Genomic DNA, 1153433 nt, shown 5'->3' with positions numbered 1-1153433 from the left:
AAAATTAACAAAAACATCCACCACAGCATTCATCACTGTGGTGGAAGACTCAAAATTTGGTCAGTCCTCCTCCATTTTCCCCCGTGATCGGGCGTCCAGATGTTCAGACAAGGTAAGTCCAGATAAGTCCTGAATCGGTGCCTCCCCACCGAAGACCGCGACTTCAAAATGTTGTAGGCCGCAGGCCGGCGGTCGAAGATTTAAAATCCCCGCCGCAGCCAGAAGCACCGCAGACCGCAGGGCTGGCGGTCGAAGCTCCCCTCCAGGGGTGATGGTAAGTCCACGCCGGGTCCGCGGTAGAAGTAGGCCGCGGGCCGGCAGTGGTAGCTTCTTCTTCTCCCGGGTCCCCCATGAGGGATCCCGGGCTGCAGACGCCGCGCCAGCAGAGCTCTGCAGACTGCGACTTCAGGCTGCCGGCTGCCGCGGGCCAGCGAAATGGAGCGCTCCCCTCCGGCGAGCCCCGGTGAGGGCTCGCCCGCTCCACGCCGAGAGTCCGCGCTGCGCCCACTGCTGAAGTCCCGGGCGCGTCTCCAGGAAAGGCCGCCCGATAAGCCGTTGAAAATGTTCCTGCTGTGTATTAGTATTATCCATACCCTGGAATTTATAGCACAGAATAGCTCAACAGTGACTCTCAACATTTGACAAAAGATCGCAAGCCTCTGGATTTGGAATAGATGACACTAGATTTCCAGAAGATAAAGATCTGAAGAGAAGTCCTCATCTCTCTTTTGCCAAAAGCTCAGAAATGCCATTGCTGCTGTTATGTAGCATTCCAAGTGATTTTTTTACCGAAGATATTGTTGGACAATATACACAAATATTCTCAAATTTGAAAGACTTGGAATGTTTTCTTTTTAAATGTTGACGCTTAAGCACCTTTTACTCTGAAGCATTTATTATTATTGCCTGTACATTGTGTGATATTGATTGACAAACAATTAATTCAGCATAGGAAGTGAGGAATGTGGATCAAGTGCAATTGGAGATTACTGCAGAGGAGATTTGGCATCATGTTCGGCATGGACATTATGGACCGAAGAGACTGTTCCTATGGTGTACTGTTCTAAGTTCTACGTAAGGGTGGCAATTGACACAGCGATTAGAGCCACTGCCTCACAGCGCCAGAGACCCGGGTTCAATCCTGAACTCGGGTGCTGTCTATGTGGAGTTTGCACATTCTCCCTGTAAATGCGTGTGTTTCCTCTGGGTGCCCCAGTTTTCTCCCACATCCTAAAGACGTGCGTGTTTGTAGGTTAATTGCATCTGTAAAAATTCCCACTAGTGTGTACAGAGTAGATAGATAGATAGATAGATATAATTTATTGCCACACAACCAGGGTTGGTGGAAATTTGGGTTGTCAGCAGCAGTACAATAATAAAGAACACACAATAAAACTGTAACACAAACATCCACCACAGCATTCATCACTGTGGTGGAAGGCACAAAAATTTGGCCAGTCCTCCTCCATTTCCCCCCCGTGTACAGGACCAGAGTCCAGTCAGTCCAGGATCGGCTCTTCCTCACCGGAGACCGCGGCTTTAGATTGTTGTAGGCCGCAGGCCGGCGGTCGAGATTTAAAGTCCCCGCCGCAGCCAGAAGCACCACAGACTGCAGGGCCGGCGGTCGAAGCTCCCCTCCAGGGGCGATGTTAAGTCCATGCCAGACCCGCGGTAGAAGTTGGCTGCGGGCCGGCAGTGATGGCTTCTTCTTCCCCCGGGTCCCCAACGTGAGATCCCGGGCTGTAGACGCCGCACCAGCTGGAGCTCTGCAGACTTCAGGCCGCCGGCTGCCCCGGGCCAGCGAAACGGAGCGCTCCCCTCCAGCGAGCCCCAGCGAGGGCTCACCCGCTCCACGCCGAGAGTCCATGCTGCGCCCGCCGCTGAAGCCCCGGGCACGTCTCCGGGAAAGGCCGCGTCGATCCTTGATGTTAGGCCACGGGGGAGGCGACCTGGAAAAACTCGCCTCTCCATGGAGGAGGCGGCCGAAGCGGTTCCCCCTTACCCCCCCACACCACCCCCCACACAAGACACACAAAGAAACACAAAATACACACTTTAAAACATACTAAAAAATAAAAAAAAAGCTGGAAAAACTGATGCGCTGCTGACATGGCTGCACACAGAGGAGCGCCCCCTTGACCTCTATGGAGAATGTGCAAACTCCACATAGACAGCACCCGAGTTCAGGATTGAACCCGGGTCTCTGGCGCTGTGAGAAAGTAGGATAACATAAAACTGGTATGAACGGGTGGTTGATGGTTGGCATGGACTTTGTGGGGCCGAAGGGCCTGTTTTTATCCTGTATCTCTAAAATTATTGTTACCTCAGATTTAATTTTCCCGAGGACAATGAAAATAACAGTGACATCTGACATGTGGGTGCATTGATATTTGGACTCAATGTAAGAAGCAAAGCTAATTCAATATTGCTAATTTTCCTTACCATTGTTTCAGATCCTGCATTTTGTAACCCAGATAACGGCATGGCAAGCAGCAGTCCACTGTTGCCTCCATTTCACACTATTTTCTAACGTGGTCTTGTGCAACTCTTAATGACCACCTATGGCAGCTATGAACAGAAAGTACGTCAAATCAAAAATCCTTAGTCCATTGCAGATTATTAAGTGGAATATTGGCAGTATTAAATTAGTCATGCTCTCTAAACTGAGCACAGGTTGCACCTCAGTTGAAGTTTTCAGTTCAGTTCAAAGTAGATCAGCACAGTGGCACGGATAGTGGAGCTGCTGCATCACAGTACCAGACATCCTAGTTCGATCCTGACCTCGGGTGTTGTTAGTGCGGAGCTTACACATTCTCCCTGTGACTGTGTGGGTATCCTTCAGGTGCTCCAGTTTCCTCAACATCCCAGAGATAAAGGGATTTGTAGGTTAGTTGGCCACTGTAAATTGTTCCTACTGTGTAGGCAGTGGATGGAACAGGGAGATAACATAGAACTTGTGTGAACGGGTGATCGATGGTTAATCTCTGCCGGCTGTGTCGTTTCACAGTAAATTTGGCAAAATGTGTGTTACTGAACAAGCTACTGTTTAACTGTGTGTCCTTGTGTGCAATTGTGTGCAAGAAAGTTTCTTTTTGCTCATCCATAACCATGAAGGTGACAACAAAGTTGAACTTCTTATGGGGTCAAAAAGGGTCATGTGCATATGATTGGCAACAACATGGTGAAGAGTAAGGGCCGTTTATGTAATGACAGGAAGAAATGAAATTGTTGTGGGCTGCTTTGAAAAATACACAACTACAAATTGGAAACCCATCTAACACGTCACTTGATTGACTGAAATGACAAGAAAATTGCTGGGGTATGAAACAGGCAGTCATTGCTCAATCACTCACTCTGTGTTCCTATCCAAAACCAATTTCACTTCAAGTTGTGCTGATTGATTTAAGTGACGCTGATCATAGCTTTGGCTCCATATATTTGAAATAGACCATTTGATGGTTTGTATTTCATCCTGTCCCAGTCGCATTTTGAAATAATTAAAGATACAAATATGTTAAAACTCCCTGAACTTGCTTTTCATTGTGAAAAATTTGACGTGCAGCTAAAGGTCCATTTGCCCACCTGAGCCAATTTTCACGCAAGCTTTTAAGTGAACCCTGTCTCATTAATTAATTACTTAATGCTTGCAAATGCCTGCAGTGCCGAATGATTATGGCAAAATTTCAAGATCACGGCCTAGATTGTTCATTTGTCATTTGCACTGGATATGATATCGTTTATTATATATTGTATACTGGAACAATGATTCTCACATGCTGCAGCTTCACAGGCACATTGTACTCAACGGCACCAACAAATAAATGAACAATAAACTATCAGTTATTCGGGGTAAACCAGAGTGAAAAAAGGTAGTATGTAAGGCGACAATGGTAGTTCAAAGTCCGTGGTGGTTCTGTGCTGATGTAAGGTGTGGTTAGGGCTGTACAGGGTGAGTCAAGAATCTGATGGCTGAGGGTATGAAGCAGTTCTTGAACCTGGACCCAATGATTTTCAGGTTGCTGTACCTTCATCCCAATAGTAGTAAGAAGAGAGCGTGGCCAGGATGGTTGGTTTGGGTCTTTGATGATATTAACTGCCCTCTTGTGACAGCGTTTCCTGTAGTTCCCTTCAATGGTGGTGAGGACAGTATCCATAATAAACTAGACAATTTCCACTAATTTTACCAGTCTCCTTTTTTTGTTGAGTGTTTTGAGTTGCCAAACCAGACCCTCATGCACCTAATCAGTCTTCTCTCCACAGTACACCCCTAGAAGTTTGATAGTATTTGGCAAATCTCTTCAAACTCCAGAGGGAGTTGAGGTGTTGGTGAACTTTCCTTGTGATTGTGTGGATGTGCAGGACCCAGAACAGGACATCAAAGATGCGTATGTCTAGGAACTTGAAACTGTTGGATCTCTCCACTGCTGTACTTTCGATGAAGACAGGTTCTTGGATCCCCAACTTCTCTTCCTGAAGTTTATAATTACCTCCTTGGTCTTGTTGATATTGAGAGTAAAGGGCCTGTCCCACGGGCATGCGTCCTGCATGCGGCAAGCGCGACCTAAAGGGCCGGTCACACCAGCACGCGCCTGCATGTGGCAAGCGTGACCTAACATGGTCGCTTGAGCCGTACGGCCTCGCAGGCCGGTCCCACTTCGATCGCCGGAGCCATATGGAGTTGTGCGGAGGTGGTCCCAACATTGCGCGGGACTCCGAAAAGCTGACCGTGTTTAAAAATTCCACGCGGCAACACAGACGCCTCGACGCCGTACGTCACTCACTCGACCTCCGCACGGCTCCCACTTCTGGTTTGTTCGTGCTTGCCGCATGCAGTACGGCTCAAGCGACCACGTTAGGTCGTGCTTGCCGCAGACAGGCGCATGCTGGTGGGACCCGCCTTTAGGTCGCGCTTGCCGCATGCAGGTCGCATGCCCGTGGGACAGGCCCTTACATTTGTTGTTCTGGCACCAATCAAGTAGATTATCGATTTCTTTCCCGTACTTATTCATCCATTAATGAAGGTTTAACAAAATTGGAGAAACACGCATACCCATGCTAGATGTCTGAACAACAGTCCTTTATAGATGTTTGAACAACAATCTTTAAAAGATCTACCAAAAGAGGTAGGTTTTGGGGATATAGTGCATTTTTTTAATCTCTCATTCACTGCATGTGGATATTGCTGCTTCTTGTCCATCCCTAAATGATGTCTGCTCTGAGATAATGATGAGTCAATCGCATCAAAGATAGACACAAAGAGCTGCAGTAACTCAGGGCATCAGCTGCATCTCTGGAGAAAAGGAATAGGAGACTTTTTGGGTCGAGACCCACTGTTGGATCTGGAGCTGCATTTTTAGACCAGTTAAAGATGGCAGGTTTCCTTCCCTGAAGGACATTAGTGAATCAGATGGATTCTTTATAAAAATCCAATAATTTGGTGCTTAGCATTTTTGGAAGAAATTCTTATTGAATTTAATTTCCCCAGTTGCTACAATAGAATATGAACTCACATCATCCAACTCATTGATCCCAAGTACCAGCACAGCATTGTAATCACTGCACTACTACATGCTGGTAATTAATAAATGTCCTTGGCTCTCTGATAAATACCAGTGACATGCAAGCAAAAAGGTGTTTTGGATTTCCCAAATGTCCCAGCAGCTGGCCCTGTGGGTTTTTTGCAGATGTCATATCTAATTGCCGCCCAAATAAAGATTTTTCCTCATTGTATTATCAATTTCACTTTGCTGCAAAGTTTTTTCTTAAAATATACTTTATTACTACAATGAAAAACTAGTTTAAGCAATATATTGCAATTTGCACAGCACACTACGATCAATTTGGTTAATTCGACTGGGTGAAGATGGCAGATTTCTCGCCCTGAAGGATATGAATGAACCAAATGGAATCTTTATAAAAATCCAGGAGATTCCATTTCATTCCCTAATGTTGATCAGGGCAGGAAATTTGCCAACTGTACCTGGTCTAATTATCCAAGTTCATCAGTTCATTGTGCAGTCTATGATAATCCAGGATGTCGGACTATATATTCAATTTAGATGTCTTTTACACGAGCGTCATATTAAATATCCTGCAGGAAAAACAAACAGTTGAAAAATACTCTGCACGTTCTGCACCTTGTCTTGGAGGAAAAGAATTGTCGACGTTTTGGGTCAGTTCCAATTCCTGCATTTGCAGTTTTGTCTATCTCCATATTAAATATTCTATTGTATGGGAGCCTGAGGGGATTTGAAACTAGTTCCATTCCCTCGGTGTTGAATTAAACTGTAGCTTTCCCGATCGAGTTTTTGTGATAGCGACACCTCGTGCATCCCTCAGCAAGCATTAGTTACTGGACGTTGGAATGTGTAATTCTGCTACACTAGGTTGAAGACAGTTATTTGCACTTTCTGATCAGTAGCGTTTGGGTTGATGAGGGAATATGTCATCAAGCTGTCGCTTTAAGGCATCACTCAGCATACATCACTGGGAAAAAACCTTGAGTTGAGATCTCATAGTCTCCATAGATCAGCATTGCCACGGGGCTGGTGCATAATAGAGGACAGAGTTGTGCCACTTATGGCACCGAGCGTCTCACAACTGATGATTAGATTCCTATTGCTATGGATGGGAAATATAATTTCCTTGTTCCCATCCTCCGCCTCACCTTGTAATGTACTTTACACAGCTCACAATGATACAAAATCAGGTCCTCGTGTGGGAGAAACTGCTAACATTTGAGTTAATGCAGAACATCCCAGAGGTTTTACTTGTGGGAGATTAAGATCAAGCTCTCTTTCTGGAGCTCATGATTTTCCTCATCAAATCAGGTATTCCTGGATATCCATCAAAATTCCAACGTAGATGGAGGCTTGATAACTTAATCCATATTCCATCATTGGTGGTTAGTTTTTTTCTGTTTTATACTTTGTGATCCCTCAAGAGCGAGAGTCAAAAGTGTTTAATTTTCATATGTAAGTAAGTAAGTAAGTAAGTTTATTGGCCAAGTATTCACATACAAGGAATTTGCCTTGGTGCTCCGCCCACATGTAACAACATGACATACAGTGACAGTTACGAATGACTCAGAAAACACTAAACATTAATAATAATAATTAAACATTAATAATAAAGCACCATTGATCAAGCATATGAACCAACAAAATACCAGATCAAAGGGAGGCTACAGATTTTTGGCTGTTGAGTAGAGCAACTACTCGTGGATAAAAACTGTTTTTATGTCTGGCTGTGGCAGCTTTGCCAGTCTGGAGTCACCTTCCAGAGGAAAGTGATTCAAAGAGTTTGTGGCCAGGGTGAGAGGGGTCAGAGATGATCTTGCCCACTCACTTCCTGACCCTTGCAGTGTACAGTTCATCAATGGAGGGAAGGTTGCAGCCAATAACCTTCTCTGCTGACCGGACGATTCGCTGCAGCCTCCGGGTGTCGTGCTTGGTGGCTGAGCCAAACCAGACCATGATGGAGAAGGTGAGAACAGACTCTACGATGGCCGTATTGAATTGGACCATCATTGCCTGTGGCAGATTGTGCTTCCTCAGCTGCTGCAGGAAGTACATCCTCTGTTGTGCCTTTTTGACTGTGGAGTCGATGGTAGCCCCCCACTTAAGGTCCTTGGAGATGATGGTTCCCAGGAACTTAAAAGACTCCACAGATGTGACTGTGGTGTTGTTGATGGTGAGTGGGGTGAGGGGAGGGGGTGCTCTCCTAAAGTCTACAATCAATTTCACTGTCTTAAGAGCATTGAGCTCTAGGTTGTCACGATGGCACCAGGACACCAGCTGTGACACTTCCTGTCTGTCGGCAGATTCCTCCCCATCCTGAATCAGTCCAATCAGGGTTGTGTCGTCCGCAAACTTGAGAAGTTTGACAGAGGTGTCTGTGGAGGTGCAGTCGTTGGTGTAGAGAGAGTAGAGGAGAGGAGAGAGTACGCAGCCTTGCGGTGCTCCTATGCTGAGCATTTGCGGGTCCGAGATGTGCTTTCCCAGCCTCACATGCTGCTTCCTGTCTGTCAGGAAGCTGGTGATCCAGCAACAGAGGGGTTCAAGCACAGTCAACTCAGAAAGTTTGGAGTGTAGTAGCACTGGCACAATGGTGTTGAATGCAGAGCTAAAATCAACAAACAGGATCCTCGCATAGCTCCCCTGGCGGTCTAGGTGTTGTAGGATGAAGTGCAGGCCCAGGTTGACTGCATCATCCACAGATCTATTGGCCCGAGATGCAAACTGCAGAGGGTCCAGCAGGGGGTTTGTGATACTTTTCAGCTTGGCCAGCACAAGCCTTTCGAGCGTCTTCATGACTACAGAGGTCAGTGCGACAGGCCTGTAATCATTAAGACAGGTAATCCTTGCCTTTTTGGGTACAGGGACAATAGTGGATACTTTGAAGCAGGCAGGGACAGTACATGTTTGCAGGGACTGGTTAAAAATGTCTGTATAGACCGGTGCCAGCTGTTTGGCACAGAGCTTAAGATGTACAATTACATTCTTACATGCAGCAGCATAACAGGTCTGTAAATGCAGTATTTAATAGATGACATCAAAAAAAAAATATTAGTGCAAATCAAAACAATGTTGAGAGCAAGGTTGTTGTTCTGGTACCATTCAATCAGATGATCAATCTCTCTCTTATACTCCTCCTCATCATTACTCATAATTTGTCCGTCAATGGTGGTGTTGTTGATGAATTTAAAGATACAGTTGGAACTGTGTCCAGCTACACAGTCATGGGTATAGAGTGAGTAGAGTAAGCAACTGAGAACATGGGGAAGAAGTGTTGTTTCTCATTCGTACCTTTGTGGTCTGTTGATGGAAAAAGTTGAGGATCCAGTTGCAAAGGGATAGGTAGACGCCCTGTTCCCTGAGTTTGGTAGCAATATATATATATGAGTATGTGTATATATACACACTAAACATTTTTTTCTCTCTCGTTTATCATATTATTTACAGTGTGCTATGTTTACATATTGTGTTGTGCTGCAGCAAGTAAGAATTTCATTGTCCTATCTGTGACATATGACAATAAAACATTCTTGACTCTTGAAGTTTGAAGGGAATGATGGTGTTGAAAACTGAGCTGTACTCAATGAACAACAGCCTGATGTACATGTTCTTATTGCCCAAGTTGTCATGTGCGGAGTGGAGAGCCAGCGAGATGCATCCCAAGTTGATCTATTGTGGAGGTAGGAACATTGTGGTGGTTTCAGGTACTTGCTAAGGTAAGAGTTGATATGCGCAATAACCAACCACTCAAAGCACTTCATGGGGTGGGAGATTGCAACCTTCACGTGGTCCGCCCTGTTTCGACAAATGCAATCAACCTGGCGTGCACAATCAAATAAGATCAAATAGAACAAGTTGTCCGACAACTTTAGGCTGTGCACGCCATACGCAAGAAGACGAAGAAAGCACTTCATCACCACTGACGTTAGTGCCGTCAGTCAGTAATTTCGAGGCACATAACTTTACTCTTCTTAGGCACTGGTGTTATTGATGACCTTTTAAAGCAGATGGGAACCTCAGAATTCAGCAATGAAAGGTTGAAAATGTCCGCAAAATCTCTAACCAGTTGGTCCGCAGGTTTTGAGAACCTACAGGTACACCATCAGGTCCAGATGCTGCCTGAGAGTTCACCCTCCTGAAGAATCTTCTGACGTCGGCCTCGGTGACTACAATTACAATAGCATTAGGGGCTATCTGTGTTTTGGTGTTTTCCCTATTAAAGCATGCATAATAATAATAATACATTTTATTTGTATAGCGCTTTTCAAGGACTCAAAGTCGTTTTACATGGTGAGTCAAGAACAAAACAAAATAAAGCAGTAAGACAGAGATGCAAAGGGGAGGGGGACATGGGACTAAGGGTATGCAGAGGTGAAGAGATTGGTCTTGAGGTGGGACTGGAAGATGGTGAGGGACTCAGAAGTTCGGATCAATTGTGGGAGGGAGTTCCAGAGCCTGGGAGCTGCCCTGAAGAAGGCTCTGTCTCCAAAAGTGCAGAGGTTGGATTTCAGAATGGAGAGGAGACCGGCTGAAATGGATCTGAGGGACCGTGAGGGTTGGTAGGGGGAGAGGAGGTCAGTGAGATAAGGGGGGGCCAAGTGGTTGAGGGCTTTGTAGGTGAGGACCAGGATTTTGTAGATGATCCGGTGGGAAATGGGAAGCCAGTGAAGTTCTTTGAGGACTGGGGTGATGTGATGCCAGGATTTGGTGTGGGTAATGAGTCGGGCGGCTGCATTCTGGACCAGTTGGAGTCGGTTGATGTTGCTGGAATTAATGCCAAAGAGAAGAGAGTTACAGTAGTCCAGTCGGGAGGAGATGAAGGCATGGATGAGTCTTTCAGCAGCGGGGGGTGTGAGAGAGGGTCTGATTTTGGCAATGTTGCGGAGGTGAAAAAATAATGTTTTGACAACATGGCGGATGTGAGGCTCAAGGGAGAGGGTTGAGTCAAAGATCACGCCAAGGTTGCGGGCCTGAGGAGATGGGGAGACAGTGGTGCCGTCAATAGTGAGAGTGGGGTTGTTAATTTTGGTAAGTGTTGATTTGGAGCCAATGAGGAGAGATTCTGTTTTGTTACTGTTTAATTTAAGGAAGTTGAGTTGCATCCAAGATTTGATGGCTGACAGGCAGGAGTTGATATGGGAGAGAGGGGGGTGGTGGGGGGACTTGGTGCTGAGATAGATCTGGGTGTCATCAGCATAGCAATGGAAGTCCAGTTTGAAGTGACGGAGTATATGACCAAGGGGGAGGATGTAGATGATGAAGAGGAGGGGACCGAGAACAGAGCCTTGGGGAACGCCTTGAGTGACAGTGGCTGTAGCAGAGGTGTGGTTATGGAGAGAGATGAAGTGGGATCGGTTGGAAAGGTAGGAACGGAGCCAGCTGAGTGCAGAACCTTCGATGCCAAGGTCGAGCACATCTAGTGATGCCTCATTGTTGCCTGAGCTGCCTCTTGGTTTCTATGTGTAGGAGGTGATGGCGTGTTTGACCTGCCACAGCTGCCGAAGGTTCATCTCATCCTCAAGTTTAAAGTGAAAGTCCCTTTTAGCCTTACGTCCTTTGAATTATATATATTTTTTTTAAAATAAGTTCTTGGTTCACAGCACCTTCATGTAAAATGACTTAATGATGATGGAAAAGACTGATCAGGCAATTTGTCTGAAATATGGCTTCACTTTTAGATTCATTCTCAGACAGCACAAAAACGGTCCCTTCAGCCCACTTTGTCCATGCTGGCCATCAAATGGCTGTATGTAGTAATCCCATTTCCCAGCACCCGGCCCAAAGCCTTCTATGTCAAGGCATTTCAGTTGCTCACTTAAGGTATTTCTCAAGTGTTTGGACAATATCTGCCTCTTCCACCTCTACCGCTAGGCCAGAGGTAGGTTTGAACTGTCACAAATATTCATCACTGTGTGAGCGACTGCGAATCACTGAATGAATGGAAAATATCCACTGGCGTGATTGGCCCTGATGTTGCACAGAATATCTCAAACAAACCCTAACTGTACAGTGCATCCTTTGCAAATATACTCTGCGGAGGCAGATGTCTTTGAAAATACTCAAATATCAGAGCCTGGCTTTTCTCTGCATATATCAGCAGAAGGACAGTTTCAGATGGGGCACTTAATATGCAAATGCAATATGTTTGGCATTCCTCCACCAAAAAACAGAGACTTATCGTCAGAGGGATGGATATTCATAGCAGCGCTCGTTCAACTGTGGTCACTAATATGACATAAGACATCGCTTTCTTCCTCCAAAGATGACAATATAGTTTTAATAACAAGGACTCACTTGAAAGGAACAGATGTCTATACCAGGACCATCTATTGTAAGCAATCACCCTATGAATACTGAATTAACCCAGGGTAATTTTATGGAAATTGTCGTTATTGGCATAAAACGCAATCTTAACAAACTCTAGCACATTTCCAGGTCAAATTTCCATATAGTAGAGTCATAGAGTCATAAAATACAGTGTGGATGCAGGCCCTTCAGCCCAACTTGCCCACACTACACTAGTCCCATCTGCCCGCATTTGGTCCACATCCCTCTAAACCTATACTATCCATGTAAAATAATGTAAATGTGATGTATTTTAGATCTTTATTAGTCTCTGGGTGCAAAGTGCTGCAAGGTCCAACTTCATCGAATTACATTTTGAATCTAAAATTACAGCAAAATACTGTTACAGGGATTTGGGGAATGGTAAGAAACCCATGGGTTGAAGGAGGTTTGAAAAAAATTCACTGCCACCCCAAAGCCTGAAGGACTGGCTTGCATAATTGCAATATATCATTTAACTTTGGAAATGAATGTTATCATGAATGAAAGAAATGCTTGTACTTATGGAGTTTGTTTCAAGTACCTTGCAGAACATACCTACTGTGTTGCAGTCAATTAAGCATTTTTGAAGGATAGTCACTTAAATGGCGGAGGAAACATTGCAGTCAATTCATAGTTTAACAGGAAAGGTATGTCCAGAATTACTGAAGCTGAATTAATATACAGAGAAACAGCACTGTGAAGTTATTGGACTTATAGCACAAGTAAGGATCCCACTTTTATATTTGAGGAGTTCAAATTCAGTAAAGGCATTACATTTGAAATTGAAAGAGGAGATATTTTTAATAACAGAGGTCACAAAACTCCCAGAAAGGAAAATCTGCCAGCCACATGTACATGATTCCAAACTTATCACAATGTCAGCTGACCTTGTTTAAAATCTGCACCATTGAATCCAGCAGTAGAGGCTGAAGGTGACAAAGCCAGTGAAATGTGGAGGCCTTGACCTTAAAATCCCATAGCAGGTTCAACAATGTTTAAATGATCAGGGTGACTGGCAGCGATGATTAAAGAATGAACTCAGTAATGAACTGAATGATGTGAGCTGTTGAAAGTTATTGTGGGTAAGGAGCAATACAAATACTGTACACTTAGTCAGAGAGACATAGAGCAAGAAAACAGGCCATTCGGCCCAATTTGTCAAGCTGACCAAGATGCCTAACTGAGCTAATCCCATTTACCTACACCTGGTTCATATCAAGCATCAAGAGAGTCAAGAGTCGTCATAATTATCATATGAACTGGCCTACACAGATCTTCACAGATGTATATGTTCAGTAACTTGAAGCTTTCCACTCTCTTCTCTTCCACCCTGCCGATGAAGACAGATTGGTGGACCCTCAGGTGGACGATCAGCTCCTTGGTCTTGTCAACGTTAAGAACAAGATTGTCACCCTGGAACCATTCAATCAGATTATCAATCTCCTTCCAGTACTCTAACTCATCGGTACATGTTTTTCATCCAGTGAGGGTGGTATCGCCAGAAAATGTAGAGATGGCATTGGAGCTGTGGCTGGATACACAGCCCTAGATGTAGAGAGGGTAGAGAGGGTAAAGCAGGGAATTAAACATGGGGCCTTGAGGTGCACCTGTGTTGATGGTCAACGAGGAGGGAGTGTTGTTGCTGATTTGCAGCAATTGAGATCTGCCGATGGGAATGTCAAATAGGGGTGAGAAGAGTACCAAAGGTTTCAAAGGTCTTTTATTGTCATGTGTACCAATTAAGGTACAGTGATATTCGATTTACCATGCAGCCATACTTAAAAAAAAGCAACAAAACGCAAAACTACATAAAAGTTAACATAAACATTTCTCCACAGTGGATTCCCCCACATTACTCACTGTGATGGAAGGTAATAAAGTCTAATCTTCTCCCCTCTTTATTCTCCCATGGTCAGGGCAGTCGAACTATCCATTGGGGCGATCAATGCTCCCACAGCCGGCGATCGAAGCACCCGCGTTGGGGCGGTTGAAGCTCCTGTGGCTTGGAGCTCCTGAAGTCGGTCCCTAACCAGGGACCACGAGCTCCACAATGTTAAAGTCCGCAGGCTCCCGCGGTTGGAGCTCCAGAAGTCGGTCTCCAGCAGAGGCCACCAACTCCTCGATGTTAGGCCGTAGTGGGGACAGGGATACGATATGGAAAAAAATTGCATCTCCGTCGAGGTAAGAGATTTAAAAAAAAGTTTCCCCCAACCACCCCCAACCCCCCCACCCCCCACATAAAACAAGCTAAAGAGCACTAAAACATACATTTAACACATACTATGAAACAACAAAGAAGGAAGGGACAGGCAGACTGTTGGCGAGGCAGCCATTGCTCGCGCCACCTGGTGGATATAATAATAATAATGGATGGGATTTATATAGCGCCTTTCTAATACTCAAGGCGCTTTACATCGCATTATTCATTCACTCCTCAGTCACACTCGGTGGTGGTAAGCTACTTCTGTAGCCACAGCTGCCCTGGGGCAGACTGACGGAAGCGTGGCTGCCATTCTGCGCCTACGGCCCCTCCGACCGCCACCAATCACTCACACACATTCACACAGAGGCAAATGTGGGTGAAGTGTCTTGCCCAAGGACACAACGACAGTATGCACTCCAAGCGGGATTCGAACCGGCTACCTTCCGGTCGCCAGCCGAACACTTAGCCCATTGTGCCATCTGTCATCCCAAATATATACATAAGTCGTAGCTAGTCGTAGCTAGTCAAAGCTAGTCTTCAACATAGTCGAAGGAGGTCGAAGGAGGTCTTCTACATAGTTGAAGGAGGTCTTCAACATGACAATTTTTCAAACTCTCCTAAACTCTTCTAAACTCGCCAATTAGGTTGCCCAAGTGGGACAGCCCCTTAAAACATCTTTTCAACTATATTTAAATGTTTCATCATCCTCTGAGAGGGCAAAATTTAACAAAGATGTGCAGGGCAAATGTTTTGCACAAGGAGTGGTGGTTGCCTGGAACGTGCTGGTGGAGGCAGATATGATGGAGGCATTGAAGCGCCTTTTAGATTGGTACATGGATATGCAGGGAATGGAGGGAATGGATTGTGTGCAGGCAGAGATTAGTGTTATCATAATTTTCTACATTTTCATTTTCTTTGATCTTTATTGTAGATGGTTTATGCATGCAACCTATAATGTAGTTACCTCATCACCACTAACCACGCCCCATCATATTAGTATAACTGTGATATCCTCCCTTTGTTCCTCCCACTTGGTCCCGGTACGCCTGAAGGCTGGATGCAGTCAGTGCTGGGACGTGTGTGCCATGTGCTATAATAAACTCTTAGTAAAGGTTACAGTGTGTCAGCAATCACTCCTTTACATTTATCTCTTTTGATCACTTATACTTCCTTATCTCTGTAACTCCCTCTCCCCTGCCGCTCAGTGAAGAAGGGTCTCGACCCAATACGTCACCCATTCCTTCTCTCCAGAAATGCTGCCTGTCCCGCTGAGTTACTCCAACATTTCGTGTCTATCTTCGGTGTAAACCAGCATCTGCAGTTCCTTCCTACACAGTTTAATCATCATGTTCTGCACAGACATTGCCGAAGGGTCTGTCCCTGTCTGTGGCGAGTGTCCATGTTTTCCTGTGTCCAGCTCCCACCGTGGATCAAAGGTTTCAAAGGTTTCAAAGGTCTTTTATTGTCACATGTACCAATTAAGGTACAGTGATATGCAAATTACCATACAGCCATACTAAACGTAATCCCGGATTGAAGCTCCCACATTGGGGCGATCAACACCCCCGCGTTGGGGCGATCGAAGGTCCCGCGATCAGGGCGGTCGAAGCTCCTGCGGCTTGGAGTTCCCGAAGTCGGTTTCAGACCAGAGACTGCGAGCTCCATGATGTTAAAGTCCGCAGATACCCGCGGTAGATCTCAGAGTTCGATCCCTGGCAAAGGAATCGCAAGCTCCACGATGTTAAAGGCCGCCAACTCCCCGATGTTAGGCCGCAGGGCGGACGGAGATACGATACGGTAAAAAAAATCGCATCTCCGTTGAGGTAAGAGATGAGAAAAAGTTTCCCCCAGCCCCTCCAAACCCCCACACAAATCAAAGCTAAAGAACACTGAAAACATACATTTAACACATGCTAAAAAAACAACAAAGAAGGAAGGGACAAACAGACTGTTAGCGAGGCAGCCATTGCTGGCGCCACCCGGTGGTTTCATATGGAAGATCATGTAGAAGGGTTGCAGCTGCAAAGCCAGGAGAATGTTCGGAGCCAAAGGAGGCGAACATGAGGCATTGGCCAAGTCCAGCAGGATTCAATCCAGTGGTTCCCCTTGTTTTGTTTGATAAAACCCCTTCAAAGTGCCTTGAAATGTCTCATTCTGTTAAAGATTATATACATAGGCATTTTTGTTTTATTAATCATTGTAATCAGCTAACCTCACACAACCAACCATCTCCAGTAGCACTTTATGACTTCACCTGCCCCACTGTAAAATATCCACAAGCTACAATTATTCTGAAGAAGAGTCCTGACCCAAAACATCCTCCATAGATGCTTCCAGAACTGCTGAGTTACTCCAGCATTTTGTGTCGTTTTTTTGTAAACCGGCATCCGATGTCCCTTGTGTCTTCCATATTCAAGCCTACTGTTGCACTCATCTAACCTTTCCCTCCCTGCTTCTCAAAAACTGCCCCCACCCCCCCTCCCCATTATTGTTGAGCTCAGTGCTTCCGATGTTAGGAAGAATGTCCCACAATTAGTTGTGTTCAGGAAATTGATTTAAAAAAGCAGATACCGTTGGCAGGGTAATGCAGCTTTATTCTATAGCTAAAGCTACGATAAGTAACAGACCAACAGATTCAATGTGACCATAACCTTCAATTAAAGTTCCATCCATCGCCAATGGCAACATGCCTGAAACAATGCTGTCCATTTCCATAAAAGATGTGCATAATTTCAGACAATGTCATCAGAAGAGCTCTGCAGGCTTCATCTCTTGGCTGTTCATGGCCAAACACTACTACTAACTACCTGCCTTGCTGGATGCCTAAGGTCTGACTAACTCTTTTCTCTTCACCCTGACTGGCTTCAAGCCCTGGTGAGCTCATATACCATCTGCAATACCAGTATGGAGATGGGGAAATGCGTCAATTCAATTAAAGTTGCATGACACTTGAAAAGTATCCTCGGGAATATTTTGTATTTGAAGAATCTTTAGACTGATCTCGACTGATCTTTTGCTATGGCTGAGGTGAAAATTCTCTCTATAATTGGTGAATAAAATCTCCCGCGGCATTGCAAGGTTAAAGGACCAGGCCCAAAGTTTTAAAATCAAAGTTTGATTTTGCAGTCATCTGTCCAAGTTGTTGTCCGATTTGACTGATCTGGCACTGGTTCAAGGTTGTAAAGTATCAGAAAGGACCACCTGTCATGTAACGTGCAAGCAGAAATATTGGTCCTTCAGCAAAAGCCAGAATCCTACAATGTTTACCAACTCGATTTTAGAAAGCTGAAAAGCACGTTTTAAGCACACGCTCACACATGAAAGGCCACACAATGCAGAGTACAGTGTTGAAATCTGGACAATTTGCCCGTATAAATTTCCAAACATTAAGGTTTGATGTTTTATCTAAAAGATAAAGATCCAAAATGTTTATCCTACATTATAACAGAGGTTGTAATTCAGAAATACCAAATCAAGGGAAACTACGTGGACAGGTTGAGGAACAGTAACGATGGATAAAAATTGGATCAAATTGCACCATGTTTTTGACCTTTTTGAATTCATGTATTGAGTTTAATTCGGTTTTGTTTAGAGATACAGCGCGGAAACAGGCCCTTGCTAGTGTCACTGACCACTACACCTGTGGGAACTGTGTCCAGATGCAGCTCCTCAGGGACTGAGTTAGGGAACTGGAGAAGCAGCCGGATGACCTGCAGTCCATCCGGGAAGATGAAAGCTTCCTGGACAGGACCCACAGTCAGGTCATCACTGCAAGAGTACAGGAGGTGCGATGGTTAGAGATGGAAAGGAAGTGGATGAAACGAGTGCAAGAGACCTCGGTGGAAGTACCTCTTGCGAACAGGTACACCCTCTTGGGAGCTATCGGGGCAGGCGACGCATGGGTGATCATCCACAATCAGTAACGTGTGCCTGTCTTCTCCCCATACCCCTTAATTCCACAAGCTCTTAGAGCTCTATCTAACTCTCTTTTAAATTGATCTAGTGAATTGGCCTCCGCTGCCCTCTGTGGCACAGAATTCCATAGATGCATAACTTTCTGGGTGAAAACATTTTTTTACTCATCTCAGTTTTGAATGGCCTTCCCTTTATTCTTAGACTGTGGCTCCTGGTTCTGAACTCCCCCAACATTGGGAATATTTTTCCTGCACCTAGCTTGTCTAGTCCTTTTATAATTTTATATGTTTTTATAGAAATTCCCTCTCATCCTTCTAAATTCCAGTGAATACAAGCCCAGTTTTTCCAATCTTTCCTCATATGACAGTCCCACCATCCCGGGGATTAACCTCGTGAACCTACGTTGCACTGCTTCAATTGAAAGGATGTCCTTCCTCAAATTAGGAGACCAAAACTGCACACAATACTCCAGATGTGGTCTCACCAGGGCCATGTACAACTGCAGAAGGACCTCTTTACTCCTATACTCAAATCCTCTCGTTATGAAGGCCAACATGCCATTAGCTTTCTTCATTACCTGCTGTACCTGCATGTTTACTTTCAGCGACTGGTATACAAGGACACCCAGGTCTCGTTGCACTTCCCTTTATCCTAATCTGACACCATTGAGATAATAATCTGCCTCCTTGTTCCTGCTGCCAAAGTGGATAACCTCATATTTATTTACATTATACTGCATGTTCCACGCATCTGCCCACTCACTCAACCTGTCCAAGTCACCCTGCAACCTCCTAGCATCCTCTTCGCAGTTCACACTGCCACCCAGCTTTGTGTCATCTGCAAATTTACTAGTTACTTTTAATTCCACCATCTAAATCGATCATCTAAAGTGCTGGGGAGGAAGATTTCCTGGTATCTATACGGGATGTTTTTTTAAACCAATGTGTAGAAGAACATAGAGGGCAGGCCATCCTAGATTGGGTATTGTGTAATGAGGATGGATTAGTTAGCGATCTTGTTGTGCAGAGCCCCTTGGGCAACAGTGATCATAATATGGTGGAATTCTGCATTAGGATGGAGAGTGGCACAGTGATTCAGAGACTCGGGTCCTGAACTTGAAGAAAGGAGACCAAATGTGATGGGAATTGGCTAGGATAGACTGGCAAGTTATACTTAAAAGGTTGATGGTAAAGGTGCAATGGAAAAGATTCAAAGACCGCATAGATGAATTCAAAATTGTTCATCCCTGTCTGGCGAAAAAATAAAATGTGGAAGGCGGCTCAACTGCGGCTAATGAGAGAAATCAAGGATAGTTTTAAATCTAAGGAAGAGGCATATAAATTGGCCAGAGGAAGCAGCAAACCGGAGGACTGAGGGAAATTTAGAACTCAACAGAGGAGGACAGAGGGGTTAAATAAGAGGGGGGAAAATAGCTTAAAAGAAAGTTTGCGAGGAATATAAAAACTGATTCTAAAAGCTATAATGGGACACAAGGAGATGGCAGAACAGTTAAACGAGTACTTTGGTTCTGTCTTCACTAAGGAAGACACAAACAATCTCCCAGAAATACTAGGGGACCGAGGATCTAATGTGAGGGATGAACTGAAGGGACTCCACATTAGTCAGGAAATGGTGTTAGGTAATCTGTTGCGATTGAAGGCAGATACATCCCCAGGGCCTGATGGTCTGCATCCCAGAGTACTCAAGGAGGTGGCCCTAGAAATTGTGGAAGCATTGGTGATCATTTTCCAATGTTCTCTCGACTGGATCAGTTCCTGTAACTTTTTAAGAAAGGATGGAGAGAGAAAACAGGGATTTATAGACCAGTTAGCTTTACATTGGTAGTGTGGAAGATGCTGGAGTTGATTATTAAAGATGTATAGCAGTGTATTTGGAAAGCAGTGATGGAATCGGTCAAAGTCGGCATGGATTTATGAAGGGGTAATCATGCTTGACTAATTTTCTGGAGTTATTTGAGGATGTAACAAGTAGAATGGATAAAGGAGAGCCAGTGGATGTGGTGTATCGGGACTTTCAAAAAGACTTTGAAAAGATCCCACACAAGAGATTAGTGTGCAAAATTAGAGCACATGGTATTGAGGGTAAGGTATTGACATGGATAGAGAACTGGTTGGCAGACAGGAAGCAAAGGGTAAGAATTAACGGATCCTTTTCAAAATGGGGTGTCGCAAGGCTCGCTGCTGGGACCCCAGTTATTTACAATATATATTAACGATTTAGATGAGGAAATTAAATGTGACATCTCCAAGTTTGCAGATGACACAAAGCTGGGTGGCAGTATGAGCTGCGATGAGGATGCTATGAGGCTGCAGGATGACTTGGATAGGTTGGCTGTGTGGGCAGATGCACAGCAGATGCAGTATAATGCAGTAAATGTGAGGTTATCCACTTTGGTGGCAAGAACAGGAAGGCAGATTATTATCTGAATGGTGTCAGATTAGGAAAAGGGGATGTGCAACGAGATCTGGGTGTGCTTGTACATCAGTCACTGAAAGTAAACATGCAGGTACAGCATCCAGTGAAGAAAGCTAATGGCATGTTGGCCTTCATTGCGAGAGGATTTGAGTTTAGGAGAAAGGAGGTCCTACTGCAGTTGTACAGGGCCCCGGTGAGACCGCACCTGGAATATTGTGTGCAATTTTGGTCTCCTAATTTGAAGAAATACATTATTTCTATTGAGGGAGTGCAGCATAGTTTGACCAGGTTAATTCCTGGTATGACGGGACTGACATATGATGAAAGAATGGGTCGACTGGACTTGTATTCACTGGGATTTAGAAGGATGATAGGAGATCTTATAGAAACATGTAAAATTCTTAAAGGTTTGGACAGGCTAGATGCAGGTAAATGTTTCCAGATGTTGGGGAAGTCCAGAACTAGGGATCACACTTTAAGAATAAAGGGTAGGCCATTTAGGACTGAGGTGGGGAAAAATGTCTTCACCCAGAGAATTGTGAATCTGTGGAATTCTCTGCCACAGAAGTCAGTGGAGGCCAATTCACTGGATGTTTTCAAGAGAGAGTTAGATTTAGCTTTTGGAGCTAAAGGAATCAAGGGATATGGGGAAAAAGCAGGAACTGATTTAAGAAGATCAGCCATGATCATATTGAATGGCGGTACTGACTCAAAGGGCCGAATGCCCTACTACACCTTTTTCCCTATTTATGTATGTTTCTCTCACCCACCTTTTCTGTTCCTTCCGTTTGTCACCATCCCAGTACTAACAGATAGTCTTCAAGTGGAAACATTAATAGATATATCCTAATCTGCTGAGTATTTTCAGCATTTTCTGGTTTTGATTTTGGAGGAAAAACATTTTTATTTTGACTTTCACACCCTGGACTTACTCTTTAATGTATCTAAAACGAGCGTATTCCTTTTCACACTTCATAGATAGTTTGTAACATCTTGGGTCAAGTCCTGTTTTCAATAACATTAGAACATTACTCCTGCTCACATAGTTTTAGTTAGTAAGTGATGGTAATGATTCTGCTGTAGCTGTTTTACTTCTCCGATTCCCTGTTTACTGTACGCCTTTTATCTTTATTTTGTAATTTTTTATAACTTCTGTCCTCTACTCCCTCACGGGCAGCCGTTGCTCAGGGACTTGCTACCACTCCAGAGGGATACTCCGATACCACAGCAGTTTTTGGTGTGTGACAGTGAAAAGTGGAAAGGGACAGAGCTGGGAAATCTGCAGAAATTTGCAATTCCCTTCTGGATTTCTTAATGATTCTGACAAGTGCATTGGTCCCTCGGCTACTCCACTCTGCTGAACATAAGGCTGTGTTGCAACCTCTACTCCAGAATTGCCTCACAAGGGGCGTTTTTTTGCTGTGGGGATCTCGATGGAAGATCTCAATAGCAGCATTGGGGCTGGGGTGTGATGAGGTGTCTGAAGTTGTGAAAGTGCAGTGGTGTTTCAATAACGAGGACTAAGAATACTTACAAAAAGTTTGATAATTAGATTTAATGAGCCATTGGTTTCAATACACCAGACACCGAACAGCTCTCCCCAACTGTGACATTAAATGTAAATCACTTATTCATAGGATTCCAAACTCAACATTAAACAGGGGGCTATTGCCTGAAACAAATGTATACTTTGGGCACACAATTGCAGGCATCATTCAAAATGAAATTGCAAAGAGCCTTTATTAATGAAGGGATATGGTCACTGAGCCCACTTTGAAGCCATTACTGGTCTCTAAGTGCCATGTGGAGGTAATGAAAACTGAATCAAAGAATGCAAACAGTTCCCAGATATTATGAGAGGAAACCTAGTCTGTTCTGAAATGTACTTGAATCCCGAGTTCCTTTCAGAATGTAAATTTCAGTACATTCTGAAATACAACTCAGAATGATAGTTGGGTGCAGATATTAAGTGGCTGATCAAAGGGAACAGCTGGACATTTTCATATTCACTTTTAAAGATAGAATTTTATTGGTGTCTATGATGGGTGAAATAAAGATGATTTAAGAAACAATAATTTAATGTCACATCCACCCAATGCATTAACAATACTGAGCATTTGAAAACGCACACCTTCAAATTCAAGAACAGTTTCTTCACAGATGTTATCAGGCAGCTGAACGGTCCTCTCATCGGCTAATGTATCATCCTGACCTCCCATCTACCTCATTGGAGACCTATGAACTGTCTGTAATTGGACTTCAATGTTATCTTTGCACTAAATGTTGTACCCTTTATCTTTTATCTGTGCATTGTGGATGGCTTGATTGTTATCATCCATAGTCTTTTCTTGACTGGATAGCACTCAAACAAAAGCTTTTCACTGGACCTTGGTACATGTGTCAATAATAAACTAAACTAAACTAAACTAAACATATCTATATCATTTGCATTGGTTTCTGCACCAAATCATTTCAGGATTTCTCTACAGTAGCATTCCTTAGAAACCATTTCACAGAGCGTCACAAGCAGTACATGGTGTGGTCTGTAAATGTGATTGGTCAACACGCCTGCACTACTCACTCAGAAGCAGGCTTTCAGTTTTTTAACAACAGTCCAAGTTCGGAGATTTTGGCAAACTTTGGCAGAACAAGCATTTCCCTTTCAAAATAATAAATGATAATGAGCAATTTTAGACTACTTTACTAAGGCTTTAAGATACAGCGTGGAAACAGGTCCTTCGGCACACCGAGTCCGCATGGACCTGCGATCACCCCGTACACTAGCACTAAGGTTAATTTACAAGTTTTTACTGAAGCCAATTAACCTGCACACCTCTACATCTTTGGAGAATGGGAGAAAACCAGAGCACCCGGGGAAAACCCATGTGGGTTGTACAAACTCCACACAAACAGCCGGCCCCATAGTCAGAATCGAACCGTGGTATTTAGCAGAGTAAAGGGCCTGTCCCACTTGGTCGTCATTTGCACGACATAATTTATGCATCATGATGCACGACACGCGCATCGTGATGTGCGCATGGCGTGCATTACGCACGCATGGCGCGTAGTGAGGCGTGGTGGCATAGACAGTGACGGGCGGTTGCGCGCGGCGTCCCAGGATTTTGGGATTCACATAGTCTTTGCATGCCACCTGCGTGACGCGCAAATGATGCCCAAGTGGGACAGGCCCTTAATACGGTGACACTATCGCCGTGCCGCCGTGTTGCCACGATTTTACTTAAAACGCAACATTTTATAAATGCGATTAACTATGAAACAGTAACGAAACTACATGTGTAGAGAGTGACTTGATCTTTCTCACTTCTAATGTGATGTTCGAGAATGCTGAAGAATGAACTGCAATGAGTTGTTACCAGATTAAACTGGGAACAGGACAGGCATTAGACTTTTAAGTGGCTATCGGACTTGATGAACATGGTTTAGTTTTCAACTGCTGAATTTAATTAAACTGGCCAAACAAACAAAAATTGTAAGAACTTTTAGAATGGCGTGTTCTGTTAACGTAAGTAGAAATTTTCTAAAGTCATAAATTGCGAAGAATAAAGCAATGGAGTGGCAGTGGAGTCTTCAGCAATGAAGTGTTGTGAAATTTCCTGTTCTTTTAAGTGAAAATGTCCTCATCTTTTTTTAAAGATAGCTGATTAAATGTGTTTCTATGCCTTTATATAAATAACTATTTATGTTTCATATTATGTGTGTTACTTGATATGATGGAAAACAAAGCTTTTCACTGTACTTCGCAACATGTGATAAACATATATCTAAATCTATGTTTTGATGATGGTACAGGTATCAGGTAATTTGAAGATATGCTCCCAAATTTGACATTGAAACTTGCGCTGAGTTTGAGTCAATCATTCACAATCATTATTAATATAGGTTTAAAATTTCTGTTGACAATAAATAGCATTTTTTCTGCTCTCCAAGAACATGTTATCATTGCCTGTATAGTTTAGTTCAAAGGTTTCAAAGGTATTTTATTGTCACGTATACCAATTAATGTACAGTGACATGCGAATTACCATAGCCACACAAAAAAAAAGCAACAAGACACACAACTACATAAAAGTTAACATAAACAACCACCACAATGGATTCCCCACATACTTTTTCTACCCTCCCACAAATATGTAATATGTGAATATGTGATTCTGTTCCATTCTGTTTGTAGTCTGTTTGTTGTTTTTTTTTTGCACAATTCGCGAGCATTGCCACTTTTCATTTCACTGCACATCTCGTATGTGTATGTGACGAATAAACGTGACTTGACTTGTCTTGACTTGACTTCTTCACTGCGATGGAAGGCAATAAAGTCCAATATTCTTCCTCTTTATTCTCCCGCGGTCAGGGCAGTCGAACCATCCGTCGGGGTGATCGAAGCTCCCACAGCCGGTGGTTGAAGCTCCCGCTTTGGGGCAATCGAAGCTCCTGCGGCTTGGAGTTCCCGAAGTCGGCCTCTAACCAGAGACTGCGAGCTCCAAGGTGTTAAATTCCGCAGGCCCCCGTGGTTGGAGCCCCAAAGTTGACCCCCAACAGGGATCGTGAGCTCCACGATGGTGTCCCACAGGCACCTGCGGTGAGGTTCCCGAAGTCGGTCTTCAGCAAAGGCCGCCACTTCCTTGATGTTTGGCCGCAGTGCGGACGGAGGTACGATATGGGAAAAAATCGCATCTCCGTCGAGGTAAGAGATTAGAAAATGTTTCCCCCAACTCCCCTCCTCCACCACCCACATAAAACAAACTAAAGAACACTACAAACATACATTTAACACATACTAGACTAAGTGGGACCTGTTGGGTCCCAGCATCACACGGGAGGGCTGGTCACCAACGCAATATTCCACCTCTCCACCAATTTCAATACTGCTCGCCAGTGGGGGGGGGGGCTGTCTGTTGCGCTAGTATGGGTGTTGCGGGCCGAAGGTACTGGTTTCCAGAGGGCTAGTATAGACATTGTGGGCCGTATGGATGCTTGGGCAGGCATCCAACTGTTGCAACGATTTTAAAAGCCAAGCCACGGCAAACAATTGGGCTGCAGCCACCCTACAACCAAAATTCACTTTGTGAACACAAACCTGTTAAAAAAAAAAGGTGAGGCAAACAATTGGGCTGCTGACACCCGACAACCAAAATTCACTTTGTGAACACAAACTTGTTAAAAAAAAAGGCGAGGCAAACAATTGGACTGCAGACACCCGACAACCAAAATTCACTTTGTGAACAGAAACTTGTTAAAAAAGCGAGGCAAACAATTGGGCTGCAGACACCCGACAACCAAAATTCACTTTGTGAACACAAACTTGTTAAAAAAAAAAGGCGAGGCAAACAATTGGGCTGCAGACACCCGACAACCAAAATTCACTTTGTGAACACAAACTTGTTAAAAAAAAAAGGTGAGGCAAACAATTGGGCTGCAGACACCCAACAACCAAAATTCATTTTGTGAACACAAACGTTTTAAAAAGGCTGCAGCCACTTTACAGCCGCATCAAGGGGACTCACCGTGGAGTAGACATGCCTTCAGTGTTATTCGCAGCTCAAAGAGCCGTGAGCCGTGACCCTCTCACTTCCTGGTTCTGGCAGAGACTGAGTGAGGCACGACACTTCCTGGTTTTATAGTCCCTCCCCCTGCCGCCAGCGGGGGCAACAGAGAGAATGGGGAATTTTGTAAAAACGTTAATATCTCTCTCATTTTTAATCGACGGAAAAAATCCTCTGGTCTCATACGGCGGAGGGGGGCTCTGAGCGAGGTGGCCAAAAATGACGGCCGTAGGTGGCGGCGTTCTCTCGGAAATCGCAGCACAGTGGGCCAAAAACGGTCAAGATCAGAGATTTAATAATATAGACTATTACACCAGCAAGGAAGGAAGGGACAGACAGACAGTTGGCGAGGCAGCCATTGTTGGCGCCACCCGGTGGATTCAGAGATCGGTAGTTTAGAGATATAGCGTGGAAACAGGCCCTTCGGCCCACCAAAACCATTCCAACCAGTGAACATCCGTACACTAGTTTCTATCCAACAGTACATACATACTATTTGCAGAAGACAATTAACTTAAAGCATGCACATCTTTGGAATGTGAAATTGGAGCACCCGGAGAAAACCATGCGGTCACATGGAGAAAGTACAAACTCTGTACAGCGAGCACCCATGGTCAGGATGGAACCTGGGTCTCTGGCGCTGTGCGTCACTGTGCCACCCCTTCCTTTGTTAAAATATAAACCCATCAAACTACAGAATACCTTCCTTTCATTGAACAATATGGGAATCATTCCCTTTTCTATTAAAACTTCCAAAACACCAAAAGCTTTGTCCCCGAAGAAAATCAGAAGGGAAATTAAGATCTCCCTTGCACTCCTGCCATGACGTCAATGGTCACATCCTGAAAGGCCTAGAACTTAGACTGTGACACAGATAAGTCAAATCTTGGTTGACTGTTGTGATTTTGATGGAAGCTGCGCCTGTCACTTGTAAAGGTGCAATGGATGAGGCAAAGGTTTCAGCCACTTTAATATTCTCTGGCATCTCCTCTAAAGGTCTTTTTACATGTGTAACCCTTTGAGTTGCTCAGTTCAGCAAGTCGGGTGGTGAGACTTTGCTGGCCAGAAGCATCTAAAAATACTTTAGTGTGTTCACATTGAACAATTTTGCAATAATTGATTTAAAATGAATGGTAATGGTAATAATATAACTGCTGAACCATTGTTCATATGTATTTAATGAAAGATTTCCTGTTCTTACCTGTCATGGCTAATATATGATTGATTCATTGATTTAGTCAGTTCTACTAAACTACCACGAAACAATAATGAAATTGAAACAGACCACAGGTATCACCCCAGACACTGACACAACCAAGGTATAATCAGCTTAGTCAACAATGTTAATTTATAGTTTTGTTTAGTTTAGAGATACAGCGTGGAAACTGACCTTTCGGCCCACGCCAACCATCGATCACCTGTTCAAACTAGTTTCACGTTATCCCGCTTTGTCATCTACTCCTTGCATTCTTGGGGCAATTTACGGAAGCCAATTAAACTAGAAATCCGCACGTCTTTGGAATGTGGGAGGAAACTGAAGCACCCAGAGGAAACGGGGACAACGTTTAAACTCCACACAGACAGCTCCAGATGTCAGAATTGAATTTGGGTCTCTAGCACTGTGAGGCATCAGCTCCACCTTCACACTTATACTGCAGACCTCGAGCAAAGCTGTGTGAGCTGCCTCACGGATTAGTGAATAAATGCTCAGCATCGCCCAACATGATGGTAAATTAAATGGCCATTGTAAATCAGCCATTCTATAAGTGGGTGATAAGAAAATCAAGGGGAATTAACGGGCATATGAAAGGTAATAATAGGCCAAATGGAAACAGGAGAGGGAGCAGAATTGATAGGAGTGCTGAAAACAGGCACAGTGGGCTGAATGGCTTCTTTCATGTAGTATTGAAATATTAAATTTAACCTGTTATGTCTGTGTTGGCTCTTTGATAGTGCTTATTAATTTGACCCATTCCCTTAATCTTTCTTTTATCTAATTTTCATGAAGTTTTTAATATAATGTCTGTTTCTACCACCCTTTCAGGAAGTAAATTCCAGGTCACATAACATTTCTCCATGTTGACACCGGTTCTTTTGTCATTCGCTTTAAACCTGTGCCTCTGATTAATGGTATTCCTGCTACTGAAAATCATTTCTCTATACTATATCAAACCCATTAATCATTTTGGTCACCCCTGTCAAAGCTCCCTTTACTTTTTCTCTGATTTAAGAAGAACAACCTCTGTTTCAACAGTTCGACAAAAATAATTGAAATTTCTCATCCCTGGTATAATTCTAACAAATCTGCTCTGCCTAGAAAACCTGACATTCTTCCTAAAGTGGTGAACCCAAAACTGAACACAGGGCTCTCGCTGTGGGTTAGCCAGCATTAACACAGCTTCCTTTCTTCTGGGCTATTTAAAAAGGTATGGGTCCAATTTGCCATATCAAAGCCTGCTTAAAATGTGCATGTTTCAAAGACTTGCATACCTACTACCTCACCCCTCCCCTCTCTTCTGCAGGTCTCCCTGTTCATGTGGAACATTATTCTTTCGACCAAATAGCCATAATTCCCCCTTTTCCCAATTAAAGTTAACCTCCCACATGTCTGCCAGTTTAGCCTAATTATTAATTAGGATAGTTTTGAAATTATTGCTTGCATACATTATTTCAGGACATAATTATGTATCGAAAGCAGCGGTTGTCCTAAGCACACCTCCCTCCATCCCTCACGGTGGCGCAGCGGTAGAGTTGCTGCCTTACAGCGCTTGCAGCGCCGGAGACCCGGGTTCGATCCCGACTACGGGTGCTGTCTGTACGGAGTTTGTACGTTCTCCCCGTGACCGCGTGGGTCTTCTCCGATGTCTTTGGTTTCCTCCCACACTCCAAGGACGTATGCAGGTTAATTGGCTTGGTGTATGTGTAAATTATCCTGTGTTAGCAAAAATAGTTGGACAGTGTTAGTGTGTGGGGATCGCTGGTCGGTGCGGGCTCTGTGGGCCGAAGGGCCTGTTTCCGCTCAAAACTAAACTAAACTCACTGTACTCTGCATGGGCATTACACATCCATGTACTGCTGTTCCATTGCTTCACTGTTAATTCCCCCCTTACTGGCATGGCTTGTGTGGGTGCTTTGTCAAAACGCTGTTTCAAAATTGATATATGCAGCATAAACTATATTAAATCATGAAGTATCTCTCTGAGTTCATCAAGTAACAGGATGCAAATCAAAGCTAATTCACCTTTATTTATCCCTCGCTCTTTGTAAACATGGACATTTTACATTTCTCCCATATCTCATGAGGATTTAAAAATGATGGCCAGAGACTCTGCAATCTGCACCTCTACTTCCATCATTGATATTTCTATCACAATCAGGTGACTTTCTTGAGGAATGCTTTGTTATTTTTAGCCTATCCAGCATTGTCACTGTCTCTTGCTCTGTTGCTCCATTAGCTCCATCCACTGTTTTTTAGTGAATTCTGATGCAAAATATTCCCCGAGTATATCAGCCATTCCCTCTACTTCCACAAGATCTATTTTTTGGTTTACAAAAATCTCACCCTATCATATAAGGGAGTGGGTCAAATTAATAATAACCTATCACCCAATCAATGATTTTAAAATGTTGGATACGCATTTGACGGAAATAAGGATTATAGGATACAGTTAAAAAAACAAAATGTTAGTTGGAGGTCTTTTATGTAGTGGGTGGGGGAGGGGAAGGGGGAAACTTTATTTTCTAGTCCCCTACCTGGTCGGAGAGGCAGCTTCCCTCCGAGATGTTTCTTCGCCCCTTCCTCGCGGCCTACCATCGAGACTGGAGCAGTGTTTCCTGTCGGGACCTGCCGGAACCCCAGCTTCGGCGATGGCACAGCGCTGGGACACCATCACGGAGCAGGCGATGCCTTACCGGGTCGCCGTGCGGTAAGCTCCGGAGTGCGGTGACCGGCGACTCCAACATCGAGGAGCTGCGGTCTGCGGAGCGTCCAGCCGCGGGCGGCGCTGGATTTAAAACACCGTGGAGCCTGGGATCTCTTGCCGAGATCGCCAGAGTCGGAGCTCCGACCAGCGCGGCCTGTGGACTTTGGGTGCCGCGGTCTCCGGGGAGGGAGCGGCTGCTCCAGACATTTCCAAGCTGCCGAGGAGTGTTCATCCGACGCCGGAGTTCCATCTTTCCGGCAAGAGGGCCTGAAAACATCGGACTGGCTGCGGAGGCCGCAAATAGGAAGAGGACTTAACTTTTTGATGCCTTTCCCCACAGTGGAAAATTTTCATTCTGTTGTGGGGGGACATTCATGTTGAATTCTATAACGTGTTGTGTCATTTTTTCTTATTTTTAATTTTTCTATGGATGTACGGAAACTTAATTATTTATTTTATGTAAAGCACTTCGACGCGAGTTGATTTAAACGTGCTATATAAATAACATTTACTTACTTACTTACTTACTTACAGTTTTGAAATGCGACAGAGTGAATGGTTCTGCGGAGATCTATGGTCAGTGGGTGGAATGGCCTCCTTTGGTGGGTCTTGACCTTCTGATGGTGTGTTCAAGGAACAGGGACAGTGAAGAAAGTGTTTGGTACAGTTGTCTTCATTGATGGGTATTGAGTACAAAGGTTGAGACATCATGATATAGCTGGACAAGTGAGACCGCACTTGGTATGTTGTGTCATTTTAGTCACCCAGCCTTCGGAAGGAAATTGTCAAGTTAGAAGATATTCGCCAGGATTTTGCCTTGACGTGGGCTTGCATTATGAGGCGCATTTCAAAGGGATTAGTCTTTTCCAAGACCTCGTTCCATTCTTCTATTCCCACCTACCGTTCTCCATCTTATGACATTTTTCCATGCAACTGCAGGAAATACAATATCTATCCTTTCACCTCTTCCCTTCTCACCATCCAGGAACCAAAGCAGTCTTTCCAGGTGGACAAGGGAATAATTTGCACTTTTTCCAATCTAAAGTACCACATTACATAATTACAATGTGGTCTCCTTTACACTGGAGAAACCTAAAGAATGTAGGTGATCAGTGTGCGGACCACCTGCATTTCATCAACAGGAGCGATACTGAGCATCTGGAGTTGTCTCCTTCCATTCTGATCTTTCTGTCTGTGGCCTCCTATAATGAAGTCCAACGCAATCTTGAGGGACAACACGTCTGGGTATGTTGCAAGTTACCAGATTCAATGTATAATTCTGCAAGTGTTTCTTTCAGTCTGAGTCAGAAGTGGCCATGTTTGTCCCTGCCATCATTTTGGTTGGCATGGCTCGGCCTGCTGTTCAGCTCTCACCAATAACCTTGCTGTTGATCCTGAACTATCATTGCTAATTTAGTCTCATCCTGTCGACGATATTCTTTTTGTTTTTGTCGATTCCTTTCTCCACCTTCTCTGTTCCTGTAAACTATTTTTTTTTCTTTCCCAGCTCTGATGAAGCTTCTTGGACCAGAAATGTTAACTCCTTCACTTTCTGCAGTAGTGGCCTGATCTGCTGAATGCTTTCAGCATTTGCTTTTTTGTTTCAGTTTTGCAGCATCTGCATTTATTTTTCAGGACGAGACATAGTGCAGACGTCAAATGCATAATGAACAATAGTTACCCTTAGAACTATCACCAGCGCTGCAGCTTGATTTGGTCGACAGCTCTAATATAATACTAAGACTGTCCTGTCCTGGGCCCAGCACATAAAGGTAATCATGAAGAAGGCGTGCTGGCATCTCTACTTTCTTAGAGGTTTATTGAGGTTTGATATGTCTCCGAATACTCTATCATCTTTTAAAGATGTATTGTAGAAAGTAGCTTGACTGGTTGCATCATGGCATGGTTCCTGAGGACATTAAAAAAGACTGGTCTGCCCCAACAGCTGCTGACAACCTTCTACCACAGCACCACAGAGAGCATTTTAACGTATGGCATCTCTGTGTGGTATCTCAGCTGCACGGAGGCGGAGAGGAGAGCTCTTCAGCGCGTCGTCCACAGGAATATTGGGACACAGCTACCAGCCTTGGAGGGCATTTACCACACACGGTGCCTCAGGAAGGCCATCAGCATCCATAAAGACTCCTCACACCCTTGTAATGGACTGTGCGAACTACTTCCCTCCGGCAGACGTTACAAGGCCTTCTACGCCCGAACCTCCAGACACAGGAACAGCTTCATTCCCAGAGCTATAGCGGCTCTGAACCGGCCCTGCTGAGTGCCCCCCAGCCCCCCTGGACTGTCTCCCTCGGATGGTCACGTCGCACAAACACATCTGCACTTTAGTCTGTTTGACTGTTTTGACTATTTTACTGTTGTAATGTTCTTTTCACAAACCATGTTCTTGGGGTGTCTAAATCTAATTTTTATTAGTTATTTAAGTTATGACATCGGATGGAAGCTGCATACCAAATCTCGTTGCACTTATGTGCAATGACAATGAAAGATATTATTTTTATTATTATTATTATTATTATTATTATTATTATTATTATTATTATTATTATTATTATTATTATTATTATTATTATTATTATTATTATTATTATTATTATTATTATTTGTTAATTCCAACAGACATGAACTTGAGTGTAGAAATTAGTGGATTCAGCCTGACTCATCGCAAGCAGAGCCTTCTCCTCCATCAATAGCCTCTACATGAGATGCTGTCACAATAAATCAGCATTTATTATCATGGAACCCCACCATCCTGGCCATGCCTTCTTCTCACTACCACCATTGGGAAGGAGGTATAGAAGTCTTCTGATAAGCTCTCTACACTTGCCATTATTTCCTGTTTCCTTTAGGATTAGTCTGCACATGGATGTGCAGGGGCAAGCCGCCCCTCACTACTCTGGATGATACATATATTATATTTGCATTCCCCTCTGCCTCTCATCAGCTTTAAGGCATGCAAGAACCTTCCAAAAAATGAACAAATATAACATCCCGTCCACATCCACGAATCTCTGGCTCATAACACCAGCAACCCATTAAATATCATGCAGAAACAGGGAACTGCAGATGCTGGAAACTTGAGCAAAATACAAATTGTTAGAGAAACTCAGAATCAGGCACACCTGGGGGAGGGAATGGACACGCGATGTTTTGGGTCAGTACCTTCTTCTAAAGAAGGGTCTTAACTTGAAGCTTCATCCATTCTCTCCGCCCCCAGATGCTTCCTAATGCTGCTCCTCCAACACATGGTGTTTGGCCATTGAATATCATGTTGAGCTTTCAATTCTACATCCTCTGGAGAAACAGTAGGCCATTCAGACTCTTTATCAATACCACCATCAGTGAGATAACAGTTGGCCTGATTCATAGTTCAATTTATCCACCTCAGCTCCATATCCATAAATACATTTGGCTGACAAAAGATAGTTAAATTCAACTTTAAAGTTATACGTTTTGCCACAGCCTCCTGGTTTCATGGAAGACCATTTCACAGTTGTGTGAAGAAGTATATGCTAGTTTTTCTCCTGAATGTCCCACCTCCAATTTTAAGATTATGTCTCCTTGTGATGGACCCTATTTTTCTGTTTATCAAAACCTTTCAATCTCATTTAATTCTGTACATAATTCGACCATGTGGTGATGTTCTGGAGAATCAGTGCAGCATTCCCATCTTTGAAAGGTCTGTCCACAATCTGTGAGATGTGATCTAATTAAGGCTTGGTATTGTTCCTCCCCCACCCTTTTTTTTCAAAACTAACATTCTATCAACCTTTGATGATTCTTAAAAACTGGTAAAATTGCAAATCGTCCCTAGTGTGTGCAGGATAGTGTAAGTGTGTGGGGATTGCAGGTTGGTGCAGACCTGGTGGCCAACGGGCATGTTTCCATGCTGTATCTCTAAACTAAACTAAACTAAACTAAACTAAACTAAACTAAACTAAACTAAACTAAACTAAACTAAACTAAACTAAACTAAACTGAACTAAACTGCAAAATCTTCCCAAACCACTCACAGTGCAAGCAAACTAATGCCAGCATCCACCATCAGGCCCAGTATCATTGCTCCACTGACACCAATCATCTCCATGTCTTTTGCATGTTCAACATCAGCTTCCCAAATAAGGGCATCTATTCCAAGATTCATGTGGGCAAAGGATTTCCGGGAAGCACATGGTTCAAGGATATTCTAAAGGGCCTGTCCCACCAGCATGCGATTGCATGCGTCTAGCGCGACCAAACGTGGTGGCTTGAGCCGTACGGCCTCGCGGGGCCGGTCCCAATTCGAACCGCGGAGGTGTATGGAGTTGTGCGGGACTGGTCCCGACATCATACTCACCAATCATCTGGGCAGGAGGAGGCCCGATGGAATTTGGGTGTCGCATGGCGCCGGGCGGTGACATCATCACGCAACGGCACGCAGTGCGGTGACGTCATCGCGCAACGCCATGCACTAGGCGTACGCCATCAAGCGCTGCGTACGATGTCAAGACGCTGTGTACGACGTCAAGACGCTGCGTACGCCCGTCGAGGCGCTGCGTACGGCCTCAATGCGGCTGTGGGCCCGACAGGCCGTTGTCGGACAGGATTTTCGGACAGTGCAAGATTTTTGGAGCTCCACGCGATGTCGGGACCAGCCCCCCGCACAACACCATACGCCTCCACCGATCAAAGTGGGACCGGCCCCGCGAGGCTGTACGCCTCAAGCGACCACGTTTGGTCGCGCTAGACGCATGCTATCGCATGCTGGTTGGACAGGCCCTTTAAAGCTTTGAAATATTGCAACATCTCCACTGGCCTGTGGAAATCCCTGACCCATGATCGTTCAAGGTGAAGAAGCAGTATTTTAATGAGAAGTGAAACTTTAAACCTCTTTGCTAGTGGCGTGCAGAAATCAAGTGTAATGAATGAAAGGAGCATACCAACTCCAATATTACATACTACCCCTGCCCCATCAATCACCTCTCGTCCTACCTGTGGCTGAGACTGCAAATGCTACACTGGTCTTATCCGCCACCTCTGAGCCCACAACATAGCAGCAGAAGCAGGTCATCCTCCAACATGAGGGAAGACTTAGAAAAAAAACATATAGAATTGAAAACTTTCTTCCTTCGAGCTGTAAAGGTCAGACAACAGTAACTTATCATTACTGTTGACCAGGCAAAATAACAGTCAAGAAGCAGATAAATGTTATTGTGGAACTCTTGCCCCTCATCACAGGCAGACGAGTACTGAATTTTATGTGCACTGTTGAAAATCAATCCCAGAGCTGTCAGTGTAAATTACTTCTCACTTAAAGAGACCCAGATTTGTGTAACTGACCCAGGGAAGGAGTTGAATTTTTGTTTTGTTTGGTTAACTGGGACAGAAATCTTGTCTTATTCACATTCAACATCCTTTTATCTGTCAGTCCCACCTCCTCTCGTGTCATTCGATTTCTCCTGGTCTGTACCCTATCAGAGGTTTACCCTGCTAGTTCTCCCTGACCCTCCGCCCTTTCCCTGTTTCATCATCTTCTTTCTTGCCTTTCTCTACCTCAGCTCCAACATCATCAGATACCATGACCGCTCCACAGAATTTGCATCCACTTCAGATAAACATTGAAGACTTTTCCCCTGCTTTTTCCAAAAGTGCAGATAGACACAAAATTCTGGAGTAGCTCAGTGGGACAGGCAGCGTTTCTGGAGAGAGCAATGGGTGACGTTACGGGTCGAGATCTTTCTTCAATCAGAAACATCACCCATTGCTTCTCTCCAGAGATGATGCCTGTCCCGCTGAGTTACTCCAGCATTTTGTGTCTACCTTCAGTTTAAACCAGCATCTGCAGTTCCTTCCTACACTTTTCCAAAATTGTTCTGTGTTCGTTTCTGCTCATTGTGGTGATCGGCTCATAACTAGCTGGAGATGCACTTGGTGTGACTGCACCATCCAGTGGCCACACTGCTGTTCCCAGGGGTGACTTCTTGGTGGCTTTCAACCGTTGACAAATATTAATATAGATGTAACACGTTGAAAAGAGTGCAACTTTTTTTAACATTCAACTGAACCATGGGAATGGCTGCAGATTGGAATCCAAGCCTCTTTCAGAGAAAAATATGCAACCTCTTGAAATTCCAACTGAATCTGGGGTCACATTTCAAGGTTTGCTCAATGTAAACTGTTATCATAACCTGTGCTTCTCTCCACATTCTGACGAAGGATTTCAAAGAACAGTAAGACGCAGTGATTAAACTGCCACAGTGTTTTAAAACATTTACCTCTCCATTTTATTTCACCATAATCTCAGTTGACCTCTTTCCTATAACCCCACCTGTTTATCCAGGTACTGCCTTTTTGAACTCCTAATCCCCCTCTTTTTTTGTGACCATCATTGATGGAGCTTCAGTCACCGAGGGGCTGAATTCATATTCCTTCTCTAAACTCATTCCTGCTTCAATTCTCTCGCTTCTAAATCCATCCCTGAGAGACATTGCATCATGATGCTCTCGGCCATCTTTCCAAATCTCTATCCCTAGCTTAGTGTCTGCCTCACTTACTGTGAAGTGCCTTTAGATGTTTTTCTATATTAAAGGTGAGGTATAATTCAAAGAACTGTTGTTATCCCCTGAAGGAAGAACCTACATCAATATTTTTCATAATTGCTTTTTTAGTTCTCCTCTCCAGCCTCTTTTAAGATTCACAGAGTGGAAAGGACTTATTACCATCAATTCCATCTTTACAGTTGATTTCTTTCATTTTCTTTGTGCTGTAGTTTTTTTTTTAGCTTTATCCGTCTTCAACAGCTTGGATTAAGATTATCCTGGTTGACAGCCTCTTGAATTTTTCAAATCAGGTACACACTTCAAAATGTATTTTCTTCAAATATTTAGATTAAAGCTAGATGCGGTATTCCATGTTGTCGGGATGTGGGTTGATTTTTGATAGGGGCAAGTGGAATCAAGGGATATGGGGAGAAGGCAGGCATGGGTTACTGATTGTGGAAGATCAGCCATGATCACAATGAATGGCGATGCTGGCCAAATGGCCTCCTCCTGCACCTATTTTCTGTTTCTATGTTTCTATGTTCTAATCATTTCACAGCTCCTAAAGCACAGATTTGTATGTTAAATGGGATCATAATATCTCGTGATCGGAGTAGAAATAGGCCATTTGGCCCCCATCAAGTCTACTCTGCCATTCAATCATGGCTGATCTATCTCTCCCTCCTAACGCCATTCTCCTGTCTTCTCCTATATACCCCCCTGACACCCATACTAATCAAGAATAGGTGCAGCATTTAACTGATAGATAATCAGATGATGAAAGTTTAATGAATGGTAAGTTCATGAATGAGTCATGTTAACACAGTTTTTCTCTCTCCACAAATGTTTCCCCGTCCCCACAATACAGCATTTTCTATTTTTATCGGGTTTGCAGCATCTGCATTGCTTCACTTTTGTGTTAACAGGTGAAATGTATAATATTTCAGACGTATTCTTTAATTGTAAGACTATAGAACATACAGCATAGGAATGGGCTCGTCAGCCACAACGTTTGTGCCAAGCATGATGCCAAGTTAAACTAGTTTCAACTGCCTCTACATGATCTATATTCCTCTATTCCCTGCACTTCCATGTGTCTATCTAAAAGCCTCTTGCACATCACTATCGTATCTGCCTCCATCATTACCTTTAACAATGCGTTCCAGGCCCCCACTATTCTCTGTTTAAAATAACTTATAGCTATGGCCTCTAGTGTTGGACATTCTGGCAAACGGGGAAGAAGAAGGGTCTCGACCCAAAATGTCACCCATTCCTTCTCTCCAGAGATGCTGCCTGTCCCGCTGAGTTACTCCAGCTTTTTATGTCTATCATTCTGGTAAACCTCTCTGCACTCACTCCAAGGACTCCACACCATTGCTGTAATGGGAAAGAGCTCATGAGGAAGAGCCTGTTGATGGCCTCAGTACCACTCCCAATCTCAAACTGCCCTAGCATATCCACTATATAGCTATATAGCTGTAAGACTTGGTAACCTTTTATCAACTTTGTATATTTCTGGATTTCCCTATCTGAACAGTTTGGTAATCTTCTTCAATAAACATACCTGAAGCATTAAAGCATCACGTGCACAATTAATTAAGTTAGTATAATACATCTTCCCATTGTTAGATAATCCCATGGGACCAAGGATGACTTGTTTCCTTTTTGGATTTAGGTATAGGTTTAGAGATACAGCGTGGAAACAGGCCCTTTGGCCCACCGAGTCCATGCTGACCAATGATCACTGTCTATCCTACACATTAATAGCAATTTTACAGAAGCCAATTAACCTACACACCTGCACTTCCTTGGAATGTGCGAAGAAAAGGGAGCACCCGGGAGAAAACTCACACGGTCACAGGGAGAACGTGCAAACTCTGCACAGACAGCACCCTTAGTCAGTATAGAACCTGGGTCTCTGGCGCTATAAGGCAGCAACGCTACAGGGCCTGTCCCACCAGCATGCGACTGCATGCGTCTAGCGCGCCCAAACGTGGTCGCTTGAAGCGTACGGCCGTGCAGGGCCGGTCCCACTTTGATCGCCGGCGGCGTATGGAGTTGTGCGGGGCTGGTCCCGACATCGTGCGGGGCTCCAAAAATTTTGCACTGTCCGAAAATCCCGCGCGCCAACGGCCTGTCGGCCCGCAGGCGCATTGAGGGCGTATGCCTAGCGCGTGGCGTTGTGCAATGACATGACCATCTGGCGTGCCGTTGCGTGATGACGTCACTGCCCGACGCCGTGCCACGTCCAAATTCATTCGGCCCGCCTTCTGCCCAGCTGATTGGTGAGTATGACGTAAATTACGTCACGCGCGAACTTTGCGCGTACTTACCGCGTACTTAGCGTGTACTTACTGGGAATTTAGCGCGAACTCCGCTTCCGTTTGGTCGCGCTAGACGCATGCAATCGCATGCTGGTGGGACAGGCCCTTACCATTCTACCACTGTGTTGCACATTTGTGGTTTCCAAGGTGATGGATAAGGTAAATGTGAAACTTGTGGACTCTTCCACAGATGGGGGCAGGGATTGCTTAACATGGAATTAGAATGATGGGATTGCTATGTGAATTGGCATGGACCAGATGAGCTCCTGTGTTGCAAGAGAAAATTAAGGTGAAACTTCAAACATCCTTAAAATTATTATCTCACTGTGCCTGATAATCTCTTTCCATGACAGAGCTCAGTTTCACAAGTCTGGTGTTAGCCATGTGAACAGCATGGACTGCAGAATAAAATCGATTGTGTGTAACTAGGACTTCAGTACCAAAGATGTTGCCTCATGCCAAACTCATGTTCTTGTCACTGTCTATGTGCTTGTGGAACCTGCGATTCATTTTTTGCAGACCATTGTGATTTCTTCTGCTATTCCTGCTCTAGTGCAGTCATTTTATTCACTCTGCATATATTTCCAATTCACCCTTTTACTAAGAATTTCATCATCTCATCATTTATCACTTAAAAGGATTTCAAATCACCAAATGCTGCATTTCCCAAGCAGCAAACCAACCCATATTGCTTGACGATGAGAAAATTGAATGTGTCACAAATTAGCCCCCAGCTGCACAATGGTCACAATGGTCCACTGGTTATGATTTTCAAATTTATGAACACCTACTTGATTGCATGCTCTTAGCAGATCACCTGTAGTTTGCTTTATATGCAGTTAGTTGAATTTTATCGGGAAGTTGCTATTTTCACCGAGGTGAACTATTTTCACTGCTTTGATGTTATGAGGAATCCTGGGGTATTGCTCTGAGCAAAATGAGGGCAGCACTCAATCATCTGAACTGCACGTCTCCCATTTACAATGCTAATTTTCTAAAGCTTGTAAGATGAGAAACTAATTCCAATATGTCATGTAGAGGTATTAAAGAAGATAGTACATAGATCCGAAGTAAAGCAATCAATCCTGAAAATCCCATAAATTAGCTTATTTGATTACATGTACTTAAGGGCCTGTCCCACTAACGCAACTTTTCAGCGACTGTCTTCGACCTTCAAGCTCGAGGGCACTCGCCTGAAAAACTTCCTAGCTGGATTGACCGTCAGTGATGAAACCACGAGCTGGATCGACCGACCGCACACACACACACACAAACACATCGCAAAGGCGGGGGCCAGGGAAAGCGGGGGAGCGCTGTCTGAAATTCACACCGGCGATGAACAGGATGGTAAAAGACGGCTGGCTCAGTGTACGGTAAGTCCTTTAGAGAGCGTGGAGGGGGGAGGGGGAGAGAGGGGGAGAGAGGGGGAGAGAAGGAGGGAGAAGGGGGGAGAATGGGGGGGGGGGGGGGGAGAGAAGGAGTGGAGACACTTTTAAGAAGCCAGACAACTTTAAACAAAGTTTAGCGAGCATTTAACATTACCGGTCGGTTTTCCTTGGTTCTGAAAACTCCAATGAGCAAATTAAAATGCCCGGTCAGCAAGTTAGGTCCTGCAGTGGGACAGCCCCTTCAATTTTTATCAAGCAGACCCAGGGGAAATCAATGTCTCATGGACGTTATCCTAATATAGGCATGAAGGTATTATCTATGAAGAATTTGCAAGCTGATAATGCCAAACAAAGCAGCAACTCATTATCCATAAGCTTTTTGACTAGTTCAATAATTAAGGAAATAATGACGGGCTTTGTAAGCGGTTCTATGGGTTAGTTTGCCAATCTGATTCCAGGATGAGGGATGTCTCCAACAAGCGTTAAATGGTTTAATGAAGTAGTTCTTGGAAATGTGCATGGGATGATAAATTGAGAATAAATTGCTGATTTGTTAGTCATAGTGGAATCCAGACAGCACGCCCATCTTGAAATGAACAACAGCAACGAATAGTCAATAATAGTCTTGAGCTAAGTTCCAACTGAAAATCAAAGCACTGCAAATGCCGGTGAAAAATCTGGAATCATTCAGTAGCTCATGCAGAATTGTGGAACGAGAATCAGTTTGCATTCCAGGTCAAAGACGCCACCTTAGGATTATTAACTAATAACCCTCTCCCACAGTACGAGTTCATTCCAAGAGCTCTCCTGAGTTTAAAAAAAAATCAAACTCATGGTAAGCACGGAGAATGAACGTAGCGGGTACGTCGGAGCTCGGGGACGTTTCTTAGCGGCTCATAACGCTAACGGCAGGTACTCGGGAAGACTTGCTAATGGCAGGTAAGCACGGGAAGATGCGTGAAGATTTGTCAAATGTTGAAAAATGTCCACGAGAGCCCCGAGTACCGATGAGTGGCCATTACCGTAAATCTCCGAGTTCGAATCAGGGCAAACTCAGGAGAGCTCTTGGAATGAACTCGTACCGTGGGACAGGGCTTTAACCGATTGTGCAAGTTGGTGCAGAGATAAATACATGTGATTTCTGGCAGTCTGAAGCCCTCTAAGGATTTGTGTGTGGCTCTGACGTTGACAGATAGAGTGCTTTTTAGTCATTAACAAAACACAGCACTCGTAATCCATGTGGTGAGACTCACTGGCCGAGGCACAGAGTCACTCGATTTCTCAGGAAGTAAACACTGTGAATGCATCAGACCGAAGCATGTGGAGAATGGAGGGGTGCTGCAGACAACGGATCAGCAGACGGAGTTTGCTCTGCCCTCCTCCAAGCCTGTCTTCATCATGCTCACCATCATGCAAGTTGCATCAATAATTAGTGCAGAAATTGGAAAGCTCATGGTGTGTGATGTAGTACATTGCGATGTAACAAATAATGTGCTGTGGGGATCAGTGCTGGGGTCGCAACACATCACAATTATTGTCAATCTATGACTCGGATGAAGAGACTGGAGGTATGGTGGCGAAGTTTGCTAATGACACAAAGAGAGGTTGGAAAATAAGTTCTGAAAAGGATATAAGAAACCTGCAAAGGGATTTAGGTAAGTTAAGAGAATGGGAAAAGATTTACTAAGGAGCGCAATATGGGGAAAATGCTATGTTTTCCATTTTGGGAGCAAAAATGAAAAAGCAGCATATAATCTAAATGGTGAGAGATTGCAGAACAATGAGATACAGAGAGGTTGGGATTTCCTTGGGCATGATCTACAGTAGGCGAGTGTGCAGATACACAAGTAATTAGGACAAAGAGCAGAAAGTTATTATTGTTTAGGTAATTGAGCACAAAAATGGAGGATATATTTCAATTGTAAAGAGCAGTATTGAGACCATACCTGGCATACTGTTTCCTTATTTAAGGACAAATATTAATACATTGGCAAAATGTTTACCACGCTACCACCTGCAATTGTGTAGCATTGGGTGAATTGCTGGTGAACACTTGCTTGTCATTGTGTGATGATGGGGTGTATTGCTGATTGGCAGAGATGTGGCATGTTTAGTTACAGTGCTGGTGGGCGCTGTCTGTTCACGCGTAACAGAGGTGCAATGTTGGTTGGCACAGGTCCGTCGCTGTGTAACACTGGGGTGTTCCGATGAAGTGCACAGGTCTGCCGCTGTGTAACACAGGGATGCAGTGCTGGAGGGCTTGTGTATGTCCCTGTGCATGTCACAACTGTGTATTGTTGGGTGCTAGCTTTTACTGTGCCAAGCTGCGGTACAGTATTGGTTGGCAGAGTTGTTGTCACTGTTTAATAGAGGGGTATAATCTCGGTGGACACAGGTCTGTCACTGTGTAATCTTGCAGTATAGTATTAGAGTCATAGAGTTTTACAGCGTGGAAACATGCCCTTCGGCCCAACTTGTCCACACCGGCCAACGCCCCATCTATACTAGTTCCACCTGCCAGCATTTGGCCCATATCCCTCTAAACCTGCCCTGTCCATGTAATTACCTGTCTAATTGTAAGGTGCCAGCGCAATAACCTGGCCCTCAACACCAGAAAAACCAAGGAACTGATTGCGGACTTTGGAAGGAGTAGGAGGGGGACCCACAGCCCCATTTATATCAACGGGTCGATGGTTGAAAGGGTCAAGAGCTTCAAATTCCTGGGCGTGCACATCTCTGAAGATCTTTCCTGGTCCGAGAACACTAACGCAATTATCAAGAAAGCTCATCAGCGCCTCTACTTCCTGAGAAGATTACGGAGAGTTGGTTTGTCAAGGAAGACTCTCTCTAATTTCTACAGGTGCACAGTAGGGAGCATGTTGACCGGTTGCATCGTGGCTTGGTTCGGCAATTTGAGCGCCCTGGAGAGGAAAAGACTACAAAAAGTAGTAAACACTGCCCAGTCCATCATCGGCTCTGACCTTCCTTCCATCGAGGGGATTTATCGCAGTCGCTGCCTCAAAAAGGCTGGCAGTGTCATCAAATACCCACACCATCCCTGCTACCTTCAGGTAGAAGATACACGAGCCTGAAGACTGCAACAACCAGGTTCAGGAATAGCTACTTCCCCACAGCCATCAGGCTATTAAACCTGGCTCGGACAAAACTTTGATTATTAATAACCCATTTTCTGTTATTTGCACTTTATCAGTTTATTTATTCATGTGTGTATATATTTATATTATGGTATATGGCCACATTTATCTGTTTTATAGTAAATGCCTACTATGTTCTGTGTGCTGAAGCAAAGCAAGAATTTCATTGTCCTATACAGGGACACATGACAATAAACTCACCTGAACTTGAGGTGTTGCAATAGTACCTGGCTCAAATACTAAAGGGCCTGTCCCACGAGCATGCGACCTGCATGCGGCAAGCGCGACCAAATCAGAAGCGGGGGCCGCACGGGGGCCGCGCGGAGGTCGAGTGATCCCCATACAGGGCTGATCCCACCAGCATGCGCCTGCATGTGGCGAGCGCGACCAAATCAGAAGCGGGGGCCGCACGGGGGCCGCGCGGAGGTCGAGTGATCCCCATACAGGGCTGATCCCACCAGCATGCGCCTGCATGTGGCGAGCGCGACCAAACCGGAAGCGGGGGCCGCGCGGAGGTCGAGTGAGTGACGTGAAGTTTGAGCGAAGTCCGCGGGAAGTTTGCGCTTGACGTACGGCGTAGAGACGCTGCGCACGCCCATCGAGGTGGTGCGTACGGTGTCGAGGCGGCAGGCCGTTGCCGCGCAGAATTTTTGAACATGCTCAATTTTTCAGAGACCCGCGCGATGTCGGGACAATTCCATACGGCTCCGCACAACTCCATACCGCTCCGGCGATCGAAGTGGGACCGGCCCCGTGAGGCCGTACGGCTCAAGCAGCCACGTTAGGTTGCGCTTGCCGCATGGAGTCGCATGCTCGTGGGACAGGCCCTTTACTCCAGCAGCTTATTCTATACACTCACTACCCTTTGTGTGAAAAAGTTACCCCGCAAGGAAATCTTTTTCCCCCCCTCACCTTAAACCTGTGTCCTCTGGTTCTTGATATTCCTACTCTCGGCAAGAGACTCTGTGCGTCTACCCGATCTATTCCTCTCATGATTTGGTACACCTCTATAAGGTTTGCTAGGAATACTGTTAGGAATGTGATAGACTGTAACATTTTAAAATTGACATTCCTGCCTAGATCTCCCTCACTGATTTTATTCTTATTAGAAATAAACAAAAGTTTTTAACTTAAAACATTCCCGGATAAATGCGAAACTGCAAAGGTTGGGATTGAGTCTGATCAATGTGTAGAGCCTCCTGACTTGGGAAGTAGAAAATGTTTGCCCTCGGTAAGAAGTAGGAACAGCTACCATCTATATTACTAAATCTCTGATCTTGACCGCTTTTGGCTGACTGTGCTGCGATTTCCGAGAGAACGCCGCCACCTACGGCCGTTATTTTTGGCCACCTCACTCAGAGCCCCCCTCTGCCTTATGAGTGCAGAGGATTTTTTTCGTCGATGAAAAATGAGAGAGATATTAATGTTTTTACAAAATTCCCCATTCTCTCTGCTGCCCCCGCTGGCGGCAGGGGGAGGGACTATAAAACCAGGAAGTGTCGTGCCTCACTCAGTCTCTGCCAGGACCAGGAAGCGAGAGGGTCACAGCTCACGGCTTTCAGCTGTGAATAACACTGAAGGTACGTCTACTCCACGGTGAGTCCCCTTGATGCGGCTGTAAAGTGGCTGCAGCCCTTTTTAAAAAGTTTGTGTTCACAAAGTGAATTTTGGTTGTCGGGTGTCTGCAGCCCAATTGTTTGCCTCGCCTTTTTTTTAACAAGTTTGTGTTCACAAAGATATTTCTGGTTGTCGGGTGTCTGCAGCCCAATTGTTTGCCTCGCCTTTTTTTAACATGTTTGTGTTCACAAAATGAATTTTGGTTGTCGGTGCCTGCAGCCCAATTGTTTGCCTAGGCTTGGCTTTTAAAATCGTTGCAACAGTTGGATGCCTGCCCAAGCATCCATACGTACCACAATGTCTATACTAGCCCTCTGGAAACCAGTACCTTCGGCCCGCAACACCCGTACTAGCACAACAGACAGCCCCCCCCCCCACTGGCGAGCAGTATTGGAATTGATGGAGAGGTGGAATATTGCGTTGGTGACGAGCCCTCCCGTGTGATGCTGGGACCCAACGGGTCCTACTTAGTCTATTTAATATAAAGTGCTTCACTTTTATATTTTTTTCTGAATGCTTTTTGATTCTATTTATCGTTGGGTCAGATGCTGCTGACCTGGTCTCTTTGCCTGGACCTGGATGTTGAGGTAGAGAGAAGATAGACACAAAATGCTGGAGTAACTCAGTGGGTCAGGCAGCATCTGTGGAGAAAAGGAATGGGCGACGTTTTGGGTTGAGGCCCTTCTGTAGATGGTACCTCCCCAGGTCTGTTCACCCAGTCAAGATGTACACACTTGACTAGGCATTATAATTCCCAGGGGCAAGGTCTCACTAACACCTCACAGGGCTAATGATTCCCACACATACGTTGGGAAGCTGGACATGGCCTCTAAAATAGTGATGAAAGACTGTAAAGGCTCAATGGCCAGCTGTAAAGGTTCAATGGTTCAACATTGTCACGTATGCACTGCACAGTGAAATTATTTTTGCATAGCTCATATATGCAGGAGACGCCATATTTTGGTGCCATTTACAAAAAGTCTGCAGTCCGGTCCACGCGCTTGGTGTACTGGAGCGCCTCCCGATCCAAGTAATCCCCAGGCTGCTGCAGGGTTTCCTCCATCGCTGTCGACTGGCTCGGCCCATGAACCTCCTCGTTCAAACACCTCTGTGTCCCAGGGGCTCTGGAGGCAATACTCTCCCACCGGCCCACTCCTCGCGTCTGTCGTCACCAGCTGCTCCCACCTCCTGCAGTCTTCGTTCTTCGGGGTCGAGCTCCGAGACTTTTAATATTTTCAGAAATGCTGAGACATTTGAAAAGTAAAATTGGAGTAAATACATTTTTTTTACAGATCCTCCTTTATGTCTACAAAGCCCTCAATGGGCTTGCCCCCACCTACATCAAAAGTCTGCTTACCCACCACACCACCTCCAGGTCCCTCAGACCGGCCGACTTGGGGTTGCTCAACATCCCGTGGTCTAGGCATAAGCTCAGGGGCGACCGCGCCTTTGTGGTTGCAACTCCTAGACTGTGGAACAACATCCCTCTTCCCATCAGAACTGCCCCCTCCATCGACTCCTTTAAGTCGAGACTTAAAACTCATCTCCACTCCCAAGCCTTTCTTGACGTCCTCTGAGCGAGGGCTATATGTATGTAGTGATGTTTGAACTATGATCTTTGAACCACTGTTGTTTGTTATACGATTCATATACCAATGTAAAGCACTTTGGCCAACGAGAGTTGTTTTTTAAATGTGCTATATAAATAAAAGTGACTTGACTTGAAAAAGTGACATTTAAAAAGAAGATAGAGTGGATGCACAAAGTCTTTAACCCAGAGACTGGGATGGAGAACCAGAGGACATAGGGTTAAGGTTCGAGGGGAAAGATTGAATAGGAATCTGAGTGACAACTTTTTTTTACACAGAGAGTCAGTGGGTAGATGGAAGGAAGGTACACAAAATTGCTGGGGAAACTCAGCGGGTGCAGCAGCATCTATGGAGCGAAGGAAATAGGCGACGTTTCGGGCCGAAACCTTTCTTCAGTCTGAAGAAGGGTTTCGGCCCGAAACGTCGCCTATTTCCTTCGCTCCATAGATGCTGCTGCACCCGCTGCGTTTCCCCAGCAATTTTGTGTACCTTCGATATTCCAGCATCTGCAGTTCCTTTTTGAACGGTATATGGAAGGAGTTGCCAGAAGAGGTAGTTGAAGTATATACTATAACAGCATTTAAAATACATTGGACAGGTACTTTTGAACATGACAGAACCCGGATGGATTTCCTACCATTTAAACAGAAAATGCTGAATCTTTAAATCAGGTCAACCAACACTTAAGGAAAAGTTGACATCTAATGTAGTGGATTCATCAATCATTCTCACAGGATGCCAGGTTACTTAAAACACTTTGACCTTTGCATACCTTTACACACTTTCTCAGCAGGAAGTTGTACTGCTGCCTTTACCATTGGTCAAATGCCTTAATACTTTAATTACCTGATCCATGTCGATGGTAATGATACAATGCAAAATAAACTAAAGGACAATGCGGCACGGTGGCGCAGCGGTAGAGTTGCTGTCTTACAGCGCTTGCAGCGCCAGAGACCCGGGTTCGATCCCGGCTACAGGAGCTGTCTATTCAGTGTTTGTACGTTATCCCCGTGACCGCTTGGATTTATTTGAGCTATGACACCAATTAGATAAATGCCGAGCTAGATATGGGAAGATTGCGTTATATAGAACTAGATGGTATGTTTGTATGAATGTTGAATTATCTCCAGATAACTAATCAATGTAATGGTTTTCCTTTTTTTTATTTGGTAAGTGAACCACACGGTCTTATTCCAAATTTTTTTTTTTTTTACTTCTTTCCCCCCCCCCCCCATCTACTTATTTTTTTTATTTTGATTGCTGTTTTTCTTACTTTGTTTTATTTATGGTGATGGTGTTGCACTGTTTTGAAAATATCTCTTAAAAATCAATAAAAATTTAAGTGAAAAAAAAAGAAAGTTAAGTCAAGTAATTGAAGTATTTTCTGAATCAGCAAGGAGAGAACTTGAACTTACTCGAGTTGTGAGATCCAGTTGAAGTTACTCGACCAATTGAACAGTTTGTAAAGCACAATGGGCGGCTAATGATGGAGGTTCTCTGCACAACATTCAATGCAATTAGGTGCTGTGCACATTCTTTTGGTCAAGAAGTCATTAGAGACTATCGCATGCTGTTCCCTTTATTCTGCATCGACTAGGTGCACCACCTGAGCCTGTTGCTTTGTTCACATCCTTCAGTGGCCGCACTTATTTATTTGCAGGTTTACATGGAAGGTATGGGAACATTATTTCACTCGCATGCAGCAGAGAAGTGGTTCCTTAAAAAAAATGTTTTAAAGGAGACATATATCCGTGTGAAGCTCTTACCTTTCCTGAGAGAGTTTCCCCTCAGTTAATTTTAGTTTAGTTTAGAGATACAGTACGGAAGCAGGCCCTTCGGCCCACTGAGTCCACATGGACCAGTGAACCCCGCACATTTACACAAGCCTACACACACTTGGAACAATATTATACTTATATCAAGTATACAAACCCAAGCCAATTGACCTACAAACCTGTACGTGTTTGGAGTGTGGGAGGAAACCGAAGATCTCGGAGAAAACCCACGCAGGTCACGGGGAGAACGTACAAACTCCGTACTGACAGCACTCATAGTCGGGATCGACCCCGGGCCTTTGGCGCTGCAATTGCTGCAAGCGCTGTAAGGCAGCAACTCTACCGCTGCGCCACCGTGCCGTACAATTGAAAAGGCAGAGTAGGGTGGGTGCTGTGTAGCATGGTGAGTCTGTCAACTGAAGGACAGTGGTGGAGGGTTTAGTTTAGTTTAGTTTTGTTTCTTCAGCACTTTGTGTTTTGCACAAGATTCAGCACTTGCAGTCTCCATTGGACATCATTGTACTGGGAGCACTCAAACTCAGGCCTGCCCTGGCTCATGAAGAACTGACCCTTGCCTTATGCATCTCCATTCTTAAGAATGCACATTCAGATCGTCTGAACAGCCCTCTAATTTTGCCATCACATTCCCCCTGCCTCCACAATCTCCACTCTATTTGTTGCCTTTCCTAATCACAATGAACCTACTTCAAAGGTTTCAAAGGTCTTTTATGGTCATGCGTACCAACTAAGGCACAGTGACATGCGATGTACCATACAGCCTTACTAAAAAAAGCAACAAGACACACAACTACATAAAATTTAACATAAACATCCACCACAGCTGATTCCCCACATTCCTCACTGTGATGGAAAGCAATAAAGTCTAATCTTCTTCCCTCATTTTTCTCCCGTGGTCGGGGCAGTTGAACCATCCGTTGGGGCGATCGAAGCTCCTGCGTCGGGGCGGTCAAAGTTCCTGATGTCGGTGTCCTACCAGAGACCGCGAGCTCCATGATGTTAAAGTCAGCAGGCACCTGCGGTAGAGCATAGAGGTCAGGCGCTGGCAAAGGGATCGCGAGCTCCGCAATGTTAAAGTCCTGCAGGCTCCCGCGGTGGAGCTCTTGAAATCAGTCTCCAGCAATGGCCGCCAACCCCTCCGTACAGACAGCACCCGTAATTAGGATCGAACCCGGGTCTCTGGCGCTGTAAGGCAGCAACTCTACCGCTGCGCCACTGTGCTGTCCAAATGGATGGTGGATGTTGTTGAGGTTCTAAAGCCTAAGCGAGTCTCCAAATGCTTTTGAATCTACTGGTAGAAATTTCTCCGGAGTGAAGTGTAAGTAAATCAAGTCTGAAAGTACAAAATGAATTCTGATTACTAATTATGTGGTAGCAAAATGCTTCAACGGTTTTGTTTATGCAGGATATTTGGGTATCATTTGCTCACATATTCTTCCCAGTAGACCCAACAATACATTATGGCCCTTGCATGCTAAATGGTCTGTGGAAAAATTGTAAACTTTAAGCAGAAGTGTAATAACCAAACACTGGGGGGAAAAAAGCAAATTAACACTTGCGAATTGCACAATTTTTCAGTAGATAACCCAAGGTTATTTGTCTCAAAATGTTATCTCCACCCCAATTCCAGATTTACAGCACACAGATAAACTATCATTTTCTTCACCCAGGCGAATAACCTTTGATGGATCCTTTGGGCTTTAAAATATTCCTACCTGGCTTAGATGGAGATGTGATATAAAAAGCTGGCATTTCATGAAGATACTGTCTTGGTCAAAAGTTAAAGCTTGCACTAGGATCATTAAAGAGCCGGCTTCCAATTTATCCCAAACATAAATCATGCTCCTGTGTGTAAACAAAAATAATGGTTCAAACCGCTGAATGACAGAATTGCTGATTGTATAATTTAGCTCCTTTCACCTAGCGTCATTGCAAACAAGTGTTCTTTGGCTTTGTGTCTTCATTAAAATTCCTTATTCAACTGACAGGCGTCCTTTGCCCTGTGTAATAATATATTTCATTCACCTGCAGCATATTAGATTAAACAATTAAAAATCATTGAAGTCAACTGCACCCATACATGCAGAAAATGTCATATACTGCAACCCTGAATATAATAGAGTGCCTTCTTTATATTTGACCTGAATACTATGTAATTAGTTTGAACACAGTACAGAGAGGTAGCATGAAATTCACATTCATGGCACTGGACACTTGTTTTAAATCATTTGGCTTTATTTCGGCTAAGTATTCAGAATGTAAATGACTGGTTTTGTGGAAATCAAAACACAGTTCAAATATAACTTTCCTATAAATTTGCAGTGAAACGTAACACCACAAGTGGAATTTTATTATTTGCTGCAATCTGCATCCATTTATTCTGTGTGTACTGTTATCAATGCATTGCAGCCACAGAGGTACTGTTGATGCTTATGAATGTATTCGACAAAATTAACATGCATTGATGTGAGAAGACAGAAATAGCTGATACATGTCAGCAATCTATTAGACAATGAAATGAACACAGAAGGCAAAAATATATAGTTGGTGTTAATTAGTCTGGGCTTTCTAGGGAACACTAACTTTGGAACCAAATGTTGAATTACTGAAGCATTGTTTTCCAATTGTGAACCTTGCTTCTGTAAAATATATTTCGGAAGGCATTAATTGAAAAAAAAAAATCAGACTAATTCAGCCCAGTGTCAGACAGCTACAGAGGCACAAACATGACCTTAAATTTAACAACAAGCAAGTTGATATTATCTTGTCAATTTACGGTGAGGAATCAGGATTCTGACCTCACTGTCAAGGAAATAAGGTCAGAATGAAACTGCCAATCCAATCTAGTTGGCAACAGTTTTAAATTAGGGGTGTGAAGGAAATGCATTGAAATTCATTACGATTCTTGTTTAAAGTAAAGGATCAGGTTGAATGCTACCGTCAGTTCTAACTGCAATTTTGCCAGAGTAGACTGGCAGGAAATGAGATGTTAACTTAAAGTGGAAAGCTTCCTCCTGGGTCTCAGCATTAATGGAAGACGACCCAATGCCTTCATTAACTAGCAAAGGAACACTTTTCTTTAAGTCTACCTTAGACTTGAAAAACCTGAAAGAATGATGAACACTCTACAGATAGCCTTGAATCATTAATTGAAGAATGTGAATAATTTGCCTGATTCTTTTAGGTAATTATCCACCAGAATCAGGTACTTGTAACATAGGATTATTTGATCACTCTTGGGTTTGCAGGTTAGAAAGTGAGTGAAATATCTGAGGAAGGGAGAGGTGAATAAAGAGAGGAAGGAGATGGAAAAGAGGATGAGGTTGGGATGGGATGGGAGGGGAGGGGTGGGGAAGGCCAGGCCAGGGGGAGAGACAGGAGAGAAAGAAAAGTGAGAGTGTGCAAATGAATGAAGTAAAGTAAAAGATGATAAAGAGGGTGGAGGGAAAGTAGCAAAATTATTGTTTCAGTTTGAATTATGAGTTGAGTTTGGAGACAGATTTATCTTTCCTGAAATGCATATTTGTGGGTTTAGTTTAGTTTAGTTTAGAGATACAGCATGCAAACAGGCCCTTCAGCCCACCAGGTCTGCGCCGACCATTAACACTATCCTATACCCACTAGGGACGATTTTTACCTTTCCCAAGCCAATTAACCTACAAACCTGTACGTCTGGAATGTGGGAGGAAACCGAAGATATCGGAGAAAACCCACGCAGGTCACGGGGAGAAAGTACAAACTCTGTACAGATAGCACCCATAATCGGGATCGAACCCGGGTCTCTGGTGCTGCATTCACTGTAAAGCAGCAACTCTATCGCTGCGCCACCGTGACTGCCCTCCAGCACTTTGAGTTTTACTCAAGACTCCAGCATTTGCGGTTCCTTTTGGCTCCACAAATTCAAATTAAGTAGCAAACAAACCAGAGATCTGAACATTGAATTATCAGTCTCGGATAACCCACACTTCTGTTCCTGTTCCACTTTCATCACCCAGGTTCTTTCTCCCTTTGTTCATCTTTTTCCATCCCCTCTCCTTCCCCCACCTGCCCATCATTCCCCTCCTCCTCTGGCCCCTCCTATCACCTGCTGGATCCTGTCCTATTCCTACTCCACACCTCTATATGTTGGCCATCTTTCCTCTCCTCTCACAAAAACTTGACACAAAAAGTCCTGACACAAAAACTTGACTCGAAATGTCAACAATTCCCTTTTGCCTCCACACCTGCTGCTTGATCCACTGAGTTCTTCCAGCAGTTTATTTTTTGCATCGTAAAACGCAAGTTCTCTGTCAATCACACCCGCTGTACCACACTACCCTCTGATAACAGAAGTTCAAGCCAAGAACATGAAAAAGGCCGACATTTCCTTTGGGCAGCTCTCAACAAAGGCAAATGTCAATAGTAATGTATCGCCATCTTCAATGTGCCAGTACAGTCCTTCACTGTTTGAAGGAAAGGAAACACAAAGGTTGAGACCTTAGGCCTTCTTCTTTCTTCAAGATTTTTATCTGAATTAAACGTTTGCTGGGAAATAATGTATGGCATTGGAAAGAAAATCTTCACATTTCCATCGACTTTTTTTCAGACCAGGAAGCCTTCAGTAACAAAACAGAATTCCACTCTTTGACTGAACATTCTGATTTCACGATAATCACGTTTCATTATTGTATTACATCCATCTGACTATCTTTCTGCATATCTCTTTACAGTGACAATATTACTCTGCAGAAATTCAGTTGCAACAGAAGTATGTGAATGTCCTTTCTCCAAAGAGCTGGGAAACCATTTATCTATTAAGTTCAAGGCTGTTTTGCAATAGGTGGGAGATAAAATAAACTGCATGGTTCACTGTATGCATTATTCAGGAGGATGCATTTCATCAGCATTGACTTTTACTTTAGTGAATGACAGTGTAATATACATGTTGTACTCATTTTACAAATCATTTTTCAAGGAATAATCAATGATAATACCTGAGACATATCTTGTAGGGAACTGCAATTTTCATGTATATATTTGCCTAGAAGCTTACACTTTAGCATGGTAGTCCATCTTGTGGTGCAGAAACAGTAGTATGAGTTATACATGAGAAGAAAATGTATGACAGGCTTTTTCTTTTAATGACAGAGGCATAAACAACATTTGAGGTCACAATTTATCAAGCTCTGTTACATTGCATAATTGCTCTGTGAAATGGCAGATTTTATTGGCAAGAACATTTAAAAAAGGCAACGGACATCACCTCTACTGCTGTTAATTCACGTAATATATCATGGGCTAAAATCTGCGACAGCTGAGTAATGAGAGAAAATAAATATTTATTAAGTATTTCTGAGTAATCATGAAAACAAGGTGACAGTTGAGTGTGAAGGTGAACAGTGCTGAATTTTAGCACTGAGCATCATATAACCTTGAACATAAAGCTAACACTATTTTGCTTCAACGTCTGCATTGGCTAAGAAAAGCCCTTCTGCACCACGGTCTGTCAATATTGACTTCAAAACATGTATAGATAGATACTGTATGTTAGCGCTGTAAAGATGTTGCAGCCTATTGCTCCTTGGTAGGTTTCTGTCCACTGTGTGGACATCTTGACGGTGTGGGGGGACCACTGTGGGTATGGAGGGGAGGGGGGGGGGGGTGTGGGTGTGGGTGTGGAAGGGGGAGAACAAAGGAGGAGCCGGCGTTCTTTGTAACTTTGTCAGCGCCCAAGGTCGCCGCTACTTGTATACATGCAAACAAAGAATTTCACTGTGCCTTGTCACATGTGACATTAAAGTATTCCATTCTATTCTATTATTGCTTTGACTGTTCTGTTTCTTGCAACTGCGCTGCACAGCCTTCAGCAGGCAGGCTTGAATCCTTCCTTCAGTCTCGTTTCTCTCCCAGGAAACCAGCAATAAAGATAACATGGGAGGAAGAAAGATACAAGGTTTTGGGGGAATAGTGCAAAATAAAAGAGCCGTGAACACACTGGATGAGACACCAGTGGGACGTGCGTTGAGATTGAAAGGACTAAAGGGAAACAAAGCGGGAAGAATTAATAAATGAACCAAGGTGAACTGGAGCAGTGGATAAAATGCGTCATAAAGTTTCAATTCCTGCATCAGAAAAATATAAAGGCGGAAATTTCGAAGACTAAAATATATAGCTTTAAGGTGAGAAGGGAAAAGTTTAAAGGAGATGATCTTTACACTGGGTACTGGAATGAGCTGTCAGGGGTAGAGATAGGCAGATACATTGGTGGCATTTAAGTGGCGGCATGTATATGCAACGAATGAAGGGATATGGATGATGTGCAAGCAGATGGGATGAGGCAGATAAGATTAGTTTATCTTGCATTGCGTTCGGCACAGACATTTGGGACTGAAGGGGCTGTTCCCATGCTGTATGTTAATACTGAGCATCATATAACCTTGAGAAAGGAGATGAGGAGAAATGTATTTAGTCAGTGGGCGGTGAATCTGTGGCTGTAGAGGCTGTAGAGGCCAAATTAATGGATATTTTTAAGGTGGAGATTGACAGATTCTTGATTAGTAAGGGTATGGGGAGAAGGCAGGAGAATGGGGTTGAGAGGGAAAGGTAGATCAGCCATGCTTGAATGGTGGGGTAGACTTGCTGGCCTGAATGGCCAATTTCTGCTCCTACAACCTACGAACATGAAGTTATGTTGGTACACAAAAATGCTGGAGAAACTCAGCAGGTGCAGCAGCATCTATGGAGCCTATTTCCTTCGCTCCATAGACGCTGCTGCACCCGCTGAGTCCAGCATTTTTGTGTACCTTCGATTTTCCAGCATCTACAGTTCCTTCTTAAACATGAAGTTATGTTGTATGTTCATTTTTTGCAAGTGCAGTATTTAGCTTTTGGTATGATGTAACATGTTCCATTTACCTGGAAGAGCACAGCTCTAAGGTACACAAAATTGCTGGGGAAACTCAGCGGGTGCAGCAGCATCTATGGAGCGAAGGAAATAGGCGACGTTTCGGGCCGAAACCCTTCTTCAGACCCACAGCTCTAGTTAGCTCAACATCATTCATGACAAAGCAGTCTGCTTGATTGTCACTCAATCAACTACACTAAGTGTCTACTCTCTCTACCACTGACATGCAGTATTCGCAGTATCCACCAAGTACAAAGTCACTCACCTACGCTGATCCTAAAGATTTTTCTAAATGCATGACCTCTGTCACCAATAATGCTAAGGAAATAATGCTTAGGGGTGGTACGGTGGAGCAGCGGTAGAGTTGTTGCCTTACAGCGCCAGAGACCTGGGTTCGATCCCGACTAAGGGTGCAGTCTCTACGGAGTTTGAACGCTCTCCCCGAGATCTGTGTGAGTTTTCTTCAAGATCCTCGGTTTGTCCCCACACTCCAAAGACGCACATTATTTGGCTAGGTATAAATGTGAATTGTCCCTAGTGTGTGTAGGATAGTGTTAATGTGTCGCTGGTCGGTGCGGACTCGGTGGGCTGAAGGGCCTGTTTCCGCGCTGAACCTCTGAAATATTAAATGCCATCCTCTGCCTACACTCGTTGCTTCACAGTTGCGGGTCTAAATCGTGGAATGCCCCATTGAACATTTCTGCGGGCAAACCTTCCAACAGAAGAGCCAAAGCAGTTCAAGAAGGTGAATCACTACAACCTTCTCAGGAGAAGTTGAGGGTGGCTAATAAATTCAGCCTATGTCAGCATCACCAAATTCCACGTGGATGTAACAGACTAGTAAAATGATATGATATATGGCAGATAAAAATTTAACAGAGCAAAATCCGAAATCATGCTTTTTGATTGGAAAGCTGAGGAAAGAATATAATCGAACTGAAAAACTTTAAAGAGGATGCAGGAGCAGAGAGAAGGGTCACATATATAAATATTCAATATCAGCAGGGAAAATTGAGAAGGCTGTTAAAAGAAGCATAAGGACTTTTTCTGTGTCATATCTCTGTCTGCACTGCGGCCTAATGTCGTGGAGCTGGCGGCCTCTTGCTGGGACCTCGGGCAGACTTAACATCGTGGAGCTCACGGTCCCAGTTTAGCGACCGACTTCGGGAGCTTCAATTGCCCCGATCCCGGGAGCTTCGATCACCCCGACATTGGAGCTCCGATCACCGACAGCAGAAGCTTCAATTGCTCCGACTGTGGATGGTTCTCCCATGACTGCGGGAGAAAAGGTGGAATGAAGATAAGGTTTTATAGCCTCCCATCACAATGGGGAATGGGAGGTTGCTGTGTTGGATGTTCATGTCAACATTTTATGTAGTTGTGTGTCTTGTTGCTTTTTTGGTATGACTCTATGGCAATCCAAATTCCTCGTATGTTGCAAAATATACTTGGCTAATAAATTACCATAATGATTATGATTATGAATGTTTCATAAATTAATGAATAGACTCCTGCTGGAGCACTGAGTTTTCTTGTTCTTACACTTTAGGAAGGATATGGTGGCTCTTAAGAAGATGCAGAAGAAACGTATCAGAACAGAATTTTCTGAAAGCAAAGTGTTTAAGGAGTTGACTGATTTTAAAATCATCTACCGTTTTAAAGGAATAAATAAGGAGAAATTATTTCCAACCGCATCAAAATTGGTTACCAGAAACTAATTTAAGTTGATGAAAACTGAAGGAAAGGTGAGGAAAGAAATCATGCTGAGAAGTAAAAGATGCCTCCTGAAGGGCTGGTGGAAGAGATTTGCTGGAAATTTTCAAAAGAGATGCAGATAAATACTTGAAGAGGATAGAACGACATGTCTCTCATGAAAGAGCAGAAGAGGACAGCTCTGTCAGGAGCTGGCAGAAAAACATTGAGGCATTGCACCTCATTCTGTGTTGTTCAATTCTCAAATCCTCGGTAGTTTTGCTAGACGGTCCGAACCTACTTTCACATTTGCTTTTACCGGATAAAGGCAGAGACTGCTCAGTAATTACTGCAGCCTTTCGGTCTGTTATTTGAGTGAGTGAGTGATTAGCACATATTGGTTTTAAAACAGGCCTTTTGCGTTCCAGTGGCCTTTTCACAGTACTACACTTTGCTAGTCTCCTTAGTCCTCCTGACATTCCATGCACTGGCCCCTGAGGCGCAGTAGAAAGCATTGCGTTTCCTACTCCAGTGATAGGATGTGCTGTTTCCATGAGCTGCTATAGTTAGTGATCCTGCTGAGAACTGGCAATGTTTGTCACACACAGGGTTAACAGATTCAATCGGAAGGAAGCTGTGGGATTCATCATTGGATGGCTACCGTAGGCAACACATGCTTCTACTTAAATCTTAAGAGACTGTAGTAGCACATGTGAAATAAATCAAAATGAAATTTCAGCAGAATTACAGTAATTCAGAATTAAAGACAATACATTCTCTTGACTTGACTTGAATTTAATGAAATACTAGACTAAGTGGGACACGTTGGGTCCTAGCATCACATGGGAGGGCTGGTCCCCCAACGCAATATTCCAATTCTCCACCAATTCCAATATTGGTTGCCAGTGGGGCGGGGGGGGGGGGGGGGGGTGGGGGGGTTTCTGGAGTACTAGTATGGATGTTGTGGGTTGAAGGGACTGTTTTCCAGAGGGCTAGTATGGACATTGTGGGCCGAATGAATTCTTGGGCTGGCAGCTCAGTCACTCACGGCTGGTGGGCTGGCAGTTGACTTACGGCTATTCCTTGAAATTCCATTTCAAGCAGGGTGCAAGGCCACCAAACTCAAGTGCAGTTTCATGCCACTTCAGGCAGGGTGCAAGGCCACCAAACTCAAGTGCAGTTTCATGCCATTACGGGCAGGGTGCAAAGCCACCAAACTCAAGTGCAATTTCCTACCACTTCAAACAGGGTGCAAAGCCACCAAATTCAAGTTCGCTTTTCAATAAGGCAAACCCGCTTTTCAATAAGGCAACACCCGCTTTTCAATAAGGCTAAAACAGCTTTTGCATTTTCAAACCAAAAAACAGCTTTTGCATTTTCAAACCAAAAAACAGCTTTTGCATTTTCAAACCAAAAACCAGCTTTTGCATTTTCAAACCAAAAAACAGCTTTTGCATTTTCAAACCAAAAAACGCTTTTGCATTTTCAAATTACAAATTTCAAATTCAGGGCACTGACAGGTCAGTAAAACCACTCTGTTTAGTAGACATGTGTTCAGTATTGTTCACAGCTCAGACAGAGAGCTGTGACCTCCCCCTCCCCGATCTTGCAGAGAACTGAGGCAGTCCACATATCTGTGTTTTTTTTTGTCCCTAGCCCCTCTCACCAGAAGGGGCATGGCCTTCATGGTGTGATTGACAGGAGAGATAATCTCAACATGTTTTAAACTTGTTTTCAAATAAGTTGTTTACTTTTCATCGATGGGAAATATCCTCTTGTCCTGCGCAGCTGAGGGGGACTCTGAGTAAGACGGCCAAAAATCACAGCCGTAAGTGGTCGCGTTTTTTCTTCTAAAATCAATATGCAGTGCAAACAGGAAGTGGTCAAGATCAGAGTTTTAATTATATAGATATCCACAGTACATCTCTATTATTATAAATCTTTGATCTTGGATGTGGATGTATTTATTTGTTTGTGTGTGTCTTTGTCTGTGATTCACATCTCCTCGAAAACACGCCTTACTAACAGTGACATTTTTACATATTCCAATAGAGATTTACCTCATGATTTCAAAAATCGCCTCATCTGAAAATTTGATTAATTATTTCTTGAGTTTTTTAATTAAAATTGTTCACAAATCTGAGATCTTTGTTAAAGCTAATGAGCTGATGACATCACAATGGCTCTGCTGCACACAGTTTTCAAAGTGCAGCCAGCTGGCCACTGTTTTTGCACACGCTGCGAGTTACGTTAACCTCACCCCTCCCCCGACTCGCAGTCAACTCGCACTCTGCCGGCCTTCCGCAGTGCCCCGCCCGCAACCCATCCGCCCCACTCCCCTGGGGACGGGACCCAACGGGTCCCCCTTAGTCTAGTTAATTACAACAATTAACAGTTACAGTCCTTTCAGGTTAGGCAGGTTAGTTCACGCACCTCCTCCAACCTCATCTCCTCCGTTGTTCAAGATGTGGACTCTTATACATCAGCGAGACCAAATGTAGACTTGGCAATCGTTTTGCTGAACACCTTCGCTCAGCCCCCCTGGACCTACCTGATCTTCCGGTTGCCAAACACTTTAATCCCCCTCCCCATTCCCACACTGACCTTTCTGTCCTAGGTCTCCTCCATTGTCAGAGTGAGGCCAAACACAAATTCGAGGAACAGCATCTGATATTTCACTTGGGCAGCTTACAACCCAGTGGTATGAACTGATTTCTCTAACTTCAAGTAACCTCTGCATTCCCTCTCTCTCCATCTCTCCCCACTCACGTCACACCAGCTTCTCGTTTTCTCCTAGCAAACAGCTAACAATGGTATGTTTCCTTTATCCTCATTACTTTTCTGCATATCATTCATTACTTTGTTCTATATCTCTCTATATAACCTCTTTACAAGGAACACAGACATGTAATGAATTAATTATTAAAGGCACACATACCCTTCTCTCTCACAAACATGCTCACCACTCTCACACAGCTTCTACATGCACACCCTCTGCCCATCACCCACAAACATATATATATAACTAGACTAAGTGGGACCCATTGGGTCCCATGTTCACACGGGAGGGCTGCTGGTCCCCCAACACAATATTCCACCTCTCCACCAATTGCAATATTGGTGCCCAGTGGGAGGGGGGGGGGGGATGCTTTCTGGATCACTAGTATGGGTGTTGTGGGCTGAAGGGACTGGTTTCCAGAGGGCTAGTATGAACATTGTGGACCGAATTGATTCTTGGGTTGGCAGCTCAGTCACTCAGGCCTGGTGGGCTGGCAGCTCAGTCACTCAGGCCTGGTAGGCTGGCAGCTCAGTCACAGGCCTGGTGGGCTGGCAGTTCAGTCAGGGCTGGCGGGCTGGCAGCTCAGTCACTCAAGGCTGGTGGGCTGGCAGCTCAGTCACTCGGGGCAGGTGGGCTGGCAGTTCAATCACTCAGGGCTGATGGGCTGGCAGATCAGTCACACAAGGCTGGTCGGCTGGCAGTTCACTCACGGCTATTCCTTCAAATTCCATGTCAAGCAGAGTGCAGGCCACATTCAATTTCATAACATTCAGGTGGAGTGCAGGCCACCACATTCAATTTCATAGCTTTTCAGGCGGAGTGCAGGCTACCATATTCAATTCCATAGCATTTCAGGCGGAGTGCAGACCACCACATTCAATTTCATAGCATTTCAGGCGGAGTGCAGGCCACCACATTCAATTTCACAGCACTTTAGGCGGAGTGCAGGCCACCACATTCAATCTCACAGCATATCAAGCAGAGTGCAGGCCATCACATTCAATTTCATAACATTTCAAGCAGAGTGCAGTCCACCAAATTGCCAAACAACTCATTGCATTGTCATTAAGGGCTAACAAATCATTTATTACAAGTACATTGCAGACTCACATTTCAGTTGATTCACAGCTTAGAATGGCATTTGTGGCCTCTCCCTCACGATCTTCCAGAGTGACTGACACGTCCAGGCTTCCGGGGTGTTATAGTGCTGCCCCCCCCCCCCCCAGAAGGGGCGTTACCTTCATCGTGGTGATTGATAGGCAAGAGGACAAATCAGTTGATCTCAACATTTTTTAAACACTCATAACTTTTTTATTTTTCATCAATTGGAAAGATCCTCGGGGCTGCCTCAGTGGAGGAGGACTGTGAGTAAGATGGCCAAAAATCATAACAATATATGGTAGCGTTTTTTCTAAACTCAATATAGAGCGCAGACAGTAAGTGGTCAAAATGTGACTTTTAGTTATATAGATGTGGAAAGCTCCTTTCCCCCCAATATTCCTATCTGCTAGCCCCTTCTCCCATACTCCAACCACCTTTCCCATCAGATTCCATGATCTGCAACCCCTTGTTACTTGCTTGAATCACTTCCTAGCTTATGTCAGCATCTCCACCCCTCCCCCACCTGACATCATTGACCAATGCACCCTTCCTCACCTGAATCCATCTGCTGTTTGCCCCTGCTCTTGCCCCTCCCACCTCACCTCCTTATCCAGGCTATCGCCCCTCAAGGATTTCAGTCCAGATGAAGGGTCTCAACCTGAAATGCGAACTGTTCATTTCAGAAACAAGCTGCTGGATGAATTCAACGGCTCTGCTTGGTGTTGATTTACTTCCGGGACGATGAGCCGCTGGCATTGTGATTTACGAGGATCGCGTGACGGTGATCCCCTTAAATGGGCTCCAGAATATATCAACCAATGTATCTTTGGAGATTCTGAATGTGTCTCTGTGTTGAGTTTGAGTTCTCCGGTAGACATGTTCTTTCTTTAGATTCCAGAACATTTATCATCAATCTTTTCTTGATTGAGGTGGGCAACATGCAATCACAATTGAAACGGTGTCGGCATCTTGCAGCTCTAGCAGAACCAGCAAACGTATTCCCAGTTGGACTACCTTAATATTGTTGTACGTATTAAAATCTTGCTAACTTTTTAGGTTCGAGAGAAATGAAGATGTGTAGAAAAACAACACAGCTATTACTCTTGTTATGTAACTGTAATTTTAACTTTAAGTTTTCAGCTTCAGCAGATGAGAATAAGCGATGTATCAAGGGATTTATCTATTCATCATAGGTGAACACAGCAAGCATTAAATTTGTGAATTCGAAGAACAGTTTTGCACAATTCTGTTTTAGCTTTTCATGAGCTTGCATTTGTAACGGATGAAGTATCTACTGAATTTCCAAATTTTCTTTGCTATAAATTGTGTGGTATTACAGCTCAATGTTTAGGCCTAGAGGTCAGTCTTCCGAACAAATTCCCCTGATCCTAGCACTGTGTTGGGAGCAGAGTTGGAGAAAGCTGAATTGATTGCTCATTTTGTCTAGTGTGAACACGTGTTTCTTTTTTACAGGAATGTTTATCAAACCATAATCATAACCCATATAAGCATAACCCATATCCTAAGACATACAGGTTTGTAGATTAATTTGATTGGTATAATAGTAAAATTATTCCTAGTGTGTGTAGGTTCGTGTTAATATGCGGATTTGTTCGGCCGAAGGGCCTGTTTCCTTGCTGTATCTCCAAGCCAAACTAAACTAAACTAAACATATAGGATTCAGGCTATCTTTCGGCCCAAGTGAGCAATTCATTGACAATAAAACCCACAATCTCACACTTGATCATGTTTTGAGTTGCTATATTCATACTGCAGCAGAGACATTTCTAGCGGAAGCAGTCACGGACTTCATCACAACAGTAACCGACAACATCGTCCCCACAGTAAGGGTAAGCACCTTTCCGAACCAAAAACCCTGGTCTGTTCGTGTGGCCCTGAATGCTCGCACCGCTGCCTACAACTCGGGCCTGGCATCAGGAAACATGGACGTCTACAAGGCAGAGTCCTACCGACTGCGAAGGGCGGTGAAGAATGCAAAGAGGAGGTACAGAGACAAGATGGAGTTACAGATGGAGCAGCAGGACACCAGAAGCCTGTGGCAGGGGCTACGGGTTGTAACCAACTACCGGAGCACCCCTCCCTCATCCGCAAGTGCCGGCACCTCCCTAGCTGCTGACCTGAACTCCTTTTACGCTCGTTTCGAGAGGGGCAACACCACTCCAGGTCTGCCGACTATCGACAATACCGCCAGCGGGCTGGCTACCGAAGCTGAAGGGAGGAATGTGCACACATTCTCGCTGTCCGAGCACGACGTGAGGAGGGCTCTGACACGGGTGAACACGAGAAAAGCTGCAGGCCCCGATGGCATCTCGGGGCGAGTACTCAAGTCCTGTGCTACGCAGCTAGCTCCAGTGCTCACTACATTATTCAACCTCTCCCTGGACAAGTCCGTGGTCCCTGCCTGCTTCAAAAAATCCATCATTGTACCGGTAACAAAAAATGCCTCCCCAGCCTGCCTGAATGACTACCGTCCGGTGGCCCTTACCTCGGTAGTCATGAAATGCTTTGAGAGGCTGGTGAAGAAACACATCTGCGCCTTCCTCCCTCGGAACATGGACCAGTTGCAGTTCGCATACCGTCCGAACAGATCCACGGACGATGCGGTCTCCCAGGTCTTGCACACCGCTCTCTCCCATCTGGACAGCCAGAAGGGGGGCTACGTGAGGATGCTGTTCATAGACTACAGTTCAGCCTTCAACACGATAGTCCCCACCAGACTGGCCGGGAAGCTAATGGAATTGGGGCTCAACACCTCCCTGTGTGCCTGGGTCCTGGACTTTCTCACCGCCAGGCACCAGGTAGTCAAGATGGGAGGGAATACATCGAAGTCCCTCACCCTGAGCACAGGATCGCCCCAGGGTTGTGTCCTCAGCCCCCTATTGACTGTGTGGCTAGGTTCAGCTCCAACTCAATAATTAAGTTTGCTGATGACACTGTGGTGGTGGGCCTGATCTCAGACAACGACGAGAAGGCCTACCGGGAGGAGGTGGCTGGTCTAGCACTCTGGTGCCAGGATAACAGCCTCCTCTTGAACATCAAAAAAACGAAGGAGCTGATCATGGACTTTAGGAGGGCATATCATCCGAGGACGTACACTCCATTGAGGATAAATGGGGATCCTGTGGATAGGGTGAACTGTTTTAAATATCTGGGAGTCCACATCTCCGAGGATATGACATGGGCATCACACGCCTCAGCACTCGTGAGTAAGGCAAGGCAGCGCCTTTACCACCTCAGGCAATTGAGGAAATTCAGAGTGTCTCCGAGGATCCTCCAGTGCTTCTACGCCGCGGCGGTGGAAAGCATCTTGTCCGGGAATATTACTATCTGGTTTGGGAATTGCTCTGCCAAGGACAAGAAGGCTCTGCAGAGAGTAGTGCGTTCGGCCGAACGCACTATGGGAACTTCACTTGCCCCCCTGCAGGAACTATACATCAGGAGGTGCAACTCCAGAGCCAACAATATCATGAGAGACCCCTTCCACCCCTGCAACAGACTGTTCCAGCTGCTACGGTCAGGCAAACGCCTCCGTTGCCATGCGGTGAGAACGGAGAGGTTGAGAAGGAGTTTCTTCCCAGAGGCCATTCGGACTGTAAATGCTTATCTCACCAGGGACTAACTCTACTGAACGTTTTTCCTTCCATTATTTATTATGTAAAAGAATATGTGTGTTATGATTGTGTTTATAGTTTGTTTGGTTGTTTGGTTGTTTGTCTTTTGCACAAACGTCCGCGAGCATTGCCACTTTCATTTCACTGCACATCTCGTATGTGTATGTGACAAATAAACTTGACTTGACTTGACTTGAGCTATCATTGTAACGTAACGGTTAGAACATTCTCTTCAGCTAAAATGTTGTCTGCTAACAATCCCCATGTCAGACAGGCAGGTTTATTTGTGATAATAAGTAGTTCACAAAGCCTTGGGTCATGAGGCTCTATGAACATAGAGTAAAAATATAAGATAAACTTGTTCTACCCAGAGACAAACAATATAATTATTATGTTTTAAACTCAAACTTAGGGGGAATTAATGTCAGTGCACAATGGCCAATGTCAAAATCAAAATGAACAGAAAAGAGATTCATTATTGTCAGATACACCAGGAAACAACAAAATTATTTGCTTAAATGAAGCACATGGACACACCATTAAATACGACAAAGTCAAAACTGCAAAATGGTGCAAAGATAATGGTGCAAACTGACATAGTGGAAAAAAAAGAAAGGAATAACAGAATGAAATAGAGTTAAGAGTAAGAGCAAGAGTGGATAGGGCGGGTTTGGAGAGATATGGAACAAACCCGGGCAGGTGGGACAAGTGTAGCTGGGACATGTTGGCCAGTGTGGGCAAGTTGGGGCAAGTTGGGCCAAGGGGCATGTTTCCACACTATATCAATCTATTACTCCATGACTCTATATGGCAGCAGATCAGAGAAGTGGATGTGAATGAGGAGATTGGGTCCATCTGAAGAGGGGCCCTGACCCAAAATGTCACCTCACATGTTCTTCATAGATGCTCCCTGACTCGCTGAGTTACCCCAGAACTTTGTCTTTTTTTTTCTCGTAAATCAGCACCTGCTGATCCTCATGTCTACGTTTTTAAGATAGCTATCCTCTCTCGCAGGGAATGCAAGGATCATTCATTATATTGATTGTCTCTGGGTAGAACGTTTATCTTATCTTTTTACTCTATGTTCTTAGAGCCTCATGACCCAAGGCTTTGTTATCTGGGAGAAGGAACAACAAAGCAAACAACGATGTCACATTCTTCCAGCTAACAATGATCTATTCTGCATGTCCCTTGATCTTCATTCCCTTGGTCCTATTTGCACACCTCACACTTCCTTATCGAGGTATCTCCCTCTCCCCTGACATCAATCTGAAGAAGGGTCTCAACACGAAACGTCACCCATTCCTTCCCACCAGAGATGTTGCCTGTCCCGCTGAGTTACTCCAGCATTTTGAGTCATGATTTGATTTAAACCAGCATTTGCAGTTCATTCCTACATATATAGGGGATATAATTCTTCTTTCTTCCCATTGGTTACCATCTGCCATAAATTCTGAGAGACCACATGTTTTCAGGAGCCATGATACCATCAATCAGGCTGCGCAGACATTTACTGTATGTTAAATAATTCACAAAGTACATAAAGAAGTAAAAAGCTGAATTTTTCAACTACATTTTTAATTAGTTTACAGTGCAAGATAAAGATCAGAACATGGATCAAAGATAAGCACATAATTTGAAGTATCAAACAATTAAAAAATAAAAATATTTTAAAATGCGTTGGATTTTGAACTTCAAGAATCAAGAATCAAGTCAAGAGTGTTTTATTGTCATATGTCCCAGATAGAACGATGAAATTCTTACTTGCTGCAGCACCAGAATATATAATAATAAATAATATAACAAAAACTCAGAAAAAAAGAACAATAACAGTGCAATAATAATAGTAATAATAATAATAATAATAATAATAATAATAATAATAATAATAATAATAATAATAATAATAATAACAATAATAATAATAATAATAATAATAATAATAGTTGTAGATTGGTTATTTCCTATTAACCAATTGTAGTGCTTGTTAGTAGTTGCTCCGCCCAATATGCATTTTGTATTAGCAAGAGTTTGCCTACGCCATTCAGTATGAGTAGCTGCTAGGAACTGTTATGCCCTGCAGACTGATTCTGTAAGTACATTTAGTAAACATGTGTTGTATCCTGATATGTGTTTGACTCAACTCATTACGTGGTGTCAGAAGTGGGATCCTGTGCTGGGTTTCCCAGCCCAGCGACTGATGTCTAGCCAAACCCATGCTTCCCTGCCTGTGTCCCAGCAGCTTTTGCAGCCACAAGTTCGTTCTCCGCCTGCGGTCCAGAAACAACTACAATTCAAACGCGATACACAGAAAAGTTTTTTTGACAAATCCAGTAAGCCACTTAAACCTCTCACCAGAGGACAGGTGGTTCACCTCTAGACCAACAAGGGCTATGGCCGTCTGGGTCAGAATTGCGGCCCTGCCAAAGAACTACGCTCTTATCTGGTTGAAGCAGACAGAGCCATTTACAGACACAACCGTCAACATATCCTTCCAGTGAAGGAACCACGTCCTGCAGAGATCCTATAGCAAAGCAAGATAGTGCACCCCTGCGATAACCCATGGGCTGAGGTGTAGTACGCAATGTGAGCCTTTACGTCGGCCATTTCAGTAAACCTGACCCGACCCAACTTTGTATATCCCTCTCGCAGTGCAATCAGCGTTGCGGGGGAACAGTTTGTGTGTGTGATATAGTGTTAGATTCATGATTCATAATTCTGTTATTTTTTGTGAATGATTAATGTGTTAATAATGTGTTAATTATTATAATTCTGTTAATTTTCTTTTTTAATGTTTTGGATTCAAAGCCCCGGGATTGGGATCGGACTGTGCAAGGGTGGAGGGGGCACTGAGGGCAAAGAGGCTGTGCCCACACAGCAGTGTAAAAGGGGACACCTTTCCAATCCACGCTTCCCTCTTTCTGTCTCCGCTGTGCTTTTTCAAAATTGGTTGTTTATTTTTTCCTCAAAAAGACAAAGGCGGAGTGAGCGAGAGTGAGGGGCTGAGGCTTGCACTGACGGACCGAGTGAGCGAGTGTAGCCCAAGGAAAACCCGCCTGCTCCCCACCCCTTCTGCCCCGACAAATAACAAATGTAGCTTGCAAGATGCTGAGACCTGTAAACAGGGAGCAGCTGCCCACTGTGAACTATGTGGAGGACTATCTGGATTCAATCGAGTCTCTGCCTTTCGATCTCCAGAGGAACGTTTCTCTGATGAGGGAAATTGATGCTCAATACCAAGGTAAGAACTGGGGTACGAGCCAGACTCCCACCAAACTGCTGCAGCACTGGGGCGGGCCAAACTAAAGAGCCGTTCCAGCACTCAGCCATTTTGGCAGAAAGAGGAATAAATGTCCGACAGTCAGCGACGCAGAGGAGTAGTGAAGAGCAGACCGGTCCGGATTTTGGGAGCCGGGCAGCGAGCGTGATGGGGGAAGAAACCGAAGGGCAGTCTGTTCTCAGCTTCGGATGTCATGCCCGCCCTCTTTCCCCCTGTCAGTGAGTCTCTTTAATGGGGCAGAGGGGCAGAGAGAAAATGAGGAGAAGATTTTCACCAAAGATTTTTGATTTTTACGAGGATGTTTCCCTAACCGGCTTCTGTCTCCGTACTAATACCTTTGCTCAGCTATGGCGGACAAAGATGGCGGAGACGGAAGCCGGTTACGGAAATGGGACCCCAAAGATTACCCATGAATCTGCCCATGATCCTACTACATATTTTTCGTTGAGTGCACTATCTTTCTTGCTATAGGATCTTTGGCGTCCTGTGACTCCATATCCAGATGTCTCGTGTTTTGTATTCCCTCCCACTACCGATCCTGCTGCTCCACTATCAGAGATCGTTTCCATCGCACCATCGTTCGGCACCTGTCCCACTTGGGCGTCATTTGCGCGTCACGCAGATGGCGTGCGAAGATTTTGTACATCCCAAAATCCTGGGGCACCGTGCGCCACCGCGGGTCACTGCCTACGTCACCACGCACCATGGACGCGTAATACGCACCATGCGTGCATCACGTGCGCGTCGTGACGTGCGCGCCATGCGTCATGACACGTAAATGACGCCTGTGGGACCGGCCCCTTATTCACACAGAGGGTGGTGCTTATCTCGAATAATCTGCCAAAGGAGGTAGATGGTGGAAGATACAATAACAGCATTTAAAGGGCAGCCCTCTAGATGGTCCAATTATAACATATAGCAATAACCAGCTGAGGACAGGCTGATGTAGTTCATCAGAAATCAAGATAGATTTTGGTTTCGAGAGAAACAAGAATCCAGATAGTGATAGAACATTGAATAAAGCTACAACATGTTTTCCTTACTCTCATACTCAATGCCTGATCACTGAAAGCAAACAGAAAGAAGCTAAAGATGCAAGCATACGCCTTATTTAGCATTGGGTCGACATGCAATGCCATTTTCAGGGAGCTATGGACTTGCACCACAAGATCCCTCTGTACACCAATGCTTCTTTGAGTCCATCCATTTACTCTGTTGTTTCATTGAGCATTTGACCTTCTAAAATGTATCGCATCTGTCTGGATTAAATGCCAGTTGCCATTTCTCAGCACAAATTTTCGATTGGTCTATATTCCATCGGACAATTGTGCACCTATTGGAAAGGGAAAGGAATTCTTTATTATGCTGCTGACTTGGTCTCTGGAGATCACTACCACTAAATGGAGTTTTATGTATACCGCTGGTGTGTTGGTACCTCATGCAAATGGGCAATTTACCAAAGTCAGTTCAACCACAAGTGTGGACGTTGGAAATAGCTTACTGACAATATCATCCTATGTTGATTCACCTCCCAGGAGAGAATTTTACAACTTTTTTTTGTTTCCATCTCAAAATCTTTGACTTGTTTATTGTAAACAATTGGCGTGAGGTTATAAAATAAATAGCATGAATATCAATAATGCATATGTTTGTCATTATGCGGGCAGTGGTAAAGCATATGGACAGCATTGTCAGATGCAGCATAATGTAGAAAGTGTTTGTGTATCTCAATGTAAAAGCTGCCTGCAGATTTATTATGAATTGGAATATACCACATGCATTATTGCCATGTTGTAAAAGCTCGTTTGCTTTGGGAACAAGCTAGTTTGATTCAGCAACCTTATTCTATTTTTCCTTTGTCTGAGCTGTGTGGCAGTCTTGCTGTACGCACCTCAATATTGACAGCTATATCACATGGGAAGAGCCTTCTGTTTTTTCCTCTAATATCCACATACTTGCACATTCTTTAAGGTAGCAACTGGAATCAATAGCATTGACTGATTCCTGTTCATCGAAAGAACGTTATTGTGAAATTTACACCAATTATGAACTATTTTTTTCTCTTAATGTCACATTAGACCCCTCACCCTGCTTTCGACCCACCTCAAATCTCACAGACATGCATACGCACACACATGCACACGCGCGCATACACACATGCCCACACGCACACACATACGCAACAGATTTCGGATCACTGTTCCTTTTGCAATTTAATGACTCCTGCTTTTTAATTTTATAGAAGCCTGTTTTCTTTATTCCAGCCTTCGCTGGCTCAGGACATCACTAAAAGAAATAATTTAGCTCTGATTCTGTCTCCACAGATGCTGCCTGTCTTCTCTCTTACTCGTGCTTGACTATTTCTGGTATCCACAATAGTTTGCTTTTGTTTATTTGATGGATCCTAACAGCTTTTTCTAATTGAAATTAGGCACATCAAACTGGAGGTCTGTTCTAGATCAGTGCTTTTAAAATGTGTCCAGAATGGCCAATAAGACTGCCAAGGCTTAATTTTTCTTTTGTTGAAAGAACCGAAGACCGAAGCTGATTAATGCAAAAAGATCAGTCAAGTGCTTTAATCATTTCAAGGTTTCCTGTTTCACAAGCCCAAGACCGATAAATTAACGTATGGTGCAGCCATTAAATTAGGACACTTGAATTTGTTCTTGACATGTTAATGGCCATTCAGTCAATCAATAACATCAATCATGTGTGATAAAGTATCCGCTAGTATCGGTTTAAACGGGTTAAAAATGATCGCTGTATTTTTGACTTCTGAAGTTTCACCACATTAACATCAATGAAGAGCTATCCAAAGGATTATAGAGAACAAAACATAACACACAATCTTCTGAAAAGGAGAACAATCCTACACTGGATTTATAGGGCAGTAAGGCTGTTATTTGACTCGGGAATAATGCTAAAGGCTATCACAAGGGAGATACATTGATGCTATGAATTTCCTGTATCTTTACTATAATGTTGTAAGTGCATTAAAAATTGAATGATAGATCTGGCATTACTGTTTTTTTCAGGGCTGGAATAGGCAGAGTAATTGATATCATTAATAATTTTAAGTGAGATGTTGACACCATTCAGTGATATAATTAATGAAGGTCCTCAATTGGTGTACTTTGCTCAACTCCAATCTTGGTGCATCTATGTAATAGTATGTTGACAGAAACATTCCAAGCCCAGCAAAGTTCTCCTAATTTGAGCAACATTTTATTTACGTTATTTTTAAAACCAATTCGAACAGGTTTTTTCTTCCAGAAGCTTAACTTTCTTTTATTACTTGTTGGTGAAGTTTATGATGTGTCTCGCTGCAGTATTTCTTTCCTCAGCCGTGACAAACTATTCCAATTTCATGGTTAGTCGCTTCATCGATTTGGAGTAAAGATTTCAGTCTTTATCTACTGCTGTAGCAGCAGGCATCTCATTATTGCAGGTACATTAGCTGCCCTAATCACCTGCAATTTATACCACACACTGAACTACACATCTTCTAATGGCTGCCAATGGCACTTGCAACTATTGAAGTTTCATGCCATACTGAAGTTTACAAAGTATTTTTGGAGAGGGCAAAAACGTTTTGCCACATGAATTCTCTTTTCACATGTTGATCTTTCTAAATATTAATATTTTAGCGACATCACATTGAATGGCGGTGCTGGCTTGAAGGGCCGAATGGCCTACTCCTGTCTTATTGTCTTATCACTTTCAAAGGAACAAATGCAGGAGTTTTCTTTCCTAATATCCATTTTTTATAAAGTGGAAATGGCCATTTTCTTTTGCGGACGGCACAGAGGCGCAGCAGTAGAGTTGCTGCCTTACAGCGCCAGAACCAGGTTCGATCCTGACCAAGGGTGTTCTCCGGATGGGGATGGTACATTCTACCTGTGATCGTGTTGGTTTTCTCCGGGTGCTCTGGTTTCCTCCCATACTCCAAAGAAGTACAGGTTTGTAGATTAATTGGCTTTGGTAAAAAAATATATAAATTGTCCCTTTTATGTGTACGGGGTGATAGCTGATCAGTGCAGACTCAGTGGGCCGAAGGGCCTGATTCCGTGCTGTATCTCTAAACTAAACTAAAGGATCATACAGATAAGAAAATAACCATCATTTTAATGAAAACAAATTCAGGACACAAGCTTTACTGAGATACTGTTTGAGTATTTATAAGAATAAATCGGCTACCTACAAGCTTTAGTGTTGATTTCATTGTGCAAATCAAGAATGTCCTGTTGGCAAACACTAACCATCAGTATAAGAGCTGGCATCTCACTTTGAGCCTACTTGGGATTCAAAACTGAAAAGGGGAATATTTCTTTCTGGCTAAAGAGCAGGAAGTGTGTATCCCAAGAAGGTTTTGTCTGTCCATATTAATCACTAAAATCTAGTGAGCTGGTAAAATTAATAATGAAGAAGCTCAATGGCGTCACAGAATGTTGTATTTTAATTCACAAGGGCTGCAATACAAAGTGTTGCTTTAGTTGTTCAGAGGCTTAGTCAGTGCTGCCTTTAGCTCATGGCACAGGACCTAGAAGAGGCGTTGCCTTGCACAGTATAATTCCCCACATTCCTACCACGTAATGGGTAAAGCATTAAATTATGATATTTTAAAATTTATGAACTTGAAATGTCAACCCATTCCGTCATTCTCTCCGCTACATGGCTTGTTAAGTGTTTCCGGCATTTCCTCTTCTTATTGAATTATGAGGCGACGTTTGAAAATTGTAATTTTTATTCTCTAGAACAGTGATCTTGATATCCGTACGTCTGAGTACTATGGAGCTGACAAGTAGAAGTACTTTTTGAGGATATGGCTCAGGCAATGGCTCTCAGAATTGCTCATTTGATGTATAACTTGCAACTCTTTAAAACCTGCAATTCTTGTATTACAATACTAATGTTTATTACATTTTACCCTAGAAGAGTAATTATAGCTCTTTTCCTATTGGAAACTGTGAGCACTTGGATACCAGTTTAAAACCAATAGAATACTTTGAACATTTACATATATTCCCAATATCAATGCAGGTACCCTGCTGTGGCACTAAGCCAAAAGGAGCAAAGAGCAAATGAAAGCACAAAAGTAAATTCAGATCCTTTTGAGGAGTGGAAGAACACTTTCTTCTTTGCGCCCGGTAGAAGAGGCAAATGCAACAATTGAATTGTGCAATTCAAAGAATCAAATCTTAAAAGCAACTGGTGGAATTGACTAAGTGTCCAACACATAAAAGAGCCACTTTGAATTATCATCTCGCACAGAACTTAACTTCAAAAGGATTGTGCATCAGAGGGTTAGCGATAGATCAATCTAAGAGCCGGATAATTAAATAAATGCAATGAATAAATTAGCTCAATTTAGTTTTGATGAAATATGTATTTATTTGAAGACCAGTTTACAGGACTTTCCACATCTATAGCAACATATTTAATATGATGGTGAGTGTGCACAGGGCACATTGCTCTTATGTCTCTTTTGCGTAATGGTGGCTGTAAATGTAGCAGAGGTTGCAAATGCAAAGCAAAGTATGATATTCTTGAAATGGGATTCAAGACATTTTTATTTAGCAACACATTTAACAAATGTGGAAGCTATACTGATTGGATTCAGGGAATTAATCCGTGGAAACGGCAAGGCCGGCATTGGAAAACATTTTGGCGGCAGCAGTTGTAACTAAGGTAGATCAAGAGAAGATGTTCTAGAATGTGGTAGAGCCAATTTTATCCCATGGAGGAATGAGTTAATAAAAGTGGACCAGAACCACCTAGGTAATGGTACATCAGTGTCGGAGAAGCCGGAGATGTTCAGGAAGCCAAGAGATCTAGACTAAAACATTCTTACTTTGAGAACATGAGGTGAATCCATTAACCCTTCAAGGAGTTTGCAAATCTAAACACAAATGGATAACAGGGATGGTAATTGTAAATGGCCATCCATCCTATAGCATAGACCATGATCTTTTTTCCGATAAGACCAAAATAATTGTATGGTAAGTCAAAATTAGAAGTTTATTTCGATAAAAAGAGAAGAAAATGGCAGGAAGCTTGAAAGAGTTTTGAAGCTACAGAAGTGAGATTAAAAAGAAAATTAGTAAAGCAGAGTTTGATGAAAACAATATCGGCAAGTAAAATCATGGAAAAATTGTTGGCAAGTATGTGAAAGAGGATAAAAAGGAAGCAGTAGCTCCATTGGAGAACCGTTTAGAAGGATGAGGGGGCACCTCATCCTAAACTATTTCCACTCCCACTGGTGGAAACATCCTCTCCACATTTACTCTATCCAGGCCTTTCACAATTTGGTTGATGCAGGAGCTTGATCGCCCCGATGCAGAGGGCCCGACCGCTGGCTATGGGAGCCAAGATCGTCCCGTTAACGGAGGGCTCGAGGCCTCCGACCGCGGGAGAACAAAGAAGGGAAGAGATTGAACTTTTTTTTGCCTTCCATCACAGTGATGAATGTGGAGTAGTCACTGTGGTGGTTGCTCATGTTAAAATGTATTTTGTGTGTTTTGTTGCTTTTTAACGGTATGACTGTATGGCAAATCAAATTCCCCGTATGCTGCAAAATATACTTGGCTAATAAAGTATGATTATGATTATGATTATTATGTTTATGATTATGAAAATACTTGCACTGTCTTGTCTGCTCTGCAGTACTCAGACGTATGGATATCAAGTCTCTGCTGCAGTAACAGATGGTATGCAATCTGTCCCTTGAGAGGGCAGCATAATTTTGAGTGAGAAACGATGGCAAGAGCATGAAGAGAAGGATAAAGAGCAGAAAGGAGGATACGGAGGAGGAAGCATGGCAAAATACAAGAGGAAGCAGATCTACTGCATAAGCAAAATCTTACTGCAGGGGATCTGTGTGTTCAAATTACTGTGACAGGTATTAATAACCACAGACACAAAAGGGTGGAGTAACTCAACCTCTCTTTGACACTGGACACAAAATGCTGGAGTCATTCAGTGGGTGAGGCAGCATCTATGGAGAGAAGGAATGGGCGGCGTTTCGGGTTGAAACCCTTCTTCAGACTCTGAGTCTGAAGTCTCGAGTCCGAAGAAGGGTCTCGAAAAGCATCTCTCCATTTGTGTCTACCTTTGATTTTACCAGCACCTGCAGTTCTTTCTTATATACTCTCTTTGACATTAGTAACGTCACCTTCCCTTTAATATTGTAAATGGCCATCCATCCTATAGCATAGACCATGATCTTTTTTCCGATAAGACCAAAATAATAAATGTTAACTTTATAAATGTACCAAAAATAAATGTCTGTGCAGAGAATTCCACAGATTCACAACTCTCTGGATGAAAAAGTTTTTCCTCATCTCAGTCCTGAATGGTCTACCCCTTATTCTTAAAGCATCTGCAGTTCTTCCTACAACAGGTCTGGCTCTATGGATACTGTGGAGGGGAATGGCTGGTCAGGGTGGAGCAGCAGCAGCAGCAGTCAGCTCGGTGGCATTGAGCATGGTTCTGAGGCACAATGAGGAAGGGCAAATTCAGACAGAGCTGTAGTGATAGGAGACTGATTAGTTAAGGGGGCGGACAGGAGATTCTGTGGTAGTAAATGAGACTCCAGGATGATGTGTGGCCTCCCTGATGGGAACATTAGGCAGGCAGTTACTGTCTTCATCAAACTTTACAGATCACTGTGGTCCCTTTTCATCAGCCGTACTGTCATAAGAACACTTAACATCAGAGGAGAATTGGTCCATTTAGCCTCTCCAGTTTGTTCTGCAACATACTGCGGTTCGCATTGATCTTTTCCTCTGCCTTGTTGTACAGCGGTTAGTTATCACATTCAATCATATTTTATATTTTTCGCATATTTATATAATGACATGAAAATGCCATTTGGCCCATTGAGTCTATGCTGGTTTGCAGAGCAATCACACTAATCACATTCCTCTGGTTATTTCCTATACCTGCTCTTTCAATGCTGCATTTTGTTTTTTGCTGTTTCCTCTGTGGTTGTACATTGCATCAATGTGATATATGAACATATCGAAAGGGTAAATGCACCTATGAATCATCATGTAATGATTATCAAAAAAGAAACAGATGATACACTGCCCAGTCCATCATGGTTTCTGACCTCCCCACCATCGAAGGGATTTACCAGAGTCGCTGCCTCAAAAAGGCAGCCAGCATCAACAGAGACCCACACCATCCTGGCCACACACTCATTTCACCCCTTCCACTGGGAAGAAGGTACAAGAGCCTGAGAACTGTAACGTCCAGGTTCAGGAACAGCTTCGTCCCAACAGACATTCAGCTATTAAACACCACAACCTCAAATAAACTCTGAACTACATTGACTATTATTGTTATTATTGCACTATTAATGTTTGTTTTTTTGTGTGCACATATGTGTGCATGAGTGTGTGTATATATATATATATACTAGACTAAGACATCACACAGGAGGGCTGGTCACCCAATGCAATATTCCACCTCTCCACCAATTCCAATATTGCTGGTCAGTGGGGGGGGGGGGGGGGGGTTTGTGTCGCACTAGTATGGATGTTGTGGGCCAAAGGGACTGGTTTCCAGAGGGCTAGTATGGACATTGTGGGCCAAATGGATTCTTAGGCTGGCAGCTCAGTCACTGAGGCCAGGCAGCACAGTCACTGAGGCCTGGCAGTACAGTCACTCAGACCTGGTATGCTGGCAGCTGAGAAACTGCCAGAAATTCTGCCCAAAACAGGTGACAGACTGTGAGAGAGAATGGGGAGAGGGTGGACTGAATGGATTATTGGGCTGGCAGTTCAGTCACGGCTGGTGGGCTGGCAGTTCACTTACTCATGGCTGGTGGGCTGGCAGTGCAGTCACTCACGGCTTGTGGGCTGGCAATTCAGTTACTTACAACTGGTGGGCTGGCAGTTCACCTACTCACGGTTGGTGGGCTGGCAGTGCAGTCACTCACGGCTGGCAGTTCAGTCACTTACAGCTGGTGGGCTGGCAGTTCACTTACTCACGGCTCGTGGGCTGGCAGTGCAGTCATTCACGGCTCGTGGGCTGGCAGTTCAGTCACTTACAGCCGGTGGGCTGGCAGTTCACTTACTCACGGCTGGTGGGCTGGCAGTGCAGTCACTCACGCCCGGTATGCTGGCAGTTCACTCAGTCACCCCAACTCCCTTCACTCCCCCCCCACGCCACTCTGCTCCTTGCCATTCCCCTTCCCCTCACGCATTCAATCCATCTCCCGACAACCTCCCCCCATGGCACTCTTAGTGGCTCTCCCACAGAGCATCCATTCCTGCCTATTAGGTTCTCATTGTGATGAAGAACACGCAGGCATGAAAAGTTTAAAATGAGAATGACTCTTAAAATATATCAATTTAAATGTTAAAGACGAGAATTATTAAGTTCTTTCTTGTTGTGTCTCTTGTTGCTGCTCACTGCTTCTTTATGTCTCTTTGCTGTTGATAAAAGAAAGAGACAATTTAAATATAGAGAGATTGAGCAGTCAAATTTTAACAAAGAATATCTGAGAATTTATCTCAGAAGCCATCATTCAACGAAGCACGCTTTTAATGACACATTCTTGGTCGATGTTCCATCCTTCAGGTAAACTTTGACATTTCCCTTCATCTTTCCTCGGCTAAGAGACATATAGTTTTCCATGCTGAAATACCGGTTTGTCGAGGTAGATCAACACCTTCTGCATTGTTTGTCCTTGTGCTTTATGGATCGTCATCGCAAAACTTGATTGAATGGGGAATTGGGTCTGCTGAAGGGGAATGTCTTCACCTTCTGTTAAATTGAGTGCATACACTGCTCTCTGCTCAGCATTCAGCAGAGGCACATTCTCCTCAACAAATTGCTGTGGTTCAGTTCTATCGTATTGCAAGTCCTGCAGCAATTCTGGATTGTCATCATCAAGGTGCATCCTTCCATTTCTTGGTTGTGGCAAATTAAAGAATTCCATTGTTTTGTTGTAATTCTCAAACCTCTGGACTCACTGAGGAATCTGTGCAAAACACTTTTTGAGGCGGGGGCTGTCGAGGTGGGGCGGGGGGTGGCAAACGTCCTGCAGCTGAGGGAGGGGGACGGCTTCAGGTGGGGGCTCTCGTGGGCTGATGAGGGAGGGGGGTGTCCTGCAGCGGGGGATGGGGGCGGCTTCAGGAAGGGGAGCATCCTTTAGCCAGGCGGAGGGCAGCGACTTGAGGTGGGGGATGTCAGTGGGGAGGGGGGGGGGAGCGACCTACTCATGGCCTCTAGACTCACTCACTGCCTTGGGACTAACTCATGGTCTCTGGACTGACTCAAGTGGAGATATAAATTCTCACTGTATTCTACTGAAACCAGGCCTTGCAATCCAGTCGTCTGCACTTGCCTTTCCTGCTGTGATCAACCAACACAAAATGGGCAAGATGGTTTTAAAGATGGACAGGCAAACAATTGCTCACTTCTGCAGAATTTGAAGAAATAGCATTAGCACTAGTTTGTTAGGCACAGTCAGCTGATCCTTTAAAAAAAAAAAGATGCCATGACTTGACAAGCGTTCTAAAATGAATTGCTAAAATTAGACAGAAAATCATCCCAAAAGGTGGAAATGCTTTCCTCATTTTAGGTTAACCTGCACCCACCAGCACCTATCCTCCTGCTCCAATTCCCCTTTTACATTTAAATTTTTTTAAATTTTTATAAAATAAATTTTTATTAGAGGCATTTGCATATCATAATCCAAACCGGTACAGACTTTGTTTAGCAGTTATATATTAAGTATCCAGGTTTCCAGGGACCCAGTTACCAAAGTAGCTGGGATCCTCCTTTATCGGTTATCTATAAACATTGCCTCTAATTATTTATTTATATTTATAGATAGAAAAAAAGAAAGAAAGAAAGAAAGAAATTAGAAAAATAGAATAAACTATCAATAATACAACTTGGGAGATAGGTCCGTAAGTCAGAGAACATAACTATTCATCTAGTCCTGGGTTCAGGCTTCAGTCCGGCCTCCGTGCCGGTCCGATCTACCCCTTCAAGTAATCTATAAATGGAAACCATATTCTAATACCCCTTTACATTTCACCACCAAATCTATGAATCCCATCCCGGGCCAGGTATCTCATCCTATTCCAGCATCTCGTTCAGAATGATCCTGGTAAACTGAACAATCTTGTAGGCACCTAGAACCTGGAACACTGGAAGAGGAACGTATGAAGGAACTGCAGATGCAGGTTTAAACCAAAGACAGACACAAAATGCTGGAGTAACTCAGCGGGACAGGCAGCATCTCTGGAGAGAAGGAAGGGGTGACATTTTGGATTGAGACCCTTCTTTCGACATTGGAAGCGGAAACTGCTCTCTGACACGAGGGTCATAGAGTCATAGAGTGATACAGTGTGGAAACAGGCCCTTCGGCCCCACTCGCCCACACTGGCCAACAATGTCCCAACTACCCTAGTCCCACGTGCCTGCGTTTGGTCCATAACCCTCCAAACCTGTCCTATCCATGTACCTGTCCAACTGTTTCTTAAATGGTGAGATGGTCCCAGCCTCAACTACCTCCTCTGGCAGCTTGTTCCATACACCCACCACCCTCTGTGTGAAAGAGTTACCCCTCAGATTCCTAAATGAGGTTCAGTTGGCCAAGGATCCTCTTTGTCAGTTATAATCTGTCGGAGGGTTAGCAATTTGATGTTCTTCAATGACAGTTGTAAGCGAATCCAAGGTATTGTTACAGCAGGTGAATAGGCTGCTCGATCTCATCTCATGTGATGTCTGATTTTCTTGGTTAGGTAAATTGCACATTTGCACATTTGTCACCTTTTATGAATCAAAGTGGATTCTAATCTCTGCTCGGCTAATATTCAACTGTGGCTTGTGAGTCATTCTTGTAATTCCAGCAGTCGACATGATTCCTTCATTCAATAGCAGTCCTCACCAGCATTTGTCAGCTCTGGCAGGTTAAAGACTGGTTGCTGAGTAACGAGGGTGATCCTCACAAGATGTGTCTCCTGATTCCAGTCCTGAACCAACATGAGTAGTCACAGCAGGATTACAATGAGTCTCGTGCTGCCTCTTGAAGTGTTAGAGAGCACACAATCAACATCCTCAAGCAGTTGCCCTGCTGCCCAGAGGAGTCCTGCAGCACTCAGCTGCCTGGAAGGCAAGGACTGAGGTCCCCTCTTACACACTGAATAACCTGGCCTCCACAAGCGTGCAAAACATTACAGTATCGCACAGTAGCGTACAAAAACTTACAGAATAATGAAAGGCATAGATAGAGTGGATGTGGAAAATATTTTTCCACTGGTTGGAGAGTCTAGGACCAGAGGCCATAGCCTCAGAATTAAAGGGCGCTCTTTTAGAAAGGAGGTGAGGAGGAACTACTTTAGTCAGAGGGTAGTTAATCTGTGGAACTCATTGTCTCAGAGGGCTGTGGAGGCCAAGTCAGTGGATATTTTTAAGGCAGAGATAGACAAATTCTTGATGAGAACGGGTGTCAAGCATTATGTGGAGAAGGCAGGAAAATGGAATTAGGAGGCAGAGATCAACCTTGATTGAATGGCGGAGTGGACTCGATGGGCCAAATGGCCTAATTCTACTTAACTTGTGAACTCATGAAATCTGTTGTCATCTTAAGGTGTAAAGCACAGTACAAAAATGAGTACGACATTGATCGGCAAGTGGAAGCATAGAGTTTGGAAGGGAAGCTCTCAAAGCTCTCTTTGATCTGCTTTCCTTTCTTAAGCAATACATTGGGGTCATGGTGCAAGTGAGAGCATGTTCATTTTGAATAGGATGTATGTATTTACCACTGAAAATTAACGTGTAGTATTTCAAACACATCAACACAATTGCAATGAACATGCCATTAAGTGGACCTGAATTAACCTTTAATGATTGTTGAATCATTCGCCATTCTTGAGACTATTTTAGACAATAGACAAGCTTAACTCAGTATATTATAATAGTAAGATTAAACGAGAACTTACCAGTTTGACGTTTGATCTTTATTTTATGAGGAGTTACGATGAGCGATTACGTGAAGAAGGCCGTCAACCCGCATGCGCGTCAATCTTCAAAGCAGCGGTGTGAAATCACAGATAACAGTTGTTGAACTAAAATAGTAAGATTAGAGCTGACTAGAACTTCCAGAAGATCTTTATTTTACGTTGGTCGGGAGTGGAGGGCACGTAATCGCTCATCGTAACTCCTCATAAAATAAAGATCAAACTTCAAACTGGTAAGTTCTCGTTTAAGTGGTTGGTCCTGATGGTATACCCGGTCGTGTTCTAAAAACCTGTGCGGACCAACTGGCGGGAGTTTTTACGGACATTTTCAACCTCTCACTTCTGAGGTCTGAGGTCCCCACCTGCTTTAAAAGGGCATCAATTATACCGGTGCCCAAGAAGAGTAAGGTGACATGCCTCAATGACTATCGACCAGTGGCACTAACGCCGGTGGTGATGAAGTGCTTTGAGAGGTTGATCATGGAGCAAATCAACTCCTACATCGACAAAAACCTGGACCCACTGCAGTTTGCGTACCGCCACAACAGATCAACGGTGGATGCGATCTCGCTGGCCCTCCACTCCGCACTGGACCACTTGGACAACAAAAACTCATATGTCAGGCTGTTATTCATTGATTACAGCTCGGCATTTAACACAATCATCCCCTCCAAACTGGTTACCAAACTCGCAGAACTGGGTCTCTGCGCATCCCTCTGCAACTGGATCCTTGACTTCCTCGTCCACAGACCACAGTCTGTTCGTATTGGTGGAAATGTGTCAGCCTCAATAACAATCAGCACGGGAGCACCTCAAGGCTGCGTGCTCAGCCCCCTGCTGTACTCACTCTATACCCATGACTGCGTAGCGAACCACAGTGCGAACTCCATCATCAAGTTCGCTGACGACACCACTATTGTGGGGCGTATCACTGATGGGGATGAGTCAGAGTACAGAAGAGAGATCGAGCAACTGTCCATATGGTGCCAGCGCAATAACCTGGCCCTCAACACCAGCAAAACCAAGGAACTGATTGTGGACTTTGGAAGGAGTAGGAGGGGGACCCACAGCCCCATTTATATCAACGGGTCGATGGTTGAAAGGGTCAAGAGCTTCAAATTCCTGGGCGTGCACATCTCTGAAGATCTTTCCTGGTCCGAGAACACTAATGCAATCATCAAAAAAGCACATCAGCGCCTCTACTTTCTGAGAAGATTACGGAGAGTCGGATTGTCAAGGAAGACTCTCTCTAACTTCTACAGGTGCACAGTCGAGAGCATGCTGACCGGTTGCATCGTGGCTTGGTTCGGCAATTTGAGCGCCCTGGAGAGGAAAAGACTACAAAAAGTAGTAAACACTGCCCAGTCCATCATTGGCTCTGACCTTCCTTCCATCGAGGGGATTTATCGCAGTCGCTGCCTCAAAAAGGCTGGCAGTATCATCAAAGACCCACACCATCCTGGCCACACACTCATCTCCCTGCTACCTTCAGGTAGAAGGTAAAGGAGCCTGAAGACTGCAACAACCAGGTTCAGGAATAGTTACTTCCCCTCAGCCATCAGGCTATTAAACCTGGCTCGGACAAAACTCTGATTATTACCAACCACTTTCTGTTATTTGCACTATCAGTTTATTTATTCATGTGTGTATATATTTATATCATGGTATATGGACACATTTATCTGTTTTGTAGTAAATGCCTACTATTTTCTGTGTGCTTAAGCAAAGCAAGAATTTCATTGTCCTATCCAGGGACACATGACAATAAACTCACTTGAACTTGAATCTTACTATTTTACTTCGGAGTCACGTGAGTGAATACATGAAGATTTTGAAGCTCTGTGATTTCATGCCGTGGAAACCGAGTCCATGCATCACACACTGCATCAGTTGACCAGGATGAGTGAGAAAAATTAATGCATTCAGACATGACATAAATAAAAAATGCTGATGTTTTAATAATCAAAGAAATTAACAGTAACCCCTCACACCCAGGGGGAAACTGTAAAACAGAACCTAAAACAGAATTAGTAAAAGTTCCCGGTCTGGCGATAGTTTTGTTATAAAACCTTTGGTACGTCAGTTCATTAGACCATCCTGCAGCCGCTAGAATGTGGTCGAGAGGGACGTTCATATCCCTCGCTGCTGATGTAGATGCAGCCCTGGTGGAATGAGGTTTCAAAGTGCCAGTGTCCACTCCTGCACATGCCAGAACCTGTTTTATCCATCTTGACATGGTCTGCCCAGTAACCTTCCTATGAGGTTTGGTGTAGCTGATGAATAAGGATAATTCCGAGCCTCTGAGGCTCTTAGTGACCTTAATGTATTGTAGTATGTGAGATACCACACACAACCGTTGGTCTAAGGGGTAAGCCATACAACTTAATTTGAGCTACAACATCCCTGGTCTGCTCTGCTTTATGAGATCATCAACAAAAAAGGTGATGTTGTCGAAAGATGTAACCATGCTGTCCAGTCTAAGTTTATTTAACGTCTGGAATCGTTGTGCTGAGACCAGCACCATGAGCTTGACTACCTTAAGTGTGAGATTAGGCAAAGACAGAGATGAAGCTGGTGCCCACTGACGGAGCAGCATGAGGACCACGCTCACATCCCATATTTGTGAATATCTGGGCCTAGGGAGAGTTGAGTTAAAAATGCCCTTCATAAATCTAGTTATTAAGGGGTGAGATTCGACAGAGTGGTTCCCTGACCCCAGCCATAAGTAAGATGACAAAGAGCTCCTAGCACTATTTATGGCACTGTAACTGAGTTTCTGATCATGGAATAGTGATGAAAGGAACTCCAAAACATCGGTAATGGAAGCCGTGTCATAGGAAATATTCGCAAGAGAGCAGTACATCTCCCATTTCCTTATATGAGTGATGTATTGTTTCTGGGTGCTCTTCCTCCAGGCCGCAGTGATCACATCTACCGTACGATCTGAAAGCCCGAGCCCCAGGAATGGTCTCCTCAGAATCTGCAAACCAATAAATTTATCCGGTCATGAAGAGGATGGCTTTCCCCTGTCACAGGATGTACCAGGAGATATCTGCTTTTAGGGACAGCCATAAAAGGCTGTGTAATCATATCTAGGATGAGTGGGAACCAATGCTGACTAGGCCAGTCTGGTACTACCAATATGCCAGAGGCGGAGTGTTGCTTGATCTTGGCCAAGCATCGACTGATGAGGCAAATTGGGGAAACACATACAAGAATGTTCCACCCCAGTGTAACGAGAATGCATCTACTGCTACTGCCCCTGGGTCTGATTCCCATGAAACGTAATTTGGTCACTGATGATTTAGTCTGGATGCAAACACCATATCGAACGACAATGTCGTTAAATACTTCGTGATTCAACATCCATTCTTTGTTGTCATTGAATTCTCGTAACTTGGTGTCCGCCACCATGTTGTATCTACCTGGTAAGTAAATAACTGAAACCCAGATGTTTCTCGTAATACACCAGTGCCAAATGAGGTTAGACAATTTATCACAGGATACAGACTTACTTCCACCCATGTGATTAATGTATGCTACTGCTGTAGTGTTGTCAATCTGAAGTTGAACATACACATGATGCATATTGCTACAATAAGCCTTTAACCCATAGAGTGCTCCCAACAACTCTAAGTAGTTAATACCATATGACTGAAGCATCGATGATTCCTGCAGATTCCATCTGCCACCGCAGCTTGAGGCGGTGTTGGTAGCACCCCAACCTAGCGCACTGGCATCAGTTTGCAGGATAACTGATGGTGTATCAACTAACATAGTACTAGAACAATATCGAATATTGGTAACCCACCATTGTAACTCAGCAATGGCTTCAGCTGGCAACTGCATGGGTCTATCAAAGTGACCTCTATGATGTTTGTGTGCCTGCTCCTTTGCTCATTGTAAGTTTTGGTAGTGCAAAGGCCTGAACTGGGTAGCTGGGAAAGCAGCCACTAATTTGCCAACTATACTAGCCACATGTCTAATATAAGGTTGGTTCTTAACAATGAGATTGCTGCAGGCTTCAATTAATTCTAATTGCTTGCCCCAAGGCAGAGCCACTGACATGTGAATTGAGTTTATGGTGAAACCCAAATAATCAATTACTCTAGATGGTACCAATTTGGACTTAACTGGATGGATTAGAAACCCCAGTCTCTCAAACATAAGTTTGGTAGCTGACACAGATAATTCAGCTAATTCCATAGCCTTCCCAATGATTAAAATGTCATCCAAGTATGCCATGACTATGTGATTCTGTGCCCTGAGTAGCCCCAGGACTGGTTTTAGCAATTTAGTGAATAGTCTGGGGGGCTGAGGTTAATACATTAGGCAATGCTTTATATTGCCATATTGCTCCATCCAGCTAAACTTCAAATATCTCCTGTGGTCTTCATGAATGGCCACTGAATAGTAAGCATCTTTGAGGTCGATGCATGCCATGTAACATCCCTTGAAAACCAGTTGTTTGGCAGTAACAAAGATTTCCATTTTGAAGTGTTTAAACTGCACAAAGGTGTTAAGTTCAGTCAAATCAAGGATGATTCGGCATCCTCCATCCTTCTTTTGCCTAGTAAATATATTGGACAAAAACTGGTGAGACTCATGACTCGACCTCTCAATTACCCCTTTCTTGAGTAAAGATTCGATTTCACCTTGTGCATTCGCACACTCCTGTTGTGAAAGAACAAAAGTGCGGCTCGGTGTATGCTGTGTGGGTGGAGGCGAATTGAAAAATAACTCAATTTGGAAACCTTGTATACTGTGCAGTATAAACGGGTCAGATGTTATCCAATGCCATTTGTGAAAGAAATATTGTAATCTCCCCCCAACTTGTAACTGATCCATCGAAGATGTGTTACGCAAACAACCAGACTCACTTACCTCAGTGGTTATAGGCGGTATGGTGTTTGCTTCTGCCCCCGAGGTCTGGGGGGTAGGGCTGTTGGAGGGCGCCATCCACGCATCTTGAACATGGCCCGGCTTGGGCCCTGCCCTAAAAAAGGCCTATGTGTCTGTTGTTCTTGATGCCCACCATATCCGGCGAACCGTCTGATGTAGAGAGGAGGATAGGAGTACTGCCGCCGGAAGGATGAAGACTTGGAAGGTGTTGGGGCCTTGATAAGGCCAACTGTTTTAGCCTCATCATCCAGCTCCCTGACTTGCTTAGGCAGATCTTCCCCGAACAGAGGGTTTAGTGGTTGGATGTTCCCAGCCTTGTACAAAGCTGCAAACTTTGGGTTCAGAGCAGGACTGATGGCATTCTTTCGGAGGCAATTAATCTTAAAATGTGCATTGCACATTAATGCCATCGCGTCCTGCTGAACATCAGAGAGGGGCACCCCATCCACCGACCTGGCAAAGGCCGCGATGCCTGAGGCAACGAATCTTAAGATTTTTTGCAGTTTTCCCTCTTTGGCTCCGACGCCCCCTCCAATGTGTCCCCAGATGGAGTGATTCACTGCCGGGACATTCAATGAGGCCCAGTTTACTGGGGTATGGTATTTGGTAGTGGTTTCCACCATGGCCTGATCTTGGAGTTGGTGAGAGGCCAGGTAATTTATGCTCATGGCCAACTCCTCGCCCAGTAGTTCCCCTGTTAGGACAGGAATGGCAAATTTGGATGCCATGGGGGGTACTCCCAAGGATTGCCCATCATGCCTTGAAGCATGCTCCCCAGCTGTGCCTCCGTATTCTGAGTCAGTATAAAACTGGCCTTCTACGCTCCCCTCCTCACAGAGGGAGATATTATGCAGCCCTGGCACAGGTGCCGCTACCTTGGGTTCTCCATAATACCCGGGCTCAGGTAGCTCCCTTCTTTGGAGCATATTGCTTTGGAGCAACCTCTCCATTAGGTGCTCCATGTGGGTCAGTCTCCCAAAAACACTGCCCATAGAAGGAGGAGAATCGACCTATTACAAGCATGAGGTGCAATAGTAATTTAAAAAATAAATAAATAAATAAATGGTATCAGGACATGGTAATGGGAGGTAAAACAACAAAAACAGACTTGGTTGGTAGTCTTTCTGCGGAGTTTAATGTTATAATAGAGCGATTGTCCTTACTTTCTTTTTCTTTCTTTTCTAGGGTCTACTTTCTTACTTTACTTCCTTCTCTAACTTCTTTTCTAAGGGGCTTTCTTTTCCCAACACTCTCTTGCACTTCACGACTCTTGCGCACCTTCTTTACTTTCCTTACTTCTATCATTTTCTTAAAGCTTAAAAAAAAATGAAGCGGTACAAAAAATGTATTAAGATATATGTGTTGTGTGTTATTGTAATTTACCGTACTTCTAATAAAAATTTAAAAAAAAAAAAAAAAAAAAAAAAAAGAAGGAGGAGAATCCTCCTGGCCCGACTCATCCGAGTCCAGGGCCCTGACAGACTTCCTAATGGCTTTTCACCTCAGCGGGCAAGCCAAGGTGCTTACTGTCGGCACCAAGTCTGTGGGCGCTGGCTCCTCTGCTAGCGACCCTGAAGGCGAAATCAGCGGCCGCCCGCTACCCGCAGGTCCGCGGTCTTCAGTAGCCGGCTTCGCTGCGGCCCGCCTCTTCACCTTAGACATTTTGCCGCCAAGTTCGAGTACTCTGAGAAAAAACAGTAAACGAACCGGGAGCAACGACCTCAGATAAGTATAATCACTTACCTGAGCGTTTTAAACTTACCGCTGGAAGGAGCGACGCGCCTGCCAGTCAGTCGTTGCGCAATGCGTCAGACGTAATGACGCGCATGTGGGTTGGCGGCCTTCTTCACGTAGTCACTCACGTGACTCCGAAGTAAAATTATCCATATACCTTTAAATTTTTTTCTGCCTGCAATTATGTGGGTGGGATTTATACGTAGTCTGGGGCGTGGTTCGTGGCTAGGATTCTGGCGCAGATTCCCAAGTAGTAAAGGGCCTGTCCCACTTGGATGTCATTTGCGCGTTATGCAGGTGGTGCGGGAAGATTTTATGCATTCCAAAATCCTGGGGCACCGCGTGCGACCACGCATCACTGCCTACATCACCACTCACTATGCGCGCGTAATGCACGCCATGCGCACATCACGCAAGCGTCGCGGGCGTTGTGCGTTGTGACGCGTAAATGATGTCGCATAAATGACGCGCATATGATGCTCAAGTGGGACAGGCCCTTTAGTTTAGTTTGATGATGATGGGGAGGATAGACATAGTTTTCGACCATGCACGACCATGACCACGAGTATGATTGAAACGTACTTATACAAGAAGAAGCTTTGATTAATTATCTTACTGCTTTGTACATCAATAAAGAAACTATTAATCAAGAGACTTTCTGGAAGATTCATCTTTCGACGGCATTGAATGTCACGTGGAGGGCTCGTGGGTGCGTATCGATTACCTTCTGACCCACGGTCATCAATTAAAGTGACTATTGAGGGCTAAACCCTTGAGACGTCATAGAGACTGTTGCTACAGGTGGCCTGGCACCTCCATTAATCCAGACATAATTACAGGAGTCCCCCCAAAAATGTGGCACCTGGCCGGGTGAGGAGGCCGATCTCGACCACATCAAGCCTTCCATTCCAATTGGTGGGCTGATTTTGCCCCCCTGTGGCCGGGGCTCCGGAACTCCGGCCCATCTGGACTGGACAAGCTAGATGCAGGAAAAATGTTCCCAATGTTGGGTGAGTCCAGAACCAGGGGCCACAGTCTTAGAATAAAGGGGAGGCCATTTAAGACTGAGGAGAGAAAAAACATTTTCACCCAGAGAGTTCTGAATTTGTGGAATTCCCTGCCACAGAGGGCAGTGGAGGCCAATTCACTGGATGGATTTAAGTTAGTTAGATAGAGCTCTGGGGGCTAGTGGAATCAAAGGATATGGGGAGAAGGCAGGCACGGGTTATTGATTGGGGACGATCAGCCATGATCACAATGAATGGCGGTGCTGGCTCGAAGGGCTGAATGGCCTACTCCTGCACCTATTTTCTATGTTTCTATGTTTCAGCCAGGGCCAGCAGATACGTTCCCATTGCCGATTTCCGAGGCCACCTTTACGGGCTGGTATCTCAGCTCCTTGACAGCCTTTCCGGTACTGGTACTGGTACTGTTGGACCTCTCTCGGAAGCCGTGACCTCTGTTGGTCTGGCAAAGCAGATAATCCAGAAATGCCCTGGAACCAAGGAGAGTGGAGCAGTAGTATACTGTCGGTACACAAAAATGCTGGAGAAACTCAGCGGGTGCAGCAGCATCTATGGAGCGAAGGAAATAGGCGATGTTTTGGGCCGAAACCCTTCTTCAGACAGTAGTATACTGTCACCTGATTCAGGTGTCTGAAGGCTGGTTCTTTCCTCACACACACTGATCAGGTTTGCTGTCTCATTCCCGGGAGTACTGTATGGAATGCACTCTAACAATGTGTTAGGGAGTCTATATTCTAAGGGTAACCTAATAAAATTATAGCAGAAATAATATTTTTAGGGGTTACCAGTTTTTCCCATCTGCCTATTGGGATGCATGCTTATTAAGATATATCAGTCCATTCAATTTTATATAGTTGACTCTTACACATCATTATGACAAGGGAATCTGCTCTGCTAATCCATCACCGAGCAGGAATAAAGAACTTACTTTAGAATTCACATCTGTATTTCCAGAACAATGCACACTCTTACAAGAAAACAACTGGGGCCATAGATCGTTTCACATATATTCCTGTTCCATCGTGGGATACACACCAATTCTCTGTTCGGTGTTAACCATGGCCAACGAGTTCATAAATGATTTTTATTGATACTGCTCCTTCTACTCTTATCTATTTCATCATTAAAGTTATTGAACCATGAAAAATAGGTAGAAGGCTTCTTCATATCAAAAGAGGGTCAGTCAAGGGAAGTCTGTTCCAGCCATGGTTTCAGTTGTGATAAGTAGATTTTCAGCCAGCACTTTGGATGAGGTATTTTATACAGTAGACAATTTTGCACAAATTTCTGTTGGCTGATCGGATTGTGCTTTCATAACATGTGGAGGCAGCAGTCTTTCATTGTACAAACGCTCCGTTTGATTTCACTTACTGGCCATGGATTTCCTTAGAGATTGGGTGTGTGCAAAAATAAAGCATCTTGATGAAGCTATTTTCACAAGTGAATGAGCAAGGGAGAAGGGTGCAGAACTGCATGAACTAAATTAGGCTCAAATTTGCTGACAAAGTAACAATAAGTCTCAAGTCTTTTGTTCTAACTGATGCATAAATCCTACATGCCTTTAAGCAACATTCTAACAGACTACTAGGTGTTGATTACTTCCACTAAACCATTTTAGTCTCTTAAAAAAATGTCACAATGTGGTCTCACTGTTTAAGTGGTTAATAAGTGTTGGAAATTTAAAAAATGTAAAACAGAAAAGGAAATCATCTTTTGTTCCTTAATTAATGTTTTGCTTCCGTTTAGTTATCTTATCTGTATCTGCATTGACTTTGAATACATTCACACTAATTTGCACTCCTTCCTTACCATTATTTATTTCACAACTTTCAATGAGGTTGGTGAAGGAGACAGAGAATTGCTTGACCTCTTCACCTAGATTCCAAATATTCCACTTCAGCCATATTGAGTTATTTATTCCACTAAATGCAATAATATTAGCTTGAACTTGCAGCAACCTGCTGGAGAACAGAACTTAAAAAAATAATTTTTAAAAATGCAGGCAAAATATGTAGGAAGGAACTGCAGGTGCTGATTTACACTGAAGGTAGACACAAACATCTGGAGTAACTCAGCGGGACAGGCAGCATCACTGGATAGAAGTGACAGGTCTGAAGAGGATCTCGGCCCGAAACATCACCCATTCCTTCTCTTCAGAGATGCTGCCTGTCCTGCTGAGTTACTCCAACTATTTGTGTCTATCAACACCAAAAAGGGCAGGGACAGGTGGAACTAATATCAAATGCTGAATGGGGACATGCTGCAGTAAATGATAGCTTTATATTAGTCAGTACTCTGCCATACCTAATGTACACGTATGCACTTTCTCATTTAAGTGAGAAACCATTTACTTTGCTTGACATTGCTTCTTATTACAGACTTCCCTTACTATAGATGGTTCACTTTTGTTTCTGAACGCAATCTACCTTGCATATTGATGTAAACAGCATAAATATCATCATCATGATGTGAATAATAATAAATGTATTTGATGATAGTTATTTTCCAGTCTTCACCACTGATGACTGCCCAAGCCTTTTAACCTGCTTCATCACACTGTCTCAACATCCAGGAGTGTGATGGAATATTCTCCACTGGCTTGGATGAGTGCAGCTTCAATAACTCTCAAGAAACCTGACAGCACACGGGAAATAGCAGCCTGCTTGAAACGTGTCCCATCCATTACCCCTTCAATCATTCCATTAGCGACACACATTAGTAGCAGTTTGTACCAGCTACAGGATGCACAGCAGCAATCACCAAGACTCTTCAGAAAGCATCTTCTCAACCCATGACCTCCACTGGCAGGAAAGACATGGGCAGTAAAAACCTGTGAATATCACTGGCTGGAAGTTGCCTTCTGAGTTACACATCGTCCCGACGTGGAAATATATTGCTGCTCTTCCACCATTGTTGGATCAAAATCTGGCAACTCCCTCCTTAACAGCATTATGGCTATACCCTCTCCACAAGGTTTTCAGAGGTTCAAGAAGTCGGCTAACCATCAACTTAGAGTTAGAAATCAGGCATACAGCACAGACACAGGCCATTCAGCCCAACTCATCCTTACCAACATGGCCCATCCAAGCTAATCCCTTTTACCTGCATTTGACCCATTTCCTTACAAAGCTTTCCTAACCATGCACCTTCATCTTCACCATAAAAAAAGAGGAACAATATTTATTGAGGATCTTGCCCATCTCCTGCGGCTCCACACATAGATAATAATTTTTATTCTTTCTCCAGTTACCCTTTTGTCCTTAATATAATGTAATCGGTTTTTGAAGACACATCCATAAAGATCGATGAGGGCAGAGCTGTTGTATATATGGACTTCAACAAAGCATTAAACAAGGTTCCGTATGGTAGGCTGCTCTGAAAGGTTATTTTGCAGATAGCGAAGATGGTTGTGAATAATTGCAGCAGGATCTTGATCAATTGGCCGGATGGGCTGAGGAATGGTTGCTGGAAATGTGATGTGTTACATTTTGGAAAGTCTAACATGGGCAGAACCTACAGTGAATGGTAGGGCTCAGGAGAGTGTTGTAGAGCAGAGGTGGTCTAGGGGTGCAGGTGCATGGTTCCTTGAAGGTGGTTGTAGGTAGATAGGGTGGCCAAAAAGGCTTTTGGCACATTGGCCTTCATCAGTCTTGAGTATTGAGTATAGAAGCTGGGAGGTCATGTTGCAGTTGTATAAGACGTTGATGAGACCGCATTTACAGTACTGTGTTCAGTTCTGGGCACCATGTTATAAGAAAGATGTCTTAAAAATAGCGGAGTCAGGGGATATGGGGATAAGGCAGGAATGGGGTACTGATTGGGGATGATCAGCCATGATCACATTGAAAGGCGGTGCTGGCTCCAAGGGCCAAATGGCCTACTCCTGCACCTATTGTCTATTGTCTATTGTCTATTGTTTATTGTCTATTGTCTATTGTCTATTGTCTATTGTTATCAAGCTGAAAGGCTACAGAAAATACTTATGAGGTGAAGTGTGCGCATGTGCGGGGCCTTGGTCTGGCGAGGCCTGCAGAATCAGCGATTATTTCCAGGCACTTTGAAGATGTGTATTACTGAAATGAGTTGCTTAAAGCTTAAATAAAGTTGAAGTAAATTAGAATTTTTCATTTGCTTCACAACAATTTAAGCAACTCAATCTCCGAAGTTAAGCAGTGTGACATTGAGATAGAGAAACTATTGAAACCACAACGCTTGGATCTGGATCGCAACTCACCTACTGCTGCAAAGGAATGGAAGCACTGGCTTCGTACACTAAATAACTTCTTTGATGAGTGTGGCGACAATGCACCAGACAAATTCAGGACATTACTAAGCTCTATCTCTTATGATGTATATGATTACATAGAGGAATGTACAACTTATGATTCTGCTATTGATGTACTAAGCAGACTCTTCTTTAAGATACCCAATGTAATATTTGCTCGACACCTCCTTGCTACTCGTAAACAAAAATCTGGTGAGTCACTTGATGAATTTTTACAAGAACTTCAACGATTTAGTAAAGACTGTGCCTTCAAAGCAGTTACAGCTGATCAATATCAACAGGAACTTATTCAAGACTCTTTTATCAATGGTTTGGCATTGCCTTTAATACGACAGAGACTATTACAAAACAAAACCTTGGATTTACAGTCAGCTTACGATCAAGCTTACTCATTAGACTTAGCTCAGAAAAATTCTGATGATTATGGCTCATCTAATGTGTATTCTGCTGCAACTACTACAAAAGAATCTCACCCAAGTACTAATATGGAGCAAGCTGAAACAATTTCTATTGATAAATGTGCCCTTGCTGCAGCATATACTTATTCAAAATGGAAATATTGCTTTTGCGGGGGTAATATTCATAATAGAGAGATATGTCCTGCTCGAGAGGCAACTTGCAATAGTTGTGGCAAGAAGGGACATTGTTCTATAGTATGCAAGTCCAAAGCAATTACTAAAAGTGTGACTGCTGCCATGTATATGCTTTTTTTATGTGCAATTACAGTTGCATTTCCTCAGAGCTTGTCTCGTGCAGCTACAACAGTATCCATCAATGGCCATACACTTAATGTACTACTTGATTCTGGCAGTTCAGAAAGTTTTATGTGAACAAATTGTGTCTCGACTAAATCTAACTATAATTCCTTCAAATAGAGAAATCTCGATGGCTCTGACCACTCTCAATACTCAAATTATTGGATCTTGTATTGTAGACTTTATTCTGAACAAAACTAGTTATAAATCTGTACGTCTTGGTATTTTGAAAAATTTGTGTAGCGATATAATTCTAGGTCAAGATTTTCAGAAACAGTACAGATCACTTCAAATAATGTATGAAGGAACTATGCCTGATCTTGTATTGTCAAATATTCGAGGTTTCCATTTGCCTTTCCTTGTCCAAATATGTCAGCTGCTACGGTTATTAAATGTTTAGATTAACTGTTTTCATTCTGTGGATTTCCAAGTTGCATACATTCTGATAGGGGCACCTGATTCATGTCAAAATATTTAAAAAACTACCTTTCTAATAGAGGAATTGCAACAAGTAAAACAACACCATATCATCCTATTGGAAATGGTCAGGTTGAGAGGCATCACACAATCATTTGGAAAGCAGTGAAACTGGCTTTAAAGTCAAATGATATACCAGATCAGCATTGGGAATGTGTTCTACCAGATGCATTACACTCCATCAGATCTCTACTGTCAACTGCTACCAATACTACTCCACAAGAGCGGTTCTTGAACTTCAAACGACGTTCTTCTAGTGGTACTTCTCTGCCATCATGGTTGACTAGCCCTGGGCCTGTGTTGCTTTGTCGGTATGTCCAATCAAATAAGAATGAGCCCTTTGTTGATGAAGTTTTGAACTGACTGATGTCAACCCTTCTTATGCAACTATCAAGTATCAGGATGGACATCAGTCAACTGTCTCACTTCGTGACCTTGCACCATGTCCGTCTTGTCCATCAGCTCCATCATTCCTTGATAATATTAATCGAGAACTTCCTTCAACACTCCCATCATCCCCAATGAAAACTTCTATAAGTAATTCTAAAATTGAAAATGTAAATAACAATATGAGTGAAGTTGATGACCAAGCAATATATGTACCACCAGCTATTGAAGCACCATTATCTCCAGATGTTCCAATGCTGCAATAATCATCAAGATATACTAAACCTCCTGACCATCTCAACTTATAAATAGGAGGGGAGAATGAAGTGGGCGCATGTGTGGGGCCTTGGGCCTGCGAGGCCTGCAGAATCAGTGATAATTTCCAGGTGCTTTGAAGATGTGTATTACAGAAATTAGTTGCTTAAAGCTTAAATAATGTTTAAGTAAATTAGAATTTTTCATTTGCCTCACAACATGAGGATTTTGCCAGGATCAGTTGGTCTGAGCTATATGGAGAGGTTCTTGGAGCGTAGGAGGATGAGGGGTGATCTTATAGAGGTGTATAAAATCATGAAAGGAATAGATCGGGTAGATACACAGTCTCTTGCCTAGTGTAGGTAAATCAAGGACCATAGGACATAGGTTTAAGGTGAAGGGGAAAAGATTTAATAGGAATCTGAGGGGTATTCTTTTCACACAAAGGGTGGCGGGTGTATGAAACAAACTGCCAAAGGAGGTAGTTGAGGCTGGGACTATCCCAATATGTCAGAAACAGTTAGACAGGTACATGGATAGGACGGGTTTGGAGGGATACTGGCCAAACGCGGGCAGGTGGGACTAGTGTAGCTGTGACATGTTGGCCGGTGTGGGCAAGTTGGGCTGAAGGGCCTGGTTGCACACTGTATCACTCTATGACTCTATACTTATAAAGTCAGAAGAAGGGTATCGACTCAAAAGCATTTTGTGTCTACCTTCGATTTGAACTAGCATCTGCAGTTCTTTCCTACACCTTATAAAGTCACATTGGATTCTCCTTACCCTTATCTCATGCCCCCTTTTTGCCTCCCTGATTTCCTTAAGTATACTCCTCAATCCCCAGTACTCTTCCAGGGATACACTTGATCCAGTTACTTTAGAGATACAATGCAGAAGCAGACCCTTTGGCCCACTATGTCCACGCCGACCAGTGATCGCCCCGTATACTAACACTACCCTACTCACTAAGGACAATTTATAATTTTACTGAGGCCAATTAACCAAAACCCTGCACGTCTTTGGAGTGTGGGAGGAAACCGGAGCACCTGATGCGGCACGGTTGCACAGTGGTAGAGTTGCTGCCTTACAAGGCTTGCAGCGCTGGAGCTCCATGTTTGTTCCCGACTACAGGTGTTATCTGTACGGAGTTTGTACGTTCTCCCTGTGACCGCTTGGGTTTTCTCCGAGATCCTCGGTTTCCCCCCACACTCCAAGGCCATACAGGCTTGTAGGGTTAATTGGCTTGGTATAAGTGTAAATTGTCCATAGCGTATGAAGGGTAGTAATAATGTGCAGGGATCGCTGATCAGTGCAGACCCGGTGGGCCGAAGGGCCTGTTTCCACGTTGACTCTCTAAACTAAACTAAACTAAACTAATCACCCGGAGAAAACCAATGTGGTCACAGAAAGAACGTACATACTCTGTACTGACAGTACACGTAGTCAGGTTAGAACCTGGGTCTCTGGTGCTGTAAGGCAGCAGCTCCACTCACTCTGCCACCCCCAGTTGCCGATACCTGACCAGGGCCTCCATTTCTTTCATCTTCCAGAGCTCCTTTCTCCTACCTGCCTTGTCCTTCATTCTGACTGGAAGACAGAAGCCTTGAACTCTTACTATCATCACACTTTTAAAGACAAGGCCAATTAAATGCGGTCAGCCTACAAAGATCACATGAACAAAATAAAACAAAAATTATTATTGAAAATTATTAATCATTGAAAAATGTTATGAACTGAAAGGAAATTCTGCCAGCTAATATTTCTCTGTTCTTGTGGCCAAATATGCAGATTAAGCAATGTTTCACGACTTTTGTCCACGATAATAAATGATCTTTCCTACATATCTATGTCTTATTCTTTCATTATCAATAGATTTTATTTCAATATGCAGGGGTTGCAAAGCTCTGGAAAAGTAATAAATAATGAAGATAATAAAAATAATGGATGTACGCTGACTGGCGAAATGGCATATAAAATACAACATAGGAAAGTGTGAAATGATTCATATTGGTGAGAAGAAGGAAATGAAGCAATATAAAAATAAATGATGCAAAAGGGGATAAAGCAATAATACCGGCAGATTTATGCACTCAAACTGGAAGAAGAAAATTAGAAGACTGATGGAAAGGTATTAATGACTTCGATCCATAGAGAACACACCAAAGACTTCATGAATAAAAAGTTATATATTACAGGTTATATAAGTCCTTACAAGAGTGCTGCAGCAATTCCTTTGGAGAGAAATTCAGGGTCTCAAAAGGGTGCAAACTAAATTCATTCACATTAAGAGAAATTTTAGTCACATGAGGGAAAGCAGAGATTTTGAAATGATTTCCTTTGAGCCGAAAAGGCCACGGAACACTAGTCAAGAAGTTAATTTTTTAAAAATGTACCTTGAATGTAAATGAAGGTAAATTATTTCCTGTAGTAACTAGAGGCAACAGATTTAACATAACTACCAAAAATCCACAGAGAATTAATATTGCGATCGGGACTATCTTGCTTGAAATTTTTGATTTCACTCAACACATTGCGGTTGTTAGTAAATGCTAGCCAGTTAGTTTTCAATAAACGTGCAGGCAGCGTCGTGATAGACTCCAGAATATCGATTCCCCATTTTGGATATTAATTAAATTGAGGTCTTACAGGTGAATCTGCTGAAGATGATCATAGAAATAATACGTCAACCAATAAACGTCAAATCCTGCAGATTCTAAAAATCTGAAACAAAAACAAAAAATGTTGGAAATATTCAGCAGAGAGAAAAAAAGGTCAATATTTCAGGTCAAGGTTTGAAGGGTCTAATGAAAATACTTAATGATCTAACAAAGCCTGCAGGGTCCGATGGTGGATCTTTAACCTGCTATGTTGAATCTCTTTCTCTTTCCACAGATGCTGCCTGACCTGCTGAGTATTTTCCACATTTTCCTCTTTTATTTCAATTCACATCAACCAACTGAGTTGAAGACTTCAGAAACCAAATATCAGGTAATCTAAATTACACGTGAATCATTGTATACATGGTATACATCTAGTCAGGTACGCACGCATGAAAATATGAAATAGCAATTGGAAAATGAGGACAAAGATAATTTAATTGAGATTTCCATAAAACTTCTCCAATATTCTGAGGGATTGAGATTTCCTATTGAAAATTTGTTACGAGAGGAGTTGTTCAGCAGTGCTTATGATTTGGTTCCCTGCTAAAAATGCTTGATTGTTCTCATGAATAGATAATTAATTATTATATGATCAGTATTTCCTGTGTTGATTACAAAGACTGCAGTTGAAAAAGAGACCGCAGATGCTGTAATAGAGTCAAAAAATGAAATGCTCAGCGGGAAAGGCAGAATCTTTGGAGGGAAATGGATAGACAACGTGTCTGGCTGGAGCCCTCCTTTAGACTAGGGGGCCGCACACTGACACAGTCGTAGAGTGTTGTCTTACCGTGCCAGAGGCGCGGGTTTGATCCTGACTACGGGTACTGTACTATACGGAGATTGTACATTCTCCCCGTGACAGCGTGGGTTTTCCCTGGGTGCTCCGGTTTCCTCCCACACTCCAAAGATGTACAGATTTGAAGGTTAATTAGCTTTGGTAAATTTCGTAAATTGTCCCTAGTGTAGAGGATGGTGCTAGTGCATGGGGATCACTCGTCAGCATGATCTCGGTGGGACGAAGGGCCTATATCCACACTCTACCTCTAAACTAAACTAAACTAAACTAGAAGATGTACATTACAAGGGAATCTTCAACAAAATCTTCAGGATTTCTGTGTTTAACTGCACTTGAGAAAACACCAATAATAATGGCAAATATTAACAGCCTCTTCTCTTTCATGACTGGAAATTCCTGGTAATATATTTCTCTAGGTTAAATGCTTATAAAGAAAATTGTTCTGGGCTTTGAGACTGGGACTAATGGGATACCTCATTCAAAGAGCAAATGTAAGTATGAGGGGCTTGATGCTTCTGTTTTAATTGTATTAAACATTTTTTCAAAGATACTCTTTCTGCTGTTCCCTGCACTGCTGGGCTTTCAGTTCTAACATATGCCTTGGGGATATCATTAAATAACCTATTATTGCTTGGTAAGGAGAGATATTTTTAATGATGTTGCAAGGCGGTTCTTTAATTGTCATTAAACGCGTTGACCATTTGGTTAATATTTTTTAACAAAACCTTTTTAGTATTGTTTTCTAGAAATTAAAAAATTCTAGTCTCTAATATCCCTGAAGATTGAAGATAATGAGGCACATGACATTTTTGAGAAATCCCCTTGGCTTTTTTAAATCTTCAAAAATGTTTCATTAGAATCCATTCTCATTGCTATAAATCTGCCAACATTTTGATATTGGAATGGGTTTAGTGTTGTCACATACACTAAGATACAATGAAAAACATGTTTGCCTGCTATCCAGTCAACTCACACCATACACGGATACAATCAAGCCATGCACAAGTACAACAAGGAGTAAAATTAAATAACCAGAGTGCAGAGTAGAGTGTTACAACTATGGTGACAGTGAAGATTAAAAAGTGCAAGGGCCGCAATCAGGTAGGTTGGAAGATTTGGACTAAATCCTTAGCTCATTAGTGGACTGCTCACTGGTCTGATAACACTGGGTAAGAAGCTGCCCCTGAATCTGTTGGTATGTGCTTTCAAGCTGTTGTACCTTCTGCCCGACCGGAGAGGGGAGAAGATGAAATGTGTAGAAAGGAACTGCAGATGCTGGTTTAAGCTGATGATAGACACAAGAAGCTGGAGTAACTCAGCGGGTCAGGCAGCATCTCTGGAGAAAAGGAATAGGTGATGTTTCATCAGAAGACCCTTCTTTAAACTGATGTTTCGGGTCGAGTGTCTAACCCGCTGAGTTACTCCAGATTTTTGTGTCTATCTTCAGAGAGGGGAGAAGATGGGAGGACTGGGGTGTAAGTGGTCCTTGATTACATTGATTGCATCGTCAGATGGAGTTGATGTCAAAGTATAGATGGCTTGCTTGATGTTTGACTTATTTTTTTCAATGTCCTCAAACACTGCTCCTTCTAAACAATCATCAATTTAAGTAGTGTTCAAAAGGGAACTGCAGATGCTGGAATATCGAAGGTACACAAAATTGCTGGGGAAACTCAGCGGGTGCAGCAGCATCTAATAGACTGTTTACTTATTCCAAAAACTGTATCTGCATGAGAAAATGATTATTTTTGTGATAATATTTTTGATTAAAATATATTTATTTGCAACAGGAAGCAAAGCAGTACACATACCTCAGTATGCTTTAGAAGTAGAGATGGTTGAAAGTGTAGAAGTAGAGAGGGCTGAAAGCTTTAAGTTCATAGGAGGCAATAGACAATAGACAATAGACAATAGGTGCACGAGTAGGCCATTCGGCCCTTCGAACCAGCACAACCATTCAACGTGATCATGGCTGATCATCCACAATTAGTACCCCGTTCCTGCCTTCTCCCCTTGACTATCCCTTGACTCTGCTATCTTTAAGAGCTCTGTCTTATGCCCCTGTCCCACTTAGGAAACCTGAACGGAAACCTTTGGAGACTTTGCGCCCCACCCAAGGTTTCCGTGCAGTTCCCGGAGGTTTTTGTCAGTCTCCCTACCTGCTTCCACTACCTGCAACCTCCGGCAACCACCTGCAACCTCCGGAAACCACTCGGAAACCTTGGGTGGGGCGCAAAGTCTCTAGAGGTTTCCGTTCAGGTTTCCTAAGTGGGACAGGGGCATTACTCTCTCTTGAAAGCATCCAGAGAACCAGTCCCTATGAGGCAGAGAATTCCACAGACTCACAACTCTCTCTGTGAAAAAGTATTTCCTCATCTCCGTTCTAAATGGCTTACCCCTTATTCTTAAACTGTGGCCCCTGGTTCTGGACTCCCCCAACATCGGGAACATGTTTCCTGCCTCTAGCGTGTCCAAACCCTTAATAATCGTATATGTTTCAATAAGATAACCTCTCATCCTTCTAACTTCCAGAATAAACAAGCCCAGCCGCTCCATTCGATCAACACATGACAGTCCTGCCATCCCAGGAATTAACCTTGTGAATTCCAGGTTATGGCCAGCAACCAGGAATTCCAGGAATCGCCAGCAACCAGCAAGCAGAGGGGGGAGGGGGGTGGCAGGAGAGAATGTGTGGACATGGATTGAAAGATGGTTATGGCCTGGACGACAGTTGGTCACATTACATGGGTCTTTCGGACAGGGGAAGTAAAACAAGTGGGATGCTCCAAGGGTCAGTGCTTGACCAATCAATTATTTATTATCAAAGATAGACACAAAATGCAGGAGTAACTCAATGGGACAGGCAGCATCTCTGGATAGAAGGAATGGGTGCTGTTTCAAGACCCTTCTTCAGACTGTCAGGTGAGATACAGAAATAAGCAAGTGTAAGGTGTAAGAACGAGACAAAGGGGATAGAGATCAAGGAAAATGTAGAATAGATCTTTGTTAGCTATTTATTATCTATTTGTTATTTAGCATAGATCACTTGAAGGATAGAGCAGAATGTAAGAAGGGATCCAGGTTTGCTGATGACATGAAATAAGGAAATAAGGAAATTGTGGAATTCCCTGCCAATTTGTGGAATTCCCTGCCACAGAGGGCAGTGGAGGCCAGGTCACTGGATGGATTTAAGAGGGAGTTAGATAAAGCTCTAGGGGCTAGAGGAATCAAGGCATATGGGGAGAAGGCAGGCACGGGTTATTGATTGGGGATGATCAGCCCATTCATCACAATGAATGGCCTCCTCCTGCACCTATTTTCTATGTTCTATGTTTCTAAGGCACAAAGTCATGCTGTTGTGATGATACTTGGACTCTGCAACAGGATGTGGATAGATTGGGTGAATGGGCAAAAACTTGGCAAATAAAGTTTAATGTGAGAAAATCTGAGGCTATGTACCTTGGTAGGAGGAATCGAAAGGCAAGCTATTATCTAAATGGCAAAGACTGCAAACGAGTAGATTAAGAAGGATCAAGATGTTTTTGTGTATGAAACACAACACATGACCTGATAGATGATGCAGTTAAGAGGCCATAGGCGCATTGGCTTTTATTGCCAGGTATTGGGAGTTTGAAAATAGAGAAGCATTGTTACTAATGGTCACTTAAATGTTACTTTGGAAATTAGCAAACAAAAAAAATAGCTGCCTTGGAAAAATAGTCGATAGTGTTTCCATATAACCAGCACACAGTAATCATAGACCATTGTCATTTTTACCATAGGTGGTCATTGAAATTGACTGGAATCACATCTATTGACAATTGTCAGTCATACTCTATGAAACAATGCTACATGGAGCCTGTAGTATTTTTAGTCTGTACTAACAAAAATAAACGTACCTATTAAAAAATATTTATTTTTAAAAATCATGTGGGGGAAATAACTTTATTAAGGTGAATCTGAAACTCTCTAGCTCTGAACCCTTTTTTCCCCATTGACACAATTATTTACAATTATAAAATATTTTCTCTAAGACGAGGTTTCTCAGTAAAGCATCTATCTCATTATAGTTTTTGTGTATCTATGCCAGCTCAAAAATATGAGTACTAACAAGTCTTTAAACTCCTCATTTATTTCTTGTACCTTTCATAAATCGTAAATCTGTACTGACAATTTTACACTCTCAGTAGGTACTTTCTGAATCATGAATCCACAATCAATAAACCAGTGTCTGCCCATGGAAACACCCTAGACTGTTTATTCCAAGGCGGCATTTTTTTCTGCTTGTCAATTTCTAAAATAACATTTAAGTGGTTTGCTAGTTCCCAACATAAATCACATTATAACTAATTGAGCCCTAGAGATTCCTAATTCATCAATTGCATTATGTCCAATTTGTGTTAGGAAGTCTGCGTCGTGTAAGTCTGAGTATGTGAGTCTGAAAAATGGTTTCTGACCTGAAATGTCACCCATTCCTTTTCTCCAGAGATGCTGCCTGACCCGCTGAGTTACTCCAGCACTTTGGATCTATCTTTTGCTTTATGAAAATATGTGTTATTGCAAAACTATTTTTTATCCTAAATCTACTAAATTTTCTGAGGCAGTAACTTCGTGAAGCATAAAAAAGTGATTGCCAAAGTTGCTTTGTGTACATGCAGATGCATTCTGGAGGTTTCAGTGACATAATATACATTAAGGTGCAAGAGCACAAACATTTGTGAACAACCTATTGAGACAGGTAGGGAACTGGTTAAGAGGTAAGAGACAGAGAGGGAAAAAATGGTATGGGTTAAACTGGTGGAATGTGATCTATGATCCTCCAAGTTAAGTCATTGAACAAAGTCTACACCAAAATTATAATCATTTAAATTTTATTTGGTTCAAAACAACTCTTACAAGTCAGTTTTCTAACAAACCAATCAGTTTGGGTTATTCAATAGGGGTGATATTATCTATTCTTATTGTGAGCAACATTTTTTTGCAGTTCCTTGTCTTCCGCAAGCTCATATCTTAAGATCATAAGTGATAAGAGCAGAATTAGGCCATTCGGCCCTTCAAGTCTATACCATTCAATCATGGCTGATCTATCTCTCCCTCCTAACTCCGAATATAAATCAATATTTTCTAGACCTTTTATGAAATGTACATTTCAAACCAATTTGTTTGTGCAATGATAATTTGTAAATACATTTTGTCATCTTTAAAGCATAACATGTTAATTCAAAAAGTCAAATGATATTGTAAAAGTTATAATTCTTCTCAGTGAATAGGACTATTTGGTCTCTGTCCAATGTCAACTTAGTTTGTATTATATTACCTCATATCTAATATCTTCTTTAATCTCGTATCTTGCATCATCTTCTTTGATATTCTTTTGCACATTCAATCTCTTGCTTATCAGGTTCAATGCCTGGGATATACCTGGAGAGATATTCATCGTCTGACACATCAGTTGAACCAAATTTCATAACTGGGATACAACACACACATTGCTATATTGCACGTTCAGTGTATTCATCCAAGAATACATTTCTACCCCATCAAGATTGTCTTTCCAGATTATTTATTTGCTGTAACACACAATCTGATTTATCCTGAAATTGGGCTATAAGATTACAATATGTAGCTTTAGTATATTCAAATGCCTTAAATATTGAGTTCTGTTTACTGAAATTAATTGATTATTGGATGTATTCTACAATTACAGACACAACAGCTATATTCTATGTTGCCTGCTTCTTCTTCTTCTTGCTTATGGCATGCAGAGCCTAAAGTTGTCGGACAACTTGTTCTATTTGATCTTATTTGATTATGCACGCTGGGTTGATTGCATTCATCGAAACAGGGCGGACCACGTGAAGGTTGCAATCTTCAACCCCAGTTGTCTGCTGCATCCTATTTATCTAACATTTGCTATTTTTTATAGACTCATAGAGTTATACCACATGGAAAGAGGCCTTTCGGCCAAACATCCATGCTAACCAAGTTTACAACATGAACTAGTTCTATTTTTTCTATGTTTATTCCAGATCACTCTAAATCTTCTCTATCTATGTAACTACTCAAACGTCTTTTAAACTTTGCAATTGTACTCACATTTACCTCTTACCTATTCCACATATCCACCATCCTCTGTGTGAAAAAGGTGCTCCTCAGGTCCCCTTTAAAACATTCCTCTCTCGAAAACATGTGCCCTCTAGTTTTATCTGCCAGCTGGAAATAATTGAGGCAGGTACAATAACAAGCATTTAAAATACATTTGGATAGATGCATGGATAGGAAAGGTTTAAAGGGAGTCTGAAGAAACGTCTTGACCCAAACCATCACCCTTTCCTTCTCTCCAAAGATGCTGCCTGTCCCGCTGAGTTACTCCAGCTTTTTGCGTCTGTGCAAGGTTTAGAAGGATATGGGCCAAATGTGGGTAAATGGGACTAGCTAAGATGGCCGGCATGGGTTGGGCCGAAAGGCCTGTTTCTATGCTGCCTGCCCTGTGACTCTAATGTCAACAGTGACAGGTTCTAAGTGGCAGCAGACAACTAATGATTTTAGCTCTCAATTTTCTGCAAGTACATTAGCTAATTTTACAGCAAGCAATGTAATTAATTGTAAATAAATTCAAGTTAAATATAATTAATACCACCGTAACAACTCTCATTTGCTCCAGTTATAAATTGTGGAATATATATTAAACATTTTTATATCGCTAATTCCTTGGAGTGAGCAGCAAGCTGGAAAGTTGAATCATCATCTGATTAACTGGAATCAGATAACTGAGTATCCTATCCGACAGATACTCAGAGAATTGTTTGTTGGGTTCACAGCAAAGATAAATGGAATCAAGTTCCCAAAGTCAGGATCAAAGTAGAAGCTTCAACAATGATCAAAAAGGTGACAACAAATGAGTCTTCTGTAAGGTGTAGGGAAGAACTGCAGATGCTGGTTTAAACCGAAGATAGACACAAAAAGCTGGAGTAACTCAGTGTGACTGACAGCATCTGTGGAGAGAAGAATGGGCGACGTTTCAGGTCGAGACCCTTCTTCAGTGCTTAAGGATAAGAGAAACGAGAGATATAGACGATGATGTAGCGAGATAAAGAACTATGGATCAGCAATTTGATTTTTGTTTTAAAAGAACAAATTTGCCAACATGCATAATTATCACCATATATCAATATTGGTGGCAACTCTGTCAGTGTGTCATCGTTTAGATAGCAGCATCTCGCATAACATTCAGAAATCACTGAAACCTGTTCAGAATGTAACATTCATTGATATTTTAGGAGGATTGAAGCTAGGAGAGGGAAAATGCTGATTTAAAACCTCCACTATCTTGTGGCCATATCCAATCATTGAAAAGGCTTCAGGAGTAAACCTCAAGAAAATCCGGAGTCGGAGCCCCTAAGGCAGTTTGTCGTTGTCTATAACCTCGCTCTGGCAGCTCCTGCGACGGAACTGGTGCCAAACTGTAACGGCCCTGCTGTTCCTTTGGATTGATCAGCGACGTGGAGAGGGGGGGACGTGCTGCATGGGCAACAGCCTGTCCTCCATATGATATCGCCCAGGCTTGCATCCAACCAGGATCCATTACCCATGGTCAGTCATGACCAAGGGGGGCCTACTATAACTAAGAAGCTAGCCATTGAACATGGGACATTTGCACCATTGCAACTATTCGGGAGAAGACAATAAATGTTTACGCTAACTGGTTGTCATTGATACTTTCATATATTTGAAACCTGTTCTCATGGGAAAGTGTCGTATACATTTTTTAATGCATGAGGTATAATTGGATATGTAATGTTGTAATAGTCTATAATTAGTTAATTTCTTATAAACTATTATAGTCTAACTAAATGTCTGAAGAAGGGTCTCAACCCGAAACATCACCCATTCCTTCTATTCAGAGATGCTGCCTGTCCTGCAGTCACTCTATTTCGGTGCAAACCAGCATTTGCAGTTCCCTCCTATACATTACTAGTTAACAGTCTGGGTCTAAACGGTAGCCTCACCCAAGCAGAGACTGGGGTGGGAAAGAGAGTGCAGAGGGGTTGATAAAGAAGGGAAGGAAAGAGGAAGAGAAAGCTAAAAGAGTGAATAGAGAGAGTGCAGAGGTGAGGAGTATGATTAAAGGAGGAGGGAGAAAAGATGTGGGGTACAGGGTGAAGGGGGAAGGGTCAGAGCATGGGGAGGGAGTAGAAGAAAGGGAAACATACAGAATGAGGGAGTAGATAGTGGGTGGGAAGTAGAAGGAGCAGCAATGGAGCAGAGAAGTGAACGGAGACGAAGACAAATGAAGAGGGAGGGTGGAGACACAAGAGGCTACAGATGCAGTGATCTTGTGCAAAGTGCTGGAGGAACTCAGCTGGTCATGCAGAACCTGGAGAGTTTATCGAGAAACTTCTTCAGATCCTGTCAATGCCAAAAATGTTAAAGTTAGGTAGATAATAGTATCAATTGAAACTGGATTGATTATTGTTATATTTGAGTTTAAAATGCATGGAACGTTGCCTGTACTACCGAGTTTCTCCAGTGTCTCCAACAGAGACAGGGTCCTCAGAATATATGCTGAATAAAGTCCTTTTACATTAATATCTTCAGTCTCCTTGTGATTCGTTCAGTCACAAAAGCGGGTACTCAGACTGGATATGTGGGCTACGTCTGTGCAGCAGAGCATCTATTTCAGTAATTCTAAGACTCCTTACTATTAGAGTAAATCCCAATTCTGTCAAAACCTTGTGTTAGCTAAGATATTACATACAAAAAAAACAAGACACTGGTGCACAGTTAAACATTATACCTCAGAAATGAATTGAAACCAACTCTCTCTCTCCCTCCCTCCCTCTCTCTCTCCCCCCCTCCCCCCCTCTCTCCCTCTCTCTCTCTCTCTCTCTCTCTCTCTCTCTCTCTCTGTCCCCCCCTTTATCCCCCTCCCTCTCTCTCTCTCTCTCTCTCTCTCTCCCTCTCCCCTCCTCTCTCTCTGTCTCCCCCCTCTCTCTCTCTCTCTCTCTCTCTCTCCTCTCCATCGCCCTTCCTCTTCGCTCTATCTCTCTCTCTCTCTCGTCTCCGTCTCTCTCGTCATCTCTCTCCTCTCTCTCTTTCGCTATCTCTCTCTTCTCACTATCCTCTCCTCGCTCTTCGGTCTCTCTCTCTCTCTCGGTCTCTCCCCCCCTCTCTCTCTCTCAACCACTGATCGCATTACACATTTTGAGTCATAAGAGTAGATTATTGATCCAATGGAATTCTCTAAGGAACCACATTGTTCATCTAATTTCCAGGTTCATCAATATTTCTCTCTTTGCCACCAATCAAATGTTTACAATCATTCAACCTGAAGCTTGTGCAGAAGCATTCCGTGCAACCTGAAGGTGACAAGACGGCATGAGGAATTACAACCAGATCCTTGTTTCAATCACGTATGAGTGGTAGATTTGGCTGGTGCTTTGTCAGGGATGTATGCAATATAACTTATGGAGGAGAATATTTCTGAGAGGTATAACATCTGTAAATCAGGGATATCAATCCTGCAATGCAACAATTACACATCACAAATGAAAACTGTGTTAACTCGAGGATATAAGTGTGGAGAAATGAAGCATCTATATTACTAAAAGTCTGTTCTTGACCAGTTTTGGCGATCTGTGCTGCGATTTCCGAGAGAACGCCGCCACCTACGGCCGTCATTTTTGGCCACCTCGCTCAGAGCCCCCCTCCGCCGCATGTGTGCCGAGGATTTTTCCAGTCGATGAAAAATGACAGAGATATTAATGATTTTACAAAATTCCCCATTCTCTCTGCTGCCCCCGCTGGCGGCAGGGGGGATGGACTATAAAACCAGGAAGTGGTGTGCCTCAATTAGTCTGCAAGCTGGAGGAAGGCAGAGGGTCACGTTTCTCTGAGCTGTGAATAACACTGAACACATGTTCACACAACTGTGAGTAAGTACCCTTAATGTGGTTTGAAAATGAAAATATTATTATTTTATTATTTTATTTTTATTATTATTTGTTTATTTGTTCCGAACAAGCAAAGACATAAATAGGAATAAATAACAACAACAAAGTCGAAATAGTCAAACCATTGGACATTCCAGGCAATATTTGCAAAGCAATGAAAAACATAAAGCAAAATTTAAATGTCCAACACTTTTTCTTTACAAGCTCGAAAAGGAGTGAGAAGAAGAATAACTTATTTAATCTCACCCCTTCTCCCTAAACCCTTCTTCCATATTTAATAATTAATTAATTAATAATAATAATACCCAGGACAATTTTTAGAGATGCATACAAACATATATATACATACAACTGATATACACATACAAGTAATATGTATGAAGTAACCAAAAAACATAAATAAATAATAAATAAAATAATAAACAAACATTAACCCCTGTTTGTCAACCATCCCCTTCATCCCTGTACCTTGTGAAAAAAAGTTTTTTGTATGTCATTTTGAACTGGTTCATGTTTGGACATTGCTTTAACTCCACATTCAAACTGTTCCACAATCCTACTCCACAGACCGAAATACAAAAAGTTTTTCTGGTCGTGCGGACTCTTTGTACCTTAAAATTAAATATTCTTCTTAAATTATAACCCCCCACTCGCTCATTGAATAATTTTTGTATATTTCCAGGTAAGTTTTTATTTTTGGCCCTAAACATTATCTGTGCTGTTTTAAATGCAACCAAATCTGCTAATTTTAATAATTTTGACTGTAAGAATAATGGATTAGTGTGACCCAGATACCTGACATTGTGAATAATACGTATTGCTCTTTTTTGCAGAATAGTTAATGAATGTAGCGAACTTTTATAGTTATTGTCCCAGACTTCTGCACAGTAATTTAAATAGGGTAAGATAGTGAACAGTAGAGAATGCGGAGTGATTTGTGATCCAGAACCTGCTTAACTTTGTGTAATACAGAAATGCTTTTTGACAGTTTGGATTGTACATGTTTAATGTGTGATTTCCAGCTGATTCTATCATCCATTATAACCCCAAGAAATTTATTTTCATGAACTCGTTCAATTTCAACCCCATTTATCTTTATATTTGCTTGTGTATTTGTTCTGCAATTACCAAATAACATTATTTTGGTTTTGCTCAAGTTTAATGATATTTTGTTCCTGTCAAACCATGTTTTCAGTTTGCCCATTTCTTTTGTTATTTTATCCAGTAGTTGTTTTAAATTCTCCCCAGAACAAAAAATATTTGTGTCGTCTGCAAACAAGACCAGTCTCAAGGCATTGGACACATTACAAATATCGTTTATATACATGATGAATAGTTTTGGACCCAACACTGACCCCTGGGGGACACCACAAGCAATGTCCAAACATGTAGAACTGTAGCTGCCCAGCTTCACAAACTGTTGCCTGTTACTTAAATAGCTTTTTATCCAATCCAGTACTAGACCTCTGATGCCATACCTTTCTAATTTTTTTAATAAAATATCATGATTGATCGTATCAAATGCTTTCTTTATATCAATAAATATCCCAGCTGCATATAGTTTATTGTCAATAGCGTTTGTGATATATTCAATTGATTCTATTATTGCAAGTGATGTTGATCTGTTTGATCTGAATCCATATTGACTTTCAGTGATTAGTTTATGCTTTTCGACAAATATTTCTAGTATTTTGGAGAATTGAGGGAGTAAAGATCTGTAGTTTGTGAAATGATGCTTGTTCCCAGTTTTGTATATTGGTATGACTTTTGCTATTTTCATTTTGATTGGAAAAGTACCGGTTTGGAAAGATAAATTACAGATGAATGTTAGAGGTTTGGAAATCCCCTCAATGACCATCTTAACTAACGACATGTCAATATCGTTGAAATCAGTAGACATTTTGTTTTTATATGTTTTAACAATGTCCAACAGTTCTTTTTCATCTACTGCCATAAGAAACATAGAGCAGGGATTTCTCTCCAATAAATTCTCAGGAGTTTCTCCAGATGTCCCTGGATCAGGGATTTGTTTAGCCAGGTCTGGTCCAACATTTACAAAAAAATTATTAAAGCTATTAGCTACATCCTCCATATTATAATTTTCATTGTCCTTATCAATAAAATACTTCGGGTAGTTTGTTTTCCCCGGGCCATTTCTGATAATACTATTAAGTATACTCCATATTCTTTTTATGTTGTTTTTGTTATCATCTAATATTTTCTTATAATAATCTTTCTTGCTTGTTCTTACAATATAAGTTAACTTATTTTTGTAATTTTTATATTTATTTTCTGCATCTTTAGTTCTCTGTCTTATGAAATCTCTGTATAGTGCATTTTTAAAAATATGGTTAAAGTAAAAAAGCACTGCCTGCAAATGGTTGTTTGGGGGGTTTGGGTTGAAATAAAAAGACACTCCCTCTCCCCCCCCCCCTCTCCTCTCCCCCTCTCCTCTCCCCCCCTCTCCTCTCCTTCCTTCTCCTCTCCCCCCCTCTCCTGTTCCCCCTCTCCTCTCCCCCCCTCTCTTCTCTCCCCCCCTCTCCTCTCTCCCCTCCCTCTCCTCTCCCCCCCTCTCCTCTCCCCCCCCCTCTCCTCTCCCCACCTCTCCTCTCCCACCTCTCCTCTCTCCCCCCCTCTCCTCTCCCCCCCTCTCCTCTCTCCCCTCCCTCTCCTCTCCCCCCCCTCTCCTCTCCCCCCCTCTCCTCTCCCCCCTCTCTTCTCTCCCCCCCTCTCCTCTCTCCCCTCCCTCTCCTCTCCCCCCTTCTCCTTTCCCCCCCCTCTCCTCTCCCCACCTCTCCTCTCCCCACCTCGCCGCTCTCCCCCCCTCTCCTCTCCCCCCCTCTCCGCTCTCCTCCTGCTCTCTCCTCTCCCCCCCCTCTGCCTCCTCTCCCCCCCCTCTCCTCTCTCTCCCCTCCCTCTCCTCTTCCCCCCCCCTCTCCTCTCCCCCCTCACCTCTCCCGCCCCTCTCCTCTTCCCCCCCTACTCCTCTTCCCCCCCTCTCCTCTCCACCCCCCGCTCCTCTCCCCCCGCCTCTCCCCCCCTCTCCTCTCCCCCTCCTCTCCTCTCCCCCCCTCCTCTCCCCCCCTCTCCTCTCCCCCCTCCTCTCTCCCCCCTCTCCGCTCTCCCCCCTCTCCTCTCCCCCCCTCTCCTCTCCCCCCTCCGCTCCCCCTCACCTCTCCCCCCCTCTCCTCTCCCCCTCTCCTCTCCCCCCTCTCCTCTGCCCCCTCTCCTCTCCACTACCCCCTCTCTCTCCCCTCTTTTTCACCCCTCCTCCCCTCCTCCCCTCCATCCCCTCCCCCACCGTCCCTCCCCTAAACCCCCCTCCCCTCCACACACCCCTACCCCCTTCCCTCCACCCCTCCTCCCCCTCCCTGCTCCCCACCTCTCCCCCTCCCCTCACCTTACCCCCTCTCAGCACACCCCCTCACTCCCCCCCTCCTCTCCCCCCCTCTCCTCTCCCCCCTCTCCTCTCCCCCCTCCTCTCCCCCTGTCCTCAACCCCCTCTCCTCTTCCCCCCTCTCCTCTCCCCCCCTCTCCTCTCCCCCTCTCCTCTCCCCCCTGCTCTCCCCCTGTCCTCAACCCCCTCTCCTAAAGGAGCATTTGTTGCATGAATATTAAGTGGGTACTAATTAATTTGAGGGTAGAGAGCAGTTACACAGTAAGTGTTGATGCAGAGGGAACACATCTAGATAAGGAGGTCATTATTTTGCATATCGTTGTACATGATTGAAGTGTGTTTTGAGATAAGTTAGGACATAATTGAAATTCCACTTGTATTTTGATTAAGCTGTGTTGTGGGAGTTCAGCAATGGAATAATCTATAATGAGACATGTGTGGTGTAGACAGGTGGGTTTGGAAACCCATCTGTACATAAACTAATGTGCTCAACCTGGGATCCTGTGCCTGTTCATATTGGTGGAGTTATGACACAATATTAGTTCAAAATCCTCCTACAAAATACTTTGCTTTGCATGTCACTGTGGGGTTAGTGATTTTTAGTACTACAGAAGTGTGCACCTGCTGTCTCATGTTTAATAGCCAAGATCAAGGCTTCAGGGAATCTAACCACAGGCAGTGCTGGAAGAGATTGAGATGCCTTGCAGCTGTACTGCTCAGTCATGACGTGGATAGATCTACATCTCCGAATACAGATTTGAAAAATTCTCTTTTAAGGGGCCTTCTCTTCTATTTCTACTTACCACTTTTTCTTTTTTATTTATTTATTTTTTTAATATACACACTTCACGTTTTTCTACTCTCTACCATCTATTTCTCCACTTTTCCCCCTTTCTATTTTCTTTTTCTTGTCTTGCTTACTTCCTTCTCATAACATAAAACTAGAGGTTGTACATAGAATGGATTATGGTATGACATAGTTGGCACCTAAAATTAGGTTCCACTGTACTGTTTTGTACTGTATTAACTTCTAATAAAATAAACAAATTAAAAAAAAAAAAAAAAGAAGTGTGCACCTGCTGACTCATGTTTAATAGCCAAGATCAAGGCTTTAGGGAATCTAACCACAGGCAGTGCTGGAAGAGATTAAGATGCCTTGCAGCTGTACTGCTCAGTCCTGTACAAAGGGCCCTGTTTCATGTAATGGCTACTAAACACTCTTGGAAACGAGGCAGGGAGAGAAGTACCAGGTCTACACAATGCATTAATAATCTCACCAAGTCAGGACAGTTTGATATCCTTTCCCAAGGGCTTGCCATTGAATTTGCTTTTATGTGTTTTCTTCTTTCAGCTTTCAGTTCAGCTTTCACTCAAGAAAATTCCTATTATCCAGCATATTGGCTCAGAGCTACATAATATTGCAGATAGACACAAAGGGCTGGAGTAACTCAGCGGGTCAGGCAGCATCTCTGGAGTAAATGGATAGGTGACGTTTCGGTTTGGTCTGAAGAAGGGTCCCGGCCCTAAACGTCACCCATCCTTTTTCTCCAGAGATGTTGCCTGATCCACTGAGTTACTCCAGCAATTTGTGTCTATCTTTGGTATAAACCAGCATCCGCAGTTTCTACATAATATTGATTACTTGTTTTGTTTATGCCTTGGCTTGTGTGGTGCAAGACAATTGCCTCATATCAAACAGTCTACTGTGGGATAAAGTATATAGGCAATAAATACAGTGTGTCACATTGAAACATAAAATATTCTACCAGGACTTGAATGGGTTAATGCAGGGTGGATGTTTCCCTTGGTTAGTGTGCCTTAATCAGGGAACACAGTTTCAAAATGAGGAGAAAACCAATGAACTGAGGAAAAATGTCCTTACCCAGCTGCAGTGAATCTGTGGACTTCTCCACCTAAGAGGGCCATGGAGATACAGTCCCTCAAAGAGGACTGATATGAATAGATTTTGGGATGTTAAAGGAATTAAGGGATATGAGGTTAGTACAGGGAAGTCAGGATAAAGTTAAATATAAGCCATGATGTTATTGAATGTTGGAGCATGCCCACAAAGGGCGGGCTGGACTGCTCCTTCTTCAATGTTTCTATTTTCCTATGGAGTCATCAGTTCATGATGAAAATGTTTCATGAATGCCTTGCAGTCCTTCACCACCATAGTTGTAGCAGGACATCCTGTTCCTAGTGTAATTTGTCCTTTGTTTATCACCCTTGAAACGAGCAAAGTCACTTTCCCCAGGGAGCAGGAGTATAGAAGGCTGGCATATCGGTAGGGGGTGCTGCACTGGCAGCAGCCTGTCGGCAGTGTGTCCGTCTTTTTTCAACTTTTTTTATTTTTTTTATTATGTTTAAAAGTCTGTTTTTAATGTTTCTTTGTGTGTTAAGTGTGGGGGGTGGTGTGGGGGGGTAAGGGGGAAACCGTTTCGGCCGCCTCTTCCATGGAGAGGCGACTTTTTCAGGTCGCCTCCCCCGTGGCCTAACAGCATGGATCGGCGCCGACTTTCCCGGAGACGCGCCCGGAGCTTCAGCGGCGGGCACAGCGTGGACTCTCGGCGCGGAGCGGGTGAGACCTCGCTGGAGGGGAGCGCTCCGTTACGCTGGCCCGGGGCAGCCGGCAGCCTGAAGCAGCGGTCTGCAGAACTCCAGCTGGTGCGGCGTCTACAGCCCGGGATCTCACGTTGGGGACCCGGGTGGAAGAAGCTTCCACCGCCGGCCCGCGGCCATCTTCTACCGCGGGCGCGGTATGGACTTAACATCACCCCAGGAGGGGAGCTTCGACCGCCGGCCCTGCAGACTGCGGTGCTTCCGGCTGCGGCACGGCAGGTACTTTAAAACTTTGACCGCCGGCCTGCGGCCTACACCAGCCTGAAGCCGCGGTCTCTGGTTGGGAAGAGCCGATCCTGGACTCACCTTGACTTTGACTTTGTCCCTTACCATCTGGACGCCCGCAGCAACGGCTGTGGAGGGTGGTGGTCCCGACCACGGGGGAAAATGGAGGAGGACTGGCCAAGCTCTGTGCCTTCCACCACAGTGATGAATGCTGTGGTGGATGTTTGTGTAAAATTTTTATTGTGGTTGTGTTCTTTATTATTGTACCGCTGCTGGCAACCCAAATACCACCGACCTTGGTTGTGTGGCAATTAAATTATTTCAATTATTTCAATTTATTTCAATAGACACAAAATGCTGGAGTAACTCAACAGGACAGGCAGCATCTCTGGAGAGAAGGAATGGGTGATGTTTTCAGACTTCAGACTTCAGACTGAAGAAAGATCTTGACCCAAAACATCACCTATTCCTTCTCTCCAGAGATGCTGCCTGTCCTGCTGTTACTCCAGCATTTTGTGTCTATCTTCGATTTAAACCAGCATCTGCGGTTCTTTCCTACACATTAATAATAATAATAATAATATCTTTTATTGTCATTGCACATAGGTGCAAGGAGATTTGGTATGCAGCTTCCATCCGATGTCTTAACTTAAACAACTAAATTTAGATACCCCGAGAAATATGGTTTATAAAAAAAAGAACAGGAAAACAGTAAAACAATCTAATGTGCAAATGTGTCTGTGCCGGGTCGATGTGCGACGTGACCATCCGAGGGAGACAGTTCATGGGGGGGTGGGGGCGCTCAGCAGGGCCGGTTCAGAGCAGCTACAGCTCTGGGGATGAAGCTGTTCCTGAGTCTGGAGGTGCGGGCGATATCCATGTGACGACCTTCAACATGTTAACAACATATAAAGGTATAGCGAGGTGCACCAAATGTAATGGGAATTACTTTAAAAGTGTATTTTCAACTATGATTTATTTTACCATCGGGACAATCAGATGAAGTAGACAGCTGGGGTGTTATTTGTCAGGCTGACTCAGTCAGACATAGCCAAGAGTCAAGAGTGTCATATGTACCGAATCAGAACAACAACATTCTTACTTTCAGCAGCGCAACAGGCTTGCAAACACATCACTCAATGGATAATATAATAAACAAGCATTAAAAAGTTCAATGAATAAAAGACCAATATAGTTCAAAAAACAAAACAAAGCCAGAGGTCCTTAGTGCACCCAAAACAGTTTGTAGTTTAGTTGGAGTTTGTGGTGTTCAATAGCCTGATGATCGATAGGAAGAAGCTTCTCCTGAACCTGGACGTTACAGTTTTCAGACTCCTATAACTTCTTCTTGATAGCAGGATTGAAATACTGTAAGTATGTGACCAGACAGGGGTGGGTCCTCGATGATAATTGTTGCCTTTTTGAACAGTGCCTCTTACAGATTTCATTTAAGGTGGGAAGGTCAGTGCTCGGGTTGGGCCTGGCAGTGTTCACCACTTTTTGTTATCTCCTATGTTCCTGGACGTTCGAATTGTCAAACAAGGTGTGATGTAACCAGTCAAGGTGCTCTCTACCATACCGTAGATGTGAACAAAAATCCCAGGCACTGGACTAAAGCACAACAGCAACACTTCATTTCAGGTGTAGGAAGGAACTGCAGATGCTGGGCTTACAACCCAGTGGTATGAATATTGATTTCTCTAAAGGGTCTGTCCCACTGCGGCGACCTAATTGGCGAGTTTAGAAGAGTTTGCCCTTGACTCATACTCACAGCATGGTCGACACAAAGTTCTAGGATGTCTTTGTAACTCTCCTTCATGCTCGAGAGTAGTCCCCGCATACTCGAGACCTCAGCTCGGTTGCGGCGTTTTTTTCAACATGCTGAAAAATGCCCGCGAGTATTTTTTTTTACTCGTAGGTTTAGTCTAGGCAGGTCGTAGTAGGTCGGCATGTTAGTCGTAGGTAATCGAAGGCAATCGAAGGTAGTCGAAGGTCAAGCTCGTTGAAAAAAAAGGTAACTAAACCGACTGGTAATGTTAAATGCCCGCTAAATTTTATTAAAAGTTGTCTGGCTTCTTAAAATTCTCCACCCCTTCTCCCCCCTTCTCCCCCCCTCTCTCCCCCCTTCTCCGCGCTCTCGAAAGGACTTACCGTAACTGTGCCAGCCGTCTTTTACCTTCCTGTTCATCGTGGGTGTGAATTTCAAACAGCGCTCCACCGCTTTCCCTGGCCCCCGCCTTTGCGATGTGTTTGTGTGTGTGTGTGTGTGTGTGTGTGAGTGTGTGTGTGTGTGTGTGTGTGTGTGTGTGTGCAGACGGTCGATCTGGCTCGCGGTTTCATCGCTGACAATCGATCCAGCTCAAGGTTTTTCAGTCGAGTGCCCTCGAACTTGAAGGTCGAAGACAGTCGCTGAAAAGTTGCGTTAGTGGGACAGGCCCTTAACTTCCAGTAATCCCTGAACTCCATCTCTCTCCATCCCTCCCCCACCCAAGTCGCACCAGGTTCCCATTCTCACCTAGCAAACAGCTAACAATGGCCCGTTTCCTTTATCATCGTAACTTTTTTGCATTTTCTTTCATTCATCTATATTACTAAAAGTAAGATCTTGACCGCTTTTGACTCACTGCGATGTGATTTCCGAGAGAACGACGCCACTTACGGCCGTCATTTTTGGCCACCTCACTCAGAGCCCCCCTCCGCCAGACTGGACTGGAAGATTTTTCCCATCGATGAAATATCAGAGAGATATTAATGTTTAAATTTGTTTTGCCATTCTCTCTGCTGCCCCGCTGGTGGCAGGGGGGATGGACTATAAAACCCAGAAGTGTCGTGGGTCACTCAGGCTCTGCCAGACGGAGGAAGCGAGAGGGTCACGGCTCTCTGAGCTGCGAATAACACTGAACGCACGTCTACTCCATGGTGAGTCCCCGGATGTGGTTTTCAGCAAATGTGTTTGATGTTTGCAAAGTGTTTACCCAATTAGGTTGGCTTTTTAAAGGGCTTTCAGCAAATGTGTTTTGTTGGCTTGCAAAGTGTTTTTGTCCAATTGGCTTGGCTTTTAAAGGGCTTGCTTGCAACAGTTTTTGGATGGATAAAGAGTGAATAAACATTTTATTAGATCAGGACTGTGTTTAATTTCAAAATTGGCGCTCATTCTGTGATTTTCACTTAGTTGCAAGATGGCGCCGATGAGGTCATTTCCGGTTAGCGGCATGCTGGCGCTGAGTGCGTCATTTCCGGTTCGTGGCAAGATGCGAGACGGTGACGTCAAGGTGGCGCCGAGTGCGTTGAATAATTCAAGAGAGCTGACTGCTCTGTCTATGGTGAGTGTGTTTGTTGGATGTTATTTAAAGCACGTTTTTGCTTCAGCAGCAGCAGCCTCTACAGGAGGCTTTAAACATTCGTTTTACACACTGTACATTCAACACGTTCTGAAGTTAATTGTCATTTTAGCATTGGGTGAATGAGTGTGTGAATGAGTCTGTGTGTGTGTGAATGAGTCTGTGTGTGAATGTGTGTGTGTGTGTGTGTGTGTGTGTGTGTGTGTGTGTGTGTGTGTGTGTGTGTGTGTGTGTGTGTGTGTGTGTTTGTGTGTGTGTGTGTGTGAATGAGTGTGTGTGTGTGTGTGAATGAGTCTGTGTGTGTGTGAATGAGTGTGTGTGTGAATGAGTCTGTGTGTGTGAATATGTGTGTGTGTGTGTGTGTGTGTGTGAGAGAGTCTGTGTGTGAGTGTCTGTGTGAGGTGGAGGGTGTGTGTTATCAACAAATAACAAATAGTACGAACTAGCTCAACAGAAACCCCCCCCCCCCCCCACTGGCAAGCAATATTGGAACTGGTGGAGAGGTGGAATATTGCGTTGGGTGACCAGCCCTCCCGTGCGATGCTGGGACCCAACAGGTCTCACTTAGTCTAGTTTGTTCTATATCTCTCTACATCACCATCTAAATCTCCCGTTACCCTTCCCTCTAACTAATCTGAAGAAGGTTCTCGACCCGAAATGTTGCCGGTTCCTTCTCTCCAGAGATACTGCCGGTCCTGCTGAGTCACTTCATTTTAGGTTGTATTTACACAATGAAAATGTTTACATTAACAATAATTTCACCTCAAGATTCTGCATGCTGATCACCAGTATAAATTGTGATTGTGATTAATTACATCGACCTACTCCTGAACACGATGTTAAACAATAATTGTTTTTGTTATTGGCACATTTATTATAGTGGGCATGATTTGTACAGTCACAGTCTTAAAGTTGAAATAAACACTGTTTTCTTTAAAAAGCGATGTTCATAAATAGTTTGAAGAAGGGTCCTGACCCGAAACGGCATATGCCCATTTCCCTCCACAGATGCTGTCTGACCTGCTGAGTTCTTCCAGCAATTTGTTTTCTGTTCAAAATTCCGGCAGCACCAGTCTCCTGTTCATTCATAATGACACAACAGGTGAGCTGGTAATACGTGCTGGGGATCAGCATTTTATTGGAGTTCCTACTGGAGGGGATTCAGTTCAACATCAGTCTCAATGTAATATCACAGGCCAGGAGGGAGAATGATCAACTGACCAAATGGTGCTAGAAAAACAACCTTGCTCTCAACGTCAAAGAGCGATCCTGCCTTATCCAACCTTTCCAACCAGTTTAGGCTCTCCACTCCTAGCAACATCCATGTAAATCTCCTCTGCACCTTCCCCACAGTGTCATCAAGTCTACAAGGCTCTGGTGACATTTATGTCAAATGTTATTAAGGTAAGTAGGGGTAAGTAGATTTCACAATGCAACACATCACATCGAGTGAACGAGTCACTGCAGCACTTCCTACTATCCCTTTCCGGTTAAAAGTTATCAATTTCCATTTGAAGATGCTTTTGCTGTATTGCTTTTCCTAGCACAAGCAAAACTGGCAACAAATTGTTGGAACATCCGATGAAGAAGATGATGACATCAATGGTGTTCAGGCCCTGAGGAATACCAGGTTGTATTGTCTCCGAGCCCAGTGAAACTGTGCAGATACTTGGAGATTCAAACCAAGAGTACTTTCTGTCCACTCAATGGAAGAACTTCTGGGACAGCCTCCCACACCAGTTAAACAATGGTTCTGGTGATTGCCTTGACTGCATATAAGTTCACAAGCTATAAGCATAGAATTAGGCCATTGGGCCCATCGGGTCCACTCTGCCATTCAATCATGACTGATCTCTGCCTCCTAATCCCATTTTCCCGCCCTCCCCATAACCCTTGACACCCGTTCTAATCAAGAATTTGTCTATCTCTGCCTTAAAAATAGCCACTAATCCACATGTATGAGTGGCCGGTGTGATTGATTCAGTTGAATTAGTAACTGTTACTTTTCTAAACTTTGATAATAAACAAAGAAAAGGCAAAGAGATCTTGTGATTATCCAGCAAATAAGTCATTCTTGTGTATTTCTCGGCTGCTCCGTAAGTCTGCCCTTTTAGACTGTATCAGCTCTTATTGTATCAGCGTTGATTAGATTCCTTTATTAGATTCCTTTATTGTCATTCAGACCTTTCGGTCTGAACGAAATTATGTTGCCTGCAGTCATACACAGAACCAATAAAATCAAAACATACAATAAACACAAATTAAACATCCACCACAGTGAGTTCACCAAGCACATCCTCACTGTGATGGAGGCAAAGTCTTAGTCTCCGTCTCTTCCATCCTTGTTCTCGCTATAGCTATTTTTTGTCTTTCTCAACTAATTTGCTTCATGTTAATACCACCTGGGTTAGGGGTTATTAGCTGCAAGGAGACGTTGGACAAACAGATCTTTTTTCTCTGGAACACCAAAGGTTGAGGGGGATTTGACAGAAAAGTATAAAATTATGAGAGTCATCGATAGGTAGACAATCTGAGGATGGAAATGTCAAATACTAGAGGGCATAGCTTAAAGGTAAGAAATGTAAAGGAGGTTTGGTGGGCAAGTTCTTTACACAGATTGTGGTGGGTGCCTCGAGTGCACTGCCAGAGGTGGTGATGGAGGCAAATATGATAATGGCATTTATGATGCTTTTAAATATGCTTGCGGATATGCAGGGAATAAAAGGACATGGGTCATGTTTAGGCAGATGGGATTAGATTGGATTACTTTGGCATTGTGTTTGGCACAGTCATAGTAGACTGAAGGCCTTGTTCCTGCATTGTACGTTTCCATGTTCTACGGTTTATGTGCTATTGCTGCACTTGTTCCCACATAAATGAGATGTTGTTACCATCCATGATTGAAATAGGGTAGTCTCAATCTGCAAGAACTTTTCCAGCTGAACAATATGTTTTTTTTTGTCAGTAAGAAAAGTCATTGTGATTGCTGCAAGGGGATTATGTTTCACTTCGAAATAAAAGTGTGGCCAGTTCTACTCACAGGTTGTAAAAAATGATAAGATTTTTTATGTGAACTTAACGGAGCCTCTTGTCAGGCCTTCAATAGCACATCCATGGCTTTGGGAACTGCTGAGGAAGGGTTTCTACTCGATAAGGTTGCTCAGAGCCTCTGCTCAAGTGGGACTCTGAATAAAGATACTACGTTCATGGACCCACCTGAACAGACATCATCCAAGATTATTGCACATTGATTGGACCAGTGAATTTCAATCCATTGTTACTTATGGAGCTGTCAAGAATGGTGTAATGATTTTTCAAATCTTATGTCAATAGCTACTCTTTTTCACTGACTGCTGAAGGAAGAAAAGGTGGTCATGCTTTCTTTATACAGAATTCTGCCAAATTATAGGCAGTGCAGATTTATCACAATAACACCCTTTTTGTGCAAAATGTGTCAAAAAGACACATTAAAAAAAAAAAAGCTTTAATTTTGAAAAATCGGTAGAATCCTACTGATATTCAACTTGAAAGAATGATAAAAACAAAGCAATCAGCAATTCTGCAGGGATTGGATGCAATTCTTTGCTCCCCACAAAGATTACAATGCTAAAACTGCATCTGCTCTTCCGCTGTTGAATGCAATAAGAAAATAAAAGGACCATGTTTTCAAGTTTTGAATAATGTACATGGCATACTTTTCCAAGTCTTACAGGTTGCTCATATCCTATAGATTTTTTAATGTTTCTAAATTTTATAGGTGCAAGATAGAAATTGTATACAAAGTCCCTCGGGTATGCAGCATATTTCGAGATGATAATAAACCACAACATTTTAGTGACAAGACCTACTTAAGAATTTAAAACCATATGCCATCTTTACCATTCTATCTATTTGTATTTCCAATTGCAGGGAATTAGGGACTTGGACCTAAAGATCCTTCTGGACATCAATGCTGTTAAAGATCTTGCCATTTATTGTATATTATTCCATTTTTTAAATGTTTTACTATTTTCTGGTACCATCTATATTACTAAAAGTCTGTTCTTGACCGGTTTTGGCCATCTGTGCTGCGATTTCCGAGAGAACGCCGCCACCTACGGCCGTCATATTTGGCCACCTTGCTCAGAGCCCCCCTCCGCCACATGTGTGCCGAGGATTTTACCCGTCGATGAAAAATGACACAGATATTAATGTTTTTACAAAATTCCCCATTCTCTCTGCTGTCCCGGCTGGTGGCAGGGGGGAGGGACTATAAAACCAGGAAGTGGTGTGCCTCACTCACTCTTCAAGATGGAGGAAGGCAGAGGGTCACGTTTCTCTGAGCTGTGAATAACACTGAACACATGTCTACTCAAATGTAAGTGCCCTTAATGGTTCTAAAATGCTTGCAGAATGTGTCTATTGGTTCTAAAGCTTACAAAAACAAGTGTCTATTGGTTCTAAAGCTTGCAAAAAAATGTCTATTGGTTCTAAAGCTTGCAAAGAAATGTCTATTGGTTCTAAAGCTTGCAAAAAGTGTCTCTATTGGTTCTAAAGCTTGCAAAAAATGTCTATTGATTCTAAAGCTTGCAAAAAAAAGTGTCTATTGGTTCTAAAGCTTGCAAAAAAGTGTCTATTGGTTCTAAAACTTGCAAAAAAAGTCTATTGGTTCTAAAGCTTGCAGAAAAATGTCTATTGGTTCTAAAGCTTGCAAAAAGTGTCTCTATTGGTTCTAACGCTTGCAAAAAATGTCTATTGGTTCTAAACCTTGCAAAAAAATGTCTATTGGTTCTAAAGCTTGCAAAAAATGTCTATTGGTTCTAAAGCTTGCAAAAAAAGTGTCTATTGGTTCTAAAGCTTGCAAAATATTGTCCATTGGTTCTAAAGCTTGCAAAAAGTGTCTCTATTGGTTCTAAAGCTTGCAAAAAGTGTCTCTATTGGTTCTAAAGCTTGCAAAAAGTGTCTCTATTGGCTCTAAAGCTTGCAAAAAGTGTCTATATTGCTTCTAAAGCTTGCAAAAAAATGTCTCTATTGGTTCTAAAGCTTGCAAAAAAATGTCTCTATTGGTTTTAAAGCTTGCAAAAAAATGTCTCTATTGGTTCTAAAGCTTGCAAAAATATGTCTATTGGTTCTAAAGCTTGCAAAAACATGTCTATTGGTTTTAAAGCTGGCTTGGCTTGGGTGTGTCTTGAAATTGAAAGGCACTACTTACTGCAAATGGTGGCATGAAGTTGAAAGGCACTACTTACTGCAAATGGTGGCTTGGGAGCTTTGGCTTGAAGTTGAAAGGCACTATTACTGCAAATGGTGGCTTGGTTGCTTTGGCTTGAAGTTGAAAGGCACTACTTACTGCAAATGGTGGCTTGGGAGCTTTGACATGAAGTTGAAAGGCACTACTTATTGCAAATGGTGGCTTGGGTGTGGCTAGGGTGTGGCTTGAAGTTGAAAGACACCACTTACTGCAAATGGTGGCATGAAGTTGAAAGGCACTACTTACTGCAAATGGTGGCTTGGATGTGGCTTGAAGTTGAAAGGCACTACTTACTGCAAATGGTGGATTGGTTGCTTTGACTTGAAGTTGAAAGGCACTACTTCCTGCAAATGATGGCTTGGGTGTGGCTTGAAGTTGAAAGGCACTACTTACTGCAAATGGGGGTCGTGGGTGCATTGGCCTGAAGTTGAAAGGCACTACTTACTGCAAATTGTGGCTTGAAGTTGAAAGGCACTACTTACTGCAAATGGTGGCATGACGTTGAAAGACACTACTTACTGCAAATGGTGGCTTGGGTGCATTGGTTTGCAGTTGAAAGGCAGTACTTACTGCAAATGGTGGCTTGGGTGCAATGGCTTGAAGTTGAAAGGCACTACTTACTGCAAATGGTGGCATGAAGTTGAAAGGCACTACTTACTGCAAATGGTGGGCTGGGTGCTTTGGCATGAAGTTGAAAGAACTACTTACTGCAAATGGTGGCTTGGGAGCTTTGGTTTGAAGTTGAAAGGCACTATTACTGTAAATGGTGGCTTGGTTGCTTTGGCTTGAAGTTGAAAGGCACTATTACTGCAAATGGTGGCTTGGTTGCTTTGGCTTGAAGTTGAAAGGCACTACTTACTGCAAATGGTGGCTTGGGTGTGGCTTGGGTGTGGCTTGGGTGTGGCTTGGGTGTGGCTTGAAGTTGAAAGACACCACTTACTGCAAATGGTGGCTTGGGAGCTTTGAAGTTGAAAGGCACTACTTACTGCAAATGATGGCTTGGGTGTGGCTTGAAGTTGAAAGACACCACTTACAGCAAATGATGGCTTGGGTGTGGCTTGAAGTTGAAAGACACCACTTACTGCAAATGGTGGCATGAAGTTGAAAGCCACAACTTACTGCAAATGGTGGCGTGGGTTCATTGGCTTGAAGTTGAAAGGCACCACTTACTGCAAATGGTGGCATGAAGTTGAAATGCATTACTTACTGCAAATGGTGGCTTGGGTGCTTTGGCTTGAAGTTAAAAGGCACTACTGTAAATGCACTTACTTCCTGTTTGCACTGTATATTGATTTTAGATAAAACGCTACCACATACGGCTGTGATTTTTGGCCATCTTACTCCGTCCCCCTCCGCTGAGCAGGTGCAGAGAATTCTTCCCATCAATTAAAAATAAAAGTGTTATTAGTTTTTTAAAAAATGTTGAGAATCTCTCTCCTGTCAATCACTCCATGAAAGCCACACCTTTTCTGGTGGGGGGGGGGAGGGGTTATAAAACCCGGAAATGTGGGTGTGGCTCAGTCTCTGCAAGATGGAGGAGGGAGAGGTCACGACTCGCTGTCTTTAGTGGCTTTGCACCCTACTTCAAATGGTATGAAACTGCATTTGAATTTGGTGGCCTTGCACCCTGCTAGAAGTGGTCAGAAACTGCACTTGAATTTAGTGGCCTTATACCCTGCTTGAAATAGAATTTCAAGGATTAGCCGTGAGCCAACTACCAGCCCACCAGCCGTGAGCGAGTGAGTTGCCAGCACAACAGGCTTGCTTGACTGAGACGCTAGCCCAATAATCCATTTGGCGCACAATTTGCATGCTAGCCCTCTGGAAACCAGTCCCTTCAGCACACAACACCCATACTAGCGCTCCAGAAAGCCCCCCCCCCACACTGGCCACCAATATTAGAATTGGTGGAGAGGTGGAATATTGCGTTTGATGACCAGCCCTCCTGTGTGATGCTGGGACCCAACGGGTCCCACTTAGTCTAGTAATTTTTAACATTTCAAAATTGCTTTTCCATTCATGGTCAATTTTTTTTACTTGCTTGAAAGCTCTTGTATGCATAAAGGATTCAAAATTGGTTGATGGATATGTAGACCCAGTTCTGAAGCAGGGTCTTAAACTGAAACATCGCCTGTCCATGTTCTTCAGAGATGCTGCCTGACCTGCTAAGTCACTCCAGCATTGTGTACTTTTACCAGATATATACTGGGATTAGATTTATAGCCATAATTATCCTTTGTACTGCCCAGGGATGTCTGAAGTACACAATGTAGCCTGGTTAACAGATAAAAAATACGGTGGCTCGATAGTTGTAATCAAGATTGTCTCAGTGGGTTGCAGATGTCAGCAAGTCCTTTTAAAAGTTTAACTAATTGAATTGTAGTGACAAGACCTACTTAAGAATTTAAAACCATTTATTCTATTACTAACACAGTAGTAGACTGAAGCACAGAGACTGCAGATGCTGGAATCAGGAGCAAAACAAACAAACTGCTGGAAGAATTTTGCAGGCTTAGCAACACATATGGAGGTTTGATGTTCAGGTTGAGATCCTGCATCAGGTCCTGTGGTAGCAGAGATGGAGGAATACATAGAAAATATAGAAAATAGGTGCAGGAGGAGGCCATTCGGCCCTTCGAGCCAGCACCGCCATTCATTGTGATCAAGGCTGATCGTCACCAATCAATAACCCGTGCCTGCCTTCTCCCCATATCCCTTGATTCCACTAGAGCTCTATCTAACTATCTCTTAAATCCATCCAGTGATTTGGCCTCCACTGCTCTCTGTGGCAGGGAATTTCAGGAGAGCCGGAAAACTTATATGCTAACTAAAAATATATGATCTTTTGTAGTTTGATAAGATAAACAGGCATTGACATTCACTGGCCATATTTCCACAGGCATTATTTGTTCCAGCCGAGAGTGAATCCTACTGACATTCAACAAAGTTTCTTCCCAGCTGTTATCAAGCAACTGAATCATCCTACCACAACCAGAGAGCAGTGCTGAATTATTATCTACCACTTTAATGACTCTCTGATTATCCTTGATCGGACTTTGCTGGCTTTACCTTGTGCTGAACGTTATTCCCTTATCATGTATCTATACACTGTAAATGGATTGATTGTAATCATGTATTGTCTTTCTGCTGACTGGTTAGCACACAACAAAAGCTTTTCATTGTTGCTCAGTGCACGTGACAATAAACTAAACTGAAACTGAACCAACCATTATTAAACTCCCCACTAACAGCATTAAGGACAACCAATGACCAGACTTGTTGCTAGCTAAATATTTACTGGACGTGTTGCAAGCTATATATTTATTAGAGTGGGAATTAACAATTTATGCCCATGGCATATAAGCCATGTGTGTAATATTTTCCATTTGCCTGGATAAGTGCAGCTCTAAGAATGCTGAAGAAGATAAACAACATCCAGTAGCCAATTGACTGACACCTTATTTACCACATTAAATATTCCTTCCTTTCACCAATCGCTTCACATAGTTGCAGTGTATTCAATCTCCAATTTCCTTCAATGAAACTCTTTCATGGAAATGTTGTCAAGAAGCACACAAAATGTTGCCCTGTGGAGAATTTCTAGCCTCTTGTGAGCTGCTCTACTTCATGGACTCAGTATGTTATACTCACTGCCAAATGTGTGCATCTACAAATTGAAGTGACCAAATGAAATTCGGTGAATGCCTAATCCGTTACCAACACCACCACGTGCACAAACATAATCCTAATCTTCTTGCATCCGCTTAACAAAACTCCCTTGCCTCCACGTATTTCTATCTTTGGCATTGCTACCATGCCCTAACCAAGCTCGACACAAATCTTCAGGAATATCTAATGGGCTTGTCCCACTTAAGCGATTTTTCAGGTGACTGCGGCCTGAAAAATCGGCAAAGTGGGACAGGCCCATTACTCTGGTTTTGTTAAATAGTATGTCTTAGCAATTTCAGAATTTTATACTCTCGTCCATTTTCACGATGGTGTGATCGATTCATATAGTTCTGTCAACATTGTAGCCTGCTTTTTGGATTTTAAAAATCTAATGACTGGAATATTGACCAAATGAAATACATAAAATGTCACTTTCAATCTTAGAATGCTCCTGAACAAATGTGTAGGAAGGAACTATAGATGCTGGTTTAAATCGACGATAGACACACAATGCTGGAGTAACTCAGCAGGGCAGGCAACATCTCTGGAAATAAGGAAAGGGTGATGTTTAGGGTCAAGACACTTCTTTAGACTGATGTCAGGGGAGTGTGAGGTACATAGATAAGGAAGTATATAGATAAGGAAGTGTAAGGTGTGAAAACAGAACTAAGGGAATAGAGTTCTAGGAAAATGTAGAATACATCATTGTTAGTTGGGAGAAGGCAACAACAAAGCAAACAGAGATAAAATGTAGTCAGAGACAGTAAGACTGGTCAGAGTACTTGGAAGGGGGAGGGGATGGAGAGAGTGGACCAGCAAGGGTTACTTGAAGTTAGAGAAGTCAATAATCATACCGCTGGGGTGTAACTCCTGATAAATGTTTTGATATATTCTTTGAGCACATTAAGATCGCATAATAAAGCAATCAGACAGGTCTCAGTTCTGTTTATTTAGATATTCTTCCCAAGGTGGTTTTGAACTATTTTTCAATTATTTCACAAGTAAACATTTCTCTTTAAGATCTGTGAATAAATAATTTTACATTTCAGTCACAATGTGTGGCAAATAAGTAAATAGCATTTCTTAATGGGTGTACTTTTTGGTCAGTCACGGAGGCGCAGCGGTATAGTTGCTGCCTTACGGCAAACGCTGCGCCGGAAATCCGGGTTCAGTCCCGACTACGGGTGCTGTCTGTACGGAGTTTGTACGTTCTCCCCGTGACCTGCGTGGGTTTTCTCCGAGATCTTCGGTTTCTTCCCACACTCCAAAGTCATACAAGTTTGTAGGTTAATTGGCTTGGTAAATGTAAAAATTGTCCCTAGTGGGTGTAGGATAGTGTTAATGTGCGGGGATCGCTGGTCGGCGCGGACCAGGTGGCCGAAGGGCCTGTTTCCATGCTGTATCTCTAAAACAAAAAACTAAAACTGCTTGAAAATGCAATTTATTTCCAAGCATTTGATGCTGATTATTGCTGACACCATCCTGGTGTGAGAATACAATGTTTTTTTAGTCCCCACATGGCAGCTGACTACTACTAACTATAAGATGCTATAAGAATAAGGTTCTTAGCAGCTGGAAAATAATCCGTTGATGCTAATGGTTTCTGGGGAAAATATTTTAAAATTGCAATCTGTAATGAAACTGTGACCACTGTCCTGTTCGATACATTCAGGAATCTTTTTCCCTTTATTTTCCCCAAAGGAAACTGTTATTGGAAGTAGGATGGGACTGTCATCTTTAACTTCTGTCATGGGATCTAACAAAGGAGTGAAAATGCCAAAGAAGAACACTTTCATTAAAAATAACCTGGAACATTTGTAAATATTAGCAAAAGCCAAATTCTACTCTTGCTGGGATCTGAAAATGCTCAGATCGTTTCACCAAAGGGGGGCAGCTTAATCAGGGATTGGTCTCAGCAGGAAAATCTCTGACTAAAATATTTCAGAAACTTTCATTACTTAGCTTTATGTAGCTGTAGTAACAGCAGTTTAAAATTTGCAGTGCAATGAGTAATCCTGGTAATACGGGCTCAGTACAGAGGTTCACTGAATATTTTTGGGCTACCAAATGAGATAAGAGTAACAACAAAATGAAAATATTACTGAAATTAGTTTCAGACTGCATAAATCCCCGCATAAAATTTCCAGTCTCCCAACTTCATTCTGGCTTGTTCTTGGTGCCTGCTACATGTTTTACTCAGTTTAGCTGAACTGGCATACATTCGGAATGCAACTCCAGAAACCTCAGCTGTGCCACACCACTGACTCTCACTTTAAGACAGGCAGCTGGAAGACAACAGTTCATGCAAATGCTCAAAGAGCTGCACAAAAACAGGTCACGCATTTGTAAGGTACGGGTATATAAATAGCAAAATCTATCTCCACCTGAATTTGATTACTGCAATAATTTATAGCATTGGTTTAGAAAAGTTAGGGAATTCACTTGCTTCATCTTGGAACTATAGATAGGCATTTAATCTGACGGTTATAACACAAAACACATTGGGGTGAGGAGATGAAGTAAACCATTCACTTCAAAATGAAGGAATATCGGGGTGTAAGTGCATCCCAGTGTCTTGTTATAAAGGTTTGATTCCACTGTCAGAAAGTCATCCTTAACATACTGACTTTTCAAATACTTTATTTCACCATCGATTTGCCCCGTCACATAACCTGGCATCCTGGTACTAACAAATCTTTCTCTATATCAATTATTTTTCTTGGATTCTTCAGAGCAAACAGATTGCAATAGCATGTGCCAATTGTAACAGCAGATAGGAAGGGCCAAACACATCTGAAAGGTTCATCGGCACAGGCTTAAAAGTGTGTTTTCAGGTCAACTGCACATAGTTTGTAAAATAACGTAAAGGTATGTGATTTTTCTCTCAAATGCACTCACAATCAATATAGTTAGTGTTATATTCGTATATATATATATATCGTAAATGTTATAGTCAATCTGACTGAAGACTCATCAAAACTTCAGTGATTGCCATGAATTAACCTTACCTTTGCTAACCACAGCGTTTGAGTCTGAGGAAGGGTCTCGACCCAAAACATCGCCCATTCCTTCTCTCCAGAGATACTACCTACCCCGGCTGAGTTACTCCAGCTTTTTGTGTCTTTCTTCGGTTTAAACCAGCATCTGCAGTTCCTTCGTACACTATTTCTTTCCTATTAAGCAGAGTGGAACTATACACACCTGTTTCAATTCTTACTTATGGTTACAGTCAGAGAATCAAACACAAAGTCCTCTCTTCCCACCATTACCTCCATTTTTCTCTCAGGGTTCTATTCCTGTTTCTCGTCTCTATGATTCTTTTACGGTATTTTGCCTCAGGGATACAGTGCGGTAACAGGCCCCTCGACTACCGAGTCCACACCGACCAGTGATCACCCCTTACACTAACACTATCCTACATACTAGGGACAATTCACAATTTACAATTTACCATAAAATGTACAATTTTACCAAAGCCAATGAACCTACACACTTGTACGTCTTAGGTACGTGCGAGGAAACCGGAGCACCCAGAGAAAACCCACACGGTCACAGAGAAAACTTACAAATTCCACACAGATAGCACCCGTAGTCAGGATTAAACCCGGGTCTTTGGCACTGTAAAGGGCCTGTCCCACGAGCATGCGACTCCATGCGGCAAGCGCGACCTGAAGGGCCTGTCCCACGAGCATGCGACTCCATGCGGCAAGCATGACCTAACGTGGTTGCTTGAGCCGTACGGCTCGCGGGGCCCGTCCCACCTCGATCGCCGGAACCGTATGCGGAGCTGGTCCCAACATCGCGCGGGCCTCCGAAAAACTGACCGTGTTCAAAAATTCCACGCGGCAACGGCCTGCCGGCCCGCAGCCGCCTCGACGCCGTACGTCACGCGCGAACTTCCCGCGGACTTTGCTCGAACTTCATGTCACTCACTCGACCTCCGCGCGGCCCCCACTTCTGGTTTGGTTGCGCTTGCCGCATGCAGTCGCATGCTCGTGGGACCGGCCCTTTTAGGTCGCGCTTGCCGCATGGAGTCGCATGCTCGTAGGACAGGCCCTTAAGGCTATTGGCAACAATGAGAGAACATGTCATCTATTACTACATTCCTCTTGGCAACCTTCGGAGAACATGTCATAAGTTACTGCATCTACACAGTCACTCAGGTGTACACTCATCCTTCTTAACCCCTCTGCTGTCAGAGTGTTTGTTTTAGATTCAATACTAGATGAACACATATTTCCTTCAGCTAAATGTTGCCGTCATCTAAGATATTTGCTGCAAGCTTTATCACCGTGCCACAAACTTCATTCTTCTCAATGGCATCTGTCTGCAATTGAATCAGTCTGTTGCATTGCATTTGCATATTTGATCTAAGGCGAGCTTTGAACCATGTTTCTGAGACATCACTAAAACCAATTATATTGATTGCCTACCTTCACCCTTGCATTAGCTCATCTGTTGTTGAATTTATCCATACATTGATTACCTATAGAGTTGAAGTTTCAATACATTCCTGGCTATCTTTCTCCACTTTACTATCTTGCAAACTTGGTCAACCAATACTATGTTAATCTTTTTCTTCATCCACACCATTCACCCACCACCTTGTGACATTTGTGTTAAACTTTGTAGTGTGAATAATGGTAACTGCAACTTTAAGAATTGGGTACCAGAATGGTATGATTTGTGTGATGTGATATATCCATTATCTTATCAGTCTCGTGAATATGTGTGTGAGTATGTGCAATGTACTTTTTGAACTTAAAGAAGACACACACTGGCAATAGGCTTGTGTGAAAACCTGTGCCTTATTTCTGTCTGCATGCTACTACCGTAATATCTTCCAAACTCTCAGTCTTGTTCATAATTCCCGTCTTGGACCCCAGCTCTGCCCCACCTCCCCATCTCTGCAACATTCTCCAGCTACCCACCTCCCCATCTCTGAAACCTTCTCCAGCTATATACAGAGCATTCAGAAAGTATTCAGACCCCTTCACTTTTTCCGCATTTTTCTACGCCACAGCCTTATTTTAAAATTTATTAAAACATTTTTTTTATCATCAATCTACACGCAATACCCCAGAATGAAGAAGCAAAAACAGGCGGATAGAAATGTTTGCAAAGTAATTAAAAAGAAACAACTGAAATATCACATTTACATAAGTGTTCAGACCCTTTGCTATGACACTCAAAATTAAGCTCAGGTTCATTCTGTTTCCATTGATTATCCTTGAGATGTTTTTACAACTTGATTGGAGTCCACCTGTGGTAAATTAAATTGACCGGACATGATTTGGAAAGGCACACGCCTGTCTATGTAAGGTCCCACAGTTGACAGTACATGTCAGAGCAAAAACCAAGCCATTAAGACAAAGGAATTGTCCGTAGACATCCGAGTCAAGATGGTGTCGAGACACAGATCTGAGGAAGGGCATAAAACAATTTCTACAGCATTGCAGGTCCCGAAGAACACAGTGCCCTCTGTCATTCTTAAATGGAAGAACTTTGGAACCAAAGGCTGGCCGCCTAACCAAACTGAATTATCGGGGGAGAAGGGCCTTGGTCAGGAAGGTGACTAAGAATCCGATGGTCACTCTAACAGAGCTCCAGAGTTCCTCGGTGGAGGGGGAAGAACATTCCGGAAGGATATCTACAGCACTTCACCAATCAGGCGTTTATGGTAGAGTGGTCGGACAGAAGCCACTCCTCGGTAAAAGCCACACAACAGCCCGCTTGGAGTTTTCCAAAAGGGTTGATTTCTTTGGTGCTCTGGTCTGATGAAACCAAGATTGAACTATTTGGCCTGAATGCCCAACATTACATTTGGATGAAACCAGGCACCACTCATCACCTGGCCAATACCATATCTACGGTGAAGCATGATGGTGGCAGCATCATGCTGTGGGGATGTTTTTCATCAGCAGGAACTGGGAGGTTAGTCAGGATCGAGGGAAAGATGAATGGAGCAAAGTACAGAGAAGTCCTTGATGAAAACCTGCTCCAGAGCGTTCAGGACCACAGACAGGAGTGGAGGTTCACCTTCCAACAGGACAATGACCCCAAGCACACAGCCAAGCCAAAACAGGAGTGGCTTTGTGGCAAGTCTGTGCATGTCCTTGAGTGGCCCAGCCAGAGCCCAGACTTGAACCCGATCGGACATCTCTGGAGGGACCTGAAAATAGCCATGCATCGATGCTCCACATCCAACCTGATAGAGCTTGAGAGGATCTGCAGAGAAGAATGGGAGAAATTACCCAAATACAGGTTGCCAAGCTTGTCGCGTCATACCCAAGAAGACTTGAGGCTGTAATCGCCGCCAAAGGTGCCTCAACAAAGTACTGAGAAAAGGGTCTGAATACTTATTGAAATGTGATATTTCAGTTATTTTTAATTACTTTGCAAACATTTCTAAACACCTGTATTCGCTACTTCATTCTGGGGTATAGTGTGTAGATTGATGATTAAAAAAAATGAATTTCATCCATTTTAGAATAAAGCTGTAATGTAACAAAATGTGGAAAAAGTGAAGGGGTCTGAATACTTTCTGAATGCACTGTAACACTCTATGATATTTATACTTCTCCAATTCTGGTCCCTTTAATCATTCGTCCTTGATTTCAATCAGCAAACTCACAAATTTTAAAATAATAATTTTGCTTACACCCAAAATATTTATGATAGGTTTCACAGCCACAGAACTATCAATAAGGTGCTATCGCTTAAGAAGCGTAACGACAACATTTATTAATCCGATACTGAATACATACCACTATCTTCAAACAAACATCTATACTATTCGTGGAGTTGAGCTTGATTTAAAACAATGATGTGAAACCACACAATCAATTCAAAAATAGCCTCAGAAATTACTGAATCGTGACAGATAAAAACTCCCGTGGTGTAAAAGGAGCGTGGGATTCAATAATCACCTAAATAATGCAGTAAGACCATGAGGCCCCATCTGTCAATCTATAACATTATCTTTTAAACACTAACACTACATAAATATTGCACCACAGTCAGTGTATGCAGGCTGCTAAGTTCCACATTGTGGTGTGAATGGATCAATAAACCTTTATGGACCATGGTGTTATTTATTAAAACAGATAAGAGATTTATTTTGAGACATGGAAGTTAGCAAATCAATAAAGAAATATTTTGACAGGTAAAACTAGCCTGAAACTTTACAAAAAATGTTGGTTACACGGGTGTTACTAAAATCTACTGAAATAGAATTTCTTTATGTTTAAGAAGGAACTGCAGATGCTGGAAAATCGAAGGTACACAAAAATGCTGGAGAATTTCAGCGGGTGCGGCAGCATCTATGGAGCGAAGGAAATAGGCAACGTTTCAGGCCGAAACGTTGCCTATTTCCTTCGCTCCATAGATGCTGCTGCACCCGCTGAGTTTCTCCAGCATTTTTGTGTACCTTAGAATTTCTTTATAACTGATTAAAATCACTTTGACAGGAATGGCCTGGAAAGCTGGCTTTTCTACCATAAAAACATTGTGGTAATTTTGCAAGAACATAATATAGATGATGGTAAATTACCCACCCAATTAGCATTTCTCTCACCTTTATTTCCATTGAATGTAGAACATAGAACAGTACAGCATAAGAACAGGGCCTATGGCCCACAAAGTTGCGCTGAACATGCTGCTAAATTAAACTAATCTTCTCCGCCTGTACATAATTGACATTGGTAATCTCTAGGTCTGTTGAAATCACCATGCAAAACTTGTTGTATCACATACGTATTAAGTGGACTCTTCCTATTTGTCATTTATCATTCATCTCTTAAACCTCATCTCATAAATTCATTGATTTGTACAGGTGTCAGAGGTTATGAGGAGAAGGCAGGAGAATGGGGTTAGGAGGGAGGGATAGATCAGCCATGATTGAATGGCGGAGTAGACTTAATGTGATGAATGGCCTAATTGTGCTCCTATCTCATACGATCTTATGATCTCAATAGGTGTGGAAACTGCTCTTAATGGTTCTGGATTTATTTGAAGTTTCCTCTTCGTAGTTTTTTTATTGAGATCTGGGTGTATTGGTCTGTCATTGGGCATGGATGTTTTGTCCATTCTCAGTGTAGGAACAACACGTCTCTTTCTCTGATTCCAGATTCTCATTATTCCCACCGCTCATTTCTGTCAGTACATTAGAAGCAGGAGTAAATGTTTCTGATCAGATCTTAACATAAGCAAGATATGGTATAGCTAGTATCAATCTGAAGAAGGGTGCCTACCCCAAAACTTCACCTATCCATGTTTTCCAGGGATGCTGTCTGACCTGTTGAGTCACTCCAGCACTTTATATCATGGAGTCATGGAGTTGTACATCAGAGAAAAGGGATCTTTGGCTTAATCATATTCGACAGTGGCATTTAAGAGGTTTTTAGATAGACACGTGGATATGCAGGGAATGGAGGGATATGGACCACGTGCAAGCAGAGACGATTAGTGTAACTTAGCACCATGCCCTGCACAGACATTTCGGACCAATTGCCTAGTCATATTCTGTACTGCTCCATGTTCTACCATGTTCATGCCATCATTTTTTTGCCAAACTTAAACTCATCCTATTTGCCTGTTAGGTCTTATTTTTCTCACCTTAAACATGTGGCCTATTGTTTTTGATCCCTACACCAAGGGAAAAGTAATTCTAACTATCTACCCTGTTTATACATAATTTTATACACCTCTATCAGCACATCTCTTAGTCACCTTTGTTCTAAAGGAAAACCAACCCAATCTAGCCAATATTCTCCCATAACCAAAGTCATTCAATCCAGACAACATTCTAGTGAATTTCCTCATCAGTGTCTGCCCTGCGTAATGTCACTCTTCCTATACTGTGGTGACCAGAATTGCAAATTATACCCCAAATGCATTCTATGCAGTGTTTTGTAAACTTTTAACATAACTTCCTAACTTTTGTATTCCATGCCTCTTTGGTGGGGAAGCATGAACACATGAGTCTGTGGCTCAGCAGTGAATTCCAGAGTAGAAGTCTCTTGATGGCCCTCACTGCAATTCATTTCCATTACATATCTCAAGTGTTGTGCCTCAGAGGCATAGAAGGCTACAGACCTAGTGCAGATAAAGGGGATTAATGTAGATGGATACAATGAGTGGCATGGACAATGTAGGCCAATGGGGCTGTTTCTGTGCTGTACAATTATATGACTAATTCCAGCTCTGCTATGCTATTCGTTCTTCTTAGGTTCTTTTTTGGGATGAAAGATGACATGCTGGTGTGTAATCCCTTTAACGTGGGATTGTCAGTGCACAATAACTACCACATGGTCTGTTAAATGGAAAATCCAAGACAATTGGGGACTAGTCTCTACCGTGTAAATGTTAATATACTCTTCACATGATGTACAGATAGATGCACTCTAACTGTCCATTTACCATGAGTATAAACATATAAACTTGCACTTTACCTAACTGCATCCCTGCTCCATTTGTCTCTGACCCTCTCAACTCCTTGTCCCTGGTCAATTCGTCCCTTCCCACCCGAACCATCCCCTCTCCGGGCACTTTCCCTTGCAACCGCAGGAAATGCCACACTTGTTGCTTCACCTTCCCCCTTGACTCCATTCAAGGACCCAAGCAGTTGTTCCAGGTGCGGCAGAGGTTCACCTGCACCTCCTCCAACCTCATCTATTGCATCCACTGCTCTAGATGTCAGCTGCTCTACATCGGTGAGACCAAGCGTAGGCTTGGCGATCGCTTCGCCGAACACCTCCGCTCGGTTCGCAATAACCAACATGATCTCCCGGTGGCTCAGCACTTCAACTCCCCCTCCCATTCCGAAATCCGACCTTTCTGTCCTGGGCCTCCTCCATGGCCAGAGTGAGGACCACCATAAATTGGAGGAGCAGCACCTCATATTTTGCTTGAGCAGTTTGCACCCCAGAGGTATGAACATTGACTTCTCTAATTTCAGGAAGTCCTTACTTTTTCAATATTCAATAATCAATATTCAATATCAATACAATTCAATAATCAATATTCAATATTTATTACATGTCATTTGAACCTCAGTGAGGCTCAAACAAAACTCCGTTTCCACAGCCATACAAACAAAGGCAATTTCCTACAGACATACACACAATTCAATTTACAAAAACATCCATCACAGTGAACCCACTGTGCTGGAAGGCAAAGTCTTTTCTCTCCCCTGTTCCCCATTTCTCTCCCGATGTCGAAGCCCCAGGCGGGCGATGATAAGTCCCACGGCCATTTTAGGCCGTGCCGGGCGATGTACGGCCCCGCTCCCGGTCTAAATGTCACAAAGTTGGAGCCCCCGGCGGGCGCTGGAATGTCCCATGGCCATGAAGCCGCGCCGGGCGATGTACGGGTCTCTCCACCCGGACCCATGAGCTCCCGATACCCCGACAGTCCACCGGACCTGCGGCTGCAGCTGGAGCCTCCGAGCTACGTGGTGGGCCGCAGCAGCGAGTCACCACCGCTCCCCACGCTCCGATGCCGGCCAGCCCCACGATGGTAAGTCTGCAGCTCCGCAGGCTCCGTGACTGGAGCCTCCAGGTCGTTCAGGCTGGAGGCCGCTCCCCGCTCCACTTCTCAGCTATCCCTCAGCCCACTGGCTCCACCTCTTCCTTTCTTCTCTTCCTTTCCTCTCAAAGCACTTCATCACCACCAGCGTTAGTGCCACTGGTCGATAGTCATTGAGGCACGTCACCTTACTCTTCTTGGGCACTGGTATAATTGATGCCCTTTTAAAGCAGGTGGGGGCCTCAGACCTCAGAAGTGAGAGGTTGAAAATGTCCGTAAAAACTCCAGCCAGTTGGTCCGCACAGGTTTTTAGAACACGACCGGGTATGCCATCAGGTCCAGGTGCTTTTCGGGGGTTCACCCCTCTGAAGGATTTCCTGACGTCGGCCTCTGTGACTGAGACTGAAATGCCATCACAGCGAATGGGGGATCGGGAAGGCACATCAGTATTCTCCCTATCAAAGCATGCGTAAAACGCATTGAACTCGTCAGGGAGTGATGTTTTGCCGACATTCGAGCTGCCTCCTGGTTTTGCCTTGTAGGAGGTGATTGCATTCAGGCCCCGCCACAGCTGCCGAACATCTGTCTCATCCACCAGTTTGGAGCAGAAGTCCCTTTTGGCCTTTTTGATGGCCTTACCAAGGTCGTATCTGGAGTTCATGTAGGCCACTGTATCATCGGAAGTGAATGCCCTGTGTCTGGACTTCAGAAGAGTGCGGATCTCAAAGTTCATCCAAGGTTTCTGATTGGGAAACACTCGGAAGGTTTTTGTAGGGATGCAGTCCTCCACACATTTCTTTATGAAGTCTGTAACGACTGTGGCATATTTGTTCAAGTCCGTTGCCGAGTCCTTGAACATTGCCCAGTCAACAGACTCCAAACAGTCCTGGAGTTGGTCCCCTGCCCCCCCCCCCCCCCCCCCCCCCCCCCCGACCAGCTCAGTACTGTCCTCACTTCTGGGGGTGTGCTCTTCAATTGCTGCCTGTAGGCAGGAAGAAGCAGCACCGCGGTATGGTCGGATTTACCGAAGTGAGGGCGAGGGATAGAACGATAGGCATTCTTGATGGTGGTGTAGCAGTGGTCGAGGGTGTTAGGTCCTCTGGTGCAGCAGGAGACATGTTGGTGGAAGTTGGGGAGCGATTTCTTTAGGTTTGCCTTATTGAAGTCCCCAGCAATAGTGGTAAATGCCTCGGGGTAAGACGTCTGGTGTTTGTTGACCACGCCGTGCAGCTCCTCCAGTGCCAGACGGACATCTGCCTGGGGTGGGATGTAGACCACGGTCAGGATAATGGAGGTGAATTCCCTTGGGAGGTAGAAGGGACGGCACTTCACCGCCAGATGTTCGAGGTGTGGAGAGCAGGAGTTGGACGGGACTGCCACGTCTGAGCACCACGCAGAGATGACCATGAGGCAGACACCCCCTCCTCTCCCTTTCCCAGATGCCAGGGTACGGTCCATACGGTGGATGGAGAACCCTTCAGACTGGACCGCTGAGTCTGGGGAGCTGGGGGTGAGCCATGTCTCTGTGAAACAGAACACAGAGCATTCCCTCAGCTCCTGCTTCTATCTGATGTTGATAGTCTGTTGTTCCCTCGTGGGAACCAAAGGATATTTTTTTCCCCGCAGATAGGGTGGATTCATCATGCAACAGAAGGAACTTCACAATTCATCCAGCAGAAAGAACACAGAAACTAATTTATTGTATTCCCATTAAGCTAGCTCTCCCGAGATGCCATGCGATCTAATCTTGCAGAGCAGCCTACCATGCAGAACCTGATCAATGGCCTTACTGAAGACCATGTAGACGATGCCTATGTCCTTGCCTTCTTTGTTACTTTGTCAAAAAACTCAATCAAATTTGGGCGAAGTCATCACCCACGTAATAAACCATGTTGACTCTTTTATTTCAGACTGTGAGACTGATTTTCAGCTTCCAGTCAACTAGTAATTTAATTCCCCATTCCACTCCCACTCCAAATTCTCTATTTTTTCCCCCTTTGCATACTTCAAATTAAATTAATGTAGGGTTAAGAAACCCTCTTTTTGATGACTTGGAATTTGAAATCCTTCACTTTCATTGAATTTAATTATTTCAGTTAACCAGCCTTTCTAATTTGCATCAGAACTGAGCAGTTCTGGTGAAAAACCATCAACCTATAATGTTAATTCTAATCTTTTCTCTTCACATCCTTTGCCTACCCTGCTGAGTATTTCTAGCATTCTCTGCTTATTTTAAGTTTCCAGCATTTGCAGTATTTTAAATCACATAATTCCAGCTGATTTTCTCTCTCTATTTCTGTTCTTCTGGTTTTGCTCCGCTCCTAGTTACATCTTTTTTAGACAGATCATCAACAGTAAACAAGCCTTCACCACTCTCTCACAGCCCGTATTGAAATTCAGCCTCTCTAATCCTCCATTCTGTCATAGACCTTTCCTTTCCTTTGTTCTTTGCAGCTCTCTCCCTTCTCTGCAGCTTGAATCATCTTTGGTTTCTCACTAATGTCAATTCTGACGAAAGGTCATCAACCTGAAATGTTAAAACCACAAAACTTTACACCTGCTGTGACTCAAATCGTTCAACTATCGACACAGCTTTCAGATCCATACCAACACATGACATCCAAATGCCGCAAGGTAGCTGCACTTGCGACCTGTATGGACCAGATAGATAACATCTCAACAGAACTGGGGCTGATATCTGTGTGTGTAGGAGTGCTGGCACTGTTGAATTGAATCAGCTTGATAAGGTGATGGGAAAGTGAATAAAGGATCAATGTGAAGAAAAGTGGAACTGGAAATAGCAACTAACGTGAGAATTTAAAATAATCAATTAAAAATGTACCATTGCTTCAAAATGGAAGATCGAATACACCAAGTAATTACAGTCAAATTTGTTGAATGTTGATGGTGACTAAATCATTGGAGCCCATTCCAACTATCAGTGTAAACCTTCATTTAGAAAGCTACATTTTAATCAGCGGCACCAGCAGATATTTGCTAAATTGCCTGAATGATTCGACAGAATCTTTTAAGAAAGGAACATGCAGGGTTGATGAGGGCAGGGTTTTTGATTTCATCGACATGAATTTTATCAGGCAGCATTTCTGAATATTTACCTTCCCCCATATATATATATAAAACATATGCTTAACATCCTAATGGTTGTAGGAGGAACAGACGGACCTTGGAGTGCATGTCCACAGAACCTTAAAAGTAGCAGGATAGTCAATGTTTAAAAATATGTATATGATGATTTTCCTTAAGCTTTAGCATCAAATAAATTCCAGAATTACCTTAATGAAGTTTATGCTGGAACCTATATGATGCTCGTTCAACCAGCCGTAATTATATTGGCATAATAACATGCTGCCTGTCCCGCTGAGTTACTCCAGCTTTTTGTGTCTACAATTTAAATCAGCATCTGCAGTTCCTCCTTACACATAATTATATTCCGATATAATGTGACTCGGATGGGATGAGAATAAAATTAAATTATCTGTGCTAGAGAGGCTGTTTGTCAGTAACTAAGATTTGTCATGCCATTAAAAAGTCACTTACACTTGAATGCACCAACATTTTCTCCAAAGTGCTTAATGGGCAACTGATAGGCGAGTGCAGTGCCCTTAAATTATTTCACTATTGAGTCAATCAGTGAGGTACTCATCTTGTGCATTGTGTGAAGGAGCAGGGCTGATTTGATGGCATATGTTGTGTTTCTGATTTTTGTTGTGCAGGTGCATATCCCAGAGGTTCTCTTCTAATTTACTCAATATAACATTGTATACTGACAGCTTCACCTGTTTTCTTTATACAAAATTCAGGTCCAACAATAAGTGAAAGCACAGCACGAATGATGAATAAACCAAGCTAATTCAATTTGGTTTAAAAGCTGAAATGTGTTTGCTAGCATTAGGATCAGGTGACAAGCTTGATATGACCTGGAAATGAATATTCTATATAACAAGTGACCAGCTAATTGGGCAAATGTGAGGAGGTGCAATCTATATACTGTAAAACTCTCATCTTGTCCTCTTCCGGTTTGCCTTGTTTTTATATTTGCGCAAAAACGGTACCTGATTGAGCTACAATGTTTCGCCACCGTATTCGCGTTCTCCTGTGCTGCAAGTGCATCAAGTTTTGTTCCGATCGGTGGAATAGTACAAAAGTTATGAAGGTTTAAAAATTGCAAAAACCGCCCCTTCCGGCACCCGCTGTCAATCACTGGCGAGGAGAATAAAGCTGAAGGAGCTGAGTGAGCAGAGTGTGTTGAGCAGCGTGCAGGGAGTGAGCAGCGTGCAGGGAGAGAGCAGTGTGCGGGGAGAGAGCAGCGTGCGGGGAGAGAGCAGCGTGTGGGCTGCTTCTGCGCGACCAGCACGCAGAAGCTGGGAGCCGCTGAGTGGGACCGAGGCCCTTCTTCAGACTTCATAATGATGCAGGAGATTGAACTTCTGACCATGCTAGTCAGGTATACAGTGTTTGATGCCTCCTTGGATGTGAGCATAATAATGGCCATCTCACGATAAAAGCACTATGCTACGGGAGATAATTTAAAAGAAGAACGACGAGGAACCTGATAGTGGTATAGTCAGCGTGAAGAAATTGTTCACTGCAACTGCACGAATGAGTTCTCAAACTGTTTTTTACTATCTTGTGCCACTGTAGAATCACGTTCCTTTTCGTTTTCCTCTTAAATGATCTACCGTTGTTTTGTGCTCCAGTCAGATTGGGACTAGAAGAACCTAGAGTGGGAGGGGGAGGATCCTTTTGAGATGTTCATGGGTGATTCTTCAGGAAGTGTCTACATTGGTGTCCCGCTACTTTGATCCTGTATATAAGGAAAATCTGTAATTCTATCCCATTTCTTCTTTTTCTATATTGTTAATAAACATAATCCTCATGAATAAAGATTAACCCCTAAATGAATAAAGTTTTTTTTCCCAATGTTCGATGCCCTCCTCCCCCCGAAAAGTTGGCATATTTATTTAATGGGGGATCTATCTGAAATGAAAATACTTATAAACGTTAGGTATTAATAATGAAAATATTCTTGATAAAATTCTAAATCTTACCGCTTTTTTCATAAATTCTGTGTACCGATGATTGGAGTAATTCACCGTCACGCACCTTTGTTCAATCCCACATGGCTATAAATAGAATAGACGCAAACCTTTAACCTCAAAAGACCGCGGAATTCAAAAATCCCCTACTTTGTGAATTTCTCCTGATTCTCAGGACGATAAGCGTGTGAAAATTCAGTTTTCTGCTACATAGTGGGTACGTACCTTTATTCGGTGCCATTCCCGAACAGTGCTGAACTCTTCGAAATTTTTTTTAAATCGTTCTTTTTTGATTTGTTCTGGAGAACAAATCGTGCCAATCATCCAAACAATATGGCCAGGCATGGCCTTCCGGCGAGACCACCATTCCGGCTTGGGCCACCATTCCCGTCACGGCCACATCCGCAACTTAACCCCCGATCTCCATCCAGCTCCAGCTCCAGCTGGACACAAAACCATTGCATCTTCCCGTGACCCGATGTCCCTCTCCACACCAGGCCCTCTTCAGCCCTTGTTCCCCCCCACCAGGGAACATGGGCTGAAAAGGGCGGACGTGGAGAGGGTCAACGGGTCACGGGAAGATGTGAAGGCTGCGACGGCTTTGTGTCCGGCTGGAGCTGGAGATGGAGCTGGAGCTGCTGGAGCTGGCGATTGGGGATAAGTAACCCTAGCCCTAACCCCAACCCTAGCCCCAGCCCCAACCCTAACCCCAGCTCCAGCCCTAACCCCAGCTCCAGCTCCAACCCCAGCCCCAGCCCTAGCCCGAACCCTAGCCCTAAAGATAATTTTAGTCATCTCGATCATGTGATGCTCCCAAACTTGATCATCTCCACCACGCTGAGCCATGTCCGTCACATGAGTATTTTATGCTCATAATGTGTAAAATAATACAACAATTACCATAATTATCAATTGTAATTGATAAATGAACAGTATGCTTCTGCCTATTCATCTGAAGTTAATATTGTGTTTGAGGAAGTTGGTGTAAAGTTATGTGAAGGTTACCATTCTTGCTGAAAATCAACACTTTTTTCGACAGTAAACTGTTACAAAGGTTTAAAATCAATGTGTACTATAATTTGAAAGACTGACAAAAATTTGAATTTATATTCTTAAATCAGTTATTTTGCAGTGTTGCTCATCATAAAAATCTGTCGGATATGACTGAATGCAATGGGCAAGCTGGAAAAAAAAATTAAAAAAATTAAATTCTCTAAAAGATTGCGCCAAACATATTTTTCCCATAATAGAGATGTGCATCTATGAGAAACAACATTCAAAGTTGCAAAAATTTAAGTTTTATTTTTGGGTTTCCAGAAACTTAAAAGTAGACACTTAAAGACCTTTCTCACTGTGCGACCTGAGGCAGGACTTAACAAGATTTAAAATCGTGGGAACCTTCTGCGATAGCAGTACGGCATTCGTGGACCACCGAGGACCTCCGTAGTGCTAACGGCAGGTAGTCGTGTGACTTGGTAAGGTCGGGAGAAAATACAAACATTTTTGAATTTCTCCAAGAGTGCCTTGAGCACTTTTTGGTGAGCGTTGCAACATTGTATGAACGCAGTGGCCCGTGCGATATCCGTAATAACTCTTGCGGGTACCGTGGGAACTCCTGCGAACGGTGAGTAACTGAGCAGTTTGATTGTCAGTGCTGGTTTTACCTCATTGTTAAATAAATATATATTTTACTATCAGATTGATGTCTGCAATTCTTCATTAACACATCACTACAAGATGAATGTCTCTAATGTTATAATCCCTCTCATGCTGAAACACAAAATAGTTGAAGGGAGGTGAAATAATCACATTTTCATTCTTTTTCATTTTTGAGTGTTCAGGTACCTCACTTGCTGAGCTATTTTACTCCAGCAGTTTGCGTCTCTTTTTGTCTAAAGCAGTTTCTAAGACTGGAGGAACTCCGCGGGCCAGGCAGCATCTACGGAGGGAAATGGACATGCGACCCTTTCTTCAGGCTGCCTTATCTCTCCCCCCCCCCCTCCCCCCAACTCCCACCCCCACACACAAATGCTGGAGAAACTCAGCGGGTGCAGCAGCATCTATGGAACGAAAGAAATAGGCAACGTTTCGGCCCGAAAAGTTGCCTATTTCTTGTGCATGTGTCGGAAGGAACAGCAGATGCCGGTTTAAAGAGAATGCTGGAGTAACTCGGCGGCAGGCAGCATCTCTGGGGAGAAGGAATGGGTGACATTTCGGGTCGAGACCCTTCTGATATAATGCTTGTCCCGCTGAGTTTCTCCAGCATTATTGTGTACCTTCGATTTTCCAGCATCTGCAGTTCCTTCTTAAACACAAATGCACCGAGTTCCTCCAGCACTTCGTGTTTTGCTCAGTATTCCAGCATCCGCTGTCTCCCGCGTCTCCAATAAAACAAAACTACTGTCAAAAGGGTGAAGAATAGGGGCAGAGATAGATACATTCCTGATTAGTGCGGCTGTCAGGAGATTATGGGGAGAAGGCAAGAGAATGTGGTTGAGAGGGAGTGCCCATCTGTTACTATTAATTGGACAGTTCGGTCTGTGAAACGCAACACGCCAGCCCCGACATCCAGCCCGGTGGTCAGTCCTTTGAAGATAGACACCAGTTGCTTGGAGCAACTCAGCGGGACAGGCAGCATCTCTGGAGAGAAGGAACGGGTGGCGTTTCGGGTCGAGAGCCTTCTTCAGACTGAAAGTTTCACCTCTCAGTAGATAATAAAATAAGACAATCATCACGGTCAATGTGAGACAAAGTCTTTATTCCTATTTGACAAAATAAAAAGACGACTTCTTGCGCATATTGAGAGAAGGTGCATCACACCAAACAACATTTGTCTAAATAAAAACATATTATTCTTCAGCTCATTAAAGAGCTCGGGTGAAAAAAACCAATATAGTGTGTGAAAAAAAGTAACATCATTTGTGCCACGTGATTAACAACACTACAGTCCACGATGTTCATTCAAGATTAACGGGAAAGATCGGGAGACGGACAAGTCACTCGCACAAATAACAGAAATGCCGAGTACCGTGGGAACTCTTTATCGTGAGAACTCTTTATCGTGCGGAACTCGTGCTGGACCACGACCACTTCACTCGGGTGACATCTTGCTTTAGGTCGCACTGTGAGAACTGGCCATAACAGAAGAATCACCCTCATACAAGAACTGATGGCACTGATTGAACTTTGCTGAGAGAGCGCTAGGAGTTATGATCTGAATAAGCAAGCAGAATCATAAAGGATAAAAGCCTTTGGATTACTGGCTGAACCTTATCAGCATGGGGTCAAACAGACTATAGTGTAGAATTCATGTTCAAAGTGGAGGAATTTAGAAAGTGTCCGAGAAAGGACAAACTAATTGGACTGTGCAACAAACGGGACACGAAAAGTAGAATATGACAAGAGGGATGGGAAAGTAAAATGATAACAGTGCAGTAGCAAACAAGGTCAGGGTGGGAGGAAATAGCAGAAAATCAAAATCAAAACATGTTATCTGAACGTGCAAAATATTAATGTGATGGATGAATTAATGACTATGAAGTATTTGATTTAATGGTCATTACAGAGATGTGGATGAAAGGTGACCAAGGCAGGGAGCTAAATTTTCCAACGGGATTGGCATTTCAGGCAGATGGGCAGAATGGAAAAAGTGGCCATTGGGTTACAAGAGAGCAGGTCAGTTGATGCTGCCCATGATTAGAACACCCATGATCTTACTCAGGTAGATTGAAGGGTTTTACAACTTACACCTCAACTTATTTTTATTTAGAAGATATCAACAAGGTGACCAAGCAGGAGAAGCTCAGGGTGGAATCAAGTTTCAAAGAATTGAGATGCATGATTTTAGAGTACTTTCCATACACTTATGGCAGCAGCGATGTAGTAACTGAAGATGTGAAAACAGAAATCAAAACAAAGCAAATTAAAATCCGATTCTTTAATTTTCATTTACGTATGGAAAAGCAGAATTGCTTGTCCAAAAACTGTATTTGAGACTGATATTTGTACATTGTTCTCTTGAAGTAATATTTACTTTGGTTCGGAGATACAGCGTGGAAACAGGCCCATCGGCTCACTGAATCTATGCCGACCATCGATCGCCTGTACTTATTAGTTCTTACTTATCTATTTCCTACACATTGGAGGCAATTTTACAGATCTCCAATTAACCTGCAAACCTGTACATCTTTGGGATGTGGGAGTGAACTGGAGCAGCTGGAGGAAACCCACGCGGTTACAGGGAGAATGTGCAAACTCCACACAGCAATGCTCAAGGTCAGGATTGAACCTGGGTTCTCTGGCGCTGAGAGGCAGCTGCTCTACCAGCTGAGCAACTGTGCACCCTAAGAGAAGGTTAGCCCACTCTATAACTGAAGACAAATCAAAAGCCAGAATTAATTAACTATACAATGGTCAGGGAGTGCCTATTGATGAGCATAAAGTTACTGGCTTCAATATTTGGACTATCAGAGATATAGATGTGACAAAAATGTAAACATATAAGTACATGGAGTCACATAGTAGTAAGAATTGCAAGAAGAGAAGAGAAATAAAATAAATATGAAAATAAAAATCAACAAATGTGTTCAGAAACTGAGGATTGTTCAGGGTAATGTGGCTTCTTCAAGTCATATGGAGTATGACAGGTGATAATCAGAAAATCAGGATAAATTAACACATTTAATATGAGTTAAATGTGTGGGAGGAACATACAAGAGACAGGTATTCTTAACCTTCAATAAGCCAAAGAACAACTTAAACTGCTGTTGAGAGGTCATATCTTTAAGGTGAGAGGCGGAAAGTTTAAAGGAGATGTGTTGGGGCACGTTTTTGGAGTCTGGAATGCATTGCTACGGGTGGTGCTGGAAGCGGGTGCAAAGGTTTATTTTAAGAGAATTTTAAATAAGAACATGGATGTGCAAGGAATTAAGGAACATGGATTACATGCAAGCAGAGGAGATTAACTTGACAGCATGTTCAGCTTGACAGACTGTGGAATTCTCTGCCTCAGGGCAGAGGATGCCTGTTCTCTGTATACTTTCAAGAGAGAGCTAGATAGGCTCTTAAAGATAGTGGAGTCAGGGGATATGGGGAGAAGGCAGGAACGGGGTACTGATTGGGGATGATCAGCCATGGCCTTCTCCTGCACCTATTGTCTATTGTTCGGCACAGACATTGTGCACCATAGGACATGTTCCTGTGCTATACTCCTCTATGTTCCATGTTCTTTGTCGCACTCTATGGCCTCCTGGGCCATCATCAAGGACAAAGTCAACAATACTATGACACATTTTTTTGCCAAGTCATGCAAAACTATTCGTTTTCTATTAGCTGAGATAAAATCCTATAATTCTAATATTGTAATGTCATTGTGAAAGCATTATTACTCCAAAGGTACAATAGTTCAAGGAAAATGCCCACTACCTCTTTGTCAACACCAAGGGGATTGAAGAATAACTGCAGGCTTGCCAGTGTTGGGAATAAAAAAATAGAGACTTGGAAGTTATGTAAATTGTCACTTAGAAGGCATACTTTAGAGGACACTCTGAAGGCCAGTTCTTTAAATAATATATTACAAAGTGTAAAAAATGACAGCTATATTAAATGGAGATTCTTCATATTAATTCTCACCAGTAAAAATAGGTCACATTCTAACACCAACATTTTAACTCAGAAATTACATAATACGAGACGACATCAGCAAAGTCAAAATAATTCGGGAACATGCACTTCTTTAATGATAATAAAAATGTGTTTATATAACTAAACTGGTGAGCAAAAGTAGACGTACCTTGCATTTGGAGAAGAGGAACCAACAAGAGAGATGCTGATTGACCTGCTGAGTTACTCCAGCACTTTGTGCCCTTTTTAGAAGAAACCAACTGTTCTTTCACAGCTTCCTTATTAACAGTTTTCTAGCTGTGGTTGTGAATTGTAATTAGAAAATTAACATGCTATTTGGAAATGTGAGCAATGAAAGTGCCTCTAAACCAAGAATTACTGATTAGGTAGCTTATTAACTATTTTGGGACAATACTTGCGAGCATATTATTGGACGCTGTCCATGCTGAAATGCACCATTCTCAGAGAGAGGAAATTTGTTCTTGTTGTTCGTCCTTCGTAGTTGAAGAAGACCATGACTTCAGTGTTTTTGTTTGTGGGCTTAAGTTTGTGGTGACTAGTGAGACTGATCCGGGACCAGGAAGGCTCGCCCGCATATGGGACACAGTTGGGTGGGCGCTGCAGTAGAAGTTGAAGTGGCTCGAGCCTTGCGCGCGGCTCATTTCCTCTGAGCTTCTACGGAGCGCTTCTTCTCAGCTGCACGCGCTCCTGTGGTGATCTTACTTCACCCAGTTGGCCAGTCCAGAGCAACTATTGAGATTGATGTTAAGGTCTTTGACGGACACTTTGAGGCAGTCTTTGAAGCATTTCTTCTGCCCCCTAACTGAGTGCTTGCCCTGCCACAGTTCTCCGTACAACAGCTGTTTTGGCAGCCCACAGTCTGGCATTCAGATGACATGGCCAGCCCATCTGGCTTGGTCTTTCTGAAGGAGGCTGAAGGCACTGGGGATGTCGGCCCGTTGCAGGACTTCTGTGTCTGGGATTTTGTCCTGCCACCTAATGTGGAGGAGTCTGCGGAGACAGCTTAAGTGAAAGTGGTTGAGCTGTTTGGCGTATCTGCTATAGACAGTCCAGGTCTCACAGGCATAGAGGAGGGTAGTGAGAGCTACTGCACGGTAGACCTTCATCTTGGTTGGAACGCTGAGTCCTCTCCTCTCCCAAACATTTTCACAAAGTCTGCTGGCCTTGGAGATCCTGTTGTTGAGCTCTGCATCTATGTTCACTGCTCATGAGAGTGTGCTGCCCAGATAGGTGAAATTGTCGACTGCCAGAAGCTTCTGCCCCTTTACTGCGATGTGTGGCTCTTGGTAGGGCTTTCCAGGAACAGGCTGGTACATAACTTCAGTCTTTTTGGTGCTGATGGTGAGACCGAAGTTGTTGCAGGCTCGTGAGAGGCAGTCCATTTTGAGCTGCATCTTCTGCTCTGTGCTGGTGTTGAGGGCGTAATCATCAGTGAATAAGAAGTCTCTGATGAAGGTCTCCTTCACGTTTGAAACAGCATGTAGGCGCCTGATGTTGAATAACCCACTGTCAGTCCTGAGTCCTGTACTTGATGTGTCTACCATCCCGACAGTCACAGACAGCATCAGTCAGCATGGCGGAGAAGACCATGCTACAGAGTGTAGGGGCAAGAACGCAGCCTTGCTTCACGCCGTTTGTCACTAGGAAGGCTTCCGACTCGTCTCCATTATCCAATACTTTCACCATCATGCCATGGTGGAACTGCCGGACAATCGTGATGAACCTGCTGGGACAGCCAAACGTCTCCATTATCTTCCACAAGCCATCTCTGCTGACCGTATCGAAGGCCTTGGTAAGATCAACAAAGGTCACAAAGAGCTCATTGTGCTGCTCTTGGCATTTTTCCTGGATTTGACATGTAGCAAATATCACGTCTACAGATCCACACTGCGCAGAAGCCACACTGGCTTTCTGGGAGGAGACCCTGCTCAAGGTGTTGAAGAAGTCGGTTGAGCAGAACGCGAACCAGGATCTTCCCTCTTACGGACAGGAGGGAGATACCTCCATGATTGTCACAAGATTGGCGGTTGCCTTTTATCTCCTGTAGATGTGGATTATGCTGGCATCTTTCAGCTGTTGTGGGACCTTCCCTTCATTCCACATGGACTGGAATAGCTCAGTCAGCTTCTGCGTCATGACTGGGCCTCCCGCATTGTACACTTCAGCAGGGATTGAATCTGGTCCTGGCACTTTGCCACAGGAACGTTGTTTGATAACCTTTCTGACTTCTTCTTCTGTAGGGAGGTTGTTAAGGTCCTGGTTGATCTCCACCTGAGGCAGGCGGGCAATGGCCTCATCGTTGATCGCAGCAAGACGGTTGAGGACCTGGTTGAAGTGTTCAGCCCTTCTATCCAGAATCTGCTTCTTCCCTGTCAGCAGCTGGGTCCCATCTGCACTGAGGAGGGGAGAGGAGCCGGAGGACTGGGGTCCATACACAGCCTTCAGAGCATCATAGAAATGATTACTGTCATGACTATCTGCGTAGCCAGGCATCCTGCATCTCACTGAGGTTCTTCTGCACTTTTCGTCGTACGCAAGCAGAGGCTTCTATCTTCACTTGTGATGTAGGATTGTTTTGGTGCACTGAAAAGTTGATGTTTCTCTGACAGCAGTGTCTGTATCTCCTTGTCATTCTTATCGTACTAGTCTTGGTTTCTACGGGTTGCTGGTCCAAGGTGTTCGAAGGCAGTAGAGTAGACTGCATCTTTTGAGTGCTGCTCACCGTTCTTCAATGCTGTCCTGGTCATCCCAAGGTGTGTCTGGTAGCCTGCCATCAAGGTCCTCGGAGAATTCTTCTGCAACTTTGCTACTTTTCAGCTTGGAGACGTTGAGCCACTTTGCAGTCTTCTGACCTTGGGGTCGTCTCACGGGTAGAATGCGAAGTTTGAACTTGGACACAATCAGGTGATGATCAGCCCAGCAGTCGCCACCACACATGGCTTTTGTCACTCTCACATTCCGCCTGTGTCCATTAACATGGGTTTGGAAGCATTAGGTTGAACATCATTAATCTATGGAAGTTCCTTATGCAAGAAGGTAAATTAGCAGATGTCAGCTATAAAATTGATATAATTTTTTGGTGACATTAAGAAAGACCTTGTTAACATTTTACACTTTTAAATAACATTTAAGATTATGGAACTTAATTTATGAAATTAATAGAAAATCAGATGGTGAATTGCAAGTAAAATTAGCAATGGAAGGTAAGAACAAGCCCGAGGGGGTTAGAAGCAGAGTAGTGTTATTCCTACTGTTTATGAATATCACAAGGATAGTAAAAGCTTCTTTAGGTATGTGAAGAGGAATTAGTTAAGACCAAATTAGTTAAGACCAAAGTTGGATCCTTGAAGACCAAAAAAGTTTAATTTATTATGGGGAACAAGGAAATGGCAGATGAGTTGAACAGGTACTTTGGATCTGTCTTCACTAAGGAGGACACAAACAATCTTCCTGATATAGTAGTGGCAAGAGGATCTGGGGTGACAGAGGAACTGAAGGAAATCTACATTAGGCAGGAAATGGTGTTGGATTAACTGATGGGACTGAAGGCTGATAAATCCCCAGGGCCTGACGGTCTGCATCCCAGGGTACTTAAGGAAGTGGCTCTAGAAATTGTGGATGCATTGGTGATAATTTTCCAATGTTCTATAGACTCAGGATCAGTTCCTGTGGATTGGAGGGTGGCTAATGTTATCCCACTTTTTAAGAAAGGCGGGAGAGAGAAACCAGGGAATTATAGACCAGTTAGCCTGACATCGGTGGTGGGGAAGTTGGTGGAGCTATTTATATAAGATGAGATAGCCGAACATTTGTACAGCAGTAACAGGATCGATCCGAGTCAGCATGGATTTACGAAGGGGAAATCATGCTTGACTAATCTTATGGAATTTCTTGAAGATGTAATTAGGGAAATGGACAAGGGAGAGCCAGTGGATGTAGTGTACCTGGACTTTCAGAAAGCATTTGATAATGTCCCACATAGGAGATTAATAGGCAAAATTAGGGCACATGGTATTGGGGGTAGAGTGCTGACATGGATAGAGAAGTGGTTGGCAGACAGGAAACAAAGAGTAGGGATTAACGGGTCCCTTTCAGAATGGCAGGCAGTGACAAGTGGGGTACCGCAAGGCTTGGTGCTGGGATCACAGCTATTTACATGGCGGCGCTGGCTTGAAGGGTCGAATGGCCTACTCCGGTACCTATTGTCTATTGTCTATTGTCAAATAATGTACTTCAGTAATATTAGATGATGAGACTGTATGACCACATTATCTTGGATTACCTTTCACAAATTTGTCCATAAATTTTGAATTTGCTTTGTTCCCTTTGTGTTTTGCTTTGTCTTTGCAATAGCAAAGTAAAATATAATTGGTTTTGTTGCTGAACTAATATAATATGTAGAGGTGATATTTAATAAACTAACCTTTCATTTGCAATTAGGAAAATCACTCACTTGGTCATGTGTCAGATAACCTCATTTATACAGGTCATAATAAAGCTGAGGAACTGGTAAACTAAGGAGAGAAAAGTGGAATAAAAATTTGAATCGCTCTGTTCAGGTCTATTATCTTCTGAGAATTAATGTAGCAACGACTTTGTATATTTGAAATTTAATTTTAACCCCACATTGCAATACTTAAGTATGCTGATTAGAAATACTTTCATGTAGAGCAATGAATTTAGTGTGTGCTACAAATATGAACTTAATCTAAAATCTCATCACTCAGCACTATTGAATCCTTGGTATGCAGGCAGCATGTAGTGCGAAACCTGTCCTGCAACCTCATACCTCTGAAGCACACATGCTCAGAGTCTGCCTGCCAGGCATAGTAATATCAAAAGGCATCCAACATATGTATTGATGTGTTGGAAGGAACTGCAGATGCTGGTTTAAACTGACGATAGACACAAAATGCTGGTGTAACAGCGGTATAGGCAGCATCTCTGGAGTGAAGGAATGGGTGACGTTTCAGGTCGAGACCCTTCCTCTGACATTATAGATTGATGTAACCGGTTTAAAATTAATTATCATGTCTGAGATCTGCAAGGACCAATGACTCAGGAACATTCATTACAGGGGTGCAATCTTGCCTGGTCCATAAATATAGAGATCAAATCATCCTGAGGCATGTCCTCTTTAAGAATTGTGTTTGGTGGTTGCACTGGCACTTTCTCTGCCCACCCACTACTGTCACTTAAATCCCCCTTTTGTTTCTCGGACCCTAATTTGGTCACAGCCTGAACAGGTCATGGGACAATAAAATGGTAGGTTAGCAAGGGGCCTCCACAATGGTTTGAGCTACTGCCTCCCAGCTTCAGAAACTCGGGTTCGATCCCAACCTCTGGCGCTGTCTGTGTGTTTAGTTTGCACGTTCTCCCTGTGACCTGGTAGGTTTCCCCCCCCCCCGGTAGCTCTGGTATCCACCCACACCACAAAAACGTATCGGTCTGTGAGTTATTTGCCTTGAGTGTGTCAGTGAAGGGTAGAATCTAGGTGGGGGTTGATGGGAATCTGCGGGAGACCAAAATTGAATGAATATAAATGGGTAGTCGACATGGACTCAGTGGGCTGAAGAGCCTGTTTAAACATAGAAACATAGAAAATATATGCAGGAGTAGGCCATTCGGCCCTTCGAGCCTGCACCGCCATACAATATAATAATGGCTGATCATCCAACTCAGTATCCTGTACCTGCCTTCTCTCCATACCCCCTGATCCCTTTAGCCACAAGGGCTACATCTAACTCCCTCTTAAATATAGCCAATGAACTGGCCTCAACTACATTCTGTGGCAGAGAATTCCAGAGATTCACCACTCACTGTGTAAAAAATGTTTTTCTCATCTCAGTCCTAAAAGACTTCCCCTTTATCCTTAAACTGTGACCCCTTGTTCTGGATTTCCCCAACATCGGGAACAATCTTCCTGCATCTAGCCTGTCCAACCCCTTAAGAATTTTGTAAGTTTCTATAAGATCCCCCCTCAATCTTCTAAATTCTAGCGAGTACAAGCCGAGTCTATCCAGTCTTTCTTCATATGAAATTCCTGACATCCCAGGAATCAGTCTGGTGAACCTTCTCTGTACTCCCTCTATGGCAAGAATGTCCTTCCTCAGATTAGGAAACCAAAACTGTAGGCAATACTCTAGGTGTGGTCTCACCAAGACCCTGTACAACTTTAGTAGAACCTCCCTGCTCCTATACAATGCTATATGCTCTGGGACACTCTGATTCCAGGACAAGTTGCAGATCAACTCTTATATTCATACTGGGTGACTCTCCTTTCCCAATGAATATAAAAATAAACTGCAAGTGGTAAATATATGAAATTAAAAAAGAACATATTGGAAACAGCAGGTCAGGCTGCACCTGTAGAATGAGAAAAAAAGGTCAACATTTCAGGCCAGAGACTCTTGGTCATAATTGGAAAAGAAAGAAAAACGAGTTAGATGTCAGCAACAGAGAATTCCACAACAAATCAGCAACCAATAAAAACATGATCTGCTTCCGAATGGCAAGTTAACCCATGTTCATTTTATTAGAGATGTGCTCCCTGTTTGACTCCAGGATGGGTGAACCAACGGGAACATCTCTGTTAGAGTGAACGGGGTTAATGTGGCAGTCAGAGACACATTATATTTTTAGTGTTTGTGCTGTGTGCTTGGGATTCATTCTGACATAACGATTTGAAGCTGATGGGCACTGATGGTTTGGGAGCAGAGGAGATTTCAATTTTCCACACGTAGACTGGGAAACACATTCTGTAAATGGGCTGGATGGTTTGGAGTTTGTAAAATGTGTGCAGGATAGTTTTTTGCAGCAATACATAGAGGTACCTACTAGAGAATTGGCGGTGCTGGACCTCCTGTTTGAAAATGAGACAGGTCAGGTGGCAGAGGTATGTGTTGGGGAACAGTTCGGGTCCAGTGATCACAATACCATTAGTTTCAATATAATTATGGAGAGGGTCAGAACTGGACCTAGGGTTGAGATTTTTGATTGGAGAAAGGCTAACTTTGAGGAGATGCAAAAGGATTTAAAAGGAGTGAATTGGGACATTTTGTTTTATGGGAAGGATGTGGAAGAGAAATGGAGGACATTTAAAGGTGAAATTTTAAGAGTACAGAATCTTTATGTCCCTGTTCGGTTGAAAGGAAATAGTAAAAATTGGAAAGAGCCATGGTTTTCAAGGGAAATTGGACACTTGGTTCGGAAAAAGAGAGAGATCTACAATAATTATAGGCAGCATGGAGTAAATGAGGTGCTTGAGGAGTATAAAGAATGTAAAAAGAATCTTAAGAAAGAAATTAGAAAAGCTAAAAGAAGATATGAGGTTGCTTTGGCAAGTAAGGTGAATGTAAATCCAAAAAGTTTCTACAGCTATATTAATAGCAAAAGGATAACGAGGGATAAAATTGGTCCATTAGAGAGTCAGAGTGGACAGCTATCTGCAGAGCCAAAAGAGATGGGGGAGATATTGAACAATTTATTTTCTTCGGTATTCACCAAGGAGAAGGATAATGAATTATGTGAGGTAAGGGAAACAAGTAGAGTAGCTATGGAAACTATGAGATTCAAAGAAGAGGAAGTACTGACGCTTTTGAAAAATATAAAAGTGGATAAGTCTCCAGGTCCGGACAGGATATTCCCTAGGACATTGAGGGAAGTTAGTGTAGAAATAGCAGGGGCTATGACAGAAATATTTCAAATGTCATTAGAAACGGGAATAGTGCTGGAGGATTGGCGTACTGCGCATGTTGTTCCATTGTTTAAAAAGGGTTCTAAGAGTAAACCTAGCAATTATAGACCTGTTAGTTTGACTTCAGTAGTGGGAAAATTAATGGAAAGGATACTTAGAGATAATATATATAAGCATCTGGATAAACAGGGTCTGATTAGGAACAGTCAGCATGGATTTGTGCCTGGAAGGTCATGTTTGACTAATCTTCTTGAATTTTTTGAAGAGGTTACTCGGGAAATTGATGAGGGTAAAGCAGTGGATGTTGTATATATGGACTTCAGTAAGGCCTTTGACAAGGTTCCTCATGGAAGGTTGGTTAAGAAGGTTAAATTGTTGGGTATTAATGGTGGAGTAGCAAGATGGATTCAACAGTGGCTGAATGGGAGATTCCAGAGAGTAATGGTGGATGGCTGTTTGTCAGGTTGGAGGCCAGTGACTAGTGGGGTGCCACAGGGATCTGTGTTGGGTCCACTGTTGTTTGTCATGTACATCAATGATCTGGATGATGGTGTGCTAAATTGGATTAGTAAGTATGCAGATGATACTAAGATAGGTGGGGTTGTGGATAATGAAGTAGGTTTTGAAAGTCTACAGAGAGATTTAGGCCATTTGGAAGAGTGGGCTGAAAGATGGCAGATGGAGTTTAATGCTGATAAGTGTGAGGTGCTACATCTTGGCAGGACAAATCAAAATAGGACGTACATGGTAAATGGTAGTGAATTGAGGAATGCAGTTGAGCAGAGGGATCTAGGAATAACTGTGCACAGTTCCCTGAAGGTGGAATCTCATGTAGATAGGGTGGTAAAGAAAGCTTTTGGTGTGCTGGCCTTTATAAATCAGAGCATTGAGTATAGAAGTTGGGATGTAATGTTAAAATTGTACAAGGCATTGGTGAGGCCAATTCTGGAGTATTGTGTACAATTTTGGTCGCCTAATTATAGGAAGGATGTCAACAAAATAGAGAAAGTACAGAGGAGATTTACTAGAATGTTGCCTGGGTTTCAGCAACTAAGTTACAGACAAAGGTTGAACAAGTTAGGTCTTTATTCTTTGGAGCACAGAAGGTTAATGGGGGACTTGATAGAGGTCTTTAAAATGATGAGAGGGATAGACAGAGTTGATGTGAATAAGCTTTTCCCACTGAGAGTAGGGAAGATTCAAACAAGAGGACATGACTTGAGAATTAAGGGATAGATGTTTAGGGGTAACATGAGGGGAAACTTCTTTACTCGGAGAATGGTAGCTGTGTGAAATGAGCTTCCAGCGGAGGTGGTGGAGGCAGGTTCGATTTTATCATTTAAAAATAAATTGGATAGTTATATGGACGGGAAAGGAATGGAGGGTTATGGTCTGAGTACGGGTAGATGGGACTAGGGGAGAATACGTGTTCGGCACGGACTAGAAGGGCCGAGGTGGCCTGTTTCCGTGCTGTAATTGTTATATGGTTATATGGTTATATGGTTATATAACTTCAGAAGAGTTGATAAATACATGACGTGGAACTCGGGGAGAGATGTGGTTTGAGAAAAGTGAAGGGGGTGGAAGGTGAAGAGTCATTTATTCATTAGTACACACTGACCTGCTGGGTGTGTCCTACTGGTCTACTATTAGCAACACATAACACCGACAAAGAGATATAATGTGCTTCTAATTAATATGATACGATACGATATAACTTTATTTATCCCAGGAGGGAAACTGATCTGCCAACATTCATAAAAACACAAATTACATGGAACATGAAATTAAAGTGATGAGTGGAAAGGTTTGGGAATGTGCAAAGATCCGGGAAGCGGGGGGGGGGGGGGGGGGGGGGAGGAGTCAGTCTACCCATGACAGAAGGAGGAGGAGTTGTACAGTTTGATAGCCACAGGGAAGAAGGGTCTCTTCTTCTGTTGCTGAACCAGTTTGTTGCTGAAGGCACTACTCAGGTTGACCGGTGTGTCATGGAGGGGTGAGCTGTATTCTCCAAGAGGCTCTGCAATTTTAGGAGCATTCTTCCTTCCAAGACCATTTCCCATGAATCCAACTCTGCCCCCAGCATGGAGCCAGCCTTCCCGATGAGTTTGTTAATCCTAACAGACACATTAGGTCTTACCCTATCAGGGATATTCCGTTTGTCCTGGCCATCCCTTTTCCACCTTCTCTGTAACTACATTTTTTCCCCAGTTCTGACAAAAGATTCAAGACTGAAAATATTCAATCAATTTCTCTTTCTACTCCTGTTGCCTGGCCTGCTGAGTGTTGCCAGTATTTTATTTTTCCCACTATCCACTATCCTTCCAAATCCCTTTTCTGAAACCCCTTAGTCCAATATCCCTTCACTGAATGTTCTCAACCCTGGTGCCTGACCAGGTCAGAGTGCCTGAGGCTGCTGCCTGGCTCCTGGAACACTTCAAGAGCAACCCACTTACCTGATGGAGAGGCCGACTTCACGCTCTCAGGTTCTTCAAAGGGCCTCGCCCCAAACGCATCTCTGAAATACCTAGACTACAATGACTCCGATGTTGGACTTCTATTTATCGACTGTAGCTCCACCTTCAATATCCCATCCAAATTGTCCTGGGCATGACCAGGAGCTGCCACCCTCTGCAGAAACGTGGAAGGTGAGCTGTACTGCAGGTGAGGCTGAAACAACAAGGTTTCAAGACCCTTCATACTGAAGGCAAATGTACAAGCAATTGAGAACAAATTGTATGAATTTAAAGCTGGATTTATCTATCTCAGACAACTGCTGTGTGTTCCGTTTTACAGAGATATGGCTCACCCCTGCCATTCAACCTGTGGGCATCTCGCCATCTGGATGGACCATTATGGAAAATGTATCATTTGTTGATAGCAATTTGATGAATGTGGAAATCTTATTTGAGCTTGAAGGGTTTGTGAATGTTTTTATATTTTTTCCATGAGCAAAAAGTTTTCAGCTCATGCTTGTAGCTTGCGAATTGTAAAGATTGAGATCTAGCAGCAACATAAAATTATTCCATAGAAATAGAATCTAGTGAAATGTGATCATTCAGTATTGCTAGATCTGTCTTGATTCTATGCCTTCCATTGCAAACAACAAGGCCAGTCATTTAGGTGCAAAAGATATTTGTGATATAAGAGGGCGATGGGGTGCTAAATTGGTGCAGCCTATTTGCTCATGAGCTGTACCATTCTAGTTGCTGAGGCAGAGATAGTCGTGTATAATCAGTGAACAGTCTGGAAAATAGTGCTATTAACTTGCAGAAGAAGTGTGTGAAATATGCAAGAAACTAGTATCCTGATACTTACTACCTCTTAAAAGAAAATTAGATTATAAGCATTGCATCAATTCTCTCATGTTGTTAAAACCCTAAAGTCCACTTGTGGAGGAATCGGGAATTATCTTGGGAAGAGTGGTTAGCCATCAATGAGACTAGATGGCTATACAGAAGAGGCAGCATGTGGCCCACATACCCAGGAATTGACCAAAGATTTAATATTGCAGCATATGAGAACTGTTGGTTCTTTTCAGTGTATAGTGTCGGCTGCCGGCCTCTCTTCCGGGCCTACGTCCGTGCTCGCGTGTACCTGTAGAGGGAACACGCGGTGTCCACAGGGTCGCTAGAGGCCTTCCGCCAACGCTGGCCGTCACAGGGGGGAGGAGAATGCTGCGTGATGCCATCGAGCAAGAGAGGGGGAGGGCGAGAGGGAGATAGAGAGAGAGAGAGAGAGAGAAAGAGTGTATTTGGTAAAATGTTACTATATCTCTAATTCTCTGCCTCAGAGGACGGTGGAGGCAGGTTCTCTGGATGCTTTCAAGAGCTAGATAGAGCTCTTAAAATAGCAGAGTCATGGGGATATGGGGAGAAGGCAGGAACGGGGTACTGATTGGGGATGATCAGCCATGGTCACATTGAATGGCGGTGCTGGCTCGAAGGGCCAAATGGCCTACTTCTGCACCTATTGTCTATTGTCTATTGTCTATCTATTGAATCAGAAAGGCAGTAACTCGAAACCACGTTGTGTGTCTGAAGAATTTGTTTGTTTCGACCTAGCATTTCATGCCAATATGTTATTAGTTGGTTTTGAAACTTTGAAGTTGTATCTCTCCATCTAAAATGAATGTGTAATCCCACTGAAGCTGATTTCATGCCTGAATCTCTATTGAAATGAAATCCAATTGTAAGTGTAACCCTATTGTAACTATTCAAATTATTATTAATTATTTGGAATATAATTCAAACTTGTTTGCTAGAATGGGAGAGGGAAGCGTAAAGCTTGTTAAAAGATCAACGGGGAAGTTGCAATCACAGCTGGTAATGAGTAGCAAGGTTCTACCTTACAAGAAACAGGCTTCTGTCATGAAAGAGTGATCTGGTCAGTCATGGACATGGGCATATAGACCTTAGAGGGAAGATAGACACAAAAAGCTGGAGTAACTCAGCGGGTCAGGCAACATCTCTGGAGAGAAGGAATGGGTGACGTTTCAGGTTGAGACCCTTCTTCAGTTCTTTCCTACACTAGACCTTAAAGAGAGTCTGTTCGTGGAAAAGGGCAACATAATCAGTCACCAGAAGTCATGTCTTATGATATAATTGACAGATTGGACCCTAAGATGGCTAGGTGTGTACAAGGTTCAACAAATACCACAGAAGGGCAGGGGGATGGGAATGGAATAGTAGTGCCAGTTGTTACTTTGAGATTTTTGTGATTGCACATAAAATAAAGAATTTTGCTCCTTTTTGTTATTTTTGAAATCCTTCACCCAGATCTGCCAATCAGAATTCAGTTTGCGTTTTATTGTAAAGATAGATCAGCAGAGAAAGAAGTCAGTGCCTCACAATGTTAGCTGTCAAATCTATCGTCATCTTTGAAGTTTAATATTAAATAATAATTTCTGTACAATTTATAATTATCTATTATTTATAATAATAATTTATGGCAAATAATAATGTATGATAAATAATTAATAATACCTTAATAATAAATAATCTTCCCTTGTGAGATTTCCCAGACAGAGTTGTTAGGTGTGTTAAAGATCTATTGCACGACCTTATGCCTGTTGACCTGGATGCCACCTAATGACACAAACTGAGACACATAACACTCTTCCAACTACCATGTAAAGTTGCTGCTCAAAGAATAGATTGTGTAATGACATGAAGGTGTTGGGTATGTTCTCCCAGCAGGTGAGAGGCACCGAGCCTGATGGTGAAGGACTGTGACTGATGAGGTGTGGCCTCAAGGCAGAGGAACCATGGAAATCTTCAGGGCCACAGCCAGGCACTTCTAGTTGTCTGGGAAGTTTTTCAAAAGGATAACAACTCATGTGCAATTTACGAAAGCCAATGTTTTTGCAAGCTGTAATATAAATAAATGCCCGTACCTTTTCTTTCCGTTCCTGTGAGTTGGACAAGAAGTAGTTTGATTCTCTGTGAGGATGGAGTTGGGGATAGCTCCTAATTGCAGCAGTGAGCAGTGGAAGGTGAGGTGATGCAAAGAGCAGCAGCTGCAACGTATAACACATCCAGTGCCTAAGAAGCTGAGAACAACCATGACGACCCTTACGTCCTTGTACAAAGCGCACATGTGACCCCGTACTTTAGGCTGCAGGAGATTACATGACTCAGTGAGAACAAACAGTGTCCCTTTTGACTATTGATCTGTTGAATGGCAGAGTTTAAGGAGAAACAAGACGAATAAAAACTTGTTTGGTTCGTACATAGAACGGTTGGCTGAGAAATGTGGTGTTCCAAGCATAAAACAGTGCAGGCAATCTCACCAACACCATCTCAAAACATTCCAAAGAAAATCACAAAGTCCCAAAACCAAATACCACCAGGTGCCCCTGTCTAACACCATGTGTTTCAGAAGGAACTGCAGATGCTGGAAAATCGAAGGTAGACAAAAGTGCTGGAGAAACTCAGTGGGTGCAGCAGTATCTATGGAGCGAAGGAAATAGGCAAAGTTTCAGGCCGAAACCCTTCTTCAGACTGATGTAGGGTGGAGGGGGGGAGAAGAATGGAAAAAGGAAAAAGGAAGAGGAGGAGCCCGAAGGCTGAGGGAGAGCTGAGAAAGGAAGGAGACAGCAAGGGCTACCGGAAATTGGTGAATTCAATCTTTATGCCACTAGGGTGCAGACTGCCCAAGCGGAATATGAGGTGCTGTTCCTCCAATTTGCGGTGGTGCACATGTCTAACACCATGTTGTTTCAGGAACATCAAGAAAGAAAAGTTCAAATTCTTGTGTTGGTTGGACTCTTGCAGCTACACAAAGCTGCTGACAAGAAATGAGTGCACATAGCAGTGATGGGGAGGTGTAGCAGAGCCTTCCAAAGGGATAGAATGCTCTGCACAGTTTTCTGGAAGACAATGCACACGGGTTGCAAACTCTTTGTGCGAAAGGAAGTCATGACTGGAAGCTACAAGTGAGACACTCGTAAGGGCACAAGACGTTTTTCTGAATTGCCACACTTCCCACACTCCAACAGACACCACAGCCTAATGACTCCAGATATGAATGCACTATCAAAAATTAAAGATTTTCCAGTCGAAGTTACATTGTCCTTATCAATGTGGGCCATGAGAAACAAAATGTCATAGGTAGAGACAGAGAGAACCTGTAAGATCCTGAGGCAAGGACTCTGAAAGTGAGAATGAAGAAATAGGAAACAGGAGAAGGAGTAGTAGATGGAGTAGTCCATCTGGCCATCAAGCCCATTCCACCGTCAAAATAAGCATGTTTGATTCAATTACCACCGCTTCCTCTTATTCTCCTCACAACTCTTAACTCCACTGCAGTTGGAAAGTTTGTCAATCCCTGCCTTGAGTATATTTATTGATTCTGCCTCCATTGCTCTACGGGGTAGAAATTGCAAATGGTCATGACATTCTGAGAAAAGGAAACGTTCATCTTCATCGGAAACGGGCCACTTCATATACAGAAACGATGTCATCACACCCTCCCAGTGTCCATCTTATTAAAACTTCTCAGGATTCTACATGAAATCACCATTGCCTATTTTGTTTTGCTTCTCCCTCTGCCTTCCTATATGGTCACTCCTCCCAACCCATCTCCCTTTCCTGCCCCTCCATTGTTTCTTCATCTTTCCTATCTCTTTCACAATTCTTCTCCTTCCTAGCTCTTCTCTTCGCCCTCCTCTTTCGTCTTCCTCGTATTTCCTCCTTGCCTCATCCCTTTTTTCTCCTTCATTCTTCCAATGGTCATCCCATTCCTTCAACTCTGCTCCATATACCCCTTTTTTCACCATCTATTCCTTCTACAACCCTTGTTTTTTTCCTTCCCCTTGTCTCCTATTAATTGCTGTCCCTCTCCTCTGTCCTCCCACCCCTACTTCTTCCTCGTCCCCCTAGCAGACTCTTCATTCACTCCTCATTATTTCCCTTTCCCTCGTCTCTTCTTCCTCCTCTCCAACTTCACCCTTCCTCCTCCAAGAGAAATGGATCATCAGAGTCAATCAGCTGGAGACATGTGCCTGGTGAGGAAAATTATACAGGGAAAAGACTGCCCCCTGTTGAATCATTTGGGAACATAACGTTGCCGTTTAAATATAATTAATGGAACAAATATAGGATTGAATATAACACTTCAATCCAGAAACTTGAGCAGATGATCTAAATTTAAACTTCAACACCAATCTGAGGGGACAATGTATTGCTGGAGCTCGGCAATATTTAAGTCCTAGTTAATGTCACTGATTAAAGGATTATGTGAGCATTTACAGATTGCTAATTTGGAGTCATAGAGTGATAAATAGTGAGGAAACAGGCCCTTCAGCCCAACTTGCCCACACTGGCCAACATGTCCCAGCTATACTAGTCCCACCTGTCTGTGCTTGGTCCATATCCTTCCAAACCTGTCCTATCCATGTACCGGTCTAATTGTTTCTTAATCATTGGGATAGCCCCAGCCTCAACTACCTCCTCTGGCAGCTTGTTACATACACCCACCACCCTTTGTGTGAAAAAGTTACCCCAGAGATTCCTATTAAATCTTTTCCCGTTCACCTTAAATTTAGGAGCTTGCTCTGCTTATATTGGCCACTGAATTCCCCACTGACAGCAAATTCAATTTACTTCATTGGTTGTAATGTCCTCTGGGACATCTTGGAAAGGAATGTGAAAAACTGCTATATAAATGCAAATCTTCACACCAGAGAGTGCTTCTTGTTGGAAATGGTCAATATTCATCCTTTAACAAATATCACTAATAAACAGAAAGCCTGGTCATGCTTTTATTACTATATCTAGGGCCTTGCTTTCTTTACAGAAACTGATTGTTATGATTCCTTCAAAGATACTTCATGGGCTGAATTACATTTACTAACATTATTTAATTGTGAAATTTTCTATATAAATGCAAACTCCTGTTGTCTTTTGAATGTCGTTTTGAACAAGTGCAGAGTGAATTTGCACAATCAGTGTTGGAATCCTGCCATCAAATATTGTTGGTCTCTGTAAAGGTATTTCAGTGTCTGTAAAATATATTTTTCTGTATCTGTAAAATAAACTTTTCCAATGTGCATGAGCTGTCACTCGTACAAACAAACTAAAAAACACATCAATCAATCTGTCCACTGTTCATTATGTCCACTTAATCATTTTAAACATTCAAGTTGAACGCTCTGCCAGTCTATATTTCTCCATTGAATCCAAAGCCAAGCACAAAATCAGTCTCCAGAGAACCAGGAGTTTGTTTTCCTTTAACTTTTTCAACCATTTGAGTCACGTATTGTTCTTTGGGATGAGTGAATTAAAGCCAAAGTCAGTTCTCCAGATGAGATTTCACCAGTGCCTCATGTATAATGCAATACCATGGCCTTGGCTTTATACTTCTCTTAGGCAGCAGCCATCTGATATCAAACCTGAATCTTAAGGGCTGGTCAATGACTGCTACACAGTTTCTGCCCATCTTAATTCACAGCACTCGTGTTTTACTCCACATTTGGTCATGTTATAGTAAATTGCTGACGGGGAATGACACTGAACACATTGTGTTCAAATGGTAATATCATTGCAATTCTCAGCTGCTGCATTCACTTTGAACGCGCTGACAAAGATTTTCCTAGCCTGCGAGCTGCCAGAGAGCTTCTCAAGACGATTACCATATAATATCAATAATCGATCCCTACACAAATGAATGCCAACTATGTTGCACTTACCCCCATCATCACCAAGTGCTTCGAGAGGCTGGTCCTGGCACACCTCAAAAGCTGCCTACCCCCCACACTGGATCCCTATCAGTTTGCCTACCGCAAGAACAGGAGTACGGAGGATGCCATCTCAACGGCACTTCACTCCGCCCTCTCCCACCTCGACAACAGAGACACTTACGTAAGAATGCTGTTCATCGATTACAGCTCAGCATTCAACACCATTATACCATCAAAACTGATCACCAAACTCGGTAACCTGGGCATCGACCCCTCCCTCTGCAACTGGATACTGGACTTTCTAACCAACAGACCCCAGTCTGTTAGGTTAGACAAGCACACCTATTCAACCCTCACCCTGAACACCGGCGTTCCACAGGGCTGTGTGCTGAGCCCCCTCCTCTACTCCCTCTTCACCTATGACTGCACACCTGTACATGGTACTAACACCATCATCAAGTATGCAGATGATACAACGGTGATTGGCCTCATCAGCAACAACGATGAGTCAGCCTACAGGGAGGAGGTCCAGCACTTAGCAGCATGGTGCGCTGACAACAACCTGGCCCTTAACTCCAAGAAGACCAAGGAGCTCATTGTAGACTTCAGGAAGTCCAGGGGCGGCACGCACACCCCCATCCACATTAACGGGACGGAGGTGGAACGTGTTTCTAGCTTCAGGTTCCTGGGGGTCAACATCTCCGATGACCTCTCTTGGGCCCACAATACCTCAACTCTGATCAAGAAGGCTCACCAGCGTCTCTTCTTCCTGAGGAGACTGAAGAAGGTCCATCTGTCTCCTCAGATCCTGGTGAACTTCTACCGCTGCACCATCGAGAGCATCCTTACCAACTGCATCACAGTATGGTATGGCAACTGCTCTGTCTCCGACCGGAAGGCATTGCAGAGGGTGGTGAAAATTGCCCAACGCATCACCGGTTCCTCGCTCCCCTCCATTGAGTCTGTCCAAAGCAAGCGTTATCTGCGGAGGGCGCTCAGCATCGCCAAGGACTGCTCTCACCCCAACCATGGACTGTTTACCCTCCTACCATCCGGGAGGCGCTACAGGTCTCTCCGTTGCCGAACCAGCAGGTCCAGGAACAGCTTCTTCCCGGCGGCTGTCACTCTACTCAACAACGTACCTCGGTGACTGCCAATCACCCCCCCACCCCCCGGACACTTATTATCACTTATTATTATTTATTTAAATCATTTGCTATGTCGCTCTTCCAGGGAGATGCTAAATGCATTTCGTTGTCTCTGTATTGTACACTGACAATGACAATTAAAATTGAATCTGAATCTGAATCTGTATGTAGTGAATGGTTGCGAGAAAGCTCAAATTGAGGCTGGGGAAGAGTCCGGCAGAAATCAAAGATGTTCTTTTTTTCAATGCGGCAAATATGTGCAAAGAAGATGAATAGAGCCCAATCCTTGTTTTATTTATAGAGTATTCAGCTCAGAGATCCATGCTGGCTTTATGTCCCATGGAAGCCACCTCCCATTCTGTTGCATCTAATCTCATCAACAAATCCCTCCCATTGTTCCTCATGTGCTTCCCTCTCAGCTAGTTGCTTCAGTTTGGCTGTAAAACCCACTGTTGGATCTATTCATGTTTATCTTACATTATATTGGTCTGAGTTTTCCTGCAAGTAGGAACATCTATATCAGCAAGTCTTTTTGTAAACCAGTCACCTCCTCGGCCTTCTCCTTTCAGGAGTAAATAACCCCATGTTATTAATTTTTGGAAAGATCTTTGTTATTAGTTTAGTTTAAATTTAATGACACAGCAAGGAAACAGGCCCTTTGGCCCATCGAGTCCAGGCTGACCATCGATCATCTATTCACACCAGTTCTAGGTCATCCCACTTTCTTATCCATCCATACACGCTAAGGGCAATTTATCATGGCCAATTAATCTACAAATGTCTTTGGGATGTTGGAGGAAACTAGTGGAGTTCCGCAATGGTCGGTGCTGGGGCCGCTTCTTTTCACATTGTATATTAATGATTTGGATAAGGGGATTGAAGGCTTTGTGGCCACGTTTGCAGATGATGCTAAGATAGGTGGAGGGCAGGCAGTGCAGTCGAAGCAAGGTCTCTGCAGAAAGACTAGGGCAGGTTAAGAGAGTGTGCAGAGAAGTGGCAGGTGAAATTTAGTATAGCAAAGTGCAGAGTCATTCATCAAGAATAAAGGCGTAGATTATGTTCTAAATGGAGAATGAATGCAGAAATTGGAGGTGCAAAGGGACTTGGGAGTGCTTGCTCAGGATTCCCAAAAAGTTAAATTTCAAGTCGAACCAGTCGTAAAAAAGGCAAATTCAATGCTGGCATTTATATCAAGAGGACTGGAATACAAATACAGAGATGTAATGCTGAGGCTCTATAAGGCCTGACCAGGCTCTATAAGGCGCTGGTCAGGCTGCATTTGGAGTACTGTGAGCAAATTTGGGCCCCATATCTGGGGAAGGATGTGCTGGCTCTGGTGAGGGTCCAGGGATGTTTTACAAGAATTATTCCAGGAATGAGTGGGTAAGCATATGTTGAGCGTTTGACAGCACTGGGCCTCTACTCGCTGGAGTTTAGTAGGTTGAGGGGGGACTTCATTGAAACTTACAGAATAATTAAAGGCATAGATAGAGTGGATGTGGATAGGTGGCAGAGTCTAGGACCAGAGGTCATAGCCTCAGAATTAAAGGGTGCTCTTTTCGAAAGGAGGTGAGGAGGAACCTCTTTAATCAGAGGGTGGATAATCTGTGGAACCCATTGCCACAGAGGGCTGTGGAGGCCAAGTCAGTGGATATTTTTAAGGCAGAGATAGACAAATTCTTGATTAGAATGGGTGTCAAAGGTTATGGGGAGAAGACAGGAAGATGGGATTAGTAGGTATGTTACAATACTTACATTCAGCGGCGCTGCAGTTCTGCCACTGGCTGTGTGCGCGATTTTGGCGCCTTTGAGTGGGGGGGGAGGGGGGGGGGTTTAAAACGCATTTTTTTCCTACCTTGTCCTGGAATATATTTGGTTGTAGTGCAAGCTTTTGCTGAAGAATTGTTCCGACGGCCATTCTATGTATTTTTTTTTTTAATCGCCCGACAAGTTCAGCGCTGGAGTCATTTTAAAATCAGCTTCTAAAGCCGTCAACGCCGACAACGGGGATGGATTTCAGGTACGAGGCAGGTAAAAGAAAGCCGTTTATTTTATGTATAAAAATGCTCCTTAAGATGCCTTTAATTCACATTTTACGTTGCGAAACAGTGATTTCTTTCCCGATACGAACCGGCAGTATTTTTCATGCCGATATGGGGATTAAATTCACCACAACCGCAACGTTCCAAATGATCGCGTTCCAGAAAATCCCACTCGCAAGATGATTTAAATGGCCATTAATTAACAGGTATTAAACATTAAATTCCTTCCATTTGGCCTATAAATCCATGACAATGAGATTTAAAAATTATGTTATATTGTGAATTCTTGTGTGAATGTTATTTGGACACAGGCTATTTAAAAATGTTAATCTATTCTTAAGAAATTGATAGATGTTTAGATCTAGTAATTGAATTTTGTAATTAGCTACAATTAGGTAACTAACTAATTATATGCTTTAATTTCAAGTCATCTAAGTAAGATTGTTTCATGTTTGTTTCAAAATGTTTCAATCTAAAATAACTGAACATTTCTTTCAGTTCTCTTAATTTTTAAGAAAGTTATGGGCTTTTGACTGTCCTCGATCACAGCTTTTGTGTTAGGTCAATGGAAAAGCAATAGGGACCAAGATGCTAATTTCTGAGTATGAAAATGGCCATAACCTTTTTAATACTGAAGATATGAAAGTGAATTAGGTGTCAAATTAAACTTATTTTTATGCTTTATCGGATGGGATAAATTACAGTTGATTTTTTAAATCTCAAAATTTTGTAACATTGCTAGGATTAGGATCAGCCATGATTGAATGGCGGAGTGGACTTGATGGGCCAAATGGCCTAATTCTACTCCTGTAACTTGTGAACTTATGAACTTGTGAAACCAAAGGACTTGCAGGAAACCCACACGGTCACAGGGAGAATGTGCAAACTCCCCATAGACAGCACCCAGGCTTCACCAGCTGCGTCATTGAGCCACCCAGTTCAAGAATTTCAAATCATTTATATAAACAATAGGTTAAAAATCAGTCAACCACCAAGGTGTTAATTAAACCAGGGTTTCATATTTACAGTAGCCTAATGTAAAGATCTACATGTTGAGGCAAAGTTCCTTATATTAATTGCATCAGTTTATAGAGGCCAAGCAGACCATCCAAGTTGACCACCTCTTCTACTTCTTCTTCTTCGTGTGGCGTGCACAGCCTAAAGTTGTTAGACAACTTGTTCTATTTGATCTTCCATTTGTGCACGTCGAGTTGATTGCATTAGTCGAAACAGGGCGGACCACGTGAAGGTTGCAATCTTCCACCCCTTGACCATCTCTGAATATAATGTTATCCAATTTGGTTTTATTCCTCTTTGTCCATCTTGCTGATCTTCATCATTATTTCTTTTATTAACCTTCTCCTTTCTGCTTTACCTTAAGTACTCATCAATTGCTTTATAATGTGTATTTTTGAAGTAAATGAGATTTAAATGCCAGTAACAATAAAATGACAGCAATTATAGGCAGGATCACATTATTTCAAATCCCTTATTCAGCCTTATGTAAAGAGCTGCACAGTGCATTTAATGCATACAGTGCATAAAGAAAATGCATAATTCACACTGGATTAGCTAACAATCACAGAGATAAAGTAGAGATGATGACAGCAACATAATTAAATGACGATTCTCATGTAGCCCTCTCTCTACCTTTGCAACAGATCAGCTTTAAGGTTTTAAAGGCAGTCAAATTAAAGAATGTGATGAAACAAGAACTTTCATAATATAATCAGTTGAGCACAAAGCGACACAATTAGCTGTTACATAAGATTCAACGCAGACATAGAAATCTCCAACAATATATACCTCCATTGTTCAAATTAATTACAGGAGTTGTAGCATTCTGTTTCATTACCTACTTCATTCTATTTCTCAGAAGACACGCGTTGAGCATATATTGAGGCAGAAATCTTCTAAGTTGCTTGTTATTAATGGATAAGTACAAAGTATACTTGAAAATTTTTTTTTTTAACATGATTCAAAATGAATTTTCTTTTCAAGCAAATAACATTCACTGTTCCAAGTGAAAAGCAAATCATATGATATTATTATTAAACAGTTATTTTTTTCCAGTCCGTTAAAGATTCAGTGATGTGCGCTGTTTATGTAATCTGGCTGTTTCATCATGCTCAATAAAACTGTAGCAGAGTTTATTTTCCATTATTTATATTAAGATATGTTATTATTCAAATCATCGCTCAAGCGTAACAATTTAATGGGAAAGTTCGCCTAATTATATTGTAGCTCCCTATATGAAAGTTGTCACTAGGCATAGTGTCAATTTAATGAAGATCATACTTAGATAGCATGTTCTTCATATGTGTATGAGTATTGTGACAAAGTAAACAAATACCACTGAATTTATTTTCACATTAGCAGTGTTTCTGGTTGCCTGGAAACCCATATGAAATAAGTGAAAAGCACTAGAGTCCTTATTTCAATGTGATGTTGCATTTGTTTATTACTTTAGGAAAGAACTGCAGATGCTGGTTTAAATCAAAGGTCGACACAAAATGCTGGAGTAACTCAGCGGGATAGGCAGCATCTCTGCAGAGAAGGAATGGGTGACGTTTCGGGTCGAGACCCTTCTTTAGACTAATGTCAGGGGAATGGGCGGGACAGAGATAGAATGTAGTTGGATACAGTAAGACTGATGGGAGAACTGGGAAGGGGATGGGGGGGGGGTGTTGGGGGGGAGAGAGGGAAAGCCCTTGCTTTCCCTCTCTGTATCCCCTCCCACTTCCGAGTTCTCCCACCAGTCTTCCTGTTTCCGACTACATTCTATCTCTGTCCTGCCCATTCCGCTGACATTAGTCTAAAGAAGGGTCTCGACCCGAAACGTCGCCCATTCCTTCTCTCCAGTCTTTATTAGTTCAGTTTAGTATAGAGATACAGCACGGAAATAGGCCCTTCGGCCGCACCGACCAGCGATCCCCGCACACTAACACTATCCTACACACACCAGGGACAACTTACACTTATACCAAGCTAATTAACCTACAGACCTGTACGTCTTCGGAGTGTGGGAGGAAACCGAAGATCTCGGAGAAAACCCACATGGTCACAGGGAGAATATATGAACTCCATAGAGACAGTACTCATCGTCAGGATCAAACCTGGGTCTCAGGCGTTGCAAGTGCTGTAAGGCAGCAACTCCACCGCTGCGCCACCGTGCCGCCCCTAAGTTCTAAGCTGAAATTACTTTGATATGAATGCAATTACTTCAGAGTGCACACCTGGGTGATCCTGGGACTGGAGATGGATTGTTTACTGACCAGTTCTTGCTGAACTGCATAAAGTAATGGAGTTGTGCACACAGACAACTACACCAGGGCCCACCATGTCCATAGCAATGAATCTATAACTAAACCAACCCCCTTTTCCTGCACTTAGTCCGTTGTATTCTCTGCTTTGCCGATTCAAGTATTTGTCTACATACATCTGAGGTGTGAGAGTCTCTGCATCCACCCTCCCCACAGGCACTTTATTCCAATGTCCATAATTGTGAATTTCGTCACATGAAAGGTTTTGAGTATATCATTCTGTGGTCGGAATTAAGGTCGAGTAGGAAGTCAACACAAATGGCACTTTTTGTGTTGTCTTGCAGTAGGGCCTTCCTTTGAATAAATTCATTATTATTATCACATGTGCATGTGTTGTATTTATGCTCTTCTAAACTTTTATGTGGAAGCAGAAAAAAACTGTAAACTCATTCTGTCAAATAATTCAGTTCACTTACGGCTCATTTATTAGTTGTGACTGTTCTACAGAGATTGCCAAGGTGCAAACCACAGACTTCAACTAAATCACAATTCCTTCTTTGCAAATATAGCCACATCGTGTTTGTGGCCAACCTAATGTGTGTTTGTTGCATTTGCTACATTGCAATATAACCTTCATTATGCTGCTCGAGTAATCTTTTTAAAGGTGGCTATATGTATTAAATTGACGTAATTGAATCTTGGGACTTTGGAAAACCATTGACCCATTAAGCATCTGAATTACCTTCTCTTGATCAACAAAAGGGCTTCTCTTTTTCTAGGTGGCATTTCCATTATTCACAGCAAGGTAATTTCATTTGCTGTGTGGGAAGTGCCCAGGAGAGTATTGAATGTCAATTTTGTACCTCTTCCATTTCACTCTTGAGTAATTTCAACACTTAGTGAACAAAAGGAGGGATGTGAAATCATTGCTTTCTCTATCTTGGCAGCTTCCTATCTGATAGATTAGGTTTAAGCAGCATGAAGTAGTCCTGTCGTCTTTTCTTGCCAAAAGGCTTGTATGTTGCTGAAACATTGGTAAGTTACAATTAAGGTTACTTCTGAAGAAGGGTCTCGACCTGAAACATCACCCATTCCTTTTCTCCACAGATGGTGCCTGGCCCGCTGAGTTACTCCAGCTTTTTGTGTCGATCTAAGGTTACCAATATTTAGTTTATAAAAAGCATGACCGTATGTGGGAAGGATTCTTGTGGTTGCATCTTGAATGCTCACCAGAATAGGTTTTCCCAGATATTTCCTGGAACCTTGCTAAGATGATCATTCCAACAAAGATTGTGAGGTCAACCACAGACAGCAGTGCCTACTTCTGTGATAAGTGTGAGGTGTTACATTTGGGAAGTGTTGTGTTCAATAAATCAACCGATTCAGACAACAGAGTTGTATATCCAAGTACTTTATCCAAAAGCAGTGCGTAGACTCACATATCCGCATCCGCACTCGCAAAACCCTGAACACAGCAAAGCCCGCCGGTGGGTAGTGACCCGTTGTAGATCTCCTGGCACCATTCACAACACGGTCTGAGGCCGGGGTTCTCTCCTGCTCTGGGAGGGCACTCAACATGGTCCTTCATGGCGTTTCTCACCCATTCAGACCGTGCATACTGAGCCTGTTGTGCACACCATTTGCGCACTACTTGCGGTGGGTGGGGGGGGGGGGGGGGGGGGGGGGGGGGGGGGGGGGGAGCGTAGGTGGTCCGCCCAGCTATTGCAGTGTTTTCTCAGCAAACCTAGATATCAAGACATCACTAGACATTCCCAGACTCATTTAGGACCGTCTACTTGTTTTCGAAGGGTTTGCAATGCTGTGCTGCTAATTTAACTGACAACTCCATCTTAGCTAACATGGTTTGTTTAACTCTCACAATACAGGAAGTCAAACCAGGGTAGGACCTTTATAATGAATGGTAGGGTCCTGGCTACTGTTGTAGAGCAGAGGGATCTAGGAGCATAAGCATCTTAAAGATGAAGAAGGGTCTGAATCTAAAACATTGTCTTTCTGATCTGCTGAATTACCGCCAAATGCTGCCTGATCCACTGAGTTCCTCAAGCGCTAAAAGTGTTTTGCTCAAGATTTCAGCCTTCTACAATTTCTTGTTCATCCCTAATATCAATTCCCCAACTCCCAAAGTCATGATTCACCATTCAATATCCAATAATCAGAACTCCATCGCATATCCCAGTAACTTGATGCTTTGCTTATTCATAGATCCAATCTCCGTTCTACTTTCTGTGAGGCTTTACAACAATAGTAGGTATGTTGCAAAGCGTACCTGAAGCGTCGTTGAAAATCTGCCGCTGCGGGTGTGCGCGATTTTGGCGCCGTTTAGAGGGGGCGGGTTTAAAACGCGATTTTCTCTAGGCTGTTCAAATCGAAGATGTTCAGCCTAGTTAATTATTAACGAAAAATCGCTGGAAGACCCCGTCGTAAAAGCTATTATTAGTTTTAAAGGCCTCGTATAATAGTTATATTAGTTTAAAAATCAATCTCTAAACCCGCGACCACCAGCAACCGCAGGGTCTCATAGAGCAAATAATTGAAGGTGGGTTGTATATTTTTACATTAAAAAGGGCTTCTAAAGATCCCTTTATACAAAGTTTAATATTGCGAGTAGCTCATTTTGGGCCCATTATATCCCGCAGTATTTTTCTGGGCATTTGGGGCACAAATCTACCGCAATGTGAACGTTCTAAACCAGCGCGTTCCACAGGGACCCACTGGAAAGCTGATTTAAATGGGCATTTATTTACAGCAATTGAACACTAAATTCCTTCCATTTGGTCTATAAATTAATGTAAATGAGATTTAAAAATCATGTTTTATTGTGAATTATTTGTGAATATTATTTGGACATTTAGGCTATTTAAAATGTTAATCACTTATTAAGAAATGGATAGATGTTTAGATCTAGTAATCGAAGTCTGAAATTAGCTACAATTAGGTAACTAACTAATTATATGCTTTAATTTCAGGTCATCCAAGTAAGATTATTTTATATTTGTTTCAGAATGCTTCAATCTATGATAACTGAAAATTTCATTCAGTTCTCTTAATTTTTAAGAAAGTTATGGGCTTTTGACTGTTCACGATCACAGCTTTTTTGTTATGTCCATAGAAAATCAATAGGGAACAAGATGCTCATTTCCGAGTATGAAAATGGCCATAACTATTTAAATACTTGAGATATGAAAGTGAATTAGGTGTCAAATTAAACTTATTTTTATGCTTTATCTGATGGGATAAATTACAGACTTGATTTTTAAAATCTCAAAATTTTGTAACATTGCTAACAATAGCAGGACTAATGCAGGAAAGCCTTCAAAAAGTACGAAAAGCAGGTGTTGGATATCTGAAATAAAAATAAAAATTGTGAAAATATTCAGCAGATCAGGAAGCACCCATGGTTCTGTACTTGAATCTCAGCGCAGATCTTCGAGTCTATTTACAAACACATGGCCTTTCTTTGGATCAAATCAAAAGGAGAGCTGCTGCGAGAACTCAGTGGGTAGGGCAGGATCAGTGGAAGGAAATAAATAGTTGACTTTTTAGGTTGAGACCCTTTAACTAGTCTGAAAGAGGGGAAGTAGACACTGTACCTCCTGGGAATGGTTGCCCTGGTTGAGTAAAAGCAGGCTTCACAAGTTAGAAGTGGCCAATGGAAGTGATGGGCTTCCCATCTTTACTGAGAGTGGCAAATATTGAACTTGGTCTGGTGTACCATGGACCCATGTGACATATGCTTTATACTTTATCCTCTCTGCTTTGCAGAGACAATAGAAGGAAGAATTTTGAACAACTGCATATTCAATGATCCGTACTAACTCCCCAATTTCCGTTCATGTAACATTATGTAGAAATTGTATCCCATAGCATACATAAAATTGGCGATAGGAACTCATTTTAAATACAAATGATCTAAATTATTGCTTTGAACTTAAATTTTATTCTATCTTTCCCATTCTCTACCTGCTTTATGGCATATATAAATGTACCTTATTAGTTTAGTTTAGTTTTAATTTAGCTTAGAGATACAGTGCGGAAACAGGTCCTTTGGCCCACCGAGTTCGCACCGACCAGCGATCCCCGTGCATTAAGACTTATCCAACACCAACTAGGGACACTTTTTACATTATTTTTATACTAACCCAATTAACCTACAAACCAGTACGTCTTTGGAACGTGGGAGGAAACTGAAGATCTCGGAGAAAAACCCACGTGGTCACGGGGAGAACATACAGACTCCGTACAGACAAGCATCCGTAGTCAGGATCGAATCATGGTCTCTGGCACTGTAAGGCAGTAACTCTACCGCTGCGCCACCGTGACACCCTATTAGAATACACCGACCAAGAAACTCCATGGATGTATGCTTTATGATACAATTGCAAAAAAAATGATTGATCAAGGAAATCATGTTGATTGTATAGTCTACAATTTGCCTAGGTCCTCTGTTGCCTGATACACCAGGGTGTCTGACCATAGAAACATAGAAACATAGAAAATAGGTGCAGGAGTAGGCCATTCGGCCCTTCGAGCCTGCACCACCATTCAATATGATCATGGCTGATCATCCAACTCAGTATCCCGTACCTGCCTTCTCTCCATACCCCCTGATCCCTTTAGCCACAAGGGCCACATCTAACTCCCTCTTAAATATAGCCAATGAACTGGCCTCAACTACCTTCTGTGAGTACATCCAGTCTTTCTTCATATGAAAGTCCTGACATCCCAGGAATTAGTCTGATGAACCTTCTCTGTACTCCCTCTATGGCAAGAATATCTTTCCTCAGATTAGGAGACCTGTCCATAATACTCCAGGGGTGGTCTCACCAAGACCCTGTACAACTGCAGTACAACCTCCCTGCTCCTATACTCAAATCATTTTGCTATGAATGCTAACATACCATTTACAATGGCATGCAACAGAATGTGGCAGATACCTGGATATCACTTCATTTGAATGTGGGATGCATGCAGATGTAGGAATATTTTATATAAATCATCTTATTTGAAAGTCTATAGCTGAAAAATATCACGATCCCCCAAGCTGAAAAATATCACGATCCCCCTGCTGGATCCTATGCAGTTTGCATATCGGGCCAATAGATCTGTGGATGATGCAGTCAACCTGGGCCTGCACTTCATCCTACAGCACCTAGACCACCAGGGGACCTATGCGAGGATCCTGTTTGTTGATTTTAGCTCTGCATTCAACACCATTGTGCCAGAGCTACTACACTCCAAACTTTCCGAGTTGACTGTGCCTGAACCCCTCTGTCGGTGGATCACCAGCTTCCTGACAGCAGGAAACAGCATGTGAGCCTGGGAAAGCACATCTTGGACCCACAAACACTCAGCATATAGAGCACCGCAAGGCTGCGTACTCTCTCCTCTCCTCTACTCTCTCTACACCAACGACTGCACCTCCACAGACACCTCTGTCAAGCTTCTCAAGTTTGCGGATGACATGACCCTGATTGGACTGATCCAGGATGGGGAGGAATCTGCCTACAGACAGGAAGTGTCACAGCTGGCGTCCTGGTGCCATCGCAAAAACCTGGAGCTCAATGCTCTTAAGACAGTGGAATTGATTGTAGACTTTAGGAGAGCTCCCCCTCACCCCACTCATCATTAACAGCACCACAGTCACATCTGTGGAGTCTTTTAAGTTCCTGGGAACCATCATCTCCAAGAACCTTAAGTGGGGGACTACCATCGCAACAACAGTCAAAAAGGCACAACAGAGGATGTACTTCCTACGGCAGCTGAGGCAGCACAATCTGTCACAGGCAATGATGGTCCAATTCTACACGGCCATCGTAGAGTCTGTTCTCACCTTCTCCATCATGGTCTGGTTTGGCTCAGCCACCAAGCACGACACCTGGAGGCTGCAGCGAATCGTCCGATCAGCAGAGAAGGTTATTGGCTGCAACCTTCCCTCCATTGATGAACTGTACACTGCAAGGGCCAGGAAGCAAGCGGGCAAGATCATCTCTGACCCCTCTCACCCTGGCCACAAACTCTTTGAATCGCTTCCCTCTGGAAGGCGACTCCGGACTGTCAAAGCTGCCACAGCCAGACATAAAAATAATTTTTATCCACTTGTAGTTGCTCTATTCAACAGCCAAAAATCTGTTGCCTCCCTTTGATCTGGTATTTTGTTGGTTCACATGCTTGATCACTAATGTTTTATTATTATTAATGTTTTCTGAGTCATTCTGTCACTGTATGTCATTTTGTTACTTGTGGGTGGAGCACCAAGGCAAATTCCTTGTATGTGAATACTTGGCCAATAAACTTACTTACTTACTTAGAAACCGCGTTGTGCAGCAGAGCGTTTACAAGAGTCAAGAGTGAAGAATGTTTTATTGCCATATGTCCGGAAACAGAACAATGAAACTGGATGGAGCGCGGGCAATAAGCGTGTGCCTGTTGCTATCTCTCTGTATGTCACCAATGTAATATTTTATGTCTTATGTTTTTATGTAGTTTTTGTTATTTTTTGTTGGGGTATGTGTGTGGGGGGGGGGTGGGGGGGGGGGGTGGGGGTAACTTTTAAATCTCTCCCTGCACGGGAGACCCGACCTTTTCTTGTCGGGTCTCCGTTGTCGTTGGGGCTGCAACGAGGAGCGGCCTCCAACAGGAAGACCGGGAGCTGTGGTGCCGACTACTCACCTCACCGTCGCGGAGCTGGCCGAGTCCAGAGCGGGTGGAGCTGTGGTGGACGCTGCTGCGACCCGACCCCTGGAGATTCGGAGGCTGCAACTGCGGGTTTGGCGGGCGGCACCGGGAGCCCGCGGGTCCCTGGAGGGAGACCGCTTTTCAGGGCTTCCGCAACGGCGACTTCTCCCGCCCGAGTTGCGGGGTTGAAGAGCTCCTGGAGCGGGGCCTTACAGCACCACCCCGCGCGGCTTGGAATGGCTGCGGGACTGCGAGCACGCGCCGGGGGCTCTAACATCAAGACCCGGTGCGCGAACTTGCATCACCCGGCGTGGCTTTAATGGTCGCGGGACAATTCGCCATCGCCCGCCGGGGGCTTTGACTTTGACTTTGACTCTGACATCGGGGGGGAGAGTGCAGTGGAGAGATAAGTTTTTTTGGCCTTCCATCACAGCAATGTGATGGATGTTTATGTAAATTATGTTGTGTCTTGGGTCTATTTGTTTGTAATGTATGGCTGCCGAAACGACATTTCGTTTGGACCTCAAGGGGTCCAAATGACAATAAATTGAATTGTATTGTATTGTGTTGTATTGTTTGTAAACGCCTTCACTACATGTCCTCGCATTCCATGGTCCAGGTAGCGTATTTCACGTATAAATATATTGAATTTAGGCTCGCTGGTCTCGTCATAAAACTGCAATGAGAAAGCACCAGGTGTGGCAGCGATCACATCTGCCTCACTGAGAGGGCGCATCTTGAGACCAGTGGAGGGAGAGCGAGCATCAACTACGTAGGCTCAGCCCACGTAATTGACGCTACCTCACTCTCCCTCCACGTTAGCTAGCTTCAGCAGCGGCGGCGCAGCACTGGATTCCACCGCTGTCGACGATGACTTTCCAGCTGCGGGCGGCGCTGACTGGTAGGTTGATTCGTTGAGTGGTAGTGGCCAATTCGGAGGCTCTGGGCCGCTGAAAGCTCCCAATTGCGCCCCGCGCCTAAGGGGGCCCCGCGCTGGAGTAATGTACTCTTGGCTCAGGTAGATCTACCCCGGGTGGAGGGGGGAGAGAGGGTTTGTGAAAGAGTAGGGGGGTGGAGGGGGAAGCAAGTGGTAGACGGGGAGGAGGGGTGTGAGGAGAAGAGGGAGAGGGGGAGGTGGGTCGTTCCCTCACGGTCCCGGGGCATGCTCCCTCCCCTCCAGTCGCCGTGCTTCACGCACACAGCCCCGGCTCCACCCCTCTTGTTAGGTATGTGATAATTAGCATATGTAATTAGCATATGTAATGAGTGTCTTGTCATATGTTGTGCAAGTACGCATGTGCAGGAGACTCAAGGTGGCGTGCTGTAGTAAAGAAGCTTGTATGATTACTCCCATGTCCGAGCCTTTATTCAAGTGGGCTAAGCATCCCGAATACACAACAATTGGCGACGAGGATAAAAGAACAATGATAAGAACAAGGCCAGCAAGAAGAATCAAAAACAAAGTTAAAAAAAAAAGAAGAAGTGTATTTGGAAACAAAGTGGAACAGCACGAAGCCTAAAGATTTGGCGCCAAATGGGTTTCAATTGGCGTCAAAAGGAAAAAAAAAATAAAATAAAATAGCTCAGGGAAGAGCGAAGGAAAACAAGCAGGGCAGTTAAACGTCCGTAGTTTGAACCTCAAACATCGCGTGAGGGCTGGTGCCGTGAAGCCAACGGCCAGCCCCAGGAGCAGCCACAGACGTCGGGAGGGGGCCTAGTACCATGAAGGCCACGGACACGTCCAGAGAGCCACCGATGGAAGAGGACCGTGTACCCCACGGCCAGCCCCAGATGTCAGGTGAGGGCCTCGTACCGTGAAGGCAACGGACAGGTCCAGAGAGCCACCAATGGAAGAGGACCGTGTAGCCCACGGCCAGCCCCAGTAGCAGCCACAGACGTCGGGTGAGGGCCTCGTACCATGTAGGCCACGGACAGGTCCAGAGAGCCACCGACAGAGGCTGAGTCATCAGCCCAACCGGGAACAGTCAGCCCGGTGGGGGGAGAAAGCAAAGAAGGCCCGGTCGGGATCAGAGTCAGCCCGACCGTGAGCAGAAAAGCAGACAGGCCCGCGAGAGAAGCGGAGAGAAGCCAAGAGCCGTGAAAGCCCGGTCGCAGGGGACTGCCGAGAGCGGGGTAAGCCCGGACGTGAAAGGAAGTCCGGCCCCGAGCGAAGAGTGGGTCCGCATGAGAGAAGTGGGCCACAGCACTCAAACACTGCAGCCCGGTCGGGAGCAGTGTCAGCCTGGTCGGGGGAGTGAAGCAGAGAAAGCCCGGTCGCGGGAGACGGCCGAGAGGGGAGAAAGCCTACCACAAGTGAGGCACAGTCCCGATGCTTGGAGCAGCGGGGACCAGCAGCAGAGAAGCAGTGACTCACCTTCACCTTCCGCAGGGTGACCACGGGAGCCAGCGACGAACCGTGCAGCGGGTCCAGTAGCAGCCGGGAGGGCTGTGGAGACAGGGGCAGGCAAGTCGGCGGAGCAGTGGTGGAGAGGAAGGTCAGCAGCAAAGAAGCACCAGCCAGCCCAGGATGCCAGCAAAAGCCAGATTGAAAGGCCAGCCTGCGGTGACAGCAAGAGCCAGCAGAGGCAACAGCAACGGCTGAGCCAGCAGCAGCATCGGAGGTCCGGAGTGGCTAGTGGTGTAGAAGTGACAGTGAAGCCCTAGGGGGAAGCCAGCAAAAGCAGCAGTGGAAGTTGAGAATGCACCAGAGTCCACAGGCCGCAAGCTGGAGCAGTGAAAGCCTTCATAATAAAAGTCCTCTATGAATGTAATGCATTGTCACAGTCAAAGCATGGCTGTTTGGATTCACTGTTATCAATTATTTAAGTAAATCTGTGTGCATAGAAGGAATAGGAATAGAAAAGGGCCTCACCAAGGGAACTATAAGATTATACTATATTTTATATGAGATTTTATGTGAAATGTATACTATTATTATAAGATTAAGTAACAGTCAGTGAGCTGGATAATCTCTTAGAATGTAAAATAAATAAGTCCAGTGCAGAGAACACTGTGTGAGAGAACAGAACAGAACGTAGTGTACCTGAATAGCAACAGTGTAGCATGGCTACTTCAATTGTAGGAAAGTGGCCCTAGTTAGATTCTGGGTGCAATTTTGAGAAATGAACTGAAGTCTTGGAGGCTTCGTTCATTTCTAATGATATCACTGCAGAGGAGAAGAAGAAAGCATGGTTCATATTAGCCTTAGGAAGAGAGGGTTATCATACCTTACGTACGTTACTGCTGCCAGCAAAGCCCACAGAGAAAAAGTACGAGGAGTGTAAGGAGGTATTAATGGCTCATTTCTCGCCAAAGCATCCAAGGGCATCCAGAGGCAAGGAGCCTGAACTAAAGAGGGCAGGGAGTCCCTCAGTGGACAAAGGTCAAGTGCAAAAGGACAAAGGTCAAGTGCGAAAGGACAAAGGTCAAGTGCGAAAGGACAAAGGTCAAGTGCGAAAGGACAAAGGTCAAGTGCGAAAGGACAAATGTCAAGTGCGAAAGGACAACGGTCAAGTGCAAAAGGACAAAGGTCAAGTGCAAAAGGACAAAGGTCAAGTGCAAAAGGACCAAAGTCAAGTGCAAAGTGACCAAAGTCAAGTGCAGAATGACAACATTCAAGTGCAGAGGTAAAAGGCCAAAGGTAAAAGGCAAAGGAAAAGGAGTCAAAGGCAAAGGGAAATTGCCATTCAAAGGATAACTCTAGTTATTCAAGCTGCATTTAAGGGTATGAAGGTACGGCGAGAGATCTGGAACAAACAGAAGGCAGCAACGGTAATACAAGCAGCATTTAGAATGCATAGAGTATACCGTCAATACAAGGCAATGAGATTAGCAGCTATAATAGTGCAAACCCATTATAGGGCACACCTTCAAATGGTAAGTGATCGCAAAACTTACATGAAACATAGAAACATAGAAACATAGAAAATAGGTGCAGGAGTAGGCCATTCGGCCCTTCGAGCCTGCACCGCCATTCAATATGATCATGGCTGATCATCCAACTCAGTATCCTGTACCTGCCTTCTCTCCATACCCCCTGATCCCTTTAGCCACAAGGGCCACATCTAGCTCCCTCTTAAATATAGCCAACGAACTGGCCTCAACTACCTTCTGTGGCAGAGAATTCCAGAGATTCACCACTCTCTGTGTGAAAAATGTTTTCCTCATCTCGGTCCTAAAAGATTTCCCCCTTATCCTTAAACTGTGACCCCTTGTTCTGGACTTCCCCAACATCGGAAACAATCTTCCTGCATCTAGCCTGTCCAACCCCTTAAGAATTTTGTAAGTTTCTATAAGATCCCCCCTCAATCTTCTAAATTCTAGCGAGTACAAACCGAGTCAAATGAAGGTACGCAGCAGTGTTGTACTGCTTCAGGCAGCCTACCGAGGAATGCTTGTTCGAAAGCAACTGCGGTGCATGCATAAATCTGCCAAGGTCATACAGACATTATCAGATGCATAAACAGCGTCAGTATTTTAAGAAGCTACCCTGGTCTGCCATTGCGGTACAGCAACGATACCGAGCATGCCAGATAAGAGATGTCCAAGTGAGACAGTATGATAGTTTGAGAAAAGCAGTGATTGGTATTCAGGCCTTATACCGCGGGATCAAAGCCAGAGTATTGGTAGAGAAAATCAAGGCAGCACGCCGTATTAAGTCATTCATAAGAATGTGCATTACAAGAAAGCATTTCTTGATGCAAAAGGCGGCTGTAGTCACTCTGCAAGCAGCATGCCGTGGTTACCGATTAAGGGCACGCTACAAAGCTGTGCGTCAAGCAGTCATTTCCAGAGATGGTACAAAGCATGCAAAATAGGCCAGTTTGTGCAATATCAGTCAATGAGGGATGCAACTATTACCATTCAGACTGCCTACTGGTTAGGCAGGGGGTTAAGCAAAAGAGAGCTACTGTAAAAGTGCAGTCAGTACTCCATATGAGTTGGTATCGGAAAGAGTTAAGTGGACAAATAGATAAACAACAGAAAAGGCTTAAACGATACAAAAGGCTTAAACAATATAGGAAAGCCAGTGTTGTATTGCAAAGACAATATAGATCCTACTTCTTGATAAAGAACCAGAAAGGTGACAAGAAGACGAGTAGAAGTGTTGAGTATGTAATAGAAGTGGTGTTATCTGCCTCCAAGTTAAAGGGGGAGGAGTGTTGAGTATGTAATAGAAGTGGTGTTATCTGCCTCCAGGTTAAAGGGGGAGGAGTGTTAGGTATGTGATAATTAGCATATGTAATTAGCATATGTAATGAGTGTCTTGTCATATGTTGTGCAAGTACGCATGTGCAGGAGACTCAAGGTGGCGTGCTGTAGTAAAGAAGCTTGTATGATTACTCCCGTGTCTGAGCCTTCATTCAAGTGTGCTAAGCAACCTGAATACATAACACCTCTCTCTCCCCGGAGAGACGCAGTGATCACTCCAGGGAGGGCCGGGCCACTGCTACTAGCCAGTGCCTCCCCAGCCATTGACCTCACCGCACGCCACTGCTTCAGAACCTTGTGTTTCCAGTTTATTGCAATAATTTTATGAATGTTTTTTTTAATGTTTTTTTCCAAAAATATCATGTGCTTTATCCTTTGTGTCTTCAACTTTTAAATGATCTGATCCCAACAAGCAAAATAGAAATTCTGGACATTCAGCATCAGTGTCATAGAGGCAAGCATTCAAACAGTACTTGGTTCATGCCATTCATCCAGAACCCAATTACAATGAGCCTGCATCAATCCAATTTTACTCTGAAGAGTCTGAAGAAGGGTCCCAACCTAAAACTTCAACTATCCATGTTCTCCAGAGATGCTGCCTGATCCATAGAGTTACTCCAGCACTTTGTGCCAATTTTACACTGCTCACATGTCCAAAGACTCCCCGCTAATTTTACTTTTCATCAACGCACGAGGGATAATTTACATTGGCTGACAAAATTTCCAACCTGTGTATCTTTGGACAGTAGGAGAGAAGCTGAGCACCAGAAAGAATCGACTCAGTCACAGGAAGCACATGCAAAAACCTTCCCACAAACAGCTTTGGAGGTCAGGATTGAACCATGGTGTCTGGAACTGTGAGGCAGCAGCTTTACTACTCACAACATTCAGCACAGACGTTACAGCAGATGGTGTATTTCCAATATTGACAATTATTGAATACATGGCCACATCGACAGATTTAGCTCTTCCAATTGCTTGCATATGGGGATTTTGGAAGGAATACAGAAAGTACTCAGTGCAGTAAAATACCTCTATCATGTCCAAAGGACAAAGGACATTTGTTGTCACATACACCAATTGGTGCAGTGAAATTTGAGTTACCATGCAGCACATAAATAAGATAAACACAACACTATAGAATTTAACATAAAACATAAAAACATCCCCCACACCGGAATCAACGTTTCCCACTGTGAGGGAAGTCAACAAAGTTTAGTCCTCTTCCACTTGTTCACCCGTGGTCGGGGGCTATTGCGGCCTCCGCAGTCGCCGCAACAGCGGCCCGATGTTTCAGGCCCTCTCGCCGGAATGATGGAACTCCGGCGTTGGAACAGAAGAACACTCTCAGTGGCTTAGTGTTTCCGAATCGGCCGCTTCTTACCAGAGTCCACGGCTCCCGAAGTCTACAGGCCGAGCTGGGCGGAGCTCCAACACTGGCAATCCTCGGCGAAAGATCCCAGGCCTCCGTGATGTTTAAAGTCAGCGCCTCCTTTGGCTGGAAGCTCCGCAGATCACAGACCACAGCTCCACAGTGTTCAAGTCGGCAGGCCCAACACTCCGGAGCTCCAACACGGTGATCCCGGTAAGGCATCTTCCCGCTCCGTGATGGAATTCAGCTCTGAAGTCAAAGAAGAGGTATATGAATTGGCCAGAAGAAGTGGCAAACCAGAGGACTGGGAGAAATTCAGAACTCAAACAGAGGAGGACAAGGGTTAAAAAGAGCATGAAAGAAAGCTTGCGGGGAGTATAAAAACTGACTGTAAAGGTTTATTTAGGTATGTAAAAAGGAAAAGATTAGTGAAGAAGAATGGAGGTCCCTTATGCTCCTGTCCCACTTAGGAAACCTGAACGGAAACCTCTGGAGACTTTGCGCCCCACCCAAGGTTTCCGTGCGGTTCCCGGAGGTTGCAGGTGGTTGCCGGAGGTTGCAGGTAGTAGAAGCAGGTAGGGAGACTGACAAAATACCTCCGGGAACCGCATGGAAACATTGGGTGGGGCGCAAAGTCTCCAGAGGTTTCCGTTCAGGTTTCCTAAGTGGGACAGGGGCATTACAGTCAGAGACAGGTGAATTTATAATGGGAAACAGGGAAATGGCATAACAGTTAAATGAGTACTTTGGTTCTGTCTTCACTAAGGAATAACTAAGAAGGAAATAACTCAAGAGCATTTGGCCAGCGATTGAAGGCATGGCCAAGACAAAGGTTAGTACACTGCGCAAGTGGCCAGCAATTAAATCATTGGTGAGTGCTGGAGGAATTGCAATATTGGACAAGTTACCGAAATGGCAGTGAGAGTTTAGATTTAAACAAAAGCATGAGAATTGAAAATGGGCACAGTTTGAGGATAAGGGGCCACAGGACAATGCACTTAGAGTCATAGAGTCATAGAGTGATACTGTGTGGAAACAGGCCCTTTACCCCAACTTGCCCACAACGGCCAAAATGTCCCAGCTACACCAGTCCCACCTGCCTGTGTTTGGTCCATATCCCTCCAAACTTGTCCTATCCACTTATTACCATTGAAGCAGCTCTTGCTCTGTAGCTTGACTCATCTTAAAGGAAGAATATTGTGATTAATAATAGACGAGTCTGTTAATCTGAGCAGTGATATTTGTACTTTTATAATCAGATCATTGCATAAACGAAATGACATTTGTCATTGCTATTACGATTCATACGCTGTGCAATTTTGTAATATTGCATAGCATATGGTGTTGATAGAAATTGAATTTCAAAATATTGTAACTGTGGCCAGAGCAAAGATAGCTGTGGAAGGGGATAACAAATGTTTCCTGTTGTTGTTAGTCTGGCAGAAAATAACATAATTGACTGTCACCTAAAATCCTAGCCAAGGTAACATTAATTTCCACAAGCGTCGTTTCATGACTAGAATTAATCACACGGACTATTCAGTCTTGTAGCTGCTGCGTTAGCTGTCATTCACCATAATTATAAGTATGCAGTACTGATTCTTCAGTTCACCATACTTCCTGGAGTACTGATGTTGCAAACTATTTTTAGATAAATTCATAGTGAAACGAGGCATGAAGCTTGTTTGGTTTATTATAGTGGTACAAAGAAGAATTTTAATTCTTTGAATATCCCACTGTTTAATCAAGTATGATTATCGTAATAGTAGCTTATGTGCAATGGAGCATTTATACCATGGGGTGGATTGTTATACGTATCTCTGTATATCATTAAATGTTTGGGCAAGCAGATTATTTTCATTACATTGGGAGCGCTTTGTGACTGAATTTTAGTTTATCGCAGATTTTTGCTCAAGATCTCCTTAAAGAAGGAGATCTTGAAGGAGATTTCATTAATTATGCACAGTATCGGCAGTTTCCAGTCAAAGGCAGATATGGCCATTTCCTTTTGCCTGGCCTTTACCAGCCTGCAGGGATAAGGAAGATGGATGGGATGAAGCAATGATGTTTCCTCCACATCTGCTTCCATTAACGTAATATAATAAAATATATTATGTTCCTATAGAAAGAAAGGAAGCATAGTTTGTCAGGAACAGATCCATTCCGTGGTCTTTTCTTGCTGTTAGACCCATTTCTGTTCATTCCTCGGGCGTACATATCAGCTTTCCTTTAATAGATACAAAAAGCTGGAGAGAAGGAAAGGGTGACATTTCAGGTCGAGACCCTTCTTCAGGCCCGAAACGTCACCCATTTTTTCTCTCCAGAAATGCTGCCTGTCCCGCTGAGTTACTCCAGCTTTTTGTGTCTATCTTCGGTTTAAACCAGCATCTGCAGTTCCTTCCTACACATTTCAGCTTTCCGTTATTTGCTTTGGGAACCCACAGGGCCGCATTTAAACTGGGATGTGTTTACTTTCATGGATCTGCTGTTTGCAAACCGGCTAGATGAGAAAGACGACAATGCAGAGGAACAGCAGATTAAAACAGGATCAACGTCAGATGTGACAAATGAAATTCTACTTCACCATGAAATGTCCTGGCTGCAAAGGAGCTCAGCCTCATTGCTTGAGCTAGCTGCCTGCAGAGAGCACAGCTAATGTTGGCATCAGTCTCAGTGCAAGAAGGACCCAGGAGGATTAGTCCCCTGCCTGCTGCTTCTTGGAAAGTTTTCACTTAGGCTGTGTGAATTCACCAGCAGGACGTCGTTAACATGAGAAATACCGGCTGCTGTGAACATCCAATTGTTATCCAAACACATTCATAATTTAATTCAGTTTAGCTTCGTTTTCGAAGTACAGCGCGGAAACAGGCCCTTCGGCCCATCGAGTCCGCACAGGCCAGTGATCCCCGCACACCAACACTATCCTACATAGGCGAGGGACAATTTACAATACAATTTTAATATACCAAGCCAATTAACCTACAAACCTGTATATGATTGGAATGTGGGAGGAAACCGAAGATCTCGGAGAAAACCCACGCGGCCACGGGGAGAACATACAAACTCTGTGCAGACAGCACCCATGTTGTGTCCATGTTTGGAGTAAACAAGCACCTACAGTTCCAATGACAAACGTGATTCAGCGGAGAGGGAAGCTGAGTTAGCAGCTTTACAATTAACCTCATATGATGAGTTGGTGAGGTTTGAAGTGCAGAATGAAGGATGGAAATGTGTAAAGGGAGAGTGCAACAATTAACTTTGGTAAGTGCATATAGAAGATCAATCAGCCCTGTGATCAAATATTTACAAGCATATTTGGGGAATACATGATATATCCACCAGCTATGTTAAAAGAAACGATGCGATATGATACAATATGATACAATACAATACGTACAATATAATGTGTAAATGATTTATCTATAGTAGAAGGTTTAAACGACGGATTATTGACTATTGGCATTAAAAGAGATAGATTTCTTAATTTTAGATTCTGTTTTATTTGTTTCCAAGTTCTAATTGTGCTATGTATAATTGGATTTCTATTGTAATTTTTGTTATTCAGATTCATTGGTGAGAGGAGAGTCACTCCTATATTACACAGAGAGCAGTTCTCTCTCTCCATTACAATCCAGTCCACCTGCTGGGCAGAATTGTCCAGCAGGTGAATCATATTTTTAATATTTACTGCCCAATTATAGTACATAAAGTTAGGGAGCGCTAGACCACCCAGCTCTTTGGGTTTACTAAGGTGTGTTCTTTGTTTTCTGTGGGATTTATAGTCCCATATAAAATTTGTAATGTCTGTCCAGTTTTTTGAAAAACTTTTTTGGAAGATATATAGGTATTGATTGAAATAGATATAGGATTTGTGGTAGAAAGATCATTTTTATAGCATTTATTCGACTTATTAAAGACATCGGGAGCGTTTTCCAGAATTTGATTAGACTATTTAGTTTCTTAAGTAAGGGATTAAACATAGCATGATAGTTTCTAGTAATTTCAATTCCCAAATATTTAAATTTTTCTGTGGCTATTTTAAAGGGGAATTTTAAGAGATGTGCTGAGTCTTTCGGTTTTATCGACATAATTTCACTTTTGTTCCAGTTTATTCTGTATCCTGAAAAAGATCCAAAGTCCTCAATTAGATTTAGTATGTTTGGTATACTAATTTGGGGTTTTGTGATGTACAGTAGTACATTGTCTGCATATAAAGATATTATGTTATTTGAATATTTTGTATTATAACCGTAAATATCCGGGTGTGTTCGGATTCTTTCAGCTAAAGGTTCAATTACCAGAGCAAATAACAGCGGTGATAATGAACATCCTTGTCTATTGCCCCTTGATAATTGGAATTTCATAGATAGTATATTATTAGTTAATATTCTAGCCGTAGGTTTGTTATATAATAATTTTATCCATGCGACGAAGTTCTCTCCCATTTGAAATTTTTGCAATACTTTAATCATATAATCCCATGCTACTTGATCAAATGCTTTTTCTGCGTCCAATGAAATGATTGATAACTCTTGTTCTTGAGGTTTGTGTGAATGCATTATGTTAAGCAGACGTCTCAGGTTATTAAATGAGTGTCTCTTGGGTATAAATCCCATTTGATCCTCGTTTATTAATTTACTAACATATTTCCTTAGTCTTCTAGCTAGTGTTTTCGCTAATATTTTTTGATCCGTATTTAACAATGCAATAGCTCTATATGAGCCTGGTTCTTCTATGTCTTTATCTTTTTTTAAGTATTAATGTAATCGTTGATTCTGCTAGTGTTTCAGGTAGGATTTGTTCTTTAAAAGCATATGTATACATATTCTGTAAATGTGGTGTAACTATGTCGTAAAAACATTTATAAAATTCGTTACTGAATCCGTCTGGTCCTGGTGTTTTTCCATTCTTTAGTGTGTTTATTGTGTCTTCTATCTCCTTAGATGTAATTTGTGCTCCCAGTTCCTCTTGTTCCTTCAATTCTAGTTTTGGAAGATTACAATTGTCCAGGAACTTTGAAACTTTATTATTGTCTGTTAGCGTTTTGGATGTGTATAAATTCTGGTAAAATTGAGCGAATCTTTTATTGATATAATTGGGTAGTGTTAATAATTCCCCTCTTTAATCTTTAAAATTGAGTGGTCTTTTTCCCGTTTTTTCTGTTGGCGTGCCAGAAGTTTGTGGGGTTTATCCCCAAATTCAAAGTGTTCCTGTTTTGTAATTTGGAATAGTCTTATAATTGTCTCTGATAATAACTTATTTAGTTTAAATTTCAATATTAATATTTTATTATGTTTATCCATAGTTGGATCTTTAGCATTATCTATATCTAGTTGTCTGATTTGTTCTTCTAATTGTCTTTGTTCGTTCTTATTCTTTTTGTTTTGAAAAGCTTGGTATGAGATAATGACTCCTCTAATAAATGCTTTGAAGGATTCCCATAGTAAAGTGGGCGATATGTCTGGTGTATCGTTTGTCTCAAAAAATAAGTCCATTTGTTTTTTTAGATATATACTCCCTTGTGGGTCTTTTAAAATTTGCGAGTTAAACCTCCAGAACGATTTATTCGTAGACATTCCTTCCAGTTTTAAAAAAGAAAGTTAGTGGGGAGTGATCTGAAATCGTATTGGTGTGATATTTAGGGTTCATAGTATAAGGGATTAGTTTTGTATCCACCAGGAAATAATCTATACGTGAGTATGTTTTGTGTACCGTTGAATAAAACGAGTATTCCCTTCCAGTCGGATTCGCGATCCTCCAAACGTCTGTTATGTTTGTATTTTTTGTGTATGTATTTAAGAGTTCACTAGTTTTAGATTTCATAATACCTCTTTGTTTTTGCATCGATTTATCTAAGTACGTGTCTAAAACACAGTTGAAGTCTCCTCCAATTATAACATTTTGGTAGTTGAACTCTGCGATTGTATTCAAGATTTTATTATTGAAAAATTAAGGATTATCAAAATTGGGTGCATATATATTTACCAAGGTGATTGGCGTAGCATGGATCTCTCCTGTAACTATAAGATATTTCCCTTTCTTATCTGATATAATGCTCTTTGATTTAAATGGTATTGCTTTGCGAATAATAATTGCGGTACCTCTGGATTTCGAGGTGTGTGAAGAGTGATATGTTTGGCCTATCCAATTCGTCCTCAATCTCATCTGATCTTGGTGTTTAAGATGCGTTTCTTGTAAAAAAGTAATGTCCGTGTTGTATGATTTCAACTGAGCTAGTATCTTGCCCCTTTTGATTGGTTCATTAATACCCCTTATGTTCCAGCTACAGAATGTGATTCCTCCCATTTTCTTTTGTTTATCGTCTTGCATTTTCGCTGATTTTAATACTCTTAATTATTATGGTGCATCCATACGTCAGGACTGGATATTTTGGGAACGTTTATGTTACTGACTTCCTTTGGTAGATCCCTTTTGCAATTGTCCTTAAAAAAAAAAACACATAGTTGTGACATATTGTGATTTTTAAAAAATTGAACAAGTGAAATTACAATGTCTAGAGTAGTCGACACTGTAATGAGTGTCCCACACGGCTGTGGGGTTTGACATCAATTCGACTTCCGATGTTGATGTTATGCAATTAGCTCCGCTCCCTTTATTACTCTTAGACTAGGAGGGAGGGACATTTTCAAAATCAGTTGTATTTCACCCAATTACAGTATATATATATTTCATTAAGACTTATCAAATCGTATGTTCAGCTACTGTGAAACTTATATATCTAACACTTTTATCTACTAACTATTTACAGTTATAGTTATACCTTTGATAATAGTCAGCTGTCGGCTGAGAGGGTTAACCAGAATCAGGCTCCTGGAACTATGCCAGGTGCCTGAGTCTCCTCCCTTCCCCACACGAAGTACATAGCACTAAAACTTCTGATATTATCTACGTTAGTTCTAAAATTTGTTATTTGTTATTTCTTTATCCCTGCTTAACTATCTCGCTCTATATACGGGATAGTCTGTCTTTTTAAAACATTATTACATTTTGCCCATTATATAGTTCTGGTTAGTTTCCATTTCTATTTCTATATTAGTGTTGTTAATTATTGTTAATTCTCTATGTTTTGTGAAACTATTTTAAGATCTTAAACCACCATTTGTCCTTGTGATGTTTTCCACATTCGGCTCTCCTGTTCGTCTCTCCGATGTTAATCAGTCTTTCCTTCATTTTGAACAAAGAGTGTCCTTGAGTTAAATTCCAAAGCGTCCGAGGGAGATAAGGTGTCTAGACCAGCGCACGTGGAGATACTCCTCCATTTTAGACTTTTAGAAAATGGTGTTTCTTCCCTTATCTTCGGGCATTCTCTGTGAACTAATAAAGAGAAAGAATTTGTCCATACCGTCCCGCTGCATTCATTAATCCTCTGTTTCTGCCACAATCTCTTGGGCATATTTGAGTCCGGATTAGTGAATTATTTCTCCTTTCCCTTGAAAGTAATTCGCATCCTGGCTGGATAAAAAACGCCACATCTGACATCTTGAACTCCTTGGAGAATCTGTCTTGTCTGTGAGAACTGTTTTCTCTTTTGCACGATCTCATAGGGATAATCCCGGAAAAGTTTGATAGAGTCGTTTCCAAACGTCATCTTCACTCCGTGTTTGTTTTTTTTCATCAGCTCTTCCAGTGCTGAAATGTCCCGAAGTTTGACTATGATCTTTTGTGGGTGGGCTGGATCTACTTGTGATCTTGGCTTAAATCTGGGTACTCGATGTGCCACTTCAATTTTCGGTTCCACGGGTAAATTGAGTACATGTTTGATTAAGTTGGCAGTCAACTCACGGGGGTTGTTTCCCTCTGCTCCCTCTGTTACTCCCAGTATTCTTAAATTTTGGCGTCTTGAGCGAGCTTCGAGATCGAGGCATTTATCCGAGACTTTCGCCAGATGACTCTTGAGGCTGTCTAGTTCTAGCTTCATTCCCTGCATATCTTCAGACATTTGTGCAACAGCTGTTTCCATGTCTTTCATTGCAGTTACATATGAAGAAACAGTTTCATGCACAGCCTCAAACTTCTTTGTGGAATCTTCTTCCACTTTATCAATTCTCCCCATTAGCTCTTCTTGCACATCATCAATTCGGTTTTTTTAAATGCCAATGCAATTTTAAATGCCAATGCAATGCAATTTTTTTTAAATGCCAATGAATTTCCAGCCTCAATATCCTTTCTCAGTTCTCTTACCGAATTCTTTATCTCCTCGAGTTCATTTTTCTCCTTAGTAGCCATCTCAGTCTTGGATCTTGTAGCCATTACATCTTGTAGCCCAATTGTTTGCCTCGCCTTTTTTTTATAACAAGTTTGTGTTCACATAGTGAATTTTGGTTGTCGGGTGTCTGCAGCCTAATTGTTTGCCTCAACTTTTTTTTAACAAGTTGGGGGAGGAGGGGGGGTGGGGGAGGAAGAGGGGGGGACACTCTGTCAGTATGGGAATGGGAAGTGGAATTAAAATAGTTAGCAGCCAGGAGATCCAGTGGGCCTTGGTGGACCGAGAGTAAGTGTTCAGCGAAACGGTCGGCGAGTGTACACTTGGTCTCGCTGATGTACAGGACAGCTTGAGAGAGACTTGCGTCAGGCTGGCTTCTGGCAGGTTTTGGGAGCCAGTTATTGCGTACAGCAGATGGAGCAACTTTCAACAGCTTTTGCAGCTTCTTACACAACCCCAATTAAAGGTTTGTGATATCTCATTGCTAGCTCCCTTGATGTTTTCATTCTGTGTCAATGTCTTCCAACATGCTCGGTCCTGATTCCTAGAGGTAAAAATAGGATCTTGATTACGGGTGCTGCCTGCGCAGAGTTTCTACATTCTTCCTGTGCCTGTATGGGTTTTTTTTTCAGGTTCTCCAGTTTCCTCCCACGTTTGTAGGCTAATTGGCTTCTGTAAATCGTTGCTCATGTGCAGGATAATATGAAAGCCGAGTCTCACATTGCGAGTTGACACAAGAGGTACCCCGAGTGAAATACTCGTGGTTGTGTATGAGATTGCAAGTGTATGATCAAGAGTTTAACCGAATTCCCACGGGTATGACAAGTTTGCCATTTACTTGTCATTTCTGCGATGTTCCAAGTTCGTCTCCCGATTTACTCTTGAGCCAATCCTGATTGAAGGTTTGTTTTAATAAGCAACAGTGTTATGTTTTAATAAGGAACAGTGTTAAAGAAGACCTCTCCATCCTGTGGCTTTGTTTTAAAGATAGAATTCAGCGCGGCCGCATCTATTGATGTGACCTACAAAGGGAAAATGCGCACCATCCAGTGCCAGAGCAGTTATACTTATGATTTGTTTGAAACACACAGGTTTGACATGTTTCAATTGAATTTACTACCATGTCTACACACTGCGGGGAGACGGGTGATTAAATCTTTGAATGTGGACGGATGTGCACATCAGATTGTTGTGAGACGGAGCTCAGGGTTCGCCTCCTGAGCTGCTTTGGTGCCAGGCGTGAGTTGAGGTGGAGAGAGGTTGGGGGGGGGGGGGGAACGGACTTGGATACTTTGGAAGTGTATGATCAAGAGTTTAACCGAGTTCCCACGGGTATGACAAGTTTGCCATTTACTTGTCATTTCTGCGATGTTCCAAGTTCTCCCGTCTCCCCGCAGTGTGTAGGCATGGTAGTAAATTCAATTAAAACATATCAAACCTGTGTGTTTCCGGTGGGCGGCGCGACTCACATCGCAGCGGCCTCTGCAGTCCGTCTGTTTTTTATTATTTTCTGTCTCGTTTTAATGTAGTTTTTTTTTTTTTTTTTGACGGGGTATGTGTGTGGGGGGCGGGGGGTGGGGGGGGGAACTTTAAAATCTTTCCCCTGCACGGGAGACCCGACCTTTTCTTTGTCGGGTCTCCGTTGTCGTTGGGGCTGCACCGTGGAGCGGCCTCCAGCAGGAACGACCTGGGGCTCCAGTCGCGGAGCTGCGGACTTTACTCACCATCGCGGAGCTGGCCGAGTCCGGAGCGGGTGGAGCGGTGGTGGCGCGCTGCTGTGACCCGACCCCCGGAGATTCAGAGGCTCCAACCGCAGGTCTGGCAGACGGGGACACCAGGAGCCCGCGGGTCCCTGCTGGGAGACCGCTTTTTGGGGCTTCTGCAGCGGCGACTTCTCCCGCCCGAGTTGCGGGGTTGAAGATTACCTGGAGCGGGGCCTGACATCGCCCGGCGTGGCTTGGAATGGCCGCAGGCCTTTGCTAGCGCCCGCCGGGGGCTCCAACAATAAGACCCGGAGCGTGGCCTTGCGGGCAACGATCCCAAGGCTTAAGCGTCAGGAACAGCGGGCAGGCGACAATCACCTTCCATAACGCGAGAGAGATCATGCACTGTTGTAGGTCTCCTTTGCACGTCGGTGTTTCTGTCTTTCTCCACTTATTGTTGGCCCTATCTGTCACCATGCCCACCTACACCCCTCTGCTTCCCGGCCATGTGTGTGACCCTTTCCCTCCCCTCTCAAGCTCCCCGCCCATTGCACCGGCGCGGGGGCTTTGCACTGTCTTCACGTCGGCGATGCCAGCAGGTCAGTGCCAGTTGCCCCGGGGCAGTCAGTTTCACAGGGGGTCGGGACCGGACTGGAGTTGGGAGGGAAAGGTGGGGGGGGGGGGGGGGGATGGGTGGGTTAGGTGAGCAGGAGAGTGGGGTTGTTTGCAGTTGCAGAGGGAGGGGGCAAGGGCGGTACAGTTCCCAGCCTCAGCTCCTGTCCAGGGGGGTGGCCGGAGACGTCAGGACCAACGGGACACCGACCCCCAGGCCCACCAAGCCCACTGCAAGCACGGAGAACCCAGAGACCCACAGCCAACAGCAACTCCAGCCCAGCCCCGCTCCAACTCCAGAGGAACCCGCTCCCCGATGGGCCGCTACGGCGACAAGTGGCAGTTCGCCCACATCCCGAGCTGCGCCCCCTCATCACACTGGTCTAATGTAATTACTCAGCACCTTGCTGTTTTCAGCTAAATTAATCCACTAAACATCCATCCACTCTGTCCATATAGACCAGCATGTTTTGTATTTACATTTCAGCAACTAACTAATGAATGTTGTTTGTCACTAAAGAAAGGAGACCATGGGTCAGTGTCCAAAATACATTTAATTTGATCTAAATTTAACACTATTAAAAAGTCTAAGTGGGACTTATACTTATCATCAACAACATCAAGGTGTTTTCCCATGCTGCACCAAACTGCCTTGGAACTATCAAGGTTCATGAGTACAGAGTATCAAGATTTGAGTATAGGAGCAGGGAGGTTCTACTGCAGTTGTACAGGGTCTTGGTGAGACCACACCTGGAGTATTGCGTACAGTTTTGGTCTCCTAATCTGAGGAAATACATTCTTGCCATAGAGGGAGTACAGAGAAGGTTCACCAGACTGATTCCTGGGATGTCAGGACTTTCATATGAAGAAAGACTGGATAGACTCGGCTTGTACTCGCTAGAATTTAGAAGATTGAGGGGGGATCTTATAGAAACTTACAGAATTCTTAAGGGGTTGGACAGGCTAGATGCAGGAAGATTGTTCCCGATGTTGGGGAAGTCCAGAACAAGGGGTCACAGTTTAAGGATAAGGGATATAGAAATACATAGAAATAGAAATCTTTTAGGACTGAGATGAGGAAAACATTTTTCACACAGAGAGTGGTGAATCTCTGGAATTCTCTGCCACAGAAGGTAGTTGAGGCCAGTTCATTGGCTATATTTAAGAGGGAGTTAGATGTGGCCCTTGTGGCTAAAGGGATCAGGGGGTATGGAGAGAAGGCAGGTACAGGATACTGAGTTGGATGATCAGCCATGATCATATTGAATGGCGGTGCAGGCTCGAAGGGCCGAATGGCCTACTCCTGCACCTATTTTCTATGTTTCTATGTTTCTATGTTTCATAGAAAAAGCCTGGATAATGTGGACCACTTCCCAGATCTTGTTGAAAACAAACATTGAGTCACCACTGCCTTCAATGTGTTGGCACAGTCATCAGTCAATTGAAGAGAAAGGTAGTTAAAAATCAAGAGTAGGACGGTGCAAAATACATCAAAGGGTACCAGTGATCTTCATCCTCACATATGCTTCTGAGACATGGACTTTCTACAGCAAACATTCAATCAATGCTGTCTCCAAAACATTCTCAAAATTCATTGGAAAAGCAAAGTACTGCAAACCATTGTCGGTTTCTTTTCCCAGGCCAATATGCCCTGCATTAAGGTCCTGTTTTCTCTTAGTCAACAAAGTGGGACAGGCCATATTGATCGTATGCTTGTCATCAGACTTCTGAAAAGCTCTATTCCAAACTCTCTCTTAGGGAGAAATTACCAGGCAGAGAAAGAAAAAGGTTCAAGAATATGTCCAGGGCATCAATGAAGAAATTCAAATCCTCCACTGACTCCTGGGAACCTGTGGTCCGTGACCATTCAAGGCAGAGAAAGGGCATTTGGCCTGACTTTGAGAATCCTGAGACCATGTATCAGGAGCACATAGGAGCCCGGCATGAATGGCAGGAACACTTCTTCTTACAAATTATTCATTCATTCATTCATTCATTCATTCATTCATTCATTCATTCATTCATTCATTCATCACCACCTCCGGCTCTGATCGTGGAACCAGGATGGCAACAAGTCATTCTTACTTCCCCTTCCTCCCCCTAGATGCAGAAGAGAACCCTTGAGATGGTGTGCAAGTTCACTCTCTAAGAATTGTAATCAGGAGAAGGGGCCCAACTAGAAACTTCATCTATCCATTCCCTTCACATATGTTGCTTGACCCGTTGAGTTCCACAAGAGCTCTGTGTTTTGCTCAAGATTCCATCATCTGCAATTTCTTGTGTCCCCGGTAGTAAAATTTCTTGTAAATCGGTAGGGGGCGCTGCACTGGCAGCGCCTGTCGGCAGCGTGTCCGTCTTTTTTCAACTTTTTTTATTTTTTTAGTATGTTTAAAAGTGTGTTTTTAATGTTTCCTTGTGTGTTATGTGTGGGGGGTGGTGAGGGGGGGTAAGGGGGAAACCGTTTTGGCCGCCTCTTCCATGGAGAGGCGACTTTTTCAGGCCGCCTCCCCCGTGGCCTAACAGCAAGGATCGGCGCCGACTTTCCCGGAGACGCGCCCGGAGCTTCAGCGGCGGGCACAGCGTGGACTCTCGGCGCGGAGCAGGTGAGACCTCGCTGGAGGGGAGCGCACCGTTACGCTGGCCCGCGGCAGCCGGCAGCCGGCAGCCTGTAGCAGCGGTCTGCAGAACTCCAGCTGGTGCGGCGTCTACAGCCCGGGATCTCACGTTGGGGACCCGGGTGGAAGAAGCTTCCACCTCCGGCCCGCGGCCATCTTCTACCGCGGGCGTGGTATGGACTTAACATCACCCCAGGAGGGGAGCTTCGACCGCCGGCCCTGCAGACTGCGGTGCTTCCGGTTGCGGCACGGCAGGTACTTTAAAACTTTGACCGCCGGCCTGCGGCCTACACCAGCCTGAAGCCGCGGTCTCTGGTTGGGAAGAGCCGATCCTGGACTCACCTTGACTTTGACTTTGTCCCTTACCATCTGGACGCCTGCAGCAACGGCTGTGGAGGGTGGAGGTCCCGACCACGGGGGAAAATGGAGGAGGACTGGCCAAGCTCTGTGCCTTCCACCACAGTGATGAATGCTGTGGTGGATGTTTGTGTAAAATTTTAATGTGGTTGTGTTCTTTATTATTGTACCGCTGCTGGCAACCCAAATACCACCGACCTTGGTTGTGTGGCAATAAAATTATTTCTTCTTCTTCCCAATAATCTAAGCCGGCCTCCTGAAAGCTTGGGGGTAATTGTGGAAAGTGTGCAAGATCAAAATGCCAGCAATTTCATAGTTGCTTCTGAGTCTCCAGCATTCTCATTTTCAGGGTGGGTTACAGGAGTATACTGGATGGTATTCATTTGTTTGACAGTGTGAGAGGGGTGAACTACACTATATTTATCAGTTTATGGCCTTGCTCATCTGTTCTGATCTGGTTGGGTCATTGAAAATTGATTGCAAATTGGTCTTAAAGCATATTCCAACTTCATTTTTTGGAAAACCTTCAGCTATGCCTTCAGGCTGTTTTTTATTCAATGTTTCCTTCCTCCCCCCCCCCCCCCCCCCACTTTACAGCACCGGGCAGAGCATCCAGTGATGACTACATAAACCTGGCTTCAACCTTTGTTCCCTTAGCAGGATGTTTGGTTTTATTTCACCTTTGGGTTTTTGGTCAATCCGTAAACGTTCTCCTCAATTTAGACTTTACTTTAGAGAGACAGCGCGGAAACAGGCCCCTTGGCCCACCGAGTCTGCGCCAATCAATGATCGCCCCATACACCAGCACTATCCTACACACTAGGGACAATTTACAATTTTACCGAAGCAAATTAACCTACAAACCTGTACGTCTTTGTAGTGGGGGAGGAAACCGGAACACCTGGAGAAAACCCACGCGGTCACTGGGAGAACATGCAAACTCCATACAGACTGCACCCATAGTCATGGCCAAACCTGGGTCTCTGACGCTTAGTCAACAGATTTACCGCTGCACCACTGTGCTACCTTAATTTTAATTGTGCAATTATCCGATAGATTATCAAGATAAAGCCACATCCTGCTGGTCCATGTTACGGTTGCAAGCACAGTGGGAAAATTAAATCTAAAAATATATTGAAAACAATGGCAAATTGTGAATTCATGTACATCCAAGAATGTGTTGCCTTTGGCATCTGATATCTCCTCTATGCTCTTAGAAAGCATCATAATAGTATATCCTTTATTCTAGCACAAATTTACAGACACTAACCTGCACTTTGTCATTTATAATACGTTGGATAAACAAATTATTGTGCTCACCAGATTACTCAGAATAAAAACCAAACAAGTATATTTTATATTAATAATGAACCACTAGAGAGGCATTGTGTATTCAATGGGTCGATAAGCGCACAAATAAGCAAACCGGTGGATCCTTCATGATGTTGACTATCTTGAGATGTATCTGCTAAAGCTAGCAACAGTTTTGTTTTAATTCATTCATGGGAAGAAGTCATCACTGACAAGGCCAGCTTTAAATGCTCATCTCTTGTTGTCTGTCTTCTTGAACCACTGCCATTCATGTAGTGTAGGTACTTTCATGGTGCAATTAGGCGAGGCGTTTTTGAATTTTGACAGTGACTGAGAAAGAGCAACAATTTTCCTCATGATGAGCGAGAGTGACTTGGAAGGGAACTCGCTGGCAGTGCTGTTCCACATGCAGGCTGCTGCCAGCATGCTTCTAGGTGGTGGAAAATGTAATGGGAGATGCCACTACAGACACTTTGGCAAGGTGATACTATGGAACTGAAGATGGCCTACAATGCGGACATGTTGTGTTGGGTGTGGAGGGGGAGAATGCTGAAAGAGCTGATTGGGAAATCAGTTCCAAAGGCTCCTTTATCCAGAGTTATGTTGGGCTTCAGTATTGCTAGACCCATGCTCACTCTACTAATATTTTGCGCTTTCAGATATAGGAGTGGCTTTGGGAAGTCTGGAAATGAGTCAATCAGCCTCTGACCTCTCTTAACCACAATATTTATAGGTCAGGTCCAGATATGTGCCTTATAGAACCGTTCAAAATTCTTAAGGGGATGGACAGGCTAGATGCAGGAAGATATTTCCCGATGTTGGGGAAGTCCAGAACAAGGGGTTACAGTTTAAGGGTAAAGGGGAAATCTTTTAGGACTGAGATGAGAAAAAGATTTTTCACCCAGAGAGTCGTGAATCTGTGGAATTCTCTGCCACAGAATGTAGTTGAGGCCAGTTCATTGGCTATATTAAAGAGGTAGTTAGATGTGGCCCTTGTGACTAAAGGGATCAGGGGGTATGGAGAGAAAGCAGGTACAGAATACTGAGTTGGATGATCAGCCATGATCATATTGAATGGCGGTGCAGGCTCGAAGGGCCGAATGGCCTACTCCTGCACCTAATTTCTATGTTCTATGTTTCCGGTCAACGTTGAACTTGGTGGAATATTGATCATGAGGAATTCATTAGTGTAATGACGAAGGCTACAGTATATTTAAATCATGATTTTACTGGGAATAATGGATTCTGCAGTCCAAGGCCTTCAATGCCAAGTATAGGCTACTTCATGACCCATTGACTCTATTTGTTCCAGATGCTCAGAAATGAGAGGGAAATGGCGGAGAGAGCTGCAGTGAGGGGGGAGTGTGTGGAAGGATCGGCATGTGTGGGACTGGGACAAGGACCAGTGGCCACTGGAGAGCAAGAACATAGTGGGTACACTAGACTGCCTGCAGAGGTTTAGGGGAATCGGCCAGTCCCAGCTGAGCCGTGGGGCTGTGCAGGAAGGAACTGCAGATGTTGGTTTAAACTGAAGATAAACACAAAAAGCTGGAGTAACTCGGCGGGAGGGGCAGCATCTCTGGAGAGACGGAATTGGTGACGTTTCGGGTTGAGACCTGGTCTGAAGAAAGGTCTCGACCTGAAACATCACCCATTCCTTCTTTCCAGAGATGCTGCCTTTCCCGCTGAGTTACTCCAGCTTTTTGTGTTTATCTTGAGTTGCGAGAACATGGTTTGTACAAAGAACAGTAAAATAGTCAAAACAGACTAAAGTGCAGATGTGTCTGTGCGACGTGACCATCCGAGGGAGACAGTCCATGGGGGTGGGGGCACTCAGCAGGGCCGGTTCAGAGCAGCTATAGCTCTGGGAAAGAAGCTGTTCTTGAGTCTGGAGGTGCGGGCGTAGAAGGCCTTGTAACGTCTGCCGGAAGGAAGTAGTTTGAACAGTCCATTACAAGGGTGCGAGGAGTCTTTGTGAATGCTGACGGCCTTCCTGAGGCACTGTGTGCGGTAGATGCCCTCCAAGGCTGGTAGCGGTCCCAATGATCTTCTGCGCTCTGTGGACAACGCGCTGAAGAGCTCTCCTCTCCGCATCCGTGCAGCTGAGATACCACACAGAGATGCCATACGAAAGCAAGACAACACATTCTCACGCCTCTCCCCCATTCTGGGCAATCAAAGCCAGTTCCCAGATTGGCCACTCCTCAGTCTTCATTGAAGAATGACAGCTGATGGCTGAGGAAGAACAGCAGATGATTCTCAGTATCGGACAAAGATCATGCCATTACGTGTGGTGGTAAAAAGGATTTTTAAATTTACATTTTTAATTTAAAATATTACAAAAAGTACATGTACTTTCAGCTTTTTCCCATCACTCGATGAATATGTTCATTAACTTTCTCAAATTATTGCAGTTAATAAAGAGACAATATTAATTCTGTGAACTTTGTGTAGGTGCCTGCATTTCAGCTGCAATTAATTGAAGTTTATCCTGCAATTTAGGTAAGGACCCTAATGATGCTGTTAAATTTCAAGAAAAAGTGATCGGTCTCTTTGATGGAGTTGATGGAATGCCTGGAACTAGTGAAGCAAATGCCATGTACAGTATGTAATATTTCTTCCAAAAAAACAGAATAGTATCGAGATTCTGTTGCCCATTTTGTTGTCTGCTTTATTCTCTAGTTTGCTGCACCTGGAATTGGATGTAGTGCAATCTTCACCATTCATTCCCCCCACTTTTGACCTAATTATTGGAGCAAGGTCATTGATAAAGAAAATAACTGGACCTTGGACATTTCCTTGAATAATTCCTGCAGCAGTCATTGGACTGAGAATTGTCCTCCAACAGCCACATACATTTTCTATTGACCATTGGGAGTGGAATTTTCAGCCAATATACCTTGACTATATTTTATACACCTCCTTACTGCTATCCTCTGTCAAATAATCCCTTGATGCCAATAACAGCAATCCTTACATCGCTTTTAGAAAGCAGGCCTTTAGTTTGCCTTTGCACCATTTCTGTAATGAGCTCTCAAGCCAATTGGTCTGACCTGAATTCGGATTGGACAAACATGGCTTGATGGCCCTGTCACCGTCACCTTCATCACTTTGCTGATATCTGAGAGTGAACTAATGGGGTTATTATTAACCTACTGGATTTGTTCTGCTGTCTGTAACATGCCCCAATTTAGTAACTGACCCCATTGTTCATATCAGACTAGTCTGAAGAATGGTTTCATCCCGAAAGGTCACCCATTCCTTCTCTCCAGAGATGCTGCCTGTCCCGCTGAGTTACTCCAGCATTTTGTGTCTATCCATTGTTCATATCAGTTTTGTACTGGAGCAGCTTGCGAGGGATGCATTTATTTCTGTGCATGTCTTTAGCTTCAAACTGTGGCTGTGGTCTGATCCCATCACCTTTTCTGTATCCTGTCCTGTCAGTCAATTTTAGACGATAAGAGCAGAATTAGGCCATTCAGCCCATCAAGTCGATTCCGCCATTCAATCATGGCTTATCTATCTTTCCTTCCTAACCCCCTTCTCCTACTTTCTCACAGAGTGATACAGTGTGGAAACAGGCCCTTCAGCCCAACTTGCCCACACTGACCAACCTGTCCCAGGTACACTTGTCCCACCTGCTGCCATTTGGTCCACATCCCTCCAAACCTGTCCTATCCGTGCCTCCATTTTTGATAGCTTATGGAAAAGATTGGGAAGTTGGAGGTATTTGGAGGAAGCCAAGATGGATCACCTGGTACTGCATAGTTTCAGATGCTGGGCATTGTTACATTTGAAGTGGATGTTTTTAAAGATATCCTCCTTTTTTAAACTTTTAATTGTCAAGCACCATTCACACCTGATGTAGCAGAAGTTTTGGAACTTTAATCCGATCTGAATGGACAGATATTATGTGGGTTTCTATCAGTGAGGATACATGTAATACTGTGATGGCCTATTCCACCATCCTTTTTATTTCAAATATCCTGTTACTGCAGTGCTTTGTCCCTCATGGTTTAAATATTTTTCATTCTATCCTTTCCTGATCAAATTTACCTCCTTCTCTTTACATCTGCTCTGGACAGACCACTCTGGTCCATTAGCCTTCACTACACTCTCAGCTGTCTGTGCCTGTGTCACTTGGTGCTCCTTGGTCTCCACTGTATCGCTGGAATACTCAATGTAAACTGTGGCTAATTACTTCTGTATGAATGAAAGGTTTATTGCACTTTAACAATGGCATAGAGATACTATAATACAAGTCATGGTGACAGAGAATGGCTGTCAGTCTATCGATGATCTGGTCCATGCTGGCCATCTGCTCTTCCCACATCTTTATATATCTTTGATCACCAACTTGTCCCAGTTGTAATGAAAGGGTATTAGCTTGAAACAATAACTCTGTTTCTCTCTCAGCAAGACGCTGTCTGATCTGCTGAGCATTTCCACCATTTTCACTTTATTGTTAGAACTGTTTGTGATTTATACATTGGATTTTGGAAAATGCCAGTGAAAAGAAGAGGAAACAATTTAGAAACACCCTGTGAGCCAAGTTTCCTAAAAGCTGTATATTCTCTGTTATAGATTACCTCTGTGACAGAACTTTGTTAAAACTGCAACAATCTGGCAATGGATGTGGAGTGCCAGATAAACCCAGTTATTGTTGCCACACTGTTGATTCATTATTGTCTAACGCTCTCGCCAACATTATGTTGCTGTCATAATAGTTAAACAAGAGCAGACTGGAAAAACAAACTGTTTTCTATGTAATGGGATAATTACCATCATTCATGGTATTAAAAAGACAGAGAAAAATATCAATTTAGATAAAGTTGAAATATTCATTCTTATTTTATCAACCTTTTACCTCATGATAGAGCACTCTAAATGGAAACATATCTCCCATGAGAAATTTTGGATGAAGTCATTACTTATTAACTAACAATACAAATCATTAAGACAATGGTGTTGTGACTCTGAAGTGCAACAGAGCATTTGGATTTCCCACTCTTACTACATTGAATGGTGTGGTGACATTTTTGTAATAGGAAACCATATATTCAACACCTTGCATTATATTTGTATGTTCTTAAATGTATTTTTGCCAATTAAGTATGTTTGAAATGTAGTCATTGCTATCCTCTTCTTTTTCTGTTGCATCTTTGAGGTTGACACTTCCACTACAACTTGGTGGACAAATTAGACCAGTTGGAACCTGCTGGTGCTGCCATAGGTGGGGCAGAAGGTGTTCTATTGGGCAGGGGAGGGCATAATATGGGAAAGGCGCTCAGCTTGGCCAAGGACTGCTCTCACCCCAACCATGGACTGTTTACCCTCCTACCATCCGGGAGGCGCTACAGGTCTCTCCGTTGCCGAACCAGCAGGTCCAGGAACAGCTTCTTCCCGGCGGCTGTCACTCTACTCAACAACGTACCTCGGTGACTGCCAATCACCCCCCCCCCCCCCCCCCCCCCCCCCCCGGACACTTATTATTATTTATTCAAATCATTTGCTATGTCGCTCTTCCAGGGAGATGCTAAATGCATTTCGTTGTCTCTGTATTGTACACTGACAATGACAATTAAAATTGAATCTGAATCTGAATCTGAATCTGAAAGGGTGGGCTTCTGAAAACTCCTGATGAATCTTTTCATTGTCATCCTGTATGTTGCTTCTCCAATTGGAATAGTCAAGGATTCTCAACAGTCTGTGGGGGGGGGTTTACACTTTATTAAGCAAGTTTTTAATATCTTTCCTCTGACCACCCAGCAAGCTTTGGCATGATTGAGCTTGGAGTAGTGTGTCTTTGTCAGTGTGTGATGTCAGTTTCATGAAATATGGTCCATTGCAACTAACTAAGTGTAATTAGGGCTTCAGTGCTGGGGCGTTGGCCTGGGGGAAGGATGGTGGCCTTGCTTTAAAACCGGCACCAGTGGATTTGGAGGATTTCACAAAAACACCAGAGAAGCAGCACACCATGCAAGACTCATGTCCGACTCAAGACTCAAAACACTCGATCGTCTCATCTACCAATCTCAATAAACGTGAATGTCCCACACTCAGAATATCCCTGCCCTTCCACTTTCCCACTCTTATCGTCCTGAACTCTAGCAGAGGGATGACCACTTCCTTGTGGGTTCCCCAAAGTCCTAAACCTCTCAAAACCTTTGCAGTTACCCTTTCTGGAATTTATCCTTGCAGAAGGGGCATATCTAAACATGGGTGCGATTACAATCCAGAAATACCAATTAAAGGAGGTGGTGAAGATCAACCTTAATTAGTCTGTCTTTTCCTTCAGTCAATTGGCTTTTAGAGTTTTCTGTATCTGGAAACCTAAATCTGAAGTCCAGGGCGGACCATATCTCGCACTTGCCTCTTGTCACGGTTTTGGCTACATATCAAATTTATCTATGGATCTTAGCAACTTTCTGTTCCATCCGCCAGTATTTCTTATTAAACCTACTTACTGTAGATTAACTATATTAGCCTACCTTTATTATATCTATCACTGCACATGTTATGCATGCTACACATTCCACATTTAGTCCAGTCCGGATCTTCAGTATAATCAGACCACTGACACTAGTGATCCACACAAGTTTGCTGTTAATTTAGATGCTGACCACGGAGACAATAGCATGCAATGTTACCTCCGCATGCATTTCAATAAACGACTATGTTGTTAACTTCTGTGTATAGGTTTCATTACAAAACATGGTGTCAGAAAGATTGGACCCCTTATTCGCCCAGTTTTCTTCCAGTTTATTTTAGTTTGTTTTTGTTTCTTTTCTGATTTACTATTTCACTATGTCTACCACGTTTCACAAGCCCGACGCATTAATGTTTGATGGCGACCTTGCTGAGCATTGGCGTATCTTCGAAGAGGACTTTAACGTATACACCCGTGCTGCACATCGTGCTGCAGCGTCAGATATTCGAGCATCTCTTCTCCGCAATGTGGCTGGTACACGGGCCATCCGACGTGCAAGCCAGTTCCACTATGCCCCAGCTGTACTCGATGCTGCGGGTGTTCAGATCACCCCTGCGGAATCTATTGACGATCCTGTCTCCCTGATGAACAAATTCCGATAACTTTGTGAGTTACGCACCAATCTCGTTATGAAGCGCCAAAGATTTTTTGCACGCAGCCAAAAGCAAGGTGAGCCAGTTGAAGCCTACATCAGTTCCTGAAAGCACATCGCTAGCCGATGCGAGTTTCAAAACTGATGTGATAGTCTCATTCGTGACAGACTGGGGTATATAGAATTCTCAATGACAAGGTGCAAGATGATCTTTTACGTGATGCAGAGCTCACTCTTGTTACAGCTGAGCAGAGATGTCGTATTGCCGAGCTGACTGACACTCACACTAAATCTTTGGGACCGGGTCCCCATTCTGCTATGATGCCAATGCTGCTGGCATGTTTTACAAAGCCCAGTGCCATCCATCAGAAGTGCCCGGTTGGTCTATTGCTAGATTCATCAATAAATGTAGAAACTGTGGGGGTTCATATATTGACATTCGTGAACAATGCCCTGCTTTTGGGTAAAATCTGCCGTTATTGCAAGTGCAGAAACCATTCCATCCGCTGCTGCCGCTCCCGTGGGAACAGAGTTGAGACAAAACAATCTGTCCACCTGCTACAGCCAGAACCCTCCCACGGTACTCCAGAAGCCATTCCTATGCCTACTGTGGAGGTGCTGCCTGCACTCGATGGACTAAGTCTAAAGATACATTCCTTGTCGGAATTATACTGTAAACAATGAGATCCCATGGTTACCCTCCAGATCAACAGAACAAATGTTATTGCAAAAATCGACACGGGAGCTTGTTGCAATGTAATGTCCTTATCTGAGTTCCGAAGGATTCGGAATATTGGTTATTAGAAGAACTACTGCTATGCTACTCCCTTATGGGGAAGAGAGCTGCACCCTGTTGGAAGGGTCGAGCTCCAGTGCTATCTAATGTCACACGTCCACAATCTGAGCTTCTTCATTGTCCGTGGGAAAGTGGCTTCTCTGCTAGACATTGATGCCTGTAATGACCTAGGCTTGGTCACCTTTGGTAAAGCAGTACATCAACTCACTCCCACCCAAGGCTCCACTCAACAATTTCTCTCACAATACAAGGATCTTTTTGACGACAAGTTCAGTAAACTTCCCCACAAGTACACTATTGTGACTGACCCAGAGGTCATACCAGTTGTCCGTCCTGCTCACCAGGTTCCCCATGCTATGCGTGGTTGTGTACAAAAAGTACTCAACAGGATGGAAATTTCGGGGTGTGATTGCTCCTGTTGCTGATCCATCTGACTGGGTCTCAACCATGGTCGCAACAAGGAAAACAACAAGCATGAAATACAGATTTTTATCAATGCTAAAGATTTAAACACTGCTATTAAATAACCACACTATCGCATGCACACAGTTGCAGCGCACTTGGGCAAGGCAACAATATTCTCAGTTCTAGATGCAAAGAATTCATTCTGGCAGATTCCTTTCGATCCCAACTCTTCCAAGCTAACCACTTTCAACACACCCTTTGGACTTTACAGATTCCCACCCATGCCGTTTGGCATAAACTCGGCAGGTGAAATATTTCAGCTCACCATGGACAGCTATTTGCTGGTTACCCATGTTCTATCATTGTCATCAACATTCTCATTGCTGGACAAGATACCCAAGAACACGACGCAAACTTAAAGAGGGTTCTAGACCACACCAAGGAAATCAATCTCAAGTTTAACCCCCTAAAATGCAAGTTCTGGGTGAGTGAGGTGAACTACGTGGGTCATGTATTCACCAGTGACGGTGTCCAACCCGATCAATCAAAGACTATTGCAATCAACGAACTGCCAGCACCCACAGACGTAAGCAGCCTGCAGAGATTCCTTGGTATGGCAAACTACTTGGGAAAGTTCATTCCAAATTTCAGTGAGCTTTCAGCCCCACTACACCAGCTAACCCACAAAGATACTGTATGGTCCTGGCATGAGCAACAGCAGAGGGCGTTTGACACTCTTAAACGACAGATGTCTTGTGTCCTCACCCTCGCTTACTTTGACGTCAAGCTGCCTGTCACACTGACTTGCGATGTCTCCCAGTGTGGCTTAGGAGCCGCCTGCCTCCAAAACAATGGTAATGGTAACAGGCCTGTTGTTTATGCTTCTCGCACTATGACCGATACACACCAACGCTATGCTCAGATTGAAAAGGAGCTGCTAGCGGCAGTCTTCGCCTGCAAGAAGCGTAACGACTTTATCTTTGGGAAGACAGTCACAATTGAAACAGATCATCAACCACTAATCAGTATTCTGAATAAACCGATACACGGTGCTCCTGCACGCCTTCAATGAATGATGTTACAACTACAGAGGTATGACATTACACTGGTTTACAAACGTGGCTAAGATGCATCTGGCTGACACCCCGTCGCGGGTTCCACGAAAGACCTGCGAGGAACTGTTAATAGATGACAGTTTCATTGTCATGATGGTTTCCTATATTCCTTCTTCATGTTTGGACGATCTAGCAGCCCAGACAGCTGCTGACAACACTTTACGAATACTCTCCTCTGTAATCCAGTGCGGGTGGCCGGACAAGCAATACAGCCTACCATGTCCAATCCATCCCTTTTACTCTGTTCGTGACGAACTAGTACTGCAAGATGCTATTGTTGTAAAGGGCCCCAAAGCTGTGATTCCCGCCTATCTACATGACAATTACTTTGATGCCCTCCAAAGGGAACACCCAGGCACAGAGGCAACCATTCTGAAAGCAAAAAGTATGTTCTTCTGGCCTGGAATGACTGATTTCATGCGTGGGAAATTGGAGTCCTGTGTGGTGTGCAACAGTTTGGCGCCACACCAACTGAAACAGCTGCTTCTCTCACACCCGGTTCCAGACCTACCATGATCCACAGTAGCAACTGACATTTTCGATTGGCATGGCAAACAATACCTGGTCCTAGTCGAATCGTAGGACCATCGAAGACCAAGTCGATGGTTTGAAATCTATTTATTCCACAGTCCCACCTCCGCAGCGGTAGTCCAGAAGCTGGCACGCCACTTCTCTCTCCACGGGGCTCCCTATCAACTACTTTACGACAACGGCAGTCAATTTTCCAGTCAGTACTTCAAAGACTTTGCTAAGAGCTGGGACTTTCTTCATATCACCAGCAGCCCCGAATACCCACAGTTGAACGGGCTGGCTGAACGAGCTGTCAGGAGTGCCAAACAAGTAATGGAACACTCCCACAGAGCAGGGTCCGACGTTTTCCTAGACTTACTCAACCTACAGAATATCTCCCGCGATCCTGTGCTGGGTTCACCTGCTCAGCGTCTGTTGTCAAGACAAACTCGTACCACACTACCCATGACAAAACAGTCGCTAGAACCACAAGTTTGCACACCATCTGAAATTCAGTCCAAACTACAAAAGCGAGACACTCAAAAAAGATGGTATGACAAAACGATCAGACTGCTTCCAACACTAGCCAAGGGACAAGTAGTCTGTCTGCAAAATGAAAAGGGTCACGACCGCCTAGGCGTAATATGTGAGACTGCCCCCGAACCATGTACATATCTGGTCAATACCGACGGCGGTACCTACCGACGTAACAGGCAGCATATCCTGCCTGTGAGTGAACCAGCACCACCTCCATATTATCCCGACCGCACAAGTATACTTACTTCCTCATCCAACAACCCTGGCTCGATCATACCACCGTTGCCTGCTGCTCCTGATCCGATCACTTTGCCTATTACTAGGCCGCCTTGACCTCTGCCAAGGTCTCCAGTTTCACCTACACCGGTCAAGCCTTCGATAATGCTTCATTCTCCTGCTCCTGTTCTACCACCGGCCACATCCCCAGTGAAGGGAGGAAATGCAGGACTGTCCCGTACACGTGCAGGTCGCACCTGCAAGCCTAACCCAAAATACCAGGATTACGCTTGAACGGCCTTTGGCGTTCATCATTGCTTACTTACAGCCTGTTGTATTCAGTGCCATATATAGTCTCCCACACGTACATGTCATGGTGTGTTCTCACACTAGTTATCTATTACAACATTTGACTGTTATATCCACCTTTTAACACAGCTTATTTCCTTAAGAGGAAGGATGTAGATTAATTAGGTTAGCCTACCTTAATTATATCTATCACTGCACATGGTATGCATGTTACACATTCCACATATAATCAAGTTCAGATCTTCCGTATAACCAGACCACTGACACTAGTGATCCACACAAGCTTGCTGTTAGTTTAGATGCTGACCATGGAGACAATAGCATGTAATGTTACTTCTGCATGTATTTCAATAAACAACTATGAGTTGTTAACTTCTGTGTATTGGTCTCATTACAAAACACTTGCTGTCGTCAACAAAGAGTGGCATTAAATATTTTTTTAAGTAGTGGTGTTACTACTCCAGGAGAGGTCTTTGGGACCCCATTAGTCAAATTCTGGTCAATGAGAATACACATCTGTTATCCCCACTCTCCGTCGCCCACTTCAGGTCCTGTATGGTCTTAAATCAACATTTCACGTTGCAGTTAATGTATCAGCTCTTCAAATAATCCTCAAACCAAATCCAAACTATAATTGTGTAAATCATTCTATGCAGGTTTGAGTGTGCAAGCCTCTCAAGTGTGAATTGATTCATCATTTGCAAAGCATGAAAAAGCTGTGATACATTGTAGAGTATCTGAAACAAAATTGGGTTTCCTTGACTTTAAGAATAACATGTGACATGACTTTGTTGCTGTATAATAAAGCGAAGAATGGCATGTGAGGTTTTGGGTGCAGAACAACAGCATCTACCGTTTCTTGTATCTCCATAATCCCTCGGGATTATTGAAACATTGTTAATTTATTCCGCACATTTGGTAGCAATTCCTTTAAGAGAAAGAATATTTGCTTATTGGAGGCACAAGAAATTGCAGAAGTTTTAATCTGGAGCAAAACACAAAGTGCTAGAAGAACTCAGCAGGCCAGGTAGCATTAAGCAGCCAGAGACCCGAGTTCAAATCTGACCACAAATGCTGTCTGTATGAAGTTTGTACATTCTCCCTGGGACCGCGCGGGTTTTCTTCGGGATTTTCAGTTTCCTCCCACGCTCTGAAGATGTGCGGGTTTGCAATTTAATTAGCCTGTGTAAATTGTCCCTACTGTACAAGATAGTACTAGTGTACAGAGGCCCGGGACCGTTGGAGACAGCGGAGGAGGGTCAGGGCGGTGAGTACTTAAATCGGGCACGGGGCTTGTTCTCACAGAGGCCCAGGACCGTTGGAGACAGCGGAGGAGGGTCAGGGCGGTGAGTACTTAAATCGGGCACGGGGCTTGTTCTCACAGAGGCCCAGGACCGTTGGAGACAGCGGTGGAGGGTCAGGGCGGTGAGTACTTAAATCGGGCACGGGGCTTGTTCTCACAGAGGCCCAGGACCGTTGGAGACAGCGGAGGAGGGTCAGGGCGGTGAGTACTTAAATCGGGCACGGGGCTTGTTCTCACAGAGGCCCAGGACCGTTGGAGACAGCGGAGGAGGGTCAGGGCGGTGAGTACTTAAATCGGGCACGGGGCTTGTTCTCACAGAGGCCCAGGACCGTTGGAGACAGCGGAGGAGGGTCAGGGCGGTGAGTACTTGAATCGGGCACGGGGCTTGTTTTCACAGAGGCCCGGGACCGTTGGAGACAGCGGAGGAGGGTCAGGGCGGTGAGTACTTAAATCGGGCACGGGGCTTGTTTTCACAGAGGCCCGGGACCGTTGGAGACAGCGGAGGAGGGTCAGGGCGGTGAGTACTTAAATCGGGCACGGGGCTTGTTCTCACAGAGGCCCAGGACCGTTGGAGACAGCGGAGGAGGGTCAGGGCGGTGAGTACTTGAATCGGGCACGGGGCTTGTTTTCACAGAGGCCCGGGACCGTTGGAGACAGCGGAGGAGGGTCAGGGCGGTGAGTACTTAAATCGGGCACGGGGCTTGTTTTCACAGAGGCCCGGGACCGTTGGAGACAGCGGAGGAGGGTCAGGGCGGTGAGTACTTAAATCGGGCACGGGGCTTGTTTTCACAGAGGCCCAGGACCGTTGGAGACAGCGGAGGAGGGTCAGGGCTTACCAAATCCCGTAACGTTCCACACTCCATAGGGAGGGTTTCTGGGGAAGCCGCTGATTGGTGGAAGCAGACTAGAGGAAGCAGCTGATTGGGTGCGCCCTCAGGTTAGCATTTATGCTTTGTGGTTAAAGGTTCAGTGCTTTAGTAAAGGTAAAGTGGGCTAAGGGTACAGTGGGCTAAGGGTACATTGGGCTAAAGGTACAGTGCTTTTTGTTTATATAATAAAGGTACAGTTTAAAGGGCAACAGGGAGCAGTTGTTGTGAGTCAGATACCTGCTGATTTCTCCCAGCAGTTTCTATCGTATTGTACTGGTATCGGATCCAGGGTAAGGTGAGGGAATGACAGCCAGAGCAGTGTACTGTTCTGGATGTCAGATGTGGGAGGTCATGGTGTCGGATGGCCCTCCAGACGTCCACATCTGCACCAGGTGCAGAGAGATGGGGCTCCTAAGGGACCGTATTAGGTTCCTGGAGCAGCAGCTCGATGACCTCTGTCTTGTCAGGGAGAGTGACGAGGTCATAGAGGGGAGTTATAGGGAGGTGGTCACTCCAAAACCACAGGAGAGAGACATATGGGTCACGCTAAGGAAGGGCAAGGGGCAGAGGCAGGAACGAGGGAGTACTCCAATGTCGCTACACCTTGCAAATAAGTACTCCTGTTTGAGTACGGATGAGGATGACAGCCTGCCCGGGAGTAGCAACAGCGGACGGGCCTCCAGCACAGAGACCGGCCCTGTTGCTCCGAAAGGTAGGGAAAAAAGAAGAGGGCAATAGTAATTGGGGACTCTATTGTTAGGGGGTCGGATAGGCGTTTCTGTGGACGCAGTCGGGAGACCAGGATGGTGGTCTGCCTCCCTGGTGCCAAGGTCTCGGACGTGTCTCAACGCATCCAAGATATCCTGAAATCAGAGGGAGAGGAGCCTGAGGTCGTGGTACATATTGGTACAAATGACATAGGTAAAAAAAGTGAAGAGGTCTTGAAGGGAGGATTTAGGGTGTTGGGAGGAGAGTTAAGGAAAAGGACCAAAAAGGTGGCAATCTCAGGATTACTGCCTGTACCACGCGACAGTGAGAGTAAGAATGGAGCGAGGTGGAGGATAAATGCGTGGCTGAAAGACTGGTGCAGAGGGCAGGGATTCAAGTTTCTGGATCATTGGGACTTCTTTTGGGGAAGGTGGGACCTGTACAGAGAGGATGGGTTGCACTTGAACCCGAGGGGGACCAACATCCTGGCGGGGAAATTTGCAAGGGTCACTGGGGGGACTTTAAACTAGAATGGTTGGGGCGAGGGACTCAAATAGAGAAAGCTAGTAGACCGAATGGGAGACAGGAAGCAGAAAAGGGAAGCACTCGGACACAAGAGGAGAAAGAAAAAAAAGGAAATAAACAGAGAAGAAGAGACGGGGGGTTTCTTAAATGTGCATATTTTAATGCTAGGAGCATTGTAAGAAAGGTGGATGGGCTTAGAGTCTGGATAGACACATGGAAGTATGATGTTGTGGCGATCAGTGAAACATGGTTGCAGGAGGGCTGTGATTGGAAACTAAATATTCCAGGATTTCGTTGCTTCAGGTGTGATAGAATTGGAGGGGCAAGAGGTGGTGGTGTTGCATTGCTAGTCAGGGAAGATATTACAGCAGTGCTTTGGAAGGATAGATTGGAGGGCTCATCTAGGGAGGCTAGGGAAGCGGAAAATCAAAGTGTGACAGGAGGATCCAGAATGTGTGAAGATAAAGCTCTACATGTAAAAGGGGCAAAAACGGAAAGGAAGGGTAGTAAAAATCATCTGAAAGTGCTTTATCTAAATGCACGGAGTATTCGAAATAAGATAGATGAATTAACGGTGCAATTAAGTATATATGGTTATGATATCGTGGCCATTACGGAGACATGGCTGCAAGGGGATCAGGACTGGGAGTTAAATATAGAGGGGTACTCGACAATTAGAAAAGATAGACAGGAAAGAAAGGGAGGAGGGGTGGCCCTTTTAATAAGGGAGGGAATAACGGCAATAGAGAGGAAGGATATTGCGTTGAAGGATCAGGATAGTGAAACAGCTTGGGTACAGATAGAGAATAACAAGGGGAAAAAAACACTAGTGGGTGTAATTTATAGACCTCCAAATAGCTGTGACGCTGTTAGTCGGAACATAAATCTGCAAATAGTTGACGCATGTAAAAAGGGAACTGCTGTAATCATGGGGGACTTCAATTTTCATATTAATTGGGCAAACCAAACTGGGCAGGGTAGACTAGAGGAAGAGTTTATAGAATGTATTAGAGACGGGTTCCTAGAACAGTATGTCACAGAACCGACAAGGGGGGAGGCAATCTTGGATCTGGTCCTGTGTAATGAAGTAGGATTGATTAAAAATGTCATAGTTAGGGACTCGTTGGGAACAAGTGACCACAATATGGTCGAATTCCATATTCAAATAGAAGGGGAGCAGGTTGAAACTCAGGCTAGGGTGCTTAGTCTAAATAAGGGGGATTATGAAGGTATGAGGACTGAGCTGATCAAAGTTGACTGGGATAGCAGACTCAAGAATAAGACGGTACATGAGCAGTGGTGTACGTTTAAGGATCTACTGTATAACCTTCAAGAAAAATTTATTCCTATGAAGAAAAAAAGGGGTAAGGGTAAGAACAGTCAGCCATGGCTCAGTAAAACTATAAAGGATAGTATTCGGCTGAAGGCAAGGGCATATAAGGTAGCCAGAGATAGTGGGAGGGTAGAGGATTGGGAAGCATTTAAAGGTCAGCAAAGAATAACTAAGAGATTAATTAAGACGGGGAAAATAGGCTATGAAAGGAATTTAGCGAACAACATAAAAACTAATAGTAAGAGTTTTTATAGCTATATAAAAAGAAAAAGGGTGGCTAAGGTGAACGTTGGTCCATTGGAGGGTGAGACTGGAGGGTTGTTGGTGGGGAACATGGAAATGGCAAAGGCATTAAACGAGTATTTTGTATCAGTCTTCACCATGGAAGACACAAAAGATATTCCAACGCTGGATAAACAGGGGGCGGTAGGAATGGAGGAGCTAAATACTATTGAGATCACCAAGGAGGTGGTATTAGGGAAATTAATGAGACTGAAGGAGGATAAATCCCCTGGGCCTGATGGATTGCATCCAAGGGTCTTGAGGGAGATAGCGGTGGGGATTGTGGATGCATTGGTGATAATTTTCCAAAACTCCCTGGAGGCAGGAACGGTCCCAGTGGATTGGAAAATGGCCAATGTAACACCTATATTTAAAAAAGGAAGTAGACAGAAGGCGGGTAACTATAGACCGGTTAGTCTAACATCGGTGGTGGGTAAAATGTTAGAGACAATTATTAAAGAAACACTAACGGGGCACTTGGATAAACATGACTTCATCGGACAGAACCAGCATGGTTTTGTGAAGGGGAAATCCTGTTTAACGAATCTGCTCGAATTCTTTGAGGAAGTAACAACCCGGGTGGATAAAGGGGAACCGGTGGATGTGGTATACTTGGACTTCCAAAAGGCTTTTGACAAGGTGCCACATAAGAGACTATTGCTAAAAATAAAAAATTATGGGATTGGGGGTAATATATTAGCATGGGTAGAGGATTGGCTGACAAATAGGAAGCAGAGAGTGGGGATAAATGGTTCATACTTGGGATGGCAACCGGTAACTAGCGGGGTTCCGCAAGGGTCGGTGCTGGGACCCCAGTTGTTCACAATTTATATAAATGATTTGGAGGAGGGAACCAAGTGTAATATATCAAAATTTGCGGACGATACAAAAATGGGAGGAAAAGTTGGGGATGAGGAGGATAGGAAGAGTCTGCAAATGGATATAGATAAGCTAGGTGAGTGGGCAACAACTTGGTAGATGAAATTTAATACTAATAAATGTGAAGTCATTCACTTTGGGAAAAAAAATGATAGGGCAAGTTATTTTCTAAATGAGGAGGAGCTGCGTTGTAATGCAACGCAAAGGGATCTAGGGGTATTAGTACATGAATCACTAAAGGTCAGTATGCAGGTGCAGCAAGCAATCAGGAAGGCCAATGGAGTTTTGGCCTTTATTGCTAGGGGGATTGAGTATAAAAACACGGAGGTCTTGCTGCAGCTGTACACAGTATTAGTGAGGCCACATTTGGAATACTGTGTACAGTTCTGAGGTCCATACTTAAGGAAGGATGTACTAGCCCTGGAGGCAGTGCAGCGAAGGTTTACAAGATTGATTCCTGCAATGAGGGGATTGACATATGAGGAAAGGTTAAGTAAGCTGGGGCTCTACTCTTTGGAGTTTAGGAGAATGAGAGGCGATCTCATTGAGACATATAAGATCGTGAGGGGCCTTGATCGGGTGGATGCACCGAGGATGTTCCCAATGATCGGGGAAACTAGAACTAGGGGACATAGTTGCAGAATAAGGGGGGGCTCTTTTAAAACTGAGATGAGGAAGAACTTCTTCACCAAGAGGGTGGTTAATTTGTGGAATTCACTGCCCCAGGGAGCAGTGGAAGCAGAAACGTTAAATATATTTAAGTCTAGAATAGATGTTTTTTTAGCTGCCGAGGGGATAAGGGGCTACGGGGAGAGGGCAGGGATATGGACCTAGGTATGGTTAGTATAGTGAGACCTGAGTGATCTCCTGGACAAGTGTCGATCGCCTGGATTGGGGTCGGAGAGGAATTTCCCGGATTTTTTTTCCCGAATTGGACCTGGGTTTTTATCCGGTTTTTTGCCTCCCCCAGGAGATCACGCGGTTCTTGGGGTGGAGAGGGGTGATAGCGGTATGAAGGGGAGGGTAGTGTCTTGTGTTCTGTGTCTTGTGTCTACTGTTTGTGGGTAAGTGTGTCTGTTTAGTGTTCAGCCATGAGCGAATGGCGGTGCGGGCTCGACGGACCTGGTGGTCTACTCTCGCACCTACTTTCTATGTTTCTATGTTTCTATGTACTGGTGGTCGGCGTGGGCTCAGTGGGATGTTTCCACACTGTATCTTTAAAGTCTAAAGTAAAGCAAACCAGTGGAGGGAATGGACGGACAATATTTTGGGTCAGGACTCTTCTTCAGAGTCACCTTCTTCTGTTTCAAATTCACAATTCACTCACCCTGCATCATGCAATGTAACCATTATAAATGAATTTGTTTGCAGTCATGTAGCCTTATTTTAACCTTATGGTAAACCTTACAGATTTTAGATAAGTTTACAATGAAATTGGGTTTTATTTACATTTGGAGTAGTTTTATAAGCACTTTAAGGGAAAGAGGAAAACTAGAGAATGAATAGGACCCCTCAGAACCCAAAGTGGTCATCTATGTGAAGAGCCGCAGGAAATTGGCATAGTCTTCAAGGAGTATTCTCCTCAGGACTGCTGCAGGTACCAAAGTAGTCCCGTTTCCAGTTCAGCAAGCCAGTGGCATTTATTTCCCACCACCATCTGGGTCAGTTGAGATTGTTCGACCTGTCTGATCTCAGATGTAGGAGATTGGAGAAGTAGAAGCAGACAGATGTGTAAAGGGCAGGGTTAAGCACCCCATGAATCCAAACTTCCCAGCAAAGCTGCCACTGAATATGCCTGGAATCGTGGACTCGTGGAGTAGGAATCATGTATACATCCTAGAAACATGGCATTTGTCATGAGGAAATTCTTCTCATGATTCACAGCAAGCGAAACTTTAACGGTGTTACTACTGAGATAGCCATTGAGCAGTTATGTCAACAGTTAAACTCTGGAGCAACACTGTGACAGGGTGCTCTGTGGACTTTGGTAGGTGCTCAAAGAGCCTATTGTGAGTTCTGAAGCTGGTCAATCAGAATGCAATTTCAGCCGCGCGTTCCTTTAATAAGAGACAACAAAATAACACAATAGCACCAAGCTTCAGATGTAGCAAAGCTGTCCACGATGGTCACGGGTTGCCCTTGTGATCTTCAATTTATTACAGGCAGGATGAAAAATGAGTGTTATTGGCTGTGTATCTGATGTCTGGGAAAGGCTGGTGTAAATCATATCTGGAAATGTCCAGTCCAATTTCACAACGGGCACCATTTTGTGCAAATTAAGGGCAATCCCAGCTAAATGTGTGAGACCGTTCCTTTATGTGATTAGTGCAAACGAAATCAGTGCCATTCAATCCAATCAAATACATTGCCTCAGTCCAATCTCAGTCTCAGTCTTCTGAATGTCTAACACCAGTGCAAAATGTGTTTATAGCAGAGCTTTGCATTTCATTGCTCTTTCAATGGAATATTGTGTTACCGCTGGTTCTGGTCTTTTCAATAAACAAACTTGCTGGACACATTTTGAAGCTAAACAAACCTCTTCTGGCGGCTATAGTTCATTTTCCTTCTCATTGTTGACATGCTGAAAGTAATCTTCTAGATCTTGGGGTTGAGTTGTCAACTTGTATGGTTACTTACCTTGATGATGTGAGTGGCATGACACACAATGCATGCCGACAGTTCTGAACCTGTGGAATTCTCTGGCACAGAAGGCAGTGGAGGCCAATTAACTGCATGTTTTCAAGAGAGAGTTAGATTTAGCTCTTACGGCTAACGGAATCAAGGGATATGGGGAGAAAGCAGGAACGGGGTACTGATTTTGGATGATTAGCCATGATCATGTTGAATGGCGGTGCTGGCTCGAAGGGCCGAATGGCCTACCCCTGCACCTATTTTCTATGTTTCTATCTTCTACCCTTGGCTCCTAATCTCAGATGATTTGACTTTTCATTCTCTGGCCTTTGTCCAACCAATTGCCAATCAAAAACCTCTTCACGTATATCCACCTATCACTTGCCAAACCTTGTCCTTCCTCCACTTCTCTTCCAGATTTCTTCCCACCACCCTCCCCCCCTCCCTCCCTCCCTCCCTCCACTCCCCCACTGCAATCAGGCTGAAGAGGGGTCCTGACCAAAAACGTCACCTATCTATGTTCCCTAGAGATGCTGCCTGACCTGCTAAGTTACTAAAGCACATTGTGTGATTTTCTGATTGGATCTGGGTTTTTTTGTGATCTAATGATTGTTCAATGGCTGTTGTTAGTGTGTTTTCTATTCAAAGTGGCTTTCATTCATCAATACCTCCAAATCAGAAGGAACTGTTGGTCTGAAGGATTCTTCAACCTGTTCCACTGAATTGATCGCTGATAATATCAACTTGACTGATGAAGTGAGTGGCAAGGACAAGAAGAACTGCGAGTGTTGGAATCTTGAGCAAAACACAAGGTGCTGGAGAAACTTAAGGAGCCTGGCAGCATATGCGGAGGAATGGACAGCGTCGTTTTGGGTCTGGACAGTTCAGTCTGAAAGAGGGACCTGCATAAAAAAAATAAAAAAAATAATAATAATTAAAAAAAAAAAAAGAAAAGAAATCCCTCCCCCGAAAAAAATTTAAAAAAAATCTCCCCCCAAAAAATAAATAAATAAAATGGCCTGTCCATTCCCGCAACAGATGCTGCTTGACCAGCTGAGTTTCTCCAGCACTTTGAAGTATCTAACGTGTGCAACGTAAGTGAAGTTTGTGCCAGTGTCCAGTAGAGATATAAAGACACACAGATCAGCTACCTTCCTTTCCTGCAGATAGCAGTGCTGGTGAGCTCTACCATTATGCAGTTTGGATATTGAATGTCAATAAATTGGTGGTATTGCCACTCAGATCACACCCAGATCTGGAAAGTTAACAATGTCTAAGACTTTGTAGTTGCAGCAGCACAGGGCAGCGACTGACAGAACAAATTGCATTTACATTAATGTTGTTTCATGGTCAACGTTGAGAAGTACAGAGAAGCAGCATGGAGTTTAAACACAACAAAGAACTGCAGATGTTGGTTAATACCAAAGATAGGCACAAAGTGCTGGAGTAACTCGAACCTATCGCAAAATTGGATAAGATTGGACTGACCACAGACAAAGTTAGCAAGACTAACTTTTCCAAGTGTTAGGCATTCTCCTCATGATATCGCTAAACACAAATTGATACTTCCACCTGCACCATCAGAAATAGGAACACAAAACTTGTTGCAAAAAATGTCATGGAACAGTGTAACATGATCTATGTTCCATCCTGGGGCATTCTTGTTTCATTCTTGACAAGACTCAGCTGACTTCAGGAGACATGACGGTCGACCTCAGAGCTGACAGCGGACTGCTCAAACATCTTGCAAAGTTCACCGTGAGTGACAACGATCAGGGAATTTTTCCTATTATTTGGTTACTTCAATGAATGTCAGCAATAAAATGGTTGGCCATGCTCTACGTTAGAGGTGTGAGATGTAGGCATATCTGCATTCTGTATCTTTCTCTTAGCTTTACCTGTTGCACTTGTGTTTGACTTGATTGTATTTACAGTGCATTCAGAAAGTATTCAGATCCCTTCACTTTTTCCACATTTTGTTACGTTACAGCCTTATTCTACAATGGATTTAATTCTTTTTTTTTTTTTAATTTTCAATCTACACACAGTACCCCATAATAAAAAAGCAAAAACAGGCGTTTAGAATTTTTTGCAAATTCATTAAAAATAAAGAACTGAAATATCACATTTACATAAGTATTCAGACCCTTTACTCAGTACTTTGTTGAGTGACCTTTGGCAGCAATTACAGCCTCAAGTTTTCTTGGGTATAACACTACAAGCTTGGCACACCTGTATTTGGGTAATTTCTCCCATTCTTCTCAGCAGATCCTCTCAAGCTCTGACAGGTTGGATGTGGAGCTTTGATGCACAGCTAATTTCAGGCCCCTCCAGAGATGTTTGATTGGGTTCAAGTCCGGGCTCTGGACGGACTCAAGGACATTCATAGAATTTTCGCATAGCCACTCCTGCGTTGTCTTAGCTGTGTGCTTAGGGTCGTTGTCCTGTTGAGTGGCTTCCATCTGGCCACTCTACCATAAAGGCCTGATTGGTGGAGTGCTGCAGATATAGTTGGCCTTCTGGAAGGTTCTCCCATCTCCACAGAGGAACTCTGGAGCTCTGTCAGAGTGACCATTGGGTTCTTGGTCATTTCCCTGACCAATGCCCTTCTCGCCCAATTGCTCAGTTTGGCCGGGCGGCCAGCTCTATGAAGAGTCCTGGCGGCTCCAAAGTTCTTCTATTTAAGAATGACAGAGGGCACTGTGCTCTTCGGGACCTGTAATGCAGCAGAAATTGTTTTATACCCTTCCCAAGATCTGTGTCTCGACACAATCCTGTCTCGGAGGTCTACGGACAATTCCTTTGTCTTCATGGCTTGGTTTTTGCTCTGACATGCGCTGTCAACTGTGGGACCGAATATAGACAGGTGTGTGCCTTTCCAAATCATGTTCAATCAATTTAATTTATCACTGGTGGACTCCAATCAAGTTGTAGAAACATCTCAAGGATAATCAATGGAAACAGGATGAACCTGAGCTCAATTTTGAGTGTTATAGCAAAGCGTCTGAATACTTATGTAAATGTGATATTTCAGTTATTTCTTTCTAATTACTGCAAACATTTCTAAACACTTGTTTTCGCTTCTTCATTCTGGGGTATTGTGTGTAGATTGATGATTAAAAAAATAATAATTTAATCCATTTTTAAATAAGGCTGTAACATGACAAAATGTTGGGAACGTGAAGGGGTCTGAATACTTTCTGAATGTACTGTTGGTATTGTATTATCTGATATGATAGGATAGCATGCAAAACAAGGTTTTTCAATGTACTTCAGTACACCCGACAATACTAAACCTAAACCTCAATGCTCTCTCCATCCCTTCCCCACCCAAGACACACCAGCTTCAAAGTTATCTTGTTGAAACTCATTGTTAAGTCTCATTGTCACCTGGCACACAGCTAACACAGCCTGTTTCCTATATCATCATTACTTTATTGCATATCTTTCATTCATTTGTTCTATATCAATGATTGAATGGTGAAGTAGACTTGATGGGCCGAATGGCCCAATTCTGCTCCTGATGAAATCTTAAGCAAAACGCAAACTGCTGAAGAAACTCGGTGCCTTCATTGGAAGAAGGGTCTTGACCCAAAACATTGTCTGTCCATTTCCTTCCATGGATGGCAGTTCGACCAGTTGAGTTCCTTCATTGGTTTGTTATTTTCTCAGGGATCTAGGTTTAAAAAATAAGTTAGTAGGAAGGTGCAGCAAGTAATTGGGAAGACAAATGTGTTTTGGCTTTTATCAAAAGGAATTAAGAAATAGGGAGTTATTCTCACATAGAGTGTTGAAGAGGCCACACAGAGAACCTTACACATCTCTGGTCTCCTTATTTAGGAAAAGATGGACCAGCATTGGAGACAATCCAAAAAAAAAAAAAATCACTCAGCTAATTTCTGGGTTGAGGGATTGTCCTATCCTGAGTGGTTAAATAAGTTTGATGGGGTTTTTTTTAATGTTTGGAAGAATGAGAGTCTATCTTATTGAAACATACAAGATATGAAGGGAGCATGAGAGGGTAGATGTTGAAGTGTTTCCACAAGCAGGAGACTTTTGAAGGAGGGTACATGGTTGCAATATAAGAAGGAAGTTGTTTAAAACTAACATGCATATGAATTTCTTCTCATATAGGCACTTCTTCTTCTTGCGAATGAAACATAAACCAAAGGAATAGTTAGATCTCAAGCCGGGTGTTGAGCAGCCAGGTTGTTGGCTCTGCGTCAATGGTACTGAATCTCTGGAATTGTTTACTCGGGTTATCAGGCAATTGAATCATCCTACCACAACCAGAGTGCAGTACTGAACTATCTAACTCATTGCTGGTCCTTGGATTATCCTTGATCGGACTTTACCGGCTTTACCTTGTGTTGTGGCCATTTGGCTAGAGTGGCTAGAGGGAGTAATCTCTTGAACGATATAAAAATCTGCCGCTATACCTTGCACTAAACGATATTCCCGTATCATGTATTATACACTGTCAATTGCAGTCATGTTTTGTCTTTCTGCTGACTGGATAGCATGCAACAAAAGCTTTTCATTGTACCTCGGTACGTGTGCTGATAAACTTAACTGAACTGAGCTGAACTGGAGGGATGTGAAGGCTGAATCATTAGCGGTATTTAAAGAGGTTAGATACAATTTGAATGATCAAGAACATCAGGGCTACGGGGAATTTGAGATGAGCCCTGGCAGAGATCATGCATGATCATGTTGAACAGTGGGGCAGGCTTGAGTGGCCATGTGAGGAGAAAGATAGACTCCTGCAGCCGGTGGGGCACTGAAATTGAGAGGGCCACCATTCCTCAAAGATGGTCTTCCTCTGATTCCTTGGTCTTCAGCTTAAATGGTGGTAATGAGGGCTATCGTCTACCTTTGGAGACCACCTTGGCAAGGGGAATGTACTGTACTCCATCCAGGGGGATGTAGAGCAGGGGAGAGACAAGTTTTGCCTTCCATCACAGTGAGGAGGAGACTCACTGTGATGGATGTTTATGTGAATTGAATTGTGTTGGTGTGTGTCTTGGTTCTTTTTTTGTATGGCTGCAGAAACCAAATTTCGTTTGAACCTCATGTGAGGTTCAGATGACAAATAAAAAGGTATTGTATTGTATTGTATTGTATTGTATTGTATTGTATTGTATTGTATTGTATTGTATGGGATAGAAAGTTGGGTGGGAATGTGCAGGTAAGAATGGGATATGTAGAGAATATGGATTGAAGCAGTGTTTATAGTGCTTAGCAGTTGTGTGTGGCTGGAAAGTGTATAATTTGTAGGTTTGAGAACCTATTTTTCCGCATTAATCCATTGTCAGGAGATTCTTACTTTCAGAGGAGACCATCTGAACCATCTGCCTTCTCTATTTGATGTTATGCATATTGATCTTTAAAGATTCTGCATTATCTCTTCCAGTCCACTGGTGGAATATTTACAGTCTTCCATAGTGAACAATCTTCATGATTTCTACATTTATTTCTCTCAGCATCTTATGATGCATCCCGTTCAGGCAGAATAACTTGTCACTTGAGAGTTCACATCCTAGTTTTGAGACACAAACAGGCCATTTGGCTCGACTGCTACTATTTGACCATCAAATGATGTTTCAGCTACCAACAAACTTGGTGCTGAGCCAGGGTTTGTCTATGAACTCATCTCCATCCAGCATTCCCTTTTACTAACAATGTTTTTTCAATTTTTGAAGGTGGATTTTTAAAGCTAATAAATAGCGTATTGAATTTGTGTCCTCTGTAATGACAAACTTTTTAATAATGGATTTGCACCTAAATTTGCACCTAAATTTAATATTTCACTAATTATCTTCTCCACAGATCTGCCAGTGTCTACAGCTGGTGTTATTAATTACACTTGTTGGTTTACACTAAGTGCTGTTTTTTACTCACACTGGGAGCTTTCTGTCATAATTTTCATCATTACAAACTAACAGGGCTGGAGAGGATTAAACAAAACACTCTTATGTGGTTCCAGATTATAGATCTTAGGATCAGGAATCGTGAGGGTAGATATTTATTTTCTTGCAGCTTCCAACTGTACAACCAGTAGGACGACAGATGGCACAATGGGCTAAGTGTTCGGTTGGCAACCGGAAGGTAGTCGGTTCGAATCCCGCTTGGAGTGCATACTGTCGTTGTGTCCTTGAGCAAGACACTTCACCCACCTTTGCCGGTGTGTGAATGTGTGTGAATGTGTGTGAGTGATTGGTGGTGGTCGGAGGGGCCGTAGGCGCAGATTGGCAGCCACGCTTCCGTCAGTCTGCCCCAGGGCAGCTGTGGCTACAGAAGTAGCTTACCACCACTGAGTGTGACTGAGGAGTGAATGAATAATGCGATGTAAAGCGCCTTGAGTATTAGAAAGGCGCTATATAAATCCCATCCATTATTATTATTATTAACTTCCAATCTTTATTTATATTAGTCTCAATAGAAATACGACTTTAAGGTGAGAGGGGCAATGTTAAAAGGAACTGTGTGGGTCAAGTCTTTTTTACAGAGAGTGTTGAGTGCCTGGAATGCACCACCAAGGATGGACAATAGACAATAGGTGCAGGGGTAGACTATTTGGCCCTTCGAGCCAGCACCGCCATTCATTGTGATCATGGCTATATTTAAGAGGGAGTTAGATGTGGCCCTTGTGGCTAAAGGGATCAGGGGGTATGGAGAGAAGGCAGGGATTGGATACTGAGTTGGATGATCAGCCATGATCATATCAAATGGCGGTGCAGGCTCGAAGGGCCGAATGGCCTACTCCTGCACCTATTTTCTATGTTTCTATGGCTGATCATCCCCAATCAGTACCCCGTTCCTGCCTTCTCCCCATATCCCCTGACTCCGCTATTTTTAAGAGCCTTATCTAGCTCTCTCTTAAAAGCATCCAGGGAACCTCCACCGCCCTCTGAGGCAGAGAATTCCACAGACTCACCACTCTCTGTGAGAAAAAGTGTTTCCTTGGCTTGGTGGCATGCTCAGCACAGACATTGTGGGCTGAAGGGCCTGTTCCAGTGCTGTTCTGTTAAATATTCTATTTTAACTGTAAAGAATAGTTTCACCAGAACAATGACATCCTTACTTGCAAAGATAGACGCAAAAAGCTGGAGTAACTCAGCGGGACAGGCAGCATCTCTGGAGAGACCCCTCTTCAGACTGGTTCGGGATAAGGGGAATGCGAGATATAGATGATGATGTGGAGAGATAAAGAACAATGAACATAAGATATGCAAAAAAGTCACGATGAAAAGGGAAACAGGCCATTGTTAGCTGTTTGTAGGGTGAAAACGAGAAGCTAGAGCAACTTGGGTGGGGGAGGGAGAGAGAGAGAGAGGGAATGTCAGGGCTACCTGAAGAGAGAGAAATCAATATCCTTGCCCCATTCCTTCTCTCCAGAGATGCTGCCTGTCCCACTGAGTTACTCCAGCTTTTTGTGTCTAACTTCGGTTTAAACCAGCGTCTGCAGTTCCTTCCTGCACATCCTTACTTGCTGCAGCTTTACAGGCACACCCGATACAACAACAATAACAAAAATGCAATGAATTATTAGTTATTCAAAGCGAACTTTTGTCCCAGCAGGAATCCCACCTGTGGTGAGGTTCAACCTTTCCATCCATCTAATTTCCTATGTCGCCTTTCAGTAATAGGTTTTTCTGCTTGCCTGCTGCTGGAAATGAAAAACATGGAAGAAAGAGCTTAAATTGGTACCTTTATCCCTCGGTTTACACAATTGTCTTATGAAATTGTGATGGAGTCCTGGAAGAGGCACCGAAGAAATAGAATTTTAATGATTTCAAAGCACCCCACAGTGATTCACAGAAATGTTGTCAGGCAAAATTAGAGACCAAAGCAGAAACGGAGAAATAGAGGAGATGACATTGACTGTAGTCAGCAGACAGTTCCAGCCTTGAGAATTATCTCCATAATCCTTTTAGTTTTAGTGTCTAGAGATATCAGCTTGGAAACTGGCCCTTCAGCCCACTGTGTCCATGCCGACCATCGATCACGCGTTCACACTAATTCGAACACCTCCGCTCGGTCCGCAATAACCAACCTGACCTCCCGGTGGCTCAGCACTTCAACTCCCCCTCCCATTCCCCATCCGACCTCTCTGTCCTGGGTCTCCTCCATTGCCAGAGCGAGCAACACCGGAAATTGGGGGAACAGCACGTCATATTAATAATAATAATAATAATACATTTTATTTGCGGGCGCCTTTCAAAGTCTCAAGGACACCTTACAGAAAATTAACAAGAGAGAAAAAACATATAGTCGGAGTAAAATAAATAATAAGGACATCACCAATAAACAAATTAAAGACAGAATTCGCTCCAAAGACAAAAAAATCAAAAACACAATGTGAAGAGAGAGCAGCGGCAGCTAAACCGCGCCAGCGTCCACTCTCCCTTCCGACAGCCATCTTGGACACAAACTAACATATTCACATTACACACAAAAAATCATCCCCCCACAATGGTTACCACTGTGGAGGAAGGCACAATGTCCAGTTCCCATCCCCAGTTCTCCCAAAGTCAGGCCTATTGAGGCCTCTGCTATTGCCTCTACGGAGGCCCGATGTTCCTGGCCGTTCTGGCTGGGTGCTGTTGCCCCGGCGTCGGGAGAGTCCTCTCAGCGGCTGGGCCACCTGGAACGGCCGCTTCCTAACTAGGGACCGCGGCTGCCGAAGCCGACAAGGCCGCGCCGGTTTGGAGCTCCCAGGCTCCCGATGTTAAAGTCGGCGCCGCCCGCTCCGCTCCGCAGACCCGCAGCCCGGAGGTGTTGATCTCGGCGGTCTCAGCTCACCGGAGCTCCAGCGCGTTGATCCAGCGCTGCGACCCAGGCAAGGCATCGCTCGCTCCCCTCCGCGAAAGCATCCAGCGCTGTGCCGCCACTGAAGCCGAGGTGCTGGGCGGTCCCCGCCAGGAAATGGCGCTCCACGCCCGCTGGTAGGCCACGAGGACGGGTCGACGGGGCAGCCCGGAGAAAAAGCTGCCTCACCGACCAGGTAGGGACCTAGAAATATTATTACCCCCTACCCCCCACATTAAAAAGACTATCTCTCCCACAAACAGGGCACAGGACTAACTAAAACTGCAAAAAAAAAGTGAATTAAACGGACGGCTGCTGGTTAGCAGCCGTTCCCCAAGATGGCTCCTCCCATCCCTCATGGATCTTCTCCTCGCCACCCCCCTTCAGTCTGAAGAAGGGTGTTTGGCCCGAAACGTTGCCTATTTCCTACGCTCCATAGATGCTGCTGCACTCGCTGAGTTTCTCCAGCATTTTTGTGTACCTTCGATTTTCCAGCATCTGCAGTTCCCTCTTAAACACACATGTTCGATGTTATTCCAATTCTCATCTACTCCTAAGGGCAATTTACAGAGGCCAATTAGGCCAGGCAGAGAATGAAGTATTGTTTCTCAAGCTTGCCGATAGAAAGGACAGAATGGGAGACATTTACTGAATTAAAATGGCAGACAACCAAAACTCAGATTCATTCCTTCTCCACAAAGCGATCACCCAATCCGCGTTTAGTTTCTCCATCGTAGAGGAGACCTCAGTGTCAACTCCAAATGCAGTACATTAGACTGGTGGAAATGCCAAGTAAATTGCCGCTGTACCAAGTTGAATGGTGGCAACGGACAATGTGAAAGAATAAGTGTTGTGTCTTGTTTTTTGAAGCTACTATTCATTTGCAAATAAAGTATCAGATAATCATACACCAGCAAATCAAACCTTCAGGAAAGAGTTGTATGAATTGTCAACTCTATCTGCTGGCCATGACGATCATACCCCAGATATAGACACAAAATGCTGGAGTAGCTCATCAGGCAAGGCAGCGTCTCAGCAGGAAAGGAATAGGTGACGTTTCAGGTCAGAACTCTTCTTCAGACTGAAAGATAGGTGGGGGGAGGTGGGACTGAGATTACGCTGAGAGGAAACAGAGAGGAAACTGATACAACCCCAAAGATCTGTGATTTCTTGGTCTCTCTGAGAAATCATACTCATCGTTGAGTTGATCACGTTGTTCCTGATTATTGATATGGCAGATGATGATTTACGTAGCATGGCATATGGTAATTTATACCTGAATCAGGTATGCTTACAATCATTCAAGAGCTGTTCTAATTTGCCAGCTCATTGCATATACTGGTATTTCAATATAGTGAGGGGTTCATTGTGGCTCTGTTCTGCCTGATGCATATTGTTTTGGGGGTTACTTACTGTCTAAATGGCGTCAAGTTGGGTAAAGGGGAAGTACAAAGGGATCTGGGGGTCCTTGTACATCAGTCTATGAAAGTAAGCATGCAGGTACAGCAGGCAGTGAAGAAAGCGAATGGCATTTGGCCTTTATAACAAGAGGAATCGAATATTGGAGCAAAGAGGTCTTTCTGCAGTTGTACAGAGCCCTAGTGAGACCACACCTGGAGTATTGTGTGCAGTTTTGGTCCCCTAATTTGAGGAAGGACATTCTTGCTATTGAGGGAGTGCAGCGTAGGTTTACAAGGTTAATTCCCGGGATGGCGGAACTGTCATATGCTGAGAGAATGGAGCAGCTGGGCTTGTACATTCTGGAGTTTAGAAGGATGAGAGGGTATCTCATTGAAACATATTAGATTGTTCAGGGCTTGGACACGCTAGAGGCAGGAAACATGTTCCCGATGTTGGGAGAGTCCAGAACCAGGAGCCAGTTTAAGAATAAGGAGTAAGCCATTTAGAACGGAGATGAGGAAACACTTTTTCTCACAGAGAGTGGCAAGTCTGTGGAATTCTCTGCCTCAGAGGGTGGTGGAGGCAGTTTCTCTGGATACTTTCAAGAGAGAGCTAGATAGGGCTCTTAAAAATTGCGCAGGGGATATGGGGAGAAGGCAGGAACGGGGTACTGATTGGGGATGATCAGCCATGATCACATTGAATGGCGGTGCTGGCTCGAAGGGCCAAATGGCCTACTCCTGCACCTATTGTCTATTGTCTATTGTAACCTTGGTCTTACTGTCCTGTTTTGTCTGGCTTGGAAAGGCATTGCCTTTCATCTATTTTTTAAATTATTTTTCAGCTTTAACAATACAATGTTGTCCGAGAAGGTCAGCTATTGAATGTTACAGATCAATTCAGTATAATTATTGATTAATTACAAAGCAGTCTGTCACATTGATTGATGAATTACAATGGATGAATGGCAGACACTAATTACTCATCTACTCAGAAAAATAAAATGATGAGTACAAGAACATTTGGTGCGTGAGGCACGAAACGATTACAATGATTAATCTGAATGAACAATGCATTCAATAGACAATAGACAATAGGTGCAGTAGGCCATTCAGCCCCTCGAGTCAGCACCGCCATTTAATGTGATCATGACTAATCATCCACAATCAGTACCCTGTTCCTGCCTTCTCCCCATAACCCCTGACTCCGCTATCTTTAAGAACTCTATCTAACCCTCTCTTGCAAGCATCCAGAAAATTGGTCTCCACTGCCTTCAGAGACAGAGAACTCCACAGATTCACCACTCTCTGGGTGAAAAAGATTTTCCTCATCTCCATCCTAAATGGCCTACCCCTTATTCTTAAAATGTGCCCCCTGGTTCTGGACTCCCCCAACATCGGGAACATGTTTCCAGCCTCTAGCGTGTCCAATCCCTTAATAATCAGAAATGTTTCATTAAGATCCTCACTCATCCTTCTAAATTCCAGAGTATACAAGTCCAGCCACTCCATTCAATCAACATATGACAGTCCCGCCATCCCGGGAATTAACCTCGTGAACCTACGCTGTACTCCCTCAATAGCAAGAATGTCCTTCCTCAAATTTGGAGACCAAACCTGCACACAATACTCCAGGTGTGGTCTCACTGGGGCCCTGTACAACTGCAGAAGGACCTCTTTGCTCCTATACTCAATTCCTCTTGTTATAAAGGCCAACATGCCATTCGCTTTCTTCACTGCCTGCTATACCTGCATGCTTACTTTCATAGACTGATGAACAAAGAACCCTAGATCTCATTGTACTTCCCCTTTTCCAACTTGACACCATTCAGATAATAATATGCCTTCCTGTTTTTGCCACCAAAGTAGATAACTTCACATTTATCCACATTAAACTGCACCTGCCATGCATCTGCCCACTCACCCAATCTGTCCAATTCAACCTGCATCCTCATAGCATTCTCCTCACAGTTCATACTGCCACCCAGTTTTGTGTAATCTGCAAATTTGCTAATGGTACTTTTAATCCCTTCAGAAATCATTAATTTATATTGTAAATAGCGGCGGTCCCAGCACCGAACCTTGCGGTACCCCACTAGTCACTGCCTGCCATTCTGAAAGGGACCCGTTTATCCCTACTCTTTGTTTCCTGTCTGCCAACCACTTCTCTATCCATGTCAGTATCCTACCCCCCCATGTGCTCAAATTTTGCCCACTAATATCCTATGTGGAACTTTATCAAATGCTTTCTGAAAGTCCAGGTACATTACATCCACTGGCTCTCCCTTGTCCATTTTCCTAGTTACATCCTGAAAAAATTCCAGAAGATGAGTCAAGCATGATTTCCCCCTTCGTAAATCCATGCTGACTCAGACCGATCCTGTTACTGCTATCCCAATGTGCCGCTATTTCACCTTTTATAATTGACTCCAGCATCTTCCCCACCACCAATGTCAGGCTGACTGGTCTATAATTCTTGTTTTCTCTCTCCCGCCTTTCTTAAAAGATGGGATAACATTAGGTACCCACCAATCCACAGGAACTGATCCTGAATCTATAGAACATTGGAAAATGATCACCAATGCATCCAAGATTTGTAAAGCCACTTCCTTACGTACCCTGGGATGCAGACCATCAGACCCTGGGGATTTATCAGCCTTCAGTACATCAGTCTACCCAGCACCATTTCCTGCCTAATGTGTATTTCCTTCAGTTCCTCTGTCACCCTCTGGCCACTAGTACAATTACAGCACGGAAACAGGCCATCTCGGCCTTTCTAGTACATCTGGGAGATTGTTTGTGTCTTCCTTAGTGAAGACAGATCCAAAGTACCTGTTCAACATCTGCCATTTCCATGTTTTCCATAATAAATTCACTTGTTTCTGTTTTCAAGGGTCCAACTTTGGTCTTAACTATATTTTTCCTCTTCACACACCTAAAGAGGCTTTTGCTATCCTCCTTTATATTCGTGGCTAGTTCAAGTTCAAGTTCAAGTGAGTTTATTGTCATGTGTCCCTGTATAGGACAATGAAATTCTTGCTTTGCTTAAGCACACAGAAAATAGTAGGCATTTACTACAAAACAGATAAATGTGTCCATATACCATGATATAAATATATACACACATGAATAAATAAACTGGTAGTGCAAATAACAGAAAGTGGTTGCTAATAATCAGAGTTTTGTCCGAGCCAGGTTTAATAGCCTGATGGCTGAGGGGAAGTAGCTATTCCTGAACCTGGTTGTTGCAGTCTTCAGGCTCCTGTACCTTCTACCTGAAGGTAGCAGGGAGATGAGTGTGTGGCCAGGATGGTGTGGGTCTTTGATGATACTGCCAGCCTTTTTGAGGCAGCGACTGCGATAAATCCCCTCGATGGAAGGAAGGTCAGAGCCGATGATGGACTGGGCAGTGTTTACTACTTTTTGTAGTCTTTTCCTCTCCAGGGCGCTCAAATTGTCGAACCAAGCCACGATGCAACCAGTCAGCATGCTCTCGACTGTGCACCTGTAGAAGTTAGAGAGAGTCTTCCTTGACAATCCAACTCTCCGTAATCTTCTCAGGAAGTAGAGGCGCTGATGAGCTTTTTTGATAATTGCGTTAGTGTTCTCGGACCAGGAAAGATCTTCAGAGATGTGCATGCCCAGGAATTTGAAGTTCTTGACCCTTTCAACATCGACCCGTTGATATAAATGGGGCTGTGGGTCCTCCTCCTACTCCTTCCAAAGTCCACAATCAGTTCCTTGGTTTTGCTGGTGTTGAGGGCCAGGTTATTGCGCTGGCACCATATGGACAGTTGCTCGATCTCTCTTCTGTACTCTGACTCATCCCCATCAGTGATACGCCCCACAATAGTGGTGTCGTCAGCGAACTTGATGATGGAGTTTGCACTGTGGTTCACTACGCAGTCATGGGTATAGAGTGAGTACAGCAGGGGGCTGAGCACGCAGCCTTGAGGTGCTCCCGTGCTGATTGTTATTGAGGCTGACACATTTCCACCAATACGAACAGATTGTGGTCTGTGGACGAGGAAGTCGAGGATCCAGTTGCAGAGGGATGTGCAGAGACCCAGTTCTGCGAGTTTGGTAACCAGTTTGGAGGGGATGATTGTGTTAAATGCCGAGCTGTAATCAATGAATAACAGCCTGACATATGAGTTTTTGTTGTCCAAGTGGACCACTGCGGAGTGGAGGGCCAGCGAGATCGCATCCACCGTTGATCTGTTGTGGCGGTAAGCGAACTGCAGTGGGTCCAGGTTTTTGTCGATGTAGGAGTTGATTTGCTCCATGATCAACCTCTCAAAGCACTTCATCACCACCGGCGTTAGTGCCACTGGTCGATAGTCATTGAGGCATGTCACCTTACTCTTCTTGGGCACCGGTATAATTGATGCCCTTTTAAAGCAGGTGGGGACCTCAGACCTCAGAAGTGAGAGGTTGAAAATGTCCGTAAAAACTCCCGCCAGTTGGTCCGCACAGGTTTTTAGAACACGGCCGGGTATACCATCAGGTCCAGGTGCTTTTCGGGGGTTCACCCCTCTGAAGGATTTCCTGACATCGGCCTCTGTGACTGAGACTGAAATGCCATCGCAGCGAATGGGGGATCGGGAAGGCACATCAGTATTCTCCCTGTCAAAGCGTGCGTAAAACGCATTGAGCTCGTCAGGGAGTGATGTTACACCGGCATTCGAGCTGCCTCCTGGTTTTGCCTTGTAGGAGGTGATTGCATTCAAACCCTGCCACAGCTGCCGAACATCTGTCTCGTCCTCCAGTTTGGAGCAGAAGTCCCTTTTGGCCTTTTTGATGGCCTTACCAAGGTCGTATCTGGTCTTCATGTAGGCCACTGTATCATTGGAGGTGAATGCCCTGTGTCTGGACTTCAGGAGAGTGCGGATCTCAAAGTTCATCCAAGGTTTCTGATTGGGAAACACTCGGAAGGTTTTTGTAGGGATGCAGTCCTCCACACATTTCTTTATGAAGTCTGTAACGACTGTGGCATATTCGTTCAAGTCCGTTGCCGAGTCCTTGAACATTGCCCAGTCTACAGACTCCAAACAGTCCTGGAGTTGTTCTTCTGCCCCTCCCGACCAGCTCTGTGCTGTCCTCACTTCTGGGGGTGCGCTCTTTAATTGCTGCTTGTGGTAAATGCCTCGGGGTAAGACGTCTGGTGTTTGTTGACCACGGCCTGCAGCTCCTCCAGTGCCAGACGGACGTCTGCCTGGGGTGGGATGTAGACCGCGGTCAGGATAACGGAGGTGAATTCTCTCGGGAGGTAGAAGGGACGGCACTTCACCGCCAGATGTTCGAGGTGTGGAGAGCAGGAGTTGGACAGGACTGCCACGTCGGAACACCACGCAGAGTTGACCATGAGGCAGACGCCCCCTCCTCTCCCTTTCCCAGATGCCAGGGTACGGTCCATGCGGTGGATGGAGAACCCTTCAGGCTGGACCGCTGAGTCTGGGGAGCTGGGGGTGAGCCATGTCTCTGTGAAACAGAACACAGAGCATTCCCTCAGCTCCCGTTGATAAAGCAGTCTTGCCCTTAAGTCCTCCACTTTGTTTTCAAGGGACTGTACATTAGCCAGTAGGATAGTTGGGAGAGGGGGCCGAAGTCCCCTGCGCTTCATTCTGGCCTGAAGTCCTGCCCGACGGCCACGTTTCCGGACACAATGGAGGCTTCCCCTTTGTTTCCAGGTACTTTCCAGGAAGGCTAGCTTACCTTCGTACCTCATCTTTTCTCCCCATATTGCCTTTTTAGGTATCTTCTGTTGTTCTTTAAACGTTTCCCAATCCTCTGGCTTCCCACTCATCTTTGGTATGTTATACTACTTCTCTTTTAATTTCATACTGTCTTTGACTTCCCTTGTCAGCCACTGTCGCCTCTTACTCCCCTTAGAATCTTTATTCTTCTTTGGAATTAATTGATCCTGCACCTTCTGTATTGTTCCCAGAAATATCTGCCATTGTTGTTCCACTGCCATCCCTGCTAGGGTGTATTTCCAGTCAACGTTGGCCAGCTCCTCCCTCATGGCTCCATAGTCCCTTTGTTCAAATGTAATACTGACACTTCTGATTTTCCCTTCTCCCTCTCAAACTGTAGATTAAAACTTATATTATGGTCACTACCTCCTAATGGCTCCTTTATCTCAAGTTCCCTTATCAAATCTGGTTCATTACACAATACTAAATCCAGAATTGCCTTCTCCCTGGTAGGCTCCAGTACAAGCTCTCAGAATCCATCTTGGAGGCACTCCACAAACTCCCTTTCTTGGTGTCAAGTAGCAACCTGATGTTCCCAGTCTAACATAGAAACATAGAAACATAGAAAATAGGTGCAGGAGGAGGCCATTCGGCCCTTCGAGCCAGCACCACCATTCATTGTGATCATGGCTGATCGTCCCCTATCAATAATCCGTGCCTACCTTCTCCCCTATCCCTTGACTCCACTAGGCCCTAGAGCTCTATCTAAAGGGCCTGTCCTACGAGCATGCGACTCCTTGCGGCAAGCGTGACCTAAAGGGCTGGTCCCACCAGCATGCGCCTGCATGCGGCAAACGCAACCTAACGTGGTCGCTTGATCGGCAACGGCCTGCCGGCTCGCAGCCGCCTCAACGCCGTGTCACTCACTCGACCTCCGCGCGGCTCCCGCTTCTGATTTGGTCGCGCTTGCCGCATGCCGTACGGCTCAAGCGACCACATTAGGTCGCGCTTGCCGCATGCAGGTCACATGCTTGTGGGACAGACCCTCCACTCTCTCTTAAATCCATCCAGTGACTTGGCCTCCACTGCCCTGTGTGGCAGGGAATTCCATAAATCTACTGCATGTTGAAACTATAGTTAATGATAGTTAATGAGAAGTTGTACTTGAACCTGCAGATCAGTTGTTTGGATCCTGTGCCTACTTCCTGATGGTAGCAGAATGATGAGAGTGTGGCTACGGTGTTGTGGGTCTTTGATTCTATTTGCTACCTTCTTGATTTCTATAGATCCATTAGATTGGGGAAGTTAATACAAGTGATAGACACGGCAATTTCCATCACCACCTTCTGCAGCCTCCTTCGTCAAGTCATGAGAGTGTTTGGCAGAAGATAGACACAAAATGCTGGAGTAACTCAGCAGGAGAAGCAGATCAATGAAATTATTTCTTGCAGCAGCATAACAAGCCTGCAAGCACAGCACTTATAGTTAAAATAATTAACAAAATAAATCCAATCAATTAAAAACCTTAATATGTGCAAAAAGCCTAAAATTCTTAGAGCAAACAAGGCAGTTTGTGGTTAGTATTTGTTGTGTTCAAAAGCCTGATGGTTGTCAGGAAGAAGCTGCTCTTGAACTGGAGATCAAGACTTCTATGCTTTCTTCCTAATTGGTCCAAGTGAAATGAGATTGTAGTCAAGTCAGGTCAGCACCTCCTATGGATCCTTTTGATGGTGGGGAAGAAAGATGGTGGCTCGTTACCTAAAATTGGAGAATTCAATGTTCATACCATTGGGTTGTAAGCTGCACAAGTGGAATATGAGATGCTTTTATTTGACTTTAGAGTTGCTGCGTGGAAATAGGCCCTTCAGCTCACCGAGTCTACGCCGACCAGCAATCACCCCATACATTACCACTATCCTATATACTAGGGACAATTAAACTTTTCTGAAGCCAATTAACCTACAAACCTGTACGTCTGTGCAGTGTGGGAGGAAACCGGAGCACCTGGAGAAAACACATGCAGTCACAGGGAGAATGTACAAATTCCACACAGTCAGCACCTGCAGTTAGGATCAAACCCAGGTCTCTGGCACTGTAAGGCAGCAGTTCTACCATTGCACCACCAAGACAGAAAGGCCAGTATGGGAATTGGAAGATGAGATAAAATGGTTACCAACTGGAACATCCAGCCAGTCTTGGTGGACCGAGTGCAAATGTTTGGCGAAATGGTCACCAAGTCTACATTTAGTCTACTTTCGTACCATACCTATGTTGCTCTTATAATCAATGCCCAGTTTCATGATGATAATTATCCCATGTACTGTTCTCACCAGTTTACCTCATGCTAGCCAGTGCTAGCATCTCCAGGTATTCTTGAGTCTGAGCTCCCTTTCCAATCTTCTCTTAGTCCTTACCATTTACTGTGTACATCCTTCCATTACTAGTCTTCCCAAATTGCATTACTGCAAACGTGTGTGGATTAATACCACCTGTCATTGCTCTGCTTAGCTTAGCAACTGATCAATAGGGCAACACAGTGGTGCAGCTGTATATTTGCTGCCTTACAGTGCCAGAGACCTGGGTTTGATCCTGACTATGTGTGCTGTCGGTATGGAGCTTATCCCTGTGACCGATTGGGTTTTCTCAGGGTGCTCCGGTTTCCTCCCACATCCCAAAGACGTGCAGGTTTGTAGGTCAATTGGCTTCTGCAAATTGTCCCTAGTGTGTAGGATAGGATCATGGTCGGCGTGGACTTGATGGGCCAAAGGGCATGGTTCCACACTGTATTTCTAAAGTAATACCATCCTGTGGACTGTGACTATCCTCTGCATTATCAACAACACTTCAGATTTCCCACAAACGTACTCATCGTGCCTCAAACATTCATATGCAAATTGTTCACATATAACAAATAGCACTCCTAGCACTAATTCCCGCTGTTAAAAAAGCTAGTCAAAGTCTTTCGATCACAAGAAAACAATTCTACATCATCTCCTTCTACTTCCAATTCTCGTCACATTTGGATCCCAAACACCAACTCGTCTTGGATCCCACGGGCTCTAACATTTTGGACCAATCATCCATGTGGGTCCTCCTCCTCCTCCTCCTCCTCCTCCTCCTCCTCCTCCTCCTCCTCCTCCTCCTCCTCCTCCTCCTCCTCCTCCTCCTCCTCCTCCTCCTCCTCCTCCTCCTCCTCCTCCTCCTCCTCCTCCTCCTCCTCCTCCTCCTCCTCCTCCTCCTCCTCCTCCTCCTCCTCCTCCTCCTCCTCCTCCTCCTCCTCCTCCTCCTCCTCCTCCTCCTCCTCCTCCTCCTCCTCCTCCTCCTCCTCCTCCTCCTCCTCCTCCTCTCTCCTCCTCCTCCTCCTCCTCCTCCTCCTCCTCCTCCTCCTCCTCCTCCTCCTCCTCCTCCTCCTCCTCCTCCTCCTCCTCCTCCTCCTCCTCCTCCTCCTCCTCCTCCTCCTCCTCCAGGTCCCCCTACTCATCCTTCCTCCTCCTCTTCCTCCTCCTTCTCCTCCTCCTCCTCCTCCTCCTCATCCTCCTCCTCCTCCTCCTCATCCTCCTCCTCCTCCTCCTCCTCCTCCTCCTCCTCCTCCTCCTCCTCCGTCCTCCTCCTCCTCCTCCTCCTCCTCCTCCTCCTCCTCCTCCTCCTCCTCCTCTCCACTCCTCCTCCTCTCTCCTCCTACCTCCTCCTCCTCCTCCGTCCTCCTCCTCCTCCTCCTCCTCCTCCTCCTCCTCCTCCTCCTCCTCCTCCTCCTCCTCCTCCTCCTCCTCCTCCTCCTCCTCCTCCTCCCCTCCTCCTCCTCCTCCTCCTCCTCCTCCTCCTCCTCCTCCTCCTCCTCCTCCTCCTCCTCCTCCTCCCTCCTCCTCCTCCTCCTCCTCCTCCTCCTCCTCCTCCTCCTCCTCCTCCTCCTCCTCCTCCTCCTCCTCCTCCTCCTCCTCCTCCTCCTGCCGCCTCCTCCTCCTCCTCCTCCGTCCTCCTCCTCCTCCTCCTCCTCCTCCTCCTCCTCCTCCTCCTCCTCCTCCTCCTCCCCTCCTCTCCTCCTCCGTCCTCCTCCTCCTCCTCCTCCTCCTCCTCCTCCTCCTGCCTCCTCCTCCTCCTCCTCCTCCTCCTCCCCCTCCTCCTCCCCCTCCTCCTCCCCCTACCTCCTACGCCCCTCCTCCTCCCCCCCTCCTCGCCTCCCCCTCCTCCTCCCCGCTCCCTCCGCCCCGCTCCTCCTCCTCCTCCTCCTCCCCCTTCCTCCTCCCCCTCCTCCTCCCCTCCTCCCCCTCCTCCCCTCCTCCCCCCCCCTCCCCCCCCCCCCCACCCCCCGCCCCCCCCCCTCCCCTCCCCCCCCCCCTCCCCCCCCTCCTCCTCCTCCTCCTCCTCCTCCTCCAGTTGTTGGACATCTTGTTCTATTTGATCTTATTTGATTGTGCACGCCGGGTTGATTTTATTTGTCGAAACAGGGCGGACCACATGAAGGTTGCAATCTTCCACCCCCATGTGGGACCTAAGACTACATCAGCCGTATCTTGCTTTAGTGTACATTATTACTCGTAAACTATTACATGCATTGATGAAGGAAATATGGTTGATGTTATTACTGTTAAGTACCTCAGTATCTAAGAAGTAGAAACATGATCATAATTTTGGTAACAATAGAATTTTCAATTGCAGGAACTAATTTGAGACTGGCATTCTTGCTTAATGAATCTATCAAAATAACTTATTTAGCCAATGAGTTAGAGATAATATAGGACCAGGCAAAAAAAATCAATAAATAGGGTCGGAAGTATGGGTTGAACGTCGCCTATTCCTTTTCTCCAGCGATGCTGCCTGACCCGCTGAGTTACTCCAGCATTTGGTGTCTATCTGAAAAACAAGGTTTGTTTACAAAATGGACATCATTTAAATCCACTGATAAAAGCATGTTGCATATTTAAGCCAGTAGAAGGTTATTATATGCCACAAAATGCAGAAAACACATAGAGAACGAGACAAAAAGTCCCATAATACAGAGCATTCTCTGGAAATTGATTAGCCGTGTTTAGATGATTCTCATTCATGCCTGTATCACCAACACTGTTTCAAAGTACATTACTTTTGAGCTCCTCAGTTACAAGCATCCCAGAATTGTGTTCTGGATTTCCCCGTTCAATACTACCGTGTCAATTTCAGTATAATATTTTCCATGGATATATTGGCAAGAACTCACACCTAACAGTATTTAGTCTTGTGAGTGCAATCTCTGCAAGCAGCTCTTAAAGAGGCTCGCTCCAGCTATCGGAGAGTAATTCTACTTGATGGAATAGATTGAAGTGGATCTTTAATAGTAAGATTAAACGAGAACTTACCAGTTTGAAGTTTGATCTGTATTTTATGAGGAGTTACGATGAGGGATTACGTGAAGAACCCCGCCAGGACGCATGCGTGTCATTCTTCAAAGCAGCGGTGTGAAATCACAGATAACTGTAATGACTAAACATAGTAAGATTAGAGAAGAGATACCAGTTAAGTATATGATCAGGGTGGGAGCGGAGGGCACGTAATCCCTCATCGTAACTCCTCATAAAATACAGATCAAACTTCAAACTGGTAAATTCTCGTTTAATCTTACTATTTTACTTCGGAGTCACGTGAGTGACTACGTGAAGATTTTAAAGCTCTGTGATTTCATGCCGTGGAAACGAGTCCATGCATCACGTCTGCCTTGACTGTGGGAGGAATAGTGTTAACATAATTTGGACATGATTCGTCATTGAAATCATAAAATTTATTAACACAAATTATAACCCCTTTTATGGGTTTAATTAATTTACAGAACTTAAAAAAAATTCTGCAAATGTTCCAGATTTCATCACTGGTTTATTGTAAAATAACTGGAAAGTTCTTTCCCCTGACCATCCTGCTGCTTCGAGGACTTGGTCCATGGGCACATCCAGTTGTACTGCTGCCGATGTAGCTGCAGCCCTGGTGGAATGAGATTTAAAAACGTTAGTATCCACCCCAGCCTGTGTCAGCACCTGTTTCAGCCATCTCGAGATGGTCTGGACCGTCACTCTTTTGTGAGGTTGCTTATGGCTGATCAGCAGTCCCTTCTCATTGCCTCTTAGGATTTTTGTTTTCTCTATGTATAATGACAGGTGTCTAATTATACAGAGACGGTCATCTGAAGGGTATGACCTAAATTGTATATTGAGGCCTGCTGATCCCTGTCTGTTCTGCTTTACCAGTTCGTAGATGTGGAACGTAATATCGTCAGGTGAGGAGGTCATGTTGTCCAGTCTGAGTTTATGCAGTGACAGAACCCTCTGTGCCGTGACCAGTGCCATTAACATGACTGTTTTCAAAGTTAGTCTGTGTAGGGACAGAGTTGATGCTGGAGACCAGTTCCTGAGCGTTTTCAGGACAATGCTTACATCCCAAATTTGGGAGTACCTGGTTTTTGGGGGATTTGTATTAAATATTCCCCTCATGAGCTTTGTTACCAGAGGGTGAGTCCCTACAGTGTAACGCTCTGTCCCTTGCCATAGGTAAGTCGACAGGGCACTTCTGGTGCTGTTGATGGCACTGTAGCTGAGCCCCTCATCATAGTGGAGGCCTGCCAGATATTCCAGAACAGACGGGATGTTCATGTTTCTGTTGGTGATGTTGTTCTTATGACAGTACATTTCCCACTTCCTGATGTAGACCAGATATTGTTTTTTTTTTTTTTTAGTTGGTTGTCTTTGGGCCGCCGAAATCATGTTCGCTGTTCGGTCCGTTAGTCCCAGTTGTAGCAGTGGTGTTTTTAAACTCTACAAATTAACAGGTTCAAGCTTTTATGGCATGGATGGCTATCCCCTGTCACGGGATGTAGCAACAAGTCTGGTCTATGTGGGATGGTAATACATGGTTCTAATACCATGTTTTGCACCACTGGGAACCATGGTTGTGTAGGCCAATCGGGTACTACCAAAATACCAGACGCAGAGTCTTGTTGTATTTTCCTTAATACCCGACTGATGAGGCAGAAAGGAGGGACTGCATAGATAAACAATTTCCCCCAATGCAGCGAAAATGCATCTGTTGCTGCTGTCCCAGGGTCTGGTTCCCATGAAACATAGTTAGGTGTCTGGTTGTTTAGTCTGGATGCGAATAGATCGATATCTGGTGTTCCATATTTTGCTGTAATATCAGAAAATACCATTTTGTTCAACATCCATTCGGTGTTTTCATTAAATTTGTGTGACCTGGTGTCTGCCGCTAAATTTAGTCTCCCTGGTAGGTAAGTGGCTGATATCCAAATATCTCTCTGGATGTACCATTGCCAAATTGAATTAGCGAGATTGTCACATGATATCGATTTGTTTCCACCCATGTGGTTGATGTATGCTACCACGGTGGTATTGTCTATTTGTAATCTAACATGCTGGTGATATGATCCAGTACAATATGACTTAAGGCCATGGAATGCACCCAACATTTCCAAGTAGTTTATGCCCAGTGTGAGTAAGAAAGATGCCTCCTGTGCTGTCCATCTACCTCCACAGCTGGTGATGGTATTGGTGGCTCCCCACCCAAGTGCACTGGCATCGGTTTGTAGTACCATAGAAGGGTTACTGACAATGATTGGGTTGGAACAAAGCCAGAGGTTGTCTATCCACCATTTTAGTTCCATTTTGGCTTGGATTGGTAGTCTCATAGGTCTGTCAAAGTGACCTGTATTGATTTTGAGAGCTTGTATTTTTGCTCTCTGTAAGTTTTGGTAATGTAGAGGTCCAAATTGTGTGGCTGGGAAAGCAGCCACCATTTTACCAATTACTTTTGCTACCAATCTGATGGATGGATTTCTGATGTCAATGAGGTTATTGCAAGCCTCCATTAAATCTCTAGCCTTTCCCTTAGGTAGTGTCACTGTCATGTGAACTGAGTCAATGGTGAATCCCAAATAGTCCATAGTAGTGGACGGTGTTAGTTTAGATTTAACTGGATGGATGATAAATCCCAGTTTTTCAAATAACAGTTTTGTGGCCGTTACAGTTTGTATGGTCAATTCCAAAGTTATGCCCACAATGAGTATGTCATCTAAATATGCCATAACCATGTGTTTACGTTTCCGTAGAAACGCTAGGGCTGGTTTTAAGATTTTCGTGAACAGCCTGGCGGCTGATGATAGCCCATTTGGTAGTGCTTTATATTGCCAGAGTTGTCCCATCCAGTTGAATTTTAAGTAACATCTGTGGTCACCTCGTATGGGTACTGAATAGTAAGCATCTTTTAAATCGATGCTGGCCATGAAGTAACCTTTGGAAATTAATTGTTTAGCAGTAACAAAGGTTTCCATTTTAAAGTGAATACATTGTACAAATGTATTAAATTTTGTCAGATCTATGATGATGCGACAACCACCATCTTTTTTGGTTTTGGTAAAAATATTGGACACGAATTCTAATGGTTCGTGTTGGGTTATCTCAATTACACCTTTTATGTAAAGCCGCTCCAGTTCAGCTTGTGCCTCTGATTTTTCTTTATCAGAGAGTACGAACTCTCGGTTCGGTCTATGTTGAACTGGAGGGCTGTACTCGTGTATAAACTCTATTGTATATCCCTGGATACTGCTTAAGATGTAAGTATCGGTTGTTAGCATGCTTCATGCATTCAAGAACCAGTGTAGTCTCCCCCCAACCTCCATGCTCTCCATATCTTTTAGGGAACCAGACCCACCTACCTCCATTGTTGCCAGTGGCAGGTTTACTTCTTTTTGTAGTTCTTCCGCTGTTGTTGTTGCGCTGGTGCCTGGTTTTTCGGGTTGGTTGGTGTTGGCATTGGGGTTCCCCGCATCTTCCAAGAAGGCCGGCCTGGGCCATGGCCTAAAAAAGACTCATGTTTTGAAAACCGTGCCTTCGAGCTTTCACCAGTTCTGCTGGTGGGTGCGTAGGGATGCTGTCTTTGGCTGTAGTGGGTTTTTGTTGGTGTTCCTTTTATTAATCCCAAGGTTTTGGCTTCCTCATCGAGCTCTTTTACCTGCTTCGATAGGTTGCCACCGAACAAGAGAATGGGTGGTTTCGTGGCCCCAGGTTTGCACAGTTCCGCAAATTTTGGGTTCAGTGTGGGTTGTATGGCACTTTTCCTGATGTTGTTTATTTCGTGCTGGGTGTTACAGAATAGTGCCAGCGCATCTTGTTGGTCCTGGGACATATTCCTGTCGTCCACTGTACGGGCAAATGCTGTTATCCCTGCGGTCAGTAATTTCAGTACTTTTTGTAATTTTACATCCATACTCCTGACCCCTGTTCCGATGTGTTTCCATATACAGTTGTTGATAATTGGAACGTTGAGGGAAATGCAATTGCCCGGTGCCAGATGTCTTCCTGTGGTGTCCAGTACAGCCTGCTCTTGTAACTGGTTTAGTGACATGTAGTCAATACTGGCAGCAAGCTTTGGCTCCAGATTTTTCCCAAGTCTGTTCCGGCTGTATAAAATTGGCCACCATGTCCAGCAAGTTCTCTTTTTATCGCACCCCATGCACACTTATCTGTTCTTCTGCGGACCCCTCTTCCAGGTCAGCCCAGAACTGACCCGCAGTGCTCCCCTCCGGTGAGGTGGAAACACTATGCAGCCCTTGAAAAGGTACTGCTGTGGGTTTGTCATAGGGCCCACAGTGACCCGACTCCATCTCCTGGAGTCTGTCACGTTGGAGCAAATGCTCCATACACCGCTCCATTCGGCTCCAGCGCTCTCGGTCGCTGGCCGCCCGCGGTGGTTCAAAGTCGGACTCCTCCGAGTCCACAACCTTGTTAGTTTTGTATTTTGCCTTGCCGCCCGGGCGCGTGGATTTGGCCGGTGCGGCGGCGACATCGGGCACAGCTGATCCCACTATAGGTGATCCAAGTGCCGTCGGCTGCTCTTGCTGGCTGCCCGCTACTCCGCGGTCCTCCCTCACCAGCTTTATCGCAGCCCTTGTCTTTTTTGTTTTCTCCATGTCCCTGCCTGTAGTTGGGAAAGGTAACAAAAAGACCGCAGAGTAAACCCTTACCTGCAATTAGCGGCTTTTAAACTGCCGCCGTGGGGGAACGTCCTTCCACCGCGTCTGACGTTTCGCAATGCGTGTAGCAATATGACACGCATGCGTCCTGGCGGGGTTCTTCACGTAGTCACTCACGTGACTCCGAAGTAAAATCTAACTTTATCTGGCACTAAACATTATACCCTTATACCCTTATCCTATATCTGTACACTGTGCATAGTACACTGTGCACAGCTTGATTGCAATTATGTGTAATCTTTTCGCTGAATGGATAGCACATAACAAAGGTTTCACATGACAATAATAATCTAAACTATACTAAACTAAATGCTATTGAATGTTATGAGGGGAGTTGGGGAGTTGGGGCATTGAGTATGTCAGGAAGTCATGGTGCAGGTTTATATGACTTTGGTTTGACTGCATTTGGAGTATTGCATGCATCTCTGGTCCCCTTCCCCTACATAAGTACAATCAAGACAAACTCAAATACAATAGGTAGAGCAAAGGGGAAGATACAGAGTGCAGGATATAGTTCTCAGCATTGTAGCACCCCAGTTCCATAGACAAAGTCCAACGTTTGCAATGGGGTAGAGGTGAATCAACCGTACCCTAGCTTATGAAAAGTCCATTCAGGACCTTGATAACAGAGGGAAGGAAGCTGTTCCGGAGTCTCGTAGTGCTTCTGTATCTTCTATCTGATGGGAACTGGGAGAAGAAGGAATAACTGGGGTAGATGGGCTCAATGGTGGGGAGTTTGGCCTGTGTGATGTACTGGGCTACATCCACAACTCTCTGCAATTTCTGGCGAGCTCCGCCAGAGCTGTTCCCAAACCAAGCTGTATGCAACAGTATGCTTACTATGGTGCAATTGTAAACATTTGGAAGAGTCATTGAAGATATGCCAAATAGATGTGAAAGTGACATCACAGGTAGATAGGGTGGTCAAGAATGCTTTCATCAGCCAGAGCATTGAGTATAGAAGTTGAGAGATCATGTGACAGGACATTGGTGAGGCTCCATTGGTGAGTATTGTGTTCAGTTTTGGTCACACTGTGAAAGGAAAGATGTTGTATTACTGGAAAGGGTGCAGAGAAGATTTACGAGGATGATGCCAGGACTTGAGGGCCTGAACTATTGGGAGAAGTTGAGCTGGCTAGGATTTATTCCTTGGAGCACAGGAGGATAAAGGGTGATCTTATAGAGGTGTATAAGATCATGAGAGGAATAGAAAGAGTCTCTTTCTCAGAGTAGGGGAATCAAGAACAAGAGGAGATAGATTTAAGGTGAGGTGGGAGGGTGAAGATTTGATAGGAACCTGAGGGGCAACTTTTTTTACACAGAGAATGGTAGGTTTATGGAATGTCAACTGGTTTTGCATATGTACTGAAGACAGGGACTCCATCCATGGCAGTTGCTTTTCGTGAAGTGGATTCACTTTCAGGAATGTCGATCTTACTTCTGCCACAGTGACCATTGGTACAGGTCTGGGACTGGCAGCGCAGGTGGTTCCATCACTGGCCTTCTGTTCCAAGCGGGCATTGAATGCATTGAGTTCATCTGGGAGGGACTCAGCGATACTGCTTGTCTTCTCTTGTCTTGCCCGTTACATCCCAGCATTGTCCCAATCTACAGGTATCCCTCTCATTGCCCCGGGACTCCAGCTAAATCTGAACTTCTGTCTTAATAATAATAATAATTTGTTTATAGGGACAGTGCATATTAATGAACATTTGCATGTAAATATGCGAGATTGTAGCCAATCAGTAGCTAATTTCTGTCTCTAGTCCCAGGCAAAGGTAGGTGAAGTGTCTTGCCCAAGGACACAACGACAGTACACACTCCAAGCAGGATTCGAACCGGCCACCTTCAGGTTGCCAGCCGAACACTTAGCCCATTGTGCCATCTGTCGTCCTATATCTTGGCCTTAATGGCTCTGTGAAGGTCATAGATAGATTTCTTGTACCACTTCAGATCATTTGACTGAATGCTGCAGGCTTGCTCTTTCCTGGGAGTGGACCTTACAGCTCATCCATGATTTCTGATTTGGGAACACACACACATGTCTTCTTTGGTACACAGTGTTCTATACACTTGCTGATCCAGTCGGTGACAGAAGTGGCATATTCCTCTGGGTTAGCTGCAGATTCCTTGATTATCAAAGTAGTCGCGAAGCATCTCATCCGTTTCCTCGGCAAACTGCACTGCACATCTTTCTCTCCTGATCCTCCTGCTGCAGTTTCTGCTTGTAAGCAGGAACTAGAAGCATGGCCAGGATCATCTGATTTACTGAAATGCGGTCAGGGAATGGAGCAGTACGCATTTTTCATGGATGCGTACCACTGGTCAAGGGTTTTGGACAGGAAACGTGCTAAAATAATTCTGACAGCACACTCCTGAGGTTGGCCTGATTGAAGTCTCCGGCTATTATGAACAAGGCCTTGGGGTACTTTGCTCTAAGGATTTTGGTGACAATGTGTCGTTCCTCAAGTGCAAACTTAATATCAGCCTGGTGCGGGATGTAGACTACTATCAGGATAGCCGAAGTGAATTCCCACTAGAAGTAGGAGGGACAACATTTCTCCGTAAGATATTCCAGTTCTGGGGAGCGTTAGCCCAGCAGGATCGCCACATCTGAGCACTATGTGGAGTTAGTTAGAAGCAGACCCCTCCGCCCTTTGCCTTGCCTGAGGACATCGTGCGGTCCATCCAGTTAGCGAGACGCCCTCAGGTTGTATGGCACTATCAGGTGAACAGGGGTGAGCCATGTCTCTGCAAAACAGAGCAGTCCCTCTGTTCTCTAGCGTAGGTCATAAGGTCATAAGTAATAGGAGCAGAATTAGGCCATTTGGCCCATCAAATCTATTCCGTCATTCAATCTCTTCCTCCTAACCCCATTCTCTTGCCTTCTCCCCATAATCTCTGACACCTGTACTAATCGAGGTAGGTCTAGCTTTTTCATCAACAGACACCTTGAAGCATTGGAGGGACACTCATATAGTTGTCTCCACAAATACCTCCAAGTCCTTTACAATCGAATCCTCGTCCAGGCCAGGATCCCAGTTCTAATTACACATCGCTAGCTCCACTGAGAATGCCGCACTGTTTTCATGCCTGGGACCCGGCTTGTGAAATAAGCACTCTCCTCCAAGCTCCATCATAGTAAGAGATTACCAGGTAGAAGGAGGAAATTCTGCAAGAAAATTTGCACCCATTCATGGGAATCCTTTGTCCAGGACCACTCAAGATGAAGAAGGACCACTTGACATGAAACTGAAAATCTCAATTCTATTGAATGAAAGCACACAAATGCTCCAGATTAATGGCAGAGCTGCACACTAACTACCTATATATGCTAAACACAGAGTCTGCCGTTCCTCCATTGGATTCAGCAGTCACTCAGATTGCACCGAACTGGAGAGGAAGCAAGTCATCTTCAAAAGAAAAGCCTTGCACTTCTTTCAACCTAGTGTACTACATTTTGCATTCACAATGTGTACTTCTCTGCATTGGGGAAACCAAATGCAGATTGAGTACAAACCTGTGTTTCCTGTTGCTTGCCATTGTAATCCGCATCTCACCTCCACTCTGACCTATTTGTCTTTGGCTTTAGGAAGCGTTACAGGAGACTCAGCACAAGCTCGAGGAACACAGCATCTTTTATCTAGACTGGTGATCTGTTATCATTTTACTATTTTAAATACTTTGCTCATTCTGTCTGCAACACAACTGGCCATTTCTACTGGTAAGTTATTCACTTGCGACTTTGGCATAGCTTTGCTCTTCCTTTTCTCAGCTTGGCCCGCTGGACATGTCACACTTTCCTCCTATCAGCAACATAGAACGCAGAGAATGAAACAGAATCACCCTCAAACTTCCCCATTACCTGTGTAGCTTGATCTCACCCTATCATAGATATTCCCTTGGTCTTACCGATTCTGCTTTCTCTCCCATTGAAAATTCCCCTTTGTATCTATCTTTCCCAGTACTCAAGAAGGGTCTCCGACCCAAAACATTAACTCTCTTTGCCTTTCCATGTAGGCTGCTGTATCTCCTGAATGCTTCCAGTGTTTTCTGTTTTCAGTTCAAATTTCCAACATCAATACAGGACAGCATGGTGGCGCAGCGGTAGAGTTGCTGCCTTACAGCGCTTGCAGTGCCGGAGACCCGGGTTCAATCCCGACTACGGGTGCTGTCTGAACGGAGTTTGTACGTTCTCCCCGTGACCGTGTGGGTTTTATCCGAGTTCTCCGGTTTCCTCCCACACTCCAAAGACTTGCAGGTTTGCACGTTAATTGGCTTGGTATGAATGTAAAATTGTCCCTAGTCTGTGTAGGATAGTGTTAGTGTGCGGGGATCACTGGTCGGTGTGGACTCGGTGGGATGAAGGGCTTGTTTCCGTGCTGTATCTCTAAACTAAACTGAACTCAATCAACATTTTTTCCTGATTTAAATTTTATTTGGTCAGGAAGAGCATGGACTGATTTCAAAAGAATAGTTAAGTCAAGTCAAGTCACATTTATTTATATAGCACATTTAAAAAACAACTCTCGTTGGCCAAAGAATAGGTCATACGAAATGAACCTGGTTGAGGTTTTTGAACTAGTGGTCCTGTGAATATCTGGATGATATTTATATGCCTTATAAGGCATTTAATAATGTTGTTCAGAAGAGGTTGTTAGCTAAAGGTGTCTCTCAAGAAACTAAAGACAATTGGTGTCTACTAGAAATTGGCTGAGTTCACAAGTTATAGGAGTAGAATTAGGCCATTCGGCTTATTGAGTCTACTCCGCCATTCAATCAAGGCTGATCTCTGTCTCCTAATCCCATTTTCCTGCCTTCTCCCCATAACATCCGTTCTAATCAAGAAATTGTCTATCTCTGCCTTAAAAATATCCACTGAGGGCGTCTACAGCACTCTGTGGCAAGAAATTCCACAGATTTACTGCCCTCTGACTAAAGATGTTCCTTCTCACCTCCTTTATTGTGTGCAGGAGGCAGAGTATGATGATAGTTGATAGGTACCAAATTCACCAGGATGTGATTCCTCCAGGGTTCTGTGCTGAAGTTGTGACTGCTCATTAATTTATGAACAATTTGAAGGTATAATAGAAAGCCCCATATTCACATAAATAATGCAATACAACAGAAGTGGTCAGTAGATCAGTGAGCATTTCCAATACTTTTTGTTTTTATTTCAGATTTCCAGCTGGCACAGTTTTAATTTGATTTTGGATTGTAGTCGGACGGTTGAATTATAAAGGTTGTGATTAGCTTGAGTGTCCGTGCCAATTGGATTTCCATGCTAGCAAATGAGCCGACAATGATGCATACCGTTTGTTTAAAGCTGGATGTTAATTATGTCCAAGAAGATATACATGAAATATCATGCACAGGTACAGAAAATGAAGGAATATTAAAATGTAGGTGTATATATGTAGAACAAATAAGGATGGATGTTGTGCAGCTTCTTGTGCAACTCCACTAAAACCTTTTCTGCTGTGGGCTCTGGGACACTGCACCTCAGGAGGGATATATTGGCTTTGGTGGGAGTACAACATAGATTTACCAAAATATTACAAGGATTCAACATACAATCCTATTCTTTAATTTAGTTTAGTTTAGTTTACTTTACAGATACAGGGCAGAAACATACCCTTCGGCTCATCGAGTCCGCACCGACCAGTGATCCCCGCACATTAACATTACCCTACACACACTAGGGACAGTTTTTTACATTTACAGTGGCTTGCAAAAGTATTCATACCCCTTGAACTTTTCCACATTTTGTCACGGTACAACCACAAACGTAAATGTATTTTATTGGGATTTTATGTGATAGACCAACACAAAGTGGCGCATAATTGTGAAGTGGAAGGAAAATGATACATGGTTTTCAAATTTTTTTACAAATAAAAACCTGAAAAGTGTGGCGTACAAAAGTATTCAGCCCCCTTTACTCTGATACCCCTAAATAAAATCCAGTGCAACCAATTGCCTTCAGAAGTCACCTAATTAGTAAATAGAGTGCACTTGTGTGTAATCTAATCTCAGTATAAATACAGCTGTTCTGTGAAGGCCTCACAGGTTTGTTAGAGAACATTAGTGAACAAACAGCATCATGAAGCCCAAGGAACACACCAGACAGGTCAGGGATAAAGTTGTGGAGAAGTTTAAAGCAGGGTTAGGTTATAAAAAAATATCCCAAGCTTTGAACATCTCACGGAGCACTGTTCAATCCATCATCCGAAAATGGAAAGAGTATGGCACAACTGCAAACCTACCAAGACATGGCCGTCCACCTAAACTGACAGGCCGGGCAAGGAGAGCATTGATCAGAGAAGCAGCCAAGAGGCCCATGGTAACTCTGGAGGAGCTGCAGAGATCCACAGCTCAGGTGGGAGAATCTGTCCACAGGACAACTATTAGTCGTGCACTCCACAAATCGGGCCTTTATGGAAGAGTGGCAAGAAGAAAGCCATTGTTGAAAAAAAGCCATAAGAAGTCCCATTTGCAGTTTGCCACAAGCCATGTGGGGGACACAGCAAACATGTGGAGGAAGGTGCTCTGGTCGGATGAGACCAAAATTGAAGTGTTTGGCCTAAATGCAAAACGCTATGTGTGGCGGAAAACTAACACTGCACATCACCCTGAATACACCATCCCCACTGTGAAACATGGTGGTGGCAGCATCATGCTGTGGGGATGCTTTTCTTCAGCAGGGACAGGGAAGCTGGCCAGAGTTGATGGGAAGATGGATGGAGCCAAATACAGGGCAATCTTGGAAGAAAACCTGTTAGAGTCTGCAAAAGACTTGAGGCTGGGGCGGAGGTTCACCTTCCAGCAGGACAACGACCCTAAACATACAGCCAGAGCTACAATGGAATGGTTTAGATCAAAGCATATTCATGTGTTAGAATGGCCCAGTCAAAGTCCAGACCCAAATCCAATTGAGAATCTCTGGCAAGACTTGAAAATTGCTGTTCACAGACGCTCTCCATCCAATCTGACTGAGCTTGAGCTATTTTGCAAAGAAGAATGGGCAAAAACTTCAGTCTCTAGATGTGCAAAGCTGGTAGAGACATACCCCAAAAGACTTGCAGCTGTAATTGCAGCAAAAGGTGGTTCTACAAAGTATTGACTCAGGGGGGCTGAATACTTTTGCACGCCACACTTTTCAGTTTTTTATTTGTAAAAAAATTTGAAAACCATGTATCATTTTCCTTCCACTTCACAATTATGCACCACTTTGTGTTGGTCTATCACATAAAATCCCAATAAAATACATTTACGTTTGTGGTTGTAACGTGACAAAATGTGGAAAAGTTCAAGGGGTATGAAAACCTTTGCAAGCCACTGTATAACCAAGCCAACTAGCCTAGAAACCTGTACGTCTTTGGAGTGTGGGAGGAAACCAAAGATCTCAGAGAAAATCCACACAGGTCACGGGTAGCACATACAAACTCCGTACAGACAAGTTCCCGTAGTCAAAATCAAACTCGGGTGTCCGGCGGTGTAAGGCAGTAGCTCTACCGTTACCCCACTGTACTGCTCAAACTTATCTATATTACTCAAAAGTCTGATCTTGACCACTTCCTGTTGTTCTGTATATTGATTTTAGAAAAAACACTGCCACATACGGCTGTTATTTTTGGCCATCTTACTCAGAGTCCCCCTCTGCTGCGCAGGACAAGAGGATTTTTCCCATCGTTGAAAAATAAAAGAGTTATTAGTGTTTAAAAAATGTTAAGATTCTCTCACTTGAAGGCCACGCCCCTTCTGGAGGGACTATAAAACCCGGAAGTGTGGAGGTGCCTCAGTTCTCTGCAAGATGGGGGAGCGAGAGGTCGCAATTTTCAGCCTGAGCTGTGAATAACACTGAACACATGTCTACTAAACTGTGAGTGGTTTTACTGACCTGTCAGTGCCCTTAATGTGGTTTGAAAATGTAGTTTGAAAAAGTGTGTTTTGGTTTGAAAGTGCTAAAGCTGTGTTGCCTTTGGTTTTGAAAGTGCTAAAGCAAGCTGTGTTGCCTTTGGTTTTGGTTTTGAAAGTACTAAAGCAAGCTGTGTTGCCTTTGGTTTTGAAAGTGCTAAAGCAAGCTGTGTTGCCTTTAGTTTTGAAAGTGCTAAAGCGAGCTGCCTTGCCTTTGGTTTTGAAAGTGCTAAAGCGAGCTGCCTTGCCTTTGGTTTTGAAAGTGCTAAAGTGAGCTGCCTTGCCTAATTAGAGCTGCCTTGCCTTCTGTATAATTAAAAGTCTAATCTTGACCACTTCCTGTTTGCGCTTTATATTGATTTTAGTGAACACACTACCACGTATGGCTGTGATTTTTGGCCATCTTACTCAGAGTCCCCCTCCGCTCATCACCTGCCGAGGACTTTTACCATCAATGAAAAATAAAAGAGTTATTAGTGTTTAAAAAATGTTGAGATTCTCTCTCCTGTCAATCATGCCATGAAGGCCACACCGCTTCTGGTGGGAGGGGCGAGGGACCATAATACCCGGAAGTGTGAGCATGGCTCAGTCTCTACAAGATGGGGGAGGGAGAGGTCACGACTCACTGTCTTTAGTGGCCTTGCACCCTGCTTGAAATGGTATGAAACTGCACTGGAATTTGGTGCCCTAGCACCCTGCTTGAAATAGAATTTCAAGGAATAGCCGTGAGTCAACTGCGAGCCCACCAGCCATGAGTGAGTGAGCTGCGCGCACAACAGGCTTAAGTGACTGAGCCGCCAGCCCAAGAATCCATTCGGCCCTAAAATGTCCATACTAGCCCTCTGGAAACCAGCGCACAACACCCATACCAGCGCTCCAGAAAGCCACCCACTGGCCGCCAATATTGGAATTGGTGGAGAGGTGGAATATTGCTTTGAGGGACCAACCCTCCCATATGATGCTGGGACCCAACAGGTCCCACTTAGTCTAGTATTTGACTAAAACTTTGAAATGTTAAAGATAACTTAGAATGTGCTTGGAGAGCATTGTAATGGCAGATTATTTCATTTTGCTCTGTGATGTCTTAGTTATCATTAAAAATTACAATCAGGCCCTTTGGGAGTAACGTTAGGCAAAACATTTATAAAGAGAGAGTGGTAAAGATGTGGAATGTGGTTTTTCACATGGATATTAATGCTGGGCTAGTTGTTATCTTTAAGTGTGAGAATCATAAAATGAGTTAACTATTATGTCATTAAATGCTGAATGGATTAAAGTTGCCCTTATTCCACTTTGCTCTTCCTCAGTTGCTTCTGCTATTGATGGGAGAGCAGTGGAAGAAACCCCAATAGCTTGCAAGTTAATTACAACAAAACATATTGAAACCTGCTGTTGTGAGAGACTCGTGAAGGGCCCTGCTGTTCTGAAAGATTATTTTACAATGGGCATGGCACTGGGTGGTTTTTAATTGCTTGCAAATGCAGATGCCTTTGATGTCAGGAATTCTGACTGCACAAAACATTCTGCCACAATGATGGTCAGCTCTAACATTTGGTTGTCCATTTGCTTTAATGGTAGCACATGAGATGCAAGTCCAATTATCGTGAACCATGAAAGAAACACATTATATTAACCTAATGTAATGCTGCAGAATTGCAGTAATAAGAACAAAGGTATTTTTAGTTAAACTGCATTAAAGGTTGTCAAATAAGATCATTTGGCTCTGAACCACGTGCTGGCTATAACACCAGATCTTGCTGATTTGATCCACTTGCCTGGAATCACTGGCACTCCTGGTCCAGTTGCAGATGCCAGATCTTCTGGCCCCAAACTATTGGAATCCAGCAGCAATGTCTTAATGGCAACAGTGGAGAAAGGAGGAAGACGTCCCAATAAAATAGTTCCAAAGATATTGATAAATAATAAGACTGTACTCTGAGTTTTGCCAGCTGTGTAAACTGCAAGGGTCTTTCAGGGACATCTAAATGTGATAAAATTGAAATAAGTAATGGAAACATGTGTTTTTAAATAATAACCAATTAGACGAACTATAAGCATCTGAATAACTAAAACATTAACCTACAGGGAAATTAATTTAAAAAGTAGTTTGCTTCCTATTTTGCATCCTACAATGAACACAAGATTTAATGGACTCCAGAAATCTGTAGCAGGTCCAAACTGACACAGGATCAGAGATTTCCAGAATAATGGTGGGCATTTTAGGCAAACAGGCCTCCACTAATGGAGTTCATGGAGAATCTGCAACAAACTTTGACTTTCCAACTCTGTCAGTAGTTCCAGGACTTCAGGAGTTCCAAAAATTTGCCTCTACCTCCCAAACATCCTGCAGGCTTTGAACAGAATTGCTGGCATTAGTCACCGAGCTCTGGTGCATTCTTATATGGAGTCAAAGAGTCATAGAGCATAGGACATTTACCCCATCACATCCACGTCCTCTACTTTAATACAAATTTCCCATATTAGGGCTGTGTCCATCTATACATTGCCTACTTTAAATGCCTCTTATATGTAGTAATTTTAGTTTAGTTTAGAGAAACTGTGCGGAAACTGGCTCTTTGGCCCACCGAGTCCGCAACAACCAGCAATCCCCGCACGCTAACACTATCCTACACACGCTAACACTATCCTACACACGCTAGGGTCAATGTACATTTATTCCAAGCCAATTAGCTTACAAACCTTTACGGTTTTGGAGTGTGGGAGGAAACAGAAGATCTCGGAGAAAATCCACGCAGGTCACGGGGAAAACGTACAAACCACGTACAGACAAGTACCCGTAGTCAGGATTGAACTCGGGTCTCTGGCACTGTAAGGCAGGAGCTCTACCGCTATGCCACCGTGTCACCCAATTGTATTCTACTCTATCATATCCTTTGGCAGCTTGTTCCTAGAATAATCTTACGGAAGTAAATAGTTTTTTGTCCCAACCATAGTCATACACTACATATACTGAGAACGCAGCTGGGGGCCTCTATTGAGGCGCCGGGGTCTCGATGCCTCCCGGATTGCCACGTAGAAGCCCGGGTCGGGGCCAGGCCGGGGCCTCGCGGGTCGGAGTCCGGGTTGGCCGAGCGGCCAACGGAGCCTGTGGCTGGGCCTGGGTCGGCACCACAGAGGCGTGAAATGGTGGTGCCGGCAGCCGCGAGGCCTCGGGAGCGGTGAAGCGGCGGCAGCGGTAAAGCCTCACGACGATGGGGCCTCGGTGGTGGCCATGCCTCGTGGGTCGACCCGCGGTCGATGGTCGATGAGAGCATGGAGGGACAACCGTGAGAGAGGAGGGGAAGAACAATGGAGACCCGGCGTGGGGGAACCGCCTTGAGGGAGGTGGGGGGGGGGGGAGAACAATGGACAATTGGGGAGGGGGGGAACAAAGGACAATGGGGACCCGGCGTGGGGGGGGGGGACAAAAGGGGGAGCCGGCGTGCTTTGTAACTTTGTCAGTGCCGTGGGTGGCTGCTATTTGTATACATTGTGTATGCGAGCAAATAATCTCACTGTGCCTGGTCACATGTGTCATTAAAGTATTCCTATTCCTACTCCTATTCAGAATGGACAAACATTAAAAACTAAGACACATTATATTCAAACTGAAGGTGAAGCTTTACCACAGAGCATATGTGTTCACACTGCAATACTGGAAGTTAATGCAAATAGGAGAATGTGCAGAAAGAGTTTCTAGTTTTACAGATAAAGCATGCCCCACTCAAATAATTAATTAGGAAATTTTACCACAAATAAACCTAGTTAAATTCTCCTGTGGGTTTAAAAGAAAATATGAAGAAGAAGCTATAAGGTAGAATAATAAAGTACTGTATTAGAATGATTAACAATGTAAGTTAAATCAGACAAGTTAGGGAGAAAATAGTAGCATAAGGTAACATTGTACTAAAACATTGTTATTATTTTGTTTAATCACACACATTGTTTGATCTAAGTTAATATTCCTCTGAAAGATTTTGCAAGGTTAAACCTTCCTTTCCTGTCTTTCAATTATATATAATCCCACTTTCTTAAAGGTGCACAATAGGAAAGGCAGCACCTAAAACGTTGCCAAGTTGTACCTTTAACAGGATTAAATACAATGTTAAGCATTTGAGCCATTATTCATAAATAATTTACATCTTTGACTTTATTTCGGCCACATTTTCAGTGTTGTGTGCATTATCGGAAGCTTGTGCAGGATTTGGACAGTGCGGGAGAGGTTTGGTGGAATACTGCTTGGATTAGAGGGTATAAGCCAGAAGGAGAGGTTGGGCAAGCTTTGATTGTTTTCTTTGAGCGGAGAGCTGATAGAAGTGTATAACATTTATGCCCAGCACTTCAACTCCACCTCCCATTCCCAATCTGACCTTTCTGTCCTGGGCCTCCTCCATTGCCAGAGTGAGGCCCAGCGCAAATTGGAGGAACAGCACCTCATATTTCATTTGGGTAGTTAACACCCCAGCGGTATGAACGTTGACTTCTCCAATTTTAGATAGCCCTTGCTTTCTCCCTCCTTCCCCTCCCCCTTCCCAGTTCTCCAAAAGTCCTACTGTCTCTGCCCACCTCCTTTCTTTTTCCTGCCCCCCCCCCCACCGACATCAGTCTGAAGAAGGGTCTCGACCCAAAACATCACCTATTCCTTCTCTCCATAGATGCTGCCTCACCCGCTGAGTCTCTCCAGCATTTTTATTCTACCTACGAAATTACATTGCCAACTTTTCTCAATAAGAATGTTGAGTTTGCAAGGCCATCCACTTGAAACGTGGAATTTGACTGGAAATTAGCTTGACAAAAACGTGACGACAGGTAGTGAAGCTGTGTAGTTGAGTGCAAACATTGACTTTAAACTTCACAAGCCAATATTATAGATACAAAATTGGCCAAGTGAAATCAAATTCCTATTCCCAAAGATATAGGCATCCTAGAATCATGCAGATCAGGACAATAGTACAAGCATGAGTCTCAAAAATATATCTGGAGTCAACAAATTCGGCAGTATATCATCATATTCAAATTCAACCCCAGAATAAAAATGGTTTTCATATGCATAAGGGCAAGATAGTAGTGACGCACATCCTAATTTCTGGCCTTGAGACAAATGCTCGCATAGTTGTAGGATGAAGAGTGGTTTGATCCAGTGGTGCTCATTAGTAAGACATTTGAGGTCAGTGAGTTCTGAAGAAATATACACTGGATTTATTTTCACCAGATAATGTGAATAATATGGAAGTTAAAGCATCTCTCAGTTCAATAGTCCCAGACTTCTGTACAATTAATTACATGAATTAATGTTTGGATTTCTTGGAAGTTACTTTGTAACTGCTCCTTTTGACTCCACAGCAATTATTTATGTATTTTCTTTGTTTGAGTTAAATGTGTGAGTTTAACGAGAGCTGGAATTAAGTCAATAATCCACATACTCACGTTCCTGCTAATCTTAGACAGGGTAGACAGTCAAAATTATTTTTTCCCGAGAATGGAAATGTCAAAGATAGAGGGCAGAAGTTTACGTTCGAGGGAGAGGTTTTAAAGGAGATGTGTGGGGCATGTTTTTTACACAGAGTGCGCTGGGTACTGAAATGTGTTGTCAGGGGTGGTGGTGGAAGCAAATAAAATAGTGGCATTTTTGATAGCACGTTTGATAGCACGTATATCACATGAGGCTGAGGAGATATGTTCAACATGGCATGTGTGTTCGGCACAGATATTGTGTATTGAAGGGCCTGCTGCTTTGCTGTATTGTTCAATATTCCAAGTGCTTTGCAAGGTTTGATGTGTTAGGCTTGTGTCTGTTGGAGTTTAGAAGATTAAGGGGAAAAAAATAACTGAAGTATATAGGACATTGAGGAATATCCACAGTCTGTTTGTGGAGAAACAGATTCCTCTTGTGGAGGGATCTCTAACTAGGTGGCATGCTGAAATTGAAGATTTCAGATTCCATTTAAGATACAGATAAATCAATCATTTTCCCTCAGAGAGTCATGAGGTTTTGGCATTCTCTTCCTCAAAATGAAATGGAAGCAGGTTCTTTGAATATTTTTAAGAGTTAAATAAAATGCAAGTGTAAATTGAGTAAATGTATAGTAGGCATTTGGGAATGTGGAGTTGATGTTTCAGTGAGATCAGCCATGATCGTATTGGATGAAAGCACAGGTTAAGGGACAAGTAGACTTGTAGATTCTGGTCATCTCATTCCAGCAAATTTTAGGCTGGCTGTCGTAAATTTTTCTCTGTAACTAAATATTACTATACATTACCATATGAAAAATAAAATGCACCCCCAAATTATTGAAGGAGCAATATGGTTAAATTCATGCAGTGATACAATGAATCAGTCAGGGGCACAAGATGCTTTAACAAAGTCTGTATAGTGCAATGTTTAATGTATCATTACGATACCCAGGGCCATCCGGTGGGCTCCACATGAATCCGCATTAGTAGACTTTTAATTAGTTTAATTACTCATACACTCGGCTAATTTATTTTGTAAAATTTGATCTTTCATTACTAATCACGTCCAATTAGAATTTAGCGCATTACTGATAGATTGGAGTAGACTAATAAATACATTCTCTGGAATTAACCTACTGATAATCTCAAATTACTAATTATTAAAATTATATGCAGCAAAATAAGAACACAGCAATTAATATACATTCAAAGATCATTCATGATTATGCCTATCGTACTTTACATTGATAATGACAACATGATGGATACCGTTCAAAATTGTGGTTGAAGTAATTAGATAGGAAAAAATCTGAGGTGCATCTGTGTGCTTTTTGAGAGCAGAACTGTTGAGCTTTATCAGGTTAACCGTGGGTGAATCTTATTTTCACCAACAGCAGAGCATATGTTGGCCATTATAGAGATTGTCTGTATACAGATTTGAAGTCTTGTTAGGATGCCAGGAATTATTAAATCTTAAATATCAATAATTATTGGGAAGGACTGACAAATAGACAGGTGTTTTGAGATATGTTATAAGTGGACAAGATTATTAGTCCCTTGGTAGTTCTAAAATTCTGTAATGCAATATTCAATGCTGAACCCTTGCAGTGTTATATTTGATTTGAATTATTTGATGCCTTGTGCATAGAAGTGGATCATTCAATCAAGGAGAAATTTAGTGCAGAACAGTCAGTTGTTTAATGCTGTGAAAGGAGCTCATTATGATATCTCTTTTTACAGGACCAAAATATTGCGTTATCTCAGGATCAAACTGCGAAGGCCTATGGCATAGAAATTCAATCAGAGCAAGTTTTTTAAGGCATTAAAGGATTAAATGACGGCAATCGGCAATCGTTAAATGCAATCATTAAACCAAGTAAAATGCATATTTCAATTTCAGTGCATGCGGGTAACGTGCATATGCCAGAAGCCTTCTAGACACATGCAGTGCCGTGCAGGCTTGATATTTCTGTTGCCACAATAGTCCACAAGCAGTTTGGACCATGTACTAGGAGGCACCCAACAACAAATAGAAACAGCCTCATTCATACGATGCAACCTTGGGCTAGATTGTGCTGATGGTTCTTCAGTAAATCATTAGTTAACTGTCATTCGTGCAGCAGAATGGGCTGAATTACGTCCACAACTGTCTCAGAAAAGCTGGCAGTATCATCAAGGACCCACATCATCCTGGCCACACACTCATCTCCCTGCTACCTTCAGGTAGAAGATACAGGAGCCTGAAGACTGCAACGTCCAGGTTCAGAAACAGCTTCTTCCCCACAGCCATCAGGCTATTAAACTCAACTCAAACAAAACTCGGAACATTAATAGCCCATTATCTGTTTATTTGCACTTTATCTGTTTTATTTATTGATGTGTGTATCTATTTATACAATGGTATATGGACACACTGATCTGTTCTGTATTTATGCCTTCTATATTCTGTTGTGCTGAAGCAAAGCAAGAATTTCATTGTCCTATCTGGGACACATGACAATAAACTCACTTGAATCTTGAATCTTGACCAACTCTCTGCAATTCCTTGCGATCTTGGATGGAGGTATTCCCAAACCAAACTGAGATGCATCCCTGTCAAATTCTTTCTATGGTGCAACTGTAGAAATTGATGAGAGTTGTTGGGGGCATACTGAATTTCCTAAGCCTTCTATGGAAGTGAAGGCATTGGTGTGCTTTCTTGGCCACAGTTTTGATGTGGTTGGTCCAGGACAAATTGATATTTTTTCCTATGCTGTGATGCATCCTGACAAAATGCTTTGTGCAGCACTCCTGTAGAAGTTGATAAAGGTTGTTGGGGACATGATAAACCATCTAAGCATTCTAAGGAAGTAGAGACATCGGCGTGCTTTCTTGGCCATAGCGTCAAGCTCTACCTTGGCACCATCAATACATACCAAGGTGTGCGCACTGCTTCGCTTTCTGACGTCAATCACAATATCCTTTGTCTTATTGAGGTTGTGATCTTGTGACTCGGTTATGAGGTTCTCAATCATCTTCCTGTACTCCATCTCACTATGGTATCTGATGTCCAGCCCAGGTGTTGTCTGCTGACTTGTAAATTGAGCTGGTTTGGTATTTGGCTGCACAGTCATGAATGTATAAGGAGTATGGAAGGGGACTGAGAATGCATCCTTGCTGGAAACCACTTTTGAAGATTATCGAAGAGGATGATTTGCCACCTATCCTGATTGATTGTGTTCTGTTGGTTAGGAAGTCGAGAATCCAGTTGCAGAGGGTAGTGCTGACTCCAAGATCCATTAGTTTCGAGATGAGCTTGGATGGGATAATGGTATTGAAAGCAGAGTTGTCGTCTTTGAATAGGAGTCCGACTTAGGTGTTATTCTTATCCAGATGTTCCAGGGATGAGTGTATGGCCAGAGATATGTGAACCTGTTGTGGCGATAGGCGAACTACAGTGGATCAAGGCTGCTTGGTAGTCTGGATATAATGTGTGCCATAACCATCACCTCAAACACTTTATGATGGTGGATGTCAAGGCCACTGGATGGTAGTCATTAAGACATTTGATCGTGCTTTTCTTTGGCATGATGATAGTGGTCTTCTTGAAGCAGGTAGGTGCCTCAGAATGGAGTCGGGAAAGATTAAAAACGTCTGTGAACACTCCCACTAGTTAGTCTGTGCAGTTCCTAAGGACGTGGCCTAGGACTCCATCCGGGTCAGTTGCTTTCTGTGAGTTCACCCACAGGAAGGCCGATTTAACTTCTGCAGCAGTGACCCTGGGAAAAGGCACACTCAAGTCTGATGGGACGGATGTCATTGCCCTGATGGTCTTCTGCTCAAAGCGAGCATAGACTGTATAAAGTTCATCAATGAGGGCCGCACTATCACCAGCCATGCTGCCTGACTTCACTTTGCAGTCAGTTATATTATCCAGGCCTTGCCACAGTCGATGGGTGTCTGAGTGATTGTCCTGGGACTCAAGTTTGTCCCGGTATTGTCTCCTTGCTATATATTGTCCCAGCCTTGATCCACTGTAGTTCTGGCGGCGGTGGCCTGAGTCCGGGGTTCGGCCGCGGGCCAGCGGCTGCGTCAGCAGGACTGGTGTGCGGCAGCTTCGACCACCCCGGGCCGCGGTGTTTGAGCCGCGGGACAGTTGTAACATCGCCCGGGGGGGTATCGCCTCAGCGCAGAGGGAGAAGAGGAGGGAAGAGACTGGAGACCTAAGACTTTTGCCTCCATCACAGTGAGGAGATGTTGGGTGGACTCACTGTGGTGGATGTTAATATGTGTTTATTGTTGTTTTTTATTGTATTGTATTGTATGTATGACTGCTTCAATTTCGTTCAGACTTCGGTCTGAATGACAATAAAAGGCTATCTAATCTAATCTAATCTAATCTAATTGAGGTTGAAGATGTTTTTGGATACTCCAGCCAGTTAGCCCACACAGGCATTTGGCCATACACTTTGCATATATTCACCCTCTTGAAGGGTGCTCTAATGTGGGCCTCAGAGACTGCGATCACAGAGTCGTCGGGGCTGTGAGGGCTCTTGTTAGATGGTACTTTTTCTCCCTTTCAAAGTTTGCATAAAAAGCATTGATCTTATTGGGAAGTGATGTGTCATTGCCACTTATACCTCATGGTATTGACTTGCAAGCCCTGCCACAGCTTTGAGCATCCATCTGTAACTCCAGCTGTATGCCCATCTCGCATGGTCCCTGTCATTTGAATGGGATCGCAGACCTTCATTTAAAAGTTTTGTACTATTTCACAGTAGATTTTTATTTATTACAATGCCAGTTTCATGTATTTTAAACAAGTCTGTTTTTATATTCTTAATTGTTATTAATCTGCATGGAAGGAAGCCTATTCGACCAGTTACATAATCTGGATTGACTACCCCCTCTCCCTTCTTCCCCACAACCCTCCCCCCCCCTTCCACACATCCTCTCCCCCCGTTCCCTCCCCCCCCCCCCCCCCCCCGTTTCCCTTCCACACCCCTCCCCCCCTTCCCCCTGTGCCTCCCTGGTCTCACTTCTATTTCCCTCCCCCTCCACCTACATCTCTACATCCATTCTAGTTTCACGATTCACAATTCTTCAATCCTTTTGCATCACATCTTCTGTCTTTTCATTGCCTGACCTTTGTCCACCATCTGCCGAACAAACAGCCTCCCACCCTCAACTCTATCAACCTACTACCTACCAGGCTTTGTCCTACCCCTCCTCTCTTCCAGCTTTCCCCTCCCCCACCCACAATCAGTCTAAAGAAGGGTCTCGACCCGAAATGTCACCTGTGTAGGTTTTCCTGAGATGCTGCCTGACCCACTGAGTTACTCCAGCACTTTGTGTGTTTTTCCTTCTAATCGTAGAATTCAGTTCTTTTTGAAGTACCGTATTTCCCGGCAATGAAGACGCACCTGTGTCGAAGATGCAAACCCAATTTAGGCATGGGTTCTGGGGCGCCGCACGTTACCGTGCATCACCGCATACGCCACCAGGTGGCATGCGCTCGTCACGACACGCTAACCAATTTTTAGGATGTCGCCTAAATGACGCGCAAATGACACCCAAGTGGGACAAGCCCTTAAAAGATTAGCAGTTCAAATTACATCTTGACAAATTAAGGAAATGTATGTAATGAATCTGGTAACTTCTTGGCCAACAATAGCAACTAACCATATAGCTGCTCGTTATCATGAAATTCCAACTGTTGTATCAGTATATTTTCAACACCTATAAGTGCCTCAAGTCCCTTAGCTTTGTGTTCAACACATTGAAAGCATAAAATATATCACAGTTATATGCATCACAAGTACAGATGAAAGCAATGGTCTTAACAACCTATTTAACAACCTTTCAAATTTATTTCAAACCAAAATTGAAAATCAAATTTACAGTAAATGTAAGTGTTAGTAAAATTGGAGTGTAAAACTGGGAAATAATCTATTCTTCATTATTGTACGGTATACGTTTCCCAATTCAAATAACTGTAATCCAAATATATTCAAAACCTTAATGTTTCCAGGACTTCTGACAAAATGAACCATGTCAAATTAAGCATTTCCATATACTGCCATTGTGAATTTGAGGCATTTGAAATTCATCTCATACAGTTACTGTTGCAGAGCTACCCATACAGTAAAAATCCCAGGGACGGTGCTGATTCGAGTGATGAGAAAGGAAAACTTGTAATGCTTCAGGCATTTGCGTGAATTGGAATTTTGTAGAAATTAGGTGAAGGTGAGACAGGGCCCAATCTGTGGGCTTGTTTTAGTACTGGTAACAAAAACACATCTCAGGAATCAACATGAAAAGCGCAAAGTTTTTTGTGAAGAATTATTCAACCTAGGCTTTTTAGTTTATCGGAGAGATACAGTGCGGAAACAGGCCCTTCGGCCCACTGAGTCCACACTGACCAGCGATCCCCGCACATTAACATACACTAGGGGCAATTTTACGTTTATACCAAGCCAATTAACCTGTACTCATTGGAATGTGGGAGGAAAACGAAGATCTCCTCGAAGACCATGCGGTCACGGGGAGAACGCATAAACTCCACACAGACAGCATCCGTTGTCAGGATCAAACCCAGGTCTCTGCCGCTGCACCACCCTGCCACCCAATTGTTATTGGAAAAACCTAAATCAGCTGACGTCACTCCTTTCAATTAAGAGTGATTTTAGTTATGTGGGAATGAAATGTCCTTATTTCTGGACCACTGTTTGAAAAGGTTAAATTATATAATCAGGAGTTGCAAACTCGTGAGCCATGTGTGTTTCTATCTGGAGAGTTGTAAAAAGAACCATAACATCTGCCATTACTTTCATTTTGTGAAAGTGTGGTGAGAGATTTTTTTTTGCAGAAATAGGGGCTGCTGAAAAGTACTTTGCCTATCTGCACTGTCAGCAAGGGACAAAGAGCTTTCACTGAAATTTTTTTTTAATGCAGTTGAAATAGGCTTCTCCGATATTGCATTTGAACAAGATACTTATCAGAAGAGAGGAGCTGAGTGTCTAATATGATAGAAGGTAATGCATGTGTAACATGGCTGGCATACATAGGAGTGAACAGTCGGTGATAGCATCCTGGATATTCCTGCAGGATGCAAAGGTGTTGCCTATGTTTTGCAGGAATACTGATTGGCCCTGGAACAAAAGGAGCTGACCATTGTGATTTGATAATCATTTAATAATAAACGCTGGCTTTGGCTCAGTGCCCAGATTCCAAAATGAATACTTTTGTTTTAACTCTTTTTGCTCGGGAACATCACAACAGAGTTTCAGTTTCCACCTCCTCCTCCTGTATAATTGTTCTGCACTATAACAACTAGAAAATGATAGAAATACCCAGCATCTGCAACAAGCTCATAACTATGGTTTCAGGTTCTTCATTATGCATGCAAACTATGATGTTTAATTTGAACATTAAAAGGAGACCATGTCTACCTTCCTTGGAGGATATTTAGTTTAGTATAGAGATACAATGCAGAAACAGCGTGGCCCTTCAGCCCTCCGAGTCCGCACCAACCTGCGATCCCCGCACATTAACACTATCCCACACACAAGGGACAATTTACATTTATACCAAGCCAATTAACCTACAAACCTGTACGTCTTTGGAGTGTGGGAGGAAACCGAAGATCTCGGAGAAAACGCACGCGGTCACGGGGAGAAATTACAAACTCCGTACAGACAGCGCCTGTAGCCAGGATCGAACCCGGGTCTCTGGCGCTGTAATGGAATGGAATAGAATGCTATTTATTGTCATTTGAACGAAATTACATTTACTACAGTTTTTTACATTACAAAAAAAAACCATAACCCACACTTAACACAGTTTACATAAACATCCATCACAGTGAGTCTCCAACACCTCCTCACTGTGATGGAAGGCAAAGTCTTATCTCTTCCATTTGTTCTTCACCCGCGGTCCAACTGCAGCGTCTAGGCGAACTGGGGCTCCCGATGTTAAAGCCCCCGGCGGACGATGGTAAGTCTCGTGGCCACTAACCCGCACCGGGCGATGTTAGGCCTCGCTCCGTGTCCTTTCAACCCCGCGATTCCAGCGGGAGAAGCTGCCGTTGCGGGAGCTCCGAAAAGCGGTCTCCCACCAGGGACCTGGAGCTCCCGAGGATCCTGTCCACCGGGCCTGCAGCCGGAGCTTCCGAAGCTCCAAAGTCGGGTCACAGCCGAGCGCCACGACAGCTCTTCCCGCTCCGAAGACGGCCAGCTCCGCGATGTCAGGTCCGCAGGCTCCGCAACTGGCCGCCGCCGGCTCCATGATGTTAGGCCCAACGACACCGGAGACCCGACAGGGAAAAAGTCGGGTCCCCCGTATAGGAAAGAGACTAACGGTTTCCCCCACATCCCCCCCTCCATCCCCCACATATACACAGCTAAAAAATAATAAAAACTAAGCTCAAAACATCCATTTAACAAGACAAAAATAAAATAAAGACGGTTGACTGTAGTCGAGCTGCTACTGTTAGGCGCCGCCTATATTGTCATCCTTATTTAAAGAAGGACGTTAAGGGCCTGTCCCACTTGGGCATCATTTGCATGTCATTTACGCGACATCATTTACGCGTCACGATGCACGACATGCGTCGTGATGCGTCGTGATGCGCGCATGGTGCGTGGTGACGTAGGCAGTGACGCGCGGTCAATGACGCCCAAATGGGACAGGCCCTTAAATATGTAGGAAGCATTTCAGTAAACGTTTTCCAGACTGATATATAGAATAGCTGTACACAAAAATGCTGGAGAAACTCAGCGGGTGCAGCAGCAGCAGGAGCTTTGCAACGTTTCAGGCCGAAACCCTTCTTCAGACTGATAGGGGGTGGAGGGAGTCGGGGAGAAGAAAGGAAAAAGGAGGAGGAGGAGCCCGAGGGCTGAGATAGGAAGGGGAGGAGAGAGCAGGGGTTAACGGAATTGTGAGAAATCAATGTTCATGCCACCAGGATGCAGACTCCCCAAACGGAATATGAGGTGCTGTTCCTCCAATGTCCGGTGTTGCTCACTCTGGCCGTGGAGGAGGCCCAGGACAGAGAGGTCAGATACGGAATGGGAGGGGTGTTGAAGTGCTGAGCCACCGGGAGGTCAGGTTGGTTAGTGCGGACTGAGCGGAGGTGTTCGGCGAAACGATCGCCAAGCCTACGCTTGGTCTCACCGATATAGATCAGCTGACATCGAGAGCAGCGGATGCAATAGATGAGGTTGGAGGAGGTGCAGGTGAACCTCTGTCGCACCTGGAACGACTGCTTGGGTCCTTGAATGGAGTCGAGGGGGGAGGTAAAGCGACAGGTGTAGCATGTCTTGCGGTTGCAAGGGAAAGTCCCCGGGGAAGGGGTGGAGCGGCAGGGAAGGGAAGAATTGACAAGGGAGTTGCGGAGGGAGCGGTCTTTGCAGAAGGCAGACAGGGGGGGAGTTGGGAAGATGTAGCGAGTGGTGGGGTCACGTTGGAGGTGGCGAAACTGACGGAGGACTATTTGTTGTATGTGCCGGATAGTGGGGTGAAAGGTGAGGACCAGGGGGACTCTGCCCTTGTTTGCGAGTGGGGGGATGGGGAGAGAGAGCATTGTTATGGTGTAGAGGAGACCCTGATGCAAGCCTCATCTATAGTGGGGGAGGGGAACCCCCGTTCCCTGAAGAATGAGGACATTTGCGATGCCCTGGTGTGGAACACCTCATCCTGGGAGCAGATGCGGTGTAGCCGGAGGAATTGGGAATAGGGGATGGAGTCCTTACAGGAAGCAGGGTGGGAAGAAGTGTAGTCCAGATAGCCATGGGAGTCAGTAGGTTTATAGTGGATGTCGTTCAGAAGTCTATCACCTGTGATGGAGATAGTGAGGTCAAGGAATGGTAGGGATGTGTCGGAAATGGTCCAGGTGTATTTGAGTGCCGGATGGAAGTTAGTGGTGAAGCGTATGAAGTCAGTCAGTTGTGTGTGGGTGCAGGAGGTGGCACCAAAGCAATCGTCGTCGAATAGCTGTGTTGTCTAAATAGCAAATGCTGGATGGGCTAAGCATATATTAGCTAGAGTTTAGGAAATGAAAGGGACTCTGTTCAAAACCATGTAAGATTATGGTACAAAGGTAAAGACAGTGGTTGTAGAGGGTTAGATTCCAGTCTGGAGGCTTGTAACGAGTGACGCCTCAGGGGGATCTGTGCTTGGTTCGCTGTTGTTCGTTATTTGTAAGGACAATTTCGATGGGAATGTAGGCAGCATGGTTGGTAAGCTTGAGGATACAGCTAAAATTGGTGGGGTAATGGGTAGCGAAGAAGTCTATCTAAAATTACAACAGGATCATGATCAATAGGCCGGGGAATGGCAGATGGAGTTTAAATCAGATGAACGTGAGCTGTTACATTTTGGTACAACAAACTAATGCAATATTTAAACAATAAATGGTTGGCCCCAGGGAGGTGCTGCAGGCAGAGAAACCCAGAGCTGCAGGTTTATGGCTATTGAAGTGGTGACACAGGTTGATAGGGCAGTAAAGAAGGTGCTTGATGCACTTGTCTTTATCGGTCATGGTATTGAGTACAGGAGTTAGGAAGTCATGTTACAGCTGTACAGGACATTGGTAAGGCCACATCTGGAGTACAGTGTACAGTTTTGTTTCTCCTGTTATAGAAAGGATGTCAAAGAACTGGAAAGGGCACAATAAAGATTCATGAGGATGTTACAGTGTCTGGAGGTTTTGAGTTAAAAGAAGGGTCTGGAGAGTATGTGTGGGGAAGCAAGTCATCTCTGCATGGAATAGTTAAGAAGGGACCTGCCCATCATTAAGTCCAACACTGGGAATCTACTCTAGTCGGGGCAGCTACAAACTACATACTGACCCCTTGTGATATCTCTTCCTCAGTCCTTCCCACGGCACCAACAATTGCGAGCTCTAGTCTTGACACCACCCTCACCCTCATCACTATCCCAATCTTTGCACCCAACAGTTCATCACTGCCTCCCCTTTGACCCAAATCGACAGCTCAAGGTATTGACTCTTCCTCATTGATGCTGTAAGTTACCAACCAACCCTAATTCGGGCAGTATTTCATTTTATTGCCCATAACAATGGTGGGAAGATTGAAGGAAAGTTTGAGGAGTCAAAATACGTATTTTTCTGCCTCTTCTATGTGATGGCCAAGTCCCCGTGAGCTGTAGAACTGACAAAAGCTGCGGTAGTTCTGTCAAATTTATGGGCCTTTCCAGACCCCCTACCTCACTAATATAAAGAAGAGCTACAGAACTTCCCAAGGAGTCTCAGATAATATTTATCCCTCAGTCAACAGCACTGAAATTAAATATCATTCCTGTGTGCAAACTGTCTGCTGTCTCCTACATTATAAAAGTGACAGCATTTCTATGGAAGCATTTCATTGACTGTTGTGGTCTGCGGCATCTTGAGGTTATATAAAGTGATTGAAACATCCATATTTTATCGTTATTCTTTTTACTTGGGAAATAATAGCCAGAGCATTAAGGTCCTGTCCCACCAGCATGCGACTGCATGCGGCAAGCGCGACCTAACGTGGTCGCTTGAGCTGTACGGCCTCGCGGGGGTGGTCCCACTTCGATCGCCGGAGCTGTATGGAGTTGTGCGGAGCTGGTCCCAACATCGCGCGGGGCTCCAAAAAACTGACACTGTCCAAAAATTCCGCGCGGCAACGGCCTGCTGGCCCGCAGCCGCATTGAGGCCGTACACACCGCCTCGACGGGCGTGCGCTGCGTCTCGACGCCGTACGCAGCGTCTTGACGCCGTACGTCACGCACGAACTTCCCGCGGACTTCCCGCGGACTTCGCTCGAACTTCATGTCAACTCGTACGGGATCACTCGACCTCCGCGCGGCCCCCGCTCCCGGTTTGGTCGCGCTCACCACATGCAGCCGTATGCTCGTGGAACAGGCCCAGTACGGGGATCACTCGACCTGCGCGCGGCCCACGCGCGGCCCCCACATCCGGTTTGGTCGCGCTTGCCGCATGCAGTCGCATGCTCGTAGGACAGGCCCTTTACATTTTAATTAGCTAGCAGAATCCAAGGCATTAATAATATTCCATTAATTCCAGATTGTAAAAGGGTTAACCTTCTTAAACTGTTTGGTGATATGGAACTGCTCAGTTTGTCAGCATTACAAAATTAAGGTCCATAAACTGTAAAAGCCAATAAACATTAGTTGCTTTTATTAATGTCAATTTCTAATTTGACATTTACAGCATTATAATCAGATCATTAATTTCAGGCAAATGTATTGTTTCTCAAACCATCCCTGCGATAGTTTAGTACTGAGGTACAAACTAGATTCTTATGATAAGAAATTTTTGAGAAAACAGTAAAATACAGTAGGAATAAACAATAGACAATAGACAATAGGTGCAGGAGTAAGCCCGTTGAGCCAGCACCGCCATTCAATATGATCATGGCTGATCATCCCCAATCAGTAACCCGTTCCTGCCTTCTCCCCATATCCCCTGACTCCACTATCTTTAAGAGCCCTATCTAGCTCTCTCTTGAAAGTATCCAGAGAACCGGCCTCCACCGCCCTCTGAGGCAGAGAATTCCACAGATTCACAACTCTATGTGTGAAAAAGTGTTTCCTCATTTCCGTTCTAAATGGCTTAAAGGGGCTGTCCCACTTGGGCGACCTAATTGGCGAGTTTAGAAGAGTTTTAAATAAATGACATTTTGAAGACCTCCGACTATGTAGAAGACCCCTTCGACTATGTTGCAGACTAGCTTCAACTAGCTACGACTAGGTACGACTAACTTCGGGAAAATTGGACACCAAATAGTGGAGAGTGAAGACGACCTCCTTCCATCTCCTTCAACCTCCTTTCGACCTCCCTTCGACTATGATGCAGAATATCTACGACTACCTTCAACTACCTTCAACTACCGCCGATTACCTACGACTAACATGCCGACCTAATACGACCTACTACGACCTAAACCTACGAGGAAAAAAAGTATTGATTTGTTCTATGGCGACCATTTTTTACTCGCGGGCATTTTTTAACATATTGAAAAAAACGCTGCGACCTAGCAGAGGCCTCGAGTAGGCGGAGACCACTCTCGAGCCTGAAGGAGAGTTACGAAGACCTCCTACGACCTCGTGTCGACCATGCTGCGAGTATGAGTCGAGGGCAAACTCGCCAGAACTCGCGGGTTAGGTCGCCCAAGTGGAACAGGCCCTTAAGTATCAAAAGTGTGAAGATGGTTATCACGATTTGCTGTAGAATCTTATTGGGGAAATGGCTAATGGGCTTTAATTCAAATAAGTGTGAGTTGCTGTATTTTGGGAAGTCAAACTAGGGCAAGACCTTCACAATGAATGGTAGAAGCATGGGAAGGGTTCTAGAGCAGAGGAATCTGGCAGTACAAGTGCATAGTTCCCTGAAAGTGATGTCACACGTAGATAAGGTGATGTAGAAGGCTTTTGGCACTGGCTTCCATCTGTCAGCGAATTGAGTATAGAAGTTGGAACGTTATGTTAAAGTTGTACATGGCTTTGATGAGGCCACACTTTAGGTATTGTGTTCAGTTTTGCTCACCATGCCACAGTAAAGCCCCTGTCCCACTTAGGAGACCTAAACAGCAACCTCTGGTGACCTTGCCCGCCACCCAAGGTTTCCATGAGGTCACTGGAGGTTTTGGTCACTCTCCCTAATGGTCAAAAGTGGTTTCCGCGTGGTCGAGGCTTCATCTAGGTTGCTGCTATTTTTTCATCATGATTAAAACCGGCCTTGACTAAAAATAGGTTGCCGTTTTAAAAATCGATGATTTTTTAGTCGCAGGTCTAGTCGAAGCCGGTTTTCTTCATAGTCGAAGAAGGTTTTCAACATATGCGTGGGAGGTGGTAGGAGGTTGCAGGTCACCTCGACCTTGATTTTTTTTTGGGTGGCGGGCAAGGTGCTGTTTAGGTCTTCTAAGTGGGACAGGAGCTTAAAGATGTCATTAAGCTGGAGAGGGTGCAGAGAAAGTTTATGAGGATGTTGCCCAACACTTGCGGACCTGAACTATAGTGAGAGGTTGGGCAGGCAAGGACTTTATTCAGATTAGGACTGTATTCTTTGGAGTGCAGGAAGCTGAGAGGTGATCTTATAGAGGTGTAGAAAAGGAAATAGATAAGGTGAATGCACTGCTTTTTTCCCCTCAGGGTAGGGGACAACCTCCTGTGCTCCAAAGAATAAAGCCCAAGCCTGTTCAACCTCTCCCTACAGCACAGTCCCTCTAGTCCAGGCAACATCCTGGTAAATCTTCTCTGACCTCTTTCAAGCTTTCCTATAACATGATGACCAAAACTGAACACAATGCTGCTTGAGTTACTCCAGCACATTGTGGCTTTATTTTTTACCAATAATAATAACCTACTTATGCAGTCACATTATTTATATGTGTTGAAAGGATATGCAGATGTTGGATAGGCAGCCGGAGGTGTACAGCTGACGCCATTGGTGTTACTACCATCTCCGTTATGGTGTGGAAGCCCGAAGATGTCGAAGGGCCTGCTCGTTTCAGGGAAATGCCTTGGCCGATCGCCCATAGGGGCGAACGCGATCGGCCCGAATGAACGCCTCTATGTCCGTGATCGCCACTCCGGCCACCATATCCACGTCGGCCGTTAACGGGAGCGACATTCGAACTTGCGGTGTGCGGACCCTGGACTTAATTTTCGACTCCCACCCATATAGGTGGAAGTTCACCATTGCTGACGTCGCCCAGCCGGTATTGGGGGCCGACTTCTTGCGCGCATTCTCCTTGTTAGTCGATGTGCAGGGCAGGCGAATGGTTACGTCATCAGACCTACGCATGGCCTAAGTCGCGTAATCCGTTCACGCCCCAACAGCAACTCGACGAGGTAGCTGAGATCCAGCAACCTTTCGCAACCCTTCTCACTGAATTCCCAGGGTTGCTCACGTCCCGGTTCGACGGTCCACGACCTGTCATGGCACGGTCCACCACATTCCTACCGAGGGCCCACCGGTTCACTCCCGTGCGCGCCGCCTTCCACCCGATAAACTGCGCATCGCACGACATAAGTTCCAGCTTATGGAAGACATGGGGATTGTCCGGTGGTCAGATAGCCCTTGGGCTTCCCCGCTGCACATGGTGCCCAAAGTGTCTGGGAGATGGAGACCTTGTGGTGATTACAGGCGTCTATACACGGTAACCACAGCAGATCGGTACCCAGTCCCGAACATCCAGGATTTCTCGGCTCATTTGGAGGGCGCTACCTTCTTCTCGAAGGTCGACCTCATTCGCGGGTATAATCAGATCCCGGTCCATCCCGATGACGTCCCTAAAACGGCCACCATCACCCCTTTCGGCCTTTTCGAATGGCTAAGAATGCCTTTTGGCCTGAAGAACGGCGCTCAAGCGTTCCAAAGGCTAATGGATCAGGTCGGGCGGGGTTTGCCGTTCATATTCATCTATTTTGATGATATTCTGGAGGCCAGCAGCTCGTAGGCTGAACACGTTAGGCACCTCCACAGGCTCTTCGAACGGCTGCGTAAGCACGGATTGGTGATCAACCCTGCGAAGTGCCAGGTCGGATTGCGCTCCCTCTCCTTTTTAGGTCACAGGGTAACCTGCCAAGGCGCACAACCGCTGCCTGAGAAGGTCGATGCATTCCGTCGTTTCCCGAGGCCACTATCTGTCAAGGGCCTGCAAGAATTCATCGGTCTGGTCAATTTCTACCACCGATTTATCCCGTCAGTGGCCGCCATCATGCGACCGTTGTTCCAATGTCTGGCGGGCAAGCCAAGGACCTGGTTTGGTCCAGGGAAGCCAGTATAGCTTTCGAGGGGGCTAAGACCGCGCTGGCCGACGCCACCATGCTGGTACACCCGAGGGCATCCGCCCCCACAGCTCTCACTGTGGGTGCATCGGACATCGAGGTGGGTGCTGTCCTCGAGCAGCGGATAGATAACTGCTGGCTGCCGCTTGCGTTTTCCAGCAGGCCGCTGCAGGCCCCGGAGATTAAGTACAGCGCTTTCGATCGGGAGCTCCTCGCGCTTTACCTAGCGATCTGACATTTCCGCTACTTCCTCGAGGGCTGCGCATTCACCGCATTCACGGACCACAAGCCGCTCACGTTCACTTTGAATAAAGTAACCGACCCCTGGTCTGCCAGGCAACGGCGGCACCTCACCTACATTTCGGAATTCACGTCTGACATTAGGCACGTGGTGGGGAAGCTGAACGTTGTGGCCGACGTGCTCTCCCGTCCGGCGGTCCCTGAGGTTTCCGTTTTGAACCTAGGTGTGGATTATGCAGAGCTGGCAGCGACTCAAAGGGCCGACGGCGGCATGGAGAATTACCGCAATACCGAATCGGGTCTTAAGCTGGGTGAAGTACCTCGCGGCGCTGCAGGCGTGCGGGTCATTTGCGATATTTCAACGGGTAAAGCCCGCCCGATCGGCCCGATTGCCTGGAGGCAACGTATTTTCGACACCATCCACAGCCTAGCTCACCCGTCCATCTGCGCCACCTCTGCCCTGGTCGCGGCCAAGTTAGTCTAGCACGGGTTGTGGAAGCAGGTCGCAGCTTGGGCCCGCGCTTGTATCCCCTGTCAGACTTCCAAGGTGCAGAGGCATGTGCGCCCGCCCGTGCAGGATTTCGCTGTTCCAGACGGCAGGTTCCTGCACATCCATGTTGACCTGGTGGGTCCCTTGCCGTGTTCGCGTGGGGCCACTCACTTACTCACTATTGTGGATAGGTTCACCAGGTGGGCGGAGGCAATACCGTTGACCGATGCCTCCGCTGGGGCTTGTGCTCGCGCTATTGTCTCCAATTGGATTGCTCGTTTCAGGGTACCTTCAGATATCACTACCGATCATAGGGCCCAGTTCACGTCCTCCCTGTGGTGTGGTATGGCGCAGCTGTACGGCGCAAAGTTGCACCAGACCACCGCGTATCATCCAGAGTCGAACGGTTTAGTCGAGCGGTTTCACAGACAACTTGTCGGCGTTGAAGGCCCGGCTTACAGGCCCCGATTGGGTTGACCAGTTGCCCTGGGTTCACCTAGACATCAGAACCATGCCTAAGGAAGACCTCAACGCCACCTCGGCCGAGCTGGTTTATGGCTCGGTTATGCGGGTACCAGGGGATTTTATACCCGCCACCCGCGATCAGGAGGTCCCGGCTTCGGCGGTGCTAGCTGACCTTCACGAGACCGCGCGCGCGTTGGTCCCGGTTCCCACCTCCCGACACGGGTCGTGCACAGTGCATGTGCCTACTATGTTACGGGATTGTGCTTATATTTTCCTTCGTAGGGATGCTCACCGCTCGCCGTTACAGCGGGTGTACGAAGGACCGTACAAGGTGTTAGGTACATCGATGTTCACGTTGGACATGGGTGGCAGGAGGAGTTTGTCTCCGTCACCTGCCTTAAGCCAGCCTACGTCGACGAGGATAGCCCAGTGGCGGTGGCCACTCCGCCGTGTAGAGTTTCACCGGTCCTCTCTGTTACGCCCATCCCTCGTTTGCATTTGTCGCGTCCCTCCGGTTCTGTTTAGCCGGCCCCGAATTGTACGTTCGCCCCCCGACCTCGGACTACGCGTTCCGGTCGAACCGTCCGGTTACTCATGCGTTTCCGTACCGCAGATGTTGCGGCGCCTGCTGGCGCATGCAGATATCGAACCCGGCGTTCGGAAGCTGCGGTCACGTGACTTGGGAGGGGCTGCTGTTTTCGCGTGGTTTCGCTTTCGCGCCACAGTTGTTTTGCTGACCACCGTTGTGATCAGACGTGTTTGCAGAGATCTGATTGCCAAGGAGCGAGTGTGTAAATAAAACCGTTCAGAAAACTTGGTTGTCGTTTCCTGCATCCGCTAAAATATAATGGGGTATTTAGAAAAATTGGAAGGTAATCAGAAAAATCCAAATTGGTTTTGTGAAAAGGAACTCATTTTTGATCGATTTATTGGAGTCTTTTGAAGATGTGAAGCAAGATGTGGCTAATGGAGAAAGATATGGTCTACTTACATTTCCAGAAAGCATTTGAAAAGGTACGGCATCAAAGGCCATTGTTGGAAATAAAATCCTGTGGTGTGAAAGCTGACATATTTGCATAGTTAAAAGTATGGCTGGCTAACAAGAAATAGACAGCTGGCATAACTGGGTCATTTGTAGTTGGCAAGATGTAACACATGGTGAGCCATAGGGATCAGTGCTGGGGCCTCAACTATTTACAATTTATATAAATGACATGGATAAAGGGACCAAAGACACAGTTGTTAATTTTACTTATGACACAACGATAGAAGGGAAATATTTTAAGCAGAGGGCATAAAGAGAGACTACAAAAGGTGTAAATAGATAAGTTAAGTGAGTGGGCAATGTAATGTAATGTGGGAAAATGTAAAGTCATCCAATTTGGCTGAAAAGTTAACAAGAAACAAATTATCCAAATGGTGGGAGATTGCTGTGAATCCTGTGTACGATTCACAATAGGACAGCATGCAGTTCCCTCGTAATTCTGAAAACTTGCAAAATGGTATTTAACTACATAATTGGGAAATAATGTATCAGTTATATAGAGCATTGGTGTGGTGGGATGGGAGATTGCAACCTTCACCTGCTCCGCCCCCTTTCGACGAATGCAATCAACCTGGCGTGCACAATCAAATAAGATCAAATAGAACAAGTTGACCTCCAAATTTAGGCTATGCATGGCATACGCAAGAAGAAGCATTGGTGTGGTCATAGCTAGAGTTGAGCCTACAGTATTAGTCTTATTTGCATTGGAACTTGTTCTCTGAAAGTTTACGAGACAGATACTGTAGCTGGTGAGCAGTTTGTTTTATCTTCTACTGTCGTTTAATAGAGTGATGTGGAACCTGATTGAATCACATAACGGGTCTTATCAAGGTGGATGTGAAGAGGAATCTTCTCATGGGATATCCTCTCTCGGGTCATTGTTTAAAAATAAGGGGATCCCTATTTAAGAGAGGTGAGGCCTTTTATTTTTCTCAGGTTTGTAAGTGTTTCAAGTTCCCTTTCTCATGGGATGGTGGAAGTAGAGTATTTCATTATTTTTTAAGGCAGAAATACGTGAAACAAGGACTGAAAGGTTATTGTGGGTAGACTGGGATATGGAATTGAAGTTATAGCCCTGTGCAGAGCAGTGTTGAGGGAATGAATGCCTATAATTACACTGAACATATACATTCATGTTATACAACAAGATTTTGTGTCATCTGCCAATTACAAAATTGTGTACTGAGCAGACAAGAGCAGCTCATTTCTGCTTGCCATTTATCAACTCAGTTGGCATGACTTTTGAATGTCACAAGATGTTATTCACTGCAGGATATCCATCTGCCAACCTACACTTGTAGCCAATGTATTTATGTGGTTTGTTCAGTTAGGTGTCTGGTCTTTGGTGAGTCCCCCACCCCTCCTCTCGAGGATATTGATGGTGTGGCACTAGTAATGGTCAGGCAATTGAATGTCAAGGGTTGGTGGTTAGACTCTCTTGCTTGACATGTTCACTGACTGAGACTTTTCTGGTGTGAATGTTCCTTGCTATTTATCAGTCCTAAATTTTTCTAACTCTTGATGCATGCAGGCATGGGCTGCTTCATTTGCTGGGGAGTTGCAGATGGAATCAAGCATTGTTTAATTACAAGTAAGCATTTGACCTAACGACGGTAGGTAAGTCAGCTATGTCGCTTCTGAAGATGTCTTGGGCCGAGGGCACTGCCCTGAGGAACCTCTACACTAAAGACTCAGGCCTAGGAAGTTGAAAACACTGAGCATGGAAAAAGTACAGCACTAGCAACATGTCTTGCGCCCACAACGTCTGTGCCGAACACGGTGCCTAAATAAATAATCTCAGCTGCCTGCACATGATCCCTATCACTTTGTTCCCTGCATATATATGCCAATCTAATAAGAATTTTAAATGCCACTATCATATCTGTCTCCACCACCATTCCTATCAACGCATTCCAGCCACCCTCTGTGTAAACAACTTGCCCTGCACATCGTCTTTAAACGTAGCCCGCTAGTCTTTAACCTGTCCACCTTGGGGGAAAAGGTTCTTACTGTCTACCCTTTCTATGGTTCTCATAAGTTTATATACTTGTTCAACTTGTCCTTGTAGCTAATATCACCTGTAATCTCCAACGACCATAACAGCCTCCCTTTCAGTAATGCACGACTCTAACTATTGGAGTGCATTCCATTTGATGCCCATTGCTGAGTATTACATGGGTATTTTGTACCACACGTTGTCAAATGTTGCCTTGCTGTTGCGCCACAATTGAGCTATTTTAGCCCATGTTTGGTTCAAGGTTGTGATGAGATCTAGAGCTGAGTGATCCTGGCAAAATCTAAATTGGCATTTGTGAACAGGTTATCAGAATGTAAATATTGCTTGTTAGCACTGATTACAACAGCTTCTATCATTTTGCTGATGATTGACTCAGTGGTAATTAGTTGCATTGGATTTGTCCTGCTTTTTGTGAGAAAAAATATAACCAGGCAATGTTCCACATTGCCTGATAGATGCCAGAACTCTAATTGCAAAGAAAAAAGCTTGGCTTCAGATATAGCTGTTTCTGGAGCCCAGATCCTCAGCATTACAGCTGGGATGTTATCTGGCTTCATTGTTTTTTGCTGTATCTCATGCTCCCAGCTACTTCTTGAATATGTATGGAGCAAATAGAACTGGCTGAAGATTTTGGAGACACAAGGAACCACAGATGCGGGAAGATTTTGGGGGGGATCTCAGATGGAAGCTGGGATAGATCATCTATCTGGCATTTCCAGACAGTTCTCATTACTAATGTCTTAGTCTTTGACCTGGCACTCACACGCTGAGCTCTACATCATCAAAGATGGGATTATCCTTGCAGCCTTGGCCTCTCTTTGTTCAATTGGCCATCATTATTCACAATTGAATGTTGTAGGATTCAGAGCTTTGATCTCATCTGTTGGTTATGGGAACTATTACATCTGTTGTACACTGTTTTTTGCTTTCTAACATGCATGTTGGCCTATGTTGACGCCTCACTATAAGATGTGTCTGGTGATGCTTGCAGTATGCCCTTGCTACCCTTATTGATCCACAGTCAGGGTGCATTTTGATCCATTCATCCATAGTCATGTATCGTTGGAGTGTGGGACATGCCAGTCAATCAGGTTACAGATTGTGCCAGTGTACATCTCTGCTGTTGGTGGTCCACTTTATCTCATGGACGCCCAGTTTTCAACTGCAAGATCTGTGCTGACAAAGTGCCATTTTGCGGATTAGGAGTGCCATAAAACACAATAGACATCGTGCTTGGTTTGAAGATCGTCACACACGGGACATTGGGAGGAAATGCAAGATGAGACTGCAATGTATACAGGCCGTTCACTCCAACAGGACAGAAATGGCGATCAAGATATGGGGTGCAACAGACCTGCAATATTGCCAATGGAATTTAATGACAGTCCATCTGAAATAGAATGTGTAGTTTGATTGAAATGCGAGGTCAGAATTTAAATGTGAGACCTTTCTCGAAGAGGTAAGAGATAGTTTTGACCTTAAATCGTCAGGCAAAAAATGCAAATTAAGGAGATTGAGGGAATGCCATGCAACATAGAGTCAAGGCATTGCTGCCACCGGGCAGGAGATGCAAAAGCCTGAAGATGCACAACAAGATTCAAGAACAGCTACTCTCCTACAACTATCAAGTTCTTGAACCAACCAGCACAATCCTAATCCTATCTCAACAACAGAACACTATGGACCATGTCTTGCACCATAGTCTTAGTCACAAAGTTATTCAGCATGGAAACAGTATTCAACCTAATTCATCCATGCTGACAAAAATGCCCCTTCTAAGCAAATTACATTTGCCCACACCTGCCCCATATCAGTCTAAACCGTTCCTATCCAAATGTATTGTGCAAATGTATCTTAAATGTTGTTTTTGTATCTACCTCAACTACCTCAGGCATCTTGTTCCATATTACCACCACCCTCAGGATAACAGTCTCCCTCAGGTTCTGATTAAATCACTCCTTTAACCACTTTAAACCTAGGCCATCAAGTTCTTGATTCCCCTATCCTGGAAGAATCTATTCCCCTCATGATTTTATACACCTTTATAAGATCATCCCTCAACCTTGACTGCCCTCCAAGGAATAAAGTCCTAGCCTGCTCAACCTCTGCCTATTTCATGGGCCCTTGAGCCCTTTACATCTTTGTAAATCTTTTCTGCATCCTTTTCAGATTAATGGAACTTTCCTGGGTGACCAAACTGAACACAATACTCCAATTATGAGGCCAGTATGCCAAAAGTGTTCTTTGTCATCATAACTACCTGCAATTCCAATTTCAGGAAATTGTATACTTGTACTCCTAAGTCCCTCTGCTCTACAACACTCTTCAATTCACTGTGAGGGCCCTGGTTTGATTTATCTTCCCAAAATGCAAATACTTCTCACTGATTTGAATTAAACTTCATGTGCCATTCCTCAACCCACTTGCTCAGGTGATTAAGATCCCATTGTAATTCTTGGTAACATCTTCGCTGCCTATCATACCACCAATTTTAGTGTCTTCTGCGAACTTACATAATGCCTTGCACATTTTCATCCAACTTGTTGATAAGGATGACAAAAAGCAATGGGTCCACTGATGTATACCACTAGTTGGTGACTTCAAGTCTGAAAAATGACGTGCTGCTACGATCCTATGTGTTCTCACCTTCCAGAGCAGCTTACCACGTGGAACCTTATCAAAGGCTTTGCTGAAGTCCATGTACAACATCTACAGCTTTGCCCTTACTCTAACTTGTCCTGCCCTTCACTCTAATAGGAACATGCATATCATGTTCTCACAATCTCACGATCACCTTTAAAATCCAACCACTTTCCAGACATCCCTTTGCCCACAAACAACCAATTCCAATCAACTGTCAACACCACCAGAGTTAGCTTTGCCTTCAATTTAGAGCTTTAACCTGTGCAACACTGACACTTCACTCACTTGCCCTGGCCAATTCCCTTGGAATAAGTCAAGCTTTGCCCTACCCTTGTAGAGCCCTCTACATATTGCCTGAGGAAACTTTCCTGAACAGACTTGACAAATTCCACCCCATCTCAGACCTTGGTACCTTGGCAGACCCAGTCTATGCTGCAATGCCAACCCTTTCAGTCTTGCATCTGTCTGCAATCTCCTGGCATATTTGTTCCTCTAATTTCTTTTGACTATTTGGGGGCCTACAGTACAATCTCATAAAGGTGATCATCCCTTTTTTTATTTCTTAGCGCCACCTTTATAGCTTCACTGGACAATTCTTCAGTCATACATCTTGAATAATTCCAAGATGATATGACTGAAGAAGTGTCCAATGTTCTTCTTATTCAGTAATGTAACTTCCTCTCCTCTTTTACCCCTCACCTCAGCCTCACCTGTAGTAAATGCACCCTAGAATATTAAACTGCCATTCTGTCCCTCCCTTGGTCACATTTCTGTAATGGCTATAATGTCCTAGTTGCACATACCTATTCAATGCCCTGAGTTCATCTGTTTTGCTATCAGGCCTTAAACATTGACATAAATCCAATTTAAGCCAATTATCTTCTTTGCCCCCTGCCATGCTCATGCCTATCCTGTCCACTAAACCTGATGTTATTAACTTCTGTATCGACGTCCAGCTTCCCACTTGCTTGATCACTGCATTAGATTGCGTCTCCCAAGCCAAACTAGTTTAGAATCTCCCTAGTAGCACGGACAAACCTTCCCGCCAGGATATTTGCTCCATTCCATTTCAGGAGCAAGCATGTCCCTCTTGTCCCAGAAGAAGTCCCAAAAATCTGAATCCCTGCCCCCTACACCAACTCTTCAGCTGCATATTCACCTGTACTATCTTCTTATTCCAACCCTCATTAGCCTGTGGCACTGGGAGTAATATGAAGGTTACTATCCTTGAGATCCAGTTTTTGAACCTTTGTCTAACTCCCTATATTCACTTTGTAGAACCTCATCCCTTTTCCTCCCTATGTCAGTTTGCCAATGTATACAGTGACTTCTTGCTTCCCTTCCCCCCTTGAGAATGTTCTGCAGCCTCTTTGATTGGAACCCCTTTTGCTGCTTTCGAATCTCCTGACTGCTCAGCTAACTAATTAATTACCTATCACTATGGTCCTGTCTGACTTCACTCCAACTGGTTGCGTCTTATTGCCAGGCCTAATGCCACGGACCTGACTGCTCTGCTGCTCTCCTTCGAATGGTCATCTCGCCTCAACAGTATCCAGAGGGCTATACATGTTTTAAAGTGAGGGCCAATTGGCCAACTTCAAAAGAAAGACAGTGAGCATCTCTAACCATTATACATGGCTGTTTTGGCCTCACTGAAGCATTTGAACAGGAAGGGACTGTGGAGCAACCTCTACAAAATTCAGCTGTCCACAGATATTCTTCTCAATCTTATGTTTGCTCATGATGGCATGCAAACTATGATCCTAAAAATGCTTATAATAGAATCATTCCCAGTGAAGACTAGCGCCGAGCAAGTCTGTGGCTTTATCTGGACACTTTTATTTATCTCACAACGCAATACCGCATCTTGCCTCCAATTAATTTCCCTTAAGAATGAAGCTAATCTTTTGAATGAATAGGAAACCGTTTAACCAAACTAGACTACAGAACCAAGGTTACGTCAATAGTTGAAAGGGTGCAGGAGCTTATCGGAAAGAGAGCAAATTTCAAGATGGTTTACAGTAGCAATATAATCCAGAATCAATAAAAGACTGTACAGGATTTAGTAATAATTAGAAAGCAAGCCTTGCTTTATACTTTAATGGTCTTGGTGCATTTACGAAAAAGTAATAGCGATTTACTGAAGATGATACATTCACCACATAAAGCACCTATTGTTGCAATCACAAATAAATATCATCAATGCCTCTGCTTCCTACAATACAATACAATACAATACAATACAATTTATTGTCATTTGAGCCTCAGTGAGGCTCAAACGAAATTCTGTTTCCACAGCCATACAAACAAAGACAATTTCCTAGACATACACCCAATTTAATTCACACAAACATCCATCACAGTGAACCCACTGTGATGGAAGGCAAAGTCTTTTCTCTCCCCTGTTCTCCATGTCTCTCCCGATATCCAAGCTCCAGGCGGGCGATGATAAGTCCCACGGCCATTTTAGGCCGTGCCGGGCGATTTACGGCCCCGCTCCCGGTCTAAAGGTCACAAAGTTGGAGCCCCCGGCGGGCGCTGGAATGTCCCACGGCCATGAAGCCTCGCCGGGCGATGTACGTCCCCGCTCCAGGTCATTCCAACCCCGCGACACGGGCTGGAGAAGTCGCGTTGCGGGAGCTCCGGGAAGCGGTCTCTCTCTCCCCCCAGACCCGCGAGCTCCAGATGTCCCAGATGTCCGATGTTCCTGAGAAGATTGAGGAGATTGAGTTCATAGACAAATACCCTGTTGAATTTCTACAGGTATATGGCAGAGAGCATACTGACCGGTTGCATCACAGACTGGTTGAGTAACTCAAACACCCAGGAACAAAATAAATTACAGGGAGTGGTAGACACCACCTGGTTCATCACAGGAACTGAACCCCCACTCCCCCATCAAAGAGATCTATAGGAGGCACGGTTGCAAAAACACAGCCTGTATTAACAAAGACCCGCACATTCTGGGTGTGCTCCCATTTTGCTCCTACCAGGAAGGTAGATGATACAGGAGCCTGAAAAGCATGACCAACTGGTTCGAGAATAGTTTCTTCCCAATAACCATCACAACACTAACCTCAACAACTATGAATTTCAGCGGGCTGTCTTTGGTTGCATGAAGGAATTCAGTTGTTGCACTTATATTACGGTTATTAATTTATGAATTTTTAAAAACGTATTAAATAATACCTGTGTGCGTTGCATTGATGGATCAGTTAAGCTGCTGTAAGTAAGAATTTATTTGCTCTGTTGTTGGTGCATATGACAACGAAACACTTTCGATTCGTGACAACAAAAGGGGGAGAAAATCGTAAACTGGGAGTCTGAAGGGGATATTAAGAACAGGAATGGAAGACCAGGAGATATTAAAAAGAGAAAAAATGATTATAAATGATAGCTTATGTGACCTTTCAAAACTAACACAAAATAAATTATAAATATGTTAGAAGAAAATGATAACCATGAACAATATGGACCCTTTAAAAATGAATGTATAAATGTTGTCAATGATAGAAATGATGGCAAAAGCTGAATAATTATTTTGTGCCAGTTTTCATCTTAAAGGGAATTATATTCAAGGGCAGTAATGTTAATATCAGCAAAAAACCGCGTGAGTACAATAGTTTGAGCAGAGACTGACAAAATCATTGGAACTGGTAGTTTCCATTTTAGAATTTTAAAGGAGAAAGGTAAAAAAAAAAATTGATGATCGCCATAATCTTCCGAAGCCTTCTTTCTCAATTCAGAATTGGCCCTTTAGATTAGTTTAATATATAGATACTTTTGGCCTACCGGCTCCATGCTGACCATCTATCACTTGTTCATACTAGTTCAATGCTATCTTGCTATCTCATCACCTCCTTATACACTGGGGGAAATTTACAGAGATCAATTAACCTACAATAGATAGACACAAAAAGCTGGAGTAACTCAGCAGGACAGGCAGCATCTCTGGAGAGATGAAATGGGTGACCTTTCAGGTTAAGACCCTTCTTACTCAATTAAGCTACAAACATGTAGGTCTTTGGGATGTCGGAGGAAACAGGAGTACCCGGAGGGCACCCATGAGGTCACAGGGAGAAGATGCAAACACCACACAGACAGTACACGGGGTCAGGATTGAACCTGGGTCTCTGGCGCTGTGAGGTGCTGTGTGGCACAAGGTTAGGCTCGGAGGCTGAGCAGAATAGAATCAAGTTAGACAGAGCTACGGGATAGGTGACTCCAAAGTTAAGGGGGCAGACAATCGTTTCTACGAGCACAAACAGGACTTGAGGATGATGTTTTACTTCTCTGATGTTGGACTCCAGGATGGCTCTACCAGCTGTGCCACTGTGCCACCCAGAAAATTACAAAAGTCATTCAATTTCTCCAGTTAGCCGAGATAGAGGCAAATCAGAAAACAATAAGCTTGTTTGTCAAACATCTGTTGTGGGGTCTATAATTAAGGACAGAGTAAGCACATAGAACAATATGAGCTGGTTAGACAAAAGCAAATGGATTAGTAAAAGCCAAATCCTGTCTAACAAAATGTTTTGAGAAAGCAATTATAGTGGTAAACAGATGTAGTTTACACACACATTAAGAAGGTGCTTGATAATTCTACATAAGAAGATAGCTGTTAAAATTAAAGCTCATTGAACTAATAGGAAATATAGGCTTGGTTAAAGCATTGATTAGATGAAGATAGACTGGAGTCATAGTCATACATCGTGGAACCAAGCCCTATTAGCCCAACTTACCTACACTGACCAACGTGTCCTTTCTACACTCGTCCCATCCGCTGTATTTGGTTCGTATTCCTCTAAAACTATCCTATCCTTGTACCTGTCTAAATGTTTCAGAAATGCTGTGATAGTGCCTGCCTTAACGATCTCCTCCGCCAGTTTGTTCCACACACACACACCAGCCTTTGTGTAAAAAACAAATTTCCCCTCCATTTAACTCTTTCTCCCCTCACCATAAACATATGTCCCTTGGATCTCGAGGTACATACTGCAAAGGAATTGGAAGAAAGGGACTATTGGAGGTGGATGATCCATGCTAACCCTCTTTAATAGTTCAACTGCCTCACCCAAAATAAATACCACTATCTCAGGTATGTCAAGTGCAGTTATCTTCTGCCTCTATGCAATCAATCTCTTTGTCCAAGGATGGGTGCCTATTCAAGAAGCCATGGGTAGCCATAAAGCTGATGTGATGTCATCCATTTTGGGAGATAAAAGTACAAATGTAGAGTTTTTTTTTAATGGAGAGCAATTGAAAGTTATAATTGTTCAGAGGTATCTGGGTGTCCTTATATGTGAATTACTGATCCGTGCAGATTCAGCAAGTAATTAGAAAGGTCATTGGCATGTTGGCCTTTATTATTGAGTGTTTCAATTAAGTATATGAGTCTGCAAATGAGTCTTAATGAGTCTGCAAAAGGAATATTATGTATAAATCTGAAGAAGGGTCTCGACCCGAAACGTCACCTATTCCTTCTCACCAGAGATGCTGTGTTACTCCAGATTTTTGTGTCTATCTTTGGTTTAAACCAGCATTTGCAGTTCCTTCCTACACATTATGTATGTCTGGTTTTCTTACCAAAGGATACATTGATAAAGGTTGCCTACATTGATTCCAAATGGTGTTTTGTTTTCACCATCCCTTCAAACCTCCCTCTTTCTGATACAGAACTCAACAGAGGCTCCTATGGCCCCACGTCAACAAATTTCAGGCCCACCAATTTGTAGAGCTTTTCCTCCATTGCCTCCCCCTCTAGGCCTTTTTCTATGGGAAGGTGTCCGAACCACCTAGTGATGATCCCATCTCCAAGCTCCAAAATTCCTCTCCTTTTGGTTTCCGTCTGCCAGTCTTCTACCTTCTCTGGAGCTTTTTATTTCAAACTGCCGGTGAGACATCGACTGTCTTGACCTCGACTCCCCTTGCCTACTCCAATCACACCCCCTCAAAACGCACAGCCCTCAGCTCACTATTTCAACAATCCTGACATTGTCATTAAACCCGCCAACAAGGGAGATGTCGTTGTGGTCTGGTGGGCTGACCACTGCCATGCTGGGACTAGACGCCAGCTCTCAGCCACCTCCTCATATCTACCTCTTGGCCATGACGTCACCTACAAACACAGACCATTATATCCCATCATTTCATTACCTCTGGCAATCAGCTCCCCACAGCCTCCAACCTTATTGTTCCCCAGCCCCACATGGCCCACTTGGAATGGAATAGGAATACTTTATTGTCACAAGGCACATTGAAACTTTTTGCTTGCATACCCAATGTATACAAATAGCGGCCACCTACGGTGCTGACAACGTTACAAAGCACGACGGCTGCTCCTTTGTTCGCCCCTCCCCCACACCGGGTCCACCATTGTTCTTTCACTTCCCCCCTCACAACAGTTCCCCACGCTCTCATCGACTGACGACCGTGGGTTGACCTGCGAGGCTTCGCAGCCGCCGAGCCCCCATCGTCGTGAGGTTCCACCACCGCCGCTGAGGCCCTATCGTCACCGAAGCTCGCCGCTGCTGTCGAGACTCCATTCGGCCCAGGCAGGCTTCGCCGCCCGGCTTTCCGCAGCCTCCTGGGAGGCCTGTGGGGGCCAGTACTTCTACCCCCTTCCCAAAATCCACAAACAGGACTGCCCTGGCCGACCCATTGTTACTGCTTGCTCCTGCCCCACTGAATTCACCACCGCAATCCTTGTTTCTATCCTATCCCACCTATGCCCGAGACACCTCGCACTTCCGTCAACTCTTTAATAACTTTCAATTTTGATGCCACCAGTCACTCAACTTTACCATTGACATCCAGTTATTTGTTTCGCTGAACAGTTATGCTTGGTCCACCAGGGCCTACTGGATCTCCCTGTTGCTATCTATTATAACTCCCTTTCCTTTTCCCACACTGAGCTTTCTGTCCTGGGACTCCTCCATTGGCAGAGTTAGGCCACAAGGAAATTGGAGGAGCAGCAGCAATTCATATTTTGCTTGGGTAGCATCCATACCCGCAGTGTGAGCACTGAATTCTCCAATTTTAGGTAACTTCTACAAACCCATCCCACCACCCTCCCCCTCCCTCTCCCCCCACCACCCTTCCCTCTCCTTCCCCGACTAAAGGTCCGGTAAACGGTTCCACAGTTGGCAACGATGTATCCCTCTTGGGCTCACACTGTCTCCAGCCAACAATTGGCTTATTAGAGAACCTCCTTGCCTGAGGTCATCTGTTGCCGGCCCCGATTTGACCCATTTGCATTCTCACTTCCAGTTCCAGTTCAGGAATAGGTAGGATTTAGAGGGTTACTGGCCAAATGCAGGCAACTGGAACTTGCCCAGATTGCCAGTTCAGTCGCCATGGGCATGGTGGGCTAAAGGGCCTACTTTTGTGCTGTGTAGCTCTACAAACACTAGAGTTTGGACGAATAAGTGGTAATGTCAGTGACATGTGCAAACATCTTACAAGGAATGACCGAACAGGCTTGAAGTTTGATATTTCCCCTGGCTGAGTTATTTGGAACCTGGGGTCAGAGTCTCAGAATAAGGGGGGTCACCTTTTCAGCGCTGAAATTCTTTGTCAGAGGATCTTGAATTTTTAGAACTTTCTCCCCAATAAGAATGTGGAGACATAATCGCTAAGAAACAGGGATGGATCAATATTTTGAACGAAGGAGCATAGGTTTGGAGCAGGAAAGTGGTGCTGAGTTTAAAGAACAGACATGGTGTCACTGAATGGTGGAGCAGGCACAAGCGACTGATGCACAACTGATTCTATTTCTTGTATTGTTAAGAGGTGACCTGAAGGTAGGTTTTACAATTTGATCTATCTTTTGCTTAAATAAATGAAATATATATATATATATATTTTAAATCATTCCAATACATGAAATATGCCATTTGATATTGCTGGGGCTATATTAAATTACCAATTTGATTTTATTAACACTGTGAGCCCCTTAGACATTTAGGCCAACCTCAGTATTTTTGGAGCAATAAAATATTTTGCTGGAATTCAATTTGGGCAACCTGCAATCATATTACTTTACAAGTGTCAAATTTAAAAAAATGCCACCAAATTCACAACTTATCAAATCAATATCCATAATTACCTGTTCACTATCTCTTCCAATGCAGCTTTTCCTGTACATAAGTGTTCCTAATAAATGTTTTTTAAGAATTCCTTTCCTGAACAATCATTTGCAATTCATCTCTGTGGAGTATCAAACGGCCTTTCATCTGATATGCATGTTTCAATCTTCGCAACAGGTGGGCTTTTCATGGCTCTATGAAAAATATTCCCTAGCTATCACTGTTTCACAGGAATCAGTATTAAATGTTGCTGCTCTTGCCCTGCTGTTTAATGCTATGACTAATGTTTCCACTGCACATGTTGCCTTGTGTTAAAATATTTTATTTGTAGGGAGGAACTGCAGATGCTGGTTTACACTGAAGATAGACACAAAATGCTGGAGTCTCAGCGGGTCAGGCAGCATTTCTGGAGAAAAGGAATAGGTGACGTTTCGGGTCATAGAAACATAGAAACATAGAAAATAGGTGCAGGAGTAGGCCATTCGGCCCTTCGAGCCTGCACCGCCATTCAATATGATCATGGCTGATCATCCAACTCAATATCCCGTACCTGCCTTCTCTCCATACCCCTGATCCCTTTAGCCACAAGGGCCATATCTAACTCCCTCTTAAATATAGCCAATGAACTGGTCTCAACTACCTTCTGTGGCAGACTCAGAAGAAGTCTGAAGAAGGGTCTCGACCCGAAACGGTACCTTCTCTCCTGGGATGCTGCCTGACCAGCTGAGTTACTCCAGCATTTTGTGTCTATCTTATGTTGGAAGAAATATTAACACAATCTCTAAAGCACAGCATCTTTTATACCATTTTCAGTGGTTTAGATAAAGTCAGCTTAACTCCCTGAAGAGGTTATGCTTGGCTGATGTTTTAACTTAGCAGTGATGTAATCCATTTCATGTAGTCAATCTAGATAATATTTACAAAAACACACGTGGATTTTGAAAGAAGACACAGGGTAGGAATTTGATTAGAACCAGATGAAATGTTTGTTTATCTGTAAATAGAGCTGAACAATGTTGGGAATCATAAAAAAGTGTTGACAGCTGCAGGTCATTCCCTTTATATCACGATACCTGCACACTCATCACAGTACCCCAAATACATGAATAACACAGCATAGAGGCATGGGGGTTATTTACTGAGTGTAGCCTGCAGCAATAAAATGCATTCAGCATTGAAGAGCCGCGTTTCAAAGTAGAGTCCAAAACTTCCCCCTATAACTGCTGGATTGAACCACCTGTGGTACAGAGCACCTGTTGCGCAGGAATGAGTGAACCTCCATTCTGATTAGTTAGGTAGAAAAGGGAGGAGAGTCAGTTTCATCAGTCCTTGGGCGGATATGTGAAGAAAGATTTGCAAAGCTGTGTTAAACTTGTTTAGGCACAATTCTGGCAAGTTAACAAACTCATTGTGACGAGATAAAATTTGCCCATAAAATCTAATTTACTGCATGTTTCATTGTGACAAGCAATCCTTTACATAGAGAATGATTCACACAATTGCCCTTTCGGAGGCTGACTAAAAAGTGGATCTATTTTTCTTAAATAATCTTAACTTCCTCTTGATCCTTTCTTACAGCTTCAGCTGTTCAAAAGTGTAGAAGGAGATTTTCCCAGCTAACCAAAGCTGGGAAATATATGACATAGCAGTCCTAGTTCTTCGTCTTCTTCTTGCGTATGGCGTGCACAGCCTAAAGTTGTACGACAACTTGTTCTATTTGATCTTATTTGATTGTACACGCCAGGTTGATTGCATTCGTCGAAACAGGGCGGACCACGTGAAGGTTGCAATCTCCCACCCCGCAGTCCTAGTTGAGGTCCACAAAATGACTTGGAGAATGAGTCCATAGTCTGTTCTTCAAGTGTACAAGCTGATCCAATATACTGGTGGTATTCTACAAAATAGTCCATTAATGCACTATTAATGGCCCATAAGCAGCTATATGTTAGGAATATGTTAGGGGGCGCTGCTCTGGCAGCAGCCATGTCAGCAGCGCGTTAGTTTTTTCAACTTTTTTTTATTTTTTAGTATGTTTTAAAGTATGTTTTTGATGTTCCTTTGTGTGTCTTGTGTGGGGGGTGGTGTGGGGGGGTGAGGGGGAAACCGCTTCAGTCGCCTCCTCCATGGAGAGGCGACTTTTTCCAGGTCGCCTCCCCCGTGACCTAACATCAAGGATCGGCGCGGCCTTTCCACGGAGACGCGCCCGGGACTTCAGCGGCGGGCGCAGCGTGGACTCTCGGCGTGGAGCGGGTGAGCCCTTGCTGGGGCTCGCCGGAGGGGAGCGCTCGGTTTCGCAAGCCCGCGGCAGCCGGCAGCCTGAAGCCGCGGTCTGCAGAGTTCCAGTTGTTGCGGCGTCTACAGCCCGGGATCCCTCATGGGGGACCCGGGGGGGGAAGAAGAAGCCACCACTGCCGGCCCGCGGCCAACTTCTACCGCGGGCCCGGCGTGAACTTACCATCACCCCTGGAGGGGAGCTTCGACCGCCGGCCCTGCAGTCTATGGTGCTTCTGGCTGCGGTGGAGACTTTATATCTCGACCGCCGGCCTGCGGCCTACACCAACTTAAAGCCGCGGTCTCCGGTGAGGTAGAGCCGATCCTGGACTGACTCTGGACTCTGGTCCTGTCCACGGGGGGGAATAGAGGAGGACTGGCCAAATTTTGTGTCTTCCACCACAGTGATGAATGCTGTGGTGGATGTTTGTGTTACATTTTTATTGTGGCTGTGTGTTCTTTATTATTGTACTGCTGCTGACAACCCAAATTCCACCGACCCTGGTTGTGTGGCAAATAAATTCTATCTAATTCTATCTAATATTACAGCATGGAAATTGCTTCTTCATCTAGAAATCGCTATGGATATTCCCAAATGTTTCAGCTCCTTTAATGGAGGAAGATGTAAAAGATTATTTTTTTTGGCAGGTCCAAGTGAATATATTAAATTAGTGAAAAATAGGGATGCTTTTAGTACTTGGCTTTGTGGATTAGCAAGCAGTCACAAGAGGTCTCATTAGCACAGTTAGAATCTCGACCAGAGCCTCAGAGGTTAAGGATATACCACGGCGAGGAGATCAACTGCAGGATTCTTATTTCAAATTACAAATTATAAACTTGGTCCGAGAACCTTCACATCAGCGTTTATTGTTAAAAAAAAATCGCAATCCATCATTTATCGGCACTTCTTGTGAACATGGCTAATCTACAAAATAAGTAAACAAATCTCATGAGGGAGACACTTTGAGGTAGATCCACTATTTAATAGGTTCTGGTCCTGCCTCTACTGAAAGTCCATGTTCTCGCCAATTGGCCTTTTTATCCTTGTTTTCCTAAATTTCCCTTTATTGATCCCAGTCATGAACTTACTCAAAATCTGAACTGTAGATTTACAAAGATTCACAATCATAAAAGAGTTTTTTATTTATCTCAGTTCTTATTTGGGGGCTGAGGGTAGTGGGGAGACAAGTCATGTGAAAATGCCCCATTCCCATCTGTCAGAAGATGCCTGTGGCCTCACAAAGGCTGGCAAATTCATCCCCACCCATCCCACCAGTATCTCAAATGCTTGTACATATATATGTCTCTCAAATGCTATACAGGGTGCCCATAAATATGGCGTTCATAACTAAGGGAGGATATGTTTAGAGATTCAGCATCTGAGAACATATTATCAAATCCCTGCTACTATTCAAATATTTTATCTTTTAGTGCAAATAACATATTAATTTCATGAAAAGCATAGAACACAAAGTTCTGGAGTAACTCTGCGTCTCTGGAGAAAATGGACTGGCGACATTGGGATCCTACAACCTGAAGAGGAGCCCCGACCCAAAACATCGCCTATCCATGTCCTCCAGAGATACTGTATTTCCTGATCTGCTGTGTTACTCCAGCACTTTGTGGTCTGCACAAGAATCTAGCATCTGCATTTACTTGTGTCCACCTTGTGTAAGTAAGTCGTTGCGGCTGACTATGGAATACCTCACATAGAAAGGCTGATAATGCATACTGCATCAATGAATATGCTGAAAGTCAACCTTGATTGCAGCTAGATATTGACTGATGGTTTCCCCCAAAAGATCATTGCCTCAGGCCAGTGCTCCACATGACTATGAAATGCTTAGGTTCCTGCCAGAGCTGTATACTGTTCAGGCAATGGCTATTTATAGTTTCATGGTTCTTATCTCCTGCTTGTTCTGCTTTTACAGTAATGACTACCTCTGGGGCCAAAAATATGAGGAGGGTTTCACAGTGAGATGAAACATTGGTTTATGATGCCCCTTCTTCAGTAGCAACCTTTATGCCAGGGATTGAAAGTGACAGGATTGTGAGAGAATGAAAATGAAATGTGATGCTTTGTGCTGGAAGACTTTGTTCAGATCCAATTGTCATGAAATGCATGAAGATCAATGTTTTCAGGGTTGATCCTTCATCAGTTCTGGTCGATTGTTTACCTTGAAATTAGCTTGAAATACACAATGGCTTAAAATGAACTTCACTTGGAATGTCTTCACATTTTTTTCATTGATTATTGACTTAATTGGCTTTTACTGTTAGTCTTCACAGAAAATTAATCTGATAAATGTGTTGTTGCACTCAGTTGCTGTGACCACAATACTGACAGTCCACTGGCAAAGTTATGCAGCAGGTCGACGTGATGAGGGCCTCAGTTAATATTTAAACATGCATCTGATCTGAGGAAAATATATCTTATCCAGAGATCATGGTTGTTCAAGCAAAGTGCCACTCATCAGGAAAGACATAGACTTTGTTGGGATCCATTGATGGCAAAGTGTCAGGGAACAGTTCAGAGCAGGTGTAGGTACTGAGAAAAATATGAAAGGTGATAAGGCTTTATGCAACATCTAGCCTCTCTCAATGGTAATTGCGTGACATCTTAACTCTCCCCACAGTGCAGGCAGCCACGTGGCTGTACTGGGTAACTTTATTTTGAAGGTTCCTTATGAAAATCAGTTAGTTATTAGAAAATCCGCCGTTTCCTTTGGGACCTGTCCTGTTCTTTTCACTGAGCTAGGAATTAAGGTGGTGAATGCAGAGAAAAATGTCCCACTGACAGCTTTGTTCTTCCTCCAGCTCCTGTTCCTCCGGATGGTCTTTGGAATCTGGGTCTCCTTGCTGCTCTTCCTGTGACACTGGTTGCTGTCTTCAGATAGCTAGTTTATGGAGTAAGCATCATAAACAAAGCCTCCATAATCTACTCAATGTGTACTGCAGGGTATCTTTTAGTTTAGTTTAGTTTAGTTTAGTTTGGAAACACAGCATGGAATCAGGCCCTTCGCCCACCGGGTCTGCGCTGACCAGCGATCCCCACATATTAACACTATCCCACACCCACTGGGGACAGTTTTTACATTTACCAAGCCAATTCACTTACAAACCTGTATGACTTTGGAGTGTGGCAGGAAACAGAAGATCTCGGAGAAAACCCATACGGTCACGGGGAGAACGTACCAACTCCGTACAGACAACATCCGGAGTCAGGATCGAACCCGGGTGTCCGGCACTGCAAGCGCTGTAAGACAGCAACTCTATCGCTGCACCACTGTGCCACCCTGCCATATCTCTGGAATGATGCAGGCAACAAATAGGTGTTGCATGTCCAGTAAGGCCTTTCAGTGGGAAAATATTAGGGGAAAATATTAGGAGCACCAATAGGTAAAATGCATCCAGATCTCACCCAGAAATAGCTCCTGTGTGATCAAAATTAAAAACATTAAGAAAATTAAATTAAAAAACGCAATCAAAATTAGGTTATGCCCATATCAATCATAATGCTGAAATCCTCTTGCACATAAACATGGAGTTGAAGGAATTCAACAGCACAGGCAGATTTTGGGGAGGCGACCTAATCTGACTGATAGAGTGGCGGGGGAGGGAGAAATCTGGAGGGGTTTGGACAAAGTCTGACAAGTGATAGGTGGATACAAACGAGGAGGGTGTGTGATTGGCAGATGGGTGGAATAAGTGACAAAAGCCAGGGGCTAAACGGAGACAAAAGAAGAGGGAGAGTGAAATGTGAAGATGGAGGGAGAGATATGGATTAAAGGGGTTGGGGAGGGATAAAAGAGGGGTGATAAAAGGGAAATATGGAACTCGGGGATGGGAGATGGGTACAGAGGAGGGGAAATGAGCAGGGTGACTGGGGAGGTGGGAGAAATGTCGGCACCATCATGGCAGAAAACAGCATCAATTCATTTTGGTAGCAACGGAGAAAAGTCGGGTATTTAAAATAAATAAAGACTGTTAGCCAGTGTGTTTTGGGGATCTCCACATACAATGCAGAAGGTTATCATGTAAGCATTGCAGGAAATTTGGAAGAGAAAGGACGTGTGTATATCTTTTGCAGAACAATAAACAACCAGGAGAGGAAACGTCATTGATAATAAAATAGTGGTTAGGAATTAATTTAGAATCGAATGCTGATTATGAGACTACTAGGGTGGCATATGAATTAACATTATTTCAATTGTCACTCCAGGCCATAGATAGAGCTACAACAAAAGGCATAGATAGAGTGGATGTGGAAAGGATGTTTCCACTGGTGGGAGAGTCTAGGACCAGAGGTCATAGCCTCAGAATTAAAGGGCGCTCTTTTAGAAAGGAGGTGAGGAGGAACTTCTTTCGTCAGAGGGTAGTTAATCTGTGGAACTCATTGCCACAGAGGGCTGTGGAGGCCAAGTCAGTGGATATTTTTAAGGCAGAGATAGACACATTCTTGATTAGAACGGGTGCCAATGGTTATGGAGAGATAGAGTTATGGGGAGAAAGCAGGAAAATTGGATTATGAGGCAGAGATTAGCCGTGATTGAATGGTGGAGTAAACTTGATGGGCTGAATGGCCATATTCTGCTTGTATAACTTGTGAAAAGCTCACAAAATTGATTGCATGGAGGAGGAGCCATCTTAGTGAACGGCTGCTAGCCAGCAGCCGTCCGTTTTAAATCCGTTTTTTTTATAGTTTTTAGTGAGTCCTGTTTTTTGTTTGTAGGGGATATGGTCTTTTTAATGTGGGGGGTAGGTGTAAACTTTATTTCTAGGTCCCTACCTGGTCGGTGTGGCAGCCTTTTCTCCGGGCTGCCCGTCGACCCGTCCTCGTGGCCTACCTGCGGGCTTGGAGCGCCGTTTCCTGGCGGGGACCGCCCAGCACCTCGGCCTCGGCGGCGGCACAGCGTTGGAGCGCTGGAGCGGAGCGGAGTGGAGCGGGCGACGCCTTGCCTGGGTCGCCGCGCTGGAGCTCTGGCGAGCTGGACCGCCGAGAGCAACGTCTCCGGGATGCGGGTCTGCGGAGCGGAGAGGCGGCAGTGCGGAGAGGCGGCGCCGACTTTTTCATCGGGAGCCTGGGAGCTCCAAACCGGCACGGCCTTGTCGGCTTCGGCAGCCGCGGGCTCCAACCAGGAAGCGGCCGTTCCAGGTGGCCCAGCCGCCGAAAGGACTCTCCCGACGCCGGGGCAAGACCACCCGGTGAGAACGGCCAGGGACATCGGGCCTCCGTAGAGGCAATTGCGGTGGCCTCAATAGGCCTGACTTTGGGGTGAACATGGGGTGGGGACTGGACATTGTGCCTTCCTCCACAGTGCTATCCACTGTGGGGGGATGATTTTTTTTTGTCTAATTGTAGTCCTGTAGGTCTGTGTCCAAGATGGCTGCCGTGAAGGGAGAGTGGACGCTGGCGCGCTTTGGCTGCCGCTGCTCTCTTTTCACACTGTGTTTTTGATTTTCTGTTTTTGGATTGAATTCTGTTTTTAATTTGTGTCTCTGTGATGTCTTTATTACTTGTTATATTCCGATTGTATGTTATTCCGATTACTATGTAAGGTGTCCTTGAGATGTCTGAAAGGCGCCCATTAAATAAAATTTATTATTATTATTATATGAAGAAAGAATGAGGGTTCCAATCTTGTCGTAACCTAAGATCCTGAGAGCCGAACCATCTGAAACTATGCTGCAGGCAGGGTCACCCATGGTGGGCAAACCTAGAGGGAGTTCCTGACAGAAGTGTGACCCAAAAAAAAGACCTCAACGCTGAAACAGGTGGAGAATGGCTGCTGCCCAGCAGGTAGAGCATCACAATGGCTCAGGCGGAAGAAGGTTGCAGTAGGCAATGACTCCTAACCATTATGAGGTCCAAGCCATTGGACCCAGGTCTGTCTCTGTTAAGGACCATGTGGTAAACTTTCTGAGCACCAGTTTCCCCATGTTAAATGATGTCACCCACGGCCGTCCACCTGAAACACCAGAAGGACAATCATACTCAAACTCGAATAATCGTCAATTGTGAGGAAAGAATATTAAAAAATAAAAATCATGAAGTAAGAGGAGTTTCTCATTTAGCTCTAGAACCTGCATTGCCCTTCCCCTTCCCAGTTTCTGACCAGTCTTACTGTATCCGACTCCATTTTATCTCTGTACTGCCCACACCCCTGACATCAGTCTGAAGAAGGGTCTCGACCCGAAACGTCACCCATTCCTTCTCTCCAGAGATGCTGCTTGTCCTGCTAACTCCAGCATTTTGTGTCTATTTGCCATTCAACAAGATCATTGTTGGCCTTCATTTTCTTTATCTATCCCCATATCCCTTCATTCCTCCAATTTTTAGAATTTATCAATTTCTGTTTTGAATGCGACTACTTTGTGACCACCCACAGCCCTCTGGGGTTGAGAAATCCAAAGATTCACAACATTCTGTACAAAGAACTGTCTTCTAATTTTCATCTAAAACAACTTGGCACTTATTTTGAACCTACGTTCCCATTTCAGCACTCCTTAAACATTCTCTTTCCATCCACCCTTTTGAGTTCTCCAAAAATGTTGGACATCTCAGTGAAATCACATCCCATTCTCCTAAACACCAAGTATAGAGGCCTCGCCTACTCAACCTCTCCTCATAAGAGAGACTTGCCATTCCAGAAATAAGTCTTCATCACACTCCTTCAATTGCAAGTATGCAAGAATGGATCTGTATTTTTTCAATGAACAAGAATGGGCGATATCCTAATTTAATTACCAGATCTCATCAAAGGGTAGATGCTTGGTGATTGTTTTACCCTTGAGTAGATTTGAGAACCATGGCATAAAGTCTCTTGTTAAGTGATCAACCATTTAAGAATAAGATGAGGAAAAAGGTCTTCATTTCCGAGGTAATTAATCTTTTGTATTCTCTATCCCTGAGGCCTGTGGGGATCAGTCAATGATCAAATAAAAACAGTAATTGATTGATATTTCGGCGATTGGGTTTAAACAGGAAAGTGAAATTGAAAAGGATATTCAGCTGTAATTTGCATGAGTGACAGGGTAAGCGAGCATCAACAAGGCCTATCCTTGTTCTATGCCTTGTCGTGATGACATATAAAATTCTTAAGGGATTGGACAGGCTAGATGTTGGAAAAATGTTCCCGATGTTGGGGGTGTCCTGAACCAGAGGTCACAGTTTAAGAATAAGGGGTAGGCCATTTAGGATTGAGATGAGGAAAAACATTTTCACCCAGAGAATTGTGAATCTGTGGAATTCTCTGCCACAGAAGGCAGTGGAGGCCAATTCACTGGATGTTTTCAAGAGAGAGTTCGATTTAGCTCTTAGGGCTAACGGAATCAAGGGATATTAGGGGAAAGCAGGAACGGAGTTCTGATTTTGGATGATCTGCGATGATCATAATGAATGGCGGTGCTGGCTCTGAGGGCCAAATGGCCTACTCCTGCACCTATTTTCAATGTGTCTATATCCTTAATGTTATTGAACACACATGGGTGAAGGCAGTTTTGTGGCAGTCTGAAGAAGGTCTCGACCTAAACGTTGCTGGCCCAATCTTCCTCAGATCAGGCCTGACCTGCTAAGTTTTTTGTTCAGTGGCTGTAATTTTGGTTTGGTGATACTGAAACATGCACTGATCATCAGGATAAGATTAACTCATACGCCAACCAGGTAGTCTGATGAATAGAATGCGGTTCTAAAGCAATTTAGAACCATTACACGATTATCAATGAAATTACATTTAGTGCTGAAGGAATGAAGTTTGTTTAAAAAAATTAATTTTGAATTGCAGGTCATTATACCTTTCCCAGCTGAAACTGTTCAAATTCATTTTACCCAGATGTGTGTTACTAAAAAAAGACTTTCATTGTTTTGATTCTGTTTAGGTTCCAATACAGGATTCATGTTGACAGTTGAAGTATGATGGGTGTAAATATAAGTGTAATTGATAAATGTGACTTTTGATAACCAGTTGACAAGTGTCCAGTTCTAGCACCATTGGTTGGGAATTTGCATTGAGTTGCTTCCTGTGCTACTTAATAGTTTAGGCATGATCACTCCATTCGCTAAACTGGTACTTAATAGAATGGAAATAATTTAAAGTGATCTCCTATACTGACTACTCGCATCTAATACTGAGAGCATATTGAATGGAATGCAGCACAGCCACTGACCTCCCCACCATCAAAGTAAGCACTGCCTCAGAAAAGCAGCCAGCATCATCAAAGACCCACACCACCCCGGCCACACTCTCATTTCACTCCAACGGTACAGGAAAACCGTGATCACCACATTCAAGAAATGATTCTTCCCACAATCATCAGGCTCTTGAACCCTACACATTACTAACCTCACCTATGAACTATGGCCTGTCTTTGGCTGCACTCATGACTTCTGCTTTTTTTCACTGGTATTGGGGTCAGTAATTTATTGATTTTTTGTTTATTTTGTATTATCTATGTGTATTGTGTTTACAGGCCTGTTGTGCTGCAGTAAGAAAGACCGACTCTCTTGACTACGTTGCAACATCTTGCATATTATTGACCATTTTCATTTGTTGTCATACCAATGCCAATGATCTGAGCTTCAAAATATTGTACGAAACAATTCGTTTCTTCATTGGGCAGGTATACAGTTTTGCCCCACTTGTAGCACACAGAAGTTTCAGCAGATTCACTCACAGATTCAGCAAAATGTAAAATGTAAGATTTTATTTGCCTCAAGTGTCAAGCAAATTTCTACATATACAACAGTCACAAATTATGAAATCTAATACAGGACACAAAAATGTATGCTTGACAGACACTAGACACATGTTTACACAGAGACATTTCATACTCTAGATGTCCACTAGGTAGAACATGACTGGTGAAAAAGGGAAACATTTCAGTCACTACAAACTTAAACAATTTATCAGTCAGTCGCATTGTGGTAGAGCATAGAAATGGATTCCTGCTACATACCATATTTTCCAAACTAATAAATGGCAAAAACAGACCCTAGCAGCTGCTATGTACAGACATGGTCATGGGTATAAAATCCTGATCACAAGACACAACTAATTGATTAACAAGTCAATCTAGTAAGATTCAAATGAAATCTAAAAATACTATTATCAGTCTTTATTGGGGCACAGCACAATTTCCTCTCCCACATTCAACTAGGGATTGATTGTTAGATTTCCATTACATTATTCTAACAGTGTTAGCCGTTTGATGTAAGCTGAGTTAGAGTTGACAGTGTGTCTTCTGAGGAAGAGGGACAAGTTGCTTCTTTTCATGCTCTCTAACCCAATATTGAGAATTTACTATGTTACCAGATTGGCCAGCACCTGCACAGACTTTGCCTTGGCAGAAAAAATTGTATGCTGGATTCTGAACAGCACTTTTTTTTTAAAGCAAAGTGCAGCTATGATGGGATTCTGGAGTTGAAAGAGCATTTTTTTGACTTGGAATCTACAAGCAAAGGTCAAATCTGTGTAAGCAGCTCTGGGGAAAAAAGAGGGTTAAAACACATAATTGAGTGTCAGTAGGTTTTCTATAATTCCCTGCAGCTATTAGGTTTTGTACAACTAAAACATTTAGTAGCCTTGTTGCACAATTTAAAGTTGCAACCTATCTCTTAGTTGTTAATACCACTAACAAATTAGGAAAACCCAATTATTATCTAAGATTATGTCACTTGAAAGTTCCTGGTGTTTTTGTACCTGCAAACTTGTTTTACATTAATTAGGTAACTTTTGCAGTGTATAAAATAACAGAATTGCTGTAATGCAAGTTGCAAATTAAGTGCAGTGGAAAACTTTATACCAGGGGTTAGGTAAGTCAACTTCCATTTATGCTTCACCAACCCATATTATCGTGTTGCCTTTTTCCACCTCTGTGATCTCACAGTTTAATTTATTAAGCCTTCCGTCAAGAATAAACAATGATTCCTTGGATGGTGTCATCAGGTATTGGCCAAACAGGTTACTGTCCACGATAATTCGATTTTTACTATTCCACTGCCATTCTTCAGTCTTCATGGGTTCCTTCAGGCTCTTCACCATCTTCACTTTGCCTGTGGAGAGCTCCACAAAGAGCACATCCGTTTGCAGCCCTGAACTCGCGAAGACATTGTACTGGTTGGATTCAGTGAAGGAAGGTTGGAAGGTGGCGTCCGAGATGTGAAAGTTAGTGTGAATATCAAAGGATTCTAGGATTTCCCCTTGGATCGTGATGGACTGGACTCTCAAGAGGCCCTTTTGATCGTCAATACTAACCAAATAATGTCCATCCGGAGAAATGTAAGGTGCACCTGCTATATCACCATTGTAGCCGATCACCGAATCTGTGACACTGTCCACGATGATCTGTGGCTCAGTTGTTCCTATGTTGTCAGCACTGCAATGAACAAAGTAATATCCACCAAGATGAGTATAGGCAAGTGACTGCGGGATGCAATTATAGTCTTTCAAACTGATGGTCTTGATGTACATCATGGTTTCAAGGTCAATTTTGTGAAGGGCTGGTTCACCTTTGTGAAGAATGAATCCAAATCTGTGAATACAAATACAGACCATCTTTGAAAAGAGCAGTCTTAACAACATTTAATGCAAGCTGCAAGATTTATAAAAAAAATTATTTTTAAATCTCATTCAATATATGAAATTGGTAAATTAATTAAAAGCACTCTAAACTGTTTTAGAGGATGCAGGCAGCGTAGTGCTAGTAAACGCCTATTTAACTGTTATATTGATTCCCCATGTTCTTTACCATAGAGTTCACCTATCAGTAATGTCACTATTGAGTTATGCACTCTATCCAACAGAATGTCTAATGTCTGATGTTAAAATGTAAAATCATCATCCTGTCACTCACATGGGTATCTATCTATGGTACACTGAATATATAGATTATTTTTAAGTATAATGTATTAATAATATGCCGCAGTTCTATGACTGTGATTTAGAATTATACCGCCTGCCGATTTCAGACATCACAAGATGTGGGACTTTCCACCTGATTCCACAATCAGCCATGTCAATGGGCGAGGGCACAGAAGGTCACAGAGGAGCTGTCTCAGGGTACCTCAAAAAAAAAAGATGTGACAATCTGGTGAGACTATAATACTGGACTAGTTGCATGCCAAGAAGCAAAAGCTATATAAAATAGATGGTGTTAAACAATCCTGCAACTAATGGATCAGTTCAAAACTCTGTAGGCCTGTCACATCCAGTCGTGAATCATGTCATTGCTTTAGGATTTCACCATGTGAAATTGGACTGGCCGGTAGGAAATGACAATCTGGTCAGGGTGTAATCAAAATCAATGGTGACATTTTCTATTTCCTTTTCTTACAAGTTAAACCTGACTCCTTCCAGAAGCTATCTTTTAACAATGAGATCCATGTTCACTTTGCTGAGCAGAGTCAGAGACATCTCTGACCCGAGAGGTCAACTACGTTTCTTGGCATTTAATATTTTTCCTCAAGGACTTCAGATAACATCTGTTTTCCATTGGGGTTTGTTTGTATTGTACATCACAGTCCAACTTTGATGTATTGACTGTTTAAAAGAATGTCATGACTTATGGAACATTATTCAAAATACAAGGAGTGTGGGATTAATGGAGAGAACTACACATCTAATGAGTCAGAGAGCGAGACAGTGAGAGTAACACTCTCCACCTGCAAAGAGAGACAATGAGGGTAAATTGGTGACCACTCAGTAGCTGACACGGTGAGGTAAAAGAAGAGAAAGCCAAAGAAAGGGTAGAAGAGAGAAAGGAACTCTACATGTATACTGGGAGAGAGTTAAAGAATGGGAGAGTAATACAACTATAGAGAAGAATTAATTCATGTGCTTGAGAGAGAGAGAGAGGGAGAGAATGAGAATGTGAGAATGTGAGAATGACAAGAGAGAAAGAGGGAAAGAGATAGGGCTATACTTGCATTGAAAGAGAGACAGGAGAAGAAAGAGAGAGGAAGAGAAGGAGGGCATCAGCCAGGCAGACTGAAAGAGAGCACAATGCAACTACAAGTGAGTATCAGTGGACTACACGGTCAATGAGAATGGGTGTATTCTCATTGACTCATGAGAGAATACACAAACTCCTGGGAGATACAAATGAGATAGATAGAGAGATATAGTGTGAAGAGATAGAGATAGAGATAGATTGAAATCTTTCCATATATATACATGAAAAGAGAGAGCGAGAGAAATGCATCTACCATGAGGGGCAAAGGGAGGGTATATGAGAGTGGGCGTGTGGTGCACAGAGCTGTAGACCTGAGGTGGTGAAACAAGCTTCAGGGGGAAGGATAGAAGAGAAGAATTATGAGAAATAGTTGCACACAGACCATAGCATATCCCATGCAAGATAGCTACACATGGATCATGGAAACATAGTAAAATCAAAGAGTGGGCAACTTGCCGCACTGCCATTAAAGGTAATCATGGTTGATAGTCCATCACAATAACATACAGCACAGAAACAGGCCCTTCAGCCCAACTCATCCATGTCAATCACTAACGCTTTTGTATCCATGTACCTGTCCTGGTGCCTTTTAAATGTTGTTATTGCACAGTACCTGCCTCAACTACCTCCTCTGGCAGTTCATTCCATATATCTAACACCCTCTGAGTAAAGAGGGTGGTGGCTATATGGTGAGTATACAATCACGAATGTATATTGTGAACAGCTCTGGTCCAAGCTTTCTCTGTTCCTTGGATAGTCCACAAATCATCACCTGTTACCTGAAAAAGACTCATTTATTCCTCCCCTCTGCTTCCTGTCAGTCAACTGATTTTTAATCCACGCTAATATATTAACCACATTCACATCCACTGTCACTCTATTCATTAACTTCTTACATGGGACTTTATCAAAAGCCTTCTGAACATACAAACTCCATTGATTTTCCCTTATTTATTCCAACAATGACACCCTCAAATACAAATGGCTTTTTCAAAAACAATCTTCCTTTCATAAATCCATGTTGACTTTTTCCAATCCTGTTGATAAGCGTGCTGTAATGCATTATTTATAATAAGTGTTGACATTTCTACTCATGTTAGGCTGACAGGTCTATAATTTTCATTTTTTTCTCTCCTTCCATTTTTAAACAGTGGGATTACATTTGCCAAAGTCCATCAACAGAGACTCTTCCATAGTCAATACAATTTTGGATACCAAGGCATCCACTATTTCATGACCGTTTCTTCTTGTACCCTGAGATACATATCAAGCCATGAGGTTTAATTTACTTTGTCACATTAATTGCTGCAGGATTTTTTATCTAACTAAAACTAGTTTACTTTTATTACTCCTTTTCATTAGATTTTTGGTTCCTTAGAATTTCTGAGATGCTATTTGTGTTCTTCTCTTTGAAGAAAGTATTTGTTTAAGAACTGCAGATGCTGGAAAATCGAAGGTAGACAAAAATGCTGGAGAAACTCAGCGGGTGAGGCAGCATCTATGGAGCGAAGGAAATAGGCAACGTTTCGGGCTGAAACCCTTCTTCAGACTGATGGGGGGGGGGGGGGGGGGCGGGAGAAGTATTTGTTTAATTGATCTGCCATATCTTTGTTTCCGTTTATGAATTCTCCATTTCTGACTGTCAGGGACCTATATTTGTCTTTGTTGATCATTCTTGTTTAATTCATTTGTAAAAGCTTTTATTTTTTGCCTTTATGACAGATGGCACAATGGGCTAAGTGTTCGGCTGGCGACCGGAAGGTAGCCGGTTCGAATCCCGCTTGGAGTGCATACTGTCGTTGTGTCCTTGGGCAAGACACTTCACCCACCTTTGCCTGTGTGTGAATGTGTGTGAATGTGTGTGAGTGATTGGTGGTGGTCGGAGGGGCCGTAGGCGCAGAATGGCAGCCACGCTTCCGTCAGTCTGCCCCAGGGCAGCTGTGGCTACAGAAGTAGCTTACCACCACCGAGTGTGACTGAGGAGTGAATGAATAATGCGATGTAAAGCGCCTTGAGTATTAGAAAGGCGCTATATAAATCCCATCCATTATTATTATTATTATTTATGTTGCTTATACGAATCACTCTCTTAATTTCTTGGTCTATTTTTGCTGAATTCTGCTACTCTGTCAACTTTATATAACTCCTCTTCTGAATAATCTATTGTCAGTCATTGTTAGGATGCTTTTCCTTTTGTGTTTCTGTACCTGAACACTGTTTTAGTTCCTGCATCCTATCACAACCACAGAGCAATGCCAATCACCCCTTTGGTGATGATCTATCCTTGATTGGACTTTGCTGGCTTTACCATGCACTAAATGTTATTCCCTTATCATGTATCTATACACTGTAAATGGATCGATAGTAATCATGTATTGTCTTTCTGCTGACTGGTTAGCACGCAACAAAAGCTTTTCACCTGACAATAAACTAAACTGAGTATTTACTCTATAAATATTGCCTATCCACCAATATGGCTTTCAATGGAGCTTCCAAGTACTTAATATCCAACACTCCTGAACTTCATAGATTCCTTTCTTCAGATTTAGAAGTCTAGTTTCAGATTTAAATGCTTCACTTTCCATTTTAATGAAGAGTCCTATCGTGTCCAGTTTAGTTTAGTTTAGAGATACAGCGTGGAAACAGGCCTTTCAGCCCACTGAGTCTGCATCGACCAACTATCACCCATACACTAGTTCTGTCCTCCAAACTAGCTACAATTTACAGAATCTACAAATCTGCATATCTTTGGAATGTGGAAGGGAACTGAAGCACCTGGAGAAAACCCACGCAGTCTCAGGGTGATCGTGCCAAATTCATAGAGACGGCACTCAAAGTCAGGATCGAACCGGGGTTTCTGACGCTTTAATGCAGCAACTCTACCGCTGCGCCTCTTGTGCTGTCCTATACACTTTTTATAAAGCCATTAACACTAGCTGAAAGATCCCCACTTAGTAGAGTTCACAACCCATTTTCATTGTGCAATATCCAAACTATAATTGCCTCTTCATGAGTTGCTCCCTAACATACTGCTCTAAAAACATCTAATACATAACTCCAGGAAATTATCTTGCACAGTAACTATGCCAATTTTGTTCGATTCTATATTTAGATGAAGGTCACCCATGATTACTGTAATACTATTGTTATTTGTCTCCCTAAATTCCTGTCTGATACCATTGCAACTTTACCATACAAACAACTGCAAATGTCTTGGTATTGCATAGATCCATCAACACCTGCTCCAGGTCTTGATATTCAGAGATGATATTCTTCCCTACAATTGATCTGATTTCCTTCTTCACCAACAATGCCAGCCCACCTCCTATCCCTTTTTGTAGGTGCTACTAAATATTGAATATCTTGGATAGTCAGCTCCAAACCTTGGTCACCACAATACCGTGTCTCTCTAATGGCAATTACATCATATCTATTTGTACTGTCATTTTTCTACCTTATTATGACTCTTTTATGCGAATGGAAACTGTTCATATTTGTCTTAACAATTTTAGACATCTTAACATATTTTTGTATTATGCCCTATTTGGTTTTTGAGGCCTATTTGAGCTCCATATTACTCATGAAAGAAGAAAGCTTCACACACTGATCATAAATGGAGTTATAATTGAACAATCAGAAATAGATAGTTAATCGTGGAGTTTTATAAAGTTTTACATAACAGCTATAATCTGTCAGAGAGGGAGACAAACAGACAGTGAGAGGGGGAGACACATAGACATAGAAACATAGAAAATAGGTGCAGGAGTAGGCCATTCGGCCCTTCGAGCCTGCACCGCCATTCAACATGATCATGGCTGATCATCCAACTCAGTATCCCGTACCTGCCTTCTCTCCATACCCCCTGATCCCTTTAGCCACAAGGGCCACATCTAACTCCCTCTTAAATATAGCCAATGAACTGGCCTCAACTACCTTCTGTGGCAGAGAGTTCCAGAGATTGACCACTCTCTGTGTGAATAATTTTTCTCATCTCGGTCCTAAAGGATTTCCCCTCTATCCTTAAACTGTGACCCTTGTCCTGGACTTCCCCAACATCGGGAACAATCTTCCTGCAACTAGCCTGTCCAACCCCTTAAGAATTTTGTAAGTTTCTATAAGATCCCCCCTCAATCTTCTAAATTCTAGCGAGTACAAGCCGAGTCTATCCAGTCTTTCTTCATATGAGAGAGAGACTGTGAGACAGAGAGGGAGAGAGAGACCCCCAATCACCAGTTAGAGTGAACCAAATTATCAAACAATGTAAAGAAACGTACTTGGAACATTGGGATAAAGAAACCAAAAGCCAAGGCAGATTAGAATGTTACCGTTCCCTAAAAAGAGATTATAAATTGGCAGACTATCTCTCAACAGTTAGAGACATAAGGCAGAGACAGACCCTCACCAAATACAGGCTAAGTGACCACTATTTGGCAGTCGAAAAAGGAAGACAGAAGAGATTCTGGCAACCAAGAGAAAACAGAATATGTGGCCACTGTTTGACAGATGAGGTTGAAACAGAGGTGCACTTCCTCCTAAAATGCAAAAAAATTGACAAAACAAGTAAAGCATACTTTGACAAACTCAGTCTGGTAACCCCTGATTTTAAAGAACAAGATGATTTATCAAAACTAAGAATAATCCTTGGCGAAGGAAATACGGCACATCTTGGTGCACAATACGTAACAGCATGCCATAACCTGAGAGACGGTGAATGACCAACATGCACATATGTACGCACACACTAATCGACATTAACTAACACTAAGAAATGAATATTGAATTGCTAAACTTGCTATTGTGTTGTACTGCTTACAGCTGCAAGAAAGTGTAGCATCAATAAAGGGCTATAGGCCTATTGCAAGTTTATGTACGGGGCCATATCTATCCATGCACTGTATATTTGTATTTATATTGATGCATTTTAAACATGTATGTCATGTTTTATACTTTGGCAATATAACAATGTTTTGTTATCATGCCAATAAAGTTTTTAAATTGAAGAATTGAATTGAATTGAATTGAGAAAGAGAGAGGGAGAGAGAGAATCATTGAAAACAACCATATGCGGCCATTAGAGGGAGCTTCACTCTGACTGTAGGACTGGGAAGCACTATTGTGAGAATGATGCAGTGTGCTGTTCATTAACAGCCACACAATTATACACACAGCCATCATGAGAGGAAGCTTCAATCCTTCCCTGCGGGAAAGCTACTCACTGGCTAAGAGAAGGAGAGAATTATATGTGGATGCAGAGGGAGCAGCTGGGGAGGACTACAATATGACCATGGGATATGATTGTCGACCAAACCTGAGAATGGCTGGCATTCCAGTAACTCAAAGGAGAGAGAGCTTCTCACCAAACATGGAAGAGAACCACGACGTGAGCTGTGACGGCCACTGTGCAGCAATGAGAAGATACGCATGGGCCGGGGGAGAGGAAGAGGATTACAGGAGGAAGAGTGACTTCTACAGAGCAAGCGTAAAAGCCACCTATGATCAGACCACAAGGGAGGGCCACAATCCATCCCTGAGAGTGGACGGGGAACCGACGCGAGAGTACTACGACTTGACCATGGGGCAGAGTCACTTCCTGACCAGAAGAGAGAGAGAGAGAAGCACAGTGACCTGGGATGAAGGTGACAGCTACGCAAACGTAATGGGGACCTATGATCTGACTGTAAGCGAGGGCCACAATCCATCCATGAGCGAGAGAGAGAGACGGATGCCAAGAAGGAAAGGGAGACTGAACTACGAACCCGTGAGAGAGGGCTTCGACCTCACGAGAGAGGGCCACAACCCATCCATGAGTGAGAGATACCCATCGGCCAGGAGGGAGAGAATGAGCTGGACACCAGTGAGGAAAGAAAGAGACTGCTATGCAGCAGGAAGAGACAACTACAATCTGACCACGAGAGAGGGCCACAACCCATCCATGAGTGAGAGATACCCATCGGCCAGGAGGGAGAGAACGAGTTGGACACCAATGAGGATAGAAAGGGACTGCTATGCAGCCGGACGAGAGAGCTACAATCTGACCACAAGCCAGGGCCATAATCCGTCTATGAGAGAGACATGTTCACCGACCTGGAGAAACAGAGACAAGTGTTACCTGTAAACCGTGAGAAGCAGCCATGACCTGCACACGAGAGAGAGAGAGGGATTTGCCCCGATGAGAGAGGAAGAGACTTGTGGTACTGACCATAAGAGACTGATAAGAGTCCCCACTTGGCAAGGGGGTAGAGCTGAGGTGACATTATTCACTGATCCCAGTGGACCAGACAGTTTAACACAGGCAATATTTTCTGAATTTATGGATTGCTTTGAATAATGACTTATTGTTTGTTAAATTTTCTGATGTGGTCAAATGTTGTGCAGGTGGTTGACAGTTGGTTCATTAGATACTGTAAACTTTTATTGCAACATTTAAGTTACTGAGTGTACTGAGTGTACCTAATGTTTGATTCACTTGAAACAAGACTTTAAAAAAAGGGGAAAAGCCACTTCGTGTGCACTATATGTGAACTCTGCTGTTTCACTGTGAGACAAATTCCTTCTGACATAAGGTCATATGATAGGAGCACAATTAGGCCATTCAGTCCATCAAGTCTACTCTGCCATTCAATCCTGGCTGATCTATCTCTTTCTCCTAACCCCATGCTCCTGCCTTCTCCCCATAACCTTTGACACCTGTACTAATCAAGAATCTATCTCTGCCTTAAAAATATTAAACATAGAAACATAGTAAATAGGTGCAGGAGGAGGCCATTTGGCCCTTTGAGCCAGCACCGCCATTCATTGTGATCATGGCTGATCGTCCCCTATCAATAACCCGTGCCTGCCTTCTCCCCATATCTCTTGACCACTAGCCCCTAGAGCTCTATCTAACTCTCTCTTAAATCCATCCTGTGACTTGGCCTCCACTGCCCTCTGTGGCAGGGAATTCCATAAATTCACAACTCTCTGGGTGAAACAGTTTTTTTCTCACCTCAGTCTTAAATGACCTCACCTTTATTCTAAGACTGTGGCCCCTGGTTCTGGACTCGCCCAAGATTGGGAACATTTTTCCTGCATCTAGCTTGTCCAGTCCTTTTATAATTTTATATGTTTCTATGAGATCCCCCTCATCCTTCTAAACTCCAGTGAATACAAGCCTAGTCTTTTTAATCTTACCTCATATGGCAGTCCCGCCATCCCAATGATCAATCTCGTGAACCTAGGCGGCACTGCCTCAATCACAAGGATGTCCTTCCTCAAATTAGGAGACCAAAACTGTACACAATACTCCAGATGTGGTCTCACCAGAGCCCTATACAACTGCAGAAGAACCTCTTTACTCCTATACTGAAATCCTCTTGTTATGAAGATTCCATTAGCTTTCTTCACTGCCTGCTGTACCTGTAAGCCAACTTTCAGTGACCGGTGTACAAGGCCACCCAGGTCTCGCTGCTCCTCCTCCTTACCTAACCTACCCCCATTGAGATAATAATCTGCCCCCTTGATTTTGTCACCTAAGTGGATAACCTCACATTTATCTATATTATACTGTATCTGCCACGTATCTGCCCACACACTCAACCTGTCCAGGTCACCCTGCAACCTCCTAACATACTCTTCACAGTTCACACTGCCACCCAGCTTAGTGAATATTCTGAATATTTTTAGAATATCTATAGATATAAATATAGATATCTGATCTATTCCACAGATACACCACATCTGTTTCTGGGTTACGTGCCAGACCTGAAATCATCTGCTTCCTTATCCATAGTTCCAGTTAGCTGCAAACTATCTGCCTTGCATTCCTGGCCCATGTGTTGGCTAACATTTTCATCTTCCCACTTTTAAACCATCAAAAGGTTAAGAGAGGACCTGAGTTATTGGTGTTACGGAGAACACAATAATTGATTTTCCTCCTCTTCCTATGCCATTTCATTTTGACGGGTTCTGTCATTTTTCTAAACTCCAGAGAATACAGGCCCAGTACAGTTTGATAGTGTTGAAAAATGTTGCTGTTCACAATTCGTGAATAAACTGCCTATTTGTCCAGTTTGCAGGATGATTCACATCACCCTGATATCTGCAACTGACCGACAATTGCTGTGCTGTTAATTGCCTTAGTGAATCATTAAGGGCCCCAAATGCCACCCTTTATTCTCAGTTCAAATCATCTTGCACCAATCAGCCTCGCACACTTCTGGCAATTGGTGTCATGTCATTGTATAAATCTTTGTAGTTTTCTGGAAGAGATAGCAGAACACAGGCAAGAATGGACACCCTGATTTTCTCTGCAGTGGAGGAGGTATTTGTCGACTAGGTTAGCATTAAAATAGCATTGCAAACTCAGGACTGCCATTTAGTTAAGCCTAGATTGAATTAAAACTGTTTTGTGCACAAGAAGTCAGATCCTCATCTCTAAAATAATTAGTACAGCATTGATTTCACAGCAGTTTCATTTAAATCAACTCAGGTTTTTGTCCTTATTGTGACAAGAAATTACGTTTTGAAGGATTTCATGAAACTTCACCATATATCCAACATGATACCTGGAAAAATACTTCCTCTTAAGACATAGTCATTTTTCTGTTCGATCAGCTCCTAAACCATTTTGATCATCAATGAATTCTGACTGCAGCTTTCTAATATCAGAATCTCAGATATCCATCCAAGTTCAATTTACGTGGTTCTTTGGAATATAAATTTACCCTGTATATTAGACACATCATATAAGAAAAGTTTGTGTTTGGTATTTCACTTCTATAATTCTGCTCCATTAAAATCAATGTTCTATCTGTGTTCAAATTTGAATTTTAGTCAAGAGAGAGTGACTTTTTAAATTTTGACTTGACTTTCAAATAATTTAGCTAATTTGATTATTTAATGTACTGAGATTTAGATATGAACTTTAACTTAAAATAATAATTCTGCTGGAGATCAAAAACGACAATAGACAGAGTTGGAGTCATAGAGCTTCACAGCATGGAAACAGGCTTCAGACCAACCTGTCCATGCCGATTAAGATGCCCATCTACGTTCGGCCCACCTGCTCGCATTGGTCCTCCATATACCCACCACCCTTTGTGTGAAAACCTCTCCTATTAAATCTTTCCCTTCTCATGGTAAACCTTGATTCCCCTACCCTGGGTAAAATACTCTGTGCATTCACCCTATCAATTCCCCTCATGATTTTAAACACCTCTATAAGATCACCCCTCAGCCTCCTGTGCTAAAAATGGAAAAGGCTGGAACTACCGAGATAAAAAAGCCAGCATTTGAATAGGGAACCAGACATAACTTTTTCAGTTGATGAACTTTCTTTGTTCCTTTTGATTTTCCTTTAATTAAAATGAGTGAATGTGTAGCACAGAGATGAGTAGAATCCCACAGGTTGTTAATAACAAACCACTGTGTATTTATGCAACAAATTTGAGAAAGGAATATGCTTTCTATTTCTCAAATTGTCCTGCTTTCTATTGATGATTAAAATAAGAACATTAAGTCGACATTCAGGACAGGCTCATAAACCTATTTCTGTCCGAATGCAGTGAATATGAAGTTGTTTCTTTGTGGTATATTCAATGTGAAAATGACACCAGATCTGTAATTCTTTTACATAATTCTCATTAAATTCTTGGCACATGGTTGAAAACCTGGACAAGACATGGTATTGAGCATCTTGTTAATTTTACTTCTCTTCTGTCCACACTTACAATTACTGTGGGTATATTAAAAAGGAGCTTATTATCGACAGGACCAGTCGAGTTATGCCCCTGTCCCACTTAGGAAACCTGAATGGAAACCTGTGGAGACTTTGCGCCCCGCCCAAGGTTTCCGTGCGGTTCTCGGAGGTTTTTGTCAGTCTCCCTACCTGCTTCCACTACCTGCAACCTCCGGCAACCACCTGCAACCTCCGGGAACCGCACAGAAACCTTGGGTGAGGCGCAAAGTCTCCAGAGGTTTCCGTTCAGGTTTCCTAAGTGGCACAGGGGCATTAGACATCCAAGAGTCTGACCCACAGACATCTATGATGCAAGTGCCAGGCAGCTGTACAAGTACAAAGTGGGAGCTGAATGAAATAATCAATACAACTCTTACTTAATATTACCAAATCTAACTGTAGATTCATTGAGTACAGGATAACTGTACAGACCCCCCCCCCCTACAGATTCAATTTTATTTTAAAGGAAGGCAGGAATAACCAGAAATCATCTTACACTCAATTTTAAATAACACTTTGCTAGGAAAGATGATGCAGAGATGTATTTAAATTCAGTCCTTCACTGTTGCCAGTGAAAAGCAGATAATACAGCTTTGCATCTTTTATAAAGTTCAGCGCCGTTAAAGAGAGAATCTTTTTCCTTTCATTTCAAGTGGCTTTAGTGAGCTTTCGTCTCAAGCACAAAGGTATAGCTTTTTGTGTCTAATAATAGTCACGGGTTTAGCAGTCAATGGTGATGCCTTTGTAAGTTACAAAGGCCTACAAATTTTCTATGAGGCATTTTCAAGAGAACCTGCAATTTTGGTACCTCGATCGCTGGGGGCATCTCAGAAATGGGTGAGCAGAGCAAGCAAGTTACAGAAACAAGCAGTTCTTACAGTGCCCCTGCAAAGCCTAACACATGAACTGTCGGTACAGATGATACTGATCAATAAAAGAGAAGGAAAAAAGACCAGAGGACTGAAATAAAAGTTTTAAAAAATGTTTCATATCCCAAGCAACAATTAAAATCTGAAGGGATGAAGCTCAAAGCCTGCACATATTGACTCTCTGTGTAGGGTTAAAATCACCTTCAACTGAATGAACAAGCTCTAATATTTTCTGGTGAGTTCTGTAGGTATCCATCATAGTTGCAACCCAAGTTCATACTGCAGAATATCTCAGAATCTCACTAATTTGGAGCTGGTTATGGATGGCTAGGATAAGTTAGCAGCAACTTCTTGATGCTGTTTAACTGTGTGTATTGTGGACTTTGGAAGTTGTTTGTTTTAAGTGGCGGCGCTGGTGAACGGCTGCGGCTCGCCCGCAGTCCGTTTGTTTTTACTTTTTTGTGTTTTTTTTCGTTTTGTTTAGCTAAGTTTTTGGTTTTAGGTTGTGTTTATGTGATTGGGGGGGGGGTGGGGGGTTGAAACAGGGCTTGCTGTCTCTCCCTTCGGGGGAATGCGACTTTTTTGTCATATCCCCCTTCTCTGCCTCCGTCTGCGCTGAGGCCTAATGGCGGAGCTGGCGACCTCGAGGCTTCGGAGGCAGCCTGTCAGGACTCGCCCTGGGCTCGCTCCCGTGAGGGCGGCCCAGCTCGGGGCTGGAACGGCGCTCCCGTGAGGGGCTGTGACGCTCCCGTGAGGCGGCCTGGCGCGGGGCTGAGACGCTCCTGTTGGGGCGGTCCAGCTCGAGGGTAACGGCGCTCCCGTCGGGGCGGCCCAGCTCGAGGGTAACGACGCTCCCGTCGGGGCGGCCCAGCTCGTGGGTAACGGCGCTCCCGTGGCGGCGGCCTGGCGCGGGGCTGAGACGCTCACGTGAGGGTGACCCGACTCGGGGCTGGAACGGTGCTCCGGTGGCTGAGACGGCGTTCTGGCGGCGGCGGCCTGAGTCCGGGGTTCGGCCGCGGGCCAGTGGACGACGTCGTCAACAGCTGTGTCCACTGGACTGGAGGGCGGCAGCTTCGACCACCCCGGGCCGTGGTGTTTGAACCGGCCCGTTCACGGAGCTCGGTGAGTCGCGGGACTGACTTACCATCGCCCGGTGGGGTATCGCCTCAGCGCAGAGGGAGAAGAGGAGGGAAGCGACTGCAGCCCTAAGATTTTTGCCTCCATCACAGTGAGGAGGTGCTTGGTGGACTCACTGTGGTGGATGTTAATTGTGTTTACTGTCTGTTCTGTTGTTTATTATTGTATTATTGTATGTATGGCTGCAGGTAACGACATTTCGTTCAGACCGTAAGGTCTGAATGACAAATAAAGGATCTAATCTAATCTAATCTTTACACTAATATTAGGGAAGTACTGATAGCATCACCATTATTTCTGTGGCGGAATCTGGTCCAATAGCTAACATGTCAACACACGTACCTGGTGTACTGGGATGACATTAAAGCCTTGAACAGTGGTGTGTTTAGTTGGTGTTCCATTCCAACCAAGGCCTGGAGTCTCAGTCAGCAGTTACTGGGCACTACATGTTTCTTACATGTGTGAAAATGGCGGAGCATTTGTGTTAAGGATTCCCTTTAAAAATAAGGAGTTGCTCATTTAGGGCAGAGATAAGGGATTTATTTTCTCAGCAGGCTATGGAACAAACTTTCTCATGGGACGGTGGAAGCAGAAACTGAATGTTTTTAAGGATTTTTAGAAGTGAAGAGAGATTTGATAAGTAATTGATTATTAATCTCGACCCGAAACATTACCTATTCCTTTTCACCAGAAATGCTGTCTGACCCGCTGAGTTACTCCAGCTTTTTGTGCCTGTCTTTGATTATTACAGCTACATGGGAATACACCATTGAGGTTGCATTTAGATCAGATATGACCTTATTCAATGACAGAACAGGCTTGAGGGTCTGATGGCCTGCAACTGCTCCTAACTTCTATGTCCAGGCAGACACTATCAGCGCTTAGTAGTATAGAAGCTTAGTAGCATCTGAGCTGAGCATAGAGGCTTGATTTGAGCTAAATACAACTTGTAATTGAATGCATCCTTCTTTTGGGCTCATTTCACTGATATTAGGCAAATTCTCAGAATGACCCACCAAAAGTTCAATGCCAGGTAGTCACACTTTTTTATTTTTTTCATTTATAGGAGGGAGTGGGATTTAATGCTCAATAAAAGTGATTGATTACTAGGTGATTCTTCAGTAACTGGTGTCCCGCTACTTTGATGCTGTATATAAGGAAAATCTGTAATTCTATCCCATTTCTTCTTTTTCTATATTGTTAATAAACATGATCCTCATAAATAAAGATTAAAGCCTAAATGAATAAAGCGTTATTTTAACATTTTTTCCCAGATGTTCGATGCCTCCCCCCCCCCCCCCCCCCCCGGAAAACCGCATGTCCCGATGGTCACTCGTGAACTTTCGATGGTCACTTGTGAAATTTCAAGTCTGCATATTTATTTAATGGGCGATCTATCTGAAATGAAAATACTTTTAAAACGGTAGGTATTAATAATTAAAATATTTATCACCCTTAAAAAAATTCAATAATTTCATAAGTAACCATAAGTAATTTTAAATCAGTTATATTTTACAATGTTGTTCATCATAAAAATGCGACGGATATGACTGAATGCAATGGGCAACCTGGAAAAAGTAGAGGGAAAAAAAAATTAAATTTTCTAAAAGATTGCGCCAAACATATTTTTCCCATTGTAGAGATGCTCATCTATGTGAAACATTAAAAGCTGCAAGAATTAAAGTTTTATAATCAAGTTTCCAGAAACTTCAAAGTAGACACTTACTGAAGAATCACCCTACTATCATTTGATGAAGAAGAGAATCATTTTATTACGTTATTAAAATATCTCTGGAGAAAAAAGAATACAAATTATAGCCTGGAGTTATCACTTCTCATTTGACAGATTCATATTGTAAAATGTGGAATATTTTCTGGAAATTAGCATTTCAATTGGTAAATGTGCCATTGTATTAAAGTTCATTACCGTCACATGCGCTGACAATTCTATATGATATTTACCCACATGTTTAGTTTAGTTTAGTTTAGAGATACAGCATGGAAACAGGCCCTTTGGCCCACCGAGTCTGCACCGACCAGCGATCCCCGCACATTGACACTATCCTACACACAATAGGGACAATTTACACTTATACCAAGCCAATTAACCTGCAAACCTGTACGCCTTTGGAGTGTGGGAGGAAACCCATGCGGTCACGGTGAGAACGTACAAACTCCGAACAGATAGCTCCCCTGGTCAGGATCGAACCCGGGTTTCTGGTGCTGTAACTCTACCGCTGCGCCACCGTGCCACACCTAAAATTTCTTCACACACTGAGTTATTCCAGCACAGTGTTTTACTCAAGATTCTAGCATCTGCATTATCTTGTAAAATAATCTAATATGTGTAACTCATAAATTAGTTACTTATCACATCATCAGGTTGGAGAACTTGCCTGTCGTCACATTGGTTTTTGTGACAATTTTGACAACTTATCAAAGGAACCAATTTACCCTGCCACAAATCCAGCAGATGGGAAGGCTGCTGTTCATTACTTTCCTTCTTTCACATTTAAAAAACAATCCAGATCTTTCAAATGTTCTTCTATTAGAATAGTTATCTACTTTTCTACAATCATGAAAGGCAATCCAATTGAATGTTAAAAGACTTGCCTGTCTACCTACATTTTTATTGAGAAAAGGTCTTTAAGACCAATCTTGGAAGGAGGACCTTATTGAGTCAGAATGAAATTATTTCCTTTAATGATATTATTAAAATTAAATTAAATTAAATTTCTTTATTTATATAGCACATTTTTAGTCAACTTGCATTGACCCCAAAGTGCTTCACATAATTACATCCACACACACAGGCAAAGGTGGGTGAAGTGTCTTGCCCAAGTACACACACAGGCAAAGGTGGGTGAAGTGTCTTGCCCAAGGACACAACGACAGTATGCACTCCAAGCGGGATTCGAACCAGCTACCTTCCGGTTGCCAGCCGAACACTTAGCCCATTGTGCCATCTGTCGTCCCAAAACATTACAAAAAAAAGATTAATAAAGGCATTTTCAAAGGAAAAAATAAAATAGTCTCTAATATTTTATTGTTAATGTATGTTTTTGTTTGGTGTAAAGTTAACCCATGCTTCCAGTAAAGAGGTCTTCAAAGGTTCCATAGGATGATTTATCCTCATCGTATTTGTTCAAAGCTGGCTTTTTAAAAAAACGATGGGATCACTGGATGGCACTCAATGTTTCTGCAGAGGTTAAATAACTATATTTTCCTTGTGAAATCATCACCTTCCTACTGTTTAAAAAAAGGGTACAAATGATATTGTGCAGCAGAGATCGACAAGGTCAACTTTGGTGTTGAAAATTCTGGCGACCTTTCAAAACTCATTATCGTGGTGATGTTTGCAGTAAAGATCCAATTGGGAGAATATTCTAGATTAAAATCCACCTCATGCCTGATGCCGATTAACGACAAATGATTTAGCAGCATAACTAGGGGATCAATTCTTCTTGCTTGCAAATATTATATTTTTCAGCTTCCAAAAATAATCTCGCCCTGGGTTAAAACCAGAAATCAATAGTGTACCACAAATTCCAGTTTCTTAATGATTGCCGCTGAATAATTTCCCCTTAGGTGCTGCTGCAAAATTCCACTATTCATTGATTCATATCAATGTGCAGGCCATTAGTTTGACTGAAAACTGCTGCAGATCGGAAAAATCCCTTTAATTTGGTCAAAACTCTCATAATGCTTGTTATGAAACAAGTTCCTACTTGGCCATTTTTCTTGAATGTTTTACATAACTTTTAATACTAATCTACGCGTTGACCTATGATTCTCTGATTTCTTCCCGCATCCTAAAGATAATCTGACAGAGTAATCACCAATGCTGGCGGCACAGTGGAGCAGCTGGTAGAGCTGCTGCCTCATGGCACCAGAGACCCAGGTTCGATTCTGACCTCGGGTGCTTTCTGTGTGGAGTTTGCACGTTCTCCATGTGACCGTGTGGGTTTCCTCTGGGAGCTCCAGTTTCCTCCCACATCCCAAAAACTTGAGGGTGTGCAGGTTAATTGACCTCTGTACATTGTTCCAAATGTGAGGGGAATGGATAAGAAAGTGGGATAACATAGAACTAGTGTGAAAGGGTGATCGATAGTAGGTGTGGGCTAAGTAGACCGAAGAGCCTGTTCACTTGCTGTATCTTTCCATCAATCAATAGTAATTTAATCCTTAGGATGTGTTAGTGCCAATAAATGAGAGATGATGAACACACATGAGAGTGAATAGTGTGCAATGGTGTAGGGAAATAAAGAGAATGGGACGAATGGGATTGGCATGGGACTCAAAGGGCTGAATGGCCTGCTGTGTTATACATATAAAGAAGGGTAACATGTAGGATCTTAAAAACTAAAAATATTAAAAGCACTTTGAAATAGACTATTTTGCCACTTGTGTGAAGTACTGCAATGTGATGAACTGAAGGATAACACACTCTCTTGAAAACATCCAGTGAATTGGCCTCCGCTGCCTTCTGTGGCAGAGAATTCCACAGATTCACAACTCTCTGGGTGAAAAAGGTTTCTCCAGGCAATTCAGTGCTGGAGTAACTCAACGGTTCAGGCAGTGTCTCTGGAGGACATGGATAGGCGATGTTGCAGGTTGGAACGCTTTTTCAGAGTGATTGTAGTACATGGGAAAAAGCTAGACCAGTGGTGGGGGAGGGACAAAGCCTGGCGTGTGATAGTGATTCAGATGAAGGTGGTTCAATTGACAGATGGGTGGACAAAGACTAAAGCTAAAAAGAGAACAAAAGGTATGGAAAGAGGAGGGGTGAAATGTGAAGCCAGAGGAAAGGATATACGTCGAAGGGGACTGGCAGGGGGTTGGGGAGAGGGAAAGAGGAGGAGCAATAACTACACTAAGGGAAGGCGAGGGAAGATATTTCCTTTCCTTTAATTCACCAATGTATTAAAGGGTCAGTAATAGCAGTTAGGGAAGAGCTATGTTCTTCCTGGGAGATGTGGGAAATAAGGTAGCGATCAGGTGTCCCGACGACTTATTGATATTAAATGTACATATATACTGAACTTTTTTGTTGTTTACTGTAGTGTTCACAGAGTACTTCCTGAGAAAATTGTGGAGATTCGGTATGTCAGAGAGGATTCTCTTGAGCTTCTACAGGTGTACAGCAGAGAGCATATTGAATTGTTGCATCACAGCCTGGTTCGGCAACTTGAATGCCAAGGAGCAAAGAAGACTGCAAAAAGATGTGAACACTGCCCAGTCTATCATGGACTCTGACCTCCCCACCATCAGAGAGATTTACCAGAGTCACTGCCTCAAAAAGCTACCCAGCATCATCAGAGACCTACACCACCCTGGCCACACACTCATTTTACCCCTGCCATTGGGAAGAAGGTACAGGAGCCTGAAAACTGTAATGTCCAGGTTCAGGAACAGCTTCTTCCCTGCAGGCATCAGGCTATTAAACACTACAACCTCCAAATAAGCTCTGAACTACATAGACGCGGGGTATTGGTTTTGTCTTTTTGCACCATTATTTGTTTGTTTATTTTTATGTGTATGTATATGTGTGTGTGTGTTTGTGTGCGCATATATGTGAATGTATATATATGTGTGTGTGTACATGTATACATGTATATGTACACACACTGAACATTTTTTGCTCGTTTATTAGATTGTTTACAGTATACAATGTTTACATATTTTGTTGTGCTGCTGAAAGGAAGAATTTCATTGCTCTATCTGTGACATATGATAATAAAACATATGTTAGGTAGTCCAATTAGGGATGGGGCCGCACTAGACTATGTATCGGAAAATAAGCCAACCCACATGATCAGAGTTTTAGTGTAAAATCACTTTGGGAAGAGTGATCATAACTACATATGTTTTGAGATAGTTACGGATCAGGACAAAACTGGACCTTGGGGGGAGAAAAATAAATTAGGGGAAGGCTAATTTCAACAGTATTAGACAGGAACTGGAGAGTGTACATTGGTAGTGGTTGTTATTGGATAAGTCCACATCTGACATTAACATGTTAAGGTCAGCTACTCAGAATTCAAGACCGACATGTTACTGTGAGGAAGAAAGTCAAAAATACCATGGCTCGGGAAAGAGATGTTGCAAATTTAGTAAAAAAAGATGGAAGCATATGTAAACGAATAGAAGATGAAATCGAAACGGGGTCCTTGAGGGATGTAAAAGGAAGCTAGAAATAACTCATAACAGGGAATCTGATGGCGAGAAGGGGCTATGAAAGTAGGATTAAGGAAAATCCCAAAGCACATTTTAAAGGTGGCACAGTGGTGCAGTGGTAGAGTTGCTGCCAGAGACCCAGGTTCAATCCTAACTATGGATGCTGTTTGTACAGAGTTGGTATATTTTCATCATGACCTGCATGGGATTTCTCCGGATGCTCCGGTTTCCTCCCACACTCCAAAGCCGAACAGGTTTGTAGGTTAATTGGCTTGGTACAATTATAAATTATCCAAGTGTGTGTAGGCAAAATAGTGTTGATGTGTGGGACACGGTGGGCCGAAGGGTCTGTTTCCGCGCTGTATCTCTAAACTAAAAACTAAACTAACATTTAGGAATCAGAAAGGCGCACAAAGATTTATTTTATGATAATTGGTTACAATATTTTCACGAAACAAAGGATTGGGTAATATAACTGCAAATGCTATGCACCAGCTGACCATATTCCGGTTTATACTGTTCTGTGCCTACAAAACCGTTAAAATACACATGGAATCCAGAAAGATACATCGCAGAAAATGCTGCAGAGTTGTCCTGACTTAAGACAAAATATTTACTTTGTCTGTTTGGAAAGATGAGCAAGGTTGATTGTACAAAATCCTGGCAACTAAATAACATGAAGAATTATTCTCAATTATTCTCTGGGTAAAATGTTGATGGCAGCAGGAAGACTAATAACACAGCAAAGAAGATCAGAAAATTCTGCCCCACACGATGCTCTTTCCCCACTGCTAACTCCTTCAAGTATTTAACCAATTCTCTTTTGAAATGTATTATTAAATTCCACCACCTTTCCTAGACCATGCAGTCCAAATCATAACAACTTACTGCATTAAAAAAAAGTATTTTTTAGCTTTTATCTTTAATGCTGTGTCTGTTTGCGACTGGCCTTTAACCTGCTGGAGGCATTTATTTTTATGCTATCAATCCCCTCATAATTCTGAGCAGCTCAATGATATCTTCCTCTCATATACTCTTCCCCTGGGGAGAATAATTCCCCATCTCTCTCCATGCAAAATCTTAAAAGAGTAATGTTAAGTAGTGATGGACAGGGTGAAATTCACCATGCATATTCCAAATCTGTGGAAATAATTGTACTTTTATCTCAAAGCTATTTTAAACATAGGTGGATTTTGTTTTGTTTTTATTTGTTTTCTATTTTGCTATTGCACTTCAGTAATAAAAAGTAACTTGCACTACATCATAATGGCTGGGAACTTAAGGTCAATCACAAAGCAACAGTGCTTGCCACTGAGAATGAAGAGAGATTTCCATAAAGATTTAGTGACATCTTCCTCTTTTACAAAGTGTTCAAGAAGGAACTGCAGATGCTGGAAGATCGAAGGTACACAAAAATGCTGGAGAAACTCAGCGGGTGCAGCAGCATCTATGGAGCGAAGGAAATAGGCGACGTTTCGGGCCGAAACCCTTCTTCAGACTGATGGGGGGTGGGGGGGAGAAGGAAGGAAAAAGGGAGGAGGAGGAGCCCGAGGGCGGGGGGATGGGAGGAGACAGCTCGAGGGTTAAGGAAGGGGAGGAGACAGCAAGGGCTAGCAAAACTGGGAGAATTCAACGTTCATGCCATCCGGACGCAAGCAACCCAGGCGGAATATGAGGTGCTGTTCCTCCAATTTCCGGTGTTGCTCACTCTGGCAATGGAGGAGACCCAGGACAGAGAGGTCAGATTGGGAATGGGAGGGGGAGTTGAAGTGCTGAGCCACCGGGAGTTCAGGTAGGTTATTGCGGACTGAGCGGAGGTGTTCGGCGAAATTTACAATGCCTGCTACTAATGTTGGGCTTCAGTTCAAAGAAATCCCCGATGTTTAGTGTATCATCAACATCAAGTTGGCTTAGTTGCTCGTTACATTAAATAATCATCACAGTAAAGCAGGGTGAAAATAAATCATAATTTGGAATGAACAAATAAATATATTTGCAGATCATTAAAGCTTGCACATGCTCATTTGATTAAAAAAGCTGAAATATCATAAATAAACATTTTTGAAAACAATTATTTAATATCACCTTATGCTTTAAAATGTCAGAGACTATTCAATGCAGACATAACATGGCCTTGTTAGAACTTGTTAAATAATATATAACTTGTTAAATAATGTATATGGCTCTATGCAATATTAAACATTTAATCAGACTTTCAGTAACATAGCATATGATTTTGATCTTATTTTACGGTGGGAAAAGCAGCGAAATAACTTTAATTCGTATAACTTCAAATAATTTCCCTCAATTGCAAAGGGAAGGCCGCAAATAGTTCATCTTGTGGAAGTGGCACTTTATAGTTAAAAGCCATTATGAGTTTTCCAGGTAAGACCACAATGGCATTGAAATTCTTAGCAAAACACAAAACACATCTTGATCATACCTTGAGATCTGAGGTGTCTAGAACATAGGTGGGGAGGGATTTGACCAAGGGGGATAGGATGGAGTCAAGGTATGTGGAGATGAGTTCGGTGGGGCACGAACACGCAGAGACAATGGGTCTGCCGGGAGAGCCGGGTTTGTGGATTTTGGGGAGAAGGTAAAAGCGGGCCGTGCGGGTCTGGGGAACGATGAGGTTGGAGGCTTGGTCAGGTAGGGCGTGGGAATTGATGAAGTCGGTGATGGTGCTTGATCAATCTTGGCAGTTCAGGTGGCATCTGTGGAGGGAATGGATAGGTAACATTTTGGGCTAATGTTTCAACTGCTAATGTCAACTTGTACTCTGCTAAAAAATATGAAGCATTTTTTTGAGAACCAAATTATGAATTATTTTTGTCCTTAAAACACAATGGCAAGCATCAAAAATGTGTCTAGAAATCAACTTTCGTGACCCATGTCTCGGAACTACATGAGATTTTGCACAGATTTAAATAACATATAATTGAGAAGGAAATCATAACTCATCAGTGCCAAAAGTTGCACATATATTAATTAAACTAATTAGAAACTGAGATCGAAAAAGTAAGCGCCATCTAGTGTTCAATGCCCATATTGCACCATGGGGAGCCTGTTTCCGTGTTGCAATCTATTTAAACCATATATTATGATACCATATATATATGTATATATATATATATATATATGTATATATATATATATATATATATGACGTGAATATGACAGTAATCATATATAATTATGTATAATTATATCATATAAAAATAATATAATGAATATAATTGTGAGTAATTAGACTGCCGCAGAGGTCCGGCTCCTGAACCAGCCTAATTAATGGGTGAGGGCAGTTCCTGTGGGTTCCCCCGTTTACTGAACCCCACTGATTGCCAGTGTGCAGAGTGGGGGTCATGGCCACAGTGGGACTGGGGCAGTGCCAGGCTGGGGGAAGGCCAAGGCATCTTCCACTGACAGGAAAATGCCTAACCCTCACCCTAACTCGCCCCCCTTCTAGAGCTGCCCACGGCTGGAGCTGGAGCCGCTTTGGGACCGGCTGTGGGCTCCGTACGTGTGGCCCCACAGCGCGTCCACCTCGGCCAGCATGCCCTTCTGGTGGTGATGATGGTGGGGTGCAGCAGTGCCCTGCATGCCGCCCGGGCCGCCTTCAGCACCACCATAGCGCCGGCTCCGTCAGACCACCCACACGCTTGCTGCAACACCGGCCTACCGACAGCCCGACCGACCACTCGCAGCATCCACCAGAGGCCCAGCCCAACACTCACTACCCACCGGAGACCCGACCCGACCGACTGCTCTCACCACCCACTGGTGGCCCGGCCCAACTCTCACCACCCACCGGTGGCCCGACCGATCCTCCACAGCATTCATCGGCCTACCGACAAGCCCGACTGACAGACTGACCGACCGACTGACCCTAATGCTAACCTTAGCTCTACATTTGTCATTTATCATTTTTATTTAACAGTTCACATCATAACTTTATAAAGATAAATCAATTGAAAAACAAACTGATCAGCAAGGTGAGCATTACCTTTATTCCTTGGAAACCTTGCTATTGCTATTGATGTAATGAGGAGGCAGCCATGATCCCAGGGTCCTCGCTGCCTAGCGACCATAAAACAAAGCGCGGGATTGGTCAATCTGCGTCCGACTTCAATGTCAAAGGTGCATTGATTGCGCAATTACCACTCGGAAAATTTGAGGTTTTTATCCTATTTCTTAAAAACGTGCAGGTTTTGGTCATGACGAGTTGCAGGTATGATTTACATAATATTTTTACACAACATGTTAAAAATTCAGGTAGTTCCGTGAGTTGGGCCATGAACCTGAACGAAAAAGCTCTTTGGCCCACAGCTACATGTGCAGAGATGTGGTTATATCATGTGCTGTATGCAAACAAACGATACAGTTGCTGGAACTTAGGCTGATTTTTTTTTAAGGCAATGTTTGCCTGGGTGCCAGAGTGAAGGCGTTCCAAAGCCATTTTATGCAAATGTTGAACAGATGGGCAGTAACAACTCAGTCCCCTGTTTAATTCACAGTCAGTTTTGTAGTCCTTTTAAAGCTAATTCCTCCCAATCTTTATTACCATTTAATGGTCCCTTTTAAAATTAATTTTACTGCACCATTGTCCTGAAATTGCATACTTTATTTTTTTTAAACAGAAAATCTGTTACACCCTCTTGCCCTGAGCAAGATGTTTATACTTTACAACTTGCAGTTGTCTCCTGAGAAACACTTAGTTTGCACAGATGGTAAATTGACAGATTTCAGTGCAGGACCCAGACTAATTACTGCTGGCAATTAAAACATAATGCTTAATCAATGGGAGGTAAACACTTAACCATTTATTATGAATATAAACAAATAAAGAAAGAAATTGTAAAACATGGCATATCGACTGAACCTTACAGTATGTGATTTTAGGTCACCTTGAAGTTCACAGCTCACAAGTTTCGAGAGCTCCTCTGACCTTTCGAAAATAAGGCAACCGGAAATATATGCAACACTCTCTGTCTAGTTTAAGGTCCAATACAGGTTCAACATAACTTCCCTACTTTTCAATTCTATCCCTTTGGAAATAATCTTTTGGAGCTTGGTCTAGTCATTTTTATATTCTCGTGCTAATGCTCTTAACTTTTGATGATCTTTTGTATATTTGTACAAGTCTTTCACTTTCCAAATAGTTAATGATCTCGCTATTGTTTTTAACCATATTTTCTACCTTGTTCTGGACTTCATTATTTCCCCATGCTATAAACATATGAATCTCCTCCTATTAATAGCTGAATGCACTTGCCGTGGTTGATTTCTTTATGAATTTGGTCATTTTGAATTAGATGGAGAAAAAGTGTTTGGTATTTCTTTTCCTCGAATGAAATGAAATCACCATATAGGTCCTGTTTATTGTGCATTGATAGAAACATGTAAAATTCTTAAGGGATTGGACAGGCTAGATACAGGAAAAATGTTCCCGATGTTGCGGGAGTCCAGAACCAGGGGTCACAGTCAGGGCCGGTGCTAGGAATTGCGGGGCCCAATTAGAAAACTGATGGCGGGGCCCCTACTCTCAGGGCCGGCCTTAGGATGTGCGGGGCCCAATTGGGAACAATTTTGGTGAACCCCAGATTCCCAGCCAAGGTGTGTCAGCCCAGTTATTTAGTATATATTATGAAATTGTACACTAGGTGCTATGGATTCTACACTGTGTGAATCTCTCCTGCTCCCTCCCGTTTGCCTGTCAGTAGCTCCACTGGCTGCCAACCTTTACCGTAGCTGCTAATTACCATTAAACTGCATTATGTGATTGGACACAATGCCCCTTGGAGACAGCGGCTGATTGGACGGGAGGAGAAGTATTTGTTGATTGGACGGGAATTTTAAAGCAAGCTGGTTGGTGATTGGATGCAATCCCCTTAGAGACAGCGATTGATTGGCCGCCAAATAAATTGTCAAATCTGTAACAAAAATCGCGGGTCGGTGCGAACTCAGTGGATCTGGTTGTATCTCCAAACTAATCTGGTTGTATCAACCAGACTATCTGGTTGTATCTCCAAACTAAACTGGTTGTATCAACCAGACTATCTGGTTGTATCTCCAAACTAAACTGGTTGTATCAACCAGACTATCTGGTTGTATCTCCAAACTAAACTGGTTGTATCAACCAGACTATCTGGTTGTATCTCCAAACTAAACAGTATAACATGCAGGTACATTCATTTAAAATTCAGTGATTATTTCACATGATTTCTCACTGTGTAAAGCTCAATATCTGACCAATTTCTGTTTAACACGTTTGGTCTGCCGTGAGCATTTTTCTCTCCCAAAATAGTTCACATCTAGCAAACCGATCAACGAACCAGACAGCAGTTGGACGCAGTCATAGAACCATAGACAATAGGTGCAGGAGTAGGCCATTTGGCCCTTCGAGCCTGCACAGCCATTCAATATGATCATGGATGATCATCCAACTCAGTATCCTGTACCTGCCTTCTCTCCATACCCCCTGATTCCTTTAGCCACAAGGGCCACATCTAACTCCCTCTTAAATATAGCCAACGAACTGGCCTCAACTACATTCTGTGCCAGAGAATTCCAGAGATTCACCACTCTCTGTGTAAAAAATGTTTTTCTCATCTCAGTCCTAAAAGATTTCCCCTTTATCCTTAAACTGTGACCCCTTGTTCTGGACTTCCCCAACATCGGGAACAATCTTCCTGCACCTAGCCTGTCCAACTCCTTAAGAATTTTGTAAGTTTCTATAAGATCCCCCTCAATCTTCTAAATTTTAGCGAGTGCAAGCCGGGTCTATCCAGTCTTTCTTCATATGAAAGTCCTGACATCCCAGGAATCAGTCTGGTGAACCTTCTCTGTACTCCCTCTATGGCAAGAATGTCCTTCCTAAGATTAGGAAACCAAAACTGTACGCAATACTCCAGGTGTGGTCTCACCAAAACCCTGTACAACTGCAGTAGAACCTCCTTGCTCCTATACTCAAATCATTTTGCTATGAATGCTAACATACCATTCGCTTTCTTCACGGCCTGCTGCACCTGCATGCCTACTTTCAATGACTGGTGTACCATGACACCCAGGTCTCGTTGCATCTCCCCTTTGCCTAATCGGCCACCATTCAGATAAAAGGCTACTTTCCTGTTTTTGCCACCAAAGTGGGTAACCTCACATTTATCCACATTATACTGCATCTGCCATGCATTTGCCCACTCTCCCAGCCTATCCAAGTCACCTTGTAGCCTCCTAGTTTAAACAGTTTAGAGATGTTTAGAGGGCTTCAGATGGGTTCAGAAGTGTTGTAGAGGGAAATAGGGGGGAATAGACGGGGTTTAGAGGTGTTCAGAGGGGTTTAGAGACGTTATAAGCCCCCCGTGAGAAATTGTATTTCTCTGAAATTGAAGATAGACATAAAGCTGGAGTAACTCAGCAGGACAGGCAGCGCAGCGACTCTGGAGAGAAAACCCTTCTTCAGACTGAATTGAACTCTCGTCGGTGAGAGTACTTGTGATTGTCTGGAGAAGGGTCTCGACCAGAAACACAACCCTCTCCCCAGAGCCGCTGCCCGTCCCGCTGAGCCACCTTCAACTTCAGAGCCAAACAAAAAACACAGAGTGCTGGAGGAACTCAGCGGTCAAGGCGGCTGCCTCACCCGCTGTGTTTCTCCAGCATTTTTGTCTACCGCTAAACGTCAATGATTCCGGGAATGCTGAGGAGACAGGGTGATAGAGAGGGAGTGGGAGAGCTAGAGAGAGACGAGATGGGGAGCGGGAGAGAGAGAGCGAGAGAGAGGGAGGGAGGGGGAGAGCAAAAGACAGAGAGACACAACGTGGGTCGGTAGGTGAATGACTAACCTGCCCACCAGGAAGAAGCCCCTTCTCGCGGTCCGGGGCCCTCACTCATGATGGTGAGTTTAAAGAAATTCTCAATGTGTCATCGATCTACATTCCTCAGTAAATGTAATTGTGTTTTAAACAAGTATTATTGACGGCGCGTGAATTTTATACAAAGGAACACGGCGTCATTAATACTCATTCAAAACACAATAACATTTACTGAGGAATGTGGATGGATGCAGATTGATATAACAACTTGTTAACTACTTCATGTTAAGAAGTGCTAACAGTACTAGTTAACAAATCGTTTGTGTCTGATGGCCGTACAGCGGTTGTTATACATGGTCGTTTAAAAAAATAATCCGCATGGCGAATTTAAAAAAAAAATCTTTATTTAACAAAGAGAATTCGTATTTCCGTACGAAATACGGAACATTAGTGCGGGGCCCCCATTAGGCGCGGGGGCAATCGGTCAAATCAGCTTAAAGCCGGCCCTGGTCACAGTTTAAGAACGGGGTAGGCCATTTAGGACTGAGATGAGGGAAAACTTTTTCACCCAGAGAGTTGTGAATCTGCGGAATGCTCTGGCACAGAAGGCAATGGAGGTCAAATCACTGGATGTTTTCAAGAGAGAGTCAGATATAGCTCTTAGGATGAACGGAATCAAGGGATATGGGGAGAAAGCAGATACGGGCTCCTGATGTTGGATGATCAGTCATGCTCAAAGGGCTGAACAGCCTACTTCTGCAGCTATTTTCTATGTTTCTATAAAACAATCAACCAACTGCTATATTTGAGAACATAGGCTTGCAATGGGAGTTTCCCTTTTTGCTTTAGCAATCGTTTGAATCTACAATAAATAGTCATTATGTTTTGTTTGCATGGTGTAAGCAAGCTCTTTCAGAGGTAGATATAACATGAAAATACCCGTTATTTTAAAAATTCAGGTTCAACTGATTCTTGAACCAGCTAGCTGTAGCAATGTATTTTTAATTAGCATTTACAGTTTTTAAGGCTAGATTTTGCATGCATTGCCTGGAACAGGCAAGATTTGGAGTATTGCGTGCAGTTCTGGATCTGGAGGCTTTGGGGAGGGTGCAGCAGTTTAGAAGAGTTTGAAAAAATGACATGTTGAAGACGTCCTTCGACTATGTAGAAGACCTCCTTCGACCTTCTTTGACTATGTTGAAGACCAGCTTCGACTAACTACGACTAGCTACGACTAACTTTGGGAAAATTGGATACTGAATAGTGGAGAGTGAAGACGACATCCTTCGATCTCCTTCGACTATGATGAAGACTATTTACGTCTACCTTTGACTACCCTCGATTACCTACGACTAACATGCTGACCTACTACGACCTTAGACGACTAAACCTACGAATAAAAAAAAGTATAGATTTTTTCCATGGCGACCTTTTTTTACTCGCGGGCATTTTTCAATGTTGAAAAACACGCCGCGACCTAGCTGAGGCCTCGAGAACACGGGGACTACGCTCGAGCATGAAGGAGAGTTACAAAGACCTCCTATGACCTCGTGTCGAGCATGCTGCGAGTATGAGTAGAGGGTAAACTCGCCAGAACTCGCGGATTTGCTCGCCTAAGTGGGACAGCCCCTTAATAATGTTGGGATCGTGAGACCATAGAAGGTAATGGATACACAGGTGTGTAATTTTCTTCCTGGTATCTAATTTTGCTCTGGTCATTTTAAAACTTTAACATTCATCTACATGTCCAACCAAAAATTCAAACCAAACTACTCGCCTTTGATTTTCATTGAAATCTTATTATTTATTTGATCTAATTCACTGCCTTGTTTGTAAACCCGAACACTTGGCTAAATCAATAAAAGACACATGATATTTACTGTGTACAGAATTGGTAAGGCATTGCCAACTTTTACTCTGCTCTCACTCAACTCTACTAAGTGCCCAATAAGGGAAAAAAACCCACAATCCAAGATGACTACCTGCATTATTGGAGTTTCCACATTACACAGCAATCTAAAAATTTCAGAGGGAAAGTTTAAAAGCATTTTAATTTGTTAAAGGAAAATGTTGTGTAAATAAATGTTGTATTTGCATTTTGGGATGTATTTTAATTATCAATGGTGGAAAACTAATGGCATGTTTAAACATTATCCAAGACTAAAGTAAGTCAGATATTATGTAAAAGCCGTCAGTACATACAGTGTTTATCATGTTTTGCAGGAGAAGAAATTGCTTAGCTAATAAGCTTAAGCTGATAAATTGGTACAACGCAATCCAGTAACTTCACTATATGAAAGACTGACTCTAAAAGTCATTGTTTTATTTTTATTTTTTGGTCTCTGCCTACAGTGTGTAAAAACATCAGAGTGAATAAGCAGGTAGAACGGTGCCAATTCCTTTGCTCCATAGATGCTGCCTCACCCGCTGAGTTTCTCCAGCATTTTTTGTCTACATTTCATTTTTCCAGTATCTGCAGTTCATTCTGAAACAGAGTGAATAAGCAGCCCCTTTCCCTTTACCAAATAAAATTGCACTGTTTAAATGGGAGGTTGATTTTCTATTCGCCTGTACTCCAAAATTCGCAGAGAGTAATTTCACTATCCAGATGGCTAATGTGTCCAAACACAGGCACAAAGTTTAATCATTTTTTATAGGTGAGGATTACAGTTACAAATACATCTATAGACAGCATTTTACAAAGAATGGAGTACACGGCAGATGGTGGATAACATTTTACATTCTCTTTGGACTGCACACCCTTTGAGATCACAGACAGAACTCAACACTGTAAGATTGATTCTTTGACAAGCACTCACTTTGAATGAGACTGACTACCAGCAGTATGGAAATGTTGAATAATTCTGACATCTCAGATTGTCTGATCTCAGATTCTGACATCTCAGTACTGTCAAGAATTATTTAAAATGTTTGAATGGGGTAAAACGGGATGGACTGGAAAACAGGGGGCCATGATCGTGCGTGGGAGGGAACTGCAGATGCTTGGCCATGATCATGTTGCTTCATTAAACATGTTAGACCCCTTGTAGGGCATATAGTTTGGTTTATTGTTCATTGTCTCGTGTAATGAGGTACAGTGAAAAGTATTTTTGTTGCGTGCTATCCAGTCAGCGGAAAGGCCATACATTATTGATAGGATGGTTCAGTTATCTAATAACAGCGGGGGAAAACTGTCCCTGAATTTGGAGATGTGTGTTTTCACACTTCTGTACTTGCCTGATGGGCGAGGGGAGAAGAAAGAGGTGAGGCTCATCTTTGATTATGCTGGCAGCCTTGCATCTGCTCAGTATTAGCCAGACTATTAATTGGCTTGGCGTTGGGAAGGCTGACATTCATTATCAGCTATTTATCATTCATTATCACTAATCGGTCCCTAAACTGAGTGGCTTGCTGGCCAATTGCAGAGAGCTATTAAAAATCATCAACTTTGATGGTACATAAAAATGCTGGAGAAACTCAGCGGGTGCAGCAGCAGCATCTATGGAGTGAAGGAAATAGGCAACGTTTCCGGCCGAAACCCGATTGAAGTTGTACCTAGACCAGGATGGGCGGACATCTGGGAACAGAAGGGTTTTACGACATTAAAGAGGAGACACGAGAGACACGCGAGACTACTGATTTTGGAATATTGTGTAATACACAAATTGCTGTTGGAGCTCAATGAATCAGACAGCATCTGTGGATAGAAACAGACAGATGACGTTTTCCATCCGGACCCCGTTTCAGAATGATTGTTTCTTGGTCATTGTTATTGATACTAAATTTTCATTCCAGATTTATTTAATTAGTTTGAATTAAATTCCCCAGCTACCAATCTGAGAATCAAACTGATGCCTTCAGTTCAGGGATCCCAGTTGCTGGATGTCTGTGTAATGGCTCGAACATTGTGCAGCAATGCCCATCGTTTGAGTGTAGTTATAGTGTTTTTATTTTGACTGGGTATGTGTGGGGAAACTTTTAAAATATTTTCCCTGTAAGGAGGACCCGACCTTTTCCCTGTCGGGTCTCCATTGTCGTTGGGGCCTAACACCGTGGAGCGGCCTCCAACCGGAACGACCTGGGGCTCCAGTCGCGGAGCCTGCGGACTACTCACCATCGCGGAGCTGGCCGAGTTCGGAACGAGAGGAGCTGTGGTGGCTCGCTGCTGCGGCCCAACCCTGGAGAATCAGAGACTCCAACCGCCAGCTCGGTGGACGGTGACATAGGGAGCTCGCGGGTCCCTAGTGGGAGACCGCTTTTTTTGGAGCTTCTGCAACGGCAACTTCTCACGCCCGAGTTGCGGGGTTGAAAATTACCTGGAGCGGGGCCTTACATCGCCCGGGGCAGCTTTAATGGCCGCGGGACTTGCTAGCGCCTGCCGGGGGGCTCCAACATCAAGACCCGGAGTGTGGCCTTGCATCGCCCGGCGCGGCTTTAATGGCTGCGAGACTTATTTACCATCGCCCATCGGGGGCTTTGACTTTGACATCGGGAGGGGAATGGGGAGTGCAGGGTAGAGATAAGACTTTGCCTTCCATCACAGTGAGGAGGAGATTCGCTGTGATGGATGTTTGTGTAAATTATGTTGTGTCCTGGTTCTTTTTCTTGTTTGTATGACTGAAGAAACCAAATTTCGTTTGAACCTCAATGAGGTCCAAATGACAAACAATAAATTGTATCATTGTGTCATTGTATCATCTCCCCTTCGTAAATTCATATCCATACGTAGCTGCAGGAACCAACTCAGCAGGTTAAACATATTTTAAAGGGTGCTTGGTTTGTACCAGTGGCTACAAAGGCCTCGGTGGAAGAAGTTGCAAAACAAATTAGATAGCATAAGATACAAAGTGCTGGAGTAACTCAGCGGGGCAGGCAGCATCTCTGGACAGGATAGATAGGTGATGTTTCGGTTTGGGATTCTTCTTCGGACTGATTGTTAATGGGGGGTGGCAAGAAAGCTGGAAGAGAAGAAGAACAGGATAAAGCCTGGCAAATTATTGGTTGGATATCGAAACAAAAAGCTGGAGTAAATTAGCGGGTCAGACAGCATCTCTGGAGAAAAGGAATAGGTGACATTTGTGGTCGAGACTGAGAGTCAGGGGAAAAGGAAACAAGAGGTACTGTATAGACGGTGATATAGAGAGATGCAGAACAAATGAATGAAAGTTATGCAAAAAAGGAACGATGATAAAGGAAACAGGCCATTGTTAGCTAGGGGTTAGGTGAAAACGAGTTACAGACAATGAAACTCAACAAGACGCCTTTGAATGGTACAACGACTTTGGTGGGCGAAGGATGGAGAGAGAGGGGATGCAATGGTTACTTGAGGTTAGAGAAATCGATATTGATACCGCTGGGTTGTCAGCTGCCCAAACAAAATATGTGTTGTTCCTCCAATTTGCATTTGGCCTCATCTGACAATGGAGGAGGCCCAGGACAGAAAGGGCAGTATGGGAATGAGAAATGGATTAAAGTGTTTGGCAACCGGGAGATCAGGTAGGTTCAAGCGGACTGAGCGAAGGTGTTCAACGAAACAATCACTCAGTCTCCATTTGGTCTCGCCGAGCCTACACCTTGAACAACGGATACAGTAGATGAGGTTTGGAGGAGGTGCAAGTGAACCTCTGACTAATCTGAAAGGACTGTCGGGTATAGGGACAGGTGTTGCATCTCCTGCGGTTGCTGGGGAAGGTACCTGGGGAGGGGGTGGTTTGAGTGGGAATGAATGAGTTAACCAGGAAGTTGCAGAGGGTACGGTCCCAGCGAAAAGGCGGAAAAGGGTGGAGATGGGAGATCTGGATCCCATTGGAGGTGGCGAAAATGTCAGAGGATTATGTGCTGTATGAGGCGGCTGATGGGGTGAAAGGTGAAGACTAGGGGGACTCTGTCTCTGTTGCGATTGGGGGGAGGGGGAGCAAGAATGGAACTGTGGGTTACTTAGGAGACATGTGTGAGAGCCTCATCTGTGATAGAAGAAAGGAACCCATTCCCTGAAGATTGAGGACAGGTCAGATATCCTGGTATGGAACACCACATCTTTGGTAGACACAAAATGCTGGAGTAATTCAGCAGGTGAGGCAGCATCTATGGAGAGAAGGAATTGGGGTCAATTCCTTCTCTCCATAGATGCTCCCTCACCCATTGAGCTACTCCAGCATTTTGTGTCTACCTTCGATTTTACCAGCATCTGCAATTCTTTCTTAAAACACCTGCGAACATGTGGCGACCATGTGGCGACTGCAGAGTCTCCTGCAGTCGCCTAAAAAGTCGCCTAAGTGGGATAGTCCCATTACTCCAGCTTTTTTGTGTCTATCTTCGGCGGAGATCAGCTTGTGAGTGGCAGTTGAAATGCATAAAGGTATCTTCAGCAACAAATTGTGAAGGAGAATGTCCATTTTCTTTTCTCCCTGAGGTCCTTTCTGTTCAAAGAAGCCAGACGCCAGCCAATTGATTTATCACACATGGATAAAGCAAAGGCTTAGTGCTGATGTTTTGAGACAAGCAGTATTTGTTTCCTAATAACCTGCTGAAAGATGGTCAGTTTAGGTTTCACTACCACAAGAGTGTTACTCCAGACGTCATTACAGCCTTGGTCTAAACACAGACCAGAACCTACATCCATGGGTGAAGAGATATCAAGCAGCCTTTGACTGAGTGAAGTGTCAGGGATCCCTGGTAAAACTGAAGTCATTTGGAATCAAGGGGATCAATTCCACTTGCTCATGTCATGCCTTGTGAAATGGAAGATGGTTGCAGTTGGCAATAACAGTGCATTGCTGCAGGAGTTTCCCCCGGCAGTGTCGACAGGACAGTGATGAAGAAAGTCAAAAACATCAAAATTGTGAGCATGCATAACTCGGAACATTTGTCCTGGGCCCAGCAATAAAAAAGAAAGTCCATCCTAATGCCTCTACTTTCTACGAAGATTGAGGAGGTTCTGTATGTGCAAACAAATACTCTCAAATATACTTCTGCAAGTGTACAGTAAACAGCGTATTGACTGATTGCATCACGGCCTAGTTCGACAACTCAAACGCACAGGGATGAAGAAGACTGCAAAAAGTGGTGAACACTGCCCAGTCCATCACGGGTTTTGCCTCGCCTTTTTAACAAGTTTGTGTTCACAAAATGAATTTTGGTTGTCAGGTGGCTGCAGCCCAATTGTTTGCCTTGGCTTGGCTTTTAAAATCATTGCAACAGTTGGATGCCTGCCCAAGCATCCATACGGCCCACAATGTCTATACTAGCCCTCTGGAAACCAGTACCTTCGGCCCGCAACACCCATACTAGCGCAACAGACAGCCCCCCACTGGCAAGCAGTATTGGAATTGGTGGAGAGGTGGAATATTGCGTTGGTGACCAGCCCTCCCGTGTGATGCTGGGACCCAACGGGTCCCACTTAGTCTAGTATATATATATATAAAGAAGTTTGGCAAAAAAAGCTGGAGTAACTCAGTGGGACAGACAGTATCTTTGGAGAGAATTAATGGGTGATGTTTTGGGTCGAGACCCTTCTTCAGACCTCCTAAATATATTATATATATATATATATATATATATATATATATATATATACATACATACATACTGTGAGCGCTAATATGGGTGTTGTGGGCTGAAGGGACTGGTTTCCAGAGGGCTAGTATGGACATTGTGGGCCGAATCGATTCTTGGGCTGGTGGCTCAGTCACTCAAGCCTGTTGTGCTGGAAGTTGACTCACGGCTATTCCTTGAAATTCCATTTCAAGCAGGGTGCAAGGCCACCAAATTCAAGTGCAGTTTCATACCATTTCAAGCAGAGAGCAAGGCCACTAAAGACAGCGAGTCGTGACCTCTCCCTCCTCCATCTTGCAGCAATTGAGCCACGTCCACACTTCTGGGTTTTATAGTCCCTCCCCACTCCCACCAGAAGGGGCATGGCCTTCATGGTGTGATAGACAGCAGAGAGAATCTCAACATTTTTTAAACACTTACAACTCTTTTATTTTTCATTGATGGGAAAACTCCTCGGCACCTGATGAGTGGAGGGGGACTGAGTAAGATGGCCAAAAATCACAGCCGTACGTGGTAGCGTTTTTTTCTAAATTCAATATAAAGCGCACACAGGAAGTGGTCAGGATTAGACTTTTAATTATATTGAAGGCAAGGCAACTTTAATTAGGCAAGGCAACTTTAATTTGGCAAGGCAACTTTAATTAGGCAAGGCAACTTTAATTAGGCAAGGCAACTTCAATTCGGCAAGGCAACTTCAATTCCACAAGGCAACTTTATTTCGGCAAGGCAACTTTAATTCGCCAAGGCAACTTTAATTGGGCAACACAGCTTTAGCATTTACAAACCAAAGGCAACACAGCTTTAGCATTTCCAAGCCAAAGGCAACGCAGCTTTAGCATTTCCAAACCAAAGGCAACGCAGCTTTAGCATTTCCAAACCAAAGGCAGCACAGCTTTAGCATTTCCATTTCATACCATTTCAAGCAGGGTGCAAGGACACCAAATTCAAGTGCAGTTTCCGACCACTTCAAGCAGGATGCAAGGCCACCAAATTCAAGTGCACTTTCATACCACTTCAAGCAGGGTGCAAGGCTACCAAATTCAAGTGCTGTTTCATACCACTTAAATCAGGGTGCAAGGCCACCAAATTCAAGTGCAGTTTCATACCATTTCAAGCAGGGTGAAACCATCATAAAACAGCACATAGACACCACACTCACAGTTCAGTAGACATTCAGTGTGTTCAGTTGATTCACATGCTCAGACAGAGTCATGACCTCTCCCTCTTCCATCTTGCAGAGATTGAGCCACACCCACACTTCCGGGTTTTATAATCCCTCCCCCGGAAGGGTTGTGTCTTCATGGCGTGATTGACAGGAGAGAGGTTCTCAACATTGAAACACTAATAACATTTTTATTTTTCATTGATGGGAAGAATCCTCTGCACCTGATGAGCGGAGGGGGACTTAGTAAGATGGCCAAAGATCACAGCCATAAGTGGTAGTGTTTTCTAACATCAATATACAGTGCAAACAGGAAGTTGTCAAGTTTAACAATCATTTGCTGAGCTTTATTTTGAAGCAACCACTACCAACAACCATGTGTTGAGCTTTATTTCGAAGCAACTAGCACCAACAACCATTTGCTAAGCTTTATTTCAAAGCAACCAAATTTTCATTTTCAAACCACATTAAGGGCACTCAAGGTCAGTAAAGCCACACTCACAGTTTAGTAGACATGTGTTCAATGTTATTCACAGCTCAGACTGAGAGACATGACCCTCTCGCTCCCCCATCTTGCAGAGACTGACTGAGGCACTCAACACTTCCGGGATTAATAGTCCTTCCGGAAGGGGCATGGACTTCAGGAGAGAGAATCTCAACATGTTTTAAACACTAATAACTCTTTTATTTTTCATTGATGGGAAAAATCCTCCTGTCCGGCACAGCGGAGGGGGACTCTGAGTAAGATGGCCAAAAATCACAGCCGTAAGTGGCGGCGTTACATTTCACATGTATCGACAAGATCATCAAATCCCATCTCCTGCCTTTGACCTCCGACACTGTTCATTGAAATTCAAGGTTGGACTTCAATACACCATCACATTCTAATACAGTTACCACTGTTCAATAACTCCCATCCCAGCTAAATCAGCATCCTAGCACCAAAATAACAGGGAATACATATTTCAATTACACAACAATATCTTAGCCCTGACTAGTGAGATGGATGTTGCATTTGAAACTTGACAATAATCAAACTAGCAATCCCTTCCAACAACTGTTAAAAATACATCAGCAATTACATTTGCTTTGATTTTAACTCAACTGCCTATTTTTACCATCTGTATTCAAATTACAATCAATTATAAGATAAAATGGTTCAATGGTCCTTTATTATCACGTACCGAGGCACAGTTAAATTTAATTTACCATACAGTCATACCAAAAAAGCAACAAGATACAAAACTACATAAAAATTTAAACATAAACAGCCACCACAGTGGCGTGTGAGAATCCCCAGGGCCCACGGCATAAGCGGAGACCCGCAGCCATCAGTTCAATGTCTGGGCCACACACACACTCCTTCACTGTGATGTGACCAGAATTGTACTGGCCACTGTCACTCTCTCTGCAGTCCCTGTCCGCCCAAACAGTCAGAAAGCCGTCCACACTCACACCAGACTCCAGGATGTTCTCATGGCACGATGTTCCCGCAAACACTGAGATCACTGCACTCACGGCAATCCCTCCGTGTTCCCACCAGCGCCGGCAGCACGTCTATCTTGTTTTTCAGTGACCTCACATTGCCACCGTGATGGAAGGCGAATAACTTTTACCTTTACGGAAAAAGTCGCATCTCCGTCGAGGGAAGAGATTTAAAAAGTTTCCCCGATCCCCCAAATCATCTTGCCATTACATTTTAATGCACCATGGATGAGTAAAAGGAACTGAAACTCCTGCAATAACTTCATCCATTTTTATCAAAAAGATTGCATGTGCTCATTTTAATTAAAAACACTCATTATATATTTTCCCAGGTGCATGTATGAGAAGTTTAACAGCTATATTATGAATTGAATTACCTTGAAACGTTAATTTTAAGCATTTTAAAAAACACATAAACATCTTTTCAAATAAATTTCATGAACCCCACACTACTTATTACAAAATAAATAATTTTCTTTTGTCTTCAATTAAGAAACTACATATTTATCCAGAACTATTTATGCTGAACTCCTATCTAGCTCTTTGATGACCCTCGACCGATCCTTGATTGGACTTTGCTGGCTTTACCTTGCACTAAACGTTATTCCCTTATCATTTATCTAAACACTGTAAATGGATCGATTGTAATCATGTATTGTCTTTCTGCTGATTGGTTAGCACGCAACAAAAAGCTTTTCACAGTACCTGTGTTAATCACATGATAACAATCTAAAGTAAACCAAACACCATGAAACGTATGTAGAAAGACCATCAACAATCCATGATTTGTCGAATTGTAAAGATGTGACAGTCTTGTTTTCCCCACTTTGGGGCCAGGGACCATTCACTATTTCACTCTTCAAAAAGAAAATAACTGGTCCAGGTATCTGATTTTGGATATCCTTTGCTTTGCCCCACTGTGAGTAGATTGGAAATGACCTATTTCTCATCTAGCCCTTGCAATGTCAAGTAAGAAAGCTTAATTCACACCACCCTTAAAATGTACACAATTCTTATGGGGCTCGAGAGAATGGATTTGGAGCTAATGTTCCCTAAATTGGAATATCCAGGTGACAATCTCAAAATAAAGGGGCAGCCACTCTTCACCCAACGGTGGAGAATCTTTGCAATCCATTAACTATGAGCATTATGGTGGCTCAGCCACTGAACGTATAATAGAAAGAGATCAAAATCTTTTAGAAATGAAGAAAACCGAGAAGTTTGTGCTGGGAAGTGGAACCATGTTAAAAGATGAGCCATGATTTTATTGAGTAGGGGTAATAGGTAGAACAATGGCGAATGGATTTATGTTCTGTCAACATCTATCAACATCTATATTGTGGATGTCTTCTGTTCTCTCTGTAACAGGCCACCTGATTACTTTTTGTGACAGACTGACCTATTTTTCTCCCATTGCCTGGTGTCCATAGAGTCTACTGTGTAAATCAAATGAATTTTCAGTTGTATGACTGGCCAAGGATCTAAAAGGTCCACAAACAACATGCTCACTGGTGTACACTGTTACTAACCACTATGTACCACTGTTATCCTGAAAACTGTGGCTCACTCGATGTATCACTCTGCTTGAAGATCAATATATACTGTATATCAATTTTTATCACCAAGCAGAAGAAATGAATCCAGAGCAAAATAAGATTTTAAATCTCCTATTTCTCAGTTTAACAAAAAAAAAAAAAAAATCACATGTCTAGTCTATTATTTACTCATGGATTAGATAGGATATCAGTCCCTGCTACTTCATATTGCGCCATTGTCTGACATTGTTTCTTGCTATCATGCTGAAGGACTAATAAAATAAATCTCTTTATGTTCCAAACAAATTTAGTTTGCTGACGAACTATGAGATGTGAGAAAAGAAATCATGAGTGCCCTTCTCGACCGTAAAAATGTTGTTACTACTCCCTTTTGCTTGTCTTTTATTTCTCTCTCCCCCCCCCCCCTCTCCCGCACACACACAGAAGCTCCAAGCTGTGAGTGAAATTGCTCCAGCTGTGAGATATACACCCACGCACCTACCTGATATGATTAATGATGAGCGTTGTAGATGGAATGAAAAAATCATCCACCCTATCAAACTGTTTGCCGACTGGTTGGGTGTGGATGGTATGATGGGCTGCACTCCCACTGGCCTGATTAATTACCTGTAGAGAAGGAGTTACCAAAATAGAAATTTACTCAACACAAAATGAAACCATGTGAAGAATTTAAAAATGACCAGAAATTACTGTCAGTTATTACAATGCTTAGAAATTCATTAAAAGATAGAATGGACTTGTGGGCTTGTGAATTTAAGAGTCTGTGTTTATTCAAATTGCCACACTGCACTCCTTCATGAATTAATACATACATAATGTATTTATCAATAGAAAGACATATGATGTGTTGCTGTCAGTGGTAGATGGGTATTTCATTTAATTTTCTGTTGTTAAAATACAGCTGCAAGCCCTTATAGATGGAATTAATGATCGCAGTGTACTCTGATGATGCATTTTAAAAGCTGTGGAAGTATTTTTTTGAAGATCATGCACAATTAATTAAAATTAAAATTAATTTAAGCTTGAGACTTTTTGATGTTTTTTTTTGTTTAGTTTCGAGATACAGTGCGGAAACAGGCCTTTTGGCCCACCGGGTCCGCGCCGAACAGTGCTCCCCACACATTAATAATATCCTATACCCACTAGGGACAATTTTTACATTTACCAAGCCAATTAACCTACAAACATGAACGTCTTTGGCGTGTGGGAGGAAACCGAAGGTCTCGGAGAAAACCCACTCAGATCACGGGGAGAACGTACAAGCTCCGTACAGATGGCACCAGTAGTCAGGATCGAAGCCGGGTCTGTGGTGCCGCATTCGCTGTAAGGCAGCAACTCTATCGCTGCGCCCCCGTGACCACCATGATGCTATGAATTAATTGTTATCCTTAGTTTGCACTAACAGATTATTTATGATGTGCAAATAGTAAAATAGCTCATTATCGATGCAAAAACTAATCAAGACTTTCAATTAAGAGTCAGAATACTAACGCAGCACATGTATTATTAAAGGTGATGTGCTTGATTCTGTGTAACTGCTTTCCACTGATTTAAATAACAGAGTAGAATTCCAGTGACACTCAGATTATCTGTGGGTGAACCTGACGGAAAAGGCCAAGGAAGTGCAAACCTGGTGAAGAGGTTTTATATATGAAGTGTTGGTTGCTGTGCATTTGGTCAAGGCATCAAAGGTAATAAAGCAGTTAAAAAACAGCAGAAAAGGTCGAGTGGAAGCAAGCACAAATAGCGTTACTACTGTATATTTTTGAAGGGCAAATTCCATTTGATCTGTAGTAATTGATACTATTTTTACAATTTTTTTTTGTAGATCAAACTACAAACATGAGCTCATTGATTGTATAATGATACAGGCTTCCTGGTTTTAAGTGGAAACAGACTAACGTGACTTTGATTATTAATTAATATTACCATGACATTAATGCTATCTTTCTTCCTCTTAAACCTATCTATAAGATATAAAGGTGTGCTCATCATTAAGAAACCAGTTGTTTATTGGTTCTGAAGCAGTCAGTGGAGAATTTTGGACATAAACTTTTCATAACATTGTACAATCAAATCAGTGTATACATGTCGCTTGCAGTTTGCATTTGCTCTGTGGTAAAATTTTAATTTGAGAGAATATAAATTCGTGACATCTTTGATAAAGTTATTGCTAATGGTGTACAGTTAATCAGTTACTGTAAATGGATATGCTTACCTGCAGTGTAGGTGAGGTTTTGTGCATATCACCCCAGCTGAGAACCCAGACTTGATCGTGTGATTTATCGTAGTGAAGTTTTACTGGAACTGGATCGGTGGCTACGACCTATAGTGGGGAATAGAACTGAATGAAGTGCCGTTACAATCCCCGAAACTATTAATTATTAGAAAGCTCATATTGTTCTAGAAATTATTACTCAACATCCAAGAAAGTAAAGGGCCTGTCCCACTTGGCCGATTTTTCAGCGGGCTGCCGGCAACTGTCAAGTTCGCGGCACTCACTGAAAAACCAGGAACTGGAACGGCGACTGTCAGAGAGACACACACACACACACACACACACACACACACACACACACACACACACACACACACACACACACACACACACACTCACACACACACACACACACACACACACACACACACACACACACACACACACACACACACACACGTGCACACACACGTGCACACACACACACACATCGCAAAGGTGGAGGCCAGGGCAAGCAGGGGGGAGCGCTGTCTGATATTCACACAATGCAAAGCCAAGGTGATACAGACACACACCGCGATGAACAGGAAGGTTAAGACAGCTAGCACAGTGTAGGGTAAGTCCTTTAAAAGAGGGGGGAGAATGGGGGAGAAGGGAGGGGAGAAGGGGTGAGAAGGGGGAGAAGGGGGGAGAGGGGGGGAGAGGCGGGGAGAAGGGAGGTGGGGGGGGGGGGGGGAGAAGGAGTGGAGACACTTTTAAGAAGGCAGACAACTTTTAATAAGCCAGAGATACAAAGCTGTGAAGTTTGGGGGGCATTTAACATTACCAGTCGGTTCTCCTTGGTTCTGAAAACTCGTGCTTACGTTTTTTTCCCCCAATGAGCCAATGCCCGGTCAGCAAAGGTGATTAACTAAAACTACCTATGACTAGCTCAACTACCTATAACTACATGGCGACCTCTCTATAACTGCATCCACGACTACAAAAGTATCGAATTTCAATCCCAAATGTTCTCTATCTTCTGAAGTAATTTATTTTCATCTCAATCCTGAATGGCTGACCTACTATTTCGAGACCATGATTCTAGCAATGCAGACTTAAAGGAAAGAGCAATTGTGTGGTTCCTTGCACATAAAGCTGAGTGTTCTTGGCTTATTGAACTCCCTCAACGTTTAATCAAGACTCCTCAGCTTTCACACTACATCCTTCTTGTAACCCAAATAACCTTTTCGATGCTACACTTATGATGCATTGCTCTTGGGAACTATCTCAATTGCTTTCGAGCATGTATATCCTCCAAATTACGTTTGTCAATTTGATTTGTACAATGTATGTTAAGATTCATGTCGTTGGTTTATTACATAAATATTCTTACCATACTATCCTATTTCTTGATATGTAATCAGACCAATATTAAAGCTACTGAACAGGAACCTATAAAACTGCTCCTGCTTATGCTTTGTGGCCTTTACATTCTCTTATCTCTACCTGTCCTGATTTCCTAATCTTTCAGCTAATCCTTCATTACCAAGGTCGATGCAGTGCTTTTCATCCCCTATCTCTAGTTCTATTTTTCCTGTCCTTTTGGAACATCAAGTACTCTAGAATATTTATCTCCCAACCTTGGTCATCATCCAACCATGGCTCTTTAATAACTATTAGATTAAATCTATTTATCTCTAGTTGTTCCATTATTTCTTCTAACATGTTGCAAATGTCTTGTGCAATTAGATAATTTTAGCCCTTTAATCATTGTCTTTAGCTAATGTCACCATATTCACTCGCTATTACCGTTAAATACACTGTTTCAATCTATTTGTTTTTCACACAACTGCTCCAAAGCATTGAATTTTCTCTTTTAATATATTTCCTCTCATTTGAATCCTTAAACCCTTTTGAAATGATGGTGGTGATAACTTAAAAAAAGCAAGGATTGCATCTAAAACCCATTTACATTTGCAACTCATTATGTACGGTAACTTTAACCAAGCAAATAATAGCATTTACGTGAACTCAGTAGCACATAGAAGTGACTATAAATTCCCAGCATGTGAAATGTTTGGGTAGTAAAAGGATCTTCAGCACAGCAAGATGCTTTGCTGCATAAAATCAATAATTAAATAAAAGAAGAACCCAGCCTTCAGCTCTTGAAGACTGCCCTTTTTAATCTCATCATCATTACAACAAGTACATCGAAATTTGTTATGGAAATTTAGCAACTAATGTATTCAAAAGATTGTTACAATAATTATTTGAAAGTAATTACACATTAATAACTGCCTGCAAGTAGAGCATATAAAATTGTGATATGACATGGTTTTGTTCCAAGAGAAAATTTAAAATGATTCATTCCTGAAGAAAGTTCCAGCGACTTGCTGGTATTAAATGATTTATAAAATCAAATCTTCCTGCTGTTCTGGAACAACAGACAGCATTAATACTTCATTTACTGTAAAGTCCTCTGTTCCCACCACCCCACATCATGACACTGGATCATTATCAACAGCCATGGAAGAAAATGATTTGAAAATTATGATTGGCTTTCTGGGAATGTTTACCTTCTACGTTTAATTTTGCATCAGTGTTGATTTTCCAAAATTACTGGGTTTTGTTCTGTTTCACACTTGAGAAATTCCACTCTTAAGATTTTATTTCAAACATAAATTTACATTGTGATCACATTGTGGATGTGTTTTTTTTTGGTCTTGTTGGTTTGGTATTTTATTGAATGAACATTAGCTCAAGGCATTCTTATGGATTTTTTTGCTGTTTTATTAAACGTTACCATGCTTCGCTTAGCATCTCTTTAAAACAACAGCAAAAGAGACAGGAGTTAAATATATTGTGCTTTTTATTGGAACTCCCCTATTTCATATATGGAACGCACTTCAGCTCCCTGGTATGGATTAGGCAGTGTATCATTCCGTGGGAGAATTAAGTTATTTGTTTCAATTTCTTTTTCTAATTTCTCAATTAATTTTTTTCATCATGATTTGTGTTCTAACATTGGTTGATTAATTGGTCGAAAGATACAGCATAGGAGAAGGCCCTTTGTCCGACAAGTCCATGAATTACCTGTTCACACTTGTTCTGTTATCCCACTCACCCATCCAAAGTTCCAACTTACAGAAACCAATGAACCTACAAATCCACACACCTTTGGGAAGTGGGAGGAAACTGGAACACTTGGAGGAAGTCCAGGGAGAATGTCACAGGGAGAATGTGTAAAGTCAACATAGACTGCATCCGAGGCTAGGATCGAACCCGGGGCTCTAGCGCAGTGAGACAGCAGCTCCATCAGCAGCTACTGTGCTGCCCAGAAGTAACTTTCCTTGATGTTGATTTATCATCGTTACTTCTGAAATGTATATTTAATTTTGTCTTAAAGACCAATCATTGCTTGTATATGAACATGAGAGGGTCAGTAAGAAAAAGAGTACTTGGTTTAAAAATAATGATTTTCTTTCCTTTTAAAATGCAATTTTGTTTTTATTGCCTTTGAATTTTCATTTTAATCTTCTGAGGTAAATGAATAAAATCAAGTGGAAAGATCCAATCTTCCTGAAGTGCCATTCCAAACACAGAAAATAAATTATTAAAAACCCAAATATCAAATTCACAGTGCAATATATAATGTTTAATCCTACCAAGCTGCTCTTTGCAGATGGGATTCTCATGATCCTATCATCATAGAAACATAGAAAATAGGTGCAGGAGGAGGCCATTCGGCCCTTCGAGCCTGCACCGCCATTCAATATGATCATGGCTGATCATCCAACTCAGTATCCTGTGCCTGCCTTCTCTCCATACCCCCTGATCCCTTTAGCCACAAGGGCCACATCTAACTCCCTCTTAAATATAGCCAATGAACTGGCCTCAACTACCTTCTGTGGCAGAGAATTCCAGAGATTAACCACTCTCTGTGTGAAGAATGTTTTCCTCATCTCGGTCCTAAAAGATTTCCCCCTTATCCTTAAACTGTGACCCCTTGTTCTGGACTTCCCCAACATCGGGAACAATCTTCCTGCATCTAGCCTGTCCAACCCCTTAAGAATTTTGTAAGTTTCTATAAGATCCCCCCTCAATCTTCTAAATTCTAGCGAGTACAAACCGAGTCTATTCAGTCTTTCTTCATATGAAAGTCCTGACATCCCAGGAATCAGTCTGGTGAACCTTCTTTGTACTCCCTCTATGGCAAGAATGTCCTTCCTCAGATTAGGAGACCAAAACTGTACGCAATACTCCAGGTGTGGTCTCACCAGGACCCTGTACAACTGCAGTAGAACCTCCCTGCTCCTATACACAAATCCTTTTGCTATGAATGCTAACATACCATTTGCCTTCTTCACTGCCTGCCGCACCTGCATGCCTACTTTTAATGAATGGTGTGCCATGACACCCAGGTCTCTTTGCATCTCCCCCTTTCCTAATCGACCACCATTCCGATAATAGTCTACTTTCCTGTTTTTGCCACCAAAGTGGATAACCTCACATTTATCCACATTATACTGCATCTGCCATGCATTTGCCCACTCACCCAGCCTATCCAAGTCACCTTGCAGCCTCCTAGCATCCTCCACACAGCTAACACTGCCCCCCAGCTTTGTGTCATCTGCAAATTTGGAGATGTTGCATTCAATTCCCTCGTCCAAATCATTAATATATATCGTAAATAGCTGGGGTCCCAGCACTGAGCCTTGCGGTACCCCACTAGTCACTGCCTGCCATTGTGAAAAAGACCCGTTTACTCCTACTCTTTGCTTCCTGTCTGCCAGCCAGTTCTCTATCCACATCAATACTGAACCCCCCAATACTGTGTGCTTTAAGTTTGTATACTGATTTCTTATGTGGAACCTTGTCGAAAGCCTTCTGAAAGTCCAGATATAACACATCCACTGGTTCTCCCTTATCCACTCTACTAGTTACATCCTCGAAAAATTCTATAAGATTCGTCAGACATGATTTACCTTTCATAAATCCATGCTGACTTTGTCCAATGATTTCACCACTTTCCAAATGTGTTGCTATCCTATCTTTAATAACTGATTCTAGCAGTTTCCCCACTACCGACGTTAGACTAACTGGTCTGTAATTCCCCGTTTTCTCTCTCCCTCCCTTTTTAAAAAGTGGGGTTACATTAGCTACCCTCCAATCCTCAGGAACTACTCCAGAATCTAAAGAGTTTTGAAAAATTATCACTAATGCATCCACTATTTCTGGGGCTACTTCCTTAAGTACTCTGGGATGCAGCCTATCTGGCCCTGGGGATTTATCGGCCTTTAATCCATTCAATTTACCTAACACCACTTCCCGGCTAACCTGGATTTCACTCAGTTCCTCCATCTCATTTGACCCCCGGTCCCCTGCTATTTCCGGCAGATTATTTATGTCTTCCTTAGTGAAGACAGAACCAAAGTAGTCATTCAATTGGTCTGCCATGTTCTTGTTCCCCATGATCAATTCACCTGTTTCTGACTGCAAGGGACCTACATTTGTTTTAACTATTTTTTTTCTCTTCACAGATCTATAAAAGCTTTTGCAGTCAGTTTTTATGTTCCCTGCCAGTTTTCTTTCATAATCTATTTTCCCTTTCCTAATTAAGCCCTTTGTCCTCCTCTGCTGGACTCTGAATTTCTCCCAGTTCTCTGGTAGGCTGCTTTTTCTGGCTAATTTGTACGCTTCATCTTTTGTTTTGATTTCCCTTGTTATCCACGGATGCACTACCTTCCCTGATTTATTATTTTGCCAAACTGGGATGAACAATTGTTGTAGTTCATCCATGCAGTCTTTAAATGCCTTCCATTGCATATCCACCGTCAACCCATTAAGAATCAATCGCCAGTCTATCTTGGCCAATTCACGTCTCATACCCTCAAAGTTACCTTTTTTTAAGTTCAGGACCCTTGTTTCTGAATTAACAATGTCACTCTCCATCCTAATGAAGAACTCAACCATATTATGGTCACTCTTGCCCAAGGGGCCACGCACAACAAGACTGCTAACTAACCCTTCCTCATTACTCAATACCCAATCTAGAATAGCCTGCTCTCTCGTTGGTTCCTCTACATGTTGGTTTAGAAAACTATCCCGCATGCATTCCAAGAAATCCTCTTCCTCAGCACCCTTGCCAATTTGATTCACCCAATCTATATGTAGATTGAAGTCACCCAATATAACTGTTTTACCTTTGTTGCACGCATTTCTAATTTCCTGTTTGATGCCATCCCCAACTCCACTACTACTGTTAGGTGGCCTGTACACAACTCCCACTAGCGTTTTCTGCCCCTTAGTGATTCGCAGCTCTACCCATATCGATTCCACATCCTCCAAGCTAATGTCCTTCCTTTCTATTGCATTAATCTGCTCTCTAACCAGCAACGCTACCCCACCTCCTTTCCTTTTCTGTCTATCCCTCCTGAATATTGAATATCCCTGGATGTTCAGCTCCCAGCCTTGGTCACCCTGGAGCCATGATCATGATCATATCACAAAGGAATTCTTGGAATATTTGATGATCAATGTCATCAAATTTAACCCAATTATTTCCAGTCCTGTTACTAACCCTGTACTTGCCTTTTTGGAGCTTCTATTGTCTCTGGTGAATTGATTTCCTCACATTTGCAAATGCAATTCTTTTTAACCTGGTTAATTTTGTTTGTATGATCTGCAGTTCTGTAATTTATCTAAATTAATCTTTTTATTACATCACTTACCATCTCAAAAATTGTCCACTCGATAAAGACAAGGTAAATTTGTAGTCTTAAGTCACTTTCGCAATACCACTACAGTTTAAGAATGCTCTTTTCGAAACTGAAAATCTTGAATTATGCATGTTTTTCAATTAGCCCAATGCATCAGCCATACTTAAAACTGTACATATAAATGCTATGTAAATATTTATTATTTATTCCTATTCTCTGATTTCTATCTATGAAGCAATCCTCAACCATCATCAGTATATGACCCTCATACCATTCACATTAACTCAGTTTAATAACCTTTAGTATGTCACCATCTTAAAGACTTTTCACAAGTTCCAAATAAATCACATCAACTCAATCATCCTTATCTACTCTGCCAATTTAAACCTCACGAAATTTCAATAGTTCAGTGAAATGTGATTTCCCTTTCATAAATTCAGGTTGACTTTGTGAAATCCTACTCGTATTTATTCCAAGTGCCATTTCATACTACTGATGTCATGTTAACTGGTTAACTCGTCAAAAGATCTCAATTTCCTTTCTCTCTCCTTTTTCAAATAGTGGAGATACTTTTGCTACTTTTCAAATAACTATTCCAGAATCAATGGAATTTAGACAGATGACAACTGGTGCATTCGCCATCTTATTTAAAAGCCTAGGATTCAATTCATTACCTTTCAATACCATTATAACCATATAACCATATAACAATTACAGCACTGAAACAGGCCATCTCAGCCCTTCTAGTCCATGCCGAACGCTTATTCTCCCCTAGTCCCATCTACCTGCACTCAGACCATAACCCTCCATTCCTTTCCCGTCCATATAACTATCCAATTTATTTTTAAATGATAAAATCGAACCTGCCTCCACCACCTCCACTGGAAGCTCATTCCACACAGCTACCACTCTCTGAGTAAAGAAGTTTCCCCTCATGTTACCCCTAAACTTCTGTCCCTTAATTCTCAAGTTATATCCTCTTGTTTGAATCTTCCCTACTCTCAGTGGGAAAAGCTTATCCACGTCAACTCTGTCTAGCCCTCTCATCATTTTAAAGACCTCTATCAAGTCCCCCCTTAACCTTCTGCGATCCAAACAATAAAGACCTAACTTGTTCAACCTTTCTCTGTAACTTAGTTGCTGAAACCCAGGCAACATTCTGGTAAATCTCCTCTGTACTCTCTTTATTTTGTTGACATCCTTCCTATAATTAGGCGACCAAAATTGTACACCATACTCCAGAATTGGCCTCACAAATGCCTTGTACAATTTTAACATTACATTCCAACTTCTATACTCAATGTTCTGATTTATAAAGGCCAGCACACCAAAAGCTTTCTTTACCACCCTATCTACATGAGATTCCACCTTCAGGGAACTGTGTACATTTATTCCTAGATCCCTCTGTTCAACTGCATTCCTCAATTCACTATCATTTACCATGAACGTCCTATTTTGATTTGTCCTGCCAAGATGTAGCACCTCACACTTATCAGCATTCAACTCCATCTGCCATCTTTCAGCCCACTCTTCCGAATGGCCCAAATCTCTCTGTGGACTTTGAAAATCTACTTCATTATCCACAACACCACCTATCTTAGTATCATCTGCATACTTACTAATCCAATTTACCACACCATCATCCAGATCATTGATGTAAATGACAAACAACAGTGGACCCAACACAGATCCCTGTGGCACCCCACTAGTCACTGGCCTCCAACCTGACAAACAGCCATCCACCTCTGGCATCTCCCATTCAGCCACTGTTGAATCCATCTTGCTACTCCACCATTAATACCCAACAATTGAACCTTCTTAACCAACTTCCATGAGGAACCTTGTAAAAGGCCTTACTGAAGTCCATATACACAACATCCACTGCTTTACCCTCATCAATTTCCCGAGTAACCTCTTCAAAAAATTCAAGAAGATTTGTCAAACATGACCTTACAGGCACAAATCCATGTTGACTGTTCCTAATCAGACCCTGTTTATCCAGATGCTTATATATATTATCTCTAAGTACCCTTTCCATTAATTTGACCCCCACTGACGTCAAACTAACAGGTCTATAATTGCTAGGTTTACTCTTAGAACCCTTTTTAAACAATGGAACAACATGCGCAGTACGCCAATCCTCCGGCACTATTCCCATTTCTAATGACAATTGAAATATTTCTGTCATAGCCCCTGCTATTTCTACACTAACTTCCCTCAATGTCCTAGGTAATATCCTGTCAGGACCTGGAGACTTATCCACTTTTATATTTTTCAAAAGTGTCAGTACTTCCTCTTCTTTGAATCTCATAGTTTCCATAGCTACTCTACTTGTTTCCCTTACCTCACATAATTCAATAACCTTCTCCTTGGTGAATACCGAAGAAAATAAATTGTTCAATATCTCCCCCATCTCTTTTGGCTCTGCAGATAGCTGTCCACTCTGACTCTCTAATGGACCAATTTTACCCCTCGTTATCCTTTTGCTATTAATATAGCTGTAGAAACCCTTTGGCTTTACTTTCACCTTACTTGCCAAAGCAACCTCATATCTTCTTTTAGCTTTTCTAATTTCTTTCTTAAGATTCTTTTTACATTCTTTATACTCCTCAAGCACCTCATTTACTCCATGCTGCCTATAATTATTGTAGATCTCTCTCTTTTTCCGAACCAAGTGTCCAATTTCCCTTGAAAACCATGGCTCTTTCCAATTTTTACTATTTCCTTTCAACCGAACAGGGACATAAAGATTCTGTACTCTTAAAATTTCACCTTTAAATGTCTTCCTTTTCTCCTCCACATCCTTCCCATCAAACAAAATGTCCCAATTCACTCCTATTAAATCTTTTCGCATCTCCTCAAAGTTAGTCTTTCTCCAATCAAAAATCTCAACCCTAGGTCCAGTTATGACCCTCTCCATAATTTTACTGAAACTAATGGTATTGTGATCACTGGACCCGAACTGTTCCCCAACACATACCTCTGCCACCTGACCTGTCTCATTTCCTAACAGGAGGTCCAGCACTGCCCCTTCTCTAGTAGGTACCTCTATGTATTGCTGCAAAAAACTATCCTGCACACATTTTACAAACTCCAAACCATCCAGCCCATTTACAGAATGTGTTTCCCAGTCTATGTGTGGAAAATTGAAATCTCCCACAATCACTACCTTGTGCTTACTACTAATATCTGCGATCTCCTTACATATTTGCTCTTCCAATTCTCGCTCCCCATTAGGCGGTCTATAATACACCCCTATAAGTGTTGCTACACCTTTCCCATTTCTCAGTTCCACCCAAATAGCCTCCCTAGACGAGCCCTGTAATCGATCCTGCCAAAGCACTGCTGTAATATCTTCCCTGACAAGCAATGCAACACCTCCACCTCTTGCATCTCCAATTCTATCACACCTGAAGCAATGAAATCCTGGAATATTTAGTTTCCAATCACAGCCGTCCTGCAACCATTAATTTCTTCAGTTCTACAAATGCTACTTTCTTTGAGCCGCTAATTTACTCGAGATCCATACTATTTCTGGATGATTTCATGCACAATTTGCAAAACATATTTATTTTACTCTCTTTCCTTATTCCCCTAAATAATTTATTTTACATGGTACGCAAAAATGCTGGAGAAACTCAGCGGGTGCAGCAGCATCTATGGAGCGAAGGAAATAGGCAACGTTTCGGGCCAAAACCCTTCTTCAGACTGATGGGGGGTGGCGGGGAGAAGAAAGGAAAAAGGAGGAGGAGAAGCCCGAGGGCTGAGAGGAGACAGCCCGAGGGCTGAGGAAGGGGAGGAGACAGCAAGGGCTAACAAAATTGGGAGAACTCAATGTTCATGCCTGCAGGATGCAGACTCCCCAAGCGGAATATGAGGTGCTGTTCCTCCAATTTCCGGTGTTGCTCGCTCTGGCCATGGAGGAGACCCAGGAGAGAAAGGTCGGATGGGGAATGGGAGGGGGAGTTGAAGTGCTGAGCCATCGGGAGGTCAGGTTGGTTATTGCGGACTGAGCGGAGGTGTTCGGCGAAACGATCGCCCAGCCTCGGCTTGGTCTCACCGATGTAGATCAGCTGACATCTAGAGCAGCGGATGCAATCGATGAGGTTGGAGGAGATCCAGGTGAACCTCTGTCGCACCTGGAACGACTGCTTGGGTCCTTGAATGGAGTCGAGGGTGGAGGTAAAGGGACAAGTGTTGCATCTCTTGCGGTTGCAACAGAAAGTGCCAGGGGAGGGGGTGGTACGGGAGGGAAGGGAAGAATTGACAAGGGAGTTGCGGAGGGAACGGTCTTTGCGGAAGGCAGACATGGGGGGAGATGGGAAGATGTGGTGAGTGGTGGGGTCACGTTGGAGGTGGCGAAACTGACGGAGGATTACTGGTTGAATGTGACGGCTGGTGGGGTGAAAGGTGAGGACTAGGGGGACTCTGCCCTTGTTGCGAGTGCGGGGATGGGGAGAGAGAGCAATGTTGCGGGGTATGGCTGAGACCCTGGTGCGAGCCTCATCTATGGTGGAGGAGGGGAACCCCCGTTCCCTGAAGAATGAGGACATTTCAGATGCCCTGGTGTGGAACGCCTCATCCTGGGAGCAGATGCGGCGTAGACAGAGGAATTGGGAGTAGGGGATGGTCACAGGAAGCAGGGTGGGAAGAAGTGTCGTCCAGATAGCTATGGGTGTCAGTAGGTTTATAGTGGATGTCGTTCAGAAGTCTATCACCTGAGATGGAGATAGTGAGGTCAAGGAATGGTAGGGAAGTGTCGGAAATGGTCCACGTGTATTTGAGTGCCGGATGGAAGTTAGTGGTGAAGTGGATGAAGTCAGTCAGTTGTGTGTGGGTGCAGGAGGGTGCACCAAAGGAGGTGGCATAGACATATGTTGATAGAATGGAGCGGCTGGGCTTGTATACTCTAGAATTTACGATGAGAGGTGATCTTATTGAAACATATAAGATTATTAAGGGACTGGACACACTAGAGGCAGGAAACATGTTCCCGATGTTGGGGAGTCCAGAACCAGGGGCCACAGTTCATGAATAAGGGGTAGGCCATCTAGAACGGAGTTGACGGATAACTTTTTCACTCAGAGAGTTGTGAATCTGTGGAATTCTCTGCCTCAGAAGGCAGTGGAGGCCAATTCTCTGGATGCTTTCAAGAGAGAGTTAGATAGAGCTCTTAAAGATAGCAGAGTCAGGGGATATGGTGATCAGGAACGAGGGACTGAGTGTGGATGATCAGACATGTTCACAGTTAATGGCGGTGCTGACTCGAAGGGCCGAATGGCCTACTCCTGCATCTATTGTCTATTGTCTATTGTCTATTGACTCTTTTACTTCCTAATTTATACCATGCCCTAAATTATCTTTAGCGTTTGGGAGTCTACACATAAATCCTACCAATGTTTTCTTTGCCCTGATGTTAATTAGATCTGCCCAAAGTGATCTTACTTCTTGATTTACTGACCTCACCTCCAATAGACTTTCTGTATGAGTGGAGCTGATCTTTAGAGTTAGTGGGAAATTTAATCCTACACGTATCTACACTCCAGATCAAAGGACACCAGCACCTCAGCCTTTAAGTTCTAATATGCAGGTGAAGCTTGTTTTTGAATGCACGTGGAGACTAAATTCTAAGCTTCCATCAACTCATTTATGGAAACATACGAGAGGATAAACCTAAAACGTAATATCTATAAGACAAAGATCATCTATCAACCTTCCCCCACTGTACAACACTGATCTTTCACAACAAAGGTTTATAATAATAATAATGGATGGGATTTATATAGCGCCTTTCTAATACTCAAGGCGCTTTACATCGCATTATTCATTCACTCCTCAGTCACACTCGGTGGTGGTAAGCTACTTCTGTAGCCACAGCTGCCCTGGGGCAGACTGACGGAAGCGTGGCTGCCAATCTGCGCCTACGGCCCCTCCGACCACCGCCAATCACTCACACACATTCACACACAGGCAAAGGTGGATGAAGTGTCTTGCCCAAGGACACAACGACAGTATGCACTCCAAGCGGGATTTGAACCGGCTACCTTCGCCAGCCGAACACTTAGCCCATTGTGCCATCTGTCGTCCCGTTTATGACAAAACCGTGCAAAATGTGGACATCATATCTCATGTGCCAACTCTCAATGTACGCAGATATTATTAATGACATTCACCAATACATTCAAGGTACAGAACAGCCTTTGATTCAATGAGGAAAATAATGCTTAATGATCAAGACCTCAGACAAGCACAAAGCCTATGGTTCATAGAGCAGCTATTGTATGAACCCTGTACTCCCATATAGACTTTGTTCTGCATTACCTACAGTCAGTTCCTCAAAGCACCTCAAATATTCTACTAAATCTACTTCTGCAAATCACTGAATTCCCTAGAAGTTACGCAAACTTGGCAATGTCTTCTCCATGGCTTACACCCCCCAGCATTTAGGGCCCTTTTACATTCGATGAATTCTATTGAGCAATCCATATTGATTGCGTGACTATCAACAGACATTTTAGTGCAAGTTCTGTCATGGGAAGAGATTACTAGGTGAATAGAGAAATGATTCCACAATCTGCTTTAAGTCTTTTTGAAAAATTGCCACATTCCTATTGACTCTTGTATCTCTGGCCCATGATCGGTCAAAGATGGGAAGAAATATTCAGCATTGTATTGTGAGCCTTGAGTCCATGCATCAGGAGCACACAGGAGTTCTTAAGCGTGGTAGAACTTTTATTCACGGACTACCACTATCCATCAGACATCTACAGCCCATCTGTGGAATAGTCTGCTGTTCCCACATTGCCCTTATCCGTCTCCTCAAAACCCCAAAAGACTGGCACAAAATTTTAAAGCATTAAATAATGAACTTCAGTACAATATGATTTTAATTCCCTGGACATTTAAAAGTTAACCATGAGCCATTTCACAATGGCAACTTTGTTGAAAGATATTCTGAGAGTATAAATGACTATTACACGTATTTAATTTATTAGTGAGAACATTATGAGAATCAGTTTTAGAAATGATTAGATGTCTATGTGTGGGTATATTTAGACAAGAATGTATTTTAATTCAATTCCAACAGTTGTTGAAAGTTAAAGTTGTTTCCATATGTTAGGAAGTTATGATTTACAAAGGTCTTCAAGGGGAACAAGGAACTGTAGAATTTTAGAACTAATATGAAGCAAAGAACAGGGATATCCATTCCTAAGATTAAATAGTTTAGTTTAGTTTAGATTAGAGATACAGCATGGGAACAGGCCCTTCAGCCCACCGAGTCCGAACCGACCAGCGATCCTCGCACACGAACACTATCCTACACACACTAGGGACATTTTTACATTTATACCAAGCCAATTAACCTACAAACCTGTAGGCCTTTGGTGTGTGGGAGGAAACCGAAGATCTCGGAGAAAACCTACGCAGGTCATGGGGAGAACGTGCAACCTTTGTACAGACAGCACCCATTGTCAGAATCAAACCCAGGTTATTGGCGCTGTGAGCGCTGTAAGGCGAGCTACTGCTGTGCCACTGTGCCACCCTCAAATAATGGGTGGATTATGGAGTAAATCTGATGTAACTAATGAGTCAGCATTGGCATAACCACTAAACAGCGCTACACACTAAAGCAAGTAGTAGTGAAGAAGGTACACAAAATTGCTGGGGAAACTCAGCGGGTGCAGCAGCATCTATGGAGCGAAGGAAATAGGCGACGTTTTGGGCCGAAACCCTTGAAGAATGTTGAGTTGGGTGTGCTGTCTCTTGCTCAGCTAAGTCCAATGACAGTGATAGCTTGTATTTGAGCAAGATTGGTAGGTACAGGGTAATTGACCCTGAGCGCTGAACGTAATGGAATGAGAATGATATTGCACAGGAAACGTATTAATACTAAATTTGAGCTTAGAGGCCACAAGATCAAAGAATTTCAGCAGCAGGACAAGAGCAAGAGCAAAGACGGGCAATGTTATTAGGGTGGAAGTAGATAATCTTTACAATGGAGGGACATAGGGGAAGGGAAGAAGTATTTAACATTGTAGGATTTCTAAGCCTGAACACTATGGCTGGCCAGAATTATGAAATGGATGGGAATCGTGTGGAGTTTAAGGTCACAGTTTTGGATAATGGCTTTGATGACGCTGCATTGGAACAAATTTCAAGTAATGTATGACTGAACGTTCATCACTTATATGGAAGAGTGACTGAGAAGACTGGAGGACAGGAAGAGTTTTTTTTAATGTCCAGCCATGTCTGTGCTCAAAGAATTTTTTTTTACAGATGCTGGAACTCTGTAACAAAAATCAAAACACTCAGCAGGCCGCACTGCATCTGTGAAGAGAGAAATAGAGGTCATGTTTTAGGGGAATGACTCTTCATTAGTTCTTATGCCATCAAAGGGCAGTTGGAGGAAGAGGAAGCAGAAGGAACCAAGGACATTCCTTGGAAAATCCAGGGTGAATTGAGCAGGAATACAACGATAAACCAATACTGGAGGGTGCCATGGCAATGATTGGATATGGCAGAATCTATCCAAGCAAAGATAGCCACAGAGCTTGACAGAGTTGGGATGATGTAAAAAAATACAAAGTTGTGTCTGACCAAATTAAAGATAGCATCCAAATTGAAAGTAAGCACAGGGTAGTGCATTATAGCCATAGTCACAGGAGACGTCCATCAACAATAGTAGCTGGCAAAAACAAAATAAAGAAATGGGTACTGTTAGCACTGGTAATTGTTTTGTTTAACCGTTTTAGGAGGGCAAAAGGAAAAGGGGAGGCTGAGGGCCTTTGAATCACTCCTTAATGGGCCTGTCCCACTTGGCGATTTTTTAGGCAACTGCCGGAGACTGTCATAGTCGTAGCAGGTTGCCGAAAAAATAGCGACAACCTACATCATCCTGGCGACAACCTACGACAGCACCTACGTCAGGAGAAGTTAAGCTACGCTCATTTGCGTCAAACATGTTGATAATTTAGCGGTGACCAGAAAGACGCTACAACTTTTTGCGCGACTGAGGACCACCGGCAACTCCCGGAGACCACCGGCGAACATGTGGTGACAAACTAGTCGCACGTAGTTGCCTAAAATATCGCTTAAGTTGGACAGGCCCATAAGGCAAACGCAAATGAACAAACTGAATATGGCAAAGGTTTTAAATTGTAGCTTTGTCACAATCTCAACTCCAGTAGACCTTCATTCTCCATTAATGTTAGGCTAGGTTGTCACACGAGTTGTAAATGTTCCCGTTACAAAAAAATACAGGAGATCAAGCAGGCAAGTTTAATTGTCGGGATGTGCATTCACCCAACAACCATCCAAGAACTCTGAGGTGTCTTAAGTGGGCTGCTTATTAAACAGCTCATTACATTGAAGGATTCTCCCTAGGATCTAGCAGGAGGATACTGTACCAATATCCAAAAAGGGCAGTGAATTAGAACCAAGAAATTATGGGCCCATTAACTTGACTATGGTCATAGACAATTCGCCATGATGGATCATTAGTATAAATTCTATTTGCCAGCTTGATAGAAAGATTATTGCTGAATCTCAACATGGCTCCTGTTGAATTCTCTGAAAAGATTTCTAAGTTGGTAGCTGAGAGTAGTTTGCATTGGCAATGTGCCACCTAAACGCCCATTTAAAAGTTAGCGCTCAAGAGATATGAGGGCAGGTTGGGGAGCTGATAAAAAGGTAGACTCATTCCCATAATAAGGGTTGGAAATTATAAGGCTGCACAATTCATCAGGCTGCAGCAGCTGAATTTGAATGCTGAAGATTTGTGGTAAACCAGTGAGATGTCTGTGGGTATAATTGCGGTATAGTTGTTGCTCTCCTTTATATTAGGAAGGACGCGGGCGTGTGTGCCCATGTTTAGGCATGCTGGGTGCATGCAATGTCTGACAATTACAATATCAAGGAATGTGCAGGAAGAAACTGCAGGTTCCTACTGCTGGTTTACACTGAAATTAGACACAAAATGTTGGAGTAACTGGGTCTGAAGAAGAACCTGAAAGTTCACCCATTCCTTCTATCCAGAGATGCTGCCTATTCAGCTGAGTTAAGGGCCTGTCCCACCAGCATGCGATTGCATGCGTCTAGCGCGACCAAACGTGGTGGCTTGAGGCGTACGGCCTCGCAGGACCCGTCCCACTTCCAACCGCGGAGCCGTCTGGAGTTGTGCAGGGCTGGTCCCGCCATAATACTCACCAAGCAGCTGGGCAGGAGGCGGGCCGATTGAATTTGGACGTCGCACAGCGTTAGGCGGTTACGTCATCATGCAACGCACGCCGGGCGGTGATGTAATCGCACAACGCCACGCGCTAGGCGTACGCCGTCAAGACGCTGCGTACGGCGTCAAGATGCTGCGTACGGCGTCGAGACGCTGAGTACGCCCGTCGAGGTGCTGTGTACGGCCTCAATGCGGCTGCGGGCCAACAGGCCGTTGCTGCGCTGAATTTTTGGACGGTGTCAGTTTTTCGGAGCCCCGCGCGATGTCGGGACCAGCCCCGCACAACTCCATACGGCTCCGGCGATCGAAGTGGGACCGGCCCCGCGAGGCCGTACGGCTCAAGCGACCACGTTAGGTCGCGCTCGCCGCATGCAGTCACATGCTCGTGGGACAGGCCCTTTACTCTAGAATTTTATGTCTATCTTAATTATAATGTTAATCAGTATACAGCACTGCTTTGAGGATAGTGCAGCCAAAGTGGATCTGAGTAGTGGAGCTCTCCCCATGTATTCAGTTTACATTGATAACCCAGTGTTTGGCAGCCAGCAGGAACCCTGCCTCTTCCCCAAAACACGTATTATTTAAAGGGATCATAAATTATTAGCAATTATTAGTGTTCAGTTCGAGGTCAGGTTGGCAATTTGTTTCAATGCTTTTATTTGCCGACATTCATCCTTTTTGTAAACATAAGTGAATCTATGTTTGCTAAAAGCTTGAAGACAATTATTTTACTCCTAGATGTGGGTGTTCTAGTTGCCATTTTCGGGATAATGAATCATGACATGACAACTGACGAGAAGGAGTAAATGACACAGCAATCTGCCAAAAGAGGGAGGAGGATGAAGGAGAGAAGACTCTTCAGCTGGCAGTCTTACTGAGCAGCAGTGTAAGAAGTGGGTCTGCTTTGTGCATATTAGTGAGGAGAAATGCCTCAGGAAACTCCACTTCATGAAGCAGCTGCTGAGTGAGATCCGTCAATTACCGGAGCTGCAGAACAGGCCCTGAGCCACATTGCCAGTGGCTGTGAAGGTCTTTCCAAGGTGGCAGAGGAGATAACAGTAGTATTTAACATTTCATATAACACAGCATACTTGTGAAGGGAAGGCTGCAGATAATCCCTTGTACAGGAAATTGGAAACCATTTCTTCCCTTGACAGAACATATAAAATTTGGCCCCATGCTGACCCTAAATCCTGGTCCCGTGATATTGGCAATTATCTATAGGCCTCCAGGCCCCCTGTGAAATAAGACATCTCGTCTTCACATGGCATGATTAGTAAGTTTGCAGATGACTCCAAACATTTTGGTATAAGGAACAGTGAAGAATGTTGCCCATGGTTCCAACAAGATCTAGATCATCTGGGAGAGTGTCTGATAGAATGTAGCAGACAAGTTTGAAATAATGCATTTTGAGATACACCCAGAGAATGGCATGGTTAACGGGAGTGTTATTGAACAGTTTATTGGGGAACAAGATTGGCAGATTGCTGAAGAAGGCATATGGTGTATTTTACCTTCATCAGCCAATGGCATTGAGTATAAGAATTGGGACATAATGTTACAGTTGTACAATTCACTGGTTAGGTTGCACTTGGAGTGTTATGTGGAGTACTAGTTGCCACGGTGATTAAGCTATAGATAATGCAGGAAAGATTCACAGAAATTTTGCCGGGGCTGGAGGGCTTGAGTTTTAAAGAGAGATTGGATAGGCTGGGACTGTTTGCCTTGGAATGAAGGAAGCTGAGGGTGACCTTATGCAGATTTATGAAATTATGAGAGGCACAGATAAGGTAGATGGTCACGGAATTACATGCATACTTCACACAGACAGCACCCAAAGTCAGGATTGATCACAGGTTGCTCGAGCTATGAGGCATCAGCTTCACCTTCTATGTCATTGTACAGTGAGACGGGCTGCTGCTATTTCTGAGGAAGATCATATATATATATAACAGCAACTTAGAGAAATTAATTTGGAAGTGGAATTAAAGTAGTTATGAATAATTAGGAGGTAAGAGCATAAATCACATGACACAGGGTTGTTAGATGGATACGCTATTATGATGCTGGAAAAGTATTACTATTCCTGCAAGAGATTGGGTTAAATTCCTGGATTTTTTAATCTAATTTAGTGCAGCTTTCTGACTAACATTTTGTGTTTGCCCCTGATTTTACGATGAACAATTTCTCCATTGATTAACTTCCTTTCCCAAACACATAACTACATTCAGTCATCTTCACTGTGGATTTCCCCCATTTTATTTCTTCCTATTGCAGAAAAAGGTTGGATGTATGCAAAACATTTTGCCCAGTGATGCCCTGGAGGAACGTCAAACCAATTTTTACTTTCCTTCCATGCTCTCAACATGTCCCGACCTCCAGTCAATGTCTTCTGGCAATGATAAGAGTTTGGAAACTCAATTAGATATCCAAACTCAATTTCACAGTCTTAATCAATCTGGACTTTAATCAATAGCATTAAATTATGCTGTTCTGTTGCTTTAACTTCCTGCAGGTATCATCACTGGATCACAGAATTGACACCAAGACCTTTGCATTCTGGCACATTTGGAAATCTTGAAAAATAAAAGTGCTATTTCAATGACATTATTAGCCTATTTTTAATATGAGTTGTTAAAGTGTAGATAATAGGAATAAAATCCATATGCGTTAACCACTGTACCAAACAATATACAAGGGAAATATAATGTGCCAATATATTTAAACTAGATATATTTCAAATGGAATACAAAAAAATAAAAGTTTGCATTTCATGTAACCTATGCAGTAGAATATATACTTAATTATATCATAGAAAATTACATACTTTTTAAGTGTTTCCATTTGTTTCTTTTGAATAATCAGTCAATTGTACCTAGTGACCTCAGAAGTTGTGTTTACTTGGCATTATAAATACATCTTACAGCTTATTAAATTAAAGAACATCAAAATCAATTCAATTATTTAACTAATTTATGTGCAAGCTGGTGTATGGTAATGAATTGGTAATGTAAGCTATGTCTATGTTTCAAAGATAGTAAAAAGGCTTTTAGTCACCAAATATACTGTATTTAAACTAGATATACTTCAAATGGAATATAAAAAATAAAAGTTTGAATTTCGTGTAACCTATGCAGCAGAATATTGTATAGATATAATTCATTATATCATAGAAAACACTGTACTTAAATTAACAAGCTGAAGAATATATAAAAAGTGTAAAAACCTGCACTGCTTTCTGGGACTGAATGTCAATAATTAGCACTCTGTTCAGTTTTGGTTGTGTCACGTAGATGTACTTGTCCTTGACATTCACAGCAGTAGCCCAAATGCATCGCTGGACTGCTTCACTCTCAGGTTTAGGGCAGACCACCTCCTAAGCAAGGAAGCAAGGGACAAACACTTTCAATTACAAACAAAGGCTATAGTGAGGTGAAATTAGGCTCAATTCCTTAGCAGAAACAAAGAAACTTGTGGTAACACATGAAGTGGTTTAGATAACGCTTCATAAAATATCAATGGCTACTCTTTTATACTTTTACAAAAATCCAGATATCAGGGATAAAATCCATACCGTGTGTGAGAAAGAACTGCAGATGCTGGCAAAATCAAAGGTAGACTCAAAATGTTGGAGGAACCTAGCGGGTGAGGCAGCATCTGTCGAGAGAAGGAATTGGCGACGTTTCGGGTCGAGACCTTTCTTCAGACTGATGTCAGGGGAGTGGGCGGGACAAAGATAGAATGTAGGTGGAGACAGTAAGACTATTGGAAGAACTGGGAAGGGTATAGAGAGAGAGAGAAAGCAAGCATTATCTGCAGTTAGAGAAGTCAATGTTCATACCGTTGGGGTGTAAACTACAGCACCTCATATTTTGATTGGGTAGTTTATACCCCAGCGGTTTGAACATTGACTACTCCAACTACAGATAGCCCTTGCTTTCTCCCTCTATCCCCTCCTCTTCCCAGTTCCCCCACCAGTCTTCCATACAGAATCCAGTGCATGTTTAATTTTCTCGAAACCCCCATACAGAGCACGAACAGCATCAAAATGTGACAACCATCTCGTGTCAGACAGATGCTTGACCACACCATTTTTTCCGAAAGATGATGCCAGAACATTCCATCGATGTGTAGAAGCAGAGAAAAAGGAGTATAGACCCTGAACAAAGTCAAATAATTTTACAGTCTGTAGACAACACTCTGCTGCTTTTACTCCCACCAAGTTCAGGCTGTGTCCAGCACAGGGGACATAGATGGCAAACTCATTCTGTTGATGAATCCGTGCCTGTAATCCAGTATAGCGTCCAGACATATTTGAGGCATTGTCATACGACTGACCACGGCAGTTTGATAGTGGAATTGTGTTCTCATTAAGGAAATCCACAACAGTGTCTGCAAGATTCTTTGCTCCATGAAAAAAGATGGGGAAGAACTTAATGAAACATTCCACAGGCTGACATCATCGAATGTACTGGACAGTAAATGTCAGTTGATCAGTGTGTGAGATATCCAGTTATGTAGCGCGTAAGATGCACGTGTGGTTACAGAGGTCAGTCACCGTGCTACTAAATCACAAGCGAATGCCAATCTCCACTTGTTATCATAAAAATTAACATTAATAGTGTTCATTATTTTTAGTAAAACACATGCTAAATTTGCATTTTCCAATTACAAATATTTATAGACAATAGACAATAGACAATAGACATTAGACAATAGGTGCAGGAGTAGGCTATTCGGCCCTTTGAGCCAGCACCGCCAATTAGTGCGATCTTGGCTGATCATCCCCAATCAGTACCCCGTTCCTGCCTTCTCCCCATATCCCCTGACTCCGCTATTTTTAAGAGCCCTATCCAGCTCTCTCTTGAAAGCATCCAGAGAACCTGCCTCCACCGCCCTCTGAGGCAGAGAGTTTAGTATAGGTTAGTAAAATATAGTATTATTTATTGACAGCAAGTCACAACATACATAGATGAGCTTGGGGCCCCTATGCTCGTGGGGCCCTGGGCAACTGTCCAGAGTGCCCATGCGTTAAGGCAGTCTTGGCTCTATCCAGGCTTTTCACTACTTGTGGATGCAGCCCAGTCCATCACATGGACCAGACTCCCACCATTGACTTCATCTACAGTTCATCCTTCCTCAGGAAAGCAGTCAAGAGAATTAAGGACCTTTCCCACCCTGGCCATCCTTTTTTCTCCCCGTTCCCATGGGGCAGAAGATACAGAAGCTTGAAAGCGTACAACCTGGACCTGAATTACTTCTTTTCCTCTGTTAACGGACTTCTGAAGCAGTTTGTTCATAGCCAATTTTCCAATCGACCACGCTGTAGAAATCGGTCCACAATACGAAGAAACGATATCCTGCACTCTGTATTTTTCTCTTTATTCTACCTTTGTACTTTTGTTTGGGTCCATTGTATTCATGTACGGTATTATTTGATTTGATTAGATAGCATGTAAACAAAAGCTTTTCACCGTCCTTGTGTACACACAATAAAACACCTAAACCTAGATCTTTATATTTTTATCCTTTGGCACTCTCATCTTCATCTGTTTTGCCGCAGACTCCTCTCTTGCTTCCTTAGAAGCTGAGAGTTTAAATAATTGTCTCTTCGCCCAGAGCTTTGCAAACCATTTTGTATTAAAAGTTATGGCCAGTATATGGAAATTAGATACAAAGCAGTTATTATCTCCTGGAATGAAGGCCAGATTCAGGTCTGAATAGTAGATTCCTGTTTCTACTCTGAAGAAGGGTCTTGACTCGAAACTTCACCCATTCCTTCTCTCCAGAGATGCTGCCTGTCCCGCTGAGCTACTTCAGCATTTTGTGTCTATCTTCGGTTTAAACCAGCATCTGCAGTTCCTTCCTACACATTTTGTCTACTCCTCTACTTCAGTTCTTCTTTGAGTTCAGTAATTTATACGCTTGTCCAATGAAGCTTTCAATCGCTTTGCCAAAAACTACTGTAACCTCTATCGCATGGACATGTAAACCTAAACATCCAAATAAATGCTGACTGTCATATTAACCATGATTAGCGAAGAAAAAAAACCGGACTAAATGACCAGGAATTAATTTCAAATATATTATCTACAAAGATAGGCAAATGTACAATGATGCCTTCAGATAATACTCGAAAACTGATGATTTATAGATACCGCAACAACCATTACACACAAGTTTTTAAAATCTATCTTGCAAAGCTTCAATACAGATTCTGTCAAATCCATTTCGCTTTCTACAGTCAGGATGAAAGTCCTCCATCATATCAAGTGATTTTTATTTCACAACTGCAGCACATTTATAAGATTATAAAATATAAATTGTACCATAAATCTTAGCGAAGTTGTGACCACAAATAAATCACAATGTGAGAAATGGAGTGTCATAATAATAAATAAAATCAATTTCAGAAAATGTTTTCTATAAGCCATGTAGAATGAGATTTGAGTTAAGGCAAGAAACTAAACTGATTTTAGTCTGAAATCTATCTTCCTGCTTCTTCCCCGTAACCTTTAACTCCCATAGAGTCAAAAGTGTTTCTTTTGCTTGCATTTATTCATTAATATACAGCTTCGGGAATAGAGAATTCCAAAGATTCATGATGCTCCTCATTGTTCCTCAACACCTTCTTAAACCCATTGTTCTGAATCTCTGCCCTCTTGTTGTAGATTCCCACACAAGGAGAAAGCATCTCAACATTCACCTGATCAAACCCCATGATAATTTTCTAAGTTTCTAGGAAAAACACCCCTCATTTTTCTAAATGCTAATTTGTAGAGACCCAAACTGCTTTATTGTTCCTCATGAAACTCCATCGTTTCTGAAATTGACCTCGTGAACCATCTGTCCCCCATACAAATATATCTCACCTTAAATAAGGAGACCAAAACTATCTGCATCACTCCACACATAATCTCACCAGCACCCATTACAGCCACACCATGCCTTACTTTTACACTCTCTCCTCAATGCCACGAAAGCCAACATTTCAATGCTGTACCTATTTGCAGGTATTTGGTTTGATGTATGAGGTCACCCACAACTTCCTATAGACTCTCCCTATGTAAATAACATTCTGCTGTTTAGTTCTTCCTGCTAATATGGACACCATGTTTTCCCACATTATAAGCCACTAGTTAATTTTTTGCGTACTCTTTTAGTCTATCAATCTCACTTTGCTAACCCTGCATCCATTTTAATTTGCTTTCCCATTACACTAATTCCAATCTAATACTATTTTATTGCCACATCTAAATCCTTAATAACATACGTGGAAAAATGAGGTCCTGGCACTGATCCTTATGGAGTGGTTAATTTTAGTTTGCCATCTGAAAATGCTTCATTTGTTCTGTCTCTTCATTTTCAGTTGGTTAGTCATACTCTACCAATGCCATGCTCTTATCAATGGAGTTCCAGAGGTTAGGGCATTGACAGCTGAAGACAGGATGATCAAAGATGCACCAATTAAGATACCCGAGCAGCCGGAATTTAAGGAACACCAACATTTTGAGTGATGCACTCAACAGTGAAGGGACTGTTCATAGAAACAGAAAAAATAGGTGCAGGAGTAAGTCATTTAGCCCTTTGAACCAGCACCGCCATTCAATATGATCATGGCTGATCATCCAAAATTAGTACCCCTGTCCTACTTTCTCCCCATATCCCTTGATTCCATTAGCCCCAAGAGCTAAATCTAACTCTCTTTTGAATACATCAAGTGCTCAGTGAACTTTTGTAACTTTGTCAGCACCAGAAATGTTGTGACACTCGTGTACTGCCTACGTGAGGCCCGCTTTAGGACCATACAGGGTTGTACGCAAATCAAAGCATTTTACTGTACCTGGATACATGTGACAATAAAGTATCATTGATTCATTGAATAATGATAGTGATGGAAAGACAATGAGGAGATTTGAAAACATGGATTAGAATTTTAAACATTAAGCCATTGCATTAACTCAAGCCAATTTAAGTAACCGTTTTAGGGGTAATGGATGATCACCACATCATATGTTTAGAAGAATCAAGAATTATATCACGGTGCCCTGTAGATCATGAAAATAGTCATACAGAATGCATGCACTTGTAATAACATGAACCCGGATTGGACTTACTTCCTATAAAATAGGAGGTTATATACCATCTGACCCATGTGGACTCCCAAAAAGGTGATCCCATTAGTTCCATTCCCTCTCCTACTACTTCCCTGCACCCCTGCAATATATTTTCCATGTTTTGCCATGTCTAACGCTGTAATATAAACTTCACGATACCTCTGCTGGTGTTACACCCTTCTGCAGATCTAGTGATTGCCATACTTCGATTACATAATTTCATGGATCATTTTCCTTTTGGAATGCTCTCCAGAAATCTGGCCCGTGTTGTTCTGGGAAAAACCATTAATTTGTAGACTGTCAGGTGTTCAAGAGTCAAGGGTCACGAGACAAGACAGTCAAGTGTTTTATTGCCATAGGTCCCAAAATGGGAAAGTGAAATTCTTTCTTGCAGTAGCACAACAGATATGTAAACATAGTACTCTGTAAAACCCATAATAGGCAACAAAAAAAGTTGAGTATGAATTTAAAAAAGCAGACAAATAAATAGACAATAGTTGTGCAAAGTCAAAAAAATGTCCCCAAGTCTACATAGTTCAGAGCCTATTTGGAGATTTACATCACGGAACAACTGTGATTTATTAATGCCACATGGAAAGGACTCCTTTAAAAGTAAGATCATCTGCTTATGCTTGTATATTGACCACATATTAAATTGGCATCCATCCAACTGATTCTCTTGGTCACTCAGCAATCTCATTCCACCCTCCACAACATGCATCCCTGGTCTCCCTTGACTCAGCAATCTCATTCCACCCTCCACAACATGCATCCCTGGTCTCCATTGAGCCCAATCCACACTACCCCCACACATATCCAAGATGCTGATCCCGTTCCCAACCTCAATTGATTCCCACACTCTGAGGCCATGACCACTGAACTCTCCAATTTCTGTATCCCACAGTCATAATACAAACCCTGGTCTGCCTCCCAGTGAGGTTAATCTATCATAAGCAACCAACAGCTCCTGATCACTTAGCTTGATCCTGATGCTCCTAGATCCAGCTGACCCAAGCAAAGCCTGGATTAGGGGGTATTATCTACAGGGAAATGTTGGACAGACTTGGATTGTTTTCTGTGGAATGCCAGAGGTTGAGGGGAGACCACAGGATAGACAGACAGAACCTTTTTCCCAGGATGGAAAAATCAAATATTGGAAGGCATAGCCTGAAGGTGGAAGGACCAAGCGTGGGAATATAAAAGACAGGCCATCTAAGCAAAATCAATGTTATAAATGGATGGGACGAATATTGGAAATTGGTAGCAGTTACACTTCTATCATGGTGTTTGTTTCGGTTTCAAGCAGATCTGATCTCCCAGGTTGCTAAACACTTTAACTCCCCCTCCTATTCCCGCACTGACCTTTCTGTCCTATGCCTCCTCCATTGTCTGAGTGAGGCCAACACAAATTGGAGGAACAACACCTCATATTTTGTTTTGGGAAGCTTACACCCCAGCAGTATGAACATTGACTTCTCCAACTTCAAGTAACCCTTGTTTTCCCTCTCTTTCCAACCCTTACACTTCCCAATTCTCCAACCACCCTTAAGGGCCTGTCCCACTTGCATGCGATTGCGTGCGTTTGGCGCAACCAAACGGAAGCGGAGTTCGCGCGAAGTTCGCGCTAAGTACGCGCTAAGTATGCGCTAAGTTCGCGCGTGATGTCATTTGCGTCATGCTTACCAATCAGCTGGGCAGGAGGCGGGCCGACTGAATTTGGGCGTCGCATGGCGTCGGGTGGTGATGTCATCAGGCAACGCCACGCCGGGCGGTGACATCATCGTGCTAGGCGTACGCCGTCAAGGCGTTGCGTACACTGTCAAGACACTGTGTACGACGTCAAGACACTGCGTACGACCGCAATGCGCCTGCATGCCGACAGGCCGTTGGCGCGCAAAGATTTCGGCCACTGCAAGAATTTCAGAGCCCCGCGCGATGTCGGGACCAGCCCCACACAACTCCATGCTTCTAAGTGGGACCGGCCCCGCACCGCCATACGGTGCCCATACGCCTCGAGCGACCACGAGGTCACGTAATTTGCGAGCCAAGGTCGCGTAAGTGGGACAGGCCTTTCACTGTCTCCAACTACATTTTATCTCTGTGTGCTTTGTTGTTACCTTTTCCCAGCTAACAATGATCTATTCTCCATTATCCTTGATCTCTGACCCCTTTGTCCTGCTTTCACACCTTACACTTCCTTATCTATGTATCTTCTTCTCCCCTGACTTCAGTCTAAAGAAGGGTCTCGACCCGAAATGTCACAATTTCCTTCTCTCCAGAGATGCTGCCTGTCCCGCTGAGTAACTCCAGCATTTTGTGTCTATCTTTGGTTTAAACCAGCATCTGCAGTACCTTCCTACACACAGCAGATCTGAAGCGAGGTTTGGCATTGTTGTAAGAATGGGTGACATTCCTTGACGGTGACAATTATCCACGATGCTGCATAAATCAACAGATCAATCTAAACGACTGCATCTACACAAAGATAGTTAGTTACCTGATAGCCCAGGATTTTCTCTGAAGGCTTAATGTGCCTCTGAATCTCACATTCTATTGGCTGAATCACTTTGATTCCATCTTCGTAAAATATATAGAACATGTTTCCTACGCCCAGTCCTGGTGAAGAACAGAACATGACAAGCAAGTTTAAAGATAAGAGAATGCATTGCAAGTACAGGAAATAGAAATTGGAACAAAAAAAGCTTGAAGTGCACATTTGGTCAGTCAGCAGGAGAGAACGAAAGGTTGGTTGACATTTCTGCTAGGGCTTCCTTCAGAGGCATTTTGAAGATAATCCTACTGCATTAACAGTGTATTCTTTATATGCCCAGGTATGCAAAACAAAGCATCTCACTGTGACATGTAACAATACGAGTATCTAATCTAATCAAATCTAATCTAATCTATTTCCGATACTGGCTGACCAGCTGTGCACTCCCTTTGTTCAACTATTTTTTTTAAAGCATTTTAAACATTATTTTTAAAATTACCCACATTTAAAAGGAACAGATACAATATATAATTTTTACAATGATTCAATTCTGACGAGTTAACGATAATCTGTAACACTAGTATAAGCATTTAAACATTCTCCTGAGACATTTACAGCTCTACTGCTATTAATGACCAGGGGTTATGTACTTGCTATTACAAGACTTCCCAAGGGCACTTTACAATTTACTGACAGTATTTATTTAAAAGTTTGGATGGAAACATTCATAGCAATAGTTTTAATGATAAATCAATTTTTAACTATGACTCCAGTAATGGAAAGCTGACAAGTACATAATCACTACAAGACAAGAACGTGCTTCAGTACCTTCCTCTCGCCACAGTATGTTTGCAACTGCAGCATCAAGAAAACAGAGAGAGCCAGAGTGTGATTAAGCAGCTGCAAGAATATTAATGTTAACAACAAGCCAAAATGTCACAACTGACAATGTTAGATAGCAATGGTAATTTCAATAAGAAAGACAGAAATAAGTCATGCGCAAAGTGTTCAACAAATGTTCCAATGTATTCTAACCAGTCAGAACATACCTGAAGAAAGAAAATGATTTCTTATAAACCTAAGCCACCAGAAAGCAGATAAATATATAAACACCAGTTTAATTATTACTATTTACACTCTGTGAAAAATTACAAATATGGCAATCTATCATTTAGTTTTTGTTAACTTATTTTAACCTTTTTTTAAAGTATTACCAGAACGCAAGCATGAGCTGCTAAGAGGAAAGTTGAAACATTCCACATCCACTGCTCCAAAATGGTCCAAACCAGCACAGCATTCAATTTTGATTTCAACAATAATGTTTAAAACCAATTTACGTGATCACAATTATGATTATTTAATAACCCGGGACGTACATGTCATGGAATTATAGATACTGATCAGTTCTCATGGAGTAAAGATGGAATAACAGTCTTTGTTGATAGTTATGCATACCCGAATATCTGCAGGCCAGAGTGGAAAAGATCAATAGGTGACCTGTAAATTACCTTTAATAGTGATTTAATTACATGATTCTCACTACTTACAAAGGCATTACTTGATGGATGGGTGGTCTTCAGCTGTGGAACACACAAAAATGTTTTGAAGAAATCATGTGCTTGAAATCATAGGTTTTCAAGGATGAGGCAGAGTTGGGAGTTCTACTTTCATCAGATGAGAAGGGGAGGCCAAAAATGATAGAGAAAGGGAAGGGATGGAGCAAAATAATTTTGGTCACAATTTAGAGTTGTAAAGTAAAATCGAAAAATGAAAAGAGTCAATAATTTCCATAGGGCGGGGGTCCTAAGCTTCTGATGCAACTGGAACAAAATCCCATAGAAGAGACCTTAACTTCTTTTGCATTGTTCGATGGGATGACTGAAATTTTTGTAGCAAACCTTTGTTCAAATATTGTAAGTAGTTCCACAGTCCGAAATGTTTTTATCTATTTATTCAAGGCATGAAGCTCACATGTTTGTGACGGGCTGAGATTTGACTATGGTGACTGTTAGCAAAAGGTTCCATTGCCGAGTGGTTTTTCTGCTAAAACTTTTCACAAACGAGAATTAAGGAAGTAAGCAAAACAACAATGTAAGTTCTTAAGGTCTTGTAAATGACGTTCCCTTGCAGGATTGTACCGCATTGATTATGTCAGTATAAGTCAATTGACCTTTTAATAGGTTGGTGTTTCAATGTCTTTTTGCCACACTTCGAAGAGTAGCACAGAATGGTTAGCCCCTTAGGTGTGGCCCCACCTTTGGTCGCTAAAATGACAGTAAAAATGCATCTAGGCTTTCAAAGCTCATATTTTACTGCAATACATTCTTCCTCTCATGCCAGGTATGTGCTATCACAATTTATACCTTCATATTATTGCTGATTTAGTTGGAAAATCCCTATAAATATGTTCCCATTGTGTTGGCATTTTACCCCTAGTGAAAGTGACTTATAACTACATGCTTCTGTTTCATAAGCTAATGTTTTCTTGTAAAATGTGCATCCCAGCTTATTGATCTACCAATTGTTGATGGTATTCCTAAATGGCAGAGGGTTTGTTGTTTCCATCATCATACTGTATGTCAGTGTCCTGTGCTGTTATTTTTCGTAATCTGGGCCCATTCCTGTTCTGCTGAAAATGTGCTATGGTGATATATCACGTACTTTCAGCCATTTCCAAGGGCTTAGCAGTGAAGCAAGCTGAAAGATTTTGTTCTAACAATTGCACAGTTTGGATTTGTGATATTAATCCTTAGTTTACTGCTGCAGTTTACTGCAACAGAATTCGGGGATCATTACTATATCTCTACTGTAATCACTGCTACCTCTTCACTGGCAACAAATTGCATTTGTACAAGAACACATGTAAATCTTGTCAACTCCACAAATCCATTGCTGGTCACTGAAAATGAGAATGAATATTTCAATTAATATTATTGGCTTCTAAGGACCATACCAGATGGGATATAGATTGTGGTGCTGGTGAATGTTATGTCGACAGAGATAAAGTAATAGTTAGGGGAATGGCTACCTGTTTACAGGCTGACTGAGTGGAGTTACGATACGATATATGATACGATAGAATTCATCCCAGGAGGGAAATTGATCTGCCAACAGACATAAAACAGAAAATACATGAAACATGAAATTAAAGTGACAAGTGGAAAGGATTGGAATTGTGCAAAGATTGAGGGGGGGTGAGAAGGGGGGGGGGGGGGGGGGGGGAGTCAGTCTACCCCACAACAGAAGGGGGAGGGGTTATACAGTTTGATAACAACAGGGAAGAAGGATCTCCTGTGGTTAAGAGTTTAAGAAGGAACTGCAGATGCTGGAAAATCGGAGATACACAAAAATGCTGGAGAAACTCAGCGGGTGCAGCAGCATCTATGGAGCGAAGGAGATAGGCAATGTTTCGGGCCGAAACCCTTCTTCAGACTGAAGAAGGGTTTTGGCCCGAAACGTTGCCGATCTCCTGTGGTGTTCCGTCCTGCATCTTGGTGGAACCAGTCTGTGGCTGAAGGTACTCCTCAGGTTGGCCAGTGTGTCATGGAGGTGGTCAGTGAGCTGTATTATCCAATTGTGAGCTGTATTGAGGTATAAAGATAAACTGGATGATATAATTGAACAATTAGTACTTTTCCATCTCGACTAGTAAGAAAATAACTCCACTTCTTAAAACAACAAACCCAACAATGGAATCCAGGCTAACTTTTTCCACCCCAACTGACAAAATGTATATTCTAATTCATATTTTCAATAAGATTGACCTTTATTAACAAATGAAATTGGACCCATTTCGCAGATCACTTGCAGATCGCAGCCAAAGTGTAAACAGACATTAAACTTAGCAGCATTCTCAGTAGATATTATAATATTTTCCTTGCAATTTGTTGTTGTTTCTTCTCTTAAAATAGTTTGTTAATTTTGGAAACGACTGGTCATTTCGGTCAGTAATATTTTTGCACCCTGTTCTTTACTTTATTCAAGTCAATTCAGCATCAGAACATTCAAGACGTATTGTTGATCCAGTGGGCAGGAGTAAAAAAAGTCAAAAACCGTAGAACCAACCAATCCCCGTCTACTATTCCTCTCCTCCGCCTAGCAGAGCTGGTCCTTACCCTTAATAACTTTTCGTTTGATTCCTCCCATTTCCTCAAAATCCAAGGCGTAGCTATGGGCATGCGCATAGGCCCAAGCTATGTCTGCCTCTTTGTAGGGTACGTCGAACAATCCTTGTATGAGGCGTACCATGGCCCTATCCCCGAACTCTACCTCCGCTACATTGACGACTGCATTGGTGCCTCCTCCTGCACCCACACACAACTCACTGACTTCATCCATTTCACCACTAACTTCCATCCGACACTCAAATACACCTGGACCATTTCTGACATTTCCCTACCATTTCTTGACCTCACCATCTCCATTGCAAGTGATAGACTACTGACTGACATCCACTATAAACCCACTGACTCCCATGGCTATCTGGACTACACATTTTCCCACCCTGCTTCCTGTAAGGACTCCATCCCCTATTCCCAATTCCTCCGTCTACGCCGCATCTGCACCCAGGATGAGGTGTCCCATACCAGGGCATCGGAGATGTCTTCATTCTTCAGGGAACGGGGGTTCCCCTCTTCTACTATAGATGAGGCTCTCACCAGGGTCTCTTCCATACCCCGTGACTCTGCTCTCACTCCCCATCTCCCCACTCGTAATAAGGGCAGAGTCCCCCTTGTCCTCACCTTCCACCCTACCAGCCGTCACATATAACAAATAATCCTCCGACATTTTCGCCACCTCCAACATGATCCCACCACTTGCCACATTTTCCCATCTCCTCCCCGTCTGCTTTCCGCAGAAACTGCTCCCTCCGTAACTCCCTGGTCAATTCGTCCCTTCCCACCCCCTCTCTGGGCACTTACTCTTGCAACCGCTAGAAATGCTACACTTGTTGCTTTACCTCCCCCCTTGACTCCATTCAAGGACCCAAGCAGTCTTTCCAGGTGCGGCAGAGGTTCACATGCACCTCCTCCAACCTCATCTATTGCATCCACTGCTCTAGATGTCAGCTGATCTACATTGGTGAGACAAGCGTAGGCTTGGCGATCGCTTCGCCGAACACCTCCGCTCGGTTCGCAATAACCAACATGATCTCCCGGTGGCTCAGGACTTCAACTCCCCCTCCCATTCCCAATCCGACCTTTCTGTCCTGGACCTCCTCCATGGCCAGAGTGAGGACCACCGTAAATTGGAGGAGCAGTTTGCACCCCAGCGGTATGAACATATACTTCTCTAATTTCAGATAGTCCCTACTTTCACCTCCCCTTCTCAGCTCTCCCTCAGCCCACTGGCTCCTCCTCTTCCTTTCTTCTTCCCGCCCCCCCCCCACCCCCACCCTCACATCAGTCTGAAGAAGGGTTTCGACCCGAAACGTTGCCTATTTCCTTCGCTCCATAGATGCTGCCTCACCCGCTGAGTTTCTCCAACATTTTTGTCTACCTTCGATTTTCCAGCATCTTAAACAGTAAAATTTATTTGGTTGATGCCACCATGTTGATACCCGTGTACCCCTTCATAAATTTACGTAAGCATCTTGTACCCCTCGTTAAAAACGATCGTATTTCATTGTAAAAGCCAGTCAAAATTGTCGCGCGGGAGTCTGCAAACTACCCAAATGCAGCAGCTATCACAACTTCAGCAAAATTCATATGATATATATTATTCATTTGCAAGTATGTATGTATAAAATAATTCATTGCCACAGTATTTTTTTCTAATAATGAATCTATGTTTCTGTAGTACATAGCTGAAAATTGCCGCGTACCCCCTGAAGACCTTTCGCGTACCAGTGGGGGTACGCGTACCCCACTTTGGGAAACACTGCTTTAGTAGATGGATGACTATCAGCAAATGAGAAGAACACTTGCACTTTCACATTCACAGCTATTTGAGCACCTGAACAAGGTCCTCCATCTGCTGGTTCTGTTGACCCGCATTTGATATGGAAAATGACACATGCACAAATCTCTTTGTATTGCACTGAATTTTCAGCCTAGAATGTGTGTTAAAAACCTAAAGTGCAGCTTAAAGCAACTACTAACGAAAGTGAGAATGCTTACCCAGAGGCAGGCTAACACAGCAAATCATTTAACTTTCACACAACAACTAAAGATAGAAGTTATAAATGATCTTTAGCAAAACATTCGTTTTTTGGTATTTGTCATGTAATTTCATTACAGCTGGGGGATGGAATCAGTTCCATATCATTTAGAATCATTCCCATAGTTTAGGATTCTAAGTTTGGAATTTTGGAAATGTTTATATTGTTGTTTAAAATATTAATCGATTGTTCCCAGAAATAAAAGTCACTCATTTGCAAGCTGGGTGATTAAAACGTGAAGGGAAAATCCAGAACTGTAGTGCTTTTTATCATGACTGACAAGTTAGTAGTGACAGAACATAAAGATCCTGACGACCAGTTGAAAAAAATCGAAACAGAAATCAATGTTCTGTATTCCGTAGTGCAGAATATAACCAGATGGCACAGCAGCAGAAATCCCCAAAATTGGAAGGGATATTGACAGAGCGCAAATAGCAATGTCAAAAAGCCATGTGTTGTGATTATAACATTCATTAAAGCATTGATGGAAAGGTTCACGCTAATCTGAGGTAAACTTTGTAGTTTAAGGAGATCATAATAAGGCTAAGATAGACAAAAATGCTGGAGAAACTCAACGGGTGAGGCAGCATCTATGGAGCGAAGGAATAGGCGACGTTTCGGGTCGAGACCCTTCTTCAGCATAGGTGTTATTCAGGAATGCTTCACCTTTGCCACCCTGGCATGTGATCTGCGTGAGGTGTTTAAATATGTCCCATTGGACATAAATGTAGAAATTACAACAGTGGCACTACAATTCACTTAAAAACTTTGGGGGGGGGGGGGGGGCATGGTGGTGCAGCAGGAAAATGCTGCCTTATAGCACCAGGGACCCAGGTTCGATCCTTACTATGGGTGCTATCCATACGGAGTTTGTACATTATCATAGAATCACAGTCCTAGAGTGAGACAGCATGGAAACAGGCCCTTGGCCCCAACTTGCCCACACCGGCCAACATGTCCCACCTACACTAGTCCCACCTGCCTGCGCTTGGTCCATATCCCTCCAAACCTATCCTATCCATGTACCTGTCTGTTTCTTAAATGTTGGAATAGTCCCAGCCTCTACTACATCATCTGGCAGCTTGTTCCATACACCCACCACCCTTTGTGTGAAAAAGTTACTCCTCAGATTCCTATTAAATCTTTTCCCCTTCACCTTGAACCTATGTCCTCCGGTCCTCAATTCCCCTACTCTGGGCAAGAGACTCTGTGCATCTACCCGATCTATTCCTCTCATAATTTTGTACACCTCTATGAGATCAGTCCTCATCCTCCTGCGCTCCAAGAAATAGAGACCCAACCTACTTAACCTCTCCCTATGGCTCACAGTCTCTAGTCCTGGCAACATTCTCGTAAATCTTCTCTGAACCTTTTCAAGCTGGACAATATCTTTCCTATAACACGGTGCCCAGAACTGAACATAATATTCCAAATGCGGTCTCACCAACGTCTTAAACAACTGTACCATGACCCCCCAACTTCTATAATCTGGCTGATGAAGGCTAATGTTTCAAATGCCTTTTTGACCCCCTTATCTACCTGCAACTCTACCTTCAAGGAATCATTGAATGAATGGCGGCGCTGGCTTAACAGCTGCGGCCCACCTGCAGTCCGTCTGTTTTTTTCTTTCGTTTTGTTCATTGTCATGTTTTAGTTAATTTTGTTTTATTAAGTTGTGTATGTGTGTGGGTGGGGTGGGAGAAACATGTTTTGGTCTCTTCCTTCGGGGGATGCGACTTTTTCTTCGGTCGTATTCCCCGTCTCCGTCTGTGCCGAGGCCTAATGGCGGAGCTGGCGACATCGGAGCTGTAGCAGCAGCAGCGGCGGCAGCGGAGACCTGACTCGGCCCCGAAACTGTGGCGGCGGCGGCGGCAGCAGCGGAGACCGGACTCGGCACCGAAGCTGTAGCAGCGGCAGCAGCGGCAGCGGAGACCTGACTCGGCCCCGAAACTGTGGCGGCGGCAGCAGCGGCAGCGGAGACCCGGCTCGGCCCTGGGGCTGTAGCAGCAACAGCAGCGGCAGCGGAGACCCGGCTCGGCCCTGGAGCTGTAGCAGCAACAGCAGCGGCAGCGGAGACCTGACTCGGCCCCGAGGCTGTGGCGGCGGCAGCAGCAGCAGCGGAGACCCGGCTCGGCACAGAAGCTGCGGTGGCGGCAGCAGCAGCAGCGGAGACCTGACTCGGCCCCGAAGCTCTAGCGGCGGCAGCAGCAGCAGCGGAGACCCGGCTCGGCACAGAAGCTGCGGTGGCGGCAGCAGCAGCAGCAGTGGCGGAGACCCGACTCGGCCCTGGAGTTGCGGCGGAGGCAGCAACCACCCGCGGAGTTTGAACCGTCGCCTCGGCGCAGAGGGAGAACAAAGGGGGAAGAGACAGAGACTTTAAGATTTTGCCTTCCACCACAGTGAGGAGGTGTTTGGTGAACTCACTGTGGTGGATGTTAAATTTGTGTTGATTGTGTGTTTTTGCCATTTTTAAAAATTATATGTATGACTGCAGGGAAACAAAATTTCGTTCAGACCGAAAGGTCTGAATGACAATAAAACGAATCTAATCTAATCTATCTAATCATGGCACCTGTACTCCTAGATCCCTCTGCTCTATGATACTCCCCAGAGGTCTACCATTCACTGTGCAGGTCCTGCCCTTGTTAGACGTCCCAAAATGCAAGACCTCACACTTCTCTGTATTAAATTCCATCAACCATTCCTCAGCCCACCTGGCCAATCGATCCAGATCCTGTTGCAATCTTTCACAACCATCTTCACTACCTTCAAAAACACCCACTTTTGTATCCCTGTGACTGCGTAGATTTTCCCCAGGTGCCCAGGTTTCCTCCCACAATCCAAAGACATACAGGTTTACAGGCTAATTGGGTTGGGTAAAAATTGTGAATTGTCCCTAGTGTGTAGGATAGTGCTGGAATACAGGGACCGCTGGTCGGCACGGACTCGGTGGGCCGAAGGGCCTGTCACCACGCTGTATCTCTAAACTAAATGAAACTAAACTAAAAAAACATTTAAGTCCTCAGCCACAAACAAGAAGGCAAATGGGGAAGGGTTCCGACCCAAAACGTTCCCTATCCCTGTTCTCCAGAGATTCTGCCTGATCCAATCCAGCACTTTGTGTCCTTTTGTGTAAACCAGCAACCACTGTTAGGCAAGTGATTCATCTTTTATAGCCCACTAAAAAACGGAAGAGAGCTCTGACCAGATGAAGCACCCAAATGGAGAAATACATAGGAACGAGGCAGTCTTCAGATGTGTCACAGTTTCAGGAGACAAAAATAATATCAGTGTTAAGTCCTTTCCATTTTTCCTTATGCAGGTCTTGCCCAGGTTACAATGCCTGACTTATGTACTACCTGTACATATTAATGAGAGTTTGGGAGTCCAGCGGGAAGGATTTGTCGCTGCTGAGGGGCTGCAGCCATCGTTTGCCATGTAGGAACTCGGTTTGTAGCAATATCTGAATGGTTGATTTAAACGCTCTGGTTTAATTTCATTCCCTCGGTTGGGCTATGTTTTTATGTAAATATACAACGGGCATTTCCAGCATGAGAACCATCTGGGTGACTGTCATAAGTTGGGGAGAACCTGGACACGAGTTGCTTCAAGTGTGTGGTTGTTCTATTGTCCTGACTTGTGCCCTGTAAGTAATGGAGTGGTGCTCAGTCATTGATGGTGACGTTCCCAGCTTCAGATCAGCTCTTCAGTTGCACTCTTTGCCTGGTTAGACTATTGCAGTAAGTTTCTTGTTCATGGAGACTCCGCAGGGTGTTAATGGTGAATATTTGATGAATGTCATGCTGTTGAAAATCAAGGGGAAGCGATTGGAAGCACGCCGATAATAAACTGCATTAGTAATCATTTCCAAATGGATTTGCAAAATTAGACTGGATACTCCAGTTAACGTCCACACTAGGCCAGGTTCCTCAGTCGTGACACATACTCGGCTGAGCAGATCTATCATAACCCAGACTACACTGCTTGGTGATCTTCACTGGACTAGGCCCCTCGGTCATTTATAAGTTCATAAGTTCTAGGAGCAGAATTAGGCCATATGGCTCAATAAGTCAACTCTGCCATTCAATCATGGTTGATTTATCTTTCCCTCTCAACCCCATTCTCCAGCCTTCTCCTCATAACCCCTGACACCCATTAGACATGACTCACATTAGTCAATGTTGACCCAAACTAGATCGGACTCCTGCGTGATTCACACTAGACTGAGCTCCTTGGGCATGACCCATACTAGATTGGGCACTGATGATGCACGTTGGTCCTGCTCCACATTAAACTGAGCATGTCTGTTGTGTCCGACACTGGACTGAGCACTTTGGTCTTGACCCATTTCCAAATTGCCCAGATTGGGCACTTCAGATGTTGTTGACATTCTCCTCACATCACTGGGTGCGCAACTGGCTTCAACCTGTCCCAGCATAAACTGGAGCTTGAATGTTTACACAATGACAATCAGGGAATAGCTCAAGATGAACCAGCAACAACTTGTACTGTACTCTTCCTTCATTCACATTTTAATAAACCATTCTACTGCCATTGGGATATTTCACAGGGCAGCATTAGACAATAGACAATAGACAATAGACAATAGGTGCAGGAGTAGGCCATTCGGCCCTTCGAGCCAGCACCGCCAATAGAGACTGCTCATATACATTGCAAAGTGGTCAGTCTGTTTCCAAACCAAATGCATGTCTTTATCATAATCATACCACAGGTACCATGAGCTAAGTGTGGTAGGTGACTCTGGGAGGTTAACTAACCCTCCAGGAGGAGATAGAGGATAATATCTGCTCCCTGCAGCTTCCCACTCCTCCATGACCAACTGTGTGTTGCTGGTGTCAGGCCACCATGGGTATTATGCCTTTAAAGGCTGATGATCTTTTGTACTTTTTATACACCAAACTGGGGTAAGCTGCATTACACTGACGATTCATGTCGAGATCCGCTCAGGACACAATTCAATGGATGTTGATGCTGCCTCACGTTTGTTGATCAAGTGCGCAAAAGCACACGTGTTCACAGATCAAGTGTTCAAGTTCAAGTGAGTTTATTGTCATGTGTCCCTGTATAGGACAATGAAATTCTTGCTTTGCTTAAGCACACAGAAAATAGTAGGCATTTACTACAAAACAGATAAATGTGTCCATATATCATGATATAAATATATACACACATGAATAAATAAACTGGTAGTGCAAATAACAGAAAGTGGTTGCTAATAATCAGAGTTTTGTCCGAGCCAGGTTTAATAGCCTGATGGCTGAGGGGAAGTAGCTATTCCTGAACCTGGTTGTTGCAGTCTTCAGGCTCCTGTACCTTCTACCTGAAGGTAGCAGGGAGATGAGTGTGTGGCCAGGATGGTGTGGGTCCTTGATGATACTGCCAGCCTTTTTGAGGCAGCGACTGCGATAAATCCCCTCGATGGAAGGCAGGTCAGAGCCGATGATGGAATGGGCAGTGTTTACTACTTTTTGTAGTCTTTTCCTCTCCAGGGCGCTCAAATTGCCGAACCAAGCCACGATGCAACCGGTCAGCATGCTCTCGACTGTGCACCTGTAGAAGTTAGAGAGAGTCTTCCTTGACAATCCGACTCTCCGTAATCTTCTCAGGAAGTAGAGGCGCTGATGTGCTTTTTTGATAATTGCGTTAGTGTTCTCGGACCAGGAAAGATCTTCAGAGATGTGCACCCCCAGGAATTTAAAGTTCTTGACCCTTTCAACCATCGACCCGTTGATATAAATGGGGCTGTGGGTCCCCCTCCTACTCCTTCCAAAGTCCACAATCAGTTCCTTGGTTTTGCTGGTGTTCAGGGCCAGGTTATTGCGCTGGCACCATATGGACAGTTGCTCGATCTCTCTTCTGTACTCTGACTCATCCCCATCAGTGATACGCCCCACAATAGTGGTGTCATCAGCGAACTTGATGATGGAGTTCGCACTGTGGTTCGCTACGCAGTCATGAGTATAGAGTGAGTAAAGCAGGGGGCTGAGCACGCAGCCTTGAGGTGCTCCCGTGCTGATTGTTATTGAGGCTGACACATTTCCACCAATACGAACAGACTTTGGTCTGTGGATCAAAGAGGTGCAATCCAATTTTCAGGCACTTTTCGTATGGATGTACTTTTTTATTTCCATTCACAGTGGGGTACAGGTTTAGTTTTTATTAGTTTAGTTTACAGATAGAGCGCCGACCCACCGAGTCTGCACCGACCAGCGATCCACACACATTAACACTATCCAACACACACTAGGGACAATTTACACTTATTCCAAGTATACATACCCAAGCCAATTAACCTACAAACCTGCACGTCTTTGGAGTGTGGAAGGAAACCGAAGATCTTGGAGGAAAGCCACATGGTCACAAGGAGAATGTACAAACTCCTGACAGACAGCCCTATGGTCGGGATTGAACCCGGGTCCCTGGCACTGCACGCGCTATAAGGTAGCATCACTCCCGCTGTGCACCATGTCACCCATGCCACCGTTGGCTGCCATTAAGTGGGGTGCGGTAGGTGGCACGGGTTGTGTGAGAGACAGCATTCGGCATAGAGTTATAGGGAACAGAGAATGGCACTGGAGGGTCACAATGCACCATCTATCATGCACCCAACTACACTAGTGCTATCTTTTTCCATTATCTCATTCTCGTCAACTCTCATCAATCCCACCAGTGTCCAGGGACCCAGCTACATTGGGAGTATTTGCGAGTACCCCATCAACTAGCATGCCATTGACATCTATGGTTCTCTCTCCCTCCATAGATACTGTCTGACTTCCTGTGTATTTCCAGTATTTTCAATTTAATTATTTTCTAGCACCTGCAGTATTTTGATTTTGGGCTGACTCAGTTCCTGATTCCCAATTCATTTTCATGTTCATAAATCATAGGAGCAGAATTAAGGGCCTGTCCCACGGGCATGCGACTCCATGCGGCAAGCGCGACCTAAAGGGCCTGTCCCACCAGCATGCGCCTGGATGCAGTAAGCGCAACCTAACGTGGTCGCTTGAGCCGTAAGGCCTCGCGGGGCCGGTCCCACTTTGATCGCTGGAGCCGTATGGAGTTGTGCGGAGCTGGTCCCGACATCGCGCGGGGCTCCGAAAAACTGACCGTGTTCAAAAATTCTGCGCGGCAACGGCCCGCCGGCCCGCAGCCGCCTCGACGCCGTACGTCACGCGTGAACTTCCCGCGGACTTCGCTCGCACTTCATGTCACTCACTCGACCTCCGCGCGGCCCCCGCTTCTGATTAGGTCGCGCTTGCCGCATGCAGGCGCATGCTGGTGGGACCGGCCCTTTAGGTCGCGCTTGCCGCATGGAGTCGCATGCCCCTGGGACAGGCCCTTTGGGGCGTTCAGCCCATCGAGTCTACTCTGTCAAACCTTGGGACACACAATCAACAAGTCATAATTCTCTCAACTTGGCTGTAGTGGAAACTTAACACTATCCTGGTACAGAGCAGTTTTCTTGATCATCAATCCGTGCATCAAATTAACTTTTCATCTTCTCCAGCATTGAGGCACTATGGCTGCACTCTTACTTCCTGCAGAATTACTAAGTTTTATTTGGCAGCACACCACTCTACAACTATTGATTAGAAGCAGTGCATGGCAACACTCCCGCCTACAATGTCCCCTCCAAGTCACAATATGTTGTTGTTGTTCCTTATCATTCGTAGTCGAAAGAAGACCATGACTTCAGTGTTTTTGTTTGTGGGTCCAGAGGTGACTGGTGAGACTGATCCAGGCCCGGAAGGCTCACCCGCATATGGGACACAGTTGGGTGGGCGCTGCAGTAGAAGTTAAAGTGGCTCGAGCCTTGCGCGCGACTCGTTTCCTCAGAGCTTCTGCGGTTCACTTCCTCTCAGCTGCACGCGCTCCTGTGATGATCATCCTTCGCCCAGTTGGGCGGTACGGGTCCTGAGGTCATGACTCGCTCTTAACTTGGATTAAAGTGAGGGAGAGTTGTGCAAATCGTCAGCCTCACTCTCTCGTCCCGGCCTATCTAGATCAAATGACAAGACATAGTCGAGACGACTGGCGATAGGTCAGGATGCAGTGGATGGCCACCAGTGTTCTGTGTGAACATTGTGCCCTAATTGCACTCCACGATGCTTTGCCGGGTCCACCTTACTACCCCTTGGACCCCCAAATGATGGTCACAATATATACTGATATGACAACACATTGTGGTCAACATTGTGGAGCTCTCACCCTAATGGCCCTTTGGGGAACACCAGATGTTGGCAGAATAACTGGACTTTTGATCTTACTTTCCACCAAGAGCTAAACACTAAATTTGCTTTAGATAACCAAGTGCATAAATAGTATTAAAATAGCTCTGGTACTAAAAGTACTGATATCCCCACGGTGTGAAATTGTGGGAATATTCTCCCGCCATTTAACTGAAAACTGAAAGTGTTGTATTACAATGTCTGGTCCATTGTCACCCCTCGTATATCAGACTACAAAGTCAAAATCATCTACTTTATGAGAGAGAAAAAAAAAATTAGATTAAGTCTTGAGTTAGAAATGTCTGTGGATTTGAGTTATTTAACATTTTATAATGTCTCGTGGAAGAGAAAAAAGGGTTTTTCCTGTTTTTTTTTCATTTTAGTGATTATAATTCCATTGATCATCTCTGAACCAGTCTAACAACTTTCTTTACTTTATAATCATTTACTTGCCAATTATATTTCCACGCTACATTATAGTCATAATTCATGTCACACTTTATTTAAATAAAGCAAGGTAGCTTTCCGTAAGGCAAGGCGCTGGGCCAGGGAGAAGGTTGGAATGGTAGAGGATCTGCACCATCTCACTATCTGTCACATCAACCACTCAACACCCCTTTCTACATTTTGCAGCTGCTATTCCCTCCATAGTTCTCTCATCTCTCCCCATCAGCCCTACCCCTCCAAAGGGCACTCTTCCCTGCAACTGCAGGAGATGCAACACCTGTCCCTACACATCTCCCCTCACCACCCAAAGAGCCCTTCCGGGGTGGCACAGCGGTAGAGTTGCTGCTTTACAGTGCCAGAGGCCCGGGTTCGATCCTGACCAAAGGTGCTTGTCTGTACGTACTTTGTACGTTCTCTGTATGGGTTTTCTCCGGGGAGCTCCGGTTTCCTCCAAACTCCAGACGTACTGGTTTGTAGGCTAATTGACTTGGTATAATTGTAAATTGTCTCTCGTGTGTGTAAGGTAGTGTTAATGGATGGGGATCTCTGGTGGCCCGAAGGATCTGTTTCTGCGCTGTATCTCTAACCATTCTAAAGTAATGTGAGGCAGAGATTCACATGCACCTTCTCTAACCTTGTATATTGCATTTGGTGCTCTGGATGTGGTTTTCTCTGCATTGATGAATTTAGCATAAGCATTACCAAGCATCTGTGCTCTATCCACCATGGCTACACGGAACTCCTTGTTGCCAGCCATTTCAAATGTTCTCCCCATTCCCACGGTGACCTATATGTTCTCAGTCTTCTCTACTGCTACAGTGAAGCCAACCAGTGGAACAATGTCTCATATTCTGCCTGAATAGTTCGCATGAATATTTAATTTAGTTTAGAGATTTTAGTTTCTGGATCCAGCGCGGAAACAGGCCCTTCGGCCCACCGAGTCTGTGAGGACCAGTGATCACTCCATACATTAACACTATCCTACATACCGGGACAATTACAATTCTTGCCGAAGCCAATTAACTTACAAACCTGTACGTCTTTGGAGTGTGGGAGGAAACCAGTGCACCCAGAGAAAACTCACGCGGTTATGGGGACAACGTACAAACTCTGTGTAGACAGAACCCATAGTCAGGATTGATCCCGGGTCTCTAGTGCTGTAAAGCAGCAACTCTACCACTGTGCTACTGTGCGGCATATTTCTTAAGCCCAATCACGCAGTCTTGCTCTTGTTCACTCGAAATGCTATCGCTACTCATTTATCTGTCTTTGCTGCTCATTTATTGTTTAGAATTCTCCTTCAATCGAGTGTCAGCTACTAATGTATACTTCTTTCCTGGCTGTCAGTCATTTAACTATGTTAACTAGTTAAACACTAGAACTTAAACAAATGAGCATTTTTAAGTTAATCTCTTGCTACACCACCACTTCTGTTCTATTTATCAGAGTCTATGGCAAGTCTCTCGTTTCCCATACATAGAAGGTAGAATGCTGCAGTGATTATCTTATTGGACTAATTAGGAAAATAGTTAAAATCCCACAATACCACATAAGAATTTGAAATCGAATTAAAAAAAATTGAAGTTAAAAAGCTAACGATGATGAGGGTGTTTGGTTACTCTAAAAACTTGACTACTTTACTTACGTTCCTTAGATAAAGTCTGGTCAATATTTGACTATAATGTAGTTTGCCCTCTGAGATGGCTTGGCCATGGTATTCAGAGGTTACTCCGTGTTATCGATCTGATATCTGCAATGCTTTAGGACAATGAACAAAAGGACAGCTATCTTCTCAGGGCAACTTCAACAGGACAAAAACTGTCCATTTACTATTATGAGATTAAAGAAATTAGGATGAGAGCTTCCTACTGCATCTTTCCACATTATTCCTCTTCACTATGTTCCCTCGATCTCTCTCTCACCTCCCCCCCCCCCCCCAACCCCCTTCCCCCCTTTGCTTGAATTATCTGCACCCAAAGCATAGTCTTTCTATGGTGCAGTTCCTCCTACTCTTCACCCATTTATCCACATGTAGTTACTCAATTCCCTTCTACTTTCATTTCCACTGTGCACAAATGACCTTCATCTGGAACCTTGCTTCCAGAAACCTTGCAGCCCTTTTGTCAGTGTCCCTAAGCTCATCATCACTCTGCATTGCCAGTGCATGTCTGACTGTACTCAGGCGTCTGCTTTATACACCTGGTAGCTCTCCCTTGGCAAATACCACCCAACATCATTAGTCTAACCCCTGATCTTGCCCCAAACATATTTTTAACATTCATATTACAAATTCTTCCACTGTTTCGATTGTGCCTTGCATAATCTGGCCTTTCACCTTAAGAGATGAATGAAGCAGAGATTTTAATGAACACCTTTGAACAAGCAAAAATAAGCCAAAAATATTTCAGCATTCAAAATGCTCCAGAGAAAAGATTATGCCAATAAACTAAGATACTTGACTTAAATAACTTAGCTAAAATCAATATTTTTGCAGTATAGAGTTTTCGAACACGACAAAGCACATCCATGCAACAGAAAAAAATAGAGACACGAACCATCTCTTGGGCTATTGGCATTCATTTTATTCATTATTAGGATGTGATGGTGAAGCTGGATTCCCTAATTGCCCAAGACCCAGTTGAGTATCAACAACATTGATGAAAGCCTAGTGTTACATGTAACCCCCAGAAAGTAAGCTATGAGATTCTGCTAAAATCTTTGTTATCCATGATAATAGTGAAGAAGATTTGGTGTAGTCTAAATTTAAGCAGGGATATACTGTTGTTATTTATCAACGAGTGTGTTCATACTTTGCACGGTAAATCAGAAGGAAGGATGTCATTAAAATGCACAGAATGCAAAGAAGGTTTACAAGGATGTTACTGGGTCTGGACGGTTTGAGTTATAAGAACAGGCTGGATAGGCTGGGTCTCATTTCCTTGAGAATTGGGACATCATGTTGCAGGACCTTGATTTAACATTGATTTAACAATACTTAGCATATTGTGTACCGTTCTGGTCATCACACTACTGGAAGGATGATATAGCAATATAGGGCAAAGGAGATTCACCAGGATGCTGCCTGGAATGGAGGACTGTAGTTATAAGGAAAGATTGGATAGTTAGGTTTATTCTTACCGAAACTAGGAGGTTGAGGGTGATCTTACAGAGGTTTATACAATTATGAGGGGAATAGAAGGATAGTTAGAGTCTTTAACTCAGGGAACTCTTTCAAAAGTACAGTTGGTGTCAGTCATTGCTCTGTTTTCCACACCACATCATTGACTCACCACCAATGTCTGTCATTTAGGACCTTGGAACAATCTCTAGATAACCCAAAGCACTTAGCAAACAGGCAACAACATTGCTCACTTCAAAACGACACTGCATAGCTTGCATGTATCGTTCACTATCTCCCCTCTATTTGAAGAAGGGTCCCCACCGGAAATGTTGCCTGCCCATTTCCATCCAGAGATGCTGCCTGACCCAACGCACTATCAGCTATTGGACAAAGACAGGCATTTCATGCAAACACATTGCACCTCACTCACTAATGTACCTCTCTCATGTGACACAAAGGTGTCCAACAGCTGCAACAGCATATAACCAGTCATAACTGGTTCACAGATAGTGCTGCCAGTTTTGTATCTGTCATTATAGAGTCCAGGGCCAACAGTGGGGCTGAAAGTGTCAATGTTGCTAGTGTGCACATTTCTGATCCTCATTCTTAAACCCCATATCACCCTCATCCTTCTGCTTTATGCACTTCCGATTTACAAGCTGTGAATGGTGTGGTGTGCAATCCTTACTCACCCCGTCCACTTCCTTTTGTCACAACACTATTCTACTACGTTTTTTACTTTAAATACTCCAGGATGATAAAAAGATGAGAAATTGATTTAGATGAAAATGTCATGTCTTTTTGATTTAAATCTCCCAGACAATAGATCAGATACAGACAAAAGACACCTCAGATTGAAAAGAACATTTTCCTCTCCAAAGATCTATGAAATTGCAGAGCCATATAAAACAGCTAAAGCTGAAAATTGCATTTGTGAGGAAGAGACAGTCAGGAATGGATCAAAGCTCATGTGGAAAACAGCCTTCAGTTCACATGAGGCAATAATGCAGGACCATGGACCCACAGTACGACACAGTGGGTCTGCTGAGGTTAAGTGATAACAGAATGGTCACAGACCTGCCTCAGTGTTCCTTTCCATTGTGATCAGTGGATAGTCTGAGAATTCCAATGTTAAGTCCTTGCTGAAGTTAAATATTTTATGCTGTAAAATTCTCCACCTGCTACTTGTTTCACTGCCAAAGAAAATGTAACAAAACGATGGAATCTGAACTACTGGTATGATGGACATGTCAATGTGACGAAGGCAAGCGGAAAAAGCATGACCATGTTATACAGATGATTTGGAGTTTTGCTTGATTTAACTTTGAAATATTACATAACCTTTATCCAGGACGTGAATAGATTGGATAAAGTTCATCTTCCATGTAAAGTAATGGATTACATGTAATTTTTGGATTAATGGAATTGAAAGGCAAAGTTAATGTATTGTGCTTCATTTCATGTTATATTTCATAGTTTTAAATTGATTTTTCAGTCGTTTCAAAGAACAGGCTATTACGAAGTAGGGCTTAGTTGAGCAATTCAATGGATGGTAGTTACTAAATGCAGCACATATTTGCTTGATAACATAAATTCAGTCACAACTCGCAAGACTAACATAATTCACATATTGGAATGCAATTCAGACCGCGATCATTGTTTTAATAGAAGCTGCTCCTCCTTAAGAAATGAATGACTTAATTCAAATCACAAACTATTTCTAGCTTCTGAATGTAGTATAACATTCAGAAAAATCTGAAAAATTGATATGGCAAATTAAAGTCTATCAATAAAAAGAATTCCCTTTGCCAAAAAAAGGCTTGCTAATATTTAGACTAGCAACAGAACCATGGATAGCCATTCCATCATTGATTCATGAGGCATTGACACCAATACTGCATATGCAGAGGCTGGTCTGATAAAATGGACTATACACAAACTGTACTGAACTCAATGTGGTCGATTGATACATAGATACATAGGATTGTCACCTTGACGTGGTGGAGAAGCTTGTGTGGTCCTGAGATCCTGAGAGTGATGCCGTCTGGAGCTATGCTCCCAGTAGGGCCACCCATGGCGGTAAGGTCGAGGGGGAGGTCTCTGACAAAGAGCAATCCAACCAAGACCTCAACGGTGGAACAGGCGGAGGATGATGGCTGACTTTAGTGGAGCGTCACAACGGCTGGGAAGGCGGATGAAGGCTGCAGCAGAAAAGGGACCCCGGCCGTCTTGGATTCCATGCCACTGGATTCTGATCCAGATCTGTCAAGGACCGTTTGGCGGCTGTCTGTGCACCAGTCTCCCCATGTTAAACAAAGTCACGCACAGGCGTCCTCCATGAGGGGGCAGCCATACTCGTTTCGAGTGACCGACCACGATGATTACTAAGAAAATCGGTGCAGGAGTAGGCCATTTGGACCTTCGAGCCAGCACCGCCATTCAATGTGATCATGGCTGATCATCCACAATCAGTACCCTGTTCCTATCTCTCCCCATATCCCTTGATTCCGCTAGCCCTAAGAGCTCGATCTAACTCTTTTTTGAATGCATCCAGTGAATCGGCCTCCATTGCCTTCGGAGGCAGAGAATTCCACAAATTCACATCTCTCTGGGTGAAAAAGTTTTTCCTCATCTCAGTTCTAAATGGCATACCCCTTATTCTTAAACTGTGGCCTCTGGTTCTGGACTCCCCCAACATCGGGAACATGTTTCCAGCCACTAGCCTGTCCAGTCATTTTATGTGTTTCTATAAGATCTCCTCTCATCCTTCTAAATTCCAGTGAATACTAGCCCAGTCGTTCCATTCCTTCATCATATGACAGTCCCGCCATCCCGGGAATTAACCTTGTAAACCTACGCTGCACTGAATAGCAAGAGTGTCCTTCCTCAAATTAGGAGACCAAAACTGCACACAATACTCCAGGTGTGGTCTCAGCAGGGCTCTGTACAACTGCAGAAGGACTTCTTTGCTCCTATACTCAAATCCTCTCGTTATGAAGGCCAACATGCCATTCACTTTCTTCACTGCCTGCTGTACCTGCATGCTTACTTTCATAGACTGATGAACAAGGACCCCCAGATCCCGTTGTACTTCCCCTTTTGCCAACTTGACGCCATTTAGAGAGTAATCTGCCTTCCTGTTTTTTATACCAGTGGATAACCTCACATTTATCCACATTAAACTGCATCTGCCATGCATCTGCCCACTCACCCAACCTATCTAAAGGGAGGGAGAGAGAAAACGGGGAATTACAGACCAGTTAGTCTAACGTCGGTAGTGGGGAAACTGCTAGAATCAGTTATTAAAGATGGGATAGCAGCACATTTGGAAAGTGGCGAAATCATTGGACAAAGTCAGCATGGATTTATGAAAGGTAAATCATGTCTGACGAATCTTATAGAATTTTTCGAGGATGTAACTAGTAGAGTGGATAAGGGTGAACCAGTGGATGTGTTATATCTGGACTTTCAGAAGGCTTTCGACAAGGTCCCACATAAGAGATTAGTATACAAACTTAAAGCACACGGTATTGGGGGTTCAGTATTGATGTGGATAGAGAACTGGCTGGCAGACAGGAAGCAAAGAGTAGGAGTAAACGGGTCCTTTTCACAATGGCAGGCAGTGACTAGTGGGGTACTGCAAGGCTCAGTGCTGGGACCCCAGCTATTTACGATATATATTAATGATTTGGACGAGGGAATTGAATGCAACATCTCCAAATTTGCAGATGACACAAAGTTGGGGAGCAATGTTAGCTGTGTGGAGGATGCTAGGAGGCTGCAAGGTGACTTGGATGGGCTGGGTGAGTGGGCAAATGCAGTATAATGTGGATAAATGCGAGGTTATCCACTTTGGTGGCAAAAACAGGAAAGTAGGCTATTATCTGAATGGTGGCCGATTAGGAAAGCGGGAGATGCAACGAGACCTGGGTGTCATGGTACACCAGTCATTAAAACTAGGCATGCAGGTGCAGCAGGCAGTGAAGAAGGCGAATGGTATGTTAGCATTCATAGCAAAAGGATTTGAGTATAGGAGCAGGGAGGTTCTACTGCATTTGTACAGGGTCTTGGTGAGACCACACCTGGAGTATTGCGTACAGTTTTGGTCTCCTAATCTGAGGAAGGACATTCTTGCCACAGGGGGAGTACAGAGAAGGTTCACCAGACTGATTCCTGGGATGTCAGGACTTTTATATGAAGAAAGACTGGATAGACTCGGTTTGTACTCGCTAGAATTTAGAAGATTTAGGGGGGATCTTATAGAAACTTACAAAATTCTTAAGGGATTGGACAGGCTAGATGCAGGAAGGTTGTTCCCGATGTTGGGGAAGTCCAGAACAAGGGGTCACAGTTTAAGGATAAGGGGGAAATCTTTTAGGACCGAGATGAGGAAAACATTTTTCACACAGAGAGTGGTGAAACTCTGGAATTCTCTGCCACAGAAGGTAGTTGAGGCCAGTTCATTGGCTATATTTAAGAGGGAGTTAGATGTGGCCCTTGTGGCTAAAGGGATCAGAGGGTTTGGAGAGAAGGCAGGTATAGGATACTGAGTTGGATGATCAACCATCATCATATTGAATGGCGGTGCTGGCTCGAAGGGCGGAATGGCCTACTCCTGCACCTATTTTCTATGATTCTATGTTTCTATCGAAGTCACCCAGCATCCTCATAGCATCATCTTCACGGTTCACACTGCCACCTAGCTTTGTGTCATCTGAAAATTTGCTAATGTTACTTTTAATTTCTTCATCTAAATCATTGATATATATTGTAAATAGCTGCGGTCCCAGCACCGAGCCTTATGGTACCCCACTAGTCTCTACCTGCCATTCTGAAAGGGACCTGTTAATTCCTACTCCTTGTTTCCTCTGCCAACCAATTTTTTATCCATGTCAATCCCCTACCCCCAATGCTATGTGTTCTAATTTTGCAGTATTGCCGTATCTTTAAGGTAATATCTGGCAGTTGACTCACGGCAATTCCGGCAGGGTGCAAGACCACCAAATTCAAATGAAGTTTCCTACCACTTCAAGCAGGGTGCAAGGCCACAGAATTCAAGTGCAGTTTCTTACCTCTTCAAGCAGGGTGCAAGGCCACCAAATTCAATTGCAGTTTCTTACCTCTTCAAGCAGGGTGCAAGGCCACCAAATTCAGGTGCAGTTTCATACCACTTCAAGCAGGGTAAAGGCCACCAATTTCAAGGGCTGAGTCCTACCACTTCAAGCAGAGTGCAAGGATACCAAATTCAAGTGCAGTTTCCTACCACTTCAAGCAGGGTGCAGGGCCACCAAACTCAAGTGCAGTTTCCTTCCACTTCAAGCGGGGGCAGGGCCACCAAACTCAAGTGCAGTTTCATGCCACATCAAGCAGGGTGCAAGACAACCAAATTCAAGTGCAGTTTCATACCATTTCATGCAGGGTACGAGGCCACCGAATTCAAATGCAGTTTCATACCATTTCATGCAGGGTGCAAGGCCACCACATTCAAATGCAGTTTCATAGCATTTCAAACAGGGTGAAACCACCATAGAACCACCATAAAACCACACAAAACACCACATAAACACCACACTCACAGTTCAGTAGACATCCAGTGTGTTTAGTTGATTCACAGCTCAGATAGAGTCCTGACCTCTCCCTACCCCATCTTGCAGAGACTGAGCCACACCCACACTTCCGGGTTTTATAGTCTCTCCCCTCCCACCAGCAGGGGCAGCAGAGAGAATGTCAACATTTTATAAACATTAATAACTCTTTTATTTTTCACCGATGGGAAAAATCCTCTTGTCCTGTGCAGCGGAGGGGGGCTCTGAGTAAGATGGCCAAAAATCACAGCCGTAAGCGGCAGCGTTTTTTCAAAAATCATGAAACAGAAAAACAGGAAGTGGTCAAAATCTTACTTTTAGTAATATAGATGATGATAAAATGGCATTAAGTGACTAAGGCCAACCATAGGAAAGTAATGAAAGTGAAAGAACAAACTGCACAGTGCATTTTTAGATGCTATATAATCCAGGTTCGATTTGACCTGGAGTCAGCAGTTACCATGTCAGCAATCATTTCCAGGTATAATTTTGACAATCACAAATTTAGATCAGTCACTGTGGGGCATCATCTGCACAGGTATGCCTTACAATGTCCTAGTGTCGGGCATGCTCGTAATAGCATCATTCATCATACAATAAATGGTTCCACTCGCACTTTGCAACAATTAGACCTCAGAGTACAACACAACAGCTACAGTGGAATCATCTCATGAGAGCCAAGAGTGCATTTTTCTTTTCTCACCCTTGTAAGGAACAATTTGGTGATGTCAGGAGATTTGGCTGGTCGGCCTGATAAATGACTGCAGATTGCTCAGTCAGCTTCCAAAGCCACAAATTGGACTACAATTAATATCTGTTTCTCTCATCATTCTCTCAGTTTGAGTCGCTGCCTCAAAAAGGCAGCCAACATCATCAAAGACCCACACCATCCTGGCCACACATTCATTTCACCATTGCCTTCGGGAAGAAGATACAGGAGCCTGAAAACTGTAACGTCCAGGTTCAGGAACAGCTTCTTCTCTACAGCCATCAGGCTATTAAACACAACAACGAATAAGCTCTGAACTACTAAGACTATTATTATTATTGCACTATATTTGTTTATTTATTGAGTATGTGTGCATGTGCATATATATATTCACACTGAACTTTTTTTTCTCCCATTATGTACTATGTTTACATATTCTGTTGTGCTGCAGCAAGTAAGAATTTCATTGTCCTGTCTGGGACATATGACAATAAAATGCTCATGACTCTTGATCTGTGCAACACAATAGTATTATGAGTTTCTTGGTGATGGCACCATCGACAATAGTCCATGACTGCAGGCTTTGGAATAGGCGCACTGGACAACTGAGCGGATTATGGGCATCTCACGATAGAAGGCAATGACAAACCCATCTCTGAAGAAGCTGTTCAAAAAAAATGGTCTTCTTGCCCACGCTCTTACCGAGACTTCTTTGAAGAACAAGGCATTTGCAAGCTCAGGTTTTAAAACCATCAGCACCACTGCTTGAAGTGTTGCAGGAGAACCTCTGGCCCATGCTCACGCTTGGATTGTTCTCTCACCGTGGAGGTCAAGATCATTCCTGATTTTCCATCCACTGGATCATTGAAGTCAGCTGCAACACATCCTTGCTGTGGCTTTCAGTTTACTGCATCAGAGAGTTTCACCAAGATCCGGTACTCATGGAAGGAAGATTCCTACTTTTCATGAAGAGAATACAGCATCTTGGCACTGGTATTTTCCAACATTGCTGTCTTCCTGTGAGAGCTATTAAATTGACCAGTAGGTCCTTAAGAGCTCCGTTATATGATGTGTATCTTCTTATCAACAGAATTTGTTTCAAAAACACCCTAAATCTACAATTGGTTGCATGTCATGAAAGGAGATGAAGAATGCCATATATCCTGGCAGCTCCTTTATACTGAGGAGGTCAACACTCCACACATTTTCAGTAGTCAGCATTCCTGGAGAGAAGAATAGTCATGCAGCAAGGAAACAGGCCCTTCTGCCCAACCCATCTATGCTGACCAAGAAGTCCCATCTAAGCTAGTCCCATTGACCCACATTTAACATATCCTTTTGAACCTTTCCAATCACGTACCTATCCAAATAACCTGGCCCTCAACACCAGCAAAACCATGGAACTGATTGTGGACTTTGGAAGGAGTAGGAGGAGGACCCACAGCCCCGTTTATATCAACGGGTCGATGGTTGGAAGGGTGAAGAGCTTCAAATTCCTGGGCGTGCACATCTCTGAAGATCTTTCCTGGTCCGAGAACACTAATGCAATTATCAAGAAAGCTCATCAGCGCCTCTACTTCCTGAGAAGATTACAGAGAGTCGGTTTGTTGAGGAGGACTCTCTCTAACTTCTACAGGTGCACAGTAGAGAGCATGCTGACCGGTTGCATCGTGGCTTGGTTTGGCAACTTGAGCACCCTGGAGAGGAAAAGACTACAAAAAGTAGTGAACACTGCCCAGTCCATCATCGGCTCTGGCCTTCCTTCCATCGAGGGGATTTATCGCAGTCGCTGCCTCAAAAAGGCTGGCAGTATCATCAAAGACCCACACCATCCTGGCCACACACTCATCTCCCTGCTACCTTCAGGTAGAAAGTACAGGAGCCTAAGACGGCAACAACCAGGTTCAGGAATAGCTACTTCCCCTCAGCCATTAAACCTGGCTCGGACAAAACTCTGATTGTTAATAACCCATTATCTGTTATTTGCACTTTATCAGTTTATTTATTCATGTGTGTATTTATTTATATTATGGTATATGGACTCACTGATCTGTTTTGTAATAAAGGCCTACTATGTTTTGTGTGCTGAAGCAAAGCAAGAATTTCATTGTCCTATCAGGGACACATGACAATAAACTCACTTGAACTTGAACTTGAACTTAAATTCCTAGCGTGCCCAACTGCTTCCCATAATCAAGCTCTCAATCCTGCGAACATCCTCGTAAATCTTCTCTACGCTTTTTCCAGCTTAATGGAATCATTCCAATAGCAGTGTAGCCAAAACTGCGCACATTACTCCAAGGCAGAAGATGGAGGCAAATACTCCAAGTGTGGCCTCACCAACAAATTTACACCTGTAACATAGCATCACAACTTCTATACATAATTCCCTGATTGATGAAGGCCATTGTGCCAAAAGCCATCTTCATCACAACATCTACCCATGACACCACTTGGAAAAAACTGTGTATTTGTACTCCAAGATCAACCTGCTCTATAACACTGCCAAGGGCCCTACGATTCACTATGAAGGTCTTGCCATTGTTTGTCCTCTTATTTATCTGACCTCACATTTATCTGAATTAAATTCCATTTGCCATTCCTCAGCCTACTTGCCCTGCTGATTATGGTCCTGCTGTTATTCTTGATAACCATCTTTGGTGTCTATGATACCACCTGTTTTAGCGTAATGTGTAAACTTACTCATCATGCCGTGTATATTCTCATCCAAATTGTTGACATTGATGACAAACTGCAAAGGGTCCAGCACCGATCCCTGAGACACACAGGCCCGAGTCACAAGCCTCCAGTCCAAAAAAACAACCTTCCACCACATCCCTTTGCTTCCCTAAGGGACTACGATCCTGAGGGACAACAGTCACTTTCGACTTACGTAGCTCTTCACATCAACCTACTTCTCCAACTAGCAACTGAGCACTGATGCAATGAGAGCCCTCAAAATACCATGATATTTATGGAACATAACACTGGTCTCCTTAAGATGAGATTTGGTTGCCTGTGTCAGTCCTAGGGCACTGAACAATACATGTCAGCAACCCCAGAGATGCCAGTGTTGTCATGTGTTGTCCACTACGCATCTTCGCAGTCATCGGAGAGCATCAGAGGGAGGACAGAAGGAAATGCTGAGCTCATATGACTTGATTGCCTACAATATCAACAGCAGCTGGTCGACGATGGAGGCAAACAGAGATGGCCCAGCTCCACATCAACAGCATTTTCTCCCAGCTGAGTGAGGGGGGTAGGTATTGCCCACATAGACTGTAAGAGGCTCTCCGATAGATTGTTATCCCTCCGAAGGGACCTGTAAAATCATGGATTAAAATCCAATCCAATGACCCTTTCACACCAATAACAGCACAGCAGTAATCGCCCACATATAAATAACATGACATGCTGCTGTGAGGTTCACCTGCACTAATTATAACACATCATTGAATGAATCCCTGCTAAAAATACTTAAATGGCTTGCCCAATATCTTCATATTTCTTGATGAATGACATTTTCATGAAAAATTCTGGGCTCTGCATAAAATACACCTTCCTCAAAATGACACAAACAGTTATTGGGAGCGTAAAATCTTTACACTTCTGTTCAACTTCGATGATGGCTAGCCACTTTTACAGCCAACACATCACACTATATTGATCAGATTGATAAACAATTTGGAGGGAGATGAATTGAGGGGCCTGCATTTCAAGATAATTGAAATGCACATTGAACAGCAAAAAATCCTTCAAGGAGCTTTAAGTGAGATTCATCTTAAGCCATTGCACCATTGATTCTTTCAAGGCAAGAAATGGAAAGCAATGATAAAGCTTTGGAGATAAGAACAATGAATATTCACAAAAGCTGGATCTGTTCCTTGTGGCAGTAGGCTTTCGTGCACAAACAACACTCCGACCCACATTTTCTCCCTGTTGTTGCAGCGTTTAGGGGGACTTCAAGAGAACAGACAACATTTCAGGGTGAGGTATTGCCAAGGCCAAATGGTGCCATGCCTATGTCACTTTTCTCTGCACATTGATCTACATAATATGCCTCCAATATGCACAAGAATTTTAATAGTGTTTTGGAAATCATTTGTAACAAAGCAAAATCAATTAATAGGTGGCCAGAAAATCACACCATCCATTCACAATATTGTACACCCTGGTAACATTCCTGCTTGACAACCTTATACAAAGGTGTTACTATCTTGGAAGAACATTCATGCCATTAAAAACAGTGCTCTGATTTATAAAAGAAGTCTCCTTGGTTGGAGTGATGTTGCTGTAATCCCATGGGATGGGCAGCTGGAGTGAGCCTCCTGCCTGTCCCTGTAGGATGAGCACGTGGAATGAGGGATATGGCTGGTCAGCATAGGTCAGCCATTGCTACTTTAGGGCAGGCTTGAAGGTCTAGTTGGCCACTCCTGCTTGTACTTTCTTGTGTTCTGCTATTCATATCTCCATGGGGTGAAGAGGTTCTGTGAGACTCCTGCCTGTTTCCTTGAGAAGGGTTGATGGAGTGAAGCTCTTGCCTGTATCCATAGGACATGTGGTAAATTAGACACAAAATGCTGGAGTTACTCAGCGGGACAGGCAGCATCTCTGGAGAGAAGGAATGGGTGATGTTTCGGGTCGAGACCCTTCTTCAGACTAGGGTCAGGGGAAAGGGAAACAAGAGATATAGACGATGAAGTAGATATAGAACAAATGAATGAAAGATATGCAAAAATGTGGTGGAGTCGGAAAGCAGGAAGAATCACACAGGGGGAGCAGCAAGAGAAGTTGTTGCACAACTCTCCTCAGAGAAAGGAGGAGAACTTCTTCAAAGTAGACATACCTTGAAGAGATTTTATAGTAGAGCAGACAAAATGTGTAGGAAGGAATTGCAGATGCTGGATTAATCTGAAGATCGACACAAAACTCCCGTAGAGTTACTCCAGCATTTTATGTCTATTTTTGGTTTAAATCAGCATCTGCACATTTCTACATATGTGTGGTAAATGTTGGCTTTGCCAGAAACACCGGCATCCTGAAAAATTAATGAATTAAAAAAATACTCACTTCCATGACTGGAAATCAATGCTTGAACTTGATTAGGATAATGTAGAATATTTTTGTAATGAATTGCTGTTCTGCTTTCTGGTCAGCTAAAGTTGGAAGTACTATGCTGGATGCTGCTTGCAATTGCTTACATCCTCAGTTATTTAAAAATATTTGTAATCCAGTCTCATAAATGTATTTATCGCTTTTACTTGCAATATGACATTATTCATGAGATTACTCTCTTGAGTCTTCTTAGAGCTTGGAGCAGGAAATGGGATCAGAAGCAACACATACCCACAGTACGTTCTGAGCAGACAGGGAATCAGACCAGATCTGTACCAGTTATGCAATCCACCTGCTCTCGCCAGGAGACGGTGTTCTCCCCAAACACAGAACAAATAGAGCTGCAGAAACAAGGAACTGCAAGTGCTGGTTTACAAAAAAAGACACAAAAGTGCAGGAGTAGTTCAGCGGATCAGGCAGCATCCCTGGAGAACATGGATTGGGGGACATTTCAGGTCAGGACCCTTCTTCAGACTCAGAGTTCTTCGGGTGGAATGAATCCCAAGACTGTTCCCATGGGATGGGCATGTGGAGCAGAACTCCTGCCTGTTATTGTGGGATGAGCAGGTGTAGGGAAACTATGAAGAAGTGTCCTGACCTGACTGACACTTATCCATGTTCTCCAGAGATGCTGCCTGACCTGCTGAGTTATTCCAGCACTTTGTGTCTTTTCTTCTTCCAATAAATTTAATCTGGCTTTTTAAATTGATCTCACTTTGTATAAATAAAGAAGTAAGTTTGTAAGGGAAGCAAACAAACCCTTTAAGTTACATAGAGCTGAATAAGCTACAGCAGAAGGGCTGCACGGTGGCGTAGCGGTAGAGTTGCTGCCTTACAGCGAATGCAGCGCTGGAGACTTGGGTTCGATCCTGACTACGGGTGCTGTCTGTACGGAGTTTGTACGTTCTTCCCGTGACCTGCGTGGGTTTTCTCAGAGATCTGTTTCCTCACACACTTCAAAGATGTACAGGTATGTAGGTTAATTGGCTTGGTAGATGTAAAAAAAATTGTCCCTAGTGGGTGTAGGATAGTGTTAATGTGCGGGGATCGTTGGTCGGCGCGGACCTGGTGGGCCGAAAGGGCCTGTTTCCGTTCTGTATCTCTAAACTAAACTAAAGGAACGGGGAGGGCATGGGTCATCTCACCGATTAACTATAATTCTAGCTTTTGAATGATGAAATGAATACTGAACTCAGTCTGGATGTAACTGAGAAATAACTTCTCATTCATTATTCAGGAGGGTTAATTGTAAATTGGCTCCCATGGTGATCATCAAGACATTAATATTTCTGTAGGGGTGATCCTGAAGCTGACACTCTTCTGCCTTACAAGTAATTCTGAAGCTGTACAAAATTCCCTTGAGATGTCTTTCAGTAAGACTGTGTGAATTCACACAACTCTCATTCTCAAGGGTTGTACAGGTCTCTCTACTTGGGTTATCCTCAAATTAATTTAGTTTTTAGTTTAGTTCAGAGATACAGAGCGGAAACAGGCCCTTTGGCCCAAGGAGTCCATACCGACAAGCGATTGCCGAATATTAACACTACCCTACTCACACCAGGGACAATGTTACATTTATACCAAACCAATTTACCTACCGAAGATCTCGGAGAAAACCCACGCGGTCATGGGGAGAATGTACAAACTCTGTACAGACAGTATTCATAGTCAGGGTCGAACCTGGGTCTTTAGGGCTGTAAGGCAGTAGTTCTACCGCTATGCTACTGTGCCACCCCTTGTTAAATTGTTAATTAAAAAAAAAATTTGCTAAAGTATCTTTATTGCATTCAATTTGGAATTATCTTTCAAAATATGTTTTCTATTTCTCAACAAATAAGAATATGGATTACTCTAAGCAATATTGATGTCAGTTCCACTGTCTTTTGGTGACAGAAATTTAACCACTTGTTTTGAACTACAACCCCAATTAGATGTAATATGGATGACTTTGCAGGCCAGGCTCCAGACTCATAGGCTAGCACAGTGCTAACAGTGGGGAGGGAGGTGACAACATAGTTCTAACAGTGGAGGGGACGGTGTTGAAAAAGCTGCTGACTTTCAGCGCTAGCAAGCTGGATCCAGTTCTGTCAGTGTGTAGTTTTCATCATCTCTCTGGGAGAACACAATGGTTATTTCCTCCCCCATGCAAAAGACAGATGGGTTGGTAGGTTAATTGGCCACTTTAACTTTCCCCTGGTGTGTGGATGACTTGTAGAATCTGGAAGAAGGGGAAGTAGTGGAAAATGTGAGGAGAATAACATTTAATTTGTGTAGGATTAATGTAAATCGGTAAATGGACTAAGTACTTGATTCTGTTCTGCTACTCTCTGCAAGTCTAATTCCCGCTCCTCCATCATTACTGATAAAAACACAGGAAAGACACAAAATACTGGAGTAACCCAGCAGATCACGCAGCATCCCTGGAGAATGATTGCAGGGAAGCAATCAGTCTGAAGAAGGGTTCTGATCCGAAACATCACCCTCCATGTTCTCCAGGGATGCTGCGTGACCCATTGAGTTACTCCAGCGTTTTATGTCGTTCCTTGGTAAACCGGCATCTGCAGTTCCCTGTTTCTACTAATGAAAACACTGACTTTTATTGACAACAAATGTTTGGTGAGGAATGCCAATGAAAAACTCCCTCTACTCAACCAAAAAGGAAAGGAAGAATCCGACTACGGAAGCAACATTAGATATGAACCCGAAGCATCAGCCTGCCCTGTGGGGCCTCGGAATTTATACTGAGAGACGTTGAGCTCAAAGTAGCAGTCAGTCCTGCACAGAGCCACATCATTCCACTTACAGCTGTCTGGCAGATTCCATCTATCTGGCAGAAACCAAGAGGACAGATATTACAATCTTTTTGGTTCATTGACTGCATAACTTTACCAGCAATTGACAGATGCTCCCAAATTTAACATGGTCATCTCAGCCCAACAATGACATAGTCCTTTGATACGAACGCATGGTGCTTCAGGATTACATCATTGGGAATAGCCTGCATTTTTAATCGATAGTCTGGCTCCAACTTATTCCCTGTGTGATTACCCCAGAAAAGAAAAGGACTGCGGCCAAACAAAGAGCAAAAGGATGCAGGAAACACGTTCCCGGTGTTGGGGGAGTCCAGAACCAGGGGTCACAGTTTAAGAATAAGGGGTAAGCCATTTAGAACAGAGATGAGGAAAAACATTTTCACACAGAGGGTTGTGAGTCTGTGGAATTCTCTGCCGCAGAGCGCGGTGGAGGCAAATTCTCTGGATGTTTTCAAGAGAGAGTTAGATAGAGCTCTTAAAGATAGCGGAGTCAGGGGATATGGCGAGAAGGCAGGAACGGGGTACTGATTGTGGATGATCAGCCATGATCACAATGAATAGCAGTGCTGGCTCGAAGGGCTGAATGGCCTACTCCTGCACCTATTGCCTATTGTCGATTGTCCATAATTGTTTTGGAGAAAATGTAACTGCAAGTTCTGCATTCCCTTATTCTTAAACTGTGGCCCCTGGTTCTGGAAGGGTCAAGAGCTTCAAATTCCTGGGCGTGCACATCTCTGAAGATCTTTCCTGGTCCGAGAACACTAATGCAATTATCAAGAAAGCTCATCAGCGCCTCTACTTCCTGAGAAGTTTACGGAGAGTTGGTTTGTTGAGGAAGACTCTCTCTAACTTCTACAGGTGCACAGTAGAGAGCATGCTGACCGGTTGCATCATGGCTTGGTTCAGCAATTTGAGCGCCCTGGAGAGGAAAAGACTACAAAAAGTAGTAAACACTGCCCAGTCCATCATCGGCTCTGACCTTCCTTCCATCGAGGGGATTTATCGCAGTCGCTGCCTCAAAAAGGCTGGCAGCATCATCAAAGACCCACACCATCCTGGCCACACACTCATCTCCCTGCTATCTTCAGGTAGAAGGTACAGGAGCCTGAAGACTGCAACAACCAGGTTCAGGAATAACTACTTCCCCACAGCCATCAGGCTATTAAACCTGGCTCGAACAAAACTCTGATTATTAATTAGATTAGATTAGATTAGATATAATTTATTGCCACACAGCCAGGCTGGTGGAAATTTGGGTTGTCTGCAGCGATACAATAATAAAGAACACACAACCACAATAAAACTGTAACACAAACATCCACCACAGCATTCATCACTGTGGTGGAAGGCACAACATTTGGCCAGTCCTCCTCCATTTCCCCCCCGTGGTCAGGACCAGAGTCCAGAGTCAGTCCAGGATCGGCTCTTCCTCACCGGAGACCGCGGCTTCAAGTTGTTGTAGGCCGCAGGCCGGCGGTCAAGATTTAAAGTCCCCGCCGCAGCCAGAAGCACCGTAGACTGCAGGGCCGACGGTCGAAGCTCCCCTCCAGGGGTGATGGTAAGTCCATGCCGGACCCGCGGTAGAAGTTGGCCGCGGGCCGTCAGTGATGGCTTCTTCTTCCCCCGGGTCCCCAACGTGAGATCCCGGGCTGTAGACGCCGCACCAGCTGGAGCTCTGCAGACCGCGGCTTCAGGCTGCGACTTCAGGCTGCCGGCTGCCCCGGGCCAGCGAAACGGAGCGCTCCCCTCCAGCGAGCCCCAGCGAGGGTCGCCCGCTCCACGCCGAGAGTCCACGCTGCGCCCGCCGCTGAAGCCCCGGGCGCGTCTCCGGGAAAGGCCGCGTCGGTCCTTGATGTTAGGCCACGGGGGAGGCGACCTGGAAAAACTCGCCTCTCCGTGGAGGAGGCGACCGAAGCGGTTTCCCCCTCACCCCCCCACACCACCCCCCACATAAAACACACGAAGAAACATTAAATACAGACTTTAAAACATACTAAAAAAATAAAAAAAGGTTGAAAAACTGACGAGCTGCATGACATGGCTGCTGCACAGAGCAGCGCCCCCTACAACCATTTTCTGTTATTTGCACTTTATCAGTTTATTTATTCATGTGTGTATATATTTATATTATGGTATATGGACGCACTTATCTGTTTTGTAGTAAATGCCTACTATGTTCTGTGTGCTGAAGCAAAGCAAGAATTTCATTGTCCTATACAGGGACACATGATTATAAACTCACTTGAACTTGAACTTGAATCTTGATCAAAGCACAGTGCTGGAGGAACACAATAGATCAGGCAGGTAGTTTTGGGTCAGGAATCCTTCATTAGAGTCTGCAGAAGGGTCCCGACCTAAAACATTGTCTGTCCATTCCCTTCACAATGCTGCCCAACCTGCTGACCAACCTGAAGACTAAATGTCTTCACTTTGTTTTTACTTTCCTTATGAGAACAGAAGATGCAGTACTACCTGAATATAGTTTATGGTTGTCTGATGAGTGATATTCTGTCACTTTCTGTTGAAATCCTTATTCCAGTTAACCCATCTAATCCAATTTACAGACAAGAGGTTTCAACCCCAGATAGACACACCATGCTGGAATAACTCAGTGGGACAGACAGCATCTCCAGAGAAAAGGAATAGGTGACGATTGGTGTCGGAACCTTCCTTCAGGCTGCACTGAGGAAGGGTTCCAACCCGAAACATCACCTATTCCTTTTCTCCAGAGATGCTGCCTGATCCGCTGAGTTACTCCAGCATTGTGTGTCTATCTTCGGTGTAAACCAGTTCCTTTCTACAGGTTTCATCCACATATAGGTTGGCTCCAATTCTTAACAAATTTGATTGTGAATTGAAAAAAACTAATTCTGAAATATACGGATAATGCAAAATTCTGGCATACAAGATAAATTCACAACTTTGAAGAGGAGAGGGGAGCAAGCTGCATTCTAGAATGAGCTCGCACTTGTACTGTGAGGAATATTAGTAATCACAAAATATGCTGGTGCGTTTGGGTGGGAGGGGGGTTGGTTGGATTCAACAGTTCTCACAGCTCTCTCAACGCCAGTCACTTTGCAGGCTTCTTGCCCCATTCCAACTTGGATACATTCTCCCATCCACAGACTCTCTACCTGCTCCCATGCACCATACCCTCCACCTGGGGTTGTGTTCACATCCACTTGGTTCCATTATCATCTTGAATTGTGCTGTGCAACAGTGGAATTTTCTGCAGGGTATTTCTCTTACGATTTCAAAGCATGAAATAAAAACTTTAAGAGATACAGCAAACATATAAGATTTGACAGGTTGTATTCCTTGGATGAACAAATGTGCACTACTTAGCTGCATCTAAGTATGGTTCAGGATCAGACACACCAAGGGACTCATTGGGTCAGTGGTACTGTGGTTTTATAGTTATTCATATCATATATATTGCAAAATATATCCCATTTTCCTTTTCATTTTGTGCAAGAACCTCATGTATCATATCATTTACATACTTGGAAACACAAAAGTCATGCTGATAAGAAATAGAGATACAAATGATCCCAAAGGCATTATACACATGTCATTCTGGATGAACCGCACATAAATATCTTCATCTGTTCTCTTTGAAGCAGAGGGCCCAGGTTTGCTTTCTGGCCATTACAGTTCAGTATATTTTAATTTCCTCACATTCAGGAACGCTGAGTAGTGGAATCAATTTAATAGTGAAAAACCCAAATAAAAACCTGTGTATCTGAACCAGTTGTTTTGTAATCCAGTTTGTTATTGAGTTCCTTGAAATCATTCCCCTTTACCTTTAAAATGAAAGGCATACAGTGTTCCGTAAACCTTTGTGGAAATTTCAATATCCATCCCTCTTAATTCAATAAAATTATTTCTCTCAAAATATTGGATCCAGTTGATGTACAGACACACGTATTCAATTAGCAAAACCTTCTTATATATATCTGGAAAAAGCTGCTCCATGTTTTTTTTGGCTAGTTTTTGTAAACAAATGTCGCCAAAATTCAGAATTCCTTCTGTTTTCTTCTATATACTCTAAGCATTTAGAAGTCAGTCCTGCTTATTAATTTTCCCAATCATTATTCTCTTAATTTATCTCAGTAACGAGGACTTAATGAGCTTTACATTGGAACATTGTATGAACACATGTAGAACCTTACAAATACTAGCATTATTTCAGAATATAAATATTGCTGGGTATCGGTCAGACTTTGCATTTCATTTTGTACAAAAACTCTACATACAACAAAATCCGTTCACAATCTTGGAAACACGAAAACAAATACATACAAATTTAAAAAAAACCTAATAGGATTGCTCTCAGAGGTTTAACATACGTGTCTTTCTTGCAGAATCTTCCACAAAAAGTGACGAGATGTCTTCGTCCACACCCACGTCATTCTTGGCAATACAGGTATAAGCTCCAGTATCTTCATAGCGCACATTGCTAATGTGCACTGCACTTCCATTTGCTAGAATTAAAAAATATATGTCACAACATATATTTCCATCATTTCCATTACTGAACAGGCTATCTGATTAGGAAATGTTGCCGGGAAATTGGATATTGTGATATTTTTTGGCACGCTAAAACTGTTCTGCATATAACTCTAATGCCCTGTCAGATCCCTTGAAAAACAATCATGAAAATGGTCAAAGTACATTTGAAACGTGTTCTTGCTCAGAAACATGCAGCAAAACGGGACCTGCAGAGTTCCCAATGGGACCAAACCCAACTGAACTCCGACAATCTTCAGCACGCCAGTGCAAGAAGGACGTTAGCCCTTAAAGACACACTCTCCGTGACAGACATCCAAAATCTACATTATGGTTCCCAGGGCAGAAACAGAGCTCGGGGGGAGAGATGGAGAGAGTCGCCGCCATCTCTGGAAGGGACATGGAAGGCCTCACCAAGGAAGGAGTGAAACGATCCAGTACAGTCGGGAAAACATGGAGACCCACAATGTTCATTCATGGAAGGGACTGATGGAAATGGATCCAGTGGTTTCCTCCAGGTTTGAGAATCCCCACTCATTCAGTCAATGAAAGAAATAGGTTTCATGTCTCACAACATATGTCAGGGTGAACTGCTTAGTTTAGAGATACAGCATGGAAACAGGCCCTTCGGCCCTTCACCGAGTCCATGCCGACCAGCGATCCCTCTTACTGCACACCAGGGGCAACTTATACCGAAGCCAATTAACCTACAAACCTGGAAGACAATTAACCTATTTTTAAATTTTTTTTAATTTTTATTTATTTATTAGAAGTAGACATATTATAAAATGTAGTTACATATTATAGTAAAAAAACTTTTCATATACATCAGTCATACATTATTAAAATTTTCCATTATCAATTACTTCTGCTTCTAGTGTTTTTATTTTTTATAGAAAGAGGGAAAAAGAGAGGGTAGAAAGTTACAAATAAAAAAGAAAGAAAAAAAAAAACACAACAGAAAAACAAGGGAGGTGGAATGGGTTACCTGTAATACGTCAATGGAGATAGGTTCGTAGGTTATCAAGTATAGCTTTTCATCTGTTCCTGAGTTCAAGTTTCAGTTGGGTCCTCGTGCTGTGCCAATCTATCCCTTCAGATAGTTAATGAATGGAGCCCAAATTTTATGGAAAAGATCTTGTTTGTCCATTAAGACAAGTCTAATTCTTTCTAAGTATAGGGTCTCCGACATTTCCGTAATCCACATTTTAATTGTGGGGGTTGTAGGGCCTTTCCAAAATTTTAATATTAATTTTTTCCCGGTTATTATACTGTAGTTGAGGAAATTTCTTTGGTTTGTTGTGAGTGTTAAGCTTTGTTCTGATATTCCAAGTATTATTAATTTTGTGTCTGGGTCCAGTTTTGTATTAATAACTTCTGAAGTTATTTCAAAAATATCAGTCCAGAAATGTTTAAGTTTTATACAGTTTGCAAATGTATGTGTTAAATTAGCCTCTAGATGTAGACATTTATCACAAATAGGAGAGATTTGTGGGAAGATTCTATTTAGTTTTATTTTAGAGTAGTGTAGTCTATGTAAGACCTTGAATTGTATTAAAGTATGTCTGGCATTTAATGAACATTGATGTATTTGTTGTAAACTTTCGTCCCACATATCTTTCGTGATAGGATGACCTATTTCATTTTCCCATTTGTATCTATATGATTCGGTCGGTGGTACCTCGTTGTTTAATAGGGTGTTATAAATATAAGCTATTAGTTTTTCAGTATTAGGATGCTTGTTCAGACATTCATCAAGAATTTCTGATTCCCTATTCCTGTAGACTTGTGTATTAGATTTAACATCATCTCTAATTTGTAGATATCTGAAGAAATTATTTGAGTGCAGTCCATAATTCTGTTGTAACTCTTGAAATGAAAGAAAAGTACCTTTCCCATAAAGATGTCCTATATTTTTGATTCCATAATTAACCTATTAAACCTGGAAGACAATTAACCTACAAACCTGTACATCTTCGGAGTGTGGGAGGAAACTGAAGCACCCGGAGAAAACCCATGTGGTCACAGAGAGAACATACAAACTCCATACAGACACCACCTGTAGTCAGGATCAAACCCGGGTCCCTGGCGCTGTAAGGCAACAACTCTACCGCTGCACCACTGTGCTGCCCAAACTGCTCCACACTGAAAAGTAATTCTGTAATTGGATCAGAGATTCCTATTGATGTGTTGTGATCAGTGAAGGTAGACTGCAAAGAAGCCTCTGGGGGATTATTATGAGATACATGGGCTAAGTATTGGGGAACTATGATGATGCTAACATTTGTTGTGTGGGATTGTTCCCTCCAAGTTCATTCTGGCAACAATTTAACATGCATCTCTCAAGGAATAACTGATAGCCCGTGTAATAAATGTCTCTTTCCGCCTCCCTGCTGGGATTTTTTTGCCGGTAGCTTTGCTCTAAACTCATGTTCCAGAGAGGACTAATGGTATTTTCATTGTCCACTATTGGACTTGTACATTTTTCACAGTAGACAGCTGTAGTTGAACCATGAATGAGACCTAGGAGCCAGGGAAGCAGATGCCACTCCTTTTTTCAGGACCTTTCCCTCGAGACAGTGCTAGTTCAGGAAAATACAGGCTGTTTGCCCTCCTCCCCACCCCACCCCACCCCACTGAATATGAATGCAATTGTTGAGGAAATATCTGGATTATTAATGACAGCCCTTATGGGCACATGTGCATTATGGGCATTTGTGCAGTCAATGGCTGCCTGTGCTCATGTGAAGACAGGAATGCTGGGAAATCACAGCACCGAAGATGCCACCTGGACAAGCATATGAGCATGTGACTGGGTCAACTCTTTAATGCTACCGAGCCCAGCAAATTGGGAGGCACTACACAACTGCTTTTGTGGCTTGTAAAAAAAGATCAGAAATTCAGAGTCAAGATGAATCTGGCTACCATGGAAAGAGCAGTCCACGCAAAAGAACATGGCAACAGTGTCCCTGGAACATGCCACACTGACACAATGATGACAGTCTTGGAAAAAATGAGCTTGTGATCCCATTGTGTTAAGTCCTGTGTCCTCCCACATTCCACCATGAATGGCAGTATTCGATTAAACAGATAATGGGAAAAGTGGTCTCTCATCATATCCCAGTCCTGATTGAAGTGCTAAAGACAAAGCTGAAACATTCACAACCATGTTCAGCCCTAAGTGTAGAATATATGGCCCATCTCGGCTTCCTCCACCATCTCCAACCATCACTGTGAGATGGTGAGATCTCCACCATCACAGTAGCCAGTCTTCAGCCAATTTGATTCACTCTGCATGACATCAATACTTGAGAGCACCAAATACAGCAGATACCAGTTCACAATGTAGCACTGACCTTGGCTCCAGAAGCAGCAGCTCCTAGCTGTATCATTACAATTACCAATTCAAGAAAGTGCAAGAAAAAAACAATAAAAACCGGGAAGGTTGGCAATAGCCAGCAGATCAAGAAACATAGAAACATAGAAAATAGGTGCAGGAGTAGGCCATTCGGCCCTTCGAGCCTGCACCGCCATTCAATATGATCATGGCTGATCATCCAACTCAGTATCCTGTACCTGCCTTCTCTCCATACCCCCTGATCCCTTTAGCCACAATGGCCACATCTAACTCCCTCTTAAATATAGCCAATGAACTGGCCTCAACTACCTTCTGTGGCAGAGAATTCCAGAGATTCAACACTCTCTGTGTGAAAGAAACATCAGTGAAGCATCAATAGAAAAAAACACACAGGATTTTTACTTGAGGTCAGTGACTTCTCATAAGAATGTTCTGATGAAAGAGCAACCACATGGAACAAGATTAAGTCTTTTTTTTTCTCTAATTATGCCTAACCTAATGAGTTCTGCCAACATTTTCCATTATTATTTCAGATTTACAATATTTGCAGGTTTTTGTTTTCATTTTTGCAATGAATGGTGTAAATGGTCTTCGTACATTATGTTCAGAAAATTGGATCACATCTAATTCAGTAAATTAGTCTAATTTCAGTCAACAGCTACATAATGCAAAGTGTAATTATCCTGGCTATCAAGTTGTATGCACTCACGAGAACAATGCTCACGGACAGCCAATATGGTTCATCAGTATCATTTCAGTATGGGAAGGGGAATTAAAATGTTTGTCACTGGGAGATTGAGTAGGTCTAGTGCACAGGTATTCGCCAAAACGGTCATCTTGTTTATGCTCAGTGGCATGCTTCATGAGGACCATGTTATTCCTATGGACAAATCCTTTGGCTCTTATTGTCACAGTTGCTCTGTAGAGAGGAGGTATGGAGAAGGTTCAGAAAATTGATTCCTGGGAAAAACGATTTGTCTAAAGTGTAACGGTTGTACACTTCGTAGAAGTTTAGAAGACTATAAAGTGATCTAATGAAAATGTAGGATTTTCATTGGAATTGACAAGATAGTTACAAAGAAGATGCCTCCTCTTGAGTAAGGCATAGAACTAGGTAGAATTGTTTCAGAACAGGGTTTGTCCATTTAAGACAATGACATGGAGAAATATTTTCTCTCAGAGTATCATAAACTCTCAGAAACTCTCCATCCCAGAAAGCTGTCATAGTCAAATATGGATTATTTTTGGATTCTAAGGGAGACAAGGCTAATGGGAAAGACCAGAATGTAAATCTGAGGCAGAATTGAGAGGCCTTGTAGCCTACTCCTTACTTCATAGTCTCTTGAATAGGATTGGAAAGCTCCTTGGTTCTCCATGGAACAAAAGAACGTTAAGAGGAGATTTTGGTTAGATGCACATATAGTGGATACAGAAAGATGAATTAGTTCCTATCCCCATTTGTTGATGGTTTGAGGACAGGTTCAATTTGATGGGCCATGGTGCAGAGGTTGGGGGGGGGGGACATTTTTAATTTACACGGAGAAGTATGGTACCAATTGAGATGGTGAATACCTAGTCAATTAGGGCTTTCTAAAGGGAATTGGATAGGTACTTCATTGAAAATAATTTGCAGAGGTATGGCAAGCGAACAAGCGAATGGGACTCTATAATGTGCTTTGCAAGGAGTCAGAATGGAGTCAATAAGGTAGATTGCCTGTCCTGCATGAACTATCCTGCAGAAATTCTATGTTTCATGATTCAATTAATCCCTATAACCCTCATACCTCAGCTGAGAGGACATCTTGCGTCATAACTCTGCACAAGTCTCCGTCCCATTCAAGATAGCTCCCCACGTTTACTTGCTATGGGTATTTTGGACAATTAATTGTCTGATTATGTTTACGTTCTGGATGTACCTGATTTCAACTTGATGCCTGCTCAATCCTGTTTGCAAGGATAAATAATTGGAATTGACAGCACTTTTGGGGAAAAATAATCAATATTTCTGAGAAATTGAATTAATCCCTTTGCACGTCATGTCAATTTTTGGGAAGTTCTATAAAATTGGGTTGAAATTCAGAACAGCAGGTACGCACTGGGGGACTGAAAGAAAAGTGTGATGGAAATCCCAGCCACAAGAAAATTACAGAGTAATAGATTGAAAAAGAGGTGTAAAAGAGGCCTGAGATTGCTCATCATTCTTCAGAGTTCATGAGTTCAAAAAGAAGAAACAAATGCAGATACAGTATGTTCCAGGCCAGAGTTTCCAGGGTGACTCTCATGGGAAGATACCCCTGGTCTACATTGCAAGGTTGTTGAAGTATGTGGGATGTGGCACATTCAAATTTTAAGAAGTGAGGAACAAAGGAATACATGAAAAAGACTATAATGTAGTACTCTACAGGAGTAATATAAAGGGGCAGCACAGTGGCACAGCGGTAGAGTTGCTGTCTTACAGCGCCAGAGTCCTGGGTTTGATCCTAACTAAGGGTGCTGTCGGTCCTGTGACCACATGGGTTTTCTCCAGGTGCTCCGGCTTCCTCCTACACTTCAAAGACATCAAGGTGTGTAGGTTAATTGTCCCAGTTGTGTGTAGGTTACCATATGGGGTGATCGCTGGTTGGCATGGACACGGTAGGCCGAAGGGCCTATTTTCATGCTGCATCTCCAAGTTTAAAGTCTAACTTAAAGTTTTGAGATTTTACATCTTCTAAATAAACAGTAAGTGTGTTTTTAAGATTACATTTGCTCACGCAGTTACTTTTAAGTACTTATTACAATTTGGTACACACACACATTGTTAAATACAAGTAGAATATTTCTAGACATCTGCACCATGTTACCTTGCAGAGTAAGCTGCTTTGACAGTTTGGGAATAATGTCAACTCCATTTTTCAACCAGTTGATCATGGGATTGGGAATGCCTTCAGCGTGACATCTGAGACTTGCCGTCACACCTGGTTCACGAGCTTGGCTCTCTGGATAAACCCGAATAACTGGAGGAACTGCAACCAACAAAAAACACTACAAGTTAGCGATTACTGTGCAGCTTTGAGATAATTCATGGAATCCTGTTCACAGTAAGAATTTGATGGGCAAGATGATCAAGTTGAATTCCGGGGACCATTTTTTAAATCTAGCTTTGCCGCTAATAATACTGGCTAATAATACTGGTAACTATGTTAGCAAGTTTATTACAGGTGTTACATGCTGAATGTAGAATTGGTTTTCCTTGACTTTCTGAAATTTCCTATCATGTTAAACCGAAGAGAAGGAGAATGGGAAGCAGCACTGTTGAGATTTATTTACACTTTATGTAGAAAGAAAGCTTTTTCTAGAATTAGAATAGTCATGGACAACAACATGGCTGACCCAACAACATGGCTGACCCAACAACTTGACAAGGTCCTAAATTGGGGCAAGGCCAATTTTGGAGGCATTATGTTGAAACTTGCAGAGGTCAATTGGATGAGTCTGTTTGCAGGTAAGGGGTCAGCTGGCAAGTCAAAAGTGAGTTAGTAAAAGTACAGGGGCAGAGCATTTCTGTTAAGGTGAAGGGCATGGCTGGTAGGTTTAGGGAACCCTAATTGATGAGAGATGTTGAGGCTTTACTCAATAAAAAGAAAGAGCATACGTCAGATTTAGGCAGTCGGGACCGAGGAAAATCCAAAGAGACTCTGCAGGTATATTGAAAGTAAAAGGGTGGGCATGGAAAGAATAGCTCCCCTCAAATATCAGCATGGGGAATGATGACCCATGGGCTGGAGCCACATCTACATCAAAGAAAACAGAGATTGCAAATGCTGAAATCTTGAGGAAAAACAGATTGTCTGAGGGATTCAGCAAGTCAGGCAGCATCTGTGGAGGGAAATGGATGGACGACATTTCGGATCGGGACCCTTCTTCAAGACGGGTACGGTAGAGAAAACTGGTAGAAAGAGGTGAGTGGATGGGGTGGACATGTAGAACCAGAGAGGGAATGATTGGTAGAGGAGATCAGGGGGTGGGAGGAAATGGGGATCCGTAAGGGCTAGGGGTGGGTGATAATTAGAGGAAGAGGAGGAGGAGAGGAAAGGAACTGAGTGATGGAGGGCAGGGAATTAGCAAGAAGGATGTGCCTGAGAGGATTTGCGTCGATCCGAAGGAGAAGCATGGGTGGGTGGGGTGTTACTTTAAATCTTCATGACTCCCCAATTGGAATAAGAGGTGCTAATTTTCTAGTTTGCATATGATTTCACTTTTGCAGTGTGGAGACCAAGGACAGAGGGGTCAGTATGGGAAAAGTGAAGAGGAATTGAAGAATCTTGCAACCGGGAGCTCTGTAATGAACACGCCAGCGCACATGAAAGTCACATCCAATTTTATTTTATAACCAATTATGAATGAATGAATGATACTTTATTATCAAGCTAATTATTATAAAGCTATTATAAAGCTATTTTAAACAAAATGAATTTAGGAATTAACTCTGTAAGTGTGCTTACGGGAGAAACATAACAATAACTACTTCATATGACTACCAGCTGCTAATTTCTTCTTGTTCGGGATTAGTATTGACAGAATAGTGACATGGTCAATCTCAGCTGACGTTTTTATATCCAAAATCAATTGGATGGCAGCACTTGCTAAAGATCACTAATTAGATTTTTTTAAACTAAATAATTGGTGATTTTATCTCTTTTTAGTATTCAGATGACAGCTCTCTGTAATGAACATGCAAACGCGCATGAAAGTCACAACTGAACAAAGTAAATTTTTTCTTACTTAAATGAATGTAACTTTTGTTAAAATAAGAAAATTCGAAAGGGTTGTGTAAATTGACAATTAGGTTGTTGAAAGTTCCCGAGCTGCGCTGCCTGTCACTGGAACACGTTTGGCTCAGCTGAGAATGATCTGCCAATCTATCACTTCATCTATTCATTGTATTGGGCTTACGATATGTAGAGAATAAAAATTTCACCAGTTGATTTTAAATTAGAGGTGAACGCTGCTCTGATCTTTGTGAGTGAATGAGAGTATTATGGTTGAAGACACAATAGCAGAGTACAGCTGGCCGTAAATACTTCGTGTTTTCAACCTGCTTGAGTTAATTTTCCTACACCAATGCATATCCATTTCAATACAATACAATACAATACAATACAATACAATACAATACAATACAATACAATACAATACAATACAATACACTGCAATGCAATACAATACAATAATACTTTATTAGCCAAGTATGTTTTGCAACTAACGAGGAATTTCATTTGCCAAATCAGTCATACAATTAAACAGCAACAGAACACACAAAATACATTTTAACATAGACATCCACCACAGTGACTCCTCCACATTTCTCACTCTGGTGGAAGGCGAAAAAAATTAAATCTCTTCCCTTCTTTGTTCTCCCACGGTCGGGGACCACAAGTCTTCTGTTGACGGGACGATCTTGACCCCCGTAGCCGGCGGCGTTTAGGCCCTCTGCGTCGGGGTGATCAAGCTCCCGCATCGGGGGGATGTCAGCTCCCCGCACCGAGCGATCGGACCCCGGGTCGGCGCTGGTCAAACCTTCTGCGTCGTTGGAGCTTCCCGACATCAACGGCCTCTCCCGAGGCTGCGAGCCCTTGATGTAAAGTTCGCAGGCTGCGGTTGGAACGATCCCAGGCAAGGGATCGGCTCCGATGTTAAGTCCACGCCCCGCAGTTGGGTTCAAAGGAGTCCAAGCTCCAAGATGTCAGGCCGCAGAGTGACTGGAGATACGATCCGGTAAACAACCGCATCTCTGGCAAAGTAGTAGATTGAAATTATATAACCACGACAGAGATGAGAAAAACTTTTTCACCCAGAGAGTTGTGAATCTGTGGAATTCTCTGCCACAGAAGGCAGTTGGGGCCAATTCACTGGATGTATTCAAGAGAGAGTTAGATATAGCTCATAGGGCAAAAGGAATCAGGGGATATGTGGAGAAAGCAGGAATGCGGTACTGATTTTGGATTATCAGCCATAATCATATTGAATGGCGGTGCTGGCTCAAAGGGCTGAATAGCCTATTCCTGCACCTATTTTCTATATTTCTATGTCTACTTTTCTAATAATTAAGGATTAGAAACCCGTTATATACCGTATATGATGGTCTTGTTCTAGCATCACAGAAAATCCAAATAACAACAATTTTACTCAGATTGACTTGGTTCTCAAACTATCAGCAAAGCATTAATCATGGTTCTTTATGGCAAACCTGTTGATGAGCACCATGCATCATCAAGGATAGCATTGAACATTGGTGCCCCACTGCCCTGCTCCACAGTACTGACACTGGTACAAAAAAGAGGAATCTGTGAGCAAGATAAAAACTGCTGGAGAAGCTCAGCGGGTGAGGCAGCATCTATGGAGGAAAGGAGTAGGCGACGTTTTGTGTCGAGACCCTTCTTCAGTCTGAAGAACTGCTACTCTTCCTACTCCTACTCCTTTTCTCCATAGATGCTGCCTCACCCGCTGGGTTTCTCCAGCATGTTTTGTCTACTGCAATTCCTTCTTAAACAATCTGTGAGCGAGTAGAAATATTAAGAATATGAGAATTGTATTGATTGGCATGTTGGTTGTGAACAAGGCAGAAACAGCAAGGACAGGAGTGTAATTACAATGCTTCTAGAGACAAGCAAGGTATATTGTGTATTCTTGTCACTCTGCACCGTTGTGGGCCAATTGCACCACGTATATCTACTTGGTAATTGTAGCACAGATTACTTCTGAAATCTGACCTTTACTAAAGATGCAGTGACAATGTCTTTTTCTTTCAGGACAATGTTGAAGGCACAGTCTCTAACGTAAAAACTTCTGTATTTAGAACGTGCATAGCATTAGAATTATTACTGAACAAAGATGTATCAGGGAAGCCACAGATGATATTCAGTTTCAAAATACAGTTACCTTCATCAAGTCAAGTCAAGTCAAGTCAAGTTTATTCTTCACATACACATACGAGATGTGCAGTGAAATGAAAGTGGCAATGCTCGCGGACTTTGTGCAAAAAGACAAACAAACAAACAACCAAACTAACTATAAACACAATCATAACACACATATTCTTTTACATATTAAATATTGGAAGGAAAAATGTAGTAAAGTTAGTCCCTGGTGAGATAGGAGTTTACAGACCGAATGGCCTCTGGGAAGAAACTCCTTCTCAACCTCTCCGTTCTCACTGCATGGCAACGGAGGCGTTTGCCTGACCGTAGCAGCTAAAACAGTCCGTTGCATGGGTGGAAGGGGTCTCCCATGATTTTATTTGCTCTGGAGTTGCACCTCCTGTTGTATAGTTCCTACAGGGGGGCGAGTGAAGTTCCCATAGTGCGTTCGACCGAACGCACTACTCTCTGCAGAGCCTTCTTGTTCTGGGCAGAGCAATTCCCAAACCAGATGGTAATATTTCCGGACAAGATGCTTTCCACAGCCGCTGAGTAGAAGCACTCGAGGATCCTCGGAGACACTCTGAATTTCCTCAATTGCCTGAGGTGGTAAAGGCGCTGCCTTGCCTTACTCACGAGTGCTGCGGCGTGTGATGTCCATGTCATATCCTCAGAGATGTGGACTCCCAGATATTTAAAACAGCTCACCCTATCATTATTAACTAACAGCTATAGCTTGACTAGAGACTATAATCTAACCTCTTCTAATTCATGCTTCCGAGGGTTATCAATTGGATTCATGCTGTCCTTTAAGTAGCTTTGAACAATGTCACTCTGCAAAAGTGTAGCAGGGTTTTTATTTTAAGTCGCACTGTGGATATAATATCGGATGACTGTCATTGAAACATGCAGCTCAATGCTTCCTTTCCTGGAGCTCTTATAACACATTCAATTTCATGCAATTTATTGTGTCTCTCTTATCTGACGGAAACTGACGAATGCAAGGACACCTGCAAAATTCCTTATTAACTTTATCAAATTCCTTTATATTTTTGAACTCCTTGGTAAAATTGCCCCATCACCTTCTCTGCTGGAAGAAATAACTCTCATGCCTTCATGACACAGAACTCTGTTAAAGATCATGCATCAGTTGGTAGCAATGGTAGGGCCCGAAACGTCGCCTATTTCCTTCGCTCCATAGATGCTGCTGCACCCGCTGAGTTTCCCCAGCAATTTTGTGTACCGTAGCAATTTCACCACTGAGTCAAATGTTTGGGGGCTTTAGTTGTGATTTCAGAGACTCGAATACAAATTTTGGGAACACAAGAGGCCACAGACGCTAGAATGTGTAGGAAAGAACTGCAGATGCTGGTTTAAATCGAAGGTAGACATAAAATGTTGTAGTAATTCAGCGGGACAAGCAGCAACTCTGGAGAGAAGGAATGGGTGACGTTTCGGGTCGAGACCCTTCTTCAGACTGATGGTGGATGCTCGAATCTTGGACAAAACACAAAGCTGGTGGACCATGTCTGCAGAAGGGACATGACCCAAAACATTAGCTGCCCATTCCCTCCCCAGATGACGCCTGACCTGCTGAGTTCCTGCAGCACTTTGTAAATATAAATTTTGCCTGGTATTCCAATCCAGTTCCAAGGTGGGGAATGTACCACACTATTTTAGGTGTCAAGAATCCCCAAAACATTTTGAACAGCCTTATGTTGAACTGAGAGTTTCTAGGTTTGGAGCAAAGATCTTATAGCAGAGCTCCGCTATAAGATCTTTGGTTTGGAGTACAGTAAGCCATTGTTATAACAGACAATGAGTGGAAAAGTTGTCCGTTATTGCTTATTGGCCGCTATAACCGAGCAAGGTATTATCGTTATATGTAGTTGAAGCAAAGAACTGCAGATGATGGTTAATACACAAAAGTGCACAAAGTGCTGGAGTAGCTCAGCGGGTCAGGCAGCATCTCTGGTGAACATGAGAGATGACGTTAGGACCCTTCATCAGACTGATTTAGTCTGCAGAGTTACTCCAGCACTTTATGTCATGTCACCTCAAAGCTAGGTGCTGATACTACTGGTCTGCACCATCGAGCCTTCTTCACTGGCCACAGCATGGTCCAGTTGATGCGGGCCATTGTTGTGGCTCACGTCATAACCCCTGGCCATCAGCTCTTTCTTCAGGCCGCCGCCAATGACAAGAAGTGTCGCTCCCTCCCCTCACACCATCTGCCGCCTCTTCCTTTCGCCCGCCACTTGGCCCTCTCCCCCACGCCTCCTCCACGTCTACTTACACGTCCTCCAAGGTGGCATATGTCGGCGACTCCAGGGGAGAAGTAGGAGGAGGAGGTGGCGGTGGAGGGGGGAGAAGCTCAGTGGACAGAGCAACGAGAGAAGGAATAGGAAGCAGTGATGGACGGGCGAGCGGACAAAGCGACGGCCAACCGGAAGAAGCATCAGCTGGTAACAGGGAAGGGAGCCTCGTGATGACCAAGCGCACCGTTCTGTTGGTGGCAGCAGCTTGAAGAACACGCTGTCTCACGCTATAATGTGAGCTGCAACAGCTATGTCATTTTATTTATTTGAAGTAATACACTTATTTATATACATAGTGTGAAATTATGGTTTGTTAGCCACACAAAATAATGCAAATGATGATTTAATTATTATTGCATATACGTTGGACATTTTGTCCTATGGGGTAAGCAGGGGTGGGGCTATCATTGTTTGAAATATGTTGAATTTTACATCACTTTCATTGGTTAGCTGTTATGCGAAGCACTGCAATCCTGTATATCTCACACATAAAGCAATGTAAATATTACCATGAATGACAGAAATGAAAAGTGTTATCCTTGTTTATGAATTTTGGTTGAATTCTTTAAAATTGAGTGGGTTGGTGCAATATTGGTGCAATATACTGCTAACCCACAAATGCGTTGTCATGAGATATTCACATTTGAAAAATCCAAAAATAAAAATAAAAAGCAAAAAGATGTATTTGACCAACTTATCAGTTGAAATTAAATATGAGGTTTCTAAAGGTTATAGGGTAGTGGGTAAGTATCGTGTTAATGCATGTAACTCATTTGTCACAAAGTGAGGGTTAACACTATATTGGACCAACCCCCTCAAATATATGTTAATTATATGGTAGCAATGTACATTATTCATGTCCAAAGCTCGCACTTCTGCATCAGTATACGTTTGTATATACTACATTTTATTACACTAATCTAGAATAAAAAGAATGAAAAAATATCTTGGCATGTGTTCATTGATATTTTATTCACAGTATTAAGATTTCATAGACGGAGAGAGAGAGAGAGAGAGAGAGAGAGAGAGAGAGAGAGAGAGAGAGAGAGAGAGAGAGAGAGAGAGAGAGAGAGAGAGAGAGAGAGAGAGAGAGAGAGAGAGAGAGAGAGAGAGAGAGAGAGAGAGAGAGAGAGAGAGGTTGAAAAAAAGAAAGAAAGAAAAAGGTTGCTCAACAAATAATTAAAGGAAATCACAAAAAAGAAACTGGAGAAACATGTGTGTGTGTGTGTGTGTGTGTGTGTGTGCGTGTTATATATTTATATACATAGATATCACACACATATATATAATGAATATATATGTGTTTATATTTATATATATAATTATAAATATAATTGCCTTTATGGTTTATGTACACCATGAGAAATAAGATAAAGAGAAAGAGAGTGTTGCTTTAAATCAAAGTTGTTCCTGATCCATGAGGGAACATTGAGATCTATTATCTTTATCTTACCTCTCGCACACATACACAAACACACATTCATATCTATATTACTAAAAGTCTGATCTTGACCACTTCCTGTTGTTCTGTGTATTGATTTTAGAAAAAACGCTGCCACATACGGCTTTGATTTTTGGCCATCTTACTCAGTCCCCCTGCTCTGTGCAGGACAAGAGGATTTTTCCCATAGATGAAAAAGAAAAGAGTTATTGGTGTTTATAAAATGTTGAGATTCTCTCTCCTGAAGGCCACGCCCCTTCCGGAGGGACTATAAAACCCAGAAGTGTTGAGTGCCTCAGTCAGTCTCTGCAAGATGGGGGAAGCGAGAGGGTCATGTCTATCAGCCTGAGCTGTGAATAACACTGAACACATGTCTACTAAACTGTGAGTGTGGCTTTAATGACCTTGAGTGCCCTTAATGTGGTTTGAAAATGAAAATATGGTTGGTTTGAAATAAAGCCCAGCAAATGGTTGTTGGTGGTGGTTGCTTCGAAATAAAGCTCAGCAAATGGTTGTTAAACTTGACAACTTCCTGTTTGCACTGTAATTTGATGTTAGATAAAACGCTACCACTTCTTACTTAGTCCCCCTCTGCTCATCAGGTGCAGAGGATTCTTCCCATCAATGAAAAATAAAAGTGTTATTAGTGTTTCTAAAATGTTGAGAACCTCTCTCCAGTCAATCACACCATGAAGGCCACGCCTCTGCCGGGGGGAGGGATTATAAAACCCGGAAGTGTGGGTGTGGCTTAGTCTCTGCAAGATGGGGATGGGGGAGGGGGAGGGGGAGGGGGAGGGGGAGGGGGAGGGGGAGGGGGAGGGGGAGGGGGAGGGGGAGGGGGAGGGGGAGGGGGAGGGGGAGGGGGAGGGGCGGTCACGACTCTGTCTGAGCTGCGAATCAACTGAACACACTGAATGTCTACTGAACGGTGAGTGTGGTGTTTATGTGGTGTTTTATGGTGGTTTCACCCTGCTTGAAATGGTATGAAACTGCATTTGAATGTGGTGTCCTTGCACCCTGCATGAAATAGTATGAAGCTGCACTTGAATTTGGTGGCATTGCACCCTGCTTGAAGTGGTATGAAACTGCACTTGAATTTGGTGGTCTTGAACCCTGCTTGAAGTGGTATGAAACTGCACTTGAATTTGGTGGCCTTGCACCCTGCTTGAAGTGGTTTGAAACTGCACTGGAATTTGATGGCCTTGCACCCTGCTTGAAAAGGAATTTCAAGGATTAGCTGTGAGTCAACTGCCAGCCCACCAGCCGTGAGTGAGCTGCCACCCCAAGAATCAATTTGGCCCACAATGTCCATACTAGCCCTCTGGAAACCAGTACCTTCAGCCCCCAACACCCATACTAGCGCTCAGGAAAGCCCCCCCCCCCCACCCACTGGCCACCAATATTGGAATTGGTGGAGAGGTGGAATATTGCATTGGGGGAACAGCACTCCCTTGTGGACATGGGACCCAACGGGTCCCACTTAGTCTAGTTATATATGTATGTATAGAATAAGTTATATTTGTGCATAGTGTGTGTTAGAGCAACACAGAAAAGAGGGGGATGGGTAGGAAGGATGGGAGGGAAATGGGCAGAAACAGATAGATTAAGCAGGAAGGAAAACATTTAAAAAGAAAATGAACAAAATTATGAATTTGGTAGATGAGCTATATCACACAGACATACTGTTCCCCCACAACACTGATTACACTGCGAGAGGCATAACGGAAGTCGGGTTTCCTAAAATGGTGGATGTTCCGCTCCGTTGCATACTACACGTCAGTCCATTGGATTTTGCAGCAGTGGTCTATCTTGCTTCTATGATCTTTGCTGTCTTCTGTACGGTTTATGCGAGGCTAGTGTGGGCTCGGGTAAGGAGTCCCATCCCACGGTACCATTTACAAATAAAGAAGAGTTTGGATCACAGTGTTTGAATCAGTGCTTGACTGAACCAGACTATGGAAGGAGTTTTGTAACCGGAATCTACATCTCTGAACGAAACTAAACTATAGAGGATTGACACAAAACGCTGGAGTAACTCAGCGGAACAGGCAGCATCTCTGGAGAGAAGGAATGGGTGATGTTTTGGATCGAGACCCTTCTTCAGACTGGTTAGGGATAAGGGAAATGAGAGATATAGATGGTGATGTGGAGAGATAATGAACAATGAATGAAAATATGCAAAAAATTAATGATGATAAAGGAAACAGGCCATTGTTAGCTGTTGGTTGGTTGAAAACGAGAAACTAGTGCGACTTGGGTGGGTGAGGGATAGAGGGAGAGGGAATGCCGGGGCTACCTGAAGTGAGAGAAATCAATATTCATACCACTGGGCTGTAAGCTGCCCAAGCGAAATATGAGATGCTGTTCCTCCAACTTGCGTTTAGTCTCACTCTGATAATGGAGGAGACTGAGGACAGAAAGGTCTGTGTAGGAACGGGAAGGAGAATTAAAGTGTCCAGCAAACGGGAGATCAGGTTGTTTCACGCGGGCTGAGCAAAGGTGTTCCACGAAACGATCGCCCAGTCTGCGTTTGGTCTCGCCGATGTGTAAAAGTCCACATCTTGAACAACGGTTACAATAGATAAATAAACTATAGTACAATAAACTATAGAGGACATGGATCTTACCAACTAGCTAAGGATCGGAGATGGCATGGGACGTCTTGATAACAGCTGGAGAGAATAGGGATAGGACGAGGATAAGAGGTGAATGAGAGAAGGTTTTGTATTGTCTTGCCCTGGTCACTCTCTCTCCTCCCCTCTCCCATCAGGCAAGAGGTACAGAAGTTTGAAAACGCATAGCCCCAGATTCAGAGCAGTTTCTTCCCGGCTGTAATTAGGCAGCTGAACAGTCCTCACATCAGCTAGAGAGCGGTCCTGACCTCCCATCTCCCTCATTGGAGACCTTTCAATGATCTTTAATTGGATTTTATCAGACTTTATCTTGTACTAAATGACGTACCCATTATCCTTCATCTCTACACTGTGGCCGACTTGATTGTAATCAGGTATAGTCATTTCTTTGACTGGATAGCACACAAACAAAAGCTTTTTTCTTTACCTCGGTATAGGTGATAATAGTAAACTAAACTAAACTAAATGCTAGACAAGGTGAGTTAGGTAGCGCCATTTAAGGAAGAAAAGATGAAGAAATAGACATGGCCATTTTGGCAAAGGATTGGTGGAGCTATATCTGATTGTAGCTAATTAAGCATTTAAGAAAGAACTGCAGATGCTGGAAAAATCGAAGGTAGACAAAAATGTTGGAGAATCTCAGCGGGTGAGGCAGCATTTATGGAGCGAAGGAATAGGTGACGTTTCAGGTCAAATCCCTTCTTCAGACTGATGTGGGGGGGTGAAGGTTTTGTATTGTCTCGCCCCGGTCACTCCCTCACCGGACTGATGCCTGTCAATTGAGACTAAAAGCTCTATAGATTTAGGTTTGAGACTGTAGTAATTGACGTGGGAAGATTCTTTCCAGAGCAGATGCAGAATTGAAATGGAGGTGGGCCAGAGATGGCCTTGTGATCTGAAACCAGAGTTATAGAATGCTAGTGAAACTAAAGAGGTGACATTAAATTGTCAATTTTCACTGTCACCCTACAAATGCGTCACTATTTGTTTTACAAAAATAAAATCGGAATTTGCTGAAAATATCAACATGGTACCATCATGACAGTTTGTAGCACTTCAATGACAGTAACGTTATAACAAAAAATGCAACTGCTAAACAGAGATGTCAAGTTTTACAAGGCATGAATTGTATAAACCTACAAACCTACCAAACAAAAGGAAAGAGCCCAACAAAAAGTAAATTCAACAATTGTGCATTGTGACTAAAATTGTGGGAAAAATGATTTGTTTACTTATTTGCTATAGAAGGTGGCTTATTTTCAGAGTTTTGTAAATAGGGGAAAATAAAATAAGATAAACAGTATTGGAATTAAATTTATACCCTCGTGCTGTGGTAGAATTTAAAACGAAAAGTGAGAAGAACACTCTGACAGTGGCTTTGCAGATAAAAGATTAATACTTTTACTATTATGGTGATCTTAGCAGAAAGATGACAATGACTTCTGGGTGATTGTATACGCACAAGTGGTGAGCACAAATGCAATTTTGCAGTCCTGGACCAAAGTCATCTATCTATACACAGTAGAAACGTGTGAATGTCATAGAGTCATAGCAATATACAGCATGGAAACAGGTCCTTCAGCCCAACTTACCCATGCCGACCAAAGTTCCCCATCTACAGGGAGAGCTGCAGGGGGAGGTGCAGCGAGACCTGGGCATCCTTGTACACCGGTCACTGAAAGTTGGCGTGCATGTACAGCAGGCAGTGAAGAAAGCTAATGGAATGTTGGCCTTCATAACAAGAGGATTTCAGTATAGGAGTAAGGAGGTTCTTCTGCAGTTGTATAGGGCTCTGGTGAGACCACATCTAGAGTATTGTGTACAGTTTTGGTCTCCTAATTTGAGGAAGGACATCCTTGTGATTGAGGCAGTGAAGCGTATGTTCATGAGATTGATCCCTGGGATGGCGGGACTGTCATATGAGGAAAGATTGAAAAGACTAGGCTTGTATTCACTGGAGATTAGAAGGATGAGGGGGATCTTATAGAAACATATAAAATTATAAAAGGACAGGACAAGCTAGATGCAGGAAAAAAATTCCCAATGTTGGGCGAGTCCAGAACCAGGGGCCACAGTCTTAGAATAAAGGGGATGTCATTTAAGACTGAGATGAGAAAACACTTTTTCACCCAGAGAGTTGTGAATTTATGGAATTCTCTGCCACAGAGGGCAGTGGAGGCTAAGTCACTGGATGGATTTAAGAGAGAGTTAGATAGAGCTCTAGGGGCTAGTGGAGTAAAGGGATATGGGGAGAAGGCAGGCATGGGTTATTGATAGGGGACGATCAGCCATGATCACAATGAATGGTGGTGCTGGCTTGAAGGGCCGAATGGCCTCCTCCTGCACCTATTTTCTATGTTTCTATGTTTCTACACTCATCTCACCTGCGCACATTTGGCCCATATCCGTCTAAACATTTCCTATCCATATCCTGTCCAAATGTCATTTAAATATTGTTAAATGCATAAAACAGAAGATCCTTTTAAATAGTGCACTGATCTAACATTAAGTGAACTGTGAAAAATACATTTCAAAATGTGCAAAGTGCATCCTTGGGATGTGCAATGTTAAACCATTATTTCAGCCTTGGTATTTAGTTATGGTATTCAACCACCCTGAAGATGGATTGCTATAGGTCATTACGCTATTTTAATTAATTGCTCATGCAGAAATACAATGCAATAAGGCAGTCCTAAGCAAGAGAATGTCAACTATAACTCAGCTGCAGTTCAGTTTGCTGCTTTGAAGCCTTTTTTTCCCCATTAATATTATTCGCAGCACAAATGCCTTGCATTTTTATGATGAGTGTACTCTGCTCGTTAATCATATTAAAGTACATGTCTCAAAGTTGGCGGCGCGACTCACCCGTTGCAGCGGCCCCTACAGCCTGTCTGTCTTTTTTTTTTTTTTTGTCTTTTTTTTTTTTTTTTGTCTAGTTAAATGTAGTGTTTAGTGTTTTTTAATACTGGTTTTAAATGTGTATATGTGGGGGGCGAGGGGGGGGGGAGGAGGAAACTGTTTAAAATCTCTTCCCTGTCTGGGAGACCCGACCTTTTCCCTGTCGGGTCTCCGTTGTCGTTGGGGCCTAGCGGCCTCCAACCTGAACGACCCGGGGGCTCGAGAGACTGCTGAGGTGCGGACTACTCACCATCGTGGGGCTGGCCGGCCTCGGAGCGTGGGGAGCGGTGGTGACTCGCTGCTGCGACTCGACTCCTGGGGCTCGGAGGCTCCAGCAACGCAGCCGCAGGTCCGGTGGACTGGGGCATCGGGAGCTCGCGGGTCCGGGGGGAGAGAGAGACCACTTCCCAGAGCTCCCGCAACGCGACTTCTCCAGCCCGTGTCGCGGGGTTGGAACGACCGTGGGACATTCCAGCGCCCGCCGGGGGCTCCAACTTCGAGACTTCTAGACCGGGAGAGGGGCCGTAAATCGCCCGGCACGGCCTAAAATGGGACTTAACATGGCCGTGGGACTTAACATCGTCCGCCTGGGTCTTCGACATCGGGAGAGACATGGAGAACAGGGGAGAGAAAAGACTTTGCCTTCCATCACAGTGGACCCAATGTTTGTGTGAACTAAATTGTGTGTATGTCTAGGAATTGTCTTTGTTTGTATGGCTGTGGAAACAGAATTTCGTTTGAGCCTCACTGAGGTTCAAATGACAATAAATTGTATTGTATTCTTGTCTGTTGACTCAGCTTAATTACACCAAAGCGAATGACATTGACCTCGGGTTACTGGCCACATCCCGTGGCTTTGAAATGTTCATTTGTTGTTGGCAATTCTTTACAGTATTTTACCAAAATGACTTCAACGTTTCTGATTGAAATATGTTCAATAGTGGAATATTGATTTTCCTATGCAATTCTCTTTTATAAATGAAATACAACTGAACTCCATCGAAGGATAAATGAGTAGATCAAAATGAGACTATTCATAATGAAGACAGGGATTAGAACTCAAATGAAAGAGAAATGTACAAAGTAATTAAATTCATGCATCACAAAAATAAGGATTCTATTTCGGTTTATGGGAACACAACTTCAGAGATTTCTATGAGGGAACGTGAATCTGAATAGTCTGCAAATTAGGAACTTTCATGTCTTTATTAATATAACCATAATTCAATGTCAATGTCATCTTCAACAAAAGCCTTGTGCTTAAAGCCTCAATTCATTAAATTATTCAAATACCAAGCTGGTGAGAGTCATGGTATGATCAATTGGAGATGATAATAAAGCTTCGCAGCTTTCAGATGTAAATTATATTCTTTTACATCAAGGAAAAGCTATTGCCAACATTTGAAAGGAGCTTTTCAATAAAGTTAACAGAAATCACTCTGTTTAGTTGAAATATTTTGTACGTAGGAATGCAAAAATGTTTAATTCTAGATATTTGCATCTCAGGACTTCAATCACAATCAATAGCTATTCAGATCATCATCGAAGCCCTTCCACGTTCTGCCCTTGATGGAGCCAAAGTTCATAGTGTGGCCATCCCATGTATCTAAAGACAAGGGGAGAGGCCTAACCAAGTGAGCTGTTGTAGGAGACTAGTAAATGGATGAACTCCCTTTGTGAGCTATCAGCCAGATCAAGCCCAGGAATGAACCCTGAGAGAGGACTCCAGTGAGTTAGACTGTATGGGTCCAATCAAACTAATAATTTCGATGTGCTTTTGGAGCCTTCTATGGTATATTTTTGAAGGATCGCATACTACACTGCATACTGTACAATGGTTAAAGTGCAGGTCCGAAAAGTTGAATTAGTACGTAATGAGTAACATGGATCTGCATATTTAGGCCTCCCCGTTGGATTGCAACCTTGTCATTGTCGGGGAGCTTGTGTGACTCAGTGACCCCTAGAGCTATGCCAGTGGGAGATTCATCTGCTGTTAGGGTCTCCCATGCTGGACAGGTGGAAGGGTAGAGGGGAGGCGAGGAGCGATCCACTGGTCCTCCAGGTTGGAGGTTGAGCACAGGTCTAACAACCCTGACTCATAAAACAAATATGTTACGGAAACAGCAACTAAAGGAATCAACACTGCTGGGCGTGATGGACTTCCAGGGCTATCGACAGATGCTAGGATGAATGTACCAGACAGCATCCCAAGAATAGCCCTGCACTGGACACCAGAAGGGAAAAGGAAATGAGTGAGACCCAAAACCACCAGGCGTCGAACTGTAGAGGAGGAAATGAAAACAATGGACCTGACCTGGGGTAGTGTCCAGAAGCTAGCCCAGAACACACAGGAGTGGAGGACCTTCATTGCTGCCCTACATACCAGGAGGCATAACAGGCAGTAAGTAAGTATGTATATTTAGGCAAACTTCCATTCGAGTTGCTCACCCATTTGCAAGTCTGGAATAATAGTTGCATCAGATGGACTTTAAACGTCAGGAGAATGGTGTGCCTTTCGTTGATTTTTAGCCACCTGTGTTTTCCCTGGTGGGACACAGCGATGCAGTGTTTGAAAAATGCACCTCCACTTTTGACCAGTCACTTTCTATCTTCCAAATGTTGAGAGACATTGATGCATTCACACTCCGCATTGTTGAATGTGTTCATAGCCTCGGTCTGTTACTGGCTTCCAGTTGCATCTCCCATCTCTACTTGTCTTCTGGCTAAACCACTATAAGTAAAACTTGATGTCATGGGAAATCAGGTCGTCTTTATTGTGGTAATGATGAATTACACTTACCATTTACTTGCAGGATATGAGTCTGGTATAGTTTTTCATAGCCATCTGCTAGACAGCTATAGTTTCCCATGTGAGTTGTTGTTATCTTGGTTATATACAGTGAGCCATCATCTCCAAAATCCTAAGGGATAAAATCAGAGTTTTAGTGAAAATTGATTAAAGTGAACCTTGCATGTTTACTCACTATTATCTTCTTCTTATCGAGTTCACATACAAGATTAGAAGTTGTTCAGCCAGAGCTTAACACACTTCTCGGCATCTGCACAATGGTACTCACTATTATAGTACACAACTATGTAATACAAAATCAGACCTATAAAAAATCCTCCCTCATTTAACTTGATGCTACTTGAAAAACACTGCACAAATTTATTATTGAGAGTGCAAATCACTGCTAAGCAGCAAATTGAGGTGATTACCTTCTTAATAATAGAATGGCTGAAGCACAAATGCAAAATTGTGAAGAAGGGTCAACAATGCTCCATCTTTAGAGCTGTCATAAATGTGGCTGCTTTGAAATGAGGAATAATTTCCATTTCAATTTTGAACGGCAAATAGGAGCAGTGACATTTTAATGCTCTGCATGGTAAATATATACCACTAGAAGAGACTTGGAGATCAGAAATAAAGGACACTTATGCCCCTGTCCCACTTAGGAAACCTGAACGGAAACATCTGGAGACTTTGCGCCCCACCCAAGGTTTCCGTGCGGTTCCCGGAGGTTTTTGTCAGTCTCCCTAATGGTTGAAAGTGGTTTCCGCTTCTTCTATGTTCCGGCGATTATTTCAAATAATTCAAAACCGGCCGCGACTAAAAATAGGTTGCCGTTTTAAAAATCGGTAATTTTTTTGTCGAAGCCGGCCGCGATGCTAGTTGAAGGTGGTTGCCGGAGGTTGCAGGTGGTTGCTGGAGGTTGCAGGTAGTGAAAGGTCTTACGGCAACCTATTTTTAGTCGCGGCCGGTTTTGAATTCTTTGAAATAATCGCCGGAACATAGAAGAAGCGGAAACCACTTTCGACCATTAGGGAGACTGACAAAAACCTCCGGGAACCGCACGGAAACCTTTGGTGGGGTGCAAAGTCTCCAGAGTTTTCCGTTCAGGTTTCCTAAGTGGGTCAGAGGCATAACTGGTTGTCAGCAAATCATTCACCTGAGTATTTTATTTGCTACAATTTGATTTTTTTTTCACTTGAACCCTTTAACAGATTGAAAGCAGAAATATTGATCTACATTGTATATATCAATAAGAATTGATATATTATCCCTATTACATAATTTTCATGATCTAGGGGAAGTTTATCTCCCTATCCTCTTTCATTTCCTTCTATTTACCATTCCTTCAGACAGATCAACTATGATTAACAAGCCTTCATCACCCTCTCCCAGCCGGCACAGCCATTAGTACTTGGGTCCCCTGTTCTCCATCCAAATATCCCTTTTGGGTTTTTTTCCACCCCTTCCCCTTCTCTGCATCTTAAAATATCTTTGATCCCTATTTTTCCTTAGTTTTGCCAGTATAACTCTCCCCCTTCGCAGATATTCGCTATCCTGAACAATATTTCTAGCATTTTCCCGAATGGTACAACAAGTATATTTATGACCTTCGTGGAGCCACTAAAGATGCCAAGAGTGAATTCCGGGCCAAGCTGGAGTTCCGAGGCAATGACACGGACACCCGTAGACTGTGGCAAGGCTGGCACGTTATACTGGGCTACAAAGCAAACCTGGGCAGGATTGCTGGCATCGATGGATTGCTCCTCGCATTCTTTGCCGGCTTTGAACAGAAGGTCATTGGAGGAGCGTCACAATTCCCACCAGCCTCAGCTGTGCCTGTTCCATTGGTTATTATGGCAGAGGTGAGATCGGCCTTCCTGACAGTTACTCCCCGCAAAGCAACTGCCCAGGATGGAATAATATTTCTAGCATTTTATGTTTTCAAATTCTATTTCACTAAAATGTATTCCATTGCATTAAAAAATAATCATCTGAAGAAAAACGATGTTGATCATGGTAGATATATTCTGGCTAATTTACAGAACTGCTGATAATTTTGTGGGTGAGATCAGCAGTTTACATCACCCCAGGCCGATGCTAAACTTGCACTTGTGAAACTGCACAAATCCACCAAGAGCCTTGAAAATAAGTACCCCGAGGCCTTGTTCATAACAGCTTCCTCAGGCCAATCTCAAGAACATGCTGCAAAAACACTAATGAGCACATCTCCTGCCCAACCAGTGGCCCGAATGCCCTCGACCACTGCTACACCACTATCAAATATGCATGCAGCTCCATTCCCAGACTGCTCTGTGAAATACGATCAACTGGTGGAACAGTGGTGCAGCGATAGAGTTGCTGCTTTACAGCGCCAGACACCCGCGGTTCGATCGTCAGTACAGGTGCTGTCTGTATGGAGTTTCTACAATCTCCCTGTGACCATGTGGATTTTCTCCAGGTGCTCCGGTGTCCTCCTACACTCCAAAGACGTACATGTTTGTAGGTTAATTGGCTTCTGTAAATTGTCCCTAGTGTGTCGTATAAAATAGGTTTACCGGTGATTGTTGGTCGGCATGGACTCGGCAGGCCGATGGGCCTGTTTCCACACTGTATATCTAAAGTCTAAAGTCTAAGGGCTGCATTTCTACTCCATGTTTACAAGCAGAAACTGTAGTGAGAGGATCTGGTGCAGAAAGTTGTGCACTGCTGGTCCAAGGAAAAAGATGAGATCCTTCGTGACCACTTTGAGTCAGTGGACTGGTCCATGTTCAAGGACTGCTGCTAATCTAGATACAATGCCACTGCTGTCACACACTTCATCAGCAAGTGTGTTGAGAACTGTGTAACTAAGAAGACAATATGTTTGTTATCCAATGGGAAACCATGGATGAACTGCGAAGTCCATTCCCAGTTGAAGTCCAAGTTTGGAGCATTCAAGTCAAATGATCCCAAACGGTACAACAAGTATATCAACGACCTCGTGGAGCCATTAAGGGTGACAAGAGGGAATTCCGGACCAAGCTGGAATTCCGAGACAATGACATGGACACCCGTAGATTGTGGCAAGGCTGGCATGTTGTAGTGGGCTACAAAGCAGACCTGTTCAGGATTGCTGGCAATGATGGATTGCTCCCTGCATTCTATGCCCGCTTAGAACAGAAGGTTGTTGGAGGACCATCACATGTCCCGCCAGTCTCAGGTATGCCTGTACCATTGGTTAATATGGCAGACGTAAGATCGGCCTTCCTAAGAGCTGCTCCAGGGAAAGCAAATGGCCCGGATGGAATCCATGATTGCGTCCTCAGCATCTCTGTGGATCAGTTGACAGAAGTTTTCACAGCCATCTTTAACCTCTCGAAACTCCATTCTGAGGTCCCTACCTCGTTTAAGAAGACAACTATCTGTGCCTCGGAAAAGTAAGGTCATGACTACAGTCCAGTGGCTCTGACATCCACCATGATGAGGTGCATTGAGAGACTGGAGAAGGTGCACATTAACTCCAGCCTCCCAGCCAGCCTTGATCCACTGCAGTTTGCTTACCATCACAACAGGTCCACAGCAGATGCCATCTCCCAGGAACTAAATTCATCCCTGGAACACTTAGACATAAGTGCATTAGACCCCCCCCCGCCACTAGTTCTAAATCACAAACAATGACAAGACGGCGTACAGGAAGGAGATAGAGAGCATAGTAACATAGTGTCAGGACAATAAACTCTTCCTCAAGGTCAGCATGACAAAGGAGCTAGTTATTGACTTCAGGAAGTATGGTGGAGTACATGCCCAAAACAGAATCAGTGGTACCGAAGTAGAAAGAGTTGAGATCTTCAGGTTCCTTGGCATTAATATTACCAAGGATCCGTTGTAGACCAGTACATTGATATGATTGCTAGGAAGTTACAACAATGCCTCTAATTCCCCAGTAGACTGAGAAAATGTGGCATGTCTCCAATGACTCTCACAAACCTCTGCAGATGCCCATAGGATGCATACTGTTGGATACATCACAGCTTGGTTTGGGAACAGTTCTGCCCAAGTTTGCTAAATAAATTGCAGAGATGAAGCCCACACAGACCACACTTTCCACCATTGACTACATCTACACTTCATTCTACCTCTAAAAAAAGCACCCACCATAATCAAAGAATTGTCCAACCCTGGTTATTCCTTCTTCTCCCTAATCCTGTCAGCAGAGGATACAGAAGCTTGAAAGCACACACCACCAGACCCTGGAAAAGCTTATCTTATTCTGTTAAGAGGGTTCTGAATAAGCTGGGTAATGTTCGATGCACTTCTACCCCTTTGGGGACATTGGACTTTGTTCATAGAACTGATGCCCGACAATGCTGAGAATTATGTTTTGCACTCTGTATGTTCCCCTTTGTACTATCTATTGTTCTTGAGTTCGGGTTCAATGTATTTATGTATAGTATTAGCTGATCAGATTGGATAGCATGTAAAACAAAGCTTTTCACTGTATCTCAGTACATGTGACAATAATAAATCTAAACCTAAATCTAAAAGATTAAACGTCAAGCACTGTCGTCAAGTATGCTATAAAGTCCTGCCTATCTACTTTTGTAAGACTGAAGCAATGGCAGAGAGGCCCATTGTTGGTCATACAGTACAATCCTTGGGGTGGGAGATTGCAACCTTCACGTGGTCCACCCTGTTTCAACGAATGTAATCAACCTGGCGTGCACAAACAGAAGATCAAACAGAACAAGTTGTCTTACAACTTTAGGCTGTGCACGCCATACGTAAGAAGAAGAAGTACAATCCTTTTGTGGCACTGTGTCAAATGCAACGTTGAGTTTGTGGGGATGGTCTCAGTTGCATGGAATATAAAACCTCTGATGAAATAGATTTGTGCAGGGCTGAACACAGAATGTGATAATAGTGTGAAAACACAGGATCAGAAGGAAAATGTCAATAATATGATGTTGGCCATAAAATATTCATCATTAAGATTTAGGTTGTAGAATTATTCATTGTGCATTTTGATCAGCTATAGCCTTTGATGAAACCTTTCACTCCTCCACATACTGCCCCTTCCAGCAGTTTCCCTGATCAACACACTCTCTGGTTATTAGAAACATAGAAACATAGAAAATAGGTGCAGGAGGAGGCCATTCGGCCCTTCGAGCCACCACCGCCGTTCATTGTTATCATGGCTGATCATCCCCTATCAATAACCCGTGCCTGCCATCTCCCCATATCCCTTGACTCCACTAGCCCCTAGAGCTCTATCTAACTCTCTCTTAAATCCATCCAGTGACTTGGCCTCCACTGCCCTCTGTGGCAGGGAATTCCATAAATTCACAACTCTCTGGGTGAAAACGTGTTTTCTCACCTCACTCTTAAATGACATCCCCTTTATTCTAAGACTGTGGCCCCTGGTTCCGGACTCACCCAACATTGGGAACATTTTTCCTGCATCCAGTCCTTTTATAATTTTATGTTTCTATAAGATCCCCCTCATCCTTCTAAACTCCAGTGAATACAAGACTAGTCTTTTCAATCTTTCCTCATATGACAGTCCCGCCATCCCAGAGATCAATCTCGTGAACCTATGCTGCACTGCTTCAATCACAAGGATGTCCTTCCTCAAATTAGGAGACCAAAACTGTACACAATACTCCAGATGTGGTATCACCAGAGCCCTATACAACTGCAGAAGAACCTCCTTACTCCTATACTGAAATCCTCTTGTTATGAAGGCCAACATTCCATTAGCTTTCTTCACTGCCTGCTGTACCTGCACGCCAACTTTCAGTGACGCCAAATTCTTGCATTCTCTTATATTGCAAGAGAAATGACTACTAATGCATTGTTTCGTCCAGAAGCTTTTAAGTCAACTGAAATTCCTTCAGTGCCTTCCACCTTACTCCCTGGACAACTTTAAAGCTGCACACTGATTAACAATTAATTGGCCCGTGTCAGGAGTTGCTTCCAAGCTTGCATGCATGTATGGACTTCAGCTCTGGAGAGACAGATAAATGAGTATATATGCCCATTTGCTTATCTTCCAATCTGCCTCATGTTGATCAAATCAGGCCCTCCCCTGCAGTTGTCATTATAAAACTGATTATTTTGCCTTGAGTCTCTGAGACGGTTAGTCTATTACAAGAAATGCCATCCTTTAAACGTTCTTCAATGCAATGCCTACTCTCCGCCTGTACTTTCCATGAACATCAAGAGTTATTCTGGAAGTTGTTCTCAGAATGATTCACACAATCTGCAGAGTTTATGCCAAGGAAAGTTTAACCAGGCATCTTAAAAATGACTGGACAGCAAGGAAAGCTGAAAATCCTATTTTAGTATAAATTTTGTATACCATTCAGTGTGCATGCAGCAGTGCAGAAGAGGAATAAGACAACACCGAGCTCTGGCGAAGAGCCAGTGTACTGTGACAGACCACTTTAGCTGTCAGACAAAACAGTTGCAAGGTACAGCATTGTTTTCCAGTGCTTTAGTACTTCTTTATGATGCCAAAACTATACTTCGAATATTGAGTGAAATGGTTTCTGTCAATAAATGTGACAATAAATGACTCTTTCCATTTCTTCTTCCAAGTCTGGCTCTGAAGTAGATGATTATTTGCCTTAGGCATCCTGCAGCTACGCGGAATCCACTAAGACATCTACACAAACATGGTTGACAAGGTGATAAATATTCATGATAACGGCCTGAATAAAGCAGAGAAAGGAAAAAACCTAGTACGAAGGAGCATAATAGAGTTTCAGCAGAAGATGTCAGTTCGCACTGTGCCTCAGGGTTCACATCCGATACACTATCTACAAAATTTACATATCTTCCATGTAATTTCATAGGTTTCACTCAGGTGCTCATGTGTTCTGCCACAGAAATAAAAGTGCTTGTTGCTAGGATTATTGGCTGCTATAAATTTCCCCCACTGTCACAAGAGAAACAGCAGAGAATTAATGGACATAAATGAACACAGGGGAATGAGGGATGATCTTATTGAGGTGTATTAAATCATGAGAGGAATAGATCGGGTAGATGCACATAGTCTCTCGTCTAGAGTAGATGAAATGAGGACCAGAGGACATAGGTTTAAGGTGAAGGTGAAAAGATTTAATAGGAATCCGAGGGGTAACTTTTTCACACCAAGGGTGGTGGGTGTATGGAACAAACTGCCAGAGGAGGTAGTTGAGGCTGGGACTATCCCAACGTTTAAGAAACAGTTGGACAGGCACATGGATAGGACAGGTTTGGAGGGATAATGACAAAACACAGGCAGGTGGGACTAGTGGAGCTGGGACATGTTGGCCGGGGTGGGCAAGTTGGGCTGAAGAGCCTGTTTCCACACTCTATCACTCTATGAGGAGCAAAGAGGTCCTTCTGCAGTTGTACAGGGCCCGAGTGAGACCACACCTGGAGTATTGTGTGCAGTTTGGGTCTCCAAATTCGAGGAAAGACATTCTTGCTATTGAGGGAGCACAGCGAAGGTTCACAAGGTTAATTCCCGGGATGGTGAGTGTCATATGGTGAGAGAATGGAGAGGCTGGGCCTGTATACTCTGGAGTTTAGAGGGATGAGAGGTGATCTTATTGAACCATATAAAATTGTTAAGGGTTTGGCACGCTCAAGGCAGGAAACATGTTACTGATGTTGGGGAGTCCAGAACCAGGGGCCACAGTTTAAGAATAAGGGGTAAGCCATTTAGAACAGAGATGAGGAAACACTTTTTCACACAGAGTTGTGAGTCTGTGGAATTCTCTGACACAAAGAGTGCTGGAGGCCGGTTCTCTGGATACATTCAAGAGAGAGCTATATAGGGCTCTTAAAGATAGCAGAGTCAGGGGATATGTGGAGAAGGCAGGAACGGGGTACTGACTGGGGATGATCAGCCATGATCACATTGAATGGTGGTGCTGGCTCAAAGGGCCGAATGGCCTACTCCTGCACCTATTGTCTATTGTCTATTGTCTATGACTCTAAATGAGAGAATGGATTAAGGGTTAAGGTGAAGGTGAAAAGATTTAATAGGAATCTGACGGGTAACGTTTTCACACATAGGGTGGTGGGTGTATGGAACAAATTTCCAGTGGAGGTAGTTGAGGCCTCCACCGGCCTCCACCACCCTGTGAGACAGAGAATTCCGCACTCACAACTCTGTGTGAAAAAGTGTTTCCTCATCTCCGTTCTAAATGGCTTACCCCATATTCTTAAACTGACGTGGCATTATCGACCCTGCACGATGTGTTATGTCGACACAAAAACAAGAACCCTGATGTGGCTATGGTAGTGGCTGGAGATTTTAATAAGGCAAATCTCAAAAAAGTCATGCCTAACCTCTGCCAACACATCACATGTGTCACCAGGGGTGAAAGAACTTTGGACCACTGCTACACGCCGTTCAGGGAAGGCTACAAGACCGCTTCTCTCCCTCCTTTTGGGAAATCTGACCACGCTGCCATTTTCCTGCTGCCGGAGTATAAACAACGGATGGTACGGGAAGCGGCAGTGACGAGGGACGTAAAGCGGAGGTCTGAACATTCAGAGGCCATGCTGCAAGATGCACTGAGCAATGTCGACTGGAATATGTTCCAAGCAAGTTCTAGAGACGTCAGTGAGTTCGTGGAAGCGGTCACGGACTTCATTGCAACAATAGCTGATAACTTAGTCCCCACGGTAAGGGTTAGCATCTTTCCTAATCAAAAACCTTGGGTGGACAGGCCCATTTGCGTTGCATTGAATGCTCACACTGTTGCTTACAACTCTGGCCTGGCATCCGGCAATATGGATGAGTTCTACAGACTGCGAAGGGCAGTGAAGGACACAAAAAAGAGGTACAGGGACAGGATGGAGTCACAGATGAAGCAGCGGGACATCGGATGCCTTTGGCAGAGGCTACGGACTGTAACTAACTGCCAGAGCAGCCCTCCCTCAACCGGGAGTGCAGGCACCTCCCTAGCTGATGACCTGAACACTTTTTACGCATGATTCAAGGTGGGTAACATCATCTCTAGCTCGCCGGGTAAGGACACCACCGCCAGCGCGCTGGCTAGCGAGGCTGGAGGGAGGTCCACCACTGGGGATGTGCACACATTCTCGGTGACCGAGCACGAAGTGAGGAAGGCTCAGATGCGTGTGAATATGAGGAAAGCTGAAGGCCCAGATGGTATATCTGGGTGAGTATTAAAGTCTTGTGCTACTCAGCTTGCTCCAGTATATTCCGCAATATTCAACCTCTCCCAGGCCAAGTCCATGGTCCCTGCCTGCTTCAAAAGATCCACCATTGTACCTGTGCCAAAGAATGCCTCTCCAGCCTGCTTGAATGACTATCAACAGGTGGCCCTCACCTCGGTAGTCAGGAAATGCTTCGAGAGGCTGATCAAGAACCACCTGTGCCTTCCTCCATCGCACCCTGGACCCGCTACAGTTCGCATACCGTCCAAACAGAACCACGGATGATGCGGTCTCCCAAATTCTGCACACCACTCTCTCTCACCTTGACAGCCAGAAGGGGGGCCATGTGAGGATGCTGTTCATTGATTTCAGTTCAGCTTTCAATACCATAGTCCCCACCAGACTTGCTGAGAAGCTGCTGGGGCTGAACACTCCCCTGTGTGCCTGGGTCCTGGATTTTCTCACCACCAGGCCCCAGGTGGTCAAGATGGGGAGACATACATCCAACCCCCTCACCCTGAATACAGGTTCCCCCCAGGAAGCAGCTTTAAATACCTGGGAGTCCACATCACAGAGGATCTGACATGGACAACACACGCTGCCGCACTGGTGAGTAAGGCAAGGCAGCGCCTTTACCACCCCAGGCAGCTGAGGAAATTCAGAGTCTCTCTGAGGATCCTTCAGTGCTTCTACTCTGGGGCTGTAGAAAGCATCTTGTCCGGCAACATCTCAATCTGCTTTGGGAACAGCTCTGCCCAGGATAGGAAGGCTCTGCGGAGAGTAGTGCGTTCAGCCAAACGCACTATGGGAACAACACTCACCACCCTGCAGGACCTATACACCAGGAGGTGTAGATCCAGAGCCAGCAACATAATGAGGGACCCCTACCACCCCAGCAATGGACTGTTCCAGCTGCTACGGTCAGGCAAGCGCCTCCGGCGTCACGCTGTGAGAACAGAGAGGATGAGACGGAGTTTCTTCCCACAGGCCATCAGGATTGTAAACTCTTATCTCACCAGGGATTAATTTACTAATTTACTGTTGTGTTGTGTCTTTTTAAAATATTTTTTCTAAAATGTAAATACTGGTTCTGTTCTATTCTGCTCTGTTGTTCTGTTTTTTTCCCCGCACAATCTGCAGGCATTGCCACTTTCATTTCACTGCACATCTTGTATGTGTATGTGACAAATAAACTTGACTTGACTTGACTTGATTAGAACTAAACAAATGAGGACTGGGATTGAAGGGATTACTGTCGCGGCCAGCGTAGACACGATGGGCCAATTGGCCTCATTCTATGTCATCAGAAAATATAAAAATATCATTCTACTCTGCACCAGGCAACTGACACAGGATCTTTATTGCTATGGGTCACCGAGGAGTTGTTTAATTCTCAGGCTGGTGAGATGAAAATCCAGCACACGAGCTATTTTTCTTCAATTCTATTAAAGATTTCCCAATGGAGGTGAAACTGATTCCTTTGAAAGTAGCTCATCGGATGTGATCGGCTTGTTAGTTCAGTAGTTGGACATCGTAAAGAACGCATTACCTGGAGTTCCTTCTCTGTGTATTAGTGGACATCAGCCTGCAAGGGCGCAAGCCCGGCATCCTAATATTATTGAGGCAGGATGGAGATTCAGGAGAGGGTAGATGTTGGGGTTTTAAGGAGGGAGTTGATGATGGAGCCTAGGCATTGTGCCTGCTTGCTTCATATTCTGCTCTCTCTGTTCTCAATTCTCAAGCACAGGACTGGCCCAAGAAAACTGTCTTGTCCTGCACAAAGTGCATTTAGAATCTAAACAACACATGAAGAGCAGGTGCGTAGGAAGGAACTGCAGATGCTGGTTTAATCTGAAGATAGACACAAAAAGCTGGAGTAACTCAGTGGGACAGGCAGCATCTCTGGAGAGAAGGAAAGGGTGACATTTCGGGTCTAGACCCTTCTTTCAGAGTCTGAAGCTTGGGGTAACAGCAGCCTGAAGGTGTTGGGGGCCATCGATGCTCTCAGGGTACAGTGTAAAGCTCTAACAGGGGTCACGGTGGGGTTCCTGGACTCAGGAGCCTGTATTCAGGAGCAGAACAATGAAACTCACCGGATCTGACATGGAATGGAAAAATAGGAAGATCACTAATTAAGTACATCATGTAAGAATTTTAAAATTGCATGCTTTTTACAAATGTATATATATGTAGCGAATATTCTTCTAAAATTATTAAGATATGACAATCCAAAAAAAATCAAGATTTTTCCAACTCGTTTGTTTACTATGTGAATGATCTACACCCATGAACACAGAGGCTACCTGAGTTGATAATTACACACATTAGGGCCCAGTCACCAAGTCCTGGGCATTCTTCTCACTGCTTCTCCCCTCCACTGTGCTATTTCCATTCTTTCCTTCTTTCCATCGACTTTTCCCTGCATTCTTCCTGAATTTGGCATGATCCCTTTGCTTTTGATCATAACATAAGCACAGTCAATACTCGTAGAGAGCCGGGGGTGCCTGGAACACACTGCCAGTGGAGGCAGGTACGAAAGGGGGGGGGGGGGGGGGGGGGGGGGGGCATTTAAGAGGCTTCTAGATATGGTTCATTATTATCACATGTATCGAGGTACAGTAAAATTATTTTTTCTGCATACAGTTCAGTAAGGTATTATTATACATAAGCAACATTTTAGATTAAGTATAAAGTGTACATAAATAGTCCTCAGAAACAATATACAAGCCACCAGGTTTCACCGTCTTTTTCAAAGTCCAAGTTGCTCTAAGTGCAACTGGCCATAAAGAGCCCGTTGTCCTGGCAGTTGGCCTCACTAAGCGAAGTTGTATGTGTCCTCCACTGCTGCTCTACCGCACTGTGCCCTGCAGGCTGTGTTCGGCCCACGTGCTCGGTCTCCTGGAGCGGCGCCCGATCCAGTTAAGCTCCTGGTGCTGCGGGGCGATTGCCTCGGTCCAGATCTTCACATTGACTGGCAAACCATCGTCCCTCATCTCGCCCAGTCACTGTTCAGCCTTTGTGCTCCAGGGGCACCCTGCAGCAGCCGACCCTGAGGGAGTGGAAGATAAGACCCCGCTTCCTCTTCCCGGCCCTTTGTGTTTTTCCTTTGCCGCCGCCGCCATCTTGACTCTCTCCACCCTCCTGTCTGGTTCTGCTGGCCTTGGGGACCAGCTGGGGCTGAGTTTGGCGGTCTCCCTCTCGAAGACGGGCTTCCTGGCTCCACGGTGGGCGGGCCAGGCCTGCTGCCAGGGGATTGGCGCGGCACCATGGTCTGCCGTTCAGCACCACCGTCTGCTCATGGATATGCAGGAAACTTTGGGCTGTGGATCATGTGCATGCAGAAAATAGTAGGGACCAAGCTGCAGGGGACAGAGCAGCACAGCAGTGGTGGAGGACGCCTACAACTCAGCTTGGTCATGCCGACACTGCATCATGTTCAGCATGGCCATTATGGACCAATTGGCTTGTTCCTGTGCTGCACCATTCTGTGTTCCATCTCTGACTTAGTCATGGGCCTGTCCCAATTAGGCAACTTTTTAGACGACTGCAGGAGACACATGGTCGCCACATGTTCGCGGGTGGTTGCCGGGGAGTCGCCTTCATGGTCGTGAGGAGTTCCCGCATTCTGGGAACTAGTCGCGGCCTCATTATGGTTGCCGTTGAATGTTGAAACATTAGTGGCGACTAGAATGAAGCCGCCATGGAGAGTAGCGAGAGTTCTCGTGTCGTAGGTGGGTCGCCAGGAGGTCAGAGGTTCTCCTAGGTTCTCGTATGTTGTAGCCGGTGCTGACTGGTGGATTTCATTGGCTCATTGGGGAATAAAAAACGTAAGCAGTAGTTTTCAAAACCAAGGATAACCAATCGGTAATATTAAATGTCTGCCGAGCTTCACAGCCGTGTATCTCTGGCTTCTTAAAAGTTGTCTCCATTCCTTCTCCCCCCACTCTCCCCCCTTCTCCCGCACACTTTTAAAGGACTAACCATACAGTCCTTTTTAGCTTCTTAATCACAGCGCCAACCTTCCTGTTCATCGCCGTGTGTGTATGTATCACATTGACTTTGCACGTGTGAATTTCACTCAGACAGCACTCCTCCTACCTACATAACGGGCTGGTGAAGGAAGCTTGATAGTCACCGGCAGTCGCCTGAAAAATCTCCTAAGTAGGACAGGCCCATTAGGCGTATTGCTTCCACTATCACAAAGCTAAGTGTTCCCTGGCAGACTAATGTAACAAAATCATCAGGTCTTTGGATATTCGTCTATTACATCCAGTTGCACTATCACTGGTACTTGTAAAATGACAAATTCACCTGAGTAGCAACAGACTGTACATGAGGAAACATATAAAAATGGCAATTGCTACTGTCAATTTTCATCTTATTGTGTAAATCTCCAAATCGTTTCTGGATAATGTTACAGTAATAAGTTCATAAGTTATTGGAGCAGAATTAAGCCATTTCACCCATCAAGCCACCCATTATTCAATCATAGCTGACCTATCTATCTTTCCCTCTCAATCTCATTCTCCTGCCTTCTCCCCATAACCCCTGACACCCAAGCTAATCAAGAATCTATCAATCTCTGCCTTAAAAATATCCATTGACTTGGCCTCCACAGCCTTATGTGGCAACGAATTCCACAGATTCACCACCCTCTGACAAAATAAATTTCTTCTCATCTCCTTCCTAAAGGTACATTGTTTTATTCCGAGGCTATGGCCTCTGATTGATTGATTTTGATTTTATTAGGGACAGTGCATATTAATAAAACATTTGCATGTAATATGCAAGATTGTAGCCAGTGGCTAATTTCCATCTTTAGTCCCACACAAGGTAAACACATCCCAAACAAGGCAAAAAAACGAAAGACAAAAACAAAAACAAAACAAACAATATGGTTTAGCCTGCAGTCATAACATAGAATAAATAACAAACACTCAACACAGTTTAAAGTCCCAAAGTCATTGTCTCTTCCCTCCTTGCTCTCCCTCTGCGCTGAGGCAATCCAAGCCTCCGATGTTGTGACCCCGCCGGGTGATGGTAGGTAAGTCCCGCAGGCCGAATCCGAGCTCCGCAAACGGGCCGGTTCAAACTCCGCGGCCCGGGGCGGTCGAAACTGCCAAAGCTGCCGTCCTCTAGTCCAGCGGACGCAGCTGTAGTTGCGGGAGCTCCGGAAAACAGAACTCGAGCTCCCGATGATGTCGTCCACTGGCCCACTGGCCCGCGGCCGAGCCTCCGAGGCTCCAAAGTCGGGTCGGAAGTTGTGCCGCACCGCAACCACAGCCCCGAAGTCGGCCAGGCTCGCGTTGGTAAGTCCTGGCTCTGCTCCACAGCCTCCACAGCCTCGAGGTCGGTCGCAGTTGGAGGCCGCCAGCTCCGCGATAGGCCTCAGCGCAGACGGACACGGAGACGGGGGATACGGCAGGAAAAGTCGCATCCCCCGAAGGAAGAGCCAAAAAACACACCACACCCACCCCCCCACACACACACAGCCAAACAAACCGAAACAAACTGCAAAAACAGGACAAAAGAAAACAAAAAACAGAAAAGACAAACGGACTGCAGGCGAGCCGCAGCTGCAAGGCAGCGCAGCCACTCCCACTCCCACTCTGGTCCTAGACTCTTCCATAACGGAAACATCCTCTCCACATCCACTCTATCCAGGCCATTCACTAGTCGGTAAGTTTCAATGAGGTATCCACTCATCCTTCTAAACTCCTGTGAGCACAAGCCCAGTGCCATCAAACGCTCATCATATGTTAGGTAGACAAAAGTGCTGGAGAAACTCAGCGGGTGCGGCAGCATCTATGGAGCAAAGGAAATAGGCAACGTTTCGGGCCGAAACCCTTCTTCAGATGTCAACCCACTCATTTCTGGGATCGTTCTCATAAACGTCCTCTGGTTAATGTGAGTGTGTCTCTGCTGATAGGAAAGTAATGTATATTTTTGCATGGATGTTATGTTGATAACTAATTGGAAAGATGCCAAATGCCAGCTTTACTATCTTATATATTTTCGATATTCATTCATCCATAGCACATCGAGGGATCTGTATTCTTGGGACAAATATTCCTGACTTAGTTGGTGATTCCAATCGAAATCCAGAAGTTGTTAAAATCTTGGCATGCCCTTAAAGTCTCCACATTTGTGGAGAATGTGGATCCAAGACAACTCACTGCAACGTTCAAGCAACATTCAAACGTAAATGGACAGGACAGGTTTAGAGGGATATGGGCCGGACGCAGGTAGGTGGAACTAATGTAGATACTACATGTTGGCAGGTGTGGGCAAGTTAGGCTGAATGGCCAGTTTCCACACTGTAAGACTCTGACTCTATCTGTTACTATGCTCCATTGCTGGACTTCCCATGGGGACCTCTTCAGCAAGTCTACATCAGTCAGCCATGATGTAAAATCAGGGACCTCATTAGATTGAATACAATTCCTGGACTGGTGGATGGATGGAAAAAGTAAAGTGATTTAGAGAAGTTATTTATTATTCAATTATTTTTATTGTAGTTTTTTTTAATTACTCTTCTTTCTAATTTTAAGTAATTAATAATTTCACATATTTTTTAAAGATGGAGTACCGCAAAGGTTCACGAGAAGGGTTCCTGGGAATCACGGGCCTGTCATATGAGGCAAGATTAAGTGGGCTAGGTTTAGAAGAATGAGCACTGATCTCGTTGAACTGCAAAAAAATTCTCCGAGAGCTCAAGAGAGTAGATAATGGGAGGATGATTCCCCTGACTGAGAAGTCGAAAACTAACGATAAAGGGTAGGCCCTCTTGCAGTGAAATGAGGAGAAATCTCATCACTCAAAGGGTGGTGGATTCTTTGGAATTCCCCACTCCCGAAAGCTGTGGAGGCTCATCCACCGATTGCAATCAAAAGGGAGATGAATTTAGATTCCTGAATAATAAAATAAGCAGGTGATTTTAGGTTGGAGAATAGTTATTGAGGTGGAAGATCACCTGGTATTTTAAGGAATGTCAGAACGGCCAAGGGACTGAACGGAGTACTCCTACTTGTTTTTTATTACATTCCTATTTACATTCATTGCAAGAGTTTGTAAACATCTCTGAATATTAAAGATTGAACACATTTTAGTCTTAGTTTAGTTTAGTTTAGAGATACAGGGCTGCCCAGTGATCCCCGTGCACTAACACTATCCTACTGTGTGCTGAAGCAAAGCAAGAATTTCATTGTCCTATCAGGGACACATGACAATAAACTCACTTGAACTTGAACTACACACACTATGAACAATGTACAATTTTACCAAAGCCATGTACTACAAAGCTGTACGTCTTTGGAGTGTGGGAGGAAACTGCAACACCCGGGGAAAACCCACGCAGGTCACGGGGAGAACATACAAATTCCGTACAGACAGCACCCGTAGTCAGGATCGAACACGTATGATAGAAAAAACTCTGCAGAAGTATTGTTTTGTACTGTATTAACTTCTAATAAAATAAACAAAAACAAAAAAGAAGATAAAGCTCTGCCTCTGCATTGGCCCCTGTCACAATGTTCTGGCGTGTGGCCTCAGCACTATGCCACCCGATTCCCATCATTGCCTGAAGACACTCTGTGCCTTTTGCCATCCATCACCTAGATACAGAGAGTAATCTTGATCACTCCTCGTATCTGAACAACTTGCAGGCAGAGACTCCCATTGAGAAAAATGTGATTTATGATATGTTGTTTAACCGATAAACATTACCAAGGAGATGGACACAGATCCCTTCTACGCTTCATAATAGTGCCATGGCATCTTATACATCCCCTTCGGGGTTTGGGTTTAATTGCATTGGTTTAATATCCCATTCAAAAGTAATTATGGACTCCTGATAGCAGAATTCATTAGCACAGAGACCAAATGTGTTTTGCCCATCTTATTTCTGCCTATGGGGTAATTTAAATAATGTCATAGGTTGATGTATAGTCATAGTCATATGAATTCAAAAGCATTGATTCAAAAGAGTTAGAGCTTTAATTTGACTTGCATTGTATGATTTAAAAGATATATTTATTTTATCTCATATAAGTAAAAAAAGGTTTGCATTTTATGAAAACTGAAAAATATTGAAGTTTTTATCAATAAAATGCATCTCTCCTAATGGGAGAATCTTGCAATGTGTTGACAGTGTGCAGCTCTATTCTTTGTGCTCATCTAAACCATGCTTCCGTGGCCGATTTGTTATGGTGTTGTAGTTGCAGGTGTTTCCAAAAGATAAGTGCGAAGGGCAGCACTGTCTGATGCCACTGGCAGTCGTATCCTCTGAGGGTCATGACAATCTCGCTGTAATGGCTGTAAGCAACAGCTCTGCTGCTCGGGCTATGTGGTGTGAGTCAACTGAGATGAGTACTCCGATTATAGTAGCGGGGTGGCCGGCAGGACAATCTAGCAAATTGACCATTTTGACCAAGGATAAGTAGGAGCAAGGAGAGAGAAGGGTCTCGACCCGAAACATCAGCCATTCTATCTCTCCAGAGATGCTGCCTGTCCTGCTGAGTTATGCTCCTGTCCCACATAGGAAACCTGAACGGAAACCTCTGGAGACTTTGCGCCCCACCCAAGGTTTCCATGCGGTTCCCGGAGGTTCCCAGAGATTTTTATCAGTCTCCCTACCTGCCTCCACTACCTGCAACCTCCGGCAACCACCTGCAACCTCCGGGAACCGCACGGAAACCTTGGGTGGGGCGCAAAGTCTCCAGAGGTTTCCGTTCAGGTTTCCTAAGTGGGACAGGGGCATTACTCCAGCATTTTCTGCAGGATTGTTGGATAATTTGACAGATTTGACCGACAACGCAGTCAATTCTCTTCCATTTCCTGTTGTAAGGTTACCAGATTTCAGCAACAGAAGGGTTCCCAGCAACAGTAAGAGGTTTGAAGAATGAAGATTGATGCAAAAACAGAATTTTCATGTACCTTGGTACATGAGATACTAACGAACCATTGAACCATAGAACAAAGCAGAAGCTTGTCTTTCATCTGGCTGCTTGAAGGAATAATCAAATTAGATCTATCCCTTATGATCCTACCTCCTAATTCACTTTTGAAAGTTATCACTGTACCTTTCAGTCCACTTTGGAATAATTTGTCAATTATTTTAAATCTATATTCAAGTGGTAGAAGTGCCTTCTGCTTGTCAACTACATTCAAAACATTCCACACTCTTAACATCCCTGTTAAATTTTATTTCAACCTTCTTTGCTTCAAGGAGAACATTTCTCCAGTCAAGTCCTGCACCCGAAGCTCCTAACGTCGTGTCATTCTCCTTCACAAGGATAAATTTATTTGAGGGTGGTGGATCTGTGGAATTCTTTGCCACAGAAGGCTGTGGAGGCCAAGTCAGTGGATATTTTTAAGGCAGGGATAGATAGATTCTTGATTACTACAGGTGTCAGAGGTTATGGGGAGAAGGCAGGAGAATGGGATTAGGAGGGTGAGGTAGATCAGCCTTGATTGAATGGCAGAGTAGACTTAATGGGTCGAATGGCCTAATTTACTCCTATTCCTTATGACCTTATGCTAAATCCCTTTTGTGCAATTTGGCGTTTTGGCATCTTTCCAAAATGTGTTTTGCAAATGTTTGTCATATCTTATTGCTTCTGCACTGCAGAGATGCTAAATCAATTCATCCCCACCACCCACAGGCACTAATTGTTGCAAGTTAAATGCTTAAAAACAAAAAGCTGATGTGACTGCACCTCCCTAATTTTTCAATGAGAGGCTGGTTTGGAAAGATGGGTCACTTCATAAAAGTTTAAATCTGGCTCTCACATTTAAATGCCAACCTGTTTTAAGTTCAATAGTTGACGGCTAGGTTTTGTCGGGTTTTAGAAGGCCAGGGAAATGGCGATCTCATATGACAGCTGAAAAATATAAATATTTTGGGCCTGCAAGAACAGAAGTGCCTCCCCAATCCCTCAAGGAAGCCCAAACAATTGCACCCTCGACCCTCGGCTATGATCATCAACTGCATCTCCATCTCTCAGTTTCAATCTGCGGCCATTGACTCTAACCATTGCCAGAAACCCTTCTGTCGCTGAACTCTGCACAGTTGGTAATCTTAAGGGCCTGTCCCACTTAGGTGATTTTTTAGGCGACTACAGGCGACTAGGCTGTCACCACATGGTCGCCGGGGTGTCGCCTGTATGGTCGTGAGTAGTCTCCTCAGTCGCCCAAAGAATCATAGCGTTTATCTGGTCGACGCTGGATTTTGAAATGTTCAAAACTTTTTGGTGAGTCGGCGACAGTTGGCTTGACGCCAATGAGTGTAGCTTGACTTCTCCTGACATAGGTCCTGCCGTAGGTTGTCGCCAGGATGACTTAGGTTGTCGCTGGTGCTGACTTTGATGAATTCCATTGGCGACCACCTACGTCAACCTACGTCAACCAGCGACAGGTACCGGCGGCTGAATTGTCTCAAGTTGTCTTCAGTTGTCACCGACAGCGTTGTACCTTGTCATGGTTTGTCGCAGGTGGACGTAGGTTGTTGTAGGTGTGGTCGTAGCCGGACGTCCTAATGGGTCGCCGGTTGTTGGTAGCTTGCCGTAGCTTGATGTCGACTAGGTGAAAGGTTGTTGTAGACATTGTCATAGACATTATCTTAATGGGGTCCAGGCACCAGTTTTTCGGCAACCTGCTAAGACTATGGCAGTCGCTGAAGAAATCGCCTATGTGGGACAGGCCCATTACAGCAAGAACTGGAAGAACGACTCTATTGGCCAAATCTGTCGAATTATCCAACAATCCTGCAGTAGGATAATAAATGTGTAGGAAGGAACTGCAGATGCTGATTTCAACCAAAGATAGACGCAAAATGCTGGAGTAGCTCAGCGGGTCTGGCAGCATCTCTGGAGAGAACGAATAGGTGATGTTCCAGGTCGAGACTTTTCTTCAGACTGAGAGTCAGACTGAGAGACAGATGGTGATAGAGAGATAAGGAACAAATGAATGAGGATATGCAAAAAGTAATGATGATCAAACAAAGGTGGAGCCCACAATAGTCCATTGTTGGCTGTGGGCTAGGTGATAACAAGTTATACAGACAATGAAACTGAACAGGACGACAGTGAAACTAGTATAAAGACTGGGCTGGGGCAGGAACGGAGATAGAGGGGATGTAAGGGTTACTTGAAATTAGAGAAATCAAGAATCATACTGTTGTGTTGAAAGCTGCCCAAGCAAAATATAAAGTGCTGTTCCTCCAATTTGCATTTGGCCTTACTGACAATGGAGGAGGCTCAGGACAGAAAGATCAGTGGAAAGATCAGTATGGGAATGGGAAGGGGAGTGCAAGACACTTTGTTTGGCAAACAGGAGATCACACAAACTGAGCAAACGTGCTCAGCGAAACAATCGCCAAATCTACTTTTGGTATCGCCGATATATAATAGTCCACATCTTGAACAATGGATACAGTTGCTGAGGTTGGTGGAGGTGCAAGTGGACCACTGCTTCACCTGAGAGGACTGTCGGGGTCCCTGGACAGAGTCGAAGGAGGACAGATGTTGCATCTCCTGCAATTGCAGGGGACTGTACCTGGGCTGGGGTTGGTTTGGGTGGGAAGGGATGAATGATCTAGGGAGTTGTGGAGGGAACGGTCTCTGTGGAAAGGAGTGGAGATGGGGAGATGTGAGTAGTGGTGGGATCCCGTAGAAGGTAGCGAAAATGTTGGAGGGTATGAGCTGTGTGCAACGGCTGATGGGGTGAAAGGTGAGGACTAGGGGGACCCTGTCCCTGTGGCAATTGGGGGGAGGTGGAGCAAGAATGGAACTGTGGGGTACTGAGAGACACGTGTGAGGGCGTCAGCTATGATAGAAGAAGGGAACTCCTGTTCCCTAAAGAATGAGGACAGCTCAGATGTCCTGGTATGGACACCGCTTCTTGGGTACAGATGCAGCATAGATGGAGGAATTGGGAGTGGGGGAATATTAAATATTGGGCTCACCAGTAGCACTCTCATCTCATAACAGATTAAAGAAATGCTTCACACACAAAAAACTTGCTCTGCCACCTTCATATTCTTGTGAACATGAATCTAGGTTTATGTTCCTGTATCTTGTTCAAGTTGGAATTATTGCTCTCCCGTTTTCTTTTCAAGGTGCATCAGATTATACTTCTCTGTATTACATTTTACTCTTCATTCATTCTGCCTATTTTGTCAATATCCTTGTGTAATCTCTTTTTTGATGTTTATATTTCCATGGTTTGTGCAATTTTGTTCACTATGTTCGGTGAAATGTAATGAATATATATCATCAAATAACTTTCAAAAGGAGTGTTGCAGCTTTAAGAATTATCTCACGTGCTGGCCAGGATATAAGTTGTTTAATGTATAGGTCTAATTGATGTGCTAAAGGCATGAATGATATGTGTAATCAATAGGTTTGTATATTTAACCTTGTATATTTGTATATTTACATCATGTTTGCATTTGCTCTTACATATCTGGGGAAGCGGAGAAAGGCCCATGATATCAGATGGTAATATTGGAACGAGCTTATATGCAATTATTAGACTCTAAATCCCGGAATTATTTCCCTATTTGATATACTGTATCTCTTCCTACTTTTTGCTCACTCTTCACAAAGTTATGAAATAAAAACATCAGATTCATTGACTATATTCTCAATTTATTTAACATGATGTGACTATAAGTGCATGAAATGTAAACCCCTATTTTGAAGGACTGTTCTTCAATGCATAAATAGATTAACATCAATAAATCATCCAGTTATGGGGAGAATGCTAAAAATATGTCCTTATTAAACTTTCCAGAAGTGTCTAAACAAAACGTTGTCTTTGGTCAGGTAACTGTGATTGAAAAAAAAAGTCCAAATTGCAATCAAAGTTGTAAGATAAAGGAATATCAACAAAATCCATTACTTACACTGATATCTTCCAGATCCAAATTATTGAGAATAATACTGTTGCGTTTCCAGATTATTGGTGGCCTGTGTATACCCTGGATTGAACATGTTAGGACTGCGCTCTGTCCCACTGTTGCAGTGGTGACACTCACTTTTTGATCTTCTTCCAGACTCAACTGAACCACCTCTGGAAAAAATAATATTATTTTTATGTTTAGTTGACGATACAATTAAAAATTTTGAGTTTAAAAATGTTTTCAAAAAGTGATATGGAAACCTTCAAAGAACAACATACATTAGTATTTATCTTTCATTGAGATAATAATAATAATTAATAATTAATTTTATTTTCGGGCGCCTTTCAAATCTCAAGGACACCTTACAAAGATTAACAGAAGAGAAAAAACATATAGTCGGAGAAAAATAAATAATAAGGACATCATCAATATACAAATTAAAGATAGAAATCGCTCCAAAGACACAAAATGAAAAAAAAATGGGAAAAAACAAAAAAAACAAAAACAAAAAAAACCCACAATGTGAAGAGAGAGCAGCGGCAGCTAAAGCGCGCCAGCGTCCACTCTCCCTTCCGACAGCCATCTTGGACACAGACTAACATAGTAACTACACACAGAAAAATCATCCTCCCACAATGGTTACCACTGTGGGGGAAGGCACAATGTCCAGTCCCCAACCCCAGTTCTCCCAGAAGTCAGGCCTATTGAGGCCACCGCTATTGCCTCTACGGAGGCCCGATGTTCCTGGCCGTTCTGGCCGGGTGGAGTTGCCCCGGCGTCGGGAGATTCCTCACAGTGGCTGGGCCACCTGGAACGGCTGCTTCCTAGCAGGGGATTGTCGGCTTCCGAAGCCGACAGGGACGCACCGGGTTGGAGCTCCCAGGCTCCCGATGTTAAAGACAGCGCCGCCCGCTCCGCTCCGCAGACCCGCAGCCCGGAGGTGTTGATCTCGGCGGTCACATCTCACCGGAGCTCCAGCGCGTCAATCCAGCGCGGCGACCCAGGCAAGGCATCGCCCGCTCCGCTCCACGATAGCGCTCCAGCACTGTGCCGCCAACGAAGCCGAGGTGCTGGGCGGTCCCCGCCAGGAAACGGCGCTCCAAGCCCGCTGGTAGGCCACGAGGACGAGTCGACGGGCAGCCCGGAGAAAAAGCTGCCTCACCGACCACGTAGGGACCTAGAAGTAAGATTACCTCCTTCCCCCCACATTAAGAAGTCCATTTCTCCTACAAACGGAAAACAAGACTTACTAAAAACTGGAAAAAAACTGGATTAAACGTACAGCTGTTGGTTAGCAGCCGTTCCCCAAGATGGCTCCTCCTCCTAGATAGACTAATTTCATGCATGAAAAACCTTTTACTCTATATATACATTTGCAGTGAACTGTAAGAGAGTGCAGAAATTCAATGAAAATGATATTTCGAACATAGTTAATTATTCAGAGTTGTAACTATGGAATACCATCAAAACCAAGATGCAACTATATTTCCACTCTCAACAGAATATATTGTAAAAATAATTTAATTAATACACAGTAATTCAGTAAGACCTGCCTTTGCTATCGCAATAGCAAAAAAATGAGATTAACAGGTCAATTACTTTTGTGGCATTGTGATGTGCCCAAGTATTAAAATAATTTTAATAAACTCATTTTATATCGATGTTCACAAGGCAAAACCTTTTGATTGAATTGCACTGCAACTCATTCCTCCCAAGCAATTTTTCAGGTTATTTTTCTCATTCTTGCTTTTAGAAAATTATAGAGAAAAAAGAAAATTCAAATAGACCGTTCAACTCAAGCCTGCTCTGCCATTCAGTATGATCATCGCTTTTCCTTTATCTCGACATGGAATTCTCACTCTCTTCTCCTACCTCTAGAAATCTTTCTTGCCCGGCAGCACGGGTATACGGGAATAGTTTTGGATTATCTTGGTCGGCATTGACGAGTTGGGCCGAAAGGCCCATTTCCATGCTGTAAGTATAATTCTAAATCCATCTGTCTCTTTCTTAAATATATTCAGCAACATGCCTTCCAGTACCATTTGTGGTGGAGAATTCTACGGATGCCCCACTATAAGTGAAGTGAATTCTCCCAAATTTGTTGGGGAATTACTCTTGTTGTCCATGCTATTGTTGAATGTTCAGCCAACAATACTATATAGGGACCATCTGCACATGATCACATTGCTATTTATGGCAGCATGATCTAGGACTCGGATGTTGCAATAACACACTGTGCCTCAGAGCCATTCTTAAACAATGTACCTGTTTTGTATATACAGTGGAGAATTTGCAATTTTACACAACCAACATTTTGGTATCCATGTGCTGCGATTCTGAATTCCTCAAAAATCTGATCCCAAATTACATTACCCCAAATCTGCTGCAATTCATGAAGAGACTGATGATGGATGTATTGAAGATGTATTGAGATTCGGAATGAGCCAGAAAAACTAATAGAGAAGGATCTAAAAAGCTAGCTGTACTTAAAGTGGATCAATCAACTGGTTAAAATAGGCTGTGTTTTAGTTTCGCCCAGGGAAAGAAGTAAATGGCAAATCTGCAAGGTGTAATCTTCTATGCATTCAAGGATGGTGCTTAAGGACTGGAAAATCGCATGTGTCGCAATCAAGTACAAAATTGAGCGCAGGGATAGACCTTATAACTACCGGCCAGTCATCTAACCTGAGGGTGGAATAGGTTGCTGTATCAACAATTGAGAACAGAAGGAGCAATTACTTGGATTGATTGAAGAAACCCAGCATGGATTCGATAAACTGCAGCTAACTCGCCCAATTTAAGTTTTGATTAACTGAGAGCAACATTGATGGACATATTGTTGATGTGGTCAAGATGGAGATGTAAAAGATGTTTGATGATATGCAACATCAAAGGTATCATCAAGACTGAAGTACGGAGAATAAAAGGGCTGTGGTGCCGTGGATAGAAAATTGGCTCAGTAACAGCATAAGAAGAAAGCAGGCAGAGTAGATGGAATCTGTTCCCATTGCCAGGAGGGCAAAAGAACAGGGGATATTGAATGGATGCTAGAAATCAAAAGAGACATGATGAAAAGCTTCCAATTAACCAAATGTAGAAAACTGGCCGAGTCACAGGAAAAATCAATAGCAATTTTTCACATCGGAGAAAAAGTGCTGTTGAGTTGTTGAAATATTGGAATTAGCAATCGCTACTATTTTTGATATTTTCTTAATGATTAGAACTTTGGTGTGGGTGGAATAATTTCCAAATATGCAGATGAGACAGAGGAGTTTGTGAATCCTGAGGAGGATAAGGCATAGATAGGCGTAACAGTTTGACTTAAGTCAAAGAGAATACTGATGGTCTTTAGGTTAGTTGAGTGTAAAATGGATGTTGGGAACATAGCACTAAAATCGCTCCAATCCTAGTTTGGTGTGAAAACAAAGTAAAATGTTTGAAGCTGAACAAGAACAATTAATATATGATTGGAACTATAATGTAAAAGATTATTATCTATATTACTAAATCTCTGATCTTGACCGCTTTTGGCCCACTGTGCTGCGATTTCAGACAGAACGCCACCACCTACGGCCGTCATTTTTGGCCACCTCGCTCCGAGCCCCCCTCCGCCTTACGGATGCAGAGGATTTTTCCCATCGATGACAAATCAGAGAGATAGTAATGTTTTTATAATATTCACCATTCTCTCTGCTGCCCCTGTTTGAGGGAGGGGGAGGGACAATAAAACCAGGAAGTGGTGTGCCTCACTCAGTCTCTCCAAGATGGATGAAGGCAAGGTTCACGTCTCTCTGAGCTCTGAATAACACTAAAATGTCTACACAACTGTGAGTACCCTTAATGTGGTTTAAAAATGAAAATATGGTTTGTTTGAAGTAAAAAGGCACTGCCTACAAATGGTTGTTTGGGTGCTTTGGCTTGAAGTTGAAAGGCACTACTTACTGCAAATGGTGGCTTGGTGCTTTGGCTTGAAGTTGAAAGGCACTACTTACTGCAAATGGTGGCTTGGGTGCTTTGCTTGAAATTGAAAGGCACTACTTACTGCAAATGGTGGCTTGGGTGCTTTGGCTTGAAGTTGAAAGGCACTACTTACTGCAAATGGTGGCTTGGGTGCTTTGGCTTTAAGTTGAAAGGCACTACTTACTGCAAATGGTGGCATGAAGTTGTAAGACACTACTTACAGCAAAGGGTGGCTTGGGAGCTTTGGCTTGAAGTTTAAAAAATTCACCATTCTCTCTGCTGCCCCTGCTTGAGGGAGGGGGGAGACTATAAAACCAGGAAGTGGTGTGCCTCATTCAGTCTCTGCAAGATGGATGAAGCCAAGGGTCACGTCTCTCTGAGCTCTGAATAACACTGAACAAATGTCTACACAACTGTGAGTACCCTTAATGTGGTTTAAAAATGAAAATATGGTTTGTTTGAAGTAAAAAGACACTGCCTGCAAATGGTTGTTTAGGTGCTTTGGCTTGAAGTTGAAAGGCACTACTTACTGCAAATGGTGGCTTGGGAGCTTTGGCTTGAAGTTGAAAGGCACTACTTACTGCAAAAGGTGGCTTGGGTGTTTTGCCTTGAAGTTGAAAGGCACATCTTACTGTAAATGGTGGCTTGGGAGCTTTGGCTTGAAGTTGAAAGGCACTACTTACTGCAAATGGTGGCTTGGGTGCTTTGGCTTGAAGTTGAAAGGCACTTCTTACTGCAAATTGTGGCTTGGGTGCTTTGGCTTGAAGTTGAAAGGCACTACTAACTGCAAATGGTGGCATGATGTTGAAAGGCACTACTTACTGCAAATGGTGGCTTAGGTGCTTTGGCTTGAAGTTGAAATGCACTATTTACTGCAAATGGTGGCTTGGGTGCTTTGGCTTGAAGTTGAAAGGCACTACTAACTGCAAATGGTGGCATGATGTTGAAAGACACTACTTACAGCAAAGGGTGGCTTGAGAGCTTTGGCTTGAAGTTTAAAAAATTCACCATTCTCTCTGCTGCCCCTGCTTGAGGGAGGGGGGAGACTATAAAACCAGGAAGTGGTGTGCATTTCTCAGTCTCTGCAAGATGGATGAAGCCAAGGGTCACGTCTCTCTGAGCTCTGAATAACACTGAACAAATGTCTACACAACTGTGAGTACCCTTAATGTGGTTTAAAAATGAAAATATGGTTTGTTTGAAGTAAAAAGGCACTGCCTGCAAATGGTTGTTTGGGTGCTTTGGCTTGAAGTTGAAAGGCACTACTTACTGCAAATGGTGGCTTGGGAGCTTTGGCTTGAAGTTGAAAGGCACTACTTACTGCAAATGGTGGCTTGGGTGTTTTGCCTTGAAGTTGAAAGGCACGTCTTACTGTAAATGGTGGCTTGGGAGCTTTGGCTTGAAGTTGAAAGGCACTACTTACTGCAAATGGTGGCTTGGGTGCTTTGGCTTGAAGTTGAAAGGCACTTCTTACTGCAAATTGTGGCTTGGGTGCTTTGGCTTGAAGTTGAAAGGCACTACTAACTGCAAATGGTGGCATGATGTTGAAAGGCACTACTTACTGCAAATGGTGGCTTAGGTGCTTTGGCTTGAAGTTGAAATGCATTATTTACTGCAAATGGTGGCCTGGGTGCTTTGGCTTGAAGTTGAAAGGCACTACTTTCGGCAAATGTGGCTTGGGTGCTTTGGCTTGAAGTTGAAAGGCACTTCTTACTGCAAATGGTGACGGGAGCTTTGGCTTGAGGTTGAAAGGCACTACTTACTGCAAATGGTGGCTTTGGCTTGAAGTTAAAAGGGACTACTGCAAATGCACTTACTTCCTGTTTGCACTGTATATTGATTTTAGATAAAACGTTACGACTTACGGCTGTGATTTTTGGCCATCTTACTCAGTCCCCCCTCCGCTGAGCAGGTGCAGAGAATTCTTCCCATCAATTAAAAATAAAAGTGTTATTAGTGTTAAAAAATGTTGAGAATCTCTCTCCTGTCAATCATGCTCTGAAAGCCACACCTTTTCCGGTGGGATGGGGAGGGGTTATAAAACCCAGAAGTGAGGGTGTGGCTCAGTCTCTGCATGATGGGGGAGGGAGATGCCATGACTCTGTCTGAGCTGTGAATCAACTGAACACACTGAATGTCCACTGAACTGAGTTTGGTGTTTTGTGTGGTTTTATGGTGGTTTCATCCTGCATGAAATGGTATGAAACTGCACTTGGTGGCCTTGGACCCTGCTTGAAGTGGAATGAAACTGCACTTGAATTTGGTGGGCTTGGATCCAGCTTTAAGTGGTTGGAAACTGCACTTGAATTTGGTGGCCTTGCACCCTGCTCATAGTGATAAGAAACTGCACTTGAATTTGGTGGCCTTGCACCCTGCTTGAAGTGGTATGAAACTGCACTTGAATTCGGTGGCCTTGCACCCTGCTTGAAGTGGTTGGAAACTGCACTTGAATTTGGTGGCCTTGCACCCTGCTCATAGTGATAAGAAACTGCACTTGAATTTGGTGGCCTTGCACCCTGCTTAAAATGGTAGGAACATGGATTTGAATTTGGTGGCCTTGCACCCTGCTTGAAATGGAATTTCAAGGAATAGTCATGAGTCAACTGCCAGCCCACTAGCTGTGAGTGAGCTCCCAGCAGATCAGGCTTGAGGGACTGAGCTGCCACCCCAAGAACCCATACCAGCACTCCAGAAAGCCTCCCACTGGCCACTAATATTGGAATTCGTGGAGAGGTGGAATATTGCGTCGGGGGACCAGCGCTCCTGTGTGAACATGAGACCCAACGGGTCCCACGTGGTCTAGTTTAATAATAAAAATATAGCCTTGTTATTTTTCGGCTTGCTGGTGAATTTTCCCCTTGTGCCAGACATGGTGAGGCAGCTTTATGACCTGCAGCTTGACTGTGACTATGCAGCTTCACCCAGGAATCACAAAAGAATGACAATCTGTGGGACAGGAGCGTGCCAGGGCAGGAACTGCTGAGATGGAATTGAAATCAGACAGTCCGAACATGTAAAGAAGGGATTATGGCAGTGAATGACGCTGGGGGAAAGGTAACTGTCGCAATTATAGCTTTATTAATTTTGCTTTTGGTTTATGATGTTAATATTTAATAAAACATAGATAGTAGAAGAGGTAATTATTACCATTGGCAGTTATAGCCGTGGGAATGCAGGAAAACACAAATACTAGCTGGATTACTCACATCAATATTTTGGTAATCTCATGATTTTACAGCTGACTCAATGAGAAGTTAATAAGTTCATAAGTTATTGGAGCGGAATTAAACCATTCGGCCCATCAAGTCTGCTCCCCCATTGCCAGATTGAGTTCACACGCAAACTGGAGGAACTGCAGCTCATATTCTGCTTTGGTAGCTTACAACCCATCCAGCACAGTTTCGCTCTCCCTCATTCTTTTAAAAGTGGGGTTTCATTGGCTACCCTTCCTACACATAGAACAGTACTGCACAAGAACAGGCCCTTCAATCCACAATGTCTGTGCCAAACATAATGCCAAGACCATTTACCTACACTTAACTACATACCTCCATTCCCCGCATACCCATATGCCTATCCATAAGTCTCTTAAATACCTCTATCATATCTGCTTCATCCACTACCCCTAGCAGCGTTTTTCAGGCACTCACAACACTCTGTGTGGAAAAACTTGCCCTGCACATCTCCTTTAAACTTTGCCTCTCTCACCTTAAAGCTATGCCCTCTACTATATGCTTTTTTCCCCATCCGGTAGGTATGTTACAAAACTTACCTTCAGCGGCGCTGTAATTCTGCCACTGGCCGTGTGCGCGATTTTGGCGTGTTTGAGGGGGGGGGGGGGGTCGGGATTAAAACGCGTTTTTTTCCAACCTGGTCCTGAATTATATTTTGTTGGAGTGCAAGATGTTGCTAAAGAATCGTTCCTACGGCCGTTCTGTGTGTTTTTTAAAATAATTCACCCGAAAAGTTAATCGCTGGAATGATTTTAAAATCAACTTCTGAAGCGTCAATGCCGACAACGGGGACGGATTTTATGGAGGACCAGGTAAAAGAAAGTAGTTTATTTTTATGTATAAAAGTGTTTCTTAAGATGTATTTAATTCACATTTTAAGTTGCGAAACGGTGATTTTTTCCCCCGAAGAACCGGCAGTGTATTTGCTGCAGATATGGGGGACTAAAATCATCGCATCTGAACATTCCAAATGGTCCCGTTCCAGAAAATCCCACTTGCAAGCTGATTTAAATGGCCATTAATTTACAGGTATTAAACATTAAATTCCTTCCATTTGGCCTATAAACCCATGACAATGAGATTTAAAAATAATGTTATATTCTGAATTCTTGTGTGAATGTTATTTGGACACTTAGGCTATTTAAAAATGTTAATCTATTCTTAAGAAATGGATAGATGTTTAGATCTAGTCATTGAATTTTGTAATTAGCTACAATTAGGTAACTAACTAATTATATGCTTTAATTTCAAGTCATCTAAGTAAGATTGTTTCATATTTGATTCTGAATGCTTCAATCTATAATAACTGAAAATTTCTTTCAGTTCTCTTAAATTTTAAGAAAGTTATCGGCTTTTAAATGTTCTCGATCACAGCTTTTGTGTTAAGTCAATGAAAAAGCAATAGGGAACAAGATGCCAATTTCCGAGTATGAAAATGGCCATAACGTTTTTAATACTGAAGATATGAAAGTGAATTAGGTGTCAAATTAAACTTCTTTTTATGCTTTATCTGATGGGATAAATTAAAGACTTGATTTTTTAAATCTCAAAATTTTGTGACATTGCTACATCCGGGGAAAAAGATTCTGACTGTCTACACTATATATTTTTTAGATCATAACTCAACAGCCAGGAGAGGCACAGTGTTACAGCGGTAGTTGCAGCCTTACAGAGCAAGAGACACAGGTTCGATCATGACTATGGGTACTGGCTGTAGAGAGTTTGTATGTTCTCCCCTTGACCGCGTGGATTTGCCCCAGGTGCTCCACATTCCGAAGACATGTAGCTTTGTAGGTTAATTTGCTTCGATACAAAATGTCCCTAGTGTGTAGGATAGTGCTAGTTTATGGGGATTGCTGATTGCCATAGATTCAATGGGCTTAAGGGCCAGTTTCTGCACTGTATCCCTAAACTAAACGAAACCCAATGGTATGAACATTGAATTCTCCAATTTTAGGCAACTTCTAACAACCATCCCTCCCTCTCACCTCACCCAACCCCCCTCCCCCCCATTTTCTCTCTTGTGCCTCATCTGAACTCTCAACTATTTCCCCCCTCAAACCCCCCCCCCCCCCCCCCCCCCCATTCCTTCCTCTGGCTTCACAATTCACAATTCTTCAATCCTGTCTCGCACCTTCAACTTTATCTCTGTTCCAACCATCAGCCTATCAACCCCCCCCCCACCCTTGCCTGTGTCCATCTATTACTTGCCAGGCTTTGTCCTGCCTCTCCCTTGTCCCAGCTTTCATCCTACTCTCTCTCCCTCCAATCAGTCTGAGAAAGGGTCCTGACACAAAATATCATCTATTCACGTTCTCCAGGGAAGCTGCCTGACCCACTGAGCAAGAGAAAAACTGCAAGTTCTGCAATGAGACAGGTTGGCCCATCAGGACCAGACCCTAGTTTATGGAAGGACCGTGCAATAGTCTGATAACAGCCTTCAGTAGTTCCTGAATTTACTGGTATGTACTTACAAGCTTCTGTATCTTCTGATGGACAGGAAAGGAGAGAAGAGGGAATAACAGGGATGAAAAATGTCCTTGATTATGTCAACTGCTTTTCCAAGGTAGTGCACAGTGTAGATGGAGTCGACAGTGGGGAAGCTGGTCTATGTTGTGGACAGGGCTACATCCACAACTCTGTGCAATTTTTTGCGATATTGGGAAAAGCTGTTGCCAAACCAAGCTGGTTCCAGCTTCTGGATCATCATACGAGGTGTGGCAGAGTACTTGTCAATGGAGAGATTGTGTGTTGACAAGGAGAGGCTGACTCACTTGGATCTCCTCTTCACATTCAGGTTAGTCTAATCAGCAGAGTCAGCTGGAAGTAGGAAGTGAACCACTGCACGTACACACAAATAGATGGCAGCAAGTGGCAAGCTACAGCATATATAAAATATGCTTCTTGCATTGTTGATTCACCACAATGTTATGTAAATATAGTATATTCTGTTCAGCCCTGCTGCAGAGGCCATGCAACCCTTCTGTTGACGATCAAGTATCTTGATGATCTGACCCTGATTCTGCTGGCTGATTTCTGCAGCAATGAAAGCAGAATTTCCCACCAGACCAAGGGGCGACACGGTGGCGCAGCAGTAGAGTGGTTGCTCTACAACGCCCGCTGCACGGGTTCGAACCTGACTACGGGTGCTGTCTGTACAGGTTCTTCCCGTGGGTTGGCTCCGGTGGCTTTTGTTTCCTCCCACATCCCAAAGACGACATCCCAACGTCTGTGGGTTAATTGACTTAGGGAAAGATTGTAAATTGTCCCTAGTGTGTAGGATAGTGCTAGTGTACGAGGATTGTGTATGGTGGTCTGCATCCTTGCTGTATCACAAAACTAAACCTGTTTATCATGTCATTTATGTTCAAGTGACCTGATCCTGAAGCTGGAGCTCCCTCCATTGCTCATGTCATTAGCCAGTCATTGGTCCACACAATGGTGTTGCACTAACATTAGGTACTGGCAGCTATTCTTTCTGGTTATTAAAGACCATTTCCATCGATGCAGTTATCTTGCATGTCTAATAGAATGTCAGATTTTCAGTAACTGGGTTTGGAAGTGCTGGTCAGTTTAACATTCAAACCTATCTGGTGGAAAATGATCAAGAACTTTCTGAAGTCACCATGCTGTGACAGATTAAAAAAAAACTTTGCAACCAATTACCATTTCACTATATGTCTCATTATTACATAAAAAATTATAACTCTCCATAATCTCTGATGATGCGGTGTTAAAATCACTCCACATTTTTTTCTTTTACTTCACTAAATGGGAATCAATTGTTAGAGGCAAGTACATGTCCAGAATTACACATATATCAAGCGTTTTTACTCTTTAGTTCATGTATGCTCATGTAGTTTTTGAGCATTTTTGCCCTGACCCTCTACTTCAATGCTTTTATTTGTCTTAAAAATATAATTTCCTTCCATTCAAGGAACAAAGGGAAGAGCTGCGCCATAAATATTTTTATTTGCACCAAGCGCTGCTGGCAATACCTTGTTAAGTCTGTAGCTCTGACTTGCACAATGAATCATGAGCTGCGCTGTCGCTCATTATCAATGTCCTGAATGACCTTCAGCACAAACTTGCTGACCTGCTGAGTTTCTCCAGCACTGTGTGCTTTGCTCAAGATTACAGCATCTACAGTTCCTTGCATATCCTTGACAACTTTATCTCTTTTGACAACTGTAATTCTTCAGAATCTCATCCTTATCAGCAGAGGACAGTGTGTGCTCAGCAGGCTCTTAACCCATAGCACAATGACACAGCTGGTATAACTGCGTTGCCCAACAGTGTCAGAGACTTGGATCCAATCCTGACTTCTGGAGCTACCTGTTGAATCTACAAATGCTTCCTTTGACCATGAAAGGTTTTTCTGGGTGGTTTCCTCCCGCATCACAATGACATTATGAGCTGGTAGGTTAATGGACAATTGTAAATTGCCCTTAGTGTGTAGGTGATGGTAGAATCTGGGGAGACTTGAAGAGAATAAAAAATGGGATTAATGTCATATATCCATCAGGGTATTAAACACTAAACACTCCAAGCATGCAGGTACAGCAGGCAGTGAAGAGGGCTAGTGGCATGTTGGCCTTCATAACAAAAGGAGTTGAGTATAGGAGCAAAGAGGGCCTCCTGCAATTGTACAGGGCCCTAGTGAGACCACATCTGGAGTATTGTGTGCTGGTTTGGTCACAACATTTGAGGAAGGACATTCTTGCTATTGAGGGAGTGAAGTGTAGGTTCACAACGTTAATACCCGGGATGGCTGGACTGTCATATGTTGATGGAATGGAGTGGCTGGGCTTGTTTAGAAGGATGAGAGGGTTTCTTATTGAAACATATAAGATTATTAAGGAATTGGACATGTAGAGGCAGGAAACATGTTCCCGATTTCGGGGGAGTCCAGAACCAGGGGCAACAGTTTAAAAATAAGGGGTAGGCCATTTAGAACGGAGATGAGGAAAAGCTTTTTTACCCAGAGAGTTGTGAATCTCTCAGAAGGCAGTGGAGGCCAATTCTCTGGATGCTTACAAGAGATAGTTAGTTAGCGTAGTCAGGGGATATGGTGAGAAGACTGGTACGGGGTATTGAGTCTGGATGGTCAGCCATGATCACAATGAATGGTGGTGCTGGCTCAAAAGGCCGAATGGCCTATTCCTGCACCTATTGTCAATTGTCAAATAAGATTTGAGCTATATAGACATGAGGGCATTGGCTTGTCTTTTTGCACTATTATTGTTTGTTTGTTTGCTTTTATGTGTATGTGTGCGTATATATATATATATATATATATATACTTGCTTGTTATATTGTTTTCATAGTACTATGGTTTCATATTCCATTGTGCTGCTGCAAGTAAGAATTTTGTTGTTCTGTCTGGGACATATGACAATAAAACTCTCTTGACTCTTGAGATTAGGGTCAAATGAGTGGTCGATAGACAGTATGGTCTCAATTGGACAAGGGGGTTGCTACAATACTGTATTTGTCTATGACTATGATTCAAATGAAGTCTATTGCAGAGTGGGCAGACTGATATATATGAGAGATGAGGAGCCCAAAGTGCACATAGCTTATTTAATGGCTCCTGACAGACTACCTCCCTGGAACTTCATATAAACATTACTGCAACCGAAGAGCAGTTGGTTACTTGACAGAATCTTAACTGGTGACAGCCTTAAAGTGAAAATTATTGTTTACAACCAGTAAGACGTATACAGTCAAAACCCAGCTATCCAGCACATGCCAGACTTGTCAAGTTTAGAGTTCTATGTTATCCCACTTCCACATCCTCTTCCTAAACATTAGGGGCAATTTAGGGGCACCCAGAGAGTGGTGAGTCTCTGGAACTCTATGCCAAAGAAGGTAGTTGAGGCCAATTCATTGGCTATATTTAAGAGGGAGTTAGATGTGGCCCTTGTGGCTAAAGGGATCAAGGGGTATGGAGAGAAGGCAGGTACAGGATACTGAATTGGATGATCAGCCATGATTATATTGAATGGCGGTGCAGGCTCGAAGGGCCGAATGGCCTACTCCTGCACCTATTTTCTGTGTTTCTATGTTTCTATGTTTAGGAAGGCCAATTAACCACAGACTCAAACATCTTTGATATGTGGGAGAAAACTGGACCTCCCAGAGGAAACCCACTCAGCCGCAAGGAGATTGTGCAAACTCCACGCATACAGCACCCGAGGTCAGGATTGAACCCGAGTCTCTGGCACTGTGAACCTACAGCTTCATTTAGTTTAGAGATACAGCACGGAAACAAGTCCGCGCCGACTAGTGATCCCTGCATATTAACATCATCCTACAAACATTAGGGACAATTTACACTTATATCAAGCCAATTAACCTACCAACCTGCACGTATTTGGAGTGTGGGAGGAAACCGAATATCTCTGAGAAAACCCATGTGGTTACGGGGAGAATATACAATCTCTGTACGGACAGCACCCATAGTCGGGATTGAACCCGGGTCTCCAGCATTGCAAGCGTTGTAAGACAGCTACTCTACCACTGCGCCGCTGTGCTGTGCAGCTTTACCAGCTGTGCCACTGTGCCATCAAGTGTTGATTGACTAAATGTGCATTTGAGTCATGTTGGCCAGGCTCTGCCTTTGCTGTCACTCCTCATTCAGCCCAGCCACTCCATTTGAAAGGCTGGCTATGAGAGCTAAATTTCAAAGCTTTTAATACAGTATATTGCTATTGTAAAGTAAGAGATTTATATCATTTAAAGTGCACAAAAATATTTGAAGCCTAAGAAGTTTTAGGTGTACATTTCCTAATTAATGGATTTAAAATTTTTCAAGAGTTTGCAATCCTTCAAACTGAGAATAAATTATGCATGGGAAATTTGGATGTCTTTGCCCAGAAAATATTTTTGAAGAGGAGAATATTTAATTCAATGAGAGCAGAAGCTGAATAATTATCTACAAGGATCCCATTGTGGGTACTTCATTTCATTTGCTTTAATTTAATAATATTTTCTTGGACTTAAATGAATTAGACTCAAAATAATATTGGATTTTAGTAAGGCCTGAATTGACACGGGACTGGATACGTCCCGTGTACCATTCTCAATGTAACATGTTGTTTGCCATGTAAATAGCATGACTGAATACATAGAGTTATAGAGTGATACAGTGTGGAAACAGGCCCTTCGGCCCAACTTGCCCACACCGACCAACATGTCCCAGCTGCACTAGTCCCACCTGCTCGCATTTGGTCCCTATCTCTCCAAACTTGTCCTATTCATGTACTTGTCTAACTGTTTCTTAAATGTTGGGATAGTCCCAGCCTCAACTACCTCCTCTGGCAGCTTGTTCCATACGCCCACCATCTTTTGTGTGAAAAAGTTACCTTTCAGATTCATATCAATTTAATAACATAGCTCACATTATTTATCAGAAAATGTCAATGTAAGTACCTAGCACTATTAATTCAGAAAAAAATGTGCCTGACAATAAACTAAACTTAATCTGAGCTGGAGCTGAAACTGAACCTGTCCCAGCTGTACTACCATGATGATACTTTGGAAACATGGATCACTTCCTACATCTTGGAAGCCACTTCTCAGCAAGACAGACACCAATGTTGAAATTTGCTATCACCTTCAATATGGCAACACAGCCATTGACCATCTGAGGAAAGTTATGAATGTATCATGAACCCAAACCTAACACACGGCTCATGGTCTACAAGACAGCAATGATGTCTGCCCTCGTGTAATAATAATAATAATGGATGGGATTTATATAGCGCCTTTCTAATACTCAAGGCGCTTACGCATATGAACTCAAAACTATAGCACTTGTAAGACACCACCAATGCTGACTGTACTAAGACTTCAAAATTAATTAGTGGGATGAGTAAACCAACATCACCATTAATTCACATGCCAATATCCTGAGCATTGAGATTACATTGAGGTGGCTCCAATAGACAACCCATGCTGGTCTTACAAGAGAAACATTTCAACTAAATTAAGGATGGTGCATTATCATCGACACTTGGTAATTCTCAGCCCATAACTATTTAGAATAGAGGAGGATTCAGCATAATGTACCACAAAAATATTTATTCAAATATCACAGTAATATATACAGTACACCACCATAATACACGACAAACAGTGAACTACTATACAAGGATGTTACACTCCTTGTCAAGGATGCATTCAACCCCCCGCGGTGCCCAGCCATCCCGGAAACCCCCAGGGTGCCCGTAGACAGCCCGTAGTCCCTCTCTAACACCACCCGGGCACGGACGTAACCCCGGAAATGGGGCAGGCAGCCGGCTTGGAGGGGATGATGGTCTTAAACAACGTGCTGTGGTCTATAAACGTAAATATTTTTATTGTCCAAGTGGTCCAGTGCCGAGTGGAGATCCAGTGAGATCGCATCCTCCGTTGACCTTTTGTGACAGTAGGCAACCTGTAGTGGGTCGAGGTTCTTGTCGAGGTAGGAGTTAATATCCATCATAACCAATCTCTCAAAGCACTTCATCACCACGGACGTTAGTGCCACAGGTCGATAGTCATTGAGGCACGTCACCTTACTCTTCTTGGGCACCGGTATTTTTGATGCCCTCTTAAAGCAGCTGGGAACCTCAGACCTCAGTAGTGAGAGGTTGAAAATGTCCACAAAAACTCCAGCCAGTTGGTCTGCACAGGTTTTGAGAACTCGACCGGGTACACCATCAGGTCCAGATGCTTTCCAAGGGTTCACCCCCCCTGAAGGATCTTCTGACATCGGCCTCTGTGACTGTGACTGTAATACCATCAGGGCGTTTGGGGGCTCGGGAAGGCACATTTGTGCTCTCCTAATCAAAGCGTGCGTAGAACGCATTGAGCACGTCAGGGAGTGATGCTTCGCTATTGCTTGAGCTGCCTCCTGATTTTGCCTTCCAGGAGGTGATGCCATTCAGACCTTGCCACAGTTGCCGAACATCCGCCCCAATTGCTGCCCGTATGCAGGAAGACCCAGCACAGCTGAATGGTTGGATCTCCCAAAGTGAGGGCGAGGGGTAGAGCGATAGGCATACTTGATGGTCGTGCAGCAGTGGTCAAGGGTGTTTAATCCTCTGGTGCTGCAGGAGACATGATGGTGGTAGCTATGGGAGTGATTTTTTCAGGTGAGCTTTGTTGAAGTCCCCGGTAAAGGCTTTGGGGTAAGCTGTTTGGTGCTTGTTGACCACGGCGTGCAGCTCCTCCAATGCAAGACGGATGTCTGCCTTGGGAGGGATGTAGACCGTGGTCAGGATGATGGAGGTGAATTCCCTCAGTAGGTAGATGGGACGGCACCTCACCCCCAGGTGTTCTAGGTGCAGAGAGCACGAGTTAGACAGAACTGCCATGTCTGAGTACCATGAAGAGTTGACCATGAGGCAGACACCTCCGCCTCTCTCTTTCCCAGATGCCCGTGTACGGTCCATATGATGGATGGAGAAACCTTCAGGCTGGACGCTGGAGTCTGGGGAGCTGGGGGTGAGCCATTTCTCTGTGAATCAGAACACAGAGCATTCCCTTTAGTAAAACATCCTTGACCTTAAGTCTTCTACTTTATTTTCCAGTGATTGTACATCGGCCAGTAGGATGGTAGAGAGAGGGGGTTGCAGTCCCCTGCGCTTGTAGTCCTGCACACCGGCCATGTTTCCGGACTCCATGGGGGCCTCTCCAGTGTTTCCAGGTACAGGTCGGGGATCCCCTGTGATTGGGAATTCCTTTACAGTCGGCAGCTCCGTACATCGCAATAGTGCTAATGCGTTTAAATGCATTAGCAGCTTATCAGTTGCATCGCTGGTTTCTGCTGTTTCTTTTATACAGCTAAGCTGAGAAGTACGATATTTGATGATTGTCTGCTGTGCTGTTGACAACGTCGCCACAGACAGGCGCCATCATGAACGGGCGGCACAATGGCGAAACGCTAGAGTTGGTGCCATACAGCGCCAGGTTCCATCCTGGCTACATAGAAACATAGAAACATAGAAACATAGAAATTAGGTGCAGGAGTAGGCCATTCGGCCCTTCGAGCCTGCACCGCCATTCAATATGATCATGGCTGATCATCCAACTCAGTATCCCGTACCTGCCTTCTCTCCATACCCTCTGATCCCCTTAGCCACAAGGGCCACATCTAACTCCCTCTTAAATATAGCCAATGAACTGGCCTCGACTACCCTCTGTGGCAGGGAGTTCCAGAGATTCACCACTCTCTGTGTGAAAAAAGTTCTTCTCATCTCGGTTTTAAAGGATTTCCCCCTTATCCTTAAGCTGTGACCCCTTGTCCTGGACTTCCCCAACATCGGGAGCAATCTTCCTGCATCTAGCCTGTCCAACCCCTACGAGTGCTGTCTGTACAGAGTTGGTACATTCTCCCGGTGACCGCGTGGGTTTTCTCTGGGTGCGCCTGTTTCCTCCCACACTCCAAAGATGTACAGGTTTGTCGTAGGTTAATTGGCTTTGGTAAGTGGTGAAATTGTCCCTAGTGTGTAGGTTAGTGTATGGGGTAAACGCTGGTTGGTGCAGGGTCAATGGGCCGAAGGGCCTGTTTCCACGCTGTTTCTCTAAAGTAACTAAAGTAAGGTCATAAGGTCATAAGGAATAGGAGCAGAATTAGGCCATTCGGCCCATCAAGTCTACTTCGCCATTCAATCATGGCTGATCTATCTTTCCCTCCTAACCCTATTCTCCTGCTTTCTCCCCATAACCTCTGACACCTGTACTAATCAAGATAAAGATTTAACTTTTTGGTCCTTCATCGAAAGTTTCAAATTGATATCGGATCTCCCCAGCTTGATGGAAGGTCATGATGACTGTCATTGGACAAGCAGCAGTCCTTTCCTCCTGAGGTCCTACAGGGGAGCAGACTTGGTCCCCAGACATGTGCCAGGAAACAAAACCATTCCATAACTGCCCACTTCTGGTCCCGCTGTGGAATCACTTTCCATTTACCGTGTCCCCTCAGCGTAGGCTGGTGGTGAGAGTTGAATGGGCATCAGAAAAAAAAAGTCTCTTTCAATTCAACATTTGTGGAAATCAGGCAGCACCATTTCTGCCAACATGGTCTGTGGCATTATCACCCTATCTGGGTGTGTCAATGAGACGTATTCATCTTCTTACTACAGCATACACTGGATTTCAAGAGCGCACATGGGACAAGGCAGGTCACATGCTACACATCCTTGTTGAAGCAAAAAGCTCACCACCTGTCTGGCCTGTTTAACAAGGGAATCACAAGGGAAACTGCCAAAAGGAATACATTAGAATTCTGTTCATGTCCTTGGAAAATGCAGAAAACTTTCCTAAAGTTTGATCTCACCATAAGTCTGACATCACTTTTAATGCTTAAGAAGCTGGTTTATTTAACGAAACACAGGATAAGGATTTTACTTCGGAGTCACGTGAGTGACTACGTGAAGAACCCGTCCAGCATGCATGCGTGTCATTTCGTTCACGCAGTGCAACAGCGACGAGCGGGAGTACAGGCGCTCTCGCTACAAGCCTGAAGGCCGTTAGGTAAGTACTTACCTTCAGTTTAAAATCGCGACTTTGCTCTCGTTTGTTGCTCCAGGGTGAGCAAAGCAGCAGAGGGAAGCGGCCCCCGTTCGACTCCAGGGAAGGAGCGTTCCGTCAGTGGAGGGGGGAGAGGCGGCACCGGGACCGCACAACGCTACGGTCCACAGCAGGGTACTGCGCCGATGCCCAGTCCGCTAACAGCTGTCTGACCAACAGCAGCAGACTGGAGGGAAATTCAAAACCGGCCGGTATCCCTGCATACTCCCGACAAGGAGACACGCCACCTTAGAACCGCAGATACCGGTCGAAAACGGCAGGCAGCCTCCAGAGCAAGTCAGCAAGCAAATCTCGGGCTGGAGACAGACACAGAAGATGGAACCAGCAAGTGTCTGCTCTCCAAGCCTTGAGTAAGGTCATGGAGTATAAAACTCCAGCGAGACTTGCCTCAGGAGCAGGGGCAAGCTCGCCAAGGGAGCATAACACTCCCGCTCCAGTGCTACAGCACTGGTCATCTCCCTTGTCGAGGGATTGATGGCGACCAGAGCTGGGCTGGTCAAGAAGAGGGGTCACTGGCTGAACAACATCGGGAGTATGCTTGAGGTACAGGATCAGGATGAGCTGCTGGGCGTGGCTGCTACGTGGCTTCACCACGAGCGAGATGGCCTTTCAGTCTCACTGACGGCCAGCCTACTACCTGTTTTTCCAAAAAACCTCTCCAAGACAGGTAGCTATGAGGCGTTGGATTCATCACGCCTCCCCTAAATTGCATTTACTCAAAGTGCCCACCATTATTGGAGGATACATTGAGCAGGGCATTTCAAAACCCAAATATCTTAAAATTGTATTTGATACCCTGACGTCGGCTATCATGTTCGCATGCTCATTCCAGAAGGGCAGGGTAGTATGGCAAAACACCTGACCCCACTGTTCACAGTATGCTCCGCAACTTCTCAAGGGAAGTCACAAACCTGCCCTCAACCTATAAAATTCACAGGACTGTGAGAATGCCGACCTCACAACCACAGATCCTGCTATCTGGCAAGGTACCAAACCAAGCCTAAAAAACTGGACGAAGTGTCCAAAATATTCGGCTCAAGAGGGCAGGGTCTGGAATGAGCACCACACTAAACCAGACAGCAGTACTTCTACGCGTCCACCAGGGGCGTCTACGTCATGGTACTGGTGAAAGCTCGGGGCCTGCATGCCAATCCCGTAAGCCTTTTAGGCCAGGGCCCAGAGCGGGCCCCATGGAAAATGCACCACCCCCCAACACACCATCCCTACAGACAAGGAACGAGAAACCGAATAAATGAACACACCACCAAACAACAGTGAAGACAGATAGGTATGGTTCCTACCATCACATAAAGGTGAAGGGTGTGTACTAACAGAGGGGGGGGGGGGGGGGAAATCACACCTGGTTGGGAAGCTATCACTCTTGATAGTTATATACCAAAAGATATTCAAGGGGAATAGAATTAATATCTTGCCACCAGTTCAACTTGAACCCCAAAGGGGTCTACCCTCCCACAAAGAAACAGGATGGTCTAGCTTTTGGGAAAGATATACCAGGGGTCATAATAAATCTCATATGAGCCTTTGGTACCAAAAAACCCCAAGATGGTGAATGTCGCACCATCATTGATTAACCACTTGAGTATTTCACCAGGTATACCCACTTATGGAATTTGTAACTACTACCATGGATTCCAAGGATACTTTATGGTAGACATCGACTTTAAAGATGCATACCATTCAGTACCCTTTTATATAAGATTTCGGATATACCACAATTTACCTGGATGGGGCAACCATGGCGAGCATTGCCACTTTTCATTCACTGCACATCTCGCATGTGTAGGTGACAAATAACTTGACTTGACTTGATTTGAGTTGACTTATTATTGAATTGGCTTATATGAGCCGAAGCTATTCCAGAAATTCAAACCAGCCCTGACACTTAAGGAACATTTCGTCATGGCATGTCTATATATTAACGGCAGACTATCCTTGGATATAGCTATATCAACTGCATTAGCTACTAACTTATTTTAGCCTGGGCTCTGTCATATTATCCAGATATCTACGTTGACCCCATCCACAACATTGTCTATCTGGTATTCATTAATGCTATCAGTTATGGTAACATTTAACCACCTATCAACTACGTGGCAAAAGTAATTGGGATAGTAGCAGCATTACCAGCTACTGAACATTGTACCTTTCCAATGAGCTGAGATACTAGTGTTCAAACTATATCCCATACCTAGAATATGGTGGCAAATGGACTAATCTGGAGTTGTCATCACTATAGACACTGGGCATTAAACCTAGTTAGAAATATTGAGTATGTTCTATTGAGTATATTCATCGGACTGGCTGCAAGGCCACAAAAGGGCCGACCTCGGGGGTTTTCAGAGGAAGAGGACAACATTCTGGTGCCTTTCCCCACAGTGGAAATTTGATTCTGCTGTGGGGGGGGGGGGGGGGGACGTTTGTGTAGAACTCTATATGTGTTGAGTCCATTTTTCTTTATTTGTTAACCTTTTTCTATGGTATGCAAATGTATTATCTATTTTTGTAAAGCACTTTGGTGTCAATGCGAGTTGACTTAAAACGTGCTATATAAATAAAACTTACTTACTATTGGGCAAGCATATTGCTCAGTAGTGCACCATTTTGCATGTTCGTTTATAAATTAACAACATCACAGTGGTGGCATATACCAAACCACTTGGGCAGAATAAAATCGATATTATGTGACAATTTATTTAACAATTGGTAACCGTATGTCGTCAAACATGTTTGACCATCAGTAACTTACCTATCAGGTGAGCCAAATACTGTAAACGAACATTTAAACCAAAAGTATTTGCTGAGATTACAAAGCAATATGGACACCAGATATCGATTACCTTATATTCCAATTGAATCGTCACGTACCAATGTATGTCGCATGAAACCAAACTCAAGGCAGCGGCATGGAACATTTCGGCGTTTTGAGGTGGGGGGGGGGGGGGAAACTGATCTCTGTGTTCTCCCCTTCTTTCTACCTCATCAATAGGTACTACGGTCTCATCAGACGGGTACTACGCAAAATACAGTGGACTAAACCCACAGTCATGGTTCCCAATGGTCCTCGACATGGTCATCAAAACCCTATGATTCCCAATAGCCTAGGATTATCAATCCACCCAGTTCAGGCATAAACCATCCATGCCACGATAAACTACTAGGTTGCAGGAAGAAAGGGCCTGGATTACAGAATTGGGAAGACCACTGCTGGGCCTGGATCAGACAGCACTATCAACATGATGACAGCATTCCGTCGCATATCCACTAGGGAACATACCTGGGAAGAAACAGCGCAAACTCAGGAACTACACATTCAACTACAACAAAACCTGTAGTGGAGTTCCTGGCAGGCCTTCACCACAATGAAGGACTCAGCTATTGCGCCATCAATATAGCCAGAAGTACTCTGTCAGCCTACTCAACTCAGGCACTACGACAACAGGGCAAGGGTACCACCCACTGGTGATCAAATTCAGGAGAGGTATATTCAATCCCCATTCCCCAGAACTAGGTACACCCAAATTGGGAAGTCAGTGAGGTCCTGACGTACCTTAGGGGATGATCACCAGCCAGGTCCCTCACCCTGGAACAGCCTACCCTGAAGATGGATATGCTGACGGCCTTACCTCAGCACAAAGACCCAGTTCTTCCATCTACTGCGATTGGACAACATGGTGATAACACCAGATAGTGTCACATTTTCCATTCAGGGGCTGGCCAAACAGAGCAGATCAGGAACATCAGGTCCAGTCATTGAATTCCGGGCATACCCACCTGAACCACGGTTATGTGTCATGACCCACTTAATGAACTACATTGACACAATAAGAAATACCCGAGGGAGAGGGAAAAGCCTTATGGGTCAGCCACAAGAAACCTCATGGTCGGGTGACGAGCTAAACTACCTCTAGTGGCTCAAGCAGGTACTGGGAGTTGCTGGAGTAAATACTAACGTGTATAAATCTTATTCCACCAGGGCAGCTTCCACGTCAGTGACTAAGAGGATGGACGTGCCTATGGACCACATCCTGGCTACAGCGGGGTGGTCTAGGGAGTATACGTTCCAAACTTTGTAACAAGCCACTGGCAGAACCTGTATCGGTTGCAGAAATAACATTAGAATCTGCAAATATATAATTTAAGCCCAGGGGAGCATTTTTGTCTTGTTATTGTTGATAACACCATTTTTGTTTTACAAACAGATTCATGGTTGATTATGATAACATACTTCCTCCCTCGAATGACTTCGGCAGCAAGTGAAGTATGAACTGTTACACGGTTTGAAATCACAGAGCTTTAAAATCTTCACGTAGTCACTCATGTGCCTACGAAGTAAAATAGTAAGATTAAACGAGAACTTACCAGTTTGAAGTTTGATCTGTATTTTATGAGGAGTTACGATGAGGGATTACGTGCCCTCCGCTCCCACCCTCAATAATAGAGATCAAACTGGTAACTAAGCTCTCCTTTTCTTTACTATATTTATTTCAATTACTGTGTCTGTCTGTGATTCCACACCGCTGCTTTGAAGTATGTCGCGCATGCGTGCTGGACGGGTTCTTCACGTAATCCCTCATTGTAACTCCTCATAAAATACAGATCAAACTTCAAACTGGTAAGTTCTCGTTTAATCTTACTATTTTAGTTTATATCCATGGAATATGTGGGAGAAAAATCTGTGAACCATCATCCTCAATGTCAATGATCCCAACAACTTTTAAGGCAAGCAGTATATTTCCCCATGGTGCCCTGGTTAATACTTGTCCCTCATCTAACATCATTAAAATAGATAATCTGGTCATTATATATCTAGTGGTAAGTGTGCATGAGAGGTTTCCATTTTCTCTACACTGCTCTAGTGACAATATTTCATAAAAACACTTAATTCACTGTAAATTGCCTTTGGCAACTTGAAGCCAGTGAATGTACATTTTTTTAAATGTATTTCTTAATGGTTTGCATTTACAAGACTGTAGATAAAAAGTATTGACACCTGAGCATTTCCATTATATTTTCAAGTTATATCTGCCTGAAATTCATGGGATGGATAAAATGTATCGATTACTGGTGGTCTTTCTGAAGAATGGAAATGCCACTTTGATTGAAGCAAGCCACCACGCAGAATAGTTTAGCACTCCAGGGTGACATGGTGACAAAAAAACCCAAAGGAATCTAGCCCAATAATGCTTAAGAAAGAACTGCAGATGCTGGAAAAATAGAAAGTGGACAAAAGTGCTGGAGAAACTCAGCGGGTGAGGCAGCATCTATGGAGAGAAGGAATAGGCAATGTTTCGGGTCGAGACCCTTCTCCAGACTGATGTCGGGGGGGGGGGGGGGGGAAGAAGAAAGGAAGAGGCTTGTGGGAGAGCTGGGAAGGAGGATGAAAGCAAGGACTACCTGAAATTTGAGGTCAATGTTCATACCGCTGGGGTATAAACTACCCAAGTGTAAACACCTCATGTTTCGCTTGGGTAGTTTACACCCCAGCGGCATGAACATTGATTTCTCCAATTTCAGGTAGTCCTTAATTTCTCCCTCCTTCCCCTCCCCTTCCCAGCTCTCCCACAAGCCTACTGTCTCCGCCTCTTCCTTTCTTTTTCCCGCCCCCCCCGACATCAGTCTGAAGAAGGGTCTCGACCCGAAACTTTGCCTATTTCTTCCCTCCACAGATGCTGCCTCACCCACTGAGTTTCTCCAGCACTTTTGTCTAGCCCAATAATGCTATGCCTCCTAAACCTATTGATGAATGGTTATGTAAGCCCACTGAGACTCTAACCCAAAAGGTGAGTCAAAGGTTTGAAGGTTGCTTGGATTTTGAGCATCTATGGATAGTAAACTAGGTAAAAATTTGGAACAAAACCATTGTCCAGTTTCCTTACCGAACAAACCTATTATTCCAATTTGAAGCAGTCTCTAGCACTGTGAATAGGGCTAGTTTCCAGGAGGGGACATCGAGGGGAGGGTCAACGGTTCATGGGATGGAGGTGATGGCTGCAACAGGCCGTGATGGCTAACTGCAGTTGGGACTGTGAGATGGTGTTAAAACCTGGCAACTCCTGCATATAGACTCAGTGGGCTGTTTCTATGGATTATATACTTAACTGGGGATTGTACTTATGTATGGCAAACATCTTACTGATCTGTATGCAAAATAAATTTCGCCTCACTTTGATACACGTGTTAATAAAGGAACCATTGAACCACTGAACAAAGCAGGAGTAAGGAGAACATAAAGCATGTAATCAAAAGGAACCCATGAAATGGTTCAGGTGCCTGTTACAGGCCCCCACTCCGAGCAATATTCTTCATGCCAGGTTTATAGTGGGTCGAGGACGAAACGTGATAAGAATGATCCAGACCACAAATAAGAATGTTATTAATAGATGTAGGAGTGGAAGTAAGTTTCATATATTTAATCATAAATCATGATAATTCTTGACAGACCTATGTGGAGATTCCTTTATATTTTAAATGGTTAAATTTAGGCTGATTTATTGAAGAGGTCAACGATATGGATAAATTCAGGATTTGGAATCTACATCATCAACAATGTCATAGAACATTGGATCAATGTTTGCCTGAAGGTCTGGAGACAATATAACCTATTGTTTAAAAATTAGATGCACACAGTCTATTGCTCAGAGCAGGGGAATCGAGGACCAGAGGACATAGGTTCAAAGAGAATGGGAAAAGATTTAATAGGAATCCGAGGGGTAACTTTTTCACACAAAGGGTGGTGGGTGTATGGAACAAGCTGCCAGAGGAGGTAGTTGAGGTTGGAACTATCCCATCGTTTAAGAAACAGTTAGACAGGTACATGGATAGGACAGGTGTGGAGGGATATGGACCAAGCGCAGGCAAGTGGGACTATTGTAGCTGGGACATTGTTGGCCAGTGTGGGCAAGTTGGGCCGAAGGGCCTGTTTCCACACTGTATCACTCTGTGATTCTGTGAAGAGTTAATGTAGGATGAAGACCAATGAATCAATGATGTTGAATATAAATGTATAATTCTTAAAGATTGGGCACTAATCAGAACCTACCCCAACTCATGTATGGTCCATATCTGTTCTATGGCCCTTTGGCATTAGAGAAAATACCTGGACCAAAAAAGGCAAAGGGAAACAGGTTGTTGATTCACCATCATTCACAAAATAATATAGCCTAGGTTCACTTTATGTTGTACTACACTAAAGATAAGTTAACAGCACAATTCTGTAAGAAACAATTCTGAGTATTAACAAAGATATAAGCTGGAAATTTAAAAAAAAAAACATTATGGAATGCTATTACTAGCAATGTTACAAAATTTTGAGATTTTAAAAATCAAGTCTGTAATTTATCCCATCAGATAAAGCATAAAAATAAGTTTAATTTGACATCTAATTCACTTTCATATCTCAAGTATTTAAAAAGTTATGGCCATTTTCATACTCGGAAATGAGCATCTTGTTCCCTATTGATTTTCTATGGACATAACAAAAAAGTTGTGATCGTGAACAGTCAAAAGCCCATAACTTTCTTAAAAATTAAGAGAACTGAATGAAATTTTCAGTTATCATAGATTGAAGCATTCTGAAACAAATATAAAATAATCTTACTTGGATGACCTGAAATTAAAGCATATAATTAGTTAGTTACCTAATTGTAGCTAATTTCAGACTTCAATTACTAGATCTAAACATCTATCCATTTCTTAATAAATGATTAACATTTTTAAATAGCCTAAATGTCCAAATAATATTCACAAATAATTCACAATAAAACATGATTTTAAAATCTCATTTACATTAATTTATAGGCCAAATGGAAAGAATTCAGTGTTCAATTGCTGTAAATAAATGCCCATTTAAATCAGCTTTCCAGTGGGTCCCTGTGGAACGCGCTGGTTTAGAACGTTCACATTGCGGTAGATTTGTGCCTCAAATGCCGAGAAAAATACTGCGCGATATAATGGGCCCAAATTGAGCTACTCGCAATATTAAATTTTGTATAAAAGGATCTTTAGAAGCCCTTTTGAATGTAAAAATATACAACCTACCTTCTGCTATTTTCTTTATGAGACCCTGCGGTTGCTGACGGTCGCGGGTTTAAAGATTGATTTTTAAACTACTATAACTATTATTCAAGGCCTTTAAACCTAATAATAGCTTTTGCGACGGGGTCTTCCAGCGATTTTTCGTTAATAATTAACTATGCTGAACATCTTCGATTTGAACAGCCTAGAGAAAATCGCGTTTTAAACCCGCCCCCTCTAAACGGCGCCAAAATCGCGCACACCCTCAGCGGAAGATTTTCAAAGACGCTTCAGGTAGGCTTTGCAACATGCCTACTATTACTCCCATGCAGCGGCACATTCAAAATGATAGCTTTGGACTTAGTTATTATATTATGAGAAATGTAAGTCAAACTATTGCAATATTTATCAGACTTTCCCATCTTCCTATGATTCCTAACATTCCATGCCTTCAATATGATGTACAAAACTTGGATTATATAGATGGTAACAAAGGCATGCAATAGTACTGCTAATATAATTGTCTACTGCAAACCCACAGACTTTCACAGCTACCTTGACTACACCTCTCATCCCGCATTCTTTGCTCTCAATTTTTCCATCTACGCCGCATCTGCTTCCATGATGAGGACTTCCACTCCGGGATCTCTAGGATCTTCAATAAACATGAGTTCCACCCTAGTGTTGCAGATGGAGCCATCACCCATGTCTCCTCTGTGTCCCATAGTTCTGATTTCACTCCACTTGTCCCTCAAGCAGAACAAGGATAAAGGCCCCCTGGTCCTCACCTTTCATCCCAACATCCTACGCCTCCAAAACATAATTCTCTGGTATTTCCAACACCTTCAACATAATCCCACCACCAGTCATATCTTCCGATCCCCACCTATTTCTGCTTTCCACAGAAACCACTCACTCTGCAACTCCGTGCTTTGCTCTCCCCTTCCCAGCCAATCCAGCCTCTCTAAAGGCACTTTCCCATACAACTGCAGGAGATACAACACCTGTACACACGTCTCCTCTCTCACTTCCATCCAAAGACCCCAGCAACCCATCCAGGTGAGACAGAGGTTCACATGCACCTCTTCCAATCTCGTCTACTATATTCAGTGCTTTCAATGTGGCTTCCTTTACATTGGCGAGACTAAGCGTAGACTGAGCATCTAGGGTTGCCAACTGTCTCACTCCCAAATAAGGGACAAAAGGTCAAAATACGGGACAAATTCCCGATGGCAATTCATTGACTGACTCAGGGTGAATGACGAGTAGTCCCGGGTGCTGGTCTGCACATAGAGCCCAGCTGGAGGGCCAGCTGAGGAAGTTTGGCCCAGGCCGTGCGATGTCGCGCGCAGCGTCCGGCACCCCATCCAACTCATGAACCGATGATCGGCCATGAGAAGGAGGGGTGGTGGTGTCGGCGGTAAGCGAAGGTCGGAAGGTCGGACAGCTGGCTGGGCTGCCGACCGAATGGGGCCACGGGTCAGGCGCTGCTGCTGCTCTACATCGGGACGGGTGAGGTGGGACCAGACGCGGCGCTCTGACCCATCCACCCAAGTAGTAGCAGTCAAATACGGGACAAGGACGGTCCCGCATGGGACAAACTAATTTAACCCAAAAGACGGAATGTCCCGGTAACATGGGACAGTTGACAACCCTATAAGCATCAAACACTTGCACTCTCTCTGTCATGGCCTGCTGGGCTACCTCCCAGTCGGTAACGCTCAGTTTTATACATTCCATTATGGTAAAAAAAAATCTGTTGGGCAAGTGAAAAAGTTAATTTGCTGTGAATCACAATACACACATTGCAGTCTGAAATGTTTTCATACATCTCCTTATATATATTCACAACTCTCGAAAACATCTAAAAGGTCTGAGAGGCATTACTCATGCTATTGCACAGTATCTTACCTCATTGTGTGGGAATTGCTGGGAATGCCATGAATTCATGTTGTAAGAGCAGAATTAGGCCATTCGGCCAATCAAGTCTACTCCGCCATTCAATCTTTCCCTCTCAATCCCATTTCCTGCTTTCTCCCCATAGCCTGGCACCTTTGCTAATCAATAATCTGTCAATCTCTGTATTTAAAATATCCATTGACGTCCTCCACAGCAGTCTGTGGCGAAGAATTCCACAGATTCACCACCCATCATATATAACCCATCCTTATTCCCTGGGGATAATGTTGGTAAGCTCCATTCTAGAATTACTCCAAATGAAATGGTACAACCAAGCATTTTGCCAAATTCTTTGTAGATTTGGAGTCATATAAATGATGATATATTTCTCACCTTTAGAAGCATTATTGAATCACCCGGATTTTATGCCGATTAAGGACAACAGTCACAATTACTGGAACCAACCATTTATTTCCAATTTATTTGTTTGATTAACTGTATTAAACTTCTTTCTTAACATTGGTGGAAGCCCAACTTGTGTCTCTGGTTTATTTGTTCAGGCTTTAGTGGACATATCCAGTACCATATCCACTTTGTTACTCTGCTCACATCTCTAATGCTGGTGCTCCTTCGATGGAGGATGTCAGCTCTGGCTGCAAACTGCACTACTTGACTGTAGCTTGGTTACTGCAACATCACACTGACAATATCCATCAGAAAGGCACATCCTCACTGGCATTACTCACTTTAATTATCTTATTGGCACCATGTGAAAATAAGTATCTCCCCACCTTCCCCTCTTTCCTTAGTCGAATCTTATGTTGGCCTGTGTCAAATGGGTATTGTAGATGGGTTATGCATGCAACCTATAATGTAGTTACCTCATCACCACTAACCATGCCCCATCATATTAGTATAACTGTAGTATCCTCCCTTTGTTCCTCCCACTAGGCCCCAGTACGCCTGAAGGCTGGATGCAGTCAGTGCTGGGACGTGTGTGCCATGTGCTATATTAAACTCTCAGTAAAGGTTACAGTGTGTCAGCTATCAGGCCTTTACATGGTGTCAGAAGTTTAAACTCGCACTTCCTGTTTATCGGTTTTTATTTATTTTGTCCCCGTTAGTGCCCAGTGTTGGGTTTCCCTTGACATGGCATCCTCATGCCGAAAGCCATCTCCCCTTGTCTTCGACGCTGACATTGCGGAGCGATGGTCGACTTTTGTGATGGACTACACTCACTACGTCAACATTGCGCACCGGAACGACCCAGCCGCGGTCAAAGCATCACTCCTGCTCAACCTGGCCGGTCCCGACGCAATGAAGAGAGCTCAAGCCTTTGTCTACGAACCAGCAGTCCTGGATGACAACGACCAGCCGGTCGAGCCAGCTGAATCGGCCGACGACCCGGTATGTCTTTTGCGCAAGTTCACGGAGAGGGGGCAGAGGGGGTCTGACAGCCGAGCCATAAATCTAACTGGTGTCGCTGGACAACGACGTATGAGGGACAACTTTCGCACTCCACCACGGCCCATTCGTATATCCCGGGTCCCGAGATCTCAAAAGTGTCCAAACTGCAATTACGTGCACTCCACAGAGTCACAGTGCCCAGCCCTCGGGAAGACCTGCAATTTCTGCGGGAGAATGAACCATTTTGCAGCTGCCTGCCGGTCCCGTGGGAAAGTGCCCTCAGCTCCCAGACAACTCCTAAACAACCTTCTGCAAGTTGATAGCGAGATGGATTCTCAGTCCTCTGTTGACGCTAACCCCGGCTCTGAGCTCAGCTATTCCACGGGAGATGTAAGTATTTACACTCTCCTCCACAGCCGATCTCGCCTCCCTGATCATTCTGTGAATATAACTGTAAACAATAAGTCCTTCTCTGCTAAACTGGACACGGGGGCGAAAGTGAACGTAATGTCAACAAAGCTGTTCCACATGATAAGGAATAATGAGCTGCTGATTGCAGATCGCTCTGTTTTGCGTGCCTATGGGGGAGAGGAACTAACACCTGTGGGGAGGGCGACCTTCCACTGCATGCTGCAGAAATCTTCCCAGGACCTGTCTTTCTTTATTCTGGACAGTGACTGTGTGACGTTGCTGAGCAACCAGGCCTGCCAGGATCTTGGTCTGGTGTCTTTTGACCGTACGGTCCACGAGGTGCAAGCTGTGATGGATCCACTATCCGAGTACCCAGACTTGTTTGACGACAAGTTGGGGAAGCTGCCGTTGGTGTACAAGATCGTGACTGACCCATCTGTGGTGCCTGTGATCCGTCCACCCCATAGAGTGTCGTTTGCCATGAAGGGCAAGGTGGAGAGTATGCTGAAAGACATGGTCAGCATGGGAGTGCTGGAGGCTGTCAGCAATCCAACCGAATGGGTCTCCACCATGGTCGCCACGTTGAAGAAAGGAAAAAATGAGATACGGGTATGCATCAACCCCAAGGACTTGAATATGGCGATTAAACGGCCCCACTACCCCATGAGGACTGTCGAAGATGTTGCCGCCCAGGTGGGACAAGCCACAGTGTTCTCCGTCCTCGATGCCAGAAGTTCGTTTTGGCAGATACCCCTGGACAAATGCTCCACGGACCTGACCACATTCAGCACGCCCTTCGGCAGGTTTAAGTTTTTGCGGATGCCGTTCGGCATCAACTCCGCCAGCGAGGTATTTCAGCGTTCAATGGAACAATTGTTTGCAGGTCTGCCCTGCGCGATCATTGTGGACGACATTCTGGTCTATGGGAGGGATGTGGCCGAACATGACCGCAACCTCCGACGCATTCTGGACCGTGCTCGGCAGATAAATTTGAAGCTTAATCGGTCAAAATGCAAGTTCCGGGTGCCTGAGGTCACATATGTCGGCCACATTTTCACGGCCCAAGGGTTGAAGCCGGACCCGCAAAAGACCAGCGCCATCTCAGAGCTGCCCGCCCCGACAGACGTTGTCAGTCTGCAGCGTTTCCTGGGTATGGTGAACTACCTGGGTAAGTTTATCCCCGACCTCAGCGAGTTGAGCGCACCCCTGAGACAACTCACAAAAAAGGACATTGCCTGGGCATGGTTTCCACACCACCAGCAGGCGTTTGATCTGCTAAAGACGAGGCTGGTCAGCACACCTACTCTGAAGTTCTTTGATCTACTGCGTCCGATCGTGGTCACTTGCGACGCCTCTCGATTTGGACTGGGTGCTGCCTGCCTGCAACCCCACGCTGATGACTCGCTGCTGCCCATCTCTTATGCCTCCAGGACCATGACGGACACAGAGCAGCGCTATGCTCAGATAGAGAAGGAGCTGCTGGTGGTGGTTTTCGCGTGTTCGAAGTTTAAGGACTTCCTATTTGGCACCAGGTTCACCGTTGAGACGGATCACCAGCCACTGGTAACGATACTGAACAAGCCCATACACTGCGCTCCTGCCAGGCTACAGCGGGTGATGCTGCAGCTACAGCGCTTTGACTTTAAAATCATATATAAGAGGGGCACCGAGATGCATGTGGCTGATGCACTGTCCCGGGCCCCCCGGGCCTCCTGCGACCAGCACCCCTTCGAGCAGTCGGACTTACAGGTACTGAACGTTAACTTCGTCCCTTCTCAGCAACTACAGTGCTTGGTTGCACATACCGCAAACGATCCCGACCTGCAGCAGCTTGCTGCTGTCATCAAGCGCGGGTGGCCCACCAAACGGACTTCGTTGCCTGCCAGCGTCCACCCCTATTTTTTGGTCCGCGATGAGTTGGTCCTCCGGGACGGCATTATTATCAAAGGACACAAAGTGGTCGTCCCTGCCTCACTGCATGGCTTGTATTTTGAAGCCGCCCACATGGGGCATCCCGGGGCAGATGCCACTATCTCGCATGCCCAGGAACAGTACTACTGGCCGGCCATGGCTAAGTACATCCAGGCCAGGGTGGATTCCTGTCCGGACTGTAACTCTCTTGCCCCGCATCAGCAAAGACAGCCGCTTTTGCAGCAGCCTGCCCCTGACATGCCCTGGTCTTCTCTGGCTGCCGATATTTTCGACTGGCGTGGGAAGCAATACCTTGTGCTAGTAGACTCTTACTCGAATTGGTTCGAGGTGGACCTCCTCCCTGCCATCACCTCCGAGATGGTGATCAGCAAACTTCGCCGCCACTTTGCCACGTTTGGTTCCCCTGTCCGGCTGCAGACAGACAACGGACGCCAGTTCACCAGCGCCGAATTTCGAGCGTTTGCTGCAAAGTGGAACTTTAATCATTTCACCAGCAGCCCGGAGTACCCGCAGAGCAATGGTCTGGCTGAACGGGCGGTCCGCAGCGCTAAGCACCTGCTTGAACAAACCCGCCTCTCGAACGGGGATTTCTATCAGGGTCTCCTGAACCTTCGGAACATTTCCAGAGACAGTACCATGGGATCCCCTGCCCAGCGAATCATGTCCCGTGTTGTCCGCCCTCCGATGCCTATTGCCCAGCAGTCCCTGATGCCCAAAGTCCTGCAGCCTGCTGATGTTCAGCAACGTATTGCCCAGAAGCACGAGATCCAGCGCCGCTCGCATGACAAATCCTGCCGCCCTCTTTCGCCACTGATGCCTGGACAGGTCGTCCGTTTGCAGACGTCCACCGGCTACTCCCGACTTGCCACCGTCGTCGGGTTTGACAGCGCGCCACGGTCCTACCTCGTGGATTTTGAAGGGACTGTATACCGACGCAGCCGCCAGCACCTGTTGGCGGTTAACGAGCCCAAACCACCTCCTGCGATTCCGTATACCCCTCCATCGCGTGTCGAGCCTTCCTCCACTAACGTACCCTCTACTCCCTGCATGCCACGGTCGGTCCTCTTGCCTCGGGTACCCCCCCTGCTTCTCCCGGTTTTGCTCCCCAGGCTCTGTTGTCCCCTGCAAGGTTTTCTCTTTCTCCCACTTCTGCTCATTCTACCCCTTCTGTTTCACCTGGCTCACCTGTGCCTCTCCGTTCCCCCTCCAAGCTGGGTTCTCCACCCACCTTCTCTCCCCCTCCTGTTTCTGTTCCTGTCCCTCCTCCTATTCTTTCGGGTGGGGAGGGTGAAGGTGCTGTGCGCACTCGCTCGGGTCGGATTGTAAAACCTCCGGCTCGCTACGGAGAGTATGCTTAGCTTTGCAGGTTCTGTATAACAAACCTGCCATTGTTGTAACTTGTTTAAATTGTAAGGGGAAGGATGTAGATGGGTTATGCATGCAACCTATAATGTAGTTACCTCATCACCACTAACCACGCCCCATCATATTAGTATAACTGTAGTATCCTCCCTTTGTTCCTCCCACTAGGCCCCAGTACGCCTGAAGGCTGGATGCAGTCAGTGCTGGGACGTGTGTGCCATGTGTTATATTAAACTCTCAGTAAAGGTTACAGTGTGTCAGCTATCACTCCTTTACAGGTATCTGAGCACTTGCTTAATTATCCCTTTGTTACAAAAAAAAATGTACACGAGTCAGACCTCTGATTTTTGGTCATTGTCGCAACTGTCAGTTTACTCTATCCAGGATGTCCAATCTGTGCAAATCTGATGAGAATAGCTGGAGGATTTATGCAGCATCCAATGCCCCAGTTGTACATCAACAGTAACCACCACAGCTGGCAGAGGGAGTTCCTGGCTGGGTCTGGGCCTGTGAGACAAACAGCGTGAATAACCAAGCACTTTTGAGCGAGCAAACCAGAAAGCAACTAGAAAATGTTGATACTTCATGTGTAATTGAGTGAATCCATCTGACATTCCTTGAATCATTTGGTATTTAAAACGAAACCTCATAAGCAGGGATTGAAGTGAGAATTTATTGGCATGCTTATTTTAACAGGCTGCCAGTAAGATCATGTAAGTGGAGACAAACGGGACTGTAGATGTCATAGTCCGGAGCAAAAATCAAACTGCTGGAAGAAATCGCGGATCAGAGAATATCTGGCGGCAGAGGGATTGTTGACATTTTGGGCCAAGTTCCTGCATCGGGATAAATTAAATTCCCAGCTTCCTAACTGTGCATGTTAGTTCTGAACAATCAGTGGGAGACAAATCTAGATAATATCAGGTGTTTAAACAAGGACTGTGTTTGACAATAGACAATAGACAATAGGTGCAGGAGTACGCCATTCGGCCCTCAATCGATGCTATGGTATATCCTTCAAGGATTGGGTTGGTGCTCATCCTAGCACAGGTGTTTCGGGTCAAGCACTAGGTAAAAAGTGCCACAACATCTGAAGACAATTCGGCTGATTTACCCTCCTCCCACCATTTCATAACATTCGAGCACCATCGTCTAAGGGGCCAATTGAAAAATAAAACAAGCTCAACACTTCAAATTCACCATCTAAACAAGTCTGATTGACTGAAAGTCTAGGGAATAGGAGCATTCTGGAGTTGAGAGTCAGATATCCGAAGCTCAACTGCTCCTTAATCTACTCCAAAATAGCTATCAGCGGATTAATGGCTCAATGTTGTCTTTGGTTCTTATTGTTCTCAAACATTTCTTCATCATGGTGTGGTTTTGATCATTCCAGCAGACAATGGGTTTTGTTGGACCTGATGTAGATTTGAAGCCTTTTAATAAATGAATGCGAGCAGGTGGCATTAGAAGGTCATGTCAATCTGTCAAACTCCTTTGTCGTTTCTAAACTGCTGCTATAAATTTTTTTTTTATAGATATCTAATCAACTAAAAATGTAAGCTTACACTGCACCTAGTGAGCTAATCAAGGCTGCCCTCAGAATGTTATTTACACCACGATGAATTAATAATGCTTGGATGAGCTCTGAATAACAAAGCCAATTTAGACAGGCCTTCTAACTGGCAATAGAGGGTATTGTGAAATACAGTATGTTATGGATCTTCAAAATGCCTTTGACGTGCCATACCAACCAACTAAATATCAGATAGGACAGAAGTTGTAAAATGTTCTATTTATTTCCGTTGCAGCCTGCATATCATTTGTGCTCAACTATGAAGACATTTCTGGTGCTCAAATATGACACCATGGCTGTACATGTTACAACAGTAAGTACGTTCTGGAGCACTAAAAAATCTTTATTCATTACAGCACACTTAAGTAATACACATCTTTATTCATCGCCTCCTCTCCTGAATCTACAGATCTCACTCAAAAGGTCTGGACTCACAGATGCCAGTAGCAATCCTGTCCCATTCAATTCCTGGCAGGCAATTCACCAAGAAGATGCATCAAAACCAGTGTTGGCCTTAACATGGAAGTCTGCAGACTTTCAGTCAGGGTTAAGCCTAATGTGAGCTAAGGGTTCTCGACCCGAAACATCCCCCATTCTTTCTCTCCAGAGATGCTGCCTGTCCCGCTGAGTTATTCTAACTTTTTGTGTCTATCTTCGGTTTAAACCAGCATCTGCAGTTCCTTCCTACACAACCTTCCTGCTATGCTTGAATTGCTCAATTATCTCTTAGGAAAATGGAGCTGGCCACACCACATAAAACTTTTGGCATGTTTTAACCATTTTGTAATGCTGGCTTTCAGACACAAGCTGGGAAGTCAACTTTGGAAAGTTGAGGAGAATGTTGGATCCCCAATGCACCTTTCATGGCCCCTTGATATCCCAAAGTGACTTCCATCCAGTGAAGTATAGTTTTGAGGTATAGTCACTTGTGTGATGTAGGGAAACAATTGTCATTTTTTACTGAGCCATTGACAACAAAGTGATAAAGAATTGAAATTGACAATGTTGGAGAAACTCAGCAAGTCTGACGGATTCAATGGAAAGAGAAACAGTAAACATTTTGCGGACTTTAAATGGTGTCTCTTTCTCTTTCGGTAGACAAAAGTGCTGGAGAAACTCAGCGGGTGCGGCAGCATCTATGGAGCGAAGGAAATAGGCAACGTTTCGGGTCAAAACCCTTCTTCAGACCCTTCTCTTTCCATGGGTGATCCGCCATTGACACCAACGGCAAGAAACAAGAAACTGAAGGAAGAATGGCGCTACACAGGGCTTGCATTCACCAGAATTTAGAAAAATGCCTCAGAAAAATGCTGCGCTGGGGCTGTTTTGCTGATGTTTCCTTTCTCAACATATTTGGTTAGAAGTGGCTGGACTCGTTCTCTGCTCAGATATAGAACAATACAGCACAAGAACAGGCCCATCGGCCAACAATGTCCATGCTGAACATGATGCCCAGACCATCTCTTATCTGCCTGTAAATAATCCATATTGCCCCATTCCCTGTATATCCATTTGCCTCTCTAAAAGTCTCTAATTTATCAGCCTCAACCACCACCAAAATGCATTCCTGGCATTATCACCCTCGGTGTAAAAGAATTGTCCTGCACATCTCTGTTAAACTTTACCCCTCTCACCTTAAGTTATACTACATCCAATTAAGTATAGTTTTGAACTATAGTCACTTGTCTAAACAACTGTCAATTTTTACAGTGATAAAGAATCGAAATTGAAAATGCTGGAAAAACTCAGCAAGTTTTGACAATCTCTGACAGATTCTATCAGGAAAGAGAAACAGTAAACATTTTGCTGACAAATGTTGTCCCTTTCTCTTTCCATGGGTGATCCACCATTGAAACCAACAGCAAGAAACAAGAAACAAAAGCAAAAAAGAATAGGTCGATAGGGCTTGCATTCATTGGAATTTAGAAGGAAGAGAGGGTATCTTTTAGAAACATATAAAATTCTTAAAGGATTGGACAGAATTGCTAGATGTAGGAAAAATGTTCCTGGTGTTGGGGGAGTCCAGAACCAGGGGATCACAATATAAGAATAAGGGGTGAGGACTGAGTTGAGGAAAAACATTTTCACCCAGAGAGTTGTGAATCTGTGGAATTTTCAGCCACAGAAGGCAGTGGAGGCCAATTCACTGGATGTATTCAAGAGAGAGTTAGATATAACTCTTAGGGCTAATGGAATCAATGGATATGGGGAGAATGCAGGAATGGGGTACTGATTTTGGATGATCATATTGAATGGTGGTCCTGGCTCGAAGGGCCGAATGGCCTACTCCTGCATCAATGTTTAATATCCGTACCAGCTTTTGTGTACCAGCACCTCTTTGTCCACAAAAAAAACACTGCCTGGATTACTGAGTATAGTTAGAACGAGAGGTTGGACAAACTTGGATTGTTTTCTCTCGATCTTCAGAAGCAAAACGATAGAGGTATATAAAATTATGAGTGACAAAGACAGGGCAGAGTTTTTTACCCAGGACGGAAATGTCAAATAGAAGATGGCTTTCAGATGAGTTAAAGGGAGATGTTTGAAGCATTTTCCTTTACACCGTGTACAGTGTAGAGGTACAGCATGGAAGCAGGCCCTTTGGCCTACCGAGTCCATGCCGACCATCGATCACACGATCACACCAGTACAATGTTATCCCACTTTGTTATACACTCCCTATGGACAATTTACAGAGGCCAATTAATGTACAAACTGGAGAAAATCCACGCAGTCACAGGGAGAATGTGCAAACTCCACAAAGACAGCACCCAAAGTCAGGATCAAACCCGGGTCTCTAGCACTGTGATGTACTGTTCTATGAACTATGTCCTAAAACCACAAGGTAATTTATATTCACACAGGACTGCGGTATGGTGGAGTGCAGTGAAAAGAAAAAACAAGACATTAGAGCCAACACAATTTTCTAAAAATGGTCTAAAATTGTGTTTAACATCTTGGTCTTGTTTTTGAACAATCTTTTTCCATTCACTGCATTGGATAATTTATGTATAATGTATGTTTCATATATTTGTCGTGGTCAATGTGCGTGTGATGCTGCAGCAAGCAAGATTTTCATTTTACCTGTAACTCACCACGATTGTGCATATTACAATAAACTCAATTTGACATGAAACACTATTTCACTTTGACATTCACTCTAACAGAAAGGTTTCTGAAGAAATATTATTCCCTGGTACCTGTGAAATTGCATTGCGATCAATCACAACTACATTAGAAAATTGTGTTTCCACAAAATGGTGGAGAAGATATGGTTTGGTGATTAGTTTGAGAACAGAGAGTTGAGACTAGGATACTGTAGCAAATGTGGCATGTGCAAGATTTCAGCATACAAATGACCTTATTAAATTTTAATAGCAGTAAATTAGCATTTTGTATCACCCACGATCAAAGAGATTTCTCTTCTGATATTCCCAGAGCAGAGTTTTTGGATTCGCCTGTGTGACGCCTGTAACGATTTCAGTAAGGCGCAGGTTTGATCAATGACCTGTTCTCAGGGTTGCCTTCATTTAGCCCAACCTTTAAATTAATATTCCACAAGTTAGCAACACTCATTCAACTCCTCGAGAGTAATGCTGCATAACAAATGGATGCTTCACATCCGGCTGTGGGTGAGGGACACAGGATAATCCACCAGAGGCAGCGTGATAGAGGGATCGGGACAGGCTTGTCAGGATCAATGCCCCGCAGAAGGTGTATTCTTTCGACAGGAGAGTCGGGCATTCCTGGCAGGAGGTGTCTGAAAACAGATGATCGGTATACAACTTGGAACTGTGTGCAGCAATCCGTGAGATGTTGATCAGTGGTAGCAGCTTCCTGGCCTCAAGATCATTCCAGGCCTCAATGAGCAAAACAGGCACAAGTCTGAGCCTCTATTTATGGTCACAGATGATCACAGACCTCAATGAAGAAAGAGAATGCCATGTGAGATTTGGCCTTTTAAGTAGCAAGGTTTCAGGGGAAGCAGGATATGTTAATGAGTTGTTTGCTCTGTCACATCATTTTATGCTTCAAGCAGTTCTCAGAAATACACACAACTGTGAGCTAATTGTCTACTGGTTTTCACACTCGAGTAAGGAACCTTTCATGCTTAACGTCTCTAATGAATTGGAAAGAGTGCACTGGTTGACATTAAAGAATAAAATGCCCCAGAAAGCCAAAACTGAACTGGGGCTGTTTTGCTGGTGTTTCCTTTCTCAACATATTTGGTTGGAAGTGGCTGGACTAGTTCTCTGCTCAGATAAAGAACAGTACAGCACACGAACAGGACAACTGAACATGATGCCCAGACCATCTCTGATCTGCTTATATATAATCCATCTTGGCCATTCCCTGTGTTTAAGGATAAAGGGGAAATCTTTTAGGATTGAGATGAGAAAAACATTTTTTACACAGAGAGTGGTGAATCTCTGGAATTCTCTGCCACAGAATGTAGTTGAGGCCAGTTCATTGGCTATATTTAAGAGGGAGTTAAATGTGGCCCTTGTGGCTAAAGGGATCAGGGAGTATGGAGAGAAAGCAGGTACAGGATACTGAGTTGGATGATCAGCCATGATCATATTGAATGGCGGTGCAGGCTCGAAGGGCCGAATGGCCTACTCCTGCACCTATTTTCTATGTTTTTATGTTTCTATGTATCCATCTGCCTCTTCAAAAAGTCTCTCAAAGGCTACTACTGTATCAGCCTCAACCACCACCAAAATGCATTCCTGGCATTATCACCCTCAATGTAAAAAACTTGTCCTGCACATCTCTGTTAAACTTTGTCCCTCTCACCTTAATCTATGCCCTCTAGTATTTGATTTTTCCATTCAGGTAAAAGGTTCTGACTATCTTCCGTATCTATGCCTCCCATAATTTTATCTAATTCTATCAAGTCTTCCCGCTAACTCCGGCGTTTCACACCTTCAACTAATATTGCTGATCAGTCTTGCTAATTTCAGGACCTGATTGGTATATTTGAAGAATGATTGCACATCTGTCCTTGGCTACAAGAGACAGGAAATTGGGGTCAGGACACAGTGGAATTAAAATAGTACTAAAGGGGGTACATTACTGGCTTTACATTCACTGTTCTGTGTCCTCCTCAGCACCCATTACTATCACACCAGGAGAATTATAATTGGGGCAATAGACAAAGCAATTATTATGGTGTACTTACAACCTCATTCTTTACTGTTTTTATCCATTACTCCGATGATGTCATAATATATCATGATTTCCAGAAATGTTCTCGTTTCTCTGGTTGTTTGTCTTGCCAAAATTGTGAAACATTTACTAAAGTAGCCACCCCTCTATTAAAATCAAAAGTCATGAGGTCATTCGGCCCATCAAGTCTACTCCGCCATTCAATCATGGCTGATATATCTCTCCCTCCTAACCCCATTCTTCTGCCTTCTCCCCATAACCTCTGACATCTGTACTAATCAAGAATCTATCTATCTCTGCCTTAAAAATATCCACTAAAGGGCCTGTCCCACGAGCATGCGACCTGCATGCGGCAAGCGCGATCTAAAGGGCCGGTCCCTCCAGCATGCGCCTGCATGCGGCAAGCGCAACCTAACGTGGTCGCTTGAGCCGAATGGCATGCGGCAAGCGTGACCAAACCAGAAGCGGGAGCCGCGCGGAGGTTGAGTGAGCGACACGGCGTCGAGGCGGGCCGGCAGGCCGTTGCCGCGCGGAATTTTTAAACACGGTCAGTTTTTTGGAGCCCCGCGCGATGTCGGGACAACTCCATACGGCTCCGGCGATCGAAGTGGGACCGGCCCCGCGAGGCCATACGGCTCAAGCTACCACGTTAGGTTGCGCTTGCCGCATGCAGGCGACACCAGTGACCTAGGTTCGACCCTGATCTCAGGTGCTTTCTGTGCTGTGTTTGCACGTTCTCCCTATGCTGTGTTTGTTTCCGTTAGATGCTCCAGTTTACTCCCACCTCAAATACATGGGGTTTTGTCGATTAATTGGCCTCTGTGAAATTACCCCCAATGTGTTAGGGAGTGGGTGAGAAAATAAAGTAACACAGAACTAGTGTGAACAGGTGATTGATGGTTAGTGTAGAATTGGTGGGCTGAATGGCGTTTCCATGCTGTATCGCGAAAACTTGAAAACATTACTAAAATCCCAGCTAACCAATTGTGTATTTTGTCTAAAATTACATTTCAAGTATTATAAACGTTAAAAATTTGAGTGTACAATCTTCTTAACTATCAGGAAACAAAAATCTTCACAGCCTTAGCCTGATGATTCTAATATTCTGGAATGAGTTTAGTTACACGTTGTTAGCTCTGTTAACTTAAGTTCAAGTAAAATTGTACAACATTTAGCCTGGTTTTCATCTTTCATCTTTCATCTTCTTCTCAGGCAACCTCTGGGGACAAACATGATTTGGGTTTGTGCTGTTCTATGGGCTTAGAAGTGGCTAATGAGTTCTATCTGTAGACTCTGCCACAATTGGGTCAGGTACAGCTTGACAGCACTGTGAGTGTGTACTGTTTGAGAAGCAGTGACCACCTACTGCAAGGCTCCTTACAGCACTGATATACAGACATGAGATATTCAGTCCCTTCCCCAAAGCTCATGCTCATGGTGTGTAGACATGGGTCAGGGATCCCTTGAGACAATAGGAATTTTACAAATCTTCAAGGAAACTTTGAGAACGTCCCTGAAGTAATGTCTCTTTCATCCTGTAAATCTCTTGCTCCGATGAAGCTCAGAGCAGAGTATTTATTTGGGTAGACTTGTGTAGGTTGTATGAATCCAATTTCTACATTTGCAGATCATGCAAAATTGTGGGATTGCGGCAGTGGGAGCTGGCAATACTCATGTGGATGGCAACTACCTTCAAGAGAACATTAATTAATTAATTAAATATGCAATAAGCAGTGAATGAAGATCAGCACAGCGAACGTTTTGATATAAAAAATAGAGGTCATGTGTTACTTGGAAGGTCCGTCAAGGCCAGATTGAAGAACATAGGGAGCACAGTAGGACAAGCATTAAAAGTTGCACCAGTGGATACCAAAACCAAAGAGAAAGAAGCTAATTCATGGCAATGATCAGAGGCAACATTATGGATGGTTCATCGAGTGAGGCTATATGGGTGGAGCTGAGGACCAAGAAAGGGATGATCATCTTGTTGGGGGTGTGCTACAGACCCCCGGATAGTCAACAGGAATTAGAAGAACAAATGTGCCAGGAGATTGCAGACAGCTGCAGGTCAAATAAGGTTGTCGTAGTAGTGGATTTTATCTTTCCCAATATTGACTGGGAAAATCATAGCGTGATTTCATAGGGTGATCCCACCCCCCACCCCCATCAATCTAGTTTAAACCCTCCCGTGTAGATGGGGTGCAATTCCTCAAAAGTGTTCAGGAGAGTTTTCTTAAGCAGTATGTGGAGGCCCCCATGAGAGGGCAACGCTGGATCTAGTATTGGGAAATTGGGAAGGGCAAGTTAATGAAGTGTTTGTGGAGGAGCCTTTTGGGACCAGTGACCACAGTTCGATTAGGTTTAAGATAGTTACGGATAGGGACGGAAAGTGTCCACGTGTTAAAATGCTCAACTGGGGTAATGCCAACTTTGAGGGTATGAGAGAAGGTCTCGATCAAGTTGATTGGAGCAGGTTATTTGAGGGGAAAGGAACATCGGCCAAGTGGGATGTTTTTAAAAGAGTGCTGACGAAAGCCCATGATATGTACGTCCCTGTTAGAGTGAAGGGCAAATCAGACAAATGCAAGGAAGCTTGGCTGACGAGGGAAATTGAGACTTTGGTCAAAAACAAGAAGGATGCATGGGACAGGTATAGGCAGCTGGGATCAAGTGCATCCCTGGAGGAGTTTCGGGAGCTAAGGAGTAAACTGATAAAGGAGATCAGAAGGGCAAAAATGGGCCAGGAGATAGCTCTGGCGGGAAGCACGAAGGACAATCCCAAAAGATTTTATAAATACCTAAAGGGGAAAAGGGTAACTTGGGAGAGAGTGGGACCTCTCTAGAATCAAAGCGGCCACCTCTGTGTGGAGCCACAGGAGATGGGCAAGGTCCTAAATGAGTATTTCTCCTCTGTTTTTACCGAGGAGAAAGACAGTAGGATGGAGGAACTTGGGGCAGTCAATAGAAGTGTCTTGAGAGCATCCGTATTACCGTCGAGGAAGTACAGATCGCACTGTCGTGTATGAAGGTAGACAAATCTCCAGGGCCTGATCTGATATATCTGAGGACATAGCAGGAAACTAGAGAGGAAATTGCGGGAGCCCTGGTTGTAATTCATGAGGTGTTGGAAGACTGGAGGGTGGCAAATGTTGTACCTCTTTTTAAGAAGGGCTGCAGGGAAAATGTTGGGAGCTATAGGCCTTTGAGCTTAACATCTGTAGTTGGAAAGTTACCAGAGAGTATTCTGAGGGAACGGTTGTACAGGCATTTGGATGGGCAAGGGCTGATTAGAGATAGTCAGCATGGTTTTGTACGTGGGAGGTCGTGAGTCACAAATCTGATTGATTTTTTGAAGACGTGACCACAAAGGACGATGAGGGCAGAGCTGTAGATGTTGTGTACATGGACTTCAGTAAGGCATCCGACATGGTACCGCATGGTAGGCTGCTCTGGAAGGTTAGATCGCGTGGGAACCAAGGAGAGATAGCTGAATGGATAGCAAATTGGCTCCATGGAAGGAAGCAGAGGGTGATGGTGGAAGGTTGCTTCTCAGACTGGAGGCCTGTGACTGGTGGTGTGCATCAGGGTTCAGTGCTGGGCCCCTTTGCTGTATGTCATCTACATCAATGATTTGGATGAGAACATACAGGGCAAGATTAGCAAGTTTGTTGATGACAAAAAACTGAGTGGTTTTGAAGAAGATGGTTGGGAAAGAGTGCAGCAGGATCTGGATCGATTGGCCAGGTGGGCGGAGGAATGGTTGATGGAATTTAATACAGAAAAGTGTGAGGTGTTGCATTACCCACAGGACAGCATACGTCAGCGTGTGACAGGGCGCACGACCTGATGAGACACCCAAATGTCGCCCCAGGATTTTGAACATTCCAAAATCCTAGGGCGACACGGAAGCACCGCGCGTTACCACGTGTCACTGCATGAGTCCACACGCCTCACCATGCGTCATGACGCGCCAACCTATTTTTAGACTGTCGCGTAAATGACGCGCAATTGACGCCCAAATGGGACAGGCCCTTAAGACATTATCTTCCATGTACAACTACCCCATGCTAACTATCCATAAACAGTGCCTGTTCATCCCAATGCATATATATCTTATTCCTCAGAATCCTCTCCAGTAACTTGCAATTTTGTTCAAACCTTCGTTTGTTTGAATGACAATAAAGGCATTCTAATTCTAATTCCTCAGTTGTGTGGATCACTGGTCTATATTTTCCTTACAGCCTTTCTTAAATAGAGACACAACATTAGCCACCCTCCAGTCTTCTGGCCCCTCACCCATGCCTAATGATGACTCGTATTACTCAGCTAGGGTGCCTGCAATTTCTTCTCTAGCTTCCCACAGTGTCCTTGGATATATAAGTATAGAGGAAGCTTTTCAAGCGAAGCAGTTGATGCTCACTGGAAGAAACAGTTTGAAGGTCTCCTCACTTACGACTCTGTCTTGATGTGAGGTATCATTAACTCCATTCTACTGCGTGCTATTCATTACAATCCCAGGACTATCGCAAGATCATCCGACAGCTGAAAAATGAGGCCTGCAGGGCAGATAAAATGCCCACTGAAGTATTAACCACTGTGTGGAAATATTTCTGCCCGGAAATCATTACCTCATCTCACTTATCTGGAAAGAGGAGAATCTCAGAGATACTGCAATTATGATTTTTTTTTACAAGAAAGGACAAAGGCTTGACTGTACCACAGCAACATTTGTTGCAAACTCCTTGTTTACCGTCTCCTCCCTGTTTCAGAAAGGTCTCCATGGCAAACCGTAGCTCAAAGATTCTGAGCTGGAGAAATCTGTGCTGGAGATAGCTCCTGCAGTCATATTTTAGTGAGACCACCTAGTGATCCATTAACTCCCACACAGTGCAGGCCACCACATTGTCTGTCTTGTCATGTCTTAAGATTATCTAATTAAATAAACTAAGGCAGAAGCCTTTTTTACAATGAAGCTGCATTTATACCGTTTAAGATATAAATTTAATGTAGAACATGTTAGCTTTGTAGTCCTAGTTTAAACCAACACACTAATGTGTATATGTACGGGATATGGACGGGAAAGGAATGGAGGGTTATGGTCTGAGTGCAGGTAGATGGGACTAGGGGAAAATAAGTGTTCGGCACGGGCTTGAAGAGCCGAGATGGCCTGTTTTCTGTGCTGTAATTGTTATATGGTTATATGGTTATAATGTAAAGAAAATATATTTTAATGTTTATCAAACAGTCATTTGTCTAGTAATCCTAAAAAGCATAAATATTGCACTTCTTTGCATTGTAAATTGATTGATTGTAATCATGTATTGTCTTTCTGCTGATCGGTTAGCATGCAACAAAAGCTTTTCACTGTACCTCGGTACATATGACAATAAACTAAACTGAACTGAAACTGTATCAACTAGTGCCGCACTCATCAGGGTTGTGTTTTGAGGTTTGTAGAAACAGTCAAATCCATTGATTGTGGGATTGCTCAGGTCTGTCAGCATATTGTGTTTGCAAATGAGCAGACCCCCCTCATCTCCCCCCCGGCTACATTCAGTCTAAAGGATGGTCCCAACCCAAAACATGGTCACCTATTCATCTTCTCCAGAGATGCTGCCTGACAGAGATCGTTGCTCCAGCACTTTGTGTCCTTTTATGGACATGTCACTTCAACAGGGTGGTTTCAACGTCTCATTTTTAGGTGCATCTGCTACTCTCGCAACTGTCTGGTTGCAACTTGCATTCTCGGTAATGCTGTCAAATTCCTGGTGAGTTGGGGAGACGGGACTGAGACTGAGACTGCAGCAAGGTCCATGCCGTGCTGCTCTGAACAACGCTGATGATATGAGCAATCAAATCACGTCTCGGCAAAGACTTGCATTTTTCAATGTTCAAATGGCCATAACAAAATTTAAAAGACATTTACAGACATTACTCACGGAATAATGAAAGGCATAGATAGAGCGGATGTGGAAAGGATATTTCCACTGGTGGGAGAGTCAAGGACCAGAGGTCATGGCCTCAGAATTAAAGGGTGTTCTTTTAAAAAGGAGGTAAGGAGGAACTTCTTTAGTCAGAGGGTAGTTAATCTGTCAAACTCATTGTCACGGAGGGCTGTGGAGGCTAAAGGGCCTGTCCCACCAGCAAACATGGTCGCTTGAGGCGTTCGGCCTCGCGGAGCCGGTCCCAATTCGAACCGCGGAGGTGTATGGAGTTGTGTGGGGCTGGTCCCGACATCGCGCGGGGCTCCAAAAATCATGCACTGTCCGAAAATCCAGCGCAACAACGGCCTGTCGGCCCGCAGCTGCATTGAGGTCGTACATCAATTGGAAAAGTTTAGAGGGATATGGGCCAAAGGTGGGAAGTGGAACTAGTGTAGACGGGGCATCTTGGTCGGCATGGGTAAGTTGGGCCGAAGAGCCTGATTCCATTCTGTATCACTTCATGACTCTAGTGTAAATCACAACCTGCAGTTTGAATGAACAGTGCTCCCGATGGTTCTCGACCTGAAACTTTACCCCTCTTTACCTTCCCGCAGATGCGGCCAAACCTGCTGAGTATGTCCAGCATTTTCTGGTTTTATTTCAGTACTTGTGGCTCACCCTGGCTGACATAAACTCAAAAGTGCAGGAGCTAACTTCAAAACACCTTGAAGGATACTCAAGCTGGCTCAGTGACAAGTAAATAGGAGCCCATCCAGTGCAATAAACCACAAAATTAAATTTAATTTATAGTATTTGCAACGTCAAATTGTTTTCCACTTAATTAATCCCATCAATATTTTTTATGTACAATTACTATGAGTGATTAAATTTGGGTGTAACTGCAATCTAAAGGAAGGCCTGTGTCTGCTGTATTAGCGGACCTTGTCATTTGTGGTAATAAGGACACTACCATTGACCTCAGTGCTTCTGAATGGAAAAATGAGGCAGGTTCCTCCTTCTAACAAACAGTCACTGCTATTGAACGCGTGGATATTAAGGAGATCAATAATGGGTGCAGCTGATATGCCTGTAACAGCCAAATAGTCTGTGGACATGAAAAATTGTCACTCAAATAAAATAACCTGAAGATGGGTTGATTTTCACTGGTTTTCGGGATGTGGTAAAGGCCAGCGGAAAAATCTGGTTTGAGATAAAGAGGAGAAACAAGGAACTGCAGATGCTGGTTTACAGATGTTGGTTTTAGAGAACATTTGGGACAGAATCCAGAGAAAGTGATGCCAAAGGGTTAATTTTGCTTAAAAGATTTTCTGTAAAGTGATCATACGATCATAAGCGACAGGAGTAGAATTAGGCCATTCGGCCCATCATGTCTACTCTACCATTCTATCATTGCTGATCTATCTCTCCCTCCTAACCCCATTCTCCTGCCTGCTCCCAATAACCTGATACTGATGTGAGATTCACAGGTATTATGCAGCATGTTACATTGCAAGACAAGACCACTCACTAGCTGAACACACTATAACTGCTCAGCAAAAAACATAAAATATATATATATAAAATGCATTATTATTATTTAAAAATGCGTCAAGAAATATTACCAGTACACAAATGCACTGAGGGACATTGTAAAATCTTACTGAAGAGCCCTGCCGGATTGAGGGGCCACATGATCTATTCCTGCTCCTATTTCTGATGTTTTTGTTTGGAGATACATTGTGAAAACAAGCCCTTTGGCCGACTCAGTCCACGCCGACCAGTGATCACCCAGTACACTAGGTCTATCCCACACACACCGGACAATTTACAGGAGCCAACTAAGCTACAAACCTGCAGGTCTTTAGAATGTGGAAGGAAACCGGAGCACCCGGGGAAAACCCGCCTGGTCACAGGAAGAATGTGCAAACTTCGTACAGACAGCACCCATAGTCAGAATCAAACCTGGGTCTCCGACGCTCTAAGGACGCAATTCTACCACTTGCATTTGCATCTGTTTTCTTCTCTCCCAGAGAGAAAAATTCAGGTGCGGATGTAAGCACACGTTCAATTTCACTTTGTCCTACTATCAAAGAGAGGACTTCATCTCCTTAGCTCATGTAAAAGTGCATCTGCTTGCTGCAGCTGCCGTTGAAAGGCATCTTGCCTTTAGTAAAGCCAATAATTGACCAATTTCCTGCTCTTAATGCGATGACTGCGAAATAGATCTTGTTTAAAATGAATTATCTAACATTGGAGGGATCAGTTCCTTATCCTTGACTGAGTGTTAATGAATTTTCTGAATCACCAGGGAATAAAATCTTCTCCAGAGTTTGGAATAAGGTCAAGGCTGCATGTTCGGTGGCAAACCAGCCTCTTGTCATCCAATTTAAATCATACATTCAGATATACGCACAATATGAGCTGAAGTTTGAGTGTTTTCCTTATCTGCATGTACTGATTATTGTTTATATACTCAGTTGGATTCAATATATACAGATCCACCACTGATTCTCCAGCAACTGATGGTCTGGCCCTTCCTTAAAATCTGGACAAAATTACGAGACTGCATTTTAAATTCCCCTCCCCGCCACCGGAAGTCCCCTGAAATTGTGCCCCATATAGGCTGGGTGAGGCAGCCGATATTGATCTCATCGGGACTTCAGAACCAATCGGCCGGTTGAATTTGCCCCCTGCAGCCGGGGCTCTGGAACTGCGGCCTGGCCGGAGCCGGCAGATACGTTCCCATAGCCGTCCTTCGCGGCTGGCTTTGTGGGCCGATATCTTGGCTCCTCGGCTGCCGAGGCAGACCGTTCCAGTACCGTCTGCGACCCCACCATGTCCGGCAAATTGGATAACCCAGAAAGGCTCTGGAACCAAAGGTGCCGGAAAAACGCTAGTGAACCTGTAATGCTCATTTTAGGATAATACCACATTTAGGCTTAATTAATTTACAGATCAAATAAAATGGAGATGCAAGGAGGCATTGGCAAGATAATTGGGACTACACAATAAATTGGTACTACAAAAGAAGATCGTTAGAATAGTGGTAAACTGAAACAGGCGTCTGTCCCGAGACTTGGACAACTGTTCATGCCCATGCACAGAACACATTTCAACTTACACAGAGGTGAAGACACCTTTGACTGAAATCTGATCAACGTGTTTCCTTTCTCACAACTTGGCTGACTGTTGTACCTGCAATACTGCACTCACTTTCGAATCAATACCGCACCTCCCTCACCACAGGTCACAGCGTGAGTTACAAACACTCTTGGGTCAAGGTCTCCCACCATTCAGAGGCCCAGTTGCTACCGACAGACCCTGGAGCACTGGTTGAGGGGAGTCCCCACCAACGTGATGGGCTGAAGGTTCAGTTTCCAGCACGAAGGTGTTGGCGAGCGGCTGGTCAAAAGTTGGTTGGCTCAGCAGACACTGAGGTTCCACTGAATACACCCACTTTCTGACATGAATCCATAGTTGTCGAGGCAGTTACAGCCCATTTATTATTTTCAGTTGCTGGGAACACAAAACAGATTGAACAACCTAATGGGCCTGTCCCACTTACACAACTTTTTCGGTGACTGCCGGCACCCGTCATAGGTCATTGCAGGTCGCCGAAAATTTTCAACATGTTGAAAACCCAGCCGCAACCAGAACGAGGCACAACTCTTTGGGCGACTACTCACGACCATGCAGGCTTCACCCCGCGACATGTCGCCAGGGTGTCGCCTGTATGGTCCTGAGTAGTCTCCTCAGTCGGACAAAGAGTCGTAGCGTCTTTCTGGTCGCTGCTGGATTTTCAACATGTTGAAATTTTTCGCCGACCTGCAACGACCTATGACGGGTGCCGGAAGTCGCTGAAAAAGTTGTGTAAGTGGGACAGGCCCATTAGTCCCATCAAATAGATGAATCTGGAGAAGGGTCCAAAACCAAAACATCCCCTCTTTGTGCTCTCCAGAGATGCTGACTGGCCAGCTTAGTTACTCCAGCACTTTATGTCTTTTCTACATCAATCTGATCTGATTAGTAATAGTTGGACTCAAATAATAATTCTTCCTACTACACAGTTGAATGAATTTAACAACTGAAATCTCCAGTATAATAATTGGGGGATGTGTCAGCAGATGCAACAGTCCATTTGTTCTGCTACTTCAAACAATACACTCAAAGAGAAAAGATAATGGCCTAAAATTGCTGGCAAACTGCTTACAAGTCCAATTTGGCAGCCTGCATTTGGGAATGCTTTGAGGGTAAATTCAACACTGAACTCCCGTACAGTGCCAACTTCGTTCAGGTTTCCCAGTTTCATTGAGAGATGTTTATACTAAACTTGTGCCAAGTCAGACCTGGTACAGAGTCAGCCACTCCATGCACTCCCAAGGGGGCCCAGGATAGAGATATGGTTATTTTGTAACCAATTAATTTAATTTTAATTTATTCATCTACTTTTTTGAGTTTTCTCATGTTCTGATGTGATGTGGCCGATTATATATATATATATTAAAAAACATAAAAAACATTTTTTTGTTGTAATACATATATATATATTTTAATGTCAGAAAAATTCATAAACATTCAAACAATTTGCCAACTTGGACAGTCAGTCCTGCTTGTGGGCTTGGTGTAAGCAGCTGTCAGAGCATTTTTGTGTGATTTGCCACTGGAAGGCACTGCCTAATCAGTATTGTGCCAATCGACTTGGTCAGCATTAGAGATCTAACTGCCACTGGAAGATCTGCTCTGGGCTAGTGCATACCTCAAGAGAAGGGGTAACTAGTGCAGGCAGCTGTTGTTCCAAAGAAATTCTGAGCCTTGGCTGAGGAATTTCTCCAGAAAAGAAGCTTGAAATAGTATGAGCAAAGTTCAAATTAAAACAAAATGAAGCAGAAAGCACAGGAGATAGCTAACAGTGGCACATCAGTAGAGTTGTGGTCTTAAGGCAGCAGAGACCCAGGTTCAATCCTGACTACGGGTGCAGTCTGTACTGAGTTTGCATGTTCTCCCCGTGACACTGTGGGGTTCTACCGGGTGCCTCGGTTCCTTCCCACATTTCAAAGACGTGCTGGTTTGTAGATCAATTGGCTTCTGTAAATTGCCCGTATTATGTAGGATGCGAAAAGGGATAACATAGAACTAGTGGGCGGTTAGACAAAATGCTTGAGAAACTCAGCGGATGAGGCAGCATCTATGGAGCGAAAGAAATAGGCGACGTTTCGGGTCGAGACCCTTCTTCATCAGCACGGTAGAGGTCAGCCTGCCGGACAACAAAGGTGCCAACCTTGTCAGCAGATTTAATAACAGTGTTGGGATTGTTGCTGAGTGAGTGGAGGGCTGTGCTTTCAGAGGGGCTGAGATTGGAGAGGGTAAGGAGAATGGAGACGACAAGATGGTCGAAATCTCATCGGCAGTCGGAAATTAAATAAAGCCAGAGAGGGTAGAAGGTGTGCAGGGGAAGTCCATGAGGGGGAGCAATGTTGGAGACGGGAAAAGGCGTTGTCGCTGGGTAGCAAGGACTCCTTACCAGGAAGGTAGGCCCAAAGGTGGAGGTGATGAAATAAATAGTCAGTTGGTCAGGTATGCAGTTGCGAGGAATGAGTTACAGTTGCAGATAGATGTCATTAAAATCAGAACTCACTCGTCCTGATACAAGTTGGAAAAGTATATTGAATTCAATATTAAGGGCCTGTCCCACTTAGGCGATTTTTTCGGTGACTTCCGGCGGCTGTCACAGTCATAGCAGGTTGCCGAAAAAGTGGGGATTGGACCCCCTCACGACAATGCCTACGACAAGCTACAACAACCTACCTAGTCGACGTCAAGCTACGGCAAGCTACTGACAACCGGCGACCCATTAGAACGTCCACCTACAACCACAATTCCGACAACCTACGACAACAGGCGACAACTTATGACAACCAAAGTCAACCTTCGTCCACCCGAATGAGCTACGACAAGCGATGTTAAGTGTGTTAATGTGCTAATGCTCATTGCTTCCTGGTGCATCTATCTTTACCATTCAGGGTCTGACTTAATCACTGGTCCATAACGGGACAACTGGAGAACACACATGGACCATCAAGCTTCTTTTGTTCAGTGTAGGGACTGCTGATGCATTGTTTCATAGGATAGAGTGGCATGTTTCCACTATCATCATTACTTTTCTGCATATCTTTCATTCATTTGTTCTATGTCTCATTATATCACCGTCCATATCTCTTGTTTCCCTTTACCCTGACTCCTAGTCTGAAGAAGGGTCTCAACCCGAAATGTCACCTATTCCTTTTTCTCCAGAGATACTGTCTGACCCGCTGAGTTACTCCTGCATTTTATGTCTATCTTAGATTTTTTTTGTTCAGCAGGTTGACCTGGTGCAGACATATTCTTTGGAACCAATGAAAAATTCCAGGCAGTGCCAAGCTATCCACGACCACCTCACTATTACTTTATTCTTAAAGCAGCTGATGGCACTAGAGTCCTTTCTTTACACTTGTGGCCGGTACTTACTGAATCCTCTCGGCCCCTGTCTGACAGCAATACACTCAGTTTAAAAAATCAACCATTACAAATCAGATTGTTTGGACTACTGGTAAATTTCCCTAAGCCTGTTCATTTGACATTCTTTACTTGCAGTTAAGTTCAAGTTCAAGTTCAAGTTACATAATGTTTCATGCACCCTTGGTACAGTGAGATTTGTCCCACGGGCATACGACTCCATGCGGCAAGCGCGACCTATGGGCCGGTCTCACCAGCATGCGCCTGCATGCGGCAAGCGCGACCTAACCAGAAGCGGGGGCCGCGCGGAGGTCGAGTGAGTGACATGAAGTTCGAGCGAAGTCCGCGGGAAGTTCGCGTGTGACGTATGGCGTCGAGGCGGCTGCGGGCCGGCAGGCCGTTACCGCGCGGAATTTTTAAACACGGTCAGTTTTTCGGAGCCCCGCGCGATGTCGGAACCAGCTCCGCACAACTCCATATGGCTCTGGCGATCGAAGTGGGACTGGCCCCGCGAGGCCGTATGGCTCAAGCGACCACGTTAGGTTGCGCTTGCCGCATGCAGGCGCATGCTGGTGGGACCAGCCCTTTAGGTCGCGCTTGCCGCACGGAGTCGCATGCCCGTGGGACAGGCCCTTAAGAAATCTTTTAAACATACTATTGACACACTAAAAAAATAACAAAATGCTGAAATGACGGACAGACTGCTGGCGAGGCTGCCACCAGATGACGTGAGGTTATTTGATAATCCTCCTAACTGGGCTAGTTATTCAGCTCATTCATTTCAAAGCCATTAATCAATAGAATATCATCAAGAAAAATCACCATTTCTTTCCACAACTCAGCGGGGGAAAGAAATCTTTTTAACCTGCACTCTTGCTTCTGGCATGTTAATTTCATACCGTGTCCTTTTGTTCAATGCCTACCCTCCAACCCTAAATAAATAGCTCACAGATGCATTATCCACTAGGCTCAGCATTTTAGCTCCCTCTAACAACGAGCACTTGTATTAATTGATGCCACTAAAATAATTTACTACAAAAAATTCATAGATCCCAAATGATTCATATTATGCAATTCTAGCAAATTACTCCCTTAATATGAAAATGCACTTTGCTCAAGTTAAAACACTTAAATGCTTAGGAAATGATACGTTACTGTAGTAATCCTTGGAAATTGATTAATTTTATTCCATTACTCCCCGATACTTTATAAACATTGTAAAGAAAATGCTCATAAATAATCTTAACTAGACACAGAAGGCTTGGTCCCCCAAAGCAATATTCCACTACTCACCCATAGCCCCCAACTGCACAGGCGCACCTCATTTCCCCTCACCCCTAGCACTCTCTCCCCCTCCTCTCCACCATCTTTCTTCATTCCCCTCTCCTCTCCTCCCCTCCCCCAATCCCTCCCTCACCTCTCTCTCCCTCTCCTTTCCTTCAGTCACTCCCTCTCTCCCTCCATAGCTCCTCTCCCCTCACTACCTCGTCCTGTCCCTCTATCCCCCACCTCCCCCAATCCTCACCTCCCCCTATCCACCCCACTATCTCTCCTCATCTACCCCACTGCCCTACTCTCCCTCTATCCCCCAATCCCCCCTCCTCTACTCACCCCATCCTTTCCCTCTATTCCCTCTCCACCCCCAATCTCCCTCCTCACCTCCTCCCTCTTCTTTTCCCTCTCCTCCTACCCTCCCCCAATCCCTCCCTCACCTCTCCTTTTCTTTACCGTCAGTCACTCCCTCCCTCCATAACTCCTCTCCCATCCCTACTCCCCTCCTCTCCCTCTATCCCCTCTCCTCCCCCACACTCCCTCCTGACCTCCCCAGGATCTCGAGGTTGCCGCTCCTCTCCCTTCTTGCATGCCCTGGAGGAGCATCAGCCATCAGCGCCCTTAGAGTCAGGCCTTGAATCCTCGGCTCGGCCCGGAAGCACCAGCAACTACGGCCGCGCTGGCGTGTGGGCAGGGGGGGGTGGGATGTGGGGGTGGGGGCCGAGTTCAGAGAAAAGACGGGGGAAGAGCCAGGGGGGAGAGGGTGGCATCATGGGGGAGGGGGGCAGGAGCCAGCAAGGGGGACCAGAGGGGAAGGGGCTGGAGCTGCGGGGCGTTGCGATGGACGTGCGTTTGGGACTCACATCGGGCACTGGACGCTCTCCTCCGCTGGGATCAGACGCTCCGCTTTCAGTGGGGCGACATCTCCGACTCCGCGCCGGGTCACGCCGGGCCACGTTGGGCCGGGCCGTTTCCGGTCCCTCCGAAAATTGTGTCCGGTTGGAGACCTCCGCCGGCCTCTCTCAGCTCCAGTAAAGACGCGATGGCGCATGAAGATGCGGACCGTTCCGGTGAGTGACCAATCCGTGTGGCACTGGCTGGCAGGGGAGGAGATCGATCTGTGCACGCGCGTTTTCTACGATTATTAAACCTTGCTAACTTTTACAACATACTACCAATCAGAACAAAACTTGTTGCACTCACAGCACAGGAGAACGGTGAGTGAGCTGATGAAAAATCGTAGCGCTATAACGTACCGTTTTTGCACAAATAGAAAAAACGCGCAAACCGGAAGAGCACAAGATCAGAGTTTCAGTTATGTATAGATACTGTAGATGGACAGGGTATGATTTGTGCAATGTGTTCAAGAAAGTTTCTTCAGGCAATATGTAGAGGGCCCTACACGGGAGAGGGCAAAGCTGGATTTACTCTGAGGAAATTGAGAAGGGCATGTGACTGAAGTGTTGATGGGTGAACCTTTTGCAAACCAGCGACCTCTGTTCTATTAAATTTAAGATAGTTATGGATAAAGACAGGGTGGCCCCATGAGTTCAAATTCTGAGTTGGGGCAGGGCTACATTCATAGTATTAGACAGGTAGTTGCTCAAGTTGGTTGGAGTAGGTTGTTTGCTGGCAAAGGAATGGTAAATGGGATGTTTGCTCTTAAGTGAGATGTTTTTAAAAGTGTGGTGACAAGAGTTCAGGGCATGCATGTTCCTGATAAAGTGATGGGCAAGGCAGGTAGGAGTAAGGAAGTTTAATTTAGTTTAGTTTAGAGATACAGCGCGGAAACAGGACATTTGGTCCACCGAGTCCGCACCGACCAGCGATCCCCGCACATTGACACTATCCTACACTGACTAAGGACAATTAACACTTGTACCAAGACAATTAACCTTCAAAACCTGTATGTATTTGGAGTGTGGGAGGAAATTGAAGGTCTTGGAGAAAACCCACACGGTCACAGGGAGAACGTACACACTCAGTACAGACAGCACCCGTAGTCGGGATCAAATCTGGGAACACCGTGCCACCCCAGCTGCTTGGATGACAGAGAAATTGTGGCTCTGGTCAGGAAAAATAAAGAGGCATGGGACAGGTATAGGAGGCTGGGAACAAGAGTATCTCAGGAGAAGTTTTGGGAACTGGAGAGCATACTTAAGAAGGAAATCAGTAGGTCAAAACGGGGACAGGAGATAGCTCTGGCAGATAACATTAAAGGAATGTTATGTATATTAAAGGAAAAAGGTTGACTAGAGAGAGAATAAGGCCCCCTCAAAACCAAAGCAGATATTTCTGTCTGGTGCCAAAGGAGTTGGACAAGGTCCTCAATGAGTATTTACTGCAAAGAAGGAGGTGAAGACTGGGGAACTTGGGGCAGTTAATGACAGTATCTTGTGGACAGTCAATATTACATTTGAGAAATTGTTGAATGTCTTGTGGTGTATGAAGGTGGATAAATCTGCCGGGCCAGATCAGATATATCTGAGGACTCTGTGGTAAGCTAGAGAAGAAATGACAGCGACCCGGCTAAAGTGTATGAATCATTATTAGGTTCAGGTGAAGTGCTGGAAGACAGGAGGGTTGATAATCTTGTGCCTGTATTTAAGATAGGTTGCAAGCAAAAGCCGGGGAACTATAGTCCACTGAGCCAAGCATCTGTGGTGGGCATGTTACTGGAGTATTCTGAGGGATAAGATATATATGTATTTGTATACACAGTGGCTGATTAGGGAGAGTCAGCATGGTTTTGTACTTTTTGGGGAGGTAACTGTAAAGGTTGATGAGAGCAAAGCCACCATTGTTGTCTATATGGACCAAGGCATTTGATAAGGTTCCTCATGGTAGGCTGCTTTGGAAGGTTGGATCACATGGGATCCATGGTGAGAGAGACGTTTGGATAGAGAATTGTCTTTATGGAAGGAAACCAGTGGACCTATGTTTAAGGTAAGGGGTGAAGGATTTAATGGGAACCTGAGTTGGCGGTTACATCTGATGGCGCTGGTGCTAGCTGCCTCCACCTTCAGTCCGGTATCTTTTTGTTTTTTTTGTTATGTTAGTAGAGCGTTTTTTTTGTGGTTTTTTTAATGTCTTTATGTGGGGGAAGAGGGTACGGTAAGGGGGATAACGTCCTTCAGTCGCTTCCTGGAGAGGATGCGACTATTATTCGAGTCGTGTCCTCCCACCCCCCTCCCCCCCCCCCCCCGTGGCCTACCTACTGGATTGGCGCGACCTTTCCTGCCGGGACCGACCAGAGCTCCAGCAGCAGCGGCGGCGCAGCGCTGGGTACATCGCGGGGCGGGCAATGCCTTACCAGGGATCGCCGTTTGGAGCTCCGGAGTGCTGGGTCTGCTGGACCGACATCGCGGAGCTGTGGTTCGCGGAGCTCCCAACGCGGGCAGCACTGATCAACATCGCGGAGTCCTGCGACTCCGCCCGGCTCGGCCTGTGAACTTCGGGAGCCGCGGACTCCGGTGGGAGGTGGCTGATCTGGAGGTCCGGGCCGCTGAGGATGTTCTCCGTCGGGGTTCGGCGTCGGGGTTCCATCGTTCCCGGCGAGAGGGCCTGAGCATCGGGCCGCCCGTGGTGGCGACTGCGGGTGCTCGGGAGGCCCCGACCACGGGTGAACATCTGGGAAGATCGGCGGGGAGGCTGGCTGGACTATGGTACCTTCCTCAACTTTGGTGCCACTGTGGGGTTGTGTTGTGTCGTGGACTTCTGTGTTTGTGCTTTAAAACATTCTTTTTTTTAAATATTATTTATTTATTTATTATTTATTTTTATGTTACTTGATTGTAAGGAAAATCCATTTTGTTGTCTCTAGTATGAGATAATGACAATAAATTGAATACAACAACACAATACAAAGAGTGACAATTTGTTTTACACAAAGGGTGGTCGGTGAATGGAACAAGTTGTCATAGTTGAGGCAGGTACTATCATAACGTTTAAAAAGCGTTTGCCTAGGTACATGGATGGGATAGATTTAGAAGAATATGGTCCAAACGCAGGCAAATGGGTCTAGTTTAGATGGGGTATATTGGTCAGCATGGGCAGGTTAGGCCGAAGGGCCTGTTTCCATGGTGTATGACCTTAAAACTCTTTGCAGTATGGGAGAAAACCGAAGATCTTGGAGAAAACCCATGCGGTTACGGGGAGAACGTACAAACTCCGTACCGACAGCAGCCAGGATCAAACCCTGGTCTCCGACACTGCAAGCGCCGTAAGGCAGCAAGTTTACCCGCTGCGCCACCATGCTGCGCCACCATGCTGCCCCTTTGACCACTTTGTGTAAAACCAAGAATTGCATGTAAAAAAACAATCGTTTTGTGGATATAATTGATGATGATGATGATGCAAGCTCGCCCCCACTTTATACCCAGCTTGCTTCTCCTTTCCATTGAAAGTAAATGCGTCCCTTGTAAAAAACAAAGTGCTGATTTGCTAATGCATGCTTTGTACCTCTGCCAATTTCATTGTTTAAAACGATGTCCTTATTTTATCCAGCTATATTTTATGGTACAGCATATTATGAGAACAAAAGAGTTGTCGTATAATTGAGTACGAAGCCTACTCTCACAATTAGTAAGTTCATGGCTGATACAGGTTTGGTCTCTGCACTTCTCTCTGTTCTCTCCCCATACCGTTTACAGTGTTAATCTAGGCCTTGAATATATTTAATGACAATGACTCACAGCTGTCTGTGGTAGAGAATTCCATACATTCACCAACAACCCATTCAGTAAAATGTCCTCCTCACCACCTTAATAGTTCAGTGATTCCTTAGTTTAGTTTATTTAGTTTAGAGTTATAGCAAGGAAATAGGCCCTTCGATCGTTCGAATCCGCGTCGACCAGCAATCCCTGTACACTAGCACTCTCCTACACAATAGGGACAATTTACAATTTTACTGAAACCAATTAACCAACAAATCTGCACATCTTTGGAGTGTGGGAGGAAACCGGAGTACCTGGAGAAATCCCATGCAGTCACAGGGAGAATGTACAAACTCCGTACAGGCAGCACCCGTAGTCGGGATCAAATCCGGATCTCTGGTGCCGTAAGGCAGCAGCTCTACCACTGGACCACCATGCCGCCCTATTGTGAAGCTATGTACTCGAGATCTTGACACGTCCATTCGGGGAAATATTCTGTCAGCATTCATCCTCTCTGTCTCTGTCTCTGTCTGTCTCTCTGTCTGCCTCTGTCTCTGTCTATGTCTCTGTCTGTCTGTCTGTCTGTCTGTCTGTCTGTCTGTCTGTCTGTCTGTCTGTCTGTCTGTCTGTCTCTGTCTCTGTCTCTCTCTCCATCTCTCTGTCTGCCTGTCTGTCTGAAAATGCTTTGTTTAATTTAAAAAAACCACCTTGTCATTTTAATACCAGTCATTCTCCAGTCATTTGGGAAGTGATACAATACAAGAACTTGCCTACACCCTCTCGCCCAAAGTCTGCAACATCTTGGCTTTCTGGAAATGCATGCAGGTGCCTGGATTATGTATTTGGCCCTGTATGACTAAGGACTGAAAACTTCATGTTTAAGCAGGAACTGCAGATGCTGGAAAATCGAAGGTAGACAAATGTGCTGGAGAAACTCAGCGGGTGCAGCAGCATCTATGGAGTGAAGGAAATAGGCAACGTTTCGGGCCGAAAACCTTCTTCAGACTTCATTACAGGGCAAACATTAATTTCACCTATTTTCTCTTTTTTTATATTTTCTGTTATTTTTATCACCTTTTCTATTTCATCCCATCTCTGTGATCTTAGTTGGCCATGCAATATGTCCACAAGGGCATCGTTTTTAACGTCACCACAAACTCAGTAATATGGTCATCACTTTTTTTTCTGAGAAGTTCATAAGGGCTACAAAATAAAACCAATCACAAAACTTTTTATGATAGGACATGGCATTTAAAGATATTACCCCATAACATCTGTTTTCTCAGAAGAATCCAACATTAATTAGAAGATCAGTATGGTATGGCTCATAGAGACTGATTTTACATTGAGCTTGTAAGCAAATTATAAAAATGGAGATAAAATTGATCAGTGCAGCACTTTGGAGGTTTGATGCAATTATAACCCTTTTGATCTGTTTTAATAATCTACATTTCTTGAGTATAACCAGTCTCCATTCAGTTGACCAAAACATGCCAATGTACTTGGGTATGATCTCAATGGTAATTGTATTACCTAATAACTGATTATTTTGAAATGGAAAGTTTTATTTAATTTATTTAATGGTCAGAGTCATGATTAAAGACCTGCAGTGGATATAACTACCATAACGATTCGTGTTTGATCTTTATCAAGAAGATATCCAATAGATTTCCCATCATAAGTGCCTGTGAACATATGAGACTCCTCCTTGCAGGCAAATCAGACCACTTCCAAAAGACGTGGTCTGCATTTATCGACTTACTACAAGTATAAGGTGCAACAATACTTTAAAAAAGCAATGGTATCAGGTTCTGGTAAGGGGGGATGAAAAATACGAAGTTGGTATATCCCTTTTTGCGCGGTTTTCATAATAGAGCTTGTGTTTCTTTTTCTTTCTTTCTTTTCTATGGCCTATTTCTTAACTTTTTTCCCTAACTCTTTGTTTAATGGGGTTTTCTTTTTGATCACTCTTTCACACTAACACGACTCTCTCTCACTTTCTTTACTTTCTTTATTCCTATCTTTCCTTAAAGCTTCAAAAATGAAGGGGTACAATAAATGTAATAAGGTATATGTGGCTTGTACTACTGTAGCTTACTGTACTTCTAATAAAAAAAATATTAAAAAAATAAAAATAAAATAAGTGCCTGTGAACATCCTGGACCACATTTATGAATGTTAGGAGGTGGGTAATTCCTAAAAGGTAATGCTACATAACCTTATTTCTCCCCCTTATTTTGTGGTTTCCCAATATTAAAAGCTTTGTTCCTGTAATATCCATACATTTCCAATTTAGATAAAAATGCATTGGAAATATTTGATCCAACCCTTAGATAAAAATGCATTGGTAATAACTGACCCAATCTCCAATCAAAACATGGACACAGGATTGACAAAATATGTTTCAAGGAATGTTAGTATGGCCTAGGGTGACAAGTGGAGCAAAAGCACTCTATTGCCAATCTACCATTTTACTAATTAATTTTAATACATTCCGATCATTGATTGTTGCTGCTCCGAGAAAGATCCTATTAGTTTAGTTTAGTTTAGAGATACAGCGTTGAAACAGGCCCTTCGGCCCACTGGGTTCGCGCTGACCAGCGATCCCCGCACATTAACACTATCCTACACACACTAGTGAACATTTTTACTAGTACCAAGCCAATTAACCTGGAAACCTGTATGCTTTTGGAGTGTGGGAGGAAACCACAGATCTCAGAGAAAACCCACGCAGGTCACGGGGAAAACGTACAAATTCTGTACAGACAACACCCGTAGTCGGGATCGAACCCGGGTCTCCGGAGCTGCATTCGCTGTAAGGCAGCAGCTCTACTGCTGCGCCACCGTGACCAAATTAGTCTATTGATTATTTTGTTGATGAACCAGTGGACCTGTGGAGTGAGGTGTAAATATTTGCTCACATGGAGAAGATTAAAGCAATATGATTGGTTTAGTCAAAATGTATGGTGAAGTTATAACTGTGTCTTCCTTAAGCTCATTGATAACAGTGGGTCATGTAGTGATGAGAATCATTCTTGCATTCTGGTGCCTTACCTGAATTCACTCAGGTAAAGGAACATCACTCAGTGCTAACTTGCATGAGCACATGCCAGAGGAATAAAAACTCTACAAGCTCACATACTCAAGTTAATGCTTACTAAGTGAGATTAATGAACTAATGAAAACCACCTATCATTATCTTTTTAGTTTCAACTGACTTTGACTGTGGGTAAAGGGACTGTGGAGACTGTTGTACTGTAGATGATAGCTTTTGCTCTGTCCCCGGCCTGCATAACAGGCTGGTGAAAGAAGTGATGTGTTTGTGTGTGTGTTCCACTCAGACAGTCGCCGTTTTTTCAGGCGACTGCCGGCAACTTGACAGTCGCCGGCAGTCGCCTGAAAAATTGCCTAAGTGTGACAGGCCCATTATGGCAGCATCTCTAGAGAAAAATGATAGTTGATCTTTTGGGTTGGGAAACTTCTTCAGACGGAAAGTAGCAGGCGTGGTGGGGGGGGGGGGAGGGGGGGGGTTGAAGAGGTGGATGTGAGAAAAGATCAGGACCAATATGGGCCAGCAACAAATGACCTCAGTGCCCTGGTAAGCCCATTGCTGTCGATGGAAGGTGTGATTTCAAGAGGGATACAATGTAGCGAACTGTGGAACTGGTTACATGACTAGTGGGGAGGCAGAGGACGTGGGCGAGGGGAGTGTTTGTAGAAGTTACTTAAAAATTATAGAATTTAATGTTCATACCAGTGGGTTGTAAGTTACCCAAGGAAAGTATGAGGTGCTGTTCCTCCAATTTGCGTGTGGCCTCACTCTGGCAATGGTGGAGACCCAGGACAAAAAGGTCAGTGTGGGAATGGAAAGGGATGTTGAAATGGCTGTCAACTGTGAGATCCCGTATGCCTTGGCGGATCGAGTGTAACTGTTCAGCGAAACAGCCACTGAGTCAATGTTTGGTCTAGCAGATGTGCAGGAGCCCTCATCAGGAACATTGGATGTAGTAGATGAGGCTAAAGGAGGTCTTTCCTTTTCTGAAATTGGTCATTGAACATTTAGGCAATATGCCAATAGAATATACTTTTAAATGTTTCTGTAACGGTAGTCCTCTTTGCTCCCTCAGCTTTCATTAAGATTTTTCAAAGTATCGTGTGCTATTGGCAAATACAGGTTTTGTGTTTGGAACCCATGCTAAGTACTATTGCACAGGAGAACCCATATGTCAAGTGCAATAAAATTGGCCATGCACACTGTGACCTATTCCATTCACGCATTATGCAAATGCAACTGAATTTGACTGAAATTGCATCCAAATGTATGCTAGATGTGATAACGATTCTGTGCTGTCTCCAGGCCAGGTTCTATTGGGATCCAGAAGCAATTTGAACAACCCTCCCAAACTTTCCCCAAGGTATCCAATCATGCTTAGCAATTGGTTATTGATAAGAAAATACAGTGTGTTAAACACAAAAAATGTTGCGTCAAGCAAATGAATTTCAAGGCTCATTGCCTCCAAGGCAGTCGTCCTCCCTGTTTCAATGTGCTTTTCAGCAAATTGCAAAATAAGCAGGAAATTATTGAAGTCAACAAATAATAAGCAAAACCTACAATCAGCATCTTCAGTTTAAACTAAAAGCATAATACGGATTTTTGACTGGTGACCTTTATATTGAACAGGGTTGTTAACTGCATATTGATTTACAGTAGCTGGTGGTCTGCGATTTCACTGATTTCAGGTTGCTTCTGCAGACAAATCAATATTAATAAAGGCTTTACACTAACAGCTGGTTTTTAACTGCCATGTAGCATGTAATTGCCAGAATACCACACGCTGAGCGAAAAGGGCCAGTTTTGTGGAGGAAGTTTGGAATCTGGAATGCACTGCCTGGAGGCAGCCTCTTTTAGACTATTTAAGAAGCATCTAACCAAGCCCACAAGCCCACAAACCACCAATACATTGAAAACTATGGATCGTATGTGAATATATGGCATCAGAATGGATGGCCACATGGATGGGGCTGAAGGGTCCATTGTTTTTGTGCTACATGACTCTAAACCCAAGAATGTCCGAAATACTGTAGGTTTAGAAACAAACTAAAGCAAGCAGTAAATATCTGTAGACAAAATAAACTGTGATTTACCAACAAACACTCAAAGTATTTAAATAACTTAGCGGGTCAGGTAACACCTCTGGATGTCATGGGCCGGTGAGATTTATGGTTGGGACCCTTCTTCAGACTCACAAAATTCAAGAAGTCTAAAGGAGGGTCTTGATCCTAAAAGCCGCTTATCAATAAACATAGAAACAGAGAAAATAGGTGCAGGAGTAGGCCATTCGGCCCTTCGAGCCTGCACCGCCATTCAATGTGATCATGGCTGATCATCCAACTCAGTATCCCATACCTGCCTTCTCTCCATATCCCCTGATCCCTTTAGCCACAAAGGCCACATCTAACGCCCTCTTAAATATAGCCAATGAACTGGCCTCAACTACCTTCTGGGGCACAGAATTCCACAGATTCACCACTCTCTGTGTGAAAAATGATTTTCTCATCTCAGTCCTAAAAGATTTCCCTCTTATCCGTAAACTGTGACCCCTTGTTCTGGACTTCCCCAACATCGGGAATAATCTTCCTGCATCTAGCCTGTCCAACCCCTTAAGAATTTTGTACGTTTCTATAAGATCCCCCCTCAATCTTCTAAATTCTAGTGAGTACAAGCTAAGTCTATCCAGTCTTTCTTCATATGAAAGTCCTGCCATCCCAGGAATCAGTCTGGTTAACCTTCTCTGTACTCCCTCCATAGCAAGAATGTATTTCCTCAGATTAGGAGACCAAAACTGTACGAATACTCCAGGTGTGGTCTCACCAAGACCCTGTACAACTGCAGTAGAACCTCCCTGCTCATATACTCAAATCCTTTTGCTATGAATACTAACATACCAACATAAACTTCTGGACTTTGTCAAAGAGGGTCCTAATACTACATTAGAGATCATTCTATAAATTTAATTGGAGGGGAAATATCATATCAGTTTTTCAATTCTATTGCAACATAAACTTCAATCTTACTGCCACCGGCAATGTCAAATCCTCGCGGGGCCAGCTTTAAAGTTTAAAATGGGAAAGTTTAAAGATGATGTACAGGGCTGTTTTTTTTTAAAATAAACAGAGAATGGTTGGAGCCTGGAACTCACTGCCAGGGAAAGTGGTGGAAGCAGATACAATAGCAATGTTTAAGAGACATTTAGCCAAACACATGAAATACAGAGAATGGATATAGACCACATGCAGGGAGATGAGATTCATTTAAATCGGCATAATGGTTGGCACAGGCATTGGTGGCTGATGAGCCTGTGACTGTGTTGTAACGTATGGAGTAGCAATTCTTCCTCCCCGACACCCTGCACCCCCCAATCTAGACTATACTCCTTGAGGACACTCACAGCCTAAAACTGTTATCCCTCACTCTTTTTGTTTAGATTAATTTAGTTTAGAGATACAGCTCGGAGACAGGCCCTTCGGCCCACCGAGTCCGCACAGACAGTGATCCCCGCACATTAATACAAGCCTACACATACTAGGGACAATTTACACTTATACCATGCCAATTAACCTACAAACCTGCACGTCTTTGGAGTGTGGGAGGAAACCAAAGAAACTCGGAGAAAGCCCTCGTGGTCACAAGGAGAACGTACAAACTCCGTACAGACAGTACCCGTGGTCGGGATGGAACGCTGTAAGGCAGCAACTCTACTGCAGCACCACCATGCCGCCCCAATTTCCAATCTTCCAATTTCGCAATGTAAGGCATTTACCAAACAATTTCAATTGGTATTGGCAGCGCACTGGCCATATCTAAGACATTCTAGTGCACCCAAAATGCCCTCGGGAACTTGAGTTTTTCCCATCTGAAAATGTGCCACCCAGGACCTTGCTGAGAGGCTGGGGTGAGTGGATCAGTCTGATCATTGGGCATAGGCACTTGAGGCCACTGCTATGACTGATGATGATGGTGAGTTGGTGAATTGGTGCAATGTTGCTGCCACTGATCGATGTTTGAGGAGAGAATTAGAGGGGTCTTGATGAAAATTAATGAAGGTCCAGCAATGATAGATGGTTGGAGGAGGAGGTAGGCAGCAATTGGTGTGGCTTAGGCACTGATAGGTAGCATCGGCATTAGATAGAATTGGGGGTGGTGGGGACTAAAAGATGTTACGTGAGTGTTTGGAACCGGGAGGGGTCTAGCACCAATAAATGGTTTTTGAGATAGACAGAAATCAGAAGAGCGAGCAGGTCTTTTGAGCTGAGAACTCAGTGAATCCCAGTGTAGTTTCTCAGGAGGTTTGGGTCTGGGATTCTAGAGAAGCAGGGCAGTATAAACAGCAAGATATATTTGCTTTTATTGCTGATGAAGTATGGCTGGGGTCCCAAAAGAATTGCAGTAAAGAATGTATTTGGCATGTAAATAATGCAGTTTGGCATATATTCGGCAGCAGTCCCAGTCTGGTGATGTGCTGGGAAGACAATGTTATCCAGAATGTACCCACAGTCATGATTCCCAGGATAACATGCCTGGAGCTCCTCTAATAGAGAAGCTTTCCACAGGGATTGATGCCGTCCACCTCTTCCTGAGGCAGAAAGGGTCCAGACCAACGTGTGGTAATCTGAAAATGGATGTGTTGGTTCACGCCAGGAAAAATCAATTTTCAATTTCACGATGATGAAAATGAGCATAGCGATGCAATTGAATTTCTCGGCAATGATGCTGGTCAGCCTGAGAGCCAATTTCAGTTGAGCCTCAGGATTTGAACACATCCAATCCAGCAAAGATCAGTTTCTATCCCATTGTATCATCATCACTATACTGGCCCAGAAATAGACCCAGTAACAGGCTACCATTTATATTGAATTTATAATAAGAAAGAAGCTATTATTGATAAGATATTAAACTCAAAGTTTCATGCTGGGTATATGCAAGGTGCTGTCACCTTCAATTGCCAATGTTACTTAAATCTGTTCCTGAACATTTCTGAAAGCAGGAATATATTTAAAATTAAAATAAATGTTATGTTACAATTTGAACCAATTGCGATCACACTGAGCCTTAGTTTCGGTTCCCATTTTAACTGTTGCTTTGAAAATCTTTGTATAAAAAGGTTAATATTCATCAGACAGGAGATTTGAACTGTTGTAGAGTGAGAGTTTCTGGATGCTTTATATTGTCACCACCTCTGAATTTCTACTGAGGTGTTGTTTATCTTTCAAAGCTTAAGAGCTATATAACACAGCAGATCAATTTGGCCTTTAGGAACTGTGACATGCCCCACTGATCTGGTTAATTTGTCCTTTGTACTGACTGTGGCTCACTGGGAAATGAATGTCACTTGGATCTCATGAGTAACAGCAGAGGTACAGCTATTGCGAGAGTTATGGTGCACTTCTGTTCCACCTCTACTTATCCTGCACTCAAATGCTGCAGCTTCAGTTTGGATGTGGTTCACCTGATAGCACAATCATGAATGAGATCCTTCCATCAAATAACACAAAGGATCACTTGCAGGGATTCTTGAAATGTTTCTTGTTGCTTCCCTGAAAGCACTTTCCTTCCTTTGGTGCACCATAGAATATCTTTGGTAGCAACTATCTATCATCCTAGTGATGTGGCTAGCCTCTCTGATCTAAGATCGCATTAGCTGAGGGCAGCGTATATAATAGTGCATATGATGGTAACTGCAACTTTAAGAACCGAATACCAGAATGATGTGATTTATGTCATGTGATATATTCATTATCTTATCAGTCTCATGAATATGGAGAGCAGAAGGTTAAGGGGGGACTTGATTGAGGTCTTTAAAATTATGAGAGGGATAGACAGAGTTGACGTGGATAAGCTTTTCCCATTGAGAGTAGGGAAGATTCAAACAAGAGGACATGACTTGAGAATTAAGGGACAGATGTTTAGGGGTAACATGAGGGGGAACTTCTTTATTCAGAGAGCGGTAGCTGTGTGGAATGAGCTTCCAGTGGAAGTGGTGGAGGCAGGTTCGATTTTATCATTTAAAAATAAATTGGATAGGTATATGGATGGGAAAGGAATGGAGGGTTATGGTATGAGTACAGGTAGATGGGACTAGGGGAAAATAAGTGTTCTTGAAGGGCGGAGATGGCCTGTTTCCGTGCTGTAATTGTTATATGGTTATATATATGGTTATATGGTGAGTATGTGCAGTGTAAGGTCATAAGTGATAGATCATAAGTGATAGGAGTAGAATTAGGTCATTCAGCCCATCAAGTCTACTCCGCCATTCAATCATATGGCTGATGAATGTACTTTTGTAAAATAAAGAAGACCAATACTGGCAACAGCGTGAACTGAAAACCTGTGCTTGTTTCTATCTATATGCTAAAGCCCTAATATCTTACACTGAGTGTTGAAGTATGGTATGTCTGTCAGTCGGAAGCCCTCATCTCACCATTTTATCCATTTTATCCCACTCAGTTTTCCCAGACAGCTCCTGTGGACATGTATCCACTTTGAAAACATGACACTGGCTTAAATCCAGGATTCCCTTGACATATCTTTGTAGGCCTGCAGCATTGTTCATTGACTGATGTCTTTGCACTCCCATACAATTGCATGTAGTCTGCCAACTTTGCCAGTTTTACTTTTTGATTTTTGATTTTTACAGATACGTGACAATGTTCTGCAGAAGTCGGGGAACTTGAACTGGGGTGGGTTACCAATGCAGGTCTCCACAGGGTCCTGACCAGGCAGAGCCAAGTCACAACAAAGCAGGTTGCTCAACTGTTCGGAGGTCAGAGTTTACATGAGTGGACCACACAACAGGATGATCACGAAAGTTCAGACCAAAATCTGAAATGTGTTACAGACATTTGTATCCCGCTTAAGATTGTAGGAAATAGGAACTGGAATCAAACTGGGGCACTTTTTCTGCACTTCTGTAAACCTCTTCAGATGAGGAGACCAGACTAATGCAGATGTTTCTCCGGGGCTTGATATGATTGGAATTAAATTACCTTACTCAAATCCCCTTCCAATAAATGATGCTGAGCATGCATAGTTCCATCTAGATCCATGCATCGTTTTTAATTATTATTTTTTAATTAACAATATGGAATATAAGAACATAACATAAGAAAAAATATCAGAAGTTGTCCATGCACTCCCTCTTGCTTCCTCTGCCAATCAATAAGATATATTTTTACCTCTTGCTTTAACCAACCTCCCTTCCGTTAACTCAATTTTCACTTCACGCTGCCTCGGCAAGGCCAGTATAATCAAGGATGAGTCGCACCTTCTATACCTCTTCTCTCCTCTCCCATCAGGCAAGAGGTATAGAAGGTATGTGAAAATGCACACCGCTAGATTCAGAGACAGTTTCTTCCCAGCTGTTATCAGGCAACTGAACCATTCTGCCAACATCTAGAAATCAGTCCTGAGCTACCATCTACTTCATTCAAGACCCCCACACTATCTTTGATCAGACTTTACTGGACTCTATCTTGCACTAAACGTTATCCACGTTATTCCCTTATCATGCATCTGGACACTGTGGATGGCTCGATTGTAAACATGTATTGTCTTTCCACTGACTGGTTAACATGCAACAAAAACTTTTCACTGGACCACGGTACACGTGACAATAAACTAAACTCAACAACTTAACCTCAGATCGCACAATTTCAATTATATCTAAAATGTACTGATCTCTGTCTTGAACATACTTAGTGACTGAGCCTTTGCAACTCTCCTGGGTGTGAAATTCCAAAGATATATTACTTCCCGGTGTGGAGAAAAGTCTCTTCATCTCTGTCCTGAATGGTAACCCATTATTGTGAAACCATGAAACCCAATTCAAAAATAGCCAGTCAGGATATTCAAGATTTCCCATTAGTTCTGTCAAGCCCCTTAAGAGCTTTGTATATTTCAATTTGATTATCTATCATTCTTCTGTACTCTAGAAAGCTTAGGTCAAGTCAGCCTAATCGCCCTCATTAGAGAAATCCGCCATACTTCAAATCGATCTGCTGAAAAAAAATAGCCAGATTCCAGGCACAATGCTCAAGTCGACTGGTGCATAAGGCCAGGGATTGGCACAAGCTCCTGAAACTGGCTGAACTCTTAACAGTCAATACAGGCTCCAGGAACTATATCCGCAGAGGCCATTTTCTGCCTCCACAAGGAGGCAGGTCAGAAACATCAGGCAATCTCCTTGTTGTCATCAGCCGATACAACAGATTAATGCAGGGAGGCATTTTGAGAGTGAAAAATGTACATGAGACACTTTTTTATATTACCTAGTGCGTCCAACAGGCAGTACTAAAATAGTTTTCTCTTGCACCCTGGAATATATTTTTTAGAATCTGATTGATTGAAAGATACATACATGGAAACAGGCACTTCAGCCCATTGAATCTATGCTGACCTTTGATCACCTGTTCACACTAGTTCTATGTTATCCCAGTTAAACATCCACTCCCTATACCCCAGGAGCAATTTACAGAGGCCAATTAACCTACAAACCCAAAAATCGCTGGGACGTGGGAGGAAACTGGAGCATGGAGGAAACCTATGTGGTCACAGGGAGAATGTGCAAACTCTACGCTGACAGCACCCGAGGACAGGATCGAACCTGGGACTCTGGCACTGAGGCAGCAGCTCTACCAGGTGCTCCAGAGTGCTGCCCGATCCATCTCATCAATAATTCCCCATGCAAAGACTGTGTTAAATTTTTTTCAAGCACTTAAAGTAACACCATTCAGTCCTTGTAGTGGAAATCACACAATATACATCAGCTAGAGTAATTTGAGTTGACCTAACTTAACATTTAACTGACATTCAGGCCACCCTACTGATATACATTAACTCGACTACTGGCTACATTTTCGTAAATCTTCTTGCTTAATGGCATTGAACCAATACTGAACACAATACTCCAAGTAAACTGAGCACAATACTCCAAATGCTCTATAAGGACCTATATTTCTCCCTATAGTTTGGGAGAAGCTGCTGCAGTAGTGGAGATGAGCAACTGCAGTGTATCATGTGGATGATGCACATTGTAGCCACAGTATATTAGTATGGATGGACTGACTGTTCAGGGTGAAGGAGAGGGCATGAATTACGTACGCTGATTTGTCCCAGATCATGTCAAACTTCTTGAATCTTGTAGGAATTGTGCTTCTCCAGGTAAGTGGAGATGGTTCCATTACCTCTTACCTTGTGCCTTGTAATGAAAAGGCTTTGATATGTCAGTAAAAGCCAATGTTTTTCCTTTGCTTCTGAGCAACAGGGACAGACTAGGAAATAATAGGCTGGTGGGCCTGAAATGAGTGGTGAGGTGATTTTTTGAGAAAATTCTTAGGGAAAGGATTTACTCCCATTTGGAAAAGCGTGGATTATTAGTGATAGCCTGCATGGCTATGTATGGGGTGGTGATCCTATCTCAGAAATTTGATTACGTTTTTGAGGAGGTGAGGAAGATGAGGGTAGGTCAGTGGATCTTGTCTACATGGTGTTGAGTAAAGCATTTTACATGGTCACTTATGGTAGGCTAGCCCTGAAGATGGAGTCACATATTATCCATGGTAAATTGGTAAATTAGATCCGAAGTTGTTCTGGCCATAGAAAGTAGAGTGAGGGTGGAGGTGTGTGTTTCTGACTGGAGATCTGTGACCATTGGTGGTTCACACTGGCCAATGTTTAGGGCCTCTGTTTTTTGCATATATATTAATGATTTAGTTGAAAATGCATATGGTTTGATCAGTGAATTTGCAGAAGACACGAACATTAATGGATAGTGAGAAATATTTTCAAGGATACCACAGGATTTACGTCAGTTGGCAGATTGGATAAAACAATAGCAGATGGTATTTAATCTGGACAGAGGATGCGATACATTTTGAAAGGTCAAATGCAAGAGAAGTATATTCATAAATGTCAGGGGCCTTTGGAGCAAAGATGTATAGAAGGATCTCAGAGTGTGAGACCCTCGTTCTCTGAAAGTGGCAACACAAACAGATGGGGTGTTAAATGATGGAGTTTTGCATGCTTGCCTTCATTGGTCAGTACTCTGGGTAGAAAAGTTGCAAAGTCATGCTGTAGCTACATAAAACTCCATTAGATCACATTTGGAGTACCTCGTGCAGCACAATGTGGAGGCTTTGGATACGGTGCAGAAGAGGTTCACCAAGAAGTTGCCTGAATTGTAGTGTTAGCTATAAGGTGAGGTTGAATAAATATGTATCATTTTCTCTGGATGGTTGGAGGGCATCCTGAGAGAAATATATAAAATCACAAGAGGTACTCAGTAGATAGGATACATTGTCAAGCTCTTTATTATAATGTGGAAATGTTAAATGTTAGAGGGCATAGATTCGAGGTGAGGTGAGGAAAATGTAAAGGAGATTTATGAGGTAAGTTTTCTTTACGTAGAGAGTGGTGGTCTTTGGAACTGCTGCTAGGGTGGTGGCAACTGCAGATATAATGGCTACATTTACAGTAAGTGGTATTTGGACAGATACATGGACAGCAAGGGAAAAGTGAGATACGAATGATGTACAGGCACATGTTATCAGTTTAGATTGGCACATGATCAGCAACCATTGTGGATACTGAGCAAGTAATATTCCAGAGGGTAACCACTTATTGCAGGATACCTATTCCTGTTGAGATTATGAAAAGTGGTGACCTCTAGTTTGTTGGTTGTTGATGATGGTTATGCCATTGACTAGTGAAGATATGTTGTTCACTCACTTTTGAGGTGATCATTGTCTGGCACCGTTTTATGGTACATACAGGTTTGCTATTTATCAGCCAATGTCTGATTATTATCTAAATCTAAGTCGAAGATAGCACTTTTCAACAAGCCTTATTTCTTATTGACAAAAAGTAAACATTTCAGAATTCGATAGAGTGAAAGGCAATTTTTGCTTAGCAATCTGTTCATGTCTTCCAGATAATACAGGGCTTCATAATCAGGCATCTCAAGGAGCAAAAAGGAAAGAAACAAATCAATAACTCAAGGTGCAACAGAAGCCCAGTTCCCTCAGCACACACTGCTCCCAACCCATCAACACCAGATGAGTTAGTGATTTTGAGAAATTGTTGTTTCCTTTCCACAGATTTTCCAAGACAGTAGTTTTTCTTCAAGATGCAATTCTGTCAATATTTTCCCAAGTGAGGAAAAAATAGCTGGTACAATCAGGTAAAGGAAAAAATAGTTCAAAGTACCGTTGAAATTAGACTGCCAATGAATGATGACTTATAGTCCCAAATCCCACACATCTACCATGGGCACACCTTGCAAATTTAAGTTTTGTTTACTTCATATTTCATATTCTTTGATGGGAGGCTATTTAACTAAATTATGTGTAGACACAAAATGCTGGAGAAACTCAGCGGGTGAGGCAGCAGCTGTGGAGAGAAGGAATTGGCGACGTTTCGGGTCACGACCCCTCTTCAGACTGAAGATATATTTACCATTAACCAGACTTCCTGAAAAAGATTGAAGATGTTTTCTGCATACAGAATGGCCAACGTAAGGCAATTTTTGCCTAAAATCTAGCAGACAGATAGCATGTCAGTGAATAAAGCATTTGAAAAACAAAGAGCGTTTTTCTACAAAATTTGGTTTCCACAGAATGTGGTAATGTAATTATTTTTTTAGGGCAAATTTGTCCCCCAAATGATCAACTAAATATATTTCACTGAAGAGCTTACAGCTGTTAATACACTGAAACCGCCTTGCTCTCCGATAGATTACAGGCCAGCTTTCCAAAAAGCATTACCAGCCAGAACTCAGAAGCAGGAAGCCTGGTTGATTATAGACATAAGGAACTGCAAATGCTGCACAATGGAGCAGAAAAATCTGGACACGAGGAATGATGAAAAATGCATGATGAAAAATGTCCACGAGTAAAAAAGGTCGTGAATTAGGTCGTGAAAGTGGGACCGGCCTTTTACATCGGTATTGGGGAAGATGCTTGAGTCAATTGTTAAATATGTTATAGCAGCACATATGGAAAGCAGTGACAGGATCGATCAAAGTCAGCATGGATTTATGAAGGGGATATCATGCTTGACTAATCTTCTGGATTTTTTTGAGGATGTAACAAGTGGAATGGATAAGGGAGAGCCAGTGGATGTGGTGTATCTAGACTTTCCAAAATCCTTTGACAAGATCCCACACAAGAGATTAGTGTGCACAATTAGAGCACATGGGATTGGGGGTTGGGTATCGACATGGATGGAGAACTGGTTGGCAGACAGGAAGCAAAGAGTAGGAATTAACAAGTCCTTATCAGAATGGCAGGCAGTGACTAGTGGGGTGTCGCAAGGCTTGGCGCTGGGACCCCAGTTGTTTACAATACATATTAACGATTTAGACAAGGGAATTAAATGTGACATCTCCAAGTTTGTGGATGACACAAAGCTGTATGGCAGTGTGAGGATGCTATGAGGTGCAAGGTAACTTGGATAGGTTGGGTGAGTGGGCAGATGCATGGCAGATGCAATATAATGTGGATAAATGTGAGGTTATCCACTTTGGTGGCAAGAACAGGAAGGCAGATTATTATCTGAATGGTGTCACATTAGGAAAAGGGGAGGTGCAACGAGACCTAGGTGTGCTTGTACATCAGTCACTGAAAGTAACCATTCAAGTACAGCAGGTAGTGAAGAAAACTAATAGCATGTTGGCCTTCATTGCGAGAGGATTTGAGTTTAGGAGCAAAGAGGTCCTACTGCAGTTGTACAGGGCCCTGGTGAGACCGCATCTGGAGTATTGTGTGCAATTTTGGTCTTCTAATTTGAGGAAGGACATTATTACTATTGAGGGAGTGCAGCGTAGGTTCACCAGGCTAATGGCGGGACTGACATATGTGAAAAAATTGGTTGACTGGGCTTCTATTCACTGGAATTTAGAAGGATGAGAGGATATCTTATAGAAACATATAACATTCTTAAGGGATGGACAGGTTAGATGCAGGAAAAATGTTCCCAATGTTGGGGAAGTCCAGAACCAGGGGTCACAGTTTAACAATAAGGGGTAGACCATTTAGGACTGAGATGAGGACAAACTTCTCCACCCAGAGAGTTGTGAATCTGTGGAATTCTCTGCCACAGAAGGCAGTGGAGGCGAATTCACTGGATGTTTTCAAGAGAGAGTTAGATTTAGCTTGTAGGGGATAAGGGGGGAAAAGCAGAAACGGTGTACTGATTTTAGATGATCAGCCATGATCGTATTGAATGGCAGAGCTGGCTATGGCGGTGCTGGCTCGAAGGGCCGAATGGCCTACTCCTGCACCTATTTTTCTATGTTCCTATGTTTCTATGCCCTCCAGAGATGCTGCCTGACAAGGTGAGTTACTCCTGCACTTTGTGTTCTAAATCTAGCTGATTGATCCAATCCATAATGTAAGGTATAAAGGCTAAACAGTATAATTTTAATATGTACCAGAGAATGGAAATAATATTTTAAAATTAATATTCCATTCATGTGCATTGTGTATGGAAAGTTATGAACAAAAATAATAGAATAAGTAATGACAAATAATGCCAGGCATCAATCTTCAGGCTTTTCTCCACATCAGTGTACTTCAATCTCACAGTTTTCTGCTTTGGACTAGGTCTGATACTTCAATTGTTAAATCCCTTTTTTTTAAGAATCCCAAATGTATCAAACATTTCCTGGCAGTAGACAAAAGAAATCATAATCCGAAATCTGACATATTAGGACGATTCACTGCTTCTTTTTTCACATAATCTAGAAGGACTTCAATAATTTCTGTGACTATGGCAACACTGAAACCATCTTCATGTTTTCAACATCAATTTTCTTACAGGGAGGAGGGGAACCCCCGCAACGGGGGTTCCCCTCCTCCACCATAGATGAGGCTCGCACCAGGGTCTCTTCCATACCCCGCAACACTGCTCTCTCTCCCCATCCCCCCATTCGCAACAAGGGCAGAGTCCCCCTAGTCCTCACCTTTCACCCCACCAGCCGGCACATACAACAAGTAATCCTCCGTCAGTTTCGCCACCTCCAACATTACCCCACCACTCGCCACATCTTCCCATCTCCCCCCATATCTGCCTTCCGCAAAGACCGCTCCCTCCATAACTCCCTTGTCAATTCTTCCCTTCCCTCTCGTACCACCCCCTCCCCGGGCACTTTCCCTTGCAACCGCAAGAGATGCAACACTTGTCCCTTTACCTCCCCCCTCGACTCCGTTCAAGGACCCAAGCAGTCGTTCCAGGTGTGACAGAGGTTTACCTGCATCTCCTCCAACCTCATCTATTGCATCCGCTGCTCTAGATGTCAGCAGATCTATATCGGTGAGACCAAGCGGAGGTTGGGCGATCGTTTCGCCGAACGCCTCCGCTCGCTCCGCAATAACCAAGCTGACCTCCCGGTGGCTCAGCACTTCAACTCCCCCTCCCACTCCATCTCCGACCTCTCTGTCCTGGGTCTCCTCCATGGCCACAGCGAGCAGCACCGGAAATTGGAGGAACAGCACCTCATATTCCGCTTGGGGAGTCTGCATCCTGGGGGCATGAACATCGAATTCTCCCAATTTTGTTAGTCCTTGCTATCTCCTCCCCTTCCTCAGTCCCCCTGCTGTCTCCTCCCATCCCCCAGCCTTCGGGCTCCACCTCCTATTTCCTTTCTTGTCCCTGCACCCCCCCACCCCCGATCAGTCTGAAGAAGGGTTTCGGCCCGAAACGTTGCCTATTTTTCCTTCGCTCCATAGATGCTGCTGCACCCGCTGAGTTTCTCCAGCTTTTTTGTGTACCTTCAATTTTCTTACATATCTTTTTGGATTGAAGTTGCACGATTCACTTCATGGTGGGTAATTCTCACTTTGCAATAATGTAAATCTATTGATAGCAATTCATCAACCCATTTTACGTCTCATGATGTTTTATATTTATATGGAAATTAATCTAAATAAAAATTGAAAGAGATGTAAACCAAACTGACAACTTGTTGTATTTTGAATTACCGTACCACACAATGTCAAAATAACCTAATTATTTCACAAATATCTAAGACTCAGTCAAAATTATGTGTAAATATATTTTCAACTCTTTACTCAATTAAATATTGTTTTGGGGTAACATTTAACTTTATTTCTTGAGCAATAATCTGTTGTTGCAAATCCGATACCAACAGAATCCAACCAATCTTACTTCTGATTATGTCAATTTATGTAACAATGTACTGGTGCTGCACAGGACCGATTCACCACTCAATGCATGAAGGCAAATATTTTCCTCAGCAAACATCCTTTACAGACATATTTCTCCAGGTGACCAAGCATTTCTTCGGGATACCTGGAAGGCATTACATGAACTTTATCTTCCTTTCCCAGAACAGTTCAGCACATTACATGGGCAGCAGAACTGGGGGGGGGGGGGGGGGGGGGGGGGGGGGGGGGGGGGGGCTGCAGCCCCTCCACTTTTTTGGCGAGAGATGCTTTATAACCCAAAATTATCTGGCCCGCAGGCATATTTTTCTCTTCTTCTGAGACCCTCCGACATCCAGAATCTCAGAACAAGTGCTCAGTGAGTGCGGCAAAACCACGACTGGCCGTGGCGGAAACTGACTGACCCCCCCAAACCCTCCCTCCCCTCCGCTCAACGGCCAATCGCAGTGCGGTTCACAGTCGAGATATGGGGCAGTGAACGAAGCGCTGCGATTAGCCGCCAAGCGGAAGGGAGGAAGAGTTGGCCCCAAGAGAGAGAGAGAGAGAGAGAGAGAGAGAGTGTCAGCCCCGATAGAGGGAGAGAGTCGGACCCAAGAGAGAGAGAGAGAGGGAGTCGGCCCCGAGAGAGAGAGGGAGTTATAATTGAAATTATAACATTTAACTTTATTTTTGTACATTTTCCATACCGTGGAAGGCACTGGTGTCGATCCCGGGGGGAGGGGGGATATATCCCCCCACTTTTTGAGTTGGTGATGGCATGTATTATCCCCCAGTTTTTGGAGGTTGAGCAACACCAAAAAATAATAATTGTGCCATCTTCCACACCCTCCCCCCGCCCGGTCGCTCCGCTCCCTCACCGGGGACCCCCGAGGCCGGAGATCAGTGATCGCTCAGCCCCCCCCCACTTTCAAAAACATTCCGCGGCCCCTGCATTAAACTTCCACTCCAAGCACTAACTGAGCTCCCTCAGAACCTTTTTGTACTTTACAGTCATGGGTTTGCTTGTGGCAGTGGGAATCCTGGCACCTGTAAATATTAACAAAATAGGAAATTGGGGAAGTTCCAGAGGTGAGGGAACCAGAGTGACCATGTGCAAATGGGACATCACTGCTGGGAAAGAATCACTGGACAATACCTTCTGAAGGCCCATCCTGCATTCCTGCAGAACTTTAGACTTTAGAGATACAGCATGGAAAAAGGCCCTTTGGCCCACCGAATCCATGCTGACCCGCGATCACCCCGTACATTACTACCTTACTTACTAAATGGATAATTTTGAATTTTACCAAATCCAATTAACCTACAGACCTGTACTTCTTAGGCGATTGGAAGAAAACTGAAGCATTACGAGAAAACCCTTGTGGTCAAAGGGAAAACTCCATACAAGCAGCAACCAGTCAGGATGGAACTTGGGTCTCTGGCCCTGTATGGCAGCAACTCTCTCACTGCCCTGACTACTCTGCAAACCTCAGCACACAATTTGAATACCAAGCGACACTTGCAGGCTTCCCATTTCAAAAGACTCTACTACTTGTGGCCTTTTCCCATTAGTTTCCTCTTAATAGCTGGAGCCCAGAAGAATTTCAGGCACAATGGGTCTAATTTTGATTTTAGATAGCACAGCGTCTGAATTGTGGAATAGACTCAGTCACACATTGCAACACCTCTCCTGATCTTTATAATATTGCACGTTTTACACTAACGTTCAAAATTAAAAGTATCTCTGTGGAAATGAAGTTATTTGATTTCAAGACAAGCTAATTTAGACCCTGGTATGAATAAACTCCAATTGAAATTATAATTGCTGTTCACAGAGAGACCATTGTTTAAACTACTGCAGTTAGATACGGGTTAAAAGAAAATAATAGTAATGCATTTTTTTTGTGAATAAAAGATTTATAAAATCCTTGTACAACAGATGTGAAATCATGTTGAAAATTAAACTACCAACGTCAATTAATTGGATGCTTTTTTGATTGCTTGGGCTTGATGGTACATGTATATATTAAGCCAAGCAATTTATGTCATAAACAACTGACAATTGATCGGTTGACAGTTCAATACAATTAAACAACATCTAATTAAATGTTCTTTGTCGACACAAGTGCCCGCAGATGACGGAATCTTAAGCCAAAAGAACAAAGTGCAGGAGAAACAATCTGTGGAGGGAATGGACAGGTGATGCCTTGGATCAGGACCTTTATACATTCTGATGGAGTATGGGAGAGAAAGCTGGAAAAGAGATGTTGGGGTGGGGCAAAGCATGGCAAGTGATAGCTGGACATAAGTGAGGGGTGGTGATCGGCAGATAATGACAAATGCCAGAGGTGAAAAGGAGACAATAGGCAGCCAAATAAAGTAGGAGAGGTTGAAATGTAAATGCCAGAGGGATGGATATGGGTGGGAGGGGATGAGGGAGGTACAGAGTGATGGGGGTTGTGGGAGAAATTGTGCACATTGGGGTGGGGTGTGGGTTTAGGGGGCAAAAGGGAAGGGGGTGCAGAGGAACATTACTTGAAATTGGAGAGTTTATTTTTTATATTTTTTGAGTTTTATATTACTCAAGCGGAATATGACGTATTGTCTTCCTGCTTGTGTGTAGCCTCACTTTGGCAGGGGAAGAGATGGACAGTAAGTTTGGTATGGGAATTGGAATGGGGAGTTAGCAACCAGGTGCTCAAGCAGGCTTAGGTGGACAGAACGCAAGCGTTCGGTGAAATGGTTCAAGTTTATACTGATTTACAGGAGATCACATTGGGAGCACCAAATGCAATAGACAAGGTTGGGAGAGGTGCAAGTGAACTTCTGTCTCACTTGGAATGCAGTGCTGGGGTCCCTCTATGGAAACGTGAGATGATGAGATGAGCTGTAGGAATGGGTGTTATATCTCCTGAGGCTCCAGGGTCTGGGGGGGGGGGGGGGGGGGGGGTGAGGACAGGTTGGGTGGAAAGCATTGAGTGAACCAAGGAACAGCAAATGGAGTGGTCTCTATAGAGAGCGGAAAGGAGCGGGGTGGGAAGATGTGACTGGTGGTGGGATCACGTCGAAGGTGATGGATGTGGGGGCTGGTGCAGTGAATGATGTGGACCCGGGAAACTATATCCTTGCTCAATCTGGGAAGGACGGGGAAGTGGAATGAGAGCAGAACTTCAGAACAGAGAGGAGATATAGGTGAGGAATCAACAACTGGAGGGAGTGGAAGGAACGGTTATGGAGGAGAGAGGACATCTAGGATGGCCTAGAGTGGAGAGCCTCATCGTGAGAGCGGATGTGGCAGAAATTGGGAGTAAGGGATGGGGTTTGTAGTAGACATCAGTGGATAGTTTGTACCCTGTGATGGAGATGGAGAGATTGAGAAAAGGGCGAGTGGCTTCTGATATAGTCCAAGTGAATTTGAGGGCAGGGTTGAAGTTAGTGGTAAAGTTGATGAAATCAATGAGGGATGTATGCATGAGTGCAGGAGGCAGCCCTGATGCAAGTGTTGATGTAAGGTCATAAGGTCATGTGATAGGTGCAGAATCAGGCCATTCAATCATGGCTGATCTATCTCTCCCTCCTAACCCCATTCTCCTACCTTCTCCCCATAACCCCTGACACCCAATGTAACGGAGAAACAGTTGGGGAATGGTGCCAGTGTATGTTTAGAATAAAGAATGTTCAATGTGGCCAACAAAAAGACAGTCTTTGTCTTCTATTCATGTACAAAAACATACATTTGAGCCACATTTAATCGCAATCTGACAAAATATTTGATAATGCAATTGCTTTTAAAAAATGGATTTCATAATGGTGCCATATTATTGGTTATTTAATAATCAAAGTTGTGCAAATGCCTCTGGCAAGTCATTTGGATTCTATTATGGCACCTGAAAACTGAGCAGTAGTAGACATTATTTATTGGCATCCTGTCAATAATTTAAGCAACGGATAATTATTTTATCTCCATTAGTCTAATTGATAGCCAGAGGTTCATGGGGGAACAGCTGGTTACCTGCCACTTGCACTACAAGATGTCCCTGAGTTCAACACTTACTCAGCGTGACTGAATTCACCACAGGCTAAGCAGTGGAACTGTGACTTGCGAAGAGGCTAAAGAGATAATCCAGCTGGCAATCGGTTTTATGTCAGGAAGGACTGTCACAGGAACTGGCCCTCCTTCATTTTTAGTCGGATTGCTAGGGTGAGTGTGGTTGTGGTTTTACTCATATTACCCTCAGTTTAATTATTTCCTAATACTTAACTGTTTTCCTAATTATAGACAAAGAGTGTTGGAGTAACTTAGCAAGTCAGGCAGCATCTCTGGAGAAAATGGATAGGTGATGTTTTGTTTCGGGACCCCTCTTCAGAGTCCCAGCCCGAAACATCACCTATCCATTTTCTCCAGATGACACGCTGAATTACTCCAGTCTTTCCTGTCCTTCTTTGGAATAAACCAACATCTGCAGTTCCTTTTTATTACATGTGTTTCTAATTACTTTGATCTTACTAATTGTCTTTAAAGATTTTTTTTTAAATCTAAGCATTTAAATTTGGTTGAATAGTTTTTAATTGCTGCTAACTATCAGAGGCATTTAAAAACCTACTGGAGCGACTAGCCTCTAAAGCCTGTTGTGCTGTTCAGGGTCGTGTCTTCAGAATACACTGCCTAAGGCCTCCCTGTTCACTGCAGTCTCGCCTGCCTTGCCAGCTGCCTGTCTTGAGAGAAGGATCAGCTTGTGCAGCCCTTTGCATCAGGAAAGTGCAAGCGTGGGAAGGCAGGGACTGTGTTCGGCTAGAATGAGCAGTGGATCACGGGCAGGATGATCCAAACAAGCCCAGTGAAAATAGTTTTGATTCAGTTCCTGTCATCTTACTTTGGTTAAACAGTTGGTATCGAGAAGGGTCCTGACCCGAAATGACACCCATCCTTTATCTCCAGAGATGCTGCTTGACCTGCTGAGTTACTCCAGCACTTTGTGTCTATCTTCGTATACCAGCATTTTCAGTTCCTTTCTACACACGGTTTAAAACAGATCATGTGGTCACAGTCATAGAGTGATACAGTGTGGAAACAGGCCCTTTGGCCCAACTTGCCCTCAACGGCTAACAATGTCCCATCTACCCTAGTCCCACTTGCCTGCACTTGGTCCATAACCATCCAAGCCTGTCCTATCCATGTATATGTCCAACAGTTTCTTAAACGAAGGGATTGTCCCAGCCTCAACTACCTCCTCTGGCAGCTTGTTCTATACACCCTGTGGGAAAATGTTACCCCTCGGATTCCTATTAAATCATTTCGCCTTCACCTTGAACCTATGTCCTCTGGTCCTCGATTCCTCTACTCTGGTTAAAAGACTTTGTGTATCTACCCGATCTATTCATCTCGTGATTTTGTATTCCTCTATAAGATCACCCCTCATCCTCCTACGCTCCATGGAATCAGTGTTTCCACTTTGAAGGAAATTACCCAAAAATCGGGCAATTCTGGTTGTCCTCAGGTAATTTTAGGGAAATTGAATAATTTCGGGAAATTTCCGCATCCGGCCCACGAATGGGTGCAACGGTAATACATACATCACTGCCGGTTTGGCGCCCAAAGGTTTAAATAGAGCGCTGTCAGTTTAACGCATGGGAATTTAAATAAAGAGCTGTCGGCTGCAGAGCTATGGGTTCTAAATGTAGCACTACCGGCTGCAGCGCTATGGGCTGTAAACATAACGCTATTGCCACAGCACTATGGGTCACAGACTGTCCGGGAAAATTCTCGTATAACAATGAGTCTTTGGAATTCTCTTTCTCAGTGGAAGTTGAGCCTTTGATTATTTTTCAGGCAATGGTAGAATTCTGGATAAGCCTAATGGTGTAAAGTTACCAGAGGGATTGCAGTTACATTGGGATTGGCCTTGATTTTACAGAATGGTGGGTGGGCTCAAAGGACAGGGAGGGAGAGAGGGAGGGGTGGAGAGAGGGAGAGTGGGAAAGAGGGGAGGGAGAGTGGGAGAGAGGGAGAAGGAAAGAGGGAAGGGGAGTGAGAGAGGGAGGGAGAGGTGGAATGAGGGAGGGAGAGAAAAAAGGAAGGGGGAGAGAGGAAGGGAGGGAGAGAGGGAGGGAGAATCGAAGAGAGGGAGGGGGAGAGAGGGAGGGAGAGAGGGAAGGGGGAGAGTGGGAGGGAGAGAGAGCAGAGACTCAGACATGAGAGCAGGTTGAAGAAACGAAGACAACAAAAGCTGTTGGAGGCAACAAAAGCTGCTTTGCATAACACTGTACGTGAGTAAGATACGGCATAGTTACATAGATCTGTTTTGCCTTGTTCTTCTTCGTGTTGTTAACATGTGCCCACGAAAAAAACCCAACAAATAGCACACGGGGAATTTTTGAAAATTTCAGGAAATATCAAATTCCACGAAATTTGGGATTCTATTCAAGGAAAAATGTTTTTGAGGTGTGGAAGCATTGCACGGAATAGAGACCCAGCCTACTCAACCTCTCCCTATAGCTCACACCCTCTAGTCCTGGCAACTTCCTTGTAAATCTTTTCTGAACCCTTTCAAGCTTGACAATATCTTTCGTATAACATGGTGCCCAGAACTGAACACAATATTCGAAATGCAGTCTCACCAAAATCTTATACAACTACAAAAGGACCTCCCAACGTCTATACTCAATACTCTGACTGATGCAGGCCAAAGTTCCAAAAGCCTTTCTTATCTACCTGTGACTCAACCTTCAAGGAACCATGCACCTGCACTCCTAGATCCCTCTGCTCTCCAACACTACCCAGAGGCACTGTGCAGGTCCTGCCCTTGTTCGACGTCCCAAAATGCAACACCTCACACTTCTCTCTATTAAATTCTATCAACCATTCCTCCACCCACCTGGCCAATCGATCCAGATCCTGCTGCAATTGTTCACAACCATCTTCACTATCTGCAAAACCACTAACTTTTGTATCATCTGCACACTTGTTAATCTTGCTCTGTATGTTCTTATCCAAATCATTCATGTAGATGACAAACAGTAACGGGCCCAGTACCGAACCCCGAGGCACACCACTATTCTCAGGCCTCCAGTCTGTGAAGCAACCTTCCACCATCACCCTCTACTTCCTTCCATGGAGCCAATTTGCTATCCATTCAGCTATCTCACCTTGGATCCCATGAGATCTAACCTTCTAGAGCAGCCTACCATGCGGTCATAAGGAATATTAGTAAATTTAGATAATTCAGCCCATCAAGTCTACCACCATTCAATCATGGCTAATCTATATCTCCCTCCTGGCCCCATTCTCATGCTTTATCCCCAAACTCCTGACACCCGTACTAATCACAAATCTATCTATCTCTGCCTTAAAAATATCCATTGACGGCCTCCACAGCCTTCTGTGGCAAAGAATTCCACAGATTCACCACCCTCTGACTAAAGATGTCAGCTTGTCTTCTCCGCTTTAGCTACCAATGGGGAATTTCAGTTCAAGATGCCTTTTTTGTGGCATTGACGGCTTAACATTGACGTTTTGTCAGGCTGGGTCCGTGGCCACGATCATTTCAATAATGCTGTGTTTGAAAGCTTGAAGTGTGAAATATGCAAACAGAATCTTTGGATTTGGAAGCTGCACTGTTTGAGATCTTCAGTCCCAGCACCACTGTAGGAATTCCGTCAACTGTCTCCTCAGATACGACAGTGAATCTTGGTTATGATCTAGAGCTACTTCATTCCAGATATAATTTCTTAAGACTAATCGATACCTCAGCAATTTCCAAATACCGACTGAATATATTTCTGATGTCCATGAAGTTTTGCGTGAATCAGTCAGTCCTCAGCCCCACACCCCTTTCAGTGAGGGTATTCCCTATAATTAAATGGTAAAGTACTGCCCATTGCAATCTCAGTAGAGCAAATCGCAGTAAAAACCCCTGTCACAAGATATACTTTTATTCCTGTACAATGTTCTTAATCTGGGCACCAGTCCTCCAAATGTCAAACCTTAGGTCATCATGAGCTGAATTCTGGGGGACGCTATTTGTCCTGGAGTCACCCAACTGGTTCAATGAGGAGACTTTTGGAAAGACACTAACTTTAATCCTCCCAATAGGATTGTCCAGGAATCAGTGTAAAAAATTCTTTATGGTGAGGTGAAAAAAACTCCCTACTCACCAGGAGTCAATTAGCCAACAAAGGAGTCAGAACCAAATTAACTCACAAAGCTGCACATCTTTGGGAGGAAACTGGATAGCTCAGAGGAAACCCATGATATTACAGGGGAACATAGAAACATAGAAATTAGGTGCAGGAGTAGGCCATTCGGCCCTTCGAGCCTGCACCGCCATTCAATATGAACATGCAAGCTCCACACAGACAACATCCAAGGTCAGGAGCGAACTCGGGTCCCTAGCGCTGTGAGGCAGCAACTCTACCAGCTGCACCACCGGGTAATTTAAAGAAAGCATTGTATAATTGGACCCTTCAATGAGCACAGTTTACATTTGTCCTACGTAATTTTATGTCTATTTTTACTGACTCGGGGACATTTTTCTGATGAGAGGATGTATTTTTTGATTAAAATATTTTTGTGGTACAATATTTAAATACTTCCTTTCTTTTTAAACAAAATAAAAAAGGCACAAAAGTGTTCACAGGCGGACAAGCAATGGAGCAGAGGCAAAGGCAAGAGCTTGAAAAGAAAGCTCTTCCTGTGCAAACCTGCATGGAAGTTCGAGAGCCACAGGCGCACAGTGGAGAGCATGCTGACTGTTTGCATCGTGGCTTGGTTTGGCAACTTGAGTGCCCAGAAGCGGAAAAGACTACAAAAAGTAGTAAACACTGCCCAGTCCATCGGCTCTGACCTCCCTGCCATCGAGGGGATCTAAAAAGGGTTCTAAAGCTAGCAATTATAGACCTGTTAGTACGACGTCAGTGGTGGGCAAATTAATGGAAAGGATACTTAGAGATAATATATATACGCATCTGGATAAACAGGGTCTGATTAGGAACAGTCAGCATGGATTTGTGCCTGGAAGGTCATGTTTGACTAATCTGCTTGAATTTTTTGAAGAGGTTACACGGGAAATTGATGAGGGTAAAGCAGTGGATGTTGTCTATATGGACTTCAGTAAGGCCTTTGACAAGGTTCCTCATGGAAGGTTGGTTAAGAAGGTTCAATTGTTGGGTATTAATGGTGGAGTAGCAAGATGGATTCAACAGTGGCTGAATGGGAGATTCCAGAGAGTAATGGTGGATGGCTGTTTGTCAGGTTGGAGGCTGGTGACTAGTGGGATGCCTCAGGGATCTATGTTAGGTCCACTGTTGTTTATCATGTACATCAATGATCTGGATGATGGTGTGGTAAATTGGATTAGTAAGTATGCAGAGAAAGGTTGAACAAGTTAGGGCTTTATTCTTTGGAGCGCAGAAGGTTAAGGGGGGACTTGATAGAGGTCTTTAAAATGATGAGAGGGATAGACAGAGTTGATGTGGATAAGCTTTTCCCACTGAGAGTAGGGAAGATTCAAACAAGGGGACATGACTTGAGAATTAAGGGACTGAAGTTTAGGGGTAACATGAGGGGGAACTTCTTTACTCAGAGAGTGGTGGCTGTGTGGAATGAGCTTCCAGTGAAGGTGGTGGAGGCAGGTTCGTTTTTATCATTTAAAAATAAATTGGATAGTTATATGGACGGGAAAGGAATGGAGGGTTATGGTCTGAGCGCCGGTATATGGGACTAGGGGAGAATACGTGTTTGGCACGGACTAGAAGGGTCGAGATGGCCTGTTTCCGTGCTGTAATTGTTATATGGTTATATGGTTATATGATACTAAGATAGGTGGTGTTGTGGATAATGAAGTAGATTTTCAAAGTCTACAGATTGATTTAGGCCATTTGGAAGAGTGGGCTGAAAGATGGCAGATGGAGTTTAATGCTGATAAGTGTGAGGTGCTACATCTTGGCAGGACAAATCAAAATAGGACATACATGGTAAATGGGAGCGAGTTGAGGAATGCAGTTGAACAGAGGGATCTAGGAATAACTGTGCATAGTTCCCTGAAGGTGGAATCTCATGTAGATAGGGTGGTAAAGAAAGCTTTTGGTGTGCTGGCCTTTATAAATCAGAGCATTGAATATAGAAGTTGGGATGTAATGTTAAAATTGTCCAAGGCATTGGCAAAGCCAATTGTGGAGTATGGTGCACAATTTTGGTCGCCTAATTATAGGAAGGATGTCAACAAAATAGAGAGAGTACAGAGGAGATTTACTAGAATGTTGCCTGGGTTTCAGCAACTAAGTTACAGAGAAAGGTTGAACAAGTTAGGTCTTTATTCTTTGGAGCACAGAAGGCTAAGGGGGGGACTTGATAGAGGTCTTTAAAATGATGAGAGGGATAGACAGAGTTGACGTGGATAAGCTTTTCCCATTGAGAGTAGGGAAGATTCAAACAAGAGGACATGACTTGAGAATTAAGGGACAGAAGTTTAGGGGTAACATGAGGGGGAATTTCTTTACTCAGAGAGTGGTAGCTGTGTGGAATGAGCTTCCAGTGGAAGTGGTGGAGGCAGGTTCGATTTTATAATTTAAAAATAAATTGGATAGGTATATGGAAGGGAAAGGAATGGAGGGTTTTGGTCTGAGTGCAGGTAGATGGGACTAGGGGAAAATAAGTGTTCGGCACGGACTTGAAGGGCCGAGATGGCCTGTTTCCGTGCTGTAATTGTTATATGGTTATTGCAGTCGCTGCCTCAAAAAGGCTGGCAGCATCATCAAGGACCCACACCATCCTGGCCACACACTCATCTCCCCGCTACCTTCAGGTAGAAGGTACAAGAGCCTGAAGACTGCAACGTCCAGGTTCAGGAATAGCTACTTCCCCACAGCCATCAGGCTATTAAACTTAACTCAAACAAAACTCTGAATATTTATAGCCCATTATCTGTTTATTTGCACTTTATCTGTTTATTTATTCATGTGTCTATATAATGGTATATGGACACACTGATCTGTTCTGTATTCATGCCTACCATATTCTGTCGTGTTGAAGCAAAGCAAGAATTTAATTGTCCTATCTGGGACACATGACAATAAATTCTCTTGAATCTTGAGCTTGAGAATATCACAGTAGCAGCAAGTCAGATTAATGAATGGGTTTCGATTTAAAGCCATCCAGACATTTTGCTTCATAGCTAAAGAAAAAAAGACTTGTATTACAAAAAAGTACCTTTCACAATATTAGACCCTGAAGCTCTCTCCAGCCAATGTCGTATTTCTAAAGAATAGTCTGTGCTGCAATGTGGAGAATGCAGGAGTCAATGCGCCCGGTAAATTCCACAAAAATAACAATGTAATAAATCAATCAACCTTTATTGTCATCTTGCAAAGCAACAATTGTACAGTGCAAAATGAGAAGACGTTTCCCAGGGAATACCGAAGCATCGCCCATAAAAAAGACCAGATAAATACCAACAATTCAATGCAATTAAGGTGGTTGGTGCAGCAACAAATTAATAGCTGTTTTTGTCGTGGGCCTGCCGAGAGAGATTGCAGCTCAGGAATTTGGATGTCTTTAAATGGCTGCTGCATATTTCCATCACGTGGAGAAAACAGCAGCCAGGCTGAAGCCTCGTCCAGGGGGAGAGCCAGCATTTGGTCGCAGGCTGTGGATCAGATTGTGAGGGTCGTCAACAACCAATGAAAGGGGAGGGGAGGTGACTGACATAAAAGCTGCTTTTTGAGAAGGGGGGGTGGGGGTGTGTATAAATGCAGTAGATGCATGAGAACACCATTACTAATAGGTTTCCCTCCATGTTGCATATCTGCCTGATGTGGAAATACATCACTGGTCCTTTATTTGCTGCAGGCTCTGAAGTAGACGGTTCCTTCCCCAACAGCCCTCTGGGAATAACCTATCGTGTACTTCAGTGGTTAGGGAAAGCAGCTCACCATCTCCTTTCCATGAGAAATCAGGAAAAGGCACACAATGTGCTGACTATATCAGTGATGCCCCTATCCCAAAATTAAGTAAAATAGTAACCAGAACTATGTGTGTCTGTTCTTCACTGCTCATTTACTTCAGGCCTTTAAGACTAGATCCACAACATAGTTAAGGGCCTGTCCCACTTTCACCACCTCTGCCGAGTTTGCCCTTGACTCATACTCGCAGCATGGCGTCACGAGGCCGTAGGAGGTCGTAGATAGGTCGTAGCAGGCCGTGATGCTAGTCGTAGGTACTCGTGGCATCAAGTAGGTCAGGGCGTTTTTCTTGCATGATGAAAAATGTCCATGAGTAAAAAAAGGTCGTGATTAGAAACATAGAAACATAGAAAATAGGTGCAGGAGTAGGCCATTCGGCCCTTCAAGCCTCCACAGCCATTCAATATGATCATGGCTGATCATCCAACTCAGTATCCTGTACCTGCCTTCTCTCCATACCCCCTGATCCCTTTATCCACAAGGGCCACATCTAACTCCCTCTTAAATATAGCCAACAAACTGGCCTCAACTACCTTCTGTGGCAGAGAATTCCAGAGATTCACCACTCTCTGTGTGAAAAATGTTTTCCTCATCTCGGTCCTAAAAGATTTCCCCCTTATCCTTAAACTGTGACCCCTTGTTCTGGACTTCCCCAACATCGGAAACAATCTTCCTGGATCTAGCCTGTCCAACCCCTTAAGAATTTTGTAAGTTTCTATAAGATCCCCCCTTAATCTTCTAAATTCTAGCGAGTACAAACCGTGGTCGTGAATGTGGGACCGGCCCTTCACACACTACTCTCTTAATTTACAAAAAAAGATGGAATTCAGAGCCTGGGCCTGGACTGCAAGATAGGATGAGGCCAGAACATTCACTTCCACAAAGACACTCACAAACCCAATCACAGAAACATCTGCTGGAGCAGATTGGCACTTGTAAAATCACAAATAGATTTGGATTGGCCATTTTTTCTAAAGCGCTTTCTTTTACGAATAGGATGTTCAATCTTTGCTCGTTTTAAAGAGGCAAACACTCTGCTTCTGGATTTCACATCTTCCATACGTTGCTTCATACACAAGAGTTTGAGAATATAAATGTCAAGTCATGGCCCACAGCGGAATCTCACAGAACATTTACCTCATGAGGAAAACTGCTGGAGACATTAAACTGACAATGTGAAGTATTTGGGTAAAGTAGCTGGATAGAAGGCATTTTGGATTGGTATCAAATAAGACAGTTAAGTACATTTGAGAATCAAACATTTTCTATGGGGAAATTCATTGAAAGTAATTAAAATATAAAACGATAAGAGTAAAATTAAAGCATTCTTCATCATGGTGATTTAAATATTTTTGTGTGAATCTTTGGGAATGATAGCACCTTCTGGTTATTTTGATAAATACTATATTCGTTTTTTATGGATTAACTTGCAACATTGGAGATTTTCTGTAATATGAAAATACCATATCTTTAGTGTGATGAAACTCAATGCTATAATTTTAGAAAGTGTTTTTGAATGAATACGATACCGTGTTGATAGGCTTGACAAATGAATGAAAAATATAACCTCTGGAAGACAAATCTCTGAAATATGTCATCATATTTTGACTGATATCATGCTTGATATGTTACGGAGAGTCGGTTTGTCAAGGAAGACTCTCTCTAACTTCTACAGGTGCACAGTAGAGAGCATGCTGACCGGTTGCATCGTGGCTTGGTTCGGCAATTTGAGCGCCCTGGAGAGGAAAAGACTACAAAAAGTAGTAAACACTGCCCAGTCCATCATCGGCTCTGACCTTCCTTCCATCGAGGGGATTTATCGCAGTCGCTGCCTCAAAAAGGCTGGCAGTATCATCAAAGACCCACACCATCCTGGCCACACACTCATCTCCCTACTACCTTCAGGTAGAAGGTACAGGAGCCTGAAGACTGCAACAACCAGGTTCAGGAATAACTACTTCCCCACAGCCATCAGGCTATTAAACCTGGCTCGGACAAAACTCTGATTATTATGAGCCCATTTTCTGTTATTTGCACTTTATCAGTTTATTTATTCATGTGTGTATATATTTATATTAAGGTATATGGACACACTGATCTGTTTTGTAGTAAATGCCTACTATGTTCTGTGTGCTTAAGCAAAGCAAGAATTTCATTGTCCTATACAGGGACACATGACAATAAATTCACTTGAACGAACTTGATATATTGCCCGATGAACTCAATGCATTCTACAGCCGCTTTGAATAGAAGGTCGGTGCAAGAACGTAAGCTACTCTGACGGTCTTGGATGTACCTGCACCAACAGTTTCTGAGGCAGACGTAAGATCGGCCTTTCTGAGAGCGTATCCATGACCTGCGTGGATCAGCTCGCGGAGGTATTCATAGACATCGTCAACCTCTCACTAATCCACTCTGGTGTCTGCAGCATCAAAGTGCTTAGCTTGTGACACATCATTTGGTCATATTAATATCAAGAAATGTGAAGCTCTCGACTATTTCCACTTCAGCACCATTGATGTCGATTGGGGCATGTACTCCACCATGCTTCCTTAAGTTGACAACTAGCTCCTTCATCTTGCTGATATTGAAAGAGAGATAATTTTCCTGACTCCATGTTCCTAAGTTCTCTATCTCCTTTTTGTACTCTGTTTTGTCATTACTCATGATCCGCCCCGCCACAGTGGTGTCATCTGCAGACTTATAGGTGGTTAGAATGAAATTTGGCTGTACAGTCGTGAGTGCATAATAGGCCTATAATGGACGTCTATCCATTTGACGAGTTTGATGATTGCATTTATGTATGGTACTATTTGAACTGATTGGATAGCATGCAAAACCAGGTTATTCACTGTCGTCTGTATAAGTGCCAATGATAAACCTAAACCTATAACTATTATTCCAGAGAATTAAAGCAGTTAATTTTATTAAGCACTGCAGTTTGTGAGTTATTTTCTGTATATACTGGCTCGCCTCTCATGACACTTCAACGTGAGGAAAATAAATTGCACTTAATTGTAGTTAATTTTCCTATGATAATTTTGGTTGTTCCAAGTTGTTAAAATTTGTACAAAGTATTTAACATACATAATTCAAAAATTATCGTTAACAGTTTCAATAAACCATGATGGGTTGCTGCTCCTCATTAAGTAACAAAGAACTTAGATGTAAATATAGTTCCTTGTTTCTTTACTAAATGGCCCAGTGTTAATACCTACTTTATGCAGTTTTGAGGTCTAAATACATTTTCATATTAAAAGACGCATTCAATGTTATCCTTTTTTTTTGTTCTTGGTACGTTTATTTACATAACTTGAATTGCATATTAAGTCATTGCTTATTCCAAGGCCAAGCTGGTTCCTTTTATGACAGCGAAACTTAAAAGCCCTAAAGTAAACATTGAGATCAGCTTAATTGCTCTGCTGCCTGATAATTTCCCAAGAAATTGTTTAATATTCTGTGGATCACAGGCAGTTTTAACCATTGTGTCAATTAAAGTGTATGCAAATATTGAATCAATTTGTACTTCAATTGACTATCTTTTCTTTTTATTACATATAAAACAAAGAAAATTACATACATTTTTCAAAAACAAACATATAAAATTATAAAAGGACTGGACAAGCTAGATGCAGGAAAAATGCAGGAAAAATAAATCCCAATGTTGGGGGAGTCCAGAACCAAGGGCTACAGTCTACAAATAAAATGTAGGCCATTTAAAACTGAGGCCAATTCACTGGATGAATTTAAGAGTTGGATAGAGCTCCAGGGGCTAGCGTAATGAAGGGATATGGGGAGAAGGCAGGCACGGGTTACTGATTGTGGATGATCAGCCATGATCACAATGAATGGTGGTGCTGGCTCGAAGGTCCAAATGGCCTCCTCCAGCACCTGTTTTCTATGTCTATGTGTATGTCTAAGAACAGTACAGCACACAAACAGGCTCTTTAGCCCACAATGTCTGTGCAGAACAGTGGCTACTTAAACTAATCCCTTCTGGTTGCATATGCTCCATACCCTTCCATTTCTTACAAAACTTCTCAAAACTTCAAAATTTGCTAAATGCCACCAATGTATCTGTTTCTGCCACCACCCCTGGCAGCACGTTCCAGGTACCTAAAAACATTGTAAAATAATTTGTAAATTTGTAAAAACATTTGCTCCGCACATCTGGTTTCAACTTTCTCCCTCGGACATTAAAGCTTTGCTCTCTTATATTTGGTTTGCCCTCTTATACCCAGGGGAAATGTTCTGACTGTCTACCCTATCTATGCATCTTATAATTTAATAAACTTCTACTAATGTAACACTCCAGATAAAAACAAGTTTGTCCAACCTCTCCTTGTAGTTAATACCCTCCAATCCAAGGCAGAATCCTTGTAAACCTCTCTCTCCAAAGGCTACACATCCTTCCTGTAATGGGGGACCAGAACTGCATATGATATTCCAAATGAAGCCTAACCAGTCTTTCAAAGCTGTAGCATGACTTCCTGACTCTTATATTCAGTGCCCAACTGATGAAATCAAGCACACTATGTGCCTACTATGCCACTTTCTTAACTTGCGCTGTTACTTTCAGAGAGTTATGGACTTAGACCACAAGATTACACTGTATATCAATGCTAGAACAGGTCCTGCCATTATCTATAAACATCTTCTTGCATTTGGTCTCCCATTTTCCTGGATTAAACTGCATCTGCCATTTCTCTACCCACATCTGTAACTGACCACATACTGCTGTATCCTTTGAGAACCTTGTCACTGTGCACAATTCCACCAATTATTGTGTTGTCTGCAAAGTTAGTAACCAACCCATCTACATTTCTGTCCAATACATTTATATATACAGTATATATCAGAAACACCAGAGGTCCCAGCATGGAACCCAATGGAACACCAGTGGTCACAGACTTCCACACAGAAATATATATTTCCATCACCACCCTCTGTCTTCCTTGGATAAGTGAGTTCAGAATCCAAATTACCAAGTCACCATGGAAACCAAGCATCTTAATCTTTGGATCGGAGTACCATGAGGGACCTTGTCAAATTCCTTACTAAGGTCCATGTAGACAATATCCACTGCCCTACCCTCATCATTCACCTTTGTCACTTCTTCTAAAGCTTCAATCAATGTGTAAAACATCACCTGCCCTGCACAAAGTTATGCTGACTGTCCCTAATTAGCACATAGAAACATAGAAACATAAGAAAATAGGTGCAGGAGTAGGCCATTCGGCCCTTCGAGCCTGCACCGCCATTCAATATGATCATGGCTGATCATCCAACTCAGTATCCTGTACCTGCCTTCTCTCCATACCCCCCTGATCCCTTTAGCCACAAGGGCCACATCTAACTCCCTCTTAAATATAGCCAATGAACTTGCCTCAACTACCTTCTGTGACAGAGAATTCCAGAGATTCACCACTCTCTGTGTAAAAACTGTTTTTCTCATCTCAGTCCTAAAAGATTTCCCCCTTATCCTTAAACTGTGACCTCTTGTTCTGGACTTCCCCAACATCGGGAACAATCTTCCTGCATTTAGCCTGTCCAAACCCTTAAGAATTTTGTAAGTTTCTATAAGATCCCCCCCTCAATCTTCTAAATTCTAGCGAGTACAAGCCGAGTCTATCCAGTCTTTCTCCATATGAAATAGCCCTATCATATCATAAGAGATAGGACTAGAATTAGGCCATTCGGCCCATCCAGTCATGGCTGATTTATCTCTCCCCCCTAACCCCATTCGCCTGCCTTCTCCCCATAACCTCTGACACCTGTACTAATCAAGAATCTATCTGAGGTACACAAAAATGCTGGAGAAACTCAGCGGGTGCAGCAGCATCTATGGAGCGAAGGAAATAGACGACGTTTCGGGCCGAAACCCTTCTTCAGACTGAAGAAGGGTTTCAGCCCGAAACGTCGCCTATTTCCTTCGCTCCATAGATGCTGCTGCACCCGCTGAGTTTCTCCAGCATTTTTGTGTACCTTCGATCTTCCAGCATCTGCAGTTCCTTCTTGAACACAAGAATCTATCTATCTCTGCCTTAAATATATATGCACTGACGGCCTCCACAGCCTCTGTGGCAAATAATTCCACAGATTCACCAGCCTCTGACTAAAGAAATTCCTTATCATCTCCTTCCTAAAAGAACGTCCTTTAATTCTGAGTCTATGGCCACTAATCCTAGACTCTCCCACTCGTGGAAACATCCTCTCCACATCCACTCTATCCAAGCCTTCCCTTATTTCCCTTCTCAAATAAAGGAACAACATTGGTTAGTCTCCAATCATCCAGGACTGGACCATGTCTCTGGAACTGTTGCGCTACAATGTTGTGAACTCTATTCTGCACTATGGATCTTTCACTTCACTCGACCTATTGTACTTGAGTTTGGCTTGATTGCATTTCCGTATAGTATTAACAGATTTGATTTGAAGCTTTTTGCTGTACCACGGTACACATGACGATAACAAACCCAAATTCCACACTCAACCTCAACTATGCCGAGATAGGATACAAAGATTTTTGTCAAGGCCCCAGGAATCTCCTCTTTTGGCTCTCTCAATAACCTGGGATAGTTCCCATCAGATCCAGGGGAGTCATCTATCTTAACGTTGTTAAATAGATCCTAAGCCACCTCCATTTTGATTTCAAAAATGCCCTAGTTTATTAATATGCCCCATACTGATCTCACTATCGTTCATATCCTTCTCCTTGGTGGATACCGATGTGTAGCTCTTAGTTAGTACCTCGCCTACATTCTCCTACTCCCAGCATACATTCCTTCCTTTAGCCTTGAGTGGTCTTACCCTTTGCCTAGTTACCCTCTTGTTTTGATGTATATAGAAAAAGCCTTGAGAATCTCTTTAATCTGACTTGCCAATGACATTTCATGGCCCCTTCTGCTCATCCCGCTTAAGTTCTTTCCTGCTTTTTTAAAATATTATTCAATATAATATATTACTACTCGCAATTTACCCTTCCTAGCTCCTGTCTACAAAACGTAATTTGTCCTACCCCAAGTTAGTACTTTACCCCAAGGGCCAGACTTATCCTTCTTCATAAGTATCTTAAAATTTACAGAGTTGTGATTGCTGTTCCCAAAATGCTTTCCGCTGAAGGCCAGTGACCTGGCCAGGTTTGTTTCCTAGCTCAAGGTTCATTATAGTTCCTCCTCTCGCTGGAGTATCTACGTACTATTTAGGATACACCTAAATAACGCTACCCCTTTAAGCCTCTTGCATTGAGTAGGTATGTTGCAAAGCCTACCTGAAGCGTCGTTGAAGATCTGCTGCTGAGGGTGTGCGCGATTTTGGCGCCGTTTAGAGGGGGCGGGTTTAAAACGCGATTTTCTCTAAGCTGTTCCAATCGAAAATGTTCAGCCTAGTTAATTATTAACGAAAAATCGCTGGAAGACCCCGTCGCAAAAGCTATTATTAGGTTTAAAGGCCTTGAATAATAGTTATAGTAGTTTAAAAATCAATCACTAAACCCGCGACCGTCAGCAACCGCAGGGTCTCATAAAGCAAATAGCAGAAGTTAGGTTGTATATTTTTACATTAAAAAGGGCTTCTAAAGATCCCTTTATACTAAGTTTAATATTGCGAGTAGCTCAATTTGGGCCCATTATATCGCGCAGTATTTTTCTCGGCATTTGGGGCACAAATCTACCGCAATGTGAACGTTCTAAACCAGCGCGTTCCACAGGGACCCACTGGAAAGCTGATTTAAATGGGCATTTATTTACAGCAATTAAACACTAAATTCCTTCCATTTGGCCTATAAATTAATGTAAATGAGATTTTAAAATCATGTTTTATTGTGAATTATTTGTGAATATTATTTGGACATTTAGGCTATTTAAAAATGTTAATCATTTATTAAGAAATGGATAGATGTTTAGATCTAGTAATTGAAGTCTGAAATTAGCTACAATTAGGTAACTAACTAATTATATGCTTTAATTTCAGGTCATCCAAGTAAGATTATTTTATATTTGTTTCAGAATGCTTCAATCTATGATAACTGAAAATTTCATTCAGTTCTCTTAATTTTTAAGAAAGTTATGGGCTTTTGACTGTTCACGATCACAGCTTTTTTGTTATGTCCATAGAAAATCAATAGGGAACAAGATGCTCATTTCCCAGTATGAAAATGGCCATAACATTTTAAATACTTGAGATATGAAAGTGAATTAGGTGTCAAATTAAACTTATTTTTATGCTTTATCTGATGGGATAAATTACAGACTTGATTTTTAAAATCTCAAAATTTTGTAACATTGCTACATTGAGGAAGAAAGACCCATTCAATATTGGGGAAGTTAAAATCATGCATAACGCCAACAATGTTGGTTCTATGACTTTCCATAATCTGTCTACGGATTTGTTTCTCTATTTCCCACTGACTATTGGAGGTCCTATAGTATAATCCCATCAAAGTGATTGCACCTTACTTATTTTTGAGCTCTATCCATATTGCCTCAGTGGCTGAACTCTTAGTATCTGCGGTGACATTCTCCCTGAATACTCTCTCCCCCTCTCCCCCTCTCCCCCTCTCCCCCTCTCCCTCTCTCCCCCTCTCCCCCTCTCCCTCTCTCCCCCTCTCCCCCTCTCCCTCTCTCCCTCTCTCCTTCCGAACATGGAATCCTTGGAACATTGAGCTGACAGTCCTGCCCCTCTCACAACCCAGTCCCTGTAAGGGCCATGACATTGTGATCCAGTGCTCTAAGCTGATCAAAATATTCCTTGGAATTAAATAAACACTTGCTGACCTGCTATTCTGCTTCCCAACCCAGTGCCGTTCTAGTTAAACTCTCACAAGTACCATGGGCAAAACTAGCTGCAAAGATATTGGTGCCTCTCTGGGACATGTCCGACTTGCCCTGGAAGAGAGCCCAATGATCCACATATCTGAAGCCCTCCCTCTTGCACCAGCTTCTTAGCCAACTGCACCACATTTCCATTCCTTGCTTCACTAGCACACACCATTTAACCGTGGAGGCCCTGTTTTTTAACTTACTACCTGACTCCCCAAATTCTCATTTGTAGGGCTTCATCTCCTCTCCTAACCATGTCATTGGTACCAATATGTACCATGACCTCTGGCTGGTCACCTTCCCTTCTCAGAATACGATGTGAGGGCTTAGAATCATCCTTGAATCTGGAATAAGGAGCAGGCCTGCTCCAGTACATCGAGCGCGCGGGCTGACCGGACTTTGGACTTTGAATCATTCTGCCAAAAATGGTGGCGCCTGCATGTGCAATATATGCAAAAGGAATTTCACTGTGCAGTTGCATGTGTGACAAATAAAGCACCATTGAACCATTGAATACGCCATCCTGGAGTCTCGCTTGCCGTCACAAAAATGCCTGCCTGCACCGAAGATAAACACAAAATGCTGGGGTAACTCAGCGGGACAGGCAACATCTCTGGAGAGAAGGAATGGGTGACATTTTGGGTCGAGGCCCTGACTAGAGCATTCCCTATCACATTTGCTTGCCAAGAGTTAGTCCTCCCCTGATGTTCAACAGAACCAGCAATAGTGCTTCTGTTCTGGCCGCTGCTGCTATTAGAGGCTCAGATAGAGGTTGGTAGATATGACATTGTGGGGATAACCGAGACGTGGCTGCAGAAGGATCGGGTCTGGCAACTTAATATTCAGGGTTATACATCCTATAGAAAGGACAGGCAGGTGGGCAGAGCAGGGGGGTAGCTCTTCTGGTGAGGAATGGAATTCAGTCCCTTGCGAGGGAAGACATAGGGACTGACGAGGTAGTCACTGTGGATTGAGTTAGGAATTGCAAAGGCAAGAAGACAGTAATTTGTGTTATCTATGCATAAAGTTCCACAATCCAAAACCATCTCCCTATCTTTACCATGTTAAATTAGTCACTTAATTGCATTCGGTCATTTCCACTAATCCCATGACACAGTCACAAATTAAAATAAAATCCTGTTAATATGTTCTCATTATTGTTTTGGTTGTCCAAAGTGTGAAGAAACATAAAAATAAAGGAAAACACACTGTTGCGCTAACTGTAACCAACTGTAACATTATATGTTTCTTATAGAAACATATAAAATTATAAAAGGACTGGACAAGCTAGATGCAGGAAAAATGTTCCCAATGTTGGGTGAGTCCAGAACCAGGGGCCACAGTCTTAGTATAAAGGGGAGGTAATTTAAGACTGAGGTGAGAAAAAACTTTTTCACCCAGAGAGTTGTGAATTTACGGAATTCCCTGCCACAGAGGGCAGTGGAGGCCAAGTCACTGGATGGATTTAAGAGAGAGTTAGATAGAGCTCTAGGGGCTAGTGGAGTCAAAGGATATGGGGAGAAGGCAGGCACGGGTTATTGATAGGGGACGATCAGCCATGATCACAATGAAAGGCAGTGCTGGCTCAAAGGGCCGAATGGCCTCATCCTGCACCTATTTTCTATGTTTCTATCTATGTTTCTATGAAACAACAGCTTTGGTAGCATGCCATGTTACTGACGTGCATACTTACAGTGGCTGATTAATGCAAAAATAGGCCTTGTTCATCAATCAGTTAATCATAGTTCACAAGGCAAAAGAAACAGAAGTGACAATTGCTTTACAAAAACTCACACAATTCTGAGCATTCAAACCATTTCTATTCACAATTTCTACACGCGACATTCAAAAAGACATCTTGCAAAAAAATGAAATGACTTGTCTCTGTCTGACAAAGTTAAGGATCTTAAACTCCAAGACACCAAGGTGATGAGCCAGAGCAATCCTGACCAGACTGATGATGAGAAAGAAGATGGAATTTCACAGCCAGTTAGCTTGATGTCTGGACTGGCTGCTTGCTCAAAGATAGGACAGTTACATGTGCAGCGTAGCTCTCAGAACTGAACACCATTTTACAACTGTTATCATTGGCATCAAGTGGTCATTGGAGTCACATAAATGACATTTTCAATAAATTCTTAATAAAAATGCATTTTAGGCAATAAACTGTTTATTAATACTTAAAATTAAGACTGGTGTTTGAACCAGATTTGACATTCTTGTGTGGCCAAATCAATTCCTCTCCTCTCCCACCCAAAACCCTTCTTCATCCCCATCTCTGGCTATTTCCTCCCCTCCTCTCCCCCAACCCCACCCCCCACCTCTGCACAGTAACAACCATTTTATTACATATCCTGCATCACACACACACACACACACACACACACACACACACACACACACACACACACATACACACACACACACACACACACACACACACACACACACACACACACACACACACACACACACACACACACACACACACACACACACACACACACGAATAAATGAATGAATACATTTATTTACACATACAAGGAATTTGCCTTGGTGCTCCGCTCGCAAGTAACATGACATACAGTAACAATTAAGAATGACGCATAAAACGTTAAACAATAATAAAACATTGCAGTTTAAACATGTGAATGAAATAAAATACCAGAGCAAAAGGCTACAGACTTTTGGTTATTGAGTAGAGTTACTACTCGTGGAAAAAAGCTGTTTTTATATCTGGCTGTGGCGGCTTTGACAGTCTGGAGTTGCCTTCCAGAGGGAAGTGATTCAAAGAGTTTGTGGCCAGGGTGAGAGGGGTCTGAGATGATCTTACCCGCTCGCTTCCTGGCCCTTGCAGTGTACAGTTCGTTAATGGGGGAGGGGGAAGGTTGCAGCAAACAACTTCTCAGCTCATCGGACGATTCGTTGCAGCCTCCGGATGTTGTGCTTGGTGGCTGAGCCAAACCAGACCATCATGGAGAAGGTGAGGACAGACTCTACGGTAGCAGTATAGAATTGGACCATCATTGCCTGTGGCAGATTACATACACCATGTTATAGGAAAGATATTGTCAAGCTTGAAAGGGTTCAGAGGAGATTTACGAGTATGTTGCCAGGACTAGAGGTTCTGAGCTATAGGGAGAGGATTAGTAGGCTGGGCCTCTATTCCTTGGAGCGCAGGAGGATGAGGGGTGATCTTATAGAGGTATACAAAATCATGAGAGGAATAGATCAGGTAGATACACAGAATTTCTTGCCCAGAGTAGAGGGATCGAGGACCAGAAGACATAGGTTCAAAATAATGGAGAAAAGATTTAATAGGAATCTGAGGGTTGGTGGATGTATGGAACAAGCTGCCAGAGGAGATGCTTGAGGCTGGGTATATCCCAATGTTTAAGAAACAATTAGACAGGTACATGGTTAGGACAAGTTTGGAGGGATATGGACCAGGCAGGTGGGACTAGTGTGGCTGGGACATGTTGGCCACTGCGGGCAAGTTGGGCCAAAGGGCCTGTTTCCACACTGTCAATCAATGACTCTGTGACTCTATATATAAAATCAAGGCTGCCAATTAAGCAAACAGCTCAGTGTGAAGCTGCTGCTGCCTCATAGTTCCAATGACCCAGTTTCAATCCTCACCTTTGGTGCAGTGTATGCAGTCTGCTTATTCTTCCTGCAAGCAGATGGGCTCCCCCAGGAGCTCTGGTTTCCTCCCACCTCTCAAAGACCTGTTGGTTGGTGGGTTGGAGATGCAATAAGGGTTCCAACCTGAACCATCATCCATCCATTTTCTCCAGAGATGCTGCCTGACCCGTCGAGTTACTCCAGCACTTAGTCCCAGGTATCACTTGGACTCCATTTATACTAATGACGACAAGTCGATTTTGTCCGATACGCTAAAATCACTCAACATTGTAACCATGCCTCCATGTTATCGTAATAAACGGCATTAAAAATACAGACTGATGAGAAAGAATAATTACTCAAAATGGAGAGGAAACTTCTGCTGTTCATAGGAATGAACATCAAATTTTTGAATTTAATAATATTCCGGGAGCTTGTTCATGTGTAGAATTGTCCACTAGTTTGCCTATGTTATGTTTTTAAATTTTATGTAACACAAACAATGCAATATTATCACATAACTAAACCACAGCCAAAAACAGAAAAACACACGTAAATCAGTAAATTCTAATTCAGTCAATAGTTTGTGTATCCTATTACATTGGGAGACAAGAATTATGGTCATTGTGTTACACATTGATGAGGAATATTTAAGTGAGGTGCTGTTAAATATTACAAAATCATTATATAATTTGTCCTTTATTTAATAATAAACTTCTACCAAAGAAATATGGAAAAAACAATTGGAGAAAGTGAAGAATTAAATATTAGGGTTACATGAAACCTATGTTTCAATATGTGTGCTGTCAGAAAAGAATTTGGAAAGAAGATTGAACCAATCTAACCTGTCTCACATCGTGTCTGATTTAATTCCTAATTAACGGAACAGAAAGTAGAAAACATGTAGTAGGGTTCAGTGCAAGTTTACTTATTTAGATTATTGTTCAAATTGGTTTCTTTGATTTTTGAGTCTTTAATGTGATCCACATAACGAGGTTGGAAGTATTCTGCAATATGTCGTTTTAATTATAGGATGAGTATTTCACTTGCATTCAAATCGAAGGAAAACTTGCACATCTTACCTCTCCAGAACTTAGATTGAAGCAAAAATGTTCAAAAGCATTTATAGCATAAAATGTTTTTAACAATCATTTCCAGTTTTGAGGGAATAATAAAGTCAATTTTCCTGAACATATTCCAGCACTATTTTTTGCAATTGATCCTCTTACCCCCAGACTTGTGTATCGGAGGCCTGACAACACAAACAATGGTCAAATTGGAAAGGTACCTTATGTATGATAATCCCAAATGTACTTCCAAGAGACTGCATTGCCCAAAAGCTAATCTTGAAAATGCAGGGGAAGCATGTCGCAATTTATTATTCAAATTTTCCTTGACTGTTCTGGAGTTTGCTTCGTATTAAAAATTCTGAAAATGGGGCTGGATTATTTTTTAATGTGATCTAAGCCAAAGATAAATAAGTTGACAGTTTTGTCATTAAATTAGAAAATATTGAATACAATTAAATTGTGGTGGAATATATATTAGTGGGGAAAAAACACACGCACAAAGTGGTGGAGTAACTCGGTGGGTCAGGCAGCATTTTTGCAGGACATGGACAGGCAATGATTTGGGTCAGGACCCTTCAAGTCCAAACCAAGTCCAGAACTAGGGGTCACAGTTTAAGGATAAGAGGGAAGTCTTTTAGGACCGAGATGAGAAAATTATTTTTTACACAGAGAGTGGTGAATCTGTGGAATTCTCTGCACAGAGGGTAGTTGAGGCCAGTTCATTGGCTATATTTAAGAGGGAGTTAGATGTGGCCCTTGTGGCTAAAGGGATAAGGGGGTATGGAGAGAAGGCAGGGATGGGATACTGAGTTGGATGATCAGCCATGATCATATCGAATGGCGGTGCAGGCTTGAAGGGCCGAATGGCCTACTCCTGCACCTATTTTTTATGTTTCTATGTTTCTACCCCGTGTCTCCATGTATTGATGAATCCTAATCACGTGTAGATATTTGTGCATATTTAGCATTTCCCATACCTGTTAAATATAGGAATGAAAATAGTATGCCTCGATAAGGAGTTGGTGGATCTGATTTTATATTAGAGTACAAAATTGAAAATTATTGGAAGGAAAGGGTTAGAGTTCAGTAAAAAAAAAGACCTCACAAATTCAGATGACTGAACAATACATGGATGTTCTGAAATGAGCTACTTTAAATGTGCAATGAGTTCACAATGAAATGCTCACCTGGCAGTGAAGTTAACAGATTGCAAAATGGCTTTATATTATTGTCACAGTATTTATTCTTCATTACTTTTTAATGTTATTGTTAACACGTGGAACGAAAATTCCTCAAGCTTTAAAAATTACATCTCAAGTAATTACTTTAGGAATTAATTACTGTTAGAATTACATCCTCAATCTGAGAAAAACCCTTAATCGCTTAGTAGAGATCCCAGACTTGGTTATAAACAAGTTCCTATTGCCTTGGTAAAGCTGAAAAATCTCTGATGTTGCTCCTTTAAATCAAGAGATGCTTGAACTGCAAAATTTTAAAGCTAAGAGGCTGACTATTTCCATAAGTTAATGATCTGTCGTGGGTTATCGGTATCCTAATCAATAGCCCATGGGGATGCATGGGAACATAACTGTGACATTTACAGGTTTGATATCTCCAATATCCCCTCTGCTAAAATTGGAAATGGAAATTGAAAAGTGAAAACTGGTTATTGATGGAGTCCTACCAATCATTTGTCATAGTCATTTGTGCAAAGCATCAAAGAAAAATGATTGAAAAGTTCTGAGCACAACCTACAAACTGGTCAGAATGGTAAAATTTACAATGCAAAGAAATAATTGATGTGTGAATATTTTAGGATGCAATGGAAAGATCAACATGTTTGGAACATTGTCATAGTATAATTGTTGCTTGTGCATTATTACGAGTCATTGATTCTTCTATTAAATGTTCTTTAATAAAATGGCTTCTTCCAGTTAAAATATTTGGAGAAGGAAAAAAATAAGCAATTCTTCGAAAAGCCAATCAATATCTTTCTGCTAAATCTTCAAAATAGAGTCTTAAAATTAATACCAAGGTATATATCTAGGAACAGAAGAGAGATCTGTGCCACTGCCAAGTTGTGACCCCCATTCCACATCATTTCCCCGGATATTATACCTTAGAGTCATAGAGTAATACAGCATGGAAACAGGCCCTTCGGCCCAATTTGCCCACACCAGCCAACATGTCCCAGCTACACTAGTTCCATCTGTCCACATTTGGTCCATACCCTTCCAAGCCTGTCCTATCCATACACCGGTCTAACTGTTTCTTAAACGTTGGGATAGTCCCGGCCTCAACTACCTCCTCTGGCAGCTTGTTCCATACACCACCTCTCTTTGTGTGAAAATGTTACCCCTCAGATTCCAATTAAATCTTTTCTCCTTCACCTTAAACCTATGTCCTCTGGTCCTCGATTCACCTACTCTGGGCAAGAGACTCTGTACATCTACCCGATCTATTCCTCTCATGATTTTATACACCTATATATTGTTGACAGCTCTTGTTGGGGAAACTAAATGTAAATTTCAAGTTGTCCATTGAGCTTGCCCATTAAAGCTGGACCAAGATTGACAGAAATATAGCCTTCAGTGCAACCTGAATCTGGCCAAAACCAGGTTTGAGGCAATACATTCAGAGAAGGCAAAAGAAGCAAGGGGATATTAAATGTCCCCCCCCCCCCCCCCCCTGTCCCCCCGTCCCCCGTCCCCCCCATCAGAGATTTAGGCTGACCATGTAGCAAATTCTGCATCATACAGTTACACTGATGTGGATACAATTGGATTAGTCCCCCTGTGCATTAATGGTAAACTCTCTCAATTTTACAGGTCATTGATCTGGAAGCCTTGGGTGATGTTTCTTGGCTCATTTTTTTTTTGGGGGGGGTGCAATGGCTTCACATCTACATCCCACTCCCCAGCACCTAAAAAGTGACAAATCTGAGGAATATCATGACAGTATCCATTTCAATCACCTACGAGGAAGTGGGATTTTAAAGAAAATAAAGCAAACATTAGGGGCAGTCTGTGTCTTCATTTCGTGGTCTGTCCAAAATACAATTCATATGCTGATATTTGGTAATAGGTTATATGAGCACACAAAATGCACAGTATTCACTTCCTCTCCACATACTGGAATCCCAAACTCTCCGCCAAAGACTCTGCTGCTTCCTGCAGTTTTACCCTGCCAGAGGCTTCTTGCCAGTTAGAAGTCCATCTGCACCAGTAAAATTCAAAGAAGCTGGACTGCCAAATTGTAGGAGCAATCTGTCAATGAAAAGGAAGAAGATTTTTGGTTCCACACATGCAGCGTGGGACCAATTTTGCTGGTCGGCAGGCAGTCAAGGTAAACAATTTACCCAATAGCTGGCCACCTTCCAAAAGGAAACAAGATATGAACAACTGTTCAGACAATGCAGTCTCGTAAATGTTAGATGACTGAGAAGTGTACAGAAGCTAAAGTATCCTTTACACAGCTGTAAAAGTAGCGATACAGGTGTGTAATTTGGTTGAGAAGACATAAACATTGGGAAATCAAACAAGCATTTCATTAGTCTTCAGTCTGAAGAAGGGTCTCGACCCGAAACGTCCATCAGTCTGAAGAAGGGACTCGACCCGAAACATCACCCATTCCTTTTCTCCAGAGATGTGACCTGTCCCGCTGAGTTACTCCAGCATTTTGTATCTATCTTTGGTTTATATACCAAGGCTACAATTCAGTGTGCAGAGTTGTTGTCAGCACACCACATTGTGTAGCATTAGACAAGATTTGGATGAGACTTAAGTACACAACTTATTGCCTTCCATCACAGTGAGGAATCCGCTTTGGTGGATGTTTGTTAACTTTAATGTGGTTGTGTGTCTTGTTGCTTCTTTATCTAGTATGGCTGTATGCTAATTCGAGTTTCGCTGTACCTTAATTGGTACATGTGACAATAAACTGACCTTTGAATCTTTGGAATGAAACAGAGGCTCCATATTATTTTAGTATTTTGTATTTCTCAGGTCGTAATTTAAATAGACAATTGGAAAGTTAGAAATCAAGATGGGTGCATGTGGCAGTACCTAATATAATTTGAAGAAGGAACCAAGAAGGTTGACAAGGCCAGGGCCATAAACATAGCGAATATGGACATCAGCAAGGCCTTTAATCAGATTCTGCATAAGAGATTGCTCTGGAAGGCTAACTTACATGGGATTCAGGGAGAGCTAGCTAACTGAATGCAGGTGATAGGCACAAAAATCTGGAGTAACTCAGCAGGTCAGGCAGCATCTCTGGAGATAAGGAATAGGTGACTTTTTGGGTCAGAACCTTCTTCGAACTGAATGCAGAATTTGCTTCATGGTAGAAAGCAGAGGATAGGGTGGAAGGTGTTTTTTCCAGTCTGTAAGTCGCTGTGACTAGTTGCGCATCTCAGGGATCTATGCTGGCTCCATTGCCAATTGTCATCTATATCAACGATTTTGATGAGAAGCTATAAAGTATGATTAATAATTGATAGAAATGCCGTAACATGATAGGTTGAAAAGATGCCATAGCCACATTTCATTCACATTGCTGATAACATGTAGCAATCTGATCAGTTGCAAATTAACTTCAGCTAAAGTAATTCAATGTTTTTTACTAGAATCACAACTTTAAATCTCAGTGTTTCATCCTACTTCTCTTCCGGAATTAATTATAACGCAGGCATGCCATTTTCTAAATTCTCTTGAGGTTCCTGACATTGGAAGTAATTATATATATAAATATCTTGTCATTCACAGTTGGCTGTTTTGCCAAAGAAATACTCTATCTTAATCAAGAGATTTAACCTAAGAACCATATTTCCTCTAGATTTAAAACAAAATCAAAGTTTATCACAGTTTTTCATAAGCCAAGTTATTTTATATTTGTGTGTTGCAAGTTAATAAATAAAAGCCTTGAATCTCCATGTGGTTTCATCAACCCTCCTGCTCTCCTTCCAGCCGTTAAGGGCCTGTCCCACTTGGACGACCTAATCCGCGAGTTCTGGCGAGTTTGCACTCGACTCATACTCGCAGCATGGTCGACACGAGGTCGTAGGAGGTCTTCGTAACTCTCCTTCATGCTCGAGAGTGGTCTCCGCATACACGAGGCCTCAGCTAGTCCGGGGCGTTTTTTTCAAGATGTTAAATAATGCCCGCGAGTAAAAAAAGGTTGCCATGGAAAAAAACAATACTTTTTTTCCTCGTAGGTTTTGTCGTAGTAGGTCATAGTAGGTCGTAGTAGGTCGGCATGTTAGTCATAGGTAATCGAGGGTAGTCGAAGGTAGTCAAAGGTAGTTGTAGATAGTCATCATCATAGTCGAAGGGAGGTTGAAGGGAGGTTGAAGGAGATCGAAGGAGGTCTACTTCACTCTCCATTATTTGGTGTGCAATTTTCCCGAAGTTAGTCGTAGCTAGTCAAAGCTAGTCTTCAACCTAGTCGAAGGAGGTCGATGGAGGTCTTCTGCATAGTCGAAGGAGGTCATCAACATGTCATTTTTTCAAATTCTTCTAAACATCCCAATTAGGACGCCAAGTGGGACAGCCCCTTTACCTTTTAGAATGTCCTAAATGCCAATCTCTGCTCTTACTTGATATTTCTGCTTAATGATAATTTCCATTAATGGGTATAGTAAGAGATATAAAGATTTGGATGTAAAATTAGTAATTTTAAGAAAACTGTATTTCTAAACAAAAACTGGGGGTATAAATAAAATCCTTCTCCAATTTACTCCCCATCTCTTCTGTGACCAACTGCAATATAGACTTATGGCATTTCCACCCTTCTGATATTTCATCAGAGGTATATTATTTTTTACCTTAAACCTTAATCCTGTCCTTATCCATTATCCCACATAAATACACCAATGGGAGCACACCGTCATCGATTGTTTTTCTGTTCAACAGCTGGAATACTGAGAACAACTGTAAAACATTGAATGCATCCAAATGAGATGAGCTAACAGCACATAGAGGTAATCAAACTTGGTAGTTTTCTGGACAATATTACTTGGTTCACTCTGATCGGGTGATTTTTGAGGACACCATTGGTACAAATGCACCAATGCACCATATATTGCAGCTGGTATTGGCTTAACTTCCCTTCTGCCTCTGGTTCTCTGCACATTGGGAGAATAAATGAGCCATCCAATCGTCCAGAAAAATGCATCAGTCACCTTTTCTATACAGGGGGATGAATTCAATACCATGGAAATTACCCACAGGTGATTGGAATGAAACAACATCCAGAAAATTAATGACTGGTGTCACTTTCCTTGACAGCAGAATGTAGTTGGAGTCACTTGTGATCCTTTTAAAACAGTGTTTGGTATTGCTTGTACTTTCCACAATGACTCCTCAGGTCCCTCGAACTGTGCACGCACCGTCCTTTGATTGGTAGAGGTAAGATCCTTGCAACATAATGAAGCTTTTTATAGGGAATAACCTATATGATAACAAAATTCCCACGTACCCCGTGACTTCTCAGAGAATGAGATGCATTGCAGTTGTAATTACTGTGCCTTTCCACAAAGTAGCAGGAATGTAAGTTTTATACCCGGCAGTGTGAGCCATATATATATTTGGAATTCTTAGTGTTACTAAGGTTAATTGGTACCAAAAAAATGCTGTTGATAATTTTGCTGCACCAGCTTAGATAATTTATTATCATGTTAAATTGATGTTGAGATTTCCAGACTGACATCCACACACCCAAAATTAGATTGAATGCCTCCATTGTGATTTATCAGCATGGAAATGACTAAGTGTAAAAGTCACAAATCATAACCTTTCCAATTGTACATGATTGCTTAATCGCATTGTAAGCATAGTTATAATGAGTGAAGCCTAGCACTCAGGATACTAATGAACAGCCAAAATAGAGATACTGCCTAAAAAATATTTATTTCACTTTTGTTTTTATTTCAGGCTTTCAATCATTATATGCTATAGCTACAAAACTAAGAGATCATTTTACCAATCATTGGTGCAGTGATTCTACATTTTTAGTTCAGGCTTCATTTCTCATAGTTACACCACAGTTTATTATGGTTTCCCACATTGCGTTCAGTTGCTATCAAAGGACTTCTAAACAAATGCATTAAAATTGCTGTGAACTCCTTTTTAACAAGGATTTAGTAACTTTAGCAATGAATAGAGAAGCATATAACTGAACAAATAAACCATCTGACTCTTGTATTATCCAAGGACATTAACATTCACAACAGCATTAAGATTCCTGATGCCTCGGGCATTGAAATAATCTGCAAAATATTCAAAAATACATGTACAGGCCATATTGGGATATTCCTATTTGAAAACAACAGGTGGCCAGGTAATATTTTCAGAAACAAATAATGTGGGGCACTGAGATATTGAACTCTATTTTGTAAATTCATTTCATAACACCTTTCAAATATCATTTTGTAGTAATTAAATCAATTGCAACAAATATAATTTTCTAGCAGACTTATTTCAAAAGCAAACTCCCAATTAGTTATTTTATGATAAGATGGAAAGTTAATATTGATACCAAAATATATCATTTGAATCATTATTTGTCAACTTGACTGGGGCAAGAAATAAAGCTAAATATTCTACTATGTCGCTTCAAAAACACATTAACATGTATTGCAACAGGATAGATCTTGATGTTCGATTGTTGTCAGTTGCAACAAAAAGAACATGGAGAATATTTTATCACTCCTACCTAATTATTCTTGCTCCACCTAAAAGAACATGTTCCGTGAATCATCAAGAGTAGCGTGATTTTGCACCTCACAAATGTTTGGGCGCACGATGAAAATATGAGATTATTGCTCAGTGAGTGAGGGCACTGAATTAGAATAATTGCAAGTTTTTATTTGAGGTACAGAGAAATATAACCATATAACAATTACAGCACGGAAAACAGGCCATCTCGGCCCTTCAAGTCCGTGCCGAACACTTATTTTCCCCTAGTCCCATCTACCTGCACTCAGACCATAACCCTCCATTCCTTTCCCGTCCATATACCTATCCAATTTATTTGAAATGATAAAATCGAACCTGCCTCCGCCACTTACGCTGGAAGCTCATTCCACACAGCTACCACTCTCTGAGTAAAGAAGTTCCCCCTCATGTTACCCCTAAACTTCTGTCCCTTAATTCTCAAGTCATGCCCTCTTTTTTGAATCTTCCCCACTCAGAATATATACTCAGATATCAGAAATGTGTTCCCCACAATGCCAGTTGTAACAGACTTCCATCGAAGGGAAGCGTTTGCAAGATATCTGCAAAATATCTGCGATTAATCATCCAGGCCCATGGAAATAACAGAACAGGACGTAGTATAAGGATAAATGCTGTAAAACACAATGCTAGGAATACCCAAACACTGTAGTTAACTTTGCAAAGAGTTTCCTCCAATTGTGTTTTCTCTTGTCATAGAAAAAGCAGAAGCCTGATTGATTCATGGAATCTGTCCATGTCATTTGACTCTTTACGGAGATTTTGTGACAAGAAGAGTAGGGAAGGCAGTGAGAAGGCAGTCAATAAATGGTTGGTGCAGTGTGAATGCTCAGATATGGTAAATTCCTATTTTATGCTTGAAACGGCTTGCATTGAATTTCCTGTGCACTGCAGACATTCCTTCTATGCCCCATTACAAGCAATAGGGCAGACTATACCTTTACCATTGTTTATTGCCCAAACAATCTGTGTGGAAACATGAATCACCCCTCCTACAGCAATAGTTTGATTGCTTCATTGTGAATCTAAGGGTCCCTACTCTGAATAATTTTCCAAGTAAATAATTTTAAAATAATAAAAAAATTCTACAAATGCAAATTCCACTGAATCAAATCCAAGGACATATGTGTCCCGATGTAGGTTAACCCTTATTAATCCATGCCATTTATAATCTCCACTACACATATATCCATGCCACCCATTACATGGTATTCCAGTACTACACTAACGAGGACAGCCAACTGGCAGAGTGTATGCTCTGCCTACAAGACGACCGGAAGGGTCCCAGACCGGTCACCTATGCCTCCCGTACCACGACCGACACTTAACAGCTCTACGCTCAAATCGAGAAGAAGCTACTCGCAGTAACTTTTGCCTGCAAGAAATTCAAGGACTTCATCTTTGGCAACCCGATCACGATGGAAACCGACTACCAGCCCCTGGTCAGTATCTTCAATAAACCAATTCACACAGCACCAGCATGTTTACAACGCATGATGATGGAACTACATAGATATGACATCAAATTAACCTACAAACACGGTAAGGACATGTACTTAGCTGACACCCTCTCACGGGCACCTCGCCCAACCTGCGAAAAACACCTGCCAGATGACAAGGACGAGGGGTATACGGGTATGATGATTTCCTGCCTTCCATCCGCTGGCTTAGACATCCTAGTGGCACAAACAGCTGCAGGCGAAACGCTACAATCGCTTGCCACTGTCATCCACTGCGGCTGGCCAGACAAACAGCACCAACTACTGCTGGCTAACCGCCCGTTCTACCCTGTCCGCGACGACTGGTCATTCAAGACGGCATTATAATGAGAGGACATAACGCAGTTATCCCGACGTCACCGCAACAAATACTTTGATGTTGTCCATTGGGGCCATCCCGCTGCAGAAATAACCCTCCAACATGCAAAAGGTATGCGTTACTGGGCTGACATGGCTGACTACATTCGCGAGAAAGTCACTGCCTACCCGATTTGCAACAGCCTGACCCTGCACCAACCTAAACGATCACTTCTCCCGCACCCCATACTGGACTTACCCTGGTCCACAGCTGCGGCCTACATCTTTGAGTGGCACGGCAAAGAATACCTGGTTCTAGTCGATTCCTACTCAGGATGGTTCAAAATCGACCTGCTCAGTAGCCTAACCTCAGCCATGTTCATTCAAAAACTCACTCGCCACTTCTCTGTCCATGGAGCCCCCCTAAGGCTGCACTCAGACAATGGAACTCAATTCTCCAGTCAGCTCTTCGAGGATTTCGCGACACGCTGGGACTTTCACCACACGACCAGCAGCCCCGAGTACCCGCAGTCCAACGGCCTGGACAAATGCGCAGTAAGAAGCGCAAAACAACTAAAGGAACACTCGCACAGGGCCGGCTCCGATGTCTATCTCGACTTACTCAACCTATGAAACATCGTCCGCCACCCTCCCCTGTGACATGAGAACGACTCATGTCACAGCGAACCCCATCACCCTGCCTATGGCCAAGCAACTGTTAGAACCACAGGTTCGTGCACCGTCGGTGATCCAATCCCAGCTCCAACACCACTGAGACACACAAAATACTATGATAAAACCAGCTCTCCACTTCAACCGCTCAACAAGCGACAGGTTTCCCACTTACGGTCGCTCAGAGGCTATGACCGCCTCGGTGTCATTCTGGGGGCAACCATGGAGCCACGCTCATACATGGTCAGTATTGACAACGGCATCTACCAACGCACCCGCTAGCACCTCCTCCCGGTTAATGAACCGGCACCTTCCCGTCCTTACCCTGACCAGCCTGTCGGCTTTCCCCCCATGTTCCGCGAATGCCACTCCAGCGGCTCCTCTACCGGTGCCAGCACCATCCCTGCCTTCCCCGGGGTGCCCCCCATCGCCACCGGTGTCTACTCCTCCGCGTCCACACGACGAGGGGCTCGTTTCCTCAGAGAAAGATGAGGCGCATGAGGGGTACTACCACACACGTGTAGGTCGTGTCTGCAAGCCAAACCCGCTGATTGGAAAGTTTGCCAGCTATACTTGAACTGTGCATGACCCGCTTTGTTTTATGTACTCATATAATGTACAAACATGTACAAGTAAAATAAAAATGCACACACCTTATATTGGTGTTTTACAATATTCAATCCACTAAGCACTCTTTGTATGCTTTGTTTCTTTAAGAGGAAGGATGTAGATTAACCCTTATTAATCCATGCCATTTATAATCTCCACTACACAAGCCACCCATTACATGGTATTATGGTACTACAGTAACGCTGACAGGCAGCTGGCAGAGTGTACGCTGAGCTTCATGAACACGGCAATGCAGTTTTAATGCTCTGTATTTCTGAATGGAATAAAGATCTATGTTTCACCATGTATGTCATAGTGGATCATTTATAAACATTCTACAAAAGCAAATGGCACTGAATCAAATCCAAGGACATATTTGTCCCGATGTAGTCACAGTAAAGATATTAACTTAGTTGCATGTCTATCTGAGTTCAGCTTTTGCCCAAACAGTATTGGTCAATATTGAACAGTACTTGGTCAATATGTTGGTCTGTATTGTACTTCACATCCTCTCAACAAAAATGTCTCCAACTACAAGACTTCTCTTCTCCAAAAGCTCTTGGTTATCTTTCCCATTCGCCAACTGTAGTTTGGAGTTCTTTTTAATATGGTGGATGCCCCCCAGTAGTTTAACTTGCCTGTGGATATCTTCTGGTTTTCAAAACTTTGTCCACTATTTTGTTGGAAGCATGATCTGTTATCAATATCAGGTTAACCCTTGTGCACTATTATAAAGGGTAATTGGACTTTTGTTTTAGAGATACAGCATGGAAACAAGCCTTTTGGCCCACCAGATCCACGACGACCAATGATCACCCATACATTAGTTCTATCCTCCACCCTAGGGACAATTTACAGCAGTCGATTAAACTACAAACCTGCACGTTTACGGAATGTGAGAGAAAACCAAAGCACCTGGAGAAAATCCACATGGTCACAGGGAGAACGTACAAACTCCAAACAGACAGCAACCATGGTCAGGATCAAATCGCAGGTCTCTAGCACTGTAAGTCAGCAGCTCTACCGCTGTGCAATGGTGCCGTCTTGAAATCTTGGGCCAGACTTTCAACTCACTGTTTACCATGTACTTGTCTTAGTGTTAGATTTGCACTGCCTGACAGTTGCTCGGTCTGGCCCACTCATTTACTGGTCCCATGGGTTAGTGCAGGAGGCCACATGATCAACCTTTGTCCATTGATGATCCCGGTGTTTAAGGCATGCCCCTCAAAAATGGCACTTCAGCTTCATAGGCAACCTACGAAGCTTAGGCAACCTATGACACTACTGTAACCCACAGCAACTGTGTTTATTGCCTCTGCATTGGCTACAACCTGATTTCACTTGATGTAGAAGAGAGTTGAAATGAATGTTAGTGATATCTGATATTAAGTTCATCAAAAACAAATTAACTGCAAATATATCACGGTCACATAAATAAGAAGGTGATCTAAGTCAATTTATGTATATCCTTGTTTAAACAGAGATGGGAGTAAAGTCAACATATATATATCACTGTGTAAACCATGAATTAAGTAATTTCAATTGTTTTACTGGCTGGTTTCTTTCTGGCTGCTTAAGATCTCACATAGAGATGATTATATGCATAAACTTTAAAAGCAGCTGGTGAAACATGTAATGCCAACAGAACTTTTAATATCTTTAAGTGGGTTCTCAATAACTTAATTCGACTGTAAACACAAGGAGATGCATACCTCCTCCCTTAAATCTATCCAGGGACACCAGCAGTCCTTCCAGGTAAGATAGAGGGTCGCGTGTACCTCCTCTAACCTCATCTACTCTATTTGATGTTCCCAATGTGGCATCCTATACATTGGTGAGACCAAGCATAGACTCAGTGTCCATTTTGCCGAACATTTGTGCTCTATCCAGGGATCTTTATCCTGAGGGGCTTTGTACTGCTCCTCCTTTTCTTCCAGCTTTCTACCCCCCACCACAATCAGTAACTACAAGGCCTGTTGGATCTCCTGGTTGCTAACCATTTTAAATTTGCCTTCTCATTGTCAAACTGACCTTTCTGTCCTGGGCCTCCTCCATTGCCAGAATGAAGCCACACGCAAACTGGAAGAACAGCACTTTGTATTTCACATGGGTAGCATACATCTAACATTATGAACATTGAATTTTCAAAATTAATGTAACAAACCTACAAAAAAAAAATCTATTTTTTTCCCTTCCTCCCCTTCTTCCCTACTTCCCACCTGGACTTGCACCTATTTCTCTCCTTCTGTCTAAATTCCTTCCTCTGGCTTTTCAATTCACATCTCTTCTATCCTCATCTCACCTTTTGTCTTTTCAAATTTGTCCTTTGTCCAACCATCTGCCTATCAAAACCCCCCTCACCTGTATCCACCTATCACTCAGCAAGCTTTGTCCTGCCCCTCCTCCATTCCAGCTTTCTAATCCCTACCCCCCACAGTCTGAAGAGGGATCCTGCTCTGAAACGCCACCCATCCATGTCCTTCAGAAATGCTGCCTGACCCAACAAGTTACTCCAGTACTTTGTATGTTTGTGTGCGAGTGTGTGTTTTATTTAACATTTAATTATACTGTTGAACAGTAGTATGTGTTTACCTATCAAGAGACAGAACACAAGATTGCTTGTTATGGGATCAGGTAAGAGCTTCAAGGGAATTTCACAGTAGTGCAAAAAGAAACATGGACAAATACCCAACCTACTCTTTGTTTCCCAGAGATAATGCATATGGTTCTGCTTCAATGCAATCCAGTGGTGGGGGACAAATAAGGTTCAGGATTTCTGATTGCCTTGCCCTCCTGTGATACAGGTAGAAATGAAGTGACTGTTATGTCAGAAAATTCAATAACCAACTGCAATCAGCAATTCCTTTAAGTATGTAATCAAGAAGTGCAGCCATTCATTTACCTTTCTTGTATTGGCTGAATGGAGTATTGGTCAAGAAGCTGGGAGAACCTTGTTCTGTTCTGTGCTCCATGCCATGACATCTTTAATGCTCAATCGAGGCTGGGCTGACATATGCTGAAGAATGCAAATGGCAAGTTGGCCTTTATAGCGAGAGGATTAGAGTATGGGGCAAGGAGGTCCTACAGCAGTTGCATGGGGACCTGGTGAGACCACACCTGGAGTATTGTGTGTAGTTTTGGTCTCCTAATTTGAGGAACAGCATTCTTGCTATTGAAGAAATGCAGCTTAGGTTCACCAGGTTAATTCACGGGATGGCGGGACTGACATATGATGAAAGAATGGATCGACTGTTCTTATATGCACTGGAATTCAGAAGGATGAGAGGGTATCTTATAGAAACTTATACAATTCTTAAGGGATTGGACAGGCTAGATGCAGGAAAAATGTTCCCGATGTTGGGGAGTCCAGAACCAGGGCTCAGTTTAAGAATAAGGGGTAGGCCATTTAGGACTGAGATGAGGAAAAGCTTTTTCACCCAGAGAGTTGTGAATCTGTGGAATTCGCTGCCACAGAAGGCAGTGGAGGTCAATTCACTGGATGCTTTCAAGACATAATTAGATATATCTCTTACGGCTAATGGAATCAAGGGATATGGGGAGAAAGCAGGAATGGGATATTGATTTTGGATGATTAGTCATGATCATATTGAATGGTGGTGCTGGGTGGATGGGCCAAATGGCCTACTCCTGCACCTATTTTCTATGTTTCTATATTTCAATAGAGTAGGCTATTTGGCCCCTCAAGCCAGCACCACCATCCAATGTGATGAATGAATGAATCTCTTTATTGTCATAGCACATGGTACAACGAAATTTAAAAGTCAATCCCACGGTGCGATTCACAAGAGCAATTTTAAATATATAAGAAAAGGTAAAAATATATACATATTTAAAAAATTTACAGATAAATAACAATAGCAGCTGAGGTAGAACCATTCAGTTGAATGTGAGTGTTATTTCTTATTTTGCATTGTTAAGTTCACGTATGGCTATGGGGTAGAAGCTGTCTCTGAGTCTGTTTGTGCGAGTTTTGAAAGACCTGTACCGTCTGCCAGAGGGCATCGCGTGGAACAGGTTGTGTCCAGTGTGGGAAGGGTCCTTCAGGATGTTGGCTGCCCTGCCAAGGCAGCGAGAGCTCAAGATGTCCTTCAGGGAGGGCAGTGGGCAGCCAGTGATTTTTTGTGCGGTGTTGATGACCCTTTGAAGGGCTCTCCTGTCCGCTGCATCATAGATACCATAGATATTGTGATCAATATCTATGGTTCATCTGAGCTGATGTACCAGTTTTGAAGAGTGTGACTGGACTAGAGGACTAGAGGGATTTGGCTTAGTATTCCACCTAGCGAACTCACAAGCAGTACGTGCTCAGTATTTCAGTAGTGTTTATTGAGTTTAAAGTATGGGACATAATACTGCTCCCATCTGAGTACAAATGACTAATCATGCTATAGTTGCATGTTCCTAACATACTTACTATAGTAGGCTATCCTTATCAATAAGAGTAAAAAACCAAATTGTTGGAGGAGCTCAGCAGGTCAGGTAGCCTTCTGTGGACAGAAGTAGACAAACAACATTTCAGATTGGGACCCCTTCTTCAGACTGATCGAGTGGTGGGGAGATTTGGCATTAATAACATATGCTGCTGCTAGCTTTAATATATTTTGCTCAGGATTACAGCATCTGCAGTCTTATCCTCCTTATCAATAGGATATATTTCCTGTCAATTAATAAACACCCTTATTGTGGAGCACATTTCTTTGAACTTCCAGGATCAGAATTTTTTGTTCCATTCTGATAAATTCTTTTGATTCCTCGTGTTCTATTTTCAATTAATTATAGACTTCATGACAAAACTTTCTTATGGTTGTGATTTTTTTATGTATCACTATTTTTTGATTGACTATTTCTTTTTATGGATCACTATTTTTCCACATGATTTGCATTGCCAAACCATAAGGTTGAAACATCATGGACTGACTGGTAGTTTCAGGAAATCCATAATTCCTTCTGTAGATCATCTCTATGCATGACACAGGAATAATCAAGATATGTGAAGTAGTGTCTCACAGTGAGGGGTATGCATCGGGATGACACTTCTGGAATCTTTATTGACTTATGAATGGCTTGCAACATATCACTCATGCAGAAGCAGGCCTCCAGTACACTGAGGTCTTTCTTGGTATTCCTTATAGGAGACCATTACTAGAATCCTCCCTGAATCCAACCTCAATCATTGATCTCGGCACACCACCATCCCCATCCCTAAACCAACATCTTAGGCCAGCAGGAAAACTGTGTACATCGATTCTTCCCTGTCCCGGGCTTCTTCCCTGTGAAATCGACAGAAGGATGTAGGGCTGGGTGTGTATGCGTGCTATTTTTATGATATTTATTTTAGTTGTTTATCTTTTTTAAATATTTACCTTGTATGTATCGTTAGCTTTTAGAAATGTTTGAATGGTGCACTGACTGGATGACATTTTACAATTTCGTTGTACATGGTTCATGTTACAATGACAATAAAGAAACTATTCTATTCTATTCTATTCTTCCCTATCCAGAACACCTTGCACCAGGTATCAAGTATAATCTGTGGGTAGGAAGGAACTGCAGATGCTGATCTACACCAAAGATAGATATATAAAGCTGGAATAACTCAGCAGAACAGGCAACATCTCTGGAGAGAAGGAATGGGTGACGTTTTGGGTTGAGACGTCTGAAGAATGGTCTCGACCCGAAACGTCACCCATTCCTTCTCTCCAGAGATGCTGCCTGTCCCGCTGAATTACTCCAGCAATTTGTGTCCATCAAGTATAACCTGCCGGGTCTCACGTGCTTTGCAATGGGATTTATCTTTTCTGTCAGATTCATGTTATCTTAGAAGTTCATTCAGAGATGATTTCTCTAACATGGATGATGTAAGAGATATGTAACCAGGGTGACTAAGCACATTCCAATGGAAACACCCATTCGAACAAAAAAAATAAATAACTGCAAACAATAAGAACAAATCAATAACATTGAACGGTTAAGGCACAGGTATTGCATCTTAGTTTGGCTGAGAACAAACACATTGCTGCAAATAATATAAATGGGCAACATGTGTCATGTAGACTACTGAGACAGACAGTATCAACCAATGAAAGGAAAACTGTGTTATAAGCATTGCAGAAGTTGATTAAAAGTACAGGGAAGCAATTTCCCAGTGGCAGACAGACATCCTGTTACTGCTATGATCATCAGTCTTGTTGAGGGCTGTGATTTGCATCCACAATTAACTTCACAGCCACTGAGCTGCATGGCACTCATTACTGAAATAAACAAAATACACTGAAATGCAGGATTTCTTCAATTAGAATTTTGCCCAAAACTGATTCAATTACAAAGTTTGTGAAAACAAAATTGAATGTCATTAAGCATTGTTGACGAGGAAAGTGAATGGGTCGGTGTAATGGAGCATTTACCACTTCTCAAATAAGTGCAACTCCAGGCATCATCATGAATGGCAACACCTTCCAGGATTAACTCTCCCTCCACCCCTTGTGGAAGAGAGATCCAAAGACTCGTGATATCCTATTTTTAAATAGTCCATAGATCTAGATACTTCAAAATGAACTTTAGAAATCCTTGTCAGATCCACCTTGTCAAAAAGTTTTCTGTTTCAATAAAGTCCCGTCTTACTTGTCTAAGCTCCAGTGGAACAAGCCTGTCCTACCCAGCCGTACCTCATGCAGCAACCCATCCAACTAAGAGTTGGTGCCCAAAATGTTCTACGAACTGTTTCCATTGCACTAACATCTGTCCTTATATAATGAGACCATTACCATATACAGTAATCAAGATGTGATCTCACCGTTCACTACACAGCTGAAGGATAAACTTGCTATTTGTGCATTAATTTCCTCCCACAAAAAACAATAAGATTATGTTAGTTTTCCAAATTACTTGCAGTATACGCATGGCAGGCTTTTGCTGGACCACTCTACATCTCAGAGCTCTGCAAACTTTCATCGTTTATTTAATATGCTTCTTTCTATTTTTCCTGGCACAGTGAACTACACATTTTCTCACATCAACCCCCATTTGACTGACCATTCCCACTCAACCTATCTACAAAATTTCCCTTGGTAGCCACCTTGTGCACTCTTCATTTGTTACTTTCCTATTAATCTTTTGTGTCATCAGCAAATTTAGCAAACTTGTCTGCAGGCAAGTCAGTTATATAAATTGCGAGGTTGAAGTCCCAGCGCTAATCTTTGTGACATACCACTTACTGCATCGGGCAAATCTGGAAAAAGACGCATTTGGACCTATTCTGTTTCCTTTAGCCAGTAAATCTTCTATCTTTGCTAATGTTACTTCCTACACGATGTGCTTTTATTTTTTTGCCATAGCCTCAGTATCAAATGCCTCTGGAAATTGAAGTGGATACATCGACTGGTTCTCCATTATCAACGGCATGTGCTATTTCTTCAAAGAACATCGGGTTGGTCAAAAATTATTTCCATTGACTTTTGCCCGGTTATTTTGAATTTTTCAATAATTTCTAATGTATTCAATAAGAGTTTGTAATGTTTACCCTGTTTAGCTGGTTTTAATTTACTGCTTTCTGATCCCTTTCTTTAAATAAACAAATTACATTTTCTATTTTCCGATCCAGTGGATCTTATCCGAATCTAGGGAATTTTCGAAAATCAAATCTATTTAATCTCAATCACCATTTTTCAAAGACATTTAGGTGAAGTTTAACAATGACATGTCAACCTAAACAATTTGCCCAATACAATTTCCCTGGTATTTGTAATTATCCTAATGGGCCTGTCCCACTTAGGCGACTTTTTAGGCGACTGCAGGAGACCACGCAGTCGCCACATGGTCGCCACATGTTCCCGGGTAGTTACCGGGGAGTCTCCTTCATGGTGGCGAGGAGTTCCCGCATTCTGCAGCCTCATTGTAGTCGCCGTGAATTTTTCAACATGTTGAAAAATGTTGAAATGTTGGCTTTTACAACATGTTGAAAAATTAGCGGCGACTAGAATGAAACCGCCATGGAGAGTAGCGAGAATTCTCGTGCTGTAGGTGGGTCGCCAGGAGGTCCTAATGGGTTGCCAGGAGGTCGACGTTTCTCGGAGGTTTGCGTAGATTGTAGCCGGTGCTGACCGGTGAATTTCTGCTGGCTTCTTAAAAGTCGTCTGCACTCCTTCTCCCCCCCTTCTCCCGCCTCTCCCCCCCTCTTTTAAAGGACTTACCGTACACTGTGCTTTAGCCGTCTTAATTACAGCGCCAACCATTCTGTTCATCGCGGTGTGTGTCTGTATCACCTTGGTTTTGCACCGAGTGAATTTTTTAGACAGCGCTCCCCCCGCTTGCCCTGTCCCCCACCTACATAACGGGCTGGTGAAGGAAGCAATGTGTTTGTGCGTGTTCCACTCTGACAGTTGCCTTTCCAGTTGCCGGTTTTTCAGGCGACTGTCGGCAACTTGATAGTCACCGGCAGTCCGCTGTAAAATCGTCCAAGTGGGACAGACCCATAAGTCACTCCCTCCGTCACAGTTCCCCAATTGTTGTTATTTTTGAGATATTATTATATTCTGCCCAATAAAGATTGATGAAAAGTATGAGTTTAATTCATTTGCCATCTCAATGTATTAATTGTCCAGATTACATTTTATCAGACCCCGGCTCATGTATATTTTGAAAGAAACAGCATAGAAACAGGCCCTTCAGCCCACCATGCCTACTCTGACCATCTACCACCCATTCACATTAGTTCTGTGTTGCCCACTTTTGCATCCACTTCCTGCACGCAAGAGGCGATTTACAGTCAATTCACCTACAAACCCACATGTCTTTGGGATGTGGGAAGAAACCAGAGCATCCAGAGGAAACCCATGCATTCACAGGGAGAACGTCCAATCTACATCAGGACAGCACCCAAGGTCAGGATCACAGCCGGGTCCTTGGCGTTGTGAGGTTGTAGCTCTACCAACTGTGCCCACCGTGCCACCTTACTGCACCAATGTGTCATCCTATGGTGTTAACTATTTTCTTATTATAGAAACTCGTACCATAGAGATTTTCATTTCTGTCTAGTTTAATTTCATGGTTTAGTTTTTCTTACATATTAATCTTTTGATTATTTTTAACTTTAAAATTAATTTCTGTTCAATATTCTCCCTTGCCAATTGTCTCCAACCAATTATGTATTTTTCCTTGAGCCTGATGCTATCATTAAATCATAAATACAAATGACTTTGCCCTATCCGTACAATTATAACTAAAATGTGATATGCGTAGAAAAATAAAATACTGATCATGCGTCATATCAAAGAGCAATAACCTTTCAGGGCAAAGTGCTGAAAACGGAAACAGAAACAAAAGGGCACACACACACACACACACACGCACACACGCACACACGCACACACACACACACACACACGCACGCACGCACGCACGCACGCACACACACACACACACACACACACACACACACACACACACACACGCTCACGCACACGCACAGGCGCGCACACACACACGCACAACAAACATGCACATACATAGGCATATGGGCACATCCATACACACAGAGCTGCTGCAGCAGTCATTTTATTGTAATACATTGAAGCTCATATCCACTTTGACATGCAGGATAAGTTCTGTGCAGAACTGTTGTATTTTGTGTGTAAGAATTGAAATGGAGTGATGGTTAAAAGAAGCAGAAGTGACACGAGGAAACTTTCTTTTTTAACATGACAAATTGTTGTGATCAAGAATGTACTGCTTGAAAAAAAAACAGTAGCAGCCGTTTGGAGTAATTCTTCAGGGGGGAAAGGATAAATAGCTGAAGGGAGTACGATTACAGGTGTGTGGATGAGAGGGGGATAACCAATAGCCATTCCAGGTATGGAGCCAAGGACAGGCAGATGCTGGAACCTTGAGTTAAAAAAAAGGAGCTGGAGTGACTCAATGGATTGGGATAGACAACGTTTTGGGTCCGGAACCTTCCACAGACTGATCAGTCAGAAGAAGAGTCCTGACCCAAAATGCCGCCTATCCATGTCCTCTAGAGATGCGGCCTGATCCATTGAATTACTCCAGCTCTTTGTGTTTTATATCTGTGCAGGTATAATAGGCCAATTTGTATTTTCTATTATCGTGTTACTGACTTTATGATTCAAAATCGGATTATGATTAAATACTACAAATTATATCTGAAACAGAAATTGCACATCTGAAATATAATCATAATAATAATTTACCAATCTGCTCATACAATTTCACTTACTCCTCAACAACATAGATGTGTGCCAAGTCTCTGGTAAACATGCACTCCATCCCATATCTCAGGAGCCACCTCTCAGTGAAGGTATATTTTGATGATGAATTTCACCGTCACCTTTATTGATTCAGCACAATCTTTGATCATTAGAGGAACAAGGTGTTTGGAGATCATATTCTCAAACGTGCTATAAAGCTCACTGCTAACTAGCAGTGGCACAGATAGAGTGTAGAGTAAAAATCGTGTTCCCAAAGTGAGGTTGTCGAAGACAATTGAGCACAGAGTTAAGGTGAGATGCAGATGTTTTAGAGTGGAACTGAGCAGGAGTTTTATCACATAAGTCTATTATTATTCGGTATAATGTGCACAATGCCTCCAAACCTCTCAGAACTTCACAGTTGCACTCTTTCATTCAGAGCAATAGGAGAAGTGCCAGGAGAAAACCGAAGAGAGGAAGAGGAAGCACCACTATGCTTTTGCTAATAAATGCAAATTATTTTAGATTTGAGCCCAGTTTAACCTGAACCCACATCTCATGTTGTTAATAATCCAATCCAGATAATGACAATGGGTCAGATGACTAATTCATTCCCAATCCACTTTCAAGCTCCTCCAATTTGGACATCTGGTCTAATATTGACTTGTCAATTTTTAGTTTAGAGATATAACGCAGAAACAGGCCATTTGGCCCACCGAGGCCGCGCCGACCAGCGATCCCCGCACACTAACACTATCCTACAGCCACCTGGGACAATTTATAATTTTAGAAACCCAATTGGCCTACAAACCTGTACGTCTTTGGAGTGTGGGAGGAAACCGGATCATCAGGAGAAAACCCACGCAGGTCACGGGGAGAACATTGAGACTCCATACAGACAGCACCCTTAGTCAGGATCAATCCCCGGTCTCTGGCGCTGTTCCGCAGCAACTTTACCGCTGTGCCGCCACGCCACCCTTAATTTTCGGTGGACGATGGTCCAGAGCATTTAATTATTTTCGTTTTAGACAATATACAATAGACAATAGGTGCAGGAGTAGGCCATTCGGCCCTTTGAGCCAGCACCGCCATTCAATGTGATCATGGCTGAACATCCCCAATCAGTACCCCGTTCCTGCCTTCTCCCCATATCCCCTGACTCCGCTATTTTTAAGAGCCCTATCTAGCTCTCTCTTGAAAGTATCCAGAAAAACTGCCTCCACCGCCCTCTGAGGCAGAGAATTCCACAGACACTTAAATCTACCCAAATCTAGCCACTTTTCATTGCCACTTTTCATTTCTCTGAGGCAGAGAATTGGCTATATTTAAGAGGGAGTTAGATGTGGCCCTTGTGGCTAAAGGGATCAGGGGGTACGGAGAGAAGGCAGGTACAGGATACTGAGTTGGATGACCAGCCATGATCATATTGAATGGCGGTGCAGGCTCGAAGGGCCGAATGGCCTACTCCTGCACCTATTTTCTATGTTTCTATGTTTCTAAAATGGTTACATGCCCAACGATGCCATCAGGTTAATCTACTGATACCGGTCAAGTCAGTGAACTCTGGTCCACAGAAAATCCCATCACTCTCTGCAATCACCGCAACATATAAATTTACAAAGCACATGATCAAAGCAAAATCACGATACTCTTCATGTGTACTTTGCTCCTCAGAGCTTTTAACGCCACGGATGGTGCTTTAACTTGGCTGCCTTGTCTAAGTTGCTTGCAGTGGTGAAGAAAATTTCCATTAATGAACTACAATCCACTCCTTTGTTGGATTTGAGAGTTGCTGTGGCAACCCTTAGTCTTCTCTCCATTCTGCTCAGTTAGGTGCAGCCTTGGGTCAATGGAAATGTTTATCCCTACTCGTTAGAGAAAAGATTTTCTGTACTGACAGCCCTTTATATTAAACGGTTTACTTTGAACACAGAATGGCTCCAATCAAATCATCTTATGAAAAAGGGCTGTATTCATAACTACTGGTGTGATATTGTTGGCATATTAGGATAATAGGCACACCACAGAATTTATCTTACAATGCATGCAGGCAATTAGTGTACTTCATTGTGGGACATGACAAATACATTAAGCTGTTGACAATGTGGAAATGTATGTGCTTGCTCCAGGGAGCATATTTTTTTCTGTCCTATTATATTCAGTTTGAATAATGCTCTCTCCTCTCATCCTGTTTCTCCTAACATTAATTTCTGAAACATAGAAACATAGAAAATAGTACCAAAATCATCCAAAATCAGTACCCCGTTCCTGCCTTCTCACCATATCCCTTGATTCCGTTAGTCCTAAGAGGTAAATCTAACTCGCTCTTGAATGCATCCAGTGAATTGGCCTCCACTGCTTTCCGTGGCAGAGAATTCCACAGATTCACAACTCTCTGGGTGAAAAAAGTTGTCATAATCTCAGTCCTAAATGGCCTACCCCTTATTCTTAAACTGTGACCCCTGGTTCTGGACCTTCATCCAATTGAGTAATTTCCCAGTCTTAAGTTTGCAGATGCTGCAAAGATTCATCATGGACTTGCCAGTGAGGAGGAAAGCTTAGAGTCCAGGACAATATCACGGTTTGGTTCATTGGGAAGAAAAATGGCAAATAAGGTTATACTTTCAGGTTGGCGAAGCAAGACACTATAAATGGAAGAGTACCAATTGACACAGAGGAATAGACTGTCTTTGATGTGTATGGCAGCAGATCCACAAAGGGAGCAAAACAGGTCAGTCAAGTGGTTAAAAAGGCTTACGCATTGCCCTCCTTTGGACATAGGCAAAAATATAAATATGAACTGTACGCAACTCTGGACGGGCTAGAGCTTGAGTAATATATATAGTTTTTGTTACAATATTTAAAGAAATATGCGATTACACAGCAGAATGTGCAGAGGATTTACGACGCGCAGGATTGGAAAGGTGCAGATGTGTGGAAAGTATAGATAAGCTGCGGTTGTGTTCTTTTGAACAAAGGATGCTAAGAGTAGACTTAATTGAAATATATAACAAAATAGAGAGAGTACAGAGGAGATTTACTAGAATGTTGCCTGGGTTTCAGCAACTAAGTTACAGAGAAAGGTTGAACAAGTTAGGGCTTTATTCTTTGGAGCGCAGAAGGTTAAGGGGGGACTTGATAGAGGTTTTTAAAATGATGAGAGGGATAGACAGAGTTGACGTGGAAAAGCTTTTCCCACTGAGAGTAGGGAAGATTCAAACAAGGGGACATGACTTGAGAATTAAGGGACTGAAGTTTAGGGGTAACATGAGGGGGAACTTCTTTACTCAGAGAGTGGTAGCTGTGTGGAATGAGCTTCCAGTGAAGGTGGTGGAGGCAGGTTCGTTTTTATCATTTAAAAATAAATTGGATAGTTATATGGATGGGAAAGGAATGGAGGGTTATGGTCTGAGCGCAGGTATATGGGACTAGGGGAGATTATGTGTTCTGCACGGACTAGAAGGGTCGAGATGGCCTGTTTCCGTGCTGTAATTGTTATATGGTTATTATATGGTTATAATATGGGCAGCCATGGTGGCGCAGCAGTAGAGTTGCTGCCTTATAGTGCTTGCAGCGCCAGAGACCCAGGTTCGATCCCGACTGTGGGTGCTGTCTGTACGGAGTTTGTACGTTCTACCCGTGACCGGCGTGGGTTTTCTCTGAGATCTTCGGTTTCCTACCATACTCCAAGGATGTACAGGTTTGTAGGTTATTTGACTTGGTAAATGTAAAAATTGTCCCGCATGTGTGTAGGATAGTGTTAATGTATGGGGATCGCTGGTCGGTGCGGACCAGGTGGGCCGAACAGCCTGTTTCCACGCTGTATCTCTAAACTAAACTGAACTAAACTAATATTGAGAGGTTTGGACTATGTCAACAGGAAATAATTATTTATTTTACTGGACGGGCAACAACTAAAGACATGGAATTGGTTGAATGAAAGGTCAGTCATTGATGAAATGATTTGGGGGGGAGTTGAAGAAAATATGTTTTCATCTAGAGGATGTCAGGTTCTGTAACCCACTGCCTGAATGGACGTCAGAGGTGGAAAACTGCCTCATTTAAATTATACTTGGTAATGAACTTTATTTATTCATGTGTTTTGTAGTCAATGCCTAGTATGTTCTGTTGTGCTGAAGCAAAGCAAGAATGTCATGGTCCTATCAGGGACACATGACAATAAACTCATTTGACTTGACTTGACTTGATTTGACTTGACTTGAACTTCAAGGTCTATGAAGTTTCAAGGTCTATGAAGTACAAAGATTGACCTGTGCTGGAGGTTATTATTAGTCCTGGATTAACTCTCTTTCAAGAGACAAAGACATATCGGGTTGAACAATCTCCTTCTATGTTGTAAATTTTCTATTGCTTCTAGCTAATTTTTAAGTCTCTCAAATACATAAAATAATTAAATATTAATAATTCAAAACATAATAATTATCAAGGAAGCTTAATAAAACATGGGCAGGACTTAATGGTAGGATTCTGGGGAGTGTTGTAGAGCAGAGAGATTTAGGAGTGCAGGTGCATGTTTCCTTGAAGGCCGAGCCGCAGATAAATAAGGTGGTCAAAAAGGTGGTCAGTCAATACTCTGTATAGACGTTGGGAGGTCGTTGCAGTTATATAAAACGTTGATGAGGCAGCATTTAGAGTATTGTGTTCGGTTCTGGGTTCCATGTTATGGGAAAGGTGTTGTCATGTTCGAAAGAGTATAGAGAAGATTTACAAGGAAGTTGCCAGGTCTCGAGGGTCTGAGCTATAGGGAGAGATTGAGCAGGCTGGAACTCTATTCCTTGGAGCACAGGAGGATGAGGATTACATTAATTAAGAAATGATAAAACAGACTATTACAAATATAAAAGTAATAAAAAAAAAATATGTATCCACCTCTGGTATGGCTGGGGGATGGTTTAGGAACATGCTGCTTGGAATTCTGAGCAAACACTGCTGCCGCACTGCACACAAATCTGGCAAAACCTGGGGCTTCCTGATTTCATATAGCAGGCAATGAAGTTGCACATTAGGAGGTGTCCAAATTGCTGATTGCCAACAGCACAAATTGGAACTCAGCAATATTTGGCTCGGTAGTTCTGGAAATAACTGATTGGTTGTATTTAGAGATACAGCATAGAAACAAACTCTTCGGCCCACCCGTCCATCGATCACCCGTTCATAATAGTTCTATGTTATCCCACTTTTGCATTCACTCCCTACACATTTGTGGCAATTTACAGAGGCCAATGAACCTACAAAGCCCCACATCTTTGGGATGTGGGTGGAAACCGGAGCACCCGGTGGATGCCCCATGTAGTCACAAAAAGAACGTGCAAACTCCACACCGACAATACCTGAGGTCAGGATCGAACCTGGGCTGCTGGTGCTGTGAGGCAGCAGCTCTACCAGCTGAGCCACTGTGCTGCCCCTTGGAGAATAACACAATCATGCTGTAGAAAGGCAACTGGCAGATTAAATATTCATGATGTAATGCATGATACTTACTTTATAATCATGCTCCTTTCACTTGTCCTCTACGGAGATTGTGAATAACATAGCATCACCAAATTAACAAGTTATTAGAATGTGGAGATATTAGATTTAATAGACAGGATGCTTTTTAATTCAATATTTCCCCTATTTTCTGATGCTCTAAATATCCAGCATAGGTGTATGGAACTTTTAATGAGAAGCTGTCTTTGGGAATAAAGGAAGAGGTGTCATAGTTAGTGTTGGATGTTTGGCTTCAGTGAGGTAAACAGTGCTTGGACCAAGGAGTCCACTTACCTATGCCTGGGACTGCTAGGAGCTGGGTGCAGGTATCTGGAAACACACACTGTAGGTGAAACCACTTTTGCGAAGAGACTGTGGTTGGTGATAAGCATACTGAGGGAAAAGTTCAAGGGATCTTCGGTTTCCTCCAACACTCCAAAGGCATACAGGTTTGTAGGTAAATTGGCTTGGTATAAGTGTAAATTGTCGCCAGTGTGTGTAGAGTAGTGTTAATGTACGTGGATCTCTAGTTGGTGCGGACTCGGTGGTCCGAAGGGCCTGTTTCTGTGCTGTATCTCTAAACTAAACTAAGAAGTAGAAGGACTGGGATTGTTGTTGGAAATCGTGAGGCAGCGGTGACCAGCATTTATTTAATCCCCTACACTGTTGTGGCTGCGCTGTCCAGTACCAAGCAATGTAATTGCTCTTGGAAAAGATAGGGAAGATGAGGAGGAATATGGTGGGATGGTGATGCAGAATTCCACCTGGGAAAATGAGTGGCAGAAGGCAGTAGCTTGAAAGTTCGTGGCAGCCAAAGTATGGTTGTGGATCCAGGTTTCAGTTGAATATAGGTGAAGGGATGGGGGAGTGGCTATTCTGACAGAAACTGATTGGCAAAAGCATGCCCAATGTTTCATTGAAGGAGAGCATGTGGACAATGGGTGCAGTGACAAACACTTATTGTCTGAACACAATTGCTCCCACCTTTCTTTTCTTATCAGGTTTCCCAGTCTTTAAAGTGGGCTCACAATTGCTTCAAGGGAAATATGTTTAGAAGATTGTCTAGAATTTAGAAGATTGAGGGGGGATCTTATAGAAACTTACAAAATTCTTAAGGGGTTGGACAGGCTAGATGCAGGAAGATTGTTCCCAATGTTGGGGAAGTCCAGAACAAGGGGTCACCGTTTAAGGATAAGGGGGAAATCATTTAGGACCGAGATGAGAAAAACATTTTTCACTCAGAGAGTGGTGAATCTCTGGAATTCTCTGCCACAGAAGGTAGTTGAGGCCAGTTCATTGGCTATATTTAAGAGGGAGTTAGATGTGGCCCTTGTGGCTAAAGGGATCAGGGGGTATGGAGAGAAGGCAGGTACAGGATACTGAGTTGGATGATCAGCCATGATCATATTGAATGGCAGTGCAGGCTCGAAGGGCCAAATGACCTACTCCTGCACCTATTTTCTATGTTTTTATGTTTCTATGTTACAGCATGGTGGTGCATTGGTAGAGTTGCTGCCTTAAGGCGCCAGAGACCCAGGTGCTGTATGTACGGAGTGTCTACATTCTCCCCAGGACTGCGTGGGTTTTCTCTGGGTGCTCTGCTTGCCTCCCACACTCCAAAGACGTACAGGTTTGTAGGTCAATTTGGCTTTGGTAAAAATTGCAAATTGTCCCTAGTACGTGTAAGGATAGTGTTAGTATACGGGGATCGCTGGTCGGCCCATGCTAGGTGGGCCGAAGGACCTGTTTCAACACTCTATCATTAAACTAAACTAAACTAAGCTACCACAATCTCACAGTCACTACTATAGAAAGTGCAACAGCCACATCCATAGCAAATTGATGGTAGTGGGAGAATTTAGGTATAAACAGCTTAACATGTATGACAGACATGATTGGACAAGCATGACAAGACAATGCTGCATTTGTGGCAAGTGTATGCACAAATACGAGCATTTTAGAGACACTTCTTTTTCTTCAATATGTGCTGAGCAGTTGTACTGGGAGAAAATACTAAGAATGTCAGCTCAAGCCTGATTTGCAGGCTAATCATTTTCTATCCATTAACTGAAGCTTTGTGCTGGAGGGCAAGAGATGAAAACAAACTTTTAATTTATTACATTGATTATCTGTACAACAGTAAAGAAAATGATTTACACCAAATCTTATAATCCCTATCAAATTATACTCTCCAATAGGTTATAATGAGATATTGTTTCCTATTTATTTCCATCATATTTTACATTGTCATCATCAAAATCACTACTGCTCTGTGAAACACATTGCCAGAAATTCTGCAGGATTTCAACCAATCTTCCATTGTACGAGGAAAGTCAGGTATAATTAGGATCCTGAGGATGCCTGCTCAAACTGTCCCAGCATTTCAATTGCCAAAGTAAGCATGCAGGTATAACAGGCAGTGAAGAAAGCCAATCATGTTACCTTCATTACCAATGTTGGCCTTCATTGCGAGAGCATTTGAGTTTAAGAGCAACGAGGTCCTACTGCAGTTGTACAGGGCCCTGGTGAAACCGCACCTGGAGTATTGTGTGCAGTTTTGCTCTCCTAATTTGAGGAAGGACATTATTGCTGTTGAGAGAGTGCAGCGTAGGTTCACCAACTTAATTCCCGGGATGGCAGGACTGACGAATGATGAAAGAATGGGTCGACTGGGCTTGTATTTGCTGGAATTTAGAATGATGAGATGGGATCTTATAGAAACATATACAATTCTTAGAGGATTGGACAGGGTAGATTGTTCCCAATGTTGGGGGAGTCCAGAACCAGGGGTCACAGTTTAAGAGTAAGGGGTAGGCCCATTCAGGACTGAGATAAGGATTTTTATTTCACCCAGAGATTTGCGAATCTGTGGAATTCTCTGCCACAGAAGGCAATGGATGCTAATTCACTGGATTTTTTCAAGAGTTGGTTAAATTTAGTTCTTAGGGCAAAGAGAATCAAGGGATGTGAAAAGCGGAACTGAGTTTGGATGATCAGCCTTGATCATATTGAATGGCAGTGCTGGCTTGAAGGGCCGAATGGCCTACTCCTGCATATATTTTCTATGTTTCTATGTTACCATTTAGACGTTGCACTGGTAAGCAGATCTTTAAGGATGGCAACTGCTGTTCAGAATCACAATTTCCCTTTGATGGAAGAAAGAGGCAAGGGGGTGTTTCTGTTGGGGAACCATGCATGAATTGAAGAGTGGAGTTGGAGCAGGTACAGTAATTGAAATTGAATGTACACCTCGTGAGAAAATTAATAACAATGCATTGGCAGCCTCTTATCAATTGAAGGCACTATGATCAGTGCACATATTGCTATTGCTGTAAGCTAACTGATTGCAGCACAAGATGTGTGCTTCAAATATATTGAATCTTCTGTTAAGGCAGCCAAAAATAGTGGAAAACACCTGTACAGAAAGGACAGCCCAGGTTAAAGGTGAGAAAAAATGTTTCAGTTGCAAGACAAACCAGATAAAGGGTCCAGTTAATGCTCCAGAAAAGCATGTTGGGATATGTGGGCAGCAACTGGATCAAATCACAGTGGCACGGTGGCACAGCGGTAGAGTTGCTGCTTTACAGCGCTTGCAGCGCCGGAGACCCGGGTTGTATCCCGACTACGGGTGCTTGTCTGTACGGAGTTTGTATGTTCTCCCCGTGACCGAGTGGGTTTACTCCAAGGTCTTCGGTTTCCTCCCACACTCCAAAGGTTTATAGGTTAATTGGCTTAGTGTAAGTGTAAATTGTCCCTAGTGTGTGTAGGATAGCATTAATGTGCGGAGATCGCTGGTCAGTGCAGACTCGGTGGGCCGAAGGGCCTGTTCCTGTGCTGTGTCTCTAAACTAAACTAAACTAAATTAAACCACTTAGATTGAGAGATTTAGGTTCAAAGATGGGAGGTGGTGGTGGTGGTGACAAAGGTGGTGACAAAGGTGGTGACAAAATCCTGGCCACACAAACCGTGGAGTGCGCTGTCCTCTCGCATGGAGATAACTTGGTCGGCTGAGATCCAGAGGTTCAGAGCTCACAGACGCAGCCACACAATGAGGAGCAGCTATAGCTCTGACAAGGTGACAATGGAGAATGAGGAATCCACAGCCAATGTTTCCATTAGCTGGGAAGGTGATTGAAGTTTTGCCTGGGCAAGAGAGCATGTGGAGGCAGGTGGACGTCTAGCGGAAGGGTTTCAGGCAGTGACGCAGAACAATCAGTACAGTTGAGTCCGAGGCAGTGTGTAGGAAGGAACTGCAGAAGCTGGTTTACACTGAAGATAGTCACAAAATGCTGGAGTAACTCAGTGGGACAGGCAGCATCTTTGGATAGAAGTAACAGGTGACCCTTCTTCAGTGTCAGGGGAGAGGGAGACACAGAGATAAGGAAGGGCACGGTGGGAAAATGGGATCAAAAGAATTGAAGCCTACTGCAGGTTATTCATAGTTATAACCACACAGAGGCTGATCAACCCAACTTGTACAAGGTGTCATCCTGAGTTTGTCCCATTTTCCTGCATTTGGTCTATATCCTTCTAAACATTTCCTATCTGTGCACATGTCCAATCGTCTGTTAAATGTTGTAATTGGTTCTGCCTCCACCACCTCTGCTGGCAACTTGTTGCACAAAGTCACCACACAATGTGAAAAAAGCTGCCCCTCGGGACTCTTTTAAATCTTTCCCCCTCATGTAAAACCTTAGCCTCTAGTTTTATGTTCCCCTACCTAGGGAGAAAGATTGTGACCATTCACCTCATCTATGTTCAATGTGATTTTATAGACCTCCACAAGGTCACCTATCAGCCTCCCTTGCTCCAGAGTAAACAGTCCTAGTCCATCTACTCTTCGCATATCAAGCTCTCTCCAACTTTTTCACGTCCTTCCTATGGTAATGGCAACACTTCTCCGTGGTTTGTCCATGTCGTGGTGGAGAAGCTTGTGTGGTCCTGAGATCCTGAGAGCAATGCCGTCTGGAGCTATGCTCCTGGTAGGGTCACCCATGGCGGTAAGGTCGAGGGGGAGGTCTCTTACAAAGAGCAATCCAACCAAGACCTCAACGGTGGAACAGGCGAAGATTGATGGGTGACTTTAGTGGAGCGTCACAATGGCTGGGAAGGCGGATGAAGGCTGCCGCAGAAAAGGTCATTTTGGACTCCATGCCACTGGATTCTGACCCAGATCTATCAAGGACCGGGAGGTGGCTGGCTGTACACCAGTCTCCCCACGTTAAACAAAGTTACACACAGGCGTCCTCCATAGAGAGGACAGTCGTACTCGTTTTGAGTGACCGCCGATGAATGGCAACTGAACTGCACTCATTACACCTGATGCAGTCTCACCAACATCCTGTCCCAACTCTTGTACTCAATGCCCCATCCAATCAAGCCCAGCATACCATATGCCTTGTTTAACACTCTGTCCATCTGTGTCGCCACTAAATTCAGAAAACTAAATACGTGTACCCTAGGTCTCTCTGTTTTATACAAGTACTCAAACATTTGTGTAAGTCTTGCCCTAGTTTAACCTCCCAAAATGCATCACTTCAAGCTTGTCCAAGTTCAATTCCATTTCTCATTCTTTTGCCATCTTTTCTAGTTGATCACTAACCTAAGACACTGTCTACACCACCACCAATTTTGATATAATCTGTAAACTTACCATGCACATGTACTGTACTTTCATCCATGAATTTAATATATGTGACAAACCATGGGCCCAGCACCGATCCATGCTGCACTGCACTTGTCGCTGGCGTTCAATGTTGATATTGTCAAGTTTGAAAGGGTTCAGAGAAGATTTACGAGGATGTTGCCTGGACAAGAGGGTGGGGACTATAGGGAGAGGTTGAGTAGGCTGGGTCTGTATTCCTTGGAGTGCTTGAGGATGAGGGTTGATCTTATAGAGGTGTATAAAATCATAAGGGGAATGGATTGGATAGATGCAGACTCTCTTGCCCAAAGTAGGGGAATCAAGGACCTGAGGACATAGGTTCAAGGTGAAGGGGAAAAGATTTAATATGAATCTGAGGGGTAACTTTTTCACACAAAGGGTGGTGGGTGTATAGAACAAGCTGCCAGAGGAGGTAGTTGGGGCTGGAACTATCCCAATGTTCAAGAAACAGTTAGACAGGTACATGGATAGGAGAGGTTTGGAGGGATATGGACCAATCGCAGGCAAGTGGGACTAGTGTAGCTGAAACATGTTGGCCGGTGTGGACAAGTTGGGCCAAAGAGCCTGTTTCCACACTGTATCACTCTATGACTCTATGTGCAAAACAATCCTTCACTGTCACTTTCTGATTGAGCCAATTTTGCATCTAACTGGCCAGCTCACCCTGAACATAATCTCATGTTCTGTACTGAAGATAGATACAAAAAGCTGGAGTAACTCAGCGGGACAGGCAGCATGGAGAGAAGGAATGGGTGACGTTTCAGTTCATCTTACTTCTTCAGACTAGTTCGGGATAAGGGAAACAAGATATATAGACGATGAAGTGGAGAGATAAAGAACAATGAATGAAAAATGTGCAAAAAAAGTAACAATGAGAAAGGAAACAGGCCATTGTTAGCTGTTCAAAAGGGAACTGCAGATGCTGGAATATCGAAGGTACACACAATTGCTGGGGAAACTCAGCGGGTGCTGCTGCACCAGCTGAGTTTCCCCAGCAATTGTGTGTACCCAGGCCATTGTTAGCTGTTTGTTGGGTGAAAACGAGAAGCTGGTGCAAGTTAGGTGGGGGGAGAGTAGACATTTCTGTACCGGTCTATCAAGCAGGACTTTGTGAAAAGCCTTGCTAAAGTTTACAGCATTTACCCCACTACCCTCATAATTTCTTCAAGAAACTCAATTTACATTAGTGAGGCATGATGTCCCTTGGGCAAAGCCATATTGACTATTTCCAAAGGGCCTGTCCCACTTACGCGATTTTTCCGGCGACTTGCCGGCACCCGTCATAGTCGCAGCAGGTCGCCGAAATTTTAAAAAATGTCGCGGGGTGACGCCCGTTTGGTCGTGAGTAGTCACCCAAATAGTCATACCTTTTTCTGGTCGCCGCTGGATTTTCAACATTTTGAGAATTTTTGGCGACCTGCTGCGACTGACGGGTGCCGGCAAATCCCCGAAAAAAATTGCGTAAGTGGACAGGCCCTTAACCACACCTTGCCCTTCCAAATGAAAATAGATCCTGTCTCTCAGAATCCTCTTCAGTAACCTACTCACCACTGATATTAAGCCTGTAGTTCCCTGGCTTGTAATTTATCAATAATATGGAATGATTAAATTAAATTTACATAATGTTGTGGTTGAAAGGATTGAAAATGAGTGGATTTTTGTTCAGCTAAGTTTGTATTTATGTATTTATATATGCTTGTAAATAATTTGTTTCTAACATAATTTTACATTCCATGCAAACATTGATACAACATTTCAATATATGAAGATAGTTATTGTTTTTATTGGTTTATTTTACCTTATTAAAGGGAAAGCAGTTTAGTATTTTGTGTGTTTGCATATATATACATCTTTATGAATGATGTGAACCACATGGTATAACTTCTGATGCACTGCTGTATCAACTTCAGTTGTTTTCTGGACTTCTATAGATGCTCAAACAGATGAGCGAGGCATGTTTTACAGAGCAGTGAAATTATGCTTGTGTGTCAAGAACGAGCCAAGAACAATGCCTCACAAGAATAATAAAACACCCCCTTTGAAAAATAAGTGGACCTACAGATGTTGTACTGACAGATTACATGAAGTGCAGGGAATAAATTATGGCTACTGATAGCTAATGAGGCTTTGTAATAGTTTATCTTTGCATTGCTCAGTGCTCTGTTGGTGCATCTATCCCAAATAGCTATCCTTTCCTAGCCTTGTCCTTATGCTCCAAGCTTAATCTGAGCATCCATCCCAACTGATAACTCCTAAATGGCATTGCTCCGTGCTCAGTCCTGGTGTCCATCTCAATTCATGATGCTCTCCGGGTCTTCATCTATCTCAGATTGTCTTGTGTTTGCCATGTGCGTCTGATCTTCATCTGAGAATCGCCTTCAGGTTCAACTGAAGTCAGGTCGATTTCATGGTCACATGGACAAGTGCAGTGATGTTCAGGTACTATGAAAATCTGGTTTTCTGCAGTATCACAGAAACATGCACGGCCTACACATAAAACATAAACTATACATAAATTCTACAGGACAGTGAAAAGAATCTGACAGTTGAAGGAAAATAGCTGTTGATAAACTTGTTGATGTGGGAGTTCATGCTTCTAAGCCTTCTTCCCAAAGGACACAGCAAGAACAATACGTGGACCCGATGGTGGGGGATCTTTGATTACAGATGCCCCCTTCGTGAGCCAGTGCTTCATGCAAATACTTAAGATTGTGGGGAAGATAGTGTCCATGATGGACCAGACTAAGTCAACCGCTCTCTGCAGCCTCTTGCATTCCTGTGTATTGGAGTTGTCGTACTAGCCATGATACAACCAGTCAGGATAATTTCTACCCTGCATATGTAGATATTTGTTATACTATTCGGTGACATGCCAATTCTCTTCAAACTTTAAAGAAAGTAGAGGCTCAGGCACATTTTCTTTGTGATTTTGGCCCATTCCTTGCCCTGGCATCCAAGCTATCTTGGCGCTATCTTCCATCTTAATTACCCACCTCTGGCCCTTTATCGCCCAGCACCCCTGCAAATCCTTGTGTTTGTTCCTTTGTCTGAACTGCCTTCTGAACACTCGTTGCCACAATTTTATAGTACACCAACATTCTTCCCGTCATTTTCTTCTGTGAAAAATGTACTTGTCCTTTAACATTTCTTTAAGTTAATGAGTAAGAGACACCTCAGCAGACAAAAAATCAGAGCATTTGGGACAAAGGAGCAGTGCATCAGAGAAGTATAAAAAAAACCACAATGACACATTGGACAATGATGGTTAAGACCTCATGGAAAAAATTGTAAATTGTGTAAATTGTCCTTAATGTGCGTAGGCTTGTGTTAATGTGCGTGAATCGCTGGTCGGTGGGTCAAAGGGCCTGTTTCCGCGCTGCATGTCTGCACCTCAGTTTCTGAATCTCTGTAGGATATAGTCCTTGAATTCGAGTTTCTTCACATTCCCTGCTAGGTCAGAGTACAATTTGAATTGCAATTATATTGCAGTCAGGCAATTTACCAAGCTTTATGAAAACCAAATAAAGATATTCATTAAAATTATTTTTTATTATAGAGCTGCAGAGGTGAATATTTTGAATATTTCTTTAATACCATGAATTCTGGTTGAGCTAGATGTTATTTTTTTAAATAATTGAGTATTATATGCTTAAGCATAACTTGGATGAGAAACATATTTTTTCTGTAAGATTTGCATTTTGAAATATTTGATTCTGACTACTTATCTGACATTCTTTACTATCTTCATCCGTAATTCTCTGTCATAAAATGATAATAGCAAGGGATTAAAACGTAATTCTTTGAAGTCTGAAAAACATGCAGTTTTCTCCTGCCTCTTAAGAGCCCTCTTCGCTAATATCCCCTTCAGAGGTTTACGTGGTAAAGTGAGATTATATTGTAGGCAGCTGTTTAGCTGGAGCATGTATGCCATTCAAAATGATGGATGCAGTAAAATATACCCTCTGACACTATCATTACCAATTAGTCTTGAAATGAAAGTATCAAGGATTTCAAGCACAGTGAATCACACTCTTACTGAAAATAAGCAGTCCACCCTTTGTGGAATAAGATGAACTTTTTTTCGTGTGGAAGATGAGTATCTTGCAATTAAACTAGAATAGAGAATATACAGCAGCAAACCAATGCTATAAGAGCTTGCCTTTCTTTATATCTACTTATGTAGAATGATGTTTATAGCTAATGGGAGTGTAATTCCATAGCAACTTAATAGGAATCTGAGGGGTAATTATTTTCACACTACGGGTGGAGGGTGTATGGAACAAACTGCCAGACGAGGTATTTAAGGCAGGGACTATCCCAACATTTAAGAAACAATTAGACAGGTACATGGATAGGACAGGTTTGGAAAGATATGGACCAAGTGTGACTAGTGTAGCTGGGACATGTTGGCCAGTGTGGGCAAGTTGGGCCGAAGGGCCTGTATCCACACTGTATCACTCTATGACTCTATAACATGAATTTACAATCCAGTCCTCAAATGTACATTGCACAGTGATGTGCAAGTTGCTTGCTGAAGGTTAGTTACACTGAAGCTGTCACTGCTCATTTTATCCATTGTTGAATTTGTGCTTATTGGATGTGTTTTGTGGTTGTTACAGTAGCATTGGGTCTGTGTAGAAAGGCAACAGAGCATTGATAGAAGAAGGAGCAGTGGTCCACACAGTGCATTGTGCCTGTTCTGTCATTCAATAAGATCATGACTGTTCTGATTGCTGAACCCAGCTTCACTTTTCTTCTGATGCTCACAATCCTCCATTCTCTTGCAGTCCTGAAATCTATTTATTTCAGTCATGGATGTGAATGGTGACCCAGGTTCCATCCTCTCTAGAGTAGAGCGTTTAAAGAGTAACATAAGAAATTTCTCATCTTAAAATAGTGTCCCTTTATTCCAAGACTAAGCAACCTTGCGTAGTTTTGCCACCAGGGGAACCATCCTCACAAAGTTGTGAAACATCTATTCCTTTCTTTTGAAATTAATGGAGAGAAAAATTCAAGATGGAAATGGTGGATCCACGGGCCATTAAGAATATTTTTTTCTATGGTCAAAAATTAAAATTACCTCTCTGTTTGGATGCCTTCATGTTAGCTCTTTTATGTTCAGGAAGGTCCAGGAGCACTTGCACAAAATGTCTGGGATGGGGATGTAAATGGAATAACCAAGTAAATAGGTTCTGACTCTAATTGTATTCAACCATTTTGAATTCGTTAGTGAATTTGATGTCCAATGAGTTAATGTGCTTGAGAGAAATAAAGGCAGCCATAGATATTACCAATCACAATGTAACAAATGACACTGGTAATTTATGTTAAATGCAAAGCTAAATGATGTCCAAGTACCAATACTAATTGATATAACATAACAAGGCATCGTTGGAATTTTCTATCTGCAGGCTGTCATTGATATAATTCAAATCTGTGGTAGGTGGAATTCCAGACACCAGAAGATTCAGGGACTTTAGGCAGCCATGGTGGCGCAGCGGTAGAGTTGTTGCCTTACAGCGCTTGCAGCGCCAGAGACCCGAGATCCCGACTTTCGTACGTTCTCCCCATGACCGCATGGGTTTTCTCCAAGATCTTTGGTTTCCTTCCACACTCCAAAACATAAAGGTATGTAGGTTAATTGGCTTGGTGTAGGATAGTGTTAATATACGGGGATCGCTGGTCGGTGCGGACTCGGTGGGCCAAAAGGCCTGTTTCCGCGCTGTATCTCGAAGCTAAACTAAACTAAAAAATGAGGACAGAGCAGGAAAATTATGTTGTGGAAGATCAGCTGTGGAATGGCTGAGCAGGCTCAAGGGGCCAGATTGATTTCTTAGCTGTATTTTCGTATGTTCTTACTTACTGCATAGAAACAGCCATGTGGGTGCAAATGACCTTGCTGATGCACTTCATCTCTCTCCACAACCACACCTCTGCTACAGCCGCAGTCACTCAAGGCGTTCCCCAAGGCTCCGTACTCGGCCCCCTCCTCTTCATCATCTACATCCTCCCCCTTGGTCAGATACTCCGCCACTTCAATCTGGACTTCCACTGTTACGCTGATGACACCCAGATTTACCTTGGCACCAAATCCCCCCACAACCCCCCCTCTCCCATATCAACTCCTGTTTGTCAGCTATAAAAACCTGGATGCAACATAATTTCCGCAAACTCAACAGCGATAAGACAGAATTCCTCCTCATAGGCTCCAAAGCCACACTCAGCAAAATCAATAACCCCACTCTCACCATCGACGGCACCACTGTCTCCCCATCTCCCCAGGCCCGCAACCTTGGCGTGATCTTTGATTGCACCCTCTCCCTTGAGCCTCACATCCGCCATGTCATTAAAACCTCCTTCTTTCATCTCCGCAACATCGCCAAACTCAAACCCTCTCTCACACCGCCTGCTGCTGAAAGACTCATCCATGCCTTCATCTCCTCCCGACTGGACTATTGCAACTCACTTCTCCTTGGCATCAGCTCCACCTACATCAACCGACTCCAACTGGTCCAGAACGCAGCCGCCCGACTCATCACCCACACCAAATCCTGGCATCACATCACTCCAGTCCTCAAAAAACTTCACTGGCTTCCCATCTCCCACCGGATCACCTACAAAATCCTGGTCCTCACCTACAAAGCCCTCCACCATATGGCCCCCCCATATCTCACTGACCTCCTCTCCCCCTACCAACCCTCACGGTCCCTCAGATCCACATCAGCCGGTCTCCTCTCCATCCACAAGTCCAACCTCCGCAGTTTTGGGGACAGAGCCTTCTCCAGGGCAGCTCCCAGGCTCTGGAACTCCCTCCCCCAACTGATCCGCAATTCCGTGTCCCTCACCATCTTCCAGTCCCGCCTCAAGACCCATCTCTTCACCTCTGCCTATCCTTAGCCCCACGTCCCCGTCCCTTTTCATCTGTGCATTAATTGCCTCATACTGTGTTTTGTATTGAATTCTGTCTTTACTTTGTGTACTAGTCATGTCTCTACTATTTATTTCATTCCCCTTACATGTTTTTCCTCTACATGCTCAATTTTTGTAAGGTGTCCTTGAGACTCTTGAAAGGCGCCCATAAATAAAATGTATTATTATTATTGTTATTATTATTATATACTTCGCCCAAGTCTCACTATTTCATTCAATTCACTTTTCTCCAGTTCCTTATCTATCTCTATTTTAAATGGATCAATGTTTTTTTCCCACAACCACTGATTTTCATCAATCCTTGAATACACAAGTTTCTGCTGAATTTCCTGTTGATTTATTTGTGCTCATTTTATATTGATGGTCCTGCATCCTGAATTCCACCACAATTAAAAATCACTTTCATCTTTTCTGGATAAAGTATGGAACGGGGCGGACAGGAGCGCAGACAAGATCAGACAAGGTATCATCCCCTGGCAGCAAGCTAACTCTAAAAATGCAAGTGCACTATGTTGGAAGAACAGCCGTTTAGTGCAGATTTTTTTGTAAGTGAGAAACATCGTTGCATATTGTTAGGGGTGACAGACCATTTAGGTGCCCAGAATAGATTGTAGCTGATAAATATTCATTCCAACACCAATGAATGACTGCACCTAGACAAACTCCGAAAACCGCTGACATTACATTTGGCACCAAAACATGAATCCAAATACCAGCTCAGGCTGCGGGTTGCACGGTATAAATTTAGTGCCATTAGGGAGATGCCCAAAAATGCCACAATTCATTTCAATTCAATTTCAGGCAAGATCTTTTTTATACACCAACTCCTCAATGTTTTTCTCATTGTAGCCACAGACATTGAAATCGCCTTTCAGCTATGTTTGTTATTCTCCACCTTCATGCATTTAGTCCCTATCAATGTCAAACACAATTCACCAATTTAAAAAGGCACTCAGTCAGTTTACATGTTGATGATTACAAATAATATAATGATTTACAATTGGCCACTGGTAATGTGCAAATAAAGAAATAGTCTCCACTTGTTTGCTACTTATCAGCTAAATCCCTGGTTCTGTGAAATTCCTGCCGGCAGCTCTTTTTACAGTTGAACACCTCCGCTCAGTCCGTCGTAACCTACCTGATCTCCCGGTGGCCAAGCACTTCAACTCCCCCTCCCATTCGCAATCTGACCTTTCTGTCCTGGGTCTCCTCCATTGTCAGAGGTCAATTTGGAGGAACAGCACCTCATATTTTGCTTGGGTAGTTTACACCACAGCGGTATGAACATTGACTTCTCTAACTTCAAATAGCCCTTGCTTTCCCTCTCCAACCCCTCCTCCTTCCCAGTTCTCCCACCAGTCTTACTGTCTCTGACTAGATTCTATCTTTGTCCCGCCCCCTCCCCTGACATCAATCTGAGGAACGGTTTCGACCCGAAAAGTCGCCCATTCCTTCTCTCCAGAGATGCTGCCTCACCCGCTGAGTTACTCCAGCATTTGTGTTTACCTGCTGTTTTTACAGGATGGTTGGTTTGGAGTCATGATTATGTGTTGGATTACACCCAGTTCTATTACAATAAGTGAACCCTCAGGTTATCCTGAACATCAAATCAGAACTCCCGAAAAAAAAGTTTGCTATAAATGTTTGCCAATCTGTTGGCTTTACAGTGTTGCTTGTTGGACTGGCAGCTAACGAAGTGCCACAAAATTGGATGGGCAGTTGGAAAGCAGAGATGAGAGTGGGGGTGGGGGGGGGGGGGGGGGGGGGGGGGGGGAGAGAGATTAACAGTAAGTGTCCTCCAGGGAACCCCCTCCCACTGAGATAGCTGGTGATATACGATGGGCTGAGGATGTCCCCGAGTCCTCACAATCAAAGCAGGCCATTGACTCAGACATGGAGGATTATGTCAAGGATGGTTATCCATGGTCAAATGCCTTGTTCCATAACAAGGGAAACGGATCCGAAATTTTGTGGAAATAGAAATTGCAGAGCATGATCTCTACAGGTAAAAATAAAATCCGTGGGGAACACTTTAAATTGCATACATTTCATTACTTTCAGAAAGGTATCCTCCAAACTTATTTCCACATATCTCGACTCCATCCTATCCCCTCTGGTTAAATCCCTCCCTACCTATGTTCAAGACACCTCACACGCTCTTCTGGACTTCTGTTTTCTAGGCCCCCATTCCCTCATCTTCACCATGGATGTCCAGTCACTCTACACCTCCATCCCCACCCAGGAGGGTCTTAAAGGCCTCCGTTTCTTCCTCGACCGGAGAACCAACCAATCCCCATCTACTGTTACTCTCCTCCGCCTAGTGGAGCTGGTCCTTACCCTTAACAACTTTTCATTTGACTCCTCCCATTCACTCCAAATACAAGGCATAGCTATGGGCATGCGCATGGGCCCAAGCTATGCCTGCCTCTTTGTAGGGTACGTCGAACAATCTTTGTTCGAGGCGTACCAGGGCCCTATCCCCGACCTCTACCTCCGCTACATCGACGACTGCATTGGTGCTACCTCCTGCACCCACACACAACTCACTGACTTCATCCATTTCACCACTAACTTCCATCCGGCACTCAAATACACCTGGGCCATTTCCGATATTTTCCTACCATTTCTTGACCTCACTATCTCCATCGCAGGTGATAGACTACTGACCGACATCAACTATAAACCCACTGACTCCCATGGCTATCTGGACTACACTTCTTCCCACCCTGCTTCCTGTAAGGACTCCATCCCCAACTCCCAATTCCTCCGTCTATGCCACATCTGCACCTAGGATGAGGTGTTCCACACCAGGGCATTGGAGATGTCTTCATTCTTCAGGGAATGGGAGTTCCCTTCTTCTACTATAGATGAGGCACTCACCAGTTCGCTTCTTTACCCATGACTCTGTTCTCACTCCCCATCTCCCCACTCGTAACAAGGGTAGAGTCCCCCTTGTCCTCATCTTCCACCCTACCAGCCGTCACATACAACAAATAATCCTCCGACATTTTCGCCACCTCCAACGTGATCCCACCACCGGCCACGTCTTCCCATCTCCTCCCCTGTCTACTTTCTGCAGTGACCGCTCCCTCTGTAACTCCTTGGTCAATTCGTCCCTTCCCACCCAAACCACCCCCTCTCATGGCACTTTCCCTTACAACCGCAGGAAATGCTACACTTGTTGCTTTACCTCCCCCCTTGACTCCATTCAATGACCCAAGCAGTCTTTCCAGGTGCGGCAGAGGTTCACCTGCACCTCCTCCAACCTCATCTATTGCATCCGCTGCTCTAGGTGTCAGCTGCTCTACATCGATGAGACCAAGCGTAGGCTTGGCGATCGCTTCGCCGAACACCTCCGCTTGGTCCGCATTAACCTACCTGATCTCCCGGTGGCTCAGCACTTCAACTCCCCCTCCCATTCCGAATCCAACCTTTCTGTCCTGGGCACTCCTCCATGGCCAGAGTGAGGACTACCGTAAATTGGATGAGCAGCACCTCATATTTCGCTTGGGCAGTTTACACCCCAGTGGTATGAACATTGACTTCTCTAATTTCAGGTAGTCCCTGTTTTCTCCTCCCCTTCTCAGCTCTCCCTCAGCCCACTGTCTTCGCCTCTTCCTTTCTTCTTCCCGCCCCCTCACCCTCACATCAGCCTGAAGAAGGGTCTCGACCCGAAACGTTGCCTATTTCCTTCACTCCATAGATGCTGCCTCACCCGCTGAGTTTCTCCAGCATTTCTGTATACCTCCTAGTTGACGTTTACGTTAATTATGCAGGCTGTAATTCGTGACATTTTGATCCAATTCCTGCTGAGGATAATATGATGATACAACACATCATTAGAAGTGAATTTCAACATGAATAGGCGGGACATCATCAGATTAAAAAAAGAGTAAAATATGTTCAAAATGTTCATGCTTAAAGTGGAAATAAATGAATATTTTTCCAATGTAGCTTGATTTCTTACACATGGCTCCTATCACTAAGAGAAAACACACTACTGCATTTTGCGTTCTCCATAATATAAAGAAAGACATTCCTTTTATAGACACAAATGCTGGAGGAAATCAGCAGGTTAGGCAGCATTTCTGGCCTGCTGAGTTACTCCAGCATTTTGTGTCTATCTTCAGTGTTAATCAGTGTCTGTGGTTTCTTCCTACACAAAACATTATTTTTGCTCACTTCCCACTCCCATTACTCAATTGGAATCAGAAATTAATGATCAACAGAAATTGACTTTTTAATATCCATTGCACAACAATAGGCATTTCGACCTTGAGCAGTTGATAAAATGATGATTCAGCTTCCCATTGCAAAGGCACAACGGAAATGTCTGTGAGACCTAACAATAAACAGCTGAATCGATAACGCCCATTTTACACTGTAACATAAGATCAAATGTGTTGGTAAATTGTGGCAGGCAACAGACTTTTCCAGGTGGAATATTATCTGGGTGGAAGCTGAAGTATTTTGCCCTAAATCAGCTTTTGATAACTTTTTGTTTGATTTATTTTCAGACACATCACAATAGAGGAATGAACCATCAGTCTGAGGAAGGGTCTCGACCCGAAACATTCATCAGTCTGAAGAAGGGTCTCGAGCCGAAATGTTCATCAGTCTGAAGAAGGGTCTCGACCTAAAACGTCCATCTGTCTAAAGAAAGGTCTTGACCCGAAATGTCATCCATTCCTTCTCTCCAGAGATGCTGCCTGTCCCGCTGAGTTACTCCAGCATTTTGTGTCTATCTTCGGTTTAAACCAGCATCTGGAGTTCCTTCCTACACAATAGAGGCAGCGCTTGCCATTCCTGGTCAGATTACTCCTTCATTGTTAAACTCTCAATGGCAAGGTTCTTGTCCAGGTCTAGACATTGTTGGAGTTTTGTTACAATCTTTGGGTGTGCCCCAGTGAAGGTCAAATACAGCAAGTGATCAGAACAAAAGCTGTAATTATTTTTTCTAAAATATGAAGAATCAGACTGTATTTTTTGAGGCACATTGATCCATGGGCAAGAAAGCACAACAATGCGTCTACTTCCTTAGGCTTAGGAGATTTGGCAGGTTCCCAACAACCCTCACCAACTACTACAGATGTGACGTAGAAAGCATCTTATCGGGGTGTGCCATTACCTGGCTTTTGAATAGCACCATATAAGACATTGTAGCCCAGACCATCACCCAAATGAATCTCCCTTCCATTGTGAACAGATAAAGGGTACAGCATTTAGTACAAGATATAGCTTTGAGGTCAGATTAAAAATAGTTCAAAGGTCTCCAGTGAGGAAGGTAAGACCGGGATAAGACTAGACCTTTCTATTGAGCCTGTTTACACTTCAGGTTGCCTCAGCAAGGCCACCAGCATAATCGAGGTCTAGTCTTACCCCGGTCTTTTCGCCATTCCCATCAGGCAAGAGGTACAGAAGTACATTCCTCCAGATTCAGGAACAGTTTCCTCCCAAATGAACGATCAACTCATCAGCTAGTGTTCAGTGTCTGTCTGTCTGTCTGTCTGTCTGTCTGTCTGTCTGTCTGTCTGTCTGTCTGTCACACACACACACACACACACACACACACACACACACACACACACACACACACACACACACACACACACGGCTTCCCTGTTTCATAGCTCCACCTGCCCAATCGTCTTGAGGAAGGAAGAAGTTTGCACGTCCACCCTGACCATGTGGGTTTCTCTGGATGATCCAGTGTCCTGGTTTCTGTAAATTGTGACTAATGTGGAGGGAGTGGATACAAATGGAGAATAGCACAGAACTAATGCTTAATGGGTGATCAATGGCCAGCGTGGTTTCACTGGCCTAAAGAACCTGTATCTCTAAACTAAAACGTACTAATTTGTTAAAAAAATGTGTACATGAAATATACTTCCAAATATGATCAGCTGCAAGATACTACACTCATTGAGGTTGTGGAAAGTGTAAATTTGTTAAACGTAAGACTTGAATTAAATTAAAAATTCCCAAATATATGCAGTGATTGAATCATGCTTAAACTTAGTTTTTATTCATTTTCAGAATGGTACATAGTAGGCTTCCATTATGTAAGATGTTCAGTTGCTGAAAATAACACACAGATGATTTGAAATTCAATGGTATAATACCATTTCAGTGCCACTTAATGAAAATGGAATTTTCCCAGATGAAATAGAGCATCATTTGATTTTCAAAAGTGTCGTTAAGGATATTTGGTGAATGGTTAAATAATGTATTTCTTCCAGTGCTCTTCGTCACCATAGGTTCATCGTTGAAACATACAATATTCACAATTCATTTGTGGATTTCTGGGTTAATTCATGTCAATCCATGAATGTGGGCAGGTATTTCCCAGAATGAGTCCTATACCTACAGTCAGATGTACATCTGATTTCTGCACAGAACATCACTTTGGAGCATTGCTGATGAAATTACATAACTTGTTCGGAAGAGGAATCATGGCCCTTTGACCAAGCATTACCATGCTTTCATTGTGCAACTCAGGACTGGGGCTCCGCTCCCAGTAAATCTCGTTCTCATCTTTTACCTTCAGCTTTCCCTCTTTCCAACAATAATACATGACATTTCACCAACCCTATCTCACACCTTATTCCCCACTTTCTTCACAAACCATATCACCTCTGTTGTCCCCTGTCTAATGCCACCCCACCACTACCTTGGTGTCCAGTGATCTGATTCCTTGATCTCGAACCTCTCAAACTCATCAACAACTGAAGTCCCTTGTTCCCCGCCACCACCTCACCCACAACCCCTTCCTCCCAGGGTGCTGATCTCTCCCTGGTTCAAGCATTAATCCACCTTCAGCTCCAGGGGTCCTCTGAACACATTAGAGAAAACGTGATATTGTAGCGGCACCAAACGTGGTGAATAAAGGCGAGACGTCAGGCCGGTTCAAACGTTTGTTTATTCAGTGGTGACACGTTAGGTTGGTGCGCTAACTATATTAACGTTGTTGCTGTAGCTGAGCGAGGTTGTTCTCGGGGGCTCAGCTACCGGTTGACTACCTTAAGGTCTCGAGGTGAGATGACCTTAAGTACCAGGACACTCCCTCTAGCCCATGACGTCACATGCCCGCCCTCGTACCTCCTGACGAGGGTTCGAGCATAATTGGCCTGTGTATAGGCTGACGCCACAATTTGACTGATAATCAGCCCAAGGTCTCTGTGACTACTGATGTTTGCAGTGGCAGGGCCACAGCCAAAGTCTTCATCAACTACGATACAAGGAACCTTGCATTTGGCACAAGGCAAATACGAACCCATTCATATTTCCCTTTCCAGGAAAGATTTCATGTTGTGCCTTTGCAACTTAAAATGTAAAACAATAAAGCTTAATGTATAAAACATTTCAATTAATTTTATCCCATGTTTAAAATCTGGCATTATATCAGCATTACTCTGACAAGAGTCTCTCAAACAAGAAGACATTTTTGCTACCTATTAAGCAGATTGCACATTCGGCTATGATTTGTCAAACATGCGCTGACAGCAACATTTATGTAGAGGCATGGGAAGTAAAGATTTCTTCTCTCCTCAGAAATTTCTCTGACTTCAACAGTGTACTGTGTTCCCCAAATTGCCACTGGCTGAGCTGTTCAATGACAACGTATAGTTGCCCAGAGGATGTATAATGCAATTCTTGTTTAAGCAGCCCCACTCATCAGGTTTTGCTGTGTAATGCAACAAGGTGGTAGAGTGGACCCTGGTCACCAGCCACAGTGCTGCCTCTCCACATCCCAGCACCCAAAATTGTATTTATTTTACACAGATGAAGAGCATGCAATTGTCAGGATCTTGTTGTGGCATCTCCCATTAGTAACTCTCATGAATCTAATAGAAATGATCAGCTTAAAATTTCAGACTATCAATATAATTAACACTCGATGAGCCAATGCAATCTTTCTTATCCAAAAGTGTAAAATATAAACTGTTGCCCAACTTTACATTCAAGATTATGCTATCCCCAGGCCATACCAAGAAATGGAACAACACGAGTCCTTTTTGTGAGAAGTACTCTGAATAAGAATGGAAAATGAGGCTATTCTATAATCAAAGAGAACCCTGGTATTGCTATCTTCAACACATATGACACAGAGCAACATAATGCAATGCTGTTCAGGCAGCAGGGCAGGTGGTGATTGTTGTAATCGCCACCAGTATACAGCAGTCACCATCTGCCCTGCTGCCAGCCCCATTGCAATCTATCTATAATCATACTTCAGGTGCAAGTGACATTAATTGCCAACATCAAGACTTGCGGTAGTTTGCTAAACCTAGCAATGGAGATATTTATTGTGCCTGGTGAAATCGAAGCAATTCAAATGTGTTGAAAAGTAAAACAAAATTAACTAAAGTGCGTAAAATACCTATCAATAATTAAACGATTGAAGCAAAATAATGCACTGTTTTAAAACATAATCTCTTCCACCAAAGCCCCCCACCCACCCCTCCTTTCCTTTCTAAATCTTTTGATCTAGCATCCCACTTGAAAACGATCGGATGTGGCATGAGGTCTGAAATACAATCCCCCAAGATTTTCTGGAGAATCCCATTCAGAGTGGGCCCTGTCACAGGTATTCCTTGGGGAGTGTGGTAGCAGAGCAAACTCACAGATTTCACCATACTAATCCGTCAGTGTATCATATTGTCCTGTATTTTACAGTCCATGTATGTACGTCTAGAACCAGTACAGATTCAATGGTTGAAGGTCAGCAGTTCTGGATGGAACGGGGGAAGCATTGAGCACAATTTAGTGGTCCATAGTGTTGTGTTATCAAATTCCAGTGCAAAAATACTATGTGATACATACCATAGCTCTAAGGAAACATATGCAAACAATAGGAAACATAATCTATCACTAATCTATCAACCTCAATATAACCATCCCTCCCATTACAGACTATGAGTGCAGTGCATTAGATATTAATGCCCCTGTCCCACTTATGAAACCTGAACGGAAACATCTGGTGACCTTGCGCCCCACCCAAGGTTTCCATGAGTCGCCAGAGGTTTTGGTCGCCTGGAAAGCCTCCACCGAAGCGTGAGCTGCATCTACTGACCAAAGATCCTATAGGATCTTTGCTACCGACGACAGACACACAAATACATCACGAAGATGGGGGCCAGGGACAGCGGAGGAGCGCTGTCTGCTCGATGAAGAGGAAGGTAAACGGCTGCCACAGAGCACGGTAAGTCCTTTAGAGAGCGCGGGAGGGAGGGAGAGAAGGGGAAAGAAAGGGAGAGAAGGGGAGAGAGAATGGGGGAGAAGGGGGGAGAAGGGGGGAGGAGAAGGAGTGGAGACAGTGTTAAGAAGTTTAATAAAGTTTAATAAAGTTAGCGGGCATTTTACCTTCCGGAGGATCTTCTAGGTCCTGAAAACCAAAGATTCTATAGGATCTTTGTTGAAAACTCCAATGAGCCAATCAAAATGGCCAGTCAGCGAAAGAGATTGCCTTCGACTGCCTGTAAGTAAATAGCGACCCCACTCCACCGGCTTCGACCAAACGGCAACCTATTTTTAGTCGAGGCCGGTTTTGAATTTGTTGAAATAATCGCAGGAACGTAGAAGAAGCCTCGACTACACGGAAACCACTTTCGACCATTAGGGAGAGTGACCATAACCTTCGGGAACCTCACGGAAACCTTGGGTCGGGCGCGTCACCAGAGGTTTCCGTTCAGGTTTCCTAAGTGGGACCGGGGCTTTAAAGGATAAAGACTGACAAGGTTGCTGCAACAGGCAATTTATTCCCACAACTTCTGACCTAAACCCGGAGTCACAAAGAAGAGATGGGTCCAGTAATTTATCTCTAAATGGTAAAAAGGAGCAAATGCTCCAGAATCTGCAGAGAAGCAAATGCTATTGCATCCAGGGCTACGCTGGATATTGCCAAAAATGTGTGCTGGATGGAAATTAACCCATGACTGCTGTTTCTGGTGCAAGGCAATTAACCTTGGACAGCTTGTTCATTTATGTGATTGCTCCATGCATCTGGCATGAGCTACACTCTTTATTGGCTGTACATCTCAACAGAGGACCAATAAACTGAGTGCCCCGTCACCACTTAAAGCTTGCTTAGAAGAAAGGTGAATTTTGGCTGCGGAAATGCTGGCAGGTATTCTACAACATATGTTACCAATTGCACAATGGTGCAGCGGAGAGGAGAATAGGCTCCACAGATTTGTGACTCGTACGTATATTAACAATCTATGCCCATGTTAGAAGAAGGGAAGATACTGCTGGAGGAACTCAGTGGATCAGACAGCAGCTGTGGAAGGAAATGGACAGACTTGTTTTAGATCGGGACCATCTTCAGACCCTTCTTCTTCCCATTCTCCAAGTTAGGAAATATGTCTTTCCATGGATCAGGAAACACTCTTAAAACAAGCTGCAATGGATGGCTAAAGAGCCCAGGACTGTGAATGAAGTTATTACATCAAGCTTAAAGGCACACTGTTGTTTTGCACTTCATTTTGGTGTAGGGCTTTAAAGATTACTTTTGAAAAATATCAGGAGACTTTAACAGTTTGTGAAGATTTCACTAACACTTTAGCGACATTTATTTTCAAAACTATCAAGACATCATCTAAATTGTGTAAGTGTTGTACTGTTCTATTTTACTGGACATCTCATTGGCATTTATAGACACTGAACCCCTTCTCCTCTGCAGGTGGACAAGACATTTCCATATCTGGACCTCCGGCACTAAGGTCTCCAAAGATGTGACCACAAACCTGCATGGCCTCTACAGGTTTTTGACACATATTCCTTTGCGCAACTCGATACAGATATATGATTAATTGTGTGGGGTCCACTTATACTGCTTCATAAAACAATATTGTCTCATTATTGCTCCAGTGCTAAACCTGCCAATGCCTCTTAGTAGATACAAGGAACTGCATATGCTGGTTCATAAAATAAGACACAGAAATGCTGGAGTAACTCAACAGGTCAGGCAGCATCTCTGGAAAACATGGATAGCTGATGTTTTGGATTGGGACACTTCTTCAGACTTCTTGTGTTAGTTACTTCAGCATCTAATGTATCTTAGTACTTTGGAGTACGTTTAAATTGTGATAATCGCCAGTTAGAACTAAAATTGTGTATTAAATTCAGGTATTCAATTAGACATTTTTTGGGGATCACAGCACCAATTTTGTGCTTTCAGCAAATTTCAGCAAATAAAAACTTCCTTCAGTTTTATTTGGATCAAATGGTCTCCGTTCCTGATATCTGATTGAATAACTCCAGGAGAAAGAAAGCCAATTGCTTGAATCAATTTAAAGAACCATGAAATTCTAGCACGTACACCTAAGGATAAGATATTCAATCTGGCCTGAAAGTCAGCAATCTTCTTTTGATATTCAGTAAGTTATGCTATTATTTTTCAGAGGATTGTGTCTTGGGAAATAGTGCATTGATTTTTCTTTCCCCACAGACAATGCAATGTCTTAAAGCAATGCATTCTCTATCATTGTTGGATAAAAGTTCAGATTATAAATTACTTTTGCAACAGTTATTTTCGATTAGAAAGAAAAGTTATCGCAATTAGAAAGTCCTGGCAACTGTTATTTATTCTCAAGTGGGTGAGGAAATATAGGAATGTAATCAATAAAGTATCATAACAGTTACAGAATAGAATTGTTTCCCTCAAATCTACAGCAATGTAGCCCAAGGGAAAATATCTACTCCCCATTAGTTTACACTGAAAAACTATTGCTAAATGTGAAGTTATGAAAACTTCATAGTAACCCATTTTCAATTTTCAAATAGCAAAATGTAAGATGTTAAAAGTCATTCTCAAAACTTGTAAGTCACCTCAATTAAGTTTAGCACTCTCCATATGAAGCAACCCAATAAATTGAAATCCTCCCCCCCCCCCTCTGTGATCATTCATTCCCTTCGCCACAAACACAGTGGCTCGAGTGTGCACCACCTACAAAATGCATTGCATGTAGGGTACTCTGAACGGCACCACCAAACCCATGACAGAAGAAGGGGTTCCAACCCAAAATATCACCCATTCCTTCTCTCCAGATATGCTGCCTGTCTCGCTGAGTTATTCCAACCATTTTGTGTCTATCTCCATGACCTCTATAACCATGAAAGGCAAAGACAGTAGGTGCATGGGAATGATGCAGCCTTCAGGATCTTCTCCTAGTCACTCACTATCCCGACTTGTAAATACTTTCCCATTATTATATTCTCAATCTAACAAAATCCTTAATCACCTTACTTGCAATGTGGGAGTACTTTTATGAGAAACATTTCAGTGGTTCAAAAGCCTTCCTGTGTGTAATAGGGAATGGACAATACATATTGGCTTCATCAGCAACACCTAGACTCCAAAGAATGAATAAGTAAATCAATCAATCAATCAATCAATCAAACAAGTTAAAATACTAATGTCCATTTTATTGATTTGCTCAGTGAAAGTATTAATGTAAATGTAATCCTTTCCTGTATTCGCTCCTAAGAGCCTGGATAAAACAAGAGTTTCAGCATCATCAGGATGGGAATGATGGGTAATTCGTGTTCGAACTTCATCCCATCTTTTGCAATCATTAATGATGTGTCTGCCCATAAATAGGCTGATCCATTACTTCTCCAAAGTTACTTCCAGCAAGATATCTTAAAAGTACAAAAGGTCCCTGTAGAACAACTGGCTGGCGAGCCTTTTGCTTGCCCATGTTAATGGTAGAACTGTGGTTTTGTTAGATTTGAGTAAGAGCTCAATGTCTCATCCTCCTTCTTGTTGGTCAATGTCTTAGCACAGGCCAGGATGGAGAAGTTTGCTGTGAAAATAGTTCCAAAAGAGGGAACAGAAAAAGGCAATGAACAAAATGAGAAGATTAGTTTGGAATGTGTGAGTTTAATGGGACCTCTCTCCATGTTAGTTATCTGCATTTGGAATTGTAGCATGTAGACAGAGATTGCTAAGCAGGCATTGCAGAGACTGCGACTTCCACTGAAATTCTACAGAAAGTGACATCTGGCCAAGCTTTTCATTCCAGACTAAAAATAACAAAAAATGATATTGCTTTTCTTTGCAAACATGAAATCACTGGAATTTAGAAGGATGAGAGGAGATCTTATAGAAACATATAAAATTCTTAAAGGATTGGACAGGTTAGATGCAGGAAAAAATTTCCCGATGTGGGGGAGTCTAGAACCAGGGGTCACAGTTTAAGAATAAGGGGTAGGCCATTTAGGACTGAGATGAGGAAAAACCTTTTCACCCAGAGAGTTGTGAATCAGTGGAATTCTCTGCCACAGAAGGCAGTGGAGGCCAATTCATTGGATGTTTTCAAGAGAGAGTTAGATTTAGCTCTTAGGGCTAAGGGGATAAAGGGATATGGGGAAAAAAGCAGGAACGGGGTATTGATTTTAGGTGATCAGCCATGATCATATTGAATGGTGGTGCAGGCTTGAAGGGCCGAATGGCCTATTCCTGCACCTATTTTTCTATGTGTTGTATGTTTCTATGAAATGTGGATATGAGTGATGCAGTTCACCGCCGAGAATACTCATTTGCATCATCTTAACTTTGTCATCAGATCGTGCCCAAAGACTGGATGGCACAATTACGCTTCCTACCATCATGTTTCATCTGTAAATGGATCTCATTTATACATAATGGGCTTTGGGTTGGGACTATTGGGAAATAATATAATCACTTGAAAAGACGACGGGGATCTCAAAGATTATTCATTTCTGCATAATACATGAGAAGCAAGTTGTGTTCCTGCACGTTTAATTAAACCATTTAAATTATACAAGAATCAGTAAATCTAAAAACAGACATTTATGCAATGGGAGCCAGTGACACATATATTGTTATGATATACACAGATAGCATCAACACTGAACTAATTCCAGGAGGTAGATGAGTGAATGCCACTTTTGAAACCAGAGTATCAGATTAGTAATTTTTCAAATTATAATTAAAAACAGAATTTAACTACATGATTAGTTTATATTTCATTCCAGACTTGGTAGATACACATCAAACCATGAGAGAGAAGTGAAGAACAAATTCAGAAACTTGGAAAATTGTTTAAAGTGGCTGATAAATACTTTATCGCAGTAAATTATACTTAATATGTAAAATGAAAGTGAAGCAAAGAAAGATATTATAATATAATTTATCGCCTTGATTCCACTTATATATCCATCCAATAACAATGACAAAGAGCTAGAAATCTGTCCTTGAATGCACCTAAAGCATAATGAAGTAACATGCACTGCAAGAACGCTATCAACTTCACAATGGGAGCACATTTTCTGCAAGAATGAAAGAGGTTCCAAAGGCATTCCACCTTCTCAAGGGAAATTTGTGCCAGGAGAGATGTTTACTTCCTGGACGTACTCTGTTTCTTTCCAGCTAGTATAGTGGCAAGAACAAGAAGGCAGATTATTATCTGAATGGTGTCCGATTAGGAAAAGGGTAAGTACAACGAGACCTGGGTGTCCTTGTACATCAGCCACTGAAAGTAAGCATGCAGGTAGAGCAGGCAGTGAAAAAAGCTAATGGCATGTTGGCCTTCAAAATTAGAGGATTTGAGTACAGGAGCAAAGACGTCCTTCTGCAGTTGTACAGAGCCCTAGTGAGACCACACCTGGAGTATTGTGTGCAGTTTTTGGTTCCTAATTTGAGGAAGGACATTCTTGCTATTGTGGGAGTGCAGCGTAGGCTCACCTGGTTAATTCCCGGGATGGCTGGACTGTCATATGATGAAAGAATGGAACGACTGTCCTTATATTCACTGGAATTTCAAAGGATGAGTGAGGATCTTATAGAAACATACAAAATTATTAAGGGATTGGTCAGGCTAGATGCAGAAAAAATTTCCCGATGTTGGGGGAGTCCAGAACAGAACCGGGGGCCATAGTTTAAGAATAAGGGGTAGGCCATTTAGAACTGAGATGAGGAAAAACTTTTACATCCAGAAATTTGTGAATTTGTGGAATTCTCTGCCTCGGAAGGCAGTGGAGACCGACTCACTGGATGCATTCAAAAGAGAGTCAGGTAGAGCTCTTAGGCCAAGCGGAATCAATGGATATGGGGAGAAGGCAGGAACAGGGTACTGATTGTGGATGATCAGCCATGATCACATTGAATCGTGGTGCTGGCTCGAAGGGCCGAAAGACAAGATCTCTTAAAAGTACAAAAGGTTCCTGTAGAACAACTAGCTGGTGAGCCTTTTGCTTGCCCATGTTAATGGTAGAACAGTGGTTTTGTTAGATTTGAGTAAGAGCTCAATGTCTCATCCTCCTTCTTGTTGGTCAATGTCTTAGCACAGGCCAGGATGGAGAAGTTTGCTGTGAAAATAGTTCCAAAAGAGGGAACAGAAAAAGGCAATGAACAAAATGAGAAGATTAGTTTGGAATGTGTGAGTTTAATGGGACCTCTCTCCATGTTAGTTATATGCATTTGGAATTGTAGCAGTTACATGTAGACAGAGATTGCTAAGCGGGCATTGCAGAGACTGCGACTTCCACTGAAATTCTACAGAAAGTGACATCTGGCCAAGCTTTTCATTCCAGACTAAAAATAACAAAAAATGATATTGCTTTTCTTTGCAAACATGAAATCACTGGAATTTAGAAAGATGAGAGGAGATCTTATAGAAATATATAAAATTCTTAAAGGATTGGACAGGTTAGATGCAGGAAAAATGTTCCCGATGTGGGGGAGTCTAGAACCAGGGGTCACAGTTTAAGAATAAGGGGTAGGCCATTTAGGACTGAGATGAGGAAAAACCTTTTCACCCAGAGAGTTGTGAATCAGTGGAATTCTCTGCCTGCCTGAAAAAAGCTAATGGCATGTTGGCCTTCAAAATTAGAGGATTTGAGTACAGGAGCAAAGACGTCCTTCTGCAGTTGTACAGAGCCCTAGTGAGACCACACCTGGAGTATTGTGTGCAGTTTTTGGTTCCTAATTTGAGGAAGGACATTCTTGCTATTGTGGGAGTGCAGCGTAGGTTCACCTGGTTAATTCCTGGGATGGCTGGACTGTCATATGATGAAAGAATGGAACGACTGGCCTTATATTCACTGGAATTTCAAAGGATGAGTGAGGATCTTATAGAAACATACAAAATTATTAAGGGATTGGTCAGGCTAGATGCAGAAAAAATTTCCCGATGTTGGGGGAGTCCAGAACAGAACCGGGGGCCATAGTTTAAGAATAAGGGGTAGGCCATTTAGAACTGAGATGAGGAAAAACTTTTTCATCCAGAAATGTGTGAATTTGTGGAATTCTCTGCCTCGGAAGGCAGTGGAGACCGACTCACTGGATGCATTCAAAAGAGAGTCAGGTAGAGCTCTTAGGCCAAGTGGAATCAATGGATATGGGGAGAAGGCAGGAACGGGGTACTGATTGTGGATGATCAGCCATGATCGCATTGAATCGTGGTGCTGGCTCGAAGGGCCGAATGGCCTACTCCTGCACCTATTTTCTATGCATCTATGTAGTCAATCTTAGTCAGTAATCGTATTACATTGTAATTTTATTCATATATTGGTCTTTTTGAGGAATATCTGTCATTTTATTGCCAACAGGAGGAGTACATATTGGCAGTGCAAAGTTTATCTGATTATGTGCAACTGTACAATAAGCTACCTATTGTTCCACTTGTAAGTTTAGAAACAAAATACTGAATGGAGGCAGAATGTGCGTTGGGCAGTGGAATGTAGACAATAGCAAACTGACAGCCTGCTTTATGCTCTGCCACATTTCCAAGGCATTTGAAATGAGGAATTCAGAAAGGGATGCTTGGAGCTGCATCCAACATGCCTTAAAATGAGGCACCAACCTTAAGAATCTACAACACAAAATTCCATGCACGCTAAACAAATCTAAAAGCCACAGCTAAATGAATACCCAACCAAAAGCTCGGAAGCAAAACTCTGTATTCCTGCTCTTCCTAACTCCGAATGGTGATAGACAATTAAAAGAAGAAGTGCTCCGATCGCAAGCCCGCGGACTATAACATCCTGAAGCCACGGTCGACGGAGCTTCTAGCCGCGGGCGCGGAGTGGACTTTCCATCGCGCAGTCTGGGATCCCTTGCCGGGGATCGCCGGAGAAGAGCTCTGACCGCTAGCCTGCGGCCTATAACATTGTGAAGCCGCTGTCTCCGGTAGGAAGCGGCCGATTCGGGACGTCCAAGCCGCAGAGTGTCCGTCCGTCCCGACGTCAGAGTTTCGAGCATCCCGACGAGAGGGCCTGTACATCGGGCCGTCCGTAGCGGTGACTGCAGAGGGTTCACGGCCCCGAGCATTGATGACCAAAGGAGGAGGACCTTGCCTTCCATCACTGTGAAGAATGTTGATTCCACTGTGGTGGATGTTCATGTTATATTATATTGTGCATTGTGCTCTTTTGTTTGTATGGCTGCATGGTAAATCAAATTCCACTGTGCATTAATTGGTGCATGAGGCAATAAATGTGAACAAACTTTAACTTGAAAAGTGAATGGGAAGAAGGACTATAGTAGTAGAACGGGACAGCATGGAAACAGGCCTTCAGTCCATCTTATCCATGCCAACCAAGTGGCATTCTGGGCTTGTCCCATTTGCCTGCATTTGGCCACAGACCTCTCAAGCATTCCTGTCCATATACCTGTCCAAATGTTTTTAAAAGACACAGGACGACAAACCAAAGACATGAAATGGATAATGGAAAATCCCAACAGTGATATATTAAAGATAATAAATTGCTTAGGGAAAGAATTGATTCCCTTAAAGATCAGCAAATTCATCTTTGTGTGGGGGCAAGGGAAATATTAAATAATTACTTCTCTTCCATTTTTCTGAGAAGAGTCGAGTCTAGAGTCAAGAGTGTTTTATTTCCTTATGCCCCAGATAGAACAATTAAATTCTTACTTGCTTACAACAGAATTATGGACTGCACTCAAATAATTTCTTCAGATATCTACAAATTAGAGATTATGTTAAATCTAATACACAAGTTTACAGGAATAGGGAATCAGAAATTCTTGATGAATGTCTGAACAAGCATCCTAATACTGAAAAACTAATAGCTTATATTTATAACACCCTACTAAATAACGAGGTACCACCGACCGAACCATATAGATACAAATGGGAAAATGAAATAGGTCATCCTATCACGAAAGATATGTGGGACGAAAGTTTACAACAAATACATCAATGTTCATTAAATGCCAGACATACTTTAATACAATTCAAGGTCTTACATAGACTACACTTCTCTAAAATAAAACTAAATAGAATCTTCCCACAAATCTCTCCTATTTGTGATAAATGTCTACATTTAGAGGCTAATTTAACACATACGTTTGCAAACTGTATAAAACTTAAACATTTCTGGACTGATATTTTTGAAATAACTTCAGAAGTTATTAATACAAAACTGGACCCAGACACAAAATTAATAATACTTGGAATATCAGAACAAAGCTTAACACTCACAACAAACCAAAGAAACTTCCTCAATTACAGTATAATAACCGGAAAAAAATTAATATTAAATATTTTGGAAAGGCCCTACAACCCCCACAATTAAAATGTGGATTACGGAAATGTCGGAGACCCTATACTTAGAAAGAATTAGACTAGTCTTAATGGACAAACAAGATCTTTTCCATAAAATTTGGGCTCCATTCATTAACTATCTGAAGGGATAGATTGGCACAGCACGAGGACCCAGCTGAAACTTGAACTCAGGAATAGATGAAAAGCTATACTTTTTAACCTACGAACCTATCTCCATTGATGTATTACAGGTAACCCATTCCACCTCCCTTGTTTTTCTGTTGTGTTTTTTTTTTTGCTTTCTTTTTTATTTGTAACTTTCTACCCTCTCTTTTTCCCTCTTTCTATAAAAAATAAAAACACTAGAAGCAGAAGTAATTGATAATGGAAAATTTTAGTAATGTATGACTGATGTATATGAAAAGTTTTTTTTACTATAATATGTAACTACATTTTATAATATGCCTACTTCTAATAAATAAATTTTAAAATTTTTAAAAAAAATTAAAAATTCTTACTTGCTGCCGCACAACAGAACAATGGAAACGTCACCCATTCCTTCTCTCCAAAGATGCTGCCTGTCCTGCTGAGTTACTCCAGCATTTTGAGGCTAAAGTTGTACCGTTATTTAAGAAGGACATCAAAGACAAGCCAGGTAATTACAGGCATGTGAGCCTAATGCTTAGTTTAGTTTAGTTTAGACTCGAGCTAAGTAAGTAAGTAAGTAAGTAAGTTTATTGGCCAAGTATTCACATACAAGGAATTTGCCTTGGTGCTCCGCCCACAAGTAACAACATGACATACGGTGACAGTTACGAATGACTCAGAAAACACTAAATATTAATAATAATAAAATATTAATGATAAAACACCATTGATCAAGCATGTGAACCAACAAAATACCAGATCAAAGGGAGGCTACAGATTTTTGGCTGTTGAGTAGAGCAACTACTTGTGGATAAATCTTTATCCACCATGGAATACACCATGGAAACAGGCCCTTTGGCCCATCGAGTCTGTGCCGGCCAGTGATCCCTGCATATTAACAGTATCCTGCACTAGGGACAAATTTTACATTTATTTTAAATACCAAGCCAATTAACCTATAAACCTGTATGTCTTTGGAGTGTGGGAAGAAACCAAAGTTTTCTGAGAAAACCCATGCAGGTCACGGGGAGAACGTACAAACCCCGTACAGACAAGCACCCGTAGCCAGGATCAAACCCGGGTCTCTGGCGCTGTAAGCACTGTAAGGCAGCAACTCTACCGCTGTGCCACCATGCTATCAATAGGAAAGTTGTGGGAGGAAATTCTTAGGGACAGGGTCTATCAGCATATGGATAGACACTGACTGATTAGGGATAGTGCAAGTCTCCCAAATCTGATAGTTTTTTTTGAAGAGGTTCACAAAAAGGATTAATGAGGGCAAGGTAATGGACATTATGCGTATGGATTTTATCAAGGCTTTTTTCTGGAAGTGTAGATCACATGGAATGCAAAGTGAGTGAATTAGATTCAAAATTGGCTTGGAGGAGGTGTCAAAGGGCAGTTGTGAAAGGTTGTTTTTCTGAATGGAGGCCTATGACCAGTGGTGTGCCACAGGGGTTGGTGCTGGGTCCACTGCTGTTTGTTATATACATTAATGATTTGAATGACAATGCAGTTAACATTGTTAGTAAATTGGCAGACAATACCAAAATTGGTGTTATAGTAAATGGTGAAAGAGAATATCTAATGGCCCTGTCCCACGGTACGAGTTCATTCCAAGAGTTTAATTCTCCCGAGTTTAAAAAAAATCAAACTTGTGGTAAGCATGGAGAATGAACGTAGCGGGTATGTCGGAGCTCGGGGATGTCTCTTAGCGGCTCCTACGCTAACGGCAGGTACTTGGGAAGACTCGCTAACGGCAGGTAAGCTCGGGAAGACTCGTGAAGATTTTTCAACATGTTGAAAAATGTCCACAAGAGCCCCGAGTACCGCCGAGCGGCCATTAACGTAAATCTCCGATTTCGAATCGGGGCAAACTTTGGAGAGCTCTTGGAATGAACTGGTACCGTGGGACAAGGCCATTAGTTTACAACAAGATCCAGATTAGCTGGGGAGGTAGAGCAAAGAATGGCAAATGGGATTTAACTCGGACTAGTGTCAGATGCTAAACTTTGGTTTGTCTATCCAGGGCAGGATTGCTATATGAAATGGCAATGCCCTGGAGAGTGTTGTAGAACAGAGAAATCAGGGAATATAGGTGCACGGTTCTATAAAAGTATTGTCAGTTGGACAGTATGGTAAATTAATTTTATTTCAGACTACTGCTGTGACGTTCTCCTTAATTAAAAATGCATCTCTGCCTCCTCTCTTTAAGACTAAGCTGATGAGATCCACCATCACAAAATGCAGTCAGCGGTCAATTAATTTCACTCCCTATGATATTAGAGAATGCTTGAGGACACGGCTAAAGTCACGGACCAGGATAACATTGTGGCAGTGGCATAGAAGACTTGGGCAAGTTGTAACTTGCTGAACTGTTCCAGTAGCTATAACTGGCATCTACCAACCAATGATCAGATACATCCCATTCACAAAATCCAAGGCAAATCCACTTCAGTTAATTACTACCCATTCAGTCTACTCTCAATCATCAGTAAAATGATGGGAGTAAAATAAGGTAATTGTCGAGGCAGTTGAACAACATTTACTCTTCAATAGCCTGCTCAACAAAGTACAGTTTTGGTTCCACCAGGCTTTATCTCATCAGTCTTGGTCTAAATATAGATCAAAGAGCTGAATTTCAGAGGTGAGTTAAGGACTGTCTTTAATATTTTTTTAGTTTAGTTTAGGCAGGCCCTTAGGCCCACCAAGTCCGTGCCTACCAGCAATCCCTGCACATTAACACTATTCTAGACACTAAGGGCAATTTTATACGTACACCAAGCCAATTAACCTACAGACCTGTACGTCTTTGAAGTGTGGGAGGAACCAAAGATCTTGGAGGAAACCCATGTGGTCACGAGGAGAATGCACAAACTCCATACAGACAGCATTCGTGGTCAGGATGGAACCCGGGTCTCTGCGACTGCAAGCACTGTAAGGCAGCAACTCTACTGCTGCACCACCGTGCCACACTAATATCAAAGCAGAGTTTGATTGAGGGGGCACCAGGGAGCCTGATAAAACTGAAGCTAACAGACAGGAGGAGAAAATAATTCCGATGGCTGGAGTGATACTTTGTTGCAGAGGAAATGGCTGTAGAGCACCTTCTGCAATTACATTGCAGTTTCTCACCTCTGTTACTCTAACAGCCTCTCTCAAACCCGTGACTTCTATCACCAAGTACAAGGAGAGCAGGCACATAAATTCACCGCCACCTGTAAGTTCCTGTCCGATTCACACTTCATCACTGCTCACAGCCACCTTCCAAAGACCAATTAAGGATGGGCAATAAATGTAATCCTTGTCAGCATAGAATCATAGAATCATAGAAAGTAGGTGCGAGAGTAGACCACCAGGTCCGTCGAGCCCGCACCGCCATTCACTCATGGCTGAACACTAAACAGACACACTTACCCACAAACAGTAGACACAAGACACAGAACACAAGACACTACCCTCCCCTTTATACCGCTATCACCCCTCTCCACCCCAAGAACCGCGTGATCTCCTGGGGGAGGCAAAAAACCGGATAAAAACCCAGGTCCAATTCGGGAAAAAAATCCGGGAAATTCCTCTCCGACCCCAATCCAGGCGATCGACACTTGTCCAGGAGATCACTCAGGTCTACTATACTAACCATACCTAGGTCCATATCCCTGCCCTCTCCCCGTAGCCCCTTATCCCCTTGGCAGCTAAAAAACCATCTATTTTTGACTTAAATATATTTAACGTTTCTGCTTCCACTGCTCCCTGGGGCAGTGAATTCCACAAACTAACCACCCTCTGGGTGAAGAAGTTCTTCCTCATCTCAGTTTTAAAAGAGCCCCCCCTCACTCTGCAACTATGTCCCCTAGTTCTAGCCTCCCCGATCATTGGGAACATCCTCGGTGCATCCACCCGATCAAGGCCCCTCACGATCTTATACGTTTCAATGAGATCGCCTCTCATTCTTCTAAACTCCAAAGAGTAGAGTCCCAGCTTACTTAACCTTTCCTCATATGTCAATCCCCTCATTGCAGGAATTAATCTTGTAAACCTTCGCTGCACTGCCTCCAGGCTAGTACATCCTTTCTTAAGTATGGACCCCAGAACTGTACACAGTATTCCAAATGTGGTCTCACTAATACCGTGTACAGCTGCAGCAAGACCTCCGTGTTTTTATACTCAATCCCCCTAGCAATAAAGGCCAAAACTCCATTGGCCTTCCTGATTGCTTGCTGCACCTGCATACTGACTTTTAGTGATTCATGTACTAATACCCCTAGATCCCTTTGCGTTGCATTACAACGCAGCTCCTCCTCATTTAGAAAATAACTTGCCCTATCATTTTTTTCCCCAAAGTGAATGACTTCACATTTATTAGTATTAAATTTCATCTGCCAAGTTGTTGCCCACTCACCTAGCTTATCTATATCCTTTTGCAGACTCTTCCTATCCTCCTCATCCCCTACTTTCCCTCCCATTTTCGTATCGTCCGCAAATTTTGATATATTACACTTGGTTCCCTCCTCCAAATCATTTATATAAATTGTGAACAACTGTGGTCCCAGCACCGACCCTTGCGGAACCCCGCTAGTTACCGGTTGCCATCCCGAGTATGAACCATTTATCCCCACTCTCTGCTTCCTATTCGTTAGCCAATCCTCTACCCATGCTAATATATTACCCCCAATCCCACAATTTTTTATTTTTAGCAATAGTCTCTTATGTGGCACCTTGTCAAAAGCCTTTTGGAAGTCCAAGTATACCACATCCACCGGTTCCCCTTTATCCACTCGGCTTGTTACTTCCTCAAAGAATTCGAGCAGATTCGTTAAACACGACTTCCCCTTCACAAAACCATGCTGGTTCTGTCTGATGAAGTCATGTTTATCCAAGTGGCCCGTTAGTGATTCTTTAATAATTGTCTCCAACATTTTACCCACCACCGATGTTAGACTAACCGGTCTATAGTTACCCGCCTTCTGTTTGCTTCCTTTTTTAAATATAGCATCTACTACATCACTAAAAAAATACATTGAAAATTGAAGATCAGGCTGTTGATTCAGTGCCACCATTTTTTGCTATTGCCAAAATAAATTTCCACCCACAGATTTAGGAATATATGAAGTAGATTATTTTACCCTTCAATCTTTCTTTATTTTACAGTGAAATCCTGATCATTCTGAATCTATTTTTGTCCATTTGTTTCTTATTCATTAAGGTTAAGGGGGTACTTGATAGAGGTCTTTAAAATGATGAGAGGGATAGACAGAGTTGACGTGGACAAGCGTTTCCCATTGAGAGTAGGGAAGATTCAAACAAGAGGACATGACTTGACAATTAAGGGACAGAAGTTTAGGGGTAACATGAGGGGGAACTTCTTTACTCAGAGAGTGGTAGCTGTGTGGAATGAGCTTCCAGTGGAAGTGGTGGAGGCAGGTTCGATTTTATAATTTAAAAATAAATTGGATAGGTATATGGACGGGAAAGGAATGGAGGGTTATGGTCTGAGTGCAGGTAGATGGGACTAGGGGAAAATAAGTGTTCGGCACGGACTTGAAGGGCCGAGATGGCCTGTTTTCCGTGCTGTAATTGTTATATGGTTATATGGTTATAACATTTTTAACCAGTAAATACTTCACCAAGATAATGTTTACTCTTCGTTTTCCAGAAAAGTTGCACCCTTCAACCAAATGTTATGCAAGGATTTATTCCTAACTACTCGAGTGACCTGGCTGTGATTTTAAGACGACTGGCTCGTAACTTAGATTATTGAAAGTAAGTTATGTTGTTCCACCTAAACATTCCATCTCAAATTCTCAGCATTTCAACAAAAATCACCCCAACTTTCTTTTGCAGAAATACAAACCTCATTTGAGTGTATCTCTATGCAGTCCCCGGAAAACTGGTGATTTTTCTCTTTTCCTCAAGACATAATTTATTCTTCCAATGCTCCCCAACATTCCTGCATTTTGTACCTCTAAATGTTCACCTTCCAGTTCAGGTGCAACTCATCCTTCTTGTATAGGTCACTTCTGCACCTGAAGATATCTCAATGATCCAAAAAATTGAATCCTTGCCCCTTGCACCAACTCTTCCTCTGTGCATTAATCTGTTCTATCTTCCCATTCTTACCCTCACTCACATGTAGTGGAAGTAAGCCTGAGATTATTATCTTGGGGGTCTGAGAGGGAGAGAAAGAAAGAGAGAATGAGAGAGAGCTAAAGAGAGAGGAAGAGAGAGAAAGAAAGAAAGAAAGAGAGAACGAGAGAACAAAAGGGAGAGAGCAAGAGAGAGTAAACAATGAGAGAATGAAAGAGTGAGAGAGAGAATGAGAGATCGAGAGAGCAAAGAGAGAGAACGAGAGGGAGCGAAAGAGAATTAGAGGGAGCGAAAGAGAATTAGAGAGAGCGAAAGAGAGAGAAAGAGCAAAAGAGAAAGCGAGCGAAAGAACGAGCGAGCACAAAAGAGAGATCATAAATCAAAGAGTAAGGATAATCTATAAATATTATTTTATAAAATGCACAGGATCATTGGTAAAATTCATGGTCGAGTTCTTTAAATTCCTTGCCATCACGATGCTCATGAGAAGGTCGGCAATGTTTTCAGGGGGCTAATAATAAAATGCTGGAAATCACAGATGAGGTGAATTGTAACGTCATATACATCTTCATCACCCTGAAATCTTGGGATTTGTTCACAATATTATTTTTCCAACAATATCTGGTACAATCTGCAAATATTAATTATTGAATGTTTTTGTCCCTCCAAAAACTATCATTAATTTTCTACATTAGTTCACGTTAAGACTAGCTTTGCTTTGTAGTTCATCAATCATTTGAATGTAATTGTCCACGTCTGGCTGCATTAATGAAAATGGATGATTTTATTTGGCATAAGCTCATTAGGCATTGCAGAAGCATTAAAGTATCATTAGTTCATGGTTAAAGGTGACTAATTGTTCATTTCTAGTAACAAACATAGCATCAGAATAACTTGCTCACTTTAAAACCACACCTCCCCTTCCAATTAATATGAAATTAGGTTTTAATTTTTCAAGCAAAGAAGAAAATTGTCATAAATGGAACAATTCATAAGGGGAAAGTAATTCAATTTTGTCAATGCAAGTTCAGTGTCTAATCTCTTAGAGCATTGTGTCATTGGAAGCCATAGATAACATCTTTGATAGCGTCCAAGGAGAATTACCGAAAGATTGATATAATGCTGCAAATACTCACCTCAGTAATACTTTGTAGTCTCAACAGTGTGTAACTCAACAGATCAGGCAACATCCCAAGAGAACATGAATAGGTGCACTTTGGGTTTTGGGTTTAGGGATGGTTTTAAAATCCATGCAGATTTTGATTGAGTTGTTTGCAATATTGCGAGGAAATCTCCCTTTGAGATCCACGCGGATCTGCTGGAAGAGTTGCTAATTAATGGATTCATTCTTGAGAGGAGATTGTAGTACAACCTAACCCAGCAGAGAGAAGCCCTGCACGACTTAAGAGTCAAGGACCAGGAACCACAGCAGACTTCCCTGAACTCAGGCTAAGGCAACCACACACTGACCTTGCGGTACATTAAACGTTGGAAGAAAGAGCTTTATAGGTCCTTTCTCACCAAAATCACATTCAATTTTGAGTTGGTTAGCGGGACAATATCTGAATCTGGGTATTAAAAAGAGAAAACTAAAATATAACAAAGAATTCTTCAAAGTTCCAAGATGTTAGTAGAAAAGCAAATCTCAACAAGTTCTCCCAAAATGTTCTAATAGTCTACGATCCAAAATTTAACTTGCAAAATCCTAGAGTATTTTTCATTAAAGAAGTGTAACCAGCAGATTTGATATGAAATTGTGGCATTGAATTTATCCATTACATACATTCATTGATTTCACAAGGAGAATTTCACAGCTACAAATATTAATTTGGTAGAATAATCTAACTGCACCAGGATGAACAAAAAAGGACAATTTCAATAGATACAAGACATAAGATGCATTTGATAAATGCAAACTCTCTCCTTGATTCCATTCTCATTTGCATGGATCCTAAATTAAAGTTAGAAAGGAATGCACAATATATTGATGATTCCAATGAAAGATTATCAATCTGAACCACCTACTCTGTTGGTCTCTTCACAGAGGCAGTTTGAACTGCTGATAATTTTCAGCAAATGCTATATTATTATAGTTTCCTAAAATCCACATAACTTGCTTTTGCATTATTGGTTCAGATTGATTACCTAACATGTGTTGACTACTTGATGAAGAGTTGTATTTCTGGCAGTGCATATCTTTGCGAACACTAGCGGTGAATCATTTTCTCAAATCACACAATTCCTTTGATAGAAATACAATTTTCTTCCCCCATGGTACCAACTTTGATATTGTACTTGCAAAGAGATTCTGTGGCAAAGCAGATTCAGGAGTTAACATATCTGGTCAGCAGAAGCAACAAGGCAAGTTCTAACGTAAGATGCAAAGTCATTGAGTATAGGGAGGAACTGCAGATGCTGGTTTAAACTGAAGACAGACACAAAAGACTGGAGTAACTCAGCGAGTCCCGTGAAGTTACTCCAACCTTTTGTGTCTGCCAAGTCATTAAGTTGGGGAATGATTTCCTGAAAGCATCAATGTGCACCCCTGATATTTTCCTCTAGTCAGTCCACAAAACACTGGACATACTGAACTGTTGAAAATAAGACCAATAAAAGGCCAGAAGTCTAATGGTACGTAACAGAATTGTGAGGAAGAACTTGAGAAAAATGATTGGCCTCAACAAATATATTTGCAAATTATCCAGAATAAAGATGTGAACTTCAGCTAATTAGGTTTTCAAAGATGAATGAATGGACACATTAACTTCCTTTCCTGCAAAACGGCAGAGTTGCTTTATTGAGCTGTGTGGATGAAAGTTCCAACCTAAACCAATTCTGATGCCAGTAAGTAATCGGGTTTGTGTTTCAATGATCTACTATGTGAATGAGTGTGGAAAGTTGCACGTTTCAGTGGCAGTGGTGCCACACTGAAGTATATGTATGCTGTAAATTGGAATAGATTGAAAGGCAACATATTGTGCTGTGCGGTAAGAAGCACCCATACTAAAGAACAATCTTACTCTGCAATACGATGCACTTAGGAGATACTGCAAGCACTGTATATATAGCATTCAGCTAAAGGCTATAATTACCATCCATGGTGCAATTTCACGTTCAGCATTGGTAAGCAATTTACCTTCAGGAGCACTATTTTTGCAATGGTCATGTTCAGCGTTCTTTCGGCTTCATCCGTTTCCTAAAGAATCTGCTTGTGCTTCCTTTTTGATTGTTCTAGTCATTCATTTTCATCCACCGCTCCTTCCTTTTGATGTGCTTTCAAAATTGTTTTTAAGCCCTCAAAATGCCTTTAAATTTTAGACGACAGCACTTTTAAGCGCTGTAAGTTGTAATATTTTGTGAACCTTTTCATCTCCCGCGATTCAACACCAATGCTGTAGAATTCAACAAGGCTAGTGTGTGAATCAGCTTAAGTTGCTGATTTAGCCTTGTGATGGTATCCCAATGCACAAAGATATAAAACTGTTATCATCACTTCTCTAACCAGCTGAAAGGTGTTAATTGGCAAGTTGAGCTTTCTAGCACTTAAAGAGGATTGCAATTATATTTTCTACTTAAAGGCAAAAGTACAGTTAATTGTACCAGCAGTATGCACATTCTATGGTCAATTTAGAATTAAGCTGCCTAATGCAATGTAACTTCATGAATTTGCAATTGTTTCAAAGCGATCGATCATAGTTATGAGCACGAAGGGACTGCAGATGCTGGTTTACATCGAAGATAAATACAAAATGCTGGAGATCCACTGCCACAACAGCACTGGTTGAGTGAGGCCAAATGCAAAGTAGAGGAACAGCAACTCATTTTTCACTTGGGCACCTTACAACTCAGTGGTAATAAATTTGATTTCTCCAAGTAACCCTCACTTTCCCTCGCTCTCCGTCCCTCCCCCACCCTAGTTCTCCGACTAGTTTCACTGACCTCCAATTAATTTTACTGTTTGTATGCCTTGTTGTCAGCTTCCCCTCAGCCAACAATTAACCATTCTAGGGTACACAAAAAAGCTGGAGAAACTCAGCGGGTGCAGCAGCATCTATGGTGCGAAGGAAATAGGCAACGTTTCGGGCCGAAACCCTTCTTCAGACTGAACTATTCTTCAGACAGAATGAACCATTCTACATTTCCTTGATCATTGTCTGCTTTGAACTGTCGTTTTACATTCTCTTTGTACCCTTCCATATCTCCAGTTTCCCTCTCCCCTGACTCAGTCTGAAGAAGGGTCTCATCCTGAAACGCCACCCATTCCTTCTCTCCAGAGATGCAGCTTGGCCTGCTGAGTTACTCCAGCATTTGTATCTATCTTTGTGCATCATCATAGTTATGAAACGAGCATTCAGTTACATTAATCCAGATTATTTTAGACTTACGGAATGCTCTGTAGAATTCCTCCTGTGTCAGATGCTTGTCACTATTATAGTCATCATATTTCAGCAGATCAAATAATGAACACTGAGAGCGATCCTTTCCGAGCCTATCCCGTTTAATTACCTGGTAAAAGAAAAAAATACTGGACTTATTACTCATCACCATGTAAAGTCTGAACTTTGTACATATTTACACTGAAGTAAGGACAATGGAAGAACAACTTTTGATTTATGAATCAGCAACAGAAATGCAAAACTGTTGCAATATGCAATAGGCAGGAGAAAAAGGAGCCTTCAAGAAAGCCTGACAAATCTCATTTAAACAAATGTCAACACAATAAACATATATTAGCTATTCCACCCTGTCAGGTTCCTTAAACGATATCTGTGTGTTACTGATGGGCAATAATTTACTGATAACACTACACATTACTTCCATGCTTTTAAATATTTCTAAATATATAAGCTACACACGTCTCTTTAACTGGATTTACTTTCTTAGATGCATTAGTTTTTGTCTTCAGCATCTATCAACTGTGTATTTTCGCACATTTTCTATCACTGTCAGATTTTATTACATTCTGTTACTTTCCCATCTTGAAAGCTATAAAATTCACATCTACTGTACATTATCAGAAATCGTCTACTAGTTCCCACTTGAGTGGAGTGCTATCATAGGCAGTGATAAACAGTGAAAGGTATTCTGGACTGAAAGATATGTTTCTGGTGGGATGGTTCCTGGAGAACTACCAGCAACATCCTCTTCATGGGTCAGTTTACTGGCCGTGCAAGGAAATTTGGAAGACAGGGGTGAGCTAGAAGTCAGACGTCAGTGCATCCACTCTCCAGTTCCGCCACTGGACTCACTAAAGAGCCATGGATGGAGCACAACCATCCAGAGTTGATGGGAGGTGAGCCTAGTATTTCACATGGAGCCGAACATAGACACAAAAAGCTGGAGTAATTCAGCAGGACAGGCAGCATCTCTGGAGAGAAGGAATAGATGACGTTTCGGGTCGATACCCTTCTTCACATGGAACGGTCAGTTTTACACCAAGTATGACTGCCATTCAGTTGCTTAGGTTTACCGATCTCAATTTTTTATTTTAAGTTATTTTTACATATATTTTTTAAATTATTGTGTCATAGAGTCTTACAGTGTGCAACAGGCCCTTCGGCCCAACTTGCCCACGTCAGCCAATATGTTCCATCTACACTAGTCCCACCTGCATGCGTTTGGCACATTTCCCTCTAAACCTGTCATATCCATTTACCTGTATAATTATTTCTTAATGTTTTTAATTAATGTCTAATTGTTCAAGTTATTTCCACTTGAATCAATTTTTTCCCTACTATACTCCACATTTGTTTTAATCTATTTGAACATGTTAACCACATTTCACTTAACCATAATGAACTATTGATAAGCCTTTAGGATATTCTGGGTTTGAAGCCTCAGGAGTCATTACCTGGGGCCGGCCTAGTAATTGTTCTAGCCAACTCTATTTTCGAGCACAGCCAAGCCAGCCAGTCCTTAAGCTCAATTAGAACTGCAGTCACAGCTGAGCAGCTGCAGGAAAACATCTTTGTCATCCACACAATTGAAACAAAAATATAAAGGTCCATAAATGTCCCACAGCAGTGAACCACCCACACTCTCAGCTTCCCTATCCATTAATGCCTGCACTCACCTTGTGCCAAACACCCAGTGAAAACTTCCTTGGAGAAGACCTTGCAATATTTATCATTGAAGCCTTCTGCTCGCAAAATAATTATTAAGAACTATCAGGGCTGGAACAAGTCTGCCCAAAATATGCTGAAGAAAACCTTGACAGATGTCAAAGGCATATCCTAATGCCCCTGTCCCACTTAAGAAACCTTAACAGAAACCTCTGTAGACTTTGCGCCCCACCCAAGGTTTCCGTGCAGTTCCCGGAGGTTGCAGGTGGTTGCCGGAGGTTGCAGGTAGTGGAATCAGGTAGGGAGACTGACAAAAACCTCCGGGAACCACACGGAACCTTGGGTGGGGCACAAAGTTGCCAGAGGTTTCCGTTCAGGTTTCCTAAGTGGGACACGGGCATTAATCTTAACCATGTCAGAACTTCAGAAAGATATAGATATTTGCAAATGGACCTCAGAAATTTATAAAAAGTTCCAATATCATGGATTTTTCTATAAACTTCTCATGTATTTTTATATCTCATTCGGCTCTGGGGATTATTCACGTTTATGACCACTCGGGCATCTAATACCTCCTCACTTTTAATGATATGCTCTGGAATTTGTTTCCCCTTCTGAATTCACCAATTGCGATATCTTTCTCCTGAATAAAGGAGAGAGAGATATATGGCAATGAAGATGAACGGTAATTGTGGAGGATTGATAGCTGTTATGAACTGGGGTGAATGGAGAGAATGGGGCCCAAGACCAGGCTGAAATTCAGGGCTCAGGAGAGAATGAATGAGAGTTATTGTTTCAAGAGGTTGGACTGCCTGGGAAGCATTCACGCATGTCTCCCTCCTCGACTACATCCAAGGACCAAATCAGTCTTTCCAGGTGAGGCAGAGATTTACCTGCACCTCCTCCAACCTCATCTACTGCATCCGCTGTTCTAGCTGTCAACTTCTCTACATCGGCGAGACCAAGCGCAGGCTCGGCGATCGCCTTGCTGAACACCTCCGCTCAGTCCGTCTTAACCAACCTGATCGCCCGGTTGCTCAGCACTTCAACTCCCCCTCCCATTCCCACTCTGACCTTTCTGTCCTGGGCCTCCTCTATTGCCAGAGTGAGGCCCAGCGCCTCATCCTATCTCCCCCCCCCGACATCAGTCTAAAGAAGGGTCTCGACCCAAAACATCGCAAATTTCTTCTCTCCATAGATGCTGCCTCACCCGCTGAGTTTCTCCAGCATTTTTTGTCTACCTTCCTTAAATGGATGTTGAACTACTGTAACACTGGATGTTCACTAACACTGTGAAGATATGATGCTATCCAAGAGCCCTTCACTGTCCATGGATCATGCTTGCATGGAGTCAAACCAAGAATGATTGCCATTATATGTGTATAAGCTCCATGGTGTGGGTGCACAGATGCTCAGAAAAGTCCAAGGAAAATTCCAAACATTTGCATTAGCTGTATCTTCATGATTTATCTGTATGGGTGATTTTTCATTAAAATTGAATCATGTGGCGTGCATCATCCAATTTCAAGGACTGTAACAATCTTCATTTGACTGTGGCAGTCTAAGGTCTGAAAAGAGCAATGGAAATGTATTTTCCAATCGGATCTTTTGGAGCCTAAGGTCAAATAGTGCTATATATGCCGGATAATCATTTGCTCCTCAGTTGCACCATTAAGCATTCATCAAAAACTGGTAAAATATTTTCCAAACTGACCAACATGATGCGAGGTAGAAACTAAAGTCACTAGAAAGAAATTACGATAGCAGAATAAAATGCACAAAGCAAACCACATTACATATTCAATGCATGTAGCTGATAATGAATTTCTCCCACTTGGTTTGCTAGAATGTTAATACAATTAAATTTTATGTGATAAATGAATACAAATAATGTATTGTCTGAATCTGCACTTTTGAGTTTTATTCCAATTCGACAGTTTAGTTCAATGGTTTTCCCTCTTCACTGTTTGTTAATTATCTAAAATCATTGCTAAATATATATACACAATATACATTAGGAACCACAAGCTGAGTTTGCCCCAAGGAATCAGACTCACTGGTTTCATATATTCAAATAAATGGCAAATAAACAATACAAAAACCATCACCAATATAATATTTTAACTCAAGTTGACAAGACTTTTTTTAAACTTCAATTATTTTCAAAAAACAAAAGAAAATTATCAATTTTTTTTAAAAAGCCAACAGAACCGTAAGATCAGATGGTTTGTTTCAAATTCAAGTAAACTCAAGCAAAGATAGCGGGTGTCTAAAGCATAGCCAACATACTGTAGATTAGAGAGCTTTAAAGTATTTCAGCTACTGAGTCTTTTCATTATGTTCATTCTTGCATTCATTCCTGTGGAATTCTTTACACACAGATTCGAACAAAGAAATTGTACAAAGGTCTTCACAGAACACTGTCTTGCTAATGGCTTTCAAAAAGATAATTTATCCTATTAGAAGCACATTTCATGGTTGGAGGTTAGAAATTAACGAGAATCATTAAAGACACGATAAGGGATGACATGTAAGTAAACTGAGGCTTGCTAACAGCTAGATTGCATAAAGTCTGCAAGTAGCATAACTTATTTCTCACATGAGCATTGTAGGCTTAGGTAATCACACCCAAAAGGCAGTGGATGTCATATAAAGAATATTAAACAGTGTGGTAAAAGGTCACACAGTCAAACTTGAATGGAAGTCAGCAGAACTAAAATATAGTTCAGTTCACCAAGACCATCAAACTGCATAGACACAAAAAGCTGGAGTGACTTAGCAAGTCAGACAGCATCTCTGGAGAAAAGGAATAGGTGGTGTTCCGGGTCGAGAACCAAATATCAAATTGCATGTTTAGTGCACATGGCAGAAGGAGAGTTTTGAAACCTGCTGCACTCTGCAGGCATCCAGCACATTCACACCATATGTTATAACAGGCTAACAGAAACCCCAAGAAGTAGACTGGGATCTTGAGGCATGAATTTTTATGATAAGAATGCAAAGGGGTTTACAAGGGCACTCGTGTCAGAATCGGGACGGGAAGAACATTTATTTATCTCATCACGTTCAGCAAGTTGAATGAAAAGTTAGAGGGAAACTTCCCGTTTTCAGATGGTTCAAAGATTGGGCTGCGGGAGGAGGTGAACATTTTCTATATTGAACAACAAGTAGCTCAACATGTGAGGAATACTTGTTTCACACAAAGGCTACTATGATTTGGAATTCACCGTCATAGGGCTGACAGAAGTAGAATCAAACGGTGCGTTTCACAGTGGACTGGATAAGCACTTGAGAATAATAATTTGCAAGGCCATTGGGAAGGAGCAGAGCAATGAATTGTATTGGTTGATATGGGCCACAAAAACAGACTATTTAGCTAAGCTATCAGCGTAGCCTTCTAGATGTAGCAACAAGGAACTGCAGATGCTGGTTTACAAAATAAGTCCCAAAGTGCTGGAATATTTCAGCGGGTCAAGGCAGCATCCCTGAAGAACATGGATAGGTGACGTTTCGGGTCGGGACCCTTCTTCAACCTGCAGGATATCCCTCTATCGCGCACCAACCACCAACCTGGACACACTGCAGCAGAGCCACTGTCGTGCCGCTGCCGATCGGAACGCCTGTTGATGTTTAGTAGAGAGTAGAGTGTTTAATTTGTTCATGATATATGTATTTTTATTTCTATTTATTTTTTACTGCACACTGAATGGACACTGGTTGAGCAACGTTTTTTTGTTTCCTCTGGGTATGTGAGTACTCAGGAAAATGACAATAAAGATATACTATACTATACTATTTCCTTTTGTGTAAGAAGGAACTGCAGATGCTGGAAAATCGAAGGTAGACAAAAATGCTGGAGAAACTCAGCGGGTGAGGCAGCATCTATGGAGCGAAAGAAAAATAGGCAACGTTTTGGGTCGAAACCCTCCTTCAGACTCTTTCCTTCTGAAGAAGGGTTTCGGCCCGAAACGTCGCCTATTTCCTTCGCTCCATAGATGCTGCTGCACCCGCTGAGTTCCTCCAGCAATTTTGTGTACCTTCTTTCCTTCCTCATTTGTGTTCACAACCTCCGTTTGAGACAGCACAGTCTGTCCCTATGTTTAGAAGTGAGCCTGCGACAGTTAAATACGATGTCTCTCTCTGGTATTGCTCCTGCTTTGCTTTTGGCAAAGTTCTGCAAAAACCTCACTGTAAGGGATTTTTCAGCTGTAAACTCAAGGCCCTTGATGTCTACAGAATATGAACACTACATCATTGATACTTGTGTTGGTACAAGTAAACCGTAATCATTGTAAATCTTGTTTGCACTTGATATTAATTGTCTTTGTTCAGATACAATCTGAATGATTCCAGAGCTGACGAAAAGCCAGTTTGTTGACTGCCAACTGATATTGATATGTGCAGGGTAATAAGATTAACTTTTCATATATGCAAGTCATATGCATGACTTGATCACATGTATGATTGATCGACGGCAACTACAGTTCCCAAACTGATGTTTATGTGATTAGTCTTCCACAAGTGTTGAGCCTTGCATTATTTAAAGTCACTGAGAAGGAACAGATAGAGAGAAGGGCACAACATGTTGCAAGTATTGATATTGCTGACTGAACAATGGAATGAAGGTCAATGAGCAATTTAAATAAAAATGTAAGGTGTGATCAGTTTATTGAGCTGTCTGCCACCTTCTCTCATAAAGCCATCTTATAGTCTGGTTTTAATTAAGGCAATTAAGAATTGATTCCAAAGCTACTGGTAAATATTTTGCCGTATTTGCCCATTATATGCTGAGGCATATGGTTAGTCCATATGACTGGTGACTCCATAATATTTTACTATTGGAATTCACCGTTACAATGGAAGTCAAGTGAATTTTCATGAACCAAAGCCTTAGCATCTTACATTTGAAATGAAAAGTGCACAACTAATTATCGCTTTCAATCCCATACACTCTTTAACCTACCTGAGCAAGTTCATTGCTGTCCACAAGCCCGTCATCATTTGAATCAAAATATTCAAACATGTTATCCACCAGCAACTTTTTGAGAGACATTTTGTCATTATTTTCTTTTTTATTTTGGTGTCGGATGTATTTTTGATTCTGGACATCCAGTAACATGTTTTTCAGTTTGCTGTATTCAATCAATTTGCACTTGTCACCTGGAACAGAAAGACAAGGGATTAGTGATGGTTCACTGCAAATGATACCATCAATTCAGAATACAAATCACAGCAGGTATTAAAAGTCAAGCCAAGAATCAGCATGCCTTCTTCTGATACTAAACAGATTCTAACATTATGCAAATAATTGCCTTCGCTGAAAATAATGCACGCCAGAATTCAACTTGTGTTAGCTGATGAACTATAATAACACCCAGAGGAATTCAATGCGCGTGTATGTTAATCAATGTGATGTGGTAACAATGGCAATGGGCACTTGTGTCTGCCATTCTTTGAACTATCATAACACACAGATCAATGAGTTAAGGGTGTATCACTAGTGCACTTTAATGACACACAGAGAGTGATTCATTGCTCCTGTTAGCTAAGCAAAAGTAATAGACTAAACGCAACATAAGTTAGACACTGCTCCGAATAATATTTTTACATGAATCTCTCAATTACAATCACACAGAATGATTCAATGCAAATGTGTTATCCAGTCTATAATTATATCAATCAGGAGAACCTGACGCTAAGGTTTCGCTAAGGTGCTGTAATAACCCAAAAGAGTATTGACATTAAATCGTTAGACAACGGACAATAAACGAAAACAGAGAAATCGGTTTGTCTGTGCCTTTCAGAAACTTTGTCATGATGGCGATTGGAAAAGAGTGTTGATGTTGGGCATGAACAGTACATGGCTGCCCCATTGTGGCAAACAGAGTGTGTTTAGAGGCTCGGGCTGTGGTCATTCATCTGGTAATGATGATCGTACTGATTCACTGATCCTGCATTTGAGATCTGAGGATTTTTGGAAGACAGCAGTTGGCCACCTCTCCCGTTCTTCAGATGCCTTTTGCAGGTAGTTCAAGAGGGGTCGCTATTGCCTGGTAGACCATGAGCTCTTAGTTGGATCTTCATTGTTGAATATTCCTTTCAAAGTCAAAGCCTGAGCTAGTGCACTGAAGATAATGGTAGATTGAGGATAATGGCGAACTACTTCCATATCTGAGGAGCCATCCCTTGGCAATGCCTACCTTCACTGAGTGGTGGCTCCTGCGATATGGAAATGGTTAACATATACCACAGTCCAGTCATGGAAGTTTATTATTATAAATACAGAAAATATTTGTTTAGCGGAACTTAAGCATAAGGCCCATTCTGTCGTACACTTCAGTTAATGTCAACAATGACTCAGAACTTGTCCTCCTTAAGCATGCATAAGCAAACATCCAATGTGATGGATGATATCAGGCTGACTCTGGTACATAGCAGTGGGAAGCTTGTAAGAGGTGAAGTGCAGAAATGCAGTGAGATGAAGTGAGATAAAGAGTAGGACAATGCCACAACCAGTGGCGGAAATCCCGGGGGGGCAGGGGGAACGCCCTCTGTTTTGAGAGGTGGGGGACGATTGCCCCCCCATTTTTTGTAATCCGGATTTGAAAATCCGGTGAAATCTCAGCTTACCGCGAGACAGTGGGGGTGGGACTGCTGATCGAGGGCGCTGATTGGATGAGAGAGACGTCGGTCAGCAGGCAATGGGGGCGGGACATGATAATGCAATGCGATGATTGAAGGAGGGAGGTGTCGGTCAGAGGCAGATGTATAGGAGTGGGACTGAGGATAGAGTGCGGTGATTGGAAGAGGGAGATGTGCCCGGGTCATAAGGTCACAACGGCAGCTCTGGACACAGACCTGCGCCTCATCCGCAGGCAGGATCGAGCTCCGGCGCTGCAATCGCTGCCAAACCGCCACTGGACCATCCCCGTCCCCACCCGAGTGCCCCCCCCCCCAGGCCCGGGAGTGGCCAGGGAGGTCGGGAGTCAGACGGGCGCGGTGCCCCCAGGCCCACAGCCAGCACAGAGAAGCAGCGCTAAACCCAGCTCAACACTGCCTCTCCCGCCGGGTTAACCTACAGCCCTGTCTGGACTTACGGGAAATATGGCCCAGGCTTGCAGCCAGTGCGGAGAAGCAGCGCTGGCTCTAGGGCTCCGGACTGGTATTCCGTCAGTCCAGGCAGGGCTGGAGGTTAACCCGGAGAGACAGGCAGAGTTGAGCTGCATTTAGCGCTGGATTGAGCTGTAATTACCGTTCACAGGGCCCACGGCAGAAGCCATCGAAGCGTCGCGTGTGAGTGTGCGTATGCGCGCGCGGCCGCCAAGAAATTGTGTCCCCCCCTGTCCCCCGGTCCCCTCCATATTTTGAAAGCGATTTCCATCACTGGCCACAGCTTTGGTCAACACCAATCTTTACTTTACTGTTGCAGACACATTATGTCAGATCAGTACTCGTGTGCCATTAGATTCAGCCTGGTCCACTACTCTGAAAGGTTAGATCCGGAGACAGCTGGCTAACTAGATACATACTAGATACATATCTGGCTTCCTGGTAGGAAGCAGAGGATAGTCGTGGGTGGTTGCTTTTTGGATTGGAGGCCTGTGACTGGTGGTATGTCTCACAGATCAGTGTTGGACTCATTGCTGTTTGTTTTTGATATCAATGATTTGGAAGAAAATGTACAAGGCATGATTAGTAAGTTTGGAGATGATCCAAAAATAGGTGGTATCGTGGACAGGTTATCAAGAAATACAGCGGGATCTTTAACAGCTCGGTAAATAGGCCGAAAAATGGCAAATAGAATTTAATACAGGGAAACGTGAGGGATTGCATTTTGGAATTCAAACCAGAGTAGGAATTTCACAGTGCAGGCAAGGGTCCTGGGGAGTGTTTTAGGACAAGGGAATCTTGGAGTACAAGTATATAGTTCCTTGAAACTGACCCCACAGATTGATAGGGTGGTGAAGAAGGCCTTTGGCATGCTGACATTTATCAGTCAGGAAATTGACTATAGAAGTTGGGACATGACAGTTTTTCAAGCTGTTGGTGAGGCCTTAAGGGCCTGTCCCACTTAGGCAACTTTTTTGGTGACAGTCGGCCACAGTCACTGTCGTGGCATGACACAGAGAAACAGCCTCCCACGACAATGTCTACGACAGGCTGCAACAAAGTCGACGTCAAGCTACGATAAGCTACGTCAACCGTCGTCCCAATTCGTTGTGGCATGCGACGTCAACCCACGACAACACCCACGACAGCACCCATGACAGCCCACGACAGCCCACGACAGCACCTACAACAGCCCACGACAACCGAAGTCAATCTATGTCAGCCCCCAACAAGCTACAACAAGCTACGATCCTGACGGCGTCAGCTGAAGGTAGGTGGAGAGGTGCACTTTTTTTTAAATGACGCGACACGACTTCTCGTGACGCCGATACTGTCGCCGATTGACCTAGCATGACGTAGGCTGCCGCCACTTGAATTCACCGAAGTCAGCAACCGGCGACAGCCAACATCACATGGCATCAACCTGGCGACAGCCTACAACAGCACCTACGCCAGGAGAAGTCACGCAAGGCAAGCGAACTGTCGCCAAGAGGTGTTGAACATTTCAAAATCCAAGCGGCGACAAGAAAAAGGCCACGAGACTCGAGGCAACAGCTCATGACAATACAGGCGTCACGCCACGTCACCCCGCCACCATGTGGTGACAGCCTATCTTCCGTCTGTCGCCAAAAAAGTCACCTGTGGGACAGGCCCTTTAAAAGGGGACAGGCACTGGACTCACGTTCATCTTCAAGAAAGGAGTCAAATTTAATTGTGATAATTACAGAAGGGTTTACCTGCTGTTTGCTATAGGGTGTGTCATAGCTCATCAGGTCATTGTCAACCATTCACTCCCAGAGGTGAACATATGCTCTTAGAATTGAGACAGATGCTTCACATCCCCTCTCAGTTTGACAAAGTCAAAGGCTTTAATGAGATCCAGAAAGTCCATGTAGAGTGGTTGGTAGACGGAGGATTTCTCTTGAAATGATGGGCGGTGATGGTCATAGCCATTGTGCTTCGAGACGATGGAGTCCAAACTGCATGCTACATGCAGAAGCTGTGGTTGTCAACTTGTGACTCATGTTGAGTGATGCTGCACCAACAACCCCTTGTTCAATGTCAGCAACACCAAGGAACTGATCATTGCCTTCAGAAAGGGGAAGTCCAGAGGCCACGTGTCACTTTTCTTTTGTGGATCAGTGATGGAGATAGTTTGCAGCGTCAACGATAAATCCTCTTTTGAAGCATTTGGGAACCTTAGACTGCAGAAGGAGAGGTTGAAGATGTTCTGCGGTCTGCCTCAAAGACTGAGATTACACAGCCGTCAGGGTCTGTGAGGGCACATGTTGCTGTGTCATTGTTCTTCCTTTCAAAGCATGTTTGAAACACTTTGACCTCATCTGGAAGTGATGTCTAAGGTGGCTAAGAGCCTTAGTGGCAGCTGTGGCTTCACAATTAGTTCAGAGTGAGACATCTCTTCTCAGTACTGAAGCTAGTTCAGGTTGCGACACCTTTTTATAGTGGGGCTGAAGCTGTACCACATTATGACTGTCAGTTTGTATGTGGCCTACACAGCAAGCATTCTGTCGCCGCTGGTCTGATTGATTTATATAGTTGCACTAAAATTCTAGGATCTTGGATTACAAAAAAACTTCATCACTGGGACTTTCCTCAGATTAAGTCTGGATTTTTGTAACTAATATATGGAGAGTGATCGCTGGGATTTGTTCAATTAAATAATTGAAAGTTAGAGAATGGAAATAACCCCCTTGGCCTACCGAGTCCATGCCACCCATTGATCCCTCTTCACACTAGCTCTCTGTTACCCCACTTTTGTATCTGCTCCCTACACATTAAGGGCAACAATGTTTCCATTATTCTTACATAATCCAAGGACCAGAAAAGTAGGAAACAAACTAGAAGGGCTCTTTACACCTGCCAATTCTTATTGTCCCATGTTACACCCTAGCAGGCATTACTGTAGCAAGTTTAAAATCTAATGCACAATTTCATGGGATGATAAATGGGTATAAATCCCCCACAAGAGATTTCCACCAATTTTGCTCATCCTATTTTACATCCTTTTATCAGAAGTAATTGAAAAATCTATTATTAGACTTCAAGATCGGCAGTCAAGTGTAGTATCGGAATCACCTTATGAGGATCACTTCTTAGTTGTATCAAGCTTCTACAACATTTCCAGCAAATGTATCAAAGCTATCAGCAAATCTATCTTTGGATATTTCTTGGTGTGTTCTCATCACTCCTACATTGTACAAATAATCAAAGCTGCTTCTTCAAGCACATTCCTCATAAAGCATGAATTTTCTGCCAGCAAGGATGATAGATTCAATTTCCTCCAAGTACTTCAAAACAGAAGTAAGTTGCATTTATCTTCTTTAATGTGTCAGTGAGGTGGTTGAAGTTTCATGCATCAGTTCTGCAGATGATGACAACCTGATTTTATTTTTATTTACGGACAGACAGCTATATTTGTGGTAGTGTTTGGAATACCAGAATGCACTGATTTATCATACTGCAGCTAAATGAATAATGCCCAGTTTACATCACTAATCAGTCCCACCATATGGAAGAAATCAACTCTCAACAATTCCACACCCAAGAGATACTGTAGTGGTTGCTGATACAGAATAATAAAGAGCTATTAAATTAGTGATCCAGAGAACATGAAACTGGAATACTGATCTCCTTCTGAAGTACTGAACATGAACTGTCAGGCACAGTTTCACTAGAGACATGAATTAGCTGTACATTTTACATGTCTCAAATAAGTAACATAAATTAAAATTCTATCTTCTTGTTACAAACATTGTCTATCTGCATGCATTGTGATCCATAAGTAATGCAGCCCACGATTCTTCTCCACCAGGGACAACATAAATAAATAGAATTCTTCTGTAAATTTCAAAATTGTCCGCATGTCACTGCAAACAAGAACTCTGTACCCTTCCCCATTTCAACAACACATTGTCAGGCGTTGCTGAACTTCAGCACAGCAATGAAATCTCTCTCCAAAGTTATCCAGGCTGTTACTGATAAGCTCTGCTCACCTTGATATTATGCTGAGGCATCTCATGTTTCAAGAAAGCGCCACTGGGATCATGGAGAAAAAAAGCTGCACTTAAATATCATAATACTGGTGAAAAAGATCACTGGTGAAATATTGGTAAAATACTGGTTACGAATATTGAATAAGAGAAGCAATCTATTGAATGATTTATGTTTGGAACATTGAGGTATTACTGAGGTATTAGTAATTACCAATGGTACTGTGCATTAATGTATTGGGTATATTATGAGGTATTAATAGGCAAATAGCAAAGATAGGTACAAAATGCCGGAGTAACTCAGCGGGTCAGGCAGCATCTCTGGTGAAAATGAATAGCTGACATTTTGGGTCAAGACCCTTCTTCAGACTGAGAGTCAGGGGTGAGGGAAACTAGATGTAGGAAAAGGTACAAAGCATAAAAGAATGAAAGGTATGTAAAAACAAATCAAGGAGCAAAGATGGTCAAGGCAAGGTGGAGCCAACAATGGCCCATGTAAACAACTTCCATTTGTGTAGCTCGATCAGTGTAGCAATACAATGCAAATCATTTCATAGCAGCTACAAACAAAAAAACACCAATCAAAATTAAGAGAAATTTGGACTTTGGATGAAATGTTAATCAGAGGGTCAGTTTTCTGGAGCAAGGGTTAATGAGGGAAGAGATATGAGGAAGCACAGAGATGGAGTTTTAGAAATCCCATGCTTAGCATCCTGCAGTCAATGACTGAGCAATTAAATTGGGAAATGAGCTAGAGGCCAGAACTGCAAATTATTCAGAAGGTTGTTAGAAATCAATGCAGTGGGATTCAGTCAAACTCCGAATATGAATAGATTTAAAACAAAACTGTTTTAATCTTTTTACAAGCAGTTACTAATGTGCCTGGAGAATCTCATCCTTGCTTCTGCCTCGATCAATATCTGGATTGTGCACTGTAACCCCGGTTTTGTTCAATACATAAAACTGAATAAAAATAAGAATTTTTAATTTGTAATAGCTCTGTCAGACGGTACGAGCTCATTCCAAGAGCTCTCCCGAGTTTATAAAAAATCAAACTCGTGGTAAGCACGGAGAATGAACATAGCAGGTACGTCGGAGCTCGGGGACGTCCCTTAGCGGCTCGTAACGCTAACGGCAGGTACTCGGGAAGACTCGCTAATGGCAAGTAAGTACGGGAAGACTCGTGAAGATTTTTCAACATGTTGAAAAAGTTCACGAGAGCCCCGAGTACTGGCGAGTGGCCATTACCGTTCGTCTCCGAGTTTGAATCAGGGCAAACTCGGGAGAGCTCTTGGAATGAACTCATACCGTGGGACAGGGCTTTAAGGGTGTCAGGGGTAATGGGCAGGTTAAGAAGGAAAGATAGATCAGCCATGATTTAATAGCAGAGTAGACTTGATGGGCTGAATGGCCTAATTCTGCTCCTAGACCTTATGAAGTTACGAATTCCCAGATGTATAGTCACAGTACAGTACATTCATTCAATAATACTTAAATGCCCTGCAGTATCCCTTAATTAACAAACTACTGACCACAATTTATCACAGCTCCTCTCTCTCGCCATTTTCTAAATCAAATCTTAGTTATTTAATTAGTCAAAGTTTTTACTTATTTGTTCTGCTGAAAGGATAGCCTCCTGAAATATTAACTGTTTCTCTCTCCATTAACACTGCCTGGTCTCAAGTATGTATATCAAGCATGTTCTACTCTTCTTTCTTCCATCGAATGGAATATCTTTTTGCTTTCTAATGTTTTATGCCATTTTAGTTGGCATAATTAAATAATTAATTTTGTTTGATCATCGAACCTGTGGCAACAACAGTCACTTTTTTTCTAAATGTTTTAACTTAAGAGCCATCCAATTGTTGTAAACTCTCATTAGTGTAGAGATAATGTTTATTTTTTCTTATTTTACATGTAATTTTAATCAATGGCATATGATTCATCAGGAACGTTGCCGAGTTGACCACTGAAGATACTTCTCAGTTGATTATTTTTCATTTACTTAGAGTTTATGAGCTATGATAGTAATGAAACTCCTTTACAACAAAGGCTAGCCTAAAAAACAATAGATAAAGGCACAAGTTGAAGAAATATACAGGCATCCCCCTCCCTACATAAGGGTTCTGTTTCTGAACATTGTCTGAAGCCAATTTCCCCTTTAGTCAGGAATATCCATTTAGAAAATATCCATATTGTATTGCTCTAGATACATTATCCTAACACCACCCACAATTAGACTAATACTCTATATATATGTACCCAGTCATTAATTAACAATGCAAAACATTTTATTATTATCATTACTCTGTTGAAAAATGCACAACATTTGCGTAAGATCACACTCCTACAAATCAATTCATCCATAACCTTGGAAGCCTCTGTATCATTGAACTGACGAGAACACAGAAGATGAATATAGAGGAATATCAGATGTAGTGTACAACAGGCAATTAACCTGTATGCCTTGTTTTATGGACCATTACAATCTTCCCAATATCTCTGCCTTTATCCCAATTAATTCTGGGCTCTGTGGATGTAGCTGCATGTTAATTTCTACATGGAAGTGAAAGGGATAATAACTAGAACACTGATTTCTCTCTGTCTCCTATACTATATCAGTCCATTTGATCTGACCAGAGGAAGCAAATGAAATCCAAAGTGATTTGATTGAGAAAATGGGGGGCAAAGTAATGCAGCAATGAGAATCAAACTCGACAAGCGGGATGCTGCAAAGTGTAATAAAATAATAATTCTGGATATCAAGCACCATTTGTGGGAGTGACTTGTTCTCTCCTTCCTCTGCTGTGCTCATTTAGCTTCTATTTACACCTTCTCCAGATAGATCAGTGATGATTACCAAGCTCTCAGTACATTGTCTCAATTGGTACCACCACCAGCAGTTGTCTGCACCATATCAACATCCCACCCCTATGTTCGCTCCACACCTCCATCTCTGCAAATTAAAAGTGAATGGTTTTGATGTTTTGATCGAAGGTTCTCGGCATGGAAGGGTAGATTCTGCCTGGGTTACTCCAGCATTTTGTGTCTATCTTCAGTGGTAACCAGCATCTGCAGTTCCTTCCTACACATATCTCTTTTTCATTCTGTGATGCTGCTTGACCCAATGCGTATTGTGAGCATCTCTCTCTCTCTCTGCCTGATTTCCTCCATTTGCAGATTTTTTGTTTTGCTTTCTGGGGATTGATTTTGCAGCTGAGACCTCAGAACGTCATCAACATATCAGAATTTCAGCACCTTATAATATATATACGATAATGAGTTAATAATTACTTTCGTCTCAAGAGTAACTGGATATCCAATACATAATTTCACAAAACTGAAACTCGCTACAATTCTTGAAAATAATTCATAAATGGCATTGTAACTGACATCCCTATTGAACTAACGTGAAGATAACAGTACTGCAACTGAATTCTATATTTTTCAGGTCTGAAGCTGCATTAAAATAATTTTTTGATGACGCTCCAGTGCAGTACTAATAAAGTGATTAGTTGTCATATGTCTGTCTTTTAGATGAGACATTAAACTGGAAGTCTTCTTCACTTTCAGGTGAAGATTCAAAAATCTCATAGCGGTGCTTTTCAAAGGAAAGGAGAGTGGATGGAATCTCCTTTAGGTGATGTTAAAACTCAACTCCCATCACTAAAGGAAGTGCTGCCTGACTTCTCAAGTGTATCCAGAATATTTTACTCGTATATCATTATAACCTTGAAGACTCTTCAAAACCACTTGCTTCCTTGCTGGGGATTGCCTGAGATTCTAAAGGATGCCACTTTAAGGCACATCATTCCTCACTTTGCAGCTGAGGAGAAGCCAAAGGCAATAATTCTTGAATTTCTGAAATACAGTGCAAGTGGTGAGACATACTACCACCAGCGTGAGTGCATCAAATTGATTTACCATGGCTATATATCTCCATGGTGCAGATGAGTAGCATGGATTGCTCAGGCATCCCTTTCTTCTCATACTCCAGGATATCAACCCGAAACACAACTGAATTTTATATATCCTATACTGCTGTCAAGTTGGGTCTGTGGCAGGTAGTGAACAAACCATGAGAACCAACTTGCAAAGAACACTGAGATAACTACCATCTTTAGTGATGTCAGTTGAGGATTTAACATTGGTTAGCGAAGGCCTCATACACACAAAACTCCTCTGAAAAATAATGAGGGTTAAACCTATCTGATTTTATCCTCATCAGTCTCTCTGTGGCAGGTGCATCTGTCCATTACAGCAAGGGTGGAAGTGAAAAATTCCTATCTTCACATTGAGAATGGCCTGCACCATATTGTGCAGCATTATAATCATGCTGTATGAGATATAATAAATCTGGCAGCTCAAAACTGGGTGTCCACGAGTCACTATGGGCCAGCTTCAGCTGTAAGAATGTACCCTATCTCTGAACCTCTGATCCAACATATTCCACTCTCTGCCATTGCAATCAAGCCACGGTATCAATCATGGTTCATTAATCAATGTAGAAAGGCCAATGCCAAACTGGTGAAAAGAAAATACACAAAATGATATGCAAAATACAGTATGTTTAAGAAAGAACTGCAGATGCTGGAAAAATCAAAGGTAGACAAAAATGCTGAAGAAACTCAGCGGGTGAGGTTGCATCTATGGAGCGAAAGAATAGGTGACGTTTCCGGTCGAGACCCTTCTTCGAGAAGAAGGGTCTCGACCCGAAACGTCACCTATTCCTTCGCTCCATAGATGCTGCCTCGCCCGCTGTGTTTCTCCAGCATTTTTGTCTACCTGCAAAATGCGGTATGGTGTGGGCCAAAGGGCCAATTTCTGTGCCATTCTACTCCATGAATTTACTGAACAGCAAAAGCAATTTGCAATAAACAAAGCTAAACAATCTCATAAACAAAGAATCAGATCGAAGCTACAGAGTTCTGCCATATACCAGTCCTAACTGGTGATGAATAATTAAATACCTAATGGAAGCTCCAGGAATGTCGTAATCTATGCCGAGCCCAGCATGTGAATGCTAAATAAAAGGCTGAAATATTCACAATATGTTCAAACAGAAATCTCAGTAGATGACACACGTCAACTTTTCCATGAGGTACCCACTGGCATACAGCCAATTTCCAATAAATACGATTCTTGCCACATGATAACAAGAGTTGGCCGAGTGCATTGGAGACAGCAAAGGCATTGGAGTACAGTAAACCCTTGCAATAATAGACCAAGGGGTTGGGGTGGAAATTAGTGTTGGTTGTCCACTATAACAGGGTGTTGGGAGGATAAATGTTACTTAACTTAACCCAAGGCTGGGTGGGAAGAAACGTGGCATTGTAGGGGGGTGGGGGGGTAAACTGGTGGGAATTCACACAGGACGAGGAGCATCAGAGCTCCCGGCTCCACGCGCGGTGTGCCAGGGATGGGGCTGGTACACACACTGCCTTCATGCTGCTCACTCACTCTCTCCACTGGGATTGTGCCTTGTGGCACCAGCTCTTTGGTGGAAGTGGGGAGGGGAGGGCAACAGGAGCCTCACTCCGTTACCAGGCAACCGAGGCGTGCGTTGCCAGGGCGACGCCGGTGCAGTGGTGTGTGCTGCATCTGCATCCTCGCTGTGTGGCAGCCGCTGCAAACCCGTGCTCAAAGCAACTGTTCAATAGTGTTTTACTGCTCACTCTCTCCCCGCCACTGCCATCCTGCGGCTCAACTCTGCGCTGCGCGCCACCCACCATCTGGCACCACGAATGGAAGCCTCTGTCCGCTAAAACCGAAATCTGTCACCCGGAGGTCCATAATTGTGAGGGTTTTCCATGTATATAAACAAAGAACTGCAGATGGTGGTTAATAGACAGAAGGACACAGACTGCTGGAGTAACTCAGCAGGTCAGGCAGCATTTCTGGAGAACATGGATAGATGATGTTTTGGTTTGAGCCTCTTCTAATAGACGGGTCTCGCCGCAAAATGTCACCTATCCATGTTCTCCAGGGATGCTGCCTGACCTACTGTGTTACTCCAGCACTTTGTGTCCATCTGTGGGAAGTATGCTACAGTTCCAGCCAAACTCAGTATTTCTCTCTCCACATGCACTGAGTAGTTTGCTGGACATCTGACTTGCTTTTCACGGCGTTCACACAATCCAAGCTGCTCCAGTGCATTTAAAACACTGACAATTATCTGAAAATGGCCCAAGTAAATCATGTTGTCAGATCTCAGGACAGATCCCATTCAGCTTATTACCAGTCAACCATCAGCAAGGTGATGAAGGTCTCACAAATTTGCTATCAAATACATCTTTCTCACCAATAACCTGTTCATTGTTGCTTATTCTGCAGTGCTCCTGATCCAAAGAGCTGGACTATAAATGAGAAGTGGGAATGACTGGTCTTGATGTTAAGGCTGCGTTTAAATGAATGTGGCCTCAAAGAGCCGTGTTAAAGCTCATCAATGGGCATCAAGGGGAAAACATTCCAACGGTTGAAGTGATGCGTCACACAACAAGAAAATGCTTGCAGTGGTTGGAGATTAATCATCCCAGCCTGTCTGTCATTGCAATGTAGACTTTGCCAAATGGGAATTGTGCTTTGGTATGGCAGTACTCTACTGGACTGTATGTAAGAAAATAATTTCACTGTGCATTTGCACTTGACAATAAAGAACCATTGAACCATTGAATCAATTGCTTTCATTCATTCATCAGGGAAAAGGAGACATGGCCACTGATGATTGCACAATGTTCAATTCCAGTCACAACTCCCCTAATAATGAAGCAGACCATGCTTGCCTGAACCAAGACCTGGGATGATTTTCTAACAAGGGTTGATAAGTACCAAGGAATATCTGCACCATCAAAATGCCAAGTATTAACCATTTCCAAAAAAGGGCGAATCGAACCACCTACCCTTGACATTCAACATATTACCATCGCTGAGCTCCCATCATTTCTGCAAGCCACATAAATCCACGTCAGAGGTTGGATATTCTGAAACAAGTGAATGGCTTCCTAGTGGGCCTGTCTCACTTGGAGATTTTTTAGGCGACTGTCACAGTCGTAGCAAGTCGCCAAAAAAACGGCGACAACCCACGTCATCCTGGTGACAACCTACGATAGCACCTACGTCAGGAGAAGTCAAGGTACGCTCATTGACATCAAACCCACCATCGGCGAAAATTTTTCAACATGTTGAAAATTTAGCGGGGATCAGAAAGACGCTACGACTTTTTGCGCGACTGAGGAGATTACTCCTGACAACCACCGGCGAACATGTGGCGACAAACTAGTCGTCTGTAGTTCACTAAAAAATCGCCTATGTGGGACAGGCCCATAAGAGCCCAAAGCATTTCCAACATTTACAAAGCAGAAGTTAACAACTTTAGATATACTGTCCACTTACCAAGATCAATAGCCCTCCCAAAACATTCATAAAGTTTGTCACCAAATTGGAAAAAACTTCCTGCTTGGTTGAAACTTCATCCAATGCCCTAACCATTCATCCCTTCCATCACTGGTGCGCTGTGACCTCGATGTGTACAATCTGCACCAATTCCTGTTACTCGCCTGATCTGCTCCCAACAGCCATCCATAAAATTATGAACTCTGCTACCAATGACAAGAGCAAATGGTACCAAGTTCAATTGAATTGAATCAAAGAGAAATCTTTAAACAGGCCCTTTGGCCCATCAAGCCATGCCGACCATTGATCATACTAGTTGTATGTTATCCCACTTTCACATCCACTCCCAAAACATTGGGGGCAATTTATAGAGGCCACATGTCTTTAGGATGCAGAAGGTGACCGGAGCACCTGGAACAAACCCACATGGTTACAAGTCGAATGTGTAACCAAAGGCGTACAGGTATGTAGGTAAATTGGCTTGGTAAATGTAAAAATTGTCCCTCGTGTGTGTAGGATAGTGTTACTATGCAGGGATCGTTGGTTAACGATGGTCCGTTGGGCCGAAGGGCCTGTTTCCGCGCTGTATCTCTAAACTAAACTAAACTCCACTCAGGCATCACCTGACGTCAGGATTAAACCTAAGCCAACCAGCTGCATCACTTTGTACATTTTCCTGAATTATATTGTCCAACACTTTTTCCAACCTAGAATTAAGTTATTACTCCTCATATTTGCCAGGACAAATGCAATTTGTCCAATTACTACATACCAATTGACTTAATGATCAGCATACTCTTTGAAGGCAACAACGCTAGTTTCATTTAAAGTTTTTGATTATACTCCGTTGTCGAGCACATCAAAGCATTATAGAGACAAAGAACTGCAGATGCTGGTTTATACCAAAGATAGACACAAAGTGTTGGAGTAATGTCCCTATCCCACTTACAAAACCTGAACGGAAACCTCTGGAGACTTTGCGCCCCACCCAAGGTTTCCGTGCGGTTCCCGGAGGTTTTTGTCAGTCTCTCTACCTGCTTCCACTACCTGCAACCTTCGCCAACCACCTGCAACCTCCGGGAACCGCACGGAAACCTTGGGTGGGGCGCAAAGTCTCCAGAGGTTTCCGATCAGGTTTCCTAAGTGGGACAGGGGCATAACTCAACAGGTCAGGCAGCATCTCTGGAGAATATGGAGAACATGTCTGTGGAATTCTCTACCTCAGAGGGCGGTGGAGGCAGGTTCTCTGGATGCTTTCAAGAGAGAGCTAGATAGGGCTCTTAAAAATAGTGGAGTCAGGAGATATGGGGAGAAGGCAGGAACGGGGTACTGATTGGGGAGGATCAGCCATGATCACATTGAATGGCAGTGCTGGCTCGAAGGGCTGAATGGCCTACTCCTGCACATATTGTCTATCGTCTATTGATGTTTCAGGACGGGACCCTTCTTTAGCCAGAAATTACACCTTTCCTTTTCTCTCCAGAGATGCTGCCTGACCTGCTGAGTTACATAGAAACATAGAAACATAGAAAATAGGTGCAGGAGTAGGTCATTCGGCTCTTCGAGCCTGCACCACCATTCAATATGATCATGGCTGATCATCCAACTCAGTATCCTGTACCTGCCTTCTCTCCATACCCCCTGAAACAATAATTCTGAGTTTCTCTTGATTGAGTCTTTCCGGCATTTTCTGGTTTTTTTTAAATTTCAGATTTCCAGTATCCACAGTTTATTTTTGATTTGCTTCCAACTAAATGTGTATTTTTTATACTTTTGGTTGTTGAAGGATGAATAATGGCCAGGGCCAAAATAGTGCCTGATGATTCTTTGTATCCATCTAAGGGAGCAGGGAATTCACATTTCAATATCGCACATCCAGCAGAGAATCATCACCATAATACCGTCCTCAAACATCACCTGAGATTTGAATGCTTAACTCTCCTGAGGAAGAGTTTAATCCATAATCTTTTGATGTAAAAGTAAATGTCATAAGCTCAGAGCAGATATCATCCTACATCTCAACGTTTAGACGTTATACTTTAGCAATACATCGTGGAAACAGGCTCTTTAGCCCACTGTGTCTTTGCCAACCAGCGATACTTGTTCTATCCTACACACCAGGGACAATTTCCAATTTCCAATTAACTTACAAGCCCGCACATCTTTGGAATGTGGGAGGAAACCTGAGCACCACGTGGTCACAGGGAGAACATACAATCTCTGTACAGATAGCCCCAATGGTTAGGGTTGAACCCAGGCCTCTGGTGCTGTAAGGCAGAAACTCTACTGTGCCAATTTTAATTAGCCTCAACTATCCTATTCCTTTCATTGATGCAATCCATTTGCTTGAAACACAGAAACATGGAAATTTGGTGTAGGAGTTGGTCCTGCATTTCTTCAGGACTGCTCCACTATTCAACATGATTGTAACTGAGTATTGATACTCTGGTCTGCTTTTCCTTCTCATATCCCTTGATCCCTTTTGTATTAACAAAAAGATCTTTATCCATCTAAAATACATTTCATGGTTTAATGGACTGCTGCTTGCCACTTCAAACAAAAGAACATAATTCTTCATCTCAATTTTTGATTGGATTGGTTAAACTAATAACATTGTGTTGAGTTTCTTCCAAGGATCGCTTTTTTTTACATCATTAAAATTAACTGCATACATAGTTCGTGGATCAGGAGACACAGATTTAAATTGATGGGTAAAAAAGTCAGGTAGAGAGAATAGTTATAATTTAGAACTCAATGACTAAAGGGGAGATGGAATCAGTGTCACTCAGAGTTTCCCAAAGGAAAATGGGTATGAGGGCCAAATAATGAAAGAACAAGAGGATAGAAATAACCTCAATGCTTTGCAATGAATGGGGTAGGACAAATGCTCACATGCGTCTCAACAATTTGGAGTTTGTACATTCTCCCCGAGACCCCGTGGGTTTTCTTAGACATCGTCGGTTTCCTCCCACGCTCCAAAGATGTACATGTTTGCAGGTTAATTGGCTTGGGTTTGTATATTTGGTATAAAAATAAATTATCCCTAGTATGTGTAGGACAGTGTTAATGTGCGGGGATCGCTCGTCGGTGCAGAATCGGTGGGCCAAAGGGCCTGTTTCTGCGCTGTATCTCAAAAAAAAAAGCAATCTTTAACACACCAGAGGGGGACTTGAATCACTATATTCTGGCTCAACTGCTTGCAACTATGCCAAAGCCATATTATTTTAATTTATCAGATGGCATTGAAAATTCCCCATAGAAGAAATATACCACCTACTGAAAATAGCGACCAAGCAGTGGACAATGATGCACCAGGAGGTAAATTATTTATGAAATGTTTTTGAATGTCACCAATGAACAGGTAGCACCCAATGTCAAACGTTAGAAGCTCACTGACTGTGGGAGTGCGAGTTAGCAACCAACTTTCACCTTGCACCTGAAAGAAGTGAGACATTTACAGGCCAAGAGGAGTGTGCCTTGCCGGGGATGTGGGCTGACAGGGGGCCATGTACATGTAGTGGGTCCAAGAAGAGAACTCTAGCAACATTCACATCTGCTCAAGTATGGCTGGAGATTTATCTCAAGCAGTCAACTGGTAGCCAACCTTAACCTTAATTATGATGTGTAGGAAGGAATTGCAGATGCTGGTTTAACCTGAAGATAGACACAAAATGCTGGATAACTCAGCAGTCCAGGCAGCATCTCTGGAAAGAAAGAATGGGTGATGCTTTGGGTCGAGACCCTTCTTCAGACTGATATCAGGGGAGGAGGAGATACATAGATAAGGAAATGTAAGGTGTGAAAACAGAACAAAAGGAGCAGCGAGAGAGGATGTTGCAGAACTCTTGTCAAAGAGAGGAGAACTTCTTCAATGTAGACATACCTTGAGGAGATTTAATAATGTTGCTGTTTGCCCTGAAGCAGGCAGCTACTCTCATTGTCCTGCTGAAGCTGCAAAGTAATCCTTGTTAGTAGTAGGGAAATTGATGCACCCCCATTCCACTCCGTCTACCGCACACCCATTCACAAGTTCTTCACATCATCAATGGGCCGTCAAACTTTGAAGATTATTTTTCTCTACACTAACTTCATGCTTCACCCTCAGGCTAATTTTGGCTACTTGCGAGCTCTCCCTCTGTATCTGTCTCCAGTAATATAATTAAGATCTTAATAATCTTTTTTAAGCTTATATAACCATATAACCATATAACAATTACAGCATGGAAACAGGCCATCTCGACCCTTCTAGTCCGTGCCGAACACGTATTCTCCCCTAGTCCCATATACCTGCACTCAGACCATAACCCTCCATTCCTTTCCCGTCCATATAACTATCCAATTTATTTTTAAATGATAAAAATGAACCTGCCTCCACCACCTTCACTGGAAGCTCATTCCACACAGCCACCACTCTCTGAGAAAAGAAGTTCCCCCTCATGTTACCCCTAAACTTCTGTCCCTTAATTCTCAAGTCATGTCCCCTTGTTTGAATCTTCCCTACTCTCAGTGGGAAAAGCTTATCCACGTCAACTCTGTCTATCCCTCTCATCATTTTAAAGACCTCTATCAAGTCCCCCCTTAACCTTCTGCGCTCCAAAGAATAAAGCCCTAACTTGTTCAACCTTTCTCTGTAACTTAGTTGCTGAAACCCAGGCAACATTCTAGTAAATCTCCTCTGTACTCTCTCTATTTTGTTGACGTCCTTCCTATAATTAGGCGACCAAAATTGTACACCATACTCCAGAATTGGCCTCACCAATGCCTTGTACAATTTTAACATTACATCCCAACTTCTATACTCAATGCTCTGATTCATAAAGGCCAGCACACCAAAAGCTTTCTTTACCACCCTAGCTACATGAGATTCCACTTTCAGGGAACTGTGCACAGTTATTCCCAGATCCCTCTGTTCACCTGCATTCTTCAATTCCCTACCATTTACCATGAACTTCCTATTTTGATTTGTCCTGCCAAGATGTAGCACCTCAAACTTATCAGCATTAAACTCAATCTGCCATCTTTCAGCCCACTCTTCCAACTGGCATAAATCTCTCTGTAGACTTTGAAAATCTATTTCATTATCCACAACCCCTCCTATCTTAGTATCATCGGCATACTTACTAATCCAATTTACCACACCATCATCCAGATCATTGATGTACATGACAAACAACAGTGGACCCAACACAGATCCCTGTGGCACCCCACTAGTCACTGGCTTCCAACCTGACAAACAACCATCCACCATTACTCTCTGGCATCTCCCATTCAGCCACTGTTGAATCCATCTTGCTACTCCACCATTAATACCCAACAATTGAACCTTCTTAACCAACCTTCCATGAGGAACCTTGTCAAAGGCCTTACTGAAGTCCATATATACAACATCCACTGCTTTACCCTCATCAATTTCCCGAGTAACCTCTTCAAAAAATTCAAGACGATTAGTCAAACACGACCTTCCAGGCACAAATCCATGTTGACTGTTCCTAATCAGACCCTGTTTATCCAGATGCTTATATATATTATCTCTAAGTATCCTTTCCATTAATTTGCCCACCACTGACGTCAAACTAACAGGTCTATAATTGCTAGGTTTACTCTTAGACCCCTTTTTAAACAATGGAACAACATGCGCAGTACGCCAATCCTCTGGCACTATTCCCGTTTCTAATGACATTTGAAATATTTCAGTCATAGCCCCTGCTATTTCTACACTAACTTCCCTCAATGTCCTAGGGAATATCCTGTCCGGGCCTGGAGACTTATCCACTTTTATATTTCGCAAAAGTGTCAGTACTTCCTCTTCTTTGAATCTCATAGTTTCCATAGCTACTCTACTTGTTTCCCTTACCTCACATAATTCTCCGGTAGTGCCCATGATTAAAACCTAACCTGTTTCAGTTGTGTAGATTAGCTTCAATTTAGAGTGCTTAAGAAGCAAGGGTAAAACTTTACCCCCAACTTACTATAAATTAAAGTCTTCATCACTGCTAACAGGATTGCCTGTGAACCGGCAATTATTCAACCCAGAGGTGATAACAGTTAAAATACCTATTCTGTTGCTAAAGCACCCTATGCACTTGGGTTAGACCTGATTATTGCAAGATTTTCTAAATTACCTATGTTATTAACTCAATGGAAATTGTGAATTTATTCCACTTGAGGGGAAACCTTGAATCCTTACTCATTGGCACAATTCTTCAGCTGTGAAATTCTATGTTCCAGTTTTGCGCTTAGTACTCCCTGTATACATATTCAATGCTGAGGCAGTCCAAAAATAATCGTCGATAAGTTGAGTCTTATTTAATGTATTTCTAATTGAAGGATAATGATAAATTCAGAATGAAAACTATAACATAATTTAAAGTCTGTCATATGAAAAGTAAATAACTACCACGCAGCTGGAAACTCCGTTGTGGCGTTGCTTATTCCAACGATACACAATCAAACATTTTATGACTATTCCTCGAGTGAAAACATGGCCTCAACCATTTCCAGGTAAATTTGTTGTCATTAGCAAAATTCGACTGGCAACTTCTCTACACCAGTTACATTTGTACACCTGATGTAACATACTTGTTGGAAATAATGATGTCACTCCCTTTGTATCAAATGACAAATGATGTCATTCTCTTGAGAGGAATGTTGGGCAACAGTCCAGGTTGTCCACATCATCAGTAGGATTTTATCTTGGACAACATAGGCAATTGTCCAGCATTAATCCACAGACTATTGCGTAGCTTTGGCCGAGGGGCTCAAAATTCCGCTCTACTGTGTTCTGGCAGTGCTACTCTGGAATAGAATTTTCTGCCTTCCATCTCAGGTTTAGTTTAGCTTTTGGTTAGAGATACAGCACAGAAACAGACCCTTCGGTCCATGAGACCGCACTGATCACCAATCCCGTACACTATCTACACTAGGCACAATTTACAATCTTAACAAACCCAATTAACCTACAAACCTGTACGTCTTTAGAATGTGGGAGGAAACCTGACCACCAGGAGAAAACCTACACGGTCACTGGGAGAACGTACAAATTCTGTACAGACGGCACCTGGTCAGGATCGAACCCGTGTCCCTGGCATTGTAAGGCAGCAACTCTATCGCTGCTTCACCGTGCTGCCCCACAGAAACAAAATACCCTTTCTCGACCCAATCCAGCTATTTTAATTTTCCAATATTCTGATTAGCTCAGTGATTTTTTTTCTGATTGAGCGTGGCTGTTGTCTCCCCAACTCTCTTCCGCCCTTCCTCCAAATGGCCCCGACTGCTGTTCTTGTTGACTCTATCCCTTCAACACCGCGATTTCCCCAATCGGACACTTGATGTACCCTCTACCACTGCTATTGCCCAGATGCTAATCACTCACACAAGAATACAGGAAAATAGGAGCAGGAGTAGGCCACTACGCCTATCTTTCAATGTGACCATAGATGATCTCTGCTAACCACAACTCTTCTTATCCGTCAATCCCTCAGTTGTTTGATATTTCAAATATTTATCTATCTCCACCTATCTGTATCTCATATCCAAGGAAGAGCAGCCCAAACTGTCTAGCCTTTCTGGATAGGTCAACCTTCTCATCCCAGAAAATAGCCTGGATTACCTCCAATGCTAATCTATCATGTTTAGGTCAGGGTACCGAGACAGTGTGCAGTATTCCAAGTGCGGCCTCACCAACACCCTGTGTGACTGTAACGAAATCTCCCTGTTCTTAAACTACAAATGCTTTGCAATAAAGGCCAACATTGCATCTGCCTTCTTAACTACTTGTTGAACCTGCCTGCTACCCTTTTATGTTTCATGCACTAGAACACATAGGCAGTGACTAGTGAGGTGCCACAATGCTCAGTACTGGGACCCCAGTTATTTACAATATATATTAACAATTTTGACGAGGGAATTAAATGTAACATCTCCAAGTTTGAGCATGGGTGGCAGTGTGAGCTGCAAGGAGGATGCCATGATGCAGGATGACTTTGATAGGTTGGGTAAGTGGGCAGAACCATGGTAGATGCAGTATAAAGTGGATAAATGTGAGGTTATCCACGCTGGTGGCAAGAACAAGAAGGCAGATTATTATCTGAATGGTGTCAGATAAGGAAACAGAGGAGGTGCAACGAGACCTGGGTGTCCTTGTACATCAGTCACTGAAAATAAGCATGCAGATACAGCAAGCATTGAAAAACGGCATGTTCGCCTTCATTACGAGAGGATTTCAGTATAGGAGCAAGGAGTTTCTACTGTAGTTGTACAGGGCCCTGGTGAGACCGCACCTGGAGTATTGTGTGCTGTTTTGGTCTCCTAATTTGAGGAAGGACATTCTTGCTATTGAGGGATTGCAGCATAGGTTCACCAGGTTAATTCCTGGGATGGCCACTTTGGACTGAGATAAGAGAATACTTTTTCACCCAGAGAGTTGTGAATCTGTGGAATTCTCAGCCACAGAAGGCAATGGGGGCCAATTCACTTGGATGTCTTCAAGAGCGAGTTAGATTTAGCTCTTAAGGCTAACAGAATCAAGGAATATGGGGAGAAGGCAGTGTATTGATTTTAGAAGTTTAGCCATGATCAAATTGAAAGGCGGTGCTGGCTCAAAGGACCTATTTTCTATATTTCTATGTTTTGAACTTCGCTCATTTGCAGTTTATTTTCATTTAGATAATAAAAAAGAGAAGTTTTGATTTTCTTGCGGTGTGGCCTCATACTTCCACCACATTAAACTGCATGTGCCTGGCTTTCACCTCAGCAATTAACCTATTAACATCTTATTGCATAATAACATGCCCCCCCCCCCTCGCCTATTTATGAATCATCGGCAAACCTGAAAATCTTATACTCCCCAAACACTGCAATCTCTGGAACTCAATCTGACCCCTCACCACCACCTTCTTCTGCTATCTGATTCTCACTGACCTATTTTCGGTCTTGTATAACATAATTCCATTATCCATAATAACTTGTTATACCATAAGTCACAGAGCCAATGGCCTCAGTTAATGGTCAATAATCAATAGTCAGATTTATTCGTCACATACACAATGAAGTGCAGTGAAATGAACTTGCCAACAATAAAAAAGAACACACAATAAACAATAAAAAATTTAACACAAAACATCCACCACAGCATTCATCACTGTGGTGGAAGGCACAAAGTTCAGTCAGTCCTCCTCCATTTTCCCCGTGGTCGGGACCATAAATCTCCGCAGTCGCCGCTGCGGGCGGCCAGATGTTCAGGGAACAAGGCAGAGTCCTAACGACTGCGAAGGGCGGTGAAGGACGCAAAGAGGAGGTACAGAGACAAGATGGAGTTACAGATGGAGCAGCAGGACACCAGAAGCCTGTGGCAGGGGCTACGGGTTGTAACCAACTACCGGAGCACCCCTCCCTCATCCGCAAGTGCCGGCACCTCCCTAGCTGATGACCTGAACTCCTTTTACGCTCGTTTCGAGAGGGGCAACACCACCCCAGGTCTGCCGACTATCGACAATACCGCCAGCGGGCTGGCTACCGGAGCTGAAGGGAGGAATGTGCACACATTCTCGCTGTCCGAGCACGACGTGAGGAAGGCTCTGACACGGGTGAACACGAGAAAAGCTGCAGGCCCCGATGGCATCTCGGGGCGAGTACTCAAATCCTGTGCTATGCACCTAGCTCCAGTGCTCACTACATTATTCAACCTCTCCCTGGACAAGTCCGTGGTCCCTGCCTGCTTCAAAAAATCCATCATTGTACCGTTACCAAAAAATGCCTCCCCAGCCTGTCTGAATGACTACCGTCCGGTGGCCCTTACCTCGGTAGTCATGAAATGTTTTGAGAGGCTAGTGAAGAAACACATCTGCGCCTTCCTCCCTCGGAACATGGACCCGTTGCAGTTCACATACCGTCCGAACAGATCCACGGACGATGCGGTCTCCCAGGTTTTGCACACCGCTCTCTCCCATCTGGACAGCCAGAAGGGGGGCTACGTGAGGATGCTGTTCATAGACTACAGTTCAGCCTTCAACATGATAGTCCCCACCAGACTGGCCGGGAAGCTAATGGAATTGGGGCTCAACACCTCCCTGTGTGCCTGGGTCCTGGACTTTCTCACCGCCAGGCCCCAGGTAGTCAAGATGGGAGGGTATACATCGAAGTCCCTCACCCTGAGCACAGGATCGCCCCAGGGTTGCGTCCTCAGCCCCCTATTGTACTCCCTGTACACACATTACTGTGTGGCTAGGTTCAGCTCCAACTCAATAATTAAGTTTGCTGATGACACTGTGGTGGTGGGCTTGATCTCATACAACGACGAGAAGGCCTACTGGGAGGAGGTGGCTGATCTAGCACTCTGGTGCCAGGATAACAGCCTCCTCTTGAACATCAAAAAAACGAAGGAGCTGATCATGGACTTTAGGAGGGCACATCATCCGAGGACGTACACTCCATTGAGGATAAATGGGGATCCTGTGGATAGGGTGAACTGTTTTAAATATCTGGGAGTCCACATCTCCGAGGATATGACATGGGCATCACACGCCTCAGCACTCGTGAGTAAGGCAAGGCAGCGCCTTTACCACCTCAGGCAATTGAGGAAATTCAGAGTGTCTCCGAGGATCCTCCAGTGCTTCTACGCAGTGGCGGTGGAAAGCATCTTGTCCGGGAATATTACCATCTGGTTTGGGAATTGCTCTGCCAAGGACAAGAAGGCTCTGCAAAGAGTAGTGCGTTCAGCAGAATGCACTATGGGAACTTCACTTGCCCCCCTGCAGGAACTATACATCAGGAGGTGCAACTCCAGAGCCAACAATATCATGAGAGACCCCTTCCACCCCTGCAACGGACTGTTCCAGCTGCTACGGTCAGGCAAACGCCTCAGTTGCCATGCGGTGAGAACGGAGAGGTTGAGAAGGAGTTTCTTCCCAGAGGCCATTCGGACTGTAAATGCCTATCTCACCAGGGACTAACTCTACTGAACGTTTTTCCTTCCATTATTTATTATGTAAAAGAATATGTGTGTTTATGATTGTGTTTATAGTTTGTTTGGTTGTTTGGTTGTTTGTCTTTTTGCACAAAAGTCTGCGAGCATTGCCACTTTCATTTCACTGCACATCTCATATGTGTATGTGACAAATAAACTTGACTTGACTTGACTTGAAGGTAAGCACCGAATCGGTGCTTCCCTACCAGAGACCGCGGCTTGATGATGGCGTAGGCCGCGTGCCGGCGGTCAGAGCTCTTCTCCAGGGATTCCTGGCGAGGGATCCCGCTCCGGATGGTAAGTAAGTAAGTCCCCACCGCGCCCGCGGCTTCAAGCTGTTGAAGGCCGCGGGCCGGTGGTCGGAGCTCTTCTCCTCCGGGTTCCCCAACGAGGGATCTCAGGCTCCGGACGACACGCCAGCTGGAATCTCCGCAGATCGGAGCACTCCCTACTGGCGACCCCCGGCGAGGGTTCGCCCGCTCTGCGATGAAATGTTCACGCTGCGCCCGCTGCTGAAGCCCGGGAAAGGTCGCACCAATCCATGGTGTTAGGCCACGAGGGAGGCAACATGGAAAAAGTCGCCTCTCCGTGGAGGAGGCGACCGAAAGCAGTTCCCCCCTTACTCCCACTCACCACCCCCACACAAGACATACCGAGAGACATTAAAACAAACATTTGGATATACTAAAAAAAAACAAAAAAGTAGAATTGACTAAAACACAGCTGGCAGGCCAGCCATCTCGCAGCGCCCCCACCGACAAAATCATCATTTTAATACGCTGCAACCAGCTATTGGGACGACAGATGGCACAATGGGCTAAGTGTTCGGCTGGCAACCGGAAGGTAGCCGGTTCGAATCCCGCTTGGAGTGCATACTGTCGTTGTGTCCTTGGGCAAGACACTTCACCCACCTTTGCCTGTGTGTGAATGTGTGTGAATGTGTGTGAGTGATTGGTGGTGGTCGGAGGGGCCGTGGGCGCAGATTGGCAGCCACGCTTCCGTCAGTCTGCCCCAGGGCAGCTGTGGCTACAGAAGTAGCTTACCTCCACCGAGTGTGACTGAGGAGTGAATGAATAATGCGATGTAAAGCGCCTTGAGTATTAGAAAGGCACTATATAAATCCCATCCATTATTATTATTATTATTATCAGCACTCTCTCTGTAACACTATTTTCTACATTGTTTATTTTATCTTTTGTATCACCTGGTGTACTCATGCATAGTATACTTTTCCTGGATTGCACACAAGACAAAGTTTTTCTGTTGTACCTTGTACATGTGACAATTATAATAAACCAAACCAAATATGTAATTGCCCTTTAGATTGTAGCCAGGGAAATAAAATGACATTGTTTTAAAGTACACTCGTCATTGGGATTTTCAGACAAAGAATGTTTTAATAATGTATTGAGCTGATTCGGGCCGAGGACTGGTGACGCTACTCCTTTATCTACCTCCCCCCCTTCTACTCTTCCCACCAGCTCGACAGTCTCACCACCCGATCCCCTTGGCTATTGTTCAAAACCACGGATCCCAAATAAACCCTCCACTCACTAATTGATTCCTGACACATGATCCACCTCTTCCCAGATTTCCAAACCCGAGAACTTGTTTACCTGCAGAGGTAGCAAGTCACGAGTTGCTGTGTCTAAATCCATGGGCAACACTCGCTGACATCATAGTAGCTCAAAATTTACTCTTCTCCTCTACTGTCTTGTTCTGATCACACGAGACAAACAGTTCCATATCCCATTGCAAGGCAACAATGTGATGGGAAGAGAAGAAGATAAATAAAGTAGCCAAGTGCAAGAGGTTAAAAATTCTTGCTGAGCGGAACCTGCCCAGATCCACGGCATCTGCAGGATAATAAATAACAAATGCTTATGCATTTTGTATTCCATCAGGCTGCCTTCCTACCAATACAATTGTGAAGCAGTATTATCCAGTTAATAATGGGAAAACAAGCCCACCTCTCCCATGCCAATCCTTTGTTCTACGTCAACTCCCTGTCTGCCCCCCACCAGATTTTCCTACGTCAGGGCATGAAAAAATAAATTTCCTTGTGTGGTTCAGCCGATCATTATTTCTCCTTGTCTTTTACCTAATAAATAGTAGTGGAATTATTTTTATTTTACACCTCACAACTTGAAAAAAAAAAGCTTTGACCAGGAATTTGTAAGCAAATATTTTGCAAAGGTGAATTCTGCTGAATTTGCACTAGAAGGTGGGACATGGAATTATAATTTGTCTTGTGAAAGATTGTGCAATTGCCTATAAAAAGTGGAAAAACTTGACAAAACTAATCAGTAAATTTTGAACAAGGTACTCAACTAGTTCCCTGACATTCCAGGTAACTTTGATGCTGTACGAATAATATAAAGTGGATAAAAGCAAATTGTCGGCCCATTTCACATCTCTCCCAGATTAAAGCCCTTTAAAGTAAATTAATATTGATAAGTGAAAACGGAAAGTGCTGGAAACACTTAACAGATTAGACAGCACATATGGAAGATGAAACACAGTTAACTGTTTAGGCTGAAGACTCTTTATCACATAATCATAGGATGTATCGGGGAAATTAAAAATAAAGCTGATTATTTGTGCTCATATTTACTTACATTAGGAAAGGTCAACTTGTTCAAATTGCAATAAAGAATTCCCAGTTTACACCTATTAAATTCTCTTTATTTAAGGTCCCAGTATGGATATTAATTGATGAGAGCATTGCTGGGAATTCAGCCATGGAGTCTGAGGGTCCACATGGCCAGTATCCAATAATTTTAACTCCCAAGAATGCAATTCATAAACGTGACCTTGGAGGCTTCCGACTGTGATATTAGTGTCAATTGTGGAGGCTGAGAATTCAGTGTGTAAAGTCATTTGAACATAGGACTAGGAACATAACTTTTAACAAGCAGTCAGCTGTCAAGATATCAAACCATTCAAAGGCCATTATATTTCCTCTCATTTAACCTGCAGACTGATTAGCAAACTTCAAAAAGATGAGTGTGCAAAAAGAAACGTGCATTGATTTGCCACCTTTAACAATACATTGTTCTGTGGTCTTACCAGGTGAATTTGCCACTGACACACACAGAGCTATTCTGATATGAGATCAGACAGACAGTGAATTCTAGGGAGGGAATTCTACTCGGCTCTGGGTCTGTATGCATAATTAGCAAAGGTAAAAATGGAGGGGGGAGGGGATAAAGCAAGGGCTATTTGAAGTTAGAGAAATCAATGTTCATACCGCTGGGGTGGAAACTACCCAAGCAAAATATGAGGTGCTGTTCCATCAATTTGCCCTGGCCTCACGCTGACAATGGAGGAGGCCCAGGACAGAAAGGTCAGATTGGGAATGGGAGGGGGAGTTGAAGTGCTGAGCATCCGGAAGATCAGGTAAATTAAGGCGGATTGAGCGGAGTTCAGCAAAACGATCGCCGAGCCTGTGCTTGGTCTCGCCGATGTAGAGGAGTTGACATCTGGAACAGCGGATACAGTAGATGAGGTTGGAGGAGGTGCAAATGAACCTCTGGCTCACCTGGAAAGATTGTTTGGGTCCTTGGATGGTCGAAGGGGGAAGTAAAGGGACAGGTGTTGCATCTCCTGCGGTTGCAGGAGAAAGTACCTGGGGAGGGAGTGGTTGGGGTGGGAAGGGACGAGTTGACCAGGGAGTTTCAGAGGGAACAGCCTCTGCAGAAAGCAGAAAGGGGTGGAGATGATAATATGTGGCCAGTGGTGAGATCCCGTTGGAGGTGGCGAAAATGTTGAATATGTCGTATGCGACGGCTGATGGGGTGGAAGGTGTCAAGAGAGTGACTGGTTTTGAATGTAGTTGACAAGCAGAAGACACTTCGACCACTTGAATAGAGGTTTAAAATAATTGACAAATTATTCCAAAGTGGAACCAAGATGGAAATGTTCACCCTAGTTCCACATCCCTCCAAACACTCCATATTATGTAGCTATCTAAAAACTGTTTAAACAACACCACTGTATCTGCCTTCACTACCACCTTTCACTGCATGTTCTGGGCATCCACCACCCTTTGTGTAAAAATAGTTGCCCTGTACTATTTAAATTATATTGTTGCCACTCTTACCTTAAAGCTATGCCTTCTAGTCTTTGTCTTTTCCGCCTGGAGATAAAGGTTCTGACTCTCTACTCTATCTGATGACTTTCATAACCTTATATACATCTATCAGGTCTCCCCTCAATCTTTGGCACTGCAGAGAAAACAATCCAAGCCTGTCCAATGTCTCCTTGTAGCTAATAGCTCCTAATCCAGGCAAGATTCTGGTAAATATCTTCTAGAAACATAGAAACATAGAAAATACGCCATTCAATATGATCATGGCTGATCATCCAAAATCAGTACCCCCGTTCCTGCTTTTTCCCCATATCCCTTGATTCCGTTAGCCCTTGGAGCTAAATCTAACTCTCTCTTAAAAACATCCAATGAATCGGCCTCCACTGCCTTCTGCCGCAGCGAATTCCACAGATTCACAACTCTCGGGTTGAAAAGGTTTTTCCTCATCTCAGTCCTAAAGGACCTACCCCTTATTGATAAACTGCGACCCCTGCTTCTGGACTCCCCCAACATGCAGAACATTTTTCCTGCGACTAGCCTGTGCAATCGCTTATGATTCTGCCCCCTCCCCAAAGCCTCCACATCCTTGCAGTTATGGAGCGAAAATAACTGCACACAATACTCCAAATGTGGCCGAATCAGAGTCTTATAGCGATGTATCATGCCTTTCTGACACACTCAATGTCCCAAACAATGAAGACACATACCATATTAAATTTAATTTTTATACGGCAAAATTGCAGGAATTATCTATAAATTTAAGTATTGTTTTCATCTCTTCTCTGTGATTATCATCTTGTCGTGGTGGAGAAGCTTGTGTGGACCTGAGATCCTGAGAGTGATGCCGTCTGGAGCTATGCTCCTGGTTGGGCCATCCATGGCAGTAAGGTCGAGGGGGAGGTCTCTGACAAAGAGCAATCCAATCAAGACCTCAACGGTGGAACAGGTTGAGGACGATGGCTGACCATAGTGGAGCGTCACAACGTCTGGGAAGGCGGATGAAGGCTACAGCAGAAAAGGGTCTCCAGTCGTCTTGGAGTACATGCCACTGGATCCTGACCCAGATCTGTCAAGGACCGTGGGGTGGCTGTCTATGCACCAGTCTGCTCCCCACGTTAAACAAAGCCACGACCAGGAATCTTCCATATAGGGAATAACACGCTGGAGACACCCATGGTCAGCCATGACCGAAGGGAGCTTAAGAGGTTTTCATCTGCCATGCTTTCTGGCCATTTCATAATCTATTTCTGAAATTGAGCAAAGGTTGAGTTCCACATGTAATGGTGTCAGCCTCAGAACTTCACCCATGTGTCCGTGTTTAATGCACAGACAATGAACTTCAATAGGATATGCAGGTCATCAGCCTTTCTTGACTTGTCTATTCCTGAAATCTATACATTTAGAATTTTGTGCAAGAAGATGGATCCTGGGCACATGAAAAGTCACTTATTTTTTCTTTCCCTAGCTCAGCAGACGAGGAAATATCTGAAATAAAACAGATTAATTGCGATGCTCCAATTAGTGTGTCAAATAAATCTACCAAGGTACAAGAGGCAACCTCTCATCTTTAGCATGTTTTTAATCAGGAAATCAGCAGCAGATTCTGAGACATGATGTGTTGAACATTTTTTTTTAACCAAAATGTTGCTGGAGCAGAGTGTAATTATGGAGAAAGGGCCCAGAAGGACCCCTAAAAACAGAAGGGGGCGCTGTTAGTTAGTTAAAGTGTTTTGTTTGGAGGTCTTGACTTTTTTGTGTGGGGGGTGGGGGGGGAAAGGGGGAAACTGCCTTTCAGGGTCCCTACCTGGTCGGAGAGGCAGCTTTTCTCCGGGCTGCAGCTTCGACCCATCCTCGCGGCCTACCAGCGGGCCTGGAGCGGCGTTTCCTGTCGGGGACCGCCCCCCAGAACCTCGGCTTCGGCGGCGGCACAGCGCTGGAGCGCTATCGCGGAGCGGGCGATGTCTTGCCCGGGTCGCCGCGCTGGAGCTCCGGTGAGCTGGACCGACGAAAAAACATCGCGGAGCTGCGGGTCTGAGGAGCGACCAGCTGCGGGCGGCGGCACTGAACTGTACATCGGGAGCCTGGGATCTCGCGATGAGATTGCCAGTAGTGGAGCTCCAAACGGCGCGGCCTTGTCGGCTTCGGAAGCCGCGGCCTCCAGTACGGAAGCGGCCGTTCCAGGGTTCCCAAGCCGCTGAGAGGACTCTCCCGACGCCGGACCAACATCACCCGGTGAGAACGGCCAGGAACATCGGGACTCTGTAGAGGCAACTGTGGAGGCCTCAATAGGCCCGACTATGGGTGGACATGGGGATGGGACTGGAATCTGTGCCTTCCCTCATAATGGGAACCATTGTGGGGGGATGTTTTTATGTTTAAATTTCTTTATTACTGTTATGTCTGTATTCTTTCTTTATGTGCTGCATGGCAAGAAGCATTTCACTTCACCTGGGTGTATGTGACAATAAAATAACCATTGAACCATTGAAACATTGATAATGGGTCATAATCTACAATTATACGATTTTCAGTCACTTGTACCAATTATATTGGCTTCTTAGTTTTGAAGTTCCAACAAGCACATGCCAACAATATTACATATAATGCTATAGCAATGAAGTGCACACCAAAGATAGACACAATATGCTGGCATAACTCCGCGGGTCAGGCAGCATATTGCCTGACTCGCTGAGTTACTCCAGAATTTAATATCACACATTAATTTGAGGAGATCATAAGTCTACTATGACTGCCGAATTTCCCACAATCAATATTCTACAGGTCAATATTGACCAGAAACGAAACTGGATTATCCACATATGCACTGCAAAACACACGAGCCGGTCAGACACTGGGATCCTGCCATCAATGACCTACAACTGGCACTCAAATACTGTCCAAAAACAATTCTTCCTTTACAAACACCAGGTTATCATTGTGAGGGAATAACATTCTCTTCTATGGGTGAGCACAGCTGTAACAATACATGTGAGGTTCACCACCATCCAGGACAATGCAACCACATGCCTCACTTCCAATTCACCATTCTATCCATCATGGGTGCACCATGGCTGTAGCATCAACAAAATCCATGGCAGCTAGTCATCATGTCACCGCCACTGAAACCTACAATCACCACCAACAAGAGGAATAGGGAGAGCAGGTATATGAGGATATTCATAGAGTGATTCATCTCTGAATATTGATGAAGTGTCACCAAACTGTTTATAGTTATGCACCAACATAAATACACAATGGATCCACTTAGAAAAGGGCTGTAGGAAAAAAAGGCTAAGTAGAGTAGCCTTCAGCAGAACTGGTAAAATTGTCTTCCTTCTGCTGTACAAATCGGAGCAAAATTAACTTTGTTCCAGTTCCTGTTGATTTGTTTTCCACATTTTGGGAAAAGGTTTAACATAAATTGTTTTCATGTAGATAAATAGGATCTTTCCTTGAGCTATGCTAGCAGGAGATGTTTAATGCAAAGACCCAAATTATGCTTCTTCAGAGAATTCGCATTGGGCGCTTATTAATGGGATGAAAATAAGGGAATTACATTGCACAAGGCATTTCAATATATTTAAGTAGTCCATATATCCCCAAGTAGTTTAAACATCCCCAAGTCCAAATGAGAAAGACGATTAGTAAGATAAATGAGCAGGAGGATTACTTCAGTGATCAAAACAAAGTAAGCAACTGAAAATTGTGACTATTGTCAACATATAGTCAAGAAAGGTTGCTTATTGTTGGGGTCATCCTCCCTTCACTTGGCAAGAATGATTATGTTTGGTGCACAATATGGTAGGTGTAAGAGGCCATCTTTACTTTGCACTCTTTAGTAAACATCGTGTGTGAGCCTGGACGATGAGCACAGTGGGCTGTTCCAACACCTGGCTAAGCCAAATCCTGACCTTAAATGACTCTTGCTCACGCATGGATTCCAGCTGCAATGAAGTGCTGAATAGTGGGCAAAAAACTTGAATCCTTGCTCATGTTGTCCTGTTTCTGGCTTTAAGGCATGGCTACACACATGATGGTGGGTTATAATACTGAAGAAAGGCTACCAGACTATTACGATTTGTTGCATTTTCACAATTTTTTGTATTATCACCAGCACCTTTTCCTGGACTAGCCATATCGATGCAATGGCCAAGAAACCACACCAACACCTTATAGACAGTTTCTTCCCTGCTGTCGACAGCCAACTGAACCATCCTATCAACAACTAGAGAGGAGTTCTGAGATACCATCTACGGCATTGGAGACCCTCGGATTATCTATTGTCATACTTTTTACTGGACTTTATCTTGCACTGAACGTTATTCCCTTTATCCAGTATCTGTGCGCTGTGGACAGCTCGATTATAATCATGTATAGTCTTTCCACTGACCGGTTAGCATGCAACATACAAGCTTCTTTCTGTACCATGTGACAATAAACTAAACTATTTTCACATTTAACATTTGATCAATGCAAGCAGGTGAAGGATAATAGAAATTATCTGAACACCATGAAGGTCTATTTCTGAACCAGTCAATGGAAACCGAGTGCTATGATGATGACTGTGCCCTGGTTCCAGTTCAACAAATTTCAGGCTGATAAATTGGATAAAATGCAGTTCCGTGGAACAAATGGGATGCATTGTTCCTTGGAGTCACAGTAGACACATCAGATTAAACTCCCAATGAAACAGATTGAAATTACTGGCAAAATGACCATGACAAGGGTACAGTCAATGGAAATACACGGGGAAGTGTTGAACAGACTGAGCAGATCAACCCCAGCCCTCTCACTACATTCAGCTGAATATTGTGTTTCTTCATGCAAAGCCAAACACCTCACACCCAATACATTGACATACAGGGGGAATGTGCCATGCATGTTGTAAGCAATGCTCAAATTCTATTTCTATGGTTGCCATCACTTCAGACAATAATGGCTGATCTGTCCAAGGCTTAAATTCCTCCTTTACGCTAGTTATCCAGAGCCCTCATTCCCTGATCTTTCAGATTGATCCACCTCCTCGTTAAATACCTTCAGTGATCTAAGGACTGCGATAGAGAAATCCACAGGTTTACCACCATCTACTCTACAAAGGAATGTACTTCAACGACCTGAACAACCTTTTCCGAAAATGCACTTTGTTTTTCTACCCCAGTTTAGCCTGTCAACCTTTGCTGCCAATTTAACTGGATCAGATCCACTCTCATCCCATTAAAGCTGGCCTTTCTCCAATCAATTATCTTTGTGATACTTCACTCTTTTTCACCAGTAACATAAATCCTATGATGTTATGACCACTGTCTCGTAAATGTTCCCCGTGTGAAACTTGATGCACTTGACTATTTCTCATTCTTCAGAACTAATTACACAATTCCACCCTGCTTCCTTGATAGACCTGAGGAAACTTTATCAAAGGTTACAATTGTTAAGGAAATTTTTTTGGTCATATGTGTTTGAATTTTCATCAAATGACCTGGATGCTAAGACACTTTTTTCCACAAAAAAAAGACAACAGCATTAGTTTCCAATATTAACTCAATTAGAAATTCCATCATCCAGCTATTTGCTGAACACATTCTAGATTTTTACAACAAGGTGTGCCTAATAATTGAAGAATTGGGACATTGTAAGTTCATTGAATTGTGAAGTGCAATCAATGAGCCATTCTGCCAACATGTATCCTGAAACACACACTAAGTAGCAATTGAAGCAATCTACACGGTCACTCTAGGCATCTTTAAAAAGTCAACATATGTTTTTTCTGTCATAGCTTAACATTGTCAAGTGAAAGATCAAGCGGCAAAATGGAAGTGAATTTTGGAAACCCGAAGATTGGGTTGGATAAGCTCACCAGACTGAATGCAGATCAGAGATAGTGTTGTTTTTGCTATTGCAACATAACGCTGGGTTATGAGATCCATTAATTTACTAAAACCACCAAATGTTATTATTCAGGATACTATTATTTTAAATCTTAAAATAAAATGGACATCTCTTAATGAAAGCATCGCTACATGCTGCACACTATGAACACATTCTAAAGGGCTATTTGGAAATCAATTGAAACATGACATGAAAGTGTAGAAGGAAAATGATTCTGCTTTAAATTGAACCGTATCAATGTCCTATTAGAGTGAAATTTTCAACTGGCTGTCAGTGATTGGTATTTGCCTCTGTAGATTTCTGTTCTATCTGTTTCTCTATTAGACTGTAACTTCATGCATAACAACAGCAAATTCCTTTTAGATTTGGAAAATCTACAAGCATACCAGCATCATGGACATTAGAGGTTTAGATGTATTTTTCAATATAGACTGGTCTCATGCCTTCTTTATTTCAAACAAATCTGTTCCAGACGAGAATCTGTAGACTTCAAAAGAGGCATGTCAATTGGGATGCATTAACAAATGTTTCTCTTTATTTTGTGATTGATCATACACTCAACTGATGGAGGACTGTATTTGCATTAGAATTATTTGGCACACACTGAAAATCCAATGATTTATGAATGCCGTCACAGAATGGCTTATTTGACCAGAATTTGACAAACATTTTAACTCCCCTCCCATCCCCACGTTGATCTGTTTGTCCTGGGCCTCCTCCATTGTCAGAATGAGGCCACATACACATTGGAGGAACAGCACCTTATATTCCACTTGGGCAGCCTACACCCTAGCAGTATGTTGATTTCTCTAATTTCAAGTAAGTTCTGGGTTCTATCCCCCCCACCCCCAGTCATCCTACTAGTTTCACGGTTTCCATCCTTGTATCCCTGTCATTAGCACATCTTCCCCAGCTAATAATGGGCCATTATGGACCCCACCCTTCCTGAGGTTATCTCTTGCTGACACTGTTTTGTTCTTGCCTTTTCTTGCCTCCTAATTTCCCCCCCTCTCCACCTTTATCTTTCAGTCTGTAGAGGGTCTCGACCCAAAACGTCACCTACTCCTTTTCTCCAGAGATGTCTGACCCGTTGAGTTACTCCAACTTTTTGTGTCTATCTTTGGTTTAAACCAGCGTCTTCAGTTCCTTCCTACATATAAGGTAAGTGCCTTTACATTTACATGTACATGTCTGCTTTAATCCAAGGGCTCTTCCACTTCCTAAAATTCATGCTGATTATTCGATCAGAGTCTAGAACTTGCACAGTAATTATGTTCAGGAATCATTAATGAAAATAACAGATTCTCCATTATGATACTAGATTGCATGAGGACTGCTCCAATCCAGCATCAACTGCAAATGGTGATGCTAAATTGACATTTATACGTTCTTTTTCCTTCCCATCTGACAGTAACCTACCATTTAGCAAAACCACTCATCTTCAGATTGCTTTTGGACTTAACAGTTTCCTTTGCTGTTAATATGGCCCATCATGCCTAATGATTCCTTCTTGCACAAGTGATAAATGTCAGTTCTCAATAAGATTATCCAAACGGTACTACAAATCTGACCCATACAGCATTATGTCAGATTGTCCTGCAAAGCATACTAAGAATAGTAGATAAAAAAGAAACATAATTACACTGATGTTTTATTACTATCCACTATGTTAGAAACACCAGGATATGGAATAGCTTTTGCTCTTAGCTTCAGATATAATCCAATGTAAAAAAAAAAAAGATAAACTCCACATACATCTACTGATCAAAGTGAAATGAAAGGGCTGGAATTAATCAGCAGATGGGCAACATCTGTGGACAAGGACCATTCATAAAGATCAGTCTGAAGAAGGGTTTTGGCCTGAAACGTTGCCTATTTCCTTCGCTCCATAGATGCTGCTGCACCCGCTGAGTTTCTCCAGCATTTTTGTGTATCTTTGATTTTCCAGCATCTGCAGTTCCTTCTTAAACCCTTCATAAAGATTATTCAAAGTAATCTAAATACAATGGCAGTAGGAAGTGAAATGGTCAGAATTGAAAGGGAATAATGCTTGTTGTTTAATCTGATCATGACGAGAATTTTTACTCCCTCCGTTAGAGCAGAGTTAAGAGGCAGGACTTCGCAGGGAAATTCTTCAAGCATGTGCCACCTAGTTTAGGTTTCCCAAATACTAAAGTTGCTGGTGGCTCTTCTAACATTGTCATGCAAGCATGGTTGTGCTGGAAGGAATCAACAGCATTGCTTCTCAAAATAATGTGATCTAATCTCCTCAACAATTTTCCGAAGTAACGCATGATTTAATCGAATTTGTGTCATTGATACAAGGGTTTTTCAGATGTAAAAATGTTCCATGAAATTTTCCAAGTGCTTCAACTCAACTCAGAAATATTGACAGCCGTATTTCACTCTAAAAATAATAGATTTTTGGACGTGGGCCACAAAGTCCATGAGCTTTACCACACATACATACTGTAAATTACAATCCTGATTCGCTGACTATTCACCACAGTCCTTATGGCATAGAACAATTAATGTCTTTACCATAACACCAAAGTGTTTGTAATGGATACAACATACTATTTTTTTTACTGCATGTATAGCCTAAAACCTAATTCATTTTCCACTATCCTTAAGCACATAATAGTTATCTGTATAATTGCTTTCTCTGCATCAATACTTCCTGCAGACTTAGAATATTTTCAATCATTGTCAATTTGTCTGCCTGCAACATGAATGAATATTTCCCAAGTGATATTAATTTACACGGATAAAAAACACAACAGTAACATATGTCTCAATTTATTATTTATTTTACCTCATTTGTTGCCAGCTTGTTTTTCTCATTCAACTTGTTCAAATAATTTTGTGTGATTTTCATGGCTTTCACTGAGATTACTTTTTTTTTTAAACATATGGATTTCAGGATCTAAGGGGAATGATTGCTGCTAAATCTTGCAGATTATTTATGTTTTGAAAAGTAGGTGCATTGTGTTATTAGAAAGGCAGCTTTCAGAATCATGGAATGATTAGCTCTTGCTTGGTGCTCTGCACAATCCTTTCCTGGGGGGAAAAGGGGAAACGGCTTTTTGATCGCTTCCTCGACAGAGAGGCGATTTTTCCATGTCGCCTCCCTCGTCTAACAGCCTGGGCTGGAGTGACCTTTCCCAGAGTCGGGCCCGGAGCTTCAGCAGCGGGCACAGCGTGGACTTATCCATCCTGGAGCAGACAAACCCTTGCCGGGGGTCTCCAGAAAGGAGTGCTCCGAATTGTGGCCTGGTGACTTTGGCATCATGGGGCTATGGTCTGCGGAGCTTCTAGCCGCGGGCGTGGTGTGGACTTACCATCCGGAGTCTGGGATCCCTTGCCGGGGATCACCGGAGAAGAGCTCCGACCGCCGGCCTGTGGCCTATAACAACCTGATGCCGCGGTCTCCGGCAGGAAAGTGCCGATTCGAGTTTAGATCATCCCGATGAGAGGGCCTGTACATCCGGCCGTCCGTAGCAGCGACTATGGAAGGTTTATGGCCCCGATCGCAGATGAACAAAGGAGGAGGACTGACTGAACTTTGTTGCCTTACACCACAGTGAAGAATGCTGTGGTGGATGTTTGTGTTAAATTCTACTGTGTATTGTGTGTTCTTTTTTTAAGGGTATCGCTGCTGGCAAATTCATTTCACTGCACCTTCGTTGGTGCATGTGACGAATACATTTGACTTTGACTTTGAATTCTTTTGATCCATTTCTGCAGAATGAATCGACAGTTTATTACACACACCATTATCAGTAAATAAAGTGTGCAGCATTTTGTGATGAAGAAAAACCCTCCACACGTTATGAATCATTGCAAATTGTTGTCGGAAGGAACTGCAGATGCTGGTTTACACCAAAGATAGACACAATAAGCTGGAGTAATTCGGTAGCACAGGCAGCATCTCTGGAGAGTACGAATGGGGGATGTTTTGGGTCGAGACCTTTCTTCAGACAGACTGAAGAAGGGTCTCGGCCCGACCATCACCCTTTCCTTCTCTCCAGAGATGCTGCCTATCCCGCCAAGTTATTTCAGCTTTTTGTGTCTAGATATTCTATTGCCATTAGATGTCCAAAAATGGAGATCACTACCTGCCCCTAAGATGCAGGAAATTGCTGTGTTTGCACTGTTAAAAATAAACAAGACTCAGTGTAGAAAGCCCATTTCGATACTTAATAATGTAATCATCGTTTTAATGCTCAGCTTTATGTTCCTGCGAGGCGATGCATCATCCACGCCCAAACAGGGAGCCAATAAAACTGTGTAATTTGACTCCTGCAGGGAGTAAATTATTCTAGGAGGATTTTTTGTAAATTAAAAATGTCACTCTTTATTTTCCTGTCTCTCTCTTTTTTTTTTAACCCAATCCATCTTTATTCTCTTTACTCCTTTTTCCAGATGATATTGAATTATCTCAATCTCCAATTCATTTTCTCTCTCTCAGAGGCGGCACAGTAGCACAGTGGTAGAGTCACTGCTTTACAATGCCAGAGACTTGATACAACACGATACGATACGATAACTTTATTTATGCCAGGAGGGAAATTGATCTGCCAAAAGTCATAAAACATAAAATTAAAGCGACGAGTGGTAAGGATTGAGGATAAAGATTGGGGGTGGGAGGAGGGGGAGGGGAGTCAGTCTACCTCACGACCAAAGGGTAAGGAGTTGGACAGTTTGATAGCCACAGGGAAAAAGGATTTCCTGTGGCGTTCTGTACCCGGGATCAATCCTGACCACGTGTACAGAGTTTGCATGTTCTCCCTGTGACCGCGTGGGTTTTCTCTGGTATCCTGCCACATCCTGAAGATGTGCAGATTTGTAGGTTAATTGGCTTCGGTAAAAAATTGTAAATTGTCCGTAATGCTAGTTAATTGTAAATTGTAATTGTAATTGTAATTGTAAATTGTCCGTAATGCTAATGCTAATTAATGCTTGGATGATGCTAGTTATCCAACACTGCGGGAAACACAACACAATTCGTGGTGCAATATAATGCGCAATATTTTTTATATTTCTATTATCTATTTAATAATTTCATTTACTGATCTTGCCGGTTTATGAGAGTCAATGGTTGTTTGTGTTTTTGTTCTTTTAAATCTTTTATCCTGTGTATACCACTGAAGGAGATGCAATGACATTTCGTTGTACAGTTGTTGTGCAATGACAATAAACGTATTTGATTTGATTTGATTTGTTAGTTAGAGTGATCGCTGGTCGGCACAGACTCGGTGGGCTGTCTGTACGGAATTTGTACGTTCTCCCCGTTACCTGCATGGGTTTTCTCCAAGTTCTTCGGTTTCCTCCCACACTCCAAAGATGTACAGGTTTGTCGGTGAATTGGCTTGGTAAATGTAAAAATTGTCCCTAGTGGGTGTACGATTGTGTTAGTGTGCGGGGAATGCTGGTCGACACGGACCCGGTGGACGGAAGGGCCTGTTTCCGTGCTGAATCTCTGAAAAAGACTAATCCAAAAACTCAACCCTCCAAATCCTCTCCCTAGACTCAGAATTTCCTGAATTCCCTTCTTGTTCCACAATCACCTTAACTTTGCAGGAGATGACTCCTAAATATGCACGGACACTCTACGAAGCCCAATGAAATCACTTCTGGATCAGAAAAATATAACTATGTCTCTTAATTTCCTTTTGCTTACCGCAAACCATCTTAAATAGTTTTAATATCAGTTATTACTCCATGCTCATCGAATTTTGCTCATTATTTCCAAATTCTAAATGCTTTCGATACGATACGATAAAACTTTAGCTATCCCAGGAGGGAAATTGATCTGCCAACTGTCATAAAAACCCAATACATGAAATATGAAATTAAAGTGACAAGTGTAAAGGATTGGGGATGTGCAAAGATTGGGGGGGGGGGGGGGGGGGGGGGAGTCAGTCTACCCCACGACAGAAGGGGGAGGAGTTGTACAGTTTGATAGCCACAGGGAAGAAGGATCTCCTGTGGCATTCTGTACAGTTCCACCAAGTAAAAGTACATCGACTTGTGATACATCTAAGGTAATTCATGTCAGGCCTTTCAGGAATTGATTTTTTTTAAAACTGCAGATCATGTACAGAAAAGAGCTGTTGGAGGGACACAAAGGGCCAGGCATCATCTGTGGAGGGAAAATGGACAGTCAAAGCTTCATCCAAGACATAAACCCTCGGGTCCCAACCCAATCCGTTGATTGTTCATCGCCCCCCCACAGATGCTGCCTGATGTGCCGAGTTCCTCCCATCGCTCTCCAGGTTTGTTTTTGCCGTGGATTCCTGCATCTACAGCCTCTTTTGCCTGCATGATCATTAAGGTCTGAAGTAAAAACAGAAAATGCTGGATACACTCAGCAAGTCAAGCAGTACCGACAAGAGAAATAAAATTACCATTTCAGGACAGACCCTTCAACTTTGTCTTGAATAAATCTGGTAATTTATGAACTGGTACCTTTAAATGAACATGAAGTTTAGTGGGAATCTAACCTACCCCCCTTGACCTGGCTTGACTTTGTCACCTGACTCACTGTGGCTGCTTCCTACTGCTCTCTGAAGTGTTCCAGCAAGCCATTCAGCTGCAGGTCACCTTGCCAGCACTGTTTGCACTCCATTGAGGATATCTAGTGAGTGACACAGCAATGATCTTGTCTACCTGAATGTGCACCAGCTAGCAAAAACATAGAAAATTGTTATTTCCTTGAAAGTCTGAACACCGTTTATAATGGGAAAATTGCCTTCTCCCTTCTGACCCTATAGAACTAGGTAACTGAGGTAAAACATTTCAGCATTGTTTCAATTTTAAGACACAAAAGTATATATGCTACGACTGATAAAGATGGCGGCCGTAAGGATTGCCGCAGTACAAGCAGTGTTCCTGTCTGCCGTTTTAGTGTCTGCGTTATTTGTTTGCAAAGTGTCGTGCTTAATCCAGTACTCCCGTTCGGAGCTTTTAAACCTCAGTGATTTGGGCCCATCTACATCCTTGCTGGAGGAGAAATTACGGGACTTAAACATCTCAAGCCACTCTACATCATGGCTGCCGGCCAAAAAAGGCCGCCGCTCCGGCACCTTTGCCAGGTTCAGGAGACGCCCTTACCGGCCACCGCTCCCAGCCCTTCTGCTGTCAAACGTCAGATCCCTCCGGCACAAAATGGATGAACTCCAACTTATGATACAAACTAACAAAGACTACAGTGACTGCTCTGCCATCTGCCTGACAGAGACCTGGCTGGATCAATCAGTACCTGACCAAGCGGTAACACTTCCAGGTTTCACATTACATCGTGCCGATAGATCATCCAAACTATCGCACAAGGCAAAAGGCTGCGGCGTTTGCATAATGATAAATGAACGCTGGTGTACAAATTCTACAGAACTCACCCATATATGCTCCCCCGCACCTGGAATACCTCACTGTCAAATGCAGACCATCATTCCTCCCACGGGAGTTCGCATCAGTAATTATGATCTGTGTTTACATTCCACCTGAGGCTAACGCTAACACCACCATAGCCGAGTTAGCCAACTACGTCTCCTCAGTGGAAAATTCACACCCGGACACAGCAGTCATCGTCCTTGGGGACTTTAACCAGACCAATTTGTCATCTGAGCTCCCCGGCTACCATCAGCAGGTAACTTGCCCCAGCAGAGGGACCAACACGCTGTACCACTGCTACACTACCATCAAAGAGGCTTACCATGCATTCCCGAGGACTCCGCTGGGCAGGTCCGACCACGCAATGCTGCTGCTAATTCCACAATACAGGCAAAAAGTTAAATCCTCCAAGATACCAACAAAGCTTGTCCGGTGCTGGTCCCCTGAAGCCATCGAAAAACTCCGGGGCTGTTTCGCGTGCACAGACTGGAATGATTTCCATGCTGCAGGTGACCTCCACGACGTTACCGTTGCAGTGACGTCATACGTCAATTACTGCGTGGACCTATGCATACCACTCAAAAAAGTCAAACACTACAATAATAATAAACCGTGGTTTAACAAGGACATTAAAAAATTAAGAAAGGAGAAAAATTCAGCTCATCTGGCAGGAAACAAAGAACAATATATGGCTGCCAAATACAAACTGAGATCTGCTATAAGAAGAGCCAAATCCAACTATGCCACTAAACTAGAAGAACAAATCACTACTAGTGACACACGTTTCATCTGGAAAAAACTCCAAAACATGACGAACTACAAAAAGAAACCCACCCCCACACCTGACAGCGACAATCAGCTTCCTGATACACTCAACTTTTTCTATGGGAGGTTTGAGCAGGCACCGGCTCCACCATCATCTCACCCCCGACCCCCTCCCTCCCCCCCTTTGTACCATCTACGAGGAGGAGGTGAGGAGCACCTTCAGGGGACTTAAGAGGAATAAAGCCCCCGGCCCAGATAACATCAGCCCCTCCGTTCTCCACCACTGCGCTGCGGAACTGGCTGGGGTTTTTACCAACATCTTCAACACCTCCCTCTGTCAAAGCTCAGTACCCAACTGCTTCAAAGAATCTATTATCATCCCGGTTCCCAAGACCAAGACCATCTCCAGCCTCAATGACTACAGACCCATTGCCTTGACATCGGCAGTCATGAAATCATTTGAGCGCATCATACTCAATCACCTGAAAACTGTCACCACCCCACTCATGGACCCATACCAATTTGCATACAGAGCCAACAGGTCAGTTGAGGACACCGTCAACTTAGCAACTCATCACATTCTGAACCACCTGGAGTCCGCAAACACATATGCCCGCATCCTGTTCATGGATTTCAGCTCGGCATTCAATACAATAAACCCGGCCAAACTGTTCAATAAATTACTGGACATGAACATTGACCCTTGCATCTGTTACTGGATTCACAGCTTTCTTTGGAACAGGAAACAGAGGGTGATGATCAACAATAATACATCCTCCCCTCTGTTCCTCAGTACAGGCACACCCCCAAGGCTGTGTTCTCTCACCCTGGCTTTTCTCCCTTTACACAAACCAGCTCATATCCCACCACAGCTCTGTCAACCTGTACAAGTACGCGGACGACTCAACCATCATAGGATTCATCACCAACAACCAAGAAACTGAATACCGTGCACAGGTCAACCAAGCAGTGACCTGGTGCACAGACCATGATCTCTTACTCAACTCATCAAAAACAAAAGAACTCATCATCGACCTAAGACGCCAGCCATCCCCCAAAACTCCTCTCATTAAAGGTGAATCCATCTTCATCACTGACACTTTCAAACTCCTTGGAACCCACATCAGCAACAACCTCAAATGGAGGACAAACGCAGACCACATCTATGGAAAAGCCCAGCAAAGACTTTTCCATCTCCGACAGCAAAGGAAGTTCAGAGTAAGGTCTCATCTCATGCTCCGCTTCTATACAGCCATCATCGAAAGCATCCTCACTTCATCCATCACAGTCTGGTTCGGCAGTCTCGACTCACTCTCCCGGAAGAAATTACAGCGCATCATCAACAGAGCATCCAAAATTATTGGCTTACCCCTACCATCCCTTGAATCACTTTACCACAAACGGACACTTCACAAAGCCCGCAAGATCATCTCTGACCCCACTCACCCTGCAAACTATGCCTTTCAGCTACTGCCCTCTGGGAGGCGTTACAGGACAATTGCCTCCAAAACAAACCGCTTCAAAAACAGTTTCATTCCCACTGCAATTAACCTTTTAAACTCTGTACGGTGAGGAAATACGAATAAGCATGGCCCTTATGTATTATGTAATGTGTCTGTTTATATGTATATCTATGTTACAAGTTTAATGTTTGATGAAATGTTGGAACCTGTACCGAGCTGTACTGATAACAAATTCCACCAGCCTGGCTGTGTGGTCATTAAAATACAATACAAAAATACAATACAATTCTTTCATGTAATAAGTCTTTCATTATTTAAAAAATACCCAAATTAATATTTCTTATTGCTGTTTCCCCATCAATCTTTCTTTCTTTCCGATTTTATCCACTTTAATTTACATTTGCTTTTAAATCCTCAGATTGGTAATTTCATTATCACAAAATATTTGTTGAAGGTAGTACTGGATTCTGATGCTATTTTTCATGTTAACTCAGGTCCTTGATGCTTGATTACTTCCACAAATACAAGATGACATTTGCTTTGCCATTCTGTAGTTTGCTTTGGAGTTCTGTAATTTGCTAATGAGGACAACATTTTTTTTAAACTATGCGTACGAAGGGCAAGTAAAGGAATGGCATACTTTGAATTTAATTGAATTGACTACTTTATTGGCACAGCAAAATTATTTGCTTGCACAAACAAGTAATGCAAATAGTCACCATATAAAGGGCGCTTACAACGCTACAAAATATCCCACGCCAAGTCCTCCTTTGTTCTCCGCCCCTCCCCCTCTCCCTCCCCAGATCCTCCTTTGTTCTCCCCCCCCCCCTCCCCCCTCCTCACGGACCCCTTGCCGGGTTACCAGATATCACAGCAAATCCTAAACCACCGTTTCAGTGAAGTGGGTACATGTACAAGCTGGGCAGGCAGTAGTAACACAATCTCCCAGCAAATGAGTACATTTTTAATGCACGTGCAAGCTCTCCACGCGAGAAGCACGTGCCCCTCCATGCAAGAAACAGTCAAAATTTAAGTAATGAGCACATCCCTGCCCTGAAGTCTTGCATAATCCCCATACATTCTGAAGAAGGGTCCTGACCTGAAACGACACCAATCCATGTTCTCCAGAGATGCTGCCTGACCTGCTGAGTTACTCCAGCACTTTGTGCCTTTATTCCAATATATTTATTGATCCCTGCACGTTAATGTTTTGACAATGCACACTACAGTTTCGGAAGTTTATGGGTGGAGTGCAACTGAATTAAAAAAAAACAAATTACTGCTGACATAAATCCGGGACTTATTGCACAAGCTGGAAAGGATACGGAGAAGATTTCTGAGGAGTTTGCCAGGACTAGAGGGTCTGAGGTACAGGGAGAGGTTGAGTAGGCTTGGACTCTATTCCCTGCAATGCAGGAGGATGAGGGGTGATTTTATAGAGGTGTATAAAATCATGAGAGGAGTAGATCGGGTAGATGCGCAGTCTCTTGCCCAGAGTAGGTGAATCGAGGACCAGAGGACAAGGTGAAGGGGAAAAGATTGAATAGGGATCTGAGGGGTAAACATTTCATACATTGTGCGAGGGTGTATGGAACAAGCTGCAAGAGTAGGTTGTTGAGGCTGGGACTATCCCAACGTTTAAGAAGCAGTTAGACAGGTACATGGATAGGACAGGTTTGGAGGGATATGGAAGAAGTACAGGCAGGTGGGATTGTTAATATTGACCAAATTAAAGACACCATAAAATGGAGGATCCCTGCATTTGGCAGAATTGCTTAACCTTTGTCAGTGGAAATGTACAGGCTGTGGATGGCGCCAGCCAGTCTAATCCGAGATTGATATGCAGGATGGTAATAGATCCAGGTGTTCTCTTCATTTCCACTTAATTGATAATAAGTATTAAAACTCTGTAAATAAACTTAAATGCATTGATATGATTGGTTTGCAGCAAAGGAATTGTAAATAGTGTAAATAATGTTGCAAGACAGTTACCCTGCTGTTTGTTGATTGGCCAAAGTGTTATGCCCCGGCAGGATTGTTTTGAATTCCAGGGTAAATGTTGCATTATTCAATTAGTTAGCTTCCTTCCAGAAGTTTCTTCAAGAAACAATGTATGGGAGACTCTGTAATTGGTTTGGGGAACTGTCAATAATGTATTGATGTGATTAATATGTTTGATAGGACTGTAAAAAGACCACCCGTATGTTGTTCGGCCCCTCAAATTTCGTGGACCTATAAAAGGTGGCTCCATCTTAGATCGAGGTCGATCTTCTGGAAGTGCGCTTGGGACTGCGTGACCATTTCGAATCTTTCCACTTGCACGAGGCTGAAGGGGTTGGCCAGGCAGAGACAAGGATCGAAACCACGGTGGTTTAGGTATCGTATAGGGGAATTTGATGTTCAATCTAAAGATAAAGTTTACTTGTCCCAGTGCTTGACTAGTGGTTCTTGACTGAACTAAACTGGGGGGTAAGCTTGAGAAGAGAGTATTTACAGGACTATTGTAGCTGGGACATGTTGGCCAGTGTGGGCAAGTTGAGCCAAAGTGGCCTGTTTCCACACTGTATCACTCTATGAGTCTATCGTGAATCCTTCAATTATCTCAGAAGATCTGCCTTACACATAATGTGCCAGCATTGTGGTAATTGGGCAAGTGCGATCGTCATATAACTTCACATGTGATTTGCACGAATGCATCACCAATTGAGAAACAGGCCGTCACAAGGCATGAGAACAACTTCATTGTAAATGCACAAATGATAAGGCCAATTGCCCACCCTTGCCTGCCTTTGAGAAGATAGTGGTAAGCTGTCTTTGTGAGTGTCATTGATGACCACAGAGTTTTCCCATTTTGATGCTCTCACCACAAATAAACCAGGAAGCTTTCTGGTTCAATAAACCAAAACTAAAATCCATATTACCATGGAGGTCGTAGTTTTTACTGCCGGGTTCAATTTAATTGGCAAAGGCATCTTCTTGCCTGTGCTCCTGCACTGCCCCCCCCCCCACTGCCCCCCCCCCACTGTCCCCCCCCCACTGCCCCCCCCCACTGTCCCCCCCCCCACTGTCCCCCCAACTGCCCCCCCCACTGTCCCCCCACTGTCCCCCCACTGTCCCCCCACTGTCCCCACACTGTCCCCCCACTGTCCCCCCACTGTCCCCCCACTGTCCCCCCACTGTCCCCCCACTGTCCCCCCACTGTCCCCCCACTGTCCCCACACTGTCCCCCCACTGTCCCCACACTGTCCCCACACGGTCCCTTGCACTGTCCCCTGCACTGTCCCCTGCACTGTCCCGGCAGTGCTCCTGCAGTGCTCCTGCGCACTCTTCATTGAGTCTAAAGAGTGCATCATTATCTTCCACAGACCTCATCTATCCCAGTGGAACATTTGCTCTTGAGCTTATGCCCGATTCAGATTTATCCTCTATTTTACTACGGAGTCACATGAGTGACTACGTGAAGAGCCCGCCAGGACGCATGCGTGTCATATCGCTTCACGCATTGCGAAACGACAGACGGGGTGGAGCGTTCCCCCGCAGTGGTAAATTTGAAACCGAGACCGCAGGTAAGTGAATTACTCTGCGGTCATTTTTTTTGTTTCCCGCGCTGTTTTTTACAGGGGGAAACTGGACAAAAATAGAGTCCACAAGGGCTGCGTCTAAAGCTGGCTGGGGAGGACCGCGGAGTTGCGGGCAGCCAGCAGCAGCTGAAGGCACCAGCATCACCATGAATGGGATCAGCTGTGTCCGACTTAGCACCCGCGCTGGCCAGATCAACACCACGGCCGGGCGGGAAGGCTACACAGATCAGAGCCGTTGACTCTGACAAGTTGAAACGGCAAGCGGGGGGAGCATTCCCCTGCAGCGGCAAGTTTTTAAAACCAAGACCGACAGGTAAGGGAATTACTGCGGTCGTGTTTGTTTCCCGTGTCTGTTTCTTACAGGGGGGAAATATGGACAAGAGTCCACAAGGGCTGCACTGGCTGGGGAAACCGCGGAGTTGCGGGCAGCCAGCAGCAGCTGAAGGCACCAGCATCACCGTGAGTGGGATCAGCTGTGCCCGACTTGGCACCCGCCCCGGCCAGATCAACACCACGGCCGGGCAGGAAGACTACACAGACAGAGCCAAAGATCTGGACAGAGCCGTTGACTCTGACAAGTCAAAACGGCAGGCGCCGGGGGGGAGTATTCCCCTGCAGTGGCAAGTTTTTTAAAACCAAGACCGACAGGTAAGGGAATTACTGCGGTCATGCTTTGTTACCCGTGCTGGTTTTCACAGGGGGAAACTATGGACAGGAGTCCACAAGGGCTGCACTGGCTGGGAAGAACTATGGAGTTGCGGACAGCCAGCAGCAGCTGACGACACCAGATCACCGTTAGTGGGATCAGCTGTGCCCGACTTGGCTGACAAGTCGAACTGCAAAGAAATGCCGCAGGGACCAGCGTTACTGGGGCTGTCACATGCTCCACTGTGACAGACTCTGAGAGATGGAGTCTAGTCACAATGGGTATATAATACACCCATGGCAGCACCTTATCAGGGCTGCACAGTGCATCTCCCTCGACAGAGGGGAGTACTGGGAGCCAATTCTGGGCTGGCTCTGAAGAGGGGTTTTGCTGAAGGAAGAAATCAGTGTGCAGGGGGTGCAAGAACAAGGAAACTTTCTGGAAAAGTAGTCCAAGTTTGTACATCTAAAAACAACTACAGGAACATGGCTGTAATAGACACTACTGCCAAATATTTGGCACCGGAAAATGGGTATCCCTCAAAAATTCCCCACGGTGAACAGTTGCATCTGAAAACACATTGGAACGGGAGTCAGAAGGCAGGATGTTTAGCTATGACGCTGTGGCATTATTCTGCAATACGGAGTATGAGATTAATAGTCTCAGGAGAACGCCATCCGCCCAGCTTTAAACACTAAGTTTGCAGAGCTGTGCAGACCTGGAGGAATTAAACCACCAATATTATTATTTGGGGGCAACCTGTCAAAACAGGTAAAAGAGCTCAATAAGGAGGCCAATACCCTGAGACTCATAAAGGCGGCAACAGGCAGGATCTCCTACACACGACAACAGCACCTCCACGCACCCACCAGCAGGAAGACACACAGAAGCTGGTGAAAGCTCAAAGGCCGGGCTACAATACAGAGGTCTTTTAGGCCTGGCCCAGACCGGCCTTCGTGGAAGACGTGCAACCCCAAATCTCAAATCCAAAACCAACGCCACAACCTCTACGGCGACTGCAAGGAAGAAAACAAACTTTCCACTGGTCACCATGGAGGTAGGGGGGTCTTGTCTCTTCCAAAAAACAGGAGGTGTAAATAACGCAAATTGGTGTGTAGATTACATTTTCTTGGGAGGCATGGAGTGCAATAACTACTAACACTTATTTTCTACCTAGTGTTCAGGGATATACAATTGAATTTGTGCACAAAAATTCCCGGTTCAGCATGTACCGAACTAACGTTCGTGCCTTCACGATAAGAAAAACTGGAAGCGCATGCTGAACTGGAGAGGCTAGATGCTAGGGAATCATGGGGAAATCCCAACACGACTCTTTGGAATTCATGTCAATATCTTTACGAAAAACAAAAAGATGTGGTTACCAATCATTCAGGTCTGACAAACCTGAATACATTGTGCAGTAAATTCATTCGAAATTGGAAACCTTTGTTATTGCCAAACAATTGATTCCATAGGCTACTTTATGGATAGCATCCATTAAAAGATGCTTACTATACGGTGCCAAGCGGAAGGATTATAGACGTTTATTTATTCTAAGCTAACACCTTCCACCACTAAGGACTACTTGGGGTTCACCTTTGACTTAGTCTACATGTGGGTAACTTATCAAAGGAAGGTACAGACTTAACTGAGGCCAACAACCTCATTGACATCAGTAAACCACCTATTCGACTGGTAGCAAGGGTAATTGGCAATACTGTGGCCTTTCCAGCCACTGTTTGACCTTTGTATTACCAATAATTACAAAGACTAAGGTATAATCACTTAAAATCAATACTGGTCATGTGTAGAGACCAATGAGGCTACCAATCTAAGCAATCACGGAATTACAATGATAGGGGAAATATTGGGCATTGTTCAAACCCTATCATTGTCAGCAACCATTGAGTGGTGCTACAAACTGATGCCAGTGTTCATGGTTGGCGTGTTACTAACCCCATCTCTAGTTGTGGATATAGATGGGATGCACAAGAAGCATCATTGCTTCAGATACATGTCATAAACTACTTGGAAATGTTGGGTGCGTTCTATGGACTAAAATCATACTGTTCAGAAATGCATCACCTGCATGTTAGACTACAGATTGATAACACCACCATGGTGACATATACTAACTACATGGGTGGAATCAAATCAGTATCATGTGATAATCCGACTAACACAATTTGGCAATGGTGTATTCAGAAAAACATTTGAATATCAGCTAGTTACCTACCAGGTAACCTCAAATTTAGTGGCAGACACCAGGTCACGCAAATTCATGACAAACATCGAATGGATGTTGGACCACAAAGTGTTTGCTGATATTGTAGCATGATATGAAACACCAGAGATTGATCTTTGCATCTCGGCTTAATCACCAGTTGCCTATCTGTGTTTCTTGGGAATCAGACTGGGGCATCAGCGATGGATGCCTTCTCACTGCATTGGGGGGGGGGGGGGGGGGGGGGGGGGATTGTTCTTTCTATGCATTCCCTCCTTTCTGCCTCATCAGTGGGGTATTACGCAAAATACAACTAAACATGGCTCTCCGTTCCAAAATAACCAGATTGTTGGTTCATCCCGTAACGGGGGGGGGGGGGGGGAAATCATCCCAACCATAATAGGACAAATGTGTTCGTCAGCAGAATCTTAAATAACCATTTCCGGACCTGGGACTAACGAACCGAACCATGAACATATACAGTGGCTCACATGCAGTCCACGAAGAAACTATATCGGGTCCACATCAGGAAGTGGGAAATATTGTTCTAGGAACAACATCACTACTGTACGACGAACAAAACGTCTATTCTGGAATTCCTGGCAGGCCTCCATTATGATGAGGGGCTCAGTTAAAGTGCCATTAACTGCGCCAGAAGTGCCCTTTCAGCATATCTATCAGAGGATCAGAGCATCATTCTGTTGGGACTCACCCCCTGGTAACCAAACTTATGAGGGGAATTTTTTAATATCAATCCCCCAAGAACCAGGTACTCTCAAATATGGGATGTGAGTATTGTCCTGTCCCTGCAAAAACTGACGCATAAAACAATCATGCTGATGGCTTTGGTCACAGCACAAAGGGTACAGTCTTTACATAAGTTAAGGCTGGACAATATGACTTCTTCAACAAGAAATATAACTTTTCATGTTCACGAATTAGTCAAACTGAACACACCGGGACCATCAGGCCTCAAAATAGAATTTAGGGCTTACCCTATAGATGATCGTCTCTGTATAATAAGACATTTATTGTTATATATAGAGAACACCAAAAACATCAGAGGCTATGAGATGGCACTACTAATCAGCCACAAGCAACCCCACAAAAAAGTGTCGGTTCAAACTATTTCAAGATGGCTGAAACAGGTTTTAACAACAGCTGGAGTGGATACTAATATATTCAAATCTCATTCCACCAGGGCTGCAGCTACATCGGCAGCTATGGAGTTGGACGTACCGATGGACCAAATCCTGGAGACAGCTGGATGGTCAAGGGAAAAAACGTTCCAACAATTCTACCATAAACCAGTGGTTAAACTTGGAACTTTTGCAGAATCAATTTTAAGTTCTGTAATATGATTTCACCCCATGAAATAGGGGCTATAATTTGTTGTTAATAACTTTATCATGGATTTCAATGTCGGATTCATGTTTAAACATGTTAACACAATTCCTCCCTTAGTCAATTAAGGCAGATGTGATGCATGGACTCGTTTCCACGGCATGAAATCACAGAGCTTTGAAATCTTCACGTAGTCACTCACGTGACTCCGAAGTAAAATAGTAAGATCAAACGAGAACTTACCAGTTCGAAGTTTGATCGTTATTTTATGAGGAGTAATGTTGAGGGATCCGCTCCCACCCTTGATCATACAGTTCAACTGGTATCCTCTTCTCTAATCTTACTATGTTCAGTCATTACTGTTACTGTGATTTCACACCGCTGCTTTGAAGAATGACACGCATGCGTCCTGGCGGCTTTTTCACGTAATCCCTCAACGTTACTCCTCATAAAATAACGATCAAGCTTCGAACTGGTAAGTTCTCGTTTGATCTTACTATTTGAATGAACTGGCTCCTGACATTTAAATTTTAGTTAAGTTAATGTGATTGTTTTTTTGTGTGAGACTTTCACAAACTTTCAATGGCCCTCTCACTTCATGCTGCCATGGAAAAGCTGCCAATATAATTAAACACTTATTCCACCCTGGTCAACCCTTCCCTCCTTGCTCCAATCCAGCAGAAGATACAGAGGTTTGAAAGTGTGCACCACCAGACTCAGGAACAGCTTCTTGAATTGAATCCTTTATTTGTCATTCAGACCTTTCGGTCTGAACGAAATGCTGTTGCCTGCAGCCATACATGTAATAATAACAAAACACAATAAACACAAATTAACATCCACCACAGTGAGTTCACCAAACACCTCCTCACTGTGATGGAGGCAAAAGTCTTAGAGTTACTGTCTCCACTGTCTTCCCCACTATTATCAGGTTTCTGAAGCAGTCCTTCCACAAGCTAGGGTACTGTCCAATTCACCTCGAACCAATTGTAGATATTGGATTTTGTCTTTGGATCCACAATGCTGAGAACAATATTCTGCACGCCCTTTGCTCTATTGCACTTGAGTTTGATTTGATGCTATTTAGATGTGGTATATCTGATCTGTTTGGATAGATTGCAAAACAAAGCTTCCCAAGCTTGACAATGATAAATCTAATCTTAATAAATCAGACATAACACGTTGCATGCACACATGCATGTAGGGCACAGCAAATATTTTCAAAAAGGCTCATTTTGCTGTGGAATATTTCTACCAAAGCCATACACATGGCATTTTACAATCCAAGCACAAACTCGAGAAAATTGAAGTGACACAGTGATCACAAGATCACTCAGCAGCTATGTAATGGAAATGGGATTTTTGAAATTAAACTCATTTCATTTATTTTAACATAATAAGAATGAGATCCTGCATATCATAATTGCTTGAGCTTATTCAATTTTGTTAAGTGACTAATTTAGTAATAGATGTTTAGGTAATTGTTTTCCTCAAGTAAACTATTTTTAGAATGACTTTAATGAAAGGGCTTACAACCATTGTCCCTGGCAGTGTGCATTGTAATAGACAGCAGATATCAAAGATTATAGGTCTTCCTGTTAGTGCTGTTATTTGAGTTCACCTTGGTTAACAGTAGAGACTGGCAGCTAAGCACAATTTCAGTGTGAAAACATCTGAAACAAAAGCACACAAATTCTGTTTTAAGAATACCTCTTTTGGAAAATAACATTTGTTAGATCATTAGTTTGTGCGTTTAGCTAAACAAGGGACACATCAATTATGTATTCATATCTTAAAGATTGAGGCCACCTTGGAAATATTGTAAGTGCACAGATGCATGCATATAGATTAGCTATATGATAGAATCCTGCTACTACATTCATATTCAGTCACACAATTTTCTTGGATTAGAGTAATTTCCACCAATTTTATATTTCTGTACCTGATGTGGTACAGATGATTAGTCATAAATCTCATCGGTGAATCACAAATTATTGCTTTGAGTGGCTATCTATTATAATAAACTTAATTTGACATACAGGAAGACATTAATTCTTGAACTGTTTATGCTAAACATTGTTTCTGTGCTATCCAAGGTACAATGGTGACACTCTTGTTTCATACCTGAATTCAAAGACAGTATTGGTTGCTTCTTACGTAGTTATCCCACCCACCTAACCTTTAGAGTTTCCAATGTGCTTTTACGAAATAAATATTGTTATTAAGCAACAAAGTTCTGCTGAAATTAACCTCCATACCGTTGGCCAATATTTCTCTAGCATACCAAGAGAATGCCGCTTTAATGACTTTAAACATCTCATCAAACTATTTGAAGAGGGGCATTTGATTATCTGACATCCGTTGATTCCTTATCTCGTTTGCCAACCACAAAACTAGCTGTTATCTTTGTTAATTGCTTGCAATTCTATTTCAGGAAAAATGAATAAGCTGTGCTTTGGGATAATATGAGGTTGTGATAAGCACTAAAGGAGAAGAAATGTGGAGCACTGACATTATAACGCATAGTACGGCATAATAACGTTAAAAAATGAACAACCTAAATTATGAAGAGAAGAAGTCATGAACACTAGCACTAGCTTATATATATATATATATATATTAAATGTTAATTAATTTCACTATTATTTCACCAGTTAATTAAATTCACTATTTCCTATCTCCAAAATACTTTCATTTCCTCTTGTCAGCTGCTCGTAAGCCGTCATCTCACATCAAGAGCTTCATAAAGCTGTATAAATCTATGAAAAAGGTAATGTGACAAAAGTTCTTACTACTTTGTCAAATGTTAAGACTAACTTCAAGACAGCTTGTATATTTGGACACCTTGTTATAATCAAGCTTTTATATATACGCCAATATTCCCATGCATCAAAATAACTAATTCAACAGGGACCAGAAGAGATAAAGATAAACATAGATACATCGATACAAAGATAAACATTACACAGATAAGCATTTAATTATATCGATAATGAGTAAATATTGTGCAAGAAATAATATTATGGGCTGGGTCATGTTAATGGATGGCCAATGGTTCCATCGAAAGCCATCAAGCAGGTCATAAGTCTAGGAGCAGAATTAGGCCATTCGGCCCATCAAGACTACTCCGCCATTCAATTATGGCTGATCTATCTCTCCCTCTCAACCCCATTGTCCTGCCTTCTCCCAATAACCCCTCACACCCGAACTAATCAAGAATCTATCAATCTCTGCGTTAATAATAACCATTGACTTAGCCTTCACTGCCATCTGTGGCAATGCGTTCCACAGATTCACCACCCTTGGACTAAATAAATTCAATAGACAATAGATAGACAATAGGTGCAGGAGTAGGCCATTCGGCCCTTCAAGCCAGCACCGCCATTCAATGGGTGATCATCCACAATCAGTACTCCGTTCCTGCCTTCTCTCCATATCCCTTAACTCCGTTATCCCTAAGAGCTCTATCTAACTCTCTCTTGAAAATATCCAGAAAACCAGCCTCCACTGTCCTCTGAGGCAGAGAATTCCACACATTCACAACTCTCTGTGTGAAAAGGTTTTTCCTCATCGCCGTTCTGAATAGCTTACCATTTATTCTTAAACTATAGCCCCTACTAAATTCTTCCTCATCTCCTTTCTAAAGGTACGTCATTTTATTCTGGTTCTAGAGTCTCCCACTAGTGAAAACATCCTCTCTACATTCACTCTATCCAGGCCTTTCAATATTCAGTGCAGTGCGGTGCATGTGTTAGGCTGGCAGTCCAAGTTGTCAGGAGACCATCAGGGCAGTTCTGCTGACATGTCCTGGTGACAACTCCTGGCCTGGCCTTCTGAATGGAAAAGCCACATCAATGTCATCAGATCCATGGATGAAAACATTGAGTATGACCACAGGGCTGGCATAAGCATAAATACAAGGCCTGGGCCAGGTCTAACTAGACCCAGGGCAATAAAAAAAATGAATTGGAAGGGCTCTTGCATTGACTGGACTAGGTTAGCCACCTTCAATGTAAAATGCATATTCTCATTCTTCCTACTTTAATTCATTAGAATTCTTGAAATGACTAAATGCTCAGCACAGGCTCTCTGACAGATGAATGTGATTTCAAAACATTGTTGTTCCTTCACAAAAGCAGCCAATTATGCTCAAGTATGATAAATCTGTTTACTGAAATGTTTATGGGGTTTTTTTTCTGTGCCATTTAAGCAATGTAATAAATTAGTTTAGGCATACTGTATATCCCAGCCTTCACCCTATCGTTTAGAAATGAAGAGAAATGACAAAATGAACCAATCTTTCACTGAAGTGTGATTCCCTGATATCAATCTTTCAATGTAAGGTATCATCCAGGCAAAGAACTGGAGGCCATGGATACAGAATAACCATTTTCTCGATCCCATGCTCTTACTGAATGTGGTTCCTGAGAGACAGCAGAGAGATGCACATAATTGTGTGTAATTGGCAAATCAATATTATTTATTAGTCTCTAATAATGGTATATCTGATCACTTTTAACAAGCCTACAATGGAATGTGGCAGATTATCCCACAATGCTCAATCTACATACCAATAAAATGCCTTATCAGTATGCATTCTCCATATTAGGTAAGTCAAGAGTGAGTTAGATTTAGCTCAGGGCTAAAGGAATCAAGGGATATGAGGAAAAAGCAGGAACGGGGTACTGATTTTAGATGATCAGCCATGATCATATTGAATGGTGGTGATGGCTTGAAGGGCCGAATGGCCTACTCCTGCACCTATTTTTCTATGTTTCTGTGTTTCTAATTTCTACTCAGACTTCACTTCCCCCTCCAAATTCTCCCCCACTCCCTTTCACTAAACCCTGACTGAGAGAAGGAATGGTTGACATTTCGGGGCGAGAATCTTCTTCAACAATGGGATAGTTCCAGGACCAGATGACGCAGTTTTAAATTGCTGAGAGAAAGATACAAGAGACACGTAGGAATCTTTGTGAGGTTTCACTCACTCCTTGCAATGGTAATGGAAGCAGGGACAACTGGGGCTTTCCCGAGGGCACAGCATAGACATAGATTTATAATTGTTGCACCATTGAATAAATGGAAAAGCTTCTATCGATGTAATTGTCAAGTCCAGCAATTCAAAGGCAGAAATGTTAGCGTTTGGCAAGTGTAAGAGTGCGTCAAATTCAAAAGTCTCGGTGATGACATCAGGCACACAATATTTTCTTTTCAAAATATTAGCTAGCCTCAAAGCACCTGATCTTATTTTAAGAATGATGCAAGCTGACATGGAAACTGTCTCACATGCTCATAAGATCATAAGTTGATAGGAGCAGAATTTGGCTATTTGGCCCTTGAGGTCTACTCCGGTTAATTGGCTTTGGTAAGTGGTGAGATTGCCCCTAGTGTGTAGGTTAGTGTAGGGGTCAACGCTGGTTGGTGCAGGGTCAATGGGCCGAAGGGCCGAAGGGCCTGTTTCCACGCTGTTTCTCTAAAGTAACTAAAGTAAGGTCATAAGGTCATAAGGTCATAAGGAATAGGAACAGAATTAGGCCATTCGGCCCATCAAGTCCTCTCTGCCATTCAATCATGGCTGATCTATCTCTCCCTCCTATCTCGATTCTCCTGCCTTCTCCTCATAACCTCTGACACCCACTTTTCCGAAAACAATCAGTTTTCGGTGTAACTCTGAAAATAACAGAAATGTGCAATTTAAATTCTAACTAATTATAACTCACACAATAATGAGTTTTAGATTCTTTACGTCATTTCCCTTCCTACTGTGACTGCAGTTAATTTAAGATAAAGTTGGCTGATTTGATGATGAATGTCTGCAACCTATGTTTGGCAGATGTGTCTGCCTTGCCACATTGCAAACTAAACAAACTTGTTTTCTGCTCAATGATCTCACCACGGCTTGTACACCTGTCTATCAACCGTAGTGTACAACACTACTGTCGTTGTGATTGCTATTCAAATAGTTTGAGACCATTAGTGACAAAAAGAAGGAAACTGGAAACATTTATAACAAGCAACGAAGTTTCACAGGTCAGTCAACACTTTGAAGATAAAAGTCAATTAATTTGAAGTGCACGTTTTGACAACAATGTAAGCAAAGAGAAATATGCTGTCATTTAATATCTTTTCAGAGCTTAATACATTAAAAATTATTGTTCAGCCAGCAGCGTACTACTTGAATGATAGCCAAAGTTATATTAAGGGAAACACAGCAGTTAATTTACGCAGAGAGAGAGCTACCACAAAAGCAATAGTAACTTAAATCAGTAACACAAAACAGAAAATGTTGGAAAGATTTAGCAGGTCAACAGAATCTGTGAAAGAAAAATCACTAGACACATTGTTTTTTCTCTCCACAGATGGTGCTGAGAACATCTAATTGTTTTAATTTTTAATTTAGATTTTTTTATATTTGTAGTTTGTCCTTGCTTTTTAATCTATTTTACTGTTTCTGTTTGAGGGATAAATACCGGCCTTGACAAATGGGATTTTTGTTTCATAAGTATACCATAGGATCTTTGGCATCCACCCAAGATGTCAAAAATAAAATCCTCAGTTTATTGTCTAATAGGAGGAAAATAGCTTTGACTGCTTTCTTGCTGGGTACCGGCATTACATTTTTTTTAATGTTGAAAGTTGTTTGTACAAATTGCTCTTGAGCAATTGGTGATGAATCACCTTCTTGAACCGCTGCAGTTCTTCCGATAAAGGTGGTCACCCTATGTTGCTGGGGAAAAGGTCTATGCTTGAGACAAAACAATGGTTAAGGGCTCAGATTCAGATTCAGATTCAGATTCAACTTTATTGTCATTGTGCAGTGTACAGTACAGAGACAACAAAATGCAGTTAGCATCTCCCTAGAAGAGCGACATAAATATGAGCAATAAATAAATCTATTTACTTGCATACAGTCATAGTATTTTTTTCCTGGTGGGAGGAGTGTCCGGGGGAGGGGGGGGGGGGGGGAGGGGTGTGATTGGCAATCACCGAGGTACAGTGTTGAGTAGTGTAACAGCCGCAGAAGCTGTTCCTGGACCTGCTGGTACGGCAACGGAGACACCTGTAGCGCCTCCCGGATGGTGGGAGGGTAAACAGTCTGTGGTTGGGGTGAGAACAGTCCTTGGCGATGCTGAGCGCCCTTCGCAGACAACGCTTGCTTTGGACAGACTCAATGGAGGGGAGCGAGGAACCGGTGATGCGTTGGGCAATTTTCACCACCCTCTGCAGTGCTTTCCGGTCGGAGACAGAGCAGTTGCCATACCATACTGTGATACAGTTGGTAAGGATGCTCTCGATGGTGCAGCGGTAAAAGTTCACCAAAATCTGAGGAGACAGATGGACCTTCTTTAGTCTCCTCAGGAAGAAGAGACGCTGGTGAGTCTTCTTGACCAGAGTTGAGGTATTGTGGATCCAAGAGAGGTCATCGGAGATGTTGACCCCCAGGCTGGCGATATATTTCCGAGTTGCATTGGTACATGACTTGGTGGGGAAACTGCAGGTGAAGATGTTCCGATATTTTTGCTCTTGTGAGTGAAATGATGGGGTGGGAAGATGCTGTCAAAGTGGTCAGGGTGAGTAATTGTGTGATGTTGTGTAAATGGTAACCACTGTTGTTGCCACTAGGGTCAGAAAGAAAATAAACATATGATGATTGAATGGGGGGGGGGGGGGGGTCTATTAAAGCAAAATGCTTTGCTCTGAATAGTTATAGAGTCATAGAGTGATACATTATGGTACTTCGGCCCAACTTACCCACACCGGCCAACATGTGTCAGCTACATTAGTCCCACTTGCCTGCGCTTGGTCCGTATGGCTCCAAATCTGTCCTATCCATGTACCTGTATAACTGTTTCTTAAATGTTGGGATAGTCCCATCCTCAACTACCTCATCTGGCAGCTTGTTCCATGCACCCACCACCCTTTGTGTGAAAAAATAACCGCTCAGATTCCTATTAAATACTTTGCCCTTCACCTTGAACCTATGTCCTCTGGTCCTCGATTCCCCTACTCTGGGCAAGAGACTCTGTGAATCTACCCAATCTATTCCTCTGTTTAAGAAGGAACTGCAGATGCTGGTAAATTGAAGGTAGACAAGAATGCTGGAGAAACTCAGCAGGTGAGGCAGCATCTATGAAGCGAAGGAAATAGGCGACGTTTCGGGTCGAGACCCTTCTTCAGATATCTATAGAAGGGTCTAGACCCGAAACGTTGCCTATTTCTTTTGATCTATTCCTCTCATGATTTTATACATATTGTTAGGTTGTTGCATGTTTTCAGTGCAACCTTCATGCAGGCAGGCGCAGAGTATTTCCTCACTCTCCCTACTTGTGCCTTGCTAATAGTGGAAAGGCTTCAGGGCATCAGAAGGCGTCCAGCGAAAGTATTTATATAATTTGGTCCTGCAGAATATCTGGATTACGGTGACACTAAGGGTAGTGATGGTGAGTAGTTCTGCCAATGCAAATCCATTGAATGGCCAAGGTAGGTGGATAGTCTCTCTCAGGTTGGACTCTCTTATTATCTATGGCTTCTGTGGCATGAATATTACTTATCGTCCATCACCCTTTGCCTGTACTGTCACCCAAGAATCAGTGCTTGCGTCTAAAGTGTAAATTCACCTTACTACTTTCTGACTAGAATGTAGTCCACTGACCCAAATATAATCATAGACCAGGGGACGTAACCTACATCTGTAGAATCGTAACCTTACATAAAATATATAATATAGGAGGCCATTCGGCCCAAGATGTTTGTGCCAGGAAAAAGATGGCTATCCTGCCTCATCCCATTTTGCAGCAGTTGGCTGAATCACATTGTGGCACTTTTTAGAATATGATGAGTATTTCTGCCTCCACCACCCTTTTAGGCAACAAGTTTCAGTCCCTATCAAATCCCTGGGTGGAAAGAATAATACTTCATATCCTCATTAATCCTTCTACTAATTACTAGAAATCTCTGCCCTCTGTTTTTGTTTAATCTCCAGATTAGGGAAATAGATCTTTTCAATAATAAAGCTCGCACAAGGGAACGGTATTGGAGATGCCCATGACCTCAGTTTCAACTAGGGCTGAAATGCATTGAAGGAAGAATTATTTCTGATCCAGAGGCTGTGCCTGCAGCAGACATTTCATATTGTACCTTGATGCAATGTTCATAAGGAAAATTCCAGTCCATAATTTAGTTATGCACTATCAGGCAAGGCTTCCAATCCTAGTAATGCAAACATCAATATTTGTACTTCTAAACTAGATGCATTCTTTTAGTATTCAGCTAGTATAATGTTGCAGCAAATTTCAAAGCCATATCCGGCCCAGTCTAAAATGTTGAAGATGTGAAAGGACCGTCCCAATCAACAAAAGTCAGGACACAAAGTTTATTTTGTGTGACAATCAATTTTAATCAAAGCCCTTCAAATAATGGCTCCATCTATATAATGTTAATACTCTGTGGCTGGCTGGCTGTGTGTGTGTGTGTGTGTGTGTGTGTGTTTCTGCCTGACTTGTGGTTGCCAGCCTTTGATTCGTTGCTACGCCAACACCAGACCCACAAACGCCCAGATTTTTCCATTTCAGTAGAGATTTCACTTTTCATTCTAAGTATCCACTCCTGTTTAAATTTCGTCGTGTTTATGTACACATTAAAAAAAAATCCTTCTCCCCCCCCTCCCACTCACTCATTTTGTCGCCTCATGATGGCCAGCGACCATAACGGCTGCTGGCGCCCACATCTCGCCTCAAAGACGCCATTTAAAAACAGCCGCACTGCTGAGTGCTCGAATCTTCAGTTGGAGGACCACGTCTCCCGTGGGGGCTACGGGTAGGGAACGGCTGCGTTGGGGGAGCAGACCCAACGGGTCTGCACTTGGTCTAGTAGTCTAATAAAATGGGGAATCCTGAAAAAGAGAGAAACTAACTAAATGAATGAAGAGCTTGCTGAATGAAGAGGCAAGTGAAGGGCCTGTCCCACTTATGTGTCCTTGGTACGCAAATTACGCGACCTCGTGGTCGCGATGAGGCGCACAGACATCATATGGCCGCACGGGGCCAGTCCCACTTAGAAGTGCGCAGAGGTATGTAGTTGTGCGCGACATCACACGGGGCTCCGAAATTATTGTAGCGAGCAAAATCTTCGCGCGCCACCAACTGTTGCGTAACTGACGGCCAAAGCGGGACAGGCCCAAGACCCTGGTGCGACGCAACGTCTCACCTCCAACAGCAGCAGAAGCAGGCAAACAATCGCCAAACACGGCCTGGGGCTCACGGCCTTTGCGGTCTGGATCCGCCCCCACTTCTCAGAGCGGGGCCAAGAAAATTGAAGATGGACACAAAATGCTGGAGTAACTCAGCGGGACCGGCAGCATCTCTGGAGAGAAGCAATGGGTGACATTTCGGGTCAAGACCCTTCTTTTCAGACTGAAGAAGAGTCTCGACGGCTGTGCGTACGCATGTAATCGCGCGCGACCTTCGTGGGACCGTCTGGCTCAACACGACCACGAAGTCGCATAATTTGCGTGCCAAGGACATGTAAGTGGGACAGGCCCTTTAAACATAGAAAATAGGTGCAGGAGGAGGCCATCCCTTTAGGAAGAGTCCTGATCCGAAATATCACATATCCATGTTCTCCAGGGATGCTGCCTGACCCATTAAGTTAGTCTAGCATTTTGTGCCTTTCCTTCGTAAACCAGCATCTATGGTTCCTTGTTTCTACAATATGTATTTGCAAGGCAGCTGTCTTGCAGAAAGCATCCCAGAAAATATCCCCTTTCTCCTTTTGCATATGTTTACCCTGTGTTAATATTTAATTGTGGGTGCAAATGTTTATTGTTGATAAGGGCAAGGGCAGAGATTGGTCCAGTCAATATATAGTTAAATATAATCGCTAATTGTCATCTATCATGCAGTTACAGTCAAAGAACTGACCCCTTAACACAAGGCCTCCAGCATGAATGTTATTTCATTGTTTGGACCAGACATGGGATTGGTGGCATTAAAGGCCAACTTACAATATATCTGATGTGAACAAAATGAGCTGTGGTGCTTTTGCAGAAACACAGCTGAAGTGGTTATAAAATGTAAAGGCTCACTTTGATAGCAGAATCTAAGGCAACAAGCACATTTCCAGTTAGAAAATTGGCTTCCAATTTTTAAGATTTAATACGTGTTAATATTTAGTATGTAATGATCCAACTAATGTAGAACTAAAAATGTTCAGTACAATACATATTTGATCATTGGATCAGTAAGTGAAATTGGTCGGTGTTTTCCGTCTAGATTGAAATGGGGTCATAGTTCCTGGAAATGTGTACGTACAGTCTGTAATTACCCAACAAGCAAGCTACTCATTGGGCAGCTGTGACCTGTGAAGTAAACAAACATTTTGGCAATGGGGAGAAGAGATTAAAAAATAGTGGAAAACAGTCAAGAAAAAAAGATAAATGTCGGCAAAACATATTTTCCTTTCTAATCTCCAGATTTAGCTCTGAGGGCTAAAGGAATCAAGGGACATGGGGAAAAAGCAGGAATGGGGAACTGATTTCAGATGAACACCCATGATCATATTGAATGGCGGTGCTGGCTCGAAGGGCAGAATGGCCTGCTACTGCAGCTATTTTTCTATGTTTCCAATTTGCATATTGCAAGAAACCAATATGTATTGAAAGTGACCCAATGACACAGTTGGTCTCGGAAACAGTGTGATAATCTCAAATGGAACCTCACTGCACAGGCATGGCCCATTCGGCTGAAGAATTCATTCCAGTATTAATGGATCTCCTGGTCTAATCCCACTCTCCCTTTTATTGCTTGAAACTTTCAACCCCCTCATTTTAAGCAATTATTTAATGTGCTTAGATAAAATTATAAACTGTTCCTACCGATTTGTGGCAAAATTCTCCACATTCTGTGATTACTTCTTATTTGACCTCTCATTGCCATTCCAACGACCATCAAGAATACATTACTATTACTTATCTAATCAGCACCTTTTGAAAGCAAATAACTCACTCTTAGTTTTCATGCATTGAAAAAAAAGACTTAATTTACCAAATCTCTGTAAAGTTTAAAATCTGTAAAATGTTATTTACTCTATGTAGAAACAAACAACTACAGGGTTCTGAAGAAGGGTTTCGGCCCGAAACGTTGCCTAGTTCCTTCGCTCCATAGATGCTGCTGCACCCGCTGAGTTTCTTCAGCACTTTTGTCTTCCAAAGAACAACAGATGCTGATTAATAGACAAAAAGACCCAAAGTGTGGGAGTAACTCAGTGAGTCGAGCAGCATTCCCAGAGATCAAGGATAGGTGACTTTTTGGGTCGAGACCCTTCTTCAGTCCTAAAACGTCATACATTCATGTTCCTCCAGGATGTTGCCTGACCCGTTGAGTTAATCCAGCACTTTGTGCTCTTTTGTTAGTTATTCTGCATTAGTCTCTTTATTGCATCCTTGCCATAGTAGATGACAATGGAGTTTAATAACTCGTCCCATTCCAGATATCGACATTCTAATCTGATACTTCCGTAGAGAAACTTTAGATGAGATATAAAAATATTCCGTTGAAGAAGAAAAATGGAACAATATACTGATGGGTACTTTATCTTCACTAAAAATGACTAGCTGCTCATTATCACATTGCTTTTGGTGAGCGCATCCTATGCATAAATTATCAGGTCCATTCACTGGACTACTTCAAAAGAACATTATTGGTAATAATGTGTTAGTACATCCTGAGAGTGAAAAGTGTTATATAAACATAGGTCCGGCTTCAGTAAGAACAATTTGACAGCTATCACATTGGAAAATAAATCCACATTGTACAAAATATTTAATTGAATATTCAATTAATTAAAGCAATTAAACAAAACAAAAACAATCATTACTGCCCTGTAATCTCAAAGTACAAAACCAGGGATCAAATCAGCTATTAATTTCATCGGATTTGTTTACAGTAATTTTAGTTGTTTAGGTATGTATTAAGGAATCTTTGCCACTTTGCTTGATTCAAAGTTCTTTCTTATAAAATGCTAAATTCCCCTCAATTCGTTTTATTTTGCCGTGTATTACTTCACATTTGGCCAGCAATCTTTCAAACTCGGAGATACACCAATTATAGACAGGTGCTTCCTCGAGAGGATAAAAGGAAAATAAGGATCAGCTCACTTTCTAGCAGTAAGATACATTTCAAAGTCAAAGAATTACATGTGCCATTGCTCCAAAGAAACATTTGAAAATAGTACTGACTTTATGGTGAATGCCAGCTATGGTGCAATTAATCATTGTGAGCAAGCTCAGGGTTTGCAGGTAAAAATCCTGAGTATTATCCTGCCTGGGAAATCAGTCACCCTGCCTTACCACTGAAATCCTCTTGGAAACAAGGCTAAAAGCAATAAGGGTGTCACAGGACAGCACCCCCTGGTATGAAATAATCTCTGGTTTACAGCTTGGTTAGAAAGCTTCCACATTGCTCCACTATAAAGATGATAGCAGCATCATGCATATAGTCCAACAGTGGACAAAAAACCTGCAGGAGATCCATGCAAGGATTACAAAGCTATTCATTTGAATGTAAATTTTAGTATCTGGAGAAAGGAACAAGAATGACATGTTACTTCAACAAAAACACTTCTGCTTGCATTAATAGTTTTTATAATTTAATCATCTTTTAAATTGGAGCTAAACTCCAGAGGTAAAGTAAGGCAGCATTTAATTGAGTATTTAATGGGACCAAGGGACCTTGTCTGGTCTAGATTCAACGGGGATCGATGGAAAACCCTTTGCTAAATTGGAATTATACTTCGCACAAAGGAAGATGGCTGCAGCGGTTGGAGGCCAATCATCTCAGCCACAGGACATCTCTGCAAATAGGTCCTCAGGCCAGTGTCCGAGGCAGAACTGTCTTCACCTATTTCAACAATTACTTTCCTTCAATCATAAGGACCGAAGTAGAGCTGTTTGCTGATGATTGCACATTGTTCATCATCATCCACGACTGCTCAGATAATGAGACAATCCACAATCAAACGCAACAAGACCTGGACAATATCCAGGTCCTGGTTGATAGGTGGTAAATAAAATTCAGGCCACACAATTGACAGGCAGTGACAACATCCACCAAGAACAAATTTAGATATGTAATTCCATTACCATACTGAACCTCCTCCTATCAATATCTTGGGGGTGTGCTGCCATTAACTCGAAACTGAACTGGAGTAACCATAACAATAATGTGGCTATAAGGGCAGGTTATAGGCTTGGACTCCTGTGATAAATAACTATTTTGTTATTTTTCAAGACAATTGTTACTTTCTAAAATTAAAGATAGAAATGTTAATTTCAGTTTTTGTAGCTTTTTTATGTCAGGAGCATTTCCAAACATCAGAAAATGCAGCAAAATCAATAAGCCAACAGTCTTTGTCATGCAAGTGGATGTCCCAGCCTTGTGGTCTCCTCATACAATCCCATTACAATGCACAAGGCCTTAGCACTGAGCAACAAAGTCTTTAATGAAAAACTGATGGCCTGCATCCGCCTTTCTCATTTACTGATGTGAATAACGCTAATGCAGGTCCATTGCATGTCTCTGAGAAGATTTCCCTCTATTGTACACCAATACTTTGCATTAATTTCAGCAACTTCAATAGATCAGGATTTGTCCCAGTTCCAAAGCACGTTTTTTGCACACCTTAGCTCTCTGTCAACTGTTTGTAACTTCAGCTCAATAATGCTAACCATTGTTATTTTGACAAGACGGCTTTCATGTAAAAATATGTAAACCGAGATGGATGAAAGCAGAATCTATTTATCGAACTTTGCACTCCATCTATCAGACAATCAGAGACACATTAAGGAAGAAGCTTTGTGAAATATTAAAGACAGAAAGTTTAAATTGTAGCATTTGAACAATTTAAATGCCTTCATATTAAATGCATCAGTTTACTTGCAATTTTATTTGAAGACTTTTATCAGATCTAGAATGACATCAAGATGACATCAAAATATGCTCAGGTTTGAATGCAGAATTTGAGAAACCAAATGTTGAAATATAGCTCGACACTACTTATACCAATGGATTCATTTACATGTACCCCCAGTTTACAAGTACCCGACCTATGTACAACCTTACAGGCGATTGAGCATTTGAGAGACTGGCGGCTGGATTTGCTGGTTGCAGCAGGACTGCAGGTGATTTTTCTTCACATTAGCTGCAATTTTGCCCCATTGAACCCAAGAAGAATACATTCTGGTTAACATGCTAACGTCCATTTTGTGAACCCTATCCAGAAGCATACTCACTAGTAGCAACATCCTTTTAAAAATCATCAATAGAAGTTAAAACCTCATCTGCATTAAAATCTTTCCAGGCTCGGGCTAAATTTGTTCATACGAGCTTTATTATTAAGACTGGCAAAACGAGATTTAAAATATTTCTCCAGAATACCTATTCTTACGGGACAACCTGCCTCTACAGCCATTTTCTGCGTGTAAGAACTCACTTCACAGTCCCGCACTTCTGATTTGTGGACTTTTCAATCAATCAAATACTTCATTGTCATTCAAAAATACACCAACAAATGCAAGTCTGAACAAAATTTTGTTGCATCTGGCTCACCGTGCAACATAAAGTAACAAAAGGATAAAATAGATGAAAAGATAAAATAGATAAAAAGATAAAAGATAATAGTGGCAGCACATTATGTGGAATTCAAGAGTCTGATGGCTCGGGGGAAGAAGCTGTTGCAAAACCTGGCCGTTCTGCTCCTTATACTGTGATACCTTTTGCCCGAGGGCAGCAGGGTGAACAGTCCATGATGGAGATGTGTGGGTCTTTTATAATGCTGTTGGCCTTGGACAAGCAATGTTTGCACGCAATGTCCCGGATTGAAGGAAGAGAAGTCCCGATGATTTTTTCAGCCGTCCTCACCACTCTCTGCACGGACTTCCAGTCGGAGGTTTTGCAGTCCTCAAACCAGACAGAGGTACAGCTGAAGGTTGAAGGAAGTGCAAGCGAATAATGAATCCAATGGAAATGTAGGATTTTGAGTAAATGTGGGCCAAAGATCAGAAACTGGATTAGAAGAAAACTATTTGCATCCATTTTTAACTGTAGAGCGTATGATTTAGAGTGTTTGTATCCATCCCTGTTGATGTGCTGTTATCCGGGAAACGGGACCAGGCACTTTCATTCAAGATTCACTTGGAGGCCAATGCCTTTTTGTTTGTCCTTGTGCATGTGGTAGTGCTTCAAAGTGTGCAGTGTCCATTAATCATCAACTGAAATTGGATCAAAATCACTGGACCTTTAACCTACATAATTAATGGATGTCAGGAATTATGGGGAGAAGGCAAGTGAATGAGGTTAGGAAGGGGAGATAGATCAGCCATGATTGAATGATGGAGTAGACTTGATGGGCCGAATAGCCCAATTCTGCCTGCATCACTTATGACCTCATTAACAGAGTACATCACACTCAAAGTAAGGAAACCTATGTGATTTCAAATATCATGAATGCTATTTTTACGTGTGGAGAATCATCTTCCCGTAATCTTTATTTACAGTTTTACTGTATTCAACATCATCAATGTTATAGAAATGTTTGATTTATGTTGTATTGAGGTTTTAATCTAAAATACATATTTTTTAACAGGGTGTATAATAGCAAAACAGTAAAGTTGCTGAATATCAGCCAATATTCCATAGGCACTGGAGGTTTAAACAGAATGTAACATGGTACACATTGCATGGCAAACTGGTAATGCTTTGTGTTTTATCTAAAGGTGATGAAATTATGCAAATGTCCATGTAAATTATGCCACAGCGTAAGTAACGGTGTAAATTACACACAGTCGAATTTCTTGAGACTTTTGCAGTGTGAAACAAATCCAACATAATACAGTGGCTTGCAAAAGTATTCATACCCCTTGAACTTTTCCACATTTTGTCACGTTACAACCACAAACGTAAATGTATTTTATTGGGATTTTATGTGATAGACCAACACAAAGTGGCGCATAATTGTGAAGTGGGAGGAAAATGATACATGGTGGGTTCAAATTTTTTTACAAATAAAAAACTGAAAAGTGTGGCGTGCAAAAGTATTCAGCCCCCTTTACTCTGATACCCCTAAATAAAACCCAGTGCAACCAATTGCCTTCAGAAGTCACCTAATTAGTAAATAGAGTCCACTTGTGTGTAATCTAATCTCAGTATAAATACAACTGTTCTGTGAAGGCCTCAGAGGTTTGTTAGAGAACATTAGTGAACAAACAGCATCATGAAGCCCAAGGAACACACCAGACAGGTCAGGGATAAAGTCGTGGAGAAGATTAAAGCAGGGTGGATCATTTTTAGAATATCGGAAGGTAACCCTGAACTAAACGTGTTTCAGAAGAATTTACTCAATTACGGGCTAATAATGGGAAAAAAGCTCATACTTAAATTCTGGAAAAATGCGCCTACACCAACAATAAAAATGTGGATATCAAACATGTTTGAAACACTACATCTGGAAGAGATGAGATTCCTCTTAGCAGGCAAAGCAGACCACTTCCAAAAGACGTGGTCTACGTTTTTGGAACTATTACAAGCATAAGGTGCAATAGTAATTTTAAAAATAAATAAATAAATAAATAAATAAAAGGTACCAGGATCTGGCAACGGGGGGTAAAAACCCCCCAACAAAAACGGACTTGGTTGGTAGTCCCCTTTCTGCGGAGTTTAATGTTATAATAGAGCGATTATTTCTCCTTTCTTTTTCCTTCTTTTCTAGGGTCTACTTTCTTTCTTTACTTCCTTCTCTAACTTCTTTTCTAAGGGGCTTTCTTTTCTCAACACTCTCCTGCACCTTCACGACTCTTGCGCACTTTCCTTACTTCCTTTACTTCTATCTTTTTTTTAAAGCTCAAAAAATGAAGCGGTACAAAAAAATGTATTAAGACATATGTGTTGTGTATTATTGTAACTTACCGTACTTCTAATAAAAATAAAATAAAAAAATTAAAAAAGATTATAAAAAAATATCCCAAGCTTTGAACATCTCACGGAGCACTGTTCAATCCATCATTCGAAAATGGAAAGAGTATGGCACAACTGCAAACCTACCAAGACATGGCCGTCCACCTAAACTGACAGGCCGGGCAAGGAGAGCATTGATCAGAGAAGCATGGTAACTCTGGAGGAGCTGCAGAGATCCACAGCTCAGGTGGGAGAATCTGTTCACAGGACAACTATTAGTCGTGCACTCCACAAATCGGGCCTTTATGGAAGAGTGGCAAGAAGAAAGCCATTGTTGAAAAAAAGCCATAAGAAGTCCCGTTTTCAGTTTGCCACAAGCCATGTGGGGGACACAGCAAACATGTGGAAGAAGGTGCTCTGGTCAGATGAGACCAAAATTGAAGTTTTTGGCCTAAATGCAAAACGCTATGTGTGGCGGAAAACTAACACTGCACATCGCCCTGAACACACCATCCCCACTGTGAAACATGGTGGTGGCAGCATCATACTGTTGGGATGCTTTTCTTCAGCAGGGACAGGGAAGCTGGTCAGAGTTGATGGGAAGATGGATGAAGCCAAATACAGGGCAATCTTGGAAGAAAACCTGTTAGAGTCTGCAAAAGACTTGAGACTGGGGCGGAGGTTCACCTTCCAGCAGGACAACGACCCTAAACATACAGCCAGAATGGTTTAGATCAAAGCATATTCGTGTGTAGGAATGGCCCAGTCAAAGTCCAGACCTAAATCCAATTGAGAATCTCTGGCAAGACTTGAAAATTGCTGTTCACAGACGCTCTCCATCCCATCTGACTGAGCTTGAGCTATTTTGCAAAGAGGAATGGGCAAAAATTTCAGTCTCTAAATGTGTAAAGCTGGTAGAGACACACCCCAAAAGACTTGCAGCTGTAATTGCAGCGAAAGGTGGTTCTACAAAGTATTGACTCAGGGGGGCTGAATACTTTTGCACGCCACACTTTTCAGTTTTTTATTTGTAAAAAAATTTGAAAACCATGTATCATTTTTCTTCCACTTCACAATTATGCACCACTTTGTGTATGAATACTTTTGCAAGCCACTGTATGTGCCAATCCAAAAGTGTTCATCCTTTGAAAATTCTAGGCCATTAACCCTATCTTTTCCCATCAACAAATGCTGCCTACTTTGCCGTTTTCCATAATTTCTACCAATAGTTCTTTTTTTTCTTTCTGAATTTGCAGCATTTTATATTTATGTTTCAATTAAACCCGAGTTCAGAAATTGGATTAGAAAAAAGAAGTTGGACCTGGTTTTACAAGAAAATCTGGCATAAAAAGTGCTTTGAGAATTTTTGAAAGTTCACCAGCCACGTCCAGTGAATGGTCTGCTCATGGAGAAAATTGGACATACACCTCTTGTCGTGATTCATCCTAGTGAAGGCGTTATTCACCCAATGTATTTTGCATTGTACATCAGCAAAGGCACATCACGTTTCTGACTTACCAACTGATGTCCTAATGGAGATTGCCACAAAATGCTGGAGTAACTCAGCGGGACAGGCAGCATCTCTGGAGAGAAGGAATGGGTGACATTTTGGGTCGAGACCCTTCTTCAGACAGAGATGCTGCCTGTCCCGCTGAGTTACTCCAGCATTTTGTGTCTATCTTCGATTTAAACCAGCATCTGGAGTTCTTTCCTACACATCTTAATGGAGATTATTTTGTTAACGTTCGATTCCTGACTTTCTGCTCAAGGTGTTCCTTGTTTAATTGTGAATGGACAAGGAGATGGAAGGTGGATGAAAAAGCCATGACTTACAACCTCCTTGGCCATTCACAATTAAACAAGGAGCACATTAAACAGAAAGTGAGGACGCGATCATTGATCGAATAATCTCCACTAGTATTTCAGTTTTATTTTCAGTAACCCCTCCAATGACAAAGATTGCAGCATTTTTAATGACCTGCCATGCTGATGATCATTGTCACTGCGATCCCAGTGCTGCAATGTTGGTCTGTTCAGTCCTCACCACAATATGGTGGCTCCATTACTCAACAGCACGCTGTTTCCCCTTTCTCCCTGCCAGGACTTCTCCCCTCCATTCCTTGACTTTCACGCCTTTAAGTTTTCCCTTTCCCTCTGACCATCCCCACCCCAGTCTTCCTCTCAGCATTGGGTGGCAACCACAGACCCTTGTAGGCATTGCTCAAAGAGACATGATCCCAGGTGCTCAGGCAGCAGCTGCTGTCTGTGAAAACTCACACTGGCTTTGAATGCTTTTACATGGAAGAAATTGCACTAACAATTTTGTCGAAGGACAATGTCCAAATTTAATGATTTTATTAATGATTCGGGCAAAACATGATGCCTATTTAGTGCACCAAAATTGGGTGAAATGCAATTTCTAGGCTTTTAATTTTAGTCAAACATATTTCACGCCAATTTTCTGAAAGTTACTGTAATTAACCTTAATAGCACTATCTCCTGATTTTCTCTTCAAGTTTGGTTTCCCCACTGGAAGCAAATATCACGGAACTGGCCACTAATGTTACGGTTTAATTAACAGGATTTAAAGTTCTTAACAGCAGATAATGACAGTGTTAATTAGCTTGTTATTCCACACTGATGGCACAGGCCTTGCTGATTTCCTCAGCCTTCTCTCTGCCCCCCCCCCCCACCTTCAATTAAAAAATCAAAACCATCTCTGCGACTTATTGTAATGCTCCTGCCCCACTAAGCCTGGGAACCAACACAACTACAAATCAAGGGGAAAGCAACTCCCCTGTCTACCATTGCAAGAATAACATGATAGTTTGCTTCCGAATACTAAATGAGTATTTACTCGGCAGAAGCTTCCTACGTTTCTTTGAATCATACTGAGAAAATAAAAAATCTTTGGTTCTAATGTATTCAAAGGGCAAATGTAACAAACCTAATCATATGCTCTAATTTTTAATCTTAGAAGCATGTTCCTAATGCAATGGTGTAACATTATCAGTGCATTAAAGCTGCCCCATCGCATCTCAGCAATATTACCAGTCTGGTGTCACACCCAAATATTATGGGTCCATAAGAAGCTGGGCCCAGGCTGCACAAACAAATCCTTTTCTTTTGTTGGAGGCACAAAAGACTGCAGATGCTGGAGCCATGAACAATAAACAAACTGCTGGAAGACATCAGCGGGTCAGCCAGCAAAATGCAAAGACGATTTTTTGGGTTGGCACCTTGCTTCAAACAGAGTTTCTTCAGAAGATGGTTAATTTACAAAGCCAATTAACCTACCAACCTGTACGTCTTTAGAATTTGACTGCTTTGGGATGGAGTGTGGGAGAGATATTGTACATGCATTGTACACCAGGGGCCTCCAAACTTTTCAGCATGAGGGCCACATTATATATTTGGCATGTTTTTGCAGGCCGTAGGAAAAAATAAAGAAATGTCAGTTTTATAAGTTTAATGAACTCAAAAAAGAACTTAAGCAAAACAAATGGAAGAAATGAAAAACAAAACTTGTAGCCATCAATCAAGGTTAACCAACAAAATCATAAAGTTTTATGCAACAACATTAATGGGAAGGATGGAACTGCTTTTTTGATTTTAAAATGTCATTGTATTGAGGATCCAAATTTGAGGAGCCAATTATGAGGATGGACTTCAAATGCTCATCAGATAAATTTACTCGATATTTAGACTTGACATGCTTCATTCTCGAAAATGTCTGTTCGCAGAGGTATGTTTTACCAAATATGGACACAAATCTACAAGGAAATTGCTTCAAATTTGGAAACTGCTCAGGCTTCAAAAATGTGTAAAACTCAATCAGATTTCCTTCATTGTACTTGTCTTTCAGTCTGTCATCTGCCTGAAGATCAATAATTTCCATTTGAAACTGACTTGGGAGATTTTCAACATTGCAACCGAATGGATTTTGATTTCATTCGCTCCTGAAATTGATTTTTCAATCCTAAAATGACTTCATTTGCAAATGAGGAAGGAAATTCTACTTCACATTCTTTATGAAATTCTTCACAACATGGGAAATGAGGCAAATTATGAACTTTCGCCCGGCCTTCAAGTAGCATCAGTTTTGCTCTGAATGCATTGACATGAGCAAAAAAGTCACAAATCATTTTTTTTCCGCCTTGAACCTTCAAATTCAATTGATTCATACGGCGAGAAGAGTTGTGGATAGAAGAAGAAAATAAGTTGTGGCTATGATTATCGGAGAAGGAATGGAACGAGGAGAGTGTGGTCCTACCAAAGTGGACAACAGGACAGACATTGAAGGGAGATCTCATTTCATAAGCTGTAGGCAGCCTGTGAACACTGAGGTGGGGTAAATCACCTTATCACAATATTAAAATGCCATTGGTGATTTGGTTCAAAGGTAGGGCAGAAACCTAATCAGAAAGTTGCAAATCTAAAATTTAAGGTCAAAGCACCAAATGTAGGAAGAACTCAGCGGGTAAGGCAGAATCTGTGCAGCGTGATGAGCGAGGGACATAGGTGAAAGCGAGGGATCCGAGCGAGGAAAGACAGGTGATGAGCGAGGGATATAGGTGAAATGGGTTGGAGGGGAGGGGAATGAGGGGGATAAAAGGGAAATGAGGGACTCAGGATCATCTCACCTTTATTCCCAACTTTTGCCTCTCCCCTGCTTTCTTCCATTTATATACCTACCTGGCTTGACACCTCACTCCTCCTGTTTCCTTATCTGGCATCACTCCCAGGGACTATACCAGGAGTTGGGTCTGCGCCGACCAGCGATCCCCCAGAGAATAAAACAATCAGATGAATGGAGTTTAATTATAAATAGGTTATTGATCGTCAACATGGACTCAATTGACAGGCATTTCTGTGCTATTTCTCCATGACACTAGGTGAAGTAAGTATTGTTTCCGACTTTAATTTTGTTGGGAAACTATATTGAAAGTTCAACAGCTACCCAATTTTCACTATAAGGTTGTCCCTACCAATAGCTCAGTTGATGTAAAAGAATGAAAGGAAGCTAGTGGGTGGCCACGGTGGCGCAGTGGTAGAGTTGCTGCCTTACAGCCCTTGCAGCGCCGGAGACCAGGGTTCGATTCCGACTACGGGTGCTGTCTGTACGAAGTTTGTACGTTCTCCCCTTAACCGCATGGGTTTTCTCCGAGATCCTCGGTTTCCTCCCACACTCCAAAGACGTACAGGTTTGTAGGTTAATTGGCTTGGCATAAGTGTAAATTGTCACCAGTGTGTCAGATGGTGTTAATGTGTGGGGATTGCTGGTCGGTGCAGATTCAGTGGGCCGAAGGGCTAGTTTCCACGCAGTATCTCTGAACTCTAAACTAGTGCGCTTTTATTACCACAGTATATGCTCCCAGAAAAGGTAATTGACTCAGATAAATGTTGTTCTGAAATATGAATGAAATCAAGAATAAACTGAGTAAGTCCTTGGAAAATGCTTCAGAGAACAGAAACATAGAAACATAGAAAATAGGTGCAGGAGTAGGCCATTCGACCTTTCGAACCTGCACCGCCATTCAATATGATCATGGCTGATCATCCAACTCAGTATCCTGTACCTGCCTTCTCTCCATACCCCCTGATCCCTTTAGCCACAAGGGCCACATCTAACTCCCTCTTAAATATAGCCAATGAACTGGCCTCAACTACTTTCTGTGGCAGAGAATTCCAGAGATTCACCACTCTCTGTGTGAAAAATGTTTTCCTCATCTCGGTCGTAAAAGATTTCCCCCTTATCCTTAAAGTGTGACCCCTTGTTCTGGTCTTCTCCAACATCAGGAACAATCTTCCTGCATCTAGCCTGTCCAACTCCTTAAGAATTTTGTAAGTTTCTATAAGATCCCCCCTCAATCTTCTAAATTCTAGCGAGTACAAGCCGAGTCTATCCAGTCTTTCTTCATATGAAAGTCCTGACATCCCAGGAATCAGTCTGGTGAACCTTCTCTGTGCTCCCTCTATGGCAAGAATGTCTTTCCTCAGATTAGGAGACCAAAACTGTACGCAATACTCCATGTGTGGTCTCACCAAGACCCTGTACAACTGCAGTAGAACCTCCCTGATCCTATATTCAAATCCTTCTGCTATGAAAGGAATGAGGGGCCTGCTGTGTTGAAAAATATATTTATTTGAAGGAATAAAAACCTTGGAAGTAGTAAATGAAGTTTTAGTTCCTCGATTCTGATTGAAATATATTGTTCTAATTTTTGTTCTGCATTATGATCATGTATTCAGCTGCATTTGCCAAATTACAATTAATTGTACACAAAATGCTGGCAATTTATTCAGTGGAAGCAGGAAGATTGAACAAAGCGTTATGGTCAGATAATTAATTGCTCAGTACAGAGACGATGATGAGACAAAAGACAATCTGCCTCTTGTAAAATGGAACTATTGAAAAGGTTATGCAGAGTAAATCACATCTATTTATGGGTGGACTATCCTAGGATATAAGCGCAGAGGAGAGGAGGCCAGGATATTTGTACCACGTTGAAGCAACTTCAAAAGACTGTATTCATCTGCAAAGTTCTCCTATCACTCATTAACAAACTAGCTATTGTTCTCTTTCCAATCAGTTATAGTCAATAGGGGCCTTGCAAAGCTGACAACAACTGACATCTGATGCTTACAAACAAACCCTAGAGGGCTACTAAATGCTACATGAGTGAGTTTCTGATTTAACAAACTGCGATATTGATCCAAAGATGTGGAGACAGAAAAGGATTGTGATATACACAAGACTAAAGTTCAACTTGTTGGAGAGAAGTGAATTCATACTACATCACCTGTATCATCATCGGGCAACAAGTATGCAGGGCCTTCACAGACAAAACAAATGAGGAGTGAGAGACTATCCTTGACATTAAGGCATCTGTTGTAGTAAGGATAGCAGGTAAGACAGGCCTATGAGATCTAAGAGGGAATCTCTTCTGTAGTTGAAGTCATCCTAGCAGAGGAGAAGGTGACTGTGATTGTCGAAGGCAGATCATTTCAATCCCAGGGCATGCTGTATCAACCGAAGATAGAGACAAAATGCTGGAGTAACTCAGAGGGACAGGCAGCATCTCTGGAGAGAAGGAACAGGTGACGTTTCGGGTCACAATATAGACAATGATGTAGAGAGATATAGAAGAAATGAAAGAAAGATATGCAAAAAAGTAACAATGACAAAGGAAACAAGCCATTGATAGCTGTAGTGAGGTGAGACTGAAAAGTTGGTGTGACTTGGGTGGGGGAGGGATGGAGAGAGAGGGAATGTTAGGGTTACTTGAAGTTAGAGAAATCAAAATTCACTCTGGGCTGTAAGCTGCCCAAGCGAAATATGGGCTGTTGTTCCTCCAATTTGCATTTAGCCTCACTCTGATAATGGAGGAGGCCTAGGAAAAAGAGGCCAGTGTGGGAATGAGAAGGGGAATTAGAGTGTTTGGCAACTGGGAGATCAGGTAGGTTCAGGCGGACTGAGCAAAGGTGTTCTGCAAAACAATCGCCCAGTCTATGTTTGGTCTCACTGATCTGTAAGAGTCCACATCTTGATCAATGGATACAGTAGATGAGGTTAGTGGAGGTGCAAGTGAACCTCTGCCTAACCTGAAAGGACAGTTGGGGTCCTTGGACAGAGTTGAGGGCGGAGGTATCGGGACAGGTATCCTTTGTTCAGGATTGTTCTAAATTGTCATTTATATCTCTCGTTTCCCTTTCCTGTAACTTTCAGTCTGAAGAAGGGACTCGACCCGAAACGTCAACCATTCCTTCTCTTCAGAGATGCTGCCTGGCCCGTTGAGTTACTCCAGCATTTTGTGTCTATCTCCGGTTTAAACCAGTATCTGCAGTTCCTTCCTACACATCTCGTATCCACATTGGCCTACCTGCCATTATATGAAATAGTTAGTCACTTGTGCCTGCTCCAGGATACAATAAGATCATAGGTGATCTTTCTCGTCTGTGGCACATTCCTGCATTATTCCCACATCCGTTGAATCCTTTAATATTTAAAGGTCTTTCTTGAACATACTCAATGACTGAGTCTCTACAATTCTCTTTGATAAAGATGCTGCCTGTCCCACCGAGTTACTCCAGCATTTTGTGTCTATCATCGGTGTTTACCAGCATGTGAATTTTTTTCCTACACATTCACTCTGAGACCAGTGACTAACCATAGCTCCAAATGCACAGATATTTTGAATATTTCTGGGTATTTCAGAGTGTTATTATTACTGTCATCATAGTCAGTATTAGTGGTGCACAGCAGTAGTTTTTATATTGCTGTATTCTGCACATTTTCACAGCAGAGGAAGAGGTGGCAACTATCATGCTCCACATGATTCTCTATAAGTCCCACACAACAAGACTTGGACGTACATTGCCACTCCTTCAGCGCTTCAGGGTAAAGTTTTTTCTCCCCCTGCTTGCAACCATCGTGGTTGCACCTTAACCACATAGAACAAATAGCAGACAACAGCTCTCTGCCGCCTTCTCTAAGACATCAAGCAATGAATAATAAATGCCTTGTCTTGCCAGCAAAGCTGCATCCTCAGAATTCATTTTATCAAATGACCTGGGGGATGGAAAATTTATGGCTCTATTTAAATGAAAGCTATTTTGTTATTAAAATCTTGCCCTTCTTTCTGCAAAAAAAAAGACCGATTTGCATGTGAATTATCAACCTAATATTCTTTTCACTTCTTTCCTATTACTTCCATGTTGAAATATCTTCCAATTGATTTTAAATAACCTCCAAAAACCCCTAATAAGCAATTTCCCAGTCATATTCTGAAAGCAGAATTTAAGTAAATCTCAGTATAGTAGCAACAAAAGAAGAAAGGTCCTTTATCATATTTTATAAATCTTTTCCAGCAGTTGTTTTCAACAATGTTTTATCTTGAAAGGTAATACGCACCATGAAATATGACTAAGAGTACTATTGGCTGTGTCATATGTCATTGAAACTCCCTAAAGAGCTTATTTGGTAGGTTTCTCCACAATGTGAAATAAAGTCATAAGAACAACAAAGTCTAGGTTTGATACCGACATCTGTTTTCCATTAGTTTCAACTACTATTGTCAGGAAAGGAGGGAATCAGACACACTAATGTATCTATCTGTGCACAGACTAACAGTACAACCCTCTTCTCACACAGGGTGGTGAATCTCTGGGATCCTCTACCCCGAAGAGGTGCACAGGATGGACCCCAGACGGTATTTTAAGGGGAAATAGATACATTTCTGATTGATCAGGGAATTGAAAGAAATGGAGATGATGTGTGGCGCAAATCAGCCACTTTGAATGGGAGAGTAGACTAGATGTACCAATGGCCTACTCCTGCTCATATTTTCGCCTCTTCTTCTGTTCTAATGGTGCATGTGTGCATATGTGGACAAACACATTTGGACAAACACACTCTAAGTAAACACACATTGATTTTGCATGTACACATGTTTTTGCCTTGACGTGTCCCCATAGCATGCCCATACATGCAGTTAAACTATTGCACATGCATCCTCTCACAGGCACACAAATGTACATGTAAAATATACCTGGAGTATTTAATAATGCCTTTCACACCACTTCTTTGATTGTTCCAAAATGGTTGATGGAAGCAATATAAGAAACGTGGTGGCCATTTGGCACATGGTAATCTTGTACAAATAACAACGTATTGATGGGCAAGTAATTCATTATTTTAGAAATGATGAATGAAGAATAAATACTGACTAAGGCATTGCACTGGACCGACAACCCAAGGTTTTTTTGTGAACATTAACTAACTGTGGCAATAGTGCCAAAATGCATTTTGGCAGGAGGCAGTGCATTTGGAAATAAATTAAAGGGACAAAAATAAAAGTCTGCACTGGTTTTGACATGGAAGCTTCAATCTCTGTTCAATGCTCGTGTTACTAATTTGCCTTTAATAGCAGGGGAGGTTGCTGAGGTTGCTGTGGGGAGGGAAATAAAAAAAACAATCTTGATCTACTGTTCAATCAAGCAGAAAAATGGGAGCACAGCTGTCAGCTGCATTAGAGATAAGTTGAGAAGAAAGTCCTGTCACCGATTATTAAAGCCCTGATCATAAACATCCAGGTTAATGGACTGCATGCTGTGTGCCTGGAGTCAGGAAATTTGCATTGGTTTATTTATGTCCTTCTTTCATGCTCTGCCCCAGCAAGGGTAAAAAAAACTGACAGTGAATTTGATTTACCAAAGAAACCCAGGAAGGGACCAATGTAAGTAAAACCGTTTCTTGTTTTGCAAAACAATTTTAAACCAGCAAGTAAAATGAGAAAAGCCTATATTCAGCTGGACTAAAAAAAATGAGCGTATGAACAGATGTCAATGTGCTAATGTATCAGATCTGAAACTTCATTCAGAGCATTACATCTTTAAGTACTACAGGAAGCTAATGGAGTAGTTGGATTTCAGAGTAAACAGGAATATATGCAGTATAAGTGTACCTCGAAGGGAATAATTTCAGCTTTGCTGGGTATAAATCCCTAAGGTTAGATTTAAGTTTTAAAAGCTGTTAAGGTGCTTTCTATTTATTGTGATAAAGGACATTACCTGTCTTGCCAGCTCTCCTATTTCGAAACAGTTCACTGCATTGCAGGTGATTGTAAATAATGTTCTATCCATGCATGTCAGAACATTGTTGTGTACATTTTCCCATTCCGGCTCCACGAGGACACAGAGAGGCTCAATAAAAATGGTTTCTCCATGCTCTCATTCTATAAATGACGTTGGTATGTGTATAAGGGGGGCACGGTGGCACAGCGATAGAGTTGCTGCCTTATAGTGCTTGCAGCGCCGGAGACCCGGGTTCGATCCCGACTACGGGTGCTTGTCTGTACAGAGTTTGCACGTTCTCCCCGTGACCTGCGTGGGTTTTCACCGAGATCTTCGGTTTCCTCCCACACTCTGAAGACGTACAGGTTTGTAGGTTAATTGGCATGGTAAATGTAAAAATTGTATCTAGTGTGTGTGCGACAGTGTTAATATGTGGGGGTCGCTGGTCGGTGCGGACCCGGTGGGCCGAAGGGCCTGTTTCCACGCTGTAAGTCTAAAATAAACTAAAGGTAAACTAAACCAAAGACAGCTGTAACCATTGATATCACAGTAGGGCCCATGTCTGGGATGTAATAAATCAAACCTATATTTTACTTGTCAGCCCGTTATAACGATGTCATTCGATTTGCTGATATGTATTTAGAACTGTGTGCAGTGGTAGGAAACACTTGTGTGATATTGTCAGTTGAAAAGATCTGATTCACGATGACATCTTTCAAGCCTGTGGTCCGGAACAGAGCGGGATAAGAATATCTTGAGTATAAAGATTGCTTTGTTTGAAAGGATTGTTTCCAAGTCAAGCAACCCAGAAGATAAAAATAAATGTATTTATATAAAGGAGTCAGGCATGTGAAGAAAATCTCTCTGTTCAGAGTTTTTTTGCAGAATTGCAACTTCTTTATTTTAAACAACAATTTCAGATAATGTCAAGCTTTTCATAACGATTTATTCAGATAAAATCAATTCTATGTTGTATCAACTACATGGTCTATGTGTCAATATGCATTGCTTAAATTTGGGGGAAAATGACTCAAATTTATGAAACAAAATTTAAAAAAAATAATTTCTGCACTGGTGATTTCTAAGAATCACATAGTGTAAAATTAGTTAGATATGTTACGAGTTGCACTAACTGTTTCAGCTTGCAAAGTCTGGCCATATAAGTTCTTTAGGTTTACACAGATCAAAATTTTCAATTGCAGAGTATTGCACGGTTATAATTATATGAGAACATCAAAGAAAATGAAAATGAAAATGTGGCTTCAAAACTAACTTGACACAGATTTAGTTGTACAATCTCGAGTACAATCTCTGCTTTTATACTATGATCTTGTTGTAGGTGAGCATGTTCTTCTTATTGTAATCACTTCCTGAATGGCCTTTGTCTTTGACTATCACAAAGAATGGCCATATTACAACATGGCGAATCCTTGCAAAACTAAGAGTTTAAAAGCATCAGGATCTTGAACATCACACAACACTAATCTCAACTTTGAACCAATGGTCTATCTTTGACTGCACTGAGGACTTTGTTTTTTTGCACTAGTATTGAGGTTTGGGGTGGGCGGCGCGACCGACGTCGCAGCGGCCTCTGCAGTCTGTCTTTACCTGTCGAGTCTCCGTTGCCGTTGGGGCCTAGCGCCGTGGAGCGGCCTCCAACCGGAACGACCTGGAGGCTCAAGTCACGGAGCCTGTGGAGCTATGGAGCCGCGGAGCTGTGGAGCTGCGGACCTACCTTCATGGAGCTAGCCAGCTTCGGAGCGTGGAGAGCTGCGGCGGCGAGCTGCTGCGACCCGACTCCGGTGGATGGTGACACCGGGAGCCCGCGGGTCCCCGATGGGAGACTGCTTTGCGGGGCACTGGCAACTGCGACTTCTCCCACTCGAATTGCGGGGTTCAGAGTGACCTGGAGCGGGGCCTTACAACGCCCGACGAGGCTTTAAATTGCCACGGACTTGCTAGCGCCCGCCGGGGGCTCCAACATCAAGACCCGGGGCAGGGCCTTACATCGCCCGGCGTGGCTTTGAGTGGCCGCGGACTTGCTAGCGCCCGCCGGGGCCTTTGACCTCGACTTTGGGAGAGGAATGGAGAGCAGGGGAGAGATAAGACTTTGCCTTCCATCACAGTGAGAAGGAGACTCACTGTGATGGACATTTGTGTGAATTGTGTAGGTGTGTGTCTTGGTTCTTTTCTTATATGGCTGCAGAAACCAAATTTCGTTTGAACCTCATGTGAGGTTCAAATGACAAATATAAGGTATTGTATTGTATTGTATTGAGGTTATTAATTTATTGATTGTTTTATTTATTATATAATACATATGCGAATCGTATTTACAAGCCTATTATGCTGCTGCAAGTAAGAATGTCATTGTTTGTTTGATAGTACTTTGCCAATTAACACTCTTGACTGTTTTAAGGGCTTTTTTAAACATTTTAATCATGAAGTCTCCAAACAGACTAATGAATGAAAATCAATAAACTGCAGATGCTGAACATCTGAAATAAAAACAAAAATGCTGGAAACACCCAGCAAGTCAGTCAGAATTTGTGGAGAGAGAAACAGTTAACGTTTCAGGCTGAAGATCCTTCATCCTAATTTCTCCATTCCACACGTGCAGCCTGACTTGCTGTGTGTTTCCAGCACTTTTTTGGTTTTTATTTCAAATAGAACATTTATGTTTTAATGAGTTATTTACTTACATGCAAAAACATTAAAATCTGGCTGAAGATAGTATCTTCTATATTTTGATTTTTAAATAGTTTATAACCTTTCTCTTCCTCAGGAAGTCTCACATTGCACTGCAGTTCATTAATTATGTAAATTTGGCAGTGAGATGGAGTAACTATTAATGACAAGGTTCCAAAGTGGATTGGACTTAACATTGTATCGTTCGGGCTAACAGCAATAGTTCATTTTTGCAGAATTATTCAGGGCACTCCTCAACCAAAGCTGTGTCACACTTTGATAGAATATAGAACAGTACAGCAAAGAAACTGGTTCTTCAGACCACAATATCTGTACTGGCCTTTGTGCCAATCTAAACTAATCCAATCTGCATGCACATGGTCCACATCCCTCTATTTTGTGCTTGTTCATATGTCTAAATCCTTCTTAAATATTGTTGTTTCTGCTTGTACTACCTGGCCTGACAATGCGTTCTGGGCACCCACTGTGTCAAAAACCTGCCTTGCACTGCTCCTCTGACTTTCCCCTCTCTTACCCAAAATACCTTATTATGTTTAACATTTCTTGCCTGCCAAAAAGACTCAGACTAGCTGCTCAAAATGTGTAGGAAGGAACTGCAGATGCTGGATTAAACCGAAGATAGACACAGAAAGCTGGAGTAACTCAGCGGGACAGGCATCAACTCTGGAGAGAAGGAATGGGTCGAGACCCTACTAGACCTTAAAGGTCGCCCATTCCTTCTCTCCTGGTGGAGTTACTCCAGCATTTTATGTCTATCTTCAGAATAACTACTCTATCTACATTTCTCATGAATTTAAATACTTTGATCAGGTCACCTTTCAGCTAATATGTTCCATTGCTGGAAAAAAATCCTGATGAACCTTTTCAGCACTCTTACCAAAGACTCCACATCCTTCCTATGATGTGGCAATCAGAATTGCACGCATTACTCTAAATGAAGCCTAATCAAAGTGTTACACAGCTGCAGCTTGAAAATTATTTTACATAAGACTGTATAATAGTGGTTCTGAAATGTAGTGGTGGTGTGTTTAGGGGAAAAAAGTAGGAATTGCATTACAAGATATGTCAGATGAGTTTACTTGTATCCCAGAGGATGGAAGGCTGGTCACTTGCTTTAATGGACAAAATAAAATTGACTAGATAAAACACTAAATTGACTAGATAAAACTAACTAAAATAATTTTAGTGAATGTTGGTGCTGGCTCGAAGGGCCGAATGGCCTACTCCTGCACCTATTGTCTATTGCCCTGCGATCAGAGTACAACTCATGGAGTTATTCTTAATGTTGTACAATTAGCAAATGAGGGTGCTTTTGATCAGAGGAAACACAAGCTTGAAGCCTTAATGAATAAAACAACACACAACTGAAAACATAATGGAAAGCTTGGATTTGGAAAAAGACTTAACCCTAGGGTGAGAAGTGTTAAAGCAAGGCAAATAGGAAAAATAAATCCAGAAGTGTGACCCACTTTCAACTATAAGAACACAGGTATGTATCTCTCAGAGACACATGGCAAATAAAAAGCATATTAAGTCTGCATTAACCCTCAAGGATTGATTCATGCTAATCTCATTTTATTCTCAGTTCATCCACTCAACTCCCCCACAGATTTTTCAATTCATCTACACACCAGGGTCAATGCACAGTGGGCAATTAACCAACATCTTTGGGATATAAGAGAAAAACTGAACAGGAGGAGTCAAGAGTCAAGTGTTTTATTGTCATATGTCCCAGATAGAACAATAAAATTCTTACTTGCAGCAGCACAACAGAATATGTAAACACAGCATGCTGTAAACAATATAATCAACTAGAGAGAGAATAAAATGTTTAGTGTGCTTATATATACACACATACTCACAAATACTACATATATACACGCACACATCCATGCACACAAAAAAAATAAACAAACAAACAAACAAACAAACAGGAAAGCCACACAGTCACAAACACATTAACTGTGGTCAGGAATGAATCCAGGCCATGGAAGCTGTGCAGCAGAAGCACTACCAGCTATGCTGCTGTGCCACCCAATGTTTCATGTCATGAACCGAATTCAGTCCTGTACCATTATGTGTGTGCTGAAATAAGGCATGGTATAGTTTGAGTTCGCACAACTTTGCTGATGTCAAGTTGATGATGGAATGCACTGGCATCAACCAAGCAATTCTCCCCACAATGCTGATATTCATTTGCCTCTCAATAAATACAGTCAAATACTGATCAGTTGATTCCAAACATATTAATTGGTCACTATTCTCATAGATACATATATCTTTTAAGAAATTAGTTTGAAGATGCAGCTTTAGCTTAAAGCTCACTGTATCCGTGCCAACCACGATCACCGTATACTGGTTCTGTCCTGCACGTTAGGGACAATTTAAGAAGCCAATTAAACGTGCACTTCTTTGGAATGTGAGAGGAAACTGGAGCACCCGGAGAAAACCCATACGGTTACAGGGAAAACTGTAGTCAGTACCCGTAGTCAGGATCTCAAAAAGGCAGCAACTCTACCACTGCGCCACCCCACCATCCAAACTTGCTTCTTTTCTCACAATCTCTCTAATTCTACATGATTTATGAAGTAGTAAAACAGCATGTTAATAGTCTTTCTTTATTGAGTGGAAGGTTTTTCTTCCTTTCTGTGCACATGGTAGTGGTTCCTCTTGCTGAGGGCGATCCATTCGAGACTTACTATTGTACTTGTAAAGGTTATCAAATTTCCACTGGAGCTTCAAGGAACAAACCCGGAGATAAATTTATATGTGTTTTTTATGGCAGAGGCAAGAGAGAACCCTTGTGAATTGTCAAACTCACCTCGTCTCAGGCATTATTTTGTACAACTGTCCTTTTGTCATTTGGCACTTCACCTTTTATTCTCCTGCAGTGCCTTCAGTTGGAAGTGAATTATTTGAGCCATTATCAAAGTGCTGCCCCATAACATCACTTTAATGTGTGTAGTAATCCAATACAAAACAATGGGAAAAATATTTCAACCATATCGGTAACTGACGTTTCTGTAATTTACTGACAAGGTTAGATTTAAAAGCTCCAAAAATTGGTAAATTTACGACCAACCAAATGATCAGAATAAGATTTCTGTTCTCCTGCTTGAGTAAAGCACTACAAAATGTGTAGAAAGGAACTGCAGATGTTGAGGGAAGGAATGGGTGACGTTTTGGGTCAGTCTGAAGAAGAGTCTCAACCCGAAACATCACCCATTTCTTCTTTCCAGAGATGCTGCCTGAGTTACCCCAGTATTTTGTGTTTATCCTCCGGATAAAGCACTATATTAGTTTACAGTGTAAAATTATCATCACAAATCAGGTAACTTCCCAATGCTAAGTAACTGTTGCACTGCAGCAACTGAACTTGTATAAAATAAAACCCATCTGACTTCATAATTCTTCTAAATACATTTCATTAACAAGGCTTTTAGTATTGTTAGTTTATAGGACCTGGTCTTTTTATTGAATAGAACCTGATAGTTGTACAATAATTTAGCTCTTTGGGAAAAGTTAGTAATTTCAGCAGCCAATTTGGCACCTTTTATAAACCATAAAGCCACAATATTATTGGTGACATATTCTTTGCTTTTAGTGATGAAAGTTGTTCATTCTTTAATGATTCAACATTAACCTGAAGTTATCTTTTTACCTGGTAAATTTTCAAGAGGATAGGTAGATTTTAATCCACATATATTGTTCCTCAATGTAATTCTCTGGGTGTACAAATTAGATGATTTGATCCATAGTGTAAGTCTGGAATTGGCAATAAGGCTATTGTTTTTGAAATCAATTGTTCTTAAGTTGGCTGATCTTGTAAAAACACTGGAGCAGCAAACCCATTTGGGAAGATATGGTTTACTTCATTCCAGTTGCATTGACAAAAGTTGAATATTTTCAGTGTCAAGAGTCAGGAGTATTTTATTGTCATATGGCCTAGATAGAACAATGAAATTCATTCTTACAGCAGCACAACAGAATATGTAAACATAGTACACTGTAAACAATATAATAAACAAGAAAAAAAGTCAGTGTCTGTGTATATACATATACTCACAAATACACATGTGGATCATATATATATATTTTTTTTTCACACACATGCACGTACACATATGTACACACAAAAAAACAAACAATAATAGTGCAATAATAGCAATAATAGTCCATGTAGTTCAGAGCTTATTTGAGATTTTAGTGTTTAACTAGACTAAGTGGGACCCGTTGGGTCCCATGTTCACACGGTCCCCCAACGCAATATTCCACCTCTCTACCAATTCCAATATTGGTGGCCAGTGGGGGGGCTTTCTGCAGTGCTGGTATGGGTTCTTGGGGTGGCAGCTCAGTCCCTCAACCCTGATCTGCTGCCAGCTCACTCACGGCTGGTGGGCTGGCAGTTGACATGACTATTCCTTGAAATTCCATTTCAAGCAGGGTGCAAGGCCACCAAATTCAAGTGCACTTTCCAACCATTTCAAGCAGGGTGCAAGGCCACCAAATTCAAGTGCAGTTTCATACCACTTCAAGCTGGATCCAAGGCCACCAAATTCAAGTGCAGTTTCATACCACTTTCAGCAGGGTGCAAGGCCACCAAATTCAGTGCAGTTTCATACCACTTCAAGCAGGATGCAAGGCCGCCAAATTCAAGTGCAGTTTCATTCCACTTCAAGCAGGGTGCAAGGCCACCAAATTCAAATGCAGCTTCATACCATTTCATGCAGGGTGAAACCACCATAAAACCACACAAAACACCAAACCCACAGTTCAGTAGACATTCAGTGTGTTCAGTTGATTCACAGCTCAGACAGAGTGATGAACTCTCACTCCCCCATCATGCAGAGACTGAGCCACACCCACACTTCCGGGTTTTATAACCCCTCCCCCTCCCACCGGAAAAGGTGTGGCTTTCAGGGTGTGATAGACAGGAGAGAGATTCTCAACATTTTTTAAACACTAATAACACTTTTATTTTTCATTGATGGGAAGAATTCTCTGCACCTGCTCAGCAGAGGGGGGACTGAGTAAGATGGCCAAAAACCACAGCCGTAAGTGGTAACGTTTTATCTAAAATCAATATACGGTGCAAACAGGAAGTGCATTTGCAATAGTGCCTTTTAACTTCAAGCCAAAGCACCCAAGCCGTCATTTGCAGTAAGTAGTGCCTTTCAACTCCAAGCCAAAGCACCCAAGCCACCATTTGCAGTAAGTAGTGCCTTTCAACTTAAAGTCAAAGCACCCAAGCCACCATTTGCAGTAAGTAGTGCCTTTCATCTTCAAGCCAAAGCACCCAAGCCACCATTTGCAGTAAGTAATGCCTTTCAACCTCATGCCACCATTTGCAGTAAATAGTGCCTTTCAACTTAAAGTCAAATCACCCAAGCCACCATTTGTAGTAAGCCGTGCCTTTCAACTTCATGCCACCATTTGCAGTAAGTACTGCCTTTCAACTTCAAGCCAAACCCCCAAGCCAACATTTGCATTAAGAAGTGCCTTTCAACTTCAAGCCAAAGCACCCAAGCCACCATTTGCAGTAAGTAGTGCCTTTCAATTTCAAGCAAAGCACCCAAGCCACCATTTGCAGTAAGTAGTGCCTTTCAACTTCAACCCAAAGCTCCCAAGCCACCATTTGCAGTAAGTAGTGCCTTTCAACTTCATGCCACCATTTGCAGTAAGTAGCGCCTTTCAACTTCAAGCCAAAGCACCCAAGCCACCATTTGCAGTAAGAAGTGCCTTTCAACTTCAAGCCAAATCACCCGCCACCATTTGCAGTAAGTAGTGCCTTTCAACTTCAAGCCAAAGCACCCAAACAACCATTTGCAGGCAGTGCCTTTTTACTTCAAACAAACCATATTTTCATTTTCAAACCACATTAAGGGTACTCACAGTTGTGTAGACATTTGTTCAGTGTTATTCAGAGCTCAGAGAGACGTGACCCTTGGCTTCATCCAGCTTGCAGAGACTGAGTGAGGCACACCACTTCCTGGTTTAATAGTCCCTCCCACTCCCTCCAGCAGGGGCAGCAGAGAGAATGGTGAATTTTCTTAAAACATTAATATCTCTCTGATTTGTCATAGATGGGAAAAATTCTCCGCACCCGTAAGGCGGAGAGGGGCTCTGAGCAAGGTGGCCAAAAATTATGGCCGTAGGTGGCGCCGTTTGTCAGAAATCGCAGCACAGTGGGCCAAAAGCGGTCAAGATCAGAGTTTTGGTAATATAGATAGCCGAATGGCGGTAGGGAAGAAGCTACAGTTGTCAGAGGTTATGGGGAGAAGGCAGGAGAATGGGATTAAGAGGAGGAGATAGATCAGCCATGATAGAATGGTGAAGTAGACTTGAGTGGCCGAATGGCCAAATTATACTCATATTCCTTATGACCTGATGACTTATTCCTGAACCTGGATGTTACAGTTTCCACGCTTCTACATATAGATTCGACATAGAGATTGGGATATAGACTAGCTACAGAAATGGGCAGAGAAATGACAGATGTTACTTCATCCAAGCAAATGTGAGGTGTTACATGAAGGATATGAAGGCTTTGGAATGAGTGCAGAAGAGGTTCACTAGAATGTTGCCTGGAAATTGGAGGCTGATGGGCAACCTAAAGGAAGTATATAAAATAATGAGAGGCATCGAAATGGTAGACAATTAGGACCTTTCTCTCGTGGTTGAAATGTCAAAGAGTAGACATCATAGCTTTGGGGTGAGAGAGCAAAGTTTATAGGAGATGTGCAGGGCAAGATATGTTTATGTAGAGTGTGGGGGATACCTGGAATATGCTGCCAGGGATCAGGATGAAGGTAGATATGCAACAGGCATTGAAAGGCTTTTCGATAGATACATGGTTATGGAGCGAATGAATGTACATGGATCACATGCAGGCACAATAAATTGGTTTAACTTGGCATCATGGTCAGCATGAACATAGTGGGCCAATATGGCAGGACAAAGTGCCTATCCCTGTGCTCTTTTATGCTCTATGTTCTGTGCTATGTCCATGTAACACATGGATTCTGCTTGCCTGATATTTAAAAGTTGCATAACCTCAATTCTTTAAGTCTGTCTATTTAATACTTTTGTTTGGTATTTTTTGTTCACATATTGATTTTTTGTAGAAACAATAGAGACACCAAGAGAGGATAAAAGAAAGTAAATTCAATAATTTGAAGCAAAATAACATTGCAAGAACAGCTCACAATGTTGAACGTTGCAATTCTTAAATGTGTTTGTGATGATTTTTTTTCACATCTATCTATGCAATGAAATCAGAAATACAATTATTTTAACGTAATTTGGATTTTCCCAGAAATATTAAACCCATCTACTCACATTGACTGTTGAAGGTAAATTGAAAAACAATGGCATAATATGTTAAAGAATATTAGAAATTAATTTACAATAAATTTGCTATAAAAGTATTCTTGGCAAAAGAGTTAAGCTATCGTACAGAGCTGATTTTGGAGCTAACGGCCCGTAGAGTGGAACACACCTGGGACAGTGTCCCAAGGTGGGAAAAGAAAGTCAAAGATGTCACAAGTGACAGAAGAGGCCTTATGCATTGCACTACAGAGAAGGGCTTTAATCCCTGGACAATCTTCACTGCAGAGAACGGCACTCACATAGTAATGCAGACAAACAACAGATTTTTGTCGGGAAGAGGTTTTCATGAGCTGGTAGGTAGGCAGAGGAATTTCAGGATGCAAAATAAAAGTGATTAAAGTATAGAGAACGTGATTAGAAGGTGAGAAGCAAGATCATGGTGGGGACGAGAGTACGTTAGGTAGATGGGGATCAGGGAGTTGATCAGACAGGGAGAGGGGATGTGAGTTTGGAATTAGCACTATGGGGCTGAGCAGATCAGCAACGGGTGGCTGGGGGAATGATGACAAGAAAAATCATTTTAACAATCTTGGAGACACGAGAGACTGCAGATGCTGGAGTTTTGAGTCCCTGTGTGAAAATGTATGTAAATGTCTGGAAGTTTCATGACCTACAAATGTTTAACACGGCTCTAAGCCATTTAGCATCAATACTCTTTGACGTTAGTAGTAATTTAAGCTTTATATCAATGTCTGCCTAGAAATTCATTTGCTCCAAAATCAGAACAAAAACAGCATGAGGTGTAGCACTTGTGTGGATTCGAAAAAAATGTGTAAGCATCTCAAACCTTAACCACATTTGTCAGCGCAGTCACTTATTTTCATATGCTGTTATTTCTATCTCACAAAGCAGGCAAGAACCTAGCTGTGCTGCTGTAATCTTATGACTGCAACCTTTAAGGGACTGATACAATGAGAACACACCCTCGAGGTCGGGTGCAGGAGGTGCCCCGGTGCACGGAGTTGGAGCTGTGGCCCTGTGAGTCGAGGGACCGTGCGTTTGCAGGTCGGTGGAGTGGGCCACAGGGAGCCTTGCAGCAGCCAGCGAGATTGTGTGGATCAGACGCTGCTCCAAGAGACTGAGGACGTGGTGCAGATGTGGCCTGCAGTGCACGGAGCAAAGGAGCAGCAGTGGAGCAGACCAACAGCATCGCCCAGCCAGGCCAACCATGAGCTGGTCACACTGCAGGTTCAGTCAGGTAGATGGGTGACTGGAAAGGGGGCAAGCAGCAGTGCTGGACTCCCCGTGTGGCTTTTCCCCTCTCTAACATGTGTACCATTCAAAGAATGGTCTCGACCCAAAACGTCACCCATTCCCTCTCTCCAGAGGTGCTGCCTTTCCCGCTGAGTTACTCCAGTATTTTGTGTCTATCCACCATTTTGGATACGCTTGGAGGGGGTGGTGAGCAGGCCAGAAATTATGGTCCATGCAGTATTAACAACATAGGTACGGAGAGAGATAAGGTCCCACTAAGGGAATATAGGAAATTTAGCAGAAAGTTGAAAACCAGGACCTCTAGAGTAGTAATAAGCTCAAAATGATCCTTTCTCAAGGTTGTGAGTTTAGATATTTTGAATTTCTTTATTCAGAATAATAAAAAATTCATATAAAACAAAAAATGTGCAAACTCTTCATACTTTCTCTGTAGGATCAATATAAATAGGAATGTAGAACAGCTAAATACATGGCTCAGTAGCTGGTGCATGGAACATAGGCTCCAGATATTTGGATAATTGGAATCTCTTCTGGAGCACGGTGGCTGCTACTAGAAGGACCTAAACTGGAAGGGAACCAATATCCTTGCTGGCAGGTTTCCCCATGTTATACGGGGCGGTAGAAACTAGTGGTACAGGACGGTAAGATCCAAACTGATAGTGTGGCAGGCAGGGAGAGAAAATCATATACACATGCTCTCACGCTTACGTAAGACGTACGTCCCGCAAACCTTTGTGTAAGTCAGATGTTATGTAAATCGGAAACGTGAGTGCTACTGCGCACATGTAAATTTACTCTCTGTCCTACACACTGTACGTATAAAGAATGAAAAGTTATCTAATCTGAAGATTGTGGACACATCTGGTTTGCAACAAGAAAGTAGAAGCACACTAAGACAATTAGAGGACACGCTATCATATGTTTAAAAAAATTAATATATTGTTTAAATCCTAAATTTAAACATTAGATGCAGTTTATGGGTCTTCTCAGACCATGATTTACACAATAGCTTTGTGTATGGACGATCAATAAATTCAGTTAATGCCGTTGAGCCTGCAAAAACCTGATATGTGAACATACATAAAAACATTATTTTGCTGTTAAAAATAGTTTTGAACAATGCCAAAGAATTTTGCCACCACAAGTGATAGGTATACTGCAGTCAACTGTCTGAAAGCTGTGGCAAATTCTAAATTTACAAAACTAAGTGCAATGTGTCAAATTTATACTGCAATAGATTGTTCAATAATGAGTTATGACAATTACTGAGGCAAGTTCAGCCAGACATCATTGACAGATCACAGAGACCACGTGAGAGCTCCGACACAAAGACCATGTGGGAGCTCCAACGTGGAGCCCTGACATTGAGACCACATTAGAGCACCGACATGGGACTAGATGGGAGCCCCGACACAGATACTACAGTACATGGGAGCTCCAGGATGGAGACCACCTGGGGGCTCCAATATGGAGACCATGTTTGAGCATCCAGGGGAACAGCTGACTGGCTTGCAGAAACAGCCACATGCGACTGCAGTAGCACACTGCTACTGAGACTACCGAGAAAGGCAAGTCGGAGATAAAGCAGTCAGCTTCAAGAATTGCTTGCGTATGTGTAAATTTACATAAGTCGCTTATTACGTAATTTGGAGAGTGCCTGTCCAGTACATGGAACAATGGGATGCGGCCAGTCATGTTACTATTGAGGTAGCCATTATATATGATTAGCAGATAGGTGCTGTGTCTAGAGACATTTGAGCAGTCCACACTCAGTTATCCATCCACCTGTGAAGTGTCCAGTTTATGCTGATACAGGCTGAAACACATTCAGTGCAGAGTGGATCTCAGGTAAATATCAGGTGTGCCAATGTAGTTCTTGAGGAGAAATGTCCAGTCCAATTAAAAAATTGCTGATATAATTACATTAGGAAACCTGATTCTGGGTTGCACATTAGTTTACAAATTATTCAACTGATTAACATATTGACAAATAGCTATAAATTGCATGCAACGTGAGTGTTGCTTTTGAACATGGTAATTTCAATTTAGGATTATGCATTCAAAATTTGGAACAAAATGCTGAGGTACATTTTAACTTTGACATCATTTTACAGTTGTTCTGATGCCTGGTTGGAAATAAATTACAATTTTCCCAAGCTCTTTGCTTTAATTGCATTACAAGTAAATATTGCCATTGATTTAATGCAGATTAAATGAAAACATTTAGTCTAATTATGAAACAGTTAAAACATTTACAAAGTCCTGTTTTACAGCAATTCTGTATTAACTGCTCTCTCATCCCTGAAGAATTAGACAAGCAAAAATGTCTTTGGAATAAAAGAGGATATTTTCTCTGTGAATGCTGAACCTTGCCCCTGGCATAGCTGTGCCAGTGAATTCTGGCAGAGGGAGGTTGGAGGGTATAGCCTTGGGGTCAGCTACTCTGAGCCAATTCCAAAACCATCATGTCTCCGATGACTTTTGCAAACTTCTACAGATGCGCAACAGAAAGCACACTGTTGGGTTACATCACAGCTTGGTTTGGGAACAGCTCTGCCCAAGACCACAAGGAAATTCAGCATTGTAGATGTAGCCAAAGCCATCACACAAAACGGACTTTGCACCATTGACTCCATCTACATTTCACGCTGCCTCGGAGAGCACCTACATAATCAAAGACTCCAGTCATTCCTTATTCTCCCTGCTCGCATCCTGCAGAAGGTGCAGAAGCTTAAAAGTGGCACCATCTGACTCAGGAACAGCATCTTCCCCTCTATGGCCAGGCTTCTGAATGGTCTTGCCATGAGCTAGGGTCCAATTCACCTCTACTCCAATCCAGACAATGGACTTTGCCAATGGAACTGATGTATTACAATGCTGAGAACAATATTGTGCACTTTGCATCTTCCCCTTTGCTCTCTCTGTTGTACTTGACTTTGGCTTAATTGTATTTACGGTATGTACAGGTCCACCCACCAATTTTCTGGCACCCTTGGTTCCAGACCCTTGCTGGACTATCTGTTTTGCAGGACAGAGGATACAGCCTCTGTGAGGAATGGTACCAGAACGGGCCACCTAGGTGGCCAGGAATCCCGCAAAGTCAGCCTCGGAGTTTGGGCATGGGAACAAATCCATCGGTTCTGGCCAGGCTGGAGTTCCAGAGCCCTGGCCTCCGGGGGAAAATTCGAGCCACGGATGTCGGTTATGGGAACAGATCTGCCGGCTCCGGCTGCAGGTGGCAAATCCGAACTGCCGATTGGCTGCAGAAGTCCCATTAAGCTCGAGATCGGCCGCCTCATCCGGCCACGGCACCATATTTTCGGGCGGATTTCCGGAGGGAGATTCCAAGTGCGCTCTCGTAATTTTGTCCGGTTTAAAGGAGGTGCTGGATCACCAGTTGCTGGAAAATCAGTGGTGGACCTGTGTAGTGTATCTGACTGGCCGGAAAACCTTATTGCAAGGAAAACGAAGCGTTGCACTGTATCTCGGTACAAACCTAAGTAACTGTCTGCGTCAGTAAGAATGATAAGTCATATCAATTAGATAAGGAAGTGTAAAGCATATCATTTCAAACTCTTCAACTCCCCCTCCCATTACCAATCTGACCTCTCTGTCCTGGGTCTCCTCCATTGCCAGAGTGTGCTACACCGGAAATTGGAGGAACAGCTCATATTCCACCTGGGTTGCTTGCGTCCGGTTGGCATGAACATTTAATTCTCCCAATTTTGCTAGCCCTTGCTGTCTCCTCCCCTTCCTTAACCCTCGAGCTGTCTCCTCCCATCCCCCTGCCCTCGGGCTCCTCCTCATCCCTTTTTCCTTCCTCCATAGATACTGCTGCACCCGCTCAGTTTCTCCAGCATTTTTGTGTACTTTCATTTCAAACTTTCATGGGTATAGTCTGTGAGGATGTAAGAATGCAAGAGCATTTCATTCATGAGTATTTCTCACATAGTCATACAGCACAGAAACAGGCACTTTGGCTCAGGCCATCCATGCCAATCAATATACAGTATCTCAGCTAAGAGCCCCGCAATTTATTCCCCTGTTCCCACAGTGTCCGTGGCTATATTTGAGCATTACCTGCAGATTCATCTATCTTCATACATCTTAACGCATCCAGCATAATACAGACTGCCCTCATGGCATCATCATTACCTTTCTCAAGTTCTCTTGTCTTCATCTCTTTCTCCGTGATAAATACAAAGTAGAAATATTCATTAATGACCTTTTCCATATCCTGTGGCTGCAGTCTTGGATAAGCGGTTAGTTTTCTGCAGGGCATATTCTCCTCTTGTTACCTTTTTCCCCCCATTGATATTCTTATAAAATCCCCTTAATATTTTCTGGCAATGCTATCACATTCCGACTTGATTTCTTAAGTATGCTCCTCAATCCTCTATACCCCTCTAGGGATATGCTTGATCCTCGCTGTCTATACCTGACTCATGCCTCCTTTTTCTAGATCAGAGCCTTAATTTCACTTGGTGTAAGAAAGAACTGCAGATGCTGGTTTAAATCGAAGGTAGACACAAAATGTTGAAGTAACTCAGCAGGACGGGCAACACCTCTGGAGAGAAGGAATGGGTGACGTTTCGGGTCGAGACCCTTCTTCAGACCACCTGAGGGAGGGTCTCGACCTGAAATGTCACGCATTCCTTCTCTCCAGAAATGCTGTTTGTCCCGCTGAGTTACTCCAGCATTTTGTGACTATGTTCTGCCTTTATCTCTAACTATTTTAAAACTAATAAAACTGTGGCTGCTGGTCCCAAAAGGCTTGGCCACTGACATTTCAGTCACTTGCCCAATTCCCAAACAGTAGGTCAAGCTTTGTCCACTCTTTTTACAGTCTTCTACAAGTTGCCTAAGGAAACATTCCTGATGCATTGGACAAATTCCATTCCGTCTAAGCCCTGGGCACTATTGCCAACCCAGTCTACAAATCAATAAAACAAAATCATAGGTATCAGAGAGTTATGTGCACCACTCTACTTCCATATGGAACATAGAAAGTTACAGTACAGAAATAGGCACATTGGCCCAAAATGTCCACGCCAAACCTGATGCCGAGTTAAACTAATTTCTTCTGCCTGCACGTAATCCATATCCCACTATTCCCTGCATATCCAAGCTACTATCCAAATGTCTCTTAAATGCCACTGAGTTGAGTTTAGTTTACTGTCACATGTACCGAGGTACAGTGTAAATCTTTTGTTGCATGCTAACCAGTCAGCGGAAAGCCAATACATGATTACAATCGAGCCATTCACAGAGTACAGATAAATGATGAAGGGGATAACTTGAATAATGTTTAGTGCAAGATAAAGCCAGTAAAGATAAAGGTAGAGGCAGGTCGTATCTCCCTCTGCCACTACATTTGACAACACATTCCAGGCACCCACTATTCTCTGTGTAAAGAAACCTGCCCTGTACATTTTCGTGAACACTCGCTGAGGGTAGCAGAATATGTTTCTCTTGGTTCAGCTTCTCCATCATATGCCAGTAGCAACCAAAATACAACATGTTGGACGTCAGCCTGGAGTCTGATGTTCACACAACACTCCATTAGCTCAGAGCCAGAACAACTTTGGGAAAAAAGTTACGATGCCTGCAATTTGACATTTGAAATTATGTCTTCATTCACGCCTTATTTTCCACCAAACTAATTCGGATGTGAGAATGACTACATTTATTGACTCACACAATTTTACTCTTGAAAAAAGGACTTCTTGTAATGTTTGTGCATTTGTAAGAGCACACGATGAAAGAAACAAAACAAAGATAATACATTGTAAGCATTACGAATCAATACTCAACTTTGCAAAATATTAAAGATATTAAAGTTCCAGAGAAGCCGTAAACATAGATTTGACAATGTCCACTGTCTCCATTATATATTGTGTTTTAAATTTAAAACATAACATTCCCTCCTCTTGGCAATAAAATCTGGTTCAATTGGGCTACACATCTTTCAAAATGATGCTAAAACTGGTCTCTTTCTTCTCAAACACACGTAGTCTATTGTGAGCAATGGAAACAGACATGGGTCTTCTTTTTTTTCTGAGTCATATAGTTTGTAGGTTATGGGCAATCTTCATGCAAATATCATGCCTGGAATCAACAAATAAGCACCAGAGTAAGGTTATGAGTGTACTGCTGCTAGTCTAAAGTATTTGTAACCACATAAAGGCAGTGATTAATGATTCGCTATGATGTTTGGTAAATCAGCACAGAAAGATGTTTGAGAAGGTTTTCATCGAAACTGCAGGGGGGTGACTTTGGGGAGATTGTACCTCCCCGACCTGATCAGATGCTCAATGACACAATGAAGGAGCTTTGGGCCAATTATTTCCAAAATGGAGTTGGACTAAATGTCAAGTTTGTTTCATTTTGCCAGCTTTATCTAATATAAATCTTTCTTATCCATGCATTTGACAGTGTCAGCTGTGGTCAGTGGGTAACAGAGTCAAAGGCATGCCTTCTGCACAAATATAATTCACAAATAAGCCAACAGTGCAGTAAGTGATCATGATAAGATGCATACCTGCTGACCTTAGAAATAATTAGCAAATGACAGAGATAGTCAAAAATCAAACAGGCTCTTAATGTGACAACATTCCTTCTGTGTGATTTTAAAAGGCCTATATTTATCTGAATCCACAAGCAAAGACAATTATCCATAAATGGAGCTGAATAATTTTGTCAGCGTTTGTTTCATTCCAGCTGAATGGATTCAGAGGTTCAATGGCCACACAGGCATCTGCATTCAAATGGGATTTGCTGGTAATAGATTTCTGTCTGCATGTCCCTCCTTCTCGGATCAAAATCTGAGCAGATCAAATGTATTTGAGCAACGTACTGAGTTGAGGGCACAAGAGATGCAGATGCTGGAATCTTAAGCAAAACAGAAAGTGCTGAAGGCGCTCAGCAGGCCAGGCAGCATCTACAGGGGGAATGGAAAGGAAATGTTTTGGGGTGGGGTTCCTTCTTCAGACTGAATGGCACCAGGGGCTTTGTCCCAACCCCACTCCTGTTTACCAGCTTTTTTTCCCCATTACTCAAATTAGTCTGAAGAAAGGTCCCAACCTGAAGCGTCACCAGTCTATAATCGAGTTCAGTATCTCGCATGCGAGTGAATCATGGGATTTGTCAAAGGTCATTCGGGATAATTTTTCTTGGGATGAGATTTTTTTCCATCTTCAAACTATTGAAACATTTTTTTGGCATTAACACAAGGTGAAGAACAAGAATGTATTTCACAAGTTTCAGAGGGGTCTTGGATACTTTCTCATGCACATGTTATATTTTAATACCCGATTCTTCCGATTCAGAATCTTCCGAGTCTGCGGTTTACTAAATAAAATATATTTATTGACCACACTGAGTTGCCCAATGAGTTGGGAGATATTGCAAGGCACAGTGCTCTCGATTAATGGTCAACTTGAAAGGAAACAAGGTTAATTTGCACAAGAAAGGTATTTTTAAGTGTGAGCGAAATAGAAATTCCTTTTTATTTGCAAAGGTTGCAGTAATGATCCCACAAGTTGAAACAAGTGAAATATATTTACATACAAATTATGCATACTAAATCACTCAGTCACTTGGGCTATCAGAGTAGCGAGTGAGCTCAGGGTGATCCAATTATTTCGATTTTATCTATAGCATTGGCACTTATTACAGATTAATAAATATTACCCACTCTTGACCTGAGCCACGTATACACTACCTTCACGCAGGTCAGTGAATGATTTAGTAACATGCCTTCCTTGGAGGCAGAAGATTAAGGATTCGGAGTCTTAAACACAAAAGTAAAGCTAGCACTCCCATTGAGCACTGCACTGTTCAATGATCCATCACTGGAGTGCACATAATAGATCCCATGGCATCATTTTGTGGAAGACAGCATTTTGTATGACACAAAATGCTGGAGTAACTCAGCGGGTGAGGCAGCATCTCTGGAGCGAAGGGATGGGCGACGTTTCAGGTTGAGACCCTTCTTCTGACTGATCTCGTCCAGGAACGGCGCCCATTCCTTCTCCACCTTCGATTTAAACCAGCATGTGCAGTTCTTTCCTACACATTTTGTATAACACCTTCTCCAGTATTTATTTCAGCCTCAATCTTACTAAAATATCTTTTTTTAATCACCTGGCCTTGAGATAGTGTGTACTTCACGGTATGGTGCATTTCTGAACCTACATCTTGCATGATGTAAGGGATTCTATTTCACTATTATAATGACATTTATAATGCATTAAGTGTTTAATTATCAATTGGAAATGGTTTTATGGTACCAAATAACCAAATAAGTCACTCAAGCTGGGATAATTTGGAGGATATACGACTTGTCAAAGCACCAGGAGAAAATTTCCTTTGATCCAAAAACAAAATTAACACTTTTTAGTTGTGTTTAAGAAAGAACTGCAGATGCTGGTAAAATCGAAGGTAGACGCAAAATGCTGGAGAAACTCAGCGGGTGAGGCAGCATCAATGGACAGAAGGGATTGGTGATGTTTCGGGTCAAGACCCTTCTTCAGACTGGTCTTTTTAGTTGTGTATGGGATTTGGAGGGAGGCATTGATGATCCCTACTGCAACAGATCAGTCAATCATAAGGAAATGTATTGGATTCATACGTGATCAACCAAGACTTATTGCAAGACTTATTGCAATTTACAAGGAGATTCACAAAATCACGCCATGAAACCTTCCGTCATCCCAGAGCACCAACTGCCATGAAACAAGACAAAATAACGGTCCCTACATCATCAACTCGCTAAAATAAAAAAAACTTTGAGACCATTATTCCTTTTACCCAAGGACGATAAGGGAATGGAATATGTTACCACGCAACACACGTACTGCTCCCGATGTTAAGTCATTTAAAAAGGGGATTGAGCAATTAGATCTCCTCAACTTGGTCAAAAAGGCCAACTTCAAATTTCAATCACTACGCTACTCACTCCGACCTGTGCAAGATAACCAGGAGGTGTTTGCGCAGTAATCAACCAGAACCAGAACTACCGAAAGCAAGCGGCGTTATCTCCGACTGCCTTAATGCTGTAGCACAAATACTGAGCTTTGCCCCAATACAGCAGCCGGCAGACCGACCTCCACGACACCTATTGACTTTCACCAAATCCAACCCTTATTGTTAATACAACCATAATGTGAACTGTGGGCTTAGGGTCCATTCCAAACTAAATAGTTCACTATACAGACTGGTCCACCTCACTGAAGTCTCCGACAGCAGAGGGCAAGAACACCATTCTCCGCTGATGAGTAGCCCTATGCTAATTGTAGCAAAGTCTGAACATTCAACATTGTTAGCACGCATTGCAATGAAGTGGACCTGAGCACTCACTCACTCATTCACCAGAAGCTGCTGCTGTTGTTGTCCCCATCGATCTGGTCTGGTCTCAAGATCATGGCCCAAGTGAAGGGAATCAGGTCGAGTCCGTCCTCACCTTCCAAATCACTGGAGGTGGTCACTGAGCAACTGCCTGGCTCTGGCAGCAACTATCCCCACAGCAACCAAAGTCAGGCAGCAACTATCCCCACTGGAGAGGCTGCAAACACCACCCCCACAACCATGTGCAAACTTGTGGGGCGAGGGAGGGATGCAGCACCCTATCTATCTCCGCACACAGGTCACTAGGTCCAAAGTCAATGAGGCAAAGTGGGGAGACCTGTGACTTGGGCGAAACAGCAGCTATGCAGGACATTTTGATGCGCCCACTGAGGTGGGTTTTCCCCACAACACAAATCTTGCCTGTAACAACATGCCGATGCTGAAATATACTCTTTATGTTGGGATAACTATTACGTTTAGTCTAAGTGGATCCCATGAGAGTGGAAAAGCTGAAGAAAATAATAAGTTTATGCAGCAGTTAAGTCTCTGGGAGCTGAGCTCATTCTCCACCTCTGTGAGCTCCGACTGAATGCTTGCCTTCATGGTTAAATATTTGCTCTGCTGCAGCAGCCACCAGGCAGTAGGTATTAATCAGAAGTCCTGTGTGATTAGCCCAACTAATTTTCTTGCACAACTTGACCAGCCCTAAGCTGATTGTAGCAAATCAAAGGATTAGTCAGGAGACTCGTGACTACGTTTTGTACGACACAACTTTACTTACACCTGTACATGCAGAACTCATTCAGAAGTCAACAAACGTGCATACAGCCCGTGGCTGTGGACTAGTATAGTAAGGGGTGAAAACCGCACAAATACTTTTCATATTATCTATTGATAGTTATAGAAATCATACATTTTATTTTATTCCTCCCCCCCCACACAAAATAAAAACAATTAAAAATGGTTATGTACATATTAATGATCTGGATGAGGGAATTGAAGGCAATATCTCCAAGTTTGCGGATGACACTAAGCTGGGGGGCAGTGTTAGCTGTGAGGAAGATGCTAGGAGACTGCAAGGGGACTTGGATAGGCTGGGTGAGTGGGCAAATGTTTGGCAGATGCAGTATAATGTGGATAAATGTGAGGTTATCCATTTTGGTGGCAAAAACAGGAAAGCAGGCTATTATCTAAATGGTGGCCGACTAGGAAAAGGGGAGATGCAGCGAGACCTGGGTGTCATGGTACACCAGTCATTGAAAGTGGGCATGCAGGTGCAGCAGGCAATGAAGAAAGCGAATGGTATGTTAGCTTTCATAGCAAAAGGATTTGAGTATAGGAGCAGGGAGGTTCTACTGCAGTTGTACAGGGTCTTGGTGAGACCACACCTGGAGTATTGCGTACAGTTTTGGTCTCCAAAATCTGAGGAAGGACATTCTTGCCATAGAGGGAGTGCAGAGAAGGTTCACCAGACTGATTCCTGGGATGTCAGGACTGTCTTATGAAGAAAGACTGGATAGACTTGGTTTATACTCTCTAGAATTTAGGAGATTGAGAGGGGATCTTATAGAAACTTACAAAATTCTTAAGGGGTTGGACAGGCTAGATGCAGGAAGATTGCTCTCGATGTTGGGGAAGTCCAGGACAAGGGGTCACAGCTTAAGGATAAGGGGGAAATCCTTTAAAACCGAGATGAGAAGAACTTTTTTCACACAGAGAGTGGTGAATCTCTGGAACTCCCTGCCACAGAGGGTAGTCGAGGCCAGTTCATTGGCTATATTTAAGAGGGAGTTAGATGTGGCCCTTGTGGCTAAGGCGATCAGAGGGTATGGAGAGAAGGCAGGTACGGGATACTGAGTTGGATGATCAGCCATGATCATATTGAATGGCGGTGCAGGCTCGAAGGGCCGAATGGCCTACTCCTGCACCTAATTTCTATGTTTCTATGTTTCTATGTTGTTATTCATCGTCCCAATCTCGCTCACTCACCGAAGCGGGCCAGCAAGCGACCAAGGAAAAGCCAATAAAACCACCAAAATCATCGCAGTTTTGTACAAATGAACCATAAATAAACCTAATTAATAGTTTGAAAGCAGTATTTTCTTACCTCGAAGAAGCAAAACTGGAAAATACATATGAAACGCAGGTCAAAACAATTGTCGATCGTAATGTATGCACACAGTAGCTCAGCTGGCGAGAATGTTTATCCCGAATGACCTATGACCTCGGCAAAGTCACACATGCTCAGTTGTAATACCGAACTCGCTTATTCTCCCCCCGGTTGCTGCCTGACTCGCTGACTTACTTCGGGACTTTGTGTTTTACACAGAGTTGAGACATATTTCAAGCAATCTGTGACATTAATACAATATAAAGTGAAGGGACGAGTGGAACATTCAAACCCCATTGTTCCTTGCAAGCCATAGCACTCCAACTATTTCTGGGCCATCATAAAAGATTGGGCAAACATTGGTCAAAACTGCCTCCAATGTTATAATGATAAACAGCATTTTGTAACATAGTAGTATAGTATAGCAGTACAGGTGCACAACCTTTTATCCGAAAGCCTTGGGACCAGACACTTTTCGTAATTCAGAATTTGTCGGCCTTCGGAATGGAAATTTTTTAGCGTAGATTTTAATGGCTGGCTCAGTGGTAGAGTGCTCGGCTCATATCCGCAAGGTCGCGAGTTTGCGCCTTGATCCCGGTAGTTCCTCGGTCGCGAGTTTGAGTCTTCAATGTCGTTTTTTCTTGCAGAATAAATGTCTGTATGAAATGCAGTGTAGGAGAGGTGTACTGACTGTGTGGGCAGAACTTTGGAAGTGATTGCCCACCAGTCTAAAAAGCCGCTGTGTCTCCCTGTCCCTGGGATAGCAGGGGGCGATCAAACAGCACAATACCCCCCTCCCCCTCCAACTCCAGAGGAATCCGCTCCCCGATGGGCCACAACGGCGACAAGTGGCAGTTCGCCCACAGCCCGAGCTGCGCCCCCTCATCCGCCACCCCAAGAACAAGACGTACTTTGCACACCATCAGCTTCTGCCCCTATGTGTTCCTCTGGAGTTGGAGCGGGGCTGGGCTGGAGTTGCTGCTGGCTGTGGGTCTCTGGGATCTCCGTGCTTGCAGTGGGCCTGGGGGGTCGATGTCCCGTTGGTCCTGACGTCTCCGGCCACCCCCCTGGACTGGAGCTGAGACTGGGAACTGTACCGCCCTTGCCCCCTCCCTCTGCAACTGCAAACAACCCCACTCTCCTGCAAGGGCGGTACAATTCCCGGAGGATGGCAGGTGGCCAGAGACATCAGGACCAACAGGAACCCGCTCCCCGATGGGCCCCTACGACGCCCTGAGCTGCGCCCCGTCATCCGCAACCCAGGTTCCTCTGTAGTTGGAGCGGGGCTGGGCTGGGCTGCTGTTGGCTGTGGGTCTCTGGGATGTCCGTGCTTGCAGTGGGCCTGGGGGCCGGTGTCCCGATGAGGGGGCGCAGCTCGGGGTACGGCTTCTGGTGGTCCTGACGTCTCCGGCCAGTTTGCAGTTTTCCTCTGGAGTTGGAACGGGGCTGGGCTGCTGCTGGCTGTGGGTCTCTGGGATCTCCGTGCTTGCAGTCGGCCTGGGGGTCGGTGTCCCATTGGTCCTGACGTCTCCGGTGACTGGCACTTACCTGCTGGCATCGCCGACGTGAAGACAGTGCAAAGCCCCCGCGCCGGTGCAATGAGCGGGGAGCTGGAGAGGGGAGGGAAGGGGTCACACACATGGCCGGGAAGCAGAGGGGTGTAGGTGGGGTGAAACTGAAGGGAGCGACAATCTGCTGCTGCCTGCCCGCTGAGTTAAAAAGTTCCCACGCAAGACTCACGATACACTGTGTATCGTGAGTCTACCGTGGGAACTTTTTAACTCAGCGGGCAGGCAGCAGCATATTGTCAATTATTAACCCTCCCGCGCAATATACCCTCACCTTCTCTTTTATGAATGGGGATTCAGTTCCCCTTTCTTCGAGGACCGACCGGAGGTTCCGCTGTCACCTCTGCGGGCCGCCCTCGGTGAACGTTTTCAAGGACCTTTCTTCAAGGACCGAAAAAATTCCGCTATTCGGAGGTTTTCGTTATTTGGATCTTCGGATAAAAGGTTGTGCACCTGTATAGTATATCTTTATTGTCATTTTCCTGAGTACTCACATACCCAGAGGAAACAAAAAAACATTGCTCAACCAGTATCCATTCAGTGTGCAGTAAAAATTAAATAGAAATAAAAATACATATATCATGAACAAATTAAACACTCTACTCTCTACTAAACATCAACAGGCGTTCCGATCGGCAGCGGCACGACAGTGGCTCTGCTGCAGTGTGTCCAGGTTGGTGGTTGGTGCGCGATACTTTGGCAGGGGGCAAAGTCTGTTTAGAAGTTGAGGAGCATCCTACTGGTTTTGCAGCTAATGCTCCTGTACCTCTTCCCAGATGGCAGGATGGAGAATATATGATGCGAAGGGTGGTAGGGGTCTCTGATGATGGAGATGGCTCTGCTGATACATCTCTTCCTGTATATGTCCAGCAGGAAAGGGAGTGGAGCACCAATAATCCTGCTGGAGGTCTTCACAATCCTGTCTAGTTGGTGCCGTTCGTATGCCTTGCAGCTCCCAAACCAGGAAGTGATGCTGTAGGTTAATGTGCTCTCGATTGTCCCCCTATAAAAAGTTCTTAGGTGTGTAGTGGGGAGACCTGCTAACATGTATTAAAGCTGCAAAATCTACATTTTAATAACAAAAGCTCAACATGAACAGTCAACGATTAGCACCAAAAACTATTGAATGCAAACTCTAGAATAGGTAAATTCTCCAAATCCTAACCTTTCAGTGGATGTTTAAGTCTCTGATGCTTATTTGCATGTATTTACTTTGCTACATCACATTCAGAGCAGTCAGGTGCAAACCATTTATAGTTACATTCAGAAGCAAAATGGCGAAATAGATATGCATCCATTCATCATGAATACTCCAGCCAGTGTTTAACATATCTTTTCAAATAAAAGCAGAGATAAATTGATGGTAGACAAAAATGCTGGAGAAACTCAGCAGGTGAGGCTGCATTTATGGAGCGAAGGAAATAGATAACTTTTTGGGTCAAAACCTTTCTTCAGACTGATGTCTGAAGAAGGGGTTCGACCCGAAACGTTGCCTATTTCCTTCGCTCCATAGATGCTGCCTCACCCGCTGAGTTTCTCCAGCATTTTTGTCTAACTTCGATTTTCCAGCATCCGCAGTTCCTTCTTAAACAGAGATGAATTGACCCTTTCTTTACTGAAGTGACAGGAAGCCAGCTGCATGTGTCTGGAATGCAATAATAATAACACAGCCAAGAAGGAAAAAGACTGGTTCAGCAACAGACTGGCTCCACTAAGATGCAGTACAGAATGCCACAGGAGACCCTTCTTCCCTGTGGCGAGAACAATAAACTCTTTACTGGTAAATGGGTCCCCACTTTTTCTTAATACTGATCTAAGTATTCCATTTTGAGCAAAGCAATTGCTCTTTGCGATTTACGATCTTAAAGACAATTTCAGATTTGCCAGGAGTATTTAGTATGAATCCAGCATGTTAGTTTCAGCATTTGTTATTGCTCCATTTTAATATAACTAAATTGGCTGAAATTGTAATAGGAGGCGCATTTGCGGGATTTAATATCTTGGATCGGTTTATCCCTTTCTTTGCTTGGGGTTATTGATTTGGGTCATGTGGTCTGTGCAAGCAGAAACTAGCCCACTATGCATTGAAGGCACAATAAGAAGGAGATATGAGACAATAAACAATAGTTAATAGGTGCAGGAGTGGGCCATTCGGCCCTTCGAGGCAGCACCGCCATTCAATGTGATCATGGCTGATCATCCACAATCAGTACCCCGTTCCTGCCTTCTCCCCATATCCCCTGACACCGCTATCTTTAAGAGCCCTATCTAGCTTTCTCTTGAAAGTATCCAGGGAACTCGCCTCCACTGCCCCCTGAGGCAGAGAATTCCACAGACTCACAACTCTCTGTGAGAAAAAGTGTTTCCTCATATCTGTTCTAAATGGCTTACTCCTTATTCTTAAACTGTGGCCCCTGGTTCTGGGGCCTATCACATTTGTCAAACTATACAGACAGAAAAGAAAAGAAAAATGCGGTTGACCTCAGTATTATGGGATGGCGGGGGAGGGGGGTTCAGTACGGTTCAGTTTTTTGTCACGTGTACAGAGGTACAGTGAAAAGTTTTTTGGTTGCGTGCTAACCAGTCAGCAGAAATACATGATTACAATCAATCCATTTACAGTGGATAGATACATGATAAGGGAATAACGTTTAGAGCAAGGAAAAGTTAGCAAAGTCCAGACAAGGATAGTCCGAGGGTCATCAAAGAGGTGAAGTAGTTCAGCACTGCTCTCTGGTTGTGGTGGGATGATTCAGTTGCTTGATAACAGCTGGGAAGAAACTGTCCTGTCGTATATTCCCAGAAAATGGGGCACATCACTCTTTTCAGTAACACAAGGCTGTGACATCTGCGCTTGCATTAGGACAGGCGTGTTGTCGCAAAAAATAATTGTGATTTATCCCTTTTTTTCAACACAGATTCAGTGAGAGTCAATTTTGTTCCGTTTCCGTGTTGAATGTGCTGTAATGCGAGAATTGGCTGTTAAGATGTTTTTTTGTCCCTTCCAAACTAGAAATAGTTACATTTATTTTATGAAAGGAACCAGAAAGAAGAGGAAAAGACCATATATCCACTTATCTTTGCTTCACATTTCAATAATAACATGACTAATGCTCATTCCCAACTGCATCTTCACACCTTAATCCCATTTCTCTTGATAGCCTGTGTTTAAGAAGGAACTGCAGATGCTGGAAAATCGAAGGTACACAAAAATGCTGGAGAAACTCAGCGGGTGCAGCAGCATCTATGGAGCGAAGGAAATAGGCAACGTTTCGGGTCAAAACCCTTCTTGATAGCCTCTTAAACAAAAATCTATTCTTCTTTGTGTTGAATATATTCAGCAAATGAGCAAGTGCAGCATCCTCAGATGGAGAGTTCCAATCTTTCCCAACCACTGGATTAAGAAAATTCCCTTTGTTACTAATTGTCTAAAACAATTTTCTAACCTAAAGTTCTTTACTGCCCAGCCAAGAGCATATTCCTCTGCACATTCATTTTGTCAAATCACGTTATTTTGTTTCTACTTTTAATGGGCTCATCTCTCATTCTTGTAAACCAAAGGGGATTAGGACCAGTTTATTCAACCTTTTATCGCACAATTATCAACCCTGGAATCTGTCTAGTGAGCCTTTACTTCATTCCCTCTCTTAGGAATTATGCCCTTACACTTCTATGAATCCATAGCTGGTTTTACTAACATATAATCAGACATATGATGAAACTTACAGAGAAGTGTCTGCACTACTATTTCTCATTACTATAGATGTATTTTGGCGCTGCCTTCTCCCGAGCACAAAGGTGGTCAATTATCCTAACCTCAAATCCCTGCAGTCAGAGCACTGGCATTAGAGGGATTTCTCACCAAAGCAATATAGACGCACTAAAATCACTTGTTCAGCGGAAATATTTCGGCACTCTGGGAGCCATGACAACAAGTAAGGCTGTTCCTGGAGCAGAAGATATTCAAACTGGTTGTTTAAATGTTTTGGGCTGCCACAGTGCCTCAGAAAATTGTTTTAAATGGGGAAATTATGTCAATTTTTAAGCCTGATGTATCCACTCCATGGGGCCAAGGAAAGAGCGTTCACGTCGCGGCCCTGTTTCAACCAATCTTTCCACCACCACGCACAAGAAGCACAAGAAGCGCAAGACAGACACCATTGTGCAGATGCCGAGAAGTGTGTTCAGCTCTGGCTGAACAACTTCTAATCTTGTGTGTGGACTCGATAAGAAGAAGAAGATCCACTCCATGTGAAATGTGCTTCCTGTTAGATAATGCAGCCTCCTTAACTTTGTCTGGGGAAGTTAGAGTCATAGAGTCATAGAGTGATACAGCATGGAAACAGGCCCTTCCGCCCATCTTGCCCATACCGACCATGTTCCAGCTACTTGCCTGCGTTTAGCACATATCCCTCCAAGCCTGTCCTATCCATGTACCTGTCAAACTGTTTCATAAACATTGGGAAAGTCCCAGCCTCAACTACCTCCTCTGGCAGCTTGTTGCGTACACCCACCGCCCTTTGTGTGAAAAAGTTACCCCTCAGATTCCTATCAAATCTTTTCCCTGGATGTTGCTGGCACATCCACAGTTTGCTGCTTTTTACAAAGTGATCGGTAACTGGCAGCTTACTTCTTCCCCAGCAACAAACTGTTTGCAAGATAGCGGATAGGGAAGGATGATCCAGATATCCAGACAGAACTGGTTGCGCACAACCCCTTTGGAAATATTCGGAGGCACCGTTTCAGCCCAAGAATTTAAAAAACACTCAGTATGAATATTTTCTGCTCCTGGAACAATCATACTCGTTGTCATGGCTCCCAGAATCCCAAGAATTCCAGCAGATCGAGTGATTTTAGTGCATATGCATACAGTGCGGAAACAGACCCATCGGCCCACCGAGTCCGCAACGACCAGCGATCCCCACACATTAACACTATCCTACTACTAGGAACAATTTACACATACACCAAGCCAATTAACCTACAAACCTGTACGTCTTCGGAGTGTGGGAGGAAACTGAAGATCTCGGAGAAAACCCACGCGGTCACGGGGAGAACGTACAAACTCCGTACAGACAGCACCCCGTAGTCGGGATTGAACCCGGATCTCCGGCGCTGCAAGCGCTGTAAGGCAGTAACTCTACCGCTGCGCCACCGTGCTGCCCTGCAATGCATTGCTATTGTGAAGTGCTATCAGCACAGGGATTAGAGGTTAGGGTGATCAATCATCATTATACTCAGGAGAAGGCAGTGCTAACTCTATCTGCAGTAATAGTGTAGAGGCCTTTCGATAAGCCGCTCCATATTTTTGATCTTTATTGTGCTTGCCTGCACAAGAAACCTAAAAGAACAGCTTGTCCTTCAGCATCAGCTAAACGTTAAACTAAACACTTGTTTAGAAAAATGAAGCTGAAGCATTTTGAAAGAGGCATTGGGCTACTTATTAACATTTGAAACAATAAAACCTGATGGGCATGACCAGCGAGTATTGATCAGAACCAATATATCATCTGAAGTTTTTCATGCAGCCTCATGAGATGGTCTGGTTATTGAAAGTGACACTTGAAGTGCTGGTTGTGTGTCTTTAAAGCAAGTTCAGCAATAATTGACCTCTTCTTGATCCTCAGTGTATACAGACTTGATGTAAGCTCCCAGCCTGCAGATGTAACTGGCATACTCTAAACGTTGATTTTGGCTTCAAAGTGGGATGCATACTGAGGCTGCAAGAGGCAGCATGTTTCAACATCTTTGTCAATACATGGTTTCCATGGTTATTTTATCTCCTTGTTGTTTGTAGATGCATGTAGAGAATAAATTGACTACGTCTCCTTATACAATGACAATAGTCCAGAAGTATTTTCTTGGTTATAAGTTGCTTTGGGACATGCTGGGACAATGAAAGATGCTATGAAAATGCAGATGTGTCCATTATTAGTACGTTATTGCAAGTTTAATGTAAAAGCAAATACTCTGGATAATGATCTATTGATGAAGAGATGAGGTCTGGTGACAAAATGAGATTAAAAGAGGATTTCAATAGATAAAAGGGAAGCGGGAGTATAGAGACGAAAGGAACTGCAAAGGCCAGAATTTTGCATAGAACACAAAACGCAGAAGTAACTCAGTGGTCAGGCAGCATCACTGGAGGACATGATTCTTCATATAACCATATAACCATATAACAATTACAGCACGGAAACAGGCCATCTCGACCCTTCTAGTCCGTGCCGAACATGTATTCTCCCCTAGTCCCATATACCTGCGCTCAGACCATAACCCTCCATTCCTTTCCCGTCCATATAACTATCCAATCTATTTTTAAATGATAAAAACGAACCTGCCTCCACCACCTTCACTGGAAGCTCATTCCACACAGCCACCACTCTCTGAGTAAAGAAGTTCCCCCTCATGTTACCCCTAAACTTCAGTCCCTTAATTCTCAAGTCATGTCCCCTTGTTTGAATCTTCCCTACTCTCAGTGGGAAAAGCTTATCCACGTCAACTCTGTCTATCCCTCTCATCATTTTAAAGACCTCTATCAAGTCCCCTCTTAACCTTCTGCGCTCCAAAGAATAAAGCCCTAACTTGTTCAACCTTTCTCTGTAACTTAGTTGCTGAAACCCAGGCAACATTCTAGTAAATCTCCTCTGTACTCTCTCTATTTTGTTGACATCCTTCCTATAATTAGGCGACCAAAATTGTACACCATACTCCAGAATTGGCCTCACCAATGCCTTGTACAATTTTAACATTACATCCCAACTTCTATACTCAATGCTCTGATTTATAAAGGCCAGCACACCAAAAGCTTTCTTTACCACCCTATCTACATGAGATTCCACTTTCAGGGAACTGTGCACAGTTATTCCCAGATCCCTCTGTTCACCTGCATTCTTCAATTCCCTACCATTTACCATGTACGTCCTATTTTGATTTGTCCTGCCAAGATGTAGCACCTCACACTTATCAGCATTAAACTCCATCTGCCATCTTTCAGCCCACTCTTCCAACTGGCATAAATCTATCTGTAGACTTTGAAAATCTACTTCATTATCCACAACCCCACCTATCTTAGTATCATCTGCATACTTACTAATCCAATTTACCACACCATCATCCAGATCATTGATGTACATGACAAACAACAGTGGACCCAACACAGATCCCTGTGGCACCCCACTAGTCACTGGCCTCCAACCTGACAAACAACCATCCACCATTACTCTCTGGCATCTCCCATTCAGCCACTGTTGAATCCATCTTGCTACTCCACCATTAATACCCAACCATTGAACCTTCTTAACCAACCTTCCATGAGGAACCTTGTCAAAGGCCTTACTGAAGTCCATATATACAACATCCACTGCTTTACCCTCATCAATTTCCCGAGTAACCTCTTCAAAAAATTCAAGAAGATTAGTCAAACATGACCTTCCAGGCACAAATCCATGTTGACTGTTCCTAATCAGACCCTGTTTATCCAGATGCTTATATATATTATCTCTAAGTATCCTTTCCATTAATTTGCCCACCACTGACGTCAAACGAACAGGTCTATAATTGCTAGGTTTACTCTTAGACCCCTTTTTAAACAATGGAACAACATGCGCAGTACGCCAATCCTCCGGCACTATTCCCGTTTCTAATGACATTTGAAATATTTCTGTCATAGCCCCTGCTATTTCTACACTAACTTCCCTCAATGTCCTAGGGAATATCCTGTCCGGACCTGGAGACTTATCCACTTTTATATTTCTCAAAAGTGTCAGTACTTCCTCTTCTTTGAATCTCATAGTTTCCATAGCTACTACTACTTGTTTCCCTTACCTCACATAATTCAATATCCTTCTCCTTGGTGAATACCGAAGAAAATAAATTGTTCAATATCTCCCCCATCTCTTTTGGCTCTGCAGATAGCTGTCCACTCTGACTCTCTAATGGACCAATTTTATCCCTCGTTATCCTTTTGCTATTAATATAGCTGTAGAAACCCTTTGGATTTACTTTCACCTTACTTGCCAAAGCAACCTCATATCTTCTTTTAGCTTTTCTAATTTATTTCTTAAGATTCTTTTTACATTCTTTATACTCCTCAAGCACCTCATTTACTCCATGCTGCCTATAATTATTGTAGATCTCCCTCTTTTTCCGAACCAAGTGTCCAATCTCCCTTGAAAACCATGGCTCTTTCCAATTTTTACTATTTCCTTTCAACCGAACAGGGACATAAAGATTCTGTACTCTTAAAATTTCACCTTTAAATGTACTCCATTTCTCTTCCACATCTTTCCCATAAAACAAACTGTCCCAATTTACTCCTTTTAAATTCTTTCGCATCTCCTCAAAGTTAGCCTTTCTCCAATCAAAAACTCAACCCTAGGTCCAGTTCTGACCCTCTCCATAACTATATTGAAACTAATGGTATTTTGATCACTGGTCCCGAACTGTTCCCCAACGCATACCTCTGCCACCTGACCCGTCTCATTTCGTAACAGGAGGTCCAGCACCGCCCCTTCTCTAGTAGGTACTTCTATGTATTGCTGCAAAAAACTATCCTGCACACATTTTACAAACTCCAACCCATCCAGCCCATTTACAGAATGTGTTTCCCAGTCTATGTGTGGAAAATTGAAATCTCCCACAATCACTACCTTGTGCTTACTACTAATATCTGCAATCTCCTTACATATTTGCTCTTCCAATTCTCGCTCCCCATTTGGCGGTCTATAATACACCCCTATAAGTGTTGCTACCCCTTTCCCATTTCTCAGTTCCACCCAAATAGCCTCCCTAGACGAGCCCTCTAATCTATCCTGCCAAAGCACTGCTGTAATATCTTCCTTCATTTCCTTCGCTCCATAGATGCTGCTGCACCCGCTGAGTTTCCCCAGCAATTTTGTGTACCTGCTGTAATATCTTCCCTGATAAGCAATGCAACACCTCCACCTCTTGCCCCTCCAATTCTATCACACCTGAAGCAACGAAATCCTGGAATATTTAGTTTCCAATCACAGCCCTCCTGCCACCATGTTTCACTGATCGCCACAACATCATACTTCCAGGTGTCAATCCAGGCTCTAAGTTCATCCACCTTTCTTACAATGCTCCTAGCATTAAAATATACACATTTAAGAAACCCACCCTCTCTTATTCTCTGTTTATTGTCTTTTTCTTCTCTCTCCCCTACATTTTGGGTCAGAGTGCTACCATTCTCTGCCTCCTGCCTCACACACTGACTGCTAGCTTTCCCAATTTGAGTCCCTCCCCCCAACCATACTAGTTTAAAGTCTCCCCAGTAGCCTTTGCAAATCTCCCCGCCAGGATATTGGTCCCCCTCGAGTTCAAGTGCAACCCGTCCTTTCTGTACAGGTCATGAGTCTGAAGAAGGGTCCCAACCCAAAACATCAATTATCCATATCCTACAGGGATGTTACCTGACCTGATGAGTTACTCTTGCACTCTGTATTCTACACAAGGGAAATACAACAAATTGCTTACGTTAGGACTGAAGTAGTTAAAGGTAAGCCTTATGGGCCTGTCCCACTTAGTGACTTTTTAGGCGACTGTAGGAGACTATGCGGTCGCCACATGTTCGCGGGTGGTTATCGGGTAGTCGCCTTCATGCTCGTGAGGAGTTCCCGCATTCTGGGAACTAGCCGCGGCCTCATTATGGTCACCGCAAATTTTTCAACATGTTGGAAAATTAGCGGCGACCAGAATGAAGCCGCCATGAAGAGTAGCAAGAATTCTCTTGCCGTAGATGCTGTGGTAATGGGTCGCCAGGAGGTTGAAGATTGTTGCAGGTTCTAGCCGGTGCTGACTGGTGAATTTCATTGGTACATTGTAGCAATGTTACAAAATTTTGAGATTTAAAAAATCAAGTCTGCAATTTATCCCATCAGATAAAGCATAAAAATAAGTTTAATTTGACACCTAATTCACTTTCATATCTCAAGTATTTAAAAAGTTATGGCCATTTTCATACTCGGAAATGAGCATCTTGTTCCCTATTGATTTTCTATGGACATAACAAAAAAGCTGTGATTGTGAACAGTCAAAAGCCCATAACTTTCTTAAAAATTAAGAGAACTGAATGAAATTTTCAGTTATCATAGATTGAAGCATTCTGAAACAAATATAAAATAATCTTACTTGGATGACCTGAAATTAAAGCATATAATTAGTTAGTTACCTAATTGTAGCTAATTTCAGACTTCAATTACTAGATCTAAACATCTATCCATTTCTTAATAAATGATTAACATTTTTAAATAGCCTAAATGTCCAAATAATATTCACAAATAATTCACAATAAAACATGATTTTTAAATCTCATTTACATTAATTTATAGACCAAATGGAAGGAATTTAGTGTTCAATTGCTGTAAATAAATGCCCATTTAAATCAGCTTTCTAGTGAGATCCTGTGAACGCGCTGGTTTAGAACGTTCACATTGCGGTAGATTTGTGCCCTCAAATGCCCAGAAAAATACTGCGGGATATAGTGGGGCCAAAATGAGCTACTCACAATATTAAACTTTGTATAAAGGGATCTTTAGAAGCCCTTTTTAATGTAAAAATATACAGCATACCTTCAATTATTTGCTTTATGAGACCCTGCGGTTGCTGGCGGTCGCGGGTTTAGAGATTGATTTTTAAACTACTATAACTATTTTACGAGGCCTTTAAAACTAATAATAGCTTTTGCGACGGGGTCTTCCAGCGATTTTTCGTTAATAATTAACTAGGCTGAACATCTTCGATTTGAACAGCCTAGAGAAAATCGCGTTTTAAACCCGCCCCCTCTAAACGGCGCCAAAATCTCGCACACCCGCAGCGACAGATTTTCCGCGACGCTTCAGGTACGCTTTGCAACATACCTATACATTGGGAAAAAAAACTAACCGGTAGTTTTCAGAACCAAGGATAACCGACCGGTAATGTTAAATGTCCGCCGAGCTTCACAGCCGTGTATCTCTCCCCCTTCTCACCCCTTCTCCCCCTTTTCCCCCCTCTCCCCCCTTCTCCCCCCTCTTATAAAGGACTTACGTTACCCATCCCGTACACTGTGCTTTCACCATCCTAATTACAATGCCAACCTTCCTGTTCATCGCGGTGTGTGTCTGTGTCACATTGGCTTTGTACTATGTGAATTTCACTCAGACAGCGCTCCCCCTGCTTGCCCTGTCCCCCGCCTACATAACGGGCTGGTGAAGGAAGCGATGTGTGTGTGTGTGTGTGTTTCATTCTGAAAGTTGCCGTTCCAGTCGCCTGAAAAATCCCCTAAGTGGGACAGGCCCACTAATTAGGAGAGAAACAAAGGAAGACTGAACAAGAAGGAAGTGTTAGAGGAATAGTAAGTTCGAAATGGTTGGTGGAAGTTACAGAAACAGAGCAGAATGGACTTGAAGTGAGTTAAATGCGAGAATAATTTTAAATTTGAGCCACTGAGCACTGGAAAAGAATGCAAACAAACAAACACCGAGTTGATGGATGAGAGTAATCTGGTGACAGATAAGATAGCAATAGTGTTTGAACAAACCATTAGGCAGAATAATTTACTTCAGCAACAATCTATAATGTAACTCCCAAATGAAAGCAATTTGTTTTATTTAGTATTTATAACAAAGATTCTTGGAACTTATTGATTGGGTGTTAACTACGTGGATTTGCCAAGCATAATTCATTTCCTTAATTGCAATGTTAATAGATTTTAAGTACAACTTTTGATAATGGAAATATTTGCATACAATTCAGTATAAGTGAGCACATTAAGAATCGCTGGAACATTTTACACTCTGATAGCAATCTGTTAATGCAATTTCACTGGAGATAAATGGTGCTTAACAGTTGTGCACAGTTCCATTAACAACTGCTTAAATATTCTAAAACATTGACACCTTCTCTTAATGAAGAGTGACAAAAATAATGTAGCATTATATTTACAGGTTTAAGTTTTCCGAGGAGATGGAAATGAAAATTGTGTGATTATCCAGAATGCATTTATGTCAAACTATGTTCTTAGTACCTGAGAGTCATACAGCATGGAAACAGGCCATTCAGCCCAACTTGCCCATGCCTACCAAATTGCCCCCTCTACACTAGTCCCAGTTCTCTGTGTTTGGGCATCCATTGAGCTTTTTAACCAAGGGATTACACTGGATCGGACAATAATTTCATTGGTGCATTCTAAGTTATAAATCTCTTCTGGTAACTGAGTTAAAGGTTAAGCCATTGTAGAGATAATGTAACTGGGTGAAACAGCTGAGAGGGGCGAAGTTATGGTTGTAGCGAACAGTGTGAGAACAGCATTGGGATTATTTGTTTTAGATTGCTTCAGTAAAACTGCAATTAGATGTGGTTTAATTGGTGGAGTAAAGCTGATGAATTAAAGGCAGAGAAAAAAACAAGTTAAGGTGCAATACACAGAACGAGATTTTAAATTGCACCATTTCATCCAAAAGTAAACAAAGTAAAGTAAACATACATTTACATTGTATCTTTAGGATTTCTTGAAATGAATCACAATCATTCACCGTGTGACTGTAGTCAACATAAAGAAGATTCCCGGTCAATTTCTTTCTTTATTCATCTTGATTTGTGACATAGTTTCTGAGGCAGGCAATTATTGGTCAACCCTGAACCAAGTAACAAACAGGGCTAATCCAACCATTCAGTGTGAGACTTAGTGACCCATGAAGGGCCTGACCCAATTAGGCGACTCTTTAGTTGACTGCCAGGGACTAGTTTTAATGGAATTCACCTACGACACTTGGCGGCAACCTACGACGGCAACTACGACAACCTACGATAGCAAAAATTGTCGCCACTGTCGCCAAAAGTTTTTCAACATGTTGAAAATCTTGCGGCAGTCGCCTGTAGTCGCCCAAAAAAATCGTCTAAGTGGGACAGAGCCTTTAGGATTAAGATATTCTTACCAAAAATAATATCTTTGCACAGCAAGATCCCACGAACCCCAAATAAATAACATTTCAATCAATTTGTCTTGACAAACTAGTTTTCTAGGTTAATATTGGTCACAGTCACGGGAGGATATTATTGCATCTTTTGTTTTGACTTTTTTTATGCTTCTTGGGAATTTTTAATTGAAATACAAGTCCCTTATTTATCCATGTAATTTTCAAACTTTTTTACCAAATCAACTTTTTTCTTGATGTTCCTGGTGGAAGTGTAATTCTTGCTGAAGCCGGCATGGGCAGAACACTGGAAAGCAATGACCTTTCCCAGCTGTACATCCATATTGATCCAAGAACAAACGTTATCTTTCCTCAGTGGTGAAAATAAACTGAGGTTTTGAAAATACATTATTGCCTAAAGGTTCTTCTTAAACTTCTCCAGCATGCATGATATGTGATCAAATTGTCAGAGTGGTGCTGGCCACGTCAATGAAGAAGCTGTGAAAGCTTTTTCAATTAGTTCAATGAGTCAGTCTGCCTCATTGAATGTACAAGAGATCAAACTTTCTTCACAAAGGGTTGCATTTTGGGAGGTTGAAAGTAAGTGAGAATATTAGTGTTAAAGGCAAGACCCATAACAATATTGATGTATAACGGGATCTTGGGGTCCAGGTCCATAGCTCCCTGGAAGTAGCCACACACGTAGATAGAGTGGTAAAGAAGACACATGGTATGCTTGCCATCTGGAGATTGCATATAAGAGTCAGGAAGTCATGTTCAAGATTTGTAATAGTTTGGTTAGGCCACATTTGGAATATTGTGTAGAGTACTGGTTGCCCCATTACAGGAAGGAGCCTGGGTTATGGGGTATAAGTTACAGGGATAGTTTGGGCAAACTTGAATTGTTTTCCAAGGAACATAGAAGGTTGAGGGAAGACCAGATAGAAGTATATAAAATTACTCGAGGCATCGATAGGAAAGATAGTCAGAACCTTTTTTCCAAAGTGCAAATGTCAAAAACTAGAGGGGATAGCTTTAAGGTGAAAGTGGCAAAGATCAAAGTAGATGTGCTGGACAAGTTTAGTTTAGTTTAGAGATACAGCGTGGAAACAGGCCCTTCGGTCCACCGGGTCTGCGCCGACCCCGCACATTAACACCATCCTACACCCACTAAGGATAATTGTTACATTTACCAAGCCAATTAACTTACAAACCTGTACGTCTTTTGAGTGTGGAAGCAAACCGAAGATCTCGGAGAAAACCCATGCAGGTCATGGGGAGAACGTACAAACTCTGTACAGGCAGCACCTGTAGTCGGGATCGAACCCGGATCTCTGGCACTGTTTTTACACAGAGAATAGTGGTGCCTGGAACGCGTTGCCAGGGTTGATGGTGGAAGCAGATATGATAGTGCCACTTCAGAGGACTTTAGATAAGCACATGGATATGCAGGGAATGGAGAGAAACATAGAAAATATGAGTGGGCCATTCGGCCGTTTGAGCCAGCACCACCATTCAATATGATCATGGCAGGTCATCCAAAATCAGTACCCCATTCCTGCTTTTTCCCCAGATCCCTTGATTCCATTAGCCCTAAGAGTTAAATCTAACTCTCTCTTGAAAACATCCAGTGAATTGGCCTCCACTGCCTTCTGTGGCAGAGAATTCCACAGATTCACAACTCTCTGGGTGAATACGTTTTTTCCTCATCTCAGTCCTAAATGGTCTACCCCTTGTTCTTAAACTGTGACCCCTGGTTCTGGACTCCCCCAACATCGGGAACATTTTTCCTGCATCTAGCCTGTCCAATCCCTTAAGAATTATATGTTTCTACAAGATTCCCTCTCATCCTTCTAAATTCCAGTCAATACAAGCCCAGTCAACCCATTATTTCATCATATGTCAGTCCCGCCATCCCGGGAATTAACTTGATGAACCTATGTTGCACACCCTCAATAGCAAGAATATCCGTCCTCAAATTAAGAGACCAAATCTGCGCTCAATACTCCAGTTGCGGTCTCACCAGGGCCCTGTACATCTGCAGTAGGACCTCCTTACTCCTATACTCAAACCCTGTTGCTATGAAGGCCAACATGTCATTAGCTTTCTTCACTGCCTGTTGTACCTGCATGCTTACTCTCAGTGACTAATGTACAAGGACACCCAGGTTTTGTTGAACCTCCCCTTTTCCTAATCTGACACCATTCAGTTAATAATCTGCCTTCTTTTTCTTGCCACCAAATTGGATAACCTCACATTTATCCACATTATACTGGATCTGCCATGCATCTGCCCACTCACCCAACCTATCCATAACCCTGCAACCTCATAGCATCTGCCTCACAGCTCACACTGCCACCCAGCTTTGTGTCATCCGCAAACTTGGAGATGTTACATTTAATTCCCTCATCTAAATCGTTAATATCTATTGTAAATAACTGGGATCCCAGCACTGAGCCTTGCGGCACCCCACTAGTCACTGCCTGCCATTCTGAAATTGACTCTTTAATTCCTACCCTTTGCTTCATGTCGCCAAACCAGCTCTATCCATGTCAATACCCTACCCCCATTACCATGTGCTCTAATTTTGCACACTAATCTCTTGCGTGGGGCCATTTCAAAGCCTTTTTGAAAGTCCAGATACACCACATCCATTGGCTCGCCCTTATCCATTCTACTTGTTACATCCTCAAAACATTCCAGAAGATTAGTCAAGCATGATATCCCCTTCATAAATCCATGCTGACTTTGACTGATCCTGTCACTGCTTTCCAAATGTGCTGCTATTACACATATCACATGCAGGCAGAGGAGAATTAGTTTAATTTGGCAACATATTCATCATGAACATAGTGGGCTGAAGGGCCTCTTCTTGCGCCATACTGCTCTATGTTTTATTTATGTTCTTCCGGCTGAGCTGCAGCTAAAATTTACGAGCCGTGTTTATGCAATTGATTCTGTCTTAAACCCTCACGTAGGAGGAACCTTGTGGATACATTCCTAATTTGATGTAATAACTAACATCATGGGGAGTTCAGTAATTTATTCTCCTCAGAATTATATTTTTATCTGTTCTTCCTAATTCTATTTTTAACTGCATGGTCTGAATGAAGAAACTGCCCATTAACGATAATGCAAAAAATAAAACTTTAATGTCAGGTTTTAGATACTTGGTGGTAGCTTACTGATACTTTCACCTCTTTGTCCAAACTTATTTGATTCAATGTACATTGAATTTTTGGATTTATTCATGGCCTTTTATAAACATGACACCTAGGTTAATTATGTATAAACATAATGAGCCTTCTGAATGTTTAACATTTTGAGCTGTAACACTTTGCTCTTTGGACACATGCCAAGACAATTTAGAAAACAGGAAGAGTAATAGCTTATTACCCCAGAATTCTGCTATGCCATTAAATAAATTATTGGTTGATCCTATGAAGGAACTGTTGCTGCCATTGCTCCAAGGTCTCTGGTTCGATCCTGGCCTTGGGTGCTGTCAATTTTGAGTTTTCAGGTTCTCCTTGTGACCTTGTTTTGCTTTTGCCATGATGCTTCACGTTCCTCCTACATGCCAGAGATGTGTTAGTAATGGGATTAGTAATTGTAATTAGTAATGAGATCACTTTCTTATGGCAAATTTGAGTGAGGTGAGGAGAAGCCGAGGGTCCAGGGTGAAACACATTCAGTCCCTTTCCTCAGCCTGTCCTTGTTCCATTGCTAAAGTCAATAATGACTTATGCCCCTGTCCCACTTAGGAAACCTGAACGGAAACCTCTGGAGACTTTGCGCCCCACCCAAGGTTTCCATGCGGTTTCCCGGAGGTTCCCGGAGGTTTTTGTCAGTCTCCCTACCTGCTTCCACTACCTGCAACCTCCGGCCACCACCTGCAACCTCCGGGAACCGCACGGAAACCTTGGGTGGGGCGATAAGTCTCCAGAGGTTTCCGTTCAGGTTTCCTAAGTGGGACAGGGGCATAAGGGAATGGATTAGCCTGTCTGATCCTTCTAAGGTTGATGAAGTATCAGATTGTCTACATCTTGGCAGGACAAATCAAAATAGGACGTACATGGTAAATGGTAGTGAATTGAGGAATGCAGTTGAACAGAGGGATCTAGGAATAACTGTGCACAGTTCCCTGAAGGTGGAATCTCATGTAGATAGGGTGGTAAAGAAAGCTTTTGGTGTGCTGGCCTTTATAAATCAGAGCATCGAGTATAGAAGTTGGGATGTAATGTTAAAATTGTACAAAGCATTGGTGAGGCCAATTCTGGAGTATGGTGTACAATTTTGGTCGCCTAATTATAGGAAGGATGTCAACAAAATAGAGAGAGTACAGAGGAGATTTACTAGAATGTTGCCTGGGTTTCAGCAACTAAGTTACAGAGAAAGGTTGAACAAGTTAGGTCTTTATTCTTTGGAGCGCAGAAGGTTAACGGGGGACTTGATAGAGGTCTTTAAAATGATGAGAGGGATAGACTGAGTTGACGTGGATAAGCTTTTCCCACTGAGAGTAGGGAAGATTCAAACAAGAGGACATGACTTGAGAATTAAGGGACAGAAGTTTAGGGGTAACATGAGGGGGACTTCTTTACTCAGAGAGTGGTAGCTGTGTGGAATGAGCTTCCAGTGGAGGTGGTGGAGGCAGGATCGATTTTATAATTTAAAAATAAATTGGATAGTTATATGGACGGGAAAGGAATGGAGGGTTATGGTCTGAATGCAGGTAGATGGGACTAGGGGAGAATAAGTGTTCGGCACGGACTAGAAGGGCCGAGATGGCCTGTTTCCGTGCTGTGATTGTTATATAGTTATATGTTATATGGTTGGTTATTGTCATATTGACATAGATTTCCTGGGGTACAAAAGATTATTGTTGCTGGTTCGCTTTTGGATCATCAACTAGTCAGCATGAGATATCTGATTCCATACACTCTGAAGGTAGACACAAAATGCTGGAGTAACTCAGCGGGACAGGCAACATCTCTGGAGAGAAGGAAATGGTGACGTTTCTGTTCCCTTACTGTGAAAAGATTTATCAATCTCAGTATTTCATATTCAATTTTCATAGTAGCAGACACTTCATGTGGAAAGTACATCAGTACTTTTCCACACTTTGGGCTTATTAAATTTGAAACAAAAATTGTCTTGACAGTTGGAAGTAAAATCTTATGCTTTGACTACTAAGTAAGATCGTCTCTTATGTTTCAACCACCAGTGAGAATTGACTGACCGTGCTTGATCTCTCAACATGGGGCAACCGCAAAGGAAAGAATTTTTGATGATTGTCAAAATATTTCCAAACGAACATGCGAGAAACACAAGGCAAAGCATTTTCCATCTTTAAAAAAGTGTGCTTTGGTTTATAATTTAAGTTTACACCCTTGTTCAGAAGGGAAGCAAATGTACACAGAATAAGTGTAAGCACTCCAATTGTTAATCCTTGTTACGAGTTTTGACTGACGGGACTTCTGTGTGTTTCTGGCATGGATTATTCTTGCTTCACATTTGCAGTATTTGAAGGTTTCCTTTCAATGTGTAGCAGACGGCTAGATATAACAAGGGCAGGCTTTTGCATTCTCAGTTGCTACTTTTCCAGCAGGCTCCAGGTTTGTCGTCGATTAATCGGTAATTAAGTTCAAAGAACATTCTTAATGGCTTAAATTGCAGATGGTTTAGTTTAATTTTCAATGCATTGAAATTATACGAACATCTTTTGTTATTGCAGTGTATGTCGTGTTGGTTGTAGACAATATCTGTTAGTTTATAGGAAAGAACTGCAGATGCTGGTTTAAATTTTAGGTAGACACAAAATGCTGGAGTAACTCAGCAGTACAGGCAGCATCTCTGGAGAGAAGGAATAGTTGACTTTTCGAAATGATCACTGAGCCTGCACTTGGTAACAACAAAACGATCGCCGAGCCTACGCTTGGCGATCCTTTCACTGAAAACCTCCGCTCAATCCACCTTAACCTACCTGATCACCTGGTTGCTCAGCACTTTAACTCCCCCTCTCGTTCCCAATCTGACCTTTCTGTCCTGGGCCTATTCCATTGTCAGAGTGAGGCCCAGCACAAATTGGAGGAACAGCACCTCATATTTCGCTTGGGTAGCTTACACCCCAGCGGTATGAACATTGACTTCTCTAACTTCCTTGCTTACCCTCTCTTTCCATCTTTTCCCCCTCCCCAGTTCTCCAACTGGTCTTACTGTCTCTGACTACATTCTATCTTTGTCCCGCCCACTCCCCTGACATCAGTCTGAAGAACGGTCTCGACCCGAAACGTCACCCATTCCTTCTCTCCTGAGATGCTGCCTGTCCCACTGAGTTACTCCAGCATCTACCATATGTTAGTTTATGGCAGTCTCCCTTTATGCACTGTGTCATGTGATGACTGCTCTTTGGATACAAAGATCCAGAAGCTGTTTGTGAAGAGCTATTGAAAGAACTGCACGTACTTATTTAAGCCTCTCATGTCTCACATGTTTAACTGCACTTTGCATTGGGCTTTCATCGAAGCTAAGAACTCAATGAGCAGCACACACACTACAGACAGTATTCCATTCATCGCAATTCAAAGCTAGAAGTATTGCTCTTGTGTTATTGAGAATACAGACCTTCGTCTTCAACCAAAGTAAATGTGGACTCGCCCAATAGATCTGACATTTATTGAATGACTACAGATTTCAGACCGCTAGTATAAGCAGTCCTTTAATTCTTAATTTACAAGCACCAATTTACAAGGGCGGCACGGTGGCACATCGGTAGAACTACTGCCTTACAGCGCCAGAGACCCCGGATCGATACTGACTGCAGGAGTTGCCTGCACGGAGTTCATACTTTCTCCCTGTGGGCTGCGTGGGTTTTCATCCAAGGTCTTCGGTTTCCAAAGACATACAGGTTTGTAGGTTAATTGGTTTGTTACAAAAGTTAAAAAAATGTCCTTAGTGTGTGCAGGGTAGTGTTGATGTGCGGAGGATCGCTGGACGCTAAACTGAAGCCAAATAGCTCTGTCACAGAAGAAGACTCTTCCTGATGCTGTACAGTTTTGAATGACTCTGAATTGCTTGGTGTAAATATAGACAATCAACACCAAATTCCCCCATTACCACCTTCCCACCCATAACTGAATTCTATTAGAAAAAATGGGATATTCCGCAGGACATAAATAAACAGTTCATGCTGGATGTGTATCTTTAACTTTGTGCAGCACACACACCTATTAAAGATAAAATACTTGTTAGCAGTTATGAGTTGAAAGTAAAACCATTTGCTTTGGCTACTGCTTTAGCATTGATTGATTGAACGATTCAGATGGAACCAGGCTCTGCGGCCCACTGTGTCCACACAGACCATCGATCACCCGTTCAAACTAAATCCATGTTATCCCACTTTCGCATCCACGCACTACGCACTTCCCAACCCACACGGCTTTTTGATGCAGTAGGAAACCAGGGTGCCTGGCGGAAACCCACGCAGTCACAGGGAGAACGCGCAAACTTCAGCACCCTAATGGGCCTGTCCCACTTGGCGATTTTTTAGGCAACTGCCGGCAACTGTCATAGTCGTAGCAGGTTGCGGAAAAACTGGCGACAACCTACGACAGCACCTAGGTCAGGAGAAGTCAAGCTACGCTCATTGGCGTCAAACCCTCTGTTGCCAAAAAATGTTCAACATGTTGAAAAATGAAGGGGCGACTAGAAATTCTTTTTTTGCGCGACTGAGGAGACCTCTCCCGGCGGCCACCGGCGAAAATGTGGGGACAAACTAGTCGCCTGTAGCTGCCTAAAAAATTGCCTAAGTGGGACAGGCCCATAAGTCAAGATTGAATCTGGGTCTCTGGCGATGTGAGGCAGCAGCTCTACAGCTCTGTCACTGTGCTACCCAAATTATCCACTTCTCAGGATGGGGACAATCACTGGCAAGAATTTCTAAATCTAAATGCCTCAAGAAGGTGGTGTTGAACCAGCTTAATGAATCACTGCAGTCCTTTGGGTAAAGATCCTCCCACAGTGTTGTGCGCGGGGAGATCCGGAATTTAAACGCAGTGATGGTGAAGGACCGGCAATGTATTTCGAAGTCAGGATGGTATGTGGCATGGAAGGGAACCTGTAAGTGGTGATGTGTCTACCCTCAGGATTCTCATTAATAGAGGTGCTGGTAGCTCAAACAAATAAGTGAGCCGTGCTTTTTATAGATGGTGCACACTGCAGCCAAGGTGCATCGGTGGTGGGGAAAATGATTGTCTGAGATGTATAACATTGTATAATATAATATAATACATCCACGCAAGTAGTGCATATTCCATCATACCTTGACGTTTGCCTTGTAAATGGTGGAAAAGCTTTGCCTGGCCCATTTAGGCAACTTTTTCGGCGACTGTCACAGTCGTAACAGGTCGCCGAAAAAACGGCGACTGGACCCCCCCAACGACAATGTTTATGACAACCTACCACTTAGTCGACATCAAGCTACGGCTAGCTACCGACAACCGGCAGCCCAAACGTCGAAACTTAAGAGCATGTCCTACTTGCCGATTTTTTTCAGCAACTGTAGACATCATTGACTGACATATCAGGTCACTGAAAAAATAGCGGCGTGATGCGGCGTTAAATGGCGTGATGACATATTAACGCACAGTTTCTCCTCAAGCGTCGCAACATTTTTTCTGTCGGCGCTGGATTTTGAAATGTTCAAAATCTCTCATCGACCCAGATACATCAGTCAATGATACCGGCAGTCGCCGAAAAAAATCGCCGTGGGACATGCCCTTTAGGACGTCCACCTACGAGAACCTATGACCACACAAGGGTCAACTTACGACAACCAAAGTCAACCTACCTCCACCCACGACAAGCTACGACAAGCTACGACCCTGTCAGCGACAACTGAAGACAACTGAAGACTTCTCTTGACGCCGGTACCTGTCGCCGATTGACGTAGGTTGACGTAGGTAGTCGCCAATGGAATTCACCGAAGTCGGCACCCGGCGACAACCTATGTCACCTGGCGACAACCTGCATCATCCTGGCGGCAACCTACGACAGCACCTACGACAGGAGAAACCAAGCTATGTCAAGCTACGTCACGCTCACAGTCGCCGAAAATTGTTGAACATTCAAAATCCAGCGGCGACCAGAAAAACATTATGACTCTTTAGGCGACTTGAGGAGACTACTCACGACCATACAGGCATCACCCCGCGACCATGTGGGGACAGCCTAATCGCATGTAGTTTCCGAAAAAATTGCCTAAGTGGGACAGGGGCATTAGAGTGTTAGGGCATGAGCCATTCACTGGAGGATACCCAGACTCTTGTCTGTTCTTGTGTCTCATTCAGGTTAATGTTGACCTCCAAGGTTGTTCATGGTGGAGGACTGTGATGATATTGCTACTGAACATCAAAGGTAGATATTTAGACATTCGCTGGAAGGTGCCACAGTTTAAATCTTGCTGCATGTGTTGTAGGAGGAAGAGGAGTCAATGAAAATGTTTCGAGTTTACCGCCTGTGCTGGAAACCTACAATGAAAGTTGTGAAGGGTAACACCTGCTTGATCATCGCGAAAGGAAAAGGTGGGGGTAAAAAGGCACATTGCATTAATTTATCAGTTAGTGCTAGAAAAGTTATTCGGTTCTGATTTCAGTGCACACAATAACACAATAGTATCAGTCTCTTATATTAAAAACAATTAAACCATTAGGTGATTGTATAATAACACGATGCGATCCAAAATTAAGCAAAATTAACCAAATAATTTTAAATAAAAATATTTATACTTGGCTTGTATACTCTGGAATTTAGGATGAGAGGGTATCTTACTGAAACATATAAGACTATTAAGGGTTTGGACACGCTAGAGGCAGGAAACATGTTCCCAATGTTGGGGGAGTCCAGAACCAGGGGCCATAGTTTAAGAATAAGTGGTAAGCCATTTAGAACGGAGATGAGGAAAAACTATTTCACACAGAGAGTTGTGAGTGTGTAGAATTCTCTGCCTCAGAGAGCGGTGGAGGCTGGTTATCGATGCTTTCAAGAGAGAGTTGGATAGAGCTCTTAGGGATAGCAGAGTTAAGGGATATGGAGCGAAGGCAGGAATGGGGTGCTGATTGTGGATGATCAGCCTGGAACACATTGAATGGCGGTGTTGGCTCGACGGACCGAATGGCCGACTCCTGCACCTATTGTCTATTGTCTTTTGGTAGTTGACAGTGGGAATTACATTGTTATATTGAGATACTTTTGCTCGGCAATTATGTTCAAAATCAGAGAATGATAATAATTACAGATATAGATCAGAGCAATAAAATATACAGAAAAGAGAATGTATGGTCTCCTGTTGTCTTCCTCACTAGTATTTACTAATGAATTCATAGTGAACTGTGGGAAAGTAGATAATATTAAGATAATACAGTAATATTTTAATTTTAAATAATTTGGTTAATTTTGTTTAATTTTGGATCGCATGGTATTATTATACATTTTTAACTAGATTTATTAATTGTTCTTAGATAGGTATAAACCAATTTTAAAATGTTAATTTTATTTTACTTTGTCCTTCCTATGTTTTTAAAACTGATTAATGAAATGTCACAGAGCAATGTATAGGATTAGACCAGAGAAACAAGAGATTAACAAGGGATAGAACTCCAACTCAAACCCAGTTCATGAATGAATGAATGAATGAATGAATGAATGAATGAATATGTGGGTGTTTATATGGTATATTTGACCTTCAGGGGAACACTATATTTTGTGCTGTCCTCCTTGATTCAAAACATAATTGAACAAAAACATTGATAGATTCTTAAATATTGACAGGATCTACTGAATTTCGGCTGAATTTCCCTACTGCTGAACACAGAAAATAGGTGCAGGAGGAGGCCATTCGGTCCTTCGAGCCAGCACCGCCATTCATTGTGATCATGGCTGATTATAGTGGACAACCCTGTGTTAAGTCTTCAGATCTCAATGGGACTCCCCATTATAGTTGTAGGTATATGAGTTGCTGGTGCCTGACAATGAGATTGAAGGAGAAGTACTAGATATTTGAGATACATCACCTACATAAGCACTGCCACTAACCAACATCACACCCGTCCCGCGCCATTTACGCCACTTTTATCAGATAGTGGCCTTGACATCCTTGTGCATAAGTTGGAAGGGAGAGAGTACATCCCCTGTGTCAGAGCTGCATTGGAATGGAGATGGCAGAAGTTGGCAGCTGAATTAACCACAGGGAATGAACCACCCTGCAGCTAGAAGCAGAACTGCATACGATTCCATGACCTGACAAGTAATGTCAAAATTAGTGCTTCAGCACTTGAAACACTGAAAATAGTTCCCAATGTTATCATTGGTTTGACATTGCATTTAATTACAACATTTATTTAAATTATTCCAGCACAGGAAATATGGAAGTAAATTATGTTTGCTTATTCTTGACACTTTCTGTCTAGATAATAGTCGGTGGATCATTTTGCATTGTAACTTATATTTCAAGTGGCAAATGTTTTAGGATAAGGCAGTTCAGTTCAATGGTGCAATATTTACACATTTACCATACAACAGTACAAACTCCATAAAATAGCGATCACGATCCTACACTGCCAGACTATTGGATGTGTGTAGCCAATGGTTTGCATGGTCAATGTTTAACATTTCAATGGGGTCAAGGAAAGAGCGTTCACGTTGTGGCCCTGTTTCCACCAATCTTTCCACCACTCATACTAGAAGCACAAGAAGCGCAAGACAGACACCATTATATGCAAATACCGAGAAGTGGGTTCAGCTCTGGCTAAACAATTTCTTATCTTGTGTGTGGACTTGATAAGAAGAAGAACAATTCAATGTTAATTGTCTACTCTGCAGGAACATTGATTTTTCAAAGTCATCTTTATGCACTGAGCCCCAAAGCCCTCACAAGAGTTCCTCTACCCTCAATGCAAAAAGCATGTTAATTCAATATATCCTCTACAGGAGCTGTGGCCACAGAATTGCAGATTTCACATTTATTGCCAATTGAATAGATGTTACTGACATCTCAGGTGAATAGATTTTAATAGCAGTATTTTTTAGGAAAAATAAAATGCAGAATTGGAATGACAACTGGTTTATGCCCCTGTCCCACTTTGGAAACCTGAACGGAAACCTCTGGAGACTTTGCGCCCCACCCAAGGTTTCCGTGCGGTTCCTGGAGGTTGCAGGTGGTTGCCAGAGTGTGCAGGTAGTGGGAGCAGGTAGGGAGACTGACAAAAACCTCCGGGAACCTCCAGGAACCACACGGAAACCTTGGGTGGGGCGCAAAGTCTCCAGAGGTTTCCGTTCAGGTTTCCTAACTGGGACAGGGGCAAAAGGTTGCATCTCTGCCTCTCTATCTCTTTATAACTATGAACCACCAGGACCAATTCTTTTTTGATGGAGTGATTATTTTTGAAGATAAGGAAGTTGTCATTGTACCAACTCCTACTAAGACCCATTATGAACATTTCTATTGTGACCAAAAATTGGCCACTGAGCTTCAAAACAAAATTGATACCTTCCGGTAACCTTAATCTTAATCAATGCCACAATCCCTGTACTTGATTGTGCCACAACATCAACTAATCCATCTACCATGTGATTCAGTACATATTTTAGGTGGGAAGATATGGTTTCAAAAAATATAGACTAGAGCCAAAAAACATGTAGAATCCATGATGGGAATTGAAGGGTGGAAGAATTGCAAAGAAAATATTTACAAATGAGATCTCAAACTCAGTGAAGACAGAAGGGATTATCTGGGAAGAGGGAACGAGTTTCCTCTGGTGCATATTTACCAAAAGCTTCTAAAATCAGCCTTGTGGGTCTTAAAGCATTCAATGCATTGTTACTTGATGCACAAAAGACCAATGATGTTGCCTACAGCATCTGACCAAGATAAGTGATAACTTCACTTTGAGTTAGTTGCATATGAATTTAAAAATAAGTTTCCATGCATGTCCAGATAACTGGCCGGTGTTGTACTCATGTTACTGTCCAGGATTGTTCTCATTTGCCAGATATTATACAGAAAATTACCGCAAGGTCCCATTAGATGGGAAATAAAGATCCTTAATGCATGTCTTTTGTGCCTTGAGAGCTCAAAAGTGATTACTGTGGTACGTATAGGAAGTCATATTATGAATAATGCCAGATACGCTAGTAATGAGGATAAGGCAAATGCTCTCCAGCTATTTTTAAGGGGAGACGTATCACAAGTTCAATCACGTACAAGACTGATTTGATACTTGTGCTATTCCTCTAGAGTTTACTTTCCAACTGACCATGCATGGCTGATCATATACTCAATCTGAGCTGCTTATGTGCCCCCAAAAGACTGAGAAGGATATGGAACCAGGATGTGGAAAGCAGTTCAGCATCATTTTGAATGGATTCAGTCTTGGGTTCAGTGCTGTTATTTAAAAAACATGGAGCCATACAGCTGTAGAGCATTGAAACACGCCCTTAGGCTCACCTTGAATACACTGACCAAGTTGGCATTCTGGACCAGTCCTACTTGCCTGCATTTGACCCATAATCCTCTCGACACTTTTTATCCATAAACCTGAAATATTTCATAGAATATCTCACTGATTCAGAGTATATTTTGACAAAAAGTAGGCAATTTTGACCACTGTGTCAATGATATTTGACAAAGAATTACCCAGCCCAACCTCACTTCCCAATAATAGTTGTGCAGCTCTATCATCCACAGCTCCAAGTACACATCCAAATACGTCTTAAATATTATGGGTTTCCTTTTCCACCACTTTTAAAATAAAATAAAAGACCTACCATAATTTGGATGAACAAAAGTTTTCTTCTCTCACCTGTAATCATTCAACTATTTACTTTCAACCTATTCTGCCCCAGTTGTCGACCATCCAGTTAAGCGGACGAGTTCCTTCCTTTTTATTCAACCTAGGTCCATCATAATCAATGGGGATGATCAGCCATGATCACAATGAATGTCGGTGCTGGCTCGAAGGGCTGAATGGCTTCCTCCTGCACCTATTTTCTCTGTTTCTATATTCTTACACGCCTTAATCAAACCTCTCACTCGTCCTTGGATTCCATGGGCTTTTACTTTTAGGCAATCTTTCCACATGAGATCTTGTTAAAAGCTTTGCTAAAATTAATCTTGACTGCATCAAAGTAATTGTCATCTTTGATCCTCCTTATCATCATTAGGGCAGTCACGGTGGCGTAGCGGTGGGGTTGCTGCCTTACAGCAAACGCAGTGCCGGAGACCCGGTTTCAATCCCGATAACGGGTGCTGTCTGTACTGATTTAGTACGCTCTCCCCGTGACATGTGTGGGTTTTCTCCGAGATCTTCGGTTTCCTCCCACACTCCAAAGACCTGCAGGTTTGTTGGTTAATTGGCTTGGTAAATGTAAAAATTGTCCCTAGTGGGTGTAGGATAGTGTTAATATGTCGGGATCGCAGGTCGGTGCGGATTCGGTGGGCCAAAGGGCCTAGTTACCGCACTGTATCTCCAAACTAAACTAAAAATAATCTCCAAATAATTCAACCAAGTTAGTCAAACTTGATTTTTGCTTGAGATATCTGCACTGACAATGCGTGATTAATCTGTACCTATCTAGATGACGTCTTGCATGTTCCCTCAGAATTGCATAAAATAATTCGTCCATATTCAACTAATTGGATTGTAAATTCCTGGTTTATCCTCTTCTCCTCCCTTTCTAAATTCGAGCATTACATTTACAATCTCCCTACCCACTGGCACCAGTTCTATAACCAAAGAAAATGAAAGATGATGTTCAACATCTCAGCAATATCCTCCCTTGTTTTATTTAATAGCTTAGGATATAATTCATCTTGCTCTGGTGTTGATAAACTCCTGAATATTTCTTTTCTTATAGCGTTTATCCCACTCAATCTTTCACACTCTTCACCCTAACTGCTATGTCAGCATCATCCCCCTCTTTAATAAATGCAGCCACAAGTTATTTATTAAGACATTCCCCACATCCTCATCCCCCATGCACCAATAACCTTTTTTGTTCTTTAATAGGCTTTACTCTTTCTTTCATAATCCTATTGCCCTTTCCACGATTGTAAAACCTTTAGATTTTCTTTGATCTTATGTGTCAATGTTTTACGTCTTTTACTTTGCTAGTTTTTTTTTAAACATACTCCTACATTTTCTCATCTTTCTGGCTTTTTGTAATATTGAGCTCCCATTGTCTTCCGTAATCCTCTTCTTCTATCGTACAATACTCTTTATGTGCCTTGTCATTCAGCAGCTGTAGATTTGGCAATCCCACTTTGTGTTAATATGTTTACCAGAACCCCATGTAACCTCTTGAATGCCACTGACACCAATTTACCTTCAATGAGCTGTTTCAGCACAAGTTTTAAATAATTAACTCTCAGCCCTTTAATATCTACCAGTTTAGAAGGTTTCCTGCTTGTCCTTTCCTGCAGTAATGATAAATCCAACTGAATTATAGTTGCTACCAGGGAGGTTCCTTCCACCTTCCAGAATTGCAACCTGTTCTGGACCCAGCGCATAGATGTAGTGTCGACACCTCTACTCACATATACGGTTAAAGAGATTGGGCATGTCTCAGAAGCTTCTACAGATGCACTGTAGGAAGTATCCTGACTGATGGCGCCATGGCCTGGAATGGTAATTTTAAATGCACGGGAACACTAGGCTGCAGAGAAAGGTGGACTCAGCCAGTTCATCACAAACACAGACCTCCTCTCCATTGATATCATCTACACGAGACGCTGTGTATAGAAGGTGCCGTCTCATTTGGATGATTTCACTCTGAGCTGCTTATGTGCCACAAATGACTGGGAAGGATATGGAAGTGGCGGCGCTGCCCTAGCAGCTGCGGCTCGCCTGCAGTCCGTAAGTTTTTTCTTTTCTTTTTTTGTTTTCTCGTCTCGTTGTCACAGTTTCTTTCAGTTTATTTTAGTTGTGTACGTGTGGGGGGGGGGGGTGGGAGAAACCTGTTTTAGTCTCTTCCTTCGGGGGGATGCAACCTTTTCTTGTCGTATCCCCCGTCTCCGTCTGCGCTGAGACCTAATCGCGGAGCTGGCGTCCTCCAACTGGGACCGACCTCTAGGCTCCGGAGGCAGAGCCAGCCAAGACTCACCAACGCAAGGCTGGCCGACTTTGGGGCTGTGGCAGCGGCAGCGACCCGACTTTGGGGCTCGGCCGCGGGCCCAGTGGACTTGGCCGCGGGCCCAGTGGACTTGGCCGCGGGCCCAGCGAACGACAACGTCGGGAGCTCGCATGTCACGGGTTGGTTACCTGTTCACCGGAGCTCCCGCAACAACATCTTCGTCCACTGGACTGGAGGGTGGCAGCTTCGTCAGCTTCGACTGCCCCGGGCCACGGAGTTTGAACTGGTCCGTTCGCGGAGCTCGGATTCAGCCGTGGGATTTACTTACCAACACCCGGCGGGGTAACAACATCGCTTGGATCGCCTCAACGCAGAGGGAGAACAAGGAGGGAAGAGACAAGGAATTTAAGACTTTTGCCTTCCATCACAGTGAGGAGGGCCCGGTGGACTCATTGTGGTGGATGTTAAATCTGTGTTTGTGGTGTGTTTTGTTATTTTATTCTATGTTATGACTGCAAGGCATGAAGATGGTTGGACAACGGTCAGGGATGAAAAGACAAGTCAAGTCAAGGATAAGGATCGGATTACATAAGGATAGAAGAGGTGCACAATGTTAAACCAGAAGGAATATAAGTGGAGGGAGAAGGGGAGAAATTGGTGTGCGTCCAGGTAGCTTACATCCTAATGGTATGAGCAATTCATTCTCAAATGTTAGGTAACTAATCTACTAACAACCCAGCACTTCCCTGTGGCCCCACCTGGACTCACAACCATCTTTCTATCAAAAAGCCCCCTCACCTTTGTCCACCTATCACTCGCCAGGCTTTGTCCTGCCATTCCTCTCTTCCAGCTTTATTATCCCCCACCCTCCGCCACCCCCCTCCCCCGACATAATCAGTCTGTACAAGGGTCCCGAAAAACGTCGCCTGTCCATGTTCTCAAGAGATGCTGCTAGATCCGTTGAGTTACTCCAGCACTTTGCGACTTTTCCTGCAAACATGGTTCACCAGCGGTGCCAATAGGATATGGTATCTCTTGAAGACTCTTTGGGAGTAGGTTTTTTTTATGGAGGGGCTTGGCTTTATCTCATACCCTAAGACAGGATTCCCAACCTTTATCGCTCCGTTTACCCCTGGCAACTTTAATAGCACATAACAATGTTATTACACTTATTTATGAGCAACTAATGATAAACAGACACTCGTATACCAGAATCAGTCAGTCAATGAGAAAAAATATGTACAAATCCGGAATCAACAAATTTACCCCCTGGGTAGGCATAACTTATCCCCTGGGGTAAATTTACCCCAAGTTGGACCTTTGCCCTAAGGTCACTTACAAAATTCTTAAGGGGTTGGACAGGCTAGATGCAGGAAGATTGCTCCCGATGTTGGGGAAGTCCAGGACAAGGGGTCACAGCTTAAGGATAAGGGGGAAATCCTTTAAAACCGAGATGAGAAGAACTTTTTTCACACAGAGAGTGGTGAATCTCTGGAACTCCCTGCCACAGAGGGTAGTCGAGGCCAGTTCATTGGCTATATTTAAGAGGGAGTTAGATGTGGCCCTTGTGGCTAAGGGGATCAGAGGGTATGGAGAGAAGGCAGGTACGGGATACTGAGTTGGATGATCAGCCATGATCATATTGAATGGCGGTGCAGGCTCGAAGGGCCGAATGGCCTACTCCTGCACCTAATTTCTATGTTTCTATGTTTCTATGTCACCCAGCAATCCTGCAAAGCCTATCAATGGTACAATGACACCTGTACTAATGGAGTGTTATTTGCAGTGTTACCATGGAGGATTAAATTCCTCAGCAGTAAAATGCTGGAGAATGTGTTCACTCTTTGTTGTGGGTCTGACTGTGGACTTGGGAAACTGTTTCAAGTGGTTTGCACTCAGTTCTGAGGCTGCTCAGTCACTTCAGCAGATTATCCTTTCAGCAAAAAGTCAATGAAATAGCTTTTCTTATAGGATTGTGAATGTTAAGTGAAGATCAAAAGCTGCACCGTAGCTCCAGCCAATGCTGATAGGAGAAGAAATGGCCATGGCACAAATGGTGATAATAACTGATGCAAACCTGAACATTATCAGGTGTAGTAATATGAACAGAACACATTATTGTCCTGTCCAATTTCCCAGTAGTGTAGTTTTATTCTGAAACCTTCAATGATCTACCCCAGGTTCAATCACTTTATCTGCCCCAAAAAATGATCCAATTTCTTGGTTACAGTGTTTTCTGACACTTTTTTTTGTGCAGGAATTCAGGTTGACATACCATTTACAACGTTCTGGATAGATACAAATGTGAACTTAACCTCCACTATTACTGCTGCAAATATTACAACATATTTTGTGTAGTTGCCTCCTGCGAGATTGGGTCCTGTCCAGGTGGTTAGCAGTAATTGAAAATTTTGTCAATCCTTCCAAAAAACTGTCAAATGACAATGTGCAATTCTGTGCAATCTACTCGCCTTTAGTCAGTTGCACAGTAGCATGGCATTGACTAGATTTGTTACATTCCTACAGTTGCATTAGTCACACACAAAACTTCCATGATGTGGCGTCTTTAATGCTGTCAATCATTTGATCCACGGAAAAAGACGGAGGAGAAATTGGCTCGATACTGAAAATGGGCATAGGAAGAAGGATTGCAATTAACCTAAAGCTTATTCATTGCTTCCAGATTACTGCCTGGTTCTTTATCTCCAGTCTTCCCAGGCTGTACCATTTGTAGGGCCCAATTTGGCAAGCAGTGACCACTTAAAGGCAGCCTGCACCTGAATATTGATTTCTCTAACTTGGTAACCTCTGCATTCTCACTCTCCATCCTTCCCCCAACAAAATCACACCAGCTTCTCGTTCTCACTTAGTAAACAGCTAACAATGGCCTGTTTCCTTTCCCATTGTTATTTTTTTGCATATTTTTCATTCATTTGTTCTATATCTCGTTTCCCTTTCTCCTGTCTCAGTCTGGAGAAGGGTCTCGACATGAAACATCACCCATTCCTTTTCCCCAAGGACGCTGTCTGTCCCGCTGAGTTACTCCAGTATTTTGTGTCTATCCTCTTAAAGGGAAGCTGCTTTGCTGCTGAGAGAAATGATCAGTTAATCAAACAAAAAATCAATATTGCGTTGGACGGAACTGCAGATTCTGGTTAGAAAAGATAGACATAAAAAGCTGGAGTAACCCAGCGGATCATGCAGCATCTCTGGAGAAAAGGAAAAGGTGATGTTTTGAGTTTAGACCCTTCCTCAGACTGAGTCAGGGTAAAAGGGAATCGAGAAATATAGATGATGAAATAAAGAGATATAGAACAAATGAATGAAAGATATACAAATAAGTAATGATCAAGGAAAATTGGAGCCCATAATGGTCCATTGATGGCTGTGGGGCAGATGATAATGAGTTATACAGACAATGAAACTCAACAGGACAACAACAAAATTAGCGACTAGGGTGGGGGAGGGACGAAGAGAGAGGGGATGCAAGGGTTAATTGAAGTTATAGAAGTCAATATTCATACTGCTGGGTTGTAAAAATTAGTAGCAGTACCTTGGGCAACAGATCAGAATAATCTAAAGGCATTTAGTTCGATAAATGAAGTAAGACAGCAAACAAGCAAAGTAAAGAGAAATCCCAATGGTCGTGCACACAATGTTAGCAGGGACAGTGCAGCAGGTAGTTCGGAAGGTAAGTTGCACATTGCCCTTTATTCCAAAGGGTTAGAGTTTAGAAACAGAGAAGCACTAGCACAATTGTGCAAGATGTGGAGAGGCCACACCTGGAGGACTGTGCACAGTATTGGAGCCCTTACAGAGGAAAGGACATATTGGCATTGGAGGCAGTCCAGAAGTGATTCACTGGGCTAGTTACTGAGTAAGAGTGTTGTCCGATCATGAACCATTTAAGCATGGGCCGAGTGGCCTACTCCTGCTCCTATTTTGTGATGTTCTTCAGTTCAAAGGCTAAACAAATGGAAACAGGAAGCAACATTTTCAAACATTCTACATGCTTCTGTGGCACAAGTGTAACAATCCCACATGAGTTGCCATGGTGATTATAATCATTTTCTAATGTCACATTGAACTGAAAAGGCAAGAGTCTCAGTTCAGGGCTCAGTTCACCATCACCCACCTTACCCACAACCTTTAGTGATCAGCGCTCAGTGTTAAAATGTGTGGGCTTTACCTTACCTTTGCACAATGTTGCAAATCTCACACTGGCGTTGTCACAGAGCAGCACAAACAGATCATCACATCAGATCATCAAGCACATTGCAGGATCATCACCGGGACATTTCACCCTTTCTGCAGCAAATGTGAAAATGACTCACAACATCAGGAGGCCAAGCACGGCTAAATGTTTTCACCTCCAGAAAGACAGTTGCAGTTCATTCCTGGAAGAGGAAGAACTGAGACAGCAGCCATTATGTTTATTTTTTTACATATCCCCCATCCCCTACTCCCCACGCTGAGTCCCCTTCCACCTTTAACAGTTCCTCTCACTTGACATTTCACTTCTCTCCTTATCTGACAAACTTTCACCTCCTTTCCATAGAGCGTTCACGTCACGGCCCTGTTTCCACCAATCTTTCCATCACCACGCACAAGAAGCGCAAGAAGCGCAAGACAGACACCATTGTATGCAGATGCCGAGAAGTGTTTTCAGCTCTGGCTGAACAACTTCAAATCTTGTGTGTGGATTCGATAAGAAGAAGACCTCCTTTTCATATCTAGCCTTTGTCAATTATTCCCTCCTACTTTCTATCTTTGTCCCGCCCCCTCCCCTGGCATCAGTCTGAAGAAGGGTCTCGACCCGAAAAGTCACCCATTCCTCCTCTCCAGAGATGCTGCCTGTCCCGCTGAGTTACTCCAGCATTTTGCGTCTACCTTTGATTTAAACCAGCATCTGCAGTTCTTTCCTACACATTTCCTCCACCTATAACTTGCTGGGCTTTGTCCCACCCCACCTCTCTTTTCCAGCTCTCTCTCCCTGCTACAATCAGTCTGAAGAAGGGTCCCAACCTGGAAGATTGCCCATTTATTCCCTCCACAGATGCTGCCTGACCCGCAGAGTTACTCCAGCACTTTGTATTTTGCTCCAGATTCCAGCATCTGCAGTTTCTTGTGTTCCCACTGTGATGAGGATGCTGGAATCCCTCGTCTGCCTTGTCTTTTTTCCGCTACTACCTCATTACCCAATCTCTATTGAGCTTGAAGTAGAAAAGGTGTAGACTTGCACTTGCACTTTCTTCTCCTCTCTCAAGTCAAGCCAACACTTTCCACTTTGGCATTTCAAATTCCCAGGATTCTTCCCAATCATTGCAATTGTTCATTTCTACACTCAGGGGTACCAAGTAGATCATAACGCTAATTATGCTAAAAAGATGAAGGACCATCATAGGGACAAGGTGTATGGGAGGCAAGGCTGTGAGGGAATGAAGTAGGCTATTCTCAGTTCAGTAGAGGATCACTGAGTCAGAGCACTCTATTCAGATTGACAAAATGGTGGGAGCATACTTGAAGGGCTGGCAAAGTAATGTGCCTGTGGCCAATGGACTGTGAGGAACCCTCCGAGGCCTCGTTCTGCCTGCTGGACCTTCAATGAACCTGTAGCTGTGTTCATTGGGCGCCACGGTGGCGCAGCGTTGATGCCTTACAGGGCTTACAGCACCGGAGAACCGGGTTCGAGCCCGACTACGAGTGCTATCTGTACGGAGTTTCTACGTTCTCCCCGTGGCTGCGTGGGTTTTCCCCGAAATCGTCTGCACATTCCAAAGGCGTACAGGTATGTAGGTTAATTACCCCTGGTGTGTGTAGGATAGTGTTAATATAGGGGGGATCACTGGTCGGCGCAGACCTGGTGGGCCAAAGGGCCTGTTTCCGTGCTGTATACTAAACTAAACTAAACTAAACATTGAGGCACACAGAGACTTACTTCTCTTTAAAACGCAGATTCACTGCAAAGTGCAAGATATTGTTCAAAATTGCAGCAGCGACTTGGAAAGGGGAGACACATAAAAATAAAGAAACACTATCTCCACATCACGAATATGTGTCAAGGTCCCACTATTCTCCATCTTTCGACACTGGCAATGTTGAAGACTCTTTTAGTGGAGTGGAACCTTCTTATGCCTGCCCGTTGCTGAAAGTGATGCGAGCAAAATCAGCAAAATGTTTCCTGAAGATCCCCTGTGGGCATAGCCTCTGCTCAATTTATTTTACTCCTCCTCCTCCTCCTCCTTTTCCTGGCAACTTGGCTTGCTCTGCATGACTTCTCCTCACTCCCCCAGGCAGGCTGCGTTCCCAGAGGAAGCCCTATCACATCATCAGTCCTTGGGAGCAACCTGTTTCGCCACAAACCTTTCTTAACATGAAGTATTTAATCACCAAACAGATCATTCAGCAACGCTTTTCAAGCTCCAAGCAAGCACTGGATAATAAAAAAATATACATAATTACAGTAAGATATTAGAATAAACAATTCAGCAATAGCCAACAATTAGTTTACCATCCTTTTGTTTGTTTGAATAATGTGGATGTGGTGTGCTTCATACATGTACTAGAACTGTACGAGGGTAGGATGTGCTTTCAGCTAAAGTGTGGTATTTAACAATGGCAACACTGGCTTGACTTACATTATATATTGGTCGACATTGTTATCTGTTGCAAAAACAAAAACTCAGGTGGAACTCAGTGGGTCAGGATATCTGCAGGCTCTCATGTCATAGAGTCATATAGCACGGAAACAGGCCCTTCAGCCCAACTCATCCATTCTGACCAAGATGCCCTTTCTTATAGAAACTTACAAAATAAAAAATTCTTAAGGGATTGGACAGGCTAGATGCAGGAAGATTGTTCCCGATGTTGGGGAAGTCCAGAACAAGGGGTCACAGTTTAAGGATAAGGGGGAAGTCTTGTAGGACTGAGATGAGAAAAACATTTTTCACACAGAGAGTGGTGAATATCTGGAATTCTCTGCCACAGAAGGTAGTTGAGGCCAGTTCATTGACTATAATTAAGAGGGAGTTAAATGTGGTCCTTGTGGCTAAGGGTATCAGGGGGTATGGAGAGAAGGCAGGTACGGGATACTGAGTTGGATGATCAGCCATGATCATATTGAATGGCGGTGCAGGCTCGAAGGGCCGAATGGCCTACTCCTGCACCTATTTTCTATGTTTCTATGTTTCTAAGCTAGTCCCATTTGCCAGCATTTGGCCCGTTTCCTTCTGTTTTTTTTAAGTTGTTATTGTGCCTGCTTCAACTACCTCCTCTGGCAGCCCATTCCATACATCTACCAACCTTTGAGTGAAAAGGTTTCCCCTCAGCTTGCCGAATCCCTCCCAATAGTTCACTGCTTTGAGTCGTGGAAACATTCTTGTAAAACTCCTCCGCATCCTTTCCTGCCCTAATGACATCCTTCCATTAAGTGGGTGACCAAAACGTGTGTCTCTGTTATCATTAACAGAAATTAAAGCAAGGCATGCAACAAAGCAAAAGAATCATTAGAAGATTGTGGCAATGACAATTCTTTGGATAACTGTGTTCATTTGTGAGTTTTAGTATTCACAAATTGGAACAGATAAATTTCAAACTTTTTCATAAATTATTTACACTAATTTCATAATTTAAAATAGACAATAGGGGTAGGAGTAGGTTGTTCGACCCTTTGTGCCAGCACCGCCATTCACTGTGATCATGGCTGATCATCCACAATCAGTACCCCGTTCCTGCCTTCTCCCCATATCCGGTGACCCCGCTATCTTTAAGAGCTCTATCCAACTCTCTCTTGAAAGCATCCAGAGAATCGGCCTCCACTGCCATCTGAGGCAGAGAATTCCACAGATTCCCAACTCTGGGTGAAAAGGTTTTTCCTCATCTCCATTCTAAATGGCCAACCCCTTATTCTTAAATGTGGCCCACTGGTTCTGGACTCCCCCAACATTGGGAACGTGTTTCCTGCCTCTAGCGTGTCCAATCCCTCAATAATCTTATAGGTCTCTATTAGATACCCTCTCATCCTTCTAAATTCCAGTGTATACAAGCCGAGTCACTCCATTCTTTCAACATATAACCTGATAAACCTACGCTGCACTCCCTCAATAGCAAGAATGTCCTTCTTCAAATTTGGAGACCAGAACTGCACACAATACTCCAGGTGTGGTCTCACCAGGGCCCTGTAAACTGCAGAAGGACCTCTTTGCTCCTATACTCAACTACTCTTGTTATGAAAGCCATCATGCCATTAGCTTTCTTCACTGCCTCTGCAGTCAGCTTTCAGCCTTCTCCAAGAGAAAAGTGACACGTGTAAACAGGCCCTTCGGCCCACCGAGTCCATGCCAACCAGCGATCACCCCGTACATTAGCACAATCCTCCACATGAGGAACAATTTACAATTTTACCAAAGCCAATTAAACTACAAACCTGTATGTCTTTGGAGTGTGCAGAGGAATCCAGAGCACGCGGAGAAAATGGTCACAGGGAGAACGTACAAACTCCCTGTAGACAGCAGGATCGAACCTGGGTCTCTGGCGCTGTAAGGCAGCAGCTCCACCCTTGTGCCACTGTGCCGCATGCTCACACCTCATACTGTACTGTAATCTTCTAAATCTTCTTTGTAAACCTTCTCTGTAATATTCTTCAATCGGGAGACTTCAACTATATATACAGTGTAGTCGAACCAAACTTCGAAACTAGCTTGACATACATCTCAATGTCATAATTCTATTCCTGTAGAAATAATTGCCAATGCATGTCTTGCTTTTTTTAGCCTAATTAACCTCCCGCCACGTCACTGATTTATTTATTAGTACCTTTTTGTCTCCACTTGATTTAAGTTTTTATTTCCCAGACATCATGTGCCCTTATATTTTTCCACTTTGTGAAATATATTTCCTAATTCTACAACCATTCTGGATGTCTATCTATTCCCATTTTTTGACTATATTGTAATTTATCTTATCTGTGAATTTACCATTCATGGTTTTCATTTCAAAGTCTAAATCATCAATACAGGCTTGAAACATATTGGCTCCGACCTCAGTCCTTGTGAGACTTCACAATCCAGCTTGTGCCATATTGATGAACAGCCCCTCAGCCTTATTCTTATAAATCTTAATGCTTGAAATTATCCATTAATTGAGTAGTTCCTGACTTTGCAAGATCTGACTTTACTCACTAATCCGTTAACTGGCACATTACCAAAAGCCTTTCGGAAATCTAGATAAGTTCATCTACCACATTACTATTATCTCCTCTCCGTTCTGCTTCCTCAAAGATTTTAGTGAGCTGGGCGTAAGAAAACTTGCATTTTTGAAATTCATTATTATATTTGGGGATCTCGCAATTTTTCTCTTGTTTTCGGGACACAATCTGTTAAATGTTTAATTGCAATACAAAATAATTTTGGATGATTCTGATGCAAAGAAAAGCATAACATTATCAGGGAGTGAAATTACTGAACAAATGGTATACTGCCGGTCACTTTACAGGATCATGTTACCGATGTTGACTCAGGACTCTGCTGCTTTGCACTGACAATTTAATAACTGGCACTGAGTAATAACTCTGGCACTGGCTCTGGTCACTTAAATCAGCTGCCCTGGACATTTAATGACTGTTTTTACTTGTATTTTAATGTTGCTGTTTTTACCTGCACTTTTTAAAAACTATTCGTACTGTTTTATCAGGAAATGGATTGATTTTTGGTATTCCCTGGGAAACGTTTTCTAATTTTGCACTGTACAACTGTTGCTTTGCAAGATGACAATAAAGGATGATGATGATGATGTTTATCCAATTGAAAAGTAATAACAAGATTTGTGAAATAAACTTAGAATCTACAACATTAACTTTTTATTTTTAGTGAAAAGCTCGTAACAAGAGCTAACATTATTGGAAATTGAACTTGCTTTGAAAATTGGTGAGCATGGCGGGCTACATATTTGCATCTATACAGATAAATGGACAATGCTGCGCTTGCCTAACCCAAGGGACATTATAACATCATCGGAACAACATGCTTTCAAAAGCACATCTTACAAAGCAATTATAAAACATATGACTTCAAATCACAGAAAAAGATATGCAAAGAAAGAGGTCGACTTTTAAGAAATAACTGAGAAGAGAAGGTAAAATAAGAGAGGCAGAGAGGTTCATGGAGAGGATTCCATCATCAGATTTATTGGCTATGTTCTGCCTTTCAGGAGATGCTGGCCTCAAACTGGTCCAGACTGCATCATGATTACAACAGCCTGAAGGTAGATTAGCAACAGACTGTAGAATCTGATAATACCCTGGATGTCAGCTAAAGCATGCATGATGGAAAACCAAGAATGAGTCAATCATTCAACATCTCCTAATAGACCAAAGGGGATCAAAAGAAAATGACAGGTTGTGAATAAGGATTTATTTGTCCTCTTTATCAGCTGCTTGTATGAATATTGAATATTGAGCAATCCTACTCAGGAGTACACTTTCTGAAAAATATCCCCATATGACGATACTTGATGGATGCAAACATTTTAAAATCAACTTTGAATTGTGTAGCCTGTTAGGTTTTACATTACAAACTATTGCCAATCATGTTAAAATAATTTGTGACTTACGTTATATTTTGAAACACATGCACACGATGTTTTAAGTTTATAGGAACAATTCTCCAATTGCAGCCTGAAGCTGAGGCTAACTGAAACTTGCAGACTTGTATTCAAGTCAGGTAGTCTGCCTGGGAAAGAAGTGATTGGCAATGTGACTACCATTGTGGCCAGCTATTAATGTACATGGGCTCAAGAAAAACAGCAATGGAACAGTGTTGGCAATTGTCAGTGCTAAATAATAATCAAGCTCGGCCAACACTGGACAAGCATGATAATTCTTGTCTTTAAAAAGCAGCACACAGATACACGACAAACATATTGCTAGCACAGCTTTTGATTAAAACTGATGCGCTGAGGCCATATAATTAATTGTGCTCATGTTGATATGAATTAAAATAAAGCTGCAGCCTTTTAGTGATATTGGTTCTTTTAAATATCGAGGGAGAAAAAAATAGTGAAATGAAAACATGAATATGCAGTCCCACTATTTCAAAACAAGTCCAATATGTGGCACTTAATATCTGATTTCTCAGAGATGTTCTACCATTATCAGCAGATTATAGAAACATAGAAAATAGGTGCAGGAGTAGGCCATTCGGCCCTTCGAGCCTGTACCCCCATTCAATATGATCATGGCTGATCATCCAACTCAGTATCCTGTACCTGCCTTCTCTCCATGCCCCCTGACCCCTTTAGCCGCAAGGGCCACATCTAACTCCCTCTTAAATATAGCCAATGAACTGGCCTCAACTACCTTTTGTGGCAGCGAATTCCACAGATTCACCACTCTCTGTGTGAAAAATGTTTGTCTCATCTCGGTCCTAAATGACTTCCCCCTTATCCTTAAACTGTGACCCCTTGTTTTGGACTTCCCCAACATCGGGAACAATCTTCCTGCATCTAGCCTGTCCATGCCCTTAAGAATTTTGTACGTCTCTATAAGATCCCCCCTGAATCTTCAAAATTCTAGCGAATACAAGCCAAGTCTATCCAGTCTTTCTTCATATGAAAGTCCTGACATCCCAGGAATCAGTCTGGTGAGCCTTCTCTGCACTCCCTCTATGGCAAGAATGTCTTTCCTCAGATTAGGAGACCAAAACTGTACGCAATCCTCCAGGTGTGGTCTCACCAAGACCCTATACAACTGCAGTAGAACCTCCCTGCTCCTATACTCAAATCCTTTTGCTATGAATGCTAACATACCATTTGCTTTCTTCACTGCTGATTGTTTTGGATTTATTTTGGATTTCTATGCAGTGCTGTTGAAATGATTAAGGTAAAGAAATGTATTTCAGATTTTAAGAAAGCACAATGTCACTAGGTTTACATAAAATGCAAGGCAGTGACTTAAAAGGCCAACGCAACTGTGCTCCACCACATAACATCACAAATGATGCATTACCATGAGTCCACTTTCCCACCAAATACCCATATCCATTGTTTAGTTCAGGTTAGTTTGTTCAGTTTAGAGACACAGGGTGGAAACAAGCCCTTCAACCCACTGAGTGCACACCAACCAGTGATTTCCCCTACACTAATTATATTCTACACACAAGAGATAATTTGTACAGAAGCCAAAACCTGCAAACCTGTACGTCTTGGGAGTGTGGTGGGCAATCGGAGCACCCGGAGAAAATCCACGCGGTCACAGGGAGAACGTACAAACTCCGAATAGATAGCACCCGTAGTCAGGATTAAACCAAGGTCACTAGTGCTGTGAAGCATTAAGTCTACAGCCGCGTTATTGTGCCACCCTTCAAAATGGATTGAATAATTGATTGATTTTGAATTCCAAAACCTATCACTACCAACGTTGAATATACTCAGTGACTGAATGACTATTATTCTCCGCAACAGAAAATTACAAAGATTCATAACAATCTGAATGAAGAAATATTTCTTCATTTCCACGCTAAATGGCAGACCAAACATTTCTCTACACCTGACACACTCACAGTTCTTAAAATAGCTATCGGATGATCATTCTTGAACAATTGAGCAGCTATGGTCCTTCGCTGGTCACTAACCTCCAAACAGAGAAACAATCCTCCACGACTTGGACAGGTACATGGATAGGAACAGTTTGGAGGGATTATAGGACAAATACAGACACATTGGGACTAGTTTAGTTGGCATGGCCGGTTTGGGCTGAAGGGCCTGTTTCTGTGCTGTATGACTATGACTATAACTACCCTTTGATTCCTCCCTCCAAGCTAATTTTCAATAGGGATTTTTAAATTCTGACATCCTATTAAGTATACCCTAACACTTCTTATACCAGCAGAGTGATTCATGTGACCCCATTGCTTAAACCTGAAGAATGTCTCCTTTTCCCTGACTAGACCTCAACATCTCTCTCAAACCAGTATTCTCTAAACCCACCAAACCTGCCTATCTGCCATACCAGTCACGTTATGTGCAAACCGATCCTCCCAAAGAACCTCTGCAAGTTCCTGCTTAATGCCTCTAACTTCAGCCTTGTCCCATTTTAGGACTTTGTGGACCAGTCCTATCCTTCTCAATAACTACTTTAAAACTAATAGAATTACAGGTATGATCACTGTTTCAAAGTTCTCCCTCGCTAACTCTTTAATCACTCGTTCCCCGAGCCCCCTTGCTAATCGAGCCCTGTAAATATCGATTAAGGAAGCTTTCTTGGACACATTTAACAAATTCTGTCCTTCAAACCATGGGAAACCCAGACAATATTAGGAAGGTTGAAATCTCCCACAAATACTACCCTATAATCTTTATAGCTATGTGCATTCTCCCTAAACCTATTCACACTGACTATTAGTCATAGATCATAAGGAATAAGAGTAGAATTAGGCCATTCAGCCCATCAAGTCCACTCCACCATTCAAACATGGCTGATCTATCTCTCCCTCCTAACCCCATTCTCCTGCCTTCTCCCCATAACTTCTGACACTCGTACTAATCAAGAATCTATCTATCTCTGCCTTAAAAATATCCACTGACTTTGCCTCCACAGCCTCCTATGGTGAAGAATTCCACAGATTCAGCACCCTCTGACTAAAGAAATTTCTCCTCATCTTCTTCCTAAAAGAACGTCCTTTAATTCTGAAAATTCGAAGGCCTTTAAAACAGTCCCATCAAAGTTATCATTCCCTTCCTTTTTCAAAGTTTCTACCTATTTTGCCTGACTTGTTTTATGTTATTTTGACTTGGTGTCTCTGACTATGAGATCCCCTAGAATGAAGGATGTACTTTCTAGGGCAGATGTACATATTTCAGCTGCACTCTCTAGTGTTTCTTTTATTTGGTCTGGGACCGACTCTGCCCAAAACCAACAAGAAATTGTAAAGTGTTATGATGTGTCCCAGTTTATCACATTGACCAGACTCCCCACTATTGACTCCATCTACACATCATGTTGCCTTGGGGATGCAGCAAACTTAATCAAAGACCTTTCCCATTCCTACTTCTCCCCACTCCTGTTGGGCAGAGGCAGAGGTTTGGAAGCAGGCACTACCATACTAAAGGGCCTGTCCCATTTTCCCGAGCTGCTCACGAATTCTCCCGAGTTTTCCCCTTGATTCAAATGTGGAGAATGTTCGTAACGGGTCCGTAGGAGTCCGTAGATATATCGTAGCGGCTCGTTATGTCAGCCGTAGGTACTCGGGGCATCAGGTAAGTCGGGACGTTTTTTCCAGCGTGACAAAAAATGTCCACGAGTAAAAAGATAGTCGGGAGGAGAAAAATTGCAACATTTAATGCCCCGAGTACCTATGGCTGACATAACGAACCGCTATTGCCTATTGGATTTAAATTTACTTTGATTGTATTTATGTGTACTATGATCTGATTTGATTGGGACAGCTTGTAAATAACAAAGCTATTCACTGTACCTGCAAGTTGGACGTGGTGTCTGTTGAAGACACTGTGGGAGTAGGTTTTTTTTCATGGAGGGGCATGGCTTTTGTTCTTACCCCAAAGTCACCAAGCATTGCTGTAAAGCCAATCATTGACACAATGACACTTGTATTAATGGAGTGTCCTTTGCAGAGTTACCACTGAGTACCTCGGCAGTAAAATGCTGGAGAATGTGTTCACTCTTGGTTGTGGCTCAGACTGTGGACTTCTGCACTCAATTAAAAAACTACCTTCCATGCCCATCCAAGGAATGGAACACAAAAGTCCTGGATGACACATCAGTGCAATACCAGGAGGGAAATGACACCATTGAAATTTCTATCTTTTAAAATAAAATATTAAACTTGGCTTTGTCTGCCTCCATTGGTGAATATAAAATATTCGATGGCAATATTTTGAAGAGCAGAGCACTGACAACCAGCATTCTGGTTACTAATTAACATCCAACCAACATTGCTATAATAAATTATCTGCTAATTATCACACTGCTGTACATGGGAGCTGTTGTGCACAAGCTGCTTCTTGTGACAACACCAACAGTTGCAATTCAGAAGTCTTTTTTTGTTAAAGTAAATGTGAATTCGGCAAGTAACTGCCCAGTTACGTTGAAGACCATTTGCACTGCTGTAGTGTCATGGGGTACAAAGGATGAGAGAGGAGTTTCTCTCCAGAATACCCCTGCTCTTCAATCCATGCAGAAGATTTGTTGGAACCACTGAGTTGAGGGGGGAGCTTAGTTAATAAAAAACAGGTTGGGTGGCAGAGGTCTATCCTGACTGAACATGTTGAAAATCCAGCGGTGACCAGAACAAGGTACGACTCTTTGGGCGACAACTCACGACCATACGGGCTTCACCCCGCGACATGTCGCCAGGGTGTCACCTGTATGGTCGTGAGTAATCTCCTCAGTCACCCAAAGAGTCGTAGGGTCTTTCTGGTCGCCACTGAATTTTCAACATGTTGAAAATTTTCAGCGACCTGCAACGACCTATGACGGGTGCCGGCAGTCGCCATAAAAATCGCTTAAGTGGGACAGGCCCTTTAAGACAGTTGGAAATATAATTGCTATCCGTCTCAGGAATATGCAGACTCTGCCACAAGCTGCATAAATTTGTGTTGCGTATGCAGTGAAAGTTTGCACTTGTTTCACCTCCTCACAGAATATGGAACCTTCTGGTACAAGCCTAATGAGATATTGATAACATTGTTTTTGAGCGTGGGATGCAGCCTGCTTTACCCAACAAATAACCTGCATTTCTGTGTGAGAGCAAACTGATTTTTCTTCATCCAGCTGTGTCCAGGACCATCTGGTTCAGTTAATGCAAGAGGGCCAATTACTTTTCAGGACGGACCGAATCATAACACCACAAGGGCATCCATCGAAGCATTGTAATCTTTCCATTCATTCATGATATACAATACAAACCCAGATAATGACAATAACATTGCATTCAGTTTGCAGGGTGAAGTAAATTCTTTGGTTTGCAGAATAAAAAGTACAATCAAGCAGCACATTAAAATGTACGTCACCTTTGCATATGTGACAAGAGAAAAAAAATAATGACTGAAGGAGAACTTGAACAAAACAATCCTGAAATTATGCCATGGGAGTGGATGAATCCTTAATGATTGTGCCTGAATTTCCTTCCTACGGTTTATTTAGTAGTGTCAATAATCCATTTAGAAGAAATAGTTTAGACCAAAATTAAGTGCTGCACATCCCCAGGGCACTCAGCCTGTCTGACATAACACTTTAATAATTCCAGTACTGAAGGTGATTGGGGGCAGCACAATGGCGTAGCGGTAGAGCTAATGCCTTACAGCGCCGGAGACCCAGGTTCGATCCTGACTATGGGTGCTTGCCTGGATGGGGTTTGTACCTTCTCCCCATGACCTGCGTGGGCTTTCTCCGAGATCTTCGATTTCCTCCCACACTCCAGACGTACAGGTTGTAGGTTAATTGGATTGGTATAAATGTAAAATTGTCCCTAGTGTGTGTAGGGTAGTGTTAGTGTGGGGGGATCGCTGGTCAGCGCGGACTTGGTGGGCCGAAGGGCCTGTTTCCACGCTGTATTTCTAAACTAAACTAAACGATGTTCATGCTAAATTTTACTTCGGAGTCACGTGAGTGACTATGTGAAGAACCCGCTCAGTGCGCAGGCGCGGCATTACGCCAGCAGTGCAACAGCGGCTGCAACGGGAGTTAGGCTCTCCCGCTACAGAATGAACCGGACCGTCAGGTGAGTACCCTGAGGTCGGGTTTCTTTTACAGGTGAGTCTTTTTCTGCTTGTCTTTTTTACAGGCAGAGAAAAAGGCTCTGGAACAAAACTGTCCCCCGTTCAAGGAGGAACGTTTTCCCGCCGGGGAGGGGGGCAGCAACAGGCGGCAGGAGCGTTACCCGGTGTTCCTCTATTCCCCAACACCGTGCCGAGCCCAGCCCGCTAGCACCTGAGCAGCGGGCTGGATGCATAGCCACCCAAAGAGGCATCCGGAGGTGTTTCCCGATTACGGACGGGACGTCTCTCCTCCCGCACGGGGGGAGAGAGAGCCGCCTGAGCCGCTGGAGCGGCTCTCGGAGCAGGTGCCTGCGAGACGCGCTGCTTGAGGGGCGCTCTCGCTACTACAAGGCACAAAAGCTCTAGAAGAAGGCGGTAGGAACAATTACCGGGCGCTCTGCTATCCCCATCGCCGCGCCGAGCCCAGTCCCGCTAGTGCCTGAACTGCGGGCTGGATGTCTAGCCATCCGAACAGGCATCTGGCCGGTGGCGTCCGATTCGTCGGACGGGGACATGTCTCCACCTAAATGGAGGAGAGACAGCCGCCTGAGCTGCATCCAACAGCTATTGGAGCAGCTCCAGCGAGATGCTGCAGAAAGAGCGCTTTCGTGGAGGGAGGTCAGGCACCCCCTCCACAGTGTTTCATGCACTGCCCTCTGCTCCCTCATTACTGGAGGCTAGCATTGGTGACCAGGGCTGGGCTGGTCTGGAACAGGGGCAGGCGGACGAATTCGGGAGTATGCCAGGGGTGCAGGAACAGGAAGAGCTGTTGGGTGTGATGGACCGCTTTGTAGCAACCCCACGGGCTGGAGCACCGCTGGAACCAAGAATGGCGGCCAGCATCAACCATCTATCCAATAAACCATTACTGGAAAAGGTGCTCGCTGAGATGCTGAAACAACACACAGCACCAGAAAACAGTGAGGCCCTCAAAGTAAAAAGTGTCAACAGCCAAATCTGGGGGCATGTGGGGTCACACATCCGGACCCAAGAACTCAAGCTACAGCGGATCCTAAGGCTCCTGACGTCGGCCATCACAGCCTTTGCTCGTTCCGTGGAGACCACGGAGATGGATACCTGCCAGCAGGATGTGCTGGCATTAATGTGTACCACACAATTTGAGATCAACAATCCCCGGAGGGAAACATAAGACCTACCCTCAATCCCAAATTTGCTGGCTTGTGTAAAGCCCCAGCTGCGGAGACGGACGCGCTGCTATTTGGGAAAGATCTTAATAAAAAACTGAAGGAGATGGAGGAAGCATCAAAAACCTTCGGCCTAATGAGGGCAGGCCCCGGGACGAGCAAACCAAGACCTCCGATACCCAAGCGGCAGCACCCCACGACATCCACCAGTCGACGTCCGCAATATGGGACTGGTGAACGCTTGGGGTCCGCACATTACCCCCAAAGATCTTTTTAGATCAGGGCCCGCAGCGGACCCTCTGGAAAATGCGCCTCCCCCCAACATCGCCAGCACGTCAGAACAAAATCTTCAGGAAAATGAAGAAACAGAATCGTCAATAACCATGGAGGTAGGTGGGTCTGGTCCCTACCAGCATATAGAGAATAAGGGTGCTTTATTAACAGGGTGGAGATTACACTTGTTTAAAGAAGCATGGGGTATGGTCACGAGTGACAAGTATATACTCAACAGCATTAGTGGATATAAAATACAATTCATGTCAGAAAAAACGCCGCCAGTTCAACATTGGCCCCAAAGGGTATTTCTCCCTCCGTCAAAGAGAAACGTGAGGGACAAGCTGAACTGGTGAGACTTATCACAAAGGGGGTCATCGAAAAGACCAAACATGAACCTTTGGAATTGGTATCGAATATATTCACTAAAACCAAAAAAGATGGTGGCTGTCGCATCATCATTGACTTAACATCACTAAACAAATTTGTTAAGTATATACATTTCAAAATGGAGACATATGTTACTGCCAAACAACTGAATTCCAAAGGACACTTCATGGCAAGTATTTATCTTAAAGATGCTTACTATCTAGTACCCATATACAAGGATCATCGCAGATACCTAAAATTTATCTGGATGGTACAAAGCATTGACCTATGGGCTAACTTCAGCCCCAAGATTATTCACCAAAATATTGAACCCAGCCATGGCAATACTAAGAAAACAAAAACATATTGTCATGGCATATCTGGATGATGGAATTGACTGTGGCAGCAGTATCAGCTACAAAACAGCTCCTCGACACTCTGGGGTTCGTCCTACATCCAGATAAATCTAAATTGAAGCCATCCACTATCATGGACTACCTGGGCTTCACAATTAACTCAGTCCATATGACTGTTACCTTGCCAAAGGCAAAAATGGTTGAATTAGCACAATCATGCAACAATTTAATGGTCAACGAGCGACCAACTATTCGACAAGTAGCAAGAGTAATTGGGGAAATGGTAGCAGCATTTCCGGCTACACAATTCGGACCTTTGCACTATCAAAAAATTTACAGAGAGCAAAGGTACAGGCAACAAAACGACATACAGGTCACTATGATCGTGTCATGAACTTACCCACTGAAGCAATATCAGAGCAATACCAGGGCTGGGCTGGTCTGGAGTTGCGGGGTTGAAGAGCACCTGAGCGGGGCTTTACAGCACCGCCCCGCGCGGCTTGGAATGGCTGCGGGACTGCGAGCGAGCGCCGGGGGCTCTAACATCAAGACCCGGTGTGCGGCCTTGCATCACCCGGCGTGGCTTTAATGGCTGCGGGACAATTCGCCATCACGTTTGCTCGTCCCGGCGCCATCGCCCGCCGGGGGCTTTGACTTTGACTTTGACTCTGACATCGGGGGGGAGAGTGCAGTGGAGAGATAAGTTTTTTTGGCCTTCCATCACAGCAATGTGATGGATGTTTATGTAAATTATGTTGTGTCTTGGGTCTATTTGTTTGTAATGTATGGCTGCAGAAACGACATTTCGTTTGGACCTCAAGGGGTCCAAATGACAATAAATTGAATTGTGTATTGTATTGTATTGTAGCTAGAGAGTGGTGGGCAGAAAACGTTTGGCATAGTTTCAGCCCTATCTTTATCACTAACCCTACTTTAGTTATTCAAACAGATGCCAGTGCTCAAGGCTGGGGAGCGACTAACTCCATATCCAGCACAGGTGGTAGATGGACTAACCTAGAGTCATCATTACTACTTACACTGGGCATTAACTATCTAGAGATGTTTGGCGCCTTTTATGGTTTAAAAGCATATGTATCTAATATGCAGCACTTGCATGTTCGGTTACAAATTGATAAATACTACGGTGATGGCTTATATTAACCATATGGGTGGCATAAAATCATTATCATGCGACAAATTGGTCAACATGATTTGGCAATGGTGTGTCGAAAGACATATTTGGCTATCAGCTACTTACCTACCAGGTAAGCTAAACACCCATGCCATGAGTAAATTAAACGCCTGGGTTGCAAGTTTGAACAGACCTTACCTGGAACTGGGATTGTCCAAACAAACCATCACCACCATGTCGGCATCCCTTCGAACATCCACCAAGAGGCAGTACTTAACCAGCATCAAAAAAGGGAGAAGTACTGCCAGGAAACAGGGACAACATACGCAACAGCCACAGCCACCAACATACTGGAGTTCCTGGCCTATCTACACCACGATGTAGGGATCAGCTACAGTGCCATCAACACAGCGCAGAGTGCTCTTTCTGCTTATCTCAAACCAGCGCCAGGACAACAGGCGATGGGATCCCATCCACAGGTGGTAAAACTGATGAAGGGCATTTACAATATCAAGCCCTAAGCCCTATACCCATATTTGGGATATCAGTGTGGTCCTGACATATCTCAGGGAATGGCCACCAGCCAGATCCCCCGGCCTCGAGCAAGCTACACTAAAGATGCTCATGTTGATGGCACTTGTATCCGCTCAGAGGGTCCAGTCACTACACCTATTGCGACTGGACAACATGATCACAGCTCCAGACCAGATCTGTCGTTATCCAGCGACTGATCAAACAGAGCAGACCAGGAACACCTAATCCAGTCGTGGCTTACCCACCAGAACCACGGTTATGTGCCATGACCCACCTACTATCCTACATAGACACAACCAAAATATTCGAGGGAGATGAAAAGCCTTGTGGGTCAGTCACAAAAACCTTATGGTCGGGTGACGAGCCAAACCATTGTGAGATGGCTCAAGCAGGTGCTAGAAAAGGCTGGGATAAACACTAACATGTACAAATTTTATTCCACCAGGGCAGCATCCATGTCGACGGCTAAAGAATGGACATGCCTATAGACCACATCCTGGCTACAGCAGGATGGTGGGGGGGGGAAAGACCGTTCAGAAATTTTATAATAAGCCGTTGGCAAAACCTGGTTTATTTGCAGTAAAGATTTACGAACTGCAAATATTTAATTTAAGCCCAGGGGAGCAACTTAATTCTTTGTTGTTATTGTTTAAAAAATACCATTGTGTTTTTCTACAAATAGACTCATTGATTGATTACGATAACACTTCCTCCCTCAAGAACTTCGGCAGTGAGTGAAATGAAACTGTTACACGGTTTGAAATCACAGAGCTTTGAAATCTTCACGTAGTCACTCACGTGACTCCGAAGTAAAATAGTAAGATTAAACGAGAACTTACCAGTTTGAAGTTTGATCTGTATTTTATGAGGAGTTACGATGAGGGATTACGTGCCCACCGCTCCCACCCTCATTATATGGATCAAACTAATAAATTGATGTCTCCTTATCTTTACTATGTTTACTTCAAAATAACTGTGTCTATCTGTGATTCCACACCGCTGCTTGGAAGTATGCCGCGCCTGAGCACTGAGCGGGTTCTTCACGTAATCCCTCATCGTAACTCCTCATAAAATACAGATCAAACTTCAAACTGGTAAGTTCTCGTTTAATCTTACTATTTTATTTTATGTGGCAGTGTGTCTTGTTGCGTTTCACTTAAGGGGCTATCCCACTGCGGCAACCTAATTGGTGAGTCTGGAAGAGTTTTGGAGAGTTTGAAAAAGTGTCATGTTGAAGACCTCCTTCGACTGTGTAGAAGACCTCCTTCGAGCTCCTTCGACTATATTGAAGACTAGCTTCGACTAGCTTCGGGAAAATTGGACGTCGAATAGTGGAGAGTGAAGACGACCTCCTTCGATCGCCTTCGACCTCCCTGCGTCTATGTTGAAGACTATCTACGACTCCCTTCGACTACCTTTGATTACCTTAGACTACCCTCCATTGCCTACGATTAACATGCCAACCTACTGCGACCTACTTCGACTAAACCTACAAGTAAAACAAATATCGATTTTTTTCCATGGCGACCTTTTTTTACTCGCGGGCATTTTTCAGCATGTTGAAAAATACGCCGCAACCTAGCTGAGGCCTCGAGTACTACTTCGGGGACTTCGGGGACTACGTCGAGTACTTCGGGGACTACTCTCAAGCATGAAGGAGAGTTACAAAGACCTCCTAGGACCTTGTGTCGACCATGCTGCGAGTATGAGTCGAGGGCAAACTTGCCAGAACTCGCCAATTAGGTCGCCGCAGTGGGACAGACTCTTTAGTGTGGGTGTATGGTAACTCAAATTTAATGGTGCCTTAATTGGTACATGTGACAATAAACTGACCTTGAAATGTTGAACCTTGAACTAAACTAAACTGAACTAAACTGATATTTCTATATGGCAGAGGAAAACACATTTTGCTTCACTGTTCAGCTCGCCATTTTATTGGGACTGAGTTTCCTGATCAATCACTGTTACTCCAATGGCAGTTAGTAGGTAGAAAAATGTTTTAGAAGAGCAATTCAGTTTCTTTGTGTGCATTTCTGCTGTTGTTCATGGCAGAGGCTCGCAGCAGATGAGCTGAGGAGCCCCTTTGGGGACTCCCTTTGCACATATCATGACATGAGGTTTCATCTGCACTTCAAGATCAGGTTAGGAATTTCAAGACCTTTCATGGCCACGTTTTTACCATACAATGCTCTGACTCACAAATATTCTATGCAGGACCAGGCATAGTGTTTCAGATATTCATACAGGTATCCAACTGATTTCCAGTGAACCTGAATTTCCACTGCATTGCCTCACCCCTTTCAATGGGCACCAACTGTGTAAATAATTTCACAGATTTTGCTGAAAACAGAACATTGCAATGACAAAGGGTCTTGACCTGAAACGTCGCACATCCCTTCTCTCCAGAGATGCTGCCTGTCTCGCTGAATTACTGCAACACCTTGTGTCTAACTGCAGTATGCATAGTAACAACGAAAATCGGAAAACATTCAAAATTAAAATGTGCATCAAACAATATGAACAGCTGGCAAACAAGAACTCTGATGTTCTGGAAGGTTTCTTTATATAATGTTGCTTTCGTTGGGATTCGTGTGCTACAGGAGTGGCCAATATCTATGACATAGAAGAGAATATTTCACAAAGATTCACCATCAAGCATACTCAGATTAGGAACATCTTGGCAAGAAAGACAAGAAGAAAGGTCTCGACCCGAAAAGTCACCTATTCCTTCTCTCCAGAGTTGCTGCCTGTCCTGCTGAGTTACTCCAGCATTTTGTGTCTATCTTCGGTTTAAACCAGCATCTGTACTTCCATCCTACACCTTTTGAATGCTCTATTAATTCTGACTATGTGAAAATATCAAACTCTGAAATTTATCTGTGATATATCCTTGTGGATCCTAGTCTTTCTCTTCCCATTTACTTCACCTACCATCAATAAGATTTGTCGCATGGGTATGATCAGTTGAATTTTAGTTTCTGATTAAATTTGAGTGCCCTTATGCTGAGGTTTATTGTCAGTGTAAAATGTGTTGAGCTGATGCTTGGGTAAACATTACAATTGAACGTAATTAAACTTCAGTTTCGGGTTAGTTTATTGTCATGTGTGACAATGCAGTGTACAGTGAAAACATTTGTTGCATGCTAACCAGAAAGACAATACATGATTACAATCGATCCATTTACAGTGTATAGATACATAAGGGAATAATGTTTAGTGCAAGGTAAAGCCAGCAAAGCCCAATCAAGGATAGCCCAAGGGTCATCAAAGTGGTAGATTGTAGTTCAGCACTGGTCTCTGGTTGTGGTAGGATGATTCAGTTGCCTGATAACAGCTGGGAAGAAACTGTCCCTGAAACTGGTGGTGTGCGTTACAGGAAAGCATTACAAGAGCGTTACAAACTTACAAGAAAGCATGAACTTAAAAACAGATAACAGATGATTTCCACTCATGTTCTTGAGCAGCAATAGGATAGCAATGCAGAGAATGCAGAAACACAAGACATTTCCTGAGCCATGTGGATCTTCACCATTCTTATGTGGGTTTGGAAGTCCATGGCCCATGTTATTAATATCAGGCAGAAGTCTTTTTAGACACAAAATTCTGGAGTAACTCAGTGGGACAAGCAGCATCTCTGGATAGAAGGAATGGGTGATGTTTCGGGTCAAGACCATTCTTCAGACTGAAGAAGGGGCAAGATCCGAAATGTTACCCATTCCTTCTGTCCAGAGAGCTGCCTGTCCCACTGAATTACTCCAGCATTTTGTGTCTATCTTCGGTTTAAACCAGCATCTGCAGTTCCTTTCTACACAGAAGTATTTTTACCCCAAATCCTATCACTACAATTGGACTTGGGCCAACTTTAAATTATTGTTAATGAGACCACATATTACTTGACTTAGTAACCCTTTAACTAAAGGCCCATAAACAGCTGGTTTCAAAACTTGCCCCTGTCCATCGTTCTCTGACATCCTTCAACTTATTCTACGGTTCTGTGGAAAATCTGTCAAGACTTTCCAAACCTTCTGATCAGTGAGTTCTTGAGGTGCTTTCAGATGGAATTCAAATTCAGGTGTTTATTAAAATGATTTGGATCTCTGAATTCATCCATTGTCTCACCCATTAATACTAGTGTTGCCAACTTTCTCACTCCCAAATAAGGGAAAAAGATGTCAAAATAAGGGACAAATTCCCGACGGCAAATCGAAGACAGACTCGGCCTTGGCTGGGTGAATGATGAGTTTGCCCGGGTGCTGGACACACAAAGCCCAGCCGGTGGTCCAGCAGAGGAGTTTTGGCCAGGGTGTCGGACATTGCGCGCGACGTCACGCGCAAAGTCCAGCACCCCAATCAACTCATGAACTGATGATCGGCCATGAGAAGGAGGGGTTGTGGGGTCGGCGGTAAGCGAAGGTCCTAAGGTCAGATAGATGGCCGGACTGCCAACCGACTGGGCCACGAGCGAGGCGCTGCTGCTGCACTCAATGGGCCGAACTACGTTGGGATGGGTGAGGCGGGGCTGGACGCGGCACTCCGACCCGACACTCCCCTCGACCCGAGTAGTAGCAGTCAAATATGGGACATGTGCGGTCTTGTACCGGATAAACAAATTTATCCCAATATACAGGATGTCCCGGCTAATATAGGACAGTTGGCAACCCTAATTAATACTTATGCACATAGCGAACACTTCAAATTCAACACAGGTAACAATTAGGTGCGTTGACACTAAAGGGCCTGTCCCACTTTCACGACCTAATTCACGACCTTTTTTACTCATGGACATTTTTCATCGTGTGGAAAAAACGCCCCGACCTACTTGATGCCACAAGTACCTACGACTAGCATCACGACCCACCTATGACCTCCTATGACCTCGTGATGACCATGCTACGAGTATGAGTCGAGGGCAAACTTGGCAGAGGTCGCAAATTAGGTTGTAAAAGTGGGTTAGGCCCTTAAGAATCTGCTTTATGACGCCACAATCCATGAGGATCTGAACAAATTCACAGTATGAAATTGGTTGACATCAACAGAGCACTGAAACATAGCGATGGCTACCTCGTAAACACACACTACATTCATCAATTCCAGATTCCAAATAATCAAAAATTACAAGAATTTAAAACACCGAAATCAATAAGATTATGCAGTAGCAATGTAGTTAAACATATTCCAATTCATGTTTTATGGCTGTTTCAAAATTCTTTCTGTTCTTCATTCCCAAGATAAAAATAGATGTTCCTTACAGCTGCCAACTGTTTTCTATATACATTTAAGATGTATTATTATTGCTTCAGTAAAGATTTTTGCAAGTTAATTTGTTCTTCACTGAAGGCAAACCAATCTTCACCTGCTGAAGCTAAATGATATAACAGTCATAAAATTCAGCAATTTGAGACAAGAATGTTCGAAAATGAAAATCAGCAAACTACGGATACAGGGATTCTGAAATAAAAAAATAAAGTGTAGCAAATAGTACTAAGGAATCAGCAAAAAAGGACAGCTGTAAATAAAAGTGCACCACAAATTTATCTTTTTTGCTCATATATATATATTCTATTAGGAATAGAACTCAAAGACTCATGGATACTTAAAATCAACGAATCGCAGAAATATTCAGCACAGAAATGTGGCCTTAGGGCCCACTTCATCCACGTCGAATGTGATGACTATCTACATTAATCTCTTGCCCGCATTAGGCTGGCATTCATCCATGTCTTTCCTATCCAAGTGCCCGCTCAATTTCTTTTTAAATATTATATGTGTAGGATGGAACTGCAGGTGCTGGTTTACACCAAAGTTAGACACAAAGTGCTGGAGTAACTCATTAGGACAGGCAGCATTTTTGGATAGAAGGAATGGATGATGTTTCGAGTCGAGGCCCTTCTTCAGATATTAATGAATATTTCAGATTCTTAAATATTATAATTGCATCTGCCTTCAGCGTCTCGTCAAGCAGCTCATTCCAGATATTCACCACCCTCTGTGTGAAAAGCTTACCCTCACAACCTTTCTCCTTTAAATTTCTTCCCCCATCTTAATCAGAGGTCATCTTGTACTAGCAAGAGAGATTTTGAAAAAAGACACAAAAGGCTGGAGTAATTCAGCAGGCCAGGCAGCATCTCTGGAAAAATGGAATAGGTAACGATTCAGGACTGAAGAAGGATCTCGACACAAAAAGTCACCTATTCCTTTTATCCAGAGATGCTGTCTAACCTGCTGAGTTACTCCATCTTTTTGTGCCTATCTTCGGTTTAAACCAGCATCTGCAGTTCCTTCCCACACAAAACAGATTCTGACTATCGATCTATGCTCTTGATAATTTTGTAAACCTCTATAAGATCATTCTTTAGCCAATTACATTCCAGTAAGAATAAACCCAGCATATCCTGCCTCTCTTTATAACTATAGTTCTCCATTCCAGCACAATTCAGGAGAGGCTTATTTTGCACCTTGCTACTCCATCCTTCCAGTTGTGTGGCTACCAGAAATGCACGTGATACTCTACTTCCTAACACTTAGCCAATTTTGAGTTTCAGTTTGCCTTCACACTTCAGATGCCTCTCGCCTTGTCTTCTTTCAATGAAAAACACATAATAGAAACATAGAAACATAGAAAGTAGGTGCAGGAGTAGGCCATTCAGCCCTTCGAGCCTGCACCGCCATTCAATATGATCATGGCTGATCATCCAACTCAGTATCCTGCCATACCCCCTGATCCCTTTAGCCACAAGGGCCCCCTCTAACTATAGCCAATAAACTGGCCTCAACTGTGGCAGAGAATTCCAGAGATTCCCCACTCTCTGTGTGAAAAATGTCTTCCTCATCTCGGTCCTAAAAGATTTCCCCCTTATCCTTAAACTATGACCCCTTGTTCTGGACTTCCCCAACATCGGGAACAATCTTCCTGCATCTAGCCTGTCCAACCCCTTAAGAATTTTGTAAGTTTCTATAAGATCCCCCCTCAATCTTCTAAATTCTAGCGAGTACAAGCCGAGTCTATCCAGTCTTTCTTCATATGAAAGTCCTGACATCCCAGGAATCAGTCTGGCGAACCTTCTCTGTACTCCCTCTATGGCAAGAATGTCTTTCCTCAGATTGTTCTTCAGAGTGATGTAGTTTATTCAAAGTGCTGGGGACTGCGTGTGGTCCGGACACAGAGCTGATGGATTACTGCTTTTAGCACTCACCAAAGCATTGAGATGAAAACAAAGCACAATCTAAACACATCAAATTTAGATATTGTGATACTGAAAACAATCTATAGAGGGACAGACAAAAATACACAAGGCTGAGATTCAAAAAGATGAGTGAAGTAAAACAATGCATTACACCCATTCACTGAAAGATAGTTCTTCACAAGATTTTGCCATTATGCTTGCTCTTCAGAATGGAGCTCATTTAGTTGTCACTGTATGCAAAGTGTAATTAAAATTCATGACACCAGCATTTCACCAGCTGATGAGCTGAGGCATGGTTTGTCAGGCACTTCAATGGAGGTGAACTGAGACATTTGAAGTTTAAAGAGCACCCCTAGGCACATATCACCAGGTGTTTATATTCCAAGGAATGTAATGGTTGGTAGCCCAGTTCAGTGACTCCAACCAGCTACTATCACAGGAACATTACGAGCTCTGTTCCTGATCAATCACACCCTCACCCATCCAAGAAATGTCAGTAAATTACGAAGCAAAATAAATGTGACATAAATTTGCCCCTTTATCTTGAACTGCACTCATGAAACAGTCCATTACTTGTGCTCGGGTCCTGAGCATTTGCTTATCGTATTCAAGTGTGAGTGGGTTATTTATCAGCGATCGAGCTGTGGTCAACCATTAGTCATCTCTGAGCGGGATATTAGACTCACAAAATACATGCTCTATTCTGCACTCTGTCATTGGAGGAGATTGCCAAGTAGACAAAGAAAAAGTGTAGGAAGGAAATTCAGATGCTGGTTTAAACCAAAGATAGACACAAAATGGAGTGACAGCAGGACAGGAAGCATCTCTGGAGAGGAGGAATGGATGACGTTTCAGGTCGAGAAAGTGTTGATATGTCGAAGGATTCTTTGGAGGTGCAATGTCACCTCTGACTCCTGGCAAATGAAGATAAAGCATTCAGGATGTATTGAGTGTCTTAGGATCATGCACCAGGAATGCATAGAAGCCCTGTGTGAGTGGGGATCACCTCACTAACTACTGATCGTGTGATGCTCGTGTTTGAGCTCAACTGGTTTCAGAAAGCAGCGGTATGTTGGCAGTCATTGATCCAGTAACAAGTCCGAGGTGAAATGTATCAGCTGCTGTGACACATTTATAGCCTCACCGCAGAGCCAGGGCAGCTAATAAGGTCAATGTAACCAATATAACTATTTTTTTAAATATAATATATCTTGCCATATTGAAACAAGGACATTGGCAAAAGTTAGCAGTTTATCACACGCTGTTGTGTCAGGAGCAAGTGCATTGTAGAACAGAGAGTAGGTTTTATACCAGTGAGTAATGTACAGCAAGAGCACATTGTAATTCCTGAAGATTACAGCCATGGGGTCCTGCTTGTATCTCTATATGTTCCAGAACGACAGGGCTTTTCAATCCCTGAGTATAAATGTAACCATTCACCAAACCAGTGCCTCTCCACAGAAAGCAGCGACAATGGTCTTATTGCACCAGTCCATTCTACTCCCCACATATAACTACCATGTCATAGCAAAGAGTGAGAGGCAGACAATATAAGAACACAATACGAGAATGACTTCAGCCATGCTGCCAGTGAGCAGATGAGATGAAGGATTCCTTAGAGAAGTGCAACATCGCCACTGACTCCCTGGTACCTACGGCATATGAAGAAAAAGTACTCAGAATGGCATTGAGCATCTTGAGACCATGCACCAGGAACACAAAGAAGCCCTTTGTGAATGGGGATCACCTCACAAACCACTGATGGTTCATATTTGAGCTCAACGTTTCAGAAAGCAGTGGTATCTTGGCAGTTGTTGAGCTCATTGAGCAGATCACTGGGCTTCTCAAATAAATCTTCTGCTTTCAGGACCACATTGGAGGTGTCCCCAGTACAATACTTCGATAAGTAAGCTGGGTAATGCTAGTCTGCCCTTGCCACAAGCTCAACACAGAGGGAAATAAGGAAGAAGCAATGTAGAGAGTTCCTTCCTACACAAACCCACATAGTAAGAAAGCAACAGACAAAACTCCTCTTTCAATAAATTTGATTCAGTTTCATCACTCCACAGAAGTTCTCAGCCAGCTTTCTTTCAGTTGCTGTTCATCCCAACTTCTGCTTGACCACAATGATGCGATAAAAGCCAATGCAAGTTCAACATACTAAACCATATTTATATCTCTAATCTTGTCAAGAGGTGCACAGTAGAGAGCATGCTGACCGGTTGCATCGTGGCTTAGTTCGGCAACTTGAGCGCCCTGGAGAGGAAAAGACTACAAAAAGTAGTAAACACTGCCCAGTCCATCATCGGCCCTGACCTCCCTTCCATCGTGGGGATCTATCGCAGTCGCTGCCTCAAAAAGGCTGGCAGTATCATCAAAGACCCACACCATCCTGGCCACACACTCATCTCCCTGCTACCTTCAGGTAGAAGGTACAGGAGCCTGAAAACTGCAACGACCAGGTTCAGGAATAGCTACTTCCCCACAGCCATCAGGCTATTAAACTTGGCTCAGACAAAATTCTGAACATTAATAGCCCATTATCTGTTATTTGCACGATCAGTTTATTTATTCATGTGTGTATATATTTATATAATGGTACACAAAATTGCTGGAGAAACTCAGCGGGTGCAGCAGCATCTATGGAGCGAAGGAAATAGGCGACGTTTCGGGCCGAAACCCTTCTTCAGACTGATGGGGGGTGGGGGGGAGAAGGAAGGAAAAGGGGAGGAGGAGGAGGAGCCTGAGGGCGGGCGGATGGGAGGGTGGGAGGAGACAGCTAGAGGGTTAAGGAAGGGGAGGAGACAGCAAGGGGTAGCAAAATTGGGAGAATTCAATGTTAATGCCATCCGGACGCAAGGTCCCCAGACGGAATATGAGGTGCTGTTCCTCTAATTTCCGCTGTTGCTCACTCTGGCAATGGAGGAGACCCAGGACAGAGAGGTCGGATTGGGAATGGGAGGGGGAGTTGAAGTGCTGAGCCACCGGGAGTTCAGGTAGGTAGAAACGATCGCCCAACCTCCGCTTAGTCTCACCGATGTAAATCAGCTGACATCTAGAGCAGCGGATGCAGTAGATGAGGTTGGAGGAGATACAGGTGAACATTTGTCGCACCTGGAACGACTGCTTGGGTCCTTGAATGGAGTCGAGGGGGGAGGTGAAGGGACAGGTGTTGCATTTCTTGCGGTCATAATGGTACACGGTCATAATGGTACATGGACACACTGATCTGTTTTGTAGTCAATGCCTACTATGTTCTGTTGTGCTGAAGCAAAGCAAGAATGTCATTGTCCTATCAGGGACACGTGACAATAAACTCACTTGAACTTGAAAAGCATCGATATCCATCTTCATATACCTTTGCCTGCCCTAATGCTGAGTCATCTATAGGCTGTACAGTAGCTGGATGATGGGTGCTGACTTTGAGTGCAGAAGGCCGCAGTTAGCCTTGGACAATGACCCCCGGCAGCTGTTGGAATGAAGTACCATTGTTGGTGATTAGCTACGGTGTGCACAAGCTCCAAGATGCAGTGTGAGGCAGTACTTGAGGCCACGATGGAACATCTGAGGCATAGCTCTCATTTCAGTTTGGTAGAGGCAGTTGGTTGCTAAACGATGGAGGATTATTTTCCCCCAGGGTAGAAAAACAAGAAAACCGATGTGAAAATCTGAAACAAAAAATGAAAATTCTGGAAACACTTAATAGGTCAGGGAACATCTGAGGAATGAGAAACATTTTGTCTACTTTGAAGAAGTTCTCCTCCTCTCCCCGATGAGAGTCTCTGTGATTCCTCCAGCTCTCCGATGCTACATGGCATATCTTTCATTTATTTGTTCTATATCTCTCTACATCATCGTCTATATATTTCCATTCCCTTTCCTTTGACTTTCAGTCTGAAGAAGGGTCTTGATCCGAAACGTCGCCCATTCCTTCTATCCAGAGATGCTGCCTGTCCCGCTGAATTACTCCAGCATTTTTTGCCTCTCTCTAGCAATTTCAAGTCTTGTACATTCATCAGTTTTGGGAGTTAATCTTTCAGTCCAAAGACCTTGCAATAAAATATAAGAAATACTACCTCTTTGTGTTTACATATATCTCATATTTCCCGATGATACTCGGCCCACTGAATCTAATTCAAGTCCCGGAGCAATCCCACAAATTCCATTTCCCCAATAATTTCCCTATAATTATTTTTATTTTTTATTTTTTATTTAACCTTTATTTAACCAGGAGAAGTCTCATTGAGATTAAAAATCTATTTTACAAGAGAGTCCTGGCCAAGACAGGCAGTAGCACAGTTCCACAGTTACAGACAATGATTTAAAAACAACAGAGAACATATAAATAGAGTCACAGTCAGAACATCATCAAACAAAGCATGTACAGACAGAAGAGCCTGCTTCAACATCATTAAGAAGGGATTTGATCTTGCAACACAACTCTGGAATTAAACCGATTTACAAACAGGGTGATGGGTGTGATGAGAAATGAAGCAGGTATATCAACACACAAGGGTCTATTTTTTTAAATGTATTTATTATTTTTGTTTTTTGTCTTCTTACTCTTCTTTTGGGACGACAGATGGCACAATGGGCTAAGTGTTCGGCTGGCAACCGGAAGGTAGCCGGTTCGAATCCCGCTTGGAGTGCATACTGTCGTTGTGTCCTTGGGCAAGACACTTCACCCACCTTTGCCTGTGTGTGAATTTGTGTGAATGTGTGTGAGTGATTGGTGGTGGTCGGAGGGGCCGTAGGCGCAGATTGGCAGCCACGCTTCCGTCAGTCTGCCCCAGGGCAGCTGTGGCTACAGAAGTAGCTTACCACCACCGAGTGTGACTGAGGAGTGAATGAATAATGCGATGTAAAGCGCCTTGAGTATTAGAAAGGCGCTATATAAATCCCATCCATTATTATAGGCTTTTACTTGTTCACTCCTGGACTGCACTATTGGTAGTCTAGGGGTTTACACATCACTATTTCTCTCACTTTCTCTCTTTCTTGCTAGTTCTCTCTTGTTCTACTTCTCTCTTGTTAAATTTAAAATAGAAGATGTATATTAAATGTATTATGTCATATGCTACAGTCTATACTACTGTACATTGTTTCTAATTTTAAAAAAAATAAAAAAACTTAAAAAAAACTATTTGATCTCAGAAACTCCAATTAACACCAGACCTGTTTCTCCTCCTATCTACCTGCACTGGAGGTATTTGTAGTAGCCAATTCACTCAGCAACCAACATGTCTTTAGCATGTAACAAGAAACCAGAATGACAGGTGGGTGCTGGGAGAAATTGAACATAGTCACGGGGTGAACATGAAAACTCCATCCAGATGGCATTTAAGCTCAGGACTGAACTGGATCATTGGAACTATTCTGCCATGGCCTGTAGTGCTCAGTGATATAATATTTCAAAAACTCTATCAAACTGCTTTGTGCCTATGGTAAGCAATACCATCTCCTATTAACAATCTACACACTCACAAATTTTATACTAACCGACCATTCATTGCACCCATTCTCCATGAACTACAATAGCTTCGATATTTTGACAAGAAGGGACAAAAATCAGAAGGGCATACGTTTGGGGCTGGGCAAATTTCAGCTATGATTTCCATTTATCTGTTTCTTGCAGGCTGCAGAGTGGATATCCTTGCCTGATAAGCTTTCTAGTGTTGCAAGGAACTGCAGATGCTTGGGTAAACCAAAGATAGACATACAATGCTGGAGTAACTCAGGCAGCAACTCTGGAGAGAAGGAATGGGTGACGTTTTGGGTCGAGACCCTTCTTCAGATGTAGTTGGTGTGATGGTGAGGCAGGACAAAGTTAGCGAGGCAAACTTGAGTAGGTTAAAGCCTTGAGAGATCGTGGAGGTCACCAGAGCTTTTGGTGAGCTGAGGATGAACATTTATCATATTTAAGCTGTTTGGTTTGACGTGCATTTCTAGGCCTCCAGGAATATCACACTGGACATGGGTACCCAAGTGGCTGCTGAGATACCTCCTTTACTTTGACCTGGTAACAAGCTATTTTACAAGTGTAAGAAAGAGTTAAAATTCTCTCTGTACAATTCTGAAAGTTCCTTTTGAATTGACCTGGAGAGTCCATTATGTTGAAGTCTAATTGAATCTTGGTGTGATATTAATAAACACTGCCAACTTATTGAAAAGTGAGTTTGCGGTATTCACTGTAATGGATTATATTAGGCCATTGTGAAAATCTAATTTGTAATATGTGTACTTAATATATCAATCAATATTTTATTATAGAAAAAGGTATCATGCTTGGTGACACCATTTTCTGAGCAATCAGCAAGACACCGGGAGCACTGAAAGAAGCCTTGATGAATACATGCTCTGATAAGTTACATTGAGGTATTTTGAGAAGCTGAAGATGGATGATGTGCTATTTGAAAGTACGCTGAGAATGGAAGAAAACAGAAACCTGCAAGACAAATTGTTCATCTGTCCAGCCATCGCATTCACTCATTAGTCATGTGATAGGAGTAGAATTATGCCATTCGGCCCATCAAGCCTACTCTGCCATTCAATCATGGCTGATCTATCTCCCCCCTCGAACCACATTCTCTTGCCTTTCCTCATAACTTCTGACATCTGTACTAATCAAGAATCTATCTATCTCTGCCTTGAATATATCCACTGACTTGGCCTTCACAGCCTTCTGTGGAAAAATAATTCCACAGATTTACCACCCTCTGACTAAAGAAATGTCTCCTCATCTCCTTCCTAAAGGAACATCCTTTAATTCTGTGGCTGTGACCTCGACTCCTGGACTCTCCCAGCAGTGGAAACATCCTCTCCACATCCACACTATCCAAGCATCTGACTTGCATTTGATTGCAAAAACTTCCGTTGTCGGCAGAGGCGGAAATCGCTGTCAAAACATGGAGGGGACACAATTTCTTGGTGGCCGCGCACACACACACACACACACACAAGGCTTCGGAGGCTTCAACCGTGAGCCCTGTGGAGGGTAACATCGGGAGCTGACCTGGTTGGTGACCGAACTCCAGCAACAGCAGCTTTGTCCGCCCGAATCGTGGGGCTTGAATCGGTCCGTTTGTGGGGCCTTTCATCGCCCGGCGCTGCTTAAAATCGCCCGGCGGGGGCTTCAACATTGAGAGCCTCGATCGCCTTGACACAACAGATTAATTTTAAGCCGCACCGGGCAATGAAAGGCCACGCAAACGGGCGGATTCAGCCCTTAGAAAGCGTCTGGTACCCGCTTGATTCTTTCAAAAGCTACAATGTGATAAATAACACTTAAACAAATAAAACTGAAGCAAATAAAAGCAAACAGAAGAACCAACCTTGGAGGGGAGAGAGAGCGAGAGAGAGAGAGAGAGAGATGGGAAAAACATACTAAATAATGTGAGTGACCGTGGACGAGGGACTTACCTGCAAGCCAGTCAGGAAACCCGTTCGACCGGATCCCTTAATTACCTGACCCATTTAAATCCGATACCCATTTAAATCTTTCCCATCCACCAACACATCCAATTAGGTCAAGTGGTAATTGTACCCGCATCAGACAGCTTTAAGAAATTCTCGGTGAATACCTTCAGTAATAATTGAAGGTCAAAACACATGGGTGACACATTGTGTTAATACGATGTTAATGGAGACATTTAACAAGCGCTTAATAGTGACACCCCACTGTCTCGCGGAAAGCAGAGATTAAAAAAAACAAAATCCGGATTACAAAACATGGGGGGGATTGTCCCCCACCTCTCAAAACATGGGAGGGACGTGCCCCCCGTCCCCCACCAGGATTTCCGCCCCTGGTTGCGGCCTAACAACTTGGATTGGTGTGTCCTTTCCTGGAGTCGAGTCCAGAGCTTGAACAGCGGGCACAGCACGGACTTTCCATCGCGGAGCCGGGCGATCCCTTGACGGGGGTCACTGGAAGAAGTGCTCTGATCACTGGCCCGCAGGCTACAACATCCTGAAGCCGTCAGTGACAAACCCATCCACAACCTTAATTTCTATTACATCAGTAAAACATTTCTAATATCCGTCATCTCGAGAATACAACTATTCATTATTGAAGTTTGAAAGGCCAATGCGGTGTGTGTAGAATTCACAATCAGTGGGAGTGTTTGACACTTAAAATGTGAACTTTCCCTTTATGTGCTCTCAGCTGAAATTTATTTCACGAATGTCTTTTCAGCTACCCGTTACTCTGAGCCCTTTTGAACCAGTAATAAATAATGAATTACTTACAAAAAAAAAAAGAGATATTTGTGGTCTCTGAACAGCATCTTTTCTGTGCCATTTGGATTATTGTTTAAATCTGGAAAGTTCAAATGGAGCTCAATGTGTGGCTGAGGAGGTGCAGCAGGGGAAGAAATGTCAGAAGAGAATGCTGTGTGAGAACAGCCGTGGGGTCCCACAGTAAAGGATCTGTGATGTAATGCTTGTGGAGGTTTAGTTTCATAAGAGCCCAGGTTAACTCATTGTGTAGGAAGGAACTGCAAATGCTGGTTTACACAGAAGATGGATGCAAAATGCTGGAGTAAATCAGAAGGACAGGGAGCATCTCTGGAGAGAAGGAATGAGTGACGTTTCAGTTCGGGACCCTTCTTCAGACTCCCTCTAGGGAGAGGGAGACTACAGATATGGAAGGAAAAAGTGCGAGAATGACAGATAAAAGCGGATGATGATCAAGGAAATGTAGAATGGTTCATTGTTGGCTGAGGGGAAGGTGACTGCGAGGCATAAAATCAGTAAAATGAACCAGGATGCCAGTGAAACCAGTCGGAGAACAAGGGTGGGGGAGGAATGGAGAGAGACTCATTGCGTTCCACTGCAGAAACGTGTTATGATCTAATGTGGCTGGCTCATATTGGGTTCTTATCCTCAATTTAAAATCCTCCCTCTCTTTTAAAACTCCTCCAGTCAACAACCTCCCACCACATTACCTTTTTCAAAACATTCAACATTAACACTTCTGTGTGGGCAAGTAGAAATACATGGGGGAAACCTTCAAGGCAACTGAGGCGGTTAAAATTAGCAATGTAATTGAACTGAACTAATTAGTTTTAACTTCTGGAACTAACATTACCAAGTCGCACAGCGGGGATGGTGAACACCCACATGACAAACACCCAGAGGCCTTTAAAGTGGCAATCAATAGAAACTGGGGAATGCATGGTGAATGTAGTGCAAGGTCACCACCAGGAGTAATGACACGTTAACCAGAATTACTGCCGGGTGCATTTGGGAGCGGAGGGATACACTTTCCCTTGCAATAGAAGGCAGCAAGCTTCTCCTCTCACTCAAAGAGATAGTTGGAGATAATTCAGGGGGTGAGCTGCAGGAATATTCTGCTCACACATGGATCCAAATTAAGAATTGGATTAATGACCAGTCGAGGTCAGGAGAAGTGAAACCAATTTCCTGTTTTAATAATGCCCTGGGCATTCTTTTTGTCTCATGAAGCAGACTCCATTTTATCATTTCTCATGCCTGCTCAGAGTTCAGCACCATGCAGCCTTCACTGTCCATACACTTCTTCACCTCTTCACCTATTCATCCATCATTACCATTCAGCCCAATTATTAAATAATATCTTTACTTCCAAAATGTGTCGAAAGGAGCGGCAGATGCTGGTTTATCCCGAAGATAGACACAAAGTGCTGGAATAACTTTGCGGGACATGCAGCATCTCTGGAGAAAAAGGATGGGTGATGTTTCAGGTTGGGGAGAAGGGTCCTTACTTGACACATCACCCTTCCATTCTCTCCAGAGATGCTGCCTGACCCGCTGAATGACTCCAGCACTTTGTGTCTACCTTTGCTTCCAAGTTGGCCATACCAAAAGAATGGAATCAACTACCGAGTACTTGACCTACACTCATTCACACTCCAGCGTTTTTAGCCCTTATGAAAAAAGAGAGTCCAGGGTACAAAGGATAGATTTGGAGATTGAGTATCACAAACCGACAAACAGTAACAGTATTGGAAGAGGTTTTGAAGTGACTGTCACATGAACAACCCTCCCAATAACAGAGAGAGAGACAAGAAGCTTAAAGATAACTGGTGACAGGATTTGCAATATTTCTGTTGCACACATGCTGATTTCATTCCAGTGGTGCGTAAGCTATTAAAAAACATCAAAACTGATCCTGCTGTTAATCATGTTTCTGAATTTTCCATGATGAATTCATTTAGCAGTGTATGTTAAATGTTATGATTCCAGGCAGCCTGGTTTAAAGGACGCTAAAGTGGTTTGAAAATTGCGTAAAGCCTTTATTGCCACATTAGTCAATCATTCTACTTGCCCAGGACTGTTTCGACCTGGCTACTGAGAAGTCAGAACCTTCATACAGGACCAGACTTGGAAAGATGCTGATGAACTAATGAGGAGCTGAAAAGCTCTCTGTTGGATAATGAGTTGGAATGCTATGGGAGGGAGGGGGGGGGGAGGGGGGGGGGGGGGATAGAAAAGAGGGAATGGTCCAGTGAGGGGCTGAGAAGATTTTGATTGGCCAACGAGGAAATGGAAGTCTCCAAAATGGCCAGTTAAGGGGCTGTCCCACTTTGCAATATTTTTGGCGACTTCGAGCGTCAGTGACTGACGCCCGTAAAACTGTCAAGTTGTACGACATACACGCTGACGTATGCTGTTCTGCGGGTGATGCCCGGTTAGGGTCAGGGTCAGGGTCAGGGTTAGGGACCGCAGATGGGCTGTAAAATATTCTTCCTTCAATGCATGGATTTTAAACATTAATATATTAAAATTAATACAATAAAATCAATTGTGCAAATGAAAAGATGTCTGAGTCGTTCAGTTTTATTTACAGATGTATTGGTCTGCTTCCAGATCCAATCACCATCTCTAACTTTTCACAGGGATAGATTCAGTGAGTGTAGACTGAACTCCCCTCTCCACCCGCAGGTCCTTAAGGAATTAGAAAGGTTCCAATTGCAGTGTGACTAGTAATCAGTCGGAATGCCTCTGTTAGGTAAGCGTGGATTTGGAAAGCCCCAAGATCAGTAAGAAGTTGGGATGCTTCAGACTGGCTACTGAGGAGTTAAAAAGCCCCTGTCGTGTTAGTGAGATGTTCCTGATGGTTCAGTTTTAGTTTAGAGAAACTGTGCGGAAATCGACCCTCTGGCCCAGCCAACCAGCGATCCCTGCAAATTAACACTGTCCTACACACACAAGGGACAATTATCAATTTTATCAAGACAATTAACATACAAACCTGTACATCTTTGCAGTGTGGGAAGAAACTGGAGCTCCTGGGGGAAAACCCATGCTAGTCACGGGGAGAATGTACCAACTCCGTACAGACGGCACCTGTAGCCTAGGTCTCTGGCACTGTAAGGCAGCAACTCTACCACTGCACCACTGTGCCACACACGGTCTGGTGAAGAGCTGGGATTGTTCTAGTGGGTTAGTGAGGAAGCGATGGTTTCTTCTTATAACAATGGAAAGAGAGGTTACTCACCCTGGTCATTCTCATGAGTTTGGATACTACAGTAAAGATTGTGACGCAACATCTACTAGAAGCACTGCACCCAAGGTAGATACATTGAAATATGCAATGCTCTTCATGGCTTGCACCCCTTCCTGTGGGGTTCCTTCAGTGGTTTCTCCAAGTTACCCACATGAACCTCTATCTTCACTCAAAAAGGAAATAGCCCTGACAGTTGTATATTAGCCTATTGTATTGTAGAACAAATATCCAATTTACAGTAAGGTTTTTCTGATGTAGTGTTCATTAAAAGGGCTATTTACTTCTGTTTGAGCATTTTAAAATACAACTGCGTTTTATAGAATATAGAACAGTACAACAAAGGAACAGGCCCTTCGGCCCACAATGTTTGCCAAGTTCAACTATCTCATCCACCTGAACATGATCCATATCCATCAATTCCCTACATATCCATGTACTTATAGAAAACCTTCTTAAACAACTTTTGAATTGAATTCATTTTGAAAGGCAATGAATCATCTATCTTGGTGAAATTAAATCTTTAGGGTTTTTACCTAACTTCTCCAAGTCATTTTGTCTCTGACTTATTCACTATTTTGACATAAATTAACCCTCAAATATCATATACCATTATTGCACCAGTTGAGATTGTTCTTTTCTGAACCTCAGTTCTCAATATGCCATGTTTCATTCTATAATGTATCAATTTAGAAGTGGAATTTTGTCTTATTTTGCCAGTGCTAAATCTACAATGCAATAATTCTTGCTAAAAAAAAATCTCTATGGAGACATTAGTTTGTAGTTACATGACATTCAACTCATCAGATTATGATCATCTAGAAAGTAGTTGAAGGGCAAATATGCAACTGGTTTGTTTTGAGCAATGATTCAATACCTAGGAAACAGTCATAAGGTCATAAGGTCATAAACGATAGAAGCAGAATTAGGCCATTCAGCCCATCATGTTTACTCCGCCATTCAATCACGGCTGACCTATCTCTCCCCCCTAACCCCATTCTCCTGCCTTCTCCCCATAACCCCTGACCAATTTGGTCAGATGTTTGCTTTGTGGAGAAGGATTTGAATGAGCTTCTCCTCCCTCAGAATCCTTGACTTGCCTGTGGCATCTGTCATCTGGCTTAGCATTCACTCAAAAGGTATTGCTGGCAAACTCACAATGGAAGGATGCATTGCAAGTAGTTTCCAAGTGCCAATTTGTCGGTTGAGGTCAATTGACGTTTCTGTGGTGATTAGGGATATCTTTCAGTCTGTGAATATGACCTCAAGAGAGCTCAGTGGAAATCGTTTAATGTTTCAGCATGTGGCACTTTAGAAAGTGTTGCTCTAGTACATGCAATGTTATAGAAAATTGCTTTCTTTAGCTGCCAGGATCATCTAATTTATATCATAAATGCTGAAAAATGCCTCCTCATGATGATTCTGGTTATTAAGTTCGTGTCTGACTGAAAATACATCAGATGCACAAATACATTTCCCAATCAGATGTGGTCAAGCAAATTTCCAGAGCAATCATCCTCCACTCTGTATTAACTTCCATAGTGCTGAGCAAACAAATAATTTATAGACAACAGTTACACAACCCTTACTTTGACTCCAATGAGAGTTGCCGTCTTTGTATTCCCAAAGTTGGAGACAGGTTTTTGGTGAGGCTTGTTACAGCTAGAGGTAGTGAATCATACTACAAGAAGCCTTCTGTATGACAAAAGTGCTCAATAGGCTTGCTGCATCAAAATGCCCTCTATAGCCATGGACACTGCATGAAATAACATTGAATAGGTAAAAAGGAGAATAAAGGGCCTGTCCCACTAGGCGATTTTTTTCGGCGACTGCCGGCATCATTGACTGACCTATCGGGTCATGGAAACATTTGTGGCGTGATGCGCGGTGATGCAGCGCGATGATGTATGACGCGCGGTGTTTTTTCAAGTGCCACAACATTTATTTTGTCCCCGCTGGATTTTGAAATGTTCAATATTTTTTGGCGACACTGATATGACGCCGGCAGTCACCGAAAAAATCATCAAGTGGGACAGGCGAAAGAGTTAGTTATGGACTTCACGAAATGGTGTGGAGTACATGCCCCAATCAGCATCAATGGTGCCAAAGTGGAAATGGTTGAGCGTTTCAAGTTCCACAGTGTAAATATTACAAATGATCTGTGATGGGCAAATCACATTGAAGCGACAGCCAAGATGGCACACTAATGCCTCTAGTTCCTCAGGCCACTAAGGAAATTCAGCATGTCTCCAAACACTGTGACAAACTTCTCCAGATGCACCTTAGGAACCATATTGTCTGGATGCGTTACAGCTCGGTTTGGGAACAGCTCTGCCCAAGATTGCAAGAGACTTATGGATGTAAGCTACACTCCCTATCACTGACGTCACCTACACTTCATACTGCCTCTAAAAAACAGCCAGCATAACCAAAGACTTGTCCCACCCTGCTCATTCCTTCTTCTCCCTTGTCCCATCAAACAGAAGCTTGAAAGCGCACATCACCAGACTCAAGAACAGCTTCCCTTCTGTTATCAGGCTTCTGAATGGTCCTTCCACAAGCTAGGGTATTAATTGATTCATCTCTACTCTATTATGGTATTGCACTTTGTCACAAGAACTAGTGTGCTACAATGCTGAGAACTACATTCTGCACTCTGTATCTTTCCTGTTGCTCTACCTATTACACCCGAGTTTGACTAGATTGTATTTATGTACAGTGTTATCTGATCTGATTGGATAGAACGCAAACAAAAACTTTTCACTGTACCTCAGTACATGTGACAATAACAAACCTAAACCTAATTCTAACCATAAACTTAATATCAAACATATTTTGCACATATGACCAAGGGTAGATTTTAATTCTGAACTTTTCATTATTCAAGAAGGACTGGACAATGTTTATCATATCATGTTTATCAATGTTTATCATATTGATTACAGTGTCCTATTTTTACACATTCTGTTGTGCTGCAGAAAGTAAGAATTTCATTGTTCTATCTTGGACATATGACAATAAAACACTCTTGACTCTTGACAATGTTTAAACTGACAAAATCCACATCTTCGAAGTCTTTAGAAGGATCTCGACCCGAAGCGTCACCTGTTCCTTCTATCCAGAGATGCTGCCTGTCCCGCTGAGTTACTACAGCATTTTGTGTCTCTCCCACATCTTCGAAATTCTGTTTGATAATCCTCCACAACCATTTACCTCAGATCGATGGAGGTTGTTTTAACTCTCCCAATATTCCCAAAGGATAATGAAGTCCATGCGCAGATAGGAACCATTGATGACCTTTAAAGGCATCAGCACTCACAGAGCAGGAACAGTAGATGATCCATGGGAGAGACAATTTGAGTTAATTTATGAAACCAGAGCTTTTATTGCAGCAGCAACATTTAAATATTTTAAAGCATTGAAATTCATCTATTGTCACTGAAATTTGCATACTGTTCATTTTAAAGTAGCTTTGGAGTGAAGGTAGTGTTGTCAGCTTGTCAGAGTTTTGAAATATTAACATTGTATTGAAATAAAAAAATAAAAAACGAAACACAAAATATACTCAGCAGGGGAGGGAGCATCCATGGAGGGAGAAGCAGATCTCTTGATTAGTACAAGTGTCAGAGGTTATGGGCACAAGGCAGGAGAATGGGGTTAGGAGGGAGAGATAGATAAGCAATATTAAATGGTGGAATAGACTTGATGGGCCGAATGGTCTAATTCTACTCCTATTCCTTATGACCTTATTACATTTTCAGATCAGTAGCCCCTTCAATAAAAATGGAAAAGCAAGAAAACAAGCAATAGAATAAGACCGGTTTTCCTGTGAAACTTTCGTTTATTCAAATGAATGGGGAAGTTGTGGAGACAAAGGGAGGAATAATTATTGGTCTGTCATGGGTAAGCAAATTGTTAATGGTTCAGAATGAAGGAAGAAGGTTTCCTCCACAAGTATTAGGGCTTGTGGTTCATTTTAGCCATCACTGTTCATCCCACAGTGTAAAATAGTCTGGGGAGCACAGAGAAATATTGTATGGCTCCAGTGCTGATCCTGAATCCAGCTTTAATCAGTATTGCCTCCTACAGCGACAAAGTTACCAATTGGGATTTTGGGAGCAGCAGTCTCTCTCCAATGCAGGAATGAGCCTGGTCTTTAGGTATGAGGGTCTCTCAGTGTTGATGCAGGCACTCTTCCAACACGTCAGCAGTCAGCCCAGCCATCTTCCACTTCATCTGGACATCAAACATAAGATGCAGATACACATTTCCAGAAAAAGTGTGGGTGCGTGTTTGCAGGCTCATAAGGTCATAAGATCATAAGGTCATGATAGGAGCCGAATTAGGCCATTCACCCCATCAAGTCTACTTTGCCATTCAATCGTAGCTGATCCATCTTTCCCTCTCAACCTCATTCTCCTGCCTTCTTTTCATAACCCCTGACACCCGTACTAATTAAGAATCTATCTATCTCTGCCTTAAGAAAATCCATTGACAACCTCCACAGCCTTATGTGCCAATGCATTCCACAGATTTACCACATTCTGACTAAAGACATTTCTCATCATCTCCTTCCTAAAGGTGCGTCCCTTTACTTTCAGGCTATGGCGGAAGTGGCGGCGCTGCCTTGCAGCTGCGGCTCGCCTGCAGTCCGTTTGTCTTTTCTGTTTTTTGTTTTCTCTTGTCCCGTTTTTAGTTTATTTCGGTTTATTTAGTTGTGTATGTGTGGGGGGGGAGGGTGGGTGTAACATGTTTTTTGACTCATCCTTCAGGGGGTATGCGACCTTTCCTGCCGTATCCCCCGTCTCCGTGTCCGTCTGCGCTGAGGCCTATCGCGGAGCTGGCGGCCTCCAACTGCGACCGACCTCGAGGCTGCGGAGGCAGAGCCAGGACTTACCAACTTCGTCCACTGGCCCGCTGGCCGACTTCGGGGCTGTGGTTGCGGTGCGACCTAACTTCCGACCCGATTTTGGAGCCACAAAGGCTCGGCCGCGGGCCAGTGGACGACATTATCGGGAGCTCGCAGGTCACAGGTGGTGACCTGTTTTTCCGGAGCTCCCGCAACTACAGCCGCATCCGCTGGACTGGAGGACGGCAGCTTCGGCAGCTTCGACCGCCCCGGGCCGCAGAGTTTGAACCGGCCCGTTCGCGGAGCACGGATTCAGCCGCGGGACTTACTTACCATCACCCGGCGGGGTCACAACATCGGAGGCTTGGATTGCCTCAGCGCAGAGGGAGAGCAAGGAGGGAAGAGACAATGACTTTGGGACTTTAAACTGTGTTGAGTGTTTGTTATTTATTCTATGTTATGACTGCAGGCTAAACCATTTCGTTGCACTGAAAAGTGCAATGACAATAAATTGAATCCAATCCAATCCAATCCAATGGCCTCTGGTCCTAGGCTCTCCTACTAGTGGAAACATCCTCTCCACATTCACTCTATCCAGACCCTTCACTATTCGGTAAGTTTCAGTTGGGTAGCCCCTCATCCTTCTGATAAGGTTCACCACTTAAAACACAGACAACTCACAAAAAGGTTAGGTAAACCAACTCAAGCTTTACTGATCATTAACTGGCAGAAATAACGGGGATACAACAGTCAAGTAAGCAACAGACACTTGACTTCCCTGTGTCATCACTTCAATGAACAAAGACTCGCATGGTGTTTTATACTGTGCATCACTTAGTCACATTCCAAAGATGTTCGTCATGGTCTAAAGATGCAGCCAATATACATCACACAGGACAATCTGAGTTTGTCTCTTATCAGTTGATTGTCTCTCTTATTAATTGGTCGATACATATCAATTGGTAGGCATTAGTTTGTACTGTATATGCCATGTGGACACATTCCAAAGACATTTAGTCATGGCCACAAGATGCAGCCAATATATATCACTACAGCATCTTCAGGACCAGACAGTTCAAAGGCATCTTATCAGTTGGTACTTCCTAGACAAGACATTTCAAAGGCATCGGTCTTGTACCAGATGGTACTTTCAGGACAAGACATTCCAAAGGCATTTAGTCATTGTCTCAATATACATCAACCTGAGACAAGCCTGGGCTTGTCTGTCTCTCTCTTATCAATTGGCACTTTTCCCACTAGAGAAAGCCTGCTTGAGTCGAAATACAAGCTACAACCTACAATCAAGTATTCCACCATGTATCTTTTATATATTTGCAAGATACAGGAACACATGCTGCAGGGTCCACTGAGGTTTAGTGTTGTTGTAGCTTTGGCACGGTGGGGAAGAAACACAACTTAAGGCATTCCCACTGTAGTTTGGTTATTTCCTACTAGCCAATTGTAGTGTTTGTTAGTAGTTGCACCGCCCAATATGCGTTTTATATTAGCAAGAGTTTGCCTACACCATTCAGTATGAGTAGCTGCTAGGAACTGTAATGTCCTGTAGATCGATGTTGTAAGTAGATTTAATAAACATGTGTTGTATCTTGATATGTGTTTGACTCAACTCATTACACCCACCAAGCACACTTCAATACTAAGAACAATGCACAAATATCTTGGAATATTATGTGCATGGAAATGAAAAAAAAGATGACTTCGTCAACATAATGTGAATCTTGTATGGAAATTGAGTATTCTTGCACTATTAAGTGGTGACATTTAAACGCACTATATGTAAAGTTTGATGAATTATGTGGCGATAATACCACCAGATTCAGGGACAGTTTCTTCCCAACTGTTATCAGGCAACTGAATCACCCTATCATAACCAGAGAGCAGTGCTGAACTACTCTCTACCTCTTTGATGACCCTCAGACTATCCTTGATCGGACTATGCTGGCTTTTCCTTGCACTAAATGTTATTCCCTTATCATGTATCTGCACACTGTAAATGGTGAGATTGAAATCATGTATTGTCTTTCTGCTGACTGGTTAGCACGCAACAAAAAGCTTTTCATTGCATCTCGGCACGTGTGACAATATACTAAACTAACTAAAATTATTTAAACGCAGAAAACCTAAATGCTCATCTTGATAACACTTGCCTGTTATTTTAAAACAGCATTAAAAAGAATTGCTCAGGATCTGGTGGTATGCCTTGTTTTAACTATGGGCCAGTATCATTTCCTGGAATGCCAACATACTGTAAATCAGCCTCTGACCTACATCAGCAGTTTAGTTAAAACGTCTTCTTTATGGCACTAAATACAAGTGGTCCACAATGCTGTGCCACCTTAAGGTGCAGTTGCCAAACATACTGTTCAGAAGCTTCAGGTTTGTTTTATTTAGGTGTAGAAAGATGACAAGCATAGTTATTTTTGTTTCATGTGTTCATGATTCACTGTCTGCATGCAAGGCAAAGAAAATTTGAGGGACCATTGAAGGTGAATAGGCCATTGCTGCCCTTACTTTTAGTAGACATAAACATAGCCTACCCATTTGTTCTCATCAGACGCTTCGATCCCTTCTCCCCACAGAAGGATATCTATCCATTGAATCCATAAATTCAGTAAGCATCACTGACTGGAATATTGTCAACGTTAAAGTTGTTTTACCTAATATCATAACATTTTCCGTTAATGAACACTTACTTCAACAGTTTTGACAATTTATTTTATAACGTGGAGACTTTCCAATCTCAACATTTTTCTCTCTTTGATTTTCCTGCTGAACACGAACGGAAATCCTGGAGGGGATGAGAACACACGTCCCCCTCGTGTTTTGGGAGGTGGAGGGCAATCCCCCCCCATGTTTTGTAATCTGGATTTTGAAATTCTGTGAAAAAAAAACTATTAAAATCTCCTCTTTCCGCGAGAGAGTGGGGGTGTCACTGTTAAGCGCTTGTCTCCATTAACGTTGTATTAACACGATGTGTCACCAATTGTGTTTTGACCTTCCAAGCTGTCTGATGTGGGTACAATTACCATTTGAACTAATTGGATGTGTTGGTGGATGTGAACGATTTAAATGGGTATCGGATTTAAATGGGTCAGGTCATTACGGAATCTGATTGAACGGGTTTCGTGGCTGGCTTGTAGGTAAGTCCCTCATTCATGTTATTTAGTATATTTTTGCTCTCTCTCTCTCTCTCTCTCTCTCTCCCTCTCTCCCTCTCTCTCCCCTCCAAGGTTGATTCTTCTGTTTGCCTTTATTTGCTTCAGTTTTATTTGTTTAAGTGTTATTTTTCACATTGTAGCTCTTGAAAGATTCAAGCGGGTATCAGACACTTTCTAAGGGCTGAATTGGCCCGTTCTCGGGGCCTTTCATTGCCCGGCGCAGTTTAAAATCAAACTGCTGCATTGAGGCAATCGAGGCTCCCGATGTTGAAGCCCCCCGCTGGCCGATTTTAAGCCGCGCCGGGTGATGAAAGGCCCCGCGAACGGGCCGATTCAAGCCCCATGGTTCGGGGTGGATGAAGTTGCTGTTGCTGGAGTTCAGAGTTGGTCACCTACCAGGTCCACTCCCGATGTTAACGTCCACAGCCGAAGCCTCAGAAGCCTCGTGCGTGTGTGTGCACGCATGCACGTGGCAGGCAAGAAATTGTGTACACCACCCATGTTTTGATAGTGATTTCCGCCCCTGCTACTGAAGTCATATTGATCTGAACTTTAAACAATATAGTTATTTTATTGTGTGTAGGAAGGAATTGCAGATGTTGGTTTACACCAAAGATAGACACAAAATGCTGGAGTAACTCATTGGGTCAGGCAGCATCTCTGGAGAAAAGGAATAGGTGACGTTTTGGGTTGAGACCCTTCTTCAGACTCAGCTGTTACTCCAACATTTTGTGTCTATCTTAGTTATTTGTTTTACGTTTCCAGCATCTTAGGCTACTGGTTAGCATGATCTTCAAATCAGGAAAAGTGTGATATTTGTTGCAGTTAATAAGGCTTTCTATTCATGATGAATCCAATGCTTTTCTGGACTTATTCATGAATAGTGCATTTGTCTGGCTAATTATATTTCACTGCACACTGTGATTTCACAGACAACTCAAATTCCAAGGGTTTGCATGTCCACGCCTAAATACAAGGTCATTCTCCCACCTCCATTTCTTCGTTAATGAATGAATACATCAAGACAACCCACATTCAAATTACATTGGCTAGGTCAGACCTGATATCATTGTCAGAGATTACAATTCTTCTTATTTCTGCTTTTCTCCATTATGACAATGCATCATTGTCATTTTTTTAACAGTATTTATTAAATATTTGAAATTGATAATTTCAATTCAATTCAGCAATAGCACCTTTTTCTTTCATCTGTCTGTAAGTATTAATTGCGTTCTGTAATAGAACCAGACTGATCAAACCTCAATGCCTTGAACATTTAAAAACAGGCTGCTAAATTTCTATTCTGTACAGTTAGGCATGACACTACATCAAATGCTTGTGTCAAATTAACATGACTTATTTTACTGTGGTGCATACTTTCCTTCATGTTAATCATCCCACAGTTAACCTTCCTGAATGTAAATTACATCATTGCAGAGCTTACATTCATACAAGTGTCTGCTCAATACTACATTTTATTACAGGTTACAGTATTTCTTGTCCTAGTCGGTTATTCACAATAAATCCTTGTAAACATGATGTTATAATTGACCCTGTGATGAGGTATTGACCATATCTCTATGTTATTTCCAATTCAGCGTGACTCCATCACCGGACTCCATCCAAGCTTATCATGCATCTTAATTCTCATCCACACCTTTGCTCCATTAACTTGACATATCCGCTGCACGCCAGGTTGGTTTCTCACCTTCTTCACATTGCAAACTGGATTAATTTATTTAAAGACATCGAAATGAAGGGCTATGGCCATCACACTAAGTACTAATTCTTGATTGGTACAGGTGTCAGAGGTTATTACTACAGGTGTTACAGGTGTCCTTCTGCGGTTGTACAGGACCCTGGTGAGACCATACCTGGAGTATTGTGGACAGTTTTGGTCTCCTAATTTGAAGAAGGACATCCTTGCTATTGAGGCAGTGCAGCATAGGTTCACAAGGTTAATCCCCGGGATGGCGGGACTTCCATATGAGGAACGACTGGACAAGTTAGATGCAAGAAAAATGTTCCTAATGATGGGGGAGTCCAGAACCAGGAGCTATAGTCTAAGAATAAAGGGTAGGCTATTTAAAACTGAGATGAGAAAAAACTTTTTCACCCAGAGGGTTGTGAATTTGTGGAATTCTCTGCCACAGAAGGCAGTAGAGGCTAATACACTGGATGAATTTAAAAGAGAGTTAGATAGGGCTCTCGGGGCTAGCAGAATCAAGGGACATGGGGAGAAGGCAGGCACGGGTTACTTATTGTGGATGATCAGTCATGATCACAATGAATGGCGCTGCAGGCTCGAAGGAACAAGTGACCTCCTCCTGCATCTATTTTATATCGAAGTCTCGTGAGAGACTGCGTGAAGTACCTGCCAGCCCGCATGCGCATCAATACGTCGATGCATGACGCGGGATTCGGAGCCATTCGAAAATGCTCCGGCAGGTAAGCTGTCATAGATTTTTCATGTTTTTAGATTTTATCTTGAAACTTAGATTTTATCTTGCGCTAAACGCTATACGCTTTATCCTGTATCTGTGTTCTGTGAACAGCTTGATTGTAATCATGTATAGTCTTTCTGCTGACTGGATACTCTATGCAGCAGAAAAAGCATTCCGCTGTACCTTGGTACACATGACAATAAACTAAACTAAACTAAACTAAACTGGACTAAACTAAACTAGTAAGTTTGCAGACAACAGCACAATTGATGACATAGTGAACAGTGAAGAGGGTTATATAAGATTACAATGGGTGCTAGATTAATTGGAGAGGTGGGCCAAAGAAAGGTGGATGGAACTTAATCTGCCTGGTGTGATGTGTTGCACTTTAGGAGTTTAATTATTGGCAGGACTTGTAGAGCAATTGCAAGGCCCTGGAGAGGGGTACTGATAATAGTTCACTAAAAGTTTCAAGAACAGATAGAAAGGGTGAAAAAGGATTTTTAGTTTCATTTAGTTTCGAGATACAGCATTGAAACAGGCCCTTCGGCCCGCGGAGTCCATGCCACCAACAATCACCCATACACAAGTTATATCCTACATTGTAGGGACAATTTAAAAAACGCCAACTAACCTACAAACCTGCACATCTTTGAAATGTGGGAGGAAACCTGAGGACTTGTGGGTCAGGCAAAAGTACACAGCACTTTGTCTCATTTTGTGTAAACCAGCATCTGCAGTTCTTTGTTTCTACATTGAGTACAAGAGTCGGGAGGTTATGTTACGTTCCTACAAGATATAAGATGTTTAAGGGACCACACTTGCAGTTTTATTGACTAATGGAGTATAAAGCTAGGTACCGTTGCAACTCAGACACCTAATTCAGGATTTTTTTGCTTTTATTGCCACAGAAAAATGCACTTCAGTGTGGAACTGAACAACTCGCTAGCTGAGGAGCTCAACCATTTTTTCGCCCGTTTTGAGCTGAATGAGGCGGAGCCTGCACCTGCAGCCGCGCCCAGCACTGACGACCTGCCACTCACTGTGCCACTCACTGTGAGTACGGAGGACGTCAGAAGAACACTCCGCAGGGTCAACCCCAGGATGGCTGCTGGCCCAGATGGCATCCCAGGGAGAGTATTGCGGGACTGTGCAGACCAGTTAGCGGAGGTTTTCAGCGACATCTTCAACCTCTCTCTGTCAACGTGCACTGTCCCTAAATGCTTTAAGACTGCTACCATCGTGCCTGTACCCAAAAAAACAGCCATTACCAGCTTGAATGACTATAGACCTGTTGCTCTCACTTCAACGGCGATGAAGTGTTTTGAACGGCTGGTCCTGGCCCACATTAAGTCCTCACTCCCATCCACCCTGGATCAGCAGCAGTTTGCATATAGAGCTAATAGGTCAACGGAAGATGCCATCAACATAGCTCTACATTCTGCACTGACACATCTGGAGCGTCCTGGCTCATATGTGAGGATGTTATTTGTAGATTTTAGTTCTGCATTTAATTCAATCATCCCCAGCAGAATGGTGGACAAACTGTCTGATCTGGGTGTTAATGCAAACACATGCGGATGGATTAAGGACTTTTTAACAGATCGCCCACAGACTGTCAGGATGGGGTCCAATTACTCCCCAGTCCTGACGCTCAGCACAGGAGCACCACAAGGTTGTGTGCTGAGTCCCATCTTGTATACAATATACACTTATGACTGTATACCAACACACAGTACAAACAGGATCATCAAGTTTGCGGACAACACGACTGTGGTGGGACTGATAAACAACGACGACGAGTCTGCCTACAGGGATGAAGTCCAAAAACTGACTGTCTGGTGTACCAAAAACAACCTGGTACTCAACCCATCAAAGACAAAAGAGCTGGTCGTTGACTTCAGGAGGAAGAGGAGAGAGGAACCTGCTCCCTTATACATCAAAGGAGACATGGTGGAGAGAGTCACTGGCTTTAAGTTCCTGGGAATAAACATCTCCCAGGACCTCAAATGGCAAATGAACACCGTCACTCTCGTGAAGAAGTCACATCAGCGGCTGTATTTCCTGAGGTCTCTGCGGAGAGCAAACGTCGCACAGCCGCTGCTGTTGTCCTTCTACCGATGCGCCGTGGAAAGTATCCTCTCCTATGGAATCCTGGTGTGGTTTGCTAGCTGTACTGTGGCTGAGAGGAGGGCGCTGCAGGGAATTATTAAAACTGCGCAGAGCATTACAAACGCCCAACTGCCCTCCTTGGATGACATATATAGGGCCCGATGCTTGCGCCGGGCCACAAATATCAAGCAGGACACATCCCACCCTGCCAACCACCTTTTTACTCTGCTACCCTCTGGGAGGCGATTCAGGACTAAAAAATAGTTTCTACCCATGTGCGATAAAAGAGCTAAATTCCAACAGAGAACGCTGGGGAAGCAAAATGTAATTCCAAGAAATGCCGCCAAATTCTTTTAAATTCTTTTAAAATACCTATTTATTATTTATAAATAAGTGTACATATGTGTTAATGGTTGTTGTGTTTGTATTTTTTTTAACCGGAGGAGATGTAATGGAATTTCGTTGCACAGTATTGTGCAATGACAATAAACGTATTCATTCATTCATTCATTCATTCAACTGGCTGAATTTACCAGGCAATGAGTTCTCAAATCATTCTTAGGAACTATTTTGGTGTTATCTCAGATATACTTCTCACAATCAATTATTTCTGATATATCTCTGCTGGGCCCTTTGAAGACCAGCATTATTAACAACTCATCTCCCTCTGTATCATTTGAGCACCAATATTTATAACACCCGCCACTAAAATTATACATTGATCAATCAGGATGGATACTGTGGAAATAACATATTTTCTAAATCAGGCATTCGGTTGTTTTCCTGTCTGCTCTACTAGATGTTTGCATTAATATGTAAAAGTTTCAGCCTCACGACAAGGCAGCCGCTGAAAATACAGCAATTGTCTTTCTGAGCTCCACTGCTTGCATGAATTTGCATTAAACCTTAAAGATCACATTGGATTCGACCTCACCAGTATGTCATATGAATACTAGATCTACTGTGAAACCATTCCCGACTGCTACCATTTCTCAGATTGTGTAGTTTTACTTTTGACAAGGGGACTTGCACCAACTATGTTGTGAAACATAACTTACACTGGCTATTTCCTACTATCCAATTATAGTGCTCGTTAGTAGTGACTCCACCTATTATGCGCTTTATATTACCAAGAGCTTGCCTACGCTAGTTAGTACGAGTAGCTGCTAGGAAATGTAATGTCCTGCAGATCTATGCTGTAAATAGATTTAATAAACATGTGTTGTATCTTGATATGTGTTCAACTTACTCATTACATGGTGTCAGAAGTGGGATACGAACCCACGCCTCCAAGCGGGACCTGAGGCAATGAATTGTGCCAACAATTTCACATTTGAGCCTGCTGTTCTGGATGTTGCTGGTCAGATCCAGCAGACTGTTGAGACGATTGACGACCCTGCTGTCTACTTGCAAAGTTCAGACATTTGTGTGACCTGCCCTCAAACTACGTTATTGAACGGACCAAGTTTTATGCTCGTATGAAAGTTTTAATAGTGGCTTAAAACACATGGCTGCATGCTGCCAATTTCGAGATCTGTGAGATGAACTCATCCATGACAAACTTATCGGAGGAATGCTTGATAGCAAGTTACGGGGTGAAATTCTTCATAATACTGACCTAACCCTTAATCAAGCAGAGCAGACCTGTCGGATTGCTGAGATAACATCTTCCCACACTGAGTCTGTGCCCTCTGGTCACTGTTTGCAGCATAGTTTTAATCTTACAGACTCTTCCTCTCGTAACACCCGTACAAGGTCTGTTCGCTGTCAAAATTGTAACTATTTTCATGCTACGGGTCGGCAGTTCTGCATTGTTTATGGTAAAGCCTGTAATTTCTGCAGGAAGTTAAACCACTTTGCTCAATGCTGCCGTTCCCATGTGACTCAAGCAGCTTCAAGGACGAGCCTGCACCTGCTACAACATGAGCTTGCTGATAATGACTTCCAAGAGCCTGACTCCACTCTCAGAAAGTACAGATACCAGTTCTGCCATCCACTCTCTCCTCCCTTCATCTTACGAGCAACCTGACCCCGAGTTAACCATGTTTGTGAATAACAGGCCTTTGATCGCAAAGGTTGATACTGGCGTGAAATGCAATGTCATCTCATTATCAGAGCTTAGAAAATGTGTAATGCTGAACGTTTTGAAAATGCCTGGGCCAAGCTTCGGGCTTAGGGGGGAGATGTTCTGCACCCACTTGGAAAAACTGATTCAAAGTGTACCATACATTACCTTAAGCAGACCCGTACCTTAAAGTTTTATATTGTTAAGGGGGATTCAGAGACTTTGCTCGGTATCAATGCATGCCACGATCTAGGCCTGGTATACTTTGGCCGCGTCCATCAACTCTTTCTCGCTGACGGACCCACTCAACAGATACTCTCTAAATACAAAGATCTGTTTATCGACAAGCTTGGCAAGTTGCCTATCAAATACCACATGGTTGTCGATCCCAGCGTCACTCCTGTGGTCCGAGCACTACATCATGTTCCACATGCTATGCGTGACAGAGTACACAATGAAATCAAGCAGATGGTCTCCATGGGTGTTATTGCTGAAGTTACTGACCCATCTGACTGGGTTTCCACCATGATGGTCACGACAAAGAAAAACAAGGAGGAGATCCGTATCTGCATTAACCCCAGAGATCTTAACTGCCATCAAACACCCGCACTACCCTATGAGAATATTAGAGGAAGTTGCTGCTCAGATAAGCAACGCATCAGTATTCTCCGTTCAGGATGCCAAGAGCTCGTTTTGGCAGATTCCACTGGACCCAGACTCGTCCAATCTCCACTCCCCCTTTGGCCGATACAAATTTCTGAGAATGCCCTTTGGCATCAACTCCGCCAGCTAAGTTATCCAGCGCACGATGGAACATGTGTTTGCTGATTACCTATGCGCCATCATTGTTTATGACATTCTCATCTATGGACGTGATTTGGCTGAACATGACACCAATCTGAAGAAAGTACTTGACCGTGCCAAAGATTCAGCTCAAACTCAATCCCCTGAAGTGCAAGTTTCGAGTTCCAGAAGTTACTTACGTCGGACATGTCTTCACAAGTGATGGCCTCAGACCAGACCCATCAAAAACTGCAGCTATCAACGATATACCGGTTCATGCTGACATTGTGAGCCTACAAAGGTTCCTTGGAATGGCCAACTACCTGGGGAAATTTATTTCCAACCTCAGCGACATATCTGCCCCCCTGCGAGATCTGACACACAAGGACGCTGCATGGTCCTGGTATCCGCAGCACCAAAGAGCTTTTGACACTCTCAAATTGCAGCTGGCTAGCGCACCTACTCTCGCCTACTTTGCTTTGGAGTTACCAGTAATGCTCACCTGCGATGCGTCCCAGTACAGACTTGGCGCTGCTTGCCTTCAGACCACTACCGATGGCGACTGCAAGCCCATTTCTTGCACCTCTCGCACTCTAACTGACATTGAACAACATTACGCCCAGATCGAAAAAGAATTGCTCTCAGTGGTTTTCGCCTGGACGGAATTCAAGGACTTTATCTTTGGGAAGTCTGGGACTATAGAAACTGACCACCAGCTGCTGGTCAATATTTTGAACAAACCCATCCACGCTGCCCCAGCACGACTACAACGAATGATGATACAACTGCAGCGATTTGATTTCAACATGGTCTATAAGAAAGGGAAAGACATGCACATAGCTGACACGCTATCAAGAGCCCCACACAAAACCAACGAACAACTCTCTGAGGACCAGTTCTCAATAAGGAATGTATCATATGTTCCGACCGATTGCCTGAGCAGCCTAGCAGAACACACGGCTGCTGATGAGACTTTACAATTGCTATCTGCAGTCATCCAGCGTGGCTGGCCAGACAAACGACACAACATCCCTCTCGCAATCCGCCCGTACTTCCTGGTTCGCAACAAATTGGTATTACAGGACGGGTTTATAGTCCCTGCCTGCAGTCCAGAAACAACTACAATTCAAACGTGACACACAGAAACGCCTCTTTGAGAAATCCAGCAAGCCACTTCAACCTCTCGCACGTGGACAAGTGGTCCGTCTCCAGACCAACAAGGGCCATGCTCGTCTGGGTCACGTCTACGGCCCTGCCAAAGAACTGCGCTCTTATCTGGTTGAAGCGGACGGAGCCATCTACAGATGCAACCGTCAACATATCCTTCCAGTGAAGGAACCGCTTCCTGCGACTCCGTATCCTGAAGTCTCGCGTTTCGTATACCCTCCCACGGATGGTCCCGCGGCCCCACTATCAGAGAACGTTTCCACCGCGGCCTCCCCGCGGCATTTGGCGACCAGCTCGCATATCTCATCACCTTCCCGGCCTGTCGGGTCTCCGGTCGCATCCCCAATTCCCTCCCCGGTGTCTTATCCGGTGAAAGGAGGTGAGGCGGATTCCTACCGCACACGTGCGGGATGGGTTTGCAGGCCTCCCATTAGATATGGTGATTTTGTGTAATTTTACAAACTTCCCCAAATGTGTTATTAACGTTCCACCTATATTGCTTAGCCACCGATGCTCCTTTTGTTTCCACAAGGAAAGGTGTAGATTGGCTATTTTCTACTAGTCAATTATAGTGCTTGTTAGCGGTGACTCCGCCTATTATGCGCTTTATATTATCAAGAGCTTGCCTACGCTAGTTAGTACGAATAGCTGCCAGGAAATGTAATGTCCTGCAGATCTATGCTGCAAGTAGATTTAATAAACATGTGTTGCATCTTGATATGTGTTCGACTCAGCTCATTACACACACTTTATGCATCACAGGAATGAATCTTCCAACTGAGCCTACTACGTCAGAACTCAAGCCGGGGGTATATGGTCTGAGGTGCCAGAGGAGATAGTTGAGGGAGGTACAATTATGACATTTAAAAGACACTTGTACAGATACATGGATAAGAAAGGTTGAGAGGGATATGAGCCAAATGCAGGCAGTTGGGCCTAGTGTAGATGTGGCATCTTGGTCTGCATGGACAAGTTGTACTGAAAGGCCTGTTTCCGTACTGTCTGACTATGACTCCCAATCACTGCAAAAGTTCATCATTCCTCAAATTTCAAGGCTTTTTGGGGCATTGGCGCAAACTGGCTGCCATACCTGGTGGCATATGTTTGACTCCGTGGTACAATGTATTTAACGTCATGCCAAACTCATGAGGCAGGCTCATTGGCTCTGCTCATTACTACAAGGCCCATAGATTTAATGTGCATGCCATCAATGTAAGATTTGCAAAAATTCAGACACAATTTGTAACTTAAGAGAAAGACCTTATATAACTATAACATACATGTCTAAACATCCTGAACCTGCAAAGATTATAAATGAACTACTTCAAAATTCTCTGTTAAATTCCATCTGCCTTACACCTTCCCTTTTCAAAGGTGTATGTTCTCCTGAAATTTGTTATAAATCTCCTTTTGTAGTTACTATTTTTCAGAGTCTCTTGTCGGAAAACTCTTAAGCAATGCTCTCACCAACTTCTACAGATGCTCCAATGAAAGCATTTTATCATGATGCATCACAGCTTGACTTGGGAGCAGCTCCATCCAGGACCATAAGAAATTGCAGCGAATTGTGAACGCAGCCCAGACCATCACACAAACCAACCTCCCTTCTATTGATTCCATTTATAGCTCATGCAGCCTCGGTAAAGGGCCTGTCCCACTCAGGCGACTTTTCAGCGGACTGCCTGCGACCTTTAAGCTCGCGGCACTCGCCTGAAAAACCGCAAACTGGAAAGGCGACCGTCAGAGTGTAACACACACACACACACACACACACACACACACACACACACACACACACACACACACACACACACACACACATCGCAAAGGTAGGGGCCAGGGAAAGCGGGGGAGCGCTGTCTGAAATTCACATGGTGTAAAGCCAAGGTGATACAGACACACACCGTAATGAACAGGAAGGTTAAGACGGCTAGCACAGTATACGGTAAGTCCTTTAAAAGAGGGGTGGGGGGGGGGGGGGGGGCAGGGGAGAAGGGGGGGGGGGGGGGGGGGAGATGTGGTGAGAAGGAGTGGAGACACTTTTAAGAAGCCAGACAACTTTTAATAAGCCAGAGGTACACAGCTGTGAAGATTAGCGGGCATTTAACATTACCGGTCGGTTTTCCTTGGTTCTGTAAACGCGTGCTTATGGTTTTCTTCCCACAATGAGAAGATGCCTGGGTCAGCAAAAGAGATGAACTAAAACTACATACTACTACCTCGACTACCTACAACGACATGGCGACCACACTAACAATGCACCTACAACTACAAAAGTATCGATTTTCTCCCTGGCGACCAATTTTTGATCGCAGAAATTTTTTCAACATGTTGAGAAATTTGCTGCGACCATACTGAGGCTGCGACTAGTTCCCAGAATGCGGGAACTCCTCGCGACCATGAAGGAGACTCACCAGAGACCACCAACGAACATGTGGTGACCATGTGCTGATCATGAGGCGAGCGCAGAGTCTCCTGCACTCTTCTTAAAAGTCGCCTAAGTGGGACAGGCCCTTAAGGCCAGCAGCATAATCAAAGATGTGTCGCATGCTGGCCACTCCCTCTTATCCCCTGTCCCATCAGGCAAAAGGTACAGTAGTATGAAAACGCACTCCACCAGATTCAGGGACAGCTTTTTCCCAGCTGTTATCCGGCAACTGAATCATCCTACTGCAACCAGGGAGCAGTGACTATCTATCTCTTTGATGTCTCTCGGACTATCCTTGAACAGACTTTGCAGGCTTTATCTTGCACTAAAAGTTATTCACTTATCATGTATCTGTACACTTTAATCGGATTGATTGTAATAATGTATTGTTTTTCTGCTGACTGGTTAGCACGCAACAAAAAACTTTTCACTTTACCTCGGTAAATGTGAAAATAGACTAAACTGAACTGAAATCCCAGACCAGGCCATTATCATAACGGTCCCCCCGAATACCAAGCATTGGGAAATTCTGCCATGCAGTCTCACCAATCTCAGAATACTATTCACTGCTACCCTTTCTTTCTTCCTCTTTGAAAATTCTTTATCAACATTGGCGCCGTGCCTTTATTTCATGTCATCTATTACGTAGTACTGGGTCAAATGCTCTATGAAATTCTGTAACATTACATGAACTGATTTGCTGTCATCAAATATTTCCTTTAGGCCATCAAGAAAGTTAACAAAGTTAATCAAATGTGAGTCTGTTTTAATATCTCCGTCTTGGCTTTTATTTGTGAGTGCACAGTTGCCATTGTTTATTTGTCAATTAACTGTGTCCCCGATGAGCATGACTAAACATTCCTTCACCACAGACATCTAAATTGGTTGGAATTTATTGGCTTCATGCATCTACAATTCTTTTTTTTTTGATTGGGGGTGCAATATTTGCAATCTCTGAACACTCCCATATCCAGAGAGGACAATAACATTGTCCAGTCTCTGTCACGTCCTCACTTACTTGCCTAACTAATCTAGGATAAATCCCATCAGATTCAATGTCATTTCTACTTTCACTGTTGCCAATCTTTTAAATTATGACTTACTCTGGGATGCAAATGTTATGCACAAGATCGAAGAAATATTGCAGAGGACAGCTTCAGAAGTCTGTCTGTTTAATGCGTGACATATTCCGAGAGTTTTGTAGCATAAATGAGCACATTGTTAAACTGTTTCATAATTAACATATTAAATAAACTTTTCTTACATTGGTCCCCATTTGAGCATTTTCATCATTATATCGAAGGTATATATATGTGTGTGTCATTCCTTTAATGTGTGCAGCACAAATGAGGATATCATGATGAATGCAAGAAGATCCTAAATATAAAAACACTACCCATCCTCTGTGCATTTTACCAAAAATGTCTGGGCAGGAATTACAATTGCCATTATTGCTCTACATCATTATTGCCCTACTGTACTCCCTGTACACACATAACTGTGTGGCTAGGTTCAGCTCCAACTTAATAATCAAGTTTGCTGATGACACTATGGTGGTGGACCTGATCTCAGACAACGATGAGAAGGCCTACCGGGAGGAGATGGCTGATCTAGCACTCTGGTGTCAGGACAACAGCCTCCTCTTGAACATCAAAACTACGAAGGAGCTGATCGTGGACTTTAGGATGGCACATCATCCGAGGACGTACACACCATTGAGGATGAATGGGGATACTGTGGATAGGGTGAGCTGTTTTAAATATCTGGGAGTCCACATCTCTGAGGATATGACATGGACATCACACGCCGCAGCACTCGTGAGTAAGGCAAGGCAGCGCCTTTACCACCTCAGGCAATTGAGGAAATTCAGAATGTCTCCAAGGATATTCCAATGCTTCTACTCAGCGGCTGTGGAAAGCATCTTGTCCGGAAATATTACCATCTGGTTTGGGAATTGCTCTGCCCAGAACTAGAAGGCTCTGCAGAGAGTAGTGCGTTCGGCCGAACGCACTATGGGAACTTCACTCGCCCCCCTGCAGGAACTGTACATCAGGAGGTGCAACTCCAGAGCCAATAAAATCATGGGAGACCCCTTCCACCCCTGCAATGGACTGTTCCAGCTGCTACGGTCAGGCAAACGCCTCCGTTGCCATGCTGTGAGAATGGAGAGGTTGAGAAGGAGTTTCTTCCCAGAGGCCATTCGGACTGTAAACTCCTATCTCACCAGGGTCTAACTTTACTGAACCTTTTTCCTTCCGCCCACAATATTTAATATGTAAAAGAATATGTGATTCTGGTTGTAGTTTGTTGGTTGTTTGTTGGTTTGTCTTTTTGCACAAAGCCCGCGAGCATTGCCACTTTTCATTTCACTGCACATCTCGTATGTGTATGTGACGAATAAATTTGACTTGACTTGACTTGACTTGACATCATGCATGCAGATCCTCATGAAAGCATTAACAAAACGCAGCTGCACAGTGGTGCAGCTGGTAGAGCTGCTGCCTCACAGAACCAGACACCCAAGTTTGATCCTGACCTCAGGTGCTGTCAGCGTGTAGTTTGCACATTCTCCCTGTGACTGTGTGCGTTTCCATCAGATGCTCTGATTTCCTCCTACGCCCCTAAGACGTGCGGGTTTGAAGATTAATTGGCCTCTGTTAAAATATTGCCCCTAATGAGCAATGAATGGATGAAAAAGTGGGAGAACAGAGAACTAAAGCGAATGGGTTGCCATGGACTCATTGGGTCAAAGGGCCTGTTTCAATGCTGTAGCTCTAAAAAATATCTGCAATATTCTAATACAAATATCATTCTATTTTATCTTTTCAGGCTACTCAACAACGTACCTCGGTGACTGCCAATCACCCCCCCACCCCCCGGACACTTATTATCACTTATTATTATTTATTTAATCATTTGCTATGTCGCTCTTCCAGGGAGATGCTAAATGCATTTCGTTGTCTCTGTACTGTACACTGACAATGACAATTAAAATTGAATCTGAATCTGGGGATCTTTTAATATCAATGACAAAAAAATATGTGTCTACATTCTATGATTAGTTACAAATCATGGAAGCAATTTCCCTCAAAGTCCTAAAGTCAGTCAGAGAGTTATAAAGTGTATATAATACGCCGTTCAACCCAACTTGCTGATGCCATCCAACATGCCCCAACTACATTAGTCCCACTTGCTGCCTTCGGCCCATATCCCCCAAGACCTATCTTATCTATGTACCTATCTAACTGTTTCTTAAATGTTGTGATAGTACCTTGACGTAACTACCTCCTCCGGCAGCTCATTCCATACACCTACCACCCTTTGTGCAGAAAAGTTGCCCCTCGGGTTCTCATTCCCTCACCTTAGACCTACTGTGTCCTCTGCTTCTCGATTATCCTACTCTGGATAAAAGATGCATTTAAATATCTATTCCTCTCAAGATCTTGTAGAGATATAAGATCACCCTTCATCCTCCTGCACTTCAAGATATAAAGTCCTAGCCTGCGCAATCTCTTCCTATAGCTCAGGCCCAGCTCTTGGCAACGTCCTTGTGAATCCTTTCTGCACCCTTTCTATCTTAATCACCATCAAATTTTTCCTGCACCCTTTCCAGCTTAACAACATCGTGTATGATATGACAGCAGGTGAAGATGAAAGCAATCTCATCCTGTCTCTCTGCTCTCTGTCACAATATCTTGTTTAAAAGTAGAAGACACATTGGTGATTAGAAACTTCTCTAAAAAGATTATAATTCTGGCTGACTCGAGTTTCATCGACATAATTATATCAGCTGCGATAGAGCAACTAACACAAGGATTTCTGCTTTACCGAAATATCTCAAATGTAAAAATAACCTGTGAAAAACAATGGCAATGTGAAGGGTTCATACTGGAATTATTCTTAACACAGTTTCTGACATGTTTAAACAAACAAATTTAATAATTAACTTTTAAAACTTGTAATTTGCCCACATAATGAACGGTAGAGTCTGTATTACATTCTACTGGCTAATTACATTGACAACTAATTAAACCGATGTGAAGTAAGTTAATATGACTACCAGCATCGTAATGGGGTTTGACAATAGGTGATAGAAAGGAACAGGAGAAACAGGGACAGGCACACAAAATTAATCGGCCGAGAAATTCCTTCCATCAATGTTGAAAACAAAATGCGGAGGAGTTGAAAATAGAGTTAACTCATAGTAGAGAACTATCTGGCCTCAGCCAGGGAAAACAAATCCTCCATCCTGTAAGTCTAATCCTGCCAAATGTTTGTACATTTCAGTTATAATTCCTCTCATTCTTGTAAACGTTATTGGATGCAGGCCTCTACTCATTTAATAGTGTCGATGTCACAGGCATCAGCTTGGTGAAAGTCTGCCGTTTGTGCTAATTTTCTCAGCAGAAGACCGAAGCTGAAGTTCTGTACCTGCTTGCTCCTGCAGTCAAATAAAAATATATTCAAGGAGGATTCAAATTAATTAGATCAGAGGACGCAGGGTTAATGATGATTAGGATTTTTTGTGAATTCATATGTAGGGACCAAAGTTTTGAATAAACAAGTTGACAGAAGGTAGAAGAAGGGAGGTCAGCCAGCAGTGCTTCAGAATAGTCTCAAGGTAATATAGGCTTGGGCGTGGTTTTGGTTAGAGATGAGCTGAAGAGAATTGGAATTAGATGATACTACAGAGACAGTAACAGGAGGATTAAGGTGCAGCATATGGTCTGAATTCATATGAGTGACAAATATGACACCAAGGTTATGATTAGTTTAGTTTAGTCTCGCTCATATATCAAGGAGTGAGAATGGGGTCAATTGTTAGCCTCCCTATCACATCTATATTGAGGGAGTTTTGATTGAAACTACTACAATGACTAATATGTGGCCATCAAAAGGGAGACATATCCTATCCTATTATCCTCACAGGTAAATTAAAACTTAACTTTCTTCATTCTTCAGAAGGAAGATACAGGATGAAACTAGCCAGATCCTTTTTCACTATTTACCTTGTAATTTAAGCATGTTTTCTTTCTACAATGCTAGTTAATGGGCACCTCTGTTCCCCCAACAGCATGTAATTCTTCCTTCATCAAACTCAATCTATTCTTACTTATTCTATGCATTCTAAAAATATACCAGTAATAAGATGACCTTCTTCACACCTACACAGTTTGCAACCACGTTTCTGTGCGTAAAATTAAATGTTTAGCACATTTCATTTATATCTGCAAGATAAAGTTGACAGTAACGGCTGTTGTAATCCAGGAAATTCTTCCTTCCAGATGTGACATGGCCTACATTGCATCCTTGTCAAAGTTAGTTATAATCTCCACTCTAAGCATTGTAATATGTACACACTATATTACTGCTTGTACTTGCATTACTGCATTGAAGCATATGTCCCAGACAGTCTCATCCCATTTTCTTTGATATGCGTACTCCCCCTTATCACTAAAATATAATTTTGAACGCTGCTAATATTTTCTATTAATCCCTCTCTACTTGCACCTTCATTCATCTATATTTTCCAACATTACAGTCTGAACGAACAGACTTTAAACATTTAACCTAATATTAAGATAATTGGTCAATGGTTGATATAATTTTACCCGATTAAAATAACATTTTCTTATAAAGGACACAGATTGATACGTGGATCTGTATTTCCCCCTACATCTCAGCATATGGGACATAATTCCCTTTAAATACATCTTTCTTGCAGAAATGAAAAATTAACACAGATCAATATACATGCTGTTGTAGGTTTTGGATGATGTATTTAAATACAAGGTCTACTCAAAGAGCACAAGGCATATATAATGCACTTTCCATGCAAGTATTTTGCCTATTTATAATTTTACTCATTTCATATTATTCCCTGCTAAAAGCTGGTTATACATTAAAAAGAGGACATAATGAAAGATTCAAGGATTTAGCTGGCAATGTGAATACTATTAAAGATGTATGAAAATTGCAGATAGTGGATTTGTCATGAGGAGATATTAAGCAGATGAGGTTAATCCTTTTTTTAGTTTAGTACAATGAGGAATGATTTCATTGAAACTTTCAAATTCCTTGTGGGGGAATATCGAATAAGCCTTTCACCTTTTTAATGAGACTAAGATCCCTATTCTGGATACAAGGATCTTAGTCTCATTAAAAAAAAAGGTTGGCTCTTTAGGCCAAGAATGAGAATAAGTTTTTGAAATACATTGCCCATGAGATTGATTCAGTTCCACTGCTGAGGGTGTCCAAGGCAGAGATCAATGGATTTTTAAATATTAAGACATGTACGGGGTGTGGGGTTTACTGCAGGTAAGTGGTGCTGAGTTAAAAGGTCAGCCATGATCTGAATGAAATGCAGAGTTTTATTGGACTGCTTGGATTTCTTACGCGCTCATGCTTTCTTGTGTGAAAAAGGCGACGATAAAACGTTGGCTTCATAATTGCAGTTTAATATCTGGAACTATTTTCTTAAATCTTTCTTCATCCTCTTTCAGACCATCACTTTGTTTCTAAAGATAGGTGGTGAGAGTTGAATACCATACCCAGTTGTGGTCCAATGGAAGTCAATGCTGAAAGTCTCAAAGATCTCTCAGAAATAGCTTCCAACATGCATTGCTGGGGGCTGCGTTCATCAGCAGCCTGCGTGCGTGGAGCAGACGGGCAAACAGCGCAGCACGTCATTTTCGACTGCGCAATCCTCCGCCCCCCCTGGTGGAGGGGTAGACCTCACGGCCCTTGACAACAGCACATTGAACTGGCTACCGCGCCTGGAGGGCGTTCCATAACGTCTGCTGCCTCCAACGCAAGAAGAAGTAATAGCTGTTCTCAACCAGAACATCACGTAGACTTGACAATCTCCAACCAATCTCACAGGTCATCAATTTTATCTGAACTAACATCTGTCTTAAGTCGCACCCAAGTGTTGTCACTCATATACTCTGTATCACTAAGCTCACTCTCACTGAGGCACCAATCATGATCACAACTCTGGAAGTTATGGAAACACTAATGGGTGATTAATGAATTTTATACTGCCAATGAATAGACTATTCAGTATTTACATGCACAAAGTCCTCAATCTGGTGTAGTAGCAATATATAAATGTCAATCTTCCCCAAACAGCAAGTCTGTCAACAAACAAGACAGCTTTTAATTATTTAAGTTTACTGAAGGGACTTTGGCTTTTATTACCTGCAGATTGAAAATGTTCAACTGAAAGCAGTCACAGAATAAACTATGTAGGAAGGTGCTGCAGATGGTGGTTAAAACCAAATGCTGGAGTAACTCAGCGGGACAGGCAGCTTCTCTGGAGAGAAGGAATGGGTGACGTTTCGGGTCGACACGAAACATTGCCCATTCCTTCTCTCCAGAGATGCTGCCTGTCCCGCTGAGTTACTCCAGTATTTAGTGTCTATCTACAGAATAAACTGTATTAGGTAGAGAATGCATTTGAATAGACATGGACAATGCACAAGGATTTTCTATTTCTTTTCTCGCATTTTCTCAAATGCTGCAAGTTGCTAACCCTCCATCACACTCCCTCGATCAAGAAACATGTAGCTCTATTTTACAGTTTTAAACTTTTGCGATGTTTCATTTGGGTTTATTTTAATTCATAACAAATATACAAAAAGTGATTAAATTAGCAATAAATCAAGGGCATTTCCTTTGTTTGTCGATGTTCAACATTACTTTGCTTCATCCCTATTGCTGCGTGGCAGTGTCACATGGACAGTTATTTTAATTCTAATGTCTATTGAACTGATTATCTGAGTGGTTCAATTTAATTTATTTTTAATCGCAGTCAAGGCTCTCGGAGACAAGAAGTAAATTTATGAGCAGTGGCTCAGCGAACCTTACTCCTGACCAACACTCATTGTTATGCCCCTAAAAATTGGAACAGTCGACACTTGGCGTGGTGAGAAGAGGAAATAATCCAAAGATGCAGAGTTCTGGCTGATGTGCCCTGAATTTCCCAAGTCATTAACCTGATCTCTTCCTGTTCCTTTTGTGGGAGATGGTGGATCCAAAAGCAAAATGGCATGCATGGATGCTGGAAAATCCCCCTGGGCATTGCTGTGTATTATATTTGGTGAATAATATCTGGCAGCACTAATTATATAACATCCTACTTCAGATTTCAGTAGTTTATGCTCTGCTACAGAATTTCTTTTCCAATTATCTGCTCTTTCTTGCAACAGATGCAAATAGTATTTGCATAATAATATTGTTGATTCACGGGGAGAATTTGCATGTTCACTCTGATCGGTCTCTATAATATTTATATGAGAATGTGGACAATGTGCTATATGAATAAAAGTTAATAAGGTTGGTTATGTGTTGTGTTTGCATTTTTTATTACAGTTTTAAATATAGAAATGTTTGTATATTAACATTGAGTTAACATTATGGAATTATAACAATTATTATATGTATGCTAATTTGGAAGGGATTTTAAGGCAAATTGAATAGAAAATTAATTTACATTTACCAGTTCTATGTACCTATTCTTCCAACCTGACAGCAAATATCATTGTGTAGGAAGGCTGTTTAAGAGAAATTAATATCCACAGGCACTTCAGCAGCATAAATAATATTTTGAACATGCAGCTAATTTTGTACTAACATGGTCTTTATTACATAATCAGGCATGTACAACATCTATTGTGATAAATGATGTTCCTGAGTGAATTAGAAACTATAATTATACAGGGTAAAAAACAGTAGACTAGTCTTGGGAGAAATGTTGGAGTAAATAATCAGTAATTGTGATTCATTAATTAATGAATCACAATTACTGACTAAATCATATGACTGTATATATATATATATATATATATATATATTACAAAATCTCTGATCTTGACCGCTTTTGGCACACTGTGCTGCAATTTCCGACAGAACGTAGCCACCTACGGCCGTCATTTTTGGCCACCTCGCTCCGAGCCCCCCTCCGCCTTATGGGTGCAGAGGATTTTTCCCATCGATGACAAATCAGAGATAGTAATGTTTTTAAAAAATTCACCATTCTCTCTGCTGCCCCTGCTGGAGGGACGGGGAAGGACTGTAAAACCAGGAAGTGGTGTGCCTCACTCAGTCTCTACAAGATGGATGAAGCCAAGGGTCACGTCTCTCTGAGCTCTGAATAACACTGAACAAATGTCTACACAACCGTGAGTACCCTTAATGTAGTTTAAAAATGAAAATATGGTTTGTTTGAAGTAAAAAGGCACTGCCTGCAAATGGTTGTTTGGGTGCTTTGGCTTGAAGTTGAAAGGCACCACTTACTGCAAATGGTAGCATTGGAGCTTTGGTTTAAAGTTGAAAGGCACTACTTGCTGCAAATAGTGGCTTGAGAGCTTTGGCTTGAAAGGCACTACTTACTGCAAATGGTGGCATGGGTGTTTTGCTTGAAGTTGAAAGGCATTACTTACTGCACATGGTGGCTTGGGTGCTTTGGCTTGAAGTTGAAAGGCACTACTTACTGCAAATGGTGGCTTGGGTGCTTTGGCTTGAAGTTGAAAGTCACTACTTACTGCAAATGGTGGCTTGGGTGCTTTGGCTTGAAGTTGAAAGGCACTACTTACTGCAAACGGTGGCGTGGGTGCATTGGCTTGAAGTTGAAAGGCACTACCTACTGCAAATGGTGGCTTGGGTGTTTTGGCTTGAAGTTGAAAGGCACTACTTACTGCAAACGGTGGCGTGGGTGCATTGGCTTGAAGTTGAAAGTCACTACTTACTGCAAATGGTGGCTTGGGTGCCTTGGCTTGAAGTTGAAAGGCACTATTGCAAATGCACTTACTTCCTGTTTGCACTGTATATTGATTTTAGATAAAACGCAACCACTTACGGCTGTGATTTTTGGCCATCTTACACAGTACCCCCTCCACTGAGCAGGTGCAGAGAATTCTTCCCATCAATGAAAAATAAAAGTGTTATTGGTGTTTAAAAAATGTTGAGAATCTCTATCCTGTCAATCACACCATGAAAGCCACACCTTTTCCGGTGGGAGGGGGATGGGTTATAAAACCCGGAAGTGTGGGTGTGGCTCAGTCTCTGCATGACAGGGGGAGGGAGAGGTCACGAATCTGAGCTGTGAATCAACTGAACACACTAAATGCCTACTGAACTATGAGTTTGGTGTTTTGTGTGGGTTTTATGGTGGTTTCACCCTGCATGAAATGGTATGAAGCTGCATTTGAATTTGGTGGCCTTGCATCCGGCTTGAAGAGGAATAAAATTGCACTGAATTTGGTGGCCTTGCACCCTGCTGAAAGTGGTATGAAACTGTACTTGAATTTGGTGGCCTTGGATCCAGCTTGAAGTGGTATGAAACTGCACTTGAATTTGGTGGCCTTGCACCCTGCTTGAAGTGGTTGGAAACTGCACTTGAATTCGGTGGCCTTGCACCCTTTTTATTTTTTATTTTTTATTTAACCTTTATTTAACCAGGAGAAGTCTCATTGAGATCAAAAATCTCTTTTACAAGAGAGTCCTGGCCAAGACAGGCAGCAGCACAGTTCCACAGTTACAGACAATAATTTAAAAACAACAGAGAACATATAAATAGAGTCACAGTCAGGACATCATCAAACAAAGCATGTACAGACAGAAGAGCCCGCTTCAACATCATTAAGAAGGGATTTAAATCTGTTTATAGAAACCAGCTCCTTAAGTTTCAGTTCATTCTGCAGCTGGTTCCATGCGAAGGGAGCAGCATAACTAAATGCCCTTTTCCCCAGTTCAGTACGGACTTTAGGTACAGTTAGTAAGAACAAGTCCTCAGAGCGGAGCTGATAAGTTCCTGCGCTTTTTCGAATTACATACTTCTGCAGGTATGAAGGAAGAACACCAAGCATAGTCTTATAAATAAGGATATGCCAATGATGGAGTCTGCGGGTGGACAGGGCAAACCATCCAACTTGAGCATACAAAGAGCAGTGGTGCGTGAGGGTTTTAAAATTAGTAACAAATCTCAGTGCTCCGTGGTAGACCGTGTCCAAAGACTGTAGGCATTTTGAAGATGCATTCATATATAAAACATCACCATAGTCCAACGCAGACATAAACGTTGCAGCAACAAGTCTTTTTTTGGCTTCAAAAGAAAAACAACATTTGTTTCTAAAGTAAAAACCTAATTTTATCTTTAGTTTTTTCACAAGTTGCTGGATATGAGGTTTAAAAGAGAGAGAATCGTCAATTATAATTCCCAGATATTTATATTGAGACACAGATTCAATCACAGAGCCCTGCAAAGTGGTGATAGGAGGGAGGTCCAAGGGCTGCTTGAAGTGGTAGGAAACTGCACTTGAATTCGGTGGCCTTGCACCCTGCTCATAGTGGTAAGAAACTGCACATGAATTTGGTGGCCTTGCACCCTGCTTGAAATGGTAGGAACATGGATTTGAATTTGGTGGCCTTGCACCCTGCTTGAAATTGAATTTCAAGGAATAGTCATGAGTGAACTGCCAGCCCACCAGCCGTGAGTGAGCTGCCAGTAGATCAGGCTTAAGGGACTGAGCTGCCACCACAAGAACCCATACCAGCACTCCAGAAAGCCAGAACACTCCAGAATATTGGTCACCAATATTGGAATTGGTGGAGAGGTGGAATATTGCGTCGGGGGATCATCCTTCCCGTGTGAACATGGGACCCAACGGGTCCCACTTAGTCTAGTATATATATATATATATATATATATATATATATATAGATAGATAGATAGATAGATAGATAGATAGATAGATAGATATATATATATATATTACAAAATCTCTGATCTTGACCGCTTTTGGCCCACTGTGCTGCGATTTCCGACAGAACGCCGCCAGCTACGGCCGTCATTCTTGGTCACCTCGCTCAGAGCCCCCCTCCGCCTTACGGGTGTGGAGGATTTTTCCCATCGATGACAAATCAGAGAGATATTAATGGTTTTTTTTAAATCACCATTCTCTCTGCTGCCCCTGCTGGAGGGAGGGGGAGGGACGATAAAACCAGGAAGTGGTGTGCCTCACTCAGTCTCTGCAAGCTGGATGAAGACATGTGTCATGTCTCTCTGAGCTCTGAATAACACTGAACAAATGTATACACAACTGTGAGTACCCTTAATGTGGTTTGAAAATGAAAATATGGTTTGTTTGAAGTAAAAAGGCACTGCCTGCAAATGGTTGTTTGGGTGCTTTGGCTTGAAGGTGAAAGGAACTACTTACTGCAAATGGTGGCTTGGGTGCTTTGGCTTGAGGTTGAAAGGCACTACTTACTGCAAATGGTGGCTTGGGTGCTTTGGCTTGAGGTTGAAAGGCACCACTTACTGCAAATGATGGCTTGGGTGATTAGGCTTGAAGTTGAAAGGCACTTCTTACTGCAAATGATGGCTTGGGTGCTTTGGCTTGCAGTTGAAAGGCACTATTTACTGCAAATGGTGGCATGAAGTTGAAAGGCACTACTTACTGCAAATGGTGGCTTGTGTGCTTTGGCTTGAAGTTGAAATGCATTATTTATTGCAAATGGTGGCTTGGGAGCTTTGGTTTAAAGTTGAAAGGCACTACTTACTGCAAATGGTGGATTGGGAGCTTTGGCTTGAAGTTTAAAAAAAATCACTATTCTCTCTGCTGCACCTGCTGGAGGGATGGGGAGGGACTATAAAACCAAGAAATGGTGTGCCTCACTCAGTCTCTGCAAGATGGATGAAGCCATGGCTCACGTCTCTCTGAATAACACTGAACAAATGTCTACGCAACTGTGAGTACCCGTAATGTGGTTTGAAAATGAAAACATGGTTTATTTTAAGTAAAAAGGCGCTGCTTGCAAATAGTTGTTTGGGTGCTTTGGCTTGAAGTTGAAAGGCACTTCGTACTGCAAATGGTGGCTTGGGTGCTTTGGCTTGAAGTTGAAAGGCACTACTTACTAAAAATGGTGGCTTGGGTATTTGGCTTGAAGTTGAAAGGCACTACTTACTGCAAATGGTGGCGGGTGATTTGGCTTGAAGTAGAAAGGCACTTCTTACTGCAAATGGTGGCGGGTGCTTTGGCTAGAAGTTGAAAGGCACTACTTACTGTAAATGGTGGCATGAAGTTGAAAGGCACTACTTATTGCAAATGATGGGTTGAGTTCTTTGGCTTGAAGTTGAAAAGCACTACTTACTGCAAATAGTGGCTAGGGTGCTTTGGCTTGAAGTTGAAAGGCACTACTTACTGCAAATGGTGGCGGCTGATTTGGCTTGAAGTTGAAAGGCACTTCTTACTGCAAATGGTGGCTTGGGTGTTTTGGTTTGAAGTTGAAAGGCACTTCTTACTGCAAATGGTGGTTTGGGTGTTTTGGTTTGAAGTTGAAAGGCACTACTTACTGCAAATGGTGGCTTGGGAGCTTTGGCTAGAAGTTGAAAGGCACTATTTACTGCATATGGTGGCTTGGGTGTTTTGCTTGACGTTGAAAGGCACTACTTACTGCACATGGTGGCTTTGGTGCTTTGGCTTGAAGTTGAAAACACCACTTACTGCAAATGGTGGCATGAAGTTGAAAGGCACTAGTTACTGCAAATGGTGGCTTGGGTGCTTTGGCTTGAAGTTGAAAGGTACTTCTTACTGCAAATGTTGGTTTGGTGCTTTGGCTTCGTTGAAAGGCACTACTTACTGCAAATGGTTGCATGTAGTTGAAAGGCACTACTTACTACAAACAGTGGCTTGGGTGCTTTGGCTTGAAGTTGAAAGGCACTATTTACTGCAATGGTGGCATGAAGTTGAAAGGCACTACTTACTGCAAATGGTGGCTTGGGTGCTTTGGCTTGAAGTTGAACGGCACTACTTACTGCAAATGGTGGCTTGGGTGCTTTGGCTTGAAGTTAAAAGGCATTACTGCAAATGCACTTACTTCCTGTCTGCACCGTATATTGATTTTAGATAAAACGCTACCACTTACTGCTGTGATTTTTGGCCATCTTACTTAGTCCCCCCTCCGCTGAGCAGGTGCAGAAAATTCTTCCCATCAATGAAAAGTAAGTGTTATTAGTGTTTAAAAAATGTTGAGAATCTCTCTCCTGTCAATCACACCCTGAAAGCCACACCTTTTCTGGTGGGAGGGGGAGAGGTTATAAAACCCGGAAGTGTGGGTGTGGCTCAGTCTCTGCATGATGGTGGAGGGAGAGATCATCACTCTGAGCTGTGAATCAACTGAACACACTGTATGACTACTGAACTATGGGTTTGGTGTTTTGTGTGGTTTTATGCTAGTTTCACCCTGCATGAAATGGTATGAAGCTGCATTTGAATTTGGTGGCCTTGCACCCTGCTTGAAGTGGAATGAAACTGCACTTGAATTTGGCGGCCTTGCATCCTGCTTGAAGTGGTATGAAACTGCACTGAATTTGGTGGCCTTGCATCCTGCTGAAAGTGGTATGAAACTGCACTTGAATTTGGTGGCCTTGCATCCTGCTTGAAATGGAATTTCAAGGAATAGTCATGAGTCAACTGCCAGCCCACCAGCTGTGAGTGAGCTGCCAGCAGATCAGGCTTGAGGGACTGAGCTGCCACCCCAAGAACCCATACCAGCACTCCAGAAAGCCCCCCCACTGGCCACCAATATTGGAACTGGTGAGAGCTGGAATATTGCGTCGGGGTACCAGCCCTCCCGTGTGAACATGGGACCCAACGGGTCCCACATAGTCTAGTATAGTCATATGATTTAGTTAACCTTCAGGATCCATAATAGCAATGAAGTCCAATCCATTCCATCATTACCACATTCACCCACATTGTCAGCCACTTCTGAAATATACTCAGCCATTTTCATAGGAAATTAGGAAACAGAAGTCGACCAGGCCATTCATAAGAATTATGAATAAGCAGGCTCATAGAACTATGCAGATTGTGTGACATTGCCACTGATTGCCAGTCCTTAAAAGCTTCCACAGATACTGCATAATAAGTAAACACAGATGTCATGTTTGAAAAGTAAGTGGTTGAATTTATTTTCATCATTTCAAGAACAGCCCTGCCGAATTCTTAATTATCACTGATAAGTTTGTCCATGTAATTCATATGCAGCACTGCTATAAGTTATAAGAGTCATTTTATGCATTGCATATAGAAGCAATGAGTTTCACTTCTTTTCAGTTGACGATTGCTAACTTCTTCACATCTCTATGAGTATTAGAGGGAAGATACCAGCATGGAAGTGGCAGATGGAATACAACGTAACCTTTATTCGTACTACCTAAGTGCATGACCACACACTGCTCTGTATTCCATCTGCCACTTACATGCTGGCATCTTCCCTCCAACAACATGGGTTCTCATCTTGTTTAGCAGGCTAACATGAGGCACCTTATTAAAGGCCTCCAGAAAATCCAGGTAAACAGCATCCACTGACTCCTTTGTCTAGCCTGCTGTTTACTTCCTCAAAGAATTCCAACAGATTTTTCATACAGATCTCCCCTTCACAAAACCATGCTGACTTTGACCTATTTTATCATTGCTTTTAAGTATTTGGAAACGTCATCCTTAATAATGGACTCTAAAATCTTACCAACCACTGAAGTCAGGCTAACCGGCCTATAGTTTCCCGTCTTTTGCCGCCCTCCCTTCTTGAACAACGGAGTAACATTTGTCATTTTCCAGTCCTCTGGGACCATCCCTGACTCGAGTGATTCCTGAAAGATCACAACTAATGCCTCCACTATCTCTAAAGCTACCTCTTTCAGAATACAAGGTTCAAGGTTTCAAGTGTCAAGTCAGTTTATTGTCACATGTACCAATTAAGGTACAGTGACATTTGAGATCTGGGGCGTAGTCCATCTGTTCAGGTGACTTATCCACTTTTAGACCTTTCAGCTTGCCAAGCACCTTCTCCTTAGTAATAGCCACTCCACAAACTTTTGCTCCCTGACTCTCTTGAATTTCTGCAACATTCCTGGTGTCTTCTGCAAACAAACATATTCAATTAATCTGCCATTTCTTTATTCCCCATTACTACTTCTCCAGCATAATTTCCCAGAAGTCCAATGTCCACACTTGCCTCTCTTTTGCTCTCTATATATGAAGAAACTTTTGCTATCCTCATTTATATTATTTGCTAGCTTACCATCATATTTCATCTTTTATGCCTTTATTGCCCTTTTAGTTAATTTCTGTGGTTTTTAAAAGCATCCCAATCCTCCAGCTTCCTACTAATCTCTGCAATATTATATACCTTCTGTTTTAGTTTTATGCTTTCTTTGACTTCTTATGTCAGCCACAGTTGCCTCATTTTCTCCTTAGAATTTTTCTTTCTCTTTGGGATGAATAGATCCTGCACATTTTCAATTATTCCCAGAAACACCTGCCATTGCTGCTCCACTGTCAATCTTGCTAGGGTCCCTTTCCAATCAACTTTAGCCAGCTCCTCCCTCATGCTTCTGTAGTTATCTTTGCTCAATGGCAATACTGACACATCTGATTTCATCTTCTCCCTCTCAAACTGCAGGATGAATTGGTATCACATTATGGTCACTATTTCCTTTCCCTTAAGCTCCCTAATCAAAGCTGGCTCATTACACGACACCCAATCTAGAATTTCCCTTTTCTTATTAGGCTCGACCACAAGCTGCTCTAAGAAGTCACCTCATAGGAACTCTACAAATTTGTTCTCTTGGGATCGAGTAGTCTTTCTTACATGCCGATTGTATCTCCCGATGTAATTTGTGCCCTGACTACAGTACGGAGACCCATCAAGGCTGATTTACTCTTTCAGTTTACCCACCAGAATGCTGCACCTACCTATTTAACTCCATCCCTATGCCCACTTGCCTGTCTTTTCAAAAGGATGTGTATCCTTGGTGTTCAGCTCCCAGCTCTTTCAGCCATGTCTATGTGGTGCCCACAAAGTCGTACCTATCAATTTCTAACTGCATTATAAGTTCATCCACCTTGCTCCGTATTCTTTGTGCATTCAAATATAACACGTTTAGTTCAGTAATCTTCACCACTCTTCTCGAATTGGTCCCCATTTTGCCCGACTTTAGCCTCTTATTCCTCTTTAAACTTTCCATCCTATTACTTCTTCTGGAGACTACAGTAACCTCTCATACACTCTCCTTCCCTTTAACTTCATCCATTTGTGTCCCCAAAATTTGCCAACGAAGTAGTGCAATTAAATGGTGGTTGAATTAGTAAAGCTTTTAATTTTAATAATATTTGTTGATATATTTGGCAGGTAAGAAAGGCAATGCTACGGTGGTCATGGGAGATTTCAATATGCAGGTAGACTGGGAAAATCAAGTTGGTACTTGACCCCAAGAAAAATGGATTCTTAGAGTAGCTTGTACTGGGGCCTTCCAGGGAAAAGGCAATTCTGGGTTTCGTGTTGTGGAATGAACCAGATTTGATAAAGGAACTCAAGATAAAGGAACCATTAGGAGGTAGTGACCATAATATGATAAATTTTAATCTGCAATTCGAGAAGGAGAAAGTTAAATCGGATGTGTCGGTAAAGCAGTTTGAGCAAAGGGGACTACAGAGGCATGAGAGAGGAGCTGGCCAAAGTTGACTGGAAAGGAACCCCAGTAGAGATGACGGAGGAACAGCATTGGCAGTAATTTCTGGGAATAATTCAGAAGATGCAGGATCTTATCATTTCAAAGAGGAAGAATCTAGGGGGAGAAAGAGATGACCGTGGCTGACAAGGGAAGTCAAGGACAGTATAAACCTAAAAGAGAAGGCATCTAACACTGCAAAGATTAGTGGGAAGCCAGTGGATTGGGAAGCTTTTAAAGAACAACAGAAGGTAATTAAAAAGGCAATACGGGGAGACAAGATGAAATACGAAGGTAAGCCAGCTAATAATATAAAAGAGGATAGCAAGAGTTTCTTCGCTTAAATAAAGAGTAAGAAAGAGGCAAGAGTGGACGTTGGGCTGCTGGAAAATGATGCAGGAGAAGTGATAATGGGGAATAAAGAAATGGCTGAGGAGTTGAATAACTTTTTTGCATCGGTCTTCATAGTGGAAGACACCAGAAATGTGTCTGCAATTCAAGAAAGTCAGGGGATGGAAGGTCATAGGATATGGAATAGTTAGAGGTTCATGACACACTAAGCCGAAGCCAGCATGGTTTTGTGAAGGGAAGGTCTTGCCTGACAAATTTCTGGAATTCTTTCAGATTTCCTAGATTTTCAGAAAGCCTTTTGATAAGGTGCCACATGGGAGACTGATAAGGAAGATGAGAGCCCCTGGTATCAAAGTGCAGGTACTTGCATGGATAGCAGGTTGACTGGATGGCAGAATGGCAGTATGGCAATAAAAGGTTTGGTTTCTAGTTGGCTGCCAGTCCACAGGGCTCCGTGCTGCTCTTCATGTTGTACATTAATGATCAGGGTGAGGGGATTGAAGACTTTGTGGCCAAGTTTTCAGATGATACGAGTGGAGGGGCAGGTAGTGTAGAGAAAGCAGAAGGACTTGTATAGGTTGGGAGAGAGGGCAGAGAAGTAGCAGATGGAATATAATGTAGCAAAGTGTGGAGTCATGCATTATGGTAATAGAAATAATGGCATAGACTATTTTCTAAATGGGGAGAGAATCCAGACATCGGAGGTGCAAAGGAAGTTGGAAGTGCTGGTGCAGGATTCCCAAAATGTTAATCTGCAAGTCGAATCGGTAGTAAAGAAAGCAAAAGCAATGCTAGCATTTATTTCGAGAGGTCAGGTCAGGCCGCATTTGGAAAATTGTGAGCAATTTTGGGCACCGTATCTGAGGAAGGATGTGCAGTGACAGGACTCCTCTCATTAAATGTAAGCACAGGCTTCATGGACAGTAGAGCCTTCTGTGGTCTGATGATTTTACGATTCTCTTCTCTATTGTCTAATTCTCCAGTGGCTTGTAACCATTTACAGTCTTGCAGGAATTCTATGTTATTTCAACTCTAACCTCTTGTAAATCTTTTTGCTTTCGAGTCCCCAAGTCCGGCAATCCTAATCCTCTCTGCTTCTTTGCTTCTCCGTCTCTATTCTCCTTCATCTGCCTTTCAAGCTGCTTTTATTTTTCACAAAAAGTTTAGTCAACCATTTTATTACTTCCATTTTTGGGCTGGTATGAACTCTAATCTGATTACCCTCCAAACCATCTGAGGGTAATTTTTCAATCTTAAAAGCTGCAACATCAATAAAAATATGACCACAATGCTGTCAAACACAACAATTTGCCTTTATGTTGCATAACTGTTTATTATTGGATATGACTTGCGAACTAGCTGTTGCTTTTTTTTTCGCATGCTCACTGTTACCAAGTTAATTAATTCTGCAGAAAATATCTGTCGGGCATTGCTTAACAATTCCGTAATCTAAATAAAATGAATTTGACCAGTAGCGCCTTTGGGGACCATCATAAAATTAACCAAGCAATATCATTTTTATTGTGGAGTGGTTAACCGATTTTCTTTATAATTATACTTTTTGTTTAAGCAAAGGCTGGGTAATATAAAACACAGATCTCTTGAATGCTTGATGGCAGTAGCAATTGTTGTCTGAAATGATACATAACCAGGAAACCGTAGGATAAACGGCCAACTGTAACTCAAACCACTGGCATCCTTGAACTTGAAATGCCTTGACAGGAAAATCAGCAGAAAGAATGGGTCTAAGCCACAGGCAACCCTAGCATAGCAAATTGACTATTTTTTGCTCGTTTTTCAAGAAGGCAGCATGTCCACGAAAAGCAAGGGTAGGCACTTAGAATGCGACTAAACTATACATAATATTGCTGTGGGCTTCCAATGCTTTATGTTTCATATTTTCTTATGACATAGAAGGATGCTGTTTGGTCCACTGAGTCCATACCCGCTCTCTGAATATTCCCATCAGTCCTATTTCCCCATTATTTCTTAACAGATGAATAAAAAGTCTATTTTTTTTTAATAAAAGCATATCCGACTCCATTTGGTAACACATAAATGGGTACGAACATCCTTAAAAAAAGGTCTCTTTATTTTGTTGTACATCACACTGAAGTGCACCATGATGAAAATAATAAAGGCTCCTGTGAATGCTGCCTTCCAAACCAAATCAGGCAAACCAATGCTTTATTATCCATGTTGCACTTCATTACACACCAGTTGTCTCTTGGTGTTTAAAAGCAATCTAAGGAATGACAGATAAGGACTGACGTTCTGTGTTTATGCTGTCGTTAGGGTTTTGCCTGCACAGATCAGTAAATCAGGTCACATTGTCCGCAATTCCTGTTTAATAACTTGAGTGCATTGGACAAGGAATTGAGAACACCATGTTCACATAATGGTGGAGAGCAGGTCAAGTTCCGGACAGGGTAATGCTGAAAGGCTAAACTGGAAGAGGTTCTGTATATTCATTCTCCACTATCCAAACACCTGGATGAATAGACAATGATTAAAAGTTTCCCAAAAAATGTTGATGGTTTAGTATGGAATCGGCAGTCGGGGGAACTCGGGACCCTAATCGTCCTGTCCTACTTATGCGGCTTTTTCAGCGACTGCCAGCACCCGTCATAGGTTGTTGCAGGTCGCCAAAAATGTTCAACATGTTGACAATCCAGCGGTGACCAGAACAAGGTACGACTCTTTGGGTGACTAGTCACGGCTATACAGGTTTCACCCCGCAACATGTCGCCAAGGTTCGCCTGTATGGTCGTGAGTAGTCTCTTCAGTCGCCCATTTAGTCATAGCGTCTTTCTAGTCGCCGCTGGATTTTCAACGTTGAAATTTTACGGCGACCTGCAACGACCTATGATGGGTGCTGACAGTCGCTGTAAAAGTCGCATAAGTGGGACAGGCCTATAAGACAAGTATGTGCAGGTAAACAAGCCATGAAATTCCTAAGAAATGCACACCAGCAATTTCTCAAATGCAGATTGTCTGGGAGGGAACTGCAGTTGCCTGTTTTACACTGATGATAGACACAAAATAGGCGGCATCTCTGGATAGAAGGAATGGGTGACATTTGCTGTTCCCGTTGAGTTACTCCAGCATTCTGAGTCTATCTTCATACAGTTTCCCAGGTTTTACTCTGGGAATTCTCTCCACAGGTTGGACTGCACCATCCATTTTAATCACGGAGAACAGCTATAAAGGAGAAAAATAACTTTCACGTAATTTACACTGTTTTGAATTAACAGTGGATGTTTCTTGGATGTTTCAAATGTTAAAAATGTTTTAATAATGTTTAACCATTTTAAGCGTTTAATCATTAATAGTTTCCAAAATGTCTTCAGTGTTTGTGGATGGCAGAGATATTCACATACATTAACATTGTTTGGCAGATTTGACAGCCTGTTAAGTCCAGGTGGCCTTTGTTCACTTCACTGTGTGAATCCAATAATGACCAGAAGGCCGTGGACACCACAGGTCCCCACCGATAAAGTTAAAGACAACTTTGTGGTTGAGACAAGGCAGCAGTGAGTATATGCAGTCCGCCACACCTTGGAAGCATCAGCGCAATAACCCTTAAATGGAACTGCTTATGGAGGCTGAAATTTTCAAAGGGCTCTTGAATAAATAAAAACCTATTGCCATGGAATAATTGAATGCCTGATGTACTCGGAGTGATTCCCATCAAACATTCAGTGGATTGCTTGTAGTGGCGTCATTCCATAAGCTAGGGTACTGCCCGATTCACCGCTACTTCATTGTGTACATTGGACTTTGTCTGTGGTACTGATGAGCGACAATGCAGAGTACCATTCTCCATTGCTCATCCTTCAGTTCAGTTTAGTTACAGATACAGCTCTGAAACAGGCCCTTCGGCCCCCCGAGTCTGCACCGACCAGCGATCCCCACACATTAACACCATCCTACGCACACACGAGGGACAATTTACATTTATAACAAGCCAATTAACCTACAAATCTGTATGTCTTTGGAGTATGGGAAGATCTCGGTGAAAAACCCACGCGGTCATGGAGAGAACGTACAAACTCTGTTGTCCTGTAGTCAGGATTGAACCTGGTCTCTGGTGCAGTAAGTGCTGTAAGGCAGCAACTCTATCGCTGCGCCACCATGCCACCTATTGTACTTGAGCACAATATATATTGTACTTGAGTTTGACTGTACTTATGTTTGGTGTATCTGATCTGTTTGGATAGCACACAAAACAAAGCTTTTCACTGTAGGTACACAAAAATGCTGGAGAAACTCAGCAGGTGCAGCAGCATCTATGGAGCGAAGGAAATATGCAACGTTTCCGGGCCGAAACCCTTCTTTCGACTGATGGCAACGTTTCGGGCCGAAACCCTTCTTCAGACCCTTTTTGTGTACCTTCGATTTTCCAGCATCTGCAGTTCCTTCTTAAAAGCTTTTCACTGTACCTCAGTATATGCGGCATTAACACATCTAAATCTATACCTAGCTGTATAGAATACATCCAGCAAAGAAACCCGCCATTTGCATCTTATTTGAAGCTGCAACTAAATATAATATTCAATGCCAAAGAGTCTAAGAGCGGACTGAGGACTGAGAAAGATGTTCAACATATTAGTCCCTCCATGCTATAGAAAACTAAAGATGCTCTCGGTATTTCATTGGATTCCCTGAGAACAGGTCTCATGGCAAGCGATATCTGAACCTGTCCAAACTCATTAAGACCAGTAATGTGGAAGACAAGCTTAAAACAGGTCTTTCGGAGTCCCAATAGGTGTAAGATGTTGTCTGCTGCCAGCTGTGCAGGCTGAAAATTTGAGAAAGCTGGCATCATGAGCACAGAACTCGCAAACATAAAAGTGCATCAAGGCACTGGAATATCAGTTTTATAGCATTGAAATTGTACCGTATTCTCAGCGATATTGAACAATGAATCACAGGAACAAGCTTTTTCAGCTTTTTTGTTTCTGTATTATGGCATTATACGATGATGCAGTTTGTTACCATTTGTACAATAGCCCTCACCAAATCAATGTTAAGTTGCGTTGGTGTCACATAAGGCAATGATGTTGGAAACGTAAATAAATGTTCCTTTTCTGGCTTCTGATGAGAAAATAGAACCACCTTGGTGGATGATCAAGCAACAATTCTGGTCTGTTTACAACAAAAGCCACATGTAATATAAATATTTAATGGTTACCTGTATATCAGTTTATATGTTAGCTTTTGTTCTGGCATTTACGATAGGTTTGTGTATTACAAGTGTTTTTTAACTTCAATTTCTTATTTGAAAGACAAAGTCAGGCATCTGTGGGTGGCACGGTGGCACAGCGGTAGAGGTGCTGCCTACACAGCGCTTAGAGCACCAGAGACCAGGTTCAATCCTGACTACATGTGCTGTCTGTACGGAGTTTGCTCGTTCTCCCCGTGACCGCTTCGGTTTTCCACGAGATCTTCGATTTTCTGCCACACTCCAAAGACATACAGGTTTGCAGGTTAATTGGCTTGGTGTGTGTGTGTGTAAATTGTCCCTAGTGTGTGTAGGATAGCGCCAATGTGTGGGGATCGCTGGTCGGCGAGGACTCAGTGGTCCAAAGGGCCTGTTTCCACGCTGTATCATTTACATTCCTCGTCACAGAAACAGTTTTCACAGATAGGTGATGAACAAAAAAATGCAGTAAAAATGACCTTTGCTCGTTTCATTTTTCAATTGATAATAATCACTAATGACGTTCAATTATGAATGCCACTGGATTATCACTGAAAGTAAATTGATGAAATTATCGATTTTGATGACTAAAAGAATCATGCAGTTTAAATAGTGAATAGTTTAGTCACACAATCAGACACAACTGCAAAATCAAAAACAAAAGCTCATGGAAGCTAAGGAAACAGAAACACATCGGTTGATTCAGTAACTTACAGCTTTTTGGACTGAACACTAGGTTCAACAATTTCATATTACAATCACTGAAATCATGGTTAATTCCGTTGCCCTAATTTGTTTCTTAGCTTTTCTCATTACTTGCCTTCCCTATTGTCATTTAATGTTTTCAGGCTCCTCACTTACTTCTGTTTTTATTCCTCCAACATTCCATGTCTTTGTACTTGGTCTCAATCTGATACATTTCCAACTTTATCCAATTCTGATGAAGTCATCAATCTAAAACACCAACATAGGTTTTCCCTCTACATATATTACCACTCCATTCTGCTCTTCTGATATATTTATGTCTAGTGTGTTTAAGTCTTTTTCATTATTTATTAGAAATGGATATGAGAGACTGGAAGATTAATGCAGAATCTGGCTTATGGAGTCATAGAGCTCTGCAGAATGGTAATATGCCCTTCAGCCCATCTTATCTGTACCGACCTACATTTTGGGTAGGTTCCATTTACCTGCTTCTGGCCCATATTCCTTTCCATAAATCTATCCAAATGTCTTTTGAAAATTGTGATTATATCTACTTCTATAGCTCATGCAGCAAACACCCATCCTCTTCTGCAGGCAACTCAAGATACAGAAAGTTTGCGTAAGTGAATTAGCTTTCACTTGGTTTGTCTTTGTCACAGTAAAGGCAAATTACCATGTGCCAGTCTGTGAGAAAATTGAAAATACTGGAAATACTTTGAAATGATGATGGGTCTTCAACGAAGTGTTAAGTGTGTTTCTCTTTCCACAGATTCCAGCACTTGCTGTTTTATTTCAGATTGCCAGTATCTATAAATTTCCATGGATTATTTTTGAGTGTGTATGTGTGTACGTGTGTGTATATATATATGTGTGTGTGTGTGTGTGTGTGTGTGTGTGTGTGTGTGTGTGTGTGTGTGTGTGTGTGTGTGTGTGTGTGTGTGTGTGTGTGTGTGTGTGTGTGTGTGTGTGTGTGTGTGTGTGTGTGTGTGTGTGTGTGTGTGTGTGTGTGACCTTGTCTGAATATATTTGTAACTGTGATGTGTGTGCGTGTGTGTGAGGGGATGTGTGGATTTATGTGGATTTATTTCTGTAACTGTAAATGCATGCGTGTTTGTGCACTTACTTGAGTGTGCAACAGCAGTATGAACTTCTGTGCACGTGTGTTGATGATTGTGTGCGTGTTTGTATTTTTCAATGAATGGGTGCGCATATGTGGAAATCCGTGGGGACTGATACTGTGATAGTATTTGAATATGTTTCCAATCAACAGTAAAAACAGAGGACACAGTTGGTTAGAGTCATAGAGTCACACAGAACGGAAACAGGCCCTTCAACCGACTGAATCCACACCAATCATCAATAACACATTTACATTAATTTCCATTAGTTTTACATAAATCCCCTTTTATTCTTTCCGCATTCCCACTACCGCCCCAACACTTTACACATTCTCTCTGTGACCATGTGGGTTTCCTCCAGGTGTTCTGGTTTCCTCCCAGTGGTTATTGTAAATCAGTCTTCAGTGTACTAAAAGAATCAAAAAAGAATTGCTGGGAATTGGAGAGAGAAAGTTGACAAGAACCCATGTTGTAGAAGTATAGGGAAATAAGAGAGACAATGGCATTGATAGAACAGATCAACAGTGGATGCAATCTCACTGGCTGTCCACTCTGTACTGGACTACTTGGACAAAAAGGAGCACATACATCAGGCTATTGGTCACCGACTACAGCTCAGCGTTCAACATCATCATCCCTTCCAAACTCATTGTCAAACCCAGGGAACTGGCTCTCTGCTCCTCCTTATTCAACTGAATCATTGACTTCCTCATGGGCAGCTGATTGGCAACAGCACCTCTTCCTGGCAATCTATCAACACAGGGCCACCTCAGGGCTGCATGCCCAGTCCCCTACTCTATACTCATTCTGTGTAGCCATTCACAGCTTCAAAGTCATCTTGCCGATTTGCCGATGACACCATTGTTGTTTGGACAAATAAGGGGTAACGACGTCAGAGTATAGGAGGGGAATGATAATCTGCTTGAGTGGTGTCAGAACAATTATCTTGCTTTTGACATTAGCAAGACCAAGGTGCTTATTGTTGACTTCACGAAGGGAAAGTTGACGGACCATGCACCTGTCTCCACTGGTAGGGTGGCAGTAAAGAGATTCAACAGCTTCAGGTTCTTGGACATTCCTGGGCATTCCTGCTGAGTTTTCCTGGGCCAAGTACATACATGCAAGCACAAAGGAATCTTACTCTCAAACTTCCACATGTGGAGAGCACACGGACTGGTTGCATAACGGTCTGGGTCGGAAGTTTGAATGCTCACGAACGAAGGAGTCTGCAGGACATGGTGGACATTGCCCAGTCCATAATGGGACTGCCCTCACCACCACTGATGGAATCTACAGGAAGTGTCGTCTCAAGAAGGCAACTAATCTTATCAAAGACCCACATGACCGTTGCCACATTCTCGATACCACTATCGGGAAGAAGGTAGAGGAGACCGTACTGCTTCTTCCCCTCAACCATTGGGTTCTTGAACAACCCTGGACAACCTAACCATCAAACCTCCACTGACTTTGCGCCATACTTCTGCTGACATTGTACTACTATGGTCACTCGACCTACTTTAGTGCAATCTTGCACTCTCAAGGTCTAGTTTAATGAGAATAACTGATAATTTAGTCAATAGTTATTGTCATTGCATCTAATGTGCCTGTGAAGCTGCAACTAATAAGAATGACATTGTTCTGTTCCTGGTGTAAAGAAACATACTTTACTCATGATTGCTTTGCAGGCAGTTGGCATGGCCTGAATTGTCGGCAATAAAATAAGGAGTATTCTCTTGAAATATGCAAACAACGTAGTTTTTCAGTTGGTCTGATATTACAAAACAATCAGAACAACATTTTTTCTTATTTTCGTGAACGTAGGCATAATCAAAAGGCTTTTAGATCTAACTTTGATTCCATTTAAGTTTATATGGTTTTGCATTGCATTCACAATAAAACTGGCTTTAAAGAATGCCAATTGATGTCTATATAATCCAATTCTATTTTTTAATTATTCCACCAGTAGTCGTTGTTGTTCATCAGTCTCGGCCCCAAGTTCCAAAATATTCTCCCAAAACTTTTTGTCTCTAACCATGTTTCCTCCTTTAAGATGTGATTTAATTGCAATCACAAGTAAAATGGCATACAGTACACATTCAAGTCAATACATAATCTTCTTTTCATCGGTACTTACCCTCTGCGACCCAGTGCGTAATTAACATCCTTAAAAAATGCAATGTTAGTAATTTCTTTAAGCTATTAACATGGCCTCGAAGACGATCATGCAAAAATTACAAAACTAAACCATTACATTCATACATCACTTCACAGTTAATTAGCCATCACGTTTTAATGGGGAAGATTTTGCTCCAATTCTCAATGTTCATCTTAAAACTTGCTGAAATCAGCGAGCAAGGAGGACATTCTTCTCTTTCATTTGACAGAGAAAAAAAAAATACCTTGTAGCTTATTATTTTTGATTTCTTACCTTTGAAAAAACAGTCCTCACTGTGGACAATTGAAATCTTTTGTTTCTTCAGGCAGGCCGCACGATGAAGTTCACAGTGATTTTCATAAAGTTCGCCATCAGAACCGCACACGGGCTTGTAGTTGGGCTTGCAGCGCTCCATGCACGCACAGTCCGCCTGGCCCGTCTCCTTGTTAACGATGCAGTGTCGGCCAAGCCCGCAATACTTGTTCTCGCAGGGTCCGAAATGGCCATCCTGTCCATAGTATGCTGAAAAGTACCAAGAACAAGATGTTTCATTTTTTTCAGATGCTATGCCACTACATTTTATGCACTGCAACCTGTCATAAAAATAATTTTATTCTTGAAGCAAATTTACTTTAACACTAAATGTATTTCTAATTGTAAGTTGCTACTTAGGAAAAGGTTACCAATATTTTGATATCAAAGATAGATAGAAAAGGAATGAGTGACGTTTTGAGTCCAGATCCTCTTCAGACTGAGAGTCAGGGTAGACGCACGAAAAGATTCAGAACAATTCAGGATCGGCACTGATAACCAAGGAATGGTGGAGCCCACAATGGTCCATTGTTGACTGTGGAAGAGGTGTTAACAAAGGGATATATGGATGCAAACTAGCAGGGCAACTAGGGTGGGGGAGGGGCAGAGAGAGAGAGGGAATGTAAGGGTGAGTTAAAATTAGAGAAATCAATATTTTTTCTGCAGGGTTGTAAGCTGCCCAAGTGAAATATGAGGTGCTGTTCCTCCAATTTGCAGTTGACCTCACTCTGATGATGGAGGAGGCCCAGGACAGAAAGGTCAGCACAGGAATGGGAAGGGGAGGTATTTTGATTTTGATATATTTTAATCATTTTGATATCTTTCTGCCAACCACATATTTTCGGTACAAGGTGAAATTAATCTTTGGTTGCCAGCACTAAATGGCATGCGGGTGCAAGCTGCCGGTTGTACTCAACTTCATGTATTTAGTTGCATTGATATCAAAGCAACTCCATTGTGAAGATGCTGATCTCAAAGCATTTGGTGCTAGCAACCTATGATGGACTTCTCCCCTGGGAAGTTGAAGAGACGATATGTCACTGTTGTGGCTCTAGAAAATAGCAAATGTCAGTAAGGATGTTGCCAATGGATGCATTATCTCACACATCATTTCTTTCACTTAAAGAGAATGATTTCCCATGTTTTCTTTCGATATAGGAATTATTTCTGCCCATTCAGTCTATGCCAGCACCACCATTACCATCAGCCCCATTCCCCAAATTATTTCCCTATAACTTATTCACTCTCACGGAGTCATGGAGCTATACATCAAGGAAGCCGGCTCCTCAGTCCATCTCTTACATGCCAAGCAAGGTAACATTCTGATCCAGTTCCATTTGCCTGTTATCCCTCTAAACTCCTTCCATCCATATATATTAGAAAATATCCCAGCAAAGCTCTCCATAATTTCTTCCCCAGCTTCCCACAAGTTCCGAGGATGCACTAGGTCAGGGTCTACGAATTTTGCCATCTTAATGTGCTTTAAGTCCACCAATCGTTCTTCCTTGGTTATTTGAATATGGTCCAAAACCTAGACTCTCAAATTCCACCCACTCAGTCCATGTCGTTATTTGGGAATTTAAAGTCACCCACAATTACTACTCTATCGATGTGCAGAGGGATTGTGAGGTCCAAGTCCATAGCTACCTGACAGTGGCAATACAGGCAGAGTGGCGAAGAAGCCACATGGCATGTTTGCCCATATTGATTATGGCACTGAGCACAATAGTCAGGAAATCATGTTGCAGCTTTCTCAAACATTGATTTTAAAAAACGTTAAAAACATTAGTTATAATACTGATACGCTCATGAATTTCCACCACATACCTGATTTTCTTATCACCCACCTACAAAAGGCACAATTTACAGTAACCAATTAACCTGACTATTGGCATTCTTTTGAGACTTGACTGGAAACCGAATCACTCTAGGGAATCCCGCATGGTCACTGGAAGAATGTGCACATTGCAGCAAACAGAACCCGAGGTCAGGATTTACATAGATACCTAGACAATAGGTGCAGGAGTAGGCCATTCAGCCCTTCGAGCCAGCACCACCATTCAATGTGATAATGGCTCATCATGCACAATCAGTACCCCGTTCCTCCTTCTCCCCATATCACTTGATTCCGCTAGCCCTAAGAGCTCTATCTAAAGGGCCTGTCCCACCAGCATGCGATTGCATGCATCTAGCGTGACCAAACTTGGTCGCTTGAGGCGTACGGCCTCGCGAGGCCAGTCCCACTTCCAAGCGCGGAGGCATATGGAGTTGTGCGGGGCTGGTCCCAACATCGCGCGGGGCTCCGAAAATCCCGCATTGTCCGAAATCTTCGCGCGCCAACGGCCTGTCGGCCCGCAGGCGCATTGAGGGCGTACGCAGCTTCTTGACATCGTACGCAGCATCTTGATGGTGTACGCCTAGCGCGTGGCGTTGCGCGATGACGTCACCGCCCGGCATGCCATTGCGTGAAGACGTCACCGCCCGACACTGTGCGACGTCCAATTTCAGTCGGCCCGCCTCCTGCCCAGCTGATTGGTAAGTATGATGTCGGGACCAGCCCCACACAACTCCATGCGCCTCCGCGCTTGGAAGTGGGACCGGCCCCGCGAAGACGTAAGCCTCAAGGTGAACTTGGGGTTGGGGACTGGACATTGTGCCTTCCCCCATAGTGCTATCCACTGTGGGGGGATGATTTTTTGTCTGTAATGTAATCCTGTTAGTCTGTGTCCAAGATGGCTGCCATGAAGGGAGAGTGGACGCTGGCGCGCTTTAGCTGCCGCTGCTCTCGCTTCACACTGTGTTTTTGATTTTTTGTTTTTGGACTGAATTCTGTTTTTAATTTGTGTTTCTGTGATGTCTTTATTATTTATTTTATTCTGATTATATGTTTATATTCCTGATAATCTAAAAAAAGATGTAAGGTGTCCTTGAGATGTCTGAAAGGCGCCCAATAAATAAAATTTATTATTATTATTATTATTTCTAAGTTCCCTGATGGAGCACACAAACTCACAAAGTGATTGCACAAAATGCTCACTTTGCTGTTTACTGATCCCAAACAATGTTTCTTACTCCTCACTGCCGATGTGGGGAGTAAGAAACATCTCCTCTTCATGTAAAAATAAAACTGGACCATTGCAACTAAGAGATACAAATGCACGCCAAGTTTTCTGCAGAAGTTGATTCTAAATCTAATTGTTCTTATCATCTTATTGATTTATTTTATGAACATAATATTATGTATAAAGATGAACATCTAAATGAAACACTAAGGAGTCACTTTTTCAGATTTACTTAGCAGGAATCAATCGGTACTGACAATCAATTTATAACACTGTTGTTGCGTACACATGTAGATACAATGCTTACATGTTGAGTTTTCTGCTTGCTTTGGTGTGTTCAACTCAAAATATATTTTCACCCTCTAATTTCTTTTTTTGCACATTATGGGCAATCACACTAATACAGAAAACTATTTCCCCTCCTCAGATTGTTAAGGGCTTGGACACACTAGAGGCAGGAAACGTGTTCCTGATGTTGGGGGGAGTCCAGAACCAGGGGCCACAGTTTAAGAATAAGGAATAAGCCATTTAGAACGGAGACGAGGAAACACTTTTTCTCACAGAGAGTGGTGAGTCTGTGGAAATCTCTGCCTCAGAGGGTGGTGGAGGCAGGCTCTCAGGATGCTTTCAAGAGAGAGCTAGATAGGGCTCTTAAAAATAGCAGAGTCAGGGGATATGGGGAGAAGGCAGGAACGGGGTACTGATTGGGGATGATCAGCCATGATCACATTGAATGGCGGTGCTGGCTCGAAGGGACAAATGGCCTACTCCCATTGTCTATTGTCTATTGTCACACATTGCTAACAGTCTTAAGGGCCTGTCCCACGAGCATGCGACTGCATGCGGCAAGCGCGACCTGACGTGGTCGCTTGAGTCGTACGGCCTCGCGGGGCCGGTCCCACTTCGATCGCCAGAGCCGTATGAAGTTGTGCGGAGCTGGTCCCGACATCGCGCGGGGCTCCGGAAAACTGACAGTGTTCAGAAATTCCGCGCGGCAATGGCCTGCCGGACCGCAGCCGCATTGAGGCCGTACGCACCACCTCGACGGGCATACGCAGCGTCTTGACGCCGTACGCAGCGTTTTGATGACGTACGTCACGCGCGAACTTCCCGCGGACTTCGCTCGAACTTCACGTCACTCACTCGACCTCCGCGCGGTCGCCGCTTCAGGTTTGGTCGCGCTCGCCGCAAGCAGTCGCATGCTGGTGGGACAGGCACTTAAGGCTTAGAAATTGGGCTTTAGCTATTAATCAAATTAATTGCTGAGTATGTGCTATTAATTAACATCTGCACAATCAGATTTATAATCTGGATATCTCCAGTAACGATGCCACCCAAAAATCAATAGGTTTAAACATATCTGGTTACATCTCCACAGAAAATCTGTGAGATACAGTGAAGTGATAAAAATATGCTAATGGTTTCTGGTAGGAGTGAAGAACTCTTTTGGAACTTATGTTCAATTAAAGAGGCTGAACGGAGCATCTCACTATTGCAATGCCACAGGAAACATCAGTCTCGGATTATTAACAATACCCTGTCATATGAAAAGTGGAGAAAAAATATAAACAGGCCTGGTGCCGAAAATAAGACTCCTCTTAAAATTGTAAACTGCTGTGTCTCACTACCTTTGCTCAACTGTGTAACTCTGGAGCTGAAAATAACACGCATCAATTTATTTACAAGTCCACCAAATTCCCTTGCCTTTAGCTCTCTGTGTGATACAACACTTCTGCAGCTGATCCTGTTGCTTACTAATACTGAAAGCTATTTCCCCTCTTCTGGTACTGTCCCAGTCTGGTTCAAAACCCCCAATATCAGTCATAAGATGGACATAAAATACTGCAGTAACCCGGCAGTTCGGGCAGCATCCCTGGAGAAAATGGATAGGTGACGTTTCAGGTCAGGACCCTTCTTCAGACTGATTGTAGTGGGGAGGAACTGGAAGCAAGAAAAGACCAAGACAAATCAGGCAAATCTCAGCATCAGTCACTTCTTAACAATGCTCATCCTCAGCCCTTGTCTTGGAAACAGTACTAGTAGTGGAACCTGCTTCCTCTGCCACCACAAAAAAGTATTGCTCAGAAATTAAATATTGAACTTCTGGTGGCCACAGCTCCCGCGAGCACAAAGTGGCGCATAATAAGATGTTGCACACTGAAATCAGCTAAAAGCTGTGGCAATGCTGATTGAAGGAGGAATATCAGATGATCACCACATCATCTCCCATACTTCAGCGGAAGATTCTTCATTGGCAGTCACTTGTCAGTAGCTTGGTTAATGAGACGGGCATATATCCCGCTGTTTGTTTTCTCTCTCCAACTTCTCTCATTAACCTATCAACCACTTGACTTGATCAACAAATCACCAGGGTAACCTTGGCTTCACCTTATCAAAGAAAGACACAAAATGCTGGAGTAACTCAGTGGATAACGCAGCATCCCTGGAGAAAAAAAAAAGTGACGTTTTGAGTTGAGACCCCTCTTCAGAAACTTACTTTGTCATATCCATCCCTCATCTTAAACCTAATTTGTTTTCTTGTTTCCCCAGTTTAGACAATAGATCTGCAGACCGACTGAACTTCAAACATTTTTTTGTTGTATTTCAGATTTACGCCATCACGTTTAAAAAAAATAATTGCTTGTGCCGATACCTATAATCCAATCCTATCTGAACACCTACAATTCAATTCTTACTTTGACATTTACATTTGCAATCCCCTACTGAGCCTCACCCTTCCAATTCTGCCCTAATCTCTCTCCTAACAAACCCACCCTGTTCTCTACCATTCCAATGTTTCCCTGATCCTTCCTGTTCCAATCCCCCCTTCTAATCTCTTCCTTATCCTCAGGCTTCCAATGTCAACCTGATACTCACCCTTCCAATCTTGTCCTAATCCACACCTTTCCAATCCTGTCTTGACTGGAACTACCTTTCAAACCCTGTCCTATTCCCCATTGAATCCTATCCTGATCCCTACTCTTGTAATGCTGCCCTGATCACCAATCTTATAACTTTGTCCAGATCCCTACCCTATCGATGCTCTTTTAATTCCTATTCTTTCAATGACACCTTGATCCCTACCCCTTCCATTCTGCACTGATCTATTCCCTTCTCAACTAACTTTGACCATAACCCTTCCAGCCATAGTCTGACAACCTCCTTCCACAAACCAGCCCCGACCACTTCCAATCCAATCCGAGCATGTTTCCACCTTTTCAAACCAGTTATAACATCTTACCAATCCAATACTGCTGTGATCCACATCTTTACAATCATTCTATTCCTGACATAATGTCTACCCTTTCATGCCCGTCATGATACCTAAATTTGTAATCTCACCCTAAACACCACTCTTCAAGTCCACTCCTTATACCTACTGTTTCAATGCCACCCTGATTCCCAACATTGCCAATTCTGTGATGCCCACCATCTTTCCATATGGACTTTTCATCTACCCCACCCAATTGTCCCTTTATCCCTACCATTCCAAACCCTACAATTCCTGGCCTACTTTCTTATAATCCTACCTTCCAGTAGATAACACAAATAAATTGTCTGTTGTTCAACACATTCCAAATGTTTATTATTCAGTTTCTGGATTTAACAGATTATGAAACAAATTTTTCCTTCCTTAAAACAATGTTAAGTTTGCTATTCCTATTGAGTTTTCTTAGTGCCTTCCATTTTATGCTTAATAATACATCCAACACATTTCCAACTATTTCCTTCAGTCCTTCAGAAGGACCTACCTGATCTCTCGGTTATCAAACACTTTAATTCCCCTTCCCATTCCCACACTGTCCTTTCTGTCCTAGGCCTCCTCCATTGTCAGAGTGAGGTCAAATGCAAATTGGAGGAACAGCACCTCATATTTCGCTTGGGCAGCTTGCAACCTTGAACTTCAAGTAACCCTTGTATTCCCTCTCTCCCCATCCCTCACCCATCCCATTGGTAAGATGTTATAAAGGTGGTAACATTGTACCAGCTTCAAAGCTGTCTTGTTGAGTCTCATTGTGTTTAACTCATTTTCACCTTGCCCACAGCTAACAATGGCCTGTCTCCTTTATCATCATTAAGTTTTTGCATATCTTTCATTCATTTGTTCTATATGTCTCTATATCACTGTCTATATCTCTTGTTTCCCTTTGCAATGACTCTCAGTCTGAAGAAGGGTCTTAGCCCGAAACGTCACCTCTTCCTTTTCTCCAGAGATGCTCTGCCTGATCTGCTAAGTTACTCCAGAATTTTGTCTCCTACTCTTGATGTCCAGTTAACTGACCTTGGTTCTACATTTTCCGTAATTCTCTGGTTTCTTCCCCCCTTAGTTTTAAGTAGTTATTTCTTTCCCCTATATTTTTAAGTATGGGCTATATTATCTACCTTACAATCTGCACACAGCATTCTAGACTCAAAGATCATCTGGCAAAACAAAATCCATACTTCCACCAACTTTGATGTTGCCATTTTTATGAGACTAGGTATTTGGATCATCTGGTTCAAAGGTTTGTCAGCTCATTGGCAATGTTAATTGTTTTAAGATTTTGCCTCACATTGGACTCTCAACAACTTGCTTTATGTTCTATGCCTTTAACTGTTCAGATATATACAAAATATTTGTGTAGCATTTCTGATATTTCCATATTTTCTGCGATAAATTATCCTGCCACTCCCCCCAAGAAAGCCATGTGTAACTATATCAATGTCTTTGTAATGATCTGTTTTTAAGATTTCTTGCTGGTTAACTCTGAAATGACAGATTTTGGTGCCATTTACAAAAGGTCCAAAGTCCGGTCAATGCGCTCGATGTACTGGAGCGGATCGCGATCCAGGTAAGCCCCAGGCTGCTGCAGGGCCTCCTCCGTCGCCCCCGAACAGCTCGGCTCATGAACCGATGTTCCTCTCCTCACCCGACCACCTTTGTGTCCCAGGGGCGCTTCCTGTAGCCGACCTTGAAGGCGCTGGAGACAATACTCCGGTTCCTGTCCCACCGGCCCACTCATCGCATCCATCATTACAGGCCATGGCTTGGCAGGTCTGTCTCCACGGCGATGAGCCAGGCCTGCTGCCACACGCGGTTTGGGGGTGGTTTGGCGGCTCCCCCTACAGGCCGCGATCCTCCTTCGCCCAGCTCCGTAGCACATCCCTGGAGCCAATGGGTGAGTGGTGGAATATTGCGTTGGGGGAACGGGTTGCATTGGGGGAACGGGTGAGTGGTGGAATATTGCGTTGGGGAATGGGTTGCATAGGGGGACCAGGCCTCCCATGTGACTGGGACCCGACGGGTCCCACTTAGTCCAGTAACCATTATGGGAGAAATTAATATGACTGCAAACGACAGGAGACAGGTAGGGGGAAAGGGGCAAGAGGAGAGATGTGGAGTGGCAAGAGTGAGGGAGAGGGTGGAAGAGATAACAGAATATGGAAGATACAGAGAGATGGGGGATGCAAAGATGGCCTTACCTTAGCTGGCACAGAGTCAGCTAATTTGATTGAAAGCTGGGGCTCAGTTTAATTTACTTCCCATATCAAGCCACAGGCACTAGCAACGACCCCCCCCCCCCCCCCCAGCATTCTCACTTCCTTTTTTCCACCTGCTGTCAATTTACCTCAATCTCATCCCCTATTTCAATCCCATCACCTTCCTTCTTGTCACTCTCTCTCCCTTCTCTTTCGCCCTATTACAGTCGCGAATCATGCAAAAAAAATGGATTCAACCCAGATTAGATCTTATTACGATCATGTCCAAGTAATTTAAGATGCAGTTCATTTTATCCCACTTGTCATTCCTTCAGATGTCATAATTCACACATTATTTTCTTGAAGCTCAAAGATGAAACTTGCAACTGTCTCATTGTCTCAGTAAACTAAACGCATTTCATGCTATTTTAATGCTTTTATTGTACTTAAATGGAAACTTCGCCAACATCAGAGGATTTGACTAAACCACTCCAGAATTACCTGCAGGCTGCTAAAATACTTTCCAAAATGCAAAGTGCATTATTAAAGTAATGGCGGATATTCTCCAACATTTAGCTGTTGAAATACTGATTCAATGGTCACCTCGGTAATAACATTGCTGCAGTGATAACAATAGCAGACTTGCTGGGTGAGGTAATGCAGAGTCTGCAGCAATGGCAGTAGTTGCCACTCCAATGTAACTTATGCCTACACAATAGAAAGTGTGATTTGTGCTTAAAATGAGGATCCATTTCAATAATAATGTGTTGAGAACAATCTATAACAAAATATAACAATTCATGCAAAATCAAAATTCATAATGATTTGGGAATGAACTTTTAACAAACAAGTTGCTTTCCCATTTTGCAATTGTATTTATGGACTTTGCTATCCTGGTGCTATGAAGCAGCTTCACAGAATGGTAGACTCAGCCCGGTCCATCACAAGCACGGCTCTCCCCAGCATCAAAACTGTCCGTATGGGGCACTGCCTCAAGAAGGTGGCATTTATCATCAAGGATCCAAACCATCCAGGTCAGGGCCTCTTCTTGCTGCTGCCATCGAGCAGGAGGTACAGAAGTTCCACACCACTTAGTTCAACATCTACTTTCCTACAACTATCAGGTTGATGAACTAACCTACACGACACTGATCCAACCCTGACAATGGAACAAAATGGATCACCACTTGCACAACCTTGAACTTGTTTTTTGACTATTTTTGCTGTCAAAAAACATTGTTCATCTTATTTTTTTGCAGTGTTTTTCTCTTCTCTGTCTTGCAAAATTTGTGTAATTTATGTAAAAAATATTTTGTGTGTGCCTAAGCCTATGTGCCTGTGATTCTGCTGTAATGAAGATTTTCATTGTATCTGTACGACACTGCTCTTGTGCATATGACAATGAATTTGACCTGGGTTCAGCGGCTGCAGCCTAGCAATGCAAGATTATTCCTGCTCTATTTCAATCCTAATGGCTAATGCGAACCACTTTTTTTAGAAGGGCAGGCTTCAGACTACTTCCCCTGGCCTGTTAAGGGAACAGACTGGGGTGACCTGGAGTCCATGTGTATTAGAAGCATTGACACCCTAAAGTGCCTGTCCCACTTACGTGTCCTTGGCCACCTCGTGGTAGCGTTGAGGCGCACGGGCATCGTGTGGCCGCGCGAGGCCGGTCCCACTGAGAAGCACGGAGGGGTATGTAGTTGTGCGTGACATCGCGCGGGGCTCCGAACATTTTGTAGCGAACAAAATCTTTGCGCGGCTACGGCCTGTCGCGTAACTGACAGCCAAAGTGGGACAGGCCCAAAACCATGGCGTGACGCAACGTCTCGCCTCCAACAGCAGCAGAAGCAGGCAAACGATCGCCGAGCTTGGCCTGGGGCTCACGGCCGTTGTGGTCCGGATCCGCCCCCACTTCTACTCCCAGAGCGGGGCTAAGAAAATTGAAGATAGACACAAAATGCAGGAGTAACTCAGCGGGACCGGCAGCATCTCTGGAGAGAAGCAATGGGTGATGTTTCGGGTCAAGACCCTTCTTTTCAGACTGAAGAAGAGTCTCACCACAAAACATCACCCAATGCTTCTCTCCAGAGATGCTGCCGGTCCCGCTGAGTTACTCCAGCTTTGTGTCCATCTTCAAATGATGTCACGTGCTCCAGACGGCTGTGCGGGCGCATGAAATCGCGCGCGACCGTCTAAGCTCAACGCGACCACGAGGTCGCGTAATTTGCGTGCCAAGGACACGTAAGTGGGACAGGCCCTTAAATCTGCACACCAACCAACCTCATGGGGAACTTTTTAGGGGCCGATGCATTCCTGATCTGTATCCTTTTGGCCAATTTCACAATGTTTCGTCTTTCAAGCGACTAAACTTATCATTATGTATTTGGTCTCAGCGTGTTTGGTTTTTGTCCTTTTACACTCTCATTTTTATTTTTTTTATTTTATATTTTTATATAAACCTGTGCTTTTTATGTTATTAACTGTCTATGTACTTACTGTTTTAAATTGTATTTTTGTTTAGACCTAATAATTTGTTTAGAATAATAATGAAAGTTATTATTATTATCATTATTATTATTCCAAAAAAGGTGAAATCCAATTTCTGAGAAGCTTTTTAATTGTAAGATGGATTGTTTAAACACTCAGCATTTATAATTAATATACTTTTAAGAGACAACTCCCAAAATCCAAAACAGACAGAAAATTATGAGAATCATGTCTCTTGTGGCAATGTAGACCTCCATTTCTGGGACATGCTGCACAATCATCACTTGAGGACCCTCAACTGCATGATGAAATTGTGGACTAGCTCTTTACGGATTAAGTCGTACAACAAATTGATGAGCAACCTTTACAGAATCAAATCTATACAATTTGGACAGGACACCTGTTATCTGTTTTCAAGCTATTTTTTCAGTCTGATGCTGTTGTGCATAGTTATTGAGCATCAAATTACTTACTGTTATTACGAGTTGTTTTCTAACACAACCAATTGCTTTTTCTTATTCCTCTTTCATCACACAAAACCAGATCTAAATATAGACACGCTCTTCAAACTTCACTCACTTCTCTTGTTAAAGATTTTGATTTGCCTCTTGCAATCAGCGTGATTGTTGGCAGATGTTGGCTGTCAACAATAACACCAAAATTTAAGTTCCTTTTCTTCCTGATGGAAATGAATACTTGAATATTACCAAATAAAATGTTATTGTTAATGTTTTATCTTCTGAATAACCCATTACAAACATTTCTTCAAGTTAAACATGATTTTAAATTTAACTATGTAGAAATTCAGGAAGAATTTAAGCACAATGGGACAAGAAGGGGCTGCAAAGTGGCACAGTAGCAGACTTGCTGCCTTACAGCGCCAGAGACCCGGGTTAGTCCTTACGGGTGCTGTCTGTATGGCGTCTGTACGTTCTCCCCATGACCATGAGGGTTTTCTCCGGGGGCTTCAGTTTCCTCCCACATTACAAAGACATACAGGTTTTGTGGGTTCATTGGCTTCGGTAAAAAATGTAAATCATCCTTAGTGTGTGTAGGATGGCACCAATTGGTGATCGTTGGTTGGCACAGATGTGGTGGGCTGAAGGGCCTGTTTCCATGCTGTATCTCTAAGTTAAAACTAAACAAGAATTATTTGCATCTCCAAAATCTCCGCACGGGTTAAACCCTCTAGTCTGGCATTCTGCATTCTGGCAACTCTCGTGGTCTAGCATGTTTGTAATTTGAATAGCACAGATTCTGAATAGTACAGATTTTGAACAGTACAGATACATACCAACTAACTGATTCTAACTAAGATCTAAAATTAAACAAGATTTATCGCAATCTGTAGCTAATTAACCTACCGGCAACTTTTGTAATATCTGCCAACAGCAATCTCATCCCACAGTGCCTCCGTCTTATGGAAACTTTGAGTGATGGACAGTTCTCAGAACCCTTCTGTGACACAGGGAGTTTCTACATTCAACCACCTTTTTGAGAGACAGGATAAAACTAGGAAAGGAGGTGGAGGGAGCAGGGGAAAGGCCAATAATTCCAAAAGCAAATGCAATTTTTATAATAATTTCCTGAGGAATGAATCCTTAAAGCTTCTCAAATAACTCTAAAGGCTTCCTTCTGTCATCTGAGGCCTCTATTTATCACTGGCCTCATTAGTAACTTATTCCACAACCAAGTCGACTTTTTCTCCTGTAATTATTATCAGTCTTCCCCTGTCAATATCCCCATCTCCCAGGTCATCATTTGAAAACTACTCAGCTATTGATAGCCAGAGGAAGTTTTTTCAACATTAAAAAAAATGTAAAATTGGCGAGTACCTGACAGTTAGAGAACAATGTTCAGCTCCTTCACCACCTGTCACTGTGCCCTACGCACTGAACCCCTTCATATTGATTGAATTGAAATTATGTTCTCAGATTCAATAGAATGAAATATTCACTGATCACCCAGCAGCCACCCAGGCAGTTGAGATGTAGACACAAAATGCTGGAGTAACTCAGCGAGTCAGCTAATTAAGTTAGGTGATACAAAGACACGCAGATGCTGGTTTACAAAATAAGACATAAATAATAATAATAATGGATGGGATTTATATAGCGCCTTTCTAATACTCAAGGCGCTTTACATCGCATTATTCATTCACTCCTCAGTCACACTCGGTGGTGGTAAGCTACTTCTGTAGCCACAGCTGCCCTGGGGCAGACTGACGGAAGCGTGGCTGCCAATCTGCGCCTACGGCCCCTCCGACCACCACCAATCACTCACACACATTCACACACAGGCAAAGGTGGGTGAAGTGTCTTGCCCAAGGACACAACGACAGTATGCACTCCAAGCGGGATTCGAACCGGCTACCTTCCGGTTGCCAGCCGAACACTTAGCCCATTGTGCCATCTGTCGTCCCAAAGTGCTGGGGTAACTCAGCGGGTCAGGCAGCATCCCTGGAGAACATGGATAGATGACTTTTCTGATCAGGACCCTTCTTCAGAACAGTGTTGTGGGTGGGGGGAGGGGAGAGAAAAGTGGAATAGTGGTGGGGGTGAGACAAAGTTTGTCAATGTAGATACAGTTGATGGAGGGGGGGGGGGGGGGACGGGGGGGGGGTGGTCGATCGGTAGTTGGTTGGGCAAAGCCTAGAGCTGAAAAACCTTTGAAATAAGGTGATACTGATAGAAGATGCATGAAAACAGAGGAATGTATAAAAGTGGAAGCAGGTGGAGGGTGGGGGCAGGGAGAAATAGATGTGCATTCATATGGGATACAGGGAAAAGGGGAAAGGGGGTTGGGAGAGGGATGGTGCTTGCAGGGTGGATACTTAAAATTGGAGATTTTAATGTTTGTACTTTTAGGTTGTCAGCTACCCAAATGGAATGTGAGGTGTTATACCACCAGTTTGTGGCCCTCACTGGTAATGGATGAGGCTCATGACTAGAGCCAGGATTTTGCCATAAATGCCAAGAGCCTTTTCATGCCTTTTTCGATGATTTCAGGAAAATAATGCCTTTTTCACGATTGAGTGCCTAAATCAGCCTTTTTTTGCCATTTTGACATAACTTACAAGAAGATTTACACCACCGGGGTGAAACCCGGCTCTAAGTGGGTGTGAAGTGGTGATTGGAGAGGGGTGTGTGGGAAAGGGTCCAGTCTTTGCAGACTGGAGTCATGCTTTAAGTAGGTGTGAAGTTGTGATTGGGGAGGCATAGGTGGGGAAAGGATCTAGTCTTTTTAAACTGGAGTCAAGCTGTGAGTAGGAGTGAAGGTACACAAAATTGCTGGGGAAACTCAGCGGGTGCAGCAGCATCTATGGAGCGAAGGAAATAGGCGACGTTTCGGGCCGAAACCCTTCTTCAGACTGGCTGAAGTAGGAGTGAAGTGTTGGTTGGGGATGGGGTGTGGGGGATATCAGGGTTAAGTTTCTGTTTATCGCACCTGCAGTAGAACTCGTTCAGGTCGTTGGTCAGCTGACGATTGTCCAGGGAGCGGGGGGTTTTCCTCTTGTAGCTGGTGATTTCTTGCAAGCCCTTCCACTCTGAAGAAGAGTCATTTGCTGAGAACTTGCTCCTCAACTTCTCAGAGTACCTTTCCTTGGCAGCTCTGATTCCTCTTCTCAGCTTGTACTTGGCCTGCCTGTAAGTGTCTGCATCCCCGCTCCTGTAGGACCTACCCCTGCAAGCGTCAAAATGCCTAAAGTCAAATCAACGCATTGTAAAAAATGGAATGATTTGGTGAGAGTGTACGGGAGTGATATATTCTCTAAAGCCAACTGTGTGCTGTTTTGCAAAGCATGTGAGAAAGCAGTGAATCGTGAGAAGGAATATTTCGTCACCCAGCACGTACAGACAGCTAAACACAAGTCGGAGGCAGAGAAATTGAAGGTAGGAAATACACAAGCTTGTCTCCTCACAACATTTACTGCTGGCTCCAGTCGCAAATCTGAGTTTTCGAGTGATCTGGGCAAAGCATTAATTGATGCTGGAATTCCACTGGGGAAATTGGAAAACAAATCTCTCAGAGGTTTTTTAAAGAAATACAGAGCATGTATATTACGGAAAAATTATGTTGACAGAAACTCCAACATTGTTGTGCAGAAAATTAGAGATGAAGTTGCATGCATCGAAATATGGATCTCGATAGACGAGACAACCGATGCTGTGGGGAGATATGTTGCCAATGTGGTCATTGGTACACTGGAGGCAGGTCAACCATCAAAGGAGTATTTCTTGACATCGGAAGTATTGGAGAAGTCAAAGAGCACAACTATTGCTCAGTTGTTTACATCTTCACTTGCTGTATGTTGTACTTAAAGTTCCTGGCGATGTAGGTAAAGACATACAAGGAAAATGTGAGAGAGTGATTTTAGCTAAGAAAGATCTTGAAGAAATACAAAACATAGCTAAAGTTTTCAAAGGTAGTTGTAATGCACACGATATTAACATGAATGTTGAGTTTGTAGCTTGTTTCAGGAATGCACCAGTGACCTTAGCTGGGGTAGAAAGAAGTTTTTCACATGAAGCATATTCTGTCTGACAGATGGCATATTTGAACACCAGATAATTTGATAAAAATGCTAGTAGTTATGTGCAACCAGGCAACTTTGGTAATTTAATGTAGTATTCCTTTATATTATCATTTTTACCCATATTTTGGTGGTGGAAATAATTGCTTTGTTATGCCTTTTTTGTCAATAGATGCCTTTTTCGTGCCTTTTTTGTAATTTTATTATGCCTCTTTGCCTGCCTATTTCAGAGATTTTTAGTGCCTAAACATCCTGGCTCTACTCATGACACTTCTAGATTGCAAGTGGCCTCACACTAGCAATGGAGGAGGATCTAGCCTCTAGTAGAATTGGCTTTGCTAGATGCTTTGGCTTAACTCTCAATATTTGGGCATGTCTTGCAATATATGCAAGGCAAATATGCAAGACATGCAGTACTGTACATGCAAGGATTGTAAACAGCAAAGTGAAACCACACCTTATAGCTGAAACATATTTAGATGACTTGTTTGGTAAAACTTCAGGGCAGGTTGAAAAATAAATCAGTAAAAAGACAAGGCAATCAAGGAAAAGTTCACGGTGGCATGATTTCCATCACATTGTGTTTGGAGACAAAATACTCTGGTATAATGCATAAAATGTCTATCAGATACCAAAATGTGATGTGAAAGTATTTGACTTGACCAAGCTAGGGAGTTCATATAGTAGCTTTAATGCTCCACTCAATCTTATCCACATCATCCAGAATATCAATAACGGAACAGATTACTGATGAATTGACGAGCAGCTTCAGAGTATGTGGCAGACTATCTCCCTTTTAAGGAATAAGGAATAGCAGTAGAATTAGGTCATTCGGTCCATCAAGTCTACTCCGCCATTCAATCATCGGCCATTTGCTTCATTTTGTTCCTGGAACAGATTATGTTATGGTAATTTCCAAGTACGTGAGATCAGTGATAGGCTTTCGACACACAGTTAAGGGCCTGTCCCACGAGCATGCGACTGCATGCGGCAAGCGCGACCAAACCGGAAGCGGGGGCCACGCGGAGGTTGAGTGATCCCCGTACAGGGCCTGTCCCACCAGCATGTGACTGCATGTGGCGAGCGCGACCAAACCGGAAGCGGAGGCCACGCGGAGGTCGAGTTAGCCCGTACGAGTTGATGTGAAGTTCGAGCGAAGTCTGCGGGAAGTTCGCGCTAGGCGTACGCCGTCAAGACGCTGTGTACGGCGTCAAGACACTGCATTCGGCGTCAAGACGCTGTGCACGCCCGTCGAGGCGGTGCGTACGGCCTCAATGCGGCTCCAGGTCGGCAGGCCGATGCCGAGCTGAATTTTTGGACAGTGTCAGTTTTTCGGAGCCCCGCGCGATGTCGGGACCAGCTCCGCACAACTCCATACGGCTCCGGCGATCGAAGTGGGACAGGCCCCGTGAGGCCGTACGGCTCAAGCGACCACGTTAGGTCGCGCTTGCCGCATGCAGTCACATGCTCGTGGGACAGGCCCTTAAGATTTGCTAATAATACTGCTCCCACGGCTAAATGCAAATGCAAATGCAATTGTACATGTGCACCAATGACAGATGTAGCATAGACAGTAAGGCTAAATGTATGTAAAGTTGTAAAGCATGTCAGGGATAAAATTGAGGATGATTATTTAAAAAAGTACAGCTGAATATTTGGTGTGCTTTGTCCCTACAGACGAAAGTTAAGATGAAATTTCAGATACTTCCACACTTTTGGTCATATGAAGAAGATGTAAGCTAATTAAAGCATTTGGCTGCTGGAAGCTGGTTTCTCGGTTCTGAGTTCAAGATGCAGTATACATAAGGTTGATGTATATTTGCCAGGGAGAACATGTACGATATAGGAGTAAACAGCAATTTTATGAAGATCTTGCCAGCACCATGCAACCACTCACAACTGTGACATTGACATATTGCAGAAGTCAGCTGAAGAAAGTATAATTCACCAGAATAATCTGCCCTAGTTTTCAAATGCAAAGAGCAGTTTTCCCCAAAACATCCTTTTGCTTGTAGTTTATAGATAAAAAAAAGATTTTATTAAAGAGAGAAAAAATAACATTGTTCAGGGGTACATTCAGGACTTTTGAATCAATGGTATCCTCTCCCTGTCTGGATAGTGTGCATAAAGATCCCAGAGAGGGAAAAATAATGGTAAGTGACATCTTAGTGTTTGGATAGTTACAAAGTGCTGGATTAACTCAACCGGTCAGGCAGCATCTCTGGAGACAAATGATAGGTAACATTTCAGGTTGGGATCCTTCTTCAGACTCCTTTCGACCTGGAAGGGGGAGGCTTAATCATAACTAGAAACTGACAGCTACTAAAGAAGGAGCAATAGTTGACTTCATGCGTCACTTGGTTCGTGGATATGGTGTGAAGCCATGTCCAACAAAGTAAAAACAGTGAAGGAGATGCTGAACTCAACAAATGCTGCAGGAGTTCGACACTTTTGTCATCTATCACAGAAAATGCTGCCTCTTCTGAATGATCTATGGGTAAGTGTTAGTTAACACTCATCAACAAGCAGTCTAATGAATGAAGCAGACAGTCATAGCAGAGCCTGTGTCGAGAAAATATAGAGGTGGCACTATAGGCATCTGCCTCAGAAAAGTGTTTGGAATTACATGCACATTGATTATAAGCCAAATTAGAACTTTGCTTTTAGGCCCTGCCATAACATACCAAAGAGGATGCAAATGATAGCAATGAGGTTGCAGGCATACAATGTAAAGATTCCACATTAGAAATCAAAGAACTACAAAAGGTATAAATCTCAAATTAAATAAAAACAGAAAATGTTCGAAATGCACAGCAAGTGAGGCAGAATGAATAATGAGTGAAACAGAGTTAACAGATTTTTTTCCCGAATTGGACCTGGGTTTTTATCCGGTTTTTTGCCTCCCCCAGGAGATCACGAGGTTCTTGGGGTGGAGAGGGGTGATAGCGGTATAAAGGGGAGGGTAGTGTCTTGTGTTCTGTGTCTTGTGTCTACTGTTTGTGGGTAAGTGTGTCTGTTTAGTGTTCAGCCATGAGCGAATGGCAGTGCGGGCTCGACGGACCTGGTGGTCTACTCTCGCACCTACTTTCTATGTTTCTATGTTTCTAACTTTCAGGGCATTGATGAAGGTATAATTTAGTTTAGTTTAGAGATACAGCGCGGAAACAGACCCTTCAGCACACCAAGTCGACCAGCGATCCCCGCACACTAACACTATCCTACACACACTAGGGACAATTCTGCTAACAGCTAAGAGCGCTAGAAACATTAAACAAGGCAGGCAGACACTGTGGAAAGATAGACAGTTACTAGGAGATGGGGAAAGTTGAGTAGAGTCCTCTTAGCTGCTGAACACCAACTTGCTATCTCTCATTTCATTTTGATGAAGGGTCCTGGATCAGAAATGTTATCTGTTTCCCAATCCACAGATACTGTCAGACTTGTTGATTGATTCCAGCATCATATCTGCATTTGCAAATGCATACTGCATTTATCTGAGATTTCCAGCATCTGCACTTTTTAAATCATTTCCATGCTTTAGGTGAGGGTTAGAGGCAATTCAGGAGGTTGGATGATCTATCCGGGAAGGCCTATCTTTCCTTTCCAAAATGGGCATTTTGAATCTGAGATGACATGGCCTCCACTGTCATTCAACAGTTGAACATCACACATGCCTGACAAATCAAGCCATTTAAAATGACAAGGAAAGATGTCATGCAAGTGGCCTCACTTGTTTAGTTTAGTTTAGAGACAGCACAGAAACAGGCTCCTTCAGCCCATCGAGTCAGCACCAATCAGAGATCACTGCACATTAACACCATCCTACACACACTAGGGGCAATTTTACATTTATACCAAACTAATTAACCCACGTGGTCACTGGAAGAACGTACAAACTCCCTACAGACAACACCCACAGTTGGGATTGAACCTGGGTCTCTGGCGCTGTAAGGCAGCAACTCTACCGCTGCACCACAATGCCGCTGTTTCTGGTTCCAATGAAAGGTCTTTGACCCAAAATTTTAATTTTTTTCTCTCTCCCCAATAATGCCGTCTGACCTGCTGTGTGTTTACCGCACTCTTCATTTTATTTATTACCGCACTATCCAAAAACGAGCAAGGATGTAGCTAATGTCATCTGGTGAAGAAAGACACAAAAAGCTGGAGTAGCTCAGCGGGTCAGGCAGCATCTCCGGAGAAAAAGAATAGGTGACAAAAGAATAGAAGGGTCTCGACCCACAACGTCACCTGTTCCTTTTCACCAGAGATGCTGCCTGACCCACTGAGTTGCTCCATCATTTTGCGCCTCTCTTCGATGTAAACCAGCATCTGCAGTTCCTTCCTACTTACTTTGCTGAGCCTATCCTGAGAAATCAAGGGATACCAAGGACACTGAACTGAGTTTTTGGGAGAATTGAGGAGGTTTCCAGACAAAGTAAGATGATGCAACATCTGAACCATGTATGCACCGAGTAAAGCTGTAAAGCATATCAAGGTCACAATTGAAGGTAATTACTTAAACAAGTACAGCTCGAACTAAAGAGGTACAGTGCAAGGTTGAGGCTATCTTTACAACAATACAGAGTAAGGGTGAAACCATATGAGATTGACACCAGAGGTGACAGAAGAAAGATGTACACCACATCCCAGAACTTATAAGGTAACAGTCTCAGAGAAACTGACACGCATCTCAGGGAAACTGACACGGTTTTAGGAAGAATACTAAAAAATGGTTTGCATGACAGAAACACATATGGATATACCAATGCTGCCGCACCAACTCTGCACAACTTAGCAACAGGCCCCAAGAGAAACAGAGATTTAGCATCTGAAAAGGCAGACTTTGGATCAAAGTGTGGGGAGGGGGGTGCTCGCACTGTGCTCACCCCGCACCTTCAGCTTTCGGCCTCACGCATCAGCTTCCGGTCCCACTCCGGCTTCACTCCAGTTCCGGTTCAACTCAGCTGGTCGTGCTGGTCGCCGCTAAAGCAGTCCGCTGATTCCCCATGAGCCGCTGACTCTCCTCGAGCCGCTGACTCTCCACAAGCTGCTCAACACACTGCGCCCCTTCAGCTTTTTTATTCTCCAGGTTATTGACAGTGTGTTCCGGAAGGGGCAGTTTTTTAACGATTTTTAAACCTTCATAACTATTGTACTATTTCACCGGTCAGAACAAAACTTATTTGACTTACAGCAGAGGAGAATGGCGAGTAAGGTGACGAAAAACCGTAGCGCAAAGTTTTAATTGTTTTTGCGCAAATTTAATGACAACGCAGTGGTCAAGATGAGAGTTTTAGTAATAGTACAGAAAGATACGGTGCCAAGGAAAGAGCGTGCATGTCGCAGCCCTGTTTCCACCACCCCACACAAGAAGCACAAGAAGCGACAAGACAGACACCATTGTATGCAGATGCCGAGAAGTGTGTTCAGCTCTGGCTGAACAACTTCTAATCTGGTGTATGGACTCGATACGAAGGTATTATACATGTGACTAACTTGTCATTGTGTGTACATTGCAACAATGATTATGCAAGAAAGTGTCTGCCTCTGAGCAGAAGCTACAGGTCTCTCTGGCAGCAGGTGCACAATATGGGAATGTTGATTATCACTATAAGTTCTTTAATAAAGCATTTTGTTTGTTTAAATAACTGATTATCCTTCTATGTCTTACTGAAATGAATGACTGAGAGATACTGAGGCAACACAAATAATCATGCAATTTCAACAGCCTTTTATGGGAAAATATTGTTGAGCGTCACAAGTGAGATTTCTATTGGCCGACTTTACAAAGTGAAAGCATTGACTACAATGGTGTTTGTATGACCAATATCAAGTATATAATGGGATCTGTGTGATGTGACAAGAGAATGCTTTTTGACCCTCACACCCAATGCCACACCCACCCCACGTCAATGTATTATTTCTAAGGTATGGGGTTTAAAACTGTTTATCTATCTATATACCTATAAAAGTCTCATCTTGTATGTATGTATACATGTGTGCGTGTGTGCATGTATGCGTGTGCATGTGCGTGTGTATGTGTTTTTCTACCTTCGTCAAAATGCTACGCGCTAGAGTTGACATTTATACAGATTATTACTCACATTAACCCGGTCGACACAATAAACAGGTTTCCTTCACATTTCATGCCATATTTCAAAAGTTATTTATCATTAAAGTATTTTTAAAAAGGTAAAAACGGCAAGGACGAGCTGTACCAAAGGGGCTGTTTACTTATCATGTGACCCTATGATTGGGAGTTACTTTGACATTTTCAAAGCTATCTTGATCCCATGTGAATCTGTCTAGTTTTATTCCATCTTTGTTTAAATCAAACAGAAATGGTACAACTGAGTAACTTGCTAGATCACATCAGAATCAACCACATAGGGTGGAATTGGAATCACACACAAGCCAGACCTGGTAAGGACAGCACATTGTATGCCCCAAAGGACATTAGTAAACAGGATGGGTTTTTACAGCAATCTGGTAGCTTTCATGATCATCATTACTAAGACATTTTTGTCAAATTCCTGATTATTATTATTCCACTGCTGTCTTTGCGAACATATGGCTCTGGATTGTTAGTCCAAGTCTGGAGAAGAGTGATAGAGTGGGAGAAAGAGAAAAGTTGTTGTTTCTGAAGAAATCCCCTTTCATGCAGATTGAATAGCCTCACCTGTTAAGGGAAAGAGAGGAGTTATATCACAGCCCCCACCTACTATAATTCTCAACACCAGTGCCCTGCAAGCAAGCATTCTCAGTCGGCAACTACACTTCCTATACGCTCATGATCGTATGGTGAAATGGATCTAATACCATCTACGTTAGCAGGCTACACCACTGTTGTGGGGCAAATCACAAACATTGACGAGAAGGATTTCAGGAAGGAGATAACCATGTGAAATGGTGCCAGGATAATAACCTATCCCCCAAAGTCAGCCAAAGGAGCGAGCTATTAACTTCAGGAAGCAAGGTGGAATACATGCCCTTTTCGGCATCAATGGTGTGGAAGTGGAAATGGTTAAGAACTACAAGTTCTTTGGCATTAATATTATCTGTTGTGGACCAACCACAACGATGCACAGCCAAGAAGGCACACCAATGCCTCGACTTCAAGTCAAGTCAAGTCAAGTTTATTCGTCACATACGCATACGAGATGTGCAGTGAAATGAAAAGTGGCAATGCTTGCAGATTGCGCAAAAAAAGAACAAAACAGAATGGAACAGAATCACATATTACATATTTGTGGGAGGAAAAAAAGAAAAAAAGAGCAATTTTAAAAAGACACCACTCAACAGTATAATGTAGGTACGTTGCAAAGCCTACCTGAAGCGTCGTTGAAAATCTGCCGCTGCGCGTGTGCGCGATATTGGCGCCGTTTAGAGGGGGGCGGGTTTAAAACGCGATTTTCTCTAGGCTGTTCAAATCGAAGATGTTCAGCCTAGTTAATTATTAACAAAAAATCGCTGGAAGACCCCGTCGCAAAAGCTATTATTAGTTTTAAAGGCCTCGTATAATAGTTATAGTAGTTTAAAAATCAATCTCTAAACCCGCGACCGCCAGCAACCGCAGGGTCTCATAGAGCAAATAACTGAAGGTAGGCTGTATATTTTTACATTTTGGGCCCATTATATCCCGCAGTATTTTTCTGGGGATTTGGGGCACAAATCTACCGCAATATGAACGTTCTAAACCAGCGCGTTCCACAGGGACCCACTGGAAAGCTGATTTAAAATGGGCATTTATTTACAGCAATTAAACACTAAATTCCTTCCATTTGGCCTATAAATTAATGTAAATGAGATTTTAAAATCATGTTTTATTGTGAATTATTTGTGAATATTATTTGGACATTTAGTCTATTTAAAAATGTTAATCATTTATTAAGAAATGGATAGATGTTTAGATCTAGTAATTGAAGTCTGAAATTAGCTACAATTAGGTAACTAACTAATTATATGCTTTAATTTCAGGTCATCCAAGTAAGATTATTTTATATTTGTTTCAGAATGCTTCAATCTATGATAACTGAAAATTTCATTCAGTTCTCTTAATTTTTAAGAAAGTTATGGGCTTTTGACTGTTCACGATCACAGCTTTTTTGTTATGTCCATAGAAAATCAATAGGGAACAAGATGCTCATTTCCGAGTATGAAAATGGCCATAACTTTTTAAATACTTGAGATATGAAGGTGAATTAGGTGTCAAATTAAACTTATTTTTATGCTTTATCTGATGGGATAAATTACAGACTTGATTTTTAAAATCTCAAAATTTTGTAACATTGCTATATAATGGTTCAGTAAAGTTAGTCCCTGATGAGATAGGAGTTTACAGTCCTAATGGCCTCTGGGAAGAAACTCCTTCTCATCCTCCCCATTTTCACAGCATGGTAACGGAGGCGTTTGCCTGACCGTAGCAGCTGGAACAGTCCGTTGCTGGGATGGAAGGGGTCCCCCATGATCTTGTTGGCTCTGGAGTTGCACCTTCTGATGTACGCACTACTCTCTGCAGAGCCTTCCTGAGTAGACTGAAGCAATTCAGATTGTCTGCAGTGACTCTTATAAACTTCCATAGATGCAAAACAGAAATCATATAGTCAGGTTGCATCACAGCTTGGTGTGGGAACAACTCTGCCCGAGACGACAAGCTCATCCCAAAATTCCCACCACTGACTGGAATAGAAGCTAACATAATAGACGACTTGTGCTACCCCAATCATTCCTTCTCCCAGGTTCCCGTCTGGCAGATGGTACAGAAGCTGCAAAGCGTGCACTGCAAGACAGAAGAAAAGCTTCTTCCCCCCTGTTATCAGGTTTCTGAACAGTCCTTCCATAAGCTGGACTACTGTCTGATTCACCTCTTCCTCATTCTGCACTCTGTATCTTCTTCTTTGCTCTGTCTACTGTACTTGAACTGGAACTGAGTTTGAATGGATTGTATTTATGAATGGTATATCTGAACTGATTGGATAGCATGCAAAACAAATCTTTCCACTGTACCTCGGCAGTTGTGACTAAATCTAAACCTATACCTCAGCTATATGTTTAGTTTAGTTTAGTTTTGAGAAACTGCGCAGAAACAGGCCCTACAGCGAATAGAGTCCCCATACACATTAACACTATCCTATACACATTAGGGACAATTTACACATATACCAAGCCAATTAAGCTACATACCTGTGCATCTTTGGAGTGTGGGAGGAAACCAAAGATCTTGGAGAAAACTCACACGGTCACTGGGAGAACGTACAAACCCCGTACAGACAGCACCGGTAGTCAGGATCAAACCCAGGTCAAGTCAAATTACATTTATTGTCACATGCACTAATTGGTACAATGCGATTTGAGTTACCATACAGCCATACAAATAAAAGAACACAATACACAATAGGATTTAACATAAACATCAACTCTACTGCAGTGCCGTTGTGCCACCCATTGTGTTTCATATTGATATTAGTTGGCATTGCGTCCAAGCAATGTGCATAAAGTAGTCATATTTTATGCATTTTAAGTAAGAAATAAATCAAACCCTCAACCCCTTTTAGGCCCCGCAGTGGAGTTACCGCCACGTAATGCTATTGGGTTATGCAAGGGATGACATAGTGGCTGAGTGATAGTGCTGCTGCCTTGCAGTGCCAGAGACCCAGGTTCGATCCTGACTATGGGTGCTGTCTGTACAGAGTTTGTATGTTCTCCCTGTGACCGTGTGGGTTTTTCCAAGTACTCCAGTTTCCTGCCACATTCCAAAGATGTGCAGGTTTGTAGGTTAATTGGCTTTGGTAAAATTGTAAATTGTCACTAGTGTGTGTAGGATAGCGTTAGTGTGCGGGGTGATCACTGGTTGGGTCAGACTCGCTGGGCTGAAGGCCTGTTTCCGCGCTGCAACTCTAATGGGCCAGTCCTATTTTTTTATTTTTTTTCCGGCGACTGTCATAGTCATAGCAGGTCACCAGCGACTGGAACCCCCCCTACGACAATTTCTACGACAATGTCTACAACAACCTACCACTTAGTCGACGTCAAGCTACCGATAACCGGCGACCCATTAGGACGTCCACCTACGACCACACCTACGACAACCTACATCCACCTGCGACAATCTACAACATGATATGACCCTGTCAGCGACAAGTGAAGACAACTTCAGTCGCCGGTACCTGTCGCCGGTTGACGTAGGTAGTCGCCAATGGAATTCACCGGTCAGCACCGGCGACAACATATGTGCTCCTGGTGACAACCTGCGTCATCCTGGCAACAACCTACGACAAGACAAATGTCACCAACCGTCGCCGAAAAGTTTTGAACATTTCAAAATCTAGCAGCGACCATAAAAAGGTACGAGTCTTTGGGCGACTGAGGAGACCATACAGGTGACAGCGTAGTCGCCTGTAGTCGTCGCCGGGGCTTAAGTCTCAGTCTAAGAAGCTGATAACAAACAAATGTCTTTACATGTACTTGCAGACGACAAGAAAGGAAACCACATTACAATTAAATGAGATCCTTCCATATAATACGTAGTTGTGATGATGAAGATTTTCACGGCATCTGATGTTTGAGAACTTCATCGCCAATATTGATGTTTATTTTTGAACTGAGATGAGTCATCAGTTAAGGAAATGTCAGCAAAAAGACATGCAAAACCACAATTTACAGTGCATGTCATTTGTAATTACTAAAATATCAGCCATTGGATTATGGCCAGCAAACCTGGCCACATTAGTAACGGCAGCCAGTGAACTCTTGTGAACCCACCATCAACTTGGACCTTGTATTTGTATCTTAAATAGATTTGTTTTTCATTCATCCTTTGAGTAATGCATTTATTTGGACTCATTTAAACATACTCATTCGCAATTATTTTACAAGATTAAGGTTAGGGCAAGAATCTACAGGAAGGGCATGGTTACTTGTTGTCATATTGCCGAACTTAGCTGTCAAAACCATAACGCCCCTCCACTGCTCAGAAGTCTTGATTTCACGAATTTACCCTCCTGCTATGTTATGCATCCTGCTCAGAGCAAACCTCGGGAGTTTGGACACCCAAGTCAGCCAAACCCCTTGGAGTTTCCCATTCTGAATAGTTGCCATTATCAGAACAATGAAAAACCACATTTTCGAATCACATTATGAAAACAATGTCATCAGGAAGACACCCATCTCTCTAGCCTTTGCTGGGAAAGTAAAGGCTAGCTTCCTGACAGGTGGTGTGTGTCAGAAGCAGCATGATTCACACTTCAGCAGGAAGCTCGTACATCTTGATAGCTAGACTCCTCCATCTGGTTACCTCTCACTCAACAGACTGCAAGCAGATTGAAAACAAACTATTACTTTCCTTTGAAACTAAATTTAATTTGTTTTTCGGAATAACATGAAACATAATGCATTACAGGTCACCTCTGGGTTACGGCAGGGTGCCATAGCTGAGAATTGTCCAAAATATGGTTGCAAACTGGGTTCTCACATGGCAGAAGATACCTGTAGATGTGGGTTGGCTCATTGGAATAGAAAGTGTAAAGATTTTACCGCAGGCGAGTTTTTAAATACTATTGACAGTTTCCAAAAGGACATCACAGCTGGCCCAGACGGCATATCTCTGGATAGAATTTGCAAAATTGACATCGACATATTAACCAGAGTGTATCCTTTTTTGGGCTGAATGTGGCAAAGTTCCAGCTACTTTCGTGAACGGTCACCTGCAGCCCTGCAGCAGACGGCAAACACGTCCTGATTGTTTCTCAAGCGCTCGTTCATACATAAGTCGACACTCGTGAACTGAGGCCGACCTGCAGAGAGTTTTGCATGGGGAATTTTATCCCTGATGTTAGTGCACTCACAGGCCTTAGGATTTCAGGCATGATGTGGGTACTCTCTCCACTTCAATCAATGCCTCTGGGAAGAAACCTCCATATGTGCATGTAGTTAGAGGTGCCATGTGTTAATCATGAAATGGATGAGTCAACTTGTTAGCTTAGGTTTTTTCAATGAAATTGTTCATCTCAATCTGGTATCGAGGTGCCATTTCTAAATTTGTGAGCTGAATCTTTCTCAAGTCTTCTTGCATACATATAACTTCCACTCTCGAGCAATTGAAGAAAAGTTCAAGACTCAGCGCCCTATGTGACAGTTTCTTTCCTGGATCAAGGATTACGAACATAAAACAAATCATTCTCATGACCTCAAATGTAAAACGTCTTTCAACCCCAACTGGGTTGCAGTACTAGGATATGCATAGAAAATAAAAGTGCACCTTGAGCTGGTCTTCAGCAACCAGATCAAGAAGTTGGAGAGGTAAGTAAGGCCAGAGAATATCGAAAAATTCAATGTCATATCGATTTTTAATTAATTTGGGGAGCTGCAGACTGATTGGCAGGTGAACAGCTGATGGACCTTCACCCCCTCCCTCCCCTTCCTACTGCTGCAGGTCTCTGTAGCATATCCAGCAACTGGACATAACAGCAGAAAAATTCAGGTGAACTCTCCCTGTCTTATGCCTCCATTGGTTAGGGATGGAAAAATTAGCACATTTGCTAATCAAAAATAATCCTCACTTGGCTCACTGATTCAGCCACAGAATTAAAGGCTGCTCTTTTGGAAAGGAGATGAGGAGGAACTTCTTTACTCAAGTCAGTGGCCCAGGCAGAGATAGACAGATTCTTGATTAGAACGGGTGTCAAGGGTTATGGGGAAAAGGCAGGAAAGTGGAATTGCAGAGATCAGCCGTGATTGAATGGCGGAGCAGGCTCGATGGGCTGAATGGCCTAATTCTTCTTCTATAACTTGTGAACTTGTGATTCATTAGTGGTTCCTGAATCTTCTGAGTATGCTGCTCAGCAAAGTTCTAATGGATAGCATCCTGCTCTGGCCTAAATGGGCACTGCTGATGCTGACAGTCTCGGGCATCCAACTCCACTCAAGTCAGTTCAACACAATCACACACAATCACTTCATTGGTTTCACAATATGAAGTTTCATTGACTTCATATTGTCTTACCTTTATAATTATGGGAACTGGCTGAGAGTAGCAGTCAATAGAAATAATCTTCATAAATACCTCTCCTCAACCACTCAATACCACGATGTGTACCATCTTTCCAACACCTTATTATTTTACCTCATTTTCCACAGGGAAGCAATCCACTGTTGTGTGCCTGTCTAATTTGCCCACTAGCCAGTTCTTCTGTGACCATACCCATACTGGGGTTTGCAGGTTGAAAGCCAAATCAATCGGCTCATTTCTGAGATTCTGGTTACAAAATGTAAACATATTTATATTTCAAACTTAACACTGAGTTGATCATAAGGTCATAAATTATAGGAGCAGAATTAAGCCATTCAGCCCATCAAGTCTGCTCTGCCATTCAATCATGGCTGATCTATATTTCCCTCCTAACCCCATTCTCCTGCCTTCTCCCCATAACCTCTGACACCTGTACTAATCAAGAATCTATCTGCCTCTGCTTTAAAAATATCCATTGAAAACATAGATGGATTCTAATCGGAACGAAAAGTTAAAAAAATGATGTAAAAAATGGAATCAACTTTAATTGGTAATCAGCATCATGATTTTTTAACCAATGTATGATACAGACTGTCTGTATTTACCTTGGTATCCAGGTGTAATCTGGCATGAAACCAGCATAACATTTCCTCGCTGACACCTGGCTCCACTGGTCACCAATCCACTGGTTACCATCCTCTTCAGATGGTTAACATTCTCACCGGCTGATCACACTCCAAGTCCTTGCCTACGAAGCTTTGGCCCCTTCTGCACAAACGTCCAGACCCAGCTCATGAGCTCTCTAACTCCATCATCCAAACCATAACCCACAATATGTTGGATGCGCATAAGATGAGGGAGTGGGGACTCGGAAAGCGGAAGTCATTAAAGAGAAGAAGGGCGAGTGAGGTATCTTGGACATAGACCAGGCTAGATTGGACCAGGGGGGATAGGATGGAGTCGAGGTACGAGGAAATCGTTTCAGTGGGACAGGAGCAGGCAGAAACATTGTGAGAGGAGGGAGTGGGTCTGAAGAAGAGTCTCGATCCGAAACGTCACCCATTCCTTCTCTTCAGAAATGCTGCGTCCCGCTGAGTTACTACAGCATTATGTGTCTACCCACGATACGATCCTGTCCCTCGATCTACTTTAACTCCCATAGCCAACAACTTCTGTTCTTAAGATCCTGACCATAAAACATCAACTTTCCACACCACAATCACCACTTGATCCCAATCTCCGTTTTCACACATGACTTATGCCATATATGAAGAATATATATTGCCAAGTGCTTGATCCCAGGTACTATTCCTCTTCATGTAAAAATGAGTGGGAAAGGTTTCCCACACCAGGCCTAGGCATAACCTGCTGGAGGATTCTGACGGGAATTCCAGGATGGGGAATCGAATGGAAGGGCACAATTTGCAAAGCAGCAGGGAACCGATAACGTATGTGGGAAGGAACTGCAGATGCTGGTTTAAACCGCCTGAAGAAGGGTCTCGACCCAAAACATCACCCATTCCTCCTCTCCAGAGATGCTGCCTGTCCCGCTGAGTTACTCCAAATTTTGTGTCTATCTTCGGGAACTGATAACCATTTCCACATTCATATTTGCTTCCAGGTTCACAGGAGCAAATTACCGAAATTGCTTACAGCTATTTAAGAACTTATTGGAAATTAAACAGAATTTTTGCACGTTGGGGCAATACTGAAGCCTGTGTACCCTTAGCCAGCTTTATACCACTAACAAGTACTGGTATCTTATTTTATATCACTAACAACGACTGGTATCATATTTTATATTTAGCTATACATAGTCCAATGTTGTGTGTTGTTTTCCAGAGTCAGCTGAATTAATTGATAGTGAAATCCTACATTTTCTCTTTGCAGCAGATGATTGGCAATCGACAATAAAGGCCAGAGACTAACCACTGAAGCAACATAACAACCTTTGTCTTCATTTATTATTCAATTCACTATGCTCTCATATCAGTGCCAGGAATTGTCTATGCATGCAAAATAGCTCCCAGACAGGTGTATGGATCCATAAAGTCTGACATAAGCTTCCAAAAATCACTCTGATACCACTTATCCTGCATGTGAGCCACAACAAATACTCCTTGTTATAATCAAATACAAACTTTTGAGTAGGTAAACATTGACATTTTGCTCGCAAAGTTTTCATGTAGCAGTCTTATGCGCTCAGAATGTTAATAGAGTGATGAAGTTCTTCCACAGCAGTCATCTCAAGGCAGTCCATGACTTGGGAATGTAAGTTCAAATCTGTCAGGTCTCCACCATGCCCCAATGGTACAAATTTGAAGGCTGGCGATGGTAGTGTGCGAGCGAGTGCATCAGGGGCGACAGTGTGGCAGGTAAGCAAGATCTCCTTGTGTCTTGTACGAATCCTTTCATAGCTTTGGGTGTCTTTAATGAATGACTTGCAGGAAGAAAGCTAATAGAATGTTATTTTTCATTCAGCCCATCAAGTCTGCTCATTCAATGACAATGGAAGAGGCCCAGGACAGAAAGGTCAGATTGGGAATGGGAGTGAGAGTTGAAGTGCTGAGCCACCGGGAGATCAGGTAGGCTTAACCTAACCAGAGATAATGTACTAATTTCTTTGTTACTCTGAAATTATCTTACTGATAGGTGAAGGATGTGGACTAGCTTATTCGACAGGAAAATTTCTGAATACTTTTCTAATGGAGGTATTAAAATGTTCATTTAGGGCACTATATACATCAATCAAGTAAACACAAATCTAATTCCTTATCACAAATCCACAGCGGCATAGATGGAAGAAGGAGGATATTCACCCCAAGTCCATTCTGCCATTCATTCAGATTATAACAGTGGGGGGAGCTGGAAATACCTAGTAGATCAGGCAGCATCTGTGGAGGTAGACATAGAGGTTCTCCCTGACCAGTCACTTCACACTAATTACTTTGTGACTCTCTCCTGATGTTACCTGATCTGAGCATTTTTGCACTTACCGCTCTTTCTAGTGTTTTATTTGTGCATTATTTTAACGAGTAAATATCAATTTACTTCTACTTTAATTGTTGTTTCAGTTGAGAGTAGGAGAATTTGAAAGGCAGCCAAAAAGAATCTTTGTAGGCTTGCGAATAACAAGGTGAAAATCTCACATCACTAAGTTGTTGATATGCTCGTAAACAAATTTTATTTAAAGCCAAATTTTCTTCTCCTCATACTTCCTCGCACCATCCTCCAACAGTTACCCATAGTTACAGATCCTGTGGTGAAACAGTAGATGTTCTACAAGGACACAATTACAACTTATCTCAACAAAACTGGTGAAGGCATCATCTTCTTGGAAGGGCAAATGATGAAATGGCTCTATGGCATCGGTTTCACAAACAGGAGCTGGCCTGCTTCAAGAAGAATTGTCTATCCTCAAGAATGAAGAAAGGGGAGGAAGGAGAGTTAGGCACAAGCAAATGCAGATGCCGGAATCTGGAGTATTAGACAATGTTCTGGAGGAACTCAGAAGATCAGGCCGAACCTTGGGATCGAATAGACAGGTAACATTTTGGGTCAAACACCCTTCTTCAGGAAGCAGAGGAAATTAATTATTACCATCAGGCAGTTGACTTGCAAAGAGAAGTCTGCAACTTCTCCTGGCAGATTTGTGGTTCCAAGATCAGACTCTGAGATATCTCAACACCCATAAACAAACCCCTGGTGAATATCATCCTCGACCCAAGTGACTGATCGTGCTAAGGATGAATAACTCAGCAAGGCCCAAAATTTCAGGACCTCTATTCTGCCACCAGCCATTTGGCTGATTGGGACTGATAACCATGTGGTCAATTGTTGCTTTGCCATATCCCGTGCTCTCCGCTCCCACCCCCGCGCCCAGCACTGCTATCCCTTCCAAAATCTACTGGTGACATCCTATTGATCTGAACTCTTGAAGTGTCCCTTGCAGAGCATCATTCTATTAATCAGCCAGTTTAATGGGTAAAGCTGAAAACCTAACTTAATTGTATAAATCCATTGACTTCAGAAAGAGGCAAAGTATCTCCATTTGCAAAGCAATTGATCCCCTTTGGAATTAATCATTTTGCACTGTCGTTGGATTGTTTATAAGATCCACAAAAAAATCTTGTTGATGTTCAGCATAAATGGTTTCCATAGAGACTAAGGGGAGTTGTGTAGGAAGGAACTGCAGTTGCTGGTTTAAACCAACGATAGACACAAAAAGTAACTCAGCAGGACAGGCAGCATCTCTGGAGAGAAGGAATGGGTGACGTTTCAGGGTCGAGATCCTTCTTCAGGAGTTGTCTGGCTGCAATTCTCAGAGTAGTCCATGGACACTCTTTGGAAATGGACTGGATGATAGAATGCCCATCCACATCTAAATATTTGAGTCATTATCTAAATTTCCTCTGCAGTGAAACTAGGAGAACATTATTTCTTTTTTAGAAAAGTAAGTTTTAGAGAAACAAACTAGATCTGTATGGACTGGTTAATAATTAATGTTGAATACTATTTAGTGCTTGGTATTCAGTTTCCCCATGTTGGTCTTAGACCTGCTGAGAGTGACAGGAGCTGCATGGCATCCTATAATTCATTCGTTTTCAGTACACTTTTACAAATAATTTGTTTATTTTTAATGGGATTCCATTATAGAGTGCATCGAGTATGTTACTAAAATACAGTATCCTAACTCTATAACAGCAGAGTGAGACAAATAAGACGGCATAATGGGAAGGCAGTAGAGTTGCTAGAGACTCAGGTTTCGATCCTAACTACGGGTGCTGTCTGTATGGTGTTTGTACGTTCTCTCTGTGATCGCATGGGTTTTCTCTGGTGGCTGCAGTTCCCTCCCACACCTGAAAGATGCACAGGTTTGTAGCTTTATTGGCTTCGGAAAAATTGTAAATGATCCCTTGTGTGTAGGATCATACTAGTTAGTGTATGGGGTGATGGCTGGTCGGCGCGGACTCGGTGGGCAAAAGGGACAATTTCTGCGCTGTATCTCTAAATTAAACTAATCTTAATACAATTCCCATGATAAAACATCCATCAGGAATATAAACCAATTGTTGCAAATTATAACTCTTAGGAGTAATGTACTGTCATAGATAAAGGGTCGGTGGCCCGATAGGAAATAAAGAATAAGCTTGGCTTGATGGCATTATGCTTCCCTATGGCTTATTCCTGCTGTTGTTTTCCTGTCTAAACGGTCAACCATTTTTACTCAGCACCAGCATAATATAGATCCAGCATCTTCCTGGAAAGTTATTTAAATCACCATCTCCTTCTCTTCATCTCTCTCCCTCCCTCGACAAGGACATCAACATTTCCCATTTTCCAATCGATTGAAGGCTTCCCCAGATCCCAGCAATTATTTTAAAAAACCTCAACCTCACAGATAAACGGCTGATAAAGTAGAATGAATTTGCAAGTATTCCTCGTGTCATTTAATAGGTCTGTCATTTCTGGGCCACCCATCTACCAAATACGCTCATTTGTGGCATGACAAATCACGTTAAAAAGCACATAACAGAAAACAAGTTGGAGTAAAGCTCTTCAAAGAGACAGATATACCTAGATTCAAGTAGGTACACATTTAAATAGGCAGCTTAATAGTAGGTGATGTGTTGTGTAGAACACAAGTCTGGAATGATGGATGTTTGCGTTTATTCTCTGGAAGAATGGTTAGAATCTTCCTGCTTGAAAATGGGCAGTACCAAAACATCACTCATGCTGTAAGCCCGAGAGCTGAGCTCCTGGGCGATCCCTGACAATATGGAGTCAATCTCATGTACCAGCACATGGTCAGTGGTCAGTGATGGTGGCCAAGCCTAGGAGGGTACACTGTGCTGGTGGGGGATGGTATGCTGGTGGAGGAAGCAGTTATTATGGATAGGAAAGGTTTAGTTTAACACAGAAAGCTGGAGTAACTCAGCCGGGCAGGCGACATTTCTGGAGAGAAGGAATGGGCAAAGTTTCGGGTTGAGACCCTTCTTCAGTCTGACAGCAGCAGAGAGCAGTACAAACAGCACCCATAGTCGGGATCGAACCTGGCTCTCCAGCGCTGCAAGTTCTGTAAGGCAGCAATTCTACCGCTGCACCACCGTGCCACCCTAGAGGAATATAGATTAAATGCAGGCAAATGGGACTTGCTTAGATGGGGCACTTGGTTGGTATGGACGAGTTGAGCTGAAGGGCCTGTGCACATGATTTGAATTCTATGATGCCATGACTAAATTATTCTGTAATTATTTTATTTTATTTTATCCATTTTGTAATTTATTGAGGCCCTTAAATTTTTCCCTCTAATATATTTGTTTAATTACCTCTTGACATAGCTGAATCTCGATATTTATTTCACTTTCCTTTCCCAAATTCTGGTAACTTACTCTGGATGTATATGGATACGTTTTTATCCATCTACTTGAAAAAGTAGTACTCCCTTGGCCTTCCTCATGGATTCAGTCCTAATGGATATTTAAATGCTCGAGAAAGAAAGTAATAATGTTGTAGAGAATGAAGGGAGGGAAGAACCTTTCTGCTAATGAAATAGAATATAAGGAAGCTTTTATGACGATTAAATCACTCTTGTTAATTGAAAATTTCCATGAATTTCAGCAATAGTTATTAATTTTATAATATTATTTTAAAAATTATATAAACTGGCACTCTACTGCTAACCAATAATCAACAGCATTTTACCCAATGCCATTGTAAGTCATTGGTCACATACTATACCCTGTATTCTTGCAATGTAAGCAATAACATTAAAACACCAGTAGCAACAAAGGTGAACTCGCCAATTGAATTTGGGGGAAGGAGTCATGGGAAGTTGTGGAGGGATGTTTTTTTCTGACTGGAGGCTGTAGCCAGAGCAGTACCTGGAGCTGGACCCACTGTTCATACATTCATTTCATAGGAGCAGAATTAGTTCGGCCCATTCGGCAGAATTAGTTCGGCCCATCAAGTCTACTCCGCCATTCAATCATGGCTGATCTATCATTCCCTCTCAATCCCATTCTTCTGCCTTCTCCCCATAACCCCTGACACCCATGCTAATCAAGAAACTGCCAATCTCCGCCTTAAAAATATCCATAAACTTTGTATCCGCAGCTGTTTGAGCAAAGAATTGCACAGATTCACCGTCCTCTGACCAAAGAAATTCCTCCTCATCTCCTCTCCAAAGGTATGTCCTTTTATTCTGAGGCTACGGCCTTTGATCTTAGACTCTCCCACTATTGGAAATATCCTCTCCACATTCACTCTATCTAGGCCTTTCAGTCTTCATTTGTTACACTGTTGTTTGTCATCCAAATTGTTAAAATGGACGACAATGTGATCACCCTCCTCATCCCTCAGAAATATAACAGGAGAAACTAGTGTTTCACCTCTGTGCAGTGGATTATACAAATGTGTAGCTGATTATTTGTTAAATGGTTAACAAATGAACTTCTACTTTTCAATTTCAACTATCAAGTAAGTGTAGAAAGCCTAAATTTCCTTTTGTCAGAAGGACATTTTTACAATCCACATGCCATTTAAATTGATACATTAAACATTATTAAGTTCAATGAGTAGCAAATGATCCAAATTATGACATTACAGCACATGTAGTGAACTTTAAAAAGTTTATCCAAACTACAAAAAGTAATTGACACTGAATCAAAAAAGCTCGATTGCAATTAATGCAAGCACTAATGCAGATATTTACACATTACCCAATTTAAGCTCATTGGAATCTAATTCCAAAAATCAAATTCAGACACCTTCCAAAACCATCAACAGCAACCTCCTCTACAAGCACCATTTTGACAACATAATTCAACAGATTGGCATTCAATCACAAAATTTATCAGCAAAATTTCACAAAATGGCAAGCAGAATTTCAAAGACAATCATTATTCTCACATTCGAGACAACAAGGACTGAACTAGATGCCTCACTGGAGCTGTGCGATGCAGTGTGGACATTGAGTAACAGACGAAAACTGGACTTCAGCGATGAGCTACTTGAACTTGTCTAACACAGATGCTGCGTTCAACCTTACATTCTCCAGATTTGCTGGTGTCAATGCACTGCCTAAAGCTTTACTGGTCCCAAATGGCAATATAACGGCAGGAACGTTTTTGATTGGACCAGGATAACAGGAAGGAAGCCCTTTTGACTACACCCTCTGGGCTAAAAACATATTGAGAAATTCCTGACTTTCAGAGATACTCAAATACTGTTAAAAATCTATGAAACAACTTAGAAATCGGAAAATAATGAACATTTTACTTAAAACAAAATATTAGTCCAGACACTGCAGTGGATGCAGAAGTGGTATCGAAGGGATACTGATGATTATTTTGTTTGTGGCTCCTTGACTCTACTACTGATACAAATACAAGGATGGCCGGACGAGGAGAGGAACCTTGGTTCGCGGGAATTGCTCCAGTCGCACGAGCCGACCAACTGGGAGGTCATGGTTGGTACAGGGTTCAGAATGATATGATATGGTGATCAGAGAGGGACATAAGGGGTTGTGCAGTGATTATTGAGCTGTAAAGAGAGACAAACAAGAGTATTGCTGCAGTGGTGTGGGAGTAAGTGGGGAGGGGGCGGGGAATCAGAATCAGAATCAGAATGCTTTATTGTCATTGCATGTGTCACATACAACGAGATTACTGTGTCTCTCCATTTAAAAGAACTTCAAACATTCACATACTCATACTTTTTACACTCCCTCCCTCCCTCCCCAAACCCACCCATGGATTCACATTTACATAAATTAACACTGTCTCCCACCACCCCCTCCTTCCCCATAACCCGCTCCCGAGACAGAGTTCAGTTCCAAGATTGCTGATGGGTAAAAGCTGTTCTTGAGTCTGGCAGTGCGTGACTTTAGCGACCTGTACCTTTTCCCTGAGGGCAGCAGTGTGAAAAGGTGGTGACAAGGATGTGTAATGTCTTTCACGATATTACAGGTCCTGCTGCGGCATCTGGAGTGGTAAACGTCCTCCAGAGGGGGCAGGGGGAGTGGGTAGTGGGTAGAGAGATCTCAGGAACTTTGACTTGATGGTTGGGACCTGTTGAGGAGATAGATTATGTCTAGAATTGAGATAAAGATGAGGAGACTGAGTGTGCAAAATCATGGCTGCGGCCTGAGCCTCAGATGTTCAGAGGGTTAGATCAGGACAATGGATCTGGATTTGGGGGTCTGCAGGGAGATGGGATTCACGGTCGATTTCAGTGAGGTGGTATCACTACTGTCCCAGTGAAGGTGGGGGTAAGGGTTGCTGAAATTTGGAGCAGGGGAAGTAAAGATAAACAATACATATGTTTTGCCTGATGGAGTTCTCAATCAACACTGGGAAGACCTACAGTAGTTGTCCTGGGAGTTCAACTGTTGTTGTTCCTAACACCTAAGAGTTTCATGTTCCCTACTGTGTTGAATGATGTCATCCCACCTACTGTGAAACATAACTTGTGCATAATGGTGACTTATCTTTGGAGGTACCCAAGCGAAAATCTGGAATGATGCAAGTCAAATCAGAAAAGGTGGATGTTGTATTTCTATTTGGTTTAGTTTATTGTCACGTGTACCAAGGTACAGTGAAAAGCTTTTGTTGCGTGCTAACCTGTCAGCAGAAAGACAATACATGATTATAATCGAGCCATTTACAGTGTATAGATACATGATAAGGCAATAACGTTTAAGAAATGTTGCTGTAGGAATAGAGATTTAGGAGTATAGAGCGATTGTAATATGAGTTTGTAGATCTGCTTCTGTGGCTTGCACGATCCCCTGGGTCTCTAAAAGGTCTCCTGGCTTGAGCACCATCTTTTCACCCCAGCTAAAATTGATTTCTAATCAAACAATACAGAAAAAAACCCCATTGTGTTATGCAACTGATATTTTTGGCTAAAACACCCAGACGAGTTTGAACAAATAAATATAGTTAAGTAACCTAATTTACAGAAAAGTAAATTATTTCACATTTAATTAGGTTTCGAGCAAATTTGTTCAAATGAATGGACTCACTGTTGGTGTAGCAGGCCAAACTTGAGTCTGAACAGGAAAATTCCTCGAAAGAGTCCATAAGAGCACTTGTGACAATAACTGATAAGGAGTGCCCAGTATAATAAACTTTATTTATAAAGTTTATTATAATAATAAACTTTATTTATAAAGCGCTTTAAACAACCGCAGTTGCCACAAAGTGCTGTACATGAGAATTCATGGACAAAAAGTTATTACAAACCATTAAAAACCGTAAGACAAAGGACTAAAAACAGTAAAAATTAAAAGACATTAAAAGCACTAAGAACAGGAGCAATGTCTCAGCCAGTGTCGAAAGCCAGAGAATAAAAATGAGTTTTTAGGGAGGATTTGAAGATGGACAGTGAGGGGGCCTGTCTGATGTGCAACGGCAAGGTGTTCCAAAGTGCCGGAGCAGCAACAGAAAAGGCTCTATCCCCTCTGAGCTTCCGCTTAGACCTTGGTACCTCAAGGAGCAGCTGATCAGCTGACCTGAGGCACCGGGCAGGAGCATATAGGTGGAGCAGCTCAGAGAGGTAAGGCGGGGCGAGCCCATTCAACGATTTGAAAACAAATAAAATAATTTTAAAATGAACTCGAAAGTGCACTGGGAGCCAGTGAAGGGAGGCCAAAATTGGCGTAATGTGCTCCCTCTTTCGAGTTCCAGTCAAAGGGCGAGCGGCAGCATTTTGAACCAGCTGGAGACGAGCCAATGAAGCTCGTGCAACTCCAGAGTAGAGTGCGTTACAGTAATCCAGCCTAGATGTAATAAAGGCATGGATTACTGTTTCAAAATGCTGCCTCTCGAGGATGGGCTTCACCTTTGCCAGCTTTCTTAGGTGAAAGAAGCTGGACTTAACCACCGCGCCTATTTGTTTATCTAGTTTAAAATCACCGTCCATCCTAAAACCCAGGTTTAAAACTGTTGGCTTTACGGACAATGCCAGTGGACCCAAGTCAACAAAGGGAGGTTCACGGCAGCCATTGGGGCCAAACAAAATCACCTCTGTCTTTTTTTCATTAAGTCCCAGAAAGTTTAAGGCCATCCAGGACTTAATGTCCTCAGGACAAGACAGAAGTGATTTTAGAGAATAGTCGTCTTCTTTCCTGAGTGGCATATATAACTGGCTATCATCTGCGTAAAAGTGAAAGGAGATGCCATGCCTCCTTAAAATTGAGCCCAGAGGAAGTAGGTATAGAGAGAAGAGCAGGGGCCCTAAAATTGAGCCCTGTGGAACCCCAAATGCCAAGGGAGTGGAGGAGGATTCAAAGCCAGCAAGGCTTACACGCATGGTTCTGTCTGCCAGATAGGACCTGAACCATCCCAGGGCACTGCCACAAATGCCCACTTGGTGCAGTAATCGGGAAATTAAAATTCCATGGTCCACTGTATCGAAGGCAGCAGATAGGTCCAGCAAGACAAGAACCACATAATTACCGGAGTCGTTTGCCAGGAGGATGTCGTTAAAAACCCTTAGCAGAGCCGACTCTGTGCTATGCATAGCTTTGAATCCAGACTGGAAAACCTCCCGAATGTATGTGTGATATTCATGCAGGACTCCATGATTTCCAACACATACACTGAGGTGTGCCTGCATTTCAACTAATTGTTTCACTGGTAAACTATGCACCTTTTGGCCTTTTTTAAATTGCGTTGAGAAGCTAATGTTGGTCACTTCAGGGACCCCTAAACGTGTTTTTTCCCTTAAACGAGTTTGTTGGAAGAATGTTCTATGATCTTTAACTCTGATTAGAAATCCAGGCAGCCTCCAGATTCTGTAAAGGCTCCATTCCTGAGTTCACAAGCCAATTTCTCCATATAAATGTTTTCTATAGCCACTCGTATTTACATTCACTTACTATAATTTGTTCACTTCACCCTAATAATATCCATAATCACCCTAATAATTAATAACAATCGCCTTAATACTACCTTTAATATATATTTAAAATAACACTTAATACATACTTAAAATAATGAAATGTATACTGCATTCGATCAATAGTGAATACTGTGAAATATTTCATTGTTATTGATGGAGGCACAAGGAACCGCAGATGCTGTAATCTAGAGCAAAACACAAGGTGCAGGAGGAACTCAATGGGTCAGGCAGCATCTGCGGAGATATTAGGGTAATGTTTCAGGTTGGAACCATCTTAGTGGGGGAGTAGTTAGATCGTGGTGGGAGTGAACCCTGGAAAACAGAGGTAGCAATGAGACAACTCTGGCAAGTGATAGGTGGACACTGGTAAGGGGATTGGCAGATGGGTGGAGTAAGTGACAAAGGCTAGAGGTGCAACAGAGACAAAAGGATGACAGAGGGGATGGGAAAGAAGGGGGGGAGGTGAAAGGGAAATGGAGGACTCAGGGAAGGGAGATGAGTGTATGGAGGAGGGGAAAGGAGCAGGGTGACTAGGGGGGATTGGAGAAATGGGTGTGCAGCTGTGTGGTGGGGGCACTGTAAAGTGAGATGGGGTAGGGGAGGTATTACTTAAAATTGAAGAATTAAAAGTTCATACCATTATGTGGTAAGCTCCCCAAGCAGAATATGAAATGTTGTTCCTCCATGTTGCATGTGGCTTCACTGGCAATGAAGGAGGCCAAGGACAGAGAGGTCAGTATAGGAATGGGAACGGGAGGTAAAAAGGTAATCAAATGGGAGACCGAGCAGGACTTGGCAGACAGAGTGCAAGTGTTCAGAGGAACTGTCTCACCGATTGATAGGTGTACCAAATGCAGTGGACAAGATTTGAAGAGGTGCATGTTAAACTCTGTCTTGCCAGGACCGGCTTCTGGGGTTCCTGTGTTGAGGTGAAAGGGGAGTTGTAGGGACAAGTAGTCCTGTGTTTGCCTGGGAAAGAACCTGAGGAGGGGGCAGGTCGGGAGGGAAAGGATTAGTGAACCTAGGACAGTGGTCTCTGCGGAAAGTGAAAAGGGAAGGGGATGAGAAGTTGTGCCTCGCGGTAGGATCACGTTGAATTGTTATTGTTACGAGCTTGAAAAAAGCTTGGACGTTTTTGGGAGCATCAGATTTTCTTAATTTTCTTAATTTGCGTCATTTCTAATTTAAGTAACTCCTGTATCAGTATTTTAAAACTGTTAGAATGGATGCAAAGCTGAATCACATCAGTAGTTTTCATTCGTTTGCCTAAAACAAACTGTAGCAATGCACTTCTAACCTAGAGTTCCAACACCATCATCAAACACAGGATGGTATACAATTAAACCACAGGAGACATGTTCAAATGAGGTCATGGAAAATATTACATTTACCTCAAAGCACTGAAAGTCCCCCAGGAAGAATATTCTTAATATACTTTTCTATCACGTAAACAGATATACAACGGGGATTATCATTATATTCCACTAATGAAAAAGATTTTAATATTCATTGGCGCCTTTGTGTCTTCTGAACTATGATATTCTCCCCAGTAATGAAATAAACACGATGTTCCATATTCCCCACTGTTTAACCTTACCACTCTTTCTATTAATTGGACAACAGGAGAGAATTGTGTTTCTAAAAGGTACATCTTCAACACTAAACCAAATAATACATTTGGTATGTCGCTATGTTGCTGGAATACAAATTGCAATTTTGAACTACATTAAACATACAGTGTTTGCTGTATGTACAAGTTATTTTCCCATTGTAAGAAATGTAGCCATGCATTGCTAAACTGTACTTTTAATGGTTCAGCCAAATTCAAAGTGAAGAATTAGTATGCAAAATTAATCTGCAGCAATTTCTCCTTCCTTCTTCTTGACTGACTTGCTTATATTGGGCATTAATTACTAGTAAATTTGCAGAGAAATAATTGGATCCTTCAAAGATTCTGACAGGGCTAATTTGTGAAAGTACGCTGATATTTTAATCAGTTACATTATTACATGAAGCAAACATTTATTTTTAAAATCAAATTTTCCTTGTAAAGAAAGAGTAGGCATTGATTGCTATGAAAAGTGATGTAAAAGTCATGACTTCATGAATTTGATTTTGTCTATGTACATGCACGCCTAGGGTAGCGAGATAAAAGAAAATAAAGTACGCTGAAGAAAACTTCCCTGAAAGTGGCCTCACAGGTGAGCTGGGTGGAGAAGAAGGTTTTTGTCCTCATGTTTTTGTCCGTGAAGGTACGAAGGATCAAAGTTGGGACATTATGCTGCAGTTGTACAAGACATCGTTGAAGCTGTACTTGGAGTTTAGCATGCAGTTCAGGTCGCTCAGCTTCAGAAATTATGTCATTAAGTTGGAAATGGTGCAGAAAAGACTCAGCACGATGGAGGGCTTGAGTTACAAAGAGAGGTTGGATGGCTAGTACTTCTTTTGCCTGGCATGTAGGAGGTTCAAGTGTGACCTTCTTGTGGTATATAAAATCATAAATGGCGTAGATAAGATGCAGGGTCACAAGGGTAGTGGGGTCAAAACGCAGAGGACATAGATTTAAGGTGAGAAGGAAAATAATGAAGGAGGGGCAACATCTTCTCACAGAGGGTGGTGGGTATATTGGTGATGTAGAGTCAGGTACAATTACATTTAAAAGGCATTTGGACGGGTACAAAAGATTGAGAGGATTAGGGGCCAAAAGCAGGCAAATGGGATCAGCTTGGATAGACTTAGATGTGGGCTGCACTAATAATTGAGGGGCGGGTAAGGGAACAGAGGTGGGGCTGGGAAATGTACTTAGTACAATTGCGGCACGGGGATGCAGTTCCATTTCTGTCAAAGGCCTTCGAGCATTTTTAAAATACCTCTGTAATAAAGACTTGTGAAAAAGATCAAATAGTTTTACCTACTTAAAAAAATTAAAATAGCTTAAATCAAGAACAAACCACTTATGTGCACTGAATATTATAATCAAGGTTGTCAAACTTATTAATTTCTATGGGATGTGCTCATTATACCAGTTATCCCATGGGAGAATCTGAGGGATCAGATGGGAAGTGCATACTGCCACTCGGGTATATGCATTTGTTCTCTGCCTTTGGACGTAGTGCTGAGTTCTACAGTAGAGTGAGGGTGAATGTGTTGGTATTTCATCTCCCGCTCACCTCTGACTTTCATGTTGCAACCCTCAGGTTCAGAGGTCAAGACAAACTGACCAATGAGGAAAATGTTAATGGTGGTAACCGCTGGCAACCGTTGGCAACTGTGGAGTACTTTTCGACCCAAGCATTCAGCTGATGCCCAGCCCCAGCTATTTATCATTTAGATTAACTTTGCTTTTGAACTTCCATGTTTGTACGGGTGTCAGAGGTTATGGGGAGAAGGCAGGAGAATGGGATTAGGAGGGAGAGATAGATCAGCCATGAATGAAATGGCGGAGACTTGATGGGCCGAATGGCCTAATTCTGCACCTATCACTTATGATCTTATCAATATTGCATTAATAAACTCTTGGAACCCACATTTTTAAAAATTAAATTGCCCTACCACCTTCATAGAGCCACCCCATGTCTCTCTGAATTTACATTACATTGACTATTTTTCTTCAAACCACCAAAATGAATCACCTCACAGCACTCTACTGAGGTTTCATCTGACATGTTTATTCATGGCACCTGCCTACCAATACCCTGCCCATCATCACTTCATAATACCAGATATTTATCTGCAAATTTTGAAATTATTGCATACCCAAGTCCTGGACATTAATCCATACCAATGTAAGCAATGGCTCAAATCTTAGCTTTTGGTGACAAAATTGTATATTTCATTCCAGCCTAATAAAAAAAAAACATTCATTGTTGTAGGGAGTAATGGGTTTGTGTTATTCCTGCCCTCCTGTGAGTATCCAGTTAAGCATACTCAAGCTTGTTCTTTATTTGGATGGGAGGCCACCAGGGAATACAAGGTGTATTAGATAAGGTGCCTAGAGAAAATGATGATCTAACCAGCACAATTAATTCATGTTCGAACAAGAATCTCAGTCACAATGCACGTATGAACAAGAAATACTGTCCTTCAGTGAATCTTGTATTCTGCCTAACAATATTCCCTTTAATCCCCTTGCCTCAAGCCTATCATGTTGCATAGACAAACACTTATTGCAAGTACATGTGCAGATGCTCGCTGCATTACAGAGTGTGGGATGTGTTCCCATAAAATGGACCGTACTGCGGTTTTCCGTAATATGAATCCTCATCATCTGCACGTCAAGAAAAATTAATTTTGGAGAAAAAAAATTGTGCTGATTTATTTACTTTTTTCACGCAAATTCTATGTGTGAATTTTATTCTGAATGTCAAATTTTTAGGTAGTGATTGTATAAAAGAATTGTATAAAACTAGATCATTAATCTGTGTATCACAGATCGCTAATCTGTGTGTCGAATCATGAGAGGAATAGATCAGGTAGATGCACAGTCTCTTGCCCAGAGTGGGTGAATCGAGGACCAGAGGACATAGGTTTAGGGTGAAGGGGAAAAGATTTAATAGGAATCTGAGGGGTAACTTTTTCACACAATGGGTGGAGGGTGTATGGAACAAGCTGCCAGAGGAAGTGTTTGAGGCAGGGACTATCCCAACGTTTAAGAACTAGTTAGACAGGTACATGGATAAGACAGGTTTGGAGGGATATGGACCAAATGCAGGCAGGAGTGTCTACTATAGCTGGGACATGTTAGCCACCACACTGTATAACACTATGGCTCTATTTGTGAATTCTGTAAGGTCGAATTTCTGGAACCCATGGGAGCTGCCTGTACACTATCAGCACATTCTTAACATCACTTCCATTCTTTATCAGCAACTCAATAAAGTTATCCAAAAAACAAATCATGCTTTCATTTTTAACCAATTCAAATGCAAATTCATTTTGTCATGGATCATCACTTGAAAAACAAATTACAATACCATGGTTGTCAGGGTGACCGGTGGTAAATGAGATGTTTAAGCTTCTTGCATTCAAAAAATAATAATTTTTACAAACTTTCAACCATATGTTGTTTAGCTAAAAAGGGTACAGAGAAAACTTATGATGATGCTGCCAGGATTCAAGAGCCTTCACTATAGAGAGAGGTTGAGAAGGCTGACACTATATTCCTTGGAGTGCAGAAGCATAAGGGGGTAATCTTTTAGAGGTGTACAAGACCATGAGAGGAATAGATAGGGTAAATGTACTGAGTCTTTTACCCAGAGTGGGGAAATAAATAAACAGACACCATAGGTTTAAGGTGAGGGGAGCGGGGGCATTTAATTGGAACCCAAGAGGCAACTTTTTTTACACAAAGGGTGGTGTGTTTATGGAACAAGCTGCCAGAGGAGGTAGTTGAGACAGGTACAGTCACATTATTAGAAAACATTTGGACAGGTACATGGATAGGACAGGTTTGGAGGGATAAGGGCCAAACACAGGCAGGTGTAGAAGGGGCATGTTGGTTGGTGTAGGCAAGTTGGGCCAAAGAGCCTGTGACCATATGCCGATGCCTGTTAGTCAAGGGATGTTGAAAGTACATGGGCAGATCCTTTGACATTTCCAATTTATTTGCCCAGTCGAGTAATTTATTTCGTTTGAGGGCTTTAAACATTTTGACTTTTCAGATTTTACTCTTGATTTAAACTAATATAATCTTTCATTGTTACTGTTACATTGGCAGCATTTTCTTTTCCACAAAGAGATCCAACAAATACTAATACATTTACTTAACCATGCACTCTTTCTTTAATGGGAAGACCTTTTAGTTCCCTAGCCAGTTTAAATTTAGACTTTAGAGATAGCATGGAAACAGGCTCTTCAGCCAGTAATCACCTTATACACTAGCACTTTCCTACACAATAGTGACTATTTACAATTTACAGAATCCTTTGGGAGGAAACCAGTTCACCCAGAGAAAACCCATGTGGTCACAGGGAGAATGTACAAACTCCGTACAGAGCAGCGCCAAAACGTGGTGACACTTGTGTACTGCCTACGTGTGGGCTGCTGCATGATTTTACTGGGTTGTATGCATAGCAAAACATTTCACTGTACACAGGCACATGTGACAATCAAGTATCATTGAACCATTGAACCCATAGTCAGGATCGCTGTAATGCAGTAACTACCGCTGTGCCACTGTGCCATCCTTATATCAGTAATATCTTAACCTTTATATTACTAATATATTATGAATTTCTTTTTGTTTAAGTAAAACATCCATTCACAGGTTTCCCCCTTTTTCTAACCATCATATCTTGGTTTTTATCATATTATTTTATTTTCATTTCTCAAACCCTTTTTATTATTCATTTGATGGATGGGGGCAACACAGGCCGAGCCAGCATTTAATTGCCCACTCCCAACTGCCCTAGTGATAGTGGCGGTGAGCTGCCTACGGCTGTAGCACTTGAGATGTGGGAGGGAGATCCAGGATTTTGATAAAATATCGGTGAAGAGATAGCGATACATCTCCACGTCTCGATGGTGTGTGGCTTGGAGAGCAACTTCCAGTTGGTGATGTCCCCACACTTTTTCTGTCCTTGTCCTTCTAACTGTAGAGGTTGAGGGTTTAGAAGCTGAATTCCAAGGAATTTTAGTTGGTTCCTGCAGCTGATACAAACTGTTGCTGCTGTTGGTGGGCAATGGAGTGATCGAATTGATTGATATAATTGATATAATTTAATTGCCACACAACCAAGGTCGGTGGTATTTGGGTTGCCAGCAGCGGTACAATAATAAAGAACACAACCACAATAAAAATTTTACACAAACATCCACCACAGCATTCATCACTGTGGTGGAAGGCACAGAGCTTGGCCAGTCCTCCTCCATTTTCCCCCGTGGTCGGGACCTCCACCCTCCACAGCCGTTGCTGCGGGCGTCCAGATGGTAATGGACAAAGTCAAAGTCAAGGTGAGTCCAGGATCGGCTCTTCCCAACCAGAGACCGCGGCTTCAGGCTGGTGTAGGCCGCAGGCCGGCGGTCAAAGTTTTAAAGTACCTGCCGTGCCGCAGCCGGAAGCACCGCAGTCTGCAGGGCCGGCGGTCGAAGCTCCCCTCCAGGGGTGATGTTAAGTCCATACCGCGCCCGCGGTAGAAGATGGCCGCGGGCCGGCAGTGAAAGCTTCTTCTTCCACCCGGGTCCCCAACGTGAGATCCCGGGCTGTGGACGCCACACCAGCTGGAGTTCTGCAGACCGCGGCTTCAGGCTGCCGGCTGCCGTGGGCCAGCGTAGCGGAGCGCTCCCCTCCAGCGAGGTCTCACCCGCTCCGCGCCGAGAGTCCACGCTGCGCCCGCCGCTGAAGCTCCGGGCGCGTCTCCGGGAAAGTCCGCGCCGATCCTGCTGTTAGGCCACGGGGGAGGCGACCTGAAAAAGTCGCCTCTCCATGGAAGAGGCGGCCGAAACGGTTTCCCCCTTACCCCCCCACACCACCCCCCACACATAACACACAAAGATACATTAAAAACTGACTTTTAAACATACTAAAAAAATAAAAAAAGTTGAAAAAAGACGGACACGCTGCCGACAGGCTGCTGCTATGATTGTGGATAGGGATGTCCTATTATGTGGGCTGCTATGTCCTGTATATTGTCTTGCTTCCAGAATTGTTGAAACCATACTTATCCAGATAAGTGGAGATTATCATTACATGCCTGACATGTGCCTTGTAGATGGGAGACAGGTTTGTGTGAGTTAGGAATTGATTTATTCGCTGCAGGATTTCTTGCCTCTAATCTGCTCTTGTAACCACATAAAGCATATGGTTCTCCTGTTCAGTTTCTGATCAATGGTAACCCCCCAGGACATTGATAGTGGGGGCATTCATTGAATGTCAGAGGGTGATAATTGTATTTTAATCTTGTTAGATACCATCAATGCCTTGCACTTGTGAGGTTCAAATGTTTCTTGCCACTTTCAGCCTAGGCCTGGATATTGTCCAGATCTTCATGCATTTGGATGTGAATGGCTGGGATCACAAATGGTGCTGCACTTGGTGCAATCATCAGCGGTCATTACTGACCTTAAGAATGAAATAAAGTCATTGATGTAGCAACTAAAGATGGTTGGGTTAGATATTACCCAGAGAAAGCCCTGCAGAGAGGCCCTGTGTACGAGATGATTAACCTTCAACCACCACGCCATCTTATTTTGTTCACGAGTTCAAGAGACATTTATTGTCACATGCACCAATTGGTACAGTGAGATTTGAATTACCATACAGCCGTATGGATAAAAAGAACACAACACACGATAGAATTTAACATGAACATCCCCCACACAGCAGAATCAATGTTTCCCACTGTGATGGAAGGCAATAAAGTTCAGTCCTCTTCCTCTTGTTCACCCGTGGTTGGGGCCTATGGGCCCTCCGCATTTGCCGCAATGGCGGCCCGATGTTTCAGGCCCTCTCGCCGGGTTGATCGGAGCTCCGGCATCGGAACGGAGAACACTCTCAGTGGCTAGGAGTTTCCGAATCGGCCACTTCCTACCGGAGACCGCGGCTCCCGAAGTCCACAGGCCGAGCTGGGCAGAGATTCAATGCTGACGATCCCAGCAAGGATCCCAGGCTCCATGATATTAAAAGTCAGCGCTGCCCGTGGCTGGAAGCTCTGCAAACCACAGCTCCAAGGTGTTAAACAGCAGTCCCAACACTCCGGTGCTCCACACGGCGATCCTCAGTAAGGCAGCGTCCCGCTCCGCGATAGAATCCAGAGCTGCGCCGCCGCTGAAGCTCTGGCTGGTCTCCGGCAGGAAAGGCCACGCTAATCCAGATGGTGGGGGGGGGGGGCAAAGATGCAGCTCGGAGAAAAGACGCATCTCCAGCCAGGTTGTGACTGAGAAACTGTTTCCCCATTCCCCCCTCCCCCACCCCCACCCCACCCCACATAAAAAAGACCAAAACACCTCCAGAAACAAACTTTTAGACAGACTCAAAATAACAAAAAAGATGAAAGGACAGACAGCTGCTGGCGAGGCTGCCACACGCGGCTCCACCTGAATAATTGCTCGGTATAATTCCAATTAGATTTTCACCCTGATACATATTGTCTCGATTTTGGTCAGGTAGATGCACACATTCTCTTACCCAGACTAGGGGAAATCAAAGACCAGAGGACATAGGTTTAAGGCGAAGGGGAAAAGATTTAACAGGAATCTGAGGGGTAACGTTTTCACACAAAGGGTGGTGGGTGTATGGAACAAGCTGCCAGGGAGGTAGGTAAAGCAGAGACTATCGCAACATTTAAGAAACAATTAGACAGGTACATGGATAGGACAGGTTTAGAGAAGCCTTGAGGATATGGACCAAACGCGGGCAGGTAGGACTAGTGTACCTGGGACATGTTTGGCAATGTGGGCAAGTTGGGCCGAAGGGCCTGTGTCCATGCTCTATGACTCTACGACAATTAAATGCTGTTTTGATGACATGGTCAGTTATTCACACTCAACCTTTGAAATTCAGCTTTTTTGTTCTTTGCAGAATCCAAACTGACCTTCCGTGAGCAGAAGATAGATAGAAAAAGCTGGAGTACCTCAGCAGGACTGGCAGCATCTCTGGAGAGAAGGAATAGGTGATGTTTCGGGTCGGAACCTTCTTGGTTGTTGCTAAGAACTGCACAGCTAATTATCCCCTCCGTTACTTTGCTGAGCATCTAATCCACGTCGCGGGGCTGGAAACTGGAAGTATCCAGAGCTAATTCTGCTACCACCATCACCTATTGCAACAAGTGATGGCTCCCCCTCATTGTCGCACGAAGCTCGTGCCTTTTTCAGGATGGACGATGACAGCGATGTCAACATTTGAAACATGGAAGATGGACATGAAAGAAGAAGATCTAATTTTACCCAACTTTAGTGTAGACATCCATGGAGCTCTTGCTTTGAATGTTTTTTCCCAAATTCCCCTTGTAAAAATGTTTCCACATTTTGACAAAACCATGCTATGTTAAATGGCTTTGCATTGTGCACTTATCATTGTGTCTACTCTGCCTCCAGCACATTTGGATCAACTCACTGAAGTTAGCTATCCTTCAGCTAAATGTTTCTATGGTTGATTTTCTGTTCATGGTTATTCTAAGTCTGCTAATGTAATAATCATTGTTCCAAAATGCTCTCTGATCTGAAATGTGGTCTCTTTGGCCATATGGATTTCTCAGAACTTAATTCTGCACTGTTTTTCTGCTCATCGTTCCACAAGCAATCAAATCTTCCAAGGAAGGCCGACAGCTAAAATCAGTCAATCTATGGTGCCTATGATATCTTTGACTACCTTGGCGGAGTTCTAAGCACCAATAATCAATGTTGTGTAGCTGACAGTTCTGAAATGCATTCAATTCTTGGTATGAGCTGCCTGTGGCATCAGTGATATAACTCATTCCCTAGCTGTGGAAACTGAAAGCAAATAAGTAGAGGGTTGGGCAACTTTTCAGTGCTTCTGGAAAGACATGACCCCCATGAGGCTGCAGAGTTTAATCGCCACGAAATGTGTCATTCAGAAACTCTCAAAGTCCCACTGTTTGTTATGAGTATGGCGTTTTGCAAGCAAAGCCTCTCTATTACCTGTTTAACAAGGAACAGCAGATGTTGGTTTACACTGAAGATAGACACAAAAAGCAGGAAGTAACTCAGTGGGACAGGCATCATCTCTGGAGAAAAAGGAGTAGGAATAGGTGATGTTTTGGGTCGAGACCCTTCATCAGCGAGTCAGGGGAGAGTCTCGGTCCCTTCCCTGACTCTCAGTCTAAAGAAGGGTCTCGACCTGAAACGTCACCTATTCTTTTTCTCCAGAGATGCTGCTTGACCTGCTGAGTTACTCCAGCATTGTGTGTCTATCCTCTCGATTACCTCTTGCTCTGGTGTACTCCCATAGCTCCTTCCTCAGTTCATATTTGCCTTTAATGGTCCCCTTCATTATTTCAGGGCAATGCAGTAAAGGCAGTGTCCCAAATTACTTCCCCCCCCCCACCAGCTCGAGAATATTTCACTCACAAAGACCTTTCAGTGGCTTTCACATGGCAAGTTAAACATCTCACTGAACCTTTAGATGGTCCTGTTTGTGTTTCAAACACAGAAAATCTGTGTGGCTGTAAATTTAGTCTGGGTTCTCATTGCACTCGTGAGGTACTCGTTTAAATGTGTTCATCTTCTACCCGTTTCACCGCTGTGGGAACCTGATGGACCCACTGGTGGCAACGGTGAAAATGATAGTGGCTGCTTTGGCATCGGGAAGCGTAAAGCTTCCATGATTTTTATGTGTACACTTCACACTTCAGGCTCACCCATCTGGAAATCAATTTCAAGGCTGTAGTTTTTGGTATGCATCCAACCGAGAATATCCAATTTGTTAAGAGTCATAGAGTGATACAGCGTGGAAACAGATCTTCCGCCCAACTTGCCCACACTGGCCAATATGTCTCAGCTACACAAGTCCCATATGCCTGCGTTTGGTCCATATCCTTCCAAACCTGTCCTCCGCAACTCCCTTGTCAATTCTTCCCTTCCCTCCCGTACTACCCCCTCCCCGGGCACTTTCCGTTGCAACCGCAAGAAATGCAACACCTGTCCCTTCACCTCCCCCCTCGACTCCATTCAAGGACCCAAGCAGTCGTTCCAGGTGCGACAAAGGTTCACCTGTATCTCCTCCAACCTCATCTACTGCATCCGCTGCTCTAGATGTCAGCTGATTTACATCGGGGAGACTAAGCGGAGGTTGGGCGATCGTTTCGCCGAACACCTCCGCTCAGTCCGCAATAACCTACCGGAACTCCCGATGGCTCAGCACTTCAACTCCCCCTCCCATTCCAAATCCGACCTCTCTGTCCTGGGCCTCCTCCATTGCCAGAGTGAGCAACACCGGCAATTGGAGGAACAGCACCTCATATTCCGCCTGGGTTGCTTGCGTCCGGATGGCATGAACGTTGAATTCTCCCAGTTTTGCTAGCCCTTGCTGTCTCATCCCCTTCCTTAACCCTTGAGCTGTCTCCTCCCATCCCCCCGCCCTCGGGCTCCTCCTCCTCCCTTTTTCCTTCCTTCTCCCCCCCACCCCCCATCAGTCTGAAGAAGGGTTTCGGCCCGATACGTCGCCTATTTCCTTCGCTCCATAGATGCTGCTGCACCCGCTGAGTTTCTCCAGCATTTTTGTGTACCCTGTCCTATCCATGTACTTGTCTACCTCACAGTTTAAGGATAAGGGGGAAATCTTTTAAGACCAAGATGAGAAAAACATTTTTCACACAGAGAGTGGTGAATCTCTGGAATTCTCTGCCACAGAAGGTAGTTGAGGCCAGTTCATTGGCTATATTTAAGAGGGAGTTAGATGTGGCCCTTGTGGCTAAAGGTATCAGGAGGTATGGAGAGAAGGCAGGTACAGGATACTGAGTTGGATGATCAGCCATGATCATATTGAATGGCGGTGCAGGCTCTGAGGGCCGAATGGCCTACTCCTGCACCTATTTTCTATGTTTCTATGTTTCTATGTTTCTAACTGTTTCTTAAATGTTGGGATAGTCCCAGCCTCAACTACCTCCTATGGCAGCTTGTTCCATACACCCACCACCCTTTGTGTGAAAAAATTACTCAGCAGATTCTTATTAAATCTTTTCCCCTTCACCTTAAACCTATGTCCTCTGGTCCGCGATTCACTCACTCTGGGCAAGAGATGAGGCCATTCTTCAATGAGTGCTTTACCTGCTGTTCACATGATAGAAATGCCATCAATAAATCAGCAGAGGTGTCAGAGTGTACCGTTATCATGCTATCTACCTCCAAGCCAATTTAATATCAATGGGAGGAGGTTTAAGAATGATCCAAAGTTGTTTCTGTGGGCCATCGACACTAGAAGCAAGATAGGCTGCCCATGCTAGACAGTTCTTAAATAAGAACTGGTGGCACAGTGATGCAGTGGTAGGGTTGCTGCATTACAGCACTAGAGACCCAGGTTCGATCCTGACCATGGGTGCTGTCTATATGGAGTTTTGTACATTCTCCCTGTGACCATGTGTGTTTTCTCCAGGTGCTCCGATTTTATCCCACGTGTCAAAGACATTCATGTTTGCAGGTTAAGTGGCTTCTGTTAATTGTTTCTAGTGTGAAGGATAGAAATAGTGTTCGGGTGGACGTTGGTCGGCATGGACTCGGTGGGCCGAAGAGCCTGTTTCCACACTGTATCTCTAAACTAAATTAAACTAATCTCTAAATTAAACTAAAGTAAACAAAGCATAAAATAGCTTGCAGGGGGCAGGGGTTCAATTAAATTCCATTAGTAAAATACATTTGAACACAGTTTAATATTGAATCCTTTCTTGTACAATTTGTAATTCCAAACCCACGCAAAACTGTGTGCAGTTCTGGCCACCCAGGTTCAGGCAAGATGTTATTAAGCTACAAAAGGTGCAGGAAAGTTTCACCAAAGTGTTATCTGGACTTGCAAACTTGAGTTATAGGAAAAGGATGGATAGGCTGGGATTTTGTTCTCTCTGTTGGGCATAATAGGCTGCGGGGTAACCTTAATGTACAAAATCATGAGGGTCATGTATAAAGTGAATGGCCACAATATTCATCGTCATGGTCTACATCCCGATGTACATCCCACCACAGGCAATTGTTCAGCCAGCACTTCAGGAGTAGCATGCAATGGTTAACAAACAGCTGACGGCATACTCCAACACATTCCACACTGCAACCAGGGATGTCAACAAGACCTGTTTGAAGAGCACTTTTCCTAAGCTACTACCTGTGAAGTTCAGCATTTTTTGCCTACACCACTGGATAACACCCACATTTTATCATTTTAAAGGCTAGAACTTTTCTTCATGAACTCCACCCCTTTCAATCCCATTTTGCCGTTAAACACTGAAAGTCACTTCAGCTGTAACCTTTCTTTGAAATCAAATTTCGGACTGAAATCCTATTCAAAGGAACCCATATGAAACTGCTCTAATACTTTAGATATGCACAATTTACAGATTTACAGAGGATTTGAGTAACCCACTTTGACCTCATTATGATTCTCAAGATGTTTATTTGAAATTCAATTAATTATGTTGATGACAGCATCATATTGATCCCATTTTTTCCAGTAAATCAAAATAATCAAATTAAAACCCATTCTCTTTGTCTATCAGGCTATTGGAAATCCAGCCATTGTTCACTTATGTTCCAAGTTTCTTGCTTCATTCTCCATGTCTTACATTATCTGCAATATAAAATCCATTTAGCAATTCCTTCGCCCACAAACTGGTCTGGTTTATTTTGGATGTTTGCAATGTCTCCTTTGTTCATTGCAGAGCCACATCCCTTTGTGCTATTAGCAGGTTGTTAGACAAGCAGCAGAGGACAGTGTAAATTCAAATGATCACTGATTGCTTCTGAAGAAGAGAAAGTCCCAATTCTCAACTGAACATGCAGCGAAATGATCAGCAGGTCCAAATATATTTCTTTGAAGTTCAAAGAAACTTTGACAAGGAGGGATTATTAATCAATGATGAATATCTTTGATACCTCTATATCTACATAGATCTTTACTTTGTCTTCAAGCTTTGTAGATAATCCTAAATTATTTGAGTACAATAATAGATAGACAAAGAGAATGAGTTTTAATTTGATAATTTTGATTCACTGAAAATATGGGATCAATATGATGCTGTCATCAACATAATTAACTGAATTTCAATAACATCTTGTAAATCGTAATTATGTAGAATTCATTGTGTGGAAATGACCAAATTAAAACTAATTTTCTATAAAACTCAATTTCTTTTGTCTATCAAGCTAATAGAAACTTAACCATTGTGCACTTGTGTTTCGTGTGTCATTCTCTACATCTTAAATTATCTGCAATATTACATCCAATTTATAATCCAGCGAAAGGTGTCTAGAACGGCTCATCTAATATTGATGGTCGGGTTTCCCTGCCTGCTTCCCATGTAAAGCCACTGGGAAGCCACGAGAAAACAACAAGTTGGGAATGGCTAATCAGCTACTCTGCTAACAGCTAAGAGCGCTAGAAACATTAAGCAAGGCAGGCAGACACTGTGGAAAGATAAACAGTTAATAGGAGATGGGGAGAGATGAGTAGAGTCCTCTTTGCTGCTGAACACCAACTTGCTATCTCTCATTTCATTTTGATGAAGAGTCTTGGATCTGAAATGTTATCTGTTTCCCTATCCACAGATGCTAGCAGACTTGTTGATTGATTCCAGCATTCACTGCATTTATCTGAGGTTTCCAGCATCTGCATTTTTTAATAATTGTCATGCCTTAGGTGAGGGTTAGAGGCAATTCAAGAGGTTGGATGGTCTATCCGGGAAGGCCTATCTTTCCTTTCCTAAATGGGCATTTTGAATCTGAGATGACATGGCCTCCACTGTCATTCAACAGTTGAACATCACACATGCCTGACAAATCAAGCCATTTAATATGACAAGGAAAGATGTTTAGTTTAGTTTAGTTTAGAGAGACAGCACAGAAACAGCCGCACCGACCAGAGATCACCGCACATTAACACTATCCTACACACACGAGGGACAATTTACACTTATACCAAGCCAATTAACTAACCTACAAACCTGTATGTCTTTGGAGTGTGGGAGAAAAATGAAGATCTCGGAGAAAACCCACGCGGTCACGGGGAGAACGTACAAACACCGCACAGACACCACAGACTTGATGGGCTGAAGGGCCTGTTTCTACACTGCATCTCCAAACTAAACTAAACTAAAAGTGAGTTTCTGGATCCATAATAAATACCTAGTGTCTGAATTTTACCAGGCTAGAGGCAGATGTGGAAATCCAGCAGAGCATAATGCCCCATCCATCCTCATCACAGTCTGAAATAAAGATGCAGTATATTTTCATTTTAAAAGTTTGTTCCATTGTTAAAGTTTTCACAGATTTGTTCTAATTTATTTCAGGGTTGCTTACAAAACTTTAAGATAAGGTATAAACCTATAGGCAAATGTAAAGATATTAAAAGTAATATCCATTATTTAATTATTCCTCCTAGACAAGAGTTGCTTTGTATTATGGAGAAGTATGTTGAAAATGGTGGATTCGCCCCTTACGTAAGGAATCGGGTGGAAAAAACTTGAAGCATCTAATGTCAATTAGCTAAGAGCATCAAAGTAGAAACAATGTTAATTAGTTCACCCTCTAATCGTTAGGTATTGCCACCGTTAACTTGGCAGTTTATAGCAGTCCTTGTTATAAAAATCAAAGATCTGAAATTCAGCCGTGCAAATCCACCAGGTCTAAACATTTACAGTAGCGTTTAAAACAGTTGTAAATAGCTGCTTAATTAGAGAAAAAAAACAAATTTGCCAGTGTCAGTGGAGACGAGAAGATCCGCTAACCACTGCGAGTAAATGCAAGTGTGGAGCATGAAATTAATTGCGTCCAGCTTTTAGTTACTGCAGAGAAACGCTATTTGTAAAAGTTATTCTCAGGTGGTGCATTGCCTTGCAAGATAATTTAGCGAGTTACTCAATGGAGCAGAGGACAACAAACTCTTCTGGCATAACAAATTTGACTTTAGAAAATTTTATTAGTGAAGTTTGCATTCTTCACCAGAGTGATTCCACCATCTGCATCTTCACAGGTTGGCCATTTCGATGAATGGCTAACCTCAAAATGAACTTGGAAAGACTTATGCCCCTGTCCCACTTAGGAAACCTGAACGGAAACCTCTGGAGACTTTGCGCCCCACCCAAGGTATCCGTACGGTTCCCGGAGGTTGCGGGTGGTTGCCGGAGGTTGCAGGTAGTGGAAGCAGGTAGGGAGACTGACAAAAACCTCCGGGAACCTCCGGGAACCACACGGAAACCTTGGGTGGGGCGCAAAGTCTCCAGAGGTTTCCGTTCAGGTTTCCTAAGTGGGACAGGAGCATTAATCCTGAACCTTCCATTACCCACTAGGATGAGGTGGTGCCATTTTAAATCCTGTCTTGTATTTTAGCATGGCTTTACCACATTACATTCAAAGAAAGAAGGAATGATGCCAAAACGCTATGGAAGGAAACCCAAGTCAAAATTGTCTGACACTTGGGTGCGCAGCCTCCAGAAAAAAAGTCAAATAATTCCTTGCAGGATCATATTACACAAGAAGATAGACACAAAATGCTGAACTAACTCAGCGGGATAGGCAGCATCTCTGGAGAGAAGGAATGGGTGATGTTTCGGGTCGAGACCCTCTCTCCAGAGATGTTGCCCGTCCCATTTAGTTACTCCAGCATTTTGTGTCTATGTTCAGTGTAAACTAGCATCTGCATTTCTTTCCTACATATGACACAAGGTTTGCACACAACAAAAGGGGAAATAAAAACCTATATCGGCTTTATTGTTCATTTTTGCTGCCTTCTGCAAGGTTTTCGATCATCAAGTTACAAAGTTAGTATAGCATTGATGGCACGTTCAAGGTGTAGACACAAGGAACTGCAGATGCCGGAACCTTGCATAAAACACAAAGTGCTGGAGTAGCTCAGCAGGTCAGGCAGCATCTCTGGAGGTCATGGAGAGGTGACGATTCGGGTCAGGATCCTTCTTCAGTCAGGTGAGGACGAGAGGGACTCTGTCCCTGTTGCGACTGGGGGGAGGGGGAATAAGAGCGGTGCTGCATGTTATCGAGGAGAAAATTGTGATGGGAGAGGTGAACCCCCATTCGCCAAAGAATGAGGTCATCTCAGATGTCCTGGTATGGAACGCAGATGCGGCGTAAACGGAGGAATTGGAAGTAGGAGATATAGTCTCTACAGGAAGCAGGATGGGAAGAAGTGTAGTTTAGATAGCTGTGGGAGTCAGTGGGTTTTGTAATAAAGAGTGAGAGATCCAGGGCCATGATGTGTGTAGGTGTCAAGACTCTAGAGCTCTGAAGGCCAGTCATTACAGACAGGAGTCTCGGATGTGCAGAGGGGCTTGAGATGAGTTGCTTTATTAATAATTTTCTTGAATTTTGCTTTAATAAATATAGTTTGTACTCTTCAAAATGTTCTTTCACCGTTCATTGATCCAAATCCTTGAAACCTGCTTATATTTCATTACATGTGTTCTGGTGTCAGGGTCGTAAAATAAGAAACACCCTAACAAACACCAATAACAGACGATATGTTAATACGAATGTCTTGCTTTTCTTCGGGCCGAGACTGAGCATCTTCAGACTGAGACCAGCATCTGCAGTTCCGGCCGACACATCAACAATGATACATTGATATACCAATTGATATTTCAAAGGCAGAGATGGATAGATTCTTGATTAGTATGAGTGTCAAGGGTAATGGGGAAAAGTCAAGAGAATGGGGTTAGGAGGGCAGCAGCTGATGGAGCAGGGATTTTCATCAATGTTGGCACGGGGAAAAGCCATCCAAAATCCTTGCACCACAATCAATTTTCAGGCTGCTCATATCTAAACTCAGCTAGATATCTATGAAAGTAGATTGATCTTATGCATGAGCAGAGAGGTGCCACTTAAAAAACCAGAGAAATGTATTTCCAAAACAGAATACATCACTGCCATCAGGGAGCAGATGAACGCTGTCTGGGAATTGAAGGGTCTCAACCCAAAACATCACTCATTCCATCTCCCCAGAGATACAACCTGTGATACAACAATGAGTTACTCCAGCATTTTGTGTCTATTTTCGGTGTAAACCAGCACCTGCACATCCTACCTACAAAATGATCAGTTGGTCTGGCTCCAGTGGTTTTGATTGATAGATGTACCATCCAGGTCATACTGTATACAGCCCATTGTTTGTTCAGTTCCAGGCATCTTTCACTGGCATTATAGTGTGCAAGAGTGCTGTTTGCTCTCTCCACAGGTTGAGGACAAAAATAGCAGTGAACTTCTCTCAAAATCACTGCGATCAAGTCTCCCTAATAAATGGGCAGCTCCCAAGAAGCTCTGCAACAGGCTGCGGTGCTGTGCTGTGCATGCAGCATTATGAAAAGTGTAGAAAGGAACTGCTCATGCTGGTTTCAACCGAAGATAGACACAAAAAGCTGGAGTAACTCAGCGGGATAGGCAGCATCTCTGGAGGGAAGGAGTGGGTGACGTTTCGGGTCGAGGATCTTCTTCAGACGGGTCCCCAGAAACGTCACCCATTCCTTCTCTCCAGAGATGCTGCCTGTCCCGCTGATTTACTCCACATTTTGTGTCTGTCTTCAGCATTATAGAAACATAGAAAAGAGGTGCAGGAGGAGGCCATTCGGCCCTCCGAGCCAGCACCACCATTCATTGTGATCACGGCTGATCGTCCCCAATCGATAACGCAATCAATTATGAAAACATGTTTCCCCTGAGAACATCAACAATTCTTCACCAGCAGATTAAACAATATAATTTGCTCCATCAAGGCTGAATATTGCAGGATGAGTGACACCACTCCTGTCATGTCCAACATCTCAAGCAACTAACATCCGTTGTGTTGAAAGAAGCTCTTTATGGCCTTCATTGACTCAATCACTTGGCGCTAAAAAGCAATACTGTGCAACCCAATTGGTAGGCCAGTGACTTGCCGCTTTCTATTGTTGAGGTTTGATAAGCATTTCTTTGTACTGCTTCTGATGCAAAGAGTGTTTTACTACTGTCAAGATAAAAGCTACATGATCTAACGCACACAAATGTTTCACCTTCATTTCGACTTTCAGACCCAGAATCAATATCATAGAGATAAGTTTGTTTAGCCAATAAATCTCTTATCAAAATGCTATGTTGCTGCAAATCTAAAACATTGCCCGTGCACCTATGATGTAATGCCAATCATGTGACCCTAGAAGGGTGAGAATTTGATACTTCAGCTCTGTGACTTAAGTTTGGAGATGAACATAGAAACATAGAAACATAGAAAATATGTGCAGTAGTCCATTCGGCCCTTCGAGCCTGCACCGCCATTTGATATGATCATGGCTGATCATCCAACTCAGTATCCCATCCCTGCCTTCTCTCCATACCCCCTGATCCCTTTAGCCACAAGGGCCACATCTAACCCCCTCTTAAATATAGCCAATGAACTGGCCTCAACTGCCTTCTGTGGCAGAGAATTCCACAGATTCACCACTCTCTGTGTAAAAAAATGATTTCCTCATCTCGGACCTAAAAGTCTTCCCTCTTATCCTTAAACTGTGACCCCTTGTTCTGGACTTCCCCAACATCGGGAATAATCTTCCTGCATCTAGCCTGTCCAACCCCTTAAGAATGTTGTAAGTTTCTATAAGATCCCCCCTCAGTCTTCTGAATTCCAACGTGTACAAGCCGATTGAGGGGATGCTACAGGAATCAGATATCCCAGCAGTTAGGGTTCCCACAGCTTCAGGCTAAAGTTATTGCAATGTATAAACCTAGTACACTAAATAGAACCCAGGCAAAATGTGAGAGGCATAGATAGGGTAGACACTCAGAACCATTTCCCCAGGATGGAAATATCAAATCCTCGAGGGCATAGCTTAAGATGTGGGGGACAAAGTTTAAAGGAGACATATGGGGCATGTTTATTACACAGATAGCAGTGACTTGGCTGGAATATGGTGCCATGGATGCTGGAGGAGGCAGATAGTGGCATTTAACAGACACATGCAAATGCAGGGAATAGAGGATTATGTGCAGGCAGGTAAGAGTTGGACTTGTTATCATGTTTGGCACAAACATTGTGGGCCCAACGTCCTGTTCCAGTGTAACACTGTTGTATGTTTATGTTCTAAGTGATTTCAAGCAAGAGATTTTTTTTTTTAAATGCAAGTTACATTTGCTCTACCTATTATAGAAACATAGAAACATTATCCTTGAGTTTGATTTATTGTATTATCTGATTAGCTTGTATACCATGAAAACAAAGCTTTTTCGCTGTACCTTGGTACATATGACAATAATAAACCAAAATCTAAAAGGGTGGTTATTGTCACCTAGGGTAAATAATTAGCTCTATGGAACACCTAAAATCATAGCAGCTGAAAACAATGAGTATAAAATGTTGACTGATTTATGAATCATTCATTTATTGCTTAATAATAATTTTGTCTAGGGATCATTCCATTCCATTCTTACTGAGAAAGACAGATATTATCAGAAAATATATGTTGGCTCATCAATTCCACTTCTAGCATATCACAACAAGCAGGCTTCATGTGAACATAGAATTTCATTACACCTTGATGTATATGACAATAAACTAATCTGAACTGCCTAAAACCTCTTTGTCTTGTGTAGGAAGGTGTTTAAACCAAAGACAGACACAAAATGGTGGAGCAACTCAGCGGAACAGGCAGCATCTCTGAAGCGATGGAATGGGTGACGTTTCGGGTCGAGACCCTTCTTCAGAAGAAGCGTCACCCATGCCTTCTCGCCCGAGATGCTGCCTGTCCTGCAGAGTTATTCCAGGATTTTGTGTCTAACCTCTGTGCCTTGTCAGTCTAGAAGTAACAGCACCCAGAGGCCATTAATGTTGATTCTGCCTCATAGAATCAGCCATGAATCTACAGAGTTTCTAAAATAGTCCTGCAACCAGATGATGATAGCAGGAAAAATATGATCGATGCAATAGCAATGCTTCAATTCAGTAACGTCACCCTCTGCAAGAGGGCATTAATCAGACATGAACACGACCAAATAATTATGATTTATAGCGTAAACTGCATTGTCAATGAAATTCCTTGCAGAATGTCTGTGGAGTTGAATTTTCTTTCTACAATTAGTGAACTCTGATACCACCCCCCCCCCCCCCCCCGAATGGCAAAAGCAACCTGAAAAAATCCCAGCAATTTATCTTTCTACTGCTTAGACAGGGAATGGCATGAACTGTGTAGTGAATACACACATATGTAACTTACAATTAAATAACATTGATCTTGCCTGATATTAAAATGGATTTCTTATTTGTGGCAGGATTTATTTTAACAAAACCTCTTTGTCATGTGTAGGAAGGTAATACATTAACAAAAATATCAATTTTCAAAATGTGTTAATAGGACATCAGGATTGTGGTATTAATATTTGCACATGGTCTCTCCAGTTAATGTACATAAATTGAATGCACTGGACGAATTCTCAACAGATCGTTATGAAACACCAATGACTGAATGATTTCAAGTACTATACTTGCCATTGAGGCTACATAAATCTGTAACACCAACACAGACATTTTCCAGTGGGATTATATGCTGTACAATATGAAAAAGTGATGGAGACCTTATTTTCAAGTGTGGGAAGAGAAGTGGTTATGTTATATATATATATATATAAAATAGTTATATATATATATAACTATTAAAACATGTTAAACATTCAGCTAGAAATCCTGGTAGTCTTGGCACCAACAACTCTCTTGTAACTCTGCTGAAAGCTTAATTTGTGCCCAAGGTAGATTGTCTATAATTGGCACTAGGGTTTGGAAAGTGACTGGGGAAGACCATTACATTCTGTGGAGGGGAACTGAAACCAGCAACACATCAATATAGAGGCTGGGTATGATTCAACAGAGGGATAGATTGGCCCCAGCAGTTATAGGTAGATAATTTACCTATGTCATAGGTATTCCAGCTTAGCTTTGTGTTAATAAGATTATATTGTCCCTGAAAACTTTAAATGACGAGTACTTCTGATACAATGGTGTCCAGTTTCCCGTGCAATGCTCCAAAAAGAGTTTTGCACAGAGAATGATTTTTCCGCTTTCACGTTGGGTCACGAGAGTGACTGAGGTCAGACACGATTAGAGAACAATACGAAAAATCGTGGAAGTGATTGTCATTATTATTGTTCCTCTGAAGAACAAAAATCACTCTTAAGTGCATATTGCTGAGAACAGGAACATCTATTGATTCAATTTGTAGACAATTATGCTCATCATCAGAAAAAATAAATTGTCAAGGTTGATAATTTAGATTTCTATATTTATAATGAAAAATAAAACCAAGGAGTGGCAAGATGTTAACATCACCTATCCATATCATCTAGGCATGCTGCATGAACTACTTGAGTTACCCCATCACTTTGTGTCTTTGTTTTTCTAAACCAGCATCAGCAGTTCCTTTTTTCTGCACAATGTTTTCTTTTTCTGAAAGTATTGCTATTTACTCAACATGTATTTAAACACTGAAGAATATTGGACCTGTTTCCTTTAAACATAGTGTGGAGTAAATGAACTGAAAATTCAAAGAAAAACCGTACGCCATTTAGCTTGGTGGCCTATACTAATAATGGGTAATCATGTTCATGTTTTCAATATATTATTTGAATATTTAAAGTATTAAAAGCAATAAATACAAACAGAAGACATTTGTTCAGAGACTAATTGCAATTTTAGGCATGACCATGGTGTCACTCCCATCGCTGACAGTATGTACATTTAACACAATGCAAATATTGACCAGTTGCTGAAAGCAGAATCAAATTATTCAAGTGTTTGCCAGAGCAACATAATCCTCGCAGAAGTGTTGACCTTCACACCCACAATGGTTGTTACACAGCTTGTGCATTTTCCCAGTCAGATATATTGTGAGCTGCAAAATCATATGTCAGAGACGTAGGAAAAAGATGTCCATACAATAGAAGTTCGATGGTTGGAGGGCAGCCAACCAAACTCACACTACAACAACTGCAGAATATTTGGAAGGTAAAAGGATTAAAACAATAACTAAATCAGCAGGAAATCATTCTTCTCTCAGTGTCTTCATTTATAGCTGACTCCTGAGATACGGGAAGCAGTCCATGTATTCCAGTGTTAGTTCCTGGACCACTGTTGTCAGAAGACATTGTAGAGCAGCAGAGGCTAGTTGGTGCAGGGCTTCTGTTTTGCGAATGTTGAGTGTAACTCTCATTCTCCTCAGGGAATGAGTCAACAAAGACTAAGAGCTCAGAGTCCAAACATGCATCGGTGCAAACATTACCTGCACACTGTAACTTCCGGGGTTGTCCCCGTAAGTTTTAAACATGCAGTAGTGCAACCACTACTTAAGAAACCTGGCCTGGATCAAACTGTTCTGGCCAATTTTAGACCGATCTCCAAGTTGCCTTTTATTTCTAAAATTCTGGAGAAAGTTGTTTATGCTCAGCTAAAACTCTTCTTGGACGAGCATAATATTCGGGAGGTTTTCCAGTCTGGGTTTAAAACTATGCATAGCACAGAGTCAGCATTGCTAAGGGTTTTTAATGACATCCTCCTAGCTAATGATTCTGGTGATTATGTGGTTCTTGTCCTGCTGGACCTATCTGCCGCCTTTGATACAGTGGACCATGGTATCTTAGTATCTCGGTTACAGCACCTAGTGGGCATTTGTGGCAGTGCCCTGGGATGGTTCAGGTCTTATCTGGCAGACAGAACTATGTGTGTAAGCCTTGCTGGTTTTGAATCCTCCTCCGCTCCTCTGTCATATGGGGTTCCACAGGGCTCAATTTTAGGGCCCCTGCTTTTCTCACTGTACTTACTTCCTCTGGGTTCCATTCTTAGAAAGCATGGCATTTCTTTTCATTGTTATGCTGATGATAGCCAACTATATATGCCGCTGAGGAAGGAAGATGCTTTCTCTGTCAAATCACTTCTGTTATGTCTTGATGACATTAAATCCTGGATGGCCCTAAACTTTCTAGGTTTTAATGAAAAGAAGACAGAGGTGATAGTGTTTGGTCCCAATGGCTGCCGTGAACCTCCCCCTGTTGACTTGGGTCCCCTGGCACGGTATGTGAAGCCAACAGTTTTGGACTTGGGTTTTAGGATGGACAGTGATTTTAAATTAGATCATCAAATAGGCGCGGTAGTTAAGTCCAGCTTCTTTCATTTAAGGCAGCTGGCAAAGGTGAAGCCCATTCTTGAGCGGCAGCATTTTGAAACAGTAATCCATGCCTTCATCACGTCTAGGCTGGATTACTGTAACGCACTCTATTTTGGAGTTACTTGATCTTCCCTGGGTCGTCTCCAGTTGGTTCAGAATGCTGCTGCTCGCCTTTTAACTGGAACACGTAAGAGGGAGCACATAACGCCTATTCTGGCCTCCCTCCACTGGCTGCCGGTGTACTTTCGAGTTCATTTTAAGATTATTTTATTCGTTTTTAAATCTTTAAATGGTCTCGCCCCGCCTTACCTCTCTGAGCTGCTTCATCCCTACGCTCCTGCCCGGTGCCTCAGGTCAGCTGATCAGCTGCTCCTGGAGGTACCGAGGTCTAAGCAGAAGCTCAGAGGGGATAGAGCCTTCTCTGTTGCTGCTCCGACATTATGGAACACTCTGCCGTTGCACATCAGACAGGCCCCCTCACTGTCCATCTTCAAAACCAGTCTTAAAACCCTTTTCTATTCATTGGCTTTTGACCCTGCATGAGACTTTGCTCCTGTTTTAGTGTTTTTAATGTTTTTATTCTCTTGTAATAATTTTTTTTTTTTGTTCATGATTAGTCATGTACAGCACTTTGTTGCAACAGTGGTTGTTTTTAAAGTGCTCTATAAATAAAGTTATTATTATTATTATTATTATTATTATTCCTTTCACCCAGACAGAAAGGAATATTTGGAATTCTGTGCCGAAGATAAATGTGGAGACTGAAGGGCCTGTCCCACTATGGCGATCTTATTGGCGAGTTTAGGAGACTCTGCACTCGCCACAAGCTCACAACATGGTCGACACATGGTCGTAGGTGAGTCTCTGGTGAGTCTCCTTCATGGTCGAGAGTAGTTCCCGCATAGTGGTTACTACTCGCGACCTCAGAATGGTCGCGGAAAAATTTTCAACACATTGAAAAACTTTCTGCAACCAAAAATTGGTCGGCATGGAGAATATCGATACATTTGTAGTCGTAGGTTTAGTAGAAGTAGGTCATAATAGATCGACATGTTATCGTAGGTAATCGAGATAGTCGTAGATAGTGTTAGCATAACGCCTTTGCTTGTTTCAATGGCTCGTTGATAGTCGAAGCTAGTCTTCTACATAGTTGAAGGAGGTCGTAGGAGGTCTTCTACAGTCGAAGGATACCAACTTTTCGGCAATTCACCAAAACCATGACAATCTCCTAAACTCGTCAATAAGTTTGCCATAGTGGGACAGGCCCTTTAAGGGGCTGTCCCACTGTGGCAACCTAATTGGCGAGTTTAAAAGAGTTTAGGAGAGTTCAAAAAGGTGTCATGTTGAAGACCTCCTTCAACCTCCTTCGACGATGTTGAAGACTAGCTTCGACTAGCTACGACTAGCTTCGGGAAAATTGGACACCAAATAGTGGCGAGTGAAGACGACCTCCTTCGATCTCCTTTGATCTCTCTTCGACTATGTTGAAGACTATCTACGACTACCTTCGACTACCTATGAATAACATGCCGACCTACTACGACCTACCGACTAAACCTACGAGTAAAAAAAATATCGATTTTTTCCATGGCAACATTTTTTTACTCGCGGGCATTTTTTCCGCATGTTGAAAAATACGCCGTGACCTAGCTGAGGCCTCGAGTATGCAGGGACTACTGTCGAGCATGAAGGAGATTTACAAAGACCTCCTAGGACCTCGTGTCGACCATGCAGCGAGTATGAGTCAAGGGCAAACTCTTCTAAACTCGCCAATTATGTCGCCACAGTGGGACAGCCCCTTTAGTTGCTTGACATTTTCATGATGGAGATAAATATATTTTTACATATTACAGAAATTTAAAAAAAATGCTGCATGAAAGTTGTACTGAGGTAGAAGATCAGGTCTGATCTTATTGAAAGGTGGAGCACATTGACGTGACTTGCTTTAAGATCCTCCTGAAAATCTGCCTTTTGCCACCTTATTCATGGCTTTTTCTTTGTTACAAGGTCCATTTTCTCCAATTATGTACCTGTCAAGCACTTTGATCAGTTTTAGCTGTGAAAATGCCATATCTTTGCAGCTTGTTTTTGTTTTGCTGTTGCATATCCACTAGGTTAAGCAATCAGTTTACACTAGCTAGAAAGCACACCATTGTTCGAAGCATCGCAAACAGTGTGTACCCTTAATACCCTGTCACTGGGCTGTAATGTAGCATTGAACCATATGCACAAGGGGAAAAAAACTGTGTATTTCTAGCAGCTTTTGCTCTTTTCAATTCTTTAACAAGACTTTTTGACAACTCATCAACGAACATAATAGATGTACTTTGTCAACTGTTTTAATATTAGGAGTGAAAAGAGCAAGAATTTGATGTGCAGAGAGCTTCTCAATAATAACAGGTTTAAGAGCATTTCTTCCACACAATTTTCTCTCAAGGATATAGCCAATTTATGTTGGCAGCATTTTCAAGATTGTAAATATGTAATGCGAAATCAAGCAAGGATATAACTGCCTGGAATCTCAGAGGGATAAGGTTAAAAGAATGCTTCATTAAGCTGTATTTTTTTAAAAGGATCCCTGTTTCGTATGACCAGGATACAACTTTCCTCTTTCCTTATGCCAGTGCTTCTTCCCCCCCCCCCCGACTCCAGAAAACCCTTCCCTTGCTTCGGGGATGGCAATCCCTTCTCACTTCCACTGCACGCTGGAACATAGCATGTTCAGATTTAGGTTTATGCTTATTATTGTCACGTGCACTGAATTCAGATAAAAGCTTTGTGTTTTGCGTGCTTTCCAACCTAATCAGATAATACTATGCACCAATACAATTAAGCCAAACTCAGGTAAAACAGGTAGAGGGACGGGGAAGATGCAGAACGTTCTCGTTATTGCAGTTCACCAGTTACACAAAATAAATTCAATGTCTGCAATGCAGTATTGTGAAACAGGCAGCACACCAGCTTATGGAAGGACCATTCAGAAGCCTGATAACAGAGCACAAGAAGCTGTTCCTGAGCAGGGGAGAAGGAATTACCGGGGGGGGGGGGCACTCTCACAGGACCAAATCTGACGTATTTCTGGACTTACACAACATTTCCCGTGACCCTGCTCAACGATTATTGTCAAGGCAGACCCGTACCCCGTTGCCCGTCGCAGAACAAACGTTAATCCCACTTCTGACACCATTTTGATTTAGAGTCCTTGTGATAATAAAGACCTCATGCCATGTCAGGTTATACACTGGTTATTCAGGATAAACGATTACAAGCTCTCATTTGAGAGTTTACTTCAGATTGCTGAGTGCAGTAGGTCGCGACGCTAATAAGCTAGTGGGCGTAACTACAAAAGCAAGAGTCATAACATGAGCCACTAATCTACATCCCCCTCTTAAAGAATCAATAACACTGTATACACATAACTAAGCAAAGCAAATATCACAACCGATGACAGACGTATGTAAAGTCAAACATAGCCCGGATACTTCACGACCGGCCTGCAAACACGACCGGCATGTGTACGATAGATGCCACCTCCATTATTTTTCTCCGGGGACAGAGCTGGTAATTTCACCATCGTGGGGGAGTGGACCAACGCCTCTGTGGTCGAATCAGGAGACTGTGGCGCAGGCGAAGATGGGACGGACAGAGGAACTGTCACAGGCATGGATTGTTGTGCTGGCAAGAGCATGCGAGGGTCACCAGATGCAGATTGAAATGAACTTGTATGATCAGGATAATAAGAAGGAGGGATTGGCTCCTTCACAGGCAGAAGATGTTGTCAGTTTCGTCAGTAGGTGCAGCCATCGGCTGTAACATTGTACGAGCGTGGCTTCGAAGCTAGACCAGACTTCACCCCAATATGGTCATGGGCTTTGTCAGATTGTAAGTGGACCACCTGTCCTTTGGTCAATGGGGGCAGTGACCATCTCGTCCAGACAGGTGGTCCGCTTACAGTCCAACCTTTCTGCCCTGTTCACGATGAATTTGTGCTACAAGACGGGATTGTTTTAAAAGGCCACAAGGCCATGGTTCATGCTTCGCTACATCACCAGTATTTTGACACTGTCCATGCAGGACACCCAGGCGCTGAAGCCACTGTTTCATGGGCGAAAAGCATGTTTTACTGGCCTGGCATGGCCGAATACACCAAGGACAATGTGGCAGCTTGTGCCGTGTGCAATAGCCTGGTGCCTCATCAATACAAGCAACCACTTCTGCCACATCCTGTACCTGCGCTCCCATGGTCTACAGTGGCAGCTGATTTATTCAAGCAGTAGCTGGTGCTCGTGGATTCGTATTCAGGGTGGTTCGACATTGATTATCTCAGCAGCCCCACTTCCAGAGGCGTGATTTCGAAATTATCTTGTCATTTTTCAATCCATGGATCTCCAGGCAAGCTGTTGACTGACAATGGTAGCCAGTTCACCAGCCCAACAATTCAGAGAGTTTGCAAGACGATGGAATTTTCACCAGATCACCAGCTGCCCTGGGTATCCACAGTCTAATGGGCTGGCTGAACGGGCTGTCTAGGGTGCAAAACAACTCATGGAGCGCTCTCACAGGGCCAAATCTGACGTATTCCTGGACTTACACAACATTTCCCGTGACCCTGCTCAACGATTATTGTCAAGGCAGACCCGTACCCCGTTGCCCGTCGCAGAACAAACATTAATCCCACTTCTGACACCATGTTGATTTAGAGTCCTTGTGATAATAAAGACCTCATGCCATGTCAGGTTATACACTGGTTATTCAGGATAAACAATTAAAAGCTCTCACTTGAGAGTTTACTTCAGACTGCTGAGTGCAGTAGACCGTGACGCTAATAAGCTGGGAGTAACTACAAAAGCATTACTCATAACATGAGCCACTAATCTACAGTGGGTCAAGTCTTTGATTATATTGGCTGCTTCTCTGAGGCAGTGTAAAGTGTTGAAGGAGTCAATGGTGGAAATCTGGTCTGTGTGATGGACTGGGCAACATCCACAATCTTCTGCAACCTCTTCCAGTCTTGCGTAGATTTGTTCCTAAACCAAACTCTGATACATCCTCACTGCATGCTCCCTATGGTGCATCTGTGGAAGTTTACAAGAGTCATTGGAGACATGATGAATTTCCACAATCTTATAAACAAGTAGAAGCATTGGTGTGCCTTCTTGGCTGCCAGCTCAATGTGGTTGATCCACGACAGATTGGTGGTAGTATTAATAATAATAATAATATATTTTATTGTCATTGCACATAAGTGCAACGAGATTTGGGAATGCAGCTTACATCCGACATCATAACTTAAGTAACTACTAACATTTAGGTTTAGATACCCCGAGAACATGGTTTGTACTAAGAACATTACAACAGTAAAATAGTCAAAACAGACTAAAGTGCAGATGTGTCTGTGCGACGTGACCATCCGAGGGAGACAGTCCGTGGGGGTGGGGGTTACTCAGCAGGGCCGGTTCACAGCAGCTATAGCTCTGGGAAAGAAGCTGTTCCTGAGTCTGGAGGTGCAGGCGTAGACGGCCTTGTAACGTCTGCCGGAGGGAAGTAGTTCGAACAGTCCATTACAAGGGTGTGGGGAGTCTTTATGGATGCTGATGGCCTTCCTGAGGCACCGTGTGCGGTAGATGCCCTCCAAGGCTGGTACTGGTGTCCCAATGATCTTCTGCGCTCTGTGGACGACGCGCTGAAGAGCTCTCCTCTCCGCCTCCGTGCAGCTGAGATACCACACAGAGATGCCATACAGAGTATGCTCTCTGTCGTGCAGCGGTAATGGCAAGGAACTTGAAGTTCTCATCCACTTCTGTAGATTAGTGACTCATGTTATGAGTCATGCATTTGTAGTTACGCCCACTATCTTTTCAGTTATCACTGCTTGCTGCATTCCTTTAGTATAAGTGGAACGTGCAAGCGATAAGTGCACGTGCTTGCTGTGTAGTTGATAAAGTCGTTGAATCGTTATCATGGTGTAAGGCTACTGTTATTATATGGACAACAATCGACATGGTGTCAGAAGTGGGATATTGAGTGCTGCTGGTGATGTAGTGGAAATTCCAGTGTCTAGCAAATTCCTTAAATTGTTGGCTGGTGAACTGACTGCCGTTGTCAGTTTGCAGTCTGCCTGGAGATCCGTGGACTGAAAAGTGACGAGATAACTTCTGTGGATGGGTTTATTGAAAATGCTGATCAGAGGTTGGTGGTCAGTTTCAATTGTGACTGTGTGGCCAAAGATGAAATCGTTGAATTTCTTGCAGGCAAAAACAACCGCAAACAGTTCTTTTTCAATTTGGGCATATCGTTGCTCTGTGTCAGACATGGTCCGCGAGGCATAAGCAACAAGTTTATTGCCATGCCCATCATTCTGATGGCATGCAGCGCCCAGCCCGTGTTGTGAGGCATCACAAGTAAGTGTAATCGGTAGCTTAGGATCAAAGTACGCTAGAGTAGGAGCATCAGACATCTGCCATTTAAGAGTGTCGAGTGCTGTCTGTTGTTGTTCATGCCAAGTACAAGCAGAGTCTTTGTGTGTAAGCTGGCGCAATGGGGCTGATATTTCACTGAAATCCAGAATGTATTTGCTCAAATAGTTCGCCATGCCACGGTTTCTCTGCAAACTGAGCACATCTTTAGGTGCTGGAAGCTCATTGATAGCACTGGTTTTCACTGGATCAGTTTTTAGGCCGTATTTGGTCTAAGTATTTTACTTCATTCACTCTGAATTTGCATTTTTTAGGATTCAGCATGAGATGGATGGCCTCGACACGCCTCAATACTTTTGTCAGATTGGCATCCTGCTCCTTGACTGTTTTTTTCCCAGCAATGAGGATATCGTCCACTACGATGGAGCATGGGTATTCTGCAAACAACTGTTCCATGGATTGTTGAAATACTTCACTGACAGAACTTATACCAAAAGGCATCCTAAGAAATTTATAACGTCCGAATGGAGTACTGAAAGTTGTCAACTTGGAGGAGTTATGTTCCAGTGGAATCTGCCAGAATGAGCTCTTGGCATCTAGCACTGTGAATACAGTTGTTTCAGCGATCTCGTCCACAGTGCGCATGGGAAAACGTGGTCGTTTAATTGCTGTGTTTAGGTCCTTGGGGTTGATACAAATCCATATCTCATCTCTGTTCTTCTTAGTAGCGACAACCATTGTGGCGACCCAGTCCGAGTGGTCAGTTATGGGAGTAATCACACCCAGAGTCACCATTCTGTTAAGTTCACTATGAACACGACCCCGCATAGCATGGGAAGTCTTGTGAGCCGGTCGGACAACTGGGATTGCCTCAGCGTCAAACAATGGTTTGACAAGACAAGTAGGTCACTGCCACCTCTGACCAAAGGGCAGGTGGTCCGCTTACAGACTGACAAAGGCCACGACCATATTGGAGTAATTTCTAGACTTGCTTTGGAGTCACGATCATATATTGTTAGTGCCGGTGGCGGCACCTGCAGACGTAACAGGCAAAATTTTCTACCTGTGAACGAGCCAGTTCCTCCTCCGTACTATCCAGATCGTACAAGTTCACTTCTGTCTGCACTCACATGCTCTTGCCAGCACAACAATCCATTCCTGCAACAGTTCCTCTATCTGTTCCATCTTCGCCTGCACCACAGTCTCCTGCTTCATCTCCAGGGCCGTTGGTCCAGTTCCCATCGGTGGTGAAACCACCTGCTCTTTCCCAGGGGAAAAAGAACGGAGATGGTCTCTATTGTACACGTGCTGGTCGTGTTTGCAGGCCGGTCGTGAAGTATCCGGACTATGTTTGACTTTCTTCCAGTCTGTCATCGATCGTGATACTTGCCTTGTTTAGTTGAAGGGTCTATATTGTTGTTGATTCTTTAAGAGGGGGGATATAGATTAGTGACTCATCTTATGAGTCATGTATTTGTAGTTACGCCCACAAGCTCTTCAGTTATCACTGCTTGCTGCATTCCTTTAGTATAAGTGGAATGTGCAAGCGATAAGTCGTGCTTGCTATGTAGTTAATAAAGTCTTTGAATAGTTTTCATGGTGTAAGGCTACTGTTATTATATGGACATCAATCAACAACTTCCTCTTCAGCACCATTGATGTCAAGAATCAAGTCAAGAGTGTTTTATTGTCATATGTCCCAGATAGGACAATGAAATTCTTGCTTGCTGCAGCACAACAGAATATGTAAACATAGTGCGTAACGGGAGAAAAAATGCCTGGGACATGTACTCCACCACGCGTGCTGAGGTCAATAATGAACTCCTTCATCTTGCTGTCATTGAGGGAGAGGTTAATGTTTTGACACCATGTTACTAAAATCTTTGTCTCCTTCCTGTGCTTCATCTCGTCTATGTTCGTGATCTGGTCCCCCACAGTGGTATCACCTGCACACTTGTACATAATAATAATAAATTTTATTTAATGGGCGCCTTTCATACATCTCAAGGACACCTTACATAGTAATCGAAATAAAACATATAATCGGAATAAAACAAGTAATTAAAGACATCACAGTGACACAAATTAAAAACAGAATTCAATCCAAAAACAGAAAATCAAAAACACAGTGTGAAAAGAGAGCAGCGGCAGCCAAAGCGCGCCAGCGTCCACTCTCTCTTCACGGCAGCCATCTTGGACACAGACCTACAGGACTACAATTAGACAAAAAAATCATCCCCCCACAGTGGATAGCACTGTGGAGGAAGGCACAATGTCCAATCCCCACCCCATGTTCACCCCAAAGTCAGGCCTATTGAGGCCACCACAATTGCCTCTACGGAGGCCCGATGTCCCTGGCCGTTCTCACCGGGTGGTGTTGCCCCGGCGTCGGGAGAGTCCTTTCGGCGGCTGGGCCACTTGGAACGGCCGCTTCCTGGTTGGAGACCGTGGCTGCCGAAGCCGACAAGGCCGCGCCGGTTTGGCGCTCCCAGGCTCCCGATGTTAAAGTCGGCGCCCGCTCTCCGCACTGCCGCCTCTATGCACGCCGCCTCTCCGCTCCGCAAACCCGCAGCCCGGAGATGTTGCTCTCGGCGGTCCAGCTCGCCAGAGCTCCAGCGCGGCGACCCAGGCAAGGCATCGCCCGCTCCGCTCTGCTCCAGCGCTCCAATGCTGTGCCGCTACCCAGGCCGAGGTGCTGGGTGGTTCCCGCCAAGAAACGGCGCTCCAAGCCCGCTGGTAGGCCACGAGGACGGGTCGACGGGCAGCCCGGAAAAAAGGCTGCCACACCGACCAGGTAGGGACCTATAAATAAAGTAACACCTACCCCCCCACATTAAAAGACCATATCCCCTACAAACAAAAAAACAGGACTCACTAAAAACAAAAAAAAAACGAATTTAAGACGGACGGCTGCTGGCTAGCAGCCGTTCACCAAGATGGCTCCTCCTCCTCTGTGGCTCCTCCTCCTATGGAGTTAGAGCCAAATTTGGCAGCACAGTTGTGAGCATATTGGGAACATAGTTGGAGACTGAGAACGTATCCTTGCCAGTGTTGACAATTATTGTGGAAATGGCGTTGCCATCTATCCTCGCTGATTTTTGCCTGTGGGTCAGGGATTCGAAGACCCAGTGGCAGAGGTGGAATGCTCATTTTAAGGTCCAGGAGTGTGGAGATGAGTTGATGGGGGTTGAAAGCTAGAGCTAGAGTGAATACATAGAAGAGTGATGTAGGAGTCCTGTTGTACAGCTGTTCCAGGGCCAAGGAAATGCTCTTGATGTGGACTTGCTGCTACGGTAAGCAAACTCTAGTGGATCAAGGCTGGTTGAGAAGCTGGAGTTAATATGTGCAATCACAAGTGTCTCAAAGCAGTTCATGTTCCCTCTCTATTGCAGCGGCGGCGCTGGATTTAAAACACCGCGGAGTCTGGGATTCAAGATCGCCAGAGTCAGAGCACCAACCAGCTCGGCCTGAAGACTACGTGTGCCACCGTCTCCGGTGGAGGAAGTGGCCGCTCCAGACATTTCCAAGCCGCTGAGGAGTGTTCACCCGACGCCGGAGTTCCAGCTTTCCGGCAAGAGGGCCTGAAAAAAATCGGACTGGCTGCGGTGGCCACAATAGGTCCGACTATGGGTGAACAGGGGATGGGACTGGACTTTGCTGCCTTCCCCCACAGTGGGAACCATTGTGGGGGATGTTTTTATGTTTATTGTTAAATTCTTTAATGTTGTGTCTTATCTTTATTTGTGTGCTGCATTGGCAAGTCAAATTTCACTACACCAATTGGTGTATGTAATAATAAATGTCCTTTGTCCTTTGTATCGCCATTTCTCCTGCTTAAGCACCAGGTGCCCTATTGCCTATCTCACACGTGGCAACACACTCCCACTCCAATGGCTGGACCCTACTTCCACTGCTGAAACTCCACTCCCACTGTCATTCAACAGACACGTATTCTAAGTGAAGATAGATACAAAATGCTGTAGTAACTCATCGGGACAGGCATCATCTCTGGAGAGCAGGAGTGGATGACGTATCGGGTTGAGATCCTTCTTTGGACTCTAAGTGCACAGTTGCCATCCCAATTCCTGCTGCTGGAAACCCAGTCTCATTCCCACTCATTGCAGGGATATCAGCTCAATTCATACTGCTGGAACTCTGCTCCCACATCTGCTGTTGACACTCCAGTTCCACTCCCACTACTGGAAATCCATTACCACTCCCACTCATGTACACCACTCCGACTCTCATTGCTGAAAGCCCACTGCTCTAACACTGCTCTAACACTGCTTCCATGTTCAACACTGGGACTCCACTTGCTTTCCCTCTGTTGGAATCTGCTCCTACACCCATTGCTGAAATCCCACTCTCTCTCATTAGGTCCTATTGAGACCTATTCACCACTGATATCTCCTCAAGTGACAAGCACTGGCCCTCTGTAATATAGTGCAGAGTTGGAGCCTGTTCTATGGAGACTAAATATGGACAGGAGATTTCCTTTAGCAGTGCAAAGGGGTCATGACCTCTGGGCCTCCGAGCTTTGAATTGTGGGACTGATGCAGTGATTTTAGAAATGGATGGAGCTGTTAGTATAAAGAGAACCAGTTAGTATATTCTGTCAACCAAATACATAACATGAGGAATTAATGAGAAAATGCTGGAATATTTTACAGGTTAGGCAGGCAGCATCTGTGCATTAAGTGTAAATGTCTATTGGATGTCCACTTAGTTCATCATCAACAGGATGATGCAATTAGAGGAGTTATCCTCACTTTACATGCTAGAAGTCAGACAAGATGAGTCTTCTCCCTCCTTTTAGACATTCCCTCAGGATCAAGGTTAACTCATTTCCACTCCAGTTTTGTCAGTTCCAAGGTGACGGATGTGAGCAAAGTGGGAACCACAGATTCTTCCCTGCATGGGGCATGAGGACCATTACGGTGCACGTGAATGGGTCGGTCGCGCGTTAGTGCCATTAACACAGGGCAGCTGTGGTCTTCCTAGGCAAGGACTGGAGGTTCTTATTACATCCCAAATGGAATGGTTTGCGAGTTTGTTATTGTTACCGCACTTCTCCACCACTGTAACTGAGCAACCATGACGTTGATTGATTGAATTATAAAGCACAGAAACAAAACCTTTGACTCACCTATTCCACGTGACCTTTTCACATTAGCTCTGTGTTAAGGGCCGATGTTGCCAATTTTTTCGGCGACTGCCGGAGTTATATCAGTGTCGTCAAAAGATTTTGAACATTTCAAAATCCAGAAGCGACAAAAGAAATGTTGCGACACTTGAAAAAAACACCGCGCGTCAAACATCATCACGTCGTGTCACGCCGTGAATTTTTCGGTGACCTGATACGTCAATCAATGATGCCGGCAGTCGCCGAAAAATTCGTCAAGTGGGTCAGGCCCTTTATTCTACTTGCGCATTCACTCCCTACACACTAGGATCAATTTATAGAGGCCAATTAACCTACAAACCCGCACGTCTTTAGGATGTTGGAGGAAACCCATTTGATGACAGGGAGAACATGCAAATGTCACACAGACAACACTCAAGCTCTGGATCGAACCCAGGTCTTGGGCGCTGAGAGGCAGGGGTTCTACCAGCTGCACCTTTATGCTGCCCAGTTGTGCTGCCCTTACTGTGCATCCCTTATATGTACTCTATGGTCACAATGAGGAGTGAGGAGATCCAGGTTGGAGTACTGTGCGAGTTTGATGAAAGAAAGATTAGTCATAGAAGTATAGCTAACAAATTTACAGCGCATTATTCATTTGGTCTCAGTTGACAACAGGCAGGGAAGTAGCCTTGTGCAACGTGATTCAGTACATTTGTTGTCGTTAAGGCTGGCACAGCTGGAGTCCACTCATACTGATGTAGAAACAGTGAGAGAGATGCTTTAGGTACGTGTGTAATTTACTGCAAAATGCAGCCTGCAGAGCAGGGAGCAGGAAAATTGCCAGTGTACATTGACAGCAAAATACTCTTGAAATAGGTTTTCATATGCTGACTCAGTCAAAAGCCCAGCAAAGCCCAAAGCACACCAAGTTCTAAAATGGGAATCCGATGCAAACTGATGCTGGCATGTGGTGGCTAAGTGTTATTAGTATTTGGTATAGTGTCCAGATGTGTTTATGACATTGTTTTACCAATAGCAGGAAGGCTGTAAAATAATGCTTGGAATATGGCAGAAGCAACTCCAACAATGACTGCTAAAGCCCATTTGCCACATAACTTACTATAATAGCTTCTTCTTCTAGCTTATGGCGTGCACAGCCTAAAGTTGTCGGACAACTTGTTCTATTTGATCTTATTTGATTGTGCACACCAGGTTGATCGTCGAAACAGGGCGGACCGCGTGAAGGTTGCAATCTCCCACCCGACCATAATAGCCGAGTCGTATGACTAGCTTTGGAGCAATCGAACATGGGCAACCCTTATATGTGATCAACATATTACCCACAGTCAGTCATCCCCTTGCAATGAAAAATAAAGCAAAGGGATGATGAATATTAGCAGGTTTTCATCAAGACATCATTGTCCTTGGCAGGTTATTCCACACATATATTACGACAAAGACAATCGTTTCTCATTAAAATAGTGATCGGTTGCTTCCTACTATGCAGAGGGGAAAATTTCAGCTCGTAGAAAATCCCTTGATAATTAGCTGTCAACCAGTATTCATTTACAATGGGGACGTGGGTTCCTTGAAGTCATGTTTCAGCAGTGGAGGTGCGGGAGATGAGAGGCTAATCGACCTTGTTGAACCCATGCAAATGCTCCTATTCCTTCTCATCTAACAAAGCACTTGAGTGACATTGATTTTAACATCTACGAAACAGATATAATTAATTGATAAATTGCTGAATAACTTAAAATAAATCTACTACAAATTAAAATCACACCTGTCAATATGTTCAAAGCAAAACCATTTGTATAACACAGAGCGGCGTGCTGGCATAATGGTAGAGCTACAGCCTTACAGTGGAGGAAACCAACGTTTGATCCTGACTACAGGTGCTCTCTGTGCAGAGTTTGTACGTTCTCCCTGTGACCAGTGTGGGTTTTCTCCAAGATCTCCGGTTTCCTCCCACACTCCAAAGGCATACAGGTTTGCAGGTTTGGCTTGGTATAAATGTATCAAGAATTTGTCTATATCCGCCTTAAAAATATACACTGACTTGGCCCCCACAACCTCTGTGGCAATCAGTTCTACAAATTAACTACCCTAAAGAAGTTCCTCCTCACCTCCTTTCTAAAAGAGCGCCCATGGTATCTAATTTATTCATCCAGGTTTTGGCATTGTCTGACGCTTGTTGAAGGCAGGCAAGTACAAACCAGCTTTTTAGAAGCTAATGAAAAACACTAAACACCAGGTAAGTATCAACATCTATATCTCCAACTTTTACGCTGTGATGGAAAGTCATAGATGAAGATGATTAGGCCTATGATAATGCCCTAACCTACTCAAGAACACTTCAGAGAGATGCTAACATAGAAACTCAAGTAGTTAGTTTGATTTTGCCAAGTTGTCAGGGGAAAGTACTTGAAAGAACACAAGTCTATAAAGGAATCAAAACATGACCTCTAAAGGAGGAGGCCACATCTCAATAACTTCACACAGACTATTCTAATATTGGTCAATGTTGGAAACAAAATATATATTCATGTTGAAAATTTGCTTGTGGGCTTTCAATGTAACTTCAATGCATTTTCTATGATAAATTGTTGAAGTTACATAGGCCGATTAGGAAATCCCTGGTAAGTGTATCTACTTTTCTTAATATCTTTGATATAATGTCACAATACTAAATAGGAATTGAAAGTTTGATGTTTAAGCATGGAAGCTTCATGAGCACTGAAGTAGTGAACAAGTCAACACCCATTGGGATCAATATAATAATTTGGAGAAAGGTGCCAATGGAACTATAGCAATGTTTTTGGAATTGTTATGGAAATAAAAATATTGGAGAAAAATGGTTAATCTACAGGTGGCTTTGCAGAGTGAAAGTGGAAGTGAATCTATTTCCAGTAGATGTCTAGCAACACGGACAATTGCAGCATTGTGTATTTGGACAGGGTTGAGTCAAAACATTGTGCAGTATTATAGTAAGAAGCACAGTGAGAAATTTGGGCTCATTACCAATCTCGGCAGCTGAAACCAAAAGAAACACCATTTTGAATTGAATTGAATTGAATTGAATACCTTTATTGTCATTCAGACCTTACGGTCTGAACGAAATTTCGTGCCTGCAGTCATACATACAATCATACAATAATAAACAACAATAAACACAAATTAACACCACCACAGTGTATCCTCCAAGCACCTCCTCACTGTGGTGGAGGCAAAAATCTTAGGGTTACTGTCTCTTCCCTCCTCTTCTCCCTCTGCGCTGAGGCGATTCCCCACCGGGCGATGGCACAACAGTCCCGCGGCTCACCGAACCCCGCAAACGGCCCGGAGGTGGTCGAAGCTGCCGCCCTCCAGTCCAGCGTACGCAGCCGCTGGCCCGCGGCTGAACCCAGGACTCAGGTCACCGCCGCCAGAACGCCGTCCCAGCCACCGGAGGACCGTTCCAGCCCCGAGCCGGATCGCCCTCACGTGAGTACCGTTCTCCCTCAAGCTGGGCCACTCCGACGGGAGTGCCGTTCTCCCTCGGGATGGGTCACTCCGACGGGAGTGCCGTTCTCCCTCGGGCTGGGTCACTCCGACGGGAGTGCCGTTCCACCCTCGGGCTGGGCCACTCCGACGGGAGTGCCGTTCTCCCTCGGGCTGGGTCACTCCGACGGGAGTGCCGTTCTCCCTCGGGCTGGGCCACTCCGACGGGAGTGCCGTTCTCCCTCGGGCTGGGCCACTCCGACGGGAGTGCCGTTCTCCCTCGGGCTGGGCCACTCCGACGGGAGTGCCGTTCCACCCTCGGGCTGGGCCACTCCGACGGGAGTGCCGTTCTCCCTCGGGCTGGGCCACTCCGACGGGCCACAGCCCCTCACGGGGGAGTCTCTCAGCCCCTCGCCAGGCCGCTCTCACGAGAGCGCAGTTCCAGCCCCGGGCTGGGCCACCCTCACGGGAGCTCAGGGCGAGTCCTGTCAGCTGCCTCCGGAGTCCCGAGGTCGCCAGCATCGCCATTAGGCCTCAGCGTAGACGGAGGCAGAGAAGGGGGATACGACAAAAAGGTCGTATTCCCCCGAAGGGAGAGACAGCAAGCCCCGTTTCACCCCCCACCCCCACATAAACACAACCTAAAAACCAAAAACGTAACTAGACAAAACGAAAAAAACAACACAAAAAAGTAAAAGCCAAACGGGCTGCAGGCGAGCCGCAGCCGTTTCCAGCGCCGCCACTTCCGGATTTATTTGAATTAGATCTCAGGCCTACCAGCACTGGACAATGTCAGATGGGACCAAAATACAACAAATCATTTTTCACAGGGGCACAGTTCAGAAAAACAGATTTGTGTGTTGGCATAACAACTGATTAGGAAATCGGCTGGAAGGAATGGTACAATACAGACTATTTATTCAGTGGTTCTGACAGAGAGAATCTTATAACATGTCTTTGCAAAGAAGTCACAGAGGAATGATTAATAAAGACAGTACACTGGGTATGAGGGAGCTCAGAGGTCCATGTTGTGTACCTGCCTTTCGGCACTGTGGCAAGCAGTAGATTTACTGCCTTACAGTGCCAGAGAGGCGGGATTTTACTTCGGAGTCACGTGAGTGACTACGTGAAGAACCCGCCAGGACGCATGTGTGCCTTATCGCTTCACGCATTGCGAAACGACAGGCGGGGTGGAGCGTTCCCCCGCAGCGGTAAATTTGAAACCGCGACCGACAGGTAAGTGAATTACTCTGCGGTCATTTTTTTTTCCCGCGCTGTTTTTACAGGGGGAAACTGGACAAAAATAGAGTCCACAAGGGCTGCGTCTAAAGCTGGCTGGGGAGGACCGCGGAGTTGCGGGCAGCCAGCAGCAGCTGAAGGCACCAGCATCACCATGAATGGGATCAGCTGTGCCCGACTTAGCACCCACGCCGGCCAGATCAACACCACAGCCGGGCGGGAAGGCTACACAGATCAGAGCCGTTGACTCTGACAAGTTGAAACGGCAAGCGGGGGGAGTATTCCCCTGCAGTGGCAAGTTTTTAAAACCAAGACCGACAGGTAAGGGAATTACTGCGGTCGTGTTTGTTTCCTGTGTCTGTTTCTTACAGGGGGAAATATGGACAGGAGTCCACAAGGGCTGCACTGGCTGGGGAAACCGCGGAGTTGCGGGCAGCCAGCAGCAGCTAAAGGCACCAGCATCACCGTGAGTGGGATCAGCTGTGCCCGACTTGGCACCCAGACCGGCCAGATCAACACCACGGCCGGGCGGGAAGACTACACAGACAGAGCCGTTGACTCTGACAAGTCAAAACGGCAGGCGGGGGGGAGTATTCCCCTGCAGTGGCAAGGTTTTAAAACCAAGACCGACAGGTAAGGGAATTACTGCGGTCATGCTTTGTTTCCCGTGCTGTTTTTCACAGGGGGAAACTATGGACAGGAGTCCACAAGGGCTGCACTGGCTGGGAAGAACTACGGAGTTGAGGACAGCCAGCAGCGGCTGACGGCACCAGATCACTGTTAGTGGGATCAGCTGTGCCTGACTTGGCTGACAAGTCGAACTGCAAAGAAATGCCGCGGGGACCAGCGTTACTGGGGCCAAATGGAGCACTTATGCATGGTGCACTGTGACAGACTCTGGGAGATGGAGTCTAGTCACAATGGGTATATAATACACCCAAGGCAGCACCTTATCAGGGCTGCACAGTGCATCTCCCTCGACAGAGGGGAGTACTGGGAGACAATTCTGGGCTAGCTCTGAAGAGGGGTTTTGCTGAAGGAAGAAATCAGTGTGCAGGGGGTGCAAGAACAAGGAAACCTCCTGGAAAAGTAGTCCAAGTTTGTACATCTATAAACAACTACAAGAACATGGCTGTAATAGACACTACTGCCAAATATTTGGCACCGGAAAATGGGTATCCCTCAAATATTTCCCACGATGAACAGTTACATCTGAAAACACATTGGAACGGGAGTCAGAAGGCAGGATGTTTAGCTAAGATACGGAGTATGAGATTAATAATCTCAGGAGAACGCCATCCGCCCAGCTTTAAACCCTAAGTTTGCAGAGCTGTGCAGACCTGGAGGGATTAAACCACCAATATTACTACTTGGGGGCAACCTGTCAAAACAGGTAAAAGCGCTCAATAAGGAGGCCAATACCCTGGGGCTCATAAATGCGGCAACAGGCAGGATCTCCTACACACGACAACAGCACCTCCACGCACCCACCAGCAGGAAGACACACAGAAGCTGGTGAAAGCTCAAAGGCCGGGCTACAGGACAGAGGTCTTTTAGGCCTGGCCCAGACCGGCCTTCGTGGAAGACGTGCAACCCCAAATCCCAAAACCGACCCCACAACCTCTACGGCGACTGCAAGGAAGAAAACAAACTTTCCACTGGTCACCATGGAGGCAGGGGGGTCTGGTCTCTTCCAAAAAACAGGAGGTGTAAATAACACAAATTGGTGTGTAGATTACATTTCCTTGGGAGGCATGGAATGCAATAACTACTAACACTTATTTTCTACCTAGTGTTCAGGGATATACAATTGAATTTGTGCACAAAAATTCCCGGTTCAGCATGTACCGAACTGAACGTTCGTGCCTTCATGATAAGAAAAACTGAAAGCGCATGCTGAACTGGAGAGGCTAGATGCTAGGGAATCATGGGGAAATCCCAACACGACTCTTTGGAATTCGTGCCAATAACTTTACGAAAACAAAAAGATATGGTTACCAATCATTCAGGTCTGACAAACCTGAATACATTGTGCAGTAAATTCATTCGAAATTGGAAACCTTGTTACTGCCAAACAATTGATTCCATAGGCTACTTTATGGATTGCATCCATTAAAAGATGCTTACTATACGGTGCCTATGCGGAAGGATTATAGACGTTATTAATTCTAAGCTAACACCTTCCACCACTAAGAACTACTTGGGGTTCACCTTTGACTTAGTCTACATGTGGGTAACTTATCAAAGGAAGGTACAGACTTAACTGAGGCCAACAACCTCATTGACATCAGTAAACCACCTATTCGACTGGTAGCAAGGGTAATTGGCAATACTGTGGCCTTTCCAGTCACACTGTTTGACCTTTGTATTACCAATAATTACAAGGACAAAGGTATAAGCACTTAAAATCAATAATGGTCATGTGTAGAGAACAATGAGGCTACCAATCTAAGCAATCACTGAATTACAATGATAGGGGAAATATTGGGCATTGTTCAAACCCTATCATTGTCAGCAACCATTCAGTGGTGCTACAAACTGATGCCAGTGTTCATGGTTGACGTGTTACTAACCCCATCTCTAGTTGTGGATATAGATGGGATGCATAAGAAGCATCATTGCTTCAGATACATGTCATAAACTATTTGGAAATGTTGGGTGCGTTCTATGGACTAAAATCATACTGCTTAGAAATGCATCACCTGCATGTTAGACTACAGATTGATAACACCACCATGGTGACATATACTAACTACATGGGTGGAATCAAATCGGTATCATGTGATAATCCGGCTAACACAATTTGGCAATAGTGTATTCAGAAAAACATTTGAATATCAGCTAGTTACCTACCAGGTAACCTCAAATTTAGTGCCAGACACCAGGTCACGCAAATTCATGACAAACATCGAATGGATGTTGGACCGCAAAGTGTTTGCTGATATTGTAGCATGATATGAAACACCAGAGATTGATCTATTGCATCTCGGCTTAATCACCAGTTGCCTATCTGTGTTTCTTGGGAATCAGACTGGGGCATCAGCGATGGATGCCTTCTCGCTGCATGGGGGGGGGGGGGGAATTGTTCTTTCTATGCATTCCCTCCTTTCTGCCTCATCAGTCGGGTATTACGCAAAATACAACTAAACATGGCTCTCCGTTCCGAAATCACCAGATTGTTGGTTCATCCCGTAACGGGGGGGAAAATCATTCCTACCATAATAGGACAAATGTGTTCGTCAGCAGAATCTTAAGTAATCATTTCCGGACCTGGGACCAACGAACCGAACAATGAACATATACAGTGGCTCACATGCAGTCCACGAAGAAACTATATCGGGTCCCACATCAGGAAGTGGGAAATATTGTTCTAGGAACAACATCACTACTGTACGACGAACATAACTCTGTTCTGAAATTCCTGGCTAGCCTCCACTGTGATGAGGGGCTCAGTTTAGTGCCACAAACTGCGCCAGTAGTGCCTTTTCAGTATTCTGGGGCAAGGATCAGAGCGTCATTCTGTCGGGTCTCACCCCCTGGTGACTAAACTCATGAGGGGAATTTTTAATATTATCCTCAAGGACTAGTTTCCCTTATATGGTATATGAGTATAGTCCAACATTACTGAGTAATTGGTCACCAGCTACAGCTCTGTCCCTGCATAGACTTGCACATGACATGGTCATGCTTATGGCATTGGTCTCAGCACACAGAATTCAGTCTTTACATAAATCAAGGCTGGATAGTAACACCTCTTCTACGAGTAAAATAACTTTTTACATCCACGAATGAGTTTAACAGAACAGACCGGGATCATCAGGCCTCATATAGAGTTCAGTGCATACCCAATAGATGATTGCCTATGCATTATGAGACATTTGTTCTTATACATAGAGAACTCTAAACAGCACAGAAGCAATGAGATGTGACATTGCAGAATCAAAATTAGATCTGTATCATGATTACCCCATAAGACAGGGGCTATAATTGTTGTTAATAGTTCATCATGGAATTTCAATGTCGGATTCATGTTTGAAGAATGCTTTGAAGAATGACACGCATGCGTCCTGGCGGGTTCTTCACGTAATCCCTCAACGTTACTCCTCATAAAATAATGATCAAACTTCTCATTTAATTCTCGTTTAATCTTACTATTAATGCTGACTACGGGTGCTGTCTGTATGGAGTTTGTACGTTATTCGCAGGGGGGGGGGAGGGGGGGAGGGGGGGGGGGGGAGAGATAGACAAAAGATTGAGAAGAGAGAGAGACTAAAGATTAAGAGAGAGTGAGAGATGGGGAGAGAGACAGAGAGACAGAGAGACAGAGAGACAGAGAGACAGAGAGACAGAGAGACAGAGAGACAGAGACTAGTGGCAATTTACACTTATAGAAAGCCAATTAACCTACATACCTGGACATCTTTGGAGTGGGAGGAAACCGAAGGTCAAGGACAGAATGTACAAACTCAGTACAGACAGCAGCCGTCGTCAGGGTCAAACCCAGGTCTCTGGCGCTGGGAGCGCTATAAGGCAGCAACTCTATCGCAGTGCCATTGTGCCGCCCATTAGAAAATGGAATTATTTCCATAACAGGCCTATTGTACATGTGAAGACTCCAGTTCACAATTCTGAGAAAGAGGCAGGGAAGGAAAGGCAGGGCTCTTGATTTGATGCTCTAATCAGTTCAAGAAGACAGCAGAGCAGATCAACCTGCTGACAGAACTGTCTGAGGGTGAAGGAGTGCAGGACAACAATACCACACAAATTATCTATCTCTACCCCTCCACCTCTCTCACTGGTAAAACCTTCCCTTGCTACGAGTTAATTTGTACTTATTTAACAAACTAATTAACCAGACTTTTTGTTTTAATCACCCCTTAGAGAAGGCTGAAAGATGAAAGATCTTGGCTGGAGTTCATGACTGGGTGGTTTCACGAGACTATGTCAAAAATGACCAAGATGGTCATGTGTCTAATCGTTTGGATTTATGGTAAATATTAAAGTCCTAGAGTGATACAGTGTGGAAACAGGCCCTTCGGCCCAACTTGCCCACACCGGCCAACATGTCCCAGCTACATTAGTCCCACCTGCCTGCGTTTGGTCCATATCCTTCCAAACTTGTCCTATCCATGTACCTGTCTAACTGTTTCTTAAATGTTGGGATAGTCCCAGCCACAACTACCTCCTCTGGTAGGTTGTTCCACACACCCACCATCCTTTGTGTGAAAAACCTACCCTGCAGTTTCCTGAAAAATCTTTTCCTCCTTCTTGAACCTATGTCCTCTGGTCCTCGATTCCCTTACTCTGGGCAAGCGATTCTGCGCACCTGCCCGATTTATTCCTCTCGTGATTTTATACCTGGATCCGGGGCTCGGCCGCGGGTCAGTGGAGGACAATGTCGGGAGCTCGCAGGTCACAGGCTGCTGCCTGTTTTCCGGAGCACCCGTTGCAACAGCTGCGGGCAGCTTCGACCACCCCCGGGCCGCGGAGCTTGAACCGCGGGACTGATACCATCGCCCGGTGGGGTATCGCCTCGGCGCAGAGGGAGAAGAGGAGGGAAGAGACAGTAACTCTAAGACTTTTGCCTCCATCACAGTGAGGAGGTGTTTGGTGAACTCACTGTGGTGGATGTTAATTTGTGTTTATTGTGTTTTGTTATTATTACATGTATGGCTGCAGGCAACAGCATTTCGTTCAGACCGAAAGGTCTGAATGACAAATAAAAGGATTCAATTCAATTCAATTCAATACACCTCTATAAGATCACCCCTCATCCGCATGCGCTCCATCCTCCTGCGCTATTGAACTGTCTCCAGAAAATAGCAGAAGCCACTTTTTTAAGATTTTCAGCTCTGACTTAGCAGATACAGAACTTCTCGTATTTGAGACACATCAAGAGATTGCCTCTGTGATTGAGCAGGTGATGACGAGGGCAGATAACAAAAGGCAAAACTGCTGAAAGACAGGAAGAATGTACTTTATTTCTAAAATCCTGTATCAGTTCTCCACGCAACATCGTGGGGAAAAAATGATTGCAATAACATGGCAATTAGAGCTTGTTAAGGCAATTTATGCACACAATTATGGGAATCAGACTGGATGGCAGAGCTACATACATAACACTTTTTGGAGTTTTCAGAATTTGAGGTTAATTGAATGTTAGAGAAAAAAAATTCATTTGAGCGACTATGACTATGATAAAGGGTAAATATTCAATCAAAACACATACATAACACCACTTTAGATATGCCACACTTGCTCCAGTTTACATAAGTCAAAACTGTTGGTATTGCAATAATCTGAGACATACCACATATTAAAATTAATCACTTCAGACAGCTCAACCCACCCTTTATTATATCTAACTACCCTCTCTTCTTACTTTGACCTACAGAAGTAAAATAGATGCTTTTTAAGCAATTTTACTCTAATTGCATTTGGCAGGCATCTTACCAGGCCTTAATTTGTAATTCACTTCAATATACAACCTTCATTATTATGCAAACACTAACAAATCTCCACACTCCTACTCGCATTCTGGTGTTCTTGCCAACTGTATGTTAGCCACATTAGTATTTCTTCAGAGAAAAGAAAATCTTGCACATATATTCTGCATTACAAATAATAATTTACTGAAGCTGCCTAAATTTACATGTACTTGTTGATTTATTTTATCCAGATTCACCCCATTCTCAAATTGAATTTAAAAGAGTAATAGTTAGAGTTGAATAATGGGTATTTGATGAAGGTGGCCAGTGTTTGCAGTTGAGACCTGCAAACTAGAAAGTCTAATTCCTGTTATCATTCCTGTCTGGCCTGTTCATAATCCAACCAAAGTACCAGATCCATGGTGCTATTCAGCCCTTAGTAATACAAAGTTTATAGCTGAATGGATGAAGTATAATCTGCTTGGGATATTCTTTATTGTCATCAATTTACATTTATGCCAACTTCCCAAACTGAAAACACCCACTCTGGCAGTGATGAGTGAGAATTATTTTATTGTTCTGAGTACGAAGCATTTTCACCATTGTTCATCCAATTTTTTTCGGTTCTCTCAAACAATCAAGAGAAGCCATGAGTTAATTCAACCCTTAAACAGAGCACGTAGAGAAAGGACTAGATTAAATTAAAGTTGAATGACAATAGACAATAGGTGCAAGAGTAGGCTATTCTGCCCTTCGAGCCTGCACCGCCATTCACTGTGATCATGGCTGATCATCCACCATGATCGGGGTGGCAGCTTCAGCGGCTTTGAACCGGCCCGTTAGCGGAGCACGGTTGAGCCACGGGACTTACTTACCATCACCCGGTGGGGTCACAACATCGGAAGCCTGGATCGCCTCAGCGCAGAGGGAGAGCAAGGAGGGAAGAGACAAAGACTTTAAGACTTTTGCCTTCCATCACAGTGAGGAGGTGTCTGGTGAACTCACTGTGGTGGGTGTTAAATTTGTGTTTATTGTGTGTTTTGTTATTTTATTATATGTATGACTGCAAGGCACCAAAATTTCGTTCAGACCGAAAGGTCTGAATGACAATAAAGGATACTTTGACTTTGACTTTGACCATCTATTTAAAAACATTTCCATTTGCGTAAATTGCAAGCAAATAAAGGAAGTTGTCATGTTCTGTGGCATATGTGGGAGAATAAAACATGCCATTTAAAGATATTTTCAGGGTAAAACAAATCTGCTCATAGCTCTTATTTGCCTGCACCTTTTGATGAAATTATTTCCTGTTGTGCGTGTAAAATAGAGTAATTGTCATAGAGTTATACAATGTGGAAGCAGGCCCTTCGTCCCAACCAATTAAGTTGCCTACCTTCAGACTTACAGTCTGAAGAAGTCTCGACCGGAAACGTCACCTATTCCTTCGCTCTATAGATGCTGCCTCACCCACTGAGTTTCTCCAGCATTTTCGTCTACCTTTGATTTTTCCAGCATCTGCAGTCCTCTCTTAAACAAGTTGCCTACCGTAGCAAGTTTCACTTATCTGCTTTTGACTCAATTTCCTCTAAATCTTTTCTATTCATGTACCTGTTCAAATGTCTTTTAAATGTAATTGTAATCTTTTGCCCCACTTCCTCTTTTAATATTCACGTATTAGCGCTATTGATATATTGAATTTTTGTTTGTTATATAGTATCTACGCATGTTGAGCTTACAGGCTTGTCGTACTTGGTGATGAACTGTGGGCGGCGCGACTTTTGTCAGCAGCGGCCTCTGCAGTCCGTCTGCGTTTTTATTATTTTATGTCTTTGTTTTTATGTAGTTTTTGTTATTTTTTGTTGGGGTATGTGTGTGGGGGGGGGGGGGGGGGGGTGGGGGTGGTGTGGGGGGGAGGGGGTAACTTTTAAATCTCTCCCTGCACGGGAGACCCGACCTTTTCTTTGTCCGGTCTCCGTTGTCGTTGGGGCTGCAATGAGGAGCGGCCTCCAACAGGAAGCCCGGGGGCTGTGGTGCCGACTACTCACCTCACCGTCGCGGAGCTGGCCGAGTCCAGAGCGGGTGGAGCTGTGGTGGACGCTGCTGCGGACCGACCCCCGGAGATTCGGTGGCTGCAACTGCGGGTCTGGCGGGCGGCACCGGGAGCCCGCGGGTCCCTGGAGGGAGACCGCTTTTCGGGGCTTCCGCAACGGCGACTTCTCCCGCCCGAGTTGCGGGTTGAAGAGCTCCTGGAGCGGGGCCTTACACCATCGCCCCGCGCGGCTTGGAATGGCCGCGGGACTGCGAGCGCACGCCGGGGGCTCTAACATCTAGAACCTGGTGTGCGACCTTGCATCACCCGGCGTGGCTTTAATGGCCGCGGGACAATTCACCATCGCCCGCCGGGGGCTTTGACTTTGACTCTGACATCGGGGGGGAGAGTGCAGTGGAGAGAGAAGTTTTTTTGGCCTTCCATCACAGCAATGTGATGGATGTTTATGTAAATTATGTTGTGTCTTGGGTCTATTTGTTTGTAATGTATGGCTGCAGAAACGACATTTCGTTTGGACCTCAAGGGGTCCAAATGACAATAAATTGAATTGTATTGTATTGTATTGTATTGTACTACTGGAAGTAAACATCTCATTGTTGGTGCATATGACAATTAAACACTAGACTCTTGACTTGACTACAGCTCATTCCACATACCCAACGGCCAATGTAAAAAAGTACTGCCTTAGGTCCCCTTTAAATGTTTGCCCTCTCGTCTTCAAACTATGCCCTCTAGTTTTATACTATCATACTTTGGGAAAAAGACTACGACCATTCACCTTATCTATAATCCTCATGGTGTTTAATATCTCTCTAAGGTCACTACTGTATCTCCTATGCTCCAGGGAGAAAAATCCTCAGCCTACCCAGGTTCTAATTATAGCTCAACGCCTCCAGTCCTGGCATCATCATTTTGTTTTGTTTTTCCACACTGTTTGCAGCTGAATGATAGTGAGGTGACCACAGCTATGCACAATGGTCCACATGTGTTCTCACTAGTCTCTTGTATCATGATGTTCCAAATGTTGTATTCAATGCTCTGACCGATGAAACCAATCGTGCCAAAATCAATCTATCTATGTCGCCAGTTTCAGGGTAATATGTACTTCTAGCCCTAGGTTTCCCTGTTCAACAAGGCTATTCAGGGTTCTATCATTTACTGTGCAGGTCCTGACCTGGTTTAACTTACAAAAATGCATCATTTTGTTTTTTAGTTTAGTTTAGTTTAGAGATACAGCGTGGAAACAGGCCCTTCTGTCCACTGGGTCAAAACCCTTGCTAAAGTCATGTAGACAATGACTTTCACCTCACCCTTGTCAATCGTCTTGGAGATCACTACACATTAACACTATCCTACACCCACTAGGGACAATTTTTATATTTACCAAGCCAATTAACCGACAAACCTGTATGTCTTTGGAATGTGGGAGGAAACCGAAGATCTCTGGGAAAACCCACGCAGATCACGGGGAGAACGTACAAACTCCGTACAGGCAGCACCCATAGTCAGGATCAAACCCGGGTCTCCGGCGCTGCATTCGCTGTAAGACAGCAACTCTACCGCTGTGCCACTGTGACTGCCCAATTGTCCGAGTTAAATTCCATCTGCCAATCCTTGATCCACTCACCCAGTTGATCGAGATCCTGTTGTAATTTTCGATAAGCTTCTTTACTGATCTCTACACCACCAACGTTGGTATCATCAGCAAACTGACTCACTATGCAAACTACATTCTTATCCAAGCGGTTCATATTGGTGAAAGCAATATTGTTGACACCACGCCCGATCCCTGTGGCTCACCAGCGATCACAAGCCACCAATCTAAAAAATAACTCTCCACTACCACTATCTGCCTCCTGCCACCAGGCTAATTTTGTATTCTATTGGAAATAACTGCAGATGCTGGTTTAAACCAAAGATAGTCACAAAAAGCTGGAGTAACTTAGCGGGACAGGCTCTGAAGGGTCTCGACCCGAAACGTCACCCATTCCTTCTCTCCAGAGATGCTGCCTGTCCCGCTGAATTACTCCAGCTGTTAGTTTCTATCTCTAATGTTGTATTCTATTGGCTAGCTCACTCTGGATCCCATGTGTTCTTACCTTGCGGCAGTCCTTGTCAAAGGCCTTGCTAAAGTCATGTGGACAATGACTTTCACCTCGCCCTTGTCAATCGTCTTGGTATCCCTCCCCCACCCAAGTCACACAAACTTCTCATGTTCAGCGAACAAACAGCTAACAATGGATTGTTTCCGTTATCATCGTCACTTTTTTTGCATTTTTTCATTCATTGTTCTTTATCTCTCTTCATCATCATCCATGTCTCTCGTTTCCATTATCCCTTACCAGTCTGAAGAAGGGTCGCAACCTGAAACGTCACCCATTCCTTCTCTCCAGAGATGCTGCCCAACCCGCTGAGTTACTCCAGCTTTTTGTGTCTATATTATGTGTACACCAAGTTGCATTGACAGTGTGATCCCAGACATGGACTCAATTTTTCACTCTTTAGATGAGGGGATATAGAAGGAGTTGGAAACAAAGAAGGGGAGGTGAAAATATAGGCAGTATTAAACCAGGATGAGAATAATCATCATGTAGATACAAGGAACTGCAGATGCTGGTTTACACAAAAGGACACTAAGTGCTGGAGTAACTCTGCGGGTCGGGCAGCATGTCTGGAGAACAGGGATAGGTGATGCTTCGGGCTGGGACCCTTCTTCAGACAGATTGCTAATACTGTGGATGTATTTGAGGCCCACCTCCAGATATTATGACTGAGATTCTGTGTTTCAGGTAAGAAAGGCCTAATAGACCCCTGCAACCTTCTGCGTGTGGCTTGCAGCCATCAAGGCTGCAAGGCACATGCTGAATGCCACGATCACATGCTGAATACAAACATAGAAACATAGAAAATAGGTGCAGGAGTAGGCCATTCGGCTCTCAAGCCTGCACCGCCATTCAATATGATCATGGCTGATCATCCAACTCAATATCCCATACCTGCGTTCTCTCCATACCCCCTGATCCCTTTAGCCACAAGGGCCACATCTAACCCTCTTAAATCTAGCCAATGAACTGGCCTCAACTACCTTCTGTGGCAGAGAATTCCACAGATTCACCACTCACTGTGTGAAAAATGATTTTCTCATCTCTGTCCTAAAAGACTTCCCTTTTATCCTTAAACTGCGACCCCTTGTTCTGGAGTGCATCCATCATACATGTCTGAATGCCTCTATCATTGATGGCAATTCCAAAATGAGAGCATTAGAACGGATGCTATTTTGAGACCCTAGGAAAGCACAAGGAATCAAAGATAAGAAATCAATTCCATGAACATGCTAACAAAAACTGCGGGAGAGAAAGCGCTTCAGAACATGCACAAAAGCCCACTGTTTCTCCAGGCTTCTGCTGTTAACATTATGCTGCTGGAGGCCGTCATCCAGTGCTTCCATCACCGACAGTACATTCTGTTTCACTTCCTCTATTATGTTACCATATACTTTGTTCAATGAATACAACTCCAAAGAATTTTGCTCACCAGGGCTAAAAATTGTAGCTGCCTCTGCCTCCTCTCATACTGGGTGATAGATTTAGCCCTCTCTAGCTCATTTCACCAGACCATTGTCCCTATTAATTTTATTTGAATTAGATTTGTAATGCTCACTATACTTAAATTGATAGATTAAAATAATTCACTGCAGCATTCAATGATAACCATTAACCACAATATCCCATCTATTCTTTAGAATGTCATTATTTAATTTCACACAGATTTTAGAAACCATTTGCCAACAAATTATATCCTGTACCTATCATAACGATATATATTGATTTCATACTATGTGAGGTGTTTGCTATCACTACTGTGATTCTCATATTATGTTTAAAGCACGGTGGCGCAGCGGTTGAGTTGCTGCCTTATAACGCTTGCAGCGCCAGAGACCCGGGTTTGATCCCGACTACGGGTGCTGTCTGTACGTTCTCCCTGTGACCGCGTGGGTTTTCTCCGAGATCTTTGGTTTCCTCCCACACTCCAAAGACGTACAGGTTTATAGCTTAATTGGCTTGGTATAAGTGTAAATTGTCCCATGTGTGTGTAGGATAGTGTTAGTGTGCGCCAACGTTTCCGTGCTGTATCTCTAAACTAAACAATTAAAGCCTGTCCAACTGTACGAGTTCATTCAAGAGTTCGCCCGAGTTTGCCCTGATTCAAACTCGGAGATTTACGGTAATGGCCGCTCGTAGGCACTCGGGGCTCTAGTGGACATTTTTCAACATGATGAAAAATATTCACGAGTCTTCCTGAGCTTGCCGCGTTTCCCGAGTACCTGATGTTAGCGTTACAAGCCGCTAAGAGACGTCCCCGAGCTCCGACGTACTGGCTACGTACATTCTACGTGCTTACCGCAAGTTCGTTTTTTTTTTTAACTCAGGAGATCTCTTAAATGAACTCATACAGTGAGACAGGCTTTTACTGAGTTTAATAAGCATTCCTGTTAAACTTTCCTTAGTTTATAGGTTTTAACAACTTCTCATTTCCAAAGCAATATTTTTAATCCTACTAAATGATATATTCAGCAATTGTTACATCATTTCACAAGTTTTCACAAATAGATTTGATACAAATATTAGAAATAATCTTGCTTTAAGTCAGAACTTTGTAGCTTCACGACTTATTCCAGTGTTTGAGAACTAAAAGTTCAGGTGACATTTCAATGTGCTGCACTACCATTTAGCTGAGAAGATTATTCGATAATCCTTGCTCCCAAGAAATACAAGTTGAAGATAGGGTTACAGCATAAGCTCATAATTTAATAATCACCACTCCTCACAAATTCAGCTCTGCACCACAGCCATGGGATTGTAAAATTATCAGCTTCAATCATGTGTTTTCTCTAATCGAGGTGAATGATAACCGTTTTTTCATTTCTGAGAGATTTGATGAAGTGCTAAAAATGCAAACCCTTTCTCTTTGAAAAAAAAGTTAATCCCCATGAGTCACTTATGATTTCACTGGAAGATAAAGAGGGAATCTGTACTGGGCGCTTATGTGTTTCCAGAGAAATTCACACCGTTGGTATTTCAGAAATGTCACCTATAAAAGGCAAATGAAAGGAGAAAGTGGTCAAAGCTATCTTGCTCGTCTTGAAATCCTTGCTTCAAGATTGTTTGAATAGTGAGATATCTGTTAAATTTAGCCGGAAAGTAACATCTGAAAAGATGACAGGGCTAGCATAAATGAAAGAACTTTGTGAGAAGTGGTTTGTGCAGTAAAGCAGGAAGAAAGTAAGCTTTCAGATGTGTGAGGTCAGGAATGGTGAAGGCGCTGGCTCGCCAAATCATCCAGAAAACAAGAACTATATCAGAAGATGATACATCATGTGAGTTCCCAGGCTCTCCCTCCATATTTGTTTTGGTGGGCTCACAGAATTTGTTAAACCTGGTACGTCCCGGCCTATAGCCAATATTACCACCAGCTCAGGCTAGGCTTGCAAGAGGTTGTTTAAGCAAATTGTATATTATTTTAAACATAGAAACATAGAAACATAGAAATTAGGTGCAGGAGTAGGCCATTCGGCCTTTCGAGCCTGCACCGCCATTCAATATGATCATGGCTGATCATCCAACTCAGTATCCCGTACCTGCCTTCTCTCCATACCCTCTGATCCCCTTAGCCACAAGGGCCACATCTAACTCCCTCTTAAATATAGCCAATGAACTGGCCTCGACTACCCTCTGTGGCAGAGAGTTCCAGAGATTCACCACTCTCTGTGTGAAAAAAGTTCTTCTCATCTCGGTTTTAAAGGATTTCCCCCTTATCCTTAAGCTGTGACCCCTTGTCCTGGACTTCCCCAACATCGGGAGCAATCTTCCTGCATCTAGCCTGTCCAACCCCTTAAGAATTTTATAAGTTTCTATAAGATCCCCTCTCAATCTCCTAAATTCTAGAGAGTATAAACCAAGTCTATCCAGTCTTTCTTCATAAAACAGTCCTGACATCCCAGGAATCAGTCTGGTGAACCTTCTCTGCACTCCCTCTATGGCAATAATGTCCTTCCTCAGATATGGAGACCAAAACTGTACGCAATACTCCAGGTGTAAACATCTAAGCTTAAATAGGAATGGAAAAGGAGCTGAACAAATACGCCATGGTTGTTATCAACTTCATAATGAAATGTGTAAAGGAGCGTGTAACCATCAAGATAATCCCAAACCAAAAGCATTGGATAAACCAGGAGCTCCGCAGTCGAAAGAGGACTAGATCTTGGCCTTACTAGTCTGGCGACACAAGGTCATACAGGAAGTTCAAATATGACCTTGATAAGCTGATCAGAAAAGTGAACGGATCCGTTTAGTCTAAACTGGTGGGTGAGACAGACATTCGGCAGCTGTGCAGAACATGCACGGCATCACTTACGACAAGGTAAATCAAAGTAGTGGTACAAATGACAGCAAGGCTTTACTCTCTATTAAAATCAATACTTTCTACACTCGCTTCAAAAGGGAGAACATGAATATACCTTCTCGGGCCCCCATAGCCCCCCGACAACAGTGTAATGTCTGTCACCCAGGCCGATGTCAGAAGATCCTTTGTGAGGATGAACCCTCGGAAGGCGTCTGGCCCTGATGGTGTACCTGGCCATCTTAAAACTTGCCCTGACCAACTGGCTGGAGTTTTTGTGGACATTTGCAACCTATCAATGTGAAGGTCATTGATTGCCAATTGCTTTAAAAGGACATCGATAATACCAGAGCCCAAAAAGACTGAGGTGACATTCCTCAATGACTAGAGACCGGAGGCATCAATCTACTAGTGCTTTGGGAGGTCGGTTATGACGAGTCAACTTGCTTTAGTAAGGACCTGGAGCCACTACAATTTACTTATCGTCACGAAGGATGAACAGAGGTTGCAATCTCATTGTCTCTCCATTCTGCACTGAGCCACCTGGACTAAAAGAATACATATGTCAGGCTGTTCATCGACTACCGCTCGGCATTCAGCACCATCATCCCCTCCAAAGTTATTATCAAATCCAGAGAGCTGTGTCCCTGCTCATTGTTATGTAATTGGATCCTCAACTTTTTTTATTAGCAGATCAAAATCAGTACAAATTGACAACAACACTAACTTCTCAATAACCATCAACACAGGAGCGCCACAGGGCTGTGTGCTCAGTTCCCTGCTCTACTTTCTCTATACCTAAGCCTATGAGTCCAGACACACCTCCAATGCCATGTTTATATTTGCCAACGTTACCACCATAGATGGATGAATTATAGGTGCAATAGAACAGAGTACAGAAGAGAGATTGAAAATCTGATTGAAGGGTGCCGGAACAACAGTCTTGTTTCCAACTTAATAAAAGACCAACAAGCTGATTATTGCCTTCAGGAGGGGAAAGCCAGATGAACATGACTTCAACAATGGAATGGCAGAGGAAAAAGTGAGCAGAAGAAGGGTCTCGACCTGAAACGTCACCCATTCCTTATCTTCAGAGATGCTGCCTGTACCGCTGAGTTACCACAGCATTTTGTGTCTATCTTCAAGTTACTGGTCATGCATATCTCTTAAGATCTGTCCAGGGCCCAGCACATCGATGCAATCACCAAGAAAGCCCATAAGCCCCTCTATTTCCTGTGAAGATTGAGGGGATTCAGTAAATCAATGAATATTCTATTGAATTTCTATAAGTGTGCAGGTGAAATCATATTGACCAGTTGCATCGTGACCCGGTTTGGCAACTTGAACACCCAGGAATGTAAGAGTAAGCACTGTGGTCCATCACGGGTACTGTCCTCCCTATCATCGAAGGGATTTATAGGAGGCGCTGCATCAAAAAAGGCAGCTAATGTCATTAAAGACGTACACCACGCTGGCCACATTCTCATTTTGCTACTACCATTGGGAAAATGGTACAAGAGCTTTAAAGCCAGGACAAGCAGGTTCAAGAACAGCAATGCCCCCAACAGCCACTAGAACACTACACTATACCTTCCTCAGCAACTATAAATTTCAATGCACTTTGAATGTATTCAAGAGAGAGTTGGATATAGCTCTTACAGCTAACGGAATCAAGGGATATGGGGAGAAAGTAGGAACGGGGTACTGATTCTGGATGATCAACCTCGAAGGGCTGAATGGCCTACTCGTGCACCTATTTTCTATGTTTCTCCAGCAACAGCGGCTTTGCACCACTTGGTTACCAAATATTATGATACAGGTAATAGATTTATTGTATTATTGATTCATATATATTTATCTCTGTGTTGTTGAATTTACGGGCTTGTTAAGCTGCAGGAAGCACAAATTCCATTGTTTTGTTGTGGGTACATATGACAATTAATACTTTTGATTTTCTTGCCTCTCTTGACTCTTGATGCTCGACACTCTCTCTTAACTCTTGAAAGGTGTCCTACTCATTACTATTATGGAGCAATGTTCCAATAGAATGTTCAAAACAACAATCATATTAGTCTGAAGAAGGGTTTCGGCCCGAAACATTGCCTATTTCCTTCGCTCCATAGATGCTGCTGTACACGCTGAGTTTCTCCAGCATTTTTGTCTACCAACATATTAACTCATTATGAGCATGGTATAAGGTCATGGAGAAAGCCCTATGATGACCAATTAACTCAATGTGATGTTAACTGCTAAGAAACTGCTGAAGCATGAAGGTATTTGTAACATACAGACTGTGAAGGTCAGAAAATGTGTGAAACCAGCCTTGTCATTGAAACAATATTTAACCGCACACAGTATATTAATTGAGTACAAGGAATGTACTCGAGGAGGAGGATATCCAAAAGCAACTCAATTAGAAAGTGGAGAATGATGAGGGAATTAAATGTCATATCAAAGGAATACAGACATTTGGGGAAAAGCACGAAACTGGTTTTGTGAAAGTTCCAAATCTTAAGTAGCTGAGTGTGAGAAAGAAGAAACAGTGCTGATAAAATATAGAACATAAAATACATCAATGTTCAATAAAAGAATAAGAAAACTCAGGAAGCTATTAGATAGCAGGCAATATCAAACAGATAAAGCGTATAAAAATACAGGATCACAGAGAGGCAGTAAATGCAACTGGGCGGAAGGGATGCTTCAGTCAACAGGACACAGAAGGAGAGAAAGAGATGATGCCACAATTACTCAGAAGATGGATCTTCAAGGTTTAAAGGAATAAACCGTACTGTAGGCTTTGTTAAGAATTCGTCTTTGTATTGAAGGTCACTTAAGGGCCCGTCCCACTGAGGCGATTTTTCAGCGGACTGCCAGCGACTGACTGACTCACACACTCGCACACACATGCACAGCAAAGGCGGGGGCCAGGGAAAGCGGGGGAGCGCTGTCTGAAATTCACACAGTACAAAGCCAAGGTGATACAGACACACACCGCGATGAACAGGAAGGTTAAGACGGCTAGCACAGTGTATGGTAAGGCCTTTAAAAGAGGATGGGTGGGGTGGGGGGAGGGGGTGGGGGAGAAGAGGGGAGAAGGAGTGGAGCCACTATTAAGAAGCCAGACATCGTTTAATAAGCCAGAGATACACTGCTGTGAAGTTTGGCGGGCATTTAACATTACCGGTCGGTTATCCTTGTTTCTGAAAACTTGTGCTTATTTTATTCCCCCTAATGAGCCAATGAAAATGCCCGGTTAGCAATGGTGATTAACTAAATCTACCTACGACTACCTCGACTACCCCTACCCCTACAACTATAGGATTATTGATTTTTTCCACGGCGACCAATTTTTGGTCGCAGAAAAATTTTCAGCATGCTGAAAAATTTGCAGCGAACATACTGAGGCCGCGAGTAGTTCCCAGAACCCAGGAACTCCTCGCAACTCACCAGAGACCACCAGCGAACATGTGGCGACCATGTGGTGATCATGAGGCGTGCGCAGAGTCTCCTGCACTCGACTAAAACGTCGCCTAAGTGGGACAGGCCCTTTAATTGATAAATATGTTTTGTCTTTAACCAACATACCATTACTTTTAGTCACAAAGAATTAAATTGAACCTTGAAAGTAAAATAACCTAAAATCGAGAAATATTTTCAACGTGATACTAATGGAAATTTAAATGGTTGTCAAGAAATTGGTTTTCACCTTTTATTGGACACATTTCATACTTGAAAACAGTTTGGATTTCCCTCTCCAAAGTTTGTGAAATTTATCAGAGGCAATTAAATTCCCAATGAGGCTGCATTCTGCTAAATAAGCTTCCAACTAGTCGCACGCCAATCTAAGAAGGGCTTCTGCCCTTCAAAGCATATTTTTCATATTGTTTCATACAAAGTTAGTCACTTCACACCTGAAGTGAATTCTCAACTGCAATATTCCCAAGGTCAATAAGATACTGTTACATCACAGAAGTGTTTTTTTTTTCCTTAGATTATTCCCTTTTTTTCCCTGAATTAATGTCTTTCAATTTTCAAAATAAACTTTTGTGGAAGACTTTGGATATGCCCAACTTGCTACTCATCCAACCATTTTTTTTCTATGTGGGCAGCCCAGTAATGCAACAGGTGGAGAACCTGCCTCCCAGCTCAGGTAACGGGGTGGGAGATTGCAAACTTCACGTGTTGTTCGGCGAAACGATCGCCGAACACCTCCGCTCAGTCCGCAATAACCTACCTGACCTCCCGGTGGCTCAGCACTTCAACTCCCCCTCCCATTCCCAATCCGACCTCTCTGTCCTGGGTCTCCTCCATTGCCAGAGTGAGCAACAGCGGAAATTGGAGGAACAGCACCTCATATTCCGTCTGGGGACCTTGCGTCCGTATGGCATTAACATTGAATTCTCCCAATTTTGCTGGCCCTTGCTGTCTCCTCCCCATCCTGAACCCTCTAGCTGTCTCCTCCCACCCTTCCATCCGCCCGCCCTCGGGCTCCTCCCCCTCCTCCCCTTTTCCTTCTTTCTCCCACCCCCCATCAGTCTGAAGAAGGGTTTTGGCCCAAAACGTTGCCTATTTCCTTCGCTCCATAGATGCTGCTGCACCCGCTGAGTTTCCCCAGCAATTTTGTGTACCTTCGATATTCCAGCATCTGCAGTTCCCTTTTGAACAAGAAGCTCAGGTAACCTGGGTTCAAACTGACTTCAGGAGTTTGCACATTCTCACTGTGACCACATGGGTTCCCCTGGCTGCTCTGCTTTCTTCCCAAGTCCCAAAGATGTGTGGGTTGGTGGGTTAACTGGTCACTGTAAATATTCCCAAGGGCAGGTGTTTGGTAGAATCTGGGGGTAATTGATGGAAAGGTGAGAGATTAGGTTTAGATGGATTATTAGTTGGAGAATGGGATTGCTTGATGTGCTGGCCTAAACCCAATGGGCTACAGTGCCTCCTTCTACATTGTTCGAAAACATGTAAATTTATTTTGGAAGAGTCATACAATGATCATCAAATTTGTTCACAATTGCTCAAAGTTTAGCAGCGGAGTTGCTCTCAGCTGATTATCTGTTGCCTCCTAAAATAACGGAACATTATATTCGAACAAAGTTATGTCAAAACCTAAGATTATATTTAATCGCAAATGTTCATTTTCAGCCTCCCCTGGATTTTCAGGTAATTTTCATGTAAACAATAATAGTTTTGGATATAAATTCCACAGTGATTTACAAAGATCCAGAGAACATCCCAGCAAAAACTATACACAGCAACAGATCAACCAATTATTGAGGACACTCTAACCCACTAATCATTCCTGCATACGGAATTTCTGCTGAAGATGTCACTTGCATTTTCATTTATGCTTCACCATTTATGATTATGCCCCTGATCTGTAACAATTCATTCAGAAATTAAACGCCTTTTCTGTAACCAAAATGATATAACCATCAATAACCTCAATGGCCATCAACACAGGAGCAGCTCAAGGTTGTGTGCTCAGTACATTGCTCTACTCTCTCTATACTCATAACATTATAGTCAGACAAAGCTCCAATCCCATCTTTAAATTTGCTGGCCATACCACTATTGTTAGACAAATAAAGGGTTGTCAGAGTACAGAAGGGAAATTGGAAATCTGATTGAATGGTGCCAGAACAACAATCTTGCTCACAACTTCAGCAACACCAAGGAGCTGATTTTTCGACCAGTGGAGAGGAAATTCAAGGATCCAGGAACCAGTCTTCATCAACAGGAAAGAGGTGGAGAGAGTCCACAGCTTGATGTTCCTGGGCGTGCATATCCCTTAAGATCTGTCACAAGCCCAGCACATCAATGCAGATGCAAAGAAATTTTATCGACACTCAACTTCCTCGAAATGTTAAGGGAGATTCGTTGTTGATGAGTACTCTATCAAGCATCTAACTGTGTACGGTGGAGAGTGTACTGACAGGTTGCATCATGGCCTGGTTCTGCAATGTGAAAGCCTATGAATGACGGAAACGACAGAAAGCGGTACGTATTGCCTCGTCCATCACAGGTATTGATCTCCCTACCAGTGGAAGAATATAGAGGAGACTTAGCCTCGGAAGGTAGCCAATATCATCAAAGACCCAAATCACCCCGACTCATTTCGCTCCTAACATTGGTAGGAAGTTTGAGAAAATAAAAACCATGATCAACATGTTCTAGAATATGTTTAAGAAGGAACTGCAGATGCTGGAAAATCAAAGGTGCACAAAAATGCTGGAGAAACTCAGCGGGTGCAGCAGCATCTATGGAGCGAAGGAAATAGGCAACGTTTCGGGCCGAAACCCTGCTTCAGATTGGGGTTCGGCCCGAAACGTTGCCTATTTCCTTCGCTCCATAGATGCTGCTGCACCCGCTGAGTTTCTCCAGCATTTTTGTGTATGTTTTAGAATAGCTTTTTTTCCCCAACAACCATCAGCCTCTTGAATACTATTACGCCTTTGGTTGTACTGCAGACTCTCTTGACATGTCACAGTAGAATCATAAGCAGAGAGTTATAAAATCATACAATACGTAAACAGTTACTTCAGCCCAACTCATCCATGCTGTCCAAGATGCCCTTTTACACAAATCTAATTTTTCCATATTTGACCCATATCCCCCTCCCCCCCCCACCCCCCCACCCCCACTTTCCATTCCTTTCCTATTTGTGCACCTATCCAAATCTCTTTTAAAATTGTGTTTCGATTTGTCATTAGTCGACGCTGTACAATAAAGTTGAATCACCTGGTTCCAGATGAGTAACCCGTCCCAATCTTGTAACCCATTGGGAAACAGGCTGGCACAGCGGTAGAGCTGCTGCCTTACAGCGAATCCAGCGCCGGAGACTCGGGTTCGATCCTGACTATGGGTGCTGTCTGTACAGAGATAGTATGTTCTCCCCGTGACCGCGTTGGTTTTCTCTGAGATCCTCGGTTTCCTCCCACATTCCAAAGATGTACAGGTTTGTAGGTTAATTGGTTTTGTAAATGTAAAAATTGTAGTATATGCCACCTAGTATATGCGAGGTGGGCTGATGGGCCTGTTTCCATGCTGTATCTCTAAATTAAAATGTTTGTTTGCAAGATAAAAGATGGTAATATAGACTTTCATTTGTGTTGACGGATATCCAAATATCTGACCACCAAGTTATTGTATCATTCTACAAACTGATGAAGTGACTATTCTATAGTTTTGCAATCAGTAAAATCATATAAACAACAATGAGATAAATGACAAATTAATTTGTATTGACTGAGCAGATGTGTTGGCCACACCACAGACGATTGTAAACTGTTGTTCTTTGAAGAGTGCTATGGGATCTTTTACCAAGTGAAAAATAGGTTTCCACTGTGCTCAGATTAGGACTTAACTGCCTAGATTTCCAACTCACAATTAAGTCTATTTATTATACAATAATAAGAAACTGCACTTGTTTGAAAGCTGCAATAAAAACAGCAAATTCTGGTAAAGTTCTACAGGTCAGGCAGCATCTATGGAAAGGGGAATAATTAATGTTTCAGTTTAAATAACCTTTATCAGACATATATTTCTTCGACATAAAACATTAAATGTTTCCCTTCCTAATGGTGCTGTGAATTTGCTATTTTTTCCCCCCAGTATTTTCTGTATTTATTAGAGATACAATCAACTTCAGTGGCACAAAGGCTCTGAATTTAAGATTGTAATCAAATAAACATAATCTCAACAGCCTTGCACAAGAATAATATTGATATTTATTTCCCAAAGAACTTTTGTCCAAGAACTGATAAAAATGCAAGGTTTACCCATGCAGCTGAAGGAAGGAGCGGGCAGCTTTTCTTCAACTCACCTTGATTGGGACTCTTGATTCTGACGGAAGAAGCTGAAAATAGCTGAGTGACTTGGCCTAAAAAGACATTTATTTCACAAACAATTTTGAAAGTTTCTCTCTCTTGATCCATAGAACATAGATCATAGAAATGTACCATACAGAAACAGGCCCATGGCCCACAATGTCTGCTTTCAAATATATTGCCGAACTAAACAAATCTCCACTGTCTGCATTCATTCTATATGCCTCCATTTCCTGCATATCCATGTACCTATCTAAAAGCCTCTTAAATACCACTATTGTATCTGCTTCCACTACCACCCCTGACAGCGCATTCCAGGCACCCACCACTCTGTATAAACACACTGCCCCGCACATCTTCTTTGCCCCACTCACCATAAAGCTAGCCCTCTAGTCTTTGATATTTTCACTGAAAAAAGTTTCCAACTATTTCCACCTATCCATGACAATCATAATCCAGCAAGAGAAATCAGCATACCACAATCATTGTTTCCTGTAAATCCTGTAAAATCTGAATCCTATGTGGCACAATGTGGTGGCCACAATGGCGCAGCGGTAGAGTTGCTGCCTTACAGCGTTTTCGGCACCAGAGACCCAGGTTCGATCCTGACTAAGGGTGCTGTGTGTATGGAGTTTGTACGTTCTCCCTGTGACCATACGGGTTTTCTTCAAGATGTTCGGTTTCCTCCCACACTCCAAAGACGTGCAGGTTTGTAGGTTAGTTGTCTTGGGTATAAGTGTAAATTGTCCCTAGTGTACGTAGGATAGCTTTGATGCGCGGGGATCACTGGTCGGCACGGACTCGGTAGGCCAAAGGGCCTGTTTCGGCGCTGTATCTCTAAACTAAACTAAACAAATCAAAATAGTTCTAGAATGCTTTATGGAGGAGTTATAAATGGGATTGGTGACTCTGACAATGTTGATTTATCCTACACTTATTTTTACTGCTAAAACCCCTGTCCCACGGTGCGAGTCCACCCACGAGTTATCCCGAGTTAAAAACAAATCAAACTCGTGGTAATCACGTAGAATTAACGTAGCGGGGACGTCAGAGCTCGTGGACGTAACTTAGTGACTCCTAACGCTAACGGCAGGTACTTGGGAAAAGTGTTAACTCGTGAACATTTTTCACAATGTTGTGAGATTTCCACGAGTCTAGTATACTCTTGAAGGAAAAATTTGATACTTTTAAACTCGTTGTAATACTGTAGTAGCCCGTGAGTTTACCGTAGTGACTCGTGAGTCTACCGTATTAACTCGTGGGTACTCTTAACTCGATTCTTATCTGTATGTTTATGTTATTTTTTGCTGTTTTCTTTTTTTTGGATACTGCCACAGCTTTTTAGGAATCCATTTGATTCTCGCTGTTTGTTTACTTCAGTACACAATAAAAGAGAGTTATTTGTTATCAAAATCAAATTGATGTCTGCAAGTCTTCATTTTAATATAATTCCAAAGACTCATGACTTGAATGTAATATTCCTTTCATCATAAAACACAAAATAGAGGAAGTGATATAATCTATTCACATCTTGATTCTCACAATCATTTGTGAGAGTGAAGGACTCAGGTGCCTCATATGCTGTGCTTTTTACATGTAAAACAGTTTAACCTTTAAATAAGACAAACAGCATGGTGAATGTGAAACAAAGTCTTTATTCATCTTGTTCAATAAATAAAGCACATTTTTGCACATCTTGAGAAAAGGAGCACCACAGCAAACATCGCAGTGGTTTGAAAAAGGGCTTCTCATACATGTCAATTAACAAATAAAACACAAAGAAGTTTTTCCAGTATTTCCTCTCATTCAGCTGAGAAATGGAGCACAAGCCTAAATCCTGGCAATAAAACAGACAATGCAATGCACTCAATGGCTATGTTTTGAGATCTACCTACACTAATCAGACAAGCAGATGCATGATAATCACTGCTTCAAGAACAGACAGATGCAATGAAATTATTTACACTAAAATGAAAATATAAATCCACACTTAAAGTTAAATCAAACAAAGTCAGCAGGATTTAAACTGAACATGACATTTACTGAATATGTCTGCATGTGGGATCTCCTCATGCAGTGGTGTACCTGTTGTCGGCTGTCCCTCAAAGTAAGCTGCCCTGCAACACTGCCCAATATTGAATTGTAGTATGAGCAGAGATAGTCTCTCTGCTCTTTTGCACTCTTCGTCCCCGTGTTACCTGGAAAACGCTGTAGTGACACCAAAGTCGCATCGTTTACACCACTCCTCCACGCACCTGGTGTTATGCTCCCTGTTTGACTGTCCACCAAGTCATCGTCCTGCATGGCTGTCACTGATCCTGCAGCTGCACCTCTCATGCGGATAAGGTTGTGCAGAACACATGCTGCCAACACAATAGTCTTGCCATTCTTGGCCTCCTGTTCCATCGTTTTGAGCAAGCATCGAATGGCCACATGCTTGCCATCCAGAGCCCCACATGTGTGTGTAAAGTTCCATCTGTTTTCAAACCCCAGCGCCACTCTCTTCCACGAATCTGGTGTACTGGGGCAGTCCATCACATCATCTGTATAAAAATCGATAATGGCCTCACATGTCTCTTGGACAATCCTGCTGATGGTGTTGTGGGCAACCAGAAAGTTGTAGGAGAGACTCTTGTAAGAATCACCTGATGCCAAGTAGCGGAGGGTGATGGCTAGGCGCAGGCTTGGATCCAGTGCCTTTCTCATAACCGTGTCATTTTTTATCAGCAGAGGTTCCACGTTAGTCTTCAGCTCATTAAACAGCTCAGGTGATATTCTGATGACATTTTTAAAATGCAGAGAGATCCTCTTCGCAGAATCTCCTTTGAAAGAGGGGCTTCGCCCACTGAGACTTCTTAATCTTCCTCTTCATTCTTTCCCTTCTGCTTTCATTGCACAAGTGTTCTTGCATCAGATAAAGGACTGCTGCATACAGCACTCGAACAAAATACCATGCCATCCTGAACTCCAGTTGCCTTCTTGCACTCATGTTTCCGAATGAGTTAATTTAAACATGGGAGGCTTTTTATAGTGAAAATAAAACTGCATGACTTCATTTTTATCATGTGATGATTTTTCTATTTTCGGTAGTCGTTGTTGGCTCAAGAGTAACTCGGGAGAGGAAATTGGTGACTCGGGAGAGGAACTTGGAACATCGCAGAAATGAGAAGTAAACGGCAAACTTAGACATACACATGGGAACTCGTTGAAACTCGTGAACATAAACTTGGAATCTCGTAGAAAACCACGAGTTTGATTTTTTTCTTTAACTCGGGATAACTCGTGGGTGGACTCGCACCATGGGACAGGGCTATAATTCTACCTTTCTCAGCAAGATTAGTCTATGGAGGACAGATTCAATTCCCAGCTTCAAAACGGAAACGGGAGGAGGAATGGCGGGTGGAGTTTAATCCGAGCAAGTGTGAGGTTTCGCAATGGTAGGTCAAATATAAGAGGAAGATATACATTTAATAGCATGACCCTTAACAACATTGATGTACAGAGGGATCTTGGGGTACAAGTCCACAACTTCCTGAGAGTGGCAATGTAATAGATAGAATGCTAAATAAAACAATGGTATGTTTGCCTTCATAGGTTGGACCATTAAGTATAAGAGTCAGAGAATCATGATGCAGCTTCATGGGACTTTGGTTAGGCCGCATTTGGAGTTTTGTGTGCAGTTCTGTCTGTTCCATTACCGGAAGGATGTGGATGCTTTGGTGCAGAGGATGGGTACCAGAATGAAGTCTGGATTATGGGTTATTAACTGCAGGAAGAGGTTGGTCAGACTTGGATTGTTTTAGCTATAGAGTCATGAAGTGATACAGTGTGGAAACAGGCCCTTCTGCCCAACTTGCCCACTCTGGCCAACATGTCCCAGCTATACTAGTCACACCTGCCCGAGTTTGGTCCATATCCCTCCAAACCTATCCATGTACTCTGACAGCTTGTTCCATACACCCACCACCCTATGTGTGAAAAGGTTAGCCCTCATATTCCTATTAAATCTTTTCACCTTGAACTTATGTCCTTTGATCCTCGTTTCACCTAGTCTGGGCAAGAGACTCAGTGCATCTACCCGATCTATTCCTCTCGTGATCTTATACACCTCAATAAGATCATCCCTCATCCTCCTGTGCTCCAAGGAATAGGGTCCCAGCATACTCAACATCTCCCTATAGCTCAGACCCTCTAGCCCTGGCAACATCCTTGTAAATCTTCTCGGTACCTTTTCCAGCTTGACAACATCTTTCCTACAACATGGTGCCCAGAACTGAACACAATACTCTAAATGCGGCCATAACCAACGTCTCATATAACTGCAACATGACCTCTCAACTTCTATACTCAATACTCTGACTGATGAAAGCCAGTGCCAAACACCTTTTTGACCACCCTATCTACTTGCAACCCAACCGTCAAGGAACCATGTACTTGTACTCCTGGATCCCTCTGCTCTACCACACTCCAGAGAGCCAGTGTGGGTCCTGCCCATGTTAGACTTCCCAAAATGCAACACCTCTCATTTTCTCTGTATTAAATTCCAACAACCATTCCTCAGCCTACCTGGCCAACCGATCAAGATCCTGCTGCAATTTTTCACAACCATCCTCACTATCTGCAAAACCACTCACTTATGTATCATCTGCAAACTTGCTAATCTTGCCGTGTATGTTCTCATTCCAATCATTGATATAGATGAAAATACATCTCTGGAACGCCATAGGTTGTGGGAAGACATGATAGAAATGTATAAAATGAAGAGAGCCATAGAACGAGTTGACAGTCAGATCCTTTTACCCAGAATGGAAAAAACAAATACTCCAGGGGATAATTTGATGTTGAGGTGGGCAAAATTTAAAGGAGAGGTATAGGGCAAGTTTCTTACAGAGAAGGTGGTGAGTGCCTGGAATTGTCAGGGATGTTGGTTGAAGCAGATATGTTAGTGGCATTTAAAATACTTATGGATATGCATTGAATAGAGGCATATGGGTTATGTACAGGTAGATAAGTGATGGTCTTGGCATCATGTTTGAAACAGGCATTGTGGGCTGATGGGTGTGTTCCCATGCTGGACTGTTTAGTTGTATGTTCTATATTCTATGCACTTGTCCATACTTTCACTGGAGAAACTATATAAATTTCCACTATAAAAGGAGAAGTAACTCCAAATACCGCTTGCCTGTTTTATGCAATTTCAAGTTGTATGTTGATAACAGGTTTCTTGTGAAAGACTTGGACAAAAATGAGCAAAGCACACTTCATGCACCAAGCACAGAACAGTTTAACCGGAGAGCTTTAAAGTGGTTCTCTTACATCATTTCTTTTGGTCCTCAAAGTTAACCTTGGAAATTGATGTAGCAATTGATGTTCAGCACTTTATCTCCACTTTCTTACATAACAGTATCTTTGTGCAGCCTTGATTTAAATATTAACTCTTATAGAAACTTACAAAATTCTTAAGTGGTTGGACAGGCTAGATGCAGGAAGATTATTCCCGATGTTGGGGAAGTCCAGAACTAGGGATCACAGTTTAAGGATAAGAGGGAAGTCTTTTAGGACCGAGATGAGAAAATCATTTTTTACACAGAGAGTGGTGAATCTGTGTAATTCTCTGCCACAGAAGGCAGTTGAGGCCAGTTCATTGGCTATATTTAAGAGGGAGTTAGATGTGGCCCTTGTGGCTAAAGCGATCAGGGGGTATGGAGAGAAGGCAGGGATGGGATACTGAGTTGGATGATCAGCCATGATCATATTGAATGGCGGTGCAGGCTCGAAGGGCCAAATGTTTCTGTTTCTAATCCATCTAGTATGCTCAGTTGATCTCTAACTCTGAAGCTCATGATAATTGTAATGCCATTTCCCTCTGACAGGCTATCTTTTACTAATAATCAGGTTCAACAACGTCAAATGTTAGCTGCTCTGATAGCTGACTGAATGACTTTCACGTAATTCTCTGATAGCAGCTTGATGTTTTCTGTTACCAAACATGAATCAATCAGCCTGACAGCCTTGTTGTAAATCACTCCTGCCAAATGAGTTGGATATCTTCTGGTTAGCATGGAAACAAGAAATATGTCCTTTCTCAAATTAAAATAAAAAATATTATAGTTATAGTTTTGATGCAGTAAATATTATTATTTAATCTTTGTTAGAGATCACTATCCTTTCCAGTGTTTTATCTTTCACTAAAACAATGCTGATCAAACGTCTGTTGAACCAACTGGACAATGAAGCTCAACTTTTGCAGAGACACAAAGGATTTGGTGGTGGTTTGTCCATTGCTTATACAACTTGTAATGGGTAGGATGTCTAAACAGCCCCTCATCACCCTGCTATCAGTTTTACGATACCTTGAAAACCAAATCTCCCTTCCTGTTAAAGACACAATTTATAGGGTGACCCGCTGGCTGGCAGGCGAAGTAAGTCCTCTGTAATTATATTGCAGAACCACACTTTAATGGTGCTACAACGTTTTAGTCATGATACCAGAAATGTGATCCAAGGAATAGAATCCCAGCCTACTCAAACTCTCCCTATAGCTCAGGCCCCTCTAGTCCTGGCAACATCCTCGTAAACCTTCTCTGTACCCTTTCCAGCTTGACAACATATTTTCTATAGCATGTTCACTTTGATCCAATTATGCCTTACATGAACCAAAGAAGAAGCAATAGAATGGGCATCTGGGTTATACTAACAGTTGGAAGAATGGAAAAGACGAGCTTTGTTTATAAACAAATGATCCCCCCCTCACTACAAATGTAATGAATTACTCAAAAATGGTTAGTCTACATATTTGCTATCTTTATGGAAAAATAAGCATTAAAATAATGAATTCCTCATTATTATTTAATAATTCATCCCTAGATTAATAATTGCACACATTGCAATATAAGGCTCATGACGTTAAAAAAAAGGTCTGCATTTACCGGGTTTCTCTCTCGCTGATTCTTCTATAACTGTTTCCTATTTTTCTCATCATTCATTGAGTTTTTCTCTCTGCCTACAATCCCTCCATATGCAACTCAAGCAAGTTTTGAATACAATGCCTTCTATTTCACTGCCAGTTACATCTTTTCCTGCATTCAGCATAAATGCTCCCTATCACTAAATAGCAAACACTTTTGGGGGAAATAGATCAGCACTGGGATTTTTCTTTTAATTCAAAATAGTGCCTGAAGTGTTCAAGTGCAGAAAATCATTACATTCATGCCAGAAAATATATGTTTAACATCTGTTCATTTACTGGAGCAATTCATTTCATAATATCAAAGTCCTCCAGGCTTTTAGGTGTGATGTGACGAACACTGGTGAATGGCAGGGGAGCAAATGGTCACTTTGGACCCTGGGAAAATCTAATCACAAGTTTTCAGTCTTGCTTCAAGCAGGAAAAATTTATAGAACACAACCAGCAAGGGATATTTCATTGTAATTATCTATCTGAGCATCTGTCTAAACAAATCTAAATGCTAACTAATACATGACAAATTGTAAATGGTCAACTGCAAACCTGCCAACGTGCTAAACAATCCTGTCATCTGAATTGAATGTCTTTTCCATTAAGTACAAAATTAATTTACAGTAAATGTACTATTTTCCTTTATTAGGTGAAATGAAAGAATTAACGGTGCAAATCTGAGGACTCGTCCTGAGCTATGTCAATGTACATAACAACTGTCTCTGCAGTAACTGAAGCAAAATATAATTGAAATGGTTACTTTCATTTCCAGACAGGCCAATGGAGAATCTATATTCATTGCGTAGCTTGTCCTACCATTCTGTAATTTTTCATTTTCATTTTCTGGTCAAACTTGTTATAGGATTTAAAGGATTAAATCCCACATCATAATTATTTTTACATATATTTACCAATATCCGTGGTTGTGTGTGTGAGTGTGCGCATGTACAGCCATGGGTGGCACAGCAGTAGAGTTGCTGCCATATGCCCCTGTCCCACTTATGAAACCTGGAGACTTTGCGCCCCATCCAAGGTTTCCGTGCGGTTCCCGGAGGTTGCAGGTGGTTGCCGGAGGTTGCAGGTAGGGAGACTGACAAAAACCTCCGGGAACCGCACGGAAACCTTGGGTGGGGTGCAAAGTCTCCAGAGGTTTCCTAAGTGGGACAGGGGCATTACAGTGCTTGCAGCGCGGGAGACCCGGGTTTGATACCAATTACGGGTCCTAGTCTGTACGGAGTTTATACCTTCCCCCCCCCATGACTTGCGTGGGTTTTCTTCGAGATTTTCGGTTTCCTCCCACACCCCAAAGTTGTACAGGTTTGTAGATTAATTGGCTTGGTGTATATGTAAATTGCCCCAATGTGTGCAGGATAGTGTTAATGTGTGGGATCGCTAGTCGGTACAGAATCGGTGGGTCGAAGGGCCTGTTAGGCGATGTATCTCTAAACTAAAAAACTAAACTTGATATCTCCATGTTATTATATGTGCATTAAAGGTGAGCACTCAGCACCATTTTCATTATTTCTATAATAATACAATTTTTGAAAATTCACCTGACATTTCAAGATCCTATCATTCACCTACCCCAGGGTCAATTTGCAGCTGCAAAATTAGTTAACAAACTAGATGATTTTGGGATGTGGGAGGAAACCAGACGACTTAGAGGAGACCCACACGTGTACATGAAGAATGTGCAAATTTCACACAAATAACCTCTGAGGTCAGGATTGAACCCTGGTCTCTGGCGAAGTGAGGCAACGGCTCTACTAGCTATGCCACTGGAATGCCCAGTTGAAGATCACAGGAGGATTCTATACATATGCTCAGGAGAAATATGTGTTGTATCGTCAGATTGAGCATACTGCAGACAAATGGGGGATTCATCCCTTCTTTTTCCCCCTCAGAAGCCTTCTCCCACCCTTTTCATGCTCCAATCTGAATTTACTTTACATGCAAATCAGCCATTATGCTCCTTTAGAATTTGAGGTGACACAAAATACATTTTAAACACTCCCCTTTTGTAAATAATGTTCCAACATTTACTATTGGGTTATTGCATGCATAGGCTCTCCATTAAGATTCCACCATATTGCTTACATTCACACTAACAAAACTTAATTACATTACAAGATTCCCATAAGATATAGAGAAAATAACTTGTTCAGCCTTTTCTGATATGAAAACATTGCTATCATCTATTCTGCTGTTTTAAGATCTTTTCATAATGCTAAGACCACAACCGTGCCTCAAGAATCTAACCCCAATGTTTTTATTTGCTATTTATGACCTGAATTATCATTATCACGATGACTGGCGATCAGCATCTGTTTTATCACCATCAGCCATTGAGAGATTTAGTAGGTAACTTAAGAGCCTGTCCCACGAGCATGCGACCTGCATGCGACAAGCGCGACCAAACCGGAAGCGGAGGCCACGCGGAGGTTGAGTGATCCCCGTACAGGGCCGGTCCCACCAGCATGCACCTGCATGCGGCGAGCGCAACCAAACCGGAAGCAGGGGCCGCGTGGAGGTCGAGTGAGTGACTTGAAGTTCGAGCGAAGTCCGCGGGAAGTTTGTGCGTGACGTACGGCGTCAAGACGCTGCGTACGGCGTCGAGACGCTGCGCACGCCCGTCAAGGAATTTTTGAACACGGTCAGTTTCTCGGAGCCCAGCTCCGATGTCGGGACCAGCTCCGCACAACTTCATACAGCTCCGGCGATCGAAGTGGGACCGGCCCCGCGAGGCCGTACAACTCAAGCAACCACGTTAGGTCGCGCTTGCCGCATGGAGTCGCATGCTCGTGGGACAGGCCCTTCACATCGAGCCAGTATGTGGCCTCATTCTTCCTACCTGAATGGATTACAACATGTTTTTCTATGAAACTACTTAGTAAGTATCATTTCAATTCAACATTTTCAATCAATTCTTGTATTTTGTTGTATTTTTCCATTTCCATACATTTTACAATTACTTTCCAATTACAAAGTCCAAGTTGATAATATATAGACAACTACAGCCTGCACGCCAGCACCAATTCCTCTGGAACACCACTTCTTGCCAAGCAACAGACTGAGTTACTTCCATTAGTCTTTTCAAAAATATTATCTGCATTTTCTGGTGGAACATATTTTACGTAAATAATATTGATTATCATTTTAAATATTTCTCACTGCTGCTACATCTCTTTGTCGATCAATATACTTTCCAGTTCACGTTCCCTAGTTCTATTCTGGACTCCTCAATATTAGCTTTATTCATAATCTACTATTTGGGCTTTATTGTACTTATGCCTTTCTAAATAATTTTAACTTTAACATTTATTTCATCCTCAGTGTCTATACTTTGAACTCCTGAAACAGAAGTCAAAGAAACTGTATTTTGGAAGTGGGATGTAATATGTCATTGCAATTATATCCTGTGCCTATCCTATACAACTGATTACATGTTTCCATGGACTTTACACCATGTTTGCTTCTCTTATCTGTTCTTGTTTATTGCCCAAAACTAGATCCAACGTTGATTCAGCTCAGGGTATGAAAATGTATCCTTTAAATCGAGTAAAAACACAATTCCCCTTTCAGCCATTTCATATTTGAGGCAGCATGGTAGTGCAGCGGTAGAGTTGCTGCCTTACAGTGCTGGAGACCCAGGATCGATCCAGACTACAGATGCTTGTCTGTACGGAGTTTGTACGTTCTCCCAGTGACCGCATGGGTTTTCTCCGAGATCTTCGGTTTCCTCCCACACGCCAAAGGCGTACAGGTTTGTAGGTTAATTGGCCCCTGTGTGTGCAGGATAATGTGCGGGAATCGCTGGTCAGTGCGGACTCGGTGGGCCGAAGGACCTGATTCCGCACTGTATCTCTAAACTATAAACTAAACTAAAAAAATGTTTACATTTTGTTGGGCATGGATTCAGATCTCCATTGATTATCATTCAATATATCTTACTTATTTCATGCCTTACAATATTTCCTCCTCCATTTCATTTCCACTGTAGAATAATCCCATGCATATAATTTATCCCTGGTTATCCTTTTGTTACATTTCATTTAGATTACTTTCCGATCTCCGCCTCCCTTAGTTTTAACAGATAGGCTGAACTTTTAAGCATGAATCTGTGAACCTTTGGCTTTTTCCAATTAGGCATGAGAATAGGTTTAAAGGTGTTACATAGCAAAGATAATAGAGTCGTTTTGTCCATCATAAAGGTAGGTTGTTTTTGCAGGAGGGAGTGAAAACCAAGGGAAGGCTGAATCCTTAAAAGATGCTTGCCCTGAAATTTGTCTTCAAGCAGAGTTGCTGAATACCCCAGGCAGTAGTTGCTATGTGATCCACTCCAGATTCAGAAAGTAAAGTAGAATGAGTAGCCACTATTACATAGTCCATTCAGTGCCCCCAATTTGGCATGGATTTCTCAGCAGGTGACAGCATCACCACAAATACTGTCTGTGGGAAAATCATTTTGAGCTCTAACAATTCAGTATGAAGACATGTCTCCCCATTTGCTCAATGACAATTGTAAAATAGGATTCCTCATCTTTGGCTTCCCAATCAGTGCAAATAACCTTTCCCTATTAACCTTATCTAAGTGCTTTATAATTTCAAGAAATTGTATTAAATCATCTCTGAGACTTTCCTGCTTCTGTGGTAATGATGCTAATATTTCACAGTTATCCTTTTAACTACAATTTACCATTGTTGATAGCACTCGTTGAATCTGTGTTGCATACTCTTCTTGGCTTTCGCTGTTGAATGTAAATGGTACTGTGGTTGAACCATTGCCGAGCGCAGATTTATAATTTACACTATCCTTTTATGTTTCTACTTGTCTAACTTGAAATATACGGCTGGCCTTTTTTAATGGCCTTTTTCGATCTGCATCAACACTTTCAGGGAATTATGTAGCTCTGTTCAATTCAAGAGAATAGAATGATTTAATCCGAAGTGGAGTCATTTTTGTCCATGAGCATTCATGGCAGCCACTTTGCATGTCGTGAGTCCCCACAAATAGTCACAAATTGAATAACCACTCAAAAAGTTAGATTTTGATTTTGCATTACAATTTAAAATGTGACAGTTATGTAAGCCACGCTCACATTTCCAGTTTTAATTTCGTCATTTATTTTAATGGCTCAGTTGGTAGCAACACTTCCCCTCAACTCAGAAAATTAATGATTCAAGTCCCACTTGAGTTTGAACCCAATGGTGAACTCTGACACATCATTCTCACCTAAAAATGCCATGTTCCAAATTAGACAATAAATCAAAAGTTTTGAATGCTCTCTTCAGCACTTGAAATAAAATCCAGAGACACTATTTAGAAGGGTAGCAAGGTCCCTAACCCAATATTTATCCCCATTAAATATTTCTGTGAAAGAGGTTACCAGTTTATTGCAGTGCTAAGAACTAGTTGCATATACATTGCCTGTTGCTTTTCTTGCATAATTACAATACTTTATTAGCTCTTCCAAGTGGATGTCAAACATGGCTTGTCAGGTCCCAAAGAACTAATGGGGTGTTTGATGTCCACCTGAAAGGGGTAATGGATGCTTGCTTTAAGAATTCAACAGTAAAACAAGTAACAAGTAACAAGTACAACAAGTAACAAGTAGCCTTTATTGTCATTCAGACCTTGCGGTCTGAACGAAATTTTGTTGCCTTGCAGTCCTACATATAGTAAAAATGACAAAACACACAATAAACACAAATTAACATCCACCACAGTGAGTTCACCAGGCACCTCCTCACCTGCATTAATCCAACATTTTCCAAGTACTTTACTGAAATGACTACCAGATAATAACCACATGTCCTGAATTGGTTTCAAGACCTAAGACCTTGAGGTCAAAGTGTTACCATTTGAAAATAAATATTAAACTTACTACAAAGAAGCAGGTGTAGCGGCAGATATTTATATCGTTCAAGAGATTACTCCCTCTAGCCGCCTAGTGAACTACATGTTTAAGGAGAATGTCGTAATACGCATGTGAGCTTTCCGTCAAAGACCTTCACAGCTTCTTCGCAGATAAATCTTCATAACACAGTCTTTTGACTAATAGATTCTTTATAGTTGCTGAAAAACAATAAGGTACATCCAACCTTCTTCCAACTATAATCTTCTTCAAACTCCAGCATACCTCTTTAAAGGTTAGAAAATTCTTCGTGTCTCCGTTATACCTCGCCTGGTCAAAGGGTATGCCTTCCTCATGCTGGTCCAAAACTAAACTAAAAACTAAGCTTGTGCAGCAGCATCTATGGAGCGAAGGAAATAGGCGACGTTTCGGGCCGAAACCCTTCTTCAGACTGATGTCCGAAGAAGGGTTTCGGCCCGAAACGTCGCCTATTTCCTTCGCTCCATAGATGCTGCTGCACCCGCTGAGTTTCTCCAGCATTTTTGTGTACCTTCGATCTTCCAGCATCTGCAGTTCCTTCTTGAACACTAAAAACTAAGCTTCTGAGCAAGGAACCTAGCTCCAAACACGCCCCAGAATACGTCATAAATCCCACCCACATAATAACGGGCAGTCTAAAATTTAAAGACACATGTAATAATTAATGACACACAAAATAAGCCAAATGGCCACTACAGCAGGGTCTGTGAGAAATATATCTAAATTAATTAATAGATATAATCACAGGGGCATTATTTTGTATCACATTAATCCTCTAACAATAGTGTTATTATGTTATTTCCGTGTATGCGAGATTTACGGGATTTAACTGTGAGAAATTGAAAAATGTTATGTGCAAAAGATCTGTGTATGTGAACCATTGTAAGTTATCAAACATAAACATCAGGCAATTAGGAAAACAAATGTTATGTTGCCCTTTACCGCTATTTTGTTTTACTGAGATATTCTAAGGCTCTTGTCAGGCTGCACGTAGAATACTGTATACATTAGAGCGTAATGTTTTATCACATGACAGACATTAGGCACAAATATCTGTGATAGAAAATTTGAAGTGAAGAATCTACGAATCACAGTAGATTCTGGATATGAGATATGGGGTTTTGAATTGACAAATCTGTATATGTGGTACCTCAACTATGACTGAAAAGAGGAAAATAAATCTTCTCATAGAGGTGCGTTGATCCCACTGCCAGTCTCTCCCATGGCAGGCAGTAGAAGCCAAGTCATTGAATATATTTCAGAAGGAGTTAGATAGATTTCTGGACACAAAAGTTATCAGAAGGTATTGAAGGAGAATAGGAAAGTGGCATTGAAGTTGAAGTTGAAGATCAGCCATGATCACAATGAATACCACAGTAGGCTCAAACAGCTAATTGACAATTTCAGCTCCAATTTATCCAATTTTTTTATGTCCTTCCTCAACACCGCAAACCTATCACAAAACTCATTGGCTTCAAAGCAGAAGTGATCCCTGCAAAAGTATGTGGTTCTACTACCTACAAAAAGGATCTTAAGCATTTGAAAGATACCACTTTTGGGACTGTCCCACTTAGGCGACTTTTTAGGTGACCGCAGGAGACTATGCGGTCGCCACATGGCCACCACATGTTCGCGGGCGGTTGCCCGGGAGTCGCCTTCATGGTCGTGAGATGTTTCCGCATTCTGGGAACTAGACTGGCCCCATTAAGGTCGCCGCAAATTTTTCAACATTAGCGCCGACTAGAATGAAGCCGTTGTGGAGAGTAGCGCGAATTCCCGGGCCGTAGATGGGTTGCCAGGAGGTCGAAGGTTCTCATAGGTTGTGACCAGTGAATTTAATTAGCTCATTGGGGAAAAAATCGTAAGCAGTAGTTTTCAGAACCAATGATAACTGACCGGTAATGTTAAATGTCCGCCGAGCTTCACAGCCGTGTATCTCTGGCTTCTTAAAAGTTGTCTCCACTCCTTCTCCCTCCTTCTCCCCCCCTCTATTAAAAGACTTACTGTACACTGTGCTTTCACCGTTTTAATTATAGCGCCAACCTTCCTGTTCATCGCGGTGTGTGTCTATCAACTTGGCTTTGCACCGTGTGAATTTCACTCAGACAGCGCTCCCCCCACTTGCCCTGTCACCCAGCCTGCATAACGGGCTGGTGAAGGAGTGAGCGTGTGTGTGTGTGTGTGTGTGTGTGTGTGTGTGTGTGTGTGTGTGTGTGTGTGTGTGTGTGTGTGTGCGCGTGCGCGTGCGCGTGCGTGTGTGTGTGTGTGTGTGTTCGTTCATTCCAATCTGGCTGTCACCGTTCCAGTTGCCGGTTTTTCAGGCGACTGCCGGCAACTTGACAGTGGGACAGGCCCATAAAGCTGCATTCCCACAATCTTCCAAATCCATTGCCAGACAGGCATGGGCAAATGTCCCCTGTATTTAGATCTTAATTATATTTGGTCAATTCTGTTGAGCAGGCCACATCATTCATGTCTGATGCTAGATTCCCAAAAGCTGTACAGGCCATTCCCAGCTAACCAGCACCCGACTTACGGACAGCCCATATTTAGGAGACTGGAGGGATGCATTTGCCAGCTGTTGAGTTGCAGGCACCTTCGACCATGTGAAAACTTGGTTCACAACCACATGTTGCCCTATTTCATCTCTTTACATTGCCAATACATATCAGGAACAAAGCCTGCTGTGATCTGAGGTGGACCTTGACTCTGTTTTGAATTGTGCCATAGGAAGACATAACTTCTCAGACAGAAAAAAAAAGTATTCAAAAATGTGTTCTAACCTCCTTGAAAAGGTGAAACATCTCCATTGATCCCTGGAATTTTTGGTCCAGAAAATCTCAAAACACAGAAGCATTTGGGATCATAAGGTCACAAGTGATTGGAGTAGAAGTAGGCCATTCGGCCATCATGCCTACTCCACCATTCAATCATGGCTGATTTATCTCTCCCTCCTAACCCCATTTTCCGGCCTCCCCATAACCTCTGACACCCGTACTAATCAAGAATCTATCTATCTCTGCCTTAAAAATATCCACTGATTTGATCTCCACAGCCTTCTGTGGCAAAGAATTCTACAGATTCCCCACCTTCTGACTAAATACATTTCTCCTCAATGATGATCGTGAGAACGAGTCCATACATTATGGGCATACATTATGTATCCATCCATACATTAGATGATCACAAAAGGCCAGTATGAATTGTGGATGGAGTGCACTACTTCACATACTACCCAGAATCTGTCTTATCAAGCATCTGCTACCCTGTCTGTATATGATCTGTAATTCTGTTTTGCCCTCATCTTATGCCTCAGACTGCACAGAATTAGTGAGAAAGCAAATCATTGTTGATCCTAAGGGATTTCAAAGAAGAAAAAAAAAATGTTGGATTACCCACTGGATGACCCGCTAAATTAACTAATCCTGTGCTATGCCCTTTTGTTAAATGCGAATTTATATGAATTAAATGAATTTATAGAGATCTGTTTGAGCAGCTAGTGCTCAATGGGTTAAAATTTTATTTTGGACTTGTAGAGACAGTTACTGACTCTACAATCATTAGAAATAAATTTCCATATGTATTTATCAAATGGTTTCATACTTTTGAACACTTGTATGAAAATGACGATATAACAACTATATAATAGAGTCTGAAGAAGGGCCTCGACCTGAAACGTCACCCATTCCTTCTCTCCAGAGAAGCTGCCTGACCCGCTGAGTTACTCCAGCATTTTGTGTCTATCTTTGGTTTAAACCAGTGCCTGCAGTTCCTTCATACACTATATAACATTAGACCTGGTATAAATTACTCAAGGTGCTATTATTAATGCTAGTGTTGCATTTATATATTTTGGCAAATAGTTTGTTGATAAAAGCATTTAGAGGAGAAAACCATAAATTATGTGAGAATTATCTTACAGCCAGCATCCTGTGGAACCTCCTTGCAACTCAGCTTGCCCCTGTCTTCTAAGCCTATATATTGAAACAGTCAGAGCCAAGTTGGAGGTCAGATACCAAGACACAAGGACATACAGAGTTAAGGAGATGAACATTTACCTCAGCCATGAATGAAACAAATGACCTAAAATGAAAAGGTAAGTACAACTAAGTCTTGATCTATTTTCTTTAATATTTTTAGTTTATTTTGACATCTTTAAATTATTTTTGTTATTTTAATTTTTATTATATATTTTTTGGGTTCTTTGAAATGTTTCAAATTGATTCTGGGTATCACGAGACGTTATAAAATGGTTCAAAAGCATTTGGCAACAAAGAACTGTCAAAACACCAGCAGGGGGTTCTTGGGATGGGACCCCAGAATGCTCATAGACCAATCTGCTTCACAGAAGGACCATTGCATATCAAATGTCAGCTCAGTTTGCCTTCTGCTTGTGGATCAGGTTAGCTTGGGAGAAAGTGTGCTTCCTTCAGCAATGAGTTCAAGCAGTGGGTCAGATTCAGTTCAGTTCTGCTTCACAGAACACATGAAAATGTGGTTGAATCAATGCCTTATTTTACTCAGGAATGGACAGAGAGGAAAACAGGAAAACAAGTCCATAAAATTCCTTGCATTTTCACAAAGCTAGATATAAGGTGGCATTAGGTGTCATGGATATTGAGCACAGCACAGAAGAATGTAAATGGCAAAGAGTTGCAGAATTTTATATTATGAAGGAGAAATTTAAGAAAGCTTTTAAAATTAAAAATAATTTTCAAACCTGGAGCAGGAAATTAAAATAAAACTTAAGATTTAGTTCTTACAGCCCCAAATAAACAGCAGTTTTTAAGATAATATACGATTATCAACCCATTGTCTACATCCATCATGAGTATTACTTTACAAGACATTACTATTTATTAATTTTTCAACTTAATTTCCTCCAGGGCACTGATTCATTAGAAGATACATGTCCAGAGGCATCAGCTGGTCCCCAATATAAATATCATTGGCCCCAGGGGTAGTTATAATAGAATTAAGAACCAATGCACATTCTGGGAAAACCCTTCAGTGTCCAGAGGAGGTTGTCCATCCATCTTTAAGTAACATTTTAAACAACTATCCTGTCTATTCATATTGTAGACATAAATGATCCTGACTTAGTGGTCTGAGAAATGACTACTGGAGTTTTCAACATATCTTTATTCGAAAGTTCAAATTGCAGCCTACAGGCTTTTCAGACACGTCTGCCCACAACGGTGGTCAGCGAAAACAACAGCCCCTCCCGAGTCACGTGACCGCGGCTTCCGAACGCCGGGTTCAATATCTGCGTGCGCTAGCAGGCACCGCTACATGACAGATAATTTGATGAAAAGGAATTTGATGATGGGGACCTTCGCGGGTAACATTTATTCCTTCACAAATGTTGGAAAATAGTATGAATTTTGGTATTAACCTCTGCTTAAATTTGGCCATTACACTGTGACAATAGTTATATCTTCATTGTGCTGTGATTCCTTTGGGATGTCATGAGGGTGAAAGATGCGCATGCACTTTTCCCTTGTCATGTGTCGTCTTGAACAAAGGCATCATGGTGGGAGTTGACGGGCGGAGGGGTTGGTAATGGTCGTAGTTGAGTGAGTTGAGGGTGGGATCAGACCAGAGTGCTCAGCCTTATCCAATCATTACACATTTTTCACAATGGTCTGTCTCAACATTGGGAGTAATGAATGGGAGAACCGGGTGAATATTCTTCACCTAGTCATTAAAAATATCCCCCTCCCACCCTGTTCTCCTCTCCTCTCTCCACCCACTAACCCATGCCAATATGCAATGGTGATAATATCAGATAGATTGAAGGTTCATCCTCTTGGTCATTTTGTTCATATCCTTTCCAAAATAAAAATTAAGAAGGTATTAGTTGAAGAAATTAGGTGTTGAGGTTTAGATTTATGTTTTGGTTTACCATTGTCACGTGCAGTGATGTACAGTGAAAAGCTTTGTTTTGTATGCTATCCAAACAGATCAGATATACTACTCATAAATACATCAAGTTAAACTCAAGTACAATAGATAGACCAAAGGGAAAGATATTAAGTGCAGAATATAGTTCTCAGCATTGCGGCACATCAGCTCCATAGATAAAGTCCAATGTCCACTTAGAGATAAATTGGACAGTACACTGGCTTGTGTAAGGACCATTTGGAAGTCTGAACTCAGAAGTGTCCAAGGGAATTTCCTAGTGTTATTGGTCAAGTTGGTAATGTGATGCAAACATGCCATATTTAAACTGCAGCTGATGACCAGGAGAGGTCTGTATTGATAAAATATTCTTATCCCAGTTTCTGCTGAGTGTTAATTCAAAATTCCACACACTGTCAACTGTCAATAAATTAGGGGCGCAGACTTTTGCAACCTAAAGCACATTTCATGCAGTTAGATAGGTAATCAGCTATTCTCCACTCTCCACAACCAACCATTTTCCTTTGAGGAATTATTATTTGCAATTGACAATACACAAATTAAGTGAATAATTTTTAGTTATCCAACTATAGGGCGGCACAGTGACACAGCGTTGGAGTTCCTTCCTTACAGCGCTTGCAGCACCAGAGACCCGGGTTCGATCCCGACTATGGATGCTGTCTGTATGGAGTTTGTATGTTCTCCCCATGACCTGCATGGGGTTTTCGCTGAGATGTGCGGTTTCCTCCCACACTCCAAAGGCGTACAGGTTTGAAGGTAAATTGGCTTGGTATGAATGTAAATTGTCCCTGGTGTACGTAGGATTGTGTTAGTGTGGGGATCGCCGGTAGGTGCGGACTCAGTGGACTGAAAGAGCCAGTTTCCGCGCAGTATCTCTAAATTAAAACTAAACTAAAATAAAAATGTCTGCATTAATTTCACTCGCAGGTATAGAATAATTTTCCATATCAAATGCAAACAGATTGTTGGGTTACACATCACAACATATCTAAGATAATTACTCAGATCTCTTCTATATTTAGACCTCTTGCATGGTGTTGCAGTTGTGGACAGAGTCTGCTGATGTGTGAGTTTGAGAACCATATATGCCCAGTGAATGAATATGATAACGTTTGTAACACTCGGGAATTGAGAGATTGAAGTAACTCAGTGGAGGTTCACATGGAATCACATTGGCATGGGCTGGTTAGAGCAGATGGCATGTTTCTGCTCTGTAAATACTATACAACACTGTATTTTTTTCTTTGGTGTGTGGAAAATAAATACACATATGCAACTGGAAAAACACTGATGCTGGCAGTGGCATAATGGAAAATTGCAAGCATATTTAAATAGTTTTCCCATCAGTGTTGTCAACACACAAGAACTCCAATCAGCATAAGATCTACAACAAATTCTTCCCATGGAAGAGGAAGTAAAAAAAAATGTCCTCTCACTTTTCTGCAAATTTGGTTTGCAATGAATACCACGATATAAGTTGGAATATATATTTGGAATGAGTACCACGATATAGGGTAACACAAAGCCCTCCGGTTCTTCCTCGACTGGAGAAGCAACCTATACCCGGCCACTGATACTCTCCTCCGCCTAGTGGAGTTGGTCCTTACCCACAATAACTTCTCGTTTGACTCCTCCCATTTCCTCCAAATACAAGGCGAAGCTATAGGCACGCGCATGGGCCCCAGCTACGCCTGCCTCTTTGTCGGGTACATCGAACAATCCTTGTTCGAGACGTACCAGGGCCCCATGCCCGACCTCTACCTCCGCTACATGGACAACTGCTTTGGTGCCACCTCCTGCACCCACACATAACTGAGTGACTTCATCCGCTTCACCACTAACTTCCATCCGGCACTCAAATACACCTGGGCCATTTCCGACACTTCCCTACCATTCCTTGACCTCACTATCTCCATCACAGGTGATCTGACCGACATCCACTATAAACGCACTGACTCCCATGGCTATCTGGACTACACCTCTTCCCACCCTGGTTCCTGTAGGGACTCCATCCCCTACTCCCAATTCCTCTGTCTACGCCGCATCTGCTCCCAGGATGAGGCATTCCACACCAGGGCATCTGAAATGTCCTCATTCTTCTGGGAACGGGGGTTCCCCTCCTCCACCATAGATGAGGCTCACACCAGGGTCTCTTCCATACCCCGTAACACTGCTCTCTCTCCCCATCCCCCCACTCGCAACAAGTGCAGAGTCCCCCTAGTCCTCACCTTTCACCCCACTAGCCGTCACATACAACAAGTAATCCTCCGTCAATTTCGCCACCTCCAACGTGACCCCACCACTCGCCACATCTTCCCATCTCCCCCCATGTCTGCTTTCCACAAAGACCGCTCCCTCCGTAACTCCCTTGTCAATTCTTCCCTTGCGGACCATCCGCTCCCCGGGCACTTTCCCTTGCAACTGCAAGAGATGCTACACTTGTCGCTTTACCTCCCCCCCTCGACTCCATTCAAGGACCCAAGCAGTCGTTCCAGGTGCGATAGAGGTTCACCTGCACCTCCTCCAACCTCATCTATTGCATCCGCTGCTCTAGATGTCAGCTGATCTACATCGGTGAGACCAAGCAGAGGCTTGGCCATCGTTTCGCCGAAGACCTCCGCTCGGTCCTCATTAACCAACCTGACCTCCCGGTGGCTCAGCACTTCAACTCCCCCTCCCATTCCGTATCCGACCTCTCTGTCCTGGGTCTCCTCCATGGCCAGAGCGAGCACCACCGGAAATTGGAGGAACAGCACCTCATATTCCGTTTGGGGAGTCTGCATCCTGGTGGCATGAACATTGAATTCTCCCAATTTTGTTAGCCCTTGCTGTCTCCTGCCCTTCCTATCTCTCCCTTAGCCCTCGGGCTCCTCCTCCTCCTTTTTCCTTTCTTCTCACCGAACCCCCCCCCCCCCCCCCCCCCCCTCCACCTCCCATCAGTCTGAAGAAGGGTTTTGGCCCGAAATATTGCCTATTCCCTTCGCTCCATAGATGTTGCTGCACCCGCTGAGTTTCTCCAGCATTATTGTGTACCTTCGATTTTCCAGCATCTGCAGTTCCTTCTTAAACACCACGATATATGTAATGAGTACCAAGAAATATTAATTAAGATAAACTGCATGTTTCTCACTAAATATATTTGCAGGAGTTCTTAGTATTTACATAAGTATTAAGTTGGGGGACTACTATTTTGAGTTTGATTTAGAGTTCAATTCAGTTGCAAGCTACAACTAGTATTTATGTTGCCTGCTTTGATTTAGTGCTCAAAAATCTTATGCCGTTCATTAATTTTCAGACATTCAATCCCTGCAAATGCTATATTTTAGAAGTTATATGTTTTTCCTTTTTCAAATTATATGTATATGTAAATTAATTTTCCATTGCATGGCAGCAAATACAATGCAAGTTATAATTATCAACACTGATAATGCCACAAATCATATACTTATGTTCTCAGAAATAGTAGATCCCCATGACTTGGGGAATGCTTCCAAAAACTTTAATTGGATTCACAAAACTTTAGGTCTGTCAATGTAAGTTCCATGGCAAGGCGTATTTAGGATTAATAACAATGGGATGAAAGGAATGGCAGATTTTATTTGAATTATAAGCTAAAGCAGGTATAATATCTATATTACTAAATCTCTGATCTTGACCGCTTTTGGCCAACTGTGCTGCGATTTCCGACAGAACGCCGCCACCTACGGCCGTCATTTTTGGCCACCTCACTCAGAGCCCCCCTCCGCCTTATGGGTGCGGAGGATTTTTCCCATCGATGACAAATCAGAGAGATATTAATGTTTTTAAAACATTCACCATTCTCTCTGCTGCCCCTGCTGGAGGGAAGGGGAGGGACTATAAAACCAGGAAGTGGTGTGCCTCACTCAATCTCTGCAAGATGGATGAAGTCAAGGGTCACGTCTCTCTGAGCTCTGAATAACACTGAACAAAAGTCTACACAACTGTGAGTACCCTTAATGTGGTTTGAAAATGAAAATATGGTTTTGAAGTAAAAAGACACTGCCCGCAAATGGTTGTTTGGGAGCTTTGGCTTGAAGTTGAAAGGCACTGCTTATTGCAAATGGTGGCTTGGGTGCTTTGCTTGAAATTGAAAGGCACTACTTACTGCAAATGGTGGCGGGCGCTTTGGCTTGAAGTTAAAAGGCACTACTTACTGCAAATGGTGGCAGTTGATCTGGCTTGAAGTTGAAAGGCACATCTTACTGCAAATGGTGGCTTGGGTGCTTTGGCTTGAAGTTGAAAGTTACTGCTTACTGCAAATGGTGGCATGAAGTTGAAAGGCACTGCTTACTGCAAATGGTGGCTTGGGTGCTTTGGCTTGAAGTTGAAAGGCACAACTTACTGCAAATGATGGCTTGGGTGATTTGGCTTGAAGTTGAAAGGCACTTCTTACTGTGGTTCGTGGATTGGGTGCTTTGGCTTGAAGTTGAAAGGCACTACTTACTGCAAATGATGGCTTGGGTGATTTGGTTTGAAGTTGAAAGGCACTTCTTACTGCAAATGGTGGCTTGGGAGCTTTGGCTTGAAGTTTAAAAACATCACCATTCTCTCTGCTGCACCTGCTGGAGGGAGGGGGAGGGACTATAAAACCAGGAAGTGGTGTGCCTCACTCAGTCTCTGCAAGTTGCATGAAGCCAAGGGTCACGTCTCTCTGAGCTCTGAATAACACTGAACAATATCTACACAACTGTGAGTACCCTTAATGTGGTTTTAAAATGAAAATATGGTTTGTTTGAGGTAAAAAGGCACTGCCTGCAAATGGTTGTTTGGGTGCTTTGGCTTGAAGTTGAAAGGCACTACTTATTGCAAATAGTGGCTTGGGTACTTTGGCTTGAAGTTGAAAGGCACTACTTACTGCAAATGGTGGCTTGGGTGCTTTGGCTTGAAGTTGAAATGCACTACTTACTGCAAATGATGGCTTGGGTGATTTGGCTTGAAGTTGAAAGGCACTTCTTACTGCGGTTGGTTGATTGGGTGTTTTGGCGAAGTTGAAAGGCACTACTTACTGCAAATGGTGGCATGAAGTTGAAAGGCACTACTTACTGCAAATGGTGGCTTGGGTGCTTTGGCATGAAGTAGAAATGCACTATTTACTGGAAAAGGTGGCTTGGGAGCTTTGGTTTAAAGTTGAAAGGCACTACTTACTGCAAATGGTGGCTTGGGAGATTTGGCTTGACGTTTTAAAAAAATCACCATTCTCTCTGCTGCACCTGCTGGATGGAGGGGGGGGGGGACAATAAAACCAGGAAGTGGTGTGCCTCACTCAGTCTCTGCAAGATGGATGAAGTCAAGGGTCACGTCTCTCTGAGCTCTGAATTACACTGAACAAATGTCTACACAACTGTGAGTACCCTTAATGTGGTTTGAAAATGAAAATATGGTTTGTTTGAAGTAAAAAGGCACTGCCTGCAAATGGTTGTTAGGGTGCTTTAGCTTGTCGTTGAAAGGCACTACTTACTGCATTGGTGGCGGGTGATGTATTGTATTGTATTGTATTTTAATGACGACACAGCCAGGCTGGTGGAATTTTGGGTTGTCGGCAGCGATACAATAATAAAGAACACACAACCACAATAAAAATGTAACACAAACATCCACCACAGCATTCATCACTGTGGTGGAAGGCACAAACATTTGGCCAGTCCTCCTCCATTTCCCCCCCGTGGACAGGACCAGAGTCCAGAGTCAGTCCAGGATCGGCTCTTCCTCACCGGAGACCGCGGCTTTAGATTGTTGTAGGCCGCAGGCCGGAGGTCGAGATTTAAAGTCCCCGCAGCAGCCAGAAGCACCGTAGACAGCAGGGCCGGCGGTCGAAGCTCCCCTCCAGGGGTGATGGTAAGTCCATGCCGGCCCCGCGGTAGAAATTGGCCATGGGCCGGCAGTGGTGGCTTCTTCTTCCCCCGGGTCCCCCACGAGGGATCCCGGGCTGTAGACGCCGCACCAGCTGGAGCTCTGCAGACCGCGACTTCAGGCTGCGACTTCAGGCTGCCGGCTGCCCCGGGCCAGCAAAACGGAGCGCTCCCCTCCAGCGAGCCCCAGCGAGGGCTCACCCGCTCCACAACGAGAGTCCACGCTGTGCCCGCCGCTGAAGTCCCGGGCGCGTCTCCGGGAAAGGTCGCGCCGATCCTTGATGTTCGGCCACGGGGGGGTGACCTTAAAAAAGTCACCTCTCCATGGAGGAGGCGACCGAAGCGGTTTCCCCCTCACCCCCCCACACCACCCCCCACACAAAACACACAAAGGAACATTAAGCACATACTTTAAAACATACTAAAAATAAAAATAAAAAGTTGAAAAAAACTGACGCGCTGCTGACATGGCTGCTGCCAGAGCAGCGCCCCCTACAATGTGGCTTGAAGTTGAATGGCGCTACTTACTGCAAATGGTGGCTTGGGTGCTTTGGCTTGAAGTTGAAAGGCATTACTTATTGCAAATGGTGGCATGAAGTTGAAAGGCACTACTTACTGCAAATGGTTCCTTGGATGCTTTGGCTTGAAGTTGAAAGACACTACTTACTGCAAATAGTGGCTTGGGTGCTTTGGCTTGAAGTTGAAATGCACTATTTAATGCAAATGGTGGCTTGGGTGCTTTGGCTTGAAGTTGAAAGGCACTACTTACTGCTAATGGTGGCTTTGGTGCTTTGGCTTGAAGTTGAAAGGCACTACTTACTGCTAATGGTGGCTTCGGTGCTTTGGCTTGAAGTTGAAAGGCACTATTTATTGCAAATGGTGGCCTGGGTGCTTTGACTTGAAGTTGAAAGGCACTACTTACTGCAAATGGTGGCTTGGGCGCTTTGGCTTGAAGTTGAAAGGCACTACTTACTGCAAATGGTGGCTTGGGTGATATGGCTTGAAGTTGATAGGCACTACTTACTGCAAATGGTGGCTTCGGTGCTTTGGCTTGAAGTAGAAAGGCACTACTTACTGCAAATGGTGGCTTGGGTGCTTTGGCTTGAAGTTGAAAGGCACTACTGCAAATGCACTTACTTCCTGTTTGCACTGTATATTGATTTTAGATAAAACGCTACCACTTACGGCTGTGATTTTTGGCCATCTTACTCAGTCCCCCTTCTGCTGAGCAGGTGCAGAGAATTCTTCCCATCAATGAAAAATGAAAGTGTTATTAGTGTTTAAAAAATGTTGAGAATCTCTCTCCTGTCAATCACGCCCTGAAAGCCACACCTTTTCCAGTGGGAGGGGGAGGAGTTGTAAAACCCAGAAGTGTGGGTGTGGCTCAGTCTCTGCATGATGAGGGAGGGAGAGGTCATGACTCTGTCTGAGCTGTGAATCAACTGAACACACTGAATGTCTACTGAACTGTGAGTTTGGTGTTTTGTTTGGTTTTACGGTGGTTTCATCCTGCATGAAATGGTATGAAGCTGCATTTGAATTTGGTGGCCTTGACCCTGCTTGAAGTGGAATGAAACTGCACTTGAATTTGGCGGCCTTGCATCCTGCTTGAAGTGGTATGAAACTGCACTGAATTTGGTAGCCTTGCACCATGCTGAAAGTGGTATGAAACTGCACTTGAATTCGGTGGCGTTCCACCCTGCTTGAAGTGGTTGGAAACTGCACTTGAATTCGGTGGCCTTGCACCCTTCTCATAGTGGTAAGAAACTGCACTTGAATTTGGTGGCCTTGCACCCTGCTTGAAATGGAATTTCAAGGAATAGTCATGAGTCAACTGCCAGCCCACCAGCCGTGAGTGAGCTGCCAGCAGATCAGGCTTGAGGGACTGAGCTGCCACCCCAAGAACCCATACCAGCACTCCAGAAAGCCCCCCCCACTGGCCACCAATATTGGAATTGGTGGAGTGTTGGAATAATGCGTCGGGGGACCCACCCTCACGTGTGAACATGGGCCCACTTTGTCTAGTCTATAATAGAGAACAACGCAGGAACAGGCCAAAACACAAAATGCTGAAGTAACTCAGCAGATCAGGCAGCATCTCTGGAGAAAAGGAATAGGTGATGTTTCTGGTCGAGACACTTCTTCAGACTGTCAGGGGAGAGGAAACTAGAGGCATAAAAGGTACAGAGAACGAAAGAATGAAAGGTTTGAAAGACCAAATCAAAGCCAGCACAGATGATCAAGGAAAGGTGGAGCCCACAATGGTAAATTATTGGTTGTGGATAAGGTGATAAAGAGGGAATACAAAGAGTGAAACTAAGCAGGAGGTAAGTGAAAGTAGTAGGAAGACATAGATCAGGGGTCGGCAAGCTTGTTGTGTATAGGGGTCAGGACGCATGTCTGTGAGCAGATGGCGGGCCACATCCCCGGCCTAGAGACAACCCCGATCCAGACAGTGAAGCCCAGATACAGAAGGTGCGCGGCCGTGCCAGCAGCTTTGCGCAGGATTCGGTACAGCTAGAGCTCGACGACGCTCGGCGGTTCCGCCATTGCAGCCGCAAGTGCAGGCCTCCTCGCGTCCTTGTGTCACCGCGCCTGGGTGTCTCGGCCTCGGGCCCGGGAGGAGGAGCCCAGTCTCACGCAGGGCGATGGGCAGCAGGATTTATTGCGTCCCTTTCAGTGTTTCACCCGACCCTCGGTCCGAAAATCACCTTCCAGGTACCGGAGATGATGGAAGTCTGCGGGCCGGATGATTGCGGGAAAAAAAATACGCCTGCAGGCCGGATGATTTTGGTTTACGAGCCGCTTTCGGCCCATGGGCCATCGGTTGCCGACCCCTGACTTTGGTAAAGAGTGAGTTAAAGCAAGGGCTACTTGAAATTAGAGAACTCAATATTCATACTGTTGGGTTGAAAGCTGCCCAAGCTCAACTTTTCTTTTCATACCTTTCACTCATTTGTTCTTTGTACCTTTGCATACCTCTAGTTCCCCTCTCCCCTGACTCTCAGTCTGAGGAGAAGGCTCAACCCGAAGCATCGCCTATTGCTTCTCTCCAGAGATGCTGACTGTCCCGCTGAGTTACTCCAGCATTTTGTGTCTATCTTCAGTGTAAACCAGCATCTGTTGTTCCTTCTTACAGGAACAGGCCTTTCAGCCCACAATGTCTGTGCCAAACATGATGGCAAACTAAAGTAATTCCATCTGCCTGCACCTGATCCATATCCATCCATTCCCTGCATATCCACTTGCCTATCTAATAGACTTATAAACGTCACAATGTAGAGAATCATAGACATACTATGGTCCTTTAGCCCAACTTGCCCACATACCTGCATTTGCCTATATCCATCTGAACATTTCCTATCCATGTATCTGTCCAAATGTCTTTTAAATGCTGTTATAATACCTGCCTCAACTCTGGTAATGTGTTCCATATATCCACCACCCTTGTGTGAAAAATAAGCCCTTCAGATTCCAAATAAATCTTTCCCGTCCCACCTTAAATGAATGTCCTCTGGTTTTTGTTTCTCCTTCATTGGGTAAAAGACTGTGCATTCACCCTATCTATTCTCCTAATTTTTTTTGACCACCCAATCTACTAGTGACGCCATTTTCAGGAAACTTCTGTACATGTACTCCTTAGTCCTTGTGCTCTACAACACTCTCCAAGGCCCGGCTATTCCATGTAAAGGTCTTGCTCCATTTGTTATTCCCAAATGCAACACCTCACACTTATCTACATGTAACTCCATTAACTATTCCTCGGCCAACTTGCTCAGTTGATGGGGATCCTGCTATAGCATTCCACTACAGAGACTGCACCTACCAAATTAAATGGTTTTCAATGAGAAATAATTGAAATTATATATAGGGACTAAAGAGTCCCTCTTTAGCCTAATACGCATCAAGAAGGCAAATACATCAGGAGTGCTGTGAAACTATGAAGCTAAATCAACAGAGACTAGGAACTTACCTGGAACTTGCTCAAGCTCTCCATGTATTCAGGTGCACTCAGGAAATCACCAGAAACAACATTTTATAAGATGCTGAATTCATTGAATATTTGTATTTAAATATTTTGTGCCGAAAAATGGACATTCACTGTTATATGGTACGCAGAATGTATGCTGCATACGTTGCACCTTGCTTTGCTGAGAGTCAGAAATGTTAATTATAGTTTTCACATTATCATTGTGATTACCATACACAAGGCTTAGATGAGCAACTGGCAGATTGATGATGTAATGATGTGCAAAGGAATGATGCTGGAGAAACATGAGGCGCACTGTGGTATATGCCATGCTTAAGTGTCAAAGAGTTATAGAGCTAGGAAATAGGCCCTTCAGTGAATCTTGCCCATGACAACCAACATACCCCATCTACACTAGTTCCATCTGCCTCCTCTAAACCTATCCAATCCACGTACTTGTCCAAATGTCTTTTACAGTGACCAGCCTAATTACTCAATGGGTGGGATTTCCACTAGAAATGTTTTAAAATATCCACTAAACTGTTCTTAGGAACAACTTGCTCCGTGTATCAATTTCCTGGTTCAAATTATCCAATCTTAAACTCTAGTGAGATTTCCCACAACTATTTTGGGGCAAATTTTATCTTGAATGGTAAATACCCAAAGTCATTTGATTTTCCTCGCAGCTCCACAGATATTTAATTCCAGCAATATCGCTATTACCCCATAAATTATGATTGATTCCATGATCAACACGGCAAAAAGCAAACAGATGGCATTGAAGCTATTTTTATACATAAATTTTAATCTCCTTACAAAATCAGTCAAATCCAGAAATCCATAAGCAAATTGATTACTCACCTTTTAATCTAATGCTCTCTGGGCTTCCGTCTTGCTGCAATAAAATAGGAAGAAAACAGAAGTCAATAGATAAACATGTAATGATTTTATATTAGTGGAGTTGCTAATTTATTTTTGTTACCTACTGGGAATTCACAAAAAGGAAATGGGTAACTTTTTTGAAACTTTTTCTTCTGTATTTTTTTACTTTACATTTTTCATTGAATTATTTAATGATAATGATATGGATTAGGGGTCTGACTTGTTTGCATCCATGACATGATTAGACCTGCTTTGAGAATTTTGACAAAACCATTTATTGAAGTCACACAATGCAATGGAATTACAGACACAAGGAACTGCAGTTGCTGGTTTACAAGAAAAATAAAACAAAGTGCGGGAGTAACTCAGCAGGTCAGGCGAATATGGATAGATAAAGTTTCGATTGAGATCCTTATTCAGACTGATTGTGGTGGTGGGTGGGGGGGGGGGGGGGGGGCGGGTGGACGAAAGTGAGAAGAGAATCAGGGCAGGACAAAAACTGGTGAGTGATAGGTGGATACAGATGAGAGGGTATTTAAAAGGCAGATTGTTGGACAAAGGCCAGAGATAAGGATAGAAAAGGTGCAAAATGTGAAGCCAGCAGAAGGAATATAGGTGGAAGGGGAGAAATAGGTGAGAGTTCAAGTGGGGCACAGGGGAAAAAAGTGGGGAAGGGGGTTAAGGGGGAGTTGTATGTGGGTTAGTCACCTAAAATTGGAGAATTCAATGTTCATACTGTTAAGTTGTAAGCTACCCTAACACAAACTGGAGCACCTCATATTTTATGTGGCCTCACTCTGGCAATGGAGGAGGTCCAGGACAGAAAGGTCAGTGTGTGAATGGGATGGGGAGTTAAAATGGTAAGCAACTGGGGAGATTACGTAGGTCTTGGTGGACCAACCAAATGCATTGGATGAGGTTAGAAGAGGTACATGTGAACCTCTGTATCACCTGGAGGGACTCCTGGGACAGTGGATGTATGTGTGGGAGGGGTAGAGGGAGAGGTGTTACATATCCTATGGCTGCAGGGTGAAAGTACCTAGGGAGGGTGCGATTTGGATGGGAAGGGATGAGTGAACCAAATAATTACGGATGGAATGGTCTCTGTGGAAGGCAGCAAGAGGTGGGGATGGGAAGATGTGACTGGTGGTGTGATATGGTTGAAGGTGGCAGAAATGTTGGAGAAAGATGGGTTGGATGCAGAAACTGTTAGGGTGAAAGTTGAGGACCAGGGAATCTCTATCCTAGTTCTGTCTTGGTGGAGGGGTAGTGCAAGCAGAACCATGGGGTGTAGAGGATATGCAGGCGAGGAATCCACCTATGACAGCAAGGAGAAAACCATGTTTATTAAAGAAAGAGGACATCACAGATCAAAACCAAAAGTGACAGGCAGGAGGAGGTTTTCAAACCAATTAGAAAATTAAAAATATATAATTATTAATATAGACTGCATTACATAGTGAAATAATGTAGTTACACTGTAAGTTTAGCATTATAAGAAGAAATAAAAACAAATGCATTTTTAATTTATAACTTAAAATGCTTTTGATGTTTATGTCAGTGCTGCAGTTTTGGCCATTGACTTCTTAGGCAGCTCCTGGGATTGGGAGTGATTTCCTTCCATTCCTGTTTCGAAGCCACTGTGAATCCTGCATAATCTTCCACTGTGAGTAGGAGGTACTTAATTGAGATTGATAGGAGGGTGGAGTGGGTACTTTGGGCGACAGTGCATTCCATCTATTGGCTTCTGTGTGTGCTTGCTCCCAACAAATGGGCATGAAGCCAATAAGAATTTTAGAAAATTCTTGAATCATTTCCTCTGTCACTTAGTAATCTATGCCAGAATGGATTTCAGGAATTGTGTATCACTTATCCTGCTGGTGGACTGGAAAGGTTTTGTGGAATCAGAATTGGCATCTCTTCTGCATTTTCAAATGTGTATCTTAGGAATCCAACACCACATTAGTGCAAAGAAGGATAGAGGCCATTGCTGCCCAGAAGACCATGAGCTTTTTTCTGGGTGTGATGTTTTGATGTTCAAAATTTCTTTCCTCAGACAACAAAGGAGTTTTTTTTTTGTTTTTTTTATATGACTGATCATTTTGTATTTGTATTTGTAGCAACCATGTTTGTGTATTATTACTAAATCGGGACTTTCATTCAATCTGCGTAAGAAATCAGCAAACTCTTCCAAGTCTCCCAATAAAATGTCCCAATTTCTAAGATGATTGGAGCTAAGAATTGATCCATGTCACAATGTCACACATGGTCTACAATAAGCCAAAAACAAAAGGAACGTATTCAAGGCACTATGCCGCTTTGACAATGTGCACCACAGCAGAAAATTGTAACTTACTAGCTTAGAATTGCATGGATGTTTGAAGGTGGGAATAAAATAGGGACTCATTGTTCTACAACGCCATTTATCATATCTCTTGCTAAAATAAATCTTAATATTCTTTCATTAAGTTCAGTCTTTCAGTTAATGATTTGAACATTTTCACTCAAGTATGATAATATCACTTTCTGATACCTGTGTAGAGAGGTAGCTGACCCCCAGAGATACAAGAAAGCTGATGCATTCATGCACAATTAAATTGGAAAAAGTGTAAAGATGCCTATGTTAATAACTATGACTGGGAGAGTGGGGACAATGGGGGTGCGGGGGTGGCATCAGGTTTTATATCATCAGTTCAACAAAAAAGGAACGTACCGCTGATGAAACCTTATCTTCAATGGAACAGCTTGCAGGTTTTCACTCTTGACTGCCTGGCCTGCAAGTGAAATGTGAATTTGTACCAAATTGCATGCCATCTTTGTTGGCAGGACTGGATATATCCGATGTAATAAAGCAATAATTTTGGTAGCTAATAGCGCTGCCTGGGTCCTGCAACTACTGCCTTCCAGCCGTGTATTCCTTTCTGCAAGCTTTTTTGACTATTATGGTTGGCCTCGAGTGAGAGCAGAAGAAGCAGAAGCAATTGATGGAGAATGTGAGAGGCACGTATTTTGTAAGTGGCTTGCATACCCATTTCCCCTGACTCTGCCAGGACATGGGCTCAGATTGTAATAGGGAGAGTAAATCTGCCACAGCACATTTAATCTATAACATATTTAATGTTTTGGATTCACCTTATTCAGTGGGGGGCATGGTGGAGCAACGGTAGAGTTGCTGCCTTACAGCGCCAGAGACGTGGGTTCAATCCTGACTACGGGTGCTGTCTGTACAGAGTTTGTACGTTCCCCTGTGACTGCGGGGGTTTTCTCCAGCTGCTCCGGTTTCCTCCCACACCCCAGGACGCACAGATTTGTAGGTTAATTAGCTTCGGTAAAAATTGTAAATTGTCCCGAATGTGTAGGATAATGTTATTGCATGGGATGATCGCTGGTCGGCACAGATTCAGTGGTCCGAAGGGCCTGTTTCCATGCTGTATCTCTAAATTAACTAAACTAATTCATTGGATTATCAAGTACCATCATATTTTATATTCATTCATATTTTAGACAGGAAATTGTAAAAATCCAATTGTGTTCTTGAAGGTTGAATCAGAGAACAATGCAACACAGAATTTAGTCATTTCAACTTCTGTGCCCGTGCCATCTTTATGAAAGAGCAATCCAATTAGTCCCGCTTTCTGCTTTTTCCCTGTAGTTTCCTCAAATGTTCATCCACTATGCTTTTGAAAGCTATTTTTGAGAATGTGCCCATCAGCTATTCAATGCTGTATTCCAATTTCTAACTGTGTGGAAATATAATATTCATGTCACCTCTGATTCTTCTGCCATTCATCCATAATTGTATTGCCTGTTTACCAATTCTTCAGCCACTGCCATGGGAAATATTCTTGTGATACATTCAAATCCTGATCAGCTTTAGTACAGTGTAACTCAAAATATCAACATTTTCACTGCTAAACAACCTCACTGATGCTTAGATTCTCCATATTAACTGGTCCCTCATTCCTGACACCATTCAAGTACATTTTATTTGCATTCCCTGCTCAAAAGTCTTAATGTTTCCTAAAATGTGGCAACCAGAATTGGCAAACTGTGGCCTAACAGTGTGTTATAAAGAATCAACAGTTTCCTTGCTGTGAGATGGAAACACATTTTCTTTCACTTGTGCCATAAGGTTTTTGGATTCCAATTTTATTTAATGTATTACTGTTCTCCCCATTGTTAACTATGTGTCTTAAGATTGGCATTATCTACAGACTTAAAAATGATGCTTTGACTACTCAATTCTAAGTCCTTATTAAATATCTGAAAAAGCAGTGATTGTAAAATCAACGTTTTTCTCTTGTCTGAAAAACAACTACTCACACTGCTTTCATTTTTCTGCCCCCGGGTCAATTTTGAATGCATTCATCTTGTACCCTCATAAGCTTTATTTTATCCAGAGACATCTATAATGTGGTTGTTTGCCTTTTGACTACATCAACTGCAACCTCTCTATTACTCGATCAGAGAACTCATTCATTTTACATGCTCCCAATGATAAAGATTCAGCTTCTGAAATATTTTACACAAATACTCTTTGTGATTTCACATCTGTTCACGGAAAATACATCAGTTTGTGAGTTGAGACATTGTGCTCTTCCGTTCATATACCGTACAATCATTACTGTGGTCTTCATAAGCAAGGATTTTTCATTGGAACAAACAAAAACATAAGCTGCCCAAGCAGTATTTGAATGCTGTGGAAAGCAAGTCGGAAAGACTTTATCTTCATTTTCACTAAATATTGTCGGCCCTCAATGTTCAGGATAAATAAATACTTAAGAAATTCTGAATGAAATTGCACAATGGTTGCCCAAAGTTTTATTGAATGTTGTGATAGTACCTGCCTCAAGTACCTGCCTCAAGTACCTTCTTCAGCAGTTTCTGTTATATAGCTACCACCTTTTGCATAAATTTTTTGCCTTTCAGGTTCCTATTAAATCTTTCTACCCTCACCTTAAACCTATGTCCACTGTTTCTTGATTCCCCTACTCCAGGTAAAAGATTCTATGCATTTACCTTATCTATTCCTTTGATGATCTTTTACACTTCTATAAGGTCATCATCCCTCATCCTCCTGTTCCCCAATAAATAAAAATAAAGAGGCCTGCTCGACCTCTCCCTATAGCTCAGGCCCTCGAGTCCTGACAACATCCTCCTAAACCTTTGTTGCACTCTTTCCAGCTTAACAACATCTTTCCTCTAACACCCAAAACTGAACACAATATTTCAAACATACCAGGGGCGGAAAACCCGGGGGGGCCAGAGGGGACACGCCCCCCCCATGTTTTGAGAGGTGGGGGACATCCCCCCCCCCAAGTTTTTGTGATCCCGATTTTAAAAATCTCCGCTTTTAGCGCTAGATTGAGCCTCCAAAGCCTCGCGTGTGTGTGTGTGTGTGTGTGTGTGTGTGTGTGTGTGTGTGTGTGTGTGTGTGTGTGTGTGTGTGAGTATGCGCATGCGCGCGTGGCCGCCAAAAAATTGTGTCCCCCGTCCCCTCCATGTTTTGATAGCGAGTTCCGCTCTTGAAACATACCTCACCAATGTCTTGTACAATGTGTGACACAAAATGCTGGCGTAACTCAGCGGGTCAGGCAGCATCTCTGGAGATAAGGAATATGTGACGTTTCAGGTCAAGAACCTTCCCAGTTCGAGGAAGTGTCTCGACCTGAAACATAACCTATTCCTTTTCTCCAGAGATGCTGCATGACCCGTTCAGTTACTCCAGTATTTTGCGCCTATCTTTGGTGTAAGCCAGTATCAGCAGTTCCTTCCTACACGTCATGTAAAATGTGTGTTTGTCTTACTCTTCTCTTGATAGTCATAGTATGATATAGTGTGGAAACAGGCCCTTCAGCCCAACTTGCCCACACATCCCAGCTACATTAGTCCCACCTGCCTGCGTTTGGTCCATACCCCTCCAAACCAGTCCGATCCATGTACCTGTCTAACTGTTTCTTAAACGTTTGGCAGCTTGTTCCTTACACCCACCACTGTTTGTGTGAAAAAGTTACCCCTCAGATTCCTATTAATTCTTCTCCCCTTCACCTTGAACCTATGTCCTCTAGTGCTCGATTCCCCTACTCTGGGCAAGAGACTGTGCATCTACTGGATCTATTCCTCTCTGTGCTTCTTGTTGAGTGCTTCCCATTTAATCCATGTCCCCACAGTTTTCCCTGTTAATTGGCTATGAGGTTTCACTTCATTCCTCAAAACCCCTTACATGTAGCCCATGCAAAACATTTCCAAGGGTTTTTTTTCCCCCAAGGATTCCACAGGACTTTTATTTTTCTAGCAATGCCTTTGCCCCTCTTTCAGCGCATCTCCAGTATTTTTTCCCAATAGAAGTATATGTGTTTGTCAAGATTTAACACAGAGTAAAAAGCTCCTATCCTCATCACAGCCACCTGACAGTCAATCAGTCAGTCAGTCATTCAAGCAAAAAGCTTGATGCTGTTATTTTCCAGTCTGCTGTTGAAATATTCAGTACTTTCTAAAAGCAGCTCTTGAAAGTTGCAGCCAGACCAGTGCAGTGTTCCCAGTTTACACAGGAGCAGCATTCAGCTGATGCCAATGATATGAAAATGAGCTGACCCCACAGTCTAAAGAAAGGCCTCAATGTTGCAGTGGCACAGTTTTGGCCCAGCCTCGCATCGCTGAGGGAAATGCCAGGGGCTGCTTTTGCCATGTGCTAGCTTTCATTTCTTTCACACACACTCTTCAGCTGTCTTCCACTCTTGCTTTGTAAGAATTTTCAAAAATTTGCTTTCTGTATTAATACAATGACCAAACTACAGAGTTGTAATTTGACCATCGACAAAGAAATGATGGCTGTTGACTGAACCGGCCAAGTCCAGGAGGACAGAGCTGGCGAAAGGGATCTGTACTGGTTACAAATGAATCCAAAAGAAGGGATACATTCACTCACCAATCAAGCTGTTATAGGTACATGTTTCCATTACATTGATGGACATGGCTAACCTACAGCCCTTTTGGAGACCAAGGACGCACTGTGTTGTGTTGTGTTGTGTTGTGTTGGACTACAACTGTGCTAAATAGGATAAACTAAATGGAATAAAATTTGGCCACTCAAAATTAGGAATCTATTAGGCATTGTGGACCATCAGCAGTTGCAAATATGTACACTGCTACAACCTGTGACCTCAAAGGCCAATGTGTCTTGCATTCCACTTGTATTCACGAGCCAAGCAGTCAATGGGTCAATGCAAAATGCATACTTGCAGTAGTAGCAGCCTAGACTAAAATGAAGTGAAGAACTGGCAAAAATGCAATACAGTAAAACTCAATTTCTACGTTGAAGAATCAACTGCAAAAACACTCAAAGTTCAACACATCCAGAACAAAGTAAACCACTTGACTGACACACCTTTCAACACCCAAAATATTAATTGCCTCCACCAGCAGCACATATTGGCTGTCGTCACTTCTGCAAAATACACTGCAGCTCTTCAGCTCGGATACACCAACCGTATTACCCATCCATGATCTCCAGCACTATGAAGGACAATGGCAGCAAGCTCAAGGGAACCACCATTGCAGGTTCCCTTCCAAGTCATACACCACTCTCAGAAGGAAATCTATCATCAGTCCTTCACCGTCTATGCGTCGAAGTCCCAGCAGGACTAAGTATTTCACAGTCCATGTGTCTAAGTACCAGCGGGATCACCTTCACCAGAAGGATTATAGTTTCTCAAAAAGATGACTTGTCACCATCTTGTCAAGGGCAATTAAGGATGAGTAATAAATGCTGGTCTTGTCAATGTTTTCCAGAGGTGACAATAGACAATAGGTGCAGGAGTAGGCCATTCAGCCCTTCGAGCCAGCACCGCCATTCAATGTGATCATGGCTGATCATCCCCAATCAGTACCCCGTTCCTGCCTTCTCCCCATATCCCCTGACTCCGCTATTTTTAAGAGCCCTAGCAATGTGAATAGCAATAGCAATAGCGAGGTGAATAGCAATGAGAATAAACAAGGTGCCAGGATGCTGCATTCAAAGATGGTATAGCTGTAACAATGGGGTGGCAATTGTTACACTGGCAGTGACCCTGGTCTCTGTCCCATTCTTATTTGCCACGATATACTCAACTTTGCTGAGGGGAAGTGCCCAATATATGGTGCAAATATTTGGTCACAGACCCACCAGAGACAGAAGGTCTACAAGTTGATGATGAGGATTCCCAAACCAGGTATTAAATTCATTCTGCTTTCCTCTCTAAAAAACTGGCAAATAAATCAGTCTGTGTATTCTATGGTCAAAATCAAATTTCATAACCAGTGCATCATGGAATACAGCATGCATTTTGAAAAAAGGAATGTGGCACAGTGTGAATTCAGAATGATCATGGTTCCTCTCTGTACAGCATGTGTACCAAGGTCAAGATATAGATGCGAGATAAGAAGCTTCTCATGACCTAGATCAATAAAGTTTCATGATAGGATGCTTATGAAGCAGAAAACGCAGCCAGATTTGCAACAGTGACATGACAGGACCTGTATAGTGTGTGGCAGTGGCTTGTAGTTCCTCTGGGAGATGAACGCTGCAGCCCCATGACCCATGTCAGCTGATCAGAGCCGCAGATGAGAAAAGCTGACAAGCAGCTTCTGTCTTAATCTTATCTCTAAATCCCTGGGACCTCACTTCACTAAATCATTTGCTTTAAACTGTGATTGCTAAGCACTCGCCGTGGTTATGTTTTTATAATGTAGTTGTACCACAAGTGATGACGATCGTCCCAATAAGCCTTACAAATCCTTTCCATTTGTTGGCCATAATCCAGGTTGGGATCCACTGGGATGTTTCAGTGGAACACCAGCTCGACAGGAAGGTTCATTAAAATGACTCCGTTTTATCTTTCATCACACATGTGGGTTATGTGCCTGATGTTGCTAGGCGATTCCTCCCAGGTTTAAATCCCTCCTGTGAATCCTAACTCCTGTGGGAATTGTTCCCACCAAATAAGCAGCCCTTCAGCACCTCCCAGTATTGGCCCAGTGCAAATCAATCTAAAGACAGCTAACACAGCCCAAGCTAAAGCTTGCCCTCAACTAATTCTCGTGAACCGCTGTTATAGGCTAATTACCAGCAGGAGAAATCCAGGCAGAGTTTTAACATCTGTTACCTCCAGTCCAACTGCAGAAGTCTAATACAGCCACACCCGTTTGATTCCGTACCGTGCTTAACAAGTGAGAACTTGAAGATGTCAATTTGTGCTAATTTGGAGGAATTAAAAATTAATTATTTCAGGATTACTCATCTGGTCACGCTATTTACTTTCACCACTCTACAAAATTTGAGATGGGAAGAATCCTTTGAAGAATAAATATTGACAAAACATTCATTCTTTTGATTTTTTTTTAAATGGAGTACAACAAAGGGGCTGCAAATCTTCAAGACACAGGGAGGGGAACAGAATTTGTGGACAGATGTTTGGTGAAATATAGATGTGCATGAGAAATTGCTCTTTGGAATATTAAAATAATCAGAGGTATCTCTTAATGGAAAGATATTGAAAAGTATTGATGAATAGAAAGACTTAACAATCATGTTTAACTTGTATGAAACAAGAATGCAGATAAGTAAACTTATCATTAAAGCAAAGCATTAGTGCAATGGTTAAATAACCAAACAAGTGAACCTAAACGTTGTCTAACAATCCAAAAAACGTTGGCCTGGCAACCAGAAATTAAACTCAGTCAATAATTTAAATGTTAAAATAAAACTGAGCAGTTTGTAGCTGTAAATTGTCAAATAAAAAATCCTGTTGCTTAATTACTGTTCTGCAGGGAAGGATTCTTGCCCTAAGGGCCTGTCCCACGAGCATGCGACTGCATGAGGCGAGCGCGACCAAACTGGAAGCGGGGGTCGTGCGGAGGTCGAGTGATTACGTACGAGTTGACGTGAAGTTCGAGCGAAGTCCGGGGGAAGTTCGCGCTAGGCGTACGCCGTCAAGACGCTGCGTACGGCGTCGAGACGCTGCGCACGCCCGCCAAGGTGGAGCGTGCGGCCTCAATGCGGCTGCGGCCCGGCAGGCCGTTGCCGCGCGGAATCTTTGGACAGTGGCAGTTTTTTGGAGCCCCGCGCGATGTCGGGACCAGCTCCGCACAACTCCATACGGCTCCGGCGAACGAAGTGGGACCGGCCCCACGAGGCCGTACGGCTCAAGCGACCATGTTAGGTCGTGCTTGCCGCATGCAGTCGCATGCTGGTGGGACCGGCCCTTTAAGCATCTGGTCTGACCTACGTGCAAGTCGACAGCGATAAGATTGTTAACTGCCCTCCGAAATAACCAAACACCCATTCAGTTGTGTCAAACCATGTTGGAAAAGGGTGAAAAATAGACACAAATGCTGGAATAACTCAGCAGGTCAGGCAGCGTCCCTGGAGAACATGGTCTCTGATTAGTCTTAAGCAGGGACCCAACCTGAAACATCACCTATCTACATCCTTCAGAGATGCTGCCAAACACGCTGAGTTATTCCAGCACTTTGTGTCTTTTTTGAAAACCAGCATCTGCATTTGCTTATTTCTATAGGAAAATTATTAAATGCGACAGAGCAAGTATTGACCTAGCCTTGGAATTCAAACACAGAAAAGTTGCTCAGAGCTCTGTCAATGTTGCTATGTATTCCTTATAAATCTCTGGGGACTGAGTTGATAATGGGAAAGCAGTCTTTCAAACGAATTGAGTAACAAACAAATGGTGTCATACCAAATCGTATATTACAGAGAACGAACCAGAATCCCTAGATACATGGTCCCACTGGCTGGACAGACCCACCAAAGGATGGCACTGCCGTAAAGCTGCTGCCGTACAGTGCCAGGGACCTGGGTTCAATCCTGACTTATGGCCCTGTCCCATGGTACGAGTTCATTCCAAGAGTTCTCCAGAGTTTAAAAAAAATCAAACGTGGTAAGCACGGAGAATGAACATAGCGGGTACGTCGGAGCTCGGGGACATCTCTTAGGGGCTCGTAATGCTAACGGCAGGTACTAGGGAAGACACGCTAATGGCAGGTAAGCTCGGGAAGACTCGTGAAGATTTTTCAACATGTTGAAAAATGTCCACGAGAGCCCCGAGTACCGACAAGCGGCCATTATCGTAAATCTCCGAGTTCGAATCAGGGCAAACTCGGGAGAACTCTTGGAATGAACTCTTACCATGGGACAGGGCCAAAAGGGTGCTGTCTGTGCGAAGTTTCTCCATCCTCCCTGTGACAGTGTGGGTTTTCTCCGGGTGCTTCGGTTTCCTCCCACATTCCAAACATGTACAAGTTTGTAGGTGAATTGGCTTCTGTGTGTAGGATCGGAAAGTGGGATAACATAGGACTAGTGTACGGGTGTTTGATGGTCAGCATGGACCCTGTGGGCCAAAGGGCCTGTTTCCACTCCAAACTCTAAACTCTAAAAGTGGCAGCACACTTGTGCAGAGGTGGAAGTCAAGATTGACTCCAGATCCCATAAAGTCTCACAACTTCAGGTAAAATTTGGGCAAGGAAACTTCTTCCTAACGAACAACTACCAATCCCTGTCAGCTGATGCAACAGCGCTGATCCGTGAACAGCAGCTCACTGAAGAATCATTGAAAGCAGCATAGAACAACCATGAAAATCCAAAATACTTCAGTTGCTGAACATCTGAAGTAAAAACGGAAAACAATTAGAAACATCTATTTAGATCAGGCTGTGGCAACAGAAACATCAATACCATTTCAGGCAAGGAACATTAATCTGAACTAGGGAAAGAGAAAGAGAGAAAGAGAAAAGTTAGATTTAAGTTGTAGAAATGGTGACTGAGGAATGGACAGGACAAAGGCCACATCTCTGATAGGATGAGACGGGGATTGTTATTCTAATAATCCACTGAGACCCTGTATTTGACAGATAACTGAGAGCAGTTGGAGAGAGAGAGAGAGAGAGAGAGAGAGAGAGAGAACACAAGTTACAGTCCATGCTAATGCAGCACTGTAGAAAATGCCCAGCAGATCAACCATACTAGTGGAGAGAGAGAAACTGAGTCAATATTACATTTGGACAATGTACAACACAACTGATCATGGAAAAATCAATATTTATTTTATGTTTCAGCTCCAACAAAAGAAAATGTAACCACCTTGCCTTTGGTATTTAATGACATTTTAATTGCCATGTACTTCTCTACCATGTGCTTTTCCTTTGGGTGGGGGGGGGGGGGGGGGGAAGTTGGGGTTGATTGTCATAATTAACCTAAAACTCAGCTGAACTAGACACATGAATACTATGTCTACAAGCGCAGGCCAGAGTCCAGGTATCTATCCGTTGACAAGCGACTCATCTCCAAGTGTTTGCAAAAAGAACAATTAAAACAAAGATCAATTGTGTGGCATGGTGCCGCAGCGGTGGAGTTTCTGCCTTGCAGCGCTTGCAGTGCCAGAGACCCGGGTTCCATCCTGGCAACGGGTGCTGTCTGTACGGAATTTATGTTCACCCCGTGACAGGGTGGGTTTTCTCCGAGATCTTCAGTGCCCTTCCACAATCCAAAGACGCACAGGTTTGTAGGTTAATTGGCCTTGGTATATGTACAAACTGTCCCTAGTGTGTGTAGGATAGTGTCCATGTGCAGGGATCACTGGTCGGTGCAGACTCGGTGGGCCGAAGGGCCTGTTTCCATGCTGTATCTCTAAACTAAAACTAAACTAAGAACGATGAGAACATTTTGTCAACTGAAGCTAAGTTTGCATTCATTTTGCTTACTTTGGCTTGGAAATGTACATATAAGGAACTAGTATAAACAGAGTACAGACTGTACCTTATGACGAAAACGAACTAACGGCACAAAGTGTTTCGGACCAAATCCTTCTTTAGTCGGCCCCCCGTCAGTGCTCAAGAAGATAACACAAAGTAATAAAAATGTCGTCCACCAGTCCGGCATCATTGTTAGTCTTTGCCTGAAAGCACAAAAAAGGAATAGATATGTAGATTTAATCACTTATCAGATGCTTGACTAACAAAATTAGACATGAAGTTACTGAATTAATAGGTAACAATAAAATTACCATAGGCTTTGGGAAACAATGATCAATAACCACTCCATTTTTATTTTCATACCAATTGCTGGTTGGTATTTTGGCTCAGCCCTTTAATTTGTGACTACTTTCTTCAAAACACTTTCTGCATCCATTGGTGAAAATTATTGTCATTGCAATAATGTTTGTTTTGGTGATTATAAACCAGAATGCAGGCCCCAGTGGGACATGCGATTGTTGATTAAAATTCCCCAAAAGCGACTTGTCTCTTGTGCTCAGTGGCCACCAAGCTCACTTCTACTTTGGCCAGGACTCCTGGCACAAACATCCTCAAGGAAGTTGGCTCCTGTGTGACTGGTAAAGCCCTGAGCAATGTCAGGGCTCCCCCACTGTCAACCACACAGAAATGTTTTGACAGCCAGCGAAGCCAAGCTGAACCAGCTGTCAAGCTGCAACAAACAGGACTATTTATTTTTTGTCTCCGGCATTCACAAATATTCAAAAGCTACTGAAGAATGAGTCGATTGTATTAAAAATAGTTAATACACATTTTAAAAATGTACAACACTTGAGAACACGAGAAGGCACTGATTAAATACAATTAAATAATGTATATTATCTTAAACATATTTTTTTTAAATTATATTTTTGGGCCATCTAGCCATAGATGCTGCCTGTTCCGCTGAGTTAATGCCCCTGTCCCACTTAGGAAACCTGAACGGAAACGTCTGGAGACTTTGCGCGCCACCCAAGGTTTCCGTGCAGTTCCCGGAGGTTTTTGTCAGTCTCCCTACCTGCTTCCACTACCTGCAACCTCCGGCAACCACCTGCAATCTCCGGGAACCGCACTGAAACCTTGGGTGGGGCACAAAGTCTCCAGAGGTTTCCGTTCAGGTTTCCTAAGTGGGACAGGGTCATAACTCCAGAATTTTGTGTCTATCTTCATTTCTCCACACAGACTTGGTTGTCCATTGAAATGAATGGAGACACTTCAGCTGCGTTGGACCTAACTTTCTATAGACTAGATTGCCATTTAATCCTCACCTAAAACTGCCTTCATGGCACGCCACCTGCTTGAACCACTTCTGATGAAGGTGCAAAGGGGGGGGGGGGGGAGGGGGGCTGCCTGTTGCGCTAGTATGGGTGTTGCGGGCCGAAGGTACTGGTTTCCAGAGGGCTAGTATAGACATTGTGGGCCGTATGGATGCTTGGGCAGGCATCCAACTGTTGCAACGATTTTAAAAGCCAAGCCAAGGCAAACAATTGGGCTGCAGCCACCCGACAACCAAAATTCATTTTGTGAACACAAACCTGTTCAAAAAGGCGAGGCAAACAATTGGGCTGCAGCCACCCGACAACCAAAATTCATTTTGTGAACACAAACTTGTTAAAAAAGGCGAGGCAAACAATTGGGCTGCAGCCACCCGACAACTGAAATTCATTTTGTGAACACAAACTTTTTAAAAAGGGCTGCAGCCACTTTACAGCCGCATCGAGGGGACTCACCGTGGAGTAGACGTGCGTTCAGTGTTATTCGCAGCTCAGAGTGCCGTGACCCTCTCGCTTCCTGGGTCTGGCAGAAACTGAGTGAGGCACGACACTTCCTGGATTTATAGTCCCTCCCCCTGCCGCCAGCAGGGGCAGCAGAGAGAATGGGGAATTTTGTAAAAACATTAATATACCTCTCATTTTTCATTGACGGAAAAAAGTCTCCACACTCATATGGCGGAGGGGGGCTCTGAGCGAGGTGGCCAAAAATGACGGCCGTAGGTGGCGGCGTTCTCTCGGAAATCGCAGCACAGTGGGCCAAAAGCGGTCAAGATCAGACTTTTAGTAATATAGAGATATATCCAGTCTGAAGAAGGGTCTCGACCTGAAACGTCACCCATTCCTTCTCTTCAGAGATGCTGCCTGTCCCGCTGAGTTACTCCAGCATTTTGTGTCTAGCTTCGATTTAAACCAGCATCTGCCGTTCTTTCCTACACATTGTAAATGATATGGTTTGCATTGCTGTCGATGGTGCTGAGGTTCTTATCATAGTTAAAATTTCACTATGACTCGTGCCTTTCGGCGGTGGAAAGGCTTTAGCGTATCAGGAGGTGAATAAGTCACCACAGTATCCCCAGCATCATATCTTTTGAGGAATTAACCAAGATCGATGAGTTGCTCAAATCGTCTTTTAGAAGGCATTTGACAAAGTATAGGCTGGTCCAGATAGTTAAGGCACCATGGATCCAAGGCGAGTCTGCTATTTCAGATCCAAAATGACAAGAAACATAGAATGGTGGTGGAAGGATGCTGTTCTGATTGGAAGTCTGGGACCAGTGGTGCAGCACAGGGATCAATGACTAGACCTTTGTTTTACATAGTATGTATTAACAGCCTATAGGATATATGACTACTAGGTTTATGGATGACTCAAAGGTTAGTGGTGTGAGGAAGATAATCTAAAGCTACAGCAGGACATAGATCAGATAGAGATTTGGGTGAAACATTGGCAGATGGAATTTATTCTCAACAAATGCAAAGCAATATATCTTGAGAAGTCAAATTGGAGTTGAGATATACAGGAAATGTTGGGGCACTGAGAAAAATTGATGAACAGAGGGACCTTGAGATCAAGTTAATAGTTGCCTGAAAGTGGGTATAGGGTTGAGAAAAAGGCATATGGCATGCTTGCCTTCATTGATCAGGTCTTGCAGGTAAACATTGAAAGGTTAAGTTGCAACTTCATGAAACATTGGTTGCATTATTGTGTACACTTCTATTTGTCACATAATACGAAACATGAGATTGTGCTGGAGACTATGCAGAGGAAATTCACCAGTTGGCTGGATTGGCAGACTTTACTTACGGGGAGAGATTGAATTGGCAAGGCTTATTTTCCTTCGATCAAAGGAGCTTGAGAGGTAGGATAGTTTATAAATTTGATAGTCAGAATCATAGATTCTGCATTAGGCATAGATTGAAAGTCAGAATCTTTGTCCATGGTGGGGGTATCAAAAGCAAGATATCACAATTTTAAGTGTAGAAAGGAACTACAGATGCTAGTTCAAACCGAAGATAGACTCAAAGTGCTGGAGTAACTCAGCAGGACAGGCGGCATCTCTGGAGGGAAGGAATGGGTGACGTTTCGGGACAGGACCCTTCTTCAGACAGGAAAAGTCAACCATTCCTTCTCTCCAGAGATGCTGCCTGTCCAGCGTTTTGTGTCTATCACAATTTTAAGATGGGAACGAGGAAAATACAAAGGGAACCCGAGGGGGAAGTATTTTTTTAATATACAAAGAGTGATTAATATCTGAAACATGCTGCCAGAGGAGGTGGTAGAATCTGATGCAGTCATTATGTCTAAGGGCCATTAAGAGAGGTGTTTGAAGATGCCATGGAATGATACAGGCTTCATGCAGGCAATTGGCATTAGGGAGGATGGGTAAAAAGGATGACATGATCATGAACCTTTTCTTTTTAACCATCTTTTCACCCAGGCCCTTTTCTGTTCTATATGATTCTATGACTCTGTATCAGCTCATTCCTGTTCGCAGTCCATGTCATGCTGCACACAGGCATGGACTACTTATTTTCTGAGATGTTGTGGGTCGAAATGGATCAGTTGTGTGATCAGGAGTGAACATCCCCATTTCTGACCTTATGATCAAAGAAAGGTCACAGACGAACCAGCTGAACTCCAGTAGCAGGGCCTTGGGGCAAAGGTGAATATATCTAACAACCATCTTCCTTTGTGAAAGATACGACTGCAGCTTGTGAAGAACACACTCTTGATTTCCACTGACTTTACCAGGGCTATTTGATGCCTCACTCTTTTAAATACTGCCTTAATGTTCAGGGCATTGACATTCACCTCGCCTCTGGAATTCACATAATTTGCCCCGGTTTCGACACAAAGGCTATAGAAACATAGACATAGAAACATAGAAATTAGGTGCAGGAGTAGGCCATTCGGCCCTTCGAGCCTGCACCGCCATTCAATATGATCATGGCTGATCATCCAACTCAGTATCCCGTACCTGCCTTCTCTCCATACCCTCTGATCCCCTTAGCCACAAGGGCCACATCTAACTCCCTCTTAAATATAGCCAATGAACTGGCCTCGACTACCCTCTGTGGCAGGGAGTTCCAGAGATTCACCACTCTCTGTGTGAAAAAAGTTCTTCTCATCTCGGTTTTAAAGGATTTCCCCCTTATCCTTAAGCTGTGACCCCTTGTCCTGGACTTCCCCAACATCGGGAGCAATCTTCCTGCATCTAGCCTGTCCAACCCCTTAAGAATTTTGTAAGTTTCTATAAGATCCCCTCTCAATTTCCTAAATTGTAGAGAGTATAAACCAAGTCTATCCAGTCTTTCTTCATAAGACAGTCCTGACATCCCAGGAATCAGTCTGGTGAACCTTCTCTGCACTCCCTCTATGGCAATAATGTCCTTCCTCAGATTTGGAGACCAAAACTGTACGCAATACTCCAGGTGTGGTCTCACCAAGACCCTGTACAACTGCAGTAGAACCTCCCTGCTCCTATACTCAAATCCTTTTGCTATGAAAGCTAACATACCATTCGCTTTCTTCACTGCCTGCTGCACCTGCATGCCCACTTTCAATGACTGGTGTACCATGACACCCAGGTCTCGCTGCATCTCCCCTTTTCCTAGTCGGCCACCATTTAGATAATAGTCTGCTTTCCTGTTTTTGCCACCAAAATGGAGAACCTCACATTTATCCACATTATACTGCATCTGCCAAACATTTGCCCACTCACCCAGCCTATCCAAGTCACCTTGCAGTCTCCTAGCATCCTCCTCACAGCTAACACTGCCCCCCAGCTTAGTGTCATCCGCAAACTTGGAGATATTGCCTTCAATTCCCTCATCCAGATCATTAATATATATTGTAAATAGCTGGGGTCCCAGCACTGAGCCTTGCGGTACCCCACTAGTCACTGCCTGGCATTGTGAAAAGGACCCGTTTACTCCTACTCTTTGCTTCCTGTTTGCCAGCCAGTTCTCTATCCACATCAATACTGAACCCCCAATGCCGTGTGCTTTAAGTTTGTAAACTAATCTCTTATGTGGGACCTTGTTGAAAGCCTTCTGGAAGTCCAGATACACCACATCCACTGGTTCTCCCCTATCCACGCTACTAGTTACATCCTCGAAAAATTCTATAAGATTCGTCAGACATGATTTACCTTTTGTAAATCCATGCTGACTTTGTCCAATGATTTCACCACTTTCCAAATGTGCTGCTATCCCATCTTTAATAACTGACTCTAGCAGTTTCCCCACTACCGATGTTAGACTAACTGGTCTGTAATTCCCCGTTTTCTCTCTCCCTCCCTTCTTAAAAAGTGGGGTTACGTTTGGCCCGCCAATCCTCAGGAACTACTCCAGAATCTAAAGAGTTTTGAAAGATTATTACTAATGCATCCACTATTTCTGGAGCTACTTCCTTAAGTACTCTGGGATGCAGCCTATCTGGCCCTGGGGATTTATCGGCCTTTAATCCATTTAATTTACCCAACACCACTTCCCGGCTAACCTGGATTTCACTCAATTCCTCCAACTCCTTTGACCCGCGATCCCCTGCTATTTCCGGCAGATTATTTATGTCTTCCTTAGTGAAGACGGAACCAACGTAGTTATTCAATTGGTCCGCCATATCCTTGTTCCCCATGATCAACTCACCTGTTTCTGACTGCAAGGGACCTACATTTGTTTTAACTAATCTCTTTCTTTTCACAAATCTATAAAAACTTTTGCAGTCAGTTTTTATGTTCCCTGCCAGTTTTCTTTCATAATCTATTTTTCCTTTCCTAATTAAGCCCTTTGTCCTCCTCTGCTGGTCTCTGAATTTCTCCCAGTCCTCCGGTATGCTGCTTTTTCTGGCTAATTTGTGCGCATCATCCTTCGCTTTGATACTATCCCTGATTTCCCTTGTTATCCATGGATGCACTACCTTCCCTGATTTATTCTATGATGTAGTCTGGAGCTGAATGTTGCCGGTGAAATTCAGTTCATCAAAAGCGAGAACGTTTTTGGTATGTGTCTCATGATAACACTATCGATGCCATCTTCCGTCATTTTACTTAAGATTCAGAAGATATCAATTGTATAATAATTCATCATCTTGGATATAATATTTATTATAATTTTTACAATGCTATTTGGCTCAGTGAGTATGCCATTCATAGAGAAATTCCATCAATCCCATTCCCGAACTTTTTTCTCTGGAATCCACAGATCTATCGAATCCTCTTTACTGTCTGGTCAACATTTTGGGGCGATTTATAGTAGATAATTAATCTCCTAACCTAAAAATGTTGATAACAAAAGAGATATACCAAAAGACAACTTGAAGGAAACTGATGGGAAAACAGGGAGTAGATACAAATTATACCCAAACAGCACTACGGGTCAAGATTGAAACCAAATCGCTAGTTGTGCCACAGTAATAATTACTGCTGAACCACTGACCCATCCAGATTCACGAAGGCAGAGCATATTTGGGCATTTATTAAATATTGTTGGATGAATGTGTTTTCACGAGATTGGCATAGCTGGAGCTGAGACTACAACTTGTTCAGGAGTACTAGTACTGTAGGTTGCGGGTTCACTCAATTCTATATGTTCGCTGTGGTTTTTGGTGATTTGTGCCTGCATTGTCCTATGCTCACATTGTCCTGTGCTTTATCTTGGTCTGGATGGCATCCTGTTTTGGGGAATACCTGCTGCTGTTCCCAGCACCCTCTTGCACACAGCTCATTCAACTAGTGACTGGTCCCTTGGCCTGGCTTGCTGGTCCATAATGGTTCAGATTCCAATGGAATATGATCTCTTACAGCTGCTGTCTCACCCAGCTGAGCTAAAACCACAGATTGGGTTTCCTTGTCCATGTTTGATCTGTAGTTGTGAGGCAAGGGGGCGAGGAATCGACATTGAAGACCTCATTATTTCAATCCTATCTGTCTGCCTACCAGCCTGTCATCCCCTCCAGTGAGTATGTTCTTGCAACGAATGAGGAAAACTTAATGACCCTGAATAATTAAGGAAAAGTTCTCTCTTTTTAAACATTTGATCTTGTGCTGATTCATCCAGCTTAATTCTTGCTATATGGAACACCACGGATTTGATACAACTGAATGACCTGCTGGGCATATCAGATCAGAAGGCTGCTAAGAAGTAACCATATGGCTGAGGGTCTTAAGACACATATGGGTGAGGAGAACAGATTTCCCTCCCTGAAGGACATTAGTGATCCAGATTGTTTTTATGGCAATTCATTGGACTCCATGAGGCATTCAATGTCAGAATGCTGTCAAAACAAGAGCGACTAAAACAAACAACATGAAAGCAAACTCAATGCTAGCATTTATTTCAAGAGGGCTTGTATACAAAAACAGGGATGTAATGCTGAGGCTCTATAAGGCCCTGATGAGGCCATATTTGGAAAATTGTGAGCAAGCTTGGGTACCATATCTGAGGAAGGATGTGCTGGCTCTGGAGAGGGTCCAGAGGAGGTTTACAAGAATGATCCCGGGAATGAGTAGGTTAACCTATAATGAGCGTTTGACACTGGGTAATTGCTGGAGTTTAGTAAAATGAGGGTGTGCCTCATTGACAGATACAGAATAGTGAAAGCCTTAGACAGAGTGGATATGGAGTGAATGTTTTCACTGTGGGAGAGTCTAGGACTAGAGGTCATAACCTCAGATTTAAAGGGCATTCTTTTAGGAAGGCAATGAGGAGAAATCTCTTTCGTCAGAGGGTGGTGAATCTGTGGAATTCTTTGCCACAGAGGCTGCAGAGGCCAAATCAGTGGATATTTTTAAAGCACGAGATAGATATATTTTTGATTAGCACGGGTGTCAGAGATTATGCGGGGAAGGCAGTAGAATGAGGCGAGGAGGGAGAGATAGATCAGCCATGATTGAATGGCAGAGTAGACTTGATGGGCCGAATAGTCTAATTCTACTCCTTTTGATGAAATGGAGAGTTTGGAGAGCACCGGCATCAGGAAAAGGGAGGGGTTGGAAATGGTCGCAGAATGAAGGAAGGACTATGAACAGTTCGGAAGTCAGATCAATAATATTGCAAGGCTGATTGGGCTTTGGAGTAAAAATGTGTAGTGCTAATCCCAGGTCAATGCTACAGAAGTTACCTTGACAGCAGCCTAAAGGGCCTGTCCCTCATAGGCGTTTTTTTCAGCGACTGCCGGCAACTGTCATAGTCGCAGCAAGTTGCCGAAAAACCGTCGACTGGACCCCCCCTACGACAATGTCTACGACAATACCTACAACAACCTACCAACTAGTCGACATCCAGCTACGGCAAGCTACCGGCAACCCATTAGTACGTCCACCTACGACCACACCTACGACAACCTACGTCCACCCGCGACGAGCTACGACAAGGTAAGATAATTCAGTCGCCGGTACCTGTCGCCGGTTGACGTAGGTAGTCGACAATGGAATTCACCGAAGTCAGCACCCAGCGACAACCTGCATCATCCTGGCATCAACCTACGACAGCACCTACATCAGGAGAAGTCAAGCTACGCTCGTTGGCGTCAAAGCCACCTGTCGCCGACTGTCGCCGAAAATTTAAAAACATTTTAAAACATTTTTAAACAAAATTCAGTGGCAACCAGAAAAACGCTACAATTCTTTGGGCGACTGAGGAGACTACACATGACCACACAGGCGACACCCCGGCGACCATGTGGCGACAGCCCAGTCGCCTAAAACATCGCCTAAGTGGGACAGGGACATAAGACAAGCTTATTTTAGCTTATGTATTGCTCTGTCGTTCTGTATTGCTCCCTATGTATTGCTTCGAACTGGGCGGTAAATAAGATTTTTTTTTAAATCATCCTGGGTGTATCTATAATGGAAACTGTGTTAGGGTAACATAGATATTTCATAACCAGAAGTGACCATTCAATTGTAGATACAATGAACATAGAAACATAGACATAGAAACATAGAAATTAGGTGCAGGAGTAGGCCATTCGGCCCTTCGAGCCTGCACCGCCATTCAATATGATCATGGCTGATCATCCAACTCAGTATCCCGTACCTGCCTTCTCTCCATACCCTCTGATCCCCTTAGCCACAAGGGCCACATCTAACTCCCTCTTAAATATAGCCAATGAACTGGCCTCGACTACCCTCTGTGGCAGGGAGTTCCAGAGATTCACCACTCTCTGTGTGAAAAAAGTTCTTCTCATCTCGGTTTTAAAGGATTTCCCCCTTATCCTTAAGCTGTGACCCCTTGTCCTGGACTTCCCCAACATCGGGAGCAATCTTCCTGCATCTAGCCTGTCCAACCCCTTAAGAATTTTGTAAGTTTCTATAAGATCCCCTCTCAATCTCCTAAATTCTAGAGAGTATAAACCAAGAGTCTATCCAGTCTTTCTTCATAAGACAGTCCTGACATCCCAGGAATCAGTCTGGTGAACCTTCTCTGCACTCCCTCTATGGCAATAATGTCCTTCCTCAGATTTGGAGACCAAAACTGTACGCAATACTCCAGGTGTGGTCTCACCAAGACCCTGTACAACTGCAGTAGAACCTCCCTGCTCCTATACTCAAATCCTTTTGCTATGAAAGCTAACATACCATTCGCTTTCTTCACTGCCTGCTGCACCTGCATGCCCACTTTCAATGACTGGTGTACCATGACACCCAGGTCTCGCTGCATCTCCCCTTTTCCTAGTCGGCCACCATTTAGATAATAGTCTGCTTTCCTGTTTTTGCCACCAAAATGGATAACCTCACATTTATCCACATTATACTGCATCTGCCAAACATTTGCCCACTCACCCAGCCTATCCAAGTCACCTTGCAGTCTCCTAGCATCCTCCTCACAGCTAACACTGCCCCCCAGCTTAGTGTCATCCGCAAACTTGGAGATATTGCCTTCAATTCCCTCATCCAGATCATTAATATATATTGTAAATAGCTGGGGTCCCAGCACTGAGCCTTGCGGTACCCCACTAGTCACTGCCTGCCATTGTGAAAAGGACCCGTTTACTCCTACTCTTTGCTTCCTGTTTGCCAGCCAGTTCTCTATCCACATCAATACTGAACCCCCAATGCCGTGTGCTTTAAGTTTGTAAACTAATCTCTTATGTGGGACCTTGTCGAAAGCCTTCTGGAAGTCCAGATACACCACATCCACTGGTTCTCCCCTATCCACGCTACTAGTTACATCCTCGAAAAATTCTATAAGATTCGTCAGACATGATTTACCTTTTGTAAATCCATGCTGACTTTGTCCAATGATTTCACCACTTTCCAAATGTGCTGCTATCCCATCTTTAATAACTGACTCTAGCAGTTTCCCCACTAACGATGTTAGACTAACTGGTCTGTAATTCCCCGTTTTCTCTCTCCCTCCCTTCTTAAAAAGTGGGGTTACGTTTGCTACCCGCCAATCCTCAGGAACTACTCCAGAATCTAAAGAGTTTTGAAAGATTATTACTAATGCATCCACTATTTCTGGAGCTACTTCCTTAAGTACTCTGGGATGCAGCCTATCTGGCCCTGAGGATTTATCGGCCTTTAATCCATTTAATTTACCCAACACCACTTCCCGGCTAACCTGGATTTCACTCACCCCTTCCCACCCAAATCACCCCCTCTTCAGATACTTCCCCTGCAGCTGGAAGAGATGTAATTCCTGTCCCTATACCTCCTCTCTCCCATCCATCCAATGACCCCCAGCAGCCCTTCCAGATGAGACAGGGCTCACATGAAGCATTTTTAACCTCATTCACTGCTCCTGATGTGGCCTACAGGGACTAGATTACCCTTTTGACGAACACATGCACCCGCTCTGCCAAGCCTTGCTGGATCTCCCAGTTGCTAACCATTTTAACACCCTATTCCTATACCAAATTTTCAGTCCTGGGCCTCCTCCAATGCTAAAGTGGGGCCACACACAAACTGGAGGAACAGCACCTCATATTCCACTTGGGTAGCTTGCAACCAAACAGTATGACCATTGAGTTCCCCAATTTTAGGAAACAAACTTACAAAAATTCCCCCTCCCCACACACACATTTCCCCCCTCTCTTCCCTATGCCCCATCTGGATGCGTACCCATTTCTCCATTTCCCCTTCACCCCTGCCCATCTCCATCCATCTATATTCCATCCTCTGGCTTCTCATTTCATGCCTTTTCTTTCCTTATCTCACTTCAATTTGTCTTTTCATATCGGGCCTTTGTCCAAAGATTGCCAGAGCCCCCTCACCTGCATCTAAGTATCTCTTGCCAAGAATTGTCCTGCCCGCACTCTCCTACAGCTTTCTATGTCCTATTACAATCAGTTTGAAAAAGGCCTCATAGCAGAAGCGTCCACGTCATGGGGCTGGAAACTGGAAGTATCCGGAGCTAATTCTGCTACCACCATCATTTATTGCAACAAGTGATGGCTCCCACTGATTGTCGCCGGACGCCTGTGTCCTTTTCAGGACAGACGATGACAGCGATGTCAACATTTGAAACATGGAAGATGGACACGAAAGAAGATGTTTGAAAAAGGATCCAAGGCTATACCCAAAACATAGCCTATACCATGTTCTCCAGAGATGCTGACCCATTGAGTTACTCCAGCAGTTTGTGCCTTTTTTAAAAAAAAATCCATTCAAGTTTCTTGATTTGACTAAGAAATAGTTATAAACACGATTTCATCGGGAGTAAAGTAGTTCTCAATTGCATAGCAGTGGAAAACTAAAGTGCAACACAATTGAATTTGTCGGCATTTTTTAATACTGACTCTTGCACCATGAATATCTAGTCAAGTGAAATAACAAGCCATTATTCCCCATTCCTCCACCACAACATAAAACATGATCAGTTATTTTACCTCAATGTTTTTTTTGTATTGTTGAAATGACAGTAAACCAAGAATTTATTATTTTATCCTGCCGGAGTGGCATTACATAGAAACATATAGTATTGTTTTAGCTAGCAATGAAGAAAATACCTTTCAGTTTTTATATTCCACAGGGCAAGTGCTTCACAAAATGCTGACAAGGAGTTTTTTTAGCTGCAAGAATATGTATAATCATCTCTCGTCACAAATGAACGTAAACATTACCTGTCACAGATTATTGAAACCTCAAGTTTTCAGACATTCTGTACACAAATAAAATAATCAGAGTGCAAAGGTAAAAGCTATTAGTGGAACTTGAGGCTGACATGTACCGTGATTTGAAGGCCTGCATTCTGCTGCTGTGAAACGAGTGGCTGCATAAGTAATGGTTGATTTTGTTGTGATCTTCCAGAATTCATCAGATCCAGAAGATCCCAGAGGATTGGAAAACCACAGAAGGGAGGAAGACAGAAAGCAGGATATTCATCTCCAGTCATCTACCAATGGCAACATGTTGGAATTCATTATTGAAGTACCATGGCCAAGACATTCAGAAAATGGTAATGCAATCAGGCGGAATTAAATAGGTTTTGTGAAAGGGAAATTATGTTTGAAAATGTATCAGAAGCCTTTGAGAGCCTAACAAGCATAATGGCAAAATAGAATCTAACAAATGAAATGCTTTTGGATTACCCAAGAACAATGGATAAGTTACCATGTAAAATATCACAAAAGTCAAGAGCATTTTATTGTCATATTTGCTGGAAAAAAACAATGAAATTCTTACTTGCAGCAGCACAACTGGTTTGTATGCACAGTACTCAATAGATCCCATAATAAACAAACAGAAAAAAAAATGTTCAATTCTACACCAGGCACAAGCTCACAGCATGGGCTGACGATCGGTTACCCAACAGAAATCAGAACATAATGGCATCTTCAGTGAAAACAAATGCTTTGGCTCACCTTGTCCATGCAGACCATGTTGGAATACTGGGCTAGTCACATTTGCCTGCATTTGGTCCATACTCCTCTAAACCTGTCCTATCCATATATCTGTCCAAATGTCTCTTAAAATCGTAATTGTATCCACTTCTCCAGCTTCCTCTGGCAGCTCATTCCAGTTACAGATTACACTTTGAGTGGCAAAAGTTGCCCTTACGTCCCCTCTTAAATCTTTCCCATCTCATCTCGCTTTAAATTCTTCTACTCCAGAGAAAAGACTGAGCATTCATTTTATCCATGCCATTCATGTTCTTGTATACTTTAATAAGGTCACTCCCGAGCCTCCTACTCTCAGAAGAAAAAAGTACCAGCCATATCCGACCTTTCCCGAAAACTCAAGCTTGTAAGTCCAGGTAATATACTGGCGAATCTCTTCTGCACCCTTTCCAATTTAATGGCATCCTCCAATAGCTGAGCGACTAGGACTACAGACTATATTCCAAGTGTGGTCTCACAAACGACTCATGTTGTACATGAGCTACATCATCATGTACCAACCTTTGTACTTATTACTCTTTCCAATGAAGGCAAACATGCCAAACACCTTGACCACCACACTGCCAAAGAAGCATAAAAACAGAAAAATAGGTGCAGCCCTTCGAGCCAGCAATGCCATTCAATATGATCGTGGCCGATCATCTAAAATCAGTACCCCGTTCCTGCTTTTTCCTCCATATCCCTCGATTCCTTTAGCCCAAAGAGCTAAATCTAACTCCTCTTGAAAACATCCAGTGAATTGGCCTCTACTGCCTTCTGTGGCAGAAAATTCCCCAGATTCCCAACTCTGGGTGAAAACATTTTTACTCATTCTAAATGCTTACCCGTTATTCTTAAACTGTGACCCCTGGTTCTGGACTCCCCCAACATCAGGAACATTTTTTCTGCATCTAGCCTGTCCAATTATTTAAGAATTTCATAAAAGATCCCCTCTAAATTCTTCTAGTTTAGAATCCTTCTAAAGTCAAATGAGTACAAGCCCAGTTGCCCATTCTTTCATCATATGTCAGTCTCGCCATCCCGGGAATTAACCTGGTGAACCTACACTGCACTCGTACAATAGCAATAATGTCCTTGCTCAAATTAAGAGACCAAAATTGCACGCAATACTCCAGGTGCAGTCTCACCAGGGCCCTGTACAACTGCAATAGGACCTCCTTGCTTTAAACTCAAATCCTCTCGCAATGAAGGCCAACATGGTCCACCTGACACACGATGGTGAACCATACACAAATATACAGATCTCTGTTCTGCAACACTCCCATCCGCTCTACCATTTCCTCTCTAGTAAGTAAGTAATTTTTATTTATATAGCACTTTTAAATCATATTGAAGCCAAAGTACTTTACAGAGAAAAAAATTAGATTACCATACATCCATATAAAATAAAAAATAAAAAATGACACAATACACTATAGGATTAAACATGAACGTCCCCCCAACAGCAGAATCAACAATTTCCACTGTGAGGGAAGGCACCAAAAAGTCCAGTCGTCCTCCTCCTCCTCCTAGTCCACCCGAGATCGGGGCCTATTTGAGGCCTCCGCAGCCAGTCGCCGCAATGGCGGCCCGATGTTATAGGTCCACCTGCTGGGAAGATGGAACACCGGCGTCGGGATGTGTCAGCATTGGCGTCTACACCCGGTCCTGGTTTAACATAGCAAAGTACAACACCTCAAATGTATCAGAGTTAAATTCCATGTCATTCCTTGACCGCCTTTTCCAACCGATCTAGATCTTATTGTAAACTCAGATATTCTTCCTCAAATTTCAGGTCATGACGCTTCTTCAGGCTGATGGATAACCCAAAAGGTAATCTGTCCTTTGTCCTTCACAGATGCTGCTTGACCCACTGAGATCCTCCAGCAGTTGGGTTTTTTTGCTAAATATCCCAGCAGCCCCGGCCTTTTGTGCCTTCATTTTAACATGATGTGGGTGGCACGGTGGCGGAGCGGTAGAGTTGTTGCCCGACAGCACTTATCGCACCAGAGACCTGGGTTCGATCCCAACTACGGGTGCTGTCACTATGGAGTTTGTACGTTCTCCCCGTGACCGCATGGGTTTTCTCCGAGATACTCGGTTTCCTCCCACACTCCAAAGACATACAGGTTTGTAGGTTAATTGGCTTGATGTAAATGTAAATTGTCCCCAAGGTGTATTAGGATAGTATTAGTGGGCTGGTATTGCTGGTCAGTGCGGACTCAGTGGGTCAAAGTTAAGTTAAGTCAAGTCACTTTTATTTCTATAGCACATTTAAAAAACAAATCTCGTTGGCCAAAGTGCTTTACATTGGTGGAGGTATTAACTTTATACAAGATTGGTTCATAGATTAAGTACATACATAAATACATACATATAGCCCTCACTCAGAGGACGTCAAGAAAGGCTTGAGAGTAAAGATGAGTTTTAAGTCTCGACTTAAAGGAGTCGATGGAGGGGGCAGTTCTGATGGGAAGGGGGATGCAGTTCCACAGTCTAGGAGCTGCAACTGCAAAGACGCGGTCGCCCCTGAGCTTATGCCTAGACCGCGGGATATTGAACAACCCCAAGTCGGCTGATCTGGGGGACCTGGAGGTGGTGTGGTGGGTAAGCAGATTTTCATGTAGGTGGGGGCAAACCCGTTAAGGGCTCCGTAGACCTAAAGGAGGATCTAGAAATTTATTCGGAACTGCACAGGGAGCCAGTGGAGAGAGGCCAGGATCAGGGTGATGTGGTCCCTTTTTCGGGTGCCCGTCAGGAGTCCCGCTGCGGCGTTTTGGACCAGTTGCCGGCGGGACAGGGAAGATTGGCTGATGCCAGTGTAGAGGGAGTTGCAGTAATCTAGGCCAGAGGAGATAAATGTGTGGATGATCTTTTCGAGGTCATCAAACTGGAGGAATTGTTTTATGTTAGCTATCGTCCGTAGCTGGAAGCTAGCTTTTACCACGGCATTGACTTGTTTGTCAAATATCACGTCGAGGTTTTTGACGTGAGGTTTGAGTAGTGGGGTAAGACTTCCAAGGCTGCCTGCTATCATTTTGATTGAGTCCGAAGGGCCTGTTTCTGCACTGTATCTCTAAATTAATGTAGACTAAACATAAAACAGTTGGGTTATTTGCGGATTGGCAATTTACAAGTAGTAGGTCCCCAAAGATCAGTGAAGAGGCCGCGTATTAATGACTTAAATTAAGGGACCAAATTTGTTGTAAGGAAACTGTTAAGAGGACACAGATATATTGATAGATTAAGCAAATGAATAAAGATAATGAGGGGAATCTTGAAATTATCTACTTTGCTCAAATGAAAATGAAAGTAGGATGTTATTTAAGTGAAGCGAAACTGCAAAACGGCTCAGAAGAATCATATTATTATTTTATAATAAAAATCCATCTTATTATATACAAAAGTTAATCTGCAAGTACAGCAAGTACAAAAGAAGGAAAGTCTTGCTACAACTGTTGATGAGAGCACATCTTTAGTGCTACATAACATTTTGGTCTACCTACTTCACGCAGATGTATTTCAGGGCTGCCAACTCTCACGCATTGAGCGTGAGAGTCACGGATTTCATGAAATTCTCACGCTGATGACAGAAGTTCTCATGCTCAAAACAAATGTTTTAAACTATATAAATAAATAAACTCACACTCCTCCACACTCACCAATGAGGATAGTTTTCTGTCATTGGGTTTCCCGTAAAGAACGAGCAACTTGATTGGCTTAAGCCCATCACGCAGTATTTAAAATAGCAATGTAGACAAAAATGCTGGAGAAACTCAGCAGGTGAGGCAGCATCTATATCTGAGTTTGACCCTTCTTCAGACTAAAGCATTTCTCCAGCATTTTTGTCTACCGCTCCATAAATGCTGCCACACCCACATTCACATTCCCGTGCATATGGTGCGATAGGTGGTCCCAGCACCGACTCCCCCCCCCACCCCCCGAGGGACCGGTCACACCTCCCACCCTCACCTCCAGCGGCTCTGTGTCTTGCGGCCGCTCTGTCCACTTCCATGGAGTTTTATCCCTGGCCTGGAGCCAGGAGCGGACCAGGTGAGTGGGGGCATCGGTGCTGCCTCCGGAGCCACGGGGATGAATCTCGGGCTAAGGCTCCGCTCCGATGTCCAACCCCTGGGTCACTGACCCTCACCTCGTCCGGACCCCAACTGGACACAGAGCTGGCCTGGGCTGGCCCGCATACCCGGGGTGGGAGAGAGGGAAATGATCCCCAGACATCGGCAATACCCGGAGTGAGTCTCTGCTCACTCCGGGTATTGTCACCGCTTCACTGACACTTACACTCCCTAACACACACTGACACACACAAGTTTAAAGGGATATGGGCCAAATGCGGATAAATAGGACTAGTTTAGATGGGGCATCTTGATCTGCATGGACAAGTTGGGATGAAGGGCATGTTTCCATGCTATAAGACCCTGGCGTGTAGGATAGAACTGGTGTATGGTAGATTGCTGCTCGGTGTGGACTTGGTGGGCCGAAGGACCTGTTTTCATATATATATTTTGCATAAATATCTTAATTTCATTGAACCATATACGGTTGAATATGTGGCATTATTTTTGTCTTGTTTCTATAGTCAAAGGGTACGGTTGATTAATTTATTTGTGCAAAACAGTGATGGAAATCTGACTCTTGCCTTGTTTCTATGTATTTGTTTCTCTATATATATATGCAGAACAGCATGAATTATAATCTGATTTCCATGCATGAATATACTAAGGTCATTCATGTGCTGCCACTGTTGATCAGAGCCTGGCTCTACTGTGGAATGTAATTAGGAATGTAATTTGGCCTAACCTTATTCATACCTAATCCAATTTGAAGCATAAATGGTGCATTCAAGTGTTAGTTAAAAGACTTGCTACAGTATGCACCAGATTGCACAATTTCAAGCTGAAAAATGCAAAAGCTCCCTACCGTCAACTCTCACCCAATGTTGGCAGCCCTGTGTATTTGTTTTGGAGAAAGTTCAGAGAGGTTCACTAAATTGATTCTTTGAGTGAAAAATCACATGAAAAATGTGAAGAGGTTGGCACTAGAGTCCTTGTGGAATTTAGAGAAATAAGGGAGAAAGTTACTGAAACATACAAGGTTATGTTGGGGTATGATGAGGTCACAATCATAGAATCGCAGAAGCAGATTCTTCAGCCCACCACATCCATGCCAATCATCAATGCACCCATCCATACTAATCCCATCAGCACAAGGTCTTAAATGTTATGGTGTGAACAAACAAAATACATTAGAAGAGACCAAGGTTGATGAGGATCAGGCAAAAAAAAGATGAACTCAGTTTTGAATGGTTTCAAATTTATCAGCTTTCTCCAAATATTGGAATGCCTTACTGCCCATCACTTCATCCTATCCAACTGTCCTGATCTTTCCAAAGACCCAGGATTTGCAAGGATCAGTCCAATTGGACAGGAAGAAATGATGAACATCTAGGCATTCAATATTTGGAGAAAAATGTACAAGCTAGAGACATTAAAAAAAAAATACTTTACATATATAATACAACATTTCTTCAAAAGTCATTAGGCACTATGCACAAATAAATAAATGTTTTCATGAAGAATGAGGTTTTATGGTCTTTAGGTCTCACCCTTCATGGATGTTGCCAGCTCTCACATCCTCAGCAACTCTGCCTTACAATCTTATCTTACATGTGCAAGCAGGAGTGCAGAAATACACATTCCAAACAAATAAATATTCCAAGAAACTCATATTTCCACACTTTTGGCTCAGTTTTTTTACTTTTAGTTTGTTAATTTACTATTTGATATTTTGATTTTGCTTGTTGTATTACAAAAAGAAGCATTACTCGTATGGATCTCAACACTTCACGAAATGCAAGGCAAAGTTATTCAGCTCCCAATCAGACTTTGATTGATCTATTATTCCCCCTTTTCATTGAGTTTCACCACATTCCCATGGATCCTCATATGTTTATTTGTTGTAAGCCAGTGGCCTTTTTATCTCTTTTTTTCTTTAGAGTCTTAGAGTTACACAACAGCGAAAATGGCCTTTCTGCCCACCACATCGATGTTGACCATCTAGTGTCTATTTATACTAATCTCATTTACCAAAACTTGATCCCATTACACCTTGTTTATTCAAATGCTGGTCCAAATGCTTCATAAATGTTTTGAGAATATCTTAAGGGCCTGTCCCACTTGGGAGTCATTTGCGCGTCATTTTCACGACAGGCTAGTAGTGACTGACGAGCGACAGTGGCGCGAAAATCGTCTAGCAGTACGATAGTCGCGCACCAAATGCTCTTGAGGGCCCTGCTTCTTTTGGGAGCCATTTGTGATGTTGTTCATACTTAGTCCGATCTCCGTGGCAAGGATTTTCCCAGTGAAAATCAAAGGTACAATGGTGAAAATGTTTCAAAACTACGCGTGCTTTATACGTGGTGCGGCACTCAAATGACGCGTAAATGGCGCGCTGACGGCGTACGGGCAGCCATGGTTACGGACGTTGACACGCGGTGACGCATAATAAATTAGCATAGGCAATGTTCGTGCGTCACCGTGAGTAACCATGCATCATCACGCACTACACGTACGCCGTCAGTACCTCAGCGTGTGCAAGGTATACATCACACAGGTGGTGCGCGAGGATTTTGAGCCTCACAAAATCCTGGGGCGCCGCGTGTTACCGTGCGTCACTGCATATGCCACCACATGCCATGCAAGCGTCACGACGTACCAAATAATTTTTAGGATGTCACATAAATGACGCCCAAGTGGGACAGACCCAGCCGGTCTCCTCTCCATCCACAAATCCAACCTCCGCAGTTTTGGGGACAGAGCCTTCTCCAGGGCAGCTCCCAGGCTCTGGAACTCCCTCCCCCAACTGATCCGCAATTCCGTGTCCCTCACCATCTTCCAGTCCCTCCTCAAGACCCATCTCTTCACCTCTGCCTATCCTTAGCCCCACGTCCCCCTCCCTTTTCATCTGTGCTTGAATTGCCTCATATTGTGTTTTGAATTGAATTCTGTCTTTAATTTGTGTTCTAGTCATGTCTCTACTATTTATTTCATTCCGCTTACATGTTTTTCCTCTACTTGTTAAATTTTTGTAAGGTGTCCTTGAGACTCTTGAAAGGCGCCCATAAATAAAATGTATTATTATTATTATTAACTCTGTCACCATCTGGGTGAAAGCAATTCTTCCTTCAAACCCCTTTAAATCTCTTACATCTCACCTTAAACCTATGTTGGCTGGTCTTAAAACACCACTGCCATAGAGAAAGGTGGCTCGTTGTCTACCCTCGCTATACCTCTGATATTTGCATCAGGTTCCCACTCAGCCTCATCTGCCCCAAGAGAAACAAACTCAACTTATGTGAAGCATTCTATCTGAGGCAATGTCATGGTGAACCTCCTCTGCACCCTCTCCAGTGCTACCACATCCTCCCTATAGTGCGGTTACCAGAACTTCACACACAACCTCATTCACATTGAAGTCATTCAAGTATAACGCACATTAAAGATGCCAGCGTCAATTCTGGTCACAGGTTTACAATCACAAATGGACGCTCCACCATCACCCTCTTTCTCTTGTTACCAAGCCTATTTGGAATCAAAGTTTCTAGTTTGCCCTGGATCTCATGGATTGTCACCTTTCGGACCAGCTTTCCATGTGAGACCTTGTCAAAAATCCATGTCAACCACAGTATTTGAACTGTCTTCATCAACATGTTTTGTTACCTCCGTAAAAACTAAAATAGTCAGATATGTTCTCCCACCATACCGTTTATCCCTTATCAATCCTTACCTCTCCAAGTGTCGTTTAAACCTATCCCTCAGATTTTTCAGTAAAGATGTAATTCGCTCCATTACAGCCCCAGTAAGTCCCATCCATTGCTGTATACCTATACACTATGATACCCAACGCCTCTTCCTCTTTAATCTCCTTAGGCAATCTCTCAGGATCAAGGATAAGGTGCTTGCAGTCAGCTCTGTGTGTTCTGAAGTGGCTGACAAGCACAGATGGGGAAGGAGGTGTCTAACTGATCAGGCAGTCGAGATGTTTGTGCAGTAGTTTGCAGTATCTACTGGGCTTCTGTGTCATCCTTAGACATGTTCTCAGGATTCACTATATAATTTCCAAATGCTCCTTTGCTACTTGCACATGTCATGGGCTTGGGGTTTTCAGGAGTCATCAGGTATGTTGTATCCATTCACGAAGATTTTGATGTAATTAACACCATTTCTGGAGCCTCAGGAAATCTATTGTTGGTGGAATATTTTTCTTGCTTTCTGTACTTCTATCGCAATCTATTTCTCCAATTTTGTTTTCCTTTCTTTTTTCTTTCCTGCACTATTGACTGAATTCCCCCTTCTAGTAACCTCCAAGATCAATCTCTTTATCCGTGCAACTATATGCATCTCGTCAAATCATCCTTTATCCTGATGAATTCGCTAAGTTCGACAATGCATAACGCCGTAGGTCACTGAATAGCTTTATTGGAAAACAAATAAAATCAGCCAGATATCTGTTGTTGAATAAAGGCAATAAACATTAAAAAAAAAAGTTGTGGCAGCAAGTTATACTTGGCCTGTGAAATTTGGCAGTCTTTGGAAACAGATTTTCGAAGAGAATGATATTTCACATGCTCAGTGCCACTAATCCTAATGATAAACTCTCCTATTTTTATACAAAAGATTGTGTTATAATGCCCCTGTCCCACTTAGGAAACCTGAACGGAAACCTCTGGAGACTTTGCGCCCCACCCAAGGTTTCCGTGCGGTTCCCGGAGGTTTTTGTCAGTCTCCCTACCTGCTTCCAGTCTCCACTACCTGCAACCCCCGGCAACCACCTGCAACCTCCGGGAACCGCACAGAAACCTTGGGTGGGGCGCAAAGTCTCCAGAGGTTTCCGTTCAGGTTTCCTAAGTGGGACAGGGGCATAAATCTTTTTTTGCTGAAATTCAGTCTGTTCATGGAATGTCATTTTTCAGTATTCCTGGAATCCTTAATCTAAAATAAGCAGCATCTGAGATGCAATACCTTATGGTAGCAGTATCAATAAATGGATTGATGCAAATTCAAATTGAGGATGCTTTCATATACAAATTATAATGGTAATTGTGAATAAAAGCATGAGGCTGGATCTGGCTCAAATCAGCGCATCACTGATGCTCACCATCTGTACCATTCCCTGGGATTCCAGATTCGCTTGAGACCTCCCTGTTGCACTGCAGCAGTAGAGCCACAGACTGATGTGGTGAATCCTACCCTTGGATATCTTTGAAGGTCTTTTGATAGCTCACTGCTGTCAAAGGCATTTTAGCAGCTTTCAAATGCCTCTGGTTATAGGATATTTAATGAATAATAAATATATAATTGCAAAATAATAAGGCTACTTAAAAACAGGTTAAAAACCTGAAGGTTAACTCGATAAGAAGCAGATAAATAAGCCACTGACCAGCATATCCCTTTTGAATCAACTTTGGCAACATCATTCTAGTGGATGAGGGGACACCATGTACACCAACTATCCCTGGTGTCAAATTCAGAGTTTGATGTTAAGTGCTTTGAACCCCTCAGCTCATGACACTGGTGCTCTGTCAGCGCAATCTTGAGAGGCCAGAAGCATAAACATATGACCTCCTATTCCTTTCAGACTTTCTCGTTGCGATGCATAGGTTTTATTGTGCAGCAGGAGATTACTTGGCTGCCTGAATTACCAAAACAAGCTCCATCTCATGACCCATCCAAAGAACAGCTCTCATGGTAATGCAGCACTTCCTGGGTACACTCATATTCCTGCTTGGTTCATAAGATTTCAAACTAGGTTTGGGAAAGGTTTATAAGATTCCTTTGTGCCTTGCAATGAAACATTCCTACTTGTGATTTTTCTGCATCTGTTGATTTAGCACCCCGTTTATTTTCCTACGATATTGTATCCATCTCCATGCAAAGAAACCTGGAATATTGCCAATAATGACCACATCTGGAGCTGTGTTGCTGAATCTATGTTTGATACAAGCTGATACAAGAGACTCAGTACAAAACATTACTCTGCAGTTCTGCAGTGAGTCATAATGAAAGCATAAATTAAGTTATTAATTACTTTTAATACCATTTGCAGAAATAGTAGCATCATTGTTTTGCAAGCCAATGTGTGCATTCAAGCTCTAATGAATTGTATATGCGAAACATCAATATTTCTGCCACCTCAAACACTATTGTAAAACATTTTTTTATTTTTTTTATAACGGAAATGCTCAAAAAATCTCAGCAGGTTAGGTTCCTTCACCTGCTGAGTATTTCCAACATTTTCTGATTTTATTTCAGATTTACAATCTTTTGTGCTCTGATATCATGTGCTCTGGGGTCAGGTCGGGGGGAGTTCCCCTCACCAAGGGTACCATGTAATCCATGGTCGGATTGTCGGCGACTAAATCGTGACAGGTGAGGAGGGGGCTGTGGACCCCCAGCAGGACCAAAAACAAGACCTGTCAAAGGGAGGGTGGGCTTCTAGCGAGCCAACGGCCATCCACACTGCAGTAGAAGTTGCGATCATTGTCGTACATAGCTTTGTAAGGAATTTCCGTTGGAAACCAGCACCACTGCTTCGCTAATGTTTTCAACGATGAAGGATGACACTAAAATGTCACCAAATGCACAAACCTATTAGAAATAGTGCACACATTAGGATGTACTGGAATGGTGTTCTACTGATCTGCCCTTTACATGAAAGCCTAGTTGTGGTTGGGACCCAAGACCTGGGTGTTAGTGTAGTCAGGGAAAGATGGTGGATATTGAAGAATGGGCAGGTGGGTGTTGGTAAAAAATGATTGGTGTCAGTGAAGGATGGTGGATGTTGGTGCAGCATCTGCAGCATCAAAGCAACAGCAGTTGGAGGAGCAGACACTGGTATTGGGAGACCAGCATTTTGTATTAGGGTTTGTGTCGATTGGCAAGGAGCAAGAGGAAGGAAAGTCCACTACGACTTTCCTTCCTCTTGCTCCTTGCCAATCGACACAAACCCTAATACAAAATGCTGGTCTCCCAATACCAGCGTCTGCTCCTCCAACTAATGGGCTAAGTGTTCGGCTGGCAACCGGAAGGTAGCCGGTTCGAATCCCGCTTGGAGTGCATACTGTCATTGTGTCCTTGGGCAAGACACTTCACCCACCTTTGCCTGTGTGTGAATGTGTGTGAGTGATTGGCGGTGGTCGGAGGGGCCGTAGGCGCAGATTGGCAGCCACGCTTCCGTCAGTCTGCCCCAGGGCAGCTGTGGCTACAGAAGTAGCTTACCACCACCGAGTGTGACTGAGGAGTGAATGAATAATGCGATGTAAAGCGCCTTGAGTATTAGAAAGGCGCTATATAAATCCCATCCATTATTATTATTATTATTATTATTTATTACAATGTATTATTGATCAGCGGGAATGGATAAAGATTCAGTATCCTGGATCAGTAGGGGGACAGAGGCTTTGTGAGGTAACCAGCATTATGCATCAGTGATCATTGGGGACTGTGGGGCATTATGTACCTGTCACCTACAGGTCCTGGGGAAAGGACTAGTATTGTCAATTGGTAATCAACATGGGAAGGTCAATGAACGAGATCTGCATTCTGCATTAGGAACACTGTTGGTAATCGGTGCTCTTTTGGGGAAGAAATGATGGTGATTGAGTGGAGCAGTTTGGGACTGGCAACAAATTGGGGGATAGGGGGCAATTTAGATCATGAATATGGGGAGATTGATGAAGGTGTGTAGGTTTTAGTTTTTAGCTTTAGTTTTCGAGATACCGCATGGACCCACCGAGTCCACGCCAACCATCGATCCCCGCACACTAACACTATCCTACACACACGAGGGACATTTCACAATTTCTCCAAGCCAAATAACTTACAAAGCTGGACATCTTTGGAGTGTGGGAGGAAAATGGAGCTCAAGTCCAAGTTCACATTTATTGTCACATGCACCAATTGAGGTACAGTGATATTTGAGTTACCTTGCAGCCATACATGTAAAAACAACACAATACACAATATAATTTAACATAAGCATCCACCACAGTGGAATCAGCATTCTTCACTGGATGGAAGGCAATAAAGTTCAGTCATCTTCCTCCTTTGTTCACCCTTCGAACCCTCCGCAGTCGCTGCTACAGATATTCAGGCCCTCTCTTCGGGATGATCGAAACTCCGACGTTGGGACGGATCGAAACACACTCCACAGCTTGGAGTTCCCGAATCGGCCGCTTCTTACCAGAGACCAGGGCTTCACGATGTTAAAGTCCACAGGCCCCACAGTCGGAGCTCCAACACTGGCGATCCTCGACAAAGGATTGCAGCTCCGCAATGTTAAAGTATGCACCACGCCAGCGGCTAGAAGCTCCGCAGACCTCTGATGCTTGATGTTAAAGTCAACAGGCACCCGCGGTCGGAGCTCCAACACTGGCGATCCTCGGCAAAGGATGCCATCGCCCACTCCACGATGGTAAGTCTGCGCCACGCCTGCTGCCTGAAGCTCTGGGCCGGTCTCCGGTCTGGAGAGACCACACCAATCCAATTGTTAGGCCGTGAGGGGGGCGAAGATGCGACATGAAAAAAAGTTGCATCTCCGTCGAGTTAAGACACTAGAAACGGTTTCCCCCTATTCCCCCCCCCCCCTCCCCCACCCCTCACATCCAAACATACCAAGAAACATTAAAACATACATTTAAACACAATAAAAATAACAAAAAAATCAAAAAAACACACAAGCTGCTGGCAAGGCTGCCGCTCGCGGCGCCACCCGGTGGATCAGTTCCCGGAGAAAACCCAGGCAGGTCACAGGGAGAATGTATGAACTACGTACAGAGAGCACCCGTAGTCAGGATCAAACACCATTCGCTGGCGCTGCAAGGTAGCAACTCCTTAGCTGCGGTAGAGTTTCCAATACAGCTGTCTTCAAGAAAAGCTCGCACCAATATTCCCAAGGTAGAGAGTGACATCTCATCGGGGTCACAAGCGTGAATCAGAACAAGAAGTGCCCTGTCGGACCCATATAATGTGAAACTGCTCAGAAATGGTTATAATTGGAGAAAAAAAATAAATGGTTTCGATTGCATGAAGCTGAAAAAGAAGCATAATGCATCATAATTCCAGGCATAATTCTTCAATGGTGATGTTAACTCGCCACAATTGTTATTCTAATGAAAGCAAAATATGCACTCAACCTTATAATTCGTTTTACTGAGAAACAATATACTTGTTGCTAAGAAATGAAAATGACTATTATGGTGTGCCTTTTGTTACAGATCCATCAAGAACAACGCCCAGTACATTTAAGATTACAAATTGACAACATTTTGAGAAACACATTAAAAAACTTTAAATGGTGCCAATGGGCATTAGGAAGTTCAGACAATCAATTTTGAAAGTAGTACAATGAGAGGCATTTTTACTAGTACTAAGTGCATTTCTTCAACTTTGGAGAAAATACAAATCCTCAATCCAATTAAAAAAATTAAATAAACCATAAAAATATTGAGATATTAATCAACAAAGAAAAAATCAGTAATTGAATTTGCATGAAAAACCCCTACTGAATAAAACCTAGGGATTATTTTGTGGCTCCTAATTCTCTAAGAATTCTCTTTCAGATCTTCTTGCATCTAATGTGCTGACACCCAACTGTGCTAAGATATGTTCAGCAGAGACTAACAGCCTGCATTCCAATACTCTGTGACTATGGTCAGTGGAAACATAGCAGTGATTGGACATGTTCCATGGCTTCCAGCAGAACTTCCGTGAATTTCATCCAAAAGTCAAAGTCAAAGTATCCTTTATTGTCAATCAGACCTTTCAGTCTGAACGAAATTTCAAAACATAGAATAAAATAACAAAACACACAATGAACACAGATTTAACATCCACCACAGTGAGTCTACCAGGCACCTCCTCACTGTGATGGAAGGCAAAAGTCTTAAAGTCCTTGTCTCTTCTCTCCTTGTTCTCCCTCTGCGTTGAGGCGATCAAGGCTTCCGATGTTGTGACCCCGCCGGGTGATGGTAAATCCCGTGGCCGAATCCGAGCTCCGTGAACGGGCCGGTTCAAACTCCGTGGCGCAAGGCAGTCGAAACTGCCACCCTCCAGTCCAGCGGACGAAGCTGTTGCCACAGTTGCTCCGGAGAACCGGTCACCAACCTGGGAACTGTGAGCTCCCGACATTGTCGCCCACTGGGCCCGCGGACGAGGCTCCGAGGTCGGGCCAGTCTAGTATCCAACCACTGCACTGGTTTTCAAACAAACCTGTCCACCTACCATTACTATAGCACTTCTCTCCACTCTCTTTGTGGACATAAGCCAGTTCATGTACAGCTGACTGATGGGAACCAACTCCAAGTAAGTGCACTCTAAAACTACTTTCCTTGGTCTCCTGCAACATCTCATCCTGACCTAATCCCAACACCACAAACCGATTGAAACCTTGTTCGTTATAAATAAATCACAACAACTTTCAAGCTTCCAACCCCAATGGTCCAACATGAGTGTGATGGTCTTGATTTGCACCCATGCCTCCTACAGCAAAGTTACATTCAACAATTGTTTAGGTCAATGTCAAGAGTCAATGAAGAAAGGTCTTGAAGTGCGGTCAGCAGGAGGCCTGACTATGTTCAGCTGATGGTTTTGAGCAGAACACAATTTTGCACCAATAAGTCTTTTAATAAAAGGTACACAAAAAAGCTGGAAAAACTCAGCGGGTGCAGCAGCATCTATGGAGCGAAGGAAAAAGGCAACGTTTCGGGCCAAAACCCTTCTTCAGCCCGAAACGTTGCCTTTTTCCTTCGCTCCATAGATGCTGCTGCACCCGCTGAGTTTCTCCAGCTTTTTTGTGTACCTTCGATTTTCCAGCATCTGCAGTTCCTTCTTAAAGTCGTTTAATAAACATTGGTTGCCCTGCTGTGCACAAACATGTTCAAAGCATCATTCCAAGTGTTGAAGAATTTCTAAGCCTACTCATCTTGTGCACTTCCTGCCTGTGACATTTGTGACTTCCTGTCTCAACACTTTTACATCTATTTTTTAATACATTTCTGCACACCTATTTAATTATAGATCTGCCAAGATAAAAGTCATTTCTTATTTTGTGAAATTTAAGAGCCAACAAAACCACCATGGGGGAAAAAAGAGATTGGGAGGAACGACTGATAATGGAGTGAAAGGACCACAAAGAGGGGGGAGAGAAGTGCTAAAGTAATGGGAGGTGGGCAGGCTGTTTGAAAAGCAGTTTGGATACTAGACTGGTGAAGGAAGAATGCACGAGACCCAGGAGAATGAGAGTGAATGGGTTCTGAGTAAAAGGTAAACAGCAGGTCAAATAAACAAAGAATAGTGAATATATTTTTAAAATATGTTAATAGATAGGGAAGAATTGTGAGAAACAGGGAGATAGCTAATAGACTGGGAAGAAGAATTTGATTATGAAAGAAAAGGGATTTGAAATTTTGAAGGAGAATTGTGAGAAGGAAGGGTTCAAGGAGAATATGTAGAACATAATCATATCACAATATAGTGCAGAAATGCTCAACCACTCTGATGCCATTCTAAACAAATTTCATCTGTCTGCACATGCTCCATATCCCACCATTCTCTACCTGCTTATGTATGTATCTAAATGTGCTTTAAATGTTGCTATCGTATCTGCTTCTGCCACCTCCCCAGGCAACTCATTCCAGGCATCGACCACTTGCAACAGCCTTGCAAATTTCCTTTTAACTTTCCCTTTCTCACCTAAACCCTATGCCCTCTGGTATTTGGTCTTTCCACGCTGGCATAAAAAATAATTATCTACGCTATCAATGCCACTTCCTACAGCCATCAACACTTCAGGGAAAACAATCCAAATTTGTTTCATCTATCCTTATAGCTAATACACTCTAATTGAGACAACATACTGATAAACCTCTTCTACACCATCCCCAATAGATCCATACCCTTCCTATAATGTGGACCTGCACAAAATACACCAAATGTGACCTAACTAAAGTTTTATGCGCCTACAACATGAATCCTGGCCTTTAATACTTAATTCCCCTTCCAATGAAGCCAAGCATGTACACTTTACACTATCCACCTGTATTGCCATCTTCATGGGGCTATGGATAGGCACCCCGTAATCCTTCTGTACATCAAAGTTCTGAAGAGCCATTTACTGTCGATTTTTCACATGCATTTGGCCTCCTAAGAAACATCTCCAGATTAAACACCACCCTCATTTCCTCCATTGAAATTGCCATCTCATCTAAATCCTGGTGTGTCCTTTGACAACCCTCTTCACTACCCACAACTCCACCAATTTTCATGTCTGCAAATTTACTAAGTAGACCACCTACAATTTTGTTCAGATCATTTATATAAATAACAAACTCCAAAGTTCCTAGCAACGATCCTCGCAGAACACCCCTGGCCATAGACCTTCAGTCAGATAAACACTATTCCACCACTGCACTCTGTCTTCTATGACCAGCAATTCTATATCCAACTTCCAAACTCACCATGGATCCCATGTGACAAGCTGTTGTACAAGCCTACAATGAAGGACCTTGTCAAATGCCTTACAAATGTCCATGTACACAACATCCATTGCACTACTCTCATCATTCATCCTCATAATTTCCTCAGAAAACTGTGTGGATGGACAGTTGAGCGAAATAGAAAATATGATATGATACACTTACACAAAGTTGCTGTTATAAATATTGCGATAACAATTTATATGAGGATTAATATAAAATTTATGACTTTAAAATATGTAGTGAATTACAGATGGTCGATTTTGTCCCGATACTCTACACAATAAAATGACAATATGAACAGAAAATTATAACATTGCCTGTACAATAGTTTAACAGGTTGATTAATAATCGATTAGATGTTCAGGTATCGTCTCACATGGGAAGTGGAACAAAATAAAAATTACACCCTCATTTTTTTGAACTATAAGTTGAACTATAAAGACTGCCTTTCATCAATGTAATTGTCTTTTCATCGAGCTACTTGTGTATTTCATTGCAACTATAAATTATATTTCAACACCACTTTAACCTAAAAACTTGCAGAAGTGAACAACTAAGAAGTCTCGTTTCCTTGAGCAATTTTTGTGAGGAATGGTAAAAGGTTGATGGTATAATCTGAGGTTAAAGAATTATTATATATTTTGCCCATGAAATCTTACTGCAAAAATTTGATTCAACAAACTAAAAATTGTATGGAGGTAGCTGATCATGAACCTGGTGGTATGGGACTTCGGTCTTCTGTACTCCCTATCTGATGGTAGTAGTGAACAAACGGCATACGCCAGATGGTGAGGATCCTTGATGATAGAGGCTGCCTTCTTGGGGCAGCACCTCATGTAAATGTTTTTGAATGAGGTGAGGGCAGCATAGGCACACCAGGTTAATTCCCGGGATGGCAGGACTGACATATGAAGAAAGAATGGGTCGACTGGGCTTGTATTCACAGGTATTTAGAAGGATGAGAGGTTATCTTCTAGAAAGATATAAAATTCTTAAATGATTGGACAGGCTCGATGCAGGAAAAATGTTCCCGATGTTAGGGTAGTCCATAGCCAGGGGTCACATTTTAAGAATAAGTGATAGGCCATTTAGGACTGAGATGAGGAAAATCCTTTTCACCCAGAGAGTTGTGAATCTGTGGAATTCTCTGCCAAAAAAGGCAGTGGAGGCCAATTCACTTGATGTTTTCAAGAGAAAGTTAGATTTAGCTCTTTGGGCTAAAGGAATCAAGGGATATGGGGGAAAAGCAGGAACGGGGTACTGATTTTAAAGGATCAGCCATGATCATATTGAATGGTGGCTCTGGCTCGAAGGGCCGAATGGCCAACTCCTGCACATATTTTTCTATGTCTCTATGCGTCAGGACAAAGATGCAACTACTCAGGATACATTCAACAGTACATCTGTAAAGGTTCGTCAGGGTACTCCAATTATATCACATGACTTCTTCCAAGATGAAAGTAATGAACAGATATGGACAAGTCAAAGTAAGCCTAATGCACTGATGAAAGAAAACTAAAAAGCATGTATGACTGGGAAGACAGAGCATTAAATCACATTAAAAGATGAAGATAAAAGCCACGGGCATTGTGGTGCCAACACAATGGAAAAAACAAAGTGTAAATAAGATACATTTCGCCTGCGGAAAGAGTGCTGACTTGCATGAACAAATGACAGAAGGACAGAAATCTATTGATCATGTTGGGCCAGCAGATCTTAACTCAGGCAGTAACAAAGGCGTTACAGAAAAAAAATGAAAATACCAACAGGTCATGCTGCATCTTTGGAGAGATAAACAGTAACGGGGTCAGAATAAAACACCAGCTTGTTCATGGTTCTGTAGCTACATGCCCCATTCATTTGACTTGCATTTAAAACATAAGGTTAGTTAAGCCCCTGTCCCACTTTCACAACCTAATTGGCGACCTCTGCCGAGTTTGCCCTTGACTCATACTCGCAACATGGTTGCCACGAGGTCGTAGGATGTCTTCATAACTCTTCCTCATGCTCGTGAGTGATCTCCGCGTACTCGTGGCCTCAAGTAGGTTGTGGCGTTATTTCCAGCCTGATAAAAAAACGTCCACGAGTAAAAAAAGGTCGGCATGGAAAAAATAGATACTTTTTACTCGTAGGTAGGTCTTAGGTAGGTCGTAGTAGGTCGTGATGGTAATCATAGGTAGTCGTAGGTCAGTAACTGGCCCGAGAAAAAAATGCAAACATGACATCATTTTATCATGTGATCATTTTCCACTCGCTAGTCGTAGTTGGTCTTAGGTGTGGAAGAATGAGGTAAGGGGGGTCGTAGGAGGTCGTAGACATAGTCGTAGGAGTTCTTTTACTTCGGCGAGTCAACACAACATTTTTTTCAACTCGTCAAGGATTTTTTCTACTCATGGATTAGGTCGTCCAAGTGGGGCAGGCCCTTTATGCTTATTGTCTTATTTCACTGCACATTTATGACAAATTAATAGCAAGTTAACGTCTATTCAGCACTATGTGGATTAGCTGGTAGACTGGCAGAGTACTAACAGGTGGAACTTAATCCTAATAAATGCAATGTAATGCTTTTTGAGAGATGAGGCAAAGTGGTAGGATACGCACAGTAAATGGTAGGGCCCAGGGGAGTTGGTGAATAGCAGGACCATGGGATGCAACTCCATAGATCCTTGAAATTGGCAGCAAAGGTATGTAATGTGGTGAAGAAATATATGCTTGTGTTCATTGGTCAAGGCATAGAATACAAGGGCTGGGATGTAATTGTTACTACTTTATAAAACATTGGTTAGGTTATACCTGGAGCATCGTGTGTGATTCAGGCTGCTGCAAAACTATAGAAATAATGAACTTGCACTGAAGGAGTGCGGTGGAGGTTTGCCAGGATATTGGAGCAATTCCATTGTAAGGAATCTCTGGAGAGGGTAGGTTTATTTATTTTAGAACTGTAGAGGCTGAGGGGTCTTCTGCCCAAGGTCAGGATATCCAAGGCATCCTGGCTTCAAATGAGAATTCGGAGGTTTGGAAGGGTTGTGAGTGGGATTTTATTTTTCACACACATGGTGGTTGGAGTCTGGAATGCGCAGCTTGAAGAGGTGGTGGCTGCAAATATTTAAGAAGTGTCTAAAGTACAAAGTCATAGAAGGTTCCAGACCTGATGGTGCATCCACGGCAGCGTCATAAACGGAACCTCCTGGTCAGTCCAGCAGTGGACCTGTGACCACAGGACACGAGTTAGGCTGAAACAATTGTTTCCAACTCTCTCCAAGGTGCTTGTTGTTTGATTGCCTAGAAATGCCAGCATCTAAGAAGCTCAACACCAGCGCAGACCACCTGTCTTGAGTCCACCTTGCAAACATGACCCCCTTCCAATATCAGTGCCACATGTGTAGACCTGTAGGTCAGTAAAATATGTGCCTAGATTCTCAGGCCACTCACTCCTTATGCTAAATCTAACCCCCAGAAATGCCACTTAATCTGCAACACAATCACAAGAAATCAAAATAATAACCCCACTGAGTTTGTGATTTTCTTCCCTTCCCCAACTTTGTTTTTCTTCATTATTACTCCAACCATATCCCCCAGCAGTTTGTTTGTTGCTTCATATCTGCATCTAGTCCTGTCTCTAATCCCCTGATAGAATATGCTGGTGCAATCTCCAACCCTACTCTTCCCAATTGCCAGCTTGGCCTCCCAAACTCTACCAACCTCAGGTGGGGTCTCCGATCCCGCCCATACTTTGACACTCTTTCCCAAGCAACAGAGTACTGTCCCTCCCCCTCAACAACAGCAGTGCCGCCCATCTTCCTCCCCAGCGGTCTCAAATCTATTCCTGAATACTCAAACACACCAATGTAGTCCCTAATGCTTCTCTCATCCAACCGGTCAGGTACAACATCGCCAATGTCTCTGGGCCCCATGCTGGGCTCAATTCCTGGAATTAACTATTCCAATCTTCAATAAATTCAGGATCAGTGGATTGGAGGATAGCTAATGTTATCCCACTTTTCAATAAAGGAGTGAGAGAGAAAACAGGAAATTACAGACCAGTTAGCCTGACTTCAGTGGTGGGAAAGATGCTGGAGTTGGGCGAGTCCAGAACCAGGGGCTACAGTCTTAAAATAAAGGGGAGGTAATTTAAGACTGAGGTGAGAAAAAACCTTTTCACCCAGAGAGCTGTGAATTATGGAATTCCCTGCAGTGCAGGGCAGTGGAGGCCAAATCACTGGATGGATTTAAGAGAGAGTTAGATAGAGCTCAAGGGGCTAGTGGAGTCAAGGGAAATGGGGAGATGGCAGGCACGGGTTATTGAAAGGGGACGATCAGCCACGATTACAATGAATGGCGGTGCTAGCCCAAAGGGCCGAATGGCCTCCCCCTGCACCTATTTTCATGTGTCTATGATCTAGAAATGCTCACAACCACAACATATTGGAGGTTGAATTGCTGGAACAATTGGAAAGCAATTTTAAAACAATTTCCAGGAATATATTTGGCTGGACTATATTGAAGTATAAATCTTGCTAAATCAGCCACAATTCGCACTCTGCAATTTAACTGTGCATGCCTGGATATCAGATGAGACCAGTTGAGGTCACCTGATAATTTCCTTTCAGAATTTACACAAGAAGAATGAACATCAAGACAGCCACATGAAGGCAGGTTCCAGTGTTTATACACTCAACTATTATCTTAACAGAGTATGGCAGAAAGGAATACAGCAAGGAACTGAAATAACAATGAATAAACCTATAGAAAAGTGTTTAAGGTAATCTAAAATAAATTAAACCTCTACTTGTGCAACCACCAAATATTACAGGCTTGACTTTCTCAGCATTTCTCTGAGGGTGGAATTTTTGTCAAGAGACAAAGATGATACTGATTGATCATTCATAAGGCAGCACATTGGTAGAATTGCTACCTTACAGCGCTTGCAGCGCCAGAGACCAGGGTTCGATCCCGGCTACGGGTGCTGTCTGTATGGAGTTTGTACGTTCTCCTTGTGACCGTGTGTGTTTTCTCCAAGATCTTCGGTTTCCTCCCACACGCCAAAGACGTACAGGTTTGTAGGTTAATTGGCTTGATGCAAGTGTAAATTGTCCCCAGTGTATGTAGGTTAATGTTAATGTGCGGGGATCGCTGGTCGCGGCAGACCTGATGGGCTGAAGGCCCTGTATCTCTAAACTAAACTAAAGTCAAGGTGATTAAAATAAGTTATTCCGTTAAAGGGCAGAGATTTCTTATCACAGGCAATAGAAGCTGGAAACCTTTAGATTAGACACAGTTTCCATTTTCTTCTTTTGGGTCTGCTCATAGTCCTGTGCATTCCAAGATTCAGTGCATATTGGAAAGATTTTGGCAGCGATCAAAAGACTTTGGACTCCGTTGTATATACAGTGCATGGTTTCGAAGACTCTTGCACGCTGATAAAGTCGATGCAGTTGTGCTTAAAAGAACATTGCTCACCAGGTTGATAAACAGATCTTCCCCTCTGTTGTCAGGCTTCTGAACGGTCCTTCCATAAGCTGGTGTACTGTCCAATTCATCTCTACCCCATTGTGCACATTGGACTTTGTCCAAGGAACTCATGCGTTACAATGCTGAGATCTATATTCTGCCCTCCGTATCTTCCCCTTTGCTCTATCTATTGAACTTGGGTTTGAACTAATGGTACCCATGTATGGTATATCTGATCTGCTTGGATAGCATGCAAAACCAAGCTTTTCACTGTATCTCAGTATATGTGACATACATTAATAAATTGAACATTCTAAACATTATTCAAAAACCATGGAATATATGCGAGTGGACATATTCCCGGATTTGAATTTTATTACAATTAACTCGCCTATCTATTTGTGACCATTATTTGTGACCGAAACATATTGCTAAGCCTTAGGAAAAAAGAATGGGATAAACAGAAGGCAAAACAGCAACATGGTGAACAGATATGATGTGCAATTTCTCAATTTTATTTTTTTATTGTCACCAACAAGTAATCTATGAATTGCTTCCTAATATCTGCAGCAAGGTTTGCACTCATAAACATAAAAGATGGCAAGATTCGGTGATTAAATATTTTACCACACTTTGCACCTAGATTAATCATTGCACTCTATTGAGCATTGACTGGCTAGGAGCAAGGTAAAGCTGTTAATGCTCTGCATCAGTAATGGGAACATTTTGTCTGTCTAATTATTATAGAAAATCACACTTGTATGCTCTGTAAACATGTGCACCTGATGTACAGGGGAAATTGTCAATGATTCTTAAAGCCAGGTCCCTGGAAGGCAATAAGCTATTGAAAATGGATAATCACTGCTTCTTTTAAAATAAAATATTTTGTTTTATCATGAACAGATTAAGCACCAATACAGAAGTTTAATTTCACCATTGCTTTCAGTTTACAGGATTTGAAACAGAGTCTGCAAAAAAACCAAATAACATTAAGCCAACATCATGTTTTAAATAATTTTCTGAATTGCATAGAGAAGCCTATCAATATGTTGAAAATATCTACAACATATATGTGTACCATTGTGGGCATTACAATAGCTATATTCACTGTATCTATCAATGTATAGGTCAGCCACATGGGACTACACACTTCACATCACTACCTTTCTAGTAGTCTTGTTAATTGATCTTGTTACTGCTGCTTTCACAGGTCCCGAGAGAGTTCACACACACAACTGTTGACTGCTGAATCTCTGCCTATCAAGGTTAACCTGTCTGACCTTTGCATTAACATGCATTGATCTTAAGACTTCTGGACAATAGTCTTTCTGTACATAAATCGTTTATAAAATATACAGATTTATTACAAATCACACAACACTTTTGGGAACAAAGACATATTGTTCAACACTTATAAACTGTTTTATTGCCCAAATACAGATCTATTCACATCAAGTTTGTAGAATTGCTTTTGTAATATCTGCACCACTAAATAATAATATCTTAATTTTAGATTCTGTTTTATTTGTTTCCAAGTTCTAATTGTGCTATGTATCATTGGATTTTTATTATAATTTTTGTTATTCAGATTCATTGGTGAGAGGAGAGTCGCTCCTGTATTACACGGAGAGCAGTCCTCTCTCTCCATTACAATCCAGTCCACCTGCTGGGCAGAATTGTCCAGCAGGTGAATCATATTTTTAATATTTACTGCCCAATTATTGTACATAAAATTAGGGAGCGCTATACCACCCATCTCTTTTGATTTACTAAGGTGTGCTCTTTGTATTCTGTGGGATTTATAATCCCATATAAAATTTGTAATGTCTGAGTCTAGTTTTTTGAAACTATCTCTTTTAATGCCAATAGTCAATAACCCGTCGTTTAAACCTTCAATTATAGATAAATCATTTACACAATGGGAAATAATGGGAATTAAAACGCTCGGAGACTTGTATGAATTAGGAAAATTATTATCATTTCAACAATTACAACTGAAATATAATTTGAAAAATAATCAATATTTTAAATATCTTCAAATCCGTGACTATCTGAAAAAATACACAAAAGACTATCATAACATGTCCCCAGACTTATTGGATGAAGCCATGAAGACAAAGGCTGAATCAGCAAATCTAATATCATACTTATACAACATTATTTTAAATATAGAAATACCTACAACCGATGGTATTAGAAGAGACTGGGAACAAGAACTAGCTATAAAAATTTCAAAAGAGAGCTGGGATAAACACTTACTATATGTGCATAAATGCTCGATCAACGTACGACATACTCTAATTCAATATAAAACATTACATAGACTACATTATTCAAAAACTAAAATAAATATACTTTTCCCCAATGTCTCACCCACTTGTGATAAATGTCAGTCACAAGAAGCTACCGTAGCGCACTCTTTTGTTTTTTGTATAAAAATCCAAACATTTTGGAACTAAATATTTGAAATCTTCACAAAATTGTTTAAAATAAAACTTGTACTAAAAGCAGAATGGATCATTTTTGGAATATCGGAAGGTAACCCCGAATTAAACGTGTTTCAAAAGAACTTACTTAATTACGGGCTAATAATGGGAAAAAAGCTTATATTCAAATTTTGGAAAAATGCTCCAATACCAACAATAAAAATGTGGATTTCAAACATGTTCGAAACACTACACTTGGAAGAAATGAGACTCCTCCTAGCAGGCAAAGCAGACCACTTCCAAAAAACGTGGTCTGCATTTATGGAACTATTACAAGCATAAGGTGCAATAGTAATTTAAAATATAAATGGTACCAGGATCTGGTAACGGGGGGTATAAAATATATATATTTTTTAAAACACGGTTGGTATATCCTTTTTTGCGAGTTTTGTGTTACAATAGAGCGATTGTTTTTCCTTTTTTTTTCCTTTTCTTTCTAGGGTCTTATTTCCTTTCTTTACTTCCTTCTCTAACTTCTTCCCTAAGCGGCTTTCTTTTCCCAACACTTTCCTGCACCTTCACGATTCTTGCTCACTTTCCTTACTTCTTTTATTTCTATCTTTTTTAAAGCTCGAAAAATGAGGTGGTACAACAAATGTAATAAGAGATATCTGATCTGTATTATTGTAATTTACTGTACTTCTAATAAAAAATAAAAAAAATAAAAAATAATAATATCAAAACTTGACATTTTTAGTTGCCTATATTTAACAAAAGCAGAAAACATTTATTTTAAACCATGCACAAAGCATTTTGCAAAAGCTATCATACACCTGACAAACTATTCCCTTATTATCAGTTTAGATTGTTCCAAATTAACTATAAAAAGATTAGATAATCAATCTTCTTGGACAAATACCGTTATGCACCAAGCTTATGAAAGTTGGCATATTCTCCAGGAAGATTTTAGTGGAGCACAAAAAAAAAATGAAACAGCAAGGAAAATTGTCAATACAATTGAAACCATATATCTTAAATAATGTATACTTGGTACTGTTATTTTCACACTTTCCTCCTCAAGTAGCTATTTTGGGAAAGTGATTGAACTTTTTATATGTCACGTATAATGTCACTTAATCCTTTTAATTAGCTGCTCATCGGGGATGCTCTCCGATTGCTGATATTAAATAAACCACTTAAAGTTCAGCTGAGGTAATCATTTGAAATGGTGTTCTCAATTGATTTAATAGCTGTAGTTGATTCCTACATATTTATATTATTATTGCCCAATAATGCACAGCAATTATGCCTGCAGAGAGTAAATTAGGAAGTATTCCCAATAGCATCAACAGGCATGTACATTTGTGTTTGTTGTGTGAATAAAGCATCCCGTGGATCATTACTGCCAGTGTTCTTTATTAACTCTGCACCTGATTCCCCTTGTTCGAGTCATAGGGTCATACAGCATGAAAACAGGCCATTTTGCCTAACTTGTCCATCCTGACTAAGCTGGTCCCATTTGCCTGAATTTGGCTCATATCCCTCTAAACATTTCCTCTGCATGTTCTTATTCTGTTTATGAATTTTGCAGTTAAATCTAATAACATAGCATGAATATAGCAAGAACATATCATTAGAAATTATGTAATTACTCTACATATTACAAAAGTGAGCTTGAATCTGCACAAATGCCTTTGCTGCTTGATTTATATCATTCTAAGACTTTTAATCACATCAGGAGATGTTTAATCCTTCTATGGATCTTCACCATCCTTCTTTAGAGTCAGTAGATTTATACAGTGTATCATTTATACAGATGATTGTTTTGGATTGTTTTTCTTCTGCCACGTCAGCAATATAGCAACTCTGAAGAAGGGTCTCAACCCAAAACATCACCCATTCCTTCTCTCCAGTGATGCTGCCTCTCCAAAGATGCCGAGTCACTCGAGCACTTTGTGTGTATTATCAGCAATTTACAATATTCAGTTAATCTCCCTATAAACAACTTGGCATAGCAAACTCAGTAGCTTTTATGACAGAGGTTTGTGGTAATAAGAGTGAATTAATGGCAATACAGTGCACAACATCTAATGAGAGTGATCAGCAACTCACATTAACATTTTTGGTCTGATGATAGATATTTTTTCCAAATGTTTATCAGTTTTTCAAATCTGAAGCTAATATACCTTCCTGTCTATTTCTAGTCTTTTTCTCTTTTCCAATTATCAGCATTGGCTGCAATATTTATTTTTATTTTAATGATTGATGGCTGAGAATGGAAAGCAATTTAACTCATCTTTTAGGACATTTTGTTAATGATTAATTTGTAAAAATATAATATCAATAAACTCATATATAGCAAATTCATTATTTTTTAAATGGCTATATATATATATATATATATATATATATATGATGACGCCCTTATATGGTACCACGGTGAAATAATCTGATTTTCTCCTAGTCCATACACTAACAACTATGTGAATTGTAAATAAGTACCGCTGTTTATTTTCTGTTGGTTAAATATTTCAAGAGTTCTGACTAGAATAGAACTAGAGGAGCAATAGATACATACAAAATTAATAAGCAAATGTCTACACTGCCAGCAGGGCCAAATTAATTTGAGGGTGGCACAGTTAGTAGAACTGCTGCCTCACAAGTGACAGCAGGCTGGGTTCAATCCTGACCTCTGCTGTCTGTGCAGAGTTTTCATGCTCTCCCTGTCCTCCCATAGACAATAAGTTTGTAGATTGGTAACTGAATTGGCTGTTGGAAATTGCCCCTTGTGTAGGTGAGTGGAAGGAGCCGATAGTAATACGGGGTGAAATAAAATGGATTGGGGTCGGATTGGTGTAGATATACGTGCTTGATGATCAGTGTGGACTCAATAGGCCGAAGGGTTTGGATCTCAACTGTATGGGCCGATACATCCGTTTCTACTATGGGCTGATGTATCTGTTTCCATTTTGACCTCTGAGTTCCACACATGAAACATATCTGTAGAAACACATTTATTTTTATGGAAATTATTATTTACAGGTGATACACCATTATTTCATTCATCTCACCAACCCCTTTGCAACTCTTGCACTTTTAAAATTAGTTAAGAAGGAACTGCAGATGCTGGAAAATCGAAGGTAGACAAAAGTGCTGGAGAAACTCAGTGGGTGAGGCAGCATCTATGGAGCGAAGGAAATAGGTGACGTTTCGGGTCGAAGCCCTTCTTCAGACTGATGTGAGGGGGTGGGGGGCGGGAAGAAGAAAGGAAGAGGTGGAGCCAATAGACTGAGGGAGAGCTGAGAAGGGGAGGAGAAAGTAAGGACTACCTGAAATTAGAGGTCAATGTTCATACCGCTAGGGTGCAAACTGCCCAGGCGAAATATGAGGTGCTGCTCCTCCAATTTACAGTGAGCCTCACTCTGGCCATGGAGGAGGCCGAGGACAGAAAGGTCGGATTCGGAATGGGAGGGGGAGTTGAAGTGCTGAGCCACCGGGACATCAGGTTGGTTATTGCGAACCGAGCAGAGGTTCTGTTCTTTTTCTGCAGCTGTAACACTGAAATGCTGTAACAGTATATTTTGCACTCTGGTTATTTATCTCTTTGCCTCCCCGCTTCCCTTTGTTCACTTATTTCCCTTAATTTAAAAAAATGCTTCTAATTTTCATTGGCCTATTGGAAATTGTCAATTGGGGCTGATAATATTTCAGGATTTCAACTCCCCCGCATTCCAACAGACCAAATGTACATTGAATGGTTGTTTATAATGAGCAAACATATTGTGTGAGTGAGTCGCAGCAGTAAGTTTCTCATAAGTCCCTTTCCTTGTTAGTATTCTGTCCCCTTCCACTCTAACGCCTTGGTCAATCTTCTGACCGTTCCAACGAAACTCAATTAAGAATAATCAAAGCGTGGAAGACACTTGACATTCGGGGTCTTTAAAACTTTCTGGAATCAATGCTGAGCTCGGCAAATTTCAGGTCGTGACCTCTACTGCTATGTTTGGACAACATGTACTGATAATGGTTCATTCTTCTGCCTCCTTTCATTTGTCACTGCCTTTTGCGTTGCATCCTCATCGGTTTCTGTCATTTAATCTCCCCTCTCTTCCACCCTCTTCTAGGCTTCTGTTCTCCTACGCACTTCTTTAAAACCTGTTACATCTCGCGATTTCAAGTTTGATGAAAGGACATTTGAGCTGAAACTATCACTGTCCATGGGTGCAGCCTGAATCGCTGACTTTTACAAGCATGCACTGTTCACATTTAATTGTATTTCAATTGGATGATAATACAATCGCCAGAATTATTTGAAAGGTCATTAACTGCCTACAAAATGTTAATCTGTGACACAGCCAAACAATTCAAACGGAGCATGGGAGTTGTTTAATGGTAATGCGAGAAATGTTCTTTCAACCTCCTCATATCTTCGAACTGGTTGGTATCCAGTCATAAATATAAAAGACACAGCGATCACAACAGCCAGTGAGGTACCCCTGAAGCACATTGATACACAACACGGACGGTTTCACTCACACGCACCCACACAACATAATCCATCTCAGCTAAGTATCATATGTCCCAGATTCTTCGCCGATTATGGGGTTACTGGAGGGTTTGAGCGGATTTTGCAAAAATATAATCGTCGATTCTTAATCAACGGAACGTAAAACAGCGGTTAGCGTCTCAAAATCCCTTTGCACATGTTCGGGCTGAATCACATCAGATGGAAACATGTCCTGCCCTTAACAAATCTGACTCGCAAGTATCCTCGACCCAAAGGTAAATCCCCTTAAATACTGCGCATTAGAAGCACACAGGTACAACCGCAACACTATGGACAGCTTCGAAGTGTAGTTTCTTTAACGTTGTAGGTGAATAACTTCTCAAAGGTAACGCTCGTGTTTGCATTATTATAGTAATGTTAAAAAATATATAACTTGGAAGCCCCTCGGGTACTTAGCAAACGTGGAAGAGATGAGAAGCGCCTCTAAACGGGGTTAAGTAACCGCCAGAGGGATTAGCCGCGGGAGTTCTGGTAAATCACATCAAGGAAGATTGAAGAGTCTGGCACTTTGTAGGTCTTAATATATTCTTCCGAAAGCACGGGTCAAATGAAAAAAACAAAACCACTCATCTGATTCACATGTAAATTGAAGCTCCCCGCAGCTGTCAGATACCCGGCGTCAACAAACAGCAACTGCCTGCGTTTACAACCGATTACAAAGCCGTGCGAGTTAGGGGCTTATTTAGTCATAGACTCGCCGAAAAAGAAAACGGAATTGCCTTGAGTTTTCTACGAACCCGAAATGCTTCAATAACAGTGTTGACTTCGGGGTACCTTGCAGGATGCACGAAACAAAGGGAAAGCCTCCACATTTCATTCACTATTTACATCTCCTTCGCCGAACAGCAAACAATTAATACAGGATCTGAAATGGATATTGTTAATGTACAGTGGAGCTCGTCTCGGGCAAACCCTCCTGTCCTGCTGAGAAGATTCTCACCAAATCTGACGTCTCGCCAATGGTCCATATTAAGCTTAATCAAGTTTATCTCTAAGTCCTACACACTACGTGACAAGCTCACACATCTAACTGATCAACGGCATTGCTGCATGAATTGTGAAGCACCGTCTGCTGGTACTTTCCCTAGTACTTGGTGGTTATTTTGTTTTCCAGTAGGTGGTTATTTTGTTTTCCAGTACTTATAAACTGCAGGCTGGCATTATAACTCTTGCTGAATCCGAATCTGTCGTCTCCCTTCACACATGTTTCTGGATCCGTTTGTTTATTTTCAACGCTGGCTTCTTTCATCCCCTCGTAAATCTATAGGCCCGGTTACAGTACTTTACAACAAAAAAACACACAAAAAACCCCATCGCGAAACATGTAGCAACTGATGAATAAACACACACTTCGCCGGTAGTTCACCCTCGCCCAGATATTCCATATGTCTTACCTGTTTGACCTACACGGCGTTGAGAAGCGAAGCAGTTCCTGCTTTTCGCGCAAGCAGCTCGGATTAATCGAAAGACACTGGAGCTGGAACTGTCCCTCAAACCTAAAATAAAATTCGCCAATTACAAAATAAAAGAAGTGGAAAACACTGGAGATAAGGGTTGGAATAATCCCGTCTTGAAAACGTGTCTTGTGTGTGTGTGTGTGTGTGTGTGTGTGTGGTTGGGTCGGGAAGCAGCTGGTTGATGCTTGCTGCCCGCTGCTCTCTAGCCGTGCAGTGAGCCTGGCAGGCGGAGGCGCTCCGCTCAGTCTCCGCCTGTGTATGTGTGTGTGTATGTGTGTATGCCTGTCTGTGCCTCTTTAGCCCAACTAGCACTGAGTGAGTGAACAGCTCCCAGCACCGCTGCTCCGCGCCCAGCGCTGCCGCCCCGCCCCGCTCTCCTCATCTCCATACAGCCGGCAGCCCCGGCCACTGACATCCCCGGAGATCGCCTTCACCTGCTCATCAGGGTGGGGGCGCCGGCTGTCGCTCCTCTCCGCCCACTCCTTCCACACGGAGACCCCTGCGCTCGCCCAGAAGGGGTTCCCCTGCCCGCCCGCACACATGCAAGCAACTTGTCCTGCAAAGGCGGTTGTGATTTTGCTCAGGCTGACAGAATGACGGTGCTCTCAACACAACGCTGTCTCTCAAGCCTGTGAAGTTACATACAATGTTTTGCTCCTGTCCGGTAAAATTAATAGCATGAAGAATTGTATTCGAGATTGCGTGGGTTTGTGAACATGTTATTTCTTACTCACAATCGCATTATCTCACCGTAATGACGGCGCCTCTTTTCCGAAACGAAATGACAACTCCTACTTGAAATGAAGCACATGGCAAATAGTTGAAACCGACATTTCAAGTCGGCATTGCATGTGTAATTGCGGAATGTAGCCTCCTATCGCTAGCATTGATGAGTGGTTGGGGCGGGGGCTTGGTGGGGCGGGTTGAGTATAAGAGTCAGGAAACCACGTTGCAGCTTTAATGGACTTTGGCTCGGCCACATTTGGATTATTATGTGCAGTTCTGGTTGCCCCATTACAGGAAGGAAGTGGAGGCAATTCGAGTGCGGAATGCTGCCTGAATTTGAGGGTATTAGCGAAAAGGAGAGGATGAATCAATCAGGATTGTTTTCCCTGGAATGTCTGAGGTTGAGGGGGAGACCTGATAGATGTATATAGACAATAAGGGCCTCTCCCACGAGCATGCGACCTGCATGCGGCAAGCGCGACCTAAAGGGCCGGTCCCACCAGCATGCGCCTGCAAGCGACAAGTGCGACCAAACCAGAAGCGGGAGCCGCGCGGAGGTCGAGTGAGTGACGTACGGCGTCGTGGCCGGTAGATCGTTGCTGCGCGGAATTTTTTAACACGGTCAGTTTTTCAGAGCTCCGCGCGATGTCGGGACCAGCTCCGCACAACTCCATACAGCTCCGGCGATCGTAGTGGAACCGGCCCAGCGAGGCCGTACGGCTCAAGCGACCACGTTAGGTCGCGCTTGCCACATGCAAGTGCATGCTGGTGCGACCGGCCCTTTTGGTCGCGCTTACCGCATGCAGGTCGCATGCTCATGGGACAGGCCCTATAGACAACAGACAATAGGTGTAGGAGTAGGCCATTTGGCCCTTCGAGCCAGCACCGTCATTCAATGTGATCATGGCTGATCATCCCCAATCAGTACCCCGTTTCTGCCTTCTCCCCATATACCCTGACACCGCTACTTTTAAGAGCCCAATCTAGCTCTTTCTTGAAAGCATCCTGAGAACCTTTACACCTGAGGCAGAGAATTCCACAGACTCACCACTCTCTGTGAGAAAAAATGTTTCCTCGTCTCCGTTCTAAACGGCTTACCCCTTATTCTTAAACTGTGGCCTCTGGTTCTGGACTCCTCCAACATCGGAAACATGTTTCCTGCCTCTAGCTTGTCCAAGCCCTTAACAATCGTATATGTTTCAATGAGATCTCCTCTCATCCTTCTAAACTCCAGAGTGTACAATCATGAGGCATAGATAGGGCAGACAGTCAGAACCTTTTACCCAAGGTGGGAATGTCAAAGAGTAGAGGGCATAACTTTAAGGTGAGAAGGGCAAAATCTAAAGGGGATGTGCGGGGTAATGTTTTTACACAGATTGTGGTGAATGCCTGGAACACGATGCCATGGGTGGTGGTGAAAGTAAATACGATAGGGGTATTTAAGAGACTATTGAATAGACACAGGGATATGCAGGGAATGGAGCAATTAGATCATGTGCAGATAGAAGAGATCAGTTTAACATGGCATCTTGTTCAGCACAGGTGTTGTGGGCTGAAGGGCCTTTTCCTTTGCTGTACTTTTCTATGTAGATAATTTGGTGATTTTGCAGGAAATGCCTGACTGTTGATCAAAGCACGAATGAATTATGGATTTACCTAAAACATCTTAAATGCTTTCACATCGCTAATTTGCAAATCCATAGGCACCGTAAAATCAATGATGGACACATGACAGCATTAAATGCTGATATTAATATTAATATCTTCAAGACTTGGTTAAACTAGGCAGTGTTGAAAAACAGTCAGCCCATATAGCATGTTTCACAATCTCAGAGTGTCCCAAAACGATTCCAGTCAAGTCAAGTGTGGTTAACTGTCATGTGTGCAAGTACAATGAGGTACAGGTAAAATAAAATCCTGCTTGCAGCAGCTTCACAGGCACACAGATTCAGAATCCAGTTATTGCGTGTGCGTGTGTGTGTGTGTGTGTGTGTGTGTGTGTGTGTGTGTGTGCGCGCGTACAGGGCAGCAGAGTGGTGCAGCTGGTGGAGCTGCTGCTTCACAGTACCAGAGACCCAAGTTCGATCCTGATCTCAGGTGCTGTCTGGGCAGCGTTTGCACATTCTCCATGTGACCGCGTGGGTTTTCTCCGGGTCCTCAGGTTTCTTTCCTCGTCCCAAAGACATGGAAATTTGTAGGTTAATTGGCCTCTGTAAATTGACCTTAGTGTGTGGGGAGAGGGAAAGTAGAATTACATAGAACTAGTGTGAATGGGTGATTAATGTCAGTGTGGTCTTGGAGTGCCGAAGGGACTGTTTCCATGCTGTATCTCTAAACTATACTAAACATCTCTAATATGGGAAACAAGACAGCAGCTTCCAATGGAATAAAACTATACAACAAGGTGATAAAAAACAGAAAATCTATTGTAATGTATTCATTAATATGCTGCACATATTGGCTCCACATGAACAGCTGAAAAGGACGTAAAGTGCTGGAGTAACTCAGCTGGGGAATGGGATATCTAAGTTCCTATAACCCTGAAGTAAATTAAACTATTGCACCAGAAAATAGTAGAAGTCCACGTGTAGATTGGTCCACTATTTTGATGGAGTATAACTCAAGTACCACCAGGAGGATTGGATTTTTATGGAAATAGCTTGTGGGAATTGGGGACTGTTTGCCTTGATTGAAATGAAGTTAAAATAGTTGCAGTCTCTTGAAATGGCGACAAGACAGAAGCAACTAACAATATGCCTACTAACCGCATATCAACAACAATGTTTGGAAATGCTCAGCAGGTCAGGCTAAGTCTGTGGAGAAATTAACGTTCATCTCCTCATTCAACTTTTTATCAATACAGGCAGATAGAATGATTATGAATAGTTAGATAGTGAGGTCAAGAACCAGATTTTAATAAGCAAAATTCCAGGGGTGGTATTGAGTTGGTTTGGAGACCAATGATGCTCAGGAAAATGAGAAACAGGTGGAGTCCATTTATAATTTTACTCTACGTTATAGTTTCAACACAAATTGTAGCAGTGACCCTGATGAATATCTACATTTTGCAGTTTTGACTCCAGAATTTGAAGGTATTATATCACAGCTGAAGGAAATGGTGAAAGCAGATACAAAAGCAAAATTTAAGAGGCACATTGACAGCAACACAAACAGACAATGAATTGTGGTATGTAGACCATGTGCAAGTGGATATACAGTCTAAATTGGCATCATTGTCAGCAGAAACATTCTGGGCCCCAGGGCCTTTTTCTGTGCCGTACTGTTCTATGGTTTATATCTTACACAACAAATGCTCCCCATCAAGTGAACACATCCTATTCATCGCAATTGTTGGCCTATTATTTCCTTTCTTGCAAAACCAATTACCAGGAAGAGGCAGAGGACCAGAGGTCACCCTCTAATTAATTACGTTTCAGAGGAGAAAGAAATGGAAAATGGCACGGTCTTGGTCTTCTTTGCTATTGGAGATGGAAGCAGCCAGATACCCAGTGACAGCATCTCATCAAAGGCAACTACTTGCTTGTTACAATTGATGTCACCAGACACTGAAATAGCTGAAGAGCCTGCAGAAGGGTCTCGACCTGAAACATTACCAATTCCTTCTCTCCAGAGATGCTGCCTGTCCCGCTGAGTTACGCCAGCATTTTGTGTCTACCTGAAATAGCATAATGTACATACCTATAATTTCACATATTCTCACCTTCACAGTTACATGTTGGTTGTCAAAGTAAATGGGTTGTCTTCTTAAACATTGTATCCACTATCCTGATTTTTATTTGATCTCAGGAGAATACAGTAAGATACCTCTTTTCCTCTGAGTTTCCTACCATTTTCTTTAACATATTCCCTTGCCCCACACTTCTCTGACAGACAGCACAGGGGGCAGCACAGTGGCACAGCGGTAGAACTGCTGCCTCACAGCACCAGAGAGCTGGGTTCAATCCTGACCTCAGATGCTGTCTGTACGGAGTTTGTATGTACATTCCAAAGACCCGCAGGTTTGTAGGTTAATTGGCTTCTGTAAATTGTTCCTTGTGCATAGGATAGTGCCAGTGTCCCCAAAGGGCCCGTTCCCACGCTTATATCTCCAAAATAAACTAAACTATTTTAATAGTAAGATTAAACGAGAATTTACCAGTTTGAAGTTTGATCTTTATTTTATGAGGAGTTACGTCGAGGGACTACATGAAGAAGGCCGTCCAGGTGCACGCGCGTCAAACTTCAAAGCAGCGGTGTGAAATCACAGATGATATATTCCGAAGCATAATAGTAATCTACGTGATACAAACTTAACTTACCTTTGATCTTTACTAGGGTGGGAGCGGAGGGCACGTAATCCCTTGACGTAACTCCTCGTAAAATAATGATCAAACTTCAAACTGGTAAGTTCTCGTTTATTCTTACTATTTTACTTCTGAGTCACATGAGTGACTACGTGAAGATTTTAAAGCTTCTGTGATTTCAGGCCGTAGATTGGGTTCCGGCGTATCACTGCATTTTGCTTGACTCTATGAGTGAAAACAGTCAATAACATGCAAACCATCATACTTGTTTAATTAATTAATGGTTTATTTTATGATAAACATTATGTGTCCCATTTTAATCACTAGGGACATTTAATACTGAATTCAAAACAGTACCACCAAATACACCAGGGTCTGCAATTTCTTTGTGATAATACTTGTGAAACGTCCTTTCATTTGCCCATCCTGTGGCCGCGAGGATATGGTCTATTGGAACATCCAAATCCTTGGCCGCCAATGTTGCTGCCGCCCTGGTGGAATGAGATTTAAATTTGTCAGTATCAATTCCTGCATCCAATAGCACCTTCTTCAGCCATCTTTAAATTGTTTGTGTTGTCACTTTTTTTGTGTGGCTTTTTATGGCTGATGAATAATGCAGATTCTACACCTCTAAGATGTTTGGTAGTCTCAATGTAGTATTTTAAATATGTAACTACACAAAGTATTTGATCTGAAGGATATGCTGAAAAAAACAATTTACACCCCGAGACTCCTGGTCTGCTCTGTTTTAGCAGGTCATAGAGATAGAATGTAATTTTCTCTGTTTTCATTCCCATTCTGTCTATCCTTAACTTGTGTAATGTTTGTACTCTTTGGGCTGAGACTAAAGCCATTAACATGACTACTTTCATCGTAATATTGTCTAACGACAAATTTGAGATGGGATCCCAACCCCTAAGTAGTGATAGTACATCCCTCACATTCCAGATTTCCGTATATCTCGGTCTGGGAGGTTTAGCATTAAAGATGCCCTTCATGTATCTACAAATCAAAGGGTGTGATCCTAGAACTTGATGTTCCGATGGTCTCGATAAGTATGCCGACAAAGCACTTCTTGCCGTGTTGATCGCACTATAGCTTAAATTATCATCAAAATGTAATTTTGACAAAAGTTCTACAATATCTGAAGTGTCTGCAGTGTGGTAAGAAATATTTTGTGTTGAACAAAACTGTTCCCATTTCTTAATGTAAGAAATGTACTGCTTCTGGGTACTATTCCTCCATGATCCTGTAAAAATAAATTGGATAGTTATATGGATGGGAAAGGAATGGAGGGTTATGGTCTGAGCGCAGGTATATGGGACTAGGGGAGATTATGTGTTCGGCACGGACTAGAAGGGTCGAGATGGCCTGTTTCCGTGCTGTAATTGTTATATGGTTATATGGTTATATGGTTAATTACATCCATACAGCGATCTGATAGTCTTCTTCCAACATATGGTCTTTTTAGAATCTGCAAATCAATAAATCAATACGATCATGTAAAGGATGAAATTCACCAGTTACAGGGTGCACAAGTAGGTTTTCTTGTCTAAAGACATGCATAATGGGTTCAGTCATCATTTTTAACACTAATGGACACCATGTTTGTGTGGGCCAATCTGGAACCACCAACAATCCTGAAGCATAATCTTGTTTGATCTTCTGTAGACACCTACTGATCAGACAAAAGGGAGGAAATGCATACAAAAACATTCCACCCCAATTTAACGTAAACGCATCTACCCCTGTTACACCTGGATCTGGTTCCCACGAAACATATTGAGGTAACTGGTGATTCAATCTGGATGCAAACAAGTCAATTTCTGGTTTCCAAATGTTTTCACAATTTTGTGGAAATGTCACGATTTAACATCCATTCTGTATTGTCATTGAAATTTCTTGACCTAGTATCTGCAATTATGTTGAATTTACCTGGTAGGTAAATTGCAGAAAGCCAAATATCTTTCTCAATGCACCACTGCCAAATCATGTTTGCCAATCTGTCACATGCTTTTGACTTGATTCCACCCATGTGATTGACATATGCCACTGCCGTGGTGTTGTCAATCTGAACCTGTACATGCAAATTTTGTACCTTTCGGCAAAGGGCTTTCAACCCATGCAATACACTTAGTAATTCAAGATAATTAATGCCATGTGTCTCGAGCAAAGGTTCTTCCTCTGCATTCCATCTACCTCCACAGCTTGAGATGGCATCCGCAGCTCCCCATCCCAGTGCACTTGCATCTGTTTGCAAAATGGTAGCTGGTGATTCAATCAGAATTTTCCTGTAAGGCCAATCCACATTTTTAATCCACCATTTTATATCCTCAATTGCTGTGTTAGGTAGTTGCATTGGTCTATCGAAATGCCTAGCATGTCTTTTCAATGCTGATATATTTGCTCGCTGCAGCTGCTGATAATGCAGTGGTCCAATCTGAACAGCTGGAAATGAAGCAATTAATTTGCCAAGTAGACTTGCCACTTGCCTGATTGATGGTTGTTTGCCTGCAATTAGCTCCTTACAACCCTCAATCAATTGCAGCCTTTTGTCCTTGGGTAAGCTCACTTTCATGTGCTCTGAATTAATAGTGAACCCCAAGTAATCAATTATTTTGTTGGGTGTCAGTCTGGATTTCTCTGGGTGAATCACAAAGCCCAGTTTTTGAAATGTAAGTTTTACTTTTAAAACTGAGGCTGTTGCCATGGCTTCAGTGTCTCCCACAATTAAAATGTCATCCAAATAAGCCATTATCAAATGGCCTTGAGCTCTTAACAATGCTAAGATTGGTTTCAGCAGTTTTGTAAAAAAATCTAGGGGCTGAAGTTATATCATTAGGCAATGCTTTGAATTGCCACAATTGACTCATCCAGACAAATTTCAAATATCTACGATCTTTAACTTGCATGGCCACAGAGTAATATGCATCTTGGAGATCTATGCTTGGCATTTTGCATTCTGTTGAAATTAATTGCAAAACATTAGTAAAAGTCTCCGTTTTGAAATGTTTATACTGTACAAAAGGGTTGAGACGTGAGGTCCAAAATGATCCTGCTACCCCCATCCTTTTTTGGTCTAGAGAAAATACTAGATATAAACTGATGGTTTTGATGTTGTTTTCTCTATTACCCCTTTTTTACTCAAAATATCAATTTCTATTTGAATTATTCTAATCTCTTCTTTAGAGAAAGAATGTATTCGTTTTGGAGTATGTTGAGTAGAGGGATTTTCATTCTGGTAAAATTCAATTCTAAACCTCATTATACTGCACAGTATATATGCATCAGATGTTATTAGCTTCCATTCTTTAAAAAAGAATTGTAACCTACCCCCAATTTGCAAGTAGGACACATCTGATATGTTTCTTTCAGAACCAGAACCACCTTCCTCAGGGTTCACTTTTTGTACCTTGCCCCTTGTGGGAATACCATGTCCTCCACGTCCTGGGGTTGTATGCCTATATCCTGTATGTGAGTACGAGCGACTTGTTCCTTCACCAGTTCCCCTTCGGTATGGATATTGCCTTCTAGCTATGCTGCCAAACATCGGTGGATTCATCATCCCGATTAGTTTTTGATTCTTCGTTGAGAACCTTCAGTTTTTTGGCAAGCTCTTCTCCAAAGAGTAAGTGTGGCAATTGTATATTAGATGGTTTACAGAGCCCTGCAAACTTAGGATGTATGGTAGGTCTTATCGCAGATTTACGAATACAGTTTATTTCAAAACGTCCTGTTGTGACGTTGTCACATTTCCTTCTTCCAGATCTTTGGCAAATGCTTGACCCAGTTAATCTTAGTACCTGCTGTAATCTCATTTCTTGAGCTCTTACTGCAGTGCCCATTTAATTCCACACTTCTTTGCTAACAGCTGGAACTCCTGACAGAGCACAGTTCTGCGGGATTTCATATTTGTTCACAATTTCATCCATCGTTGGTTCTTCCAAATGATGGGAAAGCAGGTAATTTATACTCTCTGCTATTTCCTCTGGTAGAGGTTGGCCCTTGTGTCTGGGGCTATAGAACTTTTGGGCCAGCCCTGGCACTTTTCTTTTTTGCATTGGGCTCTGGTCCTCAAATGATTCGTTATCAGAGTATTCTGGATATTCCTCCTCATAATGGGTTTCACCTGGATTTTCATCATCAGGTATTACATGCGATGGCTCTATTATAGGCCTACGCTTTTTTGTCCCCCTGTGAGGTACATCAAGCTCTTCCATTGAGCTGTATATTGGCAGCCCACTTTTAGGTGCTGCTCCATATTCTGGGTATCCTGTAGACCAACGTCTGTTTTGTCTTTCAGACATTTCTGGTGCTACCTCCGTGTCAGGCCAGCCCACATATTCATCTTCATCATCAGGCATTTCGGTCGCTGGCTTAAATCTGGGCCAACGTTTCCCAGAACCTCTTCTGGGTGTTCCATGTGGTTGCTCTTTGAGCCCGCGTTTTTTATACTCCTTCTGGAGTTTGCCTTTATAAATAATTTTACCCATGAGGAATTCCAGTTGAGAAAGTCTGTCTGTAACGATCTCTGGTTCAGATTCATCCGAGTCTACCAGCTGATTAGATTTCTTTTTGGCTTTGCTCCCTGCGGGAGTTTCAACGGGACTTTTTTTCTCGGTTTATCTACCGACTTTTTAGTCGGGTGCCCGCTACTCTCAGACATTTTGTCGTCTTGAGTGCTTACTGCGGTGCGCTCTCCCCTATTCCTCCCACCTTTCTCCATAAACTAAGACTTGCCTGTCTCTGCACGCAGTCTCCGGAGAAAAGCAGCCTGAAAGTGAAAGTAAAAAACACTTCAGGTTTCAGGTTTTCTTTCACTCACCGCTTGGAGGACCGTCCTCCAACCGCGGTCGCAGCGCAATGCGTCTGACAAGATTACGTGCGTGCGCCTGGACGGCCTTCTTCACGTAGTCACTCACGTGACTCCGAAGTAAAATTTGAAATGTTTATGTCCGCCAGACCCATCTCTTGATATTTTTCTGCATTCTACAGCTTTCTTCCTCATTTTGTCGGGTTGGAGGCAGGTGACTAGTGGGGTGCCTCAGGGATCTGTGTTGGGTCCTTTGTTGTTTGTCATGTACATCAATGATCTGGACGAAGGTGTGGTAAATTGGATTAGTAAGTATGCAGATGATACCAAGATAGGGGGTGTTGTGGATAATGAAGAGGATTTCCAAAGTCTACAGAGTGATTTAGGCCATTTGGAAGAATGGGCTGAAAGATGGCAGATGGAGTTTAATGCTGATAAATGTGAGGTGCTACACCTTGGCAGGACAAATCAAAATAGGACGTACATTGTAAATGGTAGGGAATTGAAGAATACAGTTGAACAGAGGGATATGGGAATAACCGTGCATAGTTCCTTGAAGGTGGAATCTCATATAGATAGGGTGGTAAAGAAAGCTTTTGGTATGCTAGCCTTTATAAATCAGAGCGTTGAGTATAGAAGCTGGGATGTAATGTTAAAATTGTACAAGGCATTGGTGAGACCAAATCTGGAGTATGGTGTACAATTTTGGTCGCCCAATTATAGGAAGGATGTCAACAAAATAGAGAGAGTACAGAGGAGATTTACTAGAACGTTGCCTGGGTTTCAACAACTAAGTTACAGAGAAAGGTTGAATAAGTTAGGTCTTTATTCTCTGGAGCGCAGAAGGTTAAGGGGGGACTTGATAGAGGTCTTTAAAATGATGAGAGGGATAGACAGAGTTGATGTGGACAAGCTTTTCCCTTTGAGAATAGGGAAGATGATTCAAACAAGAGGACATGACATCAGAATTAAGGGCCAGAAGTTTAGGGGTAACATGAGGGGGAACTTCTTTACTCAGAGAGTGGTAGCGGTGTGGAATGAGCTTCCAGTGGAAGTGGTGGAGGCAGGTTCGATGGTATCATTTAAAAATAAATTGGATAGGCATATGGATGAGAAGGGAATGGAGGGTTATGGTATGTGTGCAGGCAGGTGGGACTAAGGGAAAATAATTGTTCGGCACGGACTTGTAGGGCCGAGATGGCCTGTTTCTGTGCTGTAATTGTTATATGGTTATATATGGTTATATGGTTATTATCCACAACAGATCCGAATTCCAAACCATTGAAGTGTAGATAAGAACCATAAAATGTGTGAAGTAGCATCCTAAGTGTATACAATAACTGTTCAGCACAAATACTGTGAACAAGCTTTCTCAAAATAATCATAAAATCCATTTAGAGTTCTGAGTACTCAGCAGCAATAAAACTGATCGTGGCTTCAGCACCTTACATAGTTCGAGCTTTCTCATCTTGTTTTCACAATTAATTCCAGGAAGTTTGGGAACCTTGTCAACACAAAGTTAATGGAGGAAATTTTGTAAAAATTTCTCTTGAAATAAATGATTTACATATTGCTTCTTCAAATCACCAATTTGTGCGGATTGCGGTCAAAAGCCCTTGGAGCAAAATGTAGACAATGGAAGGGTGGAGCTGTTTCCTCAATCTCCTCAAATTTGATCTCTTCACTTCACACTGCAACCTCATGTACTCGTGTGTAGGAAGGAACTGTAGATGCTGGTTTAAACTGTCGATAGTGTAGTAACGAAGCGGGATAGGCAGCATCTCCTGAAAGAAGGAATGGGTGACGTTTTGGGTCTAGACCCTTTGCTACCCATTCTTTCTCTCCAGATATGCTGCCTGCCCCGCTGAGTTACTCCAGCTTTTTGTGTCTAACCTCATGGACTCTTTAGATTAAGACTCCATAAACACTTGACTCCCCTCAAACACTTGACTGAAAAAAGCCTGTTTTTATTGTAACAAATTGGTTATGTTTATTCATTAGCAATTAATCATCTTAGCAATTGTCATTTTATTCACAGCTGTGAATCAGATGCTTCATAAAGGCATGTGAAATAAATGCTACTCTGATGTGGTCTATTGTGAATTAGTCAATTAATAACACCATTGATCCACTCAAAGCCCACTAACCAGCTATTTTACACTGGTATTGGAACCAGGGTGTTTGCTCTCAAATTTATTGATGGTCTTAATGGGGAGAATGATCTATAAGTGCGTGGGTGATTGAAAGATGAGTTAAACACTTCGGTCTCAGAGAGTGTTCCACAGCTATAGCAGATTTTAATTTGAGGTGATTTAAGTCTGTAATTGGAAAACTAATATGATACAATGAAACTTTATTTATCCCAGGAGGGAAATTGATCAGCCAACAGTCACAAAACACAACAAGATACATGACACATGAAATTAAAGTGACCAGTGGGAAGTGCAGGATTGGGGATGTGCAAAGATTGGGGAGTGGAGGGGAGTCAGTCTACCCCACGACAGAAGAGGGAGGAGTTGTACAGTTTCATAGTCACAGAGAAAAATGATCTCCTGTGGCATTCTGTGCTGCATCTTGTGCTGGAACAAGTCTGTTGCTGAAGGTGCTCCTCAGGTTGACCAGTGTGTCATGGAGGGGGTGAGCTGTATAGTCCAAGATGCTCTGCAGTTCGAGGAGCATCCTCTTCTCTAAGATCACCTCCAATGAATTCAACTGCATCACCAGGACGGAGCCAGCCTTTCTATATCCTAATTTTAAATCCTAAACATTTTATATATTTTTAAATATACTTTGGAGAGGGCAAAGGACAAACATACTTTCACACTCAAGGATAGTAATAAAATGTCTCATCTGGGAAATAACATCTAGATGTTTGAATGCATCACATATTTAAAAAAAGAAGTAAAATAAAGTAAATGATCTTCAAATGCACCGAACCCAAACAAAAGCAAATAGGCATTCACTGGACAATGCATTATAAGGTAAATACATTATAATTATTTTGACATGCTTGGTCAAAAGCCTGGTTTTGGATGTAATTAGAATACAGTGCCCAGTTTTTATTGTTTAGAACAGGTTGATGAAGCTTTGGAAATAATTCATTGAAAGAACACATGATTAAGTTGCAGTTAAAAGTACCTTAAGAGCAGAAATGAACATGCCAGACTTTCATTGCAAACAGTGCTTTATTTCTTGGATAAGAATGGCCTGATGCAGGAGAGAATGGAGAGAATGCTAGTTCCTAAGATTCTTTCAATAAAGAGCTGGATTGCTTTCTCCCTGGGAAAGAGATCACTTCATGCTTGAGCTGGATGGTGCAAAGCACAAAATAAGGCCAAGAGATCAGGGAGTGAATTTCCATTTCACATTTGTAATAGGGATGATTTTTAAAACTTTTTTATCAACCTCTATCTCATAATACCATGTATCTTATTCAGGATTTTAAAAAATGCATTGTGAAGTACCAAGCATTAAAACCTGGATTAACCATACACCTTTCCTTGTCCATCCTTTGATGTGCACCTAACCTAGTATTCAAGCTTGTGGCACATCTGGTCAAACATCAGTACTCATTCTGTTGATGTTCAAGATTTGACAAGTAACCTGTCATTATGACATTCATTCTTCATCTGAAATCTATTGAAGCCAGTTTCAAAAGAAAGAATGTTTACGTTGACTATTCCATCAAACACCAAATATCGATACTAGGCTGCCTTCAGAGCCCAACCAACTCGACACAGATTTTATTGGAAATGTACTTGAAATCTGTTAGATTGTGCTGTTGCACCAAATTGGAATGTAGTTAATATCAACATGATTCACAATGCATAAAGAATACAAGCTCTGTATCGCAATGCAAAACATTGAAAATCCAAAGGTTTTAAAGAAAATTATTTAACATTTTCATTAGATAAATTATATTTATTTATTTTTCCCATGATATTTTCATCAAAGAGTGAGTTATGAGGAATAATATTATGGGTGGAGCTTGTATGGTCCTGCTGTGCCCAGCATTAACATTGTTTACTTTGGGTATAGACCACATTAAAATGAATTTTGCTTTGTTCACCCCACAATATGCTTTCAAACCTCTTCCGAAAGAATCCTTTGTGGTATTAAATTGATTTCTCACTCTTGTCAGGCAATTGTTCCTCTGGCCTCTAACTGTAGCTGTTAATTAATGGCATACAAAGGTCATTATGATATGAATGCAAGCTGCAGATGTCAAAAAATGTGAAACAAAAATAATAACAAAATCCTTGAAATGCAGACATTGAAATGAAAGGAGATATGGAATTGAATTTATATACTACATTATCACATTTTTTTTTAAAGCACATAAAATAAAATGATTTTTATGAACTGCATCCTTTAATACCACACAAGCAGACGTGCCAGTTATTTTGTATACAACATGATCTATAAATTACAGTAAGATAAATGATCTGTTGATCTCTATAGTTTACATAATATTATTAGTATTTACAGCCCCAAAACAGGCCAATTAGCACAAGAGATATTTGCCTGTTATCCTGCTCCACACAGGTGATCTTGCAGCCTTCTTTGACCAACCCCATTAATATTTCCTGTCATCCATTACTCCATCCTATGTTAATCTGCCTGTCTTTCTATTAGTCCCCATTCTTGTTACATGTGGTACAGATTTTTTAATTTCTCAGGTTCTGGCCAATTAGATTTTGGGCAATGGTTGAGGAAAGAATAATGATCCGAGCATTTAAGGGCTGACTTTACAAATACCTACTCTCAAGAATAAGCAATAAATCTATGTAGTTGAAAAGCATATCCCTCGTTCGTCTTCTTCTTCTTCTTCTTCTTCTTAAGCCCTTTGCTCCTCTAGGGAGCATAGACCATTGGTAAATGTCCTCCACCTCAATCGGTTGTAGGCAGTACTTTCGAGATCTCCTCAGTTGAGCCCACTCTCAGACATTTCTCCCTGGCTGCTGACAACAAATGAGCAATATATACCCAATCAACGTTGCTGACACCCTCGGAAATGGTCTACCAAATTATCCTTCGTATTAATTCTGCTGGTTCAAACAGAGAAAGAATGAAACCAAATGGACCACTTGCCATTGACTCTAGCGTCAAATATGGAGCCGGAAAAATTGCTCTCAGCCAACCAATATAACAAAGTCGTACTCACAAATGTTCGAGGACTGTTAACTGAATTGGATGCAAGGTGCCATCCAAGTATTGGAATGAATGGAAAACAGGCAGCTCAAATGTGGGCTTCCAGAAGGTGTGGTGGACCATCAGCAGAACAAGTTTAACCACCTATTCTTGGCATTCACTGGTATTACCTTTGCTGGCTCATGGCTAGGCTCAATGACTAGAAACGGAACTGGGCCAGTCACATGAATAACAAGGCAACAAAAGTAGGTTAGAAATTGTGAATCCCATGGAGAATGATCAGCTCCAGACACCCATCAGCCTTTCCACCAATTATAAGGTACAAATCAGGAGTGTGATTGAATACTCTTCACACCCTAGCTCAATGCAAATCCAATAGCTTTTACAAGCACAACATCATCCAGGATAAAGTGGTCCAATTGTTTTGTACTTCTTCCGCATCATAAACATTAATTGGCTACACGAATGGTGCAAAGTGGTAACAGTGCATGCATCTACAAAACATCTTGATGTTATACGTCTCCCCAGCTTCCATCGCCTGATTTATATGCAGCCCGTGCGTATGAACAAGCATTTGGGAGACCAGTGGGATGGATTTCCTGGCTGCTGTGGGATTGCAGCATTTTCTGCTAGATGGTAATATATCACTATTCCTTCATCAATGTCGGGTCTAAATCACAACAGTATTGCAGGAATAGCTTCAGTAGCTAATAAAAAACAATTTGCCAGCAACTTCTCAAAAATAATTAGTAAAGAGCAATAAATGTTGGCCTTGTCAGTGATCCCCAGGTTTTTAAAAAAATGCAACAATAAATAGTCGTCGTGCATTATACTCCACTTCTGAAATTTTGTGCCATTGATGTCAAATTAAATTATTCACTTATGGGTTGTGGATGTAATTGAAAAGGCCAGCATTATTGTACATACCTGATTACCATGGACAAGTGTTGGTGATCAATCTCAGAGTTATACAGCAATACACCATTGACAGGTTTGCGTCAATTCAACTCATTCATGCCAACAAAATTGTTCAAATGAGCTAGAGCCACTTATCTACCCTGGCCCGATAACCCTCCAAACCTTTCCTATCCATGTACCTGTTCAAATGTTTTGTTTAATGTCACAATTGGATCCACCTTGACCACTTCCCTTGGCTGCTGGTTCCATATACTGTCTGCACAACTATTATTTTTTCCCCCTCTTACCTTCAACCTACTCCCTGTAATTTTTGAGTCCTCTCCCTTATTTACCTTAATCATATCTTTGCTTACATCTTTGCTGTCTGTTTACTGAAAATGCCACCAGAGTATCAGAAGGTAACAATCTGCGATGCTTTCAACCATCCACAATGAATAGACAGCTCTATGTTAATTTGTCAGGATAAAACGTGACTTGGAGAAGAAATTGCGGATGGTGGCATTATGATGCCTCTGCAGTTCTTGTCCTGCCAGATGGTAATGGGTTTAGCTTCGTCTGTCCATTAATCTGGATAAGTCTAAGCACAGCAGATCCCTACCTGATGAGCAGTTGCAATACATTTTGTAGATGGTGGACTCTGCAATCATGGCATATGGGCAATCAACCATAGAGTACTGTTATTTAACAGAAGGGGAAGCAGTGCCAGTTAACTTTAAAGCTTTCACCAAATCGGTATCATTTTCTTTAACTGTTATTGGAGCTGCACCCCAACATACAATTGTCGAATATTCCATCACAATGCATCATTTCTAACGTGCACATTGTGGATGATAGAAAGCCTGTGTATTATGATTGGGTGAGCCATTAGCCTCAGGATTTAAACAGCTAACCCAGGGTTCATACCCAATGTGTCATTGTGGCTGCACCCAGTTAAGATTCTGGTCCATAATAGCCTCCAGGATATTGATAGTTGGGGATTCAATGGGAATAATGATCTTCAAAGGTTTCAAAGTTTTCAAAGGTCTTTTATTGTCACGTGTACCAATTAAGGTACAGTTATATGTGAATTACCGTACAGCCATACGAAAGAAAAAGCAACAAGACACACAACTACATAATAATTAACATAAACATCCACCACAGCAGATTCCCACATTCCTCACTCTGATGGAAGGCAATAAAGTCTAATCTTCTTCCTCTTTATTCTCCATCGGTCGGGGCAGTTGGCCCATCCGTCAGGGCGATCAAAGCTCCCGCAGCTGGGGGTCGAAGCTCTCCTGTCGGGGTGGCCAAAGCTCCCCCGTTGGGGCGGTCAAAGCTCCTGTGGTTTGGTGTTCCCGAGGTCGGCCTCCGACCAGAGACCGCGGGCTCCATGATGTTTTTACGTCTGCAAGCACCCACGGTTGGAGCTCCGAGGTCGATCCCTGGCAAAGGGATCGTGGGCTCCACGATGTTAGTCCCGTAGGCTCCCCGCGGTGGAGCTCTCAAAACTTGGTCTCCAGCACAGATTGCCAACTCCTCGATGTTAGGCCGCAGTACGGACGGAGATAAGGGTAAGGAAAAGAATCGCATCTCTGTCGAGGAAAGAGATTAGAAAAAGTTTCCCCCAGCTCCCCCTTCCCCCCCCCCCCCCCATACACACACATAAAACAAGCTAAAGAACCCTAAAAACATACATTTGACACATACCATTAAAACACAAAGAAGGGACAGACAGACTGTTGGTGAGGCAGCCATCGCTGGCACTTCTCAAATTTCCGTCAACCTCATGGCAACATTCACCTGCTGACAATGACATCTTTCATTGGGCTAAATGTCTTCAATATTCAGAGATAATTAACAATGAGTGAAATTAATTAAATGATAATAAAAAGATCTATACGATGCGATACGATAACAGTAAAAAAACACAAAATACATGAAACATGAAACTAAAGTGACGCGTGGAAAGGCTTGGGGGATGTGCAAAGATTTGGGGAGGGGGGGTGAGTCAGTCTACCCCATGACAGAACGGGAGGAGCTGTAAAGTTTGAAAACCACAGGGAAGAAGGATCTCCTGTGGCGTTCTGTCCTGCATCTTGGTGGAACCAATCTGTTACTGAAGGTACTCTTAGTGTGTCATGGATGGGGTGAGCTGTATTGTCCAGGATGCTCAGCAGTTTGAGGAGCATCATCCCTGCCAAGACCATCAGTGAATCAAACTCCGCAGTTCTGAGGATGGGTTCCGATCCAAAATGTCACCCAATATGAAGAAGGTTTCCGACCCTGAAACTTCAGCTGTTCTTTTTATCCAGAGATTATGCCTAACGTGTTGTCTGTATCTTCGGTATTAACCAGCATTTGAAATTTCTTCCTACTCATGAAGAACCTTTGCAGGTTTTTGATCTCCCTAAACAAGAGATAATTAGAAACTGTTTTGAGGAGATTGCAAGAAACTGCAGATATAATAACAATGAACTAACAAAGTGGAAGAAAGAGCTGCAGATGCTGGTTTAAATCGGAAGTAGACACAAAATACTGGAGGAACTCAGTGGTTGAGGCAGCATCTCTGGAGAGAAGGAATGGGCGACGTTTCGGGTCGAGATCCTTCTTCATACTGAACTAACGATGCTGGTTTATCAATAAAAAAGATCAAACCGCTAGATTAGCAGATTAGGCAGAATCTTTGGAGGATGTAGTCCCAAACTGAAACCTATCCATGTCATCCAGAAATGCTGTCTAACCTGCTGATTTACTTCTGCACTTTGTGATTTTGTTTATAAGAGAGAGAACAGGACAAATCAAGGGTTAAATGCCAGATTTATCAACCTGAGTGGTCGTTTTATCATCATCTTTCTGTGGTTATCACTACAACACCCAGCATTTGTTAGCATTCCTAATCAGCATTGAATAGTCAGTAGTGAGTTGACATATTGGTCAATTGCATTGTGGTGAATGCATTCACAAAGAGTTTTTTAGGGTAGACCGCTCACCAAAAAATGGACACAAGAACACATAGAAATAGACGCAGACGTAATCCACCAGGCACCTTAATTCAGCCCCACGATTGAATATGATCATGTCTGATCTATGCTGGCCTCAACTGTTGGGGGAGTCCAGAACCAGGGGTCACAGTTTAAGAATAAGGGGTAGGCCATTTAGGACTGAGATGAGGAAACACTTTTTCACCCGGAGAGTTGTGAAACTGTGGAATTCTCTGCCACAGAAGGCAGTGGAGGCCAATTCACTGGATGCTTTCAAGAGAGATTTAGATAGAGCTCTTAGGCCAAACAGAATCAAGGGATATGGGTAAAAAGCCAGAACGGGGTACTGATTTTAGATGATCAGCCATGATCACATTGAATGATGGTGCTGGCTCGAAGGGCCGAATGGCCTACTCCTGCACCCATTGTCTATGTTTCCATGTAACTCCTCTTCAGTGCAAGTTCCTCATCTCATAATTCCTCAAATTTTCAATTACTTATCCATCTCCACCTTAAACATATGCAATGATCTGGTCTATACTACACTTTTTAAAAAAAATTTTTTTTTAAATTATGAAACTACTTTTATTCAAAAAATAAACATAGAGTATTAACACAATCAAAGACTGCCTATGCTGACAGTTTACAAACAAATGATCGTCAAATTAATAACATCAACGTCAACTGGACCCACGAAAGGCCCTTGAAGGTCGAGTGTTCCGTTTATCAACAAAACACTCGACCTTCAACGGCGACCAGTATTCATGGAAAGCCTCCAAAGTCCCCATGGACACCACGTGTTCCCTCTTAACACTTAAACAAAATTATCAAATTAAAATATTAACATTCTTATCGATAATATATTCAACCTCCTGTGGTGACCAGCGTGCACAGAAGGCCTCCACAGTCCCCATGGACACCGCGTGTTCCTTTTCTAGGGACACGCGAGCTCGGACGTAACCCCGGAAAAGGGGCAGGCAAGCAACCGGTGTGCGGCCATCGACTGCCCGCTGCCTGGACCCGCGAATGGCCATCTTAGCCAGGCCCAGGAGCAGACCGACAGGGAAACCCACTCCTCCCTCCCATCCTTCCCCCCTCTGCACCGGATGCCCATAAATTAATTATGTTGGACTAAAATGTAGCCAAAACTTGAGGAGCAGCCCTTTCAGATATTCGAACAGTGGCTGCAACCTCTCACACTCTATGTACACATGGAACACGGTCTCTTCCTCACCACAGAAATGACAAGCAGGGGAAGAGTCCGTGAACCGGCTCAAATACCTATTACAGGCCACGGCTTTGTGCAACACTCTCCACCCCAGGTCCCCAATGTAAAGGGGGAGGACTCCCTTGTAGAGAGACCTCCACTGGGGACCGCTCCCCTCGTCAGGTGGTAACACGGACCGCCAGGGTGTGTCTGGACGAAAGACGAGGGCGAGGAAGTGGAGAGTGTGCAGGAGCAGCCTGTACAGTACGCGCCTCTCCGCGTCACAGAACGGTACGCTGGGCATCTCGGAAAGGCGGCTCATGTTGCATGGGACCGACTCTCGGGGAGGGACCCGGGCCTTGGGCCGTATGAACAATTCCGACTGAACGGGGGCAAGCTCGTCCGGAATCGTTCCATGCACACATCTCTCCTCAACACCCACCATCACAGCCATGACACCCCCCTCCCCCTGAGGAGTAGGGCCCTGGCTGAAGGTGACCAAATTCCTGGCCTTCAAGAAGTCACGGTAAAAGCCAGGCAACTCCCGCCTAGCGCGTCGACTCATGCCCGCTAATGGGAGCCGTGAACCCTCCTGAAGGCAGCGCCCCTGGCGTAAAAAATACGTCGCCAACACGTGCCATTTAGGAGGGTAGTCCAAGTAGATGTACCTCCGCAGGGTCCTGAGTCGGAGAGCCGCCACCTGGGTGCGAATACAGACCAGCGCCTGACCACCCTCCTCCAATGGGAGACTCAGAACCCCAGCAGAGACCCAGTGGTTCCTCTCGCCCCAGAAGAAGTTGACCAATCTCCTCTGTAACATGGTTATAAAATAAGAGGACGGGACCATAGTGGCCATCCGGTACCACATCAGAGAGGCCACCAGCTGGTTAATAACTACAGCCCTGCCCCGGTAAGAGAGCACACCAAGTAGGCCGGACCAACGTCCCAGCCGGGCAATCACCTTCGCCTCCAGCTCCTGCCAGTTCGCCGGCCACCCCCTCTCATCGGGACTCAGGTAGACCCCCAGATAGAGGAGGTGCGTGGTATTCCACGCAAAACCTGCCATCTCCTCCGGCAGGGAGTCCACCTGCCACCTACCCACCAAGAGACCAGAACACTTTCCCCAGTTGATCTTGGCGGAGGAAGCAGCCGAGAAAACCTGCTGGCACTCACGCATCCTCCGCAGGTCAACAGGGTCGGTGAACATCAGAATTACATCGTCGGCGTAGGCCGAGAGGACCACCTCCATCCCCGGCCCTGGTAAAGCCAGGCCTGTCAACCGGCTCAACACAGATGGAGTACAGCTGGCCGGACATGGGACATCCCTGACGAACCCCCCTCTCAAAGGGAAAGGGGGCCAACAAAGAGCCGTTGACCTTAACAAGGCATTCTACAGCAGTGTATAAAAGTCGAACCCAGGCCACAAAGTGTGGTCCAAATCCGAACGCCTGCAGAGTCCCCAGAAGGTAATCATGCTCCACCCTGTCGAACGCCTTCTCCTGGTCGAGGGAGAGAAAGGCGACCGACAGACCAGCTCCCTGGGTCAGATAGATCAGGTCCTGGACTAGATGAACATTGTCCTGGATGGACCGGCCCGGGACTGTGTACGACTGGTCAGGGTGGATCACCTGGGACAACACGGGGCCCAGGCGATTCGCTAATGCCCGGGCAAAAACTTTATAGTCCGTGCTGAGGAGAGAGACCGGGCGCCAGTTCTTCAAAAGGCGGAGATCGCCCTTCTTGGGCAGCAGGACAACAACTGCCCTGCGCCACGAGAAGGGCATCTCCCCAGTCGCCAGGCTCTCTCCCAGGACCTTCAAATAGTCATCACCCAGGACATCCCAGAAGGCTCTAAGGTACTCCACAGTCAGCCCATCCAGCCCTGGAGACTTGCCCCCCTTGAGCTGGTGGAGGGCACCAGTCATCTCCTCCAGAGTTAGGGGATCATCCAGGTGTTCAGCCACATCATTGCACACAGCAGGTAAGCCCTCCCACAGGACCTCTTGTGCCTCCCCACTCGATGTGCCTGCCGAGAACAGAGTCTTGTAGAAAGACCCAACCGAGGCACCAATGCTCTCTGGATCTGTGACAGAGGAGCCATCATCCGCAAGCAACTCAACAAGCTGCCTGCGGGCTCCTCGCCCCTTCTCCAGAGAAAAGAAAAAGGGGGAGGCGCGGTCCAGATCGTGTAACATCTGGACTCGCGACCTCACATACGCACCCCGGGCTCTCCTAAGCTGCAAGTCCCTCAGTGCTCCCTTCTTCTCCTGGTATTCCTCCCACTCACATGAAGCCCCACCAGTCTGATCCAGACGTGCCCCCGAGTCGAGCAACTCTCTCTCAAGCCGTCCGATCTCAGAGTCTCGCCTCTTAGTCGACCCCCTCGTGTAGTCCTGGCAAAACAGACGGACGTAGGCCTTCCCCACGTCCCACCACTGCCTTAGGGAAAGGAAACGCCCCTGCCTCTCTCTCCACCTCGCCCAGAACTGCCTGAATGAATCCTGGAATCGGCGATCCTCCAACAGCTGGCTATTAAAATGCCAGTACGCGGACCCAGCCCGTGTGCGCATCGGGATAAAATCCACTCGCACCAGGCAATGGTCCGAGCATGGTGCCGGCTGCATGGAGGCCACCGAAACACAGGAGACATAGGCCTTGGACACGTATAAATGATCAATACGGGAACCACCACCCTCAAACCTGTACGAGAAGGCGTTCGAGTCGGGGTGGAAATTCCGCCAAGCATCTACCAGCTCAAAAGAGTCCACCATCTCCCTTAGAGTCTTTACTGCACCCGGGTCATGCTGAACGCCAGAGCGATCTCTTGCCTCGAGGGCACAATTAAAATCTCCCCCAAGGAAAACACACTCCCCACGGTCGATAGTATTCAACAACGTGGTCACTTCCCTTGTTAAGCGCATCTGCATTACGCCGATCTTGGGGGCGTACACATTAATGAAGTGCAATGGCACGCCATCCAAGCGCACGGCCAGATACAGTAAACGGCCTGGTACAATGTCCTGCACTTTGAGGATCTCTGGCTGGAAAGACGGGGCCAACAGGAAGGCCACTCCACTCGAATTGGAGCTGAGATGACTCATGTAGACCCCCCCCTCCCACTCCAGGAGCCAGGTGGGTTCATCACTAGCCACAGTGTGTGTTTCCTGCAGGAAGCTCACCGCATACCTCCCGTCCCTGAGCACTGAGAGATGGTGAAACCTACGGAGAGACCCCCTGCCCCCATTGATATTCAGGCTGGCTCTAGTGAGCTTCATTTTGAGAGTACACTAGATCTTTTACCCGCCCCCGGTGAAGGATTGGAGCCGCCCCTAACCTTCTGCCCTCTCTTTAGGGTCTGAAAAAGCTCTTGGAACTGGCGCCTCTCATTTCTTATTAGCCCCGCCTCATTCCCCTTCTTCTGAAGGATGGCATGAATGGACTGCATGGGCGCCCTCAGATCCGACCAGCAGTCGACAGCCAAATCCAGCTTGTTCCTACTCCCTCTAGTGTCCTTTAAGAACTTCCAAAGTTCCCAGACTTCGACTTAGTCTATACTACACTGGGGGAAAGAGAATTTCAGCAGTTCACTACTTCTGAAAGAAGAAATGTCACTCTATGTGCCTCAGTTTTAAATGACCAGGTCCTTTTTATGTAGTTGACGCCAACATTGGTGAACACATCTCAACATCTACCCTGTTAAGTGTTCGGATGATTGAATAAGGAATGGTGACAGTTTTCTGAGTCAGGATAGTTTGTGAATTGGAGGGAAACGTACCAGCCATTCATGTTCCCGTATATCTGCTGCCATTGTTATTCTCAGTGGCAAAGCTACAGGCTCGGAATGCATGGTTTAGTGTGTCTTGGTGAGTTACTGCACCACGTTTTGTACATGGTACACATTGGAGCCACTCTGTATTGTTGTAGAGAGAAGTGAAAGGTGGAGGGTGGGTGCATTGAAGGTTGAGCTCCCATCTTTCATCAAGCCGTATCATATTGCTGGTCTCTAAATTAGTGAGAGGATATGCAAAATAACATTGCAAAATTGCTGGTTGGAAAGTATACACTTATGTCCTTGTTTGAAGATTCCCTCCAACATAACCAGAATGTGTTGAGAGTAATCATATTTCAGTTACTGGATCACTTTCCAAAACTGTTATGGACCTGTCCCACTTAGGCGACTGCAGGAGACTATGCAGTCGCCACGTGTTCGCGGGTGGTTGCCGGGGAGTCGCCTTCATGGTCGTGAGGAGTTCCCGCATTCTGGGAACTAGTCACAGCCTCATTATGGTCGTCGTGAATTTTACAACATGTTGAAAAATTAGCGGCGACTAGAATGAAGCCGCCATGGAGAGTAGCGAGAATTCTCGAGCTGTAGGTGGGTCGGCAGGAGGTCCTAGTGGGTTGCCAGGAGGTCGAAGGTTCTCAGAGGTTCTTGTAGGTTGTAGACGGTGCTGACCGGTGAATTTCATTCTCATTGGGGGAAAAAAAAGGTAAGCAGTAGTTTTCAGAACCAAGGATAACCGACCGGTAATGTTAAATGTCCGCCGAGCTTCACAGCCGTGTATCTCTGGCTTCTTAAAGGTTGTCTCCAATCCTTCTCCCCCCTCTCCACCCCCTCTCCCCCCCTCTTGTAAAGGACTTACCGTACACAGTCGCCGTTCCAGTTCCCGGTTTTTCAGGCGACTGCCAGCAACTTGACAGTCACCGGCAGTCCGCTGAAAAATCCCGTAAGTGGGACAGGCCCATTAGTCCGTTTTTGCCCGCTGAAAAATCCCGTAAGTGGGACAGGCCCATTAGTCCGTTTTTGCTCACTTTCTTCTCACAATGCAATGGATGGCCAAAATCTTCAGGGAGATGTGATCAAGCTTTTCCCTTTGAGAATAGGGAAGATGATTCAAACAAGAGGACATGACTTCAGAATTAAGGGGCAGAAGTTTAGGGGTAACATGAGGGGGAACTTCTTTACTCAGAGAGTGGTAGCGGTGTGGAATGAGCTTTTAGTGGAAGTGGTGGCGGCAGGTTCGTTGGTATCATTTAAAAATAAATTGGATAGGCATATGGATGAGAAGGGAATGGAGGGTTATGGTATGAGTGCAGGCAGGTGGGACTAAGGGAAAAAAGTTGTTCGGCACGGACTTGTAGGGCCAAGATGGCCTGTTTCCGTGCTGTAATTGTTATATGGTTATATGGTTATATGGTTATAAGATAATTCCTGGTCTTTGTCTTCAGTTTTTCATGGTCATTCTGCACAATAATATCTGCTTTGTAGGTTTGATCTCCATTCGCCACAAAACTGTGAATGAAATCATTTGGTATATTCCTATTTTTATGCTTTTCTCAAACTGTTTTAAATGATTACCCATGTTAATTACTTTTGTGACTTTTCTGTGAAATTCTTTGACTTAAAATGTTCTCCTGTTGTCAGGTTTTCAAAATTTTATTCTAGCAGCACTGCAACTATTTCCCCTGCATCCCCCCCACACACACACAAAACACATCATACCTCCAATTAATGTCATCAATATACAGTATCTTAACTAGTGTGCTTATTTCTATGAATGTTTGTATTAAGGTAAGTCCAAAAGCAAATCAGTATCTTGCCAGCGTGTGAAACAGCCAGTTCCATTTTAGAGGACTGAAAATACATCGTCCGATCCTGGAATTACCAACCAAAAAGAAAATAGTGAATATACTGGATTTTTTTCATAATAACTGCCTTTAACCAGCGACAAAGATCTTGTCCAGATTGCTTCTTTGAAATAGTTCAAAATCACGTCAGAAAAATCCAGCTTTATTACTATTCTTGAATACTGTGGAATTGACCACATGTAGTTTCAGTCCTGCAAAGTGGTTATTTATTTAACATGATGAGACAACTCTTAAATGTTTCTTTCCTTGGGAATATGCTGCTGAAAGAAAAGATTGTGCTGGATAACTTTTCAAAGAATCATAAAGGTCAATGTTACTGACAAGATAGTTTATGTGTGTGGTGTTTTTTGAACTCAGTTTTTAACAAACTGCAGTGAAATCTAGAATATGTAGAGGTTCCAGCTTTTCATTGTGTATTTTTTTCTGTGTTGATTATCTTTCTTCAGGTCTTCACATGTAATCCCTTAAGTATTTTATCCACTGAAGTTTGAATGTAATTACCTATCTTAAAGCCACTTCATTTAAGACATGTTGAAGTACTCATTGTTCACAATGAAAATCAAAAGATGATCAATTTAAATTATTGGAGTATTGTTTCAACATAAGAAATATTTACGTTAATAATTTGTTTTAATAATCCGTGTAGAGTTTGTGCACTCTCCTGTGAGCTTGTGGTATTTTTCTGAGTGCTCTCCCAAGATGTGCTGTTTGGCACTCTTGGTACATGTCGCCAGGGTGGTGGTGAAGGCAGATATGATAGTGGCAATTAAGAGGCTTTTAAATCAGCACATACATATGCAGGGAACGGAGAGTTATGGATTATGTGCAGGTGGATGAAATTTGTTTGTCGTTGCATCATGTTCAGCACAGACATTGTGGGCCGAAGGGCCTGTTCATGTGCTATGCTTTTCTTGGTTCTTTGTTAACCTGTTCAGTGCCACCCCTGAGTATACTCAGGTCATGGCCAATGGTAAAATAAATGGTTATGAACAGGTTAATCGGGTACTGTAAATTATTCCCAGTTTAAGTAAATAGGATTTGGGAAGAATTGATGGGATTATGAGAGAGAATAGACAACTGGAAAGTGGAAATGATGAAACTGGTCTGAGAGCCGGACTGAATGGTTTCATATGTCATCAGGAATTATGAAACATTCTGAAAAATATAATTTTCATCAAAGATTAGTTTGGAATTCATTTTTGACAATAGCTGCTTAAAACAAATAACGGAATGATCTTCCAGCGAAGTGATGGCAGCTACACTTGGAATTTTACACATTCACTTCTGCAGTTGCTTCATATGTGAATTGCAAAATCCTGAATTTCTGCACAGCTAAATGGTGGCAGCTTCCTGATTCCACACCAACTGTGCAGTTCTTATTGAGTCTACCTGAAGAGTGTCCGTCTGTAGCTGTCCTGCATTCATGCTGGGAAACTATCTGCTGTACCTGTAGTGTGGGTAGATCTATGACTCCATTTTCTCGAATGGAAAGGAATAACTTCAAATTAGACGAGTCACCAATTGTTTCTGACTGGTTTAATTCTTTTGTGTATTTTCTAATTCGTTAAATATTTTGTCTTTTTTTTTCAAAGAATTAACAATATGTTAATAATATGTATTGTTAATTGAATAGAATTAACACTTTTTGCAGGTTTGTGAATTCTCTTTGACAGCTAATAAGCTTGGGAGAGCTCTTCACTGACTGTCAAAGCTTAGTTTAGTTTAGTTTATTCGCTTAATGTAGAGAAACAGTGGTGCAACAGGCCACTTCGGCCCACCGAATCCTCGCCGACCAGCGATGCCCGCACACTAAAACTATCCTCCACACACTGGGCACAATTTTAAAATGCTACTAAGCCAATTGGCCTACAAACCTGCACGTCTTTGGAGTGTAGGAGGAAACCGGAGCTCGTAGCGAAAACCCACGCAGGTAATAGAGAGAACATACAAACTATACAGGCAATACCAATAGTTAAGATCAAACCCAGGTCTCTGGATCTATAAGGCAGCAACACAACCGTTGCACCACTATGCAACGGTAGAGTTGTAAGCTTGTCTACAGAAGACAGCACAAAGTGCTCAGCAGGTCAGGCAACATCTCGGGATAGGCGATGTTTCAGTTTGGGAGCCTTCTTCAGAATGATTGTAGGGGAGGGGGGAAGAAAGCTGGAAGGGAGGAGGGGCAGGACAAAGCAAGGAAGGTAATAGGCTGACACAGATAAGGAGGATTATTATCAGACCAGACTGATTCCTGGGATGTCAGGACTGTCTTATGAAGAAAGACTGGATAGACTTGGTTTATACTCTCTAGAATTTAGGAGATTGAGAGGGGATCTTATAGAAACTTACAAAATTCTTAAGGGGTTGGACAGGCTAGATGCAGGAAGATTGCTCCCGATGTTGGGGAAGTCCAGGACAAGGGGTCACAGCTTAAGGATAAGGGGGAAATCCTTTAAAACCGAGATGAGAAGAACTTTTTTCACACAGAGAGTGGTGAATCTCTGGAACTCCCTGCCACAGAGGGTAGTTGAGGCCAGTTCATTGGCTATATTTAAGAGGGAGTTAGATGTGGCCCTTGTGGCTAAGGGGATCAGAGGGTATGGAGAGAAGGCAGGTACGGGATACTGAGTTGGATGATCAGCCATGATCATATTGAATGGCGGTGCAGGCTCGAAGGGCCGAATGGCCTACTCCTGCACCTAATTTCTATGTTTCTATGTTTCTATGATAGTAGTTCGTTGGACAAAGGCCAGAGATGAAAAGACAACATTCACAATCATTGTGTTGCAATGGACTGGATCTAATTGAACAACTCAGAGCCAGATTACCCAATTTATAGGCCATGGACACATGGCCTTATCTAAGGCATGGCATTCTAATCTAAGAATTAATCTTAGATAACTCGTTATTTTGCACAGAAATCATTGCTCTTCATAATGGTCTAATAAGTGCAACTTTTCTGTGCATATTTCTAGAAAGCAGTTAATTTGATATGTGTAAGAAGGAACTCAAGATGCTGGTTTATACCAAAGATAGACCCAAATAGCTGGAGTAAATCAGTCGGTCAGGCAGCATCTCTGGCGAACATGGAATAGGTGATGTTTCAGGACGAGACTCTTCTTCAGGCCACATTTGAGATCACTTTAATGGGAATGTGCTGTGTCATTTGTGAGCTACTTTAGGTGCATTGAAGATCAACAATCTCTCATCTTCAATGGAACACATTTTAGAAATGTTGCATCTAACACATAAAAACCTGCAGTGGCAAAAGGCCTCAATGTGTACTAACACCTATGACAGACTTTTCAAAATGGCAAGAATAAAGAAGTAACATGCCATTGTTACATTTGCCTGTACCCTGTGAGCATTCCTGAATAAAATCATGTTAATCATTAAACAAACAGAGTATAATTTATGTAATTTGTACTAATTTATAGTCAATTTGAAAATTTATATTACAAGTCTATTTGAGCTAAGCAACCAAACAAGATGAAATTAAAACTGTGCATTAAGGATCCAAGGTTAAATGAGATTGTTTTACTTTGCTTATTGGTGAAATAAAAATCTCCACTATATCAAGGAAATTATGATTAATGTGTGACAACCCAATAATCCAGAAAACATATGTCCTTGAGCAGAGCATACAGAGGAGATCCCAGGCACTTGATATCCATCAGAAAAATAATGGTCTTCTCCTGGTCCTATTCTAATGGATATAAGAAAAAGGTTGGGACCATCCAATCCCTGCAGCTTGATGCACTCATTATTCAGTTAGATCATGGATGATCCACACTTCAATGATTCAATGGTTCTTTATTTGTTACAAATGCAACTGCACAGTTACATTTGGTAGCATATATCGACCTGCAGGTGCCGGCATTTTGGCACCATTTCTAAAGTCCAAGGTCCAGTTGGCTGACGTGCTCAATGCATTGGTGCAGTTCCTGTGAACCAACGTCCCTCTCCTCGTCCGGGATATCTTTATACCCCGAGGGCACCTCCTGCAGCCAACCTTGTAGGTGCTGGAGGCATTGCTCCGGTTCAAGTTGCTCCTCACCGCCGATGTCTCCAGCTCACACTGCCTCGTCTGACCGACGAGCCTTCAGGCGGGCCCTGTGGTCAGCCAAGCATTTGGCCGGGCCCTGCCGACTGACGAACTATCGAGAGGCTCTGCAACTGGACGTCCGACGAGCCTTCCGGCGCCCCCTGCTGCATTGCAAACCTTCAGGGGGGCCTTGCAGTCGGACAAGCCTTTGGGCGGGGTCCCGCTGACCACCAGGGCTTCTGGTCTTCCGGTCAGGTACCATGGCTACTGCATCTCAGGGAGGCCTCCACCGCTTGGCTCTTCCACACCTTTCACATCCTTTGCTCAATATCCTTTAATACATTAGCTCAACAGACATCAAGAATATTGAGCATTATTCAATGTCATTAGAGGTAGAATTCTAGCAGCTTTCGTATGATAAATCCTTCATGATTTCACCCCTGATGGATCCACCTCCAATTTTAAGATAATGCATCTAAGTCTAAATTTTCTCAGGTTAGGAAATAGTTTATCAACATACAAAATACAGTGTTACTCTTTCATTTAAATTACTTCACATTATCAGTCTTTAATTTACCAAACTCACGGGAATAAGTAAATCATGATTTAACAATACTTAACAATAATGTTGGCATAACTTAATCTTTTAAACCTATATAATGGTGGTAGCTTCAAGCTGTGAATGAATTAAAAAAAACAGAAGTTTTATTTTTCACTGCATGCATGAATGCCAAACTATTTACCGGGAGCATTTTATTTTTTATCAATCCTATTCAACGGGTGCGTGGCACTAAGAGAAATTCAGATACTACTACCCTTGACGTCCTTCTCTATAACATCTTTCTTAACTCCCTATATTCAGGCCAACGCACCTCATCCCTTTTCCTATCTATGTCATTGGTGAAATGCAAGAATGTTATAAATTAATGGTTGTTCTTAGCTTGCGAAATGCAGATCTCTGACTCCTGAGCACCAAACTTCAGTAAAGGATTGAGAAAGGCACTGAGCAGGCTTATTAAGATGTTAGCAGGGAAAATCAGACTTAAATTATGAAGAGAGATTGAAAACTTGAGGGAAAACAATTGTCCTTGCAACAAAGAAGATTTAACCTCATCAATATTTTGATAGACACATAAAGAAACTCTACAACCTCTGGAACGGAGATCGACACCCAGAGTCATAAAGTTTAACTTACTGGTAAAAGAAATCGAAGGCAGGTGAGAGATATTTTTCTTTACTCAGACTTTTGTAGGATTTTACCTAAAAAGATGGTGGAAGCTGATCCTGTAAACATTTGGGGAGGAATTTGATAAATAACTGGAAGGGAGAAATTAAAAAAGTTACGAACAACAATTATTAAAGAAGAACAGCACTGTAAAAGCTTCCAGTTCATGCCTGGGTGAGCTGACAGAGGAGATAGTTGAAGCAGATATTAAATGACAACATTTAAAAGACATTTGGACAGGTACATGGACAGGAAAGGTTTAGAGGCATACGGGCCAAACGCAGGCAGGTGGGACTAGTGTAGATGGGGCAGCTTGGTTGGCATGGACAAATTGGGCTGAGGGTCGTGCTTCTAAGATGCATGACTGTGACTATGGAACAACAGCACAAATTGCCTATTTTTGCACTGTCCCATTCGATAACTCTATGAATGCAGCCTGCACGCATGACCACTTTAAAGGCTTATCTGAAAAATAACACTGAAACCATTTGCTAAAATATAATGAATCTTCTGGCTCCAACAGTGCTGATACACAATATTTAATCAATGATTCTTCAACTGTATATAGTATAAAATACATGTTAATGTATTCAGTCTGGAATTTATGCTAGGAGATCGGCAAAAAAAAAGTGATAGAGTATATACTCTATATTCAACAGTAATTCTGTGTGCTATCATTACTGAATTACTTTTTTTTTTTTAATATTTCTGGAATAGAAGAAAAGGATAACTCAAATATGTTTTTTCTCTGAGTTTGATATAAGGTTAATTACCACTGAATATTCCACCAATGCTCTTGGGTACACGTCAGTGCAATGTATCTGAAAACATTTGTTGCATGCTAAAGATTTATTGTAAGTTGCTTATAACTGGTAATTAAAAGCAAATATATACATTTCTCCAGTTGCAAATTCCTTCAGATAGCAGTGGCCACTCTTGACCAGGGTGTTCATTCAACTGAAGGAGCTGTGAACAGCTGAGTGAGCAGAATAAGAGTAATTCTTATAAAGTACATTTTTCTGGATCTTTCAATGAACATCTTGAAGTTGTATTTCATTTCGAGATACACCAGGGAATTTGGCCCACCAAATCCATGCCGACCTTCGATCACCCGTTCACACTAGTTTTAAGTTATCCCACTTTCTCAATCCTTCTCTACACATCAGGGACCCATTAAGCTACAGACCTGCACTTCAACCGGTGCACCCAAAGCAAACGCACACAGTCACAGCGAGAAAAAGCAAGGAACTGCAGACATTGGTTTACAAAAAAAGACACAATTTCATGCAGGCTGCATTTCTCCAGCCTGATTCTGAACCATTGGCATTTCATTCTGTTCAGTACACTGGGAAGGCTGCAAGATATGGTGTTCATGGAAGAGCAGTTTGTCCTCAGGCTACATTTCTCCATGGATAATATTAGATGCTAGACCACTTCTTTAATTATTCCTTCCACCAAAGAATAGCATCTGTGAAAATGCTCTCTGTCAGTGAATTCCAAAATTGCCTCCTTATTTCATTTCAAGTGGTTTCATTTGCAGCATTCTATCTCCAGTCTTCTGCATAATGGTACATTGTAGTCATAAATTTCATCTGCAAGGTAATACTTCTCAACGTTTTACAGTCAAACAGAAATGGATGGTAATAGCAATGCCAAATTTCACGGAGCACCTTTATCGGGACTGATTTAAAAACCAAAGTGAAGCAACTTAAAAGCTAAATTGTTTGAAAATGTCCAATCAGAATTCAGCCCCTGTCAAAATGAAGTTAGAATTCTGCCATGCAGTCTGATTAAATTGTTTATTATTCTTGTCAGTTTAACCAAAACCAGATGGAAAATAACCTGCACCACAGTTCCTCCAAGAAAATATCCTGAACTAGCCCTTGGCGATGCTCCTGTCAATTTTATTTGTCCGAACTATGTAATTAAAATTAAAATTAATAAAAATATACTTCTCACCCCCCCCCGTTATTTTATGAGTTACACTCAGGCCCAGTGGATAGGTAATGTCACAGGGCCCATATAACAACTCCCAACAACCACTCTCTACCCTTACTGTTTCTTATTTGTACCCAAATTGATTCTATATCTTGAAATTCTGTACCAATATCATACTTGATTGATAATATTCTTATAATATTGATAATATTGGTAATATTCCTATAATATTGATTGTTAATTGACAATAGACCAATAGACAATAGGTGCAGGAGGAGGCTATTTGGCCCTTCGAGCCAGCCACCGCCATTCAATGTGATCAAGGCTGATCATCCCCAATCAGTACCCCGTTCCCGCCTTCTCCCCATATCCCCTGACTCTGCTATCTTTAAGAGCCCTATCTAGCTCTCTCTTGAAAGTATCCAGAGAACCGGCCTCCACCGCCCTCTGAGGCAGAGAATTCCACAGACTCACAACTCTGTGTGAAAAAGTGTTTCCTCATGTCCGTTCTAAATGGCTTACCCCTTATTCTTAAACGGTGGCTCCTGGTTCTGGACTCCCCCAACATCGGGAACATGTTTCCTGCCTCTAGCGTGTCCAAACCCTTAATAATCATATATGTTTCAATAAGATCCCCTCTCACCCTTCTAAATTCCAGAGTATACAAGCCCAGCAGCTCCTTTCTCTCAGTATATGACAGTCCTGCCATCCCAGGAATTAACCTTGCCATCCCTGGAATTAACCCAGGATCAATAATAAATTAATATTATAATATTCCTATAATATTGATAATATTTCTATAATATTGATTAATAATATTCCTATAACATTGATAATATTCCTATAACTGATAATATTGATAATATTCCTATAATATTGATAATATTCCTATATTATCAGATCTCATTTTCCTTTCTGCAATCCTTTCAAAATGTCAAATGCTCCTGAACATTTAGTTCCCAGACTTGGTCACCTTGCATATGCCTCTGTAATGGCCATCTGATCATGCCTATTTATCTCTATTTGTGCTATCGGCTCATCTATCTTGTTTTGAATGTTGCATGCATTCAGATAAAGAGGCTTTAATTTTACCTTGCAATTTTTACATTCATCTATTTGCTGGTGCATTTGTATGCATGTTTACTAACCACCCCCCTTCATATTACACTTCCCATTGTCCTGTATAACTGCCTTTATCTTATTCTTTGCTTTCCTTAAATTGCCATCTTCCATTTCTGGCATGGCTTTTCTTCCTTATAATACATTGTTCACATTCCAGACTTTCAGACAAATTAGTTTCAATCTCCTAAATTAATATTTGCAAATAACACCTAACCTCTTCACCCATGTGGACATTGTCCCTGTTTTTGGTGTAGTTCCACCTTCTCCAAGCGGATCCTAATTCCTCAGCAATCCAAAGCCTTCACTTCTAATCCATCTCTCCAGCCTTGCATTTACTTTATTTTCCTCTTTCTGCACTCACAAGTGTATGTCATTGTGAGGAAGTAATGTCCTATGAAATCTGTGAAATATCACAACAAAATCCACTTCGTAATAAGGGGCAACATGTTAGTGCAGCTGTTCAATTGCTGCTTTACAGTCCCAGAGAACGGGTTCGATCCTGACTATGGGTGCTGTCTATGTGGAGTTTGTACGTTCTCCATGTGACTGCGTAGGTTTTCTCTGGGTGCTCCAGTTTCCTCACAATTTCCTATGATGCACAGGTTTTTGGCTTTGATCAAAATGGTAAATTTTGGTTAATTTGGCTTTGATCAAAATGGTAAAATTGTTCCTAATGTGCAAGATAGTGCTAGTGTACGGGGATCGCTGGTCGGTGTGGACTCGGTGGGCCAAAGTGCCTGTTTCAGCACTGTATCTCTAAACTAAAAACTCAGGACTCAGGAGATTCCTGCAACACCTACTTTCTCCACCTAGTTTTGCCTATCATACACCCATTCACTTTCTGCCCACACACACTTGATCTGTGCAATAACTATCTCTTTATATGCACTATCCATGAAATCTTCATCCTTAAGGATGCACCTTGGTAACTTACCTGACGTCCTCTTGTTCCCATCCTGACTGACAACATCACATTCACCCATCGTTCCATTAAAATTCTCATCCTAATCTTCAACGCCTCCTTACGATCTCTGTGATCGTTCGTTTCTAACCTTTTGTTTAGGTGTATGTTGCTTCTCCAATTGCAGCTTTACCATCAGCTGCATTGACCTTAAGCATGACATTCTTCACTGAACCGAGCTTTAGGGTTACTTGTCTTAATATCCTTAGAGGTAGCGTGAAATTCCATTTGATAACAATCCTGCATTGGGATGCTTTATCATGTTTAAGGTGCTCCGCACACAAATGCAGGTGTATTTTCTTCTCTTGGTGAGCTTCAGAATTTGAATTTGTTTCCCTCTTCTATTTTTTGTTTGTTTTTTGCTATAGGCAATTAGTAACATTTATGAAACAGCAACTTTTCTTGTCTCTGATTTGTAATGTGACATTCCTTTTTCAAATGCCTTACTGCCTTGCTGATAAATTGGGGCCTCGGGCTGTCAAGGACATTACTTCAGTAGAAAAGTCTCAAACCCTTGGTGTCATCTGAACTGCTAGAAATCATGTTAATGTTTCTATCCTGTGGTCAAACAATGTCATCTTTCAGAATGGATATATTACTGCCACTTCTTTAGCATTTGAGGATATGTGTTGGGATGTTAAAAACAAATTCATACTAATGTATCACAACCAACATCAGCTAAAACATTAAAATGTGCATTTATGGTTCTTAAGTACCTATTAAAATATGGAAATTAAATTATTGTATTTTCTAATGCAACACTGCTGCTTACACTGCTGGCAGCAGGCATAAACCTTCAGAGATCTGAGATTTCAGATTTTTATCTCAATTCACTTTGATCTTTAGAGTTACTTTCAGCAGCTTTCAACAGAATTAAAATTAGAAAACCACAAATAATCCTTTAGATCTTTCTGCCACAAAACTCTCCAATCTAAAATCAATTCAAAGGAAACGTTTAAAAGATGTGCTATTATTATGCACTCTCATACTTGTTAAACTCTAAGTTCTGCGTATGTTATTGAGGTGGAATATTCTCAGAGAGAGAGAGAGAGAGAGTGGAAATCCCAGAAATCAGCAAACCTATCACATTTTAAAACACATCTTAAACTGGTTATAAGATAGTATTGAGAGAGCTTAAGTTAGTTATCGATCATTTGTCAACCTCTTACCTTGGAATCAACGAACTTCTTTATGCAATAATCAAAAACCCATTATCAAAACTGGAAATATCTGCATAATTATTTAATTTTAACACAATTAGATTTTTTTTAAATTAATTTACGGAACGTGAGCTTTGTAGGCATTGCCTATCTGAAATTGGTTTTGCCAAGTTGATGGAGAGATGCCTCCTTGAATTGCTGAAGTCCTTGAGGCATGGACACACCCACAATTATGTACGGGAGAGAGTTGCAGCATTTTGATCCAGAAACAGTGAAGGATCGGTGATATATTTTCAAGTCATGCTGTTGTATGGCAAGGAGGGCAAATTCCCAGTGGTGGTGTCCCATGCTTCTCCGCGAATTGTCACCTTGTCGTGGTGGAGAAGCTTGTGTGGACCTGAGATCCTGAGAGCAATGCCGTCTGGAGCTATGCTCCTGGTAGGGCCACCCATGGTGGGAAGGTCGAGGGGGAGGTTTCTGACAAAGAGCAATCCAACCAAGACCTCAACAGTGGAACAGGTGGAGGACGATGGCTGACCTTAGTGGAGCGTCACAACGGCTGGGAAGGCGGATGAAGGCTGCAGCAGAAAAGGGTCTTGGGTCATCTTGAACTCCATGCCACTGGATCCTGACCCAGATCTGTCAAGGACCATGGGATTGCTGTTTGTGCACCAGTCAGGCCCACAAACAGTCATGCACAGGCGTCCTCCATATAGGGAATAACACCCCGGAGACACCCATGGTCAGCCATGACTGAGGATGGCCTAAGGAAAAAAAAAAAGGGTGTCCCATGCTTTTGCTGCCCTTTCCTTTTGCGCTGGTAGAAGTCATGAGTTTGGAAGATAATGTCTAAGGAGGGTTATTAAGTTGCTGCAGTGCATCTTGTAGATGGTACAACCTGCCACTACTGTGCTTTACTGGTGCAGTCAGTGAATGGCTGTGGATGAAGTGCCTACTGTGCTGCTATGTCCTATATTACAACACGCTTATATCTGTAATGGGATATCTATAATTAGAATACCAGGCTGACGTTAATACCATCTTGCATCTTCATTGTATTCTTTGCCCTAGATGGTAGCTAAATGCAATACCATCAAAAGCGGAGTCGGGGGATATGGGGAGAAGGCAGGAACTGATTGGGGATGATCAGCCATAATCACATTGAATGGCGGTGCTGGCTCGAAGGGCCTAATGGCCTACTCCTGCACCTAGTGTCTATTGTCTATTGTCAAACTTTCAGAACGGAGTTGAGGAGGAACTTCTTTAGTCAGAGGGTTGTCAATCTGTGTATCCCATTACCACAGAGGGGTGTGGAGGCCAAGTCAGTGGATATTTTTAAGGCAGAGATAGACAAATTCTTGATTAGAACGGGTGTCACAGGTTATGGGGAGAAGGCAGGAAAATGGGATTAGGAGGCAGAGATCAGCCATGATTGAATGGTGGAGTGGATTCGATGGGCCGAATGGCCTAATTCTACTCCTATAACTTGTAAACATGTGAACTTGTGAAGTATATATAAATCAAAGTAAAACATTTAAATAATTTCTTAAATGGCTTTGCTGCACTTTTATTCCAACAACCTGGAAACTACTGTGATTTGTAAAATTGTACACATGCTCAATGTAGCAAATAAAAAGGTCATGACCATTGGTAGTTTACCAAACTCAGTGTCATCCATTAGCTGGACATGAGAAGAGTGGAATCCTCCTTGGAGAATATCTCCAGTTTGCCATGTGGTGCCTGTAAAGTGGCGTTAATGCGGGCAGAGGCAGCCTCTGTTGTGGGGAAGCCAGTAATCTTCACAAAGCCATGTGTTCATTATGGCTGCTTTTCTCTGGCAAGAAAAAACAAATGCAATGAGTTCCCTTGGAATAAAACCGTGCCTGTAAACATTCTTAGACAAAAATTGACAGCATACTGCAAGCTTTGACAAAGCACTGCAGCTTATACTTGGAAAAAACCATGACACTTAAATGTTTATGCTGATATTGATCTTGGCCGTGTTGATGATGTTGCTGGATCAGATGGCATATTTCAATCAAGTTACAGACACGTCATGCGTTACTACCCGCTGAAGGCCCCTACGCGGCGGCAGAAGGCTCCCGTGGTGTGACGCGGGACAAACTTCCCAGCGGACGGGCCGCCGAGAGCGAGGAAGGACCCGCGGCATCGAGAGCGGGGTCCCGGCAAGAGGGGCCAAACCCTGTGGTAGGCCCGGCTCACCCACCGACGACTCCGAACTCAGTGTCGAGGGGGGCCGTCGGTGAACGAGGGGGGCCGTCGGAGTGCCTTGGGAGAGCTAGATGGGTCATGGGAGAACAGTCCGAGAGTGAGAAGGGCATTCAGGGAGGGAGAAGGGCCGTGGGAGGTCAAGGAGGTCGGCCGAGAGCAAGGATGGCACTAGGACAGCTCCCCAGTGGAGGGGCCACCGAGAACAATGAGGGACCCAGAGGAGGGGCAGCTGAGAATGGAGGGGGATCCGGCATGTGGGGTGGGGGGGGGGGCTGCTGCCATGTTCACCAACAGGCAGTAGATGGGGCTGTTTGGTGAACTTTTGTAACTTTGTTGGCGCCAAACCGTGGAAACACTTACGTACTGTACTGCCTAGGTGAGGTCTGCTATACGATTTTACTGGGTTGTACGCAAAACAGAGCATTAAGCTGTACATGGGACAAAAAGTATCATTGCATTGAATCATTGAGGTTCACATAGGATAATTAGAAGCTGATGACCCTGGGTAAAGAGATCCTACTGAGAGCTCTTCTCTCCTACTCCATCCAAGACTTTCTCTCTACATAGCATGCCCTCTACTCATTCTCTGTGTCATTCTAAACCCAAAGGGATTGCCTTCTAATGCACTCACATTTGACAGAAAAGTCATTCAATAAGGGAGAAAGTTTAAGCAAGATGTTCGGGTCAAGTTTTTTCACAAAGGGTGGTCGGTGCCTGGGATGTGTTGCCACGGGAGTGGTGGAAGCAGACAGTAAACTAATTGTTCAAGACTCTTTAAGATCGGCACATCTAGATGCAGGGTATGGAGAGACCTCCATCACATGCAGGTAGAAGAGTTTAATCTGGCATCATGTTCAGCACAGACATCATGAATTGAAGGGCCTGGTCCTGTGCTGTTAGAACAGTAGTTCTATGTAAGAAGGAACTGCAGATGCTGGTTTAAACCGAAGATAGACACAAAAAGCTGGAGTAACTCAGCGGGACAGGCAGCATCTCTGGAGAGAAAGAATGGGTGATGTTTCGGGTTGAGACCCTTCTTCAGAAGCCTGTACTATCTTGAATGGCCCTTCTCCTTTTTGAGCAGTCATGGGCCAGGGACTCCTTGAAGTCAGTATGTTACATTTCTTCAAGAATGCTTTGAGCACATCATTACATCTCTTCCTTTCTCCACCTAGTTATCTTCTCCCTTGAGAGAGTTTGGAAAAGAAAATCTGTTTCAGAGGTATCATTGCCATTAAAGCAATGTGGTGCAATCATTGGCATCGGCATGGACTGCATAATGCCCCTGTCCCACTTAGGAAACCTGAACGGAAACCTCTGGAGACTTTGCGCCCCACCCAAGGATTCCGTGCGGTTCCCGGAGGTTCCCGGAGGTTTTTGTCCGTCTCCCTACCTGCTTCCACTACCTGCAACCTCCGGGAACCGCACGGAAACCTTGGGTGGGGCGCGAAGTCTCCAGAGGTTTCCGTTCAGGTTTCCTAAGTGGGACAGGGGCATAAAGTTCAAGCAATGCCCACAACACTTACATGCACAAAATATTGTGGGAGCTGAGATCCGTCTTTCAAGAAAGTTGATTTATTTCCTTCTAGTCTGGTGAGTGTATGTTTGCAGATACAAACTTTATCGAGAACATTTGATGCCTGGCAAAGATGGAAATAGTGACAGAAGATGACCCACCTAAAGTAATTGAGGCCTGCTGTCTTGGAGGAGGAAGACTACAAAATAAAGTAATTACTACATCCCCCAGGGCTACTCAAAGCTAATTTCACTTTACTTAACTACACCTTTCAAATATGCTGAATATCTCCTCTAATCATGGATTGCCTGACCTCAGTTTGAGTCAGTACTCGTTCCTGTCAGTGCCTGATTTGCACTGTGCTCACAGACTAGTATCTAGATGATCTATCATCAGCAGTTGTCCTTGGCACTGGGAGATGACTCAGGGCATCTGTGTTTCTTAGTTCAGTTTGGAGATACAGCGGGGAAACAGGGCCCTTCGGCCCACTGAATCCGTGCCGACCAGCGAACTCTGTTACACTAGCACACACTACACACTGGGGACAACTTACAATTTTTACCCAAGCCAATTAACCTACAAGCCTGTAGGTCTTTGGAGTGTGGGAGGAAACCAGAGCACCCTAGGAAAATACGCGCGGTCACGGGGGAAACGTACAAACTCCGTACGGAAGCACCCGTAGTCAGGATCGAACCCGGGTCGCTGGTTGGTCATAAGCAGCATTTCTACCGTTGTACCACCGTGCCATGCTGTTTCTATAGTATTTCACCTGCTTTGAAAACAGTATTGTATTTCAATGCTATCAAAACCTTTTTTTTTAACATGGGGAAACCATTTGAAGCACTGGGTTTAAACATGTATAAATAGTGAGGTAATGCCTATGAGATGTTTTATGGGAAATATCGCACTCCAAACATGGCTGTGTTTATCCTGCTTAGAATACAGTGTTTTTACTCTGCTGCTTTCAGCATTCAGCAGTTTAACCTTTTTGGTTTTTCAGCACCGTCTTCCATTCAATGGCACCGCAGAGCACCAATATCTTAAGGTGTTGTCTCACAAGATAGAATTATTACTCTGCCTCTTGAGTAATGGACAGGCCCATTAACTTTTCTGGAGTTTCCATTCACCTCCACTTCAGCCTTTCACGTAACTATTCAGACAAACCATAACTTTGTTCTCTTGAATCTCGTCCTTCAGCATCTGAACGGTGTACCAAGTGCTGCGCTGCATTTGCCAAGGAAGTACACTCGTTCTTCATTAGATGAGTGCCACTTCTAGCCCACTTCTTGATTCACTGTACACGTGAGAATATACTAAACTGATTCCACAGTTCTTCATCTTTCAAGACTCTTGTAACCAGGATATCACACATGTAGGCAGTGACCTCACTATGATTCTCTTAAGTGTAAAGAGTATAAACGAAACGTATTATGATTGTCGGCGATGTGTGAACAAGCTGTATGACAATCACAAAATGAAACTGAACCTCTACCACTGTCTGGGAAATGCATGACTCATATCCAACATTGTGTATTCTTACCTATTAAACAAAAGGCACGGGTGGACCAGTGGTAGAGGTGCTTCCTAATCCCCTGTCCCACTTAGGAAACCTGAACAGAAGCCTCTGGAGACTTTGCGCCCTGCCCAAGATTTCCGTGCGGTTCCCGGAGGTTTTTGTCAGTCTCCCTACCTGCTTCCACTACCTGCAACCTCCGGCAACCACCTGCAACCTCCGGTGCCTGAGACCCGGGCTCAATCCTAACGACGGGTGCTGTCTGTACATTCTCCCCGTGATCGTGTGGGTTTTCCCCAAGTGCTCTGGTTTCTTCCCACACCCAACAGACATACAGGTTTGTAGGTTATTAGGCTTTGGTAAAGATTGTAAATTGTCGCTAGTGTGTAGGTTAGTGCTACTGTACGGACATCGTTGGTCGTTGCGGAATCGGTGGGCTGAAGAGACTGTTTCCGCGCTGCATCTTTTGCCGAGGATGGCCAGTGTTGGAACTCTGTCCAGCAGGGCCTGTGGTCTAGGAAGCCGCGGTTTCTGGTAAGAAGCGGTCGATTCGGGAACTCCAAGCCGCAGAGTGTGGTCCTCCTTCCCGACGTCGGAGTTTCGATCATCCTGGCGAGAGGGCCTGTACATTGGGTCGTTCGTAGCGGCAGCTGAAGAGGATTCTAGGCTCCGACCTCAGGTGAATAAAGAGGAAGATGTTTAACTTTATTGCCTTCCATCACAGTGAGAAACGTTGATTCCACTGTGGTGGATGTTTATATTAAACTCTATCGTATATTGTGTTCTTTTTATTCATATGGCTGTATGGTAACTCAAATCTCACTGTACCAACTGGTGCATGTGACAATAAATGTGAACTTGAACTTGGACTATCTCTAAAACTAAAACTAAAAAACTAAGTGCATAAAACATACAACAGTACAGCACAGGAATAGGCCTCATGGCTCACAATGTCTGTGCTGAACATGATGCCAAAACCAATCCTCATCTGCCTGCACATGATCCATATTCCAATATTCAATTAAGTCTTACAATACAATACAATACAATACAATACAATACAATACAATACAATACAATACAATACAATATAATTTATTTGTCATTTGGACCCCTTGAGTTCCAAACGAAATGTCGTTTCTGCAGCCATACATTACAAAACAAAAGACCCGAGACACAACACAATTTACACAAACATCCCTCACATCGCTGTGATGGAAGGCAAAAATACTTATCTCTCCACTGCACTCTCCCCCCCCGATGTCAGAGTCAAAGTCAAAGCCCCCGGCTGGCGATGGCGATTGTCCCGCGGCCATTAAAGCCGCGCCGGGTGATGCAAGGTCGCACACCGGGTCTTGTTGTTGGAGGCCCCGGCGGGCGCTCGCAAAGTCCCGCGGCCATTCCAAGCCGCGCGGGGCGATGGTAAGTACCCGCTCCAGGTGTTGTAACTCGGGAGGGAGAATTCGCCGCTGCAGAAGCCCCGAAAAGCGGTCTCCCAGCAGGGACCCGCGGGCTCCCGGTGTTGCCGTCTGCGTGACCCGCAGTTGCAGCCTCCGAATCTTCGGGGGTCGGGTGGCAGCAGCGCTCCACCACCGCTCCACCCGCTCCGGACTCGGCCAGCTCCGCGACGGTGAGGTGAGTAGTCGGCAGCTCCGCAGCTGGAACCCCAGGTCGTTCCTGTTGGATGCCGCTCCACGTTGCAGCCCCAACAACAACGGAGACCCGACAAAGAAAAGGTCGGGTCTCCCGTGCAGGGGAAAGATTTTAAAGTTACCCCCTGCCCCCCACCCCACCCCCACCCCCCCACACACTTACCCCAACAAAAAAAATAACAAAAACTACATAAAAACGAGACAAAAAATTAAAAAAACACAGACGGACTACAGAGGCCGCTGCTGACAAGAGTCGCGCCGCCCACCAGAAAGTCTTCCAAGGGGAAGTCATTCCAAACTCAATTAATGAATAGATCTCCACAAATCCTCATAATTTACCACTGCTGCTATAAGCGCTACTGTCAAATTTAAGAGATTCAATTATTTTGTATCTGAGAACCCTGGAAATTACCTCCTTCAATATTTATTTAATTGCAAATGACTTGCTGACCTTAGCTTGAAGCTCAGCGATGGTGTAGTTTTGAACTTGTTGGGACAGATTTGAATTTTGAGTTGGGTCCGCTTCAATATACCCAGATCAACTTGGCAAACCTCTTCACGTTTCCTTCTTACCTCTTGTAATATTCCAGTCTCACCCACTTAAATGTGATGAATGTTTTTCCGCTCCAGAGGAGTTTCAACAAACCTTTTCCCAACAGGTTCTGCCTGGAGGCTTGCAACCATTGTTAAATCTTTTAACATGTTTGTAGGTATCTCACTGTGATGTTAGCGACTCCAAATGCTTCAATGCTTTCTCCTCTATAGGGTTCCAGATTTAATTGTGCCTTCATGTCTGATGATTTCTGGCAACACTGCTGCATAGTTATCATTGTGGCACTGCACCCCATGTTAAGCACAAATGTCACATCTCTGCCATCACTTTCATGGCCATGGTGAGGAGTTCAGGGTTTTTACACTAAGCATTGTGAGTTCACATGTCATCTGCATTACAGTCTTGGCCCACCTGATCAAAAGTTTGGAAATTTTGAGTGGCCTTTCTTTAAATCTGACTCTCATTTTGTCTGCTGCCATTGTGCACATTCTGACTAGCTCTGATAACGTGAACTTTTAGACCGCATCTGTGACACCTCTCTTGCCTGAAGCAGCAGTAAGGCAGCATGTGTTTCTCTCTGCAGCAATAACAGCCTTTGTTTGTCCTTTTAAAGTGGTGTTCAGTTTGCTTTGGAATACTGTGCTTTGCCATGTATCCATCATGCATGTGTTTACACAAACCAGTCAGTCTTATTTGCAATTCCTGCATGGTTTTACTTGCCAATTCCTGTGCTTGGGCAATTTTCTCAAAGGTCAAATTCATCTCTGATCGCTGATGCCTCTGAATCCACATACCAACTGTCCCTTAATTTTAAGAGTGTGTGCTCCTGTAATTAAAGTCTCACGATATCTTTTTAAATTTGGCTTCATATTTGGCCATTGTTTGATAAATTTTCTTAAATGCGAATCAAACTTAAACCTTTGCACATTCTCACTTGGTTTTGGATAAGGATTTTTTTTCAACAAATCTACCATTTTGGTAAATATTTTATGACATAGTCTCTTCAGGCTCAGCAGGATTTTCATTATATGTACAAGCTCCCACTACAATAATTGTGGTAAACCTATGTTTATTTTCTGCATTGTTATCATTTGGTGCAAAAAATTGTGAAATATATCTCACAACATTCCTCATACATCTGGGTTTGGGTGTAAGGTGCTCCAATTATACCTAAAGTTGTGGCCTTGTTCATAGAATCATGTGAAAATAATACACAGAAACGGCCCTTTTGGCCCACCAAGTCCACATTAAACATCAGCTCCAGTCATTTTTCGTTAATCTGATTTTTCTGCTGTTCGCATATTTTTATCAACTCCCCAGATTTTATCATTCACAACGGGGGAATCTATGGGGGCCAATTAACCTACTGAGTAAGCATCTTTGGGATGTGGAAGGAAACTGGAGAGTCAGGGGAAAACCATGTGGTCACAGGGAGAACATTCAAACTTCACACAGACAATGAACCTGGATCTCTGGCACTTTGAGGCAGTGGTTGTACTAGCATTGCATTTCCTTATTCTTTAATAAACAGACAATTGTTAGACTTCTGCTGTCCTCACCTTGTTTAAATAGTCACTCTTTGGTCTTCCTTCTGGAGTAGGGCCTTGGATGCTGTCCACATGGGTTTTAATATGGCATTTGATAAAGTTCCTCATGGTAGGCTGATCCAGAAGATTGAGATGCATGGGATTCATTGTGAATTGGTTGTTTAGATTCAAAATTGCCTTCCTCATAGAAGACTGTGGTGGAAGAGGGTTGTGGTGGAAGGATGTTATTCTGGTTGGAGGCCTATAACCAGTCTGTGACTGTGACTGAGTGACCTAGGCAATCTATGCTGGGACTTGTAATATATCTAAATGGCTGGGACATGAATGTAGATGGGTTGGATGGTAGGCAGAATCACAATTTATGAAATTGCAGGCAGTGTGGAAGCCTGCAAAGGATACAGCAGGATATAGAGAGGGAAAATGGCAGATGGAGTTTAATCCAAGCAAATGTGAGGTATTGCACTTTGGTAGCTCAAATGTAAGGGGAAAAACTGTGAACAGCTTTGATATACAGATGGATTTGGGAGTTCAAGTCCACAGCTTCTTGAAAGTAGCAACACAAATAGATAGAGCATCAAACAAGGCGTATGGATGCTTGGCTTCATCGGTCAAATGTACTCAATGTGGCATTGAGTATAACAGCCCTTGGTTGATGTGACAATAATAAACCTAAATTAAACCTAAACCTTTGGTTAGACTGTATTTGGAGTATTGTGTGCAGTTCTGGTCACCTCATTATGGGAAGGATGTGGAGGCTTTGGAGAAGATGCAGAAGAGGTTTACCAGAATGCTGCCTGGATTGGAAAGTAATGGCTATAAAGAGAGGTTGGACAAACTTGGATTATTTTTTCTGAAGTATCGGAGACTGAGGAGAGACCTGCAAGAAGTAAATAAACTTATGAGGCAGTGATAGGGTAGACAGTCAGAACCAATTTCCCAGGGTGGAAATATCAAAGACATTGACAGGTACATGGATAGGAATGATTTGGGTTAAACATGGACAGATGGGAATAATGAAGTTAGGGATCTTGGATATGGGAAATTTGGATCGAACGACCTGTTTTTGTGCTGTATGACTCAATGACTCTATGCCTCTATGATTGGAGGATATAACTTTAAGGCAAACTTTAAAGGAGATATGTGAGGCTATTTTTTTACACAGAGAATTGTGGGTGCCTGGAATGCACTGCCTGGGTGGTGGTGGAGACAGATACTCTAGTGATATTGAAGTGTTTTTGGATAAGCACCTGAATATGCAGGAAATCGAAGAATATGAATCACATATGTGCAGGCAAAAAAAGATTAATATAACTTGGCATCACAGACATTGTGGGTTGCAGGGGACTTCCTATACTGTTCAATGTTCTATGTTGCATGTTATGAATGTGCATAGTTGTTTATATTGTAACTATCTGGCATCCACAGTGGCAAGAAAAAGATGCGTTATTATTTAAACTCTGTCTATGCTTACATCAAAATGGACAAAGGCAAGTGTTCCTACTACCTTGTCATTGGATAGTAACATGTTTCTTCAGTCATCTCCAGCTAATTAAATATTGACATAACATTGTTCAAAAAGTAGAGAGGATCTGAACTAAGACTTGTTATTAATGTGCTACTGGTGGTCCGTTTACATACGACCATTTTATTAATTCCATTATTCAGAGCAATATATCACATCCAGGAGTGAGAGCAATTGAAAAGTTCACAAGTTTGCAAGTTGTCACAAACATGGTGGGAAATTTACTTTCTACGAAAGTGTGAGAGCACAACGTTTGAGATTGAAGAGAAGCAGATAGGTAACCATGTTTGCTTTTTATATGTGAAGCATCATCAGTGGCTGAATTTTATTGTTATTTTCAGCAGCCCTAGGCTGAGTAAGTACTTATCGTTTATGTTTTCTTTCTGCTCCAATCATATCTTTTCAGATGACATTGCTGCAGGTCACTTTTAATATTTGCATTTCAATCCTCTTAGCCTCTCCTCAAAAACGAAGAGACCATTTTCTGAAACACTCATTCAATTGCATCCTTTGCAAATTGGAATCTAACCATGCAATACCTTTCTTCTCACCTTTGAGGGTGTTGTGATAAATATAATCCAATACTAGCTGAACAATGTTTGGGAACCCCTGAAGCTGTTCACAAAGATAATATTGCAGAATTGCTCAAGAGACAGAGATCCATTTGAAAGGCAAATTCAGAGGCCCGATTAAAACCATTTATTTCTATAATCATTGGTTACCTTTAATAAAGATAACAGTAAATTATCAGAGATAACATATGAGAGTGGAAGTCTTAATGAAGCATGTATATTAGAAAATCAAGCACATATATCACAGGACTTGATTTACTGGCCTTCTAATTTTCTGGTCATTACTAATTTGATGAATCTGCTGGGAACAGAGTGTCTGATTATTTTTTCATTTTCTATTAGCATTCAGGAATTGGTTAAAGTAAACTGCTTTCTCGTTGATCAACTGAAGGATATCCTGGTGTCTTTTGTTCCTGATCTGAGGTGGGGATATGGATATTTCCAGCATTTTATCATTTTATTTAGTTTTTGCAGCAATTGTATTTTTTGATTGTAGGTTTTTGGACTTTTGTAGTGTACAGTGTTTTAATCATGGTTGTACAGCTGCCCTTAGTTTTAATGACAGAGGTACTACAGGTGAACCTAATATCTTTGCCCCCACCCCCCCCCCCCCCCAGAAAGCACCTTTGCCACAGCTCCTGAATATTTTTGTATTTGGAAACTTCAGGAAAAGGCTAGTTGATAATGAGGAAGATGATGGCCACTATTCATTGCTACTTCTGAGGAGAAGTTGGGTGGAAGTCCACTTGCAATGGCTTGCCTCCTTAAGTAGTTCTCTTGGGAGACGTCATTGACAGATAGGTGCACAAACTCTTGAGAGTCATGTACACAAAACGTGAGTGAAAATCATCAATGATCCTCCTGTTTCAAAAGTTGCATGCAGTAACATTGATTTCTTAATCTTGTCATGTGGAAACAATACAACATGATGCAGCACGAGCAAAATCTAATCCCTGTATCAAATCAGCAAGCATATTCCCTATTGCCTAGTGTTTTGTTGATCCACCTTTATCTTGCAGACTATCATTCTGAAAAATTAGATTTCTGATCCCATTTTACACCATTGCACCTGAAATAAACCAATAGTATTTCACTGTTACTGTTATCATTATTTCCAATAACTCATCTAAACTCCTAGTTAAATCCTAATGTCTATTATATAATTTGATTTTCACACCACAACATTCGAGCACAGCACACGTAAACAATATCGTGGATTGTTTATACGCGGTCGATTATCTCTGGAATTCACTACTTGAGAGGAATGCGGATGCTCAGGAAGGAAATAGATACATTTTTGCAAGAGAAGAGAATTGAGAACGGTAGGGAAGTGACACAGATTGAATAAGGCCAAGGGCAGATCAACCATAATCAAAATTAAGGGAGAAACCGGCCTGATGGCTGATTTTCCTACTCATATTGCTTTTTTGTTCCAGTACATGCCATCCTCAGGTTACAAATGGGTTACGATACGATAGGATACAATAGAACTCTATTTATCTCAGGAAGGAAATTGATCTGCAAACAGTCATAAAACACAAGATATGTGGAACATAAAATTAAAGAGACGAGTGGAAAGGATTGGGGATGTGCAAAGATTGGGGAAAGGGGAGTAGAGGGGAGGGAGTGTTCTTTATTTTAACAGAAATCCATATTTTGTACATTAGTTGAAAAGTACACAGAATAGTTCAAGGCGGTAATTATATTTCACAGTCTTATAATTAATGATGCTGATAAGGATCAATTCGGATGGACATTTATTTATTGTCATCACCTGCATGATACAGAATCTAGATGTTCCACACTCAATAACTTGAAGTATCAATGGTCATTACATTGTTTAACAGAATATCATAGCACAAATATCAATAGAAGAAATAGGTTATCAATTTTCAAAGCAACTATCTATAGTGGCCACCCATTGTGAGACTGGCAGCCTTGGTTCTTAAGGGATAATATGATTAACCTGGAGAGGTTATATATATAAACAGATATTTTTTCAACATGGGTTTACATTTGTGCTCATTAATATTGATTGGAGCTTGTTCATATGTGTGAGGTGCCCATAACTTGGGCTTTCAAGACCCAGGAAGGGCCTGTATTCCTTTTTCAGGATAATCCAAAATTCTTCGCGGTCGAGAGATAACAGAATAAGGTCCCGCAATTTGTCTTTGGAGCTGTTCCTTGAGGCAAGATATTGGGCACGATTCTCAGAAAAGCATATAGCTGAGGATACCTGATACTAATCAGCCGACTGGCATTTTAATGCCATAATGTTAATGCATGTTAATCAAAATTTAAGAGGAGATAATATGAAACCCAGGATACACATACACCGTAAAAAAAAAAACGATCAAAATTAATTTGATTGGTGCCACTAGAGCTTTGTGTAATATACTTGATGATATTATATTTTATGTTCATGGGTGTTTTGTGGTTGATATTTAGCTTACAATTGATCAGCAAAAAATGCTGCTGGTTTTGGAGCCTTCTGGTGACATCTACTGGTGGGAAGAGGTAAGTGGCCAGATTGAAATCATCACAATAACAATCAAAAGACAAAGTGCTGAAGAAACTCAGAGGGTCAGGCAGCATCTCTGGCGAATATGGATAAGTGACATGTGGTTTTGGGATCCTTCTACCGACTGATTGTAGTTGGGGGCTCAATGTACTAAACAGATTTGTAATATTTTGAATGCAACTACCATCTGAAATAATGATAGCATGATTTACATAATTTGAAATGTTTCTCAAAGCGACAATAAAGTGGGTTTTTGAATTAAAATATTGAAATGAGCCTTAGCTGAGATATTCAGGAAATGTCATGAGAATGTTGAATGAAATTAAAAATTTAAGGAGAGATATGGACCCACAGAAAGTACTCCAGCTTGTAAAATATTCATCAAGATAACTGAGTATTCAATTTCAACAGGAGCGATTCTTTACCAATTGGCTGGATCCTAGCAACAATGGACTATCCTGATGTTTGATTCCTTTGAATGGCATTTTATCACAGATGCTGCTTATTGCAGGGTTTTCCCTTGCCATTTTCAGTATTTATTTCAAATTTCCAGCATCTGTTGATTTTTGTTTTAGTTTCGTTGAGTTTAGAGAAATAGCATGGAAACAGGCCATTCGGCCATCCGAGTCCATGCCAACCTTTGATCATCCGTTCTCACTAGTTCTATATGATCCCACTTTATAGTAAATTCCCTACACATCAGGGGTAATTTTATCGAGGCTAATTAACCTACAAACACTCTCGTCTTTGGGATGTGGGAGGAGACTGGAGTACTCGGTGGAAACTTACATGGTCAAAGGAGAACATTCACACAGACAGCTCCCGAGGTCAGGATCGAACCCATGCCTCTGGCACTCTGAGGCAGTAGCTCTACCAGCTGTGTCACGCTTCCATTAATCCCTCTCGAGATACCTCATGCTACCTTACTGGCTAGCTCTGGACATACATTACGAGACCAGTCCACGAAGCACCTTGAAAGCTTGCCACAACTCCTGAATATTTTTGTATTTAGAAGCATCAGGAAAAGGCGAGGTGACAATGAGGAAGATGATGGCTACTATTCATTGCTCCTTCTGAGGAGAAGATGGGTGGAAGTCCATTTGCAATGGCTTGCCTCCTTAAGTAGTTCTCTTGGGAGATGTCATTGACAAATAGATGTTTTCTGACAAGACTGCAGGAGGTTTATTTCCTAATTGGTCTTCTCCTTCGGCGTGCTTCAGGGCTGTTAATTTTCCCTCCATTTCTTCCAACTCTGCCATCATTATCACTGTCCATTGACAACCACATGACAAAAGCTCCAGGACAGAAAGGTGAACCAAAAGATCCCCTCGCTCTGATGGGAGTTCTGTGAGTCCATCTCCCAAGATTCCCCCTTTGTATTTTTCACAGCTCTCCTGCCCTTTGACCGTGTTCTGGCCCAGACTCACTACCTAGCCACATATCCTTCTCAGTATTTGTGTTGGCTGTCACTGAAGGTGGCTTCCAGCTCAGTTTCTATTCTCCCCGAGATAGATAAAAAAAATGCTGGAGTAACTCAGGTAGCATATTCCTTTTCTCCAGAGATGCTGCCTGACCCGCTGAGTTACTCCAGCATTTTGTGTTTATCTTCAATGCAAACCAGCATATAATTCCTTCCTACACATTCTATGATAATTCTTAAGAATATGGTCACCTTTCATTCATTTGTTACAGGTGTAATATGGTGCAACACAACCCTGGAAAATAATTATTTTAGAATTAGGTGATGGGTGTGAATTGTCAGAAATTAGGCACATTCCCTTTCCTTCTTGCTTAGCCTTACCTTTTTTAGATTCTTTACTTATTTTCTTTTTCTTTTCTTAAGGCCCCCCTTTTCTGTGGGGCCTTTATTTCTTCTTTTCTTCCCACATTTTCAAGCACGCAGTCTACTTAACCATCATCATTCACTTAATGCCAACTACTGCGGACTACACTCCACCACTATCCTCACTCATTTCTTCTTTCTCTCTTTTCCTTTCTCTTTTTCTATTATAGCTTAAAGTTTGAAAAAAAAAAGTAGTACAAGAAATGTAATATGTTGCATATTATGATTAAGATGCATGTACATTGCTTCTAATATTTAAAAAAAAAACAAAAAAAAAAAACATTCTATGATTCCCAGTTCGGTCACAGCCAAGAATTTGAGTATTTAAGCTTGATCCATCAATTCTTCCAACAGTTTTTCCTACATGTCGGACACTCTACATTCTCCACCATGCATGCGTCAGTACCTTCTTGTCCTTTCTCTGGTTCCAGGCTTTGCTCTCCCAAATGTGCCATTGACTTCTACACTTCTTAATTCTTCGCCAGATCCACACTTTCAATCAGCGTTTCTTCTCCTTCCTGACATCCACTGAGTATTGTAAGCTCATCTGCCTCTAGTTCGAGACTCCAAAAGTCATAGCCGCCAGAACCCGCCTGCCAGGGACCACACCACACACTGCAACATGTCTCTTATCTCATCCTTCTCCGACACCACCCCAAATCCTCCTCTGTGCTCTGAGACCATTTCTTCCCTTCACTCTACACCAGTGGTTCCCAACGTGGGGCGTACGCCCCACAGGGGGGCAATTTGATTTTTAAGGGGGGCATCAGGTAAACATATGTAGTTTATGTTTCAGATGTTATTTTGAGTAAATTCCATTTTCTGAGAATTATTTCTTTGTCTGCTCGTGCTAAAATATGGGGGGGGGGGCATCAGGATTTTAGAGGTGATTAGGTGGGGCATGGCCAACAAAAGGTTGGGAACCACTGCTCTACACCCACTGAGTACTTCCCACCGTGCCCTCTTTTGATCACCTCTCTGACAGCAACTTACATCCTGCTCTGCCTTCAGCACCTACCTGACCACCTCTGATGCTGAGCAGTCTATCCTCAGCAGTGGTCTCACCTTTGTACCTCTACCTCAATGAGTTCCAACCCTGCCATGGCGTTGAGCTCTTCTTATGCCACTTCTGCCTCCTTGCTTTCTTTGGCAAGGAGTCCTCTCACTCCACCAACTAATTACCCATCTTTAGCATGCCTTTTCCTTTCGGACACCTCCCTCTGGCCTTTTACCTTCTCCTCATCTTTTAATTCCCAATTGTTGATACAACATCAACTATCTTGACTGGTCCACTACCAGATACCAACTCCAACCTCATCCCCTCTGAACTTGCAGCCCTGCACTCACTCTGCAATAATCTCATCCATATCATCAATACAATACGATACAATGCAACTTTATTTATCCCAGAGGGAAATTGGTCTGCCACCAGCCATAAGATACACTTCCTGTATAAGGCATTGGAAGTGTAATGTGCATTATAATAATAATGACATTTAAGTGACCAGTTATTGCACAGCACATAGGTAATATTGCACAAACATTAAATTAAATTATCATGTGGAAAAGTCTAAGATGAGGGATGTGCAAAGATGGGGGGGGTGTCAGTCTACCCCACAACTGTGGTGCACCTTGGTGGGACCAGTCTGTTGCTGAAGATGCTCCTCAGGCTAACCAATGTGTCATGAAGGGGTGAGCTGCATTGTCCAAGATGCTCCACAGTTTGAGGAGCATCCTCGTTTCCAAGATTACCTCCAGTGAATTCAACTCCACCCCTAGGACGGAGCCAGCCTTCCTGATGAGTTTGTAAACTCTGAATAGCATTCGCGGCCTTCGCCCTGCTGCTCCAGCATACGGCAGTGAAGAAGATGACACTGGCTACCACTGATTGATAGAACATCTGCAGCATCTTATTGCAGATGTTGAAAGAGCGGAGTCTCCTCTGTCCCTTCTTGTACAGGTCCTCTGTGCTCCTGGAGCAGCCAGTTTAGGTACTTGTACTCCTGGGTAAACTGCACACCCACACCCTTGATGGAAACAGGGGACAGGGGTGCTCCTCCTCCTAAAGTCCACATCCTTAGTCTTGTCAGTGTTGAGCTCACGTAATTCAGCCCACACCACTCAACAAAGTTGTTGACCACGCCTCTATATTCAGCTTCTCTCCCCTCACTGATGCAGCCCACAATTGCAGTCATCTGAAAACTTCTGCAGGTGGCAGGAGTCCGAGTCATATCTAAAGTCCGAGGTGTAGATGGTGAACAGGAAGGGAGAGAGGACCATCCCCTGTGGGGCCCCTGTGTTGCTCACCGCCATGTCTGAGACACAGTTCTGTCGCCTGACATACTGTGGCCGTCCAGTCAGGTAGTTGGTGATCTAGGACACCAATGGAGCATCCACCCGCATCTTTGTCAGTTTGCTCCCCAGCAGTGCAGACTGGATGGTGTTAAAACACTGTGGAAGTAAAAAAACATGCTTGTCACAGTGGTTCCCGGCTTAACAAAGTGAGCATAGGTACGATGGAAAAAGTGGATGATGGAATCCTCAACCCCCATCATTGTTTGGTAAGCGAACTGCGAGAAAAGCATTTTTTACACAGAGAGTGGTGAATCTCTGGAATTCTCTGCCACAGAAGGTAGTTGAGGCCAGTTCATTGGCTATATTTAAGAGGGAGTTAGATGTGGCCCTTGTGGCTAAAGGGATCAGGGGGGTATGGAGAGAAGGCAGGTACAGGATACTGAGTTGGATGATCAGCCATGATCCTATTGAATGGCGGTGCAGGCTAGAAGGGCCGAATCGCCTACTCCTGCATCCATTTTCTATGTGTCTATGAACTGCAGGCAGTTCAGGTAGGGTTTAACCAGGGCCACAGGTGAGTGAGCATCAGCCTCTCCAGGGACTTCATGATATGTGAAGTCAGCGCCACTGGTCTGTAGTCATTGGAGGAGCTGGGACGTGTCCTCTTTGGTACAGGAACCAGACAGGATGTCTTCCACATCACAGGAACCACATCCACATCAATGTTGCAGACCAAGGTGATGCCATTGTAGTCTTGTGGACTGACCTCTAGCCACACTCTAGGGCATCTCCTCATACCTACCCATTGACCATGACCTCACCACCAACTCCAGGACCTCAGAGATGTCCTCCTTCTTCAAGAAATGGGGCTTCCCCCCATCATGTGGTTGATGGTGACCTCCATTCCATTTCCAACACATCCACATCTGCTCTCCCACCTCCCCAAGACAGAATAGCGATTGAGTCTCTTTGCTCCGCACCAGCCTTCTCATCCACCGCATCGTTCTTGCACATTTACATTAGCTAGAACACGATCCCATCACTGTCCTCCCCTTCCCGCCTCCTTTGAGCTTACTGCAGAGATCATTCCCTCTTAGATTTACTAGAATGTTGCCTGGGTTTCAGCAACTAAGTTACAGAGAAAGGTTGAACAAGTTAGGGCTTTATTCTTTGGAGCGCAGAAGGTTAAGGGGGGACTTGATAGAGGTCTTTAAAATGATGAGAGGGATAGACAGAGTTGACGTGGATAAGCTTTTCCCACTGAGAGTAGGGAAGCTTCAAACAAGGGGACATGACTTGAGAATTAAGGGACAGAAGTTTAGGGGTAACATGAGGGGGAACTTCTTTACTCAGAGAGTGGTGGCTGTGTGGAATGAGCTTCCAGGGAAGGTGGTGGAGGCAGGTTCGTTTTTATCATTTAAAAATAAATTGGATAGTTATATGGACGGGAAAGGAATGGAGGGTTATGGTCTGAGCGCAGGTATATGGGACTAGGGGAGAATACGTTTTCGGCATGGACTAGAAGGGTCGAGATGGCCTGTTTCCGTGCTGTAATTGTTATATGATTATATGGTTATATGTGCCTCCCTAGTTTCCCAACCCTCCCCACCTGTCCCTTCCCATCCCAAGGTGATTTCCCCTGCAACCACAAGAGTTGCAACACCTGTCCCTACACTTCAACATCAACACCATTGAAGGACACAATCAACCCTTCCATGTGATGCAAAGGTCAACATGCATCTCCTTTAACCTTGTCTTTTGCATTCTGTGCTCTCGATGTGGCCTCCACTACATCAGAGAGACCAAGCACTGACCACACAACTGCTTTGCTAAGCACCTGCTCCTTGTCTGCCATGGCCACCAGCATCACTCGGTTGCTGACTTGTTCTATTTCCCTCCCCATTGCCAGACCAAACTGTCTGACCTTAGCCTTTCTCATACCAGGGAGGGGCCAAATGCAAACTGGAGGAACGGCATCTCCAGAGCATAAATGGGAAGATATTTGAACTTTTTTTCGCCTTCCATCACCGTAAGGAATGTGGAGGAATCACTGTGGTGGATGTTTACGTTAAAATTTATTTTGTATGTTCTGTTGCTTTTTATTTCTATGACTGACTTGGCAAATTAAATTCCTCGTATGTTGCAAAACATACTTGGCTAATAAAGTATTATTGTGATTGTAATTGTGTGATTGTGATATTCTGCCTTGGTACTCTACAGCCAATAACATGAACATGTGTCCTTCTATACACCCAGATTCTCAAACACATACCCTTCATTCTCACATTCACCTTGCCCCCTCTCACCTGGCTCTCATTCTTCTTTCTCATTCACTTCATCTGGCCATCATCTACATACCCCTCCCGTCTGGTCCCTTCCCCTTCTGTTCCCATCTGCTCACCCCATCTCCCTTAGTTGGTACCATAGTCCACCTTACTTTCCCATCAGATTCAATCACCCTCATATCTTGTTACCTCCACTAATACATCCCAGCTTCAGTTATTATCTCCACACCCCTCTCGTCCATCCACCAATCTATCCTTCCTCACCAGCATCCACCTCTCTTCCATTGGCTATCTCCTCTCTTCCTTCAATCCATGGCAGCATGGCAGATGCAGTTTAATGTGGATAAATGTGAGGTTATCCACTTTGGTGGCAAAAACAGGAAGGCAGATTATTATCTGAATGGTGTCAAGTTGGGAAAAGGGGAAGTACAAAGAGATCTTGGTGTCCTTGTTCATCAGTCAATGAAAGTAAGCATGCAGGTACAGCAGGCAGTGAGGAAAGCTAAAGGCATGTTGGACTTCATAACAAGAGGAGTTGAGTATAGGAGCAAATACTGCAGTTGTACAGGGCCCTAGTGAGACCATACCTGGAGTATTGTGTGCAGTTTTGGTCTCCAAATTTGAGGAAGGACATTCTTGCTATTGAGGTTAATTCCCGGGATGGCAGGATATATTGATAGAATGGAGTGGCTGGGCTTGTATACTCTAGAATTTAGAAGGATGAGAGGGAATCTTATTGAGACATATAAAATTATTAAGGGATTGGACACGCTAGAGGCAGGAAACATGTTCCCGATGTTGGGGGAGTCCAGAACCAGGGGCCACAGTTTAAGAATAAGGGGTAGGCCATTTAGAATGGAGATGAGGAAAAACTTTTTTACCCAGAGAGTTGTGAATATGTGGAATTCTCTGCCTCAGAAGGCAGTGGAGGCCAATCTTCTGGATGCTTTCAAGAGAGTGTTAGACGAGCTCTTAAAGATAGCGGAGTCAGGAGACATGGGGAGAAGGCAGGAACGGGGTACTGAATGTGGATGATCAGCCATGATCACAGTGAATGGCGGTGCTGGCTCGAAGGGCCAAATGGCCTACGCCTGCACCTATTGTCTATTGTTGATAGTCTATTGTCAGATGAAGGGTCTTGACTCAAAATGCCAACTGTCCTTTCCCCTCCACATACACTGCTTAACCCACTGAGTTCATCCTGCAGTTTACTTTTTGCACCTGATAGTTTCCCAATTTGATCCATCAAGATGACTTATCCGACTGGTGGCGCCGTTGAGTGTGGCAGCCTCGCCTACAGCTGTTTGTCCTTTCATCCTTTTTGAAAATCTTTAATCTGTCAAAAAGTTTTGTTTTGGAGGTCTTTAGTGTTTTTATGTGGGGGATGGGGGGGCGGAAGGGGGAAACTGTTTCTCAGTCACTATCTGATCGAGGATGCGTGCCGCATCTCCGAGCTGCACCTTCGCCCCCTTCTCGCGACCTACCATCTGGATTGGCACGGTCTTTCCTGCCGGAGACCGGCCAGAGCTTCAGCAGCGGCGCGTCACTGAAGTACCATCGCAGAGCGGGCGATGCCTTACCAGGGTCGCCGTGTGGAGCAGTGCTGACTTTAACATAGCGGGGCCCTGGGATCTCTCCTTGTTGGAGCTCTGCCCAGCTCGGCCTGTGGACTTGGGGAGTCGTGGTCTCCGGTAGGAAGCGGCCGTTTTGGAACTCCAAGCAGCTGAGAGTGTTCTTCTGACGCCGGAGTTCCATCTTCCGGTGAGAGGGCCTGAAACATCGGGATGCTGTTGCGGCTACTGCGGAGGCCTCAATAGGCCCCGACCACGGGTGAACAAGAGGAAGAGGACTTCCCTCACAGTGGGAAACGTTGATTTCGCTGTGGGGGGGATGTTTTTATGTTTAATGTTAACTTCTATAGTGTTGTGTTTATCTTATTTGTGTGCTGCATGGTAACTCAAATTTCACTGCACCAAATGGTGTATGTGACAACAAATGTCTGTTCTGCACTTTGGTCAACGTGGGTTGTTTTTAAATGTGCTTTATAAATAAATTTGATTTGATTTGAATTTGATTTGATTTATCCCTCCTTCAGGTAAAATAATTTTAATCATAGCACTTTACCGTGAATGTAGTCATCTCAATTGTTCTCATGATTCTGCATTTATTTCCATGGAGCAGTCTGTAATATACATCTGCTATCTGATTGCTGTAGAGCGTGTTGGTTCTTCTGGGATCTAGTGCAGTGTGAGTGTAAATCTTTTATATTCTCTTCAGGGCAAACAACCCAAATCCTGATCCCTGTGTAGATTTTGCATTTGTGGTGTTTAGCCCAAATGTAAATTTACAATTGATATAAGTATATATTTATATTATAGTATATGGACACATTGATCTGTTTTGTAGTCAATGCCTACTATGTTCCGTGTGCTGAAGCAAAGCAAGAATTTCATTGTCCTATCAGGGACACATGACAATAAACTCACTTGAACTTGAACTTGAGCATGTTGTCAGAATTCGAGGACTTAAGCTATTGTAAAAGATTGGGCAACTTGGACTTTATTCTTTGGAGCAGAGGAGGCTGAGGAGTGAAAATATAGTGGTGTATAAAAATCGAGTCTGGAATAGATAGGGTTAATATTTTTTACCCAGGATATGGGAATCAAGAACTACAGGACATAGGTTTGTGGTGAAAGAGGTAAGATTTAATAGTAGCCTGAGGGGCAACATTTTCACACAGAGGGAGGTAAGTATAAGGAACAAGCAGCCAGAGGAGGTTGTTGAGGCAGGTATTATAATGGCATTTAAAAGACATTGGTACATGGATAGGAAAGGTTTATAGGAATCTGGACCAAACATGGGCAATTGGGATTAGTTTAGATGAGGCATCTTGGTCAGCATGGACTAGTTGGGTCGAAGGGCCCGTTCCCCTGCCATATGACTGGTGACTCTGTAATAGGTTAATGTTGTAAGCAAAAAAGAAACTATATCATATCCACTGTCCTCTTTCAATCCAATATTCAAAGCTTAATACCATTTAATGCATTTTTTGTTCTGTATGGTTACTTATGACATAATATTTGTCTATCTTGAGCGTTTGATTTAAATTGCACTAATTTCATCACAGGCCCAATTTTTTGCTGCAATTTGTTTGGTTCATTTTAATATCATGAAGTCATCGACTCAAAAATAAATGAACGTCAACTGTACACAAAGCTCCCTGTCAGATTGTTACAGCAAACTGCTCAAACAATAGCATGACAAAGGAGAATTGTACACAATCGACCTTGATGTGAGAAAACAGAGCAAACTCTTGAAGGCTTCATATTTTGTTATTATTTAAGTACATGGAATTTGACAGAAATGAAAGATGATCAGAAAAGCCAATTGCGAGGGAGTGAGTGTAAACAAAGATTTAACAGAAGCACCTGTCATGAATTGATAAAAGGGTCACATCAGACACATTTATTAAGAAGAATGTATTGTATCCCATCACCAGTAATGCAGGTCTGTACTGACTTTTGGGGATACACAGAATTACAAATGAATTTATATTGATTCAGCCAACCACATAAGAAAATGGCCCGTACACCACAAACCACACACTTCAAAATAGACCTCCCTCCACACGGCAAGCCATATATCACCAAGTACACCCCCTGTACATGGCAGACTATCTTCTAAAAGCAGATCAAACTACTTGAAATAGCTTACGCTCTCTGAGAAGGATATCTATCTAATAACTGATCACACTGTAGAATCCCAATCCCCTGCATTAAAGAATCCCCTTGGCATTGCAGATTACAGATCACACTGCAGGAGCCTGTCAACACAGCATAACCCAGTCCGCACTGCAGAACCCCCCGCAGAATTGCAAACGGCAGATCACACTGCATGACCCCCATACTCAGTGCATGACCCCCACACTCACTGCATGACCTTCACACGCATGACATGACCTCCATTTCTGCAGAAAAATGACATGGTCATGGATAGGACAGGTTTGGAGGGATATGGACCAAATGCAGGCAGGTGGGACTGCATAGAAACATAGAAACATAGAAACATAAAAAATAGGTGCAGGAGTAGGCCATTCGATGGCTGATCATCCAACTCAGTATCCCATCCCTGCCTTCTCTCCATACCGCCTAATCCCTTTAGCCACAAGGGCCACATCTAACTCCCTCTTAAATATAGCCAATAAACTGGCCTCAACTACCATCTGTGGCAGAGAATTCCACAGATTCACCACTCTCTGTGAAAAAAATGATTTTCTCATCTCGGTCCTAAAAGACTTCCCTTTTATTCTTAAACTGTGACCCCTAGTTCTGGACTTCCCCAACAATGGGAATAATCTTCCTGCATCTAGCCTGTCCAACCCCTTAAGAATTTTGTACGTTTCTATAAGATCCCCCCTCAATCTTCTAAATTCTAGCGTGTACAAGCCGTTCTAGCGTGTGCAGAGCCTCCTCTGCTGTGTGGAACTTCCTCCACCCCACAGAACCTCTCCAACAAGACAGAACCTCTTCAGCACGGAACATCCTCCTGAATGCAGAAACTTTGCCACACCGAAGAGTTCCTCAACACTGCATAACCTGCTCTGCACAGCTGAACATCCTCCATACTCACAGTTCCCACTGCACTGCAAACATCCTCCCACATGGCAGATTTCCCTCCACTCCTTAGAACATCCTCTGCTATTCCTCCATTATGATGTTGTTTAAATCATACATCTTTGACTAAGTTTGGCTCATTATCTCGCTTTCAATGCACCCGGTCGCTGAGACTGGTATGATCCAATTTCAACCAGGTTTCAGTGAGGTCCCTCACCCAACCTTGAGGATCATCTTCAATCTCAGGAATATCTGCCTTAGCCAACTTTCCATTTCAGCCCATTGTCTGCCTCGACCTATTGTCCTTTTACAAACCTCAGTGTACACGTTGAGTTCAGTGGGATTTATTCAAGATTCTACTGAGAGAGATTATTCAAGATCATCTGCTTGTCATGTTGAACAAAGACTATCAACACCTACAGCTCCTGTCTCCTATGCTCCTGTCAGATTATTATCTAAATGTTGTCAAGTTGGGTAAAGGAGAAGTACAGGAGAAGGGATCTGGGGGTCCTTGTTCATCAGTCAATGAAAGTAAGCACGCATGTGCAGCAGGCAGTGAAGAAAGTGAATGGCATGTTGGCCTTCATAACAAGAGGAGTTGAGTATAGGAGCAAAGAGATCCTTCTGCAGTTGTAGGGCCCTAGTGAGACCACACCTAGAGTATTGTGTGCAGTTTTGGTCCCCTAATTTGAGGAAGGACATTCTTGCTATTGAGGGAGTGCAGCATAGGTTTACAAGGTTAATTCCCGGGATGGCGGGACTGTCATATGCTGAGAGAATGGAGCGGCTGGGCTTGTATACTCTGGAATTTAGAAGGATGAGAGGGAATCTTATTGAAACATATAAGATTATTAAGGGTTTGGACACACTAGAGGCAGAAAACATGTTCCCGATGTTGGGGGAGTCCAGAACCAGGCGCCACAGTTTAAGAATAAGTGGCAAGCCATTTAGAATAGAGATGAGGAAACACTTTTTCACACAGAGAGTTGTGAGTCTGTGGAATTCTCTGCCTCAGAGGGCGGTGGAGGCTGGTTCTCTGGATACTTTAAAGAGAGTGCTAAATAGGGCTCTTAAAGATAGCAGAATCAGGGGATGTGGGGATAAGGCAGGAATGGTGTACTGATTGGGGATGATCAGCCATGATCATAATGAATAGCGGTGCTGGCTCGAAGGGCCGAATGCTCTACTCCTGCACCTATTGTCTATTGTCTATTGTCTATTATCTATTTTCTCCATGTGGCTCATACAAAGTCACAACATTTGGGGGCTCAGCCGGGATATGTTCCTGACCTAACATGTGGCCAGTTACTTCAGCAGTCTAAGGGGGTAAGTGTTTTTATGTGCAGCACCCTGAAGAAGGGTCTCGACTAGAAATGCCCCATTCCTTCTCTCCAGAGATGCTGCCTGTCCCGCTGAGTTACTCTAGCTTATTGTGCCTTACCTCATATTGAGATCTGGTACCTCATATTGAGATCTGTGCAGACCAATGACCATGGGATCATGACATCAATAAACATGGTGAAGGACTGGAGAGGAAGATATAAGATGTGATTATCTTGCAGACTGACCAGGTATCAGGCAGCTGGCTTGTTTGGTGCGTTAAGGTCATCATTTGTGGAGGAAGGAACTGCAGATGCTGGTTTAAACCAAAGACAGGCACAAAATGCTGGAATAACTCAGTAGGACAGGCAGTTCAAGTTCAAGTTCAAGTTCAAGTTTATTGCTATGTGTCCCTGATAGGACAATGAAATTCTTGCTTTGCTTCAGCACACAGAACATAATAGGCATTGACTACAAAACACATGAATAAATAAACTGATAAAGTGCAAATAACAAATAATGGGTTATTAATGTTCAGAGTTTTGGCCAAGCCAGGTTTAATAGCCTAATGGCTGTGGGGATGTAGCTATTCCTGAACCTGGTCGTTGCAGTCTTCAGGCTCCTGTACCTTCTACCTGAAGGTAGCAGGGAGATGAGTGTGTGGCCAGGATGGTGTGGGTCATTGATGATACTGCCAGCCTTTTTGAGGCAGCGACTTCGATAAATTCCCTCGATGGAAGGAAGGTCAGAGCCGATGATGGACTGGGCAGTGTTTACTACTTTTTGTAGTCTCTTCCTCTCCAGGGCGCTCAAGTTGCTGAACCAAGCCACGATACAACCGGTCAGCATGCTCTCTACTGTGCACCTGTAGAAGTTGGAGAGAGTCCTCCTTGACATACCGACTCTCCGTAATCTTCTCAGGAAGTAGAGGCGCTGATGTGCTTTCTTGATAATTGCATCAGTGTTCTCGAACAAGGAAAGATCTTCAGAGATGTGCACGCCCAGGAATTTGAAGCTCTTGACCCTTTCAACCATTGACCCGTTGATATAAACGGGACTGTGGGTCCCCATCCTACTCCTTCCAAAGTCCACAATCAGTTCCTTGGTTTTGCTGATGTTGAGGGCCAGGTTATTGTGCTGGCACCATATGGACAGTTGCTCAATCTCTCTTCTATACTCGGACTCATCCCCATCAGTGATATGTTCCACAACAGTGGTGTCGTCAGCGAACTTGATGATGGAGTTCGCACTATGACCGGCTACGCAGTCATGAGTATAGAGTGAGTTCAGCAGGGGTCATCTCCGGATAGAAGGAATGGGCGACATTTTGGCTCAAGACTAGTTAAGACTAGTCAGGGGAAAGGGAAACGAGAGATGTAGACAGTGATTTAGAGAGATATAGAACAAAGATATGCAAAAATGTGACGCTGATAAAGGAAACAGGCCATTGTTAGCTGTTTGCTAGGTGAGAACATGAACCTGGTGTGACTTGGGGGGGGAGGGATGGAGAGAGAGGGAGCGTGGGGGTTACTTGAAGTTAGAGAAATCAATATTCATACCCCTGGGTTGTAATCTGGTTCCCAGACCCTGAAGAACAAGAGAATCAAGCCAAAAGAAAGAAGGAAAATTGACTGATTGAAATTGAAGGGACATATACTTGTGTGAGATCAAACATAAACTATGGGCAACTAGTTCTGGCAAAGCTTTGATGCAACCCATCACAGAATGTCAGCACCCAGTTACTTCAGCTTGGATGGAAATGGACATCAAATGTACTGCAGAAAGGCACAAAGTGCAGGAGTAACTCAGCGGGCCAGGCAGCATCTCTTGAGAAAAAGTATGGCTGATGTTTCAGGTTAGAGCCTTTCTTTTTTGGCATAAACCAGCATCCGCAGTTCCTAAAGGGCCTGTCCCACGAGCATGCGACTGCATGCGGCAAGCGCGACCAAACCGGAAGCGGGGGCCACGCGGAGGTTGAGTGAGTGACGTGAAGTTCGAGTGAATTCCGCGGGAAGTACGGCGTCAAGACGCCGCGTCCAGCGTCGATATACGCTGTATATGACTGTCGAGGTGGTGCGTATGGTGTCGAGGCACCTGCGGGCCGGCAGGCCATTGCCGCGCGGAATTTTTGAACACTGTCAGTTTTTCGGAGCCCCGCTCAATGTCGGGACCAGCTCCGCACAACTCCATACGGCTCCTGGCCCCGCGAGGCCGTACGGCTCAAGCGACCACGTTAGGTCGCGCTTGCCGCATGCGGTCACATGCTCGTGGGACAGGCCCTTTACTACACATTAACTGTGCTGGGTCCCTTTCGGTGGCGGAATAAACAAGTGACAAGATATACCAGAGAGTTCCATCAGGAAGAGGTCATTACAATAATTGAGGTATAAATAATCTTAATCTCCCCCCCCCCCCCCCGCCAGAGACAGATCAAAAGGACATACCAGCAGACTTGGGGTAATGCGGACATGGACATTGCTCAAACATGGCCTACAACATGAACTATTTACATGTGATCTCAGCCTGAGACAAGTTCCCAGTTGATGCGCTGTGCCTGACTATTAGCAATGTTACAAAATTTTGAGATTTTAAAAATCAAGTCTGTAATTTATCCCGTCAGATAAAGCATAAAAATAAGTTTAATTTGTCACCTAATTCACTTTCATATCTTCAGTATTAAAAAAGTTATGGCCATTTACATACTCGGAAATTAGCATCTTGTTCCCTATTGCTTTTCCATTGACTTAACTCAAAAGCTGTGATCGAGGACAGTCAAAAGCCCATAACTTTCTTAAAAATTAAGTGAACTGAAAGAAATTTTCAGTCATTATAGATTGAAGCATTCTGAAACAAATATGAAACAATCTTACTTAGATGACTTGAAATTAAAGCATATAATTAGTTAGTCACCTAATTGTAGCTAATTACAAAATTCAATTACTAGATCTAAACATCTATCAATTTCTTAAGAATAGATTAATAGTTTTAAATAGCCTAAGTGTCCAAATAACAAGCGCACAATAATTCACAATATAACATAAATTTTAAATCTCATAGTCATGGATTTATAGGCCAAATGGAAGAAATTTAATGTTTAATACCTGTAAATTAATGGCCATTTAAATCAACTTGCCTGTGGGTTTTTCTGGAACGCGACCATTTGGAAAGTTGCGGTTTGCAGTGATTTAGACCTCCATATCTGCATGCCGGTTGGTATGGGGACTGAATCACCATTTCGCAACTTAAAATGTGAACTAAAGGTATCTTAAGGACCACTTTTATACATAAAAACAAACGGCTTTCGTTTACCTGTCACCTCCATGAAATCTGTCCCCGTTGTCGGTGTTGACGGCTTTAGAAGTTGATTTTAAAATGACTCCAGTGCTGGACGAGTCGGGCGATTTAAAATAAACACACAGAACGCCCGTCGGAACGATTCTTCAACAAAAGCTTGCACTCCAACCAAATATAATCCAGGACAAGGTAAGAAAAAAAACGTGTTTTAACCCCACCCCCCCCCCCCCCCCCCCCTCCCCCCCCTTAAACGCGCCCAAATCGCGCACACGGCCAGTGGCAGAATTGCAGCGCCGCTGAAGGTAAGTATTGTAACATACCTACATATATAACATGGGGGAATCCTTGGTTCAGGAAGAAGGCACCTGTGTGATAACTGGTTAATCAAGTTGTTCTGTCCCACTTCCTCTGGAAGACGGGAATGGGGCATTCATTTTGTAAAGATGGCTGACAATGTGATGTGCTGTAGTTTGTAAATCAACATTATTGCAAACTCAAAATTTTAGTCATGAAAAATGACAACTCTACTTCTACTTTGGAACACATTTAAAGTTCTCTCTACAATCCATATCGCTAAAATCCTATTTTTCTCCAAAAGTTTATTAAGCATTGATGACACATAAATATTCTGTACTTCATAATGATGAAAATGAAAAAGCTAATAGAGTTGACAACAGCTATTAGTTTCATCTCATCCATTTCCAGAAACTCTGCTCTCATTCCCTTTCATCCTGGACAGAGCACGGATAGAGTTTCCCAGGTCCACTCTTCCCATTCCACTAGACTCTGATTTCAATGGATCATCCTTCACAATGTTAACCAACTTCAAAGTGATTCCACCATCAGACACCTCTTCCGCTCCTGTCCTTTCAACATTGTGATGGGTCTGAAGAAGGGTCTCGACCCTAAACGTCACCTATTCCTTCGCTCCATAGATGCTGCCTCACCCGCTGAGTTTCTCCAGCATTTTTATCTACCAGGAATTAGTACGTCAACCTGTGATGAGCATTTGTCGGCACTGGGCCTATACTCGTTGGAATTTAGAAGTATGAGGGGGCACTTCATTGAAACATACAGAATAGTGAAAGGCTTGGATAGAGTGGATGTTTCCACTAGTGGGAGAGATGAGGACTAGAAGTCGTTGCCACAGAATTAAAGAATGTTCTTTTCGGAAGGAGATGAGGAGAAATTTATCTAGTCAGAGGGTGTTGAATCTGTGGAATTCTTTGCCACAGTTGGCTGTGGAGGCTGTCAGTGGATATCGTTAAGGCAGAGATAGATAGATTTTTGATTAGTACAGGTGTTAGCGGTTATGGGGAGAAGGTAGACAAAAATGCTGGAGAAACTCAGCGGGTGCAGCAGCATCTATGGAGCGAAGGAAATAGGCAACGTTTCGGGCCAAAACCCTGCTTTTAAGGCAGGGGAATGGGTTAAGGTAGATCAGTCAGGATTTAATGGCGGAGTAGATTTGATGGGGCAAATGGCCTAATTCTACCCCAATCACATGACCTTTTGACCTTATGCAGTTTGGGTATACAAGATGGCCGCACCGTTGTGTTTGGCTGCCCGTCGTCTCCCGCCTGAACAAAGACCCGTTAAAGGTAATCTCTACCGTTCGTATGGCCTGCAGTCAAAGCTGGCGTACGAACGGCAAACATTATTAAATATACAAGCCTCGGTCGTCGAGGTCTTCACCTGAGGCCCCGCACCGAGCCCCAGACAAAGCCCCGCACCGAGCCCCGGACAAAGCCCCGCACCGAGCCCAGACAAAGCCCCGCACCGAGCCCCAGACAAAGCCCCGCACCGAGCCCCAGACAAAGCCCCGCACCGAGCCCCGGACAAAGCCCCACACCGGGCCCCAGACAAAGCCCCGCACCGAGCCCCAGACAAAGCCCCGCACCGAGCCCCGGACAAAGCCCCACACCGGGCCCCAGACAAAGCCCCGCACCGGGCCCCGGACAAAGCCCCACACTGAGCCCCAGACAAAGCCCCGCACCGAGCCCCGGACAAAGCCCCACACTGAGCCCCGGACAAAGCCCCGCACTGAGCCCCAGACAAAGCCCCGCACCGAGCCCCGGACAAAGCCCCGCACCGAGCCCCAGACAAAGCCCCGCACCGGGCCCCGGACAAAGCCCCGCACCGAGCCCCAGACAAAGCCCCGCACCGAGCCCCAGACAAAGCCCCGCACCGAGCCCCGGACGATGCCCCACACCGAGCCCCAGACAAAGCCCCACACCGAGCCGAGCCTCTGTCGTCGAGATCTTCATCCGTGGCATCGGACTAGACCCCAGACTGAGCCCCGAATGAGCCCCGGACAAGACACCGGACTGGGCCTCCGTCAGAGCCCCGGTCTAAGCCTTGGACCGACCCCCGGACTGAGCCTCCGACTGAGCCCCGGGCTGGGCCCCCAACTGAACCCCCGACAGACCCCCGGACAAGGTTTCACTTACCGTTCACTCCTCGCTCGGCTCCCGATGGATGTATGGGCTCGGTCTTGTGGTGGCCGCCGCACGCGCCCAGCCTGGAGGCGGAGTAAACACGTGGGCGCCGTGGTAAGGCTGAAGAACCACGCCCGTGCCCAGAGCTGTGAGGACGGACCTGGTCGGCCCTACCGCTCCATCCACCGGCGGTCCCTCGAGCCCAGGTATGCCTTTCTCCAGTCGATCCTCTCGGTCCCCGGTCTGTCGGCACGCGGGCTCCCCGCCAGGCCCTGTGTGAAGCGCAGCGGCGTGGTCTCCCTGAACCTCCGCCCGCTGGCGTGGGAACCGCTACCATCCCTCAACTCACCTGCAGTCCCTGCAATAGTGGCCCTGATCAATGCGAGATCAGTGCTGAATAAAACCTTCGTCCTCAATGACTTCGTCACCGCACGTGGATTGGACTTCCTACTGATCACTGAAACCTGGCTTAATCCTGGTGAGCTTGCTCCACTCGTGGAACTCTGCCCTGATACCTGTAACTTTTTCAACTCGCCCAAGCTCTCAGGTCGCGGTGGGGGACTAGCCACTGTGTTTAAGAAGAATTTCAACTGCCGCCTTCTGAACACTGATCAGGTTTCCAGTTTTGAACATCAACTAATCATAGTTGGTCTAATCTGTCCGCTTTTAATTGTTCTTGTTTATCGCCCACCAAAGATGCATAAGGACTTTATCTCACAACTTAGTGATCTTATTGCTAGCTTGTTGCCCAAATTTGACCAGGTCCTGATTCTTGGTGACTTTAACATTCACGTTTGCTGTCCCACGAAGCCTCTTGTGAGTGAATTTATGAACCTGGTTGAGTCCTTCAATCTGTCTCTGCTCACCACTGGACCCACGCACAAGCTTGGCCATACACTAGACCTAGTGCTTTCTTCTGGTCTCCCAACTTGTAACACAGATATTATTGATGCCTGCCTGTCTGACCATAGTGCTATTATATTTGATATATCTCTGCCTTTCTCTCCCTCAAAATCCCATCTCCCTGCTCGCTACTCCTGCTACGTTCACTCCACGACGGCCAGTAAGTTCTCTGAAGCGCTCATAGCCGCCCCCGACATCTGCACTATTGAGGCGTCCACCCCTCACCTCAGTACCGACGACCTAATTTCTTTATCCAATAATACCTGCTCTTCCGTCCTGGATTCTGTTGCTCCTCTTAAAATGAAAAAGCCTAAGCCTAAAGGCGAGCCGTGGCTCAATGATACCACCAGAGCCCTAAGAAGAGAATGCAGAAAATCAGAGCGGAAGTACAAATCTGATGCTTCAAATTTCCTTTGAACTCCTGAAAAATAATCTTGACAAATACCAGGAAGCGGTAAAATCTGCAAGAACTAAATACTTTTCCACCCTTATCACCAAAAACGCGCAAAATTCCAAGGTCCCTTTTAGCACCATCACCTCCATCATCTGTCCTGCCACCAACACCAGCCTAACTGGGTCCGCTGCTAAGTGCGAGGAATTTACCACATTTTTCACCAGCAAGGTAAAGAATATAAGAACAAATATTTCCACTCCCACCCGTGACCTGGCTGTCTCATTGGTCTGCTCTTCAACATTAGACAGTTTCCAATCCATTACTCTACCCTCCCTTGTAAAACTGATCACCACCATGAAACCTACCACCTGCCCCCTCGACACTGTCCCCTCTGCCCTCCTAAAGGACGTCATTACAACAGCTGGCCCCAGCATCCTCGCCATCTTCAACAGCTCTCTGACCACTGGCACTGTACCTACCTGCTTCAAGCATGCGGTGGTCCAGCCACTCCTGAAAAAACCTAACCTCCACCCCACCTTGCCAAGCAACTACAGACCCATTTCTAAACTGCCTTTCCTCTCAAAAGCCCTTGAAAAGGTAATTTTAAGTTAACTTGTACCTTACCTTCACCAAAACACTATCTTGGAAACTTTCCAATTTCCAAGGTTTCAGGGCTCACCACAGCACAGAATCTGCCTTGTTGAAGGTACACAATGACCTACTCCTCACCGTTGACTCCGGCGACTGTGCAATTCTGCTCCTTCTTGACCTCAGTGCAGCATTTGATACTGTCGACCACACCATCCTAATTGACCGTCTCCGGTGTGGGGTTGGAATTGATGGCACTGCCCTGAGCTGGTTCATCTCCTACCTCAAAGGTAGGAGTTTCTCGACTAACATAGGCAACTCATTCTCCTCCCCAGCTAATCTCTGCTGTGGGGTTCCACAAGGTTCCATCCTTGGCCCCATTCTCTTCTCCCTGTATATGCTGCCCTTAGGCCAAGTCATTGAAAGGCACGGCATTTCCTTCCATTGCTACGCAGACGATACCTAACTCTATCTCCCCCTGAAGCCCAAAAACCAATCAAATCTGTTTAACCTTACCCACTGCCTCGAGGATATAAAGTGTTGGATGGCCCAGAACTTCCTCCAACTAAACGAGATTAAGTCTGAGGTCATCCTTCTCGGCCCCTCGGACTCGATCAAAATGATAGCAGGCAGCCTTTGAAGCCTTACCCCATTACTCAAACCTCACGTCAAAAATCTTGGCGTGCTATTTGACTCAGCACTGAAATTTGACAAACAAGTCAATGCCGTGGTAAAAGCTAGCTTCTTCCAGCTTCGGACGATAGCTAAAATAAAACAATTCCTCCAATTTGATGACCTGGAAAAGATCATCCACACATTCATCTCCTCCCGCCTAGATTACTGCAACTCCCTTTACACTGGCATCAGCCAATCTTCCCTGTCCCGCCTGCAACTGGTCCAAAACGCCGCAGCGAGACTCCTGACGGGCACCCGAAAAAGGGACCACATCACCCTGATCCTGGCCTCTCTCCACTGGCTCCCTGTGCGGTTCCGTATACATTTCAAGACCCTCCTTTATGCCTACAAAGCCCTCAATGAGCTTGCCCCCTCCTACATAAAAAGTCTTCTCACCCACCACTCCACCTCCAGGTCCCTCAGATCGGCCGACTTGGGGCTGCTGAATATTCCGCGGTCTAGGCATAAGCTCAGGGGCGACCGCGCCTTTGCGGTTGCAGCTCCTAGGCTGTGGAACAGCATCCCCCTTCCCATCAGAACTGCCCCCTCCATCGACTCTTTTAAGTCAAGACTAAAGACTTATCTATACTCCCAAGCCTTTCGTGACGTCCTCTGAGTGAGGGCTACATGTATATATGTATGTAGTTTGTTTTGTTGTGCTATTCTTATAACAAATGTAAAGCACTTTGGCCAATTAGTTATTTTTTAAATGTGCTGTATAAATAAATGTGACCTGACCTGGCTTGACTTATGACCCTCTCCATCCCAATGGTCGGTGGCCTTCTGCATTGTTATAACAAGGCCCAGGCAATCATGAGTAATAGCACCTCACCTTCTCTCAGGGCACATTGCAGCCTTTTGGACTCAGTATCAGACTCAGGTAACAAATTCAGGTAATTCCATTTCTCTGCTTGTACCAGAATGGACTCATTTTACGCTGGTCATCTATTTGCAATATTGGCTCTGTTTTTCTCTTTACATCAGCACTGTCTGATGTTCCTCTTTATCTCTACATTTCACATATTTTACACCCCTGAGTATTTTCACTTCAACACAGCACTTTTTTTCTAATTTTGTTCTCTCTCTCTCTCTCTCTCTCTCTCTCTCTCTCTCTCTCTCTCTCTCTCTCTCTCTCTCTCACACGCACACACGCACGCACGCACACACATGCACGCTCACACACACATATACATACATACACATACACAAACACACACACATCCACACCCACACCTACACACACAGAAACACACACAGCCACACACGCAGACGCACACACACGCATACACACAGACACACACATAGACACACACACACACGCACACACACACGCACACTCACACACACGCACACACACACACACACACATACACACACTCACGCACGTACAACCACACACACACAAACATACACACACATACCCACACACAGACCCACACACACAGAATACACACGCGCGCGCGCACACACACACACACACACACACACACACACACACACACACACACACACACACACACACACAGACATACATGTATGCATGCACACATGCACTCACAGACACACACGCACGCACACACTCACATGCAGACGCATCCACAAACACACACACACACATACACACACACACACATATGCACACACACACACACACACACACACACACACACACACACACACACACACACACACACACACACACACACACACACACACACACACATACACACGTACACACACACACACACACACACGTACACACACACACACACACACACACACACACACACACACACACACACACACACACACACAGGCATTAATTTACCTACTGTATCTATCCATCCCTTCACCATCTTCACCACTTTCTTTGCCAAGTTAATACTGTGTTTTCTCACTTTCAATAAAGTGCCCTTGATCTGAACAAATAACATTTTTTCACCGCCCATAGATGCTGGCTGATCTGTTGTACATTTCATTCAATTTCTGTGTTTTATTATATTATCTTATTTGTTTGTCTATGAGCATTCAAGCATTGAAAAATCGGCACTATTTCTGTCATTCAAACAATGATATTTACTAGCAGTTTTATTCTCCGCCATTGTTACAGCTTATGAATTTGGTCTTCCTTCGTGGCAGAAACTGTACCATGAGATGTAAATCTCATCCATGTAAATAGGTATTAAATAGTGATCAAGACCAAGACCAATTGTGTAAAGTATAGTACAAGAGGCACAGCTACTGCTTGGATGGGAAATACTGTGGGAAGGCAGTGAGATGATGGGAGAGTGGTCCCTAGAGTTACTGAGCAATTGATCTCTTTGGGATGCAAGGAAGGGAAGAAAAAGGGAGATATGGAGACACAAGGAACTGCTGTTGCTGAAATCTTGAAAAAACAATAAAATAAGGTCATAAGTGATAGGAGCAGAATGCGGCCATTCGACTCATCAAGTCTACTTCGTCATTCAATCATGGCTGATCTATCTCTCCCTCCTAATACCATTAATCTCCTGGTACAGAGGGGGGAGGGAGGAGGGGGTCTCCCTGTCGGTCTGCTCTTGGGCCTGGGTCCAAAAGGGTCGGCTGCCTGCCCCTTTTCCGGGGTTACGTCCGTACCCACGTGTCCCTAGAGAGGGAACACGCGGTGTCCACGGGTTCTCTGGAGGCCTTCCGTGAACGCTGGTCACCGCTAGAGTTCGAATGTATTATTGATAAAAATGTTAATATTATAATTTGATAACTTTCTTTGTAAAATGCCAATATAGGCATTCTCTGATCGTGTTACTACTTTGTATTTTTGTTTGTTCTGAATAAAAGCATTTTGTATGGAAAAAAAAAAATACCATTCACCTGCCTTCTCCCCATAACCGTGAGGGTACTGGAAAGGGAGAGATATCTGATAGAGAGCTCACGTTGGAAGCTGCAGAAATAACGGGAGGTCGAATATGGAAGATGTGAACAGCAGGCAGCTGAGAGGACAGAAATTTGGCCAAAGATCTTGTAAACAAAAGAGGAAAGAACTCCTCAACCGAGAAGAACATTTTGGCAGCCGTAATATGGCAGTACACACTCATGTAGTTTAGGATATTCAACTCATGACAAGATATGAGCAACTTGCAGAAGCTGGAATTTATTCAATCCTGTTTGTGAGTGCAATTTGCATCATTATGGACTTTAGTGCCTACCACAGTGAGCATTTCAGACTTCAGTTATCTGGAACTGCAAACCACAGTAAACAAGGCAAACACTGGCGAATAAAATCAAACCCAAATGTTCTATCCATCAATATTTAAGATCATCCCCCAGACAGTAAAACTCCAGAAATGTTTTTACTGCTTGGAGTATAATCAGTGCACTGCATTCCATGCTGTGCTGCAAATGGATCAATAAAATTTTATAGTCCTGATACATCCTATTAAAATATATATAGAATTTTGTTTAGCTATCTTGTGCACAGTAAAATTTGATCAAGAAATAACATTTATGACGGTCATAAATATATTTTAAAGGACATGCTTACCAGTAATATGTTGTTGATGGTACTGATTTTCATTCTATGTGGTAGCTGGAAATGGGCAGTGGTTGATGGCTTGCCTGCAGCGCTGTATATTTTCCTGAGAACCATCTCAGTTCTACTTACAGTGGAAAAGAGTTCTATTGGTACATATGATTTTGTAATCAACCATTTCCTCAGTAATGGTACATAATTAATGATAAAAGGACCTGACTTGAATAACTGCATTTCTGTGGCAAATCAAGTTCAAATCACCCAATAATTTGAACTAAAATGGACCAAAATAAGCTGCAAATTTCAAGCAATCGACGCAGGCAACATGGAAACAGTCCATTCGGCCCACCATATGCATGCCAGCCAGTAATATTAATTTCATCTTTAAGCACTTGTTTTAGTTTAGTTTTGAGATGCAGCGTGGAAACAGGCCCTTCGGCCCACTGAGTCCACACTGATAAGTAATCCCTGCACATTAACACTATCCTACACACACTAGGGACAATCTACATTTATATCAAGCTAATTAATCTACAAACTGTACGTCTTTGGAGTGTGGGAGGAAACCGAAGATCTCAGAGAAAAGCCACGCAGATCAGGGGGAGAACCTACAAACCGTAAAGACAGCCCCCTTAGTCAGGATTGAACCCGGGTCTCTGGCGCTGTAAGTCAGTAGCTCTACCGCTGTGCCACCATGTTGCCCTCTCTTGATTTTAAAAATCAGGACTCCTGGCACTGGTCAATCCAGCCATCCAGACTCCAAATGGTGTCTGTGACTCTGCTTCCATCACTCTCTTTGGCAGTACACTCCAAATACTCTCTAATCTCTAGGTGAGAAAAGTCTGCCTCAGATCCACTAAACTGGTATTAGGCAAAATAATTGGTAGTAATATGAATTTAAATTAGTGAACTAGTATTCGACACATTAATAGGGCTAAACCTAATATGTAAGCTTAGCCTGAAAGTTTGCATCCAAGAATCCTAAAAATAGTTATGCAGTAGAAAGAATTATGAGAGGCATAGATAGGATAGACAGCGAGAACCTTTATCCTAGGGTGGAGATGCCAAATACTAGCGGGCATTGTTTCAAGGTGAAAGGGGCAAAGTTGAAAGGAGTTGTACAGGGCCCATTTTGTACACAGATGGTGGTGGGGGCCAGGAAGGTGTTGCCCAGGTTGGTGGTGGAGTTAAATATGAAAGGGCCCTTTAAGACGCTTTGAGAAAAGCGCATGGATACAGAAGGAATGGACGGATATGGATGAGGAGATTAATTTAAGTTGGTATCATGGTCAGCACAGACATTTGGGCCGAAGGTGTGTTCCTATGTTGTACTCTTCTATGTAAGATGATGGTTTGTATGATAATTGTTTATAAACGTCCAAAAATCATTAGATATTTGAGAAGTTCCAGATTGGGATTGGAAAACTTCAATCTGAAGGTCATATTCAAAAAGGGAAGGGAAGCAAAAAGTGGGGTACTATTGGGCAATTTGCCTAACATCCACTGTTGATAACAATTTTAGAAACAATTACTAAGGAAGTACTGGGCGAACATTTGGAAAATCATAATCTAAATCAGTAGTTAAAAAAATGGCTTCATGAAGGAGAACTTATTTCTGGGAAATTTATTAGAATTCTTATTGAGTAAGTCTCCAAGAAGGTGGCTGGGAGGGAGCCAGTATATGTATGGGATAGGAACTCCCATAAGACATTCGATCTCAGAAATGGTTTAGTTACAAGATAAGAGCCCTTGGTGTTTGAAGTAACATTTTGGTATTGATAGAAGATTGGCTCACAGATCGGAAGCAGCAGCAACAAACAAGGTGAGATGGAGGAAGGGGGGGGGGGGGGGGGGGGGGGAGACATTTCAAGATGATATCCTGTGACCAGTGGGGCACGGAAGGGACCAGTCCTGTGAACATTAATGTTTATGATTTAGTGGAAGAAGTGGATATAAAGCTGCCAAATTTGTTGACAAACCAAATCTAGATGGGAAGACACGTTAAAAGGAGGTTTCAAAGAGTTTACAAGCCAATAATGATGGGCTCAGAGGAGGTTAAAAGATTGGCAAAAAGGTGTATAATGTGGTAAAATCTGGTTGCTGACTTAGGAAGGAAGAACCAAGGAACAACATTTTTAAAATGTATCTAAATGGAGTAAATCTGCAGAAAGCAGCTGCTGAAAGGGATTTATGAGTTTTTGTGCAGATATGTGGGAAGTCTAATGGAACATTGACTGGGCGTCCTGTAATGGAACAGGGTGGCATGGTGGTGCAACAATAGATTTGCTGCCTTATAATGCTTATAGCACCAGAGACCCAGGTTTGATCCTGACTACGGTGTTGTCTGTGCAAAGTTTGTACGTTCTCCCCGTGACTGCGTAGGTTTTCTCTGAGATCTTCAGTTTCTTCCCACACTCCAAAGACGACAGGTTTGTAGATTAATTGGCTTGGTATAAATATAAATTGTCCCTAGTGTGTGTAGGATGGTGTTAATGTGCAGGGTTCTCTTGTCGGTGTGGACTCGGTGGGCCAAAGGGCCTGTTTCCGCACTATCTCTAAAACTAAAAAAGCAAATCGACCCTTCTTTCATTTGGGTGAGGGGAGGGCTGAAGTATACAAATAGTTAAATCTTAATGTAACTGTACAAGGCACTGGCGAGACCACATCTGGGGTACTGCAAACATTTTTTGTCAATCGATTTCAGGATAGGTATTTGGAGATCTTTCTGAGGAGAGGAAACCGGAGCACCTGAGGCCATTGAGAGGTTACAAGCATTTACCAGAATGCTACCTGGATTAGACGATATTAGCTACAAGGAGAGGTTGGATACATAGTCATAGAGTGATACAGTGTAGAAACAGGCCCTTCGGCCCAATTTGCCCACACTGGCCAACATGTCCCAGCTACATGTCCCACCTGCCTGTGTTTGGCCAATATTCCTCCAAACCTGTCCTATCCATGTACCTGACTATCTGTTAATAAACATCGGGATAGTCCCAGCCTCAACTACCTCCTCTGGCAGCTTGTTCCATGCACCCACCACCCTTGGTGTGAAAAAGTTAACCCTCAGATTCCGATAAAATCTTTTCCCCTTCACTTTTAATTTATGTTGCATTGTTTTCTCCGGAGTCAATAAGTTGAGGGGAAATCTGATAAAAGTACGTAAAATTATGAGAGGCAGAGATAGGGTAGCTAGTCAGAACCTTTCTCCCAGGGTGGAAATGTCAATGACTAGAGAGGATAGTTTTATGTGGCGGGGGAGGGGGGGGGGGGACGTTTATAGGAGATGTATGGAGCAAATTATTTCATAAAAGGGATTGGTGGGTTACAGGAACATGCTGATGGGGGTAGCTGTAAAAGCAGATACAATTGCTGCATTTCAGAGATTTCTAGATAGATACATGGATTTGCAGGAAATGTCGGGATATGGAACACGACCAGGCAGAGGAAATCAGTTTAACGTGGCATCAAGTTCAGCACAGACATTGTGGGCTGATGGGTCAGTTCCTTGCACTATATTTGCACTGTACGTTCCATATTATTATTAATGTTACCAAGCTCTCAGATCAGAGTCTCTACGCATCCCTCTGCAATTGGGTCCTCGACTTACTCATTCACAGACCACAGACTGTTCGTATTGGTCAGCCTCGATATCAATCAGCACGGGAGCACCTCAAGGCTGCGTGCTCAGCCCACTGCTGTACTCACTCTATACTCATGACTGCGTAGCCAGTCATAATGCGAACTCCATCATCAAGTTCGCTGATGACACCACTGTTGTGGGACGTATCACTGATGGGGATGAGTCAGAGTATAGAAGAGAGATCGACCGACTAACCAAATGGTGCCAGCACAATAACCTGGCTCTCAACACCAGCAAAACCAAGGAACTGATTGTGGACTTTGGAAGGGGTAGGATGGGGACCCATAGTCCCATTTATATCAAGGGGTCGATGGTAGAGAGGGTCAAGAGCTTCAAATTCCTGGGTGTGCATATTTCTGAAGATCTCTCCTGGTCCGAGAACACTGATGCAATTATAAAGAAAGCACATCAGCGCCTCTACTTCCTGAGAAGATTATGGAGAGTCGGTATGTCAAGGAGGACTCTCTCTAACTTCTACAGGTGCACAGTAGAGAGCATGCTGATCAGTTGCATCAGGGCTTGGTTTGGCAACTTGAGCACCCAGGAGCAGAAAAGAATACAAAAAGTAGTAAACACTGCCCAGTCCATCATCGGCTCTGACCTCCCGAACATCGAGGAGATTTATCGCAGTCTCTGCCTCAAAAAGGCTGGCAGCATCATCAAGGACCAACACCATCGTGGCCACACACTCATCTCCCCGCTACCTTCAGGTAGAATGTACAGGAGCCTGAAGACTGCAATGTCCAGGTTCAGGAATAGCTCCTTCCCCACAGCCATCAGGCTATTAAACTCAAATGAAACAAAACTCTGAACATTAATAGACCATTATCTGTTTATTTGCACTTTATCTGTTTATTTATTCATGTGTGTATATATTTATATAATGGTATATGGACACACTGATCTGTACTGTATTCATGCCTTCTATATTCTGTTGTGCTGAAGCAAAGTAAGAATTTCATTGTCCTATCTGGGACACATGACAATAAACTCTCTTGAATCTTGAATCTTGAATCACAGCAGCAAGATGAAAGTAGTCACTGACATGGGTGATCATGTGGAGAAGGTTACAAACCAACTTACCTCTCAGTTATGTTACGGTTAAGAGCCTGTCCCACTTGGGCATCATTTGCGCGTCACGCAGGTGGCGAGCGAGGATTTTGAGAATCCCAAAATCGTGGGGCGCCGCGCTCTACCGCGTGTCACTGCCACGCCGCCACGCGCCACGCACGCGTAATGCATGCCATGCGCGCGTCGTGCATCGTGACGCATAAATTATGTCACGTTAATTGAGTGCAAATGGGACAGGCCCTTTACGGACTGATAGGTCACTGATGTATTGCACTGGGGGTGAGTTAGAACCCGTTAATACCAATTTTTCTGTGGGTATGTGCTTGATGCCAAATTATGTAGCAAACATATTTAGTGTATGACTAACCAAATGACCTCGATGTGTGGGGGACTGAGCCGGTGATTGACCGATCATGTTTAATATTGAGATGTACATGTGAAGATCAATACTGAACATACATCATAAATATAACCAAAAGCAAAAAAAAACTAGTATCGTTAACAATGGGGGGGGGGGGGGGGGGGGGGGGGAGAAAGCTGACCTTGGTTTGCTTATTATGTATATTTTATTTTGTAGGGATAGTATTAACAATATATTTCTAGCATATATGTGCCTTGACATATATACTAGAGGTAGTCAAGATCTTTGAAGCATTTTGGAGGACAGGGATCATGGTTGCCAAGTAGACCAGGATCTTTAGTAAACATGGTTTCCCCACTGTGGTCATAGATAGAGGAGACACAGTTGAGAGATCTGTGTTCCATAGTTCTGTTCTTGCTCCTCCTTCCCCTGGACAAAATAAGGATAGATTTCCCCTGGTCTTTTCCTTTCACCCCACCAGCCTCCGCACCTAAAACACCATTCTCTGAGATTTCCACCATCTCCAAAGTGATTCCACCATCTGTCACATTTTATCATCCCTACCCCTTTCTGCTTTCCACAAAGACCACTTACTCTGCAACTTTTTAGTTCACTGATTCCTTCTTGCCCAAACCATCCCCTCCCAGGTATTTCCCCTTACAATTGCAGGAGATATCTCTACACCTACAGCCTCATATCCATCCAAGGGCTCTAGCAATCCTTCCAGGTGAGTCAGAGGTTCACAGGCACCTCTTATAACCACAACTACTGCAGTCAGTGCCCCCATGTGACCTCCTTTTCACTAGCGAGGTCAAGCATAGATTCAGTGACCATTACACCAAACCTTTGGACTTGGATTACCAAGGCCTGCTGGATCTTCTGGTTGTTAAATAATTTAATTCCCCTTCTCATTCTCATACCAACCTTTCTGACCTAGAATTCCTCCATTGCTCAACTTAAAATTGGAGGAACAGCACCGTATATTCCACAGTGAATTCTCCAATTTTAAGTAACTAACCAACATGGACACACCTCCCTTTTCTCCTCAAACCCCTCTCTTCCTTGTATCCCACCTGGATGCACACCATTCTCCCCTCATGATCCTGCTCCATTTTCCTTTCTCCAGGTCTCCTTCCACCTATATCCTTTCCTCTGGCTTCACATTTCACGCATCTTCTCTCTTGATCCTACAGCATTTCGTCTTTTTCATTTCTGGTCTTTATCCAAACATCTACCAATCAATCTCCCCTCACCTGTATCCACCTGTCATTTGCCTGGATTTGTCCTGCAACCTCCGAGTCATACTTAAATACCGGAGAGGTGCCGGAAGACTAGGGGGTGGAAAATGTTGTGCCTCTATTCAGGAAGGAAAAATGCTGGTAGTTGTAGGCCGGTGAACTCAACATCTGTAGTTGGTAAATTACTGGTGAGTATTCTGAGAGATAGGTTATACAGGCATTTGGAAGGGCAAGGGCTGATTAGGGATAGTCAGCATGGTTTTGTATGCGGGAGGACGTGTCTCAAAAGTTTGATTGAAGTTTTTGAAGACATGACCAAAAAGATTGATGAGGGCAGAGCTGTAGATATTGTATACATAGATTTCAGAAAGGCATTTGACAAAGTTCCTCATGGAAGGTTAGATCGCATGGGATCCAAGGAGAGATAGCTGAATGGATAGCAAATTATAGCTTCATTGAAGGAAGCAGAGGGTGATAGTGGATGGTTGCTTCTCAGACTGGAGGCCTGTGACTAGTAGTATGCCTCTGGGTTCGGCGCTGGGCCCGTTACTGTTTGTGATCTACATCAATGATTTGGATGAGAACATACTGGGCAAAATTAGTAAGTTTGCTGATGGTACAAAAGTGGGTGATTTTGCAGATAGTGAAGATGGTTGTGAAAGATTGCAGCAGGATCTGGATCGATTGGCCAGGTGGGCTGAAGAATGGTTGATGGAATTTAATACAGAGAAATGTGAGATGTTGCATTTTGAGACATCTAACAAGGGCAGAGCCTCCACAATAAATGATAGGTCTCTGGGGAGTGATGGAGCGCAGAGAGATCTAGGAGTACAGGTGCCATGGTTCCTTGATAGTCGATTCACAGGTAGATAAGGTGGTCAAAAAGGCTTTTGGCACATTGGCCTTCATCAGTCAAAGTATTCAGAATAGAAGTTTGGAAATCATGTTGCAGTTGTATAAGACGTTGGAGAGATCACATTTAACGTATTGTGTTCAGTTCTGTGCACCGTGTTATAGGAAAGATATATTCAAGCTTGAAGATTTACGAGGATGTTGCCAGGACTAGTAGGTCTGAGCTATAGGGAGTGGTTAAGTTGGCTGGGTCTCTATTCCTTGGAGCGCTGGAGGATGAGGGGTGATCTTATAAAGGTGTATAAGAACATGAGAGGAATAAACGGGGTAGATGCACAGAATCTCTTGCCCAGAGTAGGGGAATCGAGGACCAGAGGACATAGGATCAAGGTCCTATATTCTCATATGCTTCTGTGAATGAGTCACTGATAGTTTGCATTGTTTTCATACCGCAGATTGACTACTTTGGGCAGAACCAGGTTGTGGAGTAAGCACACAGTCAACTGGGAGCAAGAACTCTACACATTTGGAAAAACATAAAGTGCCCGAGGAACTCAGTGAGTCAGGCAGCATCTGTAGAGGGAATTGACAGGTGATGGTTTCGGATTGGGACCCTTGTTCAATCTGAAGAAGGGTCCCGACCCAAAACGTCACCTGCCCATTCCTGCCACGGATGCTGTTTGACTGCTGAGCTCCTCCAGCACTTTCTGTTTTGTTCAAGACACCAGCTTCAGCAGTTCCTACTGGCTATGCTGCTGGCAGTGGGAACATGGCCAGAACATTTTGGGATGAAGGGCTAATTGTGTGCAAGGCAAAGAACATGAACAGCATTGTGGCGTGAGCTGGGAACTAGGAGTAGACCCAAACCTTTGGCGAGAGCATGGAATAGGACTTTGCATGCAGGCAGAGCATGGCTTGGAGTGAAGTCAGATGTAGGGCTTTTCACAACAAATTTCATTCTGCACATTCAAGTCACTGCTAATTCAATTTTGAAAATTATCCTCTCCAATTGGAATCCATCTTCAGGTTCACCTACAGTATGTGTAGCGAGGAACTGAAGATGCTGGTTTAAACTGAAACATAGAAACATAGAAAATAGGTGCATGAATGGGCCATGCCGCCCTTCGAGCCTGTACCGCCATTCAATATGATCATGGCTGATCATCCAACTCAGTATCCTGTACCTGCCTTTTCTCCATACCCCCTGATCCCTTTAGCCACAAGGGCCACATCTAACTCCCTCTTAAATATAGCCAATGAACTGGCAGGGCTCGAAATTAATGGTTGCCCGGGTGCCATTGACCACTCAAAGCGCGGCCGGGCAACCTAAACACCGAGTCATTTTGCCTGGCTTGGCAACCAGATACTGGTTTGTACTGAAGATAGACACAAAAAACTAGAGTAACTCCGCGGGTCAGGCAGCATCTCTGGAGAAAAGGAACGCGACGTTTTGTGCCCGCGGTGCCGGCTGTATTGCATGGGCAAGATACTAGGTGCGGGGTGAGGAAGGGTTGCAGCGAATGACGGCCCCGAACAGCGGCTCCATCTCCGAGGCCGGGAGGAGGGAGGGTGGGGGAGGCCTCGGCGTGCGGGAGGGTTTTTTTTTAAAGCGGTTTTCGCCGTTAGCGGGATTGCTGTCGCGGACGCTGCTGCTGCTTTGCGGGACCCGTCATTCGCTCCGACACTTCTGAAGCAGCTGCACCATAGGTCCTATAGCTATAGGATATTTGAGCTGCATCGCTCGGCCCCGCACCTTGCTGTTGGCTGGCGGAGGAGGGAGGCGGTGGCGAGGAAATCCCAACGGCCAAGGCAGCGGGGCGATGTTGACCGAGGAGCGTTGACCTTCCTTCCTCCCCACCTCGCCCCCCTTCTCTCTCTCTCTCTCTTGTACGTCCCCTCCACCCCCCCTTTATCCTGGGACCCCTCCTCTACATCCGGCACTGATCCCCATTCCCGCCTCTATTCAGTCCTCACTGACATCCCCTGCACTCCCCTTACCATCTCCCGCCCAATCTATTCATCCTGCGCTGATCACCCTATCCACCTCGCATTAATTCTCCTACCACCATACCCCCCACCATGTACGCATATATGTTACCATGGTCCAGGACTTATTGACACAGGTTGATCATATGCTGAATAATCCAAACACATTTTTGTTTGGAAGTGGAAAGAGCTAATAGAAATTGCAGTAACTGCAATGTGTAAAAAGAGTTGAGATACTGTCTTATAAATTTGCTGATGTCATTGTGGGATATATCATGTCTTGATTGGTGAATGTTTAGTTTGTGACTTTATTTGAAGCAGAAATAATATGTGAATGCTTCACTGAGTATAATTCTGACTGGTAACTGCGCGCTTTATCCGAGCACATTATCGCGCGCGTCATGCAAGCCATCTTAAATGACCACCTAAACTGTCATTTGGCAACCTAAAAAGCTGCCAAGGTTGCCCGGCTGGCAACAGGGAGAAAAAGTTAAGCGAGAGCCCTGACTGGCCTCAACTACATTCTGTGGCAGAGAATTCCAGAGATTCACCACTCTCTGTGTGAAAAATGATTTTCTCATCTCAGTCCTATAAGATTTCCCCTTTATTCTTAAACTGTGATCCCTTGTTCTGGACTTCCCCAACATCGGGAACAATCTTCCTGCATCTAGCCTGTCCAACCCCTTAAGAATTTTGTACGTTTCTATAAGATCCCCCCTCAATCTTCTAAATTCTAGTGAGTACAAGCCGAGTCTATCCAGTCTTTCTTCATATGAAATTCCTGACATCCCAGGAATCAGTCTGGTGAACTTTCTCTGTACTCCCTCTATGGCAAGAATGTCCTTCCTCAGGTTAGGAGACCAAAACTGTATGCAATACTCCAGGTGTGGTCTCACCAAGACCCTGTACAACTGCAGTAAAACCTCCCTGCCCCTATACTCAAATCCTTTTGCTATGAATGCTAACATACCATTCGCTTTCCTCACTGCCTGCTTCACCTGCATGCCTACTTTCAATGACTGGTGTACCATGACACCCAGGTCTCGTTGCATCTCCCCTTTTCCTACTCGGCCACCATGAAGATAGACACAAAAGGCTGGAGTAACTCTGAAGAAGGGTCTCGACCAGAAATGTCACCCATTCCCTCTCTCCAGAGATGCTGCCTGTCCCACTGAGTTACTCCAGCCTAGTTGAATTTCATGTAATTCCAACGAATGTATCCTTGAGATTCATGTTTTCTTCTGCAATTCAGTGAATTAAATATGTTCCAGGCCAGGCCATACTCAGGTTTGACTACAGTCCATTGGGGAGTCACATTGGGATTTTGCTCTGGAGTTACCTTTCATCAATTAAAGTTCACTACCAAAGGGAGATTTCTTGCAAGGAATTGCTTTGCAGTTGCAAAAAATGCTTTGTTTCTAGTTGGACTTTTCTTTCTATTATTTGCAGTTAGCAGCTAGTAATGATCTTTTTGCCTAACATTTATTAGCACATAAAGATTTAAATAATGTTATCTTACTCCTGATTGAATATCTTATTTGCCTGCTGGTAATGAAATAAGTGCTGTTTTTTAAAGTAAGTAAGGAAACATATTTACCCTACAGTTACAGCGTAAAGAACCATAATGGCCAATGCTCAGAAAGTTATCCCTATGGGTTTCCTGTTCGTTTAGTTTTAGGCTGATTAATTAAATAAAACAATATGAATATTTGCAAATCAGCAGTTCTATTCCTCAGTTTGCAAAGTTTTGAATGGTCTGGACCAACCATATATTTTCTTTGTATATCATCAAGCCATAATTTGTGCTTGAATTGCCTCATATTGTGTTTTGAATTGAATTCTGTCTTTAATTTGTGTACTAGTCATGTCTCTACTATTTATTTCATTCCGCTTACATGTTTTTCCTCTACTTGCTAAATTTTTGTAAGGTGTCCTTGAGACTCTTGAAAGGCGCCCAAAAATAAAATGTATTATTATTATAATTATAATTTGGATGCAACAGTACAAGTAAATATATGTCTTGAAACAGCTGGGCCATTAATCTGACACTCAGTGGTGAGATATCATGTGAATCAGTTAAATACTTACTTGTTTACACTTCTGTTGTGGCATCAGCGTTTTCAATTGTGGACCAGAACAAGTTATTTAGGTTAAAGAGTGAAATGTTACCTCATTGTGAAATGTTATCTCATTCACAACTGTGTGATTTAAAAAAAAAATGAAACAAGTCTGAACATTATAAGAACATCTCTGTGTTTATAGTGTTAGATATTTTAACATTCCAGTCCATTTCATCAACTTTGAATTATGTCAGTCATTTCCCCCAGATTATTGGGCACCTTGCTTTGAAATTAAGTCCCATTTCATTATCTAAGCAGGTGGCAAAATGGGCATCTGCTTGCTTGACGTGTTCATTAGCAACAATACGTGGCTCTTGCCAAGGGTGAGGACATTTCTGACAGGCAATCAAAGATGTTGAATTAGAAGCTGATGTTCTTCATCACGGCACTAAATATCCTGGAAGAAGAAGGACTATTTTCAATTGAGAGGGTATTGGGGATATGGAGATATCGGAATATAATTCCAAAAGCCTCATCCTTCTATCTGGCTTTAATGTTACAAGGAATTTGAGGCAATTTGAATTTTTCACATTTGAAAGAATGTTGCGATGTTATTTACACATACACCAAGCCAATTAACCTACAATCATGTACGTCTTTGGAGTGTGGGAGGTAACCGAAGATCTCTGAGAAAACCCACGTGGTTAAGGGGAGAACGTACAAACTCCGTGGTCGGGATTGAACCCGGGTCTCCAGCGCTGCAAGTGCTGTAAGGCAGCAAATTACTGCTGCGCCACTGTGCTGACAAATAAAAAAAGGTCTACTGGAGAATGCGGGCACGCATTCTCTAAGCAAAGAAATGTTCCATCTCATGAGCAGACAGTTGTATTATCGAATATTAAAAAACTCAATACATTGCATAAACCATCAGATTATACACTGGCATTGACAAATATTTAAATATTGCATTTTCACTTGAGGGCTGTAACCAAGGTAGAAGTTGGTGGTTTAGGTCTCTGCAAGGAACTGCAGATGCTAATTTACAACCAAAAAAATACACAAAGTGTTGGAGTAACTCAACGGGTCAGGCAGGATCTCTGGTGAACATTAATAGTATGGATAGGTGACGTTTTGGGGCGGGACCCTTCTTCAGTCTGAAGACGAATGGAGCAACGTTGTAATGGTATAATGTGTAGGAAGGAACTGCAGATGCTGGTTTAAACCAAAGACAGACACAAAAATCTGACATAACAGTAAGACAGGCAGCATCTCTGGAGAGAAGAAATGGGTGGCGTTTCTGGTCGAGACCCTTCTTCAGACTGGTTAGGGATAAGTGAAAAAAGAGATATAGACGATGATGTAATGAGATAAAGAACAATGAATGAAAGATGATAAAGTAAACAAGCCATTGTTAGCTGTTTCTATGGTGAAAATGAAAAGCTAGTGTGACTTAGCTGGGGGAAGGATGGAGGGAGAGGGAATGCCGATGCTACCAGGATAGAGAATTTAATATTCATACCACTGCTGCCCAAGAAAAATATGGTATAATGCTATAAACGGCCAAGATAAGGTGAGAAACTCTAACACTTCAGTTTGCTCATTGCAAGTAGGCGTTGTGGACATCCGAGTAAAAGCAAAGGGACATCCAACAGCCTGGCGGTAGCAAAAGGTGAATCTCCCGTGGTAGCATCAAGCCAATAAAACAATTTTTGAAGGCATTCAAAGGGGATGTACTACAAAGTTTATTAGTAGCACATCAAGTTTATAATTTCCATTTTGAACAGAATCCTTATATTATAAATTCTATTAAAATATTTTTGGTTGGTCGTTGTTATGTCAGGAATCCATTTTAACTCGGTAATGAATAAAGACTGCAGAGTGCTGTGCAATGAATGAATGCCGTGGTCCACCCTGACCCTCATTGTAATGCTAATCTCTCGTTCTGATAGAGAAGGTCAATGAAAGGGGAGAGAGCATGGTACCCAGACGTGGCATTGAAGGACGAGTAGCCGGAGCAAATAAGTGGAAGTCAAATAACCGAACGGAAACAAAGCCGAAACGTTAACTAACAGAAAGGACGGGATGCCTAAAAGCAAATTAACCGAAAGGGCAGGATGCCTGAAAGCCAACTAACCGAAAGGCCGCTCTGCTGAAACGCCAACTCACCGAAAGACTGCATCGCCTACAAGCCAACTAACCGAATGACCGCTCTGGCGAAAAGTCAAATAACGGACATGACGTCGCCGGGGGGGGGGGGGGGGGGGGGGGACTTGTCAGTGATTGGTCCAGACCCCCACATCCATCACATCACTGGCCGATGGAGACAGGAGGGTGGGGGTCATTTTCCCACACAAGCATAGGTGACTTGGCACTCTGAACCCGAGCACCAAGTTGTAATCAGCCAAAGTCGCGCATCCCTCAGGACAGCCCCCACTCTCCCGCGGCCACTGCCGCCCTCCACCTTGTCTCCCCCTTGTGGCCGCACTGTGATGGGCTGTTTGTCGGCAGCGCTGGGTGAAGCAGAGGTGTGGGACAGGCTGGTCCCTCCGCCCACCCAGAACTTACCAAGATGCACTGCCATCGGACCCTAACCCCCACACCAGGGTGATTCAGCCACCCCTGACCCCCGGACCCCGACCCACCCCCGACACCCACACCGGGTGATTCACCCGCCACCCCGGCTGTGGGGACAGACGGCTCGGGGCATTGGCAGCCATAGTAAATCGCTTTTAAAACATGGGGGAGAGACACAAATTCCCTGGTGGGCCGATGACAAGTGTGCATGACAACTAACAATTTTATTTCCTCACATTCCCCCTCCCCCTTTGACAACAAGAAGCATGTTTTATTTATTGATTAAACACAGTAATGCCTTCCTTTTCAATATGTAATGTTCTTTTTCAGCATTTCGATGTCAGCGATTCAAAGAGACTGATATTTGTCATCTTTTGGATAAGTAAGATCTTTTTTTCCAAAGATCATAGTCCTTGCTCTAGTATCTTTGTTTTTTTCAGCTTTTTGACGTCATATCCGCTCGGTGTCAGATTGTTTTTCGGCTTAAAATCTGACGGGCAACGAAAATGACGTCGAAAAGCCTCTGTGGCAATCGCAGCACGGACGAGTCACTGCCAAAGATCATAGAGTGGATTCACGTCTGACTCCACTAATGCAGAGCGGCTATGGAAGTTGGGAAAACTGGCACTTTCACCAGCGGTCCATGTAAAAGATCAGCACCTACTAACAATGCCTTCCCACAGGATGGGGTCGGCATTAAAACTCAAAAGAGAGTTAAGGGCCTGTCCCACGAGCATGCGACTGCATGCGGCAAGTGCGACCAAACCGGAAGCGGGGGCCGCGCGGAGGTCGAGTGATCCCCGTACAGGGCTAGTCCCAACAGCATGCGACTGCATGCGGCGAGTGCAACCAAACTGGAAGCGGGGGTCGCGCAGAGGTCAAGTGATCCCGTACGAGTTGACATGAAGTTCGAGCGAAGGCGTACGCCGACAAGATGGTGCGTACGGCGTCGAGATACTGCGTACGTCATCGAGACGCTGTGCATGCCCGTTCTGGCGGTGCGTACGGCCTCAATGCGGCTGCGGGCCGGCAGGCCGTTGCCGCGCGGAAATTTTGGACAGTGTCAGTTTTTCGGAGCGATGTCGGGACCAGCTCCGCACAACTCCATATGGCTCCGGCGATCAAAGTGGGACCGGCCCCGCAAGGCTGTATGGCTCAAGCGATCACGTTAGGACGCGCTTGCCGCATGCAGTCGCGGGACAGGCCCTTTACTGATTTAAAAACAAAAATGTTACATGTATAAATAATTCTTACATTCAGGAACCTGATTAATTAAGTGATGGGATTATTTCCCTGTCTTAACTATGCCTTTGCTTTAGCCAGTGGTTACAACCATTCCATCCCTCCCTCGCAAAGATGTGAGATTTCATTAAGAGAACACTTGGATGAATAGATGCAAGTGGCATGTAAAGCGTCTATTCCATGCGCGCAATAGATGAAGCCGATGAAATGAGACGAAGACACACCAAAGATAGACACAAAATGCTGGAGTGACTCAGTGGGACAGGTAGCATCTCTGGAGAGAAGGAATGGGTGGCGTTTCAGGCCGAACCGTCAGCCATTCCTTCTCTCCAGCGATGCTGCTTGTTCCGCTGAGTTACTCCAGCTTTTTGTGTCCATCCTCGGTTAAAACAGATTACAGATTATCTGGTGTTTTGTGCGTGGGAGTTTGTGTGCAGTACACAGGCAACCAGATGGTATAACTGTGTTTAAACAATAAAATAAAATGTGCTTCTTGTTGTCAAGGGGGGAGGGGGGGGGGGGGGGGGGGGGAGGAGTGTGAGGAGTTAAAATTGTTCGTTGTCATGCTTTAATGGATTAAAAGCAATCTACTATGGCTGCCAATGCCCCAAGCTGTCTGTATGTCTGTCGGTGTATTTGCTTTTAGGCATCCCACCCTTTCGGTTAGTTGGCTTTTAGGCGTCCCGCCCTTTTGGTTAATTTGCTTTTAGGCATCTCACCCTTTCGGTTTGTTGATGTTTCGGTTTCGTACACTTTCAGTTATTTGGCGTTTCGGCTTAATTTCCGTTTGGTTATTTGGCCTCCACTTCTTTGCTTCGGCTGTTCGTCCTTCGACACCCCATCCGCACACGAGAGAGCATGAAGGATTCTCCGAAATCATTGAAACACAGCAGTTAATGGACTCTCAGAAGGAGGAGGATCTTGGAGGACATCTTGAGTAGGACTGCAGCCTCAGCCTTCTATCTTTTATTTTTAATCCAAAATTGAATTTTATTCACAAAAATATGTACAAGAAACACAAAGCAGTATATTACTTCCTGCGCAATCATAGTGTCATTCAATCTATACATTCATATTGCTGTCACTTATTCCTTCATAATGGTATCAAATTGAGCAAAATACCAATGCCACTCATTTAAGTCTCTTTGAACAATATACCTTCAAGGGCTCAAGTGTTTGAAAGGCTATTATGCAGGACCTGGCTATTCAAGTGTTTGAAGGGCTTGCAAGGAGTTCTGTGCTGATTACTTTCTGATGAATTAGTGGTCAAAGGTGATTTTCTGCAGGAAACTTTCTCTGAAGGACAAGTGGAGTAACAAGATCCAGCTGGGTGGAATGTTGCACAGTAACGAAGGATATTCTTCACAAAACCAAGGATAGATAGAAAATCAGCAAATTATGACACTTGGTGTTTGTGTGCTTTGGTTATCTGCATGGTTTGATCAGCCACATATAAAGGTGGCCATCAGGACAAAGGGTAATGTCAGGGATGCTTCCTCCCCTGATCTCTGAGGGCTTGTTGCACTGTGGCTGATCGAACATGATTCACCTTGAATCATCAGATGGCTTTGGTGACTGCCGTGACTTAGAGGAGGTACGTCAGCGTTACATCCAGCAGCAACACCAACATCACCTTGTACCTGTTGACCAGGTTCTCACACATCAGCTAGCAGGTGCTCAAGTTCCCAGTTTTTGTTTGACTTTGCTGAACTGCTCCAGCTAAGTTTCATGGCAAGCATTGACTCCTCCAAAACAGAACCCGGCACCTTCAGGTGGTTAGAGACGATGGTGAAGGGAACAGAGGACCAATAGAACAGTGGCCAAAGAAAATGGCCTCGCTCATAATGTGGTGGATTCTGGCCTCCAGATTGGCCGCAGATGTTAATCGATTTCTGGACTAACCTTGGATCTTAGCCGAAGGTGGTGTCATTGTTTATGTACAGGGAGGCTGTGGTCTGAGTGCCCCATTGTCTGACATTATCTCTAATCTAATGCCCACCTCATTCCTGATGGGACTTTGGAAAGGGTTCTATGCAATGCACAAACATTACCAGGAGAGTGGGCAACATTGCCTGACTCCAGACTTGATGGGAAAGCTATCGATTTGCACCGATTCATTTGCTCTGTACGACTGATGCCCATGAAGAAAGAGTTGAATCCATACTTCTATTTCCCTTCACAAAGCCCATTTGGGGCAGCACGTCTATTGTGAACGAGCAAAACACCCCGTCAAAGGTCCTCTCCTCGTCTAAGCTGATCAGGCAAGTGACTCCACTCCCATCCTGCGTGCAGGCAATGGTACGGCTGAGCAGCACAAATATAGCACAGGTTTGATCGGGATGGATCACCTGTCTCAAACCAGACTTGATCCAATTGCCAATGACTCTGGACAGGATCTTGTAATCCACATTCAATAGTAAAATGGGTCTCCCCTTACATTTGCTGATGAGGGTGATAATGCCCTTCCTCACGGATTTTGACATGCTGTTAGCTGGAAGCATAGCTCTGTACACTTCCAGCAGTCTGGACCGACAGAGCCAAGACAACAAGATATAATCTGGATTCAGCAGTACAAGTAACATATGTCTTGAAACAGCTGGATAATTATTCTTACACTCAGTGATATCATGTGAATTGGTTAAATACTGACTTGTTTACACTTCTGTCGTTAAATTCTCACATAGCACACTTGCTACATGCAAAAAGCTGTGACAACCTGCGGCATCAGCACTTTTAGTTGCGGACTAGATCAAGTTATCTAGGTGAAAGAGTAAAATGTTACCTCATAGTGAAATGTTATCTAATTTCTCATTAAAACTCACCTCCCTTTGCTACTGCAAGCAAAGCAACCTTATGCCCCTGACCCACTTAGGCGATTTTTTCAGTGCCTACAGGCGACAAGGCAGTTTCCACATGGTCGCAGGGTGACCCCTGTATGGTCATGAGTAGTCTCCTCAAGTCGCCTAAAGAGTCGTAACGTTTTTCTGGTCGCCGTTGGATTTTGAAATGTTCAAAACTTTTCGGCGACTGTGGGCTTGACGTAGCTTGTCTTCTCCTGTCATAGGTTGTCGCCAGGATGACGCAGTTTGTCGCCAGGTGACGTAGGTTGTCGCCGGGTGCTGACTTTGGTGAATTCCATTGGCGATTACCTACGTCGACCTACGTCAACCAGCGACAGGTACCGGTGACTGAATTGTTTTCAGTTGTCTTCAGTTATCGCTGACAGGGTCGTTGCTTGTCGTAGCTTGTCGCGGGTGGACGTAGGCTGACTTCGGTTGTCGTAGGTTGTCGTCTGTGTGGTCATAGGTTGTTGTAGGTGTGGTCGTAGGTAGACATCCTAAGTCATGACGATTGTGTCGCCGGTTGTCGGTAGCTTGCCATAGCTTGACGTCAACTAGGTGATAGGCTGTCGTAGACATTGTCATAAGGGGGGGTCCAGTCGTCGCTTTCTCGGTGACCTCCTATGAATGTGAAAGTCGCCGACAGTCGCCAAAAAGAATTGCCTATGTGGAACAGGCCCACCAGTTTGATCAGCAAACCATTTGTCCTCTTGTGAAATATTATCTCATGTAAAAATGATCTATTGCAGAAATTGGATATTTAACAGGATCAATTCTTGTCCATTAGGGTAATAGCTGACATTAACTCAGGTAAGCACTTTAATGGCATCTCTTGCCATTATGGCTGTCGGAAGGGAGAGTGGGCGCTGGTGCGCTTTAGCTACCGCTGCTCTCTCTTCACATTGTGTTTTTTGATTTTTTGTCTTTGGAGCGATTTCTGTCTTTAATTTGTGTATTGGTGATGTCCTTATTATTTATTTTACTCCGACTATATGTTTTTTTCTCTTCTGTTAATTTCTGTAAAGTGTCCTTGAGACTTTGAAAGGCGCCCGAAAATAAAATGTATTATTATTATTATTATCTCTTGAGGCACCTTCTGAACACAATAGGCGGAGTTAACTACCTAACACAATTACTCATTAGAACATTGCACCTTGATGGCCACAAATTAATTATTTGTGGCAATGTTTCTTTCTTGCTGTGTGTTGGAATATAACCTAAACAACTGGGTCAACAATAATGATCTTTAGTAAAACATATAATAAATTCATTGTCACATTGTTTTGTTTTAAAGGTGTGATATTTAATGTCAATGCCTACTATGTTCTGTTGTGCTGAAGCAAAGCAAGAATTTCATTGTCCTATCAGGGACACATGACAATAAACTCACTTTTCCTAAGACTTGACTTAATAATTTCATTGTACGACTAACTGCTGTATTTTCTTTCAACTAACTTCAGGGTATTACTTCTTTGAGTAAGGAACATTATCTTGGAGAAAGTAATGGCAAGAATTCTGCATGACAATCAGGAGTTTGTCAGCCTGAAGTGATGCTGGATCAGAAGCCTCAGAGTGCAATGAGCAGTTCAATGGTCACTGAACCCTGAACCGCTTCCAAAATGGCGACTGAACTGAAGCCTTGAGGTCTTCATAGCACAGTTGTTTGATGAGCCAGAGAACTGTGAAGGGTGGGGAGGGTGAGTATGGGGCGTTATTAGATGTGCATTAGGTTGAGTGTGATTCATTCTGTAATTGCATCTCATTCATCAGAGGAGGGATAGATTGTGGCCCACATATCCAGAAGATTAGCAACAGTTTGACATGTTGGCGTGCTACGAGAAGACTAAATCTGTGTGAATGTACAAGCTGTGAGGGCAGAGGGAGTGTGTCACACTTGCCATGCCTCTAGACACTTGAGACTCTTCCACACTCCTCCCCTGAGCTACTAGGAGTTACACCTGCATTTAATCTGCTCCCCAAATCTATCACTTGGTATAAATCCCTGAGATCATAGAAACATAGAAACATAGAAAATAGGTGCAGGAATAGGCCATTTGGCCCTTCGAGCCTGCACCGCCATTCAATATGATCATGGCTGATCATCCAACTCAGTATCCTGTACCTGCCTTCTCTTATACCCCCTGATCCCTTTAGCCACAAGGGCCACATCTAACTCCCTCTTAAATATAGCCAATGAACTGGCCCTAACTACCTTCCGTGGCAGAGAATTCCACAGATTCACCACTCTCTGTGTGAAAAATGTTTTTCTCTTCTCCGTCCTAAAAGACTTCCCCCTTATCCTTAAACTGTGACCCCTTGTTCTGGACTTCCCCAACATTGGGAACAATCTTCCTGCATCTAGCCTGTCCAACCCATTAGAATTTTGTACGTTTCTATAAGATCCCCCCTCAATCTTCGAAATTCTAGTGAGTACAAGCCGAGTCTATCCAGTCTTTCTTCATATGAAAGTCCTGACATCCCAGATCATCACAAATTGGGTGCCGACTAATCAGTTCAAATTCTGTTGGTTTATGGTCTGTAGCTTTCAGTTCTATTCAGGTCTGGATTTTGGGCTTTCTTTAGTACTCGGTGAACCCACATTTCAGTCCTTTCCATTTCGGTGCCCTCTGGCAGAGTGGGAATGAGAGAACAAGGTGAGCTTTGATAGTTTAACCATGCCGCTCCCGCTCTCATTGATAGGTAGAATTAGCGCTATAAAAATGACTTTCTTACCACAATTAATATATTTGTTTCAAGCGATCCCAATATATATTCCAAAATACCTTTTCAAAAAACTAGATTCTACTATCACTAATTTTATATGGGATTACAGAGCACACAGAATTCAACAAAAGCATTTGTGTAAACCTAAAGAAGTTGGGGGTTTATCATTACCTAACTTTACGTATTACTACTGGGCAGTGCATATTAAGAACATAATGTACTGGTGGGATAGTTCCACTCAGCAGTTGGAGTGGATAAGAATGGAGAAAGAGGAGTGCTATCCACACGATATAGGAACGATCTTGCTCTCACCGATAAAATTGAATAGTATAATATATAAGAAGAACCCAATTATTCACAATACAATAAGAATTTGGAAACAAATAAAAGTATCCTTGAAATTAAATAATCTATCAGTACTAACCCCACTATTGAACAACCCCGCATTCAAACCATCTCTCATCGACAAAACATACCAACAATGGGATAGACTGGGGATTAGGAAAGTAGGGGATATGTATGAATGGGGCAAACTGTTATCATTTCAACATTTAAAATTAAAATTTAAACTGAAGGATAATCAATATTTTAAATATATGCAGATATGTGACTTTATGAAGAAATATATACATAGATTTCAAACTATATTTTTAGACCCTTTAGAAGAAGCAATGAATATTAAGGCTGATTCACAAAAACTAATATCATACTTTTATAACAATATATTAAATAGAGAATTACCCTCAAAAGAAGCACTAAGAGAAGATTGGGAACATGAGCTAATGATAAAGATCTCGAAGGATAGATGGGAAAAGTATTTGATGAATACACATAACTGTTCTATTAATGCAAGACATAATTTAATTCAATTCCAATTATTACATAGACTATATTATTCAAAAACGAGGTTGAATAAATTTTATCCAAACGTCTCTCCCAGATGCGATAAATGTTTGTTTCAAAACGCTAATATAACACATTCATTTGGAGGATGTACAAAGTTGAATAAATTTTGGAGCGATATATTTGATATATTTACAAAGCTTTTCAAGTCCACAATAGAACCTAAAACGGAATGGATTATATATGGAATAATAGTAGAAGATACCAATTTAAATAAAGACCAAAACGTTTTTTTTAATAATGGGTTAATAATTGGAAAGAAATTGATACTTAAATTTTGGAAAAATACAACCATACCAACTGTTAAAATGTGGATTAGGAATATGATGGACATAGCACGCCTTGAAGAAATGAGACTCCGACTAATAGATAAATATGACCAATTCTTAAGGAGTCGGTCTCCATCAACTTTTTGGAATCATGTGATGCAGCGGTACTGTAAAGATTGCTGATTTCAGTTCATGCCGCAGAAAGGTCTACATCTCCGAATAAAGATTTGAAAATATCTCTTTTAAGGGGCCTTCTCTCCTATTTCTACTTTCTACTTTTTCTTTTTTTTATATACACACTTCACGTTTTTCTATTCTGTACCATCTATTTTTCCTCTTTTTCCCCTTTCTATTGTTTTCTTTTTCTTGTCTTGCTTACTTCCTTCTCAAAACATAAAACTAGAGGTTATACATAGAATGGATTACGGTATGACATAGTTGGCACCGAAAATTAGGTTCCACTGTACTGTTTTGTACTGTATTAACTTCTAATAAAATAAACAAAAACAAAAAAACAAAAAACAAAAACAAAAAAACAAAACATGCCTTTTCTTTTCTGACCCCCTGTGCTTTGTGTTGGTCCAGAGGCTTAAAATATTCACCAAACCAACTAAATAGGACCCAATGTCTAAGCTGTGATTTTAGAATCCTTTAGAAACGCTACTGTGTAAAATTTGTTTGTTCACACATTGCACATTCAAGTCAATAGGCTTAGTTTACCAATGTACAGAGAGCCATGCTAGGAAGTTGTGTGAAATCTCATTGTGAAAATGGAATTCCATTGACATTGCTTTCCCACTTGAAACCTCGTTGGAATAAAAAGTAAAAGCCTTTTCAAAGTGTTGAAATTATATTTGATCCCTTGGTATGTAAATTATTACTTTGAAAGTACAAAAAATGTTAATCAAGCGATAGATATTCCAGATAGGAAAGGGGAGGAGAGCTGAACTCTCTCTGATCAGTAGGCAGGGAGGAGGAGTGTGGAAATGTAGCTGCAGATCAAAGGAAATTTTGCAATTTTAAGCATTTATGATATTAGGCATTTGTGATATTTTACCATAAAGCAAAGCCTCTCAGCCACAAAGATACTGCATTTGGAGAGGTGTCGGACATTGTGTCTAATTGGATCACCATCGGATGGTCACTGGAATGATTGTGAGCATTTGCTGGGTTGGGCTTGGCTGATGGTGAGAGGGGCCTTCCCAGTCACATCCTTCCTGCACTGTTATAATCTTGGCACTGGCGCACGCTGCCCAAGGGCCGACTGGTACGGAGAGGAGCAGACAAATCTATGTATCTTTCTTATCTATGCATCTCCCTCTACCCTGACATCAGTCTGAAGAAGGATCTTGACCCAAAACGTCACCCATTCCTTTTCTCCAGAGATGCTGCCTGTCCCGCGGAGTTACTCTAGCATTTTGTATATCTACAGAGAGCAGACAGTTGCCCACCTCTTCACAAAGTGTGGATTTGCGAAGAGTCTGGAAATAAATGCCAGGGTCCTTGTCACGGTTTATCCCAAACAGCTCCGTAATAGAGGACTCTCTGATTTGCATACTGTTTCCAGGGACACATTCAGAGATGGACGTCAAGTCATAGAGTGATCCAGTGTGGAAACAGGCCCTTCGGCCCAACTTGCCCTCACTGGCCAACATATCCCAGTGACACTGGACCCACCTGCCAGTGTTTGCTCCATATCCCTCCAAACCTGTCCTATCCATGTACCTGTCTAACTGTGTCTTAAATGGTGGGATGGTCCCAGCCTCAACTACCTCCTCTAGCAACTTGTTCCATATCCCCATCACCCTTTCCATGCCTGGAAATGAGAGACCTTCACATTCCTATTATATCTGTTGCCCTTCACCTGAAACCTGTGTCCTCTGGTCCTCGATTCACCTACTCTGGGCAAGAGACTCTGTACCTCTACCCAATTTATAACTATCATGATTTTATACACCTCAATAAGGTCACCCCTCATCCTTCTGCACTCCATGAATAGACTCCCAGCCTACTCAACCTTAATCTATAGCTTAGACCCTCGAGCCCTGGCAACATTCTTGGAAATCTTCTCGGTACCCTTTCCTGTTTGACAACATCTTTCTTATAACTTAGTGCCCAGAACTGAACACAATATTGTAAATGCAGCCTCACCAACGTCTTATATAACTGCAACATGACCTCCTAACTTCTATACACAATACCCTGACTGATGAAGGCCAATGTGCCAAATGACTTTTTGACCACCCTATCTACCTGCGACTCCACCTTCAAGGAACCATGCACCTGCAATCCTAGATCCCTCTGCTCTACAACACTCCCCAGAGCCTGACCATTCACTGTGAAGGTCTTGCCCATGTTAGACTTCCCAAAATGCAACACCTCACATTTTTCTGTATTAAATTCCATCAGCCATTCCTCAGCCCACTTGGCCGATAGATCCTGATGCATTCGTTCCCAACCATCTTCACTATCTGCAAAACCACCCACTTTTGTATCATCTGCAAACTTGCTAATCTTGCCATGTATGTTCTCATCCAAATCATTGATATAAATGGCAAACAGTAACAGGCCCAGCACCGAATCCTGAGGCACACCACTAGTCACAGGCCTCCCCACGAAGTAGCATTCCACGATCACCCTCTGCTTCCTTCCATGAAGACAGTTTTCTATCCATTCAGCCACCTCTCCTTGGATCCCATGCGATCCCAGGGGTCAAGTGCTGCTGGACGGCTATCCACTCAGTGAAAGGTGCTCTTTGGTCTACCCAAAACTTGTTGACCTCTGGGCAGAGCGAGATGTCCATCAGGTGAATATTGTCGACCAGCCCGCTCCAGAATGCAGGAGTAAGAGCTGAGGTACTCAATGAAGCTTAGTGCAGCCAACTCCAAGGCTCTATGGAGGAGGATGACTGCCTGGGTCCTTACGCTGCTGGACATTGGGGAGGGGCGAGAGGTAAGATGTGGTGTAGATGCCCCACAAATGAGGGAAGTGATATCACCCCAAGGGGCCCGATGAGTGGCCTGGATATGAGGATATTTCTGTGAACACTACCAAATGCGCTAAAACATGTATGTATACCCTCTGAAAATGTCAGAAGAAATTTTCACAATGTTTTGTATATATATACAAAATGTTGGCTGTCATTCATTAAGGTCACTGTAATCTTTCAACCATAAGCACAGATAAAGGATTTTTTTAAAATTATTTGCAGGCCTTCTGTGCAGCTATTGGTAATTCCAGTGCTGTGCCCTGATTGCTGAAAAAGGGCGTGGTACTATGTTTAAGAGATGCCCGGGTGCAGACAGTCAAAGAAATCAAAGAGATGGTCACAGCACAACCTAATTTTTGATGCTTGGATGAAAAGGGGAGAAGTTGTCATAGTCGGATGCCTGAGAGCAAAATGTAGGAACAAGGGACTGAAGATGCTGGTTTATATAGAATGAAGTAAAGTTGGGTTTCATTGCAGGTCTCAGTGAGTGAGGCTCTTTTTCTCCAGAGATGCTGCCTGACGTGCTGAGTTACTCCAGCACTTTGTGACTGCTTGGAGCAAAGGTCTTGTCAGAAGGTTAGCTGATGACATACGCAAGTCGAATTCTAATAGGTGAAAGTGTGCTACATGCACATTACTTACTTATTTACTGCCTCCTGGCATGTAGGGCAGCAACGAAGGTCCTCCACTCCTTGTTGATTCCTTCAGTTGCAGTATCTGTAACATATTTGTTTTACGAGGCAGGGTTGTTAGCCCAGTGCTCAACCTCCAACCTGGAGGACCAGTGGATCACTCTTCGTCTAGCCTCTACCCTTCGACCTGTCCAGCATGGGCGACCCTAACTGGAGATGAATCTCAGCTGGCATAGCTCTAGGGGTCACTGAGACACACAAGCACCCCAACCATGACAAGGTTGCAATCCAATGGGGAGACATGCACATTACGAAGAAGGTATTTCTGGTGAAGTTGCACTGTTTTACTATGTATATCTGAGTGAACTGCATATGTGCAGATGAGTAACGTCACCTGAGAATCATTGCTGCGAAACCTCTGTGTTATAACTGAACAGTTTACAGTGGATGATAGTGAGGATGCAAACATAAAATGTAAAGATTTGTGATTGTCTGGCCAAAATAAGAAAACAACATGCTCACTGAACCTCTGAAAAATGGGAGAGAAGTCAAGGATATTGCACATGAGATGATCAACATGGCTTCATATATTCCAATCTATCTGTCACTGATAAAAAGATTGAGAAGGTTACAGGAGAAGATGAGATGGTACAATGCTTCAAGTGATTGATTCAAATAGTATGGAAAGAAAGTACTTCAGTTTGTGGACTTTTATACATTGACGAGATCATATGTAGACTGGGCGATCGTTTTGCTGAACACCTTCGCTCAGTCTGCCTGGACCTACCTGATCTCCTGGTTGCTAAACACTTTAATTCCCCTCCCCATTCCCACACTGATCTTTCTGTCCTGGGCCTCCTCCATTGTCAGAGTGAGGCCAAACCCAAATTGGAGGAACAGTATCTCCTATTTCACTTGGGCGACTTGCAGCCCAGTGGTATGAAATTGATTTATCTAACTTCAAGTAACCCCTGCATTCCCTCTCTCTGCATCCCTCTCCTATTCAACTCACACCAGCTTCTCGTTGTCACCTAGCAAACAGCTAACAATGGCCTGTTTCCTTTATTATTGATACTTTTTTTGCATATCATTCATTAATTTGTTCAATATCTCTCTACATCATCTCGCTTCCCTTTCCCACGACTCTCTGTCCGAAGAATGGTCTCGACTGGAAATGTTGCCCATTTCTTCTATCCAGCGATGCCACCTGTCCTGCTGAGTTACTCCTGCATTTTGTGGTCTGTCTGGGATGGAAAGAAACACAACTCGAGATTGATCTCATCACTGACACACGTTGGCATGAGAGGTTAACTAGCAGATAAAGTAACCCGACCTTCCAGAGCAAAATGGTAATTGATCCAAAGACGCAAAGATACGACATGATCAAACACCTTCACTCCTCATCTCTGGGAATGAAATGTTGCCGCTACAGCAAGAAGAACCGTCTACCAGCCAGACATGAATGGGGAGGAGGATCCATACCTGGAAATGAGAGACCTGCAGATCTGTAACGGAATGAAATGAAAGAACAGCTGTTCTTCCATTTAATTAAGTATCTTTGTTGCTGGTTATAATGGGTGACTATTTTTCAGAGAGAAATAATGAGGCAGTCTTGCATTAAATCCTTTAAAGAAATGTTCACAGTTGAGGAAATTGAAACATTAAGCACATTTTAAAGTAAGATGGATCCGATTTTCTCTTTATGTTTGAGATGTTATCTGAGTGGCTCAGAAGCAAAACTAAGTTTATGATTGTAATCCCTCTTCTTGCTACGTCCCGCTTTTTATGCTGTTCTTGAGACTGGATGGGACATGTTGGTGTTGTGGGCAAGTTGGGCCAAAAGTTCTGTTTCCATGCTATATGACTCTAGGACACTATTTGTCCTATTGTGGAGTGATTTGTTTAGCTCTGCATATAAAGGCTATGTGACTTGAAGGGAATAGTGGCCATGGCAAAGTGACTTGTTAATATAACCATCTGTCTCATGAAAAGAAATGGCTATAGCTTTGAGCATGGCAATATATTCATGCGGGTTTGATGCCCTGATTTTGTGTTGAAACCACAGATTCGGCTATGCATAAGAATTTCCAGACGTTTAATTCCCTTTAAATGCATATTCAGAGAGCACCTCCCTTCATGGAGTATCAGATCGTAGTGGTAGTGGTGGTGTCTCAGGACTATCTTCCTCTTGTTGTAGTACGTCAGGAAAGGGATGGCCTCCTTTGGTTGTATGAGCAAGCTGTAATGGGGAATTGTCATTGGGGAGTACGAAACTTTAATCCTGCAGTTTGCCTCAAAGGTGGCGTAGATGCTGAATCTAATTATATGGAGCTCACTGCCATTGTCTTCCATCTTCCTTGTGGGGCTGTGGCTCTAGGTCTAGTTAGAGGAAAGATAGATTCAGAAGCTGAGAAGGGAGGAATAGGTCTTAATCCCAGGATCCAACCTTCCCTAAAAAAGAGCACTTAAACATTGAGACTTTAGAGATATAGTGTGGAAACAGCAACTTCTGCCCACTGAGTCTGCACTGACCAGCCTGTAGATTGGTTACTTCACAATAACCAATGTAGTGCTTTAGTATTAGAAACTACACTGTTCATATTATCATAACCCAGCTTGTACTGTTAGTGTATTTGCCACTACACAGCTGAGGCAACATGCTGTAGTGTACTGTAAGTGTCTTTTAATAAATTCTGTTGTACCATGTTCGTGAGAATGATTGGGGCATTTACATGGTGTCAAGAAGTGGTTGGTAACCCACTCTGTGTTTAAGTATATCGGTTTTTATTTTGTCCGCTGAGTTTTGTTTTGTTTATTCACTATTGCTGCCATGGCCAGCTCACTTCGCCATCCAGACCCTCTGATCTTTGACTCGGACATCACTGAACGTTGGCGAATTTTTGAGCTCGACTACAACCATTATCTTCATGCTGCTCATCACAAGGCTGCACCAGACGTGCGTGCCTCTATACTACTCAATGTCACTGGCCCTGAAGCAATGAAGTGCGCTGAGCATTTCCAGTATGTGCTTGCAGTTCTGGATCACAGCAACCAGATCATGGTACCTGCTGAAACTATTGATGATCCTGCACTCCTACTCGCTAAGTTCAGACAGCTGTGTGGCCTTCATGCCAACTCTATACTTGAATGTACTACGTTTTTTTCTCACTACCAACAGCAAGGAAAACCTGTTGAAAATGTCATTAGTGATCTGAAACACATGGCTGCACGCTGTTGTTTTAGGGGTCTTTGTGAGGATCTCGTCCATGACAAACTGGTAGGAGGTCTGCTTAGTGATAAGGCTCAAAATGAACTGCTCCGCATTACTGAACCTTGGCCCGAGCTGAGCATGCTTGCAGGATTGTTGAACTGCTTCTCACACAAAGTCTTTGGGCCCTGGGCCACATTCTTCGTACAGTGTCAATGCTACTGACACCTCTTATCGTAACCGATGTTCACAACCCAACACACCACCTCGACAGCCTCGGAGAGCTATCAAACGGTGCTCTAACTGTGACGGTTCCCACATTCCAGGTTCTGGAATTCTGCATTGCTTTTGGAAAAAATTGCAACTACTATAAGAAGATGAATCACTTCATGAAATGCTGCAATTCACGCATAGCTCATTCATTCCCAAGGCAGGCTGTGCACCTGTTAAAACATGAGAAAGCGCCATCTCCTGTTTGGTTCCCAGAACATGAAGACAACAGTCCTAACACCAACTCGCAGATTGCTTCCACTAACAAGCAACTTGACCCTGAAGTTTCTCTGCTTGTTAACAGGAACATCACCATTGCAAAGATCGACACTGGTGCCAGGTGCAATGTCATGTCTTTATCTGAATTTAAACATATGCTTAATGCCAACCATATTGCAAACACTTCAGCCACTTGGAGAATAGGAACTGAATTGCCACTTGGTCTCACAAGCTCACAAACTGAAGTTTTTCATTGTCCGTGGGAATTCTGCAACTCTGCTTGGCATTAACGCATGCCAGGGTCTAGGAATGGTCACCTTTGGGCCTGCTGTCCATCAAATTTCTCTCACTGAGGGCTCCACTCAGCAGATACTTTCACAATACAAAGAACTACTTGACAACAAACTTGGAAACTGCCCATCAAGTCAACATCGGCACTGATCCAAATGTCTTATTTGTGGTCCGAGCACCACACCGTATTCCGCATGCTATGCGCGACAGAGTATACAATGAACTCCAGCGGATGAGGTCCCTGTGTGTCATTGCTATGGTCACCGACCCGTGTGACTGGGTTTCCACCATGGTAGTTGCAACAAAGAAGAAGGAACAAATCCGAATCAGCATCAACCCCAGAGACCTAAACACTTCCCGATCAGATGCCCACACTACCCGATGCATACAGTAGAGGAAGTTGCTGCTCAGATAGGCAGTGCATCTGTGTTCTCTGTTCTGGATGCCAAAAGGTTGTTTAGGCAGATCTCGCTGGATCCTGATTCGTCCAATCTCACCACGTTCGGCACCCCCTTTGGCCGCTATAAATCTCCGCGGAAGCCCTTTGGCTTCAACTCTGCGAGTGAGATTTTCCAACGTACAATGGAACAATTATTTGCAGGGTACCTGTGCTCCAACATTGTCAATTATATTCTCATTGCCGGACGCAACACGGTTGAACATGATGCCAATTTGAAAAAATACTAGACCGTGCTAAAGACACCCATCACAAGCTCAACTCTCTAAAATGCAAATTTTGTGTCACAGAGATCAACTATGTCGGACGCGTATTCACCAGTGATGGCCTCAGATCGGACCACTGCCATCAATGAGATGCCAGCTCCCACTGACGTTATGAGTTTACAGAGATTCCTGAGAATGTTCAACTACTTGGGGAAAAGCATTTCCAACCTTAGCGATATATCTGCGTCCCCCCCCCCCCCCCCCCCCCCCCCCCCCCGACTCACAAGGGCACTGCCTGGTCCTGGTACCCACAACAGCAGAGAGCTTTTGAAATCCTTAAGTTGCAACTGGTCAGTGCGCCAACACTCGCCTACTTTTCTTTGAAGTTACCGGTGTCGCTCACATGCGATGCATCCCAATATGGACTTGGTGCAGCTTGCCTACTGACTTCCACCGAAGGAGACTGCAGAACGTTGCTTATGCCTCCTGCACTCTGTCTGAGACTGAACAACGTTACGCCCAGATCGAAAAGGAATTGCTTGCTTGCCTGCACGAAATTCAAAGACTTTATTTTTGGCAGCTCCGTGATTGTGGAAACAGACCACCAGCCGCCGGTCACCATTCTGAACAAACCAATTCACGCCGCTCCGGCTCGCCTGCAACGGATGATGATACAGCTACAGTGTTTCAATTTCAGTATATTTTACAAAAAAGGCAAAGACATGCACCTAGCTGACACGCTTTCAAGAACTCCTCGCAAAACCTCCGAACAACAGCTCTCAGAACAAGACCAGTTCACAGTAATTGTGGTGTATTACGTACCTACTGACTGCATAAGCAGTCTGGCAGAGCACACGGCTGCAGATAAAACTCTACAACTACTGTCTTCAGTCATCTGGCATGGCTGGCCGGATAAACAACCTAGTACCCCACTTGCGATTCGCCCATACTACCTGGGTCGCGACGAACTGGTGCTACAGGACCGGGTCATAATCAAGGGTCATAAAGCAGTCATCCCAGCTGTTCTTCAGGGCAAGTACTTTGATGCCACATCAGCAGAAACAACCCTTGCTCACACACCCTGTTTCTCCTCTGCCATGGTCCACGGTCGCTACCGACATATTCGAGTGACGTGGAAAACACTATCTGGTTCTCGTTGACTTGTATTCGGGCTGGTTCGAAATTGACCTACTCCAAAACATCACATCCGACACAGTCATCCAAAAGCTGTCACGCCACTACTCCGTACGCGGCGCCCCAGCACGTCTCCTGTCTGATAACGGCAGTCAGTTCACCAGTCAGTGTTTCAAAAACTTTGCTCAATGGGGGCATTTTCGCCATGTCACCAGCAGTCCTGAATTTCCACAGTCCAACGGACTCACAGAACAGGCAGTAGGTAGCACCAAACAATTAATGGAGTGCTTACACCTTGCCAAATCCGATGTGTTCTTGGACCTGCTTAACTTAAGGAACATCGCCCGCGACCCAATACTGGGGTCTCCAGCCCAACGCATGATGTCTCGGCAGAGCCGTGCTGCCCTGCCCGTGCCCCGCAGCTGCTGCAGCTACAGGTCCGTTCACCTACAGTTGTCCAGAAACAACTCCAACTGAAACGCGATGCACAGAAGCGATGCACAGAAGCGATCTTTCGACAAGTTCAGCAAACCACTTTAACCTTTCTCTAGTGGGCAAGTTGTTCGCCTTCAGACCGGCAAGAGCTACAGCTCCTTTGCAGATCCACCACCCTGCAAAGGAGCCGCGCTCACACCTGGCGACGGAGGCCTTTACAGACGCAACCGTCAACATCTCCTTCCTGTGAAGGAACCACGTCCTGCGGTCTCGTATCCAGACGCCACGCTACTGCTGTACCCTTCTACTGTCGGACTGTCTCTTCCCTCACGCACTGCTGCTGCAGATCAGCCACTGGACATGCCCCTGCGCCCTCACCACAACGTTCAGCTCCCCGCTCACCTGCTTCGCCGTGTTCACCCCCCCGGGTCTCCGGTGCTATCCCCGCATGGGTACCTCGGTTACTTTCCCGGTGTAGGGAGGAGACGCGGATCTATACCGCATGCACGCGGGACGGGTTTGTACGCCACCCGTTAGGTATGGGGATTTTGTTTAAACCATCTATACGTCCGTGTATGCGCTATTAGCGTTTCGGGTTCTGCATTACTCAGCCATCACATATTAGTGTGTTTATTCTTAAAGGCCACCTGCATTTAGATGTGGTTCACCTTTATTTCTACAAGGAAAGATGTAGATTGTTTGTAGTGCTTTAGTATTAGAAGCTCTGCCTACTACACTGTTCATATGATCAAAACCCAGCTTGTGCTGTTGGTCTATTTGCCCCTACACAGCTGAGGCTACATGCTGTAGTGTACTTTAAGTGTCTTTTAATAAATTCTGTTGTACCATGTTTGTGAGAATGACTGGGTCATTTACACAGCCATCATCCCGTACAATAACATTATCCTACACACTTGGGGCAATTTTATGATTTTAACTCAGACAATTAACCTACAAACCGGGAAAGTGTTTGGAATATGTGAGGAAACCAGAGCACCCGGAGAAAATCGCGCGGTCACAGGGATATAATACAAACTCCGCACAGTCATCACCTGTAGTCAGGTTCGAACCAGGGTCTCTGCTGCTGTAAGGCAGCAACTCTACCGCTGCGCGCAAAATGCAGAAACAGCCACCGATGCTCAGTGAAATATAAATGTTTCAAACGTGAAAAGCTGGTGTTCCTTCGGGTTCACTCAGCAAGAGAAAGGCAGCTCTGCAAACCTGAACGATTCTCCCTGTCCAATGACGATACAATTTCTCAAAAATATCAGCCCGTTTCTGCCACCAGTGCTCCACAACTGTATTGTTCCACAAATAGTATTCGATGTGCATGCGAGTAGAAAATACATCATCTGGTACAAGGGTGAACCTTGGCCGTACCCAGTCAACTTTCCAGGTGATGTATTTCAACTCAGAAGTAGTTACAATCATGTTCCACTCTGGGAATCAATTGTCCTACGCATGGCACTGAAAAGAATCAATGCTACACGAGTCAGTATCTGGACGGGTTCTAATCTGTAGATGATAAAACACTGGATACTGGGAGGGACGGTTAACACTGAGGCATAGGTTTGAGGTAAGGACATGTACAGGGTAATGAAATTCAATATAGCCGAAATCAACTGTATTTGCCGAGAAAATATAAGAATATTATTCAAAGATAATACAGTCTTTTACCTGTATGCTGCTACAATAAGTAATTACATGTTGCTATTGAATTCCCATCATGGCTCCTCAGAAATGATAGAAAATAGCAGAATTTTCAAATGCATCATAGTGCAGTCTTTTTGATGGTGATTATTTTGAGTTCAAGTCAAGTAATATTACTCAAAGGAAATTATATATAATAACAGCAGCATTGTTCTGCCTGTTATTTAATTCTGTTATCGCGAATAGGGACTGAAATCCTGCCCCAGACGCAATTCAAAAATGTGAAAACTATTTTCCAAGCCCCTGCTTAGCTGGAGGAAGCAACTGTTCTATAAGAGTGTCAATGGAATCTCTTAAAGGCAGCAGATTCTTTGAACTGGAGTCCAAAGACACTTTGATGCATCAGGAAGCATCAAAGAATAAAGAGGGTGGGTTTCGGCCCTATAACGTTGCCTATTTCCTTCGCACCATAGATGCTGCTGCACCCGCTGAGTTTCTCCAGTACTTTTGTCCACCAAAGAGTATTAATAAATAGCAGCAGGATTAGGCAATGTGACCGTCCTATACTGCTCTGCCATTCAATAATCTCATGACTGATGTTGCATTTCACCCAGTTTGCTGCCTGGTCCCCTGATTTATTATCACCTGTTTTTTTTAATTTCCCTTCAACTCAATCCAAACTCATCAATGCTTTTATCCAGTGCCATCTTCTTTGGACCCTGTAGCAGGTGGAGGCATGTTCTTGGTTTCAGTCCTGTAAATCATTCTTAGAATCCCTCTTGGTTCAATAAAGGGCATCAGATCATTAACTCTGCTTCTCGTTACGCTGATGCCATTTGTTCTACTGAATGTTTTCAAGCATTTTCTGTTTCGTTTCATTCCCCTCGGATTTTTACATGTTAAATGCAGTTACTACCCATTCCGCCAAACTGCAGTGAGAACGAGACAGTCGTGTTCAAACTGTTGTTATAGGACTAGTTCCCACACCATAGTAATCAATGCCATGAGATTGCCCTCCGTCGACTCCATGGAGAGTGTTGTGAGAAGCAAAACTGCACACACAGTTGCTTATTATCTAAATGGTGGCCGACTAGGAAAAGGGGAGATGCAGCGAGACCTGGGTGTCATGGTACACCAGTCATTGAAAGTGGGCATGCAGGTGCAGCAGGCAGTGAAGAAAGCGAATGGTATGTTAGCTTTCATAGCAAAAGGATTTGAGTATAGGAGCAGGGAGGTTCTACTGCAGTTGTACAGCGTCTTGGTGAGACCACACCTGGAGTATTGTGTACAGTTTTGGTCTCCAAATCTGAGGAAGGACATTATTGCCATAGAGGGAGTGCAGAGAAGGTTCACCAGACTGATTCCTGGGATGTCAGGACTGTCTTATGAAGAAAGACTGGATAGACTTGGTTTATACTCTCTAGAATTTAGGAGATTGAGAGGGGATCTTATAGAAACGTACAAAATTCTTAAGGGGTTGGACAGGCTAGATGCAGGAAGATTGCTCCCGATTTTGGGGAAGTCCAGGACAAGGGGTCACAGCTTAAGGATAAGGGGGAAATCCTTTAAAACCGAGATGAGAAGAACCTTTTTCACACAGAGAGTGGTGAATCTCTGGAACTCCCTGCCACAGAGGGTAGTCGAGGCCAGTTCATTGGCTATATTTAAGAGGGAGTTAGATGTGGCCCTTGTGGCTAAGGGGATCAGAGGGTATGGAGAGAAGGCAGGTACGGGATACTGAGTTGGATGATCAGCCATGATCATATTGAATGGCGGTGCAGGCTCGAAGGGCCGAATGGCCTACTCCTGCACCTAATTTCTATGTTTCTATGTTTCTATGTTATACACTTTAACCCAGGCGATGGTAATACTTCACAGGCCATGGCTTAGATTTGGTTAGAGGGAAGAGCTTAAACTTTGGCAATACAGCATGGAAACGGGCCCTTTAGCCCACAGAGTTCACGCTGACCAGCGATCAACCCGTACACTAACACTATTCTACACACTTGGGACAAATTACCATCTTAACTGAAGCCAATTAACCTACAAACCTGCACGACTTTGGAGTGTGGGAGGAGACTGGAGCACCCGGAGAAAACCCATGCAGTCACAGGGAGAACGTACAAACTCCTTACTAACTGCACCTAAAGTCAGGATCGAACCCAGCTGTGCCACCGTGACTTGAATACCTGATTGGAAATCTTGAGGGTGAGGGGATCCCAATCTCATCCATTCCTATTGTTCTACATGTTTCATAATCATGTTCAAGTCTGAGATGGGTCGATTCTCCTGTTACACTGTTACTACGATGCACTTCCAGAAAAGTACAATGCAAGTATATTGAGCTGAAGTGAAGAGACTGGTTTAATTAACTTTATGAACCATAAAATAACCTGTTCCAGCAAAAACTGATCTATTATTGCTCAATATAAATATTTTCCAATTTTCTCCTTTCCCAAGGGAGCTTATAAGCAAGCTTATGTTTTGCAATATTCAAAATATAATGGCTTAATTTGTGATCAGATATGGAATTTACATTACCACGGCATTTTGAAGATACTGTTCTCACTCTAGGAGGCCAGAGCAATTAGAATCCTAAAAATGCTACATTTGTTTCACCAAGAGCAAGTGCAGAGTGCCTGGTGACTTTTCCATCTTTCTTTCAAAAGGCTACTGTGATGTATGCACATTTTGATGCCAATTTATAACAAGCAAACAGAAAAGAATAGGAACCAACAAACAATTCAAAACTTATTTTGCTGAAGGCAAAATTTGTAAATGTGGTAAATGACCAAACAATGATGGAAATAAACCAACAACATCTATGGAGAGAGAAACTGATAGAGATTTATACTGACTTCTCATTACTTGCCTCTTCCATCCTCATGTCCTTATCTCACCCATTTTGTATTTTTATCTCTGGACCACACATCTGCCAGTCAACCCCCCCCCCCCCCCCCCACACCCCCACCGCCCCCAACCCCCCCCTCCCCGACCCCCCCCCCCCCCCCCCCCCCCCTTTATTACCACCTCTTCCCCAGCAAACAACAGGCCATTATGGGCTCCACCCTTCCTTGGACATCTGTTACTGGCCCTGACTTGTCGGGCCTTTTCCTACCCCTAGTTCAGCTGCTCCTTTTCTCAAGAAATGCTGCCTGACCCGTTTAGTTGCAACAGCACTTTGAGTCTATCTTCCATGTAAACCAGCATTTGCAGTTCCTTAGAAGGATAAACAGAGAAAAATAGGTGCAGGAGTAGGCCATTCGGCTGTTCGAGCTAGTACCGCCATTCAATATGATCATGGCTGATCATCTAAAATCAGTGCCCCATTCCTGCTTTTTCCCCATATCCCTTGTCTCCTTTAGCCATTAGAGATATATCCAGCTCTTTCTTGAAAACATCCAGTGAATTGGCCTCCACATCCTTCTGTGGCAGAGAATTCCACAGATTCACAACTCTCTGGGTGAAGAAGTTTTTCCTCGTCTCAGTCCTAAATGGCCTACCACTTATTCTTAAACTGTGACCCCTGGTTTTAGACTCACTCAACATCAGGAACATTTTTCCTGCATCTACCCTATCCAATCTTTTAAGAATTTTATATGTTTCTATTAGATCCTCTCATCCTTCTAAATTCCAGTGAATACAAGCCCAGTCGACCCATTATTTCATCATATGTCAGTCCTGCCATCCCGAGAACGCCAACATGCCTTTAGCTTTCTTCACTGCATGCTTACTTTCAGTAACTGATGTACAAGCACATCCAGGTCTCATTGCACCTCCCCTTTTCCTAATCTGACCGTTCAGATAATAATCTGCCTTCCTGTCCTTGCCACCAAAGTGGATAACCTCACATTTATCCACATTATATTGCATCTGCCATGCATCTGCCCACTCACCGAACCTATACCAAGTCACCCTGCAGCCTCATAGCATCCTCATCGCAGCTTACACTGCCACCCAGCTTTGTGTCATCTGCAAGTTTGGAGATGTCACATTTAATTCCCTCATCTAAATCGTTAATATATATTGTAAATAACTGGGGTCGTTGCACCGAGCCTTGTGGCACCCCACTAGTCACTGCCTGCCATTCTGAAAAGGACCCATTAATTCCTACTCTTTGCTTCCTGTCTGCCAACCAGTTCTCTATCCAAGTCAATTTCTTGTGTGGGACCTTGTCAAAGGCTTTTTGATAGTCCAGATACACTACATCCACTGGCTCTCCCTTATCCATTCTACATGTTACATCCTCAAAAAATGGCAAAAGATTCGTCAAGCATGATTTCCCCTTTTTAAATCCATGTTGACTTTGACCGATCCCGTCATAGCTTTCCAAATGTGCTGCTATAACATCTTTAACAATCGACTCCAGCATCTTCTCCACTACCGATGTAAGGCTAACTGGTCTATAATTTCCCATTTTTTCTCTCCCTCCTTTCTTAAAAAAGTTGGGTTTCATTGGCTACCCTTCCTACACAAACAATAGTGCAGCACAAGAAATGGGCCCTTCAGTCCACAATATCTGTGCCAAACATAATTCCAAGACCATGCACCTGCACTTAACCGCATACCTCCATTCCCCGCATACCCATATACCTATCCATAAGTCTCTTAAATACCTCTATCATATCTGCTTCATCCACTGCCCCCAGCAGCGTGTTCCAGGCACTCACAACCCTCTGTGTGGAAAAACTTGCCCAGCACATCTCCTTTAAACTTTGCCTTTCTCACCTTAAAGCTATGCCCTCTCCTATTATTTCCATCCAAGGAAAAAGATTCTGATTGTCAACCCTCTCTATATGCTACCTATCTATATATTGTTTAGATCATAACTCGACAGTCAGGGGAGGCACAGTGGTGCAGCGGTAGAGTTGCTGCCTTACAGCGCCACAGACCCCGGTTAGAACCTGATTATGGGTGCTGTCTGTCAGATGTTGTACTAGCTTCCCATGTCTGCGTGGGCTTTACCCGAGTGTTCTCTGGTTTCCTCCCACACTCCAAAACAAGTTTGTAGATTAATTGGCTTCAGTAAAAAAAATGTAAATTGTCATGTCATATGTGATAGGATAGGATTATGCCATTCGGCCCCTCAAGTCTACTCTGCCATTCATTCATAGCTGATTTATCTCTCTCTCCTAAAGCTGTTCAACTGCCTTCTCCCCTTAACTCCTGACTTGGCCTCCACAGCTTGTCCTTACTGTGTTGGATAGTGTTAGTGTACAGGGATCATTGGTCAGCATGGACTCAGTGGTCTAAAGCACCTGCTTCCACGCTGTATCTCTTAACTAAACTCCTTGTAATCATATAACGTTGTTTCTCACCATTCATAGGTACCTTTTACATTTTTAAATGTTCAAGCAACTCACCTTTCCTAAAGTTCATTGAATGTGCACTCTACTTGGTGAAGAATCTCCAAATTGATCTTTGGGGCCCACTTACCATTCCAGAGCTTCTGTGCTATATTTCCTTCAGGGTCAATATATCCTTCATCGGGCGCGATTTAGGAATACAGCTGCACTGTTAACTTTTACTAAGTTGTTGACTAATTCTCTAGATATGGCCAAAAATTAATTTTGATTATTTCCTTTAATTTTCCTTGACATTTTAATGTGCCCATTTGAGTGTTCACTGCTTCTAGTTTTTCCTAAATTAAATTGAATTAATTCCTATCCATTTTCAGTTGTAGGTAACCAACCTCATCTATGCTCACATTGAAATTAATTTGTCACATTTGCATAATCTATAAAATTCTCGGTTAATAGATTAAAATGTTGCCTGTTTTTGTGCTGACAGACTAATTTAACAATGATCCGACCATGGCTTAAGAACCAAATTTGCCTTGCAGGATCTTTTGGCTTTTCTCACTGAAGAGAACTACCCTTGAAGCTCAGGCCCAAGAGGGCTCCATTCAAGGTCCAAGGCATTGTGATTAAAGGGCCTGCCCCACGAGCATGCGAGCTGCATGCAGCAAGCGCGACGTAAAGGGCCGGCCCCACCAGCATGCACCTGCATGCGGCAAGCTCGACTTAATGTGGTGGCTTGAGCCAAATGGCCTCGCGGGGCTGGTCCCACTTTGATCGCCGGAGCCGTATGGAGTTGTGCGGAGTTGGTACCGACATCGCGCGGGGCTCCAAAAAACTGACCGGGTTCAAAAATTCCACGCGGCAACGGCCTGATGGCCCGCAGCCACCTCGACGCCGTACGCAGCGCCTCGACGGCATACGCCCGTCGGACTTCGCTCGAACTTCATGTCACTCACTCGATCTCCGTGCGTATGACGTCGAGACGGCTGCGGGCTTTAGGTCGCGCTTGCCGCATGGAGTCGCATGCTCGTGGGACAGGCCCTTAAGACTTCCTTTCAGAATCTCCGACTGTTCTGGAGGCTGTAGACCACAGAGGAAAGGAACTGGGCAAAGGGTCGCTGTTGGAAAAGTGGGAGCGGAGAGAAAATTAAAAGGAAGAGGGTCCTGAGAAAATGAGGGATATTGGGATGAAGATCCACAAGAGCACAAATAGGCAGAGGGGATTGGGAGTGTTTGGGGTGTTGGAGGAAGAATCAGGTGGTGGAGATGTTGAACTGATAGCTTAGTGCAGCTCCCCAATCACCTTCCCAGGCAGGTACTGGGGAGATGAGGAAGTCATCCAAGATGTGAGCAGGATGTTTATTAGTTTAAGAAGGAACTGCAGATGCTGGAAAATCGAAGGTAGACAAAAAATGCTGGAGAAGCTCATCGGGTGAGGCAGCATCTATGGAGTGAAGGAAATAGGCGATGTTTCGGGTCGAGACTCTTCAGACTCTTCTGAGGAAGGGTCTCGACACGAAACGTTGCCTATTTCCTTCACTCCATAGATGCTGCCTCACCAGCTGAGTTTCTACAGCAATTTTATTAGTTTGATCAGCGATGGTGGAAAAATAAAAATGACACCAAGCTGCATTAATGGAGACAACATGGACTCCCTGCAGTCCAACTAAGATCAAAAACATCACCTAATTCCAAACCAGCTTCAAACTTTTGTTGTAAGTCTCTTTTATTGCTTTTGTAAACTTTATATTTATGGCAGAATTTTGAGCAAACCAGCCATGTGAGATTAGTTTAAGATTTGTTGTTGGCCCTGGGAGCCACTGGTTGCTGGTGAATCAGAGGCAGGAATATAGCATCAACAATGTTGTTTCACAGCCTTTTATTGGAGTCTGAAAGTGGCTTTCAGCTTCCAATAAAATACTTTGAAACAAAGCCATCTGAGCCCCTTCTTGGGGATTGCTGGTCATAAACCATCAGCTAGCATACTTGAACTGTATTCCTAATCATTGTCTTCTGCAGCTCTGTCATTTTTTTAACTCTAATCCTGCAATTCTCCCTGAGATATGACTTTCTAAATTGTTATCCCTAATTTGCGAGGGGACTTCTAGTCTTTCCGCACAGCAGAATAACTGAACAATATCGATTCTCCTCAAAATCTAGATTCAAATGGTTTCCAATTATAGATGAGCAATGCCTCCAGTCACATACTCAAGACAGAAAATCAGCTATGCTATATTTTGTAAATTTACTGGGTGCTAACCATTTTAACTCCCACTAGTAAACTGGAGAATCAGCACCTCATATTCGCTTGCTTCGCTTTCCTAGCTTACAACCCAATGGTATGAACATTGAATTCTCTCATTTTAGGTAACTCCCTTCCCCCTCCGCCTACATTCCTTCATCTGGCTTCACATTTTGCAATTCTGCAATCCTTTTAACATACTTTTTTTCATTTCTGGCATTTGTCCAACCTTCGACCTGTCAGCTACCCCCTCACCCCTCCCACCCCCCTCCAATTGCCTGTTACCTGCCATTACCTGGACACCTGAATCAATAAAGTATTTATTATTATTATTATTATCATTATCATTATCATTATCATTATCATTATCATTATCATTATCATTATCATTATCATTATCATTATTATTATTATTATTATTATTTGTCCTGCCCCTCCTCTCTTCCAGCTTACTATCCTACTCCCCTTCCCCCACCCCTCGGAAAAGTTAGTCTGAACAAGGATCCCGACCCAAAACATCACCTATCCATGTTGTCCAAGGATGGTGCCTGACCCGGTGAATTACTCCAGCACTTTGCATAT

The 1153433-nt window shown here is 43.2% G+C and overlaps 1 protein-coding gene, 1 long non-coding RNA gene and 1 pseudogene across 3 annotated transcripts; 2 read left to right on the top strand and 1 right to left on the bottom strand.

Moving 5' to 3' along the window:
- Positions 1-300232: 300232 nt before the first annotated feature.
- fstl5 (follistatin like 5) lies at positions 300233-1038414 on the bottom strand. Of its 2 annotated transcripts, XM_033018303.1 has the most exons (16): positions 1038027-1038414; positions 994549-994687; positions 981720-981753; positions 847993-848241; positions 628594-628790; positions 621954-622074; positions 451097-451263; positions 429043-429163; positions 412897-413058; positions 406536-406670; positions 370816-370842; positions 369994-370112; positions 362606-362755; positions 342451-342558; positions 340714-340838; positions 300233-301347 (listed from the first exon to the last, which is right to left on the bottom strand). In XM_033018303.1, exons 2-16 carry the CDS (start codon positions 994672-994674, stop codon positions 300645-300647), a joined length of 2544 nt encoding a protein of 847 aa, XP_032874194.1. In that variant the 5' UTR covers positions 994675-994687; positions 1038027-1038414; the 3' UTR covers positions 300233-300644. The 2 variants fall into 2 exon arrangements, with proteins under 2 accessions (XP_032874194.1, XP_032874204.1); XM_033018313.1 differs by lacking the exon at positions 370816-370842 and having other exon boundaries at positions 1038027-1038413.
- On the top strand, positions 419120-439728 carry LOC116971281. Its single transcript, XR_004411461.1, has 3 exons — positions 419120-419158; positions 425047-425049; positions 439717-439728. It is a non-coding gene; the product is annotated as an uncharacterized LOC116971281 (long non-coding RNA).
- Positions 1038415-1105852: 67438 nt separating the features above from the next.
- On the top strand, positions 1105853-1113552 carry LOC116976043 (annotated as a pseudogene).
- The last annotated feature ends 39881 nt before the right edge of the window (positions 1113553-1153433 follow it).

This window comes from Amblyraja radiata, chromosome 1 (assembly GCF_010909765.2).
Source record: "Amblyraja radiata isolate CabotCenter1 chromosome 1, sAmbRad1.1.pri, whole genome shotgun sequence".
NCBI classification, from domain to species: domain Eukaryota; kingdom Metazoa; phylum Chordata; class Chondrichthyes; order Rajiformes; family Rajidae; genus Amblyraja; species Amblyraja radiata.
This window is presented reverse-complemented; position numbering and strand designations above follow the sequence as displayed.

What these genes read in the sequence shown, in the direction of transcription:
- fstl5 (XM_033018303.1), bottom strand. Translation starts at nt 994,674, where the DNA reads ATGATGCCGGACTGGTGGACGACATTTTTATTACTTTGTGTTATCTTC. An exon ending in GGAATTCTACAGAGCATTCC is followed by an intron (nt 451,264 to 621,953) that starts GTAAGTCTAAAA and finishes TATTTTTTCCAG; the next exon opens with AGGTGGTTCAGTTGAGTCTG. An exon ending in AAACCTCACCTACACTGCAG is followed by an intron (nt 340,839 to 342,450) that starts GTAAGCATATCC and finishes CCTTCTCTACAG; the next exon opens with GTAATTAATCAGGCCAGTGG.